The following is a 1,045,178-nucleotide window of genomic DNA, read 5'->3' on the forward strand; positions in this document are numbered from 1 at the left end:
CCTGTCCCAAGCTTGCCCTGATGGCCTCTTTAGATAGTACAGGTGAAGGGGAGAAGGGGGAACCCCCCCCCCCGTTATGTGCTAAAGAGCAAGAGGGGCAGGGAGATAGGAAGTCCCTGAACATTGGGGGAAGGCATGTCTGGCCCCCTGGGCAACCTCCCCATGCTCTGTGTCTGATGACCTCTCCCATGCACACAACAGTACCTGGGAAGCTCCCTACAGAGAAGGAACTATTATGGTAAGTACCAACGTACACGTCTGTAGGGAGGGAAATATGATCCTGTGTGGGATGTATCTCAGCAGTTCTCAAATCGAGTGAGAGTCGCTGTGGGCCCTACCTTTTTGGTGTTAAACACCTGTTGAACCCCTTGTCTCCCAAGGAAAACTCCACTGAGGCATAAGTATCTAGCTTGTAATGACTCATGAAGGTGGAAGGCGGAGGTCAAATCGTCGCCCTGCCACCACAGGTAGCTCCTGCAAGGTTTAGGCCAAGGGTCCGCCACTGATAGAGCCATAAGTTCTGCAAACCATGTCGTCCTTAACCAGAAGGGACCCCCTACCATTGTCACTCTGAGCTCCAACCAGTTGATGGATCTGGCCTGGGGTCAATCTGACCCACTTGACAAATCTCTGAATAGGTACTGTGGAAGTAAAGGCTTATAGCCCCCCCCCCCCAACACACACTGACCAGGTAGGAGTCAGGGAACCCTAGCCCATTGCTCCACCTTTTGGTTCTCTGGACTTGCCAACAGGACCTTGGAGGGTCGAAGCGATCTACCATTTGCTTGAGTGCCTGTGGAACTCCATTCCACCTGACAGAGCTGCCGACGGCTGAGCCCAGCTGCTCAAGTGTTGGGGGCTCTGCTGTGCTCTGCTGACAGGGATTCTGGGTGTTTACCCACCCAAAGCAGAAGAATGGTGGCCTCCTACATGAGGGTCTGAGCCTTGCTGCCACTCTCCTTGCATCTATACGCCTCGGTTGTCAGGGCGGATAGGTACATGCCTGCCCCATCAGCCTCCTGAAGTGATGGAAGACCTGTCTGATCACTCTGAGCTCCAACCAGTTGATGGATTGGATGGCTTCCTCCATGGCTGATTTCCTGAGGCCCTTCCCCTGCTGCTGCCCCTGCGGAAGGGGCCATGATGGGCATGTGGCAGGCGGAGGAAGGCTGTGGGGCTGCAGGTAAGCCCAGAGCCTGCCCCAGACAGGTCAGCCCTTCAAGATCAAAAGGGGGGCATCCTGCAAGGGGTGGGTAGGCATGAATGGTCCCCTTCCCCCTTTTCCCAGCTTACCAGAACCTCTGGGAGTGCTGGAGCAGGCTTTTCAGGTCCCTCATACCTGCATGACTGAGGAACCCGCTGTTACTGGAGTCAGGGTGATCGTAGGAGCTCTTACTCAGGCACCCAGTGACTCCATCTCCAAAAACAACTCTCCTCCTGAGAGAAGTCCTTTTCGTCCGTTTAAGCTCTTTCCAATGCTCCTCACACCCACCCCGCCAAGAACATCCAGAAAGCCTCCCAGGCTGTAGGCCCAAAACAAAAGGCCCAGGCAATGGATGCCATGCAGGAGGAGATCTATAGAGCCTGGAGAAAACAAAAATCCTGCAGGAGTAGCAGAAGGAAGCGGAAGTAGGATCAAGGAGTAAACAAAAGAAAAACCCCTTCCAATATGGCGTTCCTGCCTCTTCTCTTTTGCTGTGCCTAGAGAAGCCGGCAAGACATCACACCAGTCAGGAAGCTGGAACTGGAGATAAAGGGGTTGTCCCTGCCCCAGGTATACACTCTCTCTCTCAAAAAAGTTATTTTCTGCCAATGGTGAGATGGGCAGGGACAACCCACACAAGATTGTATTTCCCTCCCTACAGAAGGGAAAATCCACTCACAGTAGGTAGAATTCACAGAAACATCATTTGACACAAGATGTAAACTTACAGTGCATTAGCAGTGCCATTACAGCATTTAATTCACAATACTCCCAAATGCTTTTAGTTTAGGGAGTTATCTTGTCCATATACCGCATTTTTCGCTCTATAACACGCACCCGACCATAACACGCACATAGTTTTTAGAGGAGGAAAATCCGTAGGCATGCCACCTGTAGGCGTTCCCTCCATAACATGCACAGACATTTCCCCTTACTTTTTAGGAGGAAAAAAGTGAGTGTTATGGTGCAAAAAATACGGTAAGCTACGTTTGCAATTCTCTTGAGCTTCTTCTCAGCACCTGAAAATCACGCTAATTAGAACTCTGATAGCACTTACCGCTGGCCTGGGCCTGACACTGAGGAAAATCCTTGCCCACATGAAAGACCACTATTTTGTACAGAAAGGGTCTTGGATACCCATGAATATATGTTTGTGCTGTAAAAGTTGGCATCTCCAAAGATAAACAGAGTCCAGATTGAAGGATCAATGGTGAGCCAAAGGATTATCTTAGGGTTTGTTCAGGATGTCCATTTGCATCAGTTTGCTACCCTCAGCAGCAGTTCATTTTGCACCAGATTCAGTTGTTTAGTGTACCAGGTTTTTTTAAAAAAGCAACATGGATATTTGTGCTTCATTTAAAAAGTGTTAAAACTCCTGCAAGTGGTTTGGACAAACCTCACTATGGGTCCTCTAGAAGAACTGATTTGAAACTGCAAGTTAAAAGTGTCATTCCAGATTCTAGCATTAAAGGGCAATACTACCTAATATCCAGAGGAAAGCTTAAGGGATTGCAGTAGCAAAACTGAAAATCTTGCATTGGTCATAAATAGTCTATAAATTCTTTGAATAAAAGCAACAGCTGTCTCATCATCATCTATGCATTCCTCTTCTCAGAAGCAGAAATGTTAAGTGTATCTCAGAGGTTCCTATCTTCACAAGATGTTTACACTCTTCAATTATTATTTGGCTGAATTTATAGCTGGACTACTAGGTTAAAAAGACACAAAACCATAGGTTACAATATATTTTTTTTTAATTTTTATAAATAACTTATCTGTTACAAAGACAGTTTACCCAGCTAAATCACAAAACCATCAACTCAAGATATCCAAATTAGGTTTTATTAATAAAACAGGTAAAAATTGATTTGTCAATCTTCACATAGAACTGCAGATGAAGCTGAAAAACAAGGCTTTTTTTAATAAACAAAATGCATTCAATGCAAGTACTTTGGTTCTACTGACTAATTACTTGGGATAGTCATTTTATTCCCATATTTAAAAAATTCAAAGCCTTTAAAACAAAGGCCTTTGTATTCATAGATCACTTGTAAAATTCCTGTTAAAAATGTCCACTGGAAATTATTTACAGTGGGTGACAGTCTACTTTGTCTCTTGCTACATTTAAGCACTCTCTCCATTCTTATCCTAAGAGATGCTACATCTTTTTTTGTAGTATGCAAGAGAGCATTAAAAAAAACCATTTGTGGTTTCAGTTATGTGCTCCTTCTCACCTGAATCCTTTCCTTTAGATCAAAGAACAAGGACTATGAAAATAAGAGAGATGCTTAGTATTGCTTCAGTGTTCAAGTCTGCTTGATTTCTCTTTTCTAGCCTGTATTTCACACTACTGCTATTCTCTACCAAATCGGGTTTAGAAACTGGCTGCCAAGATATTAATAGCATTGATGTTTTATGCTACTGCTACTGTTTTGTGTACTGTATGTACTTCCCCAGTAATAATCCCTTAAAGAATTTGCAAGATATCCAGCAGATGAAGCAAGCATATTAAGATGCTGATCCATTGGTGGGTTGAACATACTTTAAACTTCTGTTTCCTTGTGCCAGACAAAAATATTACATTGTGTCACCCACCGTAAAAATCAGTGTACAGAGTGAACTATATGCATATACTCCAACTTTTCCTGCATTTTCACCATGCTGCATCTGCAGATCTTCACAGATCATCAGCATTTACAAGAGCAACGTACAGAACAGGCAGTGGAGAGCTATTTGTGCATTGTTTATTATTGCTCTTATTTTAAGGCACTGCTTCTCTCAGATCAAAAGCTTTTTAAAAAAGGGTCATGATCGTGCATAATCACTTAAAGGGAAAAAGAAAGTTAACAAAAACTATTACACTATACATTAAGAAGTACAAGAAATAATAAAAGGTGAAGAAAAGAAAGGCACTTAAAGCAGCTCTAGAGCTATGTACAGTAGGAAAAGCTTTGGGGGTATTCACTGTGAGTATTGTACAGACAAAGCATGCAGTTTCTTTTTCATCTTCAGACATGATTGTACTGATTTGTGTCTTCACAGAGCAGAGCTGTGTTTTTGCTGGGAAGACAAGGCGAAGAGTACCACTGATTTGTGAAGTTCTACAATTCACGATCCCTATGCGGCAGCAAACAGTTTAACACACTTTCAGCTTGTTCCTTTCCATTTCCTCGGTGAATGTAGTGTTTCACTGAAAGCTTTACAAACAACCCAAAAGCCATCAATCTAATCCCTTCCCCTGTCAAAATTCAGTAGTGACATCTGTGGAGGAAGGCGGTTGGGGAACACCCAAGCACTGAACATGATGAGAGTTACTCTTACTGGGGTTCTGGTAATACTGTACATGATTCAGGCAGCTGGCAACCAAGTCTTTCAGGAGATTACCTTCCAGCTGATGAATTTCAGCTGCCTGCAGCACAACACTGAGGTATTATCTCTGTAGCATGACATTTAACATTAGTAATAAACCTTGTCACACGTTCAATTTTACAAAATCCTATGCATAAATGATTATTTATCCCAAGGAAATGACACAATAGTCAAAAGGTTGGATTTACAGAAGATAAGTGAGCCTCCCTGGCTCAGAAATGCCTGGGCATTTCACACTGTTCACAACGGTTTAAGGCTGGGTGATTTAAAAAAGTACAAGCAGTACAACTCCAATGATTTCCCTCGTATTCCTCCGTATCAGGTACAGTCTTTGGTGTTTTGACAGTGGACCTCTGATCTGCTGAAGAGAAAGAGAACAATTTTTAAATATAAACAGGAGAGATTAAATTCTGTGAAGCTTTCCCCACCTACCCCCTGCAGTATTCGGTATTACACAGTAGAATAAGTTGATTATTTCTACTGCTGTGTTATTAAAAGTTCAGTCCACTACTCAATTGCAAAAAAGGCCTCCTCTTCCATATGATTAAGGCTAGACAATCCTCTCAGTCTCTAAAAATGAACAAAAATTAAGCAATTTCAGCACATGGACAGAGCAGAACTGATCCACCTGTCTGCATGCAACAGAGAACAGTGGTTACATGTATGCTGCAGACATCAAATAACTTTATGATGAAGAACTGACAGTATATATTACAATAAATGGGCTCAATGTTTCAATTTCAGGGATGCAAACTTAGATTAGAAAATTTAGCAGTAGTACCTTTAGGCTTTGGTGCCACAGGACCTAGAAATCCAATATTATCATAAAAATTATGAATGGCACTGGGATTAAAATGTGGTCCTGAAAAACAGAAAAAAACACAACACAATGAAAGAAAGAGTTAGTACAAGAAGGCAGCTAAAGCAGAAGCATTACAGAATGTGTAAGACAAGATCTTCACTGATGTTGAAGGAAAATTCTGAGGTCACCTAATGCAATCTACCAATTTTGTGCCTCCATATATGGCTCATTAAAAAGCATTCAAAGGTGGCATTTTCTAATTGAAAGTATGGAGTGGGGGCAGGGAAAGCTGAAGACAGTCAAAACAGTCCAATGGAAAGATGAGCAAGCCAGGCTGCAGCAACCTTCAGGTTTTACATTATACCTCAGGTGAAGCGTCAATAATATTAGGTTTTGCTTTTCTAAATCAAGACAATAAACATGTTTTGGATATCACCCAAAGTACACCCACTGAAATCAATGGACTTAAGTTCATTGGTTTTAGTGGGCCTACTGAGACATAACTAACATTGAAGTTCACCAATAGGATAAGACAAACAAAACTAAAATATGTTTGTGTTCATGTAGAATATTGTGGATTTTATCATAGAACCATAGAATTGTATAACTAGATTAAAACAAGCTTGGAGCTCTCTAAGTAATCCAGAATATAGATATAGCAATAGGAAGTCTTACCCTAAGTGCCCAACAGCTGTCTTGTTTGTCTTATTCAGGTTTAATTTGGTTTACTGATTTTAAGAATTTTTTATTTCTTTCAAATGTTTACCTGGTGAGAGCTCAGCTGGATATTCAGAACTGTTTGTAATCCCTGAACCATGTATTTTTTTGTATTATTTTGAACTACAAATATGAAAAACACCAAGCTAATGTTTGTCTATTTGTGCTCCGATTGCTAAAATGATAAGAACAAGTCTGTTAACATGTCTTTTTTTCAAACCTAGCCCTGCCCTATTCTTCTGAAGAACTAAACATAGCTTTTAGGCTTTGAAGAAGAGGAAATGGAATAACAGTCACCACCACCCCAGCCATTCTGAATCAGGAATGGGGGAAAGGGCTGATTTTGCATTGTCTTCCTGCTTTCTATTCTATGCTAAACTTACAAGGCTTTTATTTGTAGGGTGAGAGAGTAACTTTAGAAATTATATTTTGTATGTAAGCTTATCTAAATCCTTGTTTTATTTTCATCAATATCTGAAATATGTAGACTTGATCTTTTACAAACAAAGAATCCCAGATAAACAGTGACAAGGTTGGGCATTTTGTTTGTTATGAAAATGCTCAATAAAATGTTAGCAACAACTGAATTACACAATGCATAAATCAATTATTTACATGTTCTATAAACCTCAAACCTTCAATGTTTAGCTAAATGGGCAAAATTATTATTTATACTGATAGTACAGTACCTCTTGCTTGAAAAAGATCAATCTCTTTGGTTAGGCAATCTATGTCTATCTGAAGTTGTCTGTTACAACTTCTTAACTGTTGCATTTCTTCAAGCTGAAAAACACAGAACAATGCTGTCCATTAGATTACTAACTTTATACGTGGGACAACAAAACTTAGTGATGACTGTGATTTAAGCGTAATCATGCCATCTTCAACCCAAAACTGTTAAAGAACAATCCCATCAGATCTTGAGAGGAGGGTATTTATTCCCATGAGGTGTCTAGTCACTGAATTTTGAATTCAGATTATTACTGAAATTACAAAAGCACCAGCTGATACACAGAAATCAGTGATAACTTTTCCTTGTTGACAGTCCTAAAAAATTCATTTTGGAAATACTTTTGGAAGTATTTTTTCTTTCACATCACAAAATAATTCTAAGTGTATCACATAAGCACAGTCAAGCAAATAACTGGCTTGCCAGAGTCAGTACTTCTCCTTTAGACCATTCAGAACACATGACTGAAAATGTGACTGTGTTTTTAAAGTTGTCTTCTCCATCTCCTGGTTCATGCATCATGGTAAGCTAAACAGGTTCAAATTGTTCCTCTCTGGCTTTTTGTTTTAACTTCTGTGCCACACTGAGCTAAGTCAAAGTTTTATCCAAACCTGGGCTCATGGTTAAGTCCTGGTTACAGCTTGTGGTTTAGAGAGGAGATACTGTAACCACAAACTGAGGTTTGGAAACACAAAAACGAGCTTTATCTTAGCTCAGTACAGGGAGGAGCAAAGTGGCTGTAAGCTCACCTCCACGAGCCTGCACGTTTCCAGTGAGCCATAGTTTGCCTTACCATGATGTATGAACCAGGTGACAGGTAAGCAAAGTGTATTTTACGTATCATTACCATTTTTAAACTGAAATTCTATTTCAGACTTATACATGTTTAAAACCTCCAGAAATTATGACTTACTGAAGGAATTTGGGAAGCAGAATTTGATCTTTTCAGGCGCCTTCGTGTTAGATTATTCTCCATTTCATTGACTTCTGTTTTTAGTTTATCTAGCTTTTTCTTCTGAATCTCAAGTTCTCGTTGAAGCCGTTCCATTCTAGCCTTCTGATGTACTAGCAAAGCTGAAGGACATAAAGGTATCTCTTTAATCAGTATATTGTTCTCTTCACAGCATAATTTGATATAATGCAGGGCACCCCTAGGTCAAACAATTTCATGAGAATTCCCACTTTACCAAAACTGAATTATATAAAGATTGTGTGTACCATATAGTTGCTTTGAAACATGAATAATAATTCAGATGACTGCCTATAATAGTCATACCTGTATAATAATTACAGATGTACAGCTAAAGGTCTTAAAATTGACGTGTGAAGTTTAGACGCCTCCCATGTGGCCTTCTTAGTTCACTTCCTGGCTCAGAGTTACCATACCTCCCCACTCCCTAGGTCAAGGACTGCCCATCATCCCTGACCATTGGCCATACTGGCTGAGGCTGATGGGAACTGCAGCCCACAACATCTTTAAGGAACCACACAGGTTACAATTGCCTTATCTTCTGATAATCAGCCAGTGTTAGAAACTGAAAGATGAAAGCTAGAAGCTAAATGGCACCTCGAACCTAGGTTATGCGTGCACAACGGAATGTCTAACCGCACTTTTTTATAACAAGAATATAAAGTTGAAAATGAATGAACTGCAGCTAAAATATTATGTTCATTTTAAACATGATCTAGTCCTTCCCCTGCTCATACCCCTAATATTCTTAAGAGGGTCTCTTCTCCAGTCTTCAGAGAGTAGCTGGAAGTGGGGAGGCAAAAGAAGCTGCTCCTTTCCTTTCACTCTGAGTTTTAATTGGAAATATTAGGCACAGTACTGCACCCAGAGCTCAGAAACTGCTCACACTAATGAAATTCCCTGTCGCAAAACGCGCCTAGAATGAGAGTTTCAAACACTGTAATCAGCCTGTGTAAGTCCTCTTTCCCTATACCCCTCCTCTTATTTTCTCAAACTCGACATTCCTTTCAGTTTTCTGCATCTTCCACCCTTGCTTCCTTATTCAGTTTCTGAGTCTATTCACTCTTTATGGACCCAATGTCCATTAACTATACCATCTAATGGTGTTCCCACTATCTTTCTAAGCCTACAATTTCTCTTTCCCTCCCTCCACCTGCCCAATCCCAATCCTATCCACAGCGCAGAACTGTTTTTGCTGCTATGTCTTATGCAAAGCTCTCTCAGTCAAAATGGCCTATGAATTCTGCATACAGAAATAAAACTGATTTTCAATAATCTTACACTCTTTCCCGTAAGCCATCACAGATTTAGTTACAGCCAAAGGTGGCATTGCAGGTGACAGGTGGTTCTTAAACTTATTACATGTAGAAACCATTTTCTTGTGCTGTTCTTACATTATATATGGTAAGATGTTCAGCAAATTCATTCATTTGGTGGAACAGAGAGATTTAAAGGAAAACAATTTATTCAAAACCATGTTAAATTACTGTATTTTTCGCACCATAGGACGCACTTTTTCCCTCCTAAAAAGCAAGGGAAAATGTGTGTGCGTCCTATGGAGCGAATGCAGGGGGGAGGCAGGCGGGAAAAGCCCTCAAGAGCTTCTTGCACTCTTGCGGGCTTTTCTCCAGGAGGGAGAAGGGACTGACTGGTCGCATCAGTCCCTTTTCCCTCCTGGGGGAAAAGCCCCCAAGAGCGGCGCCCTCTTAAAAGGCTGTGCGGCTCCTGCAGGCTTTTCTACGAGGTGGGGGAATCCCCCCACCTCCCAGAAAAGCCAGGAGAAGCCGTGCAGCCCCTTTAAAGAGCGCGCGGCTTCTGCGGGAGGTGGGGGAAGCTGCAGCGGATTCCCTCCTCCCGGGCTCCCTTTGAAGCGGCAATGTGGGAGGGGAGCAGCTTACACTCGTGTAAGCAGCTCCTCTCCCACTTTCCTCCTTCAAAGCAACTACGGAGGAGGCTGCAGCGGATTCCCTCCTCCGTGATTGCTTTGAAGCAGGAAAGTGGGAGGGGAGCAGCTTTTCCCTCCTCCTGGGCTCCCTTTGAAGCAGCAATGTGGGAGGGGAGCAGCTTACACTCGTGTAAGCAGCTCCTCTCCCACTTTCCTCCTTCAAAGCAACTACGGAGGAGGGAAGGAAAGGGACCATGGATCCTCCACTCCTTGCGGCTGCAGCAGATTCCCTCCTCCTGGGCTCCCTTTAAAGCGGCAATGTGGGAGGGGAGCAGCTTACACTCGTGTAAGCAGCTCCTCTCCTACTTTCCTGCTTCAAAGCAATCATGGAGGAGGGAAGGAAAGGGACCATGGATCCTCCACTTTTGCGGCTGCAGCAGATTCCCTCCTCCTGGGCTCCCTTTGAAGCGGCAGTGTGGGAGGGGAGCAGCTTACACTTGTGTAAGCAGCTCCTCTCCTACTTTCCTGCTTCAAAACAATCATGGAGGAGGGAAGGAAAGGGACCATGGATCCTCCACTGCTTGCGGCTGCAGCAGATTCCCTCCTCCTGGGCTCCCTTTGAAGCGGCAGTGTGGGAGGGGAGCAGCTTACACTTGTGTAAGCAGCTCCTCTCCTACTTTCCTGCTTCAAAACAATCATGGAGGAGGGAAGGAAAGGGACCATGGATCCTCCACTGCTTGCGGCTGCAGCAGATTCCCTCCTCCTGGGCTCCCTTTGAAGCGGTAATGTGGGAGGGGAGCAGCTTACACTCATGTAAGCAGCTCCTCTCCCACTTTCCTGCTTCAAAGTGGAGGGAATCCACTGCAGTTGCGAGCAGAGGATCCATGGCTCCGCTGCCTTCCCTCGAAGCAGGGTGCGGGGGTGCAGGAGGGAAAGAGGGCAGGAAGACACAACCACACTTTGACCACTGAAAGTCCACCCCAGCCTCCCCAAATTTCCACTGAGACGGCCAGGCTAATCTCGATGGCCGTAAGTCAGGCTCAGCATTATTAACTGGACTTAGATAAGCCATGGTTCCCCTTCCTACCCTCCTCTGAGGCTCAGTTTAAAGCAGCAAAGCGGTCAGGAGCCGCCCGCTTTGCTCCTTTAAATAGTTTAGTGCAACATTTGATTCAGAATATTTTTTTCCGTATTTTCCTCCTCTAAAAACTAGGTGCGCCCTATGGTCAGGTGCGCCCTATGGAGCGAAAAATATGGTAGTTTCAAAGAAATACTGGCATTCAGTTTTAAACTGTTTCTGGTTTAAAGCAGCAGTCCAAGCCTGGGGTGAACAACATACAGCTTCGAGAATCATATCCTAGTTAAGGCTTCAGAATTAGACCTATCAAAAGCTTTCAATCACAGATCTAGACAATTTAAAATTCAATTTTATTAAAGTTTGAAATAATCCAAAACGAATTGGTATGTCAACTCATTAGCTCCATGGGTTTCATAAAAAAAAAAAGGTTAAGATGAAACCTGATAATTTTTTATTCTACTGAATGGTTGTTGCTTTTGACTTCAAATGTCATTTCAGAATATACTGTAAAAATAACTGTATACACAAACCAAGTTTAGAACAGATAACATCATAATTATAGATATAAAACTTGGTTATTCAGCAATTATGGCTCAATGATGAAAAACTGAAGCCCAAATTGCAACTAGATGGAATCTGGCCAGAATCTTATAAAGACATTTATGGTAGACACAGCACATTCTGATTGCTTTGTATGCCATGGTTCAGAATCATGGCCATACAAATCAAGATGCAGTGTAGTAGGGGAAGAAGTTCCAAGAGATATAATGAAAGTCAAACCTGTACTAAACACACATACCAGATTACTAAATAAAGCTTTGAAAATGTTTTATACAGCTTTCTGCATAATTTAAGACCACATTAGCAATCAAGTCTATTTGAGACATACATTCTCTTTAAGTGACATAAATAACAACATACTTAAGGGATATATTTTATTGCTCCTAGGTCCACAACTTATTTCAAAGCTAATCTAAATACCTCAGTTAAACAGGAAACACATTGCTCAAGCCTTTCTGTACCAGAAATATTGCCAAAGGCACTTAAATGCAGATAAAAAGCTCATTAAAATGTCTGTCCTTCTCAACTTTTATTTGAATAAATAAACATTCTTGCTCTTACAGATACATAGAAGCATACAGAGCTTGAAAATAAGATGGGAAAGTTCTTAAGACTCAAATATGTCTAGTTTGATAGATTTCAAAGCTTTCTCATGATTTTTGATAGGATGCTATAGAATTTGGGGTTAGGTCTCAACCACTGGGAATTGGGTTGACATCAATGCCAGAATCAATATCTGGAATTAAATTGGGATGGGAGAGAAAAGATAGGATTAAAAAAAAACTGGGAGCATTTTTTATGTAAGGGGAAGATGCATTTCTTTAAAAAAAAGAAGATTCATGGAAGGCTTATTGCTGGCTTCAAGGCAGGACAAGGCCCTATTACTCTCTTTTTTTAATTAAAATCTGACAGACCTCCTTTCAGCAGGTGCCTGTCTCCTTCACTAGGACACCTCGGGTGCAGTACTGTTCTGTGCTGGGAGCATTATGGAAAACCTGAACAATGCTTGGGGCATTCTAGAGAAATGGTGGCCACTGAGAGAAACACCATCCTAATAGAAGTATTTTAAAAGAATGAAAGGCCACCACTGTGCATGGGTGGGCCACCACCCCGTTGTCGGCTAATGAATCCTTTGAAGAAGAAAAAATTGCCTCTGAAAAATCACCAAAATGGCTTTCCAAACTACCTGCAAATGGAGTGCCAAGCAGGCATTTTCTTTCAACACAGGCATTGCCCCCCCCCTTGACCCAAGTCCAAACTTATGCACAACCACATATACATATAGCACCAGGAAATCAATCAATTGGCCGCTTCTACCTGCGGATCAGATCCCAACTGACAGCACTGTGGGCTGCATGTCTTTCCCACCACATGCCAGTCTGGTCCCATAGGCAGGCATATGGGATCAGTACCTGCCTGCTGTGCTGCTGGGTCCTAAAGCAGCTCTCAAGGGCACACTAGAGGATGAGCAACCCAGTGCCTTACTAGCTGTGCTGCCCAGGGCCAGTGGGAGAGGTGCAAATCCATCTCCAAGTAAGGTGGGGCCAGAGCACAAAAGAGGGGGGGAGGGGGAGAGTGCAAATAGTCAATCAGGTAGGCTGAGGGCAACAAGAGCAGATGGGTGAAAATGGGAAGGGAAGGAGGAAATCAAAGAAAGTGAACTACTGCTGCCTGGAAGTTGTTTGGGGCTGCTGCTCGAGAGGCATTGGAGAGAAGGTGTGGCAGAAAGCAGCCCTGGTGCACATGAGTCTCCCTCCCTCCCCAGATGTTCTATTATAGTGGCATGCTCCCAATGTTACACGATTTCACTTATGCTCGTAGATGCCTGGAACGTAACCCCTGCGCAAGTGGGGTGGGGGGCACCTGTACTATCTAGAACAGCACATCTGAACAATCAGTGCATCCCATGAGCATGCTGTGGAATCCTTTGTGTGATGCTTGATATTTCTGGCAGTCAAGTCAAGTGGAAACTTCTCATTGAAAACAGAAAGCTTGAAAATCACTATAATTATTTATTATATCCAAGTGAGAATTATGTAATGAGACTAATTATATTAATAATTATATCCATATGATGTTTTCAACTTGTAGAACTGGCCCTTTACAAGGTGCCACATGACATTTATTTTGTACTTTCCAGGAATCTATCCTGCAGTGTGGCAGTATTTTCTCTATGGAACTCTCTGCCTATTTGTTGTATGGTTTTCAGCAACTGCTAAGAACTGTTTTTATTTAAATAAACCTACCCAGACATGTACTCACCTATTGACCACTGAAATTCTGAAACATGGGACCAAGTTCCAGATCTATTTTTAGAATTTCATCACAAAATGACCATGACTTCCCAAAGCTTCTTCCACAACTACAAGGGGTAGCAACTTGTGCTTCCCCTACCCTTCTAATAAAGTTATTCTCAAGGGGCTAGATTCCTTGCTAGAAGCAGCAGTCATGTGTACAATCTTTCCTAAAGGAAGAGGGAAATTTTCAAAAGCACATATAGTGTTCGGGGGGGGGGTGTCAAAAAATTCCACACAGCCAGCAGCGTGAGTCTAAGTAGCATTTTGCACCCTGACATTTGCCTCCTACTTAAGGTAACCAGGAAAGACAACTCTGAAAATGAACTATTAGCAACAGCATTCAGAAAGAACATAGATTCCCACTTCCTGCTTTTGAATGGGTTTGGTTAATTCAATTATTCTTTTTTGTCATGGCTATTATTTTGTATCTTACCCTTCTCTTGGTGTCAAAGAGAAATATCTTTTTTAAAATATGCTAATTGATCAACATTTCAGTTTATTCAAACACAACACTTTGGTCATTCTTCAGCCCTCAGTTTTGTGCGATCACTCAATTGTAAGTCGCCTTTTTGTTACTTTTAAATTTCTATTAGCTATATTGTGATAATCATTCTTAGCGTTACTATATGTGTAGATATGTAAATATATGAAAACTTGTAATTAAAATATATTTCAAAAACAGCATTCAGAAAGAAAATGGCAACACAACTACACTCTCTTCTGAAACATATTTTGATTATCATCCACATCAAAGTATGAGGCCCATAAATGCACTCATCAGGTTACCAGTAGCATGTGCATGTGTATATGTATATGTGTGAGCCCAGTATATGTACTGTGGTGAGCCCAGTAAGTTGAATCCAGAATTATTGCCCTGGGTTTCAAACGCACTAATGAGAAATTGCTTCTGAAGCACTGCACAATACCAGAGAAGACTCCACCCATTTGACACATAAATGATGATGAGTTTGGCAGCTACAAGTTGGCCTGCCAAAACTTGTGCAACTTTGATCAAATCAGAACTCATCTGCTGATTTAATTACATTTATTTTAATAAGCTAATAAGTGAATAAAGCAGTTCAAGGGAAAAAAGGTATTATCGCATTGCTGACGCAGCAATGTATTTATGGTTAACCTAATTTGCAAGACAACCTCCAATCAATATGGCGCTGAACAAAATGGAGGGTTCACATTCAACAGCCAAATTACTTAAGGCTTTGCTATCAATGAGAGAGAATAGCCATGTGCTGTTCATCTATCCTAGCTTCCTTAATGTACTCAAAAGAAAATAATCTATTTACTGTTCTTTATCCAGCAACAGACTTGAAAAGAATTTTACAGAAAATCCAGTTTCAAATATAACCCTTTGTTGTTTTTGATGGAAACTCATATCCCTCACATTGTACTTTTCTAGTACTTGGAGCATCTGTTTCTTATTAACAAGTAATCTGAAGCTGACAGAGTATATCAACTGTCATCGGTAAATCTGAAGATGTCTTCTAAGCCTCAAGAAATGTGAGGATATTTGCCAGCTGTCACACCTGCCTGTATTCAGCACATGCCACACAGTGCAGAAGTTGCAATCTGTGCTACAGATTAAATCCCTATTAAATCATTTTGAGTCCTGATGGTTGCACTGAAGAGACTATATGAAGGCATTCAGTACATTTGCGTAAGGTTCAAACAACACAGTTCTACACATCTTCCATACATGAGCTGCTGTCTGCTATCAGCTTTGTTAGGCAATTCTCATCTCTAACATTTTCATTATCAGGGCTCTCCAATAACAACATTATCAAGTGAAATCTTTACACGGTGCTGAGAACCCCCCCCCTTGTGAATTTAAATTAAAGGTAAAGGTACCCCTGCCCGACGGGCCAGTCTTGCCAGACTCTGGGGTTTGTGCGCCCATCTCACATTTATTGGCCGGGGGCCAGCGCTGTCCGGAGACACTTCCGGGTCACGTGGCCAGCGTGACAACGCTGCTCTGGCGAGCCAGAGCCGCACACGGAACGCCGTTTACCTTCCCGCTGGTAAGCGGTACCTATTTATCTACTTGCCCCCGGGGGTGCTTTCGAACTGCTAGGTTGGCAGGCGCTGGGACCGAGCAGCGGGAGCGCACCCTGCCGCGGGGATTCGAACCGCCGACATTAGGTGAGTGTAAAAGAAACAAAACAAAAAACCCAGCAACAACTGGTTAACATTCTAAGCAAAGAGTGTCTTTTAAGCAGGCTTTTACACGGCTGCTTGAAAAGTACACCTAACATCTTGCTAGGACAAGGGATGGTATGGTACAAAGGTTTAGAATGAACCTCAGATTAAAGCTTAGTTTATTTGTGATACTGAGTGGTAGTCTTGGGCAAAGAATTATTTCCAATGCCATAGCCTAATGTGAAATGACAATAGTTACCTCAATCACTCAATTACAAGGGTGTGCAATAAAGAAATGGCTTGTCATATCTTGATATCCAAGGGCAGAGGGTATACATAAATATAATCAAACACGCATGAGGATATACCAATGTATTATTTGAGATAATAGGGCAAGGTAAACATGCACCAAAATTACCAGAGTAAATGCCAGACAAAGCAATTTTAACTTTTTTAGCAGAGCTCCACAGCCAGCAATTTCCTCAACTCTGCTTCCCTATCCTAGCCTTTGGATGGCCATAAAATGGCTAGGATGCATATATTATCCCAAGAGTAGCAATTCATTGGCATAATGTAAAACCAAATGACATTTCAGGATTTATACTTAATACAGTTCGGTTTTGAATTTCTTATGGCTATTCTGTATTTTAAATAGGCACATTAACTCTTATAGTTTTCAGTTTATTGTTCAGTATAAATATACTACTAGAGATGGGAATTTCCTTAATATATATATCGTTGTCAAACTATCTTCTGGCAACTGTAATAGACTTTTGATAGTACTCGACCATCTTATGTTTTATTGCTATACATCAATTCAGCTCTCATGGGATATCTAACCAAGTCATACTCAGAGGAGACCTGTTAAAATAAATGGACAAGCAGACCATTGTAAGGGCTCTACTGTGGGTATGACTAAAACTGGACATCCATGCTTTTTAAACCTTAAATTGAAGGCTATGAATTTTCAAGGATGGGAATACTGAATGCATAATCTGACTGACTAAATTATGAATTGTTCTGAAAACCATGGTAGTGAGTACATTAGAAACTGCAAATGACTACTCTTTTAATATTTTATATTGAAAAACAACTTCCAAAACCCAACCAGGAATTTAGATACCTATTAGAAAAGAGGTTAACTTAACAGAATTACTTTAGTAACATAATAATAATAATAATAATAATAATAATAATAATAAAATTTATTTATATCCCGCCCTCCCCAGCCACAGCCGAGCTCAGAGCGGCTAACATCAAATGTATAATACATTAACATAAAATCAGACAATCAATTAAAATACATCCTCAAATCAGAGCAGGGTCAGAATAAAATCCAATCGGATGGCAACCTGCAGATTAGGGTTGGGGACCTTAAATGCTCGCCAGGCCCAACTGTTTGTGCTGAACTTATATGGGCCTGTGAGAAAAATTGGGAGGCCACTTTCATGCAAGTTCTTATGAAAGGGGAGAGGGAGTCAGACTGAACCCCGACCAAAGGCCTGGCAGAACAGCTCCATCTTGCAGACCCTGCGGAAAGATGTCAAGTCCCGCAGGGCCCTAGTCTCTTGTGACAGAGCGTTCCACCAGATTGGAGCCACAGCTGAAAAAGCCCTGGCTCTAGTTGAGGCCAGCCTAACTTCTCTGTGGCCTGGGACCTTCAAGATGTTTTTATTTGAAGGCCGTAAGTTCCTCTGTGGGACATACCAGGAGAGGCGGTCCCGTAGGTACGAGGGTCCTAGGGCGTATAGGTCTTTAATCTACGTTCACACTAATAAAGTTTGCTAGAGGCATAGAAGGAAAGTGAAAGTTTAAATATTTAGGATGATAAACCGATAGAATGGAAGTTCCATAACTATCTCACAGCTAATATCTTGTGGTTATTTCAGTTTTTAAGTCTTAGGCTGAACTCCTTGGCACCCTTAGGATACGCAGGAGAAGGCTGCTGAAAAGAGATGTCTAGAGCAACAGGATGTAGGGGCAGCTGAGAAACTAAAAGGAAGCACTATTTTAAAACTATTCAACATTTTGGTGCACAATGGGGCAGATATGTCAACTACACAATCCGGTTACAGAATGACTACCTTGATCGGTAAGACATGTGATGGAAAAAATGTAGAGTGCTTGAAATCAAAGAAGTATGTTTCCCCCTATCCATAAGAGTTGAACAATGTGCTTTCCTACTGCATCAGTTCTGCAATCCTTTCAGTCCCTGGATTCTTTAAGAGATCTTTGCACTAGATTTACACTTGCTACCATTCTCCTCTCCTACAAAACCATTTCCAGAGTGCTAAAAAGGAAATAATCATTTGTTAGTTCCACATGTTTCAAGTCTTTTATATTTAACCTATTGTCCTAGCAAATTAAATCCTCATCAATCCACGTGAATCAAGTGACTTTTTAAAAATTGTGCTAACCTCTTTGGCATAAATACCCTATTATGTGTTTACAAAAGGAACACACATTTTTTAAAAAAATCATTTACTCTAAGACATGCATAAGGCACTGTGACTTAAAAGGATAAATTTCCAAAGCAAGTCTTCTTCATCAAATGGCAACAGAGTATTACTAAGATGTACCTGTCCATTATTTGTTTACTGCCCATTCTGACATACTTAAAATAAATAAAGGTGTAGAAGCCACCCCTATTTCAGTATTGTGTTTGTTAATTCATGGACCAAAACAAGGCAGAAATCTCTACAACTTACATAAAAATATTACCTTGTGTATAGGCAGCATCATCAGATCCCATACTCAGCTTTCGCGCCTCACTAATCCTATCGACATGTGGGTACTGAACAGGGTCAGTAAGGTGTTGGATACCTTCCGTCTCTGCAAAGTGATCTGGAAGGTTTAGAAGATTTGTAGGTTCAAAGGTTGGGGACACCACACCAGGTGAAACCGCAGGGGGTTTATTTGGAGAAACAGTAATTTTAAAAGTGTATTTTGTGTTAGGCTGTGTAACAACCACTCGGGGAGAAGTGGCAGCGGCATTGTTGCCCAATGCTCTGCTCTTGGGAGGGTGGTGGTGAATAAACGCAGGTCCCATGCTTACTTGACCAGACATATTCCTAGACGTGGCAGTAACTCCTGGATTTGTTGATATGAAGAGTGTGGGTTGATTCCGAACAAGTTGTTCATCTCCTGTAGAAGCATTGGCTGAAATGTAGACCTTAGGCTGACTTCGTGTGGTCATTTCATCAGTATTTGGTGGACTGGCAGCTATGTAAACAGTGGGCTGACTTCTACTTAGAGTCTGACTGTTGAGGGAAGAGGAGTTAGAGGATGAGCGGGGGCCAGTTGAACGCAGTTTCGACGAACTGTTTCTTTGTGGTGGTTCAAGTTTGATTTCAATTTGGTTTTTACGAGGTCCTGTAGAGATATTTTGAATATTGTATTGGCTCTGGGTGGAAGAAGATTGCGAGCTACCAGATGAATGAATTGTAGGTGCTTGTGGAGTAGTAGGAGAACTTATGGGCATATAGACATGGGAGGTCTGATGGCCTTGCTGGTTTGGCTGTGTTGATTGTTGTGATGAGGTATGCGACGAGGAACTGGTTGTGGGAAGGGTTGTCCAGGGATTTGTATGTGAAGGCTGGTAGTTTTGTTGAGAATGCATAGGATTATACTGAGACGTCCAGCCTGGATTTTGCTGAGTTTGGCGAGCTGTACCACTTGGATTTGTGATATAAGGCCTAATATAGATAGAATTGCCTTGTGGACTATTTATTGGAGGTACACCATGTATGTGCAAAGATGTAGGGGTATTCCGTCCGGGCTGAATATTTGGGGCTAAAGTTACCATAATGGGGTTGAATCTAGGTGTTTGCTGAGCCAAGCCAGGTGTTCCTTTGCTGCCCAAGTGAAATCCAAAATGCTGCCCTGGATTAGAAGTACTAACAGTATTAGATATGCCAAAGAATCCCTGTGGAACCTGGACTGGAGCTGTCTGTGGTTCCTGATGAAACAGTTCACTGTTGGACTGGCTGGTTTGAAGGTGCCCATCACTAATGCTATGAGCTAAAGTCCTACTTCCATTCATTCTACTTCCTTCTCTTCCATGGAGAATCACATTCTGAGACTGCAAATCCAAATTAAGGGATGTCATGTGATTTCGCAGACCAGGAATCCCAGAATCATCTGAAAAACCAATGTCTCCTTCACCGTAGAGATATTTTGTGCTCTCTTTAGAGAGAACTGCGCAACAGGCATCCAGGTTATTATTATTCTATAAGAAATTACAAAAATGGGTATCAATAAAAATAATATGGTTTCATCACATTTAATTTAACAACTTAATTTAAACACTGGCTTTCACAAATATTGTGCTGTGTGAAAAAGGAATAAAAAAACAGATAAAATGCAATACAAAATTAAAAGTAGGTTCTACTTTGCTGGTTAGCATTAAAAGAGAATTCTGAACCTAAAAATACTTAAGACTATGAAATGTATCATGTAGGGTGTTTCTTAAAATTTTGTTTTAATGCCCAATATCAATATTACTGAAATGATTAATCAGCAATTAAATCCCAAACAACTGTTTGTATTTGAGAGGTATTATTTGATAAGGCTTTGCAGCCAACTGTTTTTGCTGAGGAAAGGAAGAGGGAATATCATAGGGATAGGGTGGACCTGGCATGAATCAGGAAGACAAATATACAGTGGTGCCTCGCAAAACGAAATTAATTCGTTCCGCAAGTTTTTTCTTCTTGCAAGTTTTTCGTCTTGCGAAGCACGGTTTCCCATAGGAATGCATTGAAAATCAATCAATGCATTCCTATGGAGACCGTCCGGGGACAGAGGGGACCTGTTTTAAAGCAAGGGAAGGGGCAGCGGGGAGAATCGCTTCTCCCCGTTGCCGCCCCTTGGTTCAAAAGGGGTCCGGGGAGAGAGGGGAAGGCGCGTGCGCGCCTTCCCCTCTGTCCCCGGAGATTGCGGGGCTGGCAACGGGGAGAAGCGATCTTCTCCCCGCCGCCCCTTGCTTCAAAAGAGGTCCGGGGTGCGGGGGCAAGCTTCGTTTTGCAAAGCAAGCCCATAGGGAAATTCATGTTGCGAAGCAACTCGAAAACAAAAAAACCTTTCGTCTTGCGAGTTTTTCGTCTCGCGAGGCGTTCGTCTTGCAGGGCACCACTGTATTGTTGGTTATCAAATAAGAAAAGTGCTCCAGGGCATGTATCTTCAAAACCCAGTAACTCTTCCTCCAATTCCTTTCAAGAATGAAAGGACAGTTCCTTGGAGGATAGAAAAATGGACTCAGAGAATACATGCAACAGGGTATAACTTGGGTCACCTTTCAGTAGTGACAGGAAAGAATACTTCGATTTTCAAAAAAACCTAGTAGGATGAGATCTGGGTTTGGAATATGTGTCAATCTCAGAGGTCAATCTCAGAGGTCAATCTCCCTTCCCACATTTTTTCAGCGGCAAAGGAACTACAAAGAGCTTATCCACTGAGCCCAATTACCTTCTCCATTATGTAACTGTTTCTTTTTGGTTTTGTATACTTAGGCATATTTTGAAGGTGATCAATGAAAGCAAAATATCCATTTTCTGTGAGGATGTTAGGTTAACAGAGGAAGCAGAATGGCATCATTAAACCTTTGCACTATGTAATAGTATAGAAAAGATTGTTTAGCAACTGCATGTTACTGGAAGGAAGGAAGGGTTTTGAACACACCTGATTCTGGCCAGCTAATGAATGCCAGTTAGGTTAGAAGCAGCCAAGAGGTTTCTGAAACTTAGCTTTTGAGTTTACTCATGGGACCCAGAGCAGACAAAATGCTGACTGACTCAGAGTCAGGAAGCACAGAGCACCCTATAGATCTAATACTTCTCTCCTGCTTGAGTGCATAGGATTGCAGCTTTAGAATTGAATTAAGCAATTCAGTTTATTATCCTTGTATGTATACAAAAAGAACAAGCGAAACTTTGTATCTTGTACCATACGGACAACTCTGAAGTACTAGAAGACCAAAAGATATATTGCAAACCAATGCACTTTATTCCAAAAACAAGTTAGTATAATAACCAACACTAATAACTAGTTTCCATCCAGTCTATCCTATTCTAACCACCCATTCCATCCTATATCTATCCTTCCATCCTACCCATCCAATCTATATTTGTGTATGTACTGGAAGTACTGGAAGTTATGTAGTTAATGTGCATGATAACCAGCCACTGTGCATACTTCTCCATCAATATGCATACTTCCCAACAGGCCTTGGGAAATGTGCATACCTCCTGCATTTTGTACACTCTATGGGCAATATGTACATTCTCCATCTGTATACTTAATGTTCAGAATAATGCAGTTTGTGGTCTCCTGCCTAATCTTACATGGCCCACAAAACATCTTCCCACTGATCAGCCAAGCGGAGGAGGAAAAGGTGGTTCCAGATAAAGATTATTTTCCCCTGCTGAGCAGCACAGGGGTAGCAAAGGGAGAGGAGTATTTATTCATTCCCTCCTCCTTCCATAATCCTGATGGACATTATCCTCCATGTTGCTCAATGGCAGCATCAGTCATTATTAGAGTTGTGGAAAGGGAAAGGAAAACAAGCTGAGGAATCAGGGAAAATCAGGCTGGGAGAGAAACAGTGTGATGGTCCCACCCACTGCCATTTTTTTACCATCCACTGTGGACAGATTACCTCCAAGGCAATTTGGTTCTGGAAGTAATAAGGGTTGCCCACTGCCGTAGTCTTTTCAAGACTCTAGGACTAGATGATATAGAAATGAATCCATGTAATAAAATTTGAAATTTGTGCACAAATGTTTAAGGCACCTACCCATTGTTCCTGTTGTGGTGTGGGCAGTGGGAATATGACTATTGCTGCATCCCACTGCTTTACCCAAAGGCAGCCTCACTAAGCCACTTCAAAAGCCTCATGTGTGGTATACAATGATGTTTTACTCAGAGTAGATCCATTGAAATTAATGGACCTAACTTAGTTTTGTTCTTTAATTTTGATGTGTCTAGCTCGAGTAAAATTTAGTTGAATACCACCATATATTATCCAACCAAGTGGCAGCTATAAGGAATGAGAGCTAATTTGAAATGCCTCTTAAAATCCCCATCTCCCTGGCAGATTAGGACACCGCAAGTACAATACAATCAAGTGATGGAAATGATAACAGCTTTATACGAAATCCTTATACAAGTAATATGCTTTAAACCTTAAACTGAGGATATGACAAGTTAAGATTCAAAAGGTTAGGCAACATGGAAAGGGAAAAACTGCAATATCTAAAAGCAAATCAAAAGAAAAGAAAAAATAGCAAAAAACCTGGGATGGGGAAGGGTCTAACTAGAAGAAATCTACACTTAAGTAGGTTAGTGGGGAAAGACTTTGTAAGTACTTTTAATTATCAGCACTAAAGTGCCTACGTAAACAGAAACAACATAGCACTGACCTGTAACATGCATCTGGACACAACAACTTCAGGTACCTCAGGAAATTTTTGGCGCAGGTCATGTAAAACCTGAAAATTTATTTGTTGGCTTCCTTGGGCCATTCGTATGTTGCCTGGTCAGGACTTTTGTTCAATAGGCAGTTCCAAGCCTTAGTGCAAATGAACAATCATCTCTTCTGCCTCAGCATCCTGTGGAAGACAAGATTTAAAAAGTCAGCTACAATAAATTCATCACATGCTTTCGAATACAGTTTTTTTAATACAAGATTAGTGACATTTTCTTTTAAAACATATTGCTTAATACTCCCTTCAACACAGCCTCTAAAGATATCTCTCTTCACTCTACAAAGTGTATAAGCTCATTTTCAGGGGGTGTGCTTTAGGACAAATTTTAATAGGAACTGTTTACAGGCTTAAAGCCTACCAAGAATTGCATATTCACAACAACAGTATAAAGCAGGGGTAGTCATCTGTATCCATCCCCTAAAGAGGCTTTTTGTCCCCCTCCAAAAAAGAAGCTAAAAACTCTAATTTATTTTTTAATGACTTTTTAATGTTGTGTTTTTTTTGTTTAAATGCCCACTGTTATGGGTCCCATGCTGTACTGCAATGATGCAAGGTTTTCTGTGCCTGCCAAATTTGCCATTAATTCTTTAAATAAATTAAAAAGCTGACTGATCCTATAGATACCCCACTATGGTACCAAAAGTTTTGTGTCCCCCATAAATAAATAAATAGTCCTTTTTTGGGGGGGGGAAATGGCCATACCTTCACACTTCAGCTAAATCTACCTTGATAAAGGGCCCCTGGAAGGTTGACCATGGGTCAACATGGTTCTTCTATAAGCCAGTATAGCCTATACATTTAGTTATGATTTCCGAGATTGAGATAGTTTTAAAGATAGCTGTCATGATTATTGCAATTGCAGTAGCCATATAATAGGCTACTATTAGTTGATATTCCAGCAGCATTGCAGTATCTGAGAAGAAATTGTTTAAGTGCTTCCAAGAGTGCATCTAAGACCAATGTGCATCTAAGTTCAATCTGAAACAAGTCAACACTTCTGCCAATTAATACATTGTGGAACAACTCTGCTATGAACCAAAAACTCACCACAATGAAGTTTCAGGATAAAATTAAGAAAGCATATCTGCATATTGTTTTACACATTTCTCTGTGTGGGGCAGACATACAACTAAAGCACTAAAACTCTGTACCATATATTATCCTCTAATTGACAACAAAATTACTTCCAGCTGTCATATCACTGTTCCAAGCTAGCTACCCCATCCTATACATATGGTTTCTACTGACAATGAATTTTATAGTATTCTTTCTTTACCTAGGAGCAATTTTATTATCCCAAGTAGTTTCTGCATATCTTTTCCTTTTTATATATTTTTAATTTTAACATATAAATTATAAAATGTACCACAAAATTTATCACTTATACAATCTTTTTAGACTTCCATCAGCACCTCTGATGATCCACCATTTTAGCCACTTCTTATGCATATCTTAACATTATATTGCCTTTACATCTCTTAACAAATCATCCTCAACCTTGTCCATTTTTACAATACTTCTAATAATACTCCTCACAAAACTTCTTGCAACCCTACAAACGTTGTCTGTTCTTCACAGTTACTTTTCAAATAGTCCGTAAATTTACTCCGCATATCTTTTCCAATGATCTTAGCAAAGGCCAATTGAATGGCTTACTGGGGAATGGATAGCCTTGAGCAGCACAAATCCAGGACACATCTCCACATTTAGGAAGACAGAACTTACACCTTCCACTTTAGCAACAACTGAAACACAATTACATTTTTATAGATATGACAATGCATGTTAGACCTGTGACCTACAATATACAACATAAAATAAATATCAACTAAGTGACTAGGCAAGGACTGAGAAAGCACTGTTTTCCTCATCAGCAGTTCTGACTTCTTACCTCTAAGAATATAAGCATGCATTCCCCCTTTAATATATAATAATGCCTTAGGCAAAACTATCCTATTCTACGCCCACCAACCCACCCACACCCTGCAAAAGAATTAGAAAAAACTATGTAGACTATTTTGCAATCTTAAAAGACAAAAGCATTAATATATTACCCTATTTCCTTGAAGAAGGTTAGGAACTATCTGATATTCAAATGCCATGCAACATGGAATTATACTTTGCAACTTTTATGCTTTAATTCTTAAATTGTAAAAGAAGTGTAGCTGGACAAAAATGAAACTCAACCAAACTGAAACAAAAATATTAAAATAAACTGAAATCTAAGCAAAAAAAGTCTTTTAGAAATAAGAAATGTTTGAGAACTTATATAACTTAAATGGGTCAAACCAAGAAAAGGCAGCAGTCACATTCTGTGACTGGACAAATCATAGAGATGAAGACTGAGCAGGGATTAATAGCCAGCAAGTATTTGTAGTCACACTGACTCCTGCAGCCAAAGAGAAGAGAAAGAAACCACCCCTTCCTTAATTTTACAGGTGCTGAGAATTCAGGAAGAGAGGGGTTTTCTCAGTCTTCATGATAGGCTTTTCTAGAAAGTACAGGTAGTGCCACACTGCTTATGCAAAAGCCAGTGAAAACAAAGAAGCTACCGTTTATGTCCCCAAGTCCTTGAACTTGGGAGGCATCTGTGTTGTAGTAGCCAGACCCCTTCTCCAATCAGAGACGTGATGCCAATGGAAACCCACTGAGTAAATTTCTAGAACTGTAAAACTGAGTGAAACTTGTCTTGCCAATGGGGAAATAAGTACTTCCACAAATTTCCATAGCACTTAATTGCATCTACTTTCAGTGCCACTGAGCAATTAATTTTCTCATTATGAGTACCTGGAGTGCATCTCAAGGTTCTAATCTATCCTGGAGGACAGGTCTCTGAAGATAGTATTACACATTTCCATTTGTCCACATGAGAGTTGACTTCTGAGGTCCTGCAGGGGAGATCATCACAGCCTATTCTCCCTGCCCCCAGCAGCTTTTAAATCTCGCTTCAAGTAACCTGTGAAACTCTTGTATTTGAAATCAGTGAAAGGCTGGACATGGGCCAACAAACTGAAGCTTAATCCAAACAAGATGAAGGTAAGTGGGGACAGCAGACCCTATGGGGGAGGAGCAGGTACATCATCTGGGAGCATTGAAGTGATGGCTTTGGTCAAGACAGCTTTTGACCAACTTTATTGGTTCTCGTAACAAATTAAGATATACCGAGTTTGGGTACAAAGGCACATAAATCATTTTTTTGAAGGCATCTTACTAAATTTCTAATTCATGGTGTTTCATATTTTATACCACTTTGATATTCTTTATGATTAGCAGTATACAAATTTGCACAAATAAATAAATGTCCACTTTGCTGTCATTTGGTTTTTGTGCTGTTGTTGCAATATTGTTAATTTATTAAATCTGCTTACTATTTCAATATATTTACTGAAAGCTGCTGCAGGTATAAACAGGATGCAGATATATCAATAAATGTGTAACAAATTTTGCACTGGACACCACAGAGCCAGTGTGACATGTCTCCAAAGGAAGAAAAGACACAGGGGCAAACAACAACTATGCGTGCAGACATAACTTTTCTTTCTCCTTTTGCTGCAGTATGAAGCACTGCCAAAAAGAGATTAGCTGAAGAAGCAATTTGTCTTTTCAATTCCCGAGAACTGCTGCAGTAAAACAAGGTCTGGCCAGGTATGCAGAGGTTTTTTCCTGCATGCACATGCATCTTTGCTGGATTTTTCCGGCCTCAGACTTCTAGGTGTCTATATGATAGAAATGTATGGACTTCACACAAATAAAATGCAACTATTTATATAACCTTGTAATAAAACATAAGATAGAATATTCTAAGTCCATGGCTCAGTTATACATTTCATTTTTTTAGACTTTAGCACCCACAGAAAAGACTGGCCAATAACAGCAGCAACAACAAAAACTATAAAAAGGGATGGGTGGGGAGAACTACTCTTGGCAACAATACCATTCATGACAAATTGTTATACAAATTGTTCAGCAACTTTTAAAATGTAAACTTTTTGCAAAATTGCTTATGAATATAAAAATTATAGCACAACCGAGTTGTAGCAAATGTTTTAATTTCCAAGAAGCCCTGTTTGTGAGGTCACAGATAGGGACAATTGTAAATTTACCGTAAACAACAACAAAGAAGAACAGAACACATAGTTCTTCAGTTGTACCAATCTCTGAAATTCAGTAAAGAGAAATGTTTGTTCTTGGATAATTTAAACTTCCCCAAACCACCAATAAGTAATATGAATAAGTGTGCTGATCTTTTTACCATATTCTTATTTATATTTTATTCCAGATTCTAATGTGCCCATAATTGCACCAACCTGTTCAGATTCTGTTAAATAAATTCACCGTCTAAAATCTCATAAATATCTGCATGTTTTTCACAAAGCACTCAATATACTCACTTTTTCTAAATGCTAGGCAACTGAGCAGATACGAATTGACTGGCTTCATGCTGAATGAACCATTAGCGAAGTCATGCATAGTGTAAGCATGGTGTTAAGTATGTTCTATGTTTGCAGGAGACTATATTCATCGTTCCCTTATTTAATGGCCCCGTTCAGGAGAACTTGCAACACAGCTTAGCTCAGGCAGTCTACAAGTGTCATTTGCTGCACAATTCTACTCCTTGATTGAAGACGCATTTGGGTAGCTGAAAAGCGCACTTCAAGATTCCGCATGTCATACTGGTCTATTTCAATTAAGCATGCCAAACCTGTGCAAAACTGCACAATCTGACCACATACCTTGCCCTGCCTCCACCTCTTAAGGACATGCAGCAACATGTTCCATGTGTGTAGATTAAGCCCTGAGCCAGAAGTGACCATTCAGTCTGGCAGTACCAGCTACCAAAAAAAAAGTTTCTTCACTCCAAAACTAGCCTGTCCCTATCAACATGTGTGTGCACTAATGACTTTTATCTGAAGTGGGGGGAAATGTTAATTCCACTCACCATCCAATCAAGGGATATAATTTCTTATTGGCAAAGGAACAGTAACAGGAAGGATACACCTGAGGGCAATGTAAGCTTGGCATCAGTACTTTCAGAACCAGAAGGCTTAAATTGTTTCTCTCTGTGTTTTTAACAGTCCTTATTTTTATCTGTAAGCTACCTTTAGGTAGGGTACAACAACAACATGGTTTCTAAAGGGTATGTGCCATTAGGTACCTTAAATGTAGGTTACGGCCACTACACGGAATGTTTATTCGTCAGGGGTTGGACTACATGATCTTCAGGGTACCTTCCAAGGCTACAATTCTATGATATGAACTACATTGCTTGACTGTATCTTGCTCTTGCAACAATTCACTTGTCCCAGTATGCAAGAAGGAGAAACACACACAGTGGGAATGGAACTGGTTTAACTACAGACTAAGGCAGAGGTTTTTAAATTGTGCTCGCCAACTTGGCACCCAGAAATCTTCACATAGTCACAATTGGGCCTGTGCCAGTAGCAAAACGTGCTAGGCTAATTTATAACAATGGCTTGCTGATGAGTAAGCTAATGTGTGTGCCCCTTATTCCCTGCTTTGTTTTTTAGTTTTCTGAATAATCTTTCAGTTAGGAAACAGTATTGAAGGGGATGGGGAAGAAGGGAAAAACTGCATGTTAAGAAGAGAGGAACTAATGTCTTTTTTCTGCATTTGCTGGTATGAATCCTTATATTAACTTTCTTAACCTGCCACTTTTGGAGAAAGAAGTTTGAAAATACAGCCTACTAATTAAATGACAAATTAGAAATAAAACTGTATGAACAATTTGTATTTGTTCACTTGGTATATATTATACAACTTTTTACAGTGCTCAACCATTTCTAGGCCTCAAACTGCAAACACTGCTGCTTGAAGCAGCCTCCAGAAGTTGGTGGAAAATATGAGAATGAATTGTGTGTTTGTTTTTTGTTCTTATTCTACATGTCCTTTCAGAATTTAGTCAAACAATACTGTGACCTACCCAAGCTTCCTGCAAATTAGATTTTCACCATTTCAGAATATTCAGTATGCAAGTTTAGGCCAGTAAGATATTCCCACAATGCCTACTTCTGTTTCTTTTCACATGTCCTACTTGGGGCTATACGACTCACATCATAATCTTCAGTGTTTTACTATTCATTCAGGATTATTAAGATTGTGATAGTTTGCCCAACTCCCCTCCTATACAAAGGTACAAGCGTCTTAAAAGATGCAGTGTTCAATTTTATTTTCAACATCGCCTATGCAATTTTTCATAAATGAGAACCAGAATTAAAAAGTACAGTATGATCACATCTTGCATTGGGCTTATGTTCCAGGGATGGTGCATATAAACAAAAATGTATGTACCCAATGAATGTACCTTGGAACTGCCCCCACATGACCATCCTCACCTTCGGCTCTGGAATGCTCTAACACAGGGGTCTCCAAGCTTTCCTTGCCTCGGGCCAGTGTCTCCAGCAACGAATACATGGCGGGCTGAAGGGCGAGGGAGCGCGCGCCCATACGCGCGCACACACACGCTATTTCCGGTACAGATCCAGATCGGAGGAGGCCCGTGTGCATGCGCAAGCTATTTTCGGTGCTCCTCCGACCTGGAAATGGGTCCCCACGCTGCACCGCACCGCACCGGTAAGAGCGGGCGGCAGTCGCCACGGGCTGGATAAACGAGTCCCTCGGGCCTTATCTGACCCCTGGGCCGAAGGTTGGTGACTCCTGCTCTAACAAGATTTCATGGGGCTGTCTGAGTTCCTGCAAGATCTTACAACAGCATCCCTGAGCCTGGTAAGGAAAACCTGGTCCTCTGCCTTGCATGCAATGACAGCTTTCAACTGTGCATGGTTGAAATTGCGCAGGTTAACTGCATGCAATTTGTGATCGTACTGTATAGTACTATATTATACTAAATAAAAGAAGAAAGATAAATCCTACACTGATTGTAGCCAAGGATCTGATTTTTATTTTGCTAGCCTTGGTAACAAGCCAAACTTTGGTTATCAGGAACCATTGAATGTCATCACACTGAGCTTCAGAGGTGGTGAGTGCTTCTAAGGCATGACACAAGGTTAGGAACAATTCCTTTCCCCATCTCTAATTTCAGGAGGAGGACTGGAGCACATGTTTGTTGTACTGTACTGTACTTCCAAGGTCTATTGGTGTGATTCCAAAACACAGCCCAACACAGACTAAGTCCAGCCTTTCACCTAAATCTGGAATGAATGGGGAACTTGTAGCCGGGCTGTTCTTAGAGGGTGCTCCAAGCAACCTCAAATACAGTGGTACCTCGGTTTAAGAACAGTCCGGTTAAGAACAATTCGGTTTACAAACTCTGCAAAACCGGAAATAGTGTCCCAGTTTGAGAATTTTACTTCGGTCTAAGAACGGAATCCGAACAGTGGAAGGGCACCAGCGGTGGGAGACCTCATTAGGAAAAGCGTGCCTTGCTTTAAGAACAGTTTTGGTTTAAGAACGGACTTCCAGAATGTTCGTAAACTGAGGTACCACTGTACAGCATAACTCAGACAAATTGCACCACTCCTTCTGAACCAGGAGGTGGCAGAGTAGTGAGAAGAGTCATACACACTTAAGAGGCAGGAAGGACCCGCTCCATGGTCAATGTCAACAGCATGGACACCTAATCATATCCCTACTGTCCAACAATCCAACACTTTTTAACACATCTCTTTTTCAGGAGCAGTATCTTTTTTCTATACTATAGAAAAAGCAGTGTTCCAAATTTCATTATTGTTTCACATTGTATGTTGCTTTCAGCTGCAGTGTGCTTTTTCTTGAGCTACTCTATTTGCACATGTATTCGCAAATACATTTTAAAAAGCCTGGACACTTCAATATTTGTGAAGTTACTTAAATATTGCTTACTCTGAAATGCTGCAGGTGAAAAACAAGAAACTTACAGCAGAAACTGCTTATGCTTCTCTCACACAGCAAGTCACAGAAACAGCCTACAGCCCTGCCAAGTGGGCTGCAGTTTCTTCCAACCTGGATGCATGCTGGAGGACTACCCATTGTCTGCATAGGCTGCAGAAAGAAACAATATCACAGTATTTACTCACAGATCTAAAACATTTGTCCATGTGGCCCTCAGATAGGAAGGCATACCCCCTCTTCTTACATTGGAGATGCTAAAACCATGGGAATATCACTCAGACTTATGAGACCCCAAGCAAACATACTTGAGGGAACAACAAGAGAACAGTCCTATCTTCAAATACAGATCATCTGCACTGTTTCTTCCAACATGCAGAGCCAAAACAGTTGTGATGTTGAAATGTGTGAGGTGAAATGTTGCTCCTTTGGCAACAGTAGCCACAAGGGGATGCGAGAAGATTAGCTATGTGCAATCCTTTTCCCCACATTATAGTCCCTCCAAGTGTCCCCTTTAAAGGATATTAGTCTTGGTTGGGAGAGATGCTTCCATTGGTATGAAATAAACTTCCTTCCAGGGCTAATAGCAGTGTCAGGGGTATTTAGTGGAATCACAAGGTGGAGGTGGTAAAAAGATTTAACACCTCTCCTCATTGTACCTTTGCTACTTACTCACTTCCCACAGTGTCTACTGTTAAAAGGTTGAAAAAAAATTATCTGTGAATGCATTAGCCTTCTAGTACACTAGTCTCTTGTAACTCCTGATTCGTTTTAGAAGAGGTAGTATATATCAAAAAACCTTTGATGGAGGAAATGTGATAAGGCAGGGGTGTCACTTTTTCCCAAATCCACCAAGCTAGTACAGTGAGAAGAAATTCACAAGACAATTTTTCAAGATCATTTGGGAATTTGGGTGGGCTTTATATTCAAATGAAATGTTCCCTTATATTAGGCCAGGGGTCAGCAAAATTTTTCAGCAGGGGGCCAGTCCACTGTCCCTCAGACCGTGTGGGGGGCCGGACTATATATTGGGGGGGGGGAATGAACAAATTCCTATGCCCCACAAATAACCCAGAGATGTATTTTAAATAAAAGCACACATTCTACTCATGTAAAAACGCCAGGCAGTCCCCACAAATAACACAGAGATGCATTTTAAATAAAAGGACACTTTCTACTCATGTAAAAACACGCTGATTCCTGGACAGTCTGTGGGCCAGATTTAGAAGGCGATTGGGCCGGATCCGGCCCCCTGGGCCTTAGTTTGTCTACCCATAAATTAGGCAGTAACAGTCATGCTAAGTAGCAGCGAGTAGTAGGAAATATTTTGAATACTTATATTCTACAGAAGATTTTGTGAGAAACCATTTTATTGAAACATTTCAACAAGAAGAGCAAGTTAAGATCAACAAACATTATCAGATCACAGTGAAAACGAGTTTATGGGTCATTAATCCCGCCTAACAATTTGAAATGAAGAGGGGAAAATAAACTACATATCTGGTATAGTGTTTTTCTGTTAACAGTAGAACTTAATGTATTCACAAAACTAGTATTTACCAAACGTGGCTCAAAGATCAAGTTACACCTTCTTTGGCTTCTCAACAAGCAGAAATACAGAATGCACGTGTTCCAATATAAGAAGCCACAAGGGTTTAAATAGTTTGAAAGAAAAATCACATCCTCTCTTTACTCACAATTTTAAAAAATACCCTTTAAAACTCACTAGGTTGTTTGTTTGCTTTTTACCCAAAGGTCCTGAATTGCTTTGGGAAGATGCCTGGCTTTGGTTTTAGGCATGTCACCAATGGGAACATATCCTACATTTTGGGGCAACCACCAAGAATGTCTTTCCACTTCTTTGTCCTATGAACTTGGCAGAGATGGTATAGGTCAAAAGCATACATGCTGCTGATCTTGGAAATTAAAGCAGCAAATAAGGAAGAGAGAGTTATTGTAGGCACACAGTGCCCAAGCTACTTAATGCTTTGCACACCAAAATCAGCACCCTGAGTTGTAACTTTAAGTCTGAAAAGCCAATGGCTGGAGAACATTTTTGTCAACATGATTCTAAGAACCCACCTCTGACAGAGGAAGTAACACTGCATTCAGTATCAGCTATGACATCCAAAAAGCACACTAGGGGAGATACTATCTAAGGGCATGAGAAAGGGTTGTCAGCTCTGAACCTGAAAGGAAGGATCAAAAGAAGCTTTCTTCTTGCATTGGTTTAAAAAAAAAAAAAACACTTCTTACCACACTAAATTTTAAGTGTAGTTGTTCCATTATATAGCAGTTGTCATTTTAATGGTCAAAATTGCACTTTCTATATTAGCACCCCTTACGCATTTGGCCACTGCCTTTTCCCAAAAAGCAAAGAGGCCTTGATTGAAGAGGGTGTCTGGGACCACTGTTATAGTGCTAGAGCTTGAAGTGTTGGTGCTCTGCACTGCAACCCTTCAATAGCCATGACCACTTCTAAAATTATACAACAAAAGGGAATTTTTGTCAGGTGCATTCTCTCCCTACCCACTTTGTTTGACATTCATCCTGGAGGATTCAAAAGTTTTTATTTTGTGGCATTTTGGTTGGTCATAATAAAAGGATTTTTGACTTTTCAAAACAAAAGTAGTAGTTAATATAATCTGCCTGAGCCTGGTTTGTTGTTGGTTTCTCGTGCTGAGAAATGGCAAAAAGCACCCAGGAGATGATATCATTAACTGCTTTTAAAAAGTGGCAGCACATCACCCTTGTTTATCCTTGCTCTTGCTATACCACTGTCTGGAAGAAAGTGCACTAATAGCCAGGATCAATTCACTGCTCCATAGGTTTATTCAGGTAATGAGGAGAGGTCTATTTGGCATTAGTGTTTTGGAATAATTTAATATAGTGAAACATCACAGCTCTTGTAATTAAATGATACAGTGGTACCTCGGGTTAAGTACTTAACTCGTTCCGGAGGTCTGTACTTAACCTGAAACTTAACCTGAAGCACCACTTTAGCTAATGGGGCCTCCCGCTGCCACCGGAGCACGATTTCTGTTCTCAACCTGAAGCAAAGTTCTTAACCTGAAGCACTATTTCTGGGTTAACGGAGTCTGTAACCTGAAGCATATGTAACCTGAAGCGTATGTAACCCAAGGTACCACTGTAGTAGGTTGCAATTACTGACTATTGGAAACTGTAGTCTTGTAACAAGATCAGGAAATTTTTGTAATATCCAAATGAAAATATGTGTGCCTATTTTACCAGATTCATTAAAATGAAGTACTCCTTTAATCCACTCAGCAGGAAGTCTATCTAAAAATGTAGAAGGATATACCAAGAAGATTATAGCCAGGGAGAAACTATCAGAAACTTTAATCTGTATAACATCCACTAATGTGTTCAGCCTGTAACTGTCCAACCATGTTCTTTGACATAGGTTGCTTCCAGACAACTTGTTTAGTAAGCATTCATCCTGATTTGTTTGCAGAGAAGTTAGATGATATTTGCTATTTAATGAGTACGTATCCTAATCTGTCTGAGGGACAAACTCCATTGCATCAAAGCAAGTCTTATCACACACTTTCCAATGAAGTTCCACATCTCTTTCCTTATTATAAAAAGTCCAGTCTTCTGTGGAAGTGGATGCAGGAGCTCCAAGTCAAGTTAACTGCACAACCTGAATCTGCCAGTATGTGACAAAATCCCATCCAAAAACAGCAACAGACTGGAATCACTATTATCTAATATGCAATTCTGCATTATCTTTTTAATTGTAAACCATATTGAGGAATTTTTTACAAGCTTGTGTGATATGAATATGAAAATGACATTTTGAAACAGAATTACACCCCACTGGTTATTAAACACCCATAGCAGTAAATGCAGAAACAGTTGTAATTGGATAGAAAAATAAATTTCAATCAGTAACAGTAAAACAGAAGTTTTATTAGAAACAACCAAAATTCACAAAGCAGTTTGTGAGTTTTTGAACTCCACAGAACACTGCTTCCACTAGGAAGGGAAGGGGGAAATAAATATTTCTGTAGAGAGCCATAAAAGTAATCTACATTGGGCAAGTAATCCACACTGTTTCTGGCAACAACATTCCAAGCTACACAATGTTGAGGTAGACTTAAAAATTTCATTTCCTATCCTCTTTCCCTTTTAAAGTAAATCTCTTTCCAATAAGGAATGAAAATTGCTATTCTTTCCATAAAATAAGTCACCACCATGTTGAAAATGAACAGTTGGTTACATTAAATGAGGTGGTATAGTTAATTCCTGGTGTGGAAAGAAATTATTTCAAACATTTGAAATACTGTGGTTTTCTTTATCCGACAAAGCTTCGAGAGTCTACACTGGCTCATCTAGAAGAAAACTAGCAAATGAACAAGCTTAAGATCTGCACACAAAACACCCCTAACTTCAAATTGACAGGCACTAAAGATTTCAAGCAGGAAGCTCACTTGCATGTAAAACGTTAAATGCTAACTTTGCACTAACATGATTTCATCCAATCATTCCTTCTGTACAAATGTAACTTTCCACTTGAAAACACTATAACCATAGTTCCAGAGTACCATTTTACAAGCAGAAAGAACTATAATGGAGCTTCAATAATTTACTCTCTCTAAAACTTAGCTACCACAGATTGGTGCATTTTCATTTCCACTGGCAAAGTTTTGAATTAAGACTGCACTTGGCTGTTGCACCATATGTTTCTATATGTTCCTTGAGAGGAGACCAGGAAAGAGAATATACACCCATTTCCCAGCAAGCAAAGCCATCATTCTCTACCTTGTAATGTGGGCAGTTTTCATGTTTCACCAATGTGAATATATATCGACCTTAAGGGCCCTCCCTCCCATGGCAGCATTAGACAACATCTGATGAGGTCCCTGCACCAAATTCTGTGTTATAGTGATGTTAGGCAAATACTCAGTGACACAACTAGGAAATGGGTTAATCTACCCATCTGCCCTGATGATATCAGGGTTTGCTGTCTCTCAGCTCATGTTGAAACTTGTGTACTTTGTCCCACTGAACTTAATAGATGACCCTGAGACTTGAGCCAGCCTCTACCTGCAAAATTCTGCACTGGATTCTGATTTTGAGTCATGCCTGATTGTGATGTGATGAAATAAATCAAGTATCATTGTTTCTTCTGTATAACTATCTATCTACATATAAATCTAAAAGCCAGCTTCCAACATTAACCTACTCCAAAAACAATCATATACTGTATAAACCGAATTCTAATAATCTGACAAAGTGTACAATGAACACATCTGCAAACCGTCCACAAGATCTTTCTACATCTAAAGGTCTGTTAAACTGTTAACTACATCTTTCTTGCATGATTTGGTAAACGCTTCTGGCAATGGCATGAATTGTATCTGGCAAGAAGAAAAGACATATTCCAAATGGTAATTGCGAATCCAGAAGAAGTGCCAAGATGTGCAACTTACATAGGTCATCGGGAAACTGTGCATGCTACTGAACACCAGTCTGCCAAACAATTTCAACAGTCATCATTGTAGCAAAACATTGTTCATTTTTATTTTCAAAAACTTTATTTATAAAAGTAGAAAATGAGGTAGAAAACAAAACAAATGAAACAAAACTAAGTGAATGAAAAACAAAACATAGTTCTTGATGCAGATGTACTATTTTTACAATCATGATAAACACAGCTTAACTTTTTTATCACTCTGTGGCACCAATGTTCATGGTTGTTGAAGAAAACAAAACAATGTAAAAGCAGTAGGGGCTAAAAGGCACAGAAAACAGAGTCTGGACAAGAGGCTTGTGGGGACCCAGATAAGCTTTTATAAAGGTTTGTTTTAAGCATTCATGACACACACACACACAAAAGGAAAACATGGTTGCAAAACCAGATAAAAACATTTAGTTTTCTGAAACTCTCCAGTTAAGTCCAAATGGACTTCATCTAGCCCATGGTATGCACAGGTCTCCTGTCCTCAAGGACCCCGTAATAGAGCCCAGTTTTCCCAATCCCCATTTGGTGGGTGCACTTTTGACAGTTGCCACCAAGCTGCTACAACTTGTGTGTATGGTCCAAATGCCTACTCATGGCACTCCAAGAGGAATCCAAGGCTAAAGAAGAAGCCCATTACATTAAAAAAAACCATGCTTTGGGGTAACAATTTCAAAGGTCCCCCCCCAAAGGAAGAGATTTAAAAACAGTAACTGTGGTGCTCTCAACCCCCTTCCCAGTTCCAGTCCTTGGACACACACAGAAGAAGAGATGGTGCTCAGACTTTCACATTAGGCCTGGCTTTACAGACACTTGGAAGTAGAAGCAAGGTGCTTCCAAGGTGCTTTACAGCACATTGTGGCCCAAATCATTTGACACATTCTAAAAGATTCAAGGGGAGGTTATGGTTCTATCTGCACTTTGTCTCAGCTTTGGTGTGGTCAGAAGCAGTAAGAATATCTCTCACCATTTCTAACAACCCTCAAAATCCAGTGATCTAAAAGAATAATCCCACTCTTCAGAAAAAGTGGCAGGGCCATTCACTCACTTTGCACCAGGCTTCACAGTCACTTCAACACAGTAAGTATTATTCCATGTCTAGTCATAAATTACAGCACAAAACTGAGGTTATTTTGCTATCTGCTGAGGGAAACAACTCCTAAATTAGGTACTTACTTGGTTTCTGATTTAAATGCAAAATTAAAACATTACTGCTAAATATAAAATAGGATATATGTATTTCCAAGTGATGAACACTACTAATACCATGCACTACAACTCTTCTGCATTTCCCCTGGTTTATACATTAACATTAAACCATGGCTAATGATAAATGTAGTTAACATTAACCATGGTTAACAAGCCATAGTTAAATCTGAGGCATCTGGCAGATGATAATTAAACCTTTGTTTATTACATCATAGAATAGTTAGAACTACTTGCAAAAGCAGCAGAACTTTGCGGGTGGTTTGAATTTTCTACTGATCTTCATTTGCACCTCTATATTTTTGGGTGGTGATGGCTTCTTAACCATAGTCTAGATTCACTAAGATATGGTCAACATTAACAAAGATATATAAACCAACTACAAACCTTGGTTACTGAGCAACCTTTAACCATAGTTAAACTCCTGGGCCGGATTCACACATAACATTAAGCCATGGTTTAATTAATGTCATATGCAAACCAGGCGACTAATTGTGAGGAAAGTGTGCAAGGAAGCTCTCTGCTGACAATGATTATGCTTCGCAATCTGAACAAAATATTACCTTGCTCACAACTCCTAGTCTATCACAATGAAATGCTGGCTCCTTAAACTTTGAGAAAGAACAGTATCACAATCGATATGAAAGTCTTCTTGCACAAAATGGAAAATGACACAAGCCAACAAAAGTGACCATCAGGCTTCTAGCTCTATTTTCCATCCACATTGAGACTTCATTGGACATTACATGAACAAACCTTGCAATTTGTATATTCCAGCCACCCTTCCTACCCTTCCGTTTTTCTCTCTCAGCAAGCCATTGTTTGCTATTAGAACCAAACTCGTCAAACTATGAGTTGTGCAAACCAAAGTTTGCCTAGATCACCTTTAATGGCAAACCATGGAACTGAGCTCCTAATGCTTCAAACTATGAATTGGAGACACAACAACATTATGTCTATATAAATGCTTAGCCTGTGGTGTGGTTTAAAAGGCTTAATAATGTAGCCACGTAAACATGCACTACTCCCAAGCTTTTCAGCAGTACCTTCGGCTTGAATTCAGAAACAGAATATCTACCCAATATATACAAGGTATTCTGAGATAATGATGATACACCAACAGAAATGCAGGGAAATAATCTTCTTTGCAAAATGCATCAGGACAAGGGAAACTACTTATCAGTTTTCTGCACCCTACCTGTACCCGCAACTGCTGCCAGTTGCTGAAGCTATCTGCCCCCATATGAAAAAGTAATTGGTGTGCAACTGAAAGTGTGTATATAACGTAACAGTATATACTGTATGTGTGTATATATGTGTGTATATAACATAAGTGTGTATATAACATAACAGTAATGACAGGGAGTGGTATTCAACGATGTTTTACTCAGAGAAGACCTAGTGGGCTACCAATTTCAAGTGAGTCTACTCTGAGTAAAATTTAGTTGAACACCACCCAAGTTAAGAAACTTTCAACAATTTAAAGGCTTGGTTTAATATATGTTTTTCCAATCCTTTCATGAACTCCAAGCTTCAACTATCAAAGTAGAAGTAGTAGCGATTTTATTTGTTTAGCTATAAACCACAGCAAGGATAACACACACTCAAAGATGAGCCACAAATATGACTCTTCAATTTCCTAGCAGCTAGCACAAATACAGACAGACACAAGGTAACGCAATTTAAACTTTCTCTAACAGCAAAAAGCACACAAACTCACTTGGTGTAACAAAATTATTTCTGTGAGTAAACTCACAGCAAGTATTCTTCATCAGGATCTTATATAGAGGGCACTGAGTAATATGGTGAACAACGTCCTCAATGCTGTTTTACACCTCGCACATAAATGCTGTTCCAAGGAGAATTTCTTATAGCTGCCATCCAAAAAGGCAGAGCGTAAAACACCAAGTCTTAATTCCATAAAAGCAATTTTATGGGGAGCCAGAGTAATTAACTCCAAATAGATAGCTTTTGCATGGTCTACCTTGAAACATGGATACAGTCTAAAAAATCTCAAAGAATGGATAGTTAACACATCAGTCAAAGCTCTCTCATACGCAAGGAAATTCAACAGAGATTGATATATGTCACTGGATTGTAGGTGTAAAGCAGAATTTAAGGGGGTGAGCCATAAACTATAGAAACCAAGTGTGAAGATGGCATAGTTAGCATTCTCTTCTGAAAATTTAAGAGGTGAACTGGCTTTTTTGCCTGATCAGAAGGCCAACCCACTTCTGCATGGATATACGCAATAGGAATACCAGCAGGGAGGGCCAATACTTTCTTTAGAAAGCAATTTTGAACATTCTGCAACTCCTGGACTAATGGTCAGTTGAGACCCCAAAGTTCTAAAACATGTAACATGCAGAAAACAACCGCAGTCAAGAAAAAATTAGGGAATAATAATAATAATAATAATAATAATAAGCCACCCATCTGACTGGGTTCCCCTAGCCACTCTGGGTGGCTTCCAACAAATTAAAACACAATACAACATCAAATATTAAAAACTTCCCTAGCTCAGGGTTGGAGTGCTATTGAAATATATTTCTTCAATTTATAACTGCCTATTTTGCACATGGTTATAATGGTCGTTTCTGATTAAACACCTGTGAAAAGTTACAGTCAACATTTTAAAATACATCATTTCCAGGGGAAAATCTGAAGTTACAAACAAAGGCCAAATGCCTGAAAAATGGATGATATACTGAGTGTACGCTGGAAGTTTGGGGTGTATGGGGTGTTAGGGGAGGGATAGTACCCCTGGCGGGAGACAAGTCATATTCCTTCTGTGGTAGTTTGCCCACCTTTGGTCCCCACCCTGACTCAGCTCTCAGCTCTGGCTCCTAAAAACTGTCAGCATGTGACAGCAGCCACAGCCTGGAAATGGCCTTGAATAGCTGCCTGAACCAGGTGAGGGTAGCTAATGGGTCTCCTAAGGGTTGGAGGGCTTAAAGAGGAAGCTTGGGATATGGCTCAGAAGCTACACTGCAAAGGAGGAACTGGAGAAAAATCAGCCACAAGTACACTCAGAACTACAGGCTGAAACATGCATATTATATACACCACGTCAGAAAGAAAATTGACAGTCACCTTTGCGAAGAACCCTAAGTAATTTTTAGAGGAGATAAGCTGTAAAGAATGTTCAACTATTATTCTATCTCAAACACAAGGTTAACATTCCAAATCTCACCAATTCCAATTTCCTAATGCTTTCCCAGCAAAAATACTAAATTGTGGGTTTTAAAAGGGCCAATTTAAAAATGCAGATGTGGGCTTTTCCACAGAAACTGGCAAAAATAAAACTATAGCTTCAAGACAAAATTTTCTATAGTAAAAAGGAGAACAACTACAGACTCTTAAGAGTATCTGTGCTGGATCAAAGAAAAGGTCCACTTAGCCCCAACATCCTGTTTGCCTACAGTGGCCAATCACATGCCTCTAGAAAGCCCACAAGAAGAATTTGAAAACAGTAACCATATCCCCCTACTGCTCCCCCTGCAAGTGGTACGAAGATACACACTGCCTCTACAGCTCAAGTTCAATAGATTTATCAGTATTGACAGACTTATCCTAATCATTTGATCCATATCATGCATAATTTTATAACCTCTGCCATGTCTCATTCCCCTTTAACCAGCTTTTGAACTAAAATGCCCAAATGTTGTTGCTTTCCCTTACAATTATCCAAGGCTAACTCAGCCAGTCATCCCAATGTTGCACTCTGATGAAAGATGCTAGTGTCTTTCCTCAGAGCGGAGTGGGGGCACTAAGACAGCTGAACCCCTCCACAATTTTTTCCCATACTCTAACAGATCTCAAAGATCGCCATTCTTTAGAATGCTGAAGGAGGAGCACTGTAGCGCGCCATATATACAAACCAACTGCAACAACCCCTGCTTTAAAGAAAAAGAATCCTGTCTTAGGCCATGATCACCCACAACCAAGTGAGAATTTTTACTTAGATATCCCACATCAAAGCCCAACCCTTTAGTTTCCATTATGTTTTTGACTTATAAAAAAACCACCCGTGGCCAGGCTAGAGCTGAAGAAGAAACTGGCAACGTCTGCCATAGAGCAAAAGAAGGCGTGGGCCTGAGATTTCTAGAATGCAAATGAAGAACAGGAAGTTAATAAAAAATACAGAGCACACTGCTAGACTAGATGAGAACCCACTCATCAAATATGGTTCTAGGCCAGGCATCCCCAAGCTTCGGCCCTCCAGATGTTTTGGACCATAATTCCCATCATCCCTGACCACTGGTCCTGCTAGCTAGGGATCATGGGAGTTGTAGGCCAAAACATCTGGAGGGCCGCAGGTTGGGGGTGGAAGTCCACTCACATGGAAGGAAGTCCAATTGAACTTACAAGTGCACATGCACATATTGTGGATATCCAAAGAAAGCAAAGCTTTGTCTGAGTAACAGCAAAAGAGATATGGGAAAGAACTTCTTCTTCTTCTTTGGTGATCACTAGAAACACAACAAAATGTTTAGAATTTACTAAAATGGTATAAATTTATGTAGCCTTAGTATCATTAAACTAAGGCAGTAGCCCTAAACAGTACTGTATACATTCACCTCTCCCTTAAGCCCACTAGATCTGCCTGTGTGCATTACAGACAAGATTGCAATTTCACAGATTAAACAAACTAAATTCAAAGGAAGCACCACTGATTCTTTTTTAACTGATCTCCATAAGAAAAAGGCATGTTCCTTTATAGATATATGAATCTGGAAATGTTAAATACACATTTCAATCTGGAAATGTTAAATACATATTAGCAGTTAATGTAGAAGTTAGAACTTGAATGTTGTCTTTTATCGCTGACTTTTTTAAAAGGATGCCATGCCCTGCAGCTCCAAAACAGAAGTTTTACTCTCAACTACTAAGCACAACAACAGACGTACTGTTCTGAAGCATTTATTTCCTTGCAGTAAAAGCTGACTGAATTCCACACATGCTCTTAACAGGATTGAGTAAGTTTTAAATTGCTTATCACTAAAGAAAGTGAAATTTGATCTGCATGCATGCTCAGAATAGTATGGGTACAATTTTCCATATTCCCATAAAAAATGACCATGCACAGCCATTTTATAGAAGGGCCATGTTTATCACAAAGTGACTTTCCTTGTATCTGATTTAATTATTTCTAGAACTGTTAAAACACTGTGTTCTGCAAGAAAAACATTGCCCCCCATACCCCATTCAGATTTTCTGGTGGAAAACTTTACACAGGTACAGCAACAAAACATTCTCTAGAAATCATTGCATCAGTTGTTGGGCACATAGCCACTGAATACTGAATTTTAATGGAATTGTACCTTGCATTTCATATTTTTCAATAATAATAATATATTTAGTTGCCTAGGTTTATTTTTCTGCCATAAAATATATTAAGTATGGATTAACTTGATTTTTCAAGATCTTCGCTGATTTTGCTTTTTTACAACAAATTTACTGAAGTAATTATTATATACAACACAGATAGTGCCAATGATGTAATAAAAGCTTCAAAGAAAGTTTATGCTTTGCTGGAAGAAACAAATTTCAGTTAAGCTATTTAAATATTTGTACTTTGAGTACAACTGAAAATAACAAACTTGAATCAATATGTATTTTAATTCTCTTTCTTGTAAAAAAGAAAAAGGAACTACTAGACAACGACGACAGTGATTGAATGTTAAATGCTGCTGAAACATTCAAAGGAGTTGGATTGCTCAGCCTTGAATTTGTAATGAGTTCAGAAACTCTACTTTATCTGGCATGCAGACTCTTTCCATTATTCTTAACCACAATGCTTGATGGCAGATGGTACCCTATGTATTCAGTTATTTAGACTTCTGGCTTAAAAATACTCTCTCTTTACCAAAGTTTCACTTCACTATCACAAAATGGAAACCGGACTTTAAAAAATGTAAGTCATACTCAGAGTAGATCTATAGAAATCAATCAACTTTAAGCATCTCACAACTAACTTAATCCATTCATACGAATGGGTCTTTTATAAATATGACTGGGGCTGCAACCCTCTTCCTGGGGGCAGCCCCACTGAATTCAACAGGAGTTATGTTTGAGTATACATGGTTACTGTTGCATTGTCAATTAGATGCAATTCACCCTTTTCCACTGACAAATATTTAATAAAGTAGGCTTAAATATCCCAGCAATAATTTTCCAGGCCAAAAACCACTTATGGGAGATGAGAGACCTCCCAATTTCTAGGACAATTTTCTGATCCACACCTATCACCAAAGTAGTATTGCAGTGAAATTCCTTGCAAGGTGCTCTCTATTAGCCCTAACAATAAATTAATCTTATGGATCAGCTAGAACTAGATATGACAAATAGAAATCTCTGCACTTAAAATGGCTCTTGCTGATTAAGATGAAGGGGGAACAGAATATTCTCAACACAAAAGAGTAACAGAGTAAACACTACATTCTACTTCTGAAATATCTGCATAACTGGATATCTTTCCTCTAACTAATATTAAAGTCAGGATGGGTTACACTACACTTTTCCAACAAAATGTGGTCTGGACAGGTACAACTTCTTTATGTATGTCATTTTTGTATGTAGGGTTCATTCCCATATAGGGAAATGCTATGTATGAAACAGCGGCTAGATCATCTCTATGTAGAGAAAAGGCACATATGAAGAACTTGTACCTCTCCAGCATACGGTTTATGTCGGAAGTGTAGTTTATTTATATGAAAAAATTGATCCCTCCTCTAGTTCCAAAGAGACCCTAAATAACAACAAACAAAATACTTAAACCCCCAACATACATTCAAGTTAGTAACAGCATAGCACATTAACAACAGCATGTGGGGGAAACACCACATTTAAAGCATGCACATATACAAAGAAACAATGAATGTCCAAGAACCAACATAGTGCCATGTCACTTGTGGGCTGTTTTTTCTTTTTTTAATTAAAGATAAAGAGATATAACAACTATCTATAATAACATCATAAAACACCCCAGCAAAAATTGTAATTTACCCCCACCCCCAAGAACTACAGCTTCTTTATAAAAGTGCATGCTGATAGCTTTCATTATGACAAAGACACATTTGAAAGCATGGTAGCTAAGATGCTAAAAGAAAAGGGGAAAAGAAGGTATACAAAAGGACAAAATAAATCACTTTTTAAACTATTATATCTGTAAGATTTTTGAAAAACAATGAAAAGTATATTTCAAAAACTAAATGTATTTCAGCTACAGTGCAGTATTGACCAAGATCAGAAAGTGATACAATGACATTATATACAGAGATCAAATTCTCCAGAAAGCGACAGATTCTGACTTGAAAACTCATCCTAAAATGTAGAGACTGGCTGCAAGAATTCAATACCAAGAAAAATATGCTATGTACATCCTCAAAGGTATTGTTTATACTGTTTCACATGTTCTAGGTATATAGGTAAAACTTGGGAGGGCTTCTGCAGGTCCACATACTCACTCAAACTAAGGCCTGAAATTAGCTTATGACAGATTTCTGGTGTGCCCCTCCGAGTACAGTAAGGGGCACACTTCTTTGCTAGCCCTATTCAAAACTTATGACTGCTAAGAACTGAAACGTTTGCCCCTTCCAGTGTCAATACTTAACTCATTCAGTAATATTAGTGAATAAAGAATAGTAAAATTTACACTGAGCAAATTAGGCTGAACCACGTACATTAAGCAATGTCAATTTAAATTTTTCATCATATCATCATTGAAGAAAGATATGAAATGCAGCTGAAGCAACAATTTTTTTTTTTATAGATTCAGGATAGCAGTACTACATTTCCATTCAAAATTCAAAAGGTAAGATGCTTTGCCTTTTTGATAAGTATTACTTAAATAAAAATTGACAGCAACTAATTAAAATGATTTCTGACTTTTCAGCAACTGACTCTAATGGAAGGCGCTAAGGTTTCTATGAAAATTCAAAATATTGTTATTGAACTCTTAACAACTGCATTAAAATTATTACTTTGACGGTAATCCCAGCTGTCAAGTGCTGACAGGATTAGAACCAAAACAGCACCAACTGGAAAAAGTGGGAGCTATCAGAGTGCTCAGGGGAAGCCCAAAGTTTGTAGACACACAAACAATATTTAGGAAAAAATGCCAAGAGGTAAGACATGAGCATGCTCTGTGGCTACAGAATGCTGAGCATCAGGTGAAGGGGTATGGCAAAGTCAGAGAAGGGAAGATAGCTCTGGAAAAAGGGCTTAACTCTCTGAACCGGAGCACTCTACACTGCAACATTTTCAAGCAGATCTCACCTGTTGTTATTACTCAATACAGTATACATATTAAAGTATTATCCAGTGCTTTTGTGTTTCATATTTCTACCACCAAATGCCTAGAGCTCCAGCAGTTATTGCATGTCTACTCAGCAAACATTCCACTAGTGGCACTAACTTTTTAAATATTATAAACGTAGATGACACACATTATATTCTTAGTTAACACCAGTATTTGCATGCCATAGCCAATATGCACTAGACCAGGATCTAAACATTGCTTTACAGTGTGTAGAACCTCAAAGGGCTGGATTCACCACATCAGCCCCATCAGGGGAACCCCGGTGCAAGAATTTCTGCTTACCCAACAAGGCTCCCTCCCTCCTCCAAGAAATGGCTCTTGGAGGTTGGGAGAAACCCCAGAGCAGCACATGGGGGGGGGGAGAGGGTGCATCATTCCATCTAGCAAGCTGCAATGCTTTTGCAGACAGAACAATTTTAAAAGCACAACACTGAATTCTACTCGAAGAGTACAGCATTCACTATTGCTTCCTTCGTAAAATTCTGTCCCTTAGTAAAGTGACTTCCAAATACTTGCATACGGTTTAGAAAAAGAAAACTAGTGTTCACTCTTTATCAATGGCAGTCCCAGTTTTACCCATCCTGTCTCAAACTCAAAAAGGGATATCTTAACTATGGTTCATCAAAAGTAACTGTTGAGAAGTTTACTTATATGGCTTTTAACAACTGCTGAACTCTTCCAAAAAATACACTTGATCTAGCAGCATGATAAAAGCAGCAAACCAGCTGTTCCAACAAACAGAAATTGCTTTTAGCTAACTAAAATTAACCCAAACAAAAGAAAATACTATCATCCAAAAATATAGGCACAAACCCAATATATATTTGCAGGAAAGATTTTTACTCTTAAGTACCACTGCCAAATTTGGTAAATACACACACAATGAAGGATTTCATACAATGGAGCATCTCCTACCCTAGACCTACTACCTTCCCTCCCTCCAATACCATAAACTCTTTTCTCGTTGTTCTGAGATTTAACAAGGTGAGGGAGAGTTGTCCAATGCTGCTGGCTGCAAACCTTTTAAAAAAACTAGTTAGTACATAGATTTAATGGGCTACTTCACATGTGACACAAGGATGGTTTAGCACTATGTGCAAGAGCTAATGTGAGTCACAGCAAAGCCTCAGGCTTGCTTACACACATACAGTGGTGCCCCGCAAGATGAAAAACTCGCTAGACGAAAGAGTTTTCCGTTTTGGAGGTGCTTCGCAAAACGAATTTCCTATGGGATTGCTTCGCAAGACGACAATGTCTTGCGAGTTCCTGCTGGTTTTTTTTCCTCCCCCCTTTTTCTAAGCCGCTAAGCAGCTTATCAGCGGATCCGATCAGCAGATAAGCCGCTAAAAGCCGCTAATAGCGCTAATCCTTCAATGGGCTTGCTTCGCAAGACGAAAAAACCGCTAGACGAAGAGAATCACAGAACGGATTCTTTTCGTCTTGCGAGGCACCACTGTACACACCTGCTCTCACATGGCAAGAAGAAACCTTGAAGTTTCACTTTCAAATAATCCTTGCTTGGTATTATATACAAGCGAGAGGTTGTGGCTTAAAACAAACTGATTTAAAAAGCCAGCTTCATGAACCATGGCTTGGAGTTGGTTTATCTGGAAACTGGTAGCAGCCTTGATGATGATTATATTTTTTATATGCCTCCCATCACTCTGGGCGGCTTCCAACAAAATACTCAAACATTAAAAACTTCAAACATTTAAACCCTCCCTGTATAAGGCTGCCTTCAGATGTCTTCTAAAAGCCAGATAGATATTTATTTCCTTGGCATCTGATGGGAGGGCATTCCTCCCATCTTTGAAAGGGAACATTACTGAAGCCCTTCTCCTGGCAAAATGGGTAGACTCATACACATAGAACTAAATCAAGCTTATCTTTATGAAAACCCATTGAAGGAGGAAAAAATCTGCTATATATTGGACAGAGGAAGCACAACCTTCTGGGTTTCACAGGACCTCTCAATTGCTTTCAGTACCATGACTATGGTATCATTCTCTACTGTCAGGATGGAGCTGGGCCTGGGACACAATTTTCTGGTAATCCTAGTCCTCATTGACAGTAGGTTCCAGGTGATGGTACAAGCTGGGGGAACTAATGCTCAGCCCCATTACTTCCAGTCTGTAAGATTCAGCCGAGTTCCATTCTGCCCTTTATAGTATTTAACATCTACATTAAACTGCTAGGAAGAGTTATTCAGGAATTTGGGGGCACCGTTGCTGTGATGACACCCAATTCTATATCTCCTTTTTGTCCCAAGTCCAAGGAACCCGTGGAGGCTCTTAGCTGGTGTTTAGCAGTAAATGAATGCATATGATCTAATAAGAGGGATTGCTACTGGTCAATGGGAGAGCTGATCCAAGAATGTGACTATAACCTGGACAGGGCTTTGCTTCTCTTAAAAAAAAAATCAGTGCCAAAGTTATTTGCTCCTGGATGCCAATCTAGCAATCATGGCCAACAATGCTTTTGCTCAGGTTAGGTTCCTGGGAAAAGATGGTCTGGCAAGGGTCACACATGTCTTAGTGACATCCAGGTTGGATGACTGAAACACACTCTACACGGGGCAGCCCTTGAACAGTGCTTGCAACCTTTAGTTTGTGCAGAATGCAACAGTAAGAATTTTTACTATGGAAAGTGCTAGAGACTATGTGACCACTATTAACTTCAGCTGTTTTGGCTGGTTCACTTAACATGACAATTTAAGATGCTGATCATTACCTCTAAAGTTCAGTGAATTAGAACCAGAAGTACATCTAGTGGGAACCTGGAAACGAGCCTTTCCACTGTTCAGTGGTGTTCAGACACTGGAATTCCCTGCTTGTATGCCCCCATCCTTGATGACTTTCCAGGGCTTAATAAATACTATTCTGTTTTGCAGAACTTTTAGGCTATGACTAAATACTGTCCAAATTAGTTGTTTGAATCTTTTAATTTTTGTACTGTATTTGCTTTTTAAATAATCTATCATTGTTTTAATTGAAATATTATTACACAATTTGAATGCTCTTTCAAAGGAACGGGAAATGTGGAATATAAATATTTTAATAAATAACTAACCCAAACTTTCTAGATCAAATCCAGATAGTGAAAGTCAGTGGAAGGAACTGTTTGTTGCAAAAGAAAGGGGAAAACACATCAAGCATTAACTAAAAAAGACCTTCAAGTTCATGAAGGGAAAGTTTTCTATCACCTCTCCAAGGCCTCCTCAGTGGCTGGTCCGAGTACACACCTTCATACATGGCAAGTAACTCCAATATTACATCCTCTGAAAGGGTTCTGGATTCTAGACTGAAGTGCAAATCCTAGCTCATCCACAAACAGATTAGGTGGCCAAGCTCAAGGCTCTCCTCTTCATTTACAAAATGGAACTATCACCACTCTGACTCACAAACTTATCTCCTAGTTTTGCAGTCTCCAAAAAGTCCAGGGTAGAGACCCATCTCTAACTCCCAACCAAGAACATATGATCCACTTTTACATTTCCACTTTTAATGTATACTTAATAGTGCTCGCATCTCACTACATATCACACACTGAGGTAGTGACATATATTGTTCAGTACAAGTCAACCAATATTTCATGTACTGTTGGTCACACTTTTGAACCCTTTTAGTAATTGTACCATCTCTTTGATTTCTGGGGGTTTTCTCCTCAGCGAAGCCCGTGGTTAATATTGAGCAAGAGAGCAAATCACAAATCACCGTTATGTTTGCATTTTCTTACCAAAAAAGGTCTTTCTATCACTTTCTTGATTTCTGTAACTTTCGCCACCACCTTTCCTTCTCTGTCACCGGCTGGTACTTTTTTTCTTTACCTACCTGCTTGCACATTTTGTCCACCACCACCTGTCATTCCTTTATTTTTCTGTCCACTGACCTTATGCCTTATCATTGTGTCCTCCATCCACTTTTTTTAGTCCTTTCTCTGTTACCTGTTCTCATCTCATCCTCTTTCACAATCTTTTCTATCGCCAGCTAATTTACCTGTTGCCTTTTTCTCTCTGCTCATGCCTTCTTCCACATTCTCTTCACCTTCTCAAACATCTCTATCCTTCCCTGCTCACCTTCTTCTGTTTCCTTTCATCTGCTGGTGTTGCCTCTGTCTCCCTCTCACTTCCCTTTTTATGCTGTTCACTTTCTTCCACCTTGCGTCACCTTCTCTGTCACTTCAATCCACTTCTCTGTAACTCTTCCCCCTCCCTAATGTCAACTTGCCTGAAATCAAAATGAAGAGGATTTGGGGAAAACGTTCAGCACCCTCAGAACCTAATATAGGCAGCATTTCTTATTTGTTGCCCCGTTGCTGGATGGTGAAGTTTGAAGAAGCTCCATAGATTTGCCCAACTGAAGCAACATAGAGCAGTAGTTCTAAAGCAAAGAGCTTTCTTTTTAATTTGCAAAGTCTTGTCATTTTACATTTATTTTTTAAAAAACTAATGTTCATTCCAAATCAACACTGAAACATAAAAGTTCCAGTCTTGTGTATACTTACTTGAGAGTTAATCCCATTAAAATAAGTGGGTCTTTCTTCTAAATAGAAATGCATAGGATTTGCTTATTAATTTAATTAAGGTTAACTAAGGTTCTCCCTCCCTGAGCAGCCAAATCTCCTCTTCCTTTTGTGCAGTTTTCCCCCTTTTCTGTTATCTTCTATGGATGCTTTTCTTTCCATCTCACACCAGTTTTTCTGCCCTCTCCTTGTGTCCACTTGCCTGAAATCTAATGTATAGAAAATAAATCTGAAGTTTCAGTACCACCAGAACCTTATGTGGGCAGCAATTGTTTGCTGGTGTCCTAAGCCCACTTAATTTTGAGTAAGCTTCATTTAAATGAATGGACCCTACTTCTGACTACGTCTTCTAAGCAATGCAGTTTCAGGCCTGAGCAAACAAGATTGATGGGTGATCAGTGTGTAAACATGCATCATAGCACAACTCTAACCATGTCTGATCAGAAGGAAGTCCTACTGAGTTCAATGTGGCTTACTCCCAGGTAAATGGGATTAGGACTGGAATCCTGCTTCTTAATGAAAAAAATGTTTTCACTGAAAAGCTGCAATAATCCTCTGAGACTCATAACAATCCGAAGCACACATCTACCTACAAGTAAAACCACATTTATGGTTCAACTGAATGAAACTTACTCCCAATGAAGACTACAAAGGTTCAGGCATTAAAGTTGCCACAATCCCACCAGGAACATTTACCTGGTCTCATAACTGAATAATGGCACAACACCTATGCACATACTGTACTTTAAGTAAGAAGTAAAGGAAAAAAGCTAAGTCCTATATGGCTAACCCAAAGAATCCTTACTCCTCCAGTAAACCTGGAATATGGCTGTACAGCTGCAGTAACAGAAGTCCTATTCACACCAGTAATCAGAGGAATAGGGGCAGAGGTATAAAAACCCCAAGGGGGCTGGACCAAGAGAGACACCAGAACTCCACCTCCATTAAAGGCACGTTTGCACATTAAGTTCAACAGGGATTATCCCACCACGACCACTGCCCTTCTATTCCAAGTGAAGTGTGTACAGTACTGGAATTGTAGTCCTTACTCGTGAATAAACCCTCACCTTGTGAGGCTTACTCTGCAGATCTGAGAGGGCGTCTGGATCCGCTCCCCGCGTTCCTACGCCCCACCAGGAGCAAAAGTGACCCCATCCCCTCGTTTCCATGGAGAGGAGAGATGCCCCCTGACTTGTAGGCCTCCCGCCACAACCCGCTCCCCGTGACACACGTGATCCAAGGAGACCACCGAGATCGGATGGATAGCCTCTTCCCAAGACCAGCAGCAGCGTGTTCCCGTCAGGGGGTTGCTGGGGAGGAGGCGGCAGCAGCAGCCAGGCTGGGCTGGGCCAAAGGGGGAATGAAACCCTCTCGCGTAAGAAAGGGGAATAAAAAAGTCGCAGCCTCCGGGCTCAGCTGGGGAGTTCGCGTGGTGGTGACAGCTTTGCCTGGGGGGGATCCTGACCCTGGGGCTGAACACACACCTCTGCCTGGCTCAGCCCCGCACTGCCAGCAAAGGCACTCTGCAGAAGCGACCCCGCAGGGCTGTCACCCCTCGGAAAAGGAGGCTGACTGGGGTTGTTCCCGCCTGTAACCTCAGGATTCTCCGGCCGCCTCTTCCCTCCGCCGGGGGGGGCGGGGGGCTGAAAGAAGAAGGCCGGAGTGGGCCCGAGCAGGGGAGGGGGATGCCCAGTCCCTCTCAGGCCTCTGAGGGCCGAGCGTTTTGCAGGAAAAAGGAGCCAGTCGACGCCAGGCCCGCTCCGGCCGCGGAGTCCAGTCTTACCCTTCTTCGACACCGGCTCCGCCTCCGCCTCCCACAGCCGCCGCCACTACCGCCCGCGCCGCCGCAGCCTCCAACCGGCGAGGCGGACACCTCCGAGCCCCTCCTGAGCCGCCGCCGCCTCCTCCTCCCGCCGCCACCGGGGGAGGGAGGAAGGGGGGTTCCGTGACTGGTGCTGCTGTGGCGGCGGGCAGAGGAAGGGAGGGCTCGGCTGGGCGGGTGGGTGTCTTGCAGGCGCCGCTCCCGACCTCGCTTGGAACGGTTCCGGCTTCCCAGTCGCTCCCGTCCCTCCCCCCTCGTCCACCTCCTTCTTCTCTCGCTGCGCGTCTCAGCCAGCCGAGTCCAAATCAAAATAGTGTCACACAATATGGCGGCCACTCCAGTTGGCAAGCATCGCGAGATCTTGCCCCGAGTGCTAACGGGATAGCAGTGGGAGAGGAGGAGGAGCGAGATGCGAGATGCGAGGCGAAAAAAAGAAGGGAAGGGCAGCCGGGGGCGGGGAATCTCCTCTCGTTGCCTAGGCGACGGCTAGTAATGCTGAGCAGAGCAGAGGTCAGTTTGACAGAAGTGTGGCCTCTTGCAGCCATCGGCTTCAACTGCCCACTCTGTTCCTCACAAGGAGCAGCGCAAAAGTGCCAGAGCTGAGCGCCTCTTTCAAGAGGAATGAGGAGAAACGTGTTTTCTTCCCCCTCCACTGTTCTGTGAACTCTCATGGCTTTACCAGAAATATTTCTCTGTCTTTTAATTTATCTGCTTTCCCCCAGTTCCTCCTCCTGGCCAAATTCGCATTTGCTCTTCAAGTAATTGAAATCTAGAGTGTAAGATGAAGGGTGTGGAGCTTGAATAACTTCAGCAGAGTGTGCTTCATAAAAACAAAATCAGCAAAGTTGGAAGGGACCCCTGGGGTCATCTAGTCCAATCCCCTGCCGTGCAGGAATTTGAACTAAAGGATCCATGACAGATGGCCATCCACCTTCCTTTGGAGACCACTGCACTGCCAAACAGCTCTTACCAACAAAAAGTTCTTTGTGATGTTTAGTGGCATCTCCTTTCTTGTAACTTTAACTCACTAGTTCAGGTCCTAGCCTCCAGAGCAGGGGAAAACAAGCTTGCTCCCTCACATTTGAGAGTCCTTTAGATATTTGAAGATGGCTATGTTTCCTCTCAGTTTCTTCTTTCTCAGGCTAAACATACCCAGTTTCATCAACTGTTCCTCATAAAGCTTAGCTTCCAGACTCTTTATCTTCTTGGTCATCCGCCTCTGCACTTATTCCAGCTTGTCAATATCCTTCTTAAACTGTGGCACCTAGAACTGGATACAGTACTCCAGGTGTGGTCTGACTAAGGCAGAATAGAGCAGGATTATTACTTCCCTTGACCGGGACACAAAATTTCTGTTGATGCCGCCTCAGATAGCATTAGCTTTCTTGCTGCTTGTGGTCTATTAAGATCCCTCAATCCTTTTCACATTTACTACTCACAATCCACGTGTCTTCCATCTTATATTTGTACATCTGGTTCTTCCTGCCTAAGTGTAGAACCTTACATTTCTCCCTATTGAAATTTATTTTGTTAGTTTTGACTCAGTTCTCCAATCCTGATCCTGTCTTCTGCAGTATTGGCTACCCCTCCCAGTTTGGTGTCACCTGCAGATTTGATGAGCATCCCCTCAATACATTCATCCAAGTGTCCAACAACTTGCGTACTCACAGGCACACTTGCTTTGTTTGAAGTAAATAAGGAATTCACAAGTATGATAGAGCAAACCCATTGAGATAAGGAGGAAGCCATTTCCAGGTTCTTTCAAGTAACTTTTGTCAGCTTGAGGATACACCTGCTGTTAGCCTAAACTTCAACAGAGAACTGGCAAGGCAATCGATGTAAAATCCCTCATTTGCAGACTACCATCTTCCCACCCAATCAATAAAACTAAGTCTAATGTGCACTCTGCCACATGTATTGGGCCAATGACATTTTGGGACAGCCTCATGGTGGTAATGCTGATCACGACATCCTGAGCTGCCCCCAACCTGGTGTCCTTTGCATGGATATTGACATCTTCCACTGCTAAGAATGTGGGGCTCCTAAACACCATATCTAAGACCATATTGATCAGCTCAGATAGGGAGACTGCTGGGCAGCAGGGGATTGCCAGTACACCAGCAGAATCCTTTATCTGTCCCACTTAGCCAACACAATTTGCAAACACCCTAGACGGGTACAGTACTTGTCTAGACAGGGAGACTGGAAAGAGAGACTGAATTCCTAACACACACCCTTCTGATTTCACTCTGGATTATGACATTAAAGGAACAGAGAAACCATGGTCACTTTATTGCTATGAAATATTTGCTCCTAGCTCTTTGAGTTGCACACTGTTAGTGACAGGAAAGATTTTAAGCAGGAAATACAACTATTACTGATAGCAGATGAATTGACTTGATAAGCCACATCTGCTAAGTACACAACTTTTGCTGAACATAGTTGCTTAAATTAGTTTACATGTTTGTGATTCCTTCGAGCCATCTTCCAAAGAAAGAATCAGCTATCTCCCAAATAAAGAATTGGTTACTGATACAACAATTTCAGACTTTGAGGAGAGCACTTTGAATGGAAATGTACCTATTTGGATCCCAATGTCAGGGGAAGGAGATTAATTTTTGGAATGTTACTGTCAAAGTTGGAAGTCATGGCATTTGCACAGCAGCACCGCTATAAAAGTGGAAGGGATGATGGGATAACCTGCACATATTGTGCAGAACAGGTGCACATGGCAATGCAATCAGCCCTGAAGACTAAAATGTTATTGCAGGGCTAGCAAGGGGTCATGTGTGGGAACGGCTGAGAAACAAACTATCACAACCTGAGTCCAACGTACTACCCAAATACTGTGCTCCCATGGCAACTTTTGCCTTGTGCCCCTCAAGTTTATTTTCAATATGAGAGGGACCTTGCAAAGTGCAGTTTGTGATGTGGCACAGCAGGCTGCTTCTGTTCAGAAAAGAGAAGAAGTCTAAAATTGTACCCAACTCTTTGGATCCTGGCCCATATTACCAGGGCAAAAGTGCAGAATTACAATGTGAGATATATATCTGGAGTACACTTTTTATACTTTTTCTAATATGATTATGTCATCTACCATATCCACTGCGTTTGAAGCAAAGTCTTTTGTTAAAAGTTTTGTGGCTATTGTTTAGCAGAGCCCAAATAGGAGGCAGGGCAAAGTAAGACTTGCTAATACAGTATTTAATTCAAAATGGTTTCAGATTTAGAACTAGCCAGGCCATTTCCCCTCTAAAGTTTTGTTATTATTCTACAGTGGCCTTCAAGTGGAAACATATGCTTATTTAACTGTCATATCATATAGCATCAATTACAATTTTTTATGGAAGCGATTTTACTGGGCAAAACCTGCATTATGAGACTTTGAAAGTTATACTTGTTGCACCAAGTTTAACTTGCAGGATTAGACTTCTGTACCTTTGATTATAGTAGATTGATGTAGAAATGTCAGCAACGCTGCAATTTCAGGGTCCTAAATCACATATTAATAGTGTAATACTAGAAACGTTTACTCAGAATTAGATCCCATTTAGTGGAATGGGAAGTTCTTTCCAGTGTTATGGGTTTGCAGGGGGCAAGGATCCCTAAAATTCCCGGGTGCCAAGTTCTCCTCATAGTTTCTGAAATTAGTAAATGTGGGGTTTGACCAGTGGATTTAGCAAGGCCTTAAAAAGGCAGTTTCCTCAGGAGATTGCCTTAGAGAGGTGCTATGAAAGAACAAAGGTGATGGCAATAGAAGATTTGAGAGGGGAAAGTTGCAAGGGTAACTGGGGGTGTGGTGTCACCACAGGAAAAAAGTGTCTTTTTGCAAGAGGCTTTTGAAACAGAGGTTGTCAAGGGGACACTGGGGATGATGTAATGGATGGAGGAGTTGTGTTTGGCAAGGGGTTCTGGGGAAAAGGAGCAGGAAGTGGAGGAGGAAGTCTCCATGAAGGGACTGAAGGGCGGCAGCCATATTGGCTGGCTGGAGTGGGCTGTTACAGAGGCATGGGGAAGCTGCTTAGGATGCATCTGAGTCCAGTGCTGTGCTGCTGGGAAGGACAAGCCCCACTTGCTGTGAATGCCCTCTCCATCTGAACTCAGGTGTAAATATGCATAAAGAAGCAGTATTTAGAAGACACTGCAGACACCCTGGGAGAGCACCTGGAATCCCTGGAATCATGCTACCACTCAGCAGAGATTGTGGGTGGCGTGGAACTCTAGTTATGTAAGTACTCGGTATAAGGCTGCATATACACAAAGCCATTTGTAGCACAAAAATTAAGTTTTCCTCAATCCCAAACTGTTGATGATCGTCCTGAACATGGTGCTTCAATCTAGAGTCATCTGCCATCCACACAGGTGGCTATGCTTACTTGAAAGCTTTTCCCTTGAGTAGGTTATCCATGCCTCCCCCCCCCCGCACATGCCCCAGGTGAATGATGAAATAATAATAATAATAATAATAATAATAATAATAATAATTTATTTATACTCCCGCCCATCTGGCTGAGTTTCCCCAGCCACTTTGGGTGGCTTCCAATCAAGTGTTAAAAACAATACAGCATTAAATATTAAAAACTTCGCTAAACTGGGAAAGAAAGAAGTAGTGATGGCGATGTTAGTGTATATACCCACCCAGAACGTAATAGGGCAGCTGTGGACACTCCTCAACCCCATTGCCACTGCTGCCTACATCTGTTTTAACCTGTTTTCAAATGGACATACTGCAGGGTAATGCAGAATCAATCTGCAGTAAATTTCTATTTAAATGAAACTGGTTTCTCAAGTACTTTTCAGTGGCAAAAAATATGCAGTAGAACTAGATTGTGCATAGAATAAAATGCTGTGTGTATGCAACCTAAGTCACTTTCCTTCTTATTAGAGATTTCAGTTTACAAAACATCATATAAACACAAGCTAAGCTCATATGTATTTATTGTACCCCAACGAGCATGAGCATGTTATTTAGTCGTTTAGTCGTGCCCAACTCTTTGTGACCCCATGGACCAGAGCACGCCAGGCACTCCTGTCTTCCACTGCCTCCCGCAGTTTGGTCAAACTCATGCTGGTAGCTTCGAGAACACTGTCCAACCATCTCGTCCTCTGTTGTCCCCTTCTCCTTGTGCCCTCCATCTTTCCCAACATCAGGGTCTTTTCCAGGGAGTCTTCTCTTCTCATGAGGTGGCCAAGGTATTGGAGCCTCAGCTTCACGATCTGTCCTTCCAGTGAGCACTCAGAGCTGATTTCCTTAAGAATGGATAGGTTTGATCTTCTTGCAGTCCATGGGACTCTCAAGAGTCTCCTCCAGCACCATAATTCAAAAGCATCAATTCTTCGGCGACCAGCCTTCTTTATGGTCCAGCTCTCATTTCCATACATCACTACTGGGAAAATCATAGCTTTTACTATACGGACCTTTGTAGGCAAGGTTATGTCTCTCCTTTTTAAGATGCTGTCTAGGTTTGTCATTGGTTTTCTCCCATAAAGCAGGCGTCTTTTAATTTCGTGGCTGCTGTCACCATGAGCATATATTGTTCAAACAAAATTTTTTAATTGCTTTTTTATGCACAGGTTCAAAATCTTTTGATAGTTAAAATCTGTGAGACATTGCAAAAACTGCCAAATCTTTTGAAACAATTTATAAAGGCCCATCCATCAGATAGCACTGTTTGTGTGCCTGGCTGTTGTTAACCTGTAGGTGTGGTAGTGTATCTTCCAGTAACATGTACATCTGCAAATAGGAAAGGATGAAAGTTCTGTGGAACTGGGGTAAGGCAGACCTGTGGGGAGAAAAGAGAACAAATCAGACACAAAGTACTTTTCCAACTATGCAGTATTCTACTAGTATTTGGGTCCGCCCCCCCCCTGCAGTGTGCTGTTTCGGCAATGGTTAGGAAACATATTGAACAAATATTCGGAACAGCACAAATAAAATACAAACTTACTGGCACAGAACTAAGTTTACAGCTTTATGTCTAGAAAGAGCAATGGAATAATTTAGAGCAATTTTGGACACTCTCAAGTGACACATTATTTTTAGATTTTAATACTGTGGGTTTTGACCCAAATGCAGTAAAATATATTCTCTAAACTTGGATGTACCATGCAAAGTGCCATCAGGACCAGACACTATAAACTAGGATTGGCATATAATTTCAGGGAGAAGAGATTGTAATGGAGATGGTATTGTTGCCTACTTTTATGAGGAGAATAAAGGGTTATAAATGCTGAAGATCATTTCAACTAGAACTGAACATACTTCAAAAATATTCCCAACTTCTTGATATGCCAAAATCAATATAAGAATTCTTTATTGGCAAAAAGAATGTTTTCCCTGCACGTTACCTATTTATCCCAATATTAGATCCATACCTGCTTTTAAATCAGATGATTAATGTAATGTGCAGCTAGCAATTGCAGATTTAATGAGCGCATTTCCCACATGCTATGAATGATGCCACCTCTTTTCAGCAAGGAGTTGTTTTGTTACTTTATCGGTGTGACATCTGCATGACATCTGTTTCATTTTGGTACCGGAGGCTCCTGCTATCTACTCAAATACTCAGCAAGAGAAAGTTCTATGAATAAATCCCAAACTCCCTTCTGCCTACCCTAGAACTAGCCCGATTTAAAATGCAAATTAAGAAAACTAAGAGAAGCAACCCCTGTTAATCTAGCATATGCTATTGCCCAGTGTGGGATCTTTGAGGATGAGAAAGTGCAATTTTTCAAAACCACTTAATGAGTCAATTGCCAGGGGTTCCTAACTGAGCATGAAAACTTGTAATTCCATTAAGATGGGGAAAACAGTGGGTCTGGCTGGATCACTAGGATGTCTGTGAGGGAAGAAGACGGAACGGGGAAAGTCAATGACTCCCAGCAACAAATCTTCTGCTGCATAGTCTACATACACATTAGTGGCTTAAAATGCAGCAAGGCCATTTCCCTCCACTGTGTTTCATGTGGCATTTGCACATTATTCTACACACACACCAGAGAGGGGTAGGGGGTGGCTTCACCCAATGCACATTAACTGTTTAGTTTTCATGCACCTATACCTCCCTCCTAATCATTAAGCTGTTATCTGTGCCTGGCACTGTCATCCATATACAGTATGTGCAAAGGCTGTCTCAAACGTACACACCTCAGCTAAAATGCATCATGAATGTGGCTGAAGTTTTACTTCCTGATTGAAGTTGATTTGAGAGAAAACATTTCAAGCAGCGATATTTCTCAAGAAACTACAGGATAGTTCTGCATTGTGGGCAACGTTGGGCGTACATGGATTCAAAAAGCCAGAGGTGGGAGTGCATTGGGGCCAGAGTAAATGGTAATGTGTACAGAGCCATTTCCCTGTGTGGAGTGGAAAGGCTTGAAAGCCAATTTAGCTGGGAAGGGAGATGCCCAGTTCTGTGTTGGTTCAATGAAGAAATATTGAAAGGAGAATTCCCAGATGCCAAGAGGCAAGTTTGGGGCACGAATTCTTTGGTGAGAGAACCCTAGCAGAAATTTAAAATCATGAAATAGGCAACAAATACAGTCTGTTAGACCTTTAAAATATGCCCTTTACAGTGAATCTCAAAGTTTCTCTCTTACCCAGCATAGAAAAAGACCACACATTTGGTAAATAAAAAAATAATTTACTTACAAACTCTTCAAAGGTCAGGTTCATGGGCTTCAGAAAGTTGCACAGGCAGTAAAACTTAGCTTAATTACAAAATGTTGAAAGTTCCTAAATTATTGGTATAGGAATTCAAGAGTGACCTATGCTAAGCCTCTCAGGACAGCTTATTCTGTGGTATTATCCCCTTCATGCATTCATTAGACTTAAGCATGCTGGTTATATGAGACTTGTTATCCCACATTCTGAAGGTCAAGCCACATCCTAGTCTTCCCACTCCAACTCAGGTCAGGTCCACATGCTACCTGGGCTGTTTCAAAACAGTGTCACAAACTCAGACACTACTACTTATTTGGACCTTGCCCTTCACAGTTCTGTTAGTGCTCATGGATGCCCTGAACACCTAAAATATTTTTTACAGGGAGAGAGACGAAAGAAAGAAAGAAAGAAAGAAAGAAAGAAAGAAAGAAAGAAAGAAAGAAAGAAGGATTCTCTCTCTCTCTCTCTCTCACACACACACACACACAGAGAGAGAGAGAGAGAGAGAGAGAGAGAGAGAGAGAGACAGACAACCAGCTACTGAACTGTTGAGGGTGGGGGAAAACAACTTTTATTTCAGAAATCTAACTTGACCCCATCCAATGTTCATAGGAGAAGAAAGAACGCTCAGCTTCAGCTGCTGGTTGCCCTGGGATGTGAGAACAGAAGAGAAGCACCCTGTGGCTTCTGCCATCAGCCAGGTGACTGGGTTGTTTGTGTTTAGGGGTTGTGCATATGGATCTGTGTGTATTTATTATAATCTGTTGTAAGCTACTCTGAGGATCATTCAGTCAAAAGGGTGGAGGAGATACAGAATCTTCTGAATTAGTAAAATAAATAAAAAATCTGAACATATGGAAAGCTTAGTGACCACTGCTGTATGAGACGAGATAAGGCCCCCAAGAGCTAGAAGAATCCAGTGTTTTAATGTGAGGAAAGGCTTCAGCACCATCAGCGTTATCTTTATGGTAGTGATGTTTGTTTTTTAAAGGAGGTGGGTGTGGGTGCAGAGGGAAATCAATCCATACTCCAGAAGCAAGGGAAATGGAAAGTAAGTTGCATTTGTGTATTGTAGGAGTTGATTCTGAATCTCCAACAGGTTCAGGCCATAGGAACATTGCTAAATATAGCAACCACTTTACTGAATGATGAGCCAACAGTTTTGCAAGATAATAGAAATACAGCTAGCTTCCTTTTTGCCATCCAAAATCCTTGCCTGCAATGCACAAAACGTATCTCATTCATTATCTTGTCTCCCAGAGCCCTTGGCTCGGTCTGCTTGTTCTACTTGTTACAGCTACAAGAACTAAGTAAATTTAAATCCCAGGGATCGTGTACTGTACATACACGGTGAAAAGAGCACATCGTTGTCCTTTTGGGGTGTGGGGGAGGGTGGTGATGGTGGTGAAAGCTGGGCTTCCTCCAAAGGGCACTTCTACATATCTTGCTACAATTAGACTATTTGGAGCCAAGCAATGTGGAGCCTTAACTAATTTCAGCATTCACTTCTGCTAAATTATTTATGACGCTTTCCATGCAGGCTCTGGCTTTTTTAAAAAGCCACACACACGCCTAATGCTCTATGTTAGGTTCCATGTGAAAATAAAGGACTAATTCGGCACCCAGTGTCCAACTAGTACAGTAGTTTAAAACACAGTAACTGATGCTTAAGCCAAGCATTTGATACATTCAAAGAGACCAGAATGGAATTTCTGCCATGTACAGAGCTACTAAATCATGTTCATTAATGATGAGAATGCTTAATGTTTTCACATAAGCAGCTGAAACAACATTAGAAACATTTAATAAAAATACAGCCAGCCACTCCCATCAAAAACTCAGACACCTCAAGTATAAAACAATGAAGATTTTAAAAACAGAGAAAGTCCCTCTGTTTTGCAACTGCAAAGTCAGCATTATACATCTATTGAAACTGTTTGCAGGGGGAATCTTCAGCCTGAACTTTGTAAAAGTGAAAATACAGAAAGGTAAAATAGATGGTTTGATAGTTTCTTTTTCTTTCCTTTTTTGAAAAATTACAGCGGACCAATGCATCTCAGACTTTTAAGAGTGGGGCCAACCTGTAAACTTATTCAGTCCTTTTTGGGCCAGTTTTAATCTAACGCTCTGCACATTGCTGGCTTAAAATGCAGCTAAGTTCTTCTTTGTCTCAGTTTGGATCAAAGCTGGTTTGGGGAGAACACTGTTGAATAAGAAATCACAGAATAGATACAGGATAGATATGGATTGTGGTTAATGCCATGCAAAACCAGCTGTGGGGAGCACGCTGTATGCAGACTAAATGGGAGTGTGTACACAGCCTGACACCACCTTTCAAGCCATACCTCTCTCTATAACAGGAAGCACAAGAAGATCACACCTGTAGTTAGCTATGAATCTTTTGTTTTTCTGTGTAAATATAGATATAGGCAACATGTATTTCAGTTGAATTAAAGCATAATTAGGGAGGGAGGGAGGGAGACTTTAAGTCATCACACTAACACATCACATCACACTGACAAGAATGGTGTGCTGTGAGCCTCGTAAAAGTCCCTCAAAATGTGTGTGTGTGTGTGTTGTGCAACCCACCCAGAAACACATTGTTACCCACAGTTTGAGAAGCTCTTCAGTAGGCAAAGTAAAGAGCAAAACACGCAGGTTTTTGGAAATTAGAGAACAAATAACTTCATTGATCAGTGGGTTGCCAAAATCAACAGCCGCAGAAACAGGGAATACAGAGGGAGAGTTGTCACTGAATTCTATCCAAACCAAGAAAGGGAATTTTGTAGGTTCTTGTTTGGGTACTACATTTTAAAAATAATAATAGTTCAAGGATTGGGGGAGTTTTAATAAGAGTCGATCTAGACATGATGTGCGAGATCCATGCATCAAGAATCTCCCACATTTAAAAAGCTACAAGGAGCCAGAAAGGAAAACCATGGTGCCAAGGGAGGAGTTTTCAGAGGTTTTAGCACAATCCTATGCATATTTATGCAGGGACGCGGGTGGCGCACAGGGACGCGGGTGGCGCTGTGGGTAAAACCTCAGCGCCTAGGGCTTGCTGATCACATGGTTGGCGGTTTGAATCCCCGCGGCGGGGTGAGCTCCCGTCTTTTGGTCCCAGCTCCTGCCCACCTAGCAGTTCGAAAGCACCCTTAAGTGCAAGTAGATAAATAGGTACCACTTTATAGCGGGAAGATAAACGGCGTTTCTGTGTGCTGTGCTGGTGCTGGCTCGCCAGAGCAGCTTCGTCACGCTGGCCATGTGACCCGGAAGTGTCTCCGGACAGCGCTGGCCCCCGGCCTCTTAAGTGAGATGGGCGCACAACCCTAGAGTCGGACATGACTGGCCCGTATGGGCAGGGGTACCTTTCTGCATATTTATCTACTAGGGCTTATATAGGTTATGTAGAATTATAGGCCAAAATCATTGACCACCTGAAAGATATAGGTACCATTATGATTTCCCTGGCTAAACAAACACACTGGTACCTCGGGTTAAGTACTTACTTCGTTCCGGAGGTCCATTCTTAACCTGAAACTTTTCTTAACCTGAAGCATCACTTTAGCTAATGGAGCCTCCCACTGCCGCCGTGCCGCTGGAGCACAATTTCTGTTCTCATCCTGAAGCAAAGTTCTTAACCCGAGGTAATATTTCTGGGTTAGCAGAGTCTGTAACCTGAAGCGTATGTAACCTGAAGGTACCACTGTAGCTGATTTGGGAGAGGGCAATTTATATTGGGAAAACAGTGCAGCCCCAAACTGACCCTTACCCCCATACACACATACATACCAGTGGCTGCTTTTAACTTTTAAAAACAATAATAAGATCCTGATCTTAGATGTCCCATAGCTCACCTCATTGCACTCTTAATACAGCTTCCAGACCTTCACTATTTTTGCATGAGATTCAGTCACATCCTGGCAAATTCAGGCTGCACAATCAAAGTTGAATTGGAATTCTTGCAAAGCAAACCTATTTCCCCCAAAGATGAGACTTCTTGCGATGAGGAAAGTGACCAGAAAACGCACTGGAAAGTGTGGGATAGCACTTGCTTTGATGCAATGTGGTCCTTTTCCTTAAAGCGTTCAGCTGGAAGCAACCTAAGAAATGGGGTCCACACATCCCTATGTTGCTTCTGAGAGGAAAAAGGTCCAAGAAATCTAGACAGAATAAGAACCTCTCAGGCTAATAGCCAGAGGGGGGATATGCATATCTTTATTCACATATTAGCTGCTTCTCTTCTTATGAAAAACTGTTGTAAGATGAAAACTATTCACACACATTATATGCACATATAAAATTGTGCGCAATTTTTTATATTTGAGTCCTATATGCTTCATGTTTTATTTTAAAATGTGATCTTTTTAATATGGGCCTTGTGATTTATCGCACTTTTCCAAGCAAGCATAAGCAATTACGGTACTATTTTAAAAAATCCTGCAGGAATAGTAACACAACTCTCCTGTTCATTATCTACAAATCCCATTAAAAAGTACTACAAACAAGCCTAAGGAGACTCACAAATCATGAAGGGTTGCCATGGGGAGGATAAGAATCTCTTCTTCTCCTTACATAGCATAGTCAAGAGAAGAGATAAAAGTTCAAATGGCAACTCAAATGAGTTTGTCTTGATGTTAGGAAGAAACTTTTTACTATATAAGTAATGCTGAACATTGAAACAGGTCGCCTAAAAATGCAGCGGCTTCTACAACACTGGAGGCATCCAGAATAGTTTAAACTATATATTACACTGAATGCAATTCTGAATCTAATGTTGCAGGTTTTTAAAAAATGCAAATAGCATCAGCTGGGGTGGGTTGATAATTAATAGGATCAGAGTAGGTGTGGAAAGGAAAAAGTCCTCCCTGTCCTCTACTGCAATCCTGAGGAAAACATCTCTTCTGAAGCTAGTATTGTTTTGAAGGGAAATTCCCTCATTGGTGTCAGCTTAAACCGCATTCAGCCTTTCTCAACCTTGGGTCCCCAGATGTTTTTGGCCTACAACTCCCATCATCCCTGACCACTGGTCCTGTGAGCTAGGGATCATGGGAGTTGTAGGCCAAAAACATCTGGGGACCCAAGGTTGAGAACCACTGGATAGGTAGATATAAATACAAATACTTTATAATGTCACTTTTAATTGGATCCACATTTTTATGGCACCACTTTTCATAGGAGGGATGTGTGTTTATATTTTGTTGTATGTACAGATTACTTTATCTTTTTGTTCCTCTTTCCATTGTAACCAGAGAGTAAACACTGCAAATAACCATACATTAAAAGAAGACCCATAGCAGCTAACATCGTAAGGAAAAATACTGTAGTCAATATCAGAAAAAAACATTCTGTATAACAATTTAGTTAAAAAGTGATTAAAAAATAACAAAGCAGCGTTATTATCTTACATTAATATAAACAATTCATATACTACAGTGCAGCCAAGCAAACACAAGATGCAGACAGAAGACAAACCTTTCCACAGCCCTAAATGTGCACAGTGTGATACTGCAAAGCTGATTCTCTAAAGCTGCATGTTAAATCTGAAAAGTGAATTAGAAAGCAATTGCTCAGAAACATAAAGTCTTGCAAAATGTTATAGAATGTTTCCAATCTGCAGACCTGGCGTTTAATGATCTGTTTGTATAATCCCTTTATGCCATAAAGCAACAGAACCCTCCATAATTCTAATAGCTTGTCAATTACCTGTTTTTAAAAAAATGCAACGGGTGGGAGAATAATCTAGAAACTTGAATCAATGGTGTTTCCACGGAGGTTGAATGGAGCTATAAATCATACAAAAATTAAGTAACAGTTTCTAGGATAATACTCCAAATTTACCTTGCATTTATTTCCTTGATTGTAACAGGATTTCCCATGTCAATAATATCTCATCTTGGTAAGAAACAGCAGCTTAGTTTGATTGCCTCTGCTTCCATATCCAAGATGTGGATGCAAACTGAGCTTGATGTTGTTCAATAGCATTCTGGGAGACATAATTTATGGCATTATAATGGAATCATAGAGTTGTACAGTTGGAAAGGGCGGCAAGGGTCATTTAGTGCAACCCCCTGCAATGCAGGAATCTTTTGCCCAACATGGGGCTTGAACACATGACCCTGAGATTAAGAGTCTCATGCTCTACTGCAGGGATCAGCAAACCTTTCCCGCAGTGGGTCGGTCTACTGTCCCTCAGACACACACACACATCACACATACGCCTTCTCGGTTTGCTGCCTGCCTTATTTGCCGAAGGGTTGGCGGTGGTGGTGCGAAACAGGCTTCCTCCCCACCTAGAGAAAGAAGGCGCTGCGCTTACCTTCCCAGGGGCTGCTGCCACCACCACCACCACCACCGCTGCTTCTTCTTCTTGTGAAGCAGGTAAGCAGAGTGAGCTCGTCCGCTCCACTCTCTAGCCCACAGGAGCACCAGGGCGGCAGCAGCGGGAGGAAGAGGCCAAGCAGTGGCGGCTCTGTCAATCAAATGCCGCTGAGGTAAACCAGGCACGGCATTTGATTGGCAGAGACGTTCCCGTGCTGCGCTGAGGTAAACCAGGCACAGCATTTGATTGGCAGAGCCTCCGCCACGCGGCCTCTTCCTCCCGTCGCCATTGCTGGGAGTCTCGGCTTCGCGGTGGGTTCTGGCTTCGCGGCGCAGACCGGATTTAGGAGCCAGGTGGGCCTGATCTGGCCCGGGGGCCTTAGTTTGCCAACCCCTGCTCTATCCCAGGAAACGCTGACATTGGGTATACAGTACTGTATATTGCTAATCAACCAACAACCTATGTCCATTAACTGCTTTGAAGAATTTAGCAGAAAAGCTAAATCTTTCACCCACCACATGGTATTCTTCCATTCAACTTGCAGCTTTATGTACAACATTAACTTCTTCCCCTTCACAAGTATGGCATTATCTTGTCCAGTAGTGCATTTATAAGTATGTATGTATAGTATACTGTTGAGGAGGCCCCAGGTTATTAGTATATGCTGTTAACTGAGAGCATACCTCTGAAACTTGACTACAGAAAATGAATTGCCATTGTTGAATTCCAGCATTTTAGTTTGTTTCCACTCTTCATTTCTTCTGCTCCTTGTTTCAACTCAGTGGATGGAGCTCCATAAAAGTGGGGGTCACCAAACCAGTGTCCGTGAAGGCCTTCACTGGTACTCTCAAACAGACATTTTATGTAACATAAGTTATTGTGTATTATTTTTAGGGGGGGAAAGGGGGGGAAATATTTGCGCCAACCCAGACTGCCAGTGTTTTCCGTTTTAGTCTGAAGGGATGAGTATGGATGTACATAGGTAGGACTCCCTCTGTACGATGGTTCAATGTGTTTTAAAAAAATGCATTTTCAGTCATGGCTAGCTAGCTTGCCGGGTCTTTCATCTAGATACCCCAAGCTATTTAAGTAACAGTTTTTGCTTTCCACATAGTATAGAAAAATGTGTAACACAATAGCAGAACCCAAAATATCACAAATTATTTTTGCTGTTGAAATCTGGTAATTGTAATGTTGAAAATCTTCAGGTAATGAAATGCACATGTACGCTTTAGAGGAAATCCAAAATAATCTGTGTCACATTAGAATTATCTCACTGATAAGATCACCTTTTCAAACCTTAACTCACACAGCATGCAATGTCTGGATTTAACCACACAATGTTATGCAGGTCACTCATAAACATTTCACTAGAGAGTCCATTTGTACAGGGACCTCCCTGTTCTGTACTCAGCTGTGCTATCGGTACTGAAATGTCAACAGGCCAAACTAGGTCTTTTGAAATTCTGCAAAGCTCCTTGGCCACATATATCTTAACTACAAATCATTACATGTAAAAGTGTAAGTTTTTCTCTTTATAATATTAAAATCCTAATAACGTTGGCCTTGCGGGCAGACAATATACCGCATTTTTCCATCTATAAGACTAGGGGTTTTTTTTAACCAAAAAATTAGGTTTAAAACTGGGGCTTGTCGTATACACAGGTAGTGCTGAGGGGTGTTTTTTTTAATTTGGAGTCCCTCAAAATAGGAGGCATCTTATACACAGGTAGAGCCAGTGTGGTGTAGTGGTTAAGAGCAGTAGTCACGTAATCTGGGTAACCGGGTTCGCGTCTCCGCTCCTCCACATGCAGCTGCTGGGTGACCTTGGGCCAGTCACACTTCTGTGAAGTCTCTCAGCCCCACTCACCCCACAGAGTGTTTGTTGTGGGGGAGGAAGGGAAAGGAGATTGTTAGCCGCTTTGAGACTCCTGAAGGGGAGTGAAAGGCGGGATATCAAATCCAAACTCTTCTTCTTCTTCTTCTTATGCAAATGGGGGGCTTATAAACGGAAAAATATGGTATTTTGCATTAATTACTCTCTCACTTAGCTCTACTTGGCATACATTATCAAGGTTGCTTTGTGCACAGGGTGAGTTTGTTCACATTTTAACATGTTTAATTCTTATTCTTTTCACTCCACTGCAGCCAAAAAGACTCCCAGAGCAGGTTACATAAGATCTTTTTAAAAGCAAGACAGTCCCTGCCTGGAGGCTGCTTTCTAAAAGTCGCAACACAAAAGGGATTGAGGGGAGAGGGAAAGGGAGGGAACCAAGCAGATTCGCATAGTAACCAGCTGTAGTTTACCCCTCACAGAGCTATAGTTCCCAGAACACTTACCATATTACAGTACAGTGTCCAGTGTCTTTGGGGCATGGTAGCGGGGATGTTCTTTAAATGCATGGTGTGTATGCACCTTAGGCAGACAGAGACAGCAGCTTCAGGTAGCAAATGCTAAAGGGGGACAATGGGGAAGTGTTGGATGGTAGAGCTGTGAGTGCCATCATGTGGTGTACTCTGTGCCTCCTCAACTTGTCTGTTCCCCATTATGTGGTTACACTTTCAGTCCAGTTGTCTTCTGTACGTGGAATGGGGTTGGGCATCATGTCCCCTCTTCCTTCAGGCAGCAAAATGTCTTAGGCCAGCAAAATGTCTGATTGGCAGTGGATCTCTGAGTGTCAGGCAAAAGACTCAGCACTTCATAACTGATCCTTCTCACTTTCTAGCAACTCTTCTGCCAACTGCCTCTGGGAGAATGACTCAGTCAAAAGTACTTGGAAGGATGTACGAGGTAAAACCTTTTTAATTGGAGATGCTGGAAACTAAACCTGGTCATTCAGAAATGTAACTATGATATTTAGAGGCAAAGTTGCTTACAGAGAATTAAGAAGTTGGCAAAAATAATAAGCATTATTGAATGGGCAGGATAATGCCTGAAGAGTAAAGCATCAACAATAAAATGTAGATGCACTGCCAAATTACAAAAGAGGGTTAGTAAATCTAGGTCTTTATGCTACTCTGAGGCAGCCCAGATTTATTGGGTAGGCGATGGATGTTCCATGATAAGTCAAACATTTGGTACAAACTGAAACAAGAGCTAATGGAATTTCCCAAGGATATCTTCCATTGGGGAGGTGAAAACCAAAAGCAACGCTTTTAGACAGAGGGCAATTCCATGGCAGTCACAGAAATCACGAGAAAATACAGAAATAGATTGAGTCTGGGAATTTCAGAATTAGATTCAGTCAGGAGAGATTTAAAAAATAAGCCTGGAAGGTAAATTAGATATGATATCACACACACACAGAGAGAGAAATGTTCGTGTTTTAAACCATAAGATTATTTAGGCTTGTGGAAAGATTGACCAACACATGGAGAAAAGCAGGAGAAAATATGCCTTAAAGACTTTTGCTAGGGATCACTATACAGATGCTGAATAATTAACTTGTTCTCAGGCTCCTACACATGCCATAAGGTACGCTGGGGCCGTGGAATTGCTTGCCAAGTCCTTAAGGCAATCACACTTCATGACACTCCCAAGGAAGATGCCAGATGCTGACGGAATGTTCTGAAGTTCCTATTTCAGCCTATACAAATTTTTCAAATAGTTCTAACTACAGATTTAGGCTGCCAATGTTCATTTATGTACACCATGCAATATAAGCCATGAACCGAATTAGAAATTTCAGATCTTTCTGCTCTTGGAAGTAAAATATAGAATAAAATGTAACCACCACCCCCCCATCCTTTGCTGGTTCTTAAATGAAACCACAAGTGTAGCAAATGCAAAACAATCCTTCAATTATTACAGAGCAATCAACAAGTGTTGATGAGTAGTTTAGAGGGATTTTGATGTTCAGTAAGGTATTTGAGCTTAGCAAAGAAAATAAACAGAACTTCTATTAACTGCCTTGTGAGTGGGCTAGAAGCACACATTCAATTTGTAGGCAAGGTTAATTATCTCCCTCCATACCAAGTGATTAGTGCCTGCTGCGTCATTTTTAAAAAAGCCCAGCTGATGCTCCTTGGGTATTATATCCCAAATGTCTGAGACATATTTGGGTACTTAGGGTGAGCGGTCATAAGGTAAGCCTACACAAAGTCCATTATACAACATATAGAGACAGAAAAGGACTTTGTTCCAGTATCTGACATTTGGTTTAATGAGAGGTACTCTCCACTAATTGTGTATAAGATTGTACTTTGTAGTTGAATTGGCCAACTGTTCCATCTCTTGGCTATAATATTTTGATGGTTACCACTTTCTGTCACGCAGAATGATGTTCAGAATCCCACAAAGCCTTTCTATACACACTTGTGACTGAGAGCAAGTGAAAAGGTCTGCTAGTGTAAGAAGAAAGGTGTGTTTGACCAAGAGGCAGATACAGATAGGGTTTTTATATTGGGTATATTTTATTTCATTTTTCTGAGAGAGGCAAATGGACCTTAGTGCCAGCATTACCTATGTATAAAATGAACTAAAAATAAATACTATTGGGAACCGTCTGTGTTAGAAAAAGAACCTTGATAGACATTCAGATGCAAAGCCTAAGATGTGAAAACTTAAATGTCATCATTCAGATTCCATCTGTGTTCTAGTTTACATCTGTTGTATTTATAGGAAATCATCAGAAATTCAAAATATTTGTTTGCTTATATACGCAAACTAAAAAAAAGAATAAAATGAAAATATATCCTCAGCTGTGACGTAATCAAAATGACTGACCCTTCTTTGCTAGGTTCTCTTGTAGCACATAAATAAGGAACCGACTGTATAGGAACATACACAAACAGAAAAAACAGGTTCAGGCCAGCATACAAAGACACAAAATATGGCAAGCAAAGTACAACGAATGTATTTGTCACAATGTACCCGCTATTACAAAGCATACAGTACATGCAAGCGGTACTCCAGAACCATCAAAATGAGTACAGTATTAGAATTTATGATATATTTTCATTATCTTTGACGCAAGGGAGATGGCAGAGCAGCTGTAGCAAACAGGGCTGGAGCCCGGTGATCCCAGTTTCCAAGAGAAACTTCTTATTCAGCTGACAATATAAAAGAAAATGGTAGCAGCCCAAGCCAAGCAATATAGTGTAAACTTTTCCAGACCGTGTGCAGGCTGACTCACCCTGTGAAGTTAACAAGGTCCCACATTGGGTACAAGCAGAGGCAACTACTGCGTGCTGGCTAGCAGAAAACAGAGGAAGCCCACTAGGGGACATTTATGAGTAGAGACTGTGAAACACCCAGGGTTTCTTAAAGAGGTACTACAAGAAACAGCCCAAATCAAAAGAAGTATTCAACCTATGGGGTGTGACTGTATTATGAAGATGTATAAACTTAATTTCTTGTGCCAAGAGTACCTTCTCAGTATTAATTCTGTTGTATGGGTCCCTGTCCTGTAGTATGAGGACTTTCTTTTATTTTCTTTCTTTTTTTAAAACCAGGGGAGGGAAATGCACTGTGTGAATATTCAGTTTTGCTTAAAAAAAGTAAATCATTAAGCTGACTCAAATAATAGCCTGGAAAGAAGAAGCACACCTTCCATGAGTAGCACCAGGACATCAAGGGGTAAATAAAACAGGGAAATAGTTGCTGGCTGAGGGCATATTTTTAAGCTGGGGAAAACCCTTTTTCAGCCTGAGGGACACATTGCTTTCCAGGTAACTCTCCAAGGGCACTTTGCTAGTAGTGGGTGGGGCTAGAGGCAAAAGTGGGTAGAGCAACACGTGTAAATTTTACCTTTTATACATGCACTCCACTCTCTCTATCCTCCATCCAGGCAAGCAAGAGGCATTATCAGAGTTCAAAGACAAGTTCCAGCCAGGCAAAAACATATGAGTCAAAAACAGCTCTAGTGAGTTGTTTGGCCTGGGGAGAGTTACAGGGGCCAGATAGACAGGTGTTGGGTGCCAACTTGGCCCTGCGACTGTGGGTGCCCAAGGCCATGGGGGCCATGCAATGTGCATGGCCCTGGCACTGAAATTTGTGGGTGCCTGGCCCCTTCATGGGGAATTTGGTGGGTCCTCAGGCACCCAGGGCCCCAGGGAGTTGGCAGCTATGACAGGCATAGAGGGCCACATTTGGCTTCCAGGCCGGAGGTTCTCTCCTGCCTTAAGTGAAGAGCTTTATAGACCAAGGAAGTAGTAAGGCAGCAGCAGTAAAAATGCATGTACCTTTTCATCAAGTCTTCTTTCTCTAGTTAGCAGTTAACCATTCAGTTTTTCTCCCCCATGTCATATTTGAATGTGAAATATTCCCTGGAATCCTTCGCTGCAATATAAATAGATATTCAGCTTTAGCAAAATAGCCAGTAGCTGTAGTGCAGAAAGTCTGTTATTTGGAATTTAGATAAACCCCCAAAGCAAAAATAACTGTGAGGATTTAACCAAGGAGGAATTGGAATCTGACAGTTTAGCCAATCAAAACTCCTGAGTGTTGACATTAGGAAAAGACTTGCATATCCTGTTCTGCAACATGCTTGTATCTCCAGTCAGCAGGAGTCGAATGCAAAGGGATCCATTCATAAAAACCGTTTTCATGCTGCTTGCTCTTGCACTGCGTGCAAAATAACATGTTGCAAGACAATGTGCTGAGCCTGTAAATAGTACCTCCTCACCCCTTAATGTTTACAGACCTTTTTTTTTTTTTGTCTAGAAACTTTGCATTCTTTGCCAGACCCTTGTGAAACTGATACAGTGTGTGTAGTTCTCACTCTCTATCTCCTTAATTTTAAAGAGAGGATGCCACTCAAAGTTAAGGGGGAATGGCTGGGCTATAGAAGAGAGTAGCTTTACATCTGTTTCCCTTCAAACATTTTCTGCCCCCACTTCCCTGTACTTTGAGTGGCATTAATTCTACTTGGCATCCGCTTCTTACCCACAAAGAGAGAGAGAGACAGAGAGAAAGTGAGGAGGTGAATCTGAGTGAGGGCGACATAAAGTGTTCCACTCTGTGATTCGGAGTTCCAGAATATTCAATTTTACACCAAGGTCACCAGTACGCTACAAAGCAAAAGTTCAAGTATATACTTGGCTCTGCTTCTCTCTCCCCCCCCCCCTTAAAAAAGAATTGTGCATTATTGAATTATTATAGAAAAGAATTATGGTCCCACTGTTTGTGTTAGCCAATCTGATTAAACCTGCATAAGAGAAAATCCACACAAGTGACTTTTCTTACCGAGGGAGAGCCATTTTCTCGTAATGTCTCCATATCAGATTTTGTAGGAGATGGATGAAAAGGAAATGTTGGCAGAATAGAAATCCTATTAAAAAATATCATTGCACGTGCAAGCCAGTACTGCCAGGCATGGAAAACTGGAGAGCCATTTCTGTTGACTCTGAATTGTGATCCGCTTCTGGATGCAGTTGCTGTATGATAGCTGTGTGTCGTGTGCTTCAGCATGTGAGCATTTAACTGCAAGCTACATCCTTTTGCTTGTAACCAAAATCTGACAGCTCTTTTTGGAGGAAAAAGCTGCTTTGGCAAGGGGAAGATTTAGGGCAGAGAGCAACATGGAGTAGCAGGGCTCAGGGCTGGCTCTGTCATGAAGCAAAATGAGGCAGCTGACAAATTTGCACCTCCAGGCCCCTTATCTCTCTGGACGACACAACCACGCACCCATTCAAGACATTTAAACACAGGCAGTCTCATAGGCCACCCTGCTCAGAACGCCTCTCTCTGAAGGACACCTGGCTCTTGCACAGTGCCAGACAGCAGGGAGGGATAGCCAGAAACTGAGGACCAGGCATGGCTGGTGCAATTGACAAGTAAACTGGGGGAGGGGGTGTGGAGAGGTAGCTATGCTGAGGGTTATTAATCCTTTCCCCTTCGACCACATCTCTGCTCCCAATTGGACCTATGGGCATTCAGCATAACAGTGGCCCAGAGCCTACATGAGCACAAATTATGCACATGATAAAGGAATCCACTTTTGCAAGCTTTCTTCTTGTGCAGGTTCATCTTCACCACACATTCAAAGCACTATTAGAAGACTTTAAACAGCCATGGCTTTCCCCCAAGGAATCCTGGGAACTGTCTTTTGTTAATGGTGCAGAGACCCCTATTCCCCTCGCAAAACTGCAATTGTGTTTCTAAACATTCAAGCGTATGGTCAAGTGTACGTTCCACAGTGAAATGTTAAAGTAGTTATACCAAGTGAGTAGATAGGTGGGTTTACGCACACAGTTGTGGGCTTCTGCATGCTGTTGCCCACTATGCACATCTGAATGAGTTATATGTGTTAATTTTAAGCAATGCAATTTTAAGCAACGCTGTATCCAGGTACAGGCCTGCCTGTATTTTGAGGAGTACCACAAAAAATCAATCTCAGATTGCATGTGTGAATTCATCCACATATGCTACATAGCTTGGGTGGCTTTCAGATACACAGAGTAAACCCAATGGAATTAATAGATCTAACCCATGCTCATTCATTTCGATGGGTCTCCTCTGAGTAAAACTTAGTTGAATACCACCCCTTGTTTGGAGTTCTCTAAAGAACGGAGGGGAATCTTGTCTTGATAACCCTAAAGTGTTTCTAATCTGTTGCTTATGGGTACTTCACAACCCTGACAAGAGTGACAGAGTTTACTTGCTAAGAATAACTTCTTTTCTTTTTAGGTCAAAGGGAAATCTAAAGAGATTTTAACTTCCTTTGGACATCCTAAAACCAAGGGGGTGGGGAACAGAGCCCTGGCTCAGTGTGAAATAAAGAAATAAATAGTAAACTCTGTCTAAGATGCCAATCAGATTAATGCAGTCCCTTTCATGTAAAATAATGGCAGGGTTCTGAGCCTTGTTTTGAGGAAAGCAGATAACTGCAGATAAGATCAGAAAGCTCTGGCATTCAGTCAAAACAGGCAAGAGGGAGCTGAGCTAAGGAATGTGCTGTGCCTGGGGAAAGCACCCTACAAGCTACACAGTCTAGGACACGCCTCTTCTCAGGGCATAAGCTTCATGGGTGGTACAGCTCACAAGCATCAGGAACTTGGGAAAGAGGCCTTGAGCCTTGCTTTTGAAATATTTTCTTTCCCCTTTCCCTTCTGCACCCCTCTTCCACTTTGCTCCATTTCCTTAGGACAGCTCTACTTACACTGAGTAGACAACAGAGCATATGTTTGAACTAATGTATTATTCACAAGTGCAACTTAATTATTTCCCCCCATCATGTATTTTTTTAAAAAAGAAAGTCTTTATATCCCTCCTCTTCCAAAAGGTTCAAGGCAGGATACCAGCATTTTAGAAACACATACACATGCACAGTTTTAAATTAGCAACTTTTAAGGCTAAAGCAGTTATTATCGTCATCATTATTGTAGCAACTCATAATACTTAAATGTGTTTAATTCTTACCAAGCCCCCTGGAACTCAGTTTGAATACTTAAAAGTTCCGATTCTGGATATTTCATTGTAGAGTCTAAACTAGAGATAGTTGATCCATGGCCTGTGGGTCACATGTAGCCCCCGATACTTTTTTTAGTGACGCCTCTAACTTCCCCCAAAATTCATAATTAAAAATTGTATATACATATACACATACATATACATGTGTACTACTCCTATGAGTCCCCTGCTGTAATGCCATAATACCAGAAATTTCAGTCACTTTCATTTGGGTTTCCAGTGGATTTTGGTTAACTGACACTTGGAATTCCAGATGTACATAGAATTTTCAGCAACCACATGCCAGAGGCCTCATCACTACTTAATCCTCATAATGGAAAAGCAGCTTGGAAATTAAGAGCTTACTAAGCTTTTGAAAGGTATTTAGGCAGTTTCTCGTTCAAGCAGCTATTGCCAACCATGCACAGAGGGTATGATAGGCTAAACTACATCCTGTGCTCCTGTTAAGCGGGTGTGTTTGTGTGCCTATGTGTACAAACTCCCCCTGCATTGGCCTAGATGAGTGAGATGTTGCTGAACCTTGTCCTGGACATCGTGCCATGCTTCTTTCTTCCTTATTAGAATATTTACAACATAATCAGAAATGGTAGTGACTAGCCATGTAAAATACCTTGCAATCACATGGACGCCTCAGTTAACTGGTGTGAAAAAGATGCAGAAGGTAAATTCCATGCTAGCAATTATAAGGAACGTAATAAAATTGCCAGAGTATAAGTATGGCCATTATACAGGTCTATGATCTGGCCATACTTACATTGTAAGCAAACTGCTTTGGTGGCCCCATCTCCAAAAGAATATCGTCTATCTAGAAAAGATGCCAGAAAGAGCAAGCAAAATGACCAGAGAGCAGGATTCCCTTCCTGTATAATAATATGCTAAAGTGTTAGGAATTTTTAGTTTAGAAAAAAAGGTGATGGGGTTACAGGTGGGGCTTACATATTATATATGGAGTGTAGAAAGTGATTGGATGTTTTTAAACCTCTTGTACGATACAAGCATGTTGTATCTGTGGTAAACTTTCGCCCCCAGCCACTCGCCCCTCCCTCACCTGTCTTTGCTCTCCGCCCAGACCAGGTTTCTTGAGCAGGGTTGGCAGGCGTGTTTACTTTTTACAGAACAGGACAAAATAACACTGGTAAGGCTGCCACCACTCCCTTTGTCCCGGGGAACCCAGAGCCACAACCCAGGGAGAAGGCTGTGCCCCGTTATTGCTGGTTATCCCCCCTCCACAAGCTGTATCCACAGACTTGCAGACAGAAATTCTACGGTAGAGTGTAACCAAGCGTAAGGCTAGGAATTAGCTTTTCCCCCAGAAAGGCACACAAACCAAAACAGTTTCTTTAAAATTTATTTTAAAAGAACATAAGAAAACATGCTAAAATAGCAGGCACTTCTTTAGTAAGTTACAGGCAAGAAAAATAAGAACATTGTAAAATCTAACTAACTTACATACTCACAAATAAAGCAAAGAGAGAATAGTTAGAGTCCTTTCAAAGTTCCGCATTCAGAAGCTTTCGCAATTCTCCATCACAAAGGACATAAGGACAGCTACTTAGATGGAACATCAGCAGCCGGGCGATTTGCAGATTGCAGAGCGCGCTTTCTCAGCCATTCCCAAGATCTTTTATCCCCGATTTGCACATGGCGTCGGAACCCCCAAAACCAATCATAACTCCTGATTATTTTTAAATTCTCCAATGACCGGCTTGCGGGCTAATCAATCTAACTTCTGGCAGCTGGGCCAATTAAGAACCCAGGGCCTAAATCAAAGGGATTTCCTCCCTTCCGTGGAGCCTATGCAGATGCACATTCCCAGGCAATCAAGGCCAGATAACATCACTGAGGGAATGCACATAACTTCGGACCCAGGTGTCAAACCTTCCATTAAATCAGGGGTTTCCTTTCCCATAATAAACCTTTCACACCCTAGGTGCCTGTTAGTCTGGGGTTAAAGGGACAGAACTTATTTCCCATGGTCCTTGTGGCTTGTTGGCTACCCACAAGGCCTCACTCTTGTTGCTTGACCAAGGAATAGCTTCTAAACAAACATTAACTTTACTACAGTATCTATAGCTAGGGATCCCAACTTTTTTGAACTAGTGAGCACATTTCAAATTTTGAGTGAGTGCTGCGAGGTACCAGTCTTAAAATGGCTGCCATGGGGAGCCTGGCATAACACAAAATTAGAGAGACAACCATCTACAACACCTTTATGCTTACCATGGGAAGTCAGCTATGTCCTGCTGGCTCTCTCTCTCTCTCTCTCTCACACACACACACACACACACAAAAAAAAAGAACTGATGCTGTTGCTTTCTCATAACAAACGGGGCATTATTCAGTACCAAGAAAAATATGCACAATTCTCAATCCACAGAAATAGCTTTCTTAGACAGTACCTGCACCCTTGGTTTTTTTAAAAAAATGAAAGCTCAGAGTTTACGCACCGTGGGAAGCCTTCATGGACATCATGGCATGACAGCATAGTGACCCGATTATAACATTACAAAATGAGATGGTATTGTAGAGAGGAACTGTAGTTTACCCCTCAGCGCTACAGTTCCCAGCACCCTTAAGCTACTGTTCTCAGGATTCTTTGAGGAGAAAGCCATGTGCCTTAAATGTGTGGTGTGTTGTAACAACATATACATTAAAGCATCAATTAATAGATGCTCTAAGGTGCAGCAGAATGGGGAATCTGCAGCCATCCAGGTGTTGTTGGACTTCAACTCCCATCAGCCTCAGCCAGCATGACCAATACAGTCACATCTGATCACAGCTTCCCCATCCTTGCTCTAAGGCAACACATACAGTGGTACCTCGGGTTACAGACGCTTCAGGTTACAGACGTTTCAGGTTACAGACTCCACTAACCCAGAAATATTACCTCGGGTTAAGAACTTTGCTTCAGGATGAGAACAGAAATCGCGTGGTGGCAGTGCGGCGGCAGCAGGACGCCCCATTAGCTAAAGTGGTGCTTCAGTTAAGAACAGTTTCAGGTTAAGAACAGACCTCCAGAACGAATTAAGTTCTTAACCCGAGGTACCACTGTACAGTATTGATTCATTGTGTACTCAGACCAGCCTCCTCAGAGTGGGGAATCCCTTTTAAATTTAAAGATTTTTTTCCACCTAGAATCTCTTGCCCTCTTCACCTTTTTTGTGTGTCTCAGGGCAGGGTCCTGGTTTATGTCTTCTGTTTCTGCCTCCGCCTCCTCCTCCCCCTCCTGCACTCTCTCTCTCTCTTTCTCTCTCTCCAGACTCTGCAATTTTCCTTCACTATCAAACTTCTTCCCAATGTGACTTCTCAGAAAATATGGAAAAAGCTTGATGGTGAATTGCTTATTCTTTCTCTTTCTTTCGTTCTTTGTCTTTTTTTCTTTTAAAAAGGAAAAACCAAAGGAAGTGGAATTTGTGTGCAAGATAGTTATGCATAAAGCAAGTTTCTTTAACTAGTCAATAGATTTTAGCTACTGCAATCTAGTTTCACTAGAATGGACTACAGGATAGCATTAATTAAAATACAATACAGAACTGGATAACATGGATTAAATTGCTATTCCAGCTGGTATCTCTCAGACATCTTACGAATAAAACAGTGACTTAATTCAGGAGGAACTACTCCAGAGAACTATGTTTGGTCTAATTTTTCTCTTTGTGGCAAAGGATAGATATTTTCCATCACACTACTTCCCAAATATGTTCTTTGACAGCAGTTTGTGGTCTTTTGCTACTATATGGCCTTTAGTACTGCCAGAGTTTAGCTGTATATATTTAGCTCGGAATATTAGCACACAGTAGCAGCACTACCACCATCAGGTTTTTGTCCTAAGTGGGAGACCTCTGGTCTCTCACATATATGCACAGGTAGCTGTTCTCTCCTTGCCTATGTGTGGGGCAGCAGCAGCATCCTTTATGGTGGGCTCAGACAGAGAGCAAAGGAGTTGAGGCCAGTTCCAATGCCTGCAGGGCTGGGAATCAATGCCCAATACCTGCACAGAAAAGAGCCCTCCACACAACTGCTCTGACAACCACCAGCAATTTCTCAGCAGTTGCTGGGCTACATGCGATATAGCCTTGATCAACCAGGCACTCAGCCATCATCTAGGTGGTGGAGATGGAGATAACTCTTCATGTTAATGTAGGGTCATAATGTCCGGTGAGACTGATGGCTAGGACGAGTGAAAGCTCTCCCAGTGCAGCAGGCATCCATGGCACTGGGCAAGGAGCTGGGAGCAGAGACGAAAGGAAGATGTGCTACAAATAATTCCTGCCTGTTAAGCTCAGGTCACTAACATGGGATCCACGAGCACAAAGGCACATCTTGCTCCAGCCCCACTCGGCTAGCCTCAAAGACATTTGATCCAGCCAGGATGTTCTGTGCCAGATTGCTCTTACTGTGTCACATAGGGGTGACAGGGATGGTGTGGTCAGGGTGGGTCATTCTGGGAGACTGTCTCTGTGGTAGCCAACCTCAAGAGCCAAGTTCTCTCACAGCACGTCTCAAACTTATTGCAGGAGGAAGCAAGCTCAGTGTTGGTTCCAATCAGTTAGCAGCTATCTGCCAGAGCAGCCAGTCTAGTCATGGCGATCTCTGAGGCTGGAGGGCAGACCAGCCATTTGCAGGGCCAAACACAGTGCAACTGTCATAAGCCAAGAAAAGCAAGAGACATTGCTCTACAATGTACACCAGTCTCAATGTTGGGTAGCAAGAGGGGTGTGTGTACACAGGGCAGCATCTTCCCATTTTGCTTCAGGCAGCAAAACAGGACAGGCTGCTTCTGGCTGGAATGAGGCATTGCAGGGTAATTTATGAAGGCAGCAGGTACAGAAAGACAGAAATTCCTAGAAGTACCCCATCTCAAAGACAAGATTATAGCCATGCCGTCAAAGGTCCTGAGCCAAATAGAGCAGGAAGCTGATCAACATATACCAGAACTGAGTAAGCATACCTCTGCCAGGTAGCAACATTTATTCACATTCAACTTGCGATTTCCAAGAGGGAAAGACAGGCCAGACAGAATACATAAATTTTCTTCCTGTGTATGACAGACAGGAAATTAAGCAACTGCCCATACCATTTAGGAATGAGTACTTTGCTAGGTTTTCTTTTGCCCATATCCAAGTGGAATCTGTCAAATGAAAGGAGCGGTGTCAAGCCCAACAGGTTCATTTTATGCTCTGCACCATTAAGCATGAGGCCTATAAAATTATTGTTTTTTCCCCTGCCCCTGATTGCTAGAACTTTTATTGTAACAAATGGCAGAGTGAATACTTTTGCTACCCCATTAGAGTAAAAACCAGCCAATCCCCAAATTGCCCCTTTTATGGTTGTTGTAGCTATCTATTCCTAAAACATAGTTGTTCAAATCTGCTATATTTTGGCGTAAAGTTAGTGAATTTATGACACAGTGGGAATATTGATAATCTGAGACAAAAGACCATTTCAATTCCTCAAGAGATAATGAAAACCTTCAAATCTGTAAAGCTTAAATGTGTTGAGGTTTTTTAAAAAACAAATGAACATCCTCCTTTAAGATTCTTGCTTATGTTACTCTAATTAAGTAAGGGTGGCACTGATTACTTTTATTTTAATATGCAAATACTGTTTCATTTCATCCACGTACCTCCTAAAATATCACCAATTCATTGAGGTTGCTAAAAACTGAAAATAAGGTAGAACTTTGAGTCTCTATCTGTCCCAAACTCCACAGATAGCTCAGACTATGTCTGGATTGTCTCTTCCCATGCATCCTTTTTATAGGTACCTGTGCACTGACAGAAGAGGAAAAAACAAATTACCGTACAAATGGTAGAAGTTGATGATCAGGACAATCCAGAGCAACACATGCACTACAACACACTGATGCTCAACCACTCACAGATTTCTCGATTCACTACAATGGAAGAAAAAATAGCTCTGTACCACCATTTCTTTGCATGCCTGGGACTTATCCTTCAATAAGCTTCTGTATGGAGGGGAACACTATGTATGAACCCACATACTTTAAACAGATCAGTGGAATTATAGGGAAGGAAATTAATGTATTTGCATATTTAAGAAACTCTAGCATGTCTTATTTTTAGAAAATAAAACGCTTCAGTCTTAGTTTTACCACTTTTCCTAATAAAATAGAAACAAGTTATGCCTATAAATTTGGATCTTGCTGTTTGTCCTTATTCAAATTCCTTTTGGTTTTACTGTTCAAGTTACTTTTGCAGTCCTTGTAGTATAGGAATCTTAAAAGCTGTTTACCCCGTATCCTCTTCTGTACGCTCCAGAAACTCTTTTAGACTGGAAAAATGACAAAGCGGAATCATCATTCCAGATGCATTTATTTCATAAAGTCTTCCTGCTCGAACAGAGAAGATGGTTCCCAGGGCCCTTGAACAATACAGTGGGATCCTTCCTGCTTTGCCTTTGAAGAGGAACAGCATGTGTCTTTTGGCTTTTGTAGGCCCACAGAACACAGCATACTTAACATTCAGAGAAACACATTGTGGGTCTAGCCTCATTCTGGGGCTGGCTGGCAGTTCTGTCACCCTGAGTGTCCCAAGAATAAGTGGAATGCTCAAAACTAATTTTGTGTTATTTTAAGATGTTTTCTTAAAACACAAACAGAAATATAAACTGGCTGTTGAGCAGCAGACTTCAGTTAACTTGCTGAGAGACACTCTGTGTGGGTTTGGCTTCACTTTGCAAATATGGATGAACTTTTGAGAACATCTGCATCATAAAGCAAACTACTTTGAACTTGAGGAGTAACAAGCCTCTCTAGTACAGACTTCTACTTAAGTAGTTTGTTAAGATCATGAGTATACTTGTAGATATCTATCTACCTACTTTTCTACATATATAGTACTTTATGTACACATACAGATGTACACTTTATAAAAACAAAGAAGTGTCATGGAGTAAAAATGTCAGTCTTTTTTGTTCCACGCTTACCTTTGGCCACATGGGCTTTTGAAATACACCAGACTGTAAAGCCCATTTTCCAAAGGAGAAAGTTGTTTGACACTAAAAGCAGCGCTCTTTCATTCAAACGTCCCTCAATTATCTGAACAAATAATATTGTTTATGTCCATACAGAAATTTTTCCAGAGAGCTGCAGGGCTCTCTGCTATTTACCTGTATAGCCATTGTGAAGGTTGTCAGGATGCGTGTTTTCATAACTGCTTTAGATGGAGAGGTTTCTGTGAATTCTCAAATTGCTGACAATCATAGGGATACAATGGGAAAACGCTTTGCTTCAAATTGTAATCCACAAACCATGTGTAAAAGGCAGTCTCATCAGCTGATACTCTATTTCCTAATAGACTGAGGTTTCTTTTCAGGCAAACTGAATTGCTTTGTCAAATCAAACCAAAGAGGCACTTTATTCACTCCTCTTTTCTTCAGGAGTGGCTTGTCAAATGGTCCTTGTGAAGTTCGCAGGCAAAGCATTGTGAAGACTGCTGTGGACATAGTGTATCTAGATTTCAGTAATAATAAATAATATTTTTAAATTTTATATCCCACCCATCTTGCTGGGTTTCCCCAGCCACTCTGGGCGGCTTACAACATATATAAAAACACAACAAAGCATCAAACATTAAAAATCAAAATTTCCCGTACAAGCAGCAAATAAACCAATAAATCAATAGAAACCAATAATAGCAACAACAACAAATAGTTTGCAGTTATAACCATCAACCCCAACTAAACATTTAACCAACATCAACCTGACAAAAACAAAACAAAGGAACCAAATGAGAACTGTTTAAAACATTTTAAAACATTTTAGCCAGTTCCCCCAACCCAAGAGTTGTTTCAGCAATGTCCCTCCAGCCTCCCAGGAGCCTCTTTTGGGAAGGACAAAAAGTGGCTTCCAATCAGTGTGAAGGTAAGTATAAATACGCATCCATGAATACAAGGGAATAATACAAAAATACAATTAAAACAACAGTGTCAATGTAAAAAAATAAATGTACTGTGTATTTTGGGTTTATGGACCACAATAAAGTTCTCTCTCTGTGTGTAAATAAAAATACAGCACCATGCATTTTAGCATAATAGGACAGTGGATTTTTACTGTGACCCTTATTGCTAACATAAAAAGTAAGTGAGTGCAAAGACAAAATTATTTTTTAAAAAAATACCATGAAGAAATATCATTTTGAGTCACTATTTCCATGAGGGCTAAATATCATACCTGTAGTCCAATGGTACACATTATAAGTCTCTCCAGTGTTTGGGCAATGTCAACCTGGCTGCAGTGAACAAGCGGCCAATTAATCATTTAGCTTTAATTTTTGATTTCAATATCCAAGTGCTGTTAGCTTGCTTGGACAAAGGGAAGTGAATGCTTCAGTAAATGGAAAGCCAGCCAGATGATTATCCCAGACAAAGCCACTAAAAGAACAAACTTAGTTGATAAACTTTAAAATATACTAAATTTAAAAGATAGAAAACAAATCTTGTATGTATTGGTAACCTTGGAAGGCGTTGGGAGAAGGAAAGACATCGCTTTGGTAATCTTCAGGCAACATTTGTGCTGGGTTTGCAGCTTGATAATCCCCATTGGTAGTCTGGCTCCTTTGTTCTGAAACAAGGCTTTTGAAAGTAAGGCTTTTGACAAAGTCACCCTTGATATTCTTGCAGACAATCTTTGCTTCTGGCCTGCTCAGGACCTCCCTATACACTGCCTAGGCCTGTGTTCCCGGGAGGTCACTTCAATGCTGTAACACAGAGTTTGGCTTCACCCCCAGAGGCACACTCCATTGTTTCTCGAGACAGATGCCAGCAATAATACTAGACAATATTAGTAATATCCACAGTTCTTTGAGCAGCCTCTCTAGTTGAACATGCAGCTATCGATCCTCATTGATGTTCCAGAGAATGATGAAAGTTTATATGGGAAGAGACTCCTTCCTGCTCCAATTGGCTACAGTTAGTTCAACAGAAATCAAACAAAGCATCCGAAATATATTCCTCAGATTCTCCATTCATCACATTCCCGTTCTTAACTGCCAGTGTGTTTCAGGGGGAAGAACTCCCAAAATTATGTTGTTTTAATAGTCAAATTTTTTATCTGGCTTCTCAGTTTAAACCAGTAGCCAACCTCAGTTTTCAGCTAATAGATATCCTGTAGCTTATTTTATTTATTGTCTTTTTTACCCAAAATAGCTTCCTTCTCTTAGCTCTTCCTCATTTGATTTCTCCCCGCCCCCTGCTTTCCACTCATGGCCTTTTAGATCTGTGTGTTTATAAATTGTAAGGGTGTTCATATTCTGCTTTCTGCTGCATTCTTTATATTGTTTTATAAAGAATGTAACTTATTTATATGGTTAAGCCTGAGCATATTTTTCTGCTTTAGCATGTTCCAATGGTTCATATAGTAGAGCATTAAATTGCCACGAGCGGCATTAAACGTAACAGCTATGTTAAACTTGAATGAAGCAATGCAAATTGAGAACAGATTTCTGAAATGGGCAAGCAAACTTTCTTTGCCGAATCAGACATTCCATTGCAAGAACCAGTCATGTGGCGTTTAAAGCTACTGATAATTTAAAAAATTCTCTTGAAAGTACTCACCCAGAAACATAAAAAGAGCTATGATTTCCCTCTTCCCCTCAGGCTGCAGAATTAAAAATCACATCAATATATTTCTGGTGAAGGAGCATTCCAGTAGGGAATCGTAGGACCGCAAGAAGTTGTCCCAGTTGCATTTGTACATAAAGACATTTAAGCACATTCCATACATTTCAGATTTGAGGGTCCAAAAGGGCATCTGGCTACACTGGCTTTAGAATGAGCCTATTCATTTTGTGGGCCTCCTTTCATTCTGAATGGCTATTCAGCCCTACCAGCAACCAGTGAGCAAGCAAGCTGTTCAAGGATCTCAAAGTCAGGAAGTACTTGTCAATCCAGCAACAGATCAGGAGTCACAGTTTTGATTCAGACACTTCCCGATTTGTCACTTTTCCTGTAAATACCACCATTGCAAAAGAAACACAATAAACATTCCTTTTTGTATGCAGGAACCTTGTGGCACTCATCAACAATGTCCCTCCCTCAGTTCTATTTCACCCCACTTTCTACATCTGTTTCCGTGACCATGGATTAAAAGTGCACATTCATGAAAACTCTGAAGTAAAGCTGCAATATTACTTATATTCCTCCCATCCCATGTTTGTTCATGTATCTGAGCATATGTTCTTTCCCTTGTAAATAAACAGAATTAAAAGCAAAACACAAAATCAAAGATGTGCTGTGCATTTGCTCCTTTCCCTCATATCATAAAACTGTAAGGAAGATAAAATTTCTTAGCCTTTTCCAGTTCTGGTTTTCTTCAGCAAACATAGTAATGGAGATTTATAGTGTCTTTCTAAAAATCCAGTTATTTACACAACTACATGTTTAGAAGGAGAAGCTAATTAGATTGTAAGGCTGCTGTGTTACCCCTTTGTTTATACCTAACTATTTTATCTTTTTATACCTTTTAGGACACTCCATATTATATACTGTTACTTCCCAAAAGCAAATCAGCAATGCAAAGAGTGTTCAAAACTGTTCTTGCCAAATCAGTTTAAAATGTACAGGTTTCTTTTCCATAGGCTCACGTGCTGCAGACCCCACGTTTTGAGTTCCAGGAAATACTGGAAAAAATTCCATACAGTTAGTTAGCAAAACGAATTTGGAGGAGTCCTTATCTAAGACAAATGCCCACTTATTGGGGTTGATATTATTCATCCATGTGTGTCACCTAGAATAATGAGGGACTTCCATTGCTCTTTGATGCCAGGGGTTAGCCTGCCTATGATACCAAATAGTAATAAAGTACCTTGCATGTGATTCCCATCTGTTCAGGTGCCGAGACTTCCACTGCAGGCTGAGAAAGGTAGCTATTCCAGTGAGCACAAGGGAGTGTTTTCCCTTTCCGTTATCAGCACTGCAATAGCCCTTGTCAGCTGCATCGCTGGATTACCAAAATAGTTACATTTTCACTTGAGTAGAATTATAGTCTCCACCCCAAATGGCTGTTCATAACATCTCATTAGGAAAATAGAGTTGCAAGAGGAAAATGTGGATATCCTCAGGCAGAATAGTGTTAGTGTCAGCTGGAAATAGGGATGGATGAATCTGTCAGTTTCAGTTTCTCACAGTCCCTAATTGTTCAAGTCTTAAACTCAGTTCTCCGATTTCTGTTTCATAGAAAAATAGAATGTAGTTTGTGATTATTAGTTTTAAGTCCTCATGAAAATATGTCAGCATTTTAGTGTACATTTGTATGGACGTATGCAACTTTGCCTAATATATACATATGTTCTTTTCTGAAATAGGCATTTTGTGTGCACTTTCCCCTAATACAGATTTGGGCTGGGGTATTGTTTGCTGTGGGGGAGGTTGTTGCTGTTACAGTACTGATAACACTTTTTTATCTTTATTTTAGATCTTATGCTAATTAATGTGGAAATCATTTAATTTGGTTGTGTACTTTTTGATGTCTTTCTTATTTATTATTTATGACTACTTTTGTTATTTTTTGTAATGACGTAGTGTGTGTTTTTTAATGTTGTAAGCCTCCTTGAGCATGGTTTGAACTATGGAAAAGTGGTATACAAATAAAATGCATGTGTACACACCATTTAGAGAATTTCATATCTCAAAGGAGATGTGCATTTCCATTCATGCAGTGAACTGGATTTCTCCCCATTGCTAGTTAGAAGTAACCGTTTAGCTAAAACTTAAGTACAGCCACCCTATCATGCCTTTCTTGTGATCACTTTCTCCCCTCAGCCACAACAAACTTAAATCGCCACAGGTGTAGAAAGCAGCTGGAAAGGATTACCTAGTAATCTGTGAAGAATGTAGTACTGTGGCATGCATTCATTCAACTTACTCTCATTTGTGCCACAAAACAAGAGCTTAGAAAGCCGTAACGTTGCTGGATTCTATCGTAAATGATTTAATAAAAATATATAGTCTCTTGTAGGTGAACATTCTCCTACCTGAAGTCATGTGGCAGTAAATTCACTTTGAGCATTTCAACGTCACTTCCGAATTTCCAACAGTCATTTCACATCCATTTTGGTTCAGCGCCCCCTCCCCCCCCCAGGTTCTGTCAACCTGTGGTCACTGTCAAATGTACCAGAAATTTTGGGTCACTGTGTGCATTAATGGATGCGCAGTGGCTGGGCAAACTAAACAGGCTCAAAGTAGATAGTTTATGCTAAATGTGTTGCATTCAAAAGTGATCTGGGTACATGAGCCATTCAACATAAATTACCATAGTTGCAATCCAGATGGAGAGGGGTGGGGAAGCATAGGCCAACTTTGACAGGTGGGTGGAGCTATTTGTCCATCACCTGATATAAGTTGTCCTGCAGTTGGGCGCTGCAGCACAAAGGGCTTTGCTGCTCCAATAAAAACAAGCAGATTTCATTGAAACTGCTAATAAATAAATAAATAAATTAATTAATAATAATAATAATAATAATAATAATAATAATAATAATAATAATTTATTTATTTATTTATACCCCGCCCATCTGGCTGAGTTTCCCCAGCCACTCTGGGCAGCTTCCAACAAAGTATTAAAATACAGTGGTCTGTTAAACATTAAAAGCATCCCTAAACAGGGCTGCCTTCAGATGTCTTCTAAAAGTCTGGTAGTTGTTGTTCTCTTTGGCATCTGGTGGGAGAGCGTCCAACAGGGCAGGCGCCACTACCGAGAAGGCCCTCTGCCTGGTTCCCTGTAACTTGGCTTCTCGCAGTGAGGGAACCGCCAGAAGGCCCTCAGCACTGGACCTCAGTGTCTGGGCAGAATGATGGGGGTGGAGATGCTCCTTGGGGTATACTGGACTGAGGCCATTTAGAGCTTTAAAGGTCAGCACCAACACTTTGAATTCTGCTAGGAAAGATACAAATTGTACTAATCCCTTTGGAATGGAAACCACTTGGTGTTACTGGAGAAGTAAGGCACGCTGAAGTGGACCGCATTCACCTTGAGCTCCTGGTGGTTCCTGTCCAGCCATGTACCTACTTCCCTTATGACATCAGGTGTGGGGCAGGTGGCTGTGGTTTGGGGGAAATGAACCTGGGCACCAAACAGAGTAGCTTGATGAGCTAAATGTGTGCAGCCCACCCCTGAACTAAACAACATAGTCTAATCGCTCTGATGGCAGGTGATTCACTGATAACCTGTACCCAGTGAAACAACGTACACTAAGCAGTGGTGCAGCTAGCAATGTCAGACCTTGGATTTACCACCCAGCAAGGTAGAACCACAGAAATAACCTCCTGGTTTCAGTGTTGCTGCCGCTTATTGGGATGGGTGAAATGGGGACGAGATTGCGGACTTGCAGGCACATTGCAGAATACAACCCAGGGGTCCTGTGGGTGTTCCTGTGCAGCGCTGGCTGCCTTGTCACCTCTCCCCCCACCCTAAGCATTAGCGACACCATTGCTGGGAGGCTGCTGTTACGGCTCCCTAAGATGCTACCTTCATTTTCTCTCCCCCCCCCCACCTGCAACCATTCCATGCTTAACAATTGCCCTTGCAGTCCTGGTATGTGAGGAAACTTGCTTTTTATTTGCCAACGCTAATAAAAAGAAGAAACACTCTAATCACATGCAGGCCCAGCTTCTGAACTCAAATCATAGCACCACCACCACTATAGGAATAAAGCAGGGCTGCTGCCGCCGATGCTAACTGCATAAGCTTATCAATAAACACCATTTTAATGTAGAAGAAAAATAAAATTAGCCTCTGTAACCAGGAACAAATTTGGCTGCCCCTCCCCTTACTACAACATGTGTTTAAAAGTAAGCAAAATGCAAGGATGCTGTGGCAACCAGTGCCAGCCCCGGTGTGCCTTGGCATGCCCATGCCAGTCCAGGGGCTTGTGGTGAGCCTGTTTGCTGCTGGCCCCACCATCTGCAGCTGGGCTTGGGGATAATCTGGGGAACCCCTGGGCTGCAGGACCTGGATTTTGGCCTAAGATCCAGCCCTAGCTTCATCACTGGCTGTAAATAGGCAGTGAATCCCCCTCTTGAGGCCTGTGTCGGCAGTGTGAGCAGAGGAGTAGTAGCTACTATTTCCGAAGTCATTGTAAGGAAGCTGGGCCATTTTATTTTTATTTTATTTTTAATTGAGTCAGCCAACAGTCTGAACTCCGTTATGGAAAGGATTTTACACATTCTTTTCTAGTTTCCCTGACTTTATGTATCTTTAAAAATAAACTGTGGTGTAACATTACATGCATACTCATCAAGACACTTTTTCCATTCTTGTCCCTTCCAGCAAGATATATTGTTTATGTGATTTTTTCAGCAACAGATCCATTGCTGCTGCTTTGTTTTGTCTACTCTTTCTCAGAATTATCCCTCAGCTTCATCCTCTTACTTTAACACACACACATACCTGTCTCTACCTCTTTCACTGGATGTGGGCAAGACCGCAGACCATAATTGTACCATTAACTTCTTCCCTAATCGTCCATATGACTTCAAATCTGATAACCTTATTTTTTCCCACAAACCAAAATGAACTCCATGGTTGTTCGTTCTTATTTTTTTACTGAGGGGGTGAATCTCTGTTTGCCTTGCTCTTTGTGACTCAATCTCAGGTGACCCTGAAAAGCTCACCTGTAGTCACATTGTAACTTAGAATTGCAATCAGCCTCCACTGGGTATCTCAGTTAAATTCACATTCCTAAGATTTCCTACTCTCTTTCTGCCTAGAGCTGCCTGTCATATTAAATACACAATTCCTTTCCAAAAACAAACAAATCTGTCATTCCTTCCCTGTAATGCCCTAGTTTATTTATTTCATTTCATTTAGTAATTGCTTTCCATTAAACGTGCTGAAGCTTTTCAATAATAAAACCCATGAACAGTAAAGCCAGATATAAAAATAATGTCAAGTCCAATACAGATACAGACTGAATAGAAGGGCAGTAGTCAAAGTAGGACTAAGTCGTCAATTGTGTAAACACAAGGATTTCCCATCAGCCAAAATCCTGCCCCTCTTAACTCCCTACATCTGTTCTAGGGGTTTCCCCAAACTCCAGAGCAGATTTGGAGCCAGCACATGCAGGGGAAAGAGAGGGAGGGGAAGTCTTGTTCTGTTAACCACAGCTATTCACTTCGACACCACCCTATATCTCCACTTAAAAGGAAAGGAAGATCTAGTTGTGTCCCAACATCATGGTGGGACACAACTAGATATTCCTTTCCTTTTAAGTGGGGTGCTTTTGCTCACTCTCTGCCAGTGTCCTGGCCCCTAATCCTGGATGAACTGAACTCCCAGTTTGGTTTAATCCATAAATCAGAGTGGTTCTTAGGCAAGGCAGATTGTAAAATGCAGCAGCAGATGCACAAGAGGCACATGGCTAATCTGTTGCTCCAATAAGTCCCATGCCCCCTGGACCTTCCTTTTGAAGGATGGCATGTGGCCAGAGTCCTGGGACTGGGCAAGGAAACAGGCACTCTCCAAGCTCATCCCATTCCTCCTCAGGATCCAATCACCTCCTCCAAGACACCTCCATAGGACTAATGACAGCCAGTTATGTATAATGTCCTGCCAGGATATAGGTAAGTTGTCCTAGACATTAGGGGACAAGCAACTCGTGGTTGCTGGTTTCAGTGGTGGCCATATAATGTAACATGCAATTCCACCTTCACTCTCAAGACTATGTGCACACATACCTTTAAAACCCATTCCTTCCCTCAAATAATTCTGGACAATGTCATTTGTCAAAGGTTGCTGGGAATTGTCGCTCTGTGAGGGGTAAACTACAATGCCCAGAATTCTTTGAGGGAAATGATGTGTTTTCAATATGCTTTAAAGATATAGTGTGTACACAGCACAAGCTACTCTACTGTTACATAAGGTACAACTTTGACCAAGAGGCTTTCATTATCATAAGGGAAAATTTGCATTTATCTAACTCATGAGTAGGCAAACTAAGGCCTGGGGGCGGATCCAGCCCAATCGCCTTCTAAATCCGGCCCGCGGGCAGTTTGGGAATCAGCGTGTTTTTACATGAGTAGAATGTGTGCTTTTATTTAAAATGCATGTCTAGGTTATTTGTGGGGCATAGGAATTTGTTCATCCCCCCCCCCAAGATATAGTCCAGCTATATCTTGGGGGGGGGTCTGAGGGACAGTGGACCGACCCCCTGCTGAAAAAGTTTGCTGACCCCTGACTTAACTACTCTCTTCAGTGCCCTTCAATTCATCAGATTTAACCTCAACACCAGTCATCACTTGCAACCACGATTCCTGCTATCTACTGTCCTTACAAAAGGAGAAAGAACAAGTTATGGCTTGGAAAGGGGAGAAAGTTGTTGAGCCACTTCAAGCATCCTTGAACATTATCAGCTTTCTGAACTCCTGGCCAAATTTGGTACGGAAACCCTGATGGTCCTACTGGAAGATCAACATAAGAATTTTTGTTTTGCTTTATAACTTACAACACACACAGAAGGAGACATGGAGATAGAGACTGCCTTGTTTCCTATGTCCCATCACAAACTAAGTTCAGCCAATAAAGCTTCCTTCAGGCCAAATTAGATGTGCAGGCAGCTGTGTCCCTTGTTTTTCTTTAGCTAACTAGGAGAGCCCAGTTCTCACCACAAAGGCAGCATGCAGGTAAAGGTAAAGGTAAAGGTACCCCTGCCCGAACGGGCCAGTCTTGACAGACTCTGGGGTTTGTGCGCCCATCTCACATCTATTGGCCGGGGGCCAGCGCTGTCCGGAGACACTTCCGGGTCACGTGGCCAGCGTGACAACGCTGCTCTGGCGAGCCAGAGCCGCACACGGAACGCCGTTTACCTTCCCGCTGGTAAGCGGTACCTATTTATCTACTTGCCCCCGGGGGTGCTTTCGAACTGCTAGGTTGGCAGGCGCTGGGACCGAGCAGCGGGAGCGCACCCCGCCGCGGGGATTCGAACCGCCGACCTTTCGATCGGCAAGCCCTAGGCGCTGAGGCATGCAGGTAGAGGAGCCTTATCTCTTCACTCGCCTGCCACAGTTGGAACTTAGTCTAGGTATTAGCTGCTTGGGGCCCCAATCTTTGTTCTGATGGTGGTGGGTGAGTGAAAAGCCTTCCCTCCCAGTGCTGCCTTTGCAGTCAGAATTGGGCTCTCCCATGCCTGTAATTAGCTGAGGAAAAACAAGATACCGTATTTTTCGCTCTATAACACGCACCTGACCATAACACGCACATCGTTTTTAGAGGAGGAAAACAAGGGAAAAAATATTCTGAATGAAACAGTGGACGTATCATTTTTGTGCTTCATGCTGTGGCCACAGACATGTGATCTGATGGTGAATTTGGGGTGACCCAATGCAAAAATCCTGAGAATCCCTGTGGATCCATGCTTTGTAACCACGTTTTTGCACCATTGCAGCCCCAGGCAACAGTGGGTGCGTGATTTTTTTTTGGGGGGGGCAGGCTGTAGCCATGGACATGCTATGTGCTCTGATGGTGAATTTTGGCTGACCCAATGCAAAGATCCTGAGGATCCATGTGGATCCATGCTTTGTAACCACGTTTTTGCACCATTGCAGCCCCAGGCAACAGTGGGTGCGTGATTTTTTTTGGGGGGGCAGGCTGTAGCCATGGACATGCTGTGTGCTCTGATGGTGAATTTGGGGTGACCCAATGCAAAGATCCTGAGGATCCATGTGGATCCATGCTTTGTAACCACATTTTAAGTGGGGAGGGAAGGAAAAACACAGAAGGCTAAGAATGCAGGAGAGGGCTATAACGTGAGGAAAGGAAGGCAAAAGTTCCTCCCCACCCACCCACCCAAGCCAGCCAGCGTGTGCTCTCTCTCTCTCTCTCTCTCTCTCTCCCTCTTTAAATGGAAGAAAGCATATTTGAATGCTGTGTGTCTCCAAAAACAAAAAGCAGGAAGTCAAATCAGAATTTTAAGCCGAACCTGTAATCTCTCTTCCCTTCACAAACATTGTTCCCTCCGGAGCAGGGAGAGGATAGAAGGACGGACGCTCTGCTTTCCCCTCTACTTGCCTGGAGGGGAGGGGCTTCCCCTGCTCTTTGTTCCGTTTGAGCAAACACAGTAACGAAACAGAGAGGGCGGGCAGTAAGACCCTGAGGCAGAATGCAGGAAAGCAACAACTTCCTCTCTTCAGGCTTCCCTTCTCCCTGAAGCGCGGTTTGATTTTTGCCTCATTTTTCGGCTCCAGGGACCACACATTCGCTCCATAACACGCACAGACATTTCCCCTTCCTTTTTAGGAGAAAAAATCTGCGTGTTATAGAGCGAAAAATACGGTACATGCTACATCCATATTAAACAAAAACCTAGTTTGGCCCTTGGTTCCTCACCCAGCCACTGTGTTCATAAAAGTACAGAACACAAGAGGCAATCACTTGTAGGAGCCCATTCATGGCCAAAGTTTAATCCTCTGCACGAGGACTGTAAGACAATATGACAGGAGCTCTCTCTTGGTGGCTGGGGTGTTTTCCTAAGCAACTGTGGAGTTTTAATTTGTTGTACCAGCCTAGAGCCTTCAGGGAAGGTGGGGTAGAAATGAAAAGAAATCAAATGTCACAATTAAGCAGCAGGCTATGGGGCAAGCCAATTTTCTCATTAAATAAATGTAGTAATTTCCCAATTAAAATTTATCAGTGCTTATGAAGACATAAAGAGTGCTGTTTGCAGAGTTTCTGAAATATGTTTTCAATTATTGTTGTGATCAGGGCTCCCTCTAGTGTGCACAAAACCAGTTTAATATTTTTAAAAAAAGAAATTCTCATAATAAAATCAACATCTGTTTGATTTTTGACAGTCAAATGTACCTTATGTGCACTGTTCCCATCCACATCCTCCCCCCCCCCCACTCTCTGTATCCACTACATGAACAAACGCTGTTGTGTGTAGTAGGCATTGTACAGATCAGAGAGTCATATTTTCTTGACCAGAAAGACAATCTACATAGATCACAACTAAAGGTTGGAGAGATCAAGAGCAGGAAATGCAGGTGGGTTACAGGAGACCACTCTGTGGTTACCAGTGAAAGGCTCTGTGGAAATCTTAGAGGGCAAGTGTTTCAGGCTGGAAAAAAGTTTAGATGGATCAGAATCTCTAGAGATAAGAGCTCTGCAACATGGATCTGAAATGATGTACTTAGACTGGAATTCATAGTATCTGCTGCTGACATTAAACAAAAAGCTCTAAGATATGTTTGGTATATGACTGTGAAATAACTTGGTACTATATTGACACTGACAGTACATTATTTTCCAACAGTTCCATTTTTGGAAATAAATACAGTATGTGAATACATAAAGGCAAAATAAAAATGGAGAAGGGATGAATTGTTCCCTTAGCCATCTTGCTGAAAATAATTGCTTCACCTCTTAACAATCAAAGCCTCTGTGACCCATATTTGGGATGATCCTGCCTCCCCTCTGTACAGGATGTTGGAACACCAAGGGGTAATATAAACATACACTTCTCTTGAACTTTTGTACAGCATTTTCATGGAATGAAAATTCAGACTCTTAATTCTGAGATTGTATCCCAAAGGTGGGAATGTGCATGGCAGGAGAAAAAAAGAGCCCATCTTTAGGAGAAAAAAAAAAGAAATAACATAATGACTACAGATCCCCCCCCCCCCCAATGATTTAAAGTCATGGCAGTGGCTGAATTTTACTGCTCACTGTAAACACAGTGATCCAAGACAGAATTGCAAACTGCCATGTGGCTACGAAGACTCAAGAGCCCCTTTGTCTTTAATACTTGGCTACTTATTTGAGATAATGGTCACAATCCAGGCTTCACACCACAGGGCTGGGCTGTGCAGATGTGCACTAGCCCACATGCCGAACAAACCATAATCCCTAGTTACGCAAGTCTATCCAACTTTGCACATTCACTGTAAACCATTAACTATGGTTTCCCATGATGTGTGAATGCCATGCACTATAGCATGGTATAGAGAGCACTATTAGTTTGCATACAGTTTGCCGAAACTTAACAGAAACCTACTTCCATGTAATTATAATGCAATCCAAAGTTACTATAAAGTATTTGTTGCAAAATGTATATTGTTAATACAAAACATTTCAGAAGGAAAATTGGACATTATTTAGGGGAATTAAAGACCTTAGCTATTTTCCTTTGACTCGAAGAGTATTGTTTTGGAAAAAGAGAGTTGGCTGGACAATTATTCCTTCTGCCTCCATGATGAGGAGACATATGCAATGCTGTTTGACACTGTGATATTTGTAAGACAAAGTTAAGGTCAAAGTTGCCGAAAAGTTTCCAAATTCCACTGTGGTTTATCATAAAGAGCCTACTGCTGCTGAGGCTTTAGTCAGTTCAAGCTTCTGTCTCAGATTCATGAATCCAGTCATACACCCACACATATACACTCATTTGCCAATAAAATAAAAATCCGGAATATTTTTCAGGTTTTTAAAAAATGAAATAAAAGGTTTCTAACAAGTTAATCCTTTATATATAATCAATTTTCATCCCTACAAGGGACACGACTTTGGAACCATAAAGCTCTACCATAGTTTTCAGGACAAATACATAAAGATAAATTTAAGACCATGCCCGAAAGGGAGATTGGCACCCATACTTTATTACTTCCCCCATTGCTCTTCAAGATGGCAGTGCTGTCTTCTGGGCTGAGCATAGAATTTGTTGCCAAGTTTGTTCTATTCTGTGTCCCACAGGGCTATATTCTTGATTAGGTTTATGCATGGGGATTTCCTTTTGGTTTTTATACTGTTTGTACTGACATTCAGGTATTTGGAAAACCGTTCAATGGAAAGATTAGCAGAAATATCCATGGGTCACCAAGAAGCTTCCCTTTACTATCCTCTTCACCCACTAATATCATCTCCCACTCCTTACACTATAGGGACCTTGTCTACTTCAGAAACTTATACTGTACTAAGATTGGGAATACTACAACTAGTGACAATCTAGCAATGTAAGAATTCTCAAACCAGATAAAAAGCAAACACAGACGTACCCCATTATTTATTTGCATTCTGGATGCAGGACTCTGTGTCATAGTTGAATAATCAACATTCAACAAAGAATTTGAGTGTGCTGTGATAATTTATATGAATAGAGGTGCACATGTTTATATTATAGATTGTGTTCAGGAGGAACATTTTTAGTTGAGAGTGCCCAAATGTTGACATTAATTGATCTGATATCTTCAGCTGTTGAAGGGAATTAAAGCTCATTACAAATAAATTGAAAGAAGATAAAATGATTTTTAATTAAAACGAAGTCATAAAAAAAACCACACCCAGCAATTCTTGCATTATTCTTATTTCAAACAGATTACTGTAATTATTCTCCAGTGAATGGGTCCATTTTTACTATTTAAGGCGTTTTGGGATTGGGATTACCTCCTTTGATGGTGTTGCCAATATAGTTTTACATGATGGATCATACATGGTTGTTGTTTTTTTTAAGTGATAAAAAGTGATAATATTGAGTTGCCTATAAACATTTGGCCACTAATCTACACTTGCTCTGAAACTGGGCATTTTGCATCACTAAAAGCTGAAATAGCACATGTACCAGCTTAAGTCGCTAGAGAAAAATTCCTTAGGTACCAGAAACATCTGCCTGTACCTGTGAACCTTCAAAACCATTTCCTCATTGAGTGCAGGCTGGTACAATATTGAAAAGTTATTTTGAATGTAGGTGAGGAACAAGGCCAACTTAAGAGATGTTAGCAACACTTGAACTTAAAAAGAATTATTTAACTATATAAAATTTCTAAAACTATTCATCAGCCACTCAGATTAAGACACAAACTAAGAAAACTTGTCATGTGTGTTGTTGTCGTTTAGTCGTTTAGTCGTGTCCGACTCTTCGCGACCCCATGGACCAGAGCACGCCAGGCACTCCTGTCTTCCACTGCCTCCCGCAGTTTGGTCAGACTCATGTTTGTAGCTTCGAGAACAGTGTCCAACCATCTGTCATCCCCTTCTCCTTGTGCCCTCAATCTTTCCCAACATCAGTGTCTTTTCCAGGGAGTCTTCTCTTCTCATGAGGTGGCCAAAGTATTGGAGCCTCAGCTTCAGGATCTGTCCTTCCAGTGAGCACTCAGGGCTGATTTCCTTAAGAATGGATACGTTTGATCTTCTTGCAGTCCATGGGACTCTCAAGAGTCTCCTCCAGCACCATAATTCAAAAGCATCAATTCTTCGGCGATCAGCCTTCTTTATGGTCCAGCTCTCACTTCCATTTGTCATGTGTACTCCCACTGTTTTCATATTAGATCACCATGCAGGGTATTTAAAGACTGAAGAACTGATCATACAACCCTTATTATAGAAAGGCAAACACAACAGAAGGAGAGAATGCACCATTCACCATTGCATATTACAGGCCTTTATTAGTTTTCATGGCATTTAATTATTTTCAAATGTAATTTTGTAGGCAATAGGCAACAGTACAAGCCTAAATTCAATGTAGATTCTCGTTGCAAAAAAGGAATATGTATTACTCCTTTAAAAAAATGCTGGAAGCCTGTCTTAACTGCTTTTATCAGTTGGAACCTGTTTAAAGAGTACAGTTTTGATTTCTGGCCTGAGTTATTAAATTCTACCACAAATTAATGTAATTCATCACAAAAGCCATGTGGCACTCAAGACACTCATATAAACTAAAGTATTTCAGATGTACCTTTAAAAGAAACAAGGACATTCATGGGTTCACAAAGTGAGTGCATTTTGGGAAACTGCAATGCTATTGTATCTCTTCAAAATAAGCATAAATAAATTACACAAAATGTACCATTTATTAATGTGATTTTGGAATTCAAAGCCATTTTACCACCATTACAGCATGTTATTTCTTGTGTGTTTGTGGTTTGACGCACACACTTCTTTAAAGTTTAGCAAGTTGCCTGAGAACTGTGGACAAGGGGAGCATTGAGCCTGGATATCAAATATCACCACACCCATGTCTATGTTAACTAGTAAAAAGCAATGCTTGGGTCAAAGCTGTTACCACTATGCATTAAAAATTATTCCACAACAGCAATAAAGCACATTGCCAGTGCAGTTCCAAATATTCACTGTATTTCTCATAGAATTAGAAAAGGTTAACTTTTGGGCCTTCTGCCTCCAAGTAATTCAAGGTGTAGCATAGTAATCTCAAAATAGCTTGCTTAAAGTAAGTGTGGCCTTCACCAATAAACAGTGCTTTATAAAATAATCTTTTCTAGGGCAATTCAAATGGAAAATGCTTTAACCTTTACATCCAGAAAAAAACCCCACAGAAGGATTACTGGTTTTGTGAAGAACAGCACAGGTTCCAAATGGAAATATTAGTGGACTAAAAATAAAAAAAAGTTTAGATGGATGTCTTATGGTTTAATATCAAAATGTCAGTGAATAAGTTAATGAATATTTAATTCAAACACTGTTTGCTTTCATTTACAACTAACCTAATGTACATATATGCTCTATTTTTTTCACATGTGCCCTGAACCGACCTTTTCTCTCTCACAGAGATTAACAAACAAGTATGGTGCTTCCTAAAAGGGTGTCTTGGGCTGAAGGCTTTATAACAGTGATTTCATTCTAAAAAGAAAAAGAAAGAACCATCAAAATAAAATCATTTAAATGAACTCCTTTCCTGAGCAACTTAGAATTTGGAATGTGCTGAAAAGTCACAATAAATAAGTCAAACGATTAACAAACTTAAAGTGTGCTTTTAAGTCATTTAAAGTAAATTATAAAATCTATTTCATGACAGATAAATGACCTGTTGTGTTAGGAATCTTAAAAGCTTATGTGCCAAATAAATTTATGAAGTACCTTTCTGGGAGTAGAGGCCAAGTTGCTTTGTACAAAAAATATACAACACTGAAACCTAGCAAGTAAATTACCCGACAGCCTGTTCTTTTTAACACTGCAAAGCATTCATGAAGAAAAATATTAAATAGAACGATAAAAATAGATTTAAGCAGCAGTGAAATTGCAGAGAAAGTGAACATGTTAAGTGACCCAGGACTCTAGAGACATGGATAAAATCTGATATTTTCTTTTTAAAAAAGATAAAAAAGAAACCCAATATGTGAATATTAATTTGCTTTTATAAAAAAGAAAAGAAATCCACAGTGTGTAAACTAATCATTACTCTTTAAATGTAATTTCATAGAAACCACTTAAAATATACAATGCAGCATCTTGGTTAATTATTATTTACTGTATTTCTTGCTCCCACTGTGTTCCTTCAGAGTAGTGCATTGGAACCACAAAATTAGGACATAACTAGCAACAAGATAATTCATCCATGTTGTCATTGAGCCTTAACGCAATTATGTTTGTTCAAATCCTGATAGAAGTAGTATAGTAAACAACAGAATGCAATAGATAATGGTGATTTACAATATTAGTTGATGCTCACAAGCTCTGAGAAGGGAATTTGAGAGATAAAACAGTAGAAAAGAAGTAGAGCTCCTGGTAAACCAACAAACCAGTTCCATCCTATTTCATCCCAGCTCCCTATCAGAGATGCTGACTGTACTATTCTGGCCAGTACACATTTGAGTATGACAAAGACAACAGCAATTCCTTGCTCCTTTGCTTTAAGTCAGGCATGGCCAAACTTGGCCCTCCAGATGTTTTGGGACTACAACTCCCATCATCCCTAGCTAATAGGACCAGTGGTCAGGGATGATGGGAACTGTAGTCCCAAAACATCTGGAGGGCCAAGTTTGGCCATGCCTGCTTTAAGTTAAAGGAGAACCTGCCCATGCCTAGACAGTTGTTACTGTGAAACGGGGTCAGGGGTTAGAGTGGAAGACACTCTGTAGGGAATGCAGTAAACCTTCTTCTGTATCTCTTCAATAAATGCATCATGGAATACACCCCAAATGTATTATGTACTATCTTATTTTCAACCGTCCAGAAGATGTGAGGCACATTGAACATTGACTTCTAACTTCAGCAAGAATCTCTCTCAGCTGGAACCGAATCATGCATTTATGACATAGCACAAATGTTCTTTGAACTAGAACAGCCCACATTTTTGAAAAGATGCCTGACTATTTGTGTTCCCCTCCTTTAGGGTCTCTGTGTAATAAAAGGACTGGGAATAATACACTAAGAAGGAGTTCTCCTAAAATCTGAAGTAAAGTTAAGTGCCTTCCCTGCAGCCTAGCTTCCTCTGTGAAACAAACACCAAATTCTGCAAACATTTGCCCTCCTAACTTTCATCAATTTCAAAAGGTGTTGAACTTTGATGTACCCATACATTTAACAAGATAAGCTTGATTTCCCCTGCAATTCTACTTGGTTTGTCAACAATGCCCTTATTAATTTCCATGGGGAAACCATAGCCTAAATAGTATCCAGAGTTAGTTTAGCGGTAATGCATTTCTTTCTTCTTTTAGCACAACAGTATTCCCTGTTCAGATGATAATACAAACCCTCCAATACCCTGCTCTTAATTCCAAGTGATCAAATGTGACTGTAAAATATTCGGTATAAATACTAACAAAGAAAAACAGGTTTTGAGAAAACTGCAGATGACCTATGCTGTGATCTACATCACTCTGCCAAATAGGTACCATATACAGCAATATTTTACAGTGACAATGTACCGCAATTTGTAATGAAATGGCACATTTAAAAGTATGTCCTAGCTACTATGATCCTATGGAGCCAAGGGAAACAAATATAAATTTAAAGAAATAGACCCTCTCAAAAAGAGGTCTCACAATCAGTTCATCCTGGGGGAAATGTCTTTTAAATGCTGTTGTGCAGTAACTCACTTCCTTAAGGATTTTTCTTAATAGTTTATGAAAAATCTGGATGCTTCAGCCTGTAGAGAAGGTGATGCTTGCATCACCTTCTATAGATATCTTCCAACCACTTTTCATCATCTTGTTCCTCGTCTTCTGTTACTGGCTCTTCAGTTTCCAAAGGAGAAGGAATGTCAAATTCTGGTCTAGGAGAAGAGTTACTATTTGAAGATCGTAGTCCAAACTTGCGCTTTAATAGATGAAACTGCTCTTTGATGTAGTAGTAAAACTCATATTCATATCTCATGCGCTGGTACAGGATCTGAAGGGATTCTGGAGAAGGGACTGTCTTTTTCACTGTCACAGTTAGATTGCCGAGTTTCCTATGTTCTGTAAGAGAGATACATAAAGAAGAATTTGGTCAAATATAGTCTGTTGAAATGTATACCCGTATATACTCGAGTATAAGCCGACCCGAATATAAGCCGAGGCACCTAATTTTACCACAAAAAACTGGGAAAACTTATTGACTCGAGTATAAGCCGGTTCACCACACCACAAACCTCCTGGTGGGTTGGAGTGTGTGCGCGCGCATATGCACACGGCAGAGGGGGCTTCTCTCTCCCCCCCAGCCCCTCCAGTCCCCCTGCCTACCTAGGGTGCTGCCCAGAGGCAGAGGCTGGTGGCGGCAGTGGAGGAGGAGGAAGGAGCAGCCCGAAAGGGCTGCTTTTGGGTTGCTTGTTCCTCCTCCTCCGCCGACAACAGCCTCTGTTGCTGGAAATGCACTCGGGTGGGACCCTCACTCGAGTATAAGCCGAGGGGGGCTTTTTCAGCATTAAAAATGTGCTGAAAAAGTCGGCTTATACACGAGTATATACAGTAAGTTGTAAAAGCGTTTTATTTTATTCATTTTTATTTTTTCTTTTGAATTGGCAAAACTTCCTACCAGTTGCCTTCTCCTGGTCATAAATGTAGGCTCTCAAAACAAATAGCTAAGTATTCAATAGACTATGGATGCTTTGAAACTGAAATATTGGCTTTGGCTACTGGATATAAGAAAGCAAGTACAGTGGTACCTCGGGTTAAGTACTTAATTTGTTCCGGAGGTCCGTTTTTAACCTGAAACTGTTCTTAACCTGAAGCACCACTTTAGCTAATGGGGCCTCCTGCTGCTGCTGCGCTGCCGGAGCACGATTTCTGTTCTCATCCTGAAGCAAAGTTCTTAACCCGAGGTACTATTTCTGGGTTAGCGGGGTCTGTAACCTGAAGCGTATGTAACCCGAGGTACCACTGTACTGAACCCACTAAGAGGATGAATTGAAGATGGTGGCTTGAAGAATCATTGGAGTGGGAAAGGCTCAAGAGCAGCAGAGCAGAAATACTGTAGCAGGTGTGCAGGGTTTGTCACTAGGCTTTGTTTGTTGAACTAATAAATGGCTCATTTTAACAGAACTACGGGTGTGACTCCCCTTTCTTAAGGAAAAGCAGTATGCAGTTTTGTGACATGGATTGTCACTGGATAGAAGAGCCCCACTGAAATCAATCTGAAAAGCTAATAATGATAAGTTAACTGATATTAATAGGAACTAAGTGCAACTTACTTAACCTGGATCCAGCCAATAGTGGGAGTTGAGGGGAGATGCTGGCCTGGATTTGTTGGCATTGTCTTGGGAGTCTCTATAGTTTGAGCATGCACTCTTTTTCTTTGAAGGCTGGCAAATTTTAGCAAAAAAGCCTGTATGAAGTGAATTGGGAAATCCTTTCGATGCGGCAAACTGGACAAAGCTGGCATACACATCGGGGCTTTTCGCCATGTGTGTTTAGCACATAGATTTCTATGTCCAACACCTGAATGTTTTGTGCAAAGTTGAGAGATGTTATCTGATTTGCCAATGACATTTCCTTTCCTTAAAGGTAACACCACAGAGAAAGGAGGGCATGGGGATCAAGGTTGTGCTTTTCTCCACACTGTTTCCTCAGTTTAAGTCAAACTGTGCCCCCACCCCTGGATTTACAATAGAGTGGGGGCATTTGTGATCTGGGGGGAAAGGCAAAACTTTACTTCCTCCAGAGCTGCAGCTCAATCCAAATTGCACACCAAAGAGACTGGTTTTTTAGAAAAAGACAAGCAATGAGAGATCTGATCCACTGTGCCATACCTAGTTTGGCCCCAGTTTTTTGCCACTGTGTGCAAGATTTTAAGAAATAGCTTGTGTGGCATGGAAAGAGAGAGGAAACACGATGCCCCCACTGCAATTCTGTTCAGAATTCCAAACTCCTTTGCTCCCCTGCAATGGGGGGAAAGTTTCCATTGGCAGGCATGAGGTCCAATTCTGATTGGTAAGAGCAAAGGGTTAAAGTTCTTCCTCCTTCCACATTCTGGATCTGGTTTGCCCCCCTCCCTATTTATTATGCACTACACATGAATGTCATCAGCTAGTTGGGACCTAAGATTTCCATGGGAGCCATTTGAGAAATGAACTCTATATGACCATTTCCATGCAGTCTTTCCAATGAGAAGTTTCATTCCATTTTAATTATTAAGGGGCATTTTAGCTCCCTCCCCATTTTCCTCCAATTCATTCTCAATATTGATACTAATTTTTAAAAATTCCAACCCTCTCTTGAAGAATCAGGAGAACAAACAATATATAGGCAAACCTATATAGTTTATTTATTTTAAGAAAAAGTCAAAACTACACCCCCCTTAAGAAAAAACTCCCTGAACTGAGGGCAACATTCACTTGCCATTAGAGATCTAGTCGTACCTTGTGGCCTTTTTATTTTGTTTACATTACTTTATATTCTCTTAAAAGACTCTTTTAATAAAAATCCAAAGTAACTCACAAATTTGCTCCTCCAAGTTACCACCCCCTGCTCCTCATCTATCAAACGCACATAATGGAAAAATTATGCATGGCTGGCTCTGGGCCAGACCAAACACTCGGAAAATGCTGTGTAAACCCAGCTGTTCCCCTAGAAAAAGGCTGGGCTGGGGGTGGGAGAAGAGAGAAGAACCACACTTTATGACCTTCTAGCCAGTGAGCCATATGGAGGGCAACAAACTGCACTATTTACTTTTGGAGATTTTGTTTTACAGTGTTTGCTTTGGCTTTGAGATTACTTAGGGAAAAGTATACTGTAGTACAGTGATCAGGAGGTCCTTAAAACCAACTGAAGCACAGTGTGTTTGTTTGTTTGTTTGTTTGTTTGTTTGTTTGTTGGAAACCAAGCCAAAAACAGGGGAGTGGGAAAAAATAAATAAAGCAGGATGGTGACAAACATTTGTCATGCAAAGCCAAACACAAACCTTCCTTTTCTATGTTACTAAAGTGCAAAACCGAAAGTTATGCTGTATTATATGCTATATATTTTGTCAAAAATGCAGCTAACTAAATGAACTTTGTAGAACTTTCCGCAGCATGAGGGACTTTGCTTTAAGAATGGAGTGTCGGTGGGCTTCAATTTTATTTACTTTAATACCAAAGACATGCAATATTGTGTGCTGCCATCAGGATAGTTCATCTTATGCATTTATTGGTGCAGTCAGCACTTATGAGATAAAGGGAAGTTGCAGAAGCCTCACATTTATACAGGATTCCCAATGTTTATAGATGCTCTACTCTCAAGATGGGCAATCCTGCAAGAAACCTGTTTTGAGAGGGCAGAGAAAATGCAGTCACTGAGCCTCACAGAAAAGCAGAATTATACAAAAAACTTTTGTATAGCTGCCTTGCAAGATATCATCAGGAGAAGAAAATGCTAAGGAGTAAACCCTATACAAGTTCAGAATGGAGTCCCTAAGACAGTTGGATGTTGCCTCGCATGCCTTCTTCTGGCAACTCCTACAGCCATGCTGGTGCCAAACGTATTGTTCTGCTTTGCTTTGGATCACATCAGTGAGGCCAAGATCTTGTTGTCTGGACAGTCCAGGATCTCCATACACACTGCCCAGGCTTATGCCCCAGGGAGGTCATTTTGGTGCTGCTAACACAACGGTTTGGCTTCACCCCATCGTCTCTTGAAACAGACACATGCCACCAAAAGAACTTTATGGAAGAAGAGTTTCATTGACAATGCATAAATAACTAACTTGTTCAGAATGAATACTGGATATATCTATTCAGTATAAAGAAACTGCTTTGACCTTTCTGGTACATCAAAATTGGTATTCTGCTACAAAATACTGAATGACATTTTGGATCTGGGCAGGTGACTAGTGTTCCTTCAGACTGCTTCAAAGCTCCAAGACTTCTGCATTGCTGTGGCTAACATAATCTGATGTTTTACTTTGGATTTGAAGAACTGAATATCTGGCCTGTTTTATCAGAAATCAAATGGAAGTGGGAATTCTAAAGTTAATTATGCATTCAACCGTTAAGTAGCTAATTACATCACTAGTTAGAGCTTATCTTCTTCTCTGACAACCTTGACCATAAATTGAATGTGAAACTGAACTCACTGTAACCCATTCAAATCTGTGGTGTAATAATGAATAAAATAGATGTTTAAAATACGATCTTATCTTCAAACAATGCCTGATAGTTTGGATAACATTTTAAGGCATTTCCCAAGAAGGTAATATATCAATTCATTTAGATTTAAAGAAATGTTCCTTTTTCACATGACTGTGAGTTAGAATTGTCTATATGAAATACCTGAAGATGAAACAAATCCCAAAATTAAGGGAGTGTTTTGGAAAACTCTGGGACCTAACCATACTGAGTAAACTGACAAGATTATTCGAGTCAAGTATTTATTAAATTTATATCCCAGCCATCCTCCCAAAGACATCCAGGACAGCAAACAAGTGATTAAACAATAAAAATATCTTTAAAATACACACACAGACCGGTAAAGATCCCCACTTAAAAGGCTTGATAAAAGAAGAAGGTCTTCAAGCAGGTGCTGAAAATACACAAGAAATGATACCTGTCTAACACGCAAGAACACACTACACTAAAGGGTAGGTGCCACAACACTACATTGTGCAGAACGGACCTCCTTATTGTTGGACTACAACTCCTGTGAGTTGTAGTCCCAACAATATCTAACTGGGGACGCAAGGTTGAGAAAGTCTGATCTATACAGTAACATTCCAGTTATGTAATAAAAACAGGAAACAAATATATCAAGCAGTAAAATAAAGACAATTTATCAGGTGGAATTAGCTTAAAGCAGCAAAGCATTGAACGTAAGCAGTATGGGTAAGGGTTGTCACTTTATGGCAAAGCATGTACTTTGCATGCAGAAGGTCCCCGGTTCAATCTTTGGCACCTCTCAGTAGGGCTGGAAGAAACACCTGCCTGACACCTTGAGCCACAGCCAACAACTGTTGACAACACTGAGCTACAAAGACCAATGCTACAAAGCAGCTTCCTACGTACCTAATCTGCAAATACAGTGGCCTGGTTTGCAATGCTATTGTAAATGATAGTTAGGCTAAACTATTGCTTGAATGTGAAGGCAAATGTGCAGCATCCTGGTGCATGCTGCTGAAATCATGGGTGTTTTGCTCCTTCCTCCACTCCTGCCACCTAAAACAAACCTCAGTAGGTTGCCAAAACGAAACCCACAAGCCTGGGTTTGGATGTAGCACTAAGCCAGACTATGGCTTACATCTCAGAAGCAAGAAGAGGAGCGTAGGAGCAACGTGGCTGTGATTTCAGGTGCCTCCACCAGCAAGCTGCATGTTCACATTTAAAAAAAGCACTTTAGTGCATGCTCCAGTTATCTCTCGCTTGGACTACTGCAATGCGCTCTATGTGGGGCTACCTTTGAAGGTGACCCGGAAACTACAACTAATCCAGAATGCGGCAGCTAGACTGGTGACTGGGAGCAGCTGCCAAGACCACATAACACCAGTCTTGAAAGACCTACAGTGGCTCCCAATACATTGCTGAGCACAATTCAAAGTGTTGGTGCTGACCTGAAGGAGCGTCTCCACCCCCATCGTTCCTCCTGGACACTGAGGTCCGGCTCCAAGGACCTTCTGGCGGTTCCCTTGCTGTGAGAAACCAAACTACAGGGAACCAGGCAGAGGGCCTTCTCGGTAGTGGCACCCGCCCTGTGTAATGCCCTCTCACCAGATGTCAAAGAGAAAAACAACTACCAGACTTTTAGAAGACATCTGAAGGCAGCCATGTTTAGGGAAACATTTAATGTTTGATGCACTATTGTATTTTAATATTTTGTTGGAAGCAGCCCAGTGATTGGGGAGGCTCAGCCAGATGGGCAGGGTATAATTAATTAATTAATTAATTAATTAATTAATATTAGATTAGCTATCATTTAAAGTAACATTGATTTGTTTTGCTGCTGGCAAATATATTGGCCCTGAAGATAAACCCAAGTGAACTGAAAAGAAACCTTATATTAGCATTGTAACAGAAAGATTACAGCTTGAAGTAAGTTTTAGAAAGCAAAATTACAACTGTATCAAACCAAAAAATTTAGATGGCATATTTCTATAAAATAGTAGTTTATAATATTAATAAATAAGTAGGAAAAACCCCCGACAAGTCAGCAGTTGTTCAGTTCTTTCACACATAAAAAACCTCTTGAGACGATCACGGCAGCAGGAGTTAATTTTCAACACAGAAACTACAGAATCCCCAAATCTCTTTATAAAGGGCTTGCAATTTCCAGGTCACCAGGGCAAGGCTCCTTCTGCCAGTTTTTTTGTTCAGCATCACAATACCATGGCAATGTAAGGCAGGACACCAAATTAATCACATGCTTTTATTTTGTTTTTCTCTTGTAAGTTCAGTGATTAACAGTAACATTACTGACAGTTACACATTAGGAAAACAGCTCCCATTTCCCCTTCACTCAAGTTTGAACATTTCACAGCACTTATTATATATACTAAGTCTGAGGGTGGTCAAAAGCTGGGGACATCTGGCATTTAAAAAAGGAAAGGAGACAGACAAAAGAATATCAGAATGGGAAATGAAACACTGTCTCTTTAAAGTACACTGCTTTTGACACGGAGCCTGACTGTTCTGGCCAACAGCCAGTAAGTTAGAATAAAGGCTTTCCTCAACCCAACCCTACAGGGAAAGAGTATCTACTGCTAAAAACTAAGGCGTGCTTCAGAAAAGTAAAGTAAGCAAACAAAATGAAAAGAGGTGGGGGCGGGGAGATCCCAAAGTTTCAAAATTCCCAAGTGAAATCAATGCAGCTTTTTCCCAGGCTTCCTATGTCTTTTGGAAAGGGAACCCTTGGCTCCATTCCTCACCTAGACTAAGATGAAATAGGGAAAAGAGGATGGTGATGGGGTGTGTGTGAGAGAGGGGGGGGGGAGAGAGAGGGAGAGAGAGAGAGATCACCAGAGTTCTCATAGTCTTTGTACATCTCCAATGCTCTCTCTAGACTGGTGACTTTCCTAATAGGAAGGAAAATTGGGTTTTATGAATTACCTTTACACAGATCTTTCCAGCCAGTAGTGTTAACATACAGGCCACTCCTATATCTGGCCAGTAGGAGGCAAGTTTCATTTTGAAAAACAACCCTAGGAAATGTTGCTTCTTGACACAATGGTGAAATTACAAATTTCCTTTCATAGCACACACATTGCCTTTGTTCATTTTAATTGCAGGGCTAAATCATGTTTACAGTAATCATTAGAGGGCTGCTGAAAACACATTACTATTGGTGAGCAAATCTACACCCTATGCTTGGGCTACATACAGTACTGTGTGGGCTTACCACCATTGCGAATCTTCACATCCAGGCAAGCAGCCTCCGTCAATGTGAAGTGTGTGGCTTGAGAGCGATACAAAAATGTTCAGAAGTGACAATCTGAGTGTGGACAAGAAAGCTGGGTGTGTGTGGATCATACAGCCAATGCTTTGTTTCTGATCAACAGCTTGGATGGTGATGTCAGTGGGCATTAAGACAAGAGTTTAACAAAATATTACTGTGGGGAGAAACCTTCATTTGACTGAGGAAGTTGTTAAGGGTTGGGGTGATATACCCTTTGATCTGTACTGTTTCAACCATCTCCTGTTCCTGGTATTTGCTCTATGGTGGAGGGGAGACTAGAGGGGCCTGTATTTTTTACACCCTTGTTACAAATGGGTGTGGCTATGTAGGGTGTGTGTGATTTAGATTAGTACATAAAGTGTGTATGATGGGAGTTTGAGAGAGACAATTGATCCCTAATGCCTCAATAGCTAAATCAAATTAGCAGCTCAATACTCAATACTGCAGCTGTATTTAATTTTTAAAATGCAAAATGTTGTTGGCCCTTAGTCGGCTTTTATATGGCTCACAGTTGTTTCTGGCAAAAATTGCTGTGTGTAAGCTGGATGAAGCGATCATGTTGTGAATGTCTAGAACCTCTTCAGTAACTCATACACAGTGTTAGAAACTGAGATATGAAAGCTAGGAGCTAAATGCTTTATAACAAGAACACAAAGCTAAAAATGAATGAACTGCAGCTAAAATATAATGTTCATTTTTCTCATAGTCTAGTCCTTCCCCTGCCCACCCCCCTAATATTCTTAAGAGGGTCTCTTCTCCAGTCTTCAGAGAGTAGCTGGAAGTGTAGAGACATAAAAAGAGTCTCCTTTTCTTCCACTCTAAGTTTTAATTTGAAATCTTAGGCGCATTACTGTGCCCAGAGCTCAGAAACTGCTTGTGCTAATAAAATTCCCTGTCACAAAATGTGTCTAGAACAATGGGAGTTTTGAACACTGCTCATACAGAGTTGAATCGAAAATTCCAAAGAATCCAGCTCCATAAACTGGGTGTAACATCATAGATTCTGTGCCAGCCACCTTTTACATTTCTATGCATCAAGTTAATCGCACTCAGGAAGATGAATTAGTGCTGCCTTGACCCCACAGCAGGACTACCTGGATTTGAACCTGCCCATTGGGTTTGCACAGCTAGCCCTCCCAACTATACACGGGAATACTGGAACTCAGTTGTTTATATCCTCTACCCTTGCCTCCACAATAGCATTGCTATGTACTACTGAAAACCAGATGAAGAGAATCTACCCTTAGTTGGCTGCCATACACTAAGAAACAACTTTTATTATTTCCAAATAAAAGGACTCTGGCCATTGGCCATAAAGTTTCTCAGACTAAACTTCATGAGGTGGCTGTCATTTGTCTGCAGTGTTGCTGACCCAGTCAAAGCTAGGTGAGACAAAAGATTAGTAGCATGAACAAAGGCATCAAGCCAAACTTGGGGGCGGGGAATAGCCAACAAGTTGCTGGTTGAACACACGGCTCTGCTTTAGTCATGCACTATTAACATGAGAAGGAAAAGTCAGACTAGAAAGCATCAGAGCTTCTTCCTGATACAAGGCATCAGCTTATTTGAGTTATTACAAGGCACTGGGTACCAACAGCTTAAATGTATCCCATTTATGCACAAGAGGCGCAGTAGTAGAGATCAAATATTCTGACAAGAGTAGATTTCCAAGCAGCTGATTATCTCAGAAGAAAATTAATTTAAAGTGACATCCAATGATGTCCATCGGCTCACGCAGCAGAAATCTGGTTGTGCAATGGGACTTCTATTTTTTATTATATATATATAAAACACATTTTCTCCTCCCCCAGCCCACTGTACCCCAATCCTCCAAAGCATGTATTGGGACACATAGTGGGCTGCAGGGGTAGGGAAGGAAAGACAAGCCCTGTTGTGTGAGTAGCTTGGTGCCTGCTTGTACTATATTACATCTCAGATTTTTTGCCACCTGCTGAAAATTCAGATAAAAAGTTAAACTAAGCACACAATGAAGTGTTTTGAAAAACCTGGATGGTTAGAGTGTGATGCTGATGATGCCAAGGTTGCAGGTTTGGTCCCTGTATGGGTCGGCTGCATATTCCTGCACTGCAGGAGGTTAGACTATGAATAATCTAGGAAGCTATTCTGAGTCTGAAGCATGATATTCTGCAATCACTTTCATATCATTGAAACATCACCTTGATTATATCATAAACAATAGCCAACAGTCAACTATAGTAGTCCATAAGCTTATTTGTTCTTAAAGTTCATCCTACCTCCAGTCCCAATTATAACATATTAGCTAGAAATCAAGTACAGTGGTACCTCAGGTTAAGTACTTAATTCGTTCTGGAAGTCCGTTCTTAACCTGAAACTGTTCTTAACCTGAAGTACCACTTTAGCCAAAGGGGCCTCCTGCTGCCGCTGCGCCACCGGAGCACGATTTCTATTCTCATCCTGAAACAAAGTTCTTAACCTGAAGCACTATTTCTTGGTTAGCGGAGTCTGTAACCTAGAGCGTATGTAACCTGAAGCGTATGTAACCCGAGGTACCACTGTACTGTAAAACTTGCCTACCAGTTGACTCGTTCTAACTGCTTCCTTTTTGGCTGAGTAACACATTAAATGATATAAACTGCAAGCCCCTCCACAAGTCTTGTAGAGAACGGGCACATTTAGAAGCCATAAAGACAACCTAAATACACCAACCAATGCAAAGATAAAATACAAGATCCAGAAAACCCAATGCCAACAGCCACAGTCTCTCCAGAGCGACTATGAAGGAGGAAACAGAAAGAACAGGAACATAGGCTAGGAAGCATGGAAAAGTGACTTGACTACATAACCAGGTAGGCTAGTACATATCAGGATTAGAAATGTATTTGCAAAATGGATTGATCGTATCTCTTTCTTGTCAAGCCAAAATTTGTAGTTGCCTGCCTGCCCCACCTGGGGCATTTCCCATGTGGTTGGGATTATGGTGCCTGAAGACACGCTGCTTGTCACATAGGCAAGGGCAGCCCATGTTCCCTCCCTGGCTTTCCCCAAGGGAACATGTGCTGTGTTGTGTGCTGCTGCCTCGAGAACATGACAACCAGCATTCCCCACTTGTTTGACTCTCCTTGGGCAAAGTGCTTTCTTTGGGCACAGCTGCCAAACAATCCCCAACCTTTCTCCCTACTTTGAAGCCAAATAGGTGGCAGGGATCACAGGGCAATACTCTTCCACCTCAGCAGCTTCAAAATTGGGGGAAAGGGCTGGGTGCTCATCATGCTTACTAGAGAATAGGACCACACCTGCTGCAGCAAACATATTTATTTGTTAAAGCCTGATTGCTCATTATTAGCACCAATGTCAGTGTAATACTAAACCATGATTAAAGCCAACAAAGGAATGAGAAAATCTGCACAAGATGGGTTGGCTCCCAATTTACAAAGCACCATTTGAGAGACCCAGGATTACATCTGCAAAGTCCCCATCACCTAACATTAAGAGAGGTTTCACCTACTTCATTTCTGCATGCCAAACTGCTGTTAAAAGCATAGAGAAGGGTCAGGTTTTTAATAAAAATGTTAGCCGTACTAATTTGTCCCATGAGCAAATTTCCAAGCCCAGTAGCCTCAGAAAAACGCATTCACGTCAAATTTAAATGAAGGCCCCATTAAGATTACAGCAGGGGGGAAAACAGAGTGCTTTTGCCTGTGCAATATTCATTACTCGTGTGGAGGTTGCACTTCTCCCCATTTTAACAAAAGGGAGCTTGAAACAAATACTCTCTACACACTACACCTTTAAAGCACTTTTGAAGTGTATTTCCCATCCTTTGGAGAAGAATTGTCACTCTGCGAAGAGTAAACTACAGGGCTCAGAATTCTTTGAGGGAAAGAATGTGCTTTAAAGGTATGTATATGCAGCCATGTATGTATGGGCAGCGGTGATTAACCTGTGGCCTGCATCAGGCACACCATAGGTTTTTTATCTGTGTCCCTACTACCCACCCCAATTTGTTATTTAATTTTAAAAAATACTTTAAAAATATTACTGACTTCTCCTGTAGGTTCTGTCTTGTAGGTCCTGCACTGTGATACTTCAGTGCCAAGAAGGCTCCCCCCAAATAAATTTGTCACATAAAAAAACAATAATATAGTGGAACCTTGGTTCTTGAACAGCTTAGTTGATGAACAAATCAGCTCCCTAACACTGAAAACCTGGAAGTAAGTGTTAGTGTTCTGGTTTTTGAATGTTTTTTGGAAGCCGAACGTCCAACAGTTTCTGCTTGAGTGCAGGAAGCTCCTGCAGCCAATTGGAAGCCGTGCCTTGGTTTTTTTAACATTCTGGGAGTCAAATGAACTTCCGGAATGGATTAAGTTCAAGAACCAAGGTACCACTGTACATATATTTACTGACTGTTTCTACAGGTCCCATTTTGGAAAGCACCCTTGAAGACTGCAGTTCTCATCATACTTCTACGCTTCAGCCATACCCACTTTTGATGTGTGTCCTCTATAGAGAGTTGGCCACAGGTCCAAAAGAGAGGTTAGCCATCTCTGATGTATGGTGTGGATACTAAAACATTAGAGCTACTGGTATTTAGAAGATGACAAGGACATGTACCACATTTATTATGTCAATGAAGCTGAAATATAACCTTCCGCAGGCAAGTTATCAAAATTATTTATATGTTTATATTTTATTATTAAATTTGTTTCTAGAAGCTGCCTTGCATATTGTGAATGAGGTGACACATTAAAAAAATACAAAATTAGATGCTTGTTTCAGCAATTCTAAGAGCCAGAAGTGACATCTGAGTTCTACAATGTTTCTTTGTGCTTTGATTTATTACTTAATACCATAATTTGATGCTTTATAAAATAATGAGACATCTGCAACATGGAGAAATGAGGCATAATCATAAGAAGAAAATGCACCCATTCAAGTTAACTACAAAAAAGCTGAAGAATTCAAAGGACCAAAAATCAAAGGGGAGTGAGTTACATTAGAAAAGCAGTCACAAATACTTTTAGGACACTCCAGCTGTTCTTGCAAGGGAAAAAAAAAAGATTTGAACTTCTGGAATTTATTAAGCTTGGTAAGCTTATTGGAACAGGAAAAATGCCTAGGTATTTGCTTTTGCCAAATGAAATTTAAAGCAACTCTGAAACTATAAATCTGTTTTCAAGTCTTATTTTTTTCAAACTGTAATCCTAGACGTTCACATTTTAATATTTAAAAATAGAACTTCTCAGAACAATTTTAACCAAACAAACTAATGACAAGACTGAGAAAGTGGTCTGCCTCAGTATTTATCCAGTAAAGATCAGCATAATGTACTAGTGTGAACTTCAGTTTTGCTGTTTGTGCAATATCTAAAAAAAGTAAACATGTCAATCTCAGTTTGTAGGATACTAGTACTCAAGCATTCCAAACAGTTACCTAAGGTTCAAACAGTTACCTATGACTCCTCCATTATGGGGGATCCAATTGCTTTACATTTTATCTGGTGCAGAGTGGGCAAAGGGAGTACTGTATTTTTCCATCTATAAGATGCCCCCATGTATAAGGGGGGAAATGAGGGAGATCTATCCATGTATAAGATGCCCCCAAATTTTGGACATTATTTTTTAGGGAGAAAAACCTAGTCTTATACATGGAAAAATACGGTAATTAAAATGGTTGCCTGCCAACCACAAGATCAAGGTGGCCCAACAGGTAGCCCCCAACACCATTTTTGGCAGCCCTCAACAACACTGAAGCCTCCCCTCCCTGCAAGCCCATGTGCTGCCTTCCCAAAGCTGGGTAAGGAGGCACTGGGCTTTGGGAAGGAGACAATGAAGGCTCTGACGTGGTCCTAGAGTCCTCCCGCCTAGCTAGTGCTTTCTCGGGTTTGGAAAGGAGGTAAGAGGGTTCTAGGACCCTGCCATAGGGCTGGGGGGAGCGTCAAATTTTGGCCTCACCCCCCCCCCCAAAGTGTTCAGCCCATGGTTCCATGTCAAAGTACTCTTGTGGCCCACTTGGTATGAAAAGTTGGAGTAATGTACTCCTCGGTTGCTTCATCACTGTAGAATGATAAAGGGCTAGTAACAGAGGGGCAGGAAGAGCCAGAGCCATTCCATCCTGCTTCTTAAAAATGAAATGCTTTAATAGGTCCTAAGTTTTTTTTATAAAATCCTGCCCCAACTGCCCAAGACATTAAAATATAGCAAGCTTGCAGCTAACTCACTACTTGGCTGCAAAAGAGAGACTGTATCATCAGTGCAACTTTAAGTCACCTGCACTGAAGTTTGAACAAAACACACAATGGAAAAAAATAGCTGAAGCCACCAAAGTTTGAACAGTCTCAAGTTACAACCATGAAAAATCTGCTGAGTATGATTTCTAACAAAACACTAACATGTGGAGAGGGAGTTTGCTTGCAATTCAGCTCAGATTTGCAAACACCAGCAAGCTTTTGGTGAATCACAACGGAGACTCAGACTTATGAAAATATTTTAAACCATTACAGCTTTGTACAGATTTAATGGTTATTTAATAGGTTGTTTAATGTTTATAAACCCGAGTTTTTCTCTGATTGCATAAAGTGATAACAAAAGCAGGAATAACTGAGTTTGCAATACCACATGACTATTAATGTACGAGGAAGAGAGGGGTCATACAGACACATCCTGTCTGTACTGATGCACTCTGCGTCAGCCCCTTTCCAAGGCTCTCCTGCAATAGGACAGCCACCCAAAAACGCCTAGGCTGTCCCTGTAAGCTGGGACCCTGATCTCATTTGGCAGGCTTCCTTACTGCAGACATTCCTCCAACCCCAGGGAGCCTTGGAGAGGAGCTGGAAAGGGATGCAGGGGCACACATGGATAAACATATGCAGGCCTGCTCTCCTGCCTGGCACATGGTCCTGGAGGCTCAAATAGTGCTACAGGCAACAATCCAAAACATAAACACCTTAAAACAATAAAATGAAAATAACAACCAGAACTAACACTGCAGCTCACAGTTGATCTCATCTAGATTAACCCCCTTCAAAGGGTTGGGTGAAGAGGACTTCAAAAACCAGTTAGCAAAAGTGCCAGTTGTATCTAGGAGGGAATTTCTATAAATGAGGTGTCACCACCGAGAAGGCCCTACCTTGTGTCACTGTAGGCTTTACCCAGTGGTTAGACAACAGAAGGACCTCTCCTGCAGATCTCAATACAGAGGTGTTCCTTTAAGTATTTGGGTCCCACGTTATTTAGAGCCTTAAACTGTAATCCTAATCTCAATTACCTGGGAGTAAATCTAAGCAAGCAGCAGTCTCCTGAAATACAACACTTAAAAAAAAAACCCAACCATATTTTAAAGCACGTCTTGGGGCAACTTTGAAAGAATAATCACAAAGAACCCCCTTTGGTCTTCAACAGGAATACGATGCAACCTCAAGCGCCTACAGCTGGGGATGTAACTTATGTTTTCAATGTCTGTTCTGTACTTGGTATCTATTCCTCCTCTTGTTATACAAATAGTTCATTTATTTGTTAAGGAACTCTGGCAACTACTGTTGACTCTCAAAACTGCTAAAACCATTTCCCCCTGAAAAGGATGCCTGAAGCTTAAAATCCTACATCTCCTATGCACTAATTTCCATCTCACATTTTGGAATAAGTTATGTTCATACATCATTTTCTTCGCAATAATTTCCTCACTTTGTCCTTTATCTGCTGCACAAACCACCTTAGAATTCCTAATATAGAAATCCAATAGTTTAAGGGAAGAACTGTGTTACGTGTACCCTTTAATTGTATTTTTTCAGAAAAGAAACATTCCCTTCCCCCTGGTGTCTATGATATATTAGCACAAGCTACTTAATGAACAGAGGAAATAGGCAAGAGTATGGGGGGATGGATGGGACTTTCGGGTGTCAAACTTTTACAGGTTAACTTCTTTTCCCAAAATGTTAGTAAAAAGACTCTACTGTATGTTTACTTTAAATATTAGAATACATGGAGACACATTGCAGTGATTAATATGTTCCCAAATGTCTTTTCATGCTTGCCCTGTTTTGCTCCTAAATGAGGTTTAACCCCCAATGGAATTCAAGTATTCCAGAACTTTTTTTGAGTCTGCTTGCATAAAGAAACATTCTAAAGAGCATATTTGAACTCTGCTTCAAAGCACAACCCCTTGTGCTGAAATTCATATACAGAGGTTATTCTTAGGAATTCATTTCTAGGTATTCATTGGTTCTTCCTTCACCAATTACAAACCAAAACATTAATCTGCCATTATCAAATGCTAGCAAAATAAACCAAAGTACTGTGTGACATCTGTCTGTGAATTACTGAAAGGCACGTAATATACAGCATATGTAAGTTCTTCTCTGCACAGGAGACAAAATTGCTTTGTGCTCGTTTCAGATTAATGTATTAAAATTATTTTTCTTTAACAAGTGGAATATGCAATAGCATACAGCGAGATCAACACATCTCTGAAATATACTTATTTTATACTAAATTAGAACTTGTCAAAAATTTCATTCTACAAGCTCCTTTGAAAAGAACAAACAAATGCTTCACCTCTGCTGATGGAAGGCAATACTACCCCCCTCCACTTTCTGCACCTCCTAAAAAGCTGCTATGTGGCGAGTTGGGGGCCCCTCCAGAGTAGATTTGGAAGTGAGGGTGTAGGGGGAGATGGGGTTACCAAAAATGGTCCCCCTCTTCCATTTCACTGACAGGTTCAGTTGAAGGGAAGTGTTGGTTATCACCCAGGGTTTTTTGTTCCTGCAGAATAAAACCATTATTAAAATGAGTAGAGGACTTACAAGTTGTGCTACAAGTTAAAGAGAAAACAATAAAACTCACAACAATGAGAGATTACTAAGCGAACATGCTATATGCCATCAGTCAATGTCTAAAACAGGCAAAATTTGTGCTGGAATTTCTTTTATTAAAAGCACAAAGACCTTGCTAAAGAGTATTAAAATTTCAGTCAATAGAGCATAACTGGCCAAACTAATGCAAACTCATGGATAATCCTTCTATAAATCTTAATTTGTACAACAGAATGTTCAACATTTATTGAAGTCTACCATCTTGATCCTAAGTGTATTCAGCCCAAACCAGAATTTTATTGTGTTACTGAAATAAGATTTCACTCCTTTTCCAACATCGCTAGCAACTGATTCATACAGCTTTTTTCTGATTTCAACTTCTTTGTCAACCTGGTTTAACAGTTGCATGAATGCCATGAAAGCATGTTTGACAAACACTCAAGCTCACTAATGCACTCAAGGTCATCAGGGCAGTATGTGAAACACTGCATAGCCATTGATAGGTTTGCTGGCATAATCAGTGCTAGGAATCAATTTCTAGGAAGAAAGATACCAGGGTCGAGTTGGGCTGCAGAAGTCACCCTCTGATCTGGAAGTCTGTTCCCTTCTTGTTGTTGTGTGTGAACTCTCTGTAATAATGCACAGCTAAAGGAAATGAATTCTGTATCCCCTCAAGAGCACATGAGGCTTTAGTACTGAAAGCAGATGCCCAATGCTGACCCTGGAACAAATTAAGACATGAGCATAGCAAATTTATCAACACAACCAACAATTTTGAACAAATAAATTCTAGTTTAAAACAAGTCTCCCAAGGCCATGTTTGGATATCTTAATAAACTGTAAACACGCCTAAGTGAGCCTTGGGCACATATGGCTGAGGGAAGAATTCAGAAGCTTTAGTGTCCATTGACACTTTACCATAGTTTGTTGTTTCATCAAAGAAGAAGAGTTTGGATTTGATATCCGCTTTATCACTACCCAAAGGAGTCTCAAAGTGGCTAACATTCTTCTTTCCCTTCCTCCCCCACAACAAACACTCTGTGAGGTGAGTGGGGCTGAGAGACTTCAGAGAAGTGTGACTGGCCCAAGGTCACCCAGCAGCTGCATGTGGAGGAGCTGAGAAGCGAACCCGGTTCCCCAGATTAAGAGACTACCGCTCTTAACCACTACACCACACTGGCTCTCAGCAACGAATGATACTTAATGCCTGAAAAAAACATGAAACCATAAGCCAGGGGTAGAGACCTCTGGCCCATAGGCCAATCCTGGCCTGCCAAGGCATCCAGTTTGGCTCACAGGGCTTTCCCCCAAAAAAACTATGCCCACACCCACCAACTAATGTCAACAGGATGGGAGGACAGGGTTTAATTCTGCACTGGCTACATGATCTTGTTCCCAGGAACAAGACTGCACAGCCAAGGCAACACAATTTGCACCACATTCATCAGCTGAGTGACAATTAAATCCCTAAAATTAATTTCAAAATAGGTGTCTCATGCAATCTTCTACAGAGAGGCTTTAAAACTGCTCAAACAGAAGCGTGAGGCCTTTTTAAAGCCTTTTGCAAGTTTCCCCCTTCATCCTTGGAGGCTTAAATTGGAAGAGAGACTTGGTATAGGCTTTGTAACTCCTCCAAGATCAGGAACTTAAAGGGGGAAGACTTGGGAGAACCCTTTGCAAGTTTCTCTATTTTCCCCTTTTGAAGCCTCTGAGATTGGGGGACTTAAAAAAGGCGCACAAGGAGACTTGAAGCACAAAAGATTTTGATAGGTGGGTGGCCTCATGAGGCAGATCCTGATAATGGTATTATGGCCCATGGAGCCAAAAAGTTTCCCCACTCCTGCCATAGGCTAAACCTTTTGGCACTGACCAAGCAGACTGGCAACTACTACTTTTATCTGTTGAAATGGCTGCTCACCCTATAATTGGGCCATGCTGGAATGAAACACTGATACTTTATGTATCTTGTGTACAGGCTTGCAATTTATCATATTTCTTGCAAGAGACACAGACCAAGATTACCTACAAAGGTCTTTACAACAGGCATCTACATGGCTTTAAAATAATGCATGCACATACATGTACTTTTGCTCACCTTGCACCTACATTTTATATGCAGTTATAATTTCATACTTTGTACTAGTTTCAGCTGGTGAATCGAAAACATCTTGGGGGCAAGTCAAGGAGAAATCAACAGACAAGGCCCTGGTACTCATACGGAATGTATTTAGAGAACTGGGGTGGGGGGGGGGGAGAACGACTCACATTGAACAGCTATGTTATTTTAAATTGGTTTTATGTTTTATGCGTACAAGGCAGTGCTGGAATTTCAAAGTTGGCTTTTGCTTGCATTCATCATAAAACATGTTATATGAGGAGCTGCTGCTGCTACCACTAGCAAAACAGCTGCTGCTAGAAAATAAGAGGCCAGTGGTCTTAACAATTTATTTTTCCTCTGGTAAGTACGCCTGATAAATGGGGTTCAGTATTTTATGGAAAAATTAACATTGTTTTCAGTCATTCTGCAGACACAGACTTTTGAAACAGACTTCTGAAATCTATTTTTATATTTTAAAATCCTGCTGATGTGTTCATTCTATCTAGAGATGGTGTCAATAGCTGGATAATGCCTTTTTGTTTGCTAAGAGATTGCCCTTATTTTGATGAATGACAGCTAAGTACTTGAAATTCAAAACAACAATCTATTCCTGCTTCTCAGACTTTTGCAAAGTGAAAAGCCACATTTGGCACCGATCAATACCAAATTCTTTGCCACAGGCCATGCACTATTAGGCTTTGGTAATTGAGTGGGACATTACTTCTCGAAACAGAAGCAATTAACAGACCTACCATTTCCTGGCAAAGCCCTTGTAGGGTTGCACTCAGGTTTTTTTGTGTGTACTTGGCTATGATACCTGAGTACAAAATACATGAGCTGCACGTCAGCTATGAAGCGTATTACATGAATTGTGTGCCCTTGTTTCTTTACAATACAGTATATGCAAATAGACACCTGATCTTATTCACTTTGCTTCTGAGTTATGTTTTGATACACATCAGAAATCAATCAGAAGCTTTGGCCTAGCTGCTGAATGAAGTCCTGATTCAAGTCTTAGCTTCACACCAAGAAAAGAATGAATAATCATCCATTTGTTTTCTCTCAAACTTTAAAAAACAGAAACAGGAATGGAGAATTTGTCACTGTTACAGATACCTGATACAGGTGAAAAACAGTGTTGATTACCATTAAATCTGGATACAGTCTGGCCATGAGTTCATCCCCAGAGAGGAATGAGTCCATTATATCACTTACAAGCATCCTTCCAGGAGGGCAGAGGGAGGTCAAAGGAAGAAGCAGGCAGGTCTCTATCCTGTCACAAGGGAAGAGACCGTGACAAAAACCTAGGACACAAGTGCTCTGCAAGCAGTGGATACCTTGGGAACATTACTCAGTGCAACGTAAGACCTCTCCCCTGTTGCTCTCCTAAGCAGCACATCAAGAAACTGTCAGGGAGGGGTGTGTGTGGTTTTTCCTGCTTCCTCCAAAAGCTAAAATGAAACTCCATCTCCTTCCAGAACTTCTTTAACATATATGTAGAATGGAAAAGAGCAAGGTTGGTGATGGCCACCAAAAAACTGGGAGGGAAATGGCTTAGGCTTGGGATCCCTTTTGATGGTCATCTGTGGCTTAGGTGTTAATCCCACCTGTGACCTCATTCCGGCTGGCTGGTCAGTAGGGAGATTAGAGCTCTCCAATTCTGGCGGAAAGCAAGCCAGAGGTTCTCAAGGTTCTCTACTGTTTCTGATGATTCCATCTTAGGCAGGCTCCCTACAGCTGTTTACAAGCTCAAGAGAGATGTGCAGAGACCACAATCAATTTGGGAGTATGTTCAGATTAAAACAAACAAACAAAAACCCCTGTGCTCAGAGGCCTTTGTGCTTATTAGGAAAAAGTTGTTGTCATCATCTGCACAGTTGAGCTTCTTAAGAATAATCTTCTGGCACATGAATGAATATATATATATATATATAGAGAGAGAGAGAGAGAGAGACTGGATGTAAGATGTTAGCTTGCTGATCCCTTGTGAATCTAGGGACTCACATTTATTTTACTACATTTGAGCATAAAATTTAATCTATGTATTATTTAGATTTCTTAGCGATTTTTGTGGAAAGCAAGCTGTGCATACCATAAAATTTAAAAAGTGATGTCAAACACAAGACATATTTTACATATTGCCATAACACAGGGAAAATAAAAACTTCAACTTCTTATATTTTTATGCATGGTTTTAAACACCTAATAGGTGGATTGAGGAAGATTTACCAATTCACTATGGAGTAGTTGAGGCTTGAGTACAGCAAGGAAGTGTGTGAACTTGTTTCTGGCAATAATGGAGATGCAGTAGCACATATATGGCTGCAGTTACCAATCAAATTCATGCATCAGATCATTCCTTGCTTTTTCTGTTCTAAGGGGAGATCAACCTTTTTCTCTGCAAGCAGCTGAAAAATGAGTTTGAAAGCAAGTCCAGGGAATGAATATGGTGGAAGAGAAACAAAGCAGCCCATCAGCAAGCTGACCCCAAGAGAGGCTCCCTAAACTAACGCTGTAACAAAGTAACTGCTGTGCCAAGAAACCAGATGTGATCACTGAAAGAACAGCTCCACAGCTTGGTGCCCTCAAAAGACTATAAAATGTCAACATAATGCAAAGTCAAGGAGAAATAAAGTAAGCCTATCTAACTTCTGAAATTAAGGCTAAAATCCTATTCCATGTGGAATGCACATCTATAATAATGCACAACACATTGGATGCAACATTGTGTGAGTGCAAGTTCATTCCCCTATCTCACAGGCAATTTGCATCTCTGCAATATTTGTATTTGGGAAATGAGCATTTTACTGCAGAGTCTTTTGCCTCTTTAGTTTTTGGGTTTATTCAAAGCTGGTTTATCCTCAGATTCAGGATAGTCATACAGCTACTGAACTCAGCTGCAAGTAACAGAGATTAGCTGTGGGTATTGTAAAGCTATATTTCCACCTATCCACCTACAAAGTTACTGGAGAAAGAGCCTGTGCAACTAGGAAAGATAATGGATTAATTCTGCCTCCCAAATATTCAGATTGTGGTGTGGCCCAATCATTTTATGATATCTACGGCAGAGAAAAGTATGTTTGATTTAAATAATTCAATGCTTTTATGGGGGGGGGGAAACAACCCACACTCTCAGCTTGGAACTTATGCGATTTGTTTTGTGCTCCACCTGCTAGTACTTTATAGAATTTCAACCAAACACAACTCAGCATTTATTTGCCAAAGAAAAGCCAGTTCAAGAGCAGAAACTGGTAACACCAAGAAATTGGCTCTCTGGTCTAGCTCACTCTGCATTCCAGACTCAGCTTCTACTAGTAGCTGTGGTCTAAACCATTGAGACTCTTGGGCTTGCTGATCAGAAGGTCAGCGGTTCGAATCTGATTTTCTGATTTCAACTAAGCTCCCTCTAGCTACACAACTGTTTATATTTCCAGACAAGGAATGGGCTCTGTTTATATCTACAGTTTTGAGCAACCAATGTGGAGAAGGGTGTGTGTGCTCAGGAGAGCCTCTCGCACCCGTTTTCTTGTCCAACAGCCCTACAGTGCTGTCAGTCAGGTCTTACTGCCTGGTAGTTGCTGCCACCACCCTTCCCCTCACTCTCACAGCCCAGATGGGAGGGGACTGATGATACATTAAAACACCTTGAGCTTGTGCATCCTGCACTCCTTGGTACAACCTGCTCACAACTTGCTGGGGGAAGCAGGGCTAGCTATCAGGGGGCTTATTCTGCCCAAGATCAAAGCAGCTTGCTTGGTTCCCTGGTAGATCCCCCTCAGCTTCCTAAAACCCAGGCCAGGAACTCTGAAACCCATGCACACTGCATTCCCCAGGGGGGTAGAGGCAGCCCATGCTCCCCTAGTCTTTCCCAGTGCTCCGAAGAACACACTGGTCTCTTAGGACTCCTAAACTTTCAGTAAAATGGATTCCAAAACGTCTAGTTGTCGGGATCTCAGATTCTCCTTTGTCTCTCAGTTGCCTTCCAGACCATCAGCCATGGTATCCCTTCTGGAGTGGCTGTCCAAGTTGGCATTACATTGCAGTGTTTCCACTTGCATTTGAATAGTTGGTTCACTCATGATTATCCAACTCTTGGTAATTCTGCTGCCCCTGAACATGTGTGTGTGTGTGTGTGTGTGTGACCAGGAGAGGGCATTCTTTGTGGCAGTTGCTAAGCTGTGGAATTCCCTTTTAGAAAGGCATTTAGCTTGTAATCGGTTTTAACTGTCGGGGTGGGGAGCCTTTTTGAGTAATTTTTATTTTTACTTGCTGTCTTGCTGTTTTCTGCTGCTATTTTAATGTTTTCATGCTTTTGTATTAAATCAAAAGCAACATTTTGAATTGTTAACTTGTGGTTTTATTTTTGCTGCTAGGTGCCTTGAGCTTTTTTGAGGAAAGGCAGGCTATAATAAACAAAATAAATAATAAATAATTGTGAGAGTGGAGACAGATGATTGCTGCTTTCTATGGATTACCAGCTGACGTGTGGCAGATTTTCAAGCAATCATTGCACTGTTAGTGGTTGTCTGCTTCAGTCCACAGATTGCAAAAATATAGCCTATAGACTTGCTCTTGGGCCATGCGAGCTGTATGCCATCCTACAAATGCCTGTCAACTAGTCTGTGAACTGGATCTTAGCTTAAGAGACCTTTTTCATGCTTCAGGTTGAGATGTGATGGGACAAATCTTTCTGCTTCTGTCCTTGATTCACAGAACCCTCATTTTAGGGAACATAAAATTATTTTCAATCTGAACGTCTTCATAATCCTTGAAATGCAGAAGTCCACCAGAAAGTCCATTCCCATGATAAAAATACATATGGTGGGGTTCACCTAACAAGTACCAACAGGAGACATTCAGTGGGGCTTGCCTCCCTCTACCCCTAAAACTGACTCGGAATAACCCTCTGAATGATGCATAGCAGGAGGAGAAGGGGGATAGGCCTGTCTGGGAAGTCGAACTGTTTGCACTGACAGAACACTCACCTTAGCACAGTGCCAAATTCCTCCTATATAAATCTAAATATTTTTGTATAAGTTAAAAGTGAATGGTTACATATTGCAAACCTTCTCCAAAGATACTATGACCATCACAAATTATACATTTATTTTAGAAGGCAAACTTCATATATAACACATAACAAAAACTATCGGTTTTAGGCACACTTATTTAAGCAGTGGTTTATAAAACATGGTTCTGTTCCAATCAAAGCATTTTTCAGAGTACATCTGAATCTTACAGGCTCAAGATGGTTTTGCCTACTAATTCTCTCTTCACTGATCAGAATATAAAATGCGAGCAGTTGAGAGACAGAATGTATGTAACTGTTCTTTCAAGTTTCATGTTTTATAATTGTATGAGAAAATAAGAGGGACAATGCCATCTTCTGGCCAAATCAAGTTAGCATGGAATAAAGATATTAATTAACTTCCATACTTAATACATGCTTGGCTCTTCAAAGTTTAAATTTCCCTTTCTCATGAGTTTTGGCATTATATGAAAAGAAATGTGCTTATTTACCAGAAGCATATGCTTACTCTTAAAATGAAAATAATTAACATAGCATTTGTCTCACTTATTGCTACTGACTGTTACACCAAAAGATTTAGCATTATTTATGCTAGATTTAGTTGAAACCAGTACAAAGAAGAAGAAAAAAACATTTCTTGTTATTGCACATGCAGACTGTTCTTCAGGAGAAGAGGCTTAAGACAAATAAAAAAATCTATGATCCAAAATTCAAAGGTGTATCCAGCCATGTCACTCATCTGACAGAATGGGGAAGGGGATTTAGAGAGGAGACAAATGAGCTTCCCTCCCCATTCTTCTGATAGAAGCCTTACCATCAGCTGAGTGACACTGCTTATACAACCCTTTGCAAGTTTGCAGCAGAAGCTAGCTGTGGAAGCACTAACTGACAAGATCCTTTGATGTCTCCAAGAACTGCCCCCCCAAAAAAGATACCAAGCAAAATGTTTCATGTATAAAAAGAGCATTTCCTTGAAAAATGATGACAGCAAAGAAACAACAGAAAAATGGACTGAGGTGTTGTGCTTCTAAAAAGAAAAAAGACCTATATAGTGGGAGGGGCAAGCTGGCACTCACTGGGCACCTGGCATTTCAGCTGCAGAGCTGCGAGGAAGCCTTGCTTATTCCGTGGCTAAGGGATGTGCTGTGAGTTATCTTTTTATGCTATATCTGTTTCCCCCTGTTTTAGAAGTGGGTTCTGTTAGTAACTGGATCAACGAGGAAGCCTCTTCTGAGACATATGCTCTCCCTGCCACTTCTCTGTTAGCTACAGCAGGATACTCCAAACATCTCTAAATCATAGTTTCCATACTGTGTTTCTGGGGGGCCTTACTTACTTGAAAGCAATAGCTGAACAGAAGATGCAAAGAATATGGAAACTTTTTTTTTTTGCATTTTAATCCAATGAACGCGCACTTTAAAAAAAGAAGAGTGAACATCAGAGTTACAGCTGTCTTATTGCTTCTTCAGCATTTAATATGTGACATTTAAGAATATTACATTTATTTATTTATTAAAAAAGAAAAACCAATCATGGATATATCAGAAGACATTTACCTGGGTTTTTGTAGATACTGAGTACATCCTTGAAATAATGAGGTAAAAATCTTTCTAGTAAAAGCAGCACATCCTCCAATTCCTCCAGAATCCCCACAAGTAGGAAATTTTCATTCACATTCACTTTTGCTCTTTCAAGGGCCCATTCCCCAGGCTCCCTTCAAGAACATAAAAGAAAAGAATCTTTAAATTGAATTTGCAAACAAAAGCTTTACTCTGTAATAAAAACTGAGTTTAGAACAATTCACAGTATTAAGGCTGCTAGGCAGCTAGAATATTTCACCAACTGCGGAATATCAATCATTTTTAATGTTCGCTATCTAAGTTTCTGTGGCATATTTTAAGACTTTCAAATAATCTTGTTTATAAGCCATCAATATACCAAGAAGCTGACATATGGCTTGCCCTGCACAGCATAGCCCAGCTTTCACTAACCTGGTGCCCTCCAGAGGTTTGGACTATAACTCTTATCAGCCTCAGAGAGCACCTGAGTTGTAATCTAAAATTTCTGGAGCGCACCAGGTGAGTAAAAGGTAGCATAAACCTCATTAGGTTTAGCAACTTAAAGCAACAAAGGGTCTGCCTAATCAAGGGATCTAAGCCGTCAATCGTGGCCTATTTGTGTTTGGGAATGTTATATGGTCAGCAGGCCAAATCCTTATCTCCCCTACCCAAATTAGACAGCACTCACCCATCACATCACTTGGTGTCACTATGACACCAGGAGATGGTCACTGGAATTCAAGGCAGCATGCAAGGTTTGCAAAGAGCCCTGAGTGGTAGTTTAAAGTGCCTTTATTCAGGAGGCCTGAAATCACCACACATCAGCTGATAGACAGTGACTTCAAGTCTACTTCTGGCAGGGAATTGGCTGTGTCATCAGGTTCAGTTGCATCTCCACCTGCCCCACATCTGATGTCGCAGATGGGGCAGGTGGCTATATTCTGGCAAAACCTGGATATTGAATTCTGGACAAATTGATGCTTTTAGAGGTGTGAAAAGAAGAGGCTTATTAGAGCCATCTTATTTTTGCATTCCTTCTATTCAGTATTTTAGAAAGGGAAGGGAAGGTCGATTGATCTGTCCTCTCTTTTTTTGTCCAGTCCTTTAGCATTTGGCACAGCTTGCTTTCTAATGCAATCTGTGAACTGGTATTCTGCACAACTCCTTGACTTTCAGATTAATTACCAGCATGATATAATTTGGGCTCTCTGCTGTTTTCTGTGGAACATTCCAAAACTGAAATCACCCCAGCTCCAGTAGGTGGTAAGAAATAACTTTGAAAAGGGAGATAACATAGTTACCTGCATCTTGGATGCTGTCCACAAAAATATGGAATAATATAAAATAACCTGGGATTGGAACATTCAGGGTAGTTCTCAAGAATGCATACGTTAATATCCTAAAAGAAGGGGAGGGGGGAAGAAAAGAAAATGTTGTAAATGAACTATGAAGTTCTCTGTTGTCTTCCAGTGATGGAGCACAGATCTAAGGCCCGAATTGTCAAACAAACCATTGCATCAACATGATTTACTACATTCAGAAGGGAATCCTCATGTTTTATTTATATTGCTTTTGAAACTTACAGGTATGGGTGTGTAAAAGTAAAGGTAAAGTGACCCCTGACCATTAGGTCCAGTCATGGCCGACTCTGGGGTTGCGGCGCTCATCTCGCTTTATTGGCCGAGGGAGCCGGCGTACAGCCAGTCATATGGCCAGCATGACTAAGCCGCTTCTGGCGAACCAGAGCAGCACACGGAAAGGCTGTTTACCTTCCCGCCGGAGCGGTACCTATCTATCTACTTGCACTTTGACATGCTTTCAAACTGCCAGGTTGGCAGGAGCAGGGACCGAGCAACGGGAGCTCACCCCGTTGCGGGGATTCGAACCGCTGACCTTCTGATCGGCAAGTCCTAGGCTCTCTGGTTTAACCCACAGTGCCATCCATGTCCCTCTATGGGTGTGTAGATGCCCTTTCAAAACAAAACAAGATCCAGTTATATCCGCTTCCTTGCTAACAGAAATCTGTTTGTGCAATGGAACTTCTTATTTCTTTTCTCCCCTTTCCAGCCACACCTGCAATCCCAAAATTTGATATGGAGGCTCTCTCCAAAGTTTTGAAGCAGATTTGGGATATACGGGCAGCTGCAGGGAGATGGAGAAGGAAAAGCGCTGCTGTGCAAGCAGACAGCTGCTCATGCTACACTGAATCTCACCCATAATTTTAAGATCAGCACGAGTATTGGAAATATCAGTTCCTTTACAAAATATTCAGCTACAAGTTATCTAACTACAGAAAGTTTTGTCAAGTTATGCATCCCTTTAAAATGCAATGTTTTATAGTATACACTTATGCAGCTAGAGAGGCTGAAATCTGGAACTTGTCCAGTGAACACCTTTCCACCATACCCTCAAATTGGCTAGGAAGTTTCTGGGAGTAAACCTGTGGGGGGTGGGGAAGCCATTATTGTTTTTGAAATTTTCACGCTTGCAAGTTAACAGTTCCTTCAGCTCATGTATTCATAGTCTCTAAAATGGACAAAATGAATATGAATAGTGGGTTAGTGGTAATTTATCAAGAACCTGATTAAATTTCCAAAAGTGAGTAACAATGCATTTAGTCTCAGACCGGAAATTATACAGATGTATGTCAGAGGCACAGTTTGCTGCAACAAATCTTCTCAAGTTTGTTTTTTTTCCTTTTAAATCTTTAACTGTTTCAAAATCAAATGTATAAATCTGGCACAGTCTTCACATTCATGTAACAATTCCAATAGCACACACTGTGCTGAACAAATTTGTGGAGGTATTCCAAAAATGAAGCATAAATATTCACAACCATATTTGAGGAATTATGTATTAGCAAATTAGAATACAGTGGTACCTCGGGTTACAGACACTTCAGGTTACAGACTCCACAAACCCAGAAATAGTACCTTGGGTTAAAAACTTTGCTTCAGGATGAGAACAGAAATCATGTGGCGGCAGTGGGAGGCCTCATTAGCTAAAGTGGTACCTCAGGTTATGAACGGACCTCCAGAACGAATTACCATAAGTTCTTAACCCGAGGTACCACTGTACTGTGTTCGTAAAATGTGTTAATTCTATGCAGAATTAGATAAATTAACAGGAAGGATCTGAAACTGACGAGATCACAAGTTTACCAAGGACTGGAGAAAATTTGTGGACTATATGAAAAGCATTTGTGATACGCAAATAACGTTTGTGGGTTTACAGGAAGCTTTGTGAAGAAATAATATTAGAAACACTGTAAAAAAGGGAATAAAGGAATAGGTTTATTTAAAATAAAAGGCAATGTTAAATTTAGAATTGCGGATAGAAGATTAGAAAACGGAAGATTCGCGGATGAGCTGAAGGAAGTCAAAATTACGTATTTGTGATAATATTGAAAATGTATGTTTAAATCTTGTATTGAAAATTGAATAAAAATGTTTTTTTTAAAAAAGGATAGACCTTAAATGGAAAAAGTTTTAAATACCACTAATCTAATGGCTCCAATAATGCACACTTAAAAGCATATTATTCAACAGTACATATTTGTGTAATCCTTACTATAGAACTAAAATAATTATATTGTTTTTAATAGCATGAATTTTAATTTGATTTCAGCTCTGATATGTTGTTGTTGTTGAAGGAATGTTAGCAGGCTATTGACTACAAAACCTTATCCCCTCAAATGTTTGTCCCAGTATTTTGTCTGCTCAACCCTTTAAAGCCTAGGGGCTTCTCTCAGCTAATGAAAATCTACTTTATCTTCTGGCTTTGGTTAAGAAAACTAAGCTTTAAGAAGACCTGTTAAAATCTGTGTTTGCATAACATATTTTGAAAACTACTAAGAGGATTAAAAAAACAAGCTAAAAATTATAAACCTTAAAGCAGAAAGGTTTATATAAGAGCATATTCAAGTATAAGCTATCACAATGTAGACTAAAATCATCTGCAATGGCATATTACTTCCCATGCTAACTGATGATATTCAGGTTGCCATCTAATAAACTGGAAGTATCACATGAATAATATAAATGCATGTGTACACCATCAGTATGGCAACTGAAGACAGAACTACAAATGGACATTTTTCTGGACCTTTTCTGCTTTTTCAAATGAAATAAGCTATTAAAGTTTCTATAAAATTTGTAAGTCAGAGGAAGCATCTAGAAGTTCTTATAAATCATAATACAGGAAATAAGAAGATCTTGATATGCATGATTTCCTGGTCCAGTGCCTACAGATAGTACAATGGATGTAAGCATACAAACCTGCACCACCCTTTTAGAAGAATGGATTTTGTTAAAACAGAAGAGCCAGGCTTTAGGTACATCATAAGATTTCAAATTAGATACCATTCCATTCCCTAAATAGCTTGATGTTAGAACTGAAGATAAACAAGGGCAATCCTCTCTCTACGTTAAGCAAGTATAGGATTGTAGCCTGATTCTTTTAGAGAGCCAGGGTTCTGATTTGTGGACCATAGCTTTCCCACTATAAATAGTGTGTGTTTAACACCACCAATTTTAGTGCAGTTATAAGGAAATATCATGGAGAGAGCACATACGAAAATAACTTCTGAATCCTGACCCCATTTATGTTGAGACAGTACTTGCACCTACAAATTTAAGAACTGTCCCTCCCAACAGAAACGCATTTGAAATAATATATGCAAAATGTGATATATAAAACAGTGTTCGAAACTCCCTTGTTCTAGGTGCATTTTGCGACAGGGAATTTCATTAGTGCGAGCAGTTTCTGAGCTCAGATTCCAGATTAAAACTACAGAGTGGAAAGTAAAGAGGACCCTTTTCTGCCTCCCCTGTTCCAGCTGCTCTCTGAAGACTGGAGAAGAGACCCTCTTAAGAATATTTGGGGGGTGGACAGGGGAAAGACTAGACCATATGAAAAATGAACATAATGTTTTGCTGCAGTTCATTTATTTTCACTTTGTATTCTTGTTATAGAAAAGCACACCTAGACAGTCCGTTGTTGCACCCATAACCTCGGTTTAAGCTGCCATTTAGTTCCTAGCTTTCATATCTCAGTTTCTAACACTGATATAAAATGCTCACATACAGCATTTTTGTACTGTCCTTAATGCACCTGTGTGGTTTGAAATAAAATCACACAAAGTTAAAAACAGTCCCAATACAGAAATGGCTAATAAAAAGCAACAGATTAAAAGCAGGGTTAAAAAGAGAGAGCTGTAGTAGCTCTTACTTGTTCTTAGCCTTTTAAGCACTTAATCATGCACTTCCAGATACTAGCCAAATCTAGTTCATCATTATTAAACAATATAACCAAAGGCATCTCATTTTTTCACCAAATATTTTGCCCTAGCTTTCCATTAGATTTAATTGGTTTTTCTACTTTCATATATATTCCCTAATGAAGATGAAGAGAGATGTCAACTGAAGGCATATCACAAGAGCTGCAGAGGAAGTGGTGAACTATATGAATGGTTTTCAACTAGAAAACAAAACTAAAAAGAGGGAAATTGATTAAAAATATGAAAAAATCAATGTGTGAGCCTAGTGAGGGGTGAACTCTCCTTCTAAAAAGGGTTTCCCTTTCTAACATGACAGCTTGTGTCAACAGTGCTCATCACTGAAAGCCAAAGAAAATTTCCTTGCTCTAGTGAGAATCCTCAAAACCACTTGCCAAACTTCTAATACTCCACCACCCCCAAAATGCTTATTTACATTACATTATTATTTACAAACAGAGCAAGCTGGTCGTCATACAGGAAACTAGACTTCTTCCATCCTGTCTGGCACTACCCCAGACCACCTTCCCTTCTCTGCATTTATGGCTAAATTTATCATTCATTTCCAGTCTACACTTCTGAATCATTTTCCTCTAGATTTTTAAAGAAACCAAAGAGCTGATAGGAAAACAAACAAAGCTAAAAGGCAAAGCACATGACCCAAACAGACTTTGGAAAATTAAGACCCCATTAAAGTTTACATAGATATCTGAAAAAACTATTTTATTTTACACCATATTTCTGCTCATTAGGGCTCAATACAGTCACTTAGGTGTTTCTCTCTTCTGCTCATTCTAAAGTGGAGAGAGGAGTGTTGAATCCCATTATCTATAGGGAACCATTATCAAAATTAAGTACAAAAAGAATAAACAGATCTGAAGCCTGCTTGTCCAGCTACGCTATTTAGGAGTCATGATGGCCTGAGCAGAGTGGCACATCTGGAAGTTTCTTGACTAAGAAGGCACTATAAGACTGTAGCAAAATTATCTGTGGAAATTACTCAAATAGCCCAGAGCATGAGTCAAAAACAGTTCTGCTTATAAGGGGAAGGGGTTGCTGGTACTATCCTGGTATTTAGGAATACAGTTGGAGGAAAGGAAGGGCAGCTGGGGTGAAGATTCCTGTTGAATGCCTCCATTTAATATTTACAAACATACCTGTTAAAAATGAAATCAACATACATACTATTAGGTTACCTTCATCATCAACCATATATAAGATGAGGGATACCTAGCTTGCCAGCAGTACATGTAAAAACGATCTAGGGGTTTTAGTAGACCACAAGCTTAACATGAGTCAATAGTGTGATGCAGCAGCGAAAAAACCTAATGCTAGTCTTGGCTTCATCAACTGAAGTTGAAGGTCCAGATCAAAGGAAGTAATAGTACTGCTCTATTCTGCCTTGGTCAGACCAACCTAAGTTCTGGGCACCAAAATTTAAGGAGCACATTGACAAGCTGGAACATGTGCAGAGGAGGGCAACCAAGATGATCAAGGGTCTGGAAACCAAGTCTTATGAAGGACAGTTTGGGGAGTTGGGCATGTTTAGCCTGGATAAGAGGAGATGGGAGAGGAGATATGATAGCCATCTTCAAATATTTCAAGGGCTATCATATGGAAGATGGAGCAAGCTGGTTTTCTCCTGCTCCAGAAGGTAGGACCCAAACCAGTAAATCAAGTTATGAGAAAGGCGATTCTGACTAAAAATCAGGAAGAACTTTCTGAATGTAAGAGCTGTTTGACAGTGGAATAGACTCCCTCGGAAGGTGGTGGACTCTCCTTCCTTGGAGGTTTTTAAGCAGAGGTTGGATGCCCATCTGCCATGGATTCTTGCATTGCAGGGAGTTGGACTAGATGACCCTTGGGGTCCCTTCCAACGCCACAATCCTTTGATTCTATGATATATAAAAATGCATTATTAAAACATTTTCCAGAGAAGTACATTATCAGCTTGTTTAAATTTCCATTTTTTAATGTTAGTAGAACTTGATCTTGCTTATGAATGCAGGGGGATGGCTAAAGGAAACCATATGCTTAGCAGATGTGGTGCAAAACTGCATGCACAGGCTGCCAATGCTATTTGAGCCAAAGGTTTGCAGCCAATACTATTCCACCATGGGGCCCGTTGCAAGGAGATGTGCCAGTGATAATGCACTGTGCCAGATTGTGTGGGTGTTTCAAGAAAGGGTAAGAGTCCACCAGGGACTACAATAAGGCCAACAGCATTATTTCAATGTCCACACAAGACTGCTGGGGTGACAAGCTACAGTTTCCAGTCCATAACCCTATGCATGGCCACAGTTACCGCCAAAGGAAAAATGATTTAATCAAAATAAAACAAAAAACCCCCCAGAATCCTCTTTCTCCTCTTTATCTTCCAGAAATTGGTAACATGATGAAGGATTCCAAGGAACAAGATTACTGTCACAGGAAGCAATGTGACTCATGAGTCGGGACTGGACAAAAAAAATGTTGCAAGTGTGTTGTGCTAGCTATGAAGTACATCATAAAATTGGATAGTAGCAAAGCCATGATAAATCTGTGATTGTCAGGAAAGAGGGAGGCCATCTTTACACATTAGGAGGGAAAAGTATAGTAAGGAGATGCACCTTTGCCTTTGTCCGCACTCGCCATGAGTTAACCATGGACAGGGGTGAAACTAGGCTTTTTTTTTCACCCAGGTCAAAGACCCAGTTTGGCAACCCCCCACGTGCATTTGAACACACACAGAGCCTCAATGGCATCCCTCTGGAGGCTTCACCTGGGGCAAAAAACCTGTCTAGCCCCCATCCCCTATAGCTGGCTCTGAGCATGGACACTGAAGTGGGAAAGCCATTGTGCACAGAACTTTGTGGAATCAGGGTTCCAGGATCTAGTGAAAGTCTACACACATAGAGGTATACCCATGCAGGCTTCCCTAGCTCAGTGGTCTATGCTAATGCATGTGTGCTGGGGAATCAGGTGTAGTCATAGGACAGAGGTGTGGTCATGCAGCCCATTTCTACACCATGCCATAAGTAATGTGAGAGGGGGGCTGGAGTGTTGACTCACTCTGATGGGCTCATTTCTCCACGATGGTTGCAGACCGTTGAAAGGGACTCAAGTGGAGGTTAACACTGGGTAGCTCTTCACTACAGGAAAGAGACTGCAGACACACCTTGGGATCATGTGCTCACAGTGTGCAAACCCTTCCTTCCTCAGAACAAATACCAGCTTTAATCATAGTTAAGTGATACATCATAACTGAAAAGGCAGTAAACATCCCAGGGTAGAAGTATAGAAATATAAGCCCCCTCTCCCTGCCTGCTTTAACAGCATAGAGTGCCATAGGAGAAGCAGCCAGAAAAACGGACGGACGTTCTCTAACTGGAGAAGAACACATTTTTAAAAGGGAAGCATACCAAGTTGCTAAGTTCATATGCTGAACCAAGGAATTATGAGGCATATTTCTAACTCACAGCCAGACCTCAGTAATAAGCCTGCAAACTGTAGCTGTTCCCAAAGAACAAATATTGCCCCTTTGACAAATATTTTCACATAATCTGTCTTCTTCATGCAGTTGTAGTGCTGCATCCAAAGATCTTTGGCTACTGTACAGTTTTTGCTGCTGGGATGACTTTACTGAAATCACATTATTTAGTTGCTAATGCACATTTCCCCCAAACCAGCTAGCACCAGTATATGTAAGCATTTCAAGCAAACACCAGATACCGTGTCTGTGATGTGACCGGTTACAAGTGCCACAACTCACCCAGATTTATTGAGTGCATGTCCCTTCAGTTTCCAGAAGGCACAGTTGATTGCAAAATCTTCATGCAACCTAGTGCATTCTGACTTGATTATGTCTTCCTTGGCTTAGCCTTTTAATCCATAGGCTTGAGAGACAATTTACTGCTATGAACCACACTCTGTTTTCAATGGGTTTTAAATACTATATAAACATTTATCTTGAAGGCATGGAGCCCTCCCTTGAAGGACTTCACAGTCTGCATTCAGATTGGTTTTCACTGTACTGTACTTATTTGCTTTAGAAAATGCAAACTGCATTTTAAAATGCATAAAATTGCATCAATGCATTTTCAGTTCTAAATGTGTGTTTTTGTGTGTGTGCAGCAAGCTATTGATGCAAAACATTTTATTCCAGCTGGATATCCATATATTTTCCTTATTAGATCAGTTTATACTAGTTTGCCTTAACTTTAGGCATTTAAGAAATTTAAATTCATAATTATAAAAGGTCTCTGGCATTTATCATAGACTTAAGGACTATATTTTTGCATTTTTAATGCATTTGCTGTAGCAAGCAGTTTCTTGTGTACCTTCAGGCAGTTGTTCAAAGACTATGATCAATAATTTGCAAATTAGTCTCTTCTTCAAACACATCAGAAGAAGCAATGTTCTTCTGCCTTTGATTTTCTCTGATCAATGTTTTCAACAGAGATCTCTAAAGTGGTGCTCTATCATGAGTTCTTATTGACAACCTGCCAATACCTAGTTGAAAGTCATGCTGAAGCTGCCAATTTTCATGCTTCCAATGGGAAATTGAGAGATCAGCATGCTCTCCCTATAATGCCCAAATAAAATGGCATGAAGACTAATTTACAGTAAATCTCTTACTCTGTTGCCTTGAAGCTAGGTTTGAAATAAAAGATTCTATCCAGGGCTCACACAAAGGTGCTCATGCCTGGGGAATTCTCCACCCTTTCTCCAAAGCTAGGCACATTTTCTGGAGCTAACCTACAATAAAAGGGCAGTGGAAAGTGGCCCTAGAACAGCGTGTTTCAGTAACTTGTCAATTAACCAACAACTTCACCAGCTTCCATGAGAGCATCTCACCTGGAACATTTTAATGGGTGGAGCTAAAAGGTCCTTGTCCTTATTTTACAATAAGCAACAGCAAATTGTGTTACATGCAATCTGTATTTAGCTTAGCAATGATTCATTGGGGAAGAGCATGGCATTTACACATACCCACAGCAGCCCATGCGATGGTACAATGCAGACAGCCAAGTCACACTGGGAGAGAACCTGGTTTACTTTTCTATTTCTATTTGTACTTGTAATTTATATTTTCCAAACACTTGACTGTAGGTAACTTTTTTTTTTGTTAAATAAAAGCGAGGAAAGTCTTTTTCCATCTCTCTATTATTCTGGAATAGCAACAAGTTGTTTTATTAGTTTATCTTGCCAAAAGCTTCCATGGCATTTATATTTTACTATGAATAGTTACAATATGTTTCATTTATTTTAATATTTCTAGCAATATCAGAGTTCTCTGGGAGTGTTCATAAGCAAGTAGAGAGGGATGAACTGGTAGACACCAAATTCCATGGACTTGCAAAAATTTGTCATAAAGTCCCTCACTGCAGGTTCCCGAGTAAAGTTTGTAGTTGTTGGGAAAGAGACAGGTCCTCTTGTAGATAATCTGGATAAAGAAGGAGCAGTAGAGAGCATCTGGATAAAGAAGGAGCAGTAGAGAGCAGGAATGGCCAGTTATCACAATGAAGAGTTGTAAGAAGTGGGGTCCTGCAAGGACCTGTAGTGGTCATAAATGATCTGGAGTTAGGGATGGATCAGTGAGGCAGCCAAGTCTGCTGAAATCCAAATCACATATACTTCACATATACACTGTGGGGGTCTGAGTTGGCAGTGACTGACCAGGAGACAGATCTTGGTATCATGATATATAAAGATACCAGCTATGATGGTGGTGTACTATCTCCACTGTCAGAGCCAGTATGTTTGTGCAGGGGCGCCGACTTATAAAAAATATTGGGGGAGCCCGCGAAAGCTCATGAATAATAAATAAGCTCATGAATATGCAGATAAAGTGGCGCCGCCTCCTCGTGAGCGAATAGGGGAGAGCATGCTGCGCCTATTAATCAGCTCCGAAGGAAATTGAGTGGAGCTTTTGCTCGGGAGGGAGGGCAGGAGGCATGCAGCCCGACCCTGTGCATTTTGGGCTGGGGGAGGGGCGGCGGTGGCGCTCTGCTGGAGGGGCGCCCGAGATTATTGGGGGGCTCTGCCCCCCCAAACGAATTTTTGAGGGGGCTCGGGCCCCCTCAGGCCCCATGGAGTCGGCGCCTATGTGTTTGTGAAGACCTGGGGAATTCCAGATGGATAGCTTCGCGTAGGCATCTGGTTGGCTACTGTGAGAACAGGTTGCTGAATTAAAAGGTCTGAGACATTAAGAGCTCTTCTTGTGTTTTTATGGATAGCAGATTGATGGTGTTGACCCAGTGTATAATAACTGAGAAGGATGAATCCCATGGAGAACGTGAGGAAAGGGGTAGAAATTTATAGTGCAAGCACATAAATTTCGGTTCCTGCATCTTGAAAAGGATACTAGAAAGCTGGAAAACATGCAGAAAATGGCAACAAAAATGACCAAGGGGCAAAGGGCTGGTATTGACTTATAAAGCAGCCTGTTTTAATATCATAGCTGGGAGATAGAAAGGCAGACAGCACTTTAGCTTTCCCCAAAGTCAATTCAAGTAGCAAAGTTGTGCACACACCATGCAGCAGCTGCTTATACTGTATCTGGCTTTGGATAAAAGACTTGCTGGCTTTAAGTAAAGTCTTGATAAACACAGACATTCACCAAAACACTTAAAACAGCTTATCCAACATTTTGTACAAATTGCTGTTTTCTTTGGAGCAGACTCAAGGCATGAAGCTATATTTACACTAAGATTCCAAATGGTCAGTGGAATTTTCCACAAACATTTTCGATATTTCAAAGGCCAAAACCTTGGTACTTTGAGGCAGTAGCACATCACATTTGGTAACATAGTCACTGGTGAGAAGTTTAATCCTTTGTTTCTTACAGAGAACATGCGGCAAGCATAAGGAGACAATGAACATTTTAATAGGTCAAAAAGCTAAAGCACAGCTCTGAAGTTTAAGTTATACCTCAAGGGTGAAGTTAACAGCCCCCAATAATTTCACTTATTAAATTTACATCTTCACATGGGTGCCAAGAGGTCCATTTGGCTCTAACAAACCAAACAATATCTACAACAACCCAATAAATAATTGTAGTTCTATATTTTTTAATAAATCAAGAATAAACCTTTCCTCCTAGCAGCCATGCTTACAGCTGTCATTTTCAGAAACTAAAAAGACCTGATCTAAACTACTTCCTGTGAATGTTTGAAATAGTTTCATTATCTACCAGCAGTTTCCCACGAAATTTTCATGCTATTATATTGGTGGGCACGTACTCCAACCTGAGCAAGGAGAAGTTCTGAAACTTTGTGTTTTGCCTTCAGTTTTAAACTAGTGGCTACAAAGTTTATTTTCCTTGCTGTTTTAAAGTAAGGTATGATTTTATAATTTAGTTGCATTTTGTTTGGTTGTAAATTTTCTATTATTTAAACCCTGTAAGCTATCCAGAGACCTGCCATTATAGGGTGGCTATAAACATTTGTGTGGAAGACATTACACAGCAAAGGGTGTTGTTACCACTAGAAAGTCCAGTTCTATGTTACTATGCTTCTCACTACTGAAGAATCGAGTGTTTGGAGCAAGGCTCCCCAATGTTCTTAAGAATAGCAGGGTATGTTCGTTTCAGTAACATTGCTCACATATAGAACACAGAGAACACAATCAAAAGACCACATGGGTTTACCATATGGGATCGTCTTCAACATACATAAAGCTGTATGAAGCTGGCATGCCAAGTTAGACTCTTGGATCATCTAATCAAGTGGGTCCCAGATATTTGGAGCAGAATACAAACAGAAACTAGCACAGCCTCTGGCATTAATACAGCACGACCTATTCACTTCCCCTGTCAAAAAGGGCAGGTTGCCATGTTCCGCACCAGCTGCAACCTTGAACCATCTTCAAGGGGAGTGTCACAAAACATGTAGCATAGTGGCAGCCTTCGTTTTCCTCATAGTTGGTTGAAACAACCAATTCACAACTGGATCTGCTTTAATATATCTTTTGCACTGCAAAGAACATTTGGTTGGAAATCACGACCATTGGGGCGGGGGGAAACCCACACCAAAAAAAAAGCACACACATCTTTACCATTGAGAACAACTGACTTGTTGTAACACATTTTATTGGCAGCCAACCAGTACTTTCCTCAAATACAAATAACAGTGTTCTTTGAGGAGGACAACTGTCAAGCAAAGACTGCCAAAAAGGACGATAATCCAAGAAAACGATTAGGCCTTTCTATACAAAACAGAAGAAACAGTAAGTGTTTATAATGAGAAAGCTTTCAGTTCACCCAACAATATTTTAGGCCACAGGGCTATCTTAAAAGATATTTAAATCCACTATGTTGTAGCTGAACATAGTTCTGAAGTTACGCACAATAGGTAACCTCAAAGACTTTAAAACTAGCCTGGAAGACCTAAATGCTACCTAGTTTTTCATTTTCAAGAGAACACTTGAGAGACAGCCAGCACTTGATTCCTACGTCACATGAAAGCAGAGCGCATGTAACACTTAGCAAAAGTCTTGAGGTACAAAGTGTACTAGAAACATTTCACATTTTCTACAGTGATGTTCCCAAAGACTTTGGCATAAATACGCTTTTCCATACTCTTCTGTCTCTTGCACATATCAAAGAACATAAACACATGCAAACCGCACACATAATGGAAAGCTATTAATATGCTCTCAGAAAAAGCTCGCATTAAAATTCCCTGTCCCAAGAGACTCTTTATAATACATACTGTGACATTCAGAAATATTTACAATGAGTTTGTAATTATTAAGTAGATGGAACACAAGTTTAAAGGAATTGGTGTAACAGGCCTAACAGAATATCCAGTCAACTAATCTACATTTATTTACTGGCAAACAAGTGTTATACCAAATATAAACTATGATTGTTCATAAGATTCTAGTTTATAATTGAAAGAGGCGGAGGAGAGATGGAGAAACAACTGCTATCGGACAAAGCAGAAATGGCAGCAACGCTCTAAGAAAACAGATGTTATATCAGGCCAAAGACCAGCATCCTATTCTCACATTGGCCATCCAGATGCCTGTGGGAAACTCACAAGAAGCATTAGAACACAACAGCACTCTGCCCTCCAGTGGCTTCCAGCAACTGGCATTCAGAAGCATGACTAACTGTGGAGGCAGAGTACAGTTATCATGGCCACAGCTATCCTAGCTCTCTCCTCCATAAATTTGTCAATGCTATTTTGAAATTATGCAAGTTTGTGGCCACTACTGCTTCCTGTGGGAGTGAGTTCCCTAGTTTAACTATGTGCTGTGTGAATAAGTACAGTGGTTCCTCAGGTTAAGAACTTAATTCGTTCTGGGGGTCCGTTCTTAACCTGAAACTGTTCTTAACCTGAGATACCACTTTAGCTAATGGGGCCTCCCACTGCCACAGCGCCACCACCGCACAATTTCTGTTCTCATCCTGAAGCAAAGTTCTTAACGCAAGGTACTATTTCTGGGTTAGCAGAGTCTGTAACCTGAAGCATCTGTAACCCGAGGTACCACTGTACTGGCATAGCCTTTTCCACCTAAAGTCTGTCCTGAATCTTCCAATGTTCACCTTTATGCTGAATGTCCAATAGTTCTAGTGGACAATGAGACATTCAGTTCACTGAAGCCTGCTAACTTCATTAAGCTATAGTTTGTAATCATAAACAACCATAAACATAATGGGACTCACTTCTGAGTAAATCTGTTTAGAATTGCATTGTAAATTTGTGGTAAAAGGTAAAGGTAAAGGTACCCCTGCCCGAACGGGCCAGTCTTGACAGACTCTGGGGTTTGTGCGCCCATCTCACATCTATTGGCCGGGGGCCAGCGCTGTCCGGAGACACTTCCGGGTCACGTGGCCAGCGTGACAACGCTGCTCTGGCGAGCCAGAGCCGCACACGGAACGCCGTTTACCTTCCCGCTGGTAAGCGGTACCTATTTATCTACTTGCCCCCGGGGGTGCTTTCGAACTGCTAGGTTGGCAGGCGCTGGGACCGAGCAGCGGGAGCGCACCCCGCCGCGGGGATTCGAACCGCCGACCTTTCGATCGGCAAGCCCTAGGCGCTGAGGCTTTAGCCCACAGCGCCACCCGCGTCCCGGAGAAATTTGTGGTATGTGGCCACAAATTAAGATTCTTCTGTCAAAACATTCTATCATCTATCTTTCTATCTATCTATCTATCTATCTATCTATCTATCTATCTATCTATCTATCATCTATCTATCTATCTATCTATCTATCTATCTATCTAATGCACATACTGTATTGAATAATGAAAGGAATAAACTACAGAACTGCAGGCAAATGACTATTAATTTTCACTTTTATAAACTCATACTATAAACTGTATTTTTATTTAAATGAGATATTGATTTACTTCCCTTTTTATGTTCAAGACAGCTTATATCAAAAACACCACAAGATAAAAACAAAACAAAAGCAACTAGAAAAGGCCAAACCACTAAAAATATTCAGCCACCAAAAAAATTCCATAGCCTCATCAAATCAGCATCCAAAAGCCATTTAAACCAGCAAGTTTTACAGTCTCAAGGGAAGCCTGGTGTAATTGCAACAAATGGTCTGCTTCCACGTTACTTGAGAGACCACCTTATCCTTTATATAACTAGTAGTTCACTGTGGTCTGCAAGAGATTTTCTTCTGAGGTTCAAAACTGATCGCAAACTCACTCCACAGTAATACAGAGCAGAGCTTGTAGTGTGGCTGCCCCTGCTCTACAAAACAGTGTTTCTGCCACATGACATAGACATCCACTACCTGCACTTTCCAGAAAGAATTGAAGACATTTTGTTCTGGCAAGCTTTCCTGGCTGGAAGCATAGGTCTCTGCCACAGTTGCCTCCTTTTATTGTTTTTCGGTTCATTTGCTGTTATTTTCTATGCCGTTTCTAACCTGCTTTTTATTATATTGCGTGCATCACCTTAAAACATATATGTGGAAAGCTACTGATTAATTATTATTATCTCCATTGCAACTGAACTGGAATGTTTTACACATAAGCATTTCATTTTAAAAAAACTCATTATAACATTTTATGCCTGTTATTAGATTTCTATCTAAATATTTAGAAATTTTGCAACATGCCAGCATTGAGGTAATTTTCTTTTCCAATAAATTATGTGCATTTCCTGGGCCAAAGTAAGCATATAGTTTAAGGGGCAGAGTAGCCTAATATCATTAAGGGGTTCCAAGAAATGGTCCCCCATGGTAACCACATAATCCTGTGAAGTAGGTTGGGAAGAGAGATAGTAGCCAGCCCAAGGTGACTCTGGCTGAGTAGGGATTGGAGCATGCGTCTCCTTGCTTCAACTCCCATATTCTAAGAATGGTTTGACTATATAGTGGTACCTCGGGTTACAGATCTTTCAGGTTACAGACTCTGCTAACCCAGAAATAGTACCTCGGGTTAAGAACTTTGCTTCAGGGTGAGGACAGAAATCGTGTGGCGGTGGGAGGCTCCATTAGCTAAAGTGGTACCTCAGGTTAAGAACAGTTTCAGGTTAAGAATGGACCTCCAGAACGAATTAAGTTCTTAACCTGAGGTACCACTGTATGTCCAGTTACTATATGTCCTTAGCTGATTTATGGTATAGTAATGCAGCCCAAGTACCACTATGTGTTATTTTATAAATCACTTGATACTCCATATTCAAAATCTACTAAAACAGAGATTGGGATGAGTCAGAGAAATCAAGAAAGTTAAACCACAACTATCCAAATGCTTCTGAACAACTTTGCCTCACTTTAAATGCCAGAGTTAACTAATTCATTTCTGACTTAACACATCTACAATGGTACCTCTGGTTACGAACGCTTCTGGTTACTAGCTCCGCTAACCCAGAAGTAGCTGCTCCTGGTTGCAAATTTTGTCCCAGGATGCGAACAGAAATCTTGTGCTGGGGCACGCGTGCGTGCAGCGGGAGACTCCATTAGCGAAAGCGCGCCTCAGGTTAAGAACGGTTTTGGGTTAAGAACGGACCTCCAGAACGAATTAAGTTCGTAACCAGAGGTACCACTGTATTTGTATTTACAGTGGTACCTCGGGTTACAGATGATTCAGGTTACAGACTCCGCTAACCCAAAAATAGTACCTCGGATTACAAACTTTGCTTCAGAATGAGAACAGAAATTGTGCAGCGGCAGCGCAGCAGGCCTCATTAGCTAAAGTCTTGCTTCAGGTTAAGAACAGTTTCAGGTTAAGAATGGACCTCCAGAACGAATTAAGTTCTTAACCCAAGGTACCATTGTATTTTGAATGGTTATATCCAGCTTTATAGCCTGAGTGGCTCCCAAAGATTACAAAAATAAAAATCACACCTAAATCTAGTACAGGAACATAAATTATATGGCGTTCACAGAGAAACAGGATTATTCAGGCAGCATTTTGCATCCTGCTCTTCCAGGCAACTCCTATCAAAGTCTGCTGGCACAAAGGATCTCGTTCAGCAGTCTGGCCTTTCTGGGAGATGCCAGGCAAGAGCTTTCACCAAGGGCCTCTGAGAAGGTAGTGGGGCAGAGCCACTTAGCAACAAAATGTGATCAAAACATAAACATATAATGTAACATCCAGCTCCAGATAAGAGAATGTGGAAGTACAATATATCTGCAGAGAGTCTGAAATCTAGCAGAAGCAAAGCTACGAAGTTCAATAGATTGACTTTATGAAAGACTTAAGAATTCAGAACTTACTAAGTATCTCTCTTCTTGTCTCATGCTTGGGGTGCGGATCATGTGGTTCTGCTCCCCTCTCCAATCTCCAAAGCGGCGGAAAAAGTAGTTGGATAAAAAACGGTTGATGGGATCTCTAATAATATTGATGTATACTGGTTGGTCTCCTCCAAACCTGGACAACAGAAACAAAGAAAAATCAAATCACAGACAGCCATGTCAAAAAATGTAAAACTTCAGTATCTGAGGAGGTTGTTTCTTGCATTTTAAAAAATAAATAAAATTACAACTACAATATTATTTCTGAAGCCACAAGTATAAGGCTTTTCTGTCCCTTAAAGCAGGGGTTAAATACTACACATTAGAAAAAGCACACTGTAATCTGGCATCTTAGTATTAGAAAAGCACACTGTAATCAACAAAATTTATTTTACTGAAGCTTACTAGGGAATCTCATCTTACTGATGATAAATCACATGGTTGTCAGTTTGACTTTAATCAAGTTTCTGTGTACCTCATATTATATAGCAGTATTCAAAGGCACTATTTATTTTATTTTTAAAACTGTACATCAAAGAAAGTGTTTACTGTATTTATATTCTGCTTTTATGTAGGACTCCCAGTGGTTTTGATAGTCAGGTCCATCCACATCTACTTAGTTTCAATACTGTTTCTCGCATTCCTAGACCATCCACCAGGCTTGTAGTGACAACAGTTAAAATCACAAGTGTGTTTCAAACAGTAAATCTTTGAAAAATGGGAGGGGGGGATGTTAATGCTTGTGCTTTCAAAGAAAGTATTTTCCTTATCCTTTTGTGTGTTGGAAGAATAAATGTACTTTTCAATGAACCAGTTCAAGCTGAAGGGAACCACTGAATTGTTAGCACAAAGAATTGTCAGCATTCCTCCTCCTAAAAAACAGCAGCCCATATGCATCAAGATAAAATATAAGGAAACGGCTAAGAATGAGAGCAATATTGAAATCCCAAGACCTGAGACATCCTGCAAAATATGACAATAAAATCTCAAACTGCTGAAAATCTCAAGTTCAATATCACACTTAACCCAGGACAATGACAGTCTGAAAATATAGCACCAATTCTGGCACAACTGCACTGGCTACCAATTGGTTCCCAAGCTCAATGCAAAGTGCTGGTTTTGACCTTATTATCATCTGTACTAAAAGGATAAGGCTGCAATCTAGGGCTATCATATTACAAGATCAACCTTGGTTTCTCCATTCCCAGTTATGGAGTAGAAACACTTCCCTGTTATATACAAGACTTTCCCACCCCGCACCCAGCACTGGGAACCCCACAGATGCATAGCACACCATCCAATTTAATTTTCACATCTGTTTTCTGTCCACCAGGAGAACTCCATACTGTTATTCCATCACAACAATGTCACGAGGAAGGTTAGCTGGAGAGCCATGACTTCCCCAGTACAGGAAGCATCATATATGTTATGCCTATGGCTATCATGCGTTTAAACCAGCCAACCAGGTTTGGACCATAGCTTGGTCGTTCCATAGCTAGAGATGGGAAGAAGGAACATGGATTTCCTCGTTTTGTTTTCCTAGGCCTGCTGCTGCTATGCCCAGTTCTTCTCTTCTCGCTCTTTTTCAGCCAAGCTCACCGCTTCCAAGCTGAGTCACATACTTGCTTCTCCACTAAAGCAGTCTGTGTAGCAAAGAGACCTTGTCTCCACATAATTCAGCACCTTGGCAGGGCTTTAAAAGTAATGATGCCTGCTCTGCGTGTGCAAACCACTATTTTAAGTTTTCCACCATGTTCCAGAGCAACTCCCTGCTGGTGATATTGTGGGAAGCTTATGATGGCAGCTTTGTAGCTACTTGCAGCCACTGTTGGTTTCTATTTCCCTCACTGAGCAGCAACTGCAGTCACAAGACATTGTTTTGCATTCCACAGTCCAAGTTACTGTTGGATTCCCACGGGAATGGGAGACTGGATGTGATGTACACTGGTTTCCTGTTTTTCACTGTTCTCTCGGTTTCTTTGTTAGAGAGACGGTTGCTTCTCTGCTCTCACAGAGGCAAGATGCATGTTTGTATTCTCTCAGCATAGAGTGTAAATAAAGTTAAGAATGTGGCACATACTGCTTATCCTTCTGCTGTGTGGACTACTCTGCTTGGGCTCAAGATAAGACGAGCCTGTATCAGCTTCAGATGGGCCGAAGCTGGTCAAAATCTCACAGCCACTACTACTAGGCATGCTTACTAACTGATGTAGGAAAGGGCTCACCAGAGGGCACTTTCCCATGGGAATCCTCAAACCTAGAGCCAAGAAGAGCAATCCCTATCTGTAGAAGATTTCCATACAAACCTGCAGCACCCTGTGGTCTTCAACAAAGCTTATTCCAGATTTATGTGCTGCATTTGCAGCTAACTTAGAACCATGTAGTAGCATACCCTTAAATGCAATGGTAGACTCTCCTGCGTGAGTGCCTGAGGGCCCTGCTCTTGCCACTTACCATCTGGCTTGGGGCGGGGCCTGGGGCCTCACAAGGACTGCTCTGCTGCCCAGGAAGACTCCCCTGTGGTGAGTGCCTGAGGGCCCTGCTCTTGCCACTTACCATCTGGCTTGGGGCGGGGCCTGGGGCCTCACAAGGACTGCTCTGCTGCCCAGGAAGACTCTCCTGCGTGAGTGCCTGAGGGCCCTGCTCCTTCTTGCCACTTACCACCTGGCCTAGGGAGGGCCTGACAGGCCTCACAAGGACTGCTCCTGCCACTTACTATCTGGCCCAGGGTGGGGCCTCACAAGGATGGTTGTTGCCATTGATGCTGCTACTGCCCAGGAGGACCCGGAGGAGTGCAGAGCCCTTTTTAACATGTTTTGTTTTGTTTTTGTTTTTTAATATTTCCTTTCCTTTTCGATTCTATATATGGGGTGGGATGGATGTTTGGGTGGGCTGGGGAATTTGTTAGATTTTGATGAATTTGTAATTTTAGCAGTTTTTGTTTGTATTGTTGTATTGTTTTCTGGGTTGTTTTTGTTTTTTGTTTTTACTGTTTTAAGGTTTTATTGTTCTAGGCTGCGAAAGAATAATATTAATTGCCATCAATGGAGGCCACTATGAGGCCTGGGATTGCTACCGTGGAGGGGCGAGGGAGGTATGGCGGTGGGGGCAGATGTTACAGGCGAAGGGGATCGAGATATGGATACGCTCGTACCCTTTCCAATCTGCGCCCCATCCCGAGGGACGAGGGTAGGGTGAGCAAGGATTACTCACCTCCGTCACTGGTGCTGTGCAATGCCAGGTCTATAGGCAATAAAACCGCCACCCTGCGAGATTTCTTTATCTCGCAGGGGGTCGACCTGGCTTGTGTGACGGAGACCTGGGTGCGCGAAGGGGCAACAGTTACCTTACGAGAGATGGCGCCCCCGGGTTTCTCTGTCCTCCACCAGTCGCGGACTGTGGGCCGGGGGGGAGGGGTGGCATTATTAATCCGGGAAGATTGTCCTTTCAGGGCTCTACCATCGCCATCGATCCCCGGCATTGAATGTGTTGGCCTAGTGTGGGGCTCCGAGGAGAGCTTGGCTGTCTGGCTGGTGTACCGGCCACCTAGCGCACCAGCAGCCACCCTGTCAAGCCTGCTGGAGGCGGTGGCCGGCTGGGCCTTGGAGTTCCCTAACCTATTGGTATTGGGGGACTTCAACATCCATGCCGATGCCACTCCCTCCTCACAGGCTCTGGACCTGGTGTCTTCCATGGCGACACTAGGGCTCTCCCAGTTTGTTTCGGGCCCCACACATCAAGCAGGCCACACGCTGGATTTGATCTTTGGCGTCGGTATAGATGTGATCATGTCTCCTCCGACGAAGGTGCCATGGTCTGATCACTACGCTCTGAAAGCCAGGATTGACTTTCCACCCCCACCCTGCTTAGGTGGCGAGCCAATTTGGGCTCGCCCGCAGAGGCTGATGGACCCCGAGAGATTCCGCCAAGCCTTGCGGGACCTTGCTCCCCCTGGCGACTCATTGACTGAGCTTGTTGAGGGCTGGAATGCCCAGCTCCAGGCAGCCATCGATGAGATCGCACCTAAGCGCCCTCTGCGACCCCGCAGAAACCGGGCTCCCTGGTTTACCGAGGAGCTTCGGAAAATGAAGCGGGACCTCAGACGGCTAGAGCGAGTATGGCGGGGTGCCCGTGACGGAGCCTCAAGAACATCTTATAGGGCTTTTATGAAAACCTACGAGATGGCGGTGAAGGCTGCTAAGAAGTCATACTTCTCGGCCTCCATTGCATCCGCTAGCTCTCGCCCAGCGCAATTATTTAGCATAATCAGGTCTTTAACGTCCCTTGAGGGACAGCCAAATTTAAATAACAAATTGACACACGGCTGTGAGGCATTTGCGAGCTTTTTTGCGGAGAAGGTCTTGTCGCTCCGCCATGACCTCCCTGCCAATTTGGATACAATAAAGGAACTGGAGGCCCCTCGACTGTCCTCGGGTCCAGTATTGGACCACTTCGACCAGATATCCCCAGCCGATGTGGACAGACTCCTCCGAGCTGGAAAGCCCACCACTTGTTCTCTCGACCCGTGCCCGTCTTGGCTGATTAGAGCGTGTCCAGACGAGGTGCGGGCCCTCCTGGGGAATATCATCAATTTGTCCCTTGGCACGGGGACATTCCCAGGGGAACTGAAGGAGGCAGTGGTGCGCCCGCTCTTAAAGAAAACATCATTAGATCCTTTAGATCTATCCAATTACCGCCCGGTTTCGAATCTTCCGTTCCTGGGTAAGGTGATTGAGAGAGCGGTTGCTGAACAGCTTGGTGGGTTTCTGGATGAAACATTGGCTCTGGATCCATTCCAGTCTGGCTTCCGCGCTGGTCATGGGACCGAGACGGCTCTGGTCGCCCTAACAGATGACCTTCGTAGACAGCTGGATCGAGGCGGGTCAGGGCTGCTGATTCTTTTAGATCTATCAGCAGCTTTCGACATGGTCGATCACGAACTTTTGGACCACCGCCTTACCGACGTGGGGATCCAGGGCACAGTCCTTCAATGGCTGCGCTCGTTTCTCTCTGGTCGGGGACAGAGGGTGGCGCTTGGGGGGGAATTGTCATCGCGCCACTCCTTGGTGTGTGGAGTACCTCAGGGCGCGATACTCTCCCCGATGCTTTTCAACATCTTTATGCGCCCCCTCGCCCAGCTTGTTCGGAGTTTTGGGCTGGGTTGTCATCAGTATGCCGATGACACCCAACTCTATCTGTTGATGGATGGCCATCCTGACTCGGCCCCAGACACACTGACCAGATGTTTGGAAGCTGTGGCTGGATGGTTACGTGGGAGCCGGTTGAAGCTAAATCCTTCGAAGACAGAGGTCCTGTGGCTGGGACGGGGCGATATGGGATTGGGGGGGCAACTCCCATCTCTTGCGGGGGCGCAATTAGTGCCAGCACCGTCCGTTAAGAGTTTGGGTGTAATCTTCGACACCTCCCTTTCCATGGAGGCGCAGATTGCAGCTATAACAAAGGCGGCATTTTTCCATCTCCGCCAAGCTAAGCAGTTGGCTCCTTACCTCTCTCGCCCTGACCTAGCCACTGTGATCCACGCGACGGTCACCTCCAGACTGGATTATTGTAACTCGCTCTACGTGGGGCTGCCCTTGAGACTGACCCAGAAACTCCAGCGGGTGCAGAATGCTGCAGCGAGACTCCTTACGAGGTCTTCGCTGCGAGATCACATTCACCCGGTGCTATACCAGCTGCACTGGCTCCCGGTGGAGTACAGGATCAGGTTTAAGGTGCTGGTTTTAACCTTTAAAGCCCTATATGGCCTAGGACCCTCGTACCTACGGGACCGCCTCTCCTGGTATGCCCCACAGAGAAACCTACGGTCTTCAAATAAAAACATCTTGAAGGTCCCAGGCCACAGAGAAGTTAGGCTGGCCTCAACTAGAGCCAGGGCCTTTTCGGCTGTGGCTCCGATCTGGTGGAACACTCTGTCACAAGAGACCAGGGCCCTGCGGGACTTGACATCCTTCCGCAGGGCCTGCAAGACAGAGCTGTTCCACCAGGCCTTTGGCCAGGGCACAGCCTGACTCCCTCCCTCGGCAATCTTCGCAGAGCTCTGGCCCAATGGTTGCTAGTGGCTTGAATTAATTAATTTTTATAATGAATGATTTTAGAATGTTGTTTATGTTGTACCTTTGTACTGTTTTATTGTTGTTAGCCGCCCTGAGCCCGGCTTCGGCTGGGGAGGGCGGGATATAAATAAAATTTATTATTATTATTATTATTATTATTAGCAATATGTGTGGGGTGTTTTTTTTTAAAAGAGTACTGATCACTAGTTAATCTGCTTTTCTTCAAACAGCAAAACTCTATTTCAAGAAGGCTGGAGCATTAGTTAAACATTGCACAGGTGTGACAAGTTATCCTTGGAAAGAAAGTCTTCAGTGCAACCCAAGAGTTCTTATTTATTTGAATGGAAGCACTGTTAAAATTTAGCCACAATATCCAAATTACAGTACCAATTAAATGAGTGAAAAGTAACACAGTGCTGGTTTGCTTGTATTTTCCACAAAGGGCGACTCCTTTACCCACTAAGTAAAGTGTTTTTTTCTTGTAGTGAAATTAAAAAAAAACTTGTGGGAACTAACTAAGCCAATGTATGTACATTTTGTATGCAAGACCAAGAACTGAAGTTAAGCAAAAACATCTTAACTTAGTTTTTGTATCCTTAAGATAAAACAATTTGCACTCTAATTTGTCTATTGGGTTATGCTTTAAATGATTTTAATGTAAACTATATGTTTACCTGTACAAAACCACAAAAAATGAAAAAAACCACACCCATATGTGGCCAAATTTACTAGTTTGGCTCCCCTGTCCTCCTTTTGTATACTACAAGAGGAGGTTCAAAGCATCCACTTTCATATACAGGCTACAGTTTCCTATGACATATGGACTGTAGATGCTATGGTATTTTAAAATTATCCTTAGTGATCACAAATCAGGATCAAACTGCTTCTTCAGATCATGGTTGTTCTTACTAACTGTAGTAAAAGCGAAACGAAAGAAGTGCCATGGTCAGATCACTTCCTGGTGCAACTGGACTTCTCTGCGACCCATCCCCTCTGCAGGGAGGTGGGACCAATTCGGATGGTCCGCCCCCGCCACTTAATGGATCCAAATGGTTTCCAGAGAGTGGTAGGGGATGCTTTATCCCATGTTGATGGCCTTTCAGCTGATTCCCTGGTGGCCCGCTGGAATGTGGAGTTAACCAGTGCTATTGACTGTTTGGCTCCGAAGTGCCCTCTCCGATTGCATGGAGCCCGGACAGCCCCGTGGTTTTCCACGGATCTGAGGGCAATGACACAATCGTTGAGACGGCTAGAGCGCCGATGGCGGATAACTCATTCCGAATCTGACCGGACACAGGTTAGAGCTCAACGTCGAGCCTACCAAGTGGCGATAGCGACGACGAAGAAGAATTTCTTCACCGCCTCTATTGCATCTGCAGAAAACAGCAGCAGGAGACTTTTTCAGGTGGTTCACAATTTAGCGGAACCACCTGCAACATCGGGGCCCAGTACGGGCCACATGTTCTCCTGCAATGATTTTGCAAAGTTTTTTGCAGATAAAATCGCTCAGATTCGGGAAGAAGTAGACTCCACCGTGGGAGCAGGGCCGGGGCGGGAGAGTGCAAGAGTTCTGTCTGGTCAAGTTGAGTGGGATCAATTCCAATCTGTTACCTCCGAGGATGTGGACAGGCTGCTTGGACGAGTGAAACCAACCACCTGTCTCCTGGATCCTTGCCCATCCTGGCTTATAAAAGCTAGCCGGGAAGGACTGGGCGATGGTCTTCGTGGGGTGGTGAATGCTTCCCTCCGTGAGGGAGCCTTCCCAGACCCGCTGAAAGAGGCGGTTATTAAACCGCTTCTTAAAAAACCATCTTTAGATGCGGCCACGATGGCCAACTATCGCCCAGTCTCAAATATTCCATTCCTGGGCAAGGTGATTGAGCGAGCGGTTGCCGAACAACTCCAGGCACGCCTGGAAGAAGCGGACCATTTGGATCCCTTCCAGTCGGGATTCAGGCCTCATCATGGGACTGAAACTGCCTTGGTCGCACTGGTTGATGATCTCCGGCAGGCTAGGGACAAAGGTGAGAGCTGTTTCCTAGTTCTGCTGGATCTCTCAGCGGCGTTTGATACCATCGACCATAGCATCCTTCTGGACCGTCTTGAGGGGCTGGGAGCTGGGGGCACTGTTATACAGTGGTTCCGCTCCTTCCTCCTGGGCCGTGTTCAGAAAGTGGTGGGGGATGAGTGTTCAGACCCCTGGGCTCTCACTTGTGGGGTGCCTCAGGGTTCTGTCCTCTCCCCCATGCTTTTCAACATCTACATGCGGCCGCTGGGAGAGATCATCAGGAGGTTTGGGCTGGGTGTTCATCAGTATGCGGATGATACCCAGCTCTACCTCTCTTTTAAATCAGAACCAGTGAAGGCGGTGAAGGTCCTGTGTGAGTGTCTGGAGGCGGTTGGAGGATGGATGGCGGCTAACAGATTGAGGTTGAATCCTGACAAGACAAAAGTACTGTTTTTGGGGGACAGGAGGCGGGCAGGTGTGGAGGATTCCCTGGTCCTGAATGGGGTAACTGTGCCCCTGAAGGACCAGGTGCGCAGCCTGGGAGTCATTTTTGACTCACAGCTGTCCATGGAGGCACAGGTCAAATCTGTGTCCAGGGCAGCTGTTTACCAGCTCCATCTGGTACGTAGGCTGAGACCCTATCTGCCTGCGGACTGTCTCGCCAGAGTGGTGCATGCTCTGGTTATCTCCCGCTTGGACTACTGCAATGCACTCTATGTGGGGCTACCTTTGAAGGTGACTCAGAAACTACAACTAATCCAGAATGCGGCAGCTAGACTGGTGACTGGGAGCGGCCGCCGAGACCATATAACACCGGTCTTAAAAGACCTGCATTGGCTCCCAGTACGTTTCCGAGCAGAAGAAGAAGAAGAGTTTGGATTTGATATCCCGCCTTTCACTCCCCTTCAGGAGTCTCAAAGCGGCTAACAATCTCCTTTCCCTTCCTCCCCCACAACAAACACTCTGTGAGGTGAGTGGGGCTGAGAGACTTCACAGAAGTGTGACTGGCCCAAGGTCACCCAGCAGCTGCATGTGGAGGAGCGGAGACGCGAACCCGGTTACCCAGATTACGCGACTACCACTCTTAACCACTACACCACACTGGCACAATTCAAAGTGTTGGTGCTGACCTTTAAAGCCCTAAACGGCCTCGGTCCAGTATACCTGAAGGAGCGTCTCCACCCCCATCAATCTGCCCGGACGCTGAGGTCCAGCGCCGAGGGCCTTCTGGCGGTTCCCTCATTGCGAGAAGCAAAGCTACAGGGAACCAGGCAGAGGGCCTTCTCGGTAGTGGCGCCCGCCCTGTGGAACGCCCTTCCAGCAGATGTCAAAGTGATAAACAACTACCTGACATTCAGGAGACATCTGAAGGCAGCCCTGTTTAGGGAAGTTTTTAACGTGTGATATTTTATTGTATTTTTGGTTTTTATGGAAGCTGCCCAGAGTGGCTGGGGAGGCCCAGCCAGATGGGCGGGGTATAAATAATAAATTATTATTATTATTATTATTATTAGTTTAAACAAACTATAATTCTTGAGTTTGATCATCTGAGGATACTTCAGTTAGTTTAAAATGGAAAGAAAATTCTTTCAATCTCTGTTCACATAGCAAAAAACAATGGTTTTCCCCTGTGCCTGAACCCAGCCCACTAAGTGATACTTAGTGATTTTTTAAAAGAATGAGCAGAACGGTTTTTTTGGCTTTGTTTTACAAATAATTAAAAATGTTAACATGATTACTAGAAAATGCCCTGTAGACTGAATTAAATTGAACCATGAGAGGTAACTGAACTAATTGATGTGAAAGTGCTCTTCTTCCTGCCTTGCTGAAGTCAATTGCTGCAATAAACTGAGTTGATTAACTTAGCAGAAAAATCTAATGAAGGTAATCCTACAATTTTACAACACTAGCAATATACAAGATGTGCTTTATAGTGCTAAACCTCTATTTTTGGCAAAGTACCACATCTCCCAACCCAACAGAACCAAAGGGGTAGAAGAATTCGCCTGTAGTGTTATGCCAAGGACACACCCCAGAGGATTCTATTTCTACATTCCAGAAGATTAAGTAATTCTTCTGAGCAGAACAACACAGCATATTTATCTTAAGACTGACATTTGACATGAACTAAAGTAGGGTAGCTTGGTTAATATAATTTTATTTTATTTCTTGTTAATGGTATTGATAACACCCCAATGATTGCACTTACTGGTTGGATTAAGCTACCATGAAGTAACATAGTAAATGTCCACTTCGTTTACATCAAACTAAGAGCCTTGGTACTGACTCCTGCAGTATCCATATTTCCAGAGTAGAGCCTTCCCCTCAGTGAGGGTCAGAGTTCCATGGCAGAGCTTATGCTCTGAATGCAGAAGGGGCATTCAGTGAGTTAAAAACCCCAACATCTCCAATGAAACTGATATCAGGAATAGGACGCAGATACACCTCTGCTGAAAACCTTGGAAAGCTGCTGGCAGTGAGGATGGACAGTGCTGGACTGGGTGGACAAATGGACCAATTCAGCAGAAGCGTTCCTCATTTTTCATGTTTGAGGCCCTTCCTGAAGGTTCACTTGAGGACCGCTTCACTGCAGATGTGGCTACCCATGCAGGTCTTCAGTAGAGGGCATTGTTTTGGTTCCCCTACTATCAAAAGTGAGGGCAGTGGCTACAAAGGTGAGAGGGCTTCTCAGTGGTGAAGTTCCATTTGTGGAATGCTCTCAACTCAACTGAGGGGCTGACCTAGCACCAAGTTTTAAAATATGAATTCATTTCTCTTGAAATTTTTACGTTGCTTTGAGATCCTCTGCAGTTAGTTCTCATGTTAATTTAACAACACTGCTACATTTCTCTATTTTTAGTTACCTGATCGTCTTTGAATGGCCTGATCCAACGTTGTGTTCCTGAAAAGCTCAAAGTCCGGCTTCTTTTCAATTCATTCATATGCTCAGATTCCCCATTTCCACCTAAACATTTCTCCCTTCTCTCCATATCCTTATGCATTATTGTTAATTTTTATTGTTAACACTTCTATCCTGTCAGGGCTTAGCCACACTTCCTTTTGTCCCACTGCAGTACCCCAGGGAAAGCCGCTCTTTAGCATTCAATTACAGCAAATGACAATTCTGGTTTCCCCCCAAATGGATTGTCATTTGTTCCTTTTTTCTCTCTAAAGAGCAAGTTTTCCCTTGGAAAGGAATGGGTCAAGGGGAAAACCGCTCAGATCTATGCCTAGAAAGTGCGGGTCAAGTGACAAACCGTTTGGACCCTTGCTTTCTATGCATGGCACAAGTAGAAGAGTAGATGATCCCTAAGACACTCTCTTCAGTTGCTCCTTCTACCTATCACAGGCTCTATAAATATTGTTGTCACCCTGCAGCAAAATAGGCTTCAGCGTGATCATTATGCATTCCAATGTACACATGCTGGGTGTTTTTTCACCCAAGCATTAATACTCTATAAAATTAAAGCATTTATTATGTTTGAAAGTTCTCACTTCTTGCAATCCAAGAACCTCTAGGCTCTCTGAAGTAATTTGAAGAACATAATTGATTTAGGATACACATATGTAGTTACATCAATCATCTCTACACACCACAAAAACTGAGATAATTTAGTTCAAAGTCTCTATCCCCAAAGCACTGCTTAAAGTATGGCTACAAAATTTGGAAGAGGGGAAACAGAGGTTCCCATATTAGTATATGCTGCTTATTCCCCTCTTAAATTCAAAACGCCTAGTGTTAAAAAAATGAAAAGCCAAAATGGTATCCCTTCTACCCCATCTATATGCTGTGTTGTTACCTAATGTGGCTCAAATGATGCCAGGTTCAAAACTGAGGCAAGTTCTTAAAAGTCCTTTACATAGCTTAGTGTCTGCTGAACTAAGTAAGGGGATGAGGAAGGTTGCCCAAATCTTTGGTAAATGCAAAGCTTAGCTGATGGTGGAAAGAACTACTGCAGCACAATGCAATACTGGGCTGCAGTAGAGTCAGTGGCAAGCCTCCCATTGGCATAAAGGAGATTAGAATTTCATCGACAGTGAGCAATGAGCCCAGGAGTTCTAAACATCTTTCCAGAGCATACATCATTTCATCATGACACATTCAGATTGTATTGTAGGCACCTCCACCCTTCTCCTATTTACATTTACATAACATGGTAACTAAAGCAATTGCCTAAGCTAAAAAGTATTTATTGTATTCCCCTCCCCCCAAAGGCCAAACAACGTTTAAGACCATTTAAACAGCTGGGGGAAGTTGAGAGCTAGAATCTTTCTTTCTGAAGCTTAGGGCACAAAAGCTGTACCTCAACTGCACATACCCTGGCATTTCAGTTGATGGTTTAGTCAGGTACAGGCCCATTGCCAAGGAAATGAATCATGGGAAGGTTAAATGCCTTACTTATGAATTTCTTTTCCCCTCCCATAATTTCTCTACTCCATAGTTTGAATTTTGATCCTTTGAGGACAAGCCTCTCAGTGCCTATTTGTTGAAGGGTTAACTTTCCTTTCTGTTTAAAAATGGCAAACATTTTTAAAATTATTGTTCTTGTTCTTGTTGTTTAATAATGCAAAACCATCTTTATTAGGCTAACTAGTAAATGTGTGGCCTCTCAACTTCTGCATAGAATTCTTCCTCAGGCAAAATGGAAAGTGTCAGTTTATAGAATGCAGGGCTGATTAAAAAGTCAGAAAATTTTATTAATCTGAACTATATAGCTGCTTAATTGGGGTGGGGGGATAATCAGGGTGGGGGAGTGTGCTTCAAATAAGTAATTGAATATGAGCTATAAATTATTATAATGACCTAATGATCCACTGCAGCAAACTGAAATGTGGAATTTTAAAGATTATACTTTCCATCTATGTAGCTCTCTCACATAAGAAGAACTCAGACCGCATTACTGCCATTCCTCTGTGCATCCACTGCATAAGTGTAGTATCATTGTGGTGTCAGGTTCTACCTACAATCTTACATATCAACTAAACACTGCACATAAATGTATAAGCTCAGGGGTGCTCCTCAGATGATCAACAAGTACACTGAGACTGTAAAAATATTTAGGCTGCCTAATTTATTCCGTTCTCTAACTTCCAATATTTAAGAAAATATATTCTGTTAAAGCTAGGAATATAACTTTTACACACTTTCTTCTCATGCTTGGGTGGCAGGACTCTACTTCCACCCAGCTCACCCCAGCCACTCTAAAACAGCTACACAAAAAGGCACACAACAGTGATATAGACACTGGAACCAGACCCTGTGTTTGACCCAAATACCACCTCTGTCCACCTATCTTCTCTGGCAATACTATTACAGGACGTCCTATTATCATCCACAACATCAGGGGTTCTATCACTTGCTCATATTTCACTGCAATATGTGCCATCATATTCTAATAGTGTCTTTCTCCATAAGGCAAACATAACAGTATCTAAGCAATTAAGAATAAATGGACAAAAATTTGACATCAGAAATGGCAATGAAGCCAGTGAGGGGACATACCAGCCTTCCAAGATACAAGACAGACCTTATGGTGACTACCCTTAAACCCTTAAAGTTCCTTTAACTTCAGAAGGAGACTAAAGCGTGAAACAGTTGAATTGCAATACGCCAAAAAGTTTAGGGCTATATTTCAGAGTAAATTGACACAATGGATTTTTACCACACTATATGCGATCACTGGTGTCCCCATGTCAGGGTGTTTGTTTTAACAACTACTGATTTTGTATGCATATGAAACTAATGAGTTTCATTTCCTTCTGATCTGATTGTTTATACACTTCCTCCCCCTTCCTGTGAAAAAACCCTACAAATGTACCTGCAGTTCAAGACAACATGCATCTGATTAAGCATTCTGTAGTCAATGAAAGTTTATCTGCTTAGTCTTGGGTACCACAGGAAGATACTAACACGGCTACCACTCTGGATATTGGCATTTAGTAATCCACTATTCTTCAGCTCAATAGTGTTTTCTAAAGTTGCATCTGATGTAACATCACAAGCATATGTGATCATAATTTGAAACCTCCTTTCCCAAGAGTTTATATTTTAAAGTGTGGGGGGTGGGGAGAGAGTGAACAGCTAATGCATATAAAATTACTCTGGCAGAGGGAAATAAAAATAAAATGGAATTCTGGCAGGAGATTCTTTTTGACATAATGCAACATAGAGTTTTTCAGCTGAAAAGGTTATAAACTCAAGTGACCTATAAAAAAACATGAAGTGTACACAGACAATGGGAAACACAGACAAGGATGTATATTGTATTATATCATTTACTGCTTTAGCCAGTGGTGCAGGAATCTTCCATAAGGTGACGAGGCGGAGGAAAAGATGGTGAATCCCTGCATCACACATATCTTTCATGCTAGTATGGAAGCCGGTTCCTCGTGGTGCAATCTTATGCTGCTGCATATGTGTATACATACCAGAATATACAAACAGATACCAGAGCATACATGTGGGTGTTTCCTAGATTATTGTTGCCCAGTCAGGATAGGAAAAGGAGTAGGAGCATTGGCTAGGTAAATATTGCACATTTTGCTCTGCCCACAAGGTTCTGGGAGATACACACATATTGCAGTGACTGTACACTAAACCGAAAATGAAAGCTTTAAATAAATCAATTGTTAAATTAAACATACCATATAAAACACTGTAAGTGAGGAACTATCTTACCTTGAGAAATTGAGGAAGTGAACATGTCTAGTGAATAAATAGGGCTGTTCGGCAGTGCTTATATTTTTAATCAATTCCATCTAAAAACAAGAACACACTGAATTTAAAATCAAGCTTGTCAAAATGTGGCACCCAAACAGCAGCCTTCAGAAGAGATTTGTTTTTTTGAGGTACAGTACTGATACATTAGATTCCAGCCACTGGCACCAACGATATGGGGGCCTGGGCACCCACAAAAAATTGTTGTGGGTGCTCGGCACCCACACTGCAGGGCCTCTGACATGACTTCTCGGGCCTTGCAAAGCACTGTAAGTCACATCCAAGGCCTCATGGGGGCCTTGGGGTTGGTGTCCAAGGCGTTATGCAGCCTCTGACGCAAATTCCAGGGCTCCCAGGCAGCATGTACAATGTAATGTGATGTCATGATGCAACGTGATGTCATTATGGTATGGCGTGATGTCATGATGTCACGCTACATTGCATGTGCTGCTGGGCACCCATAATCTGGGGTCAAGTCAGTGCCCCTGACCCCAGCACTGTCTATCAAGGGTAATGGGAAGGAATAGAGATGGTCTATGCTACACTAAGATGGGAGAAAATAAGGCCACTTCTGTGACCTCCTAGCCTGCAAAAGTTCTAAATGTCAATATACTTTGCTTCACCAATTCACATGCTTGTTACATCAATTTTGTGGGATAAGTAGGAAGTAGTTTTCTTCTCTTCCTACTGGCAGTTGCTGTGCCTGACTTTTGCTCTATTTACTGCGGTGCTTTGGAAAGTAACAGCTTCATAAAGCAGTACGTGCAAGGAGCAGTGGCGGCTTCGGCTGGGGGAGGGCAGGATATAAATAAAATTTATTATTATTTTTATTATTATTTCTAAGGTCAACCTTTTTAATGTTGAATGAAAGGTTCCTTGGGACCAGTAACATCATGGCCACATACATTTCTCAGAGTCTGCAGGGGATGTCCTAGACTTTGCACTTAATTGGAATATCTGCTCTAATGTTAAAAACCTATCACATTCAAACACCTGCCCATCAGAATATGTGCATGAAATTCACACATATTGTTCAAAAATATTACACCTCCTATATTTATTCAATGTAGAAATATATTGCTTCTCATAACAAAATTATGCACAGCTTTGCAGTGTATACCAGGAGACAGATGTGCCTAAAAGAACACAAATGAGTAAGTCAAGGTCTAAATAAACATAATGTAATTCTACCACATAGAACTTGCATTGCAATGGTGTGATGCAGTGCTTTTTCCCCCGAGAAAAAGAGGTGCAGGAACTTCCACCTTTTTTCGACAGACAAACCTAAGTTGTTGAGTTTCTTTCAGGAAGGGCTTTTTCGGCTGAAAAAAAAGCCCTGGTGTGATGTCATGTAAAATTGTTTGGTTACTATTGTACATTCTATTTGCCACCAACCGTAGACCTAATTTTTGGTAACTTAAAAAAATTCTTTCATACCCATGTGAGAGAAAAAAAAAGGTGTTTATTTACTGTAGGCCCTGACTTTATTCTTTCATTTGTATCTACTGACTGGCCAGGCATTAAGTCGTAATCTACCTTTTCCATTATTTAAGAAAGCCTATGCTATTGTTTCCATGGAGATCGCTTTTCAAAAGCTGGTCTCAACTATCAGGATAGTTTTTCCTCTCCCCTCACTATTTTGGCCTGGTTGTGTTTAAGTCATTTTAGAATGCAGTTCCAAGATTTAATAATGCAAAACTAGATTTTACTTTTAATTTCAGAATATATTTGGTTAAAAAGGGGGCTGAAATACAGTTCTCAGCACTTACTTTCAGCTTTTGGAGTGTTCTGTAAAATGTCAGGCTCCTGAAAGCGTTAAAAGAGATGTGTGCAAAAGAATTCCAGACATTCTTGCAGCTCTGATTTCCTGACTTCTGCTCTGCGCAGATTATTCTAATTGGCTTTAGAAAAACTTCTAGTTGTATTTGGTGGGTGGGGGGTGGACTTGACTGTTACCATTCCTTTAACTTGAGGGCTACAGTAACTGAGCAAGATTACATACAGATTTGTCCAATTAGGCAATATAAAGCAATGCACAAATTGGAAATAAATATGTTTGTAGAAGGTGGTAATATGCATGTTTCCTCACTCTAGTTTAGTGGGGCTTACTCCCAAGTAAATATGCATAGGATTGCATCCTATGTTAAGTTAAATTGCTGGAAATGCTGCTCTAGTTTGGATGTATTTACTTGTTATAGCATAAATAGCACTATATACTGTTTTTCATGATACTGTTGGAAACTTCTCAGCTAGCCAAAAGCAAGGCAGACTACCCAAGCTGTTCTCCAGTGCACCTGTTTCATGTACCTACCAAGTCTAGTCTGAGGCTCCCTTCTCCCCAGCTCAACAGAAGATTCATGGGAGTGGGAGGAGGAGGATGAGGACAAGAAGAAGAATCAGAAGAAGAATCAGAATCAGAAGAAGAAGAATTGCAGTAAAGACAAGAGAAGGGTTAGCTCGATCATATAGATAGACTGTGCAGGTCCCTTGGTAGGAACAAATCAAAGGGCATTCTCATGCTAATCACTCTACACACAGTCTGTGCACCCTGGAATCCTCTAGAATGCAGGCATAGTCTCAGGTTCTACAGTGAGCAGATCCTGCCAGAAGAAAGAATATAAGTAGAATCCTGCTGGATCAAACCAAAAGCCCATCTAGTTCAGTATCCTGTTCTCACACTGGCCAATGAGATGTCTATGGTGTGCCCACAAGCAGGGCCTGACTTCAACAGCAATCTTCCCTTCTGCGGAAGCCCAAAGCTAGATCTAGTCAAACTAGCTGAAGAATTAATACTTCCATGTGTCTCTGCAAAAGAAAATCCCACCACACTGACCAAACAACTCATATTAGGTATAGGGAATGTGGAATGACACCTCCCTGACCCAGCCAATGTTTGCATTTCTTTTGATGCTTTTGTCCAGAAAGGTATAAAAACTGGACTGCTGGAGCCATTTTTTGTTCTGGCTTTGCCTGGTTCCACTATGAAAATCAATTGCTCAATCACCTATGTGGTTTTGGGCTCCCCAGATCCACTCTGCTGAATATCACTGGGCCTGAAATCACTTAGCTAGCGAGAACCAGGGATCAGATTCTCCTGCTTTTTCCTTTATTGTCTCTGGACCCCCTGCTTGCTGAAGCAAATGTCCCGGCTTGGTGTGGCTGCTTCAACAACCCATTCCCAGGCTTCACTACTTTTCATCCCTTTCCCTGGATCTTTGCTACCTGAATCTGAGATCCATGAAGCTTTTTTTCAGGGTCTTTTTGCTGCCTTTGATGTTTTTCCTGCCTCACCTAGTCAGGGGAAACAGGTTATGTAGTCAGCATCTAGGACTGCTCAGCAGGGCACATGTCTCTCCCCATACTGTCTCTCAGAGCCTTCACAACTGCTCCATCTTCCTATCTTTGAGTGTGTGTGACTGCGTTTTAGAAGCCACCATCTGGTCAGAAGAACAGACAAGCCAGCTGAATCAGGCCAATGGACCATCTAGCCCAATATTCCTTTTTCTCATGTGGCAGGACCTGGATGCAACAGCACTTTGCTCACATGGTTCCCAGAAGCTGGTATTCAGGGGCCTCCTTTGCCCAGAAGAATCGTCCTGCTCAGCTGTGCATGAATGAGGCCTGGTCTGCAAGATTAGCCCAGATAGAGAGTGCAGGCTGAACTCATCCCCCATCTCCTCCAATGCCTTGCGTGCTTGTTCCTTCTTGTGTGTGTGCATTTAGTTGTTCTGTAGTTAGCTAATCCCCTGAAACCATAGAAATGTATGCATATTGCTACTGCCCACTGATGTTAATAGATATGAATTGTTGTGGAGCTATACCCCACTGAAATGTTAAATGTGTATATTTTGATTCTCAATAGATATCTGCATCTTTAAGACCTGTGTGAGTATAAATTACTGGGTAAATCTGCCAAGATGCACAAATGCCAATGTCTAACATGCGTCTACTGAGGAGGCTTGATAATAGCAGCCTGTTTATTCTACCACAATTTTGACTTACTTCCATTTTTGTACATTATAGAAAGGGCAACTCCATAAGACTATAGGAGAGTGACAGAATTATTAAACCTAGCACACCCAACTGTAGGGCTTATTTCTGCCTTTCAATTTTTGAAATCACAGATCAAAGGTTAATACTGTATTGACAGCACAATCTATACATATTTACTCAGGAGGAAGTTAAACTGTGTCCAACGGGTCTTATAGTCTAATAAGTATTTTTAGTACTGCAGCCCGAGACAAATTTTGCTCCTTAATATTGTCTTGGATCTCCCAATAAGGGTGTAAAAGATTGTTTAGTATAACATTGGGCTGCGTTTTCAGCAGCAGTCCACTTGGTGGCGTAGAGAAATGGTTGATTCATGACAGGTTAAGAGAAAGGCCACTCATATGAAGGATGCAAACAAAATCCAGTTTCATCCAAAGGAAATGTAATTGGTTACCTGGAATTAAAATAACCTTTTACTGTAGCAACACTAAACATATAAGTTCTTCAAATCATTCCTTTTCATTTTTTAAAAGGAAAACAAAAATGTTGATCCACTTTAGATAAAATCCAGAGAACTTTAACTTATTCTGCACAACAATATTGTAGTAAGCAACACATTTTCATATTCTACAATGATTTTTGTTTTAAATCTGCAAAGATTTGGGAAATAATAAAAATAAACAGTGGCTTTAAATTATACATATGTTGCTGTGAGAAAATTATTTTTAAAGTCAGGTCATTTACATCACGATAATGTGCATCTCTAATATGAAGTAAGCCCCACCAAGTTCAATGGAGCTTAAGTGTTCAGATGTTTATAATCTTAATCATGGCCAATCCTACTTTCTTATAAAATGATGGGGTGTATGGGGTGGCGCTAACAACATCATAAAATGACTTGATTTACACAAGCCTTTAAGAACGGCTTCAAAGGATGGAGTTAGGAGGACCCAGAATAAACTGAGGGTTGCGAGAGATTCTAGAGGGCTTCCCTGGCTGTGTTTGGGGCCGGATGTGGCCCAATAGCCTTCTAAATCCAGCCCAGGACAGTCTGGGAATCAGACTGGGAATTACCGTATTTTTCGCTCTATAGCACGCACCCGACCATAACACGCACATAGTTTTTAGAGGAGGAAAACAAGAAAAAAATATTCTAAACGAAACAGCGAATGTATGATTTTTGTGGTTCATGCTGTGGCCACAGACGTGTGATCTGACGGTGAGTTTGGGGTAGCCCAATGCAAAAATCCTGAGGATCCATGTGGATCCGTGCTTTGTAACCACGTTTTTGCACCACTGAGGCCCCAGGCAACAGTGGGTGCGTGATTTTTTTGGTGCAAGCTGTAGCCATGGACATGCTATGTGATCTGATGGTGAATTTGGGGTGACCCAGTGCAAAAATCCTGAGGATCCATGTGGATCCGTGCTTTGTAACCATGTTTTAAGTGGGGAGGGAAAGAAAAGCACTCAAGGGACAAGGGACACGCGTGGGGTGGGTGGAGAAGGATGCTGTTAATAATGCAGGAGAGGGGTATAAGAGAAGGCTCCTCTCCTCTCCCGCTTTGCTCCTTTAAAGCAAGCAGGCTCTCTGTCCCTCTCTCCTCCCCACTCAGCGGGTCTTCTCCCGCTTTGCTATTTCAAAGCAAGCCACGGAGGAGGGAAGGAAGGGGAACCATGGATCCTCTGCTCACGACTGCAGCAGATCCCCCCGCCATCCGTAGGCATTCGCTCCATAACACGCACAGACATTTCCCCTTACTTTCTAAGAGGAAAAAAGTGAGTGTTATGGTGCAAAAAATACGGTACATTAGTAGAATGTGTCCTTTTATTTAAAATGCATCTCTGAGTTATTTGTAGGGCATAGGAATTTGTTCATTATTTTTTTCAAAATATAGTCCGGCGCACCTCACAGTCTGAGGGACAGTGGACCGGCCCATGGCTGAAAAAGGTTGCTGACCCCTGGGTTTGGAGCAACACAAAGAGAACAGGGAAGCAGCAAGTCTGCTGCTTGGGGAAGGTGGCAAAGTGTGGAATTAAAATAGACTTACTATGTGGCCAAGTGGGTTGCATGACAATAGTATCTAGTTATTCTAGCCCAAGAGTATGGAGTCTTAAAGCAAGAGGCACTAAGCAAACCACAAAGTAAGCTGTGTATACATAGCAGGAGTCTATGGGCCAAAAGGAAACTGATTAGCCAGTAACAGTTTGAAAGTCCATTTCCCTTTAAATTACAGAAGCTTATGAAGAATCCACTGCATGTGGATCTAGTCAGCTTGCTAATACTTGAAACAGAATTCCTGCTTCTTTTCCCATCTTTGATTGCCGCTGCTGTCCCTCCAGGGCCAGCCCACCCATGAGGCAAGGAGAAGCAACCACTTCAGGCAGCAGGCTCCACAGAGGCAGCTGATCAGGCCTCCAAGGAATGCATTGGCGGTGGCTGCCGCACGGCAGCAACAGCTATGGCATGCTCTTTGGAGTCCAAATCTGTCGCCTCCTCGGCAGCACACACACACACACACACACACACACACACACACACACACCAATGCCACAGCGGCCTCTCAGTCAATAGGAGGCTCTGCTGGTCTCCTCCCACCCCTAGGGAGGAATTGGTGGGTGCTGCCCTTTGTGGTTTCCTGGGCTCTGCATCTGAATGGCATAATTCAGAGTGGGTCCCTTCGCATCTGTGACAGGTTTTGATTCCCACTTCAACCACCACTGTTTGATTTTTATGCCCCCCCCCCGTTCTTGATTTAGATATTCATTTACCCCTTCTTCTCTGGTTGTGGGGGGGAAGGACCATTTTGTGGTTTGCTCCAGGAGCCAAAATGTATTGGGCCAGTCCCACTGGCCTCCAATATTCTCTCCCCTATCTGCAGCTTTCACTGCAAAACTCATTTACCCCATTCCTTGCCTCAAAGCTTTTTGATGTTCTGCTTCCGCTTGGAAAATTCTAAACTCCCGGTCCTTACTGCAAGATCTGTCTCTGATTATTATTTTTGGACAACTACTATATACAGGGTTAATTGATCCTCATAGCATGCCGCAGCAGCAGCTTTGATCCTAAAAGTAAGCATCAGTATCTTACACTGGATAATTTCATGGCTTGTTTTCAGGCTGCAATGACTGATTAGCCTTTTCGGCTTTCAGTGCAAAAGAAGAGCTTTTAGAGCAGGGCCCAGAAAGAAAAACAACCAACCTCTGAAAATGTTTGCCTTTCTCCATACTATTTACTGCCATTGTTTCCCCAATCTGCTGCTGCTTCAGTGCCCATTTCTTCCCTTGGTTAGGAATTCTCTCTCTTTCAAACAGTATTCGCAGACAATCCCAGAAAATTCAATGACCTCACAATGCTATATAGCCAATGAACTTTGGCTATGCACCAACACCACTGAAGGCTAAGGAAGCTGATTTAGCCTGCAATCCTGACCCCATTTACCTGGGAGTAAGTCTCGCTGAATTTAATAGGACTTTGACTAAGAGCAATAATTCCTGGTTTCAAATGAGTGATCCTAGGCCATTCAAAATCTAGGAGCAAATGAAGTCTATTCGATGCAACATTTCCGGAATAAGTGAACATTTTCACGTCGCTTACAGTTTAATTCCCCACAAATTGCCAAAAGCAGGGCACCCTTAAATACTGATAAAACAGCAGCAAAAATAGACTTAATTATCAGCTCAGCTATAAATTACTTATGATACCATTTGCCAGAATGATCAAAAAACATATGCAGTTAACAGCTTGTTAGCTAGGAAAAGTGATAATTTTTAATATAAAAATATTTCTAATTCTACTGAAAAATAATTTACTGCAATGCCCTATCAAAAATACTCAGAATTAAATTACTCTAAAAATGAAAACCGTAACATACAAAAAGACACAAACAACTTACCTGTTCATTCTTGGTTAGCCTGGTTTTATTATGAATATCTGATGTAACCAAGTTGAACCCGTGTCTCTCAGACAGAATTCGCAACAGCAAAACCACAGTTCGACTCCCACACTTTCCAACCCTGTTATACACCACTTGGCTAGGGAATGGAAGTACCTAGACAAAGAGATACACATTAGCCTTCCTATTTAGAAATCTTTAAATACACAGAATAATTTTGTTGTAACTCAAGAGATGAGTGTTTCAAAATTAAATGCACATATTTCAGAAATCGAAAGAAAGCACTGCCTCAGAATCCATGAAGTGTTTCTTCTCACAGTGTTAAGCTATTATAGCAATATAATAAATCACATCTAAGATTTAACAGAATTATTGTGGACTAAAGTATTAGCCTACAAAAAGTTTATGTCACAATAAATGTTAGCCTTAAAATGCCACAAATCCTTTCCCCCTAATTTCTCTGTCAAATGTACTAGCAATAAGATTCAATTAGTTATTGTTTCTATTACCTGAGAAGAACAATGAGCTGACTGCACTTTTCATTTAAGAGAGATCTATTTGCATCCTTGCCACTTCCTTCCCCTGTCTGGTTGTTACTCAGGTAGAGTTTCAAAATATGCATAGCATGTTTCAATTCTAGCAAGTTTAATGTCCGACTTCAGAGTTGCACCCCCTTAGAAAGAACTGAGCAATGAGAATGAATAATCTTTGATGAAGAAATTTTAATTCCAATTAATTCCCATCTGAATAAATGCCGGTGTAGATATCAGGACAGCATTCTTTTTGGGGAGTAGGACTGGTTCATTCATTCATTCATTCAAGCCACTTATTAGTCAATGAAAATGTTTACTTCTGCACGCAGTCTTCAGCTGTACTGCTTACTTCACTAAACCAGCCTTACTTCAAGTGCATATCACTTTAAAATCTTATTAATGCAGCCTCTATAGGACAGACTGAGAAGTTAATAAGATTTTTCATTCACAAAGCTTGCCTTTGGAAATCACAGCTTTCATTTAGTTTTCAATTTAATTTTTAATATTTTGAATTATTACTACTTCATTTCTGTTGACTGACACAAAGTGATATGGCTGTTATCTGAATTACATCTTCATGACTAGCCGCAGGAAATGTTATTTATTCATGAGTAACATTTTGCATATTTTAAAAGTGCTTTAATAGTGCTATGCAACCACTGTGCTTTATATCAAATATTTATCACAAACTTTAAATAACTACCAATAAACTAACTGTGTACCTAAAAAATATTGACTGCTTAATATTCTAATTTGTCTGAAACTGTCAAAAGTACAACAGGTGAAAGTTTTATAAAAATACAACATACGGAAATAAGACCTCAGAGGCTGCAAATCTCTCACCAGTTTTGACTGGATAATTCCTATTCTGTCGATGCTAAATTGAATTGTTTTGTGCAATTTATTTAGTTGGATCCTTCACTTATGTGGCTAGACTTGCATATCAATTTGTGCAAGAAGCATAGCTTTCATTAAGCACCTAAATCTGCTGTAGTCGTATGAAAATCAACTAGACTTGTCTGAAAAATGAATGTTGCAGACCTATTTCATCCCCAGGGTGTGAGAGAGTTCTCATCTCCCTACTCATGAGCCATCTCTGCTGCTTTAAATGTTTTTACTCTTTTCATCATTTCCGAAACATTCGGACAAGATATGTATAGGATTCAACTATAAATCTAAATATTATATGTTTACTTAAATCCAAACAGATATAGTAACATAGTTACTCCCACTGCTTCCTCCACTGCCACTGCAAGGAGATCTAAAGCTTTCATTCCTGCTTTTGTTTTGCCTTGGCCTTTCTTTGTGTTCAAACAGGGGCAAACTGCAGTTGATCTTAACTATGGTTACTGAAACAAGGCAATTTCAAACTATAGGTTATGAAGCAGGTTTAACTGAACAGGCTGTGGTTAAGATTAGTCACAGTGCAGAGCTCAAACATAACACCAAACCCTAAACTGACTAAGGTCTGGACACTGAGGAGTAGGATTGGAAGCCCTCTCCACTGCCCCACCCCCAAATTAATTTTCAGAAATGGGGATATTAAGACAGAAGGTGGAAAGTAGGTAATGCAGATCAATTTGGGACTGTGCAAGCTTAAATGATTTAATTTAGGCTCAATTAGTAGTCAATTTCTACAATGTGACATACAGTATAGAAAACCAAAATCATCCTTACGGAACACAAAACCAAAAATGGGCTAAGTTTTTATATCTGGCATCTCAAGTACTGTATGTACATTTCCTTGGCTTTAACCAACCTCCCAAAAAGTGCAATTGCTCTCTGGAGAGAAAGGAGGTTATCAAGTGAGTGAATATCATTTCTCATCAGCTTACAAATATCCCCCTTGTAAGTTTTCTGTGAAAATCCATGTTTATGAATCATAGGAACAGATGGGATGGTCCTGGCCTATACCAAGTCAGATCCCTGATCCATCTCAGTAGTTCAGTATCACCTTTCCACCTGCAGTGGTTCTTTACGGTCTCAAACAGGGATCTTTGATAGCTGTGCTTTCTGACATCCTTTAACTGGAAATTTGAGGGTTCGAACCTAGCACACACATCCAAAGCTTGTGTCCTGCTTCTCCACCACTTTACAGATTGAAAAACTTATATTGTCTTAGGCAGCAATGTCTTCTTGTTTTCAGCAAATGGACATTTCAAAGGATACAACTGTTGCCATTATTGGACACTTACCAAATGTAAGCCTAATTTGCATAGAAACATTTACAGTTGATTGCACTTGTAGCCTAGCTCCATTCATTAGTATAAACTCACTGGCTTAATTTATTCCAGTCACTGATTGCTGTGTGCTACAAGAATCCTACTAGCACCACCCATTTCCAAAAGAGTTCTCCAATAAAGTTATAATCAGTTTTAACAGAAATTTACTTCTAACCCCTCTCAATCCTTTTTGAAGTGATTCCTTTTCTTTTAGAATATGCTGTAATTTCCACTGATATATCATATGCCTTTATAAAACTGACTTTCCACAACAGAGCCCATTAGACTAACTACAGATAAGCTACGTAACAAAACAAAACAAAAAAGTGAGGGGTAAAACATAATACCAAATACCACCAGGGATTCAGAGATGATAGGAAAAAAGTGTTTACTCAACTCAACTAATATGTATCTTTACAAAAAATAATAAAAATTAGTTCAGTTTTGATGTTATCATTTATTTATTTCCTTTATGAATCCCACGAGTCATCCCAAAGCGATCTGCATTTTAACAATCATAAATACTAACAGTTAAAAAGGTCCACATTATTTGAGGTTGATACTGATACAACTCTTATTTCAAGTTGGCCAACGCACTTGAAAGTTTCAGAGGAGGAGTTAGGTCAGCCTTAAGCTCCATGATAGGCGTAGAAGACCATCAGAAGTGAGAGAGATTCCTGCTGCTTCACAGTATTCAGAGTGATAGTGTGGGTGTAGCAGTTAAAGTGTTAGACCACGGTTCAAAACCCCACTCAGCTATGAAGCTCATGTCATGGCATGGGCCAGTCACAGTCTCTCAGTCCAACCTACCTCACAGGGGTGCTATGAGAATAAAATGTAGAGGAGAACCATCCATGGCACACTGAGTTCCTTGGCAGAAACATGGTGATATAAATAAAATAGTAAAGAAAATAGAAAAAAATAGCAAATATTCTGTCTTCCACACATCTCCTAAAATCCACACTGTGAATCAAAGGATTTTTCTTTTTTGTTATTAATGCTATGCTGTGGTTTAAACCACAGAGACTAGGGCTTGCTGATCAGAAGGTCGTTGGTTCGAATCCCCGCAACGAGGTGAGCTCCCGTTGCTCGGTCCCTGCTCCTGCCAACCTAGCAGTTCGAAAGCACGTTAAAGTGCAAGTAGATAAATAGGTACAGCTGCGGCGGAAACGGTGTTTCCGTGCGCTGCTCTGGTTCGCCAGAAGTAGCTTAGTCATGCTGGCCACATGACCCGGAAGCTGTACACCGGCTCCCTCAGCCAATAAAGCGAGATGAGCGCCTCAACCCCAGAGTCGGCCACGACTGGACCTAATGGTCAGGGGTCCCTTTACCTTTTTATTTTGTGTTTTTATGTTGTAAACTGCCCTTTAATTTTTGAAAGAAGGGCGGCATATAAATTTGATGATGATGAATCTCATGCTATGTTGGGATTTTGGTCCTAAACAAATAAATATTTCCAAATGTTGATGAGATGAAACAGTGATCCACAATAAAATAAGTTCTTTGAGTGTACTGCTGAAATCAGGAGACAGGTAGGAGTCTTGCTCCCATTCTGCATGAAGCAAGATTCTCTGCAACGTATGTAGCAATCACAGGTAAGGTATCTCTCATTTTGTGCTGGGCATCTGGGGACAGGTGGTAATCAAATAAAGATGAATCAGGTAGTAGCTGGTTTGGGTGATTACATTTATGGATCTCCAAGTATGGAAATATTTGAAAAAGATATAAACACCACACTCTTTAATTGATGTAGATCCCAATCAAAACATTTATTGAACACTGAATACTACACTTTCATAGCAATCGTATGTGCTGATCATCTGTAATCCTTTGTAAACCTATTAAAAACAAGGGAAACTGAACTTAGTGAGAGGTTAAATGTTGGTAAAAATATGCAGAATCAAGCTGAGTGTCTTAAAATAATGTGGCTTATATCAATCTTGCAATCAAACCCTCAAAACTATTATCACTAGTCACAGGGATCACTTCTTCTGCATCGAATTGTGCTGTATGGGGCAGGAAGAGCTAGTTCTCTCCCAGTTTACAGAAAAGTTGGTGCCTAGTTGACTTGCTATAGGCAAGCAGTTATTTATAAGCCAAGATTACAAAAGGCAATCTGCAGGTAGATTTTTAAATGTTATTTATTTTTACACCTTTTAGGGCAATCCTATCTGGATTTTGGTCTTGATATATTTCCCCCCCTATAACTGAAACAGAGGCAACAGATGGTAAGACAATTGACTTAGTGAGTAAATAAGGAAATAAAAATAAAAGGGAAGAAGTGCCTCTGCTTGTGCAGTTAATGTGGATAATCTCCTCTCATTTTTCAGCTCTCACAATTTTTTTTACACAAACGTTTGAGAAATGTCTCAAAGCTTAAGAGTGACACTTGGCACTTCCCACTACCCTCTTGCATGGTTCAGTAGGCTATTAGCAGCCAGATTAAGTGGGAGGCAAGGAGCAGAATTCTTTTTGCATTTCATGGGCCATCAGCTCAACATGATTCTTAAACTCTGGCATCTCAGAACATCTGGTTCACACTGTGAAGATCAAAGTTATAGCACACCAATTTGCAGGCTAGATGGATTTGGTCTTAAAAGACCAAAATGGATAGTAGAAGCATTTGGTACAACAATCACTACTGTTCTGACCTGGATTTTTGTTGTTGTTTACAAATCAAGACTCTCTTAAAGTTGTAGGAGAATGTTGACAAAAATTAGGTTGTAAAAGAAAAGGGAATTGAAAATTTGAAACTGAAACACAACATTCCTTATATTGATAGCTTCTAGTTTGGGAGGGGGCAGGGATGGCAATACAAAACACAAAATAAATCAAACCAAACATTTATGTGAGCTACCTTTCAGAACACTCAAGATTCCAAAGATTTGACCACTGATTTATGGTGCTTTTCCCCAGTGACACGCAAAAAACCCTCTTGAGTGCTATAGCAGACATGAAAACATTGTGGCAGCCAAGACAAAACCACTGATTTAGCCAGAAGATCAAATTTATGGCCAGAAATGTGCAATTCTTTATTCACTGATGCCACAGCAGTTGCGGATAGAGGTTGTGACCTCTATTCAACTAGGGAATTGCTTTCAGAATAAGCAGGCATATATAATTTTTTTTTTTTTGTAAAGCAGTACAGTGGTACCTCAGTTTAAGAACAGCCCTGTTTACGAACGGTTCGGTTTACGAACTCCGCAAAACCGGAAGTGTCCCGGTTTGCGAACTTTACCTCAGTCTAAGAACAGAATCCGAATGGTGGAAGGGCACCAGCAGCGGGAGGCCTCATTAGGGAAAGCGCGCCTTGGTTTAAGAACGGTTTCGGTTTAAGAACGGACTTCCGGAATGGATTAAGTTCGTAAACCGAGGTACCACTGTACTTAACTTACCCATCAACCCTTTAATGTTTATAAATTAATCAGAAGTAACAATGTTCAGAGACATATAATACTGGGATAAAGTCCTGGATATATATGTTCTATTTAGTTGGTTGGTTGTTGTTTTTTTAAAAAAGGTACATTTTGAGCGGCAAGTATTTTCAAACACACCCACTGACCATTTTATGCAAGTAGGCTCTTGCTAATGGATGTTTAAAGATCAATGTGTTTTGCAGTTTTAAAACGAAACTAACCCCCCCCGCCCCCAAGTCTGACTACCCTATTTGGAAGATATGTCTAAATAGGAGAAAATTACTCAGACAATACAAAGCTTTGCAATTCTTTCCTTTCCTTTTTGCTCCCCCTCCCCCCCTTTTAAACTTCTTTATTTTTCAGTTTCAAATAATCCCCACATACCCCCAGCCCTCAAGAAAGAGTCTGTGCATATACAATGTAAATGATACAATAATGTAATTCTTTTGAAGATACAGAATTCACCTTACTGTTTTAGGCTAAACTATTGATATGTAAGCCAAATCTGCTCAATCTGGAATAGATCCACCTCGAATTCCTGCTCACAATCATTTGAGTTCCCCGGGGCAAAGGAAGAACACCTAGCATTAGGCACAATCTGTCCACTTCTTAGAGGTCTTTTTCCTGCAGCGTCTCTTATCATGAATAAGGTAAGTTTGGAAAGTGATGGCAGAAGTGAAGGGAATAATAGGGCCAAGATCGGACTGGAAGGAGTCGGTGGTAGGGGGAGTCTGAACTAAGGGAACTTGTTCAAAAGCTCACAACCATCCCAGATTGAAGCTGAAAATCAACAAGTTTTACTGCTGCCTTTTGTGTCTTTCCTTTCAGAAGGGAAAGAGCTTGCATCACCATACTTTCCACAGAGATATTTATTTCATATGTAAATAACTTCTGTAATCTAAACCCATGACAGGCTGTGGTGGGCTTCCTGGAGCAGCAGGACCACCACAAAAGATGCAAGCCCTGCTGCTCATGCTGGCTGAAACAAAAGACAGGGAAATGTGGGAGAGGCAAATCACTGTGCTAATTTGGAATCCAGAAGATCTCTGGTAAGCCAAGCCTTTTCCCTGGAATGCCTTGTTTTGGGGCTTTCCGCATGTTGCTGCTGCTTGGATTCCCATGTGTGGCACATCCATCGGCTTGCGAGAATGGCAGCTGCAATGGGGATCTCCTTGTCACTCCATGAATAGAGGCTGGCAGGGCTGGGATAGAGTTGTCCTTCTGCCCAATGCACACCCAGCCAACCTGGTGCAAATATAGCAGCTTACAAGAGAATTTTGGCTGAACTGAAAATAAGAAGCAGCTCACCTTACGAGGGGGTGGCCCATGGTCATCCAAGTAAGTGGAATTTCCTACAAAGAAAGAAAAGTGAAATGTAAAATAAATTTTAATGGGTCAGAAATTAAGCAGGTAAAGTACATCGGATAATCACTGATTTGTATAAAATTAAAAGAAACACAATCCTTCTTTGCAAAGGGATTTCTGTAACTGATAAGTTAGAGGTCTGAAGAAACTCTGCACTTCTCAAATAATGATAATAAAAATAAGACACCTGACAAATGCAATTTCTATTATCATTTCATTTGTCATCTGCTTTATACAAAAGAGAAAAGTCTTGAACTTGACTCAACAAGGTGAAATACAGCAAATTAAAACTATTTAAAAACAGGAATTTACAACAATGAATGAAACACATGAAAAACTAATCCACTAACATATGCTACAGACAAGCCCTACCCACACCACTAAATGATGAGGGCCACCATTGGAAGTGGTACCTGAGTACACAAAAAGACCTTAGCCTTAAACAGAGTTAATAGTTCCGTACATGGATTGTCTAGGTCTAGACAGCATATTAAAAAGTAGAGACATCACCTTGCCAACAAAGGTCCGTATAGTAAAAGCTATGGTTTTCCCAGTAGTGATGTATGGAAGTGAAAGCTGGACCAAAAAGAAGGCTGATCGCCGAGGAATTGATGCTTTGGAGTTATGGTGCTGGAGGAGACTCTTGAGAGTCCCATGGACTGCAAGAAGATCAAACCTCTCCATTCTTAAGGAAATCAGCCCTGAGTGCTCACTGGAAGGACAGATCGTGAAGCTGAGGCTCCAATACTTTGGCCACCTCATGAGAAGAGAAGACTCCCTGAAAAAGACCCTGATGTTGGGAAAGATGGAGGGCACAAGGAGAAGGGGACGACAGAGGACGAGACGGTTGGATAGTGTTCTCGAAGCTACCAGCATGAGTTTGACCAAACTGCGGGAGGCAGTGGAAGACAGGAGTGCCTGGCGTGCTCTGGTCCATGGGGTCACAAAGAGTCGGACACGACTAAGCGACTAAACAACAACACATAGATTGTCTCAGTAAGAGACTGATATAGAGTGAATGCTCACGTGCATGGAACCTCCTGGGAGCCATTAATGATCTGTCAAGAGCTGTTGGTATTCTACTTTCTGAAGCACATGTAATGTTTTCAAACTTTTTATAACACTTGAAAAATAAATTAGCAGTGGCAAGTATTTTGTGGTCAAGAAGCATGCCATGCACTGGAATCACATATAAAAGATGCCATATATCGTATACAAGATGAGATTTTAATGGCTTTTACGTTACCTTGATAATTTCTAAATGAACTTTAAACTGAATTGGTTTGAACAATTTTTCCCTAGACCATGGCTTCTTTTCAAAGCTTAAAATGCATCAGCTATTATTATTGACATGAAAGGAATAGCTCTTTCATTCTATTCCAATTTTATAGTAAGCACTTGTCCTTGTGTGACTAATTCGTTCTGTATTTGTTATTTAAGCTGGTGAATTCTTTTTCTCTATTCCAAAAAAATAACCTTGTAATCCAAGGTTTCAAGGCTGAATCCAGAGTAATGCTATTTGAAGTAAACAAAGAACTCCTGTAAAACACATACAATACATACATGAACTTTGCAAAAATAGGTAAACTAAATGACATTTACAACAGCTATTGTATATTCTGGATGCGTACAGACATTTTAAAATATTAATGTTAGAAGTCTGGCAAAATCACAGTATTTTAAAAGAAAAAAATGGAACAGAGGCATTTTACACTGTGATAAGCCAATTAATGTATTTAAATAACTCTTAAAAAAATAAAAATCTTCTAACAATAGGAAGGCCATACCTTCCTGAGCTGTATTTGTACAATAAAAATCTTTATGGAAGGTATTCAACTAATGAGTCCCATCAGTGGAAGCCAGCACAAATACTTCTGCTTGTGCAATGGGACTCCCTGCAAAAAACAAACAAACAAATCTTTGGGAAGTCGGGCGGGCGGGGGGGGGGGAGAGGTAGGATCATTCCATCTGGCAAGCTGAAATGCTTACTCTGGCAGAACAATCTCTACATAGTGCAACATTCAATTCCTCCTCAGGCTATTTTTAGACTTTGTTTTTCACCCCCTTTCTCTTTTGCCACAGGGGATCACAGTATTTGTAGTTCAAAACCACAATCAATCTTCAGGTAGCAAAAGATGCTCCAACATAATTCTTAGGAGCTCTCAGCCGCCTGCTACCAGCCCCCCCCCCTTGTGAGTCTTCCCATCTTGAGGAAGAGTCAAGTAAGTGGCAGAGGGCCTGTGTCAATCAGGCTACTCAAGCACTTTTTCTGAACATTTGATGGGCCCAATTCATTTCGGGGACAAGTATCAGACTGCTTACTTCATCCACTTTCAGGCAGAGGTGAAGATAAATTCATATATATTATTAGTTACATTTACTTGTAACATATAGAAATTGTTCATAGTAAGGAATATAGGTTTATTGTGTGCCTCTGAATATTATGTGTCTTCTATCTGCCCCGTGTTCTGACAGTGGAGCTAAATTTATGTTAACAGCACCTCTTTCCAACATTAGCAAAAGCCTAAGTTTCCCCATGATCCAGCTGTTAGCACATACCAGTTTTCCTTAACAATGAGAAGTCTGTATGAAGAAGCAACCCTCTCTGTAATTAAGACAGCCAGCAGAATGCAGCTATTGATATAAAAAGAATGATCCTAGCATTCTCTTAGTTTCATGACAAGTATTCCTTACTCTGTGTTAAAACAAGTGATCTTTTGGTCTACACGTATAAAGAAAATAGTTTTTTAGATGTGGCACAAACTTAGGATGCTGAGATTTTTTTAATCGTATGAAATAAGTATTTGTGCCTTTCAGTGGTGTTTCATGTAGCCATAGGAAGAACAGCATAGTGTCATAATATAGGTTTAATGTTAGCTTTCATTATATGAAGGACTGTTTCCTGCTTATAGGTTAAATATATGAGGTAAACAGCAGACATACTATGTGCAGAAAAATAGTGTAATATATTGAGTTAAAATATTTGCCCCTGAACTGAATCCAGCCTCCAGGGATGCTACCTAGCCCATCAATCAGCAAACCTATAATTCAAGTGTATGAGTACATATAATCTCCCTTCATACATTTCATGGAAAGCAGGTCTGCATCACTTCCCCCTCACATAAGAGGCCAGGGAGGCACACAGACATTGGGGGTGGACAAGCGGTGAGGCTGCAGGAGAAAGGGGGGAATCAGCAGACCACCCCCATTTCTAGTGAGAACCTCAGCGGGATTGGAATCACTTTTGCAAATGGAATGAGCCCTTCTGTCCACAGCAGAGCAGGTCCAGATCAAACCCAGTGATACTGGATCTGTACTTTTAGTATGTTTATAGGATATTTATTTAAATTTTTTTTTAAGAGTTCCGCTACTTGGTGCCTTGATGTATTTGTTTTTTAAAAATTGAAAGCGTACTCTTATAGAAATGCAGTGGAGATAATAAAAGCATCCCACACTAAACAATAGGGAGGAGAGCTTCTAAGTAGATGTTAAACTTCAGCATCTCCCTTATTATAGAAAAGTATTTCTTGCCTTCCTCAGTTTTTCTTCACTATAGTTATATACAGCCTTCCCACAGCAGATTTGCATTTCAGTTTGTGCACACATTTTTCGGTGAGCAGAAACGGGTAAGGAGAAATGAATGCTGCTTGCCTTTATTCCCTTGGATTTTTTCAGAATATCCATTTTTAAGAATGTAAACAAGACACTATGTGCACAGTACAGCTCTTATGTACAAGTTGCTGCTAGGTCAGGGTTATACAACCTAATTCTGTTAATCTGCAAGCATAGCTTCTATTCTAAATTATCTGCTGGGCCACAGCACATTGACACTCACAGGATATGTTGCTGGCAACCACCACTATGTAGAAAATATGTGGTAAAACACCACCACCACCACTTAATTCTCTCTCTCTCACATACACACACGTACATAAATACGTGTACGTGTGTGTGTGTGTGTGTGTAATCTCAAGGCTACAACTGCTTAAACATTTTTGTTTAGGCAAGGCTATCCAGACACGTAGGCAGTGATATGCTTTAATTTCTTTTTCTTTCAATTGTTTTTAAATGCTTATTTTTAACTTTTTGTTGATAATTTTAATATTTATTATAAACTGCTACAATCAAGCAGTGGTATATAAATTTTGTTAAGGTCACAGTAAGCATCATTACATGGTAAGGAGAGAGAGAAACCCAAACCCCATGTAATTGTGGACAACACAGTAGTTTTTTCTCAATATCATTCCCCAATTCCCCACATAAATCCTACACACACACACACACACACACACACACACACACACACAGCAGTGAGTCAAAAAAATTCTCTTTTTTTGGGACCTCTGGTCTTGACTCCTGGAAATCACACAGGAAGAGCAGAGGGATTAAATAAACTTTTTTTCAAAAGACACCCGAAAGCTACTTTTTGTTTAATAAGTGCTTTGAAATACACTTGAATTCAGCTCTAGATTTCCTACTGCTGACAGTAGGACAAAACTTTTTTAAAAAGTCCTACACACAGATGGATTATGCTAGATCCATCTGCCTATGCCAATGCTCGATTAACTCAATAAAAATGTGACTGCTCAGCATCTTTACAAACCTGGCTAGGGAGCAGCTTTACCAAAATCGACACACCCGATATTTTAGACAAGACAAGGCCTTTCTAGGCAACCAATTTCTAATGTTAACAAAAGCACAGTTGTGAGCCATAATTTGTTACTTGGGATTCAGATATCTTCCCTTGAGAAATCACTTTTCTGTTCTGGAGATTGTTTCCCCCCAATATTCATAACTTAACTGTTAACAGGAAACTCCACTTATTTGGAATATAGCTGCTCAACTATCACGAGCATATAACCAGGCAGTGTGCATGACTTCTGAGGAGCAGCCACCAGTGGCGTAGCATGGGTTGTCAGCACCCGGGGCAAGGCAAGTAATTTGCGCCCCCTAACCCGTGGATTTGCGCCCCCTAACCCTAACCCTCAGATGTTGCGCCCGGTGCGGCCGGCCCCCCCTGCACCCCCCACGCTACGCCACTGGCAGCCACTATTCTAACCTATGCTATGCTGTAATCCTTCCAATGCCATCACTCAGCCACCAAAGCCCCTGTGCGGCAAGCTCCTGGACAGAATGCATCCCAGAAGCCAGTCTTCATATTCTGTTCTGAGACTCTAGCTGGACTTAGTGCTGGAAGTGAAACAGTGAACAGCACTCACATCTTAACACAATGTACAATTATTTTCCATAGTTCATTGCCACAAGGTCCTAAAGAAAAAAACAGGCAGGATGGTTATTGATAAACCTGTTAGTCATTATGGCTAAATCAATGCTCCATATTCAATGGCAGCATGGCTCTGGATACTTGCTTCTGCATTGTGGGTGCATTCACAGCACTATAGGGGACAGCTTCATGCCTTTCCAATCATGCCTCTCATAGGCTTTTCAGAACCATCTTGTTAACCATCTTGCTGCAGGTCTAGATGAACCCTTGGTGCAATGTAGCAAAGCTCTTGGCCTTGTATTCCGTATGGCACAACCCTTGTGTGCAGGCTTTACACTCATCTCACATACTGCAGTTTGCATAATCCAGTCCTTTTTAAAAGAGGTGAAAAGTGCAGAGGACAGCTGCATAGCGATTGCAGAGCTCCAGACTCAACCTATACCTCTCTACATTCATTTTGCCAACAGAAAAATGTCTCTACTTCTACACTCATCCTAACTGAGAAACAGCAAGCAGACTGATGTATGATTTTAAAAGGTAAAGGGACCCCTGACAGTTAAGTACAGTCACAAACAACTCTGAGGTTGCGGCGCTCATCTCGCTTTACTGGCTGAGGGAGCCGATGTTTGTCCGCAGACAGTTTTTCCGGGTCATGTGGCCAGCATGACTAAGCCACTTCTGGAGAAACCAGAGCAGCGAACAGAAATGCCGTTTACCTTCCCGCCGGAGCGGTACCTATTTATCTACTTGTACTTTGATGTTATTTCAAACTGCTAGGTTGACAGGAGCAGGGACCGAGCAACGGGAGCTCACCCCGTCGCAGGGATTCAAACCACCGACCTTCTGATCAGCAAGCCCTAGGTTCTGTGGTTTAGACCACAGTGCCACCCGCATCCCATATGATTTTAAACTAGGAGTTAATTAATCCTTACTAGAAGGAAAGTCTCTATTGCTTTTAATTGTTATGGGCTGCTTATATATCTATTACTTTTCATTCTTTATTGCTGGTTTGGTAGTTTCCATGTTCCTGAGGCAGGCTTTTAATTTCAGTATGTTCTGCTACAAAGTCAATTAGCTTTGTAATGTACTTATGGGAAATTTGCTAACAGGCATCAAAACTTTATCTTCATCAATTAGGATTATACTCATCATCCACTGAACAGACTTTTTTGCATCACAAGTCCTCTGTTCTGTTTGAGTTCTGTGTGAGAGGCACATACGTACGCTATTCATGCTTGTATGAGTTTCCTTTTTCTGTCTGTTTTGAAATAATCAAGACTAGAAAACCATTGGAAAAATGAAGAGTAGAAGAGAGTTAAATAATTTAGATTGCTCTTAAAAAGAACAAATTATTCTAACAGTTTGTCATCTGGATGTATCCTCCCATAAAGTAATGTATTTTGATGAGAAGAACAGACTCTCTGCTCAAGTACTTTAAATATAAAGATGTTTTTAAACTAACCATGCCAAGTTTTAAGTAGGCATAACAAACCAAAACAGAGTATAAAATAGCTTGCTAGCCTTCCTCTCCCTTTGAAATGTGTCCACTGATAAGCTGCAGTTTCATCCATTACCCTCTCCAAATGAAATGAGGTATCGACTTTCCCCCCACAAAGGAAGGCCCTACCCAACCATTACCTCCTTAAAAGTATACAGTTCCTTCAGCTTCCATAGCATATGAGTGGCCAAGTCATGTATCTCCCACCTCCTCTGATTACATATTCTAAGCCTCCTTGACAGGATCTTGCCTGGCAAGGACAGCCCAGTCAATCTCCTTGTAATCAATACCTGCACTGATTTATCCTATACTACCCCCCCCCCCAAGGTGTCAAGTGCACTTCCCAGAGTACTTGCACTAACATACAACTTCATCTACCTCACTGGTCCTTGTTCCTTATCCTTCAACCAAATACAAAGGCTAGCACAGTACAGGTGACCATAAAAGCAAGTTTTGCTAGTATAGAACTAGACAGACCAACTGACTGAATCTGTTGCTGATTCTTCTCCTGCTTTCTGTGATTGCATTTGCTTGCTACTTTTTAATACTTGCCGTTTTGTTTTTTAAAATGGTCACACACAACTATGAGGTCCTCTTTTGGTCAGGAAGTTTTGTGAGTTCTAGTCCAATAACATTTGGAGGACCTGCTCTAGGGACTGTACCCTGGCATTTTAATTTGACAGTGCTATGCACAATTTTAGGGACGCGGGTGGCGCTGTGGGCTAAAGCCTCAGCGCCTAGGGCTTGCCGATCGAAAGGTCGGCGGTTCGAATCCCCGCGGCGGGGTGCGCTCCCGCTGCTCGGTCCCAGCGCCTGCCAACCTAGCAGTTCGAAAGCACCCCCGGGGGCAAGTAGATAAATAGGTACCGCTTACCAGCAGGAAGGTAAACGGCGTTCCGTGTGCGGCTCTGGCTCGCCAGAGCAGCGTTGTCACGCTGGCCACGTGACCCGGAAGTGTCTCCGGACAGCGCTGGCCCCCGGCCAATAGATGTGAGATGGGCGCACAAACCCCAGAGTCTGTCAAGACTGGCCCGTTCGGGCAGGGGTACCTTTACCTTTACCTTATGCACAATTTTAAAATTGTGTGCAAATACAAAATTTAACAAATAATCTTGGAAGGCTTGTGTTTAAAAATTAGTTGCTACTTCTGTATCTTCATTATACTGGATCCAGATGAAGGCTGCAATCCAAACAAATACTTATGAGGGAGTAAACCTCACTGAACACAGCAAAGACCTACTTCTGAATAAATATGCATAGGACCGCACTGTTAAAACTTTCCTCTATTTTCCTGCATGTTATCCAGACCACCAAAGTAAGAGCTTTAATAAAACAGCTAGAGAGTGGGAGAAGATAAGGAAAACTGCATGTCTCTCTAATTTGGCAATAAAGCAGCATCATGAAGATGACAAATGAAGGCCAGATAGTATCATCTGGATATAGTCAGTCAAGTTAGTGAGTCAAGACAAATATATCCAGTGGAGAAAAAATGCATTCCATTTCATGGTAATTACAAAAAATATCCGGGCTAGTCTTATCTATAATAATTACCAGCATTGTTATGACTATTTAAAACCAGAATGCTTTTTAGCTATGCATGGGAAGAAGATAAATATATGAATGCAAGTTGAAAGCAAGTAATCCTCAAACACATGTTTTGTTTTCACTCTAATGTACTGCTACTATGAAGTCAGTATTAGGGTTGCCATATTTCAAAATGTGAAAATCCGGACACAAATGTTTTGCCAAAGTTGTTGAGTTTCCCCCTCCAAAAAACAACAACAAAACTCACCCCCAAAATAAAGTTTTTAAGCTATCTGCTACTTGGGTTGCCATGCGTACTTGACTTTCCCATACATTTCTGCCAGAGACTGTTTCCAACTGCCATATGCTGGCTATGTCCGGGACGTATGGCAGCCCTAGTCAGTACTGAACCAATGCTGAGCTTTGCTAAAGAAGCTGCTTTTATTCGCCTGTGCTACTATGCTATGCCCCCATCCCCTTGCCACATATGCTAAGCACACAGTGGCTCTCTTGTCCACCTTAAACAGCTCCTAGATAACTGCCTTTTAAGTTAAGAGAAGGCACCCTAATGAGTAGTCTACATAGCACTACCATCTGATAAAGGTCCCCTAACTTTTTAACCCTCTGTCAATAGTTGGGATCAAATGCACACCAACACCACTGTAGGAAGAAATCAAACTATTTGTGTCAGTCTTCCACAAATCTTTGTTCCAGGTGGACCTCTGCTATAAAATGGTATGACCATATATTGTTTCACCTACCCATGAATATGATGAATCTATTTTACTTTTTTGGACTTGCCTCTACTCCTTCTGAAACTATTGAAGAAACTGAAGAAACATGCACCTATGATGCCAGGGGTCAAAATGACTCAATGATATAGTGTTTAATATGTCTACAGGTGCTTAGTCCATAACCTGTTCTGTCCATTTCATGTGAGAAAGGAGTACAGAGGGTGAAATCCCAACATTTTTCCATTTTCATAAAAGACAAACCATTCACTCCCCTTTACACCACCACAAATGGGACTAGGTCCCAAATCATTTGGAGATTTGTATGTTGGCAACGTCACCTTGAATTGGGTCCAGTAATGTATAGACAGCCAGTGCAGATCCTGCAGGACAAAAGTTTTGTGATATCATAGGAAAATGCCAACCATTACTATAACAGCAGTATTCCACACTAGATGCCATTTCCAGACCATCTTTATAGATAACACAAAATAGAATTTATTACAGTAATCTGGATGAGAGGGTACTAAAGTATGAATAATGTAGCCCAGTTATCTTTGTCCAGGAATGGTCTTGGCTAGCAAACCAGATGTATCTGGAAATAGATGTTCCTTGCCACTGAAGCCACCTAGGCCTCTAGTGACAAATAGATCCAGAAGAACCTTCAGACTTCAGGGAGAATGGTGTCCCATCCAGAACAGGCCAAAATGCCCGATTCCCCAAACTAACAGAATATTTATTGAAGCACCAAGTTGATATGGAAAAATCTGCTGGTGGGGTAACCTACATACGTGGGTTTATGTATGCGCTCTCTCTCTCTCTCTCTCTCTCTCTCTCTGTGTGTGTGTGTGTGTGTGTTGCATGGGGCCCTAAGAGCATTAGTCAACCCTTAATGTGGTTCTGAAGCCAAAAAAGGTTAGCCATCCCTGTCTTAAAATCTTTATATAGGCTGCTTCACAGAATAATCTGGAGGGCTTTTTACCTGCTGTGACTACAATTCACCCCGGGGCAAGGGAGTGTTGCAGGCAGCCCAGAAAAACAACCCATACTATCAAGACTGAATCTTCTGCAAAGACCAGAATATTTAGAGTAAAATGATGTAATTGCCATGTATCAGTCAACTCTGAATATACCATGCATGCACAATTGTCACACAGTTGGTGTGGGGTATGCAGGCTGCATAGTGGCATCTGGATCGGGATAAACATTAATAGAAGCAGCTGCAGATCCTGGAACATGCACACATGTGTTCCAAAATCCACAGTGAGCACTACTCAGTAGGAACCCAGCTACTGACTAGAACTTCTCTGAAGTATTTGAGAAATCTAGTGAACACTTTTGTTTTGTTTTATAATGTGTATTATTATGAAGATATATTTCTAAATATTTAAAACTGAAATGTTTTTTGTTATGCTTAGGATGAAGAGAATTATCTGCATTACCAACAGGAAATTTGGAAGCAGATAATTTCGGGAGCCCTTGCTTTATTCAGGGCTTGTTTGCACGTCCTTGCCAGTTGCATTAGTTTTGATAATGGTACTTAAGGGTAATTAAGGTTAATGTAGGATGACAGGTATTTGCTTTGATCGGCAGACACTGAAGATCTTACTGAAAAAATGTATTTATTTCACTGCATTTAAATCCTGCCTTTCTTTTGCCATTGTTGTAAACAAATTATAAATGATTTTCATTCAAGTTCTCTTTAAATGGCAGTATGGTGTAAGCCTTGGAAGAATTTGATAGTTGGGAACCTGTTTCTTTTATGTTGCTGACAGATCGGTGAGTAAAATTTAATCAAGAGATTAGACAGACAGATGCACTTGGATCCAGTCAAGTTTAGCTGCTTGCTTTATTTTGGGGATTTGGAAGTGCTCAAGCCAGCCTTAACATTTCACAATGCAAACAATAATTACTTAGACAGGCTCTCTATTTCTTTCTGCCTCTCTTTCCTGTTTTTGTTTAGTTTGAAGAACCACAGAAGTATGTCATTGCTATGCCAGAATCCTTCAGTAAACCTTTAACACAGAGACAGAACTCAAACTCTGCCACTGATCATACCCTTTGTAAGAAACCTCTTCAAGTATGCAAACATCAGTATTAAGTAGGCCATCTCCACATAGCAAGCGGAGCGCAATCTCAGCTTCTTGTGACCATCGTGCACACTTACAGTGAAGACATTAGCTAACTTACTTAGAAGGCTCAGTGGCCTGCAATAACAACTCTAACTTTTGAGCTGTCTATACACAGAAATTAACTACAACCTAAGTGCTCTTCCACACTTTTACTTGTCCCGCCACTTTCCCCCAAGAAAACCCACCATTTACCACTGAATCAGAATAAATGCGATTCAGTTTTTCTGCAAACTGACATTTGTTCCAATTCAGCAGCAAACAGTGGGTTTTCCTGCGGAAAGAGGTGGAAATAATGAAAAACTGCTCAGACAGCAGGGGACAAGCAGAAAACCTCTTGTAAGTGTGGACTAACCCTAAAGCAAATGAAGAGATTGAAACAGGAAATGTTGGTCTCCCAGAATGAAAGGCAAAGAGAAAAGATCCTAGGTGAGAGATGGGGTTGCCATAAGTCATCTTTTTCCAGGACACATCCTCTTTTTCATAGTTAAAAGTAGAAGTTGGCAAATGTGTCCTCTTTTTTGCTATTCAAAATATGGCAACCCTACCTTCCATAGGTGGGTGGTAAGAGTTCAGAACTACCTTTAAGAAATGACTTTCTGTAGCTTTTGGTTTTTTATTTACATTAGTTTTCTATATGTTATTGCATCATGAAAAAACTTGAATAAAAATCTTAATGCTAAAATGAAGACTGAAACATGAAGTGATACAAGGAGCTTCATCTCACTTCTCTTTCAACATCTTACTAAATAAGAAACAGATTCTGTGATTCTGCTATACCAATAGCATCACCTGCTCCATATACACCTGTTCATTCCTACCTGCCTTGTTTCCTTGGTTGCTCCTCTTTGCACATATCCACTAGAGTGGGAACAACAGGGGAGGGGAATAGTGATGGGAGTTTAAGAGGTCTGTATGACCCACACACTACTTATTTAGGCACAACCACTTTTGGGGTTTTAATCTAGTATTTTGATATGGACAAAGTTCCTCTTTCCCAGCAAAGCACCTTAAGTCTGTCTGAGTAATACCAGAGTAAAACAAAGAAGGCAGACCATGAGCAAACATGAAGAAAAACCAAACAAATATTTTTAAGAAATCCCCGTACTTGAAACACAAAAGACATTCCTTGCTAAAGTCAGGATTTTATATTTTTAATTTCCTGTTTGGCACAGGCATACTCTTTTTGGATGACCATTATTTATAGAAGGATTATCTAAAGAAAGAAGAGAACCACTCTCATAATCTTCTTGCCACTCCACATAATTGTTGGACTCATATTGACAAAAACATCAGTGGTCTTCAGCTAAAATTAGACTTTTCTGAGTTTATTTGGCTTTTCAAAAGAAAATCCACTGTCAGGTCCACATTTATTATAACAATTATTAATTACTATAATTATTAGTAGTAGCTGTTGTTCTAATCTATGGAATTTAGTTGCTGAAACTGCTGATATAGAATATTTTGGTAGTCAGTAGTAGAAGAAATGCAGACTACCAAGATAATCTACCATAATGAGAACTTTCAACAACTGCGTAAGTGCCAAAAAAAATTTATGCAATCGATGTTGGTGCAGGGAGGGGGAAGCACCTGTCATTCAACAGTTGCATGTACGCCTTATAATTAGATTATATTCCAATTACTGAAATAACGTAGGTCAACTAGAGCAACAAAAGCAGCCCAAAATAGAGGTAGTCCATAAGGTCCACAAGCTACCTTTGGCTAACAGAAGTGCTTCCCCAAACCCTTGGGTCTTCTGTAATCCAGGAAATCCTTTCTTCCTAGAATTCAGTGGAAACTATGGTATGTTTTAAATTAAACAACAAGCAGTCTGACCTTGCGCAATCTTATTCAGCTTGTACCTTTCAGATCCGTTTTGCCAACTTATAAAGCACTCTGTTGTCTGCATATTATGGCCCAATCGAATGTATTCTGCATGAATTTACTAAGCACATACTGGGTATCTTAGAATGTGCAGTACCACACTGGCATCATGTCACACATTACTCAATACTTCTAAGTTTGTCCATGTTTCCCAAAAATTGAGTATTAATATATGCAACTGAAAAGTGGATTCACTAAACAGCTCTTTCCCAACTGAACTGCCAATGAGCAAGCCAGTGTATGGACCACTTCAGTCACTACAAACATGGTTGTTTCATATACGAGGATCTGTCAGGGAGTCTGTAGCAAATAGAAGATGTGGCAGGTGGCTGAAGAAGATGAACTAGGAACAAGCATGCTGGGGCAAGGTCTGGGCCAGTTGTAGCTGTCCATTACAGCTGCCCATTGTTTAACTTCTGCAGGGCAGCATCACCCAGGACAATAAGTCTGGGGCCAGATTATCTGCTTTGGTTGCTACTAGCTCTCCACTGGCACAAGAAGAGGGCTACCTCTTACCCTAAACCAGGCCAGTCCAACATGTGACCCAAGGTCCACATGCAGCCTTCAAAGCCTTTTGGGTGGCCCTCAGCAACATTCGAAACACACACCTGGCACCCTCCCAAAGCCAGGTAAAGGAGGTGCGCTGGGCTTTGGGAAGGAGGAGTGAGGGATCCAACAGGGTCCTAGAGTCCTCCCTCCTCCTTCCCAAAACCTAGTTGGTGCTTTCCCTGCCAGAGCTTCGTGCCTCCTTCCCAAAGTCCAGCAGCTGGGTCAGCCAGCTTTGAGAAGACAGCACAAGGGCTGGAATGTGTGTCAAATTTTGGGCTCTGCCACAAAAGCAGTGTGCAGCCCGCAGATTCCATATTAAAGTACTCTTGTGGCCCACTTGGCCTGAAAAGTTGGACCGACCTGGCCTAAACCCATGAGAACTTAAATGGGCTGCTGAGACAGTGGCTGATGTTTTAACCAAAACTCTGAGGTTACGGAGTGTTAGTTCCCTTCCCCGCCAACTTCACTTCCACCACTTGCAAAACAAGAACTGATTTGGAATACTACTTATGCAGGTGCAAAAGCATAAATAAAAGGGAAATGTGAAGCTGTAGGGAAAGGAACCAACAGACTTCCTTTCCTAGGAAAGTGAGAGAGAATGAGTACGTATAAGAGAGAATGTATAAGAGAATGTATAAGAGAGAGAGTGTATAAGTTTTCAGTACATGCAGTTGAAGGTAGGAGAAAACCTTTTATTTATTTACATCCTCCCCCATTCAGGATGGTTTATAGCATATTAAAAACCACAAAATACACATGAGGGAAAGAAGCAGTTAAACTGTCTGCCTCCTCATGAGTAGTCCAACCAGCAATCAGACAGGATCGGCTGCACCTGAATAAGGGTAAGGCTGGTAGGGGCTATAAGTTGTCATGGTGGGGTTGATGTTGGTTTTAAGTCTCAAAAGAATCCCAGGAAGCGGGTGAGAAAAGGAAACCCCTGAGGAAGGCAGAGTACTATAAATAAAGTGGAGTGTTGCGTGGCTTTGCTTACTTTCTCCCCGCCCCCGCCCCCATGAGCAGGGCTTCCCTATTCTGAGGAGAAGATGGGAGGAAAGGTAGTATGTGCTTGTCAGAAACAAGGACAGCTGCCTAAACACTGTGGGGTCTGTAGGGTCTGAGACCCCGGGTCTGTAAGACACATATAAAATAGAACTGAACAAGAGACTGTTGAAAGCAGATAACACAATCTAGAAAACAAGGCATCTATTCAATAAATCTCAGCCTGGAAGGCCGAATGCTTGCCAAAAATGAAACCTCTTAACAAGCTGGCAGAAGGCCAAGAGGACCTCTCCAGGTGGGGACTTCCAGTGCCTGGGCACAGCCACAGAGAACGTCCTCAGTCACATCCAAACCAATAGTTCTCTGCCATGACTCGTACAGAACTTCTGTATACTTCTGTAAAGTAATATATTTCTGTTTTCAAGAGTCTTCCTTGCACAACAAAAATTGGTACTTTTCTTTCCACTGGGAAAATACTGCTAACACATTTCTGACCTCTTAGCTTATTTCTACAACTTTGCTTCTCTTTTATCCCTACTACTCCCAAATTTCTCCCAGATGATGCCTTCTTTTCTCATTAGCTTCACATACACTTTTCAGTGCTCTGCTACCTGTTGGCTATTTTCAGTGGCATAAATTTCCCTTTTTATATATTATTAATTTTGTCGTGATTCAAACAGTACAGTAGCACCTCGGTTTAAACTTCAGGTTGTGAAAGCGGCAAACCCGGAAGTGTTCCGCCGTGCGTGCATGCGCAGAAGCGGTCTGCTGCCGCGCACACATGAGCAGAAGCAGTCCCTCCGGTTGCGGAAACCTCAGGATCCGACCGGAGCTCCAGAACTTATCCCGCCCGCAACTGGAGGTACCACTGTACACTATTCAATTTTCCTGGAACTTAATAAACTATGAAACTACAATCTCTTAGTAGATCACATTAAGAATTGCATACAGATTTACTACCAAGAATTATCTTCTAAACAACTCAGCCACAGGAATTTGTTTGTAATAAGGCCTCCGGCATAATAGTATCCTAGCACAGAGTCATAGAACTGTAGAGTTAGAGGGGACCCCGAGGGTCATCTAGTCCAACCCCCTGCAATGCAGGAATATCATTAAAATATCCATGACAGATGGCCACCCAACCTATGCTTTAAAACCTCAAAGAAGTAGGGTCCACCATCTCTCATGGGAGTCTGTTCCACTGTCAGTTCTTCCTGATGTTTAGTCAGAATCTCATTTCTCGTAACTTGAATCCATTTGCTTGGGTCCTACTCTCTAGAGCAGGAGAAAACAAGCTGTTCCTCCATGGGACAGCTATTTGGATATCTGAATATATCTCCTCTCAGTCTCCTGTTTTCCAGACTAAATGTACACAACTCCCTCAACCGTTCCTCAAAAGGCTTGGTTTCCAGACCCTTGTTCATCTTGGTCCTCTGCACATGTTCCAGATTGTCATTGTCCTTAAATTGTGCTGCCCAGAACTGGACATAGTGTGGTCTGACTAAGGCAAGAATAGAATGGTACTATTACTTCCCTTTAACTGGGGATACTATATTTCTGTTGATGTGGTCTAGAATCAACAGAAATACAGCTCCCCCCCCTGCTGCTGTATCACACTGTTGATTCATGTTAAGTTTGTGATCTACTAAGATCCCTAGATCCTTTGAATAATTTGTTTCCCTCTGATACATTAGAAGCTAAACGCACTTTCTGGGACTGATCATGAAGGCATGCCTCATCTGTTTGCTCTAGTGCTGGGATTGTAACACAACAGATGAACCATAAATTCACAGGTTGTGGTTGTTGTTTTTTTAAACACATTCTAGTCTTACAGTCACAAGATTAAAAATAATTAACCTATTTGCAAAAGTATATTAGTTGCTCTTCCACTATTTGCTCAATATAAAAAAAGAATAAAACCTAAAAATGCAATAACCATCATAATCACATAGATGTTTTATAGCAAAAGAAGCAGTGAAGATGTAATTAGAAAGTCTTTGAAGGAAAAGGAGTATTTACTAGCCAGCAATGGTGCAAGGTAAGAATCCACTGGAGGCTACCGAACTGCCTTGTGTACTACTTGCCAACCTTACTTTACATATAGATGGCACACAGAGAACATCATATCATTTAATATCACAACATCCTGATTTATTACTGTATCAAAGATACTAAGCAAATTTTTGCCATTAAAAAACTAATTATAAGTTAGTTTTAACAAAAAAAGCACAAGTAAAATGATTCACAGGATAAGGCTCCTTTGTTTCTGCGTTTAGCATAATTTAAGAATGATTTAAATAACTGAAAATATTAAACTTTGAATGGTTTCATAATGAGCTAAGTAGAATGAAATAGAATCTAGTCCTAAACACCCTACTTGGAATCACATCTTGCTAGTTTTATTGCTGGTTTTAATGAGTTCCACTAAAATTTATTATGTATTTAGGATCAAAGAGGAAAATCTCCAAAAACGGTTGGCAGGTATGTAAACAGACAAACAGAATTTGCATGAAACTGCAGGGCACAATTTGCTTTAGGACTTCCGGGTTGGCGCCATCGCCGAATGGCGGACTCCCTCCGAGCTCCGGAGGGAGTCGGCTCGGCAGGGGCTGGGTCCTACCGCGCCGGCGACGCGGGGACCCTTAAAAACCACGGGCACGGAGCCCGTGGACATGGTGACTCGGCTGGCATCGTTAGCGCCCTCCCGACTTGTGAAGGAGCCTTTTTAAAGGCTACAGATCGGGTGCTGGGGAGTGGCGTGGTGCTTTGAGTCCTCCGCTTCCCCTGCCGAGCGCAGCCGCATGCCATTCGACGGAGAGCGCTGGCTTCTTCCTTTGGAAATTTGGACATTTGGCAATAACCCGTGAGTAATTGGGTAACCGGGAACAAAAGGAGAAAAAAAAGGAATTTTTTTTCGGATTCGGCACGAGCGGGGGGATCCAAAAAGGAAGTCAGTCCCCCCCCTGATTGTAAACATGCTAAAACAAGGACTGGGAAACCAAGATCGATTCAGAAGTTTATTGATGACAAAAATTACTAACTCCACGATGTGAACTACAAGAATTGTGCTGGAGGAGAAGAGTGGAGGGTGAGAGGAAAATGGCAACCCCCCCCCTGGGAACCGGGGCGATTCGGAGAGCCTGGCGAAGAGAGATGGAGAATTTGACAGCTGTCAAAGGAGCTGTCAAAGCTAGAGAATATAAAGAGGACTTTGTTACAAGTATTTTGCTGGTCAATTTTGCTACAATTTGATATAATATGGACATAAACTGTTGGGGAAAAAGAAACAACAAATTGACTTTTGGATTAGAGGATACAAAGTTATTGCAAAATAAAAAAATTCCTTCCAGTAGCACCTTAAAGACCAACTAAGTTAGTTCTTGGTATGAGCTTTCGTGTGCATGCACACTTCTTCAGTTATTGCAATCCCCCTAGAGGGGTTTCGGGACATTACAATGTGTCGCATGTGGAAAACTACTCTGGGATGTGCACAGGTCTTATCTCCTGGGAAAGCTGTAAAACTGAAATATTATTTTGTCTACAGAGGTGACCATAATACAATAGAATCTTCTATTGAAGCAAGAAAGGAACTGGACGTAAGTCTTTGTCCCTGAATAACAAACCTCTGTAGAGACACTAAATCTTGGAACAAGAATGCTTTAACAGCTGAACAAAACAGAAACCCGAGAAAGTAAGAAATAAAAGAGCAAAGGACTAACTACGACACGGAAAGAACAACGGGAGGAGCAACAAATGATTAAGGAAAACCAAAGGCCTCTATTAGACTGGATTTTTGAAGTTAAACATTACCAAAATAACCAAATCTAAAGAAAACCGGCAAGATGGATGGAGCTAAATTTTGGCTGTGGACTTAAGACCTCCAGGCCGACAACATACAGACAGATGGACATGGGGAATCTAAACTGGGGAAGGGAGGGGGAATCTTAGAATCCAAAGGCTATGTAATCAACTTTTTGAGCTTTCCTATATTTTCTACCTTATATTTTTTATAACTTTGATCTTACATGTTTTTGTTTTTATTTTTTTTTATTTTTTAGAAAGGGGGAACTCGTGGAAGGAAATGAGAACTGATCTTGGGGGGGAAATTTTGTTTTATTTTAAGATGAGGAATGTTGTTAAGATTGTGTAAATTTAAATTGGCTTATGAGTAAAATGTATTAGGTTTAAATTGGGAATGAGAGCTTGTGGAACCAACTTAGGGAAAGGGGAATACAGTCGGGAGGGGAAGGGGGGAGTCCCAGAAAGAAGGCTATGAAAAGAAGGGTCTAAATTTGTTTCTCTTTTTCTATCTTTTCTTTATCTTTTCTATTTTTCTTATTCTGTTATTATTGGAAATTTTAATAAATATGATTATAAAAAAAAGAAACTGCAGGGCACAATTTGCTTTGGAATATGTTCCACTGAGGATGCTTTCTATGAGAAGCTTTGATCTTTGGTACTTCAGCCACACACAAAAATCATCCATGTGTCTACAAAAAGGATAATCTGAAACCTTAGAAGTGCTTCCTAGCTTTAATGAGCATAAAGCATATAGATCATAATCCGTCATAACGAAGCCTTTACAAAAATTCATATATGTGTGTACAATGTACGCATGTTGATGAACTGTGACAAGTCAACTTGGGGTACAGAATTCTTTCCATCTAGGTTTTTTAAGAAAACAAAAACAAAAAAATGTATGAAACAAGACTACAATATTGCTTTATTTATCTGTTTGGCTACCTGCCCAAAGTCCCACCTCTTCTCCTGAAAAGCATGGCCTGAGCCACCCACCACTGAAACTTTTATGTCTGAATACCCAATTTGCTTGCCACCCACCAAGACTTTCTGAAGAGAGCTACTAGCAAACATTCCTTGGTCATTTAATCAAGGGGGAGTAATCTCACTGCCAACACTTAAAGTAGCAACTAGTCATCAAATGGAGTTGAACGTCTGCTTAATCCTCATGCCTACTTCTTAAGAAGGAAAATACAGTCCTTACATAAATCAACAGTAACTGCAGATAAAAGCAGTTTTGTGTCACTGGTTAATACACACACCCCACTGAATATTCATCCTTCTGTATTAATGCATTTTCTATCACATCTTTTTACAACATAAAGACATTTCAGGTACAGACTACGCAAACTGGAGGGCTATTTTATCTTGCATACATTTAAAGTGTGTGTGTTATAGTGGAGAGTGAGCTGGGCAACTGCTTTTGCTGGACTTCCCTTTCCTTACCCAAAAGGCCATCCAACACCACTTTCTCTGTGGGAAACAACAAGAAAGGCAGGCAGGCAGCTGACTTCTGAGTAGCCCTCCCTAACCTGGTGCCCTCTAGAATCTGATGGTTTGGACTACAACTCCCATCCTCCCTGGCCATTGAGCTATGCTAGCTGGGAGTGAAGGGAGTTGGAATCCAACAACATTTGAATGGCCATAGGATTCCCATCCCTATACTAGGGAAACAGTCACTTCTGGTTTGGCTCTACCATCATAGAAACACTTCCCAATGAAGTCCAATACAAAATTGTTAAGTGATCTGCTGAAACATTTTTCCTAGTCTCCACTATTTTTCTTTTAATTTTTGAATCAACTTCTACATGTGTCTTGAGAATGGTTCAGCCAACCTTATAGTAGAGCCTTTGGGTTTCTAGTGCAATTTCTAGAAATACAGGTTCTTTCCAACCTTCAACTATAAGCTAACTGTTATTTTAGTGAGATTTTATGGCAATTTTAGGTAAAATGAACTGGTGGAGGATGAGCTATTAAAACCTAAAATAAATGTTAAAAAACAAAACATGACAAGCTGGACTGTCTCACAATAAGGAAGTCACCCAGAACATTAATTAATTACTCAATTATCTCTTTTGGTTTTTTTCTATTACCTGCCTCCTCTTACTTTTCAAGGGGGTGGGCACACAATGAAATTGCTTCCCATTATTCAGAATGACTAAAGGGAAAACACACAAAAACTCCTCCAAGTAATCACATTCAGATGAAAATGCAGAACACAGATGATATGGAAAGTGAATTGGTTATTACTGAAGCTAATATAGCAGGAGCATATTTTGCATTTATGAAGTACGGTACATGCAAAAAAAAAAACCTAATCACAAACCCCGCTCTCCCCCTCCATTCCTGAATAGCAGGGTGTTTTCTCAAATGTATTCCAACATTCTCTGCTGCCAGATATTGATGGAAGACTTGTTTATCATTGTTTCTCTTTACTATTCCGCAAACTTCTCATAAATTGCCATATGAACATATTTTCTCTACAGCAAAAAAGTTGTTACCAGTGCCCCAGCTTTGCCTTGCTTTTACTTTAACAAGGCAGTTTTAGTTCCTGTTAAAACAAGACCATGTCATACCTATCCTTCACATAAGAATGCAGAAATTGGCTTCTGTTTGAATAGTGTAGGAGATGATAGTCACCAATTACTCCTTCCCCTGCAGTGCCCTGTACCTATTGCTAAGCTGCTCTGCTGGGTTGGGAAAGACTGGAGTAGCAGGAATCCTTCCATCTATTAGACCCCTCAGAGCCAGGGCACTGAGGCCGACAGAACAGCCATTTGTCTAAGGCCAGGTCATAACAGCAAAAGTGCACTTTGAGTAGAGGGAACACCTCACTATACCAGCTCATAGTTCAGCTTATCATTATTGGCCAATAGTAAATCTGAGAAATGGCTGAACCATTCAGATAATAATTTCATGAAGTGAACTTTCGCAAACATGTTGATTAATAGCTAGGGATAAATGAATTTGTCAATTTCAGTTTCTCTCATATTCTCTTTTCCCCGGTCTTCAGTTTGCCACATTTCAGTCTGTGAAAAGTCCTCAAAAATGTATCAGCATTTCAGTGCACATATCTTCTAATATACCAATTTTTGCAAGCAATTTGCACTTATATAAATGTGTTTTTGTATTCAGTAATATGTGGGGTTTTATGTGCACTTCCTAAATATACACATTCTGTGGATGGATCACAACTGCATCACAAAGTTAAGATTTAGATATAGTTTGGGGAAATGCAAATTAGGTAGATTCACACTGAAATCTCAACCAAACCAAATTTCTCCCTCATCATTCCTCACAGCTATATGTTATGAACAAGTGTGCTAGTGCTATCTTTGTTTGAAAGGTTGATGTAGTTCTGGTTATGTTTTATGGGGGAAAATAAACAAATCATTAAAAGAAAACCCGGTACTCTGCCAAGGTCCTGTACTTCAAATAACATCATGCTATTATTTTTTTAAAAAGGTGTACAAATAAGCCCCAATTGTTTGGATAAGAGTTACCAAGTGAAGTCAACCACTTTCTTAATTTACTGTAGCTCTTTTGACAGCAAGAGTGATCTTTTAGTATGAATAGCACATCAGAACTACTTCCTAAACAGTGAATGGTTCCTGTTCTCCCATTAAAGAAGGGACAAGATTAGTACATATTTCTACATGCTTTGCGTGGATGAAAGCACGCTTATGTGTGCACTAGCACATGCACACAAACTGAGAGTAGAGTGTGTAGATTTTTAAAAGTGATATATCAAGAAATGCCCCTCCCTGAAATCTTGATCATTTGATGATCAAAGACTACCAATAAAATAATTTGCTGTGACAAAGCACTACATCAAACTAGGAACAGCTTGGGACCAGTTTACTTTTGGGATCACCTTTCCCACTCAACCATTTCAATCTATAGAACTGGCACTATGAAAGATGCCACACAATGCAGTGTGTAATGCAGTTGTCAGAAACTGAACTTGTAGCATGGCAGGACCTATACTTCGGAACTCTCTGCCCATTTACATCAGGCTGTACCTTCACTGTACTCTTCTCAACATCTTGCTTTTGTTTAGACAAGCCTATCCAGACATGCAGATGCTGATGTGTTTTAGGGTTTTTTTTTTGCTGTTAAAATTAATTGAAAATACTTAGAGATGATTAATGTTAATGGCTTTTAAGAATAATTTTAATATTTCTTGTTAAACTGCTTAGTGGTTTCTCTACAATCAAGTAGCATATAAATTACTACAAAACTAAACTACAAAACTAAACTATGCAGTAGCTATCTCAATGCATATTTAACTGATCAGCCAGTCGTATGAACATAAACACTTAAATGTTGTCACAAAGCAACAGCATATGAATAATCATAATAAGCAAACATTTAAAACACTATTTATAGAAGTGGTTTCCATTCCTTTCCCCCACCCAAGTCAACACACAGTGAAAATATTGCATCTTTGCCTTATTATGTAGGTCTACACCTTGCCTTCACGCCACTTTAGGAAGGTGTAGTCAAAAAACATTTTCCTTTTTCAATCAAACACTATGTGTGTGTATTTTGGCACCAAAAGGAATTTTTGCAGAAAGAAGGAGACCACCTGTGAGTTATTTTCATTAAACAGGCTCCTAATCCTCTCATGCATGTTAGAAACATTGGTCTACTTTAATAGCTGCTATAGTACACAGAGAGGGACGCGGGTGGCGCTGTGGGCTAAAGCCTCAACGCCTAGGGCTTGCCGATCGAAAGGTCGGCGGTTCGAATCCCCGCGGCGGGGTGCGCTCCCGCTGTTCGGTCCCAGCGCCTGCCCACCTAGCAGTTCGAAAGCACCCCCGGGTGCAAGTAGATAAATAGGTACCGCTTACCAGCGGGAAGGTAAACGGCGTTCCGTGTGCGGCTCTGGCTCGCCAGAGCAGCGATGTCACGCTGGCCACGTGACCCGGAAGTGTCCCCGGACAGCGCTGGCCCCCGGCCAATAAATGTGAGATGGGCGCACAAACCCCACAGTCTGTCAAGACTGGCCCGTTCGGGCAGGGGTACCTTTACCTTTACCTATAGTACACAGAAAACAGAGTTTAAGCCTATTCTATTTTGACAGGTGACAAACTAAGATCTGATACATAATGGATTACATCAAAATATGATAAAAAGACAATTAGGTCACTGCAGGGGAAAATAACTCATTATTTTTTAAAAATAAAAAATCCTTTTAGCAGACAGCCAATACAGCCCCCAAATTGGTTGTGTTTTATATCTATCACACATTAAAAGGAAAGTTATACCACTTACATCCATGCAAAAAAACATATTTGTGGTTTTCACTCATAAAAAAATTCAATAGTTTCATAGAATATAACAGCTGCTGAAACAGCCACAAACATCAATGGTGCCTTTTAAATGTATTTTACCACAGAATATTTCAATCCCTATCTTTGAATCATGACTACTGTATGCCAAGAATGTATCATAAAATAAGGAGGAAGCCCCACATACCAAAGCCTAGGCGTCTTGACATTTTAATACTGTGATTTCATGGGATGGTTTACCACGAAACACTACGTTGTGTTTTCTCCATATGCAGCTTGTCAAGAAGATAGAGAACTTTCCACCCTATTCCATTAGCATGATAATCAGAGCCATTTCATATGCTACAATTTCAACATGTATTTGTTACAGACCAGTGACATGTACCTACTAAAACTATAACATTTTGCTTCCCACTCTTCAGGTGCACAGTACAAACATGCACCGTGGATCTGAACTAATCATGGCTTTCTGCATCCTGTTTTCGCAGGGTACATTAGTTGAAATGAATGTGTGCTACAATGTCAGTAAATATGCAATGTGTAACATATTCTCTCTAAAATTTGAATGTGTAAAAACAGCCCTGTGAATGAAGTTGCTGGCAGAACCTAATGAGAGGTTACTATTAACTCTTTTTGTTTTGAAACATGAATGGTTTTATCAGATAAGCTTGCTGCATTATTTGATTTCAGTCCATAACCTGAGTTATTTTATGGAGATGAGAACCAGCTAGAGTATGAAAGTATGTTGATGGAAAACACAGTGTCCTGTTTTCGTTTTCAAATAACTTTACTTGTTATGTTATGGTTTTTGTCTTTTTAAAATAGCTTCCATAGTATAATTGCTTTATGCCCCTGCACATAATTACCAGAAAAGCCACCATAATCAAACTGTACTTTTTTGGTACTGTATGAGTCAGCTCAAGGCTGAAAAACATTTAAACAGCACTGAGCAGCTAAGGGCCCTGATGTAACACAAGGTTTTTCTCTAAAAGTTCGATATTGCATATAGAAACAAACAAAAATCTGGGAGAAGGTATACAATATTGGGGGGGGGGGAGTTGTGTGCATGATTGTATATCAAACTGCACTGTGCGCAAACTAATTCAATAAGAACACTTACTAAACTGCAAAGCAGCCAAATGTTATTTAAATATCTTTCCGAATTGAATGGAGACATAGCAGATAAAAACAGAAATACCATGTTCCTCACACAGAAACCAGCAGCAGATGTGCCCAGGCAACTCATGTCTGGATCTGAACCACAGCCAAGCACTTCTGGATACTACTGGTCAAATCCCCTGGTCCTCATATCATCTGCAGCAGTGAAGAACAGAAGGAAGAAGGCTGAGAGCTACATTTGTCCCTCACCATTATGTGCAGCAATTTTTAACATGTTTTTAAAATTGTTTTCAAGAGGATGGGTGGTTACACAATTTTGCTTATACGTGCAATGGCCAGGAACGTAACCCCAATGTAAGATGCAAGTTACCTGTACTGCCATTGTTATATTAAATTAACCTATCATTAAAAGGGGGGAGGCAAGACTTATTTTGGTCTTGTTTCCAGTTGTTTTAATCTCAAACTTCCACGTTTATTGCCCACTGCAGGTAGAGTGGCCTGAATTATAGCCAACTTGCAAAAGCAATCTGTTTCACCACATAAATCTACATCACCATTTCCATGAAAACAAATTAGAGAATCCCTGGCCTGTTAGAACTACACTGGAGGGAGAAAAAAAAGATAACCAAGCCTGTAGCATTCTATCCCTGGAAAAGTAAAGAGGGCAAGGATAGTATCATACAAGGTCATGCCATCTAGACATAATCATATTCCTTTCTAATTGGATCCTGCAGGGTCTTGAAAAAGTCAGCTTTTGTTTAAAACAATCATATTCCTCCAACTATTGCAGCTGCAGAAATAAGCCTGGGAACTTAATGGGATATACCCTAAAGGTACAACACACAGACAGCAAATAAAAATTAAGAGCACCAGATTTATTGTGTTTTCAAACATTTTTGTAAGAATTGGAGTTAAGCAATATCAAAATATTTGCTTGCAGCTCTTTGGGTTCTACTGGGCTTATTTAGAAATAATAATACCTGCAAACTATTCTGAAACAGAAAAGTAAGCTCGCTTTACAGAAGTGGTGTAAATTAAATGCTCATTAAAACAATGAGCAATTTTAAAATAATTCCCTTTGGTAAATTTCAAAAATGTCACCACAAAGCTCCCATCAGCCATGCCCATATTATACTTACACTAGTTTTTAAAGCAGTGTTTCCCAACCTTTTTTGGGCAAAGGCACACTTGTTTCATGAAAAAAATCTCGAGGCACACCACCATTACAGCCCCGTGACGTCAGCGCGCAGCGTCACGCCGGGAGGGACATGAATTGCTAGCAAATTACATAATCACCTCCTTGAGGGCTGGCTCATCTTCTCCGAAGGCAGAACCCCATTAATTAACAGCACAGACTCACACCATAGCCAAGACGAGGGGGGGAAACCTCAGTCATGCACAGTCATGCACATGTGGGGGCTAAATGAGGACGAAGACCGGGCAGAGAGCAGGGTTCAAATCACCCCACCTGGCCAGGACAATCCCTGGGTGCTCCCTTGGGCCACTCGCCTGACCCACCTCGCAGGGCTGTTGTTGCGAGGATAACACGGGGAGAACCACGCGCGCCCCCGGGAGCTCCTTGGAGGAGAAAGCGGGCGATGAATGCAATGCACGAAATATATGAGAGGCGACCAGGTTTTGCAGGTGAGGGGCCCCCGCCAGCCTCCGCTTCCAACACCCGGCGCAACGACGCCGAAGTTCCCCCCCGGGCTCGGCTCGGGGAGCAGCGCTGCTCCCCCCCGGCTCCCCTTCGCCCTCCCGAAGTCCCGAGCGCCGGTGGAAGTTGCATGCATGCATGCAGGGCGCCGCGTTGCCATTGCATTGCACTGCACTCCATGCAACGCCTGCATGCATGCATTGCCTTGCACGCCCGCCAAGGGGTCTCCCCGCGGTCCGATGCGTCCCCTCCGGCGCGGATGCAGCATTGCAAAAATAAAACCCCCCCGACGCAGCCCTGCATGGGGGGCAGCCTCCGCCTCTGCCGCTCCGCGGGGATCCCCGGGCTCCATCCTGCCGCCCGATCTCCGCGGGGGCGCAGGCATGCTGCGCGGGGTCTGCGCGGAAGAGCCCCTGCCCGCCCAGCAGCCGCCGCCGCGCTCATTCCATGGCCAGGAGAAGAGCGCTTCAAACAAAACGCCCGGCCCGCCAGGCCACGCTGGGAAACGTAGTTTGCGCACCCCGCGCGGGCGCGGAGCCCAAGGGCGAGGGGACTACGGATCCTGGCAGCCCCCGCGCCGGGGACGGAGGGGGAGAGGCCGGGTGCAGGGATGGAGGGACGGGTGGGCGAGCGAGTGAGTGAGTGGCAGCTGCCAAGCCTTGGCCGAGAGCCAGGAAGGGCCTCCCCGGAGGAGGAGGAGGGAGGCGCAGAGCGGGAGGGAGGGAACCCCAGGGGTCATCTAGTGACGGCGCCCCAATCGAAAATTTGACTTTAAAAAAAAAAACACGAATTTTTTAATTTTTCCCGCGGCACACCAGGCAACATCTCGCGGCACACTAGTGTGCCGCGGAACAGTGGTTGGGAAACACTGTTTTAAAGGGCTCAGATGAAATAATGCTTTCTGATTTAGTACTGTCTCAGGTTTACAACTCAAAAGTTACAAACATGTCAGTTCCTTGGCCGCCCTTCCTTTCAATCCCTTAGCCTCCTCTCTCAACTCTTTATGGTTAAGAGCACACAGCCCTCTATCTTGAAGACGTGTGACCCTTTCTGACAGTCCCTGGCCTCACACTTTCCTGTATCAGCAAGCCTGGATTCAAGTAGCTGTTTAACTATGATGCCCACTGAACAGTTTTCAGCCAGCCACCACATCTACCCTTGACTAAAAACACTGAATTTGTCATTTCTGTTACTGCCAGAGCACAATGAGTTGACATTTCTACTAAACTTTCCTGTCGGTCCCCAATGATTAATAGCCAACTTACAACCTCTGAAAAGTTAGGGTTTTTCTACTACAATATGTACAGTTTTGCTAATTTAATCACATGCTGTTTAGTCTGCAATTTGTTAAGGCATTTGCCTAAACGTAAGAACACTCAAAGTGAGGATAGAGGCAGAGGTTGCACACATAAGCTCTTCCCCTAACATCCTTGTGTTCATCATGATCCTTCTTAGTCCTCAACCTTCCCCATGTTGCTTTGAGTGACTTCTATTTGTGTTCACTTCAAAGCATGCAATCAAGAACCTTGTTAAAGCAGGGTCCCTGGTCATGGGGAAGAGTCTACTTCTGTTCAAGTGAATGTGAGTAGAAACACCCCTGCAGTCTATGCAGCAAAGGTCAGTGGGGGGGACGGACAATGACTGTAAGACATACAAGGAGGTTTGGGCCATGCTGGCGCACCACTGCCCCCACCCACACTTTGAGTGTTTCTGTGTTCAGGTGAAAGGCTAAACATGCCTATTGTCTACTTGATATCATCTACAAGCCATTCACTCCTGCCTCCAGATCATCTGATCAACACTGAAGCCCAGTACATATCCTTGGGGAGGATCAAATTAAAAATTGTTTTTGAACATTCTTGAATGTGAAACATGGAAATATTGATTTTCATAATTTCCCCATTTCATCTATCAATAAATAAAAATATGAGAACACCTAAACTTTAGCTATTAAGTGTAGGGTTAAACCCGGCTGCATTGGCTAAGCACACTTTTCCCTTTGAGGAACAAGTGTGCACAGCCAGCATAAGACTTCTGCTATATAGCTAATCTCAAGCTTACAACATGACATATGAAAGGGAAAACATCAAAATAAAACTGGTAAAATATACTATATCTCAAATCCAATCACAGTTTTACTAACGCAGATACTATCTGCACTAAGACATCATTTCTGCTTCTGACTCTTTTATATAGTTTGTCATAATCTGCGCTATTCAATAGCTGCCAAATTCAATTGTCAGTACCTTCACTACAGGACTCCGGTAACTACCATAGAACTGTCAAGGGTGAATCTAGTTAAAAATTACTGCTATTCCTATTTAAAACTCTACCACTTTCTCCCAGCCTGCTCATCCTTAATTAAAGTTAATGCAGTAAAATGAACAGTTAGAGGAAGACTTTCTTCTGACAAATTTAATTCCATTTTTCAGATTTCCATTTTGTAGACTCAAACAGAATACTGGTGTCTTAAACACAAGTTCACAGGAGTAGGCAAACTATAAAGGTCAAACTATCCTCAGGGACTGCAGTTTATAAGGTCTTGTACAATACAACAAGCCTAAATTCCAGGGAAAATAAACCCAAGACAAAGCTGGATAAGTATTAAAATAATGAAATGTATAGCTAATAGTTTTAGGGGAAAACTGCCAAATACATATTTCGGGTTAATTCGGGTGAAAAATAAAGAAAAGACTTACTTGCTGTCTCAGTAGGAAGCTAACATATCAGAATTAGAAAAGTGAAGGCTGCATAAACATCTTATTAAGAAAAATAAATTATTAGTTAAAACAAGCACCTTGCCAAAATCAAATTTAACTGGGACTAAATTAAGACTAGAGATGAGAATTATTTTCCTTTCAGACACCCTGGAACAAAATCAGGAGCCTTAAAACTACTTTATGAGGTTGCTCATTGTTATACAGTATGCTTTGTGGTTAATCCCTGAATGAATATAGTTGTTGGCATCCATCTGTCTCAAGAGACAATGAAGTGAAGCTCAAGGAGGTGAAGTCCGACTGATGGAGAACCACAGTGCCTGGTGTGGTAGCAGACACCTCAGACCTGCTGCCTCTTGCAATTTTTTTGCTGCATTTAGCACCAAAGTGACCTTCCTGGGATGCTGCAAGCCTGGGCAGTGTGTATGGAGGACCTGGGTTGCCCAGATGACAAGACCCCCCCCCTTCGGCTTCGCTGATGTGGTCCTAAAGGAAAGCAGAGCAATACGTTTGGCACCAGCTTGGCTGCAGTACAAGATGACATCCAACCATCTTTGGGACTCCACTCCGGATTTGTGTAGGGTTTACTCTCTAGCCTTTTCTTCTCTAGAAGAGGTATCGCAAGGCAGCGGGTACAGATTTTTCCTCAGGGTTTACTCCCAAAACCTCTCTCACAAATGAGTATAGCTGTAAGGCAGTGGAGGGTTAGGCTAAGAGTTTCATTCACATAGATGGACTACCTTCCCTGGTTGATAAGCCCCATCTGCCCCTCATTTCCCTCTACAAGATGTGCAGTAGCCACCTTCTTGACCACTGGACCCATTATGTGTCCTGTCCGCTCAATCTGCAAACAACGTAGCTGCGTTGTTTCATACTTTCCACATGCCCCATTATCATATTATAAAGTAGTTGTGTTCTATGTTATAAATCAAGCACTGCTAGGATTTGTTCCTGTTTGTTTTCCAATGTATTTCTTATGAATAAAAATATTCAGCAATTTTTTATTATGAAAGTGTGGCCCAGAGAAAAAAGTTTGAGACTCACTGTCCTAAACCATTGTTTTCAACTCTAATTGGCCTCCAGGGTTCTCAGGCAGAAGTCTTCTCTATCACCTGACACTTGAACCTTTCAATAGGAGCTGAACCTGAGACCATCCACATGCTAAATGTGTGGTATAGCATTGAGTTATGGACCTTCCCCATTAGTTTATGCCGGTCAAATTCCTAAGCTTATTATCGCAACTGGAAAGGACAAACATTTTAAGCAGAAGCAGAGATTTTCTGGATGTCCACTTCCAATCAAGAGATAGTAATACCAGGAGTATTTAGCTTTTTATAACTTTTTATAACATTACTGTTTGCTGGGAATTAAGGGCAGCTGGGAAACCCCTTTAGTAACTAACAGACTAAGTGCATCCTCCTGCCAAGTTAAAAATGGTGGCAGTTCTCCACCTTCACCCGGGTAAAGAACAGAAATATTTGTATGGAATAAAAAGAACTATGCTATAACCACAGGTCTGTCTGGAACAGCGTTAAAGGTCACATGCCTATGAGATCAAGCACACAAGGGCTTAGATTTTGTTTCGTTTCTGGAGTTAAAGCAGAGAGGTTAAGAGAAAAGGGGAAGGAATACATTTTATTTTTTATTTGCAGAACTAATTTGGAGCGCTTCCCTGAGCAAGAGCCAAACGGAACTACTAAGACTGTCATACTGGCACTTTCTTTGAAAATACAGACCATAAATTTTGGTTTGTGATGCCAACCATAATTTTCAGAGGAATTAGTAACTACTTTCAAAAACAAAACTGTTAGGCTTCAGTTAGGGTTCTTTTAACACTTCTTACATGGAAACAAACTCCCAGTTATGAAGTTGAATAATATATTTTGCCAAAATGCCCATTGTATTATGCTTGTAATCCAAGATTAGCAACAAGCATGGATGAAATATTTTGTCAGTAGTTCACATTTGTCCATCCCTAGTTGCAAATGTAAAGCCAGGCTGGGGCCAGATGTATTAGACTGAGGAAACTTCTTCTTCTAGCTCCTGCACTTTGGTTTCTTTCTTCAATCCAGTCTTCTCTGGGGAAGAAAGAAAGAGAAACACTGGAAGAATGGAAAGAAGACTATCATGGCACATGAGGAGAGCTCTTAACAGTGATGCATCTGCTCATGGCCTGTTAGTTACTGAAGTTCTTGTGCACATTAATAAGACATGTAAGCCTCTGATGATACACAGCTCTGTTCAAAGAACACTGCCCTATCTGTGAGTGCTTGCTTCTCCTACTGGCTGGCATAACGCAGAGAGGGTGAGTCACTTTCACCAATTGTTCTCTGCACTTCTGTGTAACTTTTGAAAGGCATTTTCATACCACACTACACCAGTTAGCTTCTGGACTATTGCTAGTTTTGGGTGCAAATGAATCACATAACCGCAGTTCCCATGCTGCAACCCTCCAGCCCTCACATGGAGGGGACACCCAAAGAAGGGCCTCAAGTAATGATCAAAGAGACCATGTCAGTTCATATGGTCCTTGAGGTATTATAGTCCTGAGCTGTTTAAGGTTCATAACATCATCTGCTTAATGCAACATTGCCCTAGCTCCCCGCAGACAAGCCAGAATGAGTGATAATGAATCTACCCTCAAATTTGTGCAAACAAATTGGCCAAAAATGCTTGGTAAACAAGTCATCTGGAAGCAAACTAAGATGCAGAAATAATTCCTGCTCTCACAAGCCTTGAACACTTCAGAAAGGTGATATGGCAAAGTTCCACTTTGAATGTTACAAAAAAGAGAGGAGATAGAGCAAGAAACAAACATTTCTGGACTGCCTGGTAAGACTGAAAGGTGTGTACAAAGTGGAAACACTGGACTTCCAATAACTGGACATTGTGGTTTTCACTTTGCAGTGTGGTGTCAAGTAAAGACATGAAGACTGCATAGCAGTGTTTCATCTCATTTCATAATCATTTTCACTTCAATTATCCTCATGCCTATTCCAAATATTACATGTTCTTGCTACCCAGATGTTAGGACACTAAACAGCTCCTACACTATCATCTTATGGAGAAGCTGTGTCGTTTGCTCTAAGCAAGTTAATTTTTAACAGAATAATTAACTAATTAAATACTATGGCAGGTGTGACAAGTTAATTTATTATGTTTACATATCACTTCACACATTCAGAGGAATCCTGGATTGATTTGCAACAACAGAAAAAGGGAAAGAGCAATTCAAATGTTGACACTATTTTTATGATATCATGCTACATAAAGAAACCTAATTATTATACTCAACATGTATTTCATTTATATATAGACTGCTATGGCTGGAGTTTATAAGAACATAACAAGAGCATGCTGGATCAGGCCAATAGCCCATCGTGTTCTCACTGTGTCCAACCAGATGCCTGTAGGAAACCCACACGCAGGACCCAAACACAAGAGCTCTCTTTTCCTGCAACTGGTATTCAGAAACCTTGCTGCCTCCAACTGTAGAAGCAGAGCACAACCACAACAGATAATAGCCTCCATGAATTTATCTAACTGACCGACTGACTGACCGGTGAGAAGTCTGCAAGTTTTGAACTCTGAAAAGGCACATATCACATTTATTCTTTTTTCTGACTTTGTGGAAACGGAGGGAGGGATTCAACTCGGTAATAGGTGAGCAGAAAGAGGAGAGAAAACGATGGATGCTGATCTATGGCTGCCTGCTTTGTGCCTGGCTGATTGACAGCCACAGGCCCACCCCCTAACCGGCTCTATTTCTTGTCCGACATTGCATCTTGCCATACTACGAGTGCCATTTTGGTGGTGAATTCTCCTTGCTGTGCTCTTTGATTGGTCTACCTTCATATCACCTGACCATTTCTCCTACTGCTCAGCTCCCAGTTCTTGTCTAAACTCACAACTGGAGACAGATTTCTGGGGTGATTTTTGCACATGTGCCCCCAAGTCTGTACCTCTGGCAGGGGCCCGTTTCACCAACCCCTAGGTACGCTTCTGACAATACCATTTTGGCACTCTGCGGAATCACAGTATACAGCATAATGGAAGAGAATAGGGTCCAATATGTGGGTCAGCTTCACAAGCTGAATCAGAGTCAGAAACTGTCTTTCTGGAGAATATCTGACGTTGTAGGTGTGGTAAAAATTAGAAAGAAGGCATATGGGGTAAGGAGCATCAGTTCTGCAGAAGTAAAACCGCTGGTGACCTTTAAAAAACATTTAATATCTGAAGTCAATGAAGGAAAGCAAAACTGGAAAAACAGAGCAGACCATAATTAAAATTAAAAACCAGAAACAAGATTTATGTTAGGGGGTAGGGCTTTATGTTGGGAGGGCAGAAAGACTGTACTTTTCATTTTCAGTTAAAACAATAACCCCTGTACAACACCGAAGAGGGAAGACAAATGTATTCCAATCATTCTGATCAATCAGCCAGGAATAACACAGGGAAACCCACCCATATATTTGGCATAGCATGCTATTCTACCATTAAGTAAATTCAACAGGACATTAATACTGCAAGCCTTGCATTCTAAGGCACATGTTCTGCCAACTTGAGATCTGTGCCAGGACAGGAACACCTAATAACTTATCTAAACATACTTCATTTCCATTCAGGCTATACTCGAATCAATCAGTCCTAACACTCTTCATTTTACATGGAATTTTAAGATAGATGATACATTTCTGGATTATCTTGTGCAAATAGAAACATGCCAAGATTCATCCCAAATTCATAGTATAAACTACAGGCAGCCAAAACTTTAATCAAGGTTACAATTCTCTCAGGGATTTCAATATGAAAATAATTTTAAAAATTAACTACTATCTTTTCTAGTGCTTATGTTTGGTTTTTTTGCTGTTTAAATCACTAAACTACTATATTTTTAAAAGTACTACAAGGGGAACCCACAAATTTATTACTGAGCAGGCACCAAAATATCTAAATGGTTTTGTGTCTTATACCTTCTGAGATGGTTCGATCTTAGTCATCTTTAATAATTAGTTTTACGGAGGCTATGATTTTGTATTTTACACTCTGCATTTTGTTTTTCTTGGCTGGTTGACCACAAAAAAATCTGAATGACTGACAACTAAGGCAATATCTATTAAAATGTGAAACTTACAGACTGAACTGGTCTCTATCATGTTCCTTGTCCCTAAAGCATCTGAGCAAAATACTGAATGGTAAATTTACATTTGCACAGAACTGAACCTTTTCCAAAATGCATTGGATGAATTGAAAACCTGGAAAGTGATGAGCCATACTCCGGCATTATTAAGGTAAACTAAACCCATTATCTGCTCCCCCCAATCCATTATATATGTAAACACCACCATAGCAAAACATGGCAGTGAGCAGTGTGCATGTGGTAGTATTACTCTGTTCTAAGCTGCCCTGGACATTTTCCTGTAGAACAGCTTTGAAGTATTTTGAATAAAAAACTTTTTTAAATGTGAAGCACTTTGAAAATTCAGGACTCATTCAATAACCATGGTTTCCCACTAATTCATAAACCAGTAAGTCCTCTGACACCCAAACTCTGTAAACTGATTTGTTTGAACTATGATTTGAGGAAAAAGAAGGAAACAACAGTGACAGACCTTGGCTTCTTATCGCCTCCTCTCCTGTGATGAGATGAGTGGAGAAAAAGCATGCAAGCTTATATATGTAGGCTCATTTATATACTTGGAAACCATCATTTCCCAGTATATCTGAACCAGGCCAACAGCACCACACAGAATAAAAATAATTAGGCATGAGCAGTGAGGAAGCCAAGTTTGGTGTCTACACCAAATTGTTCAGGGAGATTAAAACAAAAATGGATTTTGAAAAGTTCCAAAATGATATTTCTAAATTGGGTGAATGGGTAGTAAAATGGCCAGGGTAATTCAGTGTAAGTAAGTGTAAAGTGATGCACATTGGGACAAAAATCTTAATGCTACTTATATACTAATGAGGTCTGAACTGGCAGCGACTGTACAGAAATAAGATCTTGGAGTCATAGTGGATATGGATATATCAGTGATGAGCCACTGTGCAACAACTATGAAAAAGGGAAATTCCATGTTAGCACTCATTAAGAAAGGGATTTAAATGAAAGCTGCCAATATAATGCCATTTTGTATAATGTCATATGGTGCGACCACGCTTAGAATACTGTGTACAGTTCTAGTCGCCTCGCCTCAAAAAGGACACTATGTTCCAAAAAGAGTACCCAAAGCAACCAAGAGGCTGAAGAAAACTGCCATGGGTAAAAGCTAGAGCTTTCTAGTTTAGCAAAATGACAAATAATGGAGTACAGTGGTACCTCGGGTTACATACGCTTCAGGTTACAGACGCTTCAGGTTACAGACTCCACTAACCCAGAAATAGTACCTCGCGTTAAGAACTTTGCTTCAGGATGAGAACAGAAATCGTGCTCTGGCGGCGTGGTGGCAGTGGGAGGCCCCAATAGCTAAAGTGGTGCTTCAGGTTAAGAACAGTTTCAGGTTAAGAACGGACAAGTTCTTAACCCGAGGTACCACTGTATACAATACAGACCCAAAAATTAACAACAGACGAGAGAAAGCACGTGTTCATGGAACACGTGGCTAAAACTATGGCATCATCGGCTCCCACAGGATGGAGGGGTGGCCACCAACTTGGATAACTTTAAAAGAAGATTTGACAAATCCATGTAGCATAAGGCAATCAATATCTACTCCTCTTTGGATGCAGCATGCCTCTGTATACCATTTGCTGGGAATCACAAGTGGGAAATGACTGTTGCATTTATATTCTGCTTGTGGGATTCCCATAAGCATCTGGATGGTCACTGTGGGAACGGGATGCGACACAAGATGAGCTTTTTGGTCTGATCCAGCAGGGCTCTTATGTTCAAAGTATTATTTATACAATGAAGTTGCCTAGTAACATTTGGCACTACTTCCCAGGCTGCTTTAAATCTTCTATAGCTATTCCTGCTTACGTTCCATAGGTTTTAAAAAGAAATATAAACAATTGTGTGAGCCTGAAAACCCACCAAAGCACCTCTTCTGCACTCTAGCCCATGAAACGGTGGGGGGGGGGGCAGTAGGTGACAAGAGCAAGCAGCCAAAGGAAGTGATAGGAAAGCAAAAACCTGAGTAAAATGGGGAAAATAGTGAAACAGGTTAAAGGAGAGATAAAAGGTACAGAAGGAGAGGAATGTAGCTAACACAGAAACTCACTGCCCAAGGTGGCAGAGAAAATCATGCCATATAAATGTAAAGGTGTCTGGAGTGCCACACTGTTTATAAGGTAATTACATCTCTTCTTGCTTAAACAGGCACAGCTGAGCAAAATACAACTAAGATAACTTTACATATAAAAATTCTAATGTCACCGGGAGGAGCATAAAAAGGCATACACCGGAGAAAGCAGTTTTGGTGCTCTGCAGGTTGGATGCACATCTTTACTACTCTGTACTTAGAGAAATTGAAGTGCCAAGAAAACCAAAGAGCTTCCTACACATTATATGATAACAGTACCACAACACATTAGAAAAGAAAAGCCATTTGGGGAAGGGAGAATTTAGATCAGAGAAATGACTCTTTTCAGACCCAATGCTTTTTCTGGCCAATTCCATCAGCAGTCATAAGTGATTTCAAATGTGTGGTTTGTACACTTGGGAGGGGGGATGTCAAGCAGTGAAACAGAAGACAGGCACATAAAGAGCTAGGCATTCCCTCCCTCCCCAAACACTTCTTTAGTCTAAAATCTACAGTCACTATCTGCTTCTGAACAGATGTTTCTATTGCGTAATTACTTCCTGCAGATTATGTGTGCACAACTACTCACTTACAGTATCTTTTGGCATGCAAATATATGTGGACTAAGTGGGGTGCATTCTTAAGGCTGACTGAACTGGAAGCCTATAGGCAGAGTTGGTTTCAATTTAATTGTACAGCGCAAGTGGTTTTATATATATCTGACACCTCCAATAAATAATGCTTTGAAATGTAACCCTAGAATTCCCCCAGATATACAGAGAAATTAATCAACCCGAAAAGAGGTTCAGCACAGGAAAAGCAGAAAACGACAACATGCTTTAGGCAGTGAAAATTTGCTGCAGCTCTTCCTACCCTAGATATCTTTCTGAAGGGGTTGCAAACTTATTTCTCAATGACTCCTTGATTGAAGCACCTGATTGTAATGTATTACTCACATTTAAAGCTGGAGTTTTAAAGCCTCTAGCTTCCCATTGTCTTAAAACTTCTTCTCTAGCAACCGTACAGGATAAAAATGCATCTACAAAAAGTGAAGGGAAGAGATTTCCTTACAGGTATAACTAACTTCAACCATCAGTTTCCACACAATGAATTTCGATGATGATGATGATGATGAAGAAGAAGAAGAAGATGATCCAATAAGGATCAAGATGCAGTGGTACCTCTGGTCAAGAACTTAATTCTTTCTGGAGGTCCATTCTTAACCTGAAACTGTTCTTAACCTGAGGTACCACTTTAGCTAATGGGGCCTCCAGATGCTGCTGTGCTGCCACCGCGCAATTTCTGTTCTCACCCTGAAGCAAAGTTCTTAACCCGAGGTACTATTTCTGGGTTAGCGGAGTCTGTAACCTGAAGCGTCTGTAACCCGAGGTACCACTGTGGTTAAAAACAAACAAACAAACAAACAAACAAACAAACAGAAGACACTGTTCTTACACTGTGCAACTAACAGAAAATCAGTCCTTATAGTTTTCAGATCATCTACGTGCTAAAGCCTTTTGAGAGTACTGTGGACGTTTAATATGTCTCTCTTTTAAGTAACACATAAGTGAGGGACAAACCCTTACCTTCAGGCAAGAATATGAAATCCTGTAGGTGACTGGGGCAAGAATGCACTTTCTCTCCTGTATCTGTGATTTGAATATGCATATTTTTTATTCAGCAACCTCTTACTGCTCTATTCAAGGCAGGTGAAAGGACCTATAGTAACAGACTGAATCAAAGTTTTTTTTCTTCACCAAAATAATAGTACAGAGAAATCTATAGAGGACTGATGCATCCTACAACTTGACTGATGTTCGTTCCAAGTATGACCTCAGATGAACAATACACATCTCTGCAAATTCAGGAAGGCAGTGAGAGAACAAAAATGTACATACCATCCCAAAAAATAGACACTTCACATAGGGTTTCATAGATGTAGGAACCATGTGATTTATGCATGTACAAGGAGCAAAGTGTAAAGCACCAAATACAGGTATGTATGAACCGATGCATGCACATGATACACATCTTGTTGGGTCTTAAATACTTATGGCCTCATGGCCCTCCACAGAGGTCACTTGTAGGAAGCTGGAAACAAGCAGCCCCTTTTAGACTGAGATTTAATAATTTTCATACCAAGGACAATTTGGGCCTGGCAGCCAATGAGGCGCTCTCTCTGCAGAAGCAAAGTGAAGATTTTGCAGGGAATAAGATGTATATGTTGCAGCCTCTCTCTTCCAACCTTCAGCATTCATGGACATGCACACACCTCACACAAGACACAGCCTGCTCTGCTGTTTGCCTTTCATTACTCCTGTGAGGTTTCCCCACTGGTTACCAGAATTAATTTTCTGACCACATCCAGCAACCAATTTATGGCCTAATTTAGCTAGGCTCAATTCAAATTTAAGTTTTTTAGTGTTTATAACTTGCATCCTAAGCTCCAACTGTCTGCATGTCAGCTAAAAATGGAGGGGGGGGGGAGAGAAACTTAACTAGATGACACTCAGGATCCCTTCCAACTCTACAATTCTATAAATTTGAATTTCTACAGGTTGCATCACTGACATATTGTTTTCACCTGTGCAACAAAATGCTATAATTCTACTATGCAACTTTTAAAATAGTTTTGGAACCAACATGTTTCAGACTGACATTACACAATAAATCTTATTTCAATGCCAATTCTCATTTCCTGATTTTAACTGATCACCATTTTATTTTCTTGCTTCTTATTACCAATTAGCACAGTATGTTGCCGTTTCATTGCACAAAACCAGAAGAAAACCCAAAGCACATTTTTACTTCCAAGTATTTCATAATCCCTTCTCCCCCCCCTGCCCTGCTCCCAACTCTTTTGCTTGCAGTCTTCAAGCCAGAAGTCTGGATTGCACTGTTTTGATTGGGTATCACTTATTTCTGCTTCAGCAAACTAGAAGTTCAGTCCCTGCAACCCCCTGTAGTTTTCCCAGCCACATACTTTAGAGAGATTCACATTCCTTCAATAAAGTCTTCAGTGTTGAATGCATTCAGGAGGCACGGTGATTTGGAAACTACCAAAAGTCACAATTCAGGGCAACAAATAAAGAGAAGCTTTAATCATTTTAATTGGTGTTTACCTAGATTGTCATTTTTAATTACTGTAGATCACCTTGGGAGCAGAAAGGCAATTCATAAATACTTTCAATAAATTAAAATACATGTTATTTCCATTGCTGAAGGAGGAGAGGGACAGAGCAACCGACCGCTGCAGGCGCACAGCTACTCGGTAAGGCGGCAACGCTTCCCTAGTGAGGGAAAACATGCCACTTGCTCTTGCATGTCTGTGTGTTGGGAACAAACGCCCCTCCAACCCTTACCAGTAGAACTTAGACCCTTTCACTAGGCAGAATGGTAAAGACGCCAATTAAGAAGTTGGTTGGATGTCTCCTGACAGCGGGCAGCACTACCAACTTTGGAGAACTATAGCACACACATCGTCCAGCAAGGGTAGGGAGAAGCCAGACCCCTTAACGGAGACGGCTCGCTTCACAACTCGCCACACAAGCCCACGAGGCGCTACCAGTTTGCTCTTCACCCCCAACCCCCCCCCCTTCCTCGGGCAGCAGCAGCAGCAGCCCCACTCCCTCCCCCTTCCTTCCCTGCGCCCTCCTTACCCAGATAGTGCCTCAGGTCCAGCAGAAAGCGAGGGGCGCCCCCGTTGAGCTGGTAGAAGAGGGAGCCCAGGCAGAAGAGCAGCAAGGCGGCCATGCAGAAGCCGTAGTCGCGCAGGGAGAGGAAGGGCAGCAGCGAGAGGGGCCTCCGCCGCCGCCAGCCCGCTCCCTGCCCGGGAGCCCCCGCGGCGGGCGGCGGGGCCACATGAGGACGGGGCTCCGGGAAACCCGCGCTGTAGCGCGGCGGCGGCGACGGCGACAGAGGCAGCGGCGGCGCAAACAGCAGCTTCTTCATCGTCGTCGTCGGCGCCCCCGTCGCTTCCTTCGCCGCCGCCTCCTGCTCAGACAGCCCGCCGGGCAGAGCGCATCCTCCATCCGCCTGCTCCGCTCCGACTGCCCGGCGTGAAGGTGGGGGAAAGTTCGCCGGAGGCTCAGGCGGCTTCCCTCCTGCCCATTGCCGGCTTCGCCCGGGTGCCGGACGCCCCTAGGAGCGGCTGGAGGAGGCGGAGGCGGCAACCACCATCCCCCTCGGAGGCTCCTTGGCGGGGCTTCCTCTTCTCCGCTTCTTCTTCTTCTCCTTCTCCTCCTCCTCCGCTGCTTCGCTCCCTTTCTCTTCGCTCCAGTGTCAGGTTACAGTTCATGCACGACGGGCCGGTGCCTGCAACTCGCTGCGAAAAAGTTGTTTGCGTCTCTCGGCCTCAGCCCCGCCGCCACCACCTTCCTCGCCTTCTCCTCAGCCCGCCCACCTCCCTCTCTCGCGCTCTTGTTCCCGAGAGGCGCCCTTTATTCGCCGCACCAGCGACCCCTAGAGGCGGCCTTCTGGCGCCGACATCGCGGCGGGGCCCGGAAACAAGCGCATGTACAGAGTGCAGAGCTCGAACTCCTCCTTCCCGAGTGAACCTCCCCGCTTGGCGCCGCAGGCGGGCCTCTCAGACCCCCGCGGTTCTCTCTCTCTCTCTCTCTCTCTCTCTCTCTCTCTCTCTCTCTCTCTCTCTCTCTCTCTCCTTGCCGCTATATCACGTTCGTAGCTCTCCTCCCTAGTGCCCTTAACTTAGCACTGCCTGCAAAGCCCCTAAAGGCAAAACAAGGATTTGAAACTGGACTGTACCCAAACGCTATTAATCCATGCGAAAACTTTGCTGCAGTTCACATTAGGAACTTTCACACATGACACTAATAGTGTGAGTGCCGTGGGGGGTGCCTTATAGTGTAGGTTTATAGCAATGTAGGCCAGGCAGGCAGCATATGTTGGAGGAACTTCAATCATCACAGTATCTGCACAACTATAAAAAAGCAAATGTTCAGTTTTTATACAGCTACTTTGTGCCACGTGCCATGGTACAGATTTCAGGGTCCTGAACGGCATAAAAAGAATTTTATGGCCTTTATGTGAGAGTTATATCTCTATAGAGCCAATGTGTAAGTAGAGTGTTGAACTGGGGCCTCAGAGACCCAGGGTTCAAATCCCCATTCACTTAGGAAGCTCACTCTCACCCTAACCCACCTCTCACGGTCCCTACCTGCTTCTACCCCTTAAAAAGTGGTTCATGGGTGTTGGGAGACCAACAACAGCACAGGATATCGTTCAGGGAGGGTTGCAGAATATCAGGAAGATTTCCATAACAATGCAGACGACACTGCTTTCTGCTAGCTCAAATCCACCACTGTATTCAGTCCAAGGTGAAAACCATTACTTATTTTTTCTGCAAATATCGCCACTGCTAATGCCATAGGAGCAGGTCACGGCAGCTTTTTCTGGACAGTTGCTATTTGGTTACTATGGTGATATCAAACCAAGTCATACTCATAGTAAACCCACTGAAATTAATGAACTTACTCATGTCTGGTTATTTAAATGGGTCTATTCTAATTAGCACTGGATAGCAGGCTATATTTGCATTCATTCTTGTACATATAACCTTGACTGCAGGTAATTGCCTTGACAAATGCTGATGTGAATCTGAATGTTCTTAAGCTGCAAATACAATTCTGTTCAAAACAATTTTGTATAAAACTGTGGAACTTATATAGGAGCAGGGTGTTTTTTTTAAAAAAAACCCGCTTGTTTTTATTTTTGATTAATGTTTTGAATGCTCCCTTTCATTTTATATCCGCCACTCTCATGCTTCGAGCTATTTTTTCAGACATTTAATACTAAAACAATAAGGGAAACTGTAGTTATCATTTTTGTTAACTCCTATTCCTGAGATATCAAAGCAAACACTTAAATCCTCTTTTCCAGTAGAAGATGATAAACATCTGGAAGAAAATTTATAGGAAATTGCCCATTAGACTCTGGCAGCAACACTGAAATTATGCAGGAACTCTAAAACAAAACAAGAACTTAAAGAGAATGAAACAAAAAGATGAAATGCAATTGGCATAAAGAATAAAGCTTATTTATAGTAAAATATCTGACAAACACTTTGAAGTGGTAGAACACGTTCATTTTGTTTACCTACCTATAATGCTCTGTTAATTTTGTTCTTAATCAACATCCAAGCTCTCATTCTGGCCTGTTTTATTTTTGTACAGCCTTTGTCCAGAGTCAAATATTTGGAGCAAAAATTACTACTTGCCTTAATCATTAGCAGATGCTTGACTTGAACACTTTAACTGTAGAACTTAAAGTCCAAATCATCCTTTAATAAAGGAGGGGCAGCATAATGTGGCTTTTATTTACCTTGGTAGATATCTGAAAACCTCTATCATACTGATACAAGTTTCTAATTAAGGTGCAGTGGTACCTCGGGTTACAAACACTTCAGGTTACAAACTCTTTGGGTTACAAACTCTGCTAACCCGCAAGTAGTTACCTTGGGTTGCGAACTTTGCCCCAGGATGAGAACGGAAATCGAGTGCTGGCGGCATGATATTGGACTTGAGCCTTTAGCACCTAGCCTTTGGAACTCCCTCCCATTACATACCAGGCAGGCACTGTTTCTATTGTGTATTTAGCATCTGTTGAAAACTTTCCCCTTTCAACAAGCCTTGTAAGTGGAGGTTTTTTATCTCAGACAGTATCAATTGGGTTAGAAATTACTTTTCATAGAATCATAAAGTTGTAGAGTTAAAAGGGATCCCGGGGGTCATCTAGTCCAACCCCGCTGCAATGCATAAATCTGAGCATGTGGTCCTTCATCCAGTCTGAAACCATACCAGACCCTGCTTAGCTTTGCAAATGTGCTAGCAGTTTTATTGCTGCACCACTATAAATAAATGTTTTGGTATATGTAATTGTTTTAGATACATTTTATTGTACTGTGAAATTGCTTCATAAGAAGCGGTTCATAAATTAATTAATTAAGTAAATGAATAAAAACACAGCAGGCCACAGGCAGTCTTCACATCAGGAGTGCAATGAACCACTCTGAGTCACAAGCCCAATTTAACCACTCGAACAAACAGATATTATGAAGGAAAATACATCTGAAAATAGGCAATAAACTATGACCACTACACTGTTCCACCTCTGAATGCCTGCAGATGAAAATAGTTAAAGCAGGGTATAAAAATGTATTGGAGTGATTTTATTTTTGAGAATGTTGCTCATCATTTTTATCTGTGTACAGCCCAGCCACCTCTTGGTGAGGCCTTAATCAACACACTGTCTACATGATCCCATCTAGACTACAGCTCTCGTTATCCCTAACCATTGACCGTGCTATCTAGGGCTCAAAATCAAGGTCCAATGTTGGCTAGTTATATACCCTCTATCCACCATCATTTGAAAATAAAGCCATATGACCAATTTATAGCTTTCCAGTTAATGAGCCTTAACAGCTGTTTATCTAGTAGTCATTCATAACGTAATACCAATTTGTAAATTAGCATACCCTTGGGATCAGTCAGGTCCACACTGAGGTGTCAGTTCTTTTGGGAAACCTGTTTATCTTTCATATTAAAAACAACGACAACTTCCAAATCTCTGGGATATGTTCATTATTGGAGATGACTGCAGATCTCTACGATAATTCTCAATTCTTTTTCAAATACGGGCCTTTTACCTGACAGTGAGACATAACTTTGTCCTCTCAATTTCTGTATATGTAGGCTTTTAACAGCATAACCCTATACATGACTACTCAAAAGTAAGCCCAGGTAAGGGAGTATAGAATTTCAGCCTATGCACACTTACTGAGTAGTCGCTTCTTCAGCAGGACTTGTGTCTGAGTAGACATGCATGGGAATATGCTGTGTAGGACAGTTTCTATCTATTTGAGCAGCTGAGGAGGCACTTTGCAGCACATTTTGCAACCACATTGGCTGAGCTTTACTAGGACATTTAATTTTCACCTGAAACCACTGAAAAAAATAATTTTGAATTTCTGTTGACTATCATGTGAGGTTTGCTACTCATTTAATTATTATATTGCACCATTACAGAGGCTGATTTTAGCGGAGGAAATTGAAGTGAGAAACTGTATGCTGACATTTTAATCAGGAAGACGTACTACTCTTTTGGACAGTTCTGATTTGTAAAATCCATGATTACATCATTTGCAGAGCCTGACATCTGGGGATAATTGGCTAATTTATTACACATTTCTGGGTCATTGGTTTTTCTGTGGAAGGAGGAAATTAGAATGAAACTAGCATCTATTACTTTCTTACAATCAATCATTTTGGCTGTCATAAACGTACCATTTTATATTCATTTTCTGCTCCACATTTTCTATTAAAGGAGGGGGGCAATGAAATCTTTATTATACAGATAAAACTGCCTCAGGCCTTAGAATTTGGCTCAGGTGGTTTATTCACAAATGCAAATTTCATTCTGGTGCATTTGCAGGAATACTTCTGGCCAACAAAATTTGATTGACAAATGGCTGGTAATTTCATCTTCTATTCCTCTCAATTCCTGTGACACCATAATAGCATCTAAAACTCTTGTTTTGTTTTTAAATTGTTCCAAATTAATAGCTAGTTGATCTGGGCCTACAAGTTTCCATCCAGAGCCTCCTTTTCCAGTATTGTAAATGATAATGCCTTGATAATGGCAGCATGCACATGGTAGGGGGTGGAGAGACAATGAGTGAGATCCAGCAAGAGGAAAGCATTGCAAACGAACCAAATCCCATTTATTGCAAGACAGATGGTTTCCAGCATTTAAGTAAATTGAGGCCTATGTGTGTTTACTCAAAAACAAGTCCTGGTGTGTTCAATGGGGGTTACTCTCAGGTAAGTGTGCCTTAGAAAAAAGGTTAGAGTAAAATCCTAGGTTTCCCCCCCCCCATGAGGGGAGAGTTAGGATGGTGTGTAGATGTCTCTTCTCTGCTGGGGTTCTTTCATGATGGGGGCCTAACTGTGCCTTGGAATGAGGAGTAGGAAGTTGGTGGGTTTTTTGTTGGCAGCAGCAAGCAGAAAGCCCTGAAACAGGTGGGGCCCTGTTGATTTTGGATTAACTGGGCCCAAAAGTATGCTGTTTCCCAAGGGTCCAATTCTCGGGTCCCTCAGCTATGCCAGGCTAGAGCTGGCATAGCAAAGTGGCCGAACTGCTCCCTCACCTTCTGTTCCAGCCAGTGAAAGACAGGAGGGTTTGGAGCACAGCTCTGAATCCCCCACTCTGCTCCTCCCCAGCTCCTGTTAGGATTGCTCTGCCTGTATCCTATAGGATCAAAATGCTCAAAACTTTAAATAAGTTTTAATTTCACTCTTAAGGAGTGGTAAGTAGTTCACTCCATGACCTCTCCTACAGAAAACTGTTAGGATTTGCCCACAGTTCTTCTTAATCGTCCACCTAATATTAGGTGCTCCTGGATTTATGTGTTCCAGTTCAGCAGAGCTTGGAGAAGTTCCAGTCCAGGTTTTAATCGAAGCTCAAGAGAGCCGGCCCAACCCCAGAGAACTGCCCTTCTCCGTTCTTCTCGCGCCCGGGTTTAGGAGATGATGGGATGCTGCTCTCAGGTGCCTCCCATTACGCCTAAAATGCTGCGGGGCCGCTGAGAGCCCTTCTGCCTTTGATCTGGAAAGCTGAAGTACCGGTAGTCCTTCATGAGAGAGGAAGGGAAGGGAAAGGAGGCAGAGAGACTGTGTATATATATATATATTTAAAAGTACAACGAACCTAGAGCTGCAGTTTGGAGGCCGCCTGTGAGGACTGGTGGTGAAGCACCGGAGTTGGGATGGAAACGGCTGCTGGGCACCTGGGGAGCCAAGGTGAGTGGCGTTGCTCGTACACAAACTGGCTGCATTGGGAAGGCCCTGGAAAAAGGGCCCCGAGTCTGTCTGGGCCTGCTTTCGGACTGGCAGAAGGTTAAAAGTTTAGCTTCTTGCGTTTTAGAACCCGTCCTACTCGGCCCTCTTTCGGTGCCAGTGAGCCTCTCTGTTCCTGCCTTGCATCCCTGATAGCCGCTGGAAGCCCCGAGTGAGTAGGGAGGTTGCTAATCCCGCCGTGTCTGCAGCACTTGCCTCCAATCCTCGTTGGCACAACACCGGGGCCCTTTCCCCCGCTCCACCCAACCTTCCTCTTTGGCTAGTGTAACAGTGAATATGGCATGGGCTGTGCTTCTCTGTCATGTCCTGTTGCTGCTGACCAGGGGGTTTGGCTTCTAAAACTATGTGTTGATTTTAATAGTGCGGATAACAAGTTCTCATTGCTTCAGTATGATTTCTTACTCTAAGCTCTTTGGGAGGATCTAGGATCCTGAAAAGTAGCAGAAAAACTATTTGAATAAATGAGCTAGAACTTTCCGGAAAATCTGTGCTAGCCTTCTACTTGTATTCCTGGAGAGGGTCTGGGCTGCTTGCTCCCATTTTCCTGAGGAAGTATATACCAAAGGTTGTCTTATCAATTCTCCCCATTATGGCTATGTTTCCATTACTTTCATTGTAACCTTACTCCTTTTTTCTGGATACCTTTGTGTAGATTTGGGTAACCTTTGACCACATAGTGGCCCCTAGGGCTTTTATTTTTCAGCCAGAACTTACCGGAACTCAGTTCTGGCACCTCTCAGGTGGGCGCCATTGCCACTCTTAAAGAGTACAAGGGAGGTGTTCATGGTGAGTTCCGGCACTTCTTTAAAATAAAAAATAGCATTGGTGTCCCTTATCATGTGGTGACTTTAACCATGTAGAGAAGCAACCCACTACAGCTAATGCCATAGGGTCAAGTGGTTTCTACAGCACTGCCACACCTGATGATAATCTGGGGAAATGAGAGGGTTGGACAAAGGAGCTTGGTAAAAATAGGTTACTACTCGACTAGGGCTGAACAAAGAAATATCCTTACCCATTCCAAGCTGTCATACAGTAAGTTTTTAAGAAACTGCCACATAGTGATCTGACAATCAAACCTGCTTTCTGAATGTTAGCTTCTTCACACAATGAGCACAAGTGCAAAAAAGTGTGAAAGAGTGCGCACATTTTTACTCCTATAGCTTAAGTATTCTGTACACAGAAACACTGATTGTATGTTTGTTGAATATTGCCTGTGAATAACTGTGTGAGGGTGCACAGCTCAACTATTTGTGTACACAGATTGTACACTTGTTGAATGAATGTAATGTCTGAATGTTATCTGTTGAGTCCAGGCTTAGGGAAAGCCTGCCTATTTTCCATGGGAGATGAAATCCAGAGCAGAACCTTATTGGAAGACTCTTATCTGTTATCATCTGACTTACATTTATGGCAGGAACTTTCGGGAGGGTGTGAAGGCCTGTGACAGTGGCCAATTTGTTACAGCCAGATTATTCAATTGCTCATAATGTTAATTCCATATTTTCCAGACCGCATTTAAAAAAAATATTATCTCACTGTTCCATACACTCAGGACAGACAGGCAGATACACCCACACACCATAGCCTGGTTCACATGCTACATTAAAGGTAAAGGTAAAGGTACCCCTGCCCGAACGGGCCAGTCTTGACAGACTCTGGGGTTTGTGCGCCCATCTCACATCTATAGGCCGGGGGCCAGCGCTGTCCGGAGACACTTCCGGGTCACGTGGCCAGCGTGACAAAGCTGCATCTGGCGAGCCAGCGCAGCACACGGAACGCCGTTTACCTTCCCGCTGGTAAGCGGTACCTATTTATCTACTTGCCCCCGGGGGTGCTTTCGAACTGCTAGGTTGGCAGGCGCTGGGACCGAGCAGCGGGAGCGCACCCCGCCGCGGGGATTCGAACCGCCGACCTTTCGATCGGCAAGCCCTAGGCGCTGAGGCTTTAACCCACAGCGCCACCCGCGTCCCATGTATGCTACATTAAGCCATAGTAAAAAATAAGCTCTGGTTTAATGTGAAGAAGCAATGTGGTAGTACATGCTGTTCAGTTGTACTTGCTTCAATCCTCTCCTACTCCAGCCTTTCCCCCAGCCGGGAGAAAACAAACATTGCTGAGTTAGAATTTCATGCAAGCCAGTGCTCATGGCTTGTATCTCTCCAAGAAATCAGGGGTGCTGGTTTGTATGTAACACTAAATCAGCACTGTGATTTGTTTCTTCCTGACTGGAAAAAGTCAGGAGCAGGTGAGGAGCAAAGCAAGCATGAGTGAGCAGCATCCATCAGCTTGTTCATACTAAACCATAGTTAAAAATGTAGTTTAATGTGACATGTGAACTGTTCTGTCAGGTTTTAATTAAACTACAGCCTAAAACAACAATATGTAATCATAGTTCACACGAGGCACCAAACCTAATATCTTGTTTTAAAGTTAAAGGTACCCCTGCCCGTACGGGCCAGTCTTGACAGACTCTAGGGTTGTGCGCCCATCTCACTCAAGAGGCCGGGGGCCAGCGCTGTCCGCAGACACTTCCGGGTCACGTGGCCAGAGTGACATCGCTGCTCTGGCGAGCCAGAGCCGCACACGGAAACACTGTTTACCTTCCCGCTAGTAAGCGGTCCCTATTTATCTTGCACTTTGACATGCTTTCGAACTGCTAGGTTGGCAGGCGCTGGGACCGAACAACAGGAGCGCACCCCGCCACGGGGATTCGAACCGCCGACCTTTCGATCGGCAAGCCCTAGGCGCTGAGGCTTTTACCCACAGCGCCACCCGCGTCCCGCAAATATCTTGTTTTACAACCATTTAAACTGAAATACTGAGATTAGCCCTATTAACTCAGTCCAATGTTAATAAAGTTTCTGCCAGACTGTAAGAACCAGATTTTGGGAACTACTGGACATATCTCTTTTTAACGTTTTGTGTAACAGGATATCCAGAGACCCAATATCAGTTCACACATCTCAAGATCCTTTGTGTGATGGTCACATGGGGCTTCAGGTGGTTAAAAACTGTTGATCTGATAGTAGGGAAGGAATCAAGCAGTGATAAAAATAGCTCTGAACAGTAGAATAACAATTATCAGCAGACTAGAAAGGAGACGGTGAAGAAATCTGTTTGAATAGAACCCCCAAATCGTGCATGTAACAAGTTCTTTTTAGGAAGTTTCCAATTTGAATATATGCACAATCCAATGCATGAAATAAATTATGAAGAATGAGAAAACAAGAAACACATGTTTGCACTCTGTTAGCCTTGGCCAGTACAAGAAAAATAGCCACTGCCAGTACTGTGCTAAGTTCTTACAAAGAGAAATTGGACATGATAGAAAGAAGAGCAGTAATTTAATGGAATGATCCAGAATGGAGCAATGAGAAAACTAGGCTAGGCTTTCAACAGATCTTAACAATGAAGTTCAAATATGGACAAATAATTGACATGATTAATATGAACAGAGTTGAGCTGCATGTTATTGGAATGTGACAAAATTGTGGTATTTCAAAAGCACTATATATATACCAGCAGTAGGAAAAGTCACTTCAGGGTATAATTAAAGAATCATGTCTAACAAGCAGTTTGTTGTTGGCATGGGGACCTTGGTGCAGAGAACAGTGCATGCAAAGTCTTTCCTATTCTCTCTCTCTCTCTCTCTCTCTCTCTCTCTCTCTGTGTGTGTGTGTGTGTGTGGAATTGTCATTCTTTCCAGTCTCACAAAAATCTTTCTACGTGGCATTGTCTTCTAAAGTTATGAAGTGATGAGAACTTGGATTGCAGTATTTTCTATGGGATTAAGAGCTTGGCTTCATTTTCCAGCTGTATGAAACATGTGATTGGCTGAGCAACATTTTTCATGTTATATCTTATACTTCTGATTCAGTACCTGCATATGGAATAGATACACATAGTATCATTTAAGAATAGTGGGCATGGATAGAAATTACAGATTCTTCTTTCAAAATACACGCAAGCAGAAACCAAGGAAGGATCAAATTTCTATCTGTATCAAACCCACCCACAAGTACAAAGCCATTTATTATTAATAATAATTATTGAATTTATATACTGCCCTATACGAGGAGGTCTCAGGGCAGTTCACAGAACATTTGATCTGATTTATTGTATTTCTGTGCAGCTTTTTATTCAAATGATTCTCAGAGCCGCTTACAAACAATAAATAATAATGTAATAAAACATAATAGAGCATTACAAATACAACATAGAATCATAGAATTGTAGAGTTGGAAGTGATCACAAGGGTCATGAATAATAATAATAATTTTTTTAAATTATTTATACCCCGCCCATCTGGCTGGGTTTCCCCAGCCACACTGGGCGGCTTCCAACAAAGCTTAAAAATACATTAAAACATCAGTCATTAAAAACTTCCCTAAACAAGGCTGTTTATGAATATGAAATAATTAGGAAATCAGCTCCAGGTGAACTGTCCACATTGCTCTCAATAATCAGGAGGTCCATACCCATTTGAGGAAGTCCGAGAACGGATTGTAAGTTGTTCCCTTTGCTTGCAAAAGGGGAGAGGGCTTTAGCTTGGGATTCGAGCCAATAATTAAGTCATGGACAGTCACTTTCAGCCATTAAGTGAAGCCAATTAAATACTGCCCGGGACCAAGGTGATTGCTGTGGAGAACAAAGTAGTTAAAATGCTGCAGTGAGATCCTCTCATCAGGATGTAAATATAAAGGTAAAGGTAAAGGTACCCCTGCCCGAACGGGCCAGTCTTGACAGACTCTGGGGTTTGTGCGCCCATCTCACATCTATTGGCCGGGGGCCAGCGCTGTCCGGAGACACTTCCGGGTCACGTGGCCAGCGTGACAACGCTGCTCTGGCGAGCCAGAGCCGCACACGGAACGCCGTTTACCTTCCCGCTGGTAAGCGGTACCTATTTATCTACTTGCCCCCGGGGGTGCTTTCGAACTGCTAGGTTGGCAGGCGCTGGGACCAAGCAGCGGGAGCGCACCCCGTCGCGGGGATTCGAACCGCCGACCTTTCGATCGGCAAGCCCTAGGCGCTGAGGCTTTAGCCCACAGCGCCACCCGCGTCCCAACCCCACCCGCGTCCCAACCCCACCCGCGTCCCAACCTGACAAGAAATATGTGCAGTCCAATATCAAAGCTTCCCCTTAAACAATACCCCAGCTTGAGTCTGCAAAGCAGCCTTAGCTTTTGCAGCTGGAGTCAGTCAGGGCCCTCCCAAGCCAGGTGGGGAAAGGCCTACAAGGCAGGGAGCACGTCTTCCAGAACTGACAGCCAATTGAGGACATGTACAAAAGGTTAAAATTGCTAAAGGTAACATAGTGTTATGAGTTTGGGAAGGGGGTAAGCTGTATGCCTGAGCTAAGCCCCCTTCTAATTCCTGGATCCAGCACAGATTCAGTTCCTGGAGTAGCCACCTTAGTTTCCTGGTGAGGTAATGGTCCTCTAAGTATGGGCCTTTAAGGTAACAAAGGAAATGGCTGTGCCACACAACAAACTCTCTAATAGTTAGAAAGACAAAGGCCAGAGTTGAGAGTTCAATTATGTGAACTGGAAGCTGATAAGGCTGAAGGCTGGGAGACAGTTATGCTTGATTTCTGTTGGAATCCAAGGCTGTGGCTATGAGAGAAGCAAGACCCTCATGGGGTGTTAATGCTGTGAACCCTTCCACCGTAGGCTCAGATTGTATGTATGTGTAAATAAACCATATGCTGTAAACACACCACAGTCTCGGTTGACCCTCATTCTGAGGAAACCAAACCCTGGATAAGCCTCTGGATTCTTGCACCGCTCGGAGATTGGGATGACATGCAACAATATAAAGTGGCTGTAGTCAGCTGACCTGTTCAAGTATGTGAAACAAAATGATAGCTTGCAAAATTGCAATGAGAATGTCCAGTGCCTTGCCTGGCAACACCTATAACTTTAATTCATAAAGAAATTGGGGACAGACTTCAATAAGAATCCAGTCTAAGGGAACTAAACATGCAGATAACTCTGTCTGGCACTGTAGTCTTCAAATTCGGGGTCCAGAAAGTTAAGTTCTGTTGCCTTGAGAAGCGTTCTTCAAGACATGATAATCTTGTTTAAATATTTTCTGTCTTTATGAATTTGAAAAGTTGGCAGTTTTTAAACCAAGGAATAGGAGGAAAGCTTGTTCCTTTGCGTAAGCTAAAAGGTGGTGTGGCTGGACTCCAGGAAAACAATTCCAGCCATTAAAGAAGCTGAAAAATGTAACAGACACAGACTGTGCTGTGGATGCTGTTTCTTCTAAGAGGTATAGGCTACGTATTAATTGCTATTAGCTTGAGAGAACAGCCAAGGCCATCATAATAAATTCTTACTTGGAGTACACCGTATGCAGAACAAAATGGAATGTTAAATATGTTTAGAAGTCACTTCACAAGAGATCATGCTGCCTTTGGTGCTAATGGAATTTATTTTTGGCACATGCATACATAGGGCAGAAATGCATAAAAATTATAGGTTTAATTAAAGCCAGGCTTAATTGCTACCTCTGCCTCATTAGGAGAATGGAATAACTTGTGGTGGTGTTTTGGTATCCCCAGCACAGGGGTCGATAAGACTTCAGGGTTGCAGGATCTACGTTGTTTTTGACTAGAACCTGGAGATCCACCAGATGGAACCTGGTGCAAAAGGTAGACACATAAATAATTCTGAGCCAAGAAATCTGTTTTTAGTACTAAAACTGAATGGAGCTGACAGTCCTTCTACACAAAAATTTGTTCCTGCCTCCTGCCCTCTTGAAGCTTTCTTTATTTCCTCACTATATTTGTGGGTGGGGGAAAGAGTCTTTTGGCTACCTTTGTTAAATGATTGAGAGTCAGGAATTCTTACCGATCTAATGTAAACAATCCAGATATCCTGATCTTGATGGAGGAGGCTTCCATTCATGGAATTGCTGAGACATAGAGATCAGAGCATGAATTAAAGTTACCCGTATTTTTCGCTCTATAAGACGCACCAGACCACAAGACGCACCTAGTTTTTGGAGGAGGAAAACAAGAAAAAAAAAAATTCTGAATCTCAGAAACCAGAACAAGAGGGATCGCTGCACAGTGAAAGCAGCAATCCCTCTTGCTGTTCTGGCTTCTGGGATAGCTGCGCAGCCTGCATTCGCTTCCATAAGACGCACACACATTTCCCCTTACTTTTTAGGAGGGAAAAAGTGAGTCTTATAGAGCAAAATATACGGTACATGATGGCACCAACGCAAACAGGTGTAAAATCAAGATCAGCTGGAACTTAATGACTATAAGAAATGCTTCAACAGATGTGTGGCATGTCATGAAATTCCTCCTCTCTCCTGGCTTTCTCTACATCTTCCCCAGTGTTCAGTAAGCCTAGTGTGCCCTTTGAGTATGCTTAGTCCTCAGTGGGCTGTTTTTGAACAGAACGTGGACACATTGATGCCTGCTAAAAACTTTTATTCCTCCCTTTACTTCTGTGGGCACCATCCCTGGGAATATTGAAAATAAATAGCTTCTCAGAGTGAACCAGGTAGATCACCATCAAGACAACCAGATGATTCCACCCTTGTTTTGTTTTCTTTGCCGTTCTCTTCCTTTCTCTTCCTTTTCAGCTGTGTCCCTTACAATAGTCAGACAGCATTCTATGAGCACTGAGGGTGCTCAGTCTTCATCCAGCTGTTTTTAGACTCTTATCCCCTTAAGGTTATTTCTTTTTTAAAAGATTTACTTTCACAAACCACAGGGGTATTCTGAGTCTTTGCTCCCTCTTGCATATGGGTGGTACGGTTTTGGCTATGGAAGCGCAAACATGTGAAGACTTCACATCCTAGGAAGCTGCCTTATACCAAGTCACACCATTGGCCCATTTATCTCACTATTGTCTACAATGTCTTGCAGTGGCTCTCCAGGTTTTTAGGTCTGTTAATGACTTCTGCATGCAAAGCTGAGGCACCGTCCTTCCCTGTAATAGATTTGGAAATAAAATTGCTTCAGCTATTTCAGTGAAACTAACCACAGGAGCATACAAATGTGTTTAATGAAGGCCCAGTGTTTTTTTAGAAAATGGAAAAGCTTTGGGAGGTTGCAGAGTTGAGAAGTAGCAGGGGTAGTAGGAGTACAGTGGTACCTCGGGTTACATGTGCTTCAGGTTACATACGCTTCAGGTTACAGACTCTGCTAACCCATAAATATTACCTCAGGTTAAGAACTTTGCTTCAGGATGAGAACAGAAATCGTGCTTCGGCGGCGCAGCAGCAGCAGGAGACCCCCATTAGCTAAAGTGGTGCTTCAGGTTAAGAACAGTTTCAGGTTAAGAACAGACCTCTGGAACGAATTAAGTACTTAACCCGAGGTACCACTGTATCTGCAAATGTAAATACAGTGCAAAAACTTGTAATGTTGGGGAAACTGCTTTGGGAGATTTTGAGCAGATAAATGGGAGCCAAAGTGTTAAATATCTCCCTCTGCCCCAGCTACACCCACTCAGAATTGAAGCCTCCTTTCATTTTTAGAACTATTGGGGCTTTATTTTATGCATTTGCATGTAATGTTTAGTTTTGCTCTACAGACATGCTAGAAAGCCATAAAGTGGGAAAACAAAATTCCAACATTATTTTGAGGTCAAACTAGTATATAAATCCAAAATATTTGGTGGGTTGGCAACAGAGCAGTTTGGCATCTGAGATGGTAAGTGTCAAGCCAATCCTGAAGGTACACATAAATAATTTATTTTAAAACTTTCAAATGTAAATTTGATCAATTTTATGGAAGGTTTTGACTTATTGTGAATAGGCAATCAAAGGACCGTATCAAGAAAAACAATTAACGAATGAATGCTATCAGCACATTCAGACAAGCATCCTTGGAGGCTGGGAGTGGGTTTTGGTAACTCAAAAGTAGGCCATGCATGAAAACTGGTATCCCCGCGCCAAATGGGATTGTGCTGAGATTTCCTGGCAGGTTTCTACTTGCAAATATACAACACTGAAAGAATCAAATGAAAAAAAATGAAGCAATTTGATAAACACAGCCAGATGAATTATCCTGCCAAAAATTTGTAGAAAAGATGTCCCTACAGATAGAATGTGTACTTATCTGTGCCTTATCAGTATTAAGTGCTAGGAAGCAGTTTCAAGCATGTTGCTAAGCACTTGAACACACTTTAATGACTTGTCCAAACAGATTGTGCTACTTGCACTAACCTTATGACATAAGCACATTTAAGCCTTAAGGTTACTATAAAGTATTTAAGTGGAGAATGTGATTAATGGAGATTGTAAGGGAAAGTAGGGAAAGTGCTCAAGGGAGGAAAACAGGAATAAACTGAATGAAAACATACCCAGTGAAAGCGGAAGACTGAAAGGAGAAAAAGTACATACATACATAATTTTATTTGTTTGCCACCTTTCCACATTTCAAACCATGCTTAAGATGGCTTGCAACATGAAAAATACGTAACTGCAACATAATAAAAGCTGTCATGAACAATAAATAAAACATTAAAATACAGAATCAGACAGAACAGTTTCCATATAAATCACAACAAAATCTAAAATAAAGATACAAATAATCAACAGCAGCAACACCCCCAACAAAAAACCTCAAATAAAACCCCAGCCAAAGAGTAAGGAAATGGAATCTAGGATGTCAGAGCTATTGGGTTGATAACATTTCTTTTTGGTTAATGTTTATGTCTCTGATTAATTCTCACATTGCTATGCAGATAGACGTTTTAGAGCAAGGCTTAAGTGCTGACAAAGACAACAAGTGGTTGTCATACTAGTTTAGTAGTGATTAATGATACATGGCTAGAGGCCTGCAGCAGAACTTTTGGCTGGTGATTTCAAATCAACAGAGGAGCACCAGCCATAGCCACACCTGCATAGCCTCTCATCTCTGCTTGTTCTCTCTCTTAGTTTTCTTACATTCTCAGACTCTTCCCTTTGGCCTTCTCCACCCTCCCAGGCCTTTGCTTCCCAGGCCCTGCTTTTGCTTTGTTTTCCTCCAGGCTTGCCTGTCCAGCCAGCGGCAGCAAAAGACCACAAGCAACTTCTGTGACATTAGAGCAACTCTGCCAGTCATTGTCTGAGACTTTATTGGGCACCGTCACTAAAAACACGCTATCACTTAATGTATGGCCACATACAGATTGCAGCTTCTATGCTACTGAGAGAGAAGCACAGCCATTCTAGACAAGTCAAATGTATTCCATATAACCTGTGTGCAAACACATGACCATGGACTAATCGACCACGAACCATTGGGCTCCTGATTTTGGGTTGTTTCTTTCTGCAGCTGGTTTGCTTTGGACAGCACAACTGAATGAAATTTCATGTGTGTATACTTATGTATACTTGGCAATCTTCACACGATGCTTTTGTGGCGCTTAATTTATTCCTTTGACTTTCCTATGACATCCCCCCCCCCCAATCTTCTGGATGCCATGCTCCTTCCTCATGGTTAGGATTGAATGAAAGGTCGATCTTCATTTCAGCATAGGATGACTGAGAAGCATTAGGGAAAAGGGTGATTGCTCTCACTGATGATAATGAAGTGATATTTTCCAGCAGGGATCTTCTCCCTCCTGCAGGAGAAAAGAAATGTGTGATGATGTTCTTACCCCTCCACAAATCAGATATTTCTCTGTTGTGCTGATAGAAAACCATTTCAACCAAAACAGGCAATTAAAGTGCTTGTAATCCACACATTGTCAGGTTTAAAGAAAGAAATCATTGAGCCGGGTAAACACCTGCTTTCCATAGGGGGTGAACTCCAGGTTTTTGTTTATCATAATGTACATGGGGTTGCATGTCTCAAATATGTTTAGAATAGGCATTTGTCAGTGGATAGAATATGGCAAGTGGACCAGAAAGTCAAACCCATATTTTGGAGAATGTAACTGTTGCGATGTCCTGCACTGCCAACATTTCATTGGAACAGTTTTGCTTCTGATCTGTTGAGCCAGCTTACAGTAAACTGGAGCATGGAAGAGGCAGAGCCAAGGCTTGACTTATAGCCAGGCTTGTGCACTGTCCTGCTCAGGAATGCCATAGGCTCTGTTTTTGTGTGTGTCACCTGGCTCCTCTTGTGGCATAGGTTGGCCACCCACCTGCTTCAGTCACCGCCTCACCAACATCGCCCAGAGGGGAGAGAGTAGTTGAATCTGGTGGCTACAGATCTTAGCTACTGCTACCTTCCTGCCTTCCTGCCCACTTTGTTCGCTGCTACTCCTAGCAGCTCTTGTCATTTGCCTGCATTTTGGGCAGCAGGAAGATGGGGAGGTGGAAACGACAACAATGGTGGTAGCCTCAAACCTTGGGAGGAAAGTGTTAGATGGCATCTTGCTGAGCCCACTCCCCAGACAAAGCCACTGCCTTACACCAAGTCGGGCCACTGATCTTTCTAGCTCAGAAGTGATAGGATGAGCTGGGTGCTCCACCATCCCCATGACTAATGTCTGTCATTCTGAACCTAGTCCCTGGGCCTCAGGTACCCTGGGCACCAAACCTTGGTATGGAGAGATGGGGACTGCTCCTGATCCTGCGCTGGAAGGGAGGTTACTTGCAGCATCTCTGTCACAGTGCCTCATTGGCTAGATGGTATTCATACTTTATGAATTAATGCTATTTTTTATTGTTTATTGCTACCGGGAGCTCAACTGAGGGTTTTTTTAAAATAAAAGCAAATCACCCCCAATTAAATTGTGAAGTATCATTTCTCAGAAAGCTTGTGCTAATGTTTGGGAGTGTGACTGCTCTGTCAGAATTGCTTTAAATATTATTTATATATTGTATACTGCTATTCCCAGAAGCAGCATTAATTGATAAATGATATAATTCTAGCCTTGAGAACCAACAACAGGAAAATAGTGTAGATTTTCTGCATTTAAATAAAATACTAATGTATGTATTGGCCATGCACAGTTTCTTTGCATGCATCACTTAAAAGCTATTTATAACTGCTGACTAATGTCCAGTGTTAGTCATAAAATATATTTCCATTACCTACGACCATCCATTTCAATATAGCCATGTTAGCAATGATTCCCCAAAATTAAAACACCCCCCCCCCGCAGCCCTGACAAATGTCAAGAAGAAGAATTGCTTTTGAACTTGATCCCATGGATTCACATGATTTTCATTTTTTCAAGCTTGACTCTTTGAAAACAGAAGTGCAGTTACTCAACATACCAGGGTTTTCTGCTCTTGGAAATAAGTAACACATTTACTCAAGCTGGAAAAATGAGTAATCACACCAGCTTATGCACTCTTTGATTGCAAAGAAATTCTTTTGTTAACAATTGAAGATTCAGCCTGTTGACAACATCTGGAGGTTGATAGAGTGTACGGGAGAAGGAACAGTGACGTCGAAGCATGCAGAAGAGCATTTGTACACGGTGCATTTATCAAGACAAACTGAACCAGGAAGCAAAATTGCACAACAGTAAAATGTACTATAATGGGCTAAGGGATTTGGTGGTAACAGAAGCAGTTCTATCAGGACTAGAAGGGGGGGGGGAGCCACTGGTGTTGAATATATGTTTAGATATTATTTATTTTGGAGCATTTATTTCTATTAAGATAATTCTCCAGGCAGCTTGCAAAATATTTAAAATAAATCAGTAGTGCAGCAGAGTGGGGTAAAGGTGTATGCATATAAAGTTCTCTCCTTGTTCTCCAGTGTTCCACCTGCCACTCTCCAACTGAGAGAGTTGCTAGCCTCTCCTGGTAGCCAGGTGTTTGTCCCTCCAGACTTTCCTTACTGGTCTGCTCTCTCTCTCTCTGCCTCTGGTAGCAGATATGTTCAAATTAAGATAGGATACATCAGGCCCAGGGACCAAATATGGTCCCAGCTCCTGCCAACCTAGTAGTTCGAAAGCACGCCCAAAAGTGTAAGTAGATAAATAGGTACTGCTATGGCGGGAAGGTAAACGGCGTTTCCATGCGCTGCTCTGGTTTTGGTGTTCTGTTGTACCAGAAGCAGCTTAGTCATGCTGGCCACATGACCTGGAAAAACTGTCTGCGGACAAACGCCAGCTCCCTCAGCCTGTAAAGTGAGATGAGCGCCGCAACCCCAGAGTTGTCTGCAACTGGACTTAACTGTCAGGGGGTTCTTTACCTTTACCTTTTACATAAATTGGCATGTGCAAATTTTATGCAGTTTGTGCCCCAAGGCTTTTAAGTAGACAATGAGGCATGGGGAAAAAGCTGATCTGACCTAAGCAGCTACATTTACCGTATTTTCACTCTATAAGATGCACAAAAATTAAGGGGAAATGTGTGTGCGTCTTATGGAGCGAACACAGGCTCCTTGGCGTCAGCGATAGCAATGCGAAGCGTCTGAAGCACAGTGGGAGCACTCCCGCCGTACTCCGGAGGCTTCGCATTGCCTTCCGCTGAAGCTTGGAGAGTGATAGGGGTTGGTGCGCACCGACCCCTCTCGCTTTCCAGGCTTCAAAGATAGCCGCCTGAAACCTCTGGAGCACAGCGGGAGCCCCCGCTGCGCTCCGGAGGCTTCGGGTTCCTTTCCCGGAAGGGTAGGTGCCCCTTTAGCTAAGGCGCAGCACCCCTTCAGCTAAGCGGGAGGAGAAAGGGAAGGGGCTCCGTTTCTCCTGATGCTTCACTGAAGGGGCCCTGCGCAGAGAGGGGGAGATTTCCCCCCCCTTGTTCTCCCCCTCTAAAACAAGGTGCGTCCTATAGATCGAAAAATACGGTAATTATTTTGGCAACCACCCTCATTGAGCATGAGAAACTGGAATGATGAGGGATGGTTGCAGTTTGGGATCTTGCCTAGCCTCTCCAGCCTCCAATGATGGTAGTGGTAGCTCTTGTCACAGTTTCTATTACAGTCAGCTGAAGCTGATTAGCAAGGTGGGGGCCACCCCACCTTCAAGGTGAGCTGCAGTGGTGTCTTGAGGTATCCAGTCTTGATCTTAGTTGAAGAATTTTAAGTAGACTCCTAAAACTCAATCTTAACGTAGAAGCCACTACCAAGCTAGTGAGGTGCAGTGGTCAGAATGTTGAACTGGGACCTCAGAAACCCAGGGTTCAAATTCCCACTCAGCCATGAAGCTCATTGGGCCAGTCCCCATCTCTCAGCCTAACCTGCCTCACAGTGTTGCTGTAAGGGTAAAATGGGGAGGGGAAGAGACATATATACCACCTTGAGTTCCTAGGAAGAAATGTGGGGATATAAATATAACAATAAATAATCAAAAACTGTCTTCCAACAGCAAAGCCACAGATTGGTTAAGAACTTTTAATTATTATTATAAGCCACATGTTGAATCAGAACTTTATTATTATTATTATTATTATTATTAGGAACCCTACAATATGTTGGAATCTTGGTTCTGCCTAATACTGAATGCCCCGGAGTCCTCCAATGAACTACTGAAAAATGTGCTTCCATCCATAAATATGAATAGCCTTTTTATTCCTTTGAGGTTACTCATGTGGATAAATGTTTGCATTGACTGGAACTAAGTGATGGCAGGACATAAATTTTATTTGTCTTTAGACCTAAATTATAAGATAGCCATAGAGAAAACTATAACCGAGCTGAGGTAAGTTAGCTTAGAGTTGATTTTGGCAGTAGAGGGAGCCAAGAACTAAGACAGGGTCGGTGTTGTTGTTAATGGAGTTGTGAAGGAGAGATGGGGCTGGCTAAAAACGCAAGGGCCAAAGACCTAAAGTTCCTTTACCCATCATTCTGCTACTAGCAGAAATTCCTGTTTTTCTGTTGCCTTTTTCTGAAACTTTTCCAGCTCTACAGTGTCACATTTGAATCAGTTAGCCAGAAATTCACAAATATTTCATATATGCACCATAATTTATCCACTGTTAAACTGTTTCGGATTATTTCCCTTTCTTGATGATTCTTAACACTGATTTTTTTTTTACTACTGCTCCAGTGCAGTAGCTATCTATTATGACCCCAAGATCAGTTTCTAGCTGATTGAGGACAGAAGTGTACATGTGGATTTATGATTTAAAAATGAAACAAAACCCAGTGTGCGTGCACTCTTAATAGGCCATTTTTTGCAGCCTGTTTTGCAGATCTCCACAGTTTACCTAGGATTTTATATTCCTGTGTAATTTGATGTCATCTGCAAATTTAGGCTGCATTATACTAGCCACGCCTGACTCATGATCATTTATGAGTTAAGTAGCACTGGTGCTAATACACATCCTTTGGGGAGCTTGCTATTAACATCACCATTCCAATTGTCGGTGTATCCTTGGTTTTTTTTAACCAGCTGTTGTTCTATAAAAGGGCCTCTTTTAGTATCACTTGAATTCAAAGTTCCCTTAAGACTCTTTGATTTGTGGCTTTGTCAAAGGTCTTCTGAAGGTCAAGTATACGGTAGGGATGCTCAAGAAATTTGATTTCTGCGAATTCCAGTGCTAACAGACCCATACCTCCTAGATTAATGTGCAGATCAGAACATAATTATCCCTCAGATTTTCCACCTATCTAAATTTTGCTGTGTAGTTCTTGGCTACCAAAACGTACCAAAATATATTTAAAATGTGAATTTTAGTGTAGATTAGATTTAGAAATTTGTATATTGGGACAAAATCTTAATTAAATATGTATTTTTATTAAATATATACATATTTAAATATCTTTTTTGGAGATTAAAACAACTTTTGCAGAAACAGCACTGGAGTGGGCTTATAAATGAGCACATGTGTAATTGACAACATTAGGAACTGGTGCAGAGGGGTGCTCTTAGCACTGGTGTCACCTCTGCTGACTATAAACAGGAGGGATGAAATGGCTGGGAGGTCAGGGCTAAACTCCCTGTTGCCTTGCCTTTCTCAATCTCAATTAGCCTCAATGACTGGGATGCCAGGAGGTGAGGTGTACTCTGTTGCCCTTGCTTGCTGGCTGATCCTGATTGACAGGGACTGAGAACTGCCTGATCATTCCATCCCTCTTATACAGCAGGATAGCAGTATCCCTAGTACAGTGGTACCTCGGGTTAAGAACTTAATTCGTTCTGGAGGTCCGTTCTTAACCTGAAACTGTTCTTAACCTGAGCCTAACCACTTTAGCTAATGTGGCCTCCCACTGCCGCCGCGCGATTTCTGTTCTCATCCTGAAGCAAAGTTCTTAACCCGAGGTACTATTTCTGTGTTAGCGGAGTCTGTAACCTGAAACATCTGTAACCTGAGGTACCACTGTATATACAGTACAGAGCACTTCACACAACGGCTCTGCTAATAGAATTTTATTCATAATCATTCCATCACAGCAAGAACATGGAATAATAGCCTGCTGTCTGGTAGGTCGTCCCATCAAATATTAAGTTCCCAGTTTTGGAAATGTTACCATTTCATTTGTGCCTTGTGCCTGTTCTTTCTGGGAGCTTGAAAATATGGTAGCTGTGGGGCAGAACAGCATCAGTAGTAGCACTGCTTCAAAGTGCCTTCAGGCCTGTGTTTCCTACACTGTTCATTTTAGATATGGAATTTAGAAAGGTGTCACTTCTCTGATTTCATTAGAGTGATATGTTACAGTTTCTGAAATGTGATCTTAATCATACAGTGGGAAAGAGTGTCCAAAGTTCAAAAGCCAAAAAGAAAACTGAAAGCACAAAATTGTCCATAGAAATTATGAAAAATCCACATCCTCCAGTTTACATTCATGTGGCTCCTCCTGCGTGAATGAAACTCAAGAAATACCTGTGGCACAGTTCTGTAATTCCCTTTTAGGAACCCTCATTTCAGCTTTTATAGGTTACTTTTTGCCACTCTGTGGTTTCTGGACTGTTCCAGCAACTTCCACAGCAAAAGCAAGTTTTCTGTTAACATGCTAGGACAGCATATGCTACCTGGAGCTGAAAGGCAAGCTATGTTCTCTCTGGCACATGCACACACTCCTATGCTCCTGACTAAGCAAGTTACATTGCAGTTATATTTGAAGTGGACTATTTGATTTGTGAGCAGGAAATAACGGGTTTCCGTGGTAGGATCACTGGCTGCAAACTCTCAAATCTCTTAAACCTTGAATAAGCCAGGCTATGACCCCTCAAAACATCACCTAAACCTTGTAACAGAGCTATACTGTATATCATCATCATCATCATCATCATCATCATCATCATCATCAAACCTTTTATTGGCATCACATACAAACATCCATAGTAAATCAATGCAGAATTACCACCTCCCCAATGTAGCAGAACATTTGTCAAATGAAAAGAGGCAAAAAAACGTTACAACCATACTGTATATGAGACTGTCTGGTCAGTCTTTTGCTTACCTGGTAAACTAGCACCAGAAGTAGCCCTAAGACCTGTGAGAAAGGGGAAAGAGGCTGCTGACAGAACAACTGGTTTCCTGATTATCCTATCCATGTGTCTCTTAGCTAGGATGGAGAAGACAGACAGGACTCCCTGAGTGTCTGATACACTCCCTTCTCTGGGGATTGAGGGAAACAAGGCTTTGCAGGCCAAGTGGGTGGAGGAATTGAAGGCCAATGGATGGAGAATCTGAGTGCTAGAACCTGCTTAGTGCAGGCCCCATGGAAAAGGAGGGCAGCCCTCATAGGTCTTCCCTGTAGTCTGCCATGGACTGTCTGCTCCTACAATAGGTGCCACTACCAAATTCTCCTTAGCCCACTAGACAGCTGACTACTCTTCCTGTGCACCTGAGAGGAGCACTATTCCCAATGAGTCATCTAGTCCAACTCCTGCAGAATCTCAACTAAAGCATCCATGACAGATGGTCATCGAAACTCAGCTTAAAAACCTCCAGTGGAGGAGAGTCCACCACCTTCCAAGGGAATCTGGTCTACTGTTAAACAGCTTTTATTACCAGAAAGTTCTTCCTAGTTTTTGGCTGCCATCTCCTTTCTTGTAACTTGACTCCATTGGTTCATGTCCTGCCTTCTGGAGCAGGAGAAAACAAGCTTTCTCCATCCCACATGTGACAGCCCTTTAGGTAGCTGATAATGGCTATCATATCTCTTCCCTGTCTCCTCTTTTCCAGACTAAACATACCCAACTCCCTCAACTGTTTCTCATAAGGCCAAGTGTCCAGACCCTTGACCATCATACCCAATGCAGATCTAAGACAAATTCCATATACTTTTTTGTACATTGTGGCTCATTCTAGACAACCACAGGTAATGAGTTTGTTGGGCCTGCTTCCTCGAAAGTTTTCAGGCAGCTGGTTGGTCAGGCATCCATTATGGATGTATTTATATATAGTAAAGGGTCTCCTGATCCAGAGGAGGGAATTGGATCAGCTGTCCTGAAGGTTCTTTATGAGCTTTTCTATGAACCTTAAATATCATCTAAAAACATCAAACATTAATCCAGTTAAGGTTTTCTTCTGTGCTTCAGGGGGGGGGGGGAATGATAGTAGAGGATGTGAGGAACATGAATAAAATGGCTCCAGCAATCCAGCTAAAATGATCAGGAACATATGGGGCCAACGCTGCTCAAAGAGATCCAAGTTTAGTGGGACAACTGCTTGATGACTAATGCATTTTCTTTTTCTTAAAAAAAAGCTCTTGGTGCTTCTGCACCACAACAACAGATTTTGCAGTGCTAGAAACCTTCTGCCAGATGGATTGCTCAACCCTTGGAAGGAGCTTTTATCCCCACACATAGTCAATCATTGCAGGCACTGTTTGCAGGACAGCCACATGGAATGTAGCAGTAAGGGTTTTTTTAGTATGCTTTTCTGAAGAAACATGGCAAGGAACATTGAATACTCTAAGGTATAAGGCATGAATTCACTGGCCTATGATTGGGGTCAGTATTTTTGAATCATATAGCACACACAGGATTAGATCACTGATGGAGACAGAGCAAATGAGAAAAGCATAAACTTATTTTGGATCTATAAGACTACGCTGTTGGCCTATGCAAACAGCAAGTGCTACTCTTCAAAATGCAAGGTTTCTTTCTTTCTTTCTTTCTTTCTTTCTTTCTTTCTTTCTTGCATGCTGATGCTAGTTTACTTTTTTCTCTTGGATCTGGTAGCTGATTTGACCTTGCTCAGATTATGCCTAGACTGGCCTCTTGGCCACCCAGGGCTTGGAACTGAAAAAGGGTCCCAGGTAGAAGCAGACGTTTTGCACAAGCAAGAATCCTCTCAAATGCTCTACTAAGTTTCTACACTTCAATCTGAAGGGAAATGGTGTGGAGAACACAAGTTCCTCAATGTGTGCTGGCTCCGCCCCCCTTTTTAGCTGCCAGAGCGGACCTGAGTGAAGGCTGCACATTCATGGTCCACTCCTGAGGCCCCACCCCCAATGGCACCGTGGATTGGTTCATTTAAATGATGGGTTTGGTGGGAACCCCCAATGCTCCACGGTGCCGGGAAGGAGGGCCAGCCAGGGCAACCCGGCGTGTTTCCAAGAAGATTGGGGGTGCAAATGGCACCCATCTCAGATGGATGAGCGCTTGTTCTTTACCAAGTTGGAGCCACATGTCTAAAACCTGTGGAATCTGGCAAAATGTTGTTTTTCTTTGTAACTGATAATTCAGCTGCCCCCCCAAATGTTGAAAAGAGTTATTATCTATTTTCTGCTATCAAATAAAATATTAAAAAGCTGGTGGGTTCTCAAGACAGTCTCTCTCAGGCTAGCCTGCCTCACAGCATTGAGTTCACTTAGATGCTAAGTAATTATACTGCTGTGTTGCTTAAGTGTCCTCAGGACCCCTTGACTGCCACACCAGCTTTAGTGGTCACTAATTGCCACTGATCCCTGGAGTAAAATCTAAATGTCTACTCTCGAAATGCTTATTAGACAAACAGAACAACATTTAAGTATGGTAATAATTGTGCTTCCCATTCAATTTTACTTTTGGTATAGGAATTACAGGGGGAAAATCCTATAAACATTACCTTTTCTATTTCCTTTGCCCATTGGTGAGTTCCAGTAGCTGGGAAAGATGTAGTTAATAGCAAAATAATTTATACAAATTGTATTCCAGACTTTTGTTGTCATATTAAATATGTGGTAATAGATTTTTAAATGAACTATCAATAAAGCATTGTAGTTCACAATGACTTGCCCAAAGATAACCAAGTGCTTGTCTCCTTGTGTTTTCAGAAGTAGAGTTGCTGTAGTGGGATTTACCAGAGAAGAGTATTCTGGTTTTTTGTTCTGTGTGTGCTTGACTGTCCTCCAAGTGTAAAGATTCACAGTTGTTTTCTTGTAACAATTGGTTGTCCCATAGGGTGAGAATGTGAGGAGGGAGGACAAACTCCAGTTGTGCTTGTGCTGGACATGGTTCCACCATATAAAACGATGGGGGGTGGGGAGCTTAGCATGGGGAAGTGCAAATTCCAGTCATAAAAGTAGCATCAAAAGTGGAGTGCAGTCAAAATAAGTGTACTGAGTCTGGGTGGTGAATATGATTGGTGAGAGCTCTGATTTCTGGAATCATTCTATATTATGCAAAACACATAAGAGGGTTTTTTCACAGTGAAGATGATTTCTTGTGTATCTTTGTGGTTTATAAGTCACTTCCTGTGTGTTGAAAAATAAAATTTTCTTGCTGCAACTTTCAGTTCTGCAGGAAACATATTCTACTGTTGCCTGCCATACTGTTCTGTCATGTGCAAATCCTGAACAATGAAATCAATGGGCTTTAGAGCCTTTTAACTTTGCACTGGATGTTTTGCAATGCTAAAGACAGATTCTTACCATCTTCCCATAAATGGACGTAAGATGCAATCTCCTTGTTGGGGTACAAGATCAGATACATATTTTAATGAGGAAGGTCAGGAAAACAACAGAGGAAAGCCAATCTGCAGAGAGCAACCATAGGTTATACTATTAAACTTCTAAATCTAGGTATATTCTAAATAGCTTGGAGCATGATGACATAATATAATTTTAAACAATTAAAACTGGTTACTAATTGATGTGTGGGAAGGATCAAACAACAGGGAAAGGAGCATTGAGTGGCATGTATAACAAATGAGGGGTGCAGGTGGCACTGTGGTATAAACCACTGAACCTCTTGGGCTTGCTGATTGGAAGGTCAGCAGTTCGAATTCGCTTCTGCCAGCCTAGCAGTTCGAATGTATACCAGTAGATAAATAGGTACTGCTGTGGCGGGAAGCTAAACAGTATTTCTGTGTGCTCTGGATTCTGTCACGGTGTTTCATTGCGCCAGAAGCAGTTTAGTCCTGCTGGCCACATGACCCGGAAAGCTGTCTGTGGACAAACGGTGGCTCCCTCGATCTGAAAGCAAGATGAGAGCTACATCCCATAGTCGCCTTTGACTGGACTTAACCATCCAGGGGTCCTTTACTTTATATAGAATCATAGAATCATAGAGTTGGAATAGACCACAAGGGCCATCGAGTCCAACCCCCTGCCAAGCAGGAAACACCATCAGAGCACTCCTGACATATGGTTGTCAAGCCTCTGCTTAAAGACCTCCAAAGTAGGAGACTCCACCACACTCCTTGGCAGCAAATTCCACTGTCGAACAGCTCTTACTGTCAGGAAGTTCTTCCTAATGTTTAGGTGGAATCTTCTTTCTTGTAGTTTGGATCCATTGCTCCGTGTCCGCTTCTCTGGAGCAGCAGAAAACAACCTTTCTCCCTCCTCTATGTGACATCCTTTTATATATTTGAACATGGCTATCACATCACCCCTTAACCTCCTCTTTTCCAGGCTAAACATGCCCAGCTCCCTTAGCCGTTCCTCATAAGGCATCATTTCCAGGCCTTTGACCATTTTGGTTGCCCTCCTCTGGACATGTTCCAGTTTGTCAGTGTCCTTCTTGAACTGTGGTGCACAGTACTCCAGGTGAGGTCTGACCAGAGCAGAATACAGTGGCACTATTACTTCCCTTGATCTAGATGCTATACTCCTATTGATGCAGCCCAGAATTGCATTGGCTTTTTAGCTGCCGCGTCACACTGTTGGCTCATGTCAAGTTTGTGGTCAACCAAGACTCCTAGATCCTTTTCACATGTACTGCTCTCAAGCCAGGTGTCAAATGTTGTCACTGAAAAGCTGATGTAGATAATTCTTCTGGAGTTGCCAGCAACAGAATTGAGTTAACAAGATGCAGAAATGGGAGGCTAACTTTAGAAGGAATAATCATTTAACCTCACAATGTGTGGGGTTATAAGTTAGGATATTTGACAACCTCCATGCAGGATGTTTCTTAACTGCTGGCAATATGACGCAAGTTGACTTGACGTGGGGTGATCGCCTAAAATCCATCTCCAGCTTTGCCAGTGTAAGGGCTACCATGTTTTCCTTTACTTTTGTTCTCTGCCTTGCAGGGGACCTGTGTCCTTTCTCAGTGCTGAACCCAGTGCAGCTGCCTTCCATGGGGAATGAGCCCACCCTTTTCTCCTCCTGCAGCAAGGTTGGTACCAAGCATGACCTGCCCTAGTTAGGTTTTACACAGCACCTCTCCCATTCCTTTAACCCTGTTGGCATTTTTGGATTGTAATGCACCAGCAACGCTACCTAAAATTCAGGATAAATAGTTCTCACTTGTGTATTTATAGCTCTTGATTCCTCTGGTCACCAGCAGATGGCTGTATGCACTTGGGTAAGAAACTGCTTTGTTGCCTTTACAAGGCACAGCTGCTTTTCTTTACTTTCATGCAGTAAACTGAAAATAGGACTCAGGGATCTCATTGAATATCACTTTAGTTTAAGTGTATTATCATATTATACAGTGTGTCTGAGGAAACCCTTAAGCATTCATTGTTTGGCTAATGATGCATGGCAGCATGTTCAGAACCCCCTAATGAGTTTAATGTCACATTCTGATAATAATGTTGGAGCATCTCTGGCACTTGGTCTGATTCCTGCTATACAGATGTTAACTCTGCAGCTCTGTAGTGCCTCTCTTTTCAGGTTTCACATTATAACAGCGATTGAATTTCTGAAGTTAAAAGTGGTTTAATGAAGGATTCAGAAATAAGGGGCTGGGAAATTACAGTTTTACTATTGTGGGGCTTTGCAGAAGCCACTTGTGACTGCATAGAGAACCCTTAAAGCACAATAGGAAAGATGAATCTATCCTCCTGCTTTCTTTGGGCCTGGAAGATTTATTTTTGACCACTTACCATACTGCAGCAGAGTGATAAGACAGTTTTCAGAGAATGGGGAACAGGACACTTTCCATCTGCTGCTGTCACCTAGGGCTCTATGGTTGTTCTGTGCCCACACCGGCATTCCTTGGATGAAATGGCCGCTGATGATAATAAGCTCTTCAGAGACTCTGATGCTGCAGTATTGACAGCTTTGTAGTAATCTGTTGACATCACTGTCGTCATAAAGGAAGAATGGGGCTCTTAGCAAGCTCTGTTCATGTTGACCTCTCTTTCAGAGCTGTTGGAAGAAGGAGTCAGATTATGTATGTGAATTGTAGAGTTGGGGTGGTGGCCTTCTAGACAATCTAGTCCAACCCCTTACTGAATGCACAATACAGAATCCCCAGCAGATAGCCATCCCGCCTCTGCTTCAAGACCTTCCCCCCAGGTAATTGGTTTAATTGCCCTGCACACTCCTGATTAGGAGGTCTTCACCTACTTCCCCTCCCCTCCCCTCCCCTCTGCAGCCCCATCTTGCACATGGACAGGGGTCGATGCAACCCATAAATTTTGCAAATCAGTTTACAGTTGATCACACCACACACAATAAAACCATACAACCTCAAACACACAAAATATTACTAAAATGATTGCTAGATAAACAAAATACCCAATGTAACATAGCCCGGATAAAACCAAACTACTTTATATTACGAGGAATGTGGAGAATGGAGCAGGGGGGGTCTTTCCCACCCTTACTCAGAGATGCTGGGAAATAAATCTGGGCAGAGCTCACTCAGTTAATCATGAGACTCTTAATCTCATGGTTTGAGCCCCATATTGGGCAAAAGATTCCTGCATTGCGGGGAGCTGGACTAGATGATCCTCATGATCCTAGGATCCATTTGCATGCACACCCTTTGCTACTCAACTATGCCCCCCCCATTGTTTAAACTTTCAGAACTGATTGTAGAAACAGTCAAGACTCAGGGCTATATATATTGGGATGAGAAATATGATCAACATTTATACCTTGTGCAGGATACCTTTAGGCCTGGTCTGAGTGACTGGTCCATTGCCTGTTCCAGGTGGGGTTGCATTCTCTGCGAAGGAGCAGGCTTGCAGTCTGGCAGTGCACCTAGATCTGTCACTAATGCTGGAAGCCTAGGTGTTTTCAATGGGTTAGAGTACTTTCTGCCAGCTTCAATTTGTATGCCAACAATGATGATTCCTGGACAGGGATGTGCACTGTCTGCAAGATTTGACTTTTATCTGTAGATTAGGGAGGCAGCCCAATCTGTTTTGAAGCAGCTCTGTGTCTCTGTGTTGAAAGAATTGCACTGCCTGCCTGTATGCTACTGGGCCAGGTTTAAGATCTTGCTTTTTAGTTCATAAAGACCAAACCAATTGAGGACCAGCTTATCTTGGACACCTTTTTGCCCCCTGTATCACGGCCTAGTCCTGGCACTCAGCTGTTGAAGTCTTTCTGGCAGTGCCACGCGTTCAGTATGTGGTTAGTGGCAACAAGGCATTCGCTGTGGTGGCACCAACATTATTGAACCCTGTTGCCTTGGTGAATAGATAGTTACTGCTCTGTTTTAGAAATAGGATGAAGACCTCCCCCCACACCCCCCACTAAAGCCTTCCTCAGCTGAATTCTTGGTTTTAGTTTTGAGGCCAATAGCTTTAGTTTATATTAAAGCGGTTTATAAATTCTTAAAAGAAATAAATAAGCTTTATAGCAGCAACTGTTTAATTAGTTGGGTTTCTCAAAATTCATAAACAAACAGTGAAGATAGCTGGAGTGTTCCATGTCAAACACTTGTATTTAAATAATTTATGAAAATTAATCTCAGCTTCCAATGAAATGTGCTCAAGGTGCTGTCACAATTTAATATTGAAACAATGAACAGAAAAAGAATGGGTCACCGATGAATAATAAAAAGTATCTCTGGAGAATAGCATAGCAAATAAGATGCTCATAGGCACTGTCCCTCAGTACAACTCCTCTGGCAGGGGAGAGGACTCATAATAGGGCGTCAGGTGGAGATCTTAATAAATAGGCAGCTCATATGGCAACAGTCGATCCTTCAGTTTAAGTTTTAAACACCAGCCTTAAAACAATTTGGAGAAGTTGAAAAATGTAAGAGATTATTATGAAAAAGCAAATAAATTCAAAGGCTGTAATCAGGTAGGAAATTCTCCTGTACAAGTTGCAATAAATGTTTGACAAAGAGACACAGACATTGCACCAAACCACTGTCAGTGCCTTTCTGGAGAGCTGGGGAGGGGGGGTCCGGTTTTGAGACAGGGAGGGCTGCTCTGGAGCCTAGAGACAGTCCCAGGACTTCCATGCGCGTGCACATGTGCACACACACACACACACACATGCTATCTCTGGTATGTGTGCTACAGGCTCATTTGAATCACAGCCAAAATAGTTTACTGGGACCAGATGGAACTTGGCAGTTGTTTCCATTTAGCATTCAAAGTGGGATATTTCAATGTATATAAAGTAGGCAATAATTCGGGAATGTTTCCTTTCTCACTTCAGATAGCTTGCCATTTCCTCTTAAAGTCTCGAGAGCCAAAAGGCACTATCAACTTATCACTTGCCCCAAACAAAGGACAGAGCCAAATGCTCTTGTAATTTGCCTTATGTAATGCTTTTCTCTTCCTTAAATATTAACATCAAATTGCTCCAGACTTTTTCCTGTGTTACAAAGACATCTATAAAATTAAACTCTGGAATTGAATAAGTAAATTAGCCAAGTCAGCATCCTGATTTCAAGTCAGTATGCATTTAATTAATCTAGAAAACTCCATCCCTCATCATCTCAGGACAGAAGACTTTAGTAAGGAGCCAAGAAAATTGAAGTTTATTTAAATTCTCTGAAAGCTAGCTTCAAACTAGCTTTCATGAGTGGTCTTGCCCAAGTCCAAAAATAAACCCTACAGGAGGATTTGAGAGGCCACAACTCTGAGGTGGAAAAACACAACCAAGTGTGGACCACACTGCAAACATACTTTGTATGCCAGTCTTCCCTCACACAGGCCAAAGTAAACTAGAGCTCAGTCCACCAAATTCACTGTGGCACTTTCTAATGCCTACTAACTCTACTAACACAAAGGTGGTTCAGAGGTGAGCCACCTGAGGTCCTCTAGATGTTGTGGGACTCCAACTCCCATCACTCCCAGCCAGCGTGGTCAGTGGTCAAGGATGATGGGATTTGTAGGCTGGCAACATCTGGAGAGCAACAAGTTCCCCATCCCTGACAAATAGGTCAGTCAGTCAGTCAGTCAGTCAGTCTAGGCCTCCCCATCCTGATGTCATCCCTTTCTGGGACATAGCCAAATGTTGTAATCAAACCAGTTGTTCAGTGTGTAAACAAAGAGACATATGCCTGCTTGGATGTTGCATACTTTGATTTGTAACCCCTTATTCCCTAATCTATGATACAAGGTAATAAGTCTATTTTATTCTCTGGTGGGGGAAAATGATCTATGTACGTAATCATAGGCCAGGGATGGAGTCCTGCTTCCATCAGTCCCAGCCAGCAATGGATAAGTGGAGCTGAATAAGGTCAGGAGAGCCATGGGATCGCCATCCCTGTTACAGACCTTTTATAGTACAAGTTCTCATGTAGGAAGGCTAATCCCTCATGCATACTATAGGATCCTGGGCCGAGCTCTAGGCCACACAACTTCACCAATGTCAGAGGATCAAGCTGTGAGTCAATTCAAAGAGATCTTTAATTCTGTTTGTTTACACTATTGCGCTTAATTGTGAAAGCTGCTTTAGTTCTACTGCATTGGGGCCTACTTTGTAGTAAACATTGCAGTCTCAGATAATTAAATCTGAATGTACTTCAGCCTCTTAAGCTACAGTGGGGGAGGGAGATGTGCTTACGATGACTTGAATTAAGTGGAAATCACCCCCACTCACCCCTTTTTCTGGTGAGCTGATTGATTGAATTTATGGAGCTATTGCTAAATGTTTCTTGCAAGGCCTCTTGCTGCTTTCTTGCTGTCCCAGCAGACCTTGAGCAGGTATAGAGAAAATACACGGTTGAGATTAATTTGGATTCTGTCAGAAGTAAACTGCTGTGAGCTTCCATGAAAACATTTAACTTTTTACCAACTATAAATTCATAGGGTTGCATGAATATGAAGCCTTCCACTGTTAGGGGGCAGACTTCTGCCAGTGCAATGGGACTTATTCTCCCTATACCCCGTCTGCTCCAAAGGGCTGGAGAAACCCCCAGAACAGATTGGGCAGGGCAGGGAGAGTTGAGGGAGGGGACACCTCATTGCACAGGAGGAAGTCTTTGCACCAACAGGACAGCTTCATTAGATATAACCCAAAGAATTTATCTCAAGAGATTATTGTTTTCTTTAAAGCTTTGTTGCATCTGAGACCACTATGTACAATTTGGAGATTGGGGTGGGGGGAGTGACCGTTTAGTTTGTGATATAGTACAGAATTTGAAATTGCATGAACTTTCTGAATACTGGTTTTGTGATGGTCCGCTTGATACATGGTGTAAAGCAGCTGCCGGTTGGAGTAGACTGGAGGAAACTGGGCAGGCTGGAGCCCTAGTAAACCACAGAGGAAAGGCTTTTAAATAAGCTTACGGTAATAGCTGCAGTAAATCTGAGCATCTGCAGATTCTGAACCAATGATGTTTTTCCATAGCAATTTGAGGTTTTCAAGGTATGCAGATTATGTTTCATTAGCAGATTAAAAACAAAAACCAGCCATATAGAAGTTGCAGGGAAGAAACCCAGCCCAATTAATATTGTTGTCCATTTCATGTGAATGAGGAACATATTGGCTGTGTTCACATGTCATGGTTATATCATAGTTTACCATGAACATGAAGAACATTGTTGGTGTTTTGCTGCTTGCCTAGTGAGAGCAACAAACCATGACTCTTGGCTTAATGTTATGTCTGAACCAGGGATCATTATTTGCTTCACTCAAAGCATGATGTGAATCCATGGCTTGTTTTGAGTGAAACCAAGCATGACTTTCATAGACATAAGGCAGGTATATATTAAAAAGATTTAAAGCAATAGGGTAATTTCCACCCTTTGGAAATAGAACATTGTCAATTTTTGACTGAGGATTTGCTGTGTTATCTGTCTTTTGGAACCGAATGGTTTGCAGATGGCGTTCAGGAAGTGGTTTCTGTATTTTTGGAATGTGAATGTCATTCTTCACTAGTAACTTGGATTTGATCTTCGTATGTGCACATGTGCATACACATAGAGGAAATAAGAATACTTCTAGGATTTGTGCTTGACCTCAAAATATCACAGGCTGCAGCCATTTGGAAGGCATAATTCTTTCCAGTTAAAGGAATGTATAAAAGCAATTGCTGTTGCTGTCATGTTGCTTTTGTTTTTATTTCTATTTTGTTACTCAAAAGTAACTTGGAAACAGCCTCTGGCTGTATCATAACTCATCACAATTCTTGCAGGAAAAGCCCAGTGTCCTATTTCTAGTTAGCAGAACAGTGCCCTCTTGTGGAACAACCTACAGAGTCAGTGTTGACAGCAAAACGAAATCTAATTTTACTATGTATCTATGAACACCTTATGTAGACTTCTGCATGTTCATTCTTTGAATAAGAGTTTATGATGCAACTGCCCAGGATAATTTCCAAGAGAGAATTTTTTAAACTGTAGTTGATGGACTTGCACATTCAGCCTGGTCATCATACAAATGAGAGCAGTAGTCTTGAATCAGCTGCTTACCAGCTACAATGGTACTTTGGTTCTTGAACTTAATCTGTTCCAGGAGTCTGTTGGACTCCATTCAAAAACCAAGGCACAGCTTCCGAATGGCTGCAGGAGCTTTCTGCGGAGTTCAGGATACTTGGGGCAATTGTTATTCTGTTGAATATTTCTACCATTTGCTTTTTAAAAACCTTCCATTTCTATAAATAGTGTATTTTTTATTATGAACTGGTTACCCAGAGGTATGTCAACAGACAAAAAGATTAAACCAGTGGTCAGCTACCAAAAACATCCATTTGCCCACTGTAGGAAAGAGGATGCTGGACCTAATATGCTTTTGGCCTGAGTTAATAAGAGATAATTTATCACACACCAGTGAGTTTTAATCCTCAGTTTGGGAGTCACTGCAATAATATAGTCAGGTGGCTGGGCCCAGGCAGCCTAGTGGAGGTAGTTGACTGTTAATTTGGCAGGGATGGGGAAAAGCAGTTTGAAGTGAATGTGAACTCTTACAATGATTCCAAGCCTGAACTATCAATGCAATCTGCATCTTTGATTGTCATCACCACCATCAAATAATAATTAATTTCTAAACAATTTACTCCAGCCCTTCTCTTTCTTTGCAAGACTCTTTTTCACATTTCTGGCATTATGGGCAAACATGCTTGCTGGGTCAAAAGTAATTTTTGTAGCTTTTAAATATTTATAAATGCCCAGAGGACTGTGGTCAATGGAAAAAAAGAAACTCAAGTAACATGTAAATCCATGAATGCCAGTTAGGAGACATTTCTGTAATCTCCAAAGTCACAGAAGGAACATTGGAGATCAGGAAATAATCAACAGCTGATATTCATGACTTCCCTGCTCATGTTCAGCCTCTGCAGCTTCAGCAATGCTCTTCGCTAAACCCTGTTGTGCGGATAGGAAAACTCTGGCCCCCAAAACTCAATGAAGCCCTCCATTCCTCTTTACCTGTCCACGGAAATCTCCCAAGGCCACTCCCCTCGCTTGGAGCTGCTTTGCACCCTCCTATTCCTCTTTGTTGTCTGGATGGTGGACAGAGAGGAATGAGTGAGTAAACTAACATTTGTTGCTCCACCCACTTTTTCCTTCTGGAACTACCACTAGCGTGCTCCCTCAATGGTTTGTTAGGAGGGCATGTGATCCTTGGGTTGAAACAGCTTCCCTACCCTTTCCCAAGCAACTTTGCACCTTACCTATCCTAATTCAGCTTTTTTAATAAAAATTACTAACACTAACAAAGAAGATACATGAGCTTGAGAGAATTTATTTATTTTCCTATGAACAATAAGTCATAATTATAGAGAAGTTTTCATACACAGAAAATTCCTTTTGTTTCCTCTTTTTTTGCTAAATGTAACAGAGCACAGTAATATTTACAAATTCGCATGTTTTTCCCCCCCTCCTCATTTTCTCTCATTTTTTATTATACACCGCTTTTTCAGGTTGAAGCAAACTGCAAAGACTTATTGGTACTGGTATATTACAGCTACTTACATTATTTAAGAACAGCAAATGGAGAAAAATAAGTTATTTAAATATTGATTCATATACAGAAAGTGCAACATTTGTTAGTTGTTACATAACTTGTTTAAAGTTTTCATTTTCCAAAAAGAGGTCTTGAGTATGAGTAAAAGTTAGCTTGGAGTCAATGCGTTTAGACTAAAAATAATACAATACAGATGTACAGCCATGACTTGGTGAATTGACCTTTATTCCTGCACTTAGATCTGTGTGAAAAGGGTTAATAAGGATTTGTGCTCCAGATCTTATTTCCAGAGTTTCCACTTGCACCAAAGCCAGGTTTACAATTACAAGTCTTTAGACCATCAGGCCTTACCTTGCTAACGTTATGATTTGATGCCAACTAAAACAGTATGACATGGAGACTTAAGTGGCCCTGTATGTCTAGAGATGAATTGAATTGGCACATGCTTCTGGCTTTGTGTATTTTGACAGTCTCCAATACAACATTTACTTGGAACCCTGCATGTAAGGAGATGGTGGTAAATAACATGCTATTGTTTACCGTGAGTTCATTGCTGTACATAATGTTTAAGAGGTACCTAACTTTTTAAGGCTTTTCCAGGATCAATATATATACTGTTGAAATAGTCAACTGCTAAATCAACAATAAACTAAAATAATCTGTAAGCAAAAGTCTAACTCAAGAATGAACAAATTGAAAAAATATTTAAAAGCAATTTATATATTTTAAAAATCAGGAAAATTTGCACTGGATTTGTAAACAGGCATAGAAGTTCTACCCCTTTGTCATTCAGTTTAAGCAATCATCATTGTTCCATTCCTAACGTAGCTTAGGGATATTAATGTATACAGTGCTTTCGATAAGAGTGAACACTGGTTTTTCCCTTTCCTTTCATTCAAGTTTGAACCAGTAAGGCAGCTTCTGTAGCTTAACAAATTTAGATTGCTTTTGTTGTTTAAAAGAACAATTATGTTGTTTAAAAGAACAATTGTTGTTGGCTTCTTTCCTCCACTCAATTTGTTCTTTTAAAAAGCAATTGCCTTTTGAGGGTGTATCTAGAAAAGGAGAAAAAACTTAAGTTGAGGTGAGGGCTGCATTCTGTCAGGGGACAGAGGTCAGGAGTTGCATATGGGCCTATGGAGGGGTGACACCCCATTCACACTAACCCACCCACATTTTCCCATGCAACTAATACCTCTGTTCACACAATTCTCAGGGCTATGCTTTCCTTTCACAGGCTCCAGCAGGGAAAGTCTCCACCAGCAGCTTGCTGTTGAGGGTGCAGAGGAACTGCGGAGGAGATGGAAACCTGATGCAGGCCACATCTCACATACGTGCCCCCGATTCAGAAGGATAAATATTGCAAGGTACTCATTTTTTAAATATTTGTTTTAAAACACAACCTAACACCTAAATGAAAATCCTGTTGGTCATACCACATGTATTTGTAACCATTTGACCCAAATTCAGCATAGCACATGTGCTCTGATGTACTTTGTGCATTGCTTCATTAACTTCAATTCCAGTAACACATTTGTAAATGTAAATGAATGTCCATGATCTACTTTCTCCATTTAATAAATGGAACACTGTTTCCAAGTGTGGCAGCTGTGTGCACATCAGAATACATTGAACAGATTTGGTGGAAGTGGTACATTTTGGGGGTCCCTAGGTCCTTGATGCGGGTGGCACTGTGGTCTAAACCACAGAGCCTAGGGCTTGCCAATCAGAAGGTCGGCGGTTTGAATCCCTGCGATGGGGTGAGCTCCCGTTGTTCAGTCCCAGCTCCTGCCCACCTAGCAGTTCGAAGGCACATCAAGTGCAAGTAGATAAATAGGTACCGCTCTGGCGGGAAGGTAAACAGCGTTTCTGTGCACTGCTCCGGTTCACCAGAAACAGCTTAGTCATGCTGGCCACATGACCCGGAAGCTGTCTGTGGACAAACGCCGGCTCCCTCGGCCTATAGAGCGAGATGAGCGTCAGAACCCCAGAGTCGTCCGCGACTGGACCTAATGGTCAGGGGTACCCTTACCTTTAAGGTCCTTGACAGTCAGAAGTCAAAGGGGCCACTTGCTATGTTATGTTTTTTACTGTGTGAAAATATTATTTTAAAGCACACCCCTACCAATGGTTGTCTGGGAATTAGCATTGCACATGACAGTCTTGGAGACAGACAATACATGGTGCCACCAAGGAATGTTTCTACTTTGTCCACATGAATCAACTGACATGTAATGTGAGAAATGACTTATTTTAATGACTGCTTAATGTGCACAATTACTTGCCACTACAGACAGTTGCAGGTGCAAGGCAGTTTTCTGGAGATAGCATATTCTTCCTCCTCACTATTACTGTCTCCCCAAATTATGCTAAATCCTCTTTATATGAAGCAATCCTCACTTCCCATGCACCATGTGATCTATTTTGCCCATATTTATATCTATGCTGGTAGAAAGGGTCATATTAGTCTATTGCAAAAGCAGTCCCTATTGCTTCAAAATGTATTATGTTTCTTTTAACATCCACAGGTTTAGTCTGTAAATCTACTTAAATGGAAAGTGGACTTGAAAGCAATGTGTCATTGGCTGTGTATGGATACTGGAAGTATTTACGGTACTTTTAAACTACATTATCCATATTAACATGATTGCAGGGAGGACAGCTGTATCCATATTACATAGCCCAGCATACTAAGCTTAAATACTGGACATGATTCAGTTAAATTGAGGCACCCTGAAGTCCCTTTTCATTGCTTGAATGCTCTAGTTTCAAAGAGCTAACTTCAACTGGCTTGTGCTCATCATGTGGAAGCTAACCTATGCTGGTATCTTTCAGACCCATGGGATTAGGCCCAAAGTGAAAACCTTTTCAGAAAATTAAACTTTCTGTGCACTTCAACACTTTGGGAAGCTTGTTCCATGTGCTTTAATGTATGCACTTTTAAACAAGTTTATTTAGGATTAAAGCCTTAACAACTGCTTTTGTCAATTTGTTAAAGGGTTTACTTACTAACCTCCCTCAGCCCCGGCCCCACATTCAACTGTCTCACATTCTCTACAGCCATCCTGTTAAAGCGTCTCTCTTCCTTATGTCTCATCAAAGGAAAGAAAATCCAGAGCAGCTTTGGACACCTCAGTTTAAATTACTTTATAATGTTTTGCTTTTAGCTTTAAAAAAATACTGCAAAAAGTTAAAAAGCACATCAAGTCAAAAACACTTTTGGGGAAGGCTGTGTGCCTTTGTGACCCAACTTTCCTCTTAAGGTTGAATGTGCTTTAAGAAGTTGTATAAACTACTTTCTTTTCATAGGCAGGACAAAGCAAGTGAGTTAGAGAGGTGACGACACTTGTGTAAAATTACAAAGCAGCTTTGAAACAGATCTGAGTTTCCAATTCCATGCTGAGCTCATTACATCTTCCAGTTTACTCGCTGTTATTTATCCTGAAAAGCCTCTACAAATTTAGCATGTTAATGGACACTAAAGAATAATCTAGATACATTAGAACTCAAGCTGAGCTTATTTGGTATACAAAATGTCTGGCCATGTACAAAAATAAACTTCATCTATATTCACAGAAGGGAGTAAGAGATTCTACACTGCATTGTTTAATAGTTTTAGAAAACAAGAACATGGTGAAGAAAGAACAAGCTGTTTCAGCATCCCAGGTGAACCTAAGTAGAGCCCTGCTGGATCAGACTAAAGGCTCATCTAGTTTAGCAGCCTGATCTCACAGTGCCAACCAGATGGCTTTTACTCTAATTGTCATTTTAACACCCAATAAAAGAGGTATTATATTGACTTTTTGCAAGAATGACAGCTTAAAGTTTGTTTTCCCCATCAATACAATGGAATGTGATTCTTGTTCTGGTACTGTGTCAGACACACAATTTTCTTATCAGTTAATTTACTTCCCTGGATAACCTTTTGTTTTTCAGAGACCAATGTTTTCCATTGATATGGTCAGGATACCAAGTCAAAGCTGCAGCATTTCAACTGACAATATAATACAGTACACCAAATTGCAAGTAACATGAAAAACCTTTTTTTATAATTATATATGTACATACACAAGGCAAAATATCTTTTAGCCTTTTAGTAATACCAGCATACGAACTGCCATAAACAAGTTGTTAGCCTGAGAACCAAAATCTGACTTCAAAAAGAAAACTTTACAAAACAGATGTTACAATCTACAATAACAGCTATAAGACACAAACCTGTCAGGTGCCAAATAATAGTGACAACAACGAAATGCCTCTGAAAAACGAATGCTGTAAGTGAACTGCTCAAAAGCATTTTAAGGCAAATAAAAAGCTGAGTGCTAAAGAAGCAGTTATAAAAATGACTTTAATTCTATACAAATAAGGAATTTTCTGAGTTGGTCTTGGAAATTGCACTGGCATAAAATGAGATCCACAATAAAATTAAATCCATTGAGGATCTTTGGCCTACCTAGAGGCTCAGAAACCTGAAAAAAACCCACCAAACACAGGAAGGAGTTTTATTTATTTATGTAAAACGAATTGGTGGAATGAAAAGGATAAACATAAGCTACTATGAAGAGATGTAATGTTTAAGATTTTTACTTGTAAAAACACCCCCTGGGGTGTTTATGTTTGCTTAGGACTGTAGATCCATGATTTATCAATGAGCTGCACTTTAACAGATGAGCAGCCCCAAAGTACAGAGACCTAACTCTACTCCTCCAAGTTCCTGGGGCTTAAAAGTTCATGTAAAGTTCCCTTTTTTGTAATGGACATGTATATTCTGAAATGGGTCGAAGCCAGCCTCAGTCTTTAAGAAACTAACATAACTGTGCCTTTTCTTTAAGGGGTAATCGGCAAGCACCAGTTCCCTCTCAAAACAGCTTCTTATATTCTCCAACGTCTTCCCAAAGACCTCCATTGCCTGATGCCAAAGAGCTTTCTGGAGAAATTAAAGATGAAATTGACATGGTAGGAAACTCTGGCTTTTCCAACTGGCAGATGCTATGTTTCAGAGTGTGTTATATTGTCTCTGGGTTGAGGGTACTGAGTAGTCTTGCTGCTGCCAAAAGCTTGCTTATGTGCCTCTCCTCTGTGATGCCAGCCTCATGAAGTGATGTTTTTGACAGAGAAGGCACTTTGCTTAGGTCATCAATTCCTGCAGCCATGAAGGAGCTTGAGTACATCGGAAGGCCAATAGAAACCAGCCAGTCGGCTATGGAAGTGATATGGCCGGGGGACACAGGTTTTCGACATATTTCAGTGAGGCCTCCACTTGGAATCTGTAGCAAGAGAAAACGCAATATAACCAGCTGGTTGACTTTTTCTTTTTTTAAAAAAATGATAACATGGGGCTTACTTCCAAGAGGTATCTGTAATGCTATACAGTGGTGCCTCGCAAGATGAAATTAATTCGTTCCGCAAGTCTCTTCGTCTTGCGATGCACGGTTTCCCATAGGAATGCATTGAAAATCAATTAATGCGTTCCTAGGGAAACCGCCTTCAGACCTCTTCTGAAGGCTGGGGGGGGGACAAGGGCTTTTCTTCCCACCCCCAGCATTTTAAAAAACCCCGGGACAGCGGAGGACTTCTCCGCTGTCCGGGGGATCTTAAAATGCTGGCGGGCGGCATTTTAAAATCGCCCCGGGACAGCGGAGGACTTCTCCGCTGTCCGGGGCGATTTAAAAGCCCCTGGGAAGGCAGGCAGGGGGGACAAAGACTTTCGCCCCCCCGCCCGCCTTAAGAAGGTGTTCCCGCGCCCCGCCCCGCTTCGGAGCAGTGTTCCGAAGCGGGGCGGCTGGGGAAGGTGTTCCCGCCCCGCTTCCGTACAGCGTTCCGAGGCGGGGCGGCTGGGGCAGGTGTTCCCGCCCCCCCGCCCCGCTTCGGAGCAGCCTTCCGAAGCCGGGCGGTGGGGGCAGGTGTTCCCTCCCCCCCGCCCGGCTTCGGAGCACTGGGAGAAGCGATCTCCCCGCAGCCCCTTGCTTCAAAAGAAGTCCGGGGACAGCGGGGGGAGAAGATCGCTTCTTCCCCGCTGTCCCCGGACCTCTTTTGAAGCAAGGGGCGGCGTGGAGAAGCGATCTCCCTGCAGCCCCTTGCTTCAAAAGAAGTCCGGGGACAGCGGGGAAGAAGCGATCTTCTCCCTGCAGCCCCAGGTCCGGGGACAGCGGGAAGCGCTTCCCGCTGTCCCCGGACCTCTTTTGAAGCAAGGGGCGGTGTGGAGAAGCGATCTCCCCGCAGCCCCTTGCTTCAAAAGATGTCCGGGGACAGCGGGGGGAGAAGATCGCTTCTTCCCCGCTGTCCCCGGACCTCTTTTGAAGCAAGGGGCGGCGTGGAGAAGCGATCTCCCCGCAGCCCCTTGCTTCAAAAGAAGTCCGGGGACAGCGGGGAAGAAGCGATCTTCTCCCTGCAGCCCCAGGTCCGGGGACAGCGGGAAGCGCTTCCCGCTGTCCCTGGACCTCTTTTGAGGCAAGGGGCGGCGGGGAGATCGCTTCTCCACGCCGCCCCTTGCTTCAAAAGAAGTCCGGGGACAGCGGGGAAGAAGCGATCTTCTCCCTGCAGCCCCAGGTCCGGGGACAGCGGGAAGCGCTTCCCGCTGTCCCCGGACCTCTTTTGAAGCAAGGGGCGGTGTGGAGAAGCGATCTCCCCGCAGCCCCTTGCTTCAAAAGATGTCCGGGGACAGCGGGGGGAGAAGATCGCTTCTTCCCCGCTGTCCCCGGACCTCTTTTGAAGCAAGGGGCGGCGTGGAGAAGCGATCTCCCCGCAGCCCCTTGCTTCAAAAGAAGTCCGGGGACAGCGGGGAAGAAGCGATCTTCTCCCTGCAGCCCCAGGTCCGGGGACAGCGGGAAGCGCTTCCCGCTGTCCCTGGACCTCTTTTGAGGCAAGGGGCGGCGGGGAGATCGCTTCTCCACGCCGCCCCTTGCTTCAAAAGAAGTCCGGGGACAGCGGGGAAGAAGCGATCTTCTCCCTGCAGCCCCAGGTCCGGGGACAGCGGGAAGCGCTTCCCGCTGTCCCCGGACCTCTTTTGAAGCAAGGGGCGGTGTGGAGAAGCGATCTCCCCGCAGCCCCTTGCTTCAAAAGAAGTCCGGGGACAGCGGGGGGAGAAGCGATCTTCTCCCCCTGCTGTCCCCGGACCTCTTTTGAAGCAAGGGGCGGCGGGGAGATCGCTTCTCCACGCCGCCCCTTGCTTCAAAAGAGGTCCGGGGACAGCGGGAAGACCCGCTGTCCCCGGAGCTTGCGGGGCAAGCTTCGTTTTGCGAAGCAAGCCCATAGGGAATTCATCTTGCGAGGCAACTCGAAAACGAAAAAACCTTTCGTTTTGCGAGTTTTTCGTCTCGCGAGGCGTTCGTCTTGCGGGGTACCACTGTATTGTGAAGCAGATATCTGGGCATTTCGAAGCAGTCCTTTAGCTTAGCAGTACCATTTACTAGATACTATTTTGCTTAGTCACCTCAAAATTGGGGCTGTGCAATGTCAGCTTTTCAACATTGCAATGTATCACCAGCCAAACACTGCGATCTGATGATATACCACAATGGTGAAACTGAGGGAGGAACAAGCTGCATTGGAGTTGGGCTGAAATTGCAACCAAGGGAGATGAGGTGGTTTCACTCAGTGCCTCATGGGGCTAATGCAGTTTGTTCCTCCCACTGGGTGTGGAGGGAACAAGCTACTGAGGTGAGCGGGGGGGGGGGGCTCCCTCAAAGGCGCACGGCTGCCTTCACCAACCCAGGAGGAAAGACGCAGCCTGTCCGCCCTCCCCCAGCAAAGGCAGCGATAGCCAAGTGCATGGAGCCTGTCAGGCTCTGTTTGTAGGGCTGCCTCTGCTACCTCTTTCTTCCGAACAGGTGGCCCACCCATGTGGGGCTGAGGCAGAGGTGAGTGGCTTCTTTAGACTGCTCCGCTGAGGAGTGTGCAGCTGCGAAGCAATTGATCAAGCCTCCTCCTGCAGGCTGGGGGCTTCATTAAACTGCTCCACTGAGGATGGACAGCTGCGTCCCCTCAGCAGAGTGGTCTAAATATACCACCTGCTAGAGCTATGAGGGCCAGAGCGGCTGCTGTTTCATCTGCGATATACCGCCAGGTGAAGTAGCCATTACACTCTGGCCATCGTACCTGTCCTGGGCGATGTATTGATACATCACCCAGGCCTAATCAAAACACACATTTCCTTTCCTCCCCACCCCCCAATTTCTTTTCTGCTGCTACCTCAGTATTGATTTCCTCACTCAAAATCATGCAAGTTCACAAATCCAGCTTCATTGGCAGCAGCAGCAACTATAACGTACACTGTTTAACTTGAATGTTCCTCTGGGTTTCCATATTTCATGGCTGTCACTTGTGGTGTTAACTCATGGCAATGTCTCATCAGCAATAGAAACAGCATCAAAAATTCTTTGCATATGAAAAATTAAGAAGCCAAGGCTAGAATCTTATTTGTTTTTCTTTTAAAATGTAGATCATTCACAAATAGTTTCCCCAACTTGCAATCAGACATGCTAAAGCCCCAGAACTCCATGTTGTTTAGCTTTCATTTTCCATTCCTTGGAACTTGATCACTGAATGTAGACTTACCGCCATGCGGTGTTGCTTCCTCAGCTGCTTCACCCGAATCTGGTCCAGGTTTGTAGCAACATCCTTTACAGCATGCTCTAAGTCTTCAGAGTACCTTTGTACCAAAAGTTCAGGAATCCCACAGCGGCCATGCTGCAGCCAGAGATGAGTGATAAAGGCAGGGGGGTTCAAGTTAATCAATGTGTCTCTTCACATAATAATAACAAAATGGTTGGCCCCTTTGCATTAAGAAACTACAATAGGCTTAAGTGTGTTCTTTCTTCAGTTTCACAGAAAATTACCTTTACGAAACTTGTTCATTTATTTCAATAATTTGTAGAGAGGAGGTTGTGAGTCTTAAATCTCAAATATATATTCCTTATAAAGGTTTATTAAAATTATTGGGAAAGTATAACTCGATATGCTACTTTGTTTGAGAACTATGGCTGATAACTCAGAAAAAGTGCTCTCTGAAGTCAACCACTTTAAAAGACCTGTTGAGTTCTACATTATTAAGTCTAAATTTAATACAACTGAAATATCCTTAACTTTTGCTTGGCTGTGCCCAAGTCAAATGATTGCCACATGGCAGAGGCTGCTTTTTATATGCTACTAACATTAATACTAACATTATTCAGTAATTTATTATATAATGTTACAGAGCTGAGAGCTCTAAGAGCCAATGTGCATATGACCACCATAGGGGAGACTACTTCAAATACTGAATTGTTTTACATGCAGTGGCTCACCACATGGATGAAACAAGCACCTAAAATGAAAAGCGAATTGTTGAATGCCAATCTGCATGGTATACACATGGAGCCATTTAAGATTGCTTCACACTGTGTCTGAAATGTATGAAAAGTTTTAAGAATGTTTAGTCTAATATATCTTTCATTTTGGGATGCGGGTGGCGCTGTGGGTTAAACCACAGAGCCTAGGACTTTGCCGGTCAGAAGGTCGGCAGTTCGAATCCCTGCAACGGGGTGAGCTCCCATTGCTCGGTCCCTGCTCCTGCCAACCTAGCAGTTCAAAAGCACATCAAAGTGCAAGTAGATAAATAGGTACCGCTCCAGTGGGAAGGTAAACGGCGTTTCCGTGTGTTGCTCTGGTTTGCCAGAAGCGGCTTAGTCATGCTGGCCACATGACCCGGAAGCTGTACACCGGCTCCCTCGGCCAATATAGCGAGATGAGCGCCGCAACCCCAGAGTCGGTCACGACTGAACCTAATGGTCAGGGGTCCCTTTACCTTTACTATCTTTCATTTTAATTGCCAGTTTAAGGCCATTTTTAAGGAGCAGCTCCAACACTCAAGTGGGGAAGGAAAACAACGCAAATAGGAACAGATTAAACATTTCTCAGCCTCCTCACACTGTACCTTGTCAGAATATGGGTCTTCTGTGAGATCAATATCTTCAGATTGCAGCTTGTTTTCTATCAACATTTCGAGATCCAGTCCTCTATTAGAAGAGATTTTTCTCACTGACAAAGGATCAAGTTTTAGCACATGTTGCTGGACAGTAGCAGTCTCTGGAAGATCTGAAAACCAAGGAGGTCGTACACCTGAAGGACTACTGGGCTCCGGCCCAGGAGATGATCTACACACAGTCAGTACATTGGAATCGGAGGAGCCAGGCTGGAGGCTCTTTTTCGCTGGCAAGGATGGCACATCTGGACAAGAAAGGGCTGAGGGGAGGTGACAGTGTCCATTAGAAAGGCGTTCTCTGCTTTTTTTGGCAGGGACTGGTGGTGGCTGTGAAGATGTTTTGGGCTGTGCTCTTGTCTCACCCGTGCCCTTCTGATCAGCTTCCTTGGGGAAGGGAGAATGATTGGCCCTTCCAAGATCATGTGTGGTCTTTTTGAAGTTTTCAAAAGTAGTCCAAGTTACACCACGTGAAAGTGAAGATGAATGAACTCCACAATTCTGAGGCAGAAAGAGTGGGAATGTTCCACTGGAAGGAATGGTTGCAGAGAAGTGCAGTTCCTTTGCTTTCCCCTTAAGAGAATCAACACCTGCTTTGCTCTGCTCAGCCATCAACTGTTCTGCCATGTGCATACCTCCAGAGCCAGTTGGCATGTTTGTTAAATCCAGTGCGCCTTGAGGTAAAACATCCAGCTTCTTTGCAGAGCCGGGGCCAGCTTCTCCATGAAGGTCACCAAGAGAATGAGATCTTGGCCACATGTGAACCTTCTGAGCGCCTTCTAGAGTCTCACAGCTCCGACAGATACCAACTGGTAAACTTCTGCGGTTCTTCTTGAGGACGGTGACTGCTGGGGGCTTGAGGCAGCTTTTCAGAACATGATTTGTACAAGTGAACTGTGTCTTCTCTCCTTGCTGGGGGACATCTATTGATTTAGTTAAGGGCAGGGTTGGATAATTTGCCCGTGGATTTCTGTGGAAATCTTTAAAACTGTATTCAGAAGCCAACTTTGAGGGTAAGAGACAAGGCTTTCGAGTTTTAGCTGAAACAAAAAGAGGAAAAATATTTATGACTTGTGGAAGTAATGTGCAAAAGAAAAGTTTAAATATATCAGGTAATAAATTGCTGCCTATAATTATATGACTGAGAACGCAGGAAAGGGCGATGTTGAGGAAGTCCAAAGATTTTGAAAATATGATTTATGGATAATTGATTTTGTTATAATTTTTTTTCTACATTCTATGTTTATTCTCTAAACTTTTTCTGTCTTTTTCTTTCTTTCTTTCTGTTCTGTTCTATGGTATTGTATATGCTTGAAAATTTGCAATAAATATTTTATAAAAAAATAAATAAATATATCATTTCTACTGGATTTTGCTGTACAAATAAAATAGAACTTCATGAGAAAAACACCTAAAAGCTAAACCAAACCAAGACTAGCATGGGATGTTTACACTGTCCTGTGATCCTTTGTTAAGACAACTTGTTATGAGGACTCTGTTTAAAATATGTATGTCATTGATTTTCTATAAACCAAACAATAGTGGTATGCTGTCTTGTCATTTGCGTAAATTAAATGCAATGTCACACTGTATTATAACTTATTTATAACACCAACATGTGTCACTGGTCAAGGAAGCAGCACTGATAACATAAGTAATAAACATAAACCATGATGTCTCAAACCTGACCTCTAACCACTCTACTGTGCTGAGTTAGCCTCATTATAAGGTCTCCTAGCTCAAAAGTAAAATATGGGCTACAAACCTGCTTTTTATTTGCACAGTATTTTCTTGTGTCATAATTTATTTCATTTCATCTTCATTTATTCATGTGACTTCAGTTCAGAAAATAGATTTTTCTGGATCATCTGAAGTCTGTCTACATGAATCCTATAATGAGGGAACCTTGTGGAGCCCAAGGACCCTAGAGGTAAGAATACACTACCCTACAAAGTTAAAGTTCTTTTAAAGGAATGGATGTTTCATTCAATGCATGTACAATTTAGAGCTTTATCTTCAAAATGCTAAACTTTGGCACTGAATAATACACAGTTGACTGCTTTGAATCTGCATAGAATTCACATTCAGTGCAGAACACAATGTCTCTTCAGAAGTCTCAAAGCACAGGCAGAAAGAAAGAAAAACTTTAATCTAAAATAGAACACTGCATCTCCCTTGTTTTTTTCTTGCTATACAGAATAATCAGAAAGCTTTAGAAGCTGGTGGTGGTGATGAAGAAAGTGGATGATATTTCCTAACAGTAAATGGCTGTTTTCAAAGTTTGCAAAGGTTTCCAAAATAGTTTTCAATCTAGGCTCCCAACCCCTTTCTCATTGAAAAAGCCTGCGCTCATTACAAAATGTTTGCATTAAAGAGCAGAGAATGGGAGAAGCATTCATACTTGTATGAGGGCAAAATCAACTGGGTTATTCCTTTCTGGTGTTACATGTCCATAGCTGCAATATTGCGTGGCAGCCTCATGGAACCCCATATAAGTTGGCCTCTTGAGTAAGGTACCACTCAGAAATGGGGCTTACTTAAGTATGCTGTTGCATGTGAGACCTGCTTACAAGGAAGTGTCTAATATGGATTTTACAAGAAGGTTATGGCAAAGGACATGTCACAGTTGAGGGAAAATCAACTTTTAATATCAGAAAGATGTCCAGGATTTTGTTAGGGTTCCTCCAGATTTAAAACAAACCCTAGTATTCATGGCATGTGAGTTCACCAATGTCTGCTCATTGCTTGAGGAGTACAGCAGTCCTTAGAAAAGAGTCAGAGACTCCACAGCAGCCCCCCCCCCAATATTACTTCGCACTGCTTCAGAAGCAGTGCTTATCATGGCAAGCAATTCAGCTGCAAAGATCCAATATATCCATCACCATTGTTTCTGTGCACCATGCCTGTGCTCCTTACATAACATCCACAGGAGTCAGAAAACTCTTCATCCTGAACTTATAGCAGAAGTGACATGAAAAGATTGTGAAAATTGGTCATCATCTGGTAACATGGATTGGGAAGAAATGAAAAAATAAACAACTTGGGAACCAGGATGCTAGGAGAGCAAGGAGGACTGCTATCCTTCTGCAAAGAAGTAACTCTATATAAATCTTTATTACAGAGGCTGGGAATATTTTTGTGTAACGTGTCTCTTCTAGCTGCTACTCTCCACTGGAGAGAAGCTTATATGGTCCCAATGTCAGCTTTCTTCTGAGAGCTCATGGCAGCTTCAAGTAGAGAGGGGGATTTAATCTGAACTGCGGCATTGAGGGAGAATAGTAAAGGCCTGGTCCCAATCCCAGTTTGAGGACCCCCCAACGCTCTTTAATGTTAATGCAATTAACATCTAGCCTTAAGACAGGTATATGAGCAATCAATCCAAAAATAGAATCTTTGATAATAAACGTTCTTCAGTCCCTGTAAGTGTGTGAGCTAGTTCCTCATTCACAGCACTCCCTTGTTATTCTTTTGTATCACAGAAGTAAATGTCCTCCAGCAAATAAAATGAGTGTGGCATCACACTGATCTGGAGGCAGTGCTCTTTATTCTCTCTCTTGACATGAAAAAGCAGTAATATGAAAGATAATGCTGAAAAACACTGCTGGGAGGGAAGCACGTTTTGCTCACTGCCTTGAAACTGTGCCTCGACTAACAATGTAAGATTCACTAAATAAGTATGTAGGGATGGGAAAACTAGGCCACACACAAGTCCGCCGTTAAATTATAGAGAGCAAAAGCAGAGACAAAGAGTTTGCATGATTGCTTTTCTCAGCCACAAGAGTGCCCTGTGGCCCCTTAAAATCTAACAAATTTGGCATGCTTTTTGATATGGATATAGATCAATTGTTACCATTCTCCAGGTTTTCACTGCTTTCATAGCAGCCTGAATCCCGGGGAGAACATCCACTTAAGCCCTGACCATCTATGAGGAGTTTCTCCTGAGAACCTGACTGGTCACTGTTACCTGGAGGAGAGAAAGGAAAGAGAGGAAGTAAGAAGGCATAACTTACACAAAGAACAGTGCTAATAACCTCACTTCTGTCTTACCAAAATACCCAGCAGCATACTAAAAAGACATCTTTTAGTAAGAGCCATGAGTTGTTTTCAGCAGCAGATAATGCAGGAGTACTGCTACCCTGAGAGGACATAGTGGAAGAAGGGAGTAGGGGTGAGAGTCGATTACTGGGAAAAGTTGCAGCAACTTGATGTGCTAGGCAGCGGATCACATGGCCGCAATGGACCTAACCTGCACCTGCAGATATGACTAAAACAGTTGTGCGTGTTTTATTATGTTTTCAGTATTCTTTTTTCAAATTTAAATCAAAATAAAATCCAGGATTCACAAGCAACCCTTGAACTGTATTCCATATAGTTTTTTGGGCTTTACACCCTGACACAGCATATCCAGAAAACAAAGGGCGGGGGAGAGAGAAATGTGCTGCTTCTGCTGAAGTTGTAGAGGTAAGGGTGGGTGGATTATGCTTTGGAATCTGTTGGGAAGAGCCAAGATATCTTTTTGAGCTGGAGGATAATTTCAGAGCTTCGTTATAGGTGATCTTTACAAACCTCCCACAGTTTATACCCAAGCCTAAGTTTGAAGAACTTTGTAAGCATATCTAGTTATGAGTAGTTTCACCTGTGTTTATATGGAAATTCATCTGACCTCAATGGCACTTATTCCCTAGTAAACATAATGGTCCTTCCATATTGTCAAGTACCTCCATACAACCTTGACTTTTTCTTACAAAAAGCTGTTATTTACATGATCTCCCAAACTCATTTCTTATTTTGTCTTGAACTGGTATCAGGCTTCCTCTTGTGTAGTGTTCTCCAACTTGGTGCCCTGCAGTTGTTTTAGACTGCATCTCCATCACCCTCATCCACCCAGTCCAACACTTCTGGAAGATACCAGGTTGGAGAATCCTGCTGTGGTGCATTGGCTGCTGCTAGAAAAGGTTAAAAAGTAGCAGTAATTTGCAAAACCCTTCTAATGAAATTTGCAGTTTCTGATATTTCCATTGAAATCCAGATTTCTAGATGACTTAATGCACATTTTCATCATAAACTATGTAAATTATAGCTAGCAAAGTTAGAAGGGAAATAATGAGTCATTAGTAATATGAAATAACTATACAAATGAAATCACTATCATAGATGTCTTGCCCTGTAATTCAGAGTTGGAAGACGGGATGGATCCTGAAAAAAGCATGTAGTAACTGGGCTGGTGGCAGCTGGGTTATGGCATGGAAGGCTGAGGCAGAAGGAAGAATTGCCTCTCCCTGTCTTGAGGAGGAGGGTCCTTCCTTTCCCCTCGGTTCCCCCTGCTACAGCCAAACTCATTCAAGCAAGAAGAGCCTTTTCAAAGGGTGGGTGTTGATGGGGAAAGAGGAGGTGGGACATGAAGTTCTACAAGCCATGTTGTGTATACTTTTCTTTGGATACAATCCACTGGAATTACTACAGTTACAGTTTCCCAACCCCCAAGTGGTTACAAATCCTTAGCTGTGCATTAGAGAAGAAATTCAAACTCACTATCATATTCCTGTAGCAGTTCAACTGCTGTCAGGAGAACAGCTCTGTGCTGTGGGTCCCGTATGTTGAGCTCATCCAAGTCTTCTTCCTCTAGGAGCTTGAAAGTGTCCAGGTCTTCATAGCCATTGAATAAAAAGGTGGGCATGTGCTCCTGTGGCAAAGGAAGAGAACAGTTGTGGCACATAAGAAGGAAACAGCAGTGCAGAACTACTCAAAACAAGATGCCACTTTCCATGCCATCCATACATTTTCTACCTTTCTGATCAGTGATTACAGGTGGTTATTTATACTGATTGCAGGTGACATAAAGAATCTCTCAAGTAACTCCGTACCCACTAGATGAAATAAAGATTGTAGTATTACAGGTAGACTTCAGACAGTACAAAGTTCTACTGGCAACTGGTTCTGTATGTTATGGGCAGCCAGTGTAGAGCCTGCTGTTGCATATGTGTCTGCAGAGGTCTTTCTTGGTGGCCACAGGGTCCTGTCCCTGCTGCTGAAATTATACTTGAAAAGAAGCCTTCTTGAGCAGGGGTGATTTTGGGTGTGGGTGTGTTCCGGCTGGGGAGGATGTGCCTACAACAGTTTTTCTGGTTTGTAAATGTGCTCAGGGGCCTCAAAAGTCTGGCAACCCCTGAATTACCGTATTTTTTGTCCCATAGGACGCTCCGTCTCATAGGACGCACCTAGTTTTTTGGAGGGGAAATAAAGGAAATTTTTCCCCTTTATTCCCCCCCCCCAAAAAAAACCAGGTCGGGGAACAGCGGTATGGCGGCGCTCCGCCTCCCCACTGTCCCCCGAGCTTGTGGGGCTGGCCGATGTCTGCCCAAAGCGCGGGGCGCTCTGCTTCAGCGTGCCCTGCGCTCCGTGCAGCAGGCTGCTATCCGCAGCCTAGGGAGCCCTGCGGGAACTCCCCAGGCTTGTTGATAGCTTCCTGAAGCCTGGAGAGCGAGAGGGGTCGGTGCGCACCAACCCCTCTCCCTCTCCAAGCTTCAGCGAAAGCCTGTATTCGCCCCATAAGACACACACATATTTCCTCTTCATTTTTGGAGGGGAAAAAGTGTGTCCTATAGGGCGAATAATACGGTATGTAATTCTTTGTTAAGAACATAGTATGACATTACCAGATGTTGCCATCTGTAATGGTAGCTAGCTCTCTACATCAAAGTTGTGCATTGCAGAAATCTATGCCTGATTTAAACATTAAATTGGTTGAACTCCTTGTGGGGAAAGATTACTGCCAACACACAACACCGGTGCTTAAAAGCTGCTGCTGCTTCTTTTTGGCATACCAATACAGTCAAACCTCTGTTCCCGAATGGCTCTGTTTTCGAACGCTTTGGCTCCTGAACGCCGAAAACCCAGAAGCAAATGCTCCGGTTTTTGGAAGCCGAATGTCTGACCCAGCTTCCGCTTGAGTGCAGGAAGCTCCTGCAACCAATTGGAAGCTGTGCCTTGGTTGTCAAACGTTTCGGAAGCTGAATGGGCTTCCGGAACGGATTACATTCGACAGCCAAGGTTTGACTGTACATTACCAGGTCAAGTTCAAAGTTCTTAACTTTTGGTCTGTTATGTCATTTAATATAACCTTCTCATTTCTACGATTAATGTACAGACACATAGTGGTAAAGAGAGTAAGTGAGCCTTGCAAACACCAAGCAGGTAGTGGTACAGAAAGGATGGTTCAAAAACAATTTGTTCTTTTATTCAGTCCCTTTTTAAGTTTAAGCTAGCTTCGAAACAGTAGGTGATCACAGCTGCTGTGGTTGTCAATGATGCTCCAAAAAGACTCATCCTCCAAAAAGACAATTAAGTAACAAATGGATCTTAGAAATTTACTAGCACCACATTAAAAAAATCATGATAAGTGCAGGATAATTACCCCTTTCCAGCCCAGCATCAGTTCAACAAAACAAGAAAAGGAAACTATATTTAAAATATAGGAACAAGCCTTTTCAATCTATTTAAAAGTAATAAGAATCATAAGATTTAACTGCAAAATATAATACCTTGGGAAGAAAGCAGATTTATCCACCCACCCTCATTCCATCATATATGCATGTTGGCTGAGAAAAGTAATGATTTTAAGCTTGCAGATGCCTCAGAGGGGTCTGAGGGTTTGTTTTTTTAAAAAGACAAGAAAGGGTAGCATTATATTAAAAATGCAGTCATGTTCAAATATAATCCACGTTAAACTTTCAGAAAGTAAGAAAAAAAACTTTGCAATCCTTTCTCTCCTGCTTCAAGCTTTAGCTTGTGACTCAATAAATTATGTAACAAGCAAGAAATGGAGGAGATGCTGTTGTATAACAAGAGTAGTGATTACACATCCCACTTTGGATTTCAGGGAGTGACGCCTTCTAGGGATGGTTGTGGGAAGCAGGGGTAGGGAAGGTCAAGCTTGAACATTTTCAACTTGAGGTTGTTTTCAGTTAGAAGACACAGTTGTGGCTCCAGAGTAACAGGGTATATTTCAGTGAACATACATTCATATGGCCATTGCTTATTGCTCAGGCACAGAATCTTCATTGCTGAGGACAGGTGCTCTAATTATAAGTATTGTGCTCGACAGGAGCTCAACTGTTAGGAGGTGCTCCGTTCAAATAGCTTGATTAGCCACACAGTATGCAAAAGGCTTTTGGGGAGTAAGGTAACAGGGTCCTCAAATGAGTTCATTGTTTGTTCCATCATGATTGATTGCATTCCCAACAAGTGTTGGGTTGCTGTTGCCTTGGCTCCCAATTCCAGACCCTGGAATTCATCTTAGAGAAGGCCTCCTACCTATTCTCTCCTTGAATGTATGATTTTTTCGAGCCTTTAAAAAGCAGTTAAGATTTCAAGACCTTCTGACCTCTCCCTACTGTAACTCTTTGGTTGATCTTTGTTTTGCCCAACGCTTTATCTTTCTCTATGGCCAGAATTTCAGTTATAAGCATACCAATCTTGGTTTTGTCCAAAGCTGGACTTCCGGTGTAGCCTGCCTGATTTGAGAGCAAGTCCTGAGTAGAAAGCCTTTTTAGCTGGATAGGCCAAGTTTTTACTGGCTGCTGTTGTTTTTATGGACCCTTAGTGGCTTTAAATAATGAAGAGAAAGGTTTCCCAGCCCAGTTAAACAGGTACAGTTTGTATCAATAAAGGGATAAAGTCATCATCACAGTATCATAACATGATCCTGTACATGGCAGCTATGAAAACAAAACAGTATTATTTTTACTCGTGATATAAAAACTCAACAGTTTAGGATATATTCACACAGAAAAGAAATTATGGGATCAGAGAATGTCTACAGAATCTATTAGCCCTCTAACAAGGTTCCTGCTGTTGAATTCATAATCCCATCTTCTTAAATCGGCTTGCTAAAAAAAGAAAAGAAAAAAGCCACTTCCTTTTAACAGCAGAGTAGGAAGAATAAACAGCAGGCAGAATGTCTTATTTCCAGCCTGCCTGATTGAGCATCAAGCAGTACAAAATAAAAATCTACTTAATAAATGAAATGCAAATGCTTTTGGCTGGTGTGGTAGGGTGGTTTTGCTGTCAGGAGGCAGCTCAACAGCTGTGCTCTGCTATATTAGCTGTTTCTGTTTGGTAATGCTGCTTTTTTTTTTTTTTTTTTTGCTAAACATCACCTTGTAGGACTACTGAACAAATTAATTAAATAAAACAGTTATACAGCAGACAATTTTCCTCTATATGCCAGCTGTTTCCTCTTCTGGAGAGCTAATTGTACTTCACCTGAAATAACCAGAGAGAAAAATGGGAAGAGGACTTAGCCTTCAAAACTGATGATGTCTCTTGCGCTGGCCCAATCAGTTTACTCCCCACTGCCTGCCCAGCTTCATCGGCTAAAGAACACACTATATGTTTACATCTAAAATTACAAATTTATGCAAAGGAGATGCAAACCATAAATATACAAGTGCAGTAAATCTCAAGAAGCTTGGGGTTTCAACTTGCTCTCACTTTCAACTATGAATGCCTTATAATCTGAGAATCGACCAAATCTATAAACAAGGGAATTCCACAGTGCCACATAGATCTTGCAAATGAAATCACATCTTGATTCCTTACACACTATTTTAAATGCTGGGATACAGAAGTGCATATGGTTTTAAGGCTGCGAATTTAGTCCAATTTATTGTATAGATATGGAGTTGAAGTGCTTGTAGAAGAGTAAAGCAAGTATAAGACAATTACAGCCCACCTTTAAGTTGATGCGATCTAGGAGATCCTCAACAGATTTAGGCTGAGGTGGTCTGCCTTTCCGTCGCCTTCTTGTAGGCCTTTTAGGCTTCTCTTCCTCTTCATGTAACACATCCACATAGATGAACTTGAAGGTACCCACTTTGTTGTTCAAGAGGCCCATCCAGGTTCCCATAGGTGGTTTGCTGATTATATCAATTATATCGCCCTTCTGTATATGAGAGAAGCAGAATACATCTACCTGAAGGCTCCATAGCGACTTGCAAATTACTAAATCAATGTTTACTGTATCATAAAGGAATGCACATTTTATTGCTTGCAGACTTAAACAGAAAAAGGGGTAGAATCTTTATCAACAGAAGCATCTAGCATACCAGGTTTCTTTTTTTAAATGACAATCCAGAACTCATTTCCCAACTCTGTAATACAGGTAACTTGCTTCATATGTGAGGGTTTGGTTCTGGGGGGTCCATGCATATATGCAAAAATGCATAAAGCCAGGAACTCCCAGAACTGGGCCCCCTGCAAGGTGGAATTCTGCTTACCCAAACTTTTGGAAGGCTGTGCAAGGGATCTGGCAGCATCTCAGAGCCCTCCCACCTCCTGGCTCAAGCCCAATAAGCATTTGTCCAGCTTTGGAAAGGTGGCAGGAGGGCTCTGGCAGGGTCCCTCCCAAAGCCCAAGAAGCACTTGCCTGGCTCTGGGAAGGAAGCAGGAGGTGGTCTAGGAACCTGCCAGAACCCTCACACCTCCTTCTCAAAGCCTGGCACCTTTGCACAAGGGCTCTGGGATGCTGACAGAGCCTTCGCACTGCCTTCCCTAAGCTGGGTAAGCCTGCTTAGCCTGCTCACAGCTTGGTGCAGGTGGGTGGAAATTAATAAATAATAATAATAATAATAATAATAATAATAATAATAATAATAATAATAATAATAATTTATTATTTATACCCCACCCATCTGGCTGAGTTTCCCCAGCCACTCTGGGCGGCTCCCAATCAGTGTTAAAAACAGTGGGTTTTCCTCTGCTCTTTTATTTCCCCCCACCTGTGCAAAGCTGTGATTGTGTAAGTTAAATAAATGTAAGATGCGAGTTACTAGTATTCTAAACTAAGTATTTAAAACAAAAACTTTTTTCTTGTCCCATCCTTTTAAAAAGGGTTCACCTATGCAAAAGCTTTTGAAAACTACATGCACAACTTTTCTTGATTACAATGTTCTTCTAATTGCCCGATGCAAGGGATAAATCTATGAAAATCTTTTGGCTAATTTGTCAAATCCACAAGTAGAGCAGAAATGAATTCATAGCATACATTTCCAGTTCTGTGATAATTAACTTATTTTCAGCTCGCTGCTCATCTTTCTGCCTCTCTAGTGGGCCTCTCTAGTAAGTTTTCTTTTTTAAAAAAAATACACAGCATATTTATTTATTATTTACATTTCTACTATTTCTGAGGCAGAGACATGGCTTACAATTATCCACACACAATAAAAAACACCTATAAGAACAAACATAAAATAAAATGAATACAAAGGTTGCAGTTTGGCTCCACAGCCATTTATACAGCAGCAGAACACAGCTATTATGTTGTCTATGGGAAAAGGAAAAGGATGATATTCACCATATTCCTAAAAATGGAACTGACAACTTAGCCGCCTGCAACAAATTCCCAGAGGGTCACCTACTACCATAGAGAGGACAAAAGACCACTTGCTGGGGTACTACAGCAGATCTGAAGTCAATGCAGGCACTTCAGTCTGTTCCCAGAAACTCACAGAAAACCAGTGCAGTTCTTTGGATACAAGGGCTATATGTTCTCTCCATCTGGTGACAGCAATATTACTGAGGTGTATGTGATTCCGACAAGAGGGCAAGCCCAAGGTATTAATAATTCCAGCTTGTAAAAGACACCTATGAACACTCCCTGGATTCAAATATAGATTTATTCCAGAAAGAGTACCTTGAGTTTCAGGGAATCTGTATCATAAGGACTGGGGGTAAAATCAGTGTGAACCCTGGCCCGGCCACAAAATGGTCCTCTGTATGGTAGTTCTTCATCATCACCATCTTCAGACTTGACACTCTCTCTGTTGCTGGCTGAGGAGTCTGTTGTGCTTACGGTTTGTCCACCTGTTTGTGATTAAAAAAAAAGAGAGAAAGAGTTTACTCCCCAAAACCCAACTATAAAATACACTGAAAAACATGATAAAAGAACTCATCTGGCAGCAAACAGCAGGTTCTGAGCCTCTCTTGGATGTTTAGGGCACTTTTAAAAACATTTACCAGCTCCCTAGGGATTCATCTGCTGATGCTGCTTGCCACAGCACTTTCTTGGAATAGCTTGGCACAGAATCCAACAACACATGCTGAAACACTGGAGGCCACACAGTCCCTGTCCACTGTTTAATCTAGAACCCCATGCTTAGCTGAGTGCTCAATAGTGCTGGGCTGATTTTAACTGAAAGGATTCCCCCCCCCATAAAGAAAGGAAGAAAGTCTTTCCTAAAGACTTGCCCAAACATTAACTTTTTGCTGCAAAGTCTAGCATTTTTTTTACTCATTAAGTGAGAATACCTCACTTTTCATGAAATAATGTTGGAAAGCATTGATTTTTATGTACTACCAAGCACTGCTCGGTGGGAAAACTAACCATTCATTTGAGCCATGTACTGGATAATCACAGGCTCAATTCTCACCACCTCAAGCAAAACAATTTCTTTGAGTCTGACAAGTCTGTAGGTGAAAATACCCCAGGAATATTGGTGCACATGCTGTCTGTCTGCCCAAGATAAGAGCTGAAGTACCGCTGTTCTAAGAACCAACTACCTTGCCCACCAGCATTTGTGATTTCAACTACGCTTCAGAATTAGTTTTCTTTATGTGCTGCTGTAAAAAAGAGAACTCTTGAGTTTCATCCAAAAAGACATAGCTAGCACTAGGCTTCTTGCTTCCTAATCTTATGCATCTTCATAAAACACTTCTGGGGTTTCTTACAGCTTCCCATTTTGGGGAACTTGTTTAATAAACCATGAAGGAAGGGAAGGGTGTGGACATGCAAAGGGGTGTGTGTGTGTATGAGGATACTAGCCTTTCATCTAATAAACCATAATTCATTCAATCATGAATGTTAAATCTAAGCTGGGTTGTAACAAGCATTCTATTTACTACTTACTCATTGAGCTCTGACCACTCAGAGAGCTCCTTAAACTTTCTACAGAACCACCAGCTTTCAGTTTGGGTTTATCCAGAGAATCAGCATCTGGCTGTAGTGACTGAGGAGATTCTGGCATTACATCCAGGCTGGAGTCCTGAAAGAAAATCACCACACAACTTATTGACAACTTGTGCTGGCTTGTGTAGTTGATCAATTGGTACCATATGGGTTACAATCTATTACAATATGCATGAAGATTAAAGTAGCCTTCTGCAGGCCCCCAACTGAGGTAGCAAACCTAGGAAGTGTAATAGGATAAAGTTCTTTCCCAACACATTCTAGCCTAAAAAGCTACAGCAGATGTGAAAAATACCTGCATCTTGCAAATGAGAAAAGAACCCGATCAAGGCAGGAAAACAATGTCAAAGTTAAAAACTAAGCTTAGTCTCCCCTGCAATCCCAAACTGTAGAAAACCACTTATCCCCTTTACAGTCCAATTCTAATCATGTTCACTCAGACAGAACCTTTCCTTGAGTACGCCCTCATTTGCACTTGAGAAACCACTGGTCTGTGACTATATGGTACATGGAAACTGAGGGGTGGTTCACCAGGGTCCCAGACAAAGGTTGCATATCATCTGGTTTTATGTCATCTGCAAACTATTGAACCCAGGACCTTGAACTTGGAAACCACATGCTCTGCAACCAAGCTATCCAACCACCATTCTCTGTTGCTCTTGCCTTTGGGAAATGTTAGGTTGCGAACACAAAGAAAAATTGTGTGTTCAAGGCTTTTTCTGTAAAAAGAAGTTGTAGAGATTTGGTTTTTTTTTTTAATAAGAAGATCACCCGTCTCTCATATATTGTTTGATCTCATTGATCCATCTTATAGTTGATTTTTCTTTGGTGGTGGGGGGAGGCTACCATAAAAAACAAGAAGATGACTGGTATAATTTTCTCTTCCTTATTCGTTGAAATATCAGTAAAATGATTTGTTTTGTAATTTACTCTTCTTTTAACTGTATTTGTTGTGCAAACCAATCCTATAAATGTTTGCTTGAAAGTAAGATCACACTGTGTTCAGTCGGGCTTGTTGCCTTACACCCAAGCAAGTACATAGGATTGCTGTCTTAAACATACAAAAACATGAATGCAACCCCCTCACATTTGCAAAAGGGGGGAAATTATACAATTTAAAAAAGTATCCTAGACACAGTTAGTGCAAATACTAATTTGACTAGAACATTGCATTTCAATATTTACTTGTGATTTTGCTGTTTCATTAGGTATTCTGCAGTTGTGTTGTTTTCCTAAGCCTTAGAATCAAAATTTTCATTTGAAGTTTGCTGAACATAGTAGAAATGAAATGGCAGGTGAAATAATAGAAATGCTACCATTTGGAATGAATAACTAACACATTCTTTTTGTTTGTATGACATGAATTAAACCTGACGATGCAACTTATGCATGAAAATTGTAAACAAAGCAAAAACCTGTAACTTGAAATGTAATGGACATGTTTTCTTCATTCATCATTCAAGTAACAAGACAGATTCAAGAAGATCTCATCCATACTGATATTTTGGCAACTTACTTGCTAAAACAATCATTTCTGGGAGCTAACTGCAGTCAGAGTAGTGTTCGTTTATGTTTGTGAGTGGATGTGGGTGTGTGCACGCATGCTGGTGTCAAGAAGGCATTTTGTTTGATAAATGACAATGTAAGAAAATAACATGGTACAATGTTCAAGAGACTATCTGCAGCAACAAATTAAAAGAAACCTGCTGATATACAAGAATTGCTGACTTATTCCACAGACATGCAATCACAAACCATCTGAATGAAGCCTGTTATTTGCATGCTGCAGAGTCATCAGGAAACTTTCCACAAATCAAGCAAATCTCCAGAGAGAATTGAAGAACTGAAGCCACAGACAGCTAATAAGAAAGTGCCTCCCATTTTTTCCTAATGTATGCTAGTCTTGGAATACTTTTCCTGCTGTGAACTACCAAAATGTCCATGCAGTTCTCAGAAAATTAGAATTAGAAATCAGAACCTTACTAAATTATGGGCACATCAGTTCCTATCACTGGACCTAGGAATTGAAAGCAAATATTGTGGTGGCAGTGCAAGGTGGTCACATGCCTTGCCTTGTGTCAGCTCAGTCACTGCCAATTGCCTATTAATGGACCATACTGTATTTGCAGGATTGGGGTGCGTTTCACTTTGTAAAAATGAGGTCTTGCTTGCTGCCTGTATTGGAAAATCTTGTATACCTAACAACTATCACTTCATAATCTTAAATGCTCATATTTCTGGGCTGAACAGTGGGGTCTGACAGGATCTCATTTATCAACATGCCTGATTGTACAATACAGCAGGTACGACAAATTCTCTTTGACTGACTTTGAAAGATCATGTTGTTGTTGTTGTTTAGTTGTTTAGTCGTGTCTGACTCTTCGTGACCCCATGGACCAGAGCACGCCAGGCACTCCTGTCTTCCACTGCCTCCCGCAGTTTGGTCAAACTCATGTTGGTAGCTTTGAGAACACTATCCAACCATCTCGTCCTCTGTTGTCCCCTTCTCCTTGTGCCCTCCATCTTTCCCAACATCAGGGTCTTTTCCAGGGAGTCTTCTCTTCTCATGAGGTGGCCAAAGTATTGGAGCCTCACCTTCTGGATCTGTCCTTCCAGTGAGCACTCAGGGCTGATTTCCTTAAGAATGGATAGGTTTGATCTTCTTGCAGTCCATGGGACTTCTTGCAGTCCATGGGTCTCCTCCAGCACCATAATTCAAAAGCCTCAATTCTTCGGCAATCAGCCTTCTTTATGATCTCCTCTTAATTATGAGATCTGTTTCTCCTGCATCCACATGCAGCCATGTTACTTTTGACTTCATGTGAGTGGGGAAACAGGCTAGGAAGCTTCAGGCAACCACTGATTCCCATTACATCTGAACCAGGAAACAATGGTTCATAGCTTCAATACAAGCCAGGTTTAAAGTTGGCTTAATATCCTGGCTTGTTTGGAAACCAGTAACTATTGTTTCCTGGTTCAGATGCAGCAGAAATGCTATACTGCTTGACTCATCACCTGCAGAGCTGTCAATTTGCTTTTAACACACTAAGGGAGTCAGTCCCAGTCCTATGAAATTCAATAGGGCTGGCTCTCATGTAAGTGGGGCCAGAGGTTAGGAATGCAGCCTAAAATAAGTAATGACATGCTCTTTACTTCTGCTTTTTGTAGACTTGCATCTGCAATGCTTCAATGAGCAATGATCCAGATCAAGAAAAGATGGATCTGTATTATCCTACGATGACTTCAAAATATTTGGCTGTTAAGGCAGAATTCAATTTTAGAAACGACAGGGGCCATGGAGATTGCATTACAGGAGTCAGCATCATACTGGAGCTTTGTACCAATCAGATGCATCAGAAATGGACCTTGGGAGATAAATGTGCTAACGTGTTACTGTCACTGAGCAACACAACAAATGACTCTTGTTTTAATACCAGGAGTCTAACACTGGGATGGTCTGGCAGACTACAATGAACCTTGCTTCAGGACAGACAAAAAAGATTGCCTCATTTCTCCAAAGATTCAGACAAATTCTTTATTTACAGCAAAAGCAGCAACTAAGGGCTTCAGAACCACTCTGACAGGGTACTGAGCAAAACATACTAGTCAAGTGAGAGTCCATTTTTGGAGGCCTTCTGGCTGAAAATCAATCCCGTGCCGTTGGAGATAAGAATGAGACAAAGTAAAATACAGGAACCAGAGACCTGAATTTATATTGGTAATATTATTCCAACATATCTCAAAGGGCCTAAAGATAAACATGCTATGATGTTCTGCTTATCAAAGACCAGCCTTCAGCTCCTGAACACATCATAATAGTATACTGCTGCATCCTGATTATTCAACAGTCCTCTAGAGGGCGATATTAAATCAATGGAAACTCTTTTCAAGGCTGATGCCAATGCCAGTAGTTGCTTGCCAGCAATTACTTGTTATGCTTACAGTTCAAGTGGAAAGACTGATGAAAAAAAAATAATAATAAAGTGTTGGGTATTCTGACAACCCACCAAACCAAATTCAATGAAGTCTGCCAAATGCAGCATGCTTGGAAAAACAGAGTGATTTTGGCCAGAGGAAATTGAAGGAGGAACTTTAAAATAATATATTTTCAGAATGAACTTTAAGGATCAACTATATAGATCTCTGCAATGTGGGATTTAATATGTTATAATGAAAAAAATATTTTTTTCCCTGATGGCTCACCATACCCATTTGAAAAGCTTGCTGGGCAAAATGGAGTTTCACAGATTTTAGGGCTTTATATAAGACTACTTTTTCTGCCCAGTAATTCCCATTAACAGCTCAATGGGAATAGCCTCTTGATACAGTGGCCCTCAACACAGCAGAGACAAACAGCAAAGGGACTGATTTATTTATTTTTAAGTGAAACAGGAAAAGCCACTGTTACTATTCAATGGAATTTACAGATTTATAATGGATATTTATAATAACAGGGATCTCATACCATGGGACAATATTTTATTGAAAACCATCAAAGATTTACAACGATAATGAAATGAAATTAGGTGTATGCTGAATGTAAACCTTCCTTATATTATCAGGTACCTGACCCAATATAAATATTTTCCCGTGTTTTCTGTATAATTTATGAGTTTTATGTCTTTCGTTTGCATTTTTAAACAGTGTTTATATTTCAGTACAATTTTAGCTAAACAGTAGGATTGAAATTGCTATTTTATTACTTATTTTAATGGTGGAAGAAGTTACTTAGATGTTTCTTTTGTTTTAAGATGCTTTTTAACTAAGTACTAGGGAACCACAAATATTTTTTAAAAATAAAAGTAAGTTATGTCATTACAACAGAGCACAAATTACATTTTAAAAAGTAAATACATTCTATATTTGAAAGGTGTTTCATTTTTTTCTAAATTGGTGTAAGCATTTGTTGCAAAGTGCATGTTGCTGTGTAATTCAGAGAATGTATTGGAGGCAGTTTGACATTGCTAGAGGACTAGGGGCACAGTATATAAAGCCATTCATTTTTAAAACCAGCGTATATGGAATGAAATCATATACTTTATTGCCCTAACTCAATCCTAACTCCCTTTTATGATTTTATTGAAGCTCTTTTCACAGTAAATAGTTTTGAAAAGGCCTTGGAACTGCTTTACTGCATTATTCCCACGGGGAGTTTTTTTCGAATGACGCTGTTGTACTTTCCAGTAAGGTTGCAAAACATAGGCATCAACAACTCTTCAAGTATTTACTCAAACAAATAAAGCCTCCAGCTGTGGTTTAATTTAAAACAAACAAGCAAATGAACAAAACCACATACCTGCTCTGACAAGGAGCTGCTATATTTCTTAGACATCCTTTTCTTCATGGTTTCTTTAACAGATTTCACCTTTTTACCAAGGGACATGCGGGAAGTAGATGGGGATTTGATCACTTCTTTATAAAGAAAATCACCATCTTTGCCCTGTAAAATGAAAGAAGGATGAAAACAACACCATTTGCCATTGTCATTTTCCTCTGATCAGGTCTCAGATGAAAAGTGTCTTAGGGAAACATTGACAGCTGAACTGCTTTTGTGCAGTCCCCAAGAAGCATTTCGGTTGGGTCTCTTGACAAGACTGAGTTTTTCTGGTATCATATACTTGGGCTGGAGCATTTTTATAATGGTTGATGAAGCTGTGAACAAGCACTCATTTTCTGCCCTTCTTTTCTCCTCCCCTCATGTGTGTATTTTGCACATCCATCCTGCTTTGCATGGTTACCAGGAAACTCTGGCTGATATGTTAGTTAACAAACAGGGTAATAAGTCAGGAACATATGTCTATAAACATATAGACAACCCCTGAATGCAACTTTTATGTTGAAATATCAGCCAGAATGCTAAATACCTTAAAGCTCCTGGCTCTATGCATTTTAACTGATGGGAGAATCCAATACAGTGGTACCTTGGGTTACATACTTAAGTCGTTCCGGAGGTCCATTCTTAACCTGAAACTGTTCTTAACCTGAAGCACCACTTTAGCTAATGGGGCCTCCTGCTGCTGCCGTGCCGCCGGAGCACGATTTCTGTTCTCACCCTGAAGAAAAGTTCTTAACCCGAGGTACTATTTCTGGGTTAGCGGAGTCTGTAACCTGAAGCGTATGTAACTCGAGGTACCACTGTACTGGCATAGCCTTTTCCACCTGAAGTTCTCAATGGGGACCATGCCAAATACACTGCCCTGGAAGTAAATGTTACATTTTGCACAGCTATTACACTTCTTGCACGAATCCCATCAAGCTCAACACTGTCTTCAATATATATTTCTGTTCTACTTCCTTTTTACTTGTTTAGGCTTAATTTGGAACACTTTAGAAGCTAAGAAAAACAATTTCAAGTGCATCTAAAGTCTGGACTCCTATTGTTTATGTTAAGTTTCATTTTTTGAGAACTTTTTAGCAACAGGAAGTACTAACAGGCTTTCAGCGGAGTCTAGTGTTTATAAGGACAACCATCTTCTGCTTGACTAAAATCCAGGTAGATTGAACTGACTATGGCAGATGTTACATCTGGGTATTTACTTCCGCTACATGTTAATGTTAAGCTTGCTATCTGCTCTAGAGCCAGACTATGCATGACATTCAGTCAAGTGCAATTTGCCCTAATTTTTGTTGTTTTACAAAATGCAGCTGCAGAGGCTGCAAAGCAAAGTGGGAGATTGGCACTGGAATCAGGTTCTTAGCTCTTTTCTCTCAAAATATCTGTTACTGAAAAGCAACCTCCCCCCCCCCCAGCTGCTTTATGTTCCCCAAAGGAAATACATTGGTAACAAAAATGAAAAAGAGAACTCAGAGTGATGAATTAATTCAACAGCACCAACGGAACAAGGAGGAGGAAAGGGCAAGTTCAAATAAGGTGCGGGAAAGCAAGGCGAAATGCAAGAAGACACATCCACCACTGGAACATAATGACACAAGAATTTCCTTCCTGGATCAGACTAAGATCTATGGAGTCCAGCACTCCATTGTCACAGATGTCTCTGGAAATTTATGGGTGGGACACGGAGGCTATTATTCCATTTAGCATCTCCTATTGAGAGGTTTACAACCCTGAAATCTAGATTTTTTTTAACTTTCACGAACAGCTGCTAATAACAGTAACTTCCATGATTTTGTCCTAGATATTTTTCCATGCCAGTGGCCATTTGTTGTGAGTGAATTCCTCAAGTTAGTATTTGTCAGAAGTAGTGTTTCCCTTTGTGGTGATCTGAAATTATTTCAGATCAACTTCATTTAATCTGATGAGTCATTGGGATGGGAGAAAGTAAATTCCATTCTAGCCAGAGGGTTAATAACAAGATAGGAAAGGAAATACAGGTTTGGGGAAGGGGCAGAGTGTCCAAACTCCAGCATGGACTAGCTGCCCAGTTAATAAGACAAACTCTGTTATTGTGTGTTCCATGGATCAGGCCTTTCACAGCTGCACTTCAAGTCTCCCCCTCCACTTTGAGAGTCCAGCCACCTGGCCAGTGTTACAGCTGGGATGTTTTCAGAGCTATTTCCCTCATTCCCCCTCAACCATGCCAGGTTAAGAACTCAAAGGATTTGGATTCATGGAGACATGGGGAGACGGAGATTCAGTAACAAAATCACGGATTTAATTTAAATCCTCTCTTTCCTGCTTTCTGTACTCTCAAAAATGCCTAGTGCAACAACAAAGTCAGCTCTGGGAAAGGGGAAGAAGAAGAAGAATATCTGAAGAACTTTTAAAGCTAGAAATGTGCCAGCACCGCTCATGAGTGGGTCTTTTCCCCATGGTTGATGAAGATGTGGCAATGGTAGCAGCTGATACAGTACATGAAGACATGGGGATAAGGTAGTCCCCATACATTGTTCTGCTACTACTATATAACAGTATGTTCCTACAGTCCTAGTGCATCTTGTTACCCTTTTTATCTTTTGTATGTTCAAAAGAAGAGTGGGTAACTTAAAACTATTCCAAAATATTGCTCTGGCCTGTAAATTACCTTGACAGGCACGACTGCATCTCAGTAATAATAAATCTGTAAGCATTTGGAATCAGAGTGCACTTCTATTATACACACTTTTGCCGATTCATTTTTTTCCATTTAAGTCGACTACTGAACCTAACATTCTTAACTGATATCATAATGTAGCAAATGCTTAACATTTTCTGTATGGTATAAAGCAGCTCTCAATACTTGGCTTGTACGGCAGTATGCATCAAAACAAGTCTGAGGAACTAGATTTGTTGGTGGCACTGATAGTTTTTAGAGCTATGATTGTGGCAGTTGCCACACATTTTAAACTCCATTATAAATCCCACCATTGTGCTTCATTATTAAAAAGAGTAAAACGCGTCAGGCAGATGCAGACCTCTAGCTCATACTCACCATCTGATCCAAATTGTTTCCAATGTGCAGTGAGCGATTTGTCAAGTCAAAGCCACCAAAGCTGCAGGTTCTCTGTGACACAAGACAAATTTGCGGCTTAATGCATTACAATTAAATTCAGTACGAAGAAATAAACATTTTGTGGGGTATAGAAGACACATAAGAAACCACCCAATTGTACAAATAATGGTAACAAGCAAAACACGATGAGAAATTAAAAAAACTCTGTCATTACATTCATGCATCATGATAACTCTCTGGTCTTTTGCTTTCCACTGTAAAGCCTCTGGGTTTTCAGTTTATTGTTGTTTATTCATACTCCCTAGCTCAGGTTGCCCCACAAAACAGTATTTAAATCTTTGAAGTAAGAAATCATGTTACATAACCAACTTAAATCTCACAACCACTTTGTCAGTGCGGTGCAAAGTAATAACAAAAAACCTTTTGAACCAAACCTATTCAGTGTTTAATAAATTTTGGAAGCGGACAAGCAACTAAAAATCCTGAAAATCTACTCAAATGTAATTGGGCCAAGAGGACTCTCAAATAGATCCACAGTACCTTACTTAAAATGACCAAATGTCTAAGCTTCCAAGGGATATATATTAATAGGAGTTTCATTCTTGGAAAGCATTGGCTCTGCATTTGTTACCAAGTCCTTCATGGTACAAAGGAGCTTTGTTACTGCTACGAGAGAAAGTAGGTTATATTTACAGTGGCACAACTTAGTGGAATGAGACGAGTGGAATGAGTCACTCTCAGAACATCAGCCCAAGCCAAAAACACTGATGCCGGTTATAAAGGTTCTGACGGCCTAAACACGTCAGCATTATGACACCACCTTTCTTCCAAATGCTAAAAAGCACACTAAGCAAAGTCGCATTTTCAAAGCAAGGTAGGAACAAAGTGGCTCTTCCTAACGGTCCTCATCTGTATCTCATGCAGTACTTAAAAAGTGCTGGTTCCTTTAAACTCCCTAGGGATGCACAGCTCCCTTTCAGTTCTACAAGCAGAGTTTTTACCTTCTCTAGAAGTAAAACAGTCTTTCATTCCTATGCCTTGATCCAATGTCTCTCTGATCTTATGGAAACTATAAAACTTTCTAGATAAACCATCATCCTTTATGGCACTAATGTGTCACACAACTAATGCTTTATAGGAAATATCTCTCCCTTTAAAATTAATTATTGAGGTGGTTACCAACTTGCAAGTTGGCTAGTAAGCTGTATTTGCAAATCTGTACTAAGAGACATATATTCTATTCTTTCTCAATCACGGCTTTGTTGGTGAGCTCGTTGAAGCATTCCTGTTATGGAAATTCAAAAGCCAGCATCAACTTAATAACAAAAGTCAAGAACTAAACTTACTTTCTCAAAAAGCAAGAAACAAAAACAGCTGGTCAGAAATTCTGAAATCCTTAAATATCAAATGCAGAGATCAGTTTTTAGGCAAAACTGGTATGCATGTGCAACGGGTGTGCACATATCAGCCCAGAAGCCACAGTTCTAGCACATGTGATAACTGGCATTATACAGAGAAAATTATAGCCAAAGGATTATTTTTGACAATGCTGGAATGTAACATGTAACTGAAAGTAGTGCCGGTATTCTCTTCAGGATTCTAGCAGTGCTGCTATATAGTCATAACACAATTTGCCTTGAAATATATGTATTTAATAACTTCCAATAATTTTATGAGATACATGCCAAACAAAGTCTGTGGATAAAAGGTTGTAGGCTAGTCAATGGAATGGTCATGCGATCAAAAACAGATTGGTGCATGTTCAAAAGGTTCTATGCATGCCTGGGCCACCAAAACAAATTTAGATGCCAAAAATAAATGTGAATACAAGACAAATAACTCATCATACTGAACAAGAGGCTTCCATAATTCCCTGAGGCTGCAGTAAGCATGAATTATGATCTTAGAAGAAGAGGTGCTTAAAGTTCACACTCAGTTTAATTTTTGCCTTTCTTTTGAAAAGAAGAAAGCCACAGGATGTAGTTAATTAAAGGGTCTATCTGAATAAAATAAAAGGAAATAAATATCTTTCTCTCCTATAGAACAGGATAAACATATCACGGTTGCATAAGGATATTGGGCTCCTTGCTACAAAAACCACAAGCTATATGAAATGGCCATTGCATTGACAACAAAATAATTTATGGGACATTTCAGGTTCTTTATAAGGAATATGAAAGCTATGCTGCCTATTTATATATCTTGTGTGCCACCTAAAATATCTTGTGTGCCACCTTCTGAAATGCTTTCCCCCTTCTTCTGGCTCCCTGTAAGTAAGATCACTTGAGAGTACTAATTCTAGTGAAGTACATTGCAAAGAAGGCCAGAATCAACTACTTATGTATGACACAACTGGGAGAAAGGATCTGTCCTAGCCAGAAATTAACATATCCTCAAAATGGCCACTAGCCAAATGCAGGCACAAAGCTGGCTAAAAAACAGCAGCAAAGATTATGTTCTTCTTTTGTCTGCCAAAGTCACACCCTTAAAAATTAACTAACAAAAAGTCAATTAAACCTCTCATTGTGTTATGCTGTGTAATAGTTTCCACTGAAATCTCCTCTAGGTCTAATGAATCTATTAACAAATGTGCCTCCCTTCCCTCCTACAAAGAAAACAATCTTACAGCTGTAGAAAACTAGGACAGATGATCTGTTCTTTCCTCAGCATCCAAGAAACAGGAGAGCTTCTGAAAACCAGCTGATGTGATTGCCTTGCCTTGGGAGATCCTGGTTCAAAATGCCATTCGGCCATGGGCTTGTTCATTGTTATTTGGAAATATATTAGCTCTCAACATCAGTTTCCTAGCTAGGAAACTGAAATAAAACTGCCCCACTTATAGGCAGTTGTAGGAATTTGGCTGTAATCCTAAAGCAGTAAGCCCCATTGAACACAGTGCGGCTATGTTGTAAGGAAACTGTTTAGGGCTACGCTGTAAGTGAGTTAAGGAACTGTACAGCACTTGCACAGTGTAAGTGATCAGTAGGAATAAACGAAATAACATACTGGCATAGGATATTTTTGAAGGTTGACAATGTGGCACATTTGCCCTAACCATACCTATGTAGAACTTCCATTCCCCTCCTGGTTAGGGAGGATTAATGCAATCCTGTTTTCATCAGACATGTAGAACCAGTTCTAATGATAATCACCTTCATGAGAAGGGATGCATGAAGGTGCTTTCCTTCCTATCTCTGCCACTCCCACATGTTTGTGGTGGTTGTACAGTCATCGCACAATGGACCTCTCTGACAACAGGCATAAAAAAAGTTTGACTGTCTTGGGAAAGGATGGGCTTGCTGAATACACACTGTGTGAACTTTCCCTCCTCACCTTTACTGCCGCTATACCCACTTCTGCCTCCCACAGGGTAAGGCTACTTTTTCTTTTTTGAAGAGGCACATTGGGCCACACAGTGAGTAACAAATTGGGCCACACAATGGGTAATACTTTTAGACATATTTCTCTCCCTAGCCTCTGGAAGTAACACTGAGGAGGTGCTGTGCTTTGACAGCTAAAAAGGAACAATATGGTCACATATTGTAGAGATCCATTGTCTATTCCTTCTTTTAAATCAGGTGTGGGAAATTGATCTGGCTGGTGGGACAGATCCTAAAGTCCCCCAACCTCAGCGGGCCATTTTGACATGGGGCAGGGCTGCCTCCTTGTCAGTCACCTCTCAAGCACTGCCCACCAGCTGATCAGCAAGACCTGCAAACCATGTTTTTGGCAGGAAGTCACATCTTTCCCTGATATCATATATGATGTCAGATGTAAGGCAGATGGGTGTGGCTTGGGGAAAATGGACCCAAAGGTCAAATAACACCTGCAGCCCACCACTGCTATCAATGTTCTACAGGATCACCTGATACTTTTACTGTCCTTTTATTATTTTTTAAATTTTGCAAACTGCTCTGATGCTTTTATTGTGGAAGGTTGGGGTATAAATATCCTGAAAACAACTAACTAACCTGCATTATCCAAGGACACCAAAAAAATTTGTACTCAAAAGTGGGGGTAGTGTGTTTGTAAAAAGTTATACGTATAAGGAGGAATATAGCTGAGTGAAGTTGCAGTTTTATCATTTCTGCTAAAGAATGCTATAGCTTCATTATTATTACTGTTCAATGCAAACCTGTGTTTCTGCACCAAAAAAGTGCTTTTCTTGCCTTTAGTCATCCTGAATCATAAGGGCAATGTGTTTCCCCTTAATATTTTGCCAGTTTGGACACTGGGGACCAGGACACTCTGTCCAAACACTTATTAGAACATCCTGTTGGCAAATAATTGAGGAGCGGAGGAGAAGAGAAGAGAAGGCCAATGAACTATGCATTTCAGATGTTATGGTGGAGGAAAACACGCCATGCTGACTGCAACCTCATGGGAGCCAGAAGGCCTCCGTCAGTGATAACTCTTGGACTCACAGACTTTTGGTGGATTCTCAAAAGAACCCTTTTAGTACAGCGGTCCATTGTGGCAGCCCACTTCCTCTTTGCCTCATCCTCTTCTTCCAGCAGACATCGCCTCAAATCCTGCTCTTCAGCTTTGCTCAGTGTCCTGTCAGTAACAGGCCGCACCAGATGTGACAGGTTCAGGTGACTGTAGAGACTTCTTTCTACCACATACGTGATATTGAACTCGCTGACAGAGTTGCGCCCTCGAAGCCTTCTGTTTGGGAAGCCACAGCCTCCTCCTCCTCCTCCTACCCCCTTGGCTTTGTGACGAAGCAGCTGAAGGTCACAAATTGAGGGTGATATGTATTTCCTAGCAGGGCGCTGGCAAAGAAAAGCTCTAGAACACGAGTAGTTAGAATCTGTCTTTTTCAGTCGGATCTGCTTCCTGACACTCTGGATTTCCTCAAAGGATACCAAGACATGGTGCTTGCGCCTGTTGTCATAAAAGCAAACGCTTTCTTTACTTACCCCGTGGCTCAGAGAACCAAGGTTCTTCTTCATCTCTCCATCAGTCAAGGAGCGGCAAACCTTTGGAGTCTTCTCCTCTTCTGGGTAGGAGAAAAATGTTCCAAGTTTCTTTGGGGGTTTGATAAGGCCACGGCTTTCAGATTTACTGAAGGTCTTGAGCAATTTCCTGTTGGTACCCCAAGTATCTAGGATGCTCGATGAAGGAGATGTGGTGAGTGAGTCAGAGTCCTCATCTGGCTGTTTCTCAGTAGAGCTATCGGAGTAAAGTTGCTTCTTGTGAACTCCAGAATAAAGTGCTGATCTGTCATCTGGTACTGGAGAGCTGTCAAGGGAATGCTCATCCACACCTACAAGGAGGGGAAAAGCACATTAGCTTTCACATACTTAACTATGAGTGTGAAAAGAAAGCAACAGAGGTGCACCCCCTCCAACCGAAGAGGTAAGTGGCCATTCTCCTTTTCTGAAGAACAGAACCATCTGAGAGATACCAAGCAGTGATACAAATGTCTGGAAAACAAGGCAGGGATACTGGTGTACACATCTCAATATTCTTAATTCATTTTTAACAGATCTTTTCTAGCTTTAATTTTATAAAAGGGAAATAGGCTCTTTGTAGCAAAGTATTTCTTTAAAATTATTAGGACAGAAAGAGCAGAAAAGAGCAGAGGAGCAAAAAGGAAACAAAACATCATAATTCCATTTAATATGCATTTAATAAAACTTCAGTTATGGTTAATGAACTATTACAAGGGTGGGCAACTTGTGCTCCTCCAGAGATTGCTTGACTCCCAACAGCTCCAGCAAGCCTGGCCTATAGTCAGGGTTGATGGGAACTGACATGCCAACTCCTACAGTCAGATTGAAAAAAGTGCTCTGCCTGCTATTTGGAGATCTTTTTTTATCTTCTTTATATAGTAGACAGGGGGATCCTTTATCTCCAGTCTTGGTGCTATGAACCACAGCGCTAAGATCAAAGATAAGATCCTCTGACTGCTATTTACAAGTACAATAGGCCCACAACTTGCATGCATTTAACTTGTGCACATTCAGCTTTATGCATGTGGCAAATAAAAATAAAAGAAAATGAAAAGGGGGTGGGGTTCCAGGAAAAAAATTATTTTAGTGATCCCACCTGCCATTGTACCAAATGGGTTTTGACTATATGTGATTTTGGCTTTAGGCATGATCCCTAGAATGGTGCCCCATGTTAAGTTGTGGGCCTACTGTAAAAGGTAGCATTACCACCCACACCCTACACTCATTTGCAGGAGTGAGGTTGGGAGAAAATGCTGCCCTTTACTTCCCCAGAACGATCTGTGTAAAGTGAAAGGGAGCATTTCTAGCCACACCCCCACCCACTCCAGCACTGGGATGGGGAGAGATGGAAGTGCTGCTTTATAATGTTTAGCCGCCCCTGCTTTACAGGATATGCTGTCCTAGGTAGGAAAGGGTATGACTACAGAAACCAGTGGGTCTTTTGCAAGTCTGTGATTATAAAAGTCAGAGTTAAAGAAAATGATAGGTAGCAAAATTCATGTTCTTTCTATATACTAGCTGCCAGGCTGAATATAAGGAAAGTTGTGTAAGAATAGAACTGCTGAGGTTTAAATCCACCCTACGCAAGCCTAGATTTGGAAAGATAACTCCCCCCCCCCCAATTTCCTTTTTTCCTGTTATGGGTAGAGAGAGAGAAATGCACACCACATCAGAAAGCATTCATCCATTCTGACAGAGCAAAACAAAAAATAGCAATAAAACTGAATGAAACATGTATCTAACTTTGTATGCCCCAGATATCGTGGTTAAAATCGAGTTTTTCAGGAACACCTTCAGTAGTGTTCTGTTGCAAAGTAAGGTAATTTGATTTTCCTTTCAATAAAACAGGATACAGAAACTCAACCACTGTTTAACAAGTTTGGTGGGGGGGGGGGAGGAGAGAGAGGGGGAGAGAGAGAGAGAGAGAGAGAGAGAGAGAGAGAGAGAGATGGAAAGCACTGTTGTGTCATCAAGTACAAAAACATCAAGGCAGTACTAAGAAAGGCTGTAATACAGAGTGGCATGGAACACCAACAAATATATTAAACTGTGGAAGATGTACAACTCATCAAGTAAAATCCATATATATTTCTATATCTATATTTTATGTATCCAGATCACTGTTACGGTCTCATTCTACACATGTTTAATCAGAATCAAGGTCCACCAAGTTCATATGTATTTATGTATCCATCCATTCAATTCAGATTTATTTGCCATCCCTTCTGCATGGTGCCCAAGTTGACAACAATATAAACAACATTATTAAAATAAAATACAAAATACAAAAAAGAGCAGATAAAAACAGCAACAATAAGCTATACATAGCAACAAAATCAAATAAAAGACCTGTCTAAATAAGAGATTTGCAGGCGAAGCCCAGTTTGCTGTTTTGTTTAAATGTAGCCAACTATAGCTTATCAAAACTAATTTGTTGTGGTTTATAATCCTAGTTTGTGGGCAAACTGATCGTCACAAACCATAGTTGGCCGCAATCATACAAAACAGCAAATTAGTGTTTGCCATAAACGTAGAGGCAGAAGCTTCTAATCAGCTGCCAGATGATCATTAGCTGGTTCAAGCAAATGGATTCAAGACTACTGAATCTGAAGGATTTACATTAGCTACCTATGCACTTCTGGAGTAAACAAAAAGTGCTGATATTGAGCTATACCTGGAGGTTAATTACCTGAAGGCACCTTTCCTTGTACCAGCCTGTCCATGTCCTAAGATCCTCAGAGGAGGCTCTACTCTGCATTCCATCCTTGGGGGAAGTACATTATGCAGTGATGCATGGAAACAGCCATCTCTGTGGTGGTATCCTACTCCCACTCAAAGGCTTGCCATTGGAACTTTTTTTTTTTTTTGGCACCAAGTGAAAACTGCTTTGTTTTCTCTGGCATTTATAGGAAATTAAAAAGTTTTTCCTGACAGAGTAAGCAGCCTGCTCTGCTGTTTATTAGTTTTGTAGTCTTAACATACCTTTGTTGCTATTATTAACAAAATGATGTATAGCTTATACGGTTCTCAGTCTATTTAAGTAACATGCAGTTTGTAAACTGTGTAGTGCACCCCCTTGCCCTGAGATCTTCTATAAAGACACCAAATAAATAAATAATCTATAATGTGTGGTGTGTGATGGAAGGGGGGGAGGAGTGGATGAGGCCCACCACGATCCCATTCCTTGAACTCTGAACAGAGCCATGAGGTACTGTATTGTATCTATGTGCAGCAAGATTCTTTACATGTACATAAATTTTCACTCAAAGGTCCACAGAAGTGCACTGCAATACCATTTAGCACACAACTCGCCAAAAAGGGAAATAAACTCCATCCGCATGAGAACTAGGCCTTCCTAATATGCATTATTATTCAAATGTTATACGAACAGCTTCTTTAACCCTCAGCAGATTTGTTTTTATCTGTAACTGTAAACAAATGAACAAACAGCATGCCAAGTAGAGCTGAATGCGTGCTCTGAAGGGTTAAGTCACTCTCTGCCATGGAAAAAATTGTGGCAGTTTCCCACTTCTACCCAAGTGAACCACACAGATTTTCTGACAGACTCGTCATTCCTATTCCTTGGTGAAAGAATAACTTGCAGAGACTGAAGGGAGCGGCTCTACTCAGGCAGATGTTTCAGCATCCCATGAGAAACCCACTGGCCTTCTAACCTATGGGGTAACCTCCCATTTGCACTTTGTCTTAATTCCTCCCCACCCCCAAAGCAGCACAGCTCACTGAAGAGTCACCATTCATAGCTCCAGAACTTGCAGAAAATAAGTGTGAGTAAAATGCTCAAAGTGGCAGGGACTTTCTGTGTTTCACATTAAAAAGAGAGCATTTACCAGAAAGGATGATGCCATCTTCTGCTTCTGCCAGTATTCTGCTCTCCACAAGTCCCTCAAGCATAAACTCAGCACAACATTTGATCATGGAGAAATCTATGCAGCTTTTGAAATATAGGATTTCCACAGACACCTTTGAAAGATCCAATTGAGAATGCATTTCTGATACCTTCTTCCAAATATCCTTACTACATGCAGCATCAGAAAACCACAATGCATTTTGTTATTTGGCTGACAAAATGTGCTCCCTGACACAAGACCAACTGTGCTAACAACTTCAGCAGTGACATTCTCTAACCAAACAGACCCCTCCACTTTTTGTAAAATATCAAAACATTATTGGTTTTGATCCAAAGACTTAGGGGGTGGAGTTCTGCTTATGCTGTGGGGCTCTCTTCGCCCTTTTTGTTGCAGCCTCTTGCACAGATGACCTTCTAGAATGGTGTGCAATGTGACAGGGGGATGATGGTGATGGTGACTGCAGCTGGGAGGAGGGGGAAAACTGGTAAGTTCCCTTTTCATTCATTCATCCATCCATTCATTCAAAGTATTTCTATGTATCCATTTCCACAATAAAATCACAATACTAAATCCACATTGAAACCAGTAAGGAACCATAATCAAAACAACAGCAAATAAAAAAACACTTTAAAGGACAATGGAAATCAGACACTCAATAAAACAGAGACCAATAAGAAAGTAACAGAAGAGTAAAATGATAACTTCCTTTTGTGAGGGTCTAACACAAAGGCGATCCAGACAATTAACTTTAACATAGCACATGGAAGAACGTCACATGATGGCAACCAGACACAGTCATCTTTTTAACTCATTACATAGGATTTCCCCCACATAAGAAAAATGTTCATGCATATTTCAACAGAGAACAACTTCATGATTAGCAACAGACACTTTTTAATTTCAGCACTGTTGGGTTTTTACCTTCACTGCTGGGCTTTTTAATTTCTTCCACTCTAATTAATTTCTTTCTTACTCTGCGAGTTGAGTTGACCAGCTTATGCAACCTCTTAAACTTCACCGATTCTTCAGATTCATCATCCGACTGCTCTCTTGACTGGCAAGGAAACAAAAGGAAATGTTAATAAAAGAATTATCCCGCAGCTCAATCACTTTCTGAAGTCAAGTCGATGCAGCCTCAGGCTTACTGTGCTCTGTGACAAGGAAAATCCTGTAACTTAAAACTGTTATTTTCAAGCTCAGGTCACACTTACTCTCCCCCGCCGCAATTTCTCTCTCTCACACACAAACTGCTTTAAAAAGAACAGCACATACCATTTTAACTTCTAAATTAGCGCACGGCAAGGTCTCAGGCACCTAAATGCATTGCAGCCCTCATCCTTCTCTCCACCCATTGTGCAATAATAGCTACTTCCACGTTGTCTCTGAGCGCATTTCAGGCAGAACTCTTTCCTGGGACTCTTTTAGCCATGCTAGTTAGGCTCCTGTGGTTTGGGTCAGGCACTGGTCTTGTCTGGCCTGGCGGCTCTTGACATTTAAAAACCTGGTTATAAACAGCTTCTCCAAACTGAACTGAAACTCTATCATTGACTACTTTTTTCCAGACTTCCAAGTAAATCAAAAACAGCAGCAGCAGCAAAAATGATGGGAGGGGGGTAAAAGGAAGGGAAGGGAAAGGAAATAGGAGATCTCATCCACTCTGACTTGTTTTATTAGCCACAGAAAGATCTTCTCCTTCGCTGTCTCGGAGCTTCTCATTCTGAGGATTCTCAAGGCTGGCTGCTAATATGGATGCAGCATTCCTCCAGATCTGACCAAAGGAAAACTCTGACCTTTACAGGCACTGAGTATAGTCCATATTCCCCAGCATCCCATTTTGTCTCACATCTGATGCAGTATGCTCAGTTCCAGCTGTTTTCCCTCAAGTATCAAACATTACAGAGACCAAAAAAATCCACCCTCTCCAGCAGCAGTGACACCACAAGCTGAAACAATCCATTCCTTGTGAACCAAATCAGAGCTCCCATTTTCAAGCCAGATCCAGTGCTCAATATGCTACTTCCTCTGTTGTGCCCTGTTTAGAATCTGTGTGTGAGAGAGTAGAAAGCAGGGAAGGGGGAGGAAGAAAGAGTGGGGCCCTCTTTGCTTTTACTGTACAGAACTGCCACTGTACACAATGCATTCCAAGGAAGAGAGAATATTCCAGCTGGAAATCTCTGAAGACTGTATTCCTCACTTTGCCTGCATGTACAGAGCTCTGACCAATTCATCACATTCTGAACATCCAGCTTAGAAATCTCAAGAGCAACTTCCTGTCAGTGAACTTCAGGTCACTTGTGTTTCCATGTTGGAATGCACCATTATTTTCTGGTGATGTTTTAAGCCTGACAAAATAAGCTTTATTTAAAAACTGACTCCTACAAAACATGTAAGCGTGAAGCTAACCATTTGGTCCAAGGCAAGACCAACTGGCACTTATAGCATCATCTGTCTGGTGTATTTACAATGTAAATTTTTTGGGGGGCGGGGTTAAAACATACACACCTTCTGAAATAAATTATACTGTTGCAAAAATATTTTGCAAGGATGCCTTAGTTCTGAGTAGTAATGACAAATATATTTCCTCAATCCTTTGGGTGCACTGAGTGATGTTTTTTAGGCTGAACAACAGTTATTAGTCCAATACTTAAGAAAGTAGATTATATTGTTCTATACATTACTAATGATAAAAAACCTGTAGTGAAGAGAGAAAACTGTACAATCCATACAACAAAAAGCAGCACCCTACACAGAAGCAATTTTGTTACCTGAAGCAACTTAGTGGCCTCCATATGTTCATCAGCCCTTAGGCAAATATGTTTAGTTTATACATTTGGTGGATGTGATGGTGGAATGAATGGATAAGAATATTCAATACCTCCTCCACCATGGATAGGAGGTAAAGTGTGACTTACTCCTGTACTGAAATGGGAGAGGTAAGTTCTCATGAACATTATTTTTGGTGCTTATTGCCACAAACAAACAAAAACCACAAAAAACCCTCACATAAAACAGATTGGCAGTGATCTGCTTCAATAATTAAGCTACCCTTGATAAATAAAACCATTGCAGCAATGTATCTCCACATGGTGACAAAATAACTTTCACAAGGATCTCATCGTTGTGGGCTGGAACTGATTTTCCTGTCACATACACATCCTTTAATTTCAGATGGGAACTTTCTGAAATGCGTTCATTGCTTTCATGTACCCAGCCTGGAGCTTCATGAAGCAAAGAGGCCACTATATTAAAGCATTAATTCCATAGCAGAAATGTTGACCCCATCCAAGTAGGATCAGAATCCAGCAATCCAGAGTGCAATTCCTGATGGTCCTCCAAGATGGGACTTTTCCTCCACAGCACTCTCCTGGTTATTTCCATGCAGGGTTGAAGGATGTGCTCACCTTGGAGGCAGAGTTCTTTGGTGTCTCTTCCAACTCTACAATTTTATGATTCTATACTGTACTCCCAATATAAGGTAAATTTCAAAGCGATTTAGGTGGTATCCATTAGTGCAAGGAGTTCCACTTACACAACAAAACGCCCCCCCTCTCTCTTCTCACTTTGTGCCCATACATCCTTCCCAAATCTGCTCTGGAAGGTTGGAGAAAACCCCAGAACAGACGTAGGTGGCCTGGGGGGGGAGGGGAAGTTCTGTTGAGCAAGCAGGCGTCCTTGTGCTAGTGAAAGCACTTGGCTACTGCCCTGTGTGAAGATGTTCCACTTGGCTGGAAAGTTTTTTCAGCAGTGTTTTGCCTCCTCTCTAAGGCAACAGGGTCTTGGGCTATGGCAGTTACTCTGATAAAGAGGTGATATCTGACCTAGCCAAGGAGTGATCCTGCCTGGGGACAGGGCATAGATGGATCTGGATAGACTGGCATGCAGCACTGATCTAGTACAGTACAGGTGCAACCCCTCCCTGTATATGAACATGAGAGAGATTAACTCTCTTTCGAAGACTCCCCGCATGGAATAGGAAAGCATTACAGGAAATGTAGAACATTTGCCTTATGTTAAATGGTTCCCTACAGAGAAAGGTCTTTCCTCAGTCAGGAAAAGGGCATTTTGCAGAATGTTGCACTACAGGCATCTCACTCAGAAGTCAGAGCCCTTACAATACAAGTCCAAGTATTGTACCTCTAAAAGTTCACAGCTATCCTGTTCCAGAACACATCATCACAGCTAACAACTCTGTGCCAAAAGCAGAGCCTTATAATATGCATAGCCGTTTCTGTATAAAGTAGTTCATCTCTTTGGATATTCTAAGGAATAAAACACATGGATCTGTAGCACTGTAAACAGGAACAGCTTGATTCTCATCCAGGCTGCCACAAGTCCCGTCCCCCCCGCTCTCATCCAAAAGCCCCTAATGGCTCAAGTTGTAATTATTTTGGCTAATGTTGGATGCAGAAATTCTGTAGTGAATGCTTAAGTGTTTCATTTCTAGTTTCTATGGCAACATTACATCAGATTGCAGACAGCTGGCTCCACAGTTTTAAACCATAACAAATTGACCAAGCCAGTTCAGAAAATTATACTTGCTTTAAAGAGATAGCACACCATCCAGCTGCCAACAGAATGGTGCAAGACCAACGGGACCCAATTTTTTGGCGTGTGTGCTAAGGCGGGGTCTCTTTCTCAGCTTCTTTTGGAACAAGTGCATCTCTGACACATCAGCAATGTTCTAATGCTGAGGGAAAGTGGGCCAGCTTGGGTCATTCTATTCCAGAACTGCACGGAGGACCACAGGGGAACAGGAACAAAATCAACAGCATCTGCAGTTCCCAAGAACTGTGTACAGTAAACTGAAACAACCTTTTGTCAGATGGTCAGGAAACTATAAAGCCAAGCTGTTACTGCTGCTTTGGCAGTGCTACCCTGTTCCTCTGACAAAAACAAGTGTGACTGTAACTCAGGAAATTGCCCATATTCCCCATATGTCCTTTCTGAAGTTGTGCATCCTTCAGTTTTCTGCTCTTTATTTAAATATTCCTATAATGTCTCAACCAAAGCTCATTTCAAATAATTTTCAGAATTACACTGCAATCCAAAGAAGCATAACTTTACTAACACAAAAGCTAAGATTTGTTTGCATTTATGGATATTATTTTCTGTAATCATGATTTTGCTTGCTGACTTTGTCATATATATCAAGTAAATAAAGTTAATTCCAGAAAAGTGCACACCAAGTTTAGGGTTGCTATATCTCGAAGAGCAAAAAGGAGGACACATTTGCCGACTTCTACTTCTAACTATGGATCGCTATGATGACTCTACCCATGAAAAAGAGGATGTGTTCTGGGAAAAGAGGACATATGGCAACCCTAAAATTTCAGAGAGATGCTTTCCTAGGTCAGGCTTGATTTCCATCTGCATCACAATGAAATTTGTAACTATTAGATTTGTTCTTACATAAAATAAGTTAAAATAAAAAAAATTCCTTCCAGTAGCACCTTAAAGACCAACTAAGTTAGTTCTTGGTATGAGCTTTCGTGTGCATGCACACTTCTTCAGATACTTTCGTGCATGCACACGAAAGCTCATACCAAGAACTAACTTAGTTGGTCTTTAAGGTGCTACTGGAAGGAATTTTTTTTATTTTGACTATGGCAGACCAACACGGCTACCTATCTACTACTGGAACCATAAAATAATTTGTTAGACAAAGTTTCAAAACAAAACAAAACAGCACTATTGTTTACTTTGCTTCATCTGTACATATACATAGGGGTAAGTGCCAGACTTTCAGACATTTCATATTCCAGGAGTTTAGTCCTAGAGCGCAGTGTTAAAGCATCATGAAGTGCCTCAGTTATGGCACTGATTTAAATCAAGTGAGGCAGGCTGCACATGTATCGTATTGTGTATTATTTCTAGCTTCTTCTGGCCCATGCTGAAGCTCTTGAGTGTTAGCGTAGTGGTCTGTCTCCACCAGGGGTACCAACTTTGGCAATCCTACCTGCCATTGAACCCAATGGCTTTTGACTATATGCGATTTTGGCTTTAGGCGTCATTCCCGGAACATAACCCCGCGTTAGCTGCGGGCCTACTGTATAAAAGTTTTCAATAAATAAATAAAACCAGGAATTTTAACATGATTATTGTGTGTTTCCAGATGGTTGTGTTATTATAGGTTTTCCCAGCACCCGCAGCATGTTAGCAGTGTCAAAATGCCAGCTTGTATCTCTCTCTCATTTAATGCACATCCACCATTTTCATGGAAAATCCGATGTCAGAAAAACGTATTGCCAACGTCTGCGGCATTTGAATATCCTGTTTGCAATATTAAGCCCTATCTGGAAACACCCATAGTTAATTATAGCTAAAGGAGCCCTTTCTTCCATCCCCCCCATCACTTTGCAGGATGGGAAGCACATCCTATGAATACTGAGCCACAGGCTTGATGACCTAACAGGGTTGGCATTTAGGAGACCTAACACTGTGTTCTGAATAATCCTCCCTTGAGTACTGCCCTTTCTCAGTTGCGTAACCCCAAAATTTAGGCTTAAGCATTTCTCCCTCAAAAGAACTATGCAGGAATCCTAACCTTGCCGCAAAACGCCTGTTGTCGGGAGTTACAGTACCAGATGTAAGATTGGCTTTCCTAACCACTACTTGGTAAGTGAAGAGAAGCAGGGAACAATCAAAACACAATCAACTGGCTGGTCTTTCGCTCACATAAATCATCTCCCTCCCCACCCTCGGTTCCTCACTACTTGCACAACTTACAAGAAAGGCAGAAGTCATCAGAGTTATATTTGCCACAAGGGCAAAGCTGGGGGGTGGGGGAGGCGGAATAGAGAGTGTTGTACATGGGAAACAATCCCTGGTTTCACTGGCAGAGACTTATTGACCTCTTGCTGGCCCCCGTTTCTTAATTATTGTCAATGGAATTTCAGTAAAAGAAAAATGGGGGAGGGGAAGGAGAAGGAGAAGGCAGAGTAACCCACCCATCAAACACTATTCCCACCACTACAACTGAAGCACTAAGGAAAAAAACCTCCCACATACTTATTAAAAAACCAAAATATGTTAAATTAAATATGAAAGTTTTATTTCCTTGTAACACATGAGTTTCTTCTCCTGCTGATTTTAAAAACCACAGAATATAACTTGAAACACAGGCTATGAAAAGTCCTAAGCAGTTTAGGGTGAACAAACCTAAGTGACTACTATGGCCAGGAATCAGGTATTTGAAGAACTGCTTTCTCTTGCACTAACCTGTCTGTTCACTCACTACCCAAGTCTCAGATCATCACATATCCTGGGTGTCTCATCTGCATAGATCAGATGAGTGGTAAGTCTCTGGAACACTTTATCCCAGAGAGATATGCCTAGCACCTATGATTCTATTTTTAGGAGATAAGCAAAGACCATTTTGTTCTTCTGGGGGTTTTCTTGACTGGATTTTTTTTTTTTTAATCAGTGCTAGTTTTTAAGTGTGATAGCAAGCTGGTTTGCAAGGCAGGATGGCTATTTCTGTTTGCTTAATTTTTATTACTGCTATAATGATTTGTTTCCAAAAGTTGTATTGTGATACTGCTAAAATCTTTCAATGCATTCCGTGCCTTCCTCAAGTGTTTTTGACAGCTTGAAGGTGTCCCTGACTTGTGTTAATGTCTCTTGCTTGCCTAATGGAGGAGGCTGTGTGTGAATCTGTACTTGTGTGTGCACTTCTGACTTTTTGGCAAGGCTGGAATATAGCAAACTGTAAGGCTCATATTCATTGGTTCTGCCCTTTTTTTTTGTCTCTGCCCTGCCCACCTTTTGCACAAGGCCTCTAAAATGTTGCTCACAAGGGAATGTGACCCTTGGGTTGAAAAAGATTCCCTACCCCTGACTTAAAACCAATGATTTGCTAACACAATGGGGTTATATCCAATGTCACACAAGTAAAGCCACTGAAATTGGTGGGTTAATTACCTTAAAGCAAACCCAACTGACACATAAACTTTATCCAGCATGGAAAATTACATCCACTTAGCATTAACAAATTCTTTGCAATAATTCTATGCTGGGTGTCAATCCACTGAAGTCAGCTAATGAATGCAGTAAAAGTGGACATATGAGGCATGGCATTAATTATGGAAAAACCACAAAAATGCTCCAAGGCCACTTTAGTGAGAAGCACACTGCACATTAACCAATGATGAACTGCCTGGGGAAAATTAATAGAAAGTTCCTGTCATACATTCAAGATGGAAAAAATTAAAATTCTCATTTCTTCCCACTAGGTCTGCCTCAACATTGAAATAATTGCTGAGGCATGCTTCAAAATGGTTAAACAATCACTCTGGTCTTCAGTTATTTAAAAAGCACTAAACAACGGGTGTAACCTGATGGAAGGAAATGCTGCATCTCACTACAGGGAAACAAGTTCTTTTTTAATTCTAGGCACTTAAAATGTACACTTAAAATTGCTACTCCTATATAAATTCTTTACTTTTTTTGTAATATAAAAAGCAAGAACTCAAAAAAATACATTGATCAAAATTTAAAATTTATGAGAACGTAAGAGCAACTCTTTCATGAGACCAAAGGTCTATCTAGTCCACATTCACATGTAAAAGGAAAGACAAAAATAGCATATAACCCTGTCCAGAACTGCTTGTTGTGATGTGGAAGGTGAGTTTTGGAAGCCTATAGCTATCTTCCTTTTGGAAGGCCCCTCCTACAGAGCCAGGAAGAAAGAAGAGGCCTCCCTTTCCTCAGATACCTCTCTCTGGTCCCATTGCAGAAAGGAAGACTTTATGGGAGCTCCCATTCGAGTCTCATAGACATCCCCATGAACCCCCTAAATTTAAGAGTTAACAAGGTTTAGAAGGAAAAACTTTGATGGTTAGCTTTGACCTACCTGTCCTTGGGATACTCATTCTATTGCTTGCTCATGGGGGCTTTTTTTTGGCAAGTAGTTTATTGGCTGGAAGGCAGGGGTGGAACTTGGTTTTATTTCATTCGGGTGAAGAAGAAGAAGAAGAAGGAGAGGAGGAGGAGGTAGAATTTGAACTTGATATCCCACCTTTCACTCCCCTTAAGGAGTCTCAAAGTGGCTAACAATCTCCTTTCCCTTCCTCCCCCACAACAAACACTCTGTGAGGTGAGTGAGGCTGAGAGACTTCAGAGAAGTGTGACTAGCCCTAGGTCACCCAGCAGCTGCATGTGGCGGAGTGGGGAAGCGAACCCGGTTCACCAGATTACGAGTCCACCGCTCTTAACCACTACACTACGCTGGCTCCCAAGACCCAGCTCGTCAAAGACCCATTTGGCACACACCCACCCAAACATGCATTTGCGCATACACACACATGCTGGGAGCCTCAATGGCACTCCTCTGGAGGCTTCACCCAGGACAAAAACAAAACAAAACCAACCAAACAGCTAGCCCCCAACTTAGCTACAGCACTGATAGAATAACCAATGAAGCTTGCCTCTCTGAAGCAGAAAGATGTCTGTGGACTAGAAGGGAGGCTTCTCTTCAGAATAAATGGGAGAGGGGATGGAAGAGAACTGCCTTCTCAAGTCCTGGGGGTGGGGGGGAAGAGACCTTTCTCAATGTAGCTTTGCCTCCTCCCCTCTGAGACAACTGTACTCTGCGAAATAGTTACATGGTATAACACAATATTTATTTATATCCCACTCTTCCTTTAGAAAATTCAGAGCATCTTACAGAGGTCTTTCACACAAATACCCATCAGATCCTTATCACAGCCACTTCTCCTCCACAATAGTAAGACATACCGTATTTTTCGCTCTATAGGACGCACTTTTTCCCCTTCAAGCCCCCCCGAGACCCTCTCCCGGCTGGAGAGGTGACGGGAGGTTTTGGCAGGAGCCTCTATAGCCGCGCGTCACCTCTCCAGCCGGGAGAGCGCGTGCGTGGCTAAAGCAGCCCCCCGCGACCCTCTCCCAGCTGGAGAGGTGACGCGCGACTATGGCAGGAGCCTCTATAGCTGCGTGTCACCTCTCCAGCCGGGAGAGCGCGCGCACGGCTAAACAAGCCCCCCGGGACCCTCTCCCGGCTGGAGAGGTGACGCGCGACTATGGCAGGAGCCTCTATAGCTGCGCGCCACCTCTCCAGCAGGGAGAGCGACCGCGGGGCTAAAGAGACTTCTGCCAAGCCCCCCGCGACCCATTTCGCTCTCCAGGCTTCCAAGGTAGCCGCCTGAAGGCGACTGAACGCACTTTAAACGGCACCTTGTTTTAGAGGGGGAAAACAAGAGGGGGGAAATTCTCCGCCTCTCTGTGCAGCGCCTCCTGCTGCTTCGCTGAAGGGGTGCTGGGCAGAGAGGGGGAGAATTTTTTTCTCTTGTTTTCCCCCCTCTAAAACAAGGTGCGTCCTATTGTCCGGTGTGTCCTATAGAGCGAAAAATACGGTAGTTCATAGCTATTCACAGACCACTCACTAAGTCTTCTTGATAATCAAGACTTTTAATGTATGGACTATTTTATTCAGCCTTCTAGCTTCAGTATCTTCCTTGTTCAGTCTCCTTGAAGTTTCCATGCTTTCTACCGCATAATTCCTCAAACCCTATATATCAGGTCATACACAATGAAAAGAAAATCTTATGTGTGCCTGATACTAGTTTGAAGAATCCAGATTCAGGAAAATTCTACTCTCCTGGAATTTGTGGATCAACAAATGGCGTCTAGTATTAACGATGATGACAGGGTAGTTCAACTTGTTGGAGAGTTATGGAACTGCAACAAGGCAATCCATATATCTCTGTTCTGCCACTTATCCAACTATGGATCACCAGCTTTCTACTGGGTCTAAATAGGCAAAATAATAATGTACCAGTGCTGGTACTGTGTACCCTTGCGTACCCCCAGAAAGAAAGCACTGAATGTACCTATTTACCAAGTATGGTGTTTTGTTATTCTGCACTGAGAAGATATACTGAGAATATCAATCACAACAAATATACTATACAATTTACATACAATAAGATGTGTTCCAATGAGGCTTGTACCCAGTTAAAGAGTCAAAGGACTGCAATCTTATAGTACAATCCTATAGATCTATTTTGTTGTTGTTGTTGTTGTTGTTGTTGTTAAAATTTGTATACCGCCGTATACCTGTAGGTCTCAGGGTGGTTCACAACACAAAGTTACAGCACAAAATACATAAATAAAAATAATTGAAACAATTAACAATACTTTTGTATACAAACTAATAAAAATACACTCCCCAACAAAAGTCCCTAAAGAATCCCAAATACAAATACAAAAATCCAAATTAACATATAGCAAATATGTCATGCAAATAAATGTGGTTGAATTCACAAGTAGTCCCCACCCCCACCCCGGTCTATTTATTGGTAAAATTAAATAGTTAAAAAGTAAAGATAAACTGGGCTACAGGTTATAAAAAACCTTTACAATTATAACATTCCCCCTCCTCTCCATTTGCTGCTTTTGACCACTGGGATTTTGTTATACGTATTAATGTGTAGACCCTACCTAAGTCCTGCTACAACAGATATATAAACAAAAAAAATATGCAGTTATGCAGATTAATCTTAGAAATTTTGGACTAGCTCAATCAAATAAATTCTTTTTTAATTGGGTGAGGGCCTCGTGAATACAATTAGTATGATTCTGTTGTAAAAATATTTTTCAAGAAAAAAATGAATGAAGCAAGCACTAGAAGCAACAGAAAGAAAAATCCTACTTGTGGTGGCAAAGAAATGGTTTCACCTGTAAAACCTTTGGCTGTGTCTGGGATAAAGAAGGACCCATTTTTACCCAGCACAGCAATTAAACACATAAGCTTGAAGATAAGGATGGTTTTGATTTGGGAGAGACATATGACTGTGAGATGCAGCAGAGTTCAGGGAATTCATTACTTTTACAGCATCCCCTGCTGGCTGAGTCACAGTCAGAATAGCATATTGCACACAAGGAACTTGTTAAGTCCCCAGTTTCTACTGAATATAAAATGAGGGATTAGGTATCCTATTGGTGTCTCTTTTTCTATTGCTATCCAATAGGCTAGTAGAACAGTATCAAGCATGCCCTTAGCGCAGAAAGGGTTAGCCATCAGAGCACACCTGGCTTGAATTTGGCACACAGCTGGGAAAGTTCTCTGAACTACAATGCCAAGTGTCAAACTAGCCAGAGAACGACCCACCCAGTTACTCCAAAGCTATATATATAAACTTCCACATACAGATACGGAGGTATGTGCAACCTCTTTGCTGCAGGCACACTTCCCCGCAGCCCACAGGCATGCAGTGAAGGGTAAGTGTCTGCTCCTCTGTTCTTACAGACCAAAGGAGTATGAATAATACACATGACACTGCCATATATGGAGTCAAAACATTTGTCCATCTTGCTCAGTATTTGCTAGTGGCCAAGGGCTCTCTAAGGTCTTGGTCAGAGAGAAAACTTTCTCAGCTCCACCACAAGAGATCTTTTAACAAGAGATACTCAGAATTTCTACGTTCCTATGTGGGAGGCATAGTTTACTAATGCTTTATCTGAAGCGAAGCCAAAGCAGACAATTTTGACATGGACTGGTCTCCATTTTTTTGATGATAGAAATAGGGAGTCATATAAGTACTACTCCCATGATTCGCTCCTTGTTGTGATTGGGATATATAGACTCATCTTAAAATATTGCATCTCTGTAATTTGCTTTTTATACTGAATATGCTTTGTTTATTGCTTCTGTTATTGTTTGTACGGTTATGTGTTTGTGCATATGTTTATGATAAATCAATACAAATTATTTTTTAAAAAGAGAGATGCTGGGGATTGAGCCTGGAACCTTCTGCATGCAAAAAACATGTACTCTCCCACTTAGCTATAACCCTTTTCCTGGCTATTATGTTGTTTCAGAGAGATGGGGAAGAACAGAGAAACTAATCCTGTACAGCACCTCTCTAGGCATAAGTCTCACTGAACTCAATGGGACTTGCTTCTGAGCAGCTACCTTCTATTGAGACTCTTATTCTGTGTTTCCATGATGTTTGCCATTGAAGACTTCAAGTGGTAATGTAAGGTTTTTTTTAAAGAAGTAAGTAATTACGTTCTCAGTCATCCCAGCTTCTCTGGGAAGGCAACACACACCTGTAAGTGTATCATGGAGAATTCTAGGAGAAGGACTTAGCTCTGCAAGATATAAACTGCTTGCCATAACTAAAAACTCTGAAAAGTCCCAACAAGAGCAGCCCTTGTTTCCAAAAGAAAATTTGGATGCATTTTAAATTAGGGGGGAAGATATGGGAGTGGGGGGATGAAAGAAGAAAACATGCAAGCCTGATCCAGGAACATTAACTTCACATCAAAAAGGAAAGACATGACTGGAATGGTAAAGTCTTTAATAATGCATACTTCCTAAAGTATGAACTGGACACACAATGAGAAGATTAAATGTTAATCTGCATGTATCTGGCACAAAGCCAATACAGCTGTTGGCTTGGCACATTCAAAAGAAATAGAATAAATGGAGTCCTCCAAACTGAGCTTAGAATTAACAGTATAGTGACAACAGAGGGCAGCTTCTCTGCTGACACAGGGGAGGTGGCACCCTGTCCTTTGCTAATTGTTTTTGTATTTAGCCTGGCAGGCAAGGGACTGAACATCCCAATTTGCCAATAAAAAAACGTGTAAATGACAGAAGGTTGAGTAGAAGAAGCAAGATCAATAGAAATTAAATCTTTTCAGCATGACACATGTCAATGGCATTTTTCCCTTTTTGCAAAAAAAGTGATGCTCAGCCACATACAATGCAAATCTGTCTTGCAGTTTATTTTTATTTTGTTTTTTAAAGCTACATTTCACAGTTTGAAGGCTGTTCACTAGAACTTCTTTCCTCAATAATTACATGGTTAGGGAAGGTGTCACTTAAAATTAGGATTACAAAACCATTTAAAGATTTTAGGCTGCAGTTCTAAAATCATTTGCGAGAGTTGAAGGTGAACTGAACACACTAGGACTTACTTCTGAGTAGAACAAGCTTAGAACTGCACTATTACAGGAAAGTATTAGAAACGAAGTATATGGTATTAATGTCAATTGCCATATTTTCAACAACAACGTACATCAAGTATGACATGTTCTCAGATAATCCTTTTAATGTATACTTTGCAATAGAGCAGGGTGAATGTCAAAACAAGCAGGCATATCTATCTAGCCACAGGATAACAGCCAAAATGTTCAAGTGGAAAAAGTGAGGCTTTGGGGGAATCTGAAGATGGAAACACACTTGAGTTTTGACACAGAAATGCTTACATCTTAGTAGAGCTCTAGAGCAGTGTTTCCCAACCACTGTTCCGCGGCACACTAGTGTGCCGCGAGATGTTGCCTGGTGTGCCGCGGGAAAAATTAAAAAATTCGAAAGATTTTTTTTTTAAAAAAGTCAAATTTTCGATTGGGGCGCCGTCACTAGATGTATGCATGCAACTTCCACCAGTGCTCCGGACTTGGCAGGTGAGGGGGGTCCCCAGTGGGCGGCAGAGAGAGCCGGGAGGGCGAAGGGGAGCCGGGGGGGAGCAGCGCTGCTCCCCGAGCCGAGCCCGGGTAAACTTCGGTGTCGTTGCACCGGGTGTTGGAAGCGGAGGCTGGCGGGGGCCCCTCACCTGCAAAACCTGGTCGCCTCTCATATATTTCGTGCATTGCATTCATCGCCCGCTTTCTCCTCCAAGGAGCTCCCGGGGGCGCGCATGGTTCTCCCCGTGTTATCCTCGCAACAACAGCCCTGCGAGGTGGGTCAGGCGAGTGGCCCAAGGGAGCACCCAGGGATTGTCCTGGCCAGGTGGGGTGATTTGAACCCTGCTCTCTGCCCGGTCTTCGTCCTCATTTAGCCCCCACATGTGCATGACTGTGCATGACTGAGGTTTCCCCTCCCCCCTCGTCTTGGCTTTGGTGTGAGTCTGTGCTGTTAATTAATGGGGTTCTGCCTTCGGAGAAGATGAGCCAGCCCTCAAGGAGGTGATTATGTAATTTGCTAGCAATTCATGTCCCTCCCGGCGTGACGCTGCGCGCTGACGTCACGGGGCTGTAATGGTGGTGTGCCTCGAGTTTTTTTCATGAAACAAGTGTGCCTTTGCCCAAAAAAGGTTGGGAAACACTGCTCTAGAGGAAGCTTAATGTGACATGGCAGCTTAATTTAGGGCTGCATTCATGTGAACAGTGGATACCTGGCATCCATGGAAACATTAGCTTGTGCCATGTCATGAGCAAGATTGTTTCTGGCATGACACCACAAATGTTTCGAAATTTACTTTTGCAGTTGCACCCACAAAACCAAACCCTATGTACAAGAGCAGTTACACACAACAGGCTGAGAGGCAATATGTGCAAACTTCTGATTAAAAAAGGTATTGTGTGAAGAGAACCTGCAACTCGGGCAGAACACAGACTGTGCTGAACAAAGGCTAAAAGAATACCAGCACTATATCCAACATCCATGAGATTCAACTGAAGAGAGTTGAAACTTTTTAAAAAGTAGAGTGATCTCTCCTTTTCAATGAGGAACGGGACCATCATGTCTGAGGCAAACATTCTACATGCTTCTTGCTTCCCTTTCAACTGCCATATGAATACACCCTTATGTCAATGTAAACAATATATGCAACTGCATTGTAGAGACTGATACTCACATTACAATTGGAGGAACCGTCAAAAGATGGGTAAGGACTATCAGGCCATTCAGCAGAGTCCATGCTACCTGACTGCCGATGTTGGGCCTCATATTCCTTAAGCTGAAATGAAAATAAGACCAAAGGTTTTCCACCTTGCTAAAGCATGTGGTTTAACCTTTTCCATTTTCTCAAACCCCTCCCCCCATTATTCTGCTTTCTGGTTTGTTCATATTATCACATATTGTTGTGATAATACTATATATATATATATATATATATATATATATATATATCAAAAACCCAGATACAAATACATACTACTCAGCTCTGTTATATTTAAATATGTTGTTTAGTATAGTAAGGTAAAGGTAAAAGGACCCCAGACCATTAGGTCCAGTCGTGGCCGACTCTGGGGTTGTGGTGCTCATCTCGCTTTATTGGCCAAGGGAGCCGGCATACAGCTTCCGGGTCATGTGGCCAGCATGACTAAGCCGCTTCTGGCGAACCAGAGCAGCACACGGAAACACCGTTTACCTTACCACCGGAGCGGTACCTATTTATCTACTTGCACTTTGACGTGCTTTCGAACTGCAGGGACCGAGCAACGGGAGCTCATTCCGTCGCGGGGATTCGAACCATGACCTTCTGGTCGGCAAGTCCTAGGCTCTGTGGTTTAGCCCACAGCGCCACCCACGTCCCTTGTTTAGTACAGTACTATAGTGACAAAAGCGAGAAATCAGCGCTCTGAAGGTTAATAGAGAGTAAGTTATGTGTGAACAGAATTGTTAGCTTCAAAGCATGGTCTCATTAAGTCTTAACTGCAGAGTCGACAATCTTATCAGTGTGTGGCTGAGCTTTAATGCTTAGTTCAGCTATAATGCAATTCACTTACCCATCCATATATGCATACACTTACCACATGATTGTTCAGGTTAGCACCATACAATGGAACTGTGATTCTCAAACCTTTTAAAACCACTTACGCTACAATCCTATAATCAGTTATTTCAGAGTAAGCCCAGTGAACTTAATGGGGCTTACACCTGAGTAGAAATGTATAGGATTGTGCTGTTATTCACAGAACTGCTTTCATAGGGAATCTCTGGGTCTGGTCAGACAGGATGCTAATGTATAAGCAAACCTGCTTCTACCCCAATCTACAAAGTCACCTAGCCAGAATGCCCCCTGGACTGCATTGCTCTCAGAAATTATGGCAACCTATATACAAGGTTCTAGTGTTTCACTGATATAACTGGCATATCAAGGAATAATAAGGCTGGATAGTATGTATTTCATCACATACCCTTGCAAGCGCTTCCTCAATAGTAATCATCTTCTCCTTAACCATCATCATTAGTTGGATCCGCTCCTCGTCACTCATTGTGATCTCACTTGCCACATAACCAACATCCTCCCCTGAAGACACAAATGAAGAATAAAGATCTTTAGAAACAAAGCAAAATTTTGGGGGGGGGGATATATATAAAGTGTACCAAATCATGATCTTCCTAGGCTACTGACCTCAGAAATCTGGTTCCTATGTTAGTCAAGCTATTTGGGCTACTTAACTCCCTCCTTCAAAATTCTGAGATACATGGCAAGATTTTTATTTGGGTTTGTGAAATAAGATGATCTTAACACTGTCAGAGACCAAGGACAACAGCTATGCCAGGAGAGCTGTTGCCAGTTTTACCCCACAGCTTGATGACAGGAGCAATGCTAAAATATTCCTCTCTAGTGACCTATTTTGCTTCCTCAAATCAATAGAGCTTAGAAAGAAGGCATGTCCTAGAATATATTTATTATACTTGGAAATCATTACAGACAATGACAGAGCAGCAAAGGAAATGCTAATCCAAAGGCTGGTATGTTGGGTCAAGAGATTTTCTGCATTGCAAACCGATTCCTACCATCCTTTGTACAAATCTGCCATGTTTTCAACCTATCATTTATCATCTTAGGAAACATTTGTCTTTGAAGGGGTAATATAACAAATACGGATGGAATAAGATGGTATTTGTCCTATATTTTATGCTTAGGGTGCAGAATGCCTGGACTTTGATGGTGCTGTTTTAAACTGTGGTTTCATTCATTTATTTAAAAGCATTTATAATCTGTTGAACATTTTAAAATATTTAAGTGATATTTTAATGATTGCATGATGTATTTTTGTGACTACAACTGTACAAAGGGGTGACTGAGCAGCTTTGGATCTATCAGGTCCATGATTGGCTCTGCTCCACCCTTGCCCTGCCCAATTTTGGGTCCTATAGTTGCTGTTTCTGGCAGGAACACCACCCGAGAAGCTTCTCAACTCCTGTACCTTCAGAAGAGCCTGGCAGACTTTGGCAGATGGACAACTCTTATACCAAACCAGTCCAGTAGCACAAATTGGGATTAAGAGTATGCTGTGAGATGTGGAATATCTGACAGGCTAAAGGTGATCTGCTCATGAACCTGATAATTTGAAAATTGCCAATGAGGAATATGACTTGTTTAACTTCAGAAATGCCTTTCGCTGTTCTGATAGCACCCTGGTAATGCACACATAATTCAGACCAACCTGAATAAAGAAACTTTCTACAAAGAAGGATACTGTGCAGTATTATTTGCAATATACTGCTAACGGGCATCTCATCTGTCTTGACTTCTATAATTTTAGCATGTGTTGGACTGAGTGCTTTAAGTGACTATGCTTACAATTCAACACTACAATGTTAAGGAAGATTGGAGAGTGGGCACAGAGGATGCTATTCAATACACTCATTCTGTCAGTTCAAAACTTGGCTGAGTAACAGGACATCTCCTCTGCCTGTACACCTGTGTGCCTCCTAAACCTGTTTCTGGGTTTTCTCCCAATCTTCTGGAGCATATCTGGGTTGGGCAGAAAGTGGAGAGGGAAAAAGGTCTTTTGCACAAACAGAAAACTTTGGATAAACGGAATCAGTGAACCAAATTTTAACCAACAGCAATTCAAGTTGCTAATTTATGTTAGTAATGTCTTCCGACAACTCAAGATTCACCAAGTTGTATCTGTCAAAAAGCAGACATATACAGAGAAACCAAACCACCCTCAGTTTATTGATCACATGTTGATGGGCTCGCCCCCCCCCCCAATAGCAGACAGAAGGAAGAAACCACAATCCCCAACTTAGCATTATGTTTGAACCAGGGCTTGAAGTTTGTTTCAGTCCCAAAACACTACAATCAGTAAAAGCCAAAAACAAGCCACAACCCCTGGTTGGGACATAACTCTAAGCCATAATTCACTGTGTACTTCCTCCTAGTGCAAGTGGAGAGGAGTGAAAGAAGAAGAAGAAGAAGAAGAGTTTGGATTTGATATCCCGCCTTTCACTCCCCTTCAGGAGTCTCAAAGCGGCTAACATTCTCCTTTCCCTTCCTCCCCCACAACAAACACTCTGTGAGGTGAGTGGGGCTGAGAGACTTCACAGAAGTGTGACTGGCCCAAGGTCACCCAGCAGCTGCAGGTGGAGGAGCGGAGACACGAACCCGGTTTCCCAGATTACGTGACTACCGCTCTTAACCACTACACCACACTGGCTCTCCCTATTAGGCACATTCATGGTAAACTATTAATGCTGGTCTCAGTAGACCGTGACTCAAGCAGACTTGGAAAATGCCTAAAATTGGTGTTCTCCAAGGCATGTTGGGGAATACACCTACATCACTGAAACAATTAAAGTTAGGTTTAATGAAAGGCAAATATATCTGAATTGTAGGATTGCAAAAAAGTGTAAACATTAAAACACACCTTTAATATTAGTTCTTTTAACCAAAGATGCATCAGGCTAAAATCTAAAATTGAAGGTCACCAGAGACCAGATCCAATAGATAAAGGATTTACTCTATCCTGTACATACCCACATAGAAGTAAGTCCCATTGAACTCCTAGGTAAGTTGGCAAAGGACTGCAGATTCAGAGACGTACATTGTATCTCAGAGTGTTATAACTAAAATTGCACTTATGAAAAATGCATGCACTCTCTCTCTCTCTCTCTCTCTCACACACACACACGAGAAGTTGGTGATCAGGAAGAGGCTGCTTTTGTATTCCTTAATGAATAAAGTTTTGCTCTAAGAACAGAACCACCACACTATGAAACAGCTTCATCTAATGCTGAACTTTAGTTTGGTATGGAATGGTTCTCAGAGATAAAGCAGCTTCTGTTGAATTGGACAGGGTCTTACAGGCAGCAGTATATAACCTGCCTTTCTAACCTAGTGGAATTCACTGAACAAAAGAGTACTGTCAAATAATTAAGACTACCCTTGTTAAATTATTGCAATTTAGTATGTAAATCCTGCTGAAGGCCCAATTCACTATATAAACTACTCTCAGAACTAAATGTAACAAATATTAAAACACAACAACGCTAAAAAAGCTGTACCTTTTGAAGACTGCCTCATTAGTCCCTTCTGATTCTTTCTGAAGTTTTGCCAGAAATACCTATTCTTCTTTTTCCAATCTGCTTTACCTAAAGGGGAACACAATATACATTAGAGGTTTAAATATGTATACATTTTCAAAGGAAACCCATTCCCTCATCCTGTTTCAGTTATTTTTGGACTTTTTTTAATTTTAATTCACACTTGGAAAGAATGCCATAAATAGCTGTCATAAGCAATTATTATTTAGGAAAAGGAAGGCTGTAGACCATTTGCAATAATCAACCAAAAGATTCTATGCTAGATGAAAATGAACACACATTTTTAATGTTCATTTTAACTAACAATATAGATCATACTGAACTTTTATTTTTAGTTCGCCTAAAAAACATCCAAAGTGAAAAGCTACCTAAAAGTTAATATGAAAATGCAATTTCAATTTGTTTGTGTAATCTAAAAGTGCTGCATGACCATTAGTCATATTTCTACTTCAAGCAGGCTTCCTAGTTATTTTATTTTGCACTTGAGTGCAAAAATGAGATCTATAAATAAATGATAAATAACAGCTATCCCTATTTAAAGCAAACATTGAGATGCAAGTGAATTAAATAAACTGTACCAGAAGATTCCAATACATTTGTTTTCTTTAAGGGAGGAGGAAAAGAGTGGCTGTGCCCCTCTCCGGGACAAAATGACGTCAGTGATTAACAAAAACTATCCCACACCTCTTGTCTACCTGTATAACACTTATAAAATGCATAAGGAAGTACTATTCTAAAGGAATAATCCTCAAATATGAGAAGGAAGTTGAAAAACCTCCCCCTTTCCCCCCACAAGCAAGTAGCAAAACATGTGACATTACTGCAAGAGACTTGAAACAGCGAAGTAGATCAACACTGCTGATGGTATGCAAAAAGCAAGGCATTGGGAAGGGGTGGAGAAAGGACCAAATAAAGATGAAGTATACTGACCGACAGCACTTTCTTCAGAGCTTGATTTATGAAGGGAGAACCTAAAACACGAAACAGAAAGAGAATGATTGTGGCTAACGTCTGACGTGTCTTGGGAGTTGTCTGCAGGGCTGACTGCCCTAAGCGAAGGACAAAATGCACCATCTCCCCCCGCCCTTCCATGTACAGAAGCTTGACCAGACCGACAGTTGAATCTTACTTCCACACTGGCAACAGGCCAGTGTCCTCCACCACTGTACCTTGAGGGCAGCAGGCTAACTTAGGGGGCACAGGACAGGCTGCACAGCACACAGAGCTCTGTCTTCCAACAGAGGGAAACGGGGAGGGGGGACAGCTGGGGGAGGGCAAGGACACACAGCATTTGCTGTCTGGGGCAGTCGCCTCACTCTGCCTCATGGTAGGACCAGCCCTGGTTATCTGGCTCACAGTAAATCAGGATCTGAAGCATCAAATGCCCCCTCCCTGCTCCTTTTCTTATGAATGCACACTGAAGCCAGCAAGAGAAACTGTATCTCAGCACCAGCCACACTTAAACAATGGCATTAGCTCAGCTCCAGCCTGAATGCTCTGAAACAAGCTTCTTGTGACTGATGCAGAAAAATATGTATGGAGAACAAAAGAGTTAAAGTTACAGGGTCAAAGGGGGAAATGTGCCAAAGAATGTCCTCTCCTCTCCCCCTCCCTCCCCAGGCTGTCAACATAGAAAATTAATACAACACTTCTACCAAGTGGTAATATATTCTATGCTGTGCATCTAACTCTGCCTTCCGACTACTGCGGCAAACTGTAGCATTCATTAATGCAAAAAATCATCACTTTTTGTGGGCTGGCAGTTTACAATATATGAAAATAAATAGCATTAAAATTAGAAATAGAAATAATGGTAATGATACTAATAATAATTACATTCTTCAATTTAAGTTTACACCTGGCTGCAAAGTGGTTTATTATTGCTACCAAGCTTAATAATAATAATAATAATAATAATAATAATAATAATAATAAATTTTATTTATACCCCGCCCTCCCCAGCAGAAGCTGGGCTCAGGGCGGCTAACAACAATCAAAATAATCCAACATTCTAAAAACCTTTCATTATAAAAATTAATTAAAATCAAATTGATGGCAACCATTAAGCAAAATTCTGTGCAGATTGCCAGAGGAGGGGGTCAGGCTGCGCCCTGACCAAAGGCCTGGTGGAACAGCTCTGTCTTGGAGAAAAAACAAGGATTTGAAGTCTCTATTCCAGAGAGAGAGAGAGAGAGAGAGAGAGAGAGAGAGAGAGAGATCTCTTCAGAAAACAAGATGAACATTTTACTTTGAATGTGCTTCAAAGCTTAACTACACACTCAGAGTTTGACTTTGCAAACCCATCTGATCTGCACTTTCTAGGATTAGCAGTAGAGGGCACTGCAGTGTTTTTGATCAACAAAAGCTCCAAGAAGAAACCAAACTGTATTTTGTTTTAGACCAGTGCACACTGTAAATGATCCAAGTGATTAGAGGCCAACAGTTTATAAGCATGAAAAACATAATCATCAATTTGCAGGGACATCATGAAAGGGGAAACGATAGCATGAAGTTTAATTTTGATTCAGTAAATTCACCCAAGCAAAGGCAGTAACAGCAGTGTTTCGGATATGGCAAATCATCTTTCTTCTTCAGTCTGATTAGAAATTTAATCCGAGCCAGCCAGCCAACTGATGCAACCAAATTCCAGATCTGGGCTGCACCAGGTGCATGCTGGAAGGGGGCCATTGCTAGTTTCCTTACTGATGCAGTTTACACACGGGAGAGCTTGTAAAAGGAAAATTAATGGCTTGGGTGGGTTCACAGCACTAGCAGCCAAGTGCTTGATTGTTAGGAACAAACAGGCACAGAAGAAAATATATAGCAGCCTTTAGATAGGCCCCTGGAGCACAAATATATATATATAGGAGTGTAATGAGGTATATTTATAAAACTCGGGGGTTTTGTGAACATTCATGTACTTTAATTTCCTATCTGGTCCTGCAAATGTTGTTCAACAAGTTTGTGCTTTCACCCTACATCCCAGACTGCTCCTGTCTGGGGTTCTTGTACTTTTGATCATGAGAGATGTACAGACATCACCCTAGAGAATGCATCTCATCCGGCACCCCACCCCGCTCTTCAGGGTCACTATCAGTAATATAAAAACCTTAACTTCCAGCTTTTCAGGTTATGCAGGTACATTCACAATCACATCAACAGGCTATTAAAACAATAAAAATGGTGCCACAGACAGGAGAAACAGGAAAGGAAGGGACAGCCACAAAGCATCATGCTACTTGAACTTCACTACAGCAACTATACAACAGCTATAGGAATAATAATAATAATTTATTATTTATACCCCGCCCATCTGGCTGGGTTTCCCCAGCCACTCTGGCCGGCTTCCAACTGAATATTAAAAACAGTACAGCATCAGACATTAAAAACTTCCCTAAAGAATCCCCACTATCCCCCAAAAAAGGTATTAGAACACTTTGCAGGAATTATACTGAATTTTTATCCCATAATACTGCAAAGTATGGAAAACAGGATACTTCTGTCACTAAAAGTGTACTATGATTTAGAATATACAACTTATATATTAATATGGGGATTCATTGCCCTTTTGATACAATGGGGGTGGAAGTCTGGGAAAGCACACAGAAAGCAGACAGAACAGAAGTTTGTTCAGCAGCTAGAAAATATATTGGCTTTTAACCATTTAAAGTAGGGATGGAGAATCTGTAGCTCTTCAGGTGTTGTTGGTTTCCAGCTCCTATCATCCTTGACCACTGCTGATTTAAAGAGTTTCATGAGAGGCAGAATTTAACTGCATGTAAATTTTATGCTCAACCTTAGATGGCTTTTTTAAAAAAAAATGCTTAAAACCATTCTATGGAAGATAAGCCTATTAACACCCATGGCAGATAAATGGAACCTCCACGTTCAGTACATCTCTGAATACTTGTTACTGTTTAAAGTGAGAACATTTCTCATACACCATACCAGATATATAATTATCAGATGTACTTATAACAACCTATAAGTATGTTTTTATTATAATGTCCATATTGAAGATTTGGGTGGGAGCACAGGCACCAGCTCTAAGGGACCCAGGTTCTTTCAGTCCCTCCAAGAAAATACCCCCCACCCCATGTTAAGGACAATCAGGGGCGGATTTCATAGGTGCCAACTCTAGGGGGCTCTGGTCCATTGCATCCCCCCAAAAGAATTCTTCTGGGGGCAGAGACCTGACCACATGTTTTGTCACACTCAGCTTCTTGCCACACAGGAGAAAGGTAGGGGGAAGGAGCCCTGGACCAGTGTCGGAGGAGGAGGCAAAGCATTGGGAGAAGGACCACTGAAACTGTGCCACCCCCATGTTCAGCTCCGCCTCTGGCTCCTCTTGACATCACGTGTGCATCATCAGCCTTTCCAATCTTCTGCTCAAGTTGGTGCTTATGGATGGGGGGAAATGATCATAATCAACTTGTGACAGAGGCAAGATCAGAACCAGGGACTTTTGGGTTAACAGCTCAATGTCTTAGCTACTACAATACACCAGCTGCCTTCATTGTTTCTAAAAAGCCCACTGGTAGCTGCTAGAAAGCAAAATATGACTTTTCCTATCTAGAAGGCATGTACCAGTTGTATATTTCTCCCATTCCTTTTCACACTTGTATACAGCAATGTTTGCTGGAGGGAGGGAAAGCACCTTTGACTTTGCATTCTATAAAGTATTTTGCCTTCAAGTCTTGCCCAAGGTGTGAATGATTAATTATTACTTTCCTTAAATATGTGGGATGAGGAATTTATGGCATTTGAAAATGGCCTTATTGTTTGATTTGACAATTATGCTGCTCTGACTGTGTTGAACCTGCAGCTTCTCTATGAACACACACCAGACATAATTTGTGTTCTTCCATTCATGGACTGACAACTCGCTCTGAAACTTAATGATGCAGTGACACTTGGCAGAAGTTTCAGCACTGCATGTCTGAAAAGCAGCCAAATGCCATTACTCCATGGCTTTGGCCCTTTGGTTTTGCTATGCTCTGATGTACAGCTTCATTAGCAGACTTCCCAATGAAATGCACTCCGACGCACATAGTAAAAGGGCTCTACAGATACTGACTCATGTAAGGAAGAACGACATAGAATAGATGGCCAATTACAGACCACGATAAGGAGATCTGCTTACTACCAGATTCTAGTTCTGGTGTGAAATTAAATCCATTAAAAATGTTCATAACTTTAATCTCATGCTTTAATGTCAACATTATTTCTAGATCCATGCCCCAAAACTTGATAAGTGAAAGAGGAGATGTTGAAAGAAAGATGCAGCAGGTTCCTTGGAAATGGCAAACATATGACCTGGGATACAACCAGATTTTTTTTTTTGCAAAGCTTCACTTTTAGACCACAGAGTACATTCCAGCAAAGCTGGTCTTGTCTAGTTATGGTCCAACAAATGGTCAAACTGAATGAGAAAAGAAGAAAAAAGAATACTGTTTTGATAGCAGGCCCAAAATGATCCTCCATTGGGTTGCCGTGGTGGATGCCACACACCTCACTGCTATGGTGACCCATTTCCAATCTTCATAACTTCCTTTTCAAAAGTCTGGTGATCCTGGCAGTGGGGTGCACTCTACAGACTGAGTGCATTGCACACAGATAAAAGGGAAAGCTACTTTCGGTGTAAACACTATTTTCTGGCTCTCCTTTCAGTGAGTTAGTAAAGCTTTAACTTCATCAGGCCTGTCCTCGTTCTAGTCTGTGTCAGGCATCTGTGGGGTTTATTTTGCATACACAGTGGCTGACTTTATAAGGCACGGAGTCCATTTGTGACCTGAAATATAAAATAGCCTTGTGCTTCTGCAATATGCAGAACAGTAAATGGAAACAAACACCACCATGTGTGCTGCTTTTATGAACATGCTGTTTAGATCGGAAAGGTCATTGGTTCCCCCCCTCCCCAGCAACACAAAGAGAAACTGAGAATAAGATTATCCTGATTGGTTTTTATTTTGCTATTAAGAATGATAAATACAGATGTGCTCTAAAATATACCCAGATCTTATTTATTGAATGCAAATAGCACAGGTGCATAATGTGGTCCTAAAAATTAGACAGCTACTAAAAACCGCCCATAAAATTATACTCTCTTCTCCCTTCCCAGCATCTATTTACAAACCAAATGGAACAGATAGCCTGGTATAAAGTTATTGCTTATATTTGGAGCACAAAATGCACCAATACAAAAGCCTTTTGCTTGCTTCCTTTGAAGGTGGTTTGTTTATATGCCTGCTTTACACAATGCCCAGTGACTAAACTACTGTGAAAACTGACACCTTTATGAGAGGAGCTGACTGACTTCAAGATAATTTATTTAAGGGGGGATGACACTGTGAGGAAAATGGGTCTTTAGTCCAATAAAGATTTGCATGGACCTGAAGGGAAATGCAAGTCTGAGGGGCTCTGACCCTGCTAGCATCAGTGTGAGAAACATGGAAAGCAGAGAGGTTCCATTCAATTATCTTGTCATTAGGTCTCCATAGCAATGGCTCTTTCAGCAGGTCAAAACTTTCTCAGCAGTTACAAACATGGCACTGCCTTTGTTTTGTTTTGTTTTGTCCCCCCCCCCCTATGTAGGCAACAGAGAGGTAGCCATATTGATTGTGCTTACTTTACAGTGGAAGCAGGTCCCATCAGTTCACAGCATCCTTGATCATGAGTAATATCACAGAACCTGGCTTCTAGTATGGTATCTATATTGCATCTATAAGTCTCTAGTCCAAAACAGAAAACATAGGGAAAACCCCCTTCACTGGCATGACAATCGGCAGGAAAAGAACAGGATTTTTCTTTGTCTCCTTCAAGCCATGTATGAAAAGTTGGAAGAGCCAATATTTTTAAAAAGCAACAACTAGGGAGGCCTTATAGGAATTGACCAAATACTGAAGAAAAACTAGGTCCAAAGCAGATATCAGGCACACCAATAGATGAAGATCAATATGTTCTATCATTCTTGAGTTGAGTGGAGGCCGACAAAGATCTCCATCTCTCATTCAGGTTCAGAAAGATATCCTGGAAGCTCTGGGCCTTACAAAAGAAATTGTCCCGAGACACTGTGTTGAGAAAATTGGGCTGAAGTTGAATAAAAGGAAGCAGTTTACAACCCACTTCGTAATTCCAAACATCCTCCATTACAATCTCACCTCCAAGAACTGCTTTATGAGAACCAAAACTGAGATAATCTCCCAAAGGAACTTGCATACCTCAGAAAGTATTTGTAGCAAAGCTGAGCCCACTCTGAGAAGATAAATCTGAAGCACCCATAGAAAGATGAGCAGTAGGAAATATCATCCACAGTTGCACCTGGAGGCCTTCTATTCTCCCATCACTGAGGGGGCTGCTGGCAATCCATGGCAATTCTCTATGCTCAGACTGGGCAAGGACTGTATGACTCAGAGAACAGGAAGACAATAAGTGCTTTTTGCCCATACTTCTGTTCCACCTCTGGCAGAATTACGTGCCGCCACTTACATGGGACACTGAGAGAGAACTACACTAATGTGAAGAGTGCAGTAACATCTAGATCTAGTTACTCACACCTGGAACTGCTGCATTTTTTCCTCTTTCTGTAAAACCTTTGGTTCTTGAGGGGCCAGGTGCCTGACCCAGGCAAGGATCTCTAGGTGGAGCCATGCACTCTCCACCAGAGCTCAAGAGCTGATGGAGGCTTGAGGCCTGGGGTTGGGAGGTTACTCACTTCTGCCCTCTGTCCCTCCAGTGATGATGGGCAATATATCCAATGACTGGCAGAGTTAATTGCGGTTTGCATGAGAGCAGAGTCTGGACTGCGTCGACCCATTCTAGTGACAAAACTAGTACTGCCTGACCCTGTCCGGTCTCCCTGCTTGAAATCAAAGGGCAGAGCACCACTTTGGAATTTTCTTGGCCAGCTGAGACCTGCCTCCAGATTACGGAGGTGAGCTTCTTTTTGGCAAAGGTTGCCTGAAGACCAGAGATGAAAAAGGAAGGGGTAAAACCTCAGCAGCCTTCTTGCTCCAAACATCTAGAAAGGGCTAGGTTGGGGAACACTGAACTATCTGTTAATACATGAAGATCACCAGGAAGCGTGTAAAAAAGGGAGGCCAGTAAACAGTAGATTCTAAAGCTGAGGGAGGCACACACAAAAGCAGATTTGGTGTCTGAAAATATACAGGCAGAAAGACCGGCTTGGCACAAGGTACACAGCCCATCACCATCTACAAATGTGTTTGGGTCTTGACAAACAGCATTAACTCGCAGCAACAAGCTCTACATTCTTCTGAAAGGAGGCTTTCGTTTCTCTGAGAACAATTGCCAGGAAACATTCCTTCAGCTGCTCAGAGGCACATTGGTCTGGCTTGTCACATGTCACAAGCACTGTTTGGCTGGTTTCTCTCTCCCATTGTGAATGTTATTGTGGGAGTTTCCTGCCCTACTTCTCTCAGGGAAATTATTTGCAAGCAGCATGAATAATTTGGCCACCAATGAAATTTAGCCTCAAACATAACACTCCATCTCTTCTCCCCCCCCCCAACAAAACACCATTTTGCTTTGGAACAAGTTTAACTAAGTCTGAGGAAGACTGCTCTCCCCTCCTCTCTTTAATCTAGTTTATAGCAGTTAACAAAGCCAAGAGGAAGCATTCATTCTCTAGATTAAAAGCCAAGTTTCATACCAGAGTTTTCCTTTTTCCTTGCTTTGGCCTTTGGCCTTTCTTTGCTTTGCAGTTCTCATCACTGTCGTTATTCTGGCTTATTACAGATGAGCTCATAGTAAAATGTCATAGTTAATTTGGTTGCTGTGACAATCTGCTAGAATCAAACATGACAGTACTTAAACCACTCAACTGATAATATCACCCAGAGTACTGATTCAGCATCCTTCTAGATTAGGACTGCAGTCTGGACATTAACCACAATAAGATCAGCAGTCTTATCTTTAGAATTCTGGGAAGTCCATTGTTTAAATCAGGTGACCTGTGCACATGAGTATTGATAGAGAAACTGCATATAAATGTAAGAATGATTTGGAGATCTATACTGGGACCAGTGTTAGAAACTGAGATATGAAAGCTAGGAGCTAAATGGCACTTTAAACCTAGGTTATGGGTTCTGCAATGAAGTGTTTAGGTCCACTTTTTAAATAACAAGCATATAAAGCTGAAAATGAATTAACTGCAGCTAAAATCTTATATTCGTTTTTCACATGGTCTAATCCTCATCTGAAGACTGCAAAAATCAAAGCCATACTTCCCTGGCCCATCCCCTTTAATATTCTTATGAGGGCCCCTTCTCCAGTCCTCAGAGAGTGGCTGGAAGTGGGGAGGCAGAAAAAGGTTCTCCTTTCGTTCCTGCAGTGGCAGTTTTAATCTAAAAACTTAGGTGCAGTACTGCTCTCAGAGCTCAGAAACTGCTTGTATTAATGAAATTCCCTGTCACAAAATGCACCTAGAACAATGGGAGTTTTGAACACTGACTGGGACCCATAGAAATTTGGCTGAGGATAGGAAATGCTTCTGTACATATACACAGGGCTTGCTAATTTTCCTTTCCAACTTCCTCCTGCTGCATAGAATGTTGGAGAGTAATGAAAGGGGCAGCTTTTTGAAGTGAAAAGATCTGATGTGGTATCATGGGTGGGGGAACAAAAAATTACCGGGTGTACATATATGGCAACCCCACATTGCCCCATTGGATTAGATCTCAAGTTGCAGTACTGCTTTGGGGTTTGTTAAAATTGCATCCAAGACAATAAACTTTTAAAAACTATGTGAATTATTCCTTTACAAAGGGAAGCACATAGCCTGCTTGCTGAGACTCACAGTCATTTAAATTAGCAAGTATACCAACTCTGCTGTACTGACTCCTTCGTTAACAACATTGGAGCTAATACAAGAACCAAATTAGTTGCAGATTCAAATCATAACATCAAACTCCTCCCTCTGGCTAGAGATCATATCACAGGGCATGCACTCAGGCTGAGTAGTTCATCATGAGATGTACACAAGACCAGTGCACAGCATGATGATTTTACACTTTCAAAACAGCTGCAGCAGTGAGCACATCTCACAGCTGATGAAGACACAGAAGCTCCCATGGTCTGAAATGCAAAGCTGCTCAAAAATGTCCCACTGTTCAGAGTGCACAGAGACCATTCATAACCATGCCACTCTGCAACATCCCACAAGGGACAAATCGCTCAAAATTATCCCTGGACTATGGTGTAAAGTGTCTCTAATAAATTTATAATAAATTCAGCAGAAAGGCCTTTGGTGTATCTTGATAGATAAGGAAACACGGGTGTCAAAGTTCAGTTTGCAATTATATCACGAAACCTCCCTGGTTTAACTGTTTTTGTTACACTGACAAAGAGTTGGGTTCAGAGAGTGATTAAACACCCAGTGTATGCTGTGCAAATTCACATTCTGGTGACAGTTGTCTTTTAAGTTAACTAAATGGGTCTCCTGAATGCCCCAAGAAGATCAAAAGAAAACAGTTGCTTTGGCTTCCCTATTCTGCTTGTAATACCTTCAGTTTTAGAGGCTGCAGGAAGTAGCCTGCTTAGATCGGTTTATTTTGAATCAAACCAAAATGTATTCCCCAAAGTAGGGGGAAATACACTGTCCTCTTCCCCTGCTAAAAACAGGATGAAAGACAGGATGCAGAAGGTTTGACTTGGTTTGACCTGGATTTCCTGCCAAATACACAGTGATCACCAGATCTCTTCTCCTTTCCTTGAGTAAACAACTGCAGGAGAGCTGCTGTCACTTTCAAGATATCACAAGGGGGATCCCTTTGTAACAAAGTTACACTTGTAGTTGCACGCAAAATTAATCAGTGTTCTGGGAAAGTTCTCCAATTTTCTTTCACAATGAAAAATGTACATCCTATTATGAATCTCACATTCATTAACAGCCATACTTACACAGAAAATACACAGAAAACAGATGCTGTTCCTTTTTATAAGGGACAGTTACTATAGCAATGGAAGCTTGCAATATATGCTACACGCTTTTCTTTATTTCTGGAGGTTCCACTGTTCGAATCAGTCTGTATGCCTATTTAGTAACATTTTACAGTAGGCAGTTGAGTTTTCCCTTAGTCTAATGCCAAGTGTTATGGTAGCTTTTGTGGTATTTGCCTAGTAGAAATTGGACCAAGACCACCAACTCGGTTCTCACAGGCTTTGGACAGATGGTAACAACCCTGAACTGGGGAGAATCTTCTATTTACTTGAAGGCTGGCATGGAGAAATGCTACCTCCAAACAAAGAGAATGAGAACCTGTTTTTAAATCACAATACACAAAACTGTCCAGAGCTCCCCCCCCCCCTTTGGCAACATAACTACATACAAACATGTATGCTCACAAACACAAAGCAGGTTCAAAGAACCAACATTCCAACCAGTCTTTAAAAGGCAGCTGAAATCTTTAAAGTTTGCAAAATGAACTTGGCAATACACACCTGGGTCTCTAAATACCATTCATTGCTGATTTCCCAGTACAGTAAGCTACTTTAAAGCTACTGTGCACATACTGAACCCTTGGATCTATAGACATTCTAAAAATTGCAGTGGTGATCCAGGATTAGCTACACTTTTGAGGAAACTCCCTTTAAAGAATTTACTATGAACGATTCAGACCTTTAAAAGTGTGAAAACGAGTTGCATTCTTCTCACTAGTTTTACTTCAGCCTTGACAAATCTAGTGGAGCAGCTGGTAAAATATTCTGCAGCAGTGACATGCTTTTAAACATATAAAAGAACTTTTTAAAAAAAAAAATTGCTGGCAAGAATCTTACATCATGCAGATGGCTCCTGGCAGTTGCATTTCTGCTAAAACATCATGCTGGAAATTTCACATCACTCATTACCGTGACAAGAAAAGGGTATTTATTTCTAAACAAAATCCCACACATCAGAATGGGATAAATTGCTGGCTTCCTTCAACTATATAAGACTGCCTTGCTTTAGAAGCTGGCAGTTGCATAGCCAAACCCTGCTGTATTATGGCAGTTGCATAGCCAAACACCTGGTGTATTATGACTGCTGCTGCTTCTAGTTATGGTCACTAGTTATGGCTAGTGTGCACATTCAAGTCAAAGAAATGTGTCCCCAAATTTCTTGGGCCCATTGGAAAGTTACACTAAACTACAGCGGGACGTACAAGCAAACTGGACAATGGTTGTTTTTCTGTGTACTTTAACACAGAATCTACCTTAAATCATAAAACTGGAGAGTTGGAGAGGACCCCAAGGGTCATGTAATCCAGCCCTCTGCATAGAAAAGGTGTGTAGTGTTGGATTGTTAACAGCAGAAGGGCATAATACTGGTAAGAGAAACAATAGTGCAAAACCTTCCAAAGAAAACTTATTTCTCCAAGCACTTTTATCCTCAGTATTCTGTGTGACAATGGCTGGGCAAAAAGTGCTTGGAAGCAGAGCTACAAGCAGGAACGGGAAGGTTCAGTACCTTTCATCCACATTTCAAAATGAGACCCCCAATTACATTTTTCTAGGTGATTAAGACTGTTCCAGGTTAAACACATTAAACTATCACCCTTAGATCCAATGAGGCCTTCATGGTATATCCTAGCAAATTAGCTATTCACTAATACTAAGTTATAGTTTTTAAATAAATGATATAATTCCTTAGGGAAGGGAAGAGGTACCTCATCTGCATCATCATGCCATAGTATTCGAAATTTCAAAGGCAGTCTCACATCTTTTGTGAACCACTGCATCCAAAACAAGAATATTAGGGATGACATTTGGAATGTAATATAAATGCTGACAACATCACATGGAGTCGCTCATGAGCACTAGCTTGCCTTGTGACCCAGTAGCTTCTAGAGAATTTCTCCTCTGTCAGGAGAAACCAAAAGATTTCTAAATTTTGGTGCTAAGACTTCTCACAAGAAAGGAAAGACTTGCTCTAGTGTATACCTGAGTTTACATGGCATGAAATGATTCACTGATTCAGCATAGATTGCAACTCACACATTTTCCATAGCTTAAACCAATATCTGCCTCTTATCCCCACTGCAGTCTGTGGACCTTTATGACCCAACACCCTGCTCAATTCGAAGAGTGTATAGCTGAAGTTTACAGATTTTTACAGTTACAGATTTTTAAAATAACTTTCTCCTTAAAACTATTTCAGTAGAGTGACCTTTTAGGGGAGATTTGATTCTTACAAAATGAGATAAAAGTTCTAGTAATTACTTAGGCAATCACCTCAAAGGGGCAACTGAGGCAAAGCAGGACAGATAAGCTGTGATCTGATTTTTGCTTCCACAATCAACTTTTTTAAACCTGTGGACTAAAATTCAAATTCCTCTAAAGGGTGAGTTGCTAAAAGGAAAGAAGGGTATCATTGTGATACTTAAAATGGGAACACTACTTCTGCAAAAAAAAGGTTTCAAAATGGACTCATCATACTGTTCAACCACCAGCAAGTCACACACACACACACACACACACACACACACACTCCCTGGCCCAGAAATGGGCCCAAGGAGGACTTCAGACTAGAAATCACACCATCCCATACCCAGTTTTCTTTGGGATCCACGTGATTTCCATCAATATCTAGATTATTCTACTACAACTTATATCAAACATAGTATCAAAAGCACATTATTCATGTGTAGAAGGGCCTTAGCAGAAAACTACACAAGCATTTTCATTTACTTTGTATAAGGAAAAGACAAGATGAGTTCAATGGCTATAGCTAGAAGAGTAAAAGAACATTCTTTTGCAAGCAGATTTTACAAGCGTGTAACTGCCTGGATTGACGAGGCAATACTGCTCATCTAGGGGAATGAGGCTAGCACCAATCAATCAAACTGTCACATTTGATGAGTGCAGGCCTAAATCATGTCTCTTTTGGCCACTCAAGTTTTCTACATGGCATCAAATGCCCATAACCTCTGGTAATTTTAAAATGACTTGCCCTCTTCAGACAATATTCTACCGTGCAGCTGCCTTAAGGACACTTCCTAAGGTTACAGGGGAAACTCATCTGTCTACCGACACAACAACTTCTGACATTTAAGGTATGAAACTCAGAGGCTGAGACTTATATATAAAACTCTAAAGCATGAATGAAAATGCCTAAGCAGGCATCTGCTTTGCTCTCTGTTTTTCCCTCCCTTATTCGGACAGAGTAAAAGGAACATATCTTAATCCTGTCAAGTATTGTTATTTTAACGTGTTCAAAACAACAACAATGAAGTGGCAGAATACAATATAAATTGGGAAAGGTAGGGAAAGAAAAAAGGACACTAGCAGACAGAGAAAGAAAAGTTTGGTACTAATTTTGTTTTAGTAACTTATTTTGTGGAGTTATATAAAGAAAGTACTTTCATGCGAATTGGTAGTTCGTGTAAAATTTAATGAACAAGGAAAGAGCAAAACTTACTTTCTTTCTGTTTCTGGTGTTGATACCACACTGCTGAAGCCAAGGGATTCCTGTAAGAGAAGATTCATTGCTTTGAGTTGAGGCTGAACAATGGCAGGCTTTATTATCTGACTGATGCAGAATACCAAATTGAAGGCAGAAACAAAAATAGATCATTGCAGCCATTGTGCTTACTTCAATCTGGGATCGCAGCTGTAGGGATGTAGAGCTGGCATCAGGTTTCTCCTAAAACAGAAGAGATGCCCGGTTAGGGTAATATACAAGCGTAGCAGTACTAACAAGCAAAGCAGAAGCACATAGAAAAGGAGCAAATAAAGAAACGGTGAATGCAACTAGGATGGGGAAGTTAGGAGATAAGCAAGTTGTCTCAATCTAGATGTATTCAGGAACTGACTGGAAATGATTAGTCTAGTACAAATACATGAACTCAGATTATTATTATTTTTTAAAAAAACATACAAGGCAAACATGTAATCTTAGTTGAAATATCACTAAAACCACATATCATCATTTCATTAGTACTGCCAAACTCTTTCTTTTCAGTGTTTCCATTATCTTTTGTTTCCCTTGCAATATATTATGTGGTCACTAGATGGCTCAGTGTTCTGTACACAGCACTGTAAATTGCAATGAAAGATGAATAAGTGATGCGGTGGTTTGACCATATTAATCTTCTTGGTATGACAACCTGCTCACTATGACACGGTCCTATTCAAGCCCTATTGGTAGATATATTTACCAAAAGACACATAATTGGTTCCTTCTGTCTTTCTCCTGCCAACCTTCCTCTTCCTTCTACAACATGAAGGCCCAGATAAGCAACACAAGACTAGTAACCACCATAAATTATGTACCCAGATCTGAACAGCTTCTGCACTTCTATAATAATTCCTTTCCCTCTGTCCTCTTCTACAACCTCAACACTTAATTAACTTTGCTTCTTTTCCCACTTCTTTTCAGTTCCCAGGCAGCTGCAGCTAATTCCTGTAACAATATTATCAAATGTCTATCTGGGGCCAGTTGCTAGTGGGGGGACGACTTTGTGACGTCAGCAACCATTACACCAATCCTGTCCTCAGCTCAGATTTTTGTATCTTGCCTTAGGTCTAAGCAGAGAGTGGGAATTAGTTTAATGTTGTCTTTTCCCTGTCTCATTAAGACATACAAGTAAGACAATTGTACATCTATTGAAAAGGAATTACAATATGGTCAAGTTATTTTTCAGACACGATGCAGATGGGACATTTCCGATTTCCCAGCTATAATTAGGAGTGCAGGAGTGCCCTGTGGGGTTGAGTTTTCCTTCCTGCTCCCTCCTCTGCTCTTGGGGGGGGGGGAATGACTTTTTCCGTTCCCTTTTCAGAGCTAGCATTATGTTTTCAGATGATATAGCATTGTGTCAACACTGATGGTAAAGCTAGACATACTTAGATTCTGACTAGAGTTTGCAACCATGGTCAGAAGCAGGCTTCAGCTAAGCATTTACTTTGCTACAGACGTAACACTGCATGATGGCAAGCTCTAAAAAAGGAGAAGAGGGAATCATGAATGAGAAGGGAGGAAGCAGCAGCATATGAACCCATGGCTGGGGGGGGGCTCTCCTTCACTGAACCATGGGGGAAGGTATCAGGAACTTCACTGGGCCAGAGTGTAATTGTAAATGCCTTGACATAACACATCTTAGATATCTGGAAAATCACAAGTGTCAAAATTCCTCAGACCACATGTAGTAGCAAGTAGTTTATTCAGGCTGCTACACCATTCCACTGTGTATAAAACGGCACTCAATTTTGCATATTGGTTAGCTTGGTTTCTATTATTTTGAAGCAAGAAAGCAAAGCAGCCTATGAAACCATCTAAGGAACTTTCACTGTCTCTTTTTCTGGGTTGAAACGAGGCACGTGTAAAAACTTAGCAAGGACCGGAAGTATAACACAAAAGTAAAAGCACTAGGAAAAACAATGCTAGAGCTTCTTCGTTCTCTCCCTGTCCCCTTCTCTCCAGAGCTATTTTCCATATAAAATGCACACAGCCTCCTTTTCCTTCATTACTTTGACCAAACCAAAAGCCAAATGAGCTTTCCAGCTGGAATGGCAACCGGATCACTGCAAGGTTCTCCTCATGACAAGAAGCCCGAAACGGAAGGAAGCGACAGCGTACCTAAGGAGAAAATGGCTCATTCAGGCCACGTTCTGCCATAGAAATGAAGAGAGAGGGAACATTTTATCCGCCACCTCACCCACAAACTGCACGCAAAGAGACAGCAGAAGCTGCTATATATAAGAAGTAAATTTGTTCTCTGGCTTGTGAGAAGCAAATATTTGGCTTTGCCGTGTTTATTTGGAATTTAAAAGAAAAGGTTTGTGCTGTAAGTGCTTTACCCTAGATATGATCTTTGTAAATTCATGTTTTCCTTTCATCTCTTTTAAGGGATACTTTGGTTACCCAAGCTGACTATAAACGAGTAAGATTTACACTGCACAGTAGATTCCATTGTCAAAGGAAGGTGGAGAGAGGCCTCCCCCCACCTCAAATTATCCTAGGGAAAAGTACCAGCTGCATCCTGTGTTAACAAAATCCAGATTCTACTCTGTCTCTCTTTACTCTTGTTTATGCTGTGAGCAATCTCTCTCGTCTCTGCATCTAAAAAGCCACCCTGTTCCTTGGAACTTTTGAGGGAGCATAAGAAGTATCTTCAGTTAGAATTTCACACAACTAGCATTTCTTTGGCAAATATTCAAAGACATTCTGGAGGACTCAGATTCTAATTACGGCCAGTTTTGTTTATATTTTGACCCAGGGTGCTTCGGATCTGCAGGTAAGCACCAGGAATGCATTTTGTGAACGAACATAAAACTTCACATGATGGTATAAAATTAATGTATAAACAAAGGACTAGCTTCTGCCCAAAGCTTCTGAGAGCTGTCTATTTGAAGTGTAGATAATCAGACCTCTCAAATATTTTACAAATTTGGCAAAGCTTTGAAGTAAACTTTCCGTCTCAAGAGTGCAAAAAACGTGGACTTCCTAATTTCCTTCATTGCAAAAATTACAGCTAAAGGAAGCCTTGAATCTTCCCTGCTAAAAGAGATATTTGATTAGCTGAAGAAACAAGCAGACAATATTCTGGCTGCTGTAAAAAAATGTCAAATAAGTCGAACTGCATGTAATGTCTGTTTACTTATTTTATTGAGCAATATCCTTTCCTTCTGCTGCAGGAATCAACAAAGTTTCAAGTTACTTTGGAGAGCATCATGCAGTATACGGATTGTATGACAACAAAGCATGTGAGCTAGCAAGCAGATCGACTTTAGCAAGCCTTAACAAGAAGCATGTAAATATATTTAATAAGGGGTGATTTCTCACACTTCAAGATTTCAATTTGCATCATAGGTTCAGGTACAACTCTGATCACTCACATTTATTAAGTACATTTAAAATTATAGCCTCAAACATATGAATTTACAGCACAATCCTAACTACGTCTACTCAGAAGTAAGTCCTACTGAACTGAATAGGGACTAGGTGGGACTTAAGATTTCACCCAAAGCAATGACAGTCAGGTTTGCAAGATAAAGGGATAATGTTTGCAAGTCATATAATACATACAGACATATTTTTATTTGTATGCTGCCTTTCCATGATTAATGCCATGCTCAAGGTGGCTTACAACATGAAAAAATACGTAACTACAAACATAACAAAAGTAGTCATAAACAATAAATAAAACATAAAAAAGGAACATGACCAAATTAAACAATTTCCACATAAGTCATAAGATCTAAAACAAAATTACAAAAAAAGAAAAAGAAAACCAGCAACAAACCCAATATCAAACTAGTGGTAGCCAACATGTTGTCTTCCAGATGTTGTTAAATCACAATTCACAAGGCCAATGGTGAGGGAGTTTTAGTTCAACAACAACTGGAGGGCACCAAGTTAGCTATGCCTGTAGCTAAGCAATAGTTTAAGCACGACATGAATAAGCCTAGGTGAGCTTCTGGCACAAACAATCCATCTTCCCTAGAGTGGCCATGAGGAGGACTCAGAAGCTTTGGGTTCTAGTTCTGAAAACCACAGCTTCTCCTGTCAGCTGAACTTTGATTTGTTTGAAACAAGCCAATTTGAGGCTATGGTTTACTTTAGCATGACAGCTGAGCACGGTCAGTGAGTTACCCAAGGCTAACTTGCAAGATTCATGGTGAAATGGAGATTTGAAGGCAGCCAAACACAGCAATCTTGCCCTCAGCAGTGCTTAACCTCGCACACATGCTATCAAGAGTTCTCCATTTATATCTAATACAGAAAAATGCAGTCCTTGAAGCAATTTTTGTGTGTGCAACCTAGGGATATTAATCTAGGAAAATCTCAGTTTAAAGAATATTTATAGCTTCATAGAGCTATAGACTGTTTGAAATGTGATTGAAATAGAACAGCTCACAGAAGACGGGCTTATTGTGAAATAAACTTGTGAAATGCTTGCGCACATATAAGTAAATGAATATATTTATTCCTTTATATTTTTGCCTACTGCCCTCAAACTGGTTGCTTCCCTATCCCACAGGGGCTGCTGGTCAAAAGCACAGATTTCAAAGCCCAGAATCACATTGGTGCTAGTAATCTGAGTTCAAAGAAAGATAATCTCAAACTATCACAAGACTATAAAGTTCCTTTTGGCTCTGTCTGTCTCAGGAGACAATGGAAGAGTGTCTCTTTGGGGGTGAAGGCATACTGTTGGAGAGTTACAGCACCTGCTGTGACTGTAGATACCAATACAGGAGAAACATGTTTTGTAGAAGCTGGGGCAGATGAAGGTGTCCTGCTGTCCTGCTACAGGTACGCCATGCTGTTTCTTCTCTCTGTACTCCTCCCAGTGGTCATTCCTCCTCTAGTCATTGCTGTCTCCAGGCCCTGCGGTTGTCTGAAAGGGATTCCCACATGGTGGAGTTAACGTTGCCAGCCTTCATGCCTCATTTGCAGACATCTTTGTAATGCAATGTTGGTTTGCCAATAGGCCTAGTGCCTGAAGCCACCTCCTTGGGGAATCTGCCATCTTCCATTCTGTGGACATGACTAAGCTGAAATAGGCGGCACATCCTTGTTTGAAACTCTGTCCTGCCATATGATACCCAAAATCTTCCTGATGCAGCACATGTGGAAGATGTTGAAGCAGATATAAGTTGCCCATGACTCACTTCCATAAAGCAGCATGCTCTGGTAGACCGTCATCTTGGTATTGACATGAACATCACATGCTCCCATACGCTTTTGAAGAGGCGAGCCTTCTTGATAGCTGTCTTGCTAATATGCTATTCCAGCTTAGCGCTGATTGAGAGGTTGCTGGTTATAGTGGAACCCAGGCAGACAAAATTGTCTACCACTTCAAATGTGTGGTCACCAATGCTGATGTGTGGAGTGCTGGCAATGTCCTGACCCAGGATGTTGGTCTTCATCAGGCTGATGGTAAGGCCGGTTTCCTTGCAGGCTTGAGCAAAATGGTTGATGAGTCCGTGCAGAGCTCCCTCAGAGTGCGCTGTCGAGGCTGTGACATCTGCAAACATCTTTTGGATAAGGATCCAACATACTTTTTTCTTGGTGTGGAAATGCGCTAGATTGAACAGGCCCCTGTCACACCTTGAATGGATGTACACACAGTCTTCAGTCAAGCTGAAGGCATATGAGAGCAACAGGAAGAAGAACATGCCAAAGATAATTGGGGTGAGAACACAGCCCTCACCTCAACTCACTTTTGGCATATTCCTTTTCCCAGGCTTCCTCAACCTCGGCCCTCCAGATGTTTTTGGCCTACAACTCCCATGATCCCTAGCTAGCAGGACCAGTGGTCATGGATGATGGGAACTGTAGTCTCAAAACATCTGGAGGGCCAAGGCTGAGGAAGCCTGCCTTTTCCTTTTCAATACCTACCAGCTAAACGAATTCAAGGGGATACACTTTCACTTTTGCCAGGCTTCCAAAGATACTAGGAAGTTTTACTTGAAATTTAATACCGATTTGTTGGTCATTTAGATCCCCTCTGCCGCTGCTGCCACCATGTGTAAGCCTGGGGATGCTGAGAAGCCATCACCTGCACTTAGGTGACAGTCATTACTCAGAAAGCCTGAAGCGACACCAGACTGAGAAAATACTCAGCACATTTGTTATATGTTGTGTCAGTGGTGAAGCTGACATCTCCACTGAGATCTTATTCCAGCAGCAGCATCTTGGTTTGATGTGCAGAGGAATGCCATGTCTATAGAACAGAGGTCACTCAAACAGCTGTGCCTGTGGGAATATGTTCTGGGCATTGAGCCTTTCCCCCTGTCATTCAGGACACATTGCACCATCAATAGAGGTTTCAGATGCACAGATGCAGCACTGGAAGTGCAAAAGGCTGCTGGCAGAGTGAACACGCATCCACTACCTGCCTACAAACACAACACTGTTGGGTGTTCTTTGCTCCCATTGCATGCTGATAGTGAAACTGGTGCTATGAGATGCTTCACAAGGAACCAGCCTATGGAAATAAATAGGCTAGTTAGAGAAATCCTAGATCCCTAGGAACTGGAAACGGTATCCAATCTTAGTTAATAAGCATCGTAACAACAGACGAATACATGGTGCTGTCTTGATTTGTCAATTAAATTCAGCTCATGTGGCAGGAGTCTCTGCAAATTCTAGCACAACTGAGTGGCAAAACCATATCTGAAGATGGACTGAGGTCTCAAACAAATATCTATTAAAAAGCATAATTTAGTGTGAGTGTGACACGGGCTATCCTTTCTCTGCTCACAGCCTAGTTTGCGCTAAGGATGAAGACTACCACAGAAATCCCTGCAGGTGAGCCATAGGTTTTCTACAGGTGTTCAGTGTCACAGAACTAGTTCTTAGGCATGTCTCAGTAATAAAAACAGATGCATCAACAACAAGGCATTATACTGTGGTCACCAAAATTGAACATATAGGCATTTGGGGGAAATTAATCAGATCACTGATTTTCCAATATTTCCATTTAGAAAGGAAAGTATTTTTAAGTTTCCATTTGCAATCCGCCAAGCTGTCCTTTTCAGCCATTATAGCAGGACATGGGAAATTTTCTGCTCCATTACTCTTGCATGTAACTGCCAGAGTTTGTATGATGTATTCTAAATGAAAACATTTTTGTTATACACAACATGAAATGGGGCGGGGGGCTCTGAGGCGGACAAAAGAAAAAAAGGTTGTAGAAGAATGGTTAAAACTAAGTTTTATTATAAATGATTCACATTTCCCTTTGAAGAAACATTAGCCTAAATATTTTCTTAATAGCTCATAAGCATTACAGGTACTGTGTTGTAGACATTACAAGATACAGTGAAACCTCAAGTTGCGGAAGTAATCTGTCCCAGAGGCAAGTCCGCATCCAGAAGCGCCGCGTCTGCACACACGCACGGTGCCATTTAGCGCTTCTGCACATGCGCGAGCAGCAAAACCCGGAAGTAACCGTTCCAGTACTTCCGGGTTGCCGCGGGACAAAACGTGAAAAGACATAACCTGAAGCGGACGCAACATGAGGCATTACTCTACCAGTGATAGCTTCTGAATTGGTACCTGAGTACGACATGAGGGGAAATGGGATTTGCACACAAATGTTAAGGATCAATATATGCAAGTAGCATTTCAGTAGCCCTTCCAAATTTTTGCTTGAGTCAGTAAAAATTTCCCTTCACTATTAATATCTGGATTGAAGAAACAGCAGGAACATTTATATATGGCAGGCATGTCCAAAGTCCGTTTTGGGGGCTTAATCCAACCCCTGTGGCAGTATATGTCCTGGGGTAAAATTCACTTCATCAAATCTGGCCCTCTTTGAAAAAAAGTTTGGGCACCCCTGATATATGGGGTGCTATGCCCAATAAGGCAGGAAAGTTAAGGACTCACTGGGTGGCCCAGGAATAAAGATATTCTTTCTTAGCACTTAAAAGTGTAAAGTAGCGCATCAATTGGTTGACCACAAACTTGACGTGAGCCAACAGTGTGACGCGGCAGCTAAAAAAGGCAATGCAATTCTGGGCTGCATCAATAGGAGTATAGCATCTAGATCAAGGGAAGTAATAGTGCCACTGTATTCTGCTCTGGTCAGACCTCACCTGGAGTACTGTGTCCAGTTCTGGGCACCACAGTTCAAGAAGGACACTGACAAACTGGAACGTGTCCAGAGGAGGGCAACCAAAATGGTCAAAGGCCTGGAAACGATGCCTTATGAGGAACAGCTAAGGAAGCTGGGCATGTTTAACCTGGAGAAGAGGAGGTTAAGGGGTGATATGATAGCCATGTTCAAATATATAAAAGGATGTCATATAGAGGAGGGAGAAAGGTTGTTTTCTGCTGCTCCAGAGAAGCGGACACGGAGCAATGGATCCAAACTACAAGAAAGAAGATTCCACCTAAACATTAGGAAGAACTTCCTGACAGTAAGAGCTGTTCGACAGTGGAATGATTCTAATTCTAGGGAGACTGGTAGGATGAATGGAATAGTTTGTATTATTTCATGAAAAATAAATAAATCTGGTAAAATAAAATAAATAGGAATCTGAGCTTCTGTGGTAAATGTAAAAATTTTAGGCCAAACAATAAACTCAGTATGAGATTCCAGCAAAGAAGCAATACTGTGGAATAAAGAGTTTGAGCTTTGTCCTAATTGAAAGTTTGCCCGCCACACACATAAATGCAGCTAGTTCTCAATAGCTTCCATAAACTGGGGCTAGCATGTGACCTAGATCCAGAGCTTTTTTCAGCCAGAACTGAGTTCCGGCACCTCTCAGGTGGGCAACATTGCCATTACTGTATAAGAGAACAAAGGATCTGTTCGTGGTGAGTTCCAGCATATCTTTTTCCGGGAAAAATAGTACTGCCTAGATCTGCCCCCAAGTTTTTTTATGCCCCCCCCCACAAGACTCCAAACTGTGTGCCTATGTTTTTATTTATTTTTTCAAAGAGGAACATTTGTTGTCACCACTAGGACAAAAACAAGATTTCTCTAGAATGAAAAGTTCTTACTAAGGCTTTTTACTGACTTACAAAGGCATCCAAGAAGAGAAGAGGAGATTTCAGACAGCCTAACTCAGACCTATAGGACTGAATCAGACACATCCTTTTCACCCCATAGACAACCAACCACTGGTTGATTTAAATCCACTTGGTGTGTTTGGGGAAACAGATTAAAAATAATAATCCCTGAACAAAAGAAACAACAAAAAGGTCAAGGGGAAAACAATGAACAAAATGCTTTGCTCTCACATCTCAACAAACAATTCTAATTGTTTAACAATGTGGACAGATAAAATCAACAAATTGTTTAGAACACTGGTATCCAGAATATATTTTAAACAAGCACTCCAGCTGATCACACTTGCGTGTCTCCAGAGAGAAAAACATTTCTTGTGTTCAGGGAAGCTGCCTGCCACTTAAAAACTTGAGTATGAGAACAGAGCATTAATGAGCATCTTTTGTGTGCTAATTCTCTATTCCAAAATCCCCTTCAAAAGCCATACTTGAGCCAATTGAAATGAAAAGGATGACTACCAGGCAAAGTGATAGCACCCCAGTTGTGAAATTACCCTTCTCAAACTCACCTGGCAACTTCTTTATGGTTACTTCAGTTACATGGGAAGTTTTTTAAGACCTACAATTTTTAAGTTCTGAATTGGAATTTGCTACATACATGTTAAATATTTTCTGCCATGATTTGAAACTAGTTTTCTCTAACCAATTGTTGTTGTTGTTTTGTTGTTGTTGTTGTGTTTTAATATTGCATTTTAGTGAGTCACTCAGAGATGTTATTGGGTGGCCTATATAAACACTGTTTTTTGGAGAGAAAGAAACCTTGGGGGGAAATTTCTCTTGAAAGATTCATGTACAATCTTGTATAGAATCCCTAAGTGGGTTTTTCTAAAAAGCAAAAGAAGAGAGAAAAGCGTATCACAGTTCTTGGTAAGAAACATGACCAAAAGAAGTTGATGTAGAATGATAGGAATTTTCTACACTGCAATTATTCCTAGAAGAGGAGGAAATACAAATTACTGCCAATTGCCATAAGGATTAAACATCAAGTGGAATGGACTATTCCTGTTTCTTCCTACACTGCACTACTACCATGTGTGCTTTCCTTATTTCCTCTACTAAGGATTACTAAGTAGCAAAAACTGAGAACACACTTAAGCAGCTAAGTGGAGAGATGAGAATACATTACAGTGCTGACTCTCACATGCTAATGCATTACTACCAGTGGCATGAGGTTATTGAACTAAGAGGACTCGGCTAGTCTCCTAAATGTTTCCCTGGTGCCTTCCTTCCCAAAGCCCAGGAAGCTTCTGCCCAGCTTAGGGAAGGAGGCACGATGCTCATGTGTGCAATGTCAGGACTTCACAGGCACGCCTTCGACCCCCCACACCTCTCACAAGATAGCGCCTCTGGACCTAACTGTTCCCCTATGAAAAATTTCACTGCATGCCACTGATTACTACCCACACTTATTGAAACAGTTCACTGTATTTATTATTTATTTTCTATCTATACACCCACACCCAAAGTGGTGTCCAACACAGTATTGTAGAACACAACATGAAAATTAATCACTCCCTGTGAAAGTACATCAACACAGGACTGAAATTAAAAAGCCACAGGAGGGGCATGCCAGAGCTCTGTGGCTACCACTAAAAAGGCCCAGCTTAGTGTGGACACAAAAATCTGGCACCCACTTTGGATGGTGCTTAAAGGAGGAGGTTGTTAGATGCTCTTAATTTTGACCCTGTACTCAGCGTTGCCAAGTGCAGATCTCTTAATAACTTTCAGACCACAAATAGGTAAACTGTGGCTCTCAATATGTTGTTCAATTTGCCCCAGGCAGCATAGTCAATGCTCAAGGAGGATGGCAGTTGTAGACCAAAAGAACTTTACTTTTCACTCTCAGCAGTACCCATAGTTTTGCACCCATGGGAGTATCAGCACTATTTCTCTCTCACAGCATTAGCATGTATCTATTTTGACTTTGACAATGATACTTCCCAAAATTTGCATTTCTTTCTTTCATGATTGCTATTATATTTATATATCATAGTGTTTTCATTTCATTTTATGATTTGTTAGATGCTCTTTAGAACCCTTTCTAAAAAGAAGCATACATTTTCCATAGGAACAACAACAAAAATATATTTATTGGTGCAGGAGAACAGAAGTCATCGCTCTAAATCCTGGAGCTGACAGCACTATCTACTGTTCTCTGCAATGTCTAGAATTTCTGAGAGCTGCATCTTCAGAGTTACCTAAATCAGACTTAACACTGCAATGCTGCATGGGGGAGATATATATAAGCCAACTACATGCATTCCTGTTGGTGAACTGATAATGGCTTGAAGCAAAGTATGAAGAATAACAACAACACACAAAATGGTTAATCTTTGTTTACAAAATTTAGCAGCGGTAGCTGTACCAAAATGACAACTCATGCCTACAAGCAAGTCTGCAGGTATAAATTAAAAAAGCAAATGCTTCAAAACGTGCAATTAGCAACTTTTACAACTAGACAGTCTTGTCATCCAGCTGTTGGGACTGTGATTTTTCCCCCCTGAAGATCAACCATAATGACAGAAAGAAACAAATGTCTTTAAAATGTGAGTTTAAGAGGAGCTGTGAAACTGCTTTTGTCCTGGAAGAACTGGGCAGTAATAAAGTCATTTTATATTTCAGTGAAATATAAAAACGAAGTCTCCCTATTTCCTCATTTTTCCATCTATTAGAATATGAGCTTACAGGGAGGGATTGTCATTATATTTTCTCTCTCAACTACTGGCCACATTCGCCCATAGCCAAGGTGTGCAGTTTGTTTAAATGTGATTACTGTGTACGGATTGTTTAAACCAGGGCAGCCAACGTGGAACCTTCCAGATGTTTTGGACTACAGTCCCCATCATTCTCAACCATTGGCCATGCTGGCTGGGCCTGCTCAGAGTTGTAGTCCATTCTATTGAGGTGTGTAGCTCTGGTAGTGTGGGTGTGTGTGTGTCATAAGACTGGATGTTGGTTTAAATAAGCCACACACCTTGGCTTAGCAGTCGGTGCTAGCACAGCTTCTTTTTCGATAAAAACAACAGCAGAAAAAAAGTGAGGATTGTGCCTAAAGCCCAAATTGAGTATAGTCCAGACACACTGGGTTCAGTGATGGGTGGGATTGCCAAAATCTTTTTACCCAGACAACTGCCCCCTTTCTGATTTTTTTTAATGTTGCCAAGCACATAAAGCTGAATGCGCACAAGTTCAATGCACACAAATTGCGGTCTTACTGTAATCGAATAACTGGAGATAATCTGTATTCTGCTAAATAGCTTATCACTACTTCACAGCTTCTCAAAGGTATTTTCCCCACAGAGTTTTGCTGTAGCAAAAAATAAAGAATTCTTTCTGGCCTACAATAGCCACCACACATAGATAAAGCCTCTGTGATCTCAGTAGGGTATCATCCCTCCCTCCTACCAGAGTGAAGTCACATTGATCTTGTTATCTTTTGAGGCTGAACATGTCAGAATTGAAAAAGACAATAGTAGTTACCTACTATTGGGAACAGTTTTGAGGAACAATAGATTTCAGAACAGTTACCTACATTTTGAGGGGTGGAGGCATGCTGGACAAGACAAGGTGCTTTATAACTCATAGGACTATAACTTGTGTTAGAATGCAAAACATCCTAACTTCCTCCTATATAATTAATTGCATCGTCTTTCCCAATAGTAAATGCCTGCAGATGTGTTTTAACTTTTTTTCCTGATTTGGCACGTTACAACAGACATGAATCCTACCTGTATGACAATGACACCCAAGCACCTTTGGTAACATGAAGCTTTTATTCATAAGTATCTTACTAACCCAGGAATAGAGAACTGTCAGCTACGTTTGCAGTCTGCACAGGTCAAGCATCAACTCATCTTCATCTCAAACTTCCCATTAACTTACATTAGTGTATCTCAAGTTATTTGGGCAGCATGAAGGAAACTACATCCCCTGAATGGAATAGAACCCAGTCAACTCTCACATTTCAAATTAATTAAGTTTATTAAAGCATAGATTTTTTTTGTTTTGTTTTATGCTACCTGAATCAGTAAGATCTTAAGTGGTGAGCTGACTGGAAACAAGTGCAAACCACAGAAAGAAAAACACAATTCCTACTTAGCCATCAATAAGGTGAAAATTCCCTGTCCGCCACATGTTAAAAGGGAGTTGGCACAGAGGGCTTCTAGCTATTCTAGCCAAGGGTATGGGAGTCTTAAAAGTAACAGGCATGCTAGCTTCAGGTCTCTGCCATACTGACATTCACAAAGATTCACTGACATTCACCTACACAGACTAGAAAATCCACTCAGTTTCAGAATGGCTATCTTCCATTTTTCTAATCCCCGTTATTTCAGAAATTGTAGATAGTCAAAGTATGCTTCTTTAATGCGTGAGGAAATATTTTAAGCTTAGAAATTTCAAAAGTAGTAGCAAAAAAGAAAGAAAAATGGTATGATCCTCACACAGATCTGCATAGGCTTAAAAGGTCCCCATTTCAACAGACATTCATCTGCATAAAGGCAGGACACCAGAGCAATTCAGGCAATCTAAGCACCTCCTACCCACCCAACCAGACCTCTCCCAAAAGATCATGCCTACATCACAAGAATCTGAATTAAATTATTTTGGAGGAAATATGTTCATGGAGTAGGCATATTTATAATTGCAGTCATAAAAATTCATTTAACATAATCAAACTGATTTCACATTCCAAGCCTCATTATTTGGGTTTTCCTGTTATCAACCGTATTCTTTTGTCATCCATGAGATACTGCTAGCTTGTGAAACCACTTTAGCAAAACACGATAGTGTGTGTTTTATAACTCCAAGGACAAAGTCTTGTAATTCATTTGCTACCTGCATCTCTGACAAAGGCTTGAATTCTTTGCATAGAATTCAGACACTATGACTAGTCGGGATTCCAAAATATGTGGAGTTATCTCAAGTTAATCACTCCCACTCTAAAACTCTCTGGTGGCTTTGCAAGATATCTGCTATAAAAATGTTAAAACACTGCATGGCCTTGCTTGCTTGTTGGTAAATGGATCTGCTTTCCTTGCACGTCTTCTGTTTCAACAACACTGCTGAATGCTCCATTTTTTGGCTAACCCTTTCTGTCATCTCAAATCTTGTAGATGGAAATCAGCATACCATTTTGTGTTCACTGAAACTCAAGTGCTGCACTCACATTTAGAATGCTACTTTCTTTATTCTAGTTTTGTAACTCATCCCTTCATGAATTTCTTCTGCTTTTATCATTATTTTAATAGTGTTAGGAAATTTGAGTAGCACTGTGCTTGTGCTTCCACATTACAGCAGCAAGAGTCCTGGGGGCAGACTATCAATTTTGTTTTCAACTTCACTTTGCTTTCTCTCATTGTCCTGTTTCCTTCCTGCCCCTTCCTTGCCTATTCCTTCTGCAGCTGGGGATCACCTATTAAGCTAAGGCTGTCATCTTATGCAAACCTACTAAGTGACAGTAAATACCAGTGAAAACAGGGGTTACTTTAAGAAAACATGCACAGACCTACTACATGTATGGTGTTAGTTTTCTCTTAGTATCTGAAGTTTACAGCTCTAGTGCCAATATAATGCTAGCTTCCTGGAAACTACAGTATAGTCCTCCAACAAATACAGCCTAGGAAGAAAAACAAAGACTGCCTCTTCTCTGGCATCCAGTCCAACTCCCTCCCATCCCCAAGTACTGACCTGATTCAAAGGCAACAGCAGAAGACAAAGTTTCTTTCTCTCAGCATGAGGTATGTCCCCTGATATAAATTCAGACACATCACGTTCCTTTCTAGCCTTGCTCTTTGGTCTGCTGAAGCTGTTAGCAGCAGCAAATATTGGGTGGGAGAACAAAGACTTAAGTTGGTATTATCTGTTAGATAAAAGCATCTGGGTGAAAGGGGACATAGATTTTTTATATATTCAGTTTCACACTGTGTTGTCTGCCAAAGTCAAAGCATTCCAGAATATGTTTGTTCGTTTGTTTATGTCATTTTTAATTCACCCTTCACCTGAATGTCCCAGGAGGTTGGAGAATACATAATATAATATTTTAGCTGCAGCTTCATTTTCAGCTTTGCATTCTTGTTATTAAAAAAGCACGCCTAGACATTCTGTTGTTGTGCCTATAACCTAGGTTTAAGGTGCCATTTAGCTCCCAGCTTTCATATCTCAGCTGCTAACAAATGTAACAATAAAAAGCTAAAGCGAAGTATTTCATCATCAGTATAGTTCGTCGTAAAATCACAACACAGTAAAGCAACAAAGAAGCCACAGCAAAGGCATTCTTGGTACTTAATACACCCCACCCTGAAGGCCTGGACAAAAAGAAAACAGTAGAAGAGAGACACACCTTAGAGCGGAGGTCATGCTATGGGCATGGAGTTGCTACAGAGAAAAGCCTTCCATGAATCCCCTTGCCATGGATACCATTCATTCATTTACAGTCATGAATATCCCATAAAATATGCTGAAGCAATTTTATAGTAAAAACATCAACAATAAAACAATTCAACATATACAAACAATTTTTAAATTTTCCATATATAACCACAGCTAAAAACAATGGCCATATCCTAGACAAAGAATAGGTACAGGCACCACAGGTTCTTAAAAAACAGGCAGTTTGGCATGGCTTCTCTGTCATCTACTAGAAATGACACAGCAAGTTATCAATCGCTGTTGCCCCTCCTACCTAAAAAATACTGGCTTTGTAGAGAACATCATGACTGAAGTGTGTTGAGGTTATCCAGTGCATAAGAATGCACACACACATCCTTGATACTTTAAATGCAATATAATAGCAGATAACTTGGGGGGGGGGAAATACCACTGAGCCTAAAAAGGGGGATTATTTTATGTACAGTAATCCCTTGGAGGAAGCCCCACTGAACTCAATAGAGTTTACTTCTAAGTGGACATGTATGGGATTGCACTGCCAGGCTCTCTAGTAAAAACAGATAAGCAGATGTATCTGTTTATAATAGGGGTAAAGTAGTAGAATGCTCTATCATATATATTTCCTGAGTGGGCCTAGAAAAACTTTTTTAAAAAAGTAATTTTGTCTGGCAAAATTAATGCATGTCACATATTCAGTATTCTAAGAATTATCGATTTCTGTCCAGGAAGGAGGATCCACAGTTTTCCTTATCAGTTTTATAACTGTTTCTCTGTATCCTGAGGTCTTCCAATCTGCAATAATGTTTGATATAATGCTTTGCCAAGCATTTGGCATACCTAACAAAACATACAAACCAAAGTCCATTTAATACTTTCTTTTGCTCTAGGCCACCCCTTCCAAGCTCACACACATGCACACCCCAAAAAGAAATAGAGAGCAGAATCAGAAGTAGTAACAAAAATTAATCCGGCATCTGTTCACTGGTTAATTTACTTTGAGCAATCGTATTATCTTACAACCAAAGGCATCAACCATTGACTTAGTTCAGGATGTAAGTCAATCCCCAAACTTAACAGCCACCCAAATCTTCTGATTCTGGGAGGGAATGGGTGGGTGGAGAAAAAATGGTCACCTGCTGTTGGAAAGAATGCTTTTTTTGATGCATTTTAGGACCAAGGCATCAAGCCAATAACTAAATTCTTAAGAGCAGGGCTGTCCTTAAACCAACCCAATTACCCCAAAACTGAGAAAGAAACATGCTACCCTAGCTTTTGACATGGTGGTTGCAAATAAAACAAAGTACTCACAATACTCTGATAGGATTCACTATAGTTTCTCAAAAGGCATTTTCACACTCAGAAGTAAAATCTCCAGAACAGAGTTGCCACTACACTTCCTCAAACAAATTAAACCATCTTTCTGAAACATTGTAATCTAGCACTGTACAGATACATCTACCGTATGTTAAATCTAAATTTAATCCAATACCTTCTTAATTCAATGTCTTTATTTGTAACATGCTTCAGCTACCTTTTCTACTAAGATTATATTCAAGGTGACGTAATTGTGGTCAGCCATAATTAGACCTTTCAACTTGCAATATGACCTCTGCATCCTGTTGCGAGGAGAAACAGCACTGAACCAAAAGAAATATGGACACTACAACACCTAACAATAGGTATTCATCTGTCCTGGCTGATGTGTTTTAAAAGCCACAGTGGCAATCCTTTCTTTTTGTCTCCCCCTACATATAAGCAGCGATGCTGATAAAATGCAGACTGACAAGAGAGAAAGGTCTGATGAATTAGCACATTTCAAAGAAGTTTCACATCAGGCTCTGTGAACAGCAATCTCCACAATTATTTACACTGAAATCACTTAAACAACATTCAATCCTACTTGTGCTTCTATGAAAATTTTAAAAATTGAAAAAAGCTTACTCAAAACAGAGGTGCTAACAATCAGTTTTGTATATCCAGGCCTACTTTAAATTCATTATTTTGCTGACAACTAATGCTGGCCATCACCCATATAATAGGGTGATGAAGACAGAAACACCGGATTTGTGTGATCTGGGCTCTCTGAAACCAGTAGTCAGCAAAGGCCAAACGGATGCAATCTAGCTGTCTCTTGCTGAGTAAGGAAGATTGGTGAGTCAATGCTATGTTTCTGTTGCATCTTTGTCTTTAATTTTCCAAGAAAATTAACAGTTTTGCAGGTAACAAAAGGAGAAAAAACCCCACGAAAAGCAGCACATTTTGCCAACACATAATTTCTCCCAAGAAACGCTTGTATAATATGTGTTCATACAGAAAGCACAAATAAAATGAAGTAAAAGTTTTCCTCATTTTATTTCTCATCGGCAAAATTTCAGGTAAAAAGTATTTATAAACTTTAGAGTGGAACATTTAAGCATCGTTAGTTTATCTGGGAAGCTGGTGTACGTTGGTACCAGAGAGTTCAAATTTTACCTTTTCCACAAACACACTAGTGTTCAGTCTTAAGCTTACTGTCTTAAGCCCACTGAATTCAATGGGACTTAGTTCTGAGTAACATGCTGTAGATTGGCCTACTTATAGGACCCTTTACTATTTCCCCATAGAATGGGAAATGATAATTTAGCAGAGAAATTGGGAATTTTGATACTAGTTGGACTCCATCTCCCATCAGCTCCAACCAACATGGCCAATGATCAGGGCTGTTTTAAGCATGTCTGGCGCCGTGGTGCAACGCTCCCTCCGGCGCTGCCCCCCTCATTTCCCAGAGTTGTCCACCTTTTTTTAGGGAGGATGGCGCTCCTGGCGGGGCAGGAGGCGGCGAGCAGTGGTTAGAGGGTGGCTCCTCCAGCGGGGAAGAGGCGGAGGCTGGACGTGGTGCCTCCCAGCTCAGCTGGCCGCTTTGTGTCGCGGCGGCCACGGCAGACGGAGGCTTCGCGCGTGGCGCTGCTTCAGCACGACATGGCAGAGGTGGGAGGCAGCGGTGAGCTGGTGCTGGGAGGTGCAGCGTCCAGCCTCCTCCTCTTCCCTGGTGCCCTCCAGAACTTGGTGCCCCGCACCTCTAGCCTCTATGGGTAAGAAGCCCCTGGCAATGATCAAGGCTGATGGGAGCTGTACTCCAACAACATTTGGAGGGCTGCAGTGTCTCTGTCCTTGGAAATTTAGCATAATGTGCATCTCCACCCTCATCGTTCAGCCCATTCAGCTCCAAGGGCCTTCTGGCAGTTTCCTCATTGCAAGAAGTGAAGTTATAGGGAGCCAGGCAAAGGGCCTTCCTGGTAAGGGCACCCATCCTGTAGAACACCCTCCCTTTAGACGTCAAAGAGATAAACAATTATACGACTCTCCATAGACGTCTGAAGGCAGCCCTGTATCAGGAAGCTTTTAATGCCTGATGTTTTGTTGTGTTATTTTACATTCTGTTGGAAGCTGCGCAGAGTAGCTGGGGCAACTGAGTCAAATGAGCAGAGTACAAGAAATAAATTTATTATTATTATTATTATTATTATTATTATTATTATTATTATACCTCCATTTTCAAGTAACTGTAATTTGTCATTATTTCCAAACCTAGACAATCTGTGGTTAGTTACCTCCAAGGGTCTTCTGGCGGTTCCCTCACTGCCTTTCAAGTAAAGGTGTTTAATACTGAAAGACCTATTTGGGAAAACTCAGAAAAAACTTTGAAAGGTAAATGCCACGAGCCAGAAAAGAAACTATGGAAAACGATTTGAATATATCTTTCTTTCTTTTTAAAGGAATAACTGAAGTGTCTTTCATTTCTCAGCTAAATTTAAAAAACAATGGTTTCTAAAGTTAGCGTACACACAGTGAGACTCTGAATTCCCACACCTACCACTGAACAGCAGGCACTCAAACTATTAGACAAAATGCTTTTGGAACTCATAGGAGCCTGGGGAGCTACTGTTAAAAAGAAAACAATGAGTTAAAATGCCCACAGAAGGTTCACAAGTCTTTGCATGTCCTTAAATGGGCTCTCAGGATTGCAAGTCCAGTGGCTGCTGGAAATTATATTTGCAGCTGGAAAGGTGGGTGGAGGCAAACACCACAGAATCATCTGCTTCTTAGTTCACAGAACAGTTGAGTGTTTTAGTCAACATTTGAAAAACGAAATATTCATTTAGTACAGTCTGCAAAAACAAAAAAGAAATGGCAAAAATGATATGATGAATAAAACAAGTCTTTCATTTAGCCACATTGTCTATGTGACATACACTTTCCTGAACCAATTCTAAGTAACTTTAAACCTCAGTGTTGGAAACATTTGTGCTACAGCCCTAACAGGACATGGAAATGGGTGTCTTCTTGGCACCTCAGAGACAAAACAATCTTGCTCAGGACTTATCAAAAACCATCAAACAAAGCAAAGTCTGAAACTTCCTAGAAACAGTTTATCTTCATTTTCTGCTGGTAATTTTCAGTGTCTTTTGGTCAGAGATCACATGCACCTTGATTGGATTTTCAGTGTAATGACCTTGCTTGCTGGAAACCCTATGGCATTAGGGAATTGCTGAGACCAGGAAGAGGATTAAACACAAAATTCTGCTAACTAATTTCCCCTCCAGTCAGTGTTAGAAACTGAGATATGAAAGCTAGCAGCTAAATGGCACCTTAAACCTAGGTTATAGGCACAACAATGGAATGTCTAGGCGTGCTTTTTTAATAACAAGAATGCAAAGCTGAAAATGAATGAACTGCAGCTAAAATATTATGTTCATTTTACACATGGTCTAGTCCTTCCCTTGCTCATCCCCCTAATATTCTTAAGAGGGTCTCTTCTCCAGTCTTCAGAGAGCAGCTGGAAGTGGGGAGGCAGAAAAAGGTCCTCCTTTCCTTCCACTCTGCAGTTTTAATCTGAAATCTTAGGCGCGATACTGCGCCCAGAGCTCAGAAACTGCTCACACTAATGATATTCCCTGTCGCAAAATGTGCCTAGAACAATGGGAGTTTCGAACACTGGCTCCAGTGCACAACTGCCTTCCTCGTAGAAAATTAATTCATGAAGAGACTACACAGCAATATTTTGTAGTTTTGTGTTTAAACTGTGACAATACTGCTTGACTAATAGTTAGATTTATGGCTTAAAAGCAGTTGTATCCAGTAATAAATGTTTTAGTAAATTGCTGATATGGATTCATTAAACATTTTACAAGAGGACGGTAAAACAGTTAGTATGGCATTAACAAATTCAATGTGATAATGATTTTATATATATATATCTCATTTATGCCCTGCTCAGAAAATATTTCAAATTAATTATTAAAAGAAAGCATTCTTTAAAAAGAATGAAAAAAATAGAGCAACCAAAAATTTATTCTTTGCATTCCCTTTTCCATAGCAATGTTCAAAGAAATGTATACTTCAACAACAGTATTACTAAAGACATTCTGACAGTTCTGACACCACCTTCAAGATTTTGATGCCTTAATTCAAAGTGTGCCATTTCTTCAGGAAAAAACCATGAGACAAGATAATACATGTCTGGGTATTTCCATTTAATTTTTGCATTGTTTTTGCATGAATGCATACATGCATAAACAGGGCTGCTATCACCCAATTCTCCCTATTTCTTTAAAGAGCTCTGTAACAGACAAATTCTCATCATTATGCTGCGTACTACAATACCCTCCTTTCTCTTTTGGCATGGGCAATCTGAGGTCAATATATTTATAAGCTTTGTTAACTACTAACCACTATGGTGCAGGGCTGTGAAAGACTTGAGGAACAGTTTTGTTGCCTTTAATTCAGTGTCGTGCTGTAAAAGGTGGCTGCTATCTATCCTCTTACTAAATCAAGGCTCTCGTACTCCCAACACATAAGAGTTAGGTCCAGTAGAATACCATGACAAATGGTATCAAAAGCCACTGAAAGATCAGGGAGAAATAGAAGGGTTACACTCCACCTGTCCCTCTCCCAATAATTATCTCGTCCCCAGCACTGAAGAGGAAATTCAGAAGCAACAGTGTCAACAGCATGACACATGTTCCCATTCCCCAGCAAGTTCACTTGCTCTAGCTATTGGAAAATCCCCCACAGCATTCATGAATCTCTGAGGTACAATAAATCTCATGGGGCAGGCAATATAAGTGGAAACAGTTCGTGCCACACCTAACCTCAGCAGGAAACATTCTGATTATGACAACAGGGTTATTGCACTATCCCTACTTGCAGACCATCCTTCTTATGCTGAGGAAAAGACTGGAATGAGGGTATGCCTTGCCCAATGTATGAGGACAATGACACACTGAGACAGCCCCATGGAAACCATGAAGTTTGAAGCCGATTCATTTAAGACAGCCTCAGTGTGACTGCTGAAATCCCATGACACTACATTTTAGGATTTACCAATCCCACCTCTGAGACCAGCTCTTCCAACTCAATCAAAGAGGCTGTTGGGTGGAATACCTTCCTGCCCTCTAGCTTGTGTTGATGCTCAACCAAGAACTCGGAGGGGGCACAACTGGGTTAAGTCAACCCTGCTCACTTGACCACTCAAATAATACATGTTAGCCAAATTTCAGTGGTGCCCTGTGTGACATGAAAATTCCCTCCGCCTTCTGTTCTAAATCATTGTTGTGGCATCCCCTGTGGCGCCCTCTCAGCTCAGTGCACAATGCAGGCGAACCAGTCATGCTCCCCTAAATCCACCTCTGTGTTAGCTCCCCACACCCACCTTTGATCAAGTTATGAATGAGTGTACCTTACTATGAACCAATCTGGAGTTAAGCAACAGGCCACTAGGCCAGAGGGAACAGTGGCAGACCTACCAGGGACCCAAAAGGAAAAAGTGGAGGAAATTGTTTTATATATGTATGTAAAGAAGGACCTAGAGGAGCACATTTTCTATGGGCCTTTTTTTAAAAACAACAACAACAACAACAACAACAACAACAACTCATTTTGGTCATTTCTGTCCCAAGTGATGACTTTTAAACACACACACACACACACACACACACACACACACACACATATTAAAGCAAATGATCACAGAATTCTTTGTTTACAAGCTATTTTGCAGTAATTAAGACCTTGCATAATACTGAAAAATGACAAACCATGAAGAGATCAAAGCACTGTAAATGGTATGGCACCATAACTTAAACCACAAAGGGTATGTGGAACAGATAAAATCTCTTTGAGTTCAATTTTAAACCAACTGTCCTCTGCAGATTGGTGTGTGTATGCATGCTGGAGAACAACACATTTTTGCTTTTAAAAACCATAACTGAAAACCCATCCAGATGTTCAGAAATATTTCATAGTGGGTTGTAAATCCACTGTGGAACCTGCACTTAATTACTATCCATATGCTTTCTTCATGGCCCCAATAGTGTAACTGTACTAGAACTACATATGATCCTCATGGACTTCTTTCAAGCTGCATTCTTCAAATGGATTAGCATATCATCAAATGCCTAAAACACACAATAGTAAGCAAGGTGTTGGGCTGACATTTTAAATGCATAAAACACATTTGTAAGATACTGCTGGTGCCAGTACAGTGACTTAACCAGCCTTCACCAACCTGGTGTCCTCCATAACTTTTGGACTAAAACTAGGACTGTCTTGGGCTGGTGAGAGTTGTACTTCAAAACATCTGTAGGGCACCAGGTTGGTAAAAGTTGGATTAAAATACTAACAGAATAATGCAAAGCATGTCTATTCAGAAGCAAGCCCATAAGTAAGTATGGCTGACACTCAGGCAAACATGTATAGGATTACAGCCTTAGTTAACAAATGCACAAACCTATCTTAGAGGGAGTCATTACCTTGTTTCAATACAAAGTTTCTTGAAAGACAGTGGCATGTGAGGTTTCTACTCTATTTGTGAGCAAATATATTTGGCAGCAGCCTTAGAATATCATGACAGAAGAATACTAAACTATGTTTTTTTGCTTTTGTATTTCAGCATATATTCTACATTTTGGAATACTTTTTTTCTTTGTGGGGTTTTTTTCTGTATATGGATGATACATTCTGAAGAAGACTAGCATCTACTAATGAACCATGTGTGCTGGTATACCTCCTACCAAACAAGCATATAATATTTACAACAGCAGCCTAATATCACAATGTCTTATGTCCTGGTATATCATCTATTATGACTATTTGGTAACAGTCTTGAGTCATAGGATTGGGGCCATAATTATGATAACCACAATTATACCCGGATCTCATTTCCTACAAAGCATATAATTTGTGCTGAACTGTCACTGCCATTAACATAAACTGTACGGTAACGTCTATGCTGTAGAGATTCTGCCTTGTGTTATCTGTAACCACAATAAAACATTGTGGAATCAGATGCTAGTTGGCCACTGGCAGTGATGGATGAGACAGCACAGCACAACTTGCTCTTTCACAGCTATATTTCCTCCTCAATGCTCTGATGATAGCAGTACAAACTTTTTTGTCAGTGAAGTGCATGGATGCAGTTCCAAATTTAGAAGGGAAACAGATAGGATCACTAACAAGGTGCCATCTTCACAATGTCAATTTGCTGGCCAAAACATTATTTTAAGCAGATGTCCGGCTAAATTCCATCAATGACATCCCATTTACAGGCTCAACAGCTCACTATATATTTGTGATTGCAAAACTACCACATGAACACACCAAACTTTTGAACATGTAGAGGACTCCTGGGTGTTCATTAATTCTAAATTGTTCCACAGACCAGCGTAGTATTCAAGCAAGATTCCAGCTTTTAAAATCAATGACTTTTGTTATAAATTATCAGTATCTACAATTTCACTGAAGTAAAATTAGAAGTGCAATTATAACCATTGGTCATGCTGTCTGAGACTGATGGGAGTTGTACTCCAGTAACATCTTGAGTACCACAGGATTTCCATCCCTGCAGTATGGCGACAGAGCTACTTGCTGTCTGTTACGCAAGTTTCAAAGGCAAAAGAGCCCTGCCAGGAAAAGTTCAGTGATGGATTTTATGGAGCCATGTTGAGGAAGATGTCAACTTGCCCCTGAGCAGGGAAGCTGGCCCTTATTATTGTTGGAAGAGATGTAGGAATGAAGACGTTTTCTCCACTGAGGTTAGACAAACCATAAAACCAGGTAGACTGAGTGAACACAGAGAATGAGGTTGAGGAGTTGTGAGATTCAGTGATGGGGACAGGGTGCAGAAACCATTTTATAATATTACAGTTATAGTCACAGATCGCCATGAACAGGGGAAATGTATTTAATTATTTAAAGCACACTACTGTGTGTATGGAAATATGCCAGATGTCCTTCCTCTCAAACCACTTTTCATCCTTTCCTCTTGCAAGGATGAGCCACAAAATCACCTGCAGTTCAGACTTGCATTTACTCGTATCTTTTTAATACACCTTATAGTTCCACACCTTTGATGTGAACTAATCTAACACACATGACTTTTTCCAAACCACCTTTGTCAGCTGTGCAATGATGAGCGCCAAATTAGGCCCATCTGTTTAAATGGAAGGGAGTTCTCCTCCTATAAACTATGCTTCATTAACTGGCAAAGAAACTGCCAGAAGCTGCCTTCCAAAATTCCTGAGTGGCTGGCAAAAGATTTCATTACTCTCAGTTGTTATCTGGATTAGTCAATGTCCTGCAGTTTGGAGGATAAAATGGTACTGTGGAACTGCTCCACTATTCCATTCAATCTACCCTGTCATGAAAGAGGTTCTGAACTCTGCACATTATGAGTTCTTAAATGCTGTATGGGGTATATATCAGTGTTAACCTATAATTTAACACTGGAGCTTAAAACACTTTCCTTGGGCAATTGTTGGACAGCCTTGATGTGAAAATTAAGGATGTTAACAAACCTAAAATTAACAAAAGATCTCAATGTTTTGAATAAAGTATAAAATAGCTTTATAAAGCAGTTTAGCCACAGTAACAATTGGAAATACTTTGGATATTCTATGCAGAAGACAGAAATCATGGATTAAAGAAAACTGAGCATATGAGATGTATTCAACATTAGTCCTACTTAGAGTAGACCAATTTAAATTAATGGGCATGAATAACTCATGTTTATTAATTGCAATGGGTCTTCTTGAAGTAGGGATTTAGTTGGAGGCAACCCTGTGAAGACTCATAGCCATGGCAGTGAATATAGAGAGCCGTATCTCTAGCAGGCTACTATAAACTTGGGATTTGTTCTACCAATATCAAGTTAACAAAATATATGATCTACTATTATCATTCCTTATTAATTCAATTTATATTTTGCCTTTCTTCCATGAAGTTTAAGGTAGCTTACATAGGTCCCCAGGCAGAAAAGCATCCAGACATTGTCCAAAATTCAAACATACTTGGCTTCAGCAAAGTTGTTGAATCGTGTGTGTTCAGACCAGGTCTTATCACTTGCCTACTTCCTTGTCTAGCAAGGATCAAACCATTCATTCCTTGTTTTGTCAATGTCTTGGTAATAGAAGAAATGAAATCAAATACTTGAAAAGCCCCTGGTCAGATTTGTGCAGCCTGGAACATGTGTGCCAAGAGCCACATGCAAGTGGCAAAAAAGAGGAAACATGCATTTTTTAAAAAATTCCCTGGGTTTTCCATAATTACCACAGGGACTGAGCAGAAATCCAAGATTGCGGGGAAACTCATAAAGGAAGAGACAACAGCCAAAGGAAAATAAAAGCATGTTAAGTTTTTTTATGTCAGTTCCAGTCTTCATAGTGCCCTTTGTGAAGCGAGAATATGTCCACGTAAGGCCTCTGTAACCACATAAAAGTTTCTGAGGGCACGCTCTCGCCTTGTGCAGGAAGGAGCATCTGCCAAGTCAAAAGCAATTATTCATTTTACATGCTTTGGGCCGGGACAGCATGGTTCCCTGTGTGAACTTGCAAATGGAGCACTGTTAGTCCTTGCCAAAAACAGAGCACCAGAAATTCAAATGAAACTTCCCAAGTGACAGCATGCCCCAGACAACTCTAGAACAATACAAACAATTGTAGATAGGCAAGCTTCCTCCTACTTGTCTTGTGTTGTACTGGCTTGGAAATGAGCAGGGTTATTTCTGGGGGCACAGGGAAATGGCTTATTTTCTGAACCAATCAGACTTTCAAAAGAAGCAGCAGCAGCAGCAGCCGCCAAGCCCTTTCTCCTCAAAAGATCCTCTCCTTAAAGATTAACTGGGCACAAGGAGAAGGGGACAACAGAGGACGAGATGGTTGGACAGTGTTCTTGAAGCTACCAGCATGAGTTTGACCAAACCGTGGGAGGCAGTGGAAGACAGGAGTGCCTGGCATGCTCTGGTCCATGGGGTCACAAAGAGTCGGATACGCCTAAACGACTAAACAACAACAACAGCCACTGGTGGTGTGAGCAGCAGCAGCAGCAGCACTACATTAGGAGAAGGAGATGGGGAGGAATGGCTCCTCTTTCTGATTCCCTGGTATTTTGCATATCAGGATGAAAACCCTGGTGGCCCGTGGAAGATGCAGCTTACCCCACATCTCACAAGGACCACTGAGGCTTTCATCCTAATAGGCCACCAAAAAGAGAGAAGAGATCTCCCCCAAGACCACCACTGATTAGTAAAGCGAGGCTGATCATCACAGCTTGGACAGTGAAACTGAGCCCTAGCTCAGTACCACATTTACAGAATACCAGGACTAAATCAATGGAGAAGTGGTGCTATGCAGCATGGAAAGGTGTTTGTTTTAGAAAGGGGTCCTTCCTAGACTTTTCAACCCTATGATGCTTAGCTGGTCAGAACTGTGCAGCCTAGAACACATGTGTCGAGAGTCACATGTGCCCTGCTGAGCCACAGTCTCCCTCCATCATGTATAAGACATGACTGACTTAGTCGTACATTTTCCCAAAGAGTTGGCACAATCCTCACTATTGTGTGAGAGGCAACAAAGAATTTAGTTTGTCTAAGAGGAGAAAATAGCTAAGGTCAGCCCGGCTTGCACGCATCTTGCATTTTTTATTGTGTCAATCTCTGAAAGTAAATTTGTGTAACCAGATAATGACAAATAATGTAGTGACTCAAAGAACAATAAAAGACTGTCATATGCCTCATGACTCACAACAATGGTGTACTCTCTTGCACAGCCACAAAAAATAATTAAGATATTCAATTTAGAAGAGTTAAGTCATGCTATGTGCTTTAACCCCATGTGGCTTTTGAAATCACAAACACACATCAACCAGCACTGTGACTTTGATAAGCATGGCTTCAGCACTAATCTTCCTGCCCAACCACCACAACAACTAGGTAACACAGGAAGCTGCCATATATAGAGTCACAGACTGGTTCTTCTAGTTCAGTATAAGCTGACTGGAAGCAGCTCTTAAGAGTTTGAGACAAGGATCTCTCAAAGTCCTACTTTCAGATGCTTGGAATTGAAGCTGGGACCTTCTGTGTCCCAAGCATATTCTCTACCACTGAGGTATGGCTCTTTCTTTAGCAATTCAGGCATGTCCAACTCCCAAGACACTGTGATCTACTCCCAGTATTAAAAAAGTGGCAGTGATCTACCCATTGTCACTGAAGGGACGAGGAGTGTGGCGTGCGTGGGATGGGTGGATTGCCCAGAGTTGTTGAGCTTTTTGAGGGGAGGATTGCACAGTTTTTTAGCTTCCCCCCATAACTTTTTGTACACAATAAGGATCCTGTGATCTACCAGGGTCAGCCAGGGATCTACTGGTAGATCAAGATCTACTGGTTGAACATCCCTGTGAGTTTAGCTAACACCATCGTCAGATTTGAACTGAGCAGCTTCTTAACCTAATATGCTTTAGAGCAGTGTGGCTAACCTTTCTTGGCCCAAGGGCCCATTCACCCTCAGCCAAACCACTGGAAGCCTCATGCTGGCAGTGGGTGTGACCTCACTACAGATGCACATGGACATAACACACATCATCCCCTTCCTCAGTAGATCCATGTAGATCAGCTGAGGAAAGGGGTATTATTCCCCCCCTCCATCCCCGGGCAATAAAATGTGATGACTGGTGAGTTGCCCTCAGGGAAGTGAGCTAGCTGGATAAATTTAATCCTTTCCACCCAGTTCAGTGTGCACCAAGGTCATCATCAAGCGATGAACCTCAGCTGATGGGATGCAAATCACCCACTCCACTCATTAGATGATTGGTGCTTCCTTGATCATCAGATCAATATGCATCCCCATCAGGGTGCTGGACTAGACATAAAGGTTCAGAATTCTTCATCCACCCCAATCTAGTTTCTTTTTTTCTTTTTGTTGACTCCATCAAAATCAGTGAGCTCTTGAAAGGAGTAGGGGCGCAGAAAAAATTGCTTAGGAGATCAGTGTAAAACATCTAGGGGACACCAGGTGGACACCAGGTTGGGGGAAGACTGAGTTAAAGTATAATTTAAAATACGTCCCTCTCCCCAGCCCTTCCAGAATACTATTAAATGGATGGATTTCTACTTAACAAAGATTATATCTGAGTATTCAACACAATGCAAAACTGATCTTGAATACCGCTTTCCTAGACAGGAGGCTAAACATTCCTGAGCTCTTAAAATGAGTATTAGCTTGCACTATTAATGCAAGTATCAGTGGGCACTATTACTTATCCACTTACCACATCAAGGTCTTGGGAAACCCTACGTTTGCGAAGCTCTTCCATCCTCTCACATACATCAGTAAAGCAGGTATTATAATAATCTGCATATTGCTCAGCCAGGTCATCAATGTTGCCCAATGATCCATCCTATAGAAAAAATAAGAAAGGAATGGTTATTATTAAACCATTTTCAGTGGACATGAATAAACTATTTTAAATGCAATGTGAAGAGTTTGTCATCTTGATGTAAAAAAGCTCTTGAAGAATTATAGTGACTACTAATTTTAAAGAACTGTTTTTGTGGACAAGAACATTTCCCCAATATTCAAGTATCTTCCCAGGCAAACATGTTTGCATTTGAGCTAGCGAATGATGTCAAACCTTAAAAGCCATCCAGAAACTTCATAAGCAGTGTTTAAAAGCAAGAACAGATAATAAAATCTTTATGTTTATATTAGCATACAGGTTATACCTATAAACAACGCAAAGGTAGTCTGTCAATATACCAGAAGATTAGCAAACGTATTAGAACCTGAAAGTTAATTGACTGAGCCAGTGCATATTTTCCTTCAGAACTTATTTTTACCTGTACTATAAAGATAAATGAAACTGGAAATACCAATTTCAAATTAATCCACAAAAGATTTACTGCTGTACTGCTCTGTCAATATTGAATCCATAGGATATGTGTTGGGGATATACTCTAAAGCATTTGAGAAAGCCACTTTTATTTGCACAATGCCATCACTTTATCAACAAGAATCTCCTGTCAAACCAGTGTTCAAATCATGTTGTTGGAAAGCACTGAAATAAAATGAGACAGAACGTAAGCATGCCAGTGAATTACTAAAGCAACACTAAGTATGACTGTTTAACTGGGTAGGAGGGTTTTCTTTTTTAATGGCTATAGATGTTCAGGGCATACTTTAGACTAGACTTGAACCTGCTATCAGAAAAGTTACTTGCCATGTTCTACAGTTACATTGGGCGCGGGTGGTGCTGTGGGTAAAACCTCAGTGCCTAGGACTTGCCGATCGCATGGTCGGCGGTTCGAATCCCCGCGGCGGGGTGCGCGCCCGTCGTTCGGTCCCAGCGCCTGCCAACCTAGCAGTTCGAAAGCACCCCTGGGTGCAAGTAGATAAATAGGGACCGCTTACCAGCGGGAAGGTAAACGGCGTTCCGTGTGCTGCGCTGGCTCGCCAGATGCAGCTTTGTCACGCTGGCCACGTGACCCGGAAGTGTCTCCGGACAGCGCTGGCCCCCGGCCTCTTGAGTGAGATGGGCGCACAAACCCCAGAGTCTGTCAAGACTGGCCCGTTCGGGCAGGGGTACCTTTACCTTTTTACAGTTACATTAAGCAATTCCAAATGTAGGTTTAAAATAGTTGAATGTTATGGTCCAGGACTCTGGAAACTTCTGGTGTGCTAACGGAGTGCCTGGGGCATCAAGGATCCTGATAACTGGAGATATATTGTTTCTGGACTACCTAGCAGCAAGACTGCTCTACTCCTGTCCCTCAAGTGTTTCCTTGCTAACACTTGGATACCACTGACCTCTTTTCCTTAGTTTTGGGCATCTATTTTTGCCACCATGTCACTCCCAGTTGCAACAAGAGACACACCAGTTTTGCCTGAGTGCTCGCTAGTTTTGCCTGACTACTTGCTGTAGAAGAAATTCAATGCCACATTAACTGAAGTCTAAGCTGTGGAGAGGTGAGCCTAAAACATACACTTTCCTGCAGATAATTTCATTCATGTTATTTTACCACTTTGGTGTTTGCCATCCTGGGCTCCTTCGGGAGGAACGGAGAGGTAGAAATTTAATTAAGAAATAAATACAGAAATAAAGAAAATTATCGCACTCAAGGGCAAACCACATGATTATCATAAAATGTTGCTTTTACCTTAGTCTATTGGAAATCACTATGCAGTATCCCCAGATCCTGACACTGGACTATCCTTCTGTGCATTTTGCTGCTGCCTGCTTGCTGGTCAGCCAAGTTCTGCTGTTGACCTATTGCTGTGACTTTAAGTGCTACAGTCTTGCCCCTCTCAAAGCTTCAATCAGGGGACTCAACCTATTTCAAAATTCCTCCAGAAATGGCAGCACTACAGAAGAAGTAGCAAGAGATAGATAAGATAGAAGCAACACAGTGCTATTTAATTGGCTCCTATGAGCTGCTACCCACCTCATAGTATCATAAATAGCATGTGGTCCACAGCTTTTGTAATGTAAACAAAATCATTCACAACGTTGTTCTACATAGCTTGAATTGCATGAGTTTGTTATAAGATCAAGAAAGCCAGTTCCCTATCCACAGCTAATCATTATCATTCTTTACAGGCCAATCTGTTTTATTTTAACCTTCCAAAGTTTCCATTTCTAGATGTTATTTTACCATGTTGCTTTTAAATTATGAAAAGGCAAGCTGTAAATAAATTTAGCTGCAACCCCCATTCAAGTTACTTAGACATATTCAAAGAATAATAAGTAGAAGTACACTTGAATAAACAGCTATAGGTTGCAGAATTAACTCTGAAAAATAAAGGCAGCTCCTCCATCACTCTCAAACACAATCCACAACTCACCACTACTTTCCTAGGAAATTTCAATCTATATAACTTATAACTATAACAGACCACCTTTGGAGAATTACATTCTTGACTAGATCAAGAAGTTCGAAACCAGCCATAAAGAACTGTATTTGTGAATCCTTGCATGAGCCAAGAGCTGCCAGACCCACAACGTGAAAGTAACTGGAACCTCTGATTTATCCAGTACTTCAGCCAAAGATCAATCACTTGCATGCAAAGCACCTGGCAAGCTGATTAGAAAAACTTCTGAGCCTGTAGGTCTGGCAGATTAAATTCCAAACAAGGATTTTTTTTTAACCTGTTTACCCAACAGTAACCTTATCACTTGTTCACTTGGAACTGCCACAGTTCAAACAATATAACAATGCCAACATGAACAACAAGAAGCTTAACTTACTTTTATTTTCAGTCTGCTCTATTGTTTATGAGTCATAGCTAATGCTGCTTGTAGATACACCAGATTTTATTTATAATTTAAATGGGATGACCCAGCCATGTTTATCACATACGTTTAATCAATACCTTTATTTTGAAAATCTGTAATTAAGTTAAAGGCCTATTTTAAAAACCTAGCAACAAAGCCTATGAAAATGCATTTAAAAGCCATAAAAATATATTTAAAAAATTAAAAAATCAGTAAATAGCCACTAATGATTATTGAAAAGGCCCTATATATCAGACAACAATGTCAGAAACCATAAGCAATACCTACTGATCTGTTGGAAGAACAATGTACAATTAACTGTAAATTTATGTATAAACTGACATTGAAAACAACCAATGCAGGCTTAAAGAATGTGACTAATACATTTTAAAATCTTTTTAAAAGCTATCTAGAAAATTACCTCCAGTATACATATAAACACAAATAACAGCACCAACAATATCTAGCTTCCAGGCCTGGGAGATATGTACACTTGTTAACATGAGCTTTTTTGCCATTATCAGCTCTGCTGCATCGGAAATTCATTCTATGGTTCAACCTTTGCCAACCTGGTGCCCTCCAGGTGTATTGGATTACGACGACTATAGTAGCTGAGGCTAATGGGGAGCTGTAGTCCAAAATGTCTGGAGGGCATCAGGTTGGCAAAAGCTAAACGAGAGCTGCTTCACTGGCAGAAGCTTATTCCAGAAGGCATATTGCATAATTGATCCAACTCTTGAATCAAATAAGTTAAAACTTTAATAAAAACTAATAAATGTGCTGTCTTCTACTACATACTGTTTCACAGCATGTTCACAGAATACAAGGTTCAGTATAGAGGAAACAGCCAGGTGAAAGAAAAAATCCTATTTTAAGAGAGAAGAAGCAAACACCTAGTAAAAGTAAAGAACTTCTAGCACTTCAGAACAGCAGGTGTTCAACATTTCCTTTTGAGATTGTCATTTGCACTGGAATATTCCCTTCTTATAAATGCTTCAGATTTTTTTGCAACATAATACCATACAGCATAAATGATGGATTGCTATTGAATTCCTAGAGAATTAGTCTGGGACCATGCGAATACCAGAAGCAACCATCATGATTGATGTTAATGGAGTGAATAACAAAGACAAGTTATAATGATCTGGTACTTACTGAGCTAGATTTATTGGTCACCACACACCAGCCTGATGAATGTACTGGCAACATCATTTGTACTTGATGTTAAAGATAATAGGAAGTAGCGTTTTGTCAGGCATCTTGCATTAAGTAAATGAAATAAGCTTTGCCAAGAAAGATTTTTGCCGGCTCAGATTTTTGTTGTTTAAGCCTAACCTAACTTAAGAACATTTGTGGAAGAGCCCAGTGCTATGGACAATCATCAATAATCAGCAAGCCTTAGAATCTACTAGAGTTTACATGAACATATTGACAAATGGGCAAAGGTGGGAATCTGATGTAGAGTGGGGGCACCTCAGTGCTTTAATCTGATCTCTAGATGCGGAGAAAGAATTAGCATGATAAGGGCAACCTCCTCTTGTCAGGATAGATGTTGAGGAGGGCTGCTATACATCATAAGACTGCTTCTAAGAGAGGGATTATTATATTTTTAGCAAATCTAAATCTAGAGTGCATCAAGTACCAGTTCTGAGATATTCTTACATGCCATTTGAACTTGTGCATTATTGCTGCTTTGTTGGGCCAATGTGAGGAAGAGGGAAATGTTAGCCTTAAATGCATACAGATTAGCCAGTGGGCCGGCAGCAAAATATCTCCTGTATCAACCTGCCTGTGTATTAAGATTGTCAGGAGGCCATTCTCAGTGTGCCCATCTTTAGGAGAATTGCATTACGTAGGTATAAAATAATAAGAGTGTTCTCTGTGGTGGTGCCCCAACTGCGGAATGCCCTCTTGAGGGAGGTATGCTTTTAGGCACCAGGTAAAAACCTTTGTTTGTCCAGTCATTTTAGATCATGGTATTTTTACCTAATTGAAAGGTTTTATTCCTCTTAATTGTACTGCATTTCTTGTTATGTTTTATATTGTATTTGGATATTTCATATTCCTTTCTATACCACTCTGGATCCATTTTTGGATGAAGAGTGTTTCATCTGTTTTTGCTTCTGCTAAAGCAGGCTTTCTCAAACTCGGCCCTCCAGATGTTTATGGCCTACAACTCCCATGATCCCTAGCTAGCAGGACTGGTCAGGGTTGATGGGAATTGTAGCCTCAAAACATCTGGCGGGCCAAGTTTGAGGAAGCCTGTGCTAAAGAGTCGATGCTAGCATTTGTCCCAAGATACAGATAATAAAATGAAATAGTGGACTTGACTGGAAAGACATGCTTTTCTCATAATAGAGGAACTAGAAAATAGAGAAGTGTGTTCCTCCTGTAAAAAGCTTTGCATGCTAAGCCCTGACTATACACTGATAAATACATAAATTAATTAATTAATAGAAAGACACCATTTGTGCTAACTCAAGACACAAGAGTCACTGTGTGGAAAGCCATTGCAAACATTAGCAGTTTTTCTAGCCAGTCATGAAAAATTATGTGGAATATGATCTTACATTGCACTAACATATGTTTGGTTTGGATAGCATAAGTAATGCAAACAGGAATGGTAAGATCTAAGACTTGGTAAATAAGATACAGATTTCTTTCTAATTGCTACACTGAAAACACCTGGATATAATTTATATACAGTACTGTAGTAAAGTTTCATCTCTCCAACAATAATCTGCACAGACCTTTCCAAAGTCAGAAACTTTTTCTAGCAGAGCTGAACTTGGACGCTTGGAGAGACCATGTTTAACATACCCAACACAGAAGCTATTGTAGAATAAATTTAAACTACACAAAAATCTACACTTATCTCGGTTAGCATTCATACCTTCTAACTTGTCCTCATCGTTCTCCATTAGAGATGGCAAGCTCACACCCACTGGCAAACTCACTGGCTTGGCCAAACAATAACTTGTCTTATTTTCAAAGACAATCAGGAAACAGGATATTAATAATAACATAAATTTTGCCAATAATAGCATTATCCTTTCCATTTTCCTTTGATTTATGTCTATGTATACCTAATGGAAAAGAAGTATATAAGTTGATGTATATTACTTTCTTTAAAATACATGCAGCACCCTTAGCCCATCAGCTTCTTGATTCCTCCAAATGCCCTGCACCCATTAAATATTTCCTGGCCAGTGGCAGCAAGAAGAGTGATGGCTATGCATAATGCCAGGTCACTAGAAAGAAAGGGGAGAGAGGAACAGACCTTCCTCTTTCCCTATCACCATGCGCCACCCAACACTGCTAACCGGTAACTATTTTGAGGAAAGCAGGTAGGGTATTCTCAAAATAGTTACCGGTTAGCAGTGTTGGGTGGCACATGGTGATAGGGAAAGAGGAAGGTCTGTTCCTCTCTCCCCTTTCTTTCTAGTGACCTGGCATTATGCATAGCCATCACTCTTCTTGCTGGTAAGCAGGTAGGGTATTCTGGGGATCACAAAAGGATGCTGGAATTCCTTATCTCTGGCTCCAATTATACTTCAAGCAAAAATTTTAATATTGAGGCTTGTAAAGCTCACCTCTTCCTTAAGGCAAGTCTTATGTGCCTCTGAAGCTCATATCAAAGTCTGAGCTCAGCAAGCTCCACCGCCATTTCTAGTCTCCCTTGATTATGCCTTCTTTATGTTCTCTTACTGGAACAGTTAGTGTTTGCCACATGCCAATGTGCTGTCTAAACAAGTTACATTTTATGTTCTCACTTAATTGTCAGCAGTGCTTTTGTGAAAGTTTGCAGTACAGTGGTACCTCAGGTTACATACGCTTCAGGTTACATATGCTTCAGGTTACAGACTCCGCTAACCCAGAAATAATGCTTCAGGTTAAGAACTTTGCTTCAGGATGAGAACAGAAATTGTGCTCGGGCGGTGCAGCGGCAGCAGGAGGCCCCATTAGCTAAAGTGGTGCTTCAGGTTAAGAACAGTTTCAGGTTAAGAACGGACCTCCGGAACGAATTAAGTACTTAACCTGAGGTACCACTGTAGTTGCATTTGGCTTGTTGATCTTGAAAGGCTATACAGTGGTACCTCAAGTTACAAATGCTTCTGGGTGCAAACGCTTCAGGTTACAAACTCTGATAACCTGGAAGTGTTACCTTGAGTTGAGAACTTTGCCCCAGTATGAGAATGGAAATCGTGTGCCGGTGACGCAGCAGCAGCAAGAGGCCCCATTAGCAAAAGCACGCTTCTAGTTAAGAACAGTTTCAGGTTAATAACGGACCTTCAGAATGAATTAAGTTCATAACTAGAGGTACCACTGTAACTTAAACTGCCTGGCGATTAAACTGCACAGTATGAAAATACACACGTTACTCATTTTGCTCCTTTTTTACACTGAACACTCCCAGCCTCCATCTCCACTTCTATGAGTCCATACATAATACTAAAAGGTTTAAATTTTACAGAATATCCTTGAATCGGAATATTGATAGTCAGCTTAATCTGAAGTTTAGAAAACAGCCCTACATAAATGTTGAGCTACAGTTGTTTTAGTTCTTTCATATTATACTATTAACACTCAAATTTCTCATCTGCATAAATAATTACAGAAATGCAAATACAATAAATCACAATTCCAGTACCATATGAAGCATTTAGAAAAACCATGCTTTAACATGATCAGCTACAAAAAGCAACACAGTTGCACATGTTCATCTCAAGAGATATTCAGCCTCGATAACTGTGTGTCTTCTGTACCAATGAGATATGTACAGCAGCAAAATAAAAGGATATGAAAGCCCCAGAGCAACTTTTCTACCAAGAGGCAAACCTAGAATCACTATACCAAAACTATAATAAAAAAGAAAATAGGAAGTGTGGTTTCTGAAGTAAGAGATAGTGCAAAATTCTAGAAGATTCTTTTTTTTAAAAAAAAGAAAAACATCTGGAAAACTTAGGCATAGCCTGAATGCCTTTTTGCTTCTATCAGCTGTTCCATCTGCTCACCAATTCCTGTGCTTCACAAGTTTAGGAGCAGCTGGGTTAGAACATATCATATGAATACGTTCAGACATTAAAAAAACCCACCCCCACTTCAGAAAAACACATACCAATATCCCGTTTTTCATAAACAGTGATGGGGCCCTCAAGAAGTTGCTGGGCTACAATTCCCATCATCCCTGACCATTGGCTATGGTGACTGGGGCTGATCAGAGTTCACTGGCAAGTTACTTGTGGCAAGCTGAGCCCCCACAGCAGCTATTTGGGGGGGTCCCCCATAACATTGTACTAATGGGAGTCTTCAAAGGCAGCCCCTTATACAATGCACTGCAGTAGCCCAGCGTGGAGGTAGCCTGGGCATATTTCCCATGCCTGGTAAAATCAGACCAGAAGGAGTCAGAACTGGCACACAGGTCTCAGCTCAGATCAACATTTTTTTGCTTGGTTTGTCTCAGGACTGAATCATGTGATTATTTCTGCCAGTGGGCCAGTTTTCTTAAGAAGCCAGAATTATAGCCAGATTTGTATTTAATACTTATTCTATGCATACATCTTTCGTGAGCCTTCAGTTTTAGTATGATCAAAAAAACTGTAAAATAATAAAATCAATTACAATTACAGATAGTGCAGGCTGGCAAGGTGTCTTGCTTTATAACTCTGAAGCACTTTATGATTTTATCAGTTTCAGGGTTTGGTTGTTTAATAATCCGGCCTTCAACTACACAAAAAAAATTGTCTTTATTGCAATACTGATTGTTGCTTTGAGCTGTACTATGCTTATTCTGGCTTCCATCTTCCCTTCCCTATCTGCACACATTCCCACACATTTGCTCGGGGTATCTGTGCCCCCCCCAATCTTCTGGAGCAGGTTTTGACGGTCTGCCGGGGCGGGGGGAGGGGGCTGTAAGGAAGAACAAAGTAAGGGAAAGTTTCATTGTGCAAATTGAACTTTCTTGCACAAGCAAAACAGCAGCACTGGACACCTCCCACTATTTTTGTTGTATCTATAAGCATGACAGGTTATAGTTAGCAGGTCTATGAAGTCAATGAAGTACTCCACCCCAAATCAAAACTGTCAGAAAGCGTGTACCAAGAAATGTCAGGATAGATGCAGTCAGGGAATTTAAGATGTGCTTGCATTAAAAACATATGCTAAATGTGATTTGATCAGCCCCCTCCTCCCACACCTGCTGATTTGCCTCCCTTCTCTGGGGTGCCCAGCTAACTGGAGGTGTAAACAGCTGCGCAACAGGGAAAGGTATACAATGGGATCAATGAATCCATCATGGGCCCCCCACTCCCCACCTGATTGGAAATGCAAACTGCTGAGGAGCACATGGATCCATTCCTTAGACAAATCCCTATTATAGTTTCATACATTCTACAGTGTAACAGAGGCATTATACAGAATCTCTCATAATCAATCTGCCTATAAAACTAAAACAGTTATCTCCAATCATGAACAAAAATGATTAAAAAAAAACTTTTAAGAACATTCGTATGAAAACGTCAAGTGTTTTAATTATATTATGGTTCAGTGGAAGGTTCAGCAATCTTGATATCTCTCCAAACTACTACAGGGGTTTCTTTTTTGGGGGGGGGAGGGAGGTGTAGTGATGTTCATTGAGATAAATGAACTGATGACATTTCTGCCAATTCTGGGCATTCTTAGAATTCCCATCTACAGGTTGTATCTAATGGTTTTCTCCATCAAAGGAGGCAATTTAATTTTTCTCCCCCTTTGGTGCACCACTACACAAATTTGTTGTCCTGGTTATCAAGATCTATGCTAAGCATATTGAGAACACAGGTTAAATGCCTGACCCCACTTACATGGGTGCAAGCTCTGCTGAACTGATTAAGACTGGTTTCTGGAATTGTGCCGCTTCAAAAAAATGTGTACTGTATGTACTGGGAAGTATTATGATTAGTGTGCAACTACAGAAAACAGACATATGTAAATAATTCCCTCAAACTGTACTGTACACTCCTAACTGGCTTTAAGGCTACAGTAGTTTGTGTCCACTGGTGTTATGGACTTTGCAGATGAAGCCAGCTACAGTGGTGCCTCGCAAGACGAAATTAATCCGTTCCACGAGTCTCTTCGTCTAGCGGTTTTTTCCTCTTGCGAAGCAACCTTATTAGCGGATTAGCACTATTAGCGGTTTAGCGGCTATTAAAGGCTTAGCGGCTAATTAAAGCCTTAGCGGATTAGCGGCTAAAAAGGCTATTAGCGGCTTAGAAGGGGGGGAGTGAAAAAAAATTGGAACACTCGCAAGACGTTTTCGTCTTGCAAAGCAAGCCCATAGGGAAAATCGTCTTGCGAAGCAGCTCAAAAACGGAAAACCCTTTCGTCTAGCGGGTTTTCCGTCTTGCAAGGCATTCGTCTTGCGGGGCACCACTGTATTCACAACACAGGGTGCAAGATTACTTGCTACCCACCCTCAAAGACCTCAGGTTCCAGTAAGAAATACATGCGAAGTAAACATGGACTGGTTTTTACAGTCATTTTTTAAATCAGAAAACAGATTTATCATATTTTTATCCCACTCTTTTCAATCTAACAACAATGTTGTAGGTAAGGCTCTGGCCCAAAGTCAGTCAAACTGATTATGGCAGAAATATGTTCCCTTAACTACCAACGTCATGAAATGCAGCTTCCGAAAACGCCTATTATCCAATTCACATAAAATTTCTTATTAGCAGAACAGAAAGGGTACACAAACAAGAATTGTGCATTACAGCTCTGCTAGCTGCAATCCACCCACTTCCAGAAAGAGTTCCTGTGGAAATCCTTAACTGCTACAAAATTGGGTGTTACTGCCTAAAGGATATAAACAATGACATTCTGTTTAGTTTTTCAGCTTACAAAGTCAAAGGGGCTACACAATTCTGGAAGTACAGAGACAAAAAGGCTGCATTTTAATAACGTATAAGGAGTTGTTAGAATAATTCACAAAAGTATAACTATGACTGGTAAATCAATTAATTTTTTTCTGTTGTTCTCTGAGTGCATTAGGAGGTAGGAAGGCAGATATATTGAGGTTTATGGCCCAATAGCAACTAGGCCTCATTACATCACACAATAGTCTTGTTCAATCACTTTACCAATCAAATGTTTATTATAGTCAACCAACCAATAAACAATATATGTGAAAGGGTCTGGGGGCAGGGGGCACCACTGCTTTACTCTGTGTGTTTGTTTGTTTGTTTCCTCCTCAAGTTCCAGCACTGGTTTCAGAATCTGGTAAGTTATCATATTAGCAGCATTACTCTCAGGGAAGGGAGAGTTGTAGAGGAACTTCAGGATCCCAGGTAAGTGGGTTCTCAGGCTCTGGGAGAGGCAGAAGCTCAACCTGCTTTCTGATAGGTGGGGGTACTGAATTTGTACTCAGTGATGACAGCTGTCTCCAATCCTAGCTTCACAGGCTTCTCTGATTATCCACCCAGATGTCGTTTCTGTCTAGACCGAATTCAGCGGAAAAAATGGGATATAAATAATAATTAGGCTGCTGGTGTCCTCGGCCTGCCCCAAGTCAGCAAGTATGGGGTAGAACACCCATGGGATAGCCTTTGTCTCTCGGTCTCTTCTCCTCTTGACCTCGCATTTCTCTACTCCCTATTGACTCTACCCTCCATTCTCTCTCATACACCTCTTGCCCTTATTGCTCTCCCAGGGGGAGGCTTTCTGAAACCTCACACCTTCTCTGTAAAATTACTCCAGTATCACTTACTAGCCTTCCAGGGTCTTACCAGGGACCAGATAAAAGTTGTCCAGTTTTCACCGGTCCATCTTCCTCTGGACTTCCATGTCCTGTAAGTACTTCCTGCCCGTGAAGCTCTTTATTTCCCTTTCTCAGACAGCTGTGGTTTCAATGAAACCAGTCTGTCATGAAGATACACTTTCCTGGCAGCAGCTGCCTCCCTCTCAGCAACAGTGTGTTGACCATAACACTGTTCGTTTCCCACCTGATTGCAGATCAATCAACAGCCTGGGCTTGCAATAGTTTGGGCTTACAGCTGAGCAGACAGCAGCACTGCACTTCCCCAACAAAAATTGCACACCAAGTGGGTAAGGTGTCTGTTCCTTGCATCAGCTGCCAGAAGGTCACATAAGCAGAGATAACAATATACAAAAATACCAGTGATACAAGGTCAAATCTCATGGATCTCAGTACAGTACTAGCATTTGGCTTTTTACTGTCCCAGCCAAGCAGAAAAAATCTTATGCACAAATACTATTCTATTTGGGAGGAATAATGCACCGTTATCCAGGGGGGTTCAGCTCATTTAATTAAAACAAGTACAATCACCCTCCTGTGGGCTTTAAACTGTGAGTATCCATTTAAATATTATTTAGATGCATATCTTCTAAGTACTGGGGCCTGTGCTGAGTTTCATGTTTATATCAATTAGGGATATCAGTGGGCTAATAAAAGCTTTATGTCTTGCCAGTTTATAAGCCTTTCCACTCTTGGATCTGGAATTTTTATTCCTTTATGATCTTATATGCCCATATTGCTTCATCATGGCCAAAGTGCCTGTTGATGAGGCTAAACAGCCGGCTTTTTCTCAAGTAAATAGAATTTAATATCTCACTCTACCCACCAGCAGAAAAACATGCTGCACTTTTTTAAAAATGTAAAAAAGTAATCAGCACAGCATTGCACATGGCCCTGGTTTGCCTGAGGCTTTAAATCTATAGCAGCAGTCAAGAACTTGATAGGCCATGAGATCAATATAACACTGGGTACTAGGGTGATGGACCACAGCGCCTCCCTCGATTGCTCTGCCTTGTACTGAAATCTTTCTTAACACAACCTTTCATCCATATCATGTAGCACTACCAGGTCCTGACTAATATTAGGCTTCAAAGGGGGAATGTATTGTAGATACTTTCCCATGGATTGAGTTATGAAAGTACAAAAACATGACACATCTACACCGGTTTGGGTAAGAGAATAAGCAAAGGCTGAGGAGGCATCCTGGGTCAATACAAAAATAGGGCCGAATAGAGGCTACTCACCAAGCACATACATAAGCATTTAAAGTATGCGTTAATCCACATCATGACAGCAGATGTTTTGGAAAGCACACATATTTGAATCTCAGTCCTGATATCTCTTAAGCTACTCATAGTCAGATGTGCACTGAACCATAAATAGATTTCTCTGTTGTGAGTCGAGATTAGTGAAAATCTTTAAATCTTGATCATTTGAGAAGCTTACTATGTCACTTGAACATTTCTGATTGTGTGTGCACATGTGCGCACACATTTATACTACTGTAATGGCGCCTTTTCACACTGCCTTCATAATTTGGCTCATTCCCATTATGCAAAAATGTATAGAAGATGACCTGGGCCACTTGGGAGGAGCCAATGCTGTCGCTGCTTTCCACACCTGTGCTGCTCTAGTTCCAGGAGGGGCAGTGCTGATAACAGTGATAAGCTGCAACAGGGTTCTCCTACATTTCATTTCCCCCCTTCCTATGCTTTAAAAAAAGGCTTTTCGAAGTACTTATTCCTAATTTTAACTGCTGTTTTTGATGTTTTAATTAATTTTTTGCATTCACATTTTTATCTGTAAACTGCCTTGAAAACTGACATCAAAGGGCAGTACAGAATTTACATAAATAAATGCAATTAGCATACTGGGGCTGACCTGCAAGCATTTTCACTGCATTCAAAGCAAACTACCCTTCCTCTTCCCGGAAGTTTTAAAAAATAGTAATAAATTCTGCAAGTTTGCAGCAGAAGCTGGTCATGGAAAGCACTGATTGATGGCCTCCAACAGGTCACCAAGAAGCCTTCACCACTCAATTTCCAGAGGAGTACTGCATAATTTAAAAAGCTTCTTTTTATTTCCAAGCTAAGAGACGAATGTAAATATGTATAAGCATTTTACATGACACTTTACAAATGTTCAGTGAAGGACAGGCAACCTGCCTTAAGCATTGGTGAAGAAAAAAGGGTAACAGCTGAAGCAGTGCTGGATGCATGTACATTTGTCAAACTGCAAAGCCAGGAAGAAAGCAGACTTACACCACAGCTGAGGGATCTGCTGTGGAGTTTTTTATTTTTAGAATTATGACTACATCAATTTTTATCCTTTAGTGTTTTAAACATTAGCCCTTTATATAATGAATTACCGGTAACCACAAAATCAAAGTTTAAAGAGGTATTGGAAGTTATCTAGTCCAATCTCCTGTTGTGCAAGATCTACAGTGCAGGAAGCAACAACAGCAGCCTTGACAGATAGTTATCTAGCTTCCACTTAAATACATCTATCAAAGGAGTGCCCACCACCTATTGAAGCAGGCTGTCCCCTGCCCAAGTTTCTCCAAACACTTACTTGAAGCCTGCTTCCCTGCCATTTCCACTCACTGCTTTTCCAGAGCAACAGAGAATAAATCTGGTCTATCTTCTATATGACAGCCCTTCGGATATTTGAAGATTACTATCATGTCTCCCCTTACTCTTCTTTTATAAAGGCTCAGTAAAACCAACTCTTTCAATAGCTCCTCATAGGATAGGCCTTGGTTTCCACCCATACCCCTCACCATTTTGATCATATTCCTCAGGACATGTTTCAGTTTAACAATATCCATCTTTAAATGTCCAGCACTAGATGTGGTCTGGATAGCACAGAGCAGAACAATTGTTTTCCTTGATCTGGACACTATGCTTCTGTTACCTGTTTTATATGCGATATTATCACAAATTATCAGAAGTGTAACGATCTCAAATACAGGTACATTTTGTGGTAATCAGACATGAAAGAAAAGCGAACCAAGTGAAATTGTCAGTAGCCAATACAGGTTATCAAGAACATTCAGAACCAGTATTTGAACTGCATTTCAAACAAACTCTTATAGATATGATTTTTTAGAATTTTACTACATCTTAAGTTTTTAACTTGGCACCCAGAACATCAACAAGAATCCTATTTTCCTGTCACACCCAACTTGGAAAAAATATTTTTAATGTATTTATGGTGTTTCCTCTGTGAAATAGTACTATAAAGTCTGTCATGATTTCTATTAATTTATCCAACAATAATACAATTACAAGAAATACTTTCTTAAATAAAGTATCAGTTTCCAATAAGACTGAAAATAAGATCACATTTTGAACCTCTCCTTGAGTTGTTGAATCAATAATTCTAAGCAGGGCAAAAGAAAAATGCTTCTCTTGCTCCAAGAAAATTAAGACACATACACACATTTGGACTAAGCATCAAATATTCTGGAAGCACAACTTGTGCTTTTGAGGTATTTAACATTAAATAAAAACAATTTAAATATACTTTGTTCAAAATGAAATGTGCTTCATTCCATTTCTACCATTTTAAAAATTATTCCATTACTGGTAAGGCCTCAAAGGCTATTTTTTTTAAAAAAAAACATATGTTCTTTCCCTATGAACAAAGGCACTTTTGTCATGGTGGTGTGTTAAAATATTCATAAGGTCCAGCTGCTTCTAAGGCATGGAAACAATTTTTGGCTCCTCTGACATTAAATGGGAGATGTACTTATATCAGGAAACACCTACATGTGCATTAGCCATCCTACTCCTTACAAATAGTGAATGGTATTTTGCTTAAGGATGATATACCGTATTTTTCGCACCATAGGACGCACTTTTTCCCTCCTAAAAAGCAAGGGAAAATGTGTGTGCGTCCTATGGAGCGAATGCAGGGGGGGACGCAGACGGGAAAAGCCCCCAAGAGCCGCACACAAGCTCCGTGCGCTCTTGCGGGCTTTTCCACAGGAGGGAGAAGGGACTGACTGGCCGCATCAGTCCCTTCTCCCCCCTCCCAGGAAAGCCAGGAGAAGCCGTGCAGCCCTTTTAAAGTGTGCGCGGCTTCTGCCGGTTTTGCGGGAGGTGGGGGAATTCCCCCACCTCCCAGAAAAGCCAGGAAAGCCCTGCGCAGCGTCTCCCGGCAAGGAGACACTGCGCGGGGCTAAAGGGGAAGGCAAAACAGCGAGCGGGAACCATCCCGCTCGCTGCCTTGCCTTCTCCCATAGCTGCGCGCAGCCCCTCCGCAAGGAGACGCTGCGCGGGGCTAAAGGGGAAGGCAAAACAGCGAGCAGGATCCATCCCGCTCGCTGCCTTGCCTTCTCCCATAGCCCCGTGCAGCCTCTCCTTGCGGAGACGCTGCGCGGGGCTAAAGGGGAAGGCAAAACAGCGAGCGGGATCCATCCCGCTCGCTGCCTTGCCTTCTCCCATAGCCCCGTGCAGCCTCTCCTTGCGGAGACGCTGCGCGGGGCTAAAGGGGAAGGCAAAACAGCGAGCGGGATCCATCCCGCTCGCTGCCTTGCCTTCTCCCATAGCCCCGTGCAGCCTCTCCTTGCGGAGACGCTGCGCGGGGCTAAAGGGGAAGGCAGAACAGCGAGCGGGATCCATCCCGCTCGCTGCCTTGCCTTCTCCCATAGCCCCGTGCAGCCTCTCCTTGCGGAGACGCTGCGCGGGGCTAAAGGGGAAGGCAAAACAGCGAGCAGGATCCATCCTGCTCGCTGCCTTGCCTTCTCCCATAGCCCCGTGCAGCCTCTCCTTGCGGAGACGCTGCGCGGGGCTAAAGGGGAAGGCAAAACAGCGAGCGGGATCCATCCCGCTCGCTGCCTTGCCTTCTTCCATAGCTGCGCGCAGCCCCTCCGCAAGGAGAGGCTGCACGGGGCTATGGCTTCTTTAGCCCTGCGCAGCGTCTCCCGGCAAGGAGAGGCTGCATGGGGCTAAAGGGGAAGCCAAAACTTGGCTTGCTCCATAGCTGCGCGCAACCCCTCCGGCAGGGAGAGGTTGTGCGCACCCTGTACGCTGCTCTTTGGGGCTGGGGGGGAAAAAAGATTTTTTTCTGGATTTCCCCCCCTAAAAACTGGATGCGCCCTATGGTCCGGTGCGCCCTATGGTGCGAAAAATACGGTACTTTAAATCCAATTTACCCCACTCCCACCCTGTTATACTTTGCCATCATTTAACCAGAACTGCATCCCACCTTTGTTGCACCTTTGCCAGCTGTCCTCCCACTTGTTATATGAATTGTGACATACTATTTGGACAGCTTCTTAGCATCCTTTGTTTGGTTAGGGAGGATTGGTGGAGATCCATAACAAGAAGAGGAGGAGTTTCGATTTGATATCCGCTTTATCACTACCCGAAGGAGTCTCAAAGTGGCTAACATTCTTCTTTCCCTTCCTCCCCCACAACAAACACTCTGTGAGGTGAGTGGGGCTGATAGACTTCAGAGAAGTGTGACTAGCCCAAGGTCACCCAGCAGCTGCATGTGGAGGAGCGGAGACGCGAATCCAGTTCCCCAGATTACGAGTCTACCGCTCTTAACCACTACACCACACTGGCTCTCAAGGCCTTTTCTGTGACAGCCTCCAACTTTATGAAAAGATTTTTTAAAAAAATGCAAGCAAAGAACCAAGCAAGCAGGGAAACTAGCAAGTGTGAAAGTTTAGGGAGGGGGCATGAGATCGTAACTTAAAGGAGTAATTAAATTTTAATAAATATTTAAATTTATTACCATTATTTTATTGCAGAATTTATTGTAATTTTATTACAATGAATGTTGCTTTCATAAATCTCTTCACTTTTAACCACCAAGTTTCTTCTGTTTTTATATGATAGTAATAATTATCTATTGTTTTTAAGTCTAGATACTAAAACCTGCCTTTGTTTACTAGTATGTTTATTTTGATATTCAGCTTTCTTTCTTTTTCCCAGCTGCACCAATTGGCAAAAACTAATTGGGGACCATAGGGCACAGAAGCTTGTAGTCTATCACTAATGCTAGGCAGAGTTTATCATCGTTTGAATAAAACTATAGCATTTATACTTTTATATTTCATGAAATACCTAACAGTACAATACTATGAAACATTTCATGTACTTGTTGTAGTAAGTTTGGGTTTGTAAATAAGCATACAAACCTAAGCACACTTACTAGTGAACACTGTGGACCTTACTTCTGAGTAAGCATATCTAAGTGTGCGATGAGTATTGCATATATGGCATATATTCCAATCTTTCTGGGGGTATTTTTTTTTCCTGTGGAGAAATGTGAAATTTTTACCCTATGGCTTTCAGGTTTCCATGCATTTTGCACCTCTAAACAGGTTGAAAAAACCAAGATTGTTGGAGCCATTTAAAGTCAGAATCCAGTAGTTTCCCAGGCATATGCGCATATTTTACCTAGAAACATTTACAGTAGGCCAAGTCAGAGAGAATAAATCAGCTGCTAGAAAGAGGAGGAGAGATGGGGGAAGCAATGTTGTAGGTTAGGAGAACAATGTTGCCCCTCCTCTTCCCCCACCCTACAGTTTTGAATGATTCAACCCAAGGGCACCAGTGTGCACACCATGATTTGAGTTCCAGTGCACCCTGAAAGCATTTGAAACAAATTATTTATTTTGGGTGTTTCATTTTAGGGCTGAAATCCTACCTCTGCCATCGACTCATTTTCTTGGTCTTAAGTAAGACAACTTGTTGCCTTCTACTGCATTACTCAGTTTTCAACATCATAATCTGCAGAAAGCTTAGGTAAAGGTAAAGGGACCCCTGACCATTAGGTCCAGTCATGACCGACTCTGCTGACTGTTAAAAAAAAATGTGGGTAGGAATGCTACAACATATGACAAAGTTATGTGTGCCAATAGTTAATATTTCTGATGCAGATGTAAGCTGGCATTATTCACCTCAGTACAGAGAAACTGTTCTGTTTACACACTGCTAGCAATAGCCAACTAAACCATAATGAATATATGCTTTTTATTCACTTAGCATAGTTTTGCAAGCCTAAAGCAGACTATCCCAAAATGTTCTTCTTAATAAAATAAAATTGTATTTACCAGTTAAGGCTCATAAATATTATATATATGTAATTTAAACAGTATATTATTCACAAATCCATCCAAATAAAAATATCTACCATCAGAAAGAAATTCTTACAGAAATTTTTTCTAAAGCATTTTATATCATAAGCAGAGTTTCTTGTCCAACACTTTTTATATTTCTTATAAAAAACAGAAATAATCATCTAGAAAGTTCTGCTGCATATATCACAGTGAAAAGAATGTTAGCTGGGTTATTCCTATAGCTGTAATAGGAATTCGTAAAATTACAGTTGCACCAGAGAAATGTAATTCTAATTTTAGTTTTGTTATGAAACAGAAACCCCCTGGCTTCTTTGAACATATATAATTTATTCTGATCAAAAGATCAAGAATGCAAAGTAGGATACATTTCAGATTCCCTACAAAGATTAAACTTCATAACTACATAACTACATAACTTGCACTAAACGAGTTACAACACTGAGAGCAAAAAATGCATAAGCGTATACTATAAAGCAAAGCTTTCAAAAATGTGTGTCGCAACACGTTCGTGTGTCAGCTGCAGTGTGTAGGTGTGTCGCGCGAACGCTCCCCACATTGCTCCCGGAGCTGGAAAGGGGTTAGTTTAGCCTCTGGTTTGCTAGTAAAACTGAATTACTGAGCCGCGAAATGATGCAAAACTGACTGTGCCGCGAAATGATGCATGTCTAAAAAGTGTGCCACCAACATGAAAAGTTTGGAAAGCTCTGCTATAAAGTCTACACACACAGAGTTCGCATGTATGGAAGATTAGTAGAACACTACAGCAGGATGGTTTTTTAAAAAACAATCAATTCTCTATCGACCCAATTAATAACCAGGAAAACTACTCTTACATGCTTTACATTCTAATGCAATGACTAGTACTGAAATATTTCATGAGGTTAATTAGCTAGGACAAGCAACAGGACAGTCATTTCCAGTTCAGCGAATCCAAATGCTGACTCTCATTCCTGCATATATTTCATCTGTAGTAAGCAAATGTTTTTAAACTGTCATAAATGCACAACCTTCATGACACCCAGAGCAAAAAAATTATCTCATTATTATTCCCATTATTATTACTACAGGGGGGAAAATCTGACTGAAATCAGTGAAGAACTGTATTGGCTCTATTTCCACTGTCAGCTTTCATAACTGCAATTTAACATAATACCATAATCAGCATCTCCTATTGTATCCTAGGATTTTTAAAAAAATGTAATATTCAAAATATGCCTGGTAAAAGTTTTTGCACAGACCAAAACCAAGGGAAGATTTGATCCACAACAATTTCCTGAAAAAAATGTAGGTTTCCAAATGAGATCTTTGCAAAGTTCTCTTTTACTGCTGACCCTCTCATAGTAAATGTCTGTCAAAGTCAAAGCTCCCCTAACCCATAATACCTGCTGAATAAGAAGAGCACTTTCCCACCACTCCTTATGCCCCTACAGATGCTCCCACAGACACGAGCATAAAGACTTCTCTCTTTATTTGTTTGTAAAGTGATAAAAAGTGCAGGCAAAGGAGATGTTTAGCTATTCCATCATTATAATGCTGAAACACTCTACATCACTGAATGTTCACACTGAATTACCAGCTATAATGACTAATTTTGCCCCAGCAACTGCACTATGAAACTGGCAAAACTAAGGTTGGTGGTTTCTCTGCTACATTAACTTTCTCCAGACACCCAGTTTAACTCTGTTTGTCTCACCTTGTACATCTCCCACAGTACCAAAATTTGCCAGAAAATGCACTCCGTGTCACCTCATCCATAGTCAACTATTTCCATTTTTTAAAAAAAACAATAAAAAGCAGAGGAAATAAATCCCATTGCTGTTGCCGTAGTTCAACATATGAATGAATACATGTATTAACAATGTGGAATGTAAGGAATTAAAAAATGCATTGATTGCTGCTTGTCCCCACCTGCCTCAAGCAACAGTGCCTGGTATCAGTGTCCCTTGCCTCTCTCTTTATCCCTGGCTTACCTTTTTTTTTTTAGTTGTTTTTTTTAACCTTCTTTCCTTCCTTCCTCCTTCCTCCCCCTCTCCTTTCCCCTATTATCTGGGTCTCCTTTTTTGAGTGCTAGACCATGATCTGAAGAAACATGGAGGCCAACACCTCACTGAAACTAAGCAACTCTGATCAGTACCTGGATGGGAGATCACCTGAGAATCCCATGTACACCACTTTCAGTTCCACTGATGAAGAAAGGTGGGGTATAAATATAATAAATACGTAATATTAATACATTTGTGGGGGAGAGAGATGGAAATGGAGGCCTATTGTGGGTATGAACTTTGTAGAAAGGTTGATACTGAGCATAAAGGAGATAATTCTGAGTTACCTGCTTGTTGAGATTACTGTATGTAGCATACACTGTTTTACAAAAACTACTAATAACAATCTATGATATCTGTAAATTGAAATAAAGGCAAATCAAGTTCAGATACATAGAACAGAAACTCTCACTTCTGTAAAACCTGTGACATTTTCTGGAGCTATTTATTCTACCTGAAACTTTTCAGCAGAACAGATTCATTCTTCCCAAATCTTCAGACAATTATGTGGAGATAGTTTGGGAGTTCTCCTGGATACAACACTGGATGCTCAGGTGGCCACAGTGGCAAGTAGTGCTAACTAACACCTAGCTTCAACTGATGCCTAAGATACACTGTTAGATAACTTGGTTACAGAGGTCTAGGCAGAGGCGGTTTTAAGGTAGCGCGTCCAATGTGGTTGCACTGTGCACCACCCTGCAGGGGGCGCCAAAACAATGCTGTAGAACTGAGCAGGCAGGAGGGGGAACCACTGAATTTTAGTGTTGCACAGCGCACCACTGAAATATGAGAGCCCAAAGCCAGTGGACCAGTGGTGACTGGTCCATGCTCTGATAACCTCCAAATTGGATTCCTGTTATTCTACTGTAAGCGGGGCTGTCCTTGAAGATAGTACTGAAGATGTGGATGGCACATAATATTGCTGCCCATTTCCTATCTGAGGCAGCAAAGTGGAATTCCCTAACACCAATTTTGCAGGTGCTGCACTGCACTGCACTGCACTGCACTGCACTGCACTGCACTGCACTGCTCTGCCCTGGCTGTTCTGTAAGCTATTGGGCACAATTCCAGGTATTGGTAGAGTACTTAGATATAAATCTAAATGATTCAGGGCCTCCGATCTTGAGGAAGTGTCTCACTCAGTACCACTCAACATGGACTTTTAAGATGCGCTGGAGAGGCTCCACTAGTAATGCCTTCGTTCAGTAAGCCCTCAGCAGCAGCAACTCACTTGTGGAACTCTCTTCTAGTGCATATTCGGATTGCTATACCCATTTGAGCATCAACTTATTTTTATTAGCCTTCGGAGCTTGAGAAGGGTGGTTCTGTTGATATATTTTATTGTGCTGTTGACTGCTTTGGATTGTGATAATTGTATCTCATACTGCTTAATTCATTTTTAATGTGTTGTTTACACTATTTTTATTGTTTTATTTTATGTCTATTGTTAACCACTCTTCCTTTTGAGGACGAGGGGGTTATAAGCAATAAATAATAACAATACCTAGGAATGCATATAATTAAATTAGCCTGAGGTCACAAGGCTAAATACTACTCTAACAGTTTGAAACACGAGGGGGGGGGGGATCCAATTATTGTTCTTTTTCTTCTTATTTTTCTTACAGTTAACTGTCAGTAAACAGTTTCGATCACAGCAGTTCTACTCTCCTTTTGCTTGTCTGCCAATAAACACTTTAAAAATACCGAAAGAGTTAAGTTTTCCATTAGTCAGGTCTATCCCCATTCCGCAACTGGTGTGGTTACAGTGGTTGAACTAATTAAATTCAGGGCATGTATGGTGTAGCTGAACATTTTTGATCCTCCGTAGCTATTGAATTATTGAACCTCAGGGGAGGGAGGAAGAGAATCAGCAACATGAAAGGAGTATTAGAAATATTTAATTCTCTGCATGCATACTCCATAGAAGACCTGGCAAATCACTCTACAGCTCTCTCTCTTAAAAAAAGTGTGTGAAATCCAAAGTCACAGTTAAAAAAATTGGTAAATTGGTTCAGGCAAAGTTGAAACTGCACAAGTTTAACAAACCACAGGCTCTCCTCAATAGATCATACATTAAGAGGCAGAGAAAAAAGTAGCAGAATTTACACATCAGCTTGGAAAAGGAGGTTGATTCATGCAATGCAGTGTATGCAAAATTCACTGGTGGAAATTACACTTTTACAACTGAAATTTAATCCCCAAAGATACCTGACTGATTATAAGCAGGCACATTGCTCATAATCATATTCAGAAACCGTGATTAGGCTGAGACGAAAGTGATCGTTCAAAAAGCCAAAAACAGCACCACCTCAACATTCAATTCTTCCAACAAATGGAGACCTAAGCCTAAAGAATAGCTGGGACAAGCAAGCCAAAGGGGAGTAGAATAGCAAAGCAGGTGCTTGTAATGTAATGTTGATTGCATCTGACTAACTTTTTACAACAGGTGCTATTCAAAGGGGGGGGGAAGACAATTTGGGTCGTAAAGGGCTCACGACTTAGCACAGGCTCAAGAAACCCCACTGGATCCTTCTCCGTAAGCATCCCGTGGATTCCTTTATTCTTAAGTTTTGCTCCGCCAAAGAGGAACTTTTGCACTGAGTCGGCCCAAGAATGACTTTCAGGAGATGTCAAAGCCACCAGCCTCACAGCCAAGGCTGGGTAGCTTTCGCGCCCCCTCTCCACTTCTCCCAATCCACCCAAACCAGTCACTCACCAGTATCCCCATGACATCCGTCCAGAGTCTGGAGAAACTCTCGGGCATGCTAGTGTCCTCCTGGGGTTCGGCGCCGGCGGCTTGTTCCTCCTCCATAGTCGCCTCCTCGGAAAGCAAAGCTCAAGGCGCGCGCTCCCCACCGGACCGAGACTCTAGCCAAGGCGACGCTGCCCGCCTCACGCCCCGCCGCCGGCTCAAGCCAGACCCGCCGCCGCCGCCCGGCTACTCCATCATGCCGCCTCTGCCTTCGCCTTCCTGCCAGGCTCCAGCCCCAGAAGAGAGCAGAGGAGGCGACCGACGCTTCCCTCCTGCAGCTCCTTCCCGGGCTCAACTCTTGGCACGTCTACAAACTGCCATGCCCCGCACAAACTTTGCCTGCTTGGAGCGGTGAGCAACAGGGTGGCAAAGCAAAGCTGGCCGTGACCACCTTTCCCTCGCGCAGGGGTGCTCCAGAGAGTCGCGGCCGCCTCTTTGGGGAGAGGGAATCGCTTCCCACAGGCACAAAATACATTTGGCACCAAAGGAAGTCTTTCGGTAAGGTTCCCCCTCCTCAAATCAGGAGCCCGCGCTGAGTTTTCAGCTCGTAGGTAACTCTAATTCTCTGCCTCCCCCCCTTTCCCTATACATGGGCTCTCCCATCTCCACATGACTGCTCTCTCTGTCTCTCTCCAGAGAAAAGAGCTTTTAGCAACAAAAGGTGCTCTGATGTCAGCCCCTTCGCATGGCAATGAGCCCCAGACAGGCGAACAAATCGCCTGTTGAAAGAGCAGCCTCGCTGAAGGTTCTGGCCGACTGGCCCAAGTTCTCCAGTCGCACCACGCAGACACGCACTTAACACACTCGCCACTCAACAGGGTTAATGTTTAAGCCAACCCAGCTTCCCGCAAGGATTTCAGGAATGCCCTCTTTAAGGTTTCCTTTCCTCCTCCTTTTAGGAACCCTTCTACTTGAGTCTGGTAGCCTAAATTTCCACCCACCTCTGTCAGAAAAACAAGCTCTTGAAACTTAGGCTGAAAGCCTTGCACTTTTTTTCTGTGTGCCCACCATGATATTGGCTTGGTTTCTTTACACAGGCACATTCTGTAGCAGGGTCTCTCACGTTTCAGCATCCCAGCAAGCTAGCAAGTCTCCTTGAGAAATTATAGTGCATGTTTTTGGAGCAATTTTTTCTACTTCTGCACAATAAAGGTAATTTTATACTTTGATCAGAGGTAAAGCTGTACTGCGAATCACAACTTCCTGATGTTTGTGGCTGTATCATCATCATCATATGTGTGATACATGTGAACATGTGTCTCTTGTATGCACACTAAAGTTGTAATTGAAACATTTTAGGTGTGTGGCTAAATGCAATGAGTAGCTTATGCATATGTTTTTGATAGTAGGGCTTATCAAGCTCATACCAGCTGGCTCTGCCTCCACCAGCACACCTGACTTCTGTGCACTGGAAAGCATGTGTGTATATTTACATTTGTATGTAGAAGCCAATGCACGTATTTGTATGTAGATGCCAATGCACGTAAGCTCTAATCACATATAAGTGAAGGCTAAACATGCTGTGGGGTGTGTGTGTCACTATGCACATGTGCCATGCAGATGTAAACGGGGGGGGGGGGGAGAATCAGCCAACATTATAATGATATGCACATTCCCCTAATGTAGGAATGTCTGCATAAGGCCTGAGAAGTGGCGCAAAGTAGAGCACGCACACAGATGTTTTATGTTAAGACTAAGTCATCCCCCATCTCATTTGTGACATCTGCTTCTACTACTCACTATAATGGACTAGCACCCCCATCATATGCGTTAATACGGTTTCTCCTACGGGAGCTGAGAATGCAGAATGGTGGCCTGGATAGGGGACTCTCAACATGATGACACAGATCTGCATATAGATAATATGTCCAAGTCAGTAATTACTGTTCATATACTTTCAGAAGTTTTATTCATTCCTTGGGAAGGTGACTTTTCCAGCTTGAATTGTTCAACCAGGACTCAAACTATAAGGTTTTAGGTACATACAGTATATGAATTGATAGTATATGTCGCTAACAGAAAAGTCACCACATTACCATGATCCAGTGTTAACAACTGGGAAGGTATTGTCCACCCAGCTTCAGTTCTTGTGTTCTGACGTCAAGTAACACAGGATTGTTGTGAGGATATGAGGAACAGAAAACCATATACACCACCTTGAGCTCCGTTGAGGAAAAGGTGGTATATAAATGTAATAAATAAATATAAAAAACCCTCAGTACTCATTTGCCACAAGCAAAACGCTATACTCATTAACATGACTGTTCACAAAAGCTATTTGAAAGACAAATATTTCTGGGGCCCAACTACATCTCTCCCATCATTAATTAATTTTCCTCTTAATGTACATTTCCTTAAGCATTTACCCTGGGACAATATAGACTGAATACAGCTCAGTCAATAGTGCATGAGACTCTTAATCTCAAGGTTGTGGGTTCAAGCCCCAAGTTGGGCAAAACATTCCTGCATGGCAGGGGGTTGGACTAGATGACCCTTGTGATTACTTCCAACTCTGTGATTCTACGAATACAGTGGGACCTCTGGTTAAGAACTTAATTCGTTCCGGAGGTCCGTTCTTAACCTGAAACTGTTCTTAACCTGAGGTACCCCTTTAGCTAATGGGACCTCCTGCTGCTTCCACACGATTTCTGTTCTTATCCTGAAGTAAAGTTCTGAACCCGAGGTACTACTTCCGGGTTAGAGGAGTCTGTAACCTGAAGCGTTTGTAACCCAAAGCATTTGTAACCCGAGGTACCACTGTAGCTTCGGTCCTTACAGCCACAGCAGGCGTTGTAACTGTCCAACAGTTTGACTTTACCCCTGAAGGTGAATTCTTCCATTGTCTCCCAAAACAGATAGATGCCAACAACAATAACAACATGTTCAAGAAAACTCATAGTGGATTTTGTGAATGAGCCAACAGAACCAACAAAGGTAGTGGTGGTTGAAGAACCCCACAATTACTTGTTTATGCAGACCAGGCTGGCAAACAAAGCCCCAATGACAACGTTCAGAGGGAGTAAGAAAAGAAACTATTGTTAAACACAGCTACTTTATAATACAGAGGGCTTCAGAAATTACACAAGTGAAGCAAACAAGCCAAACACCCCAATTCCCAACCATGTTTATTTGGCTTCCAAGCAATTATGCTTAGGATAGCAGCCTAATGATAGCAACATTTTATTCACTTCTTTTTCTCTCCCTTTTTCTGGAGGGGCAGCCATGTCAGTCTCTTACAGGGAAAAAAACAACAGTCCTGTGGCACTTTTAAGACTAACAACATTATCATGGCATAAACTTTCATGGATTCACACCCACTCTGTCAGATGCATAAACTGAAATCCCTTTCTGGTGAATTATAGCCACACAAATGCCTTAGGAAGGGGGAGTGTGATGATCTATTATGCAATTTTTAAAAACAGTTGTTTATGGAAGCAAACAGTTCTTTATAAATAAAATATCTCCCAGGCTACATGGGAGAGGGATTTTTTAGGTTATGGTTTGAAATTAGACAGAATTCAGACACATTATGCTAAACTACTGTGGTGTGGTCAGGCTCTACTTCCTGTCTCAACTCCCACCCAAGACTCAAAATATCTGGATGTTTACACATAGTTCTACCATTTGCATTTCAATTAAATGGCCATCAGTAGGCGTTGACACTAAACTAACACTTAATCTAATCAGGAAGTTTGCACTTTCTAAAGCTGATGTTTCAGATATACAGTGAACTTCACAGAATTACAACGAATAGCACTGTGAGTTCTTTTACATGAGCAAAATATATCCACTGTTCTTTCCTTGCTGATCTGGTCCTTCCATTGCCGCTAACACTCTTAACTGTTTTATACTCTGGGCAGTCTTTTAAAAACAGCCACTCACATGTATAATGCAGACAAAAGCCAAAAATTGTACATGGACATGCCATTCATAAATGATACTATGCACACAAGTGAGGAAGCAAGTGCATGGTGTGGAGTGACGTGTTGTTCTCTAATTCAGTACCAAACAGAACACAATTTCTCCAACCCTGTCCATTTATTGTTTCCCGCCACTTAAGCATTTCTTCCCTCTGACACTTAAAGTGCGGTCCTATGCTTCTTTGGGGGATATATGTATGGCGAGCATCTATGTGACCTTGCACCAGCACCATCCTGATCCTATTCGCCATCATCCTGTAATGGTGTGGCTATGTAGCTCTGCACAAGACTGAGGCAGCAAAACTGCCACTGTGCAAATGTACAATACAAAGCTTTGCATGACTAAGCAGTGGTCAGAAGCATGTACTGTGGGAGAAACATATTAGTCACCATTCTATCAATATTATTATTCTATCAATATTATTATTGTGGTAGTTCCAACACTGCACCTAGAAAACATGACTGTAATTCAAAACTCAGTAATTTACTACATGACAAGCACCAGGGAATCTCTATCAGCATACACACTACACTGAGTGCTTAGAAGCCCCTTGAGACAGCACGCGGCCACTCCACCCTGCAGATGAGTCAGGTAAACAGGCTGGATCCCAAATAACAGGAAGGGGGTCATCATAATACAAGATTCTTTGCCAGACAGTATCTAGCCCAGACTTGCTGAAGCATGCTCAGCATGGAAAACCTTTCTGCTTCTGGCAACTTTCAGGCTGGCTGTAGTGTACTTGCCAAAACACAGGACAATCAGAAAGAAAGTTGAACACTTATATCATGAGTGTTTTGCTATACACAGGAGTGTATAGCTATTATGGGCAAAAGAGAGCTACACTAAAAAACAAAAAGAGAACTACACTTAAAAACAAAAAGAGAAGAGAAGCATCTTGCTTTCCTGTGGTGATTGTTGTTTTGATGTCATTGATATGCACTCTTAACTGGAGCTGGGCACTTTATGGAGTTTACCTTAAAGAATAGACCAAAGTAAAGCATTAGTCCAAAGCAGGCATAGGCAAACTCGGCCCTCCAAATGTTTTGGGACTACAACTCCCATCATCCCTAACCACTGGTATTGTTAGCTAGGGATGATGGAAGTTGTAGTCCCCAAACCTCTGGAGGGCTGCGCTTGCCTATACCTGTCCAAAGAATCTGCATTAAACTCCTTCCACTTAAGCATATACAGTATGCTATGTTCACAAAATGCTGATTTCTGCAAGCCAGAAAGGCTTACAGTTCACAAAAGTTTCACTGTAAGGAGTAGTTCATCAAGCAGAAAATCCAGATATTTCTGTCTGTAAATATGGTCAATGTGGCATTCCTGAATTATGTTTGGGTTCCTCTGGAACTCAAGAAGTGTAATATCTATGAGGGACACACTTATTCATTTATTCCATAGGATTTTAAACTGATATAATGGAGTATTTTAGTATTATATGTGTGGCACTAAAAATCAAATATATATCCTATCAATCTATACAGCTATTTATAGTTTTATCTTTTTGTAAACCACTTCGATTATTTTTAATATATAATCTCAAGTAGAGTATAAATCTTGTGAAATAAAAAATAATAATAATAAACATTTCTGGGCCTCCTCTCGCCTGCTGCATTTCTATTTTCCCTTCCTGACCCAGTTTCAACATGCCCCAGTTCCAATTTTTCAGGATTGGCTAACAGGTCCAGGAAAGGTATATCTTGTTCCTGTCCTGTCTTCCAGAGGAACTTTCCCTATGCATGGCAGCCTCCACATCTGTTACCTTTAAGTGAGGCTGTGCTTTGAGATTTGTTTGTTGTTTCCTGTATCCGTCTGTTTTAGAAACCAGCCTCTGGTACTCCCTGCCCAGCTTTGATTGTCTGAAGCCTACTCTGCAAAGTGAGCCCAGAGAAAGAGAAGGCTAGTTTGCCTCCCAGAGTTGTGCTGAACTCGACCTCACCCTCCTAATTTCTTCCTATGCCTAGCTCCTTCTTGTGCATATGGTGTGCATGTTAGCTAAATAACCCGAACCACAAACTAATTCCTTCACACCAAATAAATGCATATAGTTAACAAGCTACCCTTGTGGATATTAACTGCTGCCCAGCTATTCTCCATTGAAGTGTTAAATGTGTATAGCTTGATTTTCTGGGGCGGGTGACACTCAGTTTTTAATACCTGTGTATTAAGTTACTGGATACGCCTGTCAAAAAGTACTATTGCCAGCACTAAAAATCCTAATTCATAAGACTCATTGAATGCATATATGCAAAGCTCATTTCTGCAGAGGAGGCTTGGTACTATCACTCTTCTTTCACACGTTGAAAGTAACTTGTTCGAGCTAAGCAGTAAAATTACTGCAGAAGAAGGAACTGAAACTAGATCTACCAGGAAGTAGTCCAACAGTCTATTCTATGGATTACATGAATACTCATTGGTATTTGCATTTATTATAGGATTTGCATGGTGGTGGTTTATTAAATTTCTATACCATTTCATCTGAGGAGCACAGGGCGGTTTAGAATATAAAAACACAAAAATACAAACCATAATGACAAACAAAACCATGAATGCACAAGTTGCCAATGAAAAAATAGCATTAAACACAGATAGTATTAAACATAATGAAGAGAAATTACTTATCATTTCTATTAGAGATGCTGGAATTACAGTACTTAGAAACATAGTACATGCCATATTATACCATGTAACACGTATCAGAGGCTGAGCTAAGAAGCCTTCAGCCCAAACACAAAAATGAGCAGCATGTATTCCATCTGTGGAAACCAGTTACCCAAGAAGAACTTTTTGTGTGTCCATACATATACATATTTTAAACCATTCCATTTCACAAACAACAAAAGTCAACTGCTAACCAAAAGTGCACTGCAAACCTATGCTCACTTTAAATCTACAGATCAGAAAGAGAAGGTGTGCCAGAGACAAAATGCCGTCATCTCACAATATTTAGCCAACTCTAAACATAAACCCCTAGGACTGTATCAATCTTTCTGAGTCAGAAGGAAAAAGGAAAGGATCATATCCTTTTGTCCTGCACACATGTTCACAACAATAGCCTCATGTCCTGTGGAGCTCTGATAATACATGACTTATGCAGTAAGAGCACTTAAAAGCCACTCCCATTACTACACAACAACTTTCTAAGCAAAAATCAAACCTCAGTTTTAATCCCAATGTCATAAACATAGTTTCTGTTTTCTCTAGTTCTGTTTTCCCAAGTCTTGGTGGGCTACAAGCACCACCACCTTCCTCTTTATAGCTGGTTTTTATAACCCTCCAAGCCTTGTTATTTCATTAAAAAACCCAACACTGAAGACTATTTCATAATTTATTAAGTATAAAGCTGTATTTTCTACCTCTCTCCCATGTATCTTGCATTGAGTCTTCATGACAGGTTCCCAACAAGTACTGCTTGCAATAAAATAATAATCTTAAAAACACACTTCTGAAGACCATATGGCATATTCAAGAGTAACCACATTGATGACAAATGAGTAGCTAACTCATAACAGCACAAAATGAATATGGAAGGCTTCTCGTTTGCAGAAAAGTGGTGGTGGACAAAATACAAATTAAATAATAAATAATGAAAAAAGCCAGAGACAGATGGGAGGAGAAATGGCAGCAAGGACATATCAGGAAATAAATGCAATAGTTGATAAAATTCCATTCCCATTTTCTGTGCCCCCTTTCACTCAAGTTTTCATACATTTTCCTGGGGAGATAGTAAAGATCTACAAAACAAGGACAAGGTTAACTTCAAAGTGTCACAATCTTCATGTACTAATCTAATAGTGCAATCCTATGCATGCTGACTCAGTTAAATTCCCATATTGACATGCATAGAATTGCAGCCTTCATATGCCAGACTAAACAGAGGAAACTGCACCAGCCTGAACAAGAAAAAAATCAAAACAAATTATTTATAATTATTGTTCTGCTTCAATTTATCTATTTGTCTTAAATTCCACTTCACCAAGCCACAAAGATTTACTGGTTACTGCCAACACATTTAACATATTAATAACACAACATGCAGCACTAGACAGTAGTTCAATATTTCTAATCTAATTGTCTGCCAGTTACATCTGTTTCTGGATTAGGATTAATCATCTGGGCCTTTGTTTCCCTTCTTGCCTTGTTTAATGTGAAGAAGAAATAAATGACCGTCTTCCCGAGGACAAATGTGGACTGTTTGCCAATAACAAAATACAGTAACTTGGTATAGAAATTCCAAACGGAAACTAGTATTTTCCTGTTGCAAAAAATTGTTAAGAAAATAAATGCCCTGGGGTTTTTTTATGAAAAAAACAGCAGGAACTATTTGAATTTATTTGCAGTTATGTGAGGTTTTTACTGCCATATTCTTTCCAAGAGCAACTTTTTCAACTGATTGTACAGTGAATAGAATACACTTGAAAACTATCAGTTTCTTGATACATGTATTGTACCTGAAACTGGTTTAATCCAAGCTTCTTCTAGTGACTTTAATAATTTCTAGGTCTTCATCTATTGTTCACAATCAAGTGCATAAGGCAGCAATCCTAACCCCCTATTTTTGCTGCTGGAGAGGGTTAGGCTATAGTAGGGTGTTCTTGTCCACTGGCCTCCACCAGTGAAGAAGTCTTCTCTGTGGCGATGGAAACATTGTAGATTGATGTTAAAACCAAGTGACGTTACCACCAACTGTAGCCAGCAGAAGGTCCTGAAATAATGTTTTACAGGGCTGTGATTCTGCTAGATCCCATGATGTGGGCCCCTCAGCTGTATGAGCCTGGAACTGCTGCAACAAATTTGATACCCACCACTCATAGAGCTTTGGATCTGGCAGCTGATCCACTGCTCTGCTGCTCCTAGCAACATTGATCGCTCTATCCAACAATGAAAAATCAAGAACAATCCATAGAGTGTATCTGTCTGTCCACCTTTGTATAGCAACACGGAAAGTTTGTGATATTGTATTATAACCCACATGAACAGACAGTCTAATTACTTCAAACTTTAGGAAGCAGAAGGAGACTTCTTTCCTTGTGTGCAGACCAATGTCATGACACCAAAAGAGAGATTTTCCCCTTTCATAAATCAAAGAAGAATTGCAGGTCTCATGTCCTAAAATATTGAAGGTAGGGATTTGGAATGGGGTATAGTTTTAAAAAGCAGCTGCTTCCATTTAGGACAGCTCAGCTGGAAAGTAAATGTGCCTGTCAAACAGTAATTAAAGTGAGAAGAGGCCTTATATCACTAACTGTGGATTTTCAGGACTCACCAATCAACTTACTCGATTTTTTAAAAAAGAGACAGAAAGGCAAGTGAATACAGGCTTAAGCACTCCTCAGAACGTATCTTCAAGCTATTCTCTCAATTAATATTTTGAGGAGTTACTGAAGAGAAGGATTATTATTATGGGGGAAGGATGAGCGGGAGGAATTTTTCTCTCCACGACCAGTCAAACGCATCAGTGATAATACAAAAGCTTTTCAAGTTCTGTTAAGATGCATTTCTAGGGAAGTTTTTTTTAAAAAAGAAAAAGTTTGACCTTCAAGAGTAGACTCTTGCTATGTTTTTTTTAAAGCACTCCCATCCCCCAAAGCATACAAAACTTTGCATCTGTTGCAAGGACTGGCTCGATAATCACATTTAATTAAAGAATGCAGTTTTTACCTAATTTATGGAACATTCTTTTTGTCATGATATGCTTGGTGGAAACTAATTTGATGTGTTGCTGTTCAAAGGTTATTGGCATATTCTTTCAGTATTTAGTCACACACCTTTTTTTTTTAATTGGTTATATAAGCTTTATATGACGTACAGTCAATCCTGACATCCAGTTAAGCTTCCACATGCGTATCAGTTGCTGGATCAGGAACTGTGACTGGCATCCCACTGCCCCCAAAGCAGCTGCAGTGGCAGGTTCCCTTCTGGATGCTTAGGTGAGGAAGGTCACAAATTCAGCTTCAAGTGTGCCTATATACTTGCACAGATGCCTGGGTGGTGGGGTTAGATGTTGGGTTATTTAAGCCCACGCCATCTCTCATTCAGTGTCTTTGGCTTATCTGTACCCACTCCTCCCACCCTTTATTCCAGGGGTCGGCAACCTAAGGCCCATGGGCCACAAGCGGCCCACAGGGGTTATTTTACCGGCCCACGATCCACCCCCGAACCGAGCTGCCCGCGCGGCACGTCCCCACGCACTGCACTAAACCGGCGCAGCACAGTGCAGGGACCCACTTTCGTGGCACAGGAAATGGCGTCTGCGCAGACGCTGGAAATCGCAGGCGGGCACGCTCATGGGATCTGGCCCATGGAGGGGGTTCTGTGGCAGTGAACCAGCCCAGGTAAGGTAGCCTTGCCAACCCCTGCTTTATTCGATATAGGCATTTTCTGGTCACTGTCTGGGAATGAGTAGGCATTCCCCCCCCCATCAGCTGACTGGCCTTGGTACCTCCCCCTCCCCTTTCCTACTATGTACTCATTGGGTGGTGGGTGCACTTAACAGATTTCAGTCATTAAATTGATTAAATCAACCTATTTGAATGTAGGTGTGGGAAAGTCATTCGGTAGTTAAGGTTTGGTGAGCACTCTTAGGCACCTTTAAGAGTGAAGCTCAAGAAAAGTGGTAGGGAAAACACAACCCCATGATTTCCTATGGCAGATCTGTTGTTAAATTAATCAGTGTAGCCCAGATCACCCAACCTTTGTGTCTTACCACCTTAATACATTGCGTGGTTGCAAGTCTGATGGACATCCAAATGCCAGTGTTGCCTGTCTATACTTAATTACATTCAAATGTAGTCAGATTGGCACCTTCACCCACATTGTAGTGCAATTAGCCATGTTTCTTGTAAAAACACAAACACACAACAGCAGCAGCAGCAACAACTGAGGCTATTTACGTTTTAACTGTGCTTATATTATGCTATTCTTTGCATGAATAATACAGAAAACTAAAACTATTAAAATTTCTCCCCAGTCCAAAATATATCAGAAAGGAATTAACAGTTCAATCCTATTGAAGTCTTCTCAGAAGTAAGTTCTTTTCCGTTTAATAAGAATAACTTCTTAGCAAGTGTTTTGGATTGGATCCCAAGTATACCTTGGAAACTGAAAACAATAAACCATTACACTTACTAGGGAATAGGAAGCAAGTCTCATTAAACTCAGTAGGATTCATTTCCCAGCAAACATGCATAGGATTAGACTGCCAACTGACTTGTCCTTTCAATGGCTTAGCCCAGGAAAAGTCATGGCACTTAGGTAAGTAGGGTTAAGATTGCCTCTAAGACTAAACCCCGCTGATTTCAATAATGCTTACTTTTGAGTAGACATATTAGCTGAATTAGGCTGCAGCAGTGGTTTTCAGCCTTGAATGATGGTCAGGGGTGCTGCAGGCAACGCTAGCCTCTGTCCCTCTTTCCTTCCTTCCCTCCCTCCTCTGATGCCCTATTGCATCTCTGCCTTCCAAAGGCTTGCACAGCTGTTTGTTGCAGCAGCCCTGGCTACAAGCTCCCCAAATGAATGGTGCCTCTGGGACTGTTCAGGGGGTGCTGGTTGCCAGGAACTAAGGCAGCCTCAGAGCAAGCAAGCACGCGAGGGAGTCCAGGCAGCCAGTCTGCCAGCCCTTGCTGTTGGGAATGGACAGTCAAGTCCCAGGCCCCTGTGGCAGTGTGAAGAGATACTTCTTTTTGGGGTGGGGTGTGCAGCTCAGAGACCAAGGGCAGCAGCAGCGGCTGCCCGGAGGACTCCCAAGGAGAGGGGAGAGGAAGCTACAGGAACACTCCACAAGGGAGGGTGTTTGAAAAAGCGTGAGAGGCTGCCATCTCTGCAGGCAAGGGGTGACATAACTGGGCTCCTGAGCCCCACAGGGGTGCCGCAGAAAGAACGTAGTTGGTCAAGGGAGCCGTGGACCCCAAAAGGTTGAAAACCCCTGGGCTACAGTATCTCAGTGCTGTGCAGTGAAAAATGAGGACAAAAATGGGGATAGCAACTATATTTTTAAAACTAGAAACTTCTGTTTACAAGGCGGATGCTTTTCCTGGAATTGGCTTCTCCTGTTTGAGAGGCTTCCTAACCAATGTAGGAGAATTGCTTGCATCTGAAATATACCAGTTCCCAAAATAGTGTGTAAATATTTGATATTCTTAGAACACAGGCAATGTGGAGAATATGCAGTCATTTCATTTGCTCTCATTTAGAACTGACTGCCATATTAATGAATCAAAAGGTCTGATTTTTTTTATTGCTGCAGCTCCAACTGATGATAAAAATCTGTATGCATGATGTACACAAATCTGTGTGACCCTCAGGAAAGCTCACAAAGCTGGTTGAAAAGAGGCAACATTTACATAAGAAAATCTGGAATAATTTTATAATACACATTGTTCTTAATATCTTATGCATATCTGTTTCAAGTGGAATCTGCAACAAAATGCTGCTCTGGTTTCATTTGGGAGGCAGATCATGATTTAAATTTAATACAGTGGTACCTCGGGATGCGAACGGGATCCGTTCCGGAGCCCCATTCGCATCCTGAACAGAACGTAAGACACGATAGCGTGTCTGTGCGTGTCGCCGCTTCCGCGCATGCGTGTGATGTCATTTTGACCGTCTGCGCATGCGCAAGCAGCGAAACCTGGAAGTAACGTGCTCCGTTACTTCCAGGTCGCCGTGGAGCGCAACCCAAAAATACTTATCCTGAAGTGTATTTATCCCGAGGTATGACTGTAAATGATGATTAATAAGTATGGCACTGAGATGTGCTCCTGTTCAGGGTTCAAGGCTATTCCCTTCTCCAAGATACTCATTTCCACTCTTCCCATTTTTCCTATCCCAACGGATACTCAGCATTCTGTGGCCACTGAGCAAGGTCATTTCTCACTAGGTTGTTTGGGTTAAAGTTTTGTTTATTTTGCTGCCTTAGGTTTCTTCTCACTAAAGGTTTTGGGTTTTTTCTGGAACCCTGGGTGTTCCCTCGTTTCTCAGCGGTACTGCTTTGGCTAGAATCCTGTTAACACTCAGCTATAAGACTGATATTGAAGGAAGAGTGCCTGCACCTCTGAATTTACTGTCGCACCACCAAATTACTCAAATTCACAGAGGATAAGGCTATAAATCACTACTAGTCATGAGGGCTATGAACTATGTCCAGTATCAGAGGAAGTATACCTCTCTGCATATCAGTTGCTGGAGGAGCATAAACAGGACAGAGCTATTGTACTCACATCCTGGGGCTTCCCAAAGGCATCTACTTGGCCACAATGAGAATAGAGATCTTTGGTCTGATCCAATAGGGCTCTTCTAAGTCACTGGAACCACTCATCAAATTTGCAGATGACACCAAAGTGAGAGGGGGCAGCCAATGCTGCAGAAGACAGAATCAGGATTCAAGATGACCTTAACAGACTGGAGAACTGGGCCAAAAATAACAAAATGAATTTCAACAGAGACAAGTGTAAGGTTCTACACTTAAGCAGGAAGAGCCACCTGCACAAATATAAGGTGGAGGGCACCTGGCTTGCCAATAGTACACGTGAAAATGATATACTGTAGGGGTCTTAGTAGACCACAAACTTAACATGAGTAAAAAATGTGATGCAGCAGCAAAACAAAGTGAATGCTATTCTAGGCTGCATCAACAGAAGTATAGTGTCCTGATCAAGAGAAGTAATAGTACCACTCTACTCTGTCTTTCTCAGACCACATCTGGAGTACTGTGTCCAGTTCTGGGTACCTAAGATTAAGAAGGATATTGACAAGTTGGAACACGTGCAGAAGAGGGTGAATGTTTGAGTGAGTTGGGTATGTTTAGCCTGGAAAAGAGGAGAGGAGATATGATAGCCATTTTCAACAATCTGGGCTGTCACATGGAAGATGGAGCAAGCTTGTTTCCTCCTGCTCCAGAAGCTAAGACCCAAACCAATGGATTCAAGTTACAAGAAAGGAGATTCCAACTAAATATCTGGAAGAGCTGTTCAACAGTTGAATGGGCTCCATCAGGAGGCGATAGACTCTCCTACCTTTGAGGTTTAAAGCAGGGATTGGATGACCACCTGTTATGTATGATGTAGTTGAGACCCCCACATTGCAGGAGGTTGGATTAGATGACCCTCGGGATCCCTTCAAACTACAATTCTATGACTTTTACATTTACTAATTAAACTCAGCAGCACAGCATCTTGTGTTGTGTGCTAGTGTTCCACCATTTGTGTTAAACTAGTTTTTCCCTTAGGCTGTACCTGTGCAAGTCATTACACATTATAATGTGTCTGTAATGAATACTGCAGAACATGGCAAGCCATGAAGCAAGTTTTAACTGCACTTTTCAGTAGAGCATGACATCACGGAGGGAGTCTGTGGGTGTACATGAATGTATGTGCAAAGCTGTGATGATTCAAGCTCCCTTAGAAATAGAGCTAGAGAAATACAGCAGGTCACATTATTAGACTGTCAGTGTATAGACAAGATGGTTGGACAAATCTGGTTTTATGTAATTGATATGATTGTGGATGACAGTTGCCAGAGGGGCAGCCTGAAGCTAAAGGAAGACAAATTCTCATACACAGTATGTTTCAGCAGGGCAGGATCCATTCAGTTACAGCTGCCAGGGGGCAAGGATTTGTTACTAGCTCGCATATACTCTGCAATTAAAATGTATTCATGCTTGGGATATTGCCATTCCTTTGTGTGTCTTGACTTGATCCCAGCTTTGCTAGTTTTGAATTAAAATGTCTCAGGGTTATAAGGCTCTAACACGTCTGCTGATTGTGTGATTTCAATTGTTGCTTTTTAGGTAGCTTTCATGTGCTTTTGAGTCATGCAGAAGTCGTGCTTTGAAAGACATGCCAAGGAACTCACTACCAAGTATGCTGACTTTCCCCACTTTTGTATTATGTATATACAGTACTTACATGTATTTGCAAGATGTTTCTACAAGTGCCTCACTAAGGGAGGACATTCAGTTCTGTGCAGACCAGCTGTGAATACTTATTTTCAAAAAGTGTAGATGCATAAGCTCTGCATCCATAAAAGGAATATCAAGCCACAAAGTAAAAAAACAAAGGCATTAAAAATCATGATCACATGCTATATGACTATGTCCCACTGTGATCATGTAATTCAGCCTGTGCCCTTCCCCAAACTGCACCATTAAGGTGAATAAGGGAGACCTACTTTCATAATCGGGACGCGGGTGGCGCTGTGGGTTAAAGCCTCAGCGCCTAGGGCTTGCCGATCGAAAGGTCGGCAGTTCGAATCCCCGCGGCGGGGTGCGCTCCCGCTGCTCGGTCCCAGCGCCTGCCAACCTAGCAGTTCGAAAGCACCCCCGGGTGCAAGTAGATAAATAGGTACCGCTTACCAGCGGGAAGGTAAACGGCGTTCCGTGTGCTGCGCTGGCTCGCCAGATGCAGCTTTGTCACGCTGGCCACGTGACCCGGAAGTGTCTCCGGACAGCGCTGGCCCCCGGCCAATAGATGTGAGATGGGCGCACAAACCCCAGAGTCTGTCAAGACTGGCCCGTTCGGGCAGGGGTACCTTTACCTTTACCTTTACTTTCATAATCACCCTGGGGGCCCATAGCTCCAGGCAGATGAGAGAAGATGGTTCCAAATGCAGTCCATATCCTGTCCTGGGTCCGCTAGCTCTGAGCTGCAGGCCTTGGGAGCTTCCTATCACTCTCAAAGGTGCCTAAGGGGTTCACCTAGTTGACCTTACCAGGCTCTCTTTCTTTCCTGCAGTTTCCTGGCAAATTAACCTGTTTAAATACAGCATTCACACTGCAACCAGTCCAGCAAGACACACTGTGGAATGGCTAAAAAACCCACACACAGATTCCTGCTTGGTCCCAAGGGGTGGGTACATGGGTGCCAATGATCAAAGGAGGATGGGTGGACAGTGGGTGCTTATATAAGTATGGCCACCCTACCTTCTTCTGCCTTTGTCATGCACAACATATACAACATCCACATGTTCATGACCCAGCACGCCAGCGCATGGCTCAGACATTCAACCCCAAATCATAAACATGCTATGTGACCCAATGCTGAGATCTGGAGCACAGAGTGGGAAATATAGAAAGTTATGTAACTCTGCATGTAATGAGTACTTAAATTTACGAACATTTTTTGTAACCTACACAACTATTTCTACACATAATGTTTATGTGGTCAATAAACTACAGATGTGAACATGCAGCCTGGAGTCTTCGTCTTTGACCTGGATTCAAATCCAGAATAAGAGTTATACATCATAATAAAGAACATTATTTTGCAAGTTACCAGTACTCATGAGTGTACTTAGATTGCCTGCCGCCAGGCTGCAGGGCCTTACCGATTTAAGGGTTAAGAAGTTCCTAGAATCACCATGCTTTTTAAAAAAATAAAACAAAACTTCCTTGTAGAAACAAATACAATTAAGTGAAAGATGTTTTATGTGTGATGCCTAGAATAATAATAAAACCATGAAAACAAAGTATGTTCTTATTTTAGAAGTTCTCTGTCTCTGGCAAGCTAGTTAACAGGATACCGGTATTTATCTCAAGGAAAAAGAAGTCACTTTAAGTCCAATGCCCATATAATTTCAGACACTGAGAATCTAATGTTAAGACCCCATCAAATGGATGCACCATTAAGATGACACCCCATCTGCTCAGCAAATGTCCAAATCCGCAAAGCACCTGCTTAGGGTGGAGAAAGAGCAAACACTCTGCTACAGGTCTTGGTATTTCTATAATACAAAGCAACTCTTGTGCTAGCTTTTACCACAGCAGTCGTCCTGGGAAAGTTTTGGAATATTTCTACCATACAGTTTAATCCTGTGAGTGAAACAGACTTTAAATAGCATCCTGTGATTACTAATGTAGCGCTACTATAATATGGCCCTGAGAGTTTTTAAAAAAATAATGAACTTTAACTGATTTTAGAAGAAAAAGCTTAATTCATCAACATTTTGGGTTGGTTTTCTGGGGGGACGTGGGTCATGTCAAATGAGCTCCTCTCTCTATTTCAATTTACCTGGTGAACATTTGGTTACTCTTTATCTGTTGAAATGCATATAGGGTGAAAGATCTGTCTTCTTGGCAAATGGTTTGGGATTCAAAAGATGTGCCTTGAAGGGAAAAATTATGCAGCTCATGCAGTGCTGCCTGAGAACCAGTGACTTGTGGCAGACCACACAAACCTCAGTAAAGTCCCTGATTATATTAAAGCTTATACAATTTTCTCTTTTCCAAATGTTACTGTTGTCTCCGAGATGTAAAGATGCAAAATAGCTTCATCTGTAAATGTTAACCACTAAAAAGAAAAAAGAAAAAAACAGTACGGTAATTAAGATCCTGTCTATAAGCAGAATGGAGCTGAATGGCTTTGTAGCTTGCATGTCTGATTTGGTCATTTTACTATGGTAAGTGGAACAATTTAAACAGGTGTACCATTTTGTCAGGTCACAAAGCTCCTTACTGATGGAGTACTTATTAGCCTTCCTATCAGGGTTAGTCAGGCTGGAGAAACTCTCAAAGGAGGTTCTCGAAGGAGGTGGCACTGTGGTCTAAACCACAGAGCCTAGGGCTTGCCGATCAGAAGGCTGGCGGTTTGAATCCCCGTGACGGGGTGAGCTCCCGTTGCTTGGTCCCAGCTCCTGCCCACCTAGCAGTTTGAAAGCACATCAAAGTGCAAGTAGATAAATAGGTACCGCTCCAGCGGGAAGGTAAATGGCATTTCCGTGTGCTGCTCTGGTTTGCCAGAAGTGGCTTAGTCATGCTGGCCATATGACCTGGAAGCTGTACGCCGGCTCCCGCAGCCAGTAAAGCGAGATGAGTGCCACAACCCCAGAGTCATCAGCGACTGGACCTAATGGTCAGGGGTCCTTTTACCTTTACCATTTGTCTGATCACAAAGCTCCTTACTGATGGAGTACTTATTAGCCTTCCTCTCGGGGTTAGTCAGGCTGGAGAAACTCTCAGAGGACACCAGAAGGCAGTGGTTGCACACTGCATAGAGTCAGAAGCCGTAATGGGCTTTCTTTCAGCAGTTTGTCCACAATTCATTGGTATTCAGAAGTGTGTTACCTCTGATCCAGGAGCTAACATATAGCCATCGTGAATATGTACCATCAATATATTCTACTTCTGCTGTTGGAAGCAGAGGTACTCTGAATCTTAGTTGGAAATAAATATTTATCACTAATAAAGTTTAATTGCTCTGCATGAACATAATTTTTCTTTATACAATGTTATATGGTTGGTAATTGACCCTGAATCATTTGGCAGAGATATACCCAAGTGATAGTGATATATGCTGGAAATCAGGAGGGAATGCACCAGACTATATACATATATGATGGAAGTTTCTAAAAATCATATATACAGAAATGAGTGGTTATCACATAACAAGATCAATGACAAATTCTTCTGCATTATCTTTAAAAATAAGGTGTGACCAGAAGACTATAATTTTGTCTTGCTAACTGCAGCCAAAAGAGCAGCTAAAGTGCATTTACATATTATTCCAACTGTACAGTACAATAATTGTTTAATAAAATATGGCATGTTGCCACAAAACTTATAACTAAATAAATAAACAAAATTTGTGATGAGTTCTCCCACCTTCCCCCCAAAAAAGCACAGTTACTAATTATTATTACTAATGAATATGTCTTATATTTACTGACACTCTCAAATAAATCAGCAAGATTGTTATTTTATATGTTTGGTAATTCTATCTTTAATTATGTGTTCCCCAGCTTTCCTGGAACACATATTAAGCATCAGCCAGTAATTCCACAGATATCTCCTGGATCCTATTTTTAAAACTGGTGTTACATTGATCATACTTTCCAAGTATGATGACTGATCATAAGGACAAATTACATATTTTTGTTAGAAGATCAGCAACATTTGTGTTCTTTAAGAACTCTTGAGCGGATGCCAGCTGGACCTAGTGATTTGTTAGTTTTAAATTAATTAATTTTTAAAAATATTTATTAAATATTTCTTAGTTTACAAAATACATGCATTGTCTCTTTTCTCAAGTTGTGCATTACTTAGGCTTAGAACTCCATCTCTTATCACTGCTATGTCCCACATTTCCTTACACTCCCTTCCCGAGAAAGTGAATTTAGCCACAAGCATCTGTTCTACATCTTCCAGTGCGAAGATACAAAGAACTCATCCAGCTTTTCTGTAATCTCCTTCTACTCCTTTAGAACACCTTTGACTTCCTTGTTTTCTTAAAGGCCCAACTGCAGTTTCCTATTTCTAATGTATTTAAATATTTTTCTATTCTTAGTCATAATTTTTTTAGTGATCTATTTATTTCACTTATATGCTGCTCTTCATCACAGAATAATAATAAAAAATGGTGATATGTTGCTCAAGCTCAGCCCCATTCAGAATACAGGAAGTTAGGATTTTTTTGCCCCAATGTATAAGTAGCTCTTTATGCTTGCATAGAATAACATTGGCTACCTTACTACACCACAAACATTGAATAGGATTTATGCATATTGTAAATTATAGGGCATGAGCCAGTGTGAGATAGTAATTCTAGTGTTTCAGGAGAACTAGGGAGACCCGGGTTCAAATTCTCACTCACCCATACAACTCCCTAGGTGACATAGACCGGATACTATCACAGAGACTAACCTACCGTATTTAACCCTGTAATAACAATAAAGAGTGGATCATGAGATGTACCCTGGGTTCAAGCAAAAAAAAAAAAAAGTTACCCTGTGTATCTGGATGAGTAAAATGTACACATTAATCAAGGTTGTTATGTAGGATTCGAGTATATGCAGATCTCTCTGTGTATATGCAAATATAATTTTGATGACTAATTAAAATAGGTGTGGCCATGTATGTGGGATTTCCTCAGAGTATACTCTCCGGTCTCCATGAAAACTATGCCTTGTTTTTGTTGAAATTTTAATTATAAAAGAAAACAAGATCTTTGCAGATCAAACTGAGTGATTGCTATTTTTGGATCAAGCCCATGAACACAGGGACACACTTTGGCTTTGGGCAACACACATGTTGATTGCTGCAGATCTGGAAGAGCAGACAGATGTAGCAGAAAGTCAAATGGAGTAAATATCCAGATCTTTCTATTCTCTCACAGAAACTGCATAATAGGGCAATGCTTTGATTTTAAATGCTTTTGTTTTAACAATGTTTCTCATTTGTACATGTACACATGTTATGTTGTGTGTGTGTGTGTGTGTGTGTGTGTGTGTGTGTGTGAGAGAGAGAGAGAGAGAGAGAGAGAGAGAGAGAGAGAGGGTTTACTAAAATATTGAAGTGGTTCATTACAGTCAGGGAACATGTGAATTCATGTGTATTATAAAAGCTGTTGTATAAAGACTAGCTGTTTGAAGAAAGTCCCTGATGGAAACAGGATTTTCACAAAGTTAACAAATTGTTGTTTCCAGAATTATTGATTTTAAAGAATGGTTCCTGCGGCAGCAAGCAATGTCCTGGATTGACCTCTAGAGAAAATGCCTACCTTACAACCATCTGAGACATCCATGCCCCTCTTGGAATGAGGTTGTGACAACAACTACAGGTAAGAAAGTATTGGACTGCAGAATCAGTGTTGGCTGCTTTGCTGTGAAGTTTTACATGAAAGCCAACGATGCAAAAAGCTTTTAGTATTATTTGGCAGTACAATGGAAACTTAATTGTCAGGGAATTACCTCACATGCCCCATAAGAAAAACAAGCCCATCAATCTCTTGTGTGATTATTAGTCATGTTTGATCAGCACGGTTGGCTTTTCCAGCCTGTTAGAGTGAACTTATGAACTTATGTAGAACAAATCATGCTGCATTTGATTCATCTCAAGACTCACTGTTATTCAAGTTCAATTTTAGGCAGGTCTTTATTTTTAAATTGCAGAGTTTAAAGATTTCCTCTGAATAAACTGGAGACAGTGGATCTTTTATAATGGCTTATAAACTTTATTTTTGCCCCCGAAGTCACTCCATAGCTGGCTATGAAAGACATTCTAACACTGCCAACCGTTTAGGCTGGCTGGCTCCCAGGTGCTTTTTTAAAGGCCTGTTAAGGGGGAAATGTCACAAAAATAAGCACTCTATTCCATATCCGCTGTACTCTTTCCCCACCTGGCAAAATCGTATTCGGACTTTTGGCCTTCACTATACAAACAAATACAAGAAGAAAGTACATAAATTGTCAAGGAAATTCCCAAGTGTGAACACATGGAAATGTGTCAAATGATCCATGCCTCTGGATGGGGTTTAGCTACAGCACAATGACTTGTGTTGCCTGCATCACAGCTAAGGCATATCCCTCAGATTAGATGTGAGAGGACGCTTATGCCCTATTCAAGTGAGCTGCCCCCATGTTCTATCACGGTTCCTTTCTGTCAAAGATTAATGCTGTATGTGGAGACATGAGGGCGCAGGGCTAGTTGAAGGGCATGTAAATCTGATGTCACATGTTGGGTGGGCCGGTGTGGCTCATTGAAAGCAGTCTCATGGGTCTAAATAAATAGGCCCGTGAACAGGAGGGTTCCCCCCTGCTGCTTTATGCAAGTAAAGGTAATGGGACCCCTGATTATTAGGTCCAGTCGTGACCGACTCTGGGGTTGTGCGCTCATCTCGCTCTATAGGCCGAGGGAGCTGGCGTTTGTCCGCAGCTTCCGGGTCATGTGGCCAGCATGACTAAGCTGCTTCTGGCGAACCAGAGCAGCGTACGGAAATGCCGTTTACCTTCCCGCCGGAGTGGTACCTATTTATCTACTTGCACTTTGACGTGCTTTCGAACTGCTAGGTTGGCAGGAGCAGGGACCAAGCAACGGGAGCTCACCCCGTTGCAGGGATTTGAACCGCCGATCTTCTGATTGGCAAGTCCTAGGCTCTGTGGTTTAACTCACAGCGCCACCCGCGTCCCTTGCTTTATGCTAATGATACCTTTATTAAAAACAACTTTAGAAAGGTCCCAGGGTTGTGAGTATGCTTCAGGTTGGAAGTGAAACATAACAAGAGGGAGGAGGAGAAGAAATAGGGCATGTTGTTGAAGTTCTAATGCCTGCAGTTTAAAAGTTACATTCTTAAGATGGAGTGCAGGAAGAATTCTGTGGACAATTATATTAGTCTCTTGAGTGATGAACAGATTACAGGTTGCGTCAAGGACTACAGAGTCAAAGAAGCAATAGCTGTTCTCTCCACATTTTTCTTTAAAACGTGAAAGAGTTATTTCCAGTTCTGTCCCCAGGATTAAAAGGAGAAAACACACAGTGCTCTTGTGGCATCCAGTATGAGAAAGAGTTATGAGCAAACAGTTAAATTATTCATAACTTTGTGATGTTGTGGTTGGTTCTCTTAAAGATGTGACTGCCCTGTAGCCTTATGATTTTATCTGTCTAACATATATTTATGTAATATTTTACATAGCAATAGTAACCTAGAACCAACACTGTTTAGTACCCAGAAGTAACACAACACACACCAAAAGGAAGTATAGTGGTACCTCAGGTTAGGTACTTAATTCTTTCCGAAGGTCCGTTCTTAACCTGAAGCACCACTTTAGCTAATGGGGCCTCCCGCTGCCGCCGGAGCATGATTTCTGTTCTCATCCTGAAGCAAAGTTCTTAACCTGAGTTACTATTTTTGGGTTAGCGGAGTCTGTAACCTTAAGCGTATGTAACCCGAGGTACCACTGTATAGGCAACACCCTCCCCCATTTACGCTGTGTATATTTGAAACACCATTGAAAATGCCCGCAAACATCACGTTCCGCCCCTGCCCCATCCCATCCCTTTTAGTGACGTTTTCTGGGTTCAGAGCAATGCACAGTTGTGCACATCTTGAACCTGCGTAAATGGGGAGGTTGCCTGTAGTACAGGTATAATAAACATCTTTACTAGGATCAATGTAACAATTTGGTATTTTAAATTTTGAGTTACACTGCATATGCTTTTGCCTCAGGGTCGATGTATGCAACTAGGTAAATAAATTAATGGGGAAATAGTTTCCGGGGGAGGGAATTGTGTTTAATACAGCCTGCAGTTCTTTCAGACCAAATTAGGAAAATGTAGCATCAAAGCCTGCCAAACAAATGTTTGGTTGCATCATTTCATTTGGGATACAAGCTAAATATGGGTAGTTTCCTCCTTTGGCCATGTTTTAAATAAACAACGTTTGAATTAAATATTCCCCCACCCCACCATAATGTATATTGTTATTTATGTAATGCATGTATATTGGTGTGTATGTTAGTACACAAAATGTGTGTGTGTGTGTGTGTGTGTGTGTGTGTGTGTGTGAAAGTATTACAGTAGTTAAGTGTTTGAATAGCATTTGTTGGTTGGGACCTGAACCCTAAATACATTTACTTTGAAGAAAATCGATTTCAGAAAGAGCTTATGTCCAACTAATTGTTCTTAAAATGCCAACCTAAAAGTATTAAAGACCTAATAATGCAACCCTGTTAATTGAGAAGTGTTTAATGCAAAGTTAAAAACTGGCACTCTCTCTCTCAACACTTTACTTTTGTTTCTTTCAACACTATTTAGGTACCATTACCTGAAAATTATTTGGGTTTTTTTGCAGTAAATATATGAGAACTATGCCATGATTTTAGATATTTTACACCCTGAACCTAAACACATTTGCTTGAGAACCTAGTTCACTAAGTGAATCATTTAGTGAATGTAACTAACAATTTAAAATTTACTGAAGTGCAATTGGAGTTGCTGAGCAGTAAACTAAGTATAGGTTTTCTTTCTAAATTTTGCATGAAAGATCAGATTAAAAAATCAAGAAGTTGCATATCCCAAATACATAATCAGTATAAAATGTGGCTGCAATTGACTTTGTGTACATAAATGAAAACACATCTGTGCAAGGAGATCAGTGTTACATGAAGGTTCAAAATATCCCAAACCCAAAATGATCTAAAAGCCATCATTACTTACCATGGCGTGCCAATACAAAAAACAGCTCTCTCTTCCAAAGGCGGCCTTTCAGACACTATTCTGTACTTCACAACGTATTTGCCCATCAGTTAGAAACGACCATCCTCAATACAACTGGCACTTTATTTTATAAACTCCACATTAAGGATAAATGTCATCCGTTGAACCCACATACATCGTCCCGATCAGGGAAAAATAAATCAATACACGCAAAGTGAGAGAAATGCTGTTCAGACACTTCATACAATTCCAGGGAGAGTTAAGGCCTTTCTGGCCTCGCTGGATCTCACTTCAAAGGAAGGCAGGGCCTCCCAGCAGCAGCGAAGCCTCGGGCCTTTTCTTCATCCCCCCCTTCCCCTCCCAGGGCAATCTTAAGTGTCATTTTCAATACCGCTTGCTTACAAACAAACAAATGCAGATGGTGAGAATGGCAGGACTTCCTATGATTAACTGGCTTCCTGGCAATGATCTCTCCCCCTCCCCCTCCCCCATGTCCTGCTGATTCTCTAGCAATGTAGACATTTTTGCTCATTCTAGCTCTAAATTTACCATTGCTGGGACTGTTTTTTGCCAGCCTACCTGATTCTGTAATCCTTTTCATACTACTACTTTTCTTTCCTTATTCCTTTTATTCCAGCTATTATTCAGGATTATTACCAGTGATGGTGATATAGATAATGGCAATTAGGACCAAAATGTGATGCATGCTTACTTGGAAGTAAGTGCTACTCTTTTCAATTGGGTTTACTCTCTGTGTAAATGTGTTTAGGATTTCAGCCTAAGAGAAGCATAAAATATTACAGAGTGGCAAAATTCTCCCTGAAACACTTTGTGCTTGAATATGCATGTCCAAATCCAATTTAGAAGAGGCTCTCATTTATTGTCAACAGCAGGGTTTAACAAGGAACAGGGTCACTCTACAGATGTATCTAATCAGGAATATAGCCCTGTCATATGATAAGAATTATATACCCTCCACAAACTGAATGACCATGAATGTTAAAGAAAAGGCAAGCATTAATTAAAAGCCAACTTAATAATTAATACTAAAAAACACTTCCAAATTTATATTTCTGTCCAAGGCTATATGGGAGGCTGATACATGAACTAAAGGTGATCATGCTCATGTTAGGATTGTTATAAAAGATCCTATGTGCAATTAAATATATTGCCATACTTTTTCTCCAAGATGACAAATTCTGAATAAGTAATATTTGATTACCATCTCTCTATAAAGGCTGCAGTGCAAAGCCTGCTTGCTATAAACTATGTTCCATTAATCTCAGTGGGATTTATTTCCATGTAGACACATTCAAGGTGAGAATGAAAACACCCTTTTAGCATTCATGACTCCCAAGTGAATTCCCTCCCTCACTTTTGTCTCTTTGTCTTACAGTTCTTAAAACAAAGTACCTTTTATTGTTATGTGCTAGTTCAAATTGGCAGTGTAAAATACTTTTATTAGCATTCCACAATAGTGAACAACCATAGACTTAAAGATTTATAGTATTCCATATTCTGCTTTCTGTATTTCTTTTTAAATAAACTACAATGCTAAGAAGTACTCAGGCTCCAAGATTAGAATCCTGCTATCAGAACGAAGAATGAATCTATTCTATGCAATAAATAAATAAATGCCTTTATTGTTCATTTGTTTCAGCTGTTTCATGACTATGCTGCTCTTCGAGCTCCAAAAACAAAGCAGTAACTCTGAGAGTACTATTGGATGCTCTGCAAAGAAGCTCTCCCTTTTGCCTTGTGTTCTGGCAACAAATACTTGTTAGAGTATAGCACATTTGGCAAATCTCCCATTTGTTGAAATAGTTGAGTACTATGATCCTACCTTTAAGAATAAGACACACAGGGCTCACCATGTAGAGTAACTCTTCCAAAAATATGGGGATTGATAAACCAACTAAATATAGAATCGGCACAGGCAATAGTGTCCACCAATATCAATGTTATATAAAACACTGTAAAACAGTGTGTTTATACACCCACCTCCTCATACTACTTCCCACATTAGTGGCAAAAAGCATCAAATTGATGATGTGGTAAGCCTATATGGCATGCAACCCTTCAGGAATTCTCCTCAATAAATATATACATCACTTCAGTTACTGATGGGATTCATCACTAGCAGGAACAAACTAACTTCCTGTGACTGAAGCTACATTCCTAGGTTTGCCTATTGTGCACATCTCAGGTTCACCTAAGAGCTCTGATTATTACTCGGAAGGTAAAGGAAATGAGGCAAATCCTGAAGAAATGCATTTGGGAGACTGGGAGATAACCCTATCAATAATTAAAATAATAAATATGAGCATGCCCCTTTTTCTTTTAAAAGTGCTTTTCAGTTTAGATATTTTGAAACTGCCACTTTAACAAAATAATATTTTGCTAATGGATCCCTCAGTTTGGCCCACAAGAAAACTTTAAACATATCCCCCACACTTAACAAAGAGCACAATCCTAGCCATTTTTACTCAAAAGTCCTAGAGAATTCATTAGGCCTTACTCCCAGTAGTAGGGTCAGGATTCCAGTCTTAGACAACTGGCTTGCTTTTAATATAGCATTTGGTACATTGTGTATATATCATCACACCAGGAGGCCAACAGTAAGTGTCAACATTGTGCTACGTTCATGGCCAAAAACAATAGCCTTTGGCTCTTTCTGTGATAAATATAGATAACTATTGCAGTGATCAAAGCAAACAAGAGACCAATATTGGATAGGTGTAAAAATGTGAAAACTTTTTTGTGAAATTGTCCTATGCTTGACCAGAAGCCTATTCCACATCATAGGACAAGACAGCAAAGTAGGATAGTGGTTACAGAACCAAGAAAAGCTTTAAATTCCTCTGTCAGTGATTTAACTGAAGCCTTTTATGTCTCCAGGTCCAGAACAGCCCTCCTTAAAGGGACAGGCCTCCTCCTCTCTGAGTATTCTCTCTGGGCTCGTTGCCTGCACTGACAAGCTGAGATGGGGTATGTAGGTCCCTGGCATGGAGGGACCAGTTCCTCAGAGGGTGCAGACTCTAAAGGTATGGTCGAGCTCAAGAGGTCCCTGATTCTGGGGTCCAGTGATGAGTCATAATGCAGGGGGCCCTGCATCAGTTTCCAGCATCATTCCCTCCAGTGCCACTGGTCTGGTGGATCTGCTCAGACCCTCTGTGTCTGAACTGGGAGTGAGAGCCCAGGCTGCAGTCCTGAAGAAATATTCCATATAATTTGGAAACACACATACTGTATTTTTACACCAGAAGAAGGTGATCCAGTAAAATATATAACCTTCTGCATTTTTTTATCTTACAGTAAAAATGATATTTGTTGTTGTTGTTGTTGTTATTATTATTCACAGTTTTGCACTCAGGTTCCCAAAGCGACTTCCAAGTAGAAATAACAAAAAAGTAAAATGAGATATAAAATCAGCAATATAGAAAATCTAAAATAGTCATCCAAAAATGTATTTAGAAGGGACAAATCCTACCCACCCCACTTAAAGGATGAGCACAATAAAGGCCACTGAGTATACAGTGGTACCTCAGATTACAGACACTTCAGGTTACAGATGCTTCAGGTTACAGACTCCACTAACCCAGAAATAGTACCTCAGGTTAAAAACTTTGCTTCAGAATGAGAACAGAAATTGTACGGCAGCGGTGCAGCAGCCCCATTAGCTAAAGTGGTACCTCAGGTTAAGAACAGTTTCAGGTTAAAAACGGACCTCCAGAAGGAATTAAGTTCTTAACCCGAGGTACCACTTTATTCCCTTCTTCTGAACTTGCTGTAGGACAAAGCTATTGTAGAACTATCCCTGATCTGAATACTTCTAAGCAGTCAGCAGCAGCACTCAGTGTGAAAATTTCTCAGTCCTTCTCAGTATTAGCAGACCACGTTTCCTGCCAGCAACATTCAGTACAAATACTGTCTGGTAAATAGCAGCTGCAAAGGAAGAAGACTGATGCCAGGGTACACAGTGGTAAACACTACTTATCAGTGGCTCACTGTATCTTGGGCCAAGTAAGCTGACTATACATTCAAAACTTCCTTTTAAGATTTTTGTTCAGAAAAGAAGATTTTATGCTTATATGGGGAAAATACCAATTTAATTTTAAGCACATAATCAGGTGACATATTTGGAAGCTGCCATAGGAGGTATGAACTAGTTAGATTTCAGCTCTTTTTGCAAAGTATTTGCCAAACCATTAGAGCCAGCCTGTAACATTTGTGACACATAAAAGAGCACGTGGCTTGAGCCCATTGTACCACTTGCTTCCTATGTGACAAAAACTTAACACCATTCCTTTCTCTCTCACACAGCCCAGTATGTTTTTTGGGAAGGGGTACAAAGCACTAACATGCAGCTCAGGCCAGTATACCTGATGAATTTGAAACAGCATGTGCAAACAAGTGCTACATGGGTAATTTCCTTAGCTGGATTGTAGCATCATGCTTCAGTATAGGCATGTTGTATTCCAGCTGCAGGGCAAAGATCCATGCCTTGATCCACTGCAAGTATGGTAATCTCAAACCAGTCTCATAACTACACTGGAGCATTTAGAGACTTTTTCCTAGTACGTAAGAGAATACAGTGGTACCTCGGGTTACAGACGCTTCAGGTTACAGACTCCGCTAACCCAAAAATAGTACCTCGGGTTAAGAACTTTGCTTCAGGATGAGAACAGAAATCGCACGGCAGTGGCACGGCGGCCCCATTAGCTAAAGTGGTACCTCAGGTTAAGAACAGTTTCAGGTTAAGAACGGACCTCCAGAACGAATTAAGTTCTTAAACCGAGGTACCACTGTACCAGGTTCCAACAGGAAGCTTGCCACCTACCCAGCAACTTTGTCTGGGCGAGGCTGTTGGCTGCTAGTTCTGGAGAGCTATGTGGGCACCAGGCCGTCAATCACAGTGTCACCATTGCAATGAGACCCCTAAGCCCCATCCTCAAGGCACTTGGATCTGCAGCCAACAGCATCTTTCAGACTGCTGCTGTTAGGAACAGGAGGGCAGGCATGGAGGAGGAACAAAAATGACACTGTTTCCCCTCCTCCAATTGCAGAAGTCCTTGGAGATATGCTGCTGTTTTCTATTTCTGTGTGAAGCCAATTGTGTTGAATGGGACTTTCGCTTAAGTAAGTGGGTATAAGGGTGCAGCTGAATTCTATGAAAAGACCATTGACAGAACAGAGTATTCTGGTCACTTCTCAATCCTGGACCTTTTTTTCTGCTTCATGGGGAGTCATCTGCATTAGAGAACAGTAGGGTGTTACTTGTTCTATACATGCAGGGTTTTTTGAATACTAGATGAGGGTGTTTTTTCTTTTTCTTTTTTAGCTGCTTGCACTGCACTCAATTCAAGTGTGGATTAATTTTCCAGAAGTAAATTATTTTTTGTTTCACTTTCAGTTCTTGGCAGGTTTTGGAGGCCTGAGATGGGAGTTCAGGGCAAGACGGGGAGCTGAGAGTATCTAAACAATAAAAAATGGTTATTTTAAAATATACTGTATATTGATCAGAGGGCTTCCAACCTTTGTTGTTGTTTTATTCCAACTGTCAGAGTAGCTTCATGTGGATTTCGGTAATGATTGGGGTGAAAGTGCGTGCTTAGTGGAGGGCATGATCCACATGAAGAGAAAGAGACAGGGTGATGATGTTGGTTTCACCCTGTGCAACAGGTGCCCTCTCCCTCTTCTCTCCCTGCATGTCCCCTGCGCCCTCCAGATCTGCTCCAGAGGCTTGGGAGAAACCCCTGAACAGATTAGGACCATTCTGAGGCATGCTCTTGTAGGGTGTTTTTATAGTAGCAGTTTAATTAAAGTTTGTTTCCCACTGCAGTTTCCTGGTGAGGAGGAACCACAACTCACGAGGTAGGTCTCAGCTTCTTTGCTTGACAAACGTGGTAGTAGGTATCTGACTGCTTGGAAATCCACTGTCAGTCTTAGTAGAGGCAAATTTAGGGGAGCATGAGCAGTGTGGCCACACTGGGAGAGGAGCCTCAGGAGTGCCACAATTATGCCGCAGAATGTTAGGCAAGAGACAAGGGGCAATTTTTGGCATTGCACAGGGCACCGCCAAAATTTGAGCCCCCAAGGTCCGCCACTGGTCATAGTAGAATCATAGAATCATAGAGTTGGAAGAGACCACAAGGGCCATCGAGTCCAACCCCCTGCCAAGCAGGAAACACCATCAGAGCACTCCTGACATATGGTTGTCAAGCCTCTGCTTAAAGACCTCCAAAGTAGGAGACTCCACCACACTCCTTGGCAGCAAATTCCACTGTCGAACAGCTCTTACTGTCAGGAAGTTCTTCCTAATGTTTAGGTGGAATCTTCTTTCTTGTAGTTTGGATCCATTGCTCCGTGTCCGCTTCTCCGGAGCAGCAGAAAACAACCTTTCTCCCTCCTCTATGTGACATCCTTTTATATATTTGAACATGGCTATCATATCACCCCTTAACCTCCTCTTCTCCAGGCTAAACATGCCCAGCTCCCTTAGCCGTTCCTCATAAGGCATCGTTTCCAGGCCTTTGACCATTTTGGTTGCCCTCCTCTGGACACGTTCCAGTTTGTCAGTGTCCTTCTTGAATTGTGGTGCCCAGAACTGGACACAGTACTCCAGGTGTGGTCTGACCAGAGCAGAATACAGTGGCACTATTACTTCCCTTGATCTAGATGCTATACTCCTATTGATGCAGCCCAGAATTGCATTGGCTTTTTTAGCTGCCGCGTCACACTGTTGGCTCATGTCAAGTTTGTGGTCAACCAAGACTCCTAGATCCTTTTCACATGTACTGCTCTCAAGCCAGGTGTCACCCATCTTGTATTTGTGCCTCTCATTTGTTTTGCTCAAGTGCAATACTTTACATTTCTCCCTGTTAAAATTCATCTTGTTTATTTTTGCCCAGTTCTCTAATCTGTCAAGGTCGTTTTGAAGTGTGATCCTGTCCTCTGGGGTGTTAGCCACCCCTCCCAGTTTGGTGTCATCTGCAAATTTGATCAGGATGCCCTTGAGTCCATCATCCAAGTCGTTGATAAAGATGTTGAATAAGACCGGGCCCAAGACAGAACCCTGTGGCACCCCACTAGTCACTCTTCTCCAGGATGAAGAGGAACCATTGATGAGCACCCTTTGGGTTCGGTCAGTCAGCCAGTTACAAATCCACTGAGTGGTAGCATAGTCAAGACCGCATTTTACCAGCTTCTTTACAAGAATATCATGGGGCACCTTGTCAAATGCCTTGCTGAAATCAAGGTAGGCTACATCCACTGCGTTCCCTTCATCTACCAGGCTTGTAATTCTGTCAAAAAACGAGATCAGGTTAGTCTGACATGACTTATTTTTCAGAAATCCATGCTGACTATTGGTGATCACAGCATTCCTTTCTAGGTGCTCACAGACTGTTTGCTTAATGATCTGCTCCAGAATCTTCCCTGGTATTGATGTCAGACTGACTGGGCGGTAATTATTTGGGTCTTCTCTTTTCCCCTTTTTGAAAATAGGGACAACATTTGCCCTCCTCCAGTCTGCCGGGACTTCGCCTGTTCTCCAGGAATTCTCAAAGATGACTGCCAGTGGTTCTGAGATCACATCTGCCAGTTCTTTTAATACTCTTGGATGCAGTTCATCTGGCCCTGGAGACTTGAATACATCTAAACTAGCCAAATATTCTTGTACTATCTCCTTAGTTATTCTGGGCTGTGTTTCCTTTGCTGAATCATTTGCTCCAAATTCTTCAGGTCGGGCATTGTTTTCTTTATCGGAGAAGACTGAGGCAAAGAAGGCATTGAGTAGTTCAGCCCTTTCTGTGTCCCCTGTTTGCATTTCACCATCTTCTCCTCTGACTGACCCCATTGTTTCTTTGTTCTTCCTTTTGCTACGAACATACCCATAAAAGCCTTTTTTGTTGCTTTTAACCTCTCTAGCAAGCTTGAGTTCATTCTGTGCTTTAGCTTTTCTGACGTTGTGTCTACACGTGCTGGCTATTTGTTTGAATTCCTCTTTGGTGGTTTCCCCCCTTTTCCATTTTTTGTACACATCCTTTTTAAATCTTAATTCAGTTAAAAGTTCTTTAGATAGCCACCCTGGCTTCTTTAGGCACCTTCCATGTTTCCGTCTCATTGGTATTGCCTGACGTTGTGCTTTTAGTATCTCCCTCTTAACAAACTCCCAGCCATCATGAACTCCCTTTCCTTTTAGTATTGTTGTCCATGGGATCTCACCCAGCACTTCCCTAAGTTTTATGAAGTCGGCTTTCTTAAAGTCAAGAAATTGAGTCCTAGTATGCTTGGCTACTCCTTTCCGCTGTATAGTAAACTTCAGAAGAGCATGATCACTCGCGCCTAATGATCCTTCCACTTCTACCCCACTAACCAGGTCATCAACATTGGTTAGGACCAGATCTAAAATGGCTGTTCCTCTTGTTGCTTCTCCCACTTTCTGGACAATGAAGTTGTCTGCAAGGCCAGTGAGGAATCTGTTTGACCTTATGCTCTTGGCTGAGTTTGACGTCCAACAAATATCTGGGTAATTGAAGTCCCCCATTACTACTATCTCCCTTCCTTTTGCATGCTTGGCCATCTGTTCCAGGAAGGCATCATCTATGTCCTCCGTTTGGCTTGGGGATCTATAGTAAACTCCCACAATGAGGTCTCTGTTATTCTTCTCTCCCTTAATTTTGACCCAAATGCTCTCACTTTGGCTTTGAGGATCTAAATCTTGGATCTCTTCACAGGTATACACATCCCTGACATATAACGCCACTCCTCCTCCTTTCTTGTCTGGTCTGTTTCTCTGAAATAGATTGTATCCCCCCATTATTACATTCCAATCGTGGGACTTATCCCACCAGGTTTCAGTGATGCCTATTATGTCATATTTAGTTTGCTGTACCAAGAGCTCAAGCTCATCTTGTTTATTTCCCATGCTTTGCGCATTAGTGTACAGACATTGAAGTCCATTAATCATTCCCCCGTGTCTCTTATTTAAGGATTTTTTCCTCCCACCACTAGGTCCGCGTGCTGTTTGCTCCGTTTGGTCTATGACATTTGGATGATCATCTTCATTAATTGATAGACTCCTACCTTCAGGAGCACTGTCTCCCTCCCCCACATTAGTCAGTTTAAAGCCCTCCTGATGAGGTTTCTGAGATTTTTTGCAAAAACATTTCTCCCAACCGTTGTGAGATGCAGCCCATCACTTGCCAGAAGTCCATCTTCAAGAAACTGCAGTCCGTGATCTAAGAATCCAAACCGTTCCTGTTTACACCATTTGCGAAGCCAGCTGTTCACTTCCACTATTTTCCCCTCTCTCCCTGGGCCACGTCGTTCAACTGGGAGGACAGATGAGATGACAATTTGTGCATTTAGTTGCTTCAATTTCCTGCCGAGAGCCTCGTAGTCTCTTTTGATCTTCTGGAGGCTATTGCTTGCAGTGTCATTGGTTCCCACATGAACCAAGAGGAAGGGGTATTTGTCAGTGGGTTTTATGATTCCTTGCAGTCGTTCAGTTACATCTTGGATCTTAGCCCCGGGGAGACAGCACACTTCCCGAGACATCTTGTCAAGCCCACAGATCACTGCTTCTGTTCCCCTCAGTAGGGAATCCCCTATCACCACTACACGCCTCCTCTTGGGTTTGGTCGGGGTTCTTCCGTGAGCTGTCCGTTCCAAGGTCGCCTGCACATTCCCTGAGGACTGACTTTGCTGCTCGTCTTCATATACCTGATCGACTGTAATCCTGATCATATACCTGATCGACTGTATCCTTTGCTCTCCCTCAAAGGTTTGCTGCTGAGCCATTTTATTTATAGTAGATAATACTGGGATTGATAGCTCAATAGTTTGTATCAGAATAAGGCAGCTTTGAAAGTTCCAGCGTAACTTTAGGAACATAGAAAGCAGCCTTATACCAAGTCAGACCCTTGGTCTATCTAGCTCAATATTGTCTACACTAACTGGCAGCAGTTGTCCAGGGTTTCAGATTCCCAAACACCACCTGGAGATGCTGGCTTTTGAACCTGGGAGTTTCTGCACACAAAGCAGTTGCTCTGCTATGGAGCTACAGCCTTGCCTCATAGTTATCTCAGTTATAAACAAACATTTTATTTATTATTGTTTCTGTTGTTATTTCAGTTATTTATATTTTCTGTTGCTTCTGTCCAACATGAAAAAACATTATTATTATTACTAAACAAAGTTGTTTGCAATTGCTCAGTCCCTATTTTTCAGAAATGATTGTCCAACAGCACTGAATTTGAACTGGTTTTGAATATGTAGATGCACACACACAAAAATCACCAACTTTAACTTTGTCATAATACAAACACAGATTGTAATGCCTGTTTCTGTCCTGAGCAGCCTCATTGGTATTCATCAACAGAGCATGAAGCAAGCTGGTCTGCTTACTCCTCTCCCAGTATGCACAGCACAGCTGAGCTGAGGAGCCCTGGCACATGGAGTGCTCATAAAATCTTGCATACAGAAAACTATTAATCTACATTTGTTTTCACTGTTCTTCCCTTTTCAGACAATTTTATGACTAGACTCCATAGGGAAATGAAGAGTTATGCTAGTTTCCTATGGTTATCCTTTGCTCTCCCTCAAAGGTTTGCTGCTGAGCCATTTTATTAAAAAAGAAGAGAGAAATCAAAGCATTGTCAAGGCAACCAATCAAAATCCCTGTTTTTTAAAGTGTTAACTGTGGGCATTTTTGTATTGGGATGTGAGTGTCTCAAGTCTACATTGGCTGTGGTTAGAAAATACAGCCAATTTACATACCCCCCAACATTTCTCCAATGAAAACAGGAAGTCCTAAGGAAAAGCAGGACATTCTGGCATCAAATCAGAAACCAGGATGGCTTTTGTAAATCCGCGCCTGTTCCTGGAAAATATGGACCTTTGGAGGGTCCCAGTTTAAAAATGGCTTACCTGATACATAGCTGCATATCAACAGGATAGAGCCAACTTAAATGGTGCATTTTTCTTAGATTAATAACTTGCAGAATCCAGGATGTCCATAAACATAAGAGTCTATGTTAAGGTAAGTCATCGCTTCTTTATTGCCTTCTCCTACCTACCCAGAGGCCCCTTCAGTCTCATCTGATTCACTTAAGCACAACCCACATAAAGCGAATATCCTCACAACTGTCAATCATAGGATCCCTATGTATTTACATCAGAGCGAACTCACTGTGCGTCTGCAGTACATACATACATGGAAGTGAAATGGCCATGTGCAATCCAAAGCTACTAAGATATGTTGGGGGCTTTGTCCTTCAAACCCAAGTGAAATGTAGGTTTAATGGTACAGGATTTGTGAGTATATCTAAAGTATTCACACAGCGCACCACTAAACTTAAAGCATAAATGCAAAACATGAGCAAAAATGCTCCTATTTCTCTTTACAATTTAAGTGCCTCTGGAGGATGCCCTTCACTCTTTAGTTTCTGCTTCTATCAAAGTAAAGAAGGATGCAGTGGACTGTCTACAAGTTTAAATGAATAAATATCAGTACAGGGCAGTGGATGCTCTAATGAGTAAAAGAAATAAGGTATTGCATGTGGTTCATATCTGTGAAACATGATGGTTTTCAACAAAGTGAAAAATCTATTAGTTATATCCATTTTCTCAGCTCTCCATTTTCTTGGATAGCTTTGAAACTGAGATCTTGTTTCTGTTGCTCTAAGTACAGTATATAGAGGATAAATGCCAGACCATACAATAAGATCAATAGAAACAAAAACATGCTGCAAATAGTTATGCACAAAAGAAGGTGGTGATTCAAAGTTAAAAATCTAAAGACACTCCTATAGGAATGTACACTTTTAAAAAAATCCTGCTTTTTAATGTTATTAGCATAAATCAATCACTGTTTGTGAGTACAATAATGCACAATTTAAAAGCAAAGGATGAGGCACAATAAGGGGTCAGCCATTCACAAATATAAGGCTGTGAATAACCAGGCAAATAATCCCATTGACTTCCTTGTGAATACTTCTGAAAGGTGACATTCTTACATGACTCCTATTGAGCTCATTGGACACGCAAAATATCACCCCAAGACCTTCTAGATTCTGACCTCACAGAGTCCATATTAATCAATCAACCAACCAACCACAATAGACAAAGGCCTTATCCAATGAGGTGACTCCACTGGCAATGTTTATGCAGAATTGTTTATTAGAAGCAGTTTCTGTCTCCTACACTATATTTCAGACCAAGGACAGAAATCAATTTTGGCATCTCTTGTTTTCTAGGCCGCCAGTCACAGCCCAAGAACAGTAAGATTGTATTTTTAAAGCATGCTTACGTGAAAACATCAAAGTCCATCGAACACAGTATTTTTCAGATCACGAATCTAGTCAACTTTAATATTTCACATCTCAGGTTTTCCTTTCTCCCCAGATACATCACTTAGATAATAATATAATAAGTAACACAAAAGAGCCTCAAAAACTGTAATGTCGGAACTCCAAAACCATTGTTTACAAAACAGACACTGCATATATTCTCACATTGTCAATAGGTATATAAATCTGAAATAATTGCACGCTTTTTATTATTGACTTGATGCTTCACCTTTTTGTCTTTAGGCCCAGACAGCATGCATGCAAACAAAAGTTTTAAAGCATGTGTATTGGCTTGTTTTTCTGGACATTAGTAATGCATCGCCACTCAGGAAATCCAGGATTAATACTGCCTCCTAGAGGGCAGCTAGTCATGATGCAGCTTTGCTTGTGATTTTTTTTTTAGGTGTTTTTTAGGAAAGTACATATACGAAGGGAAATATATATAGCTCAACTATATATTAAAACTATAAAAGAACAAAATTTCTGGGCTAAGTAGATGCACAACTGTGTTCCCAGCTATTATTCTCCTCCAACTTCCGACAGATCTTATGATGTCCAAGAATTGGAATACAGTGGTACCTAGGGTTAGATATGCTTCAGGTTACAGACTCCGCTAACCCAGAAACAGTACCTTGGGTTAAGTAATTTGCTTCAGGATGAGAACAGAAATTGTGCTCCGGTGGCGCGGCAACAGCAGGGAGCCCCATTAGCTAAAGTGGTGCTTCAGGTTAAGAACAGTTTAAGGTTAAGAACGGACCTCCGGAACGAATTAAGTACTTAACCCGGGGTACCACTATAATGAATTCTACAAACATAAAAAGATGTTCTAAATACTGTATATTTCTAAGCCAACATAGAAAGAATCTCTTCTAAAGGGGGGGGGGTGCGCGTGCACACACACACACACACACACACACACACACACTCACATTGGTTAATACATTATTTTGAGTACTAGGAAGACCTACATTTCATTTTCACATTTATGTTTATGGAAATGACTAATAAATTTTAATAATGAATCTTGATAATTTATAGTTCCTTTACTGATGAAGTTTGGAAGAGTATTCCCCTAGATATCAGGGTTTCCCAGAGCCCCACTACAACTTCTTTCTGATCCTCAGCCATCTTATTGGCTAAGAGCCTTGAGCAGTTCTACCTAGGTCAGATCTGCCTCAGTCCAGCTTTCAGCAAATTATTGATCTCTTTTGTCTAGATTTACCTGACCTTGCATCCTCTGCTGATATTTCTCCATCCCCTCTATCCAACACATGTATTTGAATACTGAACATATATCCCTAGTTTTTGTAGCAGAGCATTGAGCAATCATCTCACCTCTACAAGTGATGAGGGATAAATGCCAGTTATCAGCCCCAGATTGTAGTCTGAGAGCAAGCCTGATTGCATTCTCTTACACCATCTGAAAATTAAGTGTGTTATAAAATATCACATAGTTTTGCATAACTAAAGCCTATGATGTTGTGAGTTTATGACAGCATCAGAATGACAAGCTGAGGAGGAGTAAGTAATTTATTTCAAATAATCTTAGTTTCTTTCTTTTTAAGTGTATCACAGCTCTACTTCAAAATTGAGCAAACTTTTTATTGCTGAGTGATGGAGTCCTGGAAATTGAGGCCGATAACAGAAATGTCAGCAGATGCCTTCTGCAGCAGGGCTGCTGGGCACCACTATAGCCATCAGTTTTAATGAGATCCGTTAATATCACCTCAATCAAAATGGCTGCCCTGGGCTGACTTCTTAGGGGTATGCACAGGTGCTCTCAGCCAAAGATGTAATGAAGGTTATTACATTATCAACGAGGCACAGATGTGCATTCTGTCTGAACTCAAGGTGCTGCTTATTGCCAAGTGCATCACTCTTTGAGCAGATTCCTGCTCTGTGTATCAATATGCTGTTCCAGCTCACTGAACTCAAGCACAGCCTTCTGCTTCCCCTGACATAGGCAGTCAGCTAGGAGAGAAAGGAAAAGAACTTAAGGTGGGGCGGTTACACTACCAGCACATCACAATGCAACACAAAACAACAACCAAATATGTAATGTTGGATCTCCTTTTCATTATTCTGAAATATAAAATTGATTAACCTATTTTTTTGCCGGGGGACTATCTTCCATTTTGGGATGTGCAGAGAAATCTGGCTGCCTTAAATCGGCTATGATAATTATTCTTCATCTTGTAAGCTTCTCTTTCAATGATATTCTCCCAGTCGTCTCATGCCCACTCATTAGTGCACATCCATCTTCTCCACACTTATACCAGTCACATCACCTAAGAATAAGAACTGAGTCAAATATCCACCAATCTTTTAAATTCTGCAAATCTTTCAGTTTCTCCTGCTGATTATTGTATTTCTATGAAATAAATTCACCAGTTAATGTTTCAATATGTCAGTGCTGTAGACTTGTTGACTTCTGTTGATTATTTTGGTTTTGGCAAGCTTCAAATAAGAAATCTCACAGGTTGTCAACTGTTAAATATTACTATATTTTATTAATCAAATGCTAGTTAATCCTAATACCACTTCATGTCAACTACCAAATACTTTGAATGTCAACTATTCAACACTGTCAACCACCAAATATATTGTTGTTAGGAATTTAAATATATGAATCCCTGGGACCCACGTGTGTAGGTGAACAACAGAAGAATCAGCTGGTGTCTGGATGCAAAACACAGGGCTAGCACAGAGCTACCCTTTTGCAATGAGCAGACCACACACTGTTAAGTAAGTTTAAAATGTTTTACTTACAGATCCAGTGTCTCAATCATGCAATCTACAATGTAGCAGCAAGTATAATATAGACAAGATACTCTTGGGTAGAAAATACAGAATACCGTTCTAAACACATGCTGTAAGTTCGGGAGCAAGCTTACTTCGTTGGTTACATGGTGCAGAGAGAGAGAGAGGAAGAGGAAATAAGTTTCACTTTTTCTCCAGAGGAGAGGGGGTGTGACATAACTGAGTCTATCTTGAAATACAACTCTATGGTCCTTAACTCCTCAATTCACTAACTAGCAGTTGTACATAGTTATGTTCGATGGCATTCTCCCATAAATGTAACAGTGGCATTCAAACTATTTTGTGGAAAATCCTGGTTTCTTTAGAGGCCTATTGGTGCATGAAACAGCTTGTCCACCATCATGGATATCTGATGTACAGCCCAAAGTGAATTCTGAGTCAGGAAATACACAGTTAATTCATCTGAAAACAATGTGCAGCCTAGGACATGCCCAGGATCCACTTCAATGTAACCTGGCAGACACACAGTGTTTCATTGGCATGAGTTGATGTAGGCAGAAAATTTAAAAGCCACTGTGATTTGATTCACTATCTGTGCTGATACTAAATACTAAATACCACTGGAAGTCATTGATCAAATATAGTGAAAATACCAACTGTCACATATCAGTATCTGGACAATATTTGAACATTTGGAGAAGAAGAATATTAAGAAGAATTTTCACGAGAATTGTGGGCAGCAAACTGGTTTTGGCTATAGTGCACTAACCACAGCCATAGGCTCAGCTAATGATTTCTTCATGCATGGATATACCCAGAAAATCCACTTTCAGTTATTGGTCATATGTGATATCTTCAGCAACTCATATTTTGTACAGCAGTCAGTTTCCAATGAGGTCTCCTTGTTTTCCCATGCTACATAGTAGTCTAAGAACTCTGGTGTAAGGTGAAAATTAAATCGAATCAGAATCAGGATGTTATGGGCATGGTAATGAAGAGACAACTAACAGGGTTCAACTATTAATAAAACAAGGGAAAAGAATTCAGATCCAGTACAAATTCTCTCAATATTTTCTGATCCCAAACCATCAATACTCTGACTAGGACTTCTTAATCATCACTTCATAACATGTTAGGACATAATTTCTTTTGAAATTATACTTAATGCTCCTAATGTGACTGACAGTGCAGTCCTATACATGTCTTCTTAGTGGACTTGCTGCCAGGCAAGCGTGTCTAGGATTGCAGTGCACTAAAACCAGCAGATTAAAAACTTAAGATATTTACTACTTCAGTATTGCATTATATTATTCATGGGATTTCCCCACTCCACATGTGAGACACCCATGGTCTATGGGCTACAAGTAACCCACTGGAGTCTTCTCTTTAGCTCCTCTTCTCCCAAGTTGCCTTGCCACTGATGCTGAATATTTCCCATCATCACTGAATGTTATCACCAAATGACTTCCATGTTACCAAAATCTACCAATCGCTGCCCCACCTCCACCAGCATGCAGACTTCACCCTAAATACAGCCCTCCACCTGAAAACAGTTGACTGCTCCTGTTTTATCGTTTTGGTGTGGTTTTTTTTAATTGTAACCCATCCTTAGAGCACTTGTTGCTGAAGACACAGTTTAATAAACAAACAAGGCTGCCCTACAGCGGGAAAACAGTTGGTCCAACATCAATTGTTTGCTTCAAAGCTCCTAAAACATTTGCATTGCTTGCTTTTTATCTTTTTCAGCAGTTTTACATAAAAAGGATGCAATCCGCCTGCCAGTCAGAATACATGAATAATTCTTTCTTATCACAAAGCAGCCACAACTGTCCTTGGGTCTCAGACAAAAAGTTGTAGGAACTGATCCAATTCCCCATCATAAGGCAATAACTTTTGCAATTGTTTGGGTTTTGGTTTGGTTCCCCACCCCCCTCACATTTTCAACATTGCTGAGCAACCTCTCATTCACAGGCTCAGAAATGAAGTGTTGCAAGACACAAATGCCATTTTAAAAAATCTAGCTAAATTTATATACTGTGTAATTGTAGAAACACCTCTAAGCAGTTTACAAGAAATATAAAAAGTATGAACAGTACCAGTTCCACAAATCAATGCAGTCAAGTGGGCACAGAGTGATCCCACAAATAAATGGTCCCAACAAGCTATTAGGAGCTTTATATACTCATAGCAAAGGCACTGTAAGACTAGTTCCAAGTCAACATGCACATGTTTGCATCCCTGCATAACTAGTATGGAACTGTAGTCTCTTGCATATGGGGGATAAAAGGCTTTGATTCAATGCCCACTTTGATAAAGTGCAAATGAATTCAAAATCCCAGGGGTGGTAGTCAAGCAACTTTTGTGTATATCCTGCACAGACAGAAAGTGTCCTCAGGTTCCCTCTGAAGCAGCGAACTGTTGAACCTGTTCCCTCCACTCCTTCTCGATCCACTGAGATTATTCCTAATCCTTCCATCAAAAGCAACATAGTGTCAACCCACAACTTTTATCAGATCCCCTTTGTACAAGGAAAGCAAGTAGAAGAAGGGTAGTTTGGGCCAGTGGCGTAGCGTGGGTTGTCAGCACCCGGGGCAAGGCAAGTGATTTGCGCCCCCTAACCCGTGGATTTGCGCCCCCTAACCCGTGGATTTGCGCCCCCTAACCCTAACCCCCAGATGTTGCGCCCGGTGCGGCCGGCCCCCCCTGCACCCCCCACGCTACGCCACTGGTTTGGGCATTAGCACAGTTGTGTCACATGCTTATCTATCTATGCATCTATTGATATTGCTGGGGAGCTGGGATGAACTAAACCCAGAAGGGTGTTCCCATTCATATACATTACATATTACATTAAAATATATTTTTAGAAGCCTCAACAAATTGCACAAGATTATTCATTAGTATTTTCTGATCAATCTACAAGATTGATATTTGGGCACAATATGATATGACATGTGTCTGATTTTAACATTTGACAGGCAACTGCTTTTTGTACAGATGTATACATAATGGCCTGGTTTGCACTAATACTAAGCCAAACCAAACCATGGTTTAGTGCAAATGAGGAAGTCGGTGAATGGAGAGAATATCATGATTCCTTTGCTCCTCCCAAGCTGTTCTTCTTTTGCCATGGGCTTACAGTTTGTGGTTTGTATGGGACAGCTAATCGCAAGCCCATGTTTGGGCAATATGCTAAGTCATAGAATCATAGAGTTGGAATAGACCACAAGGGCCATCGAGTCCAACCCCCTGCCAAGCAGGAAACACCATCAGAGCACTCCTGACATATGGTTGTCAAGCCTCTGCTTAAAGACCTCCAAAGGAGGAGACTCCACCACACTCCTTGGCAGCAAATTCCACTGTCGAACAGCTCTTACTGTCAGGAAGTTCTTCCTAATGTTTAGGTGGAATCTTCTTTCTTGTAGTTTGGATCCATTGCTCCGTGTCCGCTTCTCTGGAGCAGCAGAAAACAACCTTTCTCCCTCCTCTATGTGACATCCTTTTATATATTTGAACATGGCTATCATATCACCCCTTAACCTCCTCTTCTCCAGGCTAAACATGCCCAGCTCCCTTAGCCGTTCCTCATAAGGCATCGTTTCCAGGCCTTTGACCATTTTTGTTGCCCTCCTCTGGACACATTCCAGTTTGTCAGTGTCCTTCTTGAACTGTGGTGCCCAGAACTGGACACAGTACTCCAGGTGAGGTCTGACCAGAGCAGAATACAGTGGCACTATTACTTCCCTTGCTCTAGATGCTATACTCCTATTGATGCAGTCAAACCATGGCTTAGTGCAGCACAGCTGCAAAACTACCAGGAAGCAGCAAAGTGGCTGTGATCTCTTCTCCAGGAGCCCACACATTTGCTCATCCACTCCAAGCCATAGTTTGGCTTAGCATTTGTGAGAAGAAGTGCTGTGTGTAAGTTGATAGTAACTGATTGCAACTGTAAATTACATGGGAAAGGGACAGGAGGAATCGGCCCTGATGTTTCAGAGTGATTTTGTATTTCTCTGTCATAATAACTTGCAATGTAGGACTTGGCTGTTTCCTGGAGGAAATAATAACTGCCTCCAGTTGACCAGGCACATACTTATTGCTGCCATAATTATACCCAAATTATCAGTGGGGCAGTCCAGCAGAGCTACATGCTCACTGCCGTAGCATTTTCCCTTTACACAAGGGAGTCCTATGTTCTCATTCCATTTAGCCTTAAAGTGCTTCTGAACAGAGACAAGAATGAAGTGTTTGAAGGCTCTGTATAGCATGATCTTTGAAGATAAAAATATGGATGTAAGTCAGCCATGGAGCCTTTATAGCTTGGTGTTTAAAAGTATGTTGGCATAGAGGGCTCACATCTGACTCTATCTCTACCACCAGGAAAAGCATTTGAGAAAACTGTGATGAGATGACAGGTGGGACACTGGCAATGGAAGCAGCAGCAGAATCAGTGTGGAGGCAGGGAAGAGCAGCACAGAAAGTGAAGTAAATATATTCAGGACTTACGTGTCAACATTGTGATAAATTCTAACAGTCATGTACATTTGAATCCATGGGTGTGGTAGCATCACAGTATCCAGAGGAGTCAACCTCTAGGAGCCTAGGAGGCTCCCCCCCCCGATAAAATGTTTAAGGGGGCTGCTCCCCAAAGTTGATGGGCATTGCCATTCAAATGGTGTGCATGCACTGTATCATGTGATCGATTATGCAGGGTGGGGTTTACTCCCCCCCCCATATTTTATTCAAGTTCGCACCTGACAGTATCAGAAAGATTTTCATTTAATGGACTTTTTAAAAAATCCCTGTGGTCTTATCCTGTCATTTAATGTCTAGCAATCACTTGTTACAGTTTTTATGATGGAAAGGGAAGAAAACCCCTGCAGGACCTCCTCCCCACCTTTTACCAGAAAGCTAAGATGGCCTTTCCATGATGAAGAGCTCCATTAATATTAGTGCTACAAGGGTGGGGGGTTGGCTTAATTGGAGATCAATGACCTCATCTAAGAACCAAATTCTAAGCAGCTCGAGAAGAAAGCAACTTTCTGCCAATCTGCTAAGACATAAATTAAGGAAATTACATTAGAACATAATTATGCTAATCAGTAATTATGCCATGAAAATGGTATTTATGGATTTGCACTTAATTTGACTTTAACCCTAAAGCCCAAATAAAATGCTTGCACAATGTGAGCAGAGTCTGAAAATGCAGTGTTAACGCTTTTGTAGACTGCTATTATGGACTTCATTTCATTAACATGCCATTCTCATTAAATTCAAGGTCTGTTAAAAGGCAGTCCTTTTCTCAGCTCTTTACAAACAAACTTCTGGTGCAATTCTTAGACAAAATTTGGATGTACGTTGGGAACCTGTATTTAAGATTTGGGAGAGGACCATGGCTCTTCAGTTATCCAAAATCTGCGAAATGAGTTCTGTTTTATTATGATAGCAGCTGGACTTTTGCATCTCAGATAGAACTATAGCGATTACCACACTGAAATATTTTGAACAGAATGTGGTAAAATTAAAGCCACAAGCAGAAATGCAAGTCCACAAATGGGCAAAATCCAGGTGATAAAGTGTAGGACTGCCAGAGTTTCAGGGGAAAAATTTCCATGGAAGAACAAGCCACAGGAAAAAATTCCACCCACATCACTGGAGGCTTTCCAATCAACAAAAATTTTAAAACTTTGCTTTGGAGGAAGAAAGCTTTCTAGTGGCAGCTGTGTTTATGAGATTGTATGTGTTTGAGTATGTTTAGCTAGACATTCCCACACTTACATGTATATAGTGTATTTTGTTCAGTGACAGATTTATAAGCATGCACATTGTGCACAGAATCAGGGTCTCTGGAAGCTGAGGGCTCCCCAAGTTATTAGTATACATTACTAACTGAAAGAATACCTTTGAAACATGACTGCAAACAATGAGTTGCCATTGTTGAATTCTACTATTTTAGTTAGTTGCATTGTTTCACTCCTCATTTCTCCTACTCCTTGATTAAAGTTAGTGGAGGCTAACCCATGGGTCTGTGTGTGTGTGTGTTTGTGTGTGAACCCAGAGACCATGAAGGCTGCCTTTGGTGTGTCTGAACAGGGGCATCAGACTTTGAGGTTTTGTTTTTTCAAAAAATTAGTCTCTAGCCCTTCTAGAAATAAAGTCATGAAGCACAATGTGCAGGTACCCTTCTAAGCATTTTTTTATTTTTATTTTTAAAAAAGGCAGACTGGCTTTTCCCACCTGTCAGTGTTTTTAGTCAATGAGTGAAGTCAGAGCTGTGAGTGAAAAGTGAGTTGTTTCGACACCAGGCAATGTATCCCTGGGGTCCAAGGAAGGCAAGGCCAGATTTATAATGGTGGGATTTAAATAATTACAGCAAGGGCCATGCCAGAAGTGGCCATGCCATTCTAAACTTTCATTTCAAAAAACCCCTAAGCCTATTGCCCTTCTAGAATAGAAGTTACGAAGCATAACGTGCAGGCAACCTTCCAAGCTGGGGGCTGCCAACCCAACACAAGCAGAGTATAATCCTTTTTCTAGCACTTGCTAGAGGTGGAAGGGCCCACCCATTTCCAACTCCAGTTGGCTATGATGTTAACTCCTGTCCTCCTTTGATGCAGGACAAAGATGGGGAGAAGAGAAGAAGCAGGATAGTTGCCACCCTCTTGGTTCTTGGAGAATGTTGGGGGTGGCGGAAGTGCCCAGGCCATTCCACTTTCTCAGCTTTGGCTGCACATGGCATGACTTTTTAAGAAAGGGGGAGCTAAGAAGTGCTCTGCTCATTTGTCTTCTCTTTGCTTTGCTGCCCATGAAAGGTGTTATTGGGGGTGGGTGGGTTGCAGAGACATCATCACCACCACCACATTTACCCTGATGGTTCCCAGGGTTTTTTTTTGGGGGGGGGGGAGAGGTTCCATTGCTGAACGACCAATATCACCACCACCACCATTTCCCCCCTTGATTTTTCCCAAGTTGCTGGGTGTTTGGGGGGCGGGGAGCCCAGCCCAGAGGCATCATCAGCATAATCATTTTCACCTTTTCCTGGATTGAGGAAGTACAAAGGCATTATCATCATCTTTATTATTATCATAATTATGATCATCATCACATTTTCCATCATTGTTTTTTTGGAGGGGGAACCCATTTCAGAGGCATCATTATTATCATCATCATCTTTTCTTCCTGCCTGGCCCGCAGTAGGAATTGTTCCCAAGTTGTCTGAGAATTGGGGAGCACAGTGCGAGGGCAGAAACGTTATTGTTATCAACTCTTCATACAACCATATTTTTTGCATAGTCACGTTTATTTAGGCAAAGGAATAGGGCCCCTCAAAAGGGCTGTGCACAGGGCCTTGCAGACCATAAAATCTGTCACTATGTTGGAGTGTTGCTATGCAGTATGACATTATTGTCTGGAATTACCATTAACTAGATTTTAATGGAGACTGTCAAAGCCTTATATGATTGAATATGAAACAGGAGAAGTAGCAAATGCTGCTTTAAATTCTTGACTGTCAATTTTTCTGCCTACCATTACCGCTAAGCATTCTTCTCTGATTATAATTGCTGTAAAATTGCATGTTTTTGCCTGTCCCTTTGGACAAGTGGGTTGAAATTAGTAGTTGTGTGGAGCTGCAGTTGACTCATTAAAATACGAAACACTTGGGTGGAGGGGGAGGGGGGTTTGGAGCTGTTTTATATGACAGAAATTGCTGAGTTCATTCTTAGACTGACTGTGTAAATCCAATGGTGAATGCATTCTTTTCAAATTATACACCACATAATCAATTTAACACGTGATACTTGCTGGAACATAACCTCACAGAGAGCAATAATAGTAATAATAATAATAGCCATTCTATGGTGGGTTGAATGTTTCTGGGAACAAAATCATGGGAGACTTTCATAAGAGGCTAGCATGTAGCACATACTTTCTGGTTTTTGACTACCGGTACTTATTCTATTATCCTGATACTTAGATTTGTCTCTGTTAAATCTAATACATTTCACCACTTGAATTAAAAACAAAACAACACTGTGATGTGGGGTGACAAATCAGCAAGCCCCATGTCTGCTTTCAAATAGTGAAATATAAAATAAGATATTTTGAGCGTGGATTATCTCCATTTGCTTATGTTGTCAAAGCATAGTTCTTGCGGTAGTTACGCAGGGTTTCATTAAACTAGCATTGTGTAGGCTCCATTATTAAGGGTGTTTTTACTGACATTACAAATCTTAAAACTGATAATGTCCTTTGGGATGTATGTGCATTGCATGATGCTAGACACCAGAGGGCCTGTTTCATAAAAGCATGGGTGGTACATTATCCCTCAGTCGCAATGACTAGCAGTGAATGTGTGAACTATGTCTACAGAAAACAGGATATGAACAAATGAAGGTTATTTTTACTGGTCTGGGCAGTTTGGGAGTATCTGGCTTGGCTGTCATATGAATGAAAAGTGGATTAAAAGCTGAGCTTTATTACTTGTTTTCGTTTCCCCACATTAAATATTTTCCATCTTTAAATAAATGTTTTGTGAACACACATACATATCTCAGGTGTCAAAGGCCAGGATAAGGAGATTATTCTTCTACCTATGATGAAAGCTATACCATGAATAAGGCTGGGCGATATATCATTCAAAACCAGGTTGAAGTCCATATCATGATACTGGTTTCATAATTTTTGACCTGGCAATATATCACAAATGATGATGTGTGTGTGCTAGGCAAAAATCAGAATGTGGGGGAAACTGTGAAGCCAGCCAATGCTTCTCTCAACTCCTGCAGGCAATGTTAACTCTGCCAGCCTCATGCAAACCTTCTTCTGGTCTATCTACCCATCTAAAAATGAAATTAGGTTTTCATTCACTGTTGGGAAAGGTGCATATGTGTGACTAAACTGACATATGAACACTTGTATCAAAAGTTATTGTAAATTAAATATTTTCTTATTTGCATATGTTTTAAAAGTTAATTCAAATGAAAAAAGTAATTCAGATCCAGAGAAAAAGGCATTGTTAGTCTGAAGTAAGAATAAGATTAGACTGTAGAGATGAAAAAAATGCTATTACAATTAGAATAAAATCTTTTCATTTAATGGCTGCAGTAAAAATCCATTTTCTCCAATCATTTCTATTTTATAATTTAAGAAAGTGGATGATGATCCTGAGGATCAATTGCCAATTTGTTCCTCAAGAGATCTCTCCAGAAGGCACAATGTCCCTTCTTTCAAGAAAAGATAGTTGTGGTTATTTTTTTTTTAAAAAACGTCACACTCCTTAGTTTTCTGTATTATAATTTATACACAGGTCACTGACTTATACTCTATGGGAAATGATGCTTGTAGTAGTATAATCATTCAAAACTAAAGCTTTCTCTTAGGGCTAGATAAAATACTTCAGCAATTTATATTGCTATGAGTTTGGTGGGATAGCTTTGTGCTCGGGGCCCTTCTAATTCCTGGATCCAGCACAAATTTCCTCCACTGCAGGCTCAGGTTATATGAAAATAAACCATATTCCAGGCATCCCCAAACTCGGCCCTCCAGATGTTTTGGGACTACAATTCCCATCATCCCTGACCACTGGTCCTGTTAGCTAGGGATGGTGGGAGTTGTAGTCCCAAAACGTCTGGAGGGCCAAGTTTGGGGATGCCTGCAATATACCATAAAGACACCACATTCTCCACTCTCCCTCATTCCAAAGGAAATACAAACCCTGGGAAAGCACCTGGAATGCCTGAAATCTTGCACCACTCAGAGGTGCAATAATATGGTATGTTGCAAAAAGTGCATCCTTAGCACTTTTTGCAGTTCTCTCATACCCAACTTTGATCATTTGGCTGTTTGAAGTTTCAAGTGTATCTCTAATTCTATGAGACCCCACCCACCCTTATCCAGAGCATGTATGTTATTATGTAAATGATTCATGGCCCTAGGACAACTAGAAATGTGTCCTGTCCAACAGAGGTACTTGGGCAATTCTCTCTAAATATAAATAAGCTGTACTGTATTGTTATTTCCCCCCTTTCCTGTTAGCTATCTCAGTCTAGTCCTGATTCCTGTGTATTAATGTCTACATATCAAAGACACAAGAATGATAATTCCACTTTACTTCTGGCCCATCAGGAAGGCAGCTAAGATTTGATTAAAACTGGAAAGGGGAAAGTGTATTTAATTTCTTGAATATCCTTGGATCTTGAGTTCCCTTCTGCTAATGAGGTTCTGCTCACAGGACACTCCTGTGGCCAAAAGGGAAAGGCAGCTTTTGCCAATTTGCCCTTTTTACCTGCATCTTTTTGCACCCCTGAAAATCTGCTACAGAAAGTTGGGGAACCCTTGGGAACAGCATGGAGGGACCTGCAGGGGAAGGTGGGGGATTGATTAATTTTGCCTTTCTCTGCCACTTCTGCCAGTGGAATCATCAAATGCCTCTCATGAACAAAAGGAACCCTTCACTGCGAGTGCTACAGGAAATGCCTGTGTAATACATAAAATGCAGACTTTGTACAAATGTATATATACATATTTAAACACTGTGTATATGCATTTAGGAACCCTGGCATAATGATATATTCTAGACTTATGTATATGGGTGTTTAAAGAAACATGTGCATATTTATGTGTATGGTATCCATACTTTATATTTTCTGCAAGAAACACCAGTAACACCAGTTATTCGGTACAACAACCATAATGTGTGGAGTCGCCCTTTGATGCTGACACACTGCAAAAGAAACTTGTCTATGTTACCACTGGTGATATACCTTTGGTCATTGCTTAAATGAAAGCTTGTTGTTTCTTTGGATAAATGAAGCTGTTACACCTGGTTATAATAACTGAGTGGTTAAACATCAAATATGCTCAAGCCCTAAGTATAATTTTTGATCTAGATTTGAGAGGTAGGGGAGAGTCAGAACACTTAAGTGAAAAGACCAAAGGATAGGTGTTGTCTTTAGTGGAAATTCAGTTCAGTGGAAATTCTGGTTCAAGATTCACGAACTTATGAAGCTTTCATTAAGTTAGTTGCTATGCTTGCTTTCATTAAGTTAGTTGTTTCGCTTGTTATGCACTTCAAGCCTGGGCATGTGCATACACTTCCAAAAAAAAAGTCTTGCTCACAAGGGCAGGGCACTTCAAATTCAATGAACCAGTACAAGTGACCACACCTGTTATTATGCCTGCATTTAGATTAAATTACTGGTATATAATTTGTGATGGCTAAGAGGAACAAGCATTCTATCAGTACCTCCATGCAAAAGAAGACTGAAGGGCATAATGTTAAACTGAAGCATTTGTACTCCATGAACTTTTAGACTGGCAAACGATCCTAAGCATTTCCTTTAAAATAACAACTTAAGCAGAGCAGACCAATAGCAGCAACAGTTCCTAATGTTAACTGCATTCTATTACTGCCAGAGACATTGCCTCCTGACAACTTTCTCTGTGTTGATACTGGCATAAACCTTCCATAAACCTAAAAGGCCTGAAAGATGATACATGCAGGGATTATTAAGATTCTGCCCTTTTCCATTACAGTGGTGCCTCAGGTTAAGTACTTAATTTGTTCCGGAGGTCCGTTCTTAACCTGAAACTGTTCTTAACCTGAAGACCACTTTAGCTAATGGGGCCTCCTGCTGCCGCCGCACCGCCAAAGCACAATTTCTGTTCTCACCCTGAAGCAAAGTTCTTAACCTGAAGCACTATTTCTGGGTTAGCGGAGTCTGTAACCTGAAGCGTATGTAACCCGAGGTACCGCTGTATTGGAAAAGGCATGGAGTGGGAGACAGGACTTGTGTCAGCTTCCTCTCACAACTGGACATTTGCATCCTGAATGGGGACTTTGTAAACAGCCTAATTGGCCTATTAAATATTTGATTAAGGAACAACCATAGTTGAGTGTTTGCTCTGCAGTCCCAGGCTCAATCTTTATCTTATCCAGGTAAAACTGGGAATATCCCATCTGAAACCCTGGAGAGCCACTGCAAGTCAGTTTAGAGTATAGACAATACTGAACTAGATGGATCAATAGTCTGATTTAATAGAAGGAACAAGTTCCTATGTTCCTGTTGCTTGATAGGGGAATATTTAAACTGTAAGTATTCAAAGTTGTTCAGGATTGTTAGAATAGTTCCCAAACTATGTTTTGGAAAACTAGAATGGCCTTTTTTGTCATGCAGGTAAAGTGAACTACCAGTAATTTGTGCCACCCTCTCTTAAGAATGTGCCATAAAGTGTTGGGGCTTCGACTTGGAATGCCATTGGTCTTAGTGTTCTAGCTTTTAGGTAAAATGAACAGCATGAGATCTCACTGAGATGTATGATCTCAATTTACCCTAATTTACGCACAGTAGTGACAATTGTATCAAGAGCTAAAAAGCCAGTCTCTTTTTCTACTCAAGTACCAGTTTTATAATAGAACTATTTAATGCCCCTGTCAATTCAAGTCCACTAGTACCATGCTCTTTTTAAGCTAATGATAAACCCAAGCATTATAAAGACAGCCAGGGAGAACTAAACAAAGGCTCATACAGTCTCACCAGATCTGAGCAAAGCTGAGTTACGTAGCTTCAGCTAAAGCTCTAATGACAGAAGCCATATCAACAGACATGAAGCCAACTGCAACCAGTTTAATGTTATAATAGCTTCCCTCATGCAAATGTAAGAGCTGTGATTTGTGAGGAAGCTGAGAGTTTTCTGTGGTGGTTACTTATCCTCACAGGCTGGATGCTGAAAAAGAGACAAAGAGGCAGGACAGCTGCTCAGGCAGATCTTCTGGCCATAACAATAAGAGGAGGACTAGAGAAAGCAGTCCTTTGTGGCTTGACAGGACCTCATTGACGCCTAAGGTGACTTGATTCTGTTGGGCTTGTGCAGTACTCCCTCCAAGTCATCAGCAGTGCAGAGCTGCCAGCAGAGATCAGACCAACAGTTCCCTTCAGAAGCTTCTCTATGGGTGCAGTCAGTTAGACACCAAGGCTCTTCCAGTCTGGTTCTGAGGTCTCTTATGCAGACCTATGATTTCTCTGGTGAAACTATATTAGTTAAAGGGGCTTACATAGTTTGGTTAGCTGGAGGTGTATCCAAGATACTCTGAACTGATTACTTCTGTGGTTTTGAACATCATAGGTAAGAGGCAAAGTGATTCTGACATGGCTGCTAAATGTGGCTAAAACATTCCACCCCAGAGAAGGCGATAAACCAGAAATACAAAATGTTAGTGCACCCACTCTCTTGTGCAGGAATACAAGATCAGATGCGATATTCGTTTTCCTACTCGGCCACACTTAGCATTGATAGGATAAAAAAACGTCGTTAAGCCAGCTTTGAAGTCAGTTTTGATGGCAAGTACAAAACGTTTACCAAATCGAACACACATACTCCTTTATAATCCTACCTATTATCACCTACATTGGCATGAATGGGGTCTCATGAGCTACATTTGTGGAAGGAATGGTTGCACCAGGTAGTAAAAAGCAAGACTGTAGCCCTCTTCTAGTGTTCAAACTCACACATTTCCCGTAATGTGAGAAGGGAACAGTAGGAGTCATGTTCCCTACATGCACTAGAGTTGGGAAATGTCTGGAGCAGGGAGCCATGCGGAGTGTTCTAAATCATGTGGGTACCCTACATACATAGAGCAAGATTTTTGTTTCAGACTTCCACCCACAATACATGTAAAGCGATGGAGACGTGATGGAGAGGGTGGGGCCAATGAGTGCGTCTCCACTCCTGCCTCTTCATGTAATGTGTGAATCTGAGCATCTGAAAATGATTCTGAAATGCACTTTACTCAACGTCATTTAATTGCATTACCAAATGCAGGTGGAAAGTAGCATAACTCATATGGAGGGTGGGGAGACAGAGAGGGGAGATATGCACAATACCAGATTAAAATGCAGACAGGCCATTCTTTTGCTCTAATCAGATCACTGGTCTAGGGGAAAATGCATCAAAGTGCAGCATTTCATAAAAACACACACAACAGGATAGATACCACAAATGGTCACGAAAACAGAGTGAGCATGCTAATAGCTAGCCAGGGTTTTCTTTACAGTGGGAGTAGTAGTTGAGGCCAGATTTGCAGGGCAGGGGATGTTGGCCAAATCAATAGGGGGAGTTGGGGTGTAGGGAACTACTCAAGAAAAACTGAGCTCCCAAGCAGTGCTGGCTGCCACTAGACTAGAGTGAACATTTTAAACACTTTAAAAATCTTGCTGCACCATTCAGACACCAGTTCATGCCTTCCTCCTCGCCTCCCCCCAGCCTCATAGTGCCACCTGAAGCAGCCACACAGCTGGCTGTGCTCCCAATATCTTAACTCTCCTTCTTAATTCAATCATGCAGAATATTAGTGAATAATTACATGAAAATGTTACTCGATTGGATTTTTTAAAATAGAAAGGTAAAGGGACTCCTGACCATTAGGTCCAGTCGCAGATGACTCTGTACTATACCTCAATTCTCTTATGGGGGGGGAATGGTATCTACTTTGGTTAGGGCACAGCCTGACTCCCTCCTTTGGCAATCTTTACAATACTTTAGTTTATGGTTGCCATCAATTTTGATTTTAATTAATTCTTATGATGTTTTTATAATGTTGCACTATTTTAGTGTTGTTAGCCGCCCTGAGCCCGGCTTCGGCTGGGGAGGGCGGGATATAAATAAAATTTATTATTATTATTATTATTATTACTTTCTTTTAAGTAGACAAATAATCATGTCATATGTGTAATCATTTCTACAAAACCAGTTACCAACTTCCTGATTTTTAAAAGTCAAATTATTTTCTGTCTGGATTAATAATGAACATGTTTTTCATATTCCTCATCATCACTCTTTTTTTTATCCTGAGAGCAATTTATCACTATGCACTGAACTCAAGGGGGAAAAAAGAAAAGAAAAATGAAACCTTTTGTTTTGATGTAATAGCTGGGAAAACTGTTAAATGAGAAACAAAACAGATTTTTAAAAGTGAAAGGATATGCTTCAAATCTTTTACAACTGCTGGACGGTTGCCACCACAATGGAGCTGCAAAATGAGGACTTTAAAAGGTAACTCATGAAAGCAAGTTCCCCCAGAGATTTTCAAAGAGGGACATAATATGCTGCATTTCCTCTTCATATTAAATTTCATATTAAATTAAACACATGTAAATTGCAATATGTGTGGTATGAATTTGGGAAAACACTCATAGATAAGGGGATATTTGTTCCTTTATCTTGATTTACTTCTTAGTTTGTTCCTAAATCCTAATCCTATTTCAAAGACTAAATCTGGGTTACAAACTTAGCTTGAGACTCTCCAGATGATGTTGGACTCCAACTCCCATCTGCCCCAGCCACCATGGGCAATGATCAGGAATGACTGGAGTTACGGCCAACAACATCTACAATGTCCATAGGTTAGCCATTTCTGATCTAAATCAAGCAGTAGTTGAGGCTGACATTTAACAATTTGTCCAAGGCCACACAAACAAAGCCAAATTTGTGCATGCATTAGATTTTGGTTATGTTTTCTGCTGGAGTAGGTGCTATTTCTTCAAAGTAGGGTGCAATAAACATCTTCCTTAAGAACAACAACAATAAAGTTTGCCCCTAATGAATTCCCACAGTTTAGTACCAGTTTACAAATTGGAAATACATAGAGTTAGATCCAGAGTCGCATGAGTGGACAGCTTACATAATCGTGTACCCTCCAAGTAATTACTGTGGGTCAGGGGACCATTCAGAATATTGTGGGGTTGGGTGCAGTGGATACCAGCAAAAGCAGGTGAAGTCCCTCAGGACTGCTCCTCAGTGCCATGGGGGCTGAACTGAGTAGCAAAATCCAGCTGCACAAATGGACTTCTTCATTGCTCTATGTGGTAACTATTGCCACAAAGAGAGCTGTACATCAACAGGAGCTCACCATGTGGACCGGGTGATATGATATTACCGTATATCTTTCCTTTGGGGTATTTGCAGAAAAATGACTTGAATAAGAACATAAGAGGCTCTCACTGGGGCAGGCCAATGGCCCATCTAGTCCATCATCCTGTTCTTTTAGCAGCCAAACAGATGCCCATGTGAAGCTTGAAAGCAGTACCTGAGGGCAGCAGCACTCTCCCCGCCCCATTCTTTCACTGCAGCATGAGGCTTACTTTCTTCAGTAAACACATTCTGCATGGTAGAGGGGAGGAGAGCAGTGGTAGATCAGGCCCTGATTGGTGGCCACTAGTGTATTTTTCAGGGAACACATCTGTTTATACACTGTTTTATATTTTCTGGTTGTGTGTGTTTCAACCCTCCCCTTCCTTTATGGACTAAGCACATATCTCTGTGCATGTCTCCGACAGTGTAGTTCTGGTCCCAGCACAATGTGAGCATAGGATTGCTCTATCTGTGATTCTGATTGGGGTAATCATACTGTGCTGCAAGGGATGCTCAAAGCACCATAATGTTGAAGGATTATGCTTAGAATGGAAATTATGAGGATTCTGGGTCTGGTACTGCAGACAAATAAAAAGGACAAAAGCTCAGTATATTCCTCACACTTGACTAGTTGCACTGGGAGCTGTTTTTGTCTTGCAATTTATGTTACTGTCAGTTCTTGTCATGATTAATTTCTCTTGCAGCTATTCCATATAAGACAAGTGAAGCTTAGCTATTTTAATTCCAGAAGACCAGTCAGATTTTGACTGGCTCATGCAGTTTGCACACTGACTTGCTTCTTCCAGTTCTCTACTGCCTGAAGAAGCCAAGCAGTGCTGAGGAAGGTGAGCAGGCTCTTATCTACACTATTTAGCTTGTTTCTTTACTGCCATAAAATATTCCTTTGGCAGTGGGAAAGTGATGAACTGTGTACTGGTGGCCCATCCTCTGGAGAATATTTTCCAGAGGACTTTGTACAGTGGCTGAAGTGTCCCAGATGTGTGATTAGTCCATCAAATATCAAGCACTATTCGTATCACCTCATAATGCACCCATCAATTTAAATATTATGCCTTTTCAGTTTGGGGTGGACTCACATCCAGGTATTCATCAAGTTTTAGAGTAGCAAATGGTTTTTAGGATGTAGCATATAGAGTAAAAAGCCCGTCTAAAAGAGATATGAAAGCTCTGTGTTTTGGAAGTCTTGGTATGGATATGTGTATACACCTGTGCATGTAGAAGCCCTAAAGTCAGTTGCTGAACAGCAAATGGATCATACTGTTGACTTAAAAGGAAGAGCTTTAGACTTTCACACCAGTACCAAGAGCTGCATTGCCAGACCCTTTGAACCGTAACACAATGGTGCTATTAGAAACCCATCCCCACAACTATCGTATTTCACTTGCCAGTGAAATATCAAGCTGCAAACCTGCATTTGACTTTTGTGGGTGTTTTTTGTTTTTGTTTTGTTTGCTAATGGGCACTTCTACAGAGTGTTCCTTGTAAGCCTTCCATCCTCTTCTGAATGTGCTTTAGTGAGATAAGTCCTAATGAATACAATGTTTCACCTGCCTAGTATATTGAGAAAGTGCAGATGACTGAACTGGGACTGAAATGACAGAGGTTTAAATGCCACGTCCAAAAAGAAGCTTGGATTTAAAGGCCAGGTATGCAAACCAGTTCTTTAATATGTGGATGTTCTCTTGATGCTGAAAGAATTGAGTGGCATTGATAAATCACCCTATTCAAGTGCTTGATAGCAGAATTCAAATATTTATGGAAATGTCCAATTAAGGCCTGAAAGAAGCAACAAACAGTGCCTCGCCAATGAGTATAAGTTGGAAATCAGTGACGACAGAAATTGGGAAATAAGAGATACCTATAATTTGAACATAAATGGAAAACGCAAAGAGCTGAGAAGCAACGAGATTACACAAAATAATATTCCTAGCTACACAGCCACAGGTGTATGCTAATAGTGACTATACCAGTTTTTGCCAAACTGGTGTCATGGACTGAAAATCCCACCAGTCCCATTTTCAGCTGCCCATGCTAGTTGGGACTGATGGGAGTTGTACTACAAAACATCCAAGTTGGCAATGGCTGGGCTATTTTGTCCGTCATTCTTATACCAAACTAGACCATTGCTTCATCTAGTTTAGTACTGACTACACTAGAAGTGGCCAATGTGATGCTGTCCAAATGTTGCTGGACTGCAGGTCCCATCATACCTAACCATTGGCCATGTTGGCAGGGGCTGATGGAAGCTGGAGCCCTGTAGATCACTTCTGGTCTATACTGACTGGCTATGACTCTCCAGAGTTTCAGATTAGGAGCTTTCCCAACATTATCTATTGATGCCAGGGATTGAATCTAGGACCCTATATCTGCATTACACACTACCCATCCCCCAAGCTGAATTTTTCCTGAAGGGGTAGATCTGCTGTCACTTTTAAATGTCAAATGATGCTAGTAAACATGGCACATCAAGGCTGCAGTTGTATGCACCAGGGGGCAGGCCCCACTGAAAACAATCAGACTTATTTAAAAGAAAACATGTATAGGATTAGGCTGCAATGCTACTTGTTACTTAATGTAATGTGTCTTCTGTTTGTGGCACCACTTCTAATTTTCTTCAGAAATATTCAGTCAATGCCTTGTTTTCTTTACAAGCCTTTTGCTATTTATTCCAGAAAAAATGTATCCCAACACACAAAAACAAAAAATGCTCGAAAGAAGAAATGGTGGACAGAATGCCAGCTGACAATTATGCTATTTGGAATAAATCTATAGACAGCAGCAGCTCCATCATCCACTAGTCTTGCATATCTCCAATTTGAGAAAACTCATCTCACATAACTGCAGCAGCTGTTACTGTTTGGATTGAGAATAGTAATAAGCCATATGGTATGCAAGAAATCCCCATACATATTCTCACATGGACAAATATTATTATTGCACAGGATAAACACATCACTATATTGACTTTTCTCTGGGGAAGCATACAGCCTTCAACCTAATTTTAAAAATATTGCCTGCTTCCCAGTGAGCCAATTGTCTAAAAGGAATGCATTTAGTTACCCAAAATAAGTTACTTAAGGTCTGAATTTCAGGGATACTTTTAACATTGTAATCAGATTTAAGCATTATTGTAGTAAAAAAAACAAGCATAAAGTAATCCCAAGCAGCCTTTAGGGAGAGATATTGGCAAAGGGGAACAGACATTTAAGTGTCTTTTAAGAAGATGTAGGTGCAGAAAATTTGTCAGTCCAGGACCTGTGTCAGATATAGGAACTGGTGAATCAGGAGGGACAATGACCGCTTGATATGGCTGCAAGATTGGTGTGCATGTGAAGGAGATTGCAGTGGAACTCCCCGGGACAATGGCCGAAGTGTGTCTATCACAATTACAGCGGAGCTAAGGCAGGATATTAATACCAGCATATGGGCATTTATGATTTGATCCCTTCCTATGGAAAGGTGCACATACATATATGTTCTTAGAGAATAATATACAGTATTTTGTCTCCTAAGTGTTCATGTCAGTCAAATAACATTGGTTGGGAATTCAGTTGTAACTGAGTGCAGAAGAATAAGCTTCTCAAACGGCATAGAAGGGACTCCTGTCCTACTGCAAGATTGAAAGTGTCATCTATTGACAATATAGGCACAGAGTTTTTCATTTTTCTCTCTCCAGAGATTTCCCTTAGGGCCTGGTCTGTGTGCATATATCATTTGTTTTCAAGTTTACTGCGCCACTACCTTATATTTGAGGCAGAATTTGGCAGCTTAGGAATGTGGTGACTGTGCCTAGGGAAAACTCGGAACCAAAGGATGGAAGGGTATTTCCAGTAGGAGCTTCCAATTACTTGAATCAAACATTGGACTCAAACTTTAAAAAACAAACAAACAAACAAACAAAAACCTCTAATACTGACCACATGCAATCTTGACAGCGTCAATCTTAGAGTGAACAATAGCATTATTGTTCCACATTTGCTCCATTTCCCCTTTACAGTTCTTGCTTCAAAACAGTCTTCCTAAATGCCAAGAGACCTCTGGGTGGAAAATTAATTCTGCAAAGAACACTTAACGGCTATATAATGATTGCCTGTAATTTACCACTGAAGCTAATTAAAGGGGAAGAGGGCTGAGCTCTTTGAACTGCTCATACAACTGCAAGTCTGGCACTGTTAGCTGAAAGCCTACCTGCAGATCTTAACTGCATGCTTTCCTGATCTGCATTAGAGTACTACTACTGTGGGGAGATCTGGTATCAAAGCATGATATCTTTCCCTCTATAAACTAGCAAACAGAGATCCTGCAACAAATGTGGGATAAGAAGTAACAAGATTTTTTTTTTAAGCACAGCATGAATATTTCAGTACAGCCAGAAGCTTAGGATATAGTGACATAGTGGGGCACTACAAAACCCTGTAGGAATGGAGAGAACCAGTGGGAAACAATTATCTCTGAATATAAAACTATATAGGAAGGGCAGCGAAGGACATGCTGGAGGTGGTATCACCTTGTTCATCAAAGAGGGCATGGAATTCAGCAAGCTAGGAATCCCAAAAGGTACAGATTCATTGTAGGTGGTGAAACTTGCCTTGATTCTGCTTACTTGAGCATCCTGTTTTCCACTGCTCACTAACCTATTCCCATTCCTCATAGGGCAAAGAATTGACCTAGGGGACCAGGGAGATGGTAACTGATAGGTGAAGAGTTCTCTCTTGCAGACGGGAAAGGCTCACTGGGACCCTCCTTCCCCCAAGTGTTTGAAAAGTCAAATGTGCTGCTAGCATTGCTATGTTGCCAGCATCTTTCTTTTCCAACTGTTGAGGCCCACCGGACCTCTTCCTGTCTCTCAGATGTTTCATCTTCACCTATTGAAAACTACAGAAATTTAAAATGTTCCACTTTAGTTGGTTTGTGCCCTTCCTTCTTAGGTAAGAAAAAAAGCCATTCAATAATGGTTCAATAATATATTTAAATTTAAATAATGAGAGACAAATCCCAGTGATCTAATAAATATAGATATGCATCTGTGCAGATTACCCAATTCATTTTGCTTTTCTGAAGCTCTGTTATCTATAAGTGCACAACAACAATTCTCTTGGGATGTTTTAATTATTTCAGCACCTGAAACAATCACAGACATATTCACCCTTCTGTTCCATGGTCTCTGGGACCTGAAGGCCCCAAGGGGCCACCAAAATCATGAGAGTTTTGACCTTGGAGGGTAGGAGAGATCTAATGTTGGATGCCCCTTTCCCTCTGCCATGGAAATTTCTGTAGCCCTTTCTTCCTGACCTCAAAGCTCTGATATCACTAGGGTTGAAAAGGGGGCATGCCAGAGATGGACCAGGGGAAGGCACTGGATCCAGTATCATCCTAGTAGTTCTCTGACATGCCCCCAAGCCAGGAAAAAGCTACACCAACCCAGAAGCTGCCATAGCTCACTTTCCTCCCACAGTACTCAGTGGGATCCCCCCCCCCAAAGATAATCTGAAAAAGATGTAGAAGTGCTCTGCCTTGCATCTGCTTCTGCCTTAGCAACAAACACGTCTACTTGTACAAGTAGAACCACCTATGTTTTTTAGATCCTTTCTATCTGCTTGAGCCCTCCATGCCATGTGCCAGAGGTTCCCTAATCCCTAGAACCAGCTTTTCAGGTGGAGGGCTTAGACAGGCATGGGGGGCGGGGCTCAGTGAAAATGGATGGACTAAGTTGCCTGGGTGGAAGTGGATACAACTCAATGAGGACACAATCCCAAGGCCTTTCCCCCTCTCCCCTCCTCCTTAATTTCAAACATGGCACAAACATGCTATACATGCACAGCAGATATATCTGTTGAGATAGACAGTTATAAACAAACACATAATATATATGGAAACAAACACCAAGGTATCCTGGGACAGACATTTGCATCTGGTACTTGCTTAGCAAAATAGTTAATCTGGTTTTAATAAGAAAGGATATACCAGGAGGTCCTGCTAATTGCAGGTCATCCACACCATATTACATGAATAGTTTCCCCCTCCCCACTTCAATCTTTTGAAGGGCAGAAAAATCAAATAGCTACCTGTTACCTTGAGTCTTGCTTTGGTCAGGGCTGTTGTATTATTAGTGTCAGTGACAGACCCCCAATGCTAGAAAAGCAGCTTTTAATTGTTTTAAAACACACACACATAAACAAACACACACAAATAATTTTACTGTATTCCACTAAAACAAATTCATCAACTACTTTCTTCAACCGTTTCATTCAGGGAGATATAAATCTAAAGTAAACCTGTTATTTCAACAGATGCACACACAGAGAGATATATTTTAAATTCCAGTAAAGAAATCAGTTTCATTTGTTATATTCTATTCTTAAAAGTGGTTATAATACTGTGTTAAAATAAAGCTTTATTTTACATTTCAAAACCAATGGGAAATTATAGTTAATCCTCAGTACAAAAACACTGATAACGACTTTTTCCATTTTGAGATAGCCTGGATCCTTTAAACAGCACAACCACTTTCATCTGGGATTCCTAAACTTGTAAATTTCCAAAGTAAGAAACACACTTTTACTCAGCATCCATTTTACTTACCACTTCCCTCTCAAACACAGACTTGCTTGCAAAAGTATCCATAATGAAAAGCGAATGCCATTTATCTTTTCCTTTTCAGAAAGGAAACGTTTCACTGCCAGAAGCGAATTATGAACAGAATTTACTGAGCACTTCCTGACTCCGTGGCAAATGAGTTTAGAACGATCTGGGTTGTGGCATTTTATTTTGTGATTCAAATGTTAAGTATGTTTCACTTGACTGGATGCTTGCAAAACATGTAATAAGGAAACAAGGAAAGAATAGACATCCCCCCAGCATTATTCGTATTTGAAAATGTTCGGCTCAAGTTACCATGTGTCATTCAGCTTGGCCACTCCTACATATACTGTTTCTCATATGCAAAATCCAACCTCTTAGTGGGTGTTATGAGGAAGGAAACCAAATATCAGACCAGATGTTTGTAATTAGATACTGCATGTTCAGTGTGAATGAAAGTACATAACATACAAACTTTTTGTGCACTTTAGGAATATTGCATGGAAAATTAAGGGAGCTGTTATAAGAGGCGTTACTTCTTTTAAACTTTCTGCAAATGCCTGCTGCTTTTGCATGGGAGTAAAACACTCAGCTGAATCCAATGCCATGCCCTAACTTGCTGGAAACAATTATTTCTACATTTTAGATGCAATATCATTCTTGCAATTAGCAACTGAAGGAATATCTTCTAAAAAGCTAATTGTTGATATGGGGTCATCAGTTTGCATGAGGAGCTTGTCATGGAGAGCCTTTAAGCCTTTGTCCTCTGCAGTAGTCCTAATCTAGATTGAGACTCCCCCCCCCCCCCGTTACTGCTATTTGCATTGGAAGTATTATTTCCAAGGTAAATATGAGGTGCTAATCTAGTTGGCCTCTAATCACCACCACAAAATTTCTTTAGTTATGTCAGAGTTTCTGATGTAATTAGCTCTCCCAGATTGATTTGGCTTTAACAATTAGCTGGCATGGAGGGGAGGGCGGGACAAGCTGCTTCAGGACTGTGATCTGGGTGGATATGTAGCTGTGGGCTAGTATAGAAGGCAGCATGCTTCTGAATACCAGTTTCTGGAAACCACAGGAAGGGAGATTGCTCTTTTGCTTGGGTCCTGCTTGTGGGTTTCACACAGGCATCTGGTTGGCCACTGCGAGAACAGGATCCAGCAGGCTCTTCTTATGTTCTTAAGAGCATTGTGCTCATATAGGATTGTGTTGCTAGATAGACAGTGTTCTTTCTCACTATTGCCTCTTGTGTGCTGGCTAGAGCTAATATGTATGGGAAACGTCCTGCAGCCTCAGGACCAAGAGATAGTACTTGGTTGGGAGCAGTAGTGCTTACTGATATCAGTGTTTATTTTAAATAGTTCTACAGCGTAATCCTATGCTCTGCAGCAGAGTGTCAGTGGAGTGTAGGACTGGATTTCAGCTCCCATTGCTGGCACAAGAACAAATACCTGTTGGTCTGCTAGTCTTTGACCATTCCACCAGGCATCCTTCATTCTAACCAGTTGAGCAGGAAAGGGTGGCATCTACCACTACTTACAAATTATTGAAATGGCAGAGTGGTATTAGAGTAGTGTAGCCTTCCCTAACATGGTGCCCTCCACATGTTTTGAACTATGACTCACACCAGCCCCAGCCCCAGCCAGTATCACCAAGGATCAAGAATAATGGAAGTTACAACCCAACACATCTAGAGGGCACCATGTTGGGGAAGCCTGGAGTAGCCTATTAGAGTGGTAATGGTCCCTAACCAATGGCACAACACTGAGATACTGCTGCAAAGGGGTTTTAGTGGAAGTTTATAAGCCAAGTAGGTCGTGGCTGAAGACCTCTGAGCCCCTTTGCTTTGGACACAATTATGCTAGAAGTGGTGCATGTTTCAGCTTGCTCTGAAGCAGCTAAATGAGATGATGTGATCAGGCTGTAAATCTCTTAATTATTAGTCTAAAACAGCCAGATAATTGTTAAAAAGGGAGGAGGTTTCAGCACAATATTTGTAGTTTGCTGCACAGCAAAAGTTCTTCATTTTCAAAAATGCCAAAATTCAGCTTATGAAATGCAGCTTTTTAATTTTTATTTATTTTTTATTCTTTCCCCCTCCCCTCCCCTCCTTTGAAATCTGCAGTCAAGCCACTGAATCTCTCTTATTTGGCCTCACATTTTGTCAAACACAGACAACATTGTCTCTTTGCAAGGAATTGTGAACCCTCTGGCCTTGCCAATTACAGTCAGGATGTCTCCAGTGCTTTATTTATTGTTTAGAACTGGGTGAATATAGGCCAAAGAGTTTCAAATATTTCCTTTAACTCAGCTCTTTAGCCCAATGTCCGATCATTTGTATTCTCGTCCCTACAGAGTTCTTGTATTGTACCTTGCCTTCTGTTCTTTAATTGAATGGATTATCAGCTTCCTGCATAGCGCCAGTAATTATGTTTAGAAAAGTAAGGATGCAGATTTGTACTTTAAACAGGAGGAGTGTATTTATTATAAGGAATACAAAATAACTATTCTTTGTTTGTTTTGCGTATGCTTCTGCTATACTTAGCAGTAGAAAAATGCCAATGAAAATAAAGCAAAACTGACTTAGACTGCAATCCTATCCCCATTTACCTGGCAGTAAACCTCAGTGAACATAGTTGGATTTATTGCAAAGTAAAAATCCATAGGATTGTGTTGTTTGTTCAGTTTTGGTTTGTAGATGTCCTTGCCAGACAATGGGAAGAATTTCAGCTGAAAGTAAAGAACGGAAGGTATTCTAAATAGAATTAAAGAAGAACTGACTGTAGACTTCAAAATCTCCTGATTTCTTTTTAAAACCTGAGCTTTTCTGATGAGGAAACAGGCTATTTCCTCAAGATCACAGTGACCATCCATCAAACATCTTTTTATGCTTACTGAGAACGAGGCAAAGTAATTCAGTGAAAAGTCTGAAGTTCAATTGCAGCCTTTTGCAGAAAGCTAGCAAAGGGTGAGAAATGAATCATCTTTATGCACCATTTCTGTAGTACTCTTTTTTTTATTGATCTACTCACAAAAAGAGGTTTGAACATTTTGAAAGCCAACTCAATGCCTTTGATCATACACAACTCAGAGATTTCTTAAACCTATAGCATGCAGTTGCTTATACCACAAGTAGAATTTTTAATAGTTTTATTCCAATAGAAGAGGGAACGGGCCCTTTATAATGCAGCTTCAGGGCCAGTTCACATGACCCTTAGTGATTGGTCATTCTAAATAAAAGGAAACAGCCCTTCACATAACTATCTAAGTTCAAACAGTATTCTAAACTATGGGGGAAGGGGATGCCCCCCAGTATAAAAATTAAGGACAGCTGTCTGCAAATGTCATTAAACCCCCCCCCCTGATTACAGTTACGTAATGACTTTTCTGTTTGCATCTCCAGAGCCCTTTTAGCACCGAATTTTAAAATGTGGAGAAAGAAAACAATCTGTCTTTTGAAGGAGTTGTAGTAGACTTGCTGGCATTAAAAAACATAACATCATTTTTATTATACGAAAACAACTAAGGCAAAGTGAAATACCTTTGTTGTTTTTTTCCTTGCTTTTATACAAGTAGACCCAAGTACAATAATGGCTGTCCAACAAAATGTGCTCCAACATCTCTGTTCAAACTGCTTTCCTCAAGCTGCCTGCTCCCCACTCAACTTATTCCTTTCACAGTCATTAACTGCATACTGCTACCAATTATCATAATTACGATGCCCAGGCTGTGCCCTTGATTGATCCTAGAAGTGAACACAATTTATACACAAGAGAGCTTCTGAGGGAAATATAAACAAGTTATTTGACTTTGGAACAAACCCTTTAAAAATAAATCAGAATAAGAGGAGTCAGTCAGTCTCTCCCCTCTGTCTCTTTTAACCTGTCATATCATATTTTTATACACAGTTTTCTCAGACTAATACTGCAGAAACTTGCTGTGATCCTATTAACATAGCCATCAAGCACTATGGGAAGACTTTTATGCTGTAAAGCAGGATGGACTGCCACAATGAGATTGATATGTCAAAACATGGCTAAGTCAAACATGTGAAAAGCTAAATCATTAGGATTGTTCACGCAACAAATTATATACAATTTCTGGAAAAGGAGGAACGGGTTTGTGTCTGCAGGCCATCTAAGCTTGTTGGCAGAAAATAGTGAACAGTGCTAACACACTTATAAGTGTAGGCCCTGAATATGCAACTTGAACCCTGCCACTACAGACTGCACATACGCAGCCTATGTGTGTGCACCTTGCGCACTGTAGACTCTGTTCGTTAACACTGTCAAGCTATAAGAAGGATTTTGCCACAAATTAGATGCGAATGTGGTAAGACAATCTGTTCTCTGAGAGTCACTGCAGCCCTGGGCCAATTTCATGAGCAAACCAAGCCACTGCTATGAGCAACAATATTTTTCGTGGGTTGCACACAAAGCTGCATATAATCAAAGGAGTGTACTTCAGGATCCCATGCAGTGATACAAATTATGCTAGTGTGTATCACTCAGATCATGTAACTCAATTGGTTTATGGCAGCAAAAAATCTTGGCTAATTCTTGAGTTCATGATAGCTTTCCTTATGATACCCATCCTTGCTCTAAAAGAAACAAGGCAGGAAATAAGCTAACTTGTGGCCTTTCAGATGCTGTTTGACTACCACTCCCATCATCTCAGATCATTGACTATGCCAGCTAGGGCTAATGGGAGTTGGATTTGAACAACATCTGGAGATCCACAGGTTAGCCACCCTTTGGAGAGAGACTATGATACTTCTTAACCTGTTTGAAATGTTCAGAAATGTCAATGCATTAGTATATGTTGGCACAGATTCAGAAGGCCAGTGTTTTGCACATAATAAGCAGAACCCGTCAGCAATAATGGCTGCTGTCCTGCCTTCTGATCTCAATTTCCCCTCAAACTCAGAAGAGCACTATCCCGTCTTCCTGGACCTTCTAGGGAAGAAGATGTTGCTTTGCCAAACTCCTCCAGCTTGTAAGACAACTCTCCTAATGCCGTCCTCCTCACCATAGGAGCTGATAACTGCCAATATTCCTTTAAGGGCACAGAAGGGGCAGGGTCAACACCAGGGCCAGATGGGCCAGATTTAATAAGTTCCCTGCAATTTTGAGTTAACAGGTCTCCTCCAACCATCAGCTGTCAGAGTGCTCTGTTAGATTTTGCCCCATCAGCAAATAATTCCCCTGAGTTGTGAGGAGACAGAACAGCTACTCAGGGATACCCATGTGGTGCATTTCAAATGGGAAGAAAAATGTGTTTTAGGGAGTTAAAGCAATTAAAGTATAAGCAGTTTGGCAAGGCAAGATGAATGAGCAAACCATTGTTTCATATACCTACATTTATCTTCTTGCATGGCAGTCATATAAGCATACTAAGAATCTCCCTCTTTTCCTGCCACCCACATGAAAACTCCTGAATACAAAAGACACAAAGCCATTCTGTTCCAAACACCTGGCAAGTGTAAATTGTTCTACTACCAGAAACACAGCCTCTCCTTTCCCCTCCTAATGAAATAGCAACCATCATGTTCTAACCTGTGGAAAATTTTGAAGGGAGAAGGATGGATATACTTCCTGCACCAGGAAGCACCCCAAAAAGAAGCACGTGGAACTAAAGTAGAGTCCTAGCTCTATGATACATAGCACAACCTGGAAGAGAAGAATACTTTTGTTTCATAGATTTACTGGCCACTTCCCATTATGAAGAATTATAGTGCCAGCCCACAATTAGCATGGACCATCTTTCCTTTAGCTCAGAAATAATTAGCATGGACCATCTTTCCTTTAGCTCAGAAATAATCTGAGTTATTCCCTCAGTATACTGACAAGCACTTTAGCTTATTCCTAAACTTAAGCTGAATTTGCCTCTCCTGCACCGTGAAGTCTCAAATTCCCTACTACCCTGCTCAGAACCTGAAAACTCATCTAATTTGTTGAGTTCTGATCATGAAAAAAAAAATACACACACAACTGAATACACACACAAAGCCCTTCAGACCTTTGCACTAATTTATTGGGGGCGTTGGAGGTGGAGCCAGAAGCACGTGAATTGGGAAAAGTAAAGTAGTCCCACCAGTATTTGAAATACTGGTAGCATCATGTATATATTTGTTCTGAAAGTACAATTTGGGTGTGAAGAAACAAAAAGAAATTAATATGATTGGCTATCGTGGTTAGAAAACAGCTGTTTTATGGCAAAACTGGGAATGTATTGCATTGGGAACAGGGTTGCTATTTGCGTTTTGAAATGATACAAAAATACAAATGCAAATAATACAAATGCTGGTTCCTATGCATGAATATGTAAAGAAGAGAAAGATTTTCAGATTATGCCAACACTACCAGTTGATTCAAATCTTGTGTACCATAGAAACATGTGTGGCATCAATAATATTCCCTTAACTGTGAGATGCCAGCTCCCACTTCCAAAATGCACTTCTAACGCTGTGTCTGCACATTCTTTATTAAGGACCATTGAAAATTTACTATCTGTATTCTATTTCACAGGAAATATGGTTCTAAGTGTCAAGGAACAAGACTCAGGATGATTAATTTAAGCAGCAGAGATATGTGGTGTTTAAAGACATCACCGAGATACTTTTGTCCAGCTGCACACAAGGATGTGAAACAAATTGATTGTGATGGATTTTAAGTGACAAGCAGAACTGCAGAAGGGCCTTACAATGCCAATGTAGCCACACTGGCATAAACTGCTTCATGTACCAATCACGTGTAACCATCAATAAAAACATGGAATTAACTGATAAAGGAATCTCAGTCATTATTACATTAATCTGGGGGTGCATCAGGAAAAAAAATGAAAAGACTAAAGTCAACCTTGAACTATAAAGCAACTAATTAGAACACCTACTAGATCATTAAAACATTAAAGGCACACCTTCATGCAGTGGAGGAGCTTAATGCCATTGAATGTTAATCATTACAGAGCAGGGCTTCCTTCAGAGGTTAGTATCCCTGGCACCAGATGTGGCTCACAAGCTTTCAGGGTCCCACTGCTGTTCCCTGGAGACTCCTGGGTCTGCTGGTCCTCCTCTGTGCTGTTAGTGCTGGTTCATCTGCCCTTTCTGAGTGTTCAGGCAGTGGCAGAGGGTGGGATTCAGCTATGTTTTACTCAGAGTAGATCCACTTAAATGAATGAACACAACTAAGTGATGGGGATCAGATGCAGGAAACCAACAGTGGTGATGGTGGCAAGGAGAACGGAGCCCATCTTACTCATGGCTTTTCAGAAACTTGGAGCTGGCATAGTTGCTCAGTATCCCGGGCAAATGAATTCTATAACTGTGAAGCAGCCACAGAGGATAAAGTCTCTACTCATCTCTTTGCATGGATTTTGTCACTGCCGGGTCAAAGGCAAGCAGCAACGACAAAAAGTGCAAACTGAAGGTTGGAGAGACAAGATGGGCAAGATGGAGTCTCAGAGTCAGTTCTGTATAAGGTTAACATGGAAAGTCAATGGTGCAGGGACAGATGGTGCAATCCAGGCACACAGATGACAGACTGGAATGTCCGTAGGTAGAGAGACTAGCGGATAGTCTGGCAGTAATACTGGAGAGTCACAAAGTCATGCCCAAAAAGTCCCTTGTTGTTCAGGCAAAGATCCAGACCTAAGCTGGAGCCATGCCAAGGGAGACCAAGGGGCTGCCTGGAAGCAGAGCCATCCTGAGGCATGGGATGATGAGACTATCCTTTTCACTTACAACCTTCAGTGGATTACCAGAAAGGACATGAGTGGAACGATAAGGAGTCTCTTTGGATGAGTTCCGATTAATCTCATTTCAGAGGGAGTAGGCAGGAATTTGCAATCATTGAACCTAGGGATTCTTCTGGAAGATAGGGCCAAGCAATGGAGGGCTCAGAGAAAAAGCTGAAGTCCAAAGCTCCCCACTGGGAGTCAGGGCTGCTTTTGAAGAAGCAAGATAATATGCTCTTAGCAATTCAAGCTCATTAGTAATTAAGCTGCTGTGTTCTGCACTAGTTGCAGCCTTACCCATCATAGCCAAACTAAAAGGGCAAAAATAATAACAATTTATATGCAAATCTTTTAAAGCCCTTTCACATTTTGTAAAGATAAAAGCAAAATTAAAGCAACTCTGTGGATGTAGGTTGACTAGTTTTGCTAGTGTATAGCCTCAGTAATGAAAATTTCATTTAGCCAATTATAGAGAATATGACCAGCATGCTCAAAAGGCCGCTAAAGGCAAACAGGTGCAGAACAACCTACTTTGCAGAGGTAATATACACTTTCTCTCTTTCCACTAGATGGCAGTAAACGTTTGTTCAGTTTCAGTGATAAAATAATGGTCATAAACAAAAATGCACAAAACGGAATTTGTTCTTTACAATCTTTAAAGGTTAATGGATTATTAAATTATGTTTACATAGTATGCTACCATGAAGTTGTAAATATTGCACTTTCAGTTTGGAAGACCATTTCTACTTGCGTTTATGCACACGAACAGATATCACTTGGTGAGGCAAGAGGGGGTTAGCTCCAAAGCTTATACAAAATAGAAATATGGACAAAAATCCTATTAAGTCACTACAAATACACTTTCTTCTCTGACAACCTCTGCCCCCGCCCCCCACAGCCACAAAACACTCCCCTCTGTCCTATTGTTACTACATAACCTCTCTCTCTCTCTCTCTCTCTCTCTCTCTCAGCCATGTTCCTACCTCCTTAATTTGAAGTCTGAGACATGATTCTACTGTCAACCATACCATGCTACTCCCAGAGTGAGGAACTGTAACCCTGCAAAACATTGCCACAAATGGTTTCTTGGGGGAAATGTTTCTACCCCAAGCTAAATTCCAAAGAATCCAAAGGAGAGTAAAATATCTCCAATCCAAACCAAAGGGGTGGTTTCAGAAGTCTGCTTTCCTGGACCAGTTTTTGTTTGTAAAGGCTGTGGCATATATATCCCCCTCCCTCAATAAATTAACACTGGAGAAGATAAAACACAATCCAGTGGTAAACATCAACAGATTTATTGGAATATTTGTGGGCGGGGCACTTTTTCATTTTCAAAAAGATAACCTTAGGTGGGCACTTAAATGTGTATCACCGGGTCGGTTTTTGATGAAAAGTTTTGACCCCAACACATACCATTAGCTGAAATAAGCAAAGCACCTTGCATGTCATGTTCAGTTGGTTTCCTTGAAATATGGTTGTTGGTTTTGGTCCTAGATGCTTCTTTGTGTACTGAAAAGAAATTAAATGGCTGAAATTTGGGGACTGTTTGCAGGTGACAATGTTCTAGGAGGCCTATATTGTATGGCTACCTTTTGTCAATTTTGCAACAAATACTACACTGGGGTATAATTTTACCTCCAAACTGCTTTAAAATGAATCAGATTATTGTTTTCCTAGCCCAGTATTGTCTGCTCCGATTGGCAGGAGAAAATGTCTCAGCCAATGCACAATGCAAGCTAATCACAATGAATGAAGAGGGAGAAGCTGATTAGGAGCCACTGAAACACTTTATTGATGTGCCTCTATCCTGAAAAACTGTAATCTGAGTTGGAATTACTTGCAAGCCACATATGGCCCTGAGGGCAAGTTTAGGCATCTAACAACATGGGCTGTGTCTAAGGATGCTTAAGAAATCCAATATTTGCAAGTTCTGATACAAACTGACCTGATCTGTAGCCTCACAATGTTTTTTGTGCTTCCTGGATGCACTAATGAAGTTTTGACACCCGACCATAACAGACCCTCCAAGTGCCCCTATTTTTCAGGGACAGTCCTGGATTTACAGAAGCCATCCCAGTTTCTGATTTGATTCCGCAATGTCCCACTTTTCCTTAGAATGTCCCTATTTTCATCGGAGAAATGTTAGAGGGTATGGAATAGGGTGTCACTATTTTCACCTGAGAAATGTGGGAGGGTATGCCTTAAATGTTACATATATAACCCAATACATTACAGACACACATACACACACACACACACCAACAGGCTCATCAATTATCTGAATGCTGGTTGTTTTGTAGCCAAAGCAGCAACAACGCCAAACAAGAGACAAGTATCAGTCAGTAGACATGGCAGAACTCTGAGGTTTCTAAAGATCTGCCCAATGAAGACTGAGTATACTCAGTAGACATGGAGAGCTGAATGACTATGGTGCTGCAGAACTGGAAATATAGGGGCGGGGATTAATGGAATTGAGGCTGTGTATACATAAAGCCTTTGTACACAGCAGCTTGCAGTTGTACACAACTTTGCACAACATCATCTACAGCAGTAGCTAATATCTGGGTTGTCTTTGCACACAGGTGGGCAAGTTTTCAAACAAGTGCACAACACTGAGATCGAGCAGTTACAGGGAACCAGGCAGAGGGCTTTCTCGCTAGTCGCACCAGCCCTGTGGAACACCCTCCCATCAGCTGTCAAGGAAATAAACATCTATTTGACTTATAGAAGACATCTGAAGGCAGCTCTGTTTAGGGAAGGTTTTAATGTTTGATGTTTTATTGCGTTTTTAGTACTCTGTTGGGAGCTGCCCAGAGTGACTGGGACAACCCAGTCAGATGGGCAGCAAACAAATATATATTGCAGCCTTTTGAAAAAGGGACTAGAAACTGATGTCTTGCTATACTGATATACAGAGGATACATATCAGTATACAGAGGTGACTTTACTGCTTTCTATTTTCCCTATTTCATTCATAGACAAGTTAATAATGGTGAGAGGGAGTGGCATAGCTAGCTTGCAATGTCATTATACCTGCTCTAATAGAAGGCGGCCTGAGAACGTGCTCTCTGTGTACATATGTATGCAGCAAGAATTTGAGAGGTGTGTTCTCAGCACAAAACAGATTATATCCATTCCAGCAGAATGCACATAATCTAGACAAATAGGGTGGGGCAGGGATGACGTGAGGGTGAAGTAGGGTGTATAGCACTCCCCAAAAGGCACTTGTATCCAGCACCGAATGCACAGTATCACACACTGCATACATGCCCTGAGAGGCTGGAATTCTGAACAGCCCCATGCCACATTGTACTGTAAATCCCAGTTTATTTCTATTATTCAGCAAGGAGAACTGTGCAAGTCAGTACAAACATACAACAGATATTCTCAAACAAAGCTAATTTATAAACCATTCTTCTGCCTTAAAAATTACAGCAGTATATATTTATCTATTTATTTCGCTTTGTTAATATGAGTGTGCAAGGAATTATAAAATTCCTTCTGTTTTAACTCTTGCAAGTGGATGCCCATTTGCTGTTCTTTGATGACTGAAATTGAGGCTATAGAAAAATGCTTGATTACCTTCATTGTACATCCAACAGTCATGTTCATAAATAGGTTGGGTTTGATTTTTTTAAAAAAAAATGGAAGTAAAGGTTGAATGCTACTATAAAACACCTGCTTTTAACAACTGCACATTATAGCTTTACTGTGAGAAACACACGTTGATTATGTTTTTAAAGAGACCTTTCAAAGAAAATCAAAGGGAGTGTGTGTAAGCAGCGTACACACACTTTAAACTGCATATCCATTGGGCTGCCAGATTGGCACTCTGAGATTCATTTCCCAATTAAAGTAACCAATATATATGTGATAGTAACCCAGCTTCACAGGAAGTCTTGTTATGAAACCAACATTATCTGCACCCCCCCCCCGTTTCTCTAAACCTTGTTGCTAACAAACAATGATAGTAATGGTTAAGCTTGCTTCAAGAATAACCCTCAGAGGTGGCTTGTTCATTAAGTTGAACTGTTTCATCAACTTCAGTCTGCCCTCAGCCAGCCCCGCCTGTCTGCCAACCAGTCCAGGGTATAGAACTGCCTGTCAGGTCCCACCTCCTTAGTCTCAGTGTTAACCTTGTAGAACTCAGCAGAGAAGAAGATGGGGACAAAACTCAACTTAATTGGCTCACTCACCCTGTCATTAGCTCTGTTTCCGTCTACTGTTAACCTCCCTGCTTTCTGCCCCACCAGTCCCAATGTGCACCAGATACCATGGCTAATTCCCAATTCCCATATCAAATGGAGCTTTTAGAAACTTCTAAAAGGCTTTGTCTTCTGGTTGACCTTGAAGCAACTGAGTTGTAGAGCAGGGATACTGTTGGACTATAACTGGATGGGACTGATGGGAGTTGGAGTCCAATAACATCTGGAGAGACACAGGTTCCCAGTCCTTGCTGCAGTGGATGACAACAGGAAGATTGGCTTGCCGATCTCCCAGTGGGTCTGAGCTTAGTAGCTGATGTTTGTCAGGGACAACTAGTCAGGGTTTAGCATAAAATAACAGAATTGTAAAGTCCTGAAAAGTCATCTAGTCCAACTCCCTGCAACGCTGGAATCACAGCTAAAGAATCACTGACAGATGGCCATCCAACCTTTGTTTAAAGACCTCCAATGAAAGAGAGCCCACAACATTCCAAGGTAGTCTGTTCCACTGTCAAACAGCTCTTACCACCAGGAAATACTTCCTAATGTTTAGTTGGAATCTCCTTCCTTGTAATTTTAATACAATGGTTCTGATCCTACGCTCTGGAGCAGCAGAAAACAAGCTTGCTTCATCTTTCATGCGACAGATATCTGAAGGTGGTTATCATTTCACCTCTCAGTGGGTGGGCTCTCATCAAGTACCAGGGCCTCAGCAGCTGCCAGATGAAGCCAATACCCGATTCTGTCCCCCTCAACTAAATCTACAATTGGAACATTTTGTTGTCTTTCCAGTATGCAATTTATATGCTACGCCTTTACCGCAATCACGGCTTGATCCAAGAAGATGAGGAAAGAAGAGTAGGATGGCCACAAAGAAGAATAGGATGGAAATAATTCAGTTGCTTTCAGATATCTTGACTATGTTGTTTTCTCAGTTTTCCAGGTAAATGAGGTTGTATTGTATGCAAAAATAACCCTCCTCTCTTCCTCCTTAGAGGAAAGCCTCCCACAAAGATGCCTACAAAGAGGCTCACAAATATTTCAAGTTTAGATGTATATTAAAACCATATGAATAATGCATGGCATTCCTCTAGTATCATTGTGTGCAGTGCTCTGTGATGCTGGCAGATATTCCAAGACCATAAAGATGGTGTTTCACTGGAAGTTGCGTTGCTAGCTCCCTTTTGTGCTTTTGAAGGGGCATCTTAAGAGGCTGTCAAACACTGGAGAAGGAACTTGCATTCTGATTTTAGTAAGACGGTAAATAAAGCTCTAATATTTAAATTTCACACTCATTGTAGGTGGAAGAATCTCAAATAAAAGTTTTTGTTGAAAAGAACTTTGTTCACTGGTGCTAATTTTTTCACCACCAGTTTTGGGTGTTTATTTGAATGAAGAGAGGCTTATAAAAGTAAGTAAATAAATAATGCTAATATGTGGAAATGAAGCACTATACAGTACACATTTATATTTGACTTCCATTTTTTAACTTTCATTTGTTACTTCCATATAGTGTAAGTACACATCAGTTTATTTAGATAATTAAATGACTCACAAGGTATCTCTGAGCTGTACTATAAAACTGCTTCTCTGACAACCACCAAGCACTGAAAATGTATTTTACAGAGAATGGAGAACTTGTTAAAAGGGCAGACAATGTAGTGTCCTCCAGATATTGTTGAAACTACATCGTAATCCTTGACCATTGGCCATGCTGGGTAAGGCAGATGGGAACTGGAGTCCAACAACATCTGGAAGGCACTGTGTTGACTATCCCTCCTTTATTTAATAAGCTGCCGTCAGATGTCGTGCTTGGCTCTTTTGTGAGAAATGTTAAATCATTCCATTGGACATACCATATAAGATTGCATAATTTCCAGGACTGGCTTGGATAGTACATGAATTAACTGTCTCATTAAAAATAAAAATATTATTTTATTTATTAACATTGTTTACTGTCCTTCATCCATAGATATCAGGGTGGTTCACGACATAAAAACACAATACAAAAACACAAAATACATAATGAAAACAGGAACAATAAACCAATAGCCCCTTCCCCACAAACACATTTAAAAGGGATATAAGATGATAATGAGCCAAAGGCCTGGTTGAAGAGGAACATTTTCTCTTGATGCCTAAAAGTATGTAACAATTGCATCTTTATTTAAGGAACATGAGAGCCCAGCAAAGGTCCATCTAGCCCAGTATTCTGTTCTCAGAGTTGCCAGCCAGACACCTAAAGGAAGCCCACAAGTATGTCATGAGCACAGTGGTATTCTCCCATGCCTGAACTCCAGCAACTTGTATACAGAGACACACTGCCTCTGATACTGGAGGTACTGTATAGCAATCATGGCTAGTAGCCATTCATACTCTTATTCTCCATGAGTTTCCCTAACCCTCTTTCAAAGCTGTTCAAACTGGTCACCATCACACCTTGTAGTAGCCAAATCCACAGTGTTAGCTGAGTGCTCCATGAAAAACGACTGTAACTAGCCATTTTCTGGACTTTCCCCAGTTCTATATTCTTTTCGGTATTTGTGTTACTGCTCCAATTTGTATAATGGCATTGCAGTGCTTACTGCCTGCTTTTCCATTTCTTCCCCCACGTGCCTTTTAAACTCTACTGCTAGCAGTGAAGAATCCAATATGCACATTGTGCTGCTGTACACTATAGTTGTCAACACTGTCAGGATAAATATGACCTATGAAAGCACAGAAAGCGACAGCATTTTTGACCTTTAATGTTTGGCTTCGCATTTGCCCCAAAGCAGGTGACCAAAAAGAAAGAAAGAAAAAAGAGTCAGGGCCCTATTTAAAAGCCTCAAGCTGCCTGCTTCCCTCCCTCACGGTGCCTGGTATTAATATGCTGCAATACTAAACAAATAAATATGACACTTATGCCTAGATCAGCCTTCTCTCTCTCTCTTTTTTAAATGATATTTATTGAAAATTTAAAATCACAGAGAGAAAAAAAAGAAAAAGGAAAAAAGATAGACAAAAAAAGGAATTCAACAATACAAGTCAATAAAAAGAAAAAAGGGAAAAAACAAAACACACAATACATCAAAACCAAAAACAAAAGCAGACAAAAAATTTAAAAAACAAATTCAATATTCCTAAATCTTTATCTTTCGTTAACTTGTTTCATCGACCTCCTCACACCTTCCTTTTTTTGTATTCTAGTTATTATCTCAGCAAATCCTTTCCATCTTTCACTATATTCTGTCATTAAACTACCTTAATTTATTTTAACCATATCTTACCATAAAAAGCCCTAAAGCTTAAAACTTAAAACTTATTTATACATAATTCCTTAAAGCATTTCTACTAAAGCCAAATAGTTTCATTCCAACATTTTTTCTAACACTCATTAATTTTACAATAATTCTCTAAATGAATTTTTAAACTTTCTTCTAATCTTCATCCATCGTATCTTCTTCCTTTTGTCAGTCCTTTCTATCCCTTCCATCTAGTCCATCAACCCCGTGACCTTCTATCCGAGGCTCTTAAGTCTTTTCCATGTCCCTTCTGCAGGTCTTCTTCATGTTTATACCTGCACTTTACTTTGTCTTCTGCTGATCTTATTCTTAATTTCCTTCCTTTCTCACTGAGGGGTAGATCTCGGGGAGACTCCAACTTGACAGTATCTTTATCCCTTCTCGACAGGTCAGCCCATTCTCCATAGTCAGCACTGAAATCCAAAAGATATTTGAAGGCATATTTCAAAGTCCCTCCAAGGTTAAGGGCCCCCACAACTCCAAACTCCCCCGACCCAAAACCAGATCCCAAAAGTCAAAACATCCCTGCATAGGGGGATCTATCCAACTTCCCATCTCCAAACCAAACAGTACTCCATCTCTCCAAATCTGACTTTCTCCAGGTTCAGTCGTCAGAAACAACAACTTATGCTCCTCCAAGGCCGCGACTCTCTCCATTTCTATTACTTGAGGTTCAGCAACAACCTCCTCCTTTGTCTTCTGCACAACTTGCTCTATTTCTATTACTTGAGGTTCAGCAACAACCTCCTCCTTTGTCTCCTGCACAACTTGCCCTGTCAAAGCAAATTCCTGGATTGGTTCCTGAGTGGTTTCTATATAGGTATTCACTGTTTGTCCAAAATTGCTAACTGCAACAGTCATCAAATCCATCTTCTCATGTAGCTGTTCCAGTAAAGCGCTTGTCTTGCAAAAAGCAAGCACTAAAGCTTCTTCTGGGCACATTCTTATTTAAGGTCAATGTCTGGTTCTCACGATCTTTAATCTCCACAGCTGTAGAATTCCCCAGATCTACTCCAGCAACAGTTTCACAAGCTCCCTCTAGAGGAAACAATTTCTGTTTGTATCCGTCTTTTCAAAAGCAGATCCAGCAACAAAATTCCTTTCGTTTTTCAGATATTTTGTTCCTTTTAAGTGCAAAAGGAAACATTGGAATCAGTATGTTTCTCTTTTTTAACTATCTGTCAAAAAACGTTTTATTCACAGTCAATGAACTTCCCCAAAGCGTCTGTCTCTGACACCCCGTTCCCAGGTTCAAGACGGTGGAAATTTATCTTTCTTTACTCTCTCTCCTGCAGGTTTAAACAGTCTAAAATTTCCCCCCTCTTCTCCTGCTTCCAAGGGGGGTTTGGTAGTTTTAACTGATGGAAATTTAGTCCTTTACAAACGACTTTCCAGACTTTAGCTTGCAATGTCTTTGCTTCAATCTATTTACAAAAGTGGAAGGCGGACTTCCTGTTGAGACCTTCCCGCTTCGGTGCCAAATTAAGATGTTTCATAGTCCAATTTTCCGTTCTACTCACGGTTAGTTGTTTAAAGTCCAATTGTCCACAGGGAAAAGTCAGCGCTCTCTGGCAACAGCAATGCGGCTTCACTCTGTGAAAAGAGCAGTCGATTCGAAGCACCGCGCCGCTCACCCCACGTCGCTCCGGATCCCCGAAACTGGGTTTCCTCATGAGTAGGGGAGGCGCAAAAGGTGCCGGCCGAATCCCACGTCCACAGGCTTCTCCCGCCTGTGGTTTTTAGTGGGTCTCCTCCTCGCCGTGGCGGTCCAGACCCTAGTTTCACAAAGCGGATTCCTCCCGGTGAGAGGAAATCCACCATTGCCGGAGGCACTAACCCGGAAGTCGTCCCTAGATCAGCCTTCTCCAACTTAGTGCCCTCCCAATGTTTTGGACTAAAATGCCCATCAGCTCCATCCAGCATAGTGCTGGCACTAGGCTGGAGAAGGCTGACTATATACAACAATGCTGGATTTAGTTGTTCTTTTCATAATCTAGCCTATATATAGCTAGGGTTGCCAACGTTTGAGGTCTAGTGCTAGAGCCAGATTACAGAACATGCTAGTTTGGTGTGGGGAGAGGAAATGAATTGAACTGTTTATGAAGTTTTCCAGCTCTAAACCCCTCAAAATGTGTTCTGCCTGATCATGATTTTATTGAGCGCACCTTTAAAATAAATGATTTGCTGGTAAAACATTTGGAAGGCTTGGGAATGAGGACCTACCAACATTCCCGACTCCAATATGTGTATTTTGCTGCTGTCCATCTCCTCTGGAGAGAGCCAGCTGTTAACCATCTAGCCTGGGGAAGAGACTCTGCTCATTCTGTATCTAAGCCAAGCTACTGTGTAGAAGGGCAGCTGGACTAGCTTTTTTTTTTAAGTGTTAATATTCTAACTAGATTACCTTACCACTGTAATTACTACTTTTAAAGTGTTTAAGATTTAATTAAAAACTTCATTTTAATGAAGAAACTTAGAGATATTTATCACAGCGTTTAGTGCTGGGGGAATCAAACTGTTTGTAAAAATATTAGAAAGGCCTGATTTTGTCTGCAAGAAATATCTATTTGTAAAAAAAAGCCAAACATAACCAATGAACAGATAGTCTGTGTCTCTAGAGATTAATTAGAATTCTTCTGCAGCCTCATGTGGATTTTAAAGAAAGCAACACTTGCTTTTCCAGATATTTATGGCTAAAGAACGATTCTTTGAGCATGTAGAAACCTTTTAAAAAAGAAACTACCATCAACAAATAAGGCTCAGATGAGAGGATTAAGCTTTAAGGAAATTGGCACTATAATTTATATGATAAATAGGAAAGTAGCCTATACTTTAAAAAACTGAAGCAGCATGACTTAATTTTGCAAAGGAGTACAAAAACCCTATTTAAGTATGTAAGTCCAAAGTTGCTATGACTATAGCCCTAGTCGTATAAAAGAGCCAATTGATTGTTTGCAAAGGTGAACAGCAGACTGATATAGTTCCCAATAAGCTGGTTGGCACTGTTGCCTGTCATTCTACCAATGTTGTGTGAGTGCAGTCCCTTTTGCAGAATAGAGCCATTAATCCTGCACACGGTACCTGTTTGTACATAGGTCCTCTCATCTAGGTAGTGATAGATGTGTGGAAGCCTGCTTCAATACAGATGTGTTCCAAGTTGTGTTGGGGTGCACATGTATAACACCAGGAATTTACATCAGTACAAATGAGTTTTTGGGAAGTCCTCTTCATCTTGACAGTTTCACACTCGCATGAGAAAAGTTGACACTTGGTAAACCACACACACTTTGTCCAGTTATTAACAGCTTGCTGTGGTCTAAAGTAGTCTTCACATTTGCCATGACAGTCATTCCAACATTTCTCCCCCAATAAAACAACAAAATTAAAGATTACCTGGAAGGCCTTATTCACGCTGAAATATATGACAAGATCATATTACTAAGTCTTCCCCAAATAGTTAACAAATCACCCCATTCACACCCCAAAGAATATATACTTAAGGCAATTTAGATTTTGTAATACTAAATTCCCAAAGCTCTGAAGAGCTTCTCAATTTCTAGTGTTAGCTAAAGACAAAACCAATTCTTATGCAGCTAGAATTAGGCTGTTTCCTTGCCACTGAGATAGAATATTCATAGGCCTTTCTATATATGATATAAACTGGACTAGACTGCTTTTCCTGCTTTGTTGTCATTTTGCAAATATTTATAAAATGATGTTTCCTTACCATGCTACCATTATTTTGTCATCCCCCCATATACGCCTTAGAAATATCAACTGAATGCAACTGAAAAGGTTTATTGTATATCTATGACTCAGTCTGACAGTGCCTTGATTCTTCATAGGTATTCAAATGCATAAATGTCAGCTATCTATTTATACAACATACATCAGTCATTTAAACTGCAATTTTAAATTAGACCTGCTTTAACCTCAATTCCTGCTGCTAAACAGAAATCGCCACTACAGAAATTGCTACATGGACAGAATAGGAGACTGTGACAGGCGTTAAAGAAATAATGAGAACCACAGTAATGACAGGTGTTTGATTCTGTATGGTTCCACCGAGAGGTATTGAAATTGTTTTGTTTATTGTCTCACTTCCTATGCTGAAAACAAGAACAAAGGTTATGCGCATGGCCAAATCAATATCCAATGGATCACTGAGTGCTTCTGCACTATTTTGCACATATCTGCACCAATCAAGTGGAATCAACCACTCACTTTTTTTGCCTTTTCCTCCTCTGATAATTATGGCCATCAATTCCAGATGGTGTGAGAACTCAACATTGGCTGGACGTGAACAGTTGGGGGCAGGCGGGCGGGCAGTATATATTAAGCAGGGGTGACAGTTTGGTCCTGTTCTAGCTTTTCTGCAAATCTGTAAAGTCAAAATGTGAGCTGAGTTGGAGAATAAGATCTAGATGGAAACAAATTTCCTTATGAAGCAAGCTACACCTTCTTACAGTGTCAACCTGGGGCCCTCATAAAGTTTTGGACCACAATTCTCACCAGCCCCTACCACCATGGGCATGAGACTGTTGGGAGGTGTAGTGCAAAACTTCCTTAGGTTGTTGAAGGCTGTTCTAGTGAGAAAATTATTCTTATGCAAGAACCTATTGTTGGGAATAGATTGCAATATAATTTATCCCTCACTACAAAGAATTATACTGCTGTACATTACACATGATGAAGCCATTGTGTCATTGCTGCATATTAGGCATGGTCCAGAGGACGTGCAATGCAGTGCCTTTTCTGCAGCTGTGCCATCACTAATATTGTGGAAATAAGTAATTTTAATGATGCCATAAACAAGTTATGGTGCTTTATGGGCTTATAAATGTAAACTGCCCTTGCCTTTAAAATTTTGCTATGTCTCTTTATTTAAAACTACGCAATGACTGGTAGAAGAACTCAATAACTGGGTCATATATTGGTTTTGAACTTATTAGTTATGATTGAATAAATGTAACACTCTAAGCAATTTAACTTAGTTCTACTTTAACAGATTTAATTTTAAGCATTTAGAATGTCAACATAATTCTTTGAGGTATTGAAGTCTAAAAATATGTTCTTAACAAAATCATAGAAGGGATTATTATAAGAAACAAATGAATTGTTTCCTACATCAGTTTAAGTAATAGCCCACAGGATCACACCTTTCATAAGTTCAGTTTTAAATTTTATTTTATTTATATGGTGCTTTTCCACCTTGGACAATGCCAACAATAACTTACAATAAATATTAAAATACTGGATCATAAAAACAGTTAATTACAACCAGTTTCCCCCCTTTCAGATTAAGGTGCCAGAACGCACTTCCCTAAGAACACCAACCCCAGGGTCCAAAGTGGATCTCTTTGGGATGGGGTGGGGGCTCTCCTCACCAGCCAGATGCTTGTTGAGGCTGCTCCACAACTGAGCAACTTAACAACACACACATGTACACACATCTCTGGTTCGTGTGAGCCGGAGCAGTGTTGGGGCTTTCTCCACTGAGGCATGGAGAGACCTCCATGAGAGATAGTTCTGGTTGAAAAAAAACCCCTGGCTGGGAGGCTGGGAAGCCTCAACAAAGCTCCCATGCCTCCAGCTCAAGAGAATAGCCTTTCCAGAGTCTGTAGAAGACGTTCCCTTTGTAGTTGGGGTTTGTGTGTCTCCTCTTGAACTGGAGGTGCAGCAGAGATTTGCTGAAGCTGGTCAGGTCACTCCCCACACTTCTGGGGCTAGCTGAGAGGTGCCGTTCTGGAGTTCCGGCTGAAAAAAAGCCCTGATTACAACAGATGCCATGGAAATTCAAATAGAACAAAGTCAACAAGTCAAACCAATATTACAATAAAACCATAATCAAATCTAAAGGAAAGATCCAAATTAGCACTATAACCCTACCTCTGCTGCTAATGCTTGGTATTGTCACACTCCAAGGGGCTACAGCTACTCAGTTTAAATAAAAGCTGTTTCAAGGAGGCACAGGCAGCATCAAAGGGGCAATGCTGGGAAGTGGCAATTAGGGTAGGTTGAATGTAGGATACAAAACAATAGTTGGGCACAATCTACTGGAATGTTATCCTGCACTGATAAGCCCTATTGAAATAAATAGGAACAGAACTTGTGGGAAGGGTAGTGAATATGGGGAAGATTCTGAGGGAAGGCCAGTCTCTTTTGCAGGAACCTCTGTGCGCAAATAGGTGGAAGGGAATGGGGCCCAGGCTAGGGCAGTGGTAACCAATGGGCTGCCCACCAGCTGTTGCTGAACTACAAGTCACTTTGTCCCTGATCACTGGCCATGGTGGTTGTAGTCCGAAAACAACCATGTGTGTGTGTGCGTAGCACTTTTTGTTTCTGAACTCAGCACTAATCCATAATGACAAGCATGGCAGAGTTGGCAGACAATTAGAGGAACTTGTCTAGAGGAGAAAGAACTGGTAGTTTATATCCAGAAATCCCTGGAAATTCCCATCTGCAGTAAAACTGATCTATTTCCACCACAATGATATGTAAAGGGCTGTCTGTGTTTTGTAAGAATGATGTGTTCATTTTAGAAAACAGTTGTGATATGTCAATTGTATTCAACACTGATTATTCCAAAGGCATTACTGTCTTAGCCCACTGGCATTTCAATGCTAATTTGAAAGTCTTGTGTAGAGCGACAGTCATTTGTATAGGGGTGACAGTAAGTTTAATCCCTGCACCCGTGACTTACATCTTCGTTTCCAGAAAACCGAATTTTCTTTCACTCTAGACAAGCGAGGCTTGATTCAATTAGGAATCTGTCATGGATGCTTTAGCTGAGATTCCTGCATCACAGGGGGGTTGGATTAGATGACCCTCAGGGTCCCTTCCAACTCTACGATTCTATGATTCTATTAATCCAAATATTCCTGAGAATGAGTACTCTGTTGAACCTAAATTAATAAGTACTGTAATTTTGCTACAATTAATTAATTTGTGACGGCAGAAACAATGCTAGAAAGTGTATTAAAGAGCTAAAATAGTTATAGCTATATATTTTTCCTTATTACTGGACAAGGTAAAAAAGGGGGAAGGCAGAGGGAAAGGCAGAAATGTCCCCCTCCCCTACCAATCTCCACATGCATATGCTGCTGGATAATGTGCAGTATTTCCTTTTTGTTTTTTTTAAAGTGAATGGGTGGTAATAGTTATTTTTCAATTCACTCACACAAAACGGAAACAAAAGCAACAAAAGGAGCTCTGGGATTAAGGGCTCTGCTGTCCTCAATCAATTATATGCCTGTAGCAGACAGCTCCCAGTTATGCACCTGTTTTTAAATTGAAAGCTGCTATATATTCCTGTCTAAGAAAGTGAGGGGATGGGTAGGTGGGAAAGAAATCAGTGAAACTATCATTCTCTTGGAGGTCAAATAGGGCATCTTATTAGCGTTCTTCGCTCTCTTTCCTTATTGACTACTTCTGAATAGAAAATAAATTCAAATTGTTATCATGGGGGGGGAGGGGGGAGATGGGCATCATCTTCTCTTGATGGGAGGAAAGCACATAATAATTTTGTATGTGTGACAAATTCCTTATCTCACAAGCTCATCATGCATAAGGATGGGAGGGATGAAGAACTTGGGAGCAGCCTGCTTCTCTTGATTACATTACCCCTTGCCCAGCTCTGCTATTAATTTCCTTTTGCTATGCTCATATCTCTTAATATTAGAAAAATTCAAAGGACATGGATATAGGATTCTTCCATCTCTGTACAAGGTGAAGAATGAAAATGGCTCAGGTATTTTATTGCTTGCATTCATTCAAATCACATTATGAAGCCTATGTGAGAAGAAACAGTACAGCCTCATTATTTGACTAATATGTCACGTATTATTAATTTGCACCATGGTTGCAGAAAATAAAAGTTGTACTATAGTGAGTTAGCACTTTGGACAATCTAGTCCAGTTTTATCTAACCAGACATTTCATTTTATTAAGTATATTTGTTTTTTAAAATGTTGGTTTTATCTATATTTTCATAATTTTACTATGTCTGTTTTTTATCTTCTGCTAATTTTAGTGGTATTTTCTTGTGACTATTTTATACTATTTTATGTAAATTGCCTAGAAGCCTTTTTAATCTTACTAAGTGGTAAATATATCTGGGAAACATAGTCTTTGACACAGCAATTGACAGCATCCAGACTCTGCATGTATTGGAAGAGCTGGATGTCCCTCCCTCCCTTGACGAGCTGAAGAATGCCATAAACTCTCAGGGATGTGGGGAAGCCACAGGACAGAACGGAATCCTGGCAGAAGGGCTGAAAGCCAGCCTCAACTCCACCCTCATGATGCACTTCCAGGGCCTTCTCTTGCAGTTGGGAAACAGAATCCGTGCCAAAAGACAAGCACGATTCCAGCATTGTGACCCTGTAGAACAGCGGCTCTCAACCTGTGGGTCCCCAGATCTTGTTGGACTACAACTCCCATCATCCCTGAGCTCTGGCCTTGCTAGCTAGGGGTGATGGGAGTTGTAGTCCAACAACATCTGGGGACTCACAGGTTGAGAAAGGCTGCTCTAGAACAAAGGGGACCACCATGACTGTAACAAATATTGTGGAATCTCCCTGCTGAGTTCTGAGGGGAAAGCCTTTGCCCATGTAGTTTTCAACCAATTACAGTTGCTTGCCAACAGGGTCTATCCTGAGTCACAATACAGCTTTAGAGCTCAGAGGTCAACAGTTGACATGCTTTTCTCACTATGTCAGCTGCAGGAGAAATGCTGAGAGCAGAGATGTCCCTTGTACATTGTCCTCATAGACCTGACAAAGGCCTTCGGCCTCATCAGTCAAAAAGGACCCTTCATGCTGCTCAACAAGATAGGTTGCCCACCTAAGCTCCTCAAGATGATTGTGTCTTTCCAGGAGAGCATGCATGGCACCACTCATCCTCGGTTCATCCTATGTTCTTGCCCCAACTCTCTTTGGCATATTCACCCTGGTGCTCTCATTTATCTGCAGCTCAACTGAATATGGTGTATACTTTCATTCAAGGAGCAAGAGGCCCAATACCAAGATGATGGTCTACCAGGCTTGCATGTTGAGCATGCTGCTTTATGGAAATGAGTCATGGGCAACTTACTGTACACTTGCCAGAAGCAGCACCTCAATGCCTTCTATGTGTCAGGGAGATTTGGAACATCACATGGCAGGACAGAGTCTCAGGCAAAGATGTGCTCTTCCAAGCCCACATTCCCAGCATGTTTGCATGCAGTGACATCTATGCTGGCTTGGTCATGTACTTTAACAGGAAATATTGCAGCTTTATATGTGTCAGGTATGGGGCCATACAACTGATCTACTTGATATAGACATGGCCAACTGCACTTCTTGAACTATCAAATATTTTTGTAGTTTAATATATTAGAGCAGGACTGGAGAACCTTCAGCCTTGCAAAGGGTCCAACTTGACTCATGAGGCTATTAAAATACAACAGACAGTCTTTCCTGGGTGGGGTTCAAATCTGAATTGGCTATGTGCAGCCAACACAGTTGGAAGCTGTTTGAAAGCCCTTCTGCAGACAGCCTCATGCTGCTTTTTGAACCTCCAGTCTGGGGAGATGTAAAGGGCAGTGCAGGGCTGTATGCAAAAGGGCTTTCAAACAGCCCACGCTGCACTTAGAAGGCCCAACATCTGGGGCCTAAAAGTGCAGCATAACATGATCTCATAGCAGCATGAGGTCACTGACAGGTTGGTGGTCTCACCCATCACATTTGACCTGCCAGAGTTGGGGAGAGAAAGGTTCTCTACCTCTGGGATAGGGTGCTGTAGTGCAGAGATTTCCTTACTTCATTGAAATCTTATCTCAGCTATGAAAAGGGGCTACGAGATAATCCTAGGCAAACCATTCTCTAATATCCACCCTAGAATAATAACTATTAATAAAAGACCCTTCTAAATAAAAACACCAAAGTGTGCTTCAGTGTATAAAGAGAAGAAGAAGAAGAGTTTGGATTTGATATCCTGTTTTATCACTACCCGAAGGAGTCTCAAAGCAGCTAACAATCTCCTTTCCCTTCCTCCCCCACAACAAACACTCTGTGAGGTGAGTGGGGCTGAGAGACTTCAAAGAAGTGTGACTCGCCCAAGGTCACCCAGCAGCTGCATGTGGAGGAGCGGGGAAGCAAACCTGGTTCACCAGATTACGAATCTACCACTCTTAACCACTATACCACACGAGTTCTATAGTTCTATAGTTCGGGTATCAAGCACATTGCTTGCCGAGAAACATGAGGCTGGATTTTAGATGATAACTCTTTTCTCATGGGACAATCCTGCCAGAGAAAAGGAGTGGGGAAGTGATTTTTTATTATTTTACAACCCCAGAAAAGCTGGTTCAGAAGGTTTTGAGCCCTGTGGAACAGTATGGAAATGGCACGGAGGCGGCAGGGGGAACGTGCCATGCTCAGATAAGGCACAAGTCCACATTGATTCACAGTGTTTGTTACATTCCTCTTGGGTGGGTTATTAATAATTTTCCTACAACTGGAATAAAGAGATTGTACACTGAGATATTTCGTGGTAGCCATAAGCAGAAAACAGAATGTATCTATGAACCAAATGTAGGTTCTTTTAAATAGCTGATTGAGCATACTATAATGCATTGGTGGGGATCCTGTGGCCCTCCAGATATTGCCTGACTATAGTTCCCAACAGTTTCAGCCAGAGTGACCAGAGTGGTCAGAGATAAAGGGAGCTGCAGGATAGCTAAAAGTTCCCCACCACTGCCACTGCATCTGCCCCATTTGGTTTGGCCTCATCTGGTACAAAATAAACACAATAACTAAGAAGTGATTCTAAATCAGTCCAAATACACTGGCCTCACAGCCTACTCTGAAGCAAGAGTGAAAATCTGATGTCAAAGGTAGGGCTATTTATTTGGGAGAAAAACTACAGACTAGCATAGTTGAGTAACGGCTATGTATATCCACCTATATTTAGAATTCTGCAATGGCAAAAAAATAGAGCAAAATTTTACTATCTTTAGAAATTATGCATATTTGCTGATTTTTCTTTGTATAAATTATTCTGCAATTGTTATTGTTTTGGTGTTTGTTACTCGGGTGGAGTGGTAGTGACTGAAGTGCCAATCCCTGATCACTGGCATCTTACTTGACTTTTGGGCTTTTGATATGTTACCTCAGGCATAGGCAAACGCTGACCCTCCAGATGTTTGGGACTACAGTTCCCAACATCCCTGACCACTGGTCCTGTTAGCTAGGGATGATGGGAATTGTAGTCCCAAACATCGGGAGGGCCAGAGTTTGCCTATGCCTGTGTTACCCCCATATATCTAAACATTCCTCCCCCAAGTATAAAATATAGAAAGTTGCATTTTCGAAACAAAACAAAAATAAAATTCACAACAACAAGGGCCCCGAAATGAAAGCAAAACTTCTGAGGAAGGTCAGTTCTGCACCAACAACTGCATCCTGCACTACATCCTGCACTACAGCTCTTTGTACTTTCCCAGAATCACAGCACACATGCATCCTTAGAAATAATGGCAGAAATTAACTTATGCTTCTTTTTCTTGAACTTGTCAATCACATTTCTAGAGAAATAATCTTTACAGAAGGTGACAATAAAAACACACACCAAGCAATCATCACAAAAGCAGCTCCAGGAATAGTGTGAAAACACATCAGCAGAGCATGGAAATAAATTCCAAAAGAAAATGGAAACATCAAAGTAGCAAATAAAGAAAGCATGGAAACTTCCAAAGGTGTCGTGCTCCTTGAATCCAGCAGCAACCCAGAAGCAGCTGGAGGTTACAGAGGGCCCAGCCCAGCTAAGGTTTTCACTATGGCTTTCATCAGTAGAAGCTATAGTGAAGAAGAATAACATGATGGAAAACTGGGTGACTTATATAAATTTGTTAAAAGAGGGTGGAAAATTTAAATTAAAAGTTTAAGGATTTATCATGAATATTAACAATGTGGATACAACATTATCATTTAATAAAATATTCAAAATGGGTTAGAAACGGGTTTGGGGAACAAGTATCTCAACTAGAAAGAGACCTGCTAGACTGTAATGTTAAAGTGATGTCTAAAATGTATAAAATATTATTGGAATGAGAGACAAAAGAGGAACAAGTGAAATCTTCAATGATACATTGGGCAATACATATTAATCATAACATAGAAATGGAGGCATGGGAAAGACTGTGCAACATGGACATAAAATTTACAGCATGTTGTGGTTTAAGAGAAAACTATATGAAAATGTTATACAGATGGAATCTAACATCAAGTAGATTGGCAAAAATGTACAAATCCAAATTGAATATGTCCTGGAAATGCAAAGGGGAGAAGGTACCTTTTTCCATGTGGTGGTCTTATAATAAGGTTAAAACTTACTGGGAAATGATATATAATGAATTGAAAAAGATGTTTAAGTTAACGTTTGTAAAAAAAAAAAAGGAAGAAGAAGAAGCCTTTTTCTTGGGAATTATGGGGTCAGAGTTACCTAAACAATATAGAAATTTATTTATGTATGCAATCACTGCCGCAAGAATGATATTCGCACAAAAATGGAAAGAAGTCATCCCGATGAAAAAAAGAATGGCTACAGAAATTAATGGACTATGCAGAAATGGCGAAACTTACCGGAAGAATAAGAAATCACGACAACAGCCTTTTTATCAAGGAATGGAAATCGTTTATTCAATATTTACAAACAAATTGTAAACAAATTAAGACATTATCAGATTACTCGTCTGTTCCAAAGGCAACGCATTGTGTCCTCTGTCAATTAATCTGAGGGCAGCTGCAGATCTAGGTACTGTGTCTGGTAACCATACAGAAAGTTTTAACAGTGTTGGCTCATAGCTAAATAGGATTACAGGGAATCTTGGTACTGCCAGTTCTATATATTGTTGCATGCCACCCCAATCTCTGAGCAGTGTGAGATTCCAGAGGTTTTAGATGCTTACCCAGGGCTTGGTCTCCTTGGAATGAGGAGCAGCAGAGACTGTGGTGTCTTTATGATATATGGTTTATTTACAGTCATATACAACCTGAGCCTATGATGGAGGGGCTCGCAGATTTAACACCCCAGAAGGTCTTGCTTCTCCCATAGCCGAAACCTTGGATTCAAGCAGAAATCAAGCATGGCTCTCACTCTCAAGCTTCTGCCTGCAGCCTGCTTCTAGCCCAGCTCTCTCAAACAACTACTATCTGGTTATTGTCCTTCTTACCACCAGCAAGGAGAGACCTCCCCCCCCCACATTTGCCCTTACAGTGGTACCTCAGGTTAAGAACTTAATTCGTTCCAGAGGTCCGTTCTCAGCCTGAAATGGTTCTTAACCTGAGGTGCGCTTTCGCTAATGGGGCCTCCTGCTGCTGTGCCGCTGGTGTGTGATTTCCGTTCTTATCCTGGGGCGAAGTTCTTAACCTGAAGCAACCACTTCCTGGTTAGCGGAGTTTGTAGCCCAAAGCATCTGTAACCCGAAGCATCTGTAACCCAAGGTACCACTGTACTTTCTTATGCTGAGAAACTTCCTTTCTTATACTAATGACCCATACTTAAGGGCCACAATGGCCCTTGCCTGGCTAATTCAAATCCATTAGATTTTAACCCTTTTTTGGATCCAGGAATTAGAAGGGACTTATACATCATACAGCCTAATACAGATATACCCACACCCACAAACTCACAACAAAGTAAAGTTAATCTTTATTTTGGTTTCTTACATTTAAGCCACATTCAAATGTCATGTCTTCAATGTATTTTTGCAATGACAAATGCTGCAAACTTCTTTTTTCTAAAATCTTAATGCCAATATTCTTCCACAAAAAGAAAAAAAGAAAAGTTTTCAAGCTAAAAATAATTGACTGGTATGTGACATGCTGTGACCCCTTCTTTAAGTTCATGATGAGGGCACGCTCCTCTCCAGTAAGTCAGAGGTAGTAGGAAAATGAGGGAATAATTGACACTTATTCTGCATGTGCTACATTGGCTCTGTGGGTAATTATTTCTATCTATAGTACTGTCAAGCCAGCATTTGTTGTTATATCTATAAAGGTACAGATATGATGTTGAAGTTCACAGTTCAGTTCAGTGAAAGGATCCCAAATTGTGAAGGATATATAAGAATGGGAAATAAATTTTAGTGATTTGATTTGGTCTTAATTTACTTTTAAAATTTATAGAATGATTTTTATGTGCCCCTTCTTCTCCTCTTAATGCTAGTATGATAATTGTTTCTATGTTTTATCTATAAACCACCTTGGATCCCTGTCTGGGAAAACATGGGATAGATAGTATGGGGATGTTTAGGAAAATAGGCAAGGAAATATTTGTTAAGTATTATCCTTCATTCACAACGTAGCAGAGCAAATCCCCTCTATATTCACGGAAGCTAGTTGATTAGATTCGTTTGAATCTCTGCAAAATGACTAATCCAATCTGTTTTGCCCAGATGGATTATCTCTGGCGTCCCCTTTCCTCCCTCTTAAAATACAATAAAGAGTCAGGAGTCTGTCTTTAAAAGTATAACAATACATTTACTTACAAGTTGTTCACAGTACATACCCTAGAAGGCAGGCTTTAAGCTTCAGGTTACAAACATGTAATGTGGCTTTCATCCTTTGTGAGGATGGGCCTAAGTGCTGCTGGATGAGAGCCAGCAGCCAACAAAATGGAAGAGACTTAACTAAGAGTTGAATCAAACAGAACAGAGAATGAATGGCTGCGTGACTCTGCTTTTATAGAGTCACACTCATCTGCTGAGTAGCAGCAGGAACAGGAAGTTACACATCCCCCTGTCTCTGTCCACTCTAGGAAGTAAAGCATGTTGTAATTGACTGTACTGATATAACACATCCCACAGATAGATAGATGATAGATACCGTAGATAGATAGATGCTAGATAGATAGATAGGTAGATAGATAGAAGTAAGGCTTGAGATGCAGCCGCAACCCCACTGCCTGAGACAGCAACTTGCTAGAGAACTGTGTCTGTTATGCTCCTGTAGGATTACATAGTTAATTTAAGGGAGGGTAATTGTTGTTGTTGTTGTTAAAAATGTATTTCTGTACTTGAATGCAGACTGTTACCCTCTATCTGTTGCGTAAATTATGAACTTTTCTCCCCACTCCTTGCACATCTACCACATTAAATCTATGACCTAAGGAGCTATACCAACTTTTCAGATATGTAATTTATGTTAAGAAGAAACAACCCTCGGCCCTACTGGTGTAAAAATATTTAAAATAACATATATATTTCCATATTTAATACTTACATTGATGGGAACCTTTCCTATGCAAATCCCATTTAAATGGAGTTGCACATATATGCTCAATCAAAGTCTGTTTTGGGGGACGGGATCTAAGATCCATGTCCCTCAACCCTGCTTATGGGCAAATGGCCCTTTATGTGCAGACTGGAGTCCTGCAGAGCTTTGGACCGGGCTGATAAGTGTTTTGCTGATATCATGATGAAAAATGCAGAAGAAAATAATCCACGTAAGGGTGCTTTTCTAAGACTGGTGTTTAAGCAGACAAAACACAACTTTATTAAAAATGTGAGGTTCCAAAAATATATTTCACCAGCTAAAATATACTATTGTATTATTCAATGATTTGAGGCCCAGAAGTCTATTTGCACCTTTCCAGTAGTTGATATCAGCCACTGAGCAGATGGGCAGCTTCCTAGTGTTACTTTAATTGTCACACATGGAATGAAATTCTCACACCTTATTTTCAGCTTGCTGCCAGAAATACTTTACAATACAGAAAGACTTTTCCAAGCCAAGGACATCTGAAATGTGCTTTTTTGCTTCCACCTTAAGGAAAAATCACTCCATCTTTCTTTTGGAATATATAAATGGCCAGTTAAGAACACAATGACTATTTAAAAATTATTACATTATCACGAAAATAATCATGTCAGCAAACCAATTTATTATAACTCTTCAAAAATTATAATTTTGCAATTATTATATAGGAAATTATTGTGCTGATTTGAGTCCTGCAGCCTCCTCCTCTCTGGACTTTCATCATCACACATCAACCCTCTCAGTTCTTTCTAGAACTGCCAAAATAATTCACTTCTCTCATGGTTCAGGGAACAACACCTTCTTTAAATCCCTTCATTGGCTTCCAGAAGTCAGAGTAAGTTCCTCATCTTTAAGTTTTTCTATTGCCTTGTCTCTCAGTTCTCATAGGGTCTACTTGAGTTATTTAAATTATTGTGAAGAATGAATGAGAACTTTTTTAAAAAGTCAGCAAAAACATTCATATACTATGCAGGATTTGGAACAGCTTTGTTTGAAAAATGAGTAACACAGAAAGCACTTCCACTTAAAACGTGTAGTACATCATCTATGTGGCTTTCTCTGACCACACAAATGGAGTAATTCAAATTGCCCCACACTCTATTGATTTAACATTTGTTTCTTTTGAACATAAACAACTTTAATACACTTATGATTTTAGGACCTCTAGATAAGTGTATATTATGTACCACACAAGATCTGTTGAGGACAGTGCTGTCCCAGAGTCCAATTTAAATTTCTAGACAAAGCATTTGTAATATTGCTCCTCTGTATGCAAAGAAAAAGAAAGCAGGACTTGCACTCAGTCTAAAATATACCACAATTCCTCTGCTTTTTTCCTGCCTCCCCTGCTTCTTATTATGCTTGTGGAAATGCAGCCATCAGATTCCACCAAAATAGCACAAAAGTAGCACAAACAGCAGTTCAACTAATACTTGGGACTAACAGTGCTAAAAGCCTCTTTTTCCACTTTAACCTTTTCATTCATTTCTATGTACTCTGCTTTTCTTTTCATGCAGTTTATTCAGTCCATTTGAATCTGTTGGCGGCAGCTCGATTATCCCTATTGTCCCATGTACTCGCCAAAGCAGCACCATCTGTTGCACAGCTGCAATGTTTTCTGCATTGGCTAAAATATAATGGCCCATTAAAACAATGGGGAAAAGACACAGTGGAACATTTGGACTTCTGTTAGTCACCCGGTTATGCCAATCCAGTTCCCTTTGTTCCCATTTTTGTACTGGAATAAATTCAAATACAATCCTCATCATGCAAGGAAAATGAAAGGAGATTCACCCACAAATCTTTCCTTTATTACTGCCATTTTTTTTGTACTGGCATGTCACTCTACCCTGCTGATGCTAATACACAATGATTAACTTTTGCACATGACCTTACGCAGAGCAAGGCTACACCTCTAAGCATGGTTATTATGCTGAAGTTCCATTGAGATCAGTGGGGCCTACAGAACAATAACTTAATAAACTGCAACTATAAGCAACACTAATAAGCAAAACCTAAACTTTAATTATGCTCTGAGGTGGTGGTGGTGGGGGGACGGTGGAGATATACTGCTGCTGTTATGTCAGTGGAACGATTGTTGTATCATATATGTGCTCAGCCCAGGAGAGCTTGGAAAAAAATCTCCAAATGGTGGGGAAATGGCAAGCATGTCCCCAGAACCCCTAGAAACACCATCAAACCCATCTATCAGGGGTTGTGCCACTGCTCACATGCTACACACAAAGGCAGAACATGCACCTATGACTCAATGGAAATGCACATACAAAGCACACAGCAGGCAAAAGGATGTCAATGCTCCTATGACATTACTGCCAATCCACTGCCAACCTTATAGACAGAGTTTCAAGTCCCCTTATGCTGCTTTCTAGCAGTTGTTTCTTTTGGAGCAAAACACAAAAAAGGATAGCCTATGCAATGTAGCACCCACACAACTGCCCTGGAAGGAGGCCTGCAGAGAGCATACACAGCTCTCCTGCAACAAGGGTTCATAACTTCAAGGGTTCAAGGAATAAAGACATTTTTGGCCAAGCAGCCAAAGGGAGGGTCCAGGACATGTAACAAAGGGAGCTATGGGCACATACTGACAACAGTAGTGTCTAGTGCTCACTTCACAGCTCCTGGACTGGCAAGAAAGGACTAAGAGCCCCAGAAGGAAGAGGCAGTGAACATGGCCCCACTAACATTTTGCATCACTGAAAAAGAAAAATACCCAGGGGCAAAATGGAAGGGGTTCCCAGAACTTGAACCTATACAGCAAACACCACAGGGCTTTTCCCTAACTACTTAATCATTTAGCAATCAGACACACCATGGGACATCTGTTTTTCCCGCTGGCCCCAGTTGCACAAACCAGTTGTAGATGCCAGGAGCACAGGGACTGCAGGAGAAGCCCTAGCTAGGTATAACAGCACATGTTTTGATGCTTATGTAGAAGAAGTTTCCAACAGCATTTACTGATAATCTACCATGTATTACTGAAATATCTCTCTTGTTGCCAGATTTTTATTCGTAAGTGATCCATGGGATTCAATGTTGCCATTAAGAAATGACTAAGAGCACAATAGTTGCAAAGTATATTTTTTTCCAAGGTATTTGAACCAAAGCAGTGAAGTGATATTGAGTACAATGAATCTGAATGGGTTTTCCTTGTTTGGCTGAATCATAATGTTTTCTGAAGTTGAAGAATTACACAAATTCACATTACTTTGTCTGCTTCAGTTCACACTGAAGCTTTTTCACTGCACAGCTGTTAATTATACAAAAGGAATAGTAGATATCACTGCCACTTTTATGTTCTGTTTTTCAGACGTACATTCAACCCTATGGGAGGATTCAGTGACAATCTACAATAACACCGGTACAATACATAGCCAAGTTACGCCAGCTGAGGATCAGTCTCCATGCTTAATTCAAATAGAAGCAAGTTGACATTTTCAATGTATTTTAAACCAGTTTTGTGAATGCCTAACAGCCTTCTGAAACCTGGCACTTTCCAGATGTTTTAGACTGCAACTCCCACCAGCTCCAGCCAGCATGGCAAATGGACAGGACAGCGGGAATTGTAGAGTATTTGACTGTAGCTCAAGCAGCAATCCTATACCTACTTACCTGGGGGTAAGCAACGTTGCTCTCAGTGGGGCTTTCAGAATAGATAGGTGTAGGATTACACTGTTCAGCATGCACTAAAGGCTGCACATCTTAGTCTGGTCAAATTCAGTGGCAACAATCAAAAGATTACCTGCAACACGTGGATTAGCAAAGGGCTTTCTATAGGTGCAGTCATAATGAGAAACTAAAATTCTCCTCATTCAAGTGGGTTGCAGGAGCTGACCCTAAAAAGATGGAAAAGGGGATCTGCAGTGCTATGGACCTTGGAGGGTTAGTAGCAGTCAGGCAGTGTGTGGACCTGGTTATGAAGATAACTTTTTGTACTTGATGTGAACACTTAAGGTGGTATTATGTGAACCATATCTATGTGATTCCATCTTAAATTATGCACATGTAATAATAAAAACCCTGCTTGCAAGTGTTGTTTTTTTTTTAAAGAGGAATAGGGATAATGAGGAAGCTTAGACACAGACATGTCACATACTTTTTTTTGTAGAAAACCATCTCATAGAAACTGGGACTGTGAGATTTCAAAGGCAGTGGATATAATTGTCTGAAAGACTCCTGGAAAAGCACAGCCATTCAGCAGATAAATAGCTCTGGGAGATGAAACATCATTGTGTAGCAGACGTCTAAGAGATGAACTATTTTTATGCGATAACTCTCTTTTACTTAAGTTCAAAGTATTACAGGAAGTCAGTGTCATATAGGCATTGCATAATTGAAATCAGATCCTTTGTTGAACTGCAAATGTTAATGAATAAGTCTCCATGAAACAGGTAATCTTAAAGATTTCTGATCAAGCACAGATTATAGTATGAAATTTGTTTTACTCCTTTTTAGGATTATGTATATTGATAAAATACTGGAAAAGACAGATGTTGAATTAATTTCTACACATATACTAATCTACATAGCAGAAAGTTTATTGCATTATCACATGATCTCTCTCTCATGCTTGCAAAGCAGACATCTGCTTGCATAACAAAACTTCCCCTTCCTCTCACCTACAACCCCCCTCACCCTCAAAATCTGCTTCAGATTATTAAAGGATCCTCCAGAGCAGTTTGGGGGGCATAAAGGTTAAGGAGAGGAAGGGGAACTCCACTCAGGCCACATTGGATACAACCCATAATTTATATCTTATACTGTACTCGGTCCAACATATAACATTATATATGTATTTGATCATTTTTTCTACCTAAAATTTAGTTTTTCTATTTTTTGTTAAAGTTTGTGTTCAATTTCTCTCTCAATTACCATTCAGTTACATAAACCTAAGGTGCTCAGAGATGAAGTGAGTTAAGAACTGAACACCATTTTGGCTGGCACCATAAGTACGGTAAGAACACTGGTGCAAATTTAGCTTCTGTGGATCTTTGCAAGCTTTTTTAAAATAACCATGAAAAATGCTGAGCAGCATTTAATTTGCCCAGGCATCAAGCTGATCCCTTCTACAAAACTTGATTTAAAACAAAACAAAACAAAACACATGCAGTCCTAGATAAGAATCACAGCAAAATAAAGGCCCTCACCCCATCTCCCCACTTTCATGTTGTTTCTTGCTAACAGTAAGTAAACGTCATGCTAGCTTAATGAAAGTTGTAGTCCAAATCATCTTGAAGGCACCAGGTTGACACCAGAAGCAGCTTTAGATGTTCCCTTGGCAGTAATTTTTAAAAAATCCATATAGCACCTGTTATCTAAGAGCAAGTGTCAGGTTTTCAAAGCCCTCAAATAAGATTTCAACAATCACAATAGAAACCAGGCATCCCCCCGCCCGCCCTAAATCTAAATCTCTTTGCATTACAAATTTCTTACTCAGCTCTAGTTTCCAGAGGGAATTCAATTTACAAGTTCACTAAAGCATTGCAGAAACCCTGTCTCCCATTTGGCAGAGGCTATTTTAATACACAAAGTTTTATTTTCTGCCAAGTGGATGTTTTGTTTGCTTTCCCACAGTGGGAGACTTTTCTATGAATTCAAGTCTTAGATGGGATCCCTACACATAGAATATTATGTGAAAATTGCACGATTGAGCCTTTAGAAGACGTAACATATAAAAATTCATAAGATACACAAAGAGCAGATCTGATTAATATTAATCAGTCTCATCCACTGTGAAATATATATATGTTAGATGATTTATCATTCAGATAAAGTATATTTAAATGAGTAGAAAAAGTAGGTGTCGGTACATTTTACTAAATTAAAATTTCATACAATCTGCACAGAGGGGCCAAAGGTGAGCTAGAAACGAAGTCCACCTTTGGTTGTCATACATTCAACTGCTTCTTGATCTTTATGATCAAAGCATATAGAATTGCATAATACTGTACTGAATATATCATTTTATTATAATGAAGTATAGTATTAGGACCTAACAGTAGAATCTTATGTATATCAGCTCAGAAATATATCCAACTCAGTTTAGTATGATCTTCTCTCAACTAAGTTTGTACAGATTGCATCCTTAAACAATCTAAAGCATTAATTGCATGCAGCATTCAATAGAAAACCCACTTGAATACAGACAACTATTAGTCTCTCTTTATCCTAACCTGGTAGAACCACAGTCAAAATAAAGAAATTCCTTCCAGTAGCACCTTAAAGACCAACTAAGTTAGTTCTTGGTATGAGCTTTCGTGTGCATGCACATTTCTTCAGATACACTTTGACTATGGCAGACCAACACGGCTACCTATCTGTAACTGGTAGAACCACAATTAGGGTCAAGAGATATTAACGATGTCGGCAGTATACATTCAAATCAATGTAGCCCTTAAATTCTGAATTAGATCCACAAACCCTACTTCAAGAATAAAAGGCAATGGGCCCCTCATACTTGCATATGTATGTATATATATATATATATGCTTTCGTAGATTTTCACGGGTATAGGAATGCAGGTTTTGGTGTCTTCGGGTGTCTTCCCGTGTAAGAGTCGGGGTGTCTGTGCGACGTTTCGACGAGGTCTCACTCGTCATCTTCAGGCTGGTGCTTTCGGCTTCTTGTTACTGGAACAGAGCAGAGTCTGGTGTTTGAGTTCCTATAAATACTGTTGAGGGGTGTGGTGTATAGCCTCCAACGTTCTGGGTAGAGAGGAAGTTCCTAGATTAGTGTGCCTTTTCTTCTTTTGTTCCTTAATTACTTGAGGGATATCTTGGGTGATTTCATGAGTGATATTCTGAATATCACTGGGTGGGTCATTAATTACTTGAGGGATATCTTGGGTGATTTCATGAGTGATATTCTGAATATCACTGGGTGGGTCATTAAGTGTAGATTAGTTGCTAAAGCTCTCGTGTCTTGACCTCTTGAGCTTGTGAAGAGTTTTTCTGAGAAGATGGCTGTGCTACATTTAGTTGTGCTCTGGCTTGGCTTCGTGTATAGGGGCGAGCTATGGTTTTGTGCCTTGTGCCAGCCAGATCTGTGTAGGGATTGCAGGGGGGTGCAGCATCCGGAGGTGCCACTATAGTTTGGTTGCTGGATGGAGTCTGTAATATGTCTGTGGAGAGGGTCTGGGTTTGGGTCTGGTGTGGTTGATTGGTGACGGCGTTCTGTGTGCCTCTGGTTCTGGTGTCGGTTTTTGTGGGGAGGGCTAATTTCCAGATGTCTGGCAGGCGGGACGTGTCGTCACGCTTGTTCATGTTGTGAGGGTGTTTCTCTATCTCGATGGCTTCCATGATTATTCTCTTGTGGTGATGTTCCATGTTAAAGAGCAATTTGGAATCTGCAAAATTAATTTCGTGTCCTGTTTCTTTCATGTGTTGGAAAAGAGAGGAAGTTTTTTCTTCTTTTTTGACGGCATTCTTGTGTTCTGCGATACGTGCATTTATTCGTCTGTTTGTTTGTCCAATGTACGTGGCTGGGCAGACTTTGCAGGGTATTTCATAGACCCCTTGGTTTTCCAGCTGGATTTTGTCTTTTGGGTTTCTGAGGATATTGGCTATTTTTTGGTTGGTGCAGAAGGCTGTTTTGATATTGTGTTTATGGAGGATTTTGCTGATTTTGTCTGTAGTGCCCTTGATATAAGGAAGGAGGGCCATGCCATTGTTTTCTTCTGTGTCTTGGTTTTTGGGGGGTGTTTCTTTTTGGATTAGCTTCGTAACCCTGTTTTTCTGGTATCCATTGGCGATTAACACATTTGAGAGATTCTGTAACTCAGTTGTCAAGTGGTCTTTGTCAGCCAGGCGTTTGGTTCTGGAGATGAGAGTCTTGGCTACGGAGTTTATTTGTGCAGGGTGGTGGTGTGATTGTGCATGTAAGTAGCGGTTGGTGTGTGTTTTTTTCCGGTAGATAGTGTGTCCTAGGGAGCCATCAGGTTTTTTGTAGATTAGGACGTCAAGAAAGGGGAGTTGGTTGTTGTCTTCTATTTCCATAGTGAATTGTATTTTGGGGTGTAGGCTGTTGAGATGTGTGAGGAAGCTATCTAGTTTTTCTTTCCCGTGTGGCCAAATTACAAAGGTGTCGTCAACATATCTGAGCCAAAGTTTGGGTTTGTGTTCTGACTTGTCTAAAGCATTGGTTTCAAAGTGTTCCATGTACAGATTTGCGATGACCGGTGAGAGGGGTGATCCCATGGGTGCTCCTTCTATCTGTTTGTATCTTTGTCCATTGTGGATGAAGTACGTGTTGGTTAGGCAGTGGTTGGTCAGGTCCAGGATGTATTTGGGGGGGTTGTATTTGTTTTGAATGGCTGTCAAGGCTTCATTAATGGGCACTTGAGTGAAGAGAGATACAACATCGAAGCTCACAAGTAGGTCATCGGGATGTAGGTATTGTTTCTTTATTGTTTCTATGAACTGGAAGGAGTTAGTAACATGTGAAGCGATGGATTCTGCATAGGGCTGAAGTTGCTTAGCGAGAAATTTAGCGAGATTTTGTAGAGGTGAGCCTATGGAGCTGACTATTGGTCTGAGTGGTGTTCCTTCTTTGTGTATCTTGGGGAGACCGTAGAGTTTGGGGCATCTGGATGATTTTTCTCTGGGGATGATTCTTAGCTGGATTTCTTCACTGATAGGAGAGGCTTTTATTTTGGATTTGGTGGTTTTTTCCAGATAGGTGGTGGGATCTGTTTTTATAGGTTGGTAGGTAGGGTCTTGGAGTAGATTTGATAGTTTTGCTTGGTAGTCCGATGTGTTCATCACAACAGTGGCGTTGCCTTTGTCTGCTGGGAGAATGATTATGTTGTTGTCTTTCCTCAGGTTGGTGAGTGCTTTCTGTTCTTCTTTGTGTAAATTGCTTCTGGGTGGTTTGCTGGAGCAGAGGATGTTGGTGACTTCAAGTCTGATTTTATTGGCTTCATCTGGGTCGATTTTGGTCAGGCTAGCTTCGACTCCGCATATGATGTTTTCCGTGGGGATGCATCTCGGGGCGACTGCAAAGTTGAAACCTTTGGAGAGTACTTTGGTTTCAGTTGGGGTGAGGATCCTGTTTGATATGTTATGTACTGTTTGTTTCATGGGTTGTTGTGGAGGGTGGCTGGGCTTCTGGCGTTTTTCTAGTTTGTAGAGTTTGTTGGTGTGTCTGTATATATATATATATGCAGGTTTTGGTGTCTTCGGGTGTCTTCCCGTGTAAGAGTCGGGGTGTCTGTGCGACGTTTCGACGAGGTCTCACTCGTCATCTTCAGGCTGGTGCTTTCGGCTTCTTGTTACTGGAACCGGCTTCTAGTTCCAGTAACAAGAAGCCGAAAGCACCAGCCTGAAGATGACGAGTGAGACCTCGTCGAAACGTCGCACAGACACCCCGACTCTTACACGGGAAGACACCCGAAGACACCAAAACCTGCATTCCTGTACCCGTGAAAATCTACGAAAGCAAATATATATATATATATATATATATATATATATATATATGCAGGTTTTGGTGTCTTCGGGTGTCTTCCCGTGTAAGAGTCGGGGTGTCTGTGCGACGTTTCGACGAGGTCTCACTCGTCATCTTCAGGCTGGTGCTTTCGGCTTCTTGTTACTGGAACAGAGCAGAATCTGGTTACTGTTCCAGTAACAAGAAGCCGAAAGCACCAGCCTGAAGATGACGAGTGAGACCTCGTCGAAACGTCGCACAGACACCCCGACTCTTACACGGGAAGACACCCGAAGACACCAAAACCTGCATTCCTGTACCCGTGAAAATCTACGAAAGCATATATATATATATATATATATATATATATATATATATATATATGCAGGTTTTGGTGTCTTCGGGTGTCTTCCCGTGTAAGAGTCGGGGTGTCTGTGCGACGTTTCGACGAGGTCTCACTCGTCATCTTCAGGCTGGTGCTTTCGGCTTCTTGTTACTGGAACAGAGCAGAATCTGGTGTTTGAGTTCCTATAAATACTGTTGAGGGGTGTGGTGTATAGCCTCCAACGTTCTGGGCAGAGAGGAAGTTCCTAGATTAGTGTGCCTTTTCTTCTTTTGTTCCTTAATTACTTGAGGGATATCTTGAGTGATTTCATGAGTGATATTCTGAATACCACTGGGTGGGTCATTAAGTGTAGATTAGTTGCTAAAGCTTTTGTGTCTTGACCTCTTGAGCTTGTGAAGAGTTTTTCTGAGAAGATGGCTGTGCTGCATTTAGTTGTGCTCTGGCTTGGCTTCGTGTATAGGGGCGAGCTGTGGTTTTGTGCCTTGTGCCAGCCAGATCTGTGTAGGGATTGCCGGGGGGTGCAGCATCCGGAGGTGCCACTATAGTTTGGCTACTGGATGGAGTCTGTAATCAACTAATCTACACTTAATGACCCACCCAGTGGTATTCAGAATATCACTCATGAAATCACTCAAGATATCCCTCAAGTAATTAAGGAACAAAAGAAGAAAAGGCACACTAATCTAGGAACTTCCTCTCTGCCCAGAACGTTGGAGGCTATACACCACACCCCTCAACAGTATTTATAGGAACTCAAACACCAGATTCTGCTCTGTTCCAGTAACAAGAAGCCGAAAGCACCAGCCTGAAGATGACGAGTGAGACCTCGTCGAAACGTCGCACAGACACCCCGACTCTTACACGGGAAGACACCCGAAGACACCAAAACCTGCATTCCTGTACCCGTGAAAATCTACGAAAGCATATATATATATATATATATATTCAACAGCCTCTGACCCTGATAAGTCAGTTTGGGGGACTGGAGATGAGGCAGGCTATCAGAAAAAACCAAGTGTGGGATCTTTACAGAAGTGAAGCCTACAGTGTTCTTGCCAGTGATGGGAAATGGAATTCCAGGTTCCAGTTACAGATAGGTAGCCGTGTTGGTCTGCCATAGTCAAAATAAAAAAATTCCTTCCAGTAGCACCTTAAAGACCAACTAAGTTAGTTCTTGGTATGAGCTTTCGTGTGCATGCACACTTGGTATCTGAAGAAGTGTGCATGCACACGAAAGCTCATACCAAGAACTAATTTAGTTGGTCTTTAAGGTGCTACTGGAAGGAATTCCAGGTGTAAGGAGTGTGTAATAGATACCTATCCCACAGCCAATGATGGAGAAAAAAAATCCTACTAAGGTTTGCAGGATTCCATTGCAGTCAATGGTCTTTGTGTTCCAAAACAAAACCATACAAAATATTAAGCTCTCTGTTTTGTAAGCACAATATATACTCAGGTGAAGATGAGCATGCACAGTACAAAATATGGTGCAGAGAGTGCAGTAAGTGGGAAATTTGAAATCGGCTATTGTTCTCATTTTCTGCTTATGGCTACCCACTTCATGGGCACATGACTGGCCACTGTAGGAAACATGGGGGTGAAGTAGGCAGGCCTTTTTATCTGATCTAGCTGGGCTCTGAGATATACATAAGAATATAAGCAAAAGCACTTTCTGCTAGTACAAGGTCACACCACTGAATACAACCTCGAAAGTATAATGAAATAATGATATGTACGTGGATGAAGTATAGCTTTATACAATAAAATTGTGCTGATCCATATTTAGCAAAAGTCTGAGCTTTTGTTGCAATGCTATGTAACGGTTGTTGTTTGTCGTCTTTGAAATATGACATAGCAATTTCAGTCTTCAGAAAGACAGCTAAAAAGAAAACATTTGTATGCTCCTGAGTATATGGCAAAGTTTCATATAGTAGGCTTATCTATGAGGCAACTGTGAGAGTCAAGAAAATAAAGCTATTTTCCCTTTCCTGTCTTCAAATAAAGAAAAGTCTCTTAACAGACTTAAGAGAATTATATAGATAGGCACTGTCTCATGAGGGAGAAGAATTTAAATAAAACAAAATAATGCTTCATTTGTCTTGCGGCACAAGCCATCTCTACTGAGCTATCAGTCTCACATTCCAGTGTGAAACAGCTCCAAACCTAGAAGGTATTTTGCACACAAATGGCACCACAGGAGTGATTTCAAGCATCCTTCAGATAAAAGCAAAGAAACAGAAAACAGGCATTGAAGCAATGATATAAATGGCTGTAAGGGGTCCTGAAGGAACTGACAGCTCATGGCCTCTGATTATTATTATTATTAAAAAGAACTATTTTATTTTACATAGTCTGAGGGGTGATGGTGGAGAAGATCCACAAACACTGAAGAAAGCTGAAAGCCATCTGACAGCACATCAAGAATATACATGTTCTTAGAGTCTCATGATATCAACAACATGGTGCAATGTTTGCTGCAAAGGCCTAGGTTTTCCATTTATTATTCTCTTTACATTGTAAATATTGGCTGTGCTCACATGTAACACCAAATCATAATTTGGCAACATGGGAGTAAACCTCAAAAAATCATTCCGGACTTCTCAAACTGATTTAGCAGCAACCTAGTCTGAAATGCCAAACCAGAATGCAAATTCAGATTTGATCAAGCAATCTTGATGCTTTCCACTGCTAGTTTCCGTAGGGCCACTCCATAATTTGGCATGGTGTGTGAATGCAGCTAGAATCAGTGAACACCAGCGGAACAGAAAATGAAATCATGATGCAGGGTTGGCATATCTAGAACTTTATTGATTGATTAATGGTATTAACATATTTGGTGCTTTTCACAACAAACGAGTTCAATGCTCCCTACCCCAAAAGGAAACACAAAGGAAACAGTTGAAGAAGGGGGGAAATGGAGGCAAGGCTAAACACAATAAGAATGTGCTTCTATTTCAGCTGGCTTAGTTACGGTTTTAGGGCTAGGCAAGGTTGTTCCAAAGGCTTCACACAATTTCAAGGAGGGCTTTGAAGAAAGTAAGGAATGTGATCACATGAAGGCATTCTGGGAGACAGTTTCAGGAATAAAGGGTAGCAAGGAAAGTTCCAGGACATGGTCTGAGGGTGCATGATGCAACTAGCTTTCTGCAGTTAAGAAATCTGGCTCGTGCTAGTGCCTGGGTAGGAAATCACCTGGGAACTCCCAGATACTCCAGAGCAGGCTCACCCACAAGGCTGGGTGAGGCACCCCCCCCAAAGGCAATACACCCATTTCACTGCCCAGCTCTGCTCTTGGTCTCCCTGGGGCAGAGAGGGACTGGCAGCAAACCTCTGCTGAATGGCTCCCCTCCTGCTGAGTCAGCAAAAGGGGAGGTGTTCTGCTTCTAAGTTTTGCTCCTGAGCCCGGGGGGGGGGCAGATATCTCCTCCCCACCTGGCGGTATGGCAGGGCTTTGCACTAGCTTTTGTTGAAGGAAGGAGCCAAGGCAAACCCCTTTGATGGGCAGGAGTGGGGATCTGGAAAGGATCTCCCTTCCTTACCCAGCAGGGGAGGTTCCTTAAGGAGTGTGCACCCCCATTGCAGGGGCAGCAGCAGGGCGTTTCTCCTCTGGTGCTGAAATGGGATGCCCCTGAATTCTGTGATGGAAGAAAGGCAGTATATGTAATAAGGGAGAAAGGGCAGAATTGTTTTAGGAATGAAAAGAGCTTCAGATAACAGAGCAGGAAGAGTAAAACTCACAGGTAGGAATGTGATGGGATAAAAGAGTAGGAAGATGAGGGAGGGGCAACTCGACTTAGAAACAGAAATTCAGGCTGAGCCATATAGGTTGAAAATGTCTTGTAATGTATGTACGTGAAATAGAAACAGCTTGAATATTTATTAAATTATTGTAGTATAATACTAAAATAGGGACGCGGGAGGCTCTGTGGTCTAAACTACAGAGCCTAGGGCTTGCCGATCAGAAGGTCAGCGGTTTGAATCCCCGTGACAGGGTAGCTCCCGTGGCTGTTCGAAAGCACATCCCGTGCAAGTAGATAAATAAGTACTGCTCCGGTGGGAAGGTAAATGGCGTTTCCGTGTGCTGCTCTAGTTTGCCAGAAGCAGCTTAGTCATGCTGGCCACATGACCTGGAAAAATTGTCTGCGGACAAACATTGGTTCCCTCGGCCAGTAAAGCGAGATGAGTGCCACAACCCCAGAGTTGTCTGTGACTGGACCTAATGGTCAGGGGTCTCTTTACCTTTTAATACTAAAATACAATTAATGAAAAGTAGAACAGAATATGCAACCCATCCATTTGTTTAATTAGGACAATTTTTCTGTATAATTAGTAATTCTGCATAGATCTTGCTAGTAAAGAGCACAGTTCAACCTTATTTGCATGAATGAAGTGCTGGGGGTTGTTTGCATCCATCTGTTTTGGGAGACAATGAAAGAATGCACCTCTGCAAGATAAAGTCAAACTATTGGGAAGTTATTAGCTATAGAGCTCCTATAGCAAAGCCGTCTTGCCAATGATGGGTGAAATATTGCACTATGACGGGCTGACTGTGCATATGGAGGTATGACATTAAGAATGCAGTAAGGTTAGTTGGTTTCATCTGGTGGAAGTCACAGAGATGGATACAACAACTACAATGTGAAAAAGTGGTGACCCTACAAAATTGTTGTCAGCTGAATCCACCCTTATTTGCTCACTCTGAGAGCCTTTGAAGCTTTTTTTCAGGGGGGTCTGTACATTACATTAAACACATAGCCACATTGAATCTTATCATATCTCCCACTAACATTTAGTTACTGTAAAGTCAGCACTTAATGTGACATCATTGCTTATTTAACTGTTCTCTGCTCCACTTAATTTGCTTTGAGTTGCAGAGAAAGGGGAAATGGTGTGCAATTATTATGTCATGTCACATGTCTGTGACATTATCAGGAGATGTGGAAAGCAGATGTAAGTTAGTGGTGGCCAGACATTAAATGTAGCATGTAGTTTGGTCCTTAGATCTTTTGGATGATGCCTCAGATTATTTCAAAGGCAATCCACATGCCATTATTACCGTATTTTTTGCCCTATAGGACACACTTTTTCCCCTCCAAAAATGAAGGGAAATGTGTGTGCGTCCTATGGGGTGAATGCAAGCTTTCGCTGAAGCCTGGAGAGTGAGAGGGGTCGGTGCGCACCGACCCCTCTCGCTCTCTAGGCTTCAGGAAGCTCTGCGCAACCCTTGGGAGACCGGCGCGACTTCACGCCGGTCTCCCAAGGGTTGCGCAGAGCTGCCTGCATTCCCGGGCTTTGCACAGCTCTCCGCAAGCCTGGGGAGACCGGCGCAGCTCCCTAGGCTTGTGGATAGCAGGCTGTTCTGGGGGCTGGGGTTGGGGGAACCTCGGGCTTCCACCGTGCCAGCCCCATGCCTTGGGGGAAAAATTCCCCCCCTTTATTCCCCCATCAAAAAACCTAGGTGCATCCTATGGGGCGGTGCACCCTCTGGAGCGAAAAATACGGTAGTCTTAAAGTTTATTGTTGTTTTGGGAGAAATATTTCATTTTTTATCTGTAATACAACCTTTTATCATCTTTACTGCCTGAAATTGTTGCCATATATTTTCTATTATTATTATTTTATTATTATTATTTTTAAAAAAACCTCACTAAGCTGAAATAAACTAATATTTTAATACCATCCATTTTATAAATTACTGATGTGTTGATGGGTCAAAACACATTCAGTAGACTTTCAGAGCAGTACACATTACTACAACTGAGCAGGCATAATTAAGTCATTATGTTATTGGGCTTGTAGCTAAATTAATAATGGAGGTTTACACTTATCAGGGCCTATAAGAACAGCAAAAGTATGAAGTGGACCAGAGATTAGCAGCAGGGGAAGCAGTTCAGGTTTTATCTTGTCTCATTTCTAATCCTGTCTCTAAAGCAAGCAGATGGATGCTGAAACTACAGTGGCACTAAACTATAAACTCAAATTCTTTGCATAGCTACATAGACAAAGATGATAAAACAACCTCTTTTGTAAGACTATAAAATAAGCAAACTAGAATATAAAGCTAACAAAACAAAACATTTCCAATGCAAGTTCTTCCTAGGCACAAGGAAGCTGACACTTCATGTAGAATGAAGCGTTTATGTTTTTGACCAGAAATATAACCTCAGGCAGAATAGGGTGTAGCACAGTATGCAGCAAGAATGTGGGAACAACGTCATAGGTGAAGAAGGAAATATTTTCCTTGCTTTTCTCTTACTTGCATAGATAGGCTTTTCATAATTTCTGTGCCTATTCCTCAAAAATGCAGATACTTAAATCTCTTTTATCTTTCTAGCATATTTGATTCTGAGCTAAAGAGAAGACATTTCATATTTAAACAAAAGATCTGGAATTAATGGTATGGAACAACTGCAGAAAGCAAAAACCTAATTTTCAAGAAAATTAATAGGGAACAACAGCATTCCACTGACTCACAGTGAACAACATATTTTCATCTAATCTATTACAGGTGTTTGAGATAAAAGGAGAGTATTTGTGATAGAGAAGAGCAGTGTTAGAGAGATTCTGAATTTTGAGTTCACAGAAAATAGGAGCATAGACTGAGCTGATAGACAGAACCTGACAAAGGAATAGAGCTCTAAGGCTTGCTGCCATGTTATTGTATGTCTGAAGCATCTCTATACGTACTTCCTATTTGCTTCTCTAAAAGCAGACATAAAAGGTTTCCAAACATTCAGACAGTGCACCATTGTTAGGGCAAGAAAACATTTCTTACTCCTTCCCAATAAGTCATAGAGATTTGCTACAGAATGAATATTTTCCTCCATAAATATGCGAGCCTTTAACTGAAAATGGAAGATAAACAGAGATGAGCGGAATCATTCAGGTGCAACAGAACCATGAGTTTTCTATAATGTGCTCAGCACAATGACAAACCCTTCATTGTAGAATTGTTCAGTAACTATCAGCAAAACTGTTTATAAAAGGGATCTGTATATGAGTCTTAAAAAGATTTTCATTTACATCCCGCCCCCCTTTTCCATTTAGTGACAAAACTGCCAGTAACCTCCACTGACCTTGAGGAGTGTCAGCCAGGCAGGCCACATGGCACAGCTCTGTCCATTCTCCGTACCTGAGACAGGTGCCTCACTCTGCCTCATTGTAGGGCTGGCCTTACTTACTTCCCAATCATGAAATTCTTAAATTTGTTCAGCACCCAATGTCTATTTCTACTACTTACATAAGTTTTAAAATTTACATTTAGTTATGTTTTCCATATAATGCATACAATGTTTAACCAATTTTGGAGATTAGTTAATGTATGTAAGATTTTTTTCAAACTCACGGGATTTGCAATATGAATAATGTGAACTGTTAAAAACGCTGAATTTTTAATATTTCACACCAAAAAAAGCCTCAAGGTAACCTTTGGCACAACACTGTAATCTTGGGAAATGAATTAATCATAATTCATTTCTTTGTGCATATTGTAAATCTGACAATTACTTCACATGCAGCAGTTGGCTCCAACTTTCATATAAGTGGGATCAGAAATCAAAGCAAATGGAGATATCCTGGAACAGAAAAGTAGAATTGGGATGGGGTGTCAGAAAACCAAACTGCAATTACCCTGAGACACCAAAGGTGGACATGAAGAACAGACTTCCAAGAAATATTGGTACATAATGCTTTGGCCTTAAAGAGAGACTTAATCATTTTCTGTTTTGCCTCAAGTGGTACTACAGAACACACCACCCCGCTTCCTCCTCAGTCTAGAAATTTGGAGACGTCTCCCAAACATAGTGATATGCAATCCTTTTTTTTTTTTGCATTAGGTCCTTGGAGATGCTAAATCTGAGTATTATGTTCCCAGAGTGACTGTACTACCGTAATTGAAAAGCAATTACCGTAACTTAGGCCTAGTGGTGAACTACCTTGGTGAACTATACTTGAATTCAGATAGAGACTATAAAATTGGGCTGAAACAGATCCATTTGTACAGTTCAATGTCTGCTTAGAAGGAATTCCCATTGAGTTCAGAGGGATTTACTCTTAGGTAAGGGGGTTTAGGGGGATGTGGGTGGCGCTGTGGGTTAAGCCACAGAGCCAAGGACTTGCCGATCAGAAGGTTGGCGGTTCGAATCCCTGCGTCGGGGTGAGCTCCTGTTGCTCGGTCCCAGCTCCTGCCAACCTAGCACTTCAAAAGCACGTCAAAGTGCAAGTAGATAAATAGGTACTGCTCCAGCGGGAAGGTAAACGGCGTTTCCGTGCGCTGCTCTGGTTCACCATGCTGGCCACATGACCCGGAAGCTGTACGCCGGCTCCCTCGGCCAATAAAGCGAGATGAGCGCCGCAACCCCAGAGTCGGTCACAACTGGACCTAATGGTCAGGGGTCCCTTTACCTTTACCTTTAAGGGGGTTTAGGATTGAAGTGATAGCTATGAAAGTTGCTAAATTGTGCTATGTATTGTGATAGCATAAAATAGCATGGAATTTGATTCTCAGGTGATGTATAAATATTAGTCTATGAGTGTTTTCCTTATACAGTGGTACCTCGGGTTAAGAACTTAATTCATTCTGGAGGTCCGTTCTTAACCTGAAACTGTTCTTAACCTGAGGTACCACTTTAGCTAATGGGGCCTCCTGCTGCCGCCGCACGATTTCTGTTCTAACCCTGAAGCAAAGTTCGTAACCTGAGGTACTATTTCTGGGTTAGTGGAGTCTGTAACCTGAAGTGTCTGTAACCTGAAGTGTCTGTAACCTGAAGTACCACTGTATTGCAATATAGTAATTTGAAATGGCAAAAATCTAAACACCTCAAAGCAAAAGTGAACCTGAAATCAGTGTCTGGAACAAAATCTGTTAAGCATAAACATCTCATATAGCTGACATAATACATTTTAAAACAAACACATATATTTTAAAGATGTAGAAACTGTTTCATATATGTCGTTTCAGTATCCATGGGTAACCAGCTAGAAATTACTATTGCTGTAGCATATCATTACATTGTTTGATCCACCATGACTAACAAACTAAAAATCTCATAAAGTAAAAAAAGCAAAAGATAAAAAGATAGCATTATAAAATATGAAATTCATATCTGTAGTGACTTACAGCCTTTTGATTAATCATTCTTGATGTATTGTACATCAATAATCAACTATTGTAAATACATATGACTGCTTATCAGAAAATTAGCTACTTAGAAATTCATTACCGTTATCATTTAGCTAATTTTTTATCTTTAATGCCTGGATTCCCCCCCCCCCTTAAAATGAAATGATTTATGGTCATACACGTGTTCTAGATAACTGATCCCAAGAAAGAGCTTGTCAGATACCCTAAAGCTCTCCTTGGACTAGATCAGTGGTTCCCAATTAGGGGTCTGGGGACCCCTGGAGGGTCTATTTTTTGTCATTTTTGCATGGTAATATCATTAATTTTATGGTCTGTTTAACACTGCAATTTTTCAATAAATTGGCCAAAATTGGTTTTGAAATCACACCGCGATAATGATTTCGACCCAGCATTACACAGCAATGTATCACTCCCTGCGCGAGGGAGAACAGGTCAATCGATTTCAAGGCCCCACCAATATCGCACGATGATCTCAGCCAATAACACTGCTGATCTGAGCTGCCTTCCCTCACGCTGAGGGAGACCAGGGCAGCCTTCTCCTCACACTGACAGAGAACAGGATAGCTGATCGCCTTCACTTCAAGGCACTACATTCCTCTGGCACTGAGGTGGAGCAACTTTTCTGCCAGCAGGAAAGCAGCAGCAGCAGACACAGTGGACATGTATCTTTGCTGGCTGCCCCACTGACAGTGACTTGGTGCATCCCCCACCCCCATCCCCTCCCATTCAACCATACAGTGGAGGCGACTCAGCTTCCTCCCCTCCCCTCACCCATCCAATATCTGCAACTGCTCCTTCCCTCAACCCCACGCCTGATCTCCAATGTCAGACATTGTGATATATCGGAATATCTCAATGTTCAGCTGCTGATATATCATGATGTTGAAAACCAGATATCACTCAGCCCTAGTTTGTTTTTTAGTATACCTAAATTCCTTTGATTATTAAGGCCTACCCCACATTTTGTTCCAAAAAAATTGTTTTGCATAGGTGTTAGAGTTATAATTTTCAGAAGTAGGGGGGTCCGTGGCTTGGCTTTTGAAAAAATAAGGGGTCCTTAGGAATTAGTTAATTGGGAACTACTGGACTAGATTATTCAAAAGAAGTGGAAGGGCCTATGACTGAAGCATTGTGGCAAGTGGCGAAAAAGACAAATAATATTTAAATATTTACTATGTTTTATTATGGCTTATATGCCAGTGAACTCAGGTGATGAGTGCAGATTAGAACCAAAATGGGGCCACTGAAAAAGAAGAGGGAGAAAGCAACCTGTTTGTGGGAACTTCAGGTTTACAGAAGGGCAACACCCACAACACGACACCCACACACCCTTTAAAAACAAAATAGAAGGAAGAATTAAGCCTTCAAAACAGCCCAATGAGAATTGAACATGATCTGGAGCCACATAATGTTGACATTTGGAAAAGAAAAATGGAAGACAAAATGGGTGGAATGAAATTGAAGAAAGCATGGGTAGAACCCTGAACACTTCTCTCAGAAGATGAGGACACTCGGCAATGTTTTAGGTGCTGAGATGAGAACACCCAGTTACCAATTTAAGGTTGCAGTATTAGCATTTAAAGCTCTGAATGGATTGAGACCAGACTATCTGAAGGACTGCTTGCCTTCATATGTCCCTGTCCAAGCCTTAACAGCAGCATCTACAGTTCTGCTCTCTGATCCACAAGTGAGAGCTGTTAGCTTCTTTTCTGTGATCTGTACTGAGTCAAACCACTGGTCCATCTAGGTTGGTATTGTCTACAATGAGTGCAGCAGCTCTGCAGTTTCAGGTAGTAGTCCCTCTCAAAATACGGGGGATTGAATATGAGACCTTCTGCATGCAAAGCAAGTGCTCTGCAGCTGTCCTTACCAAACAGGATTGCAGCTTAAGAAAGTCCATATTCATACACTTTGTTTTAATGCTTTTAATGTGCTACATTTTTATTCTTAGCTCCTCTGGGCTCTCATGAGAGGAATGACAAGATGATGATGATGATTCCTCATGTCCTGACAGGAGCATAGCATTTCAATCCTATTTGGTTTTCTTTATTTGCTAAGAACAAATGTTGTTTATCTGCAGAGGAGGAAAGAACCCTGCTTGCTTCTTCCCCCCTCCCCCCACAGCCCATTCCCAATTTTCCTTTTGGCTTGTTTTTTAATTAATCATTGTTTGTTGCCCTCAAGGCTGTCATTAATTAAAAAAGGATTTTTAGAAAATCCTTCTGGAATATCTAGAGCTACTGGAAGATTTCATTTTCAAAAGATGATTTAAAATGCTTAGTGATTATTATCTGTGTCTGTGGCACCCAGCAGCTGACTTTATGTAGATGTGAGACTTCCTTAGTCAAGGACTTCCCTTGATGTTTTATTAACACACTTTTTTTTGTCTATCTCTGAGTGTAATGGAATTGCATTTTCTACCTGGAAGCAATGCTCTGGTGTGGATGTAAATATACAAGTCAAGGGGACAGATAAGGGAGATGCGCTTGCCTCTTGGTAAAGTTTCTATCCCATGATGGAAAACACAGAGAAAGAGATTAATGTCTTTCAAAAATTAAAGTGCACTGGCACTTTACTCAGTATATATTTTAAATCGGTGATTAATAAGATGCCATTGCAACTTTGTCAGCTAATTGAGCTTTGTGTTTTACAGTCTGAGGCAGGCATGGGAAACCTGTGATCCTACAGATATTGTTGACTCCTATCAGCCCCAACCAACACAGCCAGTTGCTGGGAATAATGAATCTTGTAACCCAGTAACATCTGGAGGACCACAGATTCCCCATCCCTGGTCTAAAACAAACTATTTTATTAAAATATTATAAATCAAATCAAACAATTCAAGCAATTGCCTTGTTAAAAAATAGCACATTCTATATCCTTATATAAAGCTATAAAACCTTGTGAATTGAGCAATTTCCCACCTACAAAGTCTATCAGGGTTGCCATTAAGGCTGCTATTGCTAGTCTGTCTGCCTGTGCTCCATAACATCTGGAATTCCTTTAGTTTTACATTTGAATGTTCTGTGCTTCATTTGTAAGCATTTGGGTTTAAATTGTGAAAATAGTAAAGTGATACAGCACTGCAGAAGTAAACAAGATAATTCCTCACCCTCAGGGCAATATATCAAAATAAGCTCTTATTTTTGTCAGCTTAGTTGTATATGTTAACAAGAGCACTGGATCACCAAGGCAGCAGTGTGAACAGTGCTGTAGGCTAAATTTACAACAGCGTAATTACTAGTACCATTAATAGTACCAATATTTTAGTAGCACTAATTATATCTGAATAAAACAGATAGCAATTCAATGGTAAGCATTAAAATAGCCCTGATATAATGCAGTATGGCAAACTATTATGAAAGAGAAAAATGAAGTCCCTTTATTAAGTTTTATTCTTCTACTGTTATAATGATTCAAACCTAGTGCAGACTGTGATAGTGGAAATAATATTTTCATTTAAGGCATAGATCCTGACATTGTGAAAATTTGTTGATTAGATTAGAGATATTTTAACTGGCATAGAAACTGAAATTTAAATGCTAGATCCTTTGAGTTCAGTGTGAGTTACTCTGTGTTAGAGTGTTTAGGATTGTACCCCTCATGCTTTCATGAATTCAAGATTCCAGTAAACGGTCTTTAATGTTGATAATTTTATTGATAGGGTTCTGTCTGGCCACAACTCTCACACAAGCATACACAGTTATATTTTAAACCAAGTGATCAATTCATTGAAGATATTCTATGAGAAGAACAACTTGAATGAAATGCAAACTAAGAGAAAATCAAGTTACCTTTTTTTTTTAAAGCAAGCAAACAAAAACCAGCCTGAAAGTAAATGAAATCTGTCCTCAGCCTTTCAACTACTCTAAAGTGATAGGCAATAACTGAGCTGACAAATCAGACTAAACCTGAAAAGAAACATTTTGTGGTTGGTGATTGAAAGTGAACATAAAAGAACGTCAGGTAGATGGATGCTTTATTGCTATTTCATATTTGAAAGCGGCAAACAAGGACGGAATGCAGCTGAAGATGTGAAATTGCAAGTCCTCCATCTATTTCAGGGGACTTGGCAGATGCAGCTAACCTTGTCTTTTGATCATGATCACACCCCCTGAGCCTTTCTACACATTGATCAGCTGTTCCACCTGATGAAAGCTTGTCATGGGGAACACTCTGGGGATTTATATTTATATGCACACATTTTCTTGCTATTATATTTTTACAGCAAGCAAGCTATGCATGAAAAAGAAAAGACGGTAGCAAATACCATTGCACAGCAGGAAGTGAACTGATAACAGCTTCTGATGTTCAGAATGGAAAGCTTCAACTTCTGCTTTGTTTATGAATTTGGAGTGATAAAAAAGGGCATCTATCAGCTTTTTTATCAATTCAACATGAACAACTTTCTCATCTTTGAACATCCAATCTCATTCTATCCAACTCCTTTCTATGCCATTCTAGCGCTGTGTGTTTATTCTTACAAAAAGTTCTGAGCCTTTAATTGGAAAAGATTTATTTCATTTGCTATTATCTCTCCTAAAGTTCCGAGCCTTTAATTTCCTAAAGTAGCAATGATTGAAAATAATACAAAAGATCTTGGTAGTGAGGATTTTCTCATGCTGTTTCTGAAAATTGACAAGGAATCGTGGATCACAGGATGGGAAGCATAACTCAAAATGTTACGTATAATGTTCTCAGTTGCATTCATTTTAAAAATTGCTTAATGTGTTTCCATAACATCCTTGTTAACTGGATAACTCAATAAGCAGAAGTGTTAACTAACAAAGCTAGAAAGAAGAAAATAAAACAATTTTATTTATGCAATATAAAAAAGGTTATTTTTAAAATATGGAAGTGTTTACTTTTTGTATATTCAGTACCATTTTTCAGAGACTCAAAGGTGTGAAAAAATATGAATTAAAATAAATATTTTCAGTTCTGGCTTATAATTAATTGAAAGTGAGTTGGGACAAAATAACTGTTTCTATTCAAGAATTTCAAGCAGATGTGTACATTTCCCTTAATTTCAAGATAACTGTTCCCTAATACAGTGGTATCTCAGGTTATGAACTTAATTCATTCTGCAGGTCCGTTCTTAACCCAAAACCGTTCTTAACCTGTGGCGCGCTTTTGCTAATGGGGTCTCCTGCTGCCACTGTGTGATTTCCATTCTCAGAATTCCGGGGAGGTGCCTCCGGCAATGGCGGAATTCCTCTGATCGGGAGGAATTTGCCCCGTGGGAATCTGGGTCTGGCTGCCACGGCGAAGGCGGAGACCCGCAAAAAATCACAGGCGGGAGAAGCCTGTGAGCGTGGGATTCGGCGGGCATCTTTTGCACCTCCCCTGCTCGCGGGGAAACCCGGTTTCGGGGGTTTGGAGTGACGTGGGGTGAGTGGCACGGTGCTTCAAATCGTCTGCTTCTTCCACGGAGCGAAGCCGCATAGCTGTTGTCGGAGAGCGCTGACCTTTTCCTGTGGACAATTTGACTTTAAAGTAATTACCCATGAGTAGAGCTGAAGCGGGAGAATTGGATTCTTAAACGTTTAATTTGGTATCGTAACAGGGAGGTTCAATACAGGAAGTCCGCCTTCCCCTTTTGTAAATAGACTGAGGCAATGAGGCTGCAAGCTGGAGTCTTGGAAAGCCTTTTGTAAAAGACTAAATTTCCATCAGCAAAGAACATTAACCCCCCCCTTGGAGGCAGGAGAAGAGGGGGGGAAGTTGCGGACTGAGTATGCCTGTGGGAGAGAGCGAAGAGAGCTAAAATACTGCCGCTCTGACCCTGGAAACGGGCTGCTAGCAGGACTGACGTCTTTTGGAATGTTCATTGACAGCGTTTAGAACATTCATTGACAGCTAGCTAAACAAGAGAAATACATTGTTTCTACTGTCTCCGGCTGCTTTTAAAAAGGAGTAAAAGTAACTGAAAATTGAAACTAACTTTGGATTGTTTGAATTGTGTTTAAAAGAGGATATTATTACTATTACAAATAGAAACTGTTTCCCCCTAGTGGGAGCCTTTGAAACTGGTTGCTTTACAAGAGCTGGGCTAGAGGAATTTCCAGCTGTAAGATAAAAAACTGTGAGACTCTGGGGCTGACCTTGAATCTTTTAAGTGCTATGGCAAATGGAAAGGGAAAAACAGACCAGTCAACTGCTGACAAAACATTAAGGTCTGGGAGGACTTGGCAACAACCCAGGAGAGGTTCAGCATCAGGCCCCCTTGCTGCTTCTTCTTCTGCTGCCTTTGCACCAGTACACTCAAAACCAAGAGGAATGTTGACAGAAGAGGCCTTAGTGGCTGCATTATATAAGATAAATGACTCACTGGAACAGCTTAACAAGAAAATAGATGTGATAAATGTGAAAGTGGATGTTCGAACTACTAAGATCGACTTAAATACAGAAAGTATAAATAATACCAATACAGAAACCACCCAGAAATTGATACAGGAATCTACTTTGATACGGCAAACTGCGGAGGAAGCCAGGGAGAAAGCCGTTGCTGCTGAATGTAAAGTAACACAACTGGAGAGAGAGAGAGTCCCAGTCCTACAGAGGCAATTTGATGAACATAAGTTGATGCTTGCTATGATTGAACTTAAAGAAAAACAGATGAATCTGAGGATTAGAGTTCACCTTTGGTGGACATGCCCAAGGATTAAGACACTCTGGGAGATGATATATAATGAAATGAAAAGGGTATTTAAATATACCCTTTTGAAGAAACCAGAGGCCTTTCTCCTGGGCATGGTCAGCCAATTAGTTTTAAAGAAGGATAGAACTTTTTTTACGTATGCAACAACAGCAGCAAGAATACTCATCGCAAAGTATTGGAAGACACAAGATTTACCCACCCGGGAAGAATGGCAGATGAAGTTGATGAACTATATGGAACTGGCGGAAATGACTGGCAGAAATCCGAGACCAGGGAGAAGAGTCGGTGGAAGAAGACTGGAAAAGTTTAAAGTCTATTTATAGAAATACTGCAAAATTAATGAATGTTAGAAGAATGTTGGAATGAAGTTATATGGCTTTAGTAGAAATATTATAAGGAATTAAGTATAAATAGATTAATAGAATATTAAAGGAAAAAATAAGGTTAGACTGTGTTAAGATAATTATAGGATAGAAAACAGAGGAAAATGGAAAGGAATTGCTGAAACAATTAACAGAAGTGGAATACAAAAAGGGAGGTGTGAGGAGGTTGTCGAAATAAGTGAATGAAAGATAAGATATTGAAATTGTTTGATGTGTTTTAAATTGTTTTTGTTTTGTTTTGTCAGTTTAATGTGATAGTGTTATGTAGTGTTTGTGTATTGTATTGTATTGTATTGTATTGTTCTTTTTTTGTGTAGTGTTTAAATTGTTGAAAAAGTAATAAATATTTTTTTTTTAAAAAAAGAAAGATTTCCATTCTTATCCTGGGGCAAAGTTCGCAACGTGAGGTACTACTTCCAGGTTAGCAAAGTTTGTAACCCGAAGCGTTTGTAACCCGAGGTAACCACTGTCCAGTGTTACTGAGATGTCAAAGCTGTACTTAATCCCTACGACATGTTTCTTTTTCCTCAGCTACTCCACTGAACATTTCATTTTCCTAGGATATGTAATTTCTGGCATTAAGGTGACTATAGCAAAATGTGTTTACTGGCTGGACAAAGTGTGAAGTGCTGAGGAATCATAGAATCATAGAGTTGGAATAGACCACAAGGGCCATCGAGTCCAACCCCCTGCCAAGCAGGAAACACCATCAGAGCACTACTGACATATGGTTGTCAAGCCTCTGCTTAAAGACCTCCAAAGAAGGAGACTCCACCACACTCCTTGGCAGCAAATTCCACTGTCGAACAGCTCTTACTGTCAGGACTGGGAGAGGCTTTTGGTTTTTTTAAAAGACTTGGCACTTTCTCTGTGTACACATTATACCTTTAAAGCACATTTGAAACACGTTATTTCCTACACAAAATTCTGAACACTGTAGTTTATCCCTCAAAGAGCTACAATTCCCATCAACCCTTAACAAACATGGCCTAAACATGCTCTTACATCTGTCTTACATATAACATCTAGCCCACTCCACATATTTATCTTGAATAGACATAACAATACTAAATCCATGTATCTGTACCAAGCACAGTGTAAGAATCTAGTTAAGACAGGTGTTTAGAACTCTGCTACATAAGTACCTAGCTCCAGGTGGCTCTCTTAGGTAGCAATCCATCTATCTGATTTATCTTTTTTATCTATGTAACATGTCAGCTTTTAGAGATCAAGGAGCAAAAAGGAAGACTAGGCAAAGGCCACTGGGTGAGTGGTGACAAGGAAGTAGTCAGCAAAAAGAATAAAATAAATTTCTTCAGACAACAATATTTCTTTCTTTTTATTTGACAGAAAATGGTGTAATAAATTTGTTTCTAAATCCTGATCCATTTATCTGCAGGAGCACTGTACAATTTCCTGGAGACATCTTTGCATTTTCTGATTTAAGAGAAGGTCAGTACAAAATTATTGTATTCGTGTTGCACACCACCCTTCCAAATTAATCAGTACTGTACTGTATTATAGTAATAGGTTAATATACATACAGAGCAATTCTATGGAAGTGCTAGTGATGATGGAGAGAACTGATGGTGGAACCACCACCACTTTCTATTTCCTGCAGAGATGATATGGCCAGGGCATAGCTGTCAACGTTTCCCTTTTTTAAAGAGAAATTCCCTTATTCCGAAAAGGATTCCTCGCAAGAAAAGGGAGAAGTTGACAGCTATGGGCCAGGGGTGGGAGGTGGGAGGGCAGCTTTTTATTATTCTTCATAATCCCTCTTGACTAAAGTGGGAGGGAATTAACTATGTCAGCTCCAGGGCTGATGTAGTTTCAGGGCCTGGTGGTGGTGGTCAGGAGAATGAGAAGACTTATGGACCTGTGTACCTACTGCCTTCCACAACATGCTCCATTTTGTCCCCACTGGTGATGGTGGAACTTCCCACTACTGCAGCAGGAGGACCTCTAGCAGAACAGCAAGAGCTTTTTAAGTTGGGGGGTTGCAGTCTTACTTCTTACTTAAAACCCATAAGTATAATTGAAAGGCATGAAATTACTCCCAAGCAAAAGCTGATCAGAAAGTTCACAATACTGGTTTATGTATATACCCATATTTTCACAAAGATAATTGTACAAATGATTAACAATAATATTTCAATTTGTCACTTAACTAGCATTTCTGAGGCACTCAACACCTCTGCATAGCCAATTAATTTTAGTAGATGATGCTTAATGGTAACAGTTTGCTAGGCACAGAATATACTGAAATGAATCATGCTGTATTATTACTAGAATCCTAAAATATATTCTCAGGCTTTTTATGTTGTTACAAGTTGCCAGTTTCCAGCTGTCTAGCAAATCCTACATTGAAAGATTGTTACTAGGAGGCAGGAGTTTTTCTGTAGATAGGATGCCATTATCACTACCATAATGAGAACTGTCACTTCCTCTCATCTGTTCCTTATGGGAAACAGCTTTAAAGCACTAATATAAAGAAGTATACTGTTAAATTATGGTTATATGTCTCTCTTGCTGACCTAGTTTTGCTGTTTTAGCCTAATTCTCTCCCACAAAAAAGATACTTTCCCACCTCTAAATCTTATTTTATTTTTAACTAGATTGCACTATCATTTGATATAGACTATATGTGTACAGTGGCTCTGATCCAAAGCTCTTTATATGCCCCAGTTAACACAATGAGCTTCTCCAATGACTTCAGTTCTGAGGACATTTATTCAATGGCAACACAAAGTCAGAATTGTTTCTAATTTTATTTATTATTAAAAACACATATAAACTGTTCATTTATAAATTTATAAAGCTCAAAGTCGTTCACAATATACATAAAATTAATCAATAGCAACACTTAAAACATCCAAATAGTTATATGATTTCTACAACTACAGCAGCCAGAACAAAAAAAAAGAACTCAATATTAACAGTAAGTAAATACCAGGGTAAACAGAAAAGTCTATAGTGTTCTGCAAAGACGCCCAAACTTCATTGTTCACCTGATCTCCAAATGGAGTTCATAACTTAAAATGGCTGCCACAACACCCTCTTTCAAACTCCAGGCAATGTAACTTCAGCAGGTTGCATTACAGTGAGGAGAGCACTACTTATATTTTGCAATGACCTGGACAGACTATATGGCAGCTAACTGGCAGACAGTGCAGATCCTTTAGCAGTAGTGTTACATGTAGATGTGCAGCAAGAAGCCCCACTGAGTCGCCTTTCTGCAGCATTCATGTGCTGCAATCAGCTGGCAATTTCTACTTACACAAGAGCTTCATGTTATGGGAGACCTCCCTTCATGGTTAAAACTGAAGAAACTCATCATTCCCTAGATTTAAAGGTAAAGGTAAAGGTACCCCTGACCGTTAGGTCCAGTCATGGACGACTCTGGGGTTGCGGTGCTCATCTCGCTCTATAGGCCGAGGGAGCTGGCGTTTGTCCACAGACAGCTTCTGGGTCATGTGGCCAGCATGACTAAGCTGCTTCTGGTGAACCAGAGCAGTGCACGGAAATGCCATTTACCTTCCCGCCAGAGCAGTACCTATTTATCTACATGCACGTGACATGCTTTTGAACTGCTAGGTAGGCAGGAGCTGGGACCAAGCAGGAGCTCGCCCCATCGTGGGGATTCGAACCGCTGACCTTCTGATCGGCAAGCCCTAGGCTCTGTGGTTTAGACCACAGCACCACCCATGTCCCTAGATTTACAGTGTATTTAATAGCTATATCTTGCCTGACTCAGCTGTGGTCCTTGAATCAGCTATGAATGAGAACTGTTAGACAATGAATTGATTAGATTAATTTATGAAAACTATTGTAATCATCTCAAATATGTTCCCAATTAATTAGGATATCTATCTATCTATCTATCTATCTATCTATCTATCTATCTGCCTGCCTGCCTGCCTGCCTACCTACCTACCTACCTACCTACCTACCTACCTACCCCCAAGTGGTTACTCATACAATAACTCCCCAGGGATGGCTTCCTGTAGCCTTCCTGATGCTGTTGGACTAGCTCTTGGACTAGCTCTGCCCCACCTGGGCTATGGTCTGAGATGGTTGAAGTTCTAGTCTAGCAACATCTAAAGACCAACAGGTTTTCATTCCTTACTTTCATAAATGGTAAGTGACAGGCAATATCTTAGAATAAACATTCATCCTTCTCGAGCAGGCATGATGAAATGCCTCTTCTAAAATGGTTCCTGCTTTGATACATGCATGTATCATCTAACAACAAGGAAATGGTGCCCTCCCTTGATCAATTGACAAAAACTCATACAATTAATTGGAATAATAATAATAATAATAATAATAATAATAATAATAATAGGGTTATAGCAGGCATAGGAAAACTAGGCCCTCCAGATGTTTTGGGACTACAATTCCCATCATCCCTGACCACTGATCCTGTTAGCTAGGGATCATGGGAGCTGTAGTCCCAAAACATCTGGAGGGCCGAGTTTGCCTATGCCTGGGTTATAGCCTTATTACAACATTCTGCTCTAGTATCAATGAGCAACCATAACAGTTTGGGCACATCTGGCACAAGACAGTCCACATTTGATTACAGTAATTATGTGGTTTGTTTTCTTACATTTGAACCCTAACCTTTGAAACAAGCGAGGCAAGGAGAAAGGCCTCCCTATGTGAGCATAATGGACAGGAATGGTGCATAATGTTCAAATTGAAAGACTTTGAAATGCAATCATCTGTGCTCATGCAGTCATGCTTTTTGTGAGCTGGCAGTCTTTTTTCTTTTTCTTTTGGTACAGAAGTTATCTAGGAATGATAGTGTGTGTGTGTGTGTGTGTGTGTGTGTGTGTGTTTGTGTGTTGGCATAGTGCAAGATATTTCCTACCGGATTATAAATTTTGAATATGCTCTGTAAGTGCAATGCTAAAATCTCTAACACTAAATTTGCATGGAACTAAGCAAAGGTCTTAATTGTTACCATATTCATTGTAGATGGGGAAAGTTACTTCAGGTAAACGGCCATTATCTTTAGAATACAGATGCTCTATTTGGCTTCTGATTTTGCGCAGAAAGGCAAGATCCTCAAATTCTGAATACATCCTGTCAAATTTGAGGAATAGATATAATTACAGCCACTTTCACCTCTTGTATTGTATCTCACTGTCGTATGTTTCTTCATAGATGCTATTTCAGATTAGACTAGGCTGTTGAGAGCAAAAGTGGCATGCATTTTGTCTGTCATTTGACAAAATTACATTTCCTAACAATAATTTGTGGGGCAGCACTGCTTGCATAACAAGCAAGCTAATCTTATCTATTTTAGGTTACAATGTCAAAATTTATTATACTGCAATCTTGCTGCATTAAAAATAATAGGCAGGAAGGAGAATGATTGTTGCCAGACATTTTACTCCAAATGCCATTAAGGGATAAGGAATATTTTAAAATATTATTTAAACAGCAAAGCAATTCAGGAGTTTCATTTCACTGGATCACACCTGTTCCTTTACTCTTGAAAAATTGTTCTGAAGTTTCTAATTTTAATTTTCCTAATTCTTACTAAATTTGAATGTGTAAAATGTGCCTGTAATTAATTCCAAGGAACTCATAGAAACATAAGCATTATGCTGCTGTTGAAGAAAGTTCAGTTCAGTTAAGGGTTTTACCCAAGGATCTAATCAGATATTAATAAAATTTCATGTTTAAAAAAATAATCTCATCTAACTTTCATTGAATAAAACTATTTGAATTAAAAAACCCTGAAACCTTAAGCAGTGCAGTTCATGGTCAGCACACTTTGCATCTCCTTTCCATGTACCAAGAGTTAGGCTACAATTCTAAACACACTTACTTGAGAGTAAGCCCAACTGAGCTCAATGGGACTTAATTCTGACTGAGTAAACGCATATAGGATTGCACTGTTAGTTATAAAGTCAAGAGCTCTTAGCCAAGGTCCTATTTTCATCTGCACTTAGTAATTTATACAAAGAGAGCCTAAAGTTCAAGAATCATCTCATCCAACTAGGATGAAATATGTAAATTGCCATGTAAATTGTATGCTGCCTTGGTTTGCAGGGGTTGAGATTCCATTAATATGCATAACAAGATAATAGATCAGACACTTTTGCTCATTATTTTAAAGGAGATGGCATTGACTTTCAAGAGCTTTCATATCACAAAATGTTATGGCCTATACAATATATACAAAATGTATATTGTATATCCAGTATTTACAATGTTACAAAATGTTATGGCCTATCCAATAGACACATCCAATGTATGGATATCCAATACACACATGCACAGACACACATGCACACACTGCATTAATAGTGCCAGTCACAATTAACATTTAAGTAATAATTATTGTACTTGCATGTTTGGAACAGATAATTATGGCACTGCTTCTCAATTTGGAAATGGGAAGAGTACATACAAATGAATCTGTCCTTTTTTGTCTTATGAGCAAATACATATTTAAGTCTCAGGATTTTTCAAATTTCACACTGATACCACTAAAATATAGAAGCATTTACAGGGGTCTCTACTGGACATACGACTAAACAGAAGAGGCAATGGGGTGAAATGTACAAGGATGGGTGCATGAGTCAAATAGGTGGGAAGACTTTGTTCAAATAGAGTAGTCTTGCAAGCTTAGAGAGGATCTCATTTCTATAAGAAACAGTGTGCTTCTGACAAGAGGCAGTTTACAGAAAGAGGATTCTGATTAAACACCAGGAAGAACTTTCTAACAACAAGATCTGTTCAGCAGTGGGCTCCCCTTCATTGGGAGTTTTTAAGCAGAGTTTCAATGGCTGTCTGTCATGCATGCTTTAGCTGAGATTTCTGCACTGCAGGGGGTTGGACTAGATGACCCTTGTGGTCCCTTCCAACTCTACAGTTCTATGATTCTGAAAACAATTAACATGTAAATAAGCACCAAACGTCCACTAGATTCTACTAGATTTCCAGAAGTGCATTTTATGTCACACTGTTCATACTACATATTTCCTTACAGCACACATCTGAGAACTTAAGTCAGTATAAGCTTCCAAATGACTCAAATGCTTGGATGTCATCTATGGCTTCCCCAGGGAGACTTGTCTATTTCACCCTCTAATAGATCTCACTATGAGGAAATGGCCTATTTTTTTCCCTTTGCCCAATTTCATCCCATTATGGTATTTTCCCCCTTCCTTGTCATGCTCTATAATGGCTTTCATTCCAGGGCATGAGTAGAAAATAACCTTTAATGGAAATGTTACTCCTTCACTCCTCTTTTGCCTTGCAACATTTGTAGTATACATTGGTCTGGAAGAGGAGGCAACATCTGTAGCTTGTATGAACCAGACCAATGCTACATGATACGAGTCCACTACTCAACTTCCAACCATAATTATGGAGAGCAGAGTTAAAGTAATAAAGGATAAGAGGTATGGCTTTATCTTTGAACGGAGACTTTCTAGAAGTCAATTGTTTAAATAGTCCAATTTTGTAAGCAGATACTGATCACCTAACTGTAACCCCAGCGTACTTGCATTTTTAAAGTTGTCATTAACTTTCCCGTTATTATACAATTGAGGAATTATATACAAACTCTAGTACCATTAAATTGTAATTTTGGTGAAAGCTAATATGAAGCCTGTGCTAGCTAACCCAAATATAGTACTTACTTAACTTTTGTTTTAGCAAAAATTTAGGAAACATAAAGATCAACATATTTAGTACAACAGATTAAAACTACAATATTCAAATTGTGATTTAGAATTTTGAAAGGATGTTTTGCTTTTGGACTTTCTCAAGATTCCTTTTTAACTCTCTTCTTTAAAAAGGAGAGAAAAGAATCCAATTCTGTCAGCCTTTTTGCACAATAAGCTATAGAGTCATAATGCCACAAGTGGGGAGATCATTTAAGTATCCACAGAAATTCAAATATTGGTCTACGCAGATTTAATTCTGTATAGTCCCTTCAAATGCAACTGGGATGTTTTCTTCATACATTGGCATAATCTGTTCACATGGGCAGTATACAATCTGGGAGTTCATGCAGCAATTTTGCGATATCCAGAGTACTAAGGTATACCTTTCAGATTACAAACATTGACTTGACTGAGGTATATGCGCTTCTAGCTCCCACATTCCACTGCTTGTGTGAGTAAGGTGAAAAAAGCGAGCAGAAGCAACATGTGAACTGACTCACCAATTAGGGTTAATGTTATTTATTTTTATGTTCAGAAACCCAGGGGACCATTAGACTGGCAGTTGAATGAAGCTTCTGGGCATATGCACACACGTACACTAGGCTTGAATTTAGGGGGACAGGCAAGGACATGCTTAATAAACTCTGCAAGTCCCATCCTTCAGTTTTAGCCAAATCACATTCTTCCCGTGGCCATCTGAAACAATAGTACAGGGTTTGGGCTGCCGCAAAAGAACGGCGGACAGTGGTCCCTAGAGGCCTAGAGGCCCCTGAAGTGAGACCCATCAAACAAATTTGCATACAATTGGCATATGCTAATTTATATGTTCAGATGCCTCTGGGAAAATTAAGATGGTAGGTGGCTGAGGTCTCATAAGGACTATGCCCAGCTGCCTTGTTAAAGAACAGAAAAGGGGAAGGAGATCCAGGGCTTGGGTCCCCTTGGCCAGCACCTATTGGAGCCCTTGGCCAGAGCACTGCAAGTATCTCTATTTCAAATGTCACACAAAAAACACATGTAATAGGTATACTCTGAAAATGCAGGAGCTGTTCCTTTCTGTAACAGGTACAATGGCCCAAAGTGGTGGTTTATGTATAGGGCCCCAGTTCTCGATCCTGAGTCTTTTGCCTTCTTTATCTCCAAACAGCAACTCTGCACTACATTGTGAATCATTCTTGGAACTGTTCTCTCCCCGCCCCCAAAGGAAGCTTCCTGCCATGTGACAGGGGGGCCTGACATGGGAAGTGGGAGTTAGGGTTGGCAATTGTTAAGAGATTTGCGTAGTGTGAAAATCTAAGCGCTCATCCACATTTCCGATTGCCCCACCACTTCTTCCTAGGAAAACCCACAGCTTAATGCTGAATGGGAACAAGCGGCAATTGGGTTTTCTGTGGATTTGCCATTTGTTCCAACTTAGCTCTAAAGAGTGGGTTTTCCAGGGGAAAGCAGAGGGACAAAGGCAAAACCACTTGGACCCAGGCTGAGAAAAAGCATGGGGCAAGCAGAAAACTGCTCAGACCTGTGCTTTCTAGGCATGGGACAAGCAGAAGTATGGATGAGCCCTAAGAGACAATGAAAGTGCTCATTGTGTCTATCTATGCCAGAATTTGACAGGTACCGGTACATCCAGAAACTCAGACATACCTTTCCCTTCTATATATCATTGTGACCTGCAATATACTTTTGTTTTTGTGTGTGATGTTGTTACATCTTATGTTTCTCTCTTATTTCTTTTACCTCTTAAAAACTTTAGTGAACTGGTATTTTCCCCCTTCCTTGTCAGTTTAGTGAACTGGTATTTCCCCCCTTCCTTGTCATGCTCTATGTCATAGTTTTTTCATTGTTTTCAAAGAAATTCATAAAGAAATAGGAGCATACATTTCTACCGAAAATTTAGCTTGATGGAAGGTGAAATGAATTGAAGATTTTATGACATGACATGTAAATCGCCTGCCACAGTGTTTACCTAGCCCATGCAAATTGGCTGTCTGCTTTTGATGAGAAAGATTAGGGCTGTCCACAATGATGAGAAAAACACGTCCCTTCTCTTCTCTCCCCCCACCCCCAGCAAACAGTTTCTTTTTAAAAGGAAGAAGTTAACATGGAGAAAACAGCTAAGTGATTTATGGCTAGTTTAGATGAAAGTTGTGCAATTGCAAGTGTCAGCTTTTCTCTTCCTTGCTTCGTAGGAGAAGCTCAGAAAAAAATATATACAAATAATGTTTTCTCTTCCATGCTACCAATACTATATACTTTATCACCCAGTGGCTTTGTGTAATAACTGTTACTGAAAAGGCTAATTTAAGATCTAAATTTATTTTAATTAGGCTTTATAATGGTGGAGCAGATGTTAGTCTGTTTAAAGACAAATGTGCACTTGCTAAGAATCTCAATGAAGCCTCTGTTTTAGAAACCATATTAGAATAGAACTAGAGAATAGAAGGAAGATATATTAGAATTGGAGGTGGGGTGTGAATAAAGATAAAGAAAGAAAGAAGGCTCATGGAAAAAGCAAAGACTTTTTCGTTTTGTTAGACATGCTCTGCTATCGGCTCCAGTACTGTAAAGTTGGGGTTGCAGTGCAGTATTAATAACTGCCAGTTGTTGTTAACTACTATAGAACACTAGATAACCTTACTGAGAATCTATATCTAGATCTTAGGCAGAAAAGTAATGAGTCCCAGGGGAATGAAAGCACCAGCCTTCTTTGTTGTACCTATTGATCTACTGTAGAATCCTGATGTGATTTAGATAAGAGAGGAAGAGATAATAGCATTGATTATTCTATTTAGGAGCCAGCCAGACTAAACTCAGGTACAACACGAGCACACGCACACACACACATGCAGAACCCACTTCATCATTCCTTGTCTTTCTTCGTAGTTCAAGGCAACACGCTGTGTCGCAGCAACAGCAACAGACAGAGACATACATCTTTGTGGGCATGTAGCTAAGCACTTTGATGTAATGAAACAATGACATTTCTTCCCCAGTCCCCTTTTTGCATAAGTAGGCCTACAAAAGAAAGCACCAAATGAATAGACAGCTTTTTTCCCCTAGCAGCAAGGCCAGCACTGCTGAGGCTGAACTTTCTCTGACAACAAACTATGCATAACTAATGTTGAGCTACATTCCCTCCATCCCATTGTGCCAGCCAGTCTGCTCACTTTAGAGGTTCAGTCTTTGAAGAGGTAAGTGCAGCAGCTGTGCAACACTGGCCATTGTGGAGAGTGATGCCAACAGTTTATCCCTTTGGGATATAGCACCAAACTTGTAAACACCAGATTAAGTATCCAGATTCAGGGTGAAGGTTTGTTTCTTTTTAAGAATCCTATAAATCCCACAAACTTTTGCAGGCACACCAAACCAAAGACAGACCACTAACCATGTGTTATGACTTGCCAGATGCTCAAGAATCCTTCTTTCTTTTGAAGCCACAGGCCTCCTGTATGCTTACTGATCCACTAGTGATCTGCAATATATGGCTGCATTTAGCTTTCGTGGTCATCAGTTGTGTAAGCCAGCCTTTAATGGCTTGGGCCCTGCATCCTGTGGAACTGCCTCTACCCAGTGTCCTTTTAGACTCTCTAAACTCTACCAAAATGACTTCTAGTCACCCACAATCCTACTAAAAAGGCTTAAGGCTATCTCTGGATGATTTGGCATCCAGCTCTGTGTGTTAATATATTGTTAACAATCCACAGCAGGGGTAAAAATGTTCCTGCAGTGAAAAGGATTTCACATGTAAATAATATTCTGTCTTCTAGCATTTGATATATTGCAATATTTGTTTGATGCTGTTTTCATGTCTTTATTATTTTAAACTGCATCTTAGTTGTGAGATACATAAGCCGCAAGGAACACAAGCTGCACCATTTGAAATAAAGAATATAAATAAATAAATGAGAAAACCCTAATCTCTACATATGATTACAGAACTACAGAATCTGGCTGAAATCCAAAGAGTACTATCCTAAAGGTCTAAAATTATTCAGCGGATTTTTTATTATTATAAAAAGCTTATTTATATGAACAGTGAGCTTCCATGTCCCATCATGAACTGCTTTTGCTACACTCTTCATTTGGAATGAGGAAACTCTCTGTGCCGAATGGGGAGTGCTACATCCAAAAATCCCAAGCCTAGAGGACTCTTCTTTGACCAACAACAAGTTAGCTAGAGCTTTGGATCCTGGTTCATGCATCCATCTTTCAGGCAACATCTTAGTATCAGTTTCCATTCCTTTCTTTTGAGCTGTCTATTTCTGCTGACATTTTAGTATTTGGGTTAGCGGAGTCTGTAACCTGAAGCGTATGTAACCTGAGGTACCACTGTATTGTGTTCCTGCCCTGCTTGTAGGCTTCCCATAGGCATATGTGAAAACAGAATGCTGGGGTAGATAATCCTGGTCCAGGAGGACTCCTCTTATCTTCTTAATTGCTGAAAAACAGTGCCATCACTTATTTTTCTGCTAGTGTGGTGTTGTATACAACCTATTCTATTTGCAAAAGCCATTTCTGTGTGAGACAATGATGAAAATATATAGAAAATGCAAAGGAAAGAAATTGAAAAGCATAATTACAAATATAATTGTGTTAGGCTTGCAGTTTGATGAAAACATTATTAAAAATGCAACCCCCTACCAGAAAAAAGAGAAAAAAGGTGGTACTGACTAAAAAGCTTCCTCAATTCACTCATGCTAATCAGCAGTAAGCAAGTTCTTCTGCTGAGGAATTTTAAATGTTGTCACATAACGGGTGGTCCAGTCAAGCAATGTAAATTAGTCACTTCCCTAATCCTAGTGAGAAATGTGATATCTTTCATAGAGCTCTAAGGACTGGTTCATGTTACAAAATTCCTATAGAGAATTACATTATTATATAGCCACACATTCATGAATGCTCATATCTATGGGAACCAGGAGTGCTTGGCAAGGCATGTTAAGAATCTGAAAGAAGCAAATGATTAAATTTTTGGAATTCGGAATGGAAATAGGATAGGTGAGCGAGGAAGTAATATGTCTAGGCAAAGGAAGGAACAAGCTGAAAGTCATGTATATTAAAATGGGCAGTGGGAGTTTGAAAGCAGGGTACAGGTAAACCTTACACTTTCTATATTGGAAAAGTTTCTATATCCATTGAATAAAGATGACAAGATCAAACAAATGTTAGAAGGATGCAGATGTTTACTGCCTTCAGAGCCCATTTTTAGGTCACTTGATTCAGATTATTTTGGGGAATTAAATTCCATTTGGGGTTGGACTAGATGACACTGGAGGTTGCTTCCAAGTCTACAATTCTATTATCCTATGACTAGACAGCAGCTCCCTCAACAATATTCAGTGTATAGAAGCTGATGGGATTGGCAGCTGAATTTTACTTCAACACTGACAGTGGGATGGTGCCTACCCCAAGGCAGTATGATAGATTAAGGAGCATGATACAGACCATGCAGCATATACATCTCTGTCCTGCCAAAGTCATCCTGAGACAGTCATCTCACTCTGCCTAATAATATGACCATAATATGGCCAGCCTGATACTCCAGCTGAAGTATTCAAAATTTTAAAAGATGGCGCTGCTAAGGTGCTACACTCAATATGCCAGCAAATTTGGAAAACTCAGCAGTGGCCAGAGGATTGGAGAAGATCAGTCTACATCCCAATCCCAAAGAAGGGCAGTGCCAAAGAATGCTCAAACTATCGCACAATTGCACTCATTTCACACGCTAGCAAGGTTATGCTTAAAATTCTACAAGGCAGGCTTAAGCAGTATGTGGACCGAGAACTCCCAGAAGTGCAAGCAGGATTTTGAAGGGGCAGAGGAACCAGAGACCAAATTGCAAACATGCGCTGGATTATGGAGAAAGCTAGAGAGTTCCAGAAAGACATCTACTTCTGCTTCATTGACTATGCAAAAGCCTTTGACTGTGTTGACCACAGCAAACTATGGCAAGTTCTTAAAGAAATGGAAGTGTCTGATCACCTCATCTGTCTCCTGAGAAATCTCTATGTGGGACAAGAAGCTATAGTTAGAACTGGATATGGAACAACTGATTGGTTCAAAATTGGGAAAGGAGTACGGCAAGGCTGTATATTGTCTCCCTGCTTATTTAACTTATATGCAGAATTCATCATGCGAAAGGCTGGGCTGGATGAATCCCAAGCTGGAATTAAGATCGCCGGAAGAAATATCAACAACCTCAGATATGCAGATTATACAACCCTGATGGCAGAAAGCGAAGAGGAATTTAAAAACCTTTTAATGAGGGTGAAAGAGGAGAGCGCAAAATATGGTCTGAAGCTCAACATCAAAAAAACTAAGATCATGGCCACTGGGCCCATTACCTCCTGGCAAATAGAAGGGGAAGAAATGGAGGCAGTGAGAGATTTTACTTTCTTGGGCTCCATGATCACTGCAGATGGTGACAGCAGTCACGAAATTAAAAGACGCCTAATGCTTGGGAGAAAGGTGATGGCAAACCTAGACAGCATCTTAAAAAGCAGAGACATCACCTTGCCAACAAAGGTCCGTATAGTTAAAGCCATGGTTTCCCCAGTAGTGATGTATGGAAGTGAGAACTGGACCATAAAGAAGGCTGATCGCCGAAGAATTGATGCTTTTGAATTATGGTGCTGGAGGAGACTCCTGAGAGTCCCATGGACTGCAAGAAGTTCAAGCGCATCCATTCTTAAGGAAATCAGCCCTGAGTGCTCACTGGAAGGACAGATCATGAAGCTGAGGCTCCAATACTTTGGCCACCTCATGAGAAGAGAAGACTCCCTGGAAAAAACCCTGATGTTGGGAAAGATTGAGGGCACAAGGAGAAGGGGACGACAGAGGACGAGATGGTTGGACAGTGTTCTCGAAGCCACAAACATGAGTCTGACCAAACTGCGGGAGGCAGTGGAAGACAGGAGTGCCTGGCGTGCTCTGGTCCATGGGGTCACGAAGAGTCGGACACGACTAAACAACTAAACAACAACATGGCCAGCCTGATGGTTGAGTTCAATAACGTATACCTAGATTTCTACTAATTTTACCAAAGGAGCAGTGGTTCTAAGATACCCAATAAGTCTTTCTTACAGCACATAGATTTACTTTAATATAGGAATGGATTAATCTGTCTGTTTCCAATCCCTGCCATTTTGCATGTGTTTGCCCCTAAGTCCATTCTACCCTGTTTCCCCATTAATCTATGAATTCATATTGATTGATTGATTGATTGCATTTATATCCCACATTTTTCTCCAAAGACTTCAAGGTGGTGGGCATGGTTCTCCCCTTGCTCATTTAATCCACACAACAACCCTGTGAGGTAAGTGAACTGAGTGGCAGAGACTGGCTCAATATTACCCACTGAACTTCATGGCCCAGGTCTCCCACGTCCTAGTCCATAGGTAGGCAAACTAAGGCCCGGGGGCCGGATCCGGTCCAATTGCCTTCTAAATCCAGCCTGCAGTCAGTCTGGGAATCAGCATGTTTTTACATGAGTAGAATGTGTCCTTTTATTTAAAATGCATCTCTGGGTTATTTATGGGGCATAGGAATTCGTTCATTCCCCTCAAAAAATATAGTCTGGTCCTCCACAAGGTCTGAGGGACAGTGGGCTGGCCATCTGCTGAAAATGTTTGCTGACCACTTTCCTAGTCTGACTATCTGACGATGCTGGCTCTCCGTGAAACCTTCATGACAATGCACATTTTATATATTTTTAAAATGCATTTTATCTCCAAACATGTGATTCTAAACACATGTCCTCTCAAAACAAATGATTTTAAACGCACTCTTGTAATTTTTGGCAGGCCCAAACATTGCATTGGAATATTTGGTGCAAAAGGTGACAATTTACTGAGCTATTCTCTGCACCTTCATCTGTAGGGTACCAATTACCGGTAGTTCAAACCATGAACTAGTTCTAGAATTTGCAAATACTGAATTCCTCAAGCATCTACACTCTAATCCATTTGTCCATCTGTCACATTTTTGGCTGCAGGCTGTTTAGAACAGTAACTTGTGCTTAGGCTTTCAAGCTGGCTGTAGTTCTGAATGAATGAAAGAAGCAAAGTGATTCTGGCAGTATTAACACACATTCCTTCAACCCACTTTGGGTTTATTGCAACACTTAGGGTAACTCAATTCCACAGAAACTCACCCTTTGACTTTAACAGAAAGGGTAGCTATCCTATTTTCCCATAATCTTTTCTTTAAATATACAAACAAGCAGCTAGAAATCTGCATGTATCATACAAAAGCGGCCTTAGTAAGAGAGCAGCAAAGTGCAAAGCTACTTTTTGTGAAATGGGCCAGAAAAACTCAGGAATTAAATAGTATAGAAATTGTGTTTGATTAAAAAAAGCCTACTTAGCAAAACTGAAAACCTTGCTTTAAAGCTTTGATGTTTTTATTACTACACATGAATATTCATTTTCCAAGAATGATTTGTGTAATGTGGTATTTGTAGACATGCATATGCAATAGAGATAATAGAAGTCTGAATCCTTGAGGAACCATACTTTTAGTTTATCACATAAAGACTTGTAAATAACTGAAATGCAAACAAGCATTGGAACCTAAAGGCCACTGAAAATGACTGATTCCACAGAGAATATGCAATCCACATTATGTATGCAGGTAGGAAAATGTACAGAAGGATCACAAAATACCATGTCTTAAGTTTAATAACCCATTTAATATTGCCTTTCAATTCCATTTCATGCTCAGTAAAGCAAGAATAACTGAACCTTTCACTGATTCTGATGTCAGATGAATAGCTTTTGTTTTGAAAGCTGCAGTTAGAATTCCTTATTATAGCCAATAATTAAGGTCTACCATTGGGGTCATATTGGTGCTTTCCAGTAATATAGTCAAAGACTGGCAAGTGAATCATTCCAATGATAAACACTTGTGGGGGCTTTTTATCTTAAACTATGGGGCTACACCTAACTGGGTTATAAACTGGTACAATATTGAAATGTTTATTAGACTGAGGTAAGCACAATGCCGTTCACTGTCCCATTTAGTAACGTTAATGGCAAAAGAAAAGACAGGGCACCTAGACTCATGGTGTGTTAAAACTGTTTTGGAAAGGTTAATGGTTATAGCACTTCATGTCTCCAAAAGGAAAAAAAAATAGTAGGTGGAATTGTTCAACATCAGGGTAAGGAGATTTTTCTGTTTAGCACAATCGTTTATCTTTGCCAGATGGAATGATCTTCCCTCTTCTCCCCCATGTGCACTGTTTTAGGGTTTCTCTCAATCCTCTAGATAGGATTTGAGGAGGTGTAAGGGGGGTGGGAATATCATTGTACTCATTGCTAGTGGGACTAACTCATTAGTTGAATCCAGCCCAGCATGTTGGGATCCAGCCAACTAAGACCCTATTTATACATACAGTTTATATTGTACATTTAGTAATAAAGCTGCTCTTAGACTTCACATTGCAGGCCATCCTCCCTCAAAGAACTCCCTTTAATATAGAAACTTTTTGTATCGGGGCAACAGTTTCAGCCTAGCATAGTATCTTTCTCCAGGGAATATTTTTCCCGGCAGACTGAAGTGCTGAAGTAGATTTTTTTAAAAAATATATCATTTGATTATGCTGCAAATATAAAAATAGGACAGTGTGAACAATATAAAAGAGTGAGCAATTATTAGAAATAAAAGTTGCAAATTCTTTCAGCATTTGCCCTCTTTTGCAGTATTATAGAACCATGATACTGGTGCTCTGGCTGCCAAAATGAACAGTCTTAAGCAATGAAAAGTTTAGGGGAAACATGGGTATTAAACAAGGTTATAAATTCAAAATTGCACATTATATTAGGCAAAATTTGGCTTAGCTGAAGATGGGAAATGGTGAAAGTAAGAGTAAAAGGGATGAAAATGAGAGTAAAAGAGGATATTGCAAGATCCTTTATATGTTACCAATCCATTTTCAGTTTATGTCAGCCACTACAGATTGTTGGTAGTTACGGTAAGTGTGTTCATGTGCCTATGTGCCTATGTCAATTCCAAGTGCTCTAGCTAGGGTAATGGAATGCCAGCTCACATCTTTTTAGGCATCTTAAAACCATCTCCCTTATTTTAAATGGATATAACTGATGCTCACCTACTCATTTCTGTTGGGCTGTCATACTTTGAGCAGGAGACCCATTGAATTAAATGTGACTTAAGGTAATCATATGTCTAAAAAAGGGTAAAGGTATAGGACCCCTGGATGGTTAAGTCCAGTTGAATTCAACTGTGGGGTGCAGTGCTCATCTCCACTTTCAGGCCAAGGGAGCCAGTGTTTGTCCACAGACAGCTTTTCTGGGTCATGTGGCTTGCAGGACTAAACTGCTTCTGACACACAGAACACCGTGACAAGAGCCAGAGTGCACGGAAATGCTGTTTACATTCCTGCCGTGGCAGTACCTATTTATCTACGCATGCTGGTATGCTTTCGAACTGCTAGGTTGCAGGAACTGGGACAAAGCAACAGGCGCTCATCCCATCTCATGGATTTGAACTGCCGACCTTATGAATGGCAAGCCCAAGAGGCTCAGTGGTTTAGACCACGGTGCCACCCACATCCCACAAATCATCTGTCTCCATCCATGCCAATGATTTTCTTTGTGTACAAAAAAGATGAAGAGTGCAACCTAACAGATGCCTAGGATAATAAATGGTCAACAAAATCTAACATACGAATGATAGCAGAAAGTGATACATAGATATCATTTACTGAAGAAAGATGTAATAGTCTATAACATCTTGTAAAAAATCTAGATGGAGTACTTGCATTTTATAACTTCTGCCAAGAAACTGCTCAATAGAAGGCCAGTCATGGAAGGTTTCTTTTATATTTTCCAATTAAGCGTGGATCTCAGTGCATATATTTCATTGGGGGGGGGCACTTCCCTGATGAATGTTGTTTTCTATCCTGGAAACATGGTACTAACATAATTTAAAATGAATATGGCAGGGAAATGTATAGGTACCAAGGTTTTGCTTTGTTTTTACTACCAATGAACATTGTGATCAACTTCAGAAGTGCAACAGCACATTATGTTTTCAACAAAGCGTTAAAATGTATAAAAGCATATTGTTATTCTGCTGTGTTGATTGCTGGAGCGTTGTGTTTTAGCAACTCAAAGGCACCTGCAAGTTTTAACTTTAAATGAGAAGGAAAAAACCCAACGAAATATTGTTTATTTCTCAGAAAATTATTGTAATGACTTTTCCCATTTTTTTGGCCTCTGTTTGTCTTTTGTTTATCAACATGCTTCGAAGAGTTGCCTTTAATGGTGTATGATTATCACGTTACATTCCTCTACACTATGATTTGACATACACATCAAATTAACGTCTAGGAGATAAAAGCTCTGACTTAACATATTTTTACTTTATGAGAAAAATCTCTGATCTTTGATTATCAACTGAGAAGTGGTACTTGGAAAATTCCTATATATTGCAAGGTAACATCTTCAGATTAGTTTATATTGCTAAAAGAATATTAGGAAGGATATAGTAGACATGACTATTGTGTGGATCCCTGACATGGACTTTTCAGCAGTTGCTCCAAATTTGTGAATTGCCCTTCCTGGTGAGGTATGTTTGCCTCTCACATTACTGACTTTCAGGAGAATGTTTAAACATCCCCATTTAACCAGACATTTGATGGCTATAAGACACTGTTCCTGGCAACCCTGTGACCACTTTCTAAAGAATGTCTTAAACTGTTTTTAATTTAATAATAATAATAATAATAATAATAATAATAATAATAATAACTGTTTTACCACTGATATGTTTAGCATCATGGGATCCTTCTGGAGGAAAGGTGGGAAATAAATTGGATTAATAATAATACCCCTCTAAACTGTGGGACCCCAATAATACAATAATCTGTTCATTTTGCCTACTGTCCTATGCAAATTTCAGAATTTTAAGGCAGCAGTACAACAACAACTGCAGGTATTTTTTGTCAACTGAAATCTATATTTTAGATTTCATACTCTACGCTTTTGATGTCCCTCAAAAATATTCCACAAGATTATGTGGGATGGTAGTTAATCTATATAGATCTAATAACATCTTAGATGGTCCCCAGTCAATATGACTTGTGCCAATAAATCTTAATATTGACAACAAGAGTCAATACCTTCTTAGGGTTTTTCCAAGTGGTGCTATAAAATGATGATGGTATGAAGCATGCAAAACAGTGATGGCAATTCCTCTGATGTTTCATATCGACATCCAGTTTGATTTATTTTTCAGAAACCTGCTGACTGTGTGCAGCATTCTGAGTTCACAGAACAGCAATGCTATTACTCCTATTGAAGGGACAGGATACCCAAATCCTGTCTGTGAAATCACCCCAGGCCTCAAAACTGTCCAAAACTCCTTTTGTCTTCTAAAAATCCAAAACAGCTTTTCTCTGCTCTCCTCTGCTCTATCACAAGATGCTGTGGCAAAAGGCAAAATGTTACTTTTAAAGGCTAATGAATAGACTCTGTCAGAGCAGGCCTGAGACTGACTTTTATCTCATTCGGTTGCAACATCTTGGACATGCTGAACCACCGGGGCTCCTCGACCCACCCCCTTGGCTTCTCATTCCCCCTTTCCTGCCAAGAGTCCACAATAGTCCCAAGACGGCTTTCTGTTCATGCTCAGAGGAACCTCAACATGGGGCAGGACTCCTGAGGGAGGAGAAAGGAGGAGGGAACTGGAATGGGTATATAAACTCTGTGCACATGACTGTGAACCCGCGCATGCTTTTTGTGACTTATCACACTTGCTTCTTCTACCAGTTCATGGATGGTAGAAATAAAAGCCTTTTCTCCGAAACTATTCCTTGAGTGTCTGTTGACTCCCACTTCCCTTTCCCGGGCGCAATATTTTTCCCACCCGAGGGCAAAGCCTCATAAGGCTACACTATTACAACAAGAAGTGTGTTTTTGTCTGTCACAAAACATTTGGACATTTGGCCCTCCAGGCCAAAAAATGAACAGCAGAAAGATGCACACATTTAAATACTTAGATTTATACTTATAGAGCTAGATCCACCTCTGATGTTCTGTATACAAAGGTTACTGCAGTACAGTGGAGACTCCTGCTGGAAAAAGTGGGTGTGGGTGTGACCTGATTCTCTCTCCTCTGCAAGTCACACACTGTTCCAGAGAGTCCCTCAGTCCTCTGGAACAGGCTATCAGGGAACACAGGAAACTTTTGGAAGAAGCAGGAATCAGTGAACCTAATCTGTCTCCTTCATCCAGTGGGAGTGTCCCATGAGCAGTGTTTTGCTGAAAGGACTCTGGATCCAGACCATACAATGAACATAAAAAAATAATATAGGTAACTAAAAATAGTTTATTTTACTTTAACATACGCTTCCTATTTCAGTTGTAACTTATTGCCAACGGTATGACTGCTGTCCATACCTTGGCAAAAGAAGTAGTGCTCTGACTAATGTCTCTACTTTGGCACTCCAGAACTACAAACACTGCCACATATAGCATCTTGGGTTTCAGATATAAAAATCAGTCCGCAGAAACACAACACAGAGGTCCATCTGTCTCAGGAAACTAAGATAGCAGCCAAACTGACCACGCAACTCAAAACCCATTGACAACCTCAGTCTTGGATGCTTTATGCCATTTTTGAAAAGAAAAATTAAACGTCTTCCTCCTTGCACTCTGCTCTCGATTTTACCGTGAGTTTTGTTGTTCAGAATTGTGAATTAATGTGTTCTATTTAATTAAATGCATCCAACTGCAATGTAATTTCCCATAGGTTATATAACCTCATCTGGAACAGAAGCTCTTCTACACTCCATACAATTACAATGAAAAAATAACTAAATAACTAACTAAATAAATCTGTTTATATATTGGCAAGAATGAATGATATCAACAGAGCACTTCAGTTACACAGAGTATTGATAATAATTTAATTCTTCCCCCATTGTGCTGTACAACAATATACTGTGGAAGTTAATATTATAATGGGCAAACTGGAGTAATTATCATCATTCTAATATTACTATTTAAATGCATGAAAAACTGATTAGCTGAAGGAGACCCTATATATAGCAGCAATTGCATCTGCCTAATACTTATGCTAATGCAAAGTCCATATTATACTAAAGGTTAGAGTTTACAGAAATAGTGTCCACCAAACATATTTTTAAAAGTACAAATATTATTTCAGTTGCAGATATTTAATCAATATAATACATGTGAAAGACCATGCATTGTATGTATTAGAGTGCATTAGAGATAATAGTGTCAATATTTGTGACAATTCTTTGTTATAATTCTCAATGATTAAAAGTTTTCCATTTTGTCTGAAAATTTTGTATTAACACCCTATTGAAATGGAAAAGGTAGCGTTTCAGCCCTCTATAAATGGGAATATGCAGACTTTGCCTTTCCCTTCCTAATCTGATCAAGACAACACTTATCACTATTGAGAGCCCTGAAGTGTGTGGCATTACACAGTAACTCAGAGCAGGGCTTTCAGTGTGTCTGCCCCTGTTCTGCTGAATAGCATTGCTGTTGAGACATGACAGGTGCCCACTATCTATCTGCACTTTCTGGAAACTGCCAGCAGACCTTCCCAGCTGGATGAATGGTTTTCTGCCATGGGGCATCTTTTTTTTTGTTTTAAAAAATCTCGTTTTAAATGCTTTTAACTGCTTTTTGTTATTTTACAGTACATCACCTTGAGATAGCCGTGCAACAGGTGATTAATAAATAAACAATCATGGTTAGTACCATAATGAAGGGATGTGGGTGGCATTGTGGTTGAAACTACTGAGTCTCTTGGGCTTGTCAATCAGAAGGTTGGCGGCTCGAATCCACGCGCTGGGGTGAGCTCCTGTTGCTCTGTCCCAGCTTCTGCCAACCTAGCAGTTCAAAAGCACACCAGTGTAAGTAAATAAATATGTACCACTACAGTGGGAAGGTAAACAGCTTTTCCATGCACTCTGGCACTCGTCATGGACCTCCATGTGCCAGAAGCGGAGATGAGCACCACTCCTCTTAGTCGCCTTTGATTGGACTTAACCATCCTGGGGTCCTTTACCTTTTTACCTTTGTACCACAATAGATTTACCTTGAGTCATGCCTGATCCCCACCTTTGCCAAGAAGAAGAGTCAGCCATCCTTCTCTTTTTCACATCTGGCAATTTTCCTTCCAGTTGCCTTGCTATTCTTTCACTAATTTTGATTTTCTAAAATTATAACTAGCCTTAACCATTTAACCTCATTAAAGGTTTAAGAGACTCTGTGAGATCTCACAAGCATTATGATTCCAAGCCAGCAGTCTTGCTTGGTTAAAGTCAGTCTGACTGACTCCTGGAGCTTTGCTGATCCCTGCCTGTAAAGTGTTGCCATGGCTGAGGAGCGCCCAACCATGGTAAAGCAAGTTTTAGACACAAGTCCTGAGTAAACATGCCAACCAATTCCTTCAATATATCCCCTTTTAGAATAGGCATCATGCTGATATTGTGCCAGTTAGGAGCCAGGAGCAACAATCCAGATACCAAACTGACAGTCTGGACAAGGGCAGATTATTAATGCTTTGTTAGGTGGTCCAAATTTGGCCCAAGGATTATCAGCTGCATACCTGCTATTACAAAAAGGAGGAGACTTCAGTTTTAGCTGAAAACAAATGTTGCCAACATTGGGATTGAGAAGCAGATATCAAAGTTCAAAATAAAATTCAGAGTCTCAAATTTGTTGGGCGTGGAACTCAGATTTGAGGTTTTCTTATATGCACCTATCATAAATTGGAGGATTTGTGAGTAAAGAATAGTGGTCAAGAGTTAAATATGCCATTTAATACTGCAAATTTATTTCAAAAGCTTATGTAAGCAGATGGAAACAAGTGCTTCAGACTGTCCTAACCTCACCCAATTGTGTCGATGTTTTTCACTGCCAGCAACTGAAAACAAATCAGGTGTAGTTTTTAGATGAGCATATTTCTTTGCTGCCACTTTTTTCCTTGTGGAAAAACAACAGCTGTTCCCCCCTGGCATTATAAGCAAGAATATAGTGATTTAAGAAACAACAACAGTTTTAATTCAGGTTCATATTAATTTCTTCTATAAATCAGAGAGTAGCAAGATGAGAATAAAAATAAACATTTGAGAGAATATTTAACAGTTTTCCTGACGCATAACTGTTACCTGATATATCTATGAGCAATACAGTGGTGCCTTGGTTCTCAAACGCCAAATACCCATAAGTAAGTGTTCCGGTTTCCAAACATTTTTTGGAAGCCGAACGTCCAATGTGGCTGTTGGTATTGTTTCCGGGGCTCCTGCACAAATCAGAAGCTGGGCCTTGGTTTTCGAACATTTCAGAAGTCAAATGGACTTCCAGAATGGATTAAGTTTGGCGCTTATCTTTTTGCTATTTATTTTGCATTTTTGTTTTGAGGCATTTTCAGTTAATTTGTTTTTGTGACTGTGTAGAACCCAGTTCAGCTACTGATTGATTGATTGATTGATTGATTGTGTGACTGTGGAAATGGATAAAAGCCCCCCATTCAAACAATGACTATCATCAGTGCAGGAGAGAAAAAATAATATTTTAAATTTTTATCATCTACAATATTGTCTTATTTATTTTATAGTACAGTACATTGATTATTGCTTTCATTTTATGGATCAATAGTCTCATTAGATAGTAAAATTCATGTTAAATTGCTGTTTTAAGGGTTTTTTTAAACAGTCTGGAACAGATCAATCCATTTTGCATTACTTTCTATGGGAAAGCGCGCCTTGGTTTTAGAATGCTTTGGTTTTGGAACGGATTTCCGGAACGGATTAAGTTTGAGAACCAAGGTACGACTATATATTTTATATTACCACATTGTTTTTTTAAAAAAATAATTTTTATTAACCGGCCAATCAAATCAAATTAAATCACATCACATAAATTCCAAATTACAAAGCCGAATTTTAAATTTTGTTGGGGAGACCCATATTTCAAGATCTGAAGGGGGATTCTGATCATCTTCTTGCTTTTTCCACTCGTCGGTGCTACGTGTGTGGATCCAACAGTCATTTGAAAAGAGACTGCCCACAGAAAGCGAGGGCAGCTGCACAGGAAGGCTTCAAGGACACCTTCCATGGGAATCAGTCGGGTTTCCATGGGAACCAGTCTGGAAGAGGAGGCCAGCGTGGGAACGCAAGAGAAGGACGTGGAAAACAACGTGAGGAGACTTATCAGATCACGGCTAGTCTGGCGTTGGCTGAAGACAGCTGTGGGTCAAGCTCAGAGCTAAGTTTTGTTATTGACTCTGCAGCTAATTGCAATTTGATTCCAGAGACTCCTGCTGTCGAGAGGTGGAATTGCAAGGCAATTCCGGCTGGGAAGACTGTACTTTTCGCAAATGGACAGAAAAGAAATGTGACTAATGCTGTAAATGTGCATTTTTCTGTTTTACAGGAGACGTTGGAGTGTTGTACTGTTCCTGGGATGCACCACTGTCTTTTATCTGTGCCTTATTTGCTGAAAAAGGGATTTAAGGTTTATTTTGAGGATGATGTCTGCACAATCTCCAAAGGAGGGAGGATGCTTGCCAAGGTTAAAAAGGGGCAGAATGATCTCTTCATTCTTAAATCGTCTCTGGAGGGTGATGGGAAGGTTGAGAAAGCACAAGCACTGCGTGCTACAATTCCCAATCATGATTCATGTGTCCATGCTTGGCATGCACGAACAGCTCATGGTTCTTTAGAAGAACTACAGGTGCTGCCGGAGGTTTCCAAAGGTTGTCACATTGCAGAATGTGGATATACTATAAGTTGTGAAACTTGCAAACTGGCAAAGGTAAGAGGATGCAGTTATCCAAAAGTAGAGAGGATAACCACAAGACCTTTTGAACTGGTCCACGCAGATTTGTGGGGTCCTGTAAAGGAACCAAGTCTGGGAGGGGCCAGGTATCTGCTGACAATGCAGGAAGATTTTACGCAGAATACCTGGACTCTTGGTCTCAAATCCAAGGATGATGCAGCTCAGCTGATCAAAGGGTGGATTGAGGAGATGGAAATAAGGTTCTCCACCAAAGTGCAAGCTGTCACAAGTGACAGAGGTGCTCAGTTTACAGGTTCTGCTTTGCAGAAGTACTTTCGCAAGAAAGGGATACGTCACACAGTGACTTCACCCAATCAGAGGGGGGTGGCAGGGATGAGACGTCAGGCTCTGGTCCAGACTGCACAGGTGTTGCTGAAAGATTCTGGGTTACCTCCAAGGTTTTGGCTGGAGGCAATCAGGTATGTGAGCTTCACCTGGAATCGTACCTACAATTCAATGGTAGGTGACACACCGTTTGGGTTGTTGCATGGCAGGAAACCCCAGATTCATTTTTTGCGCATGTTTGGTTCGCATGCATCTGTGCCAGTACCTACTGCTTTGCAGGGGCCAGATGGATCCAAGTTCCGGAAAATGATCTTCTGCGGGTATGAGCCAGAAGCACGTGCATGGAGGTTTGCATTTCCATCAGGTGATCAGAGTAAGTTACTGATCAGTAAACACGCTGAGTTCAATGAGCAGGATAAAAAGTCAAAAACTGCTGTCAAGCGTGATGTTCTTTCAGAGTGTCTCTCTGATTCAGAACAGGAAGATTCTGAGGGGGAGGAAGGAGAGGCTGAGTCCGATGATGACGATCAGGTAACTGACCAAAGTCAGGAACAGGAGGAGGTATCGGTAGTTTCTCCACAAGATGTTAAGAGAACACCCAAAAGCGAGCCCAGTTCTCCTGTGAGTGTAATGGAGAGGATTCGAAAACGTTTTAAGTCAGAGGGGGAATCCCGTGATGCTGAGGACACAGTTCCTGGTGGCAGTGAGTCAGAGGAAGCATCTGAGTTTATGCCCAGAAGGTCTAGTCGCACAACAAAGGGCATTCCACCTGAAAGATACCAGGCAACAAGTGCGTGGGCAAAATTCGCACAGTGTAATTCTGGGAGTGTTGAAGGGGTTCAACAGGTGCCTGGAAAAGATGCCGGGAAGGGGCACAAGGCAAAGGGGAAGGTGTTGAACTCAAAAGGGTCTTGTCAGAATGTGATGCAGAGGGGGTGTTGGGGTCAGAACTTAACAGGTTAAGTTGTTCCCATGATGCCTCAGCATTCTGACGTCAGTTTTCGAAGCTGGGAGGAGTTTGGGAGGAGTTTGCCATTCTCTCTCTGTGCTGTGAGGGGAAAGGAGCAGTCTTATAATGGCTGCAAGCAGTCCTGGTTTTTCCGGAGATTTGTTGGAATAAACAACTGTAAATAGACAAACCTGTACTCTGTGTGTTTGTCTGGAAGCTAAGCCAAGCTACGTGACAGTTAAACTCTGCTGAGGCGTGACTGAGAGCTGCGGAGCGGAAGCATGCCGGGCGGCCATAAAGAGCTAATTGAGGATCGCAAATCAATTAGCGGGTGTCACGTCAGACCAACAAAGTACAAGACGTTAATGTCCAAATCAGTCCAAATCAGTCCAAACAGAGTTCCTAATTCTATCCAGTCTTATCTTGCTGTTTCCACATCACATCTTGTTCATGTATTTTCTCTTTTTTCTTTATGATCTCTTCTGATAGTCTCCTTAAGCCGATAAACACCAATAATAATAATCCTGTGTGAATTTTTCCGTTCTTCCAATCCTCAAATCGAGATGGTTTCCATATATCATCACCTTCATAGATAACATCGCTCTTTCCATCATTAATTACAGGACTGTCGCTCTTAAGTCCCTCTGAGGAGTTTCACGCACAATATAAAAACAGCTCTATTTCTCTATTTCTCCTCCCAGACTCAAGACCTCCGACAGAACTTCCCAATATGGCGACGGCATTTTTAACTGCATCATTCCAGAGCCCTTATACATTCCACCCTCTTCTTAAAACATGCTTTGGTTCGAAAGTTTATCTCCACACAGCCTTAAATCCACAGCTTAAGTCCTTAAAATGACATTTCTGACTTGTGAGGGGAGGGGATTCTTGTTTAATCACATAAGGAAAGAAAGGAAAGTTCCCCCCTCCCCCATCAGTCATTTGCCATACCGAGTCTTGGCGTATCTTCTCATAATCTATGCTTGTTCCTCCGACTCGTCTTGTTTTATCAGAGATCTCTTCTGTTAGCAGTCTTTACTCCCCCTCCTTCCTTCATCCAAATTGTTTCTTTTGAAGTTCTTGCAGCTAGTGGCGCGGATCAGGGACGGCGTCCAGGAGGCTTTGTGCTTAGTGCCCCCATCCCCACAAATCCGGGTGTGGTATAGGGCACAGCAGGCAAGGGCAGTCCCCCCACCCTCCTGGGGGGGGGTAGGGAGGCTAATTACTCCCATCATAGCCTCCAAATTACCTCGTGTGGGTCGGAGAGATGTTATTGTCAGCCATCTTCCGATGTGCCCCCTAGTGGCCCCCTATATTACCACATTGTTGTCAGATGTTGCAAACCAAGTAAACTATCCAGTTGTTAAGGAAGCAGCTTTTATGGGTTTAGCAAAATATCCACTCATAATATATATAGTATCTACTTGTTCTTTAGCATGAGGTAATGCCTGTTTAAGATATCAACATATCATACAGGACTGACATGGTGCAAACCGTAATAAGAAAGTTAGCTGAATCATTGTAGTTAATATATCATGTGGTAACTAGTATAAAATTATCGCAGACAGCTTTCATGTGCAACATGCTGTTTTTGGACAGAAATCCAGTATCACTAGTACTGTATTGGCCCATTTCCAATAGTTTGGCTTCAGGGTTTCTTTCCCATTTTTGGTAAATGTTGTCAGGTTTTAAAGCAGGCACTGTGACCCCATTTAAATTTTGATCTGTAGATTCCCTAGGCACTATAGCCAAGTACTCTGAGGGAGATGTAAACTGCTCCTGCTTGGTCATCAGATCCATTATCTGATGGGCAGAGCATGGCATCAGCAGGTGGTCTCTCTCTCTCTCTCTCTCTCTCTCTCTGTGTGTGTGTGTGTGTGCACGTGACAGTTGATATATGAGAACGTGGGTGCAAATGTAGACTGGCCACATCCCCTTTCAGCCACACTCACCACTGGCATGCAGCCCCTGGAGGGTTAGTCAAGGGTGAATGCAGCCCCCAGGTCAAATCAGTAAGACAACATGTTGATAAGGATATATCTTCCTATCCCACCCCATTGCCTTGAGATGCTCACCAGTTACCCTTTTTTTTCTGCAGACCAGCACTGGATCTTCTAGCTGTGATTTACCTCTGCAGTGGGAAACCCATACTTACCAAAATCATTTAGCCTATCCATTTAACAGGACACAGTAGAACATTTTAATTAAAATGCTGTTTGTGAAACCATTGCCAATTAATTCCTACTGAATCTGCTATCAGCTTATCTTGCGCTATAGGTTGGAAGGGATGCCACAATATTGTTCCAAACTGGGCCAGTGAAGATGAATGGCAATTTTATATGGCCTTTGATTGGCCAGGTAGTACAAGACCCTTCTCTACTTGTGTGCCTCACATGCTCCACATTTCCCTAGGGATATTAGCAAAACTTCATCACAGCATATAGCTGTGATATTGTTTGGGATAGTTGTTGACTGAGTGAATGTGTCTGAATTTCAAGATGATTAACAGAAAACAGAGTAATATTTTATCACCCATTATAATGAAGAACCTGTGACTAACAAGCAACTTTTAGAATCAGTGAGAAAGACCTGCACAGTTCACATGAAAGGTTTAGTGTTCTTGAGTTATGGGAACTTATTGCACATTCAAGTCTCTTGTGTGTATTTTAGAAAACGTCTATAATCTTTTTAGCCTGGTGTTGGCAGGCAGTAATGTCACAGGCTTAGTGCTGGCATTGTAGCAATAGGTCTGCATAAATCATTGTGGCTATAGCAAGCAAAATATTAAGGACCCTGCCCACCCAAATTCAGAACCAGAATTCTTTCAAATATTATAATAATATAATATGTTCAGTTTGTGCAGATGGTATGGGGAGGAGCGCCTTTGCAAAGATGTGATGTCCAAAATCCATAGGAAGGTTCTTGATGTGTTAACGAGATTCTAGTGTAGAGGTTAGGCAGAGGGATGTTGTTCTGTGAACGGTGAAATCAGCCTTGAAAGAAACTTGGCAAAAGGTCTTAGGCCTTCGATTAATTAAAGTTGTGCTTGTTGTTCTGGTAAACGGCACACAGTTGGGATTTGCTGTTTGCATAATTTACTCGTACTGTGCTGGCTGACTCTCAGTGCAGCCTCATGTGGATTTAGTCAAGAATTGCATTTTTTTGCTCCTGAAGTATCATGAAGTTTGAGTAATTAATACATTCAGAAAATATGAGCTCTAAAATCAGAGAGATTCAATGACCACTCAGACTGACACAGTCCTATTAATAGGGCCTCACAAGTATAAAATATAGTTGACTTCATTCTATTTCCATGGTTAGTCATAATTCCTAAAGGAAGTCTTTATTGCTGTGTTGTATATTTTGCAGTAAAATTTTCAAACCACGTAAGTACTCTTACTGTTATGCAACAGAAGTACTGTAAGCACACTCAGTGTTTACTCTCTAAGGGCAGAAATGTGCAAGTAACAGTGTGAAGAAGAAGAAAACGTAGTTCTGAAAATATTTGTGAAAACCTGCCCTATTAATTTGTCATGTTTTATCCTACCTATTCTCCAGTCAGAAGCACAGAGTGGCTAACAACACAGATACAATCATAAAACCACTATTAAACTCAAACTCATCAAATCAACAGCAACAAACATGTGCAGTACCACGGCAGTCAATATTAATTTCAGCTACAATACAAAGGCCTGGACAAATAAAGATGTTTTTAGACTTTGGTTGGATGTTTCAACTGCAAGATAATGGCTTTGGCATGTGACAACTACAACAAACTTTATGAAACTATTCACTCAAAACCATCCACTAGCAAGAGGGATGCACACATATCTGTCTATTGGTTGGAGGCTGACTGGCTCAGTGAATGCCCCCACCAGACTTACTTCCTGCTCTCTCCCTTTGCCTCAGTAGCTAATGAAGATTCCATGGCATTCTCCTTCTTTTCAATCCACAACTGGCTCCAACTCCAGCAGTCAAACCTCAGGGGTACGCCTCAATACACTCTTCCATCAATTCCTTAAAAGTGTCAGAGGGCACAGTGTGGCAAGTTTAGAGTGCCATAATGAGAATGATTTGAACCAAAGTAAAAGGGGAAAAAAAGAAAAAGAATGGCTTCAACCTATATATTTATTTATTTATATTGTATTTATCAAGTGAGGTCTTGAATAGTAGTTGGGACCTATGAGATTTCTAGCATCTGTCCGATTGCTGTGTTGATGCTCTGTCTTTCCTCGGGCTTTGGCAGTGCTTTGGCAGGCATCTCACAACTGCAAGATAATTCTCCACTATGAACAAGAGTAGGGGTAGCCTGTCCTGCTTTGCCACCTGAGGTGAAACAGGAAGATGCCACGCACACACACCGCACCAAAGCCTCAATTATCTAGGTGGTGCAGGGACAGTGTCTGGGTTCCAGGAAGATCTCATAAGAGGTCCATGAGATCTCACCGGATTCTGGAAGCCACCACCACATTCATTTCTTGTTGCTACTTCAGCAGCAGCAGTGGCAGGTGGGGTGCCATGGCTATAGCGGCTGCGGCTGCTAGCGTTGAGATCTTGCAGGAGCCTGTTGAGATCTTGCTGGAAGCCACAGCTGCTGCTCCTTGCTTCTCCAGTTGGTGGTGGGGTGGGCAGAGCACCCATGGCAGCAGAGAAGAAGAAGCAGCAGGTTCTGGTGAGATCTCATGACAGGACTGCAAGAGATCTTGCTGGAACCTGGAAGCTGCCACTGCAGCCACTTCTTCTGTGGTGGCAGTGCATGGGACACTGCCTCATGAATTCCGCCACCCGAGGCAGCTGCCTCAGTCTGCCACATGGATAGGTTGGCCCTGCACAGAAGGTTCAAAGGTTTCTGGTTCCCTTATAAAGCGCTCTCTCTCTCTCTCTCTCTCTCTCTCTCTCTCTCTCTCTCTCACACACACACACACACACACCTACCTTGTTAAGTCCCATATCTAGGAATCAGCAGAACCTCTCCAGAAAGTCTGGCAGAGCCAATCATGGGTTGCTCTGTTTTTATAAGCCCACAACCCAGTATGGAATTATTGGATTTCAAAATGAATTCTGCAATTCACACTGAGTATGCATGGAAAGTTTAGTGCCACATGTCTCCAGGCCAAAGAAAACCTAGGCTCAGAGAACTGCAATGTGGCACTGAACTGATTCTCAATATACCAGAAAACTAGACACAGGTGAACCTGGCAACTGAAAGACATAGGCCCTGAACATCCCTAGGCTCAGTTACACTTTGCCTCACTAATGTATAGGCCTGTAGCATAACACTGATGGCATATAAGGACAGGGGAGACCCAGGTTAACATTCTTGCTCAGCCAGGAAACTCACTTCCTTGGACCAGTAACTATCTCCCAGCACGACGTACATCATAGGGCTGCTGTGAGAATAAGATGGGGAAGTGAGAGAGGGAGTATGCTCCCCGGAGATCCTAAGAGGAAAGGTGGGGTATAAATGTAATTATGAATAAATAAATACTGGCAGACCTGTGAGGACATGGCAATACTCCATAATTGTGAGGCAGTCTATAGGAACAGCTCTCTCCATTTGTGTGGTTCTAACCTGTCGTGCAAATGGTTTATTGCTAAAAGGTATAAGATTAATGGAGTCCTCTTTGATTCCCTTCATACCTTTCACCTTTTACTGCTATAAAACAGATTATGTGAATACAGGCAAGCAAAGAAGTAAAAGAATGCCTTAACCCAGTTATAGAAATGAGCAGTAAAACAACCTAATGTATGAAAAGAGAGGCCATAAAAGGAATATATCAGTAGAAAATATTAATTTTCTGTACAGCATAAATCATGATTTACAGCACAGTTTTTGAAAATAGACGTTAGTCACTGGGTTTTTTTAACAGGTTAACATATTTTATATGACTTCTGGATCTCTCTTTAATAAGGAGGGAAGAAGTCTTAATACACGAACCTTGAGATTACTACATTGTCATAAAACAAGGTGATTCTGCTTGTTTGAAATAAATTATTCTCAGAAAGTCATTCCCAAGGCAAGAAAAGTGCTATTGCTATTGATTGCTCTCTTTATATACTTTTTGCCCCCATTTCCATAGGTCACCTGCTCAGACAGGAATTTCACTTGCATATAAAGTGACGGATGTTGTGGCAACATTCACAACCAATTTTCATAAAATACTTGTCTATGTTTTTCACTTGCAACACAGGAGCAGATGGTAATGCAGACTGCTTTACCAGCTTTTTATTTTTTGCATTTACGAGGTTTCAGGTTAAGTCACTGCCATTTCCACTTGAAGGATTTTGGGTAGCTGGCTTCAGAAGGACCTTTGCCTGGGACCCTTCCCCAGACAGCTGTTGATAGTCCTGATCTAGATGGACCATTGGTCTGAATCCTATAAAGCAGCTTTTTATAGCCTTGGGAGAAGTATTATAAATGTGTCAACGAGTTTTGAACTTTCCCCATTGTTTCCTTGTGAGAAATATGGCTCTGAGGCCCAGCTGTACTTGGAAAAGAAGTAAAGGGGAGGAAATGTTGTTTTCCACCAAAGAAAATGGATTCAGGTGACCCTAAATCAGTGCTGAAATACCTGCTAAAATGTATGTACATTAATCATGAAAGATCTTCACATTGATATTACTACCAGTAAGAGGTTTTGTTAGTGTTTTTGTTTATTTGGGCTATACTGAATCAACTTTTGAAGTATATCCATGTAGATGGACCTTCTAGTTGCTCACCAAAAAACCCAAAAACAACAAAAAACCCCCACAAAAAACCTAGCTGAACACTGAAAGATTCAGGACAGATAGAAGAAAGAATTTCTTTATGCACTGCATAGTTAAGCTATGGAGCTTACTCTCAGAGGAGGCAGTAATGGCCACCAAGTGGGGGGCTTTAAAAAAGAGCAAAAATTCATGGATAAGTCTATAAATGGTTACTATTTATTTATTCATTTAATAAAATTCATACATACTGGCAGGGGGCGGCCCATCCCATTTCACAATCTGAGGTGAAACAAGAATGCGTCGTCCTTTCCTCCCACCGCCACACCCTCATTTGCTGCTGGGAACATCCTAGAGGCTGGTAAGGAAGGCGCTTCCTCAATTACCGGGGTCTGGGAAGGTCGCATGATGGCCCTGGGAATCTCTCAAGGCCCTTCCACGACCTTCCCAAACCCCAGTAAGCAGCTTTCCACCTCCCGGAGGGTGGGGGAAGGTTCTGGGGTATAACCTCTAGAAAGTTCCAGAGGTCACAAAACACTGCAACTTGATTTTTGTGTGCTTCATTATGTGGGGACTACAGTGGTGTGTATTGGGAGTTGTGTTTAGATGTCTAGATTTGTACTTTTCCCAGATAAAGCAAAGTTTATTCCACACCATCACCTCCATCTCACTACACGGGCAGGGGGAGAAGGTGCCATTGTGTGGTTCGTCTCAAGTGCCTGGCCCTAGACTCTTTTTATCTGCTGTTTTAAATCTTCCTAGATAAATGGAATTAAAATGACTACTCCCAGCACCAATAGAAGTTTTGAGCATGCTGGGAAACCTGTTTTGTTGCTGGGGAGCTCCTGAATGAGTTGGAGCTTTCAGAAAATTTTCAGGAAAAGCCCAAACCAAAATTGACAGATTTTGTCTAGCTTTACTTTGTATTATTGTTACGGACCAATCGCTAGGAAGGTGTACAATCACATTATGTATATAAACAAGTCTGGTGAAAATATGCAAATCTAATTTTATTAGTTGGTACAAGAGCCAAGTGTCAACTAGGTTTACTATCAAACCGCTCACTGGGCTTCACCTTTTATCACATTAATAGGACACATCAGGATGTCACTGCAGTTTAAATACATTTACTGAGTCCAAAATGAATTTCCCTAATCTTTAAATGTATATAAAGTTTTCCCTGCTCAGCAAAAGAGTAAAATGTATGCCTGTTGTGAGCAGCTGTATGAATGCACATACCTATTTGTAGACTTATGGTTATTATAGGTTTAGTTTTACTTAGGAATTTCCGTGGTTATCATAGCTTTAGCTTCATTTAAGAACTATTGCTGGTTTTTCTTCTTAGCTAGCTCATCTACACATTTCTGCTTCACTTCTTACAGAAATCACCTCAAATGACATGAGCTTTAAAAAATACATTTATCTATTTATAGCATAGAAAGATTGCAGATGCTCTCTTGGCAGCCACATTCTGAGTGTGAATGAATGCTATTTTGTGGACACAGAAGTGTTGGTGGCCCAAAAAAGAGCTTCCAATCAAAACCCAATCCAACTTTTACTTTATGCTTCACCTAAGATAAAAGTAAGGAAAGTTTTGAATAATGGAAGTATGTGCTTCTGCTTGCCTCTGCTTTTTGATAACTTGTAAAATTACTTTCAAGGATATGATCCTAAGCTGATCTACCTTATATTATAAGTTTGTAGCTGATGCTGTCAAAAGATCATCTGCTATCAAATTTGCAGTTATGGGTACTGTGGTGAGCACAATGTATACCTAACCTATGTACTTTAATATGGCAAATGGCCTTTGAAAGACATACTAATAGTAGAGTACGACTTCACAGCTCTGCATGACTTTCCAGAGCAGCGTCAACAACAAAATGAAAATTTCCATTGCTCCAGTAACATTTCTGGGTCTCTGAGGCATGCAGCCTATCCTACTGCATGTCTACTCAGAAGTAAGTCCCCCTGTGTCCAATGGAATACCCTCTCATTCATAGGATTGTGTGCACAGTCACATTTTTTTTTCAAATATTAATTCTGTGGACAAAATCTAGCACAGAGTTATATGAATTTGATTTTGATGAGACTTCAAGTCCACATAATTATGCAATGGATTGTGGCCGGAGACTTTAATTAAATTACCAAGTGACTTCTGCTCTGCCAAATTATGATAGATGAGCATCCGTAATATTTTGAATATTAGTTAACATACAGTGATGCATACTTAATTATATCAGGTTCCCCCCTCTCAAACTGTAGCAGTTAAAAAAGGTATAGAGAGCAGCATGTTTTCAGACTTGACATAAAACCTTTCACCATAAAACCAGGAGCTCTGATTTCATGCTACTTTAAAGTAACTTTGAAGTAATGAAAAAGCTATTTTCCAGCAATTGCTTCAAGGGCTCCTGTAATAATGTTTTTCACAGAGGACCCATATTTTTATTAAACAAGATAGGAGGGAGCATTTTCAAAGTTTTATTGGCATTTCTTTCCCTCTTTTCCTCTCTCTCTCACTTTATTTGTCAGCACACATTTTAAGCAGTTACTAATTTCTTATTGAATATTCTATTTCATTGTTTTAGTAATTTAACTGATTTCAAGGTCCATATAACAAGCACTTAAATTAGGATGATGCTTCTGTAGGTTGAGCATGTAATCCACAAATCATATGAATACTGCAATGAGCCTCTTGCATATGTAAATCGAGAGTTTGTTGGATTGCAACCACATGGGGAATTAAGGATGTAAGACAGAAAGGTTGAGAGAACTGAGTCACATTTATTAATTTAACACTATGCATTGGTAGTAGGGAACCATGGTGTGGGATATTAACTGCACAAAGCAAACTGGGTGAGCCAGTCCTACCAAGGGTGAGGGATAGCATTTTAACTAACCCTTCCCTTAAGCCCACCCTTTCAAGCAAGTGGGAAGCATTTCAGGCAAGTGTTTCAAGTTGGCCTCAAAGGTGCTCCACATCCTACCAGCGTGGGACCCCACAGCCTTGAAAGGAACATAAGGTGCTGGTTTTGACCTTTAAAGCCCATTGTGGCTTAGGGCCCTCGTATTTACGGGACCACCTCTCCTTGTATGCCCCGCAGAGGACCTTAAGGTCCATAAATAATCATAGTTTAGGCCCCGGGCCCTAAGGAAGTCAGATTATCCTCTACCAGGGCCAGGGCCTTCTCAGTGATGGCTCCAACCTGGTGGAATGCTCTGTCCCATGAGACCAGGGCCCTGCAGGATTTAACTTCCTTCTGCAGGGCCTGTAAGACAGAACTATTCCACCTGGCTTTCAATTTGAACTTAGCCTGATCTTTTATTCGCCTTCCTTCCCTCCCCCTCCCCTTTTACCTCTCTGGGATCCCACAGCTTATTCTCCCCTGGTCTCCTCGCTGGCCCAGTTTAGCCAGCTAGCCCTGGTGATCATCTAATGTTTGGAATTAACACTATATACATATATAAACTCTGTTAAAATATACCAATAATTACAATATATATGGCATGGCACTAGCCCTTTAATTAAAAGCAGCCAATTCCCCAAAGCCTGTTGGAAGAAGGAAGTCTTTACCTGCCGATGAAGGACAGCAGAGGGAGTCAGTTTAGCTTCTCAAAGGAGGGACTTCCAAAGTCTGGGAGAAGGCCCTTGGTGACATTACCTACAACGTTGCCAATTAACCTATTTAGCAGCAACCAACCATTATGGACATTAGCTGCAAAACCAGTAGAGAGTAGGCAAAAAGCAAAAAACAAAAAATAGCCAGCAATCAGCTGACAGGCCAATAAATAAATAAATATCCTGTGTGGCCAAAAAATGTCAACCTGTACTGAATAAAGGGCAGGAGGGTGGATGCCAGGAACCCAAAGAAGGCTGAGGGAAAGGCAGGGTGGGTTTACATCTAGCCCTGCCCCTCCCAGTGCTGGTGCAAAATGAGACGCAAGATGCCAGATATCCTTTCCCAAAGCAGTTGCCTAAACAATCTGCAAACACCTTATTACACAGAGGTTCCCCCCATAAATACATATATTTAAGTATCTTATATCACCACTTCCATTTTTTCTGCATACTTTTTTGGGTGGGTGTGTTACAATATTGCTGTTTTCTAAAAAGCTATCAGACTTGCTTTATATGTTCTGATGTATGAAGGGCAAAAAAAGTTCAGTAACCCCAGCAGAAAGATGCAAATAATGTAATGCACAGCTAAACTGCAGGGCTTCCCTTGCAGCTATTGAAAGCTTAAAACTTACAAATGCAATTGCATCCTAAACACTGTGAGCCTGCAACCGAATGCATCAATGAATTATTGCATATTTGCAATGAAAGCACAAGTCTACCTGAGTCATTTCCCCTCTTCTTTGATTTTTTTTTTTTGCAGTAGATCTCTGTGCAATTAAAACATCGAAATCCCTGCTGAACTGCTGATGGACAAGAGAACACCCAGAGGGCCATGTGCCAAAAAAATTGATTGCTATTAATCATTAATGCGCCTATTTCCCCCTTTTGGCTTAAATCATTTTAAGAGGTTTTTCATTTTAAAGTAGGCAAGAATATTACCAAAAGCTATCACTACACAGAAACCCTTTCAAATCCATACTGTTTTCTAGAAGAGTTTATGCTAATTAGTAGCTGCTTTCATGGAATGATTCACTAACTAATTAAGCAGGTATCTGTGCAAAAAGTTATTTAGGCATATGTTTAATCAAAATCAATGAGAATTAAGTGTGGATAACCATGTGCAGCAGCATTGATTGGTTTCCTCCCACTGACCTTGAGGCTTACCAGTAATTAATGTTTTGGTTAATATCATCTTTCCCCCCTGGTTATGTGTACACTAGCCACCCATATTGCTTAGGAAGGACAAAATATAAATTCTTGACTTATATTTCATGCTTGCTGAGTATGTTACAAAGCACCACATTCAATTTCTCATCCGGTTGCCTTTTCACACCGATGCACAAAGCACCTTAAGACAGGAGAGCTGTGTTCAACATGTGGCATGCACTACAGTTTCTCAATGGCAAGAGCGGTCCAAGTAGTTACTGGTTGCCAGTGTGGTACAGTATAATTTGACAGGCATATCTGCAACTTTCTATCTGTGTGGTTCTTTTGGAATGCCTCCCAGATTGCCACTGCCTTCGTTAGCCCCAGGGTATGGTCTAAAGTCATACAAGGCCACCACCTTGCTGATGCCTCCAGGTCTGGATCTGGTTAGTGCCTAAATGGGTGACAGGCAGGAACGGGAACCACAAGTAAGCCTCAGTGAATTCCATGATGGAAGAACAATGGACTATAAATATAATAAAATAAATAAATTTTGGGCAACAGAATATATTGAGATAGCCCTGACATTACATCTACATCAGAGAAAATAAAGACTGAATTTAGTTACTAATGGGTTTCCTAATCCTGATCTTAAGGTATAATATCTCCTGGCCAAACAGTATTTAACCACACAAACATTATGACATTCCACTCATCAAAACATAGGTTTGCTTGTACTAAGAAAAAACAGGAACTATTCTATAGAAACCTAATTTGTATAGATTACATTACTAGCATAAAAGGGGTATATTTATAACTAGGTGGTTAACACCATCACTTTAACCTATCAGGTTTAAATTAACAGTCGTGGCATAACATGTATACATGATACACCAATGGGTTAAGAAATCTGAGTAAAATGGCAACCCTTATGATTAGTTAAACATACATGTTAATAACCATAAAAATATGGCACCAAAGAAGCAGCCTGAATTAGACCTTTCAAAACACTTGTCATTAAAAGATGGATTGTTGAAACTTCAGACAGGTTAAACGTACACTGTGTTTTGAGTGAAATAATTATCTTTCCAGGGTTGCAATTACTAGAGTGCTTAGTTGCCATGGGAACCAGGCAACATATAGATGTTGTCAGATGAAGACATCAAGGGGCAGACAGCGGATTTTCAAATCACTACATGCCAAGTGTCAGCTGTCATACATTGCAGTGTTCAATTTTTAAGAAGGCATGGGGAAAATGAAAAGAGAGAGAGATTAGCATTTCAAAACAATGTATTAATAGCATTAATACTGTAACTCTTTATCCCACATACCACAGAAACAGGATCTGTACCTGAATTTTCTGTCTCTCACTTTCTCTCTTGGTTAATGCTTATCAAACACATGGAGGAATACAAGGAATTAAGGGCACAATGTCAGCCTTAATTCTGGACTTGCTTTGCTTTTCCTACAACTTTAATCCTACCTATTTTTCTGTGTTAAAATGTCCTGCGGTCTTGGGCTTTGATGCTTTTAGTGTGATGCCCCTGTTGACCTGTTCCCCACTTCCTTTCAAGCAAGTAAAAGACATAATAGGTCTTACAATCTGTCTGTAACAACAAGAACAAGGACCTGTGCTGAGAATGCTCCCTTGGTATGAAGGCTGCAAATGCTTCCAACTGTGATCTGTGTGTAAAGGATAAAAACAGGCTGACAATCCGATGTTAATACAACCTTTAGCTCACCTTCAACGTAAGATACTTTATGACTAATTTTGATATATAGCTTCATTTAACCAACATGGTAATGAAAGGTTCTCTAACCAACAGGGTAATGAAAGGTTTTCACTATTAATTTATCCTTTAACTACAAGAGTAGTTAAAATGCATCTGGAGCCAGATCTTTGCTTTTTGCCACTTCCATCACAATCCCAACATCAGATAGACATCAGAAGGTGTTGTGAGCCTGAACAATATGCTCTCTCTCATCCTCCTTCAGCCAGTGTCCCAATATATGACAAAAAGCCATTTGAAAGCAGAATTCTAGTCAAATAAAAATAAATTCTAAGCAACACAAGCAGGTATTTAAAGTAGTAGTAATCCTTCAGCCATAACTTAAGGCCTAACCATGTACTGGCTTCTAGGATAATTTCTGTGAATTAATAACCATGAAATAGGTGTACTACTTAATCAAATACATTTGTGTGAAGGACTTCTGGAAACATGGACAGAATAGGTGTATTTCACCAGAAGAAGCTGTCTACCAGGAAGTTGTATGGATTCTATTTATTTATACAGTATAAGAATTTAGACACTGCCTTTCTTGGCAAAATAACAGCTTAAGGTTGCTTGCAATGTCATAAAATAAAATAAATTAAAACAATGTTAGACATAATCAAACAATAAAACAACAATATAAACAAACCTAATGGAAAATATTCAAGGAAATGGATCAATGAAAACCATACTACCCTTGCATCATGGAAGCAAAATCTAGAATTGTGTATACTTCAATTGGGATTCTGTCAGAAAATGTAGAAGAGCGGAGGGGGGCAACATTCAGGAGTGGAAATATTTCAGAAGGAGAACTGTCAAATCTGAGAAAGAACATTGGAAGAAAGGTCCATACTACATGGCAGCTTGATACTGTTTCCATTTGGTTCCTGTAATAAAAGACGAATTTATCTGTTGTTTACACTCACTCCTGTGGCTATGAATCTTTTGGCAGGCAACTGCAGAGGCTTCTGAAATAGCACACAAAAAATAACTGAAAAGATAGACTGTTTCAAGGTAGCTGATGAATGTAACATATGAGCTGACATTTATGACATGACGAGACCAGAAAGCCAACTCAGTACATTTTAAGGTACTTTCTAATACAGGGACTATGTTTTTAAATTGTTTTTCTTAACTGGCTTCTTAAATTTAGATAGTTGGATGGATAAGGTCTCCTACAAAAACATCCAGCCTCAATAAAATTAGTGCATCTTTTTTCTGGACTCAGCATGACAGGAGATTGGCAGCAGGCAGAAAATTCTCCTGGCTCCTGGGATGCAGAGATAACTACAGACACCCAGATTGTTTTAGTAAAGCTCCTGCTGTCCCCAGGCAAAACAAAATTCAGGAAAGTCATAGAGATGAGTTGTAGTTCAGCAACTGTGAGAATGTTTCACAATCACAAGGGCACAGATTCCATTTCAAGTATTTTCAGTTACAGGAACTCAGAAAATCTGAAAGTCTGAGATTCCTGAAAGCTACCGTATTTTTCGCTCTATAACACACACCCGACCAAAACACGCACGTAGTTTTTAGAGGAGGAAAATCCGTAGGCATGCCACCCGTAGGCATTCCCTCCATAACACGCACAGACATTTCCCCTTACTTTCTAGGAGGAAAAAAGTGAGTGTTATGGTGCAAAAAATACGGTAAATGCACGAGTCTAGCTGCACTACTGGCTTGAGGACCTATTCAGACATTACGTTTCCCTTTTTTCATTTCAAAAGCATAAGCAGAGGAGCAACAGAAAAAGAGGGAAAGATGAAAATGCATGTTTGTGGCAATATTAGAACTGTCAGACACTTAACCCAGTTCATGTACTATCCACATGAAAGGGCTGGGTGCAATTAAAGGTTAGTGGAGTCATGTCCAAGTGCCTTACTCCACTTGCAGCCTCTGAACATGAGCTGAAGTTCTGAAGGGACAGCTAGCTGTATGCAAGCAAGTTCCATCTCATGTTTGCGAGTGCTCAAATGTGTGGAGAAGCATTCACAAGTCCAACCGCCTCCATCTTCGTGCTTCCTCTTGAATTCAGCATGCAAAAGTGGGGAAGGGTAGAGGGAGCTTGGTGAGCAGGCACAATATTAGGGGCATAGCCTCTAGCATGACCCTGCTAGCCTTTAATTGTGTGAAAATATACGAAGAGGGGTTAAGACTAACTTCAGGAGTCTAGCAATTTCTTGTGCTTGACTCGTGTGTCTGTCTTCAGTTACCTACGCACTCTCATTAGCAAACCTGTCAAATTACTTTTTATTTATGCTTCTTATTACAATAATTCTATTTTATGGGAAGCAATTCATAAACGGAACCAAACAAACAACATCTTTTTTATGAGCTGGGAGCTGGGGACACTATTATACAGTGTTTCCGCTCCTTCCTCCTGGACTGTGCCCAGAAAGTAGTGTTGGGGGATCAGTGGTCAGATCCCTGAACTCTCACATGTGGGGTGCCTCCGGGCTCCGTCCTCTTCCCCATGCTTTTTAACATCTATATGAAGCCGCTGGGAGAAATCATCAGAGGTTTGGGCTGGGCATTCACCAGTATGTGGATGATACCCAGTTCTACCTCTCCTTTAAATCTGAACCAGTGAAGGCAGTGAAGGTCCTATGTGAGTGTCTGGAGGCTGTTAGAGGATGGATGGTGGCTAACAGATTGAGGTTGGGCTGGTGTGGAGGACTCCCTGTCCTGAATGGGGCAACTGTGCCCCTGAAGGACCAGGTGCACAGCCTGGGAGTCCATGGAGTCGCAGGCCAATTCTGTGTCCAGGGCAGCTGTCTACCAGCTGCACCTGGTACACCAGCTAAGACCCTACTTGCCTACAGACTGTCTCACCAGAGTGCTGCATGCTCTGGTTATCTCCTGCTTGGACTACTGCAATGCGCTCTATGTGGGGCTACCTTTGAAGGTGACCCGGAAACTACAACTAATCCAGAATGCAGCAGCTATACAGGGAGTGGCCACTGGGACCATATAACTCCGGTCCTAAAGGATCTTCATTGGCTCCCAGTGCATTTCTGAGCACAATTCAAGGTGTTGGTGCTGACCTTTAAAGCACTAAACAGCCTCAGCCCATCTGAAGGAGAGCCTCCTCCCCCATTGTTCAGCCCGGATACTGAGGTCCTCCTTTGAGGGTCTTCTGCTGGTTCCCTCACTGTGAGAAGTGAGATTACAGGGAACCAGGCAGAGGGCCTTCTCGGTAGTGGCGCCCTCCCTGTGGAACACCCTCCTTTCAGATGTCAAGGAAATAAACAACTACAATGGTACCTTGGGTTACAGATGCTTCAGGTTACAAACGCTTCAGGTTACAGACTCTGCTAACCCAGAAATAGTACTTCGGGTTAAGAACTTTGCTTCAGGATGAGAACAGCAATCAAGCAGCGGCAGTGGGAGGCCCCATTAGCTAAAGTGGTACCTCAGGTTAAGAACAGTTTCAGGTTAAGAAAGGACCTCCAGAACAAATTAAGTTTTTAACATGAGGTACCACTGTATCTGACTTTTAGAAGACATCTGAAGGCAGCCCTGTATTGGAAAGTTGGTGCAGTGCAAACACACTAGTGGAGACAATCCAATGTTCCCTCTGATATGTTTGCATCAAGCCTTCCACAGTAAGCAGTAGTGATGTGACCAGCCGTAAGTCAGGTGAGCTCTGGTACCCCACCACACTGTCCACTACAGCTTTCAGTAACAAAATCATAGAACAGTAGAGTCAGAAGGGACCCCAAGGGTCCTTTTAACGGGAAAAAATATGCAAGAGAAAGTCCATCCCTGGTGACTTTTTTTTTACAATTACTCCCCCCTCCCCTTGTGGAGAGTCTAGGTCTATAAGCAGTTCATACAAGTAGATATTTTCATATTCTTGCTTGCTTGCCAGTTTATATTTGTGTTGAAGCAAAGTGAAACGTTCCAGAAGGCCAGCAAGCACCATCTTGGTAGTCAAGATAACCCCCCCAAAATAATTGGTAGTTGTGAGAATGAGCTAATATATGTTTATGCTTCCTTTCTTTGATATATGCTAATTGGCTTGCTTTGATACTGTGCTTATATGTGGACCTAGATATGCTGGGCTCTAGATCCAGAGAGGGAAGAAACTTTGGATAGCTGCCATCTCTGGCCTCACTGGCCAGGTATGATAGGAGGTTCTGGACAAATTGACGTATGCTGCTTTGTGCTTATAACCTGTATAAATGTTTGCTTGGGGGCGGACATGTCATGGCGACCTCTCACTGTTGCAGTGTCTGTCTGTAATGGCAGTGAGGCCTGGCAGGCTGATTTACCACTAGCTTACTCTTTCTGATAATAAACCTCTAGAATGATCACTCTTATGTTTTTGACAACCTTCTTTGGTATGCCTACACCAAACCGCTCACCTGATCCTGCCTTTGCGCTGGTGAATCATGACAATATTGGAATGACCTTCTAATCAATATGTACTTCTAATTAGTAGGGTGTGTGAGAAGATTCAAACATTCACAAACAGAGTGCAAGAAAGATGTACAATTCCCCCCCCCCCGCTGCCCCAACAAGTTTAGGGCAGGGACAGAGATATTGCTTCCGTGATCCCTAAAAGCAGCTAACAAATATACTTGTTATGATTTCTTTCTCTGACAGATAAAATTAAAAGAAATACCAGATGAACTGCACCAGAAAGTATAAGGCTCCAAAAGCCTGTTATGCTTCTCATGGTTTTGTTCTCTGTTTTATATTAATAATGGCAACAAGAGGGAGAGGGGAGGTTAGAGTTTTCAGCATTCTGTACATAAAATTCATTCAGAGAATAGGGACAACTAACAGAGACTAAAAGAAATTCCAAATTATTCCCAGCACATGATTATGACCAGTGTTCAGATCTGAAATACCATTTCAGATTTAATATCACTTACAACAATTGATATTTTTAAGCTCAGATTTGATTGGGATTCCTCCCCCCTCCCCCGTGGATATGAGTAATTTAAAGAGATATGTCAGTTTGAAAGTAATCAATGAACTAACAATATTATTGTTTTATGATCTGGACAGGGGGCGCACATGGATGAAAGCACCCAACTTCACACACATTGATCCACAGTGGATGAGAAACTACACACATTTTAAAGGGTGTTTCATGTGCTATTTCTTTCCCATGTGAGCTACTGTAAGTGGATGTTTGTAGCCCCTCAGAAAACTCTTGAGAGCACCAATCAGTTGTTCAGCAAGGACTGGATTTTGCCCCTTCTGCTCATTGTCATTTAGCATCATTGCTGATTTTTAGGAAGGCCTATTCACAAAGAGCCTCAGCTGCTGCATAGGAACACAGCTGGATCAGGGCTGTGTATTCATCAGAATAAGGCAATATTATGTTAGGCTATTTAATATGCAGTCAAAATCACCCTTTTATTCTGAAAAGATGGCCACTAAAGAAGAATGGGGAGATCTTCAGGCCAACTTTCAAAACAGGCACAATTTATCAAACCTAATGGTGAATGATCTGATATGGTGGGGGATGTGGATATTGGTTTTGAGTATACTGACATCACTTTACCTCTTCGTTTCAATATTCTGGATATTATTGAATCACTATACAATTTTAAACAACCTTAAGAATTAAATTCTAGCACAAAAGTTTACTTTAACATTTCTTATAAAAGTCCTCAGACACAATAATTCATACACTGCAAGTTCTAGAAGGGTATAGCTACTATTTTTTATGTATTAATTATCTCCCTACTTCAGAGACATTTAGATCTTAATTCTTAATCTATCTGCTCAGTTATTTCCCCAAGTGACTCAGAGTGGAGAGGCTTAATGTCTATCCTTTGTTGCCTTAAATGACATATTTGCTTTTCAAAGAGATGGCTGACAGCTACAGCACTCCTCAGAGTGCACTTATACTCAAGCAATACAAGAGCACTAATGCCTGTTTACTCCACATGGGAAGAGATTTTTCTCCTCTCAGCTGGAGGAAGGACAGACATGCTAACCACATCATACTCCAGATACTCATAATCTCTCTTCAGTTCCTAGAAGTACTAGCCATGATCATCCTTATGCACACAGAACAAGAAATAAAAAGTATATTGAAATACACTTGAACACCCCGAGCTACAATGTAGATGTTAATAATGTGGTTGGAAATGGTTTTTCAAGTCTTTTGCAGTCCTTGTGACTTGTTTGCTGCACTCATGTTCCATTAAATTCAGTGGATTATTATTTTGCCAATTCTGTTGGAGAACAAGTGGATCTGGAAAACTACTTATAGATGGGGTGGAATGTGATTGGCATTTGTAGGATCTATAGCAGGGAAATAAGTATCAGCAGGGTCAGGTTTAGGGTTGAATCATGTCCAGCATAGTGGTAACTTAAAACATGACTATCATCATCATCATCATATTAAATTTGTATACCCTGAAAATCTCAGGGTGGTTCACAGCATAAAAATACAAGATAAAAACACAAACTACATAATAAAAAGAATAACAAAACAAAAACAAATCAACAATCGGGACAAGGTAGATAGACACTGAACAATGAAACTTAAGAGGCTGGGAAGGAATTCTGGACAAGCTCTAAAGAGTCATGGACAGTATAAGCAAAAACTACTGGGGGCCAATAATGAAGTAAATGAGGGTACCTCCCAGAGCCCCAGTCAACCAACTTCTAAGCCCCAAGCCTTTTGTTGCTCTGTTTTTCAGTACAGTGGTACCTTGGTTTAAGAACAGCTTAGTGGGTGGCGCTGTGGTCTAAACCACTGAGCCTAGGGCTTGCCGATCAGAAGGTCGGTGGTTCGAATCCCCGTGACAGGATGAGCTCCCATTGCTCGGTCCCAGCTCCTGCCAACCTAGCAGTTCAAAAGCACGTCAAAGTGCAAGAAGATAAATAGGTACCCCTTCGGTGGGAAGGTAAACAAGGTTTCTGTGTGCTGCTCTGGTTTTGCCAAAAGGGGCTTAGTCATGCTGGCCACATGACCCGGAAAAACTGTCTGTGGACAAACACAGAGACACTGAAAAACATAGGAATACAGTCAGCGGCGTAGCGTGAGTTCTCAGCACCCGGGGCAACGCAAGTAATTTGCGCCCCCTAACCCGGGGCAAGGCAAGTAATTCGCGCCCCCCCTAACCCGCGAGTTGCCGCTGGCGCTGCCGCCCAAACGACGCCGCTTGCCCGGAGGAGGAGGGGGGCAGAGAGGCGAGGAAAATGCAACTGCCCAGCAGCTGCAGCAGCACCGGCGGAGGCGGGGCTGTGAAGAGGGGCTGCCTGACACGTCCTCCGCGGCGAGCGCTGAGAGCCGCTGCCTGCCGGGCGCCTTCAGCCCGGACGCGCGCACAGCTCGGCGGTTCCGCGAGACATGCGGCTCCGCTACAGCCTGCGCCCGAGGCTCTTTGGCGACTCAGGAGGCAGCGAGCGCACCCCCCCCAGATGTTGCGCCCGGTGCGGCCGGCACCCCTGGCACCCCCCACGCTACGCCACTGAATACAGTACATAGAAAGGTAGTGAGTACAGTGGTACCTTGGTTTACAAACTTAATCCATTCCGGAAGTCCATTCTTAAACCAAAGCGTTCTTAAAAATAGCAGCGGGGGACTCAATTTACAAATGGAACACACTCAACAGGAAGCGGAACATGTTCTGCTTCCAAGGCAAAGTTCACAAACTGAAACACCTCCTTCCAGGTTTGCAGCATTCTTAATCCAAGTTGTTCATAAACAAAAGGTAAAGGTGAAGGACCCCTGACAGTTAAGTCCAGTCACGAACGCCCATCTTGCTTTACTGGCCGAGGGAGCCAACGTTTCTCTACTCTAGGTACATGGGCTTTGCAAGAAGCGAGGCTGCCTAAATGCAACCTGCAAAGCACTGAAGAGAGCTGCCACACATATGAAAAGTATAGCACTATATTTTGGAGTATCAACTGTTGTGTCCCAGCTTCTATGACTTCTTGCCACTGCCTGTCTGAACACTGAAATGGTAGGAGGCTTAAAAAAAGAGAACAGCGGGGAGTCCACTGTGATTTACAACAGCATTTTAGTATTGGACTTACAGGTCTTCGAATAAAAATGCTGAAGTACTTGTATGCAACAAAGGTACTTGGCAGGTAATCTTTCAATTTATTCATCAAAGCACCCACAGTGTACATTTGAAGACATGTGAATTAACAATAGCTATTCAATTTGTTTCAGAAAGCATTTTATTTAACAAAAACACACCCTCTTTTTGTATCTTTGTGATCTTTTCATATAACCTTTTTTGAATTTGCTATCTTTTACAGATTCTGACCATTAAATAAAACTGTGAAAGCTATTGAATAAAGATTTTTTTAAAAAGCTTTATATTCTATGGCTATTGTATCTCCAAAGGGCCAGCCAGTGGAACTTTCCAGGTGGTGAACAGCCTATTAAATAAGAGTTCTTGCTGCAAAGAGTAACAGATGACTTCTGCCCACTGTGAAAAGCTTGCCTCCTACATTGCAGACAAAATTACAATGCATTTGGAATTATTGGGGGAGCTCTCATTTGGCAGTGCCCAAGCACAGGACCAGGTTATACAATCAGCAGATTGAAGCAGTTAAGTTTAGAGCTTTCCCAGGTTTGTACCACTTCAAGATACAGGCAGAAAAAGATGACGGGCTTGAATGCTCCCCATATGAATAAAAGAATTGTCTGAAAAATCTTCCTAAAACTCCTTGTGCAGCTCGAAGTGGTATAATCTAATGAATGCATACATACATATGGATTAGACTGGCTATCTTCCCCTGCTCTTTTGCAGCTACATGGTTTTTATTAAGACCAAATGTAGGGAGATATTGAGAAATAATCATGACTTTAGGAGAGGAAGGAAAGGCTTCTCAGGTTTTCCAGTGATTTGGGATATCAAGTAGTAGTGCTGGAGATTGCTGTAGAGTGAAATAGTAGCTATATGGTGGGATAAGCAGCAGGGAGAAGCTGTGGTGGTGAGCAGTAGGGTTTTTGTCATGGCCAGGCTAAGAAATTGTGTTGCCTAATGTGAAAGTCAAGATGCTTTGATAAAATCAAGGGGTAGGATTTGCTGAAACGAATTTGGAAATTGGGATGCAGAAAGGGGAGGTATGGGGAAGTCGGTGAAGTAAGGTTTAAGAAATAAGGATTCGAAATTATACATGTTTGTTTATGTGTTTGTTTGTTGTTATTGTGTAATGTTTGTGTTTATAAAAATTGTGAAAAACCAATAAATTTTTTATAAAAAATAATAATAATGTGAAAGGCAAGATGCAGCTCCTTCTCCATTCCATATACAGAAGCCAAGTGTGCCTGCAGTTGATTTTTACTTCAACAATGGTAGTGACAAACACTGGTTTATCTATTACTTCTATCTCCCACCTATCCTTCAAGGAGCTAAAGGTGGGATGCATGGTTATCTTCATCTCCATTTTATCTTCATAGTAACCCTGTGAGGTAGGTTAAGGTGAGAGACTGTGACTGTCCCAAGGTCAATGTCTGGCACCACATCTCAGGCAGCAGCCCAGATTAGGGAGCCCAGGAGAGGCCCTCTAGCAATAGAGAAGGGTTGGGGAAGAACATCCAGAAGCTCCTACTACTCACCAGCAACTGCCTCCCCAGGTATTTTCCTCACTCTACCTAGTGGTAGAGCCGTCCCACAGCTCTTAAACTTAGGGAATTTGGACACAGCAGGCTTTGAGATGCTCAGCCTTGCTCTTCCTATGTGTGGGTGAATACAGATGGCCAGCTTACCACCAAGTGGTTGCAAAAAAACCACATAATATATATAAAATGTATCTAAGAGGTATACAAAAAATTGAAGCAACAACAGACAACTTAAACAAAATATTTCAAAAACACACAGTTACAAATAAAAATATTACATTCATACTACGGTAATAAAATATCTAAATCAATTCATTTTCCTTCTGACACACTCTCAGCCTCTAGGTTCTCACCCAGGGTCCAAAGAACCTCTCAGCTCACCCACAAATGTCTCACAACAAGAAGAGTTCCTGGAAACAGCAGACATCACCCCAGTCTCTTACTCTAGACTTGCTTTTTATGGGCAGGCACAAGGTGAAGTATACTTCCCCAGGCTGCCCACAGCTGTGTCCCATTCAGCTGCACTCTATGAACTCTTTCCCCAACAGTTCACTATAAACCAAACTAGTTCATAGATGTTGCACACACCATTCCCTTACTTCAGTTTAATGTCTTATTTGAACTGGCTAATCACCACTTGCATTTTAACATTTATTTATACTGGATGTGGCCCACTGGACTGGGGAGGGCAACTGTTTCTCACTTGTAATCAAATTTACAACTTGTTCTAAGTGCATAGATATATGATCACCAGTGTTGAAGCAATGATTCTTCAACATTAACTTCATTGGACTGGTGATGTTGTGCGGATGCCTGATGATCGTCTTCCAAAGCAACTACTCTATTCCTAACTTAAAAATGGAAAGCGTAATGCTGGTGGTCAACAAAAGAGGTTTAAAGACTATCTCAAGGCAAATCTAAAAAAATGTAGTATACACACTGACAACTGGGAAACACTGGCCTGCGAGTGCTCCAGTTGGAGAACAGCCTTTACAGGTGTTGTGGGCTTTGAAGACACTCAAACTCAGGATGCAAGGGAGAAACGTGCTAAGAGGAAGGCACGCTTGGCAAATCCACACCGTGATCAACTCCAGCCCGGAAACCAATGTCCCCACTGTGGGAAGGATGTGTGGATCCAGAACTGGCCTCCACAGTCACTTCCAGACTCACTGTTAAAACTGTGTTTATGGAAGACAATCTTACTCAGCTACGAGTGATCACCGAAGAAGATATTTTCTATGAAAACCAATTTCTAAACTCATCATAGAAAGCAATATCTTCAAACATGTATAAAATACTACTATGCATTTGTCTGAAGTTACTTCTTTTATTTATTTATTTAAATATTTACAAGCCACACTTTCATAAAAATACAACTTAATATTTCTGATGTAAAAAACAATGGGAGAAGCAGACAAATACGAAAAATATAACCTTTATAGAGAATTTGAAACAACTTCATCAGGATGTAATGGCTGAAGAATTCCGCTTGAGATTTTTACATTTAGTTAAAATAATTTATGGATAAAAGAAAAAAAGCCACAAGATGATAGTATTACTATTACATTAGAATACCAAAATTACCGTACCTTCCTTTCTCACAGTCACAAAACCCATCATCTTCTGAAAATTAACTATAAAATTCTGCCATGTCAAATCCTGTCACAATCTAAGTTCTAAATGGATAATTAATACTTGTTAATTAAATAGCACTTTGGTGCCTTATTTTTACAGGTTGCCATAGTAAGCCTTGGGTGTCAAAACACTGCTAATCAATGCCAACAAATTTAGTTGATTGCTAAACTCATGCATTCTTAGAGAAACATAATGTAGCCACATTTATATAAAAAAGTGTGAAGCCCTAATCCAGAGTTCTTGCATTTTTACAAGCACATTCTCATTAAAAAAAAAAAATTTCCCACAGTTTTTTACTTTCAATATTCAGCTGATTTCTTTACAAATATGGTTAAGGCACTTTGTCTTGTAACATACATATCCTTCTACTTGCTCCCAGCAGCTTTAATTATTTGGTTAATGCTGTGTGAAATGGTAACAAGATGCAGCAGGAAACTGTAGATTTCGTTTAGCAAATGAGAAAAATACAGCTTAATGCAACTTTCCATTTGGTAAGCATAGCACATTTTCCTGTAGCAGATTTAATCCTTTTAGGGGTATTCACTTAAGAGACCTCCAGACAGCATCACTGCTGTCACTTGATTTATGTAACACTTATTCATCATTCTTAGACCACATGTCATTCATGCCAATGATTGATGAGTTATTTACTGCCCTGCAACACACTCAGGCCATGGTCTTGCAAAACTGCAATGCTGTCCTCGCAATTTAAGAAATACTAATAGATCAGCAGATGCTTGATTAGCATTCAATCATTTCCAAATGCATTCTGAGAATGTATGCCCATGGATTTGTTACCTTACAATGTCCCTAATTTGAAGGTTGAATGTGACTTGCTCCAGTTGCTAATGTGCTCCATTGTAAGCAAAACATTACTAATGGAACAAAAAATTGCTGTTTTCAATGTCAGCATTTATTAGTGGTGATATAGTTGGGGGGGGGGGATAGTTGGGAAAAAACCCAAATTCTACAAACCAGAAAATATAATGTGAGTTTCCAGTACATTTATTGCTAAATACATTTATTAATGAGTACATGGTTTCCTAAAAGAACAATATCAGTTGAATTGCACAAACAACCTAGCTAGTGAGATAAAGACCAAATGGAAAATATGCATTTGGTATCCCTTTGAAATAGAGAGGGTGAGTTATGAACCTCAAATGGAAGTGTAGCAATAAATTTTGAAGTACAGGAGCTCATTGTGACAGTCGTCATAACTGCACCACAAGGAGAGTCTACAATCATATTATTTTAGTTGCACACACACATGCTCCACAGAGCATAATACCGAAGTTATTAGGATCTATTTAAGTGCAATACCATGGGAGGAGGCGCCATTGAAATAAATGGTGCTTACTTTTAATGTCCATGTTCAACTTCGAAAACATGCTGAGCTTTAGCAAAAGATCATCAAACTGAAATGCAACCTTAGCTAGAAATGCAGACATAGAATCATAGCATATTTGCAAAGAAGTGATACCATCTAAACTGTCAAAGCAGTGGTGAGATAGAGTACAGAGCAGTTCCAGAGCAGGAACAATAACATTATCTGCTCAAGTGGCAGGATAATTGATAGACCCTCCTTGCTCTGGCAAGTGAATGAGATGATAATTAGGTTTTAAAATGTTGCTATTGTTTGTGACAGATTGGCACAGAACAGGGATTGGGAACCTGTGGTCATCCAGATGTTATTAGACTTCAGCTCCCATCTGCTCCAGTCAGTGGCCAATGGTCAGGAATAATGGGAGTTGTTTCCCATCCTTGTCACAGAGGAAATCGGAAAATGGGGAAAATAAGCAGAGGGCTCCTATTTCATGCGGGCAGTTTAGATGGTATCACTTCTTTGCAAGTATGCTATGATTCTATGTTTGCATTTCTAGCTAAGGTTGCATACTTTGCACATGAAGCAGGACCAGAGAAGAAGATCAAAGCTGACATGGGAGTTAATATAAGGGCAAGTGCTCCCTCAGTCATAGGGGACCAAGACCATGAATTTCAGCAATGCAAACAATTGCTACAAAATACCTTACAAGTCTTTTGTGGCAAAGCCCTTGGCTTATTTGTTTTATTGAGCTTTTCAGTCTAAATTTGACTTCAGTTTTGAGCTAACCGTTTTACTATGGATGTGCTGTTTTGGTTCTATTAAAGATGGGAAGCTCATGATAATTAATTTTAGCTGAAAAATATTCACATGCACAGAAAGTACTCTGTAACAGTATAGACACATTTTCTGTGTTATAGGTAGAAACCGGAGAATATTAATTATATGCTAATATAGTAACCGAAGTTCATGCTTTGAAGAGATGTTGTCATTCAAGGGCATTAAGCATTTCTGAAACAGCTCATTTTTGCAGTCTGAATAATACATTCTTTATGGATCATTAGGCATTGTGCTAAATGATTTATGGTTTCATACATAATAGCTGGATTCTGATGACTAAAAAACAAACAAACCCTCAAAAGTCAATTGAAGCTGTCCTAGTGCACAGCAGTTATATAAGAACATATTGTATAAATTTATACCGTAAATGTCTACATTGTTCACTCTGAAAACTAGAGGTCAGTTCCTTTGAGTCTTTTTGTTTTATTTAGGTTCCAATACCAAAGCATGAGCAGCATATGAAACATAACACATGCATGTGTGCATTATTATTCTGATTAGTCCTAAAACATATACATATGGGTCTGATTGCTGTTCATGAATGCTTTCAGGACAAATATGGAGAATAAAATACATGGCTGTGATTCACACTGGATGTGGTGCCTGTGTATATTTTCATGCCTAAGCATTCACACATAAGGTAAAAAACAAAATAAAAAGTCACATAGGAACTGGCCATAAACCTTTCCAGAAAAGTGCAATTTATATGGCATACTGTCATATAACTTAATTCTGCTCAGCAGCATAAATAGTAAATAGTTAGGACCAGTGCTGAAAAAGCTCTGCTTATTTTACTCATCAACCTCATATGTGTAGGCCAGAGCTTAACTGATGGCCTGGTACAAAGGTTAAAACGTGGAGGGGAGGAAAGGATTAGGTGTCGGTGGTTTCCTTGGGTATCTTGAATCTAGGATTTGAAAGCCATCACCAACACATTAAATGGAACCTGGAAACAATCTGAGGCCAATGATAGTTTCTTCAAATTCAGTGAAATAGGCTCTCCACAGTCAGTACTTGCTAACAACAGGGTCTCTGCATTTTGTATCAGCTGAACCTTCCAAAAATTCACCAGAGGCACTCCTACACAGAGTGCAGATACAGAATTTATTTTCTTTATTTAACAAAGTCAACTTTTTTCTGATTTCCCAGAGGAATCAAAGGTGGCTAACAGATCAGATAATAACAGTATTTAAAAAAATCCACTCCCCAATTAAACTCAAATAACAAAAAATGAACATGAAAGTGTTTTTCACAAAATTTAGGATTACAGAATAGCTGTCAAAACACCACACTAAGCTATAAGAAGATAACTCAGCCAAAGGTCTTCACCAGCTGCCTGAAGCAATTTAATGATTGGGCATGACACTCCCTTTGCTCCGCAGGGCAGTCCACAAGGTGGGTGTCAGAACAGAAAAGAGCAGCAGGGAAGTTACTGATGCATGTTTAATGGTAGCTCAATCATACAAGTGAAAAACAACTGTGCTTAGGTCTTCCCTTTTTGTGGTAAGAGAAATATAAATTTAAAAACAATACAGACAAATCTATTGCAAATGTATTGCAATTAACCAGGTTAAAAGAAGGACAGGTTCCGGTGTCTGTAAAAATTAAAGAAGAAGTAACTAAACATCATATATTACATTTATTAGGAAGGGGGTCCTTCTGTCTAAATCAGAAGGCCCGGGGGCCGGATCCAGCCCAATCTCCTTCTCAATCCAGCCCACGGACAGTCCGGGAATCAGCGTGATTTACATGAGTGGAATGTGTGCTTTTATTTAAAATGCATCTCTGGGTTATTTGTGGGGCATAGGAATTCGTTCTTTTTTTCCTTTCTAAAATATAGCCCAGCCCCCCACAAGGACTGAGGGACAGTGGATGAAAAGTTTGCTGACCCCTGGTCTAAATGATGGCTTTTCAGTGGATGGGATTTCAGCATCAACACATTATCCTATGAAGGGAGCAGGAACTGCAGCTTCCCTCTCCAAAATATATGTGAGCAAGATCCCAGTCCTTTCTCAGTCACCACTCATGGGTATTTTGAAGAGAAAAGTCAAATTTGTGTCTTTGTTCTTTAAAGAGTACAGCACCAAGAGAGCTTAGAAACTGTTTAATAATAGCAGCATATATATGTGTGTGTGTGTGTGTGTGTGTGCGCGCGTGCGTGCGTATGTGTGTGCGCGCGGGGGGAATACTGAAACAACAACAAAAACTTCCATGTTCTGCTGAGAAACAAATTAAACTAAATGGAAACTAAATGGAACTATGTCAAAAAAGTAGGACAGGATTACACAGAATGTATCGGCAGTGACCCATGCCCAGCTGCCCTTGAGTGGCACCTGTATATTTGCTGCCCACAGCTGAGTCACTTCTAAGGATGGAAGAAAGCCTAGCATTGTTACTACTACATTTGTACCCTGCCTACCAAGGAACTTAGGGTGGCATCCCATTTTGTGTTCGCAACAGCCCTGTAAGGGAGGTTGGCCTGGTTTCTCCAAACCAGCTCAACCATTCAGCGTTCACTGCCAATTACTGCTGCAAAGAGTGCTTGAACAAAAACTCATGCCTTAAAAAAAAAAAAAGGTTGCCCACTGAACTGGAAGTGCAGCATTATTAGAAACAAACAAATTAGCAGGGGAAAGGTCAAATCACTACCCAGTAAACCTTATAAGATTTTTTGCTGTCATTAAGTCTCAGCTGAGAGCTTTATAACTTGGGAATATAATTACTGTCAGGAAGCATGCCAAAGAAGCAATCAAGGGGAAGCAGAGAGCAGGAGGCCATGTCTAAAGCCAGTAATATATTCTTCCGTTATGGCCAAAATTAGGTTGGTATTTAGTTCTGCCACAAATGGTAGACATTAAGGGTGATAGTAGATCACAGCATGACAGAGACATTATTGTGTGTTTATTTTGTGTGCATTTATTAAAAGGATGGTTCTTAATCTTCTAACCACAGCAAAGAAAATGAAAACAAAAGTAAACTATGCATTAGGCTTAATGCACTGTGTGTAGCAGGGTGTCTTGTTTTTCTTAATGCTGGGGTGGGATGGGAGATTGTTATCAGGATAAAAGTGCACAGGGAGGCAAGGTTTATCTTATATCTTTCCTAGCTACACTGGGAAGGGCAAATTTCAGGGTGGTGGACCTTGTGGCTGGAAAAAGGAAGGGATAAATGTCCATTCTTGCATGGTTTGACCTGATATCAATACACACACCAACTGGAATTAAGAAAAGCAAGAGATGCAGTTTTGTGCTACGCATTAAACACAATGTGCAGATTCTGAACTAAGATAAATCATCAGATGTTGAATTGAGGACAAGAGTATTTAATTTTCAACTCATGTTACTACCACAGAAAGTCTTGATTTTCCAAAGTATGCTTCTGTTGTTGTTTAGTTGTTGAGTCGCGTCCGACTCTTCATGACCCCATGGACCAGAGCACGCCAGGCACTCCTGTCTTCCACTGCCTCCTGCAGTTTGGTCAAACTCATGTTTGTAGCTTCGTCCCCTTCTCCTTGTGCCCTCAATCTTTCCCAACATCAGGGTCTTTTCCAGGGAGTCTTCTCTTCTCATGAGGTGGCCAAAGTATTGGAGCCTCAGCTTCAGGATCTGTCCTTCAGGACAGTATTGGAGCCTCAGCTTCAGGATCTGTCCTTCCAGTGAGTACTCAGGGCTGATCTCCTTCAGAATGGATAGGTTTGATCTTCTTGGAGTCCATGGGACTCTCAAGAGTCTCCTCCAGCACCATAATTCAAAAGCATCAATTCTTTGGCAATCAGCCTTCTTTATGGTCCAGCTCCCACTTCCATACATTACTACTGGGAAAACCATAGCTTTAATTATACAGACCTTTGTCAGCAAGGTGATGTCTCTGCTTTTTAAGATGCTGTCTAGGTTTGCCATCGCCTTTCTCCCAAGAATCATGTGTCCTTTAATTTCATGACTGCTGTCACCATCTGCAGTGATCATGGAGCCCAAGAAAGTAAAATCTCTCACTGCCTCCATTTCTTCCCCTTCTATTTGCCAGGAGGTGATGGGCCCAGTGGCCATGATCTTAGTTTTTTTGATGTTGAGCTTCAGACCATATCTTGCGCTCTCCTCTATCACCCTCATTATAGAATCATAGAATCATAGAATCATAGAATCATAGAGTTGGAAGAGACCACAAGGGCCATCGAGTCCAACCCCCTGCCAAGCAGGAAACACCATCAGAGCACTCCTGACATATGGTTGTCAAGCCTCTGCTTAAAGACCTCCAAAGTAGGAGACTCCACCACACTCCTTGGCAGCAAATTCCACTGTCGAACAGCTCTTACTGTCAGGAAGTTCTTCCTAATGTTTAGGTGGAATCTTCTTTCTTGTAGTTTGGATCCATTGCTCCGTGTCCGCTTCTCTGGAGCAGTAGAAAACAACCTTTCTCCCTCCTCTATGTGACATCCTTTTATATATTTGAACATGGCTATCATATCACCCCTTAACCTCCTCTTCTCCAGGCTAAACATGCCCAGCTCCCTTAGCCGTTCCTCATAAGGCATCATTTCCAGGCCTTTGACCATTTTGGTCGCCCTCTTCTGGACACGTTCCAGTTTGTCAGTGTCCTTCTTGAATTGTGGTGCCCAGAACTGGACACAGTACTCCAGGTGTGGTCTGACCAGAGCAGAATACAGTGGCACTATTACTTCCCTTGATCTAGATGCTATACTCCTATTGATGCAGCCCAGAATTGCATTGGCTTTTTTAGCTGCCGCGTCACACTGTTGGCTCATGTCAAGTTTGTGGTCAACCAAGACTCCTAGATCCTTTTCACATGTACTGCTCTCAAGCCAGGTGTCACCCATCTTGTATTTGTGCCTCTCATTTTTTTTGCCCAAGTGCAATACTTTACATTTCTCCCTGTTAAAATTCATCTTGTTTGTTTTTGCCCAGTTCTCTAATCTGTCAAGGTCGTTTTGAAGTGTGATCCTGTCCTCTGGGGTGTTAGCCACCCCTCCCAGTTTGGTGTCATCTGCAAATTTGATCAGGATGCCCTTGAGTCCATCATCCAAGTCGTTGATAAAGATGTTGAATAAGACCGGGCCCAAGACAGAACCCTGTGGCACCCCACTAGTCACTCTTCTCCAGGATGAAGAGGAACCATTGATGAGCACCCTTTGGGTTCGGTCAGCCAGCCAGTTACAAATCCACTGAGTGGTAGCATAGTCAAGACCGCATTTTACCAGCTTCTTTACAAGAATATCATGGGGCACCTTGTCAAATGCTTTGCTGAAATCAAGGTAGACTACATCCACTGCGTTCCCTTCATCTACCAGGCTTGTAATTCTGTCAAAAAACGAGATCAGGTTAGTCTGACATGACTTATTTTTCAGAAATCCATGCTGACTATTGGTGATCACAGCATTCCTTTCTAGGTGCTCACAGACTGTTTGCTTAATGATCTGCTCCAGAATCTTCCCTGCTATTGATGTCAGACTGACTGGGCGGTAATTATTTGGGTCCTCTCTTTTCCCCTTTTTGAAAATAGGAACAACATTTGCCCTCCTCCAGTCTGCCGGGACTTCGCCTGTTCTCCAGGAATTCTCAAAGATGACTGCCAGTGGTTCTGAGATCACATCTGCCAGTTCTTTTAATACTCTTGGATGCAGTTCATCTGGCCCTGGAGACTTGAATACATCTAATCTAGCCAAATATTCTTGTACTATCTCCTTAGTTATTCTGGGCTGTGTTTCCTTTGCTGAATCATTTGCTTCAAATTCTTCAGGTCGGGCATTGTCTTCTTTATCGGAGAAGACTGAGGCAAAGAAGGCATTGAGGAGTTCAGCCCTTTCTGTGTCCCCTGTTTGCATTTCACCATCTTCTCCTCTGAGTGACCCCACTGTTTCTTTGTTCTTCCTTTTGCTACGAACATACCCATAAAAGCCTTTTTTGTTGCTTTTAACCTCTCTAGCAAGCCTGAGTTCATTCTGTGCTTTAGCTTTTCTGACTTTGTGTCTACATGTGCTGGCTATTTGTTTGAATTCCTCTTTGGTGGTTTCCCCCCTTTTCCATTTTTTGTACACATCCTTTTTTAATCTTAATTCAGTTAAAAGTTCTTTAGATAGCCACCCTGGTTTCTTTAGGCACCTTCCATGTTTTCATCTCATTGGTATTGCCTGACGTTGTGCTTTTACTATCTCCGTCTTAACAAACTCCCAGCCATCATGAACTCCCTTTCCTTTTAGTATTGCTGTCCATGGGATCTCACCCAGCACTTCCCTAAGTTTTATGAAGTCGGCTTTCTTAAAGTCAAGAAATTGAGTCCTAGTATGCTTGGCTGCTACTGTCCGCTGTATAGTAAACTTCAGAAGAGCATGATCACTCGCGCCTAATGATCCTTCCACATCTACCCCACTAACCAGGTCATCAACATTGGTTAGGACCAGGTCTAAAATGGCTGTTCCTCTTGTTGCTTCTCCCACTTTCTGGACAATGAAGTTGTCTGCAAGGCCAGTGAGGAATCTGTTTGACCTTATGCTCTTGGCTGAGTTTGACGTCCAACAAATATCCGGGTAATTGAAGTCCCCCATTACTACTATCTCCCTTCCTTTTGCATGCTTGGCCATCTGTTCCAGGAAGGCATCATCTATGTCCTCCATTTGGCTTGGGGATCTATAGTAAACTCCTACAATGAGGTCTCTGTTATTCTTCTCTCCCTTAATTTTGACCCAAATGCTCTCACTTTGGCTTTGAGGTTCTAAATCTTGGATCTCTTCACAGGTATACACACCCCTGACATATAACGCCACTCCTCCTCCTTTCTTGTCTGGTCTGTTTCTCTGAAATAGATTGTATCCCTCCATTATTACATTCCAATCGTGGGACTTATCCCACCAGGTTTCAGTGATGCCTATTATGTCATATTTAGTTTGCTGTACCAAGAGCTCAAGCTCATCTTGTTTATTTCCCATGCTTTGCGCATTAGTGTACAGACATTGAAGTCCATTAATCATTCCCCCGTGTCTCTTATTTAAGGATTTTTTCCTCCCTCCACTAGGTCCGCGTGCTGTTTGCTCCATTTGGTCTATGACATTTGGATGATCATCTTCATTAATTGATAGACTCCTACCTTCAGGAGCACTGTCTCCCTCCCCCACATTAGTCAGTTTAAAGCCCTCCTGATGAGGTTTCTGAGATTTTTGGCAAAAACATTTCTCCCAACCGTTGTGAGGTGCAGCCCATCACTTGCCAGAAGTCCATCTTCAAGAAACTGCAGTCCGTGATCTAAGAATCCAAACCGTTCCTGTTTACACCATTTGCGAAGCCAGCTGTTCACTTCCACTATTTTCCCCTCTCTCCCTGGGCCACGTCGTTCAACTGGGAGGACAGACGAGATGACAATTTGTGCATTTAGTTGCTTCAATTTCCTGCCGAGAGCCTCGTAGTCTCTTTTGATCTTCTGGAGGCTATTGCTTGCAGTGTCATTGGTTCCCACATGAACCAAGAGGAAGGGGTATTCGTCAGTGGGTTTTATGATTCCTTGCAGTCGTTCAGTTACATCTTGGATCTTAGCCCCGGGGAGACAGCACACTTCCCGAGACATCTTGTCAGGCCCACAGATCACTGCTTCTGTTCCCCTCAGTAGGGAATCCCCTATCACCACTACACGCCTCCTCTTGGGTTTGGTCGGGGTTCTTCCGTGAGCTGTCCGTTCCAAGGTCGCCTGCACATTCCCTGAGGACTGACTTATAAGGTTCTTTAATTCTTCCTCACTTTCTGCCATCAAGGTTGTGTCATCTGCATAGCTGAGGTTGTTGATATTTCTTCCGGCAATCTTAATTCCAGCTTGGGATTCATCCAGCCCAGCCTTTGGTATGATGAATTCTGCATATAAGTTAGATTAACAGGCAGATGAGCCTTGTCGTACTCCTTTCCCAATTTTGAACCAATCAGTTGTTCCATATCCAGTTCTAACTGTAGCTTCTTGTCCCACATAGAGATTTCTCAGGAGACAGATGAGGTGACCAGGCACTCCAAATTCTTTAAGAACTTGCCATAGTTTGCTGTGGTCAACACAGTCAAAAGCTTTTGCATAGTCAATGAAGCAGAAGTAGATTTTTTTGGAACTCTCTAGCTTTCTCCATAATCCAGCGAATGTTTGCAATTTGGTCTCTGGTTCCTCTGCCCCTTTGAAATCCAGCTTGCACTTCTTGGAGTTTTCAGTCCACATACTGCTTAAGCCTGCCATGTAGAATTTTAAGCATAACCTTGCTAGCCTGTGAAATGAGCACAATTGTGCGGTAGTTGGAGCATTCTTTGGCACTGCCCTTCTTTGGGATTGGGATGTAGACTGATCTTCTCCAATCCTCTGGCCACTGCTGAGTTTTCCAAACTTGCTGGCATATTGAGTGTAGCACCTTAACAGCACCATCTTTTAAAATTTTAAACAGTTCAGCTGGAATACCATCACTTCCACTGGCCTTGTTATTTGCAGTGCTTTCTAAGGCCCATTTGACTTCACTCTCCAGGATGTCTGGCTCAAGGTCAGAAACCACACTGCCTGGGGTGTACGAGACATCCATATCTTTCTGGTATAATTCCTCTGTGTATTCTTGCCACCTTGATGTCTTCTGCTTCTGTTAGGTCCTTACCACTTTTGTCCTTTATTATGGTAATTGTATGAAATGTTCCTTTCATATCTCCAATTTTCTTGAACAGATCTCTGATTTTTTCCATTCTATTGTTTTCCTCTATTTCTTTGCACTGCTCATTTAAGAAGGCCCTCTTGTCTCTCCTTGCTATTTTTCAGAAATCTGCATTCAATTTCCTGTATCTTTCACTATCACCCTCACATTTTGCTTGCCTTTTCTCCCCCGCTATTTGTAAGGCCTCGTTGGACAGCCACTTTGCTTTCTTGCATTTCCTTTTCATTGGGATGGTTTTCGTTGCTGCCTCCTGTATAATGTTACGAGCCTCCACCCATGGTTCTTCAGGCACTCTGTCCACCAAATCTAAATCCTTAAACCTGTTCCTCACTTCCACTGCGTATTCATAAGGGATTTGATTTAGATTGTATCTTGCCGGCCCAGTGGTTTTTCCTACTTTCTTCATCTTAAGCTTGAATTTTGCTATAAGAAGCTGATGATCTGAGCCACAGTCAGCTCCAGGTCTTGTTTTTGCTGACTGTATAGAGCTTCTCCATCTTTGGCTGCAGAGAATATAATCAATCTGATTTTGATGCTGCCTATCTAAGTGATGTCCATGTGTAGAGTCGCCACTTGTGTTGTTGGAAAAGAGTGTTTGTGATGACCAGCTTGTTCTCTTGACAGAGCTCTATTAGCCTTTGCACTGCTTTGTTATGAACTCCAAGGCCATTTCTTTTATGGGATTCTTGACCGCAGTACAGTGGTGCCTCACAAGACGAAATTAATCCATTCCGTGAGTCTCTTCGTCTAGCGGTTTTTTCGTCTTGCGAAGCAACCCTATTAGCGGCTTAGCGGATTAGCGCTATTAGCGGCTTAGCGGCTTAGCAGCTATTAAAGGCTTAGCGGCTTAGCGGCTAAAAGGCTATTAGCAGCTTAGCGGCTTAGAAAAAAGGGGGGGAAGCGAAAAAAATCGCAATACTCGCAAGACGTTTTTGTCTTGTGAAGCAAGCCCATAGGGAAATTTGTCTTGCGAAGCAGCTCAAAAACGGAAAACCCTTTTGTCTAGCGGGTTTTCCGTCTTGCGAGGCATTCGTCTTGCGGGGCACCACTGTAGTAGATATGATGGTCATCCGAACTGAATTCGCCCATTCCCGTCCATTTTAGTTCATTCTTTCCATCTCATTTTTGACCACATCTAGCTTACCAAGGTTCATGGTTCTTACATTACAGGTTCCTATGCAATATTTTTCTTTACAGCATTGGACTTTCCTTTCGCTTCCAGGCATATCTGCAACTGAGCGACCTTTCGGCTTTGGCCCAGCCACTTCATCAGCTCTGAATCTGCTTGTACTTGTCCTCTGCTCTTCCTCAGTAGTATGTTGGACGCCTTCCGACCTAAGGGGCTCATCTTCCAGCGTCATAACTTTTATATGCCTGTTGTCTTTGTCCATGGAGTTTTCTTGGCAGGGATACTGGAGTGGCTTGCCAGTTCCTACTCCAGGTGGATCACGTTTGGTCAAAACTCTCCACTATGACCTGTCCGTCCTGGGTGGCCCTACACGGCATAGCTCATAGCTTCTCTGAGTTATTCAAGCCCCTTTGCCACAGCAAGGCAGTGATCCATGAAGGAGAAAGTATGCTTCTAGCAGGCTCTGAAAGAAGTGCAGGTTAACTGAAATGGAACGATGGATAACAGGACAGAAAACGTTTTAGCTATTCACTGTAGGGTAGAATAATAAGTAACAAATGAAAAATCTACCACAGAGTAATTTGCCCACACCACTAGATTGTTCTGTTGGGTATGATGTTGGATTTTAATCTCTTGGGTAGAAAAGTGTATGTGAGAGGAGATTAAGACTTGAAATTTTGGGGGAAAATGTGGATAAAGTAGTTTTGAGTATGAGCAAGAGCACACTCAATTCCTAAACCCCAGTAGTAGTGGCACTGCAACCAGGGGCGGCCCATCCGATTTTGGCACCTGAGGATGGGCTGGTGGTGACTGCAACTACAATTGGCTAGAACAAGAGGCCTTGAGAGAAAAAAGAGAAGCATTCCAATTACCAGCTGGATTGGTCTTGATGAGACAGGCTTTAATCAGATTGCTGCAATAATAGGTAGCTGAAGTAGGAACTACTGCAATATGTTCTATGTGGGGCTCTGCTCTTTTTGAGAACAGGAGCTGTTTCTCAGTTAATTTGTGAAGGCATTTGAGCACACAGAGCTCTCCTTCTTTGGCGATCACTCGTGACTGAGTAAGGTTGTCTTCATGAATACGGTCTTAATGGTGTGATCATAAGTGACTGTGGAGGCTAATTCTGGATCCGCATGTCCTTCCACAGTGGGGACATAGGTTTCCGAGCAGTAATTGATCATGGTGAGGATTTGCCAAACATCCCTTCCTCTTAGCGTGTTTCTCCCTTTCGTCCTGAGTTCTACACAGCTACCAGAGGCTGTTTCAGGTGACCTCCAGTTTCTTTTGAATACTACGGTAATATCCAATGTTAGTCACACTGGACTTCAGTGGGTCTACTCTGAGTATTACTAATGCTGAATGTCACACCTAGTGCTTTAATCCATTGATTCCAATAGGCCTATTGTGATATCTGAGTATATTGGATACCACACCTAGAGTTTTAGGTGTGACTGATGCCTATCTGGACAGTGCAAGGGTGTGGCAGGGCAGCAGCAAGATGGCACCTTACTGCTACCCGGCTCATGCAATCCAGGTAAGAGGGAGTGATGCCACCATTGGGAGGGTAATCTATGGTCCTGCCCCACCATGCCTGCTATTCCTTCTTAGCACCTCTCTGGAAATCCCATTTGTTCTGAGGTTGAATTTGCAATGAAACATTTTCTCAGACAACATATGAATTTCCCAGAGATGCTCTCCAGCCGACTGTGCTGAGTGACACAGTCACTTTTTATTCCCGGGTGCTGAACTGGAGTGAAGACCTCTTGACTCTGGCCTGTGCCCAGGCTCCTCCCCACAATTGGGCAGTTCAGATGTAGAGTTGGTGGGCTATGCTGTCGTCCAAAGCTGCCAGCCGAGGGAGAACCCAAAGGCGGGCAGTGAAGATATAGTTTTCACCCCGCCCCCAGGATAGAGAGAGAGACCACAATGAGGTGCAAATGCCACCAATTCACAAGCAGGGTAAGTGGCCATTATCATTTTTCTGTGCATTCCTAATACACATACAGACACCACAGCCCCCAATTAGATTCAGTGCATCATGCTTATTTATGAAGACGGAACAATTCAGTTTCCCTTTATGAATTCTGTAGTCTTCGAAACCCATTAGGAAATAGCTAATAACCATGTAACTTTAGGAAAATAAGTAAGAAGCACAAGGCCATTTAGGGATTTCCCCTGCCCCCACCTGGGTGTAACTTACAAAAAGGAAACATATAGCACAAATACATGTTTCATTTAGGAAATCAATACAATAAAAAGAGCCGATTGGGAAGTGAATAAGTATTGCTATACAATTTTACAATTCTTCCCATAGGCCAAATTCTGGATTTAAGGTATCACTATAAACTACTACTCGATAATGTTTAAAATAAAATAGCTATATATTTAGCATCATAAACCCAAACACCACACAAATATACCTGCAGCAGCACTGACAAATGTCTCTTGAGTTTTCAAATTGTTCATTCAGAAGTCAGTGTCTAAGTAACTCAAACTGATCTGGCTGATTTGCAAATGGCCATTAACCACTAAGTAACAATGGAGTATGACAATCAAAACTCATCCTAGTTTTCATTTATAGCCTCCCATACAGTAACTATTTTCTGTAATTATATTCTTATGTAAAATAACAATGTCTTTTGTGTTATATTGTATTTTTTATCTTGTGAACCTCCCTGAGACCTGCGGGTATAGGGCCTTATATAAATTTAATAAAATAAATAAATAAAACTATAGTAAATTCTCAGTTCAGCAAATAAATTTGACAGGTGAAACAGCCATGGCAAACACAAGCAAATGCTGCAAAATGAAATCAAGGCCCACCAGTGGCAACACCATTTCCCAAGTTGCCTGTTTTTTTTTAAAAAAACTAAGGGTTGCCTCACACTTTGGGTTGGATCTAGACTTGTTCCTGGTAGTAGAAGCAGTCCTTGTGTGGAGTTCCACTTGGGAAATGTCCTGACAGCAGAGAGAGCAATACTTTTGCTGATTCTACCCATCCCTGCAGCCCCAGTACCATCTCCCACTGTTCCAAAGGCTTGGGGACACTTCACAACAGTGATGCTAAGGACTGCAGGGATTAGAAGGAAGTGACAAAAGGTGTGCATACTGAAAGGGTCAGAATCCAACCAGTGGGAACTGCATAGACACACAGCCAATCCCCACCCCCTGGCTGTGTCATAGTTGTGCCATTTGTGTACATGCATAGCTAGAGGTCCTCTGTCTATCCCAGAAAATTGTATGCCAAGGACTATCTGATCTCCTGCCGCAGTTTAAAAAGTATAGGATTAAGATTTCTTTTCTGTGCTCAGTGTTCTTATAGTCATTCTAAAGTGTTTATTCCATTACATAAAGCAACAGAATATATCTTTCAATTGTTTCTGAGACAACTGATAGTTATACATAATAGGTTTATGATTTTTTTGTTTGTTTGCACATAATACAATGCTTTCCAGGTAGGCCAATAAATGTGATCTGAAATTATGAAAACATAATTTCAGGGTATTGCAACAAGAGTTTGATTGGTATAAATTAGTGCAGGTAAATACTGGTGCCTTGAGTGAAAACCCAATCAACTCTTAAGTGTTATTGCTTAGCAAGTCAATGTATCATTGCTAACCTACCACACACTGAGTGTATCCATGGGACATTAAGCAAGCCAAGTAAAACAAGGCAATCTAAAATGTATCATTCAGTAGCTCAATATCATTGCTGTCCATATTGGTTCTATGCAGTGTAGCATGAAGGCACAAGTTCTGAGGGCTGTGCACATTCTTTCCTTGGATTATGCTGTCCATTTCATTGCTAAACATTAAGACCTACTTGGTAAGGGCAAAAAACTGAAGCTAAAAGCTCATTATAAATCCTTTTATATTAAATTTACCGGTCTACAGAGTACAGTGATAAGCTTTCTGACCTCAATCCCTCTGGATGTGACTTCACAAATGAATGCAACTAATGTGCTTTTTGCTTTATGGAATGTGATTCAGGCTAATCCCACAAAAAATGTGATGGGGTGAAGGTGAGGTCATGGACTACAGGAAATAAAGACATGTGGTTATAGAATACATGTGTGTGCAAAAATCAGAGCAGTAATTTAATATTAGCCTGAGAACAAAATACTGTAGGAGCAATCTAACTGGATAAAAAGTAAAAATGGATAAACAAAGTCAAGTGGAATTCAACAAAATTGTGAACATATGTAATAGTGATGATGATGATAGTTTCACTATATGGAGAGAAATAACTAATAATGAGAACAAGTAGAACCACTGTGTACTAAAGATGGAGGGCAAATCAAAGGTGGTTCATCAGCCATAGCAAATGCCCTGCCGGCATCCAAGTCCTGTTGTCAGCAGGGCAGAAGGCAGGAGCACTCTTGCAATCTTACAGGGTAGTCCTCCCCCCACATCATATGTGAAGTAGTTCCCTCCCATTGTTTCAAATAAGAGTGAAATAAATGGGCTTGAACTGTGTCAGGATGGGCATAATTCAATATCCAGTTTGGCATGTGTGTGCGTATCAGACAACTGTAAAAGCATCCATTCCTTTGCAGTCAAATTTTATTTGGGTCTCTCTAAGCACATCCCAAACCTGCCCCACTTTCAGCCCTACCAAAGGGCCATGGAAGTTGTTGTGGCAGTAGGAAGAGGGAACCCAACACTGAATCTCCATCACCAAGGCTAGAGCTCGCTTTCCCATATTCAGAGCCAGATAAACCTCCTATGATCAGAACAGAACCTTTTGTAGCCAACAAGTACCTAGTAAGTGGCCCATGAGAGTCCTGTGGGTAGTTGGACAGGCCAGATCCAGCTAATGGCTAGCTTTACTTTAGGTCTAGGAATATCAGCCACACATGGTGTAACATAGTCTCTTGTTGATAATAACCGATTCCTTTTCACATTGGTTCAGGAAAGGAAATTTTGTCATATCTCACTTATTTAAAAACAAATGTTATTTGTAGGCATGTAACATTAATTCCAACCAGCATGTAAGTTCAGTTAAGCAGAGTTCTGCTGTTTATCTTTCCCCCTTTCCTGCATCCTTTGTTGTAATTCATATAACAAGCCAAATGCATAAATACACTGAACAATATATGTCAGACTGATTAATAAATAATATGCCAACACAAAACAACGTGGCTAGGACTCAATGAACCCTGCAGTGTGGCATTTATAATATACTCATATTATAATTAAATAGATAGTACTGTATTTCTAGACAATGCAAAATCAAACAGGCATTCAAAAACTGGCAATATATAGGCAATCAGACTCTGCCATATGAAATCCAAGGAAACCTATCACTGACCAGCACCAGACTACTATACTCAATTGTTTTAATTAAACATCAGCTGTGATGTGACAAATAAACTGCATGAAAGAACTAAATGTTAAGAGCTTTTCTTTCCTATAACTAACACGATTCATGGAATTCAACATCCTTTCTGGTCAGAAGGTCTTAGAAGACCAAATCTGAATGATATCTGAAGAACTAAAAAGGCAAACTCAAGAAAGATAAAATCTGTAAAGCTAAATAGCAGTACAGGATTCAGTAAGCATTAACTAGCTAGGCTCCCCAGATAACACTAATTTATAGAGAGAAGCAGATCAGTATAATCACTCCATGAAGAGCACTTACCACAGTGATCAAACACTCTCACAGCAGCAATGAATGAGAAACTTCCACTTACCTGAAAAAGAAAAAGAAAAACCCGTTTTAAACTAGCTCCTCAGAAGCACTATTTCAAAAAGAGGAAAAGGTACTTAGCTTATTTTAGCTTTGCATGATATTTTCATAACAGCAGTATGAGATACCATTCTAAGCTACATTTATTTTTCATCTAAAGAGGTTTAAAAATGGTGTGCATATGATACAACAAGTAAAACAGAGCACAGTCAGTCATAATGCTATCTGAACTGCTACAATTGCTCCACAACTGGTTTAATATTTCTTCAGCTTTATTTGTTTGTTTATATTTCATTAAAATTATTCACCACTTGTTGTAAAAAACAACAACTTCAAAGTGGTTTATGATAGATAAAACAGTAAAATCAAGAAAAAATTAGAACCTTACTTGAAAACATACAGAAGTTAAGATGCTAAGATTAAAACTTTGTCAACTTTCTGAGCATCAGGGTAGGCTTGTCCAAACAAGAATGTTTTTAGTAGGCACTCAAAAGAGTTTGGTGAAGGCACCTGCTTTATCTCAATAGGCAGAGAGTTCCAAAGTGAAGGCACTGCCACACTAAATGATTGAGTTCTTACTAATGTGGAATGGGTATTATGTGGCACCTGTAGTAGTGCCAGTTCCTCTGATCAAAGCAGTTGAGTGGGCACAGGTGGGGTAAGGCAATCTCATATGGTCAAGTCCTACACACACACACTCCAATGCCCAATTCCACTATCCTTGTAGAAACAACAGTCTTATTCATGCATTCACTATCTGGATTAAATAAACACATGAGGCGAGAGTGGGTATAAGGATGCTAGCTGTGCCCCTTACCCTGCTGCTTTGCACAATTTCAAGGGTGACTGTCTCCTCTACTTGTGGTGGCTTCTGCATGATGCAGAACGCTGGAAAATTAGGGTTCTATATCACATGGGGCCCTTCAGGAGTCCAGGAGGGTTCTCCACTGCACACTTTCACTTTTGAATTCATAGCAAGTGTCGTGGATGCAGATGGAAGTATCAGACTCATGTCCACTCTCCCCCTCTCACGTGTTTGGTTAACCAAGGTAGAGAATGCTTGAATAAGGCTACTGACACACAGGAAAGAGTTAAGAAACAGAACGTTGGAACCGATAGTTAAGGAGACTACTTCTCAAACAATAACAACTAGTTCAAGTCAAAAAGCTCAACCCCTTTTAGCACAGGAAACACCAGGCTTTGCTTTAAAAAATAAGGTGAAACAGCATTTCCCCCCAGAGGGTTGAAAGTGGTACAGTAGAAGCAGCATTGTCTGTAGTGAGCACACCAACATCCAAGGATTGTCTTGGGTCAGATGGTTTTGCAGCTGTTTAAAAATTCTGCATACCCTGTTTGAACAGAGGCCACAGCAGGACAAACAGGCTACAGCAGGACAAGTTAGTGTGCAATTATGGAAAACTGTAGCTCTCTCAAAACACTTTCAACTCTCGTAAAAATGACTCTCTCTAGCCACAATAGGAATCTTGAATATCTGTGGGTAGGTGCACTGAATGTATCAGAGGGAGCTGTCCACAAAGTCCTTATTACTAGGAGTGTTGAAATAGGTTCACAGTTCTGAAACCCTTTCAGGCAGGGCCACAAGACTTTGCTACTTCAGACTCCTGGCTTATGATCTGTGGTAAGAGAAACCTGAAGTATAAATCTAATAAAGTGACACAGGTGTATCTTTTGAGCACATAAAATGACAGGGAAAAAATATTGTAATGAGGAAGGCCAGGGAAGAGAGATATTTAGCATTATAATTACCATTCTCTGTTCTATTCAAAATATTCTTGGGACTAAAGTCCACAGGAGAACTGAGGCATCCAAGTGAAATTACAGATAAGGCAGTATAATTGATATCTTCTTGACTAATATTCTCATGCTGCATTGTGGCACAGCTGTACTTCACAGTCTGGGTATGACTTTCTGACTAAAAGGGGTAGAAACACACAGCATCATATAGCTATATCTGTAACATATGAATAAGAAGGGAAGGGATGTCTTCATGCTAAAGGTGGATGCCTGCTAAGTATAACACGGTTGTTGTAGCTCTTGCCCTCTTGTTCATTACTTCATCACCATAGTGAATTACGCCTCTGTGAACATGAAGGGTTTGGGCTTTTTTTTTTATCCTTCTGAAATCCTAATCTGGAAAGCTGTTCTAACTAAATTCCATGCCTAACCCTGCAATGCCTGCAGAGTAGATTACATATGAACATTACAAAGGAAGAACATTCCTCATATTTGGGTTTATTTTTAAAAAATAAATCAGTGCTGATTTGTGTTAGTAACGAAGTGGTATCACTGCTACTGTGGTGAGGCCCACTGTTCCCCCCTAAAATAATATAATGAACAAAATTCCACCTAATATTATAGAAAACAAAAATTCAACCTAGCGCATGTTAAGGGGAATGTAAGTTGAATAGTTAATGTGTATAGCAACCAGTCATTGTGTGCATTCACCAGGCCTCATAGAGAATGCACACATAAAGAGGGCATTGTGCACATTTTCTGCTCAAAATATACAATCTCCCACCCAACAGGTCTTGGGGAATGTGCATTTATTGCCTAATTTTTCTACATTCTCCCTAAGCTTTTTGTACATTGTTCCTAAGCTTAATGGCAGCATGGGGTGTGTGTGTGATTTCTATCAGAATTGTGGGAGGGGTGGGAAAATTGAAACATACACATTCCCCAAGGCCTGTTGCAGATTATGTACATATACTGAGAAATGTCCACAATTCTTTCTTCATGGATTATGTGCATTCTTCATGGGACTTGGTGAATGTGCACAATGGCTGGTTGTTCTACAGATTAACCGCACAAGTTGCATTCTCCTTAACATACCACACACATGCATGCACTTGGGATTTTTGTTTATATCTATATCTATCGATATAAAATAATGTATGTTTAATAATTACATCTGTGTAATGGAATCCTCCAGAAAATGGATATATAAAAAAACCAGTTTTCTGGAGGATTCTATTACAGTGGTGTAATAAACATGGCTATTAAAAAGTAACTCTAAACAGAATTCCATCTTTTATCAATGCTTAGCTGAGACACCTGTGAGGGTATGGCACAATACTGAATGGAGACAATAAGATTCTCTAATCATCACTTGATTAACAGAAAACCTTCCTGCCACAGCTTGCTGACCAGAGATTACTAACAGCCATTGACTGAAGTCACAAGCGGCCTTGCACATACGTAATGAAATAATCAATATAGAAGTATGTTTGCTGGGTAAGCACATGGAGCTTAACTAAGAGTCAGAAGTCCAAACGGAAATGCACAGCTTCCAATATGTATAGTTCTTAGGATTTATTTTGTACACCCACACCAAAGATTCAGATCTGGTTTACACATTCTATAGGGGCACACCTTTACAGACAGGAAGTGAGTGAGTGAGTTATTTAGCTACCTATAGGATTTTTATACCGTCCTTCATCAATAATTCCAGGGCTTTTTACAACATATTCCAACAATAAAATACAATAAGCAGTTGAACAATCAAAACAGAAATAAAACAGCAATTAAAACAGCAGCAAATCATCAACTGGAGTGAGTTGTCTCTGCATGTGATATCAGCCTTGACAAATTTCATGGTACAATTTCCAGCACTCACAGAAACAGCCATGAATGATTATCTAACACATTTCATTGTTCCCATGGAAACAGATGTGGGAGTGATTCCATGTTATTCTCTTTATAGGAGCACATGGGACACACACACACACACACACACAGAGAGAGAGAGAGAGAGAGAGAGAGAGGGAGGGAGGGAGGGAGGGAGATACTAAGGATACTAAGGTCCAATTCTGTTTTCTCAGCAACATCAGCTACAGTTTGAACAACAACAACAAAATACACCTGTAGTTTGTTAAGTTTTACTAATGTAAGTGAGCTCTGGTCTAGGAGTTTCTTCTGCATGCAGTTAAGTGCCTTGGCTTCAAATATTCTATTTGCCAACTATCTTTCCAAACAAAAGAATACATTATATGAGAATTTTACAAAGACTCTTCCTTAGAAATAATAAAAAAGGAATGGAAATCTATTTGCTTCTGTAAAATGTAGTTTAATGTTGCTCAGAAGTCCCTTCCTTTGTGTTCTCAAATGCAAGCCACTGTCTGATGATAAACTCAGATAACTTTAAGAAATAAACAATGCAAAAGGCATTAAAAATTTGACCAAAGTTGTCCATCATTAGCAAGTGATGCTACCATTCATCACTTACAATGTTTTATGTCTAGCTTACATAATAGAATATATTTGAATCATGGAATTTTCTCTTTTAAATAGATAAAGTTTCTGTATTTAGATAATAATTTTGTTTTGCCAGTTGAATGGAATCAAAGGATTCTCCACAGCTTATTTAGCCTATTAGAAGAAACGTTTTTGTGTCAAAAAGCTTTTTACTCTAACGTAAAATAGATGTGCTTATTTAGTATATACTTTCTAAAGTGCTTTAAATCTCTCTTCTTCTTTTTGGTCTAGTAACCAAAAAAACCAAACAAACCCCACTTATTTTGAATCATAAAAGAATTTCAGTTTTAAGACAGAATGATACATCTCATGCGGCAGTTATACGATTCTGTTTCTTTTCCTCATTACAGAAGAGGGAGAAAGATGAATTCAAACTGTCACCACGTGCTCTGCCATGATTGGAGTTTCACTGGGCCTCCACAGTGCCCTTAACAGGCCAGGGTTAAGTCATTTCCAGCAGATGCAGTTAACCACTCTTCCACAGGGAGCTTTTAGGCATGAAATTACCAGATCAATGTAGGCACACAGTACAATATATTTTTAACTTGCAAAGTATGTTTGGTGGGTCCATATGTCTTAGTTTCCTACTTGACTTTTCCCACCCAGCTCTATTTCTGAAGACCAACAGCATTCTTCAGCAGCCATTTTATAAACATTACTTTGTTTCCAGTCATTACATTAACTTTGATCACGTAAAATAATGGGTGGTGGTTTACTTAGATGTATTTGTTTCCACAATGCTTTCAGATTTCTTTTCAAAGCATCATAAATAAAGGCTACAAACAATTAGGCCCTAATCAACAAAAGCTATGAGATATTTAACATGGAGTGTTCTTTTCTATATTGATTCCGTATTTTGTCTTATAAACGCTTCAGAGAGTTCTCCATTTCCAGCAGCTAGGATAGCTTGTTCCTACTTCCCTGCTATGATTTACCCCTCAGATTGTTAGCAAACTACTGCAGTCTTGCAGCTGCTTAGTGTGGAAGGGATGATAGTTGAAAGCACATGGAAAGTCCCAGGTTCAGTCCCTAGTATCTTAAGTTTTAAAAGGGTCAGGTTGCAGGAGAAGGCGATGTGAAAGTCTGGAGAGGCGGACCGAACTCATAAAAGCACATTGGAATAAAGGCAGAACTGTTGCAGGCTGTAAGAACACAAGTCTCTTTCTGTTCATGGGGGAGTCTCTCCTGGGGGAGTCCTAAACCACTGAAGGAAGCAATTCCCTTCAGGCAGTATTAGCATTTGTTTATGAAACATCTGAGAAGATCCCTGAATTACTGCACAATGCTGATGAAGGGAGGGAAGCTCAATGAGCAGCAGTACACCAGAATGTTCCTATACAAGGAAGCTATTCTACAAGCAAGAATTAATTTTTTGGTTTCTTAATTACAGCACAATACTATATCTACTTAGAAGCAAGTCCTTTTACTTCAGTGGGGCTTACTCCCAAGTAAGTGAGGTTAGGACTAGAGCCTTAGCCATCCATTTTTGCTCAAGGGTATCAAAGATTATATATTTTCATCACTCAGACTTGCATTCCGAGGAAAGATTTGTGGGCTTTCTCTTTTAATCTTAAAACCATTCAATATTTGGCAAGTTCAGTTTTTTGTATTCCCATCCTAACCATTTTTAAAACAGGTTGCACCCTAAGCAGTTTTAAAACATCCTATTTCTTTACAAAGATTACCAAATCTATTTCTCTCCTGAAACTGACACAATGCCTGGCTGCCTGTCAAATATTCCTGTCTTCCTAAGCTGTTTGGGCTTTTCTCTCAGCTAAAATAACAAGAAACGGAGGTACAGAGTTTCTGCAAGGCTAACAGAAGGTCTGACATAGGTGTGCATGCCTTGCTATTAACTCTTTTGAAACTATGAACCTTAGTACAGCAGGTTAAGGGGACACAGTCTCTCCTAATAAAAAGGCTTAAATAAATCCACACTAGGGATTAGTTTGCTTTATGGACATAGCAGAGAAAATGTCACACACTATCAAATGCTCTGTTCTGTAAAGCCAACTAACATTAATTAAACTGCTGGCCCACAAACTCAGGTTTTCCTTTGAAACTTGGCAATTGTAACAAAATTATCTACTTTATGGTGTCCATTCTTTTAAATATTCCCAATATGAAATGAATCCACACACTTGACAACATCACCATATTCATGGGTTGCAAAGTTGGAACATTTCAGTGAAGGAGACCACACACATGGGGCAGTGTTTGCTGCACAGTACTTGCATATATTTCCTCCCCTGCTTCCTATTGCCATTTATGCAATGCATCTTATGCAGAATACACCAAAGTAAAGGTAGGAAGAACCACTTTCTGATCCTGACTTTTCCCTTTGTGAGGATGGAATGTGGAAGCAGGAAGCAGCAGGAGGTATTTATTAATTAGCCAGGATTAATTAGCAGGCAGGGACATGGGTGGCGCTGTGGTCTAAACCACAGAGCCTAGGGCTTGCCAATCAGAAGTCGGCGGTTCGAATCCCCGTGACGGGGTGAGCTCCCGCTGTTCGGTCCCTGCTCCTGCCCACCTAGCAGTTCGAAAGCACGTCAAGTGCAAGTAGATAAATAGGTACCACTCTGGCGGGAAGGTAAACGGCATTTCCGTGCGCTGCTCTGGCTCACCAGAAGCGGCTTAGTCATGCTGGTCACATGACCCGGAAGCTGTACGCCGGCTCCCTCGGCCTATAGAGCGAGATGAGCACCGCAACCCCAGAGTCGTCCGCGACTGGACCTAATGGTCAGTGGTACCTTTACCTTTACCTTTAATTAGCAGGCAGCAGAAAACAGTGAATGCAGGAGGCAAATATTCAATCTTTAATCCTGGTACCAAGACAAAAATATTATCAAAAGAACTTTCCGTTCAAATGCCCTGGTTAACACAACACCAACCACATGCCCTCTTAAACAACCCAACAGTAAAATTAGCAGCAACCAGGCCCCTGACAACCTTTGAAAACCTCCTCCTAACAACAAAGGGAAACAGTAAAGGGACGGTATCTGCAATATACAAAATACTACTCCAAAATCCCATAAACCCCCTAGACGCAATCAAAAAACAATGGGAGAATGACATAGACTATGAGATTAACCCCACTCAATGGACCAGAATGTGGTCTAAACCCCCCTTTAAATCCATATCAACGAAAAGAAAAGAACTCACACTGAAACTCACCTACAGGTGGTACCTAACACCAAGGAAACTAGCGCTAATACGCCCAGGAACTTCACCAAAATGCTGGAGAGGGTGCACCTCCACAGGCACATACCTCCACATGTGGTGGGAGTGTCCCAAAATCCAACTATTTTGGACAACAGCCATACGAGAAATATGTAAAATAACTAAGCAAGTATTAGATATCACCCCAGAATTGGCCCTACTAAACATCTTCTAAGACAACAATGCTCATTTACACCACAAGGAACTCGTAACCCACCTACTTTCAGCAGCCAGAAACACCATAACCAGACACTGGAGAGACCTGTCAGGAGTAAGCATGGACCAATGGTACCAAATAGTATGGGAAACAACCCTACTAGAAAAATTAACTAATAAACTGAAACTGACACCGGGACGCCTTCACCCCGGTATGGCTCCCCTTTATCACATACACAGCCCAACAAGACAATGACAATAATCCACCAACAGCATACAAATCAATATGGCTAACCTGATCCAAAACACCCACCCACCTCACTCACACATGAAAACAAAGATCACCACAGCCAGTCACAAACAAACAATCACACCCTAGGCCAACCCCAACCTCTCTCACCACCAAAGGAACACAAGTGAACAACACAAGCAACGCTGACACCAAACTCTACATACATTAAGCATAATAGAAACATCGCCACCCGACCCCACCCCTATCCATCTTCCCTCTCTCCACCCCCCTTTCTTTTTTCTTTCTTTCTTTTTCTTCTCCCCCTAATGCCTCAACAAATGAAAAGGATTTGTAAAAATGTTACATGGAAAAAAAATACACGAGGCATTACACTTCTGTAAAACAAGAAAATCCTTAATAAAATATATATATATGTCAGGGGTTCAGGAGCAGAGGCGAGGGCAAGGGAGGAAACAGAGAGCGAGGGGGAGGAGTCCGAAGAAAAGATGAGTGATGACGACGACCCGAGATCTCCGAGTCTTTCCAGTGAATCGGAAGATTCACAGAAAGGAGCGCCAGTGGCCAGAGCAAGGGGGGAGCCTAGGGGGACACCCCAGGAAGAAGGGACCAGAGGGGGTTCAGAGAGCAGCAGTTGGAAATCGGGGCCAGCGTCCCCAACAGAGCGCAGTGGAGAGGAAGGGCGCCAGGTATCGAGTTCCGGCGGCTCGCCGCAGGGGGGAGGGTATGAGTCAGGAGTGGCCACACCTCCATCGGGGAGCGAAGAAACGGTCAAGCGGAAAGTGGAAGGTTGGGCACGCGCGCCAAGTTCAAATGCACAGGAAGGCGGCGCAGTAAGCAGCCCGGAAAGGGAGCCAGGTCCTAAAGCCGCCGTAAGGAGACAGAAGGGTCCGGGGGGTCAGCGTCAGAAGAGTCCAGGAAGGAAGAGACCACGGGGGGCAGAGGGACCCAGAGAAGAACGGTCAAGCGGAAAAGGTGGAGTAAGGCTAGGGTATTAAGTTGGTGTACAGGAGGCGGGGACTCAGACGGAGCTTCGCCGGTCTAGCTTCTAAGACGTAGGGCTGCACGCTGCAGCTTGGAAATGGAAACTGTAACTCAATACCTTCCGGGGTTGACGCGATCTGGGAATGGCGGATTCCCTCCGAGCTCCGGAGGGAATCGGCTCAGCAGGGAATGGGTCTTTGCCGTGCCGGCGACACGGGGACCCTTAAAACCGCAGGCGCGGAATGCCTGCGGACTGAAGACTCGGCGGGTGCCTTAAGTGCCCCCCCTGATTCGCGAAGAGCCTTTTTAAAGGCTGCGGAGGGGATACGGGGGGTGGCGCGGCACTGAGAGTCCATCGCTACCTCTGCTGAGCGAAGCCGCGAGCCATGACCGGAGAGCGCTGACTTCCTTCCTTGAAATTCGGCTGAAAAAACAACCCGTGAGTAATTTGGACTTGGCTTTTAAGAAATTTATCCACTGAATTTGAGACGATCGGGGGATGTGCTAAAAGGAAGTCCGCACCCCCTACCTTGCAGACGATCTAGAGCAACGAAAAAAGAACTAAGCTGGAGTGCCTACCCTGTAAAGGGTGAGTTCTAAAAAAGACAGTAACTTCCAAGATTTGGAAATTTTGAGCAGGAGAGAGGAGTGTTGGATGTTTTATGTTCTGCTGTAAACAACCCCCCTCCCGGGCCCGGGAGCGTCCTGCTTTGGAGCTGGTTTAAGAAGCGCAGAGTTTGACAGCTGTCAAAGCTGTCAAACGGACTGTTAATAGTGGAAAATTGTTACCTAAGTTACCTCTGGATTAAAAAGAGTTACAATTGATCTAAAATTGTTGGAAATAAAGAAACAATAACAAGACAGAGGACTGTTGGGGAAAAGAATACTAAGTAACCAGATTCCCTCTAGAGGGAATTCTGTGGAATTACAATGGCTGTGGATGGAAAGATACTGGGAGAAATCGAAAGGATGTTTTATTTGGTTGGAATCTTACAAGAGCAGACTACGGCTATGAGTGAACAATTGATGACCTTGACTTCTGAAACAAGTAGTCCTGCTGAATTTAAAGAGGACCTCAATGAGAAAGAATCCACAGCTGAACCAGAAATGATAATAAAAGCAGAGGAGAAGACAAAACAAGAAAAAGAAGAAGTGACGTGGGAAAATACTGAGCAGAAGCTGACGCCTGTGGAATACAAACAAGGAGACTATTGGAGTAAATCTACTATAAATCCACGAAAGATGCAGAAGACGAAAGTGGAGGCCCTGGGAGTTTATGAAATTAAGGAATTTAAAATAAAGAAATATAATTGGGGCCTCCACATAGACTCTGACTTTGATTACCTTCAAGATTCATGCCTTGTGGAAACTCTTCAGCAGCTGTTTGCAAATATGGGAAGAGACTTTGGACTGATGGTGAAAGAACTCTTTCGAGATGTGACGACTGGCATAAAGGGTTACCAACAAGACCGGCGGAGAGGGACTGAAAGAGACTGGAGGGCCTCGGACGTGAGGAACCCGGGCTAAGAACTGTTATTTTGGACATGCTTTGGGAAGGGACGCAAACCGGGGATGGGAGGGAGGGAAAAATTAAGTTCTAACAACACTCATGATTATGGGATTTGGTTAAAAAGATCATTATTCAAGACAAAATGGGAAATCGTTGGAAGGGAATTGAGGTCCAACTTAGAAAAAATTAATTTTGTTTGTTTTTATAAAAGGACTAATATTAGGACAGGGAAATGCCAATTTGCTGACATAAATTTGGAAATGGGGATGCAAGGGAGGGGGTAGGGGGAAGTCAATGACCAGGGTTAGGAAATAATATTTTCGGGAAAGTATATATGTTTGTTGTTGTTTTCTTTTTTTTTTCTTTCTTTGTTTATGTGTTTATTTGTTTCTTGTGTTTTTGTTTTTGTCTATATAAAATGTGAAAACCCAATAAAAATTTTATAAAAAAAAAAGGAAACTGTAACTCAATAAAGACTTTTATAAAGTGAACGCTGGCTAGCGTGATCCTCTGTGAGCTAGGATCTGGAAGCAGCCCTGACAATATATATATAAAAGAACTTTCCCTTAAGGTCTATTTTTAAAATAAAGAGCTTTCTTATTTACTGAAAATGTATATGAACATAAATCTCCATACACTTTCCCTTTCTCTCACTCACTGACCTTTACATTAAATTACCCTTAATAGTAAATTAAATTATTGTGTGGGGTGGCAGAAGATGTCTTTATGTTAAACTCCATGCCCCATTGCACTGGAATGGATTTAGAGGAATCTACCCTTGACTAATAAATTACCCTGTTAATTTTAAACAAAACACTACAATAGAGTACTATGAGAACCCAAGATTGCAGAATACAATATTGCCTAATTAAGTCTGTATTGAGTATCACCGGCTCTGCCACGAACCCTGCCCATAATGTATTATTATTATTTTGGCAAGACATTACTGAACTTATATTTAAAGGCAGATTCCGACCCAAAGTTGCTTGATCTTACACTGCCAATTAGGTAAAATATCTGCCTATCTCCATTTTAACATCCTTTTAGGCAGCAATCTTATGCACATTTACTAGGGAGTGTAACTTAATAAAATGGGATTCCATTTAGACATGTCTAGGATTGCACAGGGTTAGTTTCTTTATTGGCACATGATCAATTTGCATATTGGCTTTAGAGTTCCACTTATTCATTAAACACTATTCCTCATAAAGTTCATTATGAAGCAGCCACACTTGTAACTTGTGTTCCCTGGCAGAATAGCATGCTTGTGTGTTTTTCAAAGAAGTGACTGTGAAAAGATTGCCAATGGGAGGGGTAAGGATTCACATATGCCAGCCTTTTTTCAACCAGATCTTTTGGAGTCTAACTCCCATCAGTCCAAGCAAACACATCTGTGATGCCTGGAGCTGATGAGAGTTGAACTCCAATATATCTGAATGTTACCAGGTTGGAGACTATGATATTATAATGGGTACTTGTCTTTCTCCTGTACTTCTTTCCTGCAACCACTGGAGAAAGGCAGGGATTCTCCCCTGGCGTGTTGGGACTTGTTAACAGATCCGGTTCCACCCTCTTAGGGAGATGGTGGTCATGGCAAGAACAAATTTTGGTTGTCTTCCAAAACAAGAAGGGGCACTGTTACTTTACTGAAAAGAAAAATCAGCCTCTAATAAGAAAGGGAAACCAGAAAGATTGAAGCTAGGGAACCAGAAAGATTGAAGCTAGGTAATCTATTCCCTTCCCCCAGGGAAAAGAGCTAGGGCTATAAGCAGCATTTTTATTCTCAGGATTTTCTGGTGAGAACAGTGGCAGCAGACACCAGAAGTTAGTTGTTTGCACCTCCCCAGCAGTCAGCAACCCATTTGTCCAATAGGTAGTCCTGGAAGTGGTTGTGATCTAAAAGCACTGAGCAACTAAGAATCAATGTCCTGTTAAATGCTGATTGGTGCTGCCTGCAAATTCCTTTTTGGCCCACCCACAACTTCATCTGCACCACATGTGGGACAGGTGGGTGGTGGCTTGCCAAAATGCCCTGAAGGTTCAGAGGAAGTTTAGCTGGCCTAGTTAGATCAATGCCTGAAGTCTTCCCATTCCAGCCTTAGAGTGACCCAAGATAGAACTGGCAAGCATGTATCTGGAGAAAAAGAAGGAAGGAAAAGGAAACAAGTAGCTGAAGAGGACAGATGAAATAGAAGATGAGTGTCTAACTTGTGATATTTCTTTAGAAATATTCCATTATTATTATTTACAACCATAAAGACTAGACATTAGTTTTCCAAGAGGGAAAGCTGAGAATACAAAGTGCTGAATACAAGAGAATGAATATTTAAGATATAAAAATTGGTACTTGCATGGCATACAGCTAGATGATTATATTATCCCTCTCTTTTCATCACTGATGCCAACTTTGCTTTATCAGCCATACCATTATCTAGTAAAAGTTGTACCAAGGAGAAGAAGCAGGGAAATTGCCAAGCATTGTGCTTCCTTTTCAGTTTTCTCCTTCCTTCCCACCATTCTCTTGCAGCACAGTTGGAAGAAAAAGGCTGAAGAGTACCTTTGGCTCAAGAGAATTCTCTGACCCAAGGCTGGATGAATTGAAACTTTTGCAGAGAATGTGGGAAATAACGGACAGCATGACAATGTTTTTCTTGCTAAGTCCTTGATCAAAGCTCCCTTCAGTGTTCTCAAGGGTCCGGACGCCATATTTGCCTTAACTGGAATGGGAGATTACAATCTCTTATTGATTTTTCAAGACTGTGAGCACTTCACAGAAAGGACAGCCTTTTAAATTTGCTTCCATGCTTTATTTTGGAGCACTTAATTGTGTAAAACAGATACAGCAGATAGAGCCATATTTGTCAGTGGGATTTAAGACACACACATCTCAATCACATCATTCTGCCATCAGTTTTTCTGTATTTATAGATTTCCTGAAAAATATAGCTTTAAAAATTCCCTGGATTAGACAGTGTCACTAAATTATGTCCACTGACAACTTTTCTTGGACTTTAAATGAATCTAGACAGAGGAATTAAAAGTTCACCTTTAAGGAAAAAATCACTGTATAGGTTGTGTGAAACTCCAGAAAGAGCAACAAAAGGCACTCATTTCAGGAGGCTTGCCTTAAGCAAAGTTTAAAAATAATAGACACAATCTAGCCAGTTATCCATTTCTAAGTCCCTTTGATTTGCCAAAGCAACAGGCTTAAATTCTACTCTCTAGCATTTTACTAGGCAATAAATCCTACTGCTTACTTCTGAGTAAAATCACGAAGAATTGTGCAATTAACCATGAATCTAACTCTGATTAGAATCAGAACTGAAAGCTTTAATCTTGGCTGAATCATGCGATCAAATTTATATTTATATATTTCATATGGGATACAGAAACAATATTATTCTTAACATGCAGTAATTTTCTGTGAAATATGTATAATTACTGCATAAATTTAGATAAGATGTCTTCTCAAAAGGATTATTACCAGCAGTCATGCATAGTAACTAGCACCCCTGTAGCATAATAAAAGCCTGAACAAGTCAAACAATCATATCTTTTTTCATACCGTTCTGGGGTATTTTTTTTTAGTTGGAAAGAAAGAATTAGTGATCCATAATGTCTGAGTCCTAGTTGATTTTTTTTTTTTTTACTAATCATTATTGCTCTTCAAAAGAGATGAGGGATTATACAAATAGGGCAGCATGGAAGTGTTCATATCACATTCTATGTATGTGGTGAACAGTGAGAATAGAGCAAATTTCCACTTTTCCATTCCTTAATTGTTCTGTGCACTTGCTCTGCCCTGTGTACCACTCCTCCTGGTTTCCAGTTAAATTAGGAAATTTCTAAATTTATTGGAGTACAGCCTGGAACTAGAGAGCGGGCAGTTTACCACAATTTCTGGTGCCTTTGATTGCTTCCTCTGCTTTGTGGGTGTGTGTGGGGGGGCAATCTTGATGCACTGAAGATTTTTGTGCAGCATTTTACTGGTGCATAAAGGTACTTCTGTACATTGGTCAAACACCTGGCAAAAAGAGCTTGATTCAACCATATGTACCATCACTTCAAGGGTGATTTACTGCAGTGCTTAATCAACACTTGCGTGTTGAGGTCCCCCAAAACACCCTTACCCCAATAACTCACACATCACACATGAATTTTTGTTTAAGGTTTTTGGCATAATTTTGGCCACAACTTTATTAACATACAAATTGTGAGTGGTTGCTTAGGCATTGGTTATGACTATCTCCCCCCCCCCCCCCGCCGCCTTGGGGACAGCACTGGCTCCCGGATTCCAGCGAAAGCCAGTATGGAGGAACAAGATCAGGGATAACTGGAGCTGCGGCACAGACCCTCAGCTTCTCCCCGCATGCTCCTAGGGGCTTACACGGCCCAAACACGATTCCAGGGGTTTGGACGAAAGGATGGTAAGCCCCTGAATTCCTTTAACGGAATTCCCTTGCAGCAGCAGCATTGGAGGGGCAGGCACAGCCAATCCATACCCCTCCACCAACCAATTTAAACCAATGCCTAACCGCCAACCTTACAAGTTGTGACAATTTGCTACACAGTAGGCAAAAACCAAAAGGCACACACTAATCAGCCAATTGGAAAAATTCCTACCAGCCCCCGGCACCAATGCGGACGACCCCAAACCAGGCATAGCAAGGTCAAAGCGCAAGCCCAAACAAGGGAGGGTGGGCGGGTGATCCGATGTCCACAGCGAAAGAGAAAGTACCTTGCTGTGGACCCTGCTTAAATATCCTCTGATCCCACCCCTAAATTGGCAACATCAAATTTGCCCTAGCAACACCAACCACCAACCAACGCCAGGCTGCTTAATTCCAACCTGCCTATTTACTACAGGGTGCTTTGACCGGCCCCATACGCAACACGTGCTCTCCTTTAGTGAGAACACGCTACACAAGTAACACAAATGGGGAAAGGCAGAAATTAGTTGACAGCTCTTACAAACAATGCATGCATACTGCTCTGTACAAAATTTGGAAATAAAAAGATGAAAAAATGAAATGAAAAGATAAAAAAGTTTAGAAACACTGGAACTCCAAAACCTAGTGGAAATTTTGATTGAGGTTTACTGGGAAGAAATCATGCAAAGCAAATCATACCCTGGTAAACATCTGAGTTGTATACTCATGGTCTAATTTCATGCTTATTTCTTGGGTGATAAAATACGGAAGACATGCAAACATTAATGTTTGGAGATATTTTGTCTGCAATGGCCACCAGATGAAGTCAAAGCAAGACTTCAAAAAGTAGCATTTTGCTGACATATCTCTTTGGAGATTTTCATATTGAGGGTATTTTTGGACAAATGACTCTTTATGCAGAAAATTATATGATAAGCAGATTGTGCACAGTCTTTTACCACCTGAGAAATAAATGTACAAATTGACTTTGATGATGGCAGTTTCACACATTCTGGCTATCAAGTGATCATTGCAATCATCATATAAAAAGGTAACATGTGATCTCACCCTAAGTCTGAAAGCATTTTAGTTCAGATTATGGTTGCTATAAATAAAGACCAAATAAAGCTTTTCTCTAAACTTGCTTCTGTTCTGCTGCTTGTCAGGCAAGGCAGCATATGTTCTGCAAATGATGTGGAAATAAAAGAACAATAAAATAAAAGGTTATAGTCCATTTGTTTAAAACTAAAGCTTCCCATTTGTAGTCGGCTTCATTCTGGTAAGGAGAAAAATGCTCAGAGCCGATTTTTTTTTTAATGGACCAAGATAACAAATATTTTTGTATGATCTAAATCACTAACAGTTAATCACTTCATATTACTATCATTGTATTTTTCCTCAACCTCATTAAATACGATTTAAGACTTTAGAGATCAAACCCTGGGTGAACTTAAAAATATGTCTGCAGGATGAAGATGGATGATGACCTCAGTTGCTGCTCTATTAGTTTGTTTGCATGTTGGATGTTTTTGTGATTATAGTTACTTTGAGATTTAACAGTGGGAGGCTAATGGAAATGTTGTTTGCTGCCATGGCAGACTAAATCAGTGGGGGAAGAGAAAGAAATGTGTTTACACTTGAAGATGTCACATAAAGCAGCTGGAGGCTCCCACTTCCAGACCTGCACATTCCTCGAAGAACTCATCTGCATTATTACACACTCCTTCACACTTAGAAATCTATTAATTTTCTATTAGTTGCATTGATTTTCTGGCAGATTTGTAATTTCTGTAATAATTTACAGAGTACTGTAGAAATTAACTATGTTCCGTAGAAAGATAAGCATTACTGAGAAATAGAACTCTGCACGAGTTATTGAACACATCATTGACCGTCTGGCTTCTCTGCTTCAAAAAATTCTACATTAATTACAGCAGAACTGATTGGTGGATTTTGTCTCCCTGCGAAAAATTCTGACTGTGCCACCCACCATGATCTTCCAGATTCAACTCTATGCTAGGGATAAAAATACAGTTTAATGTATGACATGTCGGATTTTGAAGTGGAGGTTAAAAGAAAAAGACTACTACATATATTAACAATCTGCTGTGCTTTAAAAATAATTGTGAAATACTTAACTTGACTACGTTATACTTTAGTTTATGAAAATATTTTATATTCCCTGCATTGCACCCTGCATCTCTGCTGAGATAGGAAGTTGTACAAATCATCACATCTGTTCCGTAAACCAATTTAGATGGAGTACCTCTGCTTAACAAAATGTGCTGTATGTTTCCCTTTTACAACTGTCAGGATCTTGGTGACCCACTGCACCTGGTCTGCCTCCCGTCAGGCTTCAGTTTTGGAGGGGAAGGGAGAGAACAGCACATCAACTAGTTTCATATTCCCTGTGATGAAATTCTGTTTCCTAATTTGCAACCCCCTAAACCACCCTCAGGGAAATTTGAAAGGTAGTGTGCGATATAGGGCTGGAGAAAACTCCTGTCTGAAACCCTGGAAAGCTTCGATATTATCAGTGTGGTTACGGTACTAAGTAGATGGACCAATTGTCCGCACTTTCCTAGGTCATACAGTCCTGATTTTTATTTTTATTTTAAAGTCCAATTGGGTACACACAACATATTGGCCAGTAGCTGTTAAGAAATGTTGGCACCTATTGTAACAGTGTACTAACAGTGTTCTAGTTTTTATTAATCAATTTATGTATTTATAGGTTTTTACTGTAAAAGGTTATGTATAGTTCTTTATAGAGACAGTGTGGGGTAGTGCTTAGAGTGTTGGGCTAGAGTGACTTTGGGATAGTCATAGCATGAATGAGGATAAAATGGGGAGGAGAAAAGCTACATACACTACCTTGAGTTCCTCAGAGTAAAGGTATATTTAAATGTTATAATAAATACAGCTAAAAACATGTATTAATTTCCACAATATGTCTACAAGTTATGGTTTATACTCCACAAATGAGGAGTTAATGCCTAAGTGACAGGGTTAGCCATGACTTCCCAGGATAAACTGAGACTCCTGGGCCTTTTGTTTCCAAGGCTGGAAGAATACACATACCTATATTGAAAGGCTGCACAATTTTCCTGTGCATCTTGTCTGCATAAAGTAATGGCTTTCTTTACATGTATAGATGTTCTGTGCAATACTGAATTTTCAATAACCTTTGGATACCAGTGACAACACTGGCATGAAGGTGAACTTGATGGATGGATTAGGAGATAAGTTCTGGTTCAACTCATCTCCTTGGTGCTTTCATCAGTTTACAGAGAGATTGTAATGAGTTCCATAGAGGCACTGCTAGCACACACAGCATGCCTTTTCATTTCTGTTGCTAGGTTTTTCATCTCACAACCAATTTTATCATTTATGCCATTACATGGAGGGAGCATAACTTAGTGACTGCAAATATTTCTGGTAGTGCATTTTCATATTTCTTGCATAAAGATTGTATAATCCCCCACTTAAGGAAGCATTTTGTCTAAATAAGTAGAACTTGCTTGTAAATATGAGTGTGTTGTACCTGATTCATTGCTAATAAAATGTATTGTTGTTTTTTAAAAAAGCACCCTCAATTTTCCAGCGACTCTGCAAAGAAGCCAACAAGAAAAAACAACTCATTTATAAACATTATTTGATATTGTGATCCTATTTGACACAAAAACTTGCCTATGGAGGACAAAATCACAAATAGGGGTCAACATAAAATAGATAATTTCTCCACTCCTTTTGCAGCTATACAGCCCCTGAATTACACAATGCAAGGTATATGAATTATTGGCAGGAAATAAATAGAGACTGGGAATGGATGGATGGAGGATCAGCAAACTTTGTTGGAACTCTAACAATTCTAGGATTGGAATCACATTTTTATCAGTGCAGTTGCATGCACTGAAAATAATGTGTTTTATCACTTTTAACAACACAGAGCCTAAAGGCAAAGAGCAAACATAACCAACCGTTAAAGACTCAAAAGAGTCAGTGACATGACATTTGTCTGAATTAAAAATCCACAAAATTCAGCACCTATTCCAGAATATACCACCACAGGTCAAAAACGTGGAAACAGCCAGTGCTAGAGAAGAAGTGCATGATCACGTGGCAGTCCAAAGATGGGAGCCTGACTAGCACAGGCAGAAGACCATGGCATGACTAACAGGTGGTACACCTACTACATTCACCTTCTATGGGTACCGTCTTGCACATGCAGAAAGATTAACGTATTTCCTGGCACAAATGTGCTTTAAAAAACAAACAAACCATAAGCTTATAGTTTCCTCAAAAACAGGCAACAGGGTGTTTGGTGACTCAATGAAATGCTGTGTGTGTTGTATTAGATTTGGGATAAGAGAATACTCAGTTTTGACAGACTGTGCTGACCTTGCAGAATAGAGGGCAGTAAACCAAACAGCACAAAATGTGACACATGCAGCCAGAAAAGGAGGTCACATAGAATGTCTATGGATCATAGACCAGATAGATAGCTGAACAAAGGAAGATGTTCCATATTCATTACTGTTGGCTAGGAAAGCTGATGATGACACATTTAGCAGGGCAGCAGACAATAGCATTCTCTCTTGTGCTTTCTCTCTGCAGGAAAACAGGCTTTAGTTTGGAAAGTTTTCATTCTGTTAAACAGTTTGCAGGGATTCTGCACGTACAGTACAAGCCAGTTAATACCTTTCATACAAAGTCAGTTCATTAATAAAATATGTAAAGAATTTTCTATAGTCATACATTGAGTATCCAGTTAACCAGCAGCACTGACTACAACAGTATCCTTATACAGATGAATATTTGCCCCAAAGGAACACTGTCAAAGCTATTGCTGTGTCTAATCTCTGAAAAATTGTGAAGTATGAATGCATTTGATGTTTCTGGGCTGCAATGTACTCTGCCTACTTTCCTCATCACTTGTAGCCTCCATCTTGTTGATCAATAGCAAATGAACCTCACATTTATAAAAGGGTTTATAGTGTTCAAAATGAGTAGCAGCTGCAATTACTGCGGTTTTGAAGTAACAGTAATTACAACAATGTTATAATGTTTTAAAACATTATGTGGGTTAATTGTTTTACCAATGTGACGATGCCTATGTCATCAAAAACAGTTTTGTAAATTACCACTGGAAACAATGTTATATTTCATTAAAAGCTTGTTGGAACAAAGACAAAATACAGTATGTGATTACCATCTTTGTACTTTTCTGCTTTTCATTTCAGCCTGACCTCACTTTTTTGCGATCTTTCCATGTATGCATGTCCATGTAATTCAGGATAACACTTCATGCATCTGATGAATGAGATTGTAGCTGACAAAAACTTGTAGGTTTCGAAAGAGCCTCACACAGATTGTACAGGATCCAAACTTTATCTCCTGCAAATGGAAGGGCTCCTTCCATCCATGAAAGTCTTTTGATCCCCTGGTAGAATGGAGAAAGAAGTGATTCTGCTGATTCCTCTTCCCACTGCAATTCCTTATCTACCCAAACTGCTCTGGGAGGTTAGAGAACACTCTGGAATAACAGTAGAGGAAGCTTTCTCTCTTGTTCCCAAATGAAAATTAGTCTGACAAGAAAGGCCACATAAATGAATGAATGGATGGGCTTATAGAACTTCCATTAGCCTTTTCCAGGCATGTTGGGTGTGATACCTGAAACCTTCTGTTCTATAGCAGGAGCTTCCTGAGTGGAGCTCTGCTTAGGGGATATTATTGCCTGTGGCAGCAAACTCTAAATCTAACCCAGTATCTTGTAATTCTTATAATATCCACATTAGGCTATTTCATTAATCCCATATTGCAGATGTGAGGTTTAGGCTAAGAGAAAATGCATTTATGTGAATGCACAAATGATGAGTCCATGGGTGTGAGAAGCACTCATGAAAGCCTTGCCCACTATATCCCTATGTGCATCTCCCAACCCTACCTGTTGTGTCCATTTTGAGTGGAGAAGGTGGGCAGGGAGCTCTTACTTGCATTTGCTTGAATAGTAGAACACCTCACACAAGTAGAACACCTCATGCAGTCACTTTATCAGGGTGGGGCTTGTGTACATGCTGCTACCCCAATCCATGGACGCAGAGTTCATGTGTTCAGGCAAATGCCTAAATGCTATTAGTGGCAAAGGGTGAGATTTGAACTAAGTTCCTGATTTGTGGCACACACCCTTTGCTATTATACCACATCACCTCTAATAATAGGAAATTTATACATTTTTTAAAATAGAAATAATGTCTTCAGTCTATTTCCCATGGCTGTTTGAAGAACAAAATACACTTAGTATTGCAATAGTCTTAAGTATAAAAAAGAGGTCACCTAAAGATTGTTTATAGAACCATAACTTTAAAAGGATCACATGCTTGAAAGAGAATATAAAAGCAGGTCAAGGTACAAGATGAGAAAGCTGAAATCTTATTCAATAATAATCCTTCCATATTAGCATGCATAGAGTTGGATAAGAGAACAATTGTATATTAAAACAGTAAACAGATGAACTATAACAGCAAGTTATAGTTACTAAGTTACTATAGTTACTAAGGTATCTCAGTTCACAAAGCCATTTCCGACCTTGGGAGGAAAGGGGGTTGCGGGTTACCCCCTCCCACACACGCGGGGGCTGGCCTTTTGCCCCCGCGAGATCCAGGGAATCCCCGGGCGTGCCTGCGACTCGGCCCGCCAATCGGCGGGCTGGGGAGGCGTGGCCTAGTATACTTAAGGCCAGGGACGCCCGGGGACCGCCCTCTTTCCCCCTTGCCAGCTGAGCACAATCCCCCCTCCCCGAAGTGCTCTCTTATTACAGGATGACCAAAACATAGCTCCTATAATGAAGACACTTATACATCCATTCTTAGATCCAGAGCTATTTTTGCCCATAGGTTGTATGCTCATATGGAAGCTTATATGCCAAGCACAATGCCTACAAAAAACTCACAAGCAGGACCTCAGCACCAGAGCAATCTTCCCTCCTGCAGTTTTCAGCAGTTGATATTCAGAAGCATAGTGCCACCGACTGTGGAGGCAGAGCATAGCTGTGATTGATAGCCTTTACCTCCATGAATTTGTCTAAACCAGGGGTCGGCAAGGTTTACCTCGCCTGGGCTGGTTCACTCCAGCGCAGGTTTGGGGGCCCTTCAGGGGCCGGTTAAACAACCCCCATGGGCCGCTTGTGGCCCATGGGCCTTAGGTTGCCAATCCCTGGTCTAAACCTCTTTTAAAGTCATTCAAGTTGATGGCCAGCACTGCTTTCTGTAAGACTGAATTCCATAGCTTAACTACTCTGTAAAGAATTACTTTATTTTGTTTGTCCTGAACCCTCCAACATTTAGCTTCAGTGGATATCCACAAATTCTAGTGTTACGAAAGAGGGAGAGTGGAAGCTTCCATGAGTACAGGAGGCATCCCCAGTCATCTGTGAATATGTGAAAGGCAGAATTAGTGTAGTTGTGTATTCTCCCTCATCCTTGTACTTAGCCCCTGCTATTAATAGTACTATAGTTGGGGGAGAGGTAATTACAATTGCCTATATTCCTACTTTTTGGTTTCTCTCTAACATTTGCTTTATTTCATTTTATTAATTTTTTGATATTCTTGACACAGTTATATAAGCATTTCTGAAATCATTGTAAAAATAAAGTGTGGGGAAATGGTATCTGTTACCTATACCTACAATGTATCTTAAAAGGTGAGATTTCTAATCTGTATAGATCAGAATCTCTGATGTTGTACATATGGTTGGAATCTGTCTGTGTCGAGAGACAATGGAATGCACCTTTGGGGGGTGAAGTCAAACCACTGCATTAGCGGCACTAAAGTGACCTGCCTGGGCAGTGTGCATGGAGGTCCTGGGCTGCCCAGACGACAAGCCCCACCTCTCAGCCTCACTGATGTGGTCCATAGAAAAGCAGTGCAATATGTTTGACACCAGCTTAGCTGCAGGAGTTGCTGGAAGGAGGCATACAAGGTGGCATCCAACCATCTTAGGAACTCTACTCCGGATCTGTGTAGGGTTTACTCCTTAGCCTTTTCTTCTCTCAAAGATATGCCACAAGGCAGTGGAGTTTTAGGACCAGAGTTTTCCTTCTTCCCAGGTTAACAACCCCCATCTGCCCCTCACTTCCCTCTATAGTATGTGCAGACGCCGCCTTCTTGACCATTATACTCACTACTGGTCTTGTCTGCTAAATCCACCAGAGCCTGTCTTCACATGCAGGGGAAGTCCCTAACTCACCAAGGATTTGATACCCATCAGCTACTGGTTTAGCCAGCCAATCAAAGCCATTCTTGGAGTGTGGCCGCTGTGCATGCTGACAGCCTCTAGGAGCCAAAGGGGTGGGAGTTGAGTGTGTGGTGGGGACCAAAGGTGGACAAACTACCCAGAAGGAACATGGTGTGTCCTCCAGCAGAGGTACAACCCCTCCCTCTACACCACACACCCCTTATGCTGTACATATGCTCAATCATATTTCCCTAGAATATTTGCCAAACAGCAAATCAGGTAAGTGACCCATGCAAAGTGTTGCCAATTGCTGGGATCAGGTGACCATCTTAGGCATCTTCCTTGGTCTTACTATAAGAGTACTTTTAATGCCTGGAATGGAGTTTCATATATGCAAGGCATGCATGCTTTGGATGTTGGTGAAGTTTCTCAAGTTTTTGCTTGGATATTAACTTTGGGGGCTTGTAAAGGCCACTTATTATTGGTAAGGAAGCCTATACCAAATCCAGAAATTGCAAATATATATTACTTTGCTTTCTGCAGCTGTTGCTCTGTGGTGGATTTCTTAGCCACACATTTAATAAAGAGCAATAAAGCCATTCTGTCAAAACTCTTGAGGCAGCAAAATTGACAAACTTGACAAAGATGAAAAAAAACTGCAACCTAGAAACGACTTACTCTTGGGTAGGGTCACAAGAGTCTCATTGAAGTTTCCAGGACTGCTGCAGAACATATGGTTTGTGGACTGCAGCCATTAAATGCTAACATTTACTTCTCCAACTAAAGAAAACAGATAATAAAATAAAAAGCCAACAATCTTCTGTGGTGAAGTATATATCAGATCCATAGAAGTTCCACATCTGTTGTATATACAAGCATTGCTTCTGAAAATTATATGACTGTGTTCCTAAAGAGTTGTTACCTGCTTCCTCTTCCTGGAGCAACACATTCAAGCCAGTTTGTCAACATTGAGGTCAGTTATCATTGGTGTATCTCAGGTTGTTTTTTATAAATGCCTGTTTTGTTTTTTCAAATGTACAAACAAAGAAGGCAGGGGAGTAAAGCAGCAACCAAATGTTAGTTCCCATACCAACTGTAACATCTATATCAGCTCTCTGGCCAGGATCCAGAGGGAAATGTGGGATGATTCTGCACTCACATGCAAAAAGTTGTTCATTTGGAAGGTGTCTTTGAACTTCAGCAAATTTTAAGAAATGTACACATCCACTGTCAGAGCTGAACAACAGACTGGGTGGAATGGGGGTTACAAGTCAGTTTCCCCAAGCAAGTCCCAACTCAGCCCAAGGAGGAAGCCTTTATGGTAAGAGAAATCCAACGGTCAGCCCTTGTGTGCTATAATTTCAGAGCCCACAAACCTTGTATACTGCCCAGGGCACTCATCCCAGTGGCTCACCACATGAAACAACAGCACACAGACCCAAGAGTTCCTCATTTTACCCCTGACAGCTCCTAACACTGACACATTAGATTAGGGCCACTTCTCATGTTACTCACATTGTTATATATTGAGATCCATGCTGGTATATGAGGATGTGTATGTCTAGTGTTGTGAGAAAAGACTCAACTTATATTCCCTCTCCCAGGAGACACACTTTCATTATGAACTTAGCATCTCCATAAGCTTCACACCACAAAATGCACGTGGTTTCGCACACTTGTGAGTTTGTGTATATAAAAACATACTATGAGTAAAAGTCAACATTCCTGTGTTCTTGAGGTAACTTGAACTGAAGTTGTCTAGTCTGACAACTAGATTTTCAAAGAGTTAACATCACAACTTTTGTAACACCTACACATTCTTTTTTAGCGTATCCACTTAAGAGACTGCTGGGACAAGTTCAAGTTTCCAAGCAGAGATAAGAGAAATGTGCCCAAACAATTTACAATACACACAAAGACGATGGATGGGAGACAAAGACTGAACTGAACAGAGTAGCGATGACCAAGTGAGATCTAGGAGAGCTAAAGAGAAATGATTTATAACCTAAGCTCATGAAAGCTGCTGCTTGATAGCTCAGGCAATCAGTGATAGGGCTTTGCACAAACCCTGAGACAGACGTGCTATCAACAGCCAAAGGGATTTAGGGCAGCAGGAACTGCTGCTGTCTATTATTTGTTGTTTCTAAGGAACTGGAAGGGCAAAGAATTATCAACCTAGCGCATGAAAGAAATAAAGTTGAACAGTGAAATCTTATTTTCAAGGTATTTGATTTAGCCAGATCCTCAAAAGAATACTTTTCACAAAAAGTTCTTTACAGCCGAACCTGACAGCACAAGGGGCTTACAAATATCTGGACCAGTACAGTATCTTTAGTAACCTGACCTTATATTAAGCTTCTGCGACTTTCCTTTTTGTTTTTTTTTAGCTAACAAGCTACCATGATGGTTTCATGCAAATCATTCAGCCCTTGTTCCGTACAGTTTGCAGTTGTACTTCCAGTATTTTGCCTTTTAAAATCTGCCCCTAAACTGAACTTTGCTTTGCTTTTAGAACCATTAAAATGAATAGGAATTGCATTGCTGTTAAATGCTTCAAAGATTTGTGTCATTTTATGTTAACAGAGAATGGTGTTCTAGGGACAGAAAAACCTTCTAATTTATTTCTTATAATTTATTTATAAATTGTTTTCCTAAGCAATATATTTAAAGCATTTACTATTTCACAGCTGAGTGTAGGAGCTGCTCGACAGTAGAATGGACTCCCCCAGAAGGTGGTGGACTTTCTTTCATTGGCGGTTTTTTAATCCATCTATCTAGAATGCTCTAGCCGTGATTCATGAATTACAGGGGGTTGGACTAAATGATCCTTAGGGTCCCTTTCAACTCTACAGTTCTATGATGCTATGGCTATTTTTTGTGACGTTTTCCTGCAGTACTAGTATTTGCTTTGGCTCTGCAACTGTGTCTCCCAAATCCCAACTACAAAAGCAATGCAGGAAAATTTGGACCTTAGCATGGACCTCCATCCTGAAGCAATCTCTCTTTGCAGAGATTTGGAGTTTTAATAACCTGCAAGCTAAGCAATACATCTCATTTTTAAGATGACAGAAAAAATGAAAGCACGACTATATAAAGGAAGAACCAGGTTTGGGAGGGGGAGGAGGGGAGCTGGAATTTGCTGAGAGAGGAGTCTGTCTTCCAGTCCAGGACTATTTCACCCAACATACTCCAGTTATGCTGCTTGGAGGGATTTTGTGATTCCCAAGGGGATGGGGGTGGCACTGTGGTCTAAGCCAGTGTTTCCCAACCACTGTTCCGCGGCACACTAGTGTGCCGCGAGATGTTGCCTGGTGTGCCGCGGGGAAAATTAAAAAAATTGAAAGATTTTTTTTTTAAAGTCAAATTTTCGATTGGGGCGCCGTCACTAGATGACCCCTGGGGTTCCCTCCCTCCCTCCCGCTCTGCGCCTCCCTCCTCCTCCTCCTCCGGGGAGGCCCTTCCTGGCTCTCAGCCAAGGCTTGGCGGCTGCCACTCACTCACTCACTCGCTCGCCCACCCGTCCCTCCATCCCTGCACCCGGCCTCTCCCCCTCCGTCCCCGGCGCGGGGGCTGCCGGGATCCGCCCTTGGGCTCCGCGCCCGCGCGGGGTGCACGAACTACGTTTCCCAGCGTGGCCTGGCGGGCCGGGCGTTTTGTTTGAAGCGCTCTTCTCCCGGCCATAGAATGAGCGCAGCGGCGGCGGGCGGGCAGGGGCTCTTCTGCGCAGACCCCGCGCAGCCTGCCTGCGCCCCCGCGGAGATCGGGCGGCAGGATGGAGCCCGGGGATCCCCGCAGAGGTGGAGCGGCGGAGGCGGAGGCTGCCCCCCAGGTAGGGCTGCGTCGGGGGGGTTTTATTTTTGCAATGCTGCATCCGCGCCGGAGGGGACGCATCGGACCGCGGGGAGACCCCTTGGCGGGCGTGCAAGGCAATGCTTGCGTGCAGGCGTTGCATGGAGTGCAGTGCAATGCAATGGCAACGCGGCGCCCTGCATGCATGCATGCAACTTCCACCGGCGCTCCGGACTTGGCAGGTGAGGGGGGTCCCCAGTGGGCGGCAGAGAGAGCCGGGAGGGCGAAGGGGAGCCGGGGGGGGGAGCAGCGCTGCTCCCCGAGCCGAGCCCGGGGGGAAACTTCGGCATGGCTAGGGAAGTGACTGAAGAAGGAGTTGCGCCGGGTGTTGGAAGCGGAGGCTGGCGGGGGCCCCTCACCTGCAAAACCTGGTCGCCTCTCATATATTTCGTGCATTGCATTCATCGCCCGCTTTCTCCTCCAAGGAGCTCCCGGGGGCGCGCGTGGTTCTCCCCGTGTTATCCTCGCAACAACAGCCCTGCGAGGTGGGTCAGGCGAGTGGCCCAAGGGAGCACCCAGGGATTGTCCTGGCCAGGTGGGGTGATTTGAACCCTGCTCTCTGCCCGGTCTTCGTCCTCATTTAGCCCCCACATGTGCATGACTGTGCATGACTGAGGTTTTCCCCCCTCGTCTTGGCTATGGTGTGAGTCTGTGCTGTTAATTAATGGGCTTCTGCCTTCGGAGAAGATGAGCCAGCCCTCAAGGAGGTGATTATGTAATTTGCTAGCAATTCATGTCCCTCCCGGCGTGACGCTGCGCGCTGACGTCACGGGGCTGTAATGGTGGTGTGCCTCGAGATTTTTTTCATGAAACAAGTGTGCCTTTGCCCAAAAAAGGTTGGGAAACACTGGTCTAAGCCACCTAACCTCTTGGGTTGCCGATTGTAAGGTCGGCAGTTTGAATCCATGTGACAGGGTGAGCTCCCGTTGCTCCTGCCAATGTAGCAGTTTGAAAGCATATGGGCAAGAACAGATAAATAGGTACAGCTGTGGCAGGAAGGTAAACGGCGTTTCCATGCACTGTTAGTCATGCTGGCCCCATAACCCAGAAAAGTTATCTGTGGACAAACACCGGCTCCCTTGGCCTGAAAGTGGAGATGAGCGGTGCACCCCATAGTCAAATTGGACTGAACCATCCAGGGGTCCTTTCCCTTTCCCTGTGCTTCCCAGGAACTGGTATTTAGAGACATACTTCCTCCATTACTGGAGGGTAGTCAGGGCCAGCCCAAGACGGTTTGGCACCTGAGGCAAAACACAGAATGGTGCCCCACTCCTCATCAAGGAAGAAGGGATGAGTGAAGATCTACATCAGCAACAAGTGTGTGTGTGTGTGTGTGGGGGAAATAAAGATCTACATCAGGATCTGCTGTCCCTGTCGATCCTGCTACCAGAGGTGGTCGCCTCACCTTGCCTCATGGATGGGCCGGACCTGAGGGTAGTAAATAACCATCTTTAGTTGAAAAATGTCACATGGTTGTACAGCACACACCCGTAATTTCAACATTTCTCATGTTCTGTTGCATATATTTTTGAAGCTAAATGTGATATAGTATATTTCTTTAAAATTACATCCTCTTATTTTGCTTTTATCTTATTCTACTTGTTCAGTGACAAAGGAGGATGAGTTAAAAAAACCCAACACCTTTCACAAAGCATTGGTATGGAGATAGTAATAAACCATTTACACATTTACAGGAATAGTACTTGGAGGTCTCTTATTGCCCATCACAGGTGGTGCATGTTGTGCAGGAGATGAAAGCTCCCTTGTCTGCTCTTTAAGAATACATATTTAAAGTGCAGCTGGTGTATCTTCCTCTTAATTTAATTCCTTTTTACGATACACATGTGAGAGAGCTATCTATTTAAAGTCATTCCCATTAGTTCAGGATTGTTGAATATCAGATACTGTTGCAAAACAGTTTATCTTTTCAGTTTTAACAAAAATACAGATGACAAAGCCTCAGGAAGGCATAGTACAGGTAGGATATGTTTATACCAATAGAAGACATTGTGGGTTTGAAGATGCGGGCTTTCCACATGGAACACAACAAAGAGCACACCTAGTAGATCAGGATGTTTCATATAGACTGCCAAGACAGAACTAAACTTTATTTCTCATGCTCCCTACCAACACTTCCATATGCTTGTGATGGTTCATGGTAAGATTTAATAGTTTATTCACATATTTAAAACCAATGGGAGGAATTCAACATCACACTAAGGCAGTCATTCCTTCAGGACAAGCATTTCAGCTTGTGAAATGGAACAATCCCCCACTCTCTTCTAAGGCTGGCCCAAGATATTTTGGCACCTCAGGTGAACTGCAAAATGCTCCCCTCCCCACAGGGAAGAAGGTGTAAGTGAAGATCTACATCAGGATCTACTATCCCTGTGGATCCTGCCACCTGAGGCACTAACCTCACTTGGCCTCATGGGTGGGTGGTCCTGCTCTCTTCCCCATCAAATGCTGTTCCAGAGGTTCTCCTGACTCCCCTAGAGGTCAAATGCTGTTCCAGAGGTTCTCCTGACTTCCCTGCTCTGGAGTTCCTGGAGGACAGCTGGCCCGGGCTAGGGCTCGGCGGGGCCACCGCCGCCACACTCCCATTGCCAGCCGACATGATGGTGGAGGACGATGAGGCCAGTGGTGAAATGGCCCAGACAGCGGCCTTCACCTCTGGGGAGCAGAAGGATGAAGGGGCGGAAATGCCTGCACAGGATGGCAGCTGCAGGTGAGGCACCAGCTTGTCCTTGTCCATCTCCGTGCTCCTTGAAGAGGTGCACTGGGCAGTGTGCGCCGCTCTCGGCCAGCTCCTGCAGGCTCCCAGCTTTTGAGGCACCCAGCTCCCACAAGCGTGCCAGCTCACTTTCTAAAACTTCCTGTCTGGCCCCCCAACAGTGTCTGAAGGACAGTGAACTGGCCCCCTGTTTAAAAAGTTTGAGGACCCCTGCCCTAGAGCAAATTTAGGGGTACAGAGGCCAGGAAAGGAGGGTGGGGGGAGTCCCATTGCACATGTGGAAGTACTTGCTTCGGGTTTCCACTGATGGCATGCATTAGCTGAATCCCATTCATCATGCTGTGCATTTAAAGCCAGTAAATGATAAAGGGTAATTCCATGCAAATGTCAAACTACACTCATTTTTTTTTAAAAAAATAAATAATATGTCCCCTATCATTTAAAGATAATTTTCCAAAGTTTCATTATGTGGTAACAAATAATGCTTTCAAAATAGAATTGTACACATGAGCAAAAGAGCCAGAAGCTTGGCATGTGAGAGTCAAAATGAATAGGAAACTGAAAATTATAACAAGCTATGTATAATTAAAATTAATGACATTTGTAACCACGTACATATCCATGGCCAAAACAAGGATGTATTGCTGAAAGCAATTCTTTGTAAAGCAGAACCAGTGCCCCCCAACTCACTTCATAGAAGTTTGAATTATTCGTGACAAGTTACTTATTATCATGAAAAAATGAGAATTCGGCCCATGCTTTAAAAATAACCCTTCTTCAAGATTCATAAATGCCTGATGAATTTATTTTTAAGGTATTCAGAATGGTTATGGCTTAGATTCATCCTCCCCCCATGTATGGTTAGTAACAATGGACAATATAAAAGTGAAAAGTCTGGTTTGTAAGAGAAAACATTGGAAACAGAATACTCTGTGTGGTTTTCCACAAGGTATTAAATTTGTAAGAATTAAACCTCTAATGATGCAGTAAAACCATTTCCTAATTGCTATGTGCCTAAAGAGTCTCTAAATAGTAGTTCAATCCTTAACTTGTCTTTAAGAGTCCATTACTATTAGACCTTTTAACAAAGGATAAACATACAAAACAGAGGGCAATAAAAATCTCACTTATCCTGAATTCTCCCATTCATTTCCATCTGTTTACTGGATATGTCAGCCCCTGCTCCTCCAAATTGCTGTAAAATGTGTGCTTTCCTTCTACAACCCAAACTCAGAAAGAAGGAAACACAGTCAAGATGGAGGATGGGTAAACAAGTGCTTACTTATTTCAGACAAGTAGCTGTGTTGGGGCTGGTTTAGTTCTTTTGTTCATGGCGCCCACCCTGTGGAATGCCCTCCCATCAGATACCAAAGAGATGAGTAATTATATTATGAGTACGGTAATTATATAATCTTTAGGAGACATCTGAAGCATTCTCAGTTGAATTTCTCAATCCATATATGTATAGGAAAACTATGCTGGAAGCTGTCCAGAGTGGCTGGCGCAACCCAGTCTGATTGGCATCATCATCATCATCATCATCATCATCATTAATGAGCCAACAAGATAGGAAATGATGATGATGATATTTGTAACCAATCCATCTGGCTGGCTTTCCCCGGCCACTCTGGGCAGCTCCCAACAGAATATTAAAAACACAATAAAACATCAAACATTAAAAACTTCCCTAAACAGGGGTCCCTTCAGATGTCTTTTAAAAGTCAGATAGTTGTTTATTTCCTTGACATCTGATGGGAGGGCGTTCCACAGGGTGGGCGCCACTACCAAGAAGGCCCTCTGCCTGGTTCCCTGTAACTTCGCTTCTCGTAGTGAGGGAACTGTCAGAAGACCCTCGGAGGAGGACCTCAGTGTCCAGGCTGAACAATGGGGGTGGAGACACTCCTTCAGACACTCCAAGGCCATTGGACTTTAGAGGTCAGCACCAACACTTTGAATTGTGCTCGGAAATGTACTGGGGGCAATGTAGGTCTTTCAGGACCAGTGTTATATTGTCTTGGCAGCTAATATTCAGGAATGCAAAACATACCTATATTCTGAAATATGCTGAATATCAGGGTGTCCCATGAAAATCTGCTGCCTGGGACAAATGGCAGGATGGTGCTCCCCTCCACATTCCATGTACAGATACTGACTGGACAGGCAGCTGAATTTTACTTCAATACTGGCATTGTAACTTCAATACTGGCATTGTAACTTCAATACTGGTTTGTAACTTTTTTCAGAACAAGGGCCACATTCCCTTCCAGGAACTACATGCCAGGGGTGAGCAGGGTCAGGCAAAAGTGGGCAGAGCAAAGAATGTAAACTTTACCTTTGTACCCTAGCCTAATTTCTACACACACTCACAACCCTATCATTCACAAGAGGCATTATTAGAGTTAAAAGACATTTCTGTCAGGCAAAAACACTCAAGAAGGGGGAGAAGGGTCAGTAGGGGGAGCAGCTTTGGGATAGATAGACAGGCAATTTCCAGCTTTTGCGGCTATAGCTTGGCTTATTTCTTAAGCAATTTGAGATGGGGTACTCACACATCAGGTGCACCGAGTCTACATGCAATCATCATCTGAGGCCCTTCTTTGTGAGTCTCCTCCACAAGAGATGGCAACATAAGAGCGGGTCTTTTCTGTGCTAGCTCCCTGCTTCTGGAATGCTCTCCCCAGGAAAGTTTGCCAGGTGACTTCATTAGAAGTCTTTAGGTGCCTGGTGAAAACACCCCTCTTCTCCCAAGGTCTTTGGCTAAGCTAACTAAGCTAACTAAGCTATCTATAGCGCTTTAAGCGGGGGGAGGGGGAGGCAACAGGGGTTATTCTTTCTGTTTGTTACTATGTTGTGTGTTTTTTGTGTTTTGTATTGTAAACCACCCTGTGATCCGTGGATGAAGGGCACTATAGAAAATGAATGAATGAATAAACTTACACCAGACACAGAGGAAGGGCTGGAAGAAATGGGCAGACATTATATGTTTGTAACTTTCTATCATAGGTGCCCTTGCCTTCAGGGGCATAGCGTGGGTTGTCAGCACCCGGGGCAAGGCAAATAATTTGCACCCCTAACCCATGGATTTGCGCCCCCTAACCTGTGTATTTGCGCCCCCTAACCCCCAGATGTTGCGCCCGGTGCGGCCGGCCCCCCCTGCACCCCCCAATCTACGCCACTGCTTGCCTTCACCCATGAATCCATGCATTCATGTATGCAGAGTGGGTAGAGATGAGGGGAAAGACATGACCATATTGAGCCCTGTCAAGATCCTCTACACACAAGCATTGCATTCATAATGCAAGTAGATTGTGCCACAGTGTCATCAGGAATAGAGATGATGTAGTCTTATATGTACAAAGATTAATTAATTGTGACAGAAAGTAAGCAAAGGTGATGAAAAGTCTCTTATTATGGTCATCAAATGTTCTGATTTCCTGCTTGGCTAAAACGAAGCTCAAATTATCTTCAAGATGCCAATTCTCTATCTCTAGAGTAGTTTTTGATTGGTTCTCATTTGCTTTATGAAATAATTTCTGTTATGACTGCCTGTGACAAGACCACTTTAGATATTACATTAATGCGGATAAGTATTTCCGCAATAATGGAAGGCTTTTCTTGAATCACTCACGAAATAGAAAAATTCCCCCTCTCTGTGAGAAATGTCTGTCTCTTGTTTTTTCTCCTATATAAGAAATAAATTTTGGGAATAACACAAACATCGAATACTAAAGTTGTAATTTATTTAAAAAATATTATTACATTTATTTATTTAATTTATTAAAACTTGGGGCATACACTACATTTTAAACAAATTGCAATAGAAAAATTGTATTAAAACATATTGTTTTACTGATTGATTACAGTACTTAGGATAAAATATTAACCTTAATGTCTATGGGTTGCATTCAGCGTTAGTCTTTCTCAGAGTAGACCCACTGAAAATATGGAACATAGGGCCATTTATTTCAGTGGGTCTACTCTGAGTTAAACTTAGTTGAATGCAACCCAATCCTTCTTTCAGGCTATGGGCAGCAGCCATAACCATTGGTATTAAGTTCCAAATGGTAAAGGAAATATCAGTATTTTAAAATGTATGTTAAACTACAGCAAATTATTTTTAACAACTGTGATAGTGTTAATAAAAGGTTGTATCCATAGTTTGTCATGCACAGAAAAGACCCACTGAAGGATGCAACTAACTTAAGTTCATTCATTTCCATGTGCCTGCTCTCAGTAGAACTTACTTGGATACCAGCTAAAATTTCTATGCATTCTTTGAACTCTGCACATGGGATATTCTCACTGGAGGAAGATGGTGGTTGTCTTTACTGATTTCCCCTTTCCACTCAAAGCTCTCTGTGCCCCCTTAGTAACCTGCTCCAGAGGACTGGGGTGTGTGTCTTATGGAATAGTTGTGGTTGGTGGGACTTGCAGGGAAAGGAGAATCAGAAAAAGCACATTGTGGTCTCCCCACTTCCTCCAGCATGAGCCTCCACTGAATTGCAGTCCCTTATGTAAACAAAAATGTCAGCTCTGGACGTAGACGTCTACTTATAAAGATATTTGAATATGCATATTTTTGTTTTTCTGTTGCTTTTTGCTTGCCCTGAAAGCTCCATGTGGGTCTACTCTGAATAAAATTTAATTGGCAACAATCCAAAGTATCCATGTTCATAAGCATAAAAATCAGGACAAGATATAGTCTGACATGTGGAATATGCTTTAAGATCTGTGTATCTGTGGGGAGGGTAAAAGGAAGAGAAAATTAAGCCAGAGAGCTTGAGGGGCCAGATTCAAAAGGAGATAAGGCTCCTGCATTTTTAATCATTATCCAGAAGAGAGAATTTCAGAAGCACTTACTATCAGGTAAACAAGTTTAGGATTGTAGCCACAGCTATTATACATATTGGCTGGAATATACTGCAGTAGTGTAATAGCCTCATATTCAACTTTACATTGTAATGTGTCCAAGGTCAAATCAATCACATCCTCTTCTCCAGTCCTTCCAACTTCCTGTGTTCAGGTCATCATACAGTTGTTGTCCCCCACCCAGAAAATGTCTTATTTTCTAAAGGTGATTGGCAGAGAAGCCTAAGGAGAATTTAAAAATAAAAATAAAAATCATTCCCTTTATTACTTCCATTTGCACAGTTTTATAGCACCAGGATAACGACAGGTATAAGTAAGGAGCAGAAGAGGCCACATCCAATATCATATCTTGGTCTGCCCTTTCTTCTTTCTTATTCATTGCTGGAAATGTCTCTCTCATTGCTTTTAGCAAACATGGACCAGCAGCAGAATCTATTTTCATTTCCATCCTCATTTTTCATTCTATGGAGTCACTATGTAGGTAGCCCTGACAAGAATACATTTATGAGAGACAAAGAAACAGGAGAGCCTGAATATATTTTAGTTAAAGGTCCTCTGGGGTTGTAGCAACAGCAGCAACAAAATAGTTCTTAAGTCATTATTTCAGCACTTTGGCAAGGACATTTTCTGGAAGGAAAAGAAAGCCGGGGCATCGAATTTGAAAGCCATTAAGACTGCAGCCCTGTACATGCTTACCTAGGAGTAAGTCCAATTGACTCAGCATGGGCTTACTTCTGAGTATGCACTTACAGGCTTGCACTTTAAAAAGCTTAAATGAACAACCATTAACTCCAGCAAAAAATAAAAAAAAAATTAATACAAAACAAGGGTTTCTCTCTCTGCACCAATAATTAATTTGCCTCAAGCAGAACTACTCTTATGCTGTCATCTCAAATCTTCTAGTCTTAGCCCCCAACCAAAATGTTTTTCATATGATTTGATGGCTTCCTCCAATTTGGATTCTAGGTCAATTTCCTTTCTGTACGTGTGGTCCTCTGTGAGACGCAGGTGCAAAGGGCATGACATAAGAGAAAATAATACCCTGAAACTGCACATGCAAAGCTGCTGTTTTTTTCAGCCCTCCTCTCCTAATTAGTTACTGCAATTATAAATAATAAAACTCTTGAAACATACACATTGCCATTGACAAATGCCTGTTCGTATTGTTAGCAAGCCTGAAACCAACAGATTAGTCTGGGTGAAATACTGGAGAAGGTGGGGATAATACAGAGTTCAGCTCTATTTTCCTAGATCTGAATTCTGGGTAATTCTGCTTTATGAGGTATTCATACAGACCGTTAAAAAATGTGGTGAAGCATATATGTTAACACATGGAAATGCCTCCACTGTCTGCGCTTTATCTGATTGCAGGTTCTAAACTTTCTGTTTTTGTGATAAGTTTGTATTATCTATTTTATGTTGGTCAGATTTATTTGCTGAGAAAACAATAACCTTCTTTCTCTAATTCAGACATTTATGCCTTCCTAGGAGCCAATTCACATGTTCCATACCCCTCAACTATCAGGACACAAGAGCACAGCACTCAAAAACATGATCTCACGTGATAACATGGTAGCCAACAACACACGTTTTTGGGCTCTGTGTGGGTCATATGATTCACCTGGGAGCACAGCCCAGAACATGTGTGGCCCAGTTTTGGGCTGCAACATGTTGGAGGGTATGATGTCATTGCACCATGCAGAATCTGGTATTTCCACTACTGCTACAAAATGTGACAGTCCATTTCTTCCCAGGAATGAATCACTGAAAGCACATTATAACAATATCACGGTGCTTGTAGCTGCATTCTAAAGCTACCTGAGCCACTTTTTACGTATAAAGTCTTCAATGGCCTAGGCTTGGCACCCCAACAGATACAGTATTCATTCATCAAGAGTGATGTTGCTTATCACTAGCCAGTAACTATGGAACTCTTCCCCCCCCCCCAAACATCCATATATCACACAGAAACATTATACCATTAAATGCCAACTGGTTTTTTTTTAAGGACTCACAAGCAAAAAGTATATATGCAGAATATATATATGCAGAACGTGGCACTACAGTGGTACCTCGGGTTACATACGCTTCAGGTTACAGACGCTTCAGGTTACAGACTCCGCTAACCCAGAAATAGTACCTTGGGTTAAGAACTTTGCTTCAGGATGAGAACAGAAATTGTGCTCCAGTGGTGCAGCGGCAGCTAAAGTGGTGCTTCAGGTTAAGAACAGTTTCAGGTTAAGAACAGACCTCCGGAATGAATTAAGTTCTTAACCTGAGGTACCACTGTAGTTAAAACAACAAACGTCTTGTACCTAGCTTCTGGAGTGGAAAAATAATCTCACATTCCTGAATAGTTAAGCGTGGGTTTCTTTCACATACTGTCCCACAAGTCTTTTTGTCATTTTATGGCTTAAAGGCACAGTGCCAATCTGGATGCAGAATTTGTTACTTTAAAGTATTCATCACCAAAGGTGCATGATGTCTCACAGCTCAGTGCGCACAATACATGCTTGGCCTCCTGAAGCCAACATATGGATCAGATGATTCTGCACATACTGCTCATGCTGACAGCACTACTCCTGAAGTCCCAAAGCATCTGCCTTCGCTACCCCTACTGCTGTGTTTAGTATGCTACTACTTGCAGGTGTTTGTACAGGAAGAATACCAAGTTTTCACATTCCCAGATGGGGAAAATCAATTTCAGTGCCCCAAATGAAGGAAGCACTGATGCGGAATGCCACTAAACACTGAACTCTATTCTGTGGGGTTGAAGCCATAAGGGAGATTAAAAACACACACACTACTTTGGAATAAAAATATTGTCACTGAACCACTGCTCTGAAGAATTGCACAAGGGCACATATAAGAATTGTGGGGTGGAATGACTGAGGGAATGACTGAGGAAGTGTAATTTTTATTTTTACACTTGATAAATTTGTTAAATAAAGAAATGTAGTCCTAAAACATGCACAAGTAGAATAAAGCAAGCAAGCAAGCAAACAAACAAGCAAAAAACCCAGATCTGAAATTGTTACGTTCAAGATGTTTCTCAAAAGCAACCTTACTCCTATGAGGAATTAAGTATGATTACCATGGTCAGTGATATTTCCTTAGAGACATCTCTACCACACATATATATTTTTTGTCACAATATTTATAGGGAAGAAAGTGTACAAAGTGAAATGATGTTTCATTGGTATTAGAAGAGCTAACCAGTAGTTCTGGATATCTACACTAAAATGCATGTTTTCATTTTTATTTGTTTGCATTTGGGAAATTGAACCAATTATTCCTTTTTGGTAGAGAGGCTATTTCTTGTCTTTTAAATACATGTGTATTAAAGATGCATGTTCCTTCAGTATGCAGCCAATAGTCTATGCACCATGAATAATAATGTAATGCTAATCACACAGCCGAAACTCTAGCATATTTTGGTGTGCATGAAGGCATAGCATAATGTGTAATTGAATACAGATCAGAATACATGTTTTTTCAGTTCTGTCAGAACTTGCAATTATATCATGGTATTTCATAATATATAGGTTTTTAATGAAAGTCACAGTTCATATCCTGGCCGTTATAGAGTTGAAAAGTAATATACTGGGACTCATGTTTTTGAGACGAGGATTGAAGTCACAATTTTACTATATTTAACACATTTCTATCTAGCCTTTCAGGGCTCTTTGCCCTCACAAACCTACAGAAAAAATTAAACATATAAAACTACAAAACACAACAAAACTATTAAAAAAATACTATTTCAAAAGACACAGCACTGCAAAATTAAAAGGTAGATAAATAGAATTGTACATGAAGTGTAGTTCATGCAATTCCATTTTTGAACATTATTGTTACAGTATTATTATTATTTGTACACTACTCTATACCTGCTCAGGACATCTTATGAACTTTATGGCTGAGTGGGGATTCAAACCCTGGTCACCCAGGTCCTAGTACAACATTCCAACCACTACACCATACTGGCTATTTTCCATCCCTAGTATGGAGACTCAGGAAAAATCTCATAACCTGAGAGTCAGTGCAACCTAAACCTTGACAGATAAGTATGCATTTAAGGCATAGATTCTGGAGCATATATTTTCATCATGGGAAGTTATTTATTTGTATTTATCTTGTAAAGGGGCAGAGTTTTATGTGACATACTTAACTATGGCAGGAAGAGTTATTATCTATCCAGTCTATTAGTACTGTAAATATATTTTATGTCCCACTTACATTAGGGTATGTATCTATAATTAAATATCAGTATTATTCTTTTGGGGGTTTCAGTGCAACATCTTAAACTCACAGAAGCACATACACTTATGTTTAAGTTTGTGCTACAACACCCTATTGACAGGAGACATTGGAATACAATGAGTAATCTGTGAAGGGCGTTTATCATTTTTTTCATATTTTATCATGTTACAAAAACATGTCTAGACTATGAATGGCCAGCGAACTCCATAAGCAAAATGGAACTAATTTAAAGATCCAAGATGAAATATAAAACGTATTTCTCCCTTTCTATTAAGCATCCACTCTCTTACTAAAGCACTTTGCTAGCTACTCCAAAAAAATAAAGTCTGCCACATATGGATAATCCAGGCTATAATATGTATTTTAGAATGCATCATTGGGTATGGATTTTTTCCTGTCTGACAGACGTTCCATCAATCCATCAATCATTCCATTCCTAGTTTGTGAATGATCCATGGAAACTAACCTAAGGTCGTGAGACTGTTCAGTTATGTAATTACTTGAGGGAAATTGTTTTGTCCTGGCAGGATTTTGTAAAAAAAAGTCTGCTAAAAGGCAAATGAGAAAACCAAAATATTTTTTAAGGTCAGACATATTTAGCATAAAATTATAATTATAATTAACTTAAAAGTTAAGCACTTTTAAGTGTAATTGATTTCAACTGGAGATGGTTATTCATTTGCTTAATGCTCCCATTGAACTCGTTAGGATTTTGTAGCAATTCTGTTTGGAGAGATTATTGTGCAGATATTATATTTAAAAAATTTAACCACTATATTACAAAAGTAGAGTGTGTAATCATACTGCATTGCACAGAGGTGTACATTTACTGCCTCTGTTATCTAAGATGGTGCACAATAGTCCTCTTCAGATGTGTATATTTAGTGTTAAGTAAACACTATACGGAGGGGCTGCAGGAATAAATGTGCAAGCTCCACCCACAGCATCAGTCACATCACCCTCCCACTTATGGAGGGCGACTGTCTGAAGTGGGGAGCCTATTCTAATTGCATAGGCTCCCTAAGCATTTCAAAATCCTGGAAAATCAGGGCTCTAAATAATACAGCAAGTCTCCATTTGCACCTTATACAAGTACCTCCCCACTTCAGGGTGGCATTGATCCTTAAAACTTCTGGTGTGCACAAATATTGGTTTCCATGTGTAATCTGGTATCTGTACATTATATATAGAATGGACAGTCTGACAGTCTTAAATTTCATGGACAAACATTTAATTAGCACAATTACTTGCCCATTTTTTATGTTCAGAATTTAGGTTTGACATTAATCTACAAGCAAGCTGTACAGAATGAAGATCTAAGGCAGGCGTGGCCAAACGTGGCCCTCCAGCTGTTTTGGGACTACAACTTCCATCATCCCTAGCTAACAGAACCAGTGGTCAGGGATGATGGGAATTGTAGAAACAGCTGGAGGACCAAGTTTGGCCATGCCTGATCTAAGACAACCTTCCCCAATGTGGTGCCCTCCAGATATGTCCTTCAGGGATGATAACTCCCATCATCTCTGACCATTGGCCATGCAGATGGGAGTTGGTGTTCAATATCACCTGGAGAGTTGATGAAGCCTTGTCTAAGATGACTGTGTCAGACAATATATAAGTAGAAATGCTGGGCCAAGTAGATAAAGCATCTGTAAGAAGAGCTTTATAGCATAAAACTGAAGATAATTCACTTGTAATACATGGTTTTCACTCCATAACAAAATCTCTGTTGGAAACATAACCTGATGATAAATACAAGAAAAGGTCATTTATAGATTGAAGAAAATGTTCTGATTATGGAAGTTATTTGATACAACCAACAAACAAGTTTTCCCGATACCCTGGAGATATTTCAAATCAATACTATGAATACTATACTATATGGAGTGCCTGTTATGTAGTGGGAACTACAAGGAACCCTACAAGTGTTGAATTGTAATCCCCATTACTGGGATGAAGAGATCTGAGTGTGCTTCTAAAATGTAAGTATTTAAAGCTACCACTTCTTGTTGCCACCATTTTATAAATACAAGTGACTAACACAGCACATGCCAGGTCATGGCTTGGAAAAAATGCCAATACTTTTAAATGTGCCATCATTGTGGTCCAGTTCATGGGAACACACTGATGTGAGCCTAGGGCTCACGTGCTACCACCTCCTTCATTGAAGGAAATGGTAAGCTTCCACTTTCTTGTTGTCTCTTCATGAAATCAGGAGCAGGTGTCAAGGTCACAAGGTATTAGTTCGGAGTGAGAAGAATCAAGTAGTTGGAGATGAATGAAAACTATACTGCTCTGGTCTGTACAGCAAGCCAAATAAGAGGAATGGCCAACAACCTGGCCATTAAGTTTCCAGCTTTTACTGAGGAGGTAGTACAGGGTGGATGTTGGACTTTAAAATTTCAGCAGCACCCTGTGTGACACTAAAATTTGGTGTCCTTCTCCTTTCTTGCTCCATTCGACATCATTGTTGCAGTGCCTCCTGTAGTGCTGGCACCTAGTGAGGCTGAACAGGTTGTGCAATCCTAAAACTGCATCTGGGTAATAGCAGTGAAAGGTTGCAAAGAGAAGGCTCAGCAGAGAGAATCAGCAGGAGCAGTGGATTTAGCAGCAACAAAATGTTGGGCATCTGTAACAGTTTTAGACATATTGTAACTTCAAAGTGTGCTTATTTTTTGTATTGTGTTGAAATATTATTTTATGAAGAGATTATTTCTTGCCTTGATTTTTTAATTAAAATATTTATATCACACCTTTAAATAAAACAAATACATAAAAAAGAGAGATGATGACATACCTGCTTTGCTCTAGCTAGGGGGTTGATCAGAGAACCAGTACCCATCTCAAGCACTCTAGACCCAGGTCCTTCAGGTGCAGCCACTATTTTACAATTGTACAGAGTGATACAATTCTTGTACGCTTCTAGACAAAACTCTCAAAGAGAAAGACTGCTGTTCCACATAAAGTCAAGGATAAGGGGACAGCAGTGTCCTATAAATCCAATGAGTGCAAGGAGAACAACCTTGTCCTAACAAAAATCCACAATGCACTATATCACAAGCCGTCCCTGCCAAACTATACAGATGCTTGTGCATTTGCAATAAAGGCCTTTGTTCATTTCGCATTTGGGTGCAGCTCTCTTTGCTCCCCCTTCATTCACAATCAACTAGTTAATCTTGCTCATTGAAAAGCTTGTTGTCATAATAACCTCTGCAGCTGAACAAAATGCCACAGACACTTTTGTGCCTTTTGGCACAGCTTTTTAGCCATATACATAGCTACAAAATCCAGAGCACACATTAGTACACAGAAGCAAATTTGCAAAACATTTGCGGCAATGAAATTGGAAGTTGTTATAAATACAATTCTAATGACAGGCATCAAAGTTGCCTAAAAGAGCCAAATAATGCAATAATGTTATTGTATGCCACTTTCACCTGTATATACACATAAGTTATCTGATAGCAAAGTGCATTACTCTATTGTTTTATGCCACAGGGCACATCTGATGCATCCTTATTGGGAGAGTATAACAAAACTTCCATGAAAATGGAAAAATTTCAGAGAGACTGTCCTTTGCTCATCTTTGAGGAAGAATTCTAACCACAATAGACATTTATCTGTACCTTAAAGGAAAGGAAAGTTTGAAAGTAAAGCAATCAATTGCATTGAGATCAGCAGTAGCAACTTACTGTATATTGCTTAGTAAGCATTTCCACAGGTGACTTTTGGAATTACAGAAGATCAGCTTGTTTCAGTAATATAATATCTCATTTTACTTTAAACTTAGTGTCTGTCTTGTGCTGTATTGCTATATTTATCTAATCAGTGATTTGGAAAATAAGATAAAAGGTAGTTGTTATTAAACCATGCTGGAAATGGGTGGCTATTATTATTTTTTTCAATTCAGTGACCACTGGAGAATATGAAGATATATAACAAGAGAAACAGAGTAACATTTTGAAGACAGCTTCTAATTTATCATACTCAAAATAAAATAGTAGAACAGTAAGTGTTTTCCCAATGGAAAGAATTACCCTGGAAAATGTCATCCACACAGAAGAGGTTAGCTAGTGTAATTATCATCAGGAGAGAAATTCAACCCATTAGGGGTCATTCAATGGAGTTCAAGTCTATTCACCTCAGACACTTTAGAGCTGACTTGCTCCCAAAGATTTCAATTGCTGAACAAATTCTCACAGCTCTAACATCATAAGGCAGATTCAATACAGTAGAGTTTGAACGTTATAATCAGCTATTTTAATGTTTCTGTGCTGAATGGTTTTTAGTTGGCCTTATCTATTTTAGGCACTTGGTTTTTATTTCTATGCTACATCTCAATACTGTGAGTAAATGTAACAGAAATATATGGAAACCAGCAGAAAAAATGGATGAAGGGAAAAAGAAGATTAGAAGCAAGAGAAATATATGGTGCTGGTATGGATAAAGGCATGGGACCTTGATCTAGGGTCCAGTTCTAAACTGTGCCAATAATGTCTCTCATAAAAACACCTGCAAAATTCCCTTCATTATGATGCATGGTACATGTTTGATGGAAGGGCATCTATATAAATTTAATATAAATCAATCAATCAATCAATCAATCAATCAATCCTGTAAGAAATATTGGGAGGCCTACAGGATCCCTACCAGTGACCATCAGTGTCATTGGTGGAGGGCAAGTTTTGTCCTCATTTAAAGTTTTCCCTCCTAATGCACTTTACCCCATAGGATTGAATAGCTCTATGGAACAAAACAATATATGAAATAAAACAAAGAGCGGTTGTTGTTTTTGACAGCACAGTTGGTGTTGGAGTTAAGTCTGCTTCCTCACCTTGCCGGGTTGAGCCATTGAACATAAAGCTGACCCAGTGCATTTTCACATTTAGTCACACTGGCGGTTAAGGAAAATGGAATGAGATATTGGCTAATGTTTTGTATACAGATCAGCCAACCCTGTGCCCGACAGATTTTGCTGACCTACAATGCTCTTCATCCCTGACCATGTGCCATGCTGGCTGGGGCTGAAATGGAGTTGTAGTCCAACAACATCAGGAGATTGTTGGCTATTCCTGATATAGATAAGACTGAGAAATACACCTATAGCTAATCTTCGGAGATGGTGATTTTAATGAACCTTAACTGCACTCACTCTGGTAATATTTCCCTGGCATAATTCCTTCATCTCTCTCCCATGGTAATAATGCATAGTAGATATTTTGCTTTATATTTTCATTATATATGTGCCTTTTGAATGCCTTTGTTTTCTTCATGTCTAAATCTAGTGAAACAAATTAAACTTATTGCCAACATAATATTTCTATGTGATAAAGCTGTTGGAGTATAAACTAGAAATTTCCTCTGTGAAACTAGCCATTAGGTAGCAGTGATAGGTGGCTTGATGGCTACTCACAAACACACACACGAAAACTGGGAGAAACAGATTTTTAAAGTCCCCCCCCCTCCAAACTATCTTGGGAGGTTTTTCAGCAAAACTATTTTTTACAACAGTTCTCCAAGAAACCTAAGAATCATAGGGTAGGGGAAGGAGAGTACATCCATGGGAACTCTTCATCATCCCCATTTCCAAAAAAGACTTAATACTTTTTAGAAGCAAGAGTTGTTGGCTCCTATCCCTTGGAAGGGTTTGATATGGGAAAGTAGTTGGGGGAAGTTAGTGATGATAAATAACTGGCAGAAAGCCTTTGGAACTGGGACTGGATTCTGGTAAATTTGTGACCTTGGCACTGTGTGTGTGTGTTTGTAGGGTGAACCCTTCATTTTGCCATTGCAAATCCCCGCATTCCAAACTCCAGTAGTGGCAGTATGTATTACCCTTGTATTTATCTCAAGGCTTGCCACCTGGCTACCATTAACTGCTGATATATTTTGAACACAATATATATTTCAGGAACACAGAGTTTGAAAGAAAGGATACTATGGGACACAAGCAATCTGCATTTCTTTGAACTGGAAATGTACACCCACGATGTTAGTTGGGGTAATTCTGCACTCTTTGGAAGCTGTGCAAGTCTCATGATAGGAGGGCTGAAGCATCTCATGGTAGTTTTAAGATTCTAGTATTTATTTATTATTGAAAGTTATTATTGAAATAGTACCAGATTACATATTTCCATTACCAGCAGTCCAGTAACTGAACTAACAGCAATTTTTGAACCAGTTCCAAATAAACAGGAGTAGATTCCAAATAAGCAACCATTGCGAATGGAAATCTAATTTATGGAGCACCTGGAACCATGTTTTTAATATTTTCTCAGCATGAATAAAATTTAAAATAATATTCAATTACTCTCAAAAATATTGTTTACAGTTTCTTTCCCCCATTTTTTAAAATTAAAGCTTGAAAAAACAAAGACAGTATACATAAATAATGATCAAGCATTTTTAACATAAAAAGAAAAGAAAGGAAAGGAAATAACTTGCAATTTTCTATCAGCTTTACAAACTTATGTAAAATTCTGACTTCATAATAAAACCAACTCTTCTACTTTCCATAAACCAACCGTTTTTATCAGTCTTTGAACCCTGATATCACAAGTTCATTTTCCTTGTTGTGCAGAAAGTTCATAAGGGGTTTCCAATAATTAATAAATGTCAACAGTGATTTTTCTCTAATTAAGCACATCAACTTTGCCATCTCATCCAAATCCATGAAAATATTGTTTTCAGTTCTGATGCTCTTTCATTTTCAAAGAATGAGGCACATAATAGTTAAAATAATGACCTTTGCTAGTAAGTTTATGTCAATAAAGTCAGCCTGATAAAAGGATTCAGGTGGCAGGTTACCGTATATAAAATCCCCCAATACTTTTTCATTGTGAAAACAGCTATGAAGAATGACATGTTGTTAACATAAACCATGGTACCAGAAGCAATTCTGATTCCGTCTTCATGGAAAAGGTGATATACATCTCAACACAGGACACCTATCAGCAGCTGCTGAAAAAAAATCAATAATTCAACGCTCTATGCACACTTGTGGTAGTTCAGATTCTTTCAATTTTGCTGAAATGCTACATTTCACATTTTTCTGTAGACTGAATCTTCTTTCACTTTTTATCATCTTCCTTATATTTCTCTAATTTTGCTACCTCATACACTGTCTGGGAGCCTTTATTACTTTTGAAATAGTTGAAGCAATCACACCACAAAAATACTGCTCATGTTTTCTTCTGATGGCTACTACACATTTTAAAGCAGCTGCATTATTTTTCACAACATGAAAGCCCTTGGAAATCTTACATGCATAATGTTCCCCTGCATTTTCTATTTTAAGGCACCAAATGTTCCATTTAGTTATCATGGCTGACAGAAAGAGCTATCATAGGCAAAGCTGGCATGGCTCCATTTAATTGGGGCTGGGGAAGAAGAGGAGAGGTGAGGGGGGTTTAGCAAAGTGGCTCAGAAGTGTGGCATCCCCAGACTGGAAGTCACCAGATATCATGGCATGGATTTTTCTCACATTTTAGAATGGTACATTTTCAGAGGAATCCTAAACCCTTGCCAGGAACGATGGGATGGAACAGCAGATCCACCACTGCTTCTGAAGTCCTGCCACTTGTGCTAGCCAGGGTGGAAGACATGGGGAACAATTTTTGTTTTACTTTTTACTGTAGCTGTTCTAGACTGGTGCAGGTGAAAGAGCTGATATTTGGGCTGCCCCCTTATCCTATCACATCCCAGCAGCACAAATCACAAGGCTATGTGTAGGTTTTCTCTCTAATTAGCTGGATCCTTCTGTTGGTCCACAGTCTCGAATTTGCCCCCCTCCCCTTTCTTTGTATCTATTGCAATCCTGCTTATTCTTTAAGTTTCCTCTTTCTTTCCTTCCATGACATTCTATTTCAGTATTCATGTATGTTAATCATATTGACCTGGTGAACAAGGCACACTAAATGGATCTCAGAATGTGTATCAGCTGGCTGAAAACATTCAAACCAATAATTTTCCTAATTACATTAAGTGTTGCTAGACCTTTTCTACCCTCTGTTTTTTTGCAACAGATGAGAAAAGCAGGGCACGTATTATTTTCCTTAGCTGTTTTGTTACTCTCCACCCCTTCATACACACTTTTCATTCTTAGAACCATTCTTCCCGTCTCTCAGTCCTGAGGGTCTCAACTCTATATTTAGCTCTTCTGAATTTCCAGTCTAATGCATTTAAAGAGTCCACAGCAGATGTCCAGAACCTTGAAGGTAATTAATTAAGTCCCACTGTTTCCACACTACACAAAAACAATTTGTCATTGCATGTAAAATTGTATAATTGAGTATTATAAATGTTTTCAGGCCAAGTCGTGCTATGAATTATTTAGTTCATCTGTACTAATTAAAAACCTATTGGAGGATTAATGTTTCGTAACCTGACAAACTACTTTACTAAGGAACAAATTATCCATATAATGACATCAGACAAAATTTACAGGAACCAAAAAGTAATTTATAGGAGTATACAAAACTGCTTTCATTGGAATATTGTTCACTAAATATTCATACCAGTGTAAAATTTAAGTAAGCATATATTAGAGGCAAATATAAATTACCCATCAACATACATTTATCAGCACTTTACACAAAGGTTAAATTGTACAGTTTATTATTATTATGACTATCTAGCTCCTTAATCAAGGAAAGATTCAGCAAACACATCTCCTATTAGTTATGTTATATGTGTTTTAACCACTTTTATTCCAAGGACTAATTTCAAACTTGAAATTTCCCAAACAATGCCAATGGCTTCAGAAAGATGTAGGTATGTAATTTGTATGTTTCCACGCCATTTTAACATAAATTGTACCAGGACTAGTGAAGAGAGATGCCACTGTACAGATGGTCTCCTGGCAGTGGAATCACACCAGCTTTTTTGGGGAGGGAAAGGCAAGGTAGTGGTAGGGGTTGATGCTGCATGGGCACTTCAGCAGATCCAAACCAGTGCTCCCACTGATGTGCCAAATAGTGCCTACCTCACTGTCATGTTGCCCGTTCCCCTCTCCCTCCTGATGAGCAGCAGCAACTGCACTGCTGGGAAACCAGGTGTGTGGTGGATCCCCTTCCCACTAATCACTCCACAATTGTATACTGCTTAACTCAAGGGTGAAGAACCTATGGCTGTCCGGATGTTGTTGGACCACAACCTGGTTCATTCAACCTGGTTATTAGCCAAGCTGGCAGGGGCTGCAAAGATTTGGAGTCTATAAACACCTGGAAGCCCTGACCTTATGGGTCACCTCTATGTTAGAGCTGTGGCTACAGTATGTCAAACTAGGAGCAAATATTGTAAAAATAACATATGTTGGGACTCAAACAGGGCACAGCAGATAGATAAAAGTCACAGTGTCCAGACCATCAGCTGGGAAATTAGCTCACTTTTTAAAAATTAGGATTAAGAACAACTGATACAAGCAAGTACTTTGTGTAAAATATTTGACAAACTTACAGCAACAAATCAGAGCAGCAGTTCAGGGTGGAATTGCTTACTCTTCTTGATTTTTCAGCATGCCAGCTACAAATTAGTGCCACTGAAGAGTCAGGACTGAGTCAAGACTGGGCTTCTTCAGTCTACACCTGTTTTAGGTGCAGTTTTAGGTGTAGGTTTCCACCAACTACTGCAAAGCTGGGGCCACTCGGCACAACTAGGAAAAGCTAGAGCCTCCCCAAGTGGCAGCCTGCCTCTCCACTCACAGAAGGGGTATTGTGCAACATCCACAAACATCTGGGTGGATTTGAATTGACTCAAAAATAGGATACTAGTAGATATTGCTAGTATTATAGATATTGCTACAAGTCACACTCTTCAATCTGAGGCTAGTTTGGGCATATGATGGGAGAACCCTGTCCTGCCTTCTGTCCATGTACTGTTTATCTTTCTCTGTGCTGTGCTAGCTGATGTTACGAGAGATACTTAGGGTCTTGAATTTCAGTTGTTATGATATTTTAAAAATCCCATTTTCAGAAATAGTTGAGCCAAACCATCCATGTACATATGAAAATTGTGCATTTGAAAGCTAACTTTCATTGTCAATATCATATCAGAAATATTTTCAAGGAGTGGGCGGAACCAATTCTAATGTTCAGCTCTTAAAAGAGTGCTCTGGATACTCAGATACTGTTCCCCCTTTAGTCCCAATAGTGGGGAGATTTTTAAAATGAAAACTCAGTTCAAGTAAACCATCAGTGTGTCCAGAAAAAAACAAACTTAAAAGTATAATATAGTTGGTTTTGGAACATCAAGGTCAAGTCCTTCAAGCAAAGTTTATCCAAACTTTTATTCTTTCAATAATGTTCATTCTCATGGAAATGTAACGTTGATCAATATGACAGCTACATGCTCTGATCAGAAGCAGAAGGAAGTCCTAAAGGACTCTTCTAACAAAATGTTCCCATAATCTTAAAGAAATCTTTGATACTTCTGGAGGGATTAATATTCTGACTTAGAAAATGCAGATAACGTTGCTTGCCTATTGCTTTTAACATCTGTTAATATCAGGCAGTGACTTTTTGTTGTTCAATTCTAAAGCTGCTTCTCGTCCACAGCACAATTAGTTTTGACATTCTACAGAATCTGCTCACTAAACAGACATAAATCATGGGCTATAGCAACCAAAAAGAGATCAACAAATACAGAATAGAAATTCTGAGAAGCAAACCCCAAGGATACATACTCCAAAGATGCAAGATAATACTAAAGTAATTAACTAAGTGGTTTACTGATAAAGAGTTAGGGAGATTCTGTGATTACTGTTGAAAAACGTAACCAGTAGTAGATTCAGAAAACTATTTTCCACACTGCAGTTAGCTTTTCCAATCCCTCTACAGTGGCATTTAAACAGAAAAAAGTTATTTAATAACATCCAGTTTGGGAATCAACGTATATGATCACATGTTGAGCAGCATAACTAGAAGAGCTAGCAACATTGTTATACATTAGGTGCATGAAATTTTACTTTAGGAGAAAACTATTGTATTTCACCTAAGAAGAAGAAGAACAAGAAATTCATTGCAGGGGAGCTTCATTGGAGCCACGGCTTACCACCACCCCTGAAGTGCTAAATTTGTTCTGTATATGTGTAAAAGAGCACATATACCTTCCTGCAGATTGTCAGTTTAAAACTAAACTTGGGCATCTGATAGGATTCTCTCCCACAGCTAGCCAGGGGAAACCTATACACATCTGAGGCTTTGGATCAAGGAAGCCGCCACCTTCCAATGTTAATTGTGTTTTATTAGTTATTTAGAAACTTCCCTGGGATGCTTTTCATTGAGAAAACCCATAAATAAATGTAAAATAAATTATTTAAGATTGCTCTGTCAGTATTGTTGACCTCATAGGAAGTAAACATTAAACTACTCAGTTCTGACAAGTCCCATTAGTATACCTCGAAGTAGGACTCTGCTCCCATCTATAATGAAATTGCATTAAAGCTTAGAGAGCAGCGATGCATTCAGAGAAACAGAACTAGATACACACAACTTCACAGACCATGTCCTTGCCTTTAAACCGTCTAATTGAACCTTACCTTTCCCTTAAATAATGCTAAGTCATGTAGGCTATCATGGAAATGTCAGCTGATAATCAAATCAAATCGCTGCAGGAGTTTAAATGGCAAGTGCCTTTGGCAGCAGCCGACAATAGGCTTCTCCCAAAGAAGCAACTCATCTGGACACAGGAGTCAGGATTATTGGAGCTAGCTGTCATGCTACTCTCTAGACTTGCTATATTTCTGTTAGCTGAGGGTATTGGCCCAAGCTGACCTTCTGTGCTCTGCTGGAGGCAATCACATCAAACTCCTTTTCTGATGATTGAAAGTGATTGGCACACAGCTAATGAGACTCTGCACCATGCTTCAGGATTCATCACAGCCTTGTCCAAAGAAACTACAGACACCCAAATCCTTTGTCCACACTTAATTAAATCTTTCCCATTCAAATTTACATCTTCAATCTTATTGCTGATTCCCAGGACATCAAAGCATCTGATGGTCCATTTTAAGAAATCTATTGGCTTTTAAATGCTTACTCTAAAATAAAATAAAAAATCTTACTGCTTTGGCAATATATCTTTAACAACAGCAACAAAACCCACAAATCAGTACAGAAATCATGTATCACTTGAAAAACCTGGCACATTTCATAAGCCAATTAGTTCACTCACACCACAACAAGACACTTTCTTATTATCCATTATTTTTGTAAAAGAAATATGAACAACAATTATCTTAGAGCTGGTGTATTTACTGAGAACATGGTCTGGGAAGTCTCCAGTTCATATCTCACCTTAACTATAACTTTACTGGCTTGAGCTAAATAAATATTTATCTGCAAAATGGAGGTAATAGTGTCTACCTCAAAATGATTGCTTTAAGAACCAAGGGAAGGTGGTGGCCCAAGCAAGATAGAGATCAGAGCCCAGGATGCTGGAACAGGCTGGGAACATTAAATAAGGGAAGCTCAGGACCTTGGACAAGGCCCAAGGTGCTGGTTCAAAACCACAGTTAGCATTCCTACTCTAAATGAGCAAGTTGTTTCAACAGTGTCATGGAGCTTTAGAGTCTGGGCAAGGTAGTCAGGATTAAAATCCCATCCATGAGTAATGCACATGGCTAGTTAAATGGTCAGTGCCTTTTCCTTCAGCTATCACCCTTTTCTAGGCAGTGGTGTTTCAAGCAAGAAGAACGTCCTTTTTAATCTTTAATTTAAGCTTTTCAGGTCTTGCCTAATCCTCCAGGGAGTCTGTGGCTCAGATTTCAGAGTCCAGTAGTGGGGGTGTCAGCTAAGAGTTTAAGGACAAAATGTGGGATAAAATGCAGTAGTTCCAGATGGGAAAGAAGAGGAAGTGGATCCAGTGGTGTAGTGTGGGTTGCCAATACCTGGGGCAAGGTGCAAAAGGGATTTACATCACTATGGGGAAGGGGGCTAGCATGCTGCCATGGGTCCTCCTCCCTCATTTTTAGCACAACCTCTGAGATGCTGGCTGGGAGGTGTTGGACGTGGACTCCAACCACCCAACTGGAGCCCCTCCAGCTGTTTCAGCTCTCCATAGTGCACCCACAGGAAGCTCTACCAGTCCAACCCAGGAACCAGTATGCTGCCAGTCATGGCTCGTGTACCCACTTCTTCACCCCTGCTAAGCACTCTGGTGGTGCCCCACTGTGCCTGGGATTGCTTGCTACCATACAGGAGCCTGGGCTGTGGGCTCTGCAGTGCTACAGGGCCCCCGACCACTTCTGTCCCAAAGTGGGGGCAGGAGAGAGCCAAGAGGGCCACCCAGCACAGCAGTGACCTGGAACGCCTGGTGCCAGCACCAGTCATGGCACAAGAAGCATGTGGCATGCAGTGCCTGTGAGCAAAGGACGCAGAGCTGAGGTACTGAAGGGTGAAGGGGACAGGCAGTCAGAGGGTGCTCCATTCTGACAAGGGTGGGGCTGGCCAGCTTTCCCCTTCCTGCTTGGAGCCCACCTGGATGCCTGAGAGATGCTTGTGTTGCATGCTCCATGTGTTGCCGGTCCAGGCAAAGGAGTCACTTCCCTCCTAGTCTCGCAGTACCTTCAGGACTGCTGCGGCTCAGTGTCATAGTGTGGGTAACACTCCCTCTGTGCTCCCCCCAATGCTACACCACTGTCTGTTTCTCCCTAGAGCAACCACAGTACAAGTTCTCTGCATTTGAGGGTTCCTGCTCTGGGACCATGATATCAACACAGAATTTCCTGCTCAGAAAACTTGCAGTATAAAATTACCCAAATAGTATACCCATCATTATTTCTGAAATTCTAAACTAATTAACATGGAACACCCAGCAGTCCAACATGGGATGGAACTTTTAATGAATGACTAATGTGCAAAATGCACAAAAATACAGGTTTTAGTATTTCTTATTAAGAACTAACCTATTCTGGCTTAAGAGCAGTTAGTGAATATTAAAGATAATGAATATTTATAAAGCTCTTCCTAATAATGCACCCCAATCTTGTTATTTATCTTCCCATTGTTCCACATTTATTTATTGCAAGACCACACAGTCCTATAATTTACCTCTTCTTTGAGGGACACCTGTCTCTTTTGCTACTTAGGTGTGACAGTCAGACAAAGGGCAGAAGTTTTCTATAGTTATAATGGTATTTTCCAATTTCCTGGTGGGAGCATCACAAAAGACCAAGTTAAATCTCATACGTATGCATATTCCAATGCTAAGAATCATTTATATAAAAGTAGGTAGAAGTCAGCCCTCCAGCTATTTAACAGCTTTCACTCCGATGAACAACGACAGAAATTCCAGCAACTCCCACAAAGAGCTGCATCACGGTAGAATGTTCAAAACATTTCATTCTCAGTGCCCATGAGATCTGTCTTTTGGCTTGTGTATTACTTATTGATCTGATCACTTAAGAAGTCATTTACTCAGACTTCTATGATGAGATATCTCTAAACCAATTAAATGTGGGTATACAGTAGTTTGCTGTCTCATAATGCTGAAGACAGAACTTACCTAGTTTTCTTCTTTTTGAAGATACTGGATAACCAGGTTATTTTAATTTTATTTATAAAAGTATATCAAAGCTGTGCACAACAGTATATACAAATACAATAAAACATAAAGTACCATAAAACAACACAAAATAAGCTACTTGCCAATGGAACCAAACTATACATTCTGAGAAACAGAGGTGGTCAAACTTAAAATGAGATGAGGGAAACATTAATAGTTCCAACCAGATTGTTTTTCTTTATTAAACTGATATCTCATCCTTTCTTCTAAATACAGGCACAAGTCAGAAGAGTATTTCCTGTTTTGGGTGTGCTTAAAATAAGAAAAATGTTTCCTTTTGCAATGAAGTTTAGCCTGAGCTAATGGGAGACTAAAGTCCCTTAGATAGTTCTTTAACTCCAGCTACAGAATGAATAGTCAAGACAAAGGAATTTTATGACAGCTGCCTATAGTCACTGATCATGTTTCCCCCTCCCATTTTCTCAGATTTTATATGTATCGGTATTTTACTTTGGACATGCCAGATGGCAGATGAAACAAATATGATTTTTCTCTGAAAGAAACTGCTGCCTTAATGTTTCTCATGAGCAAATGGAGATTCACATATCTTGCTGGGAAATGGGAGCTTGAAATCTTATTAAGCTTTCCTTCAAAGGAGGGACTATCCTTCACAAAGCCGAATTGTATTCCGAGATAAGAAGAGGGACACTACTGATCAGTGAAACAACATTAATGCCCTTTCCTCTCATTATCATTTCACAAGAAATGTATTTGTCACTAACAGAATGGTGCATTGGTTAGGAAAAGAGGGAGATTACAGTAGCTTCCTTCGTTTATCTCTTAGAATTAGATTCATTCCAAGGAAGGGCAATCTATAAATATCCTAAATCAGACTTTGCCATTCTGACTCGGGCTGGTGCAAGTTGCAATCCAAAACCTCTGGAGGGCACTGGGATGATGAAGATCGTCTTAAATAAAAAAAAAACATTTTCTGTCAAAAGGCTTAGGTCAAGCTTAGGTACTACATAGGAACCACATAGTACCACAAAGGAAGCTGCCTTATACTATGCCAGACTATTGGTGTGTTGAGCCCAGTGTTATCTTCACTAAATGGCAGGAATCCTTCTATATGCAAAATCATAAGCTCTGGCATTTCTGGATCAATGCTATTGAATGAGCAACAGCTAGCATCAACAAATCTATTAGAGAATTACTCACGCACTCATCCCCAGAAAAGTAAAAATGTTTTATATGGCACTCTATAACAGAGTTTGGAGAAGGAGTGAAATCCTGCTACATCAGCATTTTATATGTCACATTATCCTTGTTTTCCATGTTTGTCTTATACATTGTTCTAGAAGGATGAGAAGTTTCAAAACCCCACATTTTTCACATCATGATATGAATCCCAGAAATTGCAGGCAAAGATGGTATCACAAAGCAAACCTAAAACAGCATAAATTTGACATTCAACAAAGGAATGACTAGAATATGCCTGAAAATATCCATACCCTCATCATGGTTGGAATCAGCCTGCCTTGAGAGACAATGTAGTGCAACTCCAGGGGTGAAGTCAAACCTCTGCATTAGCAGCACCAAAGTGACCTCTCTGGGGCACAAGCCTGGGCAGCCCTGTTTAGGGAAATTTTTAATGTTTGAAGTTTTATTCTGATTTTAGTGTTCTGTTGGAAGCTGCCCAGAGTGGCTGGGGGAACCCAGCCAGATGGGCGGGGTACAATTATTATTATTATTATTATTATTTGATGACCTGGGCTGCCCAGACAAAAAGACCTCCCTGTTGGCCTCACTGATATGGTCCAAAGGAAAGCAGAGCAATACGTCTGGCTTAGCTGCAGGAGTTGCTGGAAGGAGGCATTCTAGGTACCATCCAACCATCTTAGGAATTCCACTCCAGAATTGGGAATGACTCCTGCCTGAAACCCTAAGAGATTCACTGCCAGCAAGTGCAGACAGTGCTGAGCTAGACAGACGAATGGTTTGATTCTGTTTAGGCAAGCTTTTTATGGGTGGCATACAACTAAGGCTTACTCAGAGTAGAGCCGCTGAAATTAATGAATATGACTAAATTAAACCTGTTAATTTTAGTAAGTCTACTCTCAGTAAAACTTAGTTGAATATCCTGTGTATCTCACTTGCTAGCCTTTCTTGAAAACTGGACTTTGATCTCTCTTAGACTTTCTTGAAAACAAGAGGCATTAACCACAGTTTAATTCAGAAGTGTCACCTTGTTAACTCAACCCAAGTGTGTTCCTGTCTGTCTTGGAATTGCTTATTTCCTTTTCTAATTTACTTTTGGACATAGTAAATAAATTGATGCCTGCTATCTAGGGCGTCTAGCAATGTATACTCAGAGTTATTACTATCTCACTGAATTTCATTGAGGTAAATAAACCATATCCAGGTATGTTTAGCAGTTTATACATAAAGAGCTGCTTATTTTGACAGCCCCATGTAGGGGGACTCATGAGTATTTATTAAAATAAATCAATAAACGCTGAAAACATTGATTATCTCCCCACTGTTAATTTTATTGCAATATATCCCAAACTGTTCTGTCTCATTTTAATGCTATTTGTTGATAGCCTCATTTAAGTAGATCATCTCAATTAGTTCAACACATTAATACAGTCCAACACATTAATGCTAATAGAACCTCAAACAAAATGAGAAAAATGTTGTTATCCTCGCAATTAAGCACACCTTAATTAAAGGGCAAAACTGGGTGCCCAGATGTTATGCCTGTTTATGACATGGAAGACCAATCATCTTTGGAAAAATCTCAACTTCTTGATATATATTGAGGGATACAGGCAACTAAATTGCTGTCACTATATTTATACTGCATGTCAGATATTGCAGAACCCATTGCAGTTATGTTGCTGTCTAGTCTCTTGGTCTGAAATAGTGTTAAAGAGAAAAAATGTATATCTAAGTGCATACTATCTAATAGGGTTTCTGACTTGTGGCCCTCTAGATTTTCTGTCACCCCCGACCATTGGCCATGTTGACTGGGGCTCATGGAAGTTGCGGCACAACAATAATTGGGGGGCCACAGTTACCCCATACCTGCTTTGAGTAATAAGTTGTTCTTTACTAATTATGTGCTAGAATGTTTTGTGGTGCAAAATAATAACAATTAATGATAATAGTAATCATAGCAGTAGCAGTTAAATATAGTTCTATGCCACCAGTAGGTCAAAGCTGAGTAATGTAATCTGCTACACTCAGCACTTAAAATGCAAATAGATCAAATTTACTGCAGGTGATGCTTCATTCCCATTTCAGTTGCTAGAGTTTGAATTCCTGGCTGTGTGAAATGCCATCAGTCACAAATAATGGCATTAGCTATCCTTTTCAATTTGGTAAGAAGAGTGGGCAGTGATCTTCTAGTATGTAGGCCTAGTTGCTGAAGTATGCAATTTCCTCTAATGACTCAGAGTTAGGCTACAATCCTACAGAGCTATTGAGCAGGCAGAGAAGAAGCATGCATAAAGTGAGGGGTTTTCTTTTTTCTGCAGCCAATCACCTTTTCTATTTAAAACTGGCTGCAGTAAAAATATTCAAAATCTACGTTGGGTTGCATGTTTTCTCCCTGCTTGCACATATAAATGTCTAGGGTTATTTCTTCCTGCTTGATCCTCCTCTGGAGTGAGGTGATGGCACAGGGCACTGAAGTAATTGCTTCCAAATATTCTCACCCAAACCCATAGAGCCTTCTTACCTCCTTGGTATATTGAGCAAAGGAGGACAAGCAAACATTTGGGGAAACGAATATAGCAAAAACGGTGAAAGATTATTGGGCCCATCACTAAGTTTAGTCAAATTTGTGGGTAACAGGGACCTTTTCAGTGGTCGCTCCACACTTGTAGAATTTCCTCTCCCCGATGTCTGCATGGCTGCCTCTCTTGTATTCTTAAAGCAGACCCTAAGGCAGGGGCCAGCACACTTTTTCAGCAGGGGACCGGTCCACTGTCACTCTGACCTTGTGGGGGGCTGGACTATATTTTGAAAAAAAATAATGAACGGATTTCTATGCCCCACAAATAACCCAGAGATGCATTTTAAATAAAAGCACACAGTCTACTCATTTAAAAACACCAGGCAGGCACCACAAATAATCCAGAGATGCATTATAAATAAAAGGACACATTCTACTCATGTAAAAACACACTGATTCCTGGACTGTCCGCGGGCCGGATTTAGAAAGCGATTTGGCCGGATCCGGTCCCCGGGCCTTAGTTTGCCTACCCATTCCCTAAGGAGTGATGTTGATTATGAATATACAAAGGATTTTTTTTTTAAAAAAAATGGGGCTATCTGTATATTATTTTCTTTGGTACTGTTTTTATTATGTTTGCAGTTGTTTTGTTTTTTAACTGAGTGTTGTAATTTTTTATTGTGGGGGTTAGTACCTTGGGTTAAGAACTTAATTCATTCTGGAGGTCTGTTTTTAACCTGAAACTGTTCTTAACCTGAGGCACCACTTTAGCTAATGGGGCCTCCCGCTGCCGCTGCACCACCACTGTGTGATTTCTGTTCTCATCCTGAAGCAAAGTTCTTAACCCGAGGTACTATTTCTGTGTTAGTGGAGTCTGTAACCTGAAGCATCTGTAACCCGAGGTACCACTGTATAGCCTTGTGAGCTGGAGACCAGTCTCTATACTGAGTGAAGCCTTTAAGCAGGTCCCAGCAACAAGTGATACTCAGGGTCCCATGAGTTTGGCAGACAAGAGCCATTGGGAGGGTTACCTCTCTTTGCTTGGGCCCATGAGGTGTTTGAGAGAAATTGAGAGTAAGCAGAGAGGGGAATTCCTGGCCACCAATTTGGGTAGACTGGGCCAACTGATCCTGAAAAAGATACAATATCCCCAGATAAATACTTGTGGCAGGACTTTGATTTGCAGCCTGGGGCAGGGGATGAAGTGGACTAGTCCAGTCAACAATATTTTTTTTAAACTGCCTTGTGAAGGCTTGCCATAAAAGAAACATATCAACTAAAATTTAAAATCTCTTCTAAAATAGATTTTACAATTTCTTCCCTTTTTAATATTGATTTTTATATAAATTACAATTATTCATCATCATATGCAGCCATTGTGTTATACAAACTATATTGGGACCACCCAAGTGCAGCACATTACTATTACTGTCATTTCACAGACCAAAGTCTGTGACCCAGGCTACATGCATCCAGGGCAAGGGTCTCTTAGAGCTCCAGCTTGCTATGTAATGGATCACATTTACTTTTCCTAAAAGGCACATGTTACACAACTGCTACATCTTGCTTTTATTTTTTTGCTTCAGATTTTTATATTCACTAAGCAACAACATCAGTCAGACAATGATCAAACCTAATGTCCTGCATTCATTTCCACACTAAAAAAGCTTTAAAAAAAAGAATTAGCTGCCACTATGAGCTGAAGTCCACCCAGTCTCAGAATGTTTAGGATTCTCATACAACATCATAAATAATGCTGGAAAGTGTGAATTGAAAAATGTGACATATAATTTGTCTCAGAGATGCATGGTGAACTGACTCAGCTGCTGCCACCATAAAATGATGAAACATTCCCGAAGTGAATGACCCTGCTGTTGGCATCATGTTTCATGCAATCTTATATGGAATCTCATTTAATATAAACCCTTCGAGGTTACTTTTTTAAAAACTCAGAACCCCTTTTTTCTCCCTTGAGGGGACGCACACATCTTGGATTGGTTTCAGAATGTACTATAGAAACCAAAGACCTCCCTGTAATGAGGAAGTCAACTTCAATTTCTATTTAGACACTGCATGTTGGCCAAATTCCCAGCTTGTTAACCACCCTATTCATTCAGATCCATCAGTCTCAAAGGATGAAACTAGTACTGACGCTAATCACTTTGCATCCAGTGTTTTTTTTAAAGATGCGGGCACTGAATGAGGCTATAATGAATGCATCAGATTTTCCCCACCCACTATGCCTTCTCTTCTTAGCAAAACATGGTTCTCAATGGGAATATATTGATGACTCTGCAGCGACGGTATTATTTGATATTAAGCAACTATCTATTCAATGCTGAGTAAGAAGAACATTTGAACACAAAAGCATCTTCTGCTTTCAAATGTGGCTTCACAAAGTTTTCTAACATCAAAAGGTTTTGTAGAATTCTCATGACTGCTGAGGATTACTTGGTCTCCACGACTGCCATGCACCTAACCATTCCATTAACTCTCAAGTTGCCAGCACATTGCGAGGAAGCTGTGTTTTCCTTGGCCAAGCTGGTCACCTGCCCACTGGTGCTGGGAATGACCTGGCTCACTCAACATGATCCCTGCATCGCCTGGGGCTAGCACTCAATGGTCTTTGGGTCTGAGCGCTGCCAGAGCCACTGCCATGCAGAAGAGTGGTGTGAACATCCACAAGGAGTTGCTGCAGCCACAGGAAGCCCTGAGGAGCTGTGAGGAGTCATGGGGGGCTGCAAAGAGCCACAAGGAGTCATGGGCTGCATGAGTGGGCAGATGGAGTTTTGAAGATCTGAGGCCAACACTCTACCAAGGCTGCTCACAGGCTAGGAGGGTCAACTTCCACCCGAGTACCACTTCTTCAGGGATGTGTTCTACGAGGAGGCAGACAAGTTGCCACCACACCTGCCATACAACTGCGTAGTCAAGCTACTCCCAGGGATACACAGTAGTTCCTGGATAATAATTTGGCCAGAAGGACACTCCTCTGCATCCAGCCAGTCTATGATACCCTGTAACTTTAACTGCTCCCTTGGATGCGGACTGAGAACAGCCGCCTAGATGCTAGAACTTGTGTGCATGTGTACTCACTACTGTAAGCAGTGCTGCTTCGGACAATAAATGATTAACTACAGGCCATGTACATTCCTTTGCCTGAGGAGTGTCCAGGACACTTGGGCACTTTTAAAAATAGTTCCTTGCTTCACCTATAATTGACCTGTAATAAGGGACAACCTGTTTATCTCCGCATGTGATCGCACACCACTCCATTAAGCTACAGTACAGCATAGCTGACACATGTGAGCTTGTGGGAGTTTACAGAAAGGGTCCAATGACACCAGGGAAACCCACCTAGCAAACCAACCCAAATACAAGATTCTAAATTAAAATACTACACCTAAATGTTCAACAGCATTTGTCTGGAAAAGGAAAAAATGAGCACAGCTCTAGATTTCTGTTTTGCTTAAGTATGGGAAAGACTGGTAATGATGAAGCTCATACTGTCACTGGGAGATAAGCCACTCAAATTGCATGACGTACAACCTGCATTTATTGAATATGCAGAAGAAAACCTTGCCTCAGCACAGAACATGCATATATTGTGGAACTGCTCTGAATATATCTTGTAGGAATGCACATTTAAGGAAGTCGCTGTCCAATACCAATGAATTCAAAAGTGTAAAGGAAAAATATATATATATATACAGAATTTTTTTGTATATATGTATGTATTTCTTTATAGTTAAAAATAAAGTACTTTACACCCACCCCCCAAAAAATTGCATTTAAAGAATTATTGCAGTCCAACTGCAAACGTCTGCTGGTCAACAGGAGACCTTGTTCATTATTGAAAAGTTTCTAACATCTGACTACATTTTTCATCTAATCTGGAAAGTCAGGATTTTAAGAAAGAAGACACTGGCGCCCAACAGTAATCCAAACAGTATAAATCTATCATGATTGGAAACCTACCAAAAAAAAAAAGGAAAGAAGCTGAGCTGGGGAGTCTTTCCCCTTATCTGCGCTTTAAGGAATCAGAAATAAGAGTGTGTCCTTAAATCTAAAGGTAGAACAGATTGTCACACTTTTTGTAGTATCATCACATGTGCAAAAACAATTAACTTGTGTCAGATGTCAATCAGTGCATGTGACACATGTGGAATTAGGTTCATTAGGTTCAAGGAAAGTAACCCTTGGCTTGATCAGTTCCAATGTAAAATCAGATGTAGGACAAAAGTTGGACAGGATTTGACACAGGAATAGCAGGCACAACGTTTGCTTTACTGGTAGTTGTTATTCAGGACATGTACCTGAGACGTAAAAGAAACTCTAGTCAAACATTCAGCTAAACAGTGTAGGAAATGTGAGATGTCTGAGGCCCTAGCAAAGTTCCCCATTGTGACTCATGAGGAGGCTTCTACATGTATTCAGCTGAACACACTTGTTCTCAACTTGCATGTAACACTAAGGCAAACCATGATTTTGGAAGAACAAGCAAATGTTCAGTTTTCCAGAGAGAAGATTATGGTCACTGCACTTCTTCCCCTGTTCCCATGTAGCCCAGGGCACGCTAGCCATGGCTTTGCAATGTGTCTGAACCTGGGCCCCAGGTTTGTCTCTCCAAGGTTTGTTCTTAGTTTACCACTCATGGTTTGTCTGGGGAACACAGTAGCAGCAGTAGTAGTAGTGAGGAGGGAGCTCAGTAACTGCAATCTTCTCTCCAGGAACCAGTATATATCCATGCTAAACTATTGTTTGGCTTAGTAAATTTGATTACATGCAAAGATCGCCTTCAAACCTCTAATCCATGCGTAGGCAAACTAAGGCCTGGGGGCCAGATCTGGCCCAATTGCCTTCTAAATCCAGCCTGTAGACAATCCGGGAATCAGTGTGTTTTTACATGTTTAGAATGTGTGCTTTTATTTAAAATGCGTCTCTGGGTTATTTGTGGGGCATAGGAATTCGTTCATCCCCTCCCATATAGTCTGCTCCCCCCCCCAAGGTCTGAGGGACAGTGGACCAGCCCCCTGCTTAAAAGGTTTTCCGACCCCTGCTCTAATCAGACCTTTGCACTGAATGTGTAAAGGTCAGGAGTGAAGGGGACAGGCTTGTCAAATGAAGAGTGAAGAGATGCTAAACAGGACTAGCACACGTGCCCACATGCTTCCTACATAGTTTGTGCCCTCACATGTTAAGCTGAATTCCTGAATAAAGCCAGAGAATTCATGGTGACCAGGAAAAAAACTGATCTGAAAAAAGACTGGCGATGGTGACAAAATGTGGAACAGGGGCAAATTATAACTGAACACAAAACCTTTTGAATTTGGACTAATTCATAATTGCTCGCTATGGCACTGCAGCACTCCCTGCCAATCCTCCCTTTTCTTGAACTAGCAGAGAGGCTTACTGAAGAGGACCTCACAATCTGAGGCCACCAGTATCTAAGACCTCATATTTAAGGTATGGGCACTGATAGTCCTGTCAGCTCAGGACTATGATTGGTGTTTGCGGCAATAAAATTTCTGATGCTTCCTGGCTCAGTGGATTCATCTAAGAGATATTGGGAACTCCCTCCTGCCAGGTGCCCCAGCAGCTATGGATTTGTCTAAAGTGAGAGCCCCCCTTTGCCTTTGTTTTCCTGTTTCAGAATATTTCTGTGCAACGAGATTTATTCATTATACCAATCACAGGTCTGCGTTATTTTGGTTTTCTCTGCTACCATTTCAAGTTTGAAGTAATACTTCCATATCTATTTTTGCTGTTCTTTTTATATTCAGCCAAAGGAAGTGATCTGTGCAACTCAAAGGCTCACATAGCATTTTATGAATTTCAGTTGGTCCATAAAAATATATTATTTTACTGTCCCCTTGACTTGTTCTAATTGAGAAACTGAGTTACATTTTTTGCATTCTTTTAGGTTTAGCATCCAGACCAAAATACACTATGAAAAGTGTCAAAACCAAGTCAGTCTCTCAAGCCAAACAAAACTTTCCTGCAAAGAGCAATAGGTAAGGACAATATCCACCTACATTAAGCAAAATGAAATGTACATTTAGAACACCTTACTCAGCATATTCTCCTACTGGATTCTCCTAAAAGTTACAAGCTATTATGCAATCTTATCCTTGTCAAAAATGTACATACTCATTTTACTCTCATAACATACAGCCTGCTGTTAAGTAATACAGCAGAGAATATAACCAGCTTATAAAATGTTAACATGTACAAGCAAGAAAATGCCTGTTATTTATCTTCCATACAGTATTCAGACATTCATGAAATTGAAAGTTAATGTACCAGAGACTTTCATTATCTGACCCATTCCATTCTAGTCATTAGAATTCCATAGTATTGGAGACAGAGGACCAATATGTCACAAACGCAAGACATAAAAGGTCACCAAAAACAAGCGTCAATAAAACATTACCTCTGTATTAAATTTCATAATGCTCAGCATAAAATAAACTTGCTGAAACTGGATTTTTTTTATTATGGAATGCTGCTAATTTGAGAGTAATGTATGTTTACCTATGCAACAGGATAAAGATTAGTTTAGTAAAAATAATGGTTTCTCCCCCCATTTCCTCTATTAAGGGAAATTTGTTTTCTGAATGAAAACATGTATGGCTTTGTATTTTCCTATAGGTACTTTGAAAAATATAAACACATATACTGTTAGTTTCACTGCAGCTAGAGCTTTACTTCCAGATAATTGGGATGTTTTAAATATTTGATTGCCATCTTGGGACATACACAATTACATTTCCTTTTCACTAAGTTTAGAGGCACAGATAAATATTTATGAAAAATTAAGTCATCTTCTGGTGAAGGCTTTCTCTTAGTATACCACCACCATCACAGGCACACTTGGCAAGAACATGAGAGAGGGCCTTCTCAGGAACTGCTCCCAGATTGTGGAACGTCCTTCCATGAAAAGCTAGGGCAGCCCTCTCTCTGCTTTCCTTTCACAAGCAGTCAAAGAATTTTGTTTGTTTGTTCAAACAGACCCTTGGCCAGAAATTGGCTGTTGTGGGTGGATATTGTATATCCACATGTGTGTGTGCTTTTAATGGTTGTGTTTGCAGGGCTGTTTTTAATGTTATTTATTTAATTGTGCTTTTTAATATTTATACTGATTGTTTGTTTTAGTCATAGTTGTCTGGATAAGGATATAGAATCAGTTTCTGCGTTAAAAATACGAAGAATATAGATGAGCACATGTGGGGATTCAAATGGGAAGGGGTTTGGCACATGAGTATACTTAGATGTAGGAGTTTGAGTACCGCTTCTCTTTATTGGTGGAGGATTTAGCTGCTATTTATTTATTTAATCAATTTATATAATAATAATAAATAATAAATTTTATTTATATCTCACCCTCCCCAGCCGAAGCCGGGCTCAGAGCGGCTAACAACAGTAAAATGATAAAACATATACCACTTACTATAAAAACCTCTTACTATAAAAAGTATCACCAAGTATCTCCTGGATAACAGGCCTTACCTATTCAATCTTATGTCCATTTAATGAACCAACTGTGTAGCCTTTGGTAGAAGACCTTTTTCAATCCTAATTTTAATTACAAGGGGAACAGGAAAAACAATACCCTGTGGATTCATCTGTGCCTGCTGCATTGGTGACCCATGTTATAGAAACTTACCTTGGAATAAGACTCATTGAACTAATGTAGGATGCTACTGAAAGACAAGGACTTATTAGAAAAGAAACACATTGCAATCCCCATCTCTGGAGTTGAGACTAGCCTTCCAAATGTAAGACAGTGGCATAGGCGCCGACTCCATGGGGCTTGAGGGGGCTCGAGCCCCCTCAAAAAAAATTTTGGGGGGGCTCAGCCCCCCCAATAATCTCGGGCGGGCGCCCTTCTAGCAGAGCGCCGCCGCCGTCCCCCGCCTCCTCCTCACCTGCTCCTTCGCCAGCCAGCCAGCCGCGCGCCCTAATCGGAGGCACTGCCGGAAATCCCGCGAGAACAGGGGAATCCCGACTGGCCACACCTCCCAGCCAGCCAATCGGCTGGCTGGGGGGGCGTGGCTTGCCCTATTTAGGGGCGGAGCCACTTTATTTGCATATTCATGAGCTTATTTATTATTCATGAGCTTTCCCGGGCCCCCCCAATATTTTTTCTAAGTCCGCGTCCCTGGACAGTGGATAATTTTTACTTTTATGCCAATGTCCACAAGTGCAATGCTTCATATTTTCTCATAGGTATGAATGACAGCTGATCTGTTATATGGGGAAAAGTCAAGATACATAATTAAGGATAGCTTTGGGGTGGGAACTAAACCTGTTAAGCCTAGAATCCTTCTCCACATTCATTGTTCACTTTGGGTCCTATTTCTCAGAGCCAGTTTGCATGTTACCCCGTGTGAACCTATTAAGAACATCTACTCTGATAACCTGTACAGGCCCACATTCCACAAAAAGAAAAATAAGATACAGCTTGTACTGGTGAATGGAATCTAGGACTGCTCTGACAACATGCATTGACCTAGCCATGCTCCTCACTGCTCTTCTGCACTACAGACAGGGAAATGAATAGCTTTCTTTGAACTTTCATGTAGCTCCTATGTACAGTCTGAACAATTTACATACAAAGAGAAACCCCTCACTTACCTGAGATCTTTCAAATATAGATATTGAAATATAGATAGATATAAAATAGTCACAAGCACAGCTAGTGTAGATTAACCTTCTAGTGGCATGGATATGAGATTACAAAATCCTTACTCGAAATTACAGATTGGCTTAAGATTTCATGTTGACTGATTATCTCTTTTTCTTGCTAGCATGCTTCTCATATAGTTATCACTCTTAAAAAAATAAATTTCAAAAACTATTTCTTAAAACATGATAATTATACCTGGGGAGCAAGCATGCATGGGTAAGCCAATATTTAAAAATCTTCTACTACAAACGACTGAAATTTGCACAAAAACCATGAAGAAGAAGAGGAGGAGGAGGAGTTTGGATTTGATATCCCACTTTATCACTACCCTTAGGAGTCTCAAAGCGGCTAACATTCTCCTTTCCCTTCCTCCCCCACAACAAACACTCTGTGAGGTGAGTGGGGCTGAGAAACTTCAGAGAAGTGTGACTAGCCCAAGGTCAGGCTGATAGCAGAGGAAGTGAGCAGAATGTAATAGCCATTAAAGAATGATATAATCCTGGCAATATTGAAAGATTCAGCACATCCCAAAATAATGTGTGGTTTACACAGAGCGTATAAATGCACCACTAAGGGGTTGAATACATTTTAAAAATTCAATTAAAATTAAGAGCAATACAGTATTATGGTTTAGGCAAGAAAATGAAAAGAGAAAGGCAATACTAACTCACTATTTATATAAGTTGTTTCATTTTATTGCTGCTTCCAGTGACGACTATTCCAGTGTTAAGTAGATGTTTCTGCCAGCATTTATTTTAGCAAACCTGGCACAGCACAAAAGTAATAAACTTGGATCTTTCATAAATTGTTTTAATTTACTTTGCTGTTCAGATAAAAGGAATGATATTTCCTGCCTCTAGAGTTTATTTTTAAGAGGTTGTAGAAGTAGCCAGAAAATTCTTCTGACGTTGCACACGCAAGAATGGTTAATTTCTTTTAAAGAGAGAGAGTGGTGTCTGAACTCAAGGCTGCTTGAAAGCCACAACCTGTGTGGAAGTCCTGCCCCATAACCTCATTATATGGGGACTGGCTCAAGGACTTGGCAGAGGGGGTCCAAACATTCTTTCCTAGGCTGAAACCATGGCATTAAAAATTATGTCCCATTCTTACTGCTCTAGTACTGGCAATATGGGTTCTTCTTCCTTCATAAATGGATTCAACTACAAGTTCTGAAAATGCTGCTGTTGTGACCTTCTGTTCTGGTCATGAAAGATCCCAGAAATTCTGCCAAGCAGTGTTAGGCTGTGTCAAAATCTGAGGACCTGCCTGCCCCAAAAATGAATTCCCAATACTTTGTAAATATGATGCAGCATTGGGAGAATCTGTGATGTCAAATGATGATTGACTCTTGACAAATAGCTGCAGGCAAGACTGAGCCTGGGGAGCCTTAGCTCAAACAAAGCCCTGGTGAACATTTTATGTGTTGGCCAGACTTGAAAATGCCACTTTAAGTATGCTCAATGAGTTGGACCTTGTGGTTATTATTTTTTAACTTTATTTCTTTGAATGCTTCAGACAAACTGTTTTTCGGTTTCCCCCCGTTTCAGTTCATGAGGGGGATTGCTGTTTGAGAAATATAAGCTCAAAGCCCTCTTCGGTTCAGGGAAGTAGTTTCATGGTTCTTTTCATTCAGATAAAACTATGATGCATTCACAGGGATAAATTGAGGGTGGGAAACCTCAGGCCTGGAAATAAAATGTGGGTTTTTGCCTTGCTGGAATGTGTCCTTGAACTCTGATAATACCTCTTGCTTATCTGGACGGAGGATAAAGAGTGGTGTAGGAATTTAAAAGAAATTGCCCTGTATACCTTTGTCTCTGGTCCCACATACCACTGGCGTGCAGATCCTGGAAGGTTGTCCAGAACTGAATGTAGCGCTTGAGTTTAACATGGTCCCCCAAACCTAACATAAATACTGGCATAAGACTTACATGTTGGTTCCTTACATTCTGCCTTTAAAACACTGTGGTAACAGTGACTTTACCAACCAGACGTTTAAGTTACAGAGCATAATTCACCAGGTACATCTCCAGGTCAAGTTCTGTTGAAATTGATAGCAGTTGTCTAAGTGTAAAACTCTGCAGCTACCATTCATTGGAACGGAGCATGTGAAGGAGAAGATCACTTTTTCGATTGTGCCCATAGTGAGGCAAAAATAATTTAAAGAAGTATCACTAGGCTGGTAATGAATTATGGATTTTTCCACCTCCTAATACAATCTAGTTAGATGCTGGCTAACACACACTGCTGAATATTGTTTAGAGACCTTTGTAAAAGACAAAAGATTCAGCCAGTTACAAATGTGCATTTATAAAATGACAGAATAAAATATTGTAACAAATAGTTATTAAAAACACCAATGAACTAGAGTGCAATTATCCAAAATACCAAAACTAATATATATATTTTTAATAGTTGCATCTGGCTAACAATTCATAAATATGTGGCATTTGCAACATTACAGTGCTCAGTTTATCTTAAGGTTGTTTTTTCCCCAGGATGGGGAATACTGCAGCATTTCTCATTCTGGGGGAAAAAAACAAACTTAAGATATTCTGAGAGCAATGTATGAGAAACTTTTCCATGCCAGTGCCTGTGGTAGCCTGTTCTGTGAGAATGTATAAAACCTCTGGAGATAGCAGCCCAGCACCAATGCACTGTCAGTCAAAATTCACCTTTCCGTGTAAATGAAGAAATGTCTGTAGCCAAGCTCCCAGATGACTAGGTTGGGAAGCACTTTGATGCTGGCTAAGAATAGAATCAAAGGAAATGTAAAATGCAGTTGGCAAGGTGAACACAATATATGTATCTAAACCAAACTTATATTCAACCAATGCTACGACTGCAAAGTCAATCATAGCAATGACTTGGGTTTTCCACTAGTGCCTGGATTTTTTCCTTATCTGATCACAATTTTTCTCAAGTCTTAAAGTATAATTTCTTCGACTGTCATGGTTTTAGATTCTTGCAAGAAACCACTCTCACGAGAATAGAACACAGAAAAAAAATCATCTCCAAACAGTTTACAAAGTGATGGTGAATATAAGCTGGTACAGAATCTACATTTAAAACCTGAATTTTAAATACATCATACTGTTTGCCACAAGTTCTGTACATAAAGGTAAAGGGACCCCTGACCATTAGGTCCAATCGTGGCCAACTCTGGGGTTGTGGTGCTCATCTCGCTTTATTGGCCGAGGGAGCCGGCGTACAGCTTCCGGGTCATGTGGCCAGCATGACTAAGCCGCTTCTGGCGAACCAGAGCAGTGCACAGAAATGCCGTTTGCCTTCCCGCTTGAGCGGTACCTATTTATCTACTTGCACTTTCATGTGCTTTCAAACTGCTAGGTTGGCAGGAGCTGGGACCAAGCAACGGGAACTCACCCTGTCGCGGGGATTCAAACCGCCGACCTTCTGATCAGCAAGTCCTAGGCTCTGTGGTTTAACCCACAGCGCCACCCGCGTCCCTTGCTCACTGAATATTCATATTTGTGTGTTCTTAACATTTTAATACCCAGTAGGAAATCACAGAAAATTCCATGTCAAATGTGTAAACCTGTGGCCCAAGCGATGGATAGATGTAGACCTGGTGCAGGGACTCTTCACCACTATTCCATATCAAGGCTGGCATAAATGAGAAGAGCCAGCCCTGGTGATGCTTTGCAGAAAGTGAGGGATACCTGTTGGAAGGCTCTAGGCCTGCTGTTAAGTAGAGCAAAATGGCAGGCATGAAGGAAGAAGTTAAGAAGCTGAAGGTCTTGTGGGGGTGAGAGAGTGGAGTTCAAGGCAGGGGGTCTGAAGCAGGGTTGGACTTTGATAATATGGCACCCAATGTGAGGCTAAATTTTGCCCCCATCACCTGACAGAAGGAAGGCAGAAGAAAGAAAGTTGCTTCCTTGCCTTCCTCCGGCTGTTTTTGCTGTGGGTGGCTAGCACAGAGGAGGAGGAGCAGGAACAATCCTGATGGCCCTATATATATAGGGCAGTGCACAAGTCATTCATCTAAATTAGCATAACTCTCCAGTCTAGGATGGCCACTTGTCATGATTTAGATAGGACAGTCCTAGAGTTCTTTATCTGAAGGGCTGTTCAGTCCAAGTACAGTTTAAAGATCAAGGTAGAGTGGGGGCCCTGAAGTTTCCGATTAATGGTTAGCACCTGGACAGCAGACTGAGCAGGGACATGTGGCACCTGGTCACAGTTTCATGCATTTCCCCCCTCAGTTACATGCATTATGGCAGGGATGGTGAACCTATGAGCCTCCACATGTTTTTGGGTTACAGCTCCCATCATTCCCAACCCCAGTCATCTTGGAGGGTCACAGGTTCTCAAGCCCTGAACTAAAATTACTTCTAAGTGTGCACCTACGCATGTAAATCAGCATATTCAATTTTAGGCAAACATATTATCCTCTCTCTCTCTCTCTCTTTTGTCAATGCATAAATGGCTATCCTACTCTATCCACCTGCAGGGTCAGGTCTAATTCAGGCTTCCACCATGCTGTTGGATATGCAGCATCACAACAAGTTACAAGGTGAAGCATTCCACCCCACTCCTGGAACATCTAGGGTGATGCAAAAAGATGTATTCTTGCTTTCACTGATGTAGCCTATGTGCTGAGGCTCTTGGAAAGTATAAACTAGTGCATTCTTGCAGGGAACGCTTTGACTTTGGGTGCAAAGGATGCTTCCAATATGGAAGCTCCTGGTGCAGGAGAGAAAACCTATATGGGTCAGTCCCTAATGCTGTTCCATGTGTACAAGGCCAGCAAAATTTCATTCAGTGATTTTAAACCATATCGTGCCAAATTCTCATGATCCACATAATTTGGTTCAGTAACAATAATCAATCTCAATTTCAGCTCTCTGCTAATTCATCTAAATGTATTCAGAATGCATTTGCTCGCTCTAATTCTTCTAGCTTGTTTAACTTTTCCCTCACATTCCTTTGGTTGGCTAGGGAAAATGATCTGATTAAAGCTCCTTTATAAGCAGCATAGGCTTCTTTTGTACTTTTCCAAAGCTAAAAATGATTGACAAGACATTAATAATAAACCATAATGCAGCAAGTCTCCATACTGCTAGCAACAACAGTGGCTGGTTCAAAGCCAGCTACCAATGGTTGGAAGTAATAATGTGCCCACATACCTGGCAGCAACAACAGAACACTCGCTGATAGATGGGAATAAATATAAAGGCTGATAGTACTGTAATAAAACAATGATGATAGCCCAAAATTATTTATTACAGGTCAGGAATGCTGCTGCTTGTGCAGGCAATGCTATAAATGGGAGTTGACATCAAATGGATGACTTGGAGGAGGCAAGCATGGCCTATTTCAATTTGGGAGTCACCATTTCATTTGTTTTAGAGTAAAAGCTATTATCAGGGTTGAACTAAATGTGATCTTCAGTGGCTCAAATGATAAAGTGAAAGTTAATTTCCAACCTTCTCTGCCTTTTGCCTGAGCTTTTATAAAAATAATGAATGTCTAATTTGCCATTAAAAACATGAGCCACTTTTCTTCTGGTATGTGAGCTGCTTCTATTATTGTTATTATACTTCTATAAAACTTCCAAAACATCAGTCTTAAAATATACACTCTATGATTTAAATAGGGTGGAGAAACCTTTTCAGCCTGAAGACCACATTCCCTCCTGGGCAACCTTCTGAATACACATGTCAGTGGTGGGCAGGGCCAAAGGATCAATAAATGTGTACAGTAACTAGTTTGTTTACATTCTCCCACCCCTCTTTCTGCCATCCAGGTATTATCAGAGTCCAAGGACATATTTCTGCCAGGCAAAACTACTCAAAGAAGGCACAAAGCAGGGCAAATGAGGTGTGTTGCCTGGGTTGTGTCCTGGGAGAGGCCAAGAGAGTTGCATTTTACTCCCAGGGCTGAGGTTTCCCATCCCTGATTTAAATGGACACATTTCCATTTCAACTTTTGTGTCTGTATAGGAAGAGTCACAGCATGTTTCAAAGCTCCTGGATATTGTCAACATGAAGAGATGGACATTTCACTAGGGCACTGTGTTGTTTTGTTTTCCCATTTTTAATATCTGGCTTTCTTACACTTCCTTTACAGCTGTATTTGAGCCTACAGGTTCATTACTCCTGACACAGAAGGTAGATATCAGAAAGCTCTGATCATATCCCATGGAATGCAAAAGATACCATCAACCCAGTTAGTGAATTGCAAAGCTGCCTCTGTGACCCTCTTCCAAAAGCAACACATTTATATAGGTAAGGCTGGTACCCCTAGAATTTTGGTACCCTAGGTGGTTGTCTAGTTTGCCTCTATGGTTGGGATACCCTAATGTCACTATATTGTAAACACAAGACAACTCTTTCCGCTTTTCTTGAAGGAAATGAATATGTGCTTTGGTATGCATGCCTTGGCCCATGCACTTTATTTATTTATTTTTTTAAGAAAAGGTTGTTCCATGAATTAATTAACCAGAGATATATAGATTCTTCCGAGGAGGAGTAAAAGAAAGCGCATTGCAGGAATATTAGGGGAATAATCTTTCCCATTAATGACACCATGTCTAAATGGATGGCTGAGCCATAATTTGCACCCAAGACCACGTTTATCTGTTTGTTTACCAATATAGGCTTGTTCTCTACAATGAGGATACATTTTAAAACGTAAAGATAACTATTAGAAAAGAGGTTGACATCTCTTAGATGCAAAAGATGTATAATTAAATAATATCTTAATAAGGTGAACCAAGGAGGAATATTTTCCCATCTTGTAAGGAAAAGGAAACGGCCTCGGCCTTGTATACCTGAAGGAGCGTCTCCACCTCCATCGTTCAGCCCGGACACTGAGATACAGCACCGAGGGCCTGCCGACAGTTCCCACACTGCGAGAAGTGAAGTTACAAGGAATCGGGCAGAAAGCCTTCTTGGTAGTGGCATGTAGGAATACCCTCCCATGTTAAGGAGATCTGTTAAGGTGCTACACTCAATATGCCAGCAAGTTTGGAAAACTCAGCAGTGGCCAGAGGATTGGAGAAGATCAGTCTACATCCCAATCCCAAAGAAAGGCAGTGCCAAAGAATGCTCCAACTACCGCACAATTTCACTCATTTCACATACTAGCAAGGTTATGCTTAAAATTCTACAAGGAAGGCTCAAGCAGTATGTGGACCGAGAACTCCCAGAAGTGCAAGCTGGATTTAGAAGAGGCAGAGGAACCAGAGACCAAATTGCAAACATGCGCTGGATTATGGAGAAAGCTAGAGAGTTCCAGAAAGACATCTACTTCTGCTTCATTGACTATGCAAAAGCCTTTGACTGTGTTGACCACAGCAAACTATGGCAAGTTCTTAAAGAAATGGGAGTGCCTGATCACCTCATCTGTCTCCTGCGAAATCTCTATGTGGGACAAGAAGCTACAGTTAGAACTGGATATGGAACAACTGATTGGTTCCAAATTGGGAAAGGAGTACGGCAAGGCTGTATATTGTCTCCCTGCTTATTTAACTTATATGCGGAATTCATCATGCGAAAGGCTGGGCTGGATGAATCCCAAGCCGGAATTAAGATTGCTGGAAGAAATATCAACAACCTCAGATATGCAGATGACACAACCTTGATGGCAGAAAGTGAAGAGGAATTAAAGAACCTTTTAATGAGGGTGAAAGAGGAGAGCGCAAAATATGGTCTGAAGCTCAACATCAAAAAAACGAAGATCATGGCCACTGGGCCCATCACCTCCTGGCAAATAGATGGGGAAGAAATGGAGGCAGTGAGAGATTTTACTTTCTTGGGCTCCATGATCAGTGCAGATGGTGACAGCAGTCACGAAATTAAAAGACGCCTGCTCCTTGGGAGAAAGGCGATGGCAAGCCTAGACAACATCTTAAAAAGCAGAGACATCACCTTGCCAACAAAGGTCCGTATAGTAAAAGCCATGGTTTTCCCAGTAGTGATGTATGGAAGTGAGAGCTGGACCATAAAGAAGGCTGATCGCCGAAGAATTGATGCTTTTGAATTATGGTGCTGGAGGAGACTCTTGAGAGTCCCATGGACTGCAAGAAGATCAAACCTCTCCATTCTGAAGGAAATCAGCCCTGAGTGCTCACTGGAAGGACAGATCGTGAAGCTGAGGCTCCAATACTTTGGCCACCTCATGAGAAGAGAGGACTCCCTGGAAAAGACCCTGATGTTGGGAAAGATGGAGGGCACAAGGAGAAGGGGACGACAGAGAATGAGATGGTTGGATGGTGTTCTTGAAGCTACTAGCATGAGTTTGATCAAACTGCGGGAGGCAGTGGAGGACAGAAGTGCCTGGCGTGCTCTGGTCCATGGGGTCACGAAGAGTCGGACACGACTAAACGACTAAACAACAACAATTATATAACATTTAAGAAACATCTGAAGGCAGCCCTGTATAGGGAAACTTTTTAAGGTTTAATGTTTTGCTATGTTTTTATATACAGTGATATCTCAGGTTAAGAACATAATTCGTTCTGGAGGTCCGTTCTTAACCTGAAACTGTTCTTAACCTGAGGTACCACTTTAGCTAATGGGGCCTCCCGCTGCCACTGCACTGTCGTCATGCGATTTTGTTCTCATCCTTAACCCGAAGTACTATTTCTGGGTTAGCGGAGTCAGTAACCTGAAGCGTCTGTAACCTGAAGCGTCTGTAACCCGAGGTACCACTGTATGCTGGAAGACTTCCAGAGTGGCTGGGGCACAAATAATAATTATTTGACCGAGTACAAATAATAATCATTTTTATGATTACCAACTCTATGTGTTGAAATCAAGATTGCAACCATTTTCCTAATAATAATAATAATAATAATAATAATGAGGAAAAGGGTTGCAATCTTGATTTTGACGCATAGAGAGAGTTGCTAATAAATCTGCTCACTTGCCATTTTGGGTCAGTTCAGATGTAACAATAACAAAATGTAATGAAAATATTTCTTGCCCCCTTATTGCCTCCATTCAACCACATGCCAGAATAGAAGACTTCTAGGGTTTGTTAAAGCAAACCTCTAGAACTATATTCAGAGATTTCATGCCTCGTCTTCTTCATCAGATCATCAGGCCTGAGCAAAGACATTACCATGGAAGAACTGCCATAAGGTAGGCCAATTGTGACAAAAATTTAAAAAAAATTAAAAGGAAGCTTGGTGGCAACCAAAATGGCAGTTTTAATATTTATTTACCTTATTGTATTTTGCAAACTACTGTAGTGTTACTCAGATGAAGAGCAATTAATATTTTTAAATTAACAATTATGATTCATTTATCTAAGGTGATACCCCAAGAAAGATGAAAGAGACTAAACCATGTGGAATATCTGCACTAGCAGCATACTTTGACTGAATCTAAGGTAATAGCTGTTCCCTCAGAAAGGTATAGAAAAATATTTTTAGTGTTGGAAAATCATAAAGTGAGCAGTCTATATGAAGTGTCCTCCATCTTCAGCTGTCAATTATCTATTTTACAGAGTGGGTTCATTTCTCTCTACAAATCTTCACGTTAGCTTTTTAATGCTCTTTTCACTACTTTCCTTCTGGCTCTGTATAGTTATTATAAGAATAATCACTTCACTTGCTTCACTCCCCCACCCAATTTCTGAAAGTCAATAGGTGCTGCACTTAAAAGTAGCATATTTTTGTCATTAGTTAGAAAGAACCTAATATATCATAATACAGTAATGTATACAATAATACTGCTGCTGTGACCATTATTTAACATTTATTGAGTGCCCAACAGTATACAATGCTCTAAGGTACATATTAGAGAAGGGGTGTATGTGTATCACACATATTGTAAACTGACAGGCAGATTAGTCAGTCATTGACAAGGATATATTTTGAGTGCAATTATTGATCTATATTTGTAGATGTTCTTCAGGGCAAGTGGCAACAATTTCACTTTTAAGGACATATCCCCGTTTGATAGATTTGCAGTCTAAGAACAAAAATTATCACCCCAAGAGAAATAAAATAGAATGATTGCTGACCAGTATTTCGCATTTGCATTTGCTTTTGACCTAAGCATGTTTTAAACAAATATATATTGACTCTGAGACTTATCATAGTGTGGGTGGAGTATCCAAGGCTTCATGAGAAGTACCTTTTAAAAAGAAAAAGAAAAAGGTAGAATTCTCATTAAGCAGCTGTCTAGTGTGGGAAGGGGAATCAAGTCCTTTGTTCCCCACTCCTGAACAGCTGATTGCCAGAATATTTTCTTCCTTCCTTTCTTCCTTGTGCTTTTGTTTTTAGTTTATGCTCAAAATTCATCCTCCCATGGATCAGGGAACGCAGTTGCAGCTGTAGGACCTTTTTTTTTTAATGATGTTTATTGAGAATTTTAAAGTTACAAAGAAAGAAGAAAGAAAAGACAAGAGAAGGAGAAGAAGAGATAAAGAAGTAGATAAACATAACAATTAAACAATACAGATCAATAAAAACCAAAGTCAAAAAAAGTAACAAAACACACAATACATCTAAATCAAAAAACAAAAATAAACAAACAATTAAAAGACAAGTCTAATATTCCCAAATCATTAACTTATTTCAACGACCTTCTCACACCTCCCTTTTTTGTATTCTAGTTGTTAATTGTCTCAGCAAATTCTTTCCATCTTTCACAATATTCTGTCATTTAAATTACCTTAATCTGTTTTAACCTTATCTTACCTAAAAAAACTCTAAAACTTAAAACTTATATATACCAAATTCTTTTAACCATAACATATTCTTTCATAATTCTTTTTGACATTTCTGCTAAGGCCAAATAATTTCATTCCAACATTTTTCTAATACTCATTAATTTTACAATACTTTTCTAAATAAATTTTGAAACTTTCTTCCAATCTTCATCCATCGTCTCCTTTTCCTGGTCTCAGGTTTTGTGAGTCCTTTCTCGTCTATCTAGTCCATCAACCTGGTGCTCTTATGTCCGAGGCTCTTAAATCTTTTCCATGTCCCTTCCGCAGGTCTTCTTCTTGTTTATACCTGCCCTTTACTTCATCTTTTGTTGACCTTTTTCTTGTTTTCTTTCCTTTCTCATTGGGGGGTAGGTCTCGGGAGGACTCCAATCCAAAAGTATCTCCATCTCTCCTCAGCAGATCAGCCCATTCCCCACAGTCCCATTCCCCACAGTCAACACTGCAATCCAAAAAATATTTAAGAGCATATTTCAAAGTCTTTCCAAAATTAAGAGCCCTCACAACTCCAGACCCCCCCTGGTCCACTCCAGATTCAAACTTCAAGAACGGTGGCTTATACTCCTGCAAGGCCTCGGATCTCTCCATTTGTGTTATTTGAGGTTCAACAACAACCTCCTCCATTTTCTTCTGCCCCTGCGCTTGCCCTATCAAAACAGATTCCTGAACTGGTTCCTGAATGGTTTCCATACGGGTATTCGCCGTTTGTCCAAAGTTTTTAACAGCAACAGTCATCAAATCCATCTTCTCATGCATCTGCTCCATAAATTTCTGTCTCTGACACCCCGTTCCCAGGTTTGAGACGGTGGAAAATTTATCTTTCTTTACTCTCTCTACTGCAAGCTTAAACAGTCAAAAATCCCCCTCTTTTCTCCTGCTTCCAAGAGGGGTTTTGGTGATGATGAATGAAGGAAATTTAGAACTTTAAATATGACTTTCCAGACTTTAGCTTTCAAAGTTTTTGCTTCAATCTATTTACAAAAAACGGGAAGTGGACTTCCTGTTTAGAACCTTCCCGTTTCAATGCCAAATTGAAATATTTCTTAATATTTAATCCAATTTTCCGTTCTACTCACGGGTACTTATTTAGAGTCCAATTGTCCACAGGAAAAAGTCAGCACTCTCCGGCAACGGCTGTGCGGCTTCACTCCGTAAAATTAGCGGTTGATTCAAAACACCGCACCACTCACCCCACGTCGCTTCGGACCCCCAAAAAAGGGTTTCCCTGTGAGTAGGGGAGGCGCTCCTGGTGTCAGCCGAATCCCACGTTCCCAGGCTTCCTCCGCCTGGGATTTTTAAAGGGTCTCCGCCTTCGCCGCGGCGGCAAGACCTGATTTTCACGGAGCGGGTTCCTCTCTGTCAGAGGAACTCCGCCATTGCCGATGGCGCTGTCCCGGAAGTCGCAGCTGTAGGACCTTACTCCATCAGCATATGGTCCCTATCTGAATTCATGTGAAAATATTTTGGATATTGGAAGGACTTGTGATGTAGCTTCAGACTCTGTAGAAATATTCTACATACAGTATATTTTCATAAAGTAGTCTAATAGTTCCTTTTTTATTGAAGCACACCATTTTTTGTTCGGTACATATAGAGATTTCTTTGCTTTTGCCTTTTTTAAAAAATCTGTTAACCACTGAAAACAATCTGGGAATTTTTTAAAAGGAAAACAAAAATAAAGCAAATCTGCATATAGCATGTTTTAATATGTAAATGATTGTTTTGAAAAGAATAAAAGGCTGTAAATATTTTGAGAAGTGGGCCCCCAGTGCCTCTTAAGAATTCAAAATTGCTCCAGGTGCTGGGTAATTATGTAATATATAGTAAACCAGCTGGTCTGAATGGGTCTCTGGGGGGTTGGATGATATCAAAACGCTCTACTCTCCCGGCGAGAGCTATAATCAAGCAGGCAATAATATAAAGTCAGTTGAAAATGACATTGAGTTGTTGGCTTTTAATGCATTTTAAGGCAGATGTTAAACTATACATTGTGTTTCTGTAACAGGATTTGGGGAGGATATTTGTCTGACAAATGATAGTCTGCATGGTTTCACATAGAAAAAGTTTCATATTTTCTTAACAAATAGCTCAATGTTGATTTTTCCACTAGTCTAAAAAGAAACAAAGGGACAAAAGTAAGTCTGTGTGTGTGTGTGTGTGTGTGTGTGTGTGTGAGAGAGAGAGAGAGAGAGAGAGAGAGAGAGAGAGAGAGATGAAAGAATGAAAGGGTGTGTGTTATTATACTACCATTGCCAGCTATTTTTCTGACAAGGGAATAAGTTGAGAGGAGTAGATAATCACAGTCTCAAGCAGCCTTGCTGTGATTCCCATTGTCGCAGAAGTTGCTCATTCACACCCCTCCCTTGCCTCTGGAGTTGTCAATTACAGCTTGGGGCAGGTTAACCTAGGGTCCACTAGTTGTGCTGTGCTACAAGTGTAGCCTACAATCCAACAAGACACCCCTAATGTCCAAGTGTTGTTGAAACTGAGGAAGAGAAATTTGGAATGGTGACAACGATCATTGTTATGAAACCCAGTTGTCAGAAAGCAAAGTATGAAACAGAATGAACCTTAGAAGTCACCTAGTTTCCTCTGCTGAGTCTAATATCTGCAATGCACGCTGCAACTGCTGCATCCCTGACAGATGGTCATGCAACTTCTGCTTAAATACCTTCAGCAGAGGATTGCTCACTACCTCCCAAGACACTATGCTGCTTTGTCAAACAGCTCGTACTATTAAGAGGTTTCTCCCAGAGTGGAAGCCAGTTAATCAGTTCTGTCAATGAAAGTCCCGCACGAGGACTTCAAGTCATGCAATGGGGTTTCCCCCTCTCCTCCCCCTATAAGCTAAGGTTACCAGACGTCCCCGTTTCCCAGGGACAGTCCCCATATAAAATCCATTGAAGTTGAAAAGTGTCCCCGGATTCATTGAAAAAAATCTGGTAACCTTACTATAAGCCCCATCCCCCACAATTTGCTTGGGGTGGATGGATTGGTAGAACCCACAGAATAGTGTGCAGACAGAAGAGAGGGGGATGCTCCATATGGCAAGCCAAAATGCTTGCCCTGATGGAATGATCATCTTAGCATGACGTTGAAATCCTTCCAATGTTTTAGCTGAAATCTGCTTCCCTGCAATTTCTGCCCATTTGCTAACACACCACCTCTAGGTCATTACTCCCAGTTTGACAATTTTGCACCAAGGCAGAATTTCAGCAACAATGCAGCCAAGATGGCATGGAAGAACAATGAACCGTATTGCCTAACCAAATCAGAAGAAAGAGGCTTGCATGTTGTCAGGGAACTGCCATCGGAGGGACAGGAGGTGGAAGGGCTCACAGAGGTTAGGAGAGACTCAGCAGCTGAAGAGGGAACCAGCAGGGGGAGAGGAGGAGCTCCGAGGGAAAGTGAGCAGGAGGGATGGCTCAGAGACACATCCAGCGAAAACAGTGGGGAGGTTTCAGGACCTCCTGTAGGGACACCTACTCCTCGCCGGAAACTGTCACGCCAAGAGTCCAGGAGACGTGTTTCCGTTAAGGAGCTTTTATGTTGGAAGAGATTCCGAAAGCAACCACTGTCGGAATCTGCCAGCGACTGACGGAGCCATGCTTAAGGGGCTCCGTTACAGACAGAGGTTTGCGGACTTAACCAAACTCTGAGGGACTTGGATTTTACGCACAAGCAGCTCATCATCCCATCACACATGTAAATTAAGATGCTACCTAAATATTGCACAGAATTGTACAAGTGTAGAACTCGGCTTATGAGAATGTTAGAAAAGTAGGGCTCTTTTCAACTATGCCCATCAGTTAATGTGGTGGTGTGCAGCACTCACCTGATCTCCTGACAGCTGAGTTGCTGCTGCTTACCAGAAAGGAGAGGGGAAGAGGCAAGGCAGTGGACAGGTCAGCATAGTGCAAATGTGCTAAACTGATGCTCCTGCTAGTGCATTTGCACTGTGCTGACCTGCCTGCCACCTCACCCCTCCTCCTCTTCTTCCTGGTATGGGGGCAGCAACTCAGCCAATGGGAAATCAGTGTATACTGCCACCCCCTCCATACTGTCTGCTACAGATGCCAATAGTATCTTTGTTTATACATGAGAGGTAGCCGTCTGCTTTCTAAGAAGAAACCCTTCATATTAGCATTTTCCATCCTGCCAGTTGCAAACTAGCAATTTAAATACCTTGCCCTCAGAGACTGATGCCTTCCAAAGGGCTCTGGGGGATTTCCCAGCTGACAAGTCTAGTGATACTGTCAAAGTCTAGGTCAATCTGAGGAAATCAGAGATGACTTGGGTGGTTGACACACATGCATCCTGCCATGCCCTCTTCCACTTCACCAGCCTGGAAAGATCTGTGATAAAGCCTGATGAGCCTGAGCCTGATGAAGCAGATTAGAAAACAGCTAGAATGCAAGAAAAGACTCTAGACAAATAAAACCAAATGTGAGTGCATGCTCATTCTTGAGCTTACTCTGGCAGTGTAAGCCCCCCCCCCAAATTGTATCATTGACTTGTCCTCCAGTGGAACCATACAGTGGTGTGCAGACCAAACACACCAGGGTCAAACACAGGGAAACAATTCATGTACAAAATCTGTTTGATAGATCAGGTTTCATTCCAAGGTCAATACCACAGGAAGTCCAAACACGGTGCAACTCAGCACGCCTGGTGAAATTCAGAGCTGAGTGGGGATTTGCACCCTTGTCATCCAGGTTTTAATCAAGTACTCTAACTACTATATTAAACTGACTTTAATTATATTGATGCTATAGCTGAAGGGTTAGTGTTTCTTTTATAATTGTTACTGCGTTTATATTGTTTCTTGCTTATTGTTCTAATGTGTTTGTTTGTTTTATTGTATAAATTGTAAATTGCTTTGAGACTTTTTAGTATAAAGCAAAATACAGAATAACAAATACAAATCAAATAATTATGGAAAGATATAGTAGTTGTGACCAGTGGAATGCCCCCAAATGAATGTATTTTTATTCAAGGAAAAACCAGGACAAGTGTTTCAGTCCATTAAAATGTGTTGACATAATAGAATAAAGCCATTTCTGAATAACCTAACAAATCTAAATAATTGTTGTAAACACAGATTTCTTTGTGTAAACACAGATCTGTTGTCATCATAATGGCATAGGCTTTAGATTCCATACCTGCGATTCAAAATATCGTATTTGTTCTTATAAAACACATGGCTGTAAATATCTCTTTCAAATGCTCCTTTTTTTGCTGGTAACATTTACTATTGTACTTCATTGATTGCCTGAGGTTCAAAGACATGGCCCTGCAGGAAATTAATCACAACAGGCTAAATGGGTGATGTACAAAATTTATGTTGTAAATTACTCAGCCACTATATGATAATATATGTGGAGAAAAGCTACAGAGCAGCTTTACAGACCACATCAATATCTAACTTCCAATTGGCACACACAGACACCAACACACCCACAACACACACACCATGATTTCTGAGGCACAACTGTGATAAATCTACTTTAACAGCCTAGATTTGCACACCCTCCCAAAAGGTGGTGCTCAAAATTCCATTCCCATCTCTGTCCACCCACGTTTCCCATCTGCCTTGTTCACTACTTCCATCCATCAAATTCTTTGCAAGCATGCATTGTGAAAGTAGAAATGCTTCTCCAGCCATATGTTTTTGTGTATGTTTTCCAAACTATTCACAAAACACAATACTTTCTTGAATTAAGTTTACAGAGTGTAATAACTATCTTGTTCTGAACGTTTCAGTCAGAAACCAGGCTTTAAATAAAGGACAAAACAAGAACAGCAGACAGTCCGACGTTTCCAATCCTAAATATGCACCAACCAAATTGTAAAAGGACCCTGCCAGAGAAAAGCAGTTACGTTTTTCAGCTGTGCGCTAATGGACATGTATAAGCACCAATCCACCCATCTTTCTATGATGCTAAGAGAGATTTGGAAGAAACAATTTATTTCCCCCATGTGATGAAACCTGGATAGAAATTTTGGGACTCTCATTATCTGTGTGGATGTTGGCTATTTCTCAGTAATACCTCTTCAAGCTGAAATGAACAAAGTAACAGCTGTTGGCACGGATCCACTGGCAAGCACCCACTATAAAGCATGCTCATGTCCATGGCCTGCCAAATGAAACCTTGGATGGTCTTAGAAGTCAAAGAGCTGCTAGGGGCACAGAAAAGTTGTGGTTTCCAAAACAGCAGTGAAGTTTAAGTAAAAAAAAAAATACTTTGCAGGCAAACCCTTGTGGATTCAGAATCAATTGGAAGTGCCTGCAAATGGGTGAATGATTAGGTAGACTTGCACTTTCTAATTAAAGTTTTATAACATAGTAAGCCAATAAGAAAAGTATAATGAAACTGATTAGTCTGGAATTTACTGCAAATGTTTCAAAATGGAAGATCTCCTACATCATCCCTTTACCTTCCCAACTCAATCAGTTACTTAATTTGTAAAGGAGAATATGTTAAACAATAAAAAGCACTATATGACATTAGGGAAGTATTCACAACATTTGTTGACCTCTGCTTAAAATTCCACTTTCTTTCACTAACAACAGCATCAAATCTATCAAGGGATAAGACTTTGTGTGGTTATGACAGCTGATCTTTTAAAATTGGACAGATGATATCTTTTTAGCATCCTGCAGAGAGGCTTAATCTTGCAGTCAATCATTTTTTACATCTACCAGTCCTTAAGAGCCAACATTCTAGTCACCCATTGATGGGAAGTAACACCTGAGCTTTCACCTTATTTTTCCATCAGTAACTTCTGGGCTCATTCCAGTGAGTGAATTATTGTAGTATTACTTTGCTACTGCTAAAGGCAGTAGCAGCATTTGAGTGCCCACAATAGCAATTTCTCAATAAGCATCACTGGTTATTATGGGAATTTCTGCACTAATCTGACTTATCTTGGGAAATAATGCAATAGATGACAGTGCAAATTATTCTTGGGGGGGGGGAGATTACAGAAGAATCACAGCTGTTTCCAAATAATACAAAATAATGCATTATACAAAACCCAACAATATCTTAAGAACATTGAGCAACTTCAGTTAAATTCCAACAAATGTCCAGGAGAACAAGTATATTTTTAACCTGGCATCAAAATCCCAGCAAAGTTGAACCACACCTCCTTGGTTAATACTAGGGCTGTGCTGAAGCCACATATCTGACTTCAAAAACCTACTTGGGAGTTTTAAACCTACCACCATTTCATTTATTAAGAAGTTATTATTCAGTTACTGTTGTTGTTTGGGGCTGTGAACAGGAACAAAGTGTCTTATCCATCTTACTAGCAATGGCAGCTGGTGCCCCTCCGTCTTCTTTCAATAAGTGCAATGAAGTCTTTCTGACCTCACTCTGAATTGGTTTTATGACATTGCCACATAGCCAAATCTTTCTCACATCTTCAATAAGACATTTCAGAGGGAGATCATGGATCTCTTCAGTCTAATCCCCAAAAAGATGAAAGGATGTATTCAGTCAATTTGGTAAGGTAAACTGTGCTAATGAAAAGCTGCTGAGAGGGCAGCAAAGAAATAAAAATTATGCTACTATTTTGTTAACTGCTAAAGTCCCAAACAGAACAATTTTTGTGTGCTTCAACAAAAAAATAATAATTTCAAAATCTAAATTCTCTATGCTTAGAAGATTGTTTCAAATATGATAAAAAAATAAACTGGTGCACCAGGGATCTTAAGCAACTTCCTTGTGGAGTACTTTACTTTAAACTTAATTGGCCTTGAAGGCTTCCTCTTGCCTTCAGATTTAATGATAATTAAGGCTGCATTTCATTATAATTCAAAATAGCTAAAACTCTTACACAGAAGCAGGCCTGCTGTAAATCTGAGTGTCCTGGTGTTTTAAAAGACAAAATATTGCAGTGGTTTTCAACACAAATTGCATGCTTCTAGTAAAGGCATCTGTCATTCAGTTCATTATCTTTTTGTAAATGAATTTGTACTTTTATTTGTCCTCTCTGGTCTGCAATTTGAATCTATTTAGTCAAGTTTATTTCTGCATAATCAGCATAATCTGTTTTGTAATCATGTGTTCTTTACATAAATCTGCATTTTGGCTGTTCTCCAGCAGCTTCAATGCATGCATAGAACTCTGTGCGTGCAAGAGCTTATCAGTCTTCTTGACCGAGCAGTGTGTGCTCCATATGTGCAAGGCGGAATTGTGCACACATGATAACAGGAGTGGCTTTGGGTGACCACAAGCCACTGCATAGTTCACTGCTTCAATTCCTTTGGAATTAACAGAGCTTTATAATGGCTAACTGTTCCGTACTGGGGTTTTGTTGCTGTTGGGTTTCTTTGCTATAAAGTATTCATGTCATGTCTATGCTGAGATGAAAGCCTACCAGGCTTACATGTTGAGTATACCAGTGGTACCTCGGGTTAAGTACTTAATTCGTTCTGGAGGTCCGTTCTTAACCTGAAACTGTTCTTAACCTGAAGCACCACTTTTGCTAATGGGGCCTCCCACTGCTGCTGTGCTGCCGCCACACAATTTCTGTTCTCATACTGAAGCAAAGTTCTTAACCCGAGGTACTATTTCTGGGTTAGTGGAGTCTGTAACCTGAAGCGTATGTAACCTGAGGTACCACTGTATTGATTTATGGAAGTGAGATATAGGCAACTCACTCCCACTGGGACCAATGTCTCTATGCCTTCCATATGCACTGTATACACATATATATGATTACAATATACTATTAAGCCAGGTTCCCGTCGCTGTGGGGCTCTAGCTCAAGCCAGCTTCACTCCCATGGCCAGAAGAGGGGCAGCAGGGAGCTTCCTTCCCCTGGGTGGTCTGGCTGCCTGCAACTCCACATAAGGAGCAATACCTGAGCCACACAATTAAGCACAATAAAACAAATTATGCCTGTAATGGTTTACCACAGCTATCGTAAGCCTAGATGTAACTACAACTTTAAGGAGGATTTCACAACACTCAAACCCCATGTAAACCAGGTCAGCTCTGACCTTTTTATGATCCAGGATGGGCAAGTGCTAAGTGCAGACATTGTTGTTATCACCTTCCCAACCTTCCCCGTGGTTTCAGATTTGAAACCAGGTAATTATCATTAGTTATATTATGTCATATAACTAGTAATGATGGCAAATTATATTGTAGCTATCATATTACATGTCCACATGATCTCAAACCCTTCATAAATTATGTTTACACTTACAGATTAATTTAGTTTGTTCTGTAACAATATGTTTTAAAGACGCGAAAAACAGAAATGCCACAACATTTATTCCTTTCAAGGAATAGACTCTCTGTTACATAAAGTGGACAAATAGCTAAAAAAAATACACTTCCTACATCTCACAAAAGCAAGAAAAAACTTCTGTGTACATATGTCTCATGACAATAGTTCATCTTAATACAATCTGGTTGAAACAGCTACCACAGAAAATTGTTCACAGTTTGCTGGCACCGTGGGAGCCCACCGTTACTGACAAGATTGAGAAAACTGTCAATGACAATTCAGGGCTTTGTCTAAGTGAGAGATCCAAGTGCTTTGCTTCTTTTATATATAATTGTATCTTCTCCACATCTCCTTAAATTTCTATTCATGTCCATTGGTCCTTGGCCTGCATCAGCTTCACTTAATCCAATGTCTGAAATTGCCACAATCTAGGTTTTATACCATAATTTTTATGAATCTTTGTGACTGCTACCTTTTTTAAGCTGAGGAAACAGAGTGGTGTTTGTTGTGCTCTATATACTAATCCACCTGCTTGTACTACAGTTCCTCATGGCCCACTGTTCTGCATAATGTTAGTTCATTTTCTTTATCATGAATGTTTGACAGACATAAATAAACCATCTTATCTACCTATGCTATACTTTTATTTTAAAAGGTCTGTTTACAGCTGAAGTTCTGATATCAAAGGCAGTAGTCTTTTATTCACAGGAAAATAAATCTGTAACTTTTATTATCACATATTTTTCATTACTACACTATAAAGCCTCACCTGAAAAGAAAACCACTTTAACTTAACAATCCTACTTCTATTAAAGTCAGAGGAAAGACTTGTGTTTCACCTTGTCTCCAGTCCTTAGATATCTGTGCCATTTGAAATGCGAGATTTACAGATGTTGAAATAGACAATAGAAGATTATGTTTCCTTTTCTACTGTATGTATAAAGCCAGTGTTTAACTATAGTCAGACTATTTGAAATGTATTGTCTATTAATTTCTTAAAGTTTGAGCTCCACAGTAAAGCAAATAGGTATTTGGCAATGCAACAAAGCTTCATCTCCTCCTAACTGCAGGCTCCTATGTGACTCAAAATGAGCTCCAAGGGTTGGTTGCTAGAGGGGGAAGAAGAAAATCTGGAAGACCCATTGCACATATGAGTGGATATCATTCAATACAATATTACCTTAGATTTGTTAGCTGTCTAATGCTGCAGCCTCTAGGCAATGCACAATATCATCTTAAAACAGTTCGATATAATGATGCAATAGTCAATAAATAAACACATGAGCTGAGCATCAGTTTTGATTGAGCAAGATAGCAAAAGATGTTAAAATGGTTTCATTTTTATTATTAAAAGGCTCTTTGTAAATCTCTTTTGAAAGGCCTGGAAAAGATAGCATCTATGTAGTTAGCTACTCTTTTGCATGTTTACATTGTTCTGCATAAAGAAAGGCAACAAACCCCTGTCAGCGCAAAGGTGAAGAGCCAGTTCACTTTTGCACCAAGCATCTGATTGGGAGCTGAGCAGCTGAACTCAGCACAGGCAAAATTCTTTCAGATCACGCAGGCCTAAAACAGAAGCGGCATATAAAAGTCCAAGAGAGAACATACTGTGTAGAACAGAAAACCTCAGAAGAAAACCCAATGGTTACATGTTGAGCAAATACTTTCTATATACAGTCATACCTTGGGTTACAGCTGCTTCAGGTTGTGTTTTTTGGGGTTACGGACCGCCAAAACCTGGAAGTACCGGAATGGTTGCGCATGTACAGAAGTGCTAAATCGCGACATGTGACCAAAGCTGTGGCAATCTGCTGCAAATTCACTCTTAGAAACGTCAAATCAAACAGCAACTATGTTACTATGCATTGTAAGTGCACAAAGGCTGTAAAATAAAACTGGAATAAATTTATCAATTGCATCCTATAGTGGTTTTTTTTTAGGCCATAAAGTTATGCAGTAGCAGATGGGTTTCCAAAAAACGTAAGGCTAACCCCAAGCAGTGTGTTCCATGAAGAATTTACTTTTCTGTTAGTAATTTGTTCACATAGTTTTTCAATACAATATACCAATTTCTAAAAAACCTGTAGTTCATTAGTTATTGAAAGTGCATGGATCAGTCTAAAGCAACACTGATATCTTGGCTTGACTTCATCAGTTTCTGTCATGATCAAAAAAACATCACTGCTGTTTGACCACATTTGTGTATAACTTGCAACAAGATAAAAGGAGCCCGAGTTATCTACCACTTTCAAGACAAAAGAGCAATAGGTGTAATCTTCCAAGCACAATCTCTTTATAACCTTTATCCAAAGGGGCTTGTATGGAGGTTACAAAGTGTTTGTCTTTGGTGGATTGCCAGTAAAGCTACAAAGAAAAATGTGTTGGCTTCAAGGCTGGGATGTAGCGGAAGGGGGGGGGGGAGAGAGAGCTGCTCTTCAGATCCAGTTCAGTTCACTGAAGATACAGGCATATTTACAAATGGACCAGGCAGTCTTTAACAAAACCATACATAAACATGGTACCTCTCTGCCCTACATTGTTGTTAATATGCACAATTCATTTTATTGAGAACCGTGTGCTCGAATACACACACAAATCATGCTAGAACTAACCAATTATATATCTTGGCATTGGAAAATAACTATATAGCATACGCTGCGTGTGCTAGATGGATGTCTCCCACAGAAGGTTAATGAAATGTTGCATTACATCAAGCCGTTACAGTGCAAATGCCAGGACTGTGCTGTTTCAGTGCCTCCCCTGCCTTTAATGAAAGCAAGGATAGAAGAATGAGCTTTTCCTATGGGTCTCAGTTGCTTGCCCTTCCATATGCTAATGTTTTCTTTAGTGCATGCTTGCTCCTAAACACTCACTCTCTTTGTGTCAACAGGAAAATACCTGGGGCAACAAATGAGTAACTACTGGAAAAGCAGCTCAGCTATAGAGGGAAGTATTAAGTAAAAGTAAAAGGAAAAGATATTGCTTTCATGATGCCATAAATTACTAACAATATATACGTGGGGGGGGGGGGACACGACAACCAAGTGCATTCATTGCTCAGGTGTTACTTAGGTCACTAGTTTGTTCATGTCAACTGCCTGCAGAAACCTGAATCTTATCTATTCTGACAGAAAGTAGGACTTGCTTGTTTTGTTAGCTGGGTAAATATTTCCAGTCACCATTGTTTATAGCTATAAACTGGAGAGTTTACAGCTCTGAAACCATTCCATTTATCTCTTTCTGTTCAACAACTATATATAAAAAATGAAATACCTTATAATTGTGTAGCTATGTTTGTGGAAGAATTGTAGTTCACATGTAACATGTTCACTCCCAGAGGCATCTCAAGTGTGACTGAATGAGCAGGTATGACCTTTTTTGAATCACCACTCTATAGGTATCAAAGAAGCTGTGATAGAAATTAGGGAAGTTGACATCACACAAGGGGTACCTGCATGTATGCAGCTCAACCTTGAATAATGCTGATATGATGATGTGGGGTCTACTTCATATGTGAATCAGTCATCAGAAAGCAAAATTTGTGTGAGCAGATGCCTTCGCACTACATGGCCACCAACATTTCAGAATAGTGATGGCTGCAGAATTTTCAGCTGTAATGTATATACCACATGGAATCATATATCACACAAACAGCATCTCTGTACAAGTATATCTTAAACATTAGCCAGAAAATAACACTGTACACTCTTTAAGTACCGTAATTGTATGGTTCTGCCTTCTTTGTGTGAAAAAACCCTATGTTGGCTTTCCAAAATCCTAGATAATCTTCACAGTTTGAAATTCTATTAATGTCCTGGTAGCAAGCCAACATATAAATAAAGTTAGGTTAAAACAATAGGATTTAAAAGTATTCAATCATAATAACTTCATTTGGATTAAACTGTACAGATGTGAGTCCATTTTGATTTATTTTGATATTACTATTATAATCATCATCATCATTTTTTTAAAAAAAACACTGATTAAAATAGTGTGTGGTGCAGCATTTTATTTGCCAGTTCAGACTCCCATCAGGAAGTGAGCAATTGCTGAATCAGGAACACATAGTGAAATATTTTTCTCTACAGCAGTCCTAACACTACGTTAGTTCCAGTCCACCTTTTTGTCTCCTTACTGAATTATGTGACATGGATATGTATATATTCAAAAACAAAGCCTTTGATGCCTATTATTAATATTTTCACATAAGCAAATCAGCAGTCTCTTTAATCACTAGGATTGATACTACGATTACTGGTAAAGCATCAGATGCCATCTGCCAATTTCACAACTATCAGATCCATGACAACATGAAAGCACAAGATAAACTGCATCATAAAGCATGCCATGGCTGGAATTAAAAATTAGAGCCATCAGAGTGGAGATGGATTACTGTTTTATTGTACTATAATCCATACTGTAGTTAAATCTAGACATGTCATTCCCACTATGGCATCTTTCATTTCAAACTGCACTTTTAAGCAGATACACATGAATGCATTTCAGCTTGTTGGGTGATCAAGAGAAAGGAATGCAGTCGTATACACTTTTGAAAGATTTTTTTAAAAAACCATTTCTAAGCCTTCTTTCCTTCTCTGTTTGCAGCCACAGCAGAAGATCTTAGCAAAAGCAATGAAAAGGGTATGTATTGTAAAAGTTACTAACTTCTAACCTGGGATCAAAATTAAGTAAAATTTGCAAATACTTTATATCTTATATTGTGCTAAGGAAAATAGCAGTAACTCTCCCTCACAGGTTAACTCAAATAACAAGTGTTCATTAACACATTTTGCAGATAATTTGTTGCATTTATAGCCCAACCTTTCTTCCATAGTGAAATTGAAAGTGACATACATAGGGTTCTTTGGAAATCTCCACCCAGAGCAAGATTTGCTTAGCTTTTGGGACTTCTTGCATACGTTTTCAAATGAACACACGGGCAGGTAATGCAGAATCAATCTGCAATTAGCTTTTACTTTCGGAATAAACCCATTTGTCAAGAATAAACCAGTTGCTTTTCAGGGGGCAAAGAATATGCAATAGATCTAGATCAGGGATAGGTACCCTAAGGCCCGGGGGCCCAATCACCTTCTCAATCCAGCCCATGGATGGTCCGGGAATCAGCGTGTTTTTACATGAGTAGAATGTGTCCTTTTATTTAAAATACATCTCTAGGTTATTTGTGGGGCACAGGAATTCATTCATTTCCCCCCAAAAAATATAGTCCGGCGCAGACATGGTCTGAGGGACGGTGGACCAGCCCCCAGCTGAAAAAAGTTGCTGACCCCTGATCTAGATTGTGGCTGGCTGACATTAAAAAACAAGTGCTCAGTCTCCATTGATTCTAGAATAAATTGTTGTGTGTCTGCAGCCTGTATATTCTCTGGCTTCCTTTTCTTGTCTACTGTGAGAGATTGTGACTCATGCCTGCCTTTAACCATTTTTTTATATCTTATAATTAAGTGAAACATAAAGTACAATGCCTTAGAAATTCCATATCTCAAAAATAATCTTTCCCCTTTTGTCCCCCCCCCCCTGTGGCTCAATGTGGCTCCTTGAAAACCATCTAAGAGTTGCAGGGGAACGGGAACATTGCCCCAGATTACACAATGTTCCTCTACCAAACTCTGGTAAATCCTTCCTTCCTACTCAAGCCCCCTGCAAAACAGTACATGCTAGCCAGAAGGGCCCCTCAACATTTTGGAGAGGCTTTGTGGGGTACGTGGAGAATTAAAATGTTGTACTCTTTACAAAAGGTGATACAGTGAACCGTCGGTTTTCGAACATAATCCGTTCCGGAAGACCGTTCGACTTCCGAAACGTTCAAAAACCTAAAACTCATTACAGAAGCCTTAAAACAGAAAAATGGTGTGGTCTGGGGTTTTTTTTGTCTTTTCTATTTTCTTTTTTTGCTTTGTTTTTTCTTTGTAATTTTAAAATTTTTCAATAAATATCATATTAAAAACAACAACAGAAAAATTAATACGGAAAACTGCAACAGGAAGCTGCCTCGGAAGTTTGACTTCCAAGGTGCATTTGAAAACGGAAGCATTTACTTCCAGGTTCACAGCGTTCAAGTTCCGAAATGTTCGTCAACAGAGACGATTGAAAACCAAGGTTCTACTATATATGTTGAAGACTAGCAGTACAAACATATAATGAATATTGCTGTTAAGAACAATTTTATACAATTCTGAATCAGTAATATAACAATTCCATTAATATTGATGCTGGGGGCACTGTTACACAGTGGTTTTGCTCCTTTCTCCTGGGCCATGTTCAGAAAGTGGGGGGGGGGATGAGTGTTCAGACCCCTGGTCCCTCACTTGTGGGGTGCCTCAGGGTTCCGTCCTGTCCCCCATGCTTTTTAACATCTACATGCAGCCGCTGGGAGAGATCATCAGGGGGTTTGGACTGGGTGTCAATCAATATGCAGATGATACCCAGCTCTACCTCTCTTTCAAATCAGAACCAGTGAAGGCGGTGAAGGTCCTGTGTGAGTGCCTGGAGGCGGTTGGAGGATGGATGGCGGCTAATGGATTGAAGTTGAATCCTGACAAGACAGAAGTACTGTTTTTGGGGGACAGGGGGCGGGCTGGTGTGGAGGACTCCCTGGTCCTGAATAGGGTAACTGTGCCCCTGAAGGACCAGGTGCGCATCCTGGGAGTCATTTTGGACTCACAGCTGTCCATGGAGGCGCAGGTCAATTCTGTATCCAGGGCAGCTGTCTACCAACTCCACCTGGTACGCAGGCTGAGGCCCTACCTGCCCGCGGACTGTCTCACCAGAGTGGTGCATGCTCTAGTTATCTCCCGCTTGGACTACTGCAATGCGCTCTACGTGGGGCTACCTTTGAAGGTAACTCGGAAACTACAACTAATCCAGAATGCAGCAGCTAGACTGGTGACTGGGGGCGGCCGCTGAGACCACATAACACCGGTCTTGAAAGACCTACATTGGCTCCCAGTATGTTTCCAAGCACAATTCAAAGTGCTGGTGTTGACCTTTAAAGCCCTAAACAGCCTCGGCCCAGTATACCTGAAGGAGCGTCTCCACCCCCATCGTTCTGCCCGGATGCTGAGGTCCAGCGCCGAGGGCCTTCTGGCGGTTCCCTCACTGTGAGAAGCAAAGCTACAGGGAACCAGGCAGAGGGCCTTCTCGGTAGTGGCACCCGCCCTGTGGAACGCCCTCCCATCAGATGTTAAAGCGATAAACAACTACCTGACATTCAGAAGACATCTTAAGGCATCTTAAGACATCTTCCCTGTTCAGGGAAGTTTTTAATGTGTGCTATTTTAGTGTATTTTTGGTTTCTATGGAAGCCGCCCAGAGTGGCTGGGAAAACCCAGCCAGATGGGTGGGGTACAAATAATAAATTATTATTACTGTTGTTGTTGTTGTTGTTGTTGTTGTTGTTATTTGTATTTGTGGGTTATAGAACTTGCCCTGCTGGCATTGTGAAGCTAGGTCTACTGATTTTGTGCATATATGGAATTCTAACAAGACTGAACTTTTTTGGAATACGGTGGAGAAAGTGCTACAAGAAGAATTGAGAGGGGGTTGCTTTTTCTGCAAAAACTGATCTTTCAAATGCTCTGAGGGGGGACCACAACAGTAAAAACAAAAGATTGATGATCAACAAGTTATTAGTGAGTAGAATACACTGGAAGTCTATTAGGATACCATCTGTGAAAAAACAGCTCCAGAAAACATGGTTCATTATGAACAAGATTACTGTAATTATACATGTCTCTTCTAGATGAATTATTGCAATTCAGTTATTGTGTAAGATTGGAACCTGTTTGTTCTGTTTAAATTTATTCATGATACAATGGTACCTCGGGTTAAGAACTTAATTCATTCTGGATGTCCATTCTTAACCTGAAACTGTTCTTAACCTGAAGCACCACTTTAGCTAATAGGGCCTTCTGCTGCTACCGTGCCGCCGCCGCGCGATTTCTGTTCTCATCCTGAAGCAAAGTTCTTAACCCAAGGTACTATTTCTGGGTTAGCAGAGTCTGTAACCTGAAGCGTCCGTAACCCAAGGTACCACTGTATAAAGTTACAAATGTTGGCTATGTGTTTACTCTTTCAGGTGGTATTGAGAGGATAAAGTGTTGGGCTGGGAAATTTATTGTTTCTTTTATGGTTTTTGATTTTTTCCATTAAAGACTTTAAAGATGTATTTGTATTTTGTATCTATATTTTTATGGATAAAATAGTGTAGTACCACATTTACAAAACCACACACACACACCCAAACCATATTCCAGGATATTAAACCAGAACTGGTTCAGTCCTCTTGACACTCACAATATATAATGTAGATTAGATTTACAACTTTCTATATATCACTATGCATTAAAATAAGCAGGAATATTCTAGGGATCTGCACCAATCACACGATTTGGTTAAGATGCCAATTCTGTACATCATAAAACAGCTGTATTCAGGTTGGAACCATTTGGATGCTGCTTCATTCAATTTGGGGTCCATCAGCTAACCCTAACATCAGCTATCCCTCTCTATACATCTGGGCAAGGAGGTCACACCATAGGCACAGAGAAAGAAAGCACTCCTAAGGATACTCCCACTACCAAGAGGGTGTCTGCAGCAAAACAAACAGGTAGTTATGGGATCAAATCCTGTTTATTTCAATGAGCTTGCTCTCATGTAAGCAGGCATAGCTTTAGCTTTGCAACATAGGTGTTTTTGCTTTTTCCTTGGGTGCAATTACACACCCTAAAATCAACAGAAACTGCTTTGTTAGATATATCATCTATGTAAATATTAGCAAAGCACACAGATACATTCTTGGAATGGAGATCTAATTTTATTGTTTCTAATTGTTTCTAAAATTTTATTTTAGAACATGGCACTGAAGACAGTCTATAACACACATTTAAGCATAAGTTAAAAAATAACTAATCTATAAGTATATTACAGGGTGTTTTTCCTTCCAATTATTAGGTACCTTTCTTGGGAAGGATTTTGTTGTAAGACCCCATAAAACCACATACAGACACTACACATATGCTGACACGCACAGAACAAGTCAATTTCAACAGGGAAATGTGGCAGTTATGGTTTTCCCTCAGGCAAGTACCCCAAAGGAAGGATGGTTTGCAGAACTATAGCTGCATTCATCTGCAAAGAGTACACAAACTGTAAAATGAATGATAAAGCCAAGTCACCTAGCATCTCAAAAGTGGAAGATAACAGTCCATTCTCCACATCACAAGCAATCAGTAAAATAATTGGAAGGCAGACCTTACATGATTGAATTGCTTTCTGTACAACATGTTGAAGCGGAAGAAAGTAAAGATGTCTGTGGCCTTAATGTAACACAATTCTGCAGTCTCTGAAGGGCAACTTGGAACATACTGCATAGTAGTTGGAATACAGTTAAAAATGACCCATTAGCTAGGGGGCAAGAATGAAACGTGCCATTTCAATCATTTACCTGGTCTGTTTCCAACTCATAATGATTTAGTATGCTATATAAATTACTGAAGATTTATCCATGTAATAATAATTCAGTGGTAAGTTCAAATGCATTGGTGTCCTGACATAACATCAAAACATCACAGTAAATTTCAAATGCTATTATCTGCCCCAAATTTTATTATAGTAAAGTATGCTGAGTACAAATAGTTAGATAGATTAAGACACTATCTAGGATTTAAAATATATCCTATGCAATTTCTTACTGAACCAACCAGAAAGTTAGTCTCAGAGCAATCTATTTGACATTTAGAGGGGCTGGAGCCAGATAGTATTTCTTTTTAGCTGTGCATTGTGCTAGTTCCCCATATTTTTGTAATACAACTCAAACTGGGTCATAAGATATGGTATAGATAGGTGAGAAAAATGGTTTATATTTTATTCATCTTCTGCACCGTCTTTTAAGGTTGTGGGGCAAGGTTGAAGGTTCATACATGGCCGAATCCTATGAACTGCTATGGTGACAAAATCACCCACAGAATCCAATATGAATCCCAGTTTGTATTTTCATGCTAGTGCTGCAACTTTAACCAGTGTTCACCATCACGGATTCAGTAGCCACCACTGGTAGGTATAACTCTGCTAGTGAACATCACCTGCTACAACATACTAGTGCCACAGGCTTGGTAAGTTTCCATTGTACTACTGCACTTTATCGAACTCATTCAAGGTGCGTTTGCACTGCCCACTTCTTTAAAAAAGGTAAAGAGAGGGAGCAGTAGAAGGTTGCAGAGATATACTACACCTACCACTCACAAATAAGATCAACCTACAGTATTCACTTGCTTTACTATAAATTTCCTAAAATATAATTGAATAAAAAGTGTCTAATGTTGCAATCTTCACCACACTTACTACAGCGTAAGCTCCAATGAGACTTACAACAGAGTACGTAAACTTCTTTATGCCTGTGCTGTAAGATTATTTACAGTACAGATTCTTCTCTCCAGTCAGTACTCACAGACTACTACATATTATAAACGTCTTACATCACCCTTTACCAACCTGATTCACTCCAGATGCTTTGTATTACAACTCCCATCATTCCCAGTGAGCACGGCTACACTGGTAGAGACTGATAGAAGTTGTGATCCAAAGCATTTGGAAGGCACCAAATTGCCGAAGGTTTGCTTATACAGTATGTGTCATTCTCTACTTTAGTTGATGTCCTGATACTATATATTTATGGGTGTGGGTGTGTATGTGTGTGTCTAAAAGCTGCCTAAGGCAAAAATTAGCATGTGAAATACTGGACCAGTGGGGAAAGATGCACTGTGCCAGAAATCTATGTAGCTTTTAATGACACAAGAGTCCTGACGGAAAGCAGACAACATTTACTTCTTCCCATATTATATTCTGCAGATGTTTATTTCTGTGTATCCATACAGGCAGAACCATTTTGTAAGACTAAGTTTTATGTCTGGCTCCAAACCTACCTGTAAACTCAAAATTGCGGAAATTGTTTAGCGGTTGTACTGTGAAGGAGCCAGACATGAATAAATTATCTGAAGACTCTGTTTCCAGATAGGGAATAAAATAAGCAAAAAGAAAAAATGCCTCCTGACATTGCACCCTGACTAGGCTATCTCACACATTACTAAGACTAGACTTTGCCAATACATTAAGTTGAAATGTACACACACACACACACACTCTTACAAGAAAACTATACTGTTAGCTGCTGCTATGCTGGATACTTCATAAGGATAAAATAATGACCCAAGTAAAGAATCTAGCCTGCTGTGTTTTACTAAGCACTGTTGTAAATAAAAATGTGAATGGCAGTAAAGAGAGAAAATCTATAGTAAGCTCCCCTGCCTGTCTTATGTCTAAGAAAGTAGTGTCCAGGGGGCCGCTGTTTAGAGGGCCATTAAGCTGTTATTGTGTCTCAGTGAGTCTCGATATAATCTAAGTTTATACTTTCCTCCTCACCCCCATCTTTCCTCCGGTCCCTTCAATCCACCAACAGAAACCATATTTGAGATATATTTTTCTACACACGTCTCATGAACTCTGGAAGCCTGTATGACTAGCACTTTGCCCTCAACTCAATGATTAGGGCATATCAGTGTTTCAAAAATAGACCCTATGGTGCTTCAGTCAGTGACAAACCTAAATCAGAAAAATGACTGTCTCTCCCCATAAAATACAGTCTGCCACACTGCCATCCTTTATTAGTCCAAAGTATAGCATCAAGAGTATCATTCAAATGAAAAAAATTCACTCCTTATAATCTATTCAATTTGATATATTTGTGTGGCACAAACATGGATCACTATATTATTTGTTTAATAATATATGCTGCTTTATATTTAAATGCCCAGTAATATGCTCAAGGTAATTTACAATTCAAACCATTGAATATCTATTAAAGCAATAAAATGTAAACCAGCAGCAATTAAATGGCCCATACAACTGACTTCAACTTCCAAATACGGTAATTTTCCAAATAAAGGTCTTGGAACCCCTTGTGAAAGCCATCAGGGCTGGATGACAACCTCCTCCAGAGGACTGTTTCATAGGTCTGGAGGAACCAGTGGGAAAGTTCTGGTTCTTTGTGAGGTCCACACAGTGATAGGCATGGAGCAATATACATGTCAAATAGCCATGCAGATTATACTAAAAAATGATTCTGTAGGCATGCAAGTCCCAGGCTCTGAAGGGGGAGGGGGACAACACTGAATTGAGCCACTACTCTTGATACAATATTGTTTGTGTATGCTTCGGTGTCTTCACCTCCTCCAAGAGGTGGACAACTATGTTTTGCATCTTGTTTCCTAGGGCAGCTCCATATAAAACTTGAAGTAGCCAATCTAAGAGGAAGAGAGCATATAAATGAGGGTTCCAAAATCCTTATTTCCCTCAAAAGAATACAAGATATGTAACAGATGTCTTTCAAAAGTAATAAATTCCAGTTTAAAAAAGCCCTTATTATGCATCTATAGTGTGACCATCCTCTATGGTTCAGAAGAAGTGCACTCAATCTGTTCCATCAAAACAAAGTCTGTTGGTCTCTACATGACTGAATTACACTTCCCTTGGTGGGACTCACTGTATTTATAGTTTTACACACACACACACACACACACACACACTTCTGAAGCAGGGAATTATGCATTGACAAGCACTGGCTGTTGGTCTTGCCCCCTCCACCCAAAACATTGTGTGTGCTTTTCCATTAATGGAAGTTTTTTGCAGCATAAATTCCCAAAGATTCCCAAATAAAACGAGAATGAATTACAAATCCAAGTAAATGATAAAAAGTATGGGATTTATTTATAAACGGGGAGATAACTGGCTGTAAAAACAGAAATATAGTTCAAATATATTGTCATTTTATTATAAAGAATGTTATAAATCTTTTTCTTTATGGAAATCCATTACATCACCATTGGTGTCAATAAATAAAACTGGCTAGCACCTTCATTCCTTACCATTATAAGATACATCCTTCCGATGCCATATACTTATCAAGAAGCTTTGCTTGCTTTACACAGCACAGTGCCAATGTGATTTATGACTGCTAGATCTCTTTTAAATTAAGATTTCTATTATTTTTTCCTATTAAGGCAACAACAACACTACTTTCCCTTTTCAGAATAAATGCATTTCATCATATAGCATCCTTCAGCCACTCAACTGGGATGTGACAGTGATTAATTTCCATTGATGAATTCCTTACTTCCAATAACTAATTTAGGACAGTCACCACTTTTTTTAATAACTAAAGGAAACAAATTCTGCAGGGTATTTCTGCTTAGGTAACTGATATAACATCTTCATATTAATGACTATAAATTATGACTCTCATATAAAGCTGTCATACAGCAAGATTCCAGGAGAACACTGTGGCATGCAAACTGATGTGTATTGGTGCATAAAATTTATACTATTAGGAAAACACTGTAAAATGAGAAATGGTTTAAGATACTGGATAAAATAATATGTTTTCATTTTACTCAGGTAATTAGATTTTTAGAAGCTACATCTGTTCTAATTTCCATAAGATTAGACTTGTTTTTGTCTCTTATGAGTAATTTAGACTGCAATCCTATGCACAATTAGGAGTAAGCCCCACTGAACTCAAGGAGGCTTACATCTGGGTAGATAGGTGTAGGATTATGCTACTACTTAACAGATCTTTAAACAATATTTAAGATCTAACATAGGGGCATTTTCACTGCAGGTCTCACCTTATTGAAGTAATCTTTAAAATCTGCAAAAAATTGCATTAAATATACTTATAAAAATGCATACTTTGTTTTTAGATGTTGCATTCAGCATCATCTCAGAAGAAGCAATCCTCTTCACTCATACACAGAATAGAAAGGCTCCAAGAAGGTGCTTGCAAAACACAGTTTTTATAAGTAGTGTACTGTACTTGTTCTCGAAGCTACCAGCATGATTTGACTAAACTGTGGGAGGCAGTGGAAGACAGACGTGCTTGGCGTGCACTGGTCCATGGGGTCACGAAGAGTCGGACACGACTAAATGACTAAACAACAACAACAACTTGTATTAAAAATGAAAACCTGCTGCCTAAGTATGTCTACCCAGCCACTGCACAAATCAACTGTTGAGCTTTAACAGTTCACAAAGCTCACAGGAACGATCAGGTGACAGCATAGATGGCACAACTCAGGTGACAATATTGTGCAAAACTCAAACCAGATTGCACAAAACACTTCTACTGCAATGCTAGTGCCAGCCAGGCAAACAAGTCCTCATGTGGGTGGACATGCACTTGTGATCTCTGAAACAAGTTTTAAAAACTCAGTTTGGAAAAGATAGCCAATGACAAGTCATCTACAGAGATACTAAATGAAATTTTGAATATAGGTTTTTTGTAATTATTTTGTATGTTTTAATCAGATTTTATATATGTATATGGTTTTAGCAATGTTTAATAGTTTTTAAATTATTGTTTCCTTTCCCATGTTTTTATCTGTAAGCTGCCCATGAGGGAAAAGGAGGGGTATAAATATGGTGAAAGGCACTGGTTGCTATTTTTAAAATCTTTTTTTTTTTTGCCTCAGACTATAAAACTGCATGTGTGCTTCTGTTTTCCCCTAAGTCACCCATGAAAATGGCAGGGAAGAACTGTATGCCAGTATACAGCCTGATATTTTGTCACTTTACTCTCATTATTTTCTGGAATAATGGGGTCGCAAACGGAATTTTTATGGATATGATTAACATGGAAATGAGCTCTTAACTTGCACAATATTCCACTAGATTTCCAGAAGTGACTTTTACATCAGTGAAAGCTCAAATATAATGCAGAAATTAACAGTTAGGAAAATGGAATAAACTGTCATGTGAATGGAGCCTTTATCCATGAAAACACTATCCTTTCTACTACACCAAATTGTCAAATAAAAGGGTTAACCCAAACTGTTTTGAGCAAAATGTATGCTTTTACAATAGTAGTTCAGCTAATGCCCTGTTTTGTATAGCTTCGTGGTTTCTTGTCCCCTTTTTCTGTACTTTCAGTCTTTAAATCCTTAAACCTTAATATGGTGACTGACACTAACCTATGGGCACAAATAAGGAGCAACATCATGGAGTTATAGGCTACAATAACATGGCAGATTCAATTAGGTTATCCATCTGGCATGAGTTTGTTTTTTTTAATTGCATTGGCTGCAACAAATAAACACTCCTCAAATCTGGTTATTTTAGCAGCAGTAACATTGTTTTTCAGAATCCTGGTCCTTAAATTTAAAGACATTCCAATGTTATTCTACCCTGTGAACTTTGCTAGGCACAAAACAGTAATCGGTAACTCCTTGAGTACAGTTTATTATTATAACAAGAAATTTAAATTCTAACTAAATGTTGCAGAGTCTCAGAGCTGCCGCTGAATTAAGCCTTCTTTAGAGTGAGGTTTACCACAGGCGCCACTGTTTGCCAGAGTCAATTTTGTCTCATCCCAAAAGGGATACTGTGGTTAAAATGTAGTTTTGTGCCTAAATAATACCCAATTCTTGTAAATAATAATACAATAAGATTATTATTATGCAGCAATTCCAAAACCATAGTTTCCAAGTCTCCTCCCCAACTGTATTTGTCCAATTCCATAGTTATTACTTTCCATGTTGAACAACAATTCTATCAGTGTTGCCTGAAAAATGGACTCAGAAAACTATATGGTGAGGAAGGAAGTAGCTGGAAATACGATGTCCCACTTCAGATAGAATGGTAATTGTTGGAGTAATCTATGCATCCCTCTGCACTTTTCACTTCTGGTGTGATCAATAGACTGGAAATATCCACTTCCACTTTTGAACTGCTGCTCGGTCCCAGCGCCTGCCCACCTAGCAGTTCGAAAGCACCCCCGGGGGCAAGTAGATAAATAGGTACCGCTTACCAGCGGGAAGGTAAACGGCGTTCCGTGTGCGGCTCTGGCTCGCCAGAGCAGCGTTGTCACGCTGGCCACGTGACCCGGAAGTGTCTTCGGACAGCGCTGGCCCCTGGCCAATAGATGTGAGATGGGCGCACAAACCCCAGAGTCTGTCAAGACTGGCCCGTTCGGGCAGGGGTACCTTTACCTTTACCTTTAGTTTCTTGTTACAGCCAAACTAAGGGAACTTTGGTTAATTTAAACAATGGCTTAATTAACAAGCTATAATCACAAGCCATGATTGGATATTGGATTGTTCAAACAAACTGTAGTTTAAACCAGCGTTCCCAAAGCTGATGCTGTCCAGGTGTATTGGAATACAACTCCCATCTGCCCAAGCCAGCATGGCCAATTGTCAGGGAGTGACTGGATGCCAGCCACGTTTGCAGACATCGTTATAACACAGAGTTGGTCTGCCAGCAGGCCTGGTGCCTGAAGTCAGCTCCTGTAAAGCACATCCTTGGGGATCCTGCTATCTTCCATTCTGAGATCATATTCTGAATGCTCCCATTATCCTCAGACTTTGAGGATGACTCCCTTGTAACTTCTCCTGCACCAGAGCCGTACAGGATCATATGGTTGCAGAATCAGATATATATAGGTCCTTTAAGGATGGCAGACAGCAATCAGGAGGTGGGTGGGTGGGGAGCCACTGGAAATGAAGCCCTTGCAGCCTCTTTAAGCCTATAGATGAATCTTGTCCTTCACTGGGACAATTTCTCAAGCTCAGATTTCCCAGTAAGCTCCAAGCCACAGCAGGACATGCAGGGCCTTAGGGACAATGTATACCCCTCCCCACTTTAATCCCAAAACATTTCCTGCAAATTCATTGCAATACAGTGGTACCTCAGGTTACAAACACCTTGGGTTACAAACACTTTGGGTTACAGACTACGCTAATCCGGAAGTAGTACCTCGGGTTAAGAACTTTACTTCAGGATGAGAACTGGAATCGTGCGCTAGCGGTGCGGCAGCAGCAGGGGGCCCCATTAGCTAAAGTGGTACATCAGGTTAAGAACAGACCTCTGGAACTAATTAAGTTTGTAACCAGAGGTACCACTGTACAATGTGGTGTTCCACTGTGAAAAGCATTATACTAGCTTGATGCATAAGATGCAAACTGCAGATCGGAACTTATCTATCCACTGCTTTTGCATTTTCCAAATGTTTTGATATAGTTCTTGGCTCAAAATAGTATCAAAAGCTGCTTCCCCCTCCCCTGCCACAAAAATGTAAATATGTTTTTAAATGCTCATTTTCAAAACAAATGTGCTTAGAGATGTGTATACTGAGTCTTAGAATAAGTTTTAAATACATATTTAATTGGGATTTTGTGTGTGGAGATTAAAACAAAATCACATACTAATATGGAAACAGGACAAAATAGATCTATGGGTGAACACATGCAAAAGTGACATGGGCTGGGGGATGACAACGAATAATTCATCCATCCCTGCTTGTGCAAACAGCAATAATACATTTTCTCATTCCATTCAAGGTTCTTTGCATTCAGACCACTGAAACCAAATTTGTATGTATGTATGTTCCACATATTGGGGAGCTTAGCACAGTGCACAAAGGAATTAAACTCATCACTGGTGTTTATGCTCCTTTCACCACTAGACTCAGGCGACACCTGCACATTTAAAGTGGTATAAGAGTGCTTTAAATGTATGGTGTGGGTGTGACCCTAGGGAGACTTCACACACGTGCACAGCCTGGACTTACCTTCTTAATCCCAAAAACAATTAACAAAGAAAATAAAAGAGTCTCTTGGGATGACAATGGAGCAAAATTATCTGTTGTAATCAAGTGCAAGTTAATAATTGTTTACAGAAAGGTGAGCAATTTTAAATTGGACAAAGTGTCCTTGTGTCATAAGGATGGACAGCTGCAACTGTTTTGCATATTTTGTTTCCAATCCATTAAAGTCAAAACCATAGAACTGCTAGAGTGTATGCCATTTAACCACATCACACTTAGCAACATAGATTATAAAATCCATGATCTTCTAGATTTTAGCATGGCAAGATCAAAATGTGGATGGAAAGACATCTAACAACAGAGGGCTAACAACAGACTATCAACAGATTTAATTTTGCTCTGGTTGTCTTGCCATTAAATTATATTAATGCAATGAGGAGCACATTTGTTTTCTGTATGTTTGGGGGTTCACATCAGGAAAAGGAAACCACAATATTCTAGGATAAAGTCTTCAATTTCAAGTAAGCCAGAATAATTATTTTATGAAATAACCAAAAAAACTTTTTGCTCTATATTAATATTAGGCCGTTTTTATATATTTAAACAAGTGAATGTTTGCCGAGCTAGGTAATTAATTTTGGGGCAGTTAAGCATGCATTGAATATAAAAGACTGTCTGGTGTACTGCAGGCAATTAGGAATGCGGAAACCAAGCAGATGGCCAAAATAAAAACAACTTACTTCCTTTCTTGCATTTTATTTCTTATGCTAATTTCTCTATGCTTTAGATCTGGTTCTGCCTACCCCACACAAACAATGAGCAGATTAGCTAAGAAGTTATATATTTCACTACTACAATGAGTCTTACTCAGTTTAAAATCTTCTCACAGAGGAGTGGACAGTAAACCAAATTATTCTGTGCTGAATGCCAGCAGAGACACAAAAATACAATTAAAAATAATGCTTACATAATTGGCATTACTGCAATAGAGCATAACAGTCACAACTGAAATGCTCCCTCTGGATTTTTCTCAATATTAAATTCTCCTTTCCTGAAACCTCAAAGCAACTCCTAGATTGAAACTCCCATTTTGAAATGGGGCGGCTTGAAAGATCCTAATCTGAACTGGACCACATTGCTGTCTGGGCTAGACACTAGAAAAATGGCAAATGGCGGCAATAAATTGGTATCTGTTAATTATCTTGCCAATTCAGGAAATAAAAGTATAATGATACATTGAGGCAGGGGATCCATGTATACCATGGTCTGAAAAAGAATCTATTGAATTTGCTGTAAATTTTGGGAGCTGCCAGTTAAACATCTATGGGTACCAATGTGCCCACCACTTATTGTGAAAGGTCTCAGTAAACAACCCCCTCCACAATCTACAATGCATGAGAGACTGTTTGCTGTTTCTGTTCAGTTCCTGTTTGTATTGGATCAGCCTCTGCAACACAGAACCTTATTTCATTGGAATACAGAGGTGGACACTCATTGACCCCATTTTGTGGCCCTGCTTCTTTTGTGATCCAGTGTGGTGTAGTGGTTAAGAGCGGTAGATTCGTAATCTGGGGAACCGGGTTCGCGTCTCCGCTCCTCCACATGCAGCTGCTGGGTGACCTTGGGCTAGTCACACTTCTCTGAATTCTCTCAGCCCTACTCACCCCACAGAGTGTTTGTTGTTGGGGAGGAAGGGAAAGGAGAATGTTAGCCGCTTTGAGACTGCTTTGGGTAGTGATAAAGCGGGATATCAAATCCAAACCCCTACTTTTTAAAATATGGCAGCCATTTTGTGTTGTGCCACACTCCCACAGCATCAAGTTTGTGTCCATAGCACTTTCTCAAAATTCCTAATGTGTCTACTGACCCAAAAGGGTTGGTAATCCCTTCTGCTGAAAGGTTTTAGAATAGTGTCAAATTCCTTCTGCTTCTTTCATCATGGGAGAAGATCCTGGGATCTAAAAAGAGGTCATCACTGCTAGGCACCAGAGATTTCTACTATACATACTCCCACATATCCCTATTAGATTTGTACTTGTGTGTGCATTTTAATGGTATATTGCTTTAGAAGCCTATGCTGTACTGAAAGCACTGTCTTAATAATAAATACATAGATATTAAAGCGCTCTTGTAGTCTATCAGTGATATCCAACACTGCATGAGCAAAATGCCTCTAGTGTGACAGGACATACCCTTTCTCTCCTTTTACCTGAAGGCCCCTCCCCTACATGCACCCCATAGATACTTTACAGCAGTGTTCCCCAACCTTGGGCCTCCAGTTGTTTTTGGACTACAATTCCCATCTTCCTTGACCACTGGTCTTGCTAGCGAGGGATGATGGGAGTTGTAGTCCAAAAACAGCTGGAGGCCCAATGTTGGGGAACACTGCTTTACAGGGTCCCTCAACCCTCTGAATCAGATCTGGCAGGCAGGCAGGAGGCTGCAGGGAAAGAGGAAAACAGTGGCATTCATAGAAGTCTGTTCCACTTGTGTACTGACATAACTGGATATAGTATTTATTTCATTTATGAATTGCTTCCCATATCACCCATATCAGACTTCGGGAGCTAAGACACAAACCAAACAAAATCTAAAATGCCAAGGTTTATATAACATGTACACCAGTGGTGCTTTTGCAATCAAAATTGTACATTCAGTACACGGTGTGTAGTGTCTTTACAAAATCATAGGGCCAAAATCTCCCTTTTCTGTACCTAGAGGCAACAAGTCTGACAGGCTTTTCTTTTTGCTTGACTAGTTCTTTCCCCAAACATCTGGTAGGCTTTACAACTTACAGCTTGCTTCGTCTCATCTAGTTAGTTTAAAAGCAATGAGACTCTCCTGTTTTTGCCTTCAACTGAGCAGCATTTTCTGTATTAATCCTAGAAATATATCCCAAACAGTAAAATCAAGCTGTTAAACAAGTACTAAACAGGAAGGCAGAAGTGGGAAGGGGAAGGGTCAAATTCTGCTGATTTTGCTCTGAAGGACTGCTATATTCATGCTAGTCAATTAAAATGGAAGAAGGTAGCAACATAACAGCTGGGCTATACTACTAAAACAAACACAATGCTTTCCCTTTGGCTGGAGGGTAATTCTTTGCTGTCCAGGATGTTCCATCCAAATGCTCCTGGTATGCAGAATATTACACTTCCCCTGTTATTTTCAGCTAACGTACAATCAGAATAAAAACAGTCAAAGGTCCTCATCTTAAAGGAGCCACAACTATTTATATTCTGATTTTATATTATGTGGACGTTAACAAAATAAAACTGGTCATACAGTGCACAAGAACAACTCTGTGATAAATCTTATTTTTCATGGTGCATGATCTTCAAGACGAGTGCATGTTAACTGAAGTGTAGGTGGGATCAGGCATGACCCAAGACCGAGATTCAGCGCAAAAAGGATTTATTGGAACATCAGGAACAAGAAGAACACGAATGACAAACAGGGGCACTTGGCCCAGTATATATACCCAAAGCCGGCCCAGGCAAAACACACACACACCGCCTGTGAGAGGTCGCCTTAATGCTGCAATTAACGAATCACAACACTGGCCCTATCTCAGCAAGGATTGGCAGCCTGTCAACTACTAACAATGTAATTGGAGGGTTTTAGAATCCTCTCTGTCTTTTGTTATGCAGATGACGCTCCTGAGCTCCAGGAGGCCTGAAGGCCTAGGCATGAATGCATACAGCCTGCCTTCCGCCTACAATGCCTGCATGCATAACATTAGCATTCTCATTCACAGAATATAGTTCTCATCATAATAAGCAATAAATAACAAAGGTGAAATGTGACAGTGACCTGGTTCACTAATCACATAATAAAATAGTTTAAAATATAGTTTAATGTGAAAGAGCAGCATACTGGCACACACTTCTGAAATGTTCCCACAGAACTACTCCCTCATTCTTGCTGCTACTGCACCATCGATTAAACAAGCCAGAGCCTTGTTTATGCCATCCAGCTTCTAGCTGCTAACAATGGTTTGTTCTTGGCTTAATGTTCTTGACTGTTCATCCACATTACAGTATGGTTTAATGTGACATGTGGATTGGGTGAATGGATAGCTCGTCAGCAACACACAAATCAACATTATTTTGGAATTATAAATTTGGTTTGTTTTCAAAGCGACAGTTCAGATCCCCAAACCCATTAAGACCCTAGTAAAGACAAGACTTGCTTGACTACTAGCTTCAGACACTAGGCTTCTTTAAAACTTCAAACTGAAATTTCAACAGGAATGCGTCAGGAGAATGGGAGGGATTTGTAACCAGTAACGCTAAACCTCCCACAATCCATGCACAACATGCCCTCCCTTTTAACCCTTTTCTGTAATCAGAGCACTGGCAGCAGAGGAGCAGTGGTGGCAACCGTTTCCATGGTGGCCTACAGGAGGACTCCAAGGGCAGCTTTTCAAAGGACAGACCTTTCTCTCCACCCACGGAAAGAAAGATTTGCAAAATTCTATGGTCCCTGGGAAACCCTGGTATTGTATCCTTAGTGTTGTGATCTAGTAAAAAAAAAAAATGGTGCTAGTACTCACCATGAAGTTGTTACAGTAAGTGGCACATTTTTTATTTTATTTTTTATAATAATATTTATTAGTTTTCCAACAAACTGAACACAACACTACAAAAAACCAAAAAAGAAACAAACATACAATAATACAATACAAAAAAGAACTACAAAACACTAACATACAACTAACAAAACAAAACAAAAACATTTAAAACACAGTCCAATTTCAATATCTTATCTTTCTTTCACTAATTTCCACGACCTCCTCACACCTCCCTTTTTGTATTCCACTTCTATTAATTGTTTCAGCAATTCCTTTCCATCTTCCTCTGTTTTCTATCCTATAATTGTCTTAACACATTCTAACCTTATTTTTCCCTTTAATGCTCTAATAATCTATTTATACTTAATTCCTTATAACATTTCTACTAAAGTCATATAACTTCCTTCCAACATCTTTCTAACATTCATTAATTTTACAGTATTTCTGTAAATAGTCTTTAAACTTTTTCAAGTCTTCTTCCACCGACTCTTCTCCCTGGTCTCGGATTCTGCCAGTCATTTCCGCCAATTCTATGTAGTCCATCAACTTCATCTGCCATTCTTCCCTGGTGAGTAAATCTTGTGTCTTCCAATATTTCGCAATGAGTATTCTTGCTGCTGTTGTTGCATACATAAAGAAATTTCTATCCTTCTTTAACACCAATTGGCCGACCATGCCCAGGAGAAAGGCCTCTGGTTTCTTAAGGAAGGTATATTTAAATACCTTTTTCATTTCATTATAAATCATCTCCCAGAATGCCTTAATCGTTGGGCATGTCCACCAAAGGTGAAAGAATGTACCTTCAGTCTCATTACATTTCCAACATTTATTATTGGGCAAATGGTAGATTTTTTGAAGCTTAACTGGTGTCATGTACTACCTATAAATCATTTTCATTAAGTTTTCTCTTAAGGCATTACATGCCGTAAATTTCATACCTGTGGTCCATAACTGTTCCCAGTCAGCCATCATTATGTTATGTCCAACATCTTGTGCCCATTTAATCATAGCTGATTTCACCGTTTCATCCTGAGTGTTCCATTTCAACAGCAAGTTATACATTCTTGACAAGTTCTTAGTTTTTGGATCCAACAATTCTGTTTCCAATTTTGATTTTTCCACCTGGAAACCAATTTTTTTTGTCCAATTTGTATGCCTCCATTATTTGATAGTAATGGAGCCAATCTCGCACTTTGTTTTTCAATTTTTCAAAGCTCTGCAATTTTATTCTCTCTCCATCTTGTTCCAGAATTTCCCAATATTTCGGCCATTTGGCCTCCATATTGAGTTTTTTCTGTGCCTTCGCTTCCATTGTTGACAACCATCTTGGGTTTCCCCCCCCTAACAAATCCTTATATCTTATCCAAACATTAAACAATGCTTTTCTAACAATATGATTTTTAAATGCTTTGTGTGCTTTTACCTTATCATACCACAAATATGCATGCCAACCAAATACATTGTTAAAACCTTCTAAATCCAACACTTCAGTATTTTCAAGAAGCAGCCATTCTCTCAGCCAGCAAAAAGCAGCTGATTCATAATAAAGTTTAAGGTCTGGCAGGGTAAATCCACCTCTTTCTTTAGCATCCGTTAATATCTTAAATTTTATTCGAGGCTTCTTGCCCTGCCAAACAAGTCTAGAAATATCCTTCTGCCACTTCTTGAAACAATCCATCTTATCCAAAATTTGCATTGTTTGGAACAAAAATAACATCATTGGCAGCACATTCATTTTTATCACAGCAATTCGGCCTAACAATGATAACTTCAAATTTGTCCATACTTCTAAATCCTTTTTCACTTCAGTCCAACATTTTTCGTAATTATCCTTGAATAAGTTCACATTTTTAGCAGTCATGTTAACCTCTAAGTATTTCACTTTTTTAACCAATGTTAGTCCTGTCTCCTCCTGAAACTTCTCTCTCTCATTCATAGAACCTTGGTTTTCATCTTATTCAACTTAAAACCTGCAACCTGTCCAAATCCTTGAATCAGTTCCAATACCCTTTTAGTACTAGGTTCTGGCTCCTGTAAAGTCAATACTAAATCATCAGCAAATGCTTTCAATTTATACTGTGTCAGGGAACTGACATCGGAGCTAGAGGCGGAGGGAAGGCTCTCAAATGATGCTGGAGAAGGGCCCAGCAGGGAGAGAGGCAGCTCAACAGATGGGGAAGCAAATCAGCGCAACACCAGGGATAAAGGGGGGCAGATGGGGGAATTGGCGAGAGGGCTCCAGGACTTTTCACCGGACACCAGCAGGGAGAGCACGGGTCCTCCGCTACCCACGCCCTCCCTGCGCAAAAGACTTCCACGCAGGTAGAGTAGGAGGAGACTTGGTGTCAAACAACTTTTATGTTGGAAAAGGTTTAAGAAACGCCCACTAACGGATTCTGCTAGCGACTGAGGCAGCCACGAAGTGAAGGGCTGTCCAGACAGAAAGGTTTAACCAGGCAACATAGCCAGGAGAGGCGGCAACTTACGCACGGGCAACCCATACTCATTACATACTGTTTAGCTTTAACCTTTAACCTCTTGGTCCTTTCTAATCATATTTAGCAAAACCTCTAGGACTGATATAAAAAGCAATGGAGAAATTGGGCAACCTTGTCGTGTCCCTTTTTCAATCTTAAACTCTTCTGTCATCACATTATTCACAATTAATTTTGCCTTTTGTTCTGAATAAATTGCATCTATACCATTTTCAAAACTTTGTTCTACCCCATCCCCTGTAAATTCTTCCTCATAAAACTCCAAGAAATATTGTCAAAGGCTTTCTCTGCATCCACAAATATCAAAACTGCTTTAGTATTGATATTCACTTGTAGTTTTTCTAGAATATTAATTATATTCCTCATATTGTCAGACAGATGTCTGCCCGGGAGAAAGCCCGCTTGGTCTGTATGAATTTCTTCTGCTAACAAGTAAGTGGCACAGTTTTAACCAGTACTTTTCTTCTAGAAAAATAAAAAGGTGCCAGTACTGCATACCACTGAGTTCCCCCAGAAAAAGCACCTTTTGTTACATTTTTGGAAACATGCAGTAGAGATTGATTTAACATCCCCCTGATAACCCCACCCTGCAAAGTGTTTCAGTGTGGATCAAAATATAATATGCCTCAGAACATGTAATCATTTTCTCCATACCTATTGTAAAAAAGTGGTTTTTAATATAGTAGCTTTATTTTTTGTGCAGCTACAGTCACTGACTAGGAAAGGAGTAGAATCTTTGGAGTCATCTTGCTATAATAACTATTTTTTATTAGAAAAGCCTGTCATATCATTGCCTATGCCCATTCACAAGCTAAACAAGATGTAGGGAAAATCTGTTTGTAGGACATGTCAATACATCTCCTTAAAGGTAGAATCCAATAGCATGGGGTTGAAATTATTAAATTCACAGCTTCAATAAACAGCACACAAATTACCTCTTGAAGAGAACTGCATAATAATACCTGAAGCGTAAAGAGAGGAAATGGAGTTTAATTAAGTGTTGCCCAGCTAAATCATATGGGGGGTGGGGGGTGGAATTACACACCAAGTAGGGATTGAGAATAAAGAAGAGTTTAGTTCTGTAAAAGGTGGAGATATTGAGTATTCATGTTAAAAAGCTGTCTGAAAATGTGCTGCAGCTCCTGTGGGTCACACATCAGTGGCTTTCTGATGAGTAAAAACAGTCCCTTTATCTCCCCAGTCACCTTCACCTTGCAGCCCTTGCCTTTTCAGCATGCAGCCTGTAACCAGATGCGAACATGTGTGTATGTGCATAGATTTTTTAAAACAGAAAAAAGGGACAAATGCCAGGGTTGCCATATTTCAAAAAATAAGAACCAGGACACCCTGAAAGTTGTTGAGCTTGCAACAGAAATCCCCCCTGGACATCAATTCTGCTTTTGAAATCCCAGTAATGTCTGGGAAAATCCGGACATATGGCAGCCCTAGACAAACCCCTTAACAACTAAGATGAAAAATGAGCAAGACTCAGTTGAAACAGCCTAATTTATGCTCAGTATGTCAAAAAATACAAAATAATGACAAAGTAAGTTTTTATTAAGGTAGGAATGGAGGGCAGAGAAGATGACAAGCAAACCAGATAGATCCATAATAGGGATGAGTCATACTGGAAGTACAGGTGAGTGAAAGGAAAAGCCATTATTCAAACTCTGCTACAGAGATGTGTTTTATTAAACTGAGTAGCTATTATATGTTTAACAATGCAAGCTTAATACCATTACCCGATTGATTGAATGTTTGTTTGTTTGTTTGTTTGTTTGTTGTTGTTGTTTTGAAGCTATTCATTCAGGTTGCCTATGTGCAGAACGGCTCAAAGAAGAATATACTCAGTTTACCTACAATATAGTCTTTATGACTACATAGGTATTTAAAATAGTACTTTTCACAAACAGATTTAATGTACTCTGATACAACATGTTATCATGTACTGTATTATCTGGGAGACTTAAAATTAAATATTAATGGATTAAGTACAGCATCTATCAATAATATTTGACTCAAACCATTAAACTTTTCATTAATGTTGCTTTGTCCTACATAATTAAGCTCTCAAGAAGAGATAATGGATTAACACCATGTTCTGATTTTAGTAGTTTTGTTTTATTAATGTTACTTATCCTGGCAATATTTCTGACAATGAGAGATTCTAAGGTTGATTGAAGCCTAGAGCACCACATTCTTTTCTAAAAATAAAGTGTTTGTTATCTATGGACTTAGATAGAAACAGATCAATCACTAAGGAACAATGCAGAGAAAGCACTGAGCACAAGTAGCATGGATGCTTAACCAGTGTATCTCTAATTACTGTCATATACAGAGAGAGAAGTGTATGTTTGACAGTTGCTATTCTAATGCGAGTAGGAACTGAAGTGATTTAGAAATGGTTGTATAGGGGAGATCAGTAGTTCTGGTGAGACCAGATGGGAGCTGATGTTTTGGTTTTGTATATAGTTTTCCTAAGTGAAATATTTTAATTCAGTCTGTGGATCTGTTATAATCTTGCAAACCTAAATACGGTAGTTGAATGCATGTTTGTTTAAATAAAGTTTTTTGTTTCCTGCTTGATTATTAATATAATCAACACTACTCAAAACACAGAAAATTGATTGGTTAGATAATGGAAGATTGCAGAAATGTCTCCAGGAGTCTATCCAACTTCAGGCATAGCTGTCAACTTACAGATTTGAAAATAAGGGACCAGCAGCCAAAATAAGGGACCTGCAGCCTCACCTGTTCCAGGCACTCCAGTCTTCCTGTCCTCCTGCAGTCTGGTCAAACTCATGCTGGTAGCTTTGAGAACACTGTCCAACCAACTTTGTAACCAGAGGTTCAACTGAATAGAATCTGAATCACATGCACCACAAGGCCTATGCAGCCTCAACTTAAGATGCCTCCCTGGTCTGACTTTGCACTGCAAAGTTTGCAGCAGCACGTGCAACAAAATGGCGTCCAGCATTCAAAAAACCCCTCAGCTTGCATTAACTAGCCACACACAAGGCATACAAGCTCCACCCCCCAGTCGTTCTTAGACTTCTTATTGGGTGAGCAACACAGCCAAGCAACACAGTTGGAGCCTCCCTCCTCCCTGGCCGGCAGGGAGGGAGGGAGAGGAGCTGCTTCCTTTGAAATTTAAGGGACATCATTTAAGGGACATTTAAGGGACATTTATCAATAAGGGACAGCAGCGGGACATGGCGCTGGAATAAGGGACTGTCCCTTCAAATAAGGGACACTTGACAGCTATGACTTCAGGTGGAAGCATATTTGTGCAGAGGACAGCAAAGAATGTGGCTTTAATTATTTTTATTTTATTTGAGGGGGGGGGAAAATATTTTTTTTTGCTTGAAATTCTACTTACAATGGCTATGCCACAATAGACCTAGTGGACTAGCACCTAGTTTAAATGGTCATGGGGTTGTTCATGGGGAGAGGGGAGTAAAAATACCATTGGTGGTATCTATCTTCTTGGACATACATTGAATTAGATATAAATTCCATTGAAGAGATGCTTCTTTTAAATTGAAAAAAGAGGTTTTTGCTATTCAAATATTTAAAAAGGAGTATGTAGTAAAAAGTTAATTCTACATACTGCTATGCTGGCAGTCACTATGGGCAAACTAAAATAAAACATGAAAGTACATCAGCTTCCAGCATTTGCTAATTATAGAGACAATCATCCGCTAATTAACAAAGCAATAATTGAATATTGATCAAACTTTGTCAACTTAAAAATAATCGAATTTCTCTCTTTTAAAACCATCCAGAAACCATTAATGATTTTAAGGTAATGCGAAAGGCTTCTTTTTCAGTAATGCATGACAATTTCCTGAAATGAATGTTCACTTTCCATTAAATAAATATCTAATTAGGATGATGCTCAGGTGTGCTAATCAAACGCCTCAGGTTGTATTGGCATGGAACAAATAATAGATTTAAAAGAAAACAAAAATTGCCATGTGAACTCCAGAATAATAGTCTAGCTAGATCACTTCAATTACAGTGGTACCTCTGGTTAAGAACTTAATTCATTCCAGAGGTCCTTTCATAACCTGAAACTTTCTTAACCTGAGGTACCATTTTAGCTAATGGGGCCTCCCGCCGCCACGGCTGCGAGATTTCTGCTCTCATACTGATGCAAAGGTCTTAACCCGAGGTGCTATTTCTGGGTTAGTGGAGTCTGTAACCTGAAGCGTTTGTAACCTGAAGCGTTTTTAACACTAGGTACCACTGTATTAGTAGCTATATTCCATGTTGAAGATTAGAATAGGAACGGAGGATAATTTTGTTGGTCCACCTTTTTAAGTGAACCCACCCAATTTGTACTTCTTGGCCTAACACATGGTTTAGAATATATTTATCCATTTAATGTCACAGTTTTTTGAATTTTGGAATATATTTATTGGCTTAGAAAACAAAAATATGTAAAGAAATACATTATTTATCTAAAAATATGCTTTGTGATAAAATGCTTATCTAAATACAAATTTTCGTATTTAAATACAAATGTTCACATGGAAACAGAATGGAATAATGATATGAAGCACTGACATGGACCAAAAGTATACTGCTCTATCTATCCCCAATGTGGAACTAAGTGATATATACATCCTCTGTACTTAGTCCCCCTCATCTGTCAGTGAGAGATAGCATAGAGGTTGCCCTTTGGATATCATGACTGCCAGCCCCAATAAACTCGTATGTCTTATAATTACGCAATTACTTTTCAGAGCTACAGTGGCAAACCACAACACTCTGCTGCAATAAATTTAAAAGACAAATTATGTGTTGCATGGAGCAATAATTCCTTATGTCTGTCTTAAACCAGCTTGGTACTAATTTCCATGCATTTTTTTCCTGTAAAGTGGTGCCTCGCAAGACAAAAAGAATTCGTTCCACGAGTCTTTTCGTCTTGCGATGTTTTTCGTCTTGCGAAGCACGGTCCGTCGCAACTGCACCTCTTCAAGCGGCTTTAAAAAAAGTGCAAGACGTTTTCATTTTGCGAAGCAAGCCCATAGGGAAATTCGTCTAGCGAAGGAACGCAAAACCGAAAAACCCTTTCATCTAGCGAGTTTTTCGTCTTGAGAGGCATTCGTCTTGCGGGGCACCACTGTATCTGGTTAGCCAGTGAATAATTGTTTGGTTGCACTTTCGTATTAAATAAAAAGGCTTGCTATCTTGTCTTGGGTTTTTCAATATTTATTGTTGCTTTTCCACAAACATTTTAAGACTACAATTTGGCTGATATTCCCAACATTTTTAACCCAGAGCCTTCTTCCTAGTGCAGCATAATGTGAAAACACCTGTTTAAAAATAGGATAGCCAAAAGCTGCTGAGTCCCCTTTTTCAGAAGAAATGTAATATTTGCTGAAGGTTTCCTGTCTAGTTAGACAACGGTTGTTTTAAGACAAGAAATGATACTGGCAGCCAAAGATTCATTCTACAGCAATAAAAAGGGAGGCTGATTAATCAGCTCTCAAACTGTTATTTCAGTTTTCAGCATCTGGGAATTTTTACAGCAAGTTCTGATCACCTACAAGAAATGAAGCTACTCGCATAATGCAATTTTACTAATGCTGTGATAAAAGTATAGACAGTTCAGTAATAGTTAACGGCTATCAAAATTCCACCAGGAGAGTCTGGTGGCTAAGTGGATTACTCACTGATATTTCACCTCTGGGATTCCAGTTCTGCGTGAAATGGCTAAAAAACGTTTTGATCAGTCAAGTGCAAAAAAAAGATCGAAGTGAAATTAGACTGGTGGTTTCAATTATTCCAGTGCCCTAGTTCTAAATAATACTTATGTTATAACCCTCAGCTTTGCAAAATGTAATTTGGAGGGGGGTGAGATTTGGAGACACAATGTGATTGCATTCAAAAACACACACCCATTATGAGGACAACCCAGAGTTCACCATTGATGGTTTTGTTGAAATGTGTGTTTACAGCATTGAATAGCATTTCACACATTACATGACAGCAAATTTGATTTGCCACAGAATGTATACTCAACTGTGAGCCTCAATTCATAACTGCTCAATGATTACTGTACTTGAACAATACAAATGCTTGTCAAATTCTCACTCTAGAGTTTTAGCTATGTATATAAAACTAGTGATGTGTGAACTCCCTTCAGCCTGACTCAGAATTTGCACAGCTAAAATGAATTATTTCCACCACTTAATCACTAAATTTTTCTGTTGTGAACTGCCTTGGGATCTTTGGATGAAGGGTGGTATACAAATTTAATTAATAATAACAATAATTTTTGCTCCATCAAGTTCACTACCGGGAGGGGAAGAAAGACTTGGATGGCAGGGACTCCTGATTGTGTCAATGAACTCAATATGAAATTTGGGCTTAGCTCATAATGAGTTCAGGGAGCTGAAACTTGTGTTACAAGCTCCTGAATGAACCAACAATGCCCTTCTGAATGCCTGTGATTTTGTACCCAGTTGGGAATGCTGAATAATCCTGCCTATTATAAATTGTGTATCCTCATCAAAAAAATTCCAAAAAACCATTTCTCCCCTTTATACTGTGGACGAGTTAGTAAGAACTGACTGATCAGAACAACAACAGCCCTGCTAGTTAAGGCCAAAGGCCCACCTAGTTCAGCATCCTATTCTAGCAGTGACCAACCAGATGTATATGGGTAGCCTGCAAACAGAACCTGAGCACAATGGTACTCTCCCACGTGTGTTTCTCAGCAACTGCTATTCATAAGTGAACCACCTCTGATACTGGATGTAAGGTAAGGTAAAAGGTAAAGGACCCATGGACAGTTAAGTCCAGTGCAGAAGACACCAATTTGTCTACTCCCCTTTTAAAGCTAGTTAGTTAAGGCTAAGTTAGTAGCTTTTACCACATCATGTGGGAATGACTTTCCTAATATAACTATGTGTTGTGTGTGTTGGACCAGGAACTGGGAGACCAGAGTTCAAATCCCCATTAAGCCATGAAGCTCATTGGGTGGCATTGGGCAAGTCAATGCCTTTCAGCTTAACCCACCTCACAGGGTTGTTTTGAGGATAAAAATGGAAGGGGGAGGAGGAGAATAGAAAAGGTGTGATATAAATGTAATGAAAAAGCACTTCCCCTGATTCACAAGACCATTATAGCAAAAGGAAGATCAATCCAGTCCCATGCATCAGTAAATAATAAATGCCACAGACAATTCAGTTCACACTCCTGTTTCTCAGCATCCATTTTCCCTCATTTAATTTAAGTCCTCACCTCCTTTGATTTGCTCAGTAAGAACAAAATGTCATTCAGGAGTTTCTGCAGGCAATAGAAGCAGCCAGGGTTGGCTCCTGCTGTTACTTTTCACTTGGGCAGCCCTACACCTTTTCCGAGTATGCATACACTGACATACGCTCCCCTTCTTCAGCCCAGCTGACTCCCGCCCCTTGCCCTCCCTTCCGCCACTGAGCCTAGGAGATGCAGGATAACTGGGAAAGGATAGGATGACAGACCCTGCCAAAGTTTGCACAATAATTTGCTGAGATGGAAGTTAGTTAGGAGAGGAGAGTATGGCAGACTCCCTCAGAGACCCTATGTAATAATTTGCACCCAACTCCTGCTGGGATGAAACTTGCAAGCTCCATGCTGTGCTCTTAATTTAAAGAAAAAACACCTTCTGGAAGGCACTCTAGGAGATTCAAGCCCACTCCCTGGCACTTGCGGGTGGGCAAGCAAACCTAGACACTGCAGGTCATCCCTGGGGGTCTGACAACCCTAGTTACTTGCTTTTCCTTAATATTATATATACTATGATATTAATATTAGTTATGGGGTATGTTGGGTGTTAGGAGATGGGAAGGACATATTAATCCTTTTTATGGGGTGTCATGCTCGTTTTGGGGTCCACCTCTGGTCCCCACCCTGCACTCAGTTCTCACCTGTGGCTCCTAGAAGCTGTCAGCATGTGACAGCAGCCACATCCTGGGAACAGTTTTGACTTGCTGGCTAAACCAGGTGAGGGTAGCTGATGGGTCTCAAACCCTTAGTGAGATAGATGCAAAGCATCTGCATGCATGCAAAGACAGGGTCCAGTAGATTGAGCAGATGAGACCAATAGTGGGTCCAACAATCAAGGAGGCAGTTTATGCACATACTGTAGACGGAAGTGGGGCTCATTAACCTGGGAAGGTAGCCCACCTAGATGAAAGAAAACTCTGAACCTAATCCCACCCCTTGTGGGATATCTTTGGGAGAAGAAACGGCTAGGGAAGAAACAAATTCGGAGTACAGTCCTTAAGGCAGTTGACTAGGACCTTGTATGCCTCCTTCTGGCAACTCTTGCAGCCCAGCTAGTACCAAATGTATTGCTCTACTTTCCTTTGGACCACATAAGTGAAGCTGACAGAGTGGCGGTCTTGTCATCTGAGCAGCCCAGGACCTTCATACACACTGCCCCACCTTGCACCTTGGGGAGTTCCATTCAGTATTGCTAATGCAGTGGTTTGACTTCACCCCCAGAGGCACATTCCACTGACTCTCAAGACAGATGGATGCCAACCATTTATCTCCCATTAATATGGAGATAAAATAATTCTTCAAAATTAGACTTTTCTCACATGTTTGATGAACATATAACATCTTTTTCTATATTATGAATGTGTATTATTTATTTGGGAGCATCTGCAAAAGAGCTACAATGGCAACTTTTTTTCTTATATCCAAGCAACATAGTGAACTGATATTCACCTAGGCAGAATTGCTGTTTTCCAAACTCTCCAACGTTATTTCATTCCTAGCTGCCTCGCTCATACAAATTGCCATGCTCCATTTAATAAGATTAGAGAATATTAGCAAACCTGTTATGCTAAGCCATTGTGTGGGAATGTATGATTTTTTTTAAAGAAGCCAACTGAAACATGCTGCATACATAGAAGGTTTTCAAATATGGTTCATTGCAAAAGGCTTGATTAGCTGGATATGATTGCAATCACTAATTCTCTTCAATAGGGTCATAGAATTGGTTCAGATGCTCAGGAAATTTCAATTACAAAGCAAAACAGGCTACATCTGCTGCCAGCCTTTTCCACCCACCCCCTTCAAATCTAATATTGCTTTCAGCAATATTACATTCCACTGGAGTTCAAATAATTGCTTTCTATCCGATTGCCATAATTTCACATTCATCTCTCTTCAGCATTCTTCATTATTATTTTTTAAATAACATGCTCTTCAAATGTACCTGTAAAAACTGTGTTTAGCTAGAAAACTCAAATTAAGGTCTGTACATCTATAAATCTGAAGGCTCACAATCATTGCAAAAGATCTTATATTTAACAGGCTAACAGGCGCTACATGGATCTTCCTGAGCTCTCTTCTTGAACGTATCACATATAGTGTTCCCCCCCCCAAAAAAATATTTGATCAGCTGCTATTTTATTGGTATGTCAGAATTTAGTGATGTCATAGGAGCCAACTCTAGGGGGCTGTTGGTGCTTGGGCACCTACAATAATACAACTGTGGGGGCGGGCACCCGTAAAATTAGTGAAAAAAGCCAGCAGGGAGAGAAGCAATTCAGCTCCGTCCTCCGTAGCCAGTGAGCAAGGCCTCTTTTTCCAGGGGTGGGGTGGGGCAATCACTTTGCCTCCAAGGCCAATTCCCTCCCTGTGGAAAAGAGTGCCTCACTGGCTGTGTAATGTCACACACACTATGTGCAGGCCCGAATGTGTGACGTCGCACGTCCACATGCAGCAGCAGACACCCACAATCCTGAGGGCAAGATGGCGCCCCTGAGTGAACTTGTAATTTGTCTGTTTGGAGGCTGAATTTTTTCTTGTTTAATAAGCTATCTCTAATATTCTATAAAAAGGCAGGTAGTAAGTTTTGAAATTAATGAATTACATATTTATACTACAACAGCTTCTTGTCTTGAAGAATATATCAACTATGTATATGGAATGGTTGTAAATGAGTTCTAAAATAAATATCCGAGAGCATAACTACATGTTACAATAAGAATGGGACAGATGTTGAAAATGCTGATTCCATGGCAAGTTTGTTCCCTGGTCCTCCATAACATAGAGCTCAACTTACTTCATGTTCTGTCCCTGGTATAATCATGCTCTGTATTTTCCTGGTCCTACCAACAGCAGCCAAATCTGAGTGGTCAAGAATCTAATGCAGATGGCCAAAAGACATTTACTTGAACAAAATCATAGCAATGGCCTGACTGCATTGTTATAGAAATTATATAAAATGCCTGCATTACAGCTAGAAATTTATTATCAAGAAGGCAGAAGCATTTATCATTAATCCATACCGGTACTAGTAACTCAATATGCAATCAAGATATCACCTATGCCCTATTAACTCTTCATTTGATTCTAATTTGACAGATGAACACTGTTCTGTTGTTGTTCTACCCAAGCAATACACAATTCTTGAACCACATTCCTTACAGTAGAGAAGTAATTAAAACTTTGTCAATATCACTGATGTTGTGAGCAGCCAATTCAATGCAGTAAACAACATTGACAGATAACCTATGGGTGTCTGGGTGGATACCATTTAGAAAAGCAAAGTTATTTGCTTATCTACTGATAAAATCCCCCCCAAAGTTCACATTCAATTTAAAATTAAATTTATAGAAACAGTGACTATGGTTTTACCTGCAAAATTTATTCCCCTTTCCCCATGTGTTTTTGTAAAGCACTGTACATGAAAAAAGTAATTTGACATCTCTGACATCACTTAAAATTAAATTTATAAAAACTGTTTTCTAAGATGACAAGAGTGCAGGAGGCTAGTCTATTTGTTCTTGGAGGTACTATTTCTGGGTTAGCGGAGTGTGTAACCTGAAGCGTATGTAACCTGAAGCGTATGTAACCCGAGGTACCACTGTATACAGTAACTTGCCTAATATTACTGATTGTAACAAATTGTAAAGACTATGAAAAACTATTCCAAAATGGTATAATTTTGCCTGAGGTAGTGGTGAAATAGCCTTCCTTGAAGGTTCACAACAGTAATTTAGAAAACATTAGGAATACAGTAACTTGAGACTTTTTGCTACAACTCACATTTTACATCTATTGGAATTTCTAAAACCATATGATTATCTATATGACATATCTCACTCAGAGTACTTACCAAACTAGATAACTGACTGTCCTGTCGAACTCTGTGATTACATGATGAAGGGTATGGGGACTGCATGAAGATATTTTGCTGACTGAAGCAAAGGACAAGATCACACTCAACCCTCTGCACCACTATTTTACGTCTCGCAACAAACCAGAGTGGCCATCAGTTTTTTCTTTAATGCTGGTAACAGGACATGGCACACACAGCTCTGTTCTTCAGCACCTCACTGTGCCTCTGTGCCCTCTGCACCTGCTGCCTGAGGTGGCTGCCTCACTCTGCCTCATGGTAGCGCCAGCCCTGATTTGGGATTTTTGGAGGGTGAGTTTCTCTATCACCAGATGCAAATACTTCTTAGGCTCTAAATGGCAGCACAGAAATTAACAACTAGTGGAGTCTGTTTTATGTTAAACATAATTATTTTTGATGCCCCATCCTAAATTCTTCCCTGATGAATGCTAAAAGAAAATACTGTAACTTGTTTTAAAAAATAAAATCCAACTATTCAGCAACATTGCTGCTACATTACTGGGTAGCCACACCAAATTTCTTTGCCAGAACCATAAAATGCCTGCCTAATTTGTTTTCCTTTGAGTCATTGCAAAAAAGAAATAAAATCTAAAGGTTTATGACAGTTAATGCCAAAATAAGTGCCTTGTTTGTATTTCAAATATATTAGCACGACAGAATTCACGATGAATTTCTCCAGTCCGGTCCCTAATGACTGGAGTCTGTGAAGAGTAAGATTAATTGTACACATTTCATAAAGATTGTTAGGCTGAAAATCAGGCCTGCCTTTTGCATGGATATAATGCAAATCCAGTGCTTTGCAAGTACCAGTGTTTATCCAACATATGTCATTGGAACAAGTTTGAGCAGAACAACTTATGCAGGTGGAGGAACATGTTAAAAGTGTACGGCATTATCCTTTGACCAAGACCAATTAATATCTGCCCTTATCAGATATTTGATGTTCATCTAGCATATGAGTTAGGACCTCCTAAAAACAATTTAATTCATTATAATTAGGACTAATGATTGGGCATAGCTTGCCAGAGAACATTAGTTGGTAGTTATGACTGCATACTGCTTATATGTTTTGCTATTAATAATACTCTCCACCTAATCCAGGGGGCTGCAGAGGACCGCTGACACACTGGAATTTGTAGCAGTGCAAACTGGTTAACATCCTGTGTTCAAAAATGATTTTGGGTTTGCACCATTGTACTCCATGTATCCATACAGCTTACTAATAACTTACACAATTCCAGCCCCACTATGTGTACAGAACACTGCATGAAATTTATTTGGATATGTATGATTGCCATTGCAAGAATTCAGCATTATTTGATGAGGAATGAAATCTTCCCCAGTTCAATGTGTGGAGAGAGTGCATATCTATAGAAAATATGCAAAGATTAGCACTAGAATAACAATGGAGAAACAAAACTGAAACTAAATGTGGTAAGAGTACAGGTATGGATGAACCAAAATGTCTTGTTTACCGTTCAGTGTGTCAGGAGAGATTTATCATAAATGACTTTTTCTGCCCGACTTACTTGCTCTAGAATTTTTATAATGCTTTTCACTGTGAAATTATTTTTTAGTACTTACAGCAGTGTTCTCTTCTAATCAACAAAAACATAGCCTATAATTGTGGCAAGATATTTCTTAAAATGCAGTTACATCTTAATGAAACACCTAAGTAGTTTAAAGCACCATGCTAAATGAATTGAAACTGCACATATTTACATAAGCTGTGATGGTTTTGAGCTACATTTTTCCTGTTTACAAATTCATAGGCTTTAGATTTTAAGGCAGTCTTTGTGGGAAAGGTGAGTGAACCTGGTTAGGTTTTATGAAGTGTGGTTACAATATTAAGTAGAGATTTTCACCCATGCCAGGTTCAAAAATGAACTTGTACAGCTCATAAACCTCATCATAAAACAAGAGATGGGCTTTAAAAGATCCAAAATTTTGCTCAAGCCTGAATTAAGCTCTGAACCACCCAGTTCCATTACCCTCCAGTCACTACTAACCACTATCCAAAATGATACTTTTCAATCCCCTTAGATCAGTAGTGGTAGGAGGAGGAGCAAAAGCACCATGCTGATTGTGGAAGCCAGCAGTGTTCCACATGTACCACAGGAAAACTACATCATTCTACGCACCCAGTATACTATTAACCAGCATGAAGGAACAACAATGATGCTCTTGCTGGCACTGATTTAAGGTAAGGAAAAGGAAGTGGGAAATGTGCCTGGGGTGGGTGGCTGGAACTGCTTTAAGGGACAATGAAGCTGAGTAGGTAATTTTCTGGGCCCCTTGAAAGAGTGCCCGGAGATTTTCAGTTTCCTCCAGAAGATCTCAGGTAACTTCTGAATTAATCCAAGGAAAATTTAGAGAGCTTACCTACCCCCTGTTTGGCACGGGAAGAGCTGGAAGTTTGGACATTCAGTATGTTCAAAGGGGAAAATGGGGTGAAACTATCTGTATCTGTATGTTCACCATATAGGGAAAAAAGCAACTTGCCTCAGAAGGGTAAATTATTCTAGCTAAATCAGGGATGAGGATCTTATACCCCTTCAGAAGTCACTTGACTCCAGCTTCCATCAGCCCCAGTCAACATGGCTAAAAGTCAGAAATGATGAGAGTTGTAATCCAACAACATCTAGAGGGCTGTAAATTCATTCCGTAAGTTCAGTGATCAAACCTGATGGGTCTGGTTATTACTAGTCATAATTAATGTAAGGAACTTCTGTGTTCTGAGGTAATGTGCTGCAGAATACAGTTGTTGGAAAGCTACAGTGCAGGAGGACAGTTACCTTGAAGTCCTAGTTGCCATCTATATTTTCCCTTATTTAGATATAAAAGCAGCACACCTACAGCAAATAACTCCACCTCTCTGGAATTCCCTTCCCTTGTTGGCTCATTGTTGCTTGCTTTAAAATAGCATGCAAAGGCATTTTTGCTTAGGAAAGCTTTAAATCTCCTGTAACAATACCTGACTCGGTTTTATTGGCTTCATTTTGTGATTTATAATTATGTATTTATTGTTAAGTTTTTAAAATGTATATTTGCACTATTGGAATTGATCCTAAACTCACAAAAATGTAATGAGGGCTATTTTTAAAAGTATCAAATATAGCACAGAATATCCTTATAAGATTACACACACTACATATCATAAGGGCATAAACTTTTAAAAAGCAAAATATAAACCTCTGAAGATGAAATAGAAATTTTAAAAACGTAAGTTCTGGTCTCAATCTTTTACAGTGATGTACTAGTGCAATCAGTATGTATTTTTGAAGCACTTTCAGGATGTAGATATTACTGTGGCATGAACAAACGATAGCATAATAACATATTTATATAGCATAATAACGTATTTATATAGCATAATAACCTGCATAATAACTATCTTTTCACCCCAGTTTTGTCCAGAATGGTGACCCTGATCTTCCTCACTAAGTTCTAAAATCCTTCATATGCAGGTGCAAATTAAAACAATTGACAGCATATAATTAAACTTCAATCAATAATTGGGTAGCTGCATTACACAGCAGCAACACCAAGCAATCTCACAGGCTACCCATAGGAATATATTTTCTTTTGTGTCATGTTTAAGCTTCTTTCTCCCTCACACTCATTCTTTCTATTTATATGTCTCCCTCCCCCACTCCCTCCCTCTTTTTGGCATTTTGACTGATTAACACCAAATTAATCTTGACATATTTGCTACTTGTAATGCAAAGGATATAAAACAATTATGTGGCATTCCCTCAATATTACAGTGATATAAATATTGCTCAGATTTCTTTTTTCCAAAATAAGGAGCAGGGTTTTAATTACTTGGAAAAAAACCTGATGTTAATCAGAAGGGAATCAGATAAACAGCACATATGCACCAGAGGCCAAAGGGAGGCGAAAGATTTCATGTCCATTACAGACCTGTCAGTGCTGAAAGCTAAACACACTTGGTAGGGATCCCAGAAGTGCTGAGCAGAATCAGCTTAGCTGATGTGCCAAGTTCAACAAGGCGGGTGAAGCAATTCAATAAGGTTATCTTGATACTTCAGGCAGTCAGTCCCAAGGGTAGGACATAGCTGTCTCAGTAAAAGCAGCCCAGGATTTTTCTGAAGCTTTTGCATTGAAAGAGAGAGAAGAAAGCTTGTTTGCCTGCTTTTCTTCCTTTCTTGGAAACCTCTGCCACTTCTGTCTGTCAGGACAAGGATGTTTCTCTCCCCCCCTTGTTCGGCCCTTCCAGCTCTCTTAGAGTGTGAAAAGCCAAAGCACCAGATCTGAAGACAGCACTTTTTCAGTGCCTGCCAGTGTTATCTTGCAGTACTGCCTTTCTTCAAATACAACAGTTCCTGTGAAAACAGCTTTTTTTCTCACTTTGATTTACATGGGGCATGTGGTTGTCTGTGTCTGGATTTAAGTGCAATAAACACACAAGCTCTTGGGGGATTATTGCTGAACCTGAACTAAGCCTGAAGCAGCCTTCCAAGCATGAATATTTATACACAAAGTTTAATTTACAGAAATACCACGAATAATAAAAAAGCAAAGCAGCAAGTGTCACATGCACCTGAATGATTGATCCAAAATAACAACATCGTAAAATTTACTTCAAGTAATCAAGTAGGAGATTTGTAGGGAGTGCCACAAAACAAATGTTGAAAACCATTATTTTGGCCACTATGTTTTCCATTTAAGACATCTAAAATAGCTCTTTATTATTCCTTTCACATGACATGTCCAGTCAAAATCCAGCCTTAATTGCCCTTAATGGAAATTCAAACCAATTCTAGAAACCATTCCACAAAAAGAAGTATTTTACTAGTATTCCTTAATAGAAACTTAAGCAAGATTTTACTTAAGCTGTGATCATGAAGAATGTCTATGCGCTGGCTCATGATTGTTGAGTAATGGAGGTTAAATACAGAAGTATCTAAATGTCAGAGATCAAACACTGTGAAGAAGTGTCTCTCTAAGTTGATCATAGTTGCCAGATCAATAATCCTAAAATATGTAACTTGCATATTCGTATATCATTAATGTGGCAATTGTTTCACATCTTCCATTGTACATATGGTTCCCTGTTTTTCAAAAGCAATGAAAATATAGTGTGCAAAATTTACTCTCACATTTACAGTATTAGAACTAGTCCAATGATGCCAGGTCAGATACACTGTCACCAGAATTTCTTGTTTATAACCAAAAGCACAGGCAAATGGGGGAGGTCTAATTGGAAAGGAATCTGGAGCACGATTTTCCCTGTATTGCATTTAAAAAACAAACAATGAATCATCACTCCCCCTATATGCTGTAGTGGTAGAGCTCATTTGTCATTCCCACTTCCTTTACCTGCTTGTTGACTTTCAAGTTGTGAAGTTCTTAAGTATGTGTTTTTTCATTTGTGAAGGTTAATTAGTCACTCTTAATAGGCCTCCTTTTTTAGTCTCGACTTTGCTCTTTTTAAATGCTGCGTTTTTGTGTACTTGATCACTTACACTAGGAGTAAATAGTTTCCTAGGTCATGAGTTTGTTTGACAGCATGCTAATTTTGTTGTGGTGTTAACTATACATCTCTGATGTTGTTAATTTATTTTGGTGACAGGTAAAAATAATATGTCTTTGAGAATCAAGACCCTCTGAGTGGCTACAAGGTTTGGTAAATATATTGATGGAATGGGAACTTTTAAACTAACCAATATAGCCATTTTGGAGATATGATTTTTGGAAAGAGATAAATCTCCCCTCTCCATGTGCTATCATCCCAACTGCAATTGCTCTTCCACCCACTGACAGCTGTAATTAATTTAAGAAAAACAAGAGATGTGGCTGCAGTGGCAGTCTAAAATTTCAGCAATGCCAAAATTTGACTCCCCCTTCTCGCCTTTTGTGTTCCATTCTAAATAATACTTGCAGTGCCCCTGAAGTTCTGTGTCAAGTGTAACTGAACTGGTCACGCTTCCCTAAATCTGCCTCTGATAACTGCGTACAGTGGTACCTCTGGTTACGTGCTTAATTCGTTCCGCAGCTCCTTTCTTAACCTGAAACTGTTCTTAACCTGAAGCACCACTTTAGCTAATGGGGCCTCCCGTTGCTGCTGTGCTGCCGCTGTACGATTTCTGTTATCATCCTGAAGCAAAGTTCTTAACCAGAGGTAATATTTCTGGGTTAGCGGAGTCTGTAACCTGAAGCGTATGTAACCTGAAGCATATGTAACCCGAGGTACCACTGTACTATGCATTAAGGAGAACAAGAAGTTTGCCCCAGAGATGTGTTATGAGCATATTCTTAGCTCACAAAGTACAATGACGAAGCCCAGAAGACACAGCTACTGCTTCATATGAAATTAATATGAACACTAGATAATGTCACAAGGTACTCTGCAAAGCACAGGCCTTCCACAACAGATGTGCGGAGGTTCCTTGCAGACAAGTTAATGCAAGAAGTGTTCCCTGGCTGTTGATAGGGTGGAAACACAGATGATCACAAAGTAGGGAGCTGTTTACTGGTTCTTGCATAGCAACAGTAAAGGTGAATAAATAGGTAGCAAAAGCATTCATCTAAGTATGTGATACATTTGGTCTAGGAGATAAGTTATGTCTTCACAGGAAAGAGACATTTTCAGTTGGCCATGCTGACTTTTCAGCTCTAGTTAAGTCTGCCAGCCAGTCCTGGATTACCGAATAGGCAGACTAAACACATGCTTAGGGCACCAGTAAAGTAGAGGTACACAGACACAAAGAGATTTTTTTAAAAAGCGACTTATGTTGCCAAGCAATTTTGCAGATACCTTGTAGCAGTCCTCTTCTACTTCTGAGTGTTTAGGCCATGGCATTGGGCTTCTATAGCCAAGTGATGTTAGATATTCCTCTTGTCACCCAAACATATATTGCGTGGGTTTTCATAGGTTTCTATAGACCTATCTTTAGATTAAAGATAGAGATAAAACAAGCAAGATTGGTTTAAGCTTTTGTATATCACAAATATACTAATTCTTTTCCACATCTATATACTCCAAAATAATATCCAGACCATACACTTTGGGTGGTAAAAGCAGGCACAATCAATGTAGCTTCACTCAACAACCAGGCAAAAGTAAAGTATTTTTCCAACAAGCTGGAAATGATTTCACACACAAACAAATTAACAAGCCACTTGCTTCCATCCTGATTTACCCCACTCATCAATTACATAACTTTTATTTATGCCTGAGGGCTGTGCTGTGCTCACAACTTGCTGGACTGCCTTCCCAGTTAATCTATTAGCTAGAGATGTAGCATAATTTAATCAGTTATTTCAATTTACCACTAGGAAACCACATTTATCACAATCATTTCCAATAGTATTGCTTCCAAGTACAAAATGCATCATTTTATCTCACTTTTAAATACTCCTTTACCTAGTGCAGAGTTGCCATACATCCAGGATTTCAACAGCTTTTCTGTTTGGGTTTTTACTGTTTGAAATACGGCAACCCTGTGCCAACATGATAAAACAGTTCTGTCTTTTGCTTCTTTTCCCAACCTGTCTTCTGTTACTTTATGCTAATAATTCTCAATCTTTGAGGATGAAATGATAAAAAGTGAAGACGAATAGTTCAATCTGTCCCAAGTGGAGGGTTTATCCAAAACTAGTCAGTTCAACGCATGCTTGTATTGTACATTAGCACTTGCAAGACAGAACCACAAGTCTTAAAATGAAAGAAATTCAACATCATACCACAACAATTTCATACATTGCTGTGTGGGGAAGTAGCCACATGTAGTCATTAAGGTTCCCTCTCACTCCAGCTTTTTAAAAGGCTAGATAAATAGAAGACTCTTAGAATATAAAGAGAAAACTTGTACAGAAACTGAAAATACAAGTCTTGGCAAAGTATATGAGGTATGAGTTATATATTATGGCTCACACATGAAGATTGACCCCTGTCACATGACAGGAGTAATATTTAAAAGACCATTACTATATAATACAGTTGCATTTACACCTGCATCTTCTGCATTATAGTGTTTTCATTGCCAGGAGTATACATATATACAGGAGTATATGCCAGGAGTATGCCAGTGTGGTGTAGTGATTAAGAGTGGTAGACTCGTAATCTGGGGAACTGGTTTTGCGTATCTGCTCCTCCATATGCAGCTGCTGGGTGACCTTTTGCTAGTCACACTTCTTTAAAGTCTCTCAGCCTTACTCACCTCACAGAGTGTTTGTTGTGGGGGAGGAAGGGAAAGGGGAATATTAGTCGCTTTGAGACTCCTTTGGGTAGTGATAAAGCGGGATATCAAATCCAAACTCTTCTTCTTCTACAATGCTAGCATGCAAATGCAGCATGTGTATAACCACTGCATGGACTTAGTGCCTTTTAAATGTTATTCTGGCTGTGTGGCGCATTGACAGGTAAGTGTTTATCACATGGGGGCTCTAATATTTTAATCAGCCTTCAGTTTTCCCTGTATCAGACTCAGCCTATGCCTATGCATGGGGATGTGAATATTTAATTTCATGTGTAAATCCCCAAATTCAAGGCTGCATGCTAGTGCTGTCATAATATTCTACAGATATGAGAGTTGTGGTGCATATTATTTCTCATGCCACAAGCACAATGAAACAGATGCCCATGAGATATGCACCCGTCTGTTTCTAGAAGACACACACTTGTCTCTAGAAATAATTGCATTTTCCTAGTAGTAATATATTATAATTTGAATATTGGGACATAGTGTTGTTTATTTTTAACTATAAGTTGTACTGATATGGAAAAACTCAACTTTCTTAATAAATGGAGAGAACTCCAAAATAAGCAATTCCTTCTCAGAAAATGTAATGGATCCAGCATTACTAAGGAACAGAAACAGCATGTTAAGCGTCTAGAAAGGACCTAAACAAAGGTGATATGATTAGCAGAACTCCCTTCCTAGTGCAAACAAGCCATATAAATTAGGACATTCCTGTTATCAATTTAGCCAGAAGCCTCCTTTTTGGTGCTCTGCATAGGCTAGGTCTCAAATATCTTCCCAACTTATCTGAGACTTCACAAAGGACTTTTAACCTATTAACTTATTTTGCACAGACCTGTAATAAAGCCTCTTTTGTTCAAACAGAGAGGGATGGGTTAAAATAATCTCAATGAATTCAGTGGAGAAACCCACACAGCTAACTCTACCCTCTCAGTCCTGTTGCCTTGCATGAACACAACTAATTATGCAACAAATCATAGGAGAAGATGAGAAATATATAATCCCTAGATTGGAAACTCTATCAAGACATGAGTCACGGGACTACAACATTCAGATCCAATATCTATAGGGCTACAAACACACAAGTGGTGATGGGGCAATGTGGTGAAAGATTACGTTGTACAACCGCAAACAACCAAGACTTACACCACAGTAGGAAGATCAGATGAATAAGCACATAATCCTTACAAATTCTTTATGATAGGATTCCAAACACAAACACCCTTCCAAGGATTACTAGCTCCACTGCTGGAACTAGGGCTGCCAAAACAACCCACTGCATATAGACAAGCAATGACGAGATTAATCAGAGAGACTGGTGAAAAGGAGATATGCTACTCCACCTATTGATACTGCTAGCCACACACTTATGACCCATTCTTATTTGCAAGATTTGAACCAGCACAGGTGATGAAGAACCAATGTAACTAGAGAATGAGTTCCACCGCAATGTCCCTATGTGGGTGAGTATTGTCTTACTGACAGCATTATATATTCCTAAAGAAAAATAAAAGACACCAGATGTATGAACACCCAGTAGGACACTGGGAAGCTTGGCTGTGGCATATAGAATGGCATAGCATAGAGGTGTTAGCACCTTTTGCTCAATATCATATTTAACAAGCACTGGAAAATTATATTGGCTGCTGCAGCTGTTACCCATTATTCATCATTATTCTCATGTCTCTCTTACTCATACAAGAAACCAGGCAGCTGTCCAATGCTAGCAGAAGGACAAACTCTGTCCAATCTGATACAGATCACAACTGGTGCCTATGGCAGTATTCACAAGTACATCCACCCCAGTGGATAACAAATTATTTGTGAAAATGGTTACCAGTCTTTTAGTTCTTGCAGGCCTCCTGTTGCTATTAAAAGTATGTGACAGACACGGGTGCATCTGGCATGCATATGCAGTGAAAGTGGAACATGTACTTGTTGCTTCTCTATCTCCCACTAGTTTTTGATAGGAGCACAGATATTAGCTCCACTATTACCATTCGAAAAAATCTTTGACTCCTTCACTTCTCATTCTCCAACATACTTGTGGATCACCTTAGATCATGATGAGACACACACTGGAAAGAGCCAGCAGGATATCCTGGCAGGGCTGGGAATTTGCATGTACGAAAAGGTTGACCAACTTCCTGGGAAAACAAACTGACTCCTAGCAACACAAGTAGAAGGGTAAATCAGATGAGGATGGCTGGACAAAGTGAAATAAATTCTAGCCAGTATACAACTAAACAGTTTTCCTTCAAGTACTTTTGGCTGCACAAAAAAAGTTCCCCATCTGCTTCTTCTTCCACACCCCCTAAATCTGCTCTGGATGGTTGCGGGGAAACCAAAAAAGGTTTAAGGAGCGGGGCTGAGGGTGCATGGGGAGAGGATAGGGAGGGAAGTTCCATTATGCAAGCAAACTGCTTACACTAGTGGAACTGTTTAGTTGGATACCACCCTCTGAGATCTGTATGGGTCAGGCTGTTGGGAGAGTGAGGCTACTGGTCACTACACTAGTCACTCTGGATAGATGTACACATGGATGTGGCTCTTTTCATAACCTCATCCTGCTAGGTAAGTCCTTTCTCAATGGTCTCAGCCTGCGTACCAGATGGAGCTGGTAAACAGCTGCCCTGGACACAGAATTGACCTGCGCCTCCATGGACAGCTGTGAGTCTAAAATGACTCCCAGGCTGTGCACCTGGTCCTTCAGGGGCACAGTTACCCCATTCAGACCAGGGAGTCCCCCACACCTGCCCGCCCCCTGTTCCACAGAAACAGTACTTCTGTCTTGCCTGGATTCAACCTCAATCCATTAGCATTCATCCTCCGACTGCCTCCAGACACTCACACAGATCATTCACCACCCTCACTGGTCCTGATTTAAATGAGAGGTACAGCTGGGTATCATCCATATATTGGTGAACACCCAGCCCAACCCCAACCTCCAGTGATCTCTCCCAGAGGAAGGATAGAATGGAGCCCTGAGGCACCCCACAAATGAGTGCCCAGTCCAAACACTCATCCCACAACACCAATCTCTGGACACAGCCCAGGAGGAAGGAGTGGAACCACTGCATAGCAGTGTCCCCAGCTCCAAACTGCCCAAGACGGTTCAAAAGGATTCCATGGTTGATGGTATCAAAAGCTGCCGAGAGATCCAGTAGAACCAGGAAACAGCTTTCACCTCTGTCCCTAGCCCGCTGGGGATCATCAACCAGCACAACCAAGGTGCTTTCGGTCACATGATGGGGCCTGAGTCCTGACTGGAAGGAATCCAAATTGTTCACATCCTCCAGCAACCACCCGCTTAGTCACCTTGCCCAGGAATGGAAGGGTGTGTGTGTGTGTGTGTGTGTGTATTGGTGGGTGTGAAGAGAGAAAAGGATGTCTACTGAAAATGGTGGAGATGAAAAGTAGGCAGTAGATACTTAATGAGTGTTGGAGTTACAGATAGGTAGCCGTGTTGGTCTGCCATAGTCAAAATAAAAAAAATTCCTTCCAGTAGCACCTTAAAGACCAACTAAGTTAGTTCTTGGTATGAGCTTTCGTGTGCATGCACACTTCTTCAGATACACTGAAACAGAAGTATTTTAATGAGTGTTGTAATTGCTAGGTAGAAGGTCAGCAAGTGTTCTCAGTACTGCCAATTGATTAGTGGCAGGGAGTTGGCTTTGATTGCATTAGGCTGCAGGATAAAATATTTAGCACATCTAGGTATTCTATGGCGAAGGTCATTCAGGTGCCAGGATATTCTCCTCTCCATTTCAACAAGCAGTGGTGTCTGATCATTTGTCGCTGAGAGACAGACAAAATTGAAGTATGAGGACAAAAGTGGGGCAACGTGGCAATACGTTTGCTCCATGCTGTTATTTGTAAATCTGTGATTGAAAAGCATAATATGGGTGCAGATTGAATGATACAGAGCATTTTACCAAACGTTGCAGTTGGGTGACACAAATATAGCTCAGTTTTGCATAGTAAGCTGTATCTGTGTTCCTTTGTGAAGGGTAAAGCAAGCACAGTCCACCTCACCATTTAGGCTTTTAAAATGTGTTCCCTGTACTTTATGGAGCATATCAGGCTCATTAGTCTCAAGGGAATCAGACTGCCTTGATACAAATTTCATTTTCAGTAATAGCGCAAATTGGTAATGCTAAAATAGTCACTCAAGCATACAACCTTTTCCTGGGTAACAGTAAATGGTTTATTGCTTTCGAGCACTGTACATAGTATCAGCTTTGGTATGCAAAAGCTATAATTGGGAGATTCACAATTTAGAAGATGTTTGAGCTGTATATGACACTATATAAAAATATAATATTTATTTATGATGAGTGATGTGGTGAGTTAAAGTTTCATCTTTTAAAAAAGTAAATACTTAAGAATTAATTGGTGTGTGCATGGTGTTAACAGCATGCCGCTGATTTCAGTGTGTTTCAAATCAAAGTGTACTTTTCTCGCTAGTCTATAAGGTGCATCCCAGGTTTTCCAATTCCCTTCATTTTCCCTGTAAAAACATGGGGCCAGATTTGACTAAGTAGTTGCACTAGTGGCAGCCAACCAATGAGTGCTGCTAGTGGAACAGGGATTTCCCCCTAAAATTGGCTCTGGTGTGTCAGGGGAACCCCCAGAACAGTGAATGGGGATGGGTGGAAAAGGGAGATTGTTTAGTTTGGCAAGCAGAAATACTTTCACCGATGGAACAATTGTTCAGTCTTTTCCCCTCAATTTATGACAAAAGAAAATGCATTTGAAAATTACAGAAGGGGTGATAAAAATTCAATGACATTCTCATGGGTGTGCTGCAGAGCTTTTGTTGTTTGTATATTACTACTGAGATATTTTTTTTTCAAGCGGTCAAGGACTTTGCTGAGAGCCCTTCCATTCTGCAAACAATTACTTCACTGGTCTGCATTCTGCCAACTTCCCATATGCCCATGCTTCTTGAAGACCCCAGTATGTCCTCACTTGGCTTTACTACAAGCCTGAGGAGATGAAGAGGCTGTCTATTATGCTCAAGATAGCTATTCAGTGTTGGCTTTTAAAAAGAGCATTCTGGTCATTTTTAAAGGAACCAGTGATTATTACTGTTTTTTTAAAAAAGGAAGAAGGGTAGCCAACATAGTGTACTCCATATGTTGCTGGACCAAAGCTCCCATCAGCCCTGAGCATCAGCCGTGAGAGCTGGGAATTGGAATCCAACAACAGATGGAATCCAGGTTAAGAACGGACCTCCCAAATGAATTAAGTTCTTAACCCGAGGTACCACTGTATAAGGTAAAAGGAAGAACTTTCTTTTAAAAAACAAAATCAGTTTGCATACTAAGCTCAGGTACATTGCAGTCAACCTGTCCAGCTTCTAGGACTCCAATTAAAGCTCATAATATATCATGGGTAGGAAAACTAAGGCCCGGGGACTGGATCTGGCCCAATGGCCTTCTAAATCCGGCCTGTGGACGGTCCGGGAATCAGCCTGTTTTTACATGAGTAGAATGTGTCCTTTTATTTAAAATGTGTCTTTGGGTTATTTGTGGGGCATAGGAATTCGTTCATCCCCCCCCCCAATAATATAGTCCGGCCCCCCACAACATCTGAGGGACAATGGACTGGCCACCTGCTGAAAAAGTTTGCTGACCCCTGTAATATATCATGAGGTAGCTCCTCCTGTGGGGCTTCTTCAGACCAGGAAGCATGGGCAACCAGGGAGACTGCAGAAAACTGGAGAAATGTTGAATATAAAGCAAAACGCACTCCACTATCACACATCTCAAATAAAAGCAATAAAACTCAACAACAACAACAATAATAAATGATAAAGCACTCCAAAATAATGCAGAAAAAGTGATGCCAATTCAGAGAAACTGAGGGTACATTTCAGCACAGCACTAACATTTATTAGTAAGTGATTGGCAGCCATCAACAAACAAAATACATGACTCTGAAATTAGAGTTTATGTATGTGACAAATATATTCAGTAAAGCTGAATGGTATCCTTAAAAGGAAAAGGAAACACATTCTGATATAGTGCACATAATGCTCACAAAATATGAATCTCTTTAGCAATGACAAATTTCTCAAAAACAGGCAGAACTTGTAACAAGTGAACAAAATACACTAATTTACAGATGAGACAACGAAACGCTATACTAATAAAGTCAGAGCTTGCTGTTTCTTAATAACAAGCTGTCAGAATAGCCAGAGTTTGCTTAGATGTCAAACTTCCTCTTCTCAGAAGGCATCTAATAGATATGAGAGTCATTCCACTGGGATGTTTTGATTCCACTGTTTGCAAAATGGAATTTGATATTATATGTACTACAAGACAGCTCTGGAACCCTTAAAATAATTCTGTGTCAAAAAAAGAATGTACAGGAAGATACTTTACAGACAAACAAAATCACATCACTGCATCATGTAACTAGATTATTATTTATCAAGAGCAGATTTCCGACCCTATCTGGTACCCTCTCTCTTTTCCACCTTGCCCCAGGGCATAACACATTGCTGTGCAGCATATTGCCTTATGAATCTTCTTCAAGTACCCAATTATCCTGGTGCACCAGACTTGTCATTATCATGACAGCTGTGTGCAGCTTACTGTACATGTTGTCAGAGGTGAAAGATTGTGCACCAGCACCCTCATATCCCTCATTGAATTTCCATTACAATGCAGAGAAGTGAAGGAAAGACAAGGGACAAAAGTAGAAGATAAGAGAGGCAGTCACACACATGCACTCAAGAGATCATTTGAGAAGTCAATTAGGTTGAAGTCCACTTAAAATAAGTTGCTGTGCAGATATGTTCTTTTTAAAATAAAAGGACTTTTCTGAGTATATGTATTCTTAGCTGATTCAGATTGCATTTTCAGGAACACTTGGGAGCAAGGTCAATTGTATTTGGTTGAATTTACTTCTAAGTAGGGATGGAGGAAAAATTCAATTCAGTACACATTTAAAGCCAAATCTATCAAATTTGCACATTCTAAAGCAATATGCTGGTTAAAACACAAATTCTCACTTTTCAAAATTTTGCAATGCAGTTCTCCAACCAATGTTTACAAAAATGCATATATTATGTGTATAAAGATCATGATATTGGTTAAAAAATAACCTACAAAATGCATTATATTAGGAAAAATTGCTTACAAAGATGTGTACATTAGTCAACGTTGCATATAAAAATGTGTCTATTCACACTAAAATACTGAGGAAATTTTCATGAAGATGTTTTTATCATTAAAAAAACTGCAAATTGCTGAAGATATGGAAAACTGAAATTAAGATTAGATAAGTAAGAAACTGAGAGAACAGGGACTGTCACATTCATGCCCACTTCCAAATAAACATATCTAGGCTGCATGGATGCACTCCTAAACAAACTTAAAGCAGCAAAAAGAAACCTCACTATTATAAAAATGAATCAAAACATTCCCTATTGCCCACAAGAATAATTTAAGAACAAAAATAGAGTAGTCTACATTTAAAAAAAAATAGTTTTGCCCCTAAAGCAGAAACAGCTGTCCTCTTCAGTTTATACCTACACAAAACAAAGAACGTTCCGCATTCAGACACCATACTTGGACTATGAGCTCAAGGAAACATGAAAACTTTGTTCACAAAATCAGTGCACAGTCTCAGCATTAGTTTAAAGTACAGGATATATGATTCATAAATCTGTAAGCAGAGTCCTAAAATTAATGGCTAGAAGATAGCCAAGCCATTGTCCCAATTCAAAGATGTTGTCCCACGCAACTTCTGAAGAATAGGGTGGGACGATTCATTCATGTGGTCTCCAGTGATAAGACTACACTGAAAGTGTGTGCTCTTGCAGGTAGGCCATGTAGAAAGGAATGAAAATATGGTACTTGGTACTGGGGCCAGAGTCAGTTCCTCTGACTCTTCAACCACCTCTGACTTAACCCTGCTGGCTGGTCAGCTACCGTAAGAACTTCACTTTCAAGGTATAGAGTAGGGGTTGGCTCAGACAGCTCCCTCTCTCCTTCTGTGATGTCTAGCAATAAAGAACTTCGCCCAAGTCATTGCTTCGCTTTTCCCTACTTCTCAACTCTGGATCCTCCTCCTATGCCAGATTTTGTCATCCCTATCCCAGTCTGGTTGGCACCATGGAACCCATGACAAAGAAAGGAGAAGAAGAGGTCATGGTAAATGTAGAAAGGAATGAAAATATTTTACTTAACTTTACTCTTCACTTGTGTCCAGGTTAGCAACCAGTGATTCAACCCCTCCCCGGAACATATACAGAAGATGACAACAAACATGGTGAGAGGCCTGGAGGCCAAGTTGAAGGACTTGTGTATGTTTAGCCTGGACAATTAAGAGGTGATATGATAACCATCTTCCAATATTTGAAGGGCTGCCAAATAAACTGATGAACGAAATAGGTTCTCTCTTGCTTTAGAAGGTAGCAATGGAACCAATGGTTTCAAAGTACATGAAAATAGTTTTAGACTAAACATTAGCAAGAACTTCTTGATGGGACAACCTGTCTCAGCTTGTGATAGTGGAGCCTCATCACTGTGGGCATATCAACATGCTTAATATGATTATTGGAAATTGTTCTTCAGACTAGCGGAATGATAAATCAAAGCTATGTTAACATTATTAGGAAGAAAACAAGGGATAAGAAGGAACCAATGTTAATCCTAAAAGAAAAACAACAACACAGAATTTCTGGGTTATATAGTAGCAAAAGTCTTACCAAGGGACTAAAACAAACAGTTAATCTGCAAACCATAAAAATGCACCACTTTTATCAGCTGTTATGAAGTATTTGGTGTTTTAAAGCAGCTAATAATTTCTATTCATATCACATAGTTGTAAACTTTTTTATAATAAAAATGGTTAAAATGTTCTAACAGTGGGGTGCTTTATTCTTTTTGTGACAATATTGCCGATGTTCTTTCCTCTTTTTAAATGGATTTTGTACTGTTTAAAGCAAATATGAAAGGTATGTTCAGTTTTAGTGCACACTTGACTATCTACTTCTGACTTGAAGCATAAATGTGAACAATATCATCTTGTAAAAGGTTATCATAAATGTCTGCAGTAATTTAATGTTTTCTTTTAGTGATTTCCATCTTATATTTACATGAGTCTGATGCTGTCTTGCATATAGGGATGTTAAAACACATGTCTGGTTTGTTTGTTTTTTAAGTTTCATTATTAAACCTATAGGACATGATTCCAATGGACTCCTTAATCCTGTTTGATTTTATAGTTTAATATTGTACTTAGATTATATGTAGTATTTGCAGCAAATAAAAAGAATCTGACTATGAAAATCAGCACTGCTAGCAAGGAATTGTATTGACACCTAGATATACTGAAAAACCTCGAACATGAAAAGGCTGCACCCCCCCCCCCAGATTCAATCTAACAGAGGGTGGGTCTGGCTGTCCTTCCATCAACAAGAACAAAAATTCACACAATACATAATTCCAATTTCACGAGAGGAGGAGGGCGGCGGCGGCGAAACAGTGCATCTCTGGACAGGGAAATAAAACCAGTAACTCAATGAAAATGGTTTAGAACCCTATGAGCAAAGCCTTGTTGTCACAACCCCATACTGATCTGCAATAAGATTTCCCTTGGAAAGCTATGTGGGAAACACCCACCATTTCATAGAACGAAGCATCTGAGCGGGGACAAAAATATTTGGATTCAATTCATCTGAAGCTCAAAGCCAAAGAAAAGGGACAGGAACACCAGGAGTGTTATCTTGATTATGGAATTGTCTTTGGTAGAAATAATTACAGTATTCCAAGGCTAGGGAATGAAGACAAGCTTTGGAAGTAATATGGATCTTGGAGGCAAGAAATTTGATAGCTGCCTGAGGTGAGAAAGAAAGAACAAGTTCCGGACCAAGCTGAGTTATCCTGATGTGAAGACGTGAGGGCTCCAGATCGGTTTTTATTTTGTTAAGCAGCAGAACTCTTCTGCAATGGAAACAGGAAGACAACTAAGATAGGGTTGCCATATTTCAAAAAATGAAAACCTGGACAGAAAGGTGTTGAGCTATTTTTGCAAAATCACAAAGAAATTGGATGTTTTTGAGCGATTTCTGAGGAGGAAGAGTGGAAAACATGACACTACCGACATGGGCTGCCATACGCCTGGATTTTCCTGGACATTTTGTCAATTTCCACCTGGACATTGCTTGCAGCTGCAGTATTTTGGATATGTCTGGGAAATTCTGGACGTGTGGCAACTGTAACTAGGATCAAGTGGTTCCAAAATGCAGCTGTTTAGAAGAGACCACATCCTGCAATGAGCAGGACATAAAGGATATAAAGGCCATGGTCAGTACAGCACTGTCATACTCACAAAGGAGTCTTCAGTAGACAGTTCTACAATATTATCATATACCTCTTCCATAAATTGTGGTGAACACCTACTATATACACACAGAGTGTATAAATATTTCTTATAATGTTTCACAATAATGAAACAGGGATGGAGATAAGAAATCACATTGCAAAGTATTGTACATTTTTCAGTATGTTTGTCATGGGACTGATTTTATGTGGTGCATTCATGATTAACTTCCTTTTTATAAGATTAGAGGAAAGTGCTATAATATGCTTATAGGCCAATAACAAATGAGGAGAATTGATGGACAGTATTTTCTAAGCCATCTCAGGTAGCAGCAAAGACACTGCTTGTGTAAAGAGGCTATCAGAGGCTTTCAACATCATTTATTAGAACAAGTAATGCTGGGGCATAATAAATTATGTACTACTTGGAATGCCTAATGTTCAGACTAATGATATATTTTACCAATTCAAGTTCTCCCTTTTTGCTGACTTTCACTTGTTTTTTCTTATGGAATACACAGTGATTTTTGTTAACTCATTCAAGTTAATAAGTGTAAATTCAAGGGTACTTGGTGTACATACATGCACATTGAATGAACACTTAATACTACTGACCAATACATGCATATGTTTGTTGTTCAGTACTATTCTTACATTGTAAGATGGATTCTCCCATTTCCCCAAAAAACACAGTTGGGTGGCTGACTTGAAAATTAATCAGTCTTGCAAACCAAAAGCTTAGTTCCATATTGGATTTCCCCCTTAACTGCAAATGCAATGCAATGCAATGCAATGGGGATGTCTGTTTGGATAATTGGGTGTCATCCTTCCCTAGCCCTTTTATTTAACTTTCACTTTCTCTGTTGTCCAAAGACAGCTGCAAGTATTTATGAACTCCTCTCTTAAAATCTTACAAAAAACTTTGCTATGCTATGCAGAGAAAGCATTCATTCATTCTGGACAATTCATATTTTATAAACTAGCATTCAAAAGAAAGCTGATAAGTTATTACAATGGCCACCAGCTTACAATGGAAACAAAAGTTATTTGTAACATTTGCAACCTGATCATACACATTTCCCCCCTTAAAAGTATATAAAAAGGAACATTATTTGTACTTGTTTATAACCAATAGTTGAAATAATTATAAGGTGTAAAATTAGGACTGTACCTCTGGCCTTGGATTTGATATTTTGTTTCCAATTCAGGAAGAAAAGGAGGAGGGAAAAACACAATTTCTCTATATTAGATTAATTACACCCAACAAATGGCAAAACAAATTGTGACATGAACTTTACATAGCCCAATTTCTTTTCAGTCACGGGCTGGGGCAAAGTGTCATTTGCCTATTTGTTTCAACTAACAGTTGGACACACTTTTGCATGGTAAGCTGCCTCCCTAATAAACGATGTTTGACAGCATAATTTACGAACCTTCTCTGGAGCAAAATGGAGGCGCCACAGAAATGGGCAAGACTGATCATTCCCTTCGTAAGGTATAAATAATAATTCATTGCATGCCAAAAATTTATCTATACATTACTATGTATATCTAACAATAAGCATGCATGTTTCATTTCTCCTGAATGCTATGAATAAATTCAAAAGCTCACCCCGCCCAAATATAATAGGAACATAGAAAACTGTCTTATACTGAATCAGGTCTATCAAGCTCAGGAATGGGTAGCAATTTTCAGACCAAGAACCACATTCCCTTCTGGTGGGGCATATGCTAGTCGGGGGGCAGACAGAGGCAAAAATGGGATGAGCACTGGATGTAAATTTTGCCTTTCTACAGTAAGTTAGTTTCTGCACACACTTACACACTCCTCTTTATCCTCTATCTGGGCCAGCAAGAGTATTGATCAGAGTTCAATGACACTTTGCAGCCAGGCAACAAGACTAGGCGTAGGAAGCAGAGGTTGTGAGCCTGGGAAGAGTCCAGATAAAGAGACCTAGAGTTGGCCCCTGGGCCTGGGATTGCTCATCTCTGATCTAGATCAGTGCTGTCTACTCTGACTGGGAGGGGCTCTTCAGGGTTTCAGACAAAGGAAATTCCAACCCTACCTAGTTATTCAAAGGATTGAATCTAGGACTTTCTGTAGGCAGATACACTGCCATTGAACTACAGCCCTTCCCCAATCTTCCTTACATTTGTAGATTATTGGGGTTGAAGGTGCTGAAGGTTTTAACTGAAGTTGTGGCCAAGTTTCATGTTAACTGGTGTGAACAGGCATACTATACTCCCTTCTCTCCTCCTACAGAGCCAAAAGGGGGAGTTAGAAATTATCACTTCTGATTTTGGTTAATTATAATACATCCGAATGAGCACCTAGGGTTGACATTATCCATGGTTAATTTGAACAACAAGGTTAATAAACCATGGTTTGAAGTTGATTTGTTTGAAAGCTAACCATATTTGGTTTAAACCCACAATTCCCAGATGAGCTGAAATGATGAACCATGGTTAACTAAACACAAAGCTTCAAAAATCCTTCTTCTGGTCACAAAGGAGGAGAAGGGAGAAAGTGTGTGCAGAGAATTTAGGAACTGTGAGTAGTAAGCACAGCCCTCCCTCAGCTCCACCCCAATAAAGGCACTGCAGTGAAAATATTTAGCAAAACCATACTTTCAAGAAAATGTTTCCATTAAAAATCAACAAGATTTTACTACAATAACTCTAGTAGCTATTTAGTGTAAATAGGTGTGCTGAAAAGATTTGTGTTTGAAAATCAATCCTTCTTTTAACTGAATTATCTGCATGTGTGTAACAGTGGATCTGGGCAATTCTAAAAAAAACCCTTGCTTTACTCCAATAATTAAATAAATATATTCATTTTAAAAACTCAAAGTGCATCTTTCTTACTTATTTCCTTCCTTTCATTTGAATGTCTTCTTTTCCAGCTTTGTTGGGAACATTTCAGTGAACCTTTTTGCATATGCTACACCTCAGGGATTTAACCATGAATTAATTTGATTTTTTTTACATATGGATGGCCATATGCTTTATCAACACATCTGTATGCTTTTCCTTTGGCTGTGCCTCAGCATATTTAGATATTTTTATTTTTATTTTAAATGGCAAGTTTATTATCATTCATCCATACATGCCACAAAAGCCTATCAAAAATGCAGAACAAATTGCACACACTTCTGTAGCTGCTGTGGTCTTCCTCTGCATTTATAATATAGAGCACAGCATTTTGTTATCTCTTAGACACATGGACAAGGGACTTGAATAGATGGACCCTCTAAAATTTGTTTCAGAAATAACCCTGAGCAAATTGATTAAGGGAGCCTCGACACTAGGTATTTTTCATTCACTCGTTTTTTACTGAGCACCCATGTGAGGCTATCATGCCATCATTCTCATCCTGTATTTTCCCTGTGTTTTTTCTAACTATTTTTGTTAGAAGAATGGAAGGGTAGTAGAACCTCCACAGCTACAGAAGCCTTTAGCACTACTCTTTTATCTTTTTTAAAAAGATTGGGTGTCATTGGCAGTGACGTAGTCATATAACCTTTGTGATGAGCAATATTTTATACCCCCCCTTTTTAAAAAAAATACTAAAGTGTTTTTCCAGCTGCATTTTTTAATGTAAGAGACATATCACATTATAATGCTTTTGTGCTACAACTGTGTACAAAAAACAATTGTTTGAAATACCAGTCACATTTATGGCTTACCATCTCTTTTTGTGACGTCCCTATGCTACTTTAGTCTTTATTCTCAACTCAAAAAAACTTGTATTCTTATGCTGTGAGCCACCCAGAGATCTATGATGAAGGGTGTTATACTAGGGTTGCCATACTTGGAAGGGAGGGGGAGAGGACAGCAGGGGGAGCACCAGGGGGAGCTGGGGGAGCACCAGAGCTGGTTCAGCTGGGGATTGGGAACCATCCCACTCCCCAGCTGAGCCGCGCAAAGGTGCCCTGATGTTCCCACCGTTTGCCTGCTACCAAACAAAAAAACCCAGACATTTTGTCAAGTTAAAAAAAATCCTCCCAGACCCCTATTTTACCTCCAAAAAGGAGAACGTGTCTGGGAAAATCTGGACGTATGGCAACCGTAATTAATTAATTAATTAATTATAGCAAGAATGTGGATCCCTTCACGCATTAACTTCATCAAGGGGGTGTCCATGTGCTGAATGGGACCACATGCCTCCCTGGGCCCATCCCTGGCATCCACACATTGAGCATGGATGTCTAATCTCGGAGGCCAATATATGAAGAACACTAAATCAGGTTCCCAGCTTTCAATGAAACCTACATGCATGGGCTTTTTTTTTGGCTCAGACATTCACATCTAAAGCAAGAATGTTGAGAATGGAGCTGGGAACTGCATAACCTCAGAGACAGGCCCAGACGCACAGCCCTCCAGCATTAAATGACATATCTTCTTGTTCTATAAAATGCAGCATATGATATAATTTTTGTACTTAAACTATTTTAAAATAATGATATCATTATTACTACAGGATGAAAATATATTTATATCTTCATAATTTTTACACATTTATAAGTAAAAGAATGTGGTTGTCCCACCATGATTATGTTTCCCCCACCTTCTGGATCATCATGCATCTTGAGTTCTTCCTCAGCCGCATATTTGCCCTGTATTTTCTTTCCTCTCCCTGCCTCCACATTGGGCACAATGTCATGTTAAATTAAAGCCTTCTGGTCACAATGAGCAGGTGCTATGTGAAATGCAAAGCCACATGTCAGTTCATGACAACCTTGAAATCAAGTGTCATTATTGTAATGAAAAGGGCCAACCCTGTCTTTTCCATTACCCTTCCTTAAGGGTTATTTCTATAAGCCAACGTGGCCTTTTCTAATTCTTAAAACAACAATCCACAATACCCATAGGCAACTGAAGAGGACTGCAACAAATAGAGTGGAGAGCGCTAAGGAAAAATAAATGGTTGTAGGGGAAAACATAACCTAGTATAAAAGCTTACAGTATAGTAGTTCACATTTCACTTCACTCCAACATTCACCAACACTTTGTTTAAACCTTTTAACATGAAAGGAAAAAATGATGCTGTTAACAAACGTCATGTTTTTTCACTTTAAAAACCTGGGCACAACACCCTGGGGCTTTCTTTCTCTGAAGTGCCTTTGCAAGATGTAATGAAATTGAAGGTAGACATCCAAGAGAACAGTTATTACTTCTCAATTCCTCTTAAGAAAAAGAAAGCTGTTGACTTCCTGCTTTTCGTCCTACTCACTTTGAGCTTCTGTTCAAGGTAAGTGGCCATACAGAGCACACTCAGAGATATCTAACACAGTGTTTCCCAACCACTGTTCCGTGGCACACTAGTGTGCCGCGAGATGTTGCCTGGTGTGCCGCGGGGAAAATTAAAAAAATTGAAAGATATATATTTTTTTAAAGTCAAATTTTCGATTGGGGTGCCGTCACTAGATGACCCCTGGGGTTCCCTCCCTCCCTCCCGCTCTGCGCCTCCCTCCTCCTCCGGGGAGGCCCTTCCTGGCTCTCGGCCAAGGCTTGGCGGCTGCCACTCACTCACTCGCCCACCCGTCCCTCCATCCCTGCACCCAGCCTCTCCCCCTCCGTCCCCGGCGCGGGGGCTGCCGGGATCCGTAGTCCCCTCGCCCTTGAACGTTTCCCAGCGTGGCCTGGCAGGCCGGGTGTTTTGTTTGAAGCGCTCTTCTCCCGGCCATGGAATGAGCGCAGTGGCGGCGGCCAGGCGGGCGGGCAGGGGCTCTTCCACGCAGACCCTGCGCAGCCTGCCTGCGCCCCCGCAGAGATTGGGCGGCAGGATGGAGCCCGGGGATCCCCGCGGAGGCGGCGGAGGCGGAGGCTGCCCCCCAGGTAGGGCTGCGTCGGGGGTTTTTTATTTTTGCAATGCTGCATCCGCGCCGGAGGGGACACATCGGACCGCGGGGAGACCCCTTGGCGGGCGTGCAAGGCAATGCATGCGTGCAGGCGTTGCATGGAGTGCAGTGCAATGCAATGGCAATGCGGCGCCCTGCATGCATGCATGCAACTTCCACCGGCGCTCCGGACTTGGCAGGTGAGGGGGGTCCCCAGTGGGCGGCAGAGAGAGCCGGGAGGGCGAAGGGGAGCCGGGGGGGAGCAGCGCTGCTCCCCGAGCCGAGCCTGGGGGGAAACTTCGGCGTCATTGCGCCGGGTGTTGGAAGCGGAGGCTGGCGGGGGCCCCTCACCTGCAAAACCTGGTCGCCTCTCATATATTTCATGCATTGCATTCATCGCCCGCTTTCTCCTCCAAGGAGCTCCTGGGGGCGCGCGTAGTTCTCCCCGTGTTATCCTCGCAACAACAGCCCTGCGAGGTGGGTCAGGCGAGTGGCCCAAGGGAGCACCCAGGGATTGTCCTGGCCAGGTGGGGTGATTTGAACCCTGCTCTCTGCCCGGTCTTCGTCCTCATTTAGCCCCCACATGTGCATGACTGTGCATGACTGAGGTTTTCCCCCCTCGTCTTGGCTATGGTGTGAGTCTGTGCTGTTAATTAATGGGGTTCTGCCTTCGGAGAAGATGAGCCAGCCCTCAAGGAGGTGATTATGTAATTTGCTAGCAATTCATGTCCCTCCCGGCGTGACGCTGCGCGCTGACGTCACGGGGCTGTAATGGTGGTGTGCCTCGAGATTTTTTTCATGAAACAAGTGTGCCTTTGCCCAAAAAAGGTTGGGAAACACTGATCTAACATACCCTCAGATAGGAACTCATACAAACTGTTTCTGCGCACATACCAAATGGCTAAACACCCCAGAGAAATAAATGGAACTGTAAACTTTAACATTAGATTTGTTGTAAATAAAAACTTACTGATTGCCTGCAGATATCTTTACCAGCCATGCATAAGACTGACTGTTGTGTAAGTGACTCATAATCCTATTTTGCTATACCCATTGCTTAATACGAGATTCAGAACAGGAAGTGGTACTGAGGTGTGGCCTGGGCAGGTTTAAGATTAAAGTTGCTGTTCAGGCATAAAAGAAACAAATTGCACATTCAGATTCCCCAAATTTGATGGGAAAAGAGTAACTGCATCAATTAAGATCTTTTTCAAAATAAATAAATAAATCAGTATTACTTACTACTACACAGACTAAAAGTAGTTTCACCAGGAAAAAATACTATTGGTGCTTGTACCATTGATAGGACTCATAGACACTACATTGGTGAAATACATTAAATAACTCCCGTGAAGCAGAATGTACACCTATTTATATAGAGTGCTTTCTAGGAAAATGCAAAAGATAGAGATGGTAATATTTTATGGTGTTCTCCACTTACGTTAGAATGGCTTAATATAAAAATCTTTCCCCAGGAGACAGTGATGCTTTCCTAAAATCAATGATGACTAAAGTTTATTACTAGTCAAAATAATTTTGCATATTGTTGGAAGAGCTGTACATTGCATCAACTTTTCTGGCAAACTTTCTGTTGAACCAACAGGAAAAATGGTGAAATAAAAACAGACCAAGAATGATTAGGCGGAAGAGAAACTCTTGGTGTTATCTGGTCTTCATTTCCTACCTGTCACTTTTGAGTTTATCCCACCTCCTCAGAAAAGGGGCGGCCCAGGACATTCTGCTGCTATAGACAAAATGTCACACTGCCCCCCAACACCAACCCCCCACAGATCTCCCTCTCTGCTTCCGTGTACAGCACTCCCTCTCTGCCCCCACCATTGTGTCTGTTCTGCCATCAACCTCGCTACCAAAACTGCACCCTCACGACACAGTGCTGAGGGCATATTATTAGCAGTGGGGACAAGAACACTGCAGTGGTGATGGGGCTGGCAGTGGTGCAACAGGGGATGGGGACAGGGTTTGCTGCCTGAGGCAAATTGCTCCACCTCAACTCATGGAAGCACTGGTCTTGCCTCAAAGACAAAAGAAGGAACACATCTAGACATACAAAGGAGAAAATTGATACTCCTGTAGTTCTGATTTGTACTTTTTCTGTGTGGAAGAAAGGTTGGACAGACAAGGGTGCATGGTGTACATACAATGCATTACTGAACATCCCCAAAATGGTGGCAAGAAGAAAGGGATAGGCTGGAGCTTAGTAAGTAGAGTGTATATAATTCCTCACTCCACCTCTCCACCTGAGCTGTGTTGAAATTTTAAAAACATAAGAAATGACCTGGGTTGGGGACAGCTAGACGATGCCATTCATCAGGGGACATTATTGGGTCAATGAGTTTCCTGCCAGGTGACAGCACTAACAACAGAGCATGGTTCATTCTCTTGGGTTGTCCTGGATGCAAAATTAATATATGGTAAAATCTAAGGTAATACATTCTGTTCAGGTTGTTTCTTAAAACTGAGAGTAGTATATCAGATGATTAAACAGTGTGGTGTGCATCATAAATATGCAGTATATTTTAAAAACAAAACACTAGTGGCTAGTTGTGTGCAGTTCTGTATCCTGTAAAACAAAACAAAAATCACTTCTAACAAACAGCCTCAGCAGATAACTGAAATTTAACAGCTTAGCCTGCAGTAATACCAGATGGAATATAGATCAGGGAACAAACATATTATTCATTGGGCAAATATGTTGAAAGAACCCAGCTAGAGTATATTTAGAGATAAACCTTTAAAAAATAATAATTCATCCTTATCCAATTATCTCCAAGTAAACATGATGCCACAAACCTGATGTCAGAACCTGATTATTCTATGTAAAGTCTACTGTCCAGTAGACTTACAAGCATTAAAACAAGAAATAAAAAGCCTATTTGATACATCAGCCTACTCAATCCCTCAAAGAGCATTGCTAACATTTATTGAGCAGACTCCTGCTGCTAGAGTGCAATGCAAATTAATTAAATTGATACAAAATGTGTAGGTGTTTGCAACCTTCTTGTTTATCTGACATGGCAACTGGAGAGAAAGGGAGAACCCGAACAGCAATTAACAAATTATATAAATGTTGTGATAGTGATAATTAGTTACTACTAATGCTGTTTTAGTATCACAAAAATGAATAACTGCTTCATGAATTTATTTCCTACCCAGCTGAAGAATGCCTATGTGTGCGTAGCTTGCTTTTAGCTGCATCTTTAAAAAGTGGATCTAAATTGATTCTGCATACACATCTACTCTATATTTCTGTAAAATATGCTAGTAGAAAGTTGAATGACATTGTGTTTGTTTTGCTTGTTTCAAATGTGTTGCAATATTGCTAACTGCAAAGAAATAAAAAAACCTGCAATACTGCTAACTGCAAAGAATTTTTTAAAAAAAATAATTATAAGGCAAAGCCTAAGGTAGTTCAGCCATTACTTCTGTAAATCTCTGAAGCATTTTAGGTAAAATAGAAAACATACAGTGCTTTTTTCTGGGGGTATGCAGGGGTACGCATACCCCTAAACATTTTATGAATCTAAGTTTGGCCTCATTGAGGGGCAGATTTCAATATGAGTAGGAAAATTAAAGTACCTCTAAACATTTTTATGTATAAAAAAGCACTGAATATATACATGGTAAAAACCCTTTGCATGGGCAAAAGAGATCAACAAAGGTTAAAGGGGGGGGGAATTTACCTTGCAGGTTGGAACGTAAGATATGGTATGGACCAAATACATGGTTCTTGTAAGTGGAACCTGACAACGCATTAAGCAGAAAGGATAGTTAGCTGACAATAATCACTGGAATCTTTAAAACCCCGAAGGAAACCACATTTCTTTTCCTTTTTAGGTAATATTTTTCCCAGGGAAAGGTCAAGACACTGTGACATAAAATCGTTCTGAGCTGAAGACTGTTAGGGATGCTCTTTGTATCAAGAAAGCTACCCTTTCAAACAGGCAGATGTAAAAAGGAGGGCAAGGGAATTGCTGGAACCTGTAATTTTCCTCCAAAAGAACATGCTTCCCCCCACCCCCCTGAAGAACATTAGTCAGATTAGCTAATGTACTCCAGAAATGCACGAAAGTTTAGCTACAGCATATCATTGCTGTTTAGTGCACTGGGCAAAATGAAAATGGGGCTTGGATCAACTGCTATTCTTACACAACTGGCAGATCCAAAGCAAAATGCTAAGCCCCATCAAGGATCTTTCTATATGGATCCTCGACTCCATTCCAACTGTACTGAAAATGTGACAAGCAGTAGTAAAGAGAAGGAAATTATGAATAAATGTATTGGGCACCCACCATTTTATTCTTCTTTGATAACCTAGTGTGTATCTTGTGCACACCTCATGCCTGCTTACATCTTTACTGCCATATGTTCCATGTGCGGGTACCTCGTGGCTGACCTGGAATCTGCAACTACTGCAAAATGCAGCAGTTGGGACTGCTCACTGGGACAGAATACAGTCATCATAGGAGCAAACACCTAAGTGCTGAGGAGTCTTCGCCTCCCAATAAAATATTTGAGGGGGCTGGGCAATGCTGATGAACATTGCCATTCAAATGGTGTGTATGCACCACATCCTGTGATCAATTATGTGGGGTGGGGCTTACCTGGGCCCCCCAATATTTTATTCAAGGTGGCACCCCTGATTGCCATCATGTTGTGTCAATACTGAAAGAATTGCACTGGCTACCAACCAGCTACTGGGAAAAGTTCAAGGTGTTGGTGAACAAAGCATTATATGGCTTGGAACCAGGATATGTAAAAGAACTGCTTCATAGCTTACATACACAACTGATCACTGCACTCTGCAGGAGGAAGCACCTGTCTTATCTGCAGGCCTATTCTACAAGATGCGAGAATCAGGATTTTAGTGTGGTAACACCCTCCCTGTACCTTCTCTGCTGTCTTTTCTGTGCTTGCTAAATACATCGCTTTTTCAATGAGCCTTCTAATTGGAGATTTCCCAGCTGATATCTATACTGGATGTGAATTGATAGTATGTATTTTCTGCTGCTGTTTTAAACTGTTTTCTATACACAATTGCTTTCTTTTAAAATAGCAATGGTCGAGATTCACCTAATAAGCCCTGTCAGTGGAAGCCCTGCACAAGGACTTCTGCTTGTGCAACAGGGCTTCCCCTCTCCCCCTCCTCCCCTGAAATGGTGTGTGTTGGGAGAATGACCAGAACAGCATGTGGGCAAGATGGTAATGTTTTACAGGAGGAACGACTGGAAGAGTATGACACTGAACCCCCCCCCAATTGTTTTAACTGTTTTTTTTGTTTGTAACTGTTTTATATGAGTTTTTATTATATTGTAAATTGCTTTGGGATGCCACATGGGAAGAAACACAAAATATACAACAATAATAAACAATAGTCCGCTACGTGATCAGGTAGGGAATCTGTATTGGCTGGACATGAGTGATGCCAACTTGATAACAGTATTCATTTTTTAGAAAAACACATATACAGGCATACCTGAATTGTCACCTGTCCTTTATTTAATGACTTGGCCCCAAGGCACATAAATTTAATCAAGATTCTTAAACTCTGGATCCCTTTCCTCAAGATGAAATATGCTCTGATTTGCAAGTCAATGGAAATGATAAATGCTGACAAAAAATAGGGTGGGCTACAACCTACTCAGCTTCAAATTATGTTACTTTGAACTGTTAATGAAACTCTTTTTATAACTCTCTCCTGCATCGGCCTGGAGCCATGTCTTTAAATTGCCATTTAATGGAAAATTGAAGTGAACAGCATGCAGCCATGAAGCCAGACAAATTCATCCTACTTCTAAGGCTGCATGCTGTATATCAATGGGCACTGAAGACTTCACATTCAATGGTTACCTCTAATCTTGGGTGCAGGAACAAAGACCTAAGCAATTAAGTGGCTGTGAAGCAAAGCCTACAGACCTTCAGTGCTAGGGCAGAAAATGAGCCTACCCGAATCACTGAAAACAAATATAAAAATGGAGCAACTGTGAAGAATACATGAAAATGGTCAAGGAAAATGACTGAATAACTTTCACTGGTATGAACACCAGTTTCTGGCATATGTCTATAGGTGCCATTTTAATTTTTCATCATAGAAAGTATATTTGGAACTACATAGAACTGATGAGAACAAGCCAGAAATGTGATTTATACACAGCATCTACAACAAACAGTAACATTTAAGTTGTATGAACTGCAGCACTACAGGCGGCACACGATCATTACACAACCCCTAGTGCAACCATTATTTTACTTTGTGACAGGTGAACTTTGTGTGCCGCCTGTAGTGCTGCAGCTCATACAACTTACGTGTTCAGAACAGCTATTGTATTTGGCTGTTGTGGTATGCTAAAAATGGGTGTTGAATGACTGCCACAACTGGATGCTACCTTTAGTTTTTAAGATAACACACATATCACACCATTTTAGAAAATGCATCCCCTGCATTCTAAGTGAGAGAAAGGGAATGGTGAATGGTACTTGCTAGTTTCAGTTTATATAAGCACTTGAATTTGAATACACACACACAGACACACACACACACACACACCCTGTGTTGATACATTTGTTTAGCTAATTAAATTGATTAATCTATCCAGTGAGTAAAATGAAATTGCAGAGCCACTTTTAAGCATTTTAAAAGCAAACAATAAAAGGTAAAGGGACCTCTGGCCATTAGGTCCAGTCGTGACCAACTCTGGGGTTGCGGCGCTCATCTCGCTTTATAGGCCAAGGGAGCCGGCATACAGCTTCCGGGTCATGTGGCCAGCATGCCTAAGCAGCTTCTGGCGAACCAGAGCAGCGCACGGAAACGCCGTTTACCTTCCTGCCGGAGCGGTACCTATTTATCTACTTGTACTTCAATGTGCTTTCGAACTGCTAGGTTGGCAGGAGCAGGGACCGAGCAACGGGAGCTCACCCCGTCGCGGGGATTCAAACTGCCGACCTTCTGATCGGCAAATCCTAGGCTCTGTGATTTAACCCACAGCGCCACCCATGTCCCTGAAGCAAACAATATACTGTGGTGCCTCGCAAGACGAAATTAATCCGTTCCGCGAGTCTCTTCGTCTAGCGGTTTTTTCGTCTTGCGAAGCAACCCTATTAGCGGCTTAGCGGATTAGCGCTATTAGCGGTTTAGCGGCTATTAGCGGCTTAGCAGATTAGCGGCTAAAATGCTATTAGCGGCTTAGCGGCTTAGAAAAAGGGGGGAAGCGGGGAAAAATTGGGACACTCGCAAGACATTTTCGTCTTGCAAAGCAAGCCCATAGGGAAAATCGTCTTGCGAAGCAGCTCAAAAATGGAAAACCCTTTCGTCTAGCGGGTTTTCCGTCTTGCGAGGCATTCGTCTTGCGGGGTACCACTGTATAGCTTTTATGAATGTAGAGAATTAAAAACATAAACAAACCACTTTAAATAATACAGAGTAGATAATTGGATAGGTAATCATATATTGTTTTCTGAAAAGATTGCCTTCAAGATTAATTTTGCATCTTGAATATAATTCAACCGAACAATAATTATTAGAATTAAGTAAACAGAAACAAAAATCCATACATTCAAATCAATACTGAATGGTTATTATTAATTAGGATACTGTGAAGAATGTATTTGGCATAACAACATGCATAACAACATGCAGGAAAACTAAAATGGAAGGAAAATCTAAATCACTGAATGTTAACAGTGGATAAATTAGCTGCACATTAATGAACTCTACACAGTTTATACAAAGCACCAGAATTGAGCTGTATAGTCTTAATGTATTCGAAATTCACAGTATTAGAACCATATCTCTTAAAAAGGGAGAATAAGGAAGCCAAATGGATTTGCTAATTTAAATATGAAAGAATGATAAAACCATAAAAGTAGTTTTAACTGAAAGAATTAGAAGGCATTTCACTATGCTTTATTGTGTGTGTGTGATACACACACACACACACACACATTTTAGAAAGATATTGGGCTAGTTGCTGTAAATAAAAAATGAAACATGTATTACAAAATTATCCAACTTTTCTAATTAGTTACAGTGCCTATAATTATCTGTACCAAATTCCATTTGTCTATTGCAGAAATGTCTTAACTATGTTGGTAAGGTAACTCCATAAACAAGTGAAATTGAATTTTTTTAAAAAAAAACATTTATCCATCTTCAAAACATTGGACAGTTGAGTGGGGGGGGGGGGAGAGAAGCCAGCAAGGGGAAGCAGTGCAGACCCACTAAAACATAATTTCCTGTGAACAGAATTTTCATTATCCTCTTGTTAAGATGTAACCAAGGCTCCCGAAAGCAAATGTGCTAAACAGCACAGTCTAGCAGTGTAATAAGCAGATGGGGGAATATGTCTTCTGCATGGTACTCTGCTAATTGATTTGTAGAAAAAAGGCCCTCATTAGCCAAGACTTTTCACCGGTGGCAATCCCAAATGCACACTCATCATCAAATTCCATGCCCATATCAGTAAGCAGCACACCTGCTGGCTAAAAAAAACCCTGGCCAATATAGACGCTAGAGTATTTTCAGCCACAAAAATAAAATCTTCATTCAGAAGCCATAAATAAATAACCACCAGTAGTCGTATTTTCATCAGCTTTTGATGTAAATAGTAAGGATATTACGTCTTTCTCATTGCAAATTTTTGCTTTCCTATGCTAACAGTGGATTCTGGTGCCATAGGAAGACTCCAGCTCTTCAAAAGTGTTCAAAGACTACAGTTTCCTTCAGCTTCATTTAGCTTTGTTTCTCCCTAGGACTCAAGTGTCTGACTGGGGGCTTCTATAGGAAGAACAGCAGATCTATTTATTTATTTTTATTTAACAAAATAACCTCTAAGCAGTTTACAATAAATATTACAATTATGAATTTTTTAAAAAAACCAGTTTAAACCATTGAAAAATAATTAAAATTAACAATAAAAAAGATTAAAACACACCAATATCTACATGTCTGGCTTTGCATGCCAAAAGAAAGATGTTTTAAACAGATACCCCCCAAAAAGCACAGTGAAGGCACCTCCCTGATGTCAATGGGCAGGGAATTGCAAAGTGTTGGTGCCACCATTTTTTACAGCTACAGAATGAGTATTATGTTGCAACAGTAACAATACCAGTTCCACACATCAAAGCGGTTGAGTAAGCACATATGGAGTAACTTGATTCCACAGCAAGTGCAGATCTCTGAGCATAGATATTATATGCTGACAAGGTCTGTACTAAGTGCAGTTTCTGGTTCAAGTGGAAGGGAAGCCCCATATAGAGTGCGCTACAATAATCCAAACTTGAAGTCAACAATGCATGAACTACTGTGGTCAAGCTCTTCTCGTCCAGGAATGGTGAGACCTATTGTACCAGGTACAGTTTGTATAATGTATTTCAAGCCACTGAGGCTACCTGGGCCTCTACTTATAGAGCTGGATACAGAAACACCCCCGGGTCTGTACTTGCTCCTTCGGAGGTAATCTAACCCTGTGTATGGCGTGCAATTAATCAATCTCTTGGACCCAAGAACCACTCACCCACAGTGCCTCCATCTTGCCAGGATTCAAGCTCAGCTTATTTTTCCTCATATACCCCATCACTGCACCCAGTTAGGACCTGCACAGTTAGGACCTCAATAAACAGAGGCCCCAAACTCCTAATGACCTCAGAAACTTCATATAAATATTAAATAGCATTGGGGATAAAATTATGCCCTGTGGTACACATAACCCATAACTACCAGGGGGCCAAAAAAGCACTATCCCAATGCTATTCTCTGGATTCCAATTCCCATGGAGTCAGTCCAGAAGGATACCATGGTCAATGGCATCAAGAGCCACAAAGAGATCAAGAAACAGGAGAAAGGTTGCACTCTCCATCTCACTCTCTGTAAAAATTATTCATAAGCTTGACTCAATTATTATTATTATTATTATTATTATTATTATTATTATTATTATTTATTTGTACCCCACCCATCTGGCTGGGTTTCCCCAGCCACTCTGGGCGGCTTCCATAGAAACCAAAAATACACTAAAATATCACACATTAAAAACTTCCCTGAACAGGGCTGCCTTAAGATGTCTTCTGAATGTCAGGTAGTTGTTTATCGCTTTGACATCTGATGTCAAAATATGATTTGAACTTATTATAGTATACAGTTCCAGCTAGAGGTCCAATTGAGACTAAATGAGAATCAGTGCATTTCCATGTAAACTAAGTGATTTTATAGTATAATGAAACACATGGGAAGTGCAATGAATTTTCACTTGACCGTTGCTGTGGATTAAGCCAAAATGAAAACTGAAGGTGATTCAGTAGCACAATTTTGATGGCCAGGCTAACCAAAAGAATAGCACTCACAGAGCCAGTGACATTCTGGATCCCTTAAAAAGATAGAACTTTGTGAAATTCATTTGCAGGGTGATTGCAAAAATGTAACTGTGTAGAAGGAATACAGTGGTACCTCAGGTTAAGTACTTAATTCGTTCTGGAGGTCCGTACTTAACCTGAAACTGTTCTTAACCTGAAGCACCACTTTAGCTAATGGGGCCTCCTGCTGCTGCAGCACCACCAGAGCATGATTTTGGTTCTCATCCTGAAGCAAAGTTCTTAACCTGAGGTAATATTTCTGGGTTAGCGGAGTCTGTAACCTGAAGCGTATGTAACGTGAAGCATATGTAACCCGAGGTACCACTGTAGTGGTCATGTGTTCTGAAAAAGGGAGAATATTGCCTGGAATAGATTTCTATGTGATCTGTATATATTGGGTCTAAAAAAGTTAGTACAGTATAAAAATAATTATTCACAGGATTTGTAGAATGTATATATTCTTAATGTGAGAATATATTCGCCATACCAAATTCTACTATGTGATACAGATGTCTGAAAACTGAAGTCATTATGCTTCTGCACAAACCTTTCTCAGGCCTCAGGTGTTATCATTCAACACAGTGCAAGACACAGAAACCAGGTAGCATCTGGCTGTACCCATTTCTGTTTCCCACCTGTCCACGTGGCAAATAGTTTGCACTGTGTGCAGTTCTTTACAAGGCTTTGCACTCAATTAGCAAGTGCTGTGGGCAGAGAATACCCTGTTATCACATCAAACTATCCCCAACCTCTCAACAGCCTGCTGATTGAACTTCTGCTTATTTGCCAGTTTATAAAAGGGAATGGGAGAAGCTTCTGATGCAGCTGCTCCCTTGGATGAGACTTGCTAGAACATTTACATCTCAGACATGCTGCTGCTGCTATAATTATATTGCTACCTCAACCAAAAAAATCCCAAAAGTAATGCAATATCTCATTTTCACCATTCTTCTTCTTTCCTTTGTTTCTTTTCAATAAAGGGGAAAAGGAAAAACAAGTAGCTTCCAATTCACCTCAAAATTAATAACCAACTGACTGCAGTTCCCTGTATACCACCTCCCATCTGCTCTGGAGGGTTAATGAAAAATCCAGAACAGATTTTGGAAGTGCAAGCAGCTGACATTGGAAGAAGAGAACCAAGTGGATTTACATTTCACAAGCAGTGTTGAACCAAGAAGACATCATTGGATATTACCAACATACTTCACTCTTATGCTCAGGAAAGGTTTACTTTCAGAGGTAACCACTTTACTTAATATAAAAATAATTTAAAAATGCAACAAAGAATAAATGTAAAACTTAATAATAATGTCAATGTGACTGATGCATTTCTCTTATTTTAATGGATGTGGAAGTTTGACCTAAAACCATAGACAAGTCACTACTGCAGAAGTCACTGTGACCACTCTTTTAATAGGAGCTGATCTAAAGAAGTCATAGCTTAGTTCTACATTTGAATGCAATCTGTGAAAATTTCTAGTTTTCATGACATTTTCCTAGATTACGAACAAAAAATAAAAATGAAATGCTTCTTCAAGTTTTCAATGCTTCTTCAGCTTTCATGTCCTTCCACATATTGAATGTAACTTAAAATAGATTGTTGGGACTAAATTTAGACACTCTCTTCCCCTCAAGCTCCTCACTTCCATGCACAAAGCTTCAGGAGGCTCTGATGGGAAATGTTGTCTCTTGGTTAGTTGCTTTGAAGACAGTTCTGTGAACTCCTTAAACCATAAACAAAAAGCAGGCTATTAGATGTTATTAGTTATTTGGTCAATGCTGCCCTTTTCCCAAAGCAATTCCCATCACCGTCCGCTCTGCCCTTTTCAATCATAGTAGCCCCATTATGTTTTCAAATATCAGACATGGTTAGTGAGCACAATGTTGTCAGAAATAAATGGGTAAACCAGTTCCCTTTCTTCCTTTTGTTCCACAATGGATCCTGTTTGTAAAAGAATGGTGCCAGGGATCTCCTAAATTATATTACTTCCTTCAATGAAAGTAGTCTAATAGGAAAATAAATCATGGGAACGACAAAGAAATAAATAAAGAGAAGGAGAAAGGGAGGGGGGGACAAAACAAAAGATAAACTATTTTGTATCCACCCTATTCCTTTTGCTATCTGTGGCTTAAAAAAAATACAAATTCACTGCATTCAGCCCTGATATAATTGCTGCCATCATCTCCTCCACATAAAAATAAGTAAATCAACTGGCTCCCTGTAAGAAAAACTTTTTGCCACTGTCTAATAATACATTAGCAGATAAGTGAATATTAATTACTTAGACTTCTATTTGACATCAAAACCTGCTCAGAAATCTGTATACATTGATTGACACTAAATAGTAAAGATCTTCCACCTGTTTTAAACTGTCATGCTTGAACTGAAGCATTGTCCAAGCTGCAGGGTAACAGCTAAAACAATTGTGTTATGAATAAATTGTGACTGCAGCATTGCACTGGCAAAACAAAACAGAAGACAGGCTCTTCATTTGCATCTAGTAGCACATGGGTTTATGGATTATAGTATCAGCAGGCAATATTATGGTCGAGAAAGGATTTGCATGATAAAACTCTAGTTTAACCTAGCTTTAACATTCTAGAAATTTAGGTCTTAGGTTGTAATTTCTTGTGCTTGCTTTCACCTTAAAATGTGGCAGATTCTTCTCATGCATATTTGGTTATGAAGAAATAAAATTATATAGAAGTCCACTTGTTTAAATTATCTTCACTTGAAATAAATTGGTAGAAAATGTTGCCAAGATAAGATTTATATAAGAGGATATAAAAACAAAACATTTGATAGTATGAATGTAGGGGTTTGGAATGATATAAAGGTACAGTGGTACTTCTGGTTAAGTACTTAATTTGTTCCGGAGGTCCGTTCTTAAGCTGAAACTGTTCTTAACCTGAAGTACCACTTTATCTAATGGGGCCTCCCGCTGCCGCCGCCACACGATTTCTGTTCTCATCCTGAGGTAAAGTTCTTAACCCGAAGTACTACTTCTGGGTTAGTGGAATCTGTAACCTGAAGTCTTTGTAACCTGAGGTGTTTATAGCCTGAGGTACCACTGTACTATGATCCAATCCAGAAAAAGTTGAGATTGCAAGAAGCCATTATTTATAACCAAGCAGGTTGCATACGCCTGTAATATGGCTTGATATTGTACTATTTCAGAATACACATTAACATGAGAATCCCCCCATCTCTGAGTACTTGTTAAGCCATTCCTTGAATTTATTTCAAAATTGAATTATTTCACTTTCTGTTTTCCCCAGGAGACAAAAAGTTGCCGTGCTTCAAAAACAGCTGCACAATACAGGCTACAGTTTCCTTCCCTTTTAAAGGACCACCCAGATATTACATAGTGAAATACACTCTAGTATAAACACAGTACACTACTTCCCCACATAATTCTTATGAGACTGAAACCAAATGTCATCTCCCAATACATGTATCATTACCAACTGTTACTGGTACATAAACAGAACATGCTGAATTATGGCCTGGATTTACACAAGCATACAAAGCAGCCTGACCAGAGCAGATAAATAGGCAAAGCTGGGGGAAAATATGGGAGAAACACACTTTGAAAACGTTGCCTATAAAATCAAATTACTATAAGTTAGTATGGAGATGGTATTTAACATCAGTAAGATTAAATCAAATAAACAAGGAATATTTGGTGATATGCTGGAGGGGCTGCCAGGACTTATGTTCACATGTGGTGGGTGTGTAAATATGTACAATTTTCTTGGCAAAGGGTGTTTAAGAAGATAACAGAAATATAACAGATAACTGGGTTAAAGCTGACCGAAGGTCCAGAGGTAGCCCTGTTATCAATTTACGATGGGGTGGAAGGTTTGCAGGCTATGAAAGACTTGCTCACAAATATATTGAGTTATTATAGCTAGGAAGTGGAAGGGGAAAGGTGAATATAAAATGGAAGAATGGTATAAAGAGGTGTGGGATATAGCTATTAATGATAAATTAACATGTGCTATTAAAGTAAGATGGGGAATATACAGGAAAAATGATTTTGAGGAGATATGAAAGGTATTTGTAGAATTTGTACTGTTAAAACAGAAAGGTGTCAAACTGTTGCAAAAGGTGTTGAAATTTTGGGAGGTTGGATAGTTACAATGGAATGGTCTCAGGGTGGAGTGCACATTTTATTTATTTATTATTATTATTATTACTTTGTTAAAATAAAAATTAAAAAATGAAAGAAAGAGGGGGTGGAAGCAAGAAAAAAAGGCAGCCCGACCGCAAAAGGGACCCATGCTAAATTCAAACATCTAAAAAATGTTTCTTTTCTCAATTCCCAGTATGTCTTTCCTTGCTGTAATTATACTGGGAAGTAAACTATAAGAGGGCAGTTATTGCCTTTCACTTCTTTTACAAATAAAAATCAGAAACAGAGCCTACCTTTACACTAGCAAACCCTTTCATATTATTTTTGGACCTATACCATATGGATATGACACCAGGATAAGACACTTGATTTCATTTTATTAGAAAACTAGATACCGTACCTGCTGCTTCAGAAATTAACAAATTAGATTAATTGTGAAAGCAACAATTGAGATCATGCCCATGAAGCACAGCACTCCATATGACAAAGATCACTGTGATCATCGTGCTATGGGTTTGCAGGTGGCAAGGATCCCCTAAAATTCCAGGATGGGAGGTTCTCTCCATAATTCTTGAAATTTGTAAATGTGGGGTTCGAAATCAAGCCAGATTCCTCAGGAACAAGGTTTAGAGAGGTGCCACCCAAGAACAAAAACAGGTGATAGCACAATCATCCCTGGCAAAAGATGAGACATTCAGCATCAGAGAATAAACCATAATTCACAAAGACACTAGTCACAAAAAAGTCACTAATCCTGGTTAAGTGCCAAGACCCCTGGAATCTGAATGAATGAATCTTTATTTGTGTTAGCCAGTAGCCATAGCAACAAAAGAACAATGCAATATACAAAGAGCAGAAATAAAAAGTCAATTATATAAAACACACTTTAGGGTCCTGAATCAACAGTCAAATAGTGGACCTTATTCTGATTGCCCCAGCTAACAACCTTGCAACCTTTGCTATCATCCGCTCATCTTGATCTGACAAGAGAAAAGACACTGTGGTTGGGTGACACGGAATGGACAATAAAAGAGGGGTGATTATCTCATTCCTCAAGTCCTTATAAAGAGTGCAAGCCAAAAGGGTGTGCACCACTGATTCAGTACTGCCATCTCCACAGGGACATAAGCGTTTTCCATGTGGAATCTGTTGGAATCATCCTTCAAGTACAGCCAAGGGCAATACATTCAATCTTGCGAGGATAAAAGCACATCTATATTTTGGAATTGCTGGGTTATGCAGATAGGGTGCCAGACAGTCGAAATGGAACGTCTGAAATGGAATGTCTGGAATGCCAGACAGGTGGAAAATAATCATACTATGGGCAAAATTTCCTTACTGTGGCCAAGTTGTTCTGACGCTCAATATCATTTAGGCTCTGACAAATGAAACTGTTTGCTTTACTAAAACCCAAGGTGAGTAGCTGTTGTGGTGATAAACCACAAGAGTGAAGTTTTTGATAGACAATTTTAGACCAGGCACTCTTGTGACAATCTTGCAGCACTAGGGATGTTAGACCGGGGGGATTTGAGTTTAGGTGAATCCAAAGGTTGTGTCCTATGCCAGATCCGTAATTCTACCTATAGATTAGTCTCTAGGTGAAATGATGCGTTTTGGACACAGGGTGGTACAGAAAAAAAGTGCCTTAAAGAACTTTGATTCTATAGAAGGTATTCCATAGAAGGATTCCAAAGAACCAAGGTAAGTGCCAGTCCACATCTGAGCCCCATACAATAACTGTGCTAGGAGTTTAGCTTGGAACACTTTGAGGACTGAAGGTATATGTTTGCCACCTTTTGTGTGGAAAAAGCATGTCAGAGTTTTGGTGCTTTGGAATGCTCTTTCTTTTGCACATTTCTGGTGTGCTCCCCAGGACCCCGTGGATTGGAAAATAAGGCCAAGATATTTGAAAAGAGACACAAATCCTGGTTAAGTGCCAAGACCCCTGGAATCCTGTTACCACTCAGCAGAGACTGGGGAGGCCTGTAACACTAGCACTCCATGCCCCTTCACATGGTTAGCAGGAGCATCCTCTAGCAGTGTTTCCCAAACTTAGAATAATCATATACCTCTTCTGAGAGTCCTCTTCTCAGGCAAATATAATTTGGGGCCCAGGTAACTTTAATAATACTATTTTATATTTGAATTGTTTTCTGCAGTTAAAAGAAACCTACGAGGAAGTAAAATAAATTCTGCCGTGTACCCTCTGAAACTCTTTTGCATACTCCTAGGGGTACGCATACCGCACTATGGGAAGAACTGCCCTAAAGACATGTAATACTAGGAGAGTGCATAATTTCCTGAAGTCCTAAAAAACACAGCTTTTTGAATCGTTTGGACAGCTTTGTCCAACTGCAGTTGTGATTAGTATCCAGGACTTGGATTAAAAACAGAGAAACAGTTTTCATGCAATTTGCTTAGCTGCTGAACAAATAATTTTCTTTCATCAGACTTCTGCATTTCTGCACAAAATTGGAACTCATGAACATACAGCTCAGCTTGATTCAAAATTACTCGTGTGATCTTTAGGCAATTTTAACTGAATCTAAGTTCCATCAAAGCCAATGACACTTAATTGCATGCAGTTAGCTTTAGAACTGAAACACAATACGTGAAAATAGCGGGGGGGGGGGGCAAAAAAGGTAATATACCTTTATTAAGCATAGTAATGCAAATATTTTTCTTATTATTATCATATGCATTGCCTTTAATACTCAGCAGTAATAGATTCATGTGGAATTGGGGGCGGACGGGCGGACTTTAAGGCACAGAGGAGAAACACAGTCCAGGAATGAATATCCATCTTCACAAAAATATGAAGGTGTCAGAAACCATTCCAACTGTGAAAGGTCAAATGTGATTAGTTTTTTCCCCTCACAAAGGCTAGAAAGAATTTACAAGATGACCTGTCAATACTATTTCTGCTTATTCTCAATTTACTCTTAATTTGACAGTCTGAAGAGGAGAAAAATACCATAATGTAATTATGTTTGATGAATGATTTTATACCGTAGTCTTTTTATGCTTTTATACTGTAGTCCTTTTATGCTGTTCATATAGATTACTGTTAGAAAATTGTATGTGTGTGTGTACATATATGTTTCATTAGTTACTCAGCAGGAGATTTACACACTTTAATGTAGCAGCTAGTATTAGAACTGGAGAGGAAATCATTTTCTTTTTGAGAGAGAGAAGGAAACCACAAGATTATAATGCCAAGGAAGAGCCAAGAAATTTGCACCTTACTGAGCAATTGTATGTAGATTGCAAGGGCTTTCTTATATTGTTTCAGTTGTTACTGCTTGGCAAGCAAAAATTGAGACAATTTGATGTTATTGTTACATGACTGAAAATTAATAGCACATTAATAGTAAACAACAACTTGAAAGTATTTAGAGGCTGCAGAGACCTGGGTGTGCAGACTGAACAATTTTAGTATCAGTTTGGTAGAGTAAGTGTAACATGGCCACCAGTGTTGCTTTTGAATCAGAAAATCTTAAGACTTGACTTATGAGTCTGCCAAGAAGTCCACTCCACCTTTGAGGCTCACAGCAAGTGTACAATGGTGGCTAACCATTTTCAGTTGTGGTACCCAGGATTTGGAATAGTCTCCCATGTGAGGTACACTTGACTCCATTGTTGTCTGTTTTTAAATGGGTGGTGAATACAATCTTATTAGGGAAGGCTTTTTTGAACTTCATTTTTTAATACTTGTTTTTTTAATTTTCTGTTCTAACCTGTTGTTTTATTCTGTTCTAGCTTTTCTATTGGTGTCATATCAGGACTGTAGTTTTATACTATGTATCTGTATTTTTTAAAAAAATCTTCTGCTGCAAGCTGTCTTGAATATCCCAGCAAAAAAAGGTGAGATAGATAGCAGCAGCAGCAGCAGCAACCCCTGATCATTTGTTTACAAAGCAAATTCTTCACATTCAGAGCACAACAGGATAGCTCTTATCCATAAACCTGGTTTGCACAGCATGCTAAACCAAAATATGGCATACCATGCTTGTGCAGACATGTGGACTCCTGAAGAAGAGCTGCAGATGGTTTTCCATTCCTTAGCGATGGGAGGGAAATTTGATTCCGTTCACAACATTTAAATGTGAATCTACCTAATATAGATTTCCTGAAACAATATGCAACCGTAACACAGCCATTCTTCAATATACACTTTTCAAATTTTGCAATATTCTCCAGTGTAAGTTAAGTAATGTGCACCAAAATGCATATACAGTGGTACCTTGGGTTAAGTACTTAATTTGTTCTGGAGGTCTGTTCTTAACTTGAAACTGTTCTTAACCTGAAGCACCACTTTAGCTAATGGGGCTGCCGCCACGCTGCCAGAGCATGATTTCTGTTCTCATCTTGAAGCAAAGTTCTTAACCCGAGGTACTATTTCTGGGTTAGTGGAGTCTGTAACCTGAAGCGCGTGTAACCCGAGGTACCACTGTACTAGGTTAAAGTATGCATAATAATGCACATATTATGAAGCTTACATACAAAACTATTATATTATATATTTGTGTTGCAAAATTATGTATATTAAGCAAAATTTCATACAAAAAAGTGCATTTTAGTAAAAATTTGCACTAAAATACTGAATTTAAATAGGGAACTTTGTGATGCGTAAATGTGGTTCACTTTATATTCTGTCTGTAAAACTTAGATATGCAAACCTGAAAGATTAATTTTATTCCAATTTTTAATTAATAAAAATTACATAAGATTTAGCATGGCTGAGCGGAAATTCCTAATCACTCCTAAAGATGTGAAAGTCCATCTTCCTCAGTTCAAAATACAGTTGTACCTTGGAAGTCAAACAGAATCCGTTCCATAAGTCTGTTCGACTTCCAAATCTCCTACAGTCAATCGGAAGCCGCAGAAGCCTGTTGGAAGTTTGGCTTCCAAAAACAGTTCCCAAACCGAAACAGTCACTTCTAGGTTTGTGACGTTTGGGAACAAAAACATTCGGGAACTAAGCTGTTCAACTTCCAAGGTACAACTGTAAAATTGAAATTTAATAAGACATTGTTGTTTAAATCAGATACCATATTCTCCCAATGATCATTTTCTTCTTAAAAGATAGAACCTGAAAAACAAGGGAGAAAGTGAAAAGCCAATCTCCAGGATACTCCTAACTCCCCATTTTCTGACAGCCAACTTTAGTGGCTATTGAGCATAATCAGTCCCCAATGAACTGTATTTTTGAGGTATTTGGCTTCTTTTATTAACCATTATTTTGTGTTATACTACTACCAAACAGAGGTTTCTCCTACTCAAGACTTCAGGCTGGAAAGACAACACAACCTAGCACTTGAATGGGACAATGACACCATGAGCATAGACAAAACTTCAGTGCCTTAAAATATAATTAAAGATCATGTCAGTTACATTACACGGCACAATTTCATGTACTTATTTTATAAAATAGGCTGTGAAAGCCTTTTGAAACAAAGTTGCATTAGGCAGTTTTATACTTAACAATTTCCTTGTCAGAATCTACATATTAGCATGTTATAATATATTACAATAGTACTCAAGGCCAATTCTGCTCTGTTGCTATAGAATTAGCTTTGTTAGCAACACTATATGGAATTTTTGTCCTGATTGCCCCCACTGTGTGTAGTATGTTCTGTTTGATCCTTATTTTATGACAATGTGCTGATTTTGTTAGCAAGCCACCCATTGACTTCCTGAAGGTGGCCTAATTTTTAAAAAACAAATAAATAACTGAGGTTGCAGCCACTGCATAACTGCTATTATAAATTTCACTGCACTAGGACTGTGTGTATATATATATATATATATATATATATAGCTTGCCTGCTTGTGTCTTCTATGCTACTTCAATGAATTTTTCTACTGTCCCATCCTTGTATCTTGAGTGTCTTGGCTTTCCTCATGTGTTTGTAGGAAATAGGAAGAGATTGTGGAGTGATTCTATTTTGTAAATAGTCATGCAAACAGAGGGCACTGTGTACTTGGTGGGTTTTGATTTCAAACACTTGTGCATGTGGCAATGAGAACATACACTGATTATCTTCATTACTCTTGTGCTTTTTGAGTTAAGATTAAAGTTTCGAAAGTACAGTTGTACCTTGCTTCTCGAATAGAATGCATTCCGGGAGTCCGTTCGACTCCCAGAACCGTTCGAAAACCAAGGTGCAGCTTCCGATTGGCTGCAGGATGCTCCTGCAGCCAATTAGAAGCCACGGAAGCCGCGCTGGACGTTCGGCTTCTGAAAACTGTTTGAAAACCGGAACACTCACTTCCAGGTTTCATTCGTTTGGGAGCCAATTTATTCAGGATCCAAGGCATTTGAGATCCGAGGTATGACTGTATGCAACATCAGTCCTAATCCTGTCATTGCATATAGAGTGTGAAAAAGCATTACTATACCTATGCCATTTCTTGTTTCTATCCATTTGGAATCTGTGTAAGATCTTGCACAATTTAGTTTCCACTACTAGTTCACTAGTTGGGCCGATTGTGGTGCAAGGTAGAAACTAAATACTTGCACTGATGCAAGGACACATTTTATCATCACTGTTATATTACTTGATAGTAAACAGAAAGTGCAGCAATGCCTTATTGAAAAGCAGTGCTTTAAGTTGTATGGTTTGAACTGTAAGGACTTGAATGATATTTTTAAATAGAGAACATACCTACTATGAAGTAAATATTAAGTTCACTGAGACTTACTGCAAGGTAAGTGCTTGGGAGTAAATTCCACTTAGAAAAGTGGGACTTATTTCTGAGTAAATATGCACAGGACTGCAAATTGTAAAAATACTCTATACATACTGTGTCTGTGGTCATGAGAGACTTTATGTTAGGAATTCATTAAAGTGTTGAAATTATTTACTATTATTAATAATAATATTGTGTTCATTAGAGTGTTGACATTAATTACTGCTACTATTATTATAGACAGAAGTTGGTATCGAGTACATGGAAAGATTCACTGCAATACTTACAGTGAGAATAAAGAAATGCTCCCTTAGGAAAGAGAAGCAAATGCACTTTCTCTGTGGAAAGCTACATCCAATCACTTTAAGCTGAAAAAGTAGTAGTTATGACATACAGTCTAAAATGAAAATTCAGGAAGGGTCCTTAGGGTCTTAAAGACTTTTCCAACCCAGAGGAAGTAAAAAAAAAAAAAAAAAAAGGCCATTCCAGTTTCTCAGCTTTAATCAAGTCAGTTTCAAATTTGTGCCAGTGACCTAATTTTATTTTCTAAAGATGCATTACTTACGCAAGATCCCACAATGACCTCCACTGAGTCAACCCAGGAAACTGCTATATTGCAAGTTAGTAACATGGGGCTTTGCATGGTAACAATGTATGTTCTTCGTGAATTAAGTCTTTAAAACTTCATTTAATTTTTGGTGGGCAGAAAATTTGTAAGACTTGATTAACTGGGGAAGGGCATAAATCAAACTAACAGAACATCATCGTATTGTTCATGCTAGCATTCCATGTTATTTAGCATTCCATTTAGCTTATAGAAAAGCCAACCAAAACAATTATTTAAATGTATGTCTGCTAACCGGCATACAGTATTAAGTTGCCAAACATTCTACAACATTCTACACAGTGTCACAAATAAAGTCAGCCATGTCAAGTACTAAATACATTTGTAATCAAATATGTATTTATATTTGTACCAGTCACCTTTGGCTATAATCCAAGAAGCTGTAGCTACAATACAATGTTTCATACATGCTTGCAGTGTCTCACAAACAATAAAATGCTTGTTAACATGGGACTTGGGAGGTGGTGAGGGAGAATTTCAGACACTAATGATACCATTGATCTCCACACAGATATATAGGATTGCAGACTATCTGGGAGTTCCATGGGACTTACTTTTGGGTAGAAATTGATAGGACTACTGGCATGGTAGCTTGTTTCTGCATATATAATTCCATATCATAGGACTGGTGTCCAAATGCTGCTCTGCCACATCTACCTTCTTGTGATTCATGCAAGTTATATACAGGTAACATTAAAACAGTAGTTCTCAAACAATTCCCCCATGGACCACTTGAAAATTGCTGAGGGTCTTTGCAGACAATGATTTTTCTGCTAGTTGGAGCAATTATAATGCACTGTGCATTTTTATTGCTTATTTGTCTTTTGATTACATCTTATATTTCTTGTATTGTATTTTATTGTACTATAATTTTAATTTCATATAAATTACATTCTAATGCAACAACATACATAATAATTAAACCAATATGAATATTTAACGTGATAGATATACTGTCTCCTTTCTTCAACTACAAATCCATAGACATGCTGCAGACCACCTGAATGAAGCTTACATTGGTGATATCTGTAGTACTTAATATTTGCAGAATTCCAAATAACCTTACTAAAAGTTAGCAGCATATTTTGTGACTAAATAGATATCATATGAGCAAGAAGCTTCCAATTTGCTGTTGCAATGTCAAGTTATAAGTACTGGATTGACTTGACTGTTCTTTAAATCTCTTCATATTTATTTTCAGCGTGTCTACCCTGCCTTTCTAAAAACTAGCAGCTAACAAACCAGAAAAACTGAAAGCAATTTAAGTTATTTAAAACATTTTATAATTACTTTTTAAAAGGAAGCTGTGCATCCTTAGAACTGACCCCAGAGGTATCACCAGACTTAAAGGGCTCCTTGGCATGGTGCCGTGAATGAGGCCTCCATGCTACAACACACTCCGCCATTCCAATGCAGACACATTTTTTTAAAAAACAAAAACCTGCCACCACTGTAGGAACACTCTTTCATCTTCACCAGGCCTCTGGGCAAAGTGTATCATTGTGCTCACAGTGCTTCTGCTGTTTAACAGGAGGCAGGCTCAGCTCCCATCCATGGGGGCTGCTCACCATTCTACTTTACACAAAATGCAATGCAATGCTTGGCAGCACTGGTGGGTCAAGCAGATTAGAGGCCCCTCTGAGCAGGATTGGGGCCATAGACTGCTGGCCAACCACTGGCACCCAGCCTGACTGACCTGACTGACCCACAAGCTTTAACTTCTCCCCTAATATCAACAGCATTCACTTTAGTGCTTTCCACCTCTTCATAGTTTGCTTCTTTAAAAAAACCACATGCTATAGGTAGTAATCTTTTTCAAGGAGAGCAGTGATTCTCAAATGCCACTGGGTTTGAAATGTTAAGATGATTTTGGCATAATTTGACTTACTCAGTCTAAAATAGAAATAGTCTTGACTTCAAGCTGACCCAGATAACATTTGAGAAAGTTCATGTGGTCAAAAGGTACTTGCTGCAGAGCAACGACAGTGCACACTATTATTCTGCTCATGTCCTGGTTGTGTTTTCCACAGGCATCCAGTTGGCCACTGTGAGAAACAGGATTCTGAGCCATTAGGGCTCCTCACTTTTAATGTTCATAATCACCAAATGAAACCTCTATATGTTAGGTTAAGAGGCAATGTAGGTTTGATTTTTCCAATGCTAGGACCAGGAAATTGGGAACAGTTCATCTTGCCCTTCTTGTGAGCTTCCTACAGACATCTGTCTGGTAGATCTGGTAAGAACAAAGAAACATCTATCGTCCCAGGATAGTCAGAAGAGACAGTAACAGATACTGATCCCAGCACTTGCTTCCTCCTCATGTTGAGTCAGGAATTGGATTTTTTAAATCATTTCAGACATTCCACGATTAAGAGGTGGCTGAATATTACTACCAGGTGTTAGGCATTTTTCGATATGATTGCTAATAACTCATATGGAGGAATTAAATACAGGAAACAAGGCACCGACTACATTGGAATAAATTGTGTGACATGACTTATCCTTCCTACCCCACTCCCTGCAGTCACCTTTGTGTGCCCCCCCCCCCAATTCTGCTACAGATTGTTGATTGACCCTTTGGAGCAGATTGCAGGCGAATTCTGATGTATCCACTGGCTCAGTGTTGACTCTTGTACACTTTATCAGTGAAATAACAATAAGAACTCAATAGGATGTAAAAGGCAGTGTTGATGTTCTTTCAAATGGAAGACCTCCATTTGCATGCTACAGACCTGTAGGGCATGCCTTATGACGTCTTTCTTACCTGTGAACTTTATCTCACATCTATAAAGGCATTCTTTCTAAACGGCAACAAACATTTCCCACTAAGATAAAAGTCAAATATGTTGTCTCATAAACAAAAATAGTTAAAACTGTCAAAACATGTTAGTACTCTAACAGACAGCACTTTATCTCTTAACAACTGGTTCACTGTTCAACATTTTATTCTTAGGTTTTAGTCAAAGTGCCACTAAATTTAACTTCATATGCAAATAAATAAGAATGCAGTTTATTTTCAAAGGTTTGGAAATATATAGATATACAACAGATCCATATGAAGTTGATTACAAAACTTTCCAGGGAGGAATTTCAACAATGTGGGTGCAGAGGTAGTTTCCTAGGAATACAAAACAAAATCTGACACATTTCAAGTGAGACCACTCTTCAGATGCGAGACGCTGCTTTTCCTAACTGAAATTCCAAGTTAATCAGCGATATTTCCCTTCCAAAATGTGAGTTAAAGGTGAACAAGTTAGAAACCAGAAATCTTGTCATTCATAGGAAAATAAAGGAACTTTCAAAAAATGATAGCATTCTCCTGGTTCACCCCCCCCCCCAGTTCACCCCCCCAGTCTCAATCAGATATAAAAGACTGTTGTTTGAAAACTCAATCAGCAAAAAAATATGAATGTGCAGCTTGACAGGTTTAGATGGTATGCACAATTCTTTGAAAGCATTATTAGCATTCAACAAAGATTCACCATTGTAAACACCTAATAAATATATCATAAGTGAAAGTTATTAGTTGTTGCACTGTTCCTGTTTTACATACAGAATGGGAAGAACATTTTTATTTGCTGTTATTATTAATTATGATGATTGGTTAGTTGCTATATAACAAAATAAGAAGACTCAACAAAAATAATACATACTACAAATATAAAAAATCACACAATAGATTAAAACATGATAAAATACTAAAAGTGATTGGAAGGCTGAAATCAAGTATAAGAATGGAAGTCCAAAGTGGTATTAGTGGCTCTTCAAAGGTATTAATACTATGGTCTGATGGAATTCATGCATTTCAAATCCAGAAATTATCAGAAGATTGACTATGCCAGGTCTGTTTGCCTGTCCTTCCATTTTTTATAGGTAATTTCTATAATTAATTTCTGAAAATGGGCACTTACAGCTTTCTGTTTTTAACCTGTCAAAAGGCTACTTTGTCTGGTGGTGTGCCTATGTAGTTCTCATCAATCGATGAGTGTTTCATTAAAGGCAGGGATTAATATTAAAAAAAACTTTTGTACATGTATCTTCACAGATATTTTATCAGCCTGAACACTGATCGTGCATGTTCAGTATCTCGTGGGGAAAGGATGTAATTCAATGGTAGAGCATCTGATTTGCATGCAGGCAGTACCATGTTCAATCCCCAGCATCCCCAGGTAGGGCTGTGAGTGTTCCCTGTCTGAAATCCTGGAGAGCTGCTGCCGGTCAGTGTAGACAATACTGAGTTTGATCGTATAATGGTTGGATTCAGTATAATGCTGTGCCTATGTTCATTTTAACTTCCAATTATGAAAAGAACTTCTAGGGAAAGTTAATTTGTAATAGAGCGGAACATTACAATTCCTTTTTGCTTGAAAACTTCACCTGGCATTTCTGATATTCCCGAAATTTGCTCTCCAGTCTAAACTCACAGTAGTGTTTTAGCAACCCAAAAACCTCTGTGCTTTGGGTATACCATAGGACAGTGATCTACCCAAAGCTGAAGACTGATTTTCTTTGCTAAACAGTGATTTGAACTGCTTCTTACATCTAACTCCAACAGGTCTAGTCACTGCACCCCATTGACTGCTTTATAACCTGCATTAAGAATTCTTTTGACGTCTACAGTAGCTACCTACCATCAAAGAGTGATGATGATAATGACTCTGTACTAGCAATTTTTAGCACAATTTAGCAGCAGGAGAACAATAGTGGGACCCAAGAGGTGATTAGCTGGCACTCTAGGGGTCATGAGCTCGTATTTCACATAATATAACTGCTCTAAATATCACAGTTGGGAATGTCCTACGAGTGCATCCTTCAGTTAAGCTGAATAGGGCAAAACAAATAAGTTTATATTTATCTGTCTCTTATTTCCAAGCAGGTTTACCCACTGAACGTTTTAATACTATAAAATTCTCTCTAACAGTAAGTAAATTCAGGTATTTGGGTGTCAACCAGACTGGGTCAAAGCAGGGGTGCTGAGAAAATTAAAAAGGGTGTTTCAGCATGAAACCTGAGGTGGAAGAAATAGACAGCATTAAAACCAAAGGGGGAATCCTCCCCTCCAATCTCAATTCCTTCAGGAGCCGCAAGTATCAGATGTAAAAGAAAAACGGAAAGTGTGAGGAGGGGTAGTGGAAGAAGTGGATTGGCTAGCATGAGTCCCTTACAGTATAGGTTACCAAACTTTTAGGGAAACATTTGCAAACTAGAAAAACTTTTGTGGGCACCACATGGCAACTGTCCACCCATTGCAACCAGACTCATGCATGCAATTCTAAGATTACTATATTCTAACTTTCATTTATTTAATGATTTATTCACTCAGTATTTCTTTTCTCAGTTTTTGCTCTGTTACACAAAGTGCAGTCATTGTTACTGATAGCAGCTGAATGGTAACCAGTGTTTTCTTGGCAAGAGAACCCATGTCAGCGCCCAGCAAGTAACACAGCTAATTGCTGATTTTCCAGATACTAAAAAAATCACCTTCAGTATTAAAGCAAAAGTCCATCTAACTCAAGTATTGCTAACATAGTCGCTGGAAGCTCAAAACCAGGACGTGAAGACTTTGGTTATGTCTGCCCTCTGGTTCAGTATTCAGAAACAGACAGCCCCTGACACAGATTTTCCATTTAACTATGATGAAAATATTCAGTAATGCAACAATAATGCAATCCTATGCGTATTTACTAAAAAATGACTCCTACTGAGTAAATGGACATTATTCCAGGTACGAGTGTGTAGAATTGCAGACCACTGTATCCTGAAAGTGATAACTGATCATGGAAAATAAATAAACATTATCTTATGAAAAGAAGTATCTTTATTTACTGTGTACAGCTATCCGGAAACAGCAGATGTCCTGGGTTTAATAGCTGTAGAATTTCAGATAAGATTAAAAACAGGCTCTTTAACACCATTAAAATGGGATGTGCTGTTATAAATTGTGTTTACAACCCACTGAGACTATTATGCGGGTCTCAGAGGAAAAGGCAAATTAATTCACTAATACTATTACATTTTCATTAACTAAGGACATATTCTGCTGGGAAGTTCTCTTGTGCAAGCCTCACTGAATTTGAACGCAAACTGTGCAAGAACACAGTGGTAAAGTTAGTAATAGTTTGGCAGAACCCATTCTTCCAATTTCTGCAGAGTTGATTAAGATGAGGGTAGTATACAAACATGGTGAGATATTGCCTCAGTTCACACATAACAGGAACCCACAATTTTTTTCTGTAAGAACAAGCTGTGGCTCTTCCTCTGTATTGACAGTTTCCACTTTTGATTTTTAACTAATCAGTCATGTCCAACTCGTGAGGTTTTTAAAAGCAGGTGTGGGAAATCTTTTCAGTTGAGGGATGAATTCCCTTCTAAGCAACCTTTCAGGGGATGCATGCCAATGGTTGATAAGAGCCAGGAGCAAAAGTGGGAAGAGCAATTTATTTGATTAGTTTGAATTGCAGGCTTCATTGTAGCCACACAGAAGTCAGATGATTCTAGACACACCCATGCCCACATCCCTACATCCAGGCAAGCAAGGTATTATCACAGTTCAAGGACATTTTATCTCACAACAACGCCAGTGTGAATGCAAAGAGAAACCTAGAATAATTAAAACAGAATTTGCTCACAGAAAATCCAGCAACTCTATGTCCTGAATTAAAGGTTATAGCAGATTATATTGTTGGCATCATCTGTCTTGAGAGACAATAGAGCATGCCTCCGTGGGTGAAGCCAAACTGCTGGAGAATCACAGTGCCTGCTGTGGCTGTAGAGATAGGTAGCTTGTAACTGCTGCCTCCTGCATTGCTTTTGCTGCACTAGCAGCATCAGTGACCTCCCTGGGGCACAAACTGGTTCGTGTGTATGGAGGTCCGGAGTTGCCCAAACAACACAATCCCCTTCTCCACCTAACTGATGTTTGTCCAAAGGAAAGCAGAACAATACATTTGGCACCAGCTTGGCTGCAGGAGTTGCTGGACGCTGGTGTACAAGACACTATCCAACAACCTTAGGGACTCCACTCCAGTTTGTGTAGGGTTTACTCCTTACCCTTTTCTTCCTGCAAGGCAGCAGGTAATAGCAGATTTACTGTTCAGCTAAAACGATAACTGATTCATAGAGTTCTTTTTTTAAAATAAAAGACCAACAACTAATGTTGCTCCTCAAGGGACTTTATCTAAGTAGACATCTGGAAAACTCACTGATTAATTAATAGATTCATTAATTAGACAGCTGTACTGTTAAAAGAGAATTTAATTGTTTGGATTAATAACCCTACTAATTAATCCTAAAGAAAATTATCAACCTTATAGTTGAGAAAATGCTGACTTCCTAAATGCCCATCTGTGTAATTAACATCATTATTTGGAAACATACTAGATAAGGATAGGCTGACTTAAAGCACCATATGTCAAACAGCAACACTGTTGCGGAACCCTTGTCGAAGGGGTCATGACCTTTGTCTCTTAACATGCAGGAACAGATATACTGTGATTGCACAATGCTTCTATCTCCATGTTTAAAGATTTTACAGAATTACAGCAATATGGAAACTGAAGTTAAAACAAACAATAAGAATACGTTTGGACATAGAGCAGCAAGATGTTACCTCCCCTAAGGATCACTTCTATATCATTCCCTTTGGGAGGAAAGCTGGAAAATGTAACTCATAAATTTATAAATAAGGCTCTATTTTTAATTAATGTTATCACTGTAATATCAATACATACATGTCATCGTAAGATAGAAGGTAGGGTGGCCCTTGCCACCAAAAGGTTTACAAAAGATGGATTTGCTTTTGCTTGTTTTTTAATACACAAACACAGCGAGTTTATTAGGTTTAATACAGAAAAGTAACAATAAGTATCCCTATTTTCTTTGTAATGGAAGTTACATGGGAGAGATTCACCTCCAATCTCTACTGTTTAAAACAGTATTTTGTTTCTCAACAGTTCCACTCATGCCATTACTATCTTTTCCCTTTCTTTTTTCTTCTTTCTTTCTTTCTTTGCTTTTTTCTAATCATCTAATGCAAGATATATTAATTTTCCACAAGTTAAAAATTGCCTGAAATAGGATAAGACAATGATGGAGGAAGCAGCTATTCAGATTGCTAAAGAGGCATATCCTTCTTCTGAAAGAGTGAGCAGTTAGGGTCTGTGACTAGGGTCTAGTCTTCACTGGAAAGACGAATTCATGCCTGAATTATATGCACTTTAGACTCCAGGTGGTAGAGGTGTGCCATGACCACATGGTTCACCTTGCAGCTGCAGCATTTGGAAGCAGCCCAGAATAATCAAAGGACTAGCAGAACAATACTGAGCAGAGGACATTGTAGCCAGTGGCGTAGCAAGGTCAGGTGGTACCCGGTGTGGAAAATTTATTGTTAACTCCCCCCCCCCCGCAAACATTGAAATTATTGAAAGAAGGAAAAATAAGATACTTAAAGTTGCAAGTGTTATTTTCTGGTTTATTTACTTAACGTTGTGAGCATAAGCACTTATAAGCTTTTTCGTGATGGGAATTTCTTATTTTAAAAAAACTTATTTTTGCCATTTTGTCACTCATCTCACCCTCAATGATGACATTCGTAGCAGGCCGCACCCACTGCACCCCCCCCCTTCCTATGCCACTGATTGTAGCAGTAGAAGTCAACAAAATATGTTGTTCTCAGTACTTGGGCAAAATGTAATCAAAAGTTATGACACCAACAGTTCAAGATTTGAAACAAAATAGTAATAATTCAAAAGCTACAATAAAGGGCATGTATTCTCCTCACAGGACTAATAACAATAGTAAACTATAGAAAGATGTTTTTTCACACTATCCCTTCCCAACAAAAATAAATGAAATGCAAGATAGAAAATGTCATCATATGAAGAATGATCTTTGCTGACTTTCCCAATATTCTGAAATTGAAAATTTCAGATTTGGTTGAGGAACATTGATGCAAGGGTTATTTCAAGGATATCTTTCCCTATGTCTTATTATTGTGCTGTTAAGCAAAGACAGGCACCTACTTAGAGTCTTGTGAGTGCAGTCAATAAATGTATTTCATCACTAGTCTCGCAGTAACAAATATCCCTGCAGAAATATGTTTGACAAGCATAAAAAGAATTAAGAGAAAATAGCATGATTTATTGCTTGCATTAGATTGACCACTGAATGAAACTCAGAAAGATAGGCCAGCTGGGTAAACTGGTGAAGAATAAATCAATGATATAGCTCTTTTAAAAATAGATTCCCTTAACTCCTGACTTCAAATGCTTGGCTTTCTGTTATTATCAATCATGTTTATTGTAACTGAGCTGCAGGTCCAAACTGGATGCTTATTGTGCAAGGCCCTGTACATAAACAAAGCAATAAATAGTTCCTCCTCAAAATAATTTATAATCAAACACACACATATTACATACAAGAAAAGAGCTAGATATACAGGCAGCAGAGACACTTCCAAGTGTTAGCCACATCACATGAATTCCACTTTGCCTGTGGCAGCTCTTTTGTGTGTAAGATTATCTCACATCTATAGGGTTTGATAGAGAATGAACATGTATGGTTGTTGAATATTTTTAGTAGTGAAGCGGTAGTGAAAAAAGCTCAATTCAGAGCAGAGAACTGGATATACAGAAAGGCCTGAAGCAGCCCTTGAGAATAATGGACACTTCAGCAAGACTATTAGGCACTACAAGGCATGTCCACCTCCATTATTGATGGAGCTTCCCCCCTCAATAGATGCTGGGTAGTGACTTGTCCAACCAAGCATAGGCAAACTCGGTCCTCCAGATGTTTTGGGACTACAATTCCGATCATCCCTGAACACTGGTCCTGTTAGGGAGGATGGAGGATGGAAGTTGTAGTCCCAAAACATCTGGAGGGCCGAGTTTGCCTACGCCTGGTCCAATTCTCAAACAAGCCAGGTCAATATTCTTCCATCAGTTATTATATATTTGACCACAATCAAAGTACTGTTCACTCAAGAAGTTTATTGATCATCTTGCTTTCCACAGGGGTGCCTTCTGGTCACAGCAGCATGTAACTGGCACTACTGATGTAGGGTACTACCCTAAACTAGATATGCAATTGTAGTAGGTTGACCAGATTCATTGACAATCCTCTCCTTCCCAGTTTTGAAGATCTCCTGCAACCTACTGAGCAGATAGGCATCTGAAAACAGAAAGATCTGCTGATAGAAAAGTCACATGGAGTTTAACCGCACATGGCAGAAAGCTAGTTTGATGGCCTATGCAAGTCTGTCTTCTCTGCTGCCATCAGTTAGCTGAATTGTGTCTAGCTGAGTTATTTCAGAGGCTGTTATGCCTCAGGATCAATCCATCAGAAGGCAAATTACTTGTAACAGTTTTGCACAATCTTTGCTTATAAAGTCACTCAGATCCAGTTTGACTTAGGTGAGTGGTTAGCTCTACACCAGAGGGTGACCAAAGCATTTGCTTGTCATAGTTGCTTGGATCGTTTTGATGTCACTAAGGATGTCAATGGGGCACTGGGAGAAAAGTACTTGAAGGTGGCAGTAATCTGCACTCTCTTTATAAATAAATAAATAGCCAGCTATAGGTTCATGTAAACATTTCCTTTTATGCAACGGTTTGTGGTGCATGTGGTAGTAGAACAGTTCCAGGTATTCCAGGATGAACCTCATTCTGCAAGTCCTTCCAAAGTGGCCTCTGACCTGGTTATAAGACAGAAACATCTTTGGTATATATGGTTGGAGATCAATAGTGGAAATCTCACTGTTCCTTCAGTTCCTGGATTTAAATGTTGTGAACTGTGTTATTATTTCAAATTGTTTAGATTCAATATTTATAGTGAGGGTTTTAGGGCTGGCTCTCCAGTGGTTTTGCCACTGGGGATGCCAGCTCAACCACTTGTGATCTGATGAGTACAGTTGCATGGGTTTTGGTACAGTCATCAATGTATGAAACAACTGAGTGACATTATCTGGGATTGGGTTATGTACAATAAAGATCTGATGGCACCCTGCTCCAAATTTCACTGTAAAAATACAAAGAAGCTGCTGTCTTTGTTCTGAAGAAATGTCTGGTGTAGATTAAGGATGAATTCAGACAAGGTGGGATAGTGCTGTTGGGAACCTATTTAAGTACGGAAGAGGATCTCTTTTTTGCTGATCACTAGAAAAGCCATATCCCCATCTGACCAAGTTATCCTCAACCTGGGCATGCTTTCTGAGAAGCAGGTATTGTGGCTCATTGCACCTTTTATTTGTTACATGGGCTCCACCCCGTTCTTGAATCTTACAATACTGATCCTTTCTTTTGTAAGAGGATTGACTACAGCAATGCACTTTATGTTGGGCTGCTCTTGAAAATGAAGTGGAAGCTGAAAGTGGTGCAGAATGCTGCTGTTCATTTTTTGATGGGTGTTGTAAGTTGAAGGCATATATGTAAGTATACTCAGTCAATACCACCTCAACTGCACTGGCTGCCTATGCCCTTCTGGGATCAAATCAAGGTTCTGGCTTTGCCCTTTAATGTCATTTATGACATTATGTATTTGAGGGCCTTCTTTCCCTGTATCAGCCTTTCTCCGAGCAATAATCAGTGGGCTTCTCCTATACATAGATGGCCCCAAGATATAGTAGATTATCCCACCAGCAGAAGGGGGAAGGCAATTTTTGCTGATTCCTCTGTCTCATGTTGCTCCACAAGATCCCCCAAAGCAGATTTTCAGGAAGGAAAAGTAGTTGGCAGGTAGTAGGGGGAATTGGTCACAACTGCTTCTTTGCTGATGGGATCTGCCCCCGCTCCAATCATGGAAGCCTAGTCTATGTCTTCTAAACTGTGGAATAATAAGCCAGAAGAAACCTTTCCTAAAGGGCTTCAAAGCCTTTATGTTCCAACATGAATTTGATTACCATGACCTTGCTGTGTTTTGTTCCTACTGTCAGTTACATTTGTTTTAATTTCTGTAATGCTTATATGAAAGCATTATTTTGATCATGTTTTATCTATAAGTTTCTTGAGTATTTGGGAAAGGGGCACAATAATGCCTTTAAAAAATATATTTAAAAAATTAAAACAGGAAATGTGATGTGCTCAGGGTCAAGACGTCAGTGAATAGTCCTGTTATTCTAAATAGCAGAGGCATTGGGTTTAATAATAGTTTCCAGAAGTACAAAGTGCATGAATTGCTAGTGACCCATATCAGTTTGAGATCACATTTCCATTTCTCTTCAAATTTTAAGCTTTTTAAAATTACTGTGTGTCTAAACAATACAATAGAGTAAGTATTGATGCCATGAGCGTGAATATGAAGTTGGTCATAGCCTTAAACTGAATGAGATTTCTGTGATGGGGCCAAGTAGATGTAACAGAAAGGGCATTTTAAGTGGATGATAATACTCTCAAGGAAAAAATGCTCACTAAAATTGAATTCATTAGAGCTTGAGTAATTGGTCAGAATTAGGAGATGATAACTGGCCTGTTGAACAAGAACTCAAGGCAACACCATGGGCTTCTGATGGTATATGAAGCAAGTTAATTACCATAATAAGGATGGATAAGGCAAGTACTGCTGCTCTTCCTAATACATTAACTGAGAGCTGAACATTTCTATCTAGCAATTCTATGCTGGCTATAATAACTTCAAGAGATTGAGCTATTGTGTACAAGCAACAAAAACCTTTGCCATTTTAGAAGGTTAAGAAAGCCACCTTTTTAAACAAACAATATTCTGCTTTAGATAACAGGTATGCAAGATTAGTTTAAAGAACAAATCTGCTTTGCTCTCAATTACAAATATAAAATCAATATACACCTGTCAAAATAAGGAAACTGGAAACATTATTTCCAGGTGGTGAAGGTCCTGTGTGAGTGCCTTGAGGTGGTTGGAAGATGGATGGTGGGACAGATTGAGACTGAATCCTGAGAAGACAGCAGTACTGCTTTTGGGGGACAGGGGGCAGGCAGGTGTGGGGGACTCCCTGGTTCTGAATGGGGCAAGGTGGTGCGCAGCCTGGGAGTCATTTTGGACTCACAGCTGTCCATGGAGGTGCCAGTCAATTCTGTGTCCAGGGCAGCTGTCTACCAGCTCCATCTGGTACGCAGGCTGAGACTCGCCAGAGTGGTGCATGCTCTCATTATCTCCCGCTTGGACTACTGCAATGTGCTCTACGTGGGGCTACCTTTGAAGGTGACCCAGAAACTACAATTTATCCAGAATGCAGCAGCTAGACTGGTGACTGGGAGCGGCCGCTGAGACCACATAACACCAGTCTTGAAAGACCTTCATTGGCTCCCAGTACGTTTCCGAGCACAATTCAAAGTGTTGGTGCTGACCTTTAAAGCCCTAAAGGGCCTCGGCCCAGTATACCTGAAGGAGCATCTCCACTCCCATTGTTTGGCCCAGACACTGAGGTCCAGTGCCAAGGGCCTTCTGGCGGTTCCCTCACTGCAAGAAGCAAAGTTACAGGGAACCAGGCAGAGGGCTTTCTCGGTAGTGGTGCCTGACCTGTGGAACACCCTCCCATAAGATGTCAAAGGAATAAACAACTATCTGACATTTAGAAGACATCTGAAGGCAGCCCTGTTTAGGGAAGTTTTTTAATGACTGATGTTTTAAATGCATTTTTAATCTCCTGTTGGAAGCCACCCAGAGGGGCTGGGGAGACCCAACCAGATGGGTGGAGTATAAGTAATAAATAAATAAATAACAATAACAATAATAATAATTTTCTTTGGATTAATCTCAAAAGGTCAAAAGGTTCCATATTTAGAATAATGTAAGAGTCGGAGGCTACAGAATCTCCAGCTAAGGAGCCAGACCAAGTACAGGACTGTGAACCTTCTGCTGGAGATCAGGAGATCACCAAGGCTGTGGTTGATGACCACGAGCCCCTAGAAGAACCTCCCATATGTGTAGACTCAGAGCCCAAACTCTCATGGACACCTTTCATGAGGAACCAAATGCCTCACACAGCACTTCACCAGTCCAGTGGTGCGGGGAACACAACAGGAGGAAGGGTAGAGAATAGTGTCTGTCTTCATGCCAAAGGTTTGGCCATTTAAGAATCTAAAGTTAGTCAAAAGTGGAGTAGAGCCTTGGAAAGGTGAAAAGGCTCAGTCTGTTATCAACCTTTTTTTGGAGCTAATTACGTATTTAGCATCAACCCCTCTGGTCATGCAATCTCTGATCAACCTTGCTGCCTTCTCCTTGGAATCTGGTATCAGACCAGAACATGACAATAACACCCTGTTCCTTCATTAAAGGGGATGAGCTGTTATGCCTTTATACCTAATAATTTTGAAAGCTAGTAATATAACCCTATAAAAAATTATTGGTCTGAAATTGTATTTTTATTTAACAGTGGTGAAATTATGGAATAACTATTAAACACAGGAAATTTGGTTTGGCCTGAGCCCAGGACAGACAGCTCAGCAGGCAATGTTTATCTTCTTGCCACAGGCCTTGATCTGGTTTTTCTACAAATCATAGGAAGTTTACAAGCAATGTATTTTGTTATATATGGGAAAATATAAATGGAAAGGAAATATAGCAAGACCTAGGGAGAAATATATTTGTGAGAACTCTTTAGTGCTGCAAATCTGCCTAAATGTTTCAAGCAATTGTGGACCTTCTCTTCTGAGGAAACAGTTATATCCACAGTTAAACTATTTTTTTATGAATCCAGAAGTCATTTTTATAGTTTCTATCTACAATATTACAATATTTTCTGATTCAGTAAACAAAAACCCCATCTTAATATTCTGAGAGTAAGCCTCAGGAATAGCCTTTATCCTTTTGGACCACCGCCTCGCAGACGTGGGGATACAGGGCATAGCCCGAAAATGGCTGTGCTCTTTTATCTCTAGTTGGGGACAGAGGGTGGCACTAGGGAGGGAGATGTCGTCACGCCACTCCTTGGTGTGTTGAGTGCCACAGGGCACAATCCTCTCCCCGATGCTTTTTAACATCTTTATGCGCCCCCTTGACCAGATTGTCTGGAGCTTTGGGCTGGGCTGTCACCAATATGCTGATGACACTCAGCTCTATCTGCTGATGGATGGCCACACTGACTCGGCCCCAAACACACTGACCAGATGCTTGGAAGCTGTGGCTGGATGGTTTCGTGGGAGCCGACTGAAACTAAATCCTCCGGTCTTGGCTGGGGAGGGCGGGGTATAAATAAAAAAATATTATTATTATTATTATTATTATTATTATTATTATTATTATTATATCATCATTGTATGCCATATTTGGACAAATAATGAGATTTATTGGTACGCTTTCATTTTAGTAGGGCTGCCATATGTCTGGAATTTCCTGGACATAGCCAGGATTCGACCGTAGAAAATGGTGCCTGGGCAGAATTTTCAAAAGTACTTTGATGTATTTCCTTTTTTCTTTTTTTGGGGGGGGGGCAATACATAAATCCTCTCAATCATTGGAACATACTTTGCATGCAAATGATACCAGATTCAGTCCTTGGCATCTCATTAAAACAAATGATTTTAAAAAGCCTCTCTTGGTCTGAAATCCTGAAGACCTATTTGTTGCCAGTCAGAATATATTATATTGGGTCAGACTGTTGGTGGTTACAACTTCCATCATCCTTGAACATTGCCTATGGTACTATTGCCTATCTGTTGTATCAAGAACCCTCTCATAACAGCTTTGCTTGCGTCCCAGATTACTCTTTTTTCAACATTAGTGTTCATATTTATCTCGAAATAGTCTCTCAAGGTTTTTTGGGCCTTCTTAGTCACTTCTTCATCTCTAAATAAGGTGTCATTCATCCTGCATCTGAAGGAGCCAGTTGGTGTTAGTTTTATCTCCATCTTCACAGCATTATGGTCGGCAGTAGTAACATAATGTTTAAAGCTTTGAAATATTTTTTGTTTGGGCCCATGGGATAGGGTGGGTTCAAAACTTGAATAAATTAGCTAATGAATGGTTAATGTGTATATATTTTGGAGTACAACTGACTTAAAGTGACTATTCACTTTAATGAACTGCATTCTTTAAATATTTTTCTGTCCCCATTTATCCTAATTTTGTTTCCCTGAATCCCAGAGTTTGTGTCATCTGTCCTCATATTATGATAGTGGTTAGTCCCAATTCCCTCTTATTGTGATGGTAAGGGAAAACCAACTTCTGCTCGCCATTAGTAAAGGTAGGATACAAACTACTCTGAAGAGAAGTGAAGTTCTCCTCTCAATTCCATTAAGTAGGTCTCCTACTTGAAGCTTCCTGCCAGCTGCTCGCAGTAGCAGTTTGATTCAAACAGTTGGTTCAGAGACAAAATGCCAAACCAGAAGTTGGTAGCACATGAACAAGCTTTAAAATGACCCATGTGTACACATATACTCCTCCATAAGACTCCTTCTCCTCACTCCATATGCTGTATGGCAAAACCATATTTTGCTGCTTCATCTGAACCAGGAAACAATAGTTTGCACTTGTCTTATAAATCATGATTTGAAACCAGATCAAATTGTCCATGTAGACCCTGATTTGCAAGGAAAGCACAACCCACAATCTACCACTATGGGAGAAGGAGCTGAAGACATACATATCCCAGAAACCTTCCATGTTAATTGCTGTAGAAGTACACCAAACAAGATGCATCACTGGGAAACCTGACAGTTTTACAAAAACGAATAGCTGGAAATGGGGGGTTCTTATACAGAACACAGCATGCAGAGAGGGGATGTTTAACCCTTCTCTCTCTAGCTGTGGTCCTAATGAAAATCATGTGTGCACACACAACCTAATGAAAATCATGTATGCACTGGCATTAACACACACACAAACACATGGCACCAATTTCTAGAGCTTTTTAATTCTTCTGGAGCTAACAATGGCACAGGGGCAAAGTTCAGTGGGACTGCACTGGCATGTGTATGTGTGTGTGTGTGTGTGTGTGTGTGTGTGTGTGTGTGTGTGTGTAGAGCTAAATATCCCTTTCCTGTGTGCTGCAGTCCTAATGAAAATCAAAGAATCTCTTGATCAAAGGGGAAATGTTTTTCAATAATGCAATGTTATTCTGAATTCTGCCTTCATAGCCACTGGCATTTTCTACAGAGCCTACAGATATTAAAGAGTAGAATACAGGTCTTCAAGTTCACTCTAAAACATTTGTTTTTCCTCTCAATGGTATATGTTTAAGATGAGCACACATTCGTCCTACATCTCTAATCAATTGCATTTAAAATTCTGCAGGAGTGCCAACTTTAAAATCCCACAAAGCAAAAATCGAACAGAATATCTACATGTACTGCTAGCCTCTTGAAGCCAGCTAATCCTTCACACAGTCACAGCCTTTGGGATGCAAATACCATTTTTTTATCTCTTGGTTCTGCAAGTAATTAAATAGCTGCAGAACTGCCCCCCCCAAAGCTGACTGATAAAATACATTTTAAAAGTAACACAGGACCGAAAAGCTACCTAGATTCTGTTTGAACGCAACAGGCAGTAAAAATTATTACCTATTAAGCTGAAAACCTGCCTGCCTCATTAGGATTGGGTTAAAACCATCCAAATATGAACTCTTACAGTGTGATCCTATACATGTCAACTCAGAAGCAAGTCCCATTTAGTTCAAAGGGCCTTTTTCCTATGTAAATCAATACAGGATTGCAGCCCTACTCTGAGCAACCCAATCATCACTATAGTTATCATCACAAAAAGTAATTATCAGCTCAAAAAACATACTGGAGAGCTGGAAATGGTTCAGAAAATGCCAACCAAATTGATTGGGGGTTGTAGCAATTCCCCCATGAGGAAAGGTTAGAACATCTGGGCCTTTTTAATTTATAAAAAAGGAAAATAAGGGGGTATATAACAGAGATGCATAACATTATGCATAGGCTCTCCCTCTCTAGTAACACTAGAATCTAGGGCCAACTGGTGCTGAATGTTGACCAATCCGGGACAGACAAAAGAAATAAGTCTTCATGCTGCACAATAACCAACCTATGGAATTCACTCCCACTAGATGTAGTTATAACTACCATCCAGGGTAGCTTTAAAGGAGAATGGGACGAAATTAGTAAAGATAAAGCTGCATGTAGCTACTAGCCACAATGGCTATGTTCTACTCTATTATCAACAGACAGTAAATCTCAGTATATCAGTTGCTGGGCATCACAAATGATGAAGAACGCTGCTCAGGTCCAGATCATGGGCTTCTCATAGGCCTCTGGGTTGGCCAGTGTGAGAACAGGATGCTGGACTAGATAGCTCTTTGGGCTTATCCAGAAGAACAGTTCTTATATAACTATATATGGTATACACCAGGGGTCAGCAAACTTTTTCAGCAGGGGGCCGGTCCACTGTTCCTCAGACGTTGTGGGGAGCTGGACTATATTTTGAAAAGAAAACAAAGAAAGAATTCCTATGCCCCACAAATAACCCAGAGATGCGTTTTAAATAAAAGGACACATTCTATTCATGTAAAACACACTGATTCCTGGACAGTCTGCGGGATTGGACCGGATCTGGCCCCTGGGCCTTAGTTTGCCTACCCATGGTATACACATTGCTTATTTATCTATAGTTTTGCTTCTATGTTCCCATTAACTTCAGAATTTATGTAAAAACATTTCGCCTTCTTTTGCATTTTGTATAGATTTTGTGACATGTCCAGAAATATACCAATGCTTTCAATAATTTTAAACAGGTTTTTTAAATATAGCATCATATGCTTTTTAGTTGAAATTTGCATCCAAAAGTAGAGGTTTTTTCTCTCTCTCCTACCACTCTGCTTTGGGAAAGAAAATGGGCTGCATGCCCAAAAATCAAAGAACCATGCCAATGTGTCAAGGGCTGCCAACAGCGGTTGTGAAAGCATGCTGGCTACAATCATATGATCAGTGTGGTAAAATAACCAAAGCATGTGCTCGTTCTAAAACAGTTGGCTTATAACCATCTGATTGACAGCTGAGCTGCCTTAATTAATTGGAAAGCTGTATGCCTCTTGCTGCTCTAGGAACAAAGGATTTCAGTGGTTCTTTCATAGAATACCATTGCTTGCCTTAACTTTGGCCCTTTCCCCCACTTTATTTCTTGTTGAGGGTGATTTGGGAGTTAGTTAAAAAGGAGTTATTAGAAACTTTTAGTTTACTTTATAAAACTGCCCATTGCTGTATCCCACTTTCTGGCAGGGATGTGTGAATCTGCCAATTTTGGCAGCTTTCAGTCTCTCATTTCTCTGCTCTTAATTTCAATTTTCTACATTTCTGCATCAGTGTGCATTTTTTTTTTAAAAAAAGCCCTCATGAAACTTCATTGACATTTTAGTGTGAAATTATCATAATAGATACATCTTTGTATGCAATTTTGCCTCATATATAAAGTTTGGCAAACCAATCTCACCTAATATAATGCATTTTTGCTTGCAGTTTTCATGTACAGTATATATGCATTTTAATGCCAACTTTGCCCTAGTATATACTTTGTACACATTACTTAGCTGGAGAACTGCACTGCAAAACATCCAAGTGTGAATTTCAAAGGATGGCTGTATTTGGTTTGCATATTGTTTCAGAAACTACAAATTAGGTAGATTCACCATTAAATGCAAACTGAATTTAACTTCTCCCTATCCCTAGTAAAGGTAAAGAGACCCCTGACCATTAGGTCCAGTCGTGGCCAACTCTGGGGTTGCGGCGCTCATCTTGCTTTATTGGCCAAGGGAGCCGGCGTACAGCTTCCGGGTCATGTGGCCAGCATGACTAAGCCGCTTCTGGCGAACCAGAGCAGCACACGGAAACCCTATCCCTACTTTCAAGTAAATACGTTTTAAAGGCCAAACTGCTAATTGTGCAAAATTGCTACATTATCAGAGGTATTCACCTGTAAATGTGAGTTGCTATAATCACTATGTCCTAGTGATAACATTTCAAAAAACTCATAAGCAATATTTCCTCAGATTAACCATCATAAAAGGTAACTGAACTTTAAGATTCCCCTCCCCCTGATACACTTGTGCATTTTTTCATTTGATAGAAGGAGTCATAGATTTTTCATTAAAGGCATGTAGTTTGATGTTCAATTCCTCATAGGGTATTTTTGATCAATTATTCTGTTTCTTATAGACTTTTCATTTAATTTAAAGAGGAACAGGCTATTTGTCCCCCTTTAAGCCAGTTTTAAATTGGTTCTAAGGTAAAGATATCATTTCAATAATATGCTCAGTATGAGCTGGACTACCTTATAAATTTCTTCTAAAACTTGGAATAAATTTGTCTGTCAGGTTTTTAAAGGAAGACATATCTGAATGTTCTCCTATACATTTTTCAGTAATAAAAGGTATATATATTCAGGTGTCCACTTTAAGACACATAGCACATAGCTGTCAACGTTTCCCTTTTTTTAAAAGGAACTTCCCTTATTCCGAATAGGATTCCTCGCAAGAAAAGGGAAAAGTTGACAGCTATGACATAGCAGAATCTGTGGACAGGGGCATGGGTGTTCATACAAGTTCCGACCCCCACCATCCTCATAAACATAACACCACCTGCTCTGTATCTTGACCTTTCCCAAGGTGATCAGGTGTGAAGGGTACCTTGTCCTCACATTCTCATGTAGGCAAGTAGAACACCTTGCACTGTGCAGGGTCCCTGCTTTATCAGAGTCCTGAATCATCTGCAGGATTCTGCTTGCTTGCAAAAAGTGCTTTTTTCAGGGGAAACTCACAGGGACTCTGTTCCAGCACTCCTCAGGTGGGCACCATTGCCATTCTAAGAGAACGAGGGAGGTGCTGATGCTGAATTCTGGCACCTCTTTTTCTAGCAAAATAGCACTGCTTGCAAGTGAATGTGATTAGTAGACTTGCACATTGCACAGTATCTCGTGAAGGCCTCCAGAGCCTAGTAAGCAAGTCAGAAAGCTGAAAAGAGCTTTAAAGCTCCCTGCCTTGCTTTCCAGGCTCTGGGACAATCTTGCATGGGCTCTTGTGAAGGCTTCCATAGCCCACACAAGAGTATCCTAAGGGGGCAGGACCCACTGGCTCTCTCCTTCTCCTTCTCCCTTCCCCTCTCTCCCAAGTTAGGGATCCTGTCCAAATACATGAGTTTGAAAGGGTGTGTGAAAAGTCATGTATTTAAGCTCCAGGTAGCCAAGCAGAGACACATTTACAAATTCATGTATACGTGTGTGCATGTTTGACAAAGTCCAGTCCTGTTAGGCTGCAATAGATTGTAATGGATTGCTCTGAAGTCACTTCAGCACCAGATAAAACAAAAACAAAAAACATCCACCCCGTCCCACATGTTGCCAGAACAAAGGTGGCAACCCTAGTCCCAGGCCCACAGCAAATGCCTAAACAGATGCCTGTTGTGTTAATTAAATATTTCAATTCAATTGGAAATAAAGAAAGAACTAGAGATAATTGTCCATTTTGCTTTTAATGCACAGCATCTCCACTCCATGCATTTGCCAGTTTCTATCATTTATTCATGACTTGCAAGTTGACAGCACAAGCTTCTTCCACATTATTATCTTCCCAGCACCACCAATCCCAGCATAAGTGAAGTTTCTGAGTTACCATATTAAAGCAAACAGTTCAGGCAAGACTAGACAGATTATGAATTTATGGTGTGTAAGCAACTAAGATGCACAATAATTTTTCAATAGGTGCTGCAGGACTTACTATGGTACAAATGGAGGACATTAACCAACCCCTTCCTGTAGTTTCCCCCTCCAAATCACCTTCCCCACACAAACTACAGTGGTGCCTCGCAAGACGAAATTAATTCGTTCCGCAACTTTTTTCTTCTTGCGAGTTTTTCGTCTTGCGAAGCACGGTTTCCCATAGGAATGCATTGAAAATCAATTAGTGCGTTCCTATGGAAACCGCTTGCCAGGCTGGCGGTGCGGAGAAGGGCTTTTCTCCCCACCACAAGCCTTCAGGACAGGTACGGGAACAGAGGGGAAGGGGCGCAGCGCTTCTCCTCTGTTCCCGGGGCTTGCGGTGGGAGGAGGGTTTTTCCTCCCCACCGCCAACATTCAGAACAGCATTCTGAATGTTGGCGGTGGGAAGGAAAACCCTCCTCCCACCGCAAGTCTTCAGGACAGCCATCCGAAGGCTGGCGCGGGGAGAAGGGCTTTCCGCCCCACCGCCAGCCTTCGGAGGAGCCTTCCGAAGGTTGGCTCGGGGAGAAGGGCTTTTCTCCCCACCGCCAGCCTTCGGAGGAGCCTTCCGAAGGCTGGCGCGGGGAGAAGGGCTTTTCTCCCCACCGCCAGCCTTCGGAGGAGCCTTCCGAAGGCTGGCGCGGGGAGAAGGGCTTTCCGCCCCACCGCCAGCCTTCGGAGGAGGTCCGAAGACAGTGGGGAAGACGCGCTGCGCTTCCCCGCTGTCCCGGAGATTTCCCTATGGGCTTTCGTCTTGCGAAGGAAGCCCATAGGGAAATTCGTTTTGCGAAGCGCCTCCAAAACGGAAAACCCTTTCGTCTAGCGGGTTTTCCGTCTTGCGAGGCTTTCGTCTTGCGGGGCACCACTGTACTTTAGTCCTGGGATGAAAGCTTTCACTAGTGATTGTCCTAGTCTCATTTCTAGCGAATTATTTTTAGCCACCGACAAGGAAGAAACCCTCCTTTTCCTTGCTTCCCATGATTCAATTACAAAGAAGTTTAGGTTTTCTTTGGGTAGAGCAACGTAGGCATCTCAAGCAGCAGGTGCTGGGATAAACAAAGTAGAAAAGAACAAATAATAAAGTCCTATTTACACCTATTCATTTTTTCCATTCAAAAATCCCTAGCATTAACTTCTAAAATCTAGCAAGTTTTTTTGGTCTTTTTAATTTCATCTTGTGCACATAACCATATGAACTAAGACTTACCATTATCATGTCTGCCCTTATTAAACACATCAGGCAAGAGTTAGCAGCTGGGTTATTCCCCTGTGATTACTGACCGCAATCCAATCATGGGATTACCATACTAATGAGTTAACACCATTTTCATATTCATAATTAACATTCTTTATCATCTCCTCTGGAACAAACCAAATCATATGTGCTTTTTAAAATTGAAATTATCTCTCTAATAGCACAAAGTGTAAATTATAATGTAATGTGAAGTAAAATATTAGACTAATTATAAACTCAAGTGAATTGTTTTAAAGTCAGTTTCAGAAGAAGCTACACTAACCTAGCACAGGTTACACTGTGCTCCAAGAGTTGGAAGGAACCTCAGAAAGTCATATAGTCCAACCATCTGCCAGGAACGTTTTGAGAATTGGTAAATTAAGACACCAAGTAAGTTTACTCAGGAAGAATTCAAGTTGTTCTGCTAGGGACTACGAGAGATCCACTATATTATGGATTGAAGTCCAAAGGAGAAAGGGTATAAACCTATTTATAGAAACATAAAGTAGGATATTTTGTTGTTGTCAAATTCACATATGCTCCCTTAATAATATTCTGTAACAGAGTCTCACCTGCAGAACATCCCGCTTATGAAAGGGATGCAGGGAGTGGACAATTCTATCTAATTTCCCTTTCCCCTCAACCTCTACACATCCTCTAGATCAGCCTTTTTCAACCTTGGGTCCCCAGATGTTGTTGGCCTACAACTCCCATCATCCCTAGCTAGCAAGGCCAGAGTTCAGGGATGATGGGAGTTGTAGTCCAACAACATCTGGGGACCCAAGGTTGAGAAACACTGTTCTAGATGTTGGGAGGACTCTCTGGAATATGGTGGGAGGTGAAGTACAAGACTGCAAGGAAAGCAGGTCACTCCCCATCCCCCCAAAACACACCCTTTCCCACCCCTTCCACAAGCAGCAACCTTTCCCAAAAGATAATGGTGCTATTCTGCACTGAACCAGGGGAAGTTAAGTACAACTGGGCTAGGGCCAATAAGTTTGAGACTACACTCCAATGAACTCTTCCTTGGGAGCAAGTTTCCGCAGGAGTCAGTGAGACTTAATTCTGACTAGACCCTTAAAGGGTCAGGAAGCTTGCTGCTTATGTCTCACACAGCATGCTCGTTAGTTTTCCACACACATACACACCTTCTTCCTGCAAGTGTGGAAAAAGAAGTTGCAAAGAATTCAGAACATCTTACACAGTAGACAAAATACCAAATGACTACTCAAGAGTTTCTAAAATTCTAAATGACGACCATATTCCACCTCCACTGTCAGCAGCAGTATGCTTCTGAATACCAGGCGCTGGGAATCGCAGGTGAGTAGCGTGTTGTTGTGCTCAGTTCCTGCTTGCATGCTTACCACACAAAGCTGGTTGTCCACTGTGGCAATAGGATGCTGGACTAGATGGGTCATTGCCTGGTCCAGCAAGCTACTTTAATGTTCTAACTACTTTCCACTGATGAAAGCAAAAATTATTGGGTAAAGAAAAATCAAAATTAGGGGAGTGGAAAGGGTGGGGGATCCACATTATTGTGACATACAAATTCCCAATTTTACCCTTCTGGGTTAGGTTCAGCCAGACCTGAGCTTATACATTAATAAAGCTCTAGACCAGTCAATAAATCATCACAAACAGAATTATATTGGTAACTTATATTGGAAAGATCAAATGACAAGTCATAAAATCAAACCTGTCTTGACCCTTGTTAAAATGATGAAGCCAAGTAATTGTACACTATTGAAATTTCCACAAAAACTGTAGAGTACGCCCACCGTACATGCACACACCCCTTGAGACTATATTATCGATAGTCCTTTTCATAAGATGAACTCTCAGACCAAAGGCTTATCTAGTACATCATTATATTTCCAGCAGTGGCCAAACAGATGCCTCTGAGAAACCTACAAGGAGGGTGATGTCCCACTTCCACTATTGGCCCCATCAATTAATTGTTTTTCAAAGACATGCTGTCTATGATCCAGAACAGCGTGCAGGAGGATGGGGGATATTATTCTGTTGGAAAAGCAGAAATGCTTGTACTTAGCCATTGCTACACTGACTAAAATTCTTTGTAGCCGTTACTTGCTGTGCATACATACAATTCAAACCTATGCAATCTACATTCTTCAAAAAGCAATGGCTGTCAGAAGCTACCAGAGCTGGAACTCTGAAATTTCAGTTCTGTGTAAGTTGTTGCCTAGTATGGTAATCTATCATATCTTCCTCTTGGATCGTCTTCCTGGCAGTAACATATTCTCAGGCTCTGGACTGCTTACTCAGACTGGCTATTGGGCAATCCTGTACAGGAAGAGCTAGGATCTTGCCTAAGCAATAAGGTCTTCCTGCTCTAAATTGTTTGTTTATTTTCATTGACTGACTCTTGACTTCCCTCACCCTCAACCCCACAGCTCTGTCTCCCTGATTCAGCTCCTGACTGATAGTTCTCCATGGCTTCGCCTTGATGACGGCTATATACTCCCATTGATTATAATGCTTGTGGATAATGCCAAACAATAACCTGCTGTACACAGGGTAAGACATATTCCAAATTCTTCATCCGCCTAGATACAGAAACAGAGATGTACAAGCCTACCCTGCAAATGTCCCACTGAGTTGAACAACTTATTTTCTTGTAAGCATGGTTAATTACATGTTCTTATTAGACAAATAGTAATTAAGCAATTATGCTTCCTTCTCAAGGAGAAAAAAACAGTTTCTTCTGATAGCTTTGCTCAGGAAAATGTGGAACACAACAAAATGAAGAGCTACAGCACATGTTTAGGGAGCACAGAGCTTAACTACAAGCTAAGTTTCAGAAAATACTTTAAACTGAACCTTAGCCTTAGCACAGTGCAGCACAAGAATAAATAAAGAGGGAGGAGCAAAGCAGTATGAGCTCCTCTCCAGAAATCTGTACATTTGTACACTCCCAGTAAACCACAGTTCTTCAGTTTAAAATAATACCACTGTATAAGAAGAATATCCGAGCCATTTTTACTATATTCAGATCAGTTTCAAAACAATTTCTCTGGCACATCACATCAAAATCCAAAAAGGTACATTAAGTAATTTGCTCTTAAAACAAAACAAATGATAGAGAACCAAAGCTGCATTTTAGAAGAACTTTCCTACTAAACTGAAATCACAATAAACTCATTACTGCTGATTACAATACAGTCTAAATAGCAGCTACTATTTTGATTAGGGAATAGAGGAGTTTGATTTAATGCAAAAACTCAGGTTTCATCTAGCTAGCAGAGGATGAACAAAATATGCCTAAAGTGCCATAAACTTGATTGCTACAGGTTATTTAACATAATAGTATCCATTCAACTTTATGGTTCTTCAGGATGGGCACAGAAGGGTGGAAATATGCAAAGTAGGTACAATCAATCACTCCTTAATTCTGTGTGAGTTCCAAATGCATTATCAGCATTATCAAAAAATTCATATGTAAAACAAGCTGTGTTAAACTTTAGACATCATTGATTTCATTTTGATCTCAAGGGGAAATAGTGTAAGACGCCTGTAATTGTCCATGGAATATTCAGTTGCTTTTTAAAGATAGATATTCTGTTATCTATTTTTCAAACTGGGGGAGGGTAAATGACACTTCCAGCATCTGAAGCGTGTAGTGTACATGACTAAAGCAAAACCACTTTTTCTTCTTTCTCAGATCCAGATCATAAGTGGTCACTCTGACTGATCCAAGCACCAGGGAGGTCATTAATGCCTCTTTGAAAGATGAAGGGGGGTGGGGAGGTCCTAGCCTGCTTCAAGGAGGCTGTGGTAACCACTCCTCAAGAAACCTTCCCTAGATTGGGAAAATCCAGATAATTACCAGCCAGTTGCCAATTTCCCCTTCTTGGGCAAGGTTCTTGAGCGGATGGACATGGACCAGATCCAGGCACTCTTGGAGAAAATTTATTTTCTAGATCTATTTCAACTGGGGTTTAGACCCACTTTTGGCACAGAAACAAGTCTTTAAAGGAGCCATGAAAGGCTATTGTGACTTTTTCCTGATATTTTAATTGGACTGCTGAAATCTGTAAATCTGTAATACCATAGTATTGTGATTTTAAGGTTGTACTGGGGCTGCTTGATCTTTTAGTGTTTTTACTGGATTTTTTTAATGTGTGGTATTCAACTAAGTTTTTCTTAGAGTAGACTCACTGAAATTAATCAACATGTCTAAGTTAGGTCCATTAATTTCAATGGGTCTATTCTGAGTAAAACTTAATCACCCAATACAGTATTGTTGTATTTATTTTTAGTGTTGTTGCTTTTTAAAGTTTTAAAGTATATATGATTGATATATATTCTATGATTGTATGATTCTATTCATTTGCCTTAGGTGTCTTGTCTGCCACCTTGTATGAGTATATTTTTAAATGTGGGTAATAATTTTATTTAAATTAAATATAAATAAAATGCAAACACTAATTAGAAAAAATTAGCTTCACTCCTTTACCGCTTTTATGGATTTTTGAGAAAAGCAGCAACATTAAAGCTGTTGATAATGAGAGTTTACATGGGCATAGTAGAAAGAGAAATCTATGGAAAATTACAAGGAACAGTTTGATAAAGCATTTCAGAGGAAGTCTGGTGTTTTAATTAGATACCATGGTGGGATTATAAATTACATGTGCTGTATCAAATAACATATGACACACTGCAAATCCTTACTTCCCAGTTTGTTTACAAGACTGTAGTTGTTTCTTTTAGAAAATTAGCCCAAGATATATTCGAAGCAATGATCTCTCTTTTTAGCTCTTTCAATCTAACATTAAAATTTTATAAAACCAGAATTATTCTATTAAAAAGGAAGGAAATCTTAGCTGTATAATTGCTAGCTGATGCCAGTGTGTTGTTAGGGTACAATTAACAGGATGATCTTGTTACGCTGATGTGCCTTCAATGCATTGCAGGGTCAGATTGGGCAATATCATTGATTATATTAAGCTATTCAGCTCTAACAGAATGATAGTGTACAAGACAGGTTCACTATTTTTCAATATGCCTCTTATAAGGACTGAACAGGGAGCAATGGATGCTTCCATGTGGAAATACCTTAGAAGAACACAAACTGACAACCATAAAGAGCTGTGGTTCAGTCAGGGAAATGACGGATTAAAGCCTGGAGGAATCAGATATCAAGTCACACTTCAATCAGGGAAGGAGGGGTGTCACCAGCACATACACAGGGAACAGGGAACATAGCTTGTGTCCTCACTGCTGAGTATACAGAAGCACCAATTCCAAAATCTTGAAAGTTGACTTAATGCCAATCTCACAGTTCTGCCAGCAACTATCTCTCAGGAGTCTTTTCTTCCCTCCCTCCCTCCCTCTCAGACGCCTAATGATAGTACAAAATAAAGAACCACAGGCATCCATCCAGGGGCAAAACTAGGCTTTATTTCACCTAGATAAAAAACTCAGTTTGGCATAAACTCTGGTGTTTGCATACACATGTACGTGCATGCGTGCGTACACCCACACCCACCTCAACACATTTGCTCTTAAGAGTGCATAAAAGTAGGCAAAATATTAATTGAACACAAAGTTTTTAAATATAATATTTACTAATATTTTTACTGATTTCCAGCATAATTTACACAAGAAAACCAACATAACTTATAAGTTTTTATAAATAAAATAAAAAGTATTCATTTTTTACAGTGTTCAGAGACATAATGTATATCAAGCCAATTCCTGACCCATTGTCAGGGACTGGGCATATGAGAAGGAGTGGCAGACACCCCCCCCACACCCCTTGGCATCCCTTTAGCCTTCCAGAAAGGAGGAAGAGGGAGAGAGTATGGACCCAGGATCGTGGTGGATTAAGACAGGATACACCACAGAAGAGGAAGAAAAGCGCTGGGAAATAATGGAGGGCGAGAAACAGGAGCTAGCTAGCAGATGCCCTAGTCCTGAACAGAGACAGGAGTCAGATGTGGTAGAAACTGTACAGAAGCCAGTTGAGACCATGTCACTTGAAAGCCTTGTAGGGCCTCCTCCTCCTCCTAGACCCGAGCATGCCCTTCATGTCTCTGAGCATAAAGCCAAATACAGACAGAAAGATTCCCTTGCCGGCCACCATAGGCAGCAGGAAGTGTCTGAGATGTAGAGGAAGTCAGCAACTGGGGGAGGAGCGATTACTCTAGGCCACAGCTCCAGCTTGAGGAAATGAAAGGGACTTCAGAAATACAGACCAGGAATGTAAAAATCAGGCAGCAAAGTTTCTTAAAGAAAAAGTTTTTTTATTTGGATTTTTGTCAGACAAAAAGCAAATAGGGTGCATTCAGGAAAATGAAGAATGCCCACCCCCCCTTTGGGGCAGTCAACTTATATACCTTTCTGCAAAGCACAGTTCAGCCCCTTGGCATCCCTTTAGCCAATGATTGACAATTTCCTATGGTCATTGATGCATATTCATTAAAGCTCAACCAATGAATAAATTGGTGTGTCCTTTCGGTTCCAAGTTGCCTATTCCACTAGGTGGCGCTACTGGCTTATAATCTACTTAACCTCTGTACTAGTTCCAGGAAGTGCCCCTGAACCCCCTGCTTCCAAGAAATGTACTTGTGGTTTAGCAACTTCACACCTAAGAGTTCTATCTGGACCCTGGCGGTCAGCAAACATCCTGCTACTTGCCTTTGTCAGGGGTCGTTTCTCAGAAATGGCTTAACCTCAACTGGCAAACTTCCTGCAGGGGCAAGCTAGCTGCACCCACAAGCTTGCATGCTTGCTGCCTCTGCAAAAGGTGGCAAAGTGACAAACATGAGAAAGAGAAATAGTCTTTAGCTTTCTAAAATGACTTTATGCTTTTAGCTTCTAGTTTGCTCTCTAAAATGGTGTCAGAGGTTCTTAAATGGCTTTAGAGGTCCTTAGCCTGGCTCTCCATTGGTCATCCTGACCTTCACCCCTTCAGGAGTACATTTCATGATCTCCATGTATTTCTGCTTGATTCCAATAAACGTACTGAAAAGCAGCTCTCTGTGTGTGTCTGGATTCTCTCAGCAGTTAGCCAAGTGCTGGCTTCCCACCATGACACCTGCCTTCTCCATTAGGTGTGTGTGTGTTGCCTTGCCTTGCCTTGCTCTTTCCAAAAGATTGCGCTGGTGTTTCCTTCCTGGGGTTGGATAAGCTCCTCATTTTGGCTTTGGGAATGAAGGGGAGTCCCAGGACTGCAGGGGAGGGCGCCTGGGAAAGAGAGGAGGGGCGGGAAATAAACCCAGACAGTAAAATTGGGTGAAACTGTGTGTGGAAAGGGTGGATGGGTGTGTGGAAGGAGTGGCTAGCACTACAGCCCGACACAGATGTCCTGGGCACCCCACAGGTGCGGAGAGGACAATTCCCTTTGCAATAGGCAAGCTGAGTGGGGAGAGAAAGAAAGGAAGTCTGTCTCAGCGGGCAGGATGGGATGAGCCAACAAAGACAAAAGTGAAACCACTTTGGACCTATGGGTGTGTGTGGCCAGACAGCCCAGGCACATTGTGGATTGGCTAGCAGGCTGAGAGCATCAATGGCGCCCTCTGGAGGCTTCACCCCAGGCAAAATTCCTGGCTAAATGCCTTTAGTTTTGGCACTGCATCCATTGCTGATTCCAAAACAGCTGGAGGGCATGCTTTCTGCCTTCACCACTCCTTTGTCCAGCTACAACTAGGCAGCTGCTGAATTAGGAAGATATGTTGGATAAGTTTCACCAACGTTCACAATAGCATACTGAGGCCCTTTGCCAACCCCAACTCCAAAGAAGTATGTTGCAGAAGATTGGGTAACTATCTCTATAACATCATCAGAAGTTGCTTCAGAAGAAAGGTGAAATTTGTAAAAGTCACCTCCCTCTTCCGTTAATCAAATCCTCCACTGGAGCAAAGAGCATTCCATGAGTGTTGGGTTGCATTTGGATATAACTCATTAATCATAATTACTTAAAATTTGAAGGAAGAAGAGATAATTTTAATAAGATACTTTGATTTTAACTTTTCTAATGCAGACAAAGTGTTATTTTTAGATGCAGCCACTGTAGTAATATCAGAGATCTGGCACATTTCCATTCATATTTTAGTGGCAAATAATTAAAATATTCCAATATCTCTTTCTAATTGGTTCAACAACCCCAGCAGTTGGATAGACAAAATAATAAAAAGCACTCCATGAGCCTTTGGGAGAATAAATCTGTAGATAATTATTTTTAAACAAGCTTCCAATATTAAAAATCTCAGATTTAGGAAAGTACAATTTCATTGTAAATAGCACCATTTATTTCTTAACTCACTTGCAACTTGCCTGGAAAAAAAACTGAATTAGTAGCTGTTGTTTTTAATCTAACAAAATTGAAAAGTAATTGGGGTAATTTGTGTATCTTTGTGCTTCAAAAACATGTCTGGGAAAAATTTAAAAGCCAAGAAACTAATCAACTCCTAACAGCCACTTTCTCAAATCCCCTAAACCCTGACCACTGGAACATTAAATACTAACTTGAACTCATTGGTTCTGAGTACTACAATAGTTAAAAAACCAGTGGTAACTATAAAAACTGAATATATAATTCATGATGACCAAGAACTCAGGAGCAGCAGATTATCACTGTCTTCTGTAGGGTTTTCAGTTCTTTTATATCTCTGCTCGGCTGACATCACTAAATCATTGGCTGCATCCCATCTTAAAATGTGACTGATTAATGCAAAAGCTGGAAAACTAAAGTCACAGGAAGAACCCTGCTGGATCAGGTCAACAACCCATCTAGTCCTAACATCCTGTTCTCACAGTGGCCAACCAGATGTCTATCAGTGTGCTCAAAAGCTGGACTAGCACAGCAGCATTTGTAATTCCCAGCAACTGGCATTCAGGGTCATATTGCCTCTGACAAAACTGTTTAGGTATATTTATTCTACCAATTTAAAATAAAAATCACCTTTGACATTGTTCAGAAACCTGACTGCTTTGAAATTGATTTTAATAAATGGTTACATATATAACAAATTATATACACCATTCACTAGAAAAAGGAATTGGACTAGAAAGACCTAGCGTGATTAAGGGGTGGGGGGCTAAAAGCAGGACAGGAAAAAAATGTGAAAATACTACTTATGGTCTGAGGAAGGATGAACAATTAAAAATAATTATAACAGTTACATAAATCTCCAAGTAGTACTAGATATATGAACAGCAGCTAAACTGATTAGGTTGTGTAGAAAGATATGTGGCACAACTAAGAGTAAAAAGGAACCCATGGAGGGAGGTATGGGGAAGCTGAATAATGTAGAAGGATAATGAAGAATATTGTGAAATGGATGTACCAATTTGCTGTAAAAGCATAAAAAATAAATAAAATAAATAAAGGCAAAGTTAAATGAACAGGGCACAAATTAGAGACACGAATACAACCTGATCAGATGAATGTTCTGTCTAAAAAGGCCAGATGAAGAGATAAATAACATAACTGGGCTTACCCCAATTTCTAATTTCCTCTGCCATTGCAGCCCTCTGCACCTCATACCACACTATTCCAGATAATCCCCCAATCCTTAGGGGGCTGCAACAGGTTTTTTTAAGGATGCTGTGTTTTGTGAGAAGTTTCATTGAAGGTTTCAAGGTATTATGTCTTCCTATGAGTTGGGAAAATCTTCATTTTCTTTTCTTTACATATCTAGCTGCAGTTGTTATAGGTGCAACATTGGCAGTACAATGCTATGAGGCCTGTTGAAACATGGACATGAATGCTGTGAGACCTATAGAAATCTGCAGGGAATTAATTCTAAATGACAGTCTTTGAGGTTGCCAAGTTTTAGAAGCAGGGCCACAGAACTTTTGCTATGTTGGGTACTGTTCTACGGAGAAGCAAAGCCCAAATACGAGAACCATTTATTATTTCCTATGGAGTCCGAAGAATTGATTTATTATTAAATTTATTATTTCCATTTATTATTTCCTATGGAGTCCGAAGAATTGATGCTTTTGAATTATGGTGCTGGAGGAGACTCTTGAGAGTCCCATGGACTGCAAGAAGATCAAACCTCTCCATTCTGAAGGAAATCAGCCCTGAGTGCTCACTGGAAGGACAGATCGTGAAGCTGAGGCTCCAATACTTTGGCCACCTCATGAGAAGAGAAGACTCCCTGGAAAAGACCCTGATGTTGGGAAAGATGGAGGGCACAAGGAGAAGGGGACGACAGAGAATGAGATGGTTGGATGGTGTTCTTGAAGCTACCAGCATGAGTTTGATCAAACTGCGGGAGGCAGTGGAGGACAGAAGTGCCTGGCGTGCTCTGGTCCATGGGGTCACGAAGAGTCGGACACGACTAAACGACTAAACAACATGGAGTCCTGGGTATTTAAAAATGAAATGTTATAAACTTCCAGTACACCACATTTGACTATCTGCTATTCTCCCTTTTTCTCTCACTCACTCACAAACACACTACCTCAGCATACCCTTTACAGATTACTTACATATTTTTGAATTATTTATTATTATTACTACTACTACATTTATATACCATCCTTCAAATGAACACAGTTTTATTGCTACAGAACATGGACCATGTCTACCAAGTAATTTATAATGAATCCAGACCATGCAGGAGAAATTTTCCTGTTCTTAATGAAAACATTATTCAAGTTCCCCCTTCTTCGGTCATGTCCTGCATTCTCTGGCATTTCCACTGCTAAGAATGAGAAGCATTTTCATATGGTTCTTTGAAATTATCAAATTATCTCTAGACTGGGGTGGGGAACTGTTTTGTGGGTATCGTTGAATTCACTGGGACTTACTTCTGAGTAGATATGAGAATCAAGGGCAGAGGCGGTGTTGCTGTGCCTTAATCATGTAGCGTCCATTTCACATCTATAACGCATAAAGTAGATTCTTGTTTGCACTTGATCCATATAAGTTCAAGGAAACAAAATAAAAATTCATTGGGACAGTACAGGCGTCCCATCCCCCCCATTTACTTGGGGGTTAACGTTCTGGGGCCTCATGCACATAAGTGAAATCACATCAACTGTAGAGCACCATCTAAAAAACCTCTGTTTTTTCTCACTCTCCAGTGTTCTCCCCTAATCTCTCTCCAGTCCAGACCAAAATATCTAGAGTTGAACCTCTGGGGCCAAGAGGCAGCTAGAGGACACAAGGGAAAGCTGCTGCTTCTGTGCTATGCACAACATCAACCGTTAGGCGGGGAGGCTGAGCAGTCTAAACAAAGCCCCGTTGCACTTCAGGCGTATTCAGGGCTTCTGCTGCCCTCACCCGGATATCCTCTTCGGGCTCCAGGGAGGTCTTCCTGCGAGCAATTAGGACTCCAGCTCTCTCCTGTCATTTCGTGGTTTGATTTTGTTTTTTTATTTCTTGGCACGGCACATATACACAGTTGCGCACAAGTAGAATGCACGTAAGTGAGGGGATCCCTGAATATATATTTGAAATACTGACAGCTGACAATGGTCTTTCTAGGTGTGCACAGATATGCAACAGTCTTTAATTTATCATATAATTTATTTATTTTTTGGTTCTTGAGAATAAACTTCAAATTTCATGAAGAACGTTAATAATTTATGCAGGATTATATAGCAACAGACTACAGGGTATTTATATCTGAGTGTATATTAAAGCTTGGATGCATTTTTTTCATTTACTATATTGTCCTCATTCATGAGATGTCCTTGGCAACTAGTGATTTATTACACCTGTTCCAAGAACCAAAATGAACAACTCTGATTGACTGTAATAAATTATTCTGGCTTTCAGCAACTCTCCTTCATCCATGTGGCTGCTGAATGGTACTCATTTCCACCCATGGAACCCAGGTTGGTATAGTGTATGTTCACATCTAAAATGAGCATTTCAACATTTTAAGTGATATGGAACTGAAGCATTAATGCTGAAGTTTATACTATTGGCAGCAAACCTGTTCACATGAAGAAACAGAACAAGACTTAGGGCACTACTTTTTAAAAAATAATCTGTACTTCTGTTGTCTCCTAACTCTTCCCAGTATGAAGTAAAGGACTAAACATACAAGCCTATGCATATCTACTGAGAAGTGAGTACTTAAAGTAATTTGCTTATTTTTTGTCACATTGTTCTTGGGGTAAAGTGACATTTTTTTTCATGTACTGATGTCAGATGAACAGATGGAAGCAAATGACAAAAACTACAACTGAGCCCATGATCACAGAAGCGCACATTTATGTGCTTTCATGTCCCCCAACTCTCACTAACACAATTGTGGGATCAAGAAAGGACCATTTATATGTGTGAACAGAACCTTCTGAAGAAACCTGTGAGGAAGGATTGCTATGATCCAAATAAATAGAAGTAGATTAGATATTTCCCCTCTGGGGCAAATCCTCACTAGATAGTCACCTTCAAGAACAGATTTAGGTGGCTGCAGGAGTGAGTGAGAACTGCAACAAAAATCCCCCCCCCCATTCCACTGGCAAAAGCATTTTCATCATCAGCTGAGTGACAGTGTTGGATACAACTCATTAGGTTTACATTTTGTACTATGCCTCTCTATATAAACCGCTTTTCAGCTGATTTTGATAGGCTTGACACTGATAAATTTTGTAGTTACTACCAATAAAAAACAAATGTGATTGGCTGCACTCCCCTCTCTTCCACAAACCAAAGAAACCTACCCCGCAATGTTTTAGGCAAATCAGTCTGAGAACGTGGTTGGTAGTTTAGCATAGTCTGCTTATTATTCTGGGATTGTGTTTTTATTGTTTTAACTATGGGTGATAAACCACTCTGGTTACATTTTAAAATAAATACTGGAATATTATATATATTTTAATACTAGTAACAACAGACCGAAACTATTCATCCAACATACATACATACATACATACATACATAAATATAACAACAACAACAACAACAACAACAACAACAACAACAACAACAACATATTGCCCTATAACTGCAGGTCTCAGAAGGTGGTTAACGTTTTTGCATATATTTATGTTTCTAAAACATATGTCATCCACCTGGTATGCTATTTATAAGGACATAGAAACAAAAGAAAAAACTCTGCGGACTAATGTGTTAACTAGATATGACAGGCAATAATTAAAGAATTAGTCTAAACAAAACTGTTCACTGCTGCAATTTCTGTGTGGGCACTGAAAATCTCTATGACATTTCTCCTTACAAATGCATTAGACATGACAATATGACAGAACCATGAATGTAAACACAAAAAGTGTGGTGACTAGGCAATATGAATTCTGAAGAACTACTGTAAAAGGATACAGAAAACCTATTTCAGCTGCATCTGCAACAACAGACATTTTACTACAGGTATGTCTGCTTCCCTTCAAATTGCACAAAATACATTACAGGAAAATTCTAGTAAAAGCAAACATCTAGAAAACAGTTTGTGCTATTCAATCAAACTAAACCAATCAGCTAAGAAAACCAATTAAGTACCTTACATTTTACCAGCTGAATAGAGATGGCATAATTTGTTATCCAGATGACAAATAAAAACAAACACATAATCTCTAGAAACTTCCAGATGAAAGAATTGGAAGGAAAGTGTGAAAGAGACATGGTAACCTCCACTAAGTGGCAAGGCAACCTCAACATAGCACAAGGACATCACTACAGTAGTGCAAATTTTCTTTGGCTGCTGTAGCATTGCTTCATGAGCAAAAGAGGGTTCAGGAGTAATCTCATTCTGTCCAGGAGGCAAAACTCAGTGACAGGATTGCACTGCAAAAATCCCATTCACATTTCCAGTTCCAAATACATCATATAATAAATATGACCTTTTAAAAATACTATTCCTCATTAATGCATTTTATGCAACCCACCCACCCACACCCTAACACAATCCAGAATCTTTGGGTATTTTTAGGAGGCAGGAACAAGCATAACAATAAAAGTATGAAAATGTACTTGTGCAGATTAATGCAGGCAATCTCAACATTTGCAAAGTGGAAATAATTCACAAGACAATGTAATTTATACCATACTGGTTCCCTTCATTTCACTTTAACTTTCAATTAATTTAAAATAACAAAAGGAGATGCAAAAATGATACATGTGTTCTTCAGTGTACAAGGTTGTAATTAATATAACATCTGTTTCAAATTTATTATTATCTATTAACAAATAAATAATTTTACAGCTTTCTAATGTGTACCTCTTAAGCTTTAAATCATTTGACCATAACTAATAAGCAGTGTAGTGTCAGGAGTACTGTAACTACAACCTTAGACTGCAGTTTTGTAGAATGTAAATCATCATCACTTTTAATGCAAAAGCAACAGCAAATCTCTGTAATTACTGGGTGCATTTGAATCACTTTTATGGTTACTGCTCAAGACCCATTAAAAATCCAAAACACTGCACTGCACAGGGTATAAAGCTGGAATTATGATGCAGTACAAGCTGTAATTGAAATCCATAAATTTCCTCACCAGTATTCAAACTTATTTTGATGCCAGGAATTGCTGTCGTGCAGAAATGACTTTGAAAACATTTACTTTGTCTTGCAAAGTGGTTGTGGCAGCAGGACTTTGGTGTTCTGATAAGCTAAAAGTGTACAAATAACCTTGGTGATTTGTCTCTAAAGCTTATGTTTAACATGAGTGAGATTGCTCAAGCAGCAGCAATGCAGAAATTATATCAACTGGCGGAAGCAAGGGGGGGTGCTATTCATGCTGCAAAGTCTTTTCTATGCTGCAATTCAAAAAAAAGTAATGATAAGTTTTGTCTAAATTTTGAACAAAAATATGAAAACTTCAATACATAATTCACTACAAGACATAATTTAATAGTTAAACACTCACTTGTCAATGGTAAACAGCTAAAAACCTGAGAGTCAGGTTTCACAAGCTAGCTTGTCTAGTTTTTCCTATACCAATTTGCTCTAGAAATATTTGCTCTCTGTTGTGAATACTCTGCTTAAAATCCCCCTCCTTTGCTCCACAGATGACGATGATGAAGATGATGATGATTACAAAATACATATTGTTCTTATTGAAGTAGTCCCAGTGCTTCTTTTCTAGAAAATGGTGCTGGTACTGCAGGCTCTTGTACAAAATATATTATTGGGGGGGGGGTTGGGGGGGTGCTCCCAATTTAGTTGGATTATGCACTCATATCCAATGACATACTTTCTAACTAGACACAAAACATTACTATGAGAATGCAAAATTCAATGTGAAGTATGTAGGTGCAGCTACATTCATGATGATTTAAAGAGATTTAGGGGTGTGTTGTTCCCCTGTGCACCACTACTGGTTCCAAGCAAGTCTCTTACAGGTGGAGAAGTGACAGGCTCAAAGGGGCACTCAATACACCTCACAGCAACTATCTACAGTGGTACCTCAGGTTACATACGCTTCAGGTTACAGACTCCGCTAACCCAGAAATAGTACCTCGGGTTAAGAACTTTGCTTCAGGATGAGAACAGAAATCATGCTCTCGCGACGCGGCGGCAGCAGGAGGCCCCATTAGCTAAAGTGGTACCTCAGGTTAAGAACAGTTTCAGGTTAAGAACGGACCTCCGGAACGAATTAAGTACTTAACCTGAGGTACCACTGTAATTCTCTGGCACCTCCAGTACTTACTTGAGAGCAAGACCTGTGTCTTGCAATGGACAGCTCAAGCAAAAAATTTAAAACTTTTGAACAAGGGGAATGCCCTGAATACTTGTGCAGGGAGTTGATTTCTAAAAAGATAGGAGGTGTCAGGAGCTTGCATATCTGTGGAAGTGTTTTCCTCTGATTCCTGCCCTGAGGGAGGAGACATGACTGCTCAGCTGCAAGCGGTGGTGGTGGGGGGGGGAAGCACTCTACATGTGCTCAGAGGCATGCTGCTCTTTTCCAACACCAGCATTATTCTGGTATTTTGCTTTGTGGGCACCACCTCTTTTGTTGAATTTATGCTGTTATAACACAGGTAAAGAAGTTCCAAACAGAATATAATTGTGATGACTTTATCTCTAAATGTATATTTTCTTATTGGTGAAGAGTGGATAAGCAGCATTTGAAGGGCAGTCTATTCGAAGGTTAAAATTAGAAAGAAGAGGAAGAAAATGCAGGAAGGTATTAGCTGGCTGGCAAAATGCAAAGAACAAATTACCGTATTTTTCGCCCTATAGGACGCACTTTTTCCCCTCCAAAAATGAAGGGGAAATCTGTGTGCGTCCTATGGGGCGAATACAGGCTTTCGCTGAAGCTTGGAGAGCGAGAGGGGTCGGTGCAAGAGGGAGTTCCCGCAGGGCTCCCTAGGCTGCGGATAGCAGCCTGCCGCCCGGCGCGCAGGGCACCCTGGCATGTAAGGTAGGCGTAGCAAAGCCTGAGTATGCACACTGACTGTGCAATGGCTACTTCATTCTATTTCTTGAGCAAGCTAAGAATCCAGCTGGAAAATAGCAGTTTCTGGATCTGCTCAAGAAATGCTTCTGTTCCAGTCAGAATTCTGAATTCCAGCCCAGATAACAACAACAACAACAACAACAACAACAACAATTATTTATACCCTGACCATCTGGCTGGGTTTCCCCAGCCACTCTGGGTGGCTCCCTGTGGGAATGTTGAGGGTGGCAGGAGAGGATATATTGATTATTAATATCCTTCCTAACTTGGGCTAGCAAGTTTCTTCACTTAGCTTCTTACGCAGCAGAAAACTGGTTGCAGACTCGTGTGAGCCTCTTAAGACAATAAAAAATTGTCTTGACCAGATTGAGATATGTTCTATTATTCCTGGTAAGACCCCTATTATTCTTTTATCCTAAAAGAATAAAGACACAACAATCTTATTCCTAAGTAAGAAAAAGTAGTTTTACTCATGATCAGGCAGAGCAGTGTGATCCCTGAAGGCAGGCTTTAGGCTTAAAGTTACAAACATGTACAAACAGGTTTACCCCATATGGGAGATAACCTGGGGAATCAGTCCAGGTGAATCAGGAAGTTCACAGGACGAAAAAGAAGATCGAAGAGAGGGAGGTGGCTGCGTGACTTGGCCTTTTACCAGGTCTGGGAAAGGTCATGCCCACCTACTAGTCACATGCAAGGAAGGATGCTCCAGGCCAGGAGGAACAGGAAGTTTCAACTGGCTGGACCAAACATTCCCTTGCATGTCCACTCTAGCAAAATAAGGAATGTTGTATTTGACTGCTCCCAGTGGATTACATCCCACACTCCCAACAGAATTAAAAGCACAATAAAACATTGAACGTTAAAAAGCTCCCTAGACAGGGCTGCCTTCAGATGTCTTCTAAAAGTCAGAAAGTTCCAACTGGGGTGGAACGTGACATCATCCTTATGAAACATGCTCATTCAAATAAGTCTGTTCTTATGTTCTGCCTCAATCCACTAAGCTACTACCACACCATTAGGTTTGAATGACAAAGTGAACTGTGGTCATCATCCAGGCAGATGCTCTACAATGTACAATCTACATCCATAAACTTGGTTGTGAATAAGTGGATTTGCAATCATGATTCCATGATCTGGGATGCCACCTTATCCAGGAACCAATTCTGTCCACTTCTGTTGAAGATTTTCTCTTAGACAAACTAATGCTGGCTGCAAGTTTATGTAGGACTCCAAATGGAGAATCATTTTGTCAAAAGGGCCAAATATCTGATTTACTACACATACACACCCTTTTATAATAGCTATATTTCAGTCATTTCAAGTACTCTAAATAGTATTTTACACATCATTGCTCATATGTCAATAGTTGAATTTTATAGTCTTAGTTGTTAATAGATTGCTTGCTCCTGAAGAAGGATCCTGTGTTTCAAAACATATTGAGCTGTAATGGATTCCTAATACTTCTGAGAAAAAGGTTTCTTCTATTTTTGTTCTTTGTTTTCTGTACCCATCCTCCTTTTTTGTACTTCACATACTCTACAACAATCCTAACCAGGGATGTGGAAAAAAGTAAGCGTCTATGAAGACTAGAGGAGATTTATTGTGCCTTTTGATACTTTAAATTTCACATGAAGAAATATGTCACCTGCTTCAGGCGCAGAAAACTAATAAGCTAAAGTAGGGATGACATTATTCCTTCCCAGCTTAAGATAAGAAGAATATCTAGAGGAAAAAGTTACCCGGTGGCAGCAACTGCTAATAAGGATATTATCTACCAGGCTTTTATTTTCAGATTTTTCTTCTAGGTTCATTCTCAGAACTTACTCGTTTCCTTGGTTATTTTAACATTTTCATTTTCTTTGTCATCAAAAAGAGAAACAGAGAAACAAATGCTGGGTGGGATACAAAGCCATAAATTGAAAACATGCCATGTTAGAGATTTTTTTCACATGCAATTAAATTGGAATTAAATGGGGAGAACTTAGAATGTTAGATGAAATTAGGTTTCCTGTATCAGCAGAACATTCCTGGTTCTTGCGATATAAAGTGAATCAATTCCAAATGGTAAGAACTCTATATCCTTTTAGGGCCTAGTTATGCAACCAGTTCCTCTGAGTTATGCAACCGGAGTTCCTCCTCCGGTTTTGCTTCAATTTGGTGGTGATCAGAGTCAGAAGTGACTTGGTAGAAAAATATCTCAGTCTAGTTCAGAGCCTGAATCAGTTGACTTCAGAGAAGTGACAGTGTAGACAGTGTAGACCAGGGGTAGAGGTTCAACATTCTCCAGATACTGTTGGGCTCCAACTCCAGCCTGCATGGCCAGTGATCTGGGATGACAGGACTGGTAGTCTAGCAACATCTTAATGCCCACAGGTACCCTGTCCCTAGTGTAGACAATACTTTGATCATTATTGAGGGTATCTAGAAGTAAATGAAGTAAAGATCTATTCTATGGCAGATACCGGTATATTCTATATCTATAGCAGTATCTTTTCATACCCATCCTACTGCTGTTTAATTTGTCACTCTCTCTCTCCAGTGAATTGGAATCATGACAACTGTAGTTTTGTGAGTGATCAGAAATCCCTAACAGAAAATTCTCACAGTCCCCAAAACTCTGCAGTTTTCATCATTCTCTAAAGATAAGCATTAAAGGTAAAGGTACCCCTGCCCGTACAGTCCAGTCTTGACAGACTCTAGGGTTGTGCGCTCATCTCACTCTATAGGCCGGGAGCCAGCGCTGTCCGCAGACACTTCCGGGTCACGTGGCCAGCGTGACAAGCTGCATCTGGCGAGCCAGCGCTGCACACGGAACGCTGTTTACCTTCCCGCTGGTAAGCGGTCCCTATTTATCTACTTGCACCCGGGGGTGCTTTCAAACTGCTAGGTTGGCAGGCGCTGGGACTGAACGACGGGTGCGCACCCTGCTGCGGGGATTCGAACTGCCGACCATGCGATCAGCAAGTCCTAGGCGCTGAGATTTTACCCACAGCGCCACCCGCGTCCCATAAAAGATAAGCATTAAACTGCCATAAAACATTAGACATATCAAGCATAGATATGCTGTCCCAGAAAACATAATGACAGTGAACAGTGGTGTTTTCCTCAAATAATATTAGACCCTAGACGTAGGGATTCCTTGCCCATTTGGACAAGAATTAATGATTCAGCAAAGCAAACCTAGGATAGATTTTAGCTTTGAAGTCCTCACATAATTTACAAATAAGCCATAAAGCAGCAATAACCATTCATTTAAAAGAAATAATATAAGTATACCTAAAAAATCAGGGGACACACTTGTCCTTTTAAAGCTCATCTCAAATGAAATGTAAAGCTGAATACTGTATTCAGTAGCATATGCCAAATGTATTCCCCACATACACATGCAGGATACCTGATGACATATAAATCCACTTATTACTAAATAATAAACTTGAAATGGAACTCCTCTCAGAGATAATTTTATAAGAGGACATTAATGTTTCTAGCCTAGTCTAAAAGTGAAATGTTGTTAATATAAGGAATTGCAACATCTCATGTCAGCAGTAACTTTATCATTTATACATACGTACATTTGGAAACATTAAGAGCTCTTTCATTATTATTTTTTTAAAACCCTCTTCTTAAGAAAGCAATCGAAATAGCATAAAATATATAACTGACAAGTATAATTATTCTTCATACTACTGCTTCACATTCTGATCATTTACTCTCATGGAAGAAAAACTATCCCCTGAGGATTTTATTATACCCCTTTGCTACATATGTGAGCATGAATTTGACCTTGGAAACTGGGACACTCCATCAGCCTTATATTTTAAGGGTTTTCTATGGCTTCAGAATTTGTCTGTGTAGAAGTCATTTTAATGGGTGAGATCCAATTCAATTTTACAGCCTCTTTCTTGTGGCAAAGCTGGATTACTGTATAATTTTTAGACTGCAAGGAAAATAGTTTATTTCAACTTCTGCCTCTTCTTCTTTAATCCCCGAGGACTAGGTCTTTTGGTTTTAGAACTATTTTAAAAAGAGCCATTTAAAATGATCTTTTCTTGAATGTTCTTCCCTGGTCCTACTAAGAAAATGCTATATTTGCTCATTTTGGGAAAGGAGGAAAGAAGGACAGAGGAGTTTTGGCTGGACATGCACAAAGGAAGAAGATGAGGGAATTCCCCTTTGCCAGTGCAAAAAGTTAGTTCAGTACCACCCTATATTACTAAATTGGTGTTCTGTTTAAAAACTAACATAACATGGCAAATGAAAGCTCTACATCACTATAATAATTTAATAATAATAATTTATTATTTATACCCCACCGATCTGGCTGGGCTTCCCCAGCCACTCTGGGCAGCTTCCAAAAGAATATTAAAATACTGTAATACATCAAACATTAAAAGCTTCCCGAAACAGGGCTGCCTTCAGATGTCTTCTAAAAGCCTGGTAGTTGTTGTTCTCTTTGACATCTGGTGGGAGGGTGTTCCACAGGGAAGGCGCCACTACCGAGAAGGCCCTCTGCCTGGTTCCCTGTAACTTGGCTTCTCGCAGTGAGGGAACCACCAGTAGGCCCTTGGTGCTGGACCTCAGTGTCCAGGTAGAACGATGGGGGTGGAGATGCTCCTTCATTGTAGCTTGAGTCATACACATTGCCTCTAATTGTTGTAGGATCCATACAACAAGCTAAGGACCTGTACCTTGGCCCTGTATACCTGAAGGAGCCTCTCCACCCCCATCATTCAGCCCAGACTCTGAGAGCCAGCACCGAGGGCCTTCTGGCAGCTCCCTCATAGTGAGGCAGAGGGCCTTCTTGGTAGTGGAGCCCACCCTGTGGAACACCCTACTATCAGATGTTGAGGAGATAAGTATACAACCTTTAGAAGACATCTGAAGGCAGCCCTGTATAGGGAGGTTTTTAATGTTTTACTATGTTTTTATATATGTTGGAAGCTGCCCAGAGTGGCTGGGACAATCCAGTCAGATAGGCAGGATACAAATAAAATCATCATCATGAGTTCAGAGTGAACTATGATGTACATAAGGATCTTTGTTCAGAACTGCAGCAGCCCCAGAGCAGGGTAACCAAAGGTAATGACAGGAAATTGGGGGCCTGGAAATTGAGGAACAGTTCAAAGTGCCGGGTACATTTAGCCTGGAGAAGAGAAAAAGGGTGGCATACCAATCTTTGAATTGCTTTGAAGGATTGTCATGCAAAGGGTGCAGAAGACTTATGTGTACTGCTCCAAAAGGCAGGACTAGGACCAGTGGGTGGAAATTGTAGTGATGCAGATTTGGCTAAGTATTAGGAGAAAGTTCCATACAGTAAAAGCTGTTAGACCAAGCTTCCTCAACCTCAGCCCTCCAGATGTTTTGAGACTACAGTTCCCATCATCCCTGTCCACTGGTCCTGCTAGCTAGGGATCCTGGGAGTTGTAGGCCAAAAACATTTGGAGGGCTGAGGTTGAGGAAGCCTGTGTTAGACAGTGGGGTGGACTACTAGTGCCTCAGAAGCTGGTGGGCTCTCCATCATCAGAGGTCTTTAAGCAGAGCCTGGATGGTCATTCGTCACAGATGCTGCAGTTGCATCCTGCAATGCATCCTAAGCTGAGCAAGGGAGATTGGAAGGGACCTGATCTTCCCCTCTTCCCACAAGGCTCATTTTTCAAGTTAAAAAATGTGTGCCAAATATGTTTATACATTTAACCTATCATCTGGTTTGATAAAAAGACATAGGTTAGTGTCTTTGGGCCATGCTACAAAAGATAGACCAGGCAAGTAATATGTTCTTCATTAATTTAGCACATTATGTCCTTTCTCTCATCTGGGAATAGCTGCTACAGTACTATTCCTGTCTTCCAGACATACAGAGGACAATGTAAAGAATGGGGTTTTTACTATAAAAGATAGTCCACGGAGCCAAAATAATATATTGTAATGACAGCATTTAAACCTTATTTGCCAACAGTGTCACTAAAGCTCTAGTGTACAGGCAAAGCGGCAGATCTGGGAGTGTTTTACACATCCAGCACATTCTGCTGCAGAGTAGGTCTTAAAATAGAACATCTCTGCTAAACATAGTACTGCCATGATGTTTTAATAAATGGGAATCTCTACAGAGTACACAATCTCCACAATTTGTCAAGATGAGTATATCAATGTATGATGTAGCATTATCCAAGTGAAAAAGATTGACCTAGTTATGCTATTTTAAAAATAGCTACCTAATTTAAACTGACCAAGCAAAGGGAATTTCAGACTTGAAATTAATTCTTCGTTCTTCAGTCTCAATCTCAATCTCACTAAGTGCTCTAGGGAGCATGGCAACACTATCTAGTGGTGCACAAAACAAATCCTGCTAGTGATTGTAATGTTTGTGATTCTAGAAAAACGCCACAAAGCATATGCCTTGCATATTTTGAAAAGAGTCTATTAGCCACTGACCAACTTTCATGGTGCCTACAGGAAAATTCAGTTCAAAAGCAAATAGAGCCAATAAGCAAATGATACAAAAACCTGATATTGAGAATTGGGTGTGCCATTTTTTATTTCTTTAGAAACACAATTAAGGGCAAAACACTTCTAAGTGCCTTCACTTCAGCTTTTATTTTCAAAAGCATATCACAAAGTTCTCTCTGTATTTGTGGTGGCAGATTTCCAGTGGAATAGTGAATAGGACAATATCTTGTTAGAGAGTCAGTACACATGAACTATTTCATTAATTAACTTCAACTCTCAGCAACTGCAAGTTAAGAACACCAAAGCACCATGAACTGTGGGATGCCCCAAAAATCCTACACATCTCTCATCTCTGAATACTAGATATGAAGTATTTTGGTTTTCTGTTACAGATTGGTTTGGTTGTAGGAAATAGAATTCCTAATACTAATGAATCTGGCATGGCATCTGTGATCAGTGCAAGCCAACAAAGTTTTTTTTATGACAAGTGATAGGTTAAATAATATTAATATTAACAACAACAACAACAATTTATTCATACCCTGGCCATCTGGCTGAGTTTCCCCAGCCACTCTGTAATGTAAATGAAATGCCTAAATATTGAAAAATATCTGAAGTTATCCTAAATATAGTGTAGCTGTGTCTCCTAGATGCCCCTCCCCCAGTGGACACCAAATGTTGGTCACAGAACCAGACATTATAGGAGAGATTTTAATAGCTCCTATTAAACTGTTGCACCCTTTCACAATCTGAAGCCCTCCAGGTGTTGTGAACCGCAACTCCCACCAGCCCACCCAGCATAACCAATGATTAGGGATGATGGGAGTTGTAACAGCATTTGGTTGAGGAGGGCTGCTTCAGGTTTTTAAAATTTGTATGGATATATGAGAGCCGGCTTATGGCAAAGAGCAGCATAATTTACAGAAGAACTACAGTAGCCAAAATTAGATACCAAGACAGAGACACACATTATAGCTTCTTCCCATTAAGTTTTTCAGGTTCTTCTGTGTCATACACTGTATCTCAATTCCTAAAATATATTCATGGAAAGATTTTTGCAAAACTGCTGGAAACAAAGTAGCATGCTACAGAATTAGCAACTCTTTTCTTGGTTCTTTACAGTAGACATACCCCATGGGTAGGCAAACTAAGGCAATGGGGCTGGATCTGGCCCAATCGCTTTCTAAATCTGGCCTGCGGACGGTCCGGGAATCAGCACGTTTTTACATGAGTAGAATGTGACCTTTTATTTAAAATGCATCTCTGAGTTATTTGTGGGGCATAGGAATTCATTCTCTTTTTTTCCCTTTCCAAAATATAGTCCAACTCACCACATGGTCTGAGGGACAGTGGACCAGCCCCTTGCTGAAAAAGTTTGCTGATCCCTGACATACCCTCTCAGGGTCCTCATCACTGAACCAGCACCAGACTCGATAATTTTGAAGTGTAACTAAGCAGCTTTCAAAGGCTATTGTAAAGCCTAGCTATGCCAATCAATCTTGTAAAAATTAGTTCAAATAAATAAATAGCATGCAAGTACTGGTTGCTTGCTTTCTTCAGATTTTTTGTTTATGCAATATACAGTTGGATTTAAATATGGTACAGGAATTAAATCCAGTGCAGAATGTGCAGAGTGCTATATTTAAATAAAATACATATACAAAGAGAAAGGAATATGGTTATTTAAAGGTATCTAGTGGGAATGTCTGAGACTATTTTTAGCTTTGTAAACACTGCTAGCATTTTCCTAGAAAATATTGTATTGTTACTATTTATGCACAGCTGCTTTTGTCAATGGAAAGACTTCCCAAGATACATTTGAGAACATGAAATACTTGTATCTGGGCCAACTCTGAAAGAAATTTCACATTCAGCCACAGAAAAGGTTAACACTAAATTCTGCATAGCAGTGCACTTGAATTTTTCTTTTACTTATAGGAAACAATGAAAGTTTTATATTTTTGTCCAAGTTTTAAGTCAACCATTTTAATGTACTGTTGACAGCAGCTACAAATACATCTAAGATTTTATCTCTGAAAAAATGTATTTTATATAAACTAGGAGTGGGGAACTTATAGCCCACCAGTGGTTATTGGACAATGGTACCTATCAACCCCAGCCAAATGAAGCCTTATACCAAGTCAGGCTGCTGGCCCATCCAGCTCAGTCTACACTGACTGACAGGAGTTCTCCAAGATTTCAGGCAGGGGACATACCCAGCCCTAGCTGGAGATGCTGGGGACTGAACTAGGGACCTTCTGCATGCAAAGCAGATTTTCTACCACTGAGTTGCAGCCCTACAACACTGTACAAACTTGAGGAGGAGGAAGCTGGTAGCCGTGCCACCTACTGAACTGGTTATAAGGGCTAACTGAAAACAGACTAAAGATAACGAGTCTTTGTCCCATTTGGCCTAATGGACTAGCCTCCACTTATGCAAGTAAGTGCCAAAAGGGTCAGTTGTTTGGATTTGTTTTCATGCTTTTGTGTTAATTTGCATGTGTTTTCATTTTTATCATTTAAGGTCTAAATGGCCTCGGTCCAGTATACCTGAAGGAGCATCTCCATCCCCATTGTTCAGCCCGGACACTGAGATCCAGCACCGAGGGCCTTCTGGCAGTTCCCTCATTGCGAGAAGTAAGGTTACAGGGAACCAGGCAGAGGGCCTTCTCGGTAGTGGCGCCTGCCCTGTGGAACGCCCTCCCAGCAGATGTCAAAGCAATAAACAACTATTTTACTTTTAAAAGTCATCTGAAGGCAGCCCTCTTTAGGGAAGTTTTTAATGTTTGAAGCTGTACTGTTTTTAATATTCAGTTGGAAGCCGCCCAGAGTGGCTGGGGAAACCCAGCCAGATGGGCGGGGTATAAATAAATTATTATTTATTATTATTATTATTATTATTATTATTATTATTATTATTATTATCCAGTGTGTGCTCTCAAAGTTACCTAACCATCAGAATTTATTGAACAATGTTGTGAATGTAACTGACTTTTTACATAATCCTCAATTTTAGTTTTATAAGATCTCTCCACAGTAGGCAGTGATATGTCCATTGATTTATGTTTACTGCGGCCAAACAAATCATAATTATTAAGATGAGGTGTTTTTAAAATGTGTGCTTCTGATTTAGCTACTTCATTTTGCCCATACAGTACTCTGAACAATTCTCCATGGAACAAAAATTGAATAAAGTTCCTCAAGAAAGGGTCAGGTCAGGTCATTTATTTCAATTAGAAGCACTAATGAAATTTCACTAAACTATTAGATATCAGTTAGTCCTTATATAAGATAAATAGAATGCTTAATTCCTCTTGACATGTCCCACAGTTATGCAACCCTGACTTTCAGATATGGCCATTAAAACCCCCAAATTCTATTCAGTTTGAATAATTTTTCAGACATTTTAGTAATCCTTTATTAGCTGTATAATTAATAATTCATTAGCTGTGCAGATTCCTATCACTGCTACTTTTCAGATACAATATGGAATAGCATGCTTTGATCTAGAATGAAATTGAGCTCACCATACCTAGGCGGTTGATTGGTGAAGTTCATTACCAACCCCATCTTTTGTCTCCAAAATGAAAATTTATATATAGCATTCTTAATACTAAATTTTCTAGAGAAAGATATCCGTTTTCAGTTCATCTGGACAGCCCTGAAGTGTAATTCTTATTTCACTGGCAATCTTCTTTTCCATGCGTTATGCAAAAGTCACAGCCGTAAAATTTACTGCACATACATATTTTGAGCCCATTCTGTACCTATGTCCTACTTGTTCATGGAATGCTAGACCGTAGCAACTCACCTAGTTACTCTGTTATAGTAGAGTCCTGCCACAGCCCAAGCTTGATGCCATATGAAGCCCAATAGAATGGGGGGGGGAGCTTCCCATGGAACCCCTTGCAGCAAATAAGAAGTGATAAAACAATAAAAACATTTTAAGAACAATTCCAATACAGATGAAAAATGGGAAAGTTAAAGTCTTGTTGAAAGAGGAAGGTCCTCAGTAGGCACCAAAAAGACAACAGAGAACATACCTAATAGTTAAAGGGAGGAAATTCCAAAAAGTAGGTGCGTCATGACAATGAAGACCCAATTCCTATTATTGGAGTATCTTTCAGACATATTTGTCCCAAGCTGCATAGGGCTTTATATACCAAAACCAGCACCTTGAACCAAGTCAAAAAGGCTCTTTTCCTATTCCAAGTACCGTGAATACCTTTTTGTCCCACCAGCAGCTGGCTTACAATGGTATATAGGGTTTAGATTTTTTAAAGGATTTTCATTTTATTGTTAACCCTTATTCTTATCTTTTCAGTAGCTTTATTTTGTTATTTGTATGCTAGATGCATTTGGGGGTATCGAATAATTTGAATGAAACTAAACAGCAGTTATCAGGAATTATTATTCAATTATTTTCCCGAGGAACATCCTACACTAGGTCATTAATTGTACTTATTTCTTGAATTTATATCCTGCATTTCCTCCAAAGAGAAAATCTTCTTAAATAATTTTCTTTTGGTTTCTTTCTTTCTTTGCCATATACAGCGTTATGCCAGTTTAATTCCAAGGCTCATTCTTCTGGTTACGACATTGCATTACCTCATGTTTTGAAAATGTAGAATAGCACATATGCACTCCAACTGTAAACTGCTTGCATCCCAAACAAGTACATGGAACTAACTTCCAGAGATTCCCTTTGTGCATACTTACCGGTAAGTAGTTTGATTTTCAAATGGCACTTTTAAATTTGAAGTACAGATATTTCTATCCTCTAAAAATGCTGAAAAGTTTATATGCATAAATACTGATTGGATATTCATGCCATCCATATAAGTGTGTTTAGTAAAGTTTGAGATCCTACAATGTTAATGATTATGTGCTATGTAAATGAAAAGTTTGTTTTGTCATTCAGCCACTACTTCCTAACTACAGCAACATTCCCCTTTTATTTACAATACAAGAATCTGGTAAATGTGTATGGCAATAAAAATGCAGCATTTTGTTGGCTTTTTAACTGGTGCATACACAAGTCTTCTTCACTGAGTTACCATACCTAGAAAATATCACAATCCAGTGCAGAAATGGGAAGGAACTAGTTTGGCTGTGTGTTAAAAACTGTTTTAGCATATTCAAAAACTTTGGGGCAAACAAACAAACCCAACCAGGTATCAAAGCCTTAAGGCTACTTACCATGTTGCTTGTAGAAGATGTATTATTAACAGTATGTCTTAAGGCATATGCAAATACAACCAAGAAATGAGAACATATCTATCACAGAGAGAATACTGACATGTAAGTTACAATTAGTAACATATTTTAAGTCACAGGTCCATACAATGTGCAACCCAATGCACCTATATATCAAATTACAAATCATGTACATGCAGCAAGGCAGCTGGATCATGTCTAGGGGCACATGAGTAGCCTAGAGCCAATCTCATGTTCAGCTACTATTTAGATGCAGTCTTAATACATTACATAAGAGTCTAAAAGCTGCATTCCCAAATGTCACAGTAAATGTAGGTAAAGGTAAAGGGACCCCTGAGCATTAGGTCCAGCCGTGGCCAACTCTGGGGTTGTGGCACTCATCTCGCTTTACTGGCTGAGGGAGCCGGCGTACAGCTTCCAGGTCAGGTGGCCAGCATGACTAAGCCGCTTCTGGTGAACCAGAGCCAGAACCATTTACCTTCCCACCAGAGCGGTACCAATTTATCTACTTGTACTTTTGATGTGCTTTCAAACTCACCCCGTCATGGGGATTCGAACTGCTAACCTTCTGATCGGCAAGTCCTAGGCTCTGTGGTTTAACTCACAGTAAATGTATATACATACAAACTACACACAGAGAATTGTGAACATGTGTTTTATTGAAAAAAGGAATATGAAAAACAGGGACTACATTAAAGACCTGCATTTACATCAAGTGAATGCAGGTTGTACTAGGCATGGTGCAATGCATTAGCACAGAACAAACAATTGTGTGCTCAAAATCAGGGGAGGGTAATCTGTGCCCCTACAGATATCTATAAAATCTAATGCATCTGATCTGAGTGAGGTGCAGCCGATCCCAGTGAGATACAGCACTGTCAACAAGTCCCATTTACAAAGGAATTATTGGAAATTCACTTTAAGCTCCTGATGGTTGCTCTGATGCAACCATGTCCTTCATGATCTTAGGTGTGAGGCAGGTGGGCATGATTTTCAGAGAAAGTCTTCACAGGCCAATTCGGGACCCATGTGGTCCACAGATTCTCCATTCCTGAATGATATAATGGATTCCAGCATGCAGCTACAAGTAACCCATTTCTACTTATACTTGGTGGTCCCAGGCACCTGTCTCTACCCACTACTGCTTCTCTAGCTTCACTTTGGCCTCCTACAAATTCAGGCCCCCTGTCATCTCTACCTGCCGTTCCTAAGCAAATGCGCTACAGACAAGAAATAGTCCTCCCCAACTGCAGCTGTAGCACTAAACTAGAGTTACTTTTCAGAGGCTCTTTAACATGCAACTTCTACATGCAGCTAATCAGAGGTGTTTGGCCACAGGTAAAAATTATCCCATTTATTGGGGCTCTAAAGAACATTGTAACTACGGGATCTATTTCATTGACCAGACTTAGTATAAAGCCTCTCAGCCCCGTATCTGCAACGTAGAAAGAATAATGATACTGCCTCAGCTACCTCATAGGAATGTTGTAAGTTATACTGAGAAAGTATATGAAGCACTCAAGTGCTTTGAAGACATGAAATGTGAGATATCAGCACAACACATTATTTTCAAATATTAGAAATAATAGAGCCAAAGAATACTGTATATGTTGACACATTTAAGCTGATCTATGAAACTGTTATATTCCCATGCTGGGTGCTACGTTTAAGCTAAATACTCCTTGTTTTATCCAGCAGACCACACATAACTGTAAATGCTGCACAAGCGGAGTAAGGGTTGTCTTATAGTGTGAGTTCATTTCTCCTATATGAAGCTATAGAGTACTAAAACTGCATAAGTCACAATATTTCTCTAATTTTCTGGATACTGCCTAGTTGCTTTATCACTATCATATATAAGGAAATCAGTGAAAAAAGCATTCATATGAAAATCACAAACCTGAAATTGCAAAGAACTTTATATTCTCTAACCATAACAGAGAGATGTCATCAAGGAAGGAGGCAGTTTCTCTCTACAGGGAGAATTTCCGAGACCACAATAACATATTTTGTTTCAATAGAAGGACTGCATTTCTGTTTTTAAATAAACTTTCAGGGACAGTTTGCTTCTTGTGGCTTTGTTTTAAACAAACTTACTTAAAATATAAAATATAATCAGCCTTACACTAGATTTATTTGCCATTTATTTGCAGAGGACAGAAATTCACACACTGTCTTTGCCAATTATATTATACTTCCAGTCCACTGAATGTGGTTTGCTGCTGCTGCTGTCAGAAGTTACTTACTGACAAAACCAATCTATGCAACGATATCATGGAACACAAGAAAAGACTCTGTTCCATAGCCACTGTATTTTTAAATGCCATTATACATAATACCCTATTCCTACTAGAGTGATATAGTTTGCATAGTCATAAAACTATTCTGATAACTGCTCTGGCTAATTTTCAAGTCTTTCCTCTGACAACTTTTAAAAATTAGGTGGTTAGGTTTTTGCATGTGTGTGCACATGCAACTATTATTTTGCATTAAATTCTGACACACATTTGACAACCAGCATGGCTCCTACTTGACACCTCATTTGATCAACAGCTTTCATAATATGAAATGGCCAGCATTGCCAATAGCATATCTCCATTAGGTGCACCATTGTTTTATAGGCTGACACTATGAATTGCCCCTCCCTTAAAAATTTATATTTCCAGATGCATTCATTTATCCATTTGCATTTAGAACTGTTTTTGCTGCAAGTTGGCCAGTCATCTATACTGTCCATGATGACTGTGAAAAATATTTTTGTGAGCTATAAGGCTAAGAGAAGCTTAGACTATTATTGCATTACAGAGACCAGATTACAGATACCAATTTCACCTGTCATCCATATAAACCAATTTTGCAGTGAAAATAAATTAGTTTGAAGTTTCTGCATAACCCAGTTCTGATAATCAGGAAACCCTATTATGCTGTTGTCTACTTCTCTTGCAAAAGCATGATTTTCAAAAAGGCAAAGAATTCAAGGCAATTACTGAACTCAGTGGAAAACTTGCAGGTGTTGGCATTTGTCTTAAAAATCATTAAAGCACGTATCAGCTATTACTAGTCTCAGTGTCTCCTCGGACATTTAACATTGACCTCTTCCCTCACAAAAGGTGGATTATAACACTTTAGCTATGTACACTTCCTTGGGAATAAGAGTCACTGGATTTAGCATCACTTCTGAGTGAGCATGGATAGGATGTACTGCAAGTTCCAGGAGCAGCTGAAAACCCATAGTACAACTTTGTGTTTTAGAGGAGTCCTTCAGAATGCCAGATAAGTTTGTCCTACAATATATTTTTCCTTGATTTCATTAATTAGTTTCAAACTTCAATAAAAGTTTGGATCCTGCACCCTTACCATCGCATGGAATTTAAAAAAAAAATATTGCAGGCTTTTACCAGACACATTTCCCACCACCAAGAACTAAATAGAAACAAGAAATGCATCACCAGTAACTGTTACCTTGTTTCACAAGTATTCAAAGAAGCACTAAAGCAAAAAGTCATCTAAGCAGTATAATAAGACCTACATACATACATACAGTACTAAACAACGCTCCTCTCAAGTTCTGTCACCAAACTTCACACAGTAGAAAACTTTTAGCCTGCTTTAAAACACTACAACTCCACCCCCATTCATCATGCCCACAGATTTTCCAGCAGCTTGAGTACAAGGGTAATACAAATCCCACTTTCAAACTCTAGACAAACTTCCAACATGCAAACTCAAGTCAGTGACGAAGCAAAAAAAGTTCTAGTTAACTCTTTGCAAAATGTGCCATCTGTGATATTAGAGTGAGAAACGCAAGAGAACTTCTATAAAATGAAAAGACATACAGCCAGAGCTGGTCCAAACATTTTGAGATGAACCACGCCATGGCACCCTCCACAGTCTCTTTAGTGAGATGGAGGTGATGCTGTGGAATAATTTTTGCTTTGTCTGAAAAAAAATACAAAGGCAAACTTCTAAATATGACTCCACTACACACTATTCTGGAGCCCCCCCCCCGAACCCTCGAACTTTCAAGATGTTAACAAGCTTTTTGCATTCCAATTCTGATACCAAGGGTCATTGTGTTGCCCCACCCCACCCCACCTGCCCAATGCACATAGTAACACACTCAGATATCGGGTTCAAATCACACCTCCCTGTAAAACTCAGATGGTCACCTTGAGTCAATTTCAACTTCTCACCCTAACCAACTTACGGGATTGTTGTAAGGAAAAAGTGTGCAGGGGAAGTAAAGTTCAAAACAAGTCTTCCTGCCCTAGAATGCAAAATGACCACCTTTGCATTGCATGGTGCCTTGTAGTATGCACACATACCGGTAATTATACAGTGTGTACACACAGATATAAAATGCATCTAATATCCAATTATGAGATTAAATTTACAGAGACCCTGTGACAGCAACCCTATACATACTTACCTGTGAGTAAACCCAGCTGAACATATTTCTGAGTAAGCATGCAAAAGTTTCTGCTGTGAATCCTAGACTGCCATGAAGCAACTTTTGGATACTAATGGATTTACCAATTTTTATATTAGTTGAGATAGTACTCAACTACTGTCTGTAACAGTAATCAAGTCAAGAGTGCATTCCTAAGACTCTCTACTCAGAAGTAAGCTGCAGTGAATTTAATTAGACTCATTCATAAGTAACTTAAGTATAGGATTGTAGCCTCAAGCTACAGCTCTATGCATACTTACATGGCAGTAAACCTCAATTAGCAGAGTTGTCATTTACTAAATAAACATGGATGGGATGGGTTGGGTTTCTCATTATGAAATAAGAGATCTGTCCCCTTCCCTAACACAATTCAAATAAGGAACTGCTCTTTAAAGTAAATATGGCACTTAACAGGAAAGTCTCTCAGCCATGCTCTCCCTTCAACATGGAGATTACGACAATGGACTGTATGTGCATTTGAATGGTAGAACAAAGTTTTAAAATGCTACATGTACCCACATTTGCCATATAAAGTAAGGTATCGTTTATATGAATTCCTGCCTACAGATTTCCTTTTCTAGGTGTCCAGTCGCAACTACACTGTTCGAGATGTTTCAGTTGTATTATTTCCACAGCGTGCCTGCCACTTTCACCCAATGGCCTGGGGTGAAGCATGAACAATAACCAGGAAATCTCTTCCCCAAACAAAGTTATCAGTTTACTTTGCATGTTCAGCATTAAAGCGCGGGCGCTCTTTTCCCTCGTCTATCTACCACTTTAAGTCAACCTCCATTATATCCGGGGGGGGGGGGGGGCGTGACAAGGAAGAAGACGACCAGAAGGCGCACGTTTCTTGCTCATTAGCTGCCAGAAAGGGAGCGTCATTTGTTGCCCTCCTCTCTATAGCCTGTTGCTTCTCTCCCCAGCGCCCCGCCCAAAGACATGGAGCTGAACTCTCCTCCTTTGCTGCTTGAATTTGTTCAGCGGCACCTCCCGCTGCTTCAGCTGCACACTTGCACCACCACCAGCATCAGGGCCGCTTTCCCAGCGCATCATGCCTACCCCACTTTTGCCGGCGCCCGGGCGGCTGCCGAGGCGCGCTGCTCCACTCGCTCCCGGCCTGCCCCGAAGAGCGCGGGGAGGAAGACGGTGGTCCAGGGCGAGTCAAGGAGCGCGCTTCTGCAGCCAGAGGGGTCGTGGAACAGCAGGAGAAGGCTGCGGCGCTGGGGGCTCCTGTGAGCATGGTGGTGCTGGACAGTGGTGTTGCTGCTGCTCCTGGCGAGGCAGCAGGAGGTGGGGGGCACTTTGAAAGCAGACACTTCCACTCGCCACAAGGACGACAGCAGGGCAGCCACCGCTGAACAGATTCAAACCACCGAGGCGGCACCGGTGGCTCGTTATTCGCCGCTGCCTGGACTGGAGGCTCTGTCCAGCTGGCTACTATTCCCACTTGTTACGGCGGGCGCCCAACGGTGAACAGCAGGCGCGTCGCGGGTATGTGGAAGCGGCAGTACAGCCGCGTTGCCCAACTTGCCGCCTGAGGCACCCGTCTTCTCTTGCATAAAGAGCCGGCCGGCCCTGGGTGCAACTGCAGCAGGGCGCTTACCTTGTTGGAGTAGGGGGGTTTGCTGAGGTTGATCCCATCCCGGATGAGTTTGTCCCTGATCATAATTTTCAGTTTGAGCTTGGGGTAGGTCATCAGCTCCAGGCTGCGGGTCCCCACTTTCCGAGGGAGCCCCTTCTTGTTCCCCTGAGGATGGCGGGGTTTAGTAAGTGGCTCCTTCCAAGCCTTGGCCTCGTACTGCTCCACCAGGTGGCTGGTGTAGATCTCTGGCGAAGGCGAGCTGGGCTGGGGCGGCTGAGGCTCCAGGGTGAAGTAAAGCCCGGCGGTGGTCTCGTCTTCCTCCTTCAGCCTCTGCACGGCTTCGTGGAGCCGGCGCCTGTGCTGTGGCAGCGAGACCCCGATGGCGTCCAGGTCCGGGTCCCCGATCTGCTTGCACACCTCCAGGTCGTCATAGCCGTTATCCACAAAGGACTCCGCGTACTGAGAGAGCTTCAGGGTCTTCAGCCACTCGTAGACTATGTTGGCGCACATGATGGATGGAGGCTGGAAGGAGAAATCAGCAACAAACTGCAACTTCGCAGGACTCCAGCAGCTCCCTTGGCGGAAAAATAAACCCCCAGGGAAAAAAATCCAGATGCAACAGACATCCGTGGAGAGAAAACAACGAAGCCCTCGGTCAGCAAAACACCATCCCCGGGGAGAGACGAAACGTTAAATCCCAAAGAAGCAGCAGCAGCAGCAGCCCTGAGGCGACTCGCCTGCTAAGCCCACCTTCTGGCTGCAGTCGCTCTCCTCCAAGCCACCAAACCTGGAGACCTCTGGCTCTCAGGAGGGCTCCCTTGAGCGGCCCCCCATCCCCCAGAGCTCTCTGCCCGGTCCCATCTCCAGAGCGCGCGCCAGTGACTGCCTCTCTGCCCGTCTCTCGTGTCGCTGCCTCCCCTTGGGTTGGCTTTTGTTTCCCCCTCCTGTGGCTTTTATGGCTTTGGCAGTTCCTTTCCCCTCGTCAGTCTCACCTGCCTCTGCACCTCTGCCCGGAACGACGCTGTGGACTGGCTGACGAGGTTGGGTGCGCGCCTGGATTTTAATCTCGCCCCGTGTGAAGGTGGGGAGGGAGGACCCCAGCACGCTCTCCCGGCGCGTGCGGCAGCCTCGCCGCCTTCTGTGCCTTCGCGTCAGCCGGAGGGGGAAAACAGAGCACGCTGCCCTCAGCCCTCGCCTCGTCCTCCGGCTCGCAGGTCCACCCAGCCCGCCACACTTCGCCAAGCCTCTGACGAGTCATCCGCCCTGCTTCTCCCTCAGGGAAAGAAGGCGGCGAGCAACTGACATTCGCGGTACCTCACAGAGTGAAGCCCAGAAATTCAACAGTTTCCCAGGCTCCCGCCTTTCCTGCGTTTAATAATGTCTCACCTGAAGCCTTGGGAGAGGGAGGGAGGCGTTTTCCTCAGCGGCGACAAGTCTCATTCTTAAGTATTTGGGAAAAGTGTGCTTAAGACTGCCACTTTTATTTTGAAGGAAGAGCAGCCAATCAGCAGCTGTTGCTCGTGAGGAGAGGACCCGTAAACAGCTGTTTCTCTCCCCTTTTCCCTGCCTTGTAGCAGCAGCTAGGAAAGAATGGCGGGAAGCACCCCTCAGACCTCCCCGGCGGGGCTTCTCGCTCTGCGCTCTGGCTGCTCATGGGGTCGGAGGGAGGGGCAAGGGTGGGAAAGCAGGCAGCTGCTCCTGCTCCTAATTCCTTTCACCTGCCCACCTTTTCATGGCGGATTGGCCCCACAGGGTTGCAGAGGGTAACCAGAAGCAGCAACCTCTGTCCACTCTCTTCAGGTGGCGCACTACAGGCGATAGCAGTGGTCAGCTGCCTGAGACAAAGGGCAAAATGGAGCTCCCAAGAAGAGTGGCTGCTGCATCTTTACTTCAAGGCAGAGACAGCATTTTCCGCCAAGGGCAAACTATATAGTACACACAGTCTACCAGCACTCCTGAGCACCTGTCACCTGAGGTAGCTACCTCATTCTGTATAGTGCTAGGGCCAACCCTGCAGGACAAGCCGCTTCTTTCTCACTCTCACCTTTGAGAGGCACCATTGTGGGAATTGGGGCTGACTGTGCCCAATCCTCCCCACCATACTGCCCAGTGAAAGAGTGAACAGAAGAAGTGAACAGGCAGAGATCATGGCCTGCCTCCTGCCCTGCCCAAGTAGCAGCCTCCTCCTTTTGCTGGCTAGGCTCCAGATGACTCCACAGGGTGAAACCTTTCTGTACTATTCAAAGAGAAAGGATGTGTGAGTGAGGAGAGCAAGCGGCAACCATCCTTTGATAGAGCTGGGAGAGATGTTGGAGAACCCTCAAATGGTTCTCCAATGCTGCAGGACTTCAATATACATGCCACTAAGTAGAATAATAGCATAATCACCCCACCCCACTCACCATTCCCCCTCCTCCTCTTCCCCTTCTTCCTAATTGTTTAAACCAATTCATGAACCAAGAAATTGTATACTGACCACTAATAATGAAACATATGTTGTAGATATTTTTCCACATTTATTATGCTATTTTTGTGATATACAAATGACATGAGAAAACTTGATATACTTATTTGTACTGTATAACATTATTTTTGTTTATAAAACCCAATTACACATACACACACATGCCAAGGCTGCATCAAATGGGCCAGCTCAGGACTTCATGGCCTCCATGAGAACCACGGGGTTTCCTCAGTACATCAATGGTCCTACACATGTAGCTGGCTGGGCATACTCTCAACTTGGCCTTCACGTCAGAGCAGATTCATAATACTGTGTTGACTGGCAGGCTCACACTAATATAATGGATGGAACATAACCTGGTGAGATTTGGACTAAATGTAGCTACCCTGGTGTGCAAGAGTGGGAAACCCTTTCAGACAGAGATGATTTGGCCACTGCACTCCATACTCTGGTAACTTCCAAATTAGATTATTGCAATGCACTCTATGTCAGACTGCCTTTGATGATTACTCAGAAACTTCAGTTGGTCCAAAATGCAGCAGCCAGAGTATTGTTTCGGATTTCATTTACATCTCATATAACCCATTTTAAAACACTTGCACTGGTTGACAGTTCATTTCTGGACCCAATTCAAAGTGTTCATGTTAAGTGTTTAAAGCCCAAAATGTACAGAGGCCTCAAATATCTGAAAGACTTCCCCATTCCCTACAGACCCTCTTGGGTGCTGAGATAGACAGAGGGAGCCCTCTAAATAGTATCCCTTTCTTTAAAGACTCAGGGGGTCAGGGAATGGGAAAGCACATTCTCTACAGTAGCCCCTAAGCTGCGGAATTACCTCTGCACAGAGGTGAGTCTGGCACCTTTATTACACAGCTTTTGATAAATGCTGAAGGCACACCTTTTTATCCTAGGTTTTGTTACTCGAAATGTATATTCAGTGGTGGAGCATATGCCTGTGCTACCTGGGTGGGATGGTCCCCCAAGAGGGGTGTGCCGCAGAGAACGCCCTCCCCTGCGCCACAGTTCAGGGTAGGAGAGGGGCGGGGAAGCTGCTGCCCACTTTCCTCCTGCTCTCTGCCGCTGGGTCAGACCTGACCCAGCAGCGGAGGTTGGGCTGCTGAGGCTGGGTGCATCTCGCTGTGGCTGAGGTGGGATGCTCTCTGCCGCTGGGTCAAAAGTGACCTGGCAGCAGAGCTGCTGCCGCTGGGTGCAAGATGTGCAGTCCTCCAGGGTTTCAGAAAGGAGTCTCACCCACCGCTACCTGGAGACACCAGGAATTTAAACTGGGATCTTTTGAATGTAAAACGTATGCTCTATCCACTGAGTTAGAACCCTTCCCAGCCCATCATTGCTGAGTGATCACCCAACCCTTGCACAGCAGCTTGGACTCAATGCATACAGTCCCTACCATTGCACCACCCAGAAGGAGAAAGCAGGTGAAAGGATGATGTGCTTGCTCTCTCCATGACCAAACCTGTGGGAGACTGGCTTAGTGGCACAACATCTGCCTTCCATGCAGGTGCCTGGTTCAATCCCTGGCATCTTCAGGTAGGGCTAGGAGGGTCCCCTGTCTGAAACCTGGAGAGCTGCTGCCAGTGTAGGCAATACACTGGGCTATATGGACCAATGTTCTGTATAAGGCAGTTTCCTATGTTGCTCTCCATGCTGTACCACCCAGACAAAAAGCAACTGCTTCTGCTTTCTCGCAGGCAGCATCAAAGGTCCAATCCTCATGCCTGTGGCACCCAGAGAGGTGAGCAAGACAGAGGAAGCAGGAGCAATCTCTGTCATTCCCTGTTTGCAAGCTTCCCTGTCTTCCTCAGAAGTGGCAGAATTCCAACCAGAAAGCCTAGCAGAATCTCTCATACCCTCCTTTCCAGCTTCAGGGCAGAGCAAGGACAGCAAGACAGCTGCTGCTGCAGGAACATCCAGCCTTTCCTTCCTGGGCAGCAGAAATTGGGCCAGGGACAGCTGCTGCTGCCTCTCTTTGCTTGCATGGCCCCTTTCTTTGGGGTGTGCAGCAGGAAACATTGGTCTAGGGAGGGAGCCACTGATGTATAACAGCATACCCAGCAGCAGAGTGCAGGAGAGTGAGGCCGCTCTGTCTGGTACCACAGAGGAGAGAGAGAGAATGAGTAGCTGCTTGTCTTTTATCTCCAAATAGTACCATGGGGCCAGTTCTCAATGTGCAGTCTCCAAATAAGGCAAGAAAATAAGAGGAACTTGCTCTTTCCTGCTCCCTCCAGAAGTAACTGAGTTCTGCTCTTTTCTAGTCTCAATGACAGGGCAAGGGAAGAAATGTAGAGGTATTTATTTACCTCATTCTCACCAGTTGCTGGTGACACTCTTCAGCATGCTTTTCCGATCACATAGTCAAGCTCGTGTGCTGTTGAGTCCTCTTGCAGGTGGTGACGGCAATGATGGAGACAGGGGTGGCCCAAGACATTTTGGCACCTGAGGCGAACCTCAGGTGTTTCCCCTTCCCGCTAGGGAAGAAGGGGTGAATGAAGATCTACACCAGGAACAAGAGTAGGGAATGAAGTTCTACACCAGGATCTGCTGCCCCTGTGGATTCTGCTGCCTGAAGCAGTTGCCTCCCCTTGCCTCATGGGTGGACCAGCTCTGGGTCTGGGATGGTGTAAGCTGCAGTCTTAGCATCGGAGTGTGGGCCCATGACTTATTTCTATATAGCAAAGGGGGGGGGGGGAGGGAGCAGGCTGTTCCACTTTAGAATGGCAATACAGTGGTACCTCGGGTTAAGTACTTAATTCATTCCGGAGGCCTGTTCTTAACTTGAAACTGTTCTTAACCTGAAGCACCACTTTAGCTAATGGGGCCTCCCGCTGCCACACAATTTCTGTTCTCATCCTGAAGCAAAGTTCTTAACCCGAGGTACTGTTTCTGGGTTAGCGGAATCTGTAACCTGAAGCGTATGTAACCCAAGGTACCACTGTATTGTCCCGCCCTTAGCAGTGGATTTGATGCCCATTATTTCTGTTTCAGGGAAGAGCACATCCAGCACAGAAAAGCAGGGGTTACTCCCCCTCTCTTTACCAGCTTTCAGGTATGCTCAACCCTTTATTCACCCTGACTCACCTGCCCTTTCCCTCTCCTGTAATTCTCTCCCACTCCCTGCCTACCAGCTCCTTCACTCTCCCTTTGCCCAAACAGGCCTTCTCGGAGTAGCAAAGCCAGCGGCGGTTAAGGGGGCGGGACGGGGTCGCGACTGACCTTTTTACCAACGGCCACTTCGTGACAGAATTTATGCGGGGCCAAGAGCGCCCAGACTTCGCGGGGAGGAAGGGGGGGTTCCTCCGTGGCCCCCCCCCCCGGGAGTTTTTCCAAGTGCCGCTGCCTTCGCTCTCTGAGAAATTATTTCCTCTTCCCTTGCCTCTGCCTTCTTAAAAGAAACATATTGGCTCCACGTGACGCAGAACAGCCGCGTCTCCCCTCGCGCTCCCGTTTGGTTGGGTGTAGCGGCCGTTGAGGCCCTTCGGGTTTGGCTCCCCCCCCCCATCCCCTCTCACGCAGAAAGGCTGGAGGAGAGTCGCTTCCTTGTGGTGATTATGGACGTGGATGCTTTTATCTTTCTCCCTCTCTCTTGACGTGTAAAGGAAATGCTCGTGGGAGAGGCGGGGACGGGGTCTTGCCTGCGCATACCTAGATTTAAGAAAGGGAATGGCAAGGTTCAGGAAACGCCTGTGTCGAAAGAAGAGGGGCAAGAAGCAGCAAGCAGCGGCGTCCTTTGCAATCCTCAGCTTCCCCCCAACGCCTTTCCCCTCAGCCCAGCACCCTCCCAGCGCCGCTTTCTCTCATTTCTTTTGCCAACCCTGGAGTCACAGTGCCCCCTGACGGTTTCTGCTGAAAAGTGCAGCACTGGCTCCTTAAACCAGTGTCCTTTCACTTTCCTTAAAGGCTTCTTATTGAAATACAACATATTCTGCGTTCCCCATACCCACACGTACGTCCCATCCATAGCAGGGATGCTTCTTTGCTGGAAGCCCGCCATACGTGAATCATTCCATGCGTAGGCGTTGGAACAGATACACTTCCCATTCTTCACACACAGCAGTGCATACACAACTTCCTACATCAAATTGTATGGTAAAGCATTTAACTTCAAGGTCCGCTTCTACACATAGCAGCCTACTGCTCCAGGAAATGATACTGTACAGTGAACTCCTTCCTCAATAGTTCATCAAGAGGCTCTCTTGTGTGTCCCAATTTTGCACCTGACTGGAGTGAGACTGGGCTCAAGTTTTGGAAGCCGCTGCCTAGGGTGATGATGCTCTTTTGCTGTGCTACGTGTAGACTATCCTTTTTGGGGAGCCCTACTGCTTGGTTGTTTCTTAATGTCAGTTTGTAAAATTTTTTTATCTGCTTGCTGGCATTCTGCTGCTTGTTTCCTTTTTGATGATTTTTTTAAAAAGCATATGTATTATTGCGAACTTGTGTATGCACATTTTCTACTGACCATCTTGAACTTTTAAGGTGAACTAGAAGTACATTGGGGACGCGGGTGGCGCTGTGGGTAAAAAGCCTCAGCGCCTAGGGCTTGCCGATCGAAAGGTCGGCGGTTCGAATCCCCGCGGCGGGGTGCGCTCCCGTTGTTCGGTCCCAGCGCCTGCCAACCTAGCAGTTCGAAAGCACCCTCGGGTGCAAGTAGATAAATAGGGACCGCTTACTAGCGGGAAGGTAAACGGCGTTTCCGTGTGCGGCTCTGGCTCGCCAGAGCAGCGATGTCACGCTGGCCACGTGACCCGGAAGTGTCTCTGGACAGCGCTGGCCCCCGGCCTCTTGAGTGAGATGGGCGCACAACCCCAGAGTCTGTCAAGACTGGCCCGTACGGGCAGGGGTACCTTTACCTTTACCTTTAGAAGTACATTTTGAAATAATTTGGAAACCTTGACATAATTTAAAACAGTTGACAGAAACTTGTTTGCCTCCTTTCTTGTTGTTTGTTCTTTCATAGGCTCTTACTCCTTTTAGGTGCAGCTGCACTTTACTGAAGTTGCATTTTTTTTAGTGTTGTTGGTTGACCCAAACTAGTTAAAAAGAGTAATTGGGACTCTGGTAGGATAAAAATAGATGAGAAAAATGCTGTGCATTAGACACTACTTCCACTTCAACATCTTTAACAATGTATGCCTAGTCTCCAAGGCCTTTGTTTTATCTACTTTGTTTTATCAATGCATTCCATTTCAGTAACGGTGGTAATCCTTCAGTGCATCCTAATGGTTTGGGGTTCTTTTGTGTGCATTAAAAAAATTATGGATGACCCAAATGCAGACATCTGGTCCAAGCTGGGAAAAGCAGGAGCAAATCCCATGTGCACATGCCTACTCAGAAATAAACTTCACTCAGGTGAGATATTCTAGATTACAAAGCTGTGTGCATAGTTATCTGTGTTTGCTTTCCAATGTGGTGTAATGGTTAAGAGCAGTGGACTCGTAATCTTGTTCAACCGGGTTCGCTTCTCCGCTCCTCCACATGCAGATGCTGGGTGACCTTGGGCTAGTCACACTTCTCTGAAGTCTCTCAGCCTCACTCACCTCACAGAGTGTTTGTTGTGGGGGAGGAAGGGAAAGGAGATTGTGAGCCGCTTTGAGACTCCTTAAGGGGAGTGAAAGGTGGGATATCAAGTCCAAATTCTTCCTCCTCCACCTCCTCCTTCTCTTCTTCTTCCCTTATGGTCAGTACTGTTACAGAGTGCTGCTTATCTATTGAATAAACAAAAAATATATCTTATTTAAAATAAATTGTATGGAAACTTGTTAAGGAAAGCAAACATTTTTATCAGAGGTGACTTCCAGATGGATGGTTTCTGTTGCCATCCTAGCCATTGCTTTTCCACTGTAAGCTGCAAAAGGAATTGTAATTGATTTTCAACACTATCAAGAGAATGGTGCTTCTTCTATTTTCAACACTATCAGGAGAATGATGCTTTTTCTATTTGTCCACCCCAATATGTTCTGTCCACATCAGTGGGCATGATGTGATTGCTGTGAGTGAGACTATTTGAAGCTCAGTACGTATTCACTGTATTGTGGTGGGTGTTACTTTATGACCCCATTTCTTTCTTTATTTTTAAAATTAGAATAAAACCCCTTTCCAGCTGCACTTAACAAGTGATAAGAGCAGTACCACTGCTTTGAATCCTCCTTAGAGTTGCTTGTCTGCTGCAGTCTCTATTGAACTTCAGGCCCCAGGATAGCCAAGCTCTGAATGAGCAGCAGTTGGTGTTTTCAGTTTTTCTCTATTTTAGATACAGTAGAAATTGCTGTTCGTTTTATGTAAGAATTTTTGATCCCAGGACAGGTTACCTCATAGTTAAAAATAAACAATTCTAGCAAATTAAGAACAGATAAAAGCATTAATAAAATTAAACATAATTCAGTCATAGTAATAACAGTTGCAGTAGTGGCTAATATGCCATAAATGACCAGTCAAACAGGTATTTGCCTTTTACCAAGCATTAGCACCAGATGTTTGTCTAGGGATGGTATTTCACAGCCAAGGTATCATCACAGAGAATGCCCTATTACATGACACCACCACAGATGATGTTTAGTTCCTCCATTCTGACTATACCTTCTCCTCAGTAGCATAGAAAGAGAGAGGTGGGGCGCACCAGGCAGCATGGCAGTTGTTGGGCGACATGGGTGTTGCAGGGTAGCGGAGCCACTGCCTATCCCTCAAGGAGGTAGCCCCAAAAAGCTGAAACGACTTTGGCCGGTTTCCTAAAAACAGCTCAACAACTTTGGGCGATCTCTTTAAAAAGGTCCGCTGCAGGGTTGCTATGCCGCAGCTTCTCCTGGTAACACTATATGCAACTGGGAGATTACAGCCACAGATAATAAACTAAGGCACAGTAGTAGGCTCATCACATGCTGTCAGACAGAAGACAGTAATGCCACTATAATACTTTTCCTGCCTGGTTCTCGCCCTAGGTAATGGTCACAAGCATGCCACCTGCAGTCCCTGGCTTACAATTCTGTATCTTGACTAATGGTGGGGGAAGCCCTTGTCCCTGTACCTCCCTGAAGTGACAACCCAAAGAAAAAAAAGTCCCCTTGTGTCATCCCCTTTGGAGATAACCTCACCACGGTTAACTCCGTGGCAGAATCTATGCTTATGCCCAGATGGGCTCTGGACCACACCCACACCCTAGCTGTATTGACTTCGCAACTTTATATTATCTCATAATACACAGCAATGAAGCAATGTAGAGTAAAAGGCATTGTTCACCTGAGCAAATGTTAGTTATGAAATCCCCCTAAGCTGTTTTATATTCTACTTAAACTGAAGACCTGTCAAAACTAAACTGCTCTCTATGTTGCTTAAGTTTCCCCCCTCGAGTATTTGCACTGCTGTAGATGACTCCACAGTACTGTTTGTGAGTAGAAAAGGTAATTTAAAGGCCAGGGGTTGTAAACACTGAGAGGTGAGAAGGGAAAATATAGTAGCTTTACTCTGTAAGCCATTCAGGATGATCTTTTAAAAATACAGAGGAAAATATTGCAGTTGTACCACACGGCCGTGGGGCAACTATGAAATAGAAATCTAGATTTTCAGCAGATTTTTAATAGGCATAGTGCTGTACATTCAAGCACTGCTTACATCTATTAATGAAAATTTCATATAACCTCTATCCTAACGAATTAGATGCTTTTAAATTTCAGAAAAGTGTGTGGCACAATTTGACAACGCTATCTAATTAACACCAGTTGCATAATGGAACTCTGAAGACATGTGAAAAGTGAAAGGGGTTAAAGAATGAGTGACATTCACAGGAGAATTTTCATGAGCTACATAAGGTATGATGACAGGCGAACTAGTTTTATTGTTAGAGAGCTAGGGGGATAGTGATGTTTGGGTTGTAAGAGATACCAACCTATAATAGCAATTTAGATAAATTACCATTGGTGTTACTTCTTAGTTACTGCATTTATCAAAAAACTTGGTATTCAGTTAAGCTTTTGCAAAACAAAACTTTTATAGCCCCAAATAATTTATTTCTCCCCCTCCGCCTTCTATTAAAAACCATATAATGCACTCTATTATCTATCACATCATTCTAGAAAATCATGACATAGATAATTACCACCCATGTATTTTTTTAAAAGATAAAATTCAACTCAATGAAGCGGCACAAAAAAACCAACAGTACCTGCAAATCTATTTCTCAAAAAGTACTTCTTTCAACAAGATTTGTTGTTTATTAAATCAATGAATTGCTCTAAAAAGAGCAAGAACTTCTACTATGAAATTGAAAGCCCTATTTTATATTTGTCTCTGAAACAAAAATGTTTACGGCAGAAGTTGGACAGATATGTTTATGGTATTCTATTTACCAGCCATATATCATAATCCCTTCAGTATAAACATTTTTTCTCACTCTCTGAGAGTGAGAAACTAGCCATTCAACAGCCCCAGCAGCAACTCTTCATATATGTCTGCTGCAAAGTTCAGCTAAGGCATAAGAACAGAATAATTCTTTCCAGCACATAGTATTGATTTGATAGACCACATAGGAATATGGAGCTGCTGATACTAAGATTCACCTCCTAGCCACTGCTAATTTTCATGTGACCGTTTCCAGTTCTTAAATGCACAGCCCAGTCTTCACTGAGGTTAGTCTCCAAAGTACGTTTTCAAAAACAACCACCTGAAGCTTAAGCCTAAACTACTGTAATGTGCTGTACATAAGGCTGCTGTTGAAGATTGTTTGGAAAAGACAAGTATTGCTAAATGCTGCTTCTGAATTATTGAGTGGCATTATTCTTTGCAATCTGCAATGGCTTCCTGTTTGCTTCTGAGACCAATTTGAAGTACTGATATTAACATACAAAGCTGTAAAAGGTTTGGGATGCAATTAGGTACTTGCAGCTTACTTAACATCTCAGTGTGTAACTCTCATGTTATCTAGCTCACTATTATCATTCCACTAGCCAAGTCGTATATTATAATTTAAATTTTAGAGTAGTGCTTTTGAATTGTTTGATGTAAGCAAGTAGGACATGTAAAGTCCTCTATAAGGAAAGTAAATTCCTCACCAGGAACAATGTGCTTTTTAGGCAACAATGTTGTTGATGATGATGGTTAGGTAGGGCTGCCACCCTGTGGCAAAAAATATGAATTGAAGGATTTGTTTGACATTAATTACAGTGGTACCTCGGGTTACAAACTCTGCTAACCAGGGAGTGGTTGCTCCAGGTAAAGAACTTTGCCCCAGAATAAGAACGGAAATCACGCGCAGCGGCAGCAGGAGGCCCCATTAGTGAAAGCACGCCTCAGGTTAAGAACCATTTCAGGTTAAGAACGGACCTCTGGAATGAATTAAGTTCTTAACCCAAGGTATCACTGTATATTAAACTCTATTTCATAATAAGCAGATATGATTGGATATAATAAAATAGAAAGCTGGGCAAGATAGAAAGGAAAGACAAATGAAAAGAGAAAGCCTTGAGATCACATGAATAGATACTGAGATAACTGGGCTGTTAAGCTCATGGTAAACAGCAATTAAGGGAAGTTCACATCCAAGTATGGACAAAACAGCTAATCTAAAAAGGTATTCTTAGGTTCATTTACTCAGGGATACTAACAGAATTTCCTGGGCCCAGTATACTGTATGTGTATTGCCCACCCCCGAATCTCCCTCACTAATTTATTGGTCAGAACTGTTGCTTATGTAGCTATATTAACTTAACCTAACCTACCTCACAGGGCTGTTGCAAAGATAAAAGGAGGGAGGGGAAGATAATGTACACATTCTTAAGCTCCTGGGTGGAAAGGCAAAATACAAGTAGATATCACCACTTATGTAAATAAAAAATAATCATGCACAAAGCCAGAAGCCAGCCACTCTTGTTTTAACTGCCACATTTCATAGTCCTGCTATTTACAGCAAAATAGTTAAATAGTTTGAGGGACGCGGGTGGCGCTGTGGGTAAAACCTCAGTGCCTAGGACTTGCCGATCAAATGGTCGGCAGTTCGAATCCCCGCGGCGGGGTGAGCTCCCGTCTTTCGGTCCCAGCTCCTGCCCACCTAGCAGTTCGAAAGCACCCCTGGGTGCAAGTAGATAAAAAGGTACCACTTTATAGCGGGAAGGTAAACGGTGTTTCCGTGTGCGGCTCTGGCTCGCCAGAGCAGCGATGTCACGCTGGCCACGTGACCCAGAAGTGTCTTCGGACAGCGCTGGCCCCCGCCCTCTAGAGTGAGATGAGCGCACAACCCTAGTGTCGGACACGACTGGCCCGTACGGGCAGGGGTACCTTTACCTTTACCTAGTTAAATAAAAACTGTTTGGCAACCCTTAAAACAAGAAAAAATACTCAGTTTCACAGTTTTGGAGTCTGACTCACAAACCCTTTGCCTAACCTACCTCACAGGGCTGTTGTGAAGATAAAAACAGAGAAGGGAAGGCAATGTACACAGCCGTGAGCTCCTGGGAGGAAATGCTACTTACAAGGAGCAACATATACTGAAATTTATGTGCAGTTTCACAACTGTCAGCAACACCCAAAGTCATAAGCTGTCGACGTTTCCCTTTTTTAAAGGGAAATTCCCTTATTCTGAATAGGATTCCTCGCAAGAAAAGGGAAAAGTTGACAGCTATGCCCAAGATATCCTTGTGTAAAAGTACAATCTATAGGAATTTTAACTTGCTGTAGCTGCATGGCATTTGGTTATTGTATTTGTGGATTCTTTTAGTATTTTAGGATTCATTTTATATTTTTGTTTTATGGTTACTGTATATTAAAATATATATATAGCCAGTAAAGACATGAATACCAGTAGTGGTTGTGTGGAGGGACATAGAAAATCAGGGGGAGAGGGGACTGCAATACTTTTTTTTTCAGTAGGAAGGAAGCCTCATTTGTTTAAAGTATGTTATCTTTGAGTAAAACATACCTAAGCTAGCCAAGGTAGCATACTTGGGGAGGGATGAACGAAATAATGTGGAAAGTACTTAAAAAAACACTCCAATACACAGAGCCAACTCCACTCCTGCATCCAGCATCAGGCTAGCACAGGGGTCAGCAAACCTTTTCAGCAGCGGGCCAGTCCACTGTCCCTCAGACCTTTTGGGGGACCGGACTATATTTTGAAAAGAATAAAAATGAATGAATTCCTATGCCCCCACAAATAACCCAGAGATGCATTTTAAATAAAAGGACACATTCTACTCATGTAAAAACACACAGATTCCTGGACCGTCCGCGGGCCAGATTTAGAAGGTGATTGGACCGGATCCAGCTCCCAGGCCTTAGTTTGCCTACCCATGGGCTAGAAGCAACAATGAGCTTCTGTTTTTTCCCTGCTGCCTTGGGATGCTGCCCTCCAGATTCCCAGGTAAGCCGCTTAGCATTCCTTCCTCTGATTAAGTTATTATGCATGCTTAGCAACAGCAGTATCTGCAGCTTTAGAATGGTGCTTCCATGATTTGTTTTTTAGTTTTATTTATAAATGTCTGATTGAATTAGCTTTCATTTTTTTAAATAGTACGTCCCTGCTAGCTTGGGGCCTGCTACATGTTTATTTAATCTACACTTAAGACAATAAGAACCAGCTGCACAAATATGAGGGACACTTGGATTGCCAGTAGGACATGTGAAAAGGATATGAGGTCTTAGCCGACCCACAAGCGTAACTTGAGTCAACAGTACGATGCAGCAGCAAAAAAAGGCTAATGCTATTCTAGGCTGCATCAGTATAGTGCCCTGATCAAGCAAATTGAATCGTTCTGTTCTGCTTTGACCACACCTTGAGTACTGTGTCCAGTTCACAATTTAAGGAAGATACTGACAAGCTGCAGTGTGTGCCGAGGAGGGCAGCCAATGGAACAGTTGAGGGAAATGGGTATGTTTAGGCTGGTAAAGAGAAGACTGAGAGGAGATAGTTGTCATATCTTCAATATCTAAAGGGCTGTCAGATGGAAGCAGCTTGTTTTCTCCTGCTCTGGAGGGTAGGACCCAAACCAATGGTTTCAAGTTACAATAAAGGAGATTCCAACTAAGTATCAGGGAGAACTTTCTGATACTAAGAACTGTTCAGCAGTGGAAGAGCTGGTGGCCTCTCCTTCCTTGGAGGTTTTCCAGCAGAGGTTGGATGGTCATCTGTATGATGTAGTTGAGATTCTTACATTGCAGGGGGTTGGACTAGATGACCCTCGGGGTACCTTCCAACTCTACAATTCTATGATTCTACAATCCCTATACCCCGCAGTTAGCAGCCCTGACTTTAGATTCCTTTATTATTCCAGTTAGTTCTGGGATTCTAAATTGTCTCTTACCAGCTTCCAGAAATGCCTTTTGTCTTTTGTTTACCAGTTTCTTTGATGTACTGAGTCTAAATGACAAATATAAATATTACCAGTCGTATAGCAATGTGATTGCCACTAAAAATAGCTTTCATTTGTCCTGAGCTCCAGCTCACTGCAGTAATGCCTGAAAATTAGAAAACGGAAAAATTCACTGTTTATAAACTATACTGTTCACTAAATACCCACACCACAATATCTGGGGCCAATGTTACTACAGACACACAGAACAGTGGTGAGAAGCATTTATTTTCCCTTCAAGGGGTGCATTCACTTGGGGAGAATTGTTAGAGGTCACATCCTGGCAGTAGACAAGAGCAAAGTCTGGGGATGCAGGACACAAAAGTGGGAAGAACAAGGGTGTCTAACCTGTGGCCCTCTAGATGTTGAACTACAAGACCTAAAATCTCTGACCATTGGCGAGCCTTCCAAAGGCTGATGGGAGTTGTAGAAGAACAGCATTTGGAAGGCAACAGCTAACTTGCCTATGAGGCAGGGCCTCCACTTCTCTTTTTCTGTAACCCCCTTTCCCATCAATTTCTCCCCCCATTGCCACCCTCATTTACAACCTATAATATACAGGTGCAGTTTTCAGTGGCAATTATATCATTTTGGTAATGTTTGGTTTATTGTCTACACAAGCTTATATTTACAGAAATATCTGCTTTGAGTGGGCAGCATTTATTATTCCCACAGTGCTGGGTCTATATACAGTACTGCATGAGCTGCATGGCATCATCAAAAATGGCTGGGGGGGGGGGAGCCCACTGCGCACCATGTACCATAGCTGGGGGAGGGAGACTTCCACCCCCCTATTTTGGGGAGTGCAGCCATTCTATTCCCATTGACAGCTGCCATGCACCTTTGGAAACCAAAGTGGGGTTCAAAGAGAGGAATACTCCTATTCCAAGTACTGTACTGAATTGCTGTGGCAAAAAACAGATCATTCATATTGGCTGAGACATGTTAACTTATTTTGATAGTTAATTTTTGTGTGCCACCTTGATTAGGTCTGTTTTTTGTATACAGTACTAGAAATTAAAGGCTGAGAAGTAGGGAGGCTGTTATATCATTGATAGTTAACACTAAGCATTGCAATACTTGTCGTATCATCAATGGAATCTTACATCAATGTGACACTGTTTGCAGGGCTCATTTATGGTTTGGGGTGGATGCCAGCCTTAAGTTTAACTAAGCATGCAGCAGCAGCAGCTATCTCTGGCATGAACCACCAGCAGCTGGAGATTAGTCACATATCATGGAGAACAGATTGCAATTGAATCTAAACAGTAAGGTGATGCTGATACTAGGAAAGAGCCATGCCTTCTTGTAATAGATGGGGTTTCTGAAGTCCCATCTGATCAGGTAACAACTCTGAGGATACTCTGCCTAAGACCTAGTGCTATTCTTTGGCAGGCTCCAACCTGATTCTCAAAGGCAGAAAATGCATACACTGGGAAGAAGGAGGAGGAGGAGGAGGAGGAGGAGGAGGAGGAGGAGGAGGAGGAGAAGGAGAGTTTTGGATTTGATATCCCGCCTTTCACTCCCCTTCAGGAGTCTCAAAGCGGCTAACATTCTCCTTTCCCTTCCTCCCCCCACAACAAACACTCTGTGAGGTGAGTGGGGCTGAGAGACTTCAAAGAAGTGTGACTGGCCCAAGGTCACCCAGCAGCTGCATGTGGAGAAGCAGAGACGCGAACCCGGTTCCCCAGATGACGACACTACCGCTCTTAACCACTACACCACACCACACCACACTGGCTCTCTATATAGTGCAGTCTCACTGACTGCAATACTATGAAACTTTACTTGTATAAACACCCTGTTCAACAATAGGGCTTACTTCCAAGTAAAGATAGTGGTTGGACTCCAAAATTATCAAGATAGTTGAAAATTAATTGTTCTAGATATTTTTAGTACACTCCTAGCAATATTTACAAGAACATATTGGTCCTGAGTGCAGGTGTGCATAGTACTTTCTAAAGCTATGTACGGATAAACCAAAGTTATTGCCCAAATTTAATTGGATTGATTTTAATGTATGCAGCAATTGAGCATTTTACTAGCTATGTATGGATTAAATTCTTCCACAATCTTTTCCTGTTATAAAACTGTTATTTCATTAATTACACTGTAGACGCTTATACCCCATCCTATTAAAATATTCAAGAGTTACCAAATTAAATCTCAACAGTAATCAAGCCAATGCACCCAGAATCTGATAAGCAGGTTATGAAAATAATGACCATCCACTGTGTTTTTCAAGCACCTGGTAAATCAGAGGCAGGTTGTGTCTGAAGGTGGTCATCTTCTGAAAATGCTGAGGTCATCTCAACCATCTTTCCTGTGTGATAAATCAAACAACATGACTGCTATAAACCATTATTTGAAGAATTGAGAGTCAGCTATACCCCTACATAGGCAATGACCCAATTCACATGTAACAGGAAGCCAAACCATCCCTTAGTGTGAACAAGTTAATGTGTGGGTTTCCAGAATGAACATGTGTTATATTTCTCCCCTGGCCTTGCTGCTGCCATGCTACCAGGATGTAAATCACGATTTGGCTTAGCATTACAATAAAACCCAGTCTTGTGGTCTGTCACACTCAACAAACCACAAGCTGCAAAAAAGCCCCCCCCCCATTTAGTGCTTGTTGTTTGTCTGGGCGGCGGCGGGGGGGGGGGGGAATCACAAGTGTGGGTTTGCACATAACTAAGACAAATCATGGCTGAGCCTGGGTCATTTGACAGTAGCAGGGCCAGGGGTGAAACACATTAGACAGAGTTTGCTCTGTGAACCTGCACATTTGCGCTGAGTCATGGTTTGGCTTAGCATTACATGCAATCTGGGCCATAATCACTAAGAAGGGGGCACAAACAGAACGTGGGAAATTATAGGATTTACTCAGGCAGAGGCAGCAGTCCTTTAACTTTTATACATCAAAGCACATTATCATTCTGTTCTTCATGGAATAATAAATTTTATCTTCCAAATCATATAACACAGAAGAAGTCCTGAAGCTTGCGCAACATTATAGTATAAATTATGGACCATGCATGGTGGGAAAGAGTCTTCCCTGACCATCAGGTTTCTTTTTATTGCTAGAAGACACGACAGGTTCTTACAGAGATCTGGCACCATAATCTGGCACATAATCACCAGCAAAATCAATGAAAGTGAAAATCAGATAGATTTTCAAAGTACAAATTAAATACATCTAAGATGATGAATATAGGAAAACCCTGAAGGAACATTTGCATTTCTTCTAACAGTAAGAAATACCCTCAAGCATGGACTGCATCAAGAGGGAAAATGATTACATGAAACAAAAACTAGGTTTGTTTTGTTTCAGGAGAGATTTGAATAGTTTATTTTGCCCATTCAGAGCCCTTCAGCATAATGACACATTCATATACACATATGAACAGTATTTTCTGAAACATTAATGTATAGTACATTTTCCTTTTAAAATACCAGCTGCACAGGTTTTTTTTATTTACAAAAATATCCCATACTTAATTTTAATGTTTGTAATGACATACTTTAGGATCAAGTACATAAAGTAAAATAACTATGCAAGTCTAACATTTCCATTTGTAATGGTATGGATTGGAGTTCATACAAAACTATATTGGTAGACAGATGAATTTGCAACCCTATCCTAAGATGCATTTCCCATTTTCATCTTCAGAACACGTAGTGGGGCTCCGCAAGACTGAAATTAACAAGTGGAAGTGAGGAATAAATTAAAAACAAAAAAGACACAATGCACAGAGACTAAGATACATATAAGCTAGAAGTTCTATATCAAGCATGCTTACCCAATGAGTAATGTGAGAAACATTTATTGATGTTCATCCCCCTGAACTCCCACCCCACCCCTGCAATGATGCTTGCATAATGAAACAGTAGCATTACCAGAAGCCGCTCCTCCTAGGTCTAACCATTATTAATGAGTTTAAAGTAAAATGAGTACAATTTATTTACAAATTTTGAAAGGGTTGTTAACACTAAACAGTTTCCCCATTTTGTATTAGCCAATATCAAATAGCAGCTCCATGGATGATGCCATGATGTCTTCAAAAAATCAAAAACTTGTTCATATTTTTTAAAAATGTAGTGGTCAAGAAGAAACAAACTGCAGTCGCTTGAAGTTTAGAAAGATCAATTTCCTAAGTGCTTTATCAAAAAATGTTAATACTTATTTAGTTGCATCTTTGATTTCTATAATCAAAACTATATCTCAAATTAGTTTTAAAATTAAAAACTACACTCATTGGTGAACTTGAAACAAACATGATTTATATAGGAAACATGTATAGTAGTAGCCATGCACTTTTCTTGGTTTGATTCTCAATGCATGTTAAACAATGTTAAAAATTCAGATAATTCACATATACTGGGCATTTAGCTTTGTTTACCGCCCACCACCCCCAACTATAAAATTCATTCAAACAGGATTTTTATTTATTTCTTTTGGCAGTAATGTCACTAACATTCACAGGGGGAAAGAATTCACAATACTTCACAGATAAATATCTAGACTGTGGGAGCAAGTGCAGCTGAGAATTTGTACAGTAAACAAAGGCAAACAATGAGCATTTTCAATCATTGGGCACACCACAACTACACTACAAGTGCAGTCATATTCTTATCTGTATGCATCAGAGCACTAACAAATAGGATGGTTCACCAACCACAGGAATATGCACTTTAAAAAACATTCTGAGGACAAGTAACAATCAATGAGTATAAAATATATGCAGAAACCAGAACTTCAAAATACAAAAGGAAAGCTTTAATTGACAAAAATACATGGAATCCACTTTTAATTTTTGGAAATTTTAAAAGGCTGAAGAAAATACCTGAAAATCTAGAATTTTATATATACTCATGAAAAAGAAGAGTTATGATAAATGTCCATCAACAAGCTGCAGCTATTTCAAACAGTTTTACAACTGAGGTGTGTGTGTGTGTGTGTGTGTACTTTCTTCTTGTAGCAGTTCTTTTTAGATTAAACTATAGGTTTATTTTAAGCTAGTAACTCTAGAGTATTTCTAATTAATCAAGATGGGTTAATTTGTTACTGTTATCTCGATATGAGATGAATTTATTTCTTATTATAAGCTTAATTGTATGCATAATATATATACATTAAGTTCTTTGACAAACTTAACATAAGGTTTTTTAAAATTAAAAGACAGAGCATATATTTTAATTTGGTAACAAACTATATTCTTATAGCATAATGTATAAATATCGTTGTGGCTGCAATCCAGCCATGGTTACCTGTGCTTAACTCTCACTCATATCCATAGAACCAAAGCACATATTATTTGTGAACAAGATTGCAGTTTTGTGTAATTTTTAAACAAATCTGAAAGTGTTTCAGTAATTTAGAAATAAATAAAATATTCAGAGAAATTGTCTACTGTTCTTATGAATCTTCCAAATCTAGCACTGGAACTCTAGCACCTGTGACAACTTGCCTGTTTATTTCAAATGAGGAAGCAGGTCCCTGTATGCAGTCTTTATTCTCACAGATCCTCTTCCTTTATAGGCATGGAGGTCCCTGCCCATAAAAAAAATTGTCCATGCAAAGGGTGCAAAGCTGTTTGTGTACAGAAAGAACTTTCCAAACTATTTTATGTACAGATAAGTTAATTCAAGACTCTGATGTACGTGAAAGGATTTAAGTACTCAAGGTTGCATTACTTAAGGTGCAGGGAAAAGAAATTCAAGTTTACGGTTCAGATTAGATCAGTGCTATAGAAAGCAAAAAGAAAACATCACTGCATCAAAAATCACCTTTGGCTATAGCTTTCTAATGTAGCATTTGTCAGATGAGGGGCGCCTTGAGCAAAAATGTGTAACAAAACCATACAAGTGCAGATGGAAATCAGCTGACTAACTTTATACCTACTGTACTGTAATGTAATGAATGTTGATGGTGTCACACTTTCAGACTTGCTTGGAATACACGCAATTATTTACATGAAGTAACATTCAAAAGTTACAATTTGGCAGTTTTCTTCCTAAAGAAACATGTCTTTAGTTTAATTATAATTAAACACAGTAACATTACATGAAAGACAAGTAGCAGCAGTTTGTTTGCATTTTAGTAATATATAAAAAAAAGTTTAGGCTGAGTTTAGATGCTCATTCCTCTGTAGCACTGGCAGCAAATTAACCCAGCTAATGTGGCATGAGCCCTGACCCAGCATCAGCAGCTTGATAATTGTACAAATGGTAATTGGAGAAGGAGCCTTGCTTGGGCAGAGTCTCTTCTTTATTTTTGTAGTTCCTAAGTGCAGCAGCTTCCTCTAGTCACATTCACAAGTAGGTCTTTTACTCTGAAGGAAAACTGTGCTCCCCTTTTAAAAAGGTTCTATGAGTGCTTGGTGTGGACTCCATGCTTTGATATACTAAAATATCAACTTTTACTAAGTCCAAGAGCAATCTAGAAATCAAGAGAATGTACATGTGTGTCTGTGAAATTATGGTCAATAGCCAATAGGTATCTACTGTACAACAGTTTGCCAAAATGCACTTCATTACCTATTGCTGGTAATGTTTCTGAAGGATTATCTTGGCTTTTCCAGGATATAACTTGAAGTGTGTATTGGGGGAGGGGGGCTAAATTGAAATATGCACATTTCATGAGTTTTTTTTTTTATCTTGCCACAAAACATGTTTCCACATCTTGCCAATTTTTAGATAGAGGCTCGAAAGTGGCAAGTCTTCCTGTGCCTCTGAAAGTACAGCAGCTGCACAATCCTCTTCAGTTTCCCCTTCCACAGCACATTTTTAAAAGTTTCTTGCAACAGCCACTATTAACTGCTGCTTCAGCACCATTAAAAATTACTTCTGTAGAACAGAAAGGGAAACCAAACTTTTGGGAACTTATGTAACCAGAAGGAAACAAATCTTATGGGGAAAATTCTCCTAGCCAAATCTGTATAGCAACATGATATCACTAATTTCTAAGAAGAAATCAGGTTAAATTAAAAAATCATATTCCAGTAGTAATGTTTTGGTGTACTGAACAGCATCAAACTGGAATGAAAAAGATGGGAGACCCTTTCAGCGAACTTCATCCCCCACCTCTATTCCCTTTTTCAAGTCAAAATTCAAACCCTGAGAAAATTCAGCACAACACTACAAAAAACTTCCAGTAGCAGTTTAACCAGAAACTATGGGAGGCCTAAAAATAAAATAAAATAATGAACATGTGTTTACCATGGCCAACAGCAGCTCTACACTACTGCCTCCCAGTATCTAAAAGTTATCTGTACACAGCCTTATTTGATAGTTTGATCAAACAATCAAATTCAAATTCCAGCCAAGAGAATAATGGGATTTCCCCCAACAGCATGCCAAACAAACTCTATACAAAGTAAATTTTCCTATTCGTACAACTTATCTTGCTGCAGTGAGATTGACAGACATTACTGAATTGCCCAAACTAGACAAACAGCCCAACGATTTGCTACTATTTAATTTCTGCATTTTTTTTAAAAAAGCAAATTATTTTATTTATGGTATAAAATGTGAGAACACATACACATTATAATAGATACCATGTTAATCTTTGTGCTAGTATGAACTTCCTTATTCTTCATTTCCTGTTGGGTGTCAAAAATTTGCTGCTCAGAAAGCTACAGATCTTGCCTCAAATAATTCAGCTTCACAAGGAGTATACCACTTTGGGGTTTTTCTGCAAAGGAATGTGGATAGCAGTAAATCTTCATTTACTATAGAGTTCTCTTGCTCTGGGCATTTTCCATAGTGGGCAAAAGTAATTATTCACTATAATTTTAATTTGTATGGAAACACAGACTTCCCCCTTTTAAAAAAATAAACCAATATTATGTTAGGTTCATTATTACGTTTTGTGCTTCTGACTCCAATTACAAAATACATATTTGACACAATCCATATGAAGATTAGCCGTGAGAAATCAGTAAGGTATGTATCTCCACTTGAAATCAGTGGGGTTTAAAAGTGCTTATCTAAGGCTGGATCATGCCATTTATACACAAGACAGAATTTAACATTAAAAAAATGAAATTTCTAATGCACAGAGAAGTTATCATAACGAACAGTTACTACTGTTTACGTTTGAATGTCCACATCACTTAACAATTTTTTATTATTTGATTTATTGATTTTTCTCAGTGTTTTCACATATAGCTAAATGCAAATAAAGTAATTTGTTTAAAACAGAAAATCTGTTTCCAGGCAGCAGAATGAAAAAGTGAATAACTAGTCCCTAAACAAGTTGTTTTAGTTTTGACTCAAATATTTGCTGTAGAGGATTGGCTGCTGCCCAAAATCACTTCTGTAGGCTTAGAGCACTGTGTGGTTATGGAAAGAACTGAATCTGCTTCTCATATGGACAATTGAATATCATGGCACTCTACCCAAAGCTGCACTGCAGGGAGACAAAAAGCTGGTATAAGTACTGTACTAAAACACACCATCTAGCAGCCCCCGTCTGAAACACAGATTCAAACATTCTTGCAGATTGTAGAGTTTCCCACCCCCAAGTGACCTTTGGTTGCAACCAACATGCTGCAGCGATTTACTTGAATCAAATTTGAAGGGTTATAACCTTATCTTAATCACATTTACTTAGAGGCAAGTCTATATATAGCAAAACACACTATGCAGGACCAGCCAGTAACTTTTTCAACCTGGAGTGCACATTACATTTAGGGAACGAACGGGGAACACAATTTTTAAATGCCAATGCTGAACCCACACTAGGGAATTTTGTTTTGGCTCAAACTGCAGTCTATGTTCACAATGTTAGAAGTTGAAGACAACCCATTCAACATGTGCACAGCACCACCAAGTTTAGGAAAATAAAACCCAAAACCTCTGGCACTTTCTTACAGACTATAGTCTCAACTAGTTTAGGCTGCTTACAAATTATCACAAATTCATACTATTTCCAGCTTCCAACATGACTAAGATTATTATTTATGCATTTTCATAAATATTTTTTTTAAAATAAATTCATATACTCTTATTACACTATGGCTTTGGTGCAACCTTCATTAGCTAAAATATACTGCTTCAATTTGGCACATCTTAAATCCCTCCTTTCATACAAATCAAAGTAGGAATCTACCAGTTGCTAAAGTGGTAAAATATTCATATATTAAATGCCAAGTTTTGGAAACAATCCATTCTGACGTTAATGTCACTCGGCAATTCATACAGTGAACTTAAGAACACTTACATGGAGGAAAAGTCAATTCAAATCAACGGTACTCGCTCCCAAGTAAATGTGCTTGAAATTCTGGAGACAGCTTATTTGCTGCTTTTTTTTTAAACTTGCTAAGCAGGTTCTTTGAACTGTATTGGGGGGGGAACCCCCAAGAACCGTTTTAATCTAATGCAAGTAATAAAAATGATTGCTATTAGCCATCAAGTTGTATCCCAGAGTTCAACACTGCTTGAACTAAGGACTATTTCACCTGGTAGTTAAGTCTGATTGGGCATATAAGCTAGCTGATAGATCCTGTTTAAGTGCCTGCACTAATACATTCTCTTAAACACACAAAAGAAGATGTACAGCATGAATTAAACTCAAAACCAATTACAAATATTTTATAAATTGACTAACTGTATTTTCAGGAAAATAAAAAAGGTAGGGTTGACTGAAAGATGACATTTTTTTCCTCATTGTGGTAGACTTTTTTTTTTTTACTTTTTACACTACACAGCCATAACACAAATGAAAACTTTCAGCATGATGTGCAGTTGAATCACTTTTTTTTACAATGCAAAAAAACTTCTCTTGCTTTGCACTTGACATGGGCTGTGTTCAGATGTCACGCTAAGACACAGTTTGTTGTGATGGGAATGAGCTGCAGCAAGCCTCACGTGTCACCTTTTTTCTTCTGGTGTGGCTGCGAGAAGTTCCAAAGCTTTTGCTTTGTTTTGGATTAACTATATCATGTCAGCTCCAAACCTTAAACCATGGTTAAGTGTAACAATGGTTCATCAAAACAGGCCAGCTTTATAATCTATGGTTTGAAAGTATGTTTCAAATAAACCATACTGAAAATTAACCACATTATGTCAGGTTCAGATAAAATCGACAAGCTACGGTTAATCAAAAGCTTCCAATGACCTCCTTGTAGCTACAACAAAGAGAGAGAGAGAGAGAGAGAGAGAGAGCGAGAGCCCAAATGCTTGCTGCTTTTCATTTCTGTCACAATAAGCTATGATTTATAATGACATCCAAACACAGCCACAGTATGGTGATGCAAATACAAGAATACTAGATCAGGGGTCCAAGAAGATACTATGTGCATGTTAACTATGTATAGATTCAGAATGGAGCTCGCATACTTCTTTTGTCAGATCAGAAAATTGGTGGCATCAAGTCATTTCTAGTAACAGCTATAATGGCGTGCTCTAAGGAGGGAAGGTATAGATCAGCTACTAGTAGTCCCCTAAGATGAACAACTTTATTCTAGCTCTTGGACCCCTGATTTATTGCAGCCTCCTACAGGAGGATGAAACACTGGCAGCAACAACAATAGCACAAAAACTTTTGGCATATGAAATATTAACACAGGATAGATCCTGCATTGCCCCTGCTCATCTGATACCAAAGTTTCCTTTTTGTCCATGTGTTCTCTTGTTGACTGTTCCCAAGCTCCTAGTCAGCCCACAGGTAAAGACACACACACACTGTGTGGGTGCCAGTTTTAAATATAATGACCCTCAGTTAAAGCTGCATGACTGAGGTAAAACAGTGTGTGATTTGTGCTAGGAAAGATCAGTATCCATTGGCTGACACCCTTGCACTTCCGCTGGTCCTGCAGAAGTTAATGAAAAGGAGATTTTTCTTCAAGGTAAAGTTATATAGATGCATTTGAAAATGCGTTGTCAGAACTGGTACCATTTCTTATCTTTGCATTTCAACATCATCTAAAAATGAAAAAGAGGAACAGAACATAGTTACGCATATGGTATGGTACACTGTACAGTTCACTTTTGAAGTTGGTGTAAGGAGGGAATTCTAAGAATAGAGAACTGCCTATTAAGTAAAGAAGATGAATAACTAAATGATTAAGGAGATCAGAGGTACATGAACAAGTGGATAAAAGTTGTGCATGAATAAGCCTTCTTGCCATCTGCCTGTGACAATATAAAGTTTATTTCCCATACTGCTGGATTCTGGTGTGAAAGCACAACGACCCTAAAGTATTTTGCTGCCTGAGGTGAATCACAAGATTAAGGCTGGGTAATATATAATACTATCCAAAACCAGTTTGAAGTCCATTATCATGATAATGGTTTTCTAATTTTTGACCTGGGAATTTATTGTGAATCATGATGTATCTGTGTGTATGCTATGCAAAAATCACAATATGGGAAAAACCATGAAGACAGCCAGGGCCTCTACATAGCTCCATCCTTTTTTCAGACATTGTGATATACTGGTATATTGTGACATTTAGCTAGTGATATATTGTTGAAAACCAGCTATCGCCTAGTGATACAAGATGGCACCAACTTCCCCCATTCCTGGCAATTTAACCTAAGAATTCAATCTTACTTAAAAGCTGGTCATTGCCAGTGTCTTCCACTGCACCTGGAGAGCAGGAGATTAGCTTATGGGACACAAGGCAGGCCAAGTGGCACACACAGCTCTGTCTTTCAACACCTTGCTGCTGCTTCCTGCCTGTCAGCATCTCTCACCTGTGGCTGCCACCTCACTTTGTCTAGTGAAAGGGTCACTCACCCAGTGGATGAGAGAAAGAGCTAAATGTCTTTCTTTTTTAAAAATATGCTTTTTATTAGTTTTCTTAACACAAACACACAAATTAACAAAAATGATAAAATAACAAAAAAATCCATCCTTCCATAAATCCACATGTTCTTACAAAATAACTTATGCCACCATGTTCTTAATTCACAGTTCCTTATCTTCCCCAATAGACTTCCTTCTTCCTCAGGGCTGTCTTATTTGTTTAATAAACTGCTTCTTTAATCATTTGGCCATTTTTTCTGTTATCTGAATACTATACTTATAATCCATATTGTGGTTTGTGAAAATTAATCAAAGCATGTCCAGGTTTTAACTTGAGGGCACTGTTGTTGGTTTTTTAAAAACATTCTTTCTAAATTTCCCACTCCTTTTTGAACTTTGGGTTTAGCTGTCTCCTAATTGTCTCTGTCATTTTTGCCAGTTCGAGATATTCAAATAATTAATCCTGCCATTCCTCTTTTGTTGGTACTAATTCTCCTTTCCAATTTCTGCCAATTAATATTCTTGCTGCTGTTGTAGCATATAAGAATATTCTCTTTTTTACATTTGGAATATCTGAATCTAAAATGCCTAAGAGGAAGGCTTCTGGTTTCTTTATGAAAGTTTGCTTAAACATTTTTTTTTCAATTCCTCATTTATAATATTTCCCAAAATCTTAATTTTTTTGGAACCCCACCACATATGAAACAGTGTCTCTTCTGCCTGTTTACACCTCCAGCATGTATTAGATCTTGTTTTATACATTTTGGATAGTTTTCTGGGAGTTATGTACCACCTGTAAAACATTTTCAAAAGATTTTCCTTTAGTGTATAACAGGCTGTAAATCTCCATTCTTTATTCCATAATCTTTCCCATGCCCATAGTTGGGAACCATGTTGACACTTTACTTACGTCATGCGCATGCTTTGAGAAAGAATCAGCACTGGCCATCATGGCTGCTGTTCGTTCTTCCAGTTCTCCCAACTTCTGTCCTCTTTCATCAAGTGCTATTCTGGCTCGTGCCAATTCACAAACTATTCCTGATGCTGCTCCTTTGACTCCTTCAATACCACCAGGACCTGGAATATGCTGGGCAAGGCTCCTTGATGCCTTTCCAGCAGCTGATTCTCCAACTGAATATGAAAAAAGAAAATCAACCAGATTCTATTCAGGATCCTTGCATACAAAAAACGGTCACTAGCTAGCTGAACTCAATACTAAAAGTGGAAATGTCATAAGCTTTGGATAAAAGTAAAAGAAAATAAAGTGTTGTGCATCTTATGATTGATTACACAACATATTTAACATAAAAAACCAAACTATTCTGATACAATCAATTATTTTTTCTTTTCTGGTTTGCAATGAGCTAGGAAGGTACTGAGAATCTGTATGGAAATTAGGCTATAAATAGCTAGGTATGTGAGTGTCAGCTTAGCTTACTATTGGTTTCATGACTACAATGCCAGAAATTGATGTGTAGAGATGTCATTGCATCATTTTGCCTTGTGATTCACTGCATTTGCCATTTTACATCTCTTTATGTTGATGTATTAAGTTGTTTTAAAAAAATCTGTTCCATTAAAGATTGATAAATTATAAAGTATTCTTTTCAGACACGTCTGCTGTTCTCTGCTGGCCTATAAAGTGGGTGGGTCTCTCAGCATTGCATCATGAGATACTACATTAAAAATTAACTCCAAAGGTAGGATAGTTCTCTTGCACCAAGGATGGAAAACTTGTGAACCTCCAGATGTTGGAGGACTGCAGCTCCTAACAGCTCCAACCAGCATGATGCCTTTTCATCTTGAGCTGCTGCTTCAGTGTTGATATCAGCCTTTTTGTTCTTGCCAAGTACTTGTGGATTAGATATTAGACCAGGACTAAGGGACTAGCTATTTATGCATTTTGTAATTTTATAACTATGTAACTTCACTACTTAGTTGATTTTTTTTACACTATGTTATTTTATTTATTGTTGGTTTTTATTGATTTTAGTCTAGCCTAGATTTATTGTAACCATCAGGAGTAATCTTTCTACTGAGCCAGCAAAACTCCAGTAATCACAAGTCAGTATCCAACCTATTATTCATTTTATCTGCCGTTTTAATATTGTAATCTGCCTTGTGTATTATGACTACAATATATACCATTGAGTATAAATTAATAAGTAATTCTGCATAGGACTAGAAAAAAGCTTTATCTTTAATATTCTACTCTAATTCAGAAAACTGATAGTACTCAGATAATGGGCATATTAACGGGAATGTATGTACAATGATATACAAGTAGTTAATACGAGGAAATAGATTGCACTAATCTTAGTTTCTAGTTAATATTTTTGTGTTTCATTTTACAACTTGGAACTGCACTCAATAAATATATTCTACTCATTTTCTATTCTTTTATTTTAAAAAATGTAATGAACTTACAGAGTTCTTCTCTGTCAAGTGATTGTGCACCACCTCCAAATAGGCCTTTGAAGAACCCTTTGTTTGGTGCTTCTGGTGTTTCTACTGGTGTGAAGAGTTCACCCAACATTTCCTTCAAAGAAAAATCATTTTCAGTCATATCTGAAATTTTATTTGGATTTCATAACAAAGGACAAAAGTACTATTAATGCACTCTCATTGTATTTTCACTTGACTTCAGAATTCAAAGTGCCCATACTGTTCCCCCTGTAGATTTTATCATTATGCTTCAAACAATTTAGCATGCATTAGCTTAACTGAAAAGTTGTTAAGTCGCAACGATAGCTTTACATCACCTTTAACTCAGATGGAAATTCGAGTTGCGGTTAAACTCTGCACTTGCCTCACTTTCTTCAACGTTAAATGTTCTTCACTTACTACAATACACTGCCTTCAAATAAATACTTTACATTTGGTCTTACTGAATGTATTAAACTAAAGATTAAGCTGACAACAGACACACAGAAACATACTGACTATTTTCTGCACTGACTAAAAGTGGGTTGTATCCTGACCTGCTGTTCCTCCTTCCATTTGTGGAAGTGAGACAGATCCAGCGGGGCTCCCTTTTAGGCTCCACAGTCACCTCCCATGCTGTTTCTAGCGGTTAGAAAAAGCATGGGGAAATTCAAACCGTAGAGGGAATGGCTCTGTCCCTCTTTTTTTTTTAACGGAACACATACAAACTAACTATTAAAGCTACTGACAGAGACAAGTAAGAAAGCTACAAGCCTGGACGAAACAGAGAAGACGGAGTCAAGATGCAAAACGAAACTGTTCTGCAAACAAGGGTGGGGACCTGAAAATGGCATTGGAGCTGTGATTTTGCCTACCATTTGAGGGCACTTGATACCTATACTGAAGACATCTCTTCAGTATGCATTTGATCAGGTGCAACCTCTACAGCCCAACTAAATGCATATGGGTTGTGAGAACACAGAGTTTTTCTGAAAAAAAATAATCTGATTCAATTCTAATTCCCTGCCCCCAGGTCTCTTTTCCATGCTAGAGAAACCCATCTGGACTTGTTTCATCTCTCCTTCCAAAACAACAGCTATAAATTAAAAGACAAAAGTAGTCTATTCTTCAAATAATGCTTTTACATTAAAAAATAATTACGCAAGAATCTTTTATACTTTACCTGCAGATTTTCACATGTTTCTTGACTATAGGTGATTCTCTGGATCTCTGTAGGTGAGACAAGGTACAAAGCTTGCCCATTGTTGGTGAAGCAAAATGTTCTGGCTATCCGCATGTTGGTAAGCGGTAAGTAATATACATCCAACAGCGGCCTTAAACTTGGCAAACTTAAGAAAACAGAAAGGAAAAAATGTTAAAGGTGGGATATGAGCACTTTATCTACTTTTCTAAAGCTTGGTAGAGTGCATAAAATTCCTTTAACCCCCCCCCCCCCTAAAAGCTTACATTTTTCAGAACTATGTAGGCTTATGCAGATTCCTAGCCCACCTTCCCTAAGTCCTCCACAACTGAAAGAGTAAAAATATAAATGTTTGCAAACTATTTTTCATAAGGATATATATATAATCTAATTGGCGCATTGTACGTCTCCAAAAACGGTAGCCAGTTTGATTCTTGGGATTTTATTCTGTGTTTTTAAATAGGGCATGAAAAATCATTGTGAAAAAGATGTTGATATTATATCTTATACACAATAGAAACATTCAGACAAAGAATCTAACTATTAAATGTACACTTAAAGCTCTGTGAGATGCAAAGAGTTGCTATATTTACTTTGGGCAGGGGTACCAACTTGAATAAAATATTGGGGGGGGAAGTAAGCCCCACCCCACATAATTGATCACATGATGCAATGCACACACATGATGCAATGCACACACACCATTTCAATGAAACCCCATCAACTTTGTTGGGGTCTGGCCTCAAATATTTTATTGAGGACCTTGGCCCCTAGGAGTTGGCTCCTATGACTCTGAGTTGCATCTAGGAGAAAGCAGTGTGTGATTGGAAGACAGTTCATACAACCAAACTCTCTCCCGCCATCCCCAGTGTAGCCTCCTGAAAACGCTCTCTAGAGGTTTGTGGACTGCCTGAACAATGCAAGACTGTTGTATGGGGCTACAGTGTGAAGAGGGAATTTCCCCTCCTGATCTTACGCGTTTTTCCTCTCATACTGCAACCATGTACAACACTGCTTCCACTGTTCAAGGGGCTTTGGGGGAGAATAGGATGAGGAGGGGAAGAGAGAATTTGGTTGCATCATGAGCTGCCTTCCAGCCACATAATCATTAGATACATTCCCTACTTTCTTTTGAACAGTAGCCCTCTACCCTCACACCATGGTCTCATAAGTTACTTTGGAGCCTCATCGGTTTCAAAAGAAGTTTGCTATGTAGCATGGGGGATGTTTTTAGAGTAATGCAATTGCAAAGCCCCACTGGGCACACAGAACTAACTGTAAAGTTTTTCAGATCCTGGACAGTACAGAAAATCCAAGTAGTGCTTCTAATTTAGGACACATTTCCTTCAGTAACTCCAAGTTTGGCACACCAACCACAGACCCCACTAAACTTAGCAGATGCTTTTAAAAGGGGAAAAAAGAACAGAGTCTCTTCTTATAGATAATGACTAGAACCACTGCTAAGTCCTGCCTGGAAATAAAAAAACACTTTAAAAGGTAAACTACAATACTGAAAAAATATAGCAGCTGGCCAAATTATGTCTTCTGAATTGTTAAACTTCACTGCACTTTTTCAGATATAGTATACAAAGGGTATTGTGAAGCATATTGTGTTAGTCATTCTTCGTGATCATGAAACAGAGGAGTTGGTGATCTTCAGGGTATGAGCTTGAACCTATTTTATAGGTCACAAACACCAACTCTTCTTTGAACAGGACTGCTGAGGACAAAAGATTGGCAGAAACTAAGGACAACTTCATAGGTGGCTGGAAAAGACATTTGTCAAATAAATATGATCTAAGATATTCATGAGTACCCTTTATGTTTGAATAATTTTGATATTTTGGATGTATAAGCTGATCAAAAAGCAGCTTAGCAAATTTATCATCTTGGTACAAGTTGTATCAGAATATTAAAACACAATAGAGATGACATTCAACTTATGATGGGGTTACGTTACAGGGATAGTGCATAAAGCCAAAGTCGTGTATAGTCAAAACATATAGGGTTTAGTGGCGGATGGGAATGCCACCCCCTTAGGATGCCCATCCCTTTGTAATTTTTTTTTGCCAAGTGTGTAAAGCAGATGGACACAAGTTAAATGTGCGTATGTTGCAAGTTACCAGTACTGAGTCTTTTCTGGCAGCACATTCTAGAATTCCTGTATACTTCTTTATCTGAACAAAATGATACTATTTTAAACAAACAAACAAACAGTCTTGACCTACTTGCAGAATCCTATAAACAAACTCTATAGCTCTATGGCATATGCCAATGCAGATTGTTTAGGAAAATATAGAATTGTAAAGTTGAAAGGGACCCTGAGGCTAGTCCAACTCCCTGCAGTGCAAGAATCTCAACTAGATCACACATGACAGATGGCCATCCAACCTCTGCTTAAAACCCTCCAAGGAAGGAGAGTCCACCACCTCTCATGGGAGTCTGTCCCCTCAATACCTTCATCCAGGTCATTATAAAGATTTTAGAACGCCGCAGAACTCCACATGTTCCTTTTTTCTAGGATGATGAGAAACCGTTAGTGAGCACTCTTTGGGTTTGGTCAGTGAACCAGTTACAAATCCACCTAACAGTCATCTAGTCCAGTCTGCATTTTACCAGTTTCTCAGCAAGAATATCACAGGGACTTTGTCAAAAGCCTTACTGAAATCAAGATACACTACATCCACAGCATTCTCCTGATTCACAAAGCTTGTAACTATCAAAAAGAAAGAAATGAGATTCATCAGACATGACTTGTTTTTGAGTAACCCATGGTGGGTCGTAGTAATCACAATGTCCTTTTATAAATGCTCGCAAACTGACTGTTTAATTATCTGTTCTAGGACCTTTCCTGGTATTGATGTCAAGCTGACCTATTGGTAGTTATCTGGAACTTTTTTTCGTGTTTTGAAGATGGGGACAACTGCCCACCTCTAGTCTTTTGGGACCTCACTTGTTGTCTAAGAATTGTCAAAGATTATAAGCAGAGGCTCTGAGTTTACTCCCGAAATTTCCTTTAGTACCCTTGAGTATAGTTCATCAGGCCCTGGAAATCTGAATTCATTTAAAGTAGCTAGGTGTTCCCTTACCACCTCTTCCCATCTTTGGCTGCAGCTCCTTCCTTGCATCGTTTATTCTGTCACCATCAGGTTGGGCACTGCTTTTCTTTTGGGTGCAGAGACAAAGCAGGCATTGAGCACTTCTCTGTCACCCAATAGCATTTCTCTGTCTTCTCCAATCAGAGGATCTTGCTTGTTCTTTCTCTTGTTTTGAACATAGCCAAAGAAAACCTTTTTTACTGTTGTTAATTTATCTTGCAAGCTTGAGCTCATTCTGAGCTTTGGCCTGCCTGACCTCCCTGCAACTCATGTATACTCTTCCTTAGTGATTTCTCCTTTCTTCCATTTATTATATATTCCCTTATACATTCCCTTCTTACATATCAGCTAATCTGTAAGTTCATTATGAAGCCACATTCATTTATTTAGGTGCCTCTCCCTTTTCTTTCTTGTTGGAACTGTCTATGCCTTCAATATTTCTCATTTAAGAAACTCCCATCCATCTTGGACACCCTTCTCTTAAGAGTATTTCTGACCATGAGACCTCACACAGTAGTTCCTCAAGGTTTTTGAAATCAGCCTTCTTAAAGTCGAGAGCGCATGTCCCATTACACTCAGCTTTCCTGTAGCTAGGTATCATATAACCCAAAAGGACATGATTAATTCCTCCCAAGGTTCCCTATACTTTCACTTTGTCCATTAGTTCCTCTGTGTTGGTGAGGACCAGGTCCAAGAGAGATGACACCCTTGTTGCTTCTTCCACCCTATTGGAAATGAAATAGTGAGGCAATTGAGGAATTGCATGCTTGGAAGAGTTTGAGCTCCAACAGATATCAGGGTAGTTGAAGTCTCCCATGACTACTATATACCTTTCCTTTTTGAATGTTTAGTAAGGTCACTTCTACATTTTTTACCCATATTCTCTCAATCTGCCTTCTATGTTCCAAGTCACAGATCTCTTCACAAGTGTACATTTTCTTAACATATAATGCTACTCCTCTTCCCTTCTTGTTTGATCTATTCGTTTGGAGCAGGTTGTAGTCCTAAATTTCTATATTCCAGTCATGAGTCTCATCCCACCAGATTTCAGTAATGCTTATTAGGTCATATTTGCCACCCTGCATTAAGTGATCAAGTTCTAATTGCTTGTTTCCCATATTCTGTGCATGTAGAGTATAGAGAGTCAACTGTGTAGAGACAACTGAAACTATGGGTTATTCTTCTGCACACTGCTGCCTCTGTCCTCTTCCATAGAAAGTCACCTGCCACGACTACAAATCTTTTCCTTCTCTGGGGAGTGACAGGAATCATTCTGCACACTGTACCTTCCACTACCACCTTGGTGTGTTTGAGGTTTGCAACTTGGTCCTCTGGCTGAGAATTGGTGTTCGAGATGAGGGCATGGAACCAATTTTGTAGTTCCAGAGACACAGCATGGCTCCTGAAAGTCCTGTTTTTTGGTGCCACATTCCTCCAGGGGTTTATCTCCTGCACTGGGCAATCTTCCTCCTCCCTAGAGGCACCCTGCCTGCATCTCTGTTCCAGCACAGTCCACTCAAAGCTTCTGATCCCAGGTTAGTTAGTTAATGCAGGTGAGTAAGTTTAAGTAATTCAAAAATACCATTGCAAAGAAGCCAAACTCTTGCAACTAATACTACATGTCCCATAAATCCATAGAGGGAAGATGATGACCTAGAAATCCAACTCCATATGAAATATTTCCCTCCTACTATTAGATTGCACTTTTCCTCTGTTCACACTGTCTCTGTGTGTTTTAAATTCAAATTTAGTCATGTCTAGCTGGAAAGCAGACACTTTTGAGAGACAGATCTGCAAAATTTAGCCTCTACTTTTAATGGCAATAGCAGCTGCCACCCAAAGATATGCTCAGCATATGTGGGCACAGTTCCTTTCATGATGCAGACAACTGTTTCCTTTCTCCCGGTCCTATCAGCTGACAAATGAAACAACAATCTCTCAATCACAGCAAGCTCGCCTGATACTGGTTTTCTTCAGATATCATACTAAATCTTGGTCAAAAAGGTTTAACCAAAGTTAACACGATGTTTAAATTGACAAACTAGTTTACATCTGGCTGGCAAGTAAGAATAAGCTACTGTTTGAAATAGGTAACAAAACATGGGGTCAGATTCAAAGGTTCTGCAAGCCCAAGACCACTTGTGGAATTGATCATTCTCCCCTGCTTCCCATTCTTTCCAGGAGTCACTCCAGAACAGTATGGGCTGAATCATGGGAGGCTGTCACAGAATGGGGAATCACCCAAAATCAGATTGAGGAAACATACATTAGGGGAGCTCCACAGCTAGCATTCAATCTGTTGCAGCAAGAGTCTTCTGCCTAATTTGGGGTGGCATTCCCACTGCAGCCTTCCATGAGACACCCTACAGTTGAGATTTCACCTTTACTGTCTGGAGCAGCCTTTCAGGGGTGCAGGGGGCTGCAGAGGAGTGGAAAGATCAGTTGTGTAAGCATTCCACTGAGCAGCCTTTTTGCTTGCGATGGCTTGGTACAATGATTCAACTGGCAAAATTTGCAGCTGAGGCACTGCACCAGATCATCAAGAGAATAACAAGCAGTAATGGCATTTTTGGAACCAAGAGTATTGTTTGGATTCTAAACAATGGTTAACACAAGCCACAATTTTAATGATATTTAAGCAGAGCCCTATTAAGTCATAATTCCAAACAAAATGATTTTAAATAGCTGTGAACTGCATTCTTAATGTTAATTAGTCAAGCCAAAAGAAGAAAAATGCATGTAGCAAAGGGATGGCAAAAGTTATCTTTTGCTTCAAAGTCATTGAAAAACTGCATTAAATCACATAAATAGGTAAACAAGTGGCTAGTTTATCAGCAGTCCTGCATACAGGTTACATACGAAGTATGCATGTTATGACTGCATGTTCTCCCCATCACTTGTACAGCTTCAGTGTGAACTGAAGAATCCTTTGTTCTAGGCTCTGTTGCAGATAAAATATGCAGCATCTGTTTGACGGATTTTAAAATAAATTAATAATAATAGAATAAGTATATTATTTTGATACTGTAAATATATTACAGCTGCAACAATATTTACCCATCAAATCCTTCATTTTCCCTGTGTAGTTGCAGTCTTATTCACCTATATAACATTTGTTTTCTTAAAGTCTTTGTACATTTTATGTATTTTCAGCGACCACATCTATACTGATTGTATTGCCTCCTTTTAGTATTGAATATCTTACCTAAAAGTCATTATATGTCCATTGGCACAGAAACAAGCAAGGCAGATACTGTTACTCAGTGCCACTATATCTCCACGAAGGACAAATGAAGTCTCTGTTATATTTTGCTTATAAGTACAGTTCTGTGAAGGCAGTGAAATAACTTTTGCTTGCTTTTCAGAACATATCACTGCATATTGGTTTTCACTGATTTCCTGAGAGGAGGATGGAGACACTGAGACAGGCCGGCGTTTCTTCACCTTATCCTTTTCGTCCTTGTCTTCAGGAACATTGGGTTCTCTCCAGGGTTCATATGCTGGTGGAACTAGTGATCCTGTAGTGTCCAGAAAAGCCATTCTCAGTATTGCCCCTTTAAGCCTTAGTATGGTTCCTAAGATACAGAAACAGAGAACTTTGCTAAAATATCTATACAAATTTTGACTAATAAAAAAATGTTCAGCCTAATACACTGAAATGTATTGCTAATTTATAAAGCACTCTTAAACTATTGCCTCCATAATACCATGACATGTAGAATGTGCTTAGGGGTCACTCCTAAACAAGGGTCCTTACTGAAACCGTCTTCAAGAAATACATGTAAGCATATAACTTGTTCTTTTAATGAAGGATCATACTGAAGAACCCATATGAAAGTACATTTATATGTACTTCTGTTTGGAAGCTCATTTTTTAATGAAATACTGCCTTGGATTTGTTCTGTAAAAAAAAGGGTTCCTCTTTGCAGAAGATACTGAGATCCAGCAGAGGGTCTATGCTGGAGGAAGGAATCCCCCCCCCCCCGTTCCTTCTTCCTCTAGCCTCCCCATGTTGCTGCTTATGAGCTTCCCATAGGCATCTGGCTGGCCACTGTGAGCATAAGATGCTGGGCCTTTAATCTGATCCAGTAGGGCTCTTTTATTCTTATGCACTCATGTCAGTTGCTGAAACCACTATAACAGATTTTCAGAGATCATAGGGGCGATGATGGAGAGAGGAAAGTAGCTAAAATGGTCTCTCCCCACCCCCCCACATATAGTGTAACTCTATGAATCACATGTCTGGATCAAACCACTTCGTTTATACATCTTTTCTCTTTCTTTAACCCTGTGTTGAAATAAGATAATGCTGGCAACATGATGGCAGCACACACACACACACAAATTACAGTTCCTGCTTATCTTTTCTTTTTGGGGTGGTGGTGGAGAATTTTAAAAAAGCAGGATTTCTGGCATCCCTCAGAGGTCCTTTCCATCTATAGGAGAAAACAATACAGAAATCTATAGATAAAGAATAATAAAATTCAGGGGAAAGGACTTGCTCACAATTGCCCTCAAATGCTGTTGTACAGGATAGCCAAATCTACAGATTTTCTAATCCTGTGCTTCCAAATCAAGATGACATGTCCATTTATACAAAGCACAATCTACTTGAGGTATATGGTTAGAAATATTGCAGTTTATGAAAGATATTATTTTCCTTTTACACATGTGTAGATGAAATTGTACAGATGAAAAGGATTATGTTGAATTCATATATACCTGATTATATATAAGCTTTAGCACTATAAGAGAAGCCAACAAACGCAATTCTCACAAGAAAGTTCACTTTTCTGGCAAAATATGCCAGAAGAAGCCAACAAACGGCCTTCTTGTTTTTGTGCCGATGACTGTCATAATCACAACACCACATTAAGAATTAAAAGCACATAGTATTTTGCACATTCTAAACTCTGCCTTGTGAAATACATACCACTGGGAGATACAATTACTGGCTGAAGTAGTCTTTGCTCTCCTCCTGGGGGTAAATTCAATGCAATGACTAAAACTGTACCCAACGTAGTGCCAACCCACAAGCAGGGTGAAGGTGCTGTATCAGCTTTTCGTGTGAAAGTCTCACAGAAATGAAGAGCTGAAATTGCTTCTCGAGATTCCTTGTCAATGCTGGTGACACTAGAACTCCTGGATCTGCTGAAGGAGTTGTCTCTAACATCTGAAATATTTAATATTAATTTAAACACAATGAAAAATAGTCCATCTTCACTTTAAAGGACAGTTTAGCTATAAGGCGTCTATAAAAACTCAATTCACTACAGTTAAGTCCATTTCACACATTGCATGCCTTAGGTGAACACTTAAGTAACAAGTGTGAAAGAAATGTGTTTGAACATACACATATATGCCCATCATGGTCTACAAGTATCGACAAAGAAGTGAATCTATGTATCTGTACATGAAAAGTGGCTTGCAGAATATACCATACTTTATCATAATTACATTTATCTTTTAGATAGGACAACACAGCTGTGATCAAGTAATTTTTTTAAAAAAAGATATATATCATAATGTTGCATGATGCGCCGTTTCTCAGACCAGCTTGGTCATTTTCTTTCTGACTAGTTTTATGAGATGCTATGCACTATGGAGGAAAATGTTGTAAACATATATTAAGTTCTTTTACAAACACAAACACACACATACACATACACACTTACACACAGAGAGCTATTGATTTCTTTTTTAGTTCAGATTAATAGTTCTCACTATTTTTTAAGGCTAGTTATTGCAACTTTAGGACAGAGGATCTATTTGCTTATGTAAATTAGATGAACCCATAAATGTACCTTTCCCCCCTGAAACACCAATATAATGTTAGGTCAGATTTCTGAGCTAAAAACTAGAGCCCAGACACTTAAAATATATACTCTCATAGACCACCCAGCCACAGAATCTATTGAACGTGTGTATTTAATGTGGAGAGATAGGGAAGGGGATGGTGGTAGAGTACGATACAGTTGTCTAGATAAGATTAATTATGGGTGTTTGCTTTAGTGTATCTGTAGTATACGGTTAGCAACACAATGACGGTATTTGATAAAGGTACAGGGCAGGACCTTTCTATGGCAGTAGCATTAACTGTGAAGGCCACTGCATAAGAAGGTCAGTGCATGCCCATCTCTTTTGATGTTATTAAGCTTATCAGGAGCTATTTGTTTCCAGTAGGGCTTTTGTTATTGATGATGATGTTGATGATGCTTCTATTATTTTGTTATATTGCATAATCTTATTGCTTAGTTTTAAAGTGTAGTTGTACTTTCAAAATTGTGGTTTTATTTTTATGACAGAAAGTTTTATACAAAACTCAATACTTCTCAAGTTTGTAAAACAGTGAGATTTCCAAATTGTGTGTCCCAAGAGGAGCTGAAGTGTGCCTTGAAAAGTTAAGCCACCATGTTGAATGCACTCAACTCTCTATGCTAAAGTAGCAAGAACATAGCATTGTTCCTCCTATCCTTTGCCAATATTTGAGCAGTGAAGGCATCTTGAAGGAGAGAGGAAGAACACACTGAGATTTTATGACACAGTTCAGTCCATGTAAATATATTGTTCAGATTTTAGATCCATTGAAAGTATGAAAATGATTTCTGACCTATTAAATTGCCATACTGGTCATACTGTCCCTTTCAAAAGTACAGTATGTTAAAATCTCATTTTCATATGAACACCAGACTTTTAAACCTGATATTATATAGTGATTTGCTGCATTTAGTAAGCATGTTTGTAAAGAAGAACTGCAAAAAAGCAGAAGGATCAGAAAAGTGTGAAGAAATACTGAAATTTCAAGATTAACATGCACATCTGTAACAAATAAGATAAACCAAAAACCTTATAATTCACTGAAAGTAGGGGATGTGCCTGACATTGATTTCTGCCTCTTTGAATTTTAGTTTGTACCTTTCTTTTGATAGAGAACTCTACAGTACTATTTCCTTAATAAAACAGCAAAGGATTTAATGGACACGTAAATTTGCTAAGACATAGTTCAAGAAAACAGGATGATTTCATAAAGGCATTCAGATTTAAACATGAGCGTATGCCTACTGTACTACTAATATGTATATATGATTTTAGTTTTATATGCTAATGGTCCAATCAAAATCAATAAAGACTGACACACAATTATATCCCCATGGATCTTAAAACCTAAGGCCTCACTACTGAGGCCATGATCTGAAGAACTATGAAGTTCCATTTGCTAAGGGTACTTAAAAAATTTTTTTTAATTGTACCCCACTACTCCAGAATAGCAAACTATATTTAAAAGTAATGGTAGTTTCAAAGGTAGCTGTTTGTATTCTTGCCTAAGTTTCTCAAACTGTGTATACAGTTGCAGCAACACCCCACTGTGATGCACATAGCAGTTGATTAAATACTTGTTTTAAGGCTCAGGTGATTGATTAGATCTTAAGAAATATTATGTAGCTGAAGCAGCAGCCTATTTATTCAATTTATTTTTTACATTTATATCTTGCTTTTACTCTAGGGAGCACAAGGCAGCACACGTTATTCCTCTGATGCCTCTTTTATTCACACAACAGTCATGTGGAATAGGTTAGGTTGAGAGAAAGTGAATGACTCAAGTAAGCCAGTGAGCTGAATGACTCAATAGAGATCTGAATCTGGATCTTCAAGTCCTAACTCAACACTCTTATAACCACTACACCACACTGGCTATGAAAAGAGGTATATAGGCTGTCCTTAAACTATTCTTGTTTTCCATACAGTGTCCAAACTGATAATAATGTGAAACATGGTGATTAAAAAACAAGAACCTAAGAAGAAAATTCTATGTCTTATTTCAGTAGATTTCCCATGGTTTTAAATGAGAAGAACATAAAAGTGGCTCCAAGTAGATTGAAAAGCATTTTGTTCACATGCATTAAATATTGTCAAATTTTGGAATACAACAATGAAAATTAAATGGACTCCCCCCTACTTAGTAGTTAGGTCACTGTATGTGTTTCTTTTTCGGCAGCCTTTTCAAAATTTGTAAACATCATTAATACAGGCTTTGAACAAACACTTACCTAACTCAGGTTTCAGTTCAGTTGGTAAGCTTAATTTTCTAGACATCTTTGCTGAAAAATAATGTATAGTTTTATAATAAAGCTAGAATGATCACATTTTAAAGAGTTTATGAAACTAAGAATTTAAGCTGTTGGTTTCCAAAATAAGAAATCATATACAACAGTTGTAAGCAAGGAAGGTATGCGCATTTACACATATATTTGTAACAGGTTTTAGTGACAAGTGTGCAGTCAGAATATGACAGTGTACCTTCTTTGGAGGTATGAACAGTTAAGAACATTAGTAGTTAAAATTCTCAGAATCTCTGATGTCTTTATTGTAGTGAACTGTAAGTCATTATTTTGTATGATTTCCCTGGCACTAAATGGTTTTAAAAATTGAGTCAAGTTTACTTAAACATCTTTCCAACCACCTCCCCCAAACAATGGAATACTAACACTACAAAAAGAATAAAGAACCGCTGAACCACAAAAAATGATAAATTTTAGAAAAATTCACAGAATTACACTGTAAAGTTAAAGACCACATAATAGTGGATGTGGCTACTGGGAATATACTGGAGACCAATTTGTATAGAAAATAAGTTCATGAACTATGTTCCTGGGGAAGGACTCTTTTCTCCACTGATGAGGCCAAGTTAGCCAGAACCACCATTGGCAGAGGGCAACTCCATCAAGCCCCTACCTGCAAGGAATCTAACTGCTGTCAAACAGCACTGTTCAACGGAGGGAAGAACCATGTGAAAGAAGCATCCCTGACCCAATTAGGGTACCATTGCTCCTCTAGTTGGGCGGGGACAAGGCAGAGACAAACAGAACCTGAAGCAGTCTGGTTCTGTGCTCTAGAATACAACATCTACATGGGGAAGCCAACCCTGCTGAGAATGCAAACAACAAGATTCATACATATTGGTAAGCTGTCTTGACATATGCAAACCATTTTAAGAATTTTTTGCTGAAAAGCAGGATATAAATGTTCTAAATAAATAAAGCAAGGTAATACTATGCTGCAAGTCAACTGGACAGAAAAGTGAGGAGGTGATGGAACAGTCAAAGAACATACTGTACTAGTTGATACCTAAACTCCAAATATAGCTGGAGAAGCCTGTATACTTTAGGACTGGTGAGCCTTTAAGACTACATTTTCCATACAAACTTGCTCAAATGCCCCACTCTGAACCTGAGGCCCTTCCTGGGGTCTTTTCATTGATGGTGTCTAAAAGTATGCAATTCCATCTTCAGGAAAGTTTGTTTGGCTCTCCTTTCTTTCAATAGGTTAAGATCACTTTGTTTAGATGTGCTTAAAGTGGGGTGGTGGGGGAGACAGGAGAAAGGGTTGCTGCTGCTTTTTTTTTTTTTTAGTTTGTTTTATACCGGTTGTTGTAAGATGCTGTTTTAAATTTTATTTTGTTTTATGTGATGTAAAATTGTTATGCTTTATGTTTTGTTTGTATGGTATTGATTTTAACCTTGCTAGTTGAAAAACCAGTTCTGAGAGATTTAGTGTAGACTTTAATATGGTCACATATTACATTTAGATATCATTTTGAACAAGTTGATTTTTAAAGGCCACTTACAAGTCTGATTTTTAAAATTTTGCTAGTTTTGCATTTGCTTGGTAAAAAATGTATTTATTCACCCAGGTCACAGTGGAGACCTTGACAGCCATAGGAGAGACAGACAACGACACATGCACACACAAAGAAATTTGTAGCCATATTAAAAATGCAAGCAAATTTCAGTGAGTTCTGAAGACCTGGTCAGAAGAATATATAAAGACACTCATTATTACTGGAGTATTTTAATCCATCTCCCCATCAAAATTGCACTCCGCATCAGCCAATAGGAAGTATTCAGTGAAAGGCACCACAACAAACAGCTCTCAAAGAGCCCCAGACAAATCCCATCTAGGACACATCAAACCCCAAAGCTTTAGATCTCATCAGATAGGGACAATGCACACATGCCTACTGTAGGAATGTTACTGGTGTTTTCAATGAAAGTGGCTCACTAAACACATATCTATGAACTGTAGATAAAAGAAAATCAGAAATTAAATTCCTTTAAATCAAAGTCACCACTCATTGTTTAAAATAGGCAGCCACTATCAGAAGAATCTACCTGAGAAGGCCAAACATAACATCTAAAGAGTCTGGTACTGAATTATGACCAATACAGATTTAAAATTGTACCAAGAGACGTGACCACAGAACATAAGCAGGTGATCTAATCCTGCTCACTGAAAACACTGACATTTGCCATAGAAGCAGCAATTGTTATGGACAAATTAGTATATTCACACAGTACCTCTTGAAAGGAGTTCATAAATTGTAATTATTGGGCATATCAGCCTAGCGTGTAGATAAAACTGACACAGTGAGAACAGCATATAAGCAACAACTCAGAGGGTAAACCAATTGTCTCTTTTCCTTTACTTCTTTGCCATGCCTGCAGAATTTGTGCCATACCAACTTAACAGCAGTTTAAATCAGTAGGCAGAATTAACTAGCTATACATTTAATGGTGCCTGATTAATTACAGGAACCATTTTGAAAGCAGTTCATATAATTAATCATCTCCTCTAGCAAAACAGTCATCTGCAGTCCACACCACCAGAAAATACCTTCTACTGAGGAGGAGGGCTTGCTTATGGCTCCCCATGTTCATGACACACACAGTTTCAGAGGATATTTGGGATAACGAATAGTTATTTCCCTTGGCAACTCTCTTCTATTGCTGTGGGTTTACTTTCTGCTTACATTTTTATTTATCTCTTTTTATGTTGCATGAATTCTGTTCAACACAAAATTGAGATATATCATCTTAAAATAACAACAATTTTAACGTTCTTTGTATGCTTTTTTTTTCATTTCTGCAAGCCAAACAGCTGAATCTTTGTGTGCCTTTGAGTTTCCTCCAAATATATCCTTGCTATGTTGGGTGAGGCCCAGAGAAAAAAGGATGCCAGCCACTGCAGAGCTGCCCAGCCTGGAACTGAAAGATGAGGTCGTTAAAGTCAAAGTAGATCAAATTTCGGAAATATTGTGCCCACCAGAGTCACCTGGCACACTACATCTCCTTTCAGTGCCTAGACTGTTAAAGCAAGAATACTGTGCCTGCCCAGGAAGAAGCTCACCTGGCCCAGAACAACTGGTTTCCCCCCAAGGTCCTCTCACTTAAATGGATGGCTCTGCAGCATCCTTCCTCCAGCTGGCAGCCACCTGCTATGTTCATGGGGTGGGGAACAGACTGCCTACCCAGGAGGTGCAGGGGCTGGAGGAACAGATCACCTGCCTAGGGGTAAATCTTGCACAAGTCCTGGATAATCTGAAGACCTGTAGAAAGAGCATGGCAAACTTCCTGGACTGTCCAACAGAAGTCTGCAAGACTGCTATTCTGTCTTATCTTAAGATAAAGCTGATGAAAAAAAGGATGAATAGTTGTCATAAGCCAGACTTAACCTCCAGGAGCCCTCTTGATAATATGCCTCCTCTTTGTATACAGAGTAACTAAGATTACACTCTTTGAAGTCTTTCTGCTGCTTCAGCAAACAGCAGAATACTACTACTGACTGCAACTGGACATAGCAGAGGCCACTTTCAAAAGTGGTAATTTGCCAAAGATTTTCTTTGTCCTATTGCATCCATGCAGAGCCTTATGGTGGATTTATTCCAGAGGTCAATGGTCTTCTGTTCCCTCATTCATCCAGAAGGTAGAATCTTCTGTAACCAAGTCAGACATTTTCACTAGTCACCTCGCAGATAAAATGTTCACATTGTTCTAACCTTCATGCCACAATTAGAGCAGAGTCTGAACTACAGTTTGCTCTTCCTTGGATTTAGCTTTGCCACTATCTCACGGCGATAGGATGTTTGGTAAGGCACATGTGCCATATGGATATTGTATGCACATACACCTTGACTGGTAAGAGATAGGCTAGCATCTCAAGCGGAGAGAGGAGGGAAGTAATCTTTTCTTGTCAGCATCAATCGCTGCCATTTAATGCAGCAGACCAACCAATACCACTCATGTGTCCCTGGGTGCTGGGGGAGTTGTGAGGCAAACCTTCAGTTTCTCTCCCTCCTTTGTTATTTCTTTTTCTCTTTTGACTGCACACAATGGCAAAGCAGCAGATTTTTACCTGGAGGTAACTGGTGCTGCATACAGGTGTGTCATGCATATCATGAAGTAACACAGCTGGAGAACTAGTGGCATGATGGCAACATCCATCTCCATCCAGAGTTTGTCTCTGAAAATGAACCTAATACTTTTGACTGGCATATCTAGCACACATCAATAAATTTGTGGCATCTTCTAGGATTCTTTTTACAGACACTTATGCACAATGCCACACAGGCTGGCTGGTTAGTTACCCATTATACAGGTGCTTCCTTTAATCATAGAACTGCTTGTGGGTGACAGTTTTTGTGAGAGCGAATCTCCCCATCATTTCCTTTTTACTATGCTAATAAGTAAGTCAAAAGACAGCAAGTAGAAACTTCCTTAATTTGAGAAGCTTCTGGTTTTATTTCCCAACCATACTAGAGCAGTATGGCTGTGACTTCTTTGTGGCTGGATACCTCATTGCTCTCTTGACATTTGAATGAAAGCAGCACATAGAATGGGCATCACAGCATCCTAGAAGCCAGTCCTGTTGACACAGGAAGAGTAACAGTGGAAAAGAAGCACTTAACTTGTAGTGACTTGCACACAACTTGCAGATTAACAGATATGTTGTTTCAACACATTAAAACTAAATCTATAAAATTCCCTTTGACACCGAACGTTGTGATAAACTGAAGATATTAAAGAAGAAACATGATCAAGAAAATAACCATTAGACAACATGCTGTAAATATGCAAATTTAGAAGAGAGATAAGCCACTGTGGTTACTCTGAAATATATATTGTTACACATAATTAGTAAAATCTCACTACAAGTAAACAATTAGATAGAAATAATGATAAATGGGAGAAAGTCTGATAAGTAATTTAATTTCCATTCAAACAGATGACCAATAGGTTTAACAGATATACTCTAAAATAAAAAGCAGAACAACCATATCCAAGCAATAAGGTTATTTCTTATGCTCTTACAACAGAAGGGTTCAATCCACCTTATGCATGTACTGCAAACTTGATAAGTAATTTGCAATTTAATTGTCAGTGATCAAAGATCAATTAGCAACAAGGATTCAGAGAGAATACACTTATTGCTGAAATACATGAATTAAAATGTTACGTACTTTATTGCCAAGAAGATAAAACCATTGTTCATGCATTTCAGAATTAGCGTTAACACTTTGAGAACCTATGTTAAAACCATTTTATATGGCAATGCTCACAGGATTGAACCCTTTCAGTATTTCTGAATAGAAACCAAAACCTTTGTAGAAGGATGTGCATATACAATGAGAGAAAATTAAGAGCCCAATCTCTTGAATTGTGTTAATAATTGAGTACAGTATATTAGCAGAGAAGCAGCCCAAAGGAACACCACCTATGGTTAGGAGAATATTAATTTAACAAATATAATGCAGCGTGCTTTGTTTTGCTGCAGAGTTAAGCGCTGCATAGAATAAGGTCCCAGGTAAGGAGCAAAGGAGAATTTTTCTAGTTCCTACCTATATCATTGGCTACCATCTTGGAAAACTTTCTGCTTTTGGTCTTCACTGCAAATAATATTTCAATACAAAATGTCAATTTACTAAAAATATGAGCTAATGAAAATTTATGATAATTCTCTTAAAAATAAAAATACTATACCCTTTTCTATAAAATTATTCATTTTTTGATCATCATCAGAATTGTTGGGAGAACCAGAACCTAAATGAGTGAAGATAAGAATGAAAGGGACATACGAAATGGATATTAACAAAAAAAGGATGCATACAAAAAAATTATGACAGATGACAAAATGAGAAAGACTATATATCCTAATCCATATCATATGCAACAATAAACCCCTAAATAAACACCTCTTTGGGTATTATGGATGATTTATAATTCTAGGCTTTTTTCCTGCAAAAAAAGAGGGAGTATTCACCTATATCTCCTGCTTTATGCCCTTAGAATTTACATAAAGACACCTACATTTGAGACAGATAACTTTTGCATCTTCCATGTTTTACTTTCATCATACACAGCTTAAATTTTTTGAACTTATGCTGGTGCTACAATTTTCTAGTACAGATGAGACCACACAACCAAAGGAAAGCCTAGAAGATACATATTTTCTGATGGGAATTGGGAAACGGGAAACAAAACAGTCTGGAAAGGTTGCTTGTGTTCAGATTAACAAAAATATTCACATGATAATAGCAGGGATTCTAGTTCACATTTTAAATGTCAATTTTTGTATTATCAATATTGCCAAAATAATTCAGAAGAAATAGCTTCATTTAGGTCTAAAGCGTGTTCCAGTGCACTTATCTCTGTAATAACAAATGAAAATATAGCTACTTTTGCCAATTCTCTGTAGTTCAATCCAAAAGAGAAAAGATTTGAAGTGTGGTTGTTTTGCTATTAATTACTTAAAAAACTAATTGGAAATAACATCCTTTGTTTACCTGTAAAAATGAATTTTGTAAATAGTTTTCTGCATGCATATATTTATTACATTTTAACTAAGAACATAAAAAAACCTTCCCTCCCTTCTCTATGCATACCAACATTGTACAGATGAAAAAAAAATTAATGATACAAATGATATCAGGAACTACTACTTTCAATAAGAATACTTGCTGAATTCCTTGGGAATATTACATTCATTCTCTTCTAGTGATGGGAGGCACTCTCCTCCCTACCCAAGTCAGATTCATGATTGGGTTCAGCAAATTAGTACACATGATTAAAAAATGGCTCAATCCAGGGATCACACTTAAAGGCAAAATTGTGTCTAATCAAAATCCACTGGTGGGTGGGATTGCCAGAGTCATTTCCCCCAGAACCCTGCCTGCTTTTTAAGAATCAATAAATAAATTTGCCATGCACATAAAGCTGAATCTGCACAAGTTAAATGTGTGTAAGTTGCAGGCTTACTGTACACAAAAAGCCCCTGTTCACACTCCTGTGGTGACACTGTAAGCCCCCCCCCCCCCGCTTGCTCCCTGGATTCTGTGATGATGATGATTTTGCTGCCGCTGAAAAAGCAGTCAGGGAAGCAGAGGGAGGAGTTTTTTTTGCTAGGTCCAATTAAAATCTAATCCACTGAAAAAGTCTCAACTCCTATTTAAGAAAAAGATAACAACTTGCTAAGTTGCATAGCTGAAATAAAGATTCTAAAGTTTAATGAAATCGCTACTCACTCCTTGCTTCCTATTCTTATACTACTTTCCACCCTGTTGGTTAATTTTACTATAACAGCAGCAGAAGTGACAAAAGTGGGATGACCTTTTCCCACTTAAATTACCTCTGCCAAAGAACAATGAAAGCTCCTACAAATAAAATATCGTGATGAGAGTAGGAGTTAGAACACATTTCTACTGTGAATAATCTCTTCTTGAAACAGATAGCCCAAGAGACATAAAACACATTCCCCTTATAATATAGTATTTCCTATAGTAATGCATTCTAAACACTGTAAATAACAAATAATGACAAATATATAAGAATAGCTTTGAGGCAAACAAAGTATTCAGCTGTATGTACTTGTCTGAATTGTGTATATTTGAGAAAACCACTGTAAAGTTCAGTGGCATAGTAAAAATCCTTCTGGAGCATGAAAACAAAAGAGAAGAGAAGCCTGCTACAAGGTGTTTTGAAGTACTATTAGTTCTAAAGCGTTTCCAAGAACAGTTCATTACCTGAGGTGGGTGACTTGCAACGATCCTCTTGTACAGCTGTACCTTCATTAATATCACAAAGACCTGCTGTAAAATACAAAGAACACAACAGGTTTCAACAGCTATGGACCACTTTTAATTCTTGACACAAACATGACACATAAGGTATTTTTGTGCCCAGTGGGGAAACAATCAAATCCGATACTTAATTATATTTTTAACTAAGAGTTTTGACAAACGTGTTTTGCTGTTCAAAGTATCAGTGTTTCTTCTTTGGGGAACAGGATGATTATGAAGATTCAGGGAAAAGGGGAGTTGGTATAGATGTGCATGAAAGCCATTTTTCAATGTGATTTTTCTGTGTAATATATGTGATTAATGCAAAATTACCTGTACTGTAAACAAGTATATTACAAAGAAAGGTAACCAAGTTGAATATAAGAATGAACATGTAAGGACAAATAGATTACATTTAAAAACCACCATAGACTATAAAAAGCAAGCTAGAATTAGTAATATTTAACATGTTTAAGTATTTGCCTACCAGTGTCGTCAAAACAGATCAAATTTTGATGAAAGGCCTAAAAATACATACTTCAAATATATTGATCTATTTGATAATCTGTGCCCTTCTAGGCCCAAGAAACCACTAATTTCAGAAAACACCATGGTGGTGAAAAATCCAGGACTGTGGTGGTTGTTTGGAACTCTTGCTCAATCAAAGTGACAGTCAACATGTGATTTTGGCATCTAGACCGTTGATAAGGATAAAAAAAGCACTGTATCCACTACAAAACCGAAGTAGCAACAACAGGCATCACTACAGATGATGAAATACTTGGGCTGCTTTGGAAGGAGATGCTGTTATGAAAGGTGTTGAAGTGTAAAGGTGACACTGAAAGACAGAAGTACAAAGCCTCATGTCAATCTGTTGTTTGTTATCTTATAGTTCTAGGTTTCTCTAGGTCCATGGGCTTTGCAATAAACAAGGCTGTCCATAATGTTGCTTGCTAGGCACTGAAGAGCTCTTGATTTTCTTTGTAAAATCACAGGAGTGAAGGCTTTCTTAACTAACACACACACACACACACACACACACACACACACAGTGTGTGTGTGTGTGTGTGTGTGTGTGTGTTAGTTATAAATAAAACTACATTATTCTACTTTAATATCTAGAACTCTTCAGAACTCCACAGGCAGCTAGGCAGCCTCATGCTGGAAGACCTATCAGAGATCTGTAAAACCTATGAGAGGATACACACAAGCATTGGAAAAGTTGATGTGGCGAAAAAAAAGAGAAGCAAAAGTATTCCTGACAAAGAGCCAGGCCATTGCTCCCATTCCCCCCAAAATGTTAAATGTATGAATCTGGGAGTTTTAAATGGCCTAATAAAGGTACCACCCTAATATGGATTACAGAGAAAAGTAAGGGAAAGGTAAAAGGACCCCTGACCATTAGGTCCAGTCGTGGCCGACTCTGGGGTCACGGCGATCATCTCGCTTTATTGGCCAAGGGAGCCGGCGTACAGCTTCCGGGTCATGTGGCCAGCATGACTAAGCCGCTTCTGGCGAACCAGAGCAGCTCACAGAAACACCATTTACCTTCCCGCTGGAGCGGTACCTATTTATCTACTTGCACTTTGAGATGCTTTCGAACTGCTAGGTTGGCAGGAGCAGGGACCAAGCAACGGGAGCTCACCCCGTCGCGGGGATTCAAACTGCAGACCTTCTGATCGGCAACCCCTAGGCTCTGTGGTTTAACCCACAGCGCCACCCGCGTCCCATACAGAGAAAAGTAAAACCTTTTAACTTCCCCCACAAAAAAGCCAACCATTTGTTTGTAGTTTGACAGCCTTAAATCCAGATGGGCTCCTGTGCCTGTAAATCATATCCACTTTGGCCAAAAGTGGAAAGGGTTATTTCCATTTTTAGATTTTCTATTATAATATTAGTTATTATTATACACCATTCACCATAAGGCCCTTGTTAAAAACAGTTAAAACAGATTACATCTAAAATATGTGTAATATGTATGGGTTGCTCATGCGTAAGTTGCCGCCTCTCCAGGCTTTGTTGCCTTGCTAAACCTTTCAGTCTGGGCAGCCCTTCACTTCGTGGCTGCCTCAGTCGCTAGCAGAATCCGTCAGTGGGCGTTTCTTAAATCTTTTCCAACATAAAAGTTGTTTGACACCCAGTCTCCTCCTACTCTCTCTGCACAGAAGTCTTCTGCGCAGGGTGAGCGTGGGTAGCGGAGGACCCGTGCTCTCCCCGCTGGTGTCCGGTGAAGAGTCCTGGAGCCCTCTCGCCGATTCCCCCATCAGCCCCTCTATATCCCTGGTGTTGCGCTGATTTGCTTCCCCATCTGCGGAGCTGCCTCTCCCCCTGCTGGGCCCTTCTCCAGCATCATTTGAGAGCCTTCCCTCCGCCTCTAGCTCCGATGTCAGTTCCCTGACAATATGTATTTCAGGTATCAAAGGCCAGAGTAAAGAGGTGTGTTGTAAATGAAATCCACCAGTAACCTGGCTATTGTATTTTGGACCAGTTGCAGTTTCCAAGTCATCTTCAAAGGCAGCTCCACATAGAGTGCATTGTAATAATCCAGCCTGGAAGTTATCAGTGGATGGAGTATGATGATCATGCCATCTCAGTTCATAAGAGGCTAGAGCTGTAAACCAGTCAAAAGCTGGAAAGAGGTATATCTAAGCATCAAGGCCAACTGAGCCTCAAATGACAATACTGGATCCTGGACTATCCTCCCCTCCCAAGCTGTGCAGAACACACCATGCCCCCACGTCCTGGACTCAACAACTTAGAACACATAATACCTGTGTTTTCATGATTCACCTTCAACTTATTGGGCCACATCCCACCCATTATTGCCTCCAAGCATTGGTCTAGCACCCACATATTGGTGACACCTCACATCAAACCCCCTGATGAGAGCCCAGCATTTTCGGATAGATGTTACATAGCATGGAGGACAAGATGAAACCTACAGCTCCACTCCCATGGTGCCAAACAATGGTCCTCCCCAAACTATTCTCTGGAAACAGCCCTAGGAGCAGGAACAGAACCAATGAATTGCACTGCCCTCCATTACCCTCCATAGCGAAGAGAGAACAGAGAGCTTCATTTTACAGATCTGCTCAAAACCTGAATTACAGATTAATCCAGAGACCACAGACCAACACAGAGAGACAGAAATTTTAAGAAATGCACAGTACAATACTGGGGCCAGTACACACCCTATTGGGTCATCTTCTATCCTGCCATTTGCAATTACACCTTTGTTGTTTAGACATGTCTGCACCTGCACCCCAAGAACAGTTAAGGTCACTTTTACTTGAATGAAACGTATGACATGTATAATATTGTATCATCATTTAACTATATAGTGAATTCTTAATGAGTGCCTGGCTTTAAGTCCAGCACAGCAGGAGACACGCCTAAGCCTCTTTTGCAAAGTTCACATTTTGAATTTTGCCATTTAGGGAGGGGATGCTTTAAAATTCACCCACACTTATTGTGTAGAAGTATTTGCAGAAAATAACTTCTAGGCAGTATCTGATCTCAATAGAACCCACCACAAGAAAAATGCATCCTGGTCACTAGGAAAAAAGGAAGGATAAACTTCGGAGATTCCAGGGACTACTAGCAAATAAGACAAGCAGGAAAAGTGCACTAAATGGAAAGGAGAAACAGAAGGCTTTCCCAGCTGGATAAATGGGTCTTTATAACAAGTTTTAGGTTCATTTTAAATTGATGTGTTTTTGTGTTTTTAACCACTTTAAATTATTTTATATATAAATCACCTTGAGACAGTGGTTTAGAAGGTGATTAATAAATTAACTGTAATACCAATACTAATATTGTCTGGTGTACATACAACACACTCAACAATCACAGCTCTGACTTCACTCGCTGGCTAAAAAGCAGACAGAGCAGACTGACAGAGGCAGCCAGGCTAGCTCATTTCACAGAAATTGCTTAGAAGGTTACCTGTACATTTTTGCTTCATAACTTTCTTTCCAGGAGGGTTAGAGATTTACTTTTTTATTAAAAAAGAGTCTTGGTCCTTTGTCCAAGGGCACCAATGAAGGTCTTTGTGGACACCACTGCACGCATTTGTGCACATTTGTGGGCACCACTGCACATTTGTGACTTGTATTCTATTATCGACTAATGCCACTTTTTTACTGTTGCTTGCAAAATAGATGAAGGATGTAATCTGGATCTTATTGTACCCAACATTCCATATTGATAGTATCTCAGGTAACAGTCTATAATTATATTAATATAGAATTAATCTCTGCTGATATGTTAGTGAAAGAAGCTGAAAAGTAAAGGCTATGGTAAAATATTCAGGGTGATGAATGCATATAACCTAATCAACTGGATGTTAAAACACTTTATTCTTATGAGATGACTTACTTATATAAGAGGTGCGAAGTTTTTTCACAGACTCTGAATATAAGTTAGAGAGGCCACACATGCAAGAAGCCACAGCCAGCATGCCTTATTGAAGCAATGAGAAAGGAAAGACAAAAACACCAACACAGTATATTTGGAGAAAGAAAAAAATTCTGCAGAAAAACTTTAATATCCAAGCAAAAAATGTATTTGTGGGAAATTGTTAGACAGCAACTGAAATACAACAAATCATGCATGTGCCAGAATTCACACAGTGTAATATAATTTACTTGTTGTCTTACGTAATATTTATAAAATTTCCCATTAATACTACTAACAATTTAATGACAAAACAAACCTATCCCTACTCAGCTGTTTAACTGTTTCATTTAATAGAATATATTACTAATATTATAAAATAGCCAGACTTACTTGTACTTATTCTTTTAATACAACTACAATTATTTAACCATCTTCAATATGGAACTACTAGGAAAGGTAGGTAGGAAGAGCCAGAATTGCTGCTTATTCAATAGCCATAAATAGTTTTACAACCATTACGAAGTGGTAGTTCATGGAATATTGCAGTTTATATCTGAAACATTTGCAGTGTTCCATGTGGCTATTATAGTAATTCATAATTGCATAAGAGTACACAAAAAGTTCCATTGGTTACTACCAGAAGAGCAGATCTTCAGTGCCTGATGAATGTTATTGGTTGAATATTGGTTCCATATCTGATGGTCAAAGGCAGGAACAGAACTTGTGAGAAGTAGGCAGTTCTGACATCCAGACAGCAAAGAGGGTGCCATGGAGATACTGCCATGATCAGGATCTCCAACAGCCACAGACGTTGTGGTCAGAAGGAAGCTAAAAGGACCACTGTGGCTTTTCCTCCCTGATTTTATGAAGGACTCAGGTAAGATCAGAAATCAAGGAATGGTGTACAATAAGCCCAGGCCCAAGGAGACAGCAATTTACTGAACCTCTACTAATAGACTCTAAACTATAGTATTAATTAACTATGAAACATATTTTTTATACTACAAGGAGGCAGAGTCCCTCTCTGCCTTCAGGATCTTTTTTAAAAGTAGAAGGAAATGGTATGGACTTTGTAAAGGATTTTGGTTCAACAAGAACAGATGCCCCCTTAAATGGTGCTGAGGTAAGTTCTGCAGGAGGGCAATGAAGTCTAAGGCCATTGCAGAGCAAAGGCACATAGTGGGAGTCATGAGAGATAAAACCCATCAGGCCCAGGCAATGGTGAAGGCAAATGTTGTTAAAGGTCCAGACTGTCCACAGATATAATAAATGGATTCATTTCTTTCTATGGATAAGGGCTGCCTATGAGATGCTTAGTGCTTGTTTATGAGGCAAATGCTGAGCAAAGGTCTTACATTTAGAGGAAGAAGGAAAAGCTGCCTTAGCAGGCACTTTAAGTTTATTCAAAGACTGAGTTTGGGCAGGAGGCATGGCTATTGCCACCAGAGAGCACACTGACTGCCATCCCTACTCTTCAGAAAGCCAGAATGCTGAGGCATGGATACATAGCACACACCAAACCAGAAGGTGCAGTGGTCCAAAACAGCTAAGAAGAATCGCCGAGGTTCAAATACCAACAAACCTGCCTCCATCCTCCAGTGAAGCAGTTACTGGTGAAATCAGGATGAGAAAAGGCAAGCAGGCAAGGCAAAGGGGTTCTATTTATAGGAGAGATGCGGGCAGCAAAGAATGTAGAAAACAGCCAAGAAAGAAGGGCTCAGGTGACAAGAGACAGGCCGAGAGAAGAAAGTGCTGGAGCAGTTGTGAGGAGGAGAGAAGGTTAGGAGCGACAACCATACTGCCCTGGTATACTGAAGGGAGAATGGGATGGCTTAGAAACAGTTAAGAGGAAGGCAAACACTGGAACGAAGAAGAAAAAGTAGAATTGAGAAAACCCGAGGAGAGAAAGAACAGGAGCTCAAAAGCAATGTGACTACTTTGATGAAGGCAAGAGTCAACTAGGAGCTGCCTACTTCCCACAAGTTCTGTTCCCACCTTCAACCACCAGATGGAGCCAATACTCAACCAATGACCTTCACAGGAAGTGTGCCACATTAAACATGGCATTTGAAGCAGAGACATATATCCCCAAACACTTGGGGGAAGAAGCATGTTCTCACTACACTTTTACTTCTTTCACATTCTTCCTCCTGTGGAAGAGTGGTGTACTGTGGTTACTGCATACTATAAGGTTCCAGGGGCTGGCTACACTAAAAGGTCCCAGGATAATAGAACATAAAGCATTCAAAAAAGATTAAAACAAACTATGCTCACAACAGGTGTCTTTAAGCATATGACAAAAAGCTGTATAATGAAGGTGACAGATATAATTCTGTGGGGAGGGTATTCCACACAGAGAATGCTCTTATCTCAGGTCACATTCCGAGACCTCTAAGGACAGTGGAACTACCAACCTCGCTGATTTTAACACCCAAGAAGGTCTGTAGGAAAGGAGGTGGTCTTTCAGATATTTGGGGACTAAGTGAGCACCATGAACTAAGCCCAGAAACAAACCAACAACCAGTGCAGCTCTTTTAGAACAGGGCTTATGTGAGTTCTAAAGGGAGCCCTAGTCAGTAGTCTGGCTGCTGGCTTCCCAGAGCATAGAGTACTGTGACCAAGCTGTCTCTGCAAATTAGACTGTAACTGGTGAAGCATCCAGAGCTGGAAAAAGGCATGCCTAGTTACCAAGGCCAACTGAGCCTCCAATGACAAGGCTGAATTCAGTAGCACTCCCAAGCTATGGACATGCTACTTCCAGGGAAGTACAACCCCAACCATGACAGGTCCCCACATCCCAGAATCAAGAACCTGGAACACATAATACTGCTTTCTTTTCAGGATTCTGATTCAGTTTATTGGCTCACACACAGTCCATCACCACCTATAAGAATCAGTCTAACATCCTGACTACCTCTCCCAATTCATATGCAACAGAGAAACAGAACTGGGTATCATCTGCATATTGGTGACACCAAATTTCCTGATGGCAGTTCCCAGTGGCTTCATATAGATGTTCCAGGGACAAAATAGAATACTGCAGGACACCACGGGACAACTCTCATGGCACAGCCCTGGAAACAGCCCTGGATGAAGGATTGGAACTACTGAAGTACAGTGCCTCCAACCCCCACCTCCCTGAGATGATCCAGAAGGACAGTGGGAAGTCAAGGAGAATGAGCTGGCTTGCACTCTTCTCACCTCTCTCCTGACAAATGTCATCAACCAGGATGTCCAAGGTGGCTTCAGTACCATAACGGGCCTGAAGCAAGACTAAAATGGATCTAAGCAAAGAGTTTTTTCCAGGCATGTCTAAAGCTGTACTGCCACAACTCTCTCAAGCGTTGTCCAAAAATTAGTTATTTGGTACTGGGCAATAGTGATTTAATATTTCTGGGACCAAAAATGTCTTCCAAAGGAGGAGCCACACCACCATGTTCTTCCAGGCAGGTGGTCAGTCCCTCTCCTCAAGTGAAGCATTAATCACTCCTTGCAAACCCAGCCAACTGTCTACGGCTAGCTCTCAGAAGCCAAGGTGGGCAAGCATCAAAGAGCAGCTGGTTGGCTGCACTTCTTCAAGCAGCTTGTCCACATCTTCAGGTATGAAGCACCTCCAAAATTTTCTGTTCATGTGTACTTCCTCCTCTGAGAATTTCAGGCTTGTGGTTTGCTGAATTTATGTGTTTGCTTCCATGTGCCAATACATACCTTAACAGATCAAATACAGCATGCTGAAATAATTGTGTCCAAAAATGAAGGGGTTAAGTGCTGAGTGGTTCTGTGAAGCAGTTAGTTCAGAATAAATTAACAGGGCATTTATGATAACAGGGTGTGATAGCACAAAGGAAGACGAAAAGTAAATCTCAAACAGGGAAAGGCAAGACAATGGAAGATGGTTGATGTGAGCACATAAACCTTGGTAAAGAATAACACTTTTTGTATAGAAAGTAATGAAGTAGAATATTATACTGGGGAAGCTACCTTTGAAGGTGACTCAGAAAGTACAACTAATACAGAATGTGGCAGCTAGACTGACGACTGGGAGTGGCCGCTGGGACCATGTAACACTGGTCCTAAAGGATCTTCACTGGCTCCCAGTACATTTCCAAGCACAATTCAAAATATTGGCGCTGGCGTTTAAAGCCTTAAGTAGCCTCAGCCCAGTATACCTGAAAGAGCATCTCCATCCCCATCACTCAGCCCAGTCACAGACGTCCTCCTCAGAGGGTCTTCTGGCAGTTCCTTCACTGTGAGAAGTAAAGTTACAGGGAACTAGGCAGAGGGCCTTCTAGACAGTGGCACCCTCCCTGTGGAATGTGCCCCCCATGTCAAGGAAATAAAGAACTACACAACTTTTAGAAGACATCTGAAGGCAGCCCTGTATTGGAAAACGTTAAATGTTCGACATTTTATTATGTTTCTATATGTTCTGTAAGCTGCCCACAGTGGCTGGGGGAAATGGGGTAATAATTAATAATAATAATAATAATAATAATAATAATAATAATAATAATGTGTGCTTATTATATATGCTAAATTTGGCAGTCTGGAATACTCTTAAAATGAAGACTGTTTGCCTACCATAATCAGATGATGTTTTCTAAAAAGAAGCCCCTACAGAATATTATCAACATATAAACCTTTCGGTTTGCGCAAGTTACTTTCAAGGAAAAAGCTAGTCGCATGCACTCCTAATCAGCTTGCAGTCCAGTAAGTAGAAGACCAATACAAAAATTTATCAGCAAGTATCCAGTGTATGACCTTACCTCCAGATGGTTGTCTGCTTTTACGTGGAGATCGGGGTTCCCTCCTATAAGGATCATTGGAACCATACAATTCAACGGTGCCAAGGTTTAAAAGTGTGGTCTTTTGGATGTAATCAACCATTGCGATACCATTACAATTGCCAAAAACTACTCTGAAAGAAAATTTATTAGAAAGAATATGATGGCAATGAATGATTGATATCCAAATATATGCTTATGTTAAGTACAACATTTTACTTTCCATTTTTAGGAACTAGTTGAACTGATTATTTTTCAAAATCTAAAATCTATTCTTATATAACATTTAGAAATGTAAGTTTGCACGAAAAACTATTCAAAGAACAATTTATTTTAGTAGTAGTTGCTGAGAATAAAACCAATACACTATTGCCTTGCTAAATAGCAAACCTCCACCTGACATAAAATGATTACTGTCCACTGCTTACTCAAGGGTAACTGTTTTGTTGCAGTGCGGGAAGAAGCTAATAGCTGCCTTGTTAGTTTGTCCTTGACATGCGTTTGTGCTTGGCATGGTTTTACATTAAGATTTATTTCTTATAAAACAGGTTTAAGTAAACAGGCAGTAAGAACAATACATACTGTAATAATATGCAACTCTAAACAACAAGCAAGATAAAAACAACAGAATGAGCTGGAAACACCAACAGGAGATTTTTGATTCCGAACTGTTGCGATTAACCAAAGAAGCATTTTCACATCTATATAATGGGAGCTGAGACAATCCACCATCTGGCTGCAGAAGAATACAAAAATATAATCTTCCCCATTCCTGGCTGCTACACTTGAGATTTGCCTCATCACCACTGATGACTCTGTACTTCTACTTTTTACAAAACGTCTTACACCTCCATGTCTCACCCAGAGGTTTCGTATGCTGGTCTGATTGTCTTAGCCACATCATCTAACCTTCTGCTCTACAATTACCCAAATGAATACCCCACTGTACATCCAACATTCAATTATTTCATTCTCACCATCTTGTTTTAATCTCCAACAATTGACTAATCTGCTTGTCACAGCAGCACATTATTGCATTCTCCCATATTATTTCTGAATGTCCACCTAGCCCAGATACAACCAAAAAACTAAACAAAAAAAAAAGCCTCTTCACAAAACGGCTGGTAGTCTAAATATATACAAGACATTCAAGAAATCAGAGATGGCACAGAAGATTGTGTTCTGTGCTGAGAACCATTTGTCGACTTTTCTGAAAGTGCTGTGTACACATCTAACAGCAGAAGCTATTTTCCCCATGTAATATACAAAGATGGTACAACATTATTGTAATGAAAGGGAACCTTGGACAAAGACTGAAATGTGTTGTGGCTGAATACCACAATAAATGAGAAGGCCCTTTAAGTACCTTTTTACTGAAAACATGGTAAGAAGTAGCATATCAAAACAACATGAATCCAGTAATTTAGCAGTAACTTCATATTCCTTCTGCAGTAGGACAATGGGATATAAGGAAGAGAAAGCACAGCACCAAATATACTTACAAGCCATAGGCAGAGTTGATTGCAAGGCTTGTTATTTGTTGAGGTGGTTCTCCACTCACCCATACTAACTGGATAACCAGCTCAACCTGGTAGCCTGGAGACTGCTTGAGGGAAGAGTTTTTAACTCTGCAATATACAGGAAAGGTAGACAACATTTATCCTTGTGGAAGTCTGCCAATAAATTTTACTAGAGTGGGCATATTTCATGACTGGTTGTATTTCTTACTACAAGTTAGTACAGCTTCAAATGCTTACTCTGGAACAGATATGATGTGGATGAGACTTTTTAATGTAAGTGGCCATGTTCAGATGTTGAGAAGGATCACATGCAAGCACTGGAGAGCACATTTGCCCACCCCACCCCCGGTCCCGGTGTACATAAATTGCTTAATCAGTCACATTTTAACATATTTTCCCATCCTGGCATGTAAATGATGGTTTGCACACAGCAGAGCTTGCTTAGTTAAGATGAAATGGCAAACTATAATTTGCTAAAGTGATTGGAAAATTAAGCATTATATCATAAGGACTCACAATACTTATTATACATTTATTTTTCTTTAAAGCATTTATAAATCATTTATAAAAGCAGAAATTCAGTAATAATAGAGACCAATCTTATGAGTCAGGGACTGGCAGGACAAAATGGTATGTCTTTACAAAGTGTCTAAAGCAACTGATGCTTCACATATGGCAGAGGAAAGAGCATTTCACAGTGCAATTAGTTCTGCTCTCTGCCAAGTCTCAATAAAGTAGAATTTGGTGGCTTATCATGACTGGTGAGCTAGACTTGAGAGTTGGTAACTTACCTAAATTAATCTATTGAGTCCATGGCTCAACTGAAATTTGAACCAGGAATCTGAAGGCTCATAACTTAATCTCTATCTCAAATATGAAGGAATAGGAAACAGTACAGGAAAGGACACAGGAAAGTGAGATAAGGCAGGAGATTCTAAGTTACATGTGTAGTTGGGGGCATTTGGCATCCGGTTCTCTCTGGAGGACTGAGAACGGGCATGCTGTTTTTAAGAAAAGGTGCACTTGCTATATATCAAACTTTGGCAAATACAGCTATTGAAACACATAGGTAGTTTCATAGGCTCCTGTAAGCAATATATAATTACTTTGTACATTGATACAAGCTCAATACATGTGTCTTCTATTAGCACACCTTTGTAAAGCATACACTAGGAGGAAGTATGAGTAACCATATCCCAAAGCAGCACATGTCAAAAGCCAAAAGTTTTTTCCACAATAAGATTAAGCAGTCTATGAAGGTGAGATACAGTATTTAGAAATACTAGCCTTACACTTACTTTAAACATGGAACATTATCCCGAAGCCCATCAGATGAGCTGCTGCTAGTGGATGGATGAGACTGGGGAGCAATGGACTGAGGGTTGGAACCTGTGCCTGGAGTAGGCAGTGGTGGCACTTGCTCAGAATCTGGAGACTCTATGTAATTTATTTCATACAATAGCCGTACTTCAAGCATCTGCAAATGACAATGGAGAAGACATGACACAGTCCGAGAGTTCTTTGCACTGCAAATTTTGCAGTTGCCAATTCACTACTTTGGTCTCAACAACCTCCACAAAGTTAAATACAAAACGTCTTATTGAAGACAAGTGGATGGCTTCTACCACAGTATCAAGCTGCAATGTATCAATCAAATACCAGACAATAAGGTACCAAGAGTACTATGAGGTTTGTTTGACACTATCCTGAGAGATGCTGGGAGCTGCAGGTAAATAACATTTAGAACGGCACCGATTTGTCATTCCTGTTTTAGAGAAACACTTGCAGCTGATTCTGTGGGCTGTGACCACCTCCTCAGAACTGAGCAGTAACACAGGATCAAATAATACTTCAGAGTGGTGCACCTTCTCATTTAAAGACAATGTAACCCCATCTAGGAGAGGAAATAGCAGCATCTTTATAGACCTAGATTGTCCTGTCATCATGGTCCTGTCATCATTCCTATCAGGAATAAGGTTCAATTTGTTAGTGCTCGTCCAGTCCATAACTACATATGTTCAGGCATTAATTAAATGCACAAACAATTGTTTCTTGGTTTGATGGAAACAAAGCTGGGCGACATGTGTATATTGAGAAGAACTGCTGAACATTCTCCCTCCATAGCTGAAGAGCACTGTGGACATCCATCTCAATTGATCCAGAAAATTTGATCAAATACCATGATACTATATCAGGCATAGGCAAACTTGGCCCTCCAGATGTTTTAGGACTACAACTCCCATCATCCCTAGCTAACAGGACCAGTGGTCAGGGATGATGGGAATTGTAGTCTCAAAACATCTGGAGGGCCGAGTTTGCCTATGCCTGTACTATATTGGCAATACAGATAATGAACAAGTTATACCCTCCCTGTTCAAATCTAGATGAAGACAACCAAAGCATTACGGTGTTCTCAAACCCTCCCAAATATTTACTGATATGGGTCAACAGTCTGCCTCATCCATCAAATTTTTGATTTGATTATGAACAACTTATGAAACCCTCCAACCACTGTCTATTATTTAATGGGTGAAAAAACTGAACAAACCTGTATAAAAATATTAGCTGCACTCTCTTCATAAGGCCAGGTATAAAGTACATGTGACCAAGGAGCTACTATGAGATTTTACCTTTAAGCAAGCATCTAATGCAAGATTAAATTGTTCAATCTAATTTCAATTTACCATTTTCAAAATAAAATGACTTTCAGCTAAATTTTAATTGTATTTGTAATGTGTAAGCCTAATGTTTTCAGCAAATCCTATTCCCAAGAATGTGCTAAAATACATATTGTCAGTATACAGAAAGTGACATAACCACTGAGCATGGAATAAACTAGTCAAAAAAATGTTCAAGTTAGTATTACTAGTTTATATATTGGCTAAATATAGGGATTAGCAAATATATAAATGCATGTCCAATATAGGTAACTGTCAATTACCGGAATCACATCTGTTGTAATTTCTTGTTTGCTGAATCTGTAAACAATGACATGTGCAGAAACTCCTGCAATGCACAGCATCCTGCTTTCTGCACACCACGAGATGATCTGAATGGCGTATGGGTCTTCATCTACTATGTCTGTGCTAGGTCTGTCGTCCTTATTTTTTGATTTTTCAAAGACTTTAGCTGTTTTTAGTTTGTACAGCACTTGCAATGTGACTAGGAATAAAATAAAAAATAAAGATAGTTAAATGTACAAACCAACGTAATTCTATAAACAAAAATATTGTTCAAATAAGGCCATTCTGAAACAATGGTAATACAGTGCTCACATTTCCATTCACGCTGATTGAAAGTTCCTCTGCGGGTGATGTGTGCATGTTTGCTAGTGAGATAGATATCAATTTGCATTCCACACACATGTGGTTCCAAAATATAACACTTTTCAGGATGCTGAGGAACTTCAGTGGGAAGACAAGGGCCAGGAGGGGGCTGATAATTTATATGCAAATCATTGCATGCAGCCCTTTGGATCCTGGGCATTGTGTATTATGGCCAGAATCCAAAGGGCACAGAAGCAGAAAGTCTTGGCAGCCTTCCCTTATGCAGAGAAGGATTGTGCCCTCAATTATGAAATGGCATTAAGACAAAATATATAATCAAAAATAGTGTTACAGCACCTTCTATGCTCCAGGATTTCAATTTGTGTTTCAAGGATGTGATACGGGTTGCTTATGAGATATCAATTAACTATCATGTATGATTTGAAACCTCATCTCCTCCATCACCTTCCTTACTTCCTGTCCTTCATATCAAACTTTTGGCTCAGAGGTTAATTACACTCAAGTCCTATTTAAGCTGAGCAGACAATTTAGTCACAGAGGCAGGGCAGAGGGATTGTGGTGTTAAGGGCACACTAGCAGAGCCCATACGGTTCTCCTGCTGGTGTGCCTTTACAGCCTGGACCTCACAGCCACCCTGCCCCATCCCCTACAGCAATCTGGCAAGAAGCAGTGCCACCTCTTGTGGGAGAGGCAGTTCTGCAGATGCGGGCTGTTCCTGGTCACAACTAATTTAGGGCCATTCATTCCAATGGGAATTAAGTACAGGAGATTTGAGCAAACAAGGCGAGTAAACCCCAAAAGACGTCATCTATAAGGCAACAGTTTCACAGCAGCACTTTTTAAACAATTCTTCCACAACTAAGCAAAACACTCACTTGCAGAGGCATCCCAAAACTTGATCGATCCATCTGCATGCCTATCAAAACAAGAATTTTTTAAAGCAAAATCTCTTTAGAAAAGGAATAGCAAGGCCGATGAGATTTAGTTAGTGATGTTAAATTGATGTAACAAACCCATATGCTCCTATTTTCTTCTTAGTATTAGCCTATCATAGGTGAGCTGCATGTTGAGGGAAGGCTTGCTGAAGGAAGTCCTAGGAAGATACAATGCATCTATGCGTACTCTGAATGAGGAGACATTTAAAACTTCCAAGAAGATCCCATTGGTGCTGCCTAAGTCATACAGTATCAAGCATAATGGGCATGATACTCTATAATCATGTTGCTAAATGTAGAGTTTTACATTTCCAATAGAAGTAAATAACAGACATTCACTTATATGGAAGAGGTAAAGAGTTGTACTTGAAGACACCACCAAGACTGGTGCTAAACTCAACCTCTTGTCATGGTGACTTTATAATCTGGGATGAATAATGGATTTTGCCCTCTCTTAACAAAGTGAGAGGGGGCAACAGATTGTAGGTTTTTTTATTTTGCTCTATAGAACCAAATGATTTCCAGTGCAACTAAGGCTGTAATCCTAAGAACATTTACTAGTGAGTAGCTTCAATGAACTCAGCAGGACCTACTTTTCCATAAATGTGAATAGGACTGTGCTGCAAATCCATCCCACATGCATTGCAACACCAACAGCTGGTGTCATCTCATGAGGGCAAGTGCTAATTCTCCTCACTACCTCACTAAGAGAAGTATGATAGGATTTGGTTTTATGCGGACTTTTCTCATTTTAAAACAGTTTAGTTCCATTCATCTTTTAATATCAATGTGCATGGTTTAAAAATTCTGAAATCACTTGTGTCTTAGATGTTGCTTTAGAACATGATAGCCCAAGTGTTGCCCTCCAGATGTTGTTGAACTACAACTCCCATCAGCCCCAGCTAACATGCAAGCTGTCACTCAACAACATTGGTTACCCATATTTTATATAATTAATTGTTTTAAAAAATGTTCTTTGTCTGAGGACTATGGATCTAGACAGAGAGAGTACAGTAAATGTTGAAAACCATTCCCATAATCAAACAAGTAACAAATAATCAAAGCTAATTTTTGTTTTTCTTTGTTTTTCTGATATGTTGAAAAGAAAAACAAAAAGAAGTAGTGGTATCAACACCAACACTACTTAAAAGCCAGCATTATTGCCAACATATTATTCACAGTAACCACCCACAGAACCCACTGAGTGTCTGAAATGTTTCACATTCAAAAGATAACAGAAAGCAACATATTTTTAAATTCACAGATATACATGTTGATTTTTCAGATTTTCTCTGCGCAAATTGGCTAGCACCTCATACGTCCAAGAAAACTTCATTAGATAAATTATACAACATTTAAAATAACTCAAACCACCAGCTGACCTTACTTAAATGTTTTAAATGCCTGATACAAACATGGCTACAAATGTGTAAGCTATTGCAAAGAAAGGTGGAGGCTGAGAGCCACTGGAGAAGTATCCCCACTGTTGCAGATATTGCTCTCAAGTAAGCAGGGAAACCTTTACTAGCTTGCTCATTTTAACTCTTCTGTTATACATTAGGATGACAGAAATCAGAAAAATAATATCCCTCTGCACCATAAGTACCTGTCCTCCACAATGCAATTTTAGCTCAGATCAAGGATCATAAAGTAATCTTTTCCGCTATTATAATTTTCAACACTAGCCCTAACTCTACATTTATATTTCTAATAAAAGCTGATGGTAAATGCCAGTGAAATGTCACACAGCAGGTGGTTTGGGGGGCTGTAAGTCCTTTTCTTTTCTTTTCTCCCAATACATTTCTCTTCTCCCCTAAAAAGGGGCAAGGCAAAGCAATGCCTTTCATCCACCTCAAATTAGTTCATAATGTTACTTTAAGCATGACAGACAATTATCTAAATTACCCTAAAATATGTGTAGGTTACAATATACCAGTTTATGAATAATGATGCATAAATGATGCCTATCCCCACATTTACTTTGGCAGCCTTGGCCAATCTAATGTAGTCTTATTACTTACCCAGTAATAATGATCTCTGGATAACTCTGTGTGACCAAACCCCAGTTTCCACCATTGATAGGCCATTCCTATTTAAAACAAACAAGCTGATTAAATCCAAACACATGGAATACGGTTGCTTAGTAATAAAGATATTAACTCCCTTTGGTACCTTTTTACTATAACCTTGACGTTTCTGGCGAGCCCCAACTGAATAAAGTGCTGGAATAAGGTCCACAGGACAATCGGCAAAATATTCACAACAGGTAACTGGAGATTCATGTATACTCAAGGGATAGGGATTCTCAAATATAGGATACCTTTAATGAAGGGATGAAAACATGAAAGCAGTTAGTTAGCTGATAAATAAAATTTGTAGGATGCAACACTTTCTCCCAAGGTGGTATTAAACAATGATAAAAATGTCAATGCAAAAAAAGGAAAATATAGTAAATGAATACAAGCGAGTACAAAGTAAAGCAGCAAAGGGGGAAAGGAGCTCAAATATTTATAATCTATGTGAATAAATATAAATCACTTTGGAATACTAGTATACTCAAAACACATTAGTAAAGATTTTTTCAGAAATTATCTTGTAATATCCCAGCCCTAATATGAACTCCTGCTGTCATTAAAAGATCTAACCTAATTTTATGTATAACTAAATATTATTTTTAAGATGAAAATTAGCAGCTATAACACAACACATAGCCATAGCTATGTTCTCCCTATCAGGTATATTGAGTGTTTGAATATCACACAGTGTGCCATACTGGCCAAGTTCACACATCTTGCTGAACGCTGGTTTATAGAATTACAAAAATGAAGAGGTACAAACTACAGTGAGCCTCGGTCTGGGGTACTTCCCAATCCTCTTCCTGCATGGCCAGGATTATGTGTTTGGAAGCTTCTGCCTTTAAGTGCAGCTTGCTCTAACATCTGGACCCGAAAGTGTGCTTATCAAACTGTGGTGAAGCAAAAGCTGCTGGAATTGTCTTGGTCACACAGCAGGAGGAGATCATGTTATAGTTTAGCATGATAGACAAATGTGGACACTGGATTACTGTAAAGAAGAATTCACTGTGAGTTATCTTCATTTCTTCATTCACCATTAGGAATACACACACACTCAGGGGCTATTTACAAGCAAATCACAATAGAAAACTTAGTGTTTTGTTAAATGCAACAACCTTGACTGGTAAACTCCATCCATGATACCTACGAGAAACACACCTTTATATAACCTCATTATATTCTGAATTCTTACCCATTTTGTGCAAGATCAATAAGTACTAAATCTTTTTCTAGAAGAACGACCACAGCATATGGCTCTTGGAAATCTAAGACAGAGACAACAATGAAACCAAAGAGGAAGCCTAATTAATAATTTAATAAAAGCAAACATTGATTCACTGCTGATTTAATATTTTGATGCTTAATGCAACATGGGAGGGAAACAGATTAATGCCATAAACATATATATATGTGTGTGTGTGTGTGTGTGTGTGTGTGTGTGTACCACTTTTCACCAAATCTTTGTAACTGTTTCCTAAACAGTAGTCCCAACGTAGTGTACAATACCACTGAGCAATTAAAAAATGACTAAATGGCCATAAAATATCTAAGGACATCAGCAGGAATCAACTCTGAAAAAATACAACAGGAGTGTCTTCATCTGCCTGCAGAACAACTTCAAAGAGAGTGGCAAATAGAAAGAGCTCCCCACTCCAGAGACCCACGGAATATGCAAGCAAAGAGGGACCTCCACTGTTGATGACTTTGGGGATCAGTCCTGCAAAGTCTCATTCATCTTATTTGGTGGATGATTTCTTCTCCAGTAAACAATAAGCCTGCCATCCAGAGCCATTGACAGCAATGAAACGCAGGAAGCATTGCTGTTGCCAATTCTGAGAAACATACGTGATGCAGCTACAACAACAAATATGATTGGCTGTTTGGTATTGTGGCACCCTCATATTCACAGTATGATCTGTGGCTGAGAACCAGTTTATTAAGAAGAAGTAGTTGCTGTGGGGGGGGGGGGTACATGAACAAACAGAACAGTGGAAAAATTGGAGGGGTTACTTGAGAATATTCTAGGCACTTCAAAAGCCCCCATATCACACTAAAAAGAGCCACTGGGCTTACATATATAAAAAGTGTGCTGGAGTGAAAATATGCTCTCAGCTGGGATCTAAGCTCCTTCGAGCTCTTACAGGGTTTTACACAACTGTCCAAGCTGCCACCACCCGCAATCAACACAAGAATAAAAATAGCAACAAGTAACACCAACAAGAACATACACTGCTCAGGGCTTCTCTGGATGTATGAAGCAGTGTAGAAGTAGAGTCAGTTAGACCAAATCAAGAAAAAACTAGGTAGCCCAGAGTAATGAAAAATATATTTTACAGGCCAACAGTTCTTTTTCCTGTCAGGTGGGACATGCCCGAGATGACAACAGATAGGGTGGGTAACCCTGGAAGCGTAGGCTGGAACACACACTGTCAAAAGAGTGCCTCAGCAAAGGCAAACATGTTCAGCCTAAAGAACTATGCGCACAACAACAAACTGCCAAAGAACCTGGCTGAGGGAAATACACTCCAATAACCCAAAAGGGGCGAAAAGCTCAAAATCAGTACAAATAATAGTCAGTGAAAAAGAATTTATTTTAAATAGGTGAAGTTGTGTGGGAAATTGGGGGTGGAGGGGGGCAAAGTACAGTATGAAACAGAGTGGGAAGTGGTAGAGCTGACAACAGAGGAAAAACAAGGCTAGACAGGTGAACAAAACAAAACAAAACAGCAAACTCACAACCAATCAACTCACCGCCCTCCACAAAAAACAACCCTGAGGCAGACACACAAACAATTCCACACACACATGGAAGATGCTACATTTATTCTCTCCCTTTAATAACACAAGGAACAGCCACAAACAACCAAGACCAGTTGACAAGAACAGTCAAAAAAGGGAGCCTGAGCCAAGGGAGAAGGAGACTTCTCTGCATGAAGGGAGGCGTTTAAACTGGTGGGGGTTGGCACAACTTTAATTTAGCTGCAATCCTGCCTGGAAGCACTAGAGGGAGCTCACATACCACCTGAGAGCATCTTTAGTCAAAAGAGAAATGATCACACACACAAAATTAGGTTATGCATTAGACAGCACAGCCCATGGAAGACATTCCAGAATATGAGGTCTACTCTTTCTCATAAATGCTATCTTGCTGTCCAGATAGGATGGTACTAAAGACGTGTAAGTTCTCCTCAGATTACTCAAAAACTATCTACAATCTTTCAACATTTTTGAGGAACCTTTCGGAATGGCCCCACCCAACCCTGCCATGAAATCATATAAACAGTAAATAAAATTCTGAAATTGCTGCAGCAAAAAACTGCTATTAAGCAGTCAAACAAGTGGGAAGATTTTTTTCCCAGAACCTACCATTAGGGTATGGAGTTTCACAGAGGGTTAGAAAATCAACTATTGAATAATCCATTTCTAAAACAGCAGTGCTCTTTCCGTGCATAACTGTTAAACAGGGTCTTCTTCCTACAGTGTCATATGACAAGCCACCTGACAAGATGATGAAAGGTTCTCTGGAAAGAAAAAACGGGGAAAAAACAGTTAAGATTATGAGAGACAACATTAGGAGACTTATCATCTGAGATCAAGAGAGTAACTAATAGCACTCTACACTGTATATGTGGCGCAATATACCACTAACCTTTTGTGTTAGGTGTGCTTGGCTTAAGAGTTGTGCAAGAACACAAGTCTGCCCAACAGACCGAACAACTAGCTGAAAAAATCCATTCCCATTGTGTTGATCTGTGCAAATAGAGGCACTTGCTTGTCTTTTAAACCATATTTTAAGCAGTTGGACAAACTATTGTCAAGGATTCAGTACACCTCCCCACTTATTCAGAAAGATGCATATGCAAAATGCTGCCAAGAAATGCAACTAATCTTACTAAAACTTGTTTTTCCTTCCTTAGATGTGTCATACAAGTGTGAAACTCAAAATTCACTTTTAGGCAGGACCAGCCCATCCATCATGTGGACTGAGACAGCTACCTCAGGCAGCAGAATCCAAGGGTCAGTGACTCAATGAATGCACCACCTGCCTCTACAGGAAAAGCGACAGCAGCTTCTGGCAAGACCTCGCAAACCTTTTGTCAGATCTCACAGGAAGCCGCCACTTCTCGTGTCTCTGGTGCTGCCATGGGTGCTGTACCCCCTTGCCACCAGAGAAGAGAGAAGAAGCAGTGACAGCTTACAGGTTCTGACAAGATGTCCCTGGAAGCTGCTGAAACTGCCTCTCCTCACTTCTGCCATGGCAGGGAGGATGCCCCACCCGCCATCACCAGAGAAGCAACAAGTGGCTGCAGCAGTAGGCTCCAGCGAGATCTTGTGGACCTCTTGCAATAAAGACTCACTATTTTCTCTTTTAGATATGTACTACATACAAATGGAGACCCACAAAGTGATATATTTGTGATAAATCTGATCATAATCCTGAATCAGAACAGTAGTGTGGGAATAATTCATTTCCCCTGCACATGATGTATGGAAGTCTGACAGGTTAAAAATGCATGCCACACCCTAATTCCATTCCCTTTCCTTATTCTAGGATTCTTTAAACTTGCAAGGGCAATGCAGAGCCTGCACATGTGTGAAATAAGTTAGGATTACCAGTAAATAAAAATCACTTCCTTTGTGATTCAACCCATGACAGGGATCAAAGAGCCCTCAAAAACTCATCAAATCCTAAACTGAGAAGAAATTTTGGTTAATCATTTAGCCTCTCCCATTTCCAGATTACTGTAAAATGTAAGGTGTTTTATGATAATTTTGCTCCCTGTTTTACTTTCCCTTGAGGTTTTTCTGTGTATCTGGAACTAGTTTTCCCCTTGTATATGCACAATGACATTTTTCCTGCCCAAAGTAACATCCACTTTACTACAGCAGCAAATGATTTTAATACATATTCCACACCTACATATAACAAATCTGTAATTTAAATTGTTGCAAGAATTTAAGAGATTTCTCATTCAATTAATTTTAACAAATAAATATTTTTTGCATGAAGGTTGTATGAAGACAAAGTGCATGGGAGTTTGAGAAACCATTTACTTTCACAATCAACTTTGCTTCCAGTCTACTTTTATGCAGTAACAACAACAACAACAACAACAACAACGCTGAATAGAACTGAAGGTTTCATGAATAAACAAAGTGGTGGTGGGTTTGTCACATTTTAAAATCATGGAAGTACTTTAATAGCTGTTTAGATTATTTTGCTTTGCAAAGTCCTTATTTTTTCTCTACAAATATCCAAAACAAAGTTAAGTAACTGTTTCCTAATTCTTACCCAACTCTGGTAGTTTTGTATTCCACTTTAAGAATAGGTTTACAAGGCTCTGGCTTCTTTCCATCTTTTACCTGCTTTCCTAAAACAAAATATTTTCTTATTTACATTTAAAAATAATTTGATAAATCTCAGAAATCACACCAAAATCTTAAGAATAGTCCCATATATTTAAAAGGTTATATAAACACTACCAAGTGTACATCTTACTATCCTTGCAGATTTAATGCAAATAATTCAATTACTTCTCTTATAAACAGTAGATATTTGGCAGTAATAACCAACACCCCATGTGCTCTCTTACCTGGGAGAAAGTCTCAATCCACTGAAGTCAATGGGATTTACTCCCACATAAACAGGACTGAGTTGGAGAATTATGAAGAATAAAGAATTCTTTTCCCTTCATTGTATTGCTGTCAGAAAAACTACTTTATTTCAACATTTGGTCGTGATATATTTTAAAAGAAAGCAGGTTTGACCAGCAAATTGCCAGTTTCACAAAAAATCATCTCTACTATATAAACACAGTATAAACTGATTAGAACGTTTTACAGTTACTAATTTACATAAATAGTGAGCACCTTTTCAGGGCTAATAGGCTAATTACATGTTCTGCTAATTTCTAAGAAAGCTATACAAAACTGCAAAGCACTGCAAAGCAGGTAAAATCTAGGCATTTTTACGTCAATGCACAAGTCTGATAAGGTGCCACTGGACATCTTTTTGGACATACAATAGTAAGATTATGATCACATGACACATCAAAATTCCTAAAGTTGTGAAAGGTGTACACAAAGGTGTACAACAGTGTAGCCTTGGATTTTCCCTGGCAATCTTATGATAAATGTACTACTGTGCCTGCACTTAGGGTGAAAGTAATCTTGGATTACAATAGTGTTGTGCTAGTTTGATATATGCTGACTCCTTCCACCCCCTCACACAATAGGTTAGTAGTTCGCATGCCCATAATAGCCAGGAAAGCTAACTTTTGACGCAGCTCTGCAGGCATCAGTGTTTAGCTCCACGGCATGAAAACCTTCACCTGCTGCCTTCTGCACATCAAGCATTTGTTGAAACCAACAGAGGAGACAATATTGTTGCCCCTTACTGAGCTAGTTCACAACCCTAATAAAATACGTAACCAGAAAAAGCTGCCTGGTTCTATTCTACCTTGGGCCACAAGAGGTGCACCTGGACTAGTTTTCTTTTGCAATGCTGCCTTGATTAATAAACAACTCCACACAGCCTCCAAAGCAATGGACTGTGTCAAAGCCAAATCCTGACTACAGGAGACAATGCAGGTGATATAAGCAGCAGCAGAGTTGCAAATATATGGTACAGTTTAATACCTTCTTTCAGCACATGGTCCTCAAGAATAGAGTGGCACGAAGTAGCAGCCCCCAGTAAGCAGTTTAGATGACTTAGCCTGCAAATCACTCTAAAGTATAATGTAGACACAATGTTGACTAGAACACACTGCCATTTTGAACTTACCATGTGGAGTGATTGTCTGAAATGGCTTGGTAGGATTCCTTACATTCCATAGAGTCAAGGTGCCGTCCGAGTGGCTGCAGATAAACTGCTTTCCCTCGTGGTGCCAAGCCACAGAATGGATGGCCTGGTCAAAGGAGGGGGAATCAGAACTTATTCAAAGCAATAAGCAGAAACCTCAACAATCTCATTCAAATATTGCTTAAATACTCCACCCTAGTTCATGGGATTAAATACTATTTTAATGCAAAACTGTAACACTGATTCTGAAGATAGTTTTCTTTAACAAATCATTTTGCGTGTGTTGCAAAAGCAGTTAAACTATTTAAACTCACTTTGTTTGGTTTAAAACTGCTACTGAAAACCTAATACAATGGTATAGTACAGTGGTGCAAATGAGAAAAATATATAGATATATATTTCCAATTGCTTTTGGTGTACTATAGTCTGTTCAACTGAAGAGAACACCTGTATCCTTTGACAAGGGTACAATTAAAATATTGCAACGTTTGTACTGTCATGTTTGTCTGCAGTATTGGTGAAAGACACAACTTTCATAATGACTTTGTTTCAATGCTGTGCTTCCCTACAGCAATGCACTCTTTGATCTTTTTAGCTAGCATGCCTTTTGTATCAAGATTCAATTGCCATAATCAACGCATGTGGAAGTGAGCTAGCCTACAAAATGTTTCCTATACAATTGATTTTGGAAGTCTGACTGGTCAACTGGAACTGCATCATGTGATAATCGGTCAACCTCCTATCTGATGAAAATCATAAAACTTTCACATCATGCTATATTAAAAATGTACTATTAGTCAAGAACCGAGAATTCTCCTGGTGTAAATCAGCATTCATCAACATCTCACCAACTATGCACAACTGAAAAGGTGACATTTGATTTTACAAGGCAATGACAAACTTGATTTATAATAAAATGAGAATCAGATATGACATGTAATAAATGGGATCTGCACTCCATAAAGGCTTTGCTATAAGCAAAAAATGAATCCAGTTTTTAGACTTACTAAGACTACTACATTAAAACACATGTATAAAATGTATATCTTATTATTTTCTTCTTTGACTAGAACATCCTGCAGTGGTGTCCAAACTTTTTTCAAAGACGGCCAGAGTTGTTTTTTTAGGATTGAAGGACTAGTGGAAGTAATAAGAGTTTTGTTGTATGCAGCAATCATCAGCTAACACAGCAAAATACTTCACAGAGTAATTCTTCAAAATAACTGCAATGTAACAACTAATACTATTGAAATTTTTGTAATTTGGGAGTGCTTGGACAATTCATAGCAATGCTAAATAACAATCAAGTACTATTACTAGAAAAGCAGCTCTAAAATTTAAACTTATTTAGAAATATAGCCATCCCTGCACTAGAGTAATGATCTGTGGCCCAGTCAGATGCCGTCCAATTTCAACTTCCATCAGCACCACGCAGAACAACCAATTGTCCATTATTAGGGATTATGGGAGTAGTAATCCAACAACATTTGGAGGGCCACAGACTAGTCACCCATGCTATATAATGATAAAGCTTCGGACACTATACCTTTGGTTTTCAGTTTTCCACTAGATTAGAACTTCTCACTGCTAAACTGGTCAAGAAATTCCAGAATTCCCCGAACATACTTTGTAAAAAGTGCTATATGCTATATTGACTATTGGATTAATTACACATAGACTTGAATTTTTTAACTATAAAAACTCAAGGCCATTTTACATACAACACATTTGAAAAGGCATTAAAATGTAAATTGAAATTAGTCCATCAGATCAAAACACAAGGTGAAAATCAGATTAACAATGAGTCCTGTGACTTGAATATTCCAGCCAAGTATACAGCAATAATCCTGCATTAAACCATTATGAAACAAAGCAAACCACAATGTACTACTTTTATTTTTTGAAGAAAAAATTCTTTCAAGTTAAGGAATTGCTCATTTCCTAAAATGCCTGTAGCGTAGCTTGTGAAACCAGATGCCTTTCTAGGTTTCTTTGATGTCATTTTTATTTCCCCACATTATATAGCTACTTCTAGCTATAGTATAAAACGAAGCAAATGTATCCTCTCTGTATTTTTTTACTTCTTCTATCAATACAGTGGTACCTCGGGTTACAGACGCTTCAGGTTACAGACTCCACTAACCCAGAAATAGTACCTCGGGTTAAGAACTTTGCTTCAGGATGAGAACAGAAATCATGTGGCAGCGGTGTGGCAGGCCCCATTAGCTAAAATGGTACCTCGGGTTAAGAACAGTTTCAGGTTAAGAACGGGCTTCTAGAACGAATTAAGTTCTTAACCCAAGGTACCACTGTACAGATTCCCAAATTATCTATCACTCTGCTGCAATATCAGAAAACCTTGATACAAGACTTCATAAACTGTGCATTCATACCATCAGAAAGTCCACATGACCATGTTTTTATGTATCACAGCAAAAGTCAGGGTCAAGAAAGAGAAACAGAAGTGACTCAACAATAACACAGGAAAGTGATGGAAACATTTATTGTCTCTGTACTAAATGTCGGTCTCAAAGGAACAACAAAAATGAACAAAGGCAACTGCATGAGGAAAGGTGAAATTTTCTGCTGTAGAACTGTAAAGTAGGTTTCCCTCTTCATTCTGGAAGGGGTCTAATTGCACACTAGTGATGTGAAAGTATATCATGACAGGAATCATCAGGCTAGGAAATGTTGTGTATTGATTGCAGGGGCAGGGAACCTCCAGCCTCTAATTAGGTCTGCCAGGCCTCCCCATTTGGCCTAAAGCCCAAGCCACACCCACTGGCCTATATCATGTCAGGTGTAGGGCAAGTAAAGACATGACTGGTCCAAAGGGGGTTTTGTAGACACTACTGATCATTTGGATCTCAAAGCCCTGGTGCACAGCACTTTGACTGTTGCGGCTTGAACGGTCCTTTTAAGCCATAAAGTTTAAGGGGGAAATTTAAAGTACCGTATTTTTCGGTCTATAACACGCTCCCAACCATAACACACACATAGTTTTTAGAGGAGGAAAACAAGAAAAAAAATATTATAAACGAAACAGTGGATGTATGATTTTTGTGGTTCATACTGTGGCCACAGACATGTGATCTGACGGTGAGTTTGGGGTAGCCCAATGCAAAAATCCTGAGGAACCATGTGGTTCCGTGCTTTGTAACCACGTTTTTGCACCACTGCGGCCCCAGGCAACAGTGGGTGCGTGATTTTTTTGGTGCAAGCTGTAGCCACGGACATGCTATGTGACCCAGTGCAAAAATCCTGAGGATCCGTGTGGATCCGTGCTTTGTAACCATGTTTTAAGTGGGGAGGGAAGGAAAAGCACTCAAGGGACAAGGAACACGCGTGGGGTGGGTGGAGAAGGATGCTGTTAATAATGCAGAAGAGGGGTATAAGAGGAGAAGGCTCTTTCTTATAAGAGGAGTGGGGAGGAGAGAGAGAGACAGAGAGCCTGCTTGCAAAAAACTTTGCTGCTATTTAGCGAGTGGGGAGGAGAGAGAGACAGAGAGCCTGCTTGAAAAAACGTTGCTGCTATTTAGCGAGTGGGGAGGAGAGAGAGAGACAGAGAGCCTGCTTGAAAAAACATTGCTGCTATTTAGCGAGTGGGGAGGAGAGAGAGACAGAGAGCCTGCTTGAAAAAAACTTTGCTGTTATTTAGCGAGTGGGGAAGAGAGAGAGACAGAGAGCCTGCTTGCTTTAAAGGAGCCAACCGGACCGGAGCCGCTTACACTCGTGTAAGCGGCTCCTCTCCTCTCCCGCTTTGCTCCTTTAAAGCAAGCAGGCTCTCTGTCTCGCTCTCCTCCTCACTCAGCGGCTCTTCTCCCGCTTTGCTGTTTCAAAGCGACCCACGGAGGAGGGAAGGAAGGGGAACCATGGATCCTCTGCTCACAACTGCAGCAGATCCCCCTGCCATCCGTAGGCATTCGCTCCATAATACGCACAGACATTTCCCCTTACTTTCTAGGAGGAAAAAAGTGAGTGTTATGGTGCCTTTGTGAACTTGTTCGAAATGATTCTTTGATAACAGAAAGCACCCTTAAGAATACATTTCCTGGAGCTTTGGGTAGAAGAGATGCCAAGCCAAGCCTTCTGCTACACATCAAAAATCTGAAGAATTGTGCATGCAAACGAAAGCTCATACCAATAACTAACTTAGTTGGTCTCTAATGTGCAACTGGAAGGATTTTTTTTATTTTTATTTTGTTTGTTTCGACTGAAGCAGCCCAACACGGCTACCCACCTGTAATCAAATCCCACCACCTCACACTTCCCATCATGAAAACATTGCTTGTTATCTGTCAGCTTATTGACAACTGATCCTTTCCTCAATTCATGAGCAAGAACAGTGTAATTTAGAATGCAACAGGGGTGGGGGAAAAGCAGGAATCTGGGGAGCTTTTCAGCCTATATGCTTTAATAATACCAACTGCAAATTAAGACCCTGGTTTGCAATTACTCAACTTCTACAAGTGTACAGTGCTCCTTTCCTCTTCAGTGATGATGATATAAATTTTAAAGCACATCACTTGGTGCAATCCATCTGTGGGGGTGGACTCCATTAGCAGGGCTGACACAGAAAGCTGAGAAGATACAAACTGTAGCCCTTTGGGTCCCTGCAATATGTAGCCCCTTCTTCCACCTACACCCCATTTTTTGGGAATATATCCAATAGGCATTTCCCAACATTCTTTGCCACATGGAAATGTCATGGATGCTTTAGCTGAGATTCCTGCATTGCAGGCGGTTGAACTAGAAGACCCTTGAACTACTTGAGCCCATGAAAAATGCTCCATTTGCTACTTTTTCAGCTTTAACTATATTTGAAAAATTACATGAAAACATACCAAGATAGATTTGGTTATAACATTACCAACTAAATAGCAATGTTCATACATGCCTTAATTTTAACACTGAAACAGCTAAATAGAAACAACTTATTTACACTTACCATTTTTTCCTCATTCTATAGATTATATCTTCACAAAAATGTGCACTCCACAACCAATATTTTCAATTTTATTTTTATGTAAGCTGTTAACAGCTGCCATGTATCTAGTTCCAATTGATAATTTTATCTATTTCTTATAAAAGCTGTTAACTTAATCAGATTTTACTGCTCTCACATTTTTTCTATGATTGATTTGTTACTCATTCCTTTGGAGAACAGTTGAGTTTTGTCCCTAGGGAATACTGTGGTAATATGGGCAAAACCTTTACCCTACTCACAATAGGTAACCTGCTTCCACTCAGAGGAACTAACGAGGGGGAAAGGTAGTGCTGATGATTTAGCGTGTCACTGATTGAAAACCCTGGGGGCTGGGGAGGTAGTCTCCCAGACCTGCCATTATTGTAGGGATGTTGGTAGCAAGTTCACTAGCTATTATGCCACAATATTTTTAGATGACTACCTGGATATGTTTTACAAATTTTTCTCAATATTCAAATTTTAAGTAGAATTATTAGTGCTAAATAACTGACACCAGAGTAACCATTCAGTAATACAATGTAAATGTTTCCATTGTTCACACTGGCACAAAACAAGAATTATATTTGGGACTCAAAGAATTCATAAACGTCTCCTAAAGCATCCACTCCCAATGGAAATCGGCAATGAGGATACATCCCACTCAACTAGCAGCTTCCCTCCTGGACACAGATATTATGGCAGACATGTAGAAAACCCTAAAAATGATACAACTCAAAATATTGATTTATGTGCTTGTTATATATATTCTACCCTCTATTTCCAAGCAGAGGCATACCTAGGGGTTGGTGAACCCGGCCCCTGCCCAGGGGCACAAAATTCACCTATCAAGACTATGGCGTGTATGGCGTATATGTGTGCAGTGACGCGCTGCTGCTGCGATCGTGGCCAGCTCAAATACAAGAGACGTTCCCCATACTTCTCGCACCATGGTAGAAAGGTATGCAGACTTTTTTGCCCTTCCTCCTTACCTCACCCTCACTCCAGATGCTTTGAGTACTTGGGTTGTGTAAAACGTAGTAATTTTTAATTCGGCTGTTGTGGTAAAGTGTTTTTCTTCTGGGGTGTGTGTGCCAATACAGCTCGTTGCCAAGGGCACAAGGAACCCCAGGTAAGCCTCTGTTTCCAACTAAAGACTAGTATTTTTAAATTGAGAAAAATCAATCTCTAATCCATAAATTTCAAAGTGCTACTTTCATAGAATTGTGAGAATGAATCCTTGAGTATCTGCACACCTAGAGTGCTCAGCATTTATGTGAGAGGAACTCCAGAAGTATCCTTGCTTTTTGCTGTCTTTTTAAAATGGGTACTACATTAATGCAAATCATGTTGGAAATCAGCTTTAGAAAATGAAATTTCCAACTTGCACCACATGTATTGATATTTAAATTCAGAAGTTCCCTCACACCTTCCTTTTAGAACGATTAAAAAAAATTGTAGGGTTTCTAGGGAGAAAAACATATCCAAAGTCTGCTCCTATAGACTATACTGACTGCCCATGAGGCTATCAACTATAATGCAACTAACTCCTAGCCTAATCACACTCACTAACCTTTGGGTGTAGGGCAAATTCCAGTCTTGGGGTTACAGCAGGGGGCCACATTAGTGACATCACACATCAAAAATAGGCTTCTGCCTCCTGAATGGACTGAAGACTCGTCATAAGATGTCCTAAAAAAGGAAAATATTTTCTCTCTTTTATAGAATGCTCCCTTAAATTAGCCAATATGCTCCTCGTTTTGGAGTAATCATGGTTACCAGGGCAGCATCTAGAATGAAATACCAGAAACTGGTATTTGTCTTTAAATGTCATTCTGATTAAACAAGTTGAGAACAATTTAGCATCTTAGTAGTCGTGATGATTTCCATATGCCTAAAAGTGGGTTTCTGACTGTTTGTATGGAACTTCAAAAGAAAAAGGACTATTTGGCAGAGAATAAGCATACAAAAAAGCAACAGAAAAAAGTTATGTAACATCACACACAACCAATAACAGAATCAGTATTAGTTTCCTTCTACTGCGCTTATTTCACAAACTATTCTGTAAAATGTTAATTTGCTAGGTGAAAGGGCAACTCTGGAAAAGATACTATAGCTACACAACTCAGCCTCCATAAGTTTACATATGTAAACAACAAAGAAAATGGAATAAATACCCAATAATGTTTTTGATTAAGTATCTGAACCACTGGAATGTGGGGATAGGGATACTTGCTCAATATCCTGTGTTCATAGGATAAAGAGCATTACTACAGGACATCAGAAAATTTCAATAACAACTGCCCTGAAGGCTTTGAAATCAGCCGGAGTATTGCATTGCTATGAAAACAAGCACCATGACAGTGATCGTAACCTTAGATTGCAGTTTAAATAGACACCAAGGACTAATAGAAGGCTTAGAGACCTTCTCCTCTTCAAAACTGTCCAAAAGAAGACTTACCTGACATATAAAGGAATAAAGGGAGATGCCCAGAGTGACTGGGGAAACCCAGCCAGATGGGTGGGGTATATTATTATTATTATTATTATTATTATTATTATTATTTCATTTAAAGTTTGTACCTCTTTTATTACTCAACTGCCTAGATGTAGGTAGCAAAAACTTCTGTCATCCTCGGTAAACATTTGCTAAGTTTTACAACTGGTAGAGAGAATTAATCTCTACTGAAGGTGAATATCCCTGGCGTTCCTTAAACCAATGAACTGGTTTGCCAATGAACCCTGGCAAAAAGCGAGTGATGGCTATGGCTGAAGCCTGATGAAACTTAAAAAAAGACAAACTCATTTCTAATTTCACCGAACAGGGTATCTACATGGCCAACCCCTAAGGGACCCCTTCAAACTCCTCATGGATACATAAGATAATTCTATGCATTCATTTAGGTCTGCAGCTGGTCAGAAGAGGAAATTGAGGCTCTGTGCTGCAACTCTTGGAAATGCCTCCATCTCTTAGAGAAAACCTTTGCATCCTTATGCAAACTCATGAAGCAATTCATATTCCGATTTGAAATTGGCCCAGCAGAGGAGTCAACAGATTTGTCTGTGGTTACCTTGGCAACACCCTGCTGGCTCTTCAGAGGTTGGGGAGATTCAGGTCTGTAAGGAGAAACATTTAACCTAATATTCTAGTGCCTTCAGAGAAAGAGTGGGAAAACGCCTCAGCTTGAGGACTATCCCCTGTCTTTAACCAAAGGGTTCATATCCCTGTCTGGAACGGGCACACTTAATCTCTAGTATGAAAAGGTTGGAGGAAATAACTTTATAACCACTCAACACAGTAGGAACACTCTGGCGGTTCAGATTACCCTGATGCGACAGTGTTTATGCTACACAATCAAGTAGCTTCACTCCTTGGCCCTTGAAATTTTAGGGGGGGGGACAAGAAATATGATACCTTAACTCCTGTTTGGGGGTCTTATGAATACTGTGTGACTGATGCAATCTCCCCAAATTCCTGAGTAGCATCCTTTTTATCCAGCTGAGGAACTCTGGGTAAAGGGAATGTACATCACCCATTAAGGCAGGAGCCTTACATATAAGTGACTACACTATAAAGCTTCATTCCACTCAGGGCTGACCAGTTTCTGAAACAGAATGGGAGCAGAAACAACTCTTCCATGAGGCTTTGCATCAGGAAGACTGGTGCTTCTGTGATATAGAAGAGGCAGGATTCTGACCTGGGGCACTGAGATCCTGTACTGCCATGGCCTTACAATATAAGTGTAGGCATTGTTTGACCTGAAAGCAGTCTATTAGAGACCATTTCTTTCTTTCATTTATTTCCATTCAGAAGCAATGCTCCAGTCCCATTTAGTCTCTCACAGATCTAATGCAGGGTCCACAACGTCTTTCAGTTGTTAAAACTGGACAGCTCTTTACACTTTGAAATTGCTAAGCCCTGTGGCATTGCATGAAAACCTGGAAACTTTACTTCTAACCTCCTCAGACAATGGCCATCTGAGAGGAACTTCCTCAGGGAATGACAGCCCTGGCAACCAGAAAGTAAACCAAAGCAGCTGAAAGAATAGGAATATTTTATACCCCAACGATGGAACTCCTTTGCAGTTTTTTTGGGCTTTTTTGCGATAAACCAGAAAGGAGAGTTCCATTTATTTGATTCAGGACTTCAGGATGTCAAAGAGATGGAAATTGGTGTTTAGACTGCTGGACAGATCCAGGTAAGTCTTTAGATAAGTCTGACAACAGTGCCTCTTTGCTGAAGCTTTTCAGTATTCAGCTAAAGCTGAGGTAGAGCCACGCCAATAGTATGTCAGGGGGAAATAGCAGTAGTGATGAAGCACTAGGCATACTTGACAGTTTTGATTACCTGGACTGATATTTGTGTAACTAAGCCTGAAGAAAAGAGCGGGAAATTAAACCAGACTCCCATTGGTGGGCTGCCTTTGACATGGCAGCTTTAGAGGCTCTCTCAGCGACAGACATAGCAGTTATAGTACCTGGGACACAATGAAGGGTAGTAGCCTCACCCAATGAGAATGGACTCAGAGCTATAACCCTGCACACCAGAAGTTGATGCCAACTGAAAAATGCAGTGATTAAGTAGGGACTTATACACTGCCATAAGGGTTTTGGCCTTCAGCAGTGTTTTCTTGTCCATGGCCCACTATTTCCTCAAAGTTGCAGCAGCAAATTGCCTGGAACTAATGGGGGAACCATAATACAGTAGTTGCTGGCCATTGCTTTGCAGGATAGGTGATCTAACTAAGTGCAGATCTGCTGTGGTTGTTAGTTCAGAGCTCTGGTGGGGCTTCAAAAATGGCAGGAAGGAGAACAGAGCAGCTGTTAAAAATTCCTCACACAGCCACAGACCACTATGCTGCCTATATAAGAAAAGGGGGAGAGGAAGCAATATGACCAAAAGGAAAAAGTCAAAAAGAAACAACCAAGTTGCCAGAGAGGAAGGAAAAACGTAGTGGGAAATAACAACCAAATTCCCCACAATCAACACAATACCCCTGCAAGATGCAAACATTAAACTACGCAAGACACCCCAAACTCAGAATGAGAGATAGCTCACACTAGCTTTTGCCTCACACAAATAACATGACAGACACAACCCTTTTAGAAAAAAACCAAGCAATACCAACAGCACAAAGACAAACTCTAGAAACACAGGTACACAGACAAACACAGCCAAGTCTGAGCCAAGCTGAATGGAGAGTTTGGGACACAACATCTCAGCACAAAGGCAGGAATAAAAAACTGCTGGGGGCTGGTCAGTTGGGAGCAAAACTCTCCAATTCAGCGGCAATCCTGCCCTTCAAGTGCTAGAGGGAGCTCATACCCCACCTGAGAGCATCTTCATCCAAAGGATAAACATGTGGTATTTGCTAAGGTTTGTCCCTGCTTATCAGCATAACTCATAAGTCCAACTTGCCAAAATTTACTGTGGGGATAACAAGCAGATTAGAAATAGCACCACAAATATTCATAAACTGCTTCCAGATTAGAGCTCTTATTGCTGCTGGAGCATTGCTCTTGTGTGATAAATTGGTAGTGATGCCACTCTGAATATAATAAAGCACTTCAGGTAGAAAATGATCAGTTTTCTAAAATGGTGTTATTCCTCCTAGCTGCACATATTGGGGCTCCTTCCTCTACTCCTCTCCCCTTCTAAGACAGGAACATTTTAATACCACAATACAGAATAAAATATCCCAGATTGAAAGGGGGCATTATGGATCCAAGCCAAATATATGCACAACAGTTTGGTCATCGCAAGGGTTATGTTGGCACAAGTGTCCACAGCAACACTCAGTTATACAATAAGGAAAATTCACAAATGTTACTACCACCTTCACATGAACACTTTCTTAGATACTGCATGGCCTTTTTTTTTTTTGCAATCTGCATGTTGGAAGAATATTGAAACTGCCCTTAGCCAATGTTCATGAAGTGAGAATCCATAGCAGCCAATGATTCAATAGCTGTCTTATTTTTACTTTAAGTACAAATAATGTTACCAGAAACCATGCATCCAAACAGAAATAGGAATGTTACCCTTCAAATAGGCTGCTTCTACTGTTCATTTGCAAGTTTAAAATTACTCATTACTAAGGCAGTTTCCAATTGCATCTGAAATCCCACACAGAATTGTGACATTACATAGAACAAGAAATGTGAAATGAAGTAGTAAAATAGTTATGTGTCACATTTTTTATAAAGTAAATACAGCATAAGAAATTCTTGACTGTCAAAAAAAAGAAGTAACTGCATTGTTACAGCAACTCTAGCTTCCATAGCTGGCATGCACGACAATATGTAATCAGAAACCTAATATTCTGCTACCAAAAAGTTATATTTTAAAAAGACAAAGTTTAATTATCTGTTGATTAAGAAGACAGGACAAGTTAGAATTTAAAGTTTCCTGCTATAAAAAAAATGAGGGTGAACCTCCTCACTTTACCTCTTTTGTGCCTGCAAGGAGATTCAAAGCTCCTGCTTTCTATTTTAGTTGAAATTTCTCACAATATCCAAACTTAGAAAATGGGGGTTTGTTTAAACTATGGTTTGAAAACAAGTCAGGATGTTAAATCATGGGTCTAAACCAATTTGTTTTCTCTAGTCATGAAAACAAACAAGTTTTTCCATGTTTGGACATCAAGTGGAACTGTGGTTACTTGAAAATCAAAAGCTTCTCTTTGTGGTTACAAAAGAAACAGTGAATGGAAATGGAGAATATGACCCACGGCTTTGTTCCTCATAGGCTACATCAAGGATGAGTCTAATTCCTGTCTTTGGCTAAATTTAAATACACAGCAAAAAACCAAAAACATCTCCCCTTTTAGCTCACATGTTATTTATATAGATTTCTTATTTAACCATTAGAAAAAAGTAATCATAGGGCCTCAATTTGTCATTTTACTGTGCTCCTATTTCCCTTCTTCATATCCAAACTTCCTGCACAGACTGCAGGCTTTTAAACTATAATTACTTTAATCTTAGGATACTATAAACACAACAGCTGAATTGAGGACTCCTAGAATATTGAAAAATACTTACTGCACACATTATTCAGCATCACAATATATATTCATTTTCCCAATGAAAAAAGAAATGGTTCAACTGCAATACAAAGTTCAGTCTTGTACATGTTTTTCCTTTACGCATTTACAGCAGTAAGTACCAAACAGGGTATATGCAGTACTGTGTGAAGTAGTTCTCAGTGTCCCAAGCTATGAGGTAAACTGACTAAAAAAGAGAGGATTATGATGATAGCTGCAAGTCAGCAGTGTAATCAGAATACTGAAAGTTTATGCACATGAACCGGAAGAGAACTTGTTGAGAGGTATTTATTTATGGTATTCCTTTATAGGAATATATCCTAGGGCAGTTGGTAATAAGAATACGATACAATTACATAACCTAAGTACTACAAAAGAAAGAAAGAAACAGAATCCCCATCTCTCCACCATTTTGTGGTGAGGCAGCATTGTGCCACTGACATGGAGAAAAGCTGCGGGGAGGTCTCCCTCCCTGGTTGGGTGGTTGGCCACACTGCATTCTACCTGGCCTGACTCTGGAGGCCAATCAACAGCCTGCCTGACCTCAGGGAGAAGGCTTGTGAAATGGATCAACGTGAGAATTTATTCCTGCTGGTCCATTCCTATGGTATAAATAAAGCCCAGGCTATAGGGACGTGGGTGGTGCTATGGTCTGAACCACTGTTTGCATGGATTAGGGTGCTAGAATTCTGAAGTATACCTGGAGAGAACTAGAATCAGTCAAAATTGAAAATGTCTTCAGACGTGGGTGGCTCTCTGAGTTAAACCAGAGCCTAGGGGTTGCCGATCAAAAGGTCGGCGGTTTGAATCTTCGCAACGGGGTGAGCTCCCATTGCTCGGTCCCTGCTCCTGCCAACCTAGCAGTTCGAAAGCACATCAAAGTGCAAGTAGATCAATACGTACTGCTCCGGCGGGAAGGTAAACGGCGTTTCCATGCACTGCTCTGGTTCGCCAGAAGCTGCTTAGTCATGCTCCCCACATGACCTGGAAGCTGTACGCTGGCTCCCTCGGCCAGTAAAGTGAGATGAGCGCCGCAACCCCAGAGTCGGTCACGAATGGACCTAATGGTCAGGGGTCCCTTTGCATTTTATAGCACTAGTATTGGAATTGTCAGTTTTCCAACCCACGTTCCTTTTGCTAGGTGTGATTTTGCTGTGGACGTTTGTTGGAAAGACATTATACTGTCTTAATTGGCCTAACTAGGCTGAAAGGTTTTTGCCTACCTCAAAGAGAGGAAGCAGCTGTATTTATGTTTCAGCCATATCAGGGTTTTTTGAGTGGGGCAGTGCATTGGACAGGATCTGAAGCTTATGAGGGGACCCCAATGGGGTCTTGAGGATGGCACTTTAAAGACTATGGCTCTAGGCTCAGAGGGGTAGGATGGGTGAATGGCTGCCACACACCCAGGTTGATAGCAGGACTCACAGTAGCAGCCATGGTTGCCCAAGTAGGTGTGCTGGGAGATGTGTATGCCAGGAGGCCATCTGCCCGATACAGATTCTTGCCTGTTGCTGTGACAAAATCCAATATGTTGTGATCAGTAAAATTATGGCCATGTTTAATCCCCATTCTCCTTGTGCCAATTGCTCCCCAAAACCATGCCTAGAAGCACATAGCCAACAATTAACAGAAAAGCATTTTTCAAATTCCCTACTTCATTAATCCAGAGAGCAGAATGGATGAGTCAATTATGGTGTTTAAGATAATCAGTTCCTTTTCCACCAGATCTAAAAATGTCACTTCATTTAAAATGCAAATGTACAGTTGCTGGCCCAAACTAGTCACTGCTGAACCTAAACACATAATGGTTTGCTAAAGCTTTCCTCATTTTCTGACGTTCATACACATTTAATTATAGAAAAATATATAACCCTCTTCCATAGTCACTTTAGAATCCAATCTCCCTATTCATCCCTTTTTGCAGGGCAAAAAAAAACTGCTTAGACTGAAGCCTGTGCATTGCTGTCTGATGAACACAACACCATACAGCAGCATGAGAGAAGCATACATGTTCAATCTTTACTGTAGCCACTTTCTTGTGGGAGGGGGGAGGTTGGTCTATCCAAACCTGTGACATTTTCCTGCATTTCTCTCCTAATCTCTCCACCCCCATTCCCCCATGTCTTCAACATTAACATTCAGATGCTGTAGTTAAGAACTATTAAATACACACACTACACAGAAGTCCATATAGCACATGCAAGTTTAGCAACCTTAGGAGCTTTATTCCCAAATCTGTATGCAATCTAGCAATTTCAAGACATTTGCTATCTTATGAAGTATTTTTCAGCAATGCTTCAACGTGTTAATGTAACTCATATACATATAGAATAGAATCATAGAATTGTAGTGCCCTCCAGATGTTATGGATGAAAACGCCTGTCAATCCCAGTCAGCACAGCTAATGGTAAGCTATAATGAGAGCTGTGGTCTAAAACATGTTAAATGCAACAGGTTGGGGGAGATCGTTCCAGACAAACACAAGCAAATAAGTATGTTTATAATATTAAACTACAAAACTGCTTTAATTCTAATATCATGAGTACAAAAACCTGCCAGATTAATAACTTCAGTTACCTCGTCATGTGTGTATCTGTAATCTGCCTTCTTGCATTTGAGGTCCCATAATGCTACTGTTCCTGATTCAAAACCAATCAATAGCTGTAATAAATAACCAAAGAAAATATTAATTTTCTGGGAATGAAAAGGAGTTATTTCTAGTACCTGAATACATGTGATTCAATTCTAAAGATTTCTGGATTAAAATGCAAATGTTAAGGACAACTATAGAAGCATAATATTAAAAGGTAACAATATCCTAAAATTGTAACAATACTATCAGAGACACCAAAAGATGAAATATATTTTAAATACTAAACCCAGTGTTTAGGACATGCGTACTGACAGACTATTCCAACATAAAAGAAATATACAGATACTATGATATGCAATTTCAAAGACTGTTTAAAGTACACTTGAATTGTCAGGAAAAGACAGACAAATAGTCTCATGGTTGCTTCAGTCTCAATCGAATTAAATGAATCCACCCATGGATGAACACACAGAGGTATTAAATCTAGGAAATAAAGACCACCACAGACTGAAACTCCCAGCTTGTGGCAAACCATTTATATGAAGCAGATGCAGTGTAGTGAACTGAATTATTTTGCATGCACAGTCTGATTATTATCCTGAAGGAACACTAATCTTAAAACGTGATACAAGGTTGATTAGGAAAAATAAATTACCTGAGTCCTTATTTGATTTTCTGCAATGCTTTTACTGCAATTATTTGTATGCCTTAAACAGATTTTATTTATGTATATAGTCCTAATTCTATTAATGTTTAATTGGTTTTTTAATTATTCTTTTTCTATGTTTTTATCAATTCTTGTTATAATCTGTAAGGCACCTTGAATCCTATCAGGGAAAAATGTGAGGTATAAATACTGCTGCTGCTACTTCTTGTTGTTGTACAGTCATTTAGTCGTGTCCAACTCTTTGTGACCCCATGAACCAGAACACACCAGCCCCTCCTGTCTTCCACTGCCTCCCGCAGTTTGGTCAAACTCATGTTGGTAGTTTCGAGAACACTGTCCAACCATTTCGTCCCCTTCTTGTGCCCTCAATCTTTTCCAACATCAGGGTCTTTTCCAGGGAGTCTTCTCTTCTCATGAGGTGGTCAAAGTATTGGAGCCTCAGCTTCACGATCTGTCCTTCCAGTGAGCACTCAGGGCTGATTTCCTTCAGAATGGATAGGTTTGATCTTCTTGCAGTCCATGGGACTCTCAAGAGTCTCCTCCAGCACCATAATTCAAAAGCATCAATTCTTCGGCGATCAGCCTTCTTTATGGTCCAGCTCTCACTTCCATACATCACTACGGGGAAAACCATAGCTTTAACTATATGGACCTTTGTAGGCAAGGTGATGTCTCTGCTTTTTAAGATGCTGTCTAGGTTTGCCATCGCCTTTCTCCCAAGGAGCAGGCGTCTTTTAATTTTGTGACTGCTGTCACCATCTGCCATGATCATGGAGCCCAAGAAAGTAAAATCTCTCACTGCCTCCATTTCTTCCCCATCTATTTGCCAGGAGGTGATGGGACCAGTGGCCATGATCTTCGTTTTTTTGATGTTGAGCTTCAGACCATATTTTGTGCTCTCCTCTTTCACCCTCATTAAAAGGTTCTTTAATTCCTCCTCACTTTCTGCCATCAAGGTTGTGTCATCTGCATATTGGATGTTGTTGATATTTCTTCCAGCAATCTTAATTCCAGTTTGGGATTCATCCAGCCCAGCCTTTCGCATGATGAATTCCGCATGTAAGTTAAATAAGCAGGGAGACAATATACAGCCTTGTCATACTCCTTTCCCAATTTTGAACCAATCAGTTATTCCATATCCAGTTCTAACTATAACTTCTTGTCCCACATAGAGTTTTCTCAGGAGGCAGATGAGGTGATCAGGCACTCTCATTTCTTTAAGAACTTGCCGTAGTTTGCTGTAGTCGACACAGTAGTCAATGAAGCAGAAGTAGATGTTTTTCTGCTGCTACTACAATTACTAAATTCCCCAGTATGGTTTGTCGCCTCCTCTTCTTCAAGTATGCAGGGTCACCTGCCACTTATCACATTGCAGAATATTCTAAATGACTCACTACCAAAAGGGTCAAAGGAAAAGATTGACCCTAATGTAAATAAATAAGAATCAATTCAGATATGCAGAGAGATACGCCCTAGGCTGTACAAATACAGGAATATTCAAATGCAACTCCATCTAAAAAACACATCACATTGCATGATAAAAGCTATGTAATAGGAAAAGTGGTTTTTTGTGTTTTTAAGACACAGTTCTAATATGCATTTTGCCCTTTTAAGACACAGAAAAACTAAAATAGAATATCTCACCTGTGCCTGAAGTGGTTTGTTTTAATTTTGTACAATGCTCCTTTATTGCGAACTCAAAAATAATAATTCTGTTTTTATAGTCTGGGTACATTTAAGCTGGACCATATTACATCGACTTGAATATTAGTTTTTAGCATGGAGACTGAACATGGTATTGCACTAGAAGGTTTTGCAGTCTTTCACAGATGAAATGTAAAACCAGACCACCTAAAGTAATCAGCTCTTGAAGTGAAATACAGGCAGCTCCCCACTTGTGCATAACCACCACATGTGTGACACACGCACCATTTTTGGTGCCAAAAGGGGGTGGAATGGGGGTGGGAGCAGAACGGGAAGGACTTGCGCACATCCTACTGATGTGTGCAGTGGCCACAAACGGAAGCCTCGCGTAAGCAGGGATTCCCCTGTACAACAGTCAGCTATTAGGCAAGGGTCAAGAAATAAGAGTAGAAGGCAGCATCAGGATCAAACTAGTTGGTTGACTGGTGTGGTACTCTAAAAAATAAACATTTCCAACTATCATCTTCTACTATTACGGAGAGAAGCAATACATGATAGTATGTTCATCTGCATGAGAACTGTCACTGAAGACACAGATAATCATCCATCTATACCCTATACAAACACAGAATGTATGTTTGACCGAATAATTTAGGGAGAAAAAAAGTTTTAAGCCATTCTAAAAAATCCACTACGTAAAAATTTCAAAACTGGAAACCTAGAGTCCTAAAAAGTCACTCTAAAAGAACCAATATATTTTTTAAAAGTCATGTTTTTTTTCACAGCAAAGGTATTAAAGAGGAAAATCTGTCGTAACTTTACTGCACACTTCATAAAATGCCTCCTGCCGCTTGGAAATAATCTTCACCAATCTGGTATGCACCCGTGTCAAAACTGTTATTATGTAAGGCCCCCGCCCACATTTGCACAGAAATATCTTTAAGATCTCTTTTTAATCCTAGTATTAGAATATCGAGAGGATTTTTTAACATTTAAGATTTATATCATAATCCTACTAAAAAAAAGCATTCTGGAGTACTAAATTCCATTTAATCCAGTAAATGTGGAAAATTAGATCTCTTTCTTGTATACAAATTATGTATACTACCTTAAAAATGTCACTAAAATGTCATAAGTATGAGTTTACATTGGCAAGATGTCTATGTATGCTTTATACATATAATTTTGAAACAGCATTGTGTCATAAGCCGCTACTTATGAACATCCAATAGCGATGCTTGCATAATAGTCCAGATGCTAGAGATGATTTCATTGCCACTAACTACCGTTTTTCTGGGGGATCAGTCTCTAGGACATATGACAAGGCACTTCAGTTGTTGTTCTTAGAAGAGCACAAAATTATACATGAATGAAACGTGAAGGATGGACATAAACCTTTTTTAATGTTAATTCACAATAAGGACCTTATCTTTTCAGTAAGAATAGGCTTCTAAGCCCTATCATGTCCTTCAGTGGGGAAACAGGGCTTTATAGTATAAAAGTAATGAAGGGGATAATTTTTTAACCCATTCCCCACTGGAATTTTTTTTTATTTTTTTTTGCTTCAATTAGCCCACAGCAGTGACCCCTGTGTGGCTCCCAATGCAGTCTACACATTTCCCCAGGTGTGTGTTTGTGTGGCCACTTTTGCAAAGGAATATAAAACACTTCATCCAAATAGTTATTAATAAAGGCATCTTGACATAGGTATTTACACCTAAAGATGGTTCTCACCAGAACTTCCAAATTCTATTCCTATTATTAATAAATGTATGTATTTAACATGCATATTTCAACATAAATCTCTAAACAGTTTATGTATGCCAACAAAAATAAAAACTAAAAATGCAGGAATTTCATATTCAAAACTGTTACTGATAGTAATAAATGTAAATTCCACATTTTAAGTAACAATTGATTTCAGAACCATGTAACTAAGCACATAAATAAAATATATACCATAGAATTTAAGCCTATACAAAACACCAAAATACATCAAAACACAACATCAAAATAAAACCTAACTGCAGCATATATCAAGAAAATCTCATAACTATTACAAAAAACTCCTAACATGATAAAAAACAAGAATTCGGGAGCCATGCTGCCACCCCCAACCGGGAAGCATTCACACTCTCCTTGCACCACACCATCCACTTAGTTCTCCCTTCAATAAAACAAGCAACAATAGGCATGCACAAAAAGATAGCTCTGTTGAATAAGAGCACTTCAACATTAGAAAGCCCAATGAATAAGAAAATAAGAAAAAGAATAGAAACGAAAAAGCCATCTCTCACCCAGAGCAACACAACAACACTTTCCGTACCTCTCTCACCTAGGGTCACCAAAGTCTTTCCCAACAAAATATTACAGTTTGAAGTCGGACATTGCCACTAATGCACCTGACACCTCACATTGTTTTACAAACTATTAGCATCCAAAACAGAGATGCTAAGTGAAATAAGTTAATGTTAAGAAACAATTCAACTCTTAAACAATTTTTCCCCCATTTCCAAGTTTTAACATACCTTGCCTTCATCCATTGGATTGTCACTAATATGGACAACAGGTCCTGGATGAGACTTGGATGACCTGAAAATATAAACAATATCTATTTTTTACAAATTAAGAACAGGAATGGGGGCACGCTAAATACACAAATATTGACACAAAGAAGCAGGCACCAATGCCAATGAAAAAGCCCATTCTATGTAGAAGCACATAATATTACAGACCAAGCATGTCCAGTTAGAAAGGACTGAGGTACTTAGAAAATAACAGTTTTACAAATTGAACAGTTATTGTAGTAGGTACAACTCAAACTATTATTATTAATAATAGCTCCCACTGATGGGACTCATTAGGTGCTGTCCATGATATTGATTCTCAGTGTGTAAACTCAGTGTCAGAGAATTAGAAGTCTTTAAAAGAGAAACCTTTATTTAAAAGGTACAAAATTGAGTATTCCCAAAACTAAAAAATGTAACAAAGTACATTTCTAATCACATTTATGAACAACTAAACTCTTTAAAATCACAACGGCTGACAGAATTTAAGACTAATCAATACTTGTTAGTGGAAAACTGCTTCATATTTTGGCAATGCCAGACTGATAAACAAATGAAGTATTACAGAAAATGCCTATTAAATGAAATTACGTATACATGCAAGTCCAGAGTTCCATGGCACTTGTACTGATGGAAAATATCTGTGAAAGATTAGTTATCAACTTAACTAGTAAAACTTCAGGGTCCATAAAAATATTTATATTCTGAAAACAAACTCACTGTAACAATTTCACGAGACTAGTTACTCAGTGTTTAAAAAGAAGCAGCTATAAACAGTAATAGAAATGGAGTGACCACAGAGAAACTAAGAGCACTCTCAGCATTCTCAGGAAATAGATCAATTTGCAAAGCACTCTGATATGATGATATTTTAATGTACAGTGCCAGTTTAGTGACTTCCAGAGACCTGTTTTAAAACAGTGACTGAGTGATTTTTTTCTCTGAGTTTAGAAATGTAGTGTTTCTTAAAATTAAATAGTAATATGATGGTAAACACCAAACAGGATGACTTGTGCAATTGAAGTAGTAGTCAAATCTAAAATCTAACTTGTAATTAGCTTTCTTTCAGGTACTATCTCTAGGAAGTACATAAAGAAATTTCCAGGGAAGATTCCATTTTCTTTGAAACTAATATTTGAACCAAGTAAGGCCAAGTTCATATATAATGCTACGCCAAAACATGGCTATGTGACAACACATGAGCATGTAGATACTCACAGTAGATTTAGATTTAGATAAATTTATTGTCATTGTCCGTATATACACAGTATACACAACAACGAAAATCAAACACCCACCCAAATACCGGGTTCACATATACATTTGCACGTATCTCCGAACTCTCATCCTATTTAAACATAATCTATAAAACATAACATATATAGCATGACCTATTAAAGGCATAACATAACCTAAAACCTATCTCATTCCTTCTACTCCCTACTTACTAAACCTTGCCACTGGCCCTGAGATCATTATTTAGTGCAATCAGAGCTCTTGGATAGAAACTATTCAGAAGGCGTGTGGTTCGTGTTTTCAGTAAAAACAGTGGCTGCTTCTTTTCAGTTTTCCTGCTGCCAAACTACAAGAACCAAAAACCCAGGTTCACACAAAATGCTAAGCCAGACTAGGGAAGGAGTAATCAGCCACAAATTTTTTTTCCTGTAGGTGCCCATGTGCTCTGACTTCCCTAAGGTTTGGCATAGTGTTATGTGCCAATCAAATCTCTGTCCACTTTACCGAATGCCCCCTCCCTCAACAAACTTCACTTCAAATACTTTTTGCTATTGCAATGGTTCCCAATTAGCTAAGTATTGTTTTTGAAAAATCAAGCCATGGAACCCCTACTTTTGAAAATTTTGATATCTCCATGGTAGTTTTTGTTATGTGAATGGTTCCATGGACTCCCTGTGTGGGTTACGTGGACCTCCTGGGGTCTGTGGACCACCAACTGGGAACCACTGGCCTATTGGAAATCTTTTAAGATATTCATCCAGCACAAAGTTAGCCTGAAATATTTTGTTGTCGTTTTTACTAAAAGTAAATCAAAACGCACGTGCAAGGTTACGAGCTCCTCAGCTACAGATCTGTCAAATTGTTCTATGTAAAGCGCGATAGATTAAACTAGAGAAATCAACATTGATTTAGGGTAGAATAACAATTTTCAAAAGATCTGCATCACTGTATTTAAATCAGCCACAATTTTAGGCTTGACAGGACTCTCAAGCCTTCCTTTAAAACGCCCTTAAGCAGAGAGGCTTCAAAGATCCATATGGCAAGTCACACATTAGGTGCTGATCTAGCACTTACTAGATCTAGATCTACCTACTCAAGTTAGGTGGTAAAGATGTGAGAGCACACATGACTGAATTCTCTTCCATACAAAATTTCTCTCAGACATGTGAGAAGAGCTGTAGCTTGGCATTTTGCCCAACATCTAGCTCAGTTGTCTATGTAAAGGAAACGCCTTGCATGCTGAAACATTCAGCTCCATAAATGCAGCAGTACAAACCAGACAGAGCTCTGCTACTTGAGTGAGATCTTGACTGTATTTTCCAAACTTAAAATTAAACCAATAACCAGGTGACCCTCCCAATTAGAAATGCTAAATATGTGCTCTATTAAATTGCCACCAGGAAACCAGTCTCACAGTACAATTATTGCCATGTTTACTCAGAAGCAAGCCTCACCGAGCTCAACGCAACTCATTTCCAGGTAAGAATCAATATTTTCTGGGGGAGTTTCTTCAGGAAACATGCAAAGCAACATCGCCTATGAGGGTCTAGCAGCTGATGTGCTATGCTTTCACGACGATTCAGGCTGATACCAACTATGAAAATCTTCCCCTGCCCCCAGACAAATGCATGCATGAATGAAACAGACTAAAGCAATTAAGTCACACTTTTATCTTCTACCCAGTCAGGGCATAGATAATTATTGATTATAATCAATATCTACTGGAATAATCAAACTTGAACAATAAAGGGCAACTTAGCCTAAAACTTTGGGGGAAATGAACTATTGGCTATGCAGTATTGTTGCATTAATCAGATCACTAATCAAACTTTCTCCCCTTCAGGCCCTTCCCCCAATCAGCTCCAGAGGGTTGAAGGCGACACCAGAGCAGATTTTGGGAGTGGAACCTCAGTGGTTCAGCACTGGATACCACAAAATAAAAACCTCCACAATAAGACTGCTGGCTCCTAATACATAAGCTAACATCTAGGACTTTCCCCCTTTTAGCTCCATTTTTTTCCTTGTTCCCTTAACCACCTGAAGCAAAATCAGACAATTTTACTTATTACACCAAGAAAGGAATCCAAGGATTCAAGAAACTGAACAAAAGACACTGGCTTCAGGTGATAATGCACATCAATATGAAATTATGGAATAGGCTTCCTAAGTGGAGGACTTCCCGTGGAGAATGGAGTAGGAACAGTCATCAAAACCTTATGAACAAAATTATTGGGAGGACAATGCTACCAATGAAAGTGTGTTAAATTACACCTGAATAAGCTACTTTTAAAGTCCTTCAGTGTTTTCACAAATTGCTGTAAAATCTAATTTAAGGGTGGCACGGTGTGTGGGTTGTCTTTAAAAACTGGCAAGATAATGGCCCCGGTCCAGTGACCGAGACAATACATATTGTTGACAGAGTTCACCGTTCTGAGTCCCAACATATCAACTTGGCTCAAAAGTCTCCATTTTGTCTGGAAAGGTCTAACAAATAAGAAGTATATTTTTCGGTTCCCACATTATACCAAATGGAAAAGAATACCCCAGCCCTCTGCATGCTGGCCTAGGAACTCACAGGTTTAGCGAAAGCAAATGGAAACTTTTATCTTCCTCCACTTCCTAATTCAATCAAGACAGCACTATCAACTGGCTACTAACAGGATATTCAAAAATCTTCTTTGTTCACTGATAAATCATCTTTCCATGACTACCTTAGTCTTTCATATTGTTCATTTCTAATATAGCTTAGTTTGGTTTCAAGAGAGCAACCAGTGTGGTGTGGTGGTTAAGAGCGGTGGACTCGTAATCTGGGGAACCGGGTTCGCGTCTCCGCTCCTCCACATGCAGCTGCTGGGTGACCTTGGGCCAGTCACACTTCTGTGAAGTCTCTCAGCCCCACTCACCTCACAGAGTGTTTGTTGTGGGGGAGGAAGGGAAAGGAGAATGTTAGCCGCTTTGAGACTCCTTCGGGTAGTGATAAAGCGGGATATCAAATCCAAACTAGGATAAACTCAGTCTAACTGAACCCTGGAGCTCCTGGTTTTGGGTCCCTGCCTCTGACACTAAATTCTTCTTGGGCTTACTACTGTCCCTTCTCATTCCCCTCCTTGTCTGGTCTGGTCTGCAAAAGTTAACCTATAAATTGCCTTTGGTTTTACTCTCCCTTAGTAAACCTTTTTATACCCTCCAACATTTCTCCTATGAAAATAGGGACGTCCCATTCCATAATGATAATTTTACTATTATACCCTAGCCACTCTGGGTGGCTTCCAACATATATAAAAACATAATAAAACATTAAACATTAAAAAAGCCTTCCTTATACAGGAATGCCTTCAGCTGGCTCGGGGGTCGGGTAACTCCACACCCTCCAACATTTCTCCAATGAAAATAGGGACATCCTAAGGAAAAACAGAACATTCCTATATGAAATCAGAAACCGGGACGGCTTCTCTAAATCAGGGATGTCCCTGGAAAATACGGACACATGGAAGGTCTGCCTTTTCTGTTGAAGCTCTGATACAATCTCTGTTGTTCCCTTCCCAAGTACCTTTTAAAGGCACCCCACTACCAACAGAAGGGGTGTCAAAAATTAAACTGCAGTCTAACACTTCTTTGGGTGATTTAAAGCAAATTGGAAATATTTTTTGCTTCCTGGTTGTTAAACAATGGGAAAAAGTTGAACTGCTAAAAATGATGAAAAATAGGGAAGGCAGCCAGAAGGCACAAATAATGCATTCAGTTCAGGTCTGATAATCAAACCAATTCCTCAACTCAGAATTCTTTAATTCTAACTGAATATCTTGTATGTATTGGGCTACAGTTAGTTAGTTGGTTTTTTTACAAGAACCTTGAGATCCACTAAGAAAGCCTGAAGTGTCATCTCTGAAAACATGCTAGTATCTGGGCCAACTCCAATGTACTGACAGCAGCCTATCCTCTTGCAGATGAGAGCCTGGGACACAGGACACAATGCAGAGCCTCCCTCACCCAGTCCTACAGTCATATTTTCTCTTCACAACTGGTGTTCCCGAATACCATTTTTTCCTGAACAGTAAGTTTCAAAGGCATACAGAAACATGTCCCAAGCAAGTCTGATAAAAATACACTTACTAAGATAGGCAGCAACATAAATCAGTCTCAACTCACTTGCTCTTCAATAACTTTTTGTTTTAAAAATTACATGATAAGTGAGTTTAGTTAAATAAACAAAATGAAGCTTAGAATTACATTTGTTTTATTTCTTTTTAGTGACTGTTTACTTTATCTTTTGAATATTTTTAAATACTTGTTCTAAAGTGTTTTTATCAATAAATTTAACCTTTTATTTTATATTTTTGTAAAGCACTTAGCAGTTGTATGCAATCAAGTGGTATATGGAGTTTATTAAAAATAAGTAAGGAAACATGAAACAAATGTGAGTCAAACTGAGGAGATATTTATTATCATATATGAAACTAAAGTGGAAGAGAAGTTTGAGAAACTATGCTTAATCATAAAATGCAGCCTGTTCTATACTCTCTCCCTTTAAACTAGATTGAATTTTACTGTTGCACACAAACGCATGCACTCACAAAAAAAACAATAACAGAAAAAAGTAAAACTAATAATACAGAGTTGCAGTATAAAATAAGAACAGCAAACCAGTATACCAAATTACAATCATACTTCACTAAATATCAAAAGAATGAGAATAATGGAGCTGGAGGGGTATGGGTAGATCCCTTCCAGTTAATATATTCAAGGGAAACCAATCTGCATAATTTCTGAGACGCTCAACAAATATATACTGTGTGTGTGTGTGTGTGTGTGTGTGTGTGTGTGTGCTTCAAACACTATCAGTGCTTTTTTAAAAAAAAACTTCAAGGGATTCCATTATGTACTGAATATATTTTTATCTAAATAACATACCAAATGTTTAAAATATTACTTTGCTGGCATGTTGAAACTAGGATCCTGGCCAGGGTTCAACTAACAAGTCCTGCTAGCAGAAGCTTGCACAAGGACTTCCACCAGTTCAATGGGTCTTCCTCCTCTCCTTTTCCCGCACCACCCCAAACTGGCTTGGGGGGCATGAGACCTCCTTCCACCCTGAACAGCAGGTGGAGGGAGGACAGAGTGGCTCTTTCCATCTGGCAAGCTAAAAAGGTGATGGAATGATTGCCATAGTGTTACGTCGAATTCCTCTGTGTTCTACATCATATGACTAAGGCTGTAATCCTACAGCTGGCTACACTATGGATCACATGCATGATCCAATGAATGCAGAGAGACATACTATTTCTGAATAAACCCATAGGATAGCAATGTGCCACACATTCTAACAGTAGGAGTATTATTTTCCAAGGAAATTTCTACCACTTTAGCCAACATAGGGAGATAGCCAGTTAAGTCACTGAGTAGATCCATGGACACCAATGCTTTTCGTTATTTAAATTCATTTTATTTCAGTTTGTTTGCACTGAGTATGACTAATGCTGGGTATCATACATATACAGTGGTGCCTCGCAAGACGAAATTAATCCGTTCTGCGAGTCTCTTCGTCCTGTGGTTTTTTCGTCTTGCGAAGCATGGCTATTAGTGGCTTAGCGGCTATTAGCGGCTTAGCGGCTATTAACGGCTTAGCGGCTATTAACGGCTTAGCGGCTTTAAGAAAAAGGAAACAAACTCGCAAGAACTCGCAAGACGTTTCGTCTTGCAAAGCAAGCCCATAGGGAAATTCATCTTGCAGAACGACTCAAAAAACTGAAATCTCTTTCGTCTTGCACGTTTTTCGTCTTGCGTGGTACCACTGTACACATAACAGGTCAGAAACCAGGGCTTCACAACCAAAAAAAGAAACACATCTACATTTTGTGTGTTGTGTCAATTGAGAATATAGTTGCCAAAAAGAATGATACCCAAATAAATTACATTTATTTTCAAGTACACCATACTCACAGTTCAATGGCTTTATTCCACATGATGACATAGCCTGAGAGAGAGAAGGACTCCACATTTACAATGTGTATATTTCCTCTTTCAGTGCCCACATACAGCCATTTACTCTGGAACGGCATATGGCAAAATGTTATCCTGAAAGACAAAACATAAAAAATTGAATTAAAAAATGCACCTTATCTAAACCCTAAAATTGACGATAAATATCAAGGAAGGCACGCTATTGCACTTCATGTCTAGAGTTTATGCTCACAAAAGCTTGTTTAATTCACACCCAGGTAAATCAAATTTTCCCTAACTTAGGTCTCTGCTTTTCAATAACAGATCATTAGTTCTCATCTGTATCTCCAAAACAGTTTTATGAATGTGTCGTTCTGTTAACACATGCAACGGGAACACTAGCTGCCCATCTGCAACACATATAGAATGCTAGGTCTCTATGCCTTTAAAATGGGATGAAATGGAGAACTGTTCCTATACAAACATGAGAAATAACAAATGAAACAACTTAGAAAATCCACGATGAATGATTCTGCAAGAGTATACAAGACATTTCTGCTCTCACAAAAAAATCAGAGCAAAAGACAACCACTTAGCCGAGAGAGAGAGTCTCTTTATTTTACTTCAATAATGGAGAATATTTGTAGAATAGACTCATTCCATTAAAAAAAAATCTGAAGTGCCCACTATTCTGAATTTATTTCAAAGATCTGCTGTGCAACAGTAATTTCATCCACAGCCACTCTCGGTTTAGGTCAGAGGATATCTGTAAGGCACACGGATCCACATTTCTCACAACTTTCTAATTTATTGTCAAGTACTGAGAGCAAACTACTATCCAAGATCTTCACTTTCTCCTTCCTTAAAAGCTGCAGTTTTGTCAAATAGCATTCTATAGAGAATGTAATTTATAATTGCAATATAAAGAGCACCACAGACTTTGTAGCTGGGTACATAAAAAATGACATTATTTTGGCTGTAGGGACGTGAGAATCTATGGCAGAACCACCATCAAATCCAGACCCTTACTAGGGAAAGCTCTAGGGCTGGAGGTCCTCGAGGGGGGAGAGGTTGTGGGGAGAGGGGAGGGCTTTGGATACAGGGAAGGATATTATCTCTCTCAACCCCCCACCGACACACACCCTTTCGCTCCCTACCAGTCTAGCATGGATGGTTTGATAGCCATGAAGGTTCCCATGGCCCATTGAAGAGACCTGCATTGGTAGACCTTGTCCATCTGCAGAAAAGGAGGAATACAATATCCAGGGGCACAGGAAAATATCCTAAATTGCTTAATAGTAAGTAGAACTCACATACTGTTTACTATTGTTTATTTATCATCTTCAGAAGAAAAGCTTGATCTTGTCTTGGTATTTCGGGACATGGCCCAGACTAACAAAATAGAGTACACCTAAAGTGGAAGTGCTACAGCAGAGCCATAATTCAAGTAAACATTGCTAAACACCTATTGAATCTAAGCACAATTTGCATAATGACTTACATAAATGTCTTAATAGTTAAGGAAGGTCACTTGAGAGGCAATTTGCAGATACTTGCAAAGGATTTCCTTTGCTAGTTGTAGGCCATATGTCTCCTCTGATAAAACTGTCAAAGCTACTTAAGCAAAACCTTTATCATGATTTGTAAAACTTAGCGTAGTGTGTAACAATTAAACAAACTTGCACTGTTCCCAAAAAGAAGTTCATTGTAAAAATCTCAAATACTGATGCTTCAAGTGAAAAGCCAATTCACTCTTTTCCTAATTCATTATTTTAATCCAAGGTTTTTAATTTGCCAAAAGAGTTGTACTAATTTATATCTGTGTCAAGCTATTTATTTCAGCCATACTGTTTTTGTTTTTATTTGCTATTTAACTGGTTATTTAATGATGTATGCCACCTTGGGCAATTTTCTATTTGACAGGTGGCCTGGAAATATGGTAAATAAAAAGGTAAGGAGGAAGATTATGAAGGAGATCCACACATATGGCAGGTCTTTTTCCAAACAGCTGCCACATGATGGACTTGGCAACACAGTCTGGCCATAAAGGTCGAAGCTACCCAAGGCCTGCTGAAATAAAATAGCTAAAATCTGTTAATTTTGACACAGACTCTTCCTGGAGCATATTCATCAAGAAATAAACAGGAAAGAAAACCTGAGAAAACTCTCTTTCCCTTTTCCCAGACAAATTATACAGCTGGGATGTCAGAATCCTGCTATACAAGTATCCCAAGTAATCCTGTGGATGCAATTCCATGGAGATTGCAATGTCTGCTTCAGCACATCCACATTTACTACTGCTCCTTCCCATTGGTGATTCATGCAACTGCAATGGCTCAGAAATGTGTAGTTGTGTCCATAGCTGTACAAGGCAAAACATTACTTTTTCCACACAGCTGCTTTGCATAGAGCAATATTGACAGCTTCTAGGTAGCAACAATGTAAAAGGTATTGACAATCAAATCTGCTTTAGTTCTATAACCAAAATGCAGGCATTCACCTTGTTGTGTCACTTAAAGGTTTGCACAGTCCAAATGTTCTACAACCACCATTTATGTGCTCCCCACAATAAATGCTGCTGGGGTGACTATGCAAGGGCCTGATGAAATTAGGAGATTAACCATCCTATGATTTCTTAATACTGTTATGTATTTTGTTCCAGTACATTCAATGCTATCTGGAAGACTAGCCACCCAGGGATTCAAGACAACAGAAAAAACAGAAACGCATTACGCTTTTTGTCTAGGTATGCCTAGACAAATTATCTACTATTGGCCAGGCAGATAGGAAAGAATATGTGAAAACATCAAAGAGATACAGGTTTTACAGAATTTAAGCATAAAGTAGAATGGTGAAAGACAAAAGAGTCACCCTGTTCAATAAACAATGTACTTTAGAAATTAAGACTTCTTTTGGAAGAAATGACACGGCATCGCATCTTTAGGAAGCTCGAGAATTTCTTGAAAGGCGACAATGGAACAAGGGTGCAAGGCTATGCCTTATGTTTGGGCATTGCTACATCTATTTTGTGGAATTTTCTCCCTCTGGACATCTGGCATATATCTATGATGCTATGCCTTAGACCAGAAGTTCCCAAACTGTGGTCTGCAGAACATTTATTTACCGGTAGATGGTCTGGTATATCCATACAAAGTATTCATATTGATTTTTTATTTTATTTCTTCTATTATTTGTTATGTTGATATCTTATTGTAATACAAATTGAACTGCATTGTCAAAGGTATGAAAAGGTAACAGAGCTCCAAAAGATTCAACAAGGTCTACTCCCAATAGTTCCCTGTTTAGATTACCCACTACACTAAGCATGGATTTCCTTTTCAGGCCTAAAACTGGACTAAATGGACAATTTGTATCCACCCAGCACTGAAATGGCACCATCTTTTCAGCTCCTTATCTAGAAATTCAACAGAGACACAGCCTCATGGAAACAAATAGTGAAAACTATGGTTTAGTGAGATTTCTGAATGGACACACCAGAAAACTAACCAGGCTCCAAGAGTTACATTTAAGAGGGAAAAGGCTAGTTTGGAACATGAAGCATTATTTTATTGAATGCACTTTAATATAGACAAGAGCTTGCACTTAATGTTTTAAATTTAACATTAAGCCATTATGTTAATAACTTATGGAAGTGCCTGGTACGTAGTAAAGAGTATTTTAATTGATTTATTAAAAATGCATAGTCAAGCATTTATGATGCATCTTTTTAAAAATCCATGTACAGTGTTAGTTAATGGAAAATACTGTAAACTAGGTCACAATTGCACCTTTTTCTTCAGCATTCTTCCTTCATATCAGTTCACTAATGTTTCTTTAGAGTACTAAAAGTATAACAAAAGTTGCACTATTTAGCTAATTCTTCAGGACATTAAAGTGTTCAGAAGAAACTAAATTAAAGGATATTCTCACATTCTTCGTTAGGAAGGAAAACATAATCTCTGAGGTAAGAGAATGAAGTTGCCACACTGTTTAATTTTGGCAATAAGTTCCATGCTCTGTTCGACAGAGAAAAAAGCAAAGAGACAACAGAAGCCTCTAATCTTATCCTTTCTTAGTGACATGAAAAAACAAGGCTTCTCTCAAGGAAAAATGTTTAGGTGTTTGGTAGACTTTTCACCCTAAAATTTTAGCTCTTCTTGTAAATTGGTTTGCCACACTTCCTAAATTGCTAGTAATCAAGTGTTACATTTTATCTATGTTACTAGTGTAGAATATTGGTTTACCATGACAAATTCATTTTCTGCAAGGGATAAAGGAGGCCCTTGGATGGGCTGCCCCCCCCCCCCACTTTCTACACTAGGCAGGCAAGATTATAAAAACTGCCGGCATTTAGTCTGAGTGGGCTTGGTTTGTAAGTGCCAAAGCTAACAGAATAGCACCCCAAGAATAACAAGGCAACAATAAAAACAGAACAAAGTACAGTGGTACCTCGAGTTAACAACTTAATTCGTTCTGGAGGTCTGTTCTTAACCTGAAACTGTTCTTAACCTGAGATACCACTTTAGCTAATGGAGCCGCTGTGGTGCCGCACAATTTCTGTTCTCATCCTGAAGCAAAGTTCTTATCCCGAGGTACTATTTCTGGGTTAGTGGAATCTGTAACCTGAAGCGCCTGTAACCTGAAGGGTCTGTATCCCGAGGTACCACTGTAGCAACAGAAACAAACAAAACCATAAGGGGTGAAGAATAGCCCTTGGAGCTCCCTGTCTTGCAAGTGACTGCATTGTATTGTACTGGCAACAGCACTTCTCCCCACTGCAGTGACACCAATCACCGGGTGGCTCAGATCCCTTCCATTCCCAGCTGAAAATGAACTTCTCACAGTAAGTCCATATTTTTGCAGTGGAGGAGGAATATACCAAAGCAATCTACAGGTATGCTGTAGCCTGGAAACTACTTACAAACTACCGGTATGTGTTACAATACACACCAGTCAAAAGATGCTTCAGCAGATGTATACACATTTTTAGCTTGTGGCTGCTCTGCAAATGTCCCACAACTGAATGTCCCACAACTGAACATTAGACCCAAAGGCAGAAGAGGAAGAAGCACTTTTTTGTATAATTGGCAGCAACCCCACCAGGCACAGCAGCAGCAGAAACATCATAACACTTGGAGATACACCTTAATCCATGATAACTACATAGCCAACAAAACCTTATTTCCCATTGTATTGGGCTGGACAGAAACAAGCGGGTAATCTATTGACTAAAGTCTCTTGTATGCTTAAGCTATTTGTATAAGGCCCAGCCGATATCCAGGGAGTGCCACTTATGTTCCTTGGGAAGTGTGAGCTCCAGACAGCACCAGCTCTATGGGAAATAAATGAATTTACCTTGGACATATATGCTGAGCCATGCAAAGCACCACTGAGTCCTCAATAAAGATACACAATTCCATAAGTGCTGAGAGTGCCCACAAGCTCAGATCCCCCAAGGACTGATGTTACTGACACCAGAAAACAGCACCTTTCAGCTCAACCACTTCAGAGGCACTGTGCACATGTGTTCAAAGGGTGCTTTCATCAGGAACTTAATGAAGACCCCAGGTGGGATAGCAATGAACTGGAGATGGCTTGAGCAAAGCCTTCCCCTGTAAGAAGCACTCAATGTAGGAGTGGCAATCCAGGGATGCTCGAGCAGCACAAGACAGAGCAGAGCATAATACTACGACTATCCACTTCAGGGTGTTTGGAGGCAACCCCTGATCCAAGTATGACTGCAGAAACACAGGCATCCCTTCACAAACCCTTACATGTTACCTAATGAATGCAATATCTTCAAGTTCTACAGTATACGCCAGAAAGGTAACCACTACACTATTGCTACCCCTTCATGGATCACTGCCTTGTCATGGTGAAGGGGCTTGAATAACTCCAAGAAGCTATGAGCTATGCCGTGCAGGGCCACCCAAGATGGACAGGTCATAGCTGAGAGTTTAGACTAAATGTGATCCACCTCGAGAAGGAACTGGCAAACCACTCCAGTATTTTGCCAAGAAAACTCCATGGACATAAAAAAGGAGAAGCTTCGAGAAGAAAGTGATAGTTTCCAAGGCATGCTCTGATTCATGGGGTTATGGAGAGTCGATCACGACTAAGATGACTAAACAACAACAACACTATTGTTGTAGCCTTGACATTCTAGGCCCCTTCTTTCTATTGCCAGAAGAGTCACAATCACCCTAGATCTGGGTGGACTGTGTTCCTGACCAAGAAGATCTCTAGGCACTGAAAGAGCTCACCATCTTTCCTAAATTATTACAACCAGTTTGGACTGTGTGGAACCAGAACACAACCACAAACACCATCTCTGTTCCCCTCTACCTCTAGTGATTGAATCTGCCCACAGTCTCTGACTAAAAAGCATTCTGGTGAATTTTATAATCAACGTATGTGAAATCAGGCTGAGAGGACAGAGATTAAGTTGGTTATTCATGCCCTTGTGGGTGCACCAACTGTACAAGATCCTATCTTCTGCAATCAACACAAAACCTTCAGTTGTCCCTGCCAAAGGTGAACAGAACCTGACAAATAATCTTACTACTTTAGTATTGAAAAAAGGAAATAAAAGGAACTGCATCTGCCGGTCACATTTGCTGACAGCAAAACAGTTACAGCTGCGTTTTTAAGGGTTATTGTTGTTGTTTACAATTAAAGTAAATACAATCAGACCAAACTTAAAGGGAGAAGGGAGTGGAAGAAAAGTGGGGGGTATAAGCTCCGGCAGAGCTGGGCATGTTGTTTATGCAAACAATTCTAAATATGGATCCCAAATGTCTGAGTGTTTATTGTATTCATGCCACCTATGGATGGTAACATTTTAATATGTTGCTGGAGTAGGTAAATCTTCTGACTACTGAGCAATGGGCAGGGGAGACATATGTTTTTTCCAGTATTTTGGCCACCAACAAGGCACATGAAATCCAATTACGTTCCCCAAGGCCCACAGTGCTGGCATATAATTGAGCCTCATTATAATTAATTTTTACTTCTGCAAATGTTGAGGTTCTCAAGTCTGGCAATACCTTTGTATGTGGGTGGAGCTATTTGGGAGACAAAATATTCACACTTAGAGAATGAGTTTGCAAGAGGATGAAGAAATTCCCATTGTAAGCTTGACATTTTGGAGATGTACAGATAAGCCAAGTGTATTCATAAAAATCCACTACAGGATAAGACTACATTTATTTCATTATGTATTTATAGAGGTGTGTATGGATTCTGCTTGGGAAAATGTGGTAGTGGGACTAGAATACTACTTCTTGAGCAACAAAAATGTTAACTGCCTCATAGATACAAGGATTAAAAACTTAGCACAACTTGCATGCTTATCTTGTGAGCTACTACACAAATTTCAACTGAACTGTCAAGTACCAGGCATTTGACTAGCCCTCTCTCCCCAGGCGCTTTTAAACAATTCTAAACAGGCAAGCAAACACAGGAAATTTCTTTAGTAATGCGCTCTACGTGGGGCTACCTTTGAAGGTGACTCGGAAACTACAGCTAATCCAGAATGCGGCAGCTAGACTGGTGACTGGGGGCGGCCGCCGAGACCACATAACACCGGTCTTGAAAGACCTACATTGGCTCCCAGTACGTTTCCGAGCACAATTCAAAGTGCTGGTGTTGACCTTTAAAGCCCTAAACGGCTTCGGCCCAGTATACCTGAAGGAGCGTCTCCACCCCCATCGTTCTGCCCGGACACTGAGGTCCAGCGCCGAGGGCCTTCTGGCGGTTCCCTCATTACGAGAAGCGAAGCTACAGGGAACCAGGCAGAGGGCCTTTTCGGTGGTGGCGCCCGCCCTGTGGAATGCCCTCCCATTGGATGTCAAGGTGATGGACAACTACCTGACATTCAGAAGACATCTTAAGGCGGCCCTATTCAGGGAAGCTTTTAATGTATGATATTTTAGTGTTTTTTGGTTTCTGTGGAAGCCGCCCAGAGTGGCTGGGGAAACCCAGCCAGATGGGCGGGGTACAAATAATAAATTATTATTATTATTATTATATCTGCTGGGTTAGTTGGCTCCATTTGACTTAGAGGAGAGCATATGCTGTGTAGGTCTGTTCTAGGAAGCTTCCATCCTTCACAAAAGCATATTATATATATATTTGTGCTTGCCCACCTGGTCCAAGACATTTTGCTACTCGAGGCAGCATGTTGCCTCTGATTTCTACAAAAGGCTGATTTGTGAGCATACACACAGATACACCCTATCTGTTTCTTAGTGGACTGACCAGTATTTCAAGGATTGCCTAGAATGGAATCCTCTTTTCATATGGACATAAAGAATGATATGAGATGTCCATTTTTATTAAAAAAGAAGAAGTATTGAACCAAAGGCAAGCCAGTAGCTGAGTTGCTAACAGGGAAGGGAGAAACCGAAGAGAGTAATTGACAGCCCCAGCCCTACGAAGACTTATTTCTCTTGTCTTTTAGTCAGATTTAAATAGGTGAACAACATTAAGGGTAGGAAAAGTGTGGCTGCAAAGATGGGAGACAGATGAACAGTGTCAGGAGAACCTCAAGAGTAGAAGCACTCCTCTGGTGGGACGAATGATAATGAGGTGGGAGGCACTGGAGACAGAAGAGATAACAGTATCTCCAACCCTACCCCAGCCAACACTTCACAGATGAGAACAAGGACTCTCCTGTTTGTGTATTTATGTTGGTCAGACATAGATCTAGATAGCAAAAGCTGACCCACTGCTAGGTATTTGAGATACATTTTCAAGAATGGGGCCTAAAAATGCTTCTCCGTTTCTGCTACTAAAGTTGAATTCTAAGAGGCAGAGAAGCAAGAGAATACAAAAATATAGAAAGAACTAGAAAGAAAGAAAGAAAAGTCCAATGCCCATTTTGTTACTCCTTTCCCCCCTCCCACTTCCCAGCTGGGCTGGCACCTGCTTGCTATGTAACAGTAAGCAAGCAAATGTACCATCACCATCACTTATCTTCTTATTTCTTACAGAGTCCCCACGTCCTCCAAGACAATAGAAGAAGCGATTTGCAAGTAAATTGCTCACGAAGAAGTAGCAGGCTAGAGTATGGTTAGGGCACGCAGGACTGAAAGCATTTGCTGCCTCCACCCTATTGTGTGAAAATGAGCTAAAGTTGACGTACATTGTAAAATATTACAACAACAAATAATTCTTACCTTTCTCTGTTAAATTTTAGGGAGTGCAGTATAGCAGGCCTCTTCTGACGCAAATTCCATAAATGTAAGGTATCATCAGCCAAGGCACTCACAAGGGCTCCCTTAAAAGAAAATGGAAAGCTTTGTAAATATTTTGGAATTATGGTGCTTTCAATATTTTTAAAGGGATTAGAACTGCTTCTCAAGAGTCAGTCAAGTTACATTCAAACACATTTAAAATATCATTCCTCAGTTTTGCAGCAGAAAATGACAATTTATACATTATTGTCATTAAAGCTAGGTTAAAAAAAAAATTGTTAGTCTTTGCTCCATTATATCAATTTGACTGTATCAGTACCGAGAGTCAGTGCTGGACAAACCAGCAAATGGTAAATTGCCCAAAAATGGGAATGGGAGCTTTCAATCATCTTCAACTTGTGCTCAAAAAAACGGGAGAAGAATGCAAGCCCAAGGCTGTTTGCACACATAACAGCAAAAACATGGTCTGTCATTAAATTTGAATGCAGTAATTAGCATAAATAAGTTCTTAATTTTCTTAATTAAGTTTTTTAATTTTAATTTTTCAATTTTTATTGTCCAGGTAATCTGACAACTCATCATTCCAGTCAATTTAGTCGCAACCATTTGCACTGAACAGATTGCCTTCTACTTTTAATACACACAAAATTGTATGTATCATGCCCAAAAATGGAAAGAAGCAGCAGCTCCGATGAGAGAATGGATACAAAAACTTATGGACTATGCAGAAATGGCGAAACTTACCAGAAGAGTAAGAAATCAAGATAACAAACTCTTTATAAAAGAATGGAAATGGTTTATTGAATATTTACAAACAAATTGTAAACAGAGAAAGACATTTGCAGGATTATTGTAATAACCTGCAGTTTCAAAAGAATATATAATCAAAATAGATAAATAAAAGAAAAGGTTAAGTTAATTTAGAATATGCAGGAGATGATAAAAATTAATTTAAGGAACAGCAGAAAGAGGAGGAAGGAAGTCGAGGTTTGAAATGTTACAACTATTGTTAAGCTACTGAAATGTGTATAAATGAAAGCTATAAATAAAATTATATCTTAAAAAATTGTTTGAATCACAAGCTTACCAACCTCATTGATCAGAAACTGAAGCTGGATTACTGCAGCACCACTGTCATGTTGGCAGTAGCATTCAACGCCTGGCCGACCAAAACTGACATTAATTTCATTAAGGAATATTAGCTAATATAAATTTGTGTGGGAAGCAAATAATCACACCAAACTTTCTATTTACAATTATGCTAAGCAACAGCTTCTATATGTCAGTTATACCACGGTGCAACCTTTTATAGAAGCCACACTGAAAATCAGCAAGCGCTAAAGAATTTATTTCTCCATCATTTGTTTTGGACCGGAATTCTAGTTCATACTTGAAAATTTGATACTGAGCCTGGTGGCAATTTAAGCCTCATTGTCATCACTACTTAGATGCTGTGAAGAATTTCTCACATAGGACCACTGTTGCAGGAATACTTAAACCACAGGAAAATGAAATGTTAAGGTGATCTTAACACATCAAAAGCTAGCTGAAAATTGCTAGATCAACACGCTGCTATCCTTTCAGTATGGAAGAACATCACCTTCCATTTCTGAAATGAAAGGCTTCTGGCTGTTGATTTAATAAATTAAATTATTTATTCTTGTTTTAAATTGTTTGTATTGTGACCAATTTGTTTTAGTTTTCTGTAAGCAAACTCAGTCTTTAGAGAGCTGGGATATAAATATTTTCAACAATAAATAAGCAAGTAAAGAGTGCCTATTCCTCCTGCATGGGTACATAAAGATGTGCTAGAAAAACCAAGGGTTAGCCTGTTTTATTGCGGCCAAATCATTTATCCGCCCACAATTCCTTCACCCTGTGTAGGGAGGCCCAGCATGTAAACTTTCACCCAGGAGCCAAGTAGTAAGTGGACAGCTCACTATCATTATTAATTGTTACCATTATTTTTGTCCTCTTCTACTCAGTGATTTCTCTGGTTGTTTATGAAAAGCACACTAAAACATAGCACTTTAAATCTGTAGATTTTTAATACAAAATTTACAAACAGCAGAACTGAGGCGAACTTTCAGCTGACAAGTTCTGCTAGTGCAATGGGGTTCTCCCATCTTCTCCCCCTGAAATTGGCTCTGGGGAAGATCCAGAACAGCATGTAGGAAGAGGAGAGGGGGTTGTTTTGACTATCAAGCTGACAAGCTTGTGCTGATGGAATGAGTGCCTTACTGCTATGTTAATTCTTCCTTAAATATAAAGATGTGTTTGAATAAAATGTTTCCAAAATTTCAGTATAAAAGCCAAGGAACTCAGGTAAGCCTTTTAAAAACCTCAGTACCATCACCAAGAAGGCACTGTATCTCATTTTCAGTAGGACAGAATAATTAAAAAAATGAGAAACATGCATGAAAAACTACACTCACAGTGAGCTCAAAGTACATGCCTTCTTTCTTCTCCGTTTAGGTCCAAAAGGCACATTTTCAGTAAAGTACATGTTACATACAAGTGCCACAGTTGCCATTTTTTCTAACAACAGGCAGGTATACTTAATCTTCCCTCGCCCATGATATCATCCACTCAACCCTATAGTCTGGGCAGTTCACAATTTATAATAAAAAGAAATCAACAGTAACAATCAACTACCGGTACATGAAATCAATACAAACACTGCAGCACTACAAAACCATATGAAGGTAAATAAGATTTTTTTTTTTAAGTGTTGAAACCCTATGACAGACTGGAGATAGTTCTACAAACCAAAAACACTCATGAAAACAAGGTATTCACCTAGCATAAAAAAAATCCTACTGTACATGCCAGGGAAACTTGTTTGGAGAAAGCATTCCATACCCAGGGTGCCCCACCCCAAAAGGCCCTCTCACCAAACAGCCTCCCATCACCTTATTAGGCTGGGGAGTCTCTGATGCACATCTTACAGCCCTGGTAAGCAGATAGGCAATCCTTCATGCATCCTGACCCCAAGCTATTTACAGGTATATTTTTATTTATTTTATTTATTTCCAAAAAATAAATAAATACTGCTTGATTATGAAGTGGTTTATAAAAAGAATAAAATGATCAAGTTATTGACAGAAATAATTTAAACTACTATTTTAAACTTTCAAAAAATTAAAACCAGCAATAAACTAGAAATATATGAGTATTCTAGAAACCTGCATAGGCTTGTTTAAACAAAAATGTTTTATAGAAGTACATTGACGGCACATGCCTGATAACAATATAAAATATTAATACCAGTACTTTGAAATGGGCCTGGAAGTGGACTGGAAGCCAATACAGATCACAAAGGACTAGAGTGATGTACTGATACCTATCAGCCAGCAATAATAATACTGCTGCTCTACTGTGGGCCAGCTGAAAATTCCAGACTATTTTCAAAGGCACATATAATGCATTGCAGTAATTGAACTGGAAGGTTACACAGGCCATGGATAATTGTCCAGTCTCAAAGTTAATCCTCTCAAAGTGGCTTTTAAGGCCAGAAATAAAGAAATAAAAATGAAAGTGTATTGGGCTACTGTCATGCACATGTGTGTATGTGTAGGAATATTTTGTCTGGTTCCATGTTTTGAAATTTTATATTGGAACAAGCCCTGAACACTGTGACCACAGTGGAAGGGATAAATACAAACTTCCTTAAACAAATCAGTCAAATCTTTTATAATCAGTGCTGAATTTACGAATGGGCTGAGTAGGCTGCAGCCCAGGGACTCATAATCTAGGAGGACCTTGGCCTCTTGCCATTTTTTATTTTAATAAAACAGGCATTTTTACTATCTAGGTGCAGTTGCTTAGTAACATTAAACATGTGCCGTATGAGTCTGTATACACAGTTATGCAACTGTATAACAGTTACACAAGTGAGTACTTACTGTTTAGTAAAATTTATGGAGGCTTTAAAGCTACTCAGAATCAAATGAAGCAAATGAAGCAATGAAGCAATACAATGGTACCTCTGGTTGCGAACGGGATCCATTCCGGAGGCCCATTCACAACATGAAAAGAATGCAACCCGCAGTGGTGTGTCTGCTCATGTGCGGGTTGCAATTTGCCGCTTCTGTGTATGCGCAAGCGGGGAAACCCGGAAGTAGGCCTTTCCGGTACTTCCAGGTCACCGCGGGATGTAACCTGAAAGAACGTAACATGAAGCAGACGTAACATGAGGTATGACTGTACAAGTGTTCAGATCACTGTCTATCGATATAGCATGCATTCTAAGAACAAGTGAGGATTCTTTTATATGATTGTGGATCACAATAATTTTGACTTTTTGTGAAAATGATAATGAGTAAGCAATATGAAAGTGGTTGTAGTAAATTAAAAGTGACGAAAAGAAGGAAATACTCAAATGTTTAAAGCCAATCATGTCATGTGATTTTATACAGCAGGCAGAAACATCCCGACATAATCCCTCACATTCAGAACAATTGTGTTTACAAAGAGAAGAATATCAAGTAGACTACACAGCAGTCTGAAGATCAACCAGTTTATATACAGAACGCAACCTTCCAAGAACTGTTGTCGGTAACTACCATTACAAATACTGATACTTCTGGACAAAGTGACAAGGAAGTGACAGGACCTAAAGCCAAAGAATTAACACAAGGTGCTGAAGGAACAAGCCATGAGATAATTATGAAAAAAAGCATCTTAAAGAATTGGAAACAAAGCAAATTATTTCAGTGAAAACACCAACATTGCAGACATAAAAATACCAACTGTTCATGCCACTAGTGATTTTCAGAAATAATGATGTAGGTTTATGGACCACATTGAATAACAAGGAAGTATTGTTCTGGATTGATAAAGGTCTAGTGTAATATCAACACTGAGGCAGCCCTTTTACCAATTTGAAGCAAACATACAAGAACCAAGCCCAGTTCTGCTCTAAGAATTTATTCTATTCCACCAAAGTAAATGGAGAAACCTATCCTCAAGAGTGGCTAGTACATTCTCCCAGAAAATCTACGGTTTTGTGTGCACACTTTTCCCTAACCAAACTACCTCAACTACAGCTTTACCTTGTACTGAATTTGATGATTGGCATCACACTTATCTTGCTCAAATCCATGCAAACTATAAAATTGTAGAAACTCCATGCTAACATACTTAACAAGAAAGCATAGTCAAACATTCACATCAAAACTCAAAGTGCAGATCAGAGTAGGATTACCAGAGGCACGTACGTTAGAGCATGTTGTTGCAGTGATTTCCCTCTCAGCAGAAAACGACTTGGCATTTAGCAGAGATAATGAAACATTTGCTTCACCAAACAATGATAACTTTCTGTGATTGTTTGAATTAATTGCCAAATTTGATCCCTTCCTGTGTGCTCACATAAATCAGCATGGAGGTAAAGACTATTGTACCTATCCAAAACCATATGTGAGTTGATGGCTAATAGATTTCGGTGCTACTGGAAGGAATTTTTTTATTTTGACTATGGCAGACCAACACGGCTACCTATCTGTAATAGATTTCGAGTTATACTGAACAACATCAGGCAGGCAGGTTATTTTAGTTTATCCGTTGATTCATCCCCTGATGCTTCCCATGTTGATCAACTTACTGTCATTGTTAGATATGTTTCTCCTAGTAATTGGTTACCAGTCAAATGTTTTCTGAGGTTTTTTGAACTGAAAAATCACACCGGTGAAAGTATGGCTGAGCTGATTCTGAAGTTCTTGAAATAAATTTCAGTAAATGTGGAGGACAATCATATGACAATCCAGACAATATGGCTGGAAAGTAAAATGTCATTCACCAAAAAATTATGGAAAGGAACAAGTTTGCAAATTTTATTCCATGCGCTGCACATTCCCTAAATCTAGCTGGATGCACTGAAGTTGACTTGTGCCTGGATGCAGTGAAGTTTTTTACCACAATAAGCGAGCATTATTGTTTTTTCTCTGCTTCTACAAAAAGATGGGAAGTGCTAAAAAATTATTGACTCTTGCATCAGAAGTTCCTAAACATTTATCAGACACAAGATGGGAGGCTCACACCAAAGCTACTACAGCTATTAGCAAAAGTCATATTTACATTGTTGAAACCCTCAGTCTTATTTACTGTGATGGAACTGAAAAAGGAGATACTACATGACAGGTTGAAAATCTTCTGCAGAAAATGGAAGAATTTGAATTCATTTTCATGCTTCACTTTTGGACACATTCGCAAGACCAGTTTCATGAAGTTAGCAAGGCAATCCAAAGTCTGCAAATCTCATTGAGCACATGCAAATATTTACAGCTGGCGATTGCAGTTTGTATCCACCACTTAAGCTAAATTTACTCTACTGGATGTAAAGTACAAAACTGCCAAAAGAAGGCAGAGTACTAAAAAACCAAAACAATGATGGGGCAGCGCCCTAAGCCTTAGATGAACTTTATCCAAGAGACAAGTTTTGAGTAAGTTCATTTATCCCTTTTGTCATTGATCCTCTTGAAGTCAACCTAGACAGAAGAGCAATAGTGTACAGGAGTGTAGCTGACCTTTTTTCATTTTTGGTGAACCTGCAAGCAACCAAAGAACTGATTTACAATGGTGTCGAAATGTTGATGCAAGAGTATCCAAAAGACGTTGACCTTAGCCTAGTCAGTGAACTATTGTACTTCCACATGTATGTGAAATAACTTCACCCTGAAAAAGATATGTATTCAGCCACCAATATATGTATCATAATATTCCAGGAGAAAATTCAGACAGTTTTTCCAAATGTGGAAACCATTTTCAGATTGTTCCTGTGCTTAAGGGTTACAAACTGTACTGGTGAAAGATCTTTTTTAAAGTAAAAAGAATAAAGAATGATATACAGTCATATGGTCAACCCAGGAACGGTTGTCTGAGCCAAACATTCTCTACATAGAAAATGATAAGTTGTGACTTACTGATTTATATAATTGGTAAGTTTGATAACCAAAAGAGCTCAAAATAAACTGATCTGACGTTATAGTGTAATCTCAGAACACAGCTATGATTCCCCTATGAATGTTCTTTGTGAATGTCTTAATTAGATACTTTTGTAAACTTTATTAAAGGTTATAAATTTATAAACTATCTTTTAATCAATGCTAAAAAAAATCAATAGCGTTCTACTTTCATTAAGCAGATAAAGAAGAAAATGAAGTTTTGTTTCTTATGATTAGATGCTATTAAATTTGGGCCTCCCAAGGTCTCCTAGCCCAGGGCCTCAAGTTGTTTTAATCAAGGACTGGTCAAAATTAACACTCTGAAATTGGTGTTTCCTTCTGTCATGTTGCCACAATGTTCTTCATCAAGTTTTACCTACAGGTATATTTAGAATGCAACTGATCTGTTCAACGAATCCATGTCAATGTTAACTACAGTTAAAATCTGTTTTCCTCACAAATGATACGAGAACACATGACCCCAAAATAACTAGAAGTAGACATAAGTACATAAATGTCTTTCTTTTTGACCATAGTAATAACTGAAGAATAGCAAACACAAGAACAGGGGGTGGGGGGTAGATAGGGAAAACACTCACTAGCAAAAACTGGTAATTAAACAAAGCTTCAAAAACTAATGCTAAAAGCACTATTACAGAAAACAAGTCTATGGAATGCTGCAAAGAGTTTAATGATGCAATGTTAAGGATGAGTCAGCTGAATCATATTCTGCCATAATAACAATCAATCTGGGGTTATATTGTCAAGACGTGCATTTTGAATTCTGGGAGAGTGCTGGGGAAACCAGTAACAAAATGTCAGGCATTGGGCCGGGGAGTATAAGTCAAAGTTAGAGAAAAACACCCCTGACAACGTTACGCATGCAACTGGAAATCACCTATGTCCTGATTGTGGAGATCACATAATACTAATTACAGACACACACAAATGGTGTCACTGTCTAGTAACAAGAAGTATTCCTCAGCACTAGGATAGCTATACAAGGTAGCAACACCACTTATGTCACAAAAATCATTTAGCAGGCACCTGTACATTTTGCCCCATAACTTTATTTCTAAAAGAGTGTGATACTTTATTTATTTATTTATTTATTTATTTAATTTGTATATACTGCCCTTCATCCAAAGATCCCATGGCAGTTCATATAGTTCACAACATAAAAATACAAAATGAGAAATGCAAAGTACATAACAAAAACCAAACCAATGAAAGTTTGCCCATGGGTGACATGTCGGCAACCCCTGTTCTGTGTCTCACAGTTAGCAAATGGTTTAAACAGACTAATTTAAAATTTAGCAGCATAAGAGTGGTATCTTTCAGGATGGTCTGTGCCAAATTTGTTGTAGAAAGGATAAGCAATGGCTTATTCTAATCAAGTTAACGTTTGCCGAGACACTGGGATGCTGACCACGATTCTGCATTTTTCGTCCATAGATTTTCATGGTATGCTTCTTCTGGAAAGATTGCTCTCCTTGTATTGCATGTTTTTGAAAATGTGTTGTTTTAGGTCAAGGGGAACGTTTAATATGTGCCTCCATCAGCAGAACAATGAGGGAAATGATTTCCATCCCTTTGCCTCTGCCTGCAGACATTAATGTGACTTCCCACACTGTTCCAAATGCTCCTTCCACCAGTAAAAGTGGGAATCAGAATCTCCTGTGTCCTACTGACAGAAGCTTCTGCTAAATCCAAATGCTTTCTGTCTGCTGATTATATTACAATGCTATGAAGGGCTGGCTGCTTCTATGAAAGCCTATGAAAAAGGCTTTCAATCAACATCATTTTAGCAATTTTGTGGAATGGTGGTATCCAAACAGGTATTTATTTTTTAAAAAAATATAGCAAGATAAGCACTCTTTAAGGGGTATCTCGCATCTTTAATATTTTAAATATTTAGCATATTTTTTAAGTGTAATTTTTTAAGCAGCCAGAAATTTTAGGCCCTAATTAAAATATTTATTTAAAAAGTCATCAGGGTAAAAACATGGCACCAACTACAAAGTTTATAGTGAACATGCGCTAAGAGGGACACAGCATTGCACTGATGACACACGCTTCAAACCCCCAGGTGATAGCTCCCAGCTGTTTTATGTGGAATAGTATAGGAGACAGAATCAACCCCTTAGAAATCCCACAGCCCCAAAGCAATGGGACATAGCAATAGTCACCTAGTGCTACTTTCCTTTTCTGCAGGTAGGAGCAGAATCACTGTTACACAGTGCATCTAACTCCCAATCCCATGACAACTGAAACTGATCTCTCAGGCTGTAAACTAGATGATGCTCCAAGGACCTCCAAATGAAACTACATTAATTGTGGCATCAAGTTTGGCACAAATCCAAGAAATTTTGCCCTCAAAGTGCCTTACAAATATCACAGCTGGCTACTGAGTGGTCCATTGTTAATGATACCGCACAAGTCTGAAACCTGTCCATTTGTCATTCTAAACAGCTCTTCTGGGCAGTTCACTGAAGATGTAAAAAGTGTGTTCTCTTTGTTGCCACCACTGTCCCAAGGTAGATGTGACTATAGTCTTGTATCCATTTGATCAAATTCACATTGAGACTTCCATCAGCTCTGCTCTAGCAGACTGCCAGTGTACTTCATCCTCAGTAAGTCACCAACATAATAACGAAATACAATACAGTGGTACTTCAGATTAAGAACTTAATTCGTTCTGGAGGTCCGTTCTTAACCTGAAACTGTTCTTAACCTGAGGTACCACTTTAGTTAATAGGGCCTCCCGCTGCCGCCGTGCCGCTGCCATGCAATTTCTGCTCTCATCCTGAAGCAAAGTTCTTAACCCAAGGCAACTATTTCTGGGTTAGCAGAGTCTGTAACCTGAAGCGTCTGTAACCAGAGGTACCACTGTACAAATGAAACTGGGCAACTGGAACGAATAGAACAGGAAAAGAAATTTAAACTCATAGTTCCAAGGAACCTTTTTCCAGGTGATTATCTCTAGGAACTATCACACAGAGAAATTCAGGCATGCTAAAATTAGTAAGTTAACAAGTAATACAATGAAGATGATTTCCAAGTCAAGTTCTAAATTTATCTGAACATTAAACCCTACATGCACTAGTAAAATTAGCATCGCACATTTTAATTTTGTTTACTATCAAGTATGCTGAAATCAGATCTTATCAATTTTAAGGCATTTAAAAATTTGTTTCCAAATTATCTGGAAAACCAAGATCACCGAGTCTGAAATGTTGGCATTAACCATTCTGCATTTTATCCATACATACAATAGTAGTGATTTCCTGGTGTGAGGCAAAGACCACCTTCTCTTGGCTTCACTACAATTCCTTCTCCCATTTGCATTGAGGCACAAGGAGCCCTGAGGGAAGACGACTTCAGTTCCCCAGTCCTACTGAAATAAGGTTTGGGAAGTCCTGGACATGCTAGTATCCTAAAGGTAATTCCAAGGAAAGGCTAGCAGCAGAGCGTTTGGATCTTTCACCCACACCCACACACTCCAAACACTGAATTTTTTGGGGAAAGGCTATTCAGAAGCTATGACTGTACTGTCTGGGAAAGGCAGGTTGGAATTTGGGGCCTGATCCTGTACCTACCATGAAAGGTCAATAAAATGGAGTAGTGTGCTTGTCATGTCTGGTACTCATTTGGAGCTTGGTCTTTAAATTTATTTCCCCATGGACTCTGAGTCATTTAATGTGTCCTTGCCCCATACTTCCAAAACTGGTAGCTAAAGTCCTTTAAGTCTCTACAGTTTTTAATAAATGTAATTCAAACTTCAGAATTCTGTGAGAAATGAAATCGGTAACGGTCAAAAAGTTTGCAATGCTTTTTTCTGTTTCATAAGTTCATTAGTAACAAATAATAGATTGCAAATACAGTATTAGGCAAGCTTGGCAGTTTCAAAGCACTTAGCTTTGTTTGTTTTACTTGTCTTTAGTCAACATCCTAAACTAGATCACTCTAGGCAATCAATTTCCCCCCCCAAAAAATTATCTTTTCCAGGAAACCCACATCACTGGATGCAATTGTCAACAATAGTTTCAAACTGCATCTGTAAATTAAAACTAAACTACAGCCAGTCTATTCAATGACAGATTACTGCATTCTATTGGCAGCACTGGCATCCAATGGTAAGGCAAACTTCCTGGCTTACTGAGAACAAGTAGCATATATGGTTGCTCTTTAAAAAGCCACAATCAGCAAGTCAACAAACCAAGAGTTCAGGTAATCACCATAACTTGTGAAGAGTGGGGGGTGGGAACAAACCATGTTCCCTGGAACACAAAGCCAATGCTTCCTGGTTTGTTTACCCTGTTCCTACTGGCGGGACAACCAAAATAGGAGTGATTCAATACATGTGCCAACATGCTGCTTGTTAAGTGTGAATGAAGGAACATCAAGGCAATCACTTGCTTTCTCATCAGTTTTGAGGTTAATAATGTAATATCTGGCAAGATTAGGAGACAGCAGCATACTAATGGTGTTTTAAAGTTTTAAAAATACTGTTAGAGAAAGTACAGTCCAATTAAACATTTCAAACAAAAATCTACCCAGCATTGGGTTCACTGCGCACTGCTTCATAAATCATGTTCAAAAGAAACAATTTAATTGATCTAATTTGCCAAGTGATACAAGATGTAAGGAAGATATCAGAGAATCTATCATCCTTGATAAAGCCAGTCTTATTTTACAAGGAATTGGCTCTCCAGTGCCAGCACATACAGTGGCTAGGTATATTGTGTACTTCACATACACATGCTTGTAAATTATGTGATTTATGTTTTATATGGTAGTTTTACCAACTATGGGCTTAGCCAGACACAAATCTATAAAGAGATCCTACAATCCAACTTATGGTTGACATTTCCTGCTTTAGGGTTTTTGTTTTCAATAGCAAGCTCCCATGACTGCTTTTAAGATCAAGTTAGATGAGCACTGGGAGAAGATATTTAACTTGACCCTTGATCTAAATAGTCTCCTAAGGCTATTATTAGCTTGGGGGGGGAGGGGGAGAGTCAGGTACAGATAGTTTAAACACTCATGCTGTTTCAAAGCATAGGTCTGCTAACAAGTTAAGAAAAGACACATTGGAAGATTCTGATTATGAATCACATAATGTCTTGTATGGCTCCAAGTTTAATGAACTTACTTCCCTATATTATGGTGGACTGTTGCAGTCTCTCCTAATCCCTCCTGACCTAACATTATTTTTGTTAGCTACCTTGAAAACAGTTTTAAAAGTTAGGAATAAAATGTTTAATTAAAATTAATTATAACAGTAAAACCTATGTTTATGTATTATCTGTTTAGGGTCCAGGTCCTAATTGTGTTTTTCTCCAGCTTTCAAAACAGCATTTATCAATTAAATTACCACATTTTATTATCCACATAAAATATACAGAGAGAGAAAACAGAAGTTAGACATGAACATACATACAAATAAGGCTGCAATCCTATACTTACACTGGAGTACATCCTGCTGAACTAGGCAGGGTTTATTTTTCAGTGAATATGCACAGAATTGGGCTGTGTTACTAAGTTTTAAAGCAATTACTCTTATTTACGATTCTTCTACCACCAATATGTGACACAGTGTATAACTAAAGCACTTTAAACTTAAAACATTTATTTCCAATTCAAGCAGCTATCCAGATGCTTAAGTTCCAATATCAAATACTTCATCTCTCTCAAAATATCCTCAAATGAAAACCAAGCCTGAATTTCATATTTGATGAAATATTTCACTGATTACAACTCAAGCAGAAAGGAAAGTTAAATTAATACATTATTCAGTGTGAAAGCATTCATTCAGCACTGAGCAACACACTATTATCATTACTGCTTTTACATAAGCAGCTTTATGATTTAGCAGAGTCATGCCTTTATCATGCAGTAAAAATCCAGTTGTCGACTTCTGCTGCTATTAACTTGCAGCCAACGTATGTTCTTTTTATAAAAATAGTCACTGATACCATGTCACTGAAACTATAATGCACAATTGCAGATGCACAGTTACTAGGAACCAGTATCGCCTACGATCCAATCACAAGAAAAAATAGCATTTTCATGTTTTTGCAGCATATTCCGAAGTATATTAACCCAGATTTGTTCCATTTTGTTTAACAGGACCTTCTTCCTATAAAATATGATTAGGACTGCATCCTTTGGTTGCACCAATGATCAGTTAATACTATAGTATTCACACTAAACGTTAGGACCAAACAACTAGACAGACCCTACCTTGTCCTCCAAGTATGTGCTCAATCTTGCTTATTTACACATATTAATTTTATACTCTTCACACTTGGTATATTTCATCTGCATCTTGCTGATTATTATATCTCAAAATACTTATGAAAACACTGATGAGCTTTAACAAAGCTCAAGTATAATACAAATGTTTGGTCAATTGTTCAGTTCCAGCACTTCACTCAGAACAGTGTGTAATAATAAAAATGTACAGGATGTATAGCAGTCTATTAATTTTTTAACAACAGATATTAATGCATTTGTGCAGTACTTGAGCTTTCAGTGCAGTTCACATATTGTTATTTTAATCCTCACAATATTCCTGTAAAGATTATTGGGGGGCTGGTGGAAGTTAAGAGCTTAAGGCCATTCAAAAAGTTGATGGTAGAGATTTGAATGAGACACATCCCAGTTTGTAGCCCAGTCTTTCTAAGAGCAAAGTGCCAGTCCCAAGGATACAGATCCATTTTAAAGGGGCTTTGACCACCTGCAGGTTAAAAAATACATCTCCAGACAACACCAGTGGAGAAGGTGGGAGTTGGGACAGGGGGTGTAGATCTGACTGACAGCAGTGGTTTCCAACCAGGAATTTGTTGCATTTATATCCTGCTGCTCCTCCCTGAATGGAATAGCTTTGCCAACGCTGCTCTTCAACTTCTCACCACAGTGATTTTGGATGGGACATAGAAATAAATTATCACAACCTAGTGCTCTTAACATAAAGACACAGTAGTGAGCTGAGCTCCTGAGCTCTGAAACAAAGAGTAAGAAGGGCCCAAACATTTTCTTTGCCTGAAAAAGTAGTTGCTCAGAGGGCTTTTACATACAGGTAGGGCTTTACAGTGTCCACCAAACAGTACTATAACACTGTTACAAAGCCACACAAAGAATTTAAATGTCAGATATTTCTAAGCCATTTTCAAGACAATAGGCTTCCCACTACATTATTATAGTACAAGTCCATTAAAAAGCAAACATTAAATCATACCATTCAAATCACAGTAGAACAGCCTGTTTACATATGCCTAGTACAATAAAATTCAATAAATACCAGTGAATACCCCATAACCACTTACATAATAAAATATTTCAATGGAAAGTCAAGGATAACTGGTTTTTAAACCTTTCTTTAAAATCTGAAGGGAAAGGACTTTCCATTAGACTAAAACCCTAGAGGAACACACTAAATTCCATATATTAAGGAAGGGAGGGAGTCCTGTTTAAAAACTGCAAGCTTTAAAAAGCTTCTCTTAAAAAACCCTAAACCCTTGTAGCTGTCTGTCTCAAATTTTGTAGCTTCATCTCTTCATAATAGGCTATGTTTTATGGTTTCTTGATTTTAGCTGAGCTGCCTGCCCACAACATTCAAACTGCAAAGCCATACAGTATTTAGTAGTAGTAGTAGTAGTAGTAGTAGTAGTAGTAGTAGTGCACAGGCCTAACATATAGTGTACCCTGCAATTTGTGAAACGAGGATAGGTTAATATATCAGTTTTATATCATGTTTGGAGATTAGAACATCCTCTGACAAATACCTTGTGTCAATTTGTGTTCATTGTTATCTGCTGATGTTTAAAATTATCTGTTTACATCCTGGCTACTACAAAATAAACTGGATAAGGGTTCAGAAACAACTGAATCTTTGTGTAAATGCTGACATCCAGTTGTCAGCTTAAAGGAATCTCTACAACCTCTTACGACTTATTCCTCACTGTGTTCTGCAATTTTTCCAATTCTAGACATACACGTATTACCGGTTTTACGATTCAAAGATTAAGGAGTGTAAAGACAAAGCAGCTTGCTGCCACCACTCCTATTATCCTCTTAATTTTTACTATTACTCTCTTTCTTCCTCTACATTTGGGGCAAGTACCAAGTTATGTTATGTTTTGTTTTTTTTGTCTGAGCAATGTTCAAACAGAAAATATAAGCAGCAGGTCTGTGCATTCCCCCCCCCCCGCCACAACCTAGAGCCCATCAGCAACATGGATCGGCCTCAGGATGACCTAAACTGAACTGGGGGCCTTGCACATTCCTAATTTAATTTATTAGGGTTTTAAATTCTAATTAAACTTGGATAGCAGTGAGGGAGGAGGTGAGCTTCTGTCTGTCTCTCCCCCTTCTCCACCCCTCACAGTTGATTTAATTAGGGTTTAAAACTCTAATTAAAAATGTGCTTGTCCACTCACCTCCCTTTTGACAGCCCCAGATGGACCCAACCCAGGGCGATCTGGGATTTTTCCAAAATCTGTGCACAGCTTCTTGAAAATATAGCTCAGGTTTGTTGATCAGCCAGGCTAAAAATGAATCGTTTTATTTTTAAAAATCACCTGTCTATCAAATGATAATAAAGGCAGAATATGGAAACTTGTTGTAAGCCAAACACTCACTCAACTCAGCTAATAACAGAGGCCAGTGTGTGCCTGCCTTTTGCTCCTGAATCCCAGTGCAAGTAGCAGTTGGAACTGAACGTCCTCTCTTTGGGAGAACAGTACGCTTCCTGCAGCTGCTCCTTCTCTGGTAATGGGTAAGCTAGGCTGGTACTTCCCTTGAGACACCCTCCTGGGTGGCAGGGGAAGCTGCCTCCTAATAGTCCCTGGTCTCCTGGCTGATGACAAGCCCAGAGTGTCTGCAACAACTCTCGCTCTTTTAACTTCCAGGTAAATTTGCTGACAAGCTTTTGTAAATCCATTGCCCTTGTCCATCATTAAGTGTAACAAATGCCACTAAACCTTCCCCAAAATATTAGCACAGGCATACAGGGAAAAGTCTGATCAACAACTTTTTTGAACTTATTGGTAAGGCAGATACAACTTCAACTATGAAACATAAATGTAGTTATAAGAACCTTGCTATATTTACATATGGCAAAGAAGCAGAAATACTAAATTACTATGGCACATTATCCATCTGATTGTTCTGTAAAACTGCACCACCAAGTTGAAGTAAGCCAGGTATAATTACAATTAGGTTACTTTCTAGATCATTTGCCTAATTGGTTCAAATATAAATACCACCCTATGGAACAGATGCCCCAAAGGTAGCAAATCATTGTTTTATAGCATTAAATGAAGGTTTCTAACGGTGGAATTCTATGCCTGTCTACTCAAAAGTAAGTCACACTGAGTTTAATGGGACTTAGTTCGTGGTAAATGTGCATTGGATTGCAGTCTAAAAGTGTAAAAAAAGGATAGACCGATGTGCTCCTCCTACGGCAATTAGGCAAACAGCTAAATACAAGGATGAATTGACATGTTACCTGAAGATGAATTTAAACTCACAAAAAGTATTGCAAGTATAGTGTACCTCGGGTTAAGAAGTTAATTCGTTCTGAAGGTCTGTTCTTAACCTGAAACTGTTCTTAACCTGAAGCACCACTTTAGCTAATGGGGCCTCCTGCTGTCACTGTGCCGCCAGAGCATGATTTCTGTTCTCATCCTGAAGCAAAGTTCTTAACCCGAAGTACTATTTCTGGGTTAGTGGAGTCTGTAACCTGAAGCGTCAGTAACCTGAAGTGTCTGTAACTCGAGGTACCACTGTACAACTAAGGAAAATGTTTCCATTAGTATGGTTATTAAAACCCAATTTTAGTAACTAAATCAACTTGTACAAGGGTTTTTTAAAAAATGGCTCACTTTATTAGCTATTCCAAAAAAAAATGTGATCACCAGGACCCTTCCCTGCACATCCACACAAGGAAATGGATAACTCCTGCTCCCTTCCCCAGACTGGATTCAATTCAGAAAGCACATTTGAAGGTTTTCCCATTTAGGCTGCAATCCTAGTGTCACATACCTGGGGGGAGTAAGCCCCACTGAAGTCAACAGGACTTACTTTTGAGTAAGCAATGTTAGGATTGTGCTGTTAACTGTTATGTGGCTGAGGCACTCCAGGCATATTGGCTACATAAGGGACAAGGAAGGTGGAAGCTTGCTGGGCTGGGATCAGGTGTGGTTGCCCAGACAATACACACCCACTTATGCAATTCCTAATTTTTTTGGGGGGGGGGAGGACGACAACAGGGGTGTGACACTCTTGCCAGGGGTCAGTGGCACACTAAACACGCCAAGCAAAAATGTGGAACCCTCAAGTTACACTTAAAAAGCTCAGCATACAGAGTCATCATTTATGAAGCCAAAGTTCTAAGACCTAAAGCTGCTATGACACTTCTGGTGCCAAAACCTTGACAAGGGAGAAACTAGACTAAGGTCAGAAAACTGCTGAAATTAGAAAGCTAGAAATACAAGCCTGCTGTGAACAGACTATTAACAAACGTTTGCAGAAAACAGATTGCAATTTAAATAAAACTAACTTGCTTGAGGAAATGCTTATAGTTTCTTTTACACTATAAACAAAGAGATTTTAAATAAGCTTGATAAATACGCTAAGTTAACTGAGAGTGACGCGGCACAGAATTACAATACTGCATCACATGGAAACTAGAATAACATGAGCAATTACACATGAGGTGTAGAAACATCTCCTGGACATATTAATTATCAAAGAAATACCACAACCAAACTCCCCAAACTAATGGTTAAAATATGGTTTCAGTCCCAGTAGGAAGCTTCTAAAACATTAAGATCACCAAACCAATAAAAACTCAGTCAACTACCTGGGTGGAATTGAAAGCAGTCCAGCACTATTATCCTTCTGAAGCAGCTGCTAAACCTCAACCATGGAAAATGGTCCACTAACATCTTGGCATTGCACTACTTGCATGGTGACCTGCAGATGTGTATATTTATACCTATAATGGCATCATACTCAAGTTTAACCACAACAAGGACTGGGAAATATAAGAGCTCCCAAGTTTCTTCCAAAGGAAGACTAAACATGAAGAGCAAAGCTCAGATTCGAGTAAGACTGAAGTTAGAACATTGCATAGTGATAGCACCATAAAATAGCACCAAGCAGAAGAAATGTAGGGATACTCCTGTATAACTGAACAGAGTGGTGCCAGAAGGAGGTTGCACATTCTGCAATGACTTTAACCACAAGACAGAGTATGGGTCTGCTTTACCCTTGCAATAACAAAAAGAAAATGCCAGAACAAACCAAACAGGTGTTTCAATTTATAAATAAAACACCTTTTTATGTAAAACATATGGCTACGTTCTACAAACTAAAATGAATAATTTGCTACAGGTCTGTTAAGTGTCATAAATCACCCTATTCTCAAGAACCAAAGCAGAATCCTGCATGTGAAAAAACTGATGATGATGTCTTCAGAATACGGTACCCACATTTCAGGTGTTATACTGAAAACTATTGAAGCTTACATTTAAAGGGCATTCAGAACAAAAATAGCTTGCTGTCTACTAAATAGGGACGGTCAAAAGAACATTTGCATCCAACTGTTGGAGTTGTTTACACCATTTTTGGGTTAGATGGTGGAGTGTGTCATGGTAGAGCAACTAAAGGTGTTCCTAGAGAAAAAAAATGCCTACATCCATTTCAAAGTATGTTCAGACCCAGATTCAGGACTGAATCAGCCTCAGTCATCCTCATGGATGATTGTTACTGGGATAAGGGTAGTGGGAGTGCAACCCTGCTTCTTCTACTCTATCTCTCAGTGGCTTTTGATACCACTGACTACGGTGGACCAAGTCCATGGGATAGATATTGCAGAGTCATGCTATTTGGCCCCATAGCCACTATGTTATGGGGTCCCACAGGCACTATTTTCTCCCCAGTGCTATTCAGCAGCTATATAAATCTATTGGTAGTTTGGGGGCAAGGTGTCATCAGTATGTTGATGACACCCATCTTGCTTCTCAAGTTACATTGAAATCAGGAGAGGGTATGAAAGACCTGGACTGGTGCCTGGATGCAGTGGGGGACTGGATGAGGGCCAATAAACTGAATCATGGGAAGACAGGGTTTGTGGGTGAGTAGTTCCCAAATCTAGGAGACAACCCTGGATGGGGTTGCATTTTTCTCTCAGTCTCTTCTTTACCAGACTAAACATATCCAATTCCTTCAACTTTTCCTCATAAGGCTTTGTTTTCAGACCCCTAACAAAGGGCAGGCACCTAATGGTCAGGGGTGATGGGAATTGTAGTCCAGCAATACCTCATTAGCTTCCTCTGACCTAAAGGTCTTTTTATAAGAAGGCACTTTGTCTTTCGTTTACTACAAAATTAGCATTCCTAGTTTTTCTCCCCCATCTATCAAATGACAAAACTAGGAAACATGTACTTGGATAGCATGCTACTATTTGCAGCTCACTCACTTACTCTTGAGTATTGGGTATATTCTCAATTTTGTTAGTACAAACTAAGACATTTCTACTTTTGAGGTACTAGTCATACATAGGCTTACATTGGATAAGGTCTATTAAACCAGGGGTTTATTTATGAGGAAATATGCACAGGACTTATACATTTTAAAAATATACCAAATAGTACAATTATATCTATTAACTAAATTATAATTGATGTGCTATAGGCTCTTAAAGCGGTAGAATAATCTGATGGCTGTTATTTAGATGGCTGTTATCAGAGCTAGGAGGGCAACCAAAATGGTCAAAGGCCTGGAAACGATGCCTTATGAGGAACGGCTAAGGAAGCTGGGCATGTTTAGCCTGGAGAAGAGGAAGTTAAGGGGTGATATGATAGCCATGTTCAAATATATGAAAGGATGTCACATAGAGGAGGGAGAAAGGTTGTTTTCTGCTGCTCCAGAGAAGCGGACACGGAGCAATGGATCCAAACTACAAGAAAGAAGATTCCACCTAAACATTAGGAAGAACTTCCTGACAGTAAGAGCTGTTCGACAGTGGAATTTGCTGCCAAGGAGTGTGGTGGAGTCTCCTACTTTGGAGGTCTTTAAGCAGAGGCTTGACAACCATATGTCAGGAGTGCTCTGATGGTGTTTCCTGCTTGGCAGGGGGTTGGACTCGATGGCCCTTGTGGTCTCTTCCAACTCTATGATTTAAGTATTGCCTACATCTCATTTTTCCTCAAAATGTTGTTTTATTTGGAGGGCGTAGTTTTTTCTATGGTTTCAATTTTTTCAGAAATTTTGTGTCCCTAATGACAACCTAGATTACCTATCTATTAGCAGATAACTTACACAAAACCTGTGACTGATTCATGGATTAGCATTATTTCAAAATTGGAGGTTGTGAGTAGTTTCAGTCCAAAGAAACCAGAATCAGTAAGCAAAGAACAAACCTTAGCTACAGATAATGCTATGTTTGGTGCAAAAGAAATCACAACTTCCAGTTTGGATATAACACCACACCAAGGATTGTGGTTTGCTGCCCCTGCCTTCTAGTAAGGAGGAGCAGAACAGCTCAAAGAGGTGCCAGAAATCACCATTAACACCTACTTGTGCGCCCACCTGAGAGGTGCCGGAACTGAGTTCCAGTGAGTTCCAGCTGAAAAAAAAAGCCCTCGTCACACTATTCATTTGCAGAAGACACTGAAATTCAAAGAAGATGGTAACACAAACCACTTGTGGTGTTGAAAAATCACCAAGCTAGTAAAACAGATAGCTAAAAAGAGATACTCTGGACATACTGCTTTATATATAATCTTCAAATTGCAGAGATCCACTGTTTATGAGGTTTTCAGTGCTGCAAGATACTGGATAGGAAGATCTCACAGGGAGATCTCAAATAACCTTTGTTTATAGGTGCAAAGGTTTCTAGCAATTAGTCAGTGCCTGAACGGATGACAAAGATTATGATTATATCAATGGATATTGCCACCTAGACATAATAAATATCCTCATACAAAATAGAATTTCTGGATTATAAAAGGGAAGTCAGGTGATGAAGGCTGATGGTGACTCAGAAGTGTAAAACATACAAGCACTATAAATGTGGGAAATTGGTGGTTGCCACACCGAAAGAAGACAAGCTAAGGGGCACATTACTCTTAGAAGTGACTGGAATAAACTTACTCTCATAAGGGAAAACAATAAATGGGAAAGGCTAATTGTACATTTTACTTGTGCTGTGAACTGACAAATTTTTTCAAATTGATTTTAGATCAAAGTACAAAATGCTTACATTTGATGCTAAATATGGTTTATGTACTCAATAATGCAAAGACATTTTTAGAAAAGCAATTAAGATTTGATACCACTTTGTCATATATATGCAAGCAAAGCATCTGAAAGAAACAAAAGCAGCTTGTAAGATTTGTTAATCTGTTATACCTATTGAAATTTTAAAAGGAGGTAAAGTCAGTTGAGTCCATTGTGCCAGAAGGTAAAGAGGAAGAGGTTAATATGGGGAGGGGAGTAGGTTTTTTGCTACAAACTCTAAGGAAATATTAAAGTTAAAAGTTGGCAGGGCGTTTACTTCCTTTAACGTAGTTGTTAAAACAAAAATTTTCATTTTATTTGCAACTGTTAGTGTTCGCAAATGAAGTTGTTTTATGAAATGAAGCGACACTTTCAAGAAAGTCATTATTTGTGAAGTGACAGTTCTGGGACTACAGGCTACTTACTACAACAGTGGCTGGATAGATGGTTGTGAAAACATTTGCACTAGGAATCTGAAGACTGGGAAGGTGCTGATAGCCCCCCTTTAGGTTAATGTAAGATGAATACAATTTCTCTTCCCTAGCTCCAAGACATTTCCCTGGACCAGGGGTCAGCAACCTCTTTCAGCTGTGGGCCGATCCACCATCCCTCAGACCATGTGGTGGACCGGACTATATTTTGAAAAATACATATGAACAAATTCCTATGCCCCAAAAATAACCCAGAGATGCATTTTTAATAAAAGCACACATTCTACTCATATAAAAAAAACCATGCAGGCCCTACAAATAACCCCAAGATGCATTTTAAATAAAAGAACATATTCTACTCATGTAAAAACACCTTGATTCTGGGACAATCTGCGGACCGGAATGAGGTGATTGGGCCACATCCGGCCCCCGGGCCTTAGGTTGCTTACCCCTGTCCTAGACTTTCAAGGCCTGCTATACACACATGTTCCTTTGCATTACGAAGATGGGGAGGTAAACAAATAAATAAGAGGGCAATGAAGAGGGCAATAATCCAGAGGACAATATCAAGCTGTGCTTATATGTTTCATCAGTTGTTTAGGGTGATTTGAAAAGTATGCTAGGGCACTCTCTCCATAATCCAAAACTTTTTTCAACAAATGTGACGGCAAAAGCATATAATATGTTATAGATAAAATATAATGCTCACCAGCACAGTCCCAATGGACAGACTGATCATAGCTGCAAATTGCTAAAAGCGGCCTATGTCCATTGTTGTTGACAGTCAGTTCGACCATGAGTCCTTGTGGTTTCATCCAGTGCTACATGGTATTGTCATGAACGGTATTTGAAGACCAAGTCTGGGTAAAAGACACAGTGGTGGAGCTTTTACTAAGTCTACTGTTCTGTCCTGTTTTCTCCTCTAAGGAGTGATCTGTAGCAACTCACTCCCAACTATCAAACTGATTTGAGTCTTCATTCACTTTTTTGTAACATTCCAAATTAAGTAACAGGAATCCCTTCTACGGGAAGCAGTGCCAGAGGAAGGATATGCCTTAAAGAGCTTACTTCCTGTTTGTCTCACCCCATACTGAGTATCAGCCTCCACACATTGATCCATTCTCAATCTGGGTGGGTCAATACATGGAACCTGGTGTTCACCCTTGAAAATCAGCAATTAAAAAATAAACAACAGCCACACCTTGCTGACTCTGGCAACAACTACTCTTTCAGCTAAGGAAAAGAAGCTACTGCTAAAATTCAGAAAGAAACTGCTTCACATTGTGAAATGTAAATGTTTTTTAAGATGTAAAAAGCCATATGAAGATTCAACACTGTGCATCTAAATTTGTAACTAAAAACAAAATAAGCAGTGCAAACAAAGACAAAAAACACCCACTTTTTAAAAACTATTCCTTCTATTAGATGGGCAGACAGATTCTATCAAAGCTTACTCAGAAGTAAATTTTGTGGCTAGTAAAAGCTTGTCTTTCCGGCAGAATTTTGTAAGAAAAGGACGTGTGGCACACACCTGCCCTAGCACTGCATGTGTCTTTAGGACAGGAATGACCACCCTGTAGCTCTCAATATGTTGCTGAACTATGTCTTCCATAATTCTTAATAAGTGGCTATACTGGCTAGGACCAATTGGAGCTGTAGTTCAATAACATCTGGAAGGCCACAAGCTAACCGTTCCTACTTCAGAAACTACAACCCTTTATAGTCATTCCAAGCAATCAAATCATGAAACTATCATCACTTTTGAGTGCACAACCTGAAAATTCCTTTGCTATGGCCAATATGCCAGGAATAGACCAACAAATCTCATTTATTCAACCTCAGCCTGTGGCTCCAGAAGCCTTCCTGCCCAAGCACAACTCAGGACAGTGGCTGAAGTGAGGTCACGTAAGGCCACCAGACCTCCAACAACACCCAAGGGGAATATAGTGCCCCATTCCTTTATTTCTACCTCTGACCATCAAAGCATACTGCATGTTGAATATACACTGAGTGACCTTAATGGAATTCTTTCATACGTTTGCTGGCTTTATAAAAATAAAATATTTCTTTTCTTAATACCACTTACTCTCATTTAAGGGTGCACAATATTGCAGCTTTTATCACTGGACATGCTGTTGCAGATTGTTACTCACTATTTACTATTTTTAAAAATTTACTCCAACCCCTATTTATACCATAGTGAAAAGTTCTACTGATCAACCACCACCATATTAACAACTCTTTTCTACTAAACTCATATCTAATCCAGCTAGCATCCCTGCCACTCAAAATTGTTCCATAAGAGGGTATGCTATGCTGCTATGCATTGAATATGGGTTACTACCGTTATTATTCATTAAAGCTTTCCCTTAAAAAATGTGCATTTCATCAAAACTAGTAGCGAAGTCATAGTGCAGGCATAGGCAAACTCCGGCCCTCCAGATGTTTGGGACTACAATTCCCATCATCCCTAACTAACAGGACCAGTGGTCAGGGATGATGGGAATTGTAGTCCCGAACATCTGGAGGGCCGGCGTTTGCCTATGCCTATCATATGCAAGGAGAGCCACTGTGCTGCTGTCCAGAAGTTGTTGGATGCAGCTCCAATCATCCCCAGTCACCATGACCAATGCCCAGGGATGAGGGAGCTGGAGATCATCACAATGGTTACCTGTGCCATATTGCATATGCAATTATTCAATGATTTTCTGAATCATTTCTATTTTCTCAAATTCAGCTATGAAAGATCTGGGCTTAATATTTGTTCATTTTGATTTTAAGGACACACATCAACACAAAACAATTTTTTCATTTACAGTAAAATTGTGTCTTACTTGTAAAGGAACACCTTGAAGTGATTTATCCGTGTAGCCAAATACATAGTGTTATCCCCCCCCGCCCCATTTCAAATTCATTTCCAGTTACAATTTGTAAAATAATGATTGCTATACAGAATCCTTATATTCTACACTGAAAACATTATCTGTTGCTTTAAGCTTTAAAGCAAGGAACGCTTACAGCAATAGAAGGGAGTGATAGACATAAGGGTCATATTTCCGGTTTACAAGATAAAAACTAACTTATCTGCATTAAGCACTGCTAAATAAACTAGACAGGCCGTTAGCTGGGATACTGCAAAAATAATCAGGATGGTTTCCCAGGAAAATAAAAGTACTGGTTCCACTGCTAGTACACGCACATCAGATAAACAGAAGTAAATGCAAAGGAACAGCAGCTTCTCCCCTCCCCCACTCAAATGCATACCTGACTTGCAGAGTGAATTGAGACACTAACTCCAGCACAGCACAGTAGGCAATGGCAATCTTCTTAGTAAGTTTCTTTTAAGAAATACAATAAAAGGATACAGCCTTAAAGCGCCAGTCTGAGTCCCGATGGCAAGTATCTTCTGAACAGGATCAAAAGCCAAGGCCGAAGGCTGATAGGGGAAACCATGGCGTACAGTCTGTCATGTCAGAGTGGTGAAGCAATGGTGCAACGGGCAGTAGAAGAAAAATAAAACAAAGAACAAATGAGAAAGAAGCAATGTCATTTTACTTTCACTTAATTAAAGTAACCACAAGTATATGAAAGAGCAGAATTATCTAAAAAAGGGTAAATAATTAATTCAAACCTCACTGAACATGGATATGCTAAAATGAAACCTTAATTCTATCCCTACTCATGTATATTTAAACAAAACAATCTACCCATTCACCTCTCACCTTTATTGTATTCCTAGCCTAATCTGCAATTCTTTCCATAAATAGCTGTGGTTAAGACATCTGAATTAGAATCAAGAGTCCCTTGGAAATGTGATGATGCAGCCAGTTCTGTAAATTAAATGACCACTAATTATTAAAATGGCTCTTCAGAGAGCCATCGCTATTTCTCTGAAGCAGGCCCTGAATGACATAAGCTTGCCAGCCCAGGGTAGCTTTCAAAAAACTCTTACCCACACAGACACCCGCAACTAGAAATTGCAATAGCAGTCCCCTTCTTTGCAATATCTGAGCCAAATAAATTAAGGTGGAAAAAATACTTTCTATCACATTCCGTCTCAAGTGCATGTCCCACATGCCTTATAATTACAAAAATAAATGTGCATCTCAGTTCAGCTTTTTGTGGCACTAAAATGTAGGGGGAAATCTGCAAATAAAAGTATACTTAAGTGAAATACATGTGTCACACCTGAATCATCAAATTAGGCTAGCTGGTGGGAAGTTGCAGGGGAAAGGGGGGGGAGTACAACGCAGGTAACACTAAAAGTGTTTTAATCTTTAGGATCAACCCCCCCTTGTTGTTGTTTTTTAAGAGAAAGTGTTCAATACACAAACAAGTCAAACTACAGCGGCTTCGGCCACAGGTGTTGCAAAGGTAGAGATGAGCATAACGTCCACATCATTTCTTATTTCAATTTGGCACAGCTGGTGAATTAAACTGCTGCATCATCCTTTTGGAATTTAGACCTCAACTGCATATACTGTGCTGTGTCTGGATAGAAATGTTACTAATTCATCCAACCAAGCACTCCATTCTAAAAAATTTAAAAGACTATTCCTCTATAATGAACTGATTGCGCTGAAGCTTGTTAAAATGTCTATGCATGGAATGATGGGGAGAATTCGGTGCCAGGTCCCGTTATCCACCCCCCTTTTTTATAACACTGATGAACACAACACTGATGAGCCCATTAGATGTTTCTCCTCCAGAGAGAGGCATCTCAAGATCCGCGAGTGCATTTTAGGAATACTGTAGCCTGAAACGCAAGCGGGTGAATTGTGGTTCTAGGGGAAAAGATGCTGCTAAATAAAAGCCTAGAGTCCATCATAGCATTGGCGTCATCGGCGTCGCCTCCCCCACCACCATAATTTTTGTATCAAAAAAGAAGAAGAGGGGGAAGATAGATGCAAATCGACAGCTTTGGAACTGGAAGCATCAAAGTCCAGAGGCTGCAGAGCCCATCATGGCTACATCATCGTCCTCCACCTCCCCCCCCCCTTTTCCTTTCCAACCGGCTGTTAACGGCTGCAGCATTCACCTTGCAGAGCTGGAAGTGCTCGGACTGTAGGGTCTCCTGGATGTCGTTCTCCCGGGTTGCAGGCGGCGGCTGCTGCGAGGAGGCGGCAGCCGAGGAGGAGGACGACGAGCCCGCCGTCAGGCCGTCCAGCACCTTCCTGATGTTAAATTTCCTCATGGTCTCTCCGGCGGCGCACCCTATTCTTCTCCCTCCTCCTCTCCCTCCTCCCCCTCGCCACCCGCCTCTTGCCGTGGCTCCTGCTCCCGCCTTATCACACGCACCTCAGGCAAAGCACAGCAGAGGCGAGCCGAGGAAGGGAAGAGGCAGGCAGGCAGGCGGGAGGGCAGGACGGCTGGTCCCGACGGGGTCGAAGCGGGGGGGGGGCACCGAAACAGAAACGCCTATTTCTACCCTGCTCTCTCCCCACCTTCCCCTTCATCCAACCATCCCCACCACCATGATGTGCATGGAGGGGACCGAGAGCCAGACGCAGAGGCGGAGGGGGCAGAGCACAGACCCCCTCGCCAGGTAGGGAAAGGGAGTGGACCTGGCCGAGGAAGAGGAAGAGCCCGACAGGAAGGAAGGAGCACGGAGTAAATAAATATAGCGCGAGGTTAACGCAGCAGCAGCAGCAGCGCTTCCTCCTCCAGACGCGCACGGAAGACACACATACACACACACACTCTCTCTCTCTCTCAGGCAAGCGAAAGCCGGGAGACAGCGGCGGCGGCGGCTTCCCCCACCCTCCTTCTGCCGGGAATACTCGGAGCGCCTCCCGCCTCGCTTCTCCCTCCAAGGCTCCTCCTGGAAGGCCTCTCCCAGGCAGCCTCTTGCAGGCTTCGCCGTTCCCTGCCTCGCTGCGCCTCGCCGCCCAAGCCCTAATCCTGGGCCCTCTCTCCGCCACTGGCTTCAGGCCCGTCCCTTCCCCACGCACACACGACACGACACGCACACCCCCCTCGCTACTGCGCGCCTGTCAAGCGAGCGAGCCGAGCGCGCGTCTGCCTCGCTGCTTCTCTCTCTGCCGCCTTCTCCCCCCGCGCTCGTGCGGCTGCGAGCCACCAAGAAGTGACAGCGGCGGCGGCAGCAGCCTCAGCTTCCCACCCCTTTCCCCTCCTGCCAGTCGCGCATAGTGGGAGCAACTACAGCAGCCGCTGTCATCCCGCCATGTGCCCCCCGCTCCTCCGCCGCCTCCCTCCCCTTCTCTCTCTCTGCGCCCCAGACGCCGCTGCAACTCCGCCCGCCCCGGACGCCGGCCTCCCCTCAGTGCGACTCCTGCCCCGGGAGCGTCACCTGAGGCGCTTCGCAGTGGTGGTGGCGGCGGCTGTGCCGCCGGCTGTCACACGCCCCCACAACCATCCTCTCGCAAAGGCTGCGCCGGGCTTCCGCTACCTCCTCCTCCCTTTCCCAGCCTCGATTCCCCTCCTCGCTCGACAAACACGGAAATTCAGCCCCCGCCGTGAGAAAACAGCGGCGGCAACGACGCTGCTGCTGCTGCTGTCGCCGCCTTCCTTCTCCTCCTCCCTCCCCCACCCGCCCTCCACACGCCACCACTGTGGCAGCTGCCGCTGTTGCCTCCTTAAACTGCTGGTGGTGGCAAAGCCAGAGCGAGTAACGAGGAGCATGCGCGCTCAAAGGCCTCCAGCAGCACCCGGATGTCACTGCTTTCCCCCACCTTTCCCTCTTTATTTATTTATGCATCTCCCCCCCCCCTTCCCCAAATTATTTATTGCTCCTTAGTGCCTGGTCGAAGTCGGTGCAAAGAAGGCCTTTAGGGCCGCAATCACTTACTCAGGGAGTAACACAGACACCCGCCCCCCTAACGTGCATGATTAGATCCAGCTGCACGTGTGGTGGGTTTGGCCCCCCTCTCTCGCGCTAACTCTTCCTTCTGATGTGGCTTAAATAGCTACGGCTCCAGTCCTACGCACGTTACCTAAGAGTAAACCCCATGGAACGCAGCGGGACTTGTTTCCTAGCTGAAACTGCATAGGAGCGGGCTGTATCTTAACTGTTCAAAGAAGGGATTAGCAGCGCAGGGCCAGCTCGGAAACAGATTAGCTGGGGCAGCTATTCGTCTAAATCCCCCGCCCCCAGAGTCTGGGTCTGCTGATTCAGCACGTTCTCTTCCACGTCCGCCCACCGCCACGGCTACAGAGTAGTACGACGGCCCTTGGAGGTGATCTCCGCTGGTCCCTAGGAGAGCCCGGGGATCTGTTCCGTATTCTAAACTCCGCGCAGTAGTAGAGAGTGTAATCCCCTCTCCCCGTTGCTTTCCACACACGCCCCTCCTCCGCTTTCCACGCTTCTCCAGGTTTGAGGTGGCTCAAGCTGAACTGGAAGAAGTTTCCCGAGAGAAAAGCAAAAGAAGAGCGAATACAGTGGCGTTTTTTGCTTGCTCTCTAGTGTTTTATGATTAGGATAATGTATATCTGACATGAGAGGAGAGCGTCCTTCAGGATTCTGATTGTGGCGAGATACTGTTTTGTAGAAGCGAAACAAGAGACAGTGGGGATGTCTTGGATGTGAACCCTTCCTCTAAACTTTGACAAAACACCTAAGTCTGAAGTAATGTGAGAGAACAGTTCTGCAGAGGCATACCTAGGATTCACCAGGTTGGCCCCCACCATAGGTGCAGTCCGAGGGGCGCCTTTGGCAGGTACACAAAGGATAGGAGGCCACCCCTCATTAAGGGCACAAAAGACTGGGCACTGATACAGCTCCTCACCAAGGGCATAAGGGAGCCTAGGTACACCTCTGCAGGTGTGTAACACTTGGTGCTTTGAAAAGAGCTACAGAAAATCCTGATAATGTTATTGTCACCCTACTGTGTTTCATCAGGCAATGCCAAATAACTGTTTGGTTCTGTTTCAGACCAAGCATGGATGCTAGTTATTGTTTTCTTCCCATAAATTTGTGTCCCACCACATCTTAAGGCCAAAAGGTATTTAAAATACAGTGGTATCTCAGGTTACATACGCTTCAGGTAACATACACTTCAGGTTACAGACTCCGCTAACCCAGAAATAGTGCTTCAGGTTAAGAACTTTGCTTTAGGATGAGAACAGAAATTGTGCTCCGGCAGCACGGCGGCAGCTAAAGTGGTGCTTCAGGTTAAGAACAGTTTCAGGTTAAGAATGGACCTCCGGAACGAATTAAGTACTTAACCCGAGGTACAACTGTACGGATTTATAATGAAATGAAGTAGCAATTCATTTTTAAACTGTAAAGACTAAGCCTGAGTATTGAGGCTTGTTGCTATTATAAACAAGAACTACATTAGATATTTCAGTGGTGGTGATTCAAGGTTATTGCAAGACCTTTTCTTTGAATGGCAAAAACATCTCAAACACCCACAGAATCTCAGGGCATTTTCAGATGTGCCATTATGTGACCATCTGGGGGCGAGCCTGATTGAGCGTGGTGGGACTTATTTCTGAGTGAACGTGTATCGGGTCGGACTACATGAAACACATTTGAACCTCTCTAGATTTTTGTACCATGTGTAGGTGCTGTTAATTTGGAATTTGAAAGAAACATCCAAACTACATTTTGGCACAGGGCATGTTATACACCAATTTGGAGCAAAGCTAGTTAAAGCTTCATGTGTGACAATGACCTCAATCTGTTGATGTGGCTAAGGATTACACTTCTGTCATTAAAACCCTTTTTTGTACCCTGGTGACTCAGGACATTTTGGCCACAATCCAAGACAGAATTACAGGCAAGTAAACTAATATAAGCATGCTTAGCTCTTCATCCTAGTAAACTGTATTGTGGGTAGCATGTGCCTACCTGAGCTTCTAAGCAGTCCACTGCAATTTCTAGTCCCTTCTTAGAGAGGTGCATTTGGTAGCTTTCTAGCTTTTGGTGAATGCTGAAGATTCACCTCTTTACCCTGACATTTGACATCTGAGGTCTGTGCTTTCAGGACCTGCATTGTTCTCATCACTGTGATTCGTTTTAACTTTTTAATTCTGAATTTAAATCCTGCTGGTGAGGGGCAGGAATGAAATAATAATAATAATAATAATAATAATAATAATAATAATAATAAGTCTTAGAGTGACTTGCCCCCCCTTGCTAACTCTAGCCATGGCAAAGAAAGAAAGTGCCCTGCATCATTTTATTTTATTCACTGGCTACTAGCCATGAAGCTATGCTCTGCCTCTATAGGAGGGGAGGATGTTCCTGTTCTTGGGTTGTGCTTGAGAACATGATGTTGATCAAGCAGGCTCTTCTTATGTTCTTATTTTACTTTTAGATAAAACATTTACATCCTGTATTTCCTTCCATGGTTCAAAGCGGCTTACAAAAATAGTAAAATATAACGCAATAAAAAACAGTACTGTACAATAGAAGCAGCTATAAAAGCCAGCAGTAAAACAGTTTAAAAGTTCCCTGTAAAGATCATGAAAGAAACAAGATAAAAGAAAAGGTGAGGAATGACTAGAAAAGCAAAATAGTTACATATAACTATGGTAGTCAGCAATAATAATAGCCCAGCCTCTATTTTTTTATATAATTTTTTTATTGGTTTTACAAAGTTTTTTAAAACAAACAAACACATAAAAAGACATACAAGCACGTATAGTTTCATAACATTTTTTCATAAACCTCTCTTCTCGGACTCCCCCATACCTCCCCTTTCTGCATCCCAATGTCCATAGTTTTTTAACAGCTTCTAAATATTTCTTTCCAACCTCTGTCATCTTAATCTTTTTTTTAAATCTAATCTTATATCACTGTAACCCTTTCTTTCTGAAAACCTCGACATTCTAGCATTCAACAAGTTTATAGTGGTCCTTAAGATAAATTTTAAATTTCTTCCATTCTTCTTCCGCCGTCTCTTTTCCCTGATCACGGATTCTGCCCGTCATCTCAGCCAATGTCATATAGTCCATAACTTTCATCTGCCATTCTTCCAGGGTGGGTAGCTCTTGTGTCTTCCAATACTTTGCGATAAGTATTCTTGCTGCTGTTGTAGCATACATAAAGAAAGTTCTATCTTTCTTTGACACCAAATGGCCGACAATGCCCAAGAGAAAGGCCTCTGGTTTCTTAGGGAAAGTACATTTAAGTACCTTTTTCATTTCATTATATATCATTTCCCAGAAAGCCTTAATCTTCGGGCATGTCCACCAAAGGTGATAGAAAGTGCCTTCAGTTTCTTTACATTTCCAACACTTATTATCAGGCAAATGATAAATTTTTGCAAGCTTGACTGGGGTCATGTACCACCTGTAAATCATTTTCATAATATTTTCCTTTAAGGCATTACATGCCGTAAATTTAATACCGGTGTTCCACAACCATTCCCAGTCAGCAGACATAATGTCATGACCAATATCCTGTGCCCACTTAATCATAGCCGATTTAACTGTTTCATCTTGTGTATTCCATTTCAGCAGCAAATTATACATTCTTGACAAGTTCTTGGTATTGGGTTCTAACAATTCAGTTTCTAATTTTGATTTCTCCACCTGGAAGCCAATTTTCTTGTCTTGTTTGTAAACTTCCATTATTTGATAATAATGGAGCCAATCTCGTACTTTAGGTTTCAATTTCTCATGACTCTGTAATTTCAATTTATCTCCATCTTGTTCCAAAATTTCCCAATACTTTGGCCATCTGGCCAATAATAGCCCAGCCTCTAAATGCCAAATGCCTTCCTAAGTAGGTGTTGTTACATTCATTATTCATTCATTCATATCCTGCCATTTCTCCAGACTCAGGGCAGTTTGCACAAATTAAAACTATACATACGGAAAGGTAAAATGCAATCAAATTATAATAGAATTTTTTAAAAAACCCAAATCTTTTAAAATACAGATGTTTAAAGCAGTGCTGCGCTATTTAAAGCCCTTTCCTTACAAAGACAGCCAGTTTCCCAAAGCCTGTTGGGAAGGGGTACAAGGAGGAAGCCAGTCTGGCTTCTCTAGGAAGAAACTTGGCATAAGGCCAGAATGGAAGGGTGCAAAACAAATCTTCATAGGCTTGGCATTCCAGAGCATGGGTGCAACAATAGAGAAGGCTTTCTTCATCTAGGCCTGCATATGAAGAAAATGGGAGAGGTGATCTGGAGATGTGGACTAAGGTGTAACCAATATGCAGATGATGACACCCAGCTCTATCCCTTTCATCAAATCCAGGTCAAGCAGTGGGTGTTCTGAATCATTGCCTAAGCACAACATTGGAGGGGCCAATTAACTGAGACTCAATCCAGACAGGACTGAGGTGCTCTAAGTGGATGACTCCATGATTCTGCTAGTGGTTTGTCATCTGCAATGGAATGGCTTCTATTCTGCGTACAGACTGAACTCAAAGTGCTTGTATTAATCTTGAAATCTCTAAATGGTTTGGAGACAAATTATTTTAAGGATTGGCTGCTCCCATATATACCTATCTGGGTGCTGAGATCTTTTTGAGGCTCTTCTCCAGGTGCCCTTGCTAAATGAGGTGTGGCTACTTAAAGAGGGAAGCCTTTTTCAGCAGTGGTGCTTCAGTTATGGAACAACCCCTTAGAGAGGCTAGCTTGGTGCCTTTGTTGTGTTCTTTTTAGTGCTGGGTGAAGACCTTTTACGTTTCCAAGGCATTTCAGCCCCTCGACTTTTAATATATTTTAGGCTGCATTCCTATTCCCACTTCCTAAATAAGTACAGGTATAGGATGACACTTAGTGGCGTAAAAAACCTTTCCCTGGAAGCTTTGGAGCAGCTGTCAGTTTTATTTTGTAGTTGCTAGCTTCTGTGGCTCTCTTTATGCTCTGTTGTATTTTGTGGTTTTGTTTTTGTATACAACCGGTTTTAATTAGTGTACACTGCACAGAGAACATCGGTTACTGGATAGCCTATAAATACGGAAAATAAAATAAATGACAATTAAGAGAAATGGCAGTTTGAGACAGAGAGCTGAGCTCTCTAAGGATATTAGGGTGTTGACTCTCTCCTTAGAGATCTGATGTGGGAGCAGTGACCTAGATATGACTCCATCTAGGTACAACCTGTACATTTGTATATAATGCAAATATTACAAAATGCCAATAAGCATTTAGGAACCTCTTTCCAAAGGGGAGCAAACCTGAGTAAGTGCTGCACCCCTGGAACAGAGAAGTAGGGTTAATGTAAAGCAATAACAACACAGTATGCTAAATCCAGAATATTTTGTACCCCTGGTTACTTGTCAAAAGACTAATAGCCATAGCTCTTCCTATGCTCTCAGTTGATGAAGAACTTGGAATAATATATTTTTGGGTTTTTTAAAAATTCACCACCTCATCTTTTAGAGTAGAAATTGGTATTTATTTACTTACGTTTATATACCACCCAGTAATAAAGGTCTTCTGGGCCATTTACACTAAAAACAACACAAAGCTATTGGCCACAATAGGAATTCTGATTATGCCTGCCATTTTAAAAAATGAGAATGAATCTAATGTGCCTGTACTGAACATACACCAATGCCGTGTATTTTAATGGAAGCTGTTACCCTTAGCTATATTATTTGTATATCTGTATGGCATTAAAATTCAAGATTGTGTAGTCATATGTACCTTCAAACTTGGAATTGATCTAGCCTTGCAAGTTATTGCACTAGAAAAATAAAAATGTTTAGGACAGAGCAGTGTTGGCTACACAACGCATCACAACCTGTCAGGTTGCAGAGGTGTCGCCAGCCTGTTGAGGGTTCCCTGTGGGCACAGCAATGTAGATTGGCATTCCTGTGCCAGGAGGATCAGTGCCAGAATAGTGTCACAGCATGCATTTCCTGACATAATGCTGAATGCGGCAGAAGAAGGCTATGATGCCCCTTTCTCCGATTGCATAAAGCCATTTTGACCATGATGGAACTATGACATTGACACAACACTACAACCCTAAAAATGTATAGTAGTAACATTTTACAGTGTCATTGCAACTGATGGGTAGCAGAACTGAACAGACAGTCCACTTACCAAGCAGAGGCTAGTGCTGCCATTGTTACAGCAGAAGCCGTTCAGTTTGCCATTGCAGATACAGATATCGAATGGACTTCGAGCTTCTTCAGATTGCCACATTTATTCTGGTAACAAAGGAAGCATCTTCAGCTACAGCTGAAGGTAAGAGGGCAGGAAGAACTTCACTGTTCTTGAGGATCAGGGTGCTGTAAGGTTACAATGAAGTTAAAGGTTGTTGTTGTTTTATCTTGAAGCATGTGCATTTGGAGAGAGCAGTGCAAGGTGGAGATGCTAGCATATTGCATGTAGCCCAAATGGTATCTGTGACTGATCCCTGTCATATGTATACAGATCAGTGAGATAACTGTTGGAGTCCCCTAGTCATATTGATGTTGACAAGTGGTGGCGGTGGTGGTGAAATTGGAGAAGATGAATGTGAAGCCACGGTGGTTAAGCAAGCAGACGAGCCTGGTTGGCAGCTAAGTCAGACTACAGTGTCGTGAATACATGTATGTTTGCTTTAGACTACTTGTATTGCATGTAGGTAACTATCAAAATGGCCAAAACAGCAGCAATGTGTATCCTTCGCCCCCACTCAGGAAAAACAAATTGTTTTGTGCTAGCCTAGGCCAGGGGATACATGGAACATCAGGCTGCATGCTTGTATTCAGGGTTTTGTTTTGCCCTCTCAATTTATCCCTTATTTTCAGTGTTTTCCTCAGGATTTAAGCTTGATTGCCTTTGCAGTGAATTCCCTGAGGTTTGACTCTGGCTATTCCTGTAATTCTATCACTGTTTGAAGGAGTAATTTATTTTTCTGCTTATCCAAATCTTCTTTAGGCCAGTGCAAGGACTTAATTAATTTCCTTCCTCCAGTCTAAAAATGCACAGTACTCTGTTTCCTTTCCTTTTGTTCACATAGTCCATTGAGTTCTGCTTGCTGTTCTGTGTTCCACTAAATATCAGCTTTGGCCAGCTTGAAATTGACAAGGACAGCTTCTTCAAGGGAATATCTGCTTCCTTTCCTGTCTCCAAAAGCAGATAATGGAAGTTTTGTGAGTAACTGCAGCAATGTCTAGATATAACCTTCAGTTTTTGTTTAACATATATTATGCCTTTATCAGTTCAGTTGTGCACATCTTATATGTATAATTCAGCACATCTTAGAAGTAGCCACCACTTGTCCAATAAGGCTGGATTTGAAAATTGCAATTGTTTTGCTTGGTTACACCTGTTTCTGCAAGCAAATAATCAAATTAAGGCTGAAATCTATACACACTTAACCAAGATTAAGTTCCACTGAACTCAGTAGTGCTTACTTTTGAGTATGTGTACAAGCCTATACTTGCCTTATCACATTATCAAAATTTGCATCAGATAAATTCAGTGACTGCAAATCTGGCTGAATAATTTGGATTTTTCAAAAAACTGGGAGTATGACCCTCCAAATGTACTTTAAAAAACACATTAAAAAAGAGGAGAAATTGTAATCAACATATGTGAAGAGGGAGGAACTGGAACTTCTGAATATTTTATTTATATTTCTTGTTTGTATTTTAGATATTTCATTGCTTTATTATTGTAGCCTGCCCATAATACCAAGGATAAGGCAAAATAGGTGAACATTGTTATGGACTAAGCATTCCTTCATTTAGTGAACTGAAATTTAATTTTCCAGGTAGATCAGCTAATGTTTCATTAACAGGAGCTAATGTGGCTGATAGTCAGTTGGAGTGGGTATCTCTCTTGGAGGAGGTGATATCCCTCCAGATGAGAAGAGTGGTGTGGGAGATGGGGAGAGACAGCGAGAATGCAGTTCACAGTTTGGGGAGTCAGGTCCATTATAGCCTAGGGCCCATTTTATGACTGCAGGAGCTTTACACTTCCACAATCTGCTATAAGCAGAATTAAACTGATTCCACATTCCACATGATTCTAAGTATACATACACTAATTGGATGGAGTTTTGTTTCACTTGGTAGCCCAGGTAGATCTCTCAACCAAAGCAACAACTCTTCTTCATAATATATAACAGTCTTTCTGGTCAAGCCAGCCTGTTGTGACAAGTGGTGGTTTTACGTTGATTTCAGTCCCAGTAGTAATGCTGGAGTAGCTAGACCCACGTGACTTCTACAATGTCAGGGCGTGGAGAAAAGTAAAGACCACACCAAGCTAGTACCGGTCTGCTTAACTCTGCTCTGGATCCATTTCTTTTGTGACACAGTGTTTGGAGAGTGGGGAAGGTTGCTTTATAGACAGAGGGCTTGTCCACATATAAGCATTATTTAGCTGTTCCCCTCATTTGAATTAGACTTGAGTAGTTCACACCCACATGTATTTGGACTTGTATATGAGGAGCAACATTGGTCTTTTGTGTTCCTACAAGCAGGTGCTCCTTTTTGTATTTGTCCTTGCCTTCTAAATTGTTGATTCTATTATGTCAACTAAGTACCAATAGGGCATGTGCAAAAATAGTTGTGCGCACCCTCTTTTGTTTGCTTGCTTATTCTTAAATTCTTCAATTCCCCATCCAAGATGTGTGCAAAAACACACAGTCATACCATTCTAAATTTGCTTGTTAAATTTTCTCTGTTTTGTGCAAATCTGAGGGATAATCTGAAGTGCCCTTTTCTGGAAAAGAAATTAAAGCCATTGTAAATTCTCAACAAACACTTTTCAGATTACTGCCCAATATATCCAGTGCAGAAATTTTTAATGTGGCCCGCTTGTGTAGTTTTCTGGTTTAGTGCAAAGCTGCATTATCAAAAGAAATAAAAATCCTCCATTCAGGAGTGCACTAGAAATTGTTACAAGGACTGCTGGGAATTAAATAAAAGCATTGAAGGAGTAGTGGGCATGGAAAGGGGAGTAGAAGAAAATGACAATTGATCCACCTATCTAGAAACACCAAAACAAATTGACTGCAATCCTGTATGGAGCCCAATTTCCCCCATTTTTTTGGATTATATCAAACCAAGAAAACCCAATTTGCAGGAGGAAATCATTCAGGTTGATGTTGGTTGAGGGTAATGTCATGTGGCCCACGCAAATTAAATGAGAATGCAAACAGCTGACAAAACACAGTAAATTCCAGTGGACAAGCCCAGATAATATATATGATACATCTTAATTGGGTGTAATAAAATGCTGTAACCTGTGTGATATATTTGCCAAAAAGAAATTAGTTCATAGTGGAGTAAGCAAAAGTATTGAAGATTTTCCTGATTTATATAATTCTAAGTGACTGTTATGATGCATTTTGAAAGCATTGTTCATATCACTTTTTAATATTTTACAGAAACTGTATAATTCTTGGTAATAATTCACTGGTGATACATTGTAAATGACTACTTACATGAAAAGGAAGATCTAGCATTATATTATTTTCACTGTAATTGCAACACATTTCATTGTCAAAGTTGTGGCACTGTCAATTCAGTATATGTTGATATATTTTAGTAATACCTGTCCATAAAATAAATACCAATGGGATTCCAGTACATTATTCACTAAAATATTATGCGGCAGCTTTTAAGTTTTGATTGTGAGTAGCTCAAAACCAGAAGGTTAAGATGATACAGGGACAGGATATTAATGATGTGAAATACTCCAAGTTACATAGCAACCAGACCTTGATCAGGAGTAGTGTGAAGAAATCGGCAAAAGGTCTCCAACTACAAATATGGAAATTGCAGTATTGAAGCTGAACTATGTGAGAAGACTAAAATGCCAAAAGAAATAGTTCATTTCATCCTTAAAAGAGACCATTCTTCTAATTCAGTTTAACGTATAAAGCAGCATTAAACTCCAGGCAGGCTGCAGCTGTGTTGTCAAGAGATCTGCTAATTCACCTTTAGTATGTGAAGTGTTAGATTGTGTGTATTTTGCTGGGAATATTCTCTGCATATGATATTCTTGTAATGACTATCAACAACATTTGCTGTTAGTGTTTTACAAAGATCAGCTGTATACAAGTGAATAGTATTGGTAAAAAGATGGATTTAGGTGAAGGTCCTCTGCATGTGACCTCCCTCATGTTGAGATTTTTTGTGTATGTGAAGGAAGGACCAGAAGGTTTGATAACCATCTCTAAAAGTTATTTGCTTGGATGGGTGCCATAGAACTTAGGAGAAATACTTTCCTGTGTCATTTGAGGCAGCTAAGATAAGGGTATCTTTGTGCTGGTCAACAGACAGAGTGTGGAAAGTGTGCAAAGCACTTACAGCTTACTACCTTTTGATCCTGACATTGCTACTGTTAACTTTGTATTCCCGCCAGTGTGGTACAGTGTTGGACTAAATTCACACTTCAGTCCAAATCTCAGACAAAGTCTGTTAGCCTGAGTTATCTCACTTGATAGTTTCATGTATAAAAGGAAGGGGGGGGAGGAATCATGTATTACCTGAGCTGCTTGGAAGATGGGAACATAATGGTGTTTTAATATGTGTATTAAAGCGGCTTCAAATGAACTTTCTACATCTAAGTGCAGAGAAGCTGATGAAACTTGTACTTCCTTGGCTGATATGCAATTTGTTTGGGGGGAGGGTGTTACAATGCTTGCAGGGGTGCCAACTTGAGCCCCAGGTTATGGGTGCCCCATGGCACCCGTGATGTAATGTGACTCATGACATCATGAGGTCATGTTACATCAACCTGCCCGGCAGCGCTTCTGAGGTTTGGCAGTGCCTCCAACGTGATCTCTGAGGCCTTGTGGGACCTTGGAGATCATGCCCAAGGCCTCACTAGACCTCCCATGCGACTTCTTGTTTGTACCAGAAGTTGCGTCGGAGGCATGGCAGAACCTCCAGCGTTGCTTTGGAAGTCGCATTGGGCTTCCAGCGTGACTATCAGTACAAACAGGAAGTTGCATCAGAGCCCATACAGTGGGTGTCAACCAACCCACAAAAAAAAATTGTGGGTGCCTGAGCCCCCAGGGCCCCCTATAGTTGGTGCCTATGGATGCTTGTGTAAAATATCAGGAATTCTGAATTCTTCATCTCAGGTTAAAAGCCAAGCCAAATAAGAAACCATGTCTAAGCCTGCTTGCAACTTTCTAGCCTCAAATCATGTATAATTATTATACTATTGCTCCCTCCATCCCTTAAAAAAAAAAAAAAAGAAGAGCCTATAGTGGCATGACTGGTGTAGGGGACACAATTTTCTCTTGCTGCCTGAGCCAAGGGATTATGTGATCTTTTGCACTGATGCCAGGAGGCCTGATCTTGTATTCTGCTGACAGTGAGCAGGATGGAAACCCACAAAAAGGATGCAAACCTGCTTTGTCTTGTGATTTTTTCCCTCAGCATTGCTTTAACATACTCTTCAAGTAGGTGCATTGACATGGAACAAATATGCAATGAGGACCAAATATGAATCTTCCTCACAACTCAATGCTCTTCGAAATCTACTGATTTTTCAATGCAGCCTTTTGGCTACAGGAAGGCCTGGGTAAGATCTTAGTTCGGCAACATGACCTGAAGGTCAATAAATGCAGGCTCTAGTGGATTAACTGAGAAAGTACATTCTATCCTTCAGTAAAAATGCCTTGCTTCGTCCTGCTTCTGATTAAAACTGTAAGGCTGTGACTTCTAGCACTTCGGTTGATCCTCTTTGGTATTATGAGAAGACAGACTCCCTCTCTCACACATTCATTCAGGTATTAGTGATGTGCAAACACCTTGGCTCACCTCAATTTTACAGCTCACTTTTTGCAGTCTTTCTGTGGAAGTGCTGAAAAAAAGCACCTAGAGTCCTTTTGGGTACTCACAAAAAGATTACATAAAACAAGTGGACAAATCTTTTCCCCACAGCCTTACTTCCCGTTATTTATATGGCAATTAACTGTCATAGGCTGCTTGTGTTGAAATATTATCTGCCACAGATTTGCAATTTGGCCTTGGACACATTACCTCCCAATATGTGACAGAAGCATGAGTTGGAGGACCTCCAGTGGAAACTGGTCCAGTAAGGCAAATGATCTCACTCTGCTCTCCACCAGCCACCACCTGCATGCCTACATACAACCAGTCCAGGGAAAGCACTGGTTGTCAGATTTCTCCACCTTGGTCTCAGTATTGTATCAACTGGGAGGAAGATTGTGCTCTGAACCTTTGCCTGCCTACCCACCCATTTGCTCCCAGGCCACTGCTCTGCTCCTCTGGGCAACTCAGAGGACCCATGGTCCACTCTAGATAAACAAACACAGAACCTTAGAGCAGGGATGAGAAACCTGTGTCCTTCCAGCTATTGCTGGACTACAGCTCCCATCATCTTTTGACCATTGGCCATGCTGGCTGGGGCTGATGGGAACTGGAGTCAAGCAACATCCAGAGGGTGACAGGTTGTATTCCAACTTCAAATAATGTAAAAACGAATTCCACCAGTCCACCCACATAATAAAAACCAAGATCCATTCCAGCCATTCATGACTGAAATTGGAAAGCAAGGAAAACAAAGCATTACTTTCTGATTTGTTTTCCATGCATAATGGAAGCAACTCGTGATATGTGAAAGCATTTTTATGCTTTTCAAAACACACATTGGACACAAGGAATATTTTGTGCAACTATGTAATAAAAATGGTAAGCAGGACACCAACTTTCTAACACACACACACACAACATATGGTTTGTGAAACAAAAAACAAAGTACTTTTAAGAGTGAAATATTCCAGTGTGAAAAAATAGAAAATCAACCCTAAGCATTCCTGATATGGCAGACAGCTCATTGAACCATAAACAAAATAATTCCAGTATGTTTAACAAACAAGATTAATAATACATTAGATTTTTTAAAAAACAAAACATGCCAACATCATCTATGGCTACAGTTCCATGCAACTACTCCCTAAGGCTGCAATTCCATGTGCATTTGCTGGGCGTATCTCCTGTTAATAAAATCAGTGGGGCTTAGTGCTGCGTAAGCACGCATAGGCTAATGTAACAAAAGTCTTAAAGAGGCCCCATATATTTCAATGGTACATATTTGGGATTATTTGAATGTAAATTATTTTAGGTATGTTGCTGAACTAAACTGCATCACAGCACAGTGACTAATTTCAGAAAACCTGGTGTGATTCACCCAGTCTTTGCTGTGAAAATAATCTCTCTTAGTCGTGGCTGACAGAGGGAATTCCATCCTCTTCTGTGTCTTTCTTTTACTTTTAAAGCACGTTGGAAGCACATTCCCACTCAAAGAATTATGGGTACTATAGTTTGTTAAGGGTTGCTGGGCATTTTAACTCTGTGAGAGGTAAACTACAGTGCCCAGAATTCCTTGAGGGGGGAAATGTCTTTTGAATGTGCTTTAAAGGGTCGGTGTATATGCAGCTCTCTCTCTCTCTCTCTCTCTCTCTCTCTCACACACACACACACACACACACACACATCCTATTCTCCATGATCTTTTCTGACTATGAAATGCCTTTCCAAGATGATAATCCTTTTTGATAATGATATATAGCCATCTGAATGGCTAGAGGAGTACTTATCTTTCCAACTAATACAAAACAGTAAAAGTCTTTGTGTAGGGTCGTGGGGGTGGGGGATAAATTTCAAAATTGCCAAGTTTGAATATTGACAAACACAGCATCTGACATTTAATATCTTATAACTATTTGTACTAGAACTCTAGAATAGAAAGTTGACCTTTCTCCAGTGTGTTTGCCTTGACACCCCCCCCCCCCATGGAAAGCTATTATTAACAACAGATTTGCTTTATCTGTGCAATATTTCCAGGATAGTGATCTATGTTTAGCTTAAAGTACAGTTCAAATTAGTATTATTTGTGAGACACAAGTATTTCAGCAGTAAGAATTCTTGAGAGCACAAGGGAGAAAATATTCCCCATCCTCCACCCTGCCTGAGTACAGTGGCTTGGATCCTAAGTTGCTCTTCTGGGGCTGCAGAAAGCTACAATGGGAACAGAGCAGTAGGAAACCCTTGTTCCCAGTAATCCCATGAATTCTGATCATGGAAGTAAAACTAAGATCCAAACATATATTTTATATGTTTACTATTTGTTTTGCTGATTAACCCCCCCCCCCACAAAATTCATTACACACAAACAATGCATATTGTAATTGTTAGATATATATACATTGCACCTTCATTTATCTTTTTAAAAATAATATTTTAATTAAAAGGCAACTTCATTTATATAACCATGCATCTAGGAATAGGTACAAATGGGCCCCCTGTAATGGGCATCATAAAACTGTCACCTTTAGCTAATTAAATAATCTATGGCCTTTTAAACTGTGGGAGGGTGGGGTTATTGTTTTCGTTTGTTACAAAGCTATGTATTTTTGTGTTTTTATGCTGTAAACTGCCCTGTGGTCCTCTGATGAAGGGCAGTATAGAAATTTAATTAATAAAATCATGATAATAACGCTAAACTTTATTATAAGAAAAGAAGAATAGATAGTTCATGCCTTTTCTTTTTCTTCTTCTTCTTCTTTGTTTTCTGAAGCCACCACTTGGAACAGGTCCATGCAGTTATTAAAGCAAGGACAGCAGCAGAATGCAAACACTCATGAATATGAACCTTAGCCACCTTTTAAAGATTCTGAGAATATTCTAGTGAGGTAATAATTTGCAAGGTGGTTGGCATCTGAGCTATTTTAAGAAAGGAGAGGTTTATGTGTTTGCATTATAAGCTGGAACTTCAAAGTGCTCATCTGAAACCATCAAAATGATCTCTCTCTTTGCTGATATTTTGATAAAGAGTTTTAGACATGTTTTATACACTTTGAGAAAGCCGTAATATCACTCATTATAAAAGTATCATTGTGGGCAATATAAAAGTTACGATTAGAATTATGAAACAATCATCTTAAATTGTTCACTTTACTTGCTTTAAAAAGAAAAGTACAGTATCATTTGTGATCCTTTACAGTTATTGCAAAATGACATTTTGGATGTTTACCTTTACTTCCTAAACTTCCCTAAACTAATTTTGTTGCAGATTGTTTTTGGTTTTGTAATCATTTGATCCTCCTGTGATTTGACATTTGAATTACTTTTTATTTCTTTGGGGTGCGTAATTTTTGTGCCCCTGGTTCCATTGGAACTGCTTGAGAGTAAATAGTTTGACACAGCTGGTATTGAATGCTGTTGTGGCGCTCATCCAACCTCCCAACAGCAGAGTCAGTGTTGCTTACTGGAAGGAAAAGGCAATGGACGGAGGAAGCAGTGTGGGGCAAATACAACACTGGAGACTATCTGGTGTGCCTCCTGCTGTGCTTTCACCATGCCAACTCCCTTGCCACCTTGCCCTTCTCCTTCTTGGTAAGCAGCAGCATTTCAGTTTTCAGGTGAGCACTGCTACCCTCACTGTTAAGTTGTGGGTGAACATATCAGATGACACGATTCTTGAAACAGCTCTTGTTTATTCACAGGCCAGAACTGAACTGAACTGAAGGGTTCAGCCAGCCTGCTTATATAGAGCTCCACTACAATGCAACAGTAACCATTTTCTGTAACTATCCAATCACTGAACGTCACTTTCAATCCCTTATTTGCATATGTGAACCTGAGTGAAAACTATCTACAGTATCCTCCTGCTGGCCCAGGGTGAGAACTTCAGTACATAATACCCACCATGCTGTCCACGACTGGACACAAAATAATACACTGATTCCTATTTCCAGGTCAAGGTCAGATCATACACCCAAAGAGTCAAGTGGAGAAGCTTTTCCTGTGTAGCTTAGGGTGGTGGTATTTAACTTGAATGCTCCATTAAAAAACCCTAATAAAAACCCTCTCTGCATATAGAAAGCTACTGTGCCAGGAAGAAGGCTTAGCATAGCCTTTTCTTCTACCACAAGGAGTTTCCCACACCTAGGTGGGAGCATTCAAAGGTTTCGTTCTTCATCACAGCCTGAAGAGATGCAATCCGGAGGGCGGGGGGAGCTTTACAACTTGATTCTGCTGATTTGATTGTAATCAGGAAAAGGCCACTGTGCTAAGTACCATACTTGGTAAAAGTCCTTCTGAAGTCAGTGGCATATATATCCAGCATATATCCTTCCTTCTAATTGTTTTCTGATAATTCTCCCAATGACAGACTTTAGAAGGATAGAGATTAAGGCAATTTTATGTTGTATCACTAGTCTAGAGATAATTTTACAAGCCAGAACCTAGGCACACTTAAATTATTTGGATTATGGAGGAATCTGGATCACTGTTACCAGTGGGGCACTCATCAAAACTTATATATTTATGGCTGAGACCATGGCCTAATCATTATTAATCACACCCTGCTGGAAGAGTTTATGGGATAACGAAGGGAAAGCCCCAATATATGTTAAACATGTAGACATTCTTCTATATCTTCCTCTGCTATAGTAAAGTAGTTGTTTAGAAACTGTGATGCTTTCTGTTACACTAAATAAATACCTTACCATTCTTCACGGCCAAAGATGTTGGACAGATACCCATTCCTCAAAACACTTTTCAGAGAAGACCCGGTGAAGAAGGTAGTCAAGTCGAGGTGACAAGAAATGAAGTTAAAGAACTAATTGATGAATTAAAAATTAACAAGTCACTGGCTTTGGACAGCATGCACCAGAGAGTATTTAAGGAACTCAAGTGTGAAATTGGCAGTAGATTCAGGGGACAGGCAAAAGAAAGTACTTCTTCACAAAGCCTGTAATTAATCTATGGAAGTTTCTGCCACAAGTTGTAATGATGGCCACTTATTCAGATGGCTTTAAATTCATGGAGGACACATCTATCAGTGGTGATTAACCAGGACAGTTAAATTGACTGCTTCCAAATGCCAACCGGGGGTGGAGGGGGGACAATGGGGAAGGGATGTTGCCACCATTCTCTGGTTGTGGGCATTCTATAAATACCTAGTTGGTTATTGTTGGAACCAGTATAGAATCATAGCATTAAAGAGTTGGAAGACACCATGAAGATCATCTAGTCTAACCCACTGTGAGAACAGTGAAAACAGGATGCTGGACTATAAGAGTTATGATCCAGAATACTCTTCTTGCGTTCTTAATGATCCTATTAGCACAATATTGAATTTGACTGTGTTTTCTTTGCTAAGTGCTTTAAAAATATTTAAGATTCGTTATGCCAACACCTGAAGGTGTTTTTTTTATGCAGCCAATAACAAAATGTAGCAGCCGAAGTGCAAATCAATCTGTGTATATTTCTTTAAAGGTGGTGAGTATCCTGTATTATATAATAAAGCTGCTATTTAAGGCAAGCTTCTTCCGAAGTACAGCTGTAAAGTGTGTGTTCAATGAAGTTTTCCATGAAAACATCTAATCAAGACAGTTTAATTGGCTGCAATTATGTATATTCTGATGCTTTTGGTTATCTTCAAGATAAAATATGACATTAATGTTATTTCGGGAAAGTAGATCTAATTGCATTATTGTTTGTTTTGTTTACTGCCATCACCAGATGAAAAACAGCCATTTTGCCAAGTAATGTGGGCACTATCACATTAATTAAGTATATAAGGCTGTGATGTATGTGTTGAAGTTGAAAAACATAAAAATAGTGTTGCTTGAATTAAATTGATGAATCTTTACACTTGACTGTATACATTTCCATTCTCATTCTTGAGCAGAAATGAGAGGCAGGCCTTCATTTCAGATTTGCTTTGCTGACTTTGTAGTTTTTCACATCATGCACAGTTAAGCTAGCAGGGCCTATTGGAGCACATCGTGTGCTGTAGTGCCCATGGCGAAGATGTCCCAAACTTCAGTGTGGTGCTCTATGTAGGGACTGTAATATTGACATGTGTGGGGTAGTGGTTAGAGTGTTGGACTAAGACCAAGGAACACGGGATCCTAGTCTCCATTCAGCTATGAAGCTCATTGGGTGACCTTGGGCCAGTCACTGTCTCTCAGCCAAACCTCCCTTACAGAGTTGTTGTGAGGACAAAAGGGGGAGAGGGAGAACCACATATTTCACCTTGAGCTTCTTGCAGGGAAGATGGAATATACCGTATTTTTTGCACCATAACACTCACTTTTTTCCTCCTAGAAAGTAAGGGGAAATGTCTGTGCGTGTTATGGAGTGAATGCCTGCGGGTGTCGGATCTGCTGCAGTCGTGAGCAGAGGATCCATGGTTCCCCTTCCTTCCCTCCTCCGTGGCTCACTTTGAAACAGCAAAGCAGGAGAAGAGCCGCTGAGTGGGGAGGAGAGAGGGACAAAGAGCCTGTTTCTTTAAAGGAGCAAAGCTCCTTCTTTAAAGGAGCAAGCGGCTCCTGTCCGGTTGGTTCCTTTAAAGCAAGCAGGCTCTTTGTCCCTCTCTCCTCCCCACTCAGCTCGCTACATAGCAGCAAAGTTTTTCAGCTCGCTAAGCCGGGGAGGAGGGAGAAAAGCAGAGCCTGCTTGCTTTAAAGGAGCAAAATGGGAGAGGAGAGGAGCCTTCTCCCCTTATACCCCTCTTCTTCATTATTATCAGCATCCTTCTCCACCCACCCCACGCGTGCTCCTTGTCCCTTGAGTGCTTTTCCTTCCCTCCCTACTTAAAACGTGGTTACAAAGCACGGATCCACATAGATCCTCAGGATTTTTGCATTGGGCTACTCCAAACTCACTGTCAGATCACATGTCTGTGGCCACAGCATGAACCACAAAAATCATACATCCACTGTTTCGTTTAGAATATTTTTTTTCTTGTTCTCCTCCTCTAAAAATTATGTGCGTGTTATGGTCGGGTGCGTGTTATAGAGCGAAAAATACGGTAAATGTATTAAATAAATAAAACTGAAAAATATGGAATATCCTTACACTGGCAACATGAGTGGCTACTAGGCACATGTGACACTGGAGAAGCTTACAAACACAATCCCACATGTGCAATGCCCCTACATGGGAGCAGTTTTTTTTTACTATCCATCGGGGTCAGGGCATAAAGCATGAAGAGGTTGTTTACTGCTTTAGACAGGGATATAATTTTTAATAATATTTGTTTACATATATAGCACTTTATTCTAATATTCAAAAGTGTTTCACATTACAGTGTCTCAGTAGTCCTTAGCGCGGGTGGTGCTGTAGTCTGAATCACTGAGCCTCTTGGACTTGCCGATTGGAAGGTCAGCAGTTTGAATCCCCTTGACAGAGTGAGCTCCCATTGCTATGTCTCAGCTCCTGCCGACCTAGCAGTTTGAAAACATACCAGTGCAAGTAGATAAATAGGTACCATTGTGGTAGAAAGGTAATTGGCATTTCCGTGCGCTCTGGCTTCCATCACAGTGTTCCGTTGCACCAGAAGTGCTGGCCACATGAACCGGAAAGCTGTTTGTGGACAAACGCCAGCTCGCTCGGCCTGAAAGTGAGATGAGTACTGTACTCCATAGTCGCTTTTGACTGGACTTAACTATCAAGGGGTCCTTTACCTTTTACCTTTTAGACCTTAACAACAATCCTGTAAGATATGTCAGTATTTATCCCCATACTGCAGATAGAAAGGCTGGGGCTGAAAAATACTTTAAGACTTCCTAATGAGGCTAAGGCAGCACTTCACATCTCATGTCACACCCTCTTCACCAATGCACTGTACCCAGGCATAGTATTAGCAATGTCTGCTAAGCATCACACTCCTACATCACTGAACTCTCAGAACCATACATAAGCTTCCTGGAAGCTTAGATTGGTCTAGCTTGCACTGCTTATATAGCACCATCTTGAGAGATTGATTCAACCTGACAATAGCTTGATAATTAGGAATGCTCTCAGGGCCAATTCACACAACCTTTGGGGCATGTAGCCAGCCACTTTCCCCCCCTCGGGGCTGACATTTTCATCAGCCTGGATTCCAGCATGCTCTTGTTAAAGCGGTCATCCAAACACTGTCATAAGCACAAATTCTTATTCATCATCATTCTGAAAACAAAAACAACAATAAAATCTGTTTAGCAGCAGCATGCTGTATTGGGGGGATTGAGAGATCCGATGACTGCTTCACCAGGGGCATACAAGAATTCAAGGTGACAGAAAAGGCCACAGCTAGAAAGTAGGTGGTCAACAATGCACTGAAAGGACATGTAAATCAATGCTCTCCAGCACAGCACAATGTTCTCATGCTCTCCACATAATAAGCACTAGAGTGGCATTGGAGGCCACCACATGGTAAAGTGCTGAATGCATAACTTGCCACATGGCTTGGGTGCTGGGTCTCTATGACATGCCCAGAAAGCCAACCATTCACATGAAAGGATGAAGAAGCTACCGTACAGATTCACTTTCAGTTAGTTTCTGCACAACTGAATGGGGTCTTATATAGATTGCATACAAGTGACTTTGCCACACAGTGGCTACTAACAGAGGTGCCGTGAGGCTGGTATGTGTCATATAGTCATGCGTCAATAAAGTGAATTTTAGCATGACACCACAACTGATTGGAATTGTGGACACTTAAATGTTAATAAATTGGCCTCACGAACCATTTTAAAAGCTTGCTGTTGTAGCTCTAAAATGGCCTTAAATTGGGGGGGGGGGTCAGATGGTCATCCTTAAATATTCCCAACTGTATCTACTCCTAGCATCATGATGTTAGTATTTTTGTTATTAATTTAATTTTTTATGCCACTTTCATTTGACATTGCAAGCTGCTGCTGTTTTTTTTGTAAAACAAAACACTATAATTTCAATACAAAATAAAATAAAATATAAAAATTCCTTCCAGTAGCACCTTAGAGACCAACTAAGTTTGTTACTGGCATGAGCTTTTGTGTGCATGCACCCTTCTTCAGATACACGGAAACAGAAGTCACCAGACCCTTATATACAAAATAAAACACTAATCAATAGGCTTGGGCTATATGCATCCTACCTTAAATTAACGCTGGATTGTAGTTTTTATTGTTATACGGTCATTTTTTTGTTTTCTATTGACCCTTGGCTGTCATCTGCATTTCTTCCTTTCATCTTGATTGGCCTCCATCACACAGATTACTTTTCAGAAAGAGCTGCTGCATTTTTAAGTTCACATCAGCCAAGACTGATGCCAAGAAGCTCCACCACCCACCTTTGGTCAATAAATATCATTACTGCAAACAAGCATGAATTGGAAGAGCAGAACAAATCAAGAAGTGCTTTTGACAGGCTTCCCTGGCAGTGTAGGAGGATATTCTACAATTCTAAAAATAGCTTCAGCAGATTTCATAGACAATTTGCAATGTCTCCTTAAGGCCTCCCTACAAAAGATAGTCCCAGAGCCCACATCCTGAATCTGACACATGACTTACCGTATTTTTCGCCCTATAAGACGCACTTTTTGCCCTCCAAAAATGAAGGGGAAACGTGTGTGTGTCTTATGGGGCGAATGTGGGTTTCGCTGAAGCCTGGAGAGGGAGGGGGGTCGGTACGCACCGACCCCTCTCGCTCTCCAGGCTTCAGGAAGCTATCCGCTAGCTGTTGGAGACCCAGCTCTCCCAGGGCTAGCGGAGAGCTTGCCTGCACCCAGAAGCTTGGGGCGCGCTGAGCTCCGCACGCCCCAAGCTTCGGGATTAGCGCAGCGCACCTGGGGGGGAAATAAAAAAAGTTTTCCTTTATTCCCCCCCCCCAAAAAAAAACTAGGTGCGTCTTATGGGCTGGTGCGTCTTATGGGGCGAAAAATACGGTATAATAATAACCTTCTTGAGCAATACATTATCTTCATTTTGTTTTCAGCTGAGGAACGGAACAGTAATCAAGAACCGTGATCAACATAGTTTTTCTTCCTTTCCTCAGCAGATGATCCTTAGACTTGCATAGGTGCCTTGGAGCTCCACAGCCAACTGAATCACTGCAACTTCCCCAAATGAGTCCTCTTCACAATGCCAGTGTGTCTGCCCTTTTCTCTGCTGCTCCAAATGGTTGCCAGTCCTGATTAGCATATCTGCTTGAACTTCATTGTCAACTTTACAATTTCACCTCCATTTTGGATCCCTGCACAATCATTTCAGTTTAAACATCTCCATTGACACCTTGTCTAGAAATGGAAAATTGGGTGGCCTGGGATCAATTAAATGTGCAAAAGTGGACCCCGGCATGTCCATATTAGATTTGTTTGCCACCAATGCCCACCAGCTGCCTCTGGTGTTGTTTTTTTTAGGGCTGCACAGCCTCCAGACTTAGTGAGCATATTCCAAACTTCAATATGCTAGCTCTTGCGGGATACATTTAGTACCAATTTACAAATTTGTAATACTATGGCTAAGAACACATATTCCACAGAATCTTTACTGGTTTATCACACCTCTATTATTATGGAGCCTGACCGACCACTCATGGAGACCTAAGAAAATTTACTTCTGGCCTTCAGCTAAGTCTTCTTCTTCTTCTTCTTCTTCTTCTTCTTCTTCTTCTTCTTCTTCAACAATCACTCATAGCCAAGTAAGCTAGTACATGGGCCGGCAAACTAAGGTCTGCGGGCTGGATCAGGCCCAATTGCCTTCTGGATCTGGCCCACGGACGGTCCAGGAATCGCCACGTGGATTGCTAGTGCACGTGTTCTTTCCCTCTCCCTCACACGGCGGTGGCGGTGCCTCCTCCCTCCCTCCCTCCTCCTGGCTTCTCCCCGCCCTGCCTAGAGGAGGAAGGGAGCTGGGCTTTGTTGGTGCCAGCAGCAGCAGCACTCAAATAGCCGCCATTTTAAGCAGCCCCTCTCTGGAGCCCTTTCGTGAGCCACTCATTGCCCCTCCGCCGCTACCACTGCCAGCTCCTGCCACTCACAAGACACAGGTAAGCAGCCACCAGGGCTTGTCCAGTGCTGTGGAGAAAAGAGGGGAGAGACAGTGGGGGGGTGGCTTATAGTCCCCCCCACAAGGTCTGAGGGACAGTGGACCGGCCCCCTGCTGAAAAAGTTTGCTGACCCCTGATAGATTAGCCCTAACAATATGAAAGCTGGCCATACCTGTTATGTGGAAAGACCCATCCTAATTCAGCTAACATGATTCATGCATTTTGAAATTATGAACACAAATTAGCTGCACATCCAAAATGAGGATGCAGACTGCACTGCATTACTTTGACTGAGATGCACATTCTAGTCTGTATACACATCCCCATTCCTATCCACATGCAGCTACTCATACAGTAGCACCGTGCATTGGGACCAGTGCTTTTGGGGACTGGGGCCACTGAGTGCTTCAGGCCTAATTGGCACTTAAATTTAATTATATTGACAGAATGTGTGAAACATATGAAGCCTCCCATTTTAGTAATGCAGCATGGTAATAACATTGTGAGATTCTTCTTCTTTGTTGCAGATTATTATATTTGGTGACATTTTCAACGCCATTTGAAAAGTACTTTAAAAAACCCATTCTGTATTGTTACGTGCAAATAACTTCTTAAATAAAACTAGCAGTCTGTTTCCCCCGCAATATAATACATTTTACCGCCGCAAAAGCAGAGAAGCTACAGAACATCCATGTTTCTTTTAAAGCAGGCTTCTTCAAATGGCGATAGGAATGTCAACAGAAGGCGATGCAAAATGTATTACAGCTATTCATCATATTCGGCTGATGTTCCCACTCTGCCAATAATTTAATTAATCAGTTTGGATAGAAACAGCTTATTCATTCATGCACAGTGTCACCACGCCTGTGCCAGACTGTTGGTATTCTATTGTTTAGACTAAATTAGCTGTAGGAGTACCAATCACAGATATTCCGTCAGCTCCTCTGGGAAACAGCTGGACAGCATAATGGATGTCAGAGGCAATATAAATGTTCTATCAAGTCAGCAGTGCCATGTATGAAGACTAGGCTGTTCTGACCCACCTGCAATTGGACACCCATGAAGCAAGGCAAGCCAGTGATGCCAGCACCATGGAAAGCTCCCAGTGAGCAACTTACTCCCGCAAAGGCTGGAGGTGGACTGAGCTTTACAGTCATTTTATTTATATGAGAATTTCCCCACCTATCTAATGAGTACAGGTCACTCAAGGTGGCTTGCAACAAATCGGATTACATATCCACAAGAAAACTTCAGTTTTGTTTTAATACACATTTAAACACACACACAAAAAGGATAGAGGCAGGTTGCATAGATAAAACAATCTATCCAGATGAAATGTCAGCTGCTCAGTAAGACAAAATTGAATTGTTGGGTAGCTGTTGCAGGATCTCATGGGCATATGATCCCATCCAACTGATGTTTTCAAAGATTCATCAAAGATGTCCGCATAGAGAGTGTGCTGGAGTAATCCAGTCTTACTGTAATGAATACATGTGCTTCGATAACCAGATCTCATCTCCTCAGTAATGGGTGTAGTTAGTGCACCACCTTAAGCTGGGCAAATTGGTTCCAAGCCATCACTGCCACCGGTGCATACAAGTGCAAGGCTGAATTCCATAACACCCACAAAGGATGAACCTGGTTCTTCAAACTGAGTGCAACCCAATACAAAACAGGTTTGTGGGTTTGTTTGTTAATATACTTCACTTCATTCCTTGCCTCCATCTAACCTATGCTTCCTAAGCTCTGTATAGAAAATGTGAATCCTTAAGAACCAACCTCCTGGCCTGAAGACAAGTGCTTCTGGCAGGTGCTCCCTGTGCCACTGGGCAGGTGTGGGAGGTACAAAACTAAAGTGAATCAAAGGGAAGGTCATGACAGGGGTCCTGGTTCAAATTCTGAAGCCTCCTGACCACCAGCTCAAGGCTCAGAACCAGGGACATGGTTCTTTGTTCCATCTATCAAAATCCAAAATGGTGCCCTTGTTTCTGGTTCTCCAGTATTTTGCTCAGCTAGTCAAAACGTGAGCATCTGTTATAAGCCTGCTCTAATGGAGAGCACTGAAGCTAAAGGCCTTTATTTCCACCAATTAGCCAAAATTACCCAGATCAGTAATGAATAGCACAAAGTAATTCTTCTTTCTTTGAGCTTTAATGACCAACAAGTGATTACAGAACCTTTGTTAAACATCACTCTTCTTTCAGCTTTCATTTATCCAAGCTATGAGTTCAGGACCTAGCTTTTTTGCAGTCTAAGTCTAAGAATGTTTATATAAGTCCAATTTGTTAAACATGTGTTTAGGGCTTCAGCTTTAATTGGTCATGGGAGAGTTGACTGCATAACATTTAACGTCATGGTACAGTACTTGAGAGTGACAAAATTCCTCTGAGTCATTCCAACCCAGAAATGAGACTATCGGCCACTCCTTGGCTTACTTACCACGATGCTGTGAAATTACCCACTTTGGGCAGCACGTTCCAGAGGAGGCAACCATTCTGCCACTTCCATTTCCATTGTTATGGGTTCTGTAGGATGGTTTTACATGTACACAGCTTACAATCCACAGTAGGATGGTGTTGGCAACTTTTACTTCATGTGCAAAAATATAGAAGCTGCAGAGTTACAGAAAGTGCAACCTACAATTTACTAAAACAAATTGTTTTTAAAGTAGTATGTGCTAACTACCTAGTATCAGACCCAAATCAGTTACACAAGCCCCATCTACCACCCCCATTTAGGGCTGCAATCTTATGCACACTTACTCAGGAACAACTCCAGCTAAATGCAGTGGGTCTTGCTTCCATGTGAACATGCTACACAGGATACAGCAGCTTGTCAGAATGCTACTGCCAATAAAACATCACTCCTGCTAACTCTAATATTGTGCCAAAGATCCTTGGAACTCTTTGGAACACTCACTTTATGAAGAAGAAGAAGAGTTTGGATTTGATATCCTTCTTTATCACTACCCTAAGGAGTCTCAAAGTGGCTAACATTCTCCTTTCCCTTCTTCCCCCACAACAAAAACTCTGTGAGGTGAGTGAGGCTGAGAGACTTCAAAGAAGTGTGACTAGCCCAAGGTCACCCAGCAGCTGCATGTGGAGGAGCAGGGAAGCAAACCTGGTTCTCCAGAAGTGACTCATGGGCACCATAGCTGTCAACTTTTCCCTTTTCTTGTGAGGAATCATATTTGGAATAAGGGAATTTCCCTTAAAAAAAGAGAGATGTTGACAGCTATGATGGGCACAAAGATTACAAACAGGGCACATGCTTAGTTTGCTCAGCTTACGTACCATGCCTGATAAATGCAAATAATATTGTAAATAATTTGCTTCTCTAGTACAGAGTATCAAAGTAGGCTACCCTCTTTTTCTGTTTGGGCTTATATGTGCATATGTATAACAGAGATGGGGGGGGGGTATTTCAGAGTACAAAATCTTATCAAATTCATGACCAGAAAAAGATGTCGCAAACTAACAAAACAAGATCGATTCTTCTTTCATTGTATACGTTTGTTCCCATAGGGCTGACAGAGGGTTAAGTGCCTGTTTCTCCTGCAGGCTTCCTGTATGGTAAGTCATCAAACATGCTTGACAACAGCCAGAGAAATTGCTGCTCAGAGTTTGAGGCAGCTGCCAGTTATAAATACTAGGTTCCAACAGCTCCATCCCTTGTAAATGACCAGATTGGAAAAGTCACAAGCAGCGTAGTAATTGTATGGATGTATTGTATACAAACTGACATTTTATTTCGCAATTGGAATTAGGATTGGACATGTGACTTTGACTTTCAGATCTGGTTTGGCGCTTCATAAATGAATGGCCACCATTGAGAGGATAAAAGCATTAAGAAATATGGTATAATTCTTATCAGAATTAATATAAATGGTTATAGGATTTGATGTTGCTATGGCCCTATCCAGGTTGTGCCCCCAGTGACAGCCTGGCCTACGAGAAGCAAATAGATGCTTTTCCTGAGGCAAGGAATAGTTCAGAAGAAATATCTCGCCCTCTGAAATAAATCCAAACAATTATGTTGTGCATAAGATGAAGAATCAGGAAGGAACGACTCGACCCAGGACCCTGCAGGCCACAATTGCTTCCCTGCGTCACTCTGTTTATTGGGTTTTCTTTTAATCACACAAGCTTGGAGTTGCTATACAATTGTGATTGGGGTTTGAAGGCTTGTGGAATTGGAAAATATTGTTCAGTTTATAAATAGAAGCCATACCTTTGTTTCAGCGACCAGTGCCTTTTTCAAAGTAACCAGAACTGTCTGAAATTAACAGGCTTTTCATAACTCATTTTGGAGGCTGTCTCTCATCTGGCTCTTTGCCCCAATTTTAGGAACACTGCCTCCAATCACCAGGCCATGGAGCTGACAAGTACTGTGGCGACATGTGTTATTTCCCTCACTACTTCCTGATATGGAGCCATGGTCCTCATTTAGTGTCAAGCTGCACGTTTCCCCCCCCCCCCCTATGAGGCCTCAAACTAATTGGAGTATATACAGTTCAATCTGTGGAGCAGTCAGGCCCAGATACAATTAGATTGCTCAAAACAAAGCTGCAGATCTGAACAGCACAGAGAGAGGAAGAGAGAGCATAGATTAATTCAAGCTTATTTCCAAAGAAGGTTGGGTAAAGTTTTTCTGTGGCTGATTTCACAAGAGGCAGGGTGGTCATGTGTCCTACTTCACAGAGGACAGTCCTTTATTTGAAAGGCTGTCAGAGGCAGAGGACAATCTTCTGTTTGAAGCAGTCCTCTATTTGAAGGCCTGTCCAGGTCCAATCTGGTTTTAAGATAAAGAACCAAAAGAAGGAGAAACAGCAGAGTTGCCAATTAATATCCGGAACCTGGACAGCAGATGCTGACACCTTCCTATACTTAAAGTATCGTTACCATGGCTAAATTTCAATCCATATTCCTTTTTATGCAAATCTGCCCCTCTTTGAGCTTTTTTTTGACCATGTACTTCTTCCTTTATAGTGACGCATAAGTGGTTATGGTATAAGGAAGTGGGTTTGGTCCTCTTTTTTTTTTACAGGAAACATCCCTTACATCTGCCCATATTGTCAAACATTATTAAATAGAACTCAGCAGAAACAAGCTTCATAGAGGCATGAGAAACTGCCTCATGCTAAGTCAGATCACTGGTACAGCTAGCTCAGGATTGCCCACACTGACTGGCAGCTGTCCAGGGTTTTAAGCAGGAGCTTTTTCTAGCCCCAGCAGGAGACACCAGGGATTGAACCTATGACCTTCTGCATGCAAAGCATGTGCTTTACCAACTGAGCTATGGCCCTTCCCTATAGCCCAACAGCGAAAGATGTAAGGCAAAGGGGCTTTTGAAAAGCGTTCCGCTTAGAGGAGTACTAGGTGCAGAAAAAGGTGGTTTCTTGGTTCTGCATGGATTTACACTGTCCACTTTCCCATAGTAGTAAAGTCCAAGGGATGTTGTTGTACATAGGGCATTTCCACATAACAAGATAATACTGGAGGGGGTATGCCGGAGAAGGATGCAGCCTTTCTCAACCTGTGGGTCCCCAGATGCTGTTGAACTACAACTCCCATCACTCCTAGCTAGTAAGGCCAGAGCTCAGGGAAGACATAAATCAAAAGAATAATTGATAGTTTCCCCAATCATCTGACCTCCCCCCACCCCCCCAAAAATGGAGAAAATTATACCAGCCTAGGAGCTGAGTAATTCAATCCTGTTTATTTTGAAACTTTTTTTCTTTAAAGGATGGACGAGCACAAGAATTTCTGCGGTGCCAGTGGGAGCCCTGCAGAGTACTGAATAAGGCAGGAGAACCACATTCTGTTCCACTACCACACTCAGGCCTTAGGATTGCAGAACTGGTGCCTTTGAAACATTGCACACTGTGGGCATCTCTCAGTTGTGATGAGCCTGTACTGCTGACAGTGCAGGGATCTCCATCTATAACAGCTACTGATATCACTTAATCCATTTATTTAGTCCCCACAGTCTTCTTCCAACATAACTGAATTTGCTCCATAATTTTAAAATAAAAGGGCTCAGTTTAACACTAAATCCTAAGGCCATTCTTATGGACTAGTTGGAAAGGCAAGGAAAGAGACTGCTGGTGTTCCTCTTTTTCTGCTAGTAAGGAAGGGGACAGCAGGACGCAAAACTGCAATTTTATTTCTGTTTTGACTTTTTGCCACCTCACATTTCAGTGCCCATTTATATTACATTTTAATTTTTGATAGAAGACTGTGCTGGAGGGCTGTTACAGATCAGTTTGTTCAGGTAGAATGTATTTATATTAGCTACTTCAAAAGATATTGGCAAAGAAGTGACACCCCATTCCTCTGAACAGGAACTTGCATCAACTAAGAACCACGTCACGTGCTGCCTATTATTAGCAGGAGCTGGCACAAGTCCTGCTAGGCAGCAGTGTTTTATCCCCCATGTGCCCCTGCACACACACACACACACACACACACATACACACACACAAACTGACACGGGGTGGTGGTGGTTCAGGAGAACTCTCAGAACAGTGCATGGGGGGCGCAGAGAGGGAAGATTGTTCCTTCTGGCAAGCAGAAATGCCTGCACTCACATTATTATTATTATTATTATTATTATTATTATTTCCCCAGCCACTCTGGGCGGCTTCCAACAAAATATTAAAATACAATAGTCTTTTAAATATGAAAAGCTTCCCTTCAGATGTCTTCTAAAAGTCTGGTAGTTGTTTTTCTCTTTGACATCTGATGGGAGGGCATTCCACAGGGTGGGCGCCACTACCGAGAAGGCCCTCTGCCTGGTTCCCTGTAACTTGGCTTCTTGCAGCAAGGGAACCGCCAGAAGGCCCTCGGCACTGGACCTCAGTGTCTGGGCAGAATGATGGGGGTGGAGATGCTCCTTCAGGTATACTGGACCGAGGCTGTTTAGGGCTTTAAAGGTCAGCACCAATACTTTGAATTGTGCTCAGAAACGTACTGGGAGCCAGTGTAGGTCTTTCAAGACTGGTGTTATGTGGTCTTGGCGGCTCGTAATAGTGCAACAATGAATTCCTCCCTATATTATATGAATCAACTTCCCTCAAGGATAAAACAACCTAAAACACACAAGTAATATATACAGATCCAACACTACTAAAAGATAAGCATCCAAAATTAAGATCCAAAGAACATTTTTGCCAGGCATCTAAAACCAGATAGCAATGGTGCTAGGTGTGCCTCCCTGGGGAGAGCATTCCATAAAAGAGGAACCACCACTGAGAAGGCCTGTTCTTGTGTTATCTCCCTCTGCACCTCCCTCGGAGGGAGCACATGGAGATGGGCCTCAGATGAAGTCCAATTTCTCGCACCAGACTATTTCCCCCAAACCACACCCACCTACCTATCAGCTGCCATCACTCATGACATCAGCTGATGGGGCAGAATTAATAATAATGCAAGGTTGTCTGTGTTGACAGTTCTGTGAATCTTGTGAATAATATTCTGTAGGCAAAGGCTGCAATCTCAAGCACACTCACCAAGCAGCAGCTTCAATTCAATGGGACAGGACTTACTTCTGATTAATAGTGGGCCTGGTCTGTTCAGAACTCAGATACGATTTCAGACTTTGGCCGTCTTTAGTGCACATGACACAATTTTCCACCATACAACATATTTGTACAACCTACAGTTCAGCTTTATGGCCTAGTCCTGGCAGCAGGTTCCGGTTTTCACAAGTATCCTTGAAAAAATATTGCAGCAGCTGAAACCCATAGACCTGGTCAGTGCACGCATTGCACAACCCTTCGACAGTTCTGCAGAAACTGTTGTGGCCACTACAAATGTTGACACAGACAGAGGAGGGTGGGGCCACAGAGGAGTCATTGGAAATTGACACCGAGTGGTTTGGTGAAGGGAAGCAGGGACTGCATTCCATTAAGAAATCCATGGTTGTTAAGAAAACTCTGACATTCAAATATCCTTCTCAGATGTTTAACCTCTTATTATTTTTAGATAATATATTGTTAGATGAGCATGAATGCATGTGTAATATCTGTTTCCAAGTCAAGTGTTTTGTTTGCACAGTCATATCCTTGAATTAGGAGTTCTCTGTTAGTTTAGAGCAGGGGTGTTCTATGAAGACTTACAACACCTTCTAGAAATGACACCAAAGAAGGATGTTCTTCCCATTATAGGGGATTGGAATGCTAAAGTAGGGAGTCAAGAGATAAAAGGAACAACTGGCAAATTTGGCCTTGGAGTTCAAAACGAAGCAGGGCAAAGGCTAATAGAGTTCTGTCAAGAGAACAAGCTGGTCATCACAAACACTCTTTTCCAACAACACAAGAGACAACTCTACACTTGCACATCACCAGATGGGCAGCATCGAAATCAGATTGATTATATTCTCTGCAGCCAAAGATGGGGAATCTCTATACAGTCAGCAAAAACAAGACCTGGAGCTGACTGTGTCTCAGATCATCAGATTCTTATAGCAAAATTCAAGCTTAAACTGAAGAAAGTAGGAAAAACCACTGGGCCAGTAAGATACAATCTAAATCAAATCCCTTATGAATACACAGTGGAAGTGAGGAACAGGTTTAAGGATTTAGATTTGGTGGACAGAGTGCCTGAAGAACTATGGATGGAGGCTCACAACATTATACAGGAGGCAGCAACGAAAATCATCCCACTGAAAAGGAAATGCAAGAAAGCAAAGTGGCTGTCCAACGAGGCCTTACAAATAGCGGGGAATAGAAGGCAAGCAAAATGTAAGGGAGGATAGTGAAAGATACATGAGTTTGACCAAGCTGCAGGAGGTAGTGGAAGACAGGAGTGCCTGGCGTGCTCTGGTCCACGGGGTCACAAAGAGTCGGACAGGACTAAACAACAACAGTCAACCTTTTTATACCTACCAACCACTAATGCATCTTTCTTTAGGGTAAGATTTCCTTACCGCCCACCAGTGCTTGATGGAAGGAGGATTCAGCTTGTGCTGTAGAACCCCCTACCGCCCACCTAGAATCCTGAAATGCCCACTAGTGGGCCGTAGGAACCAGGTTGACAACCCCTGGCTTAGACTCTCCTCCTAATTTAAAATAGGCCAAGCCCTATTCATCAAAGATAACAATTTCTTTAGATCATGAGCTGAGAAATACACAGAGACATGGATTTTGAATTAATAATATGGCATCATGATATTAGCCAGATTTAATGAAATAGATTAGCAATGCTGTGGTTAGGTTTATTGAGACATTAAAACCTTTTATTAAAATCAAAGAAAATGGCAGAGCTCAGACTGTGGTTCGTACATTTAAATATTACTTAATTTTTCATCAGTGGACCCTTGATAAAAGATGGCTTGGTTTTGTTTTCTTTTTTAAAATTAAACAATTGCATGAATAAGAATCTACACCATACATTTTAAGCATACTCAGCACACATTTAAAGCACGTGACTTGATCCAAAGAATCCAGAGAGCTGTAGTTTGTCAAAGAAAGAGAAAGAGCAGACGAACCATCATAACAGTTTAGAGATTGGGCAAGAAACAGCAGAAGAAGCAAGAAAGTTGTGTCGCTTTACTTTATAATGACAAGATCATGTGATAGCTGTGGTATGACTTCCTTTCTTGCAACACAGTGCTTAAAAGCTCTTCCTCTCCTTAACCATTCGACTTCTGCTCCCTCCAACTCCTAGCTCTCGGTGTGTAGAAATAAAGGCAGTTTTGGGGCCAGCGGGCTGGTGACACAAATAAATTTCCCTTTAAAAAGGCAGGCAGAGGAGCTGTAAGTTAAAAAACAACAATTACAGAAGCAGGGCTGCTGATCTGGAGATACGTGGGAGCAGTTGCTTATAGGGATGATAGGCGGTTAAGTTCCACATATGCTCAGTGTGTGTGTGTGTGTGTGTGTGTGAATAAACTCAAACATTGCAGACACACCCCAGTGCTTCTCTCTTTCCAAAGGAAAGCGGTCTGAGGTACATACTACCCCTCTTGGAGATGTGCAGCACACATTGCAATGATATTGATTAGACTCCTGGTTTTTTGAAGGCTGAGGTCTGGAGAAAGTGGATTAATCCTGTTGGTATGGATAGGGCTGCTGATGTGTCGATTGACCTGGACTTGCATAAAGGGTTAGGTTAGAGATGGTTAATTAGAAGCCTTGGGCTGGTTCACATGTCATTCACTACACAACCTCTTTGTTGAATTGTGCCCCTCATCTTTTACAGCATTTCACCCTTGGTTTGGGGGTACTGGACACATATCAAACTTGCCCTTAAGACTGACACTATTAGGAAGATTGACACTATTATACTTCATGTTCTGTAGTTACTGATTCAGACTGGTAGCATTCTTTCCCGTTTGATACCCTAAAAGTAAAACTTCGGGGTTAAGAGAGAATCAATGTTAATTGAGAAAAACCTGTGCCATGACTTCGGAAACATTAAGATACACTGTCCTGTCTGATCTCCAGTCAGAAGGTCCAGAGGATGTCCAGCTAACTGTCACTGGTAATAAATCCACATAGTAAGAAACTTTCTATGTGGTCTTCTTTTTAAAGGGGAGAAAACTATAGCCCAAATGAAAAGTGAGTGTTTGTAAGAATCCTCCACTTGTGATCAAGCATGTAGATGATTGACTTTGATTGATAATGGGCAAGAGAGTCACATGCTTGGGCAAGAGAGGTTTTCTTCCTTTGCCAACCAATGATCCACCCACAACTTGGACCTAGTTGCGTGTTGAGTTCCACAGTGCCACCCCCCAAATAATTACACACTTCACACATCAATTTTGTTTAAGGTTTTTGGCATAATTTTGGCCACAACTTTATTCAAATACAAAAAATGTGAGTGGTTGCTTAGGCATTGGTGACTATCTGTCCTTGCCCCCACAGGACAGAGCTGGCACTTCCGGACTCCACCGGAAGCCAGAGTGGGAAACAAGTATTGGGTGAGAAATGAGGCTGGGAATCAATCCAACACTTCTCACCCTCATGTTCCGGTGGGGCTTGCACGGCCCAAGCCCGGCTCCACGGACAGGACGAAAGAATGGCAAGCCCCTGGATTCCTTTAACGGAATTCCCTTTCCGCATCATTTGGAGGGGTAGGCACTTACCCCTCCAAGCACCAATTAACCAATGCCTAACCGCCAACCTTACAAGTTGTGACGATTTGCTACGCAGTAGGCAAAAACCAAATGGCACCAGCCAATCAGCCAGATGGCAAAATTCCTACCGTGCCCCCGCACCAAGGCGAACGACACCATGACAGGCATAGCAAGGTCAAGCGATCAGCTTAAATAAAAAACCCCCCTATTAAAGGGAGGGAGGGCGGGTGATCCGATGCAAAACGGCCAAGAGGATGTCCCTACGTCTGGCCCTTCTATTTATAACTTCTGACTCCTCCTCCAAATTGGTAACAATCATATTTCCCCAGCAACCCGATTAACCCTAAAGGCCAGGGTTGCAGATTAATTTGCCTAGTCATGGCTGGGCGGCCTGTTCCCCAACCGCAACACGTGCTCTCTGTTAGGGAGAACACGCTTTGCGTGTTGAGTTCCACAGTGCCACCCCCCAAATAATTACACACTTCACACATCAATTTTGTTTAAGGTTTTTGGCATAATTTTGGCCACAACTTTATTCAAATACAAAAAATGTGAGTGGTTGCTTAGGCATTGGTGACTATCTGTCCTTGCCCCCACAGGACAGAGCTGGCACTTCCGGACTCCACCGGAAGCCAGAGTGGGAAACAAGTATTGGGTGAGAAATGAGGCTGGGAATCAATCCAACACTTCTCACCCTCATGTTCCGGTGGGGCTTGCACGGCCCAAGCCCGGCTCCACGGACAGGACGAAAGAATGGCAAGCCCCTGGATTCCTTTAACGGAATTCCCTTTCCACATCATTTGGAGGGGTAGGCACTTACCCCTCCAAGCACCAATTAACCAATGCCTAACCGCCATGGAGCCTCCAGCTCACCGCCAAACCACTCACAGCCCCAACCAAGACCTCAGCTTGGCAGCCACCGCACCTAACCAAGCCTCATTCCCTGAAGCAGAAAGGTGCACGCCATCATCTCGGAAAAAGGATGGCATCTTAAAAAGAATCGCAGGGTGAGAAATCACATCTCCACCCAGCTCAGCAATCCGGTGTGTCACAGCAGAATTGATGCGCTTTCTGGCCCTTTCTGTGGCGACTGGGCAATGACTGCCCCTCCAGACGCATCGTTGCAAAAGCTGAGACCAAAATATCATTGCTGTAGGCACCATTGCCCGCAATGTCCCCAAGTCCGTCCAAATTGCAGCACGCAGTGAAGAACGGCCCATAGCCACCAGGTCGTTCTCTCCCAGCTGTATTAAACCAAGACCTCAGCTTGGCCACCACCGCACCAATCCAAGCCTCATTCCCTGAAGCAGAAAGGTGCACGCCATCAGCTCGGAAAAAGGATGGCCTCTCAAAAAGAATCTCGGGGTGGGAAATCACATCTCCACCCAGCTCAAAAATCTTTTTTGAAACTGCAGAATTGATGAGTTTTCTGGCCCTTTCAGTGGCAGCTGGGCAACGACTGCCCCTCCAAATGCGTCGTTGCAAAAGCTTTGACCAGAAAATTTTTTGCTGTTGGCACCATTGCCCGCAGCGTCTCCAGGTCACCCAAAATCGCAGCACGTAGCGAAAAACAGTCCATGGCCACACAGGTCATTCTCACCCAGCTGCACCCCAACAGCAGTGGGCGGCCCTTCCAGCAGCACCTGCCTCCGAATCAGCAGCAGGAATTCTGGCCGGCGCATTCCCCGTCTAGACAGCCAAGGCAACTGCACATGGAGGAAGGCCGAGACCCGGTCCCAATCCGGACTGCCGTGCACTGATGCCAGCCCAATGCATGATGCTGTGCCCCACCATCCAGATGCGGACAGCTGCTAAACCTAAGATAAAACAAACAAAAATTGTAAGACACCAATAATGTTAACGAACATAACCTTTGAATGCATTCGATTTCCAACGACCTGTATTTTATTTCCACCGCCTTATTAACATGCTTTCCGGCCTTCTTGGTGGTAGTTTGTCTAGGCATTGGTTCCCGACTAGCTGCACCTGACCTCAGCAGGGCAGCACTGACGACTGGGCCCCACCATATCGTCAGTACCAGCAAACATTGTGGGGGAGCAATGAATCCCAAGGCAATCGCATCCCGCCAGGTGTCGTTCCCCATAGGGGACAGATGCACCCCATCTGCCCTAAAGAGGGCAACAGCCTTGAAGAAAATTAGCAGGGTGCAATATTACAGAACCACCTAAAGCAAGGACCTATTTTATTTTATTTGTTATTTTATTAACTTTATTTATTTTCTTTATTTTATTCTATTATCCACCGCCTTATTAACATGCTTTCTGGCCTGCTCGGTGGTAGTTTGTCTAGGCATTGGGTCCCAACTAACTGCACCTGACCTCAGCAGGGCAGCACTGACGACTGGGCCCCACCATATTGTCAGTTCCAGTAAACAGCATGGGGGAGCAATGAACCAGGATCAGACTCAAGCTCACCCCAAATGCTCACAGGGACTCTTGCATGGCCCTACCCCTCAAAAGGGGTCGACAAAAGCATGGCGAATCCTTGGATTCCCTTAATGGAACATCTTTGCGCATTGGAGGGGACAGGTGCTCCAACCCCCCCTCCAGACCACCTTGAACCAATGCCTTAAATTATTTTGAGTCCAGGGAGAGCTGCCATCAACTCAATCCAAGCCCTCTTGCATGCAGGAATGCAAACTTATGCTGGAGGAAGACCGCAAACATTCTCGCCCAGCTGTACCACCAGCACTGCGGGAGGACCTGCACAGGTCACACTCGACCGCACCAAAGGAAGGACCTCCTCCCAAAGCATTCCCCATCTGGACATCCTGTATATGTTCACATGGGCAGGAAGACTGAGATGGCGCCCCAGTCCAAACTCGTCAACATGCTTGCCAGCCTAGTGTACAATGCTGTGGCCCAAATGTGCACAGCTGCTCCTATGAAAAAAGGAAATAACAGACAAGCATCAGCACAGACATCATTGTGACACTTCCTGATATAACCCTTGTCAGCGTCAGACTTCCAATGACCCGTATTCACAATCCTGTCTACTGCCAGGCCCCCAGTGTGCAGCCTTTGCAGCAGCACCTAATCGTAAGGAATGAGGAGTGTTCAGCGGTAAGCAAGCCGCAGGCTGTAATAACTGGTGCACGACGTAAGCACATTGGTGCCTGGCTAACGGGAACCCATTTTAATGCACTAGGAGCGGGCAAGCCCCCAGGGAATAAAAAGCCAAATATTCTGTTATCCGGGCAAGGGCCCTCCTCACCTGTGGCGGGAAGCCTGATTGTGGCACTCCTGTCCACTAAGTCTGTTTTAGAGTTACCAACTCTAATGACAAGCTCCAAAGGATAAGGAAAAGTCCAGAAGCAATAAGCCTCCAGACTCTCAGCCCCGTGCTGGCTCCAACAACCATTTTCCCAACCCTCAGTGCGAAAATGCAATGGACTGCTGAAAGGAGTCTCACCTTGATCTTTAACCAGCAGACAAGTTTTAACTTGTTGCAGATACTGCATAGGTAAAAATTGACTGACTTCCCGCCCACTGTCCTATGAGGTTGGAGCCTATTCCAACCTTCCAAGGCCCTGCGCACTGCAAACTTTATACAAGGGTCTCTGAAAAATAAAGCTTCAATGTAACAGACATTGCAGCGGACTGAATTCGGATAGTTATAACCGCATGCCCAATCTGCAGCAGGTGGACCAAATACTGCAGGATCTGCTCAGAGGATGGGGGCCAATTCTTCTGAATGGCCGAGAACTGCCAGCTTAAGGCTAAGAAATCCATCCAGGCCTTCCCATAAGAGGTAAAAGCAGAAGGGGAAATGGAAACTGCCGCTCTCTGTAATTACTAATTGTTGTCAAAATGCCACAGGTGGTCTGGAAAAGTCTGGCAATAGCTGAGTCTGGAGCCCAGGATCTGAAGCGCTTCATCTGAAAATCGGATAGTGTTTCAGTGTAATTTGGAGCGTAGAAAGCACAATATTAAACCTTAAGTGGCGCAGCTTGAAAGCATGAGCGGAGGGGCGGAGACTGTGCTAGAGTGTGAGGACTGTTTAGCCAAGACCTCACCACTACCTGGTTATCAGACCAAAAGCAGATCCGATGGTCACTGAACTCCTCGGGCCACATGTGAACTGCTACTACAATGGGGAAAACTCAAGAAAAGTTATGTCACATGATTGCCTCACCACACCTGGCTTGAGGCCATAGCTTTGCACACCAGCAGCCCTTGAAATAAAAACCAAAGGGCAAAGATCCAGCAGCACCAGCATGAACCTGAAAATCCCTGTGCGGGTTCAAGGTATCCTGCCATGGCGAACTACTATTGCATACATTCAGGAATTGCTACCATCGCCTGATATCTGCCTTCACCACGCTTGGTAGGCATACACAAAGGTAAGGGGACCTCTGTCAGCATCGCCCTTGAGCCAGTGCCACCAACTGGACTCATCCACTTCAGCCCCAACTGGGCTAGGCGAGCTGGGTGGGTAGCACTTCCAGAGACCACCTTCTGCACAGGAACAGGTCAAAGTGCTGTGGACTCACAGCTTAGAGTTGTGAGCACCGGATTCACTCCAACAAGACAGTCGCCGCACAGCAGAACATATAAACAACTCGGAGAGCAGCTCTGTAGAATATCTTCTTTATTCTATCTACAACTATACAAACTATATACAGAGCTTAATAGGTCTAAGCATAAATAAATGCTGCACTGCACTGAGTGTCTGCAGCTGCCCTTAGCAGCAACCTTATCTCTACACATGATCTCTAACACTCAGTCTCTCTCTCTCTCTCTGACACTGACTGACTGACTGATTTTGGTGCTGGAGCAGAATAAGTAGAGACCAGAACATGCCTCCTCCTCTCTGGAAAATCAGCAGACTCCTCAGGCGATTCTTGGATATGGGAGGGGTGAAATCTAGGCAGCCTGGCCTAGTGGGAAGATTAGTTAAGTGACCCAGCAAGATCGGATCTGGTGAAGCATCACTTGCTACAGAGGAAGTATTACAAAATAACTTCCTTCAAGGCAGACAGCTTCTCCATAGGCAAGTGGTATGTTTTAGCAACGATATCCAACTGGATCCCTAAATAAAATGGGAATATGGGCAAAAGGTATTGAGCTATTGCTTGCCAACTTCCAGCCCCCGCTTGGGCAGGGGGCATCTTGTGCTGCCATCATGATATGTAAATTTACAGGGCCGACGCTGGCCAGAACCCCTAAAGAAGTCCCAACCAAGCTGCCGCCGAGCCAGCTTCCTTTTCAGACACACACTCTGTGCAATGCAAAAAACACACTCCGTGCAGTGCACACTCTCCATGCAATGCAACTACACACTCCGTGCAATGCAAAAAACACGCTCTGTGCAGTGCAACTACACACTCCGTGCAATGCACACACAAACCCTCCGTGCAATGCAACTACACACTCCGTTCAATGCAACTACACACTCCGTGCAATGCAAAACACACTCCGTGCACTGCACACACCCTCCATTCAATGCAACTACATACTCCGTGCAATGCACACACACTCCGTGCAATGCAAAAAAAACACACTCTGTGCAATGCAACAACACACTCCCTGCAATGCAACTACACACTCCGTGCAATGCACACACACCCTCCATGCAATGCACACGCTCGGTGCAATGCAACTGCAAATCTCCTAGCAATGCAATGCAATTGCAGCCCGTGCTCTGCAACGCAAACTGCAATGCGGGCACGCAAGGTGCTTTCTCCCAGTTGCATATTGCAAACGTGGCGCCCGTTACATCCCTTGCAGTGAGGTAACCACCAAAAGGACCTAAGTGTCCAGGTAGAGCAATGGGGGAGCATGCAGCTGTCCCATACAGGGACCAATCCTGCAACCTAGGCATTACCGGCACTATCCGCTGACCCAGTGAAACCAATGCTTCATGGACCACATGGGGACACTATTCAGGCCGGAAACACTTCCAGGCCATCGAATTCTAGGGCAAAGCCCTAGGATCACCTGCTAGGCCAGGCATAAATGTTTCCAGTGAAATAGCAGAGTTGATGTAGCCCCCAGCTTGTCCAGGTACCCCTGCTTGCCCTTTTTGAGGGAAGCACCCCTTCAAGAAACCCAAAGTTCTTTTATCACAAATGGGCCGCTTAAGGAAAATAAACTTGTTCAGAAACAGCATAGTTCAAGAGCATATACAGAGTGCTCATAGTCCTTGGAGGCACAGAGAGCCATAAAGCCAACCTTCGGGGATACTATAAACGAAAGTGATACCAGCTAAGCTGGGAACAGCCCTGACTAGCCCCACAATTTCAACAAGAGAAATGGGGGAAACCTTTTTGCGAAAGAAAGCCCCTAACGGGGGGCTCTCTCCCTATTGGGAAAGGCAAGCCACAGATACAGGGAGAATCTTCCCACAGGGCAGGGTAAGGGGTGGGGTGGGAAATCGAACAGGAAAAGGGGGGAATTAAATTATTTAAGGGACTAGAGAGGATTAAAAAGAAAGGGGGAAATAAAGGGGGGAATTAAATTATTTAAGGGACTAGAGAGGATTAAAAGAAAGGGGAAATAAAAAATAAAGAAATGTAACCAGACAATGAGAAGATTGTCCAAGTGCTCCATGTGATCCGATGCAAAACGGCCAAGAGGATGTCCCTACGTCTGGCCCTTCTATTTATAACTTCTGACTCCTCCTCCAAATTGGTAACAATCATATTTCCCCAGCAACCCGATTAACCCTAAAGGCCAGGGTTGCAGATTAATTTGCCTAGTCATGGCTGGGCGGCCTGTTCCCCAACCGCAACACGTGCTCTCTGTTAGGGAGAACACGCTTTAACAAAGCCCTGTCTCCTACAGGCTTTCAGTTGCTAACACTATCAATTTAAAAACAAGCTATTATTCATCGCCTGCCTAGTGAGTCTTTTGTTTCACTTCACTCTTGTGTGTTGCTTCTGGCTCCTCCAGGACTGTTAGCTATTGCATTTTTGCTGCCAGTGCCATTATAACTACCTCTTTGGCTGCACAGCTTCTGTTTATTTCCAGTGCTGCTAGATTTGTGGCACAGGTGAATGAATTCCTTCACCTGAAAGGAAAACAACCAAGGAAGAATGAATGGGTCCTTGTGTGGAGCTTAAAAAGCAAAGTGTCCATTTCATTCCACATGTTGCCTAGTTTTCACAGACACCGCTACTTGACGTCCTTTAGCTGAAGATTTGCAAGTAACAGAGATTCAAAAGTAATGTCAGAATTCCACACATCATTTCCAATAAAACTGATTGAGTTTCTGGGTAAAATCAGATGTTATACTAAACAAATGGCATGGTTACTCCCAAAAGTACCAGCAGTGCATCAAGCTCCACCTTGCCCTCTCTAATGTCCAGTAGAACATGCCCATTTTTGGGTATCAAGGCCACAGTTTCACCATATCTAACTTGTTTGGGAGTCAGCACCTATGACATTGGTGGGACTTCTGAGTAAACACAGATAGGCACAGGCCATAGGGTCAGATATCTATTGTATAGAAATATCATTGTTGTTAGCCACTTTGATATTTTCTATGATATAGTCATTTATAAATATTTTTATAATCTAATAAATGAGCTAAGCATGTCTGGACAACCAGATCAATTGTTGTGTAACGGCAGAATAAAAACAACAGACATCTTTTAAAAAACAAATCTGGTTAAGTGTCAGGGAAAACACATGCATCTGGGAAAAAATGGTTTAGGTTCCTTGTTTGTATTAGTATTCATGATTTTTTAAATTACGATGAAGAGTATATACTTTTACAAGTAAGATCAACAAATAAAAGCACTCTATGCTGAATAGCTGTTCCAAAGGCACCGAACACAAAATATAAAACAGCAATATAGTTTATTTTGAAAATAATGTACCGACTGCCATCTGTTTTAGTTGGTGTTTCATTAATATTTTCCAATACTGAACATTTGTAAGCAATAAACCTGATTTTCTTTTTTCTCCCCCCCCTTTTTTGTAAAGAAAAAGCCAAATGTGTTATTCAATAGATATAGTGAGTTGTTTTACTGGCTGCCGTCCAGCACATGTCCTCTCATTGAGCATTCCAACCTGTGTTTCAAACACTGATAAATGTGCAGTGAACTGTGTCCATTACCATTTTCTGGGCCTATATAACATATGGCCTGCAAGTGAAATGCAACAGCCCTTGTCAATTTCTGGAGCCTGCCAGCAATTCATTGCCTCCATTATGCAGACCACCAGCTATGAGATGGCCAAGGGCAGCAGAATACTGAAGGTTGTGTTTTGTTGTGGTGAGGGGGTTGGAAGGAGTGCAAGATAGAAGGGAATGCTCAAGAAATGAGCCAGCCAAGAGACCCAAATCCCCATTGACTAGAGTTGCAATGAAATTTCACCTAAAGTGAAATTCTGAATTGTGAGGGAAACAGAAAATTTCCAAATAAGACTAATGACATTTCTCAGGGGGTTCTGATCATCCCTCTCAGTGACATTATTGGGAGTGCTACACATCCATTTGTTCTCATGCATTTCTAGGTGTGGTGAGAAGAGTGCCCCGCAATCACAATTAATATGGGCTGAACTTGCGTACAACTTCAGCACTGCACTGCATCTTCCTTGCATTTTCATGACCATTAAAGGTTTCTTCCATTTATCCTCCACCTTTCTTCCATGGCAGAAGTCAAGGCAGCATTTATCAGATTCCCAGCAGATTTCCATGATGGACACTGATCAGACCAAATCCTGATTAACATCAGCAATATTGATGCATCGTATACTTTCAGAGACAATGACCTTTCCCAGTTGATGGCCAAATGCGGCCCTTATGACTGCCAAGATGGGGTATCCAATGAACTCTTAAAGACAATCAGATAGGGATTGGGGATTGAGCTGTACCCGCCATTGCTTCTCTCTAGTACGTTGTTTTGATTTGATTTCTTATACATGTATGTCACTTTACAACATATGCCTAATGGTATAAGACATAATAAAACTTACCAAACAATGCACAATATCAGTACAGTAGCCAGTGATGCCTGGTGCTCATTGGGACTGGCAGGGCAGAAGGCAAGGAGACCAAAAGGAGCCAATGACAAGTAGAGCCAACTAGTTCTAGTTTTGCCCCCATCCTCCTCCCTGCTGAGTTCTACAAAAGCAACTCAGAGATTAGGGGGCAGGAAGCTGACAGGCAGTGCCACCCCCAGACTGGTTGTCAGTAGGAAGGCAAGCAGGTGAGGTGTGTGTGTGGCTGAGAGCAAACTGAGGTTGATGGGGGCAGCAGCCCATTCACCCTAATGGATCAGCCTCCAATGACCGTAACAATTGTAAAAAATACACACTAAAACTACAGTGGAGTAAATGATGAAGAGTGTTAACAAGCAGGGTCATCTGTACTGATGCTGTCCTGAAGTAAGAGCAAAAGCAAATATGATCGCAAGAGCAGTTCATCTTTTGAGTATTCTCAGTTTGTCTTGCATAAGCAGTAGGAAAGATATGTATTGTCCAGTGGTTTTCCCAACGATGGTTAGGTCCGAGGGAGATCACAATACAAACAAAATGAGACAATCATCTCATGCTATATAGCTACTGCTAACTTATATTTGGGGGCAGGATTTGCACAATTGACAAGGCTCCACCTGGAAAGGAATGCATGCTTTATCATATTTTGAAACTTGAATTGCTTTCTGAATTGTTTTGAGGTAACCAGATTTGAGAAAGCATTCCAAAATATAGAAATTTGTGTGATATGAAGATCTGAATGTCACTTGGACTATTGTTCATTCTAGTCTAGTGTTGCCTGTTCTGGCCAGCACGAATTCTCCAAAGAAGTCTTTCCCAGCTCTGCTGTGTGGTGGTATCATTTCAACTGGAGGTGCTGGGATTCAACCTCAGCCCTTTTAGATGCAAAACATGTGTGCAATGAGCTCTTTCCTATGAGCTATGAGCTCTTTCCTATGTCCTATTCTACTGCACTTACTTTTCTCTATATTTACTTGACTATTCTAGTACATCAATATTTTCAGCACCATCATTGTGCTTATCTTCCGAGACTGCCTGAACCTTGATAGCAGCTGGTAGAGGTGGCCATTATACAAAATTCATAGAGCACCTTAGTAAATTGGTTAGCGGGACTGATGTAATAGATGGGCTAGAATAAAAATGCAGCTGCCTGTGAAGTGGAATGAACAAAATAATTCTCCTGAAGAGAGTATCAAACTGGGATGAGAACAGTAGCAAAGTGTCCCCAGGCCACCCTGAGCACAGAGCAATGGCATTATACATGTGTTGAACACCACTTGCAAATCACTCAATATTTTGTGATCTCTTTTTTGCTTTTAATGGGTGTGGTTGTTCTGTACTTTTCCACCTATATTTTGCCTTCTGCAGGCAGCCTACTCAGAAAATGGTAAGTGAGGTTTAAGTGGCCAAAAACGAGCAACTTTCCTTTTTTTCTGGATATAGCTGACAGGCGTAATTTGTTCCTTCCAAACTGCACCACTTTGAAAAGGAGCAGATGGTCCCTTTAAAATGTAACAAGCTACAAAAATATGTAGATATGATCAGCTGAGCTGACCTCTTACCGGGCCATCATGAGGTGAATACAGATGAGCATGAATACATGCAAACTCTTGGTAAGCTAACTGACTATATTGTTTTGCCAAGAGATGAGTAGAATTTTGCTACTTCCCTGTCTCCTCAGGCGTCTGATCAGATGTGGTGTGGCAAAATTCTCTTCTGTATTTATTTATTATTTAACATATGTTTAACCCACCCTTGATTGCAAAGTAAATCTAGGGTGGACTACAAGGTGCAAAGGTACTGGAGCTAATTCTACAGCAGTAACCCTATTTTTAAGAACCTTTTATCAACTAACCCTGCATTTAGACCTTTATGCTGCTGGTCTGGGCCTTAAAACATCACTTAAGGCATTGTCCAACGTCTGATTCTCAACTGGTGTTAGATAATTCAATGCATATCAGCACCCTCAGGTTCATCCTTTAGTATACCTTATTAAGAATGCAACCAGTGAGCATTACTGGAATCTCTCTTCCTTGGATTCCCTTTTCCTATTAACCCCAAGCTCTTCCTCCTCTGAAAAGGAAGCCTGAATGAACTTGGTTTTTTTTAGTTCTTTAGTTCTGAAGTTTCTGATGATGACAACAACCCAACCACCCTCCTCCTGAATCTCATTCTTTCCAATGTGAACATCATTTTGTTGCTGTTTGCGAGAAGTTGAACTATTCACACAGAACTTAAGACAGTGATGGATGTGCACAGAGTTAGGATGTGCACACAGTTAGGACCCCATTAAGCTGACACCTCACACCCAAGTTATAACTATTATTAACTGAGAGTATACGTTTGAAACTTGACTATAATGAATTCTCATAGTTGAATTTTATTTTGTAGCCATTTTAACCCTCTTTATTCTACTCTCTGATTAAAATCAGTGGAGGCAGGCCCCTCAAGGCAACCAGGGCTTAGGCCTACCAAGTGAAACATCAATTTGTTTTTAAAAAGCAAAGTTTTCATCAAGATCTCAAAGGTATACCCTTTTCTTTCCCACACATCCTTCAATAATTAGTTTGAATGCAGAAGGCTTGGGCAACCATTTCTGTCAATCTCCTGTTTACTGCTTGATCTATATGTGTAAAGTGAGAGTGGTTTGCTTTGCGCAACCATCACAGGCTGATATAGAAGATCAGCCATTATTTTTCAGCTGATGGTGCACCATCTTCAGCTGTAGTCTTTTGCACTCAATAGCAGCTGAAGGTTAGATGATATGTTTATGGGCTATGCATGCTTCTTGTGTCCTGTTTTTCCTTTTAAAAATAATAGCCAGGGTGGTGGGGGAGGTGCCAAATTATGTATGGCATATAGAAAGGGAAGATTTAGACCTTGCTGCAGTCCTTATGAAAATCCACTCTGACTGGCTGCTATTTCCTTGGAGACTCCCAAATTTAGAGAAGAATTTGGAATAGGAGATACCCATATTTACTCTGGACTCAGATTACCAATTGCCTTTGCTTTCCCAAGTCCTGTGTCTCTGTTGGAGCTTTCTCCAGCTCTTTTGCCTGGAGCCTATGATTTACTTACTACTCCTGAGCAACTCTAGTTGCTCATCCTAGGTTTGGCTTATGACTTGACAAGTCCATAATAGTCTGGCCGGAACAGGGCAACAGCTGTAAATGATTTCCTTGGTACACTTGTTTTGGGATCGCTTGATGAATTTGCACAGATAATTTATGCTAACGTTGTAGCTTAGTGACAACTTAGTTAATATCTGGAGCATCTTGTGCTCAATTGTTTGACAGCGTTGCTTCATCAGTCTTCTGAGCCATCAGACACAGTGAACCACTACTTGGAGTGCACACGCATGAATGGCTCAGTTGATTCATGTATGTGAATGCTTGGATGATAAAACATGGAAATATAGCTAGAGACGCAGATAACCAAACCCAATTATGCCATATTGTTTCCACGTTCTTGGCTTCAGCATTTTTAATTGTTTTTCAGTCACAAATTATACAAGATAAAGGTCAACATGGACATGCATTATACCATGTCATGCTGCTCTTGCTTGCTCGGAAACTGGTTTGTCAGCATTTCTTATGAACAGCTGTATGGAGGTCCTAAATGGAGCAAGCATTTTCTTCCCCTTCAAAAAAATGTGGAATAAAAAAAAAGTCTGTGCAGGATTTTGAAACAGATAGCTCTGAGCTAATAGTGAGTCTATTTCTTTAAACACTGGAATCACGCCAGTCTTATTTTAGCAACAGTAATATTTACATTAATCTTTTCTATGGTCAAAAGAAAAAGTAGATTATATAAAATGAAATGAGGTCCCTTGGCACAAAGAAAATGTAGTGATTATGGATGGCTACTATGCTTGGGGCTTCTCAGATAAGTAATGGAATGAAAGAATTCACACACTAACAATGCAATTTCATTGCATGTTTCCTTAGCCAAAGGTCCCAGTCATATACATATATGGGAGAAAGTCCATTGAACTCAGTAAGCATTCATAGAGTTGTGTTGTAAGTTGTTTATACTGTAAATTGGTTATGATAACCAGAACATGACATTGCTGGAATAAGCTTTGCAGGATTAGACAATACAGACTCCCTCTTGCAGTAACAGAAGGAAAGAGTGTTATAGGCCAGAATAACCAGTTGATCTTTCCTTAATGGCTCAGGACCCTGCCATTGAAATTAATAGTTGAGGTATAAAGAGAAAGTCTAGAATGTGAAAGCAATTTTGGACAAAGTGGCTCATTCCTTCTGCTGTCTTCCTTAACAAAGGGTAGATCTTGATGGTGTGAAAAGAAAAATACAGACCTTGGGCCAGTGGAGGAGGATGACACATGAGGCGGCCCGCACCCCGCACCCCCCTTCCCACGCCCCTGCCTTGGGCAGAGAAAGCTGAACTGAAAACCTCAGGAAAAAAGGTACCTTTGAGAGTGCCTGGCTGCCTTTCTGGAGACCCAATGTGGGACAGTGAATCAGCTGCTTGACAGAATGCTATGCTCTCTACCTCCACATGCGCTAAACTTGAATATTTTTAAATAAACCCAGATGTTACAAAATACCAGAAGTCTCCAGTGAACTTGCCTTCTAAAGGAAGCTGAACCCTGGTATGTACTACCTTGGAAGTTCTCATTGTACAGGGAAGTGGGGAGCATGAAACAATCCGAAATAATTTTTCTTCCTAATGTAACACTAAAGTCTCAACAAATGAAACTGACCTGTAGAAAATGTAACTTGAAAAAAGAGACATTGCACATACTTTTGTAAACTAAGAAATCTTTAATAATAAAAAATCCTAAAAAAAAAAGAAGTGAGAAAATTGCTCCTAGCAGGCAGAGGGCCTTTTCGGTAGTGGCGCCTGCCCTATGGAACACCCTCCCATCAGATGTCAAGCAAATAAACAACTATTCTACTTTTAGAAGACATCAGAAGGCAGCCCTGTTTAGGGAAGTTTTTAATGTCTGAAGTTTTATTCTGTTTTTAAGGTTCTGTTGAAAGCCGCCCAGAGTGGCTGGGGAAACCCAGCTAGATGGGCGGGATAGAAATAATAAATTATTTTATATTATTATTACCATCTTTCTACCCATTAAGCAGGGTTGGGAGTGCCTATCTATTGCTGGATCATGCCAAGAACTTTAGTTTCTCAGCAAGTAAACTTCCCTTATATTTAGTAAAGTTTTTTGCTCCTTTCTCCCAGGACTTTATGTTTATATTCCAAAGATTGCCATCTGGTAAGGAATAAAGCTAAATATAAAGCCTAACCTAGTTTTTCTTCCCAAATCAACACTGCAGGTTTTTTGGGGGATGTTTTTTAAAGGCTGATGCAGTCTTTAGGCTCTTGCTTTATTTTCCTTCTGAATAATATAGGAAAATATTCAGGGTGCCCTCCCCCAGGCTGATAAGGTTTTCAATAAGTCAGACACTGAAATTCAGAATGCAGATATAATGGTCATTGTAATACAAGCTTCAATATTAAGCTTCAAATTAAATAGGATTGCCACCCTCTTTGGACATTTTTGTGCCTGTCTCCTTGTCCATGACACCTGAATGATGCACAGTAATGCAACTGGAGCATAATCTTTTTCTGACACTGTGCAAATCCAGCTTTCTCACCCTTTGTATTCTGTCCAGCTGATTTATAGATGTTGGCACTACAAATCGTAGAAGCATGACAATCTCCTCAAAGAACCTGGGTTCTCCCTGCACCTTACTATGTTATTTAAATTGCAAGCAATTGTGGAATCTATGTTTTTTTACCAGATTTGAATATAACTACACCCTGTACTCTCAGCTATCTACAGTCATACCATTGTGTTGATTCATAGGAAGAAACTCACCCGTTCACTCGTTTATTTATTTTCTATGCCTTGCCATGCAAAAATAAAACACATAAAGCTGTTTTCGTATCAGGAAAGTTATACTGTACCAGTATCAGACTACAAGATTAGTGAATAAGGTGATCAGCTGTAAAGAAAGATAGGCTCCTTTAACTTCAATGTTCAAAGCCAAGTGGGAGTTCTCTGACAGATTTTCTTACTGCTGCATGTTAAGCTGCACTTGAAAAGATTGCCTCTTCCACAAAACCAGCGAAAGAACAGTAGCCCTATCATTGCACATGCATATCTAGCTATCTAGCTAAAAATGTTTATATCCTGCCTTCCAGAATGAATTAAAAACACCATACAATACAATCAGAATATAAAACCAATGAAATAAGAACAGAGTGTTCACAGATGTAAATGACAAAAGCTGCTTGCATTGTGCAACGTGGAAAAAGCACAATCAATCATGCAATGGGCAACAGGATGCTGAAAGACTGAATGGTCATGGGAAAAGTAACAACAGGTAACTATGGCAAGAAACCTTCTGAAACCAACCAATTTCTAAGGCAGTGGATTAAAAGAGCGACTGCTGCTCCTGTTCTTACTATCCTCCTACTTCCATCTTTGGTAAACAAGCTCAGCAAGTTGTGTTTTTTCAGAAAAAGAAAAGAAAAATAGTGATAAATGCCTTTGGGTGTCTGACAGACTCTTTGGACCAGTGGGTACATTTTGAAAAGGTGCCAGTCCCAAAATGGGAGCACTGCATAACACGGAATTAGAGAGTGTACAGCCATTGTCGCTTTCTCCTCCATCTCAGACAATAGGAAGTCACCTATATCCTGCTGGTTCTGATTGTGAAGATCACACAGTATTGATCACATACCTAAACACACAATGATGCTGCTGCTGTCTAATAATGACAGGGAACATATTCCCCAGTACCAGGAAAGATAGACAAGGCAGCCACATGCTCTATCGCACATACAGCACATACACCCACACTCAGAGCATGCAAATGAACCACAGGCACATATGCATCTCTTTCACACTCATACACTCCATGAATGTACCCACACCTCTCCCTCTCCACCCAAGTGCATCTCTCTCACACCCACCACCCCTCTCTCAGACTGTACAGAAATACATACCTCAGCTCCTCTCTCTCATGCACCTCTCTCTGCCCAACTGCATTTCTCTCAATCACACACACATAGCATATCTGAGCACACCTGCACCTACACATTTAGAAAAGCATCTCTATGGTCGAAGGAAGGGGCTACTATTTTTTCTTTATTTTTTAACCCAAAATAGATGAAAGCCACCCATTTGCCAGGTTGGTGATTCCTGCATATACACTTAAACTGAGAGTAAGTCCTATTGAATTATGACAATGCAGGCAATACTGAATTCACATGGGTTACTTAGTTCAGAGCAGACATTCAGTGGATGATGCTGTGAGAGAGCTCAGGGAGCCGGGGATTTTATGTGTATTGTATTTAGTACATTGCTGGTATTGCTTGTTCTCAAAATTAATAAAAAGCAAACAAAAACAAAAAAACAAAAAAGCAAGCTATTCCGAGCCTGGCAGCAAATGTTGTATTAGTTCTTTTAAGAGACTGATTTGTGTGTTCTGCTGATGTACAGCTTACCAGAGGGCAAAAGAAAATCTCAAAATGCATTGGCTGTAAACATATGATAGTGCAAGTAATTTTAATATCCAAAGGTGGGGGTACAGGATGGATTGCAATTTGTCAGACTCACTGGGTTGGGGGCTGCAGGCAGAGCGAGAGGGAAAAGGAAGGGTCTATAATGGCTGCCAGTAAGAGCTGAGAAAGTCTCATTTAGCAGGGCTGCTCCTACCATTAGGCAGAGCGAGACAGCTGCCTCAGGTAGCTGATTGTCTGTATCACAAAGGGGCAACAAATGTTCATTATTCTGTTTATCACTGTTGCATTTCTATGCCAGGGAGGGGAGAAGAGCTTGTTTGGTCTGCTTCCTCAGATGTCAAAATAACTTGGCTGGCATTGGGTACTCTGCCCCTTGGCTGAGGTACATAGGAAGGGCACTATTTGTCAGCAAAATGCCTCAGGTCAGCTTCTGCTCCCACCTCCTGCCTGGATTCCCAAAGGCATCCCCAGCTTTCCTTCAGCACAGCTCCTTTAATTTTTCTCATTCAGGCCAGCAGTTAAAATGAGATACTGGGTAGTCAGTTAATAGGAGAGGCAAGAAGCGGCTGTGTTTCCTTGACAGAATAACTGCATCAGTAGGCGAGGCAGATTCCGTGCATCTCCCCGTTCTGAACGCGCAGGAGAGATGCTGCCCTGCCCTTCACAACCTCCTCTCCACCCAGCCAGTGTTTGTGCTGACTGGCAAGCAGACAAGCGAAGTGATCAAACACCTCCCATTATGTGCTAAACAGTAGGCACAGCTGCATGCTTGTTGCTGCACGGCTTCCTTTGCAGAGGGGTGGGGGTGGAGGGGTGTGTGGAAATCAAATGTCATTTGTTTGACTCCGGCTGCGCTGATATTTCACTTCTTGGTTGTGACTCTTTTTTCCATTGTCAATCTATTGAGTGCATTTCCATCCGCAATAACAAGAGAGCCTGCTGAGGAACAGCAAGAGAGGGAACAGTGTGATACAAGTTTCATCATAATGGCAGCATAATGGGGTCCCCAGGGGCCTAGACCTGAGTGCATTGGGACTCGCTCACAAGGTAGACTTTCCTGTGGAAGTAGCAGCTCAGCCTCTCAAGTGTGTAAACAGATGTAGGAAAAATCTCTGCTGTTGACATTAGGTTGCTAGTTGGAAATCTGCATAGTGCTCACCAAATCCCACCATTAGCTAAGTAAATAGCAGCATCCACCCCATTGTCTTTAGAGGATTTGAGTCCATTTGCCAGTTATAAGGCACATATCCATAATGCATCATCACTTCCCTACAAGTTAATTTTTTTATTGGTAGCCTTTCAGAGCTGAATATCTTTCTATGTCCCTCTGTGTGTGTGTGCCTGTCCACATATGTGTACAGTATATGAACATCTAAAATGTGCACAACCATTTAGACAGTAGGGGGGGTTATTTTTCATTCACTGTTGAAATGGTTCACTTCAGACAACAGTAGCCGATTCCTCCTGATTAGGTGGCAATGAGCCAGTGCAAATTCATTTCTGCAATGGCTTTAAAGAGAGAGGGAAAGAGGAGAGAGAGAGAGTAGTAAATCCTGCTAAAAACAGCAGCATTGGTATTGTAGCATTTGGAAGCAGGATAACCTGCGGAGAAATCAGCACTGCCCTCTGGATGACATTCAATACTCAGGATGGAAATATGTCATGTTCAGAAGATAATTTACCGTTAAGGACTGGAGAAAGAGAGCGAAATGGCATTACAGTGCCAAGGTGGAGGTAAACTTTTGTTACTGTTTTTAGTGCATATTTTTGGAAAATAAATATGGCCTTTTAAACTTGGGCCCTATGAAATTAATGCCACTTGCAACCAGTTTTCCGGGCTTTGAAATGAGGATGGCAATGAAATTCACATCATGGGAATAATTGTGAAAACCATTTAATTTGTAGCAGCCTGGAGAAGAGTCACTGAGAGCTCAGCAAAGAAGCACATGCATTGCATGTAGGACGCCCCATAGTAAGGAACTGGCATCTCCAGTTTAAAAAGGTAAGAACATAGGTGGGAAGACTGTGACTTTTAAATATTTGCTTTGGGTGAGTGGACAAGACTCAGAATACCTGAACATGCAAAGAGGAATCAAACAAGGATGCTCCTTATTACCTCTGTTACGTGCACTATCAAGGGAACTATTGTCCAATGCAATTCAAAACAATCTGAAAATAAAAGGAATAGTAAGATATGGGCAGATTACCATCAAACCTTTTTGCTGATCATATTTCCCTGACAGTCTCCGACCCAGAGACATCCCTGTCAGAGGCCATCAGAGAAACTGATTTATTTATTTTTTTTGGAAAATAGCTAGATTGTCCATCAATAAAACAAAATTGGAACGATTAAGTCTGAATGTCCCCTCAAAGATGCAAGCAAAAATAGAAACTAAAACAAATTCAATAGTCAACTCTCAAGCAATTAGACCATTGGCATCATTTGAAAAACTAATTCTGAACATAGAATCATAGAATCATAGAATCATAGAGTTGGAAGAGACCACAAGGGCCATCGAGTCCAACCCCCTGCCAAGCAGGAAACACCATCAGAGCACTCCTGACATATGGTTGTCAAGCCTCTGCTTAAAGACCTCCAAAGTAGGAGACTCCACCACACTCCTTGGCAGCAAATTCCACTGTCGAACAGCTCTTACTGTCAGGAAGTTCTTCCGAATGTTTAGGTGGAATCTTCTTTCTTGTAGTTTGGATCCATTGCTCCGTGTCCGCTTCTCTGGAGCAGCAGAAAACAACCTTTCTCCCTCCTCTATGTGACATCCTTTTATATATTTGAACATGGCTATCATATCACCCCTTAACCTCCTCTTCTCCAGGCTAAACATGCCCAGCTCCCTTAGCCGTTCCTCATAAGGCATCGTTTCCAGGCCTTTGACCATTTTGGTTGCCCTCCTCTGGACACGTTCCAGTTTGTCAGTGTCCTTCTTGAATTGTGGTGCCCAGAACTGGACACAGTACTCCAGGTGTGGTCTGACCAGAGCAGAATACAGTGGCACTATTACTTCCCTTGATCTAGATGCTATACTCCTGTTGATGCAGCCCAGAATTGAATTGGCTTTTTTAGCTGCCGCGTCACACTGTTGGCTCATGTCAAGTTTGTGGTCAACCAAGACTCCTAGATCCTTTTCACATGTACTGCTCTCAAGCCAGGTGTCACCCATCTTGTATTTGTGCCTCTCATTTTTTTTGCCCAAGTGCAATACTTTACATTTCTCCCTGTTAAAATTCATCTTGTTTGTTTTGGCCCAGTTCTCTAATCTGTCAAGGTCGTTTTGAAGTGTGATCCTGTCCTCTGGGGTGTTAGCCACCCCTCCCAGTTTGGTGTCATCTGCAAATTTGATCAGGATGCCCTTGAGTCCATCATCCAAGTCGTTGATAAAGATGTTGAATAAGACCGGGCCCAAGACAGAACCCTGTGGCACCCCACTAGTCACTCTTCTCCAGGATGAAGAGGAACCATTGATGAGCACCCTTTGGGTTCGGGCAGTCAGCCAGTTACAAATCCACTGAGTGGTAGCATAGTCAAGACCGCATTTTACCAGCTTCTTTACAAGAATATCATGGGGCACCTTGTCAAATGCCTTGCTGAAATCAAGGTAGGCTACATCCACTGCGTTCCCTTCATCTACCAGGCTTGTAATTCTGTCAAAAAACGAGATCAGGTTAGTCTGACATGACTTATTTTTCAGAAATCCATGCTGACTATTGGTGATCACAGCATTCCTTTCTAGGTGCTCACAGACTGTTTGCTTAATGATCTGTCCCAGAATCTTCCCTGGTATTGATGTCAGACTGACTGGGCGGTAATTATTTGGGTCCTCTCTTTTCCCCTTTTTGAAAATAGGGACAACATTTGCCCTCCTCCAGTCTGCCGGGACTTCGCCTGTTCTCCAGGAATTCTCAAAGATGACTGCCAGTGGTTCTGAGATCACATCTGCCAGTTCATGACTGAACTTTTTTTTTAAAAAAAATAATAATCTATCAATTGTATTCAAAATACTCATTGATCTAGCCATTGGACAATGCTCAGCTATTGAACAAAACTGGGAAAAGGACTTGGACACAGAATTTGAAGAAGCAGATTGAAGAAGCAGATATTATCTATGGACAACAACACTACCCCTAAAATCAACATCAACATCAACCCGCAAGGCAGTCAACCCATATCACAGAAAACTCTTTTAAGGTAATACACAGATGCCATCTAACACCTGTAAGACTCAGCTACATAGACAAAACATCCTCTTCAGCATGCTAGAGAGGGTGCAATGTAACTGGTATGACTTTCCATATATTGTGGACATGTGTAACCATTTTAGGAAAGGGTATTTACAGAAAAAAGCAAAATTGTGAACCAGGACATACAATGCAATCCAGGTTTATTAACAATTTTCAAAGATACTCAACTTGTACTATTACACCTGGAACTTATCACCTTTCTCCTGGTAACAGCACAATTACTTACAGCAAAGAACTGTGAAGTGCTGCAACAATGGATCAAAAGAATATTGATTTGATCTCGAATGAAAATTACCATCTTATTTCAATGTTATCCTGCTAAAGCGTGTGCACAAGGCGCCGCCCCCCATGAGATTTTGACTGCCTTGTGGCCTCCACAGGATTTAATGTGGCACTGGACTTGATCCCCTCCCCTTCACACAATGGAAACAGAACATACTGCATGAACATTTGCTTTATCTGAGAAACTAAGTAAATACACACCCAGAATGACATACTGTATCTGATAGGGATGATTTGTTGAAATATAGTACCTCTTTATAAAATATTCAAATGAACACCCTGATGGCTGGTACCCACTTACTACGCACATAAACTTATGGGAAAATTTGATGCATTACTCTTCTGTTCTGGGGGGAGGGGGTGGAAAGAGGGAAAACCAATTATGCTCATGTTTATATATTTTTGCTCTTGAAAATAAAATAAAAATATTTGGAACATGAAGATTTGTTACCACTGAGGGCCAAGCTACTCAGGCGAATCATGTGATGTATGTCTTTTATTTGTGGGGGGGGGAGAGCTGCTGATTTATTACAGAAGTGTTGCTGAGGGAATGGGTCAGAGGTGCTGTTTCCCTGTGTGAAACTGGCTTCCAAAGCTGCTCTTAGCTTGCTGAGGAAAACAGATAGGTGCAGTACAGGTACCAGTCATTTTGCCTTGTGGTGATCACAGGAAGCTGCCTTATACTGAGTCCTGTTGCTAGTCCATCTAGCTCAGTTAGTTTAACTGTCCTTTTGGGGCCTTAACTAACAGCTGTGATGAAGGCTGGTGTTAGAATTCAGAGTATACAAAAAGCATACATGCATTTTGATTGGTTGGTGCAGGTTTAGAATTTTCAGTTAGGTGGTGTGATTGGCTGGGGCTGGACTAGAGGGTCTGGAAGAAGTGTATATATGGCTGGGCACTGGTGAGTTGAATTAGTAGGAGTTATTTATGTTTGTGGAGAGAAGAAGAAGAAGGCTTAGGTTGAAGAGCCAAGGGGAGAACCTACCTGCAGTGCTGACGGAAGAAGTGAGAAGCAGCTTGGGGTGTTCATCTCTTTTGATTGGTAGGAGTATCAGAGGGAGGATTTCCATGACGGGACAACAGACCTTTGCTTCAAAAGACCAGTAAAAAGTAGGAAAAAAAGAGACTTCCAGCAAAGTTCTCAGAGTGTCGGTGTGGCTTAACAAGGGTGGAGAAAATAAAAGGGCAATTTAGCTAAAGGGTTTTCATAGGGTAACTAACTGCTTCCTTAAAGCTGTCTGAATGCAATATTAATAGTTAAAGATTGGCATTAAAAGTGGCAGCTTACAGGTTAACAAAGCACATACTCATTTAAAGATAGATTGAAGCAACTTGAAAAACTTGTGTACTTAATAATCTTGCAAGAAGTAAATGCAAATACCTTTATTAAATATAATATCTGTATCTGATTGTCTTTGTACCACACCTGTACTAGGGCTGCCATATTTCAAAAAGTGAAAATCTGAACACAGATTTTTGCAAAACCTAAAAAATTTTTAAAAACCAACAACAACAAAAAAAACACCACCACAACAATGAAATTTTAGAGCTATTTTTAAGGAAATTTGCCAAAATCTACACTACCAACATGGGTTGCTATACGCCCAGATTTTCCTGGACATTTCAGCAATTTCTGCCTAGACTCTGTTTCTGACTGCTGAATCCATGCTATGTCCTGGACATATGACAACCCATGGCTACCGGTTATTGGTAAATTAAGCATCCAGAGGGACTAAGTAAGACTGAGTGGTGGTAGTGGCACAGATTTAGGAGTATTACTACTATAGAAGTTGGGTTTTGTTATTATAGATTGAGTAAGAAAATATTCCCCTTCTGTCTACAGCTATGCAGGATTAAAGGGACCAAAGAGCCCCAGGAAAAATTGCACAGAAGGAGGACATTTGGAGAGGGTCACAGTGTACAGGCACTCTCAAAATGCTGGATCAGGCAATGAAGCTGAATGTTGGGAGATAAAGGACAGACAAAAGGCAGTGTTTCACAGTGCACTGTTGATTTCTGGAATTTGTTATGACAAGATGCAGTAAGGGCTATCAACTTAGCTTTAAAGGAGGATTAGACAAATTCATGAAGGATTAAAAATCAGAGGCTACTGCTAATGATAGCTGTGCACTACTTTCAACATCTGAGGCAGCATGTCTCTGAACACCAGTTGCTGGGTTTCACAAGTGGGGAAGGGTTGTTGCACTGGCAGGCTTACCATAGGCATCTGGCTGGTCATTGTAAGAACATGAATGCAAGAAGGGGGTGAGGGCCCTAGGCAGAATGCCCCCGTGTGGACTTCGGCTCTCCTGGACGCTGTCTCTGATCGCGCACTAATTGCAGCAATTTGGAATAATTAATTACAAAAGAAGCAAATGCACATATTTCAAGTGAAGAAGGGGAGTGAAGTCTGCTAATTTAAGTGACCTCTGCGAAAGAAGACAACGGGCTGGAGAAACAGGAATATTTTTCAATGAAGATACACCAAAGGGGGGGGACCTTTTTTACTTTCTTTCTATGTGATTTACAAGAACCCCTCCTCATTAGAACCATCGGTTGAACTGACCCAAGCAGGATGATTAAGGTCTGTGTGGGGATAAACTTTAACCAAAAGTATGCTTTATGGAGACCAAGAAGCAATAAGAGCTTTTGGGAATGGCACAGCAATTAATTCGGAGTCGCCATCTTGCCAAAGGATTTATAGCCAGGAGGAAGAACGGATTTGTTTTCAGACTGCATTCCTAGTGAATCTCCTCAGAGGTTTTGAGAAAGGAGGCAGATTGGTGAAGATTAATGACGCTAAGACTGTTTTGATGTATTGAAGTGATGTTATATGGAAAACGTCTGGATATGGCTACTGGATAAAAAAAAATATATCCATGCAGGATTACAAACTGTTCTAACGAGCTTGTGGAGACTATCAGAGGTCACAAAGAGAAAGGAAAAATATATTAAAATAACAACAAGTGATGTGGAAAAATAATAAGAAAGGACTGGATAGTACTGTGAACATCATAAGGTTAGATTTGTGGACATTAAAACAGCAGTAAGAAGCAAGAAGTTGATTGGATCCCTTCGGAACTTGAAATATGGGTACCCCTAACAAAAATTTAAAATTTGGCTGTGTAATTTGGAATTTATGTAATTTGGTTTGATTTGATGTGATTGGTCGGTTAATTAAAAAATATTCTTAAAAAAAAAGAAAGAACATGAATGCTGGGCTAGATAAACCTTTGATCTTAACCAGGAGGACTGATGTTGTTATGTTTATAAGTCTGAATCCTCAAAACCTAGAAGGGTAGAATTGGACAGCAAGGGGGAAAATGGGGAGCATAGGCTGCATATACACCATACATTTAAAAAACACGTTAAAGCACACACCTTCCCTCAAAGAATCATGGGGACAATCATTTACACCCTCACAGTGCTATAATTCCCAGAACCCTTAATAAACTACATTTCCCAATATTGTTTGGGGGAAGACATGTGCTTTAAATGTGCATTGAATATGCTTTAAATGTGTGGTGAGTATTCTTCATCGTGCCATTGTTTAATTTTAAAAAGAAAAGAAAACTAAGCCATCTTTTATCAAGGATATGCTGATGAAAAATATAATATTTAAATGTACACAACACAGCTTGAGTTTTGCCACTTTATTTGATTTTTAATAAAATTCAAGGTTATAATGTCTCAATAATCCTGACCACAACACCGCTAATATATTTTCTTAGATCTGACGTAGGCTAGCATCAAGATGCCATATTATTTACTTAAAATCCATTATGTCTCTCTGTCTGTTTCTCATTTCAGGATCTAAGAAGATGGACAAGTTATGTGCTCAAAATGTATGGAGTATACAAAGTCTTAAACTTTATGAGAACCTACTACAACAGTGATAAGCAATGGAATATGGTTATCTTTGGATAGCAAGTCTGTAAATAGCCAATATGGTGAGCTGATAGTGTTGCAATTGGATCGAGATACCCATTTCTGCTTGGCCAGGAAACTCATTGTGGGACTCTTGGCCAATCACTACCCTCCAGTCTAACATCTCTCACAGCATTGTTGCAAGGATAACGGGAATGTGGCGTCATATTTGCCACCCTCAGTTCCTTGGAGAAAGGGCAGGATAAATTGTAATGCTTTTTAAAAAATCAATCAAACAAGTAAGTATGGATAAGGATGGTTGGGTTCAGGGTGATGTAGCTCCAAGGAGAGTCCTAGAAAACTTTACAAAAGAAATTGCTGTTGGTGGAAATACCAGGCCTCAAAAGTAACTTATTTTTATGCATATACTATTGCCCCCTGGCAAATATTCTGATGCGCTCTTGCAATGGAGAAAGAAATCAAGGGGGCAGTCAAAATAGGATATTTCAGCAACTTCGCCTACCCTTGCAGTGCCAGATTAAATAAATGTAATCATGAGAAAGATACAAATATTAATCATATTTCTAAATGTCTGCAGTTATTAGTGGAACTAAACAGACAGCAGCGATTCCTGAGGGGTCGCCAGGATCTATTTTTACAAACAAGTCAGAGGTCTCTAAAACTACAAATAGCATGGAGAAAGCAGACTAAGGATTTTTTTCTTCTTCCTCTCATAATATTAGACCTTGAGGTTGTGAAGTGAAATTGATTAGCAGTAGATTCAGGAATACAAAATATTTGTTTTTCATACAATATATAATTAATATTGAATTTACCTCCACAAGTTGACAGCTGCTGGCTTACATTTCAATAATAATAATAATAATAATAATAATAATAATAATAATATTTTTTATTAAATGCTTCCTCCTCTCTCCCAGCATAGGACATTGAGGAAAAGCCTCTTATGTATGTAGCTTTTGGAATTTTAGCCACTGCAATTATTATTAATTAATGGAGCATCAACATTACTGTTCATTGTTGTTCTTGCTTAGGGTTTTCTGAAACCAGATAAATTCTTGAATTACTGAATGAATTTCTAGCTTCCATTCTTATGAACTAATTAGTTATTATGTGCATAAATGTGACCACTGTGTATGTAACACACTGAATATAATTTATGTTGCAACATCTGATGGTAAGTGCATCAATACATTCCTAATGACTATTATTATTGCTGCTTTGCAGATCTCAATAAACATTTCAGCATTGGCTCAGAAGAGTCATTAACACAGAGCCTTTTGTGTCAGGTTCTGCAGCTGAATCTGTGAACTGACTACAATGAAGAGGGTTGTATATGGAGTTTGATCTGGAATGGCTCATTCACATAAACAAGGCACCCCTGCAAACTGCAGTCATTAAGAGATTAATGTGTAATGGATATTAGATAAAAATAGATTGATTTTTCTCCCATAAGCCTTTGCACTCTTGTTTAAGCATTCTTATTGTGGTGTCTGGCATGGCTGTAGCTAGGGGATGGCAAGGTGTAGCGATGGGTGTGTGTGTGTGCAAAATCAGCTAAAATATGTCCATAAATATAAATATTGATTATTGCCTCATAAGAAATGGTTTTAAATAGAGGGTGAATTGAATGGGTGGAAGGTGGGGGTTGGAGGAGAGGCAGAAAGAAGAGCAGATTTGTCCATGGCTAGGGGGCGTAATCTGGACGGTTCTGCCAGGGGCGCAAGATCACCTAGCTATGGCTCTGGTGTCTGGTGATTTCCTGGACCTTGTAAGACTCTTGCTATGTAAACAGTCTGTCTAATCTTACCACAGAAATCTAGCACAACTCTTTGTCCTGCTCTTTTGCCTAGGGATCAATCTGTAGAAAGGGTAGTTGGGAAAGCTCAGTTGGTAGAGTATGAGACTCTTAATCTTAGGCTTTGGATATGAGCCCAACATTGGGCGAAAGATTCCTGCATTGAAAGGGGTTGGACTAGATGACTCACATAGTCCCTTCCAACTCAATGATACTCTGATTCTATTGCAGATGCAACAGAATGAAAAGGAAAGGCCCATTTCAGTAGTGGAACTTTGGGTATGGAACAGCCTTCCCCATGGAGCCTCTCCTGGTGCCTGATCGATTGTCTTTTGGGCACCACGTAAGAACCCTTCAAAAATCTGTTCCTGATGAATCTGTTGGGAGACCCTTATGAATGGTGTGGAATTTGCAAAGTGAAATTTGCAAAAAAAAATTGCAGGGAAGACAAGGAGTCTCTCAAGATCACCTTGATCCCTGTTCTGCTGTCAGAAGGCTCTAGGGAATCAAAGAGTTCCTCTCCACTGCCTTCTGAGTAGGGGGTTAGGGGAAGGAGCTCTACTGTGGCAAAGGTCACAACTTCATCCTGCCAGGCAGAAAGCAACCATTAGCAGATCTCTAAGTATGACAGGAAAGGGTGGGAGAAAGACCGCCGGAATGACCTGCTCTGCTCATTAGGACTGACACTCAACCAAGTCTGTGAAGATCATGTTTTTGCAAATAAAGAATTAACTTCATCTTTGAACTGTGTGATTACTGACCGGGACACACATCTGTGACAGATGATGTTTCTTCCTAAGTAAAATGAGAATGTAAACTTTCTCAGTCATATGGACTGCATATATATATATGAAAAAAGCTAGCCAAAACTTATTGTTTCATAAAAGACTCCAAAACATTGAAAAACAGCCCAAGGCAGAGCATGCAACTAAGCAAACACCTAGAAGACCATTTAGATCTTTAAGCAACAAAGGCTACAGCATGCTACTGTACCTTTTCACAAGTTCCTTTTGTCATTGCTTCAATTTGCCTTTCTTGCCTTACTTTGTTTCTGCTCAGCCATCAGGCTCCATGTGGGTGTGGGCTACAGCTCAGTGACACATGCTCCACATGTAAAAGGTCCTAAGTTCCCCAGGTAGGGCTGGGAAACTGACCTGCCCCAAACCCCAGAGAGCTACTACCAGTCAATATTGACAATACTGAGTTAGATGGATTGTCTGACTTGGGAAAGGCACATAGGAAGCTGCCTTATGTGTATAAAACTGTCTTATTTGTATAAAAAAGGAATGGATTGTATACCTGGCCAGCAATGACTCCACCAGATGACACCACCTACCAAGGTCTTAAAATAATTTTTAAAAAGTGTTTCTAGCCATGTTTCAAGAAAATCAGTCATTGAATTCATATGAATATTGACCTGAAAATCAGAAGGCAAATACTGCACCACATTTTTTTAATAAAGATATTTATTAGAATTTTTAAACAACAAACAAACCACCAAACATATAAAGTACCATCACCATATAACAAACAAAAAGATCAAAGTAAGATTATAAGATAAAGAATGAGAAAAGAAGATACAAATAAGATAAAGTTATTCATAAATCAAATTTTCATAGTCTTTAGACTTCCTCACATCACCCTTCCCTGCGTTCTCAGTCATGTAATTATATGCAGCAATTTGTTACCTTACTTCCATTCTTATTTTATAAATCTCAAATATTATGTTCCAACTTTTAAATGGTTTTATCATAAACTGCTTAGCTTGAACATAATATTACTTCAAATTTCATCATTTCCTTAAACATCACTTATTCTCATATGTCTTACAATAAAATTACTGCTGCCGTGTTTCTTTCAATCGTGCATTCTCCTAACATTCATACAGTTTATAATGCTTTTGTAAATAGTCTTTGAATTTTTTCCAGTCCTCTTCCACCGTCTCTTCTCCCAGGTCCCGAATTCTGCCAGTCATTTCAGCCAACTCCATGTACTCTATCAGTTGCGTCTGCCATTCTTCCAGTGTGGGTAGATCTTGGGTCTTCCAGTACTTTGCGATGAGTATTCTTGCTCAAATACTGCACCACATTGCGTCTTTACCTGCAAGTACTTGGGCTGAAAAACTGTTGAAGAAGGTTGTCAAGTGGTGAAAGAACCCCCCCCCCCCAATTCTGTTTAAATTCTGTGTTGACAACTATTTATTTGCCTTTACTGCAGAACTTCCCATGCTATGAACTAAGAGACTGATCAGTGTCAGATTTCTTTCTTTGGATACTTCTTTCATAAACCCGATCTCCTTTGTGGTCAAAGGACACAATCCACAGAAATGCAAGGCTTGTTGAATTTAATGGGATTTAAGAGCTTAACTGCACTTTCCACTCTTTTGTAACAGCAGCGGTACATAGGTACGCATCCTTTTCTATGGATTGAGCTCAAAGAGTCCAGGAAATTAATTATTATTATTATTATCACCAATGCTTCACTTTTTACTTGTATGTTGCAAAATGTTGCTTTAAGCCTTTATTGGAAGGTTGATTCGGGGTACTACATCATATTGGTGACAGTTTGTTTAAGTGACATCTCATTCAGTTGGATCTAGTAACACTCACTCTCATCTGTCATTAGTATTGACATGGACCAGTATTACCCCTGTGGCCTGGAGTTAGAAACCATGAAGCCAAAACTTTGCAATGAATGACTAACGGCATTGGGAACCGCACAGCAAAGGCCAAATATCCTACTACAGGACTTGCACCAGCAAGATTATGATGTGAAGAGATGTAGTAGGAACAAAATGGCATTGTTGAGGGATTTAATGATGACATGACTGTAACAAGATGACACAGGACCTCCACTGACAACTTTGTTCTGATGTTTGTTCACGATGCCTGACTATTTACCATGCTGGCAGGGCTGATGAGAGCTTCACTTCAATAAAATCTGGAGGGCAGCACATTGGCTACCGGAGTTCTGGAGGTTTGCAGTATCACATTTATGAATCTGTGTGATAAAGACAAATCTGCATAAGCAAAAACTATTCTCTGTCTAAAACATACTTCTAGTAAAACTATTTCCCTGCCACAGTAATCTTTAGAATTCGGTTTCTTTTTGAATACCACAGATCACAAGCGTAACTCTACAACCACTTTTGTAAGAGATCATGAAACCAGAGAATGGAGTCTTGCCAGCCTTACTACTTCTGTGCAATGCTGCAGCATATTTTCAGGTAAGAGAATACTTCACAGCAGAGGTCGTTCTGCTAAAGTGAAATATCCCATTCCAAATGCGACTATTTTAAAACGGGTGGCTGTGAAGCACCTATATGCACATGTATTTAGATATTAAGGGTGCATTCCTATGCACACTTACCTGGGAGTAAGTCCCAGTGAATTTAGTGGGACTTACCTATGAGCAGACAGACATGTACTGCTGTAGTAGTATGATTGTAGTAGTAGTATTGGCATTTGTATGGTGCCTCATAGCATACAATTATTGGGTGGCTTTAAATACAAAAGTTGGCATAAACACAGTTGTGCAGGGGCACGGGACTTCTCCCCAACCCCAATGTTAAAACACAGGTTTAAAACAGAGGCCCAGACTACACATGGGTTATGCTAAAAAGGCAAGTTGAACAGAACTGTATTCGCCTATCCCCAAAAGTTCCAAGTGAACTTTTCTGAGATGGCTGTTCCATAACTAGGTAGTCTCTGTCAAAAAAAGCCTTTAGTAGTTACCAACTCACTTCATTTATTTGGGACACACAGAACCAGGCATCCAAAGAAGATCTTAAGGTTGTGGTAGATACATATTGGGAAAGGCAATCTTTCAAATAACCTGGTCCCATATATTTGTAATATTCGCAATTTGTCATATGGTCAAATGAGACTCAGGCAGAGCATAGATCATTTTGGCCAAGATGGCTCCAATCAGGTGAGGTTACAGCTGATAAAAAGCACTTCAAGGCTGTGCAACCTGAAATGATAACGCTGAGTCAAAAAGCGCCACCAGACTATGAACCTGGTCTTTTAGAGGGTGCGTGACCCCATCTAGAAGAGGCTGAACACCACCCACCCAGATAGATAAGTCACCACCAACAGTACCTCTACCGTGTCTAGATTGAATCTGTTTGTTTGCCCTGATCCAGTCTATTACTGCACCCAAGCATTGGTTCCAGATAGCAGTCTCGCCCGCATTTGATGAAAAAAAAGAGAAAGCTGGGTGTCATCCACATGTGGTTTGACCTCTCTTAGTGGTTTTATGTATCTGTTCAACAGCACTGGAGAAAGAATGATGTCTGTAGAATCCCATAGTATGACTGTCTAGAGATCAAGCAGTAATCTCCCAGTACTGTCTTCTGGAAATGGCTTTCTGTGTGGAATTGGACCTCTGACACCCAACTTAGCCAACCTGTCTAAAAGAATACTAGGAATAACCCATTCATCTCCAGATTAACTGTGACCCAGGCAAATAACTAAAAGAGGAGTAAACAGAATAGCACCTTCACAGTTCCCAGAGGGGTGTGCCTGTCAGCACCGTGCCTGCCATCCAAGGCAGCTTTCCTTTGAAGTCCCTGTCCCAGGAAGCTGATGCAGCCTGATGAAAATTGGCAGAAGGCTAATGCAAACTGCTGAGTCAGGCCTGGTTCCCTCTTGTATGCCAAATTCTGTAGGCATAAAGAGTCTCTGGAGAAGAACCTGTGACAGGCAGGCAGGCAGGCAGGCAGCAGATGGTAAGGCACACTGACTTTCTACCTGATTCAATGGTCTGTTCTTCTTCCTCTCCAGCTGCTTAGGGGTGTAAATGTTGGCAGTCTTGTTTCTAAATACGTACCAAAATTGCTGCTTAGGGTACTCCCAGATTGTCACTATTTTCAGATGGGATTCAATTACAATTTCAGATTGTGCAATTACCATTGATTTGGAGATCCCCAAAATATTATTTTTTTAAATTGCAATAAGGAAAGTGATAGGGAAATGTGCTGGAAGTGTGGGATGACACTTGCTTGATGCAGCACTAACCACCCCACAGACAAATTAGAATGAACGCTCAATAGTCAAATCCTCTGGAAGCAATCTTAAATTCTTATTAGTTCAAAAGCGTGAGTTGGGAACTCTTCAAAGGAAAATTTGTGGACAAATCAGTAGCAATTTCCATTTTAACTGCTCATACCAAATATCAGCCAAATACCAAATATTGGGGGTGTTTAGAACTTCTACAGAGAGGATGTTTCAGAAGAAACAAGGCACCCACATGTATCCTTTAGTGACCCTCCAGATGCTGTTGGACTCCAACTCTCAGCACCCCCAGTTTTAAAACTGCTGCAAGTTCAGACATACAGAAAACCAGATATTGTTATAAAGCAGCACACCTGAAAAGCAAACAAGACACAATGAGAAATTCTGAGCGTCCACTGGTTTAAGAGACAGCCCGTACCTCACAGCTTGTGAGTTATTCCACACAAAGTCTTTTCTATTTCCTCCTGTCTTGTCAAGGAAGTCTTTCCAAAAACTAACTTGAATAGGCTGAGAAATGATCTAGAACAGTTGAGATACCTGAAAGAGAGAACCCTACTGCTGCCTTCTTTCCAAAGGCTAAAGCAGGGTGATAAACCTCAGGCCCAGAGGCTGGATTAAACCTTCTGGCCCTCGGGAATCACTCTCTAAGCCACATCTTTCATCAGTCCTGCTCCATGCTCTGCTTGAGTACTTTTTCCTCACTGAAATTTGTGGGACTGTGATGCTTCTTGCTTGTCAGGATGAAGAGGTGAGAGTAAGAGTTGGGCAAATACAGTTGTTGCTATGTGGCCTTCATGCCTGCTTGAGAGTCTAATGTCACAAATCTAGAAGAACACAGCAATGCTGGAATCATTTGGGAATAATGATTAAGGCACAAGGTACTTCCTGGTGGATCAATAACCCACTGGGAGGACTTAATGGTCCAATCTATGCTCTGCTTTACTAAACCCTGCTATCCGTTAATCCCCAGGTAATGTTCTGTGCTGAGGCTGCGTCTGTTGGTTTAAATTGACAATAGTTTTCATTCTCTAATTCTGATTACGGTTGTGGTCTGTTAATAATGATGTTAGATATGAGTATGTTAGGATGTAATGTCCAGACAGAGAAGCTCTGTGGAGTTGTAACTTTGAAGACAATGAAGCTATTATTTACTCCAGCTGCAAGGATCAGGAAGACTGAAATAATACATGTAAAATGATTCGAGCATTCTAAAATGTTACATAGATGCTAAAAACCCAATCTAGCTGACCTTCTATGTGCATTGTTTGGCGGGTTCAGCTCTCTTGACATAGGAGGTGGGAGAGGAGGGCATGGTGCTATTGGCAAGGGAAAGGGGTGTTGGTGGTAGAGCATTCTTGCTTCTGCAGGTTCCATCATTTGAGCAGGGATTCTAGGGCTTTGGTGAAAATTTTAACACCAACACCTATAAAAAAAAAACACTTGTTTATCATGTATTTCAGTTATTTTCGGTTATTGTCACCAGAGAAAGAGCTGGGAAATATTTTTTTACTTTCTTTTAAAGCCTAGACCAGGGAACTGGTGGCCCTTCAGCTGATTTTGGACTCTTATCAGCCTCAGCCAGCATGGCCAATAGTCAGGGACAATGAAAGCTGGATCCATCTTCAGTATATTCATTTTATTGGCCATGTTGTTCATTTTGCAACTTTGTACATTATTTGCATGCATAATCTATCCATCGTATATGATGACAGAACTGCATGCATGGATCGAATCACAATTGCTGGCAGTTGCTCACACATACTCCATTGGCTGAATGCGCACTGCTATTGTAAAGTTTCTCATGACTGCCATCCAAAATACAGTGGTACCTCGGGTTAAGAACTTAATTCATTCTGGAGGTCTGTTCTCAACCTGAAACTATTCTTAACCTGAGGTACCACTTTAGCTAATGGGGCCTCCCACTGCCGCTGCATGATTTCTGTTCTCATCCTGAAGCAAAGTTCTTAACCCGAGGTAATATTTCTGGGTTAGTGGAGTCTGTAACCTGAAGCGTCTGTAACCTGAAGCGTATGTAACCCGAGGTACCACTGTACAAAACTTATGAACAATGTTGGTCATGTAGGTCAGTGTTGCAAGACTTCCAACTGAAGATTAAGTATGTGGAGTAGACAGTCCGTGACAGATACCATCTGAATTTGGTGTGTCTTCTCCTCCATTGCCTGCCACTAAACGCGTTCATGAGTTCACAAAACTATTTTCAATTTTATTTGGATACCGGCTCTGATATTTGGTTATGTAAATATACTAAGGGTGAAACTCACTCTATAGTTATGTACTTGGATTAGTTTATATGTTATCACACCCTTCCTCAAAGGAAGTCAGAATGACATTTTTAGTATGTTTATGTTGACAGAGAGTAATTTGCCCAAGCCTATCCAGAGAGAATCATTGTTCAGTGAGGAACTAAATTTTCTCCTCATATCCAACACTCTTTTAACCACTACATCACAGTGTCAGCATGTTCTACTGGATATGCAATATACTTCCGTCAGGTCTTAAGTTTGCATAAGGTTAAGTTCATATTTCAAGTTCAATTTCTTGCACAACTGCCACTTCTGTGAACAGAACTGCTCACAGCTTACCCCTGTGATGAATATATACTTGACTCATTTGCAGAGTGTTTTGCTATCTTGTAAGCAGCCCAGAGAACTTCTGTTATAAAGTGGACTATAAATGTGTATAAAATAAATAGACAATTTCACTCCAAAAGAAGTCAGTATTCACTGGGATCATACACACGGTAAATAAATATGTGTGCTTTTATTATACATGATGATATACATGCAAAGTACCCAAAATAATTTACACAAAAGTGATATTAGTCATCTGTAAAGTTCCTTATCTGGGCAGGGGATCACAGACTATTGATATCCAACTTGTATAATGGCACTATTCCAGTTTATTTCAGAAATTTTAAACTATGCCTCCAAAAGTTATATACTCATGGTAAAGCATTCCAATTTCAGGGAATACAATATTACAACTCCAAGGCTTACTGCTTGGAAGGTCGTCAGAACAAGTTCTGCACCCCCTATATTGTTGTTCGTGTGACGTTGTGCGAAGTCTCCAAGAGCAGAGTTCCATTTGGAGAGACTTCTCTAAACATTCTAGAGCACCAGCTACAGCCAGTGACCTTTCATTACTTGGTTTTCACAGGCTATATATAGATGATTGCCTTGTAGACAAGGTATTTAATTGCTGCTACATTGATTCACGAAAATAAAAAGGGTAAACAGATTAAAGTCTAACATCTAAATATAATACTTGACAGGCGAAACAGAAGCATGACACTGAAATTTACCAATAGAAACCTTGTAAGGCAGAGTTCTTGAGATAGCCAGAAATGTGAAATTAATAAGCCTTTTCTTTTCTTTTTCTGCAGAATTACATCCAGAATGACACTCCTCCTCACACTGCATACTACTGATACCAATGCAAAGTTTCTTTGTTTTCAGAAAAGCTCAGGCAAAACAAGACTCAGCAAGGGAAAGAAACTGGAATCTCAAAAATACAATGTCAAATTATAAGGTAACTTTGATAAATGGGTAACAGGCATGGTTCTTTCTGAGCTCTTGGATTCAAGTGGGAGGCACTTGAGGATGAGGGCTTGGAAGAGGAGGAGGGAATGAGACTATGCAGCAAAGTCCCCAAATGATGCCGCATGCACCAGGACCTGATGAGACCCAGAGGTTGCCACTACCCAGTCTTTGGACAATGATGGAGGCAGAGAAGAGCAGCCTGCTGTGACAGAGCAGGAAAATTCAGATGCAAATGCATGTCCAGCAACGTCTCTCAGGTAAAAGTAGTTCTTCAAGGTAAGAGAGGGGATTTATCTTCCTTGGAGAAATGCTCACCTTCAGGCCAGGAATTCTCACAGAGATTCTTGCGAGTAGTTGAGGCTTCTGTCTCTGCTTACAAGCTTGGCGGGTAGGTGTGGAAATTTGTTGGAACCCTGTTGCAGCTGCTGTGCAGTGTCTTGGAGCTCTGGCTACTCATCTTGGCCTCTTCAGCCTTGGCCTTTGCTCTTGATTTGGATCTATTGTTGTCACGCCTCTGCCTTGCAAGAGCACCTAGATAAGATTCTATTTCCTAGCTGCTGAGTTTGTACTGTTAGACTGCTGTAATAAAAGTTTGCTTCTTTACTTACAAATAAATGCTTTCAAATATTTTTGAAAAGTCCAGATAGTAGGTACCTGTCATAACTCAGCAAGAATGTTATTCCGTCAAAGAGGAACAGCCATGTTAAAAGCCCTGCTCTGTGTGGAGAAGGTTTCTGAGGTCTTTGGAACTTGCAGGATAAACTATCCCACAGATTGCAGTGATCGACTGGGTACTTAAGGAATCAGATGGTTGCCACCTTATCCTGAATTGTATAGGGCCTTATATATTAATACCAACACCCTGAACTTGGTTTGATCACAGATTAGCAGCCCATGCAAATCCCACAAGCAAGGGGTTATCTTGGCACCAGGCAAAAATGTTTCTCTATAACCAGGCCTTGTATTTGTGGGAGGGAGGTTATTTGTTTGTTTTTGTTTTTATTATGCATTTTGAGTTCTCATTTTATATTTTTATGTTGTGACCTGCCTTTTATTTTTGGATTAAAGGCAATTTACAATTTTAATAAATACATAATAAATAAATGCCAGCACCATGTACTCATGTAGAAGAATGTTCAACGCACCCTAAACCCCCCCAGTCATGCCTCTTTGGCTAGCTTTAATCAGCCATTACAGAGGCATCAGACTCAACTGGTGCAGCAGCACTGGCTGCCACACTGTAGGGGGAGCCACAACAATGCTGTAGAGCATAGCACGAGGCGGGGGGAGGGAGTGCGTCGGATTTTAGCATTGCTGAAATTTGAGAGCTGAAAGCTGCCACTAGCCATTAAGGGCAAGGATCCAAAGAGCATGTCATCAGGTACACCCTGTCAACATCATCAGGCTGTAAAAACTGAAAACAATCCCATAAACTTGGCTTGATAGGGCACTGGAAACCTCAGTTGGGGATTCCATCAGTCATGGCATCTGGTTCTCTGTGGAAACAAATGACTTTCTCCTCAAAGTGATCAGCAAACAACTCACAGAAGGTCTCTGAGGAGTCCCAGGCCCCATCCACCAATATAGATGCCAGCAGCCTATCAACCACTTTGAGAATATGATGGAAACAGTGAAGCAGTCACTGCCACACTGTAGGCATGATTATGTGTTCTAGCATGTGGGACTTCTACCACCTGCCACTGCCTGGTTTTGTTGCCTGGTTTTGTTGCATGTAGCTCCCCAGTATATAAGGGACTGTGGCGATTGCACAGGGTCCCTGGACGTTTGACGGTCTATTGATCCCTGTGCCACCACTGTGCTCGCTTCCCCGCTGCCACCAACCCGTTACTCTCGGGTACACACTGAGTCCAAACAGTTGTTAAAATTAAATCAAATACGTAAACAAGTTTATTTTGTAAGCATTAACAAGTATGGTTTCTCAGTTAATTTTATTGTCAGTTTCTTATCCTTAGTTTCTTTACCAGCCTATACCTTCCTAATACCTCCTGACTGATTATCTCAATTTAACAGTTTCTCTCACTCTCTCACATCAGATTAGCCCAACCCAACTTATCCTCCCTCTCTCTTCTCTAACTCCAGATTGACTTCTTAACAACTCTAACTCTAACTCCTCCCCTTGGGTTCCTATAGGTTAGTCATTTTACAATTAGTTAACCCTTTCCTTATGAACCCAGTATGATGTCAGACACCTAGGAGGGCAAACGCCACAGGGGCCCTAATATGCTCTGTGATGTCAGAGAGCGCACTCAGAAACAATTAAATCTCTGGCCCCATCTACACAATGGGAGGGACTTCCAAATGGTAGGTTTCTCAAGGATAGGGTCAGGTTGTAACTCTATCTAATGCATTGCTCTTCAGATATTGACATCGGCATTAGCCAACAGAGTAATCTGAAATACATTAGACATTTAAAAAGCAAAACCTTTCCCCCCACAAATGTGATACTAGGAATACACAGGCAAAGCTGAGCATCTGTACAATGAAGCCCCAAAAACCTCTACTCATTCTAATGCTCATCGTTAAGGAGAAGGAACAGAGGCAGCTCAGAGCATTCATACAAGAAATATATTGGATTATTTCTCAGAAAGTCACTGGAGAGGAAACATGTGCTCCCTTTCTATGATATATAGGCATGTCAATAACACCTCATGATCAGCATTACAAAAGGCAGCTGCTACATCTAATAATGTCAGCAGGGACACCCGATTTATCACTGCAAACTGTGCAGACTTTGTGCTGTGTGCAAGATAGCACAGCCATAGAAATCAGAGATATGTACACGCTGCAGAAGTGACAGGGGCACTCGTAACAATAAATTGCAGGCTACCTCCGTGGTCACCACTGGTCAGATTTCACAAACAGCAGTGCTTTTTAAAAAAATATATATATATAAAATTAATGGACATAAAAATGGTTGTGCTGGAGTTAAGGGGCATCTGGGAATTTAATACACCCATGAATAAGAGTACTGGACTAATCACAATTCCTTTAATTTGCATATTGTCTCTCTGTGTGTGCTCATGCCCCCAATCACTTTCAGAGTGGGAGCAGCTTCGTGAAATCGGCAAGAATTTGCTGCCTGGAGCAGACTAAAGTCCATTTAACCCAGCATACCAGTTCCAACAGGTGCCAGTTAGATCCTCTTGGAGACAAACCACCAGGACGTGCAGGTCACAGCTATCCCTATTGCTTCTCCCTTCTATACTTCCCTGAACATGCTGCTACCACAGCTATTTCAGTTGCTATAAATATCCTTCCCCTCTACTTCTTATGAATGATGGAGCTCTTCTGCTCACAGGAAATTATTGGACCAGGGTTGTTAGTCTGGTTTGGCTCTACAACTGTTGCAACCTGTCCCCAGAGAAGTGGATAAAGGGTTGTGTCCAAATCAGTCAATCAAACCAAGGAATCCTTAAAGAGAGATGGCACTGAAAACCGCTTTTTACAGGTGGATGAGAAAGACTACACAATATGTGCTCATACAGAAAGACCTTATCTTTGTTGGAAATTGGAAGTTAGACAACACACAGCAGTAGCCCAGACTTGCCAGAGTCTAGCTATCATCATGATCCCTGACTGACCATTGTCCATATTGATGGTCTGATGCATGGGTAGGCAAACCAAGGCCCGGGGGCTGGATCCGGCCCAAACACCTTCTAAATCCGGCCCACAGACGGTCTGGGAATCAGTGTGTTTTTACATGAGTAGAATGTGTGCTTTTATTTAAAATGCACCTCTGGGTTATTTGTGGGGCATATGAATTTGTCCCCCCCCAAATATAATCTGGCCCCCACAAGATCTGAGGGACAGTGGACCAGCCCCCCGCTGAAAAAGTTTGCTGACCCCCTCCAAACAACATTTGGAGGACTGCATGTGCCCCATGCCTGATCTATGCACCCCCCCATAGTGTATCTAGAAGGAGATTGCTTCTCCCTACTGTGTGGGATCCCCTTCATGGATCACTGCCTTGCCGTGGCGAAGGGGCTTGAATAACTCAGAGAAGCTATGAACTATGCCGAGCAGGGCACCCAAGATGAACAGGTCATAGTGGAGAGTTTTGACCAAACGTGATCCACCTGGAGGAGGAACCGGCAAGCCACTCCAGTATCCCTGCCAAGAAAACTCCATGGACAAAGACAATAGGCATATAAAAGTTATGACGCTGGAAGATGAGCCCCTTAGGTCAGAAGGTGTCCAACATGCTGCTGGGGAAGAGCGGAGGACAAGTACAAGTAGATCCAGAGCTGATGAAGCGGCTGGGCCAAAGCCGAAAGGACACTCAGTTGTGGATATGCAGATGACACAACCTTAATGGCAGAAAGTGAGGAGGAATTAAAGAACCTTTTAATGAGGGTGAAAGAGGAGAGCGCAAAATATGGTCTGAAGCTCAACATCAAAAAAACGAAGATCATGGCCACTGGGCCCATCACCTCCTGGCAAATAGAAGGGGAAGAAATGGAGGCAGTGAGAGATTTTACTTTCTTGGGCTCCATGATCACTGCAGATGGTGACAGCAGTCACGAAATTAAAAGGCGCCTGCTCCTTGGGAGAAAGGCGATGGCAAACCTAGACAACATCTTAAAAAGCAGAGACATCACCTTGCCAACAAAGGTCCGTATAGTAAAAGCTATGGTTTTCCCAGTAGTGATGTATGGAAGTGAGAGCTGGACCATAAAGAAGGCTGATCGCTGAAGAATTGATGCTTTTGAATTATGGTGCTGGAGGAGACTCTTGAGAGTCCCATAGACTGCAAGAAGATCAAACTTCTCCATTCTGAAGGAAATCAGCCCTGAGTGCTCACTGGAAGGACAGATCCTGAAGCTGAGGCTCCAATACTTTGGCCACCTCATGAGAAGAGAGGACTCCCTGGAAAAGACCCTGATGTTGGGAAAGATGGAGGGCACAAGGAGAAGGGGACGACAGAGGATGAGATGGTTGGATGGTGTTCTCGAAGCTACCAGCATGAGTTTGATCAAACTGCGGGAGGCAGTGGAGGACAGAAGTGCCTGGCGTGCTCTGGTCCATGGGGTCACGAAGAGTCGGACACGACTAAACGACTAAACAACAACAACAACAACAACTGTGTGGTAGGGCTGTCTGTGATTTCTTCCCATTACTAGTATCAGACACAGCTATTCATTCATCCAGGATTTGGAATGCCTTATTTCAGTAACTCCTATTCATCACAAATTTAATTCACTGGCCAGTTCTGTGCTACTTCTTGTCATTGCATTCTTGCTACCTTACCACTATTCTTCAGTGAGCACAATAACCTATAAAATTCCTACCGACTTCATAGGTAACCCAGAAGACAAAATCCTAGACTAAAGCAAAATTTATACCAAAAAAAGTTGTCACACTGTCAATTTGCTGTTTTCTCTCTGCGCCCAAGGCCCTGTTGGCACAAGATTTCATACTGTCCAGATGGTCTCATTTCCACTTCCTATGCATGCAACCTTTTATTTTTGCCCAGTCGGTGAATGCCAAGTTTCTGGTAAAAACTTTAATTCATTTATCTAAAAGGCTCGTGAGATCTTTCTTTTAATTCCCTCATCATGCTGTACTGATGACTGCTAGAAAAGCATTTCCCCCCTACAATAATCAACAATAGAATCACAGAAAAGCAGGAAACATAAACAAAGGGCCATTCTCCAACCAGAGATAATAAGTGTTTGGAAATTAGGATAGTTAAGCAAATATTCTTCTAGGTATTCTTTTAGAAGTGTTGCTGAGGCTGCACACATTTCCTGGATGGGCGCTGGGGTGTGTTTTGCTGGAGAGCAGCATTGCAGTGGCAATCTCTGCTTCCTAGTCTGCATGCCTTCTCATCCGTGTATGCAGTGTTCCTATACACATACCAATGGGTATACACAGGCATCTTTCTTGTGGTTGGGAACCCTACAAAGTCAAGCCCCTAGTCATGGGTAAGATGTGAATATGCATGTAGGCACACTGTAGATGCATGTAGGCACACTGCAGATGTTCACTACACCAAGAGCCTACGGCCACAACACAACACCCTAACACCTTGCGTGAATTTATTGAGCACATGGAGGAACAGCTGCGTTTTACTTTCAGTGTAATCACTGGGTAAAGGGGCCTTACTCCCAGTGTAATTGGTGCTTAATTTGGCAGGATCATGCCCCCACTATGTTGCTACACATAATTTTATTTACTTACTTGTTGGGGTGGGGAAATTCCAGGTTCGTTCCCTGGTCCTCTCCTTTCTAGTATACTATATCTAACTGTGTGTACCTTAGATGAAACCACCAGTTCTATATATGAGAAACAATGATGCACCTTGTAAGCTATAGTTATGTGTCAGTATTTTTAAAAATAAACTGAGGAATCATCTGTTCTGGATTACTTGCTCTTTCTGAAGTACACTATTTCCTCCCATGGTGTAGGGAATTTGAAAGACTTCCTGCCTCTGTGCTGGACACAATAGCCTAGAAAGATATGTGTTCACATGAACAAGAACCACACAGATGTTACGGAAGACCAGAGACATTTCCATTGTAGCTGATGGGAAATCAGCTTGCCTTTATTGGGGTAGAAACTTCAGAAGAAACCTCTGGAGTGTCAGCAGTTTCACTCTGGGGTCCACTTACAGCTGAATGTCTTTTTCCTCTAACTCCTTCAGAGCATCCTTGCACAGAAGTTCATTCATTTCTGCAGAATCTGTCCTGTATAGTAGTCCATTCATGCTTCCTACATCTGCCTTGAGCATAAGTTCATTCAGTGCACCCAAGCCATACACGGTATATGGTGCTCATTCTGTGCACACCCTGATCTCCCACCTTAACCCTTTGCAGTTCACAAAGGACTGAAGGGCATAGCACAGGTAGTGCAATCTAAAGAGAGGAAAGGGCAGCATTGATAAGCTAAATTCTTGGGGTGAACACAGGGCTTCCTGATGAGTGCAAATACACTTTATGAAAATTTTCATTCAGATATGCCAGAAAACAGGCTAAACTTTTAAAACTCTCTCTGTGTGTGTTGTATTTATATATTGCATAATATTATTATTTAAGAGCAGTATACCTTTTTTAAAAAAGATAACACACAGTGTTGGCCAACCCTCAGACGGCCATAAGCCTATGGCAAACACAGACATAACATATATGCATGCCACATCCATAGACACATACCCACACTAACCTCTATCATAATGCTGAGCCGAAAGGAGAGACTTAAAAGTCTCCTCTCAACCACATCTGCAGTGGAGATTCAAAGCACCCTACCACAGCGCTGGACTGAGAAGAGATGTTTAACCCTCTCTTTCCAGTTCAGCACTGAGACAGCATCATTTATCCATTGCAATGCCGAGCTGACAGGATTGTTAAACCTCTCAGGTCAGTATCATAATAGTGTGAGTTTTTCATCACACAGCTAGGCTGCGTAGAGAGGTTTAAACCTCTCTAACCAAGTACAGGGCTGCAATGGGAAGAAAGCCCCATCGTCTTGCAGAAATGCTTCTCCTCCCTCTTGTGCAGTGCCATTGCTTAGGGTTTTTGAGTCTCCTGCAAGTCTCATTCATGCCCAAACACTTAACATAGCAATGTTAAGATAGACTTTGTTGGTGATTGACTTATTAGTAACTTAAAATTTCCCGGCAGACTAGACCAGGCTTGTACAACTTATGACTTATCAAGCTAATGTAGACCACCAGCCATGTACTGTATCCTGCTTAGGTCTTGGCAACCTGCCTGTTTTGGCAGTCTCATATAGGCAGCAGAAAAGTGTAAAGTTGCACAAATCCCTAGTGGGCTGCATTAATTTGATGGGTCATAAGTTGTCAAGGCCTGAATTTTAGTTAGCACTTGAATGTAAATTTTAGTCATTTTAAGTCCCATTGATTTTAATGAAATATTTAACAATGTTTTAAACTTTCTAACTGAAATCAATAGGAATTAGATTCTGAACTGTATGATATACAGGTCCTGTCCCTTGGCTATTCTATTAAGGCAATTATTGTTGAAATAAATGGAAATTGCACTGGAAGCAGTCTTCATAGCCTTTGGGGCCTTAATCTTTTAATTCCTCACAGCTATGTTAATTAGTACATTATCTTAAAAAATCAAAATAATATTTTGATGCAATCTTGTGTGCCATATAATTATGTTTTCTTCAGCTACCATGCAAACACTTTCTAGGTCACAAATAACCTTCACACGGGGGGGAAAATTGTTCAATATCCATAGTTTATATATAGAGAGATACCTTTTAAAGTGCTAAACAAGAATAAGTTTTTTTAAGTGTTGTAAGTGCTGTTGTTGCAAGAAATTTTGGACTAGCAACCCGTTATATGGTAAAAAATCCATGAACAAAGAGTGAGACAATCAAATGAACCAGACAATCAAATGATATCTTCACATTGCAATATAATTTTAGTACAGTCCAGCTGAATGTTATTTGAATGTTAAGTAAGGGCACAACCCACTGGGAAGTTTTCTTGCAAACAATCCCCATTAAATTAAAGAACAGTGGAAAAACACTCTTGTGCTGTGCCTGTTCAGCTGGGCTGGGGTCATAAAACATCCCAGTGGATTTCCTAGACAATCATACATCACTATCTCTCCCATCCCTCAGCCACCATGTTAGTCCTTCTCTGTGACTTAGCCACCTCTTAATCAACTTCTAGATGTGAGCAATTACTGTCTTGTAATTGCTCGGGTCTTTATAGCTGCAGGGATAAGCCACTTGTAATGTTGTATAGCTTCCCCAATAAAGTGATGCTGATGTGGTAGCATCAGATGGTGCAAAATGATGCAACTGGGAACCCTGAACTCCAAAATGCCTTGTTCCTTCTGTGATTACAGTCATTCAGTAAGTCAGTCTGCATTGTGTACGACATGTTGCCCTCTTAGTCTGCCTTCAAGGCAGTGCCTCTGCCGCCATTGCTAAGTGGTGACAACAGACTAGGGAGACAATTGCCAGCCATCTTATGAAATGTTTTTGTAAATTCTAATATCTTTTCAGGGTTGGGGTTTTGTGGAGGGAGGACACTTGGACCTAAAGTGTATTTGCTAGGCTGTACTTAATTCCTCCCCCTTTAAAATCTGTTTCCTTTTTATGTGTTTATAAAAAGATTTCCACATACCACTTTTCACATAAGAACCAAAACAGTGCACAATAATAAAACAACTGTCATTAAAATAGAATAAATGCACAATAAAACAATGAACATACGATAACCGGGAAGAAAATTGGTACCCAGTAATTCCCTGGGTAAAGAAGAACATTTTTTCACTGCCTGTAGAGACCTCCCTCTAAAGGCGCTCACTGTATCTCAGGGAAGGAGAGGTGAGAGAGAGACTGTATGAAAATACAGGTGCCATTATAGATCAACTGATGCAGGTTGTGGTGCCATTAAAGGGGCTTCCTTGAAGATATTAGTGAACAGAGTGATTCATATGGGAAAGACACTCTTTTGGATAGCCTTGTCCTGAGTCATTCAGGGCCTATTAAATCCAAAGTAAAACCTTAAACTGGGCTTGGTAGCTAAAAATGCCAGCTCCATTTTTGTCACATAAATGCAGGTAGTAGGCATGGCAGTTAGCAGCCCAGCTTCAGCTTTCTGCGCTTGTTGTGGCTTCCAAACCAAGCCTAAGGGTAGCCCCACATATTGTGTAGTACAGTAGTCCACTCCTGAGCTTACTGACATTGTGGCCAATGTATCTCAATCAAAAAATGATCATACTTAGGATATGAGACAAAGCTGATGAGAGGAGCTCCTACTCACAGTGTCTACTTGGATTACCTGATCATCACTGGTGGCCCATCAAGTTGACCAAGGCTATTTCAGTCTCACAACTAGACCTGAACTCATATTGGAAAATATCTAGAGTGCCTGCAGCTGAACTGCCACCACTCTCTCAAGCACCTTATCTGAACAGGCTTAGCGACCAGGTGGGCATTGTTAACAACCTCTAGGTCCAGAGTGGCTTTCTTTCCAGGAGTGGAGATGCCACTAGCTCCTTAATTGTGGCAGGCACCACACCTTCAAGTAGCAAGGCATTAACCACATCCTGGACCTATCCTTTCAATCCCCATCAGGTAGCTTGAATTAGCCAGGAAACATAGTCAGGTGGGCAGCTACAAGCACCGGAGTCACAAAACCGCAAAAGGCTGCAAAAGCTTAAACTCATAAAACCAGATCAGACAGTACACCTTATATGGACCTGTCATGACCATGGCATGCAAATCATTGTGATCAGGACAATGCAATTCCACTCTCAGTGTGCCTGGCAAATCCGTAACCGCAGAAGGGTTCCAACATGCCATGAACTGGAACAGATGCTAACAACTTTTCACCACTCAGAAAAGCTCTTTTGGGTGGCTACTTGAAAATGCTACAGCAGCAACACAGTAAAGCCCCCCAGGATAACCATTGTGGGGTTCTCAAACACCATGCTCAAGAGTCGGAATGTCAGAGAATTCCAATGTAAATGGGAGAAAAAATGGCCAATGTTCACTTATTTGTCCCATATCTGGAATGGAAATCTATGCAGTGAAGAAAATCCATAGTGGTTGTGGTGGTTGCTTTCGGTCCATAAACAATATGTAAGCGATTACATTTCTCCTCCTCATGTGCATCGTGTTTCCTTTGCACTGAAATGAGTGGAGTAGAAAAACATAATGACATTGTAATGAATTGTGTGAATTATGCGAGTTAAATAATTCCACTACAGCAGAAAGCAATATGAATAATATAATTTTTGGCAGAAGAAGAAATGTATGGGGATGGAAACAGTGTTGCATGAGATGGGTGCAGGGTAGAATGAAAAACAATGGCTTCTAACATCCCTAATCAAGACCAGCTCAGTCAGGGAGGCTGGTCCAAAATTGCAGGTCCCCACAGCCTGCCCCAAGGCAAGGAGATCTCCTGGGGAGAAAGAAGAAATTTTCTTTGGATATTAATTTAGAGATGTATGAAGTTTTTCATACTGTGAGCTTTTGTGTGTGTCTTTAAAAAAACAACAACAACACACAGGCACATGGGCAAGCTAGAAAGATTTTTTTAAAATCTCACCAATTATAACAAGAGATGCAGTGATGCAGCTATGGTGCCTATTTGTCCAACACACCAGTTAGGAAGACACTCTCGATTTGCTGGGAACTCTTCCTGTCTCCACAGTTGGCCTCTGTCTCTACTTTGAGAAACTGAATCACTGCAATGCAGTCAATGTGAAACAAACAAATGAGGTTGAAGGAAACACCATAACCTTCCTGAGCAGACATATTTTTCCTATCAAAATGCTCTCAGCCAGATATCAGGCAAAGCCTTTCCATCAAATGAGCTGGAAAAGTTAAGTATCAGGCAGGCAGGGGTGAAAAACCCATGGCAACTGATATAAGAGGCCATTATGCAACAGAATGCCTCTGCTTACAGGAAACACAGTGTCGAACAGATCATTTAACCAGCTGCAGCTAATTTCAGGTCATACATCTCTTCATTAATATCAAGCTCTCACCACACAATCTGTGCTCAGTGGGCAGCTTTCTTTTCGATCTACGGTACTTATTATCTAGGTGAAAAACAAACAATATTGGCAGTCACTCTAGGAATGAGATCACGCAGGTGGTCATGCAGGTGTCAGAAGCACCCCTTGCATTTTTATGTAGTGACATTCTTTATATGTAGGGAAATAGACTCAGGTGGATGGAAAGATGTATGCCTGTATCATTTCTGAACTATGTGTTGCACTTTTACCAAAAAAAGAGAGAGAAAGTCATAAGTATGTGAAAAGAGGCTGGGTGGAAATATGCAATGACATTTGCAGATTACTTAGATAGAAGCCTCCTGGAGATTTCAGATCTACTTCTTGCACGTGTTTCAGAAAATGACATAAGAAGTGGCTCTCCTGTTGGTATGGTCTGGTGGAGAGATTGCCGACTTGGTTCTGGCTTCTTTACTTCAGATTTGGCCCTTGGCTAAGTCAATCTCTCAAAATGTGCCTCCATATTATTTATTGTGGTATGACCAGTACAGATAACTATATGGCAAGTAGGAGTGCTGTGTCATTGTTTCCATTCCATGTTTTAACTTATTAAAGAAGTCAAAATTTGTGATTGCTTAGACAAAAAGGTCATGCCCATCATCTTCCTGGTCATTGTCCTGTCCTTTATGCATCATGGTAAGATAACTTTAAGAGAAAACCTATTCATTCCATTTGCCATTTTCTTTTCAGAAGAAGAGCTCAACTGGATCAGTTTAGCATCCAGTTTCCAATACTGGCAAGCCACATGCTATTTAAATTACCAAGTTGTTATGTACAGAACTTCTCACCCTGGGCCAGCAGGGGGATACTGTAGATAGTTTTCACTCAGGTCCACATATGCAAATAAGGAATTGAAAGTGATGTTCAGTGATTGGATAGTTGCAGAAAGTTGTTACTGTTGCATTGTAGTGGAGCGCTATATAAGCAGGCTGGCTGAACCCTTCAGTTCAGTTCTGTTCTGGCCTGTGAATAAACAAGAGCTGTTTGAAGAATCACTGTGTCGTCTGATATGTTCACCCACAACTTAAGACAAGTGATTTTTAAATGATCAAAAGCCCCCTATCATATCACAAGGTGGAAAACTACTTACTGTAAAATCTTACTCAAAACCAAAATAAGATACAATGGAAACATAATCTTTACAATGAGAAACCATCAATAAAATTAGAAACTAAGAAGACTAGCCAAATTACAGAATGCAGATCAAAAGCTGTCTCAATTACAATACAATAGTATTTAGGATAGTCACGGCAAACTAATGAGCAAATCAAGCTGCATTTACATGCTTCTTATATGAAACGGAAGTCCTGTCATAACTTTAAGAATACAAATAGGCTAGTCAAGTGTCACATTAATATCTTAACAAAATAAAATTCCCCTTCCAGTAGCACCTTAGAGACCAACTAAGTTTGTTATTGGTATGAGCTTTCATGTGCATGCACACTTCTTCAGATTAATATCTTGTTCTAAGATAGTGGTCGCCAACTACCACATATTAAAACACAAGTAGGATAGTGTAATTGGAAACACAAACAGTAGGGATATTTTGGAACTATATACTAAAAATAATAATATTTCTTTATTGTGAGATTACTCAGCAAAGCATTTTAGAAAGACTAACTTTGGACGTGCACACTTGTCATGCTAAACTTTTCACAACAAGCCTTCAAACACACAAGTTCATACATAAAAACACTCATTTCTGGTGTATTTTTTACAGTAACCTTTGGTAACTGTAACTGATTACTGAAAATAGCTATGGCTTAGTGAATATATGACCAAAGTTGTCCTATCGGATTGATCCATGTTCACACAGAAGTAAGAGCAGTTGCTTCCAGTGGGACCTTTTAAAATTAAATGTCCACAATCCAATACAGAGTTTAGCACACTTAAATTAACTGAAATCAATGGCCTTAACTGTGCTCAGCCTTGTATTGGATTATGGATAGTACACTTACGGAATTTGTGTGGTAGCCAATAAAGGCAATGAAGCTTGTATGTAAAATAATAATAAAAAAAATCATTTTTGGACAGAATTCAATAACACAGTGACTTTCCTCTTCCATATTTGGTGGTTTCAGGCAAAAATGTGCAGGCAACCACCACCCCACCCAATGTCCTTGCATGCATCATGCCCCCTGTGTCTCCAACCATGTATCTCTGTATTGGGTGTGGAAGGTCACTTCCACTGGAATGTGAGCAAAATGCCTCATGTGATTGGGTACTCTGCTTCATCATAGTCCTCAGCCACACAGGTGGTCCTATTTGCATTCAAGTGGAACTCCCCTGCAACCCCCCCACTCAACATGGGGATGGCGGTTGATGTAAGGTGCCCCAGGAAAACTGGGACTTGCCTGCACATCCTGTACCCCCATTAATGGATACAGAGTATGCATGTTCAGGCCTGAACATACAATTTGTCTAACAAATTTCTAACAAGCCTGATAGGTGATGGTTAAAAACCTTTTAACCACTGTTAGAAGATATTTCTCTCCACAAAATTTAGTCTGAATCAACACCAGCATATTTTTTAATCATAAAGTGATTGAACTCACGATTTTGGAATTAAGTTGGGACATGAATAATTCAGCACTTTTCTCTTCCTACACAGCATGGAAAATACTTGTAATTTTGATTCACGGTTTCAGCTAAATAAAAAGCTGACAATGCTATTTTCTGACCAGCCACCTGGCATGTTCTTTCAGAAGAGGCGCTTTTGACCATAACTCCCTTTAAAGTAACAAATAGAAAGAGAATGACCAGTAGGAAGAGAAGTTTCCTTTATGGGAGCTATTCCCTATCCAGACATGCAAAGAAGGACCTACATATACAAAATGCCAGAGGCACACTCTGCAATCAGGAAGGCATTGCAGCTCTTGCTAGGATCAAAATAATCATTTTACCCAAAAATAAATAAAAAATGTCTTGATGATTTAACAATTCTGTTTCCCACTGTGCTATATAATCACTTGAAAAATGGCGAAAGATTCACCCATGTTACCCTGCTGTTTAATTATTTTATTATATGCATTTCCAGAACTTTCTTTAAAAGTTGGAAAGATTTGTTTTGTAAAATGTTCTGTCCAGCCCATGCTCCAGAACTATCCTATGAGGCTTTCTTTAAATGGAATCTGTGCTGAAGATGCTCTGATACATGCCGGATGAATTGATTTTTCTTCAATAGAAGATATAACCACCATTAACTCTTGCTTGTTTGGTCACGGAATTTTATTTAAAAGGGATAGGGGTAATGAGGCCACTGAAATACTGAAGTTCAAGCTCTAGAGCAACCTTTTCTAACCTGATATATAATGCTTGGAAACCATTTAAAAATCATTCTGTGTAAAACCTGTCAGAGTCCACAATAACTTTAGGTAGCTACACTTCCTTTATCTTATACCACTGAGTTAAGCTGGTAACCTAGTGACAGTTAAATACCAGGGATATGAAACTTTCAAGAGGGGTGAAAACATAATAAACTGTCCTTCATCAAATGAATCCAGGGAGGTGTACAAAGGTGTGACTAAATCAAATCTATCATTTAACATATAAATACAATTTAAAACCAACAAATGAATATCACAGAACACAGGACAAAAAAAATAAATTGAAACCTGAGCAACTAAAGAGTAAACTAAAACAAACGATAGCATAAAACACTAAAATGCCCATCCTCTTCCTGGCCTTGACTAAAATGTCTTTTTCTGGTGCTGGAAAGCATGTAAATGTCAGGGCTAGGATTGTCTCCTTGGGGATGGAATTCCAAAGCTGAGCGCTCTAATAAAAACATAATGACTCTTCACTAAAAGAGGATACATGGACTGTTATGGGGCAAGAGAAGAAGAAATCCTTCAGGTATTTGGATCTGAAGCAATTTAAGGATTTAGGGGCAAGCACCTGCACCTTAAATTAGGATTGGGAGCCAATGTAAGACCTTCAGGTTATGCATAATATGAACAAGTCTGGCTGTACCTAACAGAGGCCTTACTGAGGCTTCTGGGTCACTTTTAAGGGCATTATGCACAACACACAACACATTATAGTAACAGGACTGAGAAGCTACTAGAGGATGAAGCTGGTAAAAGGCTCTCTGAGCCCCTGGTGCCACCTTGGCCTCAGTTGTTTGTGCTGGATCCAAGAGTGTACCCACACTGGGAACCTGTTCTTCCAAAGCAAATGAAATCATGCATCGAACAGGATATACACTGGTTTCCCATACCTGAGAATCACCCACCCACAGTGCCTCCATTGTGTCAGGATTCACCTTCAGTTCATCAGACATTAGCTCTTGGAAGTTTCTTCTGCTAACCTAATTTACTTGGCAGTTAACAGCTATGCATGATTCTTTCTTCTATTATTAATTATGTCCTCCTTTTCTTTCTTTCTTTCTTTCTTTCTTTCTTTCTTTCTTTCTTTCTTTCTTTCTTTCTTTCTTTCTTTCTTTCTCTCTCTCTCTCTCTCTCTCTCTCTTTCTACAGAATTCTGTACTGTACTAGGGAAGTTTCTTCAAAACAATTATTTTTATAGCGTTAGTGTTTCCCAACAAGCCACTTTCCACAAGTGGCAGTGGGAGGGAACAAGTAGAACTGAATTCCACTCCCACTTCTAATTCTCCTACATCCACCCTTATATAAATGGGTACCAGAATGAACCTGGGTGTGCCAACGGTAGGAATAGTTTCCCCATGTGCATCATAGGACTGTTGGTTCAAGTTAATTACCAAGAAGACTGGAATGAGCTTTTATTCTTTAAACATTCTCTAAACTCTCTCCTAACTAAATTCCTCAAATGTTTGATGTTCAGTAATCAATTTTTTTTGTCATTCTAAACCACAAAATTAGATGCAAATTTCTGTAGATTTTCTCTTCCTTCCATAGATTTTAATCTGAACATTAATGTAGCCTTGAGGCCAGCTAACTTTCAAGTTCAAAAAGTTCTCAAATTTTGTACAGGAATAGCCTCACGTTGAGATTATGGTGAAACGTCTCTTTTTTGCTAGAGTGTGTCACCTTCCGACACTTTAGGAATTCATTATCTGATCAAATGCAAGCTAAGGCCAAGCAAGTCAAGCTGACACGTAGTCCCAAAAGATTAACTGTATATCATTTACAGTATCAGAGCAAGACATTACTCTTAAAATTAAACACTAGTCAAAGCAGAAACCTGAATCCAGTTTGTTGGCATATGAGCTGATCTTACAGAGCACATAAATACACAAAACAGGTAAGTCCATTGGGTTCTCTATCCCAGTGGCAGTATGTATTCCAAATGGGAGCAGTTATTCCTATCATGTGGATGAATAAATATGGAGGTAGTATTATGTTTGCTATCCTACATGTACAATACACAAATACACCCATAATTCAGACTGTTGTAGTGCAATTTTGTAGTGTTTTTTAAACGTGGTTTTAACTGTGCTATTATACTACAGTACTGTGAAAATTAAAAATCTGGATATTCAAATTCGGACAGGTAAAAGAAGAGTCAACTAGATACTGTAATGCCAGGGATTACATTGGAGGCCAAAAGAATCAATGCTTGGCTTCAGTATGAGATGAAAATAGCCAATAGCATTGTTTATGTGCACTTGTGAATTGACACCTTACTAGCTTTTCATTTTAAACAATCGTAGTTGGGATTAAACACTCGTTTTTGCAAGCCCACAATTTCTCCTGCCTTTAAAAAAAAGCTGAAAAATTAACTGTAGTGAATTTAGGTAGTGAAATGATTTTGAAAAATCATTTGGGAAACATGATGGATAGATGGATGGATGGATGGTTGGATGAATGAATGTTATCTCTGATGTATTTAATTATACTATCTAAGGAATAGGGGAGCAGAATAACAGCAGGATGATTCTAAGACAAGTTATGGAGATAGGCTTTTACGGTTGGTTACATATTAGTAAATATGTGGTATCACTCCCTTTAGTAGCTAACATATTAAAAATGTGAACAAGCTGGGACCTAACACCTGTCAAATCATTTAGGGTTCATAATGTTAACACCAAATGTTGGAAATGGACAGGGCTGACTTTTTTCATTGCTGGTGGCCATGTTCTGTGGCAATTGATTATTGACAAGAAATCCAAAGGAAGGAGCACGTCTGGATTCAAAACTTTTTAATTAGCCGATTTGAAAGATTCTGTCCCAAAAGAGAGTAAGAAATTGTTGTTTTATATGATTATTTTCTATATGTCTGTGGGTGGGCATAGGGCATTTCTTATATTTTCCTTTTTGTTTCTTATGCATATCTGGTTTTACCGAGATACCTTGGGAGCTCACTGGTGCAACACAGCGGAAGATGATTCCACAGATTACAGCATAACAAGCCTGAAACGATCCAACTTTAAAAAAACAAACAAAAAACATTTGCAACCATGTCATATAATATGTGATCAGCAATGATGGGAAATTCATCAGGAAATGTGATCCTGTTTCTTTGGGGTTGGAAAATCTGTATAAAATCTACTACAGCAAACTCTCTCTCTTTAGCCTTGCACTGCACATATTGTTTATCACTCCTGTAAATCAGTCTATAGTCATTTCTACCAAATGCCCTCACCACTTCTGTAAAGCTTAACAAACTTTTATAGGGAGAAATTTATAATCATGTTAGTACAACCCATGTTGCACTGTGTTCAGTTGAACGTTTACTTGAAAACGATAAAGGAAAAAAATGAGCCCCATCCCGTCCCTGTCCACTGCCAGGTTGTTGTTATTGTTAAAAAACCCCCCACTCCTTTTCAACATTCATTGCAACTTTCTGCAATGGGAAGTGGTGAGGGTGGGGGTAGGGAGAAGAATCTCGCTGTCCAGGCTGATCAGGCAGGCAGGCAGGCAGGCAGAGCGTCCTCTCATATCTGCTGACAAAAAGGTCACTTTGCTAGCTTTTATTATTCAGCTTCCACTCCAGATCTTGATTTTTAACTTGACACAAATAAGTCACTTCATGCTCGCCAGATCCCCAAGGTTGCCAAGCTGTTTTTGGATTATTTGGGATAATTTATTTTGAAAGCAGCCTGCTGAGTCTCTTTCCATGTACTGAGAATGTTTTAATGCTGTTTTGACTGTCACCCGCAGGAATGAGGCTGCACACCTTCACTCTCTAATGTTTGATTGGAGAAATGTAGGAATAGAAGGGATTAACTTCCCACACCCTCTGCCTATTGCACTTTGAGCTTTGACAGATGCTAGCCTATCATTTACCACACTCTTTGGGTACTTCCAGATGACCTGCTTATTGAGCATTTGTTTTGATTTGTTTGTGGGAAAGTTAGATGATGATGTGTCAAAGCAAGCATTATCCAACCCTTTCCAAACATCATTTTCCTTATCTCAAAAACTCATAAATATATTGGGGAAGCAGGTCTGTTATGCAAGACCTCCCAATCTACTAAAATTCTGCAACCTGTATTTGCCACTATGTGATTTTGTTTTGTTTTATAATTGTATTCATCTTTTTCTCCATTTGCTCAAGGGGCTGCACATGGTTCTCTCCCTTCTCATTGAATCCCCATAACAACACTGTGAAGTAGGCTAAGCTGGGAGGCAGTGGCTGGCCCAAGGTCCCAGAGTGAGCTTCCTGGATGAATGAGGATTTGAACCCTGGTCTTCTGGATCTAGACCAACACCTTAACCAGAACCACACCACAATGGTTCTTGCATCCCATCCAAAAATAGTGCTCAAAGTCTCTTCCTGTTACTAAAACGATATGTTTGCTAACCAGTCCCATGAACCACTCAGACCAGCAGACTTAGCAAATGTACAGTCTATAAAATATATACAGAAGTAGCATACAATTATTATAGCTGTGGGTAAGAACATTTCCTACTACAAGACAATATTCTTGGAGGAGAAAGATGATTTCTGAAATGTTCAAAATACTTAAGTAAAGGCATCCTGTTTTCTGGAGATCCCTTTCTGCACTTTATATATTCCTAGGCAAATTCAACCCAGTGCAGAGTCTTGGGCTGGTGACTACTTGTTCTGTAAATCTCAGACAACATTGTCAAAAGGGGAAAATACAAAGTCGCAAAAGACTGAGATCAATCTAAACCTTCCCAGCATCTAAAGTCTCCTCTCTTTGCTGAAAAATGACAGGCGTTATAAAAGTCCACATGCCCATGTGTGCTCATACTTTCCCCAAATCTACATGCTGTCAAAATTGCCTTTGCTGGGTTTCTGCATGTTTGGTGCTGGTATATTATACCATCCCAATTACTTCAGATATGACATGCATTATTCAACCCCCTCCCAGGCACAATAAAATAGTCTTTTTGTGAAAGAATTTGCTTAGAATTTTGGAAGAAATGCCCACACATATATATGCCCACAAGATTATCTCATTTTTAAAAGTTTGAAAGATTTGTTTGCTTGTTTCAGGAGAAAGCATGATTTCAGTTTCTCCAAGTAATGACGTTAGCCTTTAGAGCAATGTGATTTTCTGAGATTATGAAATGTTATTGATTGGAGAAAAGGGGTAGCAAATGCATGTCACACACACAGCTGAACGATTTCAAAACAACACAAGCTATTTATGGTCCACAGACAGGAGGCAGTCAAAGAAAAACAATTAGTCAGAAAATATACAGCTGCATAGGTGTCTAGGAAGTATCCTCGTTTTTGTAGGTGATGGCACCTGTACTATAGAGACTTGTTTTCTATCTGCAAGCATTGCATATTGCCAAGCAACCGCTGCTGTTCCATAAGGGACCACTTTCTCACAGGACGACAAAGAGAAATGAGGCCGGGGAGAGGCTGGCACTGCAGCATAAAGGCTGCTGGACACGCCCCCCCATGGCACCTGGTTGGGCGGCCACCGGGGGGGCGTGAGTGCCAGCCAGGTGAGCTGGAGGCAGGGGGCAATGCCCCCTGCTAGGAGCGGTGTTCGGGCTCCCGCCCACAACCACTCCCCTCTCTTTCAGGGAGGAGAGTCTTTATCGCAAGGTTGGGGAACCTGTGGCCCTCCAAATGATCTTGGACTGCAACTCTCATCAATCCTGACCACTGACTATGCTGCCCAGGGCTGATTGCAGTTGAGAGGGAAATTGAGTTGAGCTCCCCAGCCATTCCAAAGTGCACCAGGTCTCGATGCAGCAAAAAAATAAAAATATTGTTGAACAGGGGGTAGCTGATGCAGTGCCCTCCATATGTTGTTGGCCCCTCAACTCCCATTAGCCACAGCCAGTATGGCCAGTGATGAGGGATGATGGGAAATGTAGTCCGTTAGCATCTGGAGAGCACCCACGCTGGCCTGGCGATACACATTGTTGGGAGCGCTTCCAGAGATAAACAGCAAAACCAGAACTGCACTGCAGCTCTGATGCTTTTCATGGGGAAAGCAACCCAGTGAGCTGGTTCCTGTTGCTGCCATGAACAGCTGAGAGCTGGAAACTGAGAGAACAGCCCTCTCACTCTTCCTCCCCTTGAGGAAGGAGGAGGAGGTTCACCTCCTGTCAGACCTCATAATGACTCAGATGATTACAGCTTTTCTACACACACACACACACACACACACACACACACACACACACACACACGGCAAAGTTGATAGACACATGAAAGGGGCCTGTGAGCCTACTATGGCTGACAGCCGTCTGAGCCGAATGTTCATTTTATGCTGAATACGTAGCACGTAGCCACATCTTCATGTTTTCTTTAAGTAATGACATGTTGGGGAAAGGGTTATTATTGGGAGAAAGGAGGCTTCGTTCCCTGCTTTCCAGCAACAATTGAAATGACACACACACTCTGCCCACAGTTTTTCTTTCTTTCTTGGTCACCACAAACATTTGTTCATCTTCTGCGTGGAGGAAACCTCTTTGTTGCATTTATATCCCACCTTTTCTCTGAGGGGCTCCTTGTTCTTTCCTTTGCTTCAAACATGGACAAACACATCCTCCCCTTCACCCCTTTGTTGTTTCCAACACTTCTCAGTCAAGCTCTGATATGGGAAGGTGGTCTGTGTTCTTCTTCCCAAGCAGCATCATGTGGAGCTAGCCAGGCTTTTCAGTGGTAGCCCTGGAGCTCTTCCCAGGCAATCTATATCCTCTGCTCTCGTATCTCTGGGGGGCTGAGCTCTGTTCAGGAGCCCAGGCAGCTGGTTGGGTGACCCAGACAGCTGGGGCAGGACACTACAAATCCTATGGCTCTTCTGAGTCACTGGCAGCAGGCAGATCTGCTGGGGGGTTGGTGGTTCCTGCTCCCCCTATGAGATTCCAGGTTTTAGTTCTGGTCAGGCCTGAGTCCTGACTTGTCTTATTGGAATCCTAGCTTCTGCTGTGCATGCATTTACCTCATCCAAACCTGAAGCTTGCCTTGTTTGATGCTGTCTTAACACACATGCACTCCCCAACTCTGACTAGAACCCAGTCCAGCTGAATCCACTGCCCAGGAAAGAACAAGGAAGATGTCAGAAAAGGAAAAGGGGTGGGGGTGGGAAGAAAAAGAAGCAACTGTCTGCTGGATGAAATAAAATAATTGTATGAAATGGCCACTAGTCTCCCACATACTTGTTTCCTCTGCGGCATTCGGTTGTCAGCATGACTTCTAATCTTGGCCTTTCAGACTAGTTTGCCTTTCCTGTGTTTGACCAGAGTGTCAAATATAAATATGTTTCACTGGCACTTCCTGAACACATTCTGAACCCGTGTAGGTCTTGGACTGCTTCTCCCCTCCTCCCACCGAAGTGTGGGAAGAAGTCAAAAAATGATTGATGGTATCAAAGGAATTGTCAACACCCTGTAAGTCCTAGGGCAATAATCCTTCTTCCCCTCCCCGCCCTCCTGCCCCTGCCTGGCACTCCTCTGGTTGTTTGCCCACTTCTGGCAACGGCCCATTAGTTAGACCAAAGAGTTTCGGATGGGTAGATTAAGACAATAAAGCTGAAACACACAGCATACCAGATAATCAAATATATGTATTCAACACTGCTTAATAACTGTTGCCAAATAAGACGGCAAATTCTTATTTGTCGTTTCAATTGCAAGTCAGCTTCCCACGTCTCATATCTCAATTCTCAAATGTCTGGTTTCGAGCACAGCATGACATTTGCAAAGAAAGAAATGAGATGCAATCATACATCATAAAACCAGGGAATGATGTCCACTTAAAGAGAGCAGGCTTGCTGAGCTGGGGCGACCATTTCTAGACAGCGCTTTTCTGCATCTGCTGCTGATAAGGCCAACATAATATGCTGCAACTAATGAGGAGTCCTTATTTGTATCAATCACAACTGAAGTCAGTGGGTAACATTGATCCTAGCATCTGCCAAGAAGGAGATGAGGCATATTAATACAAATTCAGACAGAAAACCAAGCTCCCTGTGTTGATGACAATGAATCTTTCCTGAAATCTACTTGGTATTTAGAAAATAAAGTCAATTCTCAGGCCCACAGCCAGTAGGTAAGCCTTGTGGGTGGGTACAGTATTATCCTGTACAGTATTAATTTCATACTTCCTACACAGATATAAGACACATACTTTCTGTCAATTTCTGCCACTGAATTCTTCTCACTAGAAAATTCGTATTTCAAAAACATTCATTCACATATGTATCTCAGTAAAAACAGATATGCTAAGTATGTTACATTGCATTTTTAAAGCGCTTCACCTACATTATCTCGCAACACATGCACCACCTTGCCCACATGATTGAAGGGCGCTGGGGCTGTGTGATGTCACTGCAGCGTGTACGCATGAGTCAGTGTTCTCCATGGCTTGATGTTGCATGTGTGTGCCACGGGGGTGCTGATGTGTGCGTGGATGCCCCATGGCATGCATCACAGATAACAATGGCTCTCAAAGTGAACCATTCACAGTGGGATCAGGTGTTAAACAGGGTTGTGTTATTGCCCCAAGTCTGTTCAAAATTTTCATTGCCATGATCCTACACTTTGTTGAAAGGAAACTCCCCACCGGAGTAGAAATCATATATTGAACAGATGGAAAGCTCTTCAGTCTAAGTAGGCTGAAAGCAAAGAGTAAGGATACCGTAACTTCCATCATAGAGCTTCAGTATGCTGATGACAACATAGTGTGCGCACACTCAGAGGATGACCTCTTAAATATCTTTGAAGGAGCTTACGAAAAGCTTGGCCTATCACTCAACATCCAAAAAACCAAGTACAAGTACAAAATAACCCTTCTGCAGCACCACAAATCCAACTCAGTTGTTTAACGTTGGAAAATGTTGATCACTTCTCCTACCTAGGCAGTTACCTTTTCACAAGGGCCAACATTGATGTCAAAATCCAGCATCGCCTGAGCTCTGCGAGTGCGGCTTTCTCCCGATTGAAGTGCAGAGTGTTTGAGGACCGGGACATTCGCAGGGGAACCAAAATGCTTGTTTACAAAACTATTGTACTACCAACCTTATTACAGTATATGCTTGTGAAACCACTTATAAACGCTATCTCCAACTCCTTGAAAGATTCCACCAACGGTCTCTCTGAAAATTTGTACACATCACTTGGGAAGACGGCGAACTAATATCAGTGTACTGGAAGAAGCAAAGATCACCAGTGTCGAAATAATGATTCTTCAACATCACCTTCGTTGGACTTGTCATTTTGTGCGGATGCCTGATGAGCATCTTCCAAAGCAACTACTCTATTCCAAACTTAAAAATGGAAAGCGTAATGCTGGTGGTCAACAAAAGAGTTTTAAAGACTGTCTCAAGGCAAATCTTAAAAAATGTAGTATAAACACTGACAACTGAGAAACACTGGCCTGTGAGCGCTCCAGTTGGAGAACAGCCTTTATCAAAGGTGTCATGGGCTTTGAAGACACTTGAACTTAGGACGCAAGGGAGAAACGTGCTAAGAGGAAGGCACACTTGGCAAATCCACACCATGATCAACTCCCGCCTGGAAACCAATGTCCCCACTGTGGAAGGACGTGTGGATCCAGAATTGGCCTCCACAGGCACTTACGGACTCATTGTTAAAACCATGTTTATGGAAGACAATCTTACTTGGCTACAAGTGACTGCAAAAGAGGAGGAGGATGCCCCATGGCATGCTTTTGCGGCTGGCATAGAAATTGGGGGTGGCCGGATCTTTTATTTGGAATTTTGTGGGGCCTTGGCAGCCTTGGTCTCACAACAGAATTAGGCTGCTGTGTTGGGTTCATTAGGATTGTTGTTTTTTAAATAAAATATACAATCCAGAATAGTAAAAAAAGTTGTCAAGATATTAGCCAGCTCTTGAGTTCTCCAAAGCACCTAATCAGGCTGGATGCTAAAGAAACTGAAGGTGAAGTAATAAAAGCTGAACATGATGTCGCTTCATCCAAGTCTGCCATTTTTAACAGTCTTAAAATGAAGCACAGGAAGGGTTATGCAGGTATAACTGGATTAGCCTCACAAGGTGCTGAACAGTTTGTAGAATGAACCCTGGAGCTAATGGGACAAAGGAGCAAAAAATCTCATAGCTACTGGTGTCTGCTCCAGCACTATCGGAGTAATCCTTTACAGTAATCCTGTAAAAGGTATATTAAGTATTACTCCCACGTTGCAGATCACTGCCTTGCCTTAGAAAATAACAGTTAGATGCTTATAAGTTCTGCTAAAGCACTCCTGTCTTAAAGGTAAATAGAAATAAGGTTCTATCTAGAAGAGAACACACTATTTTAATATGCTCTTGGAATCCAGCGCAGCGTTTAGGGTTTCGCAATTAGGCTTCATAGATCTAGCAGATGGAGGCACTGTGCCGCTTCTGCAAAGACCCTGCCGTCAAATAGTTTTGTAGCCCTATTATTTACTTGTATTAAAGCAGCTGGCATCCTATATCTATGAAAGTACTTAACAGCAGCTAAGGAACAGCAATATGCAGCAGACAGAATTTAAAATTGAAAGTAACATGGGAAAGCAACGAGCAGGATCTTTTGTATCTTGTTGACACACCCTTCCAAAAAAGGAACATGCTGGAAGAGAAATTTTTTTCAAGGAATTGGAAAGTCTCTGCTAATTGCTAAGGATTCCACACAATCCCAAATTAATTTTAAAGTTATATACTGTGATTTCAAAAGTTTGGGTTCTAATATACAGGGTTAAGCACAAAAACCTTTAACTGCTTTAAAAATATAATTTACAACTAACTCAGAATGCTCTTTTAAAGAATAACAAGTAGTGTTTTAAGAGCAAGTTAACCTGAAGGAAACAATGTCATTAGTGATTATATTAGCGATTATCATTATTCCTGTTGGATTTTTACATCTTTGTGTGTGCGTCCTTCCCCACCCACCTTTTTTGCTGAACTTCTTCTTGGTGCCTAGCAACTGCTGCTTTTCAAGTGGCTAATGGTGACCATCTTCTGAATCCAATAGGGGTGTGTGTGTGTGTGTGTGTGTGTGTGTGTGTGTGTGTGTGTGTAGTTTAGGCTGTTCATAGGGAAACAGTAGAGGGAATTAATGCAGAAAAAGATCCAAACCTGTTAGCTTCATTCTGATGTAAGAAATAAGAGAGCTAGTTTCAGAAGCTGTGGTTTTTCATCACAGAGGCAGCAACTAGGTGGCTTTGCAGTCAGCCCACTCATTTGGCATGGGGCCTCAGGTTCAAAGGGGGTCTCACATGTGGCCCCTTGTTAATTACTTAGCATAGGATAAGTTTCAAAACTTGTTTTTGTGCGCAGCAGACTGTTAAGTTGTGGGTGAACATATCAGACGACACAGCAATTCTTCAGACAGCTCTTGTTTATTCACAGGCTAGAAAAGAACTGAACTGAAGGGTTCAGCCAACCTGCTTATATAGAGCTCAACTACAAAGCAACAGTAACAACTTTCTGTAACTATCCATTCACTGAACATCACTTTCAATTCCTTATTTGCATATGCGGACCTGAGTGAAAACTATCTACAGTATCCCCCTGCTGGCCCAGGGTGAGAACTTCAGTACATAACACCGACCAAATTGTGATGCACTCGAGCAGCTTAAAGCTACAAATGGAAACAAGTAAGAGATATGATTTGGTAAATGACATAATTTTTGTTAAATGATAATAGAGTTTGTCATACGCTTAAAATCAACTGTGACATTGTGTGAAAGCAAGACTACCCCTCAATAAATAGTGCATTTGCGCAGAAAGAAGACTAGAAAAGCATTTGTTAAATTTTATTTTTTGTTCAATTTATATAAAGCCCTTTATCCAAGGATTATAGGGTGGTTTACAGTATAAAAACACAAAATACAATACGTAATAACCAACAAAACGATGCTACCACCGTCACTCCCAGTTTAAAAGGCCTTAGATTGTTTAATTAGCCAAAGCCTTGGGAGAAGAGAAACATTTTTTCCTGGTGCCCAAAGATATGTAGGAAAGGTGCCAGGCGAGCCTCCTTGGAGAGAGAATTCCCCAAATGAAGAACCACCACAGAAAAGGCCCATTCTCATGTTGCTACCCTCTGGACCTTTCATGGAGGAAGCACATGAAGTAGGGCCTCTGATGATTATCACAGGGTCTAGGCTGGTTCATATGGAGAGCGGTACTGCGGGTACTGAGCCATTTAAGTCTTCATAGGTCAAAACCAGCACTTTGAATTGGGCCAGAAGCTAAGTGGCCCCCAGTGCAGTAGGGCCAGGATCAGTGTAATATGCTTAATCAGTCTTGCTGTGGTGAGCAACATGGCCACTGAGTTCTCCAACAGCTGAAATGTCTGAACTGTGTTCAGAGACAGCCCCGCATATAATGCATTGCAGTAATCTAACGCCCATTATGTTCCAGTCTTCTCTCTCTCTCTCTCTCTCTCTCTCTCTCTCTCTCTCTGTATTATGCTGCTTCTTTTTTTATTCCTTGTTTTGCTTTCATGTGTTATTTTATTTTTATTATGGCTGGAGACCTTAGCTTGTTCATTATTAGGGCTTAGCCCTACCAAGAAAAATGTCAAGCAATTTTTAAGGGGGGGAAATCTTCATAAAACTTCAAGCCTTCTTTTCTCAGTGAGGAATAAAATGAAAGGATATTAAGTGGAATAGGACCTAGGAGATCACAACAAAAACCACACTCAATGCAACTCACTGTGGGACCTTGGGCCACTCACTATCCATCAGCCTATCTTCCCTCACAGAGTTGTGAGGATAACATGGGGAAGAAGAGACTCACGAATGCCACCTTCAGTTCCTTGGAAGAAAAATGGAATGGCAATTAACATAATTCTGGGGAAAAAAATCTTTCCAGTCTTCTTCTACCCAATTTAGAACTGGGGAATGCAGGCAAAATCTTGTCAGCTGAATGTATTTTGAAATTATTGGTGCCTAGTACAGGCTTCCTCAAACTTGGCCCTCCAGATGTTTTGAGACTACAATTCCCATCATCCCTGACCACTGGTCCTGCCAGCTAGGGATCATGGGAGTTGTAGGCCAAAAACATCTGGAGGGCAGAGGTTGAGAAAGATGCTGTCTCTTCTTGTGCTCATTTCTAATGCAAAAATATTTAAAACAAGCAATTCATGTTGCCATACCACATGTAGGCTTTGCATGCAGAGTTCTCTTCTGAGCCAGCTCTGGTGCCATCCTACTTTTTGTATTGTAACAACAGAGTGTTTTATATTCTTTTTATTCTCACAACAGCCCTGCACAATTAGAGTAAATCAACAACAAAGAACGGTTCTGGGACCATAAACACCAATATGTTTATTACAGCCTGAACTTTGGGGGGCTGAAGTTCAGTTCAGCAGATGAATAATTCTTGGTAATCCATGAAAATTTATGGAATAATACATATGCTAGCCTCTAAAGTGCTACTTTACTGCTGTTTCATTTTTGCTGAAAGCCAGGGCTAGTTGGCTACTCCTGTGATTGAAAGGATACCAGAGTAATGCATCCTACTTCACAGAATGAATCAGTGACAAAGAAGAGGATTTTTAAAGTTAAGTCTTCAAATTCTCTGGTATACTTGGTTTTTTTAAAAAATGTATAAAGGTATAAAGACTTTTGCCAATTGGCTTACCGGGAAAGAAAATGTGCAGGCAGTATTCTATCCAATTAAAGTATGATGCAGCCCAAGGGGTATAACTATTAGCACCACCAGAGTCTCCTCGCAAACCACAGCCGCCTCTAACAAACTTGAGCAGGGGAGACCTGATTAGGAACTATGAACTTCAGAAATAATTGGCATGATAATGCAATGTACAGTACCTGCCTCAGCAATGAGGAACCTCTATTTGTATTTTAAAAAGGTTCTGCAACTGATTGTCTTTTCTATAAGCAGTACAATGCAGAACTGGCACAGTAGAAGGAGCCTGCCAAAGGCCCATCTATTGCAGCATTCTGTTCTCACAACACCCAACTAAACACACACAGCATTTTTTAAACCTAAAGAAAAATAGGAATGCAAAATATCCACACTTCACTCAAACATAAATGACACACACACACACATTTATACCTATAGTTCCAAACACAGGTAAGCAATTTTCGACATGATAGTCATTCTGCCTTATTAATATTTCTGCAAAGTTATTACAGACAGACTACAAAATCAAATGACAATTCACATTTGGGGAGTCATAGATTGGCAAATTTACAATTTTGTGGGAGGAGGACTTTAGAAGTAAATAAAGGCTGAAGACACCATTTTGTCTAAGAGTTAAAAGTTTTATGGGAAATCACTCTGCAAAGTTCTTCTTTCATTCCACCATCCTCAAAGTTCTTCTTTCATTCCACCATCATCTCTCATCAAACAGGTTTTTAGCAGCTCTTCAAACCCTGCAAAACCTGTTTACCAGAGATGACAGTGGGATAAGTAGGCATATCGTGGGTGATACTGTTGTCCTTCAACAGTCTGAGAAATATGTGCAAGGCTATGTACACATTAGTGGCTTAAAACTCTGTAAATTCATTTCCCCAGCTGCAGTCCAAGTCATATTTTAATACCAGAGATGGGGCTGAGCGTCTCTTCACCTGATGCACATTACCTGATTTCTTTCCCTGCACCTGCAACCCTCCAAACTCTTATTCAACGAAGCTGCCATCTGCTCATGTGCAATGGCTGTTGGAAATACACACACCTCAGCTTACCTGCAGCTTAAGTTTTCAAATCAAATGGATCTGGTTTAAGGGGAAATGTATCAAACAGCTGTATTTCTCAAAACCCACATGATACAAATGGATTGTGGCTAACATCATATGTGCTCAGTTTCAAACACCAGCAGTGGGAGAACACTGGAGAAAATGGTAATGTATACTCTCTTGCCAAATAATGCCCAGTTCATTAGCTGAATCTCGCATCCTGCTTCCTCCTGCATCTACTACGGTATATAGTTTGGGAAATGGTTTGGACATTTGTCCTTTTGCTTGTTTTTCATTTCATGAGGTTGGAGTGGCAGTTCTTATTGATGTCTGGACACTGGACATCCTTCTGAATCCAGATGGCCGACTGAAACATCACCTCACTTACTTCAAGGTGCAAAGACTTGTAGCTCAGTGCCAAAGCACATGCTTTGCATGCAGAAGATTCCAGGTTTGATCCTGGAATCCCAAAGTATGACTAGAGAAGACAGCTGTTTGAAATGCCTGAAAGCTGCTGCCAATCAGTATAGACGAGTAAGAACCAATGTGGCACCCTCCAATGTTGCTGAACTGCAACTCCCATCAGGCTCGGTGAACACCAGCAATAATCAGGGATGCTGGGAATTGTAGTCTGACATCTGGAGAGCGACACATTGGCTGCCCCTGGTTAGACAACGCGGCCCTAGATTGACTAGTGGTCTGACTGGTATAAGACAGGCTTCCTGTGTACCAGGTCCACATGGATCATTATCCCAGTAGGTCTCTGTATCAGATTTTTGATTGCTATGATTCTTTGTATATATGAAACTGCGTCATTGGTTTTTTATTGCTTTTACAGTGAAATCACTTTTAGATATTTTTATGGGAAGCAATTCAGAAGTTAAATCAAATACATACATACATATGGTGCTTTTTTCTAAAAAAAAGTTTAGGGTTTCTCTCATTTTCCTTCTCGTATTGAAATACTGCCCCTCAATGAGGCCAAACTTAGATTCACAAAGTGTTTAGGGGTATGCTTACCCCTGCATCCCCCCAGAAAAAAGCACTGCATACATACAGTGGTGCCCCGCAAGACGAATGCCTTGCAAGACGAAAAACTCACTAGACGAAAGGGTTTTGCATTTTTTGAGCTGCTTCGCAAGACGAATTTCCCTGTGGGCTTGCTTCGCAAGACGAAAACGTCTTGCAAGTTTGTTTCCTTTTTCTTAACACCGTTAATACAGTTGCGACTTGACTTCGAGGAGCAGCTCATAGAACGCGGTGTAGTAGCCTTTTTTGAAGACTTTGGTGATTTTTGAAGCTTTTCCAAAACTTTCCCGACACCGTGCTTCGCAAGACGAAAAATTTGCTAGACGAAAAAACTCGTGGAATGAATTAATTTCGTCTTGCGAGGCACCACTGTACACACATGCATGTTTTCTAGTCAGATTTGTTTTCAAGAGGGCTCCTCTTCCTAATATATTATAGCTTTTATCTCTGCCTTTAAAAGAAAGTATTCTTCATCCATCTCTAAGGCAGAAAAAACAAGTTCCCCTTTCATCCCCTCCTAAAGCCACTGAACTCTTAATAAGTTCCAGTGTTTTCATAATGCTGTGTGAGAGCACAAGTGCACTTTACAGAGGATGTTGCTATCTTCACCTATGTTTACATAACATAACAACATTCAGAAAGCAAATAAAAGAGAGGGAACATGAATATCCATTACAAACTGGCATCCACACAGAAATGCATGAGTGGGAAGAACTGCTTTTGGAGCTGGAATGTTTTTGAAGCTGTTTGTTTTACCAGCTCAACAGACAAGGTGCTTTTAAAAAATAAACTACTTTCCTCTGCAGCAATGGTAGCTAATCCCAACTGCACAACGCGGCAAGACAAATTCCAAAATAAGTCCCATCTGCACAGGTAGCTCTTATCTACCAGTACTTTTATTTGCTGCTTTGGATTGTGTCCAGCATTGTTAACTACTGGGAATGTCAACCCCACCTAGGAAGCCTTCAACCTTTGCAGATAATACCCTAAAACTAGTATCCCAAGAATCTATGCATGCACTCTGCACTGGAGCAAACTCAAGGAAGGGCTAATTTGAGGAAGACATTTCAGCAAAGAATCCTTTGGAATGGGTTTGGATGGGATGAAGAGATAAGCTTTTTATTTGCATTCAACTTTCATTAGAGCTATATAATCCAGGAAAAGTGGGGAGGGAGGTATCTATTTTGGAGTTTGGTGAATATATTGCAGCAGAATGCAGAACTAAATAGCCTGGTAAGACTGCTGGTTGAAAGAATAACGCACACTAAGTTTATTACTCTTGGCAAACAATGCCATTCTTACTGAGTACAGGCTTTGTATTTGGCCAAAATGAAGCCAAGTAGTTAACACCATCCTATGCCTACTCATGCTGTAACTAACCTGGAGAGGAAGCAGGAAGGAAGTAAAACCTGAGAACGCAATCTACCTGAAAACAAGTCGTTACTAAGAGAGACAGAATCCATCAGGATAGAGAACAGCTTGCCTTTTCAGGGAACTTATTTCAAGCGCTGCTGCTTTACTCTCAACAATTTATTTATTTTAAAATTATTTATCACCTTTTCTGTGTTATATTAAAGTGGTGTAGAGCATAATTAAAGGCATATTACATTAAAACAACTGAAAATATACCAAAAAGGAATCACATAGTAAACAAAGAAAAAGTAAATGAGCCAGTGACCAGCAATATACAAATGCATTGCTTCTTACATTAAAAAGCTACACTCCCCATAAATCATCTTTCAAAACCTTCTTTTGTGCTCAAACATTGGCAACTACCTTGGAAGGATGGACCAAGGAGTGCCTAAGAAATGATCAGGTAGATTTAATGTTTGCAGACACAGAACCTTTTAATGCACTGCAAACACTCTGTTTCGGCTTTCCATTTGCAAACTATACTAATATAGAATTATTAAAGGATTATAACCCTACATGTAAATGACCTAGCAAACACTGAGTGTCTTCAAATACTGAATCTATGAAGCTCTAAATAAGCACCGATTAACATATATCTGGACAAATTAAATTGTTATTATGCTAACCATCCAACCCCATGAACTTGGCAATGCTTTCCATCAAATTCTCTAGGATCAGGGTTAAAATATACATTTTGAAAATCTAATTATTCACATCCTGATCTTGTTTTACAGTAGGAAATTTTTCTTGAGTTCCCATAATAAATACATTAGGCTCTATGTGCAACAAGATGTTTGCTGGTTTTGCTGCAACAGACTAACATGGCTATTTTGCTGCAACAGACTAACAGGAATGTTTTTGAAAATGTTCGTGTTCAAGTATGATTAGCTATTGTTATTCCCCAGCATCTAAGCACCTGATTTTGGCAGAAAGGAAGATTGGTACAATCTTAGTACTGGATAAGTTTTCAAGTTACAGTATTTTCAGCCTTTGTTTTCTTGTGGGGAGGGCAGTTCAGAAAAGTTCAGTCTGTGGGCCATTTCTATTCAAGAGGTTGAGGCTCACACATAGCCCCTCAAATCTCCCCTGGAAGATTGGCAGGGGATCCAGACAGATTCCAGGAGGGCAGGGGAGGAGGGGATGTGCTATTCCAAAAGCAGAAGTCCCTGGAGCCAACTCCAGGGGGTCATGGGTGCTTCAGCACTCACAATAATACATTTGTGGGGGCTGGGCCCCCACAAAGTCAATAGGCAAAGTTGAACCTCTTTGCTGTGGGCCCCCCCCAATCTTTGGCACGAGATGGCATCTATGACAGAAGTCCTTGTGTGAACAGGACAACTTCCCTGGATACAACTTGTAGCACCTGCGTGACACGTTACAAGTGACACAGAAAGGAAGTATTCAGGCAGATTCATTTCAGCCAGTCTACACTGCTGGCTGATCTTGAGTTCAACAGGCTGGTGGCAAACCACAGAGGTAAGGCAGGAATGACTACATTATCTCACAATGTATTGCTTGAGTGGCACTGCCTAATACCTGGACTTGAACTTGCCCATGTGCCAGTAATTTTGCTCTTTAAGTGTCATAAATATTGATGGCACTATCTAAACAGTGATACATTGAAGTGTCCTATTATTCTTTGGATTGACTCTTCCCTGTCTTCTGCTCCACCTTTGTTCCAATTTGACACAGATAATTTGCAAAACTAATTTTGAAACCGGCACATGTGCAGTCTCTCTCCCCCCCTTCTGTTGCTTCTGTTCATTCATATCTGCTTTTTCTTTCACATTCAGGTGACTGACCTGCATAAGTGCCTATGCGCACTAACGGTGCAGGGAAGAATCTTAATGAGGCTGAGTGCTCCATCAATCACATCGAGAATCCTTTTTGTGCTGTTTTTGTGCCAGTGTCACACATGCTTGTGAGTATTCACAATCAACATTCTGGCAGAGGGGGAGGATATGAATTAATAGAAGGAACTGAGAGCTATAGCAATCTACCCATATGCTGCAGTCTGTATAAACTCCAGAAACGAAACCCGGAAGAATAGCAGATTGTCGACATATCCGTGCTACTCTCCAAAGAAGAACAGATAATTGGGTTCTGTGACAGGAGAAATTCAGGAAATAAATAATTCAAGACCCACCCCATTTGGAGCACGAAGATTTCATAAGCATCCTAATAACTACTAGCTTTTTCAAAAGCATTCACCACTGGAGTCAACATAAGTCTATGATGAACACCCTAGAATATATCTCTTCTCCCCCCACATTTCACTGTTGCAGGTTATATTAGATCTCATCACTTACTTAAATGCATTATTCATTCATGTAGCAAGAGTGATGAACCTGAACTCAAAAGCAAGTCCAGATGTGGGATAATTTCTCTCAAAGCATGAAAGCAGTCATTGTGTTTGCAGATGATGATGATAATTTATCACTTATAAAGTGTCTAAAATTTCCCAAGCACTGTACAGAGATTAAAAGATAAGGACAGGATCAGAAAATAAATAATTATTACAGTGAAAACAGGTTTGTTGGATGCATTTGACTTGGCTTTTCTTCTTTCTTTCTTTTTTGCTAGTATCTATAACAACCGCTATGTGAGAACAAGTCATACAAGATTTCATCTACAAGATAAATTATTGCATCCATGAGCCCTTATACAGCTCAAGTTACCAGACTTTGCAAGCATATTTGACAAGCTCAAGTGAAAATGAATAGCAGAGAAAGCAATAAAGGACATGTGAAAGGTTTATAGACAAAGCTATAGAACCTGAATCTACATAATGCAATAGTAGATTATATAGTGGAACTGCAATAATCCTATGGAAGAGGATATACATTTTCCTTACTGTGAATATCAACAGCCATCTTCAGGTGTTTGCCTGAATGTGTAAGTATTAAAAAGTGTGTATAGAGACCATTGTGTGCACACATACACAAGCCTCACCCACAGTGTCCCCAGGCACACAAGCTCCTCTTAGAAGCCTCTGTGAGTTGAGGTGTCCTGTCTTTTCAGGATTCCCAATAACATGGAAGGTTCTAAGCACATTCATTCCAATGCTTGGAGAAGCGTCCTTCAGATCTTTGCAGTCAATGTTGAAAGAGGAGTCCATAAACCAGGGGCCATTGGGCCAAAGCTTACAGGCCCACACTCCACTCCTCTATGCACTTTTAACCTCCACGTGTTCAGTTGAAAGCCTAGAGAGGCCTAGAATTCCTGAATGCCATGCATCTATGTAATTCGAATACCTTTGTGACAAGAAGAAAACTCCCCTTGTTTACCTGACATTGATACAAAGCTGCTGCAACTATTTAGACAGTGAGACTGTTCCCTTCCACCACATTTTCTGATTCCTGGGATCTGATTAATTCAGCATCCATGTGATTAAACCTTGCATGCAGTTGTTGAATGTATAAATAGCTTAAGTACAAAATGTATCCAAAATGGGGTGGCTTCATCATACCACTCTTTTTTAAAATGACAGTTATGCTAACAATATTATTAACCATGTGGATTGGTGTTCAACTGTTACAGCAGACCTAATAAAATGAACAGGTATAATGTAGTCACGTTAACTAATTTTGGAAGGTCTACTCTGAGGACAACTGAGTTTCATACCACTCATTAATATTTTTTACCAAAGTGAGAAGAATAAGTTAAACAGCAAGGAAATCACTGCATGGATGCAGCTTTTTTTATTAGTACAAAAATCAGAAGGTATAAGACAGCTAGTTTAACAAACACCTATTGTTTTTAAACTGTCAAAAGAAAAAGTGAAAATAAAGAATAGGCATTGTAAACTAACTGAGCTGGTCAGGTGGACAGTATAGAATCAGCATTGTGTTTTATAGGTGTGTAATATTCTGGAATAAGAGATTAATTTGAAATTCCTTTAAGGGGGAGGTTGTAGCCTATGATTTCCATGTGGAAAGCCCAGCATCTCCAGGCAGGGCTTGGCAACTCTTACCTGAAACCCTGGAGAACTCTTGCCAGCCAATATTGCGTGTTCAGACCCAGAAACCTTCCCCCTAAATAAATTCACACTTGACTCAAATTTTGGTTTTGGTTTTTGGCAGAATTTAGGCCACAACTTTATTGATTACAGAAAGTGACTGGTTGCATTGGCTCTGGTTCGACTAGCTCCCTGCCATGCAGGTAGCGCTGACCTAGGGTTCCAGCTCAGGTCAGCCAAGGGTGAACACCTGGATAAGCAGAAAGCCAGGAACGGGCTATCTCTGCCACCCAAATGTCCCCCTGGACTCAGGCACAGGCACAACCCCCTTTCAGGGATGACCAAACCATCGAGTCCCTGGATTCCTTTAACGGAATACCCTTCACATAGGGATGGCGAGAGCGTTCTCCCATCCCTATCACCTGAACCAGAGCCTATCTGCAACCTTACAAGTTGTGATGATTTGCTACGCAGCAGGCAAAACCCAAATGGCACCAGCCAATCAGCCAAGTGGGGAAATTCCTGTCATGCCCCTGTCCCAAGGACAGACGACACACGACAGCATACCAAGGTTGTTAAGTAGTGGGCGAACATATCAGACGACACAGCGTTTCTTCCAAAGCAGCTCTTTATTTGTAAGCTGGAATAGAACTAAGCTGAGGAACTCAGTCAGCCTGCTTATATAGAGCTCCAGAACAATGTAACTGTTGCCATTTTCTAAAACTATGCAATCACTGAACGTCACTTTTCGATCCTTCATTTGCATAACTATCTACAGTATCCCCCTGCTGGCCCAGGGTGAGAACTTCAGTGCATAACAAAGGTCAATCACAAAACCCTAAAAGTAGAGAGAGGTGTGTGTGTTCCAAATGCACGCGCCAAAAGAGGAAGCTCTGGGTCATGTGCATGGGTATAAATAGGTCCCTCAAACTGTTTGGACTGCATCCCATTGACCAGATTGCACCCAGCTACAAGGGACCTACCAATCGGGTGTTGTGGCTGACCAATCGTACCCACCCACAACACAGGGTATCTGTTTCCAGGTCTCACGACAATACGTGCCCTCTTTAAGGGAGGACCCGATTAGGCATTACATACAGAGCAAAATGGATAGTCCAACTCTGCATAAGGCAGCTCCTTATGTTTCTAAAATAAAACAGCATCTGGCAATTCAACAGCCCCCATGTGATTTGATTAAGGCATGAGTACAAAAACTTGGAAAACATTTCAGTATTTCCTGGTCTCTGCTGAAAATATCATGGTGATTATCAATCCTGGAAAGCAATGCTCCCCTCTTCATTTTTTTCAGGATTCAGCTTTCCTTTCTTTTCATCCACCAGAGATCTTAAAAGCACACAGCGGGCTTCTCTAGACTTGCAGTCTATTCTTTCCCTCTGTTTCCTTGCTCTTGGCACGAGGACAAGAGCCAATAATCCCAAACTAGCATTCACTTTGGTGGGGGTTTTTTTAGTTACACTTTGGAAAATGAGATGAGGAAAGGGAAAGTCAGATAGGTTTTGTTTTTTACTTAAAAGCTAGTTTGAAAATCTTAACAAAGATGCAGATCATATTTATACAACAAAAATACAGCGTTAAATGTAAAGAAGGAAGACACAGAAGAAAAAGATAGGCAATTTGAACTTAACACCGAAAACGCTACAGAGGAAATTTGTCAGACTTAGCAGTGTTAACCCAGAAGATAACTTTAAGCCAAGATTTTAATAAAGGGAGGTTTGGGTTCTTTTTAACAAGTACCGATACCACTCCACCCCTAATAGGCCAGAACCTATTTAAGGGTTTATAGCAGTTAGTTGCAGTTTCTGCTCCCTATGAAAACTCAAGGAACAAAGCATCTTTTAATTTTTACAGCGAACAAAATGCAAACACAGAGCATGGGGCGGGGGTATTACCATTTGTGTGGCATGTGAAAGCTATAATTAAAACCAGAATTCTGTCAGGCAATTTTACAATTCCCTGTCTTTGTTACTAGCTGCCCAGGCAACCAATGGTGTAGTTGTCTCTTCTGTTCCTGCAGAAGAGATTGTTAGATCTTTGCCCTAAAAATCAATGACGTTATTGTCTTGATTAGCCAGATGACATTAATAGAAGATGGCATGGCCTTTCAGAGGACACCTCCTTTCTTCTCAATAATTTTAAATAAAGTACTCAGAGAAGGAAGTGGCTAAATTCCAAAGGGAGAGTTCAGAAGCATGTTAAGTTGTGCCCTATCCTTTTAGTATTCTTGATTGAATGATTTCCATTGTTGCTGAACTATTTTAAATGTAGGCACCCAGAAGTTAAAGAGCCCAGGGGATAGATTAAGCAACCGAACCATCGTATTAGACCTACGGTATTTGTTTGCAATATTGGTGGGAGAGTGGAAATTAACATAGAGGAACTATGTAATATATTTTCTAAGGCAGGACACATTTGTGACTGATTCAATAACACAATAACCTAAAATAAATAAATCCTATTTATAGAATTCCTTCTGTTTGTCCTAACTGGCTGCAAGCTAACCTAGTTATAAGCACTTTGCTGTGATCCAGATGAAAGCATGCATCCTTCAGATTTCCACAGGGCACAGAGCCTCTGTATTGTGTGTGATGTGGACTAGTTTTCAAAAAATAAAGAAACAAATATAGAGATTTTCTTAAAACAAAGATGAAATCACTGAACTAATTTCATTACTAATATCAGGCATTTATTCACAACTTGGAACAGTTTCCTTTGATTTAGTTGGAAAGGAGAAATAAAGTTGGGTATCATCATTATATTGGTGACACTGAACTCCCAATGACCTCCCCAGAATTTTCATGTAGATATTAAATAGCTTGGGGGACAAGATGGAAGATGGACATCACAGACCAATGGCTAAGATGTCAAACAGGAATTCCCAACATCACCTTCCCAGAAGGACTGGAACCACCAAGAAATGATGCCTCAAAGTACCAGCCATGAGGTCCATTGATTGCACAATTAAAGCCACAAAACCAACAGGGAACTCCTCCTACCTATCAAGTTCCTGGTATACATGCATACATACATACATACAACCTCTGGGGGAAGATGCTTGCTGGAGGAAGCCCATTGTCATTTTTAATTACTCTCTGAATGAAGGTGTAGAAATGGTTACTAGGTAAGGTAAAAGGTAAAGGACCCCTGGATGGTTAGGTCCAGTCAAAGGCAACTATGGGGTTGCGGTGCTCATCTCACTTTCAGGCCAAGGGAGCTGGCATTTGTCCACAGACCGCTTTCCATGTCATGACTAAACCGCTTCCGGTGCAACGGAACACTGTAACGGAAACCAGAGCACACGGAAACGCCATTTATCTTCCCACCACAGTGGTATCTATTTATCTACTTGCACTGGCATGCTTTTGAACTGCTAGGTTGGCAGGAGCTGGGGCAGAGCAACGGGAGCTCATCCCATCGTGCGGATTCGAACCACCAGTCTTCTGATTGGCAAGCCCAAGAGGCTCAATAGTTAAGACCGCAGCGCCACCCACGTCCCTCTTGAAATATTTACTTATTAGGCATGCACTATTGGTCCCTGTGGAGAAATCCCTCCGCACAGCATCTACTACGAGGGAAATCTTTGGTAGGACCATTTCATACTTAGCTTGGGCTATACCCCAGCATCCTCTGATTCCCTTGCACGAGTGCCACACACATTGCTCAAAGGAAAGCTAAAATGTACATATAATTTCAGGGCATGTTCTTCCACTCAGGGGCATAGCGTGTGGGGGTCGGACATGCTGCTCACTCTGCCCTCCTCAAGCCAATGCTGGTGTCGCTTCGGTGCTGAGGACTGGCCAGGCGCAGTGGGCTCCTTCGCCTTCCATGCCCCACGTATCTGCCCTGGGTGCAGTGTAAGCATGCTCCACTGATGCTTCCACTCCGTAGCTACAGGGAAACACCCAATGCCACCATAATAGTTGTTTTGTTGCACAGCTAACATTAGATGAATTTTTATTTTATGTACGTTTCCATTTTAAAAAATCTACTGTGCTAAAATCCTTTGCAACAAAATTGGGGTGTTCATTCCAATAGTAGTGATCTATAGTGGCCCAATTTCTACTTGTCACTTGAGACGTTGGGGGATTTTAGGGAAATTTTGGCATAAATCATGTCTTCACATATCACAAACTTTGCTTTGGAATGTTGCATCTGTAGCACTCTTCCACACAGCTTGTTCCTCTGGTAGAAAGGTGGGGCCAGTTCTTAAAAAGAAGAAGAAGGATTTGTTTATGTGTAAAACTGAGTAAGTAATAGGGGGGGGGGAATTGCAGAAATTCCAAATGTCATCACAAACAAGCTGTAGACAGTTCATTACATTAATCTGCATAGTCCCTTAGGTTTCCTGTAATGTGCTCTCAGTTTTCATGTCAACATCCCCCCCCATTGCAAATTCCTTGAATGTACATGTCCCACTTGAAGGGGGGGGGGGGCGACTCATCTTATTCTATTTTGACATTCTATCAGTCTGTGCTGGTCTTGAACCAGCAACCTTAGGAATGAAAAGTTCATACCAACACATGGGGAAGGAAGCAAAGAAAAAGACAAATAATATCTGCCAATATGCTGTAAAAGTACATCATTCCCCCCCCCCCACACTCCGCCAGCAATCCAGCAATGCTTTTTTGGCAACCACTATATGAACTGCTTATGCAACGTAGAAGGATTAAGCAAACTGGCATAAGGTTGCTTTAATTCCTGTGAGTGTGTTTAATCCCAGAGTGTTTATTTATAAGAACTGAACACAGTTTAATCATAAATGGGGGAGGGTCTCTTATAGGGATAGAAAATAAGAACTTTATAGGGTAATACATCAGTAGCTGGAACCATTTGAACTTGTAGTTTTTGTCAAACTCTGAGTGTACTCAAATTAACAACCTAGACCTCTTGTGTATTAATTTATTCACATATTTGAAACCTGTATTTTGGTTCAAAAATATCTAAAAGGTGGCTTACTAAAATTTTGAAATGCATAATACAAAAGAAAATAATCAAAACCCATAATTTTTCCTTTAAAAGCCCACAATAAAAAATAATAAAAAAGGAAACTGAAAACTACTTGAAATTAGCAGCAGGAGCTGATAGAAAACTCTGACAATCCCAAATGATTGCAGGGGGCAGGGACTGTCCATGCTCGGCACCTAATGATCTGTAGAGATGGGGTAGACTGTGACTCTTCCTCAGCTGAAACCAACAACATTGGTGCCACTGCTGAGTGGGCTCTGTCTTATGTAGCCCTCCACCATAACACCAATGACAGTGGGACCTAGAGCATTGCCATGAAGAAAGATCTTAAAATGCAGGCAGATTCATGTGAGAGATTGAGGTCTTTATTGTATTCTTGATTCCAACCATTCAGGGCCTTATAGATCAAAGCCAGTACTTTGAACTGAGCCCAGGAACCAACTGGAAGCTGACAAAGTTACTGTTGACAAAGGCAGTTTCATGTAGAGCATTCTGCAATAATCTACTCTTGATGTCACTAACATATGAATCCATCGCTTAGGGGTCTTCCATCCACCTCACAGCCAAGGCAGCAAACTTCATCAAAATACAGACTAAAAAGGGCCAAGATAATCAGCATCATTCAAATATCCCTGAAGCTAGGTCAACGCAACCTGCCAATGGTTGAAACCTGCTTTAATGGTCTCCTTGTTAAATAAAACCAAAATGTTCTTCCTGAGCTTATGACAGCCATGGATTTGGGTGGCGGGGGAATAACACAATTTCCAGAGGATAATGCAAATGTTGGAAATAGTTGTACATCAACTATGAAAGTTGCAGCTGGATACAGGGTAGGGTTGGTAAATCCAATTCAACAAATAAATTGCCACCAATTAACAAACAGAGTGATGTTCAAGTCAACATGCAATAAAGGCTTTAATCATGTCACACACAATGTTGTTGTCTGCACCTTAAACCTGGTTGCCACATATAGAGCTCTGGAACAAAGTTTAATCAGGTCTATCTATCCCTTTCCTTTTTTAAAAAAAACAGTCACATTTGAAGACTCCGCCCTAAATTGTTGTCTTGGGGTTTTTTGTTTTGCCATACCCTTACAATGAATTGAGTTGAAAGCTTGTTTTAGCAACAAGCACAAAGCTTACTAAGTAACAACGGCCTTATAAACTGCCACACCAGTCTCTGAAAGGGATGAGGACCACATATAGTTTGCACAGCATGGCTATTGCCTGAAAACAGGAGAAACAGTGCAGCTCTCTTATCTGTTTACATACTCAGATAAGGGGTTCACGAAGTAGAAAGGTTAGGCCACACCCAGCCACCACTGGCAGATAACTAATCTCTCAGCAAACAGCTTCGAAATCCTTTGAGTCTGAGGCAAGGGCACACTGCACTCTAGTTTTCCCCAAGCAAGTTTAGGATGCTAATCCCACAAGCAGGCCCAGACTCAGCCCTTCTGCTACAAACTGCAATAATAAAAGTAGTGTGAGGTAAAATTACATAATAATGTATTCTGTTGAAAAGGAGAAGTAACAAATACCAAGGAATACTACTACTAATAATAATGATCGATAGCGTTTGTTACCCGCATTAAATCAAACCACTTTGAAAGATCCCTTCAAAGTCATATCTGCCTTTCTGAAGGAAGATAAGAAGCATGCTGCCTTTTAGAAAAAATATTTAATTTTACTTCTTCAGCAAAACCCTAAAATAAATCCAACCCACAGGCTTGGCAATGTTTGTGAAACCCAAACTCCAGTCAGCTCCAGGCAGTTCACTGTGACGCACAAAGTCTATCGATGCTCACAGCATCGCTCAATGTGACCATGTGTCACATAGGCTGCGCAGAGTGCATGCGGAAGTGGCCATTTTCATTGTGAGGGTCTCCCCCTTCCCAGGAGTTTCACTGCTCTTCCCCCACATAGTCCAGGCATGAAAAATCCCCCGGCAAGAAATAAAATTCCAGCTGTGGTCCAGGCCACAGGTTCATTCACGGCAAAGACCCACACCTACTTGCACAGAATGCTTTAGCAGATCATATTCCAACTATGACTAAACACAGCTTGCATTTCCATGAGCTGTTTTGCCCGAGGAAACGCAGTGTGCAAAGTGTGTGTGATTCATCTCAGCAAGAGACAGATAGAGGGTGACAGTGAGAGGCTCTGACTTCCCCAGCGCAGCCACAACACAAGAGGGAAGAAACCCAAATAGCTTTACTTGCCCGATCCCACCCTCATTCCTCAGAGCAATATGGGCTACTCATGGCTCGCATAAGATTCCCTTGCCTTTCCAAGCCTCACTCTGGGCTATAATTAGGAAAGCTGATGTAGCATATTGGCCTAAGAGACAGAGGCTATGTGCACATTAGCGGCCTAAAACACAGCAAGGTCATTCTCCCTCCTACTGCATTTCAAGTCACATTTGCACATTGCTGTACACACCAGACAGGGTGTGGGGATAACTTTGCCCAATGTATAATACTTGCGTGGCTTTCCTATGCCCGAACCCCTCCCCCAATCCTATTCATGAAACTGTAATCTGCACCTGTGCAATAGCTGTTTCAAATGTACATACCTCAGCTAAACTGAGAAATAAATGTGACTTTTCAAATTGGATGGAAGCTGGTTTGAGGAGAGAAGTATCCAACAGCAATATTTCTCAAGAAACTATAAGATGGGTATGAATTGTGGTTAATGGCATGTGAACATGGTTTCAGCGGGAGTGCCCTGGAGCCACAGTAAGTGGTAATGTGTACACAGTCTGTGTTACAAATCGGGAAGTCCCTGCTTTGAATCTTACCTTGGCCACTAGGTGGACTTAGCCAAGCCATTCTCACTCAGTCTCAGTCATTCCAGCTGCAAAATGGGGGATCATACTACAGACTTACCTTACAACAGGACTGGGGAACCTGATGTTGTTGGACTCCAACTCCTATTCACTCCATTCAGCATGGCCAATGCTCAGGCACAGTAGTAGTGACTGTTGGAGAGGAGTCATGAAGCCTCCTGACCCCAGTGTTGCTGCAGCTTACCTGGACAGTTGTGGGGTGGGGCAAGCTGGAAATGAGGTGGGGAAGCGTGTGTGTCCTCTGCTGCTCAGAGATAATGGAAGTTGTAATCCTACCAGTCTTGGAAGGCCACAGGTTCCCCAGCCCTACATTACAGATTTGTTATAAGGATTACAAATAGGTAATAGGAAGTGCTCAACATGTATTTTAATGACCAGATACAATTTTTGCTCCAAAGGGGAGAACTGATAAAGGTTAAGCCTCTTCCTCCTGAGCCAGACCACTGGGTTCATCTGCCCAGGTACGCCCTACTCAGCCCTACTACTTGGCAAGTATTTCAACTGAGCACTTTCAGCTCCCGTTGCCTGTGGCTCTTACTGTCCGAAGGCAAAGCGGGTTTGCCTAGAGATGCAAAATGTCTGCCAGTGTTTGATATAAGCAGTAAGGCAAAGCATGCTGGAGAGACCAGTGACTGAACCTATCCTGGAAAGACTAGAAAGCTTTTGCTCGACCCCTGAGATATGGGCTCTCCTTGGCAGCTAGATATTATGAGGCAGCATAGAAGCCAAAAGCAAGAAAGGCTGTCTCTGTTCTATGAGGCAGTCATGTTCTGCATTCTGCCTGCATAATCAATCACAAGACACAGTGCACAGTGGCAATGCCCATAAGCTTGGGAGTGGCTCCCTCAAATATTTTATGGGGAGGCACAAAGGGACCTCAGCCCTTAGGAGTTGACTCCTATGGGTGGTTCAATATACGTTATATGGCATAGGTTTGGCAATTTTTGCAGGTGCCAGCTTCTGAAGAACTATTAAAGGAAGTGACAAGAAGTGGCAGTTCAGGTTTGGAGTGAGGAGGCAATATTCATAGCAAGGCTTGATTTGATCTGCCCATCTCCTTCCATGCCCATGTGTCCCCAGTCCACAAGAGGCCATTTCCTTACATCACCAAGAGGGATTCCCTGAAACCGAGAGCAGGGCTGTGCCTGACGCTCATCCCTCTCAGCCAGTGAAGCAGGCAGACACTTGTGAAAGAAAAGGGAACTGGGCTTTAATAATTTATTATTATTATTATTATTATTATTATTATTATTATTATTATTATTATTATTATTATTTTTACCCCACCCATTCTGGCTGGGTTAAGACTGGTGTGCATTTTCAGAGCCCAAGCAGTCCTTTCAGCAGGGAAATTGTATTTGTTTATTTATTTAAAGAACTTTTAAACCAGCTTTTCACACACTCAAGGCAGCATACGGAAAGTAGAAAAAGACTGCAAAATAAGAACAAGGGAATAAACAGCACCAAACAAGCAAACTAGCCAGCTGAGGTAAAGGCTAAAGCTCCTCAGCGGAAAAGAGAGGATGTGTTTTGAAAATTCACCAGAGGAAAGGGAATAGAGAAGGGGAGTTGTATACCTTGGGGTGAGTCTATTCAGCAGCCTCAGGGAATTTTGTGTAAAGGCTGTGTTTCTTGCCACAGCATAGTATTGAGAAGCATATTGAAGTGAGAAAAAATGCAAGGAGAAGTGTGAGGGAGCTCTTCCTTGAAAGGAAAGGGGAGATTTTACTGCCCTGTGAATTTTTACAGATCTCCATAGTTGAAGACTATGTGAAAGGATGCTTAAAGCATCTCCAGCCTTTCCATGTAGGGTGTGAAATGTCTCCTATCCGAACCCCTGGAGAGACTCTGCCAATCACAATAGACGATACTGAACTAGATGGACCAATGGTCTGACTCAGTATTAGGCATGGATATAAATCAGGAAGTTTCCTAGAAATCACCAATAAACCGTAATTCCCGGACCTAGTTTCCATTTAAAAAATGGAAAGTTTGTAGCATTTGTAGAACCTGAGACAGGAGACAAAATGTACATATGCTATCCTTCTTAACTTCTTGGCAGAAATCAGCCTGCTCCTCCTTTCAGTGTTTTAATTTACACACAGAGAGAGAAAAGTGCTGCAGAAGCCCATGGCATCAGGCAGCTTCTTGTGTTTCTAGGTGTTCCTCAGGAAGAGCCACTGAACTTCCCTTCTTGTGCTTCATAAATCAGCCTTTGTCTATTGTCGTCACCAGCCCCAGCCAGCTGTGCTGCCCTAAATGGTGCTCCTGAGTTGCTGAATTGTGCTGGCACCAAAGTCCTGCCCTGCTATGGAGCAGGGAGCTGAAGGCCTTTGCTTCTTTGGATATGACAGTACTACTTCAGATCAACTACAAGAAGAAATGTTTTCTTCCACAAGTAGCTTTTATTAGTTCTTTTTTTTTTTGTAAAGAAATGAAGCAACCTGACCGATACTATAAAATGTACAGAGTGCCCCGAGTCATCACATCACATCAGAGGGAATTAATCTGACCTTTGTAATTTCGGGAGCACAGAACTATTATTTTCCAGGCAGTACATATGTGCCATTTAGATGGCGGGAGCTGCCTTTCTCACAGCATTTGTACTGGCATGGATTAACCAACACTGTAAACAGCAGAAGAAAGGCAAATATTTGACCTCCTTTTATTTATTGTTATACTAAAACACCCTGTTGGAGCAAGGATGTTACAGCGGCTCAGGCTAAGAGAAGGGGGGAAAAGCTTCTCTGGGTAGCATGGATGTAACCAGTGTGAGTGACAGCAGTTTTGAACAGGGAGGGGTGATGGTTCTAATTATCTGTGCCTCAGTGTCACAAGTACAAAGTGGGAGAGATAATGCCAGGGTCTGGTGGGGCAAAATTCAGACAGCAAGTGAAAACCATAATCTGTAGGTTGGGATGGGTGAAACTGCCAATTGCGGCTTCTCTTGGTTTTCCATTTTCCAGTCTAAGGTTTGGTTCTCCACACTTGTACATCAATTTGCAATGAAAAGCACCAACATCTTCATGAAAATGTATCAGTATTTTAGTGTGGATTTATCCCAATATACACATTTTATATGCAGTTTGGCTTAATATACACACATATGCAACACAACCTGCCTAGTGCCCTAACACAATATGTTTGTATATGTTTTTTTCCACTCATATATGCAGTTGTGTGCACACTTCACCCTAGTATGTTGTTGTTGTTGTTTTCTCATTACTTGGCTAGAGAAACTGAATGCAAAATTCAGAAAAGGATGATTTTTGAAGGATGGCTGTGTTTCAGTTTGTGCATTGTTTCAGAAAGTGTGAATTAGTGAGGTTTGCCTTTAAATGTGAAATGAATCCAATCCCCCCCCCAATCCCTACAACTGGAGCATGGTGCTGTGGGGGGCAGACACTGAGGAAAGGGTTTTGAGTGTACCTCTTTAAGAGCCTGGTTTTAGTTTAACTGGACTCAACTGAAATCCTGCTGAAGACTATTGAGTTGTGCAGAACCAATTCAAAATATACCATTTGGGGAGTTCAGGAGAGAGTAGACATTGTTTTGCTTTCCCCAAGCTCAGACTACCTATCATTTCTCAGGACTCCTCTGTTTCTGGGCAACTGGTCACACACAGAATATAAACAATGGACATTGCTATGCACACTGATAGGCATGCACAATAAAGGTATAAACCTATTTACTTGGGGGTTTTTTTAAGGGGGAGGGGGTAGCTTATATATATTGACTGATCATATTAAACCTCCTGAAAACATTGCTATAGTTCTCCTAGCATTTGTTATGCTACGTTTCCCCCGCTTCAAATATATGCTTAAAAATTAATTGTGAAAATATTCAAGGCCACATCTTGAACCTTGATGAGAATGTTATCCCATCTATGAACTCTCAAACAGTGACCTTGTCCAGTACAAATTCAGGAGACATATTCAGAAATTCTGTCTCTTTGCAGTTATTGCTGTGAATGCACATTATTAGTGTGCCAGTTTAATACCTCAACTATGGTGTGTTTAGACTGGTCCAATCTGGGCAGGTGAGCCAAGGGGATAAGGAGGAACATTTGTGGTTTTTTAGGAGGCCCATAAAATTAAATTGTGATTTACAGAACTGTGTTTCAAGGCCTTTTGTGTGTTTAATTTGAGTTTATATTGCAAACAACAGACTTTCTTTGACTGATAACACTTTTTTATTGTGTTTTGTTAGGGACTTTTCTTTTTTTAGACTGTGCTATTGCAGAATTCTGTATTGCTTCTGCTCTTATCTGTCCTGATCCCTTTGCCTTCATTAACTGTTAACCTTTCCTACGATAACAAGAGGAGACTCTTTAATTTTCTTCTGCCCGATGAGAGAGATTTGAGAGGCATACCAAGGCCATGCATTTCACTTCCCTTGGAATCTTTTCCTTTTTCAGCTGCTAGTTTCTGGCACAGTTTATGCCTGTGACATTTTCAAGAAAAGATAAGGCCACTCAAAATGGTGACACATTTGAGCTCGGTTCACTCATAAGTTGTTCTGCTGTGAGCTAGAAGTGAATCAACTGAATCTGAATAAATGCCATCTCACTTATTTCTGTCCTGAGCAGAATTTCAAGGATGCTGCTATCCTGAGCATGTTTACTTGGAAGTAATTATTGTTTGCATGGATTTGGGTGCTAGAATTC

General features: G+C 40.8%; 5 protein-coding genes and 3 long non-coding RNA genes across 35 annotated transcripts; 3 read left to right on the forward strand and 5 right to left on the reverse strand.

Moving 5' to 3' along the window:
• Positions 1 to 3,228: 3,228 nt before the first annotated feature.
• TAB2 (TGF-beta activated kinase 1 (MAP3K7) binding protein 2) lies at positions 3,229 to 52,738 on the reverse strand. 4 transcript variants are annotated; one of them, XM_082215229.1, is made up of 7 exons: positions 52,409 to 52,738; positions 23,180 to 23,368; positions 18,486 to 19,992; positions 7,736 to 7,896; positions 6,782 to 6,875; positions 5,355 to 5,435; positions 3,229 to 4,931 (listed from the first exon to the last, which is right to left on the reverse strand). In XM_082215229.1, the coding sequence occupies exons 2-7, from the start codon at positions 23,279 to 23,281 to the stop codon at positions 4,786 to 4,788; spliced, it is 2,091 nt and encodes a 696-aa protein (XP_082071355.1). In that variant the 5' UTR covers positions 23,282 to 23,368; positions 52,409 to 52,738; the 3' UTR covers positions 3,229 to 4,785. The 4 variants fall into 4 exon arrangements, with proteins under 4 accessions (XP_082071355.1, XP_082071352.1, XP_082071354.1 ...); XM_082215226.1 differs by having other exon boundaries at positions 3,229 to 4,934; positions 52,409 to 52,737; XM_082215228.1 differs by lacking the exon at positions 52,409 to 52,738 and adding an exon at positions 50,180 to 50,306 and having other exon boundaries at positions 3,229 to 4,934.
• A 148-nt stretch (positions 52,739 to 52,886) lies between these two features.
• On the forward strand, positions 52,887 to 156,698 carry LOC309528111 (uncharacterized protein). Of its 11 annotated transcripts, none has more exons than XR_014217512.1 (4): positions 52,887 to 52,957; positions 60,723 to 60,811; positions 69,159 to 69,223; positions 122,626 to 123,357. XR_014217512.1 is itself a non-coding variant. In XM_082215369.1 (4 exons), exons 1-4 carry the CDS (start codon positions 56,560 to 56,562, stop codon positions 75,158 to 75,160), a joined length of 369 nt encoding a protein of 122 aa, XP_082071495.1. In that variant the 5' UTR covers positions 56,336 to 56,559; the 3' UTR covers positions 75,161 to 75,926. The 11 variants fall into 11 exon arrangements, 1 of the variants encoding a protein (XP_082071495.1); XR_014217513.1 differs by lacking the exon at positions 52,887 to 52,957 and adding an exon at positions 52,965 to 53,205; XM_082215369.1 differs by lacking the exons at positions 52,887 to 52,957; positions 122,626 to 123,357 and adding exons at positions 56,336 to 56,675; positions 75,062 to 75,926.
• Positions 80,922 to 85,860, reverse strand: LOC309528138. Its single transcript, XR_014217560.1, has 3 exons — positions 85,421 to 85,860; positions 81,471 to 81,618; positions 80,922 to 80,975 (listed from the first exon to the last, which is right to left on the reverse strand). It is a non-coding gene; the product is annotated as an uncharacterized lncRNA (long non-coding RNA).
• Positions 98,207 to 215,986, reverse strand: UST (uronyl 2-sulfotransferase). 2 transcript variants are annotated; one of them, XM_082215301.1, is made up of 8 exons: positions 215,039 to 215,986; positions 174,959 to 175,002; positions 167,480 to 167,635; positions 159,558 to 159,637; positions 144,779 to 144,932; positions 128,136 to 128,233; positions 126,832 to 126,989; positions 98,207 to 101,983 (listed from the first exon to the last, which is right to left on the reverse strand). In XM_082215301.1, exons 1-8 carry the CDS (start codon positions 215,328 to 215,330, stop codon positions 101,697 to 101,699), a joined length of 1,269 nt encoding a protein of 422 aa, XP_082071427.1. In that variant the 5' UTR covers positions 215,331 to 215,986; the 3' UTR covers positions 98,207 to 101,696. The 2 variants fall into 2 exon arrangements, with proteins under 2 accessions (XP_082071427.1, XP_082071428.1); XM_082215302.1 differs by lacking the exon at positions 98,207 to 101,983 and adding an exon at positions 124,847 to 124,963.
• Positions 215,987 to 251,295: 35,309 nt separating this feature from the next.
• On the reverse strand, positions 251,296 to 791,557 carry LOC309528039 (SAM and SH3 domain-containing protein 1-like). 6 transcript variants are annotated; one of them, XM_082215198.1, is made up of 20 exons: positions 790,284 to 791,557; positions 355,183 to 355,311; positions 326,290 to 326,340; positions 326,116 to 326,165; positions 312,630 to 312,670; positions 311,661 to 311,747; positions 308,555 to 308,667; positions 307,270 to 307,371; positions 292,589 to 292,721; positions 287,265 to 288,109; positions 282,820 to 282,891; positions 279,747 to 279,890; positions 274,391 to 274,526; positions 273,179 to 273,348; positions 271,220 to 271,429; positions 267,019 to 267,169; positions 265,337 to 265,450; positions 261,442 to 262,526; positions 260,085 to 260,216; positions 251,296 to 256,795 (listed from the first exon to the last, which is right to left on the reverse strand). In XM_082215198.1, exons 1-20 carry the CDS (start codon positions 790,770 to 790,772, stop codon positions 256,535 to 256,537), a joined length of 4,515 nt encoding a protein of 1,504 aa, XP_082071324.1. In that variant the 5' UTR covers positions 790,773 to 791,557; the 3' UTR covers positions 251,296 to 256,534. The 6 variants fall into 6 exon arrangements, with proteins under 6 accessions (XP_082071324.1, XP_082071326.1, XP_082071327.1 ...); XM_082215200.1 differs by having other exon boundaries at positions 287,763 to 288,109; positions 790,284 to 790,784; XM_082215201.1 differs by lacking the exon at positions 790,284 to 791,557 and adding an exon at positions 440,334 to 440,483.
• Positions 791,558 to 796,280: 4,723 nt separating this feature from the next.
• LOC309528120 lies at positions 796,281 to 827,050 on the forward strand. Of its 3 annotated transcripts, none has more exons than XR_014217529.1 (6): positions 796,281 to 796,830; positions 797,932 to 798,090; positions 800,409 to 800,543; positions 803,122 to 804,085; positions 823,300 to 825,089; positions 826,920 to 827,050. It is a non-coding gene; the product is annotated as an uncharacterized lncRNA (long non-coding RNA). The 3 variants fall into 3 exon arrangements; XR_014217530.1 differs by lacking the exon at positions 803,122 to 804,085 and adding an exon at positions 818,825 to 818,895 and having other exon boundaries at positions 824,993 to 825,089; XR_014217531.1 differs by lacking the exon at positions 803,122 to 804,085 and having other exon boundaries at positions 824,993 to 825,089.
• On the reverse strand, positions 808,393 to 927,388 carry STXBP5 (syntaxin binding protein 5). 7 transcript variants are annotated; one of them, XR_014217484.1, is made up of 29 exons: positions 925,800 to 927,388; positions 924,127 to 924,224; positions 900,189 to 900,270; positions 899,080 to 899,180; positions 889,901 to 890,035; positions 882,686 to 882,749; positions 877,831 to 877,914; positions 863,227 to 863,350; positions 861,736 to 861,814; positions 859,809 to 859,963; positions 857,635 to 857,707; positions 856,540 to 856,687; positions 856,389 to 856,456; positions 854,308 to 854,348; positions 853,087 to 853,307; positions 851,444 to 851,622; positions 850,128 to 850,253; positions 848,608 to 848,759; positions 839,408 to 839,473; positions 837,369 to 837,428; positions 837,227 to 837,274; positions 831,603 to 831,653; positions 828,488 to 828,727; positions 826,760 to 827,129; positions 820,439 to 820,604; positions 819,259 to 819,370; positions 817,742 to 817,962; positions 814,303 to 816,005; positions 808,393 to 812,772 (listed from the first exon to the last, which is right to left on the reverse strand). XR_014217484.1 is itself a non-coding variant. In XM_082215213.1 (28 exons), exons 1-28 carry the CDS (start codon positions 925,953 to 925,955, stop codon positions 815,964 to 815,966), a joined length of 3,462 nt encoding a protein of 1,153 aa, XP_082071339.1. In that variant the 5' UTR covers positions 925,956 to 927,388; the 3' UTR covers positions 808,393 to 815,963. The 7 variants fall into 7 exon arrangements, 6 of the variants coding, with proteins under 6 accessions (XP_082071339.1, XP_082071340.1, XP_082071341.1 ...); XM_082215213.1 differs by having other exon boundaries at positions 808,393 to 816,005; XM_082215214.1 differs by lacking the exon at positions 837,227 to 837,274 and having other exon boundaries at positions 808,393 to 816,005.
• LOC309528146 lies at positions 871,625 to 887,295 on the forward strand. The gene is made up of 3 exons (XR_014217569.1): positions 871,625 to 872,406; positions 885,361 to 885,439; positions 885,804 to 887,295. It is a non-coding gene; the product is annotated as an uncharacterized lncRNA (long non-coding RNA).
• Positions 927,389 to 1,045,178: the final 117,790 nt, after the last annotated feature.

The sequence above is a fragment of the Podarcis vaucheri genome (assembly GCF_965113315.1).
Source record: "Podarcis vaucheri genome assembly, chromosome: 3".
Classification (NCBI taxonomy): Eukaryota; Metazoa; Chordata; class Lepidosauria; order Squamata; family Lacertidae; genus Podarcis; species Podarcis vaucheri.

Excerpts from the sequence above, each read along its gene's own strand:
- TAB2 (XM_082215226.1), bottom strand. The coding sequence starts at position 23,281 with ATGGCCCAAGGAAGCCAACAAATAAATTTTCAGGTTTTACATGACCTG. Across the intron at positions 6,876-7,735 it reads CTGCTTCCCAAATTCCTTCA|CTTGAAGAAATGCAACAGTT; the intron begins GTAAGTCATAAT and ends TGTGTTTTTCAG. Across the intron at positions 4,935-5,354 it reads TGTGGCACCAAAGCCTAAAG|CAGATCAGAGGTCCACTGTC; the intron begins GTACTACTGCTA and ends CTTTCTCTTCAG.
- LOC309528111 (XM_082215369.1), top strand. The coding sequence starts at position 56,560 with ATGCATAAAGAAGCAGTATTTAGAAGACACTGCAGACACCCTGGGAGA. Across the intron at positions 56,676-60,722 it reads TGGCGTGGAACTCTAGTTAT|GAGAAGAAAGAACGCTCAGC; the intron begins GTAAGTACTCGG and ends CAATGTTCATAG. Across the intron at positions 69,224-75,061 it reads TACTTGGAAGGATGTACGAG|GTCAAAGGGAAATCTAAAGA; the intron begins GTAAAACCTTTT and ends TTTTCTTTTTAG.
- UST (XM_082215301.1), bottom strand. The coding sequence starts at position 215,330 with ATGAAGAAGCTGCTGTTTGCGCCGCCGCTGCCTCTGTCGCCGTCGCCG. Across the intron at positions 159,638-167,479 it reads GGCTAACCAAGAATGAACAG|ATGGAATTGATTAAAAATAT; the intron begins GTAAGTTGTTTG and ends TCTTGTTTTTAG. Across the intron at positions 126,990-128,135 it reads GGACAGCATCCAAGATGCAG|GGAGCCTGGGGAATGGGCCC; the intron begins GTAACTATGTTA and ends ATGTTCTTGAAG.
- LOC309528039 (XM_082215198.1), bottom strand. The coding sequence starts at position 790,772 with ATGTGCGCCAACATAGTCTACGAGTGGCTGAAGACCCTGAAGCTCTCT. Across the intron at positions 271,430-273,178 it reads CAGATTCCCTGAAACTCAAG|AAGGGCGATATAATTGATAT; the intron begins GTACTCTTTCTG and ends TCTCATATACAG. Across the intron at positions 260,217-261,441 it reads AAGACCCATATTCTGACAAG|CATGGCCGCTGTGGGATTCC; the intron begins GTACAGTGTGAG and ends CTCTGGCTGCAG.
- STXBP5 (XM_082215213.1), bottom strand. The coding sequence starts at position 925,955 with ATGAGGAAATTTAACATCAGGAAGGTGCTGGACGGCCTGACGGCGGGC. Across the intron at positions 837,429-839,407 it reads TTGCAAGTCACCCACCTCAG|GTTCTGGTTCTCCCAACAAT; the intron begins GTAATGAACTGT and ends TCACTCATTTAG. Across the intron at positions 817,963-819,258 it reads ACTTGACAGAGAAGAACTCT|TTGGAGAATCAGCTGCTGGA; the intron begins GTAAGTTCATTA and ends TTTCATATTCAG.